The 1153175-nt window shown below is 42.1% G+C and overlaps 3 protein-coding genes, 3 long non-coding RNA genes and 2 pseudogenes across 12 annotated transcripts; 3 read left to right on the top strand and 5 right to left on the bottom strand.

The window, feature by feature from the left end:
- Window positions 1-58806: 58806 nt before the first annotated feature.
- LOC123329534 lies at window positions 58807-61451 on the bottom strand (annotated as a pseudogene).
- A 59956-nt stretch (window positions 61452-121407) lies between these two features.
- LOC102389928 lies at window positions 121408-122132 on the top strand (annotated as a pseudogene).
- Window positions 122133-274551: 152419 nt separating this feature from the next.
- On the bottom strand, window positions 274552-278841 carry LOC102409683. The gene is made up of 3 exons (XR_326691.4): window positions 278503-278841; window positions 276858-276909; window positions 274552-276726 (listed from the first exon to the last, which is right to left on the bottom strand). It is a non-coding gene; the product is annotated as an uncharacterized LOC102409683 (long non-coding RNA).
- A 53-nt stretch (window positions 278842-278894) lies between these two features.
- Window positions 278895-283390, top strand: TSPYL5 (TSPY like 5). Of its 2 annotated transcripts, none has more exons than XM_025265061.3 (2): window positions 278895-281204; window positions 282682-283390. In XM_025265061.3, exon 1 carries the CDS (start codon window positions 279031-279033, stop codon window positions 280270-280272), a length of 1242 nt encoding a protein of 413 aa, XP_025120846.2. In that variant the 5' UTR covers window positions 278895-279030; the 3' UTR covers window positions 280273-281204; window positions 282682-283390. The 2 variants fall into 2 exon arrangements, with proteins under 2 accessions (XP_025120846.2, XP_006048823.2); XM_006048761.4 differs by having other exon boundaries at window positions 282521-283390.
- A 126759-nt stretch (window positions 283391-410149) lies between these two features.
- CPQ (carboxypeptidase Q) lies at window positions 410150-983552 on the bottom strand. 6 transcript variants are annotated; one of them, XR_006544845.2, is made up of 9 exons: window positions 912573-912768; window positions 852083-852548; window positions 785396-785603; window positions 714568-714775; window positions 599831-599942; window positions 538811-538902; window positions 499508-499709; window positions 491247-491368; window positions 410565-410687 (listed from the first exon to the last, which is right to left on the bottom strand). XR_006544845.2 is itself a non-coding variant. In XM_025265059.3 (8 exons), exons 2-8 carry the CDS (start codon window positions 852546-852548, stop codon window positions 410524-410526), a joined length of 1452 nt encoding a protein of 483 aa, XP_025120844.3. In that variant the 5' UTR covers window positions 983317-983552; the 3' UTR covers window positions 410150-410523. The 6 variants fall into 6 exon arrangements, 5 of the variants coding, with proteins under 5 accessions (XP_025120844.3, XP_025120845.3, XP_025120842.3 ...); XM_025265059.3 differs by lacking the exons at window positions 491247-491368; window positions 912573-912768 and adding an exon at window positions 983317-983552 and having other exon boundaries at window positions 410150-410687; XM_025265060.3 differs by lacking the exons at window positions 491247-491368; window positions 912573-912768 and adding an exon at window positions 942175-942269 and having other exon boundaries at window positions 410150-410687.
- Window positions 983553-1022021: 38469 nt separating this feature from the next.
- SDC2 (syndecan 2) lies at window positions 1022022-1143175 on the bottom strand. Its single transcript, XM_006061121.4, has 5 exons — window positions 1142975-1143175; window positions 1040195-1040306; window positions 1032180-1032316; window positions 1024401-1024536; window positions 1022022-1023286 (listed from the first exon to the last, which is right to left on the bottom strand). The coding sequence occupies exons 1-5, from the start codon at window positions 1143032-1143034 to the stop codon at window positions 1023123-1023125; spliced, it is 609 nt and encodes a 202-aa protein (XP_006061183.3). The 5' UTR covers window positions 1143035-1143175; the 3' UTR covers window positions 1022022-1023122.
- On the bottom strand, window positions 1105023-1115897 carry LOC123329431. The gene is made up of 2 exons (XR_006544844.2): window positions 1113208-1115897; window positions 1105023-1113118 (listed from the first exon to the last, which is right to left on the bottom strand). It is a non-coding gene; the product is annotated as an uncharacterized LOC123329431 (long non-coding RNA).
- A 6168-nt stretch (window positions 1143176-1149343) lies between the features above and the next one.
- LOC112579126 lies at window positions 1149344-1151304 on the top strand. The gene is made up of 2 exons (XR_006544843.1): window positions 1149344-1149563; window positions 1150274-1151304. It is a non-coding gene; the product is annotated as an uncharacterized LOC112579126 (long non-coding RNA).
- Window positions 1151305-1153175: the final 1871 nt, after the last annotated feature.

The following is a 1153175-nucleotide window of genomic DNA, read 5'->3' as shown; positions in this document are numbered from 1 at the left end:
ACATGGATTGAGAGGCATCTGGAAAGACAATCCCTCTAATCTGTACAGCAGCGTACAGCAGTAGGATTTTCTTGGAGGTTTTTTTTAAAAACACTTTTTTCTTTATACTCTTCTAAATTGTTTGAATATTTTCTGTGAACATATGTGCTTAGTCACTCAGTTATGTCTGACTCTTTGTGACCCCATGGACTGTCACCTGCCAGGCTCCTCTGTCCATGGGATTCTCCAGGCAAGGATACTAGAGTGGGTTGCCATTTCCTCCTCCAGGGTATCTTCCTGACCCAGGGATCAAACCTGTGTCTCCTGCTTTGGCAGGTGGATTCTTTACCTGTGCGTGACCTGGGAAGCCCAAATCTGAAGCAGTGGGAACTATTTTGTATGGTACACATTTGGGCTTCACCCATGGCAAGGTTATAGCAGGAATCTGCCCAGAGAGCCCAACTTCTGTCTTCTGAAATATTCTTTCCTTCCTTCTTCCTAAAAGGTTTTATTCATCTTTCAAAAATTGGAAAAAACTTATTATTGACCAATAGAAAAATTTCTCACAAGAGGATAATCATTTTCATGTATATATATATATATATATATAAAATTTAGTATAAATTTAAAATGCCTCCCTGGGAAATGCTTCCTAAGAGTTATAATATTTACTTAAGTATTCTGTTTCATTTAGGCCTATTTTGCTGCATAATGCCACCACTAAACTTTAAGATATGCTGATTCATGTCATAACCAGTGGCTTCGAAGGTTTCTGTTAAGTTTTCAAAGGTATTTTTGAACTTGGGAAAACTTTATTACTAAAAGGAAAAACTTCTTTAAAATGTGGTGAGTCACCTCTGCTGGATGAGAGAAAAAAAAATTCCTCAAACCTCATTTGAGACCTAATGTTTGTAAAAATGAGTAGCTATTTTGGTGGCTGAGCAGAAAGGAAAGACACAGGTGTCTGTTCTGGCAAAGACCAAAATCTTTATGTAAATTAGTAACCTCAGATACTCAAAAACTGACCAAAGAATTGATACTATAGTAGTTCTTGCCTGGAGAATCTCAGGGACGGGGGAGCCTGATGGGCTGCCATCTATGGGGTCGCACAGAGTTGGACATGACTGAAGTGACTTAGCAGCAACCTCAGATACTCAAAAACTGACCAAAGAATTGATACTGTAACTGGAAAGGTAAACTTGGCAGTTAGTAAGCTATATCTAATAAATCCTAAGTTTGACAAATCACTTGGACTCAATGAGTTTTTGTTTGTTTGTTGTTTTGTTTTTGCTCAGGGTATGGTGCAAGTTTTGTCTGTGCTATGACTCTTATTCCTGATGAGTTATTTTGTGAGTGCATGTAGAGAATTTTACTTCCCTGAAGCTGAAGCCTGGTAGTTAGAGAATAGGGCCTATTTGGTGAGAATGAGGGTAACGGCTTAGTCAGCTTGGGCTGCCTTGTAACAGAGGACCGGCAGCTGGATGGCCTAAACAACAGAAATTAATTTTCTCATAGATCTTGTGACTGAAAGTGTATTAATGTGCCCTCAAGGCTGTTTCTGTGGAGGCCTCTCTCCTAGGCTGCAGACAGCTGCCTTCTTGCTGTGTCTTCACATGGCCTTTTGTCTGCGTGTGTGTGGGGAGAGAGAAATCTCTGGTGTCTCTTCCTCTTCTTTGTCCTGTTTGTTTGTTTTTTGGCTGTACTGCACAGCTTGCAGGATCTTAGTTCCCCAACCAGGGATCAAACCCGGGGCTCCCAGCAGTGAGAACGTTGAGGCCTAAACACTGTTCTGCAAGGGAATTCCTTCTTCTTCTTCTCAAAAGGACCTTAGTCCTGTCTGATCAGGACTCCACCCTTACAGCCTCACTTAACCCCAGTTACCTCCTGAAAGGCAGTGTCTCCAAATGCAGTCACACTGGGGGTTAGGGTTCCACTGTAGGAATTTTAGAGGGGACACAATTCAGTCCATAACACAGGATAAGATCTGGGATTGTTCTTTGGAGTCTTTAAAGGCAAAAATACCATAAAATTGATTTGCTGGTATCTCTTACTAGAACATAAGCACCATGGGGGCTGACTTGTGTACTGTGGCACCCCTAGCACTTACTGCACTAGGCACTATTAATATAAACGTTTGTTTAACTAATGAATTAACAAACGTGGTGACTGAAGAGTAAGATGGGGTGGAGGCTGTTGCAGTGATCTGGTATGTGAGGTACCCAGTGCCTAAATCCAGTGGTGGTAGAAATGAGATGAAGTGTGACATGTGACAGAATGTGAGATAAAGGGAAGAGAAGTATCATGGATGATTGACTTTCTGTTTTTGAGTGACATGGTGATCATGATTCCATTAGTGGCAAAAGAGAAGTTGAGAGAGATTAATTTATTACCATGAATCCTCATTTATTACCATGAATCTGCCACTCCTTGGACGTGGGGACAAGGAGCTCCTCTCGGCCGCCTTCCCTGACCTCGGACGCGGGGTTGCTCCTCTCGGCCGCTCCTGGCTGTCGTAGCCTGGTGCTCTTGGTCACCGCCCCTGACCTCGGGCGAGGGGTAGCTCCTCTCCGCCACGCTTCTGCGGGGTCCGTTGCATCCGCCGCACTACAAACGTAAAAGATTGTTAAATATAGATTTAGAGTAATTTGTTTATATCTGCTAAGAGGATTTAGCAACAGGAAATCATTTATCTTGAATGACTGGAATGTTTTTTTCTAGTTTGTGCCCTAACTGTTCCAAAAAGAATCAAGTTCAGTATTCAGGTACACTTTCTCTTAACAGACAATGTTAATATTCTATACAAGTAGACAGCACTGTGTGTAACCTTGAGAATAGGGTTTGTTTTACCCAAACTTGAATTTTTATAATTAGCTGATAAAATGACCATTCTGAGCTATTGCCTGATTTTAACACCCACCCATTTTAGCAAAGTTGCCGTGTCTCTCTGTACAGAAATGTGTGTATTTCTTTGAGTATTTTATTGTTCCTTGATGGAAATGCTCTGCAACAGCTAGAGAAAATGAAATAGCAATTAGCAAGTAAAAGCATAATGTTAAACAAGTGAAATTGTAAAGTGTTTCAGTTAGGGTACAGAATAAGCTGCTGTTAACAAAGACAGGTGTTTAAACAATATAGAATCATATAGAATTTAATAGTCTAATTAATTTCTCATATAATATTGTTAGGTTGGCTCCTTCTATCCTGCAATTCAACCTGTGGCCCTAAAATATTAGCCTCATCTGTGTGGTCCTATGGAGAAGGCAATGGCACCCCACTCCAGTACTCTTGCCTGGAAAATCCCATGGGCGGAGGAGCCTGGTAGGCTGCAGTCCATGGGGTCGCTAAGAGTCGGACACGACTGAGCGACTTCACTTTCACTTTTCACTTTCATGCATTGGAGAAGGAAATGGCAACCCACTCCAGTGTTCTTGCCTGGAGAATCCCAGGGACCAGGGAGCCTGCTGGGCTGCTGTCTCTGGGGTCTCACAGAGTCGGACACGACTGAAGTGACTTAGCAGTAGCAGTAGCGTGGTCCTAGATGGCATGTTGCCACGTCTAACTTCTAGGCACTAAGAAGGGAGAAGAAGGAGTAGGATGAAAAGACGCATCTTCTGGGTCTTCCCTGGTAGCCCAGTGGCTAAGACTCCATAGTTCCAGTGCAGTTGGGGTTCAACCTCTGGCCAGGGAACTGGATTCCACATGCCGCGAGTGACCTGTATTGGCTATCTCCTGAAGCGCCAGAGTCACTATGGCTTGAGATGTTTGATATCAGACCAGGACTAAGTAGCTGTATGCTTGGGCTTCCATGAGGAATCCTCCAAGTCTTACAGGACACATTTCATTTAGTAGTCTAGGACAGCCCGTAGGGACCTCTGACAGCTCTAAGATGCCATAACTTCCTTCTGGCTTCTGTGGCATGAATTTTTTTTTTTTTTTTCGCTGAAGGCATTCCTTTAGGTTAAGCCATAGCAGTGAAGATATTGTCTGTGAATATGTTTTCTGGGAGGGGAAGGGAGTGGGATATTGTACCACTGATTTAATCCTTTAGCTCATAACCAGTTATAACTGACCTGTTTATTCCATTATCTGATTGGCACTCAGAGGGTAAGAGAAGCTTGAATAAGTATTTTGGCAACAATACAGTCTGAATGACCATTGGCTGTTTTGAGGGTGATAAGCTAAATTATGCAGAGTATATCATGCAAATGCTGGGCTGGATGAATCACAAGCTGAAATAAAGATTGCTGGGAGGAATACCAACAACAGCCTCAGATATGCTGATGATACCACTCTAATGTAGAAAGCAAAGAGGAACTAAAGAGCCTTTTGATGAAGGTGAAAAAGGAAAGTGAAAAAACAGGCTTAAAACTCAGCATTCTAAAAACTAAGATCATGGCATCTGATGGTCCTATCACTTTGTGGCAAATGGAAAGGGAAAAAGTGGAAGCAGTGACAGATTTTATTTTCTTGGGCTCCAAAATCACTGTAGGCGGTGACTTGTTCAGTCGCTCAGTTGTGTCTGACTCTCTGACACCCCATGAACTGCAGCATTCCAGGCCTCCCTGTCCATCACCAACTCCCAGAGCTCACTCAAACTCATGTCTGTTGAGTCGGTGATGCCATCCACCATCTCACCCTCTGTCGTCCCCTTCTCGTCCTGCCTTCAATTTTTCCCAGCATCTGGGTCTTTTCAGATGAGTCAGTTCTTCGAATCAGGTGGCCAAAGTATTGGAGCTTCAGCTTCAGCATCAGTCCTTCCAGTGAATATTCAGCACTGGTTTCCTTTAGGATTGACTGGTTTCATCTTGCAGTCCAAGGGACTTTCAAGAGTCTTCTCCAGCACCACAGTTCGAAAACATAACTTCTTTGGCACTCAGCTTTTTTTTATTGTTCTCACGTCCATACACGATTACTGGAAAAACCATAGCTTTGACTCTATGGACCTTTGTAGGCAAAGTAATGTCTCTACTTTTTAATACCCTGTCTAGGTTTGTCATCGCTTTTCTTCCAAGGAGCAAGCGTCTTTTAATTTCATGGCTACAATCACCATCCACACTGATTTTGAAGTCCAAGAAAATAAAGTCTGTCACTGTTTCCATTGTTTCCTCATCTATTTACCATGAAGTTATGGGACTGGATGCCATGATATTCGTTTTTTTGAATGTTGAGTTTTAAGCCAGCCTTTTCACTCTTCTCTTTCACCTTCATCAAGAGACCCTTTAGTTACTCTTTGCTTTCTGCCATAAAGGTGGTGTCATATGCATATCTGAAGTTATTGATATTTCTCCCTATCTTGATTCCAGCTTGTGCTTCATCCAGCCCAGCATTTCACATGATGTACTCTGCATAGAAGTTAAATAAGTAGGGTGACAATATATAGCCTTGACCTACTCCTTTCCCAATTTTGAACCAGTCCATTGTTCCATGTCCAGTTCTAATTGTTGCTTCAGACCTGCATACAGGTTTCACAGGAGGCAGGTAAGGTGGTCTGGTATTCCCATCTCTTAAAGAATTTTCCACAGTTTGTTGTGATCTACACAGTCAAAGGCTTTAGCATAGTCAATGAAGCAGAAGTAGATGTTTTTCTGGAGTTCTCTTGCTTTTTCTATGATCCAACAAATGTTGGCAATTTGATCTCTGGTTCCTCTGCCTTTTCTAAATCTGGCTTGTACATCTGTAAGTTCTTGGTTCACATACTGTTGAAGCCTAGCTTGAAGGATTTTGGGTATTACTTTACTAGTTTGTGAAATGAGTGCAGTTCATTGACTGCAGCCATCAAATTAAAAGACGCCCTCCTTGGAAGGAAAGCTATGACAAACCTAGACGGCTTATTAAAAAGCAGAGACATCACTTCGTTGACAAAGGTTCATATAGTCCAAGCTGTGATTTTTTCCAATAGTCATGTATGAATGTGAGATATGGACCATAAAGAAGGCTGAGCACCAAAGAGTAGATGCTTTTAAATTGTGGTGCTGGAGAAGACTCTGGAGAGTCTTTTGGGCTTCAAGGAGATCAAACCAGTCAGTCCTAAAGGAAATCAACCCTGAATATTCATTGAAAGGACTGATGCTGAAGCTGAAGCTCCAGTATTTTGGCTGCCTGATGTGAAGAGCCGACTCATTGGAAAAGACCCTGATGCTGGGAAAGATGGAAGGCAAAAGGAGAAGGGGGTGGCAGAGGATGAGGTGGTTGGATAGTATCACTGACTCAGTGGACATAAATTTGAGCAAACTCCAGGAGATAGTGGAAGACAGAGGAGCCTGGCGTGCTGCAGTCCATGGGCTCTCATCGAGTTGGACACGACTTAGTAACTGAACAATAACAACAAAGTTAAGGAGGGCAGGGTCTGGGAACTGCGTCGTATAAAGACGACTACGGGTGACTGTGCCTCAGAAAAGTAGGCATGGCACACAAGTTTCATCCAGTGGAACATTCTCCAGGGCTTATCCCGCTCTGACCTCTTTTAGGCTTAGAAGGTCTGGGCTGGAAACACCATACATTATGATGCTAGAGGTTTACTATATTAAATATTTTTCCTCCAAGGATTCATTCAGCTAGTTTCTTTTAGCTAGTTATGTCACTGCATTTTTGACACCATAATCTTTAAAAAGATATATTTCGATAATTATGAATTTGGGTAAAACTTTTATAGTGGGTATGGCCAAGATCAAGCTTTGGATGAGCTTAGTATGTCTCTATGACAGACCTATATCTTGTGTATAGTATAGAACTTTAATGATATGTCTCTTTACCCAAACTAAATAAGTAAAAAACTACATTTATTTATGTGCAAATATTTTTATAAACCTTCATGGATTAAAGGTAGTTCCTTTAATAATGTAAGATAAGCTGTCAATCAATAGAAAGTTCACTGGACCTAAATCCAGAATTCCTCCATTGTTGTCACGGGTCTTGCCAAAATGATTTTGTTGTGTTTTTAGTGGGCAAGATACCTAGTTAATAGTTTACAATGAGAAATGCACCTTCAGAACATTCATATCTATTGACCAAGAGGTGAATCAGGGTATTTGCTGCCAAGTTGCTTCAGTCGTGTCCGACTCTTAGCGACCCCATAGACTGCAGCCTACCAGGCTTCTCCGTCCATGGGATTCTCCAGGCAAGAACACTGGAGTGGGTTGCCATTTCCTTCTCCAATGCATGAAAGTGGAAAGTGAAGTCACTCAGTCGTGTCTGACTCTTAGCGACCCCATGGACTGCAGCCTACCAGGCTCCTCCATCCATGGGATTTTCCAGGCAACAGTACTGGAGTGGGGTGCCATTGCCTTCTCCCTCAGGGTATTTGGGAATAGGTATAATATTATTTCTGATGTAATTTCTCATGATCTTATTTCATTTTTTAGAACAGGTTTAGATAAGATAACCTTTAAGTTTCCTTTCAATCTAAAAAATTTCTATTGTATAGGCTACATCATATATCTACATCTCCTTTCTTCTCTGGAAAGGAGAAGCCTCACATAGAACTTACAAAGTAGATGGTTCAGTGCCAGGCACTGTGATAAGCACTTAATGTGAATTATTTAATCCTTGCAATTGATGAAGTAGGTATTCTTATTATCATCCCCCTTTTATCACCAGATTAAGATGATAAACAGGCTTTCCGTAATTTTCTCACTATCCCACAGCCAGTGAGTGGCTGAGTCGAGATTTTGAACACAGGCCTGTGGGACTCCAGGGCTTGGAAACTGAAGTCTGTGCCTCTTTGCTATCATACAGTTGCAGTCTTAGAATGTTTAGAGCATATAAATAATCTGACCAAGAGCGATAAGTAGACTGACCAAAAGTTTTTATTTTTTAACAATTAAGTATCAGCAATATTTCTCTGGATATTTTCTGTTTATACAGTATCATAAAAGCTTATAAGATCTGAAAATAGGGTAAACTGACATCTGAATGCAATGGCATGATAAATCCAGATTAAACAATCTTCCTCCAAATCTAATGAACAGAAATAGTGAAAAAAAAAAAGGCAACAATTTATGAATAAAAGGCATCCAAATAAAGGAGAACAATTTTACATAATAAGCTTCAAAAAAAGATGGCTAAGGAGAATGTGAGAGGTTTTGGGGTAGGTCTTTTTTTCACACCCACGGGAATAGTATTGAGAAGCCTGATAATTTTTATTAATGCCTTCTGACTGGACAAAAGCAGTCTTAGAGAGTTTGTAGGTAGCCCCGAGAAAAGGAGAGGAAAATGCCTCAAGTGTAGCCAACCCTACTTACTCTTAAGAAAGGCCTCCATGTCATCTGAATTTTCAGGTGTCTGTGGAGAGCTGGATGAATGAGAGAAATATACCCACAGCTGCATGGGGTGGACACTGGTGCAAGATATTTAACTGGACTTCACAGGAGAAGGCTTCTCCTGACCCGGATGCTCACTCATCTCCCACTGTGCCCTCAGGCTAGAGACACTTGGACTGAAAGCAACTCCACACATTAAATTAGTTCCAAATGGTGCAGACTGATGGGTCCTAAATAAGCTGCAAGCTTTAGAACAGACTAGGTAGGACTTTAGGACACAGCTGTCCAATGACAAATGAAAAGGAATGCAATGACCAGTAAGCAAACTCATTAGGCAAAAAGAAGGAAGAAAAGATGAAGAGAAGAAAAAGAACAGAACCTGGTATAAAAAGACAGAAGTTTTAAGGGGGAGAATGGGTTTTTTAAATAAAAATATACCCTCTCTAAACAAACAAAATGATTTACTGGGAGTGCTTTAAGGTGTAGAGGAACTTTATAATACTATTATTTTATAAAACTAAGGCCCTCAAATGAGGTAATAAAAGAACTGAATAAAATGAACATAGAAATTTCTGCACTAAAGAAACTGAGACCCCACAGAGCACCATAATACAGTTAACAAATAATTTAGGAAGAGCAAGAAACAGGATGGACAGTGAGTGAAAATAAAATTAGTGATGTGGAGGAAATGCTTGCAATAATCTGTGAATGCAGATAAAAAAGGATAAAGATTAAAATATGTAAAAGACAAGCAATATGGAGGTCAGAGACCATCTAACTCAGACACCAGATGGAATAGTAAAAGGAGCTACATACTTAAGAAATAGACTTTCTCTGAAATTAACAAACTGAATTCTTAGATATGAGGGCACATTGTATGCTAGAAAAAATTGATACAGCATCATAAACATCAAGACATATATTAAGCTATTTATTGACTTTCAAGGATGAACGTGAAAGTCACTTCAGTTCAGTTCAGTTCACTTCAGTTCAGTCCAGTTCAGTTCAGTTCAGTTCAGTCGCTCAGTCGTATCTGACTCTTTGCAACCCCATGAATCGCAGCACGCCAGGCCTCCCTGTCCATCACCAACTCCCAGAGTTCACTCAGACTCACTTTGAGTCCAGCTCTTTGGGACCTCTTGGAATGTCCATGGAATTCTCCAGGCCAGAACACTGGAGAAGGTAGCCTATCCCTTCTCCAGGGGATCTTCCTGACCCAGGAATTGAACCCAGGTCTCCTGCAGTGTAGGCAGATTCTTTACCAACTGAGCTATCAGGGAAGCCCGACATTCAAGGATAAGAAAATAAATTTTTAGCTGTTTAGGAAGAAAAAATAAGTCACCTATGATGAAAATTAGGCTTGCATTAGACTTCTCAGCAATATCCAAGGACATGTTGCGACGCCACAATATATATAAATTTTTGAGGGAAAGAGAGTGTGACCTGGTTGAACAACTGGGTTTAAAGTTAGCAAGTAGGTTTTCTCAAGCATGAAAAACATGGGGAAAATAGTGTTTAGAATCTAGTGTGTAAGAAATATAAAACCTGGGAGTCCTCGAACAAAGAGACAAAGGAAAAGCCACTTGATGTTGAAATTCAGCCCAGGAAGCGAATGAAGCTCAAGAATTAAAAATTGGTTAAAAAAAAAACGAACCAAAAAAACAGAAATGGGCACTGGATCTGTTTTTAAAAAGAACAAAGGCTGAATAACTAGAAGGACCACTATTATAGAACACAATGTAATGGTTAATAACCTGGCAAAGTGAAATGTATTATAAGCACTGAAAAATGGAGTGAGGGAGAGTGTAGGCAGTAGAAACAGCAGGAGAGTATCACCTCATCTTTCACATCAGGGAGTCATGCTATCTAATATTAAACCTCGTATTTAAAAGGGTGTTTCCAAACCTTTGATGACTTTTTATAATCTCTTTACTTAACTTGAGAGCCAGGGAGACAAGCCTGTGTATGTATGCCAGAACTGCTTATAGCTGTATTTTGGTTTTGTCAAGGACGGTTCAGTGTTTTTAAAGATTTTAAAGTTTGAATATTTTTAGGTGGGGCCAAAACTTGCCAGTCAACTCTTATTTTCCACCTTATTTCACACATTTAGGAGCTTCCTAGCCCTGCTGTTGAAGGACTCTTTAGGAGCTATTAATAAAGTTTCCTGTGGTGAAGAATCACTTATCTGAAGTTCAACAATTCCTAGAGTAAGATGAAATCATAATTGACCAATAGATACACGCCTCCCATTTGTTTGGTGAAACGTCTTTTTCTCTGCATACTAAATGGTATTTTCCCTAGTTTATAATGACAGAGATCTGTCTGCTGTCAAATGGAAGTGCTACCAGCCCACCTTTTTCTTAAGTGGACTGCCTGCCACCCAGCCTTTGGCTCCAGTGCAGTCATGAGTGGTATACGGGGAGCAACTTTTGTGAAAGGTCCCTTTTACTGTGAAGGAACACTCCAGGGAGACTTCTTATGCTGTGTCTCACTCTATTTAAAGCCTCGTGGGCTTAGCTGTTGTCACCTCCTAGCTATTTCTTTGGCTCGGTTTTAACTTTCAGCCCTTTAAATAGAGCACAGTTTGAGACTGAAACAGAGCCAGAAGGAACAGCTGATTGGCTATGAAGGCCCCTTTGGGAGTTTCTGGTGTTGGCCTTAGAGGCTGAGCTGGTCATTCTAAGAAAAACTGTGTGGGCAGTCCCAGGGTCTACTCTGATGGCCTCAGGAGGGGCATCTGATGGACATTGGAAGGACTGGTACTCAAGCAGGAGACCGGAGATTAGGCACTGAAAAACAGTTGCAGAATTCTTAAGTTAGAATTTCCACATGCATATTCTGCAGTAGTTTTCTTAGGGGAAACATCGACTGAAACCGCCCTCCCTGGCCAGGCACCATAGTAAACATTTGTGTGAGTTATTTTACAACAGGAGGTCTGGTAAGGAACACAGAACTAATAAGCCACCACCAACCAGAAGAGTTCTGGAAAGGTCAAAAGGAGACACCACGTGTCCTACCACTTCCCAGAATCCTTCTTGCTGGCGTCCATCTTGGCTGAGCAAAGTGTGTGCCACCAGGAGGGACCCTGAGTCAGAATGATTGGCCAGAGACAACTTGGAAATTCATTCAGTCTCCATAAAACCCAAGACTGTGAGCCACGTGGCAGAGCAGTTCTCCTGGGTTCCCTTACCCTCCTGTTCTCCGCCAGGCACCCCTTCCCGATAAAGTCTCTTGCTTTGTCAGCTTGTGTGTCTCCTCAGAGAATTCATTTCTGAGTGTTAGACAAGAGCCCTGGAAAGGGTCCCCCTTCCTGCAACAGTTCTTCAGCAATCTGTTGAAGACAAAAGATACTACACTCAAAAAAGCAAAACTAACTTGTTTAAAAAAAATAATTTTTATTTTTGGCTTCTCTGGATCTTTGTTGCTGCATGCAGGCTTTCTCTAGTTGCAGCAAGTGTGGGCTACTCTCTGGTTGTGGCGTACAGGCTTCTCATTGTGGTGGCTTCTCTTGTTGCAGAGTGTGGACTCTAGGTGCATAGGCTTCAGTAATTGTGACTTGTGGGCTCTAGAGCTTGGGCTCAGTAGTTGTGGCACATAGGCTTAGTTGCCCCTTGGCGTGTGGAATCTTCCTGGACCAGAGATCAAACCTGTGTCCTCTGCATTGGCAGGCAGATTCTCAACCACTGGCCCACCAAGGAAGTCCTAAACTAGCTTTTTATTTAAATTAAATCCTGCAGTAATCAAGAGAGAGAGAGAGTCCTGCCTTTCATATTTAGATTTTAAAGTTCTAAATGTTTCCATATTTAGAAGACATTTCATGGGAAAGAAGAATGGCTGGACTGTATAATCCTGGCAGTAAGAATTGGCATGGGAGGGGGTGGAGGTGGGGAGTGAGGTGGGAGGGGTTAGGTATGAGTCCCACCCCATTCTCAACGCCACCATCATACAGTCCTAACATGTGAAAAGAAGATCCAAAGTTTCATACCATGTGAAAGGCTCCAGTCTACATGGAAGGAAGAACCGAAGTTTGGGTCTGGATTAGATATGGGAACAGAGAAGGACTCAAGCTTGATCACTTGAATGGTGGATAACATTCACCCTGGGCAAGTTGAGGGGTTTAAACACAATGTTCTCTCACTTGCACACTTACTGCTTTTTCAGGTAATACTGTTAGAGTCAGAGTGTTTCCTCTAATAAGATGAACTTCCTCTGTCTCAGCAGTGCTTACAATGGCAAGTCTTTTAGGATAAAAATACTGTCTCTGAAAGCACCATGATAGATTGTCCAGTGCAGATGGGCTTCTTGAGCTGAACATTTTTGTTGTGGAAAAAAGTTCATGAATTTGTGTAAAGCTGATCACAATTAACCTATAGATTAACTTCAAAGTTCAGCACTGAGAAAGGTGTTGATAAATTGCTTACAATGGTTTAGGCATATATATGGAATAATATATTTTAAACTGGATACTGAGAAGAAATCTCAACGGGAAATTTCCCCACATTCTGTGTTCCACTCTGTGACATCCTTTCAGCATCCTTTCCATGCAGGAAGGTACTATCCACATTTGCTTGTATTTAAATAATGTAAATTGGGAAAATTTGATTTTCTTAAGCTTCTGAAGCCATTTGTTATTAATAAGTCTTGTGAATTTTTGTAAAAAGTCAAGAAAAATTGCTTTCTCTTGCTTTTTAAGTCAATGTTCCATTAATTTACAAATTCAACAGATTAAATTCTCCTAAATAAAACTAGTTTATTGAGTTTCCTGAGACATTTCAAAGTACTATTACAAGTTTAATTCCATAGCATCAAATCTAAGATGCCATCGATTGTGAGATGGGCCATTATTTCACATAGTTTCATGAAAGGAAAAATACTGCCAATACTATCTTTATCACATTGCTTAGAAGTCACACTCAGGTTGCAGATTTGTTAAAATGAGAAAAACAGAAGTGTGGTCCCGGTATCGATTATTTGCATATCTGAATATCTCAAATAGTACAAAAGCAGGGCAATTTAGTTGTTAGGTTTCAAACAAAAGTCTTTCTAAGCATTTAAGCAACTCTTGTAAGTCTATATACATTAAATTAATATGCATGCTATGGCTTGAATATTTGTTACCCCTCTCCCCCCACAAAAATAATTCATATGTTGAAACCCTAACCCCCAAGGTGAAGGTATTAGGAGGTGGGCTTTTAGGGGGTGATTAGGTTATGAAGGCAGAACCCTCATGAATGAGATTAGTGCCCTTGTAAATGGGGACCAAGAGTCCCCTTACCCCTTCCATCTATAAGGACTTAGCAAAAAGTTCGCTATTTACAAATCAGTGGACCACCTAATTTGCTGGCACCTTTATCTTGAACTTCCTGACCTACAGATCTTTGAGAAATAAGTGTCTGTTGTTTATAAGCTGTCCAGTCTATGCTATTTTTGTTATAGTAGCTTGAACAGAAAAAGTACAGACTTCTAAATGTAGTATATCTCAAGTGTTTAAATACTGTTTATAAATGTAAACAAATAGTTACACTTTCTAAAATAAGTAAAAAAAGACAGATGGAAAATTTCAGTAACTCACACTGCTAATATGTCAGTTTCTGTAATATGTCAGATTCTCTTAAACATTTCAAAGACCTTAAATGCAAATACACCAAGATTTTCTTGATGTTTGTAAAACTTATTCCTAAACTTAACACAAAAGAATTAACAATGGGTTTGTTTACTTCACATTTTTTTTTCAATTCATTCATTTCAAGGCATTCAAATTCAATGCCTTCTTAGTATTTTTCAAATCACTTACCCACTGAGCATATTTACTCCCTCCTTTGGGCTGCAGTTACTGGTTCTCAAACACCCCCACTGTACTATAAATTATTTCAGTGGTTCTCAAATTTTTTTTGGTTTTTTTTTTGGTTCTCAAATTTTTGGTGTCAGGACCCTTTTATACTCTTAAAATTTATTGAGAACCTCAGAGGGATTTTGTTTATGTGGTTATTGCTATCAATATTCATTATAAAATAAACGTGAGAAATTTTTAAAAGTTATAGATTCACTTAAAAACAATAATAAACCCATTACATATTAATGGAAATAACACAATTTTTACGGGAAAAAACTATTTTTTCCAAAGCATAAAACAAATTTTAAAAAATACGAATTTTTGGCTGTGCTGGGTCTTTGTTGGTGCACACAGGTTTTTTCTAGTTGTGGTGAGCAGGGACGACGCCCTAGATGTGGTGCACGGGCTTCTCATTGTGGTGGCTTCTCTTGTTGCAGATCGCGGGCTCTAGGGTGTATGGGCTTCATTACTTGTGGCATGGGCTTCGTTGCCCTGCAGCAGGTGGAATCTTCTCAGACCAAGGATCCAACCTGTGTCCCCTACATTGGCAGGCGAATTCTTAACCACTGGACCACCAGAGAAGTCCAAAAAATTCCTTAAAAATTTTGAAGGACTTCTTTGGTGGTCCAGTGGTTAAGACTCCACACTTGGAATTCAAGGGACATGTGTTCAGTTCCTGTTTGGGGAACTAAGATCCCACATGCTACATGGGGATATGCCAAAGAAATATAGTGAGAAGAGTGAGAAGAAAAATATAGTGAGAAGGCATTGCTTTACATTTTTGTAAATCTTTTAAGCGTCTGCCTTAATTAAGGAAAATTGGATTCTCATATCTGTTTCTGCAGTGATATCACAGGTCATGTAGCTTCTGGAAAACTTCACTGTATACTAATAAGGACTTCCCTATAGCTCAAACAGTAAAGAATCTGCCTGCGATGCAGGAGACCAGGGTTCGATCCCTGGGTTGGGAAGATCCTCTGGAGAAGGGAATGGCAATCCACTCTAGTTCTTGCCTGGAGAATCCCATGGACAGAGAAGTCTGACGGGCTACAGTTTGTGGGGATCATAAAGAGTCAGACACAACTGAGAGACTAACACAAGAATGCAAACCAATAAATACTAATAAGAGAATGAGAGGAAAGGCAATAACTTACTAGTTTTATTATAAAGATAGTTTTGACCTTAAATCCTCCTGAAAGTGTCTCAGACAGCCCTGGACCACACTTTGAGAACCACTGAGTTAGGTATAATAATGACTTAAATAATCAGGCCACAACCTGGGTGCTACATAACCAGGATAATTCTACCCAAGCCACAGGGTGACATGCTGAGCTTCCTCTCGCAGTAGATTTGTCTGCTATGTCAGTGGAGGCCAGTCTATGCCTTTCATCATGTGTCCCTTAGGAATCTTTTAGTTTTCAGCCTTTTTGAATTTGTTTCAACTTTTCATCAGCTGATTTAGGAAGATGGAAATCTTTTTACTGCATGATTGGAACTCACTGACCCCTGCACTTTCTCATCTTGACTCTAATACTCCCCTTTGCTGTCTAGTTGGACTGTTGACCATAATTCTGTAATCAGTTTATTGCTAGGGCCTAAAGTCCTGTTCTCTCTCATATAATAATCAAGCATCCAGACACCACTACGCTGTGTATACTACATTGTGAGGCTGGATGACCATATACTAGAGAAGCTATGGAAGTAACTCCTTCATTAGGCAACAAGTTGGACTAGACTGATGATCTCAAAGATTCTATATGCTGCTGTTCTTTCTCCTTTCAATCCTGAAAACCTGAAGTTTGCTCTGGGGATCACTGGAGATCAAGCTGTCTGTTCTCTTTCCTGATGTCCATTCTCTTCTTTTCCCTTTGTAACAGAAACCCAGCTGTGTTAGATCCTTACTGTGTCCAGTTAAAAAGACAAAATTCCCTGGATCCTTTGCAACTAGGGGTGGCCTCGTGATCTAATTCTGGCCAATGAAATGTAAACAGAAGGCCACAGGTGAGGGTTCTGGGAAAGTATTTTCCTTATGAAAAAAGGAACACACTTGGAAAATTTGTGTCTTCTTGCTTCTTCCTTTCTGGGAGGTAGATGTACTACCTGTAGATGGGGTAGCCCTCATATGACCATGAAGAAGAAAGCCACATGCTGAAAACTGAGCTGAAAGCTAAAGGAGGCTGAGGTATTGATGATCTCCTTGAATAAATGCATGAGACCTCGTCTACATCCTTTTGGACTTCTCATTTCATGAGAGAAAGAGCCTTTTTTAAGACACTGTAATTGAGTTTCTGTTACATGCAGGCTAAATGTACTCTTACATGTCTAATCCATTTGCACTTGTTAGCTGTGGCAGCTGATGCATTCTCATAGGACTTTAGCCTGTCATCTCACCACTTGAGTGTCCTGGAAGAGGTTAATACCGTGGTGCAGGGCAAAGAGTGGCTTCAGCCTCTGCCAGAAGAACCCTGGCTCTGTACTACTGGCTGTGTGACCTCGGGCAAGTTACTTAATCCCTTTGAGTCCAAGTCTTCTCATCCATTGAAATGAGACTAAGATTTAATATCGCCTGGGTTTTGTGAGGATTAAACAAGGGAACAAACAAAATCCCTAGCACAGTGCCTTGTGAGCCAAAGTAGGTACTTGAAAAATGCAGGCTCCATCTCTTTCTTCCTGTTATGGAAGTAAATCAGTTCCATTCTTGATATTTCAGACCTACCTCCTACCAGTTTGAAAAAAAAAATCTTGGTATACTAAAATAGAGCTGGATTTTAGTATACTAATGCTTAGGCAAATATTTGTACAGTAGGTCAGATAGGGTGGGGTTGCCTGTGACAACTGGCAGGCTGTGCAGCCGACAAAGGTGGTGTCCTGATGATCCGTGGAAACACTGAATGGTGACCCTTCAAGGGTCGGAGATTAATAAAAATAATGATAGTAGCTGATATCTCTCAAGCACCTACGAAGTGCTACTCACTGTGGTTAAGTGTTTTACCACATTTTATCTCATTTTTAACACTCAAGAACTATAAAGCAGCTGCTTTTATTTCCAGTTTATGGATAAAGAAATGGAAGCTTAGAGAGGTTAAATAAGGTATCCAAAGTCACCCAGTGGTAGCATTGGGTCTAGACTCCAGCTCTGTCCAACTCCAAGGTCATAATGGTAAGTACAACTGATTGAAGAGACGTAAATCAGTGGGGAGCTGAAGTTGGTTGTGAGATCATATTACTGTATATACAGTTCAGTTCAGTCACTCAGTCCTGTCTGACTCTTTGCAACCCCACGGACTGCAGCATGCCAGGCCTCCCTGTCTATCACCAGTTCCCAGTGCTTGTTCAAACTCATGTCCATTGAGTCGGTGATGCCATCCAACCATCTTATCCTCTGTCATCCCCTTCTCCTCCCACCCTCAATCTTTCCCAGCATCAGGGTCTTTTCAGATGAGTCAGTTCTTTGCTTCAGGTGGCCAAAATATTAGAGTTTCAGCTTCAGCATCAGTCCTTCCAATAAATATTCAGGACTGATTTCCTTTAGGATGAACTGATTGGCTCTCCTTGCAGTCCAAGGGACTCTCAAGAGTCTTCTCCAGCACCACAGTTCAAAAGTATCAATTCTTTGGCACTCAGTTTACTTTATAGTCCAACACATATCCATATGTGACTATATGTGCATCTCTTCTCAAATCTGTGTTCAGTGAAGTCACACTGGTAGCTAGAAATCAGTCATGGTGAACATATTTACACCAGTTTACACCAGAAATTGGTAAATGCTACAAATCAGGTCTCTCTTTGACTTCCCAGCCCTGAGCTGCTGCTGCTAAGTCGCTTCAGTCGTGTCCGACTCTGTGCGACCCCACAGACGGGAGCTGTGTCCAACTCTTCGCGACCCCATGGACTGCAGCCTACCAGGCTCCTCCGTCCATGGGATTTTCCAGGCAAGAGTACTGGAGTGGGGTGGCATTGCCTTCTCCACCCAGCCCTGAGAGCTGATTGTTGTACACTAACCAGCACATGGCTGAATAGGATACAGCTGCTGTTTTTAAAAAAAAAACAATGATTGGGAAACAGCGAGTCTAGAGAAGGGCAGGTGTTAAAGCATGGAGGAAGTGAGGGCGGAGAGGCCTCTTGAACATTTGTCCTGAGTTGTTTACCAGTGAGATAGATTCCTGCGAACAGAAGAATAGGAGAATGAATGATCCTTGGGGCTACAGAGAGAAGGGAGTGAAGCTGGAGTGAGGGTCTGAAGATCTCAAACAAAAAGCACGCGATATACTTTTCCCCACTTACTCCTCGATCCTCTTTTTTAGTCCCTTTTCCGTGCTGATCCTTTTTCTCCTTTTAATATTCATTTATGTATTAATTTAGGCTGTCCTGGGTTTTTGTTGCTGTGTGTGGGCTTTCTCTAGTTGGGGTGAGCAAGGGCTGCCCTTCGCTGCGGTGCGTGGGCTTCTCGCTGCAGTGGCCTCTCTTGTTGTAGAGCACAGGCTCTAGGCAAGTGGACTCAGTGGCTGTGGCGCACTGGCTTAGATACTGCACGGCGTGTGGAATCTTCCCGGACCAGGGATCGAACCTGTATCCCCTAACAGGGGGATTCTTAATCACTGGACCACCAGGGAAGCCTTGTGCTGATACTTACGTGTCACATATAGAAACATACATAAAATAGAATCCATTTTCCTGTGAAGCAAAAATATACACAGATAATTGCAATGTAATGTGAGAAAAAAATAATAAAAAGCTCTGCACCTCAATTCTTAGTGGGATGGGAATTTGTCAGAATTTCTGCAAGTAAGTTTTTTTAGTGTTTCGTGGATCTTCTGAGATTCCTTTATTATGATGGATTATGTTAAAAACAATAAAGGCCCAAGTCATACAGATGTTGTGTCCTCAAGTCAAGGTGTAAAGGTGCACAGCTCTAGAGACCAAGGTACCCCATTAACATCTGTTTGTCCAGGTAACTTGGTGAAGATTTCCAACTTTAGCTCTTTGTGGGTGACTTTCTTCTCCCTTTCAGAAGCCTTCATGTTCTCTTCAGGTTGTGAATTAAGAAAGCATCTTGTATATTATTCTTACTGTTTGTTGACAGACTGCATGCTTATCCCTACTATGTACCACTTCCATCACTGTGTTTTTTAAAGACACTTTTAGTCATTTAACTTCAACTTTTGAATAAAAGGATTTTTATGCTGCTAAAGGGACTTCAGCAAACTGTAATAACCCATAATGGAAAAGAATATGAAAAATAATGTATATTTCAAGAATTTTGTGAGAAGTTGTTAAACACAGTTAATTATTAAAAACTTATGTATAACTGTATTTAATAAATTGTATTAAAACAAAGATAATAAATATGCAAAGTTCCTTGCTTCCCACTTATTATACTATAGTATACCCTTATTTATACTCTAGAGCTTATTTCCCCACTCCAGTACTCTTGCCTGGAAAATCCCATGGATAGAGGAGCCTGGTGGGCTGCCGTCTCTGGGGTCGCACAGAGTCAGACACCACTGAACTGTCTTAGCGGCAGCAGCATGCTACTGTATATTTTCTCAGTTTTTGCTGTTCTTTCTTTTTTAACCCCTTTGGGCACTATTAGATAATCTATGTGGGTTTTTAAATTTATTTTATTATTAAAAAAATTATTATTATTATTGTTTCTGGCCAGGCCACACAGCTTATGAGATCTTAGTTCCCTAACCAGGGACTGAATGCACACCCTAGGCAGTGAAGGCGCGGAGTCCTCACCACTGGACCAGCAGGGAATTCATTAAGGTTTTTACAAAGACTATTTGAATTAGACACTGATTGATTCTGAATTTACTGTCTTAATTTTTTACCCTTTATTACTATGGGACAGACTTGGAATTCAGTAAAACTGTGATAAAGCAACCCTGGTTGTATATCTTTTGCAATGGGGAAAGGACAATTGGAAATCTATACTGGACACGCTCTATCCATGAATCTAACTGGATTTACAAATCACCTTTTTATTATCAAGTATTTTATCTCTGGTGTCTGAGAAATCCTTGTGAAAATTGTATCTTTGTTTCTTAGAATAAAGAATTAGGCTGGTTTCTTGCAGTATAAAAAGTTATTTTCTCCCAAAACAGAATGTTGAGGACAGATAACAGTTTTCAACCTCAAAGCTATATATTCAAATCAGGGGCATAACGTCTGGGTGGTTAGATATGAACAGAATCATAAAGATAGCTTTCTTGAGTTACATTCAGGGAAGAAGGTAATATTGGCCCTAAATTAGACCAGGGATAAACTCCAGACTAATTTTTTTAAACTTGGTAATAAATCATTCTAAGCTTGATTCCTTCTGTTTCTGAAAAGCCTCCCTTAATATCTCGACAAGACTCTTTAATTATTTTGAAGTGGTGAATGATTTGAAGTTGATGTCACTCCTCTTTAACCTTACCAGTAGTTCCACAGGTAATGTAAAAATGGACAAGCAATCCAGTGCTCTTGTCAGCCTGACCAGTGTGTGGCCGACACTTTTCTTTCTTCCAGATGGTCTCGCAAGTGGGCCAGCTGGGCCTCTGCCAGCATCTTCTGATTGCTATTGGAAGTGAACCAAACTTCATACATCAGGGGATCTAAGAAGCAGACCGTTCTCCATTGCTTAAATTTTTCTATTCAAATTCATATTCCCTTAAGGACCATATGTCCTTTTGCCTGTCTGCAAGTATTATGCCTGCTTTTTCATTCCCTGAAAGGCTCATTAATACTTTTGGGAGGGATAATGTGTTGGTTCAAATAGGCTTTTTATTGTAAATAGCAGTAGTGATACATTCTCTTTGGCATGGGTTGGACACGCTATTGTTTACCCGATTATTTTTGTTATGTATTTTGGAGATTTAAAAATTTTTAAAAATGACTGAAACCCAGATGCCTACTTTCCCCAAGGACTACTTCTGTTCTCATTTCATGCAGAACTAGACACACGACTTAGCAGCATTATACAGTCTTTAGAAAATCCACTATAGGAGGGTGGTTAATAGGGGGAACTGAATCTTTGTTCTGGCTGTGGGACCTTCAAAATGTTAATGACCCTCGCTAAGCCTCAGTTTCCTTATCGCTAAAATAAAAATGATGGTAATAGTACCTAACTCACAAAGTTGTTGTCAACCTCAAGTGAAAAAATTCATGTTAAGTGTTCAATAGGTTGTAGCTGTTTATTAGTGGGTAGTATAAAGTTTACAAATGTTTCATTAAATAAAATTTGAAATGTATAAAAGTAGAGAGAAAAGTGTGACATACCCTCATGTACTCATTTCCGAGTTTCAATGATGATTATTTTGTGGCCAATATGATTTCTTCTTATTTCCCATTCCTTTTCTCAGCATTCATTTGAAGCAGATTTCAGATTTCATGTATTTTTTACTTCTAAACATTTTAGTATATGTTTCTCAAGGATAAAGAGAAGCCTCATGTTTTTAAATGTCATCAGTAATCTCATAAAGTGATGATGGGCTTGATTTGCAGCTACAGTTTTTTCTTTTAGGAATTTAACATTTATTATTCTGATAGCATATAAAATATTGACATATTCTGTTCAGTGGAAAAATTGATAAAATAGAAAATCTATTTTCTGTGTAAGATAAAGTATTAATAATATTATTAATATTGATTAAATTAATATAACTATAAATTTTTAATCAGTTCAGTCACTCAGTCGTGTCTGACTCCTTGCGACCCCATGGACTGCAGCACACCAGGCCTCGCTGTCCATCACCAACTCCCGGTGCTTGCTCAAACTCATGTCCACTGAGTCGGTGATGCCATCCAACCACCTCATCCTCTGTCGTCCCCTTCTCCTCCCACCTTCAGTCTTTCCCAGCATCAGGGTCTTTTCCAATGAGTCAGTTATTCACATCAGGTGGCCAAAGTATTGGAGCTTCAGCTTCAGCATCAATCCTTCCAGTGAATATTCAGGACTGATTTCCTTTAGGTTTGACTCCATTGAATTAATAAGATTAATAAGAATTTTAATGTCATCAACTATCAATCCGCTGTTCAAATTTCTAATCTGAAATCATAGTTTAAAAAAATCAGTTTACTTGTCTGAATCTGGATCCAGTTAAGGTCTACACATTGTTATTGGTGATATGTCTTCTAAGTCTTTTTAATCCACAGATTTCTTTATCCTCTCTTTGCTTTTCTCCTTGCAGTTTAATTGTTGAAGAAACTGGTCATCTGAACTTTGCTAATTGCTCACCCATAGTGTGTAGCCTGTTCCTTTTTCTCCTATGGTTCTTGTTAACTGGTTGTTAGACCATTTTTTTTTCTTTTTTTCCTGAATTGAAATAGAGTTTATATACCTTATTATGTTACTTTCAGGTGTAGTGATTTGACACTGGCATACATTATGAAATGATCACCATGATATGTCTCATAGCAATCTGTCCCCATACAAACAACATTATTACAATATTATTGGCCATATTCCTTATGCTATATATTATATCCCCATGGCTTATTTATTTTATAACTGAGAGCTTGTACCTTGTAATCTCCTTTACCTATTGCTCCCCACTCCCACCTCCTCCCCTGTGGAAACCACCTGTTGTTCTCTGTATTTATTGTCTGTTTTTAATTAAAATTTCTTGTATTTTTTGTATAATCATAGTTTTTTAATTAAAAAAATTTTAATTGAAGGGCTTCCCGGGTGGCTTAGTGGTAAAGAATCCACCAGCCAATGAAGGAGATGCAGGTTCAATTACTGGGTTGGGAATATCCCCTGGAGAAGGAAATGGCAACCCACTCCAGTATTCTTGCTTGGGACATCCCATGACCAGAGGAGGCTGGTGGGCTACAGTCCATGGGGTGGCAAGAGTTAGACACAACTTAGCAACTAAACAATAAAAACACATAGTTGATTTACAATTTGCATTAGTTTCTGTATGACAATTATATATATATATACACATATGATATATGAATATGTATTCATATTCTTTTCCATTATGGTTTTTGCAGGTTATTGGATATAGTTCCCTGTGCTATACATTGGGATCTTGTTGTTTTTCTAGTTTTAATATAGTAATCTGTATCTGCGAATCCGAAACTCCTAATTTATTTCTCCTCCTCTTTCCATTTTGGTAACCATAAATTTGTTTTCTAAGTCTGTGAGTCTGTTTCCGGTTTGTAAACAAGGTCATTTGTATTATATTTTGATTTCACATATAAGTGATATCATATATTTGTCTTCCTCTTTTTGACTTACTTTGCTAGTATGATAATCTCTAGGTTTATCCATGTTGCTGCAAATTTTTGTTTTTTAGATTTCACATATAAGTGAGATCATATGGTATTTGTCATTCTCTGTCTGACTTATTTCACTTTTAGCATAATATCCTCTAATTTTTTCATGTTGTCACAAATGGCAAGATTTCATTTTTAAATGACTGAATAATAATATTGCATATTATTATTATATACAAATATATAAAGTAATTATCTTTATTTAAAATAACTTTATATAAAGTAATAATAATAATCTTTATCTGTTTATCTATTAACAAATACTTAGGTTGCTTCCATATCATGGCTATTATAAACAATGTTACAATAAATGTTGGATTGCACAAATATTTTTGAATATGTTTTGGTTTGCTTTAAGTAAATGTCCAGAATTTAATTTGCTGGATCATGTGGCAGTTTCATTTTTAATTTTTGAGGAAACTCCATACTGGTTTACATAGTGACTGCGCTAATTTACTGTCCCATTAACAGAGTCAGACACGACTGAAGCGACTTAGCAGCAGCAGCAGTAACAGTGTGCAAAGACACCCTTTTCTCCATATCTTTGACAACACTTGTTATTAGTTGTCTTTTTGATAATAGCCATTCTGACAGGTGGTACTAGTGGTAAAGAACCCATCTGCCAATGCAGGAGACATAAGAGACATGGGTTTGGTCCCTGGGTGGGGAAGATCCCCTTGTAGAGGGCATGGCAACCCACTCCAGTAATTTGCCTGGAGAATCCCTTGGACAGAGGAACCTGGTGGGTTACAGTTCATAGGGTGGCACAGAGTCAGACTGAGGCGACTAACTGAAGCGACTTAGCACATACACATACACATTCTGAGAGGTGTGGGGTGATATTTCATTGTGGTTTTTCATTTTTGCACTTCTCTCATGATGAGTGATGTTAAACGTCTTTTTGTGTGCCTGTTGGCAATCTGCTTGTCCTCTTTGGAAAAATGTCTAGTCTTCCACCCATTTTTAAATCAGGTTGTTTGTTTTTTTGATGTTGAGTTGTATGAGTTTGTTGTATATTTTTGATAATAACCCCTTATTGGATATGTAATATGCAATGTCTTCTCCAGCTGTGTTTTTGTTTTGTTGATAGATTTCTTCACAGTGAAAAAGTTTGATGTAGTGTGGTTTGATTATTTTTTGTTGTTTCCTCTGCCTGAGAAGACATATCACAAAAAGCATTGCTAAGACATTAAAAGATGATCTACCTATGTTTCCTTCTAGTGGTTTTACAGTTTTTGCATCTGTTCAGATGATCATATGAATTTTATTCTTCATTTTGTTAATGTGGTGTATACTGTTGATTGGTTTATGTGTATTCAATCAACATTGCATTTCTGGGATAAATCCCACTTGATCATGGTGTATGATCCTTTTAATGTATTGCTGAATTTGATTTGCTAATATTTAGTTGAGGATTTTTGCATCTATGTTTATCTGCAGTATTGACCTATAATTTCTATGGTATATGTGTATGGTATCTTGTGTATGGTATCTTTGTCTGGTTTTGGTATCAGAGTAATGCTGGCCTTGGCTAGTGAGTTCAGAAGGGTTCCTTCTTTAATTTTTTTGGAGTATCTTCAGAAGGGTAAATGTTAACTGTTCTTAAATGTTTTGTATAATTCAGCTGTGAAACTATCTGGTCCTGGGCTTTTTGTTAGATTTTTAAAAAATTACTGATTCAGTTTAATTGTTGGTAATTGGCCTATTCATATTTTCAATTTATTCCTGATTCATTCTTGGAAGATTGTATATTTCTAGGAATTTACCCATTTCTTTTGGGTTGTCCATTTTTATTGGTGTATAATTGTTCATAGTAATCTCTTATGATTCTTTGTGTTTCTGTGGTGTCGGTTGTAACTTGTTTCATTTCTTTTTTTTTTTAAGTATTTATTTATTTATTTTTGGCTGTGCTGGGTCTTTGCTGCTGTGCAGGCTTTCCTCTCACTGCATTGAATGGGGCTAGTCTCCAGTTGAGGTGCGTGGTCTTCTCATTGAGGTGGCTTCTCTTATTGTGGAGCACAGTCTCTAGGGCACAAAGGCTTCAGTGGTTGTGGCACATGGGCTCAACAGTTGCAGCTTCTGGGCTCTAGAGCACAGGCTCTATAGTTGTGGTGCAACTAAGCACATTGCTTAGCTGCTTCATGGCATGTGGGATCTTAGTTGGTTCATGGCATGTAGGGTCTTCCCAGATCAGGAACTGAACTCACGTCTCCTGAATTGGCAGGCAGATTATTTAACACTGAGCCACCATGAAAGCCCTCTTCTATTTCTGATCTTATTTATATGGGCCCTCTATCTTTTCTTCTTGATTAGAATGGCTAAAGATTTATCAATTTTATCTTTTCAAACAACCAGCTCTTAGTTTCATTCATCTTTTCTGTTTATTTTAGTACTTATTTAATCAATTTCTACTCTTATTTTAATGATTTCTTTCCTTGTAACTGAGTTTTCTTTGTTCTTCTTTTTCTAGCTCCTTTAGGTATAAGGTTAAACTATTTATTTGAGATTTTTCTTATTTCCTGAGGTAGACTTGTATTGCTATAAACTTCCTTCTTAGAACTGCTTTTGCTGCATCTCATAGATTATTGATCATTGTGTTTCCATGTTCTTTTGTCTCCAGGTACTTTTTGATTTCTTCTTTGATTTCTTCAGTGACCCATGGGTTGTTTATAACATATTATTTAGACTCATGTATTTGTTTATTTGCAGTTTTTTTTCCCTTATAGTTGACTTCTAGTTTCATACCAGAAGTTGGAAAAGATGCTTGGTATGATTTTACTCTTATAAAATTTATTCAGACTTTTTTGTGGCCTAGCATGTAATCTATCCTGGAGAATGTTTCATGTGTACTTGAAGAGTTCAGTCTGCTGTTTTGGCATGGAATATTCTTTATATATCTATTAAGTCCATCTGATCTAATGTGTTGTTTAATGTTAGTACTTTTCTGTTGATTTTCTGTCTGGATGTGTTTATAAGTTTTTGGTTGATGATTACCATGAGGTAAACACATCATTATTTTAAGTTGATAATTAAGTTTGAATACATTCTAACCACCATAGCTTTTTACTCCCACCAACACATGTTTACTGTTTGTGACATCATATTTTATATCCTTTTGTGTATCCCTTGACTACTTACTGTGGATGAGTTTACTGCTTTGTCTTTAAGCTTCCTTCTAGCTTTTAGGTGGTTGATCCTCTACATTTACTGCACGTTTGTCTTTACCACTGACTTTTAGAAAATTATTTATTTATGTATTTATTTAATTGACTGTGCTGGGTCTCAGTTGCAGCATGCAGACTCTTAGTTAAGGCATGTGGGATCTAGTTGCCTGACCAGGAATTGTACCTGGGCCCCCTGCATTGGGAGTGTGGAGTTTTAACCACTGGGCCACCAGGGAAGTCCTACCAGGGATGTCCCACTAGTGACTTTTTATGACTTTCCTATTTCTAGTTCTGGGCTTTTCTGTGTAGAGAAGTCTCTTTAACATTTCTTATAAACCTGGCTTAGTGGTGGTGAACTCTTTTAGCTTTTGCTTTTCTGTAAAACTCTGCATCTCTTCCTCAAATCTGAAAGATAAGTTTTCCAGATGGAGTATTCTTGGTTGTAGGTTTTATTCCTTTCATCTACTCCATTTTGGCCTGCAAATTTTCTACTGAAAAGTCAGTTAACAGTCTTATGGGCATTCCCTTGTACAGAACTATTTGCTTTTCTGTTGCTACTTTTAAAACTCTCTTTTTATCTTTAAGTTTTGACATTTTAATTACAGTGTGTCTTGATGTAGATCTTGTTGGGTTCATCTTGTTTGTGACTATCTGTGCTTCCTGGATTTAAAAGTCTATTTTCTTTCCCAGGTCAGGGAATTTTCAGCCATTATTTCTTCACATACGTTCTCTGTCTCTTTCTTGCTTCCTTCTGGGCCTACTATGATATGAATGTTAGTACATTTGATATTATCTTATAGGTTTCAAGCTATCTTTGTTATTTAAAAATTGTTTTTCCTTTCTTTTTTTTCTGTTCAGCTTGGGTGATTTCCACTACTCTGTCTTCCAGATTGCTGCTCCTTTCCTCTGTATTATATAATCTACTATTGATTCCTTGTAGGGTATTTTTAATTTCAGTTATTGTATTCTTTAGCTCTGTTTGTTTCTTCTTTTTATTTTCTCTTTGTTGAAAGTCTTATTGTGCTCCTAGCTTGCTGGGGAGTTCCTGGGTTCCTTCATGGCTTTCTGTAGGGCTAGGTTCCTGAATGGCTTTCTGTAGGGCTGGGTTCCTGCATGGCTTTTTGCAGGGCTCAGGGAGCTTTGGGCTGGTGCCAGTCTGCTAGAGGGAGGGGCCGGTTCATTGCATTGCTGCCTGTGCATGGCACCCCACTCCAGTACTCTTGCCTGGAAAATCCCATGGATGGAGGAGCCTGGTGGGCTGTAGTCCATGGGGTCGCTAAGAGTCGGACACGACTGAGCGACTTCATTTTCACTTTTCACTTTCATGCATTGGAGAAGGCAATGGCAACCCACTCCAGAGTTGGAGAATCCCAAGGATGGCGGAGCCTGGTGGGCTGCCGTCTATGGGGTCGCACAGAGTTGGACACGACTGAAGCGATTTAGCAGCAGCAGCAACAGCCTGGGAGGCTCAGTTAGATTCAGATTGGAGTTTTCTGCAGGACCCCTTCATAGATCACATGGTCCCTCTATCTGGAGGCACCTGACATCTGGTTTAAATATATTCTATCCACCAATGTTATCTTTTTGGGATGACATTGATCGTTAATGCCTAGATCCATTAATTCACTTGGAGTTTCAGACTGGTAGTATTCTAATTCTGTCATTCATTCTTCCTTTCTTAGTTGGAATACTATTTGGCTACAAAGTAGTACAGTTTACATAGGAAAGTCAGGATAAACATTTGATTCTCTTTATCAGTGTTCAGAATAATAAGCCAGTTCACTAGTATCCTTCAGCAGTGACCAATACATTTTATTTTGCATTACTATCTTTACAAACTCATGAAATCAACATATTTGATATATTTAAATTCTTTTCCATTATTATTCATATTGATGCTCAGTGGTTCCATCTTTGGTCAAATTGATGCCTGAGCCCCATTGACATGACTCTGTAGTCATTGACACCTTCTCCCTTGTCTGACGAGATGTTCCAAGCTCACCTTTTATTTCTCTGTCCCTAGAATTAGTGCTTTTTGCATGCTTGCATGCATGCTAAGTGGCTTCAGTTGTGTCCGACTCTTTGAGACCTCATGGACTGTAGCCTGCCAGGATCCTCTGTTTCTGGGATTCTCCAGGCAAGAATACTGGAGTGGGTTGCCATTCCTTCTCCAGGGGATGTTTCCGGCACAAGGATCGAACCTGCATCTCCTGTGAATGCTGCATTGCAACTGGATTCTTTACCACTGAGCCACCTGGGAAGCCCCAGTCCTTTCTAATGAGTCCTTATTTCTTTTAGTGGAAATAGTATTTTAAGTTCACAACTGGAGCACTAGGGTGCTTATTTCTACTTTTTTTTTGGGTCTTTGTTTCTAGAACTTTCATCAGACAGAGCTAGGAAATATAGTGTTTGTTTGAAAGAAAAAATGAGTCGTATGTTCATACTGATACTTGATATTCAAATTCATGACTATAGGATTTTTACTTAATCTCTTCTAATTCGTTTATTTTCCTTTTTAATGTCTATGCCAAGAATCCCAGTTCTCAATAATGCTGGATATGAGAGAATTTGAGCATCACATAATTACTCATTTGCTTATTCCCAAGTTATAGACACAATAGCTCAGACACTGACAGTTCACACTTCAAAACCTTTAAGATTTTATTAGTTTTTGCTTTTAACAGTCCCTTCTATCCATAGGGTGTATGCCACAGGGGATGCCAGTCAAATGACATGTTTTTAAGTCATTTAGAATAGTTCCTCTCTGGTGATTATGCCCTCATCTGGATATACAGTTATGTTCATTTGTTTCCTTTCATTTTTTGTTACGTACTGCTTTTTCTTTAAGTATAAATTATTTAAATATTTACATGATCTCAGTTAAATCTACTAAACAAGGCATATCTAAAGAAGTCTAGTTTGTATTTTTTTCTTTTCTACCTCATTTCCTACTTCTCTCATAGTAGGTATTATTATTTTTATTTTATAATCATCTTTTTGTTGTTTTAAAATATAATCATTTATATTTAAAAAATATAAGCACATATATTTTTATACTGTGTTCTCCTATATGTCTAGCATACTATACTTCACTTAACAATAGATCCCAGAGCTTATGATAGCCGTCTAGAAATAGGGCTGCTAGATATAGGAAATGCAGATTTGAAGGCAGAAGAAAAAAGAGGGTTTGTTTCATTATTCCCTTCAGTATCCTCTTCTCCTTGGTACTTTCTCTACCCCAGTAGGAGCACTCTGCAGGATCCAGGCTCACCGCTCTTTTTACTCTGCAGAGCTCACCCCTCCTCCCTCTAACACTCCTGACCCCTCCCCCCAACCAGCAAAGACTCAGCTATCAGGACCCTGTCATTAGAGCCACTGGGAAAATAAATCAATAAGTAAGAAAACAAACAAATATATATTTCAACTGGACATATTGTACATTTCAAACACATTTTTTGGTCTTTAAGATGTGTAACAAAAAAACTCAAATCGCAATGCCCACGTAAATAACCAATGGCGATAAACACCTATACAATTTAAATCTTCTGCATCTAAGCCATTAAAATCTGTGGCTTTGGCTTATAGATAAAAATTATTTTTTAAAAGAGTCTAATTGATTGGAAAGTAGGACTATTGTCCTTTAAACAAACTCCATAGAAAGAAATCAAGTTAAGTGTGATCACTTACATCAGCTAAAAAAACTAAGATCATGGTATCCAGTCCCATCACTTCATGGAAAATAGACTGGGAAACAATGGAAACAGTGACAGACTTTATTTTCTTGGGCTCCAAAATCACTGCAGATGGTGACTGCAGCAAAGAAATTCAAAGACGCTTGCTCCTTGGAAGAAAAGCAATGACAAACCTAGACAGCATATTAAAAAGCAGAGACATTACTTTGCCAGTAAAGGTCCATGTAGTCAAGGTTATGGTTTTTCCATAGTTATACATGGATGTGAGAGTTGGACCATAAAGAAAGCTGAGCGCCATAGAATTGACTCTTTTGGACTGTGGTGATGGAGAAGACTCTTGAGAGTCCCTTGAACTGCAAAGAGATCAAACCAGTCCATCCTAAGGAAATCAGTCCTGAATATTTATTCCAAGGACTGATGCTGAAGCTGAAGCTCCAACACTTTGGCCACCTCATGCAAAGAACCGATTTCTTGAAAAAGACCCTGATGCTGGGAAAGACTGAAGACAGGAGGAGAAGGGGACGACAGAGGATGAGATGGTTGGATGGTATCACTGACTCAATGGACATGAGTTTGAGCGAGCTCTGGGACTTGGTGATGGACAGGGAGGCCTGGCGTGCCAGTTCATGGGGTTTCGAAGAGTTGGACACGACTGAGCGACTGAACTGAACTGAACTGAACTTACATCAGCAGTTTTCAGCGCTCTTGTCCTCCTGAAAATCTTCCTCCTGCTAAGCTAATCTGGTTGCCATCCTAACCAGGAATTACTTGCTCATCTCGATTTCAGTGCCATGGACACTTGCTTTCCACACTTGGAATGACTTCTGCTTCCATCCACTGCTTTCATCAGCAGTTGGCTTAAAACTCACATTCTCCAGGAAGCTTGTCTGACCTCCTCCACTCTGTTAGGATCCTTTTTGTTCCCCACATGACCTCAAATGTAGAGTTGTCAGATTTAGAAAATAATAAAACAGGGTGCCCAGTTAACGTGAATTTGAGATAAATAGTAAATACTTTCCCCCCTTCCTTTTAACATGGGACATATTTACACTAAGAATTCTTTGTTATTTATAAAATTAAAATTTTAACTGGGGGTCTTGCACTTTATCTGGCACCTCAAAGTCTTAAAAAGCAAGTAAGCTCCAAATATTGTTACACTTGATTATTTTGTTGCTCTCAAAAATTTCCCATGAGTTACTTTATGTGTGTGTTTTGCCAAGTAGATGACAAACTCCTTGCAAGTGGAAACTATCTCAGGTGTTTGTAGTCCACCCCTCCCTGACTTTGCTCCGCACACTATGCTAGTCATAAGTTCCAAGTTAATGTTTGATAAATGAATAAATCCTCAGAGTGATCTTTGTTTTGATTAAAAAGAAATTTTTGAGTTAAACATAAAATACTATAAACACTAATCTAAATTATTTTAAAATCTAAATTGCTAAAGTTGATTTAGAATAAAATCAGAAGCTATTATTATTAATGATTTACATTCTGGGATTTTTATCAATGAAATTATATGAACAACTCATTAAACATTATAAAAGTTGTGTCAAGTTGTGAGTTCTTTGAGTAGAAGTTATTTTCATTTACTTTATTTTATCCTTACAAAAGGAAATCCTTATCCTTATCTTACCTGTAATATACACTTATATGAATTACATTTGGTGGCTTCACTTAAAAAAAATTGTACTAACAGTTACTTCCATCATTTTAATCACTAAGGCAATGCAAAAGATTGCCTTATGCCAGAGCCTGTATCTGTGGCATACTCTCAACATCAGCAGAGGGAGCCAACTTCAGTTTTGCTGAGAATTCACTGACTTCTACTTCCAAAGGTGCAAATGTAGAGCTTACTATTTGAAGACCATTCATTTGTTCTTAGTATTGAGAATGAGGTCATGGGTAGAAAAGCTAATTGAGATAACGCCATAACCAGTAGCAAGTTTATGTTGGCATTTGAGTGGGGTGCAGTTAAAGCTAATGCCATGAAAAACAGTTTAATTTGCTGTTAATTCTCTAAACAAAACATTCCCTATGCATGTCAGGATTTTGACATGTTAATCTTTGTTTCTGGAGGAGCTGGCAAGGTTGTAAAGAGAAAACCCAAAGGGAGGGAGCTGAGGAATGTTTCTTCACTGGGACAAAGAATATAGAGGAGCAGACAAAAAGAAAGAAGGGGTTTTGAGGGAAGGGTAGCCGGTGGAAGAGGAGAGGCCCTCTTCTTTTTATCTTGTTCAGTCGCTCAGTCGTGTCCGACTCTTTGCGACCCCATAAACTGCAGCACGCCAGGCTTCCCTCTCCTTTACTATCTCCCTGAGTTTGCACAAACTCATGTCCATTGAGTCAGTGATGCCATCCAACCATCTCATCCTCTGTCGCTCAAAGGAACTAATTGGGAAATGGTGTTTAAAACAACAACAACAAAAAACAAAGGGAAAAAAAATAAAATAACAAAGCCCCAGAGAAACAGTGTGACTGGAGGGAACCTAAGAGCAGCATGCAGTTTTCTCTAACAAGAAATGGGTTGGGGCCAGTGGGAGGAAGAGGAAGTAGGGCTAGAACGGAAGGAACCCTTTTTAGCGCACCTGGAGGACTGGCCGGCTGTAGCGGGGGTGGGGAAGCCAGCTGAGCCAGGAGGGAGCGGAAAGCAGAGCTGACCGCAGCTTTGGACTAACCAGGGCTGGGGAAGAGCCTGACGACAAGTTGGAATTAGGGTGGATATAAAGAAACGTTCAAAACAAGCTCTGGCGTGGTGAGAGGTGGAATCAAATTTTAAAAGAAAGTAAAAGGGAAAATTATTAGATATGTTGTAGACTTTGTTTTAAAACTGTAATTTTTTGGGGGTTGTTGTTATTAAATAAGAAATTGGAAAAAAATTTTTTTTCCTGGAAACCAGAGTGGAAAATATAGTTCCAGATCTCCACGTATTTTTTTGCTGTTGTTATTAAATAAGAAATTGAAAAAAAATTTTTTTCCTGGAAACCAGAGTGGAAGATATAGTTCCAGGTCTCTATGTATTTTAGCATATAGAGCCATCATTGGGATTTTTCCTCCAAATTACTAGGAGCTTTAATTAAAATATCACCTGTAATCTTACCACCCCAATATTGTCAATATAATTGATGTAACATTTTGATATGTATCCTCCTGGAAAAGGCATGTGTCCATATATAGATATTTTGGATATTTAAAAAAAACAACGATGGGACTTTCCTGGTGGTCCAGTTGTTAAGAATCCACCTTCCAATGCAGGGGGAGTAGGTTAGATACCTGGTCAGGGAATTAAGATCACACATACCGTGGAGCAACTAAGCCCGAGTGCTGCAACAAAAGCCTGAGTGTTGCAACGAAGATCCAGCACAGCCAGAAACAAAATAATAATTAAAAAAAAAGAACAATAGTGTCACACTGATAGTTGCTATCACAGTGGTAGTTAAGAGCTGCTGAGAGCTTAGTACATGCTAAATGCTCTTGTTGGGTTTTCCTTGTAATACTGCATTTAATCCTCACAACAACCCCGTGAGGTAGTAATATCATTCCTATTTTGTAAGTGATGGTCAGACAGGTTAAGAAACGTGCTCAGATTCACACAGCTAATAGTTGGTATTTGATCCCTGACCATCTGACTCTAGAGGCTTTTGAATCCTTGTAGCAAATTATCTTCCTTATCAGCGTTGGACAATCTGCTTTCTTTTCAATTAAAAACTACATTTAATGGACCTCCTTCTCTGTCAATACAGAACTTCATTATAATAAAGTGTCAAAATGTATGTACTCAATCCTCCGTGAGTGGACAATTTAAGTGATTTCACTTTTGCTATTGTATACATACATCTGTATTCATTTATTCCATTATTTTAATAATGTATTCCTACAAGTGGGATTTCTAGGTTAATTGCTTTTTGGGAGCAACTTTGTAATTTCATTTTAAGAAAGAATTTCAATGAGCGTTCCATCAGCATTGGGTTCTGAAGGCTTTGCGAGCTAGCCTTGAAGCTGGACTCACAGTCAGAGACTCACTGTTGCCACCTAGTGGCACCATCTCTAAATTGGATAGCAACATCCGGAGGTCGTTCAAGAACTCTCCAGGGAAGATGTTGAGCAAAACGTCCTCAATTTTTCATTATGATAAATACTATTGTGATGATTATGTTTATTCGTATTTAAAATCACTTCATTTGGGAACAGAGTCATAGAAATTCTGCTGTTGTTGCTGCTAAGTCGCTTCAGTCGTGTCTGACTCTGTGTGACCCCATAGATGGCAGCCCACCAGACTCCCCCGTCTCTGGGATCCTCCAGGCAAGAACACTGGAGTGGGTTGCCATTTCCTTCTCCAATACATGAAAGTGAAAAGTGAAAGTGAAGTCGCTCAGTCGTGTCTGACTCCTAGCGACCCCATGGACTGCAGCCTACCAGGCTCCTCCACCCATGGGATTTTCCAGGCAAGCACTGTCAAAGGTAAAAACATCAGTTTTTTTGTCTTATAAATGTAATATGTATTATAATAAAGCATGAAAACTACATTGAATTATAAGAAAAATAAAATGAGTAACTTCATCAGCCAACAAAACCACTTCTAAGGGACCATTTAAGTAAATTTTAATATTTTAAAAAACAAGATTAGTGTAATAGATGTACACAGCTTAATAACCTGCTTTTTTTTCAAGTTCATTTTTTGAGGAGGGGTTATAGCTTACTGATCTGACTGCCTCCTGGGGCTCTTGAGATCAGGAACTTTGCCTCCTTTACTCTTGTGTTATTAACACCTGCAGTAATGCTTGGCAAATACTGGTTGACCAAGCAAGTTTTGTAAGAGCTGAAATTAGCATGTTTTTTTTTTTTTTTTCTCTCTTTCTTTTTCCTCCCCATTTTTAAGAGGGTATGTCTCCTAGGCTACGCAATGCTTGATCCCACCTTAAGGGGAAATAGTTTCAGTATTTTGATTTGCTGATTATTTGGGGCTGTTCTGAGCTTTGTTCTCCCTCTTCTTTTCCCTTTACTGCTTTCAGTAGTCAGGGGCATGAGAGACAAAAGGAGCCCCCAGAAGAGTAGGGGGTGAGAGAAGTGGGCAGCCAGGTGAGTGAGCGAGGAGAGCTGGGGGCCGTGGTCCACCCGGCATGTCCTTGTGGTTGCCCCTTAGCCACCCCCTTGGTCTCCGGGGCTGTGAGTGAAGGGGCTGGCCTCTGGGGTCTTTTGCAGCCTGAGGGGTGTGGGAGTCTATAGTCCTAACATCTGCGTGGGGTGGGGCTGGGGGGTCACCATGGAGAGGAAGCTGGGTGAGGAATGAGGCCCCAGCAGAGAGGTGGGGACAGGGCTGGCTGTGTGGGTGTGTGACCCAGCGCACACAGAAGGTTCACTTTAAGTTTTGCTTTCTAAACTCTGGCCATCCTAAACTTTTTTTTTAATGATTTTTGAACAAGGGACCTCACATTTTCGTTTTATACTGGGCCCTGCAACTTGTGTAGGTGATCCTGGGAAGGGAATAGAGTAGAGGAGGGGGACAGAAGATAAGATGTGGCGTTGAGGGGGAAAGAGCAGAGTGTGAAGAGAAAGGGGCATGGGAACCCCTGCCTGGTGGTTGCCACACAGACATCCAGTCCCCGAGTTCCCACCAAAGGCTCCACCCACTGCCTGAATCCTGGGGTCCCTTTCCGCCTCCTCGTGTTTCCCATAGCCCCCACCCAGCCATGCTTTCCAGGACCTACTGTTTTTCCCCTTCACAGAAAATTATCGTCAGAGAGCCTTCATTTAGAGTAGTTGTGTTTTTTTTTTTTCCCCTGTGAATTCAGCAGAATTTTTAGCTTAATAACACTAAATATTTACACCAAATATTTTGAAGGATAGACTATGTTTAATTTGCCCGATACTTACTTATGCTCAGACCTGAAGAATCAGGAAGTTAGAAAACATCCATCAAGCGTGTGCTCCTTGGCTGGGGGCAGAGAGGCCACGCCTACCTGCTCAGGTCACCCACCTGCACAGGTGTTCTTTGTCTCACCAGCCTCAGGAAGGCCTGGAGAGACTCCAAAGGCGGGCTTTCAAGAGTTTGCAGCAGCTCGCTCTGCAGAGGAGTGAAGGCTGTGGAGGCTGGCAACAGCAGTCTGGATGTTAAAGTAGGTCTGGAAAGACAGAAACTGTGATCTCTAAATATAACCAGTCATTTTTTACAGAATCCCAAGACATTTAACTCTCACACTGCATTGACAGATTACCTGTGGACATTAAAAAAGAACTGAGGGTTAAGGAACCATGAGATATTTTAATAAGCATTATTTATTTATCTTAAACAACTTGCCAAGGGCTGTGACTGAGGTTTAAATATATTATTTCACATAATCCTAACAACCCAGTGTGGTAAGTAGTTACTGGTCTTATTTTACAGAATAATCTCAAGTGCAGAGATTAAAAACATGTATGTGTGTGTGTGAGAGTCACTGAGTCATGTCTGACTCTTTTGTGACCCCTGGCGGACTGTAGCCTGCCAGGTTCCTCTGTCCATGGGATTCTCCAGGCAAGAATACTAGACTGGGTAATCATTCTCTTCTCCAGGGGATCTTCTTGACTCAGGGATAGAACCCTGGTCTCCGGCATTGCAGGCATATTCTTTCCTATCTGAGCCAGCAGGGAAACCCCTAAAAATATGTACTAGGTCTCAATAGTAGAATTAATATGCAGAGCATTTGTTGAGGGAAGCTAGTCCTTAGAGAAGATGGAGACAGCTGAATTCCCATTTACTTGACTCATTCCTAGACAAGTAAAATGACATATTCAAGTACTTGAGATCCTTCTCTGGCTCTGAGTTTCCTGTGACCTTGTGTGCCCTGTGTGGGAGTCAGGGGCCTGGGGGTGAGACTTTCTCAGACCTTTCATCTTAGACTTCTCAGATATCCGGCTATCTGAGACCTCCCATCTCCAAAAGGAGCAGGCAGAGCGAGATGTTCTGTAATGGGAGATCATGATTACCTCTCTTTCTTCACTGGCTACTAATTGAAATTCTGTATTTCCTTAAATTACAAATACAGGCCACAAACCACAGTTTTCTTAGCAGTATTTGAGACTTTCTTATCAATAGAAACCACAGATTTTTTTTCTAAAATTTTTTATTGAAATATAGTTGATTTACAATATTGTACAAGTTTCAGGTGTACCACACGGTGATTCAGTTATATAAAATTCTTTTTCAGATGCTTTTCCCTTATAGGTTCCTATGTAATATTGAGTATAGAAATCAGATATTTTCATTTCATTCTGGTGGTAGTTGTGTGGGCAAAGTCACTCAGTCATGTCTGACTCTTTGTGACCCTATGGACTGTAACCCACGAGGCTCCTCTGTCCACGGGGATTCTCCAGGCGTGAATACTGGACTGGGTTGCCATATCCTTCTCCAGGGATTGAACCCGCGTCTCTTATGTCTCTTGCATTGGCAGGCAGGTTCTTTCTCACTGGCACCACCAGGGAGGTGTCTCCAAATATCTACTCTCTCCTGCTTTAGACTGACAGTAGTTATGAGACTTGTGACTAGGTCTTGGTTTTTAATATATATTATTCTATTACAAACTGTAAATATTCTGTTATCATTGTAAAAATATATAATCTGCCGCTTTAATTATAATTCAGTGGCATTTATTACATCTACACAGTGGTACAACTATCACCAGGTTTTAAAAATATTTCGGTAGCTATATTTTAATGTAATAGGTTCCCTTGTAATTCTGTTTTTTAAAAAATATACACTTGAAAGCATTTGCCTCAGAAGGGGTTAATATGGTTCACCAGACATAGAGCTCTGGAACCCCAAGATGGTAAAACCCCCCAATCTATAAGCACTTCCCATTTTTTAACATCCTATGACTATATGATTCTAAACCAGTCAAGCTTTCTCTCCATAAATGAGGATTATAACATTTCTCTGCTCCATCTGTGTTAGGGAAATTAAAATGGAGGAAGTCTTGCTCAGGCTTCAGAAGCAGGAGTGCAGGACTCTGACCTGCTTCTGATCTGCCTGGACACTACCTGGATTCTGTGCCTGCCCACAAGCACAGCAACTCAGGCCACACAGAGGAGAAAGGCTGTGGGTCTTAGAATTTTTGAGCCCTGAGGGTATGGCCACCTCCCTGGGGTCTAATGAAGTCCTATGACTCATAAGACGAAACAAACAGCATTGTAAAAAGGTGTAAGTAAAACCTGAGCTGCATTTTTGCACACAAATTGATGATGCTATCAATTTGCAACCTGGGATTTTAAGCGGGGAAAACCCCCCCAAACTGCAATTTGAAGTCTCACGGGTGGGGTGGACACACCACCTGGGACCCTTTCCGAATTGGGACTCCAGATTGCTGTTCATGAGGGACTTCCCAGCGCCATTCAAGTCTGGATGTAGGTCGACCCAATTTGGTGATACATATGCTGCTACTTTTCTCTATTGTTTCTTTTCTCTTAATGACTATGTTCAAATTAAGTCAAATAATCTTCTGTAAAAAAATTGAAATTGTTTATGTGTGCAACGAGTGGTTTCTTTTGTTAACAAATCCCTCGAATGTAAAATGAAAGTAAAATTTTTGGCAAAACAATCTGTTCTGGGGGATTGCCACTCAATGAGCTTTTTGTCCATGTAGTCGGATACTCAGTAGGCAGGCCGGCAGGCCCTGGGCCTTGCCCTCAGCAAACCGCTGGTGTTCCTGTACAGTCTTCCACATGTGAACACTCTTGGAGGCGCAGGACTTGGGGTCACTTGTGAACAGGCTGGAGCCCTCCCTCTGAAAGCCTCCGGTGAATGTGGCTCTCAGGAAGGGTCCCCCGCTTCACTTCTGTGCCAGAACCAGACCAGTAGGCGTCAGCTTCCCCTGGGCCATTCTCAGGATGGATCCTGTTCGTTGGTGAGTGTGAATGCCCCTCAAGTGCTATAGTTGGGAAGATACCCATTTATTCAGTTCATGCCTTTGTTCAATCATTTGTTCAGTCATTTAATAGAAATTTACTGAGTTCTTATGTATGTGCCAGGAGACTTCAGTGAAAAAAAAAGGTCAAAGGTTTTGCTCTATTTTTTTTTAAGTTAATTTTTATCTGAGTACAGTTATTTTATAATGTTGTATTAGTTCCTGCTGTACAGAGTGAACAGAGTGAATCAGCTATACGTATACACATGTCCCTTCTTTTTAGGATTTCCTTCCCATTTAGCTCACCACAGAGCATTTACTAGAGTTCCCTGAGCTATACCGGAGAAGGCAATGGCACCCCACTCCAGTACTCTTGCCTGGAAATCCCATGGACGGAGGAGCCCAGTAGGCTGCAGTCCATGGGGTCGCTAAGAGTCAGACACGACTGAGTGACTTCACTTTCACTTTTCACTTTCATGCATTGGAGGAGGAAATGGCAACCCACTCCAGTGTTCTTGCCTGGAGAATCCCAGGGACGGGGGAGCCTCGTGGGCTGCCATCTATGGGGTCACACAGAGTCGGACACGACTGAAGTGACTTAGGAGCAGCAGCAGCCTGAGCTATATAGGAGGTTCTCATTAGTTATCTGTTTTATAGATAGTATCAATAGTGTATCTATGCCAGTTCTAATCTTCCAATTCATTGCCCCCCTCCCCTCCCTTGGTATCCATACATTGGCTCTTTATGTCTATGTTCCTGTTTCTGTTTTTCAATCAAGATCATCTATACCATTTTTCTAGATTCCACATATATGTGTTAATATACAATATTCATTTTTCTCTTTCTGACTTTACTTCATTTTCTATGATAGTCTTTAGATCCATCCACATCTCTGCAAATAACCCAGTTTTATTTCTTTTTATGGCTGAGTAATATTCCATTGTATATGTGTACCACAGCTTATGGCGTTTACATTCTAGTAGGGAATAAGGTGGAGAAGGCAATGGCAACCCACTCCAGTACTCTTGCCTGGCAAATCCCATGGACAGAGGAGCCTGGTAGGCTGCAGTCCATGGGGTCGCTTGGAGTTAGGCACGACTGAGCGACTTCATTTTCCCTTTTCACTTTCGTGCATTGGAGAAGGAAATGGCAACCCACTCCAGTGTTCTTGCCTGGAGAATCCCAGGGACGGGGGAGCCTGGTGGGCTGCTATCTCTGGGGTCGCCCAGAGTTGGACACGACTGAAGCGACTTAGCAGCAGCAGTAGTAGCAGGGAATAAGGAAGGGGTAGATAATAACCAAAATTTAAAAAGTGCATTGGTGATGGTGATGATGAATGTTGTTAAAAAATAGAAGTAGGGAAGGGAGGCAGGAAGTGCTGCTGCGGGTGGGTTGTAACAATCCCTAGCAATGGAAGTGGGTTGACTGAGGAGTGAGCTTGAGGAGGATGTGAGCACCGTGAGCAGCAGAGACAGCCCTTCTGCCACCTTCCTTTTTGGGACCTGCCTGCCTGCAGGGACATGTGTTCCCCAGCTGCCTCTGGTGGTGCAGCATCTTCTGTGACTTGACTCTCCAGGGGCACCGAGGTGCCGTCATCTAAAGCCAGGTTCTTGGTTTAGCCTTGTCAGTTTTAAGTATGATGTTTTTATCTCCACATGTGGATCCTTTAACTTCTTGGTTGGTTCAGAACGTGGGCAGGAAAGGGGGGATGCTATTTGTTGGTGTTCCATTCAACTCCCCCGATGGTTTTGTAGTTGAGCTTTTGATGCTTAACCTCCCTTCTGAATGTGAGTCCTCCAGGGCAGGAAGGGTAATGGCCCTTTCCTCTGCCTGAGATAACCCTACTGACCGGGAGAGTGCTTGGCACAAAGAATATACTCCCTAATCTTTATTTACTAGATAAGTTTCATGTTAAAGTACGAAGTCACTGACTTTTGGTTGTGGGTCATCAGAGACTTATACGTCAAAGGAACTGTAAGGGCAAAAGAGATTTTTTTGGTCTGAAACTGCCCCTATTAACCTGTAACTTGTGTAAAAGGATAATAATCCTTTTCATGGAACAGATATTTAAAACATGCTTTTAGACATTATGAAATCTTCTGAAAAGCAGGGTATTAAGTGATTTTTTTCCCCCACACAACCCATGTCAACTTGACAGCTCTCATAATCAGCATCGTAATTTATTTGTGAAGCCCAAGATGAGTCAGTATTTAAGATTTCTACCATTATAGCATTGAGCATAGCCTGGAATGTGAAGTAGTGCACGTGGTATTTCAAGATCTTTAGATATTTGACAACCAATTAGTTAGCAGACATGCCACCGTTGTACACACAGACAGCACATTGTGCTGCACATGGACTTGGTACAAAGAGATGAGTGAGACACACCCTCAGCCAGTGAGCCACTGGGAAATAGGGCTGTGAAATAATGTGTGTGTGTGCGCTTAGTTGCTCAGTTGTGTTCGACTCTTCCTGACCCTATGGACTGCAGCCTGCTCAGCTCTTCTGTCCATGGAATCCACCAGGCAAGAATAATGAAGTGGGTAACCATTCCCTTCTCCAGGGGATTGTCCCAACCCAGGGATTGAACCCAGGTCTCCCACGTTGCAGCCAGATTCATTACTATCTGAGCTACCAGGAAAGTCCCTAGAAACCGATGGGGTTTTATAAGTACTTAGCTGTATTTTAAAGGCATTTTTAAAAAACACATTTATTGCAACAACCTGGCAATGTAGCTACTGTTACATTCCCCACATTTTACTAAACATATAACAGGCAGCCTTGGGAGACTTACCATCTTCTTTTGGAGCAAAGAGCAATTTCCCTAAATTCAAGGTTCCTCTCCTGTAAGCACATGGCAGGTGCAGATTTTGGCATCTCCCTGCCAGAACTGGGGCTCAAGGAACCAGTATAAAACATGCTGATACTCTGGCTACGGCAGTTGTTGTCGTTAATAAACTGTCATTTATTTCTGACCCAGGAGTTTCATATATTCTGCTGCTGCTGCTGCTGCTAAGTCGCTTCAGTTGTGTCCGACTCTGTGCGACCTCATAGACGGCAGCCCACCAGGCTCCCCCGTCCCTGGGATTCTCTAGGCAAGAACACTGGAGTGGGTTGCCATTTCCTTCTCCAATGCATGAAAGTGAAAAGGGAAAATGAAGTCGCTCAGTCGTGTCCGACTCTTAGCGACCCCATGGACTGCAGCCCACCAGACTCCTCCGTCCATGGGATTTGCCAGGCAAGAGTACTGGAGTGGGGTGCCATTGCCTTCTCCATCATATATTCTACCAGCATCTATGAAAGTATGGCAAGCTAACTTGCTAGTTTGGAAGTAGGGTACCATCTCAGATTCTTCATAATTCTCGATGCTCACACAGGAGGAAATTGAAAGACAAATGGTTCAATAACTTACCTGAAGTCCCTCTGCCAGCAAATGGTGGAGGTGGATCTAAACTCTTGTAGTCTAGGCTAGTTGGCGAGATTGCTTTCAGGCTTATGTGGTTTGAGGTGCCTTGGGCTGTCTAAATGGTGGTGTATCCAGCAGGTCCTTGATCACATAAGGAGGAACCCAGGACATAGATTCACATTTGGGAACCACATTTGGGAGCTCATGTTGTCACTGAGACGATGAAGTAGGGACTGAATGTGTAGATTCCTCTAAAAGCTTGGCTATAGAGAGACAGAGATAGGTTGAATGCTAGAGAAGGATGTAGAGGCAAAATCCACTTTTTTTGTGAATTTTTAATTTGAGATAGACCTGAAGATGCAAAAATATTGTTGGAAAAGAACCACTAGCAGGATGAGATTAAAAGTAGAAAAGAGAGAGAAAAGTTGGTGGAGTCAGACCACTAAGGAAACGGAAACTAATGGAAGCCAGATCATACCTTTTCCACTGAGGTGGGAAGCAAGGAGGGAAAGATAGGTAAGGAGCTGATATGTATGTAGGTGTCAAGATGGGATAGGAAGTTAAGGGAGCCCTTCTCTGGAATCAAGTAGGTCACTTCCAAGAGGAATGAGGAAGGTGCTGGGGCTGGGGTTTCCAGGAGAACAGTGTAGATTAGAAATAGCTGAGGGAGGAACAGAAGATGGAACTGTCCTATGCTTGGCTCAATGCCTTGCACACAGTAGGTGAAATTAAATGACTTGAGTTAATGAGTAGACACATGTAGAGGAATTCTTGGGCAATATACTGAGATGTTGGTTGAGGTTGGAGACCACCTTTCTGCAGGGACTAGTTTCTGAGATGCTGAGTTAGATGGAATTAGAGGCAGGGAACAGCTTCCTCTTTAGTAACTGCTTGTATTAAAAAGTAGAGACATTGCTTTGCCAACAAAGGTCAGTCTAGTCAAAGCTATGGTTTTTCCAGTAGTCATGTATGGATGTAAGAGTTGGACCATAAAGAAGGTTGAGTGCTGAAAAACTGATGCTTTTGAGCTGTGGTGCTGGAGAAGGCTCTTGAGAGTCCCTTGGACAGCAAGGAGATCAAACCAGTCCATCCTAAAGGAAATCAACCCTGAATATTCATTGGAAGGACTGATGCTGAAGCTGAAACTCCAATACTTTGGCCACCTTATATGAAGAGAGGACTCATTGGAAAAGACCCTGATATTGGGAAAGATTGAAGGAGGGTGGAGAAAGGGGTGACAGAGGATGAGATGGTTGACTGGCATCACTGACTCAATGGACATGAGTTTGAGCAAACTCTGGGTGATAATGAAGGATAGGGAAGCCTGGTGTACTGTGCAAAGAATTGGACACAACTTAGCAGCCAAACAACAACTGCTTGTTGCTGCTAAGTGGGTGGCACCCAGCCCACCAGCTGAGAGATGGCAAGACAGTCAATCCTGGAGGATAGGCAGGGCCAGCATGGGGGCTCACGGTAAGCTGGGTTTGGGAGCGAATAGTACAACGTGAGGGCTCCCCTTTGCCCAGTACAGATGTCAAGAAGTTGAAGCCTGGTCACACTTGCATTCTAAGCATATTATAGAGCAAACCAGAATTGTTTGTCATGATGTGATCTGAGAATAAATTCAATGATATGACCTCGTTCCAAATGGGATCAGTTTTTATTTTTAATGTATTTATAGAACTGAGGTTTAGGCTTCCAAGGGAATGAGATAAAGGAATAGAGGTCAATATAAGGGGGTGAGAAAAAAAGCTCAAAATGAGCCAAGCGGCATTCCATTTAAAAGAAATGTGTCTGTGGCCAGCCGGAAAATGATCATAATGGTTGTAAAGAAAAAATAGTCAGAAGAGAAAGATTTAAGTAACTTTCCATTACTTGGCAATGTTTTTAATTTGGCTGCATCTGACACCAGGAGGCGAGGGAGAAAGCTGGTCGGAAATTCTAAAACTAAATTAAAACTGCTCCTGAGGCCACTGAAGATTTTGATCTGGAAGAGTAATTGGTTTTTGTTTCGGTTCACGCAAGTCAGCAGGCAGGGTGAAAAAAGCACTGATCTGCAGCAAAACATTAACCTTCAAGCAGTGGCTCTTGTTTCCATAAGTGCAGTGTAGGAAAGAGCTCTGCAAACCTGCATCTAAGCTAAATGGGCACTGGACAATTTAAACAGGCAGGAAACTTCACCCACGTGCATTCGGCAGGCACCCAAGGATACCAGCGGCTCATGGGCTTGACTTGCAGAGAAGGACAGCATGATATCACATCCTAAGAGAGCCATTCACAGGGCCCGAGTGCGTGTCGTTTTCTTTAACTATCATCTACTCTTGATGTTTGGGGACTCTGCCATTTACTTCCACATTAAATTAGAGCTTTTAAAAACTAGACCATTGTGCCTGCCCATCCAGTGGTTTCTTTTTACTCACCTGCCACTGCTTGGAAAAGTCATCTAGGGAAATGTAATGAGATCACTGGGACAACCCCTTTTCCAAGCTAATTATTCCAGCACACTCTGTATTGCACTCTTATTTTTAACTTACTAACATAAGCATTTTTTTTTTTCTTCCAAAGGAGACTTGAGTCCACTCAATTTCCCTGTCAAAGACACAAATTGCAATTTTATTTATTTATTTCTCATTTCCTCGGAAATGAGAGCCCTCATGTCCAGCCCCGTTTTCTTTTATTTATTTTTTTAATTTTCTTACTGAGCAGGGATTAAACGTGTGCACTACCGGATGACATGATGAGAGCAGGCTGGACACATTTGCAGGGGAAGGCTGTTGGGAAGAGTGGCTTCCATCCTGTGGGGCAACGGCTCTCGACTCCTCTTCCTGCTCCGGCCCTGACCCCTCTCCAGTCTGCTCTTACTCTAGCTGCCAGGGTGATCCTGGTAAGACACCAGTTGCTCATGCGAGTCCTTGCCCAACCCCACCTGTCCTCCCACCCCCTCCTTTTTCTGCTCTGTCCCCTCCCTCACTCCATTTCCCCTGTGGAATTTTTTTTTTCCCCAAATCAAAAGAGTTCTTATTTATTGTCTCCTGTGAAATTTCTGTCTCTCAAACAAAAGAGGCACGCTCCTACCTCAGGACCTTGCCCTTGCTTTTCCCTCTAGCTGGAATGCCCTTTCCTCAAATACCTATATTTTATCTTTCACAAGGAATGTGAAGTTTTATTTTTGAAAACGTATTTTTTTAATGTATATTGGAGCATTGAGTTTGAAAAAGAATAGATGCATGTATATGTGTAACTGAATCCTGTTGTTTGCGTTCTCACATCTCTTTAAAAGTCTTTATTCACTGAGACTATCCTTGACCATTCTATTTTTTTTCTTTAATTAGTTAATTTATTTTAATTCAAGGATAATTACTTTGCAATAGTGTCATGGTTTTTTCCATACACTGACATGAATCAGCCACAGGTACATATGTGTCCCCCCAGCCTGAACCCCACTCCCATATCCTTCCCCACCCCATCCCTCTGGGTTGTCCCAGGGCACTGGCTTTGGGTGCCTGGCTTCATGCATATAACCTGCACTGGTCATCTATTTTACATATGGTAATATACACGTTTCGATGCTATTCTCTGCAATCATCCCACACTCACCTTCTCCCACAGAGTCCAGAAGTCTGTTCCTTACATCTGTGTCTCTTTTGCTGCCTTGCATGTAGATTGTCGTTATCGTCTTTCTAAATTCCGTATATATGCCTTAATAAACAGTATTTGTGTTTCTCTTTCTGACTTGCTTCACTCTGTATAATGGGTTCCAGTTTCATCCACCTGGCTTCACTCTGTATAATGGGTTCCAGTTTCATCCACCTGGTTAGAACTGACTCAAATGCATTCCATTGTATAGCTGAGTAATATTGCATTGTGTATATGTACCACAACTTCCTTATCCATTCGTCTGCCGATGGACATCTAGGTTTCTTCCATGTCCTAGCTATTGTAAATGGTGCTGCGATGATCATGGGATGCATGTGTCTCTTTCAATTCTGGTTTCCTCGGTGTATATACCCAGCAGTGGGATTGCTGGGTGGCATGGCAGTTCTATTCCCAGTTTTTTAAGGAATCTCCACACTGTTCCATTTTGCATTTCTACCAACAGTGTAAGAGGGTACCCTTTTCTCCACATCCTCTCCAGCATTCATCGTCTGTAGACTTTTTGACGACGGCCATTCTGACCAGCGTGAGATGATACCTCATTGTGGTTTTGATGTGCATTTCGCTAATAATGAGTGATGTTGAGCATCTTTTCATGTGTTTATTAGCCATCTGTATGACTTCTTTGGAGAAATGTCTGTTTAGTTCTTTGGCCCACTTTTTGATTGGGTTGTTTGTTTTTCTGGTATTGAGCTGCATGAGCTGCTGGTATATTTTGGAGATTGATTCTTTGTCAGTTGTTTTGTTTGCTATTATTTCCTCCATTCCGAAGGCTGTCTTTTCACCTTGCTTATAGTTTCCATTCTATTCTTAAGTAGCAAGCCCCCCAACCCTCACTTGGAAATCCTTCTGTGCTGTCCCTCTGTTCCTTTTCTCCACAGCACTTGTCACTATCTATCATCATGGGCATTTCTTTTTTTATTTTTTTCATGTCTGTTTCTCCCCACCAGCATATAAACTCCAAGATGACAAGGCAATTTGTGTATTTTGTTTTTTGTTATATTCCTTTGGCTTAAGAGCGCCTTGAATGAGTCAATAAGTATGTTGCCTAACTAGAAACATGTTTCAGGAAGCCTGCTAACATTTTACAAGGTCATCCCTTAATTCTGCCTGGAGTTTCCCTTCTGTGTGTTGTGCCGCTGGTATCCTTCTATTTATAAACAGAAACCACAAATGTCTGCAACCATCCCAGAAATGAGAAGAAACAGAAACACAATGGATTTTTAACGTATGCCTGTGTTTCTGAACACTTGGTAAATAGGTCATTCATAGTCTTTCCCATATCATTAAGAACTCCATTAGCACCATTAGCAAGTTATTAGCAGTGAGTTAGAATTAAGTAGGTGTGTCATAATCTTTCCCCAAATAAAGGAAACAACTTTAATAGCTCTGAAAGATGTCTTTGACTGAATTGGTTCAACTTGGCTCTATTTTCTGCAGAAGTGATTTTTCTGCATTGGGGTCAATTTTTGAACTCATTTAATATTTATTAAGCAGCTTCTATATTCCAAGCAACAATATCATGCTTACAATATCATTGTTATTTCATTTGTTAACTTCTATTAGCCGTCTTGAATTAGGGTGTTGGTTTCTGCTGAACCAGGTCCTTGATAAAGGTGTTAATTATTTTCCCTTTTAAGAATCCCCAGGAAGTTATACCTGTTAAAAACAAGCCAAAGGGCCCCACATGGAGTTGCTTATGCTAAGCCCCACTTTATCAAACCGAAATTTGACTTAATTACAGTTTTGGCTTTCCCAGAAATGGAATTTTAAACTAGTCAATCAGGAATGGCCTGATCAGCATTAGTTAGGTAATCCTCTTGATGCTCCCTCCTACCATCCCCTAAAGGAAAGTGACCTCCCAATAATCCACCTACTTTTTTGCCTAGCATAACTTTCTTATTCCTGCTCCCTTTTTTTTTTTGCCTAGCATAACTTTCTTATTCCTGCTCCCTTCTGGTTATAAAAGTCCTACATTTTGTACAGCTCCATGGAGCTCCTCTCTATCTGCTAGATGAGATGCTGTCTGATTCATTAATTGTTGAATAAAGCCAATAAGATCTTTAAAATTTACTCAGTTGAATTTTGTTTTCTAATACACCCTTTGAGAGACACACAGTTCATTCTCCAGGGGGAAAGGTCTGTCTTGCTTCCACCAAATTCCCAAATAAACCAACAGGATTTCCCCGAAGCAGTTTCTGTTGTTCTGTGTTTATACTCAGTCTTTTGTGGGGATATATGAGATATTTTGTGGGATATGTATTTTAAATATATAATGTATTCTAGTAGATTATATGTAATTCTCTTTTTCCCCACTTTACTCATTGCCCTTTCAGGGACTGATGGGTTCCAATTGTGGTTTGCACTCCCTTCTTTTAAAATTTACTTTATTGAAATAGAGTTGATTTGTAGTGTTGTGTTAATTTCTACTATTCAGCAAAGTGATTTAGTTATACATAAACATACATTCTTTTTCATAGTCTTTTCTGTTATGGTTTATCACAGAATATTGAATATTCTGTGCTATACAGTAGACCCTTGTTTATCCATGCTATATATAATAGTTTGCATCTGTGAATCCCAAACTCCAAATCCATCTCTCCCCAACTCCCTTGTATTCCCTTCTTAAACAAAATCAACACATATTTAATTTCAGTCACTCATTCAATCATTAATTCATTCTAGTATAGTCGTTAAGCATGTGGGCTTTGGTGTGTCAAGTAAAACGTTAAAAATGTAATTCTCATACAAATACAGAATGAATGTGCCACACATTTAATTAACTCATTAATGACGGAACTAGCAGGATGGTGGACCTGGTTCAGAGGGTTGTAGTTGAAACAGAAGTATTTATAGTCCCTGAAAGAAAGAATGCTGGACTGAGACTGCTAAATTAGATACAAAACAGGCTAGTCTCTTAGAGAAGAATACAACTATAACTGCTGGAGTTATCTTTTCCACTAGAGAAAAACTCACCTGCACTGGTATAGGTCAAGAACCATTTGAATCACCCCAAGTTAACATTTACTTTTATGAAGTTGTAGAATATCTTAATCAAGAGTAGAGAATCAGTCATTAGGGTAAACCAACACCCTAGACACTAGAATAATTCTGGAGTGGCTCTGTAATGTTCTAGCATGACTCTGAAAAGATGGGCAGCCATCTTTTCCAAGTTTTGGATATTTTTGTCTTAACATTAGTTAGGTTGTCTCGATTCAAATCCTCGTTCCTATTCTCATGAGCTGTGGCCTTGGCCAAGTTATAAGCTTCTCTAAGTCTCAGTTTCCTCATCTATAAAGTTGAGATAACAACAGTTTCCACCACATTGGATTATTGTGAGGTGTCAATGACCAATGGGTACAGTGCATGTAGCTGTTGTAACCAATTGTTATAGTACAGTACGCCTCTATCACATGAGATGTGTCTGCAGAAGGAAAGCGTTTTGCTCCTTCAGGACTGTTCCAGCAGCTCGCTGCCTGGAATGGACCACAGACTGGTGGCAGTGGAGGTGATGAACACATTAAGAGAACTATAGCAATTGAGGGGGTATTATGTATTCAGTTGTGTACCCATAAGATATATGTTGAAGTTCTAACCCCAGAACCTCAGAATGACCTTATTTGGAATAGGTTCTTTACAGATGTGAGGCTTCCCCTGTGGCTCAGATGGTAAAGAATCCTTCTGTAATGCAGAAGACCCATGTTGGGAAGATCCCCTGGAGGAGGGCATGGCAACCCACTCCAATATTCTTGCCTGGAGAATTCCCATGGACACAGGAGCCTGGCAGGCTACGATCCATGGGGTCGCAAAGAGTCAGACATGACTGAGCGACTAAGCACAGCACAGCACTTTACAGATGTAATTGGTTAAATTAAGATGAAGTCATACTGCAGTGGGGTGGGTCCCTAATCTAATATGACTGGTGTCCTTATAAGGAGAGAAAAATCTGGACCCAGACATGCATAGAGGGAAGATGATATGAAGACACCCAGGAAGATGACCTGTGATGATGGAGGCAGAGACTGGAGTTTTACAGCCACACGCCAAGGAATGCCTGGGGCTACCAGAAGCTGGAAGAAGCCAGGAAGGATCCATCTTTAGAGATTTTGGAGGGAACAAGGCCTTGGTATCTGACTTCTAGCCCCCAGAACTGTGAGAGAATACATTTCTGTTTGAAGCCACCCAGATTGTGGTACCCTGTTACACCAGCCCTAGGAAACTAAGCACCTTCTTTTTAGGAGGTAGTGTTATTTACAATTGTCTCGAAGTCTGCATTAAAAAATCGTAGAATAGGTCCACATTGATATAAGATTTACACAGCACACTAACACACTCATTTCTTGAATGGGTTGGTCAGAGAGGAAGATCGATGAGACCAAAATGACAAAGAACACAAGGGAACGTTCACTGTAGTTTTGTGATGGCCCACACTCTTATTTTTTTTCAAAGTAATGGTAAGTTAGACTTTATTCAAGGGGGGCTATTATAGTGAGGTTTTGTAGTAGGTGAGAAAGACTGACTCATTCCAAATATAAGAAAGAAAAGTGGTAATTTATAGCCAAAGAGCAGAGTGGATGGAAAAATACTGAGAAGAAATACCAGGGTAAGGGAGGATTCTAGGTAAACCAACCTAACAGGTTTCTTGCTAAAGGCAGACCAAGGTGATCAGCCAGTCACCTGGGGAATGGTAGAGGATGAGAAACCTGATCAGATATTCAGGATGGGAGATTCTAGTTAAAGTGACTTAACAGGATTCTTACTTAAAATTGAATAACAAAGAGACAAATCTGAAAGCCCAAAGGTCAGCCATTTGAGAAGAGAGTTCTGAAAGTCCTGAGGAGTTTAGTCAAAGAGAACTTCTTCGTCAGTGGTGATGTTCTAAAACCTTGATACAGAATATAAAGAAGGATGTAGAACAGAATTTCAGACTGGGATGTGCGGTTTTGGGTCTCGTGGACATCAAAATAGAGAATGTCCAGTAGGCAGTTGGAGTTTGGAAATATATATACAGATGGATGTTTTTAGCTTGCATGTAATTAATAGCCAGGAGGTTCCCCAGGTGTGAGAATGAGAGAGAGCTCTCCCAAGTGAGCAAATGAGAATACTGCCAAGGTGAGACCATTAGGAGAACTTTCACATTCAAAGTACAAGCAGGAAAGAGAAATCTATAAGATAGAAGTAGAAGGAACTCCCAAGACTTAAGGAGGAAACTAGGAGTTCCCATGGTCTTGGAAGCCAAGGAAGAAGGTTTCAGTAGGGAAACCTGCACACTCTTCTAAGTATTTTGTATAGATTAATTAATTTACCCTTTTAACAACTCCTATGAACTAAGTGTTATTATTATCTTCAAGTTACAGATGAGGAAACTGAGGTTTGGAGAGGCTAAGAACGCTGCCCAAGGTCACAGTCAGTCTATGACAGGACTGGGATTTAAAGCCGAGCAGTCTGGTTTCAGAACTTGTACTCTTGAATGTAACAGTACTAGAGTCCTTCACGTGGACTTCAGGGATGAGGAAGGGACAGAAAGTGGCCAGCAACTTTCCACTGTCCACCACCCCCATACTCATGGTTGTTCCTTCCTCAGCCCGCAAACCCTCTCCCTGCAAATGTTCCCTGATACTGTCTCTTATGATTTTTCTTCAACTGACTTAAAAAAAAAAACTGAGATGAAATTCACAAAACATAAAATTAACCATTTTCAGGTGAATAAAGTGGTAATTAATAAATAAATTTATAATATTGTGCAATCACTACCTCTGAAAGTCTGTGGGAGACTTGACTCCTTTGGGACCCAACCCAGGGACTCATTATGGGACTTCCATCTCTGAAATATTTCATCCTCCCAAACCGGGCACCCATGAGGCAGCCACTCCCCACTCTCCCCTCCCCCAGCCCCCTGGCATTCCCCAACCTGCTTTCTGTCTCTATGGAGTCACCTATTCTGGATATTTCATGTACACGAAATCTTACAATACGTGGCCTTTTGTGTCTCGTTTACCTTTCTACCGGCATAATGTTTTTGAGATCCACCCAGCATGTATCTTCAGTGTATCTTTTTGATGGCTGAATAACATCCCATGGTATGTATCTAGGTACTGCAATCTATTTATCCATTCATCTGTTGATGGGCATTTAGGTTGTTTTTAACCTTCAGCTATTGTGAAGAGTGGTGCTATGAACATGAATGTACAAGGTTTGTTTGAGTATCTGTTTTCAATTGTTTTGTGTCTATATCTAGGAGTACAGTTGTTGGGTATATAGCCTTTTTTTGGCTTTTAAAAAAAATCTATTTTTTAATTGAAGGGTGATTGCTTTACAGAATTTTGTTGTTTTCTGTTAAACATCAACAACATGTATTACTTCTGTGTTTAACTTTTTGATGGAGTGTCTCTTCTTGTTTCTCACTTCTCCATGCTGGTTCCTTATCACAAAACCCTCTGTTGTTGTTGCTCAGCTGCTCAGTCATGTCCAGCTCTTGGTGACACCATGGACTGCAGCGTGCCAGGCTTCCCTTTCCTTCACCATCACAAAACCCTACTCAGCTGTAAATCCCACAACAAGCCAAAGAGTAGGGTCAGGATTCAGGAAAGGCTGGGAACATGCCCGCATTAATCATCCTTTATTTCATTTGTCACACTCATTATGTGGGACTATTTTCAAGTTTTGGGAAAATAGACTAAATGTTTGCTCTTTAACTTTGAATCATAGAACTTTCAGGCTGGAAGAGACCATAGAGATTTTCCAGTTTGGTGAATTTTCAAACTTTCCTTGGCTGACTTCTCTTAGGTCTCATGGGGAGGGCCCTGGGGCCCTCCCATCTCCCACCCACCCCTTAACCACATGGGTTAGTTTTTATCTCTCTTACATTTTGGCTTTCTGGATGAGATTTCACATGAAGAACAGAGAGATAATATTTTAAAATCTAAGTTGTTTTTTTGTTTCTGGTGTTTCTTTATACCCCTGGCTCCTTGATCCATTTGGTGAGCATACTTTCTGTGTTCATTGCCTTAGGAGAAGATGATTCAGAGAAAACAGAAGGACAAACAAAAGAAAGCATTCTTTGGTTGTAAATTTCAAAGGCCTGGGCTTCCAAAAGGACAGACTCCTGTGCATAGACTAGAAATTTGGGAAATGAGGAAAGGCAAAGACTCCTGCCTGAGGAAGGACTCAGAGCTGGGAGGGGAGTAAGCAGGGTCGTGAATAGTGGGGAGGTCTCTGGGGCCTGAGTGGGGTACTAGACTCTGACAGATGCAGAGTCAGTCAGCTTGTAGTGACTGCCAGGCTCCCCTGGCTTATGAGCCACTGATGAATGGCTCCCTGTGTTGGGTCCCAAAGGAGTCACGTCTCCATTGGAGTGAGCGCTACATCCCCAACAAGGAGTTTTGATAATGGATTTCTTGGTGTCTGGTGAGGACTTCCTTTTAATTAAAAAGGGCTGTGCTGCATAGCCCAAGAGACCCCAGCTCCCCAACCAGGGATTGAACCCAAGCCCTTGGCAGTGAAAACATGGAGTCCCAACCACTGGACCACCAGGGAATTCCCAAGAACTCCCTTTTAGACAGACATGTGCATGTTATCTAATAACTAGCATGAGGACCTCCATCTGCGTCCCAATACCTTCTCATCCCTGTGGCATATGCAGCTAGCAGCCTTTTCAATTTCCATTGACCTCTTTTCCCTTGCTGCTCTATCTCCAGTTTTGTTCAGGAGGGCAATGCACCCATCAAAAAATTCCCAGGCTTCCTTCAAGGTCATGCAGATAGTTCTGGCCAATGAGATGTGAATGAAAGTCCTCCATCTTCAACTGGATAAAGCTTCCAGGAATGCTATTGCTTTCCTAATAAAAGTGGACAGACTCAGCTGGCATGGGCTCTCTGCCCTCACCTTTACCTTCTTTTCCTGCCTGACATGGAGACATGATACTCAAAGATGCTACAGATATGTTGTGACAATTTGCTGAGGATGGCAGAGCAGAGAGACGTAGAGGGGGCAACTACTTTAGAGCTGGGTACTTGCTACTCAGTTTCCTTTCTGCAGGAGAGAAATAAATCCTTCCCTTAAGCCACTATTTAGTTTCAGAAACATCTAACTGAGCACCCTTGGGCCCATGACTTTGACTCCGTGTGGACAACTCCAGTTGGAACACCTGTCCCACATACATGATGGGGCTATGCTTCTGGAGGCCTTGAGGGGTGGTGCAGTGTGGAAGTGAGAACCCTCCATACTTTGGTGAATCCAGATGGAACCCATTTTCCATCTCCCTAGAGTCAGGACATGGATAGAATACTCTCCTTCCATTACAGAAGAATGCGTTCACTTAAAAAGAAAAGTCCTCTGCTCTAATTCAGCCTTCTCTCATTTTATGAGGGAAGAGAATGAGGTTTAGAGGCGGGAAGTGATTTGCCCAGGATCCCACAGGTGGCTTATTGGGATTGGAAGGTAGGTCTCTCCCATCCCGCATCCTTTCTCAACCACCAGAGTGGTTCCAGTGCTAAGTTCCTTGTATTTTGCTTTGTTTTCAACTAAAGGCGATTAGCTGAAAATCTAGTGTGTGAAATTAGTGAAATTGGAGGGCTTTTAAATGGAAGTGAACAAGGATTAAACAAATCAAATAATTTGCAAGAAATCCAGATGGTAATTAAAAGGATTAATCCTGGTGTTTCTAAATGATAAACAGTTCCTTTAATCTTAAATATTAATTGCTAAATTAAATGTAACGGCTTCATATGTTCTCATATTGTTCTGATTTATTCATCATCAATGTACTTAAGAGGATCGGAAAACATAAATTAACCATATGTAAATTTCTATATTCATGAGCAGATGCAACAATAAGGCAGATGTCACTAAAGCAAGAGGGTTATAGCTGGCATAGAACTCCAGTTTGGGGCAAAGTTGATCCCACGTGACTCTCTGCCGCTAAGAAATGGTGTCCTGATCTGGAAATCGAGACCAGAAGATACAGTGCTTTTCTGTGGAGTACAGTTTACCAACAACTGGTTGGGAAAAAACCATGAAAGCTTTGAGCCCAGCCCTTGGTTGGTCTTTCATATCTGAGCGTTTCATAGGGAGTTCGCTGAGGGAGTGCCTTTGGATTTTGGTAGAGCACCCTCTGGTGGTCAAATATTTTCCTGCAGATTTTCCCATAGGAAAACTAAGTGATGAGAGTAGTTCTGGAACCACCATTTTTATGGTGATTCTGTACCTCTTTTAGGAAAGCATTCCACTGCTTCACATAGTTTATGTTCAAGAATTTTTTACTAAGTCTCAACCTGGATTGGTTTTGAGGCTGTTTAAATTCGCTACTTGATTTTTCTTCAGTTGAAGAAGGTAGTGATGCTTCTTCTAGCACTCAGAAATGGACACCTTCAAATTCTGCATGTAAAGACCAATTTAGTAGACCAACTGGAAGGAAGGAAACAACTTCTCCTAATGACAGTCAGTGTAAAAGGAAAACCTTTACCATTCCTGTCCTCAAGTTGTAGTTTTGGATTCATTTAAATTTAAAATGACTTCCCAGGTGGCGCTAGTGGTAAAGAACCTGCTTGCCAGTGCAGGAGACTCAAGAAATGTTGATCCTTGGGTTAGGAAGGTTCCCTGGAGGAGGGCATGGCAACCCACTCCAGTACTCTTGCCTGGAGAATCCTATGGACAGAGGAGCCTGGCGGGCTACAGTCCATGGGATCGCAAAGAGTTGGACATGAATGAAGCAACATAGCATGGAAACTTAAAATGATTTTTAATGTATGTTAGAGTACTTGGATCACAATAAACTCTGGAAAATTCTGATAGAGATGGGAATACCAGACCACCTGACCTGCCTCTTGAGAAATCTGTATGCAGGTCAGGAAGCAACAGTTAGAACTGGACATGGAACAACAGACTGGTTCCAAATAGGAAAAGGAGTCCGTCAAGGCTGTATATTGTCACCCTGCTTATTTAACTTATATGCAGAGTACATCATGAGAAACGCTGGGCTGGATGAAGCACAAGCTGGAATCAAGATTGCTGGGAGAAATATCAATAACCTCAGATATGCAGATGACACCACCCTTATGGCAGAAAGTGAACTAAAAAGCCTCTTGATGAAAGTGAAAGAGGAGAGTGAAAAAGTTGGCTTAAAGCTCAACATTCAGAAAACTAAGATCATGGCATCTGGTCCCATCACTTCATAGCAAATAGATGGGGAAACAGTGTCAGGTTTTATTTTTTTGGGCTCCAAAATCACTGCAGATGATGACTGCAGCCATGAAATTAAAAGACGCTTACTCCTTGGAAGAAAGTTATGACCAACCTAGATAGTATATTGTAAAGCAGAGATATTACTTTGCCAACAAAGGTCCGTCTAGTCAAGGCTATGGTTTTTCCTGTGGTCATGTATGGATGTGAGAGTTGGACTATAAAGAAAGCTGAGCACTGAAGAATTGATGCTTTTGAACTGTGGTGTTGGAGAAGACTCTTAAGAGTCCCTTGAACTGCAAGGAGATCCAACCAGTCTATCCTAAAGGAGATCAGTCCTGGGTGCTCATTGGAAGGACTGATGCTGAAGCTGAAACTCCAATACTTCGGCCACCTCATGCGAAGAGTTGACTCATTGGAAAAGACTCTGATGCTGGGAGGGATTGGGGGCAGGAGGAGAAGGGGACGACAGAGGATGAGATGGCTGGATGGCATCATTGACTCGATGGACATGAGTGTGAGTGAACTCCGGGAGTTGGTGATGGACAGGGAGGCCTGGCGTGCTGTGATTTATCAGCTTGCAAAGAGTCAGACACGACTGAGCGACTGAACTGAACTGAGAGTACTTGGAAAATTGTAAAGTTCTGCAGATATGTAAGTCTTATATGCATCTCTGTTTTCTGTCTCAGGAGAATAGGAAATAGTCACCAAGTTCAATTATAAAGGCAGAAGATCCTCAGCCCGAAGGCTGGAAGATCATTCTTTCATTCCCTCATCAAACCTTAGTTAAGCACCTGCAGTTAGCAAACACAAAGACGTTCTTAAATAATAGATAGTCTAGTGGGGAGAAAGAAACATCAGAAAAATAGTTACAGTGAACAAGTGCTTTTATAAGACAAATTCCCTTTACATTAACCATAACACAAAACCACTTTAACCCATAGAATTTAGACATACTGTCTAAAGACATGTACCACTTGGTAACAATTACACATAAAGGAAAAAGAGCTCACATGTGTTAATCATGGAATAATATATTGGTTCAGATGATCCTGAAAATTTCCTTCTATCCTTCCATTTTCTGAAATAACAAAAAAGAATACTGACATATTCAAAAAACAAACGAAAGAAAAAGAGACCATTTCAGGGCCAAGCACAGTGTCTGGTACACAGTAGAGTCTCAACAAATATCTGAGAGATGAAAAAATATTAATATAGTAAGATGGGCAAGGAGATGTATCTATTTCTTACATGAGCATCCTAGTGTACCTGTTAACATCTAATACCCCCTTCTAGGACTCAGTGGGAAAAAATATGAAGGATTCATGAACACAGTGCTGTGGGAGACCACATGTCCCTTTTTCTTATAGCTTGATGTGGCCAGTGAGTTGGAAATGAAATGTAGAGTGGGAAATCCAGGTCATTTTCTTAAAGGGAGTTGACTTAGGTAGAAGGTAGGCAGATTCTTTTGCCCTACCCTTGCTTTTTTGGGAACACAGATATAATTACTGGAGCTCTAAGGGCCATATTGGGCCATGAGACAACCTGGAGGAAGAAAACCTCTTGCTAAAGATGATGGAAACAGAAATACAACAGAAAAGTAGGTCCCTGATGATCACAGAGCTGCCAAACTAACCGTGGACTGTCAACCTCTTGCTTGCTTTTATGTAAGAGCAATGCCACCTTTATTTTGTTAGAGTCTAAGATTGGGTTTTCCGTTATATGTAGCTGAGCCAAGTGCTACCTTACACACTGCCATTTTGCTATTCTTCTCAGGGGTTTGATTCAGCAATTTCCTGCCTTTTATCTTCCTTCACAGCTTTCCCTACCATATCCCCTCTAGCTATCCTTACACCCAGGGATTGGGGAGCTTTCTTTACAGGCATTTTAGGAGATATTTTAGGCTTTGAGAGTCATACAGCCTGTGTTGCATACTCAGAGCAGACCAAACTCTGCTTGTGCAGTACAAAAGCTGCCCAGACATCACACAAATGATGTTGGTAGGGACAGAGTAGAGCGACAAAATAGGTGATTACATAGTTAATCCCATTAGGGGATTGTAAGTAAAGAAAGAAGTATAAGAGACCCCTGAAAGTTAATGATTCGTCAAGAAAGCAGGTTTGCAAAATTGAAAAAGACATTTTTCAATTGAAAAGAAAAAAATTCTCATTTCAGCTCTATTTACAATAGCTAGGACATGGAAGCAACCTAGATGTCCATCAACAGATGAATGAATTAAAGAAGCTGTGGTACATATATACAATGGAATATTACTCAGCCATAAAAAGGAATGCATTTGAGTCAGTCCTAATGAGGTGGATGAACCTAGAGCCTATTATACAGAGTGAAGTAAGTCAGAAATAGAAAAATAAGTATTGTATATTAACACACATATATGGCATCTAGAAAGATGGTACTGATGAACCTATTCGCAGAGCAGCAATGGAGACACAGACATTGAGAACAGACTTATGAACATGGATGGGGGGGGAGTGGGGAGGAAGGAGAGGATGGGATGCATGGAGTCACACGGAAACATACATTATCGTATGTAAAATAGATAGCCAATGGGAATTTGCTGTATGATTCACAGAACTCAAGCTGGGGCACCGTGACAACAAAGAGGGGTGGGATGAAGGGGGTGGTGGGAGGGATGTTCAAGTGGGAGGGGACATAGGTAGACCTATGGCTGATTCATGTTGTTTTTGGTAGAAACCAGCACCATACTATAAAGCAATTATCCTTCAATTAAAAATAAATAAATTAAAAAAATCCACCCCCCAAAAGAAAGCAGATTTGCTTAACCACATAACCAAGCAGGCTTGCTTAGCAACAAAACCTAGGCAGCAGAGGCGTGACATGCCTCCAAACAGCAAAACAACAGTGGCAGGAGCCCCACATCCTGTCCAGTGAGCACAGTAAGTTAATGACCCCCGGAGCATGGTCTGCACACATAAAAAACAGTAACTTATGGAAAGGTGATATTTCAAAATGAAAGACCCTCATTGTGCTGAGATCTGAAATAATTTTTCCATAGTGCCAGGACAGTCCAGGCTTGACCATGTAGGGACAAAAACTCCCCCTATCCAACCTGGAGGAGAAGCTGATGATGGAAGTGTGATGTCTACTCAGTAATGCAGAAGAAGGTGGTTTTCTCTGCCCTCCTCACTTTTTTTTGGAATATAAAACTACCCCACTAAGTTCTTGGCATGGCATCCTCTTGCTCACCTGCTTGTAAACCTCACAAGGATCCTATTCTAATAAATCACTTTTTATCTATCAATCACTTTTCCTCTTGCTGAATTCTTTCTGTGCTGAGACATAAAAGACTGGAGCTCCTTGGAGCCCCCCGCCCCAATGCCACCTAGAGGTTTCAATGTTGTGGATGTGCTGGTTCCAGTAAACCTTTATTTATAAAGGTGTGCAGCTGGCCTGTGGGTGCTCATTAGCTGACCCTTCTTTAGCCCACAAAGCCCAGGGACACACCAACATGTAGTCTGGGGAAGGGCCCCCAGGTGGAATGCTAGACTTGGGCTTGCTGCAGAAGCCAGACTCAGAAGCCTCTGAGAGGTGTCCATTTGGGGAGGAGTACTAGGTTACTGAAGATAAGAGGATGTCCCAGGCACGTTAGGTAATTTTCTTCTGACCCATCAATACTTAACATTAATGAAGAATTGCAGAACAGAATCAGTCTTTCCAAGATGTATTCTTCTGACATCATTATTCAAAGCCTCTCCAGTCTACTGGGCTGGTGATGCCCAGAAAGATCCCACTACCTGGAGGTGGGAGCTAGGGTGGCAGACTGTTCTGGGAAGGTGCATAGAAGATGATTTACACAATGAAGTCACCACTAAACTGCAGCTGAAGTCCAGTCCCTGACCTTTTTTCAGCTGGACAGTCCAGAAACATCTCTTTAAAAGCCAGAGAGTCCATCATGGTGAGCACCTTGTAGAAAATGTCACTTCATCTTCATGGTGCTTTGAACCACCATGTTAAATCTGGGAATCTGCCACACACCTGCTTCTATATACTTTTCTACCAAAGAAACGTATTTGTTAGAAACAGGCGTGTAGGTGAGCTCATTGCCTGCCATGTCTTCTAATCCTGGTAGTACTTGTCCATGAAATGCCTCTGTAACCTCTGGAAATCATCATCCATGATAATGTCGGCCGAATATCCAACCGCAGCATCAAATTCTGCGTCAGAGGCGGAGGAGGATGGCGCGGAGCGCTCTTCCTTTGGGGCGTCCCCTTGCTGCCGCAGTCGCCTCAGCGCGGCCCTGGCGCGGCCTCCGCTCAGCCCCCCAGGGCGCCAGCTGGCATCGGGGAGGCCTCTCCGCGCAGGCCGTCCGGCTCACGGCCCAGCCGGGCAGCGCCTGCACGCGAGGCCCCAGCCTCAGGCTCACGGGCCGCGCGCCGGGCTTCCACGCCGGGCTTCCACGCGGGGCTTCCACGCCGGGCTTCCACGCCGGGCTTCCACGCCGGGCTTCCACGCGGGGCCAGGCCTCACTGAGCTCGCGGCTGCGCCGCCCACCCCTGCTTTCTTACCCGCCTGCAAACAGAAGCACCCGCCTTGCCACCAACTGAACAAAGGCCTCTCACTTGGGGAAGCGGCGTTTTGAAGTCCTAGCCCCTTGGACAGGCTGTGCTACTCGCCCAAGAAGGAAAGGGGACCAGCAGACTTTTCTCTCCTCTGCTTAAAGTAATTCAGAACCCAGACAGAGGAATCAAAACGAACGGCTTTCCAATCAGCAAGTGAAAGTCGCTCAGTCACGGCTGACTCTTTGGGACCCCATGGAATTCTTCAGGCCAGAATACCGGAGTGGGAAGTCTTTCTCATCTCCAGGGGATCTTCCCAACCCAGGAATCGAACCCAGATTTCCTGCATTGAAGGCAGATTCTTTACCAGCTGAGCTATCAGGGAAGGCCCTTCTAATAAGAAGGGAGACTATGTTTCTTGTCTCTTCATCACTTTGGGAAATTGGGAAGAAAAACTCTCGGCCTTGGTGACTAACTCTTGAATCACCAGCAGAGGGCAGGCACTGCTCACCTAAAAGAAAACCCGCGTTTCCCCCACCTCCTTGGTCAAGAAACAGGATGAAATGCCGGTGTCTGCAGCGACCGGCTGATCCATCAACTCCCATCTTCTGGTGGTTTTCTTCCTCCCTGTCACAAGTGACACGATTAAAGTCATGCAGTAATAATTCTGTATCAGGAAAGATTTATTTGGAGACGATTGTGTGAGGTAATTTGAAAATCTTTCATGAAAAAAACAAGCATTGTTTTGCTAATTAAAAATAATGCAGGAGGGATAGGACTTCCCTGGTGGGCTAGTGGCTAAGATGCCGTTCTCCCAGTGCAGGGGGCCTGGGTTCAGATCCCTGATCAGGGAATTAGATCCCACATGCCACAACTAAAGGTCATGCATGCGCCAGCGAAGACCCAGTCCAATCAAAAAAAAAAAAAAAAAAAATATATATATATATATATACATGATATTTTAAAAAATTCAGGGAATTCCCTGAGGGTCCAGTGGTTGGGATTCCATACGTCCATTGCAGGGGGCACAGGTTTGGATGGATCCTTGGTCAGGGAACTAGGATCCTGGCATGCCACAAAGTGTGGCAAAAAAAGAGAAAAAGGCATAAAGCATTGAAGAAAATTAGAAAAAATATAAAACCACAAAAGAAATTTTCACCTTCTGGAGATGATTCTTGTTAGTTTGCTTTTTGGTGCTTTTCCTTTTAATCTCTTTTCTTTGAACATTTATGAAATGTGTTTGTAGAAATGACACAGGAGGGGTTCTTGACACCGAGAAACATATCAACATGCCATGCTTTCTTGCCTCTGTACTCACCTCTGTACTCTTGCCTCACCCACCTCAACTGGAGATTTTTTTTACTGATCTCTGAAAATCCAAATGTAAGACAGTCTTCAAGGTCAAGCTCAAATGTCTTGCTTGATTCTCCCCAGCAGGAATTGATTTCTTTTCTCTGTATTTTTGTGTCACTGTGTTTATGACTCTCATGGCAATTACCACCTTCTGCCTTGTTTTGTGATTTATATGTACTCTGAATCTTCCTACTAGGTAGGTCTAAATCTTTTGAATGTAGGACTCTCACTTCATCTTTCGAAAGGAAGGAAAGAGGGAAGGCCAATGATGGGATTTTCTCAGAATAGAAGGCCCGAAGTTTGGGCATTTTGGTGGGCTGAATCATGTCCTTTGAAATGATATGTTGAGGTCCTAATGCCTTGAATGTGAATGTGATCTTATTTGGAAATAGTGTCTGTGCAGATATAATCAAGTTAAGATGAGACCACACTGGATTAGAATGGGCCCCTAGACAAAAAGACTTGTAAGAAAAAGGAAATTTGGTCACAGAGACCCACAGAGAAGGGGGAAGACCCTGTGATGACCAGGCGGAACTTGGAGTGATGCATCTACAAGCCAGGGTTGCCGGCTACCACCAGAAGCTGGGAGACGCAAGAAAGAATTTTCCCTTGGAGTCTTCAAAGAGAGCATGGCCCTGTTGACACCCTTATCCCAGACTTCTGGCCTTTAGAACTGTGAGAGAATAAACTTCCATTTGTTTAAGCCACCTGGTTTGTGGTAATGGTAATTTGTGACAGCAGCCCAAGGAAATAAATGCATCATGTTTGGAGAGTTTAGTGACAACAAATCCCCGTGGGAGCGAAGGGAAGTCCTATGGATATTTGGAAGAAGTCAGAATAGAATCTGAAGGAAATATACAGCGTTCTTGGTGAGGATCAGACAGAAGCAGAAGTGTTTGATGGGTTCAAAGTTAGCTTTCAGTTGTTTCTTTGCCAAAATTTGAGCACAGCAATCCATCTTTCCCCTTCATTTATTTCTGAAGGCATTAGGCCTGACTGAAGGTCTTTGAAAAATGTTGCAGAAGTGAAACATTTGATTTCTCTTGTGTCATCACGGACTATTTCTAAATGCCAACAGTGGCTGGCATCTTCTTATTTCTTACAGTTTCTATTGTATCATGATATATTTGAAAATATGATGTGAAAAGCTAAGATTATGGTACCCACTCACCTCAAACTCTCAGAAGGAAAATAAGAATTTCAGGTACTGCAGCCATTCATTTATCTATTATCATCCTAACGAAGGTTATTATTGATTCTGAGTATTAAATTAAAACTGGGAAAGTATTGCCAAAGCAGGGGCAGTTTTCATTCCAATTCCAACGAAGGGCAATGCCAAAGAATGTTCAATGTATCTCACACTTGCACTCACTTCACATGCTAGCAAGGTCATGCTCAAAATTCTCCAGGCTAGGCTTCAACAGTATTTGAACTGAGAACTTCCAGATGTACAAGCTGGATTTAGAAAAGGCAGAGGAATCAGAGATCAAATTGCCAACAATCACTGAATCATAGAAAAAACAAGAAAATTCCAGAAAAATATCTACTTCTACTTTATTGACTACACTAAAGCCTTTGACTGTGTGGATCACAAAAAAACTGTGGAAAATTCTTAAAGAGATGGGAATACTAGACCACCTTCCCTGCCCCCTGGGAAACCTGTGTTCAGGTCAAGAAACCACGGTTAGAACCAGACCTGAAACAGTTGGACTGGTTCCAAATCGGGAAAGGAGTATGTCAAGGCTGTATATTGTCACCATGCTTATTTAACTTATATGAAGGGTACATCATGTGAAATGCCAGGCTGGATGAAGCACAAACTGGAATCAAGATTGCTGGGAGAAATAGAAATAACTTCAGATATGCAGATGATACCACCCTTATGGCAGAAAGGGAAGAGGAACTAAAGAGCCTCTTGATGAAGGTAAAAGAGGAGAGAGTGAAAAAGCTGACTTAAAACCCAACATTCAAAAAATTAATCTGATGGCATCTGGTCCCATCACTTCATGGGAGATAGATGGGGAAACAGTGGAAACACTGAAAGACTATTTTCTTGGGCTCCAAAATCTCTGCAGATGGTAACTGCAGCCATGAAATTAAAAGATGCTTGCTCCTTGTAAGAAAAGCTATGACAAACCTAGACAGTGTATTAAAAAGCAGAGACATTATTTTGTCTACAAAGGTCCGTCTAGCCAAAGCTATGGTTTTTCCAGTAGTCATGTATGGATGTGAGAGCTGGACCACAAAGAAAGCTCCAGAAGATGGTGAAGGACAGGGAAGCCAGGCATGCTGCAGTCCATGGGATTGCAACGAGGTGGATATGACTGATCGACTGAACAGCAACAACGACAAAGGGAATGGAGTTTCCCCTCTGAAATTAGCCCAATTGTTCCCCTTCACTTCTATAACTCAGGTAACTTAGGTTTTATGATCCAAGAGAGAAAGATCAATTCTCAAAATAAAATGACTTTCTGGGAGGTATAGGTGAGACTGCTTGATATATGTCATCATTTCTCCCCATCACAGGAACCAAAAGTCAGCAAACATCTAGATAACTTTCCTTGGGTTCCAATGATGACCTTCACATGCCTCCAGCATGGCAGAAATAATGATGAATATGATGGTGACAGGGATAAAATAAGCATGATCACTGGAACACAAACAGTAGCAAACATTATTGATTTCAGAGAAGATTTTAACTTAGCAGTGTCTGGCACATAGTATCCACTCAAAGAAAGTGCTGGGTGAATGAAAAAGATGAATAAATGAATGAGAGGATTTGAATCCCTTATAGCAGTGCCCTTTATTGCTTTGTGACTGAGTTTATTTCTGTAATTTCCCACCAGGATGTCTAGGAGTGAGGGAGGCTCAGTAAATACTGACAATAGAGGCCAAGAGCTATTAATTTCAAGCTGTTAATGAGTTTTGGTTTCTCTATATCACCTCCTGTCTTTTCAGGGTCACTGGCTCCTGAGCATATTAGTGGGCTGGGATTTGATCCTAGACAAAGATTTCAGGGCTGCTGTGATGCATTGTCTTCAAAACCAAAGGCAACTATGTCGAATGTAGCAATGCCCATGACGTTTCTGCTTCCAGTTTCTGCTAAGTCCTTCCCTGGATTTAGTTTCTATTGGCTAAAAATAATATTGCTATTTGAGTATTTCTTGATCTCAGGATTCAATCCTAATTTATTTACTCAACAAATATTTTGGGGGTAACTATTATGAAGCTCCAATATTTTGGCCACCTGACACAAACAGCCAACTCATTGGAAAAGACCCTGATGTTGGGAAAGATTGAAGTCAGGAGGAGAAGGGGAGGATTAGAGAATGAGATGATTGGATGGCATCATCGACTCAATGGACATGAGTTTGAGCAAACTCAGGGAGATAGTGAAGGACAGGGAAGCCTGGTTCGTGGAGTTGCAAAGAGTCGGACGCGATTAGCAACTGAACAAGAACTATGGGCCAGATGTGTTTAAGGTATTGAGGACTTTTTAGAAAACAAAATGCCTCCATAGAGCTTAAATTCCACCAGGAAAAGAGCAATAATAAATAAAAGTGTAAAACAGTGTCAGGTGTTGGTCATGCTATGAAGCAGAACAGCAGAATAAAAGGATGGAGAATGCTGGGGAGGCAGGAATCTCTCTTTTATTTTATTTTTGATTGAAGTATAGTTGATTTACAATGTTATGTTAATTTCTGGTTAGTTTCTAATTTCAGTTATATATATATATATATTTTCATGTTCTTTTCCATTATGGTTTGCTATAGGATGTTGAATATAGTGTTCCCTGTGCTATACAGTAGGACCTTGTTATTTATCTCTTTTGTGTATAGTAGTTTATATCTGTTAATTCCAAATTCCTAATTTATTCCCCCCCACCCCCTTTCTCCTTAGATAACCTTAAGTTTGCTTTCTGTGTCTTTGCAGGGTTCTTTATTTCATATAGATAAACTGGCCAGGGAAAGCTTCTCTGAAGAGGTAATATTTTAGCAGAGACTTAAATGAAGTGAGGGAGTGAATTGTGGGAAAATCTCTGGGAAGGACATTCAGGCAGAGGGAAGGGAGCTGTGAAGACTCTAAGCTAGGAATGAATTCAAGGTGTTTGAAGAGCAGCCAAAAGGCCAGTGTGGCTAGAGTGAAATGAATGAGTCTGAGAGTTCTAGGAAATGAGGTTGCAGCCTATGTGGGGGGCTACAGAGCATGGGAAAGAGTTTGGATTCTGTTCTGAGTGAGATGGGAAGCCATTGGAGAGTTTTGAGAAGAGGCATGGCTTGACATGGCTTACAGTTTGAAAAATAAAAATTTCTCAGGCTGCTGCGACCGTGACAGAGAAGATTCAAGTCATGGAGCATGGCCAGGTGGCCACCGCAGCAGCTCAGAAAAGAAATCAAGGTGCTCAGGCCAGGGTGGTGGGAAGTGGTCTTTTTCTGGGAATTTTCTGAAGGTAGAGCCAGTGGGACTTGCTAACAAATGAGGTGTGGGATGTGAGGGTGTGAGAGAGACATCAAGGGAGATTTCCAGGGTGTGGGTGGGTGTACGTTCTACAGTTATCAGGGAGACAGGGAGAGACACATTTGGAGAAACAAAGTCAAACTTTGTTTTAGCCGTGTTAAATTGGAGATGCGTATTAGATTTCTGAACATCGTTTTCTCCTGATGTCAGAGTTGTAGATATGTGTGTGAGTGCATGCACATGAATGTGAAGAAATGGGATTGAGTTAAAAGAGCACTGGACAGAATGTCCAGATGCCTGGTCTGAGGTGTAGGAAAAAGGAAAAAAATAAAACAAAAACCTATGTGGCTGTGAGCATGTAACTTAATCTTCTTCCTCCTCCTCCTCCTAAGTCGCTTCAGTTGTGTCCGACTCTGTGCGACCCCATAGACGGCAGCCCACCAGGCTCCCCTGTCCCTGGGATTCTCCAGGCAAGAACACTGGAGTGGGTTGCCATTTCCTTCTCCAATGCATGAAAGTGGAAAGTGAAAGTGAAGTCGCTCAGTCGTGTCTGACTCTTATCGACCCCATGGACTGCAGCCTACCAGGCTCCCCCGTCCATGGGATTTTCCAGGCAAGAGTACTGGAGTGGGGTGCCATTGCCTTGGTCTTATTTTATCTTTAAAATGAAAAATTCATTAAGATGATCTCTTGTATCATTTTCATCCAGTGATTCTAATTTGTGGTATTTCTAGCCTTTAACTCTAGACAGCTTCCTAGTTGCCCTAAGAAGATTATCAATGTTCTAAGCTTTTTCTGAAGGCATGGTTATCTGGGCAAAGGAGACAGTGCTTTGACCCATTCATTCATTCTCCATCACCCATGGATGGAGCATGATGCATCCGTGATAAAGAGTTTTTCATTAATGTACCTTCTACCTGTTGGCAATGGCACCCCACTCCAGTACTCTTGCCTGGAAAATCCCATGGACGGAAGAGCCTGGTAGGCTGCAGTCCATGGGGTCGCTAAGAGTTGGACACGACTGAGTGACTTCACTTTCACTTTCACTTTCATGCACTGGAGAAGGAAATGGCAACCCACTCCAGTGTTCTTGCCTGGAGAATCCCAGGGACAGGGGAGCCTGGTGGGCTGCCGTCTATGGGGTCGCACAGAGTCGGACATGACTGAAGTGACTTAGCAGCAGCAGCAGCAGTTGTTATATAATGGGGAGTTGTGGTTGTTCTGTACTCATGATACTACACTGTGGACCTGTTATGAGGGAAGCCACCTCCATTGCACAAGAGGAAATGTCTAATCTCAAGGTGAAAAAATGCATTTAGGCAAGCCCCCAAGCCCACCTCTACTGAGACCGTTTACTACATGGCCAGTCTACTTAACTGTGAAGTTCAGGGGGCTTGCTCATGTTACTGACTGCTTTATGCATGTCACTTGGCATTGCTGCGGAAACTTTCATTGAACTGCCTCCTTTATTGTCTTTCTTGTCCAGACAGCCCTCATTCTCTGCCTCCTTCTTTGATTCTTTCCTGTGTCATTGTTATTTGCTGGCTTTTCCTCTTTCCCTCTCTTCCTTGAATGAAGGTCTCTCTCCATATGGTTCTTTTCCTGGTTTTATATTTTTTCCCTTTTCTTTCTGCACATCCTTCCTGGACCATATTATTTTCTGCCTTGGCTTCCTCCACCACTTAGATAACATTGGTTCCTAAATCTTCAACTCTGACCTCTCTTAGGAACTTCCTAATTTCAAAAGATGATTAGGCATCTCTGTATGTCTTCCACATGGCAGATCTAAAAATGAACTATTTATCTCCTCCCTTCTCTCAAAAACTGATTTTTTCTCTTGTGTTCTGTATCATGCTTACTTTCATTGTTGAATCATTCAAGCCAGAGTTCTCAGAGTCAGCTTTTTTCTGTTGACTTCCATCTTGTTCATTGTAGTAGTCAGGCTGCAAGACGGCCTCCAATTATCCTCACCTTCTGCTCTATGAATCTTTTTATGGTCCCCTTCAACAATGTATCATGGTTGGTTTGTCTGACCAAAGAATATACTAGAAATGATGGTGTGTGACTTCCCAGGTTATGTTATGAGAGAAAGTGCCACCTCATTTCATTGTCTTTTAGGCCACTTGCTCTGGAGGAAGCCAGTGGCCATGTCATAAAGATACTCAAGCAGCCCTATGGGGAGGTCCTTTTAGGAAAGAACTGGAGCCTTCTGTCAACAGTGAGCATCAAGTTATCAGTCATACGAGTGAACCATCTTGGTCATGGATCCTCTAACCCCAATCAGACCTTCAGATGACGCAGCCCTGGACAACATCTTGAGTGCAACCTGAGAGATCCTGAGCCAGAACCATCAGCTAAGCTCTTCTTGGACCTCCTGACCCACAGAAAACTGTGAGATGATATATTTATCATTATTTTAAGCTGATACACTTTGGAGGAATTTGTTATAAAGAAACAGATGACTAAAATATTTATAAACCACATTTTATTAATCACTGAATTCTTGTTGATTTTGTTCTTTAATTATTTCCTAAGTATAGCTCATCTTCTTTATCGCCACTATTATTGTTCTAATTTTAGGCCATTATCATTTCTTTACTAGATTATTGAAGTATTTCCCTGTTGGTTTCCTTGCCTTTAATTAACCTCCTCTCCTACCTCTAATTCATTCTCCACGTTGCCATCAATTGCCTTTTAAAAATATCAATCTGATCATGTTATTCCATTGCTGTATCAGTCAGGATAGCCTGAAGTTTTGCTGCAGTAATAAACAACCTCTAAATCGAAATGGTTAAGACAACAAAGGTTTATTTCTTACTCTTGCTACAAGTCCTCTGTCGTTCATTGTAATCACTCAGGAACTGAGTCTGACAGGAAAGCCAGTATCTTAAGATTGCTGGTCACTGGCTGGAAGTAAAAGAGAAGGCGGTAAAGCATGCATGGGCTCTTAAACATCTATGCAGAAGTGCCACCCAGCATTTCTATTTGCGTTTCACTGGCCGAAACAAGTCATATGATCACTTCTAACTTCAGGCGGGCAGGGAAATTCTATCCATCATGTGCCAGCTTAAAACTTTGACTGGTTCCACATTGCTTTTATTTTTTGAATGTTATTGAAGTATAATTGATTTACAATGTTGTGTTAATTTCTGCTGTATAGTAAAGTGATGACTCAGTTGTACATATATTCTTTTTCATATTCTTTTCCATTAGGTTTAATCACAGGATAGTAAATATAGTTCTCTGTTCTATCCAATCATTGTTGTTTAGTATCTTAAGATGTGTCTGGCTCTTTGTGACCTCATGAACTGCACACGCCAGGCTCTGCTGTCCTTCACTGTCTCCTGGAGTTTGCTCAGATTCATGTCCATTGAGTCAGTGATGCTATCTAACCATCTCATCCTCTGTCACCCACTTCTTTTGCTTTCAATCTTTCTCAGCATTAGGGTCTTTTCCAGTGAGTTGGCTCTTCACATCAGATGGCCAAACTGTTGGGGCTTTGGCTTCAGCAATAGTCCTTTCAATGAGTACTCAGCGTTGATTTCTTTTAGGATTGACTGGTTGATCTCCTTGCAGTCCAAGGAACTCTCAAGAGTCTTCTCCAGCACCACAGTTCAAAAGCATCAGTTCTCCAGTGCTCAGTTTTCTTTATGGTCCAACTTTCACATCCATACATGACTACTGGAAAAACCATAGCTTTGATTATACAGACCTTTATCAGCAAAGTGATGTTTTTGCTTTTTAATATGTTGTCTAGTTTTGTCATAGCTTTCCTTCCAAGGAGCAAGTGCTATACAGTAGGACCTTGTTTATTCCCTATGTATACTAGTTTATATCCCCTAATCCTAAACTCTCAGTGCTTCCCTCCTCCCACTGCTCTTGGCAGCTACAGGTCTGTTATCTGTGTCTGTGAGTTCACACTGCTTTTAGACTAAAGCCCAAATCCCTTTGCAGAGTATGTAAGATCCTTTGTGATTTGGGCTCAGTCTGCATTTTCAACATCAACTTCAACCTCCCTGTACTTAGTACACAATGCTGTGCTTCAATTACACTGAATTACTCTCAGTTGTAGAACGTTGCGTGTACTTTCTTGCCTCTGTGCCTTTGTACATGTTAAAGTGCATGTACATGTACATATACATGTACAAAGTACAAAGTACATGTACTTTGCCCGGTCACAACTACTCATCCTTCAAGGTCTATTTTCTCTTCCTTTATAAAGCCATCCTGCTGCTGCTGCTGCTAAATCGCTTCAGTCGTGTCCGACTCTGTGCGACCCGATAGACGGCAGCCCACCAGGCTCCCCCGTCCCTGGGATTCTCCAGGCAAGAACACTGGAGTGGGCTGCCATTTCCTTCTCCAGTGCATGAAAGTGAAAAGTGAAAGTGAAGTCTCTCAGTCGTGTCCAACTCCTAACGACCCCATGGACTGCAGCCCACCAGGCCCCTCCGTCCATGGGATTTTTCAGGCAAGAGTACTGGAGTGGGTTGCATTCTCCATAAAGCCATCCTAGAACTCCCTAAATACTCACTCCTTCCTCTTTGACTCCATTCCATTTTTGTACATATTTCCTTTCTAGCATACCTTTCATCACATCACAGGGTAGGAAGGTAGGAACATCAGATTTATTTCCATATCTGTCTCTTCTCTAGTCTAGAACTCCCTTAGGGCAGGGCTAATGTCTTATTCGCATTTATGTGGCCATGCCTAGCACAGAGACTGGCTTAAAAAATATTTGTTGAATCAATACATAAATATCCATTTCCACAATCTCTGAATGTTAAACATATGCCCTCTGCTTTCTGATTCATGGACTTTAAGGGATTTCTGCCATCTTATTTCTTTCCCACTATGTCATTTTTGTATTTCCTGCTTTCTAATAAAAGACTGACTCTTTCACTTAAATCCCAAGAAATCTGTTAGTCACACTCCATGAATTCCCTAAGTAGCTCTGATTGAACTCTCACTTATTATTCTCAACTAATATCAATCACATTTAATGCCAGTATTTATCGCCCTCTTTATATGCCCCACCATGCTTGGTGCTGGGGACATGAAGGCAAATGACAGTGTCTGTGCTCTGTCTTACCCACATCTTCGGGGTTACCCTGGGACCTGATTAGGTGCCTTCATAGAGCGGGCTAGCTAAAACTCCTATTCCCATTTCTTTTCCCAATATAGGGAAAAATCCTTTGTGGGAAGAAAGAGTCTTCTGTCCCACCATCTATTAACACTCAGGCTGTCACTTGGCACTGTTGGCCACTTTAATTAATATCCAACAGCACCAGATTAGATAAAAATTTTAGGGCAGGGATCTGGGATTTGGGGTGAATACATAGCATAAGTCAGAGTGAATTAGGAACGTTATCGACTGGAGTGATATAACGGAGGGGAGTGGGTAGGGCTGCTGCAGCGGAGGCAGGGCTTCTGAAATGGAAAAAGCATGGCGAGAAGGTGATAGAGTCTGGAGCTATACTTTCAATATGGAGGCCTCTAGCTACACGTGTCTAGTGAACACCTGAAATGTGTCTAGTCTGAATTGAGATGTTCAATAAGTGTAAAATACACCCTAGATCTTAAACACAATACAAAACGTTGAGAATCTCATGATCATTTTTTATGTTGATTACATGCTGACATGATAGTGTTTTGGATATATTGCACTAAGTAAAATGTCCTATTAAAATTTATCTCATCAGTTTCTTCTTACATTTTTCATGTGGCTACCAGAAAATATGAAGTTACAAATGTAGCTCACTTTTAGGGCTGGCATTACACTTAGAGCAGACAGCCCAGGTCTAGAAGCCAGACATCACCATTCGATTGGTTGTTGCCTCCACCCTCCTTCTTCCCTTTCCTCACGCCTCCCGTCCTTCCACGCCTCCCTTCCTTGCTGAGCATCTTTTATGCTCAGGTTCTGTTCTAGGCTCTGGGTTCTTCCTAACCACTTCTAATTGAGTGGTGAAGAAATTCATAGAGACAAATGATTATACTCTAGTACAATTATACTAGATAAGCTCTTTCTTAGGCTATCCATGGGGAGTCCTTTGGGGGACCATTTGGTTCTGAGGAGCTGAGGAAGCTGGAGCTGACTTTCAGTTCAGCCTGTAGCCATCTGTGGGGAATGGCTGCCCCAAATCAAATAGTTCTCTACAATTATGGCTCTAATTACTCACTAATACTCCATGGGAACAATGATCTTTTCAGTCAAGTTAGGGGTGGGAGGAGAAGAGAAAAGGAACTTAAAAATTGGGATTTTACAGTATACAGAACACTTGCTCTGGGCTTCACATGTACCATCTTACTTTATCCTCTCCACAAACCTTCCGATTATGTATTATCTCTAATTACAGGTAAGGAAGCCAAAGCTTCCAGATATTCAGGAATTTGCATATTTCACCTTGGCCACCTGTCTTCAAAGAGGCACTGGATAATTCGGTGTGGCTGGCTCAATGCTAATCCTTCACCAAAGTGGAAAAGTAGCTGAAAGACTTGTCTTATTGATCAGGAACTAACAATATCAGACACATAGGATATTTCATTGCTTTCACTTTTCACCTTTTTCCTTGATTATTTTTATTTTTTCTTACATTAAAAAATTAAAGTATAGTTGATTTACAATCTCATGGCTTTTAATATCCATCATCAATTTACAGTTAATTTTGGTCCAGCATCCTTGTTTCTACAATTCTACCATTTGGTCCAGTGTCACTATCCGGACCTTAGTGGGTTCTGTCCTGTGTGTAACCCATCTTTCCTGTACAGTTAACTTCTGCTTTCATCTCAGGGGTTTTTCATATATTACACCTCAGGTGACAGAATGCCTCTGTTAACAGAGAAGAGCTCTCAGAGGTCTTTACTTTTTCTCTTTAAGCTCCTATTTTCCTTTTTATCAATGACACTATTTCCTGTCACATTTTTTAGTTTGAATATCCTATTGCTACCAATGATGAATATTTCCTAAAAATACTGACATTGACCATGATTATAGCTATTGTGAATTAATGAAAATGATTCTTGGACTAGCATTGAGTTAGTTGAGTTGAATTAGTTCCAAGAAATAAGTCTAGGACCTTTCAAGAGCCCCCACCTCCCACCCCCCGCCTCCCCAACACAAATCATCCCTCAGAAAGAGTCTAGGAGTAGAGTATTAAGGAAAAGAGCACTGACATAAGCTCACGATCTGGAGTGTGGTTCTTTGGGTCTCTGTTCTGCCATCCTCAGTGCTGGTTGCATCTTCAGGCTAATTAGCAAGACAGCTGCAACAATTCCAGGCAGCCATTAAAAAAAGACAACTCCCAGAGCCTTCCAGTGGCTCTTTATGGAGAACGAGGGAGGAGTCTTAGCAGGCTTTTTCTTGCATCTCATTGGCCATCCCTGGGTTATTAGCCTGTGCCTGATCCACTCACTCCAAAAACAGTGGCATCATCCTTGGTGGGATTGACTTTGGTGGGAGTCACCTTCCTCCGAGGCACTTGGCTATGTTACACCTGAGCAAAATTATGGCTCTGTTAGGAAGGAAGAAAAGAGAATGGGTGTTTGGCAGGCAACAAAGGTACCCACTCCAGCAAAGTCAGCACAGATCAGTATGGTACAGGTAGTTATTTTGGTGGACTGTGGTAACATACAGACACATTAGAGTCAGTGACTAGATTTTTGGGGTAATTAAGAAGTCATAAAGTATCCAGTAGAGCACTCTGCAGGCATTGAAGTTTCATTGTCAAGAATACAGTTATATATAGGATTGCTGTGTTATTGTTCTGCTGATGAATCCAGGCCTCTGCAGGGGAAAACAGATGTTTAGAGCAAAGAGCTAGAAGAGAGAAGAAATGAATCCAAGTTCTGCTGCGTAATATTCAGGTGTTTCATCAACTTAGCTGCTTGAGTATCTGGAGAGAAGGCAAGAGGCTCTGAGTCAGATGTTCACACATAAGTAGTAGGTCAAAAATAAATTAGCCTTTTGCTACATCACACAGCCTGGGGTGGTGTTTAGTCACATCAGATTTCCTATTTATTCACATTAACAGTAGGCACTAACAGGATGAGTATAACATGTGGGACTGGATCCGTACCACACTCTCCCTTGGGGATAGTGGGAAGTTCTGCAAATTCTTGATTATTCACAGCAACGGATGAAAGCAGGAGCACAGCTAATCTAAACTGGCAGTCAAAAGGCTTTCTTTTTGGCAACTATGACTTGCCTATGAATATGTGTGTTACCTGCTGTCTTGTTACTAAAAAATCTGGCTCCGGAATTAGCAATCTCTCCACTTCCTCCCTTCTGTCCTCCTGCTGCTCTTTGGATCTCTGTTTCACTCAGATGGAATCACCCCCAGGCCTCTGCTGGTCGTTCCTAGAATGACCTTCCCTGCCTTGTTCACCTGGCAAATTCATACTCCTCTTTCTGGATTCAGATCAAGGCTTTGAAAGTTCTCTCCCGCTAACGATTCTCTGCCACTCGAGTGACTAAAGCATTCTATTGTCTTCGGAATGTCTCCAGGCTAAAAAGAATCTCTTCATCAAAAGGATAACACACTGTTCCCTTTGCCTGGGCCTGAGTTGGGGGGGAAGAGTGTCCGGGGATGTGGGATTTTCAGTGCCAAACCCACAAAAGTCCAGGGAACACTGGCACAAGTTGGTAATCCTAGAAGATCAGCCACATAAGTGTAAGGAGGACAGAGAGGCAAGGTGGGCTGGGAGGCAAGAAATAGTAGGCGAGGGAGAGGGTGAAACGGTGACCAAGCTCTCACGAATCCCTTTCCCTCAGACTTCAAAATTCATCATGAGGTTCTGGCTTTGAAAAACTGAGTGAAAACAGTTTTGAGATGGAGACGATTAACAAGATGTTGATCTTTTCTGATTAAAAAGAAATGTGTATTAAAAGCTTTCAGTCTTACCAGGAAGCAGTACTATTGAATTGCTGTGATCACTTCAGTTCAGTTCAGTTCAGTTGCTCAGTCATGTCCAACTCTTTGAGACTCCATGAACCGCAGCATGGCAGGCCTCCCTGTTCATCACCAACTCCCAGAGTCCACCCAAACCCATGTCCATTGAGTTGGTGATGCCATCCAACCATCTCATCCTCTGTTGTCCCCTTCTCCTCCTGCCCTCAATCTTCAGGGTCTTTTCAAATGAGTCAGCTCTTTGCATCAGGTGGCCAAAGTATTAGTCAAGCACTTATGGGGTGCTTAGTGAGAGCTCAATCTCCCAAACTGCCCTTGTGAGATATTCCCCACGCATTCATTCATTTATCCCTTCAACAGTCGTTCGCTGAGTGCCAGGCACTATGTGGGGGCCATCAGTCTGGAAAAGGCAAGGCGAGGGCCCTGTCTCCACCAGGAGCCAACTCTCCACTCTTTCCTGTGCCTCTTCTTGTTTGTAGTTGATGGCTTTTCTATGCAAGGGGATGTTGGTGGGCTTCCAGAGCCATCTTGAGAATGAAATAGCAGAACCTTGGTAAGTTTGACTATAACTTGAGACTCAAGTTCTCTGAGATGCCCAAAAAAGAGCATCACCAACTACAGAGCTTGCCTGGTGGCTCAGTGGTAAAGAATCCACTTGAGAGGCCAGAGACATGGGTTCAATCCCCGGGTCAGGAAGATCCCCCGAAGAAGGAAATGGAAACCCATTCCAAGATTCTTGCCTGAAAAATCCCATGGACAGAGGAGTCAGGGGGCTACAGTCCATGGGATCACAAGAGTCAGACATGACTTAAGACTCAACTACAGTTTATCCTCAGCTTAAATGCAATTGTGAGATGTAGAAGCAAATCATTTTTGGGTTAACTGTACAGCTCCTGTCCTCATCACTTCCCTCCATCTATCCCCAGGGAACTATTCATAGCTCTCTGAACATGCTTGCTCCTCTGGCTTCTAGGCTTTCCTATGGGCTGTTTAGTTTCCCTGACACCCTTTCCAGGATAACAGTTGCCTCCGCCCCCATGAAGTTTCATCTTCTTCACCTGTAGAAGAATATTGTGTAATAAATGTAATAAAGTAATAAAGAATACTGTGTAATAATGCTGCATTATTATAAATGTGTAGCATTTATTACACAGTATTGAAGTTACTTTTTGAAGTTATTTAGTTGAAGTTATTTATTGTTAGATGTCTTTGTCACTAGATTGTGAGTTTTCTGGAGGTGGGATTGTGCTCTGCTCATGACAAAGCAGGTGCCTAATAGACATTTGTTGAGTAATTGAAGGTGAGAATAAAATAACATTTTCTTAAAATGACAGTAAATGTATATTCCATGATCTTCTGAGGTTGACTGACGTATTCTAGTTCGAGAATAATATTCAGAATATTTATTACTACTGAAGTAGGTTATCAGTTGGAATAGACCCTGGCTCAGTGGGGCTGGATTAAGGTGCTGGAACCCCAGTTGTGCCGGAGGATGTTAACCTTTTAGTTGCTGGATCCTGAGGAGGTGGGGCGTCCCCCAGGGAGAAGCCTGATGTTGGGGGGTGGGGGGTGGGGCATGATGGAAAGATGTCTATCTACCAATTGATACTGAAGCATTTTAATGTTTTAACAACTGCCATGGTCATCCAGGTGCATTTGGGCCACATTTCAGCCCAGGTCAGGTTCATTTTCTCATTAAAATGGATGCTATAGAGTTTTTAGCAGGAGGAGAAAGGCTGCATTTTAAATCACCCTAGTTTCCCCTGGTGGAATGCTCTGTGTAATCTTATCAGATATGTTTATGCATAGGGAGGACTCTTTATTCGGTTTCCATGGCAAAGCAGCGAAACATCGATTTTGTCCAGAATTCTCTCCACTAGAATGCCAGGCTGTGGGGCTTCACTGGGGTCCACGCTGACCACCGTCCCTGACATTGGCGTTATTAAGCCCCATGCTTTGACAGAAGGTGTAATGGTTTGGGGAAGTTGGTTGTGGGGAAGTTGGTTGTGGGAATGTTGGCAGTCAGGTAGTATTGGGGGATGCTATGCTCTCTGGAGCTTTCCAAAGGATACCAACCTTCAAATCAGAGTTTTGAAACAGACAGACAACCCCCAAACTGATTTCTTTCAGAGCCTGAAAGTGCCAAAGTGTGAAATCATCAAGAAATGAAGACACTTGGATATATTTGAAACCTCTTTGTGTTTCCAAAGACTTTAAAATTTGGTGTCATTTAATTTAGCCATAGGGAGATGGCTGGTATAATCGTTGGGCCTGTTTTGCTCAAGAGCAGAATATAGAAAGGTATTGAACTACAACTTGGAGGCCAATGAGTGCACATTTCAACAACTTTGCCACGTTCCCCAGTGAAACACTGATTTAAAAGAATTATACAAAGCTATACTTTCCAAGCATAAGGGATTTGGGAAAGAGATAGAGTTCAGAAAGTGCAGCTTTGTGTTATTAAGCCTGTTTCCTACCCATTTTAATATATGCTTAGAAAATGCAGGAGTATTAGAAGCAGGGGAGAATGTAAGTAAGATCCGAGTTATGTACTGAAAGATCCTGGGGAATAGCTTCCAAAGTATAATAGGATGTGAGATGGTAAGAGATTGCATCAGCTCTGAGGACACCATCCCCGATTAAGAGCTCAAATCTAACGGCCAGGACACCTGAAGCAGCTGAATGAAAATAGAATCCCCCAAAGAATCTTTGAAAAGAAAATAGGACAGAAGCCCAGAGGCATATCTAGAAATTGCTAAAGGCACCAAGTAGAGAAAGATCACAAAGAATAATAGAACATGGACTGGCGAAAGGAAGGAGGAGACCAGGAAGGGGCATCTCATTAAAATATAGTGTAAAAACTGTACTGTTTCCACTTCCTGTGACTTACGCAGGGGGACAGCCTTATGTGCAGGCCCAAATTTATGCTCAAAGATGTTCATCACAATGTTATTTATCACAGCTCAAAGTGGAAATTGTCTTAAAGGTCAACAGTAAGAGAATGATTGAACAAAGGCCAGTGTGCCTATATGGTATGTTGCAGCATGCATCCATAAAAAGAACGTTCTTTTGGAAGTTTTTACTGAAGTGAAAATATCTGTGGCATCTACATAGCTTAATTTCATCCATGTACACAAAGAAATTTGTTTTTTGGCTGCAGGTTAGTTCGTTGAAATAGTAATTTGTTTTTCTCCCTATAATTCCCCTCCCCCCCGTTTGTAATAAGAAGGCAGATTTTGTCATTCTTGGCCTCGGAGATATGAGCAGTAAGCAGAAACAGTCCGAAGTCAATTACCTTTGAAAATATTACTTTTATAATCAGAAAATGGCATAAGTGTTATTTAAAAACTACTACTAACAGTTCCACTTTGAACACTGGGGAAAAAATTATGCAATGCCATTTGGCAAAACGGTGTGCGTAGCCTGCTCCAAAGCAGCTGCCTCAGCCGCTGCCCCCAAGTGGTCCTGGTCGCTTACTGCTGCCACATTTTCAGAGGACAGGAAGGTTGCCCGAGGCTCCCAAGCCCCGGAGAAAGGATGACGCTTCCCCATCCTCTTGCTGTGGAGGTCCTTTCAACTTCTATCAAGAGCGACTTTGATCTTTGATAAACTATCATGGAAAATAATAAAAAAGGATACATATGTTGTTGTTTTTCAGTTGCTCAAGTTGTGTCTGACTCTTTGCAACCCCATGGACTGCAGTATGCCAGGCTTCCCTGTCCTTCATCATCTCCCCGGAGTTTGCTCAAGCTCAGAGCCATTGAGTTGGTGATGACATCCAACCATCTCATCATTTGTCATCCCCTTCTCCTCCTGCCCTCAATCTTTCTGAGCATCAGGGTCTTTTCCAATGAGTTGGCTCTTCACATCAGGTGGCCAAAGTATTGGAGTTTCAGCTTTAGCATCAGTTCTTCGGCTTCCCTGGTGGCTCAGACTATAAAGAATCTTCCTGCAATGCAGGAGACCTGGGTTTGATTTCTGGTTTGGGAAGATCCCAAATGACAACCCACTCCAGTATTCTTGCCTAGAGAATCCCCATGGACAGAGGAGCCTGGAGGATGCAGTCTATGTGGTTGCAAAGAGTTGGACATGACTGAGCAACTAACACACACACACACACACACACCCATGTGTATAACTGAATCACTTTGCTGTATACCTGAAACTAACACATATTGTAAATCAACCATACTTCAAGAAAGAAAATAAAAAGAGCAACTTGGAGAGTTTACTATATGTACATATAATATATTGGGAGAGCCAGGAGTGGTTAATGCTGGTACTATCCTTCTATTAACCACCACTTCCATAATAAGACCTTGCAGCAACTCCTGAATCATCCACATTAGCTCAGTACAGGTTTAGGGTGAAGTACATTTTGTGGTGGGCTTCCCAGGTGTTGCTGGTGGTAAAGAAACCACCTGCTAATGCAGGAGATGTAAGAGACTCGGGTTCGATCCCTGGGTTGGGAAGATCCCGTGGAGGAGGGCATGGCAACCCACTCCAGTATTCTTGGCTGGAGAATCCCATGGACAGAGGAGCCTGGTGGGCTACAGTCCATGGGGTCGCAAAGAGCTGGACGTGACTGAATGACTTAGCACGCTGACACGGTTTGTTGTAATCCAATTATTCCAACACTGGTAATTCAGGTAGGGTCTGGGTCATGGAACTTAACTAGTATAGTTGTTTCCAAACTTTCTTTTCAACAGAGTGACAGTCCGTTCTTCAAGCCCAAGCTTATGTGAAGTTTACTAGGTCAAGGAAAAACAAGTTGAGTTGCTCTGGTAAAGCGGTGATGGAGAGCCTCCCCCATCTCCAGGTCAGTCTTACTTCTTCTCCTCTAAGTTACCACCTCTCCCCCATCCCCCAACCTGGGAGGACCCTCAGGACTCTTCAGTGCTCTGTGAGGACAATTAGAAAACCACAGAACCTCACTATTTTAATGAGAATGGGCTTTGTTCCAACCATAACAGAAAGAAGAGATTCTACAGCTTATGGATGGTCTAAGCTTATTACGGATTACTGTGGCTTGTGGGGAGATAGGGGAGAGAGAAGGAAAGGGATATCTCCCTTAACTGAGGAAGATTTGGCGGTCCCTGGGCACTTTCCCTCCCCCAAACCTCATCATTTATGCTTTTCTTTGGACTATGAAATCTGAGAGTGAGATACCGCTTTATGGAATGCAACATAAAATTAAATGAAACCCACATCTTTAATATATTCCAGGGTCAACTGTACATTTGAAATGTGAGAAAGAAGAATGCTCTAACAATGTTGAGTCAGAAAGCCTTTGCATTTTAAGTTCATTTGGTATGACAAATTTCTTCACCTCCTCTCTTTGCCTAGTTAAGGTCAGATTTTTCAGGGATCTCCGAGCTCATTTACTAACTCTGTGGCTTCTTCGGTGTCCTGGTGATCAACCTTGCCTGGATTCTGATGTAAACAGAATGGAGTCTGAATCCCGTCCCCCATGGATTAGCTGCGTGCCGGAGAATGAGGCAGGTAAGCTGTACGAGCTCCGGTTTCTCTCTGGGAAGAGGAGAGGAAAAGCACCTATTTCAGAGGGCAGTTGTGAGGGTTGAATGAGGTGATGCATTAAAATACCTATCACAGTACCTGGCACGTGGGAATCGCCCAATAAATATTTATTATTATTGTGATTTTTGTTTGTGAGCCTCTAAGGCAGTAATTAAAAAAATTTATCAGGACTGTCCATTAGAATCACTAGGAGTGCTCTAGTAAATTACCGATAGCCCAGACCAATTAAATCAAAGCTTTTGGGCCAGGGTCCAGGCACTGGTAATTCAAAAAATTATCTCAGTAATTGTAATGTTGACAACCACTGGGCTAAGTAAGACGTGCAGCTGTGGGTGAGACACCTGAGGGTGGAAGAGAACAGATGTGGGAGCAGGAAGAAGGCCGTGGGGACCCACAGGGATGCTCGGCTCATCCTCCTCTGACCCAGTGTGTGTGTGTGTGTGTGTGTGCGCGCGTGCACCCGCGTGTGTGCGCACATGTGTGTGGCAACTGAAGGAGGCCAAGGCTGACCGGGAGGAACTGATTTCAGAGAGACGCTTGGAGGGAATAGAACCAAGCACCAGAACTTACGTGTTCATGGCATTTTCAAAATGCTTTCCCATAATTAACCTGTTCCGTCCTTTCAATAACCCTGAAGTACACAGGGCACAGGTTATGCCCAGTTAAAGAAAGGGGGATTGAGTTACAAAGAGTCAGGTCCTGTGATCTCAGTCCAACAATACCTGGCACAGTTGGGAGGAAATCAGTTTTGGATTTCGTGTCAATAACAAGCCTTCAGTTCAGTTCAGTTCAGTCGCTCAGTTGTGTCCCACTCTTTGTGACTCCATGAATCGCAGCTCACCAGGCCTCCCTGTCCATCACCAACTCCCGGAGTTCACTCAGACTCACGTCCATCAAGTCAGTGATGGCAGGCTACTTTTGTGCCTGAGCTCCTGGAAGTTGAATCAAGTTTGTTAATGGGAGACAAATACATTACAGGTTGGAGTTCAAACTACTTGTGTTGAATATTCCAGGAAAAGCCGACCTGAGAATACATGATGTTCTCTCTCAGTGTCCAGTGTAACTTCTTAGAAGAACCTGTTTCAAAGTCAACTGTGGTCTGGAGAACAGATGCTTACACACATATGTACCCACCCACTCCCTCCAGGACAATAACCCAGAATTGGATCCAGCTCTTAGGTACTCTGTGGCCCACTACTTTTTTGATACTCCAGCCCTCTTCATTAGTCCAGCATAAACTATCTAATTTCCCCATCCTTGGGGATCTGAAGCAACTTCAAATGCTGTAAGCAGACGATGGGTTTACAGGAATTGCCTAACCAGGCATTGCATCTTGATTTGTGGTCTTACAATTGGTTTTGGAGTTGATCTGGAATCAAAGAAGTGAATGACCACAGAATCAGGATGTGGGTTGGTCTTAAAAATAAGGGTGGATGTTCATTTAGATACAGCCTTCTGGGAACTAGCTTATTTTGTACCATGAAAGAGACCATCAAGGTGTTTTTTTTTTCATCTCCATTTTGTTTTTAATGAGACTTGGTTTAGTCATTTATTCGGAGACTTCAAGCTACACATGAAATCCCCCAGGACCTGAAGTTATAAAAGGAAAACTATTTTAAATTATGTTTCAGTCAATGCTGCTGAGAGAAATATTATCCAGGAAAACCTCTGTGCTCCATCCTTAGGGACTTTTTTCTCATGAGGATCTCAGAAACATAGAGAAATGTCAGGTTTATATCTTACACTTTGGATTCTGATCAAGGTAACCATCATTACAGTTTTGATGAGCCGTCAGGAGAAAAGATCATCACACATGGATAAGCCAAAAAGAAGTGTGACTGTGGGGTAATGTCATCTTGCCTTCTTTCTGTTCCCCCAATATCACCCTCCTTCCTGCCATAGGACATTTGACAGACCCTTCCCTCTGGCTCACTTATCATCTCCTGTTTAGCTCCTAACCATCTGTTATGAGTTGAATTGTGTCCCCAGAATAGGTATGTTGAAGTTCTGGTCTCCAGTCCCTCAGAATGTGATCTTATCTGGCAATAGGGTCATTGCAGATGAACTAGTTAAGATGGGGTCTTACTGCAGTAGGGTGGGTCCTTGGCCCAATATGAAGGTGTCCATAAAAGAAGGTCTTGAGAGACACACAGAGAGAAACCCATGTGACAATAAAGGCAGATACTGATGCAGCTGCAAGTCAAGGTATCTCAAAGGTTGATGACCACCACCAGAAGCCAGGAAGAGTCTCAGAGGGATTGGGGCTCTCCTGACACCTTCATTTTGGAGTTCTAGTTTCCATAACTGTGATGTTTCCATAACTTCTGTCATTTTAAGGCACCTGATTTGTGGAGTTTTGTTATGGCAGCCATAGGAAACTAATACACCATCCTGATCTGAGTTCAAATTTCACCCTTTGGAGAAGCCTTACAGATCCTTCCATGGCTTAGAGTATTCTCCTCCCTTATGGTCCGTTGCCACCTCTAGTTTTCCTTCATAGCACTTATCCCAGTTGGCAATAACTACAAGCTTTACCTCTTCTCTTGGACTGTAAGAGCTCTGAGGGCAGAGATGATATTTCTAGGACTCAAAATTGCATTCCAAGCAACTACCATGAGCAGCCATGCTCTAAATATTTGTTTACCAAACCAAAGAATAATGAGTAAATTCTATTTAATTTCATTTCTGACCTTTCAAAATCATCAGCAGGCTAACACTTTAAGAGTAGAAATTTTCTTGTGAAGTTCACTTTATCTGAGAGAAGGGAATGCTTTTTTTGAAGTTTGAAACTCACCCTTTTCATACTTAGTCATAATATTTTTTCAAAGTACTGAAAAGTATTTAGGCTTTCTTTTATATAAATAGTTTTCAAGATGGGAGCAGTATGAAAAAAAACTTGCTTAAATTGTTTGAAGTCTTTCCTCTCTCCTCCATCAAATGGCATTTAAAATATATTTTGAATATCCTCTTCTTTATGGATCTGCCACTTAAGGGAGTAACAAGGCCATTCATTGACTATGAAATGAGTCAACAAGTTGAAACTATTTTCCTTGCCTTTTCCTCAGTGTCTTCCACCTTCCTCTGTGAAAAATTATAAAGTATCTTTCTAAACCTTCACATTCCCTTTAGACCATGTATAATAGTTACAGGGAACACTTAGAAAAATGAAAATATGAGGTTCAACCATAAAGGAGTACACTGAAAAAAGTGTCTCTTCACCTTTGGGTATTTAACCCAAAATTGCTAAAAACATTGTTCTTTTATTTTGGAAGAGTTTCTAGAACTTGCAAGAAGACCTGTCATTACTAAGTTGTCATGTCTGGTTTTGGAGGAAAAAAAAGTAGATACCCTTTTTATTTATTTGTGTAATCTTTATCTGATTTTTGGCCATCTCCAAGGATGAAAATTTGTCCATGAAGGGGAAATCAGAAGAGTGGGATCCTGAGGGCTCAGCTGCGTCAGCTGATGAGCCTGAGGAAATGCTGGCGAGGGGGATGAAGTCAGCATGGATGAACCAGAACTCCCATTGAGTGAGTCCTTAACTTTCTTGAGTCTCAGTTTCTTCATTTATAAAATGAAAATGAGATTTTATAATGTTGCTAAGAAGATGACTTATGACAATACATATGAAAACACTTGACTGCATATTAAGTGCTCTGTGGATATGAATTGAAAGAGAAGTTAATCAGGTATAATTAAACGGTACACTTTGGTAATACCACTTACAAATACCACTTTTGGACACATTCTATTATTTGAGATTTGAAGTAGTCTACTAAGCAACCTGAGTTAGGCACTAAATTATTTTGAAGAAAAAAATAGTTTCTAGTGTCATGGCGCTTGTGGCCTACTGGCAGAGAAAGAAAAAAAGTAGATAATTTCAACAGTAAGTGCAGTGATAAAGGCGTGGGTGAAGAGTAGTCACAGGTGACAGACACTTAGTGAGTGTTAGTAGGTGTCATATCCTTTACCTTGTACTTTATGTGTGTTAAACTCGTACAGTCAACCCATGCTGCTGCTGCTGCTGCTAAGTCGCTTCAGTCGTGTCCGACTCTGTGCGACCCCATAGACGGCAGCCCACCAGGCTCCACCATCCCTGGGATTCTCCAGGCAAGAACACTGGAGTGGGTTGCCATTTCCTTCTCCAATGCATGAAAGTGAAAAGTCAAAGTGAAGTCGCTCACTCATGTCCGACTCTTTGCGATCCCATGGACTGCAGCCCACCAGGCTCCTCCATCCATGGGATTTTCCAGGCAAGAGTACTGGAGTGGGGTGCCATTGCCTTCTCTGAGTCAACCCATGAGGCAGTAATAATTATATAGGCGACTTGCCTACGGTTACACAGCTGGCAAAGGACGGTCCTGGTACTGAAGTCTAAGTGTATCTCCCAAGTTTAAGGTTTGCTACTGCACTTGGCAGTGACTTCATAGATGTTCTGGTTTTATTACTGCGTAACATACTGTTTCAGTCAGAGTGACAAAACAACAACCATTTTATTATGCTCATGGATTTCTGTGAGTCATGAGCCTGTAAAAGGGCACAGCAGCAGTAGCTGGTCTCTGCTCCATGGTGTCTGGGCCTCAAGTGGACAGACTGAAAGGTTGGGAAAACTCAACAGCTCGGGGCTGGAAGCCAGCTTACTCACATGTCCCATGGTTGACGCTGGCTGTCCACTTGGACCTCAGCTGGAGCTGTCAGCCAAAACACCCACATGTGGCCTCTTCAAGTGGCTGCTTGAATTTCCTCACAGCATGGTGTCTTGGTTTCAAGAGGAACCATCCCATAGGGAACCAGGCTGCAGATGCACAGCGTTTAACAACCTAGCTTTGGGAGTCACACAGTGTCATTTATAAGCTCCGCTCCCACCTCATAGTTAAGGAGAGGGAACATAACCACCATTCTCAATGGGAGGCATGTCAAAGTTGAATTGTAAGAATATGTGGGATTGGAAAATACATCTGCCACAATCCACCCCCTCTCTGGCCATAGTAGCTCACAGTGCTTCTACATGTAAAATCTACTCATCCCCTTCTCCAAGAACCCCGAGTCTCATCCCAGTGTGGCATCAGCGTGAAGCCCAGGATCTCATTACTTAAATCAGATCCAGTGTGGGTGAAGCTCTTTCCATGCAGCATCTCTGGTGGAGTTTCTCTGAAGTCCAGAGACAAGCTATCCACCCTCCTCCTCCCCACCCAGTATACACTGGTGGGACAAGGCATTATGTAGCTATTATAGCACTCTTATTTGAGAAGGGGAAAATGAGTGGCACACAGCAGTTACTGGTCCTTAGCAATTTTGAAATTAACCTGGCAAAAATTGTCAGTTCCTAGGTCAGGGCTTAGTCCTACTGCTTGGGAATTGTTCTCTTGGTTCCACCCTCTGAGTTATCTTCCTTTTCTACAAGAAGTTGCTGGTGCTTATCACTGAGTAGTTTTTCTAACTGATTAACCACAAATAGTAGGTCAAAAAATCAAAGACCTCTTATTTCTGTACTTTTACATCAAATCTGATATAATTCATTAAACGATTTTGTGAGTTTCCTGTGTCTCTATTATTTCCATTAAACAAAAACCATAACTATAAAACTCTTTGAGATAAGCACCCTCCTCTCTCAGGCTCCCTTGGCACTACAGTGGGACTATGTTCTTATGGTTCTTAGGAACCATATTGTTTAACAGGGAGAATCTGTGAAGTATGTCTTTAAGATCCTTAAAAGCCAGTTGCCTATTTGAAATGTTCTATGAGGTTTCAATAAAGGATCTTAGAGTCTTTTAAATTGAACTCCACCCTGGATTTGATCTTTGGCCTGAAATCTTTTCTTAATTTAAGAACTGGTTGCTGTTGGAGAGGTTGGGAATGAGAACTGTTTTCTATTTGAACCTAGTTAAGTCCTTGGTCCTTTATATTTAGCATTTCATTCTTGTTTTCTCACATTTTGTTATTGAAAGCAAGAAGAATCCAAATGTTATTTTCATTATTCTGCCTAGATAATAGAAATTGCAGAAATATCTCTTTGGATTGGTTTCCTAAAGTAATGGAAATAAAAACAAAAATAAATGAGACCTAATTAAACTCAAAAGCTTTTGCACAACAAAGGATACCATAAACCAAATGAAAAGACAACCCACAGAATGGGAGAAAATATTTGAAAATGATGCAACTGACAAGGGATTAATCTAAAAAATTTACAAACATCTCCTGCAGCTCGCTATTAAAAAAAATGACCAATCCAATCAGAAAAATGGGCAGAAGCCCTAAATACACATTTTTCCAAAAAAGACATACAATGTTGGCCAACAGGGACATGATAAGATGCTAATATTGCTAATTATCAGAGAAATACAAATCAAAACTACAATGAGATATCACCTCACACCAGTTGACATGGCCATCACCAAAAACTCTACAAATAATAAAATCTGGAGAGGGTGTGGAGAAAAGGGAACCCTCCCACACTGTTGGTGAGAATGAGAATTGGTATAGCCACTATGAAGAACAGAATGGAGGTTCCTAAAGAGACTAAAATAGAGTTATCACATGACCTAGCAGCCCCACTTTTGGAGCACATATCCAGAGAACCATGGTTCAAAGGGATACATGCACCCCAGTGTTCATTGCAGCACTGCTAACAACAGCCAAGACGCGGAGGCAACCTAAATGTCCATTGACCGATGAATGGATAAAGAAGATGTGGTACATATGTACAATGGAATATTACTCAGCCACTGAAAAGAATGAAGTAATGCCATTTGCAGCGACATAGATGGATCTGGAGATTATCATGCTAAATGAAGCAGGTCAGAGAGAAAGAAATATATCATGTGATACTGCTTATATGCGGAATCTAATGAAATGATACAAATGAACTTATTTACAAAACAGAAGTAGACTCACAGAGTTGGAGAAGGAACTTATGGTTATTGGGGGGAAGGGTGCAGGGTAGGGATAGATTGGAAATTTGGGTTTATACACATAGCTATATTTAAAATAGGTAACTAACAAAGACCTACTGTATAACGCAGGGAACTCTGCTTAATACTCTGTAAAAAACTAAATGGGAAAATAATTTAAAAAAGAATAAATATGTGTAATGTATAACTGAATCATTTTGCTGTATACTTGAAACTAACAACGTTGTTAATCAACTATACTCCAATACAAAATAAAAATTAAAAAAATATTCTACCTAGAATTCTCCTAACCTAGATTATTGAGTTTGTTAGATATATGTCCCATTTTCCACATTACTACAGTGACAATGTTGCTAAACTTTCTGTCTGTAAATAAGCAGGGTCCCCTATCTTCCAGTTTCTGATAACATTTTTAAAAAGTTTCCTTTAATCCCTCATGAATAACCTCCTTTAAGCCTTACAGGTTTTCACCAACCAACCAGTCTCAAAGTCAGTGCTATATGCTTTTTTAGGTTTTATTTGGGCAGCGCTCTACTTCTGGATATCAAAATCTATTTTGGATACTATTGCCACACTACGTACCATCCTAAACTGAGTGGTGTAAAACAGCAAACATGTTGTTATGTGGGTTAAGAATTCTGAGCAGGCATAGATCTCTCACCTCAGTTTCATGAAAATTTGGAACTGGGACTGCTGCTGCTGCTGCTAAGTTGCTTCAGTCGTGTCCAATTCTGTGCGACCCCAGAGATGGCAGCCCACCAGGCTCCTCTGTCCCTGGGATTCTCCAGGCAAGAACACTGGAGTGGGTTGCCATTTCAGTAAATGTCAATTGGAACATCTTGAAGACTGAGGGTGAATTGATGGCTGAGGACTAGAATCATCAGAAGACTTATTCACCCACATGTTTGGTACTTGATCTGGATGTTGCTTGGGAACTTAGCTGGGATTGTCAGCCAGACCACCTATACGTGGCCTTTCCCTGCGGCTGCTTGGGCTTCGTATGAATTCACTCTGTGCTCCAAGAGTGAATTCTAAAGGGAAACAGGAAGTAACTGTAACATTTTAAAGATTTAGCTCTGTGAGTCACATAACGTCTCTTCTACTCTAGTCATGAGCCTTCTCAGATTGAGGGAGAAGGAATATAGACCATTTCTTGATGGAAAAAAGGTCAACGTTATTGAAGAATAATATATGGATGGGAGATGCTGTTACAGCCATTTTTGGAAAATATACTCTGCTATGATTGGGAAGTATGGGGTTATAAAGAATGAACACCTGAGGATTCCAGAAAGGTTGTCACAGGTCTGAGTTTAAGGGGTGGACTTGGCAAGAGTAAGTATCATCCTGTTCCTCACTTGATGGCAAAGGAAAACAGAGTTATAGGAGTACAACCTCTTATATTCCTGTGGGCATAATCTCCTGAAGTGACTCAGTCAGTTCAGTCGCTCAGTCGTGCGACCCCAGAGATGGCAGCAAGCCAGGCCTCCCTGTCCATTACCAACTCCTGGAGTTTACCCAAACTTATGTCCATTGAGTCGGTGATGTCATCTAACCATCTCATCCTCTGTCGTCCCCTTCTCCTCCTGCCTTCAATCTTTCCCAATATCAGGGTCTTTCAAATGAGTCAGTTCTTCGCATGAGGTGGCCAAAATATTGGAGTTTCAGCTTCAACATAAGTCCTTCCAATGAACACCCAGGACTGATTTCCTTTAGGATGGACTGGTTCAATCTCCTTGCAGTCCAGGGGACTCTCAAGAGTCTTCTCCAATACCACACTTCAAAAGCATCAATTCTTCAGCGCTCAGCTTTCTTTATAGTCCAACTCTCACATCTGTATAAGCCTACTGGAAAAACCATAGCTTTGACTAGACGGACCTTTGTTGACAAAGTAATGTCTCTGTTTTTCAATATGCTGTCTATGCTATGCTAAGTCACTTCAGTCATGTCCAACTCTGTGCGACCCCATAAACGGCAGCCCACCAGGCTCCCCGTCCCTGGGATTCTCCAGGCAAGAACACTGGAGTGGGTTGCCATTTCCTTCTCCAGTGCATGAAAGTGAAAAGTGAAAGTGAAGTCGCTCAGTCTTGTCCGACTCCTAGCGACCCCATGGACTGCAGCCTATCAGGCTCCTCCATCCATGGGATTTTCCAGGCAAGAGTACTGGAGTGGGGTGCCATTGCCTTCTCCACAATATGCTGTCTAGGTTGGTCATAACTTTCTTTCCAAGGAGTAGGCATCTTTCAATTTCATGGCTGTGGTCACCATCTGCAGTGAGTTTGGAGTCCCCAAAAATAAAGTCAGCCACTGTTTCCACTGTTTCCCCATCTATTTGCCATGAAGTGATAGGACTGGATGCCATGATCTTAGTTTTCTGAATGTTGAACTTTAAGCCAACTTTTTCGCTCTTCTCTTTTACTTTCATCAAGAGGTTCTTTAGGTCTTCTTCGCTTTCTGCCATAGGGGTGGTGTCATCTGCATATCTGAGGTTATTGATATTTCTCCCGGCAATCTTGATTCCAGCTTGTGCTTCATCCAGCCCAGTGTTTCTCATGATGTATCCTGTGTATAAATTAAATAAGCAGGGTAACAATATACAGCCTTGACATACTCCTTTTCTTATTTGGAACCAGTCTGTTGTTCCATGTCCAGTTTTAACTGTTGCTTCCTGACCTGCATACAGGTTTCTCAAGAGGCAGGTCTTGAAGTGACTACTTTTAAACAAAACACTCATTTACATACACAAGTTATACTGCATGAGAAATGTCCACTTTGTAGCCAGCTTCACACTGAATATATGTTTAACAACAATCTGTAAATGGTAAAAAGACTCACTTTTTCAAGAGATGTAATGCGAATGAATTTGTTACAAAGAGCTTTAAGAAAATGATAAACGATAAAAAGAAAATTCAAACACAAACATCAGGAAAAAGAATTCTACAGGAGGAAGAAAGAGAACTGAGAATCTGCCACAGTACAGTTCAGGGGGATTCAAGGCTTCAGATTAAATGGCTTTTCAATTTGGGGATAAATACAGCCAGGACTGGTCAATATGGAGGGCAGAGGGATGATATGGAATCTCCTTTTAAAAGCTCTAGGTCACTATCTCCATAGCACTGTTCTAGATGGGATTGTCTATGCCATACATTTTCCTGTTGAAATGATGGTCTGATAGTGAATGGAGGGCCATTTGGATTTCTAAATGCCCTTCTAAAAAAGGCACTTTTCTAAAAAAAAAACAAAAAAATCATTTTTTCTCTTTTTTTCTCTTGTGCTGAGTCATGTCTGACTCTTTGTGACCCCGTGGATGTAGCCTGCCAGTCTTCTCTGTCCTTGGAGTTGCTATTTCCTTCTCCAAGGGATATTACCAACCCAGAAACTGCATCTCTTGCATGTCCTGCATTGGCAGGTGGATTCTTTACTGCTGTGCCAACTGGGAAGCCTCTGTTGCCCTTTTGATGGAGCTTTGTAGTGAAAACTTCTCAAAGCCTTATTTCATGTTTCTGTCCCAAGTTTCACCCTAGCTTGGCACACTATTTATTTATTTCTCTTTAAAATAATTTTATGAGTAGTTTTAACATTTACCTTATTCAAAGAATCAGAAAGTATCAATTGATTTGCCATGAAATTCTTCCTGCCATTCTTGCCCCTATTCCACTTACTTGTAAGTAACCTCTATCCTTGGTCTCTTAGGTGTTGTTCTAGAGTTTCTTCATGCATAGAATAGCAAATACATTGACAAATACAGACTTTTATTTTCTTCCCTACCTACCCTTGCTCCACTGCCTTTTTAAAACACCAAAAGGTAGTATATTATATAACTTGTTCTACACTTGGGTTTTTTCATATAACTACCTCTCTTGCAGATTTTTTTCCCTCAGATAATTATATGGTGAGTTTGTCTCTTTGTCTGACTATATATATTACAAGCAGTAAGAGAATTCTTAAACCATGAGCTTCCCTCATAGCTCAAATGGTAAAGAATCTGCCTGCAATGCCAGAGTGAGTGAATGAAATCGCTCAGTCGTGTCCGACTCTTTGTGACCCCATAAACTGTAGCCCACCAGGCTGTTCTGTTGGTTTAATACCTGGGTCGGGAAGATCCCTTGGAGGAGGGCATGGCAACCCACTCCAGTGTTCTTGCCTGTCAGAGGAGCCTGGCAGGCTATAGTCCATGGGATCACAAAGAGTCCGAAACGACTAAGCGACTAACGCTTTCACTTTCTTTCATTGAATAGAATATAGATGATTGGGATTAGGACCAATATGGGTTTGAGACTAATGTTTTCAGTTTTAAAATATTTTTGATTCAGATTAAAAATTCAGTGTAATATTTGGCAACTTCCTTGATCTTTTAGAACTAATTTCCTCCTTTGAAAGTGGTAACAATGATACCTGGCAACCTTGTGGTGATGCCATCAATGAAAGGCTGTATATAAATGGCTTAGAACATAGTAGATGATCAACAAAAACTATCCCAACTTCCACCCTAGCTTGGCCCACTATTTATTTATGTCTCTTTAAATTAATTTTATGAGCAGCTTTAGCATTCATTTATTCAAAGAACCTGAAAGTATCAATTGATTTGCCATGAAATTCTCCCTCCCATTCTTGCCCCTATTCTATTTCCTTGTAGGTAACCTCTATCATTATTGTTTCATCACCTGAGTTTGGAATGATTCATTTCTCTTCAGTGCCCCAGTCATCATCCTGATCTGGTTTTGGAGAGGTTTAATAATTGTCTCCTAAACAAGTTCCATTTCCATTCTGTCAGGCACTTTGTAAATGAGGTTCTAGAAGTCCTTGGAGGATTCAGGATCTCTGATGAGCATCAACGATGCTGTGCAGGTAATTGGCAGTACTCAAAGGGAACAATGAAAGGTAACAGATCTTAAACTGAAGCTTGTATTATGGCTCAGATGCACTGGCCATTGGAACTTTATTTTCATCTCCTGTGTCCATGCCATTAGACATGTGACTCTGCAGCTGTATTGCTCGTCTTTCTCACAGCGCCAACTGCCTCACTATCCATGCTGTCCACGTGGTTCGTTGAACCCAGGGTAGGCAAGGCACAAACTAAGAAGCTGGAAGGAGACTGGAGGAGCCGGAGGAGCTGCAGACATGTTTACGCTCTCCTGACTGACGCCCCAGACATAGCAGTATGCATGCTGTATTCTTTCCTCTTGTGGCTGACCCAGCGGACACAACTGTGAGGCGGTAGTAATACCACCGCTTTTTAGGTGGAGCTCACATATCCCTCCAGCACAAAGTAGCCCGTGATCAAGCGAGAATCCCGCGATGCGCATGCACAGTGCTACGAGTGATCTCAGCTGTTACATAGTCATTATTTACAAAACGTGGGGCGAGAGAACCTGAACACGCCATCTTGGCTAATTCGCTCTATCCCCTCAGCAGTTGCCCTGCTAAAGGGACGGAGTATATTTCCCTCTTACTTGACTATGTATTTGGTCATATGATTTGATTTCATCAGTAAAAAAGGGTGGAAGTGATGGTGTGTCACTTCTTTTTAAGGAGGCCTTGTGTATTTGCATTCTCTTTCTGTCTTTGCTGTGAGGAGAACACTTCTGAGTTAGCCCTCTGGCCATTAAGTGAAAGTTGCTCAGTCGTGTCCAACTCTTTGCGACCCCATGGACTATACTGTCCATGGAATTCTCCAGGCCAGAATACTGGAGTGGGTAGCCGCTCCCTTTTCCAGGGGATCTTCTCAACCCAGGGATCGAATCCAGGTCTCCCACATTTATTTAACTTACACATCTGTGAGTTGTCTGGACCCTGCAAGGCTGTATGGCTGAATTAGCCCTGTGGCCACAGAGGAGGACAAAAGATAGGTGAAACAGGGCCAACCCCGATGAACCGTTCCAGTCATTACAGCCTTGCTGGGTCCAGACAACCCATAGATGTGTAAGTTAAATAAATGGTTAATGGTATTATGATCATTTTTTGCACAGCAATAGCAAGCCAATACAACTGCCCTTCACCAAATGCTAGGGAACTTTTGAAAAATAACAGGAAATTCAGAAGCCACAATTAGTTGAGGATAGATTTATCCTGTTATATACAGGGACAGAGTAGAGGTCAGGGGGATTAAGAAATGAAGCAGGGGTTTCCTCTGCGGTCCAGTGGCTAAAATTCTGTGCTCCCAATGCAGGGGGTCCAGGTTAGATCCCTGGTCAGTGAACTAAATTCCACATGTTGCAGCTAAGAGTTCACATGCTACAACTAAAGATATTCCACGTGCCACAAGGAAGATAGAGGATCCCACCTCCTGCAACTAAGACCCTGCACAGCCAAATAAATAAATATTAAACAAAAAAGAGCAATGAAATGGTTAGGTATGTTACAATGCAGCCAGACTGGGATAGGACTGGGTATATAAACTCACTTCAAGCATCTGAAGCACAAATAGCAGGGCTGAACTCAACGGTCCACTGAGCTCCAAGAGGAAACACTTAGGAAAAAATGTGTCAATGCTGAGCCAACAAAAACTTAAGCTGGGCCCAGAAAAAGTCTTCCCCTTAAGATCCACATCACTTTTGCTCCTGAGGAAGGATTAGGGGCCTCCTTGCTTTCACAGTTTTAAATGTAACTGAAGAAGAAAATAGAAACATATTGTGGAAATAACCTCTGGCCAACTGGATGGGGACTAGAATCTGCAGTTCAGTAAAGCTGAGCATCCAAGTCTCATTAGACAGATGGGCAGCTATCCTGTCCCCAGTGATCTTCCTGCTGTCTAATTACATCCGTCTGTGAATTTTAGACAACTTAAAAGAAGAAATATTAGAAATCATCTCTTGACCAAGAACATTCTCCTTTAAAGCTAGATGTACAGCACAAACAGACCTGACAAGGAGTCCAGGTTAATGGGCTTTGGGTCAGAAAGGATTTGGACTAAAGTTGGTCTTGTAAAAGCTGGCACACAGCCTGGGACTACGGCTGGAGCACTGGTCATGCTCCCCAGTCCAGGCCAAGGGAGGCCTTGCTGCTGTCATGGTGCAGGGCTCAGACAGGCTAGTTAATACCAGCCGGGAGGGTTCTCTCTCTCCCCCTCTCTTTTTAAAATATAGCAACAAGATTGAACATTTCAGGGGAAAATAATTCCAAAAGAAGTTCCTGTTCCCTGAGTAAATACAGGCTTTCAACACTCCAAACGGCCATTCCAATTTCTTTTTTCAGGAAACACGTAGTATTCTTAAAGGACCCATTTAGAAGTCCTTTTTGCAATTTGGAGAGTCGAATAGTCTGTTGATTATACAGAAACAGATTTTATGGGAGTGTTGACGGGGCTCTCTTGTTGGGAAGGAATTCACAAGAGGACCGGACAACGTAGTGTACCTTCCTGTCATTAGCGGAGAAGGAAATGTTCTGTCTCTGGCTTTATCGGGGCTGGGTCTGTGTGAGTAGCTTCTCCTGGTATTCGTAATAATCTACCTCATAATGCTTTTAAAATAATTTGGATTGACTTTTGTTGGCTTCTCACAAATGAATTCGTTCCAGCATCCTGAAATACGTAGCTGGGAGATTTGGCACAGTCTCCTTCCTAAGGTTGATTTAATTAAAACAGTTGGTTTCTCATGGCTGTTTGCTCTGATTCTCTTCAGGATTGTCTTGATTTTGATGAGTTAATACAGAGAAACAGAACACTTAGAAGGGCGTTAGAGCAGTGTCATTCCTAATGGTTAAATATTTTAGTGACAGCAGGGAAAGTCTAGATTCTAGACCAATTGGTAATGATTCTGGAATGTAGATTTATATACGTGTGGGAGAGCCTCTGCTATGTGAATGTAGAACATGTTCCTCTAATGGTATGTGTAGGAAATACTTTAATCTTCTGTTCTCAGGTTTTAAATGGACGTATAGTTGATTCACCATATTGTGAATAAGTGGAGATGATCCATGTTTTTAAAAAATGACCAATTCAAAGTCATACAGTAGGTGAAAGAATTGGAGGGTTCTGGGATTAGAAAAAATGTTCTTATCACAAATGGGATATGCTTTTATGGTAGAATCAAATGAACAAAAAGAAGGACACTTAAATCATCTATAATTTCCCTATCCAATGAGTGATGAAATCCACACGTGGCAGGTGAGACCTCCCCTCCTGGTGGTCTCCACCTCTGTGGGCAAAAGGGAAACAGGATCCCCAGAGCCCTGCAGACTCCCTTCCACTCCCTCCCCGACAACTCTCACAGCGTTAGCCTCTCCCTACTTGGTGACCAGCAGAATAAATCATCTTGGAGTTAGTTGTCTCAGTCTCCCTGCTCATCCTTCTGTCCCCAGGACTCTGATGCCTATAAGGCTCTGTAACGCCCTTCTCTGACCTCATCTCCCTGACCCAACTCCTCAAATTTTCAAGTCACACAGTAGGTGAAAGAATTGGAGGGCTCTGGGATTAGAAGAAATGTTCTTATCACAAATGGGATTTGCTGTTATGGTAGAATCAAATGAACAAAAAGAAGGACATTTTAATCATCTGCTTTACTCTGCCCTCAGGAACTCAAGGGCAGTCGTCAACCTTCTCTTGCCAGCCTCTTCTCTGAAGTTTCCCTTTATCATCTTGCTCTCATAACTGGCCTCTCTGCCTCCCTCTCACTAGGAGGTTTCTTTCTTTGTCTTACCATTCATACCATGGAGCCTGGAGATAGACTCCATCTCCTGATTCTTCTTGCCACGGCCAAATCATTCTCCTTACCTTCTTCCTGAAAACCCTGGATTTGAATTTCAATCAGATTGTAACCTGTATTTCTCCTGTGACAGACATCTTCTAACCTAACCTCCTTCTGTTCTTCATTCCTAGAAACATGTTCAATATCATGCTTGCTAAGAGGACTAGAACCACTCACTGTAATCTTGGAGGTTTTCAGTATCTGCAAAAATAGCTATTCTAGTACTCTGACCTCTCAGTTCCTTGGCTTCTTCTCCTCCAGTGAATATTTTGGTTGCACCTTGTGCCTTGTGGGATCTTTGTTCCCCTCCAGGGATTGAACTCAGGCCCTCGACAGTGAGAGTGTGGAGTCCTAACCCCACCAGGGAATCCCCTCCTCCAGTGATCTTGCCCTACACCCTGTTTCAGCCTCCATTTCCTGGCCATACCCTGGACCTTATCATTACCAATGACTCTGCTGCATCTACATGCCAGTTTTAAGCAAACCACTCTGAAGTTCTCTTTCTGTAGTTTACCTCTAAGTGTCCCAGGCACACGACTTCTCCAGCATCACTAGCACCAACAGTCCATCAATCCTCCCACCTCTCACCGTCTCTCACAGCCTCTTCATGTCCTCACCTGCCACCTTACCATACTTAGACTCCGTGGTCGAAATTTTATCACTCCTTTATGTATACTCTTGATATATAGACCCTGATGCTGGGAAATATTAAAGGCAGGAGAAGGGGACAACAGAGGAGGAGATGGTTGGATGGCATCACTGACTCAATGGGCATGAGTTTGACCAAGCTCTGGGAGATGGTGAAGGACAGAGAAGCCTGGAGTGCTGCAGTCCATGGGGTCACAAAGAGTTGGACATGACTGAGTGACTAAACAACAATATATACTCTTAATTCCCTTTCTTTTCCTCCCTTCATCATATTGTCTTGGCAAAACCCTGTTTCAATCCAAGTCTCTACTGATTCTGTGTCTGTTCAACTGAGCATGGCTGGTAAAGCTCGTGATCCTGCTGACTGCAGCCCCTTCCAATTCAAGTGGGCCTCTCTTGCTGCTTGGCAGCCTCATTATATTTTCCTAGTTCATTTATGCTCCCGCTCCCTGAGTGAATTTTTCACATCTATTTCTCTCATCTCAAGCTTCTACTGTAATCCTTACTCTCAGCTTGCTGCCTGTCTCACTAATAGAAGCAATTAGAAGATGATTTCTACATGTTTCCATCGCCATATCTACCCAGCTAATTGCATCTGTGTCCACACACCCCACCTGCCCTCCTCCCTGGATGAGCTGTCTGTGCTCCATCTATGAAGAGCATTTCCACTTTTGCACAGCCCCCATCCCCTCTCAGCTACTCAGGGATGTCGTGGTCTGTGTGTGGGTTGGAAAAGAAATTCCAGACACGAGGCAGAATGAAAGGAGAATAGAGTTTATCAGAGCTGTTAGAAGAGTGGGCCAGCTCAAGGGAGAGCCACAGTTTTCGTGGGCTAGTAGCCGATTTTTATAGCTTTAAGACAAAACTCCTGCTGGAAGGGTGGGATTAGGTGATTGGTTAGAATGCTACAGGGTGGGTAATAGGGTGGGTATGTTACCTAACATGGGGTCAGGAAGCTAGCCGGTTTAGATCGGGGTGGGGGCTCCTGGCAATAGTTGCTATGGGGCTCAGTCAGTTCCAGAGGTGACCTTGGTGCCAGACTCTGTGTTTGTGGCCTCGGTGCAAGGCCTTGCGCCTGTGACCTTGGTATAAGGCTCCACAAGGGACGCTGCAATTTTTTTGTGTGTGTGGGGCCTCTGTCTATATGAAATTTTTGATTAAAAGATGTATTAAAAAATTCATATGCAAAATCCATGGGAGATACAGTGATTTATTGATGAAGATTTAGGACTACAGCCGCAGTTCTTATGTATTTGTTCATCGTCCCACCGGTGGAAGTGAACAGGCTTCATGGTGTCCAGGGGCCATTTTTTCTCCTCTTCAGATCCAGGGACCATCTCTTTGATGCTTCAGGGTAATTTCACATCTCCTGTCACGTGAAAAGGTAGTAAGGCTGCAATTACTTTGCCCTGGATCTTCAGAATCCGTTTATATTAAAATAATATCAATCTTCTGGCCTCTGAATTTCCCTAGTACCTTTTATTTAAGACATGTTATCTTACTACTCACGAAGCTGCATCATTCATTATGCTGCCAGTGAACACTGGCTTCTGACTCTATCAGAGCTTATTTCTGTGCTTCAGTGCTGACCATGTCAAGTGCAAGTCTCACCCAGAGCATGCAGGAAAATGTGATACTTTCTTTTCTGGTTGTGTTCAATTTACCACTCAGAACTTTATTGAATGAACACAGAACAACACAGTCTTCTCTTGAAACACTTTGGGCTGTAATCACTGCATTCCTAGGATGTGATGTCTTTCAGTGTTGACCCAGCCCCTGCTTTGCACACACTGGCCCCGGAAGGAAGGACAGGAGAGGGGCGGGATGAGAAGAGTGGTTTCACCCAACCCACCTCCATCCAACATGACTTACGATCCACTTGGGAGAGCATGGTGTTGTCAAATTAACTGAGATTGGAGAGAGGATCAATTGGGAGTTCCCACTTGGGCAAGTGTCTCAGAAAGCCCCTGGAAGAGGGAGGCAGGGACCCGCTGAGGACTGCCTGACACATGGAGTGAAGCCTGAGAGGGAACGGATGACTACCTTGGGTACCAGTTACAGGGACATACAGGGCAAAGGATGACCGTCACTGTCACTCTGGGTGGGAAGTGGCATTGTGGTCAGAACACAGGTGAATAGAAGTTGTCACACAGGCCCGGCTACACCCAAGAGCTGGTGGTAGATTACTGGTAGCCCAGACTCCTGAATTTATCCTATAGAAGTGGTAGTGTTAGTCACTCAGTCGTGTCTGACTCTTTGCAACCCTGTGGACTGTAGCCCACCAGGCTCCTCTGCCCATGGAATACTCCAGACAAGAATACTGGAGTGAGTTGCTCTTCCCCTTTCCAGGGGATCTTCTAGACCCAGCGATTGAACCCACGTCTCCTGCTTGGCAGGCAGATTCTTTACCATCTGAGCCACCTGTGAAGCCCATATTCACTATGCTATTGCCTAAGAAACTTAAGTATTTCACAATCTACTTTAAATATATTTCTTCTTATTCTAGTCTTAATTTTTAAAGCTGGGGAAATTGCTATTCACCCCTGCACTGGGCTGAACAGTGTCCCTCAAACACTCACATCTGCCCAGAATCTGTGAATGTGACCCCATTTGGAAATAGGGTCTTTGCCGATGTAATCAAGTTAAGATGAGACCACGTTGGATTAGGGTGGGTCCAAATCCAACCTGACGGACGTCCTTATAGAAAGAGAGATTTGGACACAGAGACATACACACATGGAAGACGGCCATACGATAGTGGAGACAGAGACTTTTGAAATGATACTATTGCAAGCCAAGGAATGCCAAGAATTGTCACCAGAAGCTACAAGAGACAAGGGGTCATGCTACTCACAATCTCAGAGGGAGCGCAGACCTGCCAACACCTTGTATTCAGACTTCCAACCTCCACAACAATGAGAGAATACATTTCTGTTGTTTTAGGCCACCTGGGGTGTGGTGATCTGTGATGGCAGCCGCAGGTAACTGCTGGGCCCAGGTCTTCATGTCATCGTCCTCTCCTGCCTCTGTGAGGGCTTCCTGCTGTAACTCCTTCACGCTTCCTTTCTAGTGTTTGCTTCGTAACTGTTCAGTCTATGTATGAACATGCATTTTCTCTAATCAGAAAGCCTCTTTGAGAAAAGTGTTAAAGAAAAGCAGCCGACATATAAAATAGGAGAGCTGTGGACCACACATGAAGAAATGTCTTAGGATTTCAGAAGACAAGCTTATTCAGAGTCAGTGGTAGATGTGGCTTCCAAAAGAGCTAATGCATTGTTGAACTATACTTGGTATTCATCCAACAGAATCATCCCTAAGATCCACGCCAGCAGCTTTGGTTTTTACCAAGGCTCCATGTGAAGAGCCATTTCAGTTGCGTGTGGTCTGGACTGTTAGTCTTTAGGACGCATTCTTCTGGTGACAGAACAGTAACTGGTTCCCTTACAAGAGAGATGGAAATGGCTGCCTAGAGGCTACTAGATACCCATCCACTCAGCTGATCAGACAGCCTTCCCCTCTAAATGCCTACCCGCTGGGACTGGAATTAGGAGGGCCCTTTAAAACAGTCTGCCAAATAGGCAATAGATTTCACACTCTAAAGGACGAGCAGGAAATAAGTCTGAGATTTGTCCCACTTCCTTTCCCTGTCTTATTTCCCAATATGCTTTTGTAATTGGTTGTCACTGACTTCTCTTTCTTTTTCTGGATTCTTCCTTTTGATTTATTCCTTTACTGTTCCCACTCTGGTTTATTTTTTTCTTCTAGTTTTATTGAGATATAATTGACATACAGTACTGTGTAAGTTTAGGGTATATAGAGTAATGATTTGACTTATACATGTCATGAAATGATTATCACGGTAAGTTTAGGGACCATTCATCATCTCACATAGATACAAAATTAAAGAAATAAAAAAAAAATTATTGTTCCCTGTGGTGAGAACTCGTAGGATTTACTCTCTTAATGGCTTTCATATATAACACACAACCATGTTAATTATATTTATCAGGTTGTGATAAACACAGCTAGTTTATCTTATAATTGGGAGTTTATACATTTTTACTGCCTTCATCCAATTCCCCCTTCCCCTACTCCTACCTCTGGTAATCACAGATCTGATATCTTTTTCTATGAGTTTGTTTTTGAAGTACAATTGACCTACAACACTATGTTGGTTCCTGTTACAAGTATAGTGATTCAATATTTCCATACATTTCAAAATGATCACCTTTATAAGCCTACTTGCAATATGTAACCATACAAAGATATTACATAATTATTGACTATATTCCCCACATTATATGTTTCATACCAGTGGCTCATTATTTTGCTACTGCAAGTTTGTACCTCAGTCTCCCTCATCTATTTCTTTCCTTACCCCTGCCCCTCTGGAAACCACCTGTTTGTTCTTTGTATCTATAACTCTGTTTCTGTTTGTTATGTTTGTTCATTTGTCTTTTAGATTCCATGTATAAGTAATAATTCCATGAATAAGATTAATTACATGTATAGATTCCATGTATAAGTATAATTTTCCTTTCTCTGCCTAACTTATTTCATTTAGCATAATACATTCTAGGTCCATCCATGTTGTTGTAAGTAGCAAGATTTCATTCTTTTTTATGGCTGAGATGATGGAATTTCAGCAGAGCTATTTAAAATCCTAAAAGATGATGCTATCAAAGTGCTGCACTCAGTAGGTCATGGAAATCTGGAAAACCCAGCAGTGGCCACAGGACTGGAAAAGGACAATCTTCACCCCAATTCAAAGAAGGGCAGTACTAAAGAATGTTCAAACCACCGGACAGCTGGATTCATCTCCCATGCTACTAAGGGTATGCTTGAAATTCTCCAAGCTACACTTCAGCATTACATGAACTGAGAATTTCCAGATGTTCAAGCTGGGTTTAGAAAAGGCAGAGGAACCAGAGATCAAATTGCCAATATTTGCTGGATCACAGAGAAAGCAACGGAATTCCAGAAAAACATCTACCTCTGTTTCATTGACTACTCTAAAGCCTTTGACTGTGTGGCTCACAACAAACTGTGGAAAATTCTTAGAGAGATAGGAATACCAGACCATCCTACCTGTCATCTGAGAAACCTGCATGTGGGTCAAGAAACAACAGTTGGAACCTTGCATGGAACAACTGACTGGTCCAGGATTGAGGAAGGAGTATGACAAAGCTGCTTATTGCCATGCTATTTATTTAATTTATATGCAGAGAACATTATGAGAAAGCCTGGCCAGATGAGTTACAAGCTGGAATCAAGATTGCCAGGAGAGATATCAACAACCTCAGATATGTGGAAGACACCACTCTAACAGCAGAAAGCAAAGAGAAACTGAAGAACCTCTTGATCAGGGTGAAGGAGGAGAGTGAAAAAGTCGGCTTAAAACTCAATATTAAAAAAAACTAAGATCATGGCATCTGGTGCCATCATTATGTGGCAAATAGAAGGGGAAAAGGTGGAAACAGGGACAGATTTCCTTTTATTGGTCTCTAAAATCACTGCACATGGTGACTGCAGCCATGAAATTAGAAAACGATTGCTTCTTGGCAGGAAAGCTATAATAAACCTAGACAGCATGTTAAAAAGCAAACATCACTTTGTTGACAAAGGTCTGTATAGTGAAAGCTATGGTTTTTCCAGTAGTCATGTACCGATGTGAGAGCTGGACCATAAAGAAGGCAGAACGCTGAAGAATTGATGTTTTGAACTGTGGTGCTGGAGAAGGCTCTTGAGAGTCCCTTGGACTGCAAGGAGATCAAACCAATAAATCCTAAAGGAAATAAACCTTGAATACTCATTGGAAGGACTGATACTGAAGCTGAAGCTCCAATAGTCTGGCCATCTGATGCAAAGAGCTGACTCATTGAAAAAGACCCAGATGCTGGGAATGACTGAAGGTAGAAGGAGAAGAGGCTGACAGAGGATAAGACAGTTGGATGACATCATCAGTTCTATGGTCATGAATGTGGGCAAACTCTGGGAGATGGTGAAGGACAGGGAAGGTTGGCATGCTGTCGTCCATGGGGTCACGAAGAGTTGGACGTGGTTTGGCGACTGAATAAAAACAGCAACAAAGATTCCACACTGTGTATATCTATCTATCTAGCTGTTTGTTGTTTTTAGTTGCTAAGTTGTGTCTGACTCTTTGGCGATCCCTTGGACTGTAGCCTGCCTCCTTTCTCCATGGGATTTCCCAAGCAGCAGTAATGGAGTGGGTTGCTATTTCCTCCTCTAGGGGATGCTCCTGACCCAGGGATTGAACCTGCATCTCCTGTATTGGCAGGTGGATTCTATATCACTGAGCCATCAGGGTAGCCCCCATATTAATGTGTGTGTATAAATATACACACATACCACATCTTTATTCAGCTATGGGGTGGGCACTTAGGCTGCTTCTATATCTTGGATTGTAAATAATGCTGTAATGAACATAGAGGTGCATATATCTTTTCTTATTAGTGCTTTTATTTTCTTTGGATAAATACCAGAAGTAGAATTTCTGGATCATATGATAGTTTTATTTATTTTTTCGTGAGGAATCTCCAGAACTGTTTTCCATAGCAGCTGCTCCGATTTACGATCCCACCAACAGTGCGTGAGGATTCCTTTTTTCTCCACATCCTCACCAACTCTTGTTATATGCGGTCTTTTAAATGATACCCATTCCTTCTGTTTGCATTTTCCTGATGATTATTGATGTCGAGCACTTTTTAATGTCCCTGTTGGCCATCTGTATGTCTATTTTGGAAAAATGTCTGTTCAGGTTCTCTGCCCATTTAAAAAATCGGGTTGTTTACTTTTTGATGTTGAATTATATGAATTCCTTGTTTATTTGAATATTAACCTCTTATTGGATATATTGTATGCAACTATCTTTTCTCTTTCAGTAGGTGGCCTTTTCATTTTGCGATGGCTCCCTTCACTGTAGCTTAATGCAGTCCCATTTGTTTATTTTTGCTTTTGTTTCCCTTGCCTGAGGAGACATATCTAAAAATACATTACTAAAACCGATGTCAAAGAGCTTACTGCCTATGATTTTTTTCTAGAAGTTTTATGGCTTCAGGTTTTATGTTTAAGTCTTTATATCATTTTAAATTTATTTTTGTGCCTGGGGTGAGAGAGTAATCCAGCTTGATTCTTTTGCATGTAGCAGTCCAGTCTGATCTTTTTTTCCTTTTCTGTTGTATTGCTTTCTGAATTGTCTTAGATTTATATCCACAAAAGACTGCTGGCTTGACTTGTACCACACATCTGTACTGAGTCTTACTGGCTTGCTCTGGATAAAGAGGGTCTTTTTAACAGGAACCATAGACCTCCCACCACAAACTAATAAGACCACAGCTCTTGATTCTACTTTTTGAGCTGCATGAGGTCAGAGGGGCCTTATAAGTGTGGAGTGATCTATTGCTTTGACCAAGAATTTTCATGTTTGATTGGTCCCAGTTTTCCTGTACTTTCTAATAGGAAACAGCCTGGACTACATTTTCAGGCTTCTCAACGTGAAGAAATGGGCCTAAACCAGCAAGATGAAATTGAACAGGACTGTATGTATATGAGATCAGGATATGGCATCCTGAAATATTCTACTTTGGCATAAGGATTAGTTTGAGCTGAAGGCAATTAAGAAACACAGAGACAGGAGAAAATTTCTGCCTCTTTCTGTCTAAAAGCAGGACATAAATTTCCCTTTCATAAAGTCAACATAAATTTCTCTTTGCAAAGATGTCTCACTCTTCCTTATCAGGAAAAGGAGAATGACTCTTGATCATTCCAGACAATGCATCACTGGAGAGGGCACTAAATTGAGTCTGCATACAAACCTTACTCTGTGTGTGTGTGTGTGTGTGCATGCGTGTGCACGTGTGTGCTCAGTTGTTCCAACTCCTGATCTGATCTGTGTCATCCCGCAGATGTGGCCTGCCAAGCTTCTCTGTCCTTGGGATTTTCCAGGCAAGAATACTGGAGTGGGTTGCCATTTCCTCCTCTAGGGGATCTTCCCCACCCAGGGATCGAATCTGAGTCTCTTGCATTTGCAGATGGATTCTTTCCAACTGAGCTGCTTGAGAAGCTTTGCTAAGCAACCCTTATCTACTATTAGTTTCCTCACATATTTACCTTCCCATAATTTACCACCTCTGGGATGTATTTTTTGTCTAGTCACTTCTCTGCAACTTACCACCCTTTGTTAAAATTGTATATAAGTTTCAAAGTCTGAATGCTTCTTTGGGTTTTTCACTTCCTTTCTGTGACCCTCCCCTCTATCCCATGCTTGTAAAATTAAAAAATTGGCAACAATAAAACATAAATGCTTTTATTCCTGTTAATCGGCCTTTTGTTTTTTTACTTTGCATGCCCCGGCTGATAGACCTGAGAGGGAAGAAGACTTTTTTTTCCTCCTTACATATGTAATGTTCTGAAGAACGAGCCAGAAAACTAGCTACATGAGTTCAGTGGCATAACAGCATCAAGAGCAAGGGAAAGAAACTAGTCAATAGTAATATTAGTGTTAGTCAGAAATTTTCTTTGTAGTTTCTCATACAAATTAATGTCCATCTTAAAATAGACGAATAAAAATAGCATTAAGAGGGATCCACGTGAGGTAGAGCTTATTACAAAGACCAAAATACAGAGTTGCCTGTGTAGTAGATGAATTACAAAAACGTCCCCAATCTTTCAGTCTCCTCTCTGTTTCCGTACATTCTGCCATTTGAACATGCCATTTCTTCCATCATGAGATGAAATGTATTTCTTTACCCCTTGAATCAAGCCTTGTGATGTTCTTTGGCCTGTATAGAGTGTGGCAGAAATGATGGTGAGACAGTTCTGAGCCTAAACTTTGTGAGCCCTTGCACATTTCCACACTTTCTCTTGGAATCATGCCTCTATCAAGTGAACAAGTCCAGGCTGCGCTTAGTTGCTCAGTCATGTCCGACTCTTTGTGACCCCATGGACTGTAGCCCACCAGGCACCTCTGTCCATGGGGATTCTCCAGGGAAGAATACTGGAGTGGGTTGTCATGCCCTCCTCCAGGGAATCTTCCCAACCCAGGGATTGATCCCAGGTCTCCCACATTGCACGGATGCCACCAGGGAAGCTGAAGAATAATAGAGTGGGTAGAGGGGACGACAGAGGATGAGATGGCTGGATGGCATCACTGACTCAATGGACGTGAGTTTGAGTGAAATTAGGGAGTTGGTGATGGACAGGGAGGCCTGGCGTGCTGTGATTCATGGGGTCGCCTATTCCTTCTCAAGGGGATCTTCCCGACTCAGGAATCGAACCAGCATCTCCTGCATTGCAGGTGGATTCTTCACCAGCTAAGCTACCAGGGAAGCCCAACATGAGAAACACATGGCCTGGTCATCACCCCAGTTAACAGTCAGTCAATGGCTTCATGTGAAATGGCACTGTTGTAGACCAGCCAGTCACCAGCTGACCTGGCATTTGACTGAGGATACATACATGAGTCTGAGATAAGAGCCATCAGCTGGCTTGTAGATGCATGAGTTATAGTAAATGTTTTTAAAACCCAAGTTTTGGTTTGTTACACAGCAATAGATAACTGATACAGCCTTAAAAGCATAACTTAAAGAGGACTGTTAAAGTAATTAGTGATTTTGTACTTGTAGAAGAGAAGAGTTATGAATATGGAGGGGGGGCATGTCAAGTCTGGAGACAATGGTGTCATAGATATTTGTGGAAATGTAAAGTTCAGAAGACTGCAGTAGCTAGCTGACCTGATTGATGACAGAGCAAAGAAAAGTGGCTGCTTAGTGAGTGGCCTGCCCTCCTGGTTTGTAGGAAAAAAAGGGTGCATATTTCCAATAGATCCAATGTGAACTATAGCCTGGAGCAAGTTTAGAGAAACTCTGCTCAAGAAGGTAGCCTGGAAGGTGTTACCTGCCAGAAACAGAGTGCTAAAGGTTGGTAATAATTGCTGACTGGAGGGAGTATCAGATATGTTAAGGGAATTGTGTGAGAGGTCTTGAGGGAAGTCTCTGGTGAACCCACCAATACACACCACGAAGAGTCCACAGGGCACCAAGGCCAAAACACAACAGTAGCTCTCAGGTAAGCTCTGTCTCTGCCCTTTACTAACCCTCCTCCTACTCTTTATCTCTGGGGAGAGAGTCCTTCTGGTGCATGGAGGAATAGGGGTGGAGGTGCCAGACAGGTAAATGCAATGCAGAGAACTAACCACTATATGATCTTGGCAGGACAGCTAAGCATTGTAGAATAAATGATCATGTCTTCTTGTCTCTTGAGAGTCCCTTGCACAGCAAGGAGATCAAAGAGGTCAATCCTAAAGGAAATCAACCCTGAATATTCATGCTGAAGCTGAAGTTCCAATACTTTGGTTGATGGATGCAAAGAGCTGACTCATTGGGAAAGATCCTGATGCTGGGAAAGATTGAGGGCAGGAGGAGAAGGGGACGACAGAGGATAAGATGGTTGGATGGCATCACTGACTCAATGGAGAAGAGTTCGAGCAAACTCTGGAAGATGGTGAAGGACAGGGAATCCTGGTGTGCAGTAGTCTACAGGATCACAAAGAGTTGGACACAACTGAACAACTGAACAAAAACAAGGAAAGCCTGGCGTGTTGTAGTCAGGCACTGAGGTTACAAAGAATCAGACACGATTTAGCGACTGAACAACAACAACATAAGTCACATCTATGGAAACGGGAACAACCAGCTGTAACCTAGGAGTCTTCCTTATTTGGTTATTCATAGACACAGGTGTGTGATATACATATATATATTATATACATTCCTAGTGTGTGTTACTCAGTTGTATCCGACTCTCTGTGACCCCGTGGACTATAGCCCACCAGGCTCCTCTGTCCATGGAATTCTCCAGGCAAGAATACTGGAGTGGTTGCCATTTCCTTTTCCAGGGGATCTTCCCGACCCAGGGATCGAATCTGGGTCTTCCGCGTGGCAGGCAGATTCTTTACCATCTGAGCCACCAGGGAAGCCCATATATATTCCTGTATGTTCTTTATTATTGACTTTTTTTTTGGCTGCACTGGGTCTTGTTTGTGGTATGTGGGATCTAGCTTCCTGACCAGGGATTGAATTCATTCCTCCTGCATTGGGAGTGCTGAGTCTTAACCATTGGTCCACCAGGGAATATCTATTATTGATTTTTAATAGCATTTTAATAGCAGTTTTAGTTTCACAGCAAAATTGAGGGAAAGGTACATATACCCCTGCCTCCACACATACAAAGCTTCCGCCATTATCAACAGCCCGACACCAGGGTGGTATGTTTGTTACAATTGATAAGCCTATACTGACGCATCATAATCACGGAAAATCCATAGTTTGCAATAGGGGCCATGTTGTACATTCTATGGGTTTAGGCAAATTTGCAATGACATGTCTTCTATAGTGTCATATAGAGCAGCTTCACGGCCTTAAAAGTCCTCTGTGCCCCGCCTGTTCACCCCTCCCCACTAAGCCCTGGCAACCACTGATCTTTTATTCTCTCTGTGGTTTTGCCTTTCCCAGGATGCCATATAATTGGAATCATACCATGAGTAGCTTTCCAAATTGCCTTCTTTCACTTAGTAAGATGCATTTAACTTTCCTCCATGTCTTTTCATGACTTGATAGCTCATTTCTTTTTAGTGTTGAATAATATTCCCTTGTCTGATGTACCATGGATTATTTATCCATTCACCCAGTGAAGGACATCTGATTACTTCCAATCAAGGATACTGACTGAGATAATACTCACTTAGAAAACTACAAGTAATTTCTAGCTGGTTTTGAAATGCTTGATAAAGTTCCCTTACATCTTTATTTTCCCAGTGTGCTTTTGTTTAGACCAAAGCTCAAATTAATTTTAATTTAACGAATGAACTTGTCACCAGGAGAGCTGTAAAGGTGTAGGTCAAGATTAAGTCTGATCCAAAGTTTAAAAACATGTTGATGGATAATCACAATTAACCAAGATTTAACTGTTATTGAAATTTATACATATTTTATTCTCGTGTCCATGAAATGCAAATACAATGGCTTCAAAATATTTGTCTGGCATTTCAATAAATTCTTCTGCATCTATATAAAAAGCATACCACAGATGTACCACAGATTATTTATCCATTCACCTAGAGAAGGGCATCTTGATAGCTTCCAAGTTTGTCATTCATTGTTCAGTCACTCAGTCATGTTTGATTCTTTGCAACCCCATGGACTGCAGCATGCCAGGCCTCCCTGTCCTTCACCATCTCCCTGAGTTTGCTCAAACTCAGGTCCATTGAGTTGGTGATGCCATCCAACCATCTCATCCTCTGTTATCCCCTTCTCCTGCATTCAATATTTCCTGTATGTTCTTTTCTAAAGAATTGGCTCTTCACATCAGGTGGCCAAAGTATTGGAGCTTCAGCTTCAGCATCAATCCTTTCAATGAATATTCAGGACTGGTTTTCTCTAGGATTGACTGGTTTGATCTCCTTGCTGTCCAAGGGACTTCTCTAACACATAGTTCGAAAACATTGGTTCTTCATCACTCAGCCTTCTTTATGGTCCAACTCTCAGTTTCATACATGACAACTGGAAAAACCATGGCTTTGACTATACAGATCTTTGTCAGCAAAGTGATGTCTCTGTTTTTTAATATGCTGTCTAGCTTGGTCATAACTTTTCTTCCAAGGAGCAAGTGCCTTTTAATTTCGTGACTGCAGCCATTTTGGAGCCCAAGAAAATAAAATCTGTCACTCTTTCCACTTTCTTTCTGTAGATTTGCCATGAAGTGATGGGACCAGATGCCATGATCTTTGTTTTTTTGAATGTTGAGTTTTAAGCTAGTTTTTTTTACTCTCCTCTTTCACTCTCATCAAGAGGTTCTTTGGTTCCTCTTTGCTTTCTACCATTAAAGTGGTATCTGCATATCTGAGGTTGTTAATGTATCTCCCACAGTCTTGATTCCAGCTTGTGAGCCATCCAGTCCTGCATTTCGCATAACGTACTCTGCATATAGGTTCTGGTACTTATAATTATAGCTGCTATAAATATCCTTGTGCACACTTTTGTGTGAATATAAGTTTTCAGTTCCCTTGGGTAAATACCAAGGAGTGTGATTGCTGCAGTGTATGGTAAGAGTATGCTCAGTTGTCTATGAAACCACCAATCTATCTTCCAGAGTGGCTATATCATTTTTTTTTAATTTTTATTTTATTTTATTTTTGATTGTAATATAATTGCTTCATAATGAAGTGTTAGTTTCTGCTGTACAACATCATGAACCAGCTATATGTATACATATATCCCCTCCATCCTGAGCCACCGCTCCCCTATTCTTTTTGTTTAGGTCACTGCAAAGCTCCCTGTGCTGTACTGCAACTTCCTACTGGCTATCTATTTTTCGCATGGTAGTGTATTTATGTCAATGCTACTCTCTCCATTTGTTTCTACTTCTCCTTCCCTCCATGTGTCCATGAGTCTGTTCTCTATGTCTGTGCCTCTATTCCTGCCCTGCAAATAGATTCATCAGTACCATTTTTCTAGATTCCATATTATGCATTAATATATGATATTTGTTTTTCTCTTCCTGACTTACTTCACTCTGTATGACAGGCTCTAGGTTCATCCACATCACTTCAATGGACTCAATTTCATTTCTTTTTATGGCTGAATAATATTCCATTATATATATGTACCACATCCATTCATCTGTTGATGGACATCTAGGCTGCTTCCATGTCCTGGCTATTGTAAATAGTGGTGTAATGAACATTAGGGTACATGTGTCTTTATGAGTTATGGTTTTCTTAGAGTATAAGTGAAAAGGAACTAAAGAGCCTCTTGATGAAAGTGAAAGAGGAGAGTGAAAAAGCTGGCTTAAAACTCAACATTTGTATACCTGTGGCGGATTCATTTTGATATTTGGCAAAACTAATACAATTTGTAAAGTTTAAAAATAAAATAAAATTAAAAAAAAAAACTCAACATTCAAAAAAATGAAGATCATGGCATCTGGTCCCATCACTTCATGGGCAAACAATGGAAACAGTGACAGACTATTTTCCTGGGCTCCAAAATCACTGCAGATGGTGACGGCAGCCATGAAATTAAAAGATGCTTGCTCCTTGGAAGAAAAGCTATGAAACCTAGACAGTGTATTAAAAAGCAGAGACATTATTTTGCCTACAAAGGTCTGTTTAGTCAACGTTATGTTTTTTTCCCGTCATCGTGTATGGATTTGGATTATAAAGAAAGCTGAGTGTCAAAGAGTTGATGCTTTTGAACTGTGGTGTTGGAGAAGACTCCTGAGAGTCCTTTGGACTGCCAGGAACTCAAACCAATTCATCCTTAGGGAAATCAGTCCTGAATATTCACTGAAAGGACTGATGCTGAAGCAGGAGCTCCAAAACTTTGGCTACCTGATGTGACAAACTGGGTCATTGGAAAAGACCCTGATGCCAGGAAAGATTGAAGGCAGGAAGAGAGGGGGATGACAGAGGATGAGATGGTTGGATGGCATCACCGACTTGATGGAAACGAGTTTAAGCAAGCTCTGGGAGTTGGTGATAGACAGGGAAGCCTGACGTGCTGCAGTCCATGGGGTTGCAAAGAGTCAGACACGACTGAGTGACTGAACTGAACTGAATGCCCAGTAGTGGGACTGCTAGGTCATGTGGTAATTCTATATTTAGTTTTCTTATTCCCACCAACTGTGTATGAGAGTCCCTTACCTTCCCTGGGGCAAGAATATTGTCTGGGCTGTAAAGAAAGAAGTTGGATTTAGGAAAATACCTAGAGGGTTATTTCAAATATACTATCCCCACTACAGGGGCTTCCCAGGTGGCGCTAGTGATAGAGAAGCTCCCTGCCAATGCAGGAGACCTAAGAGACACTGGTTTGATCCCTGGGCCGGGAAGATCACCTGCAGGAAGAAATGGCAACCCACTCCAGTATCCTTGCCTGGAGAATTCCCATGGACAGAGGAGCCTGGTGGGCTACAGTCTAGGTTCTCAGAGCCGGACAAGACAGGAATGACTGAGCATGCATGCATCCCTGCTGCAAAGAGGAAGATCAAATGAAAGGAGAAGGTGGTTGAAAGTAAAATGTCCTTGGGGGAGGGAGCGGCAGAATGCACCCCGTCAGTTGTGTGGTGGGTGGGGCGTCTGAATGCTCTGCTCTTCAGCCCAGCAAGTATTATGCACTTTCAGCTACATTGATCTCATGACTCTTAAATTCATGAGACCAGCTCACTTCCCTGATGATCAACTCTTTCTTTATCATTTTACTCTAGGGGACCAGGGTAGGAAAATGGCCGTGCTTCCTTCCACATAAGTATAAACAGATAATACATAATGTTAGTATCTAATAACCAAGATCTATAAACTCAGCCCAGGGTGATAAAGCTGAATGATTTTTTTTTATTCACTGTCTTTCGTGTCAATCCTCCTTCACCACAACATCATCAATCAATCAAATTGCACTTGGAGTTCTTACGTTACCATGGCAATGCCTGCCTGCACAGTTAAAAATAAAACTTCTGCTCTCCTGCTGAAATTCGGAGAGAGCAAGAACCTAATTGCCTGGCGGTCCTCACCATGGGAGAAACGGTACCTCGGAAAAGGCAAGCCGGCCACTTTTGTCCTGGAGGGTGAAGATGAAGGGTTGCCACTGAGCGCTGGCTCTGTCTCCTGGGATAGTTTCCATGACCAAGCGAGCCTGCCTGTCTGCAGAGGTACAGTGGTGGTTTTCCTCACAGACCCACTGAGGAGCCTTCTCTGTTCTTAGTCCTTGACAGACATCTTTTGGCAGTTTGGCAAACCTATGAGGAAGATAGAGAAAAAAAAAATCAATGCAGAAAGCAGTTTGGGAGCCTTAACTGCTCTATAGGACATTTAAGGCTGCTTAATAAGGAAAAGATTTCTCAGAGATGTTGCCTTCATTTGCATTTCCTTAGAGACAGACCCTCATAGCTTCCCTCGTAGCTTCCCTTGTAGCTCAGTTGTAAAGAATCTGCCTGCAGTGCAGGAGGCCCGGGTTTGATCCCTGGGTTGGGAAGATCCCCTGGAGAAAGAAATGGCAACCCGCTCCAGTATCCTTGCCTGGAAAATCTCATGGACAGAGGAGCCTGGTGGGCTACAGTCCACGGGGTCACAAAAGGTTGGGCACGACTGAGTGACCAACACTTACTTAGAGACAGACCCCTGAGACAGGGATTCAAGGCCAAGTAGTTTATTTGAGAACATTAGTGGGGGAGGGGGAAGTGGAAAAGTAATACTGAGAAGAAAAGACAGTCAGTAAGGTTGGATGGCCTCCCTGACTGGATGGACATGAGTTTGAGCGAGCTCTGGGAGCTGGTGATGGACAGGGAAGCCTGGCACACTGCAGTCCATGGGGTCGCAAAGAGTCTGATACGACTGAGTGACTGACTGAACTGAAGGCTGTGTTAGTCACTCAGCCACCCCGTGGGTGACTGGAACTTAGTTCGGTGGGGAAACTCCTTGGAGCACAATAAAGACTTGCCTTCAAGTTATCCTATCTGAAGAGTGAGGAGTTGGGTGTTTCTTCCCAGCGCCTGTGTTCTGCCATGTGAAGCAGAGAAGCCCTTTGGCTCTATGAAACCTGCTGGTGCGGAGATGCACATATCTGCCGTCAGAAGCCTGTGGCTGAGGGTCAAGGCTGGGATGCTAATAGAGTCAGCTACAAGTTCTCAGACTGGGGACTTTCTTTCTTTTGGGAAGTCAGAGAAATTCTATGGAAGCGAGTTTATAAGAACCTAGTGATAGTGAGCTCTGGAAAGAGTGAGTGTGGAAAGAAGAAAGGAACAGAAGGTGGCTTTAAAAATCGAATTGTTTTGGTTGGTGTTGTTAAAACGGGTAATTTCCTATGGGAAGGATATTTGAATCTTGACTATTGTAAAAGGGTCGCTTCATCCTCAACCAAGCACTTAGAACTTTGAAAGTCAAAGTGTTAGTTGCTCAGTCGTGTCCAACTCTTTTGTGACCCCATGGACTGTATAGCCTCCAGGCTCCTCTGTCCATGGAATTCTTAGAACTTTAGTTCCTCGAAATCAGCCATTTAATCCCCAAATATCCTCATGCCACCACATCAGTATAATGACCTTCCCTAAGTATGTTTTGCCTTTTAAGTTTTGCTCCTTTGAAATCTTTCCCCAAAATGACTCCTGAGAACAGTATCTGAGAATAAAGAAACTGAAATAACAGAAATAAGGCTCCCCACAGGAGGGGTAATAGTGAGCTCTTGCGTTTATCCAGAGTCCGCCATGTGCCAGACACTGTGATATTGTTGAATCCTTTCACCTAAAACTCATAACTGCTCAATAAGGGAGATGCTATAGTGATTCTCTTGTACAGATGAGAAAACAAAGCCACAGTAACTGGAAAGTCCCACCTCTAACAGATTTGGGAGCCAGAATTCAAATCCAGGCTGTCTATTCCTGGAAAATATGTCCTTGGTCAACTTCATTATCTTTTTTTGTTCCATTAGTTCTTCCAAATCAAAGTTGATGTTTTGGGTTGGCAGTTTTTAATACTCAGATGGACAACACTGCAAAGTGTCTTGGGTTATCTAGGATTAAACTACCCTCAACTAACCACTCCAGCTGGCCCTGGTCAGGAAACAATGTCACTTCAAATCAACTATTCAAGGAAAGTGTGATAGCATCCCTCTCCCACAACCCACCCACCAACACGCACACCCCCCTCACACACACAAAGGCAAATCACTGGCAATATTCTTAAATATTTCTCTCAGGTCAAAGTTTGTCTTGTATTTCAATTTATCCAGATCACTGAGAAGATACTGCTTGAGGACAGTTAGCCTCTGGTTTAACGACACCAGCAACCAATCTGCTAGAGAGGTGGAAGTTTCTTTCTATAGACAAAGCAATATATCTAAATTTTTCCTCTTTGGGTGAGTAAAGAGTGACTTAGAATACTGTGTTAGGTAATTCACCATTTATTTTAAGGAGAACTGCACACAGGAAACCAGGGAAAACTGAAGAGGACAGGAAAGGGAAGGGTGCATAGACTGCAGACAGACAGAAGGGCCTGAATTCTAGAGCCTTGTGCCGATCAACCTTCAGCCCCTCTGCAGACCTGCACCTTGAGTCTCTCTGCTCAGTTTTCCTTTCTGTATCTCCACGCACTTCCCTGCTTCCTACCTTCTCCTTCTCGTAGCATTTCCTCTTTTTTATCTTTGCTTTACACATGGAGCAACAGCAATCCTGGCTTCTATCTACATCATCATCCTTCAGCTGCTTTTTTTCCACAGTCGACTGTCCTAATCTCAGTATTTCTTTTCTTTTTTTCTTTTTTTTTAGCTTAAATGATGAAGGGAGAGGATTGCTGTGGACACAATTTTGTTTTCAATGACTGAGCCAGGTCATAAGTTTTAAGTGGCCTATAGTTCATTAGCCTATAAGCCAAGTGACTGCCCCTGGTCCGGTTAGCTTTGGCCAGGTACACACAGAACCCCTTCAGCAAAGGTGTCCACAAGGGCTGTAGGCGGGTCAGGCAAGGACCACGACTGAGATCTCCTTGATGTCTGTGACCAAATGGCATCATGCCCCCTGCATTTCTGTTATCGAAAGCACATGGATCTAACAACAGGTGTCAACAGAACTATAAACATACCTAGGAGAATTCAGTCTTGGGTTGTCTCTCTAGAGCCCAGCCATGATATTTTATATTTGAGAAACATAATCTAACAGAATTTCTAGCCATCTAATGTTCTAGAGTTTCCAGTTCTATCTCCACATCAAATTCTAGCACAGAAAATCACAAACCTGGAGCTCATTAATTTACTTCTCTGCAGAAATGCCTTCATAGAAATTAGACCTAATATTATACCCTTGGGGTTTAATATAAGAAATGGTTACATGAAGAATGTTTGCATCTTTAAAATTGCTTTAAAAGTTGCCTACTATTGTTCTTTAATGTTCTTTATATATAGATTCAGGCAATAATTTTCTCTTGGATTTTAGTCCCAAGGACAAAATATTTGTTTCTATTTTATTGAATTAGAATTTTATAATTCACCAAATTGCCTATCTACCTCTAGAAAAATCTAAAGCAAAATTTAGGATTCAGTTATAGAAACTCTCTGTAGTCTGAGTTTTATATAATAATCTTCCTCGTTGTGGTACATGCTTTTTATATTTTATCTTTATTTTAATGATTGAGAAGTATATGTATCTGTTGGCTAAACCACTGCAAATACTTTTCAGAGTAGCTAGAATGGACTTCCCTGGTGGCTCAGCAGTAAAGAATCCACCTGCCAATGCAGAAGACTGAGTTTGATCCCTGGGTCAGAAAGATCCCTTGGAGAAGGAAATGGCAACCTATTCCAGTATTCTTGCCTGGGAAATTCCATGAACAGAGGAACCTGGAGGGCTACAGGAGTCGCAAAGAGTTGGACACAACTTACTGACTAAACAAGATTGCAAATAATAAATATAATGCAATATATACTGTGTATTAATATTGTTGCTTTATAAAGTAAATTCTAATGATTTCAGGAGAATTTTTGATGGTTTATGGAATCTGCAGACTAGTAACTTTTTATGCTTAAACATGTAGTAAATGAGATATTAGTTATTACTGTTTCAGCTATTAAGCAAATGTCTATAGGGCTCCTGGAGCAATCTGAGGATGTACTTAAGTTGTAGAAAACTGGAATTAAAGAGAGTTCACGCAAAGATTTTTACTGAAAGGGGAAGGGCTGAGGTTGGTAGCCATTGGTGAAGAGTTACTTATTCCATGAAAGAATCAAAGAAAATCTGAGAGTAATTGGCCTTTTATAATTGCTAGAGGCTTTTGCTAGTTACTTTTAAGTATGTTTCCAGTTTCATCTTTCTGATATATATTCTGGAGTGGTGTCTTCATTCCAGCTACTTTAGCATCAGTTGAACATGCAGTGTGTCAACGGCCTGTCTATGCAATACCAAGAATGGATTAATGGCTTTTTTCCTAACTATGTAAACAGAGTAGTTGTTTTGACTTTGGTAGACACAACTGCAGGTTTCCCAGGTGGCGCTAGTGGTAAAGAACCCACCTGCCAATGCAGGAGACATAAGAGACGCAGGTTGGATCCTTGGGTTAGGAAGCCTCTCTGGAGGAGGGCACGACAACCCACTCCAGTTTTCTTGCCTGGAGAATCCCATGGACAGGGGAGCCTGGTGGGCTGCAGTTCTTACAGTCGCACAGACTTGGACACAACTGAAGCAACTTAGCACGCAGGGCACTCAGATGTAACCCCAGTATACAATTTTAAATAAGTCCATGGAAACAAACGCTTTTCAGAAAGGAAGCCACTTTTCTGGAAGGTAGCAAGCCATGTGTTCTATCAGGGTCACAAACTTGTTTTCCACTAAATGTTTTTTTGGGTTTTGCATTAAAATATGAGACGTAGAAATAGCACCAACAGAAAGGGTTGTCATTATGACTTGCATCTCTGTGGAGTGGTATTTCTGGGTCACTGGGCATTCTCTGCTCTTGGATTTAGTGACATGTCAGTGAATTCTTATTTCAAAAGTTGTCAAGTCTTAAAACCTTTAGGCCCTTTAGCCCCTGTCCAGCTCTCCTGTGGCCTTGATTGGTCCTCAGTTGACTTCTGTGGCAGAGTGAGTTTGATCTGTTGCTCTGGGCCTTTTGGCCGTGGCTGCTTGTTCTTTTGGGTTCACTTCGGAGGACTCAATGCAGCTGCTTTTGGCACCTGAGTCTGTAACCTTTTTTGAATTTCACCTTCACAAGCTTTTGTCACAGACTCAAGTCCCAAAGGCACATGCTAACTCAGTCCAGATGCCAGGAAGATCCAGCTCCAGCTGGGCCATCTGACCCTAATGAGTGGGCAGCCATATGCGCAGTTAATTAAAACTGAGGTTGAAAAAATAAAATGAGTTTTCAAGTGCACTTAGCAATGGTTAAGTCTTCCTTTTGCAAAACCTAAACCACTTGCATAGCCACCAGGAAAAAGGGGAAAGCTACTTGTATTAATTCTGTCTCCTTCAAAATCTCAGTTTACTAGCTGTCACATGGATCTATGTGATATACAGAAAAGTCTACTGAAAGACCTTACAAGACAGATATGGTAAAAAAGAAAGCTCTGCTTTCAGCGAGCTTATAGCCTAGTGATGCATTGAAAATTTAAACTCTCTCCTTCAATGACTGGAGACTAAGATTTTCTTTATTTTCTTTGATGCTCTGCAGGTAGGACTTGTCACTTACCTGTGTGGTTCCATGGCACACTGTGCTTGCCCCTGTATCCTGATGTTCTTGTCTCCCTCATTCAACTGTGAGGTTCAGTGGTTATACCTGAACCAAGTGTTATGTTACATGTTCCAGAGTGTCGTGAGCCTGCTGTTAAATCATAGGTGCATGCTAAGTCGCTTCAGTCGTGTCCGACTCTGTGCGACTCCATAGACAGCAGTCCACCAGGCTCCCCTGTTCCTGGGATTCTCCAGGCAAGAACACTGGAGTGGGTTGCCGTGCCCTCCTCCAGGGATCTTCACGACCCAGGGGTTGAACCTGCATCTCTTAAGTCTACCTGCATTGGCAGGCAGGCTCTTTAGAGCTCCCAGGCTCTAGAGCCACCTGGGAAACCATGGGTAGCTTGATGTTGGCCATAATGGCCATACTTACATCATGAAATTTGGCAAAAGCTACAAAATCAGGGCTAAGAATTTTTTGAGAGTCAATTTACCAGCACATAAGGTCCTTGAAGTCAGCAATATGGCTTTATGTTTGGATCTCCCAAGACTTACAGTATCTGGCATGTGATGGGTACTCAATACCTATTTGCTGAATGAAGGGACTCTACTTGGGCTCTTTAGGACACAAATAGAATGAAAGCAACCAACCTGGTCTTGTGTAGAATGAAACAAGCTGTCCCAACAATGTAGTGATTTGAGAAACCTGTTGAAAGGGTCCCATCTCCTTATCAGAATGTATCCCTTGCTCTCCTGCTGCAGTACTGGATTCCCATATTGATGTCATTTATTTAAAGGAAAGTACACATTTTGATTGGTTTTAGGGAGAAGTTCACTGGGTGGAGCAAGGAAGAGGAAGCAGATGGGGACAAGACAGTGGAGGGTGACACATTAGCCATACTGAAATGAGGAGTACTTTATCCGACGGTTGTTCCATTTGTGGTCTACCACCAACCTGGTGCTGAGCGGGACTGTGAAATGGGGCTTTCTTCCTAATCCTTTCTCATGTCCCTTTCTCTTTGGGCCCTTTCCCTGTAACCTAGGGCCACTACGTCATCCCTTGTTGAGTCAAGGAGCATTTCTGCTCTTTTTAAAGAAAATAGTTCCTTAAGCTCTAGATCTATTTTTCCAATTTTTACTATTCTGTTACAACGTCTTTGTCTTTTGGTCCATTGTCTTTAAGCCTGTTATTCGTGGTTATGACTTCACTGTAATTCAACAGAAGGCTCATAGAAATGGTGGCGATTGAATCCAATGCAGCAAAAACTCCTTTGACAGTATTTGAGGACCTGTGGGAGGAGTATGGGAGAGAACTTTATAGTGGGGGCAGAGAACATTCAGGACAGTGTGCTTTAAATCCTATCACATAAGCAAACACCTCTACGGCCTCAGTGTAACATAGGTTTTGAGTCATTTTCCATAGAAGTGAGTGTGGGCCTGGCGTGGGTAAGTTTTAATAAAGGGAAGGACAAGAACAGGTCCAGGATAGGGGTAATGTTCCCTACCACGAATCCTAGACATTTGGAGGGTATTAAGAATATGGAGTGTGGTGTGTGTTGGGGGTGGGGTGGGGGGCTGGAGTGTCGTAGGGGAGGAGGTTTCTGAAAGTTGTAGGCGAGGGGATGGCAGAAGAGTAGAGGGTCTTGGACGAACACGCCTCAAGTTAGCCTTGACTGCCAGCTGTAAGTTTGGTCTTCTACTATTTTTACTAGTTTTCGTAATTTCTGAAAACTTGTAATGGAATAAGCTTCTCAGATGAGATTTCCAGTTTTGTGTTGCTGGCCTGTGAATCCCATGAATCTTTTCTTGGAGGATTTCTAGGTTTAGAAATTCTTGTGCCCCTTGCCCACCCTTTCATTATGCTTTAGAGAGAAGGCGGGTCCCAGTGAAAGGGATTCTCAAAAAAGGCTTATTTACAGTCTACTAGAGGATTCTGCATTGGAGAAGGAAATGGCAACCCACTCCAGTGTTCTTGCCTGGAGAATCCCGGGGACAGGGGAGCCTGGTGGGCTTCCGTCTATGGGGTCTCACAGAGTTGGACACGACTGAAGCGACTTAGCAGCAGCAGCAGCAGAGGATTCTGGGAAATAATTTCGATACCAAAAAGCAAAAGGGGCAAAATCTTTTTTATTAAAATCTCCACATTTACCTAAGTGTATGTCTTTATTCCTTAGATAAAGTGTGAGGAGCTGGCAGGTGGGGAAAATCCAAAAACCCTCCACATGTTTTGCCGTGTTTATAAGGTTTAGGTAAAGATTTCATCAAGGCTTCAGAAAATTACCTCTCCTCCCTTGACTCAGCTCTCTGTCTGGGAGTGTAAAGTATAGTTGGAGAAAGCGACTTTACTTTTGTCTCCACTGAGACTGGGACAAACAAGTAGCATCCTTAAAAACAGTACGAATAGAGAATTCCCTGGTGGTCCAGTGGTTAGGAAGCCACCTTGCAATGCAGGAGATGCGGGTTTGATCCCTAGTGGGGGAACTAAGATCCTCTGTGTCATGGAATCTCACGGAGCAAGTAAGCCTGTGTGCCACAACTGGAGAGTGTGTGCCCCAGTGAAAGATGCCGCATGATGCAACTGAAACCTGACATAGATAAAAAAGAAATAAACCACAGGGTGAATAGAGGAACAATGCTACTGGGTGAGTGACTTGCAGCAGGGTGTTGGTTTGTGACATTTTGCACAAAGCTCAACTGGAAGCTGCTTTGTCTTTAAAGGTTGCAGGTCACGCGGGGATGCAAGATGGCAGCTAGAGGGAGGCCCCGCGTGTGTGCGCCTAACCTCAGCTGGTCTGCCAGAGACCACGTGAGTGCCAACCCTAGTCCCCCGCGTGGCCCCATTTCCGCTCCAACAAGATGAAAAAAACTATCATGAACCAAGAGAAACTCTCCAAACTGCAGGCACAAGTGCTCATCGGTGGGGAAGGAACTGCTCGCAGAAAGAAGAAGGTGGTTCATAGGACAGCCACAGCAGATGACATAAACTTCAGTTCTCTTTAAAGAAGTTAGGGGTAAACAATATCTCTGGTATTGAAGAGGTGAATATGTTCACAAATCAAGGAACAGTGATCCACTTTAACAACCCTAAAATTCAGGCATCTCTGGCAGCAAACACTTTCACCATTACAGGCCATGCTGAGACAAGACAACTGACAGAAATGCTCCCCAGCATCTTAAACCAACTTGGTGCAGACAGTCTGACCAGTTTAAGGAGACTGGCTGAAGCTCTGCCCTAACAATCTGTGGATGGGAAAGCACCGCTTGCCACTGCAGAGGAGGATGATGAAGTTCCAGATCTTGTGGAGAATTTTGATGAGGCTTCCAAGAATGAAGCAAACAATTGAGTTAACTTCTGGAGAAGATAAATCTTGAAGAAGTTACTGGGAGCTGCTATTTTATATTATGACTGCTTTTTAAAATTTTATTTATAGATCTGATAAAATCTAGATCTCTAATATTTTTAAGCCTAAGCCCCTGGACACTGCAGCTCTTTTCAGTTTTTGCTTATACACAATTCATTCTTTGCAGCTAATTAAGCTGAAGAAGCCTAAGAATAAAGTTTGAGACAAAGATAAATAAAATTCTTTGCCTAGTAAAAAAAAAAAAATAAAATAAAGGTTCCAGGTTAGAGTAGTAAGGGAGTAATCCGTTCAGTTCAGTTCAGTTCAGTGGCTCAGTCGTGTCTGACTTTTGCGACCCCATGAACTGCAGCATGCCAGGCCTCCCTGTCCATCACCAACTCCCAGAGCTTGCTCAAACTCATGTCCATCGAGTCGGTGATGTCATCCAACCATTTCATCCTCTGTCGTCTCCTTCTCCTCCTGCCTTCAATCTTTGCCAGCATCAGGGTCTTCTCCAATGAGTCAGTTCTTTGCATCAGGTGGCCAAAGTATTGGAGTTTCAGCTTCAGCATCAGTCTTTCCAATGAACATTCAGGACTGATTTCCTTTATGATTGACTGGTTTGATCTCCTTGCAGTTCAAGGGATTCTCAAGAGTCTTCTCCAACACCACAATTCTAAAGCATTAGTTCTTCGGCACTCAGCTTTCTTATAGTCCAACTCTCACATCCATACATGACTACTGGAAAAACCATAGCTTTGACTATGTGGACCTTTATTGGCGAAGTAATAGAAGTACTTACTGTGTACTTACTGGGTGCTAAGTACTTTCCATGGATTATCCCACTTGGTCTTTTAACAAAACCACCCTGTGAGGTGGTCAGTTATGATCATCCTCATTACATAGGAGAGGACACTGAGGCAGAGAGTAGTTGATTAACTTGTCAGTGGTTAGCACTGGAGATGAGACTGCACACCCAGACAGTCTGACTCCTCAGCCTATGCTTCTAACCACGATGCTCTCCTGTCTCCTGGAGGGCAGGGCAAAAACTGCAGCAGCATGTTTGGAGCACCTACAGTATGCCAGGTGCTGCACTGAGCCTTTCTATACATCATTCACTTATTTTCTTAACAACACTGTGCAGTCGGTTCTGTTAGATTCCCATTTCACAGAAGAGGAAACTGAGGACATAGGTCACATGATTAGTATGATGGAGCTGTGGGTGGGGGTGGGAATGAAGCATCATATGGGCTTGAACTTCTGCAGCTAAGCATCAGAATGACTAAAAACGCTAGCAGGGACGTACACCAGTTTCCATAAAGGTTAACCTAGAGGCCTCACATAACTGGTCATGTGTATGCTCAGACCTTGCAAACATGTGAGATTTCTCTCCCTGGGTGGTGCTACCCAGAGGTTGCCCTGAGGTTTCTGCTCTGCGTCCCACTGCAATGACTTCCAGCACTGCCCTGCGTCCCTCTGCTCTGAGTGGCTCACTTCTCAGGGTCCAGGGGAAACCTTTTGGTGCTGCCGGTGGACAGACAGGGTCTTTGGTTTGTTTGTCTCATTGTAGTAATAAATGAACAACAGATAGAAGGAATTTCAGGTACTTTTGCATCACTTGGTTCCTGTTACCAAAATTGTTCTTCATCTTTTTCAGGCAAGAAGAAAGGACCAGCAATCAATGGAATGGAAAAGTCACTAAAAGCAGCGTTTCAAGATGACAAAGATGCTCCCAACCCACGTGGGCAGGTTGAGGGACAGAAGTTTACTGAACATGTCTTGACTTGGCAAGGTTGGCTGAAAGCTGAATTTTATCATTTATCCTTTATTGAACCTCACTTGAAGTTACTGTGCTCCCTACTTTGGTGTTTTAGAGATTAAACTGGTGGTCCCTTCCCCTCTCCCAACCTTTTTTATCCCTGTGCTGTGCTTAGTCACTCTGTTGGGTCCAGCTCTTTGTGACCCCATGGACTGTAGCCTGCCAGGCTCCTCTGTCTATGGGGATTCTTCAGGCAAGAATACTGGAGTGGGTTGCTATGCCCTTCTCCAGGGGATCTTCCCAACCCAGAGATCAAACCCAGGTCTCCCGCATTGCAGGCAGATTCTTTACAGTCTGAGCCACCAGGGAAGCCCCTCTTTTATCCCTACACTGTACTTACCTTTTATGATCTGGAGGTTGGCCATCTCAGTGACTTATGAAATGAGAGATGTTTACAACTGAAAGGTGTACCCACGCCTCATCATTTGAAGACTTCCTATTTGTGCTTGAGTTCTTTTCCCAGACACAGAGATAGATTGGCAGTGAGCCATCCATACTACGTTGCTTCAAGCCCCCTGCCTCTAGAAGCAAGTGTAACCCAAGCCTCCTCAAGCCTCCTGCATTTATATGGATGGGGACTCAATGGGCCCTGCTCCTGCCTCACCACTGTGGGTACCACAGCCCTGTGCTCCAGTGTGTAATGAATGAGCTCCAGCCCCATTCAGACTGCCACCAAGGCTTTGCTGGGAGCTTATGAGCTGGGTTTTTTTTTTTTTTTTTTTAATTATTTTAATTGGAGGCAAATTACTTTACAGTATTGTAGTGATTTTTGCCATACACTGACATGAATCAGCCATGGGGGTACATATGTCCCCCATCCTGAACCCCCCTCCCACCTCCCTCCCCATCCCATCCCTCAGGGTCGTCCCAGTGAACTGAGCTGGGTTTCTATTTTGGACCCTCTTGTCGTTGCCCCAACGGTGTAGTCTCCTAATGCTTCTCACCTCGCAAACCCTAAGGGTGGCTATGGGGCCCAACCCCTCTGCAGTTTTCCTGCACAAAACCTCCATGCAGAGGTGAAGCTGTGCTCTGTACCATGGTGTGTGCCCTTCTTCCCTGTGGGGTCTCTGAGTCTCCCAGATCCCTACTGCACACAGCTTCCTGGGTTTCTGTCTGCAGCTTTCTCCAACAGCATCAGCCATAAGTCCATGGGGCTGACCCATGTCAGCACCAGACACAGCATCTCCACCAGCCCATCAGACATGCCCAGACAATGGTGCATCCCAAGAGCGAGTGAAAATTAGTATGAGATTGGGACTGCAGTCTGTGATGTAATTTCAAGACATAATTATGTTATTCTGACAAATTCGGCTTAAGGGTTAGAGTGAAGCCAATGTTTCCATTCTGACCTGGAACACACTGCTTTGGCCTTTTAGCCCTGGCTACTCCATGCACTGTCCCTGACCTATGGCACCTGCATCACTCCAGAACAGTTCAGAGATGCAGTCTCAGCCTCCAGCCTCGATATACTGAATATAAATCTGCATTTTAAGTAGCCCCTGTGGTGGTTTACATACACATTTAAGCCTGAGCGGCACTGCTCTACGCTGTAACTGACAGATCAGGCTATACCTAAAAAATGATGCTGAAATGATTTTCCAGATTTGGGGAGCCATGCAGTGTAGCATGTCTCAAGTAAACCCAATGAGTGCTTGCCATTAAATCCCTACAGAGATTTTTGTTTTGTCTTTATCACTTTCATTTAAATTCATATTTTATCTTGGGATTTTCCGATATTCATGTTAGTCAATAATGGAGCTTGATATTGTATATTAACTTGAATTCTCCTTCTCCTCCATTCTTCTTGGGTTAAGAACTCTGATAACAGAAGAAACGTATAGAGCTGACATTCAAGGAAAATCCAGAAAATGAATTCCTTTTTTATCTTTGGGCTGCGCAGTGCCAATGAATAAGGTACTGTAATAAAACCTTTTTATATGCCTGTCATAGAAAGACAAACCTTTTCCAAAGGAAATAGATTTGAGTATTTGTGAGATATGATAAACAGCCTGACAAAAAAGGGCCTGAATTTCCCTTTTAAATGTTCAGGAGGGGAAGGTTTTAACTTCCCTTGTCAGGTAAAAAAAGAATTCATTATCAAAGCCACTCCAGCTGAAATTCAGAAATGAGAACTAGACTGGATCAGAGTGGAAAGCAATGATTTAGAAATGTGTTAAAGGGAGCAGTTTAATGAATAAAGTGTCAACTTTCTATAGGAGTAAAAATAAATCATGCATTGGCATAACCAGTTTTGTCGCCACGAATTAGCTGGGTGTAGCTGGCTCCGGCACTCGGCGGTGTAAGGAGACATTAAAATCTAATTCTCACTAAGATCTGTACATGTGAATTGCTGATAATGATGTTAATAATGGCATTATATCCATTTTATGACTACTCTATTCCAGAAAGAGCTAAAGGGAAAAAGAAAACAAGGAACATTTGAAGGAAAATGGCCTGAATTCTTGCTTTTTTCTCTTAGCAGATAGCCTTGAGCCCTGGAATCATTTCGTCAGGAAAAGTCCAGGTACAGAATTGCCTGGGCCCTTGGAGTTGCCTGTCTGGGGTCTTGGTTTCCAGGTGAGCTGCCTCTTATTTCCCAGGGCTGCCCTGACAAAGTGCTACCAGGTGCCTTAAACAACAGAGATGGGTTCTTGGGCAGTTCTGGAGGCCAGGAGCCCTACAACAAGGGTTCGGAGGTTGGTGCCTTCTGAGAATCATAAGGGAGTGTCTGCTCCATGCCTCTCCCAGCTGCTGGCGATTTCCTGCTGGTCTTTGGTGTTCCTTGGACTGTAAACGCATCCTGCTGATCTCTGCCTTCGTTTTCACATGGAGCCCTCCCCGTGTGTGTCTGTGTCCAAATTTTCCTTTTTTATAAGAACACAAGTCATGTTGGACTAGGGCCCACCCTGTGGCCTTATCTTGATTACACCTGCAAAGACTCTATTTCTAAATAAGGTCACATTTTGAGGGACTGGGAGTTAGAACTCCAAAATATCTTTTTGTAGGAGACATAACTAAACCCATAATACCAGGTGAGGAGGCTGTTTTATAATGAGGTTGTTTGATTTGCTAATAACTAAACAAGGCTATGGTTTTTCCAGTAGTCATGTATGGATGTGAGAGTTGGACTGTGAAGAAAGCTGAGCGCCGAAGAATTGATGCTTTTGAACTGTGGTGTTGGAGAAGACTCTTGAGAGTCCCTTGGACTGCAAGGAGATCCAACCAGTCCATTCTAAAGGAGATCAGTCCTGGGTGTTCTTTGGAAGGAATGATGCTAAAGCTGAAACTCCAGTACTTTGGCCACCTCATGTGAAGAGTTGACTCATTGGAAAAGACTCTGATGATGGGAGGGATTGGGGGCAGGAGGAGAAGGGGACGACAGAGGATAAGATGGCTGGATGGCATCACCGACTGGATGGACGTGAGTTTGAGTGAACTCCAGGAGTTGGTGATGGACAGGGAGGCCTGGTGTGCTGCGATTCATGAGGTCGCAAAGAGTCGGACACGACTGAGCAAATGAACTGAACTGAATTGAACTGAAAACTATGGAAGCAAATGAAATGTCCATCAACAGAAGAATGGATAAAGAAGATGTACATATATACAATGGGATATTACTCAGCAATTAAAAGGAATGAAACTGTGCCATTTGCAGAGATGTGGATGGACCTAGAGACTGTTATACGGAATGAAGTAAGTCAGAAAGAGAAAAACAAATATCTTATAATATTGTGTATATGTGGGATCTAGAAAAGTGGTACAGATGAACTTACCTGCAAAGCAGAAATAGAGACAGATGTAGAGAACGAACTTACAGATACCTAGGTGGAAAGAGTGGGTGGGATGAATTAGGAGCTTGGGATGGACATATATACACTATTATGTATAAAATAGATAACTAATGAGAACCTACTGTATAGCACATGGACCTCTGCTCAATGTTATGTGGCAGCCTAGATGGGAGGGGAGTTTGAGGGAGACTAGATACCAATATCAGAGAAGGCAATGGCAACCCACTCCAGTACTCTTGCCTGGCAAATCCCATGGACGGAGGAGCCTGGTTGGCTGCAGTCCATGGGGTCGCTAGGAGTCGGACATGACTGAGCGACTTCACTTTCACTTTTCACTTTCATGCATCGGAGAAGGCAATGGCAACCCACTCCAGTGGTCTTGCCTGGAGAATCCCGGGGATGGGGGAGCCTGGTGGGCTGCCGTCTCTGGGGCCGCACAGAGTTGGACATGACTGAAGCGACTTAGTAGCAGCAGCAGATACCAATATATGTATAACTGAATCACTCTGCCGTACACTTGAAACTAACACAACATTGTTGATTAACTATATTCCAATATATAATAAAAACTTTAAAAAAGAAATTCATTTGACCCAGTAACTTATTAACAAACATACAACTGATGCAAATGTCATTAAACACTACTTAAGCTTCCTATGGAAAGCTCCGGTAGCTCAGAGGTTAAGAATAAGCTTACCAATGCTGGAGTTGCAGGAGATGCAGGTTTGATCCCTGGGTTGGGAAGATCCCCTGGAGGAGGAAATGGCAACTTGCTCCAGGATTCTTGCCTGGAGAATCCCATGGACCAAGGAGCCTGGTGGGCTATAGTCCATGTGGTCACTAAAGAGTCAGACACAACTGAGCAACTAAACAGCAACAGCAGCCTTCCTACATGCAATAGTCTCTGAACTCTCCTCTCTTCTCCCCTCCTTTCCCCTCCCCTTTCCTACTCTTTCTTTTGCTTCTCCTTTCTTCCATCCCATTTTTAAAAGACGCTAATCTGCACTTTTTAAATTGATTTTATGATGCATGAATGAATTCCAACCTGCAGTTTAAAAACCCAGTGGAAGAGACCACTAGCTGCTCATGCAAATCATCATCCCTCTTCTGGTCACACGGTGAGATGACGTTTCTCCACCTTCTGTGTATTTAGGTGTGACCCTGTACCCAAGTCCTCTCCACTGGTGTGTGAGTGGAAGCAGCGGGTACAGCTGCCAAGACCAGCCCTTATGGGTCCTTCATGCTCCTTCCCCCTCCTGGTGAACTAGGAGGGCAGTTCTCAGGGAGACTTATGTAGCTGCCTTCTGAAGATGGCAGAGCCTTTGTCAGCCTGGGCACCTGGACTCTTACAGGAGAGAGAAATTCACTTCTTGGTCTTTAGGCTCCTAAATCTTTGCAGTTCTTTGTAAGGATAACTTAGTAATATCTCATCCTCACTTATCCAGTGACCGAGTAGAGATTTGACTTTGGAGAGATAACAGACCTCTGTGTAACACTCCTTTGTAGCTGTGGCCATCTTTCTGTTTACAGGCCGAGAGCAAACCTATCCAGGTAAACAGAGGCTGCCTGCCCCATTGCCTCCTGAATACGAAAGTCTCGGAAGATGCTCTCTTCACCAGGGCTATGCTGACTGACTGAGCTTGGTATATGTGAGATGGGCACATTTACACGGCTGCTGCTGCCTTTTTATGCACAATGGGAAACAGCACAAATAAGATGAAAGCACAAATTTGTAAGAATGAGAAGACCAGATCTGTAATGGGAAAACACACTCCAAATCTGAGTTATCATGACAAATCACCCATTTAATGCTAACGCATGCTCTTTGGATCTCTCCAGTAGGCAGTGAGGAAAGATGGCCATTACGTATTGGCTCTCCCTGCATGCCTGAGACAGAGAAGCCCATTGTGTTATGTGATGCAATGCTTGACATTACCTTCCTCCTTCTGCTTTTCTTCTTTGATGTATTAAGTTTCCACCTGTATCTTACTTGGCTTTGCATGTGGCGCTAGTGGTAAAGAACCCACCTGCCATTGCAGGAGACGTAAGAGATGTGGATTCGATCCCTGGGTCAGGAAGATCCCCTGGAGGAGGGCATGGCAACCCTCTCCAGTACTCTTGCCTGGAGAATCCCATGGACAGAGGAGCCGGGCAGGCTCTAGTCCATCGGGTCACAGAGTCAGACTGATGCAACTTACCATGCATATACTTACTAGCATGTTGTTGCTCGAGATTTGCTCTTTACTAAGTAAGGAAAACCAAATGATGGAATTGTAGTTCATTTTCTTTTCTTCCAATATTCACCAAATGGAAACCTTGATGAGCTGCCATGATTTCAAGGGTAGCAGGAGCAGAGAAGGAGAGAAAACAGGGGCCTGCATCATTTCTAAACTGAGTTCATTCACATGTCATTTAGAAATGACCATGAAAAGACACAAAGTTCTCTTGTATAAGACTTGACTTTAGGTAAATTCAGTTTCCATGATCATCCTATTGAATGGAAGTATCACAGAGCCTTACAACTTCTAGTCCAACTCTCCCTCTTTACAGGATACTGAGCCCAGATAAGGGCCAGGTCCAAAGTAACAAAAATTAGTTTTTGCCAGAGTCTGTACTGGAGTCTACATTTCCTTCATGCCTGAGTTTCTACTGGAGTATGCTACATCTCCTCCTTCCCTTGTGGCTCCGCTGGTAAAGAATCTGCCTGCAATGCTGGAGACCTGGGTTCAGTCCCTGGGTTGGGAAGATCCCCTGGAGAAAGAAAAGGCTACCCACTCCAGTATTCTGGCCTGGAGAATCCCATGGACTATACAGTCCATGGAGTTGCAAAGGGTCAGACATGACTGAGCGACTTTCACTTTCACTTTCACTTTCACATTCCCTCCTAGAACTCAGAGCTTTTTTGCTATCCCTTTCCTCTTTTTCTTTTCTTTTTTTTAATTTCAATTAAAAAAATTGAAGTATAGTTGATTTACAACATTGCGCTAGTTTCAGATAACAGCAAAGTGATTTGGTTATCATAAGTGCTTTGATGTCTCCTAAAACTTGCTTCTTTTCTCATTTTCTCCTTCTATTTCTGCATAACCCCTCTCATATATTCATTCTAGAAGATGGCTAACCGTGAAAAATGTGTTCTTTCTCTTCCCCGTGTGGCATTGTTACTGGGAGCAGGCAAGTCAGACAGGGATGGCATTTTCCAGCCTTCCTTGTGTACACATGTGACAGTGTGACAAGTTCCCAACGATTAGAAGTGAGCAGGGAAAAGTTTGTCATTTCAGGCTGGGACTTTGGGGAGGAGGTCTGCTTTCTCCGCTGTCCCTTTCCTCTTCTGCCAGCTCAAAGTGGAGGTCTCCAGGGCCCTGGTGAAGTTGTTTCAACCTTTGCTGTTTATTGGAAACATCTGGAAAGCTTAAAAAAAAAAAAGACTTGGTGGCCCATTTTGATGCTAATTACATCGATCTGAGGTATGGTGCCAGCAACAGTTTAAGCTCCCCAGATGTTGCTCTAAAGGGCTTCCCTGGTGGCTCAGATGGTAAAGAATCCACCTGAAGTGTGGGTGACCTGGGCTTGATCCCTGGGTTGGGATGATCCCCTGGAGGAGGGCACGGCAACCCACTCTAGGATTCTTGCCTTGGGAATCCACAGGGACAGAGGAGCCTGGCGGGCTACAGTCCATGGGATGGCAAAGCGTCTGATGTGACTGAGAGACTAAGTACAGAACAGATGTTCTAGAGGATGACCAAGGTGGGGAACTGCTGCTCTGAGGGCTAGAGGGGCCCTGACTGATGTAAGGATGAAAGCTGCTCAACTGGTCAGGACATCCACGCTGGAATGGCACTTAAGAGAGAAAGAAATTTTTATCCTATGAAGTCCCTGGAAATTCGAGGTGTATTTGTTACAGCAGCTTGGTTATCCTAATTAATGTATCTTTTTAATGAGCTCAGGGAGAATGCCTCTTTAGCATGCCATGATTTTCTCTGCTCCAGCATCTTTCAGCTGCTTTGTTCTGTCGGATTGAACTGTCCCGAATCAGGCAGCTGGTGCGATGTGGTGGAGTGGCCGCTGGGCTCTGACATTCCTGGGTGCTGCTCCTACGACCTTGAGAACTTTGAATTAGGAACAGCGCCCCGGCCACCACCCCGCCCCCAAAACTTACAGGGAGCTAATCACTGTTTATTTGAAAGACAGTGATTCCCTGAGGTTTGCATTTGTTCCGTGATTCCATTAGGCTTTGTAATTCTGTTTACTAGTACCCAATGCTCAGGGGGATGCCTTCCACTCCGTGGGTTGGTGATATGATACCATATTTAATTTTTCCAAGTTTTCTGATACCACTCAGTGGGAGAAATAATTGTTAGTGTGCAATTGCAGAATGTTTCCACCTAATTGTCTCAGAACTGCAGGGTAGGTATTTGATTTCTTTGATTGATCTGTTTTGTGTAGGTATTTTTCCAACATCTTGAATAATTTAGGAGCAAGCCTGGGTTGGTGGCTAATTTGGTGTCTAGCAATTATGAGTTCTTCTGAAGCATATTTCATTCAATTGTCTGAAGGTAGGAAGGAACTGCAGAAACAAGACTCACTGTTACATGAACTTGGGCATACCACGTGGCCACTCAGGTTCCTGGAAGCCTAGTGCTTATCTTCGGGTTCAGTTGCATTCTAGAAGGCAGGCTTGGTCCTATCTCCTGACACTGGCTTTGATGGGTTGATAAGTTTTCTCTTTGTTCCTTCCTGTGTGTTAGTTGAAAGCAATGAAGAAAGGGAAAACAATGCTTGCTGGAAGTCCAGGACCAAACTTGAAAATCAAATATGGGGTATCCCATACTAGAAAATCTAGTATCTAGTATCCTGCTTCCTAGCAGGATCAGCTCAGGAGTGGAAGTGGGCTGTGATAGGGAGTAGGCAACAGTACTATAGATGCTAGGGAATTGTTCTAAGTATTTAGGGACTGTCCCCCAACTCTCGAGCAGGTGAAAGAATTCATGTACACCAAACTGTCCTTTCCTCTCCGGCATCTGACAACAGGATTCCGCAGCCAGGAGGTCAGGATCTCGCCTGCTAGATCTGGGAGACTTCATACTCTTCTCTTGGAAGCTTTCCAGAATTACCAGTGGGAAGCGGGAGAGGGTGAGGAGCAGGTCCCCTCTCTCTTCCTCCCAGGAAACTTAAATGACAGTCTTCACTGAGGGTTCAGGCCCTTCTTGTCAGAAATACCCTTCTCAAAGTGATCTTGAGGCTTTGGCAGTACACAAATGCACCTTGTCAATGACCTCTGACCAAAGCCCACCAGGAACACACTGGTGGTTGAACAAGTTGGGTTTGTTGCTTGTTGTGACGAGGAAGACACACACCACAGGGAACTTGGGGAGACTTGGTTAAAGGGTGTTGGGAAGAACCTACTATAGGATTTGGACTGTGCTTGATGCTTGATAATTTGGGGGAAAATTCAAGAAATTGGGATTGGATGTTTTCCAGAAGTGGGCATCTTAACCCAACCATAGGAAGTGCGATGAGTGAGTCTAGGCTGGAGCTGTAACCGGTAAAGAAAAGGGATCCCTCACTAGCAGAGAAGGGGGATGCAGGGTCATTTTTGTACTCTGGATGATGTTCATGTTTTTGCGTGGTCTGGATCCATCACAGTCATTGGTGTTCTGTGAAGTTGCTCATATTCAACAAGGCCTGGCCGCCCGTATTAGCGCCAGCTCCTAGCGACACCAAGGCCTGACTGATAGAACTAGGCCAGTCTAGGATGTCAGTGACTATTTTTCCTGTTTTCAATCTGGTACACTCTGGATCATTAAAAGATGGAAATAGTTCTGAATCGCTCACGTAATAGTAATTGTCCACTGCCACGAGCCTTCTGAGGACACTCTCCTGCCCTGTCCTCTTCCACCTCCCGCAAACCACTGGCGAGTAGCAAAGTTTCGAACCTTCTAGATCCTGTTCCAGCTCCACTGCTAGTGTCTGTCCTGACGAATCAGAGCCCAAGTGGTACCTGCTGCCAGGGTTTGGAATAAGAGCTGAATCCTAGCTTTAGGACTGTAGATCCTCTTGACATTAAGACGGAGAAGAGACAAGATGCCAGAGGAAAGGGAAAAGAGAGGAGAAGGAAGAAATAAGACAAAAAGAGACAGTGAAGGGTAAATAAAGGCGAGGGCAGCAGGAAAGGATGAACAGAAGTCTAAGAAATGAGGCCCTAAGAGTGCACTTAACAAAGGCCAAGAATGGAAAGACAGTGCTGAGTAGTGGGGAAGGAATAGACAGAAACAGAGAACAAGAGGAAAATTCAGTTCTAAGGCACCCTGCTTAAATATCTTACCTTATACTGCGGCTCCCTTATATTGAATATGTCTTGATATAAATCTGCCAGGAGCTGGGGCTTAGAAAACAATCATTTTGTTAGAGAAAGTTTGGGTTGGAGCTGGATCAAATTTGACAGAATTTAACCCGTAAAGAAAAGAGGACGCAGGGCTCTCCAGTCTAACGTTGGCCAGGGTGCCGCATCAGGGAAGCTGGTTACAAGTCGCAGCTTGGGGCCTCCGCTGTTTTTCTTTCTGTTTCATCCGTGCTGCTTCTTTGAATCCCAACTTGCACAGGTATGAAAAACCTCGCTGTCTTTGAGTTAGGATGAAAAACAGCGTGCGTTTCCCTGCCAAGTCTCGGAGAGAAGGCAGTGCAAGCAGATGGCGGAGGAAACTGCACAGAGAGCCTTGATTAACCCACGGTGATGGAGCAGGCATCACTCGCGGAGGCCTTTTCCCTGCTTGTGAAGAACTTCTGCAAATAGCCAGCGGGGACCCAGGAGCAGGGTGGAGGCAGGCTCCCTCTCCTCTGAAGTGGTGGCTCTTTGAATTGGTAGCATAACCACTGTTCCCAGAACACAGGGCTATTTGAAGGCATCAATGAGAGGGAAAGAGAAGGTGAGCGGGAAGCAGGGGAGATGGCACGCCAGCAGATGGAGGCTGGGGTCCTGAAGCCAGAGCGAGCCCGGAAGGTCTCTCCATTCCGAATTTTCACCGCTGCTCCCTGAGCCCTGGTGTCTCGTCACCTCTGGCAGTCAGAGGCCTTGTGGACACTTCCCGTGTCTTACGGTGGCGGGTAGAAGCAGGCGATTGGGAGATTCAGACCAGGACACAGTAGATAAGACATTCACAGGGTGACTTTCCATGAAATCTCTCTTGTTTGCTTTCCCCCAGAGAAACATCACCAAACATTAAGAAAAGCCCCCCCACCAGCTCTGAGTCTTCTTCCTGCGTGTTATGTTTCTGTCCCAAGGAAATAATTGTTGAAGTTGTTTTTTCACAGGGCTTCCTTTGTCTGGGCACTAGTGTATGTAATTTGTGTAAATTTCTTTGTTTTATGTTTTTGGTCACGTGACTATACCTGGAAAGTTGAATTTCCTTCAAGGTCGTGTCAGTGTGGTTCATTTTTACTCAAGCGGGTTCCTTTGAGTCATAAATGTTATATCTACCTCCACTGGAGACAGTAGTGTATGTTGGATAAAATGATATCTCATCCAGAAATCTCCAACCTGACCATAACATTCTTATTTTTCTAATGCCTTAAACAGAGCCCCATAATTTCAGGATGAAACCCAGGATCGTTGCCGTGGTGGACTGTTTAGAATCTGGCCCCTCCAGGCTTCTCCTGTCTCCTCACTTCCCCCACAGCCTGTCCACGTTTCCTATTAGGAAAATTCTGGGAATCTTTCCGAATAAGTCATGCATCTTCCTGTTTTTCTGCCAAAGCGCAGACTGTTCCGTGAGAAAGCACTCTCGGGACCTACCATCCCGTTGGGCAGAAAAGACTTGTTCCTGTAAAGTTAGACTCGTTCAGGTTCCAAGGCAAAGAGGCTCACCTAGAGTACTTTGGGGTTTCATTTGAGGATGCTTAGGGAACAAAGAAAAACAGAAAATCGTCTTAATCCGCGGCACCGCCGAACTCGGGAAAACCAGGAGTATTTGGGAACCGGGCCACAGTACAGCGCATCATACGGCTTACCTCATTACCAACTCCCTCGCCTGTGCTCCTGGTTTGCTATGGTGCTGTTACCTTGTAGGTTTGGTTGATTCATGGCTTCTGCTCACTGCCTTTTTTCTTTCTTTCTTTTTTTACAGAAGAGATTTCTTAAAAAATTTTTTTTGGCTGCGCAGTGTCTTCACTGCTATGCACGGGCTTTCTCTAGTTGTGGTGAGCGGGGGCCACTCTTCATTGCGGTGCCTGAGCTCAGTAGCTGTGGCTCTCGGGCTCTATAGCGCTGGCTCAGTAGTCGTGGCCCACGGGCTTTGTTGCTTTGGGGCCTGTGGAATCTTCCCGGACCAGGGATGGAGCCTGCATTCCCTGCATGGGCAGATGGATTCTCAACCACTGGACCACCAGGGAGAAGGCCCTTATTGCTTTTTCCAAAGGGAGTTTTTCCATTTCCATTGCCTCTATGTCTGTTTTCCTCTCTGTGTGTTTCACGTGCAGATTTCCTTAAGAGAGAGATTCTGTTTGGGCAGTCTGCATCCTGATGAAATGGCACCCACTGAGACTGGTTTTGATCCTGGGCACCCATTCTTGGGCACAGGCCAATCAAGAGGTCGGATGCCTGTAGGTCAGATGCTAGTCCTTGGTCCAATCAGCTGTGGTCAGGGTAGCAGAGTTGCCTGGTAGAAAACAAATCACCCTGTTGATGATGAGAGAGGGGCTTCAGAGAGGGGCCATTGGTGGGTTGGCATAACAAAGCTTCTCAGAAATGCTTGTGTGGGCTGCTTGGTACTCAGAAATAAGATAGACAGCAAGTAAGTGTCATATTAGTTAAATTGGAAATGCATGTTCTTGACCAGGTCAGAGGTAGCTGAGATCATTATGGTCTGGGGTGGGCATTCCTCTGCCTACAATCTTGAGCATAAGCTTCTCAGAATGGCATAAGGTCTTCATGGGATGAGGCCCTACTCTGTCCCGGCCTCTGGATCCTCCCTGCAGCCCCTGGATGGTCATGCCATGTTTATCTGGATGTCACTCCTACACCTTCACTCTGTGTATTCAGAAGAACTCCTATGCTTTGATTTCGAGTTAAAGCATAATTTCTTTCCTGAAACCTTACCACCCTACCTCAGATACTTAACACCTCCCCCAGGCCTGTGTTCCTGCCTATTACAGCAACAAGAGCACTGGGCTGTGGTTCCTGGTGGACATGCCCACCTTGCTCACCAGACTGGGAGGAAAGGGACCGACAGTGATTTATTCACTTCTGTGTCCTAGCAACTAGCCCAGTGCTTGGTGCCTACTACTACTGCTAGGACTAGCTCCTGTTTATTGAGTTATTATTCTGTCCCAAGTATTTTATGTCTATTAACTAATTTAATCCTCTCACCAGGAGTCATCATAATCCCATCTGTGTTTTGGGAAATTGAAGCACAGAGAGGTTGAGAAACTTGCCCAAGGTCATGCAGCTCATATTGAGTGGAGTCAGGGTTCAAATTAGGCAACTTGTTCCAGTCTGTCTTTTGCCCGCTGAGTTATACTGTCCCTTGGCAATAACTCTTGTAGAGGAATCAGTAGGCTTTCAATTAGTTTGAGGATATAAAGGAACCAATGCTGGTGTTTTGAGAAGAAAAGGCAGGGGGAAGGCAGTGTAGGCGAGGCAAATGAGGCATGCAGAAACACACCCACAGAGCAGCAAGCATCAGCCTTGGAGGCAGGCTGGACACGTTTGTTGGACCAGATGGTAGACAAGATAAGAGGCTGGGAGTGACATTGATTAAAAGCAAGTTTTAAGAAGATTAATCTGGCTTCAGATTGTTCAGTTCACTTCAGTTCAGTCGCTCAGTCATGTCCGACTCTTTGCAACCTCATGGACTGTAGCACGCCGGGCCTCCCTGTCCATCACCAACTCTTGGAGTTTACTCAAACTCATGTTCATTGACTCAGTGATGCTACCCAGCCATCTCATCCTCTGTCATCCCCTTCTCCTGCCTTCAATCTTTCCCAGCATCAGGGTCTTTTCAAATGAGTCAGCTCTTCGCATCAGGTGGCCAAAGTGTTGGAGTTTTAGCTTCAACATCAGTCCTTCTGGTGAATATTAAGGACTGATTTCCTTTAGGGTTGACTGGTTGGATCTCCTTGCAGTCCAAGGGACTCTCAAGAGTCTTCTCCAACAGCTTCAGATTGTAGGAAGCTTGAAATGGGAAGAGGATAAGTACAGGGGTCCAAATAGGAAGCCAGTGAAGTAGCCTTGGGAGGCAGGAGATGCTGAGGTGATGAGTGTGGACCTGGAGTCAGGTGAATAAAGGATGTGAGTCTCAATTCTGTCACTCACCAGCTGTGTGACCTCAGTCTCCAAGCCTTTGTTCCTTCAGATGCAAGACAGGAATTATTACTCAACTCACGGTGTGTTGTAAGTATTAAATGCGTGTTTGCCAATGGCTTAGCACAGAACTGACCTTCTTCTTCCTTTGTCTTGAGTGGTAAGGGCCTACGCCCCTGTGGTAGCACTGCAAGGGAAAGGATGGGGAAATGAGACCCTGTAGAACTTGCTGATTGCTGGGCTCTGGGAAATTGAGGCAAGGAAGGGTCAGTACAGGGAGCGGGTCCTGGGTCTGGTTTTGTCACTAACGACTTATGATAAGTCACTCATCCACATGGCTGGGTCTCAGTTCCTTCCCTGAAATGCAAAAACGTTGCTCTAACATTCGTTTTCCTTCCAGCTCTGAATATTATTGTAATATAGCCAAGAGGTTTGGAACCTGGAAACTGGGAGAGTATAAAAGATGGTCAAGCTCTGCCCTCCCCTCCAAAGATATTTTTCCACCTCCTTTGCATTTTATTAATCCAGCCCTTTGTTCTCCCTCTGAGTTGGCAATATGAGTGTTTTCTTTTGTTTTAGGCAAATGGTTCCAAAATCTCAGCAACTGATGGAAGGTTTTGCAAGTGGAGCAGAAGGTGAATCAGAGACGAGTTTTCCCCTGGAGCCCACTGGTTGCCCTGGTCCTGACCTGAACCTCCTCGTCTCTTGAGGGGCAGAAGCCGGTGACTTCTCATACAATTTACCGTTTCTTTTCACTTTCCTGCAGGACATGTCCCATGCTCTTCTTGGTCAGTCTTCAGAGCTGATTTGTGATGATGCTCCTAGGATATCTTAACCCCTGGACACTCCAGCTGGGCGTCCTCAAAAAGAAAGTTGGAGCCTATACCTGGCAACACATACGTGTAGTCCCCTGCTAATAAATACTTTTATACTTTGGGCATTTCTTTGCCTGGATTCCATCCTGCTGTAGGTGAAATGAAAATGTGTAAGCAGTTGCCAAATCCTCTAGTGAGTAGGTTTCCATGGCAGCCCTCGGAGGCTTGTTCAGTTCAATTTAGTTCAGTCGCTCTGTCATGTCCGACTCTTTTCGACCCCATGGACTGCAGCACTCCAGGCTTCCCTGTCCATCACCATCCCCTGGAGCCTACTCAAACTCATGTCCATCGAGTCGGTGATGCTATCCAACAATCTCATCCTCTGTCGTTTCCTTCTCCTCCCACCTTCAATCTTTCCCAGCATCAGAGTCTTTTCCAATGAGTCAGTTCTTTGCAACAGGAGGCCAAAGTACTGGAGCTTCAGCTTCAGCATCAGTCCTTCCAATGAATTGTCAGGACTGATTTCCTTTAGGATTGACTAGTTGGATCTCCTTGCAGTCCAACAGACTGTCAAGAGTCTTCTCCAACACCATAGTTCAAAAGCATCAATCCTTCGGTGCTCAGCTTTCTTTATAGTCCAGCTCTCACATTCGTACATGACTACTGGAAAAACCATAGCTTTGACTAGACGGACCTTTGTTGGCAAAGTAACACCTCTGCTTTTTAATGTGCTGTCTAGGTTGGTCATAGCTTTTCTTCCAAGGAGCAAGCGTCTTTTAATTTCATGACTGCAGTTACCATCTGCAGTGATTTTGGAGCCCAGGAAAATAAAGTCTGTCACTGTTTCCATTGTTTCCCTATCTATTTGCCATGAAGTGATGGGACCAGATGCCACAATCTTAGTTTTCTGAATGTTGAGTTTTAAGTCAACTTCTTCACTTTCCTGTTTCATTTTCATCAAGAGGCTCTTTAGTTCTTCTTCACTTTCTGCCGTAAGGGTGGTGTCATCTGCATATCTGAGGTTATTGATATTTTTCCTGGCAAACTTGATTTCAGCTTGTTCTTCATCCAGCCTGGCATTTCTCATGATGTACTCTGCATATAAGTTAAATAAGCAGGGTGACAATATACAGCCTTGACTCGGAGGCTTGTGTCCTTCTCCAAAAGATAATAGTTTATTTGCAATTAACAAAGGGCAAGGAGGCCCTTACTGCAGTTTTGCTTATGGAAACTTCAGATAAATCTCCCCAGCTCTCCAGGGGCCATATGGTGCTGGGAGGAGAGTTGTTGACTTCTGTAACATACAACACCCCAGACACGGAATGTTGGTGATATGAAGATGCAAGAGAGCATTGGTTCTTAATCAAGAAGGAAAACATTATCAAATTGACCTACTAGGCATTCATCAAGCACCTCCTGATACTTCCACCTGCCAGAGATGGCAGATTTCCACTCTGAAAGAGTTCTGGGTTGAGTGTTGAGATTGGATGTCTACTTCATAGGAGGATGAATTGCTTCATTCTTTGAGCTGCTGACCAAAAATATGGGTGCAGTCAACTACCACCTTAAATAATTTGAGAATCACAGCTTCTATGAAGAAGCAGAGATAATAATTACCCACATACGCTTTACAAAAGAGCAGCTCAACCTGTGGAAACTTGCCGTGTTGTTGTTGTTTAGTTGTTAAGCTATGTCTGACTCTTTTGCAACCCCATGGATGGGATTTCCCAGGCAAAAATACAGGAGCGGCTTGCCATTTCCTACACCCGGGGATCTTCCTGATTCAGGGATCAAACCTGTGTTTCCTGCATTAGCAGGAGGATTCTTTACCTCTGAGCCACCAGGGAACCTGAAAACTTGCCAGAACTCCACTGAAAGAATAGGGAACAATTCTGTTTTAAAGTCCTGGAAAATGAGATTCTATTTGACTCAGAGGATGTCCACAATTTCTTCCAGATTACTAATTTTCTCTTCAGATGTGTCCAACCTGCAGCCAAATACAACCATTATTTCTGTTGTTTTGGTTCTTGTATATTTTTTATTTTGGAAGTTCATTTCTTTTTCAAATATGCTTGTTACTTTGTAGAGTTTCCTATTCCATGTGTGGGCTTCCCTTGTGGCTCAGTGGTAAAGAATCTGCCTGCCAATGCAGGAGACCTGGGTTCGATCCCTGACCTGGGAAGATCCCCTGGAAGAGGAAATGGCAGCCCACTCCAGTATTCTTGCCTGGGAAATCCCATGGACAGAAGGGACTGGAGAGCTACAGTTCATGAGGTCACAAGAGTCAGACACAACAAAAACAACAATTCCATGCATATATATTTGTGTTGTTATTTGTTTCTTTAAACATGTTATCAGATTTTTTTCTTTCTTTTTTAAAAAATAAACCAGATCTAATAATTACTATCTGAAATCTTTAGTCTGTTCCTGTGATCTGTGATTTTTTGATGGTTCTTTTTTATGTTCAGGTTTTCTTGTTTTCTTGTATGCCTGCTAACCTTTGTTTTCTGGTCATTTCATTAAAAAAATTAATTTATTTTAATTGGAGGCTAATTACAATATTGTGGTGGTTTTTGCCATACACTGACATGAATCAACCACAGGTGTACATGTGTCCCCCATCCCGAAGCCCCCTCCCTCCTCCCTCCCCATCCCATCCCTCTGGGTTGTCCCAATGCACTGGCTTCCAGTGCCCTGTTTCATGCTTCGAACTTGGACTGCTCATCTATTTCACATATGGTAATATACATGTTTCAATGCTATTCTCTCAAATCATCCCACCCTCGCCTTCTCCCACAGAGTCCAAAAGTCTTTTCTTTATATCTGTGTCTCTTTTGCTGTCTCAAATATAGGGTCATCATTACCATCTTTCTAAATTCCATATATATGTGTTAATATACTGTACTGGTGTTTTTCTTTTTGACTTACTTCACTCTGTATGATAGGCTACAGTTTCATCCACCTCATTAGAACCGACTCAAATACGTTCTTTTAAATAGCTGAGTAATGTTCCATTGTGTACATGTACCACAAGTTTCTTATCCATTCGTCTGCTGATGGACATCTAGGTTGCTTCCATGTCCTGGCTATTGTAAACAGTGCTGCGATGAACATCGGGGTACATGTGTCTCTCAATTCTGGTTTCCTTGGTGTGTATGTCCAGCAGTGGGATTTCTGGGTCGTATGGCAGTTCTATTTCCAGTTTTTTAAGGAATCTCCACACTGTTCTCCATAGTGGCTGTACTAGTTTGCATTCCCACCAACAGTGTAAGAGGGTTCCCTTTTCTCCACACCCTCTCTTTTCTGGTCATTTCTATTGAAAAATTATCTGTGTGACTGCTCTGAGGTCTCAGCTTGACGTGTTTTCTCCTGAGATGAGCTATCACTCAGAATACCTTAGAGCAAGGTTCAAGGTTTGAGACCCAGTGACTCAACATCCAGGCTGTATAGAATGAGGTTCAAATTTCTAAGAGGGCTGTCTGTGACTGCATATCCCCAAGAATAGCTGTTTTTCTACTTTTCTGTTCCCTCTCCTTTTTTTAATTACTGAAACAACCCTTTGGGAAGTTTCCAGAGGTTTTTTTGGGGGAGACGCAGGATGAAATCTGGTTGCATTTGTCTTGAGATTATAGTCCTTTTGGATCTCAGCACAGTGTGGGAAAGGTCTCCCCAAACTCCTCACTGTCAGTGGGCTTGAGCCCAACTCCTCTCTCTGCAGGTCTGTTGCTGACGACTGGGGTCACTTGTGTCCTTGGCAAGTGCCCTCAGATCATGAGCAGTTTTGTAGGTCTCATTTTTGGCTTACCTTTCTGGTTACAGAGTTTCACCCCAAAATTAGCCTGGAAGTTCTTCATTTTTTTTTTTTTTTTTCAGATAGATCATCAATGTTTTTAAGTTGTTTTCATTTTGCAATCTTATCCATCATTTTCCTTTGATTTAAGCTGGAAGTTTAATCTGTGTAACATTTGGTCTGGGAGGCCACCATGATCTTTCAAAATGCAAGCTAAAGCAAGTTTCTGCTCATCACGTAGGACAGTCATTCCTTAAACGGATTACTTGTTAAACATTACTTATTGATGGTTGGACCCTGGGCTGCATGGGGAGAAACTTCCAGGATAAAGTTCCAGCATCTTGGTGTGGAACACAAAGCCTCTTCCTCCCTCTCTAGACCTACTGCCTTCCCCTCCCCCTTCTCACTCCCGCACTGTGCTCCAGCAATGCAGATGAGCTTGGATTTCCCTCAACACACTGTTTCTTTTCTCACAACTGTGCCTTTGCACGTGTGCTCCCTGTGGACTAGAATATGCTTTTCTCTTTGTCTGAGACAAACGCTTATCCATCTTTGAAAAGTCAGCTCAGAGATCACCTCCTTTACAAAATTCTCTTCAGTTGCCCTCTAGCCACAAGTTGCAATGTATCTTCTCTTTATGGTACACTTTGTACATCATTCTATGAGTACATATACTATTGTAATTTCTTTTTGTACTAGATTTCAAGATCCTTGAGAGCAGGGATTATAGTTAATTCTTCTGATGCTCAATCTACTTTTGCCAATTGATTGAATGCAACACACAGTCAGACAAGTCAGATATCCAGCTCAAGCCAAAAGAATACTGCCATGACTTTTGATACTTTTTTTTTGTTCAGTCACTAAGTTGTGTCTGACTCTTTGTGACCCCATGGATTGCAGCAGGCCAGGCTTCCCTGCCATTTACTATCTCCTGGAGTTTGCTCTGACACTAACCACCCAGAGTTAAATTAAATTTTACAGGTTAAAAGCATAGTCCTCCACAAGACTGCCCTAATTTCAGAGGCCAGTGGCAAGTTTCGAGGTCCCCACACCACCCTCACTTCTGATCAACTGGTAACAAACTTTGGGGTTCACACCACCCCTGGGGTTTGATAATTTGCTAGAACTACTCACAAAACTCAGGAAATGCTGTACTTATGACTATAGTTTTATTATAGCACAAAGGACACAAATTAGAACAAGCTGGAAGAAGTACATAGGGAGGGTCCCAGACATGAAGCTTCCATGTCCTCTCCCTATGGAGATGATGTTTCACCTTCTGGGTACATCAGTGTGTGACAATACACTGAGTATTGCCAACCAGGCAAGCTTACTTGCACTACAATGTCCAGAGCTTTTATTGGGGTATCATGATGTAGGCATGACTGATTGAATTATTGGCCACATGATTCAACTCAGTCTCCAGTCCCTTCTCCCTTCCTCAGAGGCCAGACTGATGTCAGGTGGCTCAAAGCACCCAGCCTCTAATCACAAGATTGTGTTGTGTGCTTAGTCGCTCAATCATATCCAACTCTTTGTGACCCCATGGACTGTAGCCTGCCAGGCTCCTTTGTTCATGGGATTCTCCAGACAAGAATCCTGGAGTGAGTAGCCATTCCCTTCTCCAGGGGAATCTTTCCAACCCAGAGATCAAACCCAGGTCTCCTGCATCAGTCTTTTGGCTTCCCTGGTAGCTCAGACTGTAAAGAATCCGCCTGCAGTGGTGGAGACCTGGGTTAGATCTTTGGGTCAAGAAGATCTCCTGGAGAAGAGAGTGGCAACTCACTCCAGTATTCTGGCCTGGAGAATTCCATGGGCAGAGGAGACTGGAGGGCTCCAGTCCATGGGGTCACAAAGAGCCAGACACAGCTGAGCGGTCTTAGGCCCAGGTGTGTTGGGGGTAGGGAATGAGAGATGTATTAAAAAAACAAGTAAGAAGATGGATATTGGGGAAAATATCATACCAGCCTAACATGCTTGCATCTTGTCTCACAGGGCATGGAAACCTATTGCGAGTTTTAGTGAAGAAATGATCAAGCTCAGGTCTGAATGCCTTCTAGTGCCTGCTGAAGGGTTTCTAGGATGAAGAATAAATATTTCTTTTTGATTTATGTTGATAGCGAGACCAGAGCAGAGGAGGACCAACCTTACCACAAGAGGAGGCAGCTGTCCAAAAACCTCCACAAACATCTCCTCCACTGACGCTTGAAATTCCGCCTTTTGGGAAGGGCACTGGGAGTCAAGCTTCCCGAGCCTCCTTCTGCAGGGAGCACTGTGAGGGGAGCACATGGTCCTCACTCTCAGTGGTTCCTTCTGTAGAGGGTCCTTCTTCACAGGGACACCCTGGCCTCCCTCTGCTCCTACATCTCTCTTCCCCAGAGGAAGAGGAGGCTCTTACTTGACGGATGAACCTTTAAATAGGGACAGTGTCTCATCTGTTCTTGGTTATGAAGGAAGTCCTTCAGGGCTGGTCTCGAAGGACGAGCCTGTCCCTGGCGGGTGACAGTAACACCCGTGCTGAGCCGTGCCCTCCAGGAGAGCTTTTCATCCGTATCGAAGGTGGTATTTCCAACTTCATCCGCCAGATTCCTGTGTCTGCCTCCGAACCGTTTCAGAACTCTGTTGGGGAACAGGAGCACTATTTATGAGCCCCTCAAAAGCTAACAGGTAAGCACAGAAGCGGCTCCTGGCAGGTGAAGGAGCTCAGTTCATCCCCTCTGTTCCTGAGAAGTGGGGAGCCTGACCCCCCAGGGGAGGATGCAGTTGGCTTATTGGCAGACACTTCAGCAGATCTGGGTTCTATCCCTGGGTTGGGAAGATCCCCTGGAGAAGGGAAAGGCTACTCACTGCAGTATTCTGGCCTGGAGAATTCCATGGACTGTATAGTCCATGAGGTTGCACACGAGTCGCACACATGAGTTGGACACGACTGAGCGACTTTCACTTCACTTCACTTCACTTCACTTCAACAGCTCGTCAAGTCCATAGGCCCTCCTGAAAAAAATGAAACCCGCACAAGAGAAAAGGCAGGAAAGACGGAAAAAAGAGGAAAGCAAGAAATGAGAAGGACTCAGAAAGAGGGAGCTGACTTAGTAGAATCAGGATGGGTTTCTTGGAAGAACACAGGGCACAGCCCAGGTTTTACATTTTTCTCTAATGATTTTTTTTCTTGCTTCCACTCTGACAAAGCCCAGTTTTATGTCTTCTGTGTCCTGGGAGCCCAGAATTTTCCACAATGTACTGATCAGTTCCATACACTTATTTTTAAGGGGTAATCTATGAGTGCAATTTTCCATCCTCCTTTCCAGCACACTTGGCTCCCTTACGGAAGCCCGGCAGGCTGTGGGGGGACCAGCTGCAGAGAGTTCCTCATCTCTGATGGCCAGTGATGATTCACTTTCCTCTGCCGGCCTTGAAGAGCTTCCGAATCTACTCCTGGGTCAGGCTCCTGCTCCATAGTAGCCCTTCCCTCTGAATTCCAAAAGCAATAAGTTACCAGCTGGCGACCTGGAATGCAGCCCCAGCTGTTACGTGGAGGACCCGCGTTTCCGATTCTGCAGCAGTGGGACACTTTCTGGATTCTCATCAAGCTCAGACTCTTTGAAGGAAGGATGAGAACAAAGCTGTGAATGCGAGAGATGGGGACCAGCAGGCAGGGTCAGGATCCCAGAGGGCTTGCTTATTACACTGGGAACTTCAGGCCTCAGGATAATGACTGCTCAAAAGTCAAGAAGGATTTAGCTTTCTGTGGCCCCCAGGTAAGACGGATTGAATTTAATAGACACAATGAGATGATTCTTAATCCTGGGTGCGCAGACTAGAAATCTCCACTTGAAAGTCTAAGTGGTCCCTCAAAATGAAAATTTTCAAAATCAAACTGACCTAATTCTCCTTTCACCAAGCCTGCTTTCCCCTCACCTTCCTTCTTATTTAGTGATACCACCGTTTACCCCAGGGCTTCTCTGGTGCCTCAGATGGTAAAGAATCTGCCTGCAGTGCAGGAGATCTGGGTTTGATCCCTGGGTCAGGACGATCCCCTGGAGAAAGGAATGGCTACCCACTCCAGTTTTCTTGCCTGGAGAATTCCACAGACAGAGGAGCCTGGCGGGCTACAGTCCATGGGGTCTCAAAGAGTCAGACATGACTGAGCTCACAGTACACCATTTACCCCGTGTGTGCGTTTATGCTAAGATGCTTCAGTTGTGTCTGATTCTTTTTGACTCTATGGACTGTAGCCTGCCAGGCTCCTCTGTCCAGGGGATTCTCCAGGCAAAGAATACTAGAGGAGGTTGCCATGCCCTCCTCCAGGGAATCTTCCTGACCCAGGGGTCAAAGCTGGGTTCTTGAGGTCTCCTGCATTGGCAGGCAGATTCTTTACCTCTAGCACCACCTGGGAAGCCCCATTAACCCTGTATGCAGCCTCAGTTTTCACTCTTTAAGACCCTGCTCAAGTGTCACCTCTTTTATCAAGACTGTCTCGCTTTCGTCCCTCCCCCCTCTAGAGTTAATCCCTTCCTGTTCCGTGCTACTCCAACTGTTGTTCATCCTGCTACTCTAACATGACACTTACAGCTGGTTTTTCTCTCTGATTTTACACCTTATTTTACATCTCCCAGAGTTCCCTGCAGAGAGAGAGCTTGGACTATTGTATTAGTTTGCCAGGGCTGTGGTAAACCAAGTACCACAGCCTGGGAGCCTTAAAGAGCAACATGTATTGTCTCACAGTTTGGTGGCTAGAAGTCAGGGATAAAGGTGTCCGCAAGGTCGGTTCCTCCAGAGGGCTGCGAGGGAGCTCTGTTCCAGACCTCTTGCTTCCGGCGATACTGCCCATCTTTGGCTTTTAGAAACATCACCAGAATTTCTGCCTTCATCTTCACATGAAGTATTCCCTGGGTGTGTATTTCTTTCTGTCCAGATTTCTTCTTTATTCTGACACCAGTCATATTTGATTAGGGCCCACCCTAGTGACTTCATTTTTTCTTGCTTGCATTTGTAAAGACTCTGTATCCCAATAAGGTTGCCTTCTGGGTTACTGGCTGATAGAACACCAACATGTCATTTTTTTGTTTTGGGAGGACACAATTCAACCCATAACAAGTATGCACCCCTAAATATGAGTTGGTATAAACTGGAGTCCTTTTCTGGGGGAAAAAAATAGTACCCGTAACTCTTCTAAGCTTCTCTCTATGTTGAGTTTCCTAAAGGCAAGGCCTGTGTCTGGTTTATTTTTCTATTCCCAGAATGTAGCTCTGGGTGTGGCATGCTGGAGTTGCTCAGTAAGTGAATGACTGGCTATAAATCCTTATTTAGATGCCAATTTTCTTCAAGAGAAACCTGCATAGCAGGAAACTTCTAGGCTTTAAAAGGATAGAATTCTGTAGAATGGTAAGTAGGTTTATGCAAGTTGGCCTAATATCCAGCAGAGCATTTTTCAGTGTAGCAACAAAACAAATTATATTTTGTGCCCTGTGAAACAGCTACATCAGTCAGGTACTGGGGCCAAGTGAAGATAATAATCAGTTCAGTTCAGTTCAGTTCATTCGCTCAGTCGTGTCTGACTCTTTTTGACCCCATGAATCGCAGTACACCAGGCCTCCCTGTCCATCACCGACTCCCGACTCCCGGAGTTTACTCAGACTCATGCCCATCGAGTCAGTGATGCCATCCAGCCATCTCATCCTCTGTCGTCCCCTTCTCCTCCTGCCCCCAATCCCTCCCAGCATCAGAGTCTTTTCCAATGAGTCAACTCTTCACATGAGGTGGCCAAAGTACTGGAGTTTCAGCTTTAGCATCATTCCTTCCCAAGAAATCCCAGGGCTGATCTCCTTCAGAATGGACTGGTTGGATCTCCTTGCAGTCCAAGGGACTCTCAAGAGTCTTCTCCAGCACCACAGTTCAAAAGCATCAATTCTTCGGCACTCAGCCTTCTTCACAGTCCAACTCTCACATCCATACACGACCACAGGAAAAACCATAGCCTTGACTAGACGGACCTTTGTTGACAAAGTAATGTCTCTGCTTTTGAATATGCTATCTAGGTTGGACATAACTTTCCTCCCAAGGAGTAAGCGTCTTTTACTTTCATGGCTGCAGTCACCATCTGCAGTGATTTTGGAGCCCCCAAAAATAAAGTCTGACACTGTTTCCACGTTTCGCCATCTATTTCCCATGAAGTGATGGGACTGGATGCCATGATCTTCGTTTTCTGAATGTTGAGCTTTAAGGCAACTTTTTCACTCTCCACTTTCACTTTCATCAAGAGGCTTTTTAGTTCCTCTTCACTTTCTGCCATAAGGGTGGTGTCATCTGCATATCTGAGGTGATATTTCTCCCGGCAATCTTGATTCCAGCTTGTGTTTCTTCCAGTCCAGCGTTTCTCATGATGTATTCTGCATAGAAGTTAAATAATCAGGGTGACAATATACAGCCTTGACGTACTCCTTTTCCTATTTGGAACCAGTCTGTTGTTCCATGTCCAGTTCTAACTGTTGCTTCCTGACCTGCATACAGATTTCTCAAGAGGCAGGTCAGGTGGTCTGGTATTCCCATCTCTTTCAGAATTTTCCACAGTTTATTGTGATCCACACAGTCAAAGGCTTTGGCATAGTCAATAAAGCAGAAATAGATGTTTTTCTGGAACTCTCTTGCTTTTTCCATGATAATAATAGCTAACATTTATTCTCTCACTGAGCCCTCACAATAGTCCTTTGAGATACAGCAGGTATGGGTCCCATTTTGCAGATAAAGAGGTAAGATAGATGCATGACAGACAAGTGTCAGGTGGTTAGAATCTGACCCCGATTCTGAGACCAAAGCCAAGATTCTTGGCTACCATGATACTCTGACTCTCTACTTAGATTTTGAGGTGTTTGGGGAGACACAGGCTCATAAGTTGGAATGACTTTTTAAGATCATCTCAACATAGTCCCCTCAAGGCAGGAGCCCACACTCTCATCTCTAGGACCCATGGTGTGCCTGTAGCATTTCTAGGCTGGCATTTTGTTTTCTGTGCAATAAAGAAGTGGGAATCTATTGTCCCCACCAACTCAACAACATCCGCAGGAAACACTTTACCCTGAGAGGGGTGGTTATAGCTCTAACTGAGACGTCTGTATGGACTTGACATCTGTCCCTGCAGATTCTACCCCTTTCTCCTGGTTTGGCCCCTCTGGATAATCTAGTCCTTCTTCCCCACATGGCAGCTCTTTAGAGGCAGCAGCCTTTTTCCTTTGACACCGTCTTGAAGGATTTTCCTACATTGGTTCTCCTCTTCTGGATGGGCGCCATGTTGTCAGAGAAATCCATTGTGAAATGCAGGATCAGGAAGATCTGATGAGGTTGGGGAATTCTGTGGTTGCCACTTGCAAAACTGCTTTTACAAAGCTGTGGGCTCCCCTCTTTCTTCCTTTTGGATGCCTCTGCTTAGGCAGAGCGCCTGGGAAGGTACTGAGGCCCATCGCCCTGGAGCTGTGGTGAGAGGATACGGCTACCACGGGCTGGCTGGGCAACCCCCCAGGGCTTTCTAGATCCCAGCCCCGCAGAACTCTTGGACACCCTCTGCTTCCTGACTCTTGTTTCTTGCACCCACTCAGGCCTGCTGTTTGGTTCACTTTTACCTCGTCAGTAATCTAGTCAAGTTTCAATTTCGAGTTCCATTAAAATTTTTTTGAGACTTTATGTTGGTCTACAGCTGACTTACAACGTTGTGAAAGCTTCAGGCGCACAGCAAAGTGATTTAGTTGCGCATATGCATAGATCTGGGCTTCTCTGGTGGCTCAGATGGCAAAGAATCCACCTGCAACGTGGGAGACACAGGCTTGATCCCTGGGTTGGGAAGATCCCCTGGAGGAGGGCATGGCGACCCACTCCAGTATTCTTGCCTGGAGAATCCCATGGACAGAGGAGCGTGGCGGGCTACAGTCCATGGGGTTGCAAAGAGCTGGAAACGACTGAGAGACTAAGCACATATGTATATTTATTCTTTTAAAAGTTCTTTTCCTGTTTAGGTTATTACAGAGTATTGAGCAGAGTTCCCTGTGCTATGCATTAGGTCCTTGTTGATTATTTTATTATTTTGTATACAGTAGTGTGCATGTCAACCCCAAACTCCCAATTTATCCCATACCCCCAACCTTTCCCATTTGTTAATCATGTTTTTTTCTCTACATCTGTGACTCTGTTTTGTAAATAAGTTAATTTGTATCATTTTTTAAAAAGATTCTACATAAAAGTGATACCGTATGATATATTTTAAAAATCATTTATTTATTTATTTATTATTTTTGGCTGCGCTGGGTCTTCATTGCTGCATGCAGGCTGTCTCTATTTGCGGTACGTGGGCTTCTCATTGTTGCAGAGCATGGACTCTAGGGTGCACGGGCTTCAGTATTGCGGTGCGTGTATCAGTATCTCAGACTTAGTTGCTCTGAGACCTGTGGGTCTTCCTGGACCAGAGATTGAATCCACGTCCCGTGCGTTGGCAGGGAGATTCTTAACCATTAGACTACCAGGGAAGTCCCTGATACTTGTTTTTCTCTGTCTGACTTACTTCACTTAGTATGATGCTCTTCAGGTCCATCCATGAGGCTGCAAATGGCATCATTTCATTCCTTTTAATGACTGACTAGTATTCCGCTATATATATGTACCACACCTTCTTTATTCATTCATCTGTTGACGGACACTTGGGTTGCTTCCATGTCTTGGCTAAACAGTGCTGCAATGTCAAGTCCTGTTTCTTTAGAATATCCCCTGGGGGATATTCTACTGCCTCTTCTCTTGGCCAGACCCTGACACTCCGGGGCCTGGATTTCCACTCTGGCTGCATCCAGAGTAGCTGTCCTGCAGCACCACCTCATCCAGCAGGCCCTCCTGTTCCTGTATTCTCTTTCTGCCTCTCAGTCTGTGGTCAGGGTCCTCTATCTAACCTGCCTGCCCTCCTGCTGGGCCCCACACATATGGTGTCACCCCAGTGCCTCTCACAGTGAGAATGAGGCCTCTCAGCATAGATGCAGAAAATGGAGTACAGACTGTTTATCCCTAAAAAACATCTTTATACTGATATGAACTGGAGTCCTTTTGTGAAGAGCAGGCACCCATCCGTTTTCTGACAGTGAAGAAAGGACTTATTTATTTAAGAAAGGACTTATTTTGATTTCTCAAGAAGTCAAAAAGGACCAAGTCTGGCTGAAACCACTCTGATTTCAAACATAATCCCCCTTCTCATTAAAAATTTGGAGATGTTTGAGTCTGAAATTAAAGAAAACAGTTCCCAAAGTATTACTTCCCTTCCCAAAGAAATTCATCCAATTTTACCAACTCATAGGAGGATTTTAAAGATCCTAAATAAAAGAAAAATTCTAACATTGCTCAGGTGCCAATTCCAGATGGTGAGAATGAAAGATTAGTAAAAGTGAAAAAAAACCCCAAACAACTGATTATTAAATGACAAGAGGATGACATAATGGCTTTGGGCTTTCATGTGAGTTTTACATGGGAGGATAAGGATCATTTCCAGCTGTGTAGCTGGGTGAGGCTTCCCCTGGAATGACCAAAATTTCCCACTTATCTGCAAGTCAGTTCCGTGAGAAAGATATTAGATTCATTTCTCTTTCCAACAGCAGATGTATTTTTAAAGTGTTTTTGGGACCAGTTACTCATTTCTTCATTGAGAGTCTTTTCTTAACAGTGACATCCCAGGACTCCCTGGAGCATCAGAGCTCAGGACGCCCCAAAGCAACCTCCCTGTGTTACTTCCTGCCATGCAAGCCACCCCCAATCTGCAGGCTCTGGGCCCTTTCCCCTGGGACCAGTGCAGAGGAGGGTGAGGGCTTCCAGCTGGAGACCATGGACGACTCAGCCTACAGAGTCATGGATTTGAGGGAAGTGAGTATTGGTTTGTTTTCAGCATGTCAGTCAGCACCCTCTCCTCCATTTTCCTTTCACGTGTAACACGCATTTCCTCGTCTTTCCAAAACTTTGGCAAGCTCTTGGGGTAAGGCGGGAGGAGACTTGATGGATGCAGTCCGGAAGCTAACACATGAGACACTTGTTATCTAATCTGAATGCTATTTGAGGCTTGAACAAGTATAATTGTTTAGACTTTAAATTGCCAAAAAAATCTTGAATACAGATATTAAGTGGGATCATAGCATCCTGCAAGGGCTATTACAGAATATGAACTGAGTGGGATATTTGTAATTCATTGATTCATTTGATAAACTTTTATCGACTTACACGTGCCAGGCAGGTACCTCAGTACTGGGAATGGGGGGAATTTATTAATTATTGAGATGCCTATGTGCGCACACACACACTCAGAATTCACATCACAAAATCTCCTTTTGACACCTGGATACTGTTGACCTGAAGCACCAGCTGTGGTTGCTTGTTTTTGCTTCAGTTACCCGATTTCTTTATTTACCTTCCCCTCCAGTTTAATTTGGTGTTGCCACTGTGTAAGAAGAGGCTTAGATGTTGGGAGAGAGGTGGAAGGAGATATGTGTATTTGGTGTAAGACATTTGTGTGCGCAACTGAGCCGCTGATCTAATGAGATGACATCCGGGTCTGCAAGCTGAATGAGAAGGAAGAGAGACGGGATTTACAAGCTGTCTGGATAATTAAAGATTTGTTTAACTGTCACCAGGACTCCATTTCATGGTTTTGTTTTTGTAATTAAAATTATTTCACCACGGGGTTAAAACCTTATATCTTAAGTGTCACCCAAAAGCATATTTTTGTGATTGAGTTGTTCTGGAAAGCCTTTGAAACACAAGGTTTACCAAGGAAATAATAAAATGCAGGCATAATAAATACAAAGGGGCAAACTCAAGGTGGCTGATTAGCATGGAAAGATTATTGAAGTGTGCAGTGAAATATGGGGTAATCTAGTGGACATGGTTTATGGGCATTTTGTAAAACCCAGCTTTGATTAGTGTGTGTACTTTTGGTAATAGGATACATAGTCTTGAAAAAATATTGGAGTCCCCTTTGAGGTATAATGGTTTAGCACAGATTTTTCATTTGAAATTAGTGTTTACTTTCAGCCAGAGAAAACTCCCAGATGTTTTTTCCATTAAGTTGTGTATTTAACTCGAAGCCATAATTACAGAGCACTTTGCAATGTGTGGTGTGCTATTGCCCAAATCTGAAGCCTATACTAATATTAATAACTACCATTCATTAAGGGTTTGTCTTATGCCCAACCCTGTGTTAAGCATTTTGCAAACCTATTTAATCCTGAGGAAAACCTGTGGGTATTATTATGTCCATTTTACAAATTGGGAGCCTGCTACCCAATGAAGTTAACAAGTCCCCTGCCTAAGTTTCTGGAAAGGCAGAGCTGGGATCCTGGGCAGGTGTGTCTGACTCCAGAGCCCGGAGCTCTGTACCGACTCGAGTCCTGAATGGGGGTGGGGTGTTTGCATGGACCTCCCTAGGTCTTGCCTTCTGTGTCACCAGGGTGCTGTGCAGTTGGAAAGAACATGTGGTCCTCCTCTACTCCAGCAGCCAGCACCTCAGTTTCATGTTCTGTAAAATGGAGATCATAATTTTTTTAAAAAATTATTTATTTATTACTGTTTAACTGAAGTACAGTTGATTTAAAATGTTGCATTAATTTCTGCTACAGCAAAATGATTATCTATATATAGGACTTCCCTGGTGGCTCAGTGACAAAGGATTCGCCTGCAATGCAGGAGCCACAGGCGATGCAGGTTCGATCCCTGGGTTGGGAAGATCCCCTGGAGGAGGGCATGGCAACCCATTCCAGTATTTGTGCCTGGAGAATCCCATGGACAGAGGAGCCTGGTGGGCTACGCTCCATGGGGTCACATAGAGTTGGACACGACTGAAGCAACATGTGACAGCATAATAATTAATATCATTATTAATAAGATATATTATTTTCATATTCTTTTCCATTGTGTTTATCACAGGATACTGAATATAGTTCCCTGTGCTATACGATAGGACCTTTTCGTTTATCCATCCAATATATACTAGTTTGCATCTGCTAATCCCAACCTCTGGAGAAGGAATGGCAACCCACTCCAGTATTCTTGCCTGGAGAATCCCGTGGACAGAGGAGCCTGGTGGGCTGCTGTCCAGGGGATCTCACAGAGTCGGACATGACTGAAATGACTTAGCATGCATGCATGCATTGGAGAAGGAAATGGCAACCCACTCCAGTATTCTTGCCTGGAGAATCCCAGGGACAGAGGAGCCTGGTGGGCTGCTGTCTATGGGGTCGCATGGAGTCACACATGACTGAAGCGACTTAGCAGCAGCAGCAGCAATCCCAACCTCTCTCTCTGTCCCTTCCCCATCTCCCGCCCCCATGCAACCACAAGGGTGTTCTCTATGTCTGTGAGTCCTTTTCTGTTTCTGAGATAAGTTATGAGTCACCGGCTTGTTGTGAATCTGAAGTGAGACAATGAGTAAGAAAAGTTTGTAAACTGTATGGAGTCCTATACATGTAATATCAGTTATGCTAATTTTACTGTGACAATAATATTAATCAGTCAATCCTCACAAACTCTGTGAATATAGTCATTATCCTGGTTTCCCAAGGAGGCAGAGTGTTTGGCTGGCTTTTTAAAGTTTAAAACACAGGAATGTGTTTAGGAGTATGTGTTTTGCTGACCTTTCTCTTCTACCTGCAGCCCATGCCTCCCTGTAGATGGGGAATTTCATTTAACTGAAAAACTTCTTGGCCTCCAGAAAGCATTCCTTCCTTTGCAATAACTATTTAAAGGTTTTATTGTCATGGTGGCACTAGTAGTAAAGAACCAACCTGCAAATGCTGGAGATACAGGAGACGTGGGCTCCATCCCTGGGTCCAGAAGATCCCCTGGAGAAGGAAATAGCAACCCACTCCAGTATTCTTGCCTGGAGAATCCTACGAACAGAGGAGCTTGGCAGGCTACAGTCCATAGGGTCACAAAGAGTCGGACATGCCTGGAGTGACTTAGCATGCACACATTGTCATTTGAAGAACTTTCTTCATGTGTCCACCACTGAACCCCACCCATTGCATCCTTTTTTCCCTACTAGCCCCAGGGCTTTTAAAGAGAGACTTCAGGATTTTTTTTTTTTTTTTCCTTCCCATCCTGAAAGATCAAGTGACTCACAGCAGCTGGGAGAGAGTCTAAATGGCTCTAAATGGATGGGAGATAGATAAATAAATGATAGGTGGCAGTCCAGTCCAGAGATTTATCTTCTCCTGGGCAGGCCTAATAAGAACTTTCATTCAAAGGATCTGAGTGAGTTGCTAAGGCTGTCATGACTCAGAAGCAGTAGATAAGACACGAAGTACCTTTTCTTGGGATGAACTGTGGTGTTGGAGAAGACTCTTGAGAGTCCCTTGGATTGCAAGGAGATCCAACCAGTCCTTCCTAAAGGAGATCAGTCCTGGGTGTTCATTGGAAGGACTGATGTTGAAGTTGAAACTCCAATACTTTGGCCACCTGATGCGAAGAGCTGATTCATTTGAGAAGACCCTGATGCTGGGAAAGATTGAAGGCAGGAAGAGAAGGGGATGACAGAGGATGAGATGGTTGGATGGCATCACCGACTCAATGAACGTGGGTTTGGGTAGAGTCCGGCAGTTGGTGATGGATAGGAGGCCTGGTGTTCATGGGGTTGCAAAGAGTCAGACGTGACTGAGTGACTGAACTGAACTGAACTGACACACTAAATGAAAAAACCATCTAGAGAAGCTTCTGGAAATTCATATGTATTCCATAAATATTTGCGAGGGCCAATCACATGTTAGGGATGCAAAGATGAGTAAGACACAGGGCTTGTTTGCAAGATGCTTTTGTACTATTGGGAGGAAAAGACTGGAAGAGAAGTGAGTGTAAAATTATCTAGGATATATAACTTATGTCATAATGAAGATACAACATATGGGATTAAGAAGAGGCCCAGAGCACATTCCACTGGGGGAAATGAAAAGGACTCCATGATGAAGTTGGGACCCTGGAAACAGAGAGTGGTCCAGCTTGGCAAGAGTGTTGGGTTGTGTAGGGGAGCAATGAGAAACGTGATGGGGAGGTGAGTAGTTCAGGTGACATCACGGGCAGTCTTCAGTCTTAGGCCCTTGAGGGAAATGACAGCAGAGCTGGTCCCTAGAGTCATCTCGTTTTCCGCAACCTTTTCAGGTCCTTATGTAGGATTATGTTAAACCCACATCTTTTGACGGATGCCTTAATTGGATTCCTTGTACAAAAAGAGCATGACCAAAGCTAATCTGTTCCCTCTGTTATTTTTCCCTCCTTTTGTTCAATCTACCCTCTCCCAGGGCTCAACATTAGAGCTGTAGGTATGTGATAATTGGCTGTAACCTCTGGAGGTAACGGGGCTCCCTGCTCACTTCGTCTGAAATCTCTTCATCTTGGTTGCACATCCTGTGAAGATTGGGATGGATCAAGGCTCACTTCAAAACACACGGAGGAGGTTCCTTACATTATTGGTTCTCAGCCTTGGCTGCATGTTAGAATCCCTAGGGACATTTAAAAATTCTGGTCCTTTGGCTCCAACTCAGGATAACTGGATGAGAATCCCTGGGGCTGGGCCTGGATGTAGATGTTTCAAAACTTCCTCTGGTGATTCCACTGTACAGTGAGAGTTAGGAATCACTGCTTTAGGTAATTTCTGCCACACAAAAACTCAGCAGTCGAGGAACCTAACGTTTCCCTTTTGACATCTTTTCCTGCACTCAAGGTGCAATAAAGGAGTGTCACCTCTCAGGTCTGCCCATCCAAGAGTTGTTTAGAAGCAGCTGCCAGCAGCCTTACCACAGCGGGTGGCTGAGAAGGCACGTTTGCCCCACGTGGAGACCCAGGCGGGCTAATTTCAAGATTGTGACTTTTGACAAAGTGACCACTAACTCTTCTTCCTAAACACAGTGCTAGTGCTCAATGACTTTGGAATCTGCAGTGTAAACAGTGTTTCTGAAATCAAGCAGGGCCCTTTGGGGTTCCTGGGAGCCTTTCTGTGGCCTTGGTTCTTTGTTCATAGGGAACAGGCTCCAGTCTCCAAGATTTTCCCTGAATCCCAAAGGTCAGATTCAAACCACTGCTAAGCAGGGAAGGTAGCAGAAGCAGAGACAAGGCAAGAGCAGCCAAGAAACAATAGTGTAGCCGTGGGGCAGGGTCCTGGTTCTGCCTCAAGGGATACACATGAAAATATCTTTGAGGCTTTTACAGAACCAAAGGGCTTCCCTGGTAGCTCAGAAGGTAAAGAATTTGCCTGCAGTGCAGGAGACCTGGGTTGATCCCCGAGTCAGGAAGATCCCCTGGAGAAGGGAATGGCAACCCACTCCAGTATTCTTGCCTGGAGAATCCCATGGAGGAGAAGCCTGGCGGGTACAGTCCATGGGGTTGAAAAGAATTGGACACAACTTAGCAACTAAACAACAAGAGGCTGCACCACACCCTAATCTTATCAGCAAACCTACCCTTGAACTATTGCTATCAAACTCCTCACCAAATCCTCCTGTTAGGTAGTTAGAATAGGAAGTGCTGTTTCCAACAACCTAATTTTTTTTTTTTTTTGCCTTGAATTATCTGAATAATTCTTTTGTTGTAAAACGAAGGCAGTACATTCACAAATGTTGGTTCAGGAGAAGAATCTGGTCCAAAAATCACAAATTGTTTTCGCTTCACAGTTATTATATGGGACATTTTCTTGATATATTAGTAGGCATCACTGATTCATTGGACAAGAACTTGGGCAAACTCCGGGAGATGATGGGGGACAGAGAAGCCTGGCATGGTGCAGTCCATGCGGTTGTGAAGAGTTGGATGTGACTTGGCGACTGAACAACAACAAGTATATTATCAGCCAAGCTATCCAAACAACAAGTACATTATCAGGCAAGCTATCCCAGGGTAAAGATTACACTTTCCAGACTCTCTTGCAGCCAGGTGTAGCCAGGTCACTAAATTCTGGCCTATGAGACATAAGTGAAAGTGACATGTGACATTTCCAGGTCATACACCTCAGAAGGAAGGCATGTCCCCTCCCCCCTCCCTTCTTGCTGGCTGGATTGAGGATGCCATGAAGTCTCCAGGGATAGGCGGTTGACAGCAGCTTTCATAAGAGAGAGAAAAATACATTTCTATCTTATTTAAATCAATGTGGTTCTGGGTCTCGGTCACACGTAACTGAACTCATATCCTAACCGATAACAGAGTCCTCAATCTCCTAAGTACCATTATAAAATCTTTCATAGGTACTGGCTCCAGGGGAGGGAAGGGAGTTTGGGAAGAAAACTTGACTTGCAGCACAATGATGTCATGGCCAGCTTTTTTTTTTTGTTATAAGTAGTCTGATTTGAGTATACCACAGAGCCAAGGAGAAATGGAACACAAGAGAACCACACAGCAGAGAGGATCCCTGGAACATGGGTGTGCTGGGTGAGCTACCCTTGGTCATGCTGGAAGCCTTGTCTAAGTGGGAGAGAGACACAAATCAGAAACAAACCAGGTCACCGAGAACAAAGCGACAGCCACACTGTATACAATGCATCATTCTAAAAAGGAGACGCCTCCATGTGCCATGCACAGTTTATGGGAAAAATTTGTTTAAAATAAGACCTTAGTTATGTCTATATGTTCAAAGTGTCTCCCAAAAGAGTTGGATTTCTGAATTACATGGACCAGTTGCTTTGCTAAAGTCATAAATTCCAAAGAAACAGAGAAACGTGAAAGGTGTTAAAGTCCAGGGAGCACTTAGAGCCGGGGCAGTGAACCCCACACCGTTTGTCTCTGTACAAGCTCCCTGAGTGATCCTTGGGGTACCTACTGAGGAGAGAAGCTCAACTCCATACTTTGTAAAGGTTCACTTCATTTTTCCTCAGCCCAGAGAAGACGGTCTAGCATCTGGCGTGTTTAGGAAAGAAAGTAATGAGCTGTCAGGAAGGGCAGATTAGAAGCAATTGACTGAGTAGTCAGGAAACTCAGCTCTGTTTTTGTCAAGGAGACAAGCTTTCCCGTCCTTGGTTCTTCTTTGGAACTTACTTGTCTATTAGCCTCCGGGTAAGGCATCCTGTCAAGCCGCTGGGGTTGACTAATCCCCTCACACTGGCTCTAGTTTTCTAGACATGCAAGAACTGAAGACATTGGATATATGTTCATATTTCCCTCTCCTGAGCCACTTTTCTTCCCTTGATTCCAGTGCAAACTCAGATATTTCTAGAGCACCAGGCTTAACAAAACCTATGATACGGAATTACATGAAGTGTGTTTAATTCCACTCGGCGCTGTATTTGGTGATGCAGTGTGAAGTTTTAAAATAATAGTTTAGCACAGAAATGTAAATGTTCTTGTAAATGTCACACCTTTCCCAAGCGCTTTGGTTGATTCATTGTTAAATGAAAAGCCTTAATTATATTTCTGTTCCTCATTAGCTGCAGGGCAGGGATATTCAGTCTCAGAGCTTTTGGAGGGCTGATTTGATGAGATGGCTCACAGATATCAGGGGAAAAGACATGTCCCTCAAGGAGATGGGGTGAAGGAGTGGCTGATTTATTTGGCTCTATAACTGATCTTCAGGGAAGGATGCGGAACTTTTTCGGAAAAAATCTGCTGACCTCAAAGTGTCCTGTTCTCACGGATCATTGAGGTTCTCTCAGGTCTACCAGGACTCCCAAGGCACCTTCGCAGGCTTCTGACATGAGCCTCTCCCCCAAACTGCCAACCTCCATCCAGGGTGTGTTGTTATGGTTCTATCCTTTGTCCCTTCTAAAGGAAGAGGAAGGTGTAGGTTCTGAGAGAGGAAATGGGGATCAGTTAGTTGTGAAGGTGAGGGGAGTAAGATCTGGGGACCAAAGGAAGAATGAATTGAGAGAAAAGGCAATTTAACATATGGCCCCACCATCGGCTGGAGAGGGAGAGAGATTTGTAGCTCAACAGCCAGGCAGAGTCTGAAGCAACTGTGGACACCAGGGCCTCCCAGGGAAGGGCCATACTGGGTAGGGACAGAGAGTTCAGCGTTGTTCATTTTACTAGTTGAGTCCCCCTGGGAATGTCTGCTTAGAGTGAGATAAGGAACAGTAGTCCAAAAGCCTAATGTGGATTGAGTTTATACTAACCTTTTTAAAGGCTGTGTATTCCTTGCCTCATTTCAGCCTCATCAAGTAGTGTTTCAAGGTGTTGTTGTTGTTCAGTCACTCAGTCATGTCTGACTTTTTGTGACCCCATGGACTGCAGCATTCCAGGCTTCCCTGTCCTTCACCATCTCCCGGAGCTGGCTCAAACTCATGTCCATCGAGTTGGTGATGCCATCCAACCATCTAATCCTCTGTTGTCCCCTTTTTCTCCTGCCTTCAATCTTTCCCAGCATGACTACATTTTCCAAATGTAGTCAGTTCTTTGCATCAGGTGGCCAAAGTATTGGAGTTTCAGCTTCAGCATCAGTCCTTCCAATGAATATTCAGTATTGATTTCTTTTAAGATTGACTTGTTCTATCTCCTTGAAGTTCAGAAGACTCTTGAGTCTTCTCCAACACCACAGTTCAAAAGCATCAATTCTTCAGTGCTCAGCTTTCTTTATGGTCCAACTCTCACATCCATACATGACTACTGGAAAAACCATAGCTTTGACTAGATGGAACTTTGTTGGCAAAGTAATGTCTCTGCTTTTTAATGTGCTGTCTAGATTGGTCATGGCTTTTCTTCCAAGGAGCAAGTGTTGTTTAATTTCATGGCTGCGGTCACCATCTGCGGTGATTTTGGAGCCCAAGGAAATAGAGTCTGTTACTGTTGCCATTGTCTCTGTTTCCAGTGGCGTTTCAAGATAGTGAGAATTATCTCTCCTTCTCCAAAGGAAACTGAGCAGTGAAGAATCTTGACTGAAGTTACTCAGGAAGTGATGAAATGTAGGTTAATCTGTCCATTTCATTCATTCATCCCATAGCTGGGGGTCTACATGTCTATTAAAAGACACTTGCCCCTTGGAAGAAGAGCTATGACAAACCCTCAGAGGTGCCTAGATATCGATACCTCTACTCTCAGGGCAGATGGGAGGGATAGGAGCTCCCAGCCACTTCCTTCTCCTGTGATCCACACACGTATTGTCATTTGCTCTGTGCACCATGATGGGAGAATTGTTGGGTAGTGCTGTTATAAACTGATCTTGCTCCTGAGACCACTCTATATGGTGAAAATGAAAGGTGGGTGAAGAGTACTACTGTTTTCAACGCACAGTCTCGTGGTATCTCAGTCTTTCCCAGTTTAATCTGCCTCATTCAGGTGAGCTCAGTGTGGTCCATGTAGATGCTTGGATCTTCAGCATTTCTCTCATCCCCTCTCCTTCACTCCCACGTGGTTGCTAGTGTACAGGTGTGCGCTCCATTGGCCCAAATAGGCCGGATCCTTGCTGGCTTCGACTGAGGTGTCTTGGCCTGCTTGTCTTTGTGTATCTGCTTCCATCCTCACTGAATCCACTGCTGGGGCACGTGCTAACATCAGTGGTGGCTTCTGCTCCAGGTCTCAAGGTCCTTGCTCTTGGGAGGCTCATCACCCCAACTCCAGGCCTCTTCAGTCCTTCTTACCTTTTCTGTGACCCCAGCCAGAGTGCTTGGGGACTTCTGGAATGCCTGCAAATTCTAGACCAGCCGTGGAGAACCACGAGGGCCATCTTAGTCTCTCTGTCCAGTCCTCTTCCTGTACCACCCTTAGACTCTACCAGATTAAGACCTCTGTCCTGGGCCCTACACTCTGGAGGGCACTCCACTGGCTGCACCTCTTCCCACCAGAAGGAGCCCATGGGCCAAAAAAATGTGTTCTTTCTCTAGACTACATTTTTGGTACCCAGGTTCCTGAAAATCTCTGTGCAAACAGTTCAGAGGCCGCTTCCAGTGCCTTGCATGCTTATTCCCAGGCTACTAGTGTTACAAAGCTGGGCCCATGAATGACCAAGGGGCAACCTTGGTCTGTGCGGAGATGCATGGATATGTGGGCAACCCCCATTGTGGTGCAAAATGGAGGCAGGGATGGGAAGAAGAAAGGAGTCATGTCAGGGGCCTCTGGCTGCCAACTGACCCCTTCCCCAAGGGTACACCTGCTCCTCCTTCTGCCCGGGTGCACCCTGCAATTGTGCCCAATTGGAGGCGAGGCCCTGCTGGTTGTAATGCTGCTCTGAGAGCCTGCAGTCTCCCTCCACGGTGCTTGGGAAGCTGGCCACTTGTCCCAGTTTACTCTGGTTTCTCCATATGGGTCTGTATCCTTCTACGACCATCAGCAATCCCCTCTCCCTATCTTAGGATTTTTGTGAAAATGAGGTCTAAGGGATCTCCCATTAAGACACAGAGATGGTTCCCCATCTCCCAGGCCCCCCCACCCCCTGCTAATAAACACGGCCCAAGGACTGTCTTCTGGGCAGATGAATCAGGCTGGGAAACCCTCTTCTCAGTGTCAGGAGCAGGGAGTGCAGCTGAGTGGGGGGCTGGCAGAAAAACGGCTCAAGCAAGTTGGTGTCTTCATCACTGTGGTCCAGCAAAGGTGTTTTGATATTGTCAAAACATTTCTTTTTCTTCTCAGTAGAACCACCAGCTTTGGTGTCACTCTTTGATTTAAAGGTGTGTTATTTTTTTACTGAGTGATTAGACTGAAAGAATTAATGTGGTTCACTCAGCAACGTCCCATTTGAAATGCATGGGTTGGGGAAAACAGAGCTATTTTAGGATACGTATCTTTTTTTCCCAAGGGTCTCAAAGCCCAGGTTTGGGAGATTTTTCTTCCTAAGTCGCAGATAGGAAACAGGCCCAGGGAAGCTGAGCGGGCTGCCTGTGGTGATCCATCAGCGGTCAAAGAGGGTATTCAGTTCCAATTCTCTTCTTGTTGCTCTGGCCAGTATGATGTTCTTGGGGATTTGTGCAGCACGATCTTTGCCTGGGTTTCTGAGGCAAGTGATCTATTTCTTAGTAACTCATCACAGAGAAGCCCTTAATGAATCTACTTCATTTTTTTAAAGGGTGGAGCTCATTTCTTCTCCTCCCAAGACACATGTGTGATGGATGAAATTATCTTGTCAGTTGAATTCTCCCTCTCTTCATTTTTTTCTGCAGCTAAGTTGCTTCAGTCGTGTCCAACTCTGTGCGACCCCAGAGATGGCAGCCCACCAGGCTCCCCAGTCCCTGGGATTCTCTAGGCAAGAACACTGGAGTGGGTTGCCATTTCCCTCTCCAATGCATGAAAGTGAAAAGTGAAAGGGAAGTCGCTCAGTCGTGTCCGACTCCTAGCAACCCCATGGACTGCAGCCTACCAGGCTCCTCCATCCATGGGATTTTGGAGTGGGGTGCCATTGCCTTCTCCTTTCATTTTTGAGTGGAGGGCTTTTTAGCTGCATGGAAACCTACTCCAGTGTTCTTGCCTGGAGAATCCCAGGGATGGGGGAGCCTGGTGGGCTGCTGTCTATGGGGTCGCACAGAGTCGGACACGACTGAAGTGACTTAGCAGCAGCAGCAGCAGCAGCTTTGACAAAGATTGCCTGCAGTGGTGAAGACCTACGATGCCCTGGAGGGGGTGCAGTGGAGCCAGCAAGTGGCATTCGGCGGTTTTGGGTTTCCATTTCTTGTTGCTCTGGGACCTCAGTCTGTACACCCCTAGAAATGCTGCATACGTATGGACAGTTGCATTGGGTGAGGAAGTTGGGTTTCTTTTTCACCTTCCCCGCAAATGTTCACACACAAAGAAGCCCATTTTGGACTTCAGACTGAAGGGCAGCCAGGACAAAGTGTGTGCGTGTGTGCCAAGTTGCTTCAGCCATGTCTGACTTTTTGAGACCCCTGGACTGAGCCCGCCAGGCTCCTCTGTCCATGGGATTCTCCAGGCAATAACACTGGAGTGGGTTGCCATGCCCTCCTCCAGGGGGTCTTCCCAACCCAGGGGTCGAAGCTTTGTCTCTTACACGTACTGCAGTGGCAGGCGGGTTCTTTACCACTAGTGCCACCTGGGAAGCAAGGTATGTCCAGATTGTGTGCCTGCATGCTAAGCTGCTTCAGTCACATCCGACTCTTTGAGACCCTATAGACTGTAGTGTACCAGGCTCCTCTGTCCATTGGATTCTCCAGGCAAGAATACTGGAGTGGGTGGCCATGCCCTCCTTAAGTGGATTTTATTTGAAGGGAGAGAAAGTGAAGGCAGGCACTCCCATTCACTAATGGAAGGGAATGATGAGAAATCAATAGTGGTTCTCCTGTTGAATGAACAGAACTTGGACTGGAGGCAGAGCTAAATTTGGAGAGCTGTTGACTGGCAAGCGGACCAGGTGCCATTCTGCATAATGGTCTGTGCTATTCTCAGAACATCTGAGAAATATGGTGCAGAGTAACTCAGGTTTCCACGCGATGTCTTCCATAACTGGCTGAAGGCAGACTGATTCTGCTCCCATTAAAACAAAGCGAGCCCTCGAGTGGAAAGTAAAGACTAACTCCTCACAGTTCCTCTCTGAGTATCTGCAACATGCATATGTAAGTTGCGTGTTCCAGCCTTCTGTACCGTCAGCCTTGAGTCTAGCTCCTGTTACAATTGTGAGAAGCTGGCATTTGTAGGGAATGGATATTTTGAAGCTCAGTAATGCAAGATATGGGCTTCTCAGGTGGTGCTAGTGGCAAAGAACCAGCCTACCAAAGCAGGTTAGACAAAAGAGATGCGGGTTCCATCCCTGAGTCGGGAAGATCCCCTGGAGGAGGACATGGCAACCCACTCCAATATTTTTGCCTGGAGAATCCCCATGGATAGATGAGCCTGGCAGGCTACAGTCCATACAGTATCAAAAAGTCAGACACAACTGAAATGACTCAGTACACATGCAATACATGATATGGTACTTTTTAGTGGGAATAAGTAATTTATTTTACAGTGTCCTACTCTTTGCAACCCCACGGACTATACAGTCCGTGGGATTCTCCAGGCCAGAATACTGGAGTGGGTAGCCTTTCCCTTCTCCAGGGGATCTTCCCAACCCAGGGATCAAACCCAGGTCTCCCGCATTGCAGGTGGATTCTTTACCAGCTGAGCCACCAGGGAAGCCCAAGAATACTGGAATAGGTAGCCTATCTCTTCTCCAGGGGATCTTCCCAACCATGGAATTGAACTCGGGTTTCCTGCATTGTAGGTGGATTCTTTACCAACTGAGCTATGAGGGAAGCCCCTATTTTACAGTGATTTATTTTATTGTTGACATCTTAACATGGTTCAGTTTGCTTCTGAGGCATTTTCTGGTTCTGAAGATGAGAGTCATTAATCTCTCATTTTTGAACCTAGAAAACTATACAATTTTTGTTAATAGAAAATGAGTTTCTTTTTACTTCCATTAAATAAATGTCGACCAGGAGAATTATCTGGAGACCCAGTGGATAAGACACTGTGCTTCCACTGTGGGGCTTGGTCCCTGTTGGGGAAATAAGATTCTACAAGCCATGTGATCAGGAAAATAAAATTGAACAAATGGTTGAAGAGTATTGGTCTGAAAGATCATTTAATTACTAACTGCTCAGGCCTGATGTGAAGAACTGACTCATTGGTAAAGACCCTGATGATGGGAAAAACTGAAAGTAGGAGGAGAAGGGGACGGCAGAGGATGATGGTTGGATGGCATCACTGACTCGATGGACATGAGTTTGAGCAAGCTCTGGGAGTTGGTGATGGACAGGGAGGCCTGGCGTGCTACTGTCCATGGGGTCGCAGAGTCAGACACGACTGAGCCACTGAACTGAACTGAACAGGCCTCTCGTATGTCTCGGTAGATATAGTTCTACCTACTTTCCTAGCTGGAGGTAGAATTGAATGTGGAAGACAGATTTTGCCAATGTCACAGAGAAAGAAACGTCAGAAGTCAGTGACAAATCAGACAAGGGAAGACGATGACAAGTCCTACCGTACTGATTTGCATTTGGCCCAACCAGAGTTGGGCCTGAGAAAGGTGGCTTTTATGGCAAATGGGGGAATTGGTGCTTAGGAGCTCTCCTCACTCTTGGAGCCCTAAAGGGGTCAGAATGCGACCTAACAATACAGTCTTTGCAGTTTTGCTGTTTCAAAGTGAATATATGAACTCAATCAAAGATTATTCTGAAATTTTCTCTGACAATAATGAGAGCACATTTGTTATATGAAAGAAAGAATCAATTTAGAGAAAGACAGTAAAGAAATGTCATCTTTGCTATTTCTAGCTGAAACTGGGATCTAATAGGAGATGTCAGAAAAATAGGAAAAAGAGGAGAATGAGCTAAGAGTCAGGAGGAGAGATATGTGGGCTCAGGGAGAAAGCTCCCCTCTCTTATTATTTTCTCAAGACCTAACTTAGGGAGCAATTATTTATTTAAAGATGTTTCTCAATGTAGCTGTAGAAACATGCAATCCTCTTGGAGGAAGACTAAACAAAAAGCCTAATGATTACCGATATGTCATTATTTTCCATGTTGAACATGAGAATTATTATTTGTATTATTTTGTATTTGGATTTCAGCATTTTTCTTTTGCCCTTCAGATCATTAAATGTATTTTCAAATCAGGAACATTCTCAAAGGCTTTCGCAAGCTAGGATTGTTTATAGAGCAAAAACTGAGCTCCCAACAAGTATTTGCAACTTAATGACAGTTTGTATAAAGGCTAGAATTTTGTATAAAACAGGTGTTGGCTCTGTACATGTTTCCCTGCTCCATTAAGCATCTACCTTCCCCTTGAAATCACACCCCATCTTATATGGCACTAATACACTGAAGTGGTCATTTATTTTAAATTAACTCAGTGCTGGACTGGAAAACATGGTGCCCAGATGATGGCAAAATTATTCCAATGAGGTTGCCTTTGGGACTGTTACCCATAAAGTGATCTTTATAAGCCAATGTTTTTCATTGCGAGCTGCTGTGACTGGATGGATGATAAACGTCTGGCATGGAGCAAAAGAGGTGTTTGACCAATAGGGCTTTATGGCCCATATGTCTTCAAATTCCATTTTCTTTTTTCTTTTACTCTTTACTCACCATTGGGACATGTGGAAAACAGGCGCTTTGAGCAGGGGAGACATTCAAAGGTCTCCCTGTTCTGGGGCAAAATATAAACAAACACGCTGGTCATCGGTTTTCAGATTTTCCTGTTTATTGCTTTCACTGCAACTGCCGGCTCTCACTGTGGGAACTCTTCTGGGTCCCATCTGGGGCTCCTCTTTGGCAGAGTGAGTGAGCAGACGAGTCCAGCTCTCTTTCCCGGTGAAGAGTTTCTGACCCTGCCGGATCCGATATTGTTTCTTCTGGAGCTTAGTTCTCAAGTCCTATGACCCGGCCCATGGCTTCTTGCCAGACCCTCCTAACAGAGGGCGAAGGGGGTCTCCCTGTCTAAACTGCAGCGCTTACTTTGATGGTTTAGCTCATGGTTGCTGGGTTTGCTTACCAGTCTCTCTCCCTGAGTTCCCTACCTTCTGATTCCCAGCTCTTTTTTTTTTTTTTTAATTTTTGGCTGTGCTGGGCCTTTGGTGCTGTGTGTGGGCTTTCTCTAGTTGTGGTAAGAAGGGGCCACTCTTCCTGGCAGTGTTCAGGCCTCTCACTGCGGTGGCTTCTCTGGTTGCCGAGCACAGGCTCCAGGCACACGGCTTCAGTAGCTATGGTGCGTGGGCTCAGTAGTCATGGCTCACAGCTTGGTTGTCCCGGGTGTTTGGGATCTTCCTGGACCAGGGATCGAACCCATGTCTCTTGCTTTGGCTGGGGGATTCTTAACCACTGGAACACCAGGGAATTCCCACTCATTCCCAACTGTTGGTTTAGCCAAGTAGCAGAGGGTAGGCATTGGCTGCACGCAAAGGAACAGAGTCCTTGTTTACTTAGCTCTCCTTCTTAAGGCGGATGGTGTTTTTCCAAGACTCTGGTGCTTGGTCTTTGGTGCACTCACAGTCACTGATCAGAGCCTGCATCCAGGTTGCCTTTAAGCCCAATCATGTCAGAATCTTGAGATTGGGACCCAAGCATCAATATTTTTTTAAAGTTTCTCGGTAATTCTTAAGTGCAGCCACTGTTGAAACCACCATCTTAAATGTCTTTGAGTGATCGTGACACTTCTTTGGTGTTTCCTGCTGCTGCTGCTGCTGCTGCTGAGTCACTTCAGCCGTGTCCGACTCTGTGCAACCCCGTAGACGGCAGCCCACCAGGCTCCCCCGTCCCTGGGATTCTCCAGGCAAGAACACTGGAGTGGGATGCCATTTCCTTCTCCAGTGCATGAAAGTGAAAGTGAAAGTGAAGTCGCTCGGTCGTGTCTGACCCTCAGCGACCCCATGGACTGCAGCCTTCCAGGCTCCTCCGTCCATGGGATTTTCCAGGCAAGAGTACTGGAGTGGGGTGCCATTGCCTTCTCTAGTGAGATGATATTGACTGACTGTTTTTATTTCCTTGAATTCAAATGAAACCTGGGAAAGGCTGGGTCTGAAGTTACCACCTTAGATGTCTCTGCAACTTGAACACTGAGAATCTCTGTTCTTGAAACTTCTGCCTTAGAAGAGCTTGAGACTTCTAAAATTAGAGAGCCAGCAGTTCTTCACTCAATTAACAACTTAACGCTAGAGTCATAAGCTGTAATATGTAATATGTAATGGGGTATTGCTTAGAGACGGCTTCACAAAGTACCATTTATTAATTAATTTGCATACACACAGTTATGTTGCTTATTATATATAGTTTGTTGTTATGGGCATATTTTCTTCACATTTATACACTGGGAAGACTGAAACAAATTGTGATGCTGAAACTGAAGGTAAAACTTTTCTTTATGTGCTTAGTTATAAATTCATTTATAGTCCTCCCCTCCAAAAATAGGGCTTCCCTTGTGGCTCAGCTGGTAAAGAATCTGCCTGAAATGTGGGAGACCTGAGTTCGATCCCTGGATTGGGAAGATCCCCTGGAGAAGGGAATGACTACCCACTCCAGTATTCTAGGCTGGAGAATTCATTCCATGGACTGTATAGTCCATGGGGTTGTCAAGAGTTGGACAGGACTGAGTGGCTTTCACTTTCACTTTCCTCCAAAAATAGAATAAAGCAAACACATTTCAAAAAATTGTATTTCAAGCTTAAGAAGTTGTTTTACATTAGGTGACTTCAAATATACTTAGATGCAACCATGTTGTTAATTATCACTTTTTCCTATTGTGATTGGATTCATTTTTATGCCATTCAAACAGCCAAATTGTGTATTATCATCCATAGGAGGCTTATAATAGATTTTGTTTACTGAGCTAATCATGATGAATATTGAGCTCTCAATTCCAGAAGATTTATTTGTACAATTTATTACAAATAAATATTTGTACAATTTGAAGCAAATAAAGATATTACAAATCAATTTATTTGTACAATTTAAGACAAATAAATTGGCCAAAGTGTCTGATAAGCACAGACTGTGGTTACCTACAGCACACGTAGGCATCAGCAAGGAAATGAGAAAAAATAGCTTCGAGTTGCATCAAATAGTCCATGAGTTTCCTTGTGAACTCTTTATCATTTTTTCCTTCTCAGAATTTAAGAATTTTAGAAATGGAGCCTAAAACTTATCTAATATCTTGGGGCTAAAACATCTCACCCTTAGTGCCAGGCAATGGTTGTGTGGGTCGTTGTGTTGATGAAGAGAGTGAGTAACCTGTGGATTCAGCAGAAGGAACTCCCCTGTGGACAGCAGAGTCCACAGGGGGAGGAGGGCAATGGCATAATTTGGGTCAATATTCACTGCCTTCATTTAGTTCACCTCTCTCCCCTTGTAACCGTGGTTTTCAACATGGTTGCATGCTATGATCATTTAGGGCTCATAAAAAATCCCAATGTCAGGCCACATACAAGCCAATTAAATCCGAATCTCTGGGCATAGGGCCATAGTGATTCCCAGTGCATCCAATGCTGAGAAACACTTTCTTAAGGAAAAGGAAACACAAGCCTTGAGAGATAATGTGAGTCACCCAATGCTGTATAGTAATGGTTGTAGGGAAAGGACATCTACTGAGTCTCATAATTATTATCCACTCTTCATCATACCATGTTGGCTCCAGCATGATTCTTTATGGAAACACATGAGTTAAGGCACATTGATGATCTTGTCTGTCAATTTTTAGAACTATTTTCCCCTAACTATGATTTTCTGCATGGAAATTAAGTGTAAGTTGTGATAGTTTAAAAGTACTATTTTGAAAATATATGTAGAACTTGCTTTGATGAGTAAGACACAAATTTATTTAGAAGCATTGCTAAATTCGGGGTAGCTTTTGACCTTTTGTATTCTCTCCTGTGAACTACTGCTATGTTGAGGTTGGGAGCCTTTGATTTAGACCTAAGAGGTGCATGACGCAGGGCAGCTGTGAGGAGCCCAGACTTTCACCAGGATTAATGAAAAGGCTCAATGATTGCCTGCAGACAAGCTTTGACACTAGCCTTGCTGGCCTGTCTGCTGTTGTTGGCATATGTAGAAATGAGAAGATTCTTTTAGGACACATGTGGCTCAGTGTAATCTGACTCCTTGGGTACCAGAAAATGATATGCTCGAGTATGATTCCATGACAGTGCCAGTGACACCTCACTTGGAGGTATTCTGAGACTCTTTGAAATCACCAGCTAGCAGAATTCGGCAGAGTTAATGATTATGTGATTTGCCATTGTGGTTCTTGTGTGTGTATAAATGTCTATTTAGGCAACTCCATTTTATTGTAGCCAGGAAGCCTTGTATAAGTCACTTTTCTTCCCTATGATCCAATTTTCTAATCTCTAAAAAGGAGGGATTAATATCTCTTCCAATTCTAAGACACTGTCTCCTAGGGACCCATATTTGGATGGTTATTATTTCATAAATGAGGACCCCGAGGCCCAGAGATGTGTGAAAAATCTTCCCTAAGACCCTACTTATGTATCTGAAAATACTGGACTAGAGTTAGGTTTCTTGACTTAGAGATCTATTTTCTTTCCATTAACAAGGCTAATTAAAGACCCATTGGTGGTACTGAAGTTTTAAGGTAAAAGTCTGGGCTCCACACATTCTTCCTGAGATCTCCACTCCAGGACTTCTGGAGGCTGCTCTGAAGACAGCTAGGAGCTCAGAAGCACATCCTTCCCATTGCTGCTGTGCTTGTGAATTGGGTAAAGGGCCGTCTAAGAAGATGGAGTGGTTCTCTTCTTTAGGAGTCAGCCCTGGAGCAGGAGCTGGGGAATGGGACATTTAATTCTGTGGGACATATATTTATTGAAATTCTACTTACTATGTGCCAGGAACTTTCCAGAAACAAAGTGAGTTGGAAGGAGCTTCTACTGTCTTCCTGTTTGTGAAGGAGACAGACACAAGCGCAAACAATGACTATAAGGCAGATTGGTAATGTAGGTGATGGTGGTAACATTCAGAGACATCTTGAATGGAGGGGCCTGCCTGGCCCTCACAGCCCGTGCCATTGGTCATAGGTGGGTTGGCCAATTTAGTGCCCATCCCTAGACTCTTTGCTTGTCACCCTCATAGAGGCTCAAAAAGCTAAATGTTTTCAAGTATCTTGTGAAGGAGAGTGGGTCATATGAAGTCTTGTCAATGAGATATAAGAGGAAGACAACCTGAGAATGCTTCTGAGAAAGTTTTATGTTTCTTTCTTGATGAAAAGAGAATGCTATCACAAATGCTACTTCTTCCCATTCTTCTTGAATATGGATGTGGTATCTAGAGGTTCAACCACCATTTTGCAACAAGGAAGCAAACTGTATGTAGAAAAGGGCAAGACATTTGCAGAGATGGCCTAACGTAACCCATCCACTGAACCAACCATAGTGGTGGGCTGCCTCCAGACATTCTGTGATATGAGAAAATGAAATCTTGGTTTGAACCACTGTAAGTTGGAAAATACTATTACCTTCAGCTGCATGCATTTCCAACAGACATAAATATATGCAAGTATTATGGGAGTCCTTTTCTCTCCTCAGATGGGGGCAATGTAAGATGGTGTTTAAGGGCATGGACTTGGGAGTCAAAGAAGGCTCTGCTGCTTAGGAGCTGTGTGACCTTGGGTAAGTCAATTAACCTCTCTGAGCTGCCTTTTCTGCATTTGTAAAATGGAGACAATATCTCTCCAGAGTTGATACAAGGACCAATGCTTATAGAACTGATGCAAGGACTAATTGAGTCTTGATAATACCTGCTATCATGCCTGGCATGTGGAACATGTCCAACTGGTAGCTCTTTTTATTAACATCCTTCTTGAACCTTTTTGTTGAAGTTCTTGTGTAGGGCTTAGGTATTTTTTTGATAAAGCTTAGTGCCTGGTATATAACAGTCATTCAAAAAATTTTTGTTGGATGAGTGACTTAGCCTAGCACCCAGTGAACAAATCTCTAAACAGAAGGCAAGCCCAAGTGTGACCTGGAGAGCAGGTCATGAATGATCTTTGCTGTGGATGCTGTTGAGCACCACCCAGGGCCCTCTTCCTCTCCCAAGGCTGCTGGGGGTGTTGCAGCTGATACTTCTCAGCTGAGTCCCTCTCTGAGTGCTGTCCTCAGTTGAAGAGGACACCTCACCCAAGGTCATTCCCCCTTCCCAAAGTCAGCCTATATCCCACCTATGTCTAATGACATAGGCAATGAAGGCCAGGCAGACCCCACCTTCATTTGAAATGTCTCTGAAAGGCCATTCCAGCTCCTTGTAGGTTCTCCTTGTAGGTTCCAGCGAGGCCTTTGTTATGACTGTGAAGTGAAAGTCACTCAGTCGTGTCTGACTCTTTGCAACCCCATGGACTATATAGTCCATGAAATTCTCCAGGCCAGAATACTGGAGTGGGTAGCCTTTCCCTTCTCCAGGGGATCTTCCCAATCCAGGGATCAAACCCAGGTCTCCCCGCATTGCGGGCGGATTCTTTACCAGCTGAGCCACCAGGGAGGTGCTGTTATGACTGTATTGCATAATAATTGCATGCCTCCTCTCTGTGCCTGGCCCTGCTTCTTTCACTTCCCAGGGGTGTTGATCCTGAGAGCCCTCGCCAACCATCTTCCCACAGGAGACTCTCCATATCCAAGGCCATTTCCAAGGGAAAGACTGCAAGTACCCGGTCCCACCTGTGCACAAAGAGCCATGCGAGTTTCGGCCACATCCCTGAGGACGAAGGACAACCTGGACCCTAGTAGTTCTCTTTGTGGGATCCACAGTTGTGTGTGTGTGTGTTGTTGTTGTTGGGGTTCCCAGGTGGTGCTAGTGGTAAAGAACTTGCCTGCCGATGCAGGAGCTGTAACAGACGTGGGCTCGATCCCTGGGTCAAGAAGGTCCCCTGGAGGAGGGCGTGGCAACCCACTCCAGTATTCTTGCCTGGAAAATCCCAATGGACAGAGGAGCCTGGTGGGCGATGGTGGGCACCATCGAAGCTAGCGCACACACACTTGTGTATGTTATTGTGTATGTTATTACTTCTCTCCAAGATGTTACTTGTTCACTTATGTATTCATTCATTCATTCCATTCCATGAACAGTTCTCAAATGTCTACTCTGTGTCAAGCATGGTGCCAGGCCATGCCCACAAGAAGCTCATGGACTAGTATATGAAGGTAGATGTTAACCAAGCAATCACACACACCTCGTAAGATTACAACTCTGACACGCCCTATGAAGGACAGGGGTGCAAGAGCCTGGTCTTGGGGTGGGAGGGAGGAGTCAGGAAGGTCTTACCCGAGGACATGATGCTCCAGCTGAGAGCTGAAAGCTGAGAGGTCAGCAAGAGTTCACCGAGCCACAAGGGGAGGGAAGAGCACTCCAACAGAGGAACACTGTGTTCAAAGGGCCTTTGGGGGATGGAGGGGGGCCTGAGGGGCTGAAAGGAGGTGATGTGGCCCCAGTGAAGGAGCGCGTGAAGGGGGCTGCCTTTCCTTCTCGTGTTTTCTCCATGTGGCGGGAGCTGCATTAGTTGTGCGTTCCTGGCCTCTTTAGACCCCTGGCTGGCTCGCCTTCCCTGGGGTGGAGTAGGAATGGCCTCTGTGGAGTAGGAATGGAGGTGCAGCCCCGGGGCTTCTTACCTCTGAGGGAGGGAGCTGCCTGCAGGGGCTGCAAGAGCCCCCCGTCCTCCAGGGAGGGGCCCTGCACCCCCCAGCAGCACTGCGTCCCCGGGGCAGGGAAGTCTGCCCGATTCTGGGTCTCAGAGCACGAAAGCACAGCAGTGCAGAGACCCCAGCTTCATCCTCCAAGCTGCCATTCATGTGAACAAAGGTGCTGTTATGGTCTCCAGCGACTTCCTCCTATGCTCTCTCTCTCCACTGTCCAGAACTTGGGTCAGAAAAAGGGACATGATTTATGGGGCCCACAGAGACCCCAAGAGGGATAGGTTGTGACCATAGAGATGATCAGGGTTCAAACCATTCAGAGCCTCGCAGTCTTTGTTTAGAGGTTTGCATTTCATCCCATGAGTGATGGAAGTCTTTGACGGGGTTTCCAAGCAAGACAGGGACCTGATCAGACTTGTATTTTGAGAAGTTCCTTCTGGCTGCTCCCTAGTGGACAGAACAGGAGATTCTTTATCCTGGGTGCACCTCTTTCTCTGTCCTCTGACTTGGAATAAATTGTCCTAGGTCTTGCTTCAGGAGATCTCAGAGCTGGCAGAACTGCAGTGGGTGGTCCTGGGCCCCCAGAGGGGCGAGAGTCAGTAGCAGATCTTTCTCCACCAGCCTGAGATCTGGCTGAAGGGAGCAGCTGAGGCTCCCTGACCCACCCTCCAGCGCCCCCAACCCTGCCCTGGCTCCTTTTAGTGGACTAAAATAGACTCAGACACACAGGGCTGACTTTGAATAATGATGACCTGATCTTTTCAGTTCTTGATGCTGAGAAAAGATTTAAAATGCAGCTTCAGGTTAAAAGGTGCAGTTTGGGTGGTGGAAGATAGATTGGCAACAGCTCTTTTGATTTCTAGATGGGTATCTGTCTATCTCTGGATTTTTTTTTGTAACATGGAAGTATTTGTGGAAGATGGGACAGGCAAGGGGAGAAGGCTGCAGCTTGGCTGTTTGCTTGTTGGGAAGAGGGAGCAGGCAGTGTGGTCAGCCGTGATCAGGGCTTGAAGGAAGCAAACCGGGGACTAAGCGAATTTAACAGGGATGACCTTCTGTCAATAAGGGGCTAGGGAAGCCTCTGAAGGAGTGATTTTCGAGCAGGAACCTGAAGGAAAAGCAGAGGTGAGCCAGGGAGGAGTGGAGAGAAGGAAGTAAGAGATTAGGTGAGCTTGAGCCAGAGGAGGGAAGAGTTGAAGACACAGAGAGGGCCAGTTACACCAGCTGTGGGTGACATGGGTCTGCGTGACCACGGAAGAGCTGCCTTGGCCAGAGGAAGCGGGGCTGACCTGGGGGGGACTTCGAAGGGGAGATGGCTTTGGAACTGAGCCTTCAAGTCTGAGTAGGAATTCTTGAGGCAGAGAGAACAGAGATGCACATTTCAGGGACAAAGTAGCCTTGCTTAAAGGCAGAGAGGTGTGGAAAGACCTGATCTGGGATGACCACAGCCTTCTAGGATACTTAATACCGTGGATACTTAATACCTTGGCCTGTGGCTCAGGTTGTATTTCCCCACTTCCTGGTTTCTTTCCCATTTTCTTTGTCTACTATAGACAAGTGTCTGAGTGCTTCCACTGAAAATAAAACTCAGGTAATTTTACTCACGCTGTGCAAAGCCCTTAGTGTTGGGCCAGCATAAGCAGAAAGCAACCAGAAATGTCCCCCAAATACTTATTCCCACAGTCTGTGTCTTCTAGGTGGATTGAAAGAGATGCTTGTCACTGATGCAGCGATGAGCTAGGGTTTGAAAGTCGGTCCATGGAGCAGAAGGCTCGGGGGTTCACACCGGCTTAACCAGGCCAGGAAGTCGGGACTCTGTCAGCAGAGAGACACGGAGAAGAAGGAAACCTCCTGAATAATTCAGGTCAGAAGTGAAACACTTTGGCTTCAACCTGGCTTCTGGAGAGACGCCAACTTCCTTTCCCCCAGCCCTCGGAGGCCAGTCCGTAAAGAGGCAGTGATGAGAAGTGATCACCCATTAGGACTCCTTTCTGCAGCATGGTCTGTTTACCTCAGGAACCATGAGAAGTCCAGCATTCTAGACCCTTCCTTGTCGCCCTCCCTCTGGCCGCCTTTAAGCTGCTGCCCCCTTTTCTGACTCCCCAGCCCTCCAAATCTTCCCACCATGCCTCCTGGATTTGTGGCCTCTCATCAACAAAGTCTTCTAGGGCCTCAGATTCTTTTCGGAACATTTTCTTCATCTTTTTGCAGCTTGACTGAAATCTCCCACACCTCCCTCAAGTGGTGTTTCTTGTTTTTTTTTCTCTCCTACTGTCTTCAGAGGAGAAGGAAATGGCAACCCACTCCAGTGTTCTTGCCTGGAGAATCCAAGGGACAGTGGAGCCTGGTGGGCTGCCGTCTATGGGGTCGCACAGAGTTGGACATGACTGAAGCAACTTAGCAGGAGCAGCAGCAACTGTCTTCAGACCCTGGGCTGGGAGGTGGGTAAGGTGGCCTGGCTTCTCACTGTTGCTTACAGGGCTTTGCTCTCCCCACTCCTTGAAGTCATCAGGGCCCCGAATGCACAGGCCATGGGGCTCAGCCACGTCCCGCCCCTCCCTTTGCATCACCCACTTTCTTCCTCCTCATTGATAAGTTTAACCCCTGGATTTCAGTCTTTCCACCACCACTTTTGTCATTCCTTTTGCGAGGTGTGTGCTAAGTTGCTTGAGTTGTGTCCGACTCTTTGCGGCCCTATGGACCATAGCCCGCCAGGCTCCTCTGTGCATGGGATTCCCCAGGCAAGAATCCTGGAGTGGGTTGCCATGTCCTCCTCCAGGGAATCTTCCTGACCCAGGGTTCGAACCTGCATCTCTTATGTCTCCTGCACCGGGAGGCAGGTTCTTTACCAGGAGCGCCACCTGGGAAGCCTGTCATTCCCTTTAGTATTCTGAATACCCACGTGTGTGATGCATCCAGCCCTGGGCCTCTCAGTTGCAGGGATCTCATGTTCCAACCACAGCAGCCTTTTATTCCTGTGGCCAGCATCCTGCAGACTCTGGAATACCTTCTCCTCCACCACCTCAAAGTCTCAGCTTCACTTTCTGACCGCCGTCTCCTCCGGTCCTAGTCGACTCCCTTCAATAGGCCAGCTCCGGGAATTGTTTGGCCCATCTCAGACCTTCCATTCCTCTTCCTTCTTTCCATTGCCGTCTCTTCCCTCTTTACCTAGCTGAGATTTCACAGACCGTCTTTCATATATCTTCTCTCCTGCCACCAGACTCCTTTGTTTGTCTCTCCCTTCTTTGAACTTGTTGGCAAAACTCCAACTCTGGTAAAACCCACCTCTCTCACTAGCCAGACCTGCTCCCAGCAGCAGCTGAGGGTGGCTTGTGTCTGACCAGGCTTTCAATTCATGACTACGGACTTGAGGTAGGCTCTCAGCCCGGCCTGGCAGAGTGACTTTTCATTATCAATTCATTATCATGAATTGGGTAGATAATCAATTCATTATCTACCCTTTGAGAGAACTGGTTCACTTTCTTCTCTTTCCTAAGACTGCCAATGCTCTCCTCCTATCACCCACAGCCTTACTTCTTACTTAACTGAGAAAATGAGAGAGATGGACGAAAACTCTGGTAGGCTTCACTAGCCAGATCCACCACTGCCTGCTTTCCCCACCACTCCCATGGGTTCTCTATCCCCCTGTAACTTGAGGGCAAGTTTACAGAAGCTCTTACTCAAGGCTGGCTCTCCACCCGTGCCCTGAGTCCAGGCTGCTCGGGGGCCCTGCTCCCACCTGTCTGGTCTCTTCAGCATCTCCCATCTCGTCCTCTACCCCTTGATTCTGTTGTGCTTTAAACCTACTGTACTACCTCCTGTCTTCATCCTGCATCCCGCTCAGCCTCCAGACTCACCTTGTGTTCCTTTTTTAGAACTCCTTCAGAGAGCTGCCTCTTTTTTGCTTTCTCCATTTCCTCCCTTTTTGTTCTCTCTTTCATCCATTCACATCAAGTTTTGGTCCTAATTACTCCATCAAAACTCTGTGTGTCTACACTGATCAATCCAGTGGAAAGTTCTTACTCCTTATCTCAGCTTAAGAGCATTGTTCGACGTGTCACTTCTTCCTGAGGTAGCCTTCCCTTGGCTTGTAGAACACTGCACTCTCCTGGCTTCCTTCCAGCTTCCTGGCCCATTCCTCCCCAGTTTCACCACCTGGATCCTTCTCTTCTTGACCTCTACATGTCGGACCATGCCTGGGCTCTGTCTCCAACTTGTCTCTTCCTTCAGTTCAGTTCAGTCGCTCAGTCGTGTCCAACTCTTTGCGACCCCATGAACTGCAACACGCCAGGCCTCCCTGTCCATCACCAAGTCCCGGAGTTCACTCAGACTCACGTCCATCGAGTCAGTGATACCATCCAGCCATCTCATCCTCTGTTGTCCCCTTTTCCTCCTGCCCCCAATCCCTCCCAGCATCAGAGTCTTTTCCAATGAGTCAACTCTTTGCATGAGGTGGCCAAAGTACTGGAGTTTCAACTTTAGCATCATTCCTTCCCAAGAAATCCCAGGGCTGATCTCCTTCAGAATGGACTGGTTGGATCTCCTTGCAGTCCAAGGGACTCTCAAGAGGCTTCTCCAACACCACAGTTCAAAAGCATCAATTCTTTGGCGCTCAGCCTTCTTCACAGTCCAACTCTCACATCCATACATGGCCACAGGAAAAACCATAGCCTTGACTAGATGGACCTTTGTTGGCAAAGTAATGTCTCTGCTTTTGAATATGCTATCTAGGTTGGTCATAACTTTCCTTCCAAGGGGTAAGCGTCTTTTAATTCCATGGCTGCAATCACCATCTGCAGTGATTTTGGAGCCCCCAAAAATAAAGTCTGACATGGTTTCCACTGTTTCCCCATCTATTTCCCATGAAGTGATGGGACTGGATGCCATGATCTTTGTTTTCTGAATGTTGAGTTTTAAGCCAACTTTTTCACTCTCCTCTTTCACCTTCATCAAGAGGCTTTTTAATTCCTCTTCACTTTCTGCCATAAGGGTGGTGTCATCTGCATATTTGAGGTTATTGATATTTCTCCCAGCAATCTTGATTCCAGCTTGTGCTTCTTCCAGCCCAGTGTTTCTCATGATGTACTCTGCATAGAAGTTAAATAAGCAGGGTGACAATATACAGCCTTGATGTACTCCTTTTCCAATTTGGAACCAGTCTGTTGTTCCATGTCCAGTTCTAACTGTTGCTTCCTGACTTGCATATACATTTCTCAAGAGGCAAGTCAGGTGGTCTCGTATTCCCATCTCTTTCAGAATTTCCAGTTTATTGTGATCCACACAGTTGAAGGCTTTGGCATAGTCAATAAAGCAGAAATAGAGGTTTTTCTGGAACTCTCTTGCTTTTTTGATGATCCAGTGGATGTTGGCAATTTGGTCTCTGGTTCCTCTGCCTTTTCTAAAACCAGCTTGAACATCTGGAAGTTCACGGTTTCTGTCTCTTCCTTAGCCAGATTCATTTCCCAGATCATCTCTTCCAGGTCCGTGAGATTCAAGACCATCTAGCGGCTGATGACTCCCCCGTTGATATCACTTGCCTGGACCTCTCTCTGGTCTTATTTCCCATGGAGGGCCATACAGTTGTGCAAGTTATGCTTCTCACAATTTCAGGGGGGTATCATTGGTATTGGTGGCAATCATAGATATGTGCATTCATTATTATAACTTTCTGGCAATTGACAATGTTCTAGTTTGTACCAAGTCATCTGGTGGGCTAGTGGGCAAGGCTGTAACAACTCTTCCCTCTATCAGGCTACACTCCCGCCGTCCTCTGTTGGGGCTGCTCTTTAGGCAATCCAAGGACACACCTGCCTGTGCTGTGCTCTGCTCCCCTCTGCCGTGGCCCTATTCTACACGTATGTGCTTGGTCGCCTGCCCACGTATGTCACTCCAGGTTGTGTTCAAGTATTACCAACCTTGATAAACCTCAACTCTCTGCAGCCTGACTATTTTTAATGGTCAGCACTTCTCCTTTGCATTGTATTAAAAATATATTTTCGTTCGTTCTTTTTTTTTTTGTTTTTTTTTTTTGCTTCTTTCACTAGTCTTTAAACTCCATGATGGCAAGGACTTTGTCTTGTTCACTGTTGCCATCTCAGCATCTAGAAGAGTGTCTGGCATGGAGCAGGTGTGCAATAAATAAATACTTCTTGAATAGATGAATGAATGAGTGGGTGGCATGGCTAAACTTCATGGCACTAGCTTATGTCCTAGTATTCCCTACATAGTAGGTATTATGGACTGAATGCTTGTGTTTCCCCCAAATTCGTATGTTGAAGGCTTATCTTCCAATGTGATGGTATTTGGAGGTGGTATTGGTGGTATTTGGGAGGTAATTAGGTTTAGACGAGGTTATGAAGGTCCTGGGGATACAGCAGTGAATAAGTAAAGTCCTTGTCTTCCTGGGGCTCACAGATTCTCAGAAGATCAGATTTCCTTCTCTTTTTTCTTCTTTGCCCCAGCTTCACTAGGGCGTGGTTTGGGTGAAAGGTGCAATCTTTTTTTTTTTTTAATTATATTTATTTATTTTTTAATTGAAGGACAATTACTTTAGAGTACTGTGTTGGTTTCTGCCAAGCATCAACATGAATCACCCATAGGTATAACATATGTCCCCTCTCTCTTGAACCTCCCTCCCATTTCCCTCCCCAGTCCACCCCTCTAGGATTTTACAGAGTCCTGCTTTGAGTTCTGTGAGTCATACAGCAAATTCCCATTGGCTATCTATTTTACATATGGTAATGTAAGGAGGTAAGAATATACAGTGGGGCAAAGACAGCCTCTTCAATAAGTGATGCTGGGAAAACTGGACAGCTACATGCAAAAGAATGAAATTAGAACACTTCCTAACACCATACACAAAGATCAACTCAAAATGGACTAAAGACCTAAATGTAAGACCAGAAATTATAAAGTTCTTAGAGGAAAACATAGGCGGAACACTCTATGACATAAATCACAGCAAGATCCTCTATGACCCACCTCCTAGAGGACTGGAAATAAAAACAAAAATAAACAAATGGGACCTGGTTAAACTTAAAAGCTTTTGCACAGCAAAGGAAACTATAAGCAAGGTGAAAAGACAACCCTCAGAATGGGAGAAAATAATAGCATATGAAACAACTGACCAAGGATTAATTTCCAAAATATACAAGCAGCTCATACAAGTCAATACCAGAAAGGTGCAATCTTACAATAGCAGAGGGGTGGAGTAGTGTGTTAGGAGAGAGACTGAGTATGAGCCTGGCTTCCAGGGAGGGCTGTGGCATTTTCCCATCCCAGCTGCTCATAACAGAGGATGAGATGGTTGGATGGCATCACCGACTTGATGGACATGAGTTTGAGCAAGCTCCGGGAGTTAGTGATGGGCAGGGAAGCCTGGCTTGCTGCAGTCCATGGGGTCTCAAAGAGTTGAACAGGACTGAACCACTGAACTGACTGAGCTGCCCCACTTACAGCTGCAGGAATAGCAAAGTTACTTTGTCTCCATAAACCTCATTCATCTCCCCGTTGAAATGCAGGAACCAATGGAATTTACCTCGCTGGGCTGCTGTGAGTGTAATCTATGTGAAGCACTTGGATCCAGGGAAGCTAAGTGCTCAGTAAGTGTTACTACTTGTGGAGCCATTTTAAAGAGAGGTCAAGGAGAGAATGGGCTCCTCTGGTGGCTCAGAAGTAAGGAATCCGCCTGCCAATACAAGAGTCGTGGGTTCGATCCCTGGGTCGGGAAGATCCCTTGGAGAAGGACATGACCATCCACTCCAGTATTCTTGCTTGGAGAATCCCATGGATGGAGTCGGGCACGACTTACAGGCTAAACAACGACAACAACAACAAGGAGGGACTAGCTCCTAAGGGAGAGTTTCAGATCTTAGCGCAGGAAGGAGGATTTCTTAGAGAGGTCCTGGATGTAGGCATATTTATTCCCCAGAGATTGGCTGCTACAAAAGGACATCGTACAATAGCAGGGTCCAGTAAGAAAGGAGGGAGAGAAGCAGGGCTGGAGCAAGAACAATGAGCCAAGTGAGTCTGAGAATGTGGAAGAGGTGGCCTTGAGGAGACTTACAATTGAGAAGATAGACTTTCTGAATTCCAGGAACGAAGGAAGGTGGGTTGGGTCCATGGGTTTGGGGCCTGACAATGTGAAGAAGAGATCTTCCAGAGGGAAGTGGGCCTGTGTTTATTTAGCTGAGACCTTGAGAGGCTTTGGGTATACCAAGGTGGATGTGGGGTTGCAGAGGGGAGTGGGAAGACTGAGCTCAGTAGAGTGAAATGAATCTGGAGCTTCTTGGGGCTCTGGGGAAGTGAGTTGGGAGGATGGTGAGGGGAAGGAATGGAAAAGGGGGGAGAAGAGCCAGCAAACAGCAGGTTAGCGGGGTCCAAAAGTGACCCCAGTGGCTGAAACTGAAGAGCCAGACAATTAAATTGCAGCTCTAAGCTGATAGCTCTATGTTCTGGACATATAAGCCCTCCCTGTGCTATGCAGCCCCTTGCCTGGGGCTTGATGTTTTCCTGGATGGTTTAGAGTAGGGTTGAGGGGACTGACTAAAGTCATCCTTTTGGAAGGAGTTTTCATTCAGTCCAGGACTGCACGCCCCCCACCCCACACAGGTACAAAGACATATATTATTCCATGATACGATACTTAGCCGTACTTTGTGTGATAAAGTACAAACATAAGCTTCGATATCAACTATGGTATTAATTCATAAGTGCAGATGGAAACAGTTTCAAATAAATAAAATTACTATAATTTCTAACAAATAAAGATATAGTGAGATAGTTCTCGCCTGTTCATAAATTTATCCTAAGACGCATCTACTTCTGGTATATCTGATCAGCGATTGATCACAATTTTTCTTTCCTTTTCATGCGGTCAAGGTTAAAAATTTAGTTCTCCCAAATGGGTTACCATGAATGATAATGTTAGCAACATACTTTTTCTACTTAAAAACTTCTTAGTCTCAATCCAAAGTAATGAACATAAGCACATCTTGTAATCTTTCTTCAAGGCAAATGACAAAGCTGCAGTAATTTATTCTCTCTTTTGGACAGCATCAAGTTAAACTCAGTTATTGAATCAGGGTTTGGAAAAGAAAATGGATTTGTAATCCAAGTGTTTTTCTTTAATGTTTCAATTTCTGTTTTGGAAAGCTAAAAATTAAAAATTTGGGGTGGAAGAGACTTGTGAAATATCTCTAATTCTATTTCGCTTGGGTTGAGTTAACTAGTAATGTTTTCTTTGATATGTTGTAACAACAATGGGAAGATTTAGTAGCGAAAGCCATTGTTTATTACTTCAGTTCAGTTCAGTTCAGTTCAGTCTCTCAGTCGTGTCTGATTCCCGGAGTTCACTCAAACTCATGTCCATTGAGTTGGCGATGCCATCCAGCCATCTCATCCTCTGTCGTCCCCTTCTCCTCCTGCCCCCAGTCCCTCCCAGCATCAGAGTCTTTTCCAATGAGTCAACTCTTTGCATCAGGTGGCCAAAGTACTGGAGTTTCAGCTTTAGCATCAGTCCTTCCAATGAACACCCAGGACTGATCTCCTTTAGAATGGACTGGTTGGATCTCCTTGCAGTCCAAGGGACTCTCAAGAGTCTTCTCCAACACCACAGTTCAAAAGCATCAATTCTTCGGCGCTCAGCTTTCTTCACAGTCCAACTCTCACATCCATACATGAACACTGGAAAAACCATAGCCTTGACTAGATGGACCTTTGTTGGCAAAGTAATGTCTCTGCTTTTGAATATGCTATCTAGGTTGGTCATAACTTTCCTTCTAAGGAGTAAGTGTCTTTTAATTTCATGGCTGCAATCACCATCTGCAGTGATTTTGGAGCCCCCCAAAATAAAGTCTGACACTGTTTCCACTGTTTCCCCATCTATTTCCCATGAAGTGATGGGGCCAGATGCCATGATCTTCGTTTTCTGAATGTTGAGTTTTAAGCCAACTTTTTCACTCTCCTCTTTCACTTTCATCAAGAGGCTTTTGAGTTCTTCTTCACTTTCTGCCATAAGGGTGGTGTCATCTGCATATCTGAGGTTATTGATATTTCTCCTGGCAATCTTGATTCCAGCTTGTGCTTCTTCCAGCCCAATGTTTCTCATGATGTACTCTGCATAGAAGTTAAATAAGCAGGGTGACAATATACAGCCTTGACGAACTCCTTTTCCTATTTGGAACCAGTCTGTTGTTCCATGTCCAGTTCTAACTTGCTTCCTGACCTGCATATAGGTTTCTCAAGAGGTAGGTCAGGTGGTCTGGTATTCCCATCTCTTTCAGAATTTTCCACAGTTTATTGTGATCCACACAGTCAAAGTCTTTGGCATAGTCAATAAAGCAGAAATAGAGGTTTTTCTGGAAGTCTCTTGCTTTTTTGATGATCCAACGGATGTTGGCAATTTGATCTCTGGTTCCTCTGCCTTTTCTAAAACCAGCCTGAACATCTGGAAGTTCGAAGTTCACATATTGCTGAAGCTTGGCTTGGAGAATTTTGAGCATTACTTTACTAGTGTGTGAGATGAGCACAATTTTGCAGTAGTTTGAGCTTACTTAGCTAAAATCCTTTGAAACTCTTGGATGTGTTATCTTGTTGATTTTCTTCTATGGTTTCAAGTTTAGTTCATTAAGAATATTGAAAACATCAGCAACATATGCCATTTTATTAACAAATATCATCTTTGAAAAAATTATCAATTAGTACTACCTCTCAATTAGAAAAATGTGAATTTCATTCTGGAATTCATATACCCTGCTTACCACTTTCAATGGATATGATTAGCTCTAATCTCTGAATAAAATATTCCCAAAGTCCATTTTGGTGAGGTTCTTTTAATAAATTTAACAACTTAGCCTGTATTTTTCAATTTGTCCATGAGATTTGTAAAATATCTTTAAATCCTCAAGATATTTAAGCCATATTCCAAACAGTAACGTCTATCCATTTTCTAATAACTCCTCCATTTTTTCTAATTGTATTAACTGTCCTGTGTCTTTTAATCTCATTATAGTGTCCCGGTTTAATTCATATTGATCAATAACACGTGTTTCTAATTTTGTGTGTGTGTGTGTGCTAAGTCACTTCATTCATGTCTAACTCTGTGCGACCCTGTGCACCATAGCCCGCCAGGCTCCTCTCCATGGGATTCTCTAGGCAAGAATACTAGAGTGGGTTGCCATGCCCTACTCCAGGGGATCTTCCCAACCCAGGGATTGAACCCTTGTCTCTTACATCTCCTGCATTGGTAGGCAGGTTCTTTACCCCTAGCACTACCTGGGAAGCCCCATTTCTAATTTTATAACTATTCAATTCAGTTGTGTGAGACCCAGTTTAAATTATTCAACAACTTCTCCATGCATTATCTTACCACACATATAGGACATAAATGAAAAGGATTGTTTCTCTCCCTCTCTCTCTTTTTTTTAAGATTTATTTATTTATGGCTGCCCTGGGTCTTTGTTGTTGCATGTGGGCTTTCTCTATTGTGGTGAATGGGGGCTACTCTCTAGTTGGGGCACATGAGCGTCTCAGTACAATGGTTTTTCTTGCTGCAGAGCATGAGATCCAGGCATGCGGGCTTTAGTGGTTGCGGTGCATGGGCTCCGTGGTTGCGGCTCACAGCACGGGCTCAGTAGTTGTGGCACAAGGGCCTAGTTGTCCCGTGGCATGTGGGATCCTCCTGGACCAGAGATTGAACCTGTGTCCCCTGCGCTGGCAGGCAGATTCTTTACCAATGGGCCACGAGGAAAGCCCCAGGGATGGTTTCTATTATAATATTGGTGCCCTCAAATTGGATCTCAAATCTATACTAGTCTATGTGTTCTGCATGATATACTGGGTTTTTACTAAGAGGAAGAATTTTGATTTTATAAAAACTGATGATTTATCATTAAAAATAGCATTCACCATATTTATGCCTGCCAAAGAAATAATATTTTTCGAGCTGTGTATTCCATTTTCTCTTTTGTTGCACAGTATGTCACTATATACGAGGTTACAACTTTCTTATTAACTGCTGTAGAATGACTAAGAATACCATAAACAAATGCCTATATGTAGGACTCTCTAGGGTCAAACTTTACCTTTTTTTGTTTGTTTTTAAAATTACTTAATTCCTGGCTGCGCTTGGTCTTCACTGCTACAGGAGGGCTTTCTCTAGTTGCAGTGAGTAGGGGCTAGCTCCCTAGCTATGGTGTGCGGGCTTCTTACTGAGGAGCACAAGCTCTAGGCATGCGGGACTCAGTAGCCGTGGCACACAGGTTTAGTTTCCTGGTGGCAGCTAGGATCTTTCCAGACCAGGGATCAAACCTGTGTCCCCTGTATCAGCAATCTTAACTGCTGGACCATCAGAGAAGTCCCAGGGCAAGCTTTATCTTTACAATGACATCATGAATTAACTACTGTTATTATTTTTTACTTTACAGATAAGGAAATGAGGCACAGAGAGGTAAAGAAGCTCACCCAAGTGATCACAGCCTATAGTAGGGGGATTTGGAATTTAAAGCCTGGAAGCTAACTTCAGAGACTGATTTGAACTACCTCTCAGATTAGGAATTGTGTCAATAATTTGTCTTTTTTTCCTTTATTTGAAAAGACTTTGTGGGATTTGTAGAAAATATATGGTCACAAAAAATATATTGGGTTCTCTCATTTTCAAGGGATTAGATAAGCCCTTATTCTATGTACTCATTATAAAATATTGCATTCAGTTTTTACTTTTCTAGAATGCTGTTCAAATTAAGTTCAAGTTTACTGATAAAGTTGCCATTTTACTTGATATGGGTAGCAAGGCTATGGTTTTTCCAGTGGTCATGTATGGATGTGAGAGCTGGACTGTGAAGAAAGCTGAGTGCTGAAGAATTGATGCTTTTGAACTGTGGTGTTGGAAAAGACTTTTGAGAGTCCCTTGGACTGCAAGGAGATCCAACCAGTCCATTCTAAAGGAGATCAGCCCCGGGTGTTCTTTGGAAGGAATTATGCTAAAGCTGAAACTCCAGTACTTTGGCCACCTCATGCGAAGAGTTGACTCATTGGAAAAGACTCTGATGCTGGGAGGGATTGGGGGCAGGAGGAGAAGGGGACAACAGAGGATGAGATGGCTGGATGGCATCACTGACTCCATGGATGTGAGTTTGAGTGAACTCCGGGAGTTGGTGATGGACAGGGAAGACTGGCATGCTGTGATTCATGGGGTGGCAAAGAGTCGGACATGACTGAATGACTGAACTGAACTGAACTGAACTTCAAATCTAGCAGCAGAACTGAGCAAGTGCCTTGGGATGTTTCAGCTTATCATTCTTCTGTCTTCTAGCAATAAAATATCATTTTTATGGTCAATTTGTATTGTTTGTACTGAAAGGTAAAAATTGTTGAGAAATCTAAAAAATGACATGTTTGATAGCATACCTTTTGAAAAATATTTTGCAAATTTGCAAGCTGCTGTGACTTTGTTAAACCAGCACTTGTTACATAGAGCCTAGGGGGTGTCACAGAATGGTGACCCCCAGTTCAATAATGGACCATGGTAGAAATGAAAATGGAGAGATCTCAGGGGAGGTACAGAGCCCACCTCCAGAGGCCACATGGGGAGGAGGTCCAGGCGGGGTGTAAACACAGAGAGTGGCAGGACCTGGGACACATGCCTTTATTTGGGTCCTTGGATGGAGTGCTTTGGAGTTTCTGGGCTAAGCCTGGATCAGTCCTTTCAAACCCCTGAAAGCAGGGCTTTTGCAAGCTCCAAGGGGGTCTTATTTAAGGGGCATAGGGAAGGTCCTGGGAGGCAGGAAAGACTTGATCACGGGTTGCTAGGGGAGTTGTATCAAGAACTGACATTTGTTTGTGACTCTGTGGGCTGTTATCCAGGAATACGCTCAGGGGGAAGAGCTAGGGTGGGTCCAACCATCTACTTGGCCACACAGAATATATGCGGAGGCAGCAGTACTATGGTATAGTTTAACTAAGCTCTCAACACACCAAAACTCAGTTGAATGATTCTACAATTTTGCCTACAGGGAAAATGCAAATTTTCATATAAAGGACACCAAATTAACCCTCTCATTATGGTAGTGGTCAAATTGACCACCATAAGTAGAGAAGTAGAATGAGGCTTCCATGAGCGAAAGAACAGTCGACCCATTCCTGGTCACTGTGTGTGTTCCTCAGATGCCTGCCACTGTGCTTCTTGCTTGGAAGAGAGAAACCGAGCACAGCGTTGGTGGTACAATTTGCATTGCCAGATTCCTCCCATGAACTCTGATATTTTTCAGTTAATTTAAAAAAAATGCTGGTCGTGACCATTGATTTTAAGGCCTGCCAATAGGTGGGGCCTGCAGTTTGAAAAACACCCAATGAAAGGGGTTGAGTTTCCCCATTGGGTCAATGCCAGAGTGGAGATAAATGAATATCCATGAGACGTGGCATCCCAAGAACGGGGATTATGGCAAGTTTAGTGCAGCCACCCAATTAGTGCCAGAGGTGACCATGAGACCCTTGACCTTTTGAAAAATTTCAGGATGTGGGGAGAACACTGTAGTTTCCTCAAGATAGGGACGCAAGTTTGAGCTGACCTTATCTTGAGGGGCCTGGTGGTCCCAGTTGCCATTGGCTTGACAACAGCAGCAGTGCATTGAGCTTTGGGGCACGGATGTGAGTGTGAATCTTGGTTCTGCCACTTACTACCTGTGTGAAGGTTGTTTTACCTTTTTGTGGTTCAATTTTCTCATTTGTAAAATGGGATAGTAGTATTGAGTTCAGAGGATTATCATGAAGACTAATGAATTACTGTATACTGTACCTGTAAAATACTTAGTGCATACAATGAAATATGCTTTCACTTAGAATAAGAATTATCAAGGAGAGTTGTGCTCAGGCAGACTGTAGGAGTTGAAAGAGCCTCTCAGGATAGTTGAAACCTCCATCTGAAGACGGCCTCTCTGGGAGAATAGTGCTTCCCAACATCAGATGAGTTGGAAACACTGTCATTCCCCATTAGACCCTCCCTAGGAGTCTGTATGAATATGTGTTCAGAGACTGCCCATCAGGGTCCAGGAGCTGGGGTAGGAGCACGTCATCAAAAGGCCTGGGTCAAACTTGGGAATGCCAATCGATACTCCTCATGAGCAGTTTGATGGAGGTTAAGTTGTTTGCAGTAGAGGAAAAACTTTCAGATTTCAAATGATGGAGTTTAAGATGTTAGCAGAGGAACAGCTATGGGTTGGGTCAGGGTGTGCTCACAGAATGGGTTTGTGGAGATAGAGCAGCAGCTGCTGCTGCTGCTGCTAAGTCGCTTCAGTCGTGTCCGACCCTGTGCGACCCCATAGACAGCAGCCCACCAGGCTCCCCCGTCCCTGGGATTCTCCAGGCAAGAACACCGGAGTGGGTTGCCATTTCCTTCTCCAATGCATGAAAGAGAGGCAGACGTAATTCAGAAACATGAGGTATGCACACTGCTCAGAATGGCTATCATTAAAAAAATCTGCAAACAATAGATACTGGAGAGAGTGTGGAGAAAAGGGAACCCTCCTACACTCTTGGTGGGAATGTAAGTTGGTGTAGCCGCTGTGTAGAACAGTATGGAGGTTCCTCAAAAAACTAAAAATAGAGCTGCCACATGACCCAGCAATCCCACTCCTGGGCATATATCTGGAGAAAACCCTAATTCAAAAAGATACGTGCACCCTTCCCTGGGAAAACTGGACAGCTATGTGTAAAAGCATGAAATTAGAACATGCCTAACACCATACACAAAGATGAACTCAAAACGGATTAAAGGCCTAAATGTAAGACCAGAAACCAGGCTGAACACTCTATGACATAAATCACGGCAAGATTCTCTATGACCCATCTCCCAGAGTAATGGAAAAAAAAAACAACAACAACTGGGACCTAATTAAGCTTAAAAGCTTTTGCACAGCAAAGGAAACTATAAACAAAGTGAAAAAAACAACCCTCAGAATGGGAGAAAATAATAGAAAATGAAATAACTGACAAAGGATTAATTTCCAAAATATGCAAGCAGCTCATGCAACTCAATACCACAGAAACAAACAACCCAATCAAAAAGTGGGCAGAAGACCTAAACAGACACATCTACCCCAATGTTCATTTCAGCACTATTTGCAACAGCTAGGAATGGAGGCAACCTAGATGTCCATCAACAGATGAATGGATAAAGAAGCTGTGGTACACATATACAATAGAATATTACTCAGTCATAAAAAGGAATGCATTTGAGTCAGTTCTAGTGAGGTGGATGAACTTAGAGTCTATTATACAGAGTGAAGTAAGTCAGAAAAACAAATATCGTATAGTAATGCATATATATGGCATCTAGAAAGATGGTACTGATGAACCTGTTTGCAGGGGAGCAGTGGAAATGCAGACTTAGAGAACAGACTTGTGGGCACAGGGTTGGGAAGGAGAGGGTGGGACAAATGGAGAGAGGAGCGTGGAAACATACACTACCATATGTAAAACAGCTGGCCAATGGGAATTTGCTGTATGACTCAGGGAACTCAAATCAGGGCTCTGTGACAACGTAGAGGGATAGGATGGGGCGAGAGGTGGGAGGGAGGTTCAAGAGGGAGGCGACACATACACCTGTGGCTGATGCATGCTGCTGAATGGCAGAGACCAGCGCAATATTGTAAAGCGATTATCCTTCAATTAAAAATAAATACGCTAAAAAAATTTAAAAAGGTACATGCACCCCTATCTTCATAGCAGCACTATTCATAATAGCTAAGACATAGAAGCAAAGTAAATGTCTTTCGACAGAGATTTGGATAAAGAAGATGTGGTGTATATATATATATATATATATATATGTATATATATACACAATGGAATATTACTCAGCAGCAAGATGGATGGACCTAGAGATTATCATACTAAGTGAAATGAGTCAGAAAGTGAAAGACAAATACCATATGATATCACTTATATGTGGAATCTAAAATATGACACAAACGAACTTAACTACAAAACAGAAATAGACTCACACACACAGAGAACAGACTTGTGGTTGCCAAGGGGGTGGGGAGGTAGGGGTGGAGAGTGGGTGTTTGGGGTTAGCAGATGCAAACTATTATATATAGAATGGATAAACAAAGAAGGTCCTACTGCAGAGCACAGGGAGCTGTATTCAATATCCTATGATTGAACCGTAATGGAAAAGAATATGAAAAATGTATATGTATAACAAGCACTGTGACATATGGTAGAAATTAGCACAATATCATAAATCAACTATACTTCAGTATACTTAAAAAAATAAAATATGCTTGATGGCAAAAAAGGGAAAAAAATAAACTGTGAGGCATGGGATGCAGGAAGCCGAGATCCTGGGAAAGCTGGGGGCGGGGCTGTGGATAGAGTGTGAAGATGATAAATCAGATGTCAGAGTTAGTGACTGTAGCGGATCAAGGAGAGTGACAGATGTAGTGAAAGGGAGGGGCAGAGCGAGCTGCGAGCTTTCAGGGAGAGGGTGTTCAGTGGGGAGGGGGGCTCACAGAGCTGTAAGAACAATGTGGGGATACTGATGCTGCCTCTGAGCCTGTGAGTGTCTTTGGCTGAGGTGAGAAGAGCAGCCTGATTTGAGAGGAGGAAGGGGGAGATGGCCTTTGGAGAGCTGGGCATGGCTGAGGGTGCTCTGCAGGGTGGATGTGTTAGCGGCGGACCACAGGTCTAGAGCGGGGAAGTGGAGGCAGACGGAAGCAGGAGAGATCCAAGGGATGGCAAGATGAGAGCCCCTGTGTCGACAGAGTTGCCAAGAAGGACAGAAGCTGAGGACATGAGCTGACCCAGGGGAACCGATCTGGGCAGGGACATGCCTAGCACAGCCCGTCCCTTCTGTGGGTTTTGACAAACTTGCTTCCCGTCTCCCTTCTCTCCTTTCCCATCACTGAGCCTCAGTTTCCTACCTTGTACACTGAGCAAAGCAACTGATGTTTGTACATTGCTCATAGACACAAAAACAGGCAATTGACTCCATGGCATTCTTTTTCTCAGGACCCACATCCTTCAAGGTCCCTCCTTTGTGATCTTCCCTGAAGATGGACCCCAGTGGTCTCCAATTCCAGTCATTGGAACCTGTAAATTGTGTACATCAGGGCTGGGGGCAAGGCTCCCCTCCGGCTGTCTTGCCCAGCCCAGGGGCTGGACCCCTGCTTCCATACACCATGGCCCCTGGGGTTAAGGCTCCACTTTCTGTTTTAGGGACATCGGTACATTTTGGGCAGTTGATAGGGGAGGAGTCACATAGGGCTGTTCTGATGGGGGCTAAGCTATCCTTGCAGCCTAGGCTGCCAGGTGAGCCGGGGCGTGCAAGCTGCCTTGATGGAAGTGGCTGGTGGACGTGACCTTTGCACTGGAACTGCTTCCTTGAAGGGCTGGCATGAGCTCCAGGCCCTCGATGGGCTTGTGAGGGGCTCAGACGCCTCTCAATACAGACTTCCCTCCCTGAGAGTCCTTCCTGTACCCCACCTAGTTCTGGTCCTTCTGTCTCTGAGTACAGAGCCCCCCAAAGGTCAGGGTCTCACCATGCTAGTACCCCCCCTCCAATGCTGACTATCCCCATCTCTCTGAGGGAGAGTGCTGCTCGGTGGCTCCCTCCTCCTCTGTGACTTTCTACTCTTAATTACAGAATTAACTTGGTCTGTGTTCTCTTCCACTCAGGGCTTGCTCTTGATTCTCAAGAGTCTGGAAGTAAAGGAGTCTGATTATTAGCTCTTTCCTTTTCTCTGTGTCCCTGCAGCTCAAGGACTTTAGCTGCCCTAAAGGGGGAGTGGCCCTCCCTAATCTCTGTTAGGGCAGCAGACTTGAAGTTCTGCTCCATTCAGGGCCTTCTGTTCCCTTCAAGGTCAGCAAGTGAGGGAAGAAAGAAAAAGCCCCAAGATGACCATTTCAGGCTCTTATCTCAGCACACAGGCTCCTGGCTATTTAGGAGTCGACTTCAAAGAGCTGCACTGGGACAGGCTCTCCCATTACAGACCCTCCGTGGGAGGGACCTGATGGCCAGCCACTATTTCTTATCAGGACTCTCTGTGTTACAAGGGTCACAAGCTCCCTGGGGAATATTTCGTAAAAGGATACAAGGATGTCCCCCTGCTGCTGGGAGCAGGGGAGCAGCTGGCCTCAGATGGCGCTTGGCACCCAGACCTGGAAGCATCTTGTTGTATGCTCTCCTTCTTTCATGCGGACTGATTTTTCTGCTCCTCTGGCTACTTGGCAAACATGGCTGCCCTAAGGTTCTCATGTGTACACAGTAGAGGGTCAGCCACTTGGATGTTGTCCACTGCCGCCATTTCTAAGCCCAGATTCCCAGGATGGGACTCTGATGGCTGTGTTTGGATCAAGCATCTGCCTCTGTTCCGATCATCTGGGGCCAGGTGGGTGTGGGGCTGCAAGAGGGCTCAGGCAACACCCCGTGGTTCTAGACTGGCCATGTCTGAGAGTGAGAGGAGGGGGCAGGTCATCCTCAAAGATCAGAGAATCCTCACGCACAGGGCAGGCTTCTGTGCCTTGTCCGGGTATACATCTGCTGCTCCGGGGGCCCCTACGACTACACTCCACCTCCTGGTGGTCAAGCCTATGTGAGTCCCTCTGCTGCTGCTGCTGCTGCTGCTAAGTCGCCTCAGTGGTGTCTGACTCTGTGTGACCCCATAGACAGCAGCCCACCAGGTTCCGCCATCCCTGGGTTGCCATTTCCTTTTCCAATGCATGAAAGTGAAAAGTGAAAGTGAAGTCACTTAGTCGTGTCCGACCCTCAGCGACCCCATGGACTGCAGCCGACCAGGCTCCTCCATCCATGGGATTTTCCAGGTAAGAGTACTGGAGTGGGGTGCCATCGCCTTCTCTGTGAGTCCCTCTAGGAAAGGGAAACCTGTCACTCTCACTTTCCCCAGGGTTGGCAGACTGTTGAGCTGAAGGCTTTCTCCCAGTGACATCCCGTCTCTCTTGTTAGTTCTGACTCCTGAGGCCAATGAAAAGTTAATCCAGTCCCTTTTCCACGAATAAGCCCATTTGGTATTTAAAGAAGCAGCTTCTTCAGGGAACTCTGGCCAACTCCTTTAGCTTCTCCTGGTGGGATGTGAGCTGGCTCCTTTGCCCTCCTGACCACTTTCCTCTGAAGGAGCTCCTTGTTCAGTCGTCCTAACTGTGAAGTGTGGCTTCCTGGGCTGGATGCGGTAGATTTCTGTGTGGCCTGGGGTGGCACGGGCCAGCACCGACACGCTTCCCTCATTCTAGAAACTCTAGCGCATGCAGTGTACGGTTGCAGCAGGTTATCTAATGAACTTCTGTAAAGCTGAGAGGGCGCTAGAGCAGAATTTAGCCAGCTTCCTGTCTCTAGATCCTGGCTCAGCCACTGGCTAGTGAGGGATTATGGGAAATCACTTCAGGAACTTCCGGAGCTTCGGTTTCCTCTTCTGTGGGAGCGCAAGTGGCCCTAACCTCCTAAGTACATATGTTCCTTTTAAATGGGGACTAAATAAGTTAGTAAAAGGAAAGATCTTGGCACAGTGCTGGAATCTGGGACATGTGTAGTAAAAGTTAGCTATTAGAGTCACTGTTGTTAGTTTTGCTTCAAGCATCCGTGTGGGCTTGGATGTTTCTTTCTTTCTTTTTTTTTTTTTTAATGTCCTCTGAGGGCAGAGGAATCACCCTCCTCTTCCCCTCCCCCCTCTCTCTTTAAAAAGTATTTATCTATTTATGCAGGATCTTTCATTGAAGCACGTGGGCTTCTCTCGTTGCGGCACACGGACTCAGCAGTGCTCGGGCTCTCAGTTGCAGCACATGGGCTTAATTGCCCTGCGGCAGGTGGGATCTTATTAATAGTTCCCTGAGCAGGGATCGAACCCATGTCCCCTGCATTGGAAGGCTGATTCTTCACCCCTGGACCACCAGGGATGTCCCTGGCTTGGGTGTTTTGTATTTGATGTTCCTGTAGGCATCCAGATGTACCCACGTGGTGTTTATGAGTCCAGTGTGGGGCTCTGCCTTTGTGAAATTCCATCATGTTAGATGATTCTGCCCATTATTCTAACCCCTTCCTGCTAATTTCAGACTCTGGCTCAGTGCAGCAGTCTATTCCATGATTTGCCCAGATTTGTACCTTGGCCATGGTTTAAGGAATCCCAATACCAATAGGAGGGTAGCGTTTGTTTTCCATTGGCCTCTCTAGAGCGTTAGTGAATGGAGTGGAGAATATAAATGGAGAAATGGGAGGCTCAACCAACCATCTCAGGAGTACAGAGTGGCCGTTACCAGCTCCAGGAGGGGAGTCATCAGCTAGGGGCTCCAGCGTCTACCAGCTCATAGTGCAAGGCAGCATCAGTGAATGGAGTGCTCCAAGCCTCAGCTTCCTCATCTATAGTATGTACAGTGTACAGAATCTACCTCCTAGGGTTGTAAAGTGTGGATTCCATGAACAAAAGCATGTCAGGCACATGCCTAGTAGGTGCTCAGTAAATTCGAACTGCTCTTTTTACATTACTGTGATGATTGTTCTCTGTGGTCCTGGGAATCATGGCGCAGCCCCGACCCTAAGAACAGCCAGAGTCTGGATGGCACTGGCGGCTGGGTACCATCAGAACAGTCCTTGGGAGAAAAAGGAAGGGGATGGAGTGAGAGCTGGAGGGTCTGATGGCCAGGGGAGCCAGCTAACAGAAACAGCAGCAAAGCGGTCCAGCTCACACAAGCCACCCTTTGTTCAGCCCTCCCCTGGCACGCTCTCCTCCAACACGGAGGCTATTATAACACAGGCCTCCTGAGCCCCACACATATCCCCAGCCGCCAAGGTCAGGCATATGCAGCCAACCTTCCCCAGCTGTGGTCTGGCCATCTCCCAGTGCATCTGTGGGTTGGGTGTTCAACAGAGTGGGGGGCCCACAGGGCCAGGGTGGGTGGGGAATTATGGAAGCTGAATCTTGTGTGTCAGCCACAGAAATGTGAAAAAGGTCCTTTATTTTTATTTTTTAAAAGCTCCCACCTTAAGGTTTGGCATTGGGTGTCCCCAAAGACGATGGTAATAAAATGATGGTGATAAATTGTAAAGATAGGGGCTGTTCAGACTTATGAAAAGTGTTTTGGCTTGATGGAAATGAACAGCTTCTATGCACATTGAAAATTAATCAAATGATTGAGATCTTTGCATAATTAAAGTCCTTTATAGGGATCAACGAAGCCTCTGCTGGGAGGCTCTCAGCCATGCATGTTCTGGAGATATGGGAGATACCCAACCAGGCTTATTTTGTCCAGACTTAATGACAGTGAAACTGAAAGAAAAACCAGAGAGGACCAGACCATGTTCTTCGTATCCGTCTAGTCCCAGACTACCCAGTGTGACTGAATGCTGCAGACGTCGGCTTGGAGAACTTTCCTCCACCCTCCTACTTGTTCTCAGGGGTCTCAGGAGAAAGGGGTGCTGCACCCCCACACTCAGCCATGCCTCAGACCCAGTCCTCTGCTGCAGGACCTGTCCAGGTGCTCTGTTCAGAAAGCTGGAGCCCGCCAGACCAGCTGAAGCCCTGAGGGTAGACTCTGTCCCACGATCATAGCGTCCAGGCCCTCTGTTTAAAAAGGAAACATTAGAAGTAGGTCACTTGGCTTCCGTTCTGGGTTCTGGGGCCACTTTGCAACTTCCCTGAGGTTTCACTTTGCTCTGTGGTGACATCTTTTCAGCCTGTTCCAGAAACCAGGCTGCCCGCTGGCTGCTGGGTTCCTGGCACTGCCTCTTGTTCCTGGGTGGCCAGGTGGCACCTGGAGAGAAGTCTGCCCCCTCCTCTAAAGCCGCTTGCTTGAGCCTGAAACGGTTCTCTTTCCCCGCATCTCACACGATGCCCACAGGTCTGCCTTCATCATAACCTCACAGCTGACTGCGGCGGTGCTGTAGCTCAGACCACTTGAGTCTTTTATGTGGGTCATCATTACAAAATTCCTCACGGGAAGCCTCTCTTCTTTCTCCAATCCATCCTTCACGCCAAGGTTGCTTTTCCAGAGTCCAGATCTGACCATCCCAAAAGTCCACCATGGCTTCCCACTGTCTACAGCACAACATTAAATTCCTGAGTCCAACAGCCAGCAGCTCCTTTAACCTGACCGCAGTCCCCTTTGGTCTCTCTATTATTTTGTTCCCACTGTGTCACGTAACCTGGAGTTTTACAAACCTGGGATGTATCTTCTCGCTTTATGCTTTCGTGTCTACTCTTCTCTCTGCCAGTCTTTCTCCATCACAGTTTCACTCGTCTTGCTGCTCAGCTTGGATGCCTTCTCTTGTGTGAAGGCTGTTCAGACCCCTTGTGGAACTAACTGATTGTTCACTTTGCTCTCGCAGAACTTTGATTCTACCTCTATTTGAGCATTTGTTTTCTTTCTGCTTTGCCTTAGCGTTCGTTTGCTGCCTGCCCTCCCCGCCAACCCCGGCACCCCGCACTCTAATGACCTCTAAGATTAGACCTTGTCTTACCAAAAGTACCTACCAAAAGTACTGCTTTGCTTGCACATAGTTGGTGCTTAGTATCTGGATGTTGAACTGAATCGAATCAAAGACAAACTGCTTCTTTTTCAATACAAGTAACTTTGTTATTCTATGTTTTGAAATCACATGGGCAGGGACTCTCCAAGTTAATACATAATGCATTCTCCTTGTTGGCGTTTTGAAGTGACCAATTATGCATGTCATTCTTGTTCAATTGCTAAGCTTACTGAGAAAAAAGATGCAGATGTCAGATTGGGATCAAAATATGAAATCTATTTCTGACAAAACAGGACTAGAAAATACTATTTGGACCCAAGGGCAAAATAGACCACCCACTTTCCCCCGTTTCGGTTGAACTTGTCAGCTGAGGTGAGGATGGAGCAGCAGGACATCGGCAGGCCCAGGGCCCTGGGTGTGGGGTGAGGCCCAGTCTGGCCTGGTGCTTGTTGTCTGGAGGAGGGAGCAACATGAATGCCCTGCAGACGGCCTGCCCAGAGCACGAAAGAGCCAGGCAGAGCCATGTTGGTTCCTGCCCCATTTCCCTGTCTCAGTGGTCAGAGAACTGACTCCCCCTCAGAGGTAATCATTATTCATTTCCCTGTCTCAGTGGTCAGAGAACTGACTCTCCCTCAGAGGTAATCATTATTCACCCGTTAATGGCTCCTTCCAAGCCTTTCTCTTTAATATATTTATAGAATAATGACGATACTTATGCAAACATGGTCTATATTTTGCATACATTGAATTATACAGTATTTTCTGCAACATGTGTTTTCCATGATGATACGTCTCATATAATTTTTTCCTTCAGCACAGATACACATACTGTGTTCTTTTAAAATTCCACTTATGATCCATACTGCAGATGTATCATGAAAAAAATTTTTTCTGGATATAACATTCTAGTTTGACAGTGATTTTCTATTGTTTTGTTGAATTTTTGACTTCGGGCTTTCATTGTGGCTGTTGGCATTTCAGCTTTCAGCTCAACTGATAGGAGGTAATCTATCTTTTTTCTCTTATGAACATAGAGACTCTGTGTTCTTTTTTGTGTGTGTGTGTGTGTGTGTGTGTGTGTTTTGTTTATTCTACAGGTTTATTTCCAAAATTTAGCAACTCTGGCCATTCTCTTGCTTCATAAGGAGCTAATATTAATAGCCAGAATATTTACATTCTTGTTTTGTTTTATTTTATTTATTTATTTTTTTGACATCATTTTATTTTTTATTTTTATTTTTTTATTTTAAATTTTATTTTATTTTTAAACTTTACAATATTGTATTGGTTCTGCCATATATCGAAATGAATCCGCCACAGGCATACATGCGTTCCCCATCCTGAACCCTCCTCCCTCCTCCCTCCCCCATACCATCCCTCTGGGTCGTCCCAGTGCACCAGCCCCAAGCATCCAGTATCGTGCATCGAACCTGGACTGGCGACTCGTATCATATATGATATTATACATATTTCAATGCCGTTCTCCCAAATCATCCCACCCTCTCCCTCTCCCACAGAGTCCAAAAGACTGTTCTATACATCAGTGTCTCTTTTGCTGTCTCGTATACAGGGTTATCGTTACCATCTTTCTAAATTCCATATATATGCGTTAGTATACTGTATTGGTGTTTTTCTTTCTGGCTTATTTCACTCTGTATAATAGGCTCATTTCATCCACCTCATTAGAACTGATTCAAATGTATTCTTTTTAATGGCTGAGTAATACTCCATTGTGTATATGTACCACAGCTTTCTTACCCATTCATCTGCTGATGGACATCTAGGTTGCTTCCATGTCCTGGCTATTATAAACAGTGCCGCGATGAACATTGGGGTACACGTGTCTCTTTCAATTCTGGTTTCCTCAGTGTGTATGCCCAGCAGTGGGATTGCTGGATCATAAGGCGGTTCTATTTCCAGTTTTTTAAGGAATCTCCACACTGTTCTCCATAGTGGCTGTACTAGTTTGCATTCCCACCAACAGTGTAAGAGGGTTCCCTTTTCTCCACATCCTCTCCAGCATTTATAACTTGTAGACTTTTGGATCGCAGCCATTCTGACTGGCATGAAATGGTACCTCATAGTGGTTTTGATTTGCATTTCTCTAATAATGAGTGATGTTGAGCATCTTTTCATGTGTTTGTTAGCCATCTCTTTGTGTTCTGTAGTTTGTGTGTGTGTGTTGTTTCTTTGTGTATCTTGAATCTGTAGATTGATGTCTCTTAATACTATTGAAAAATTCTTGCCCATTATCTTTTAAATTATTTCCTATGTTATCCTTTCTCTCCTCTTGTATGAACTTCACTTCAATATATGTTAAATCTATCCTCAGTGTCTTACTAAGTTGCTCATCTTTTCCATGTATTTCTTTCTTTACTTCATTCCAGATACTTTTTAAAGCCTATCTTCTAGTTTATTGTTGGTTTTGTTGCATCTATTCTGCTGTTAAATCTGCCTGTTGAGTTTCAAAATGCTAATTAACATCTTTTCATTGTTTGGTTTTGTAAAAACCTTTTTTTACTAGTTTTTTAAATTTATTGCACACGTTTTTCAAGCTTTTATTTTCTTTCTTTAGTCATAGTAAGCAGAACTATTTACGTTTTTGACTGATAATTCACATATCTAAATTTGAGGGTTTATTTTTGCTGCCTATTGTTTCAGCTGCCTCTCAAACTTGGTGACAGGACTTCTAGTGAAAAGCTCGCATACTTTTCATTGTGTGTATGTGTGTGAATGTATGTGTGTATGTATATGTGTGAAAATAGTCTTGAGGCAGGAATGAAGGTGAATTCTTCCAGTGAGTATTTGCCTTTGCAACACAGCTGAGAGCATTACAAGTTCAAGTTCAGAATCATTTAAAATATGTATTTATTTATTTGGCTGCACTGTGTCTTAGTCGTGGCACATGGGATCTTCGTTGCATCATGTGGGATCATTCTTTATATCACATGGACTCTCTGAAAGAAAGTGAAAGTCAAAGTGAAGTCGCTCAGTCGTGTCTGACTCTTTGCGACCCCATGGACTGTAGCCTACCAGGCTTCTCTGTTCATGGGATTCTCCAGTGGCGTATGGGCTCAGTAGAGTGGTGCGCAGGCTTAGTTGCCTCGGGGCGTGTGGGATCGTAGTTCCCCAATCAGGGATCAAACCCATGTCCTCTGCATTGAAAGGCGAATTCTCAACCACTGGACCACCAGGGAAGTCCCAGAACCACTTTAAACCAAATACTTGTTTTGAGAATTTTATAAGACTCATCTCAGACACTATGAATTTGGGCAATAAATTGGAGTGAGGAATGGCTTATGGATATAACTTCTAGGACTTTGTTTTTCTCCTTCTGAGGGTACAGCTTATGGGGATGAGAATTTTCTATTAGTCCTCCAACTTTTGGTGGGTCTTGGCCTTCCCCAGACTATAAAAATGAAATAGAAGTACACTACGTTTGGCAAATACACTCTGGTGAAAGGAACTTTTTTGTGTTCTGTCTGCCTTTTGAAGTTCCCGTCCTCCCTTATGATCTGATCTTAGTAAGTCTTAGTTATTTTGCAGCTCTCTTTGCCTTTAAGATATTAGTCGTATTTCCTCTAGCATTTTAGTTGTATTTAGTGGACAAGTTGGTCTCGAAACCTAGCTACATATATTATCTTCCACCAATTTAGTCAACCATTTTCTTTTTATTGGAAATTAGTTTTCCCCCAGTTTTTCTGTTACAAATCATGCTGCAGTGAATATGTGTCTTTGTGCACATATGTGGGTATGTTTCTTGGGTAGATACTGATCATTGGAAATTCTGGGTGGAAGAGTGGGTGCAGTTTAGTTTTGATACATAAAGTATTACTAATTTATCTTCTCATAAAAAGTGGATGAAATTGCTCCTTTTCATAACCTCTCACCAGCACTGGATTTCATGCTTAAGAATTAGTGTCAGTGTAATAAGTAAAAATATATTTCATAGTTGTTTTAATTTGGGATTTCTTGTTCATTTGTGAGTTTTATTATATTTTAATCTCTTAATTGACTTTGTACCTTTTCTTCTGTGAAATGTCTATTTATATCCCTTGTTCTAATTTTTTTTTTTAAAAAATGGACTGTTGTTGTCTTACTAATTTGTAGAATCTCTTTGCACTGTATGGATATTAATCCTTTGTCTTCATATTTATTGAAAATATTTTTTCAAATTTTTCACATTAGCTTTTAACCTTTTATGACATCTTTTTCCACAGAGTAATTTAAAAATTTTATGTATTCAATATTTCAATTTCCTTCTTTATGGATCTAGTTTTATCTAAAAATTTTATGGTTTTGCTTCTGATGTTTAATTCTTCAGTATATCTAGATTTAATTTTTTTAAATTGTGTTATACAGGGTTATGAGCTTTTCTTTGGAATGGGCAGTTGCATGCCATTTTTATTGAAATAAAGATTTGGAAAAACAAAAATAGGCCTTTATTATATATTAAATTTTCATGTGTGTGTTAGACTATATCTGTACTCTCTATTTTCTTTCTTTGACTTATTTTTCTATTCTTGCTCCAATATCTAACTTTAAATTATATTATCTTTAAAACATGACTTGAAAGTTAGAGCATGTCCCTCTTCATTGTTCTTTTTTGGAATTTACTTGGGTATTCTAATGTGTTTTTTATTCCTGATGGAATTTTAGAATCAGCTTGTTAAGTAGTTTGAGAGTCCTTTTGATTATAATTACATTGGTTTATATTTTATTTGGAGGGAATTTGAGTCCATATAATAATAAACATTTCAATTCAGGAATATGAATAGCTGTTTAGTCTGGTCTCTTAAAAAAACACCCTTCAATGTATTGTTTTTCAAAGCTTTCTCCATATTTTTTCTGAGTATTATCTATTACATTCCTCCCTAGATATCTTTATGCTACAGTAGTGAGTGGAGTCTCTCTTTCTGTAAAATTTTCTAATTGATTAACTTTGGAAAAAGACTGGTTTTGTTGATCATGTATTCAGCTCCTTTGATGAATCCATTAGTAGTTTTCATTAATAAAGTTATCTTGATATGTCTAAGAAGATATCACTATCTACTGCAAAAAATGACATTTGTGTGCATGAGTGTGTATGTGTGTATGATAGATTTTATCCCAAACCTCACATTTGGATCACATACAGAGGCAAAAGAAGGGGGGAAGGCTAAGGCTCTAACATAAAAATTTACCTGACCTAGGAACCACTGCCTTGACCTTATCTGGCATCCTCAAAATAGTATTGCCCCAAATTCTATGTCCTGACCTGATTTTGGCTCTTTGCCTCATCTTCTTCCTCCTCCTTTGTACGTTTTTCATAGATCAGGTACTTAATACAGCTCTCTTGGTACTTTTGAATCTTGCAAATAATTCCTCTTGTTTCTTTTTCTTATCCTATTGTACTGGCTAGATATCTAACACAATGATGATAGGAGATTTCTTTGTCTTTTACCTGAATTTAATGGGAATGTTTTTAATATAAGTTTGTTAGAGATATTAGATAGCTTTGTCATATTAATAAGTTTGCTTCTATTCTTAGCCCAGCTTTTTAGGATAGGCTTTTTAAATATCTAATGTTCTTTTAGAATATGTTGGGTTTCATAATTTTTTCATCTCTAACTTGACAATGCACTGAATTAAATTAATAGATATCTTAACACTGCATAATTGCTTAATACTTGGATAATTATGATAAACTCAACTTAACCATGATGTATATTCTAAAAAATTATTACTATATTCCCTTTGCTGCTTTTACATTTATGACTTTAAAATTTTTTTCCAAGAAAGATTGGCCAATCATTTCTTTGATTTATTTTATCTTCTCCATCTTGGTGTTGGGGTTATGTCGGCCTTGTATGCTCTTGGTGCTGCTCATCCCCCACTTCATGCCCTTACTTTACATAGCACAGGGTTTGTGTGCTTGCTAGAATTTGCTTAAAGTCATCTGAGCCTATTATCATTTTCAGGATGTATCTTTGGCAATTTAAAAAATTTGTTAAGTGGTTATTGTACACTAAGTTTTCCCACCTCCTCTTGAGTCATAGATATTCACAGAAAAACATGCAATACATGTAACATTCAAATTTATTGGTATAAAGTTGTATAAAATATTTTTTCATGTTTAAAAATAGCCCTTTCTGGGGACTTCCCTGGTGGTCCAGTGTCTAAGACCCTGTGCTCCTAATGCAGGGGGCCTGGGTTTGATCCCTGGTCAGGGAACTAGGTCCTACATACCACAGCTAGGGGTTTGTATGCCACAACTGAAGATCCTGCGTGCTGCAGCTAAGACCTGGGGCAGCCAAATAAATAAATAAATATGAAAAAACCCTATCTAAGGTTATATTATCTTTTGAATTTCTCTCATATTTTTTGTCTCTTCTTTCTTAACAAGACTTGCCAAGTTTTTTTACTGATATTTCTAAAGAACAAACTTTTAGTTGCAGAGTTTGTCTGCTATTTCTTTTTTATTTTGTATTCTAATGCATTAATGTTTGCCTTTTGGTCACTAGTTACTTCTTTGGGTCTAATTCTTTGTTTTTTTTAGCTTCTAGAATCAAACACTAAATTTAATTTAATTATTCTTTTTTCTAATAAATATCTATGAGGTTACACATTTTCCCTTTTGGTACCACTGTAGCCAAATCTCTTGGCTTTCAATATGTAGTACACTCATTCCCTTCTAAATAATTTATAATTTCTCTTTTAGTTAAATGATTATTTTGAATGCTTTAAAATTTTCAAGTTAAAAAATAATTTTTGGGGTGGGAGATGGTATTAATTCTTACTGATGGTGTAATAAGTTACCAAAACTTAGTGACTTATAAATGTTTTTCTCCTCTAGTTCTAGAGGTCAGACTATGGGATCAGTTTCATTAGGCTAAAGTCAAGGTGTTGACACGGCTGATTCCTTCCGGAGGCTCTGAGGGGAGAATCAGTTTGCTTGCCTTTTCTTCTTCTGGTGGTTGCCTGTGTTCCTTGACTGTGGCTCTTTCTTCTTAAAAACTCATCAGTCTCCCCATTGTCATCACACTGCCTTCTCTTCTGTAGTAGTGTCTCCCTCTGCTTCCTTCTTTAAAAAAGTCCTTGTGATTACATCATTGGGCCCACCTGGGTAATCCAGGATAACCCTCTCGTCTCAAGATCATTACTCTAATCACAACTGCAGGGTACTCTTAGCCATATAAAGTAAAATTAATATTTACAGGTTCTGATATTAAGATGTGGATAATTTAGGAGGGCACTAGTCACCCTAATCTCTAATTGTAAATTTCTAATGTTTTATCTCTGTAGTGATTTTGTTAAGTGTTTTATGGAAAGATCAACATGTTTAAAGTTTTGAAGAATATTATAATTTAAATGGCACCCCACTCCAGTACTCTTGCCTGGAAAATCCCATGGACAGAGGAGCCTGTTAGGCTGCAATCCATGGGGTCACGAAGAGTCAGACACGACTGAGTGACTTCCCTTTCATTTTTCACTTTCATGCATTGGAGAAGGAAATGGCAACCCACTCCAGTGTTCTTGCCTGGAGAATCCCAGGGACGGGGGAGCCTGGTGGGCTGCCGTTTATGGGGTCGCACAGAGTCGGACACGACTGAAGTGACTTAGCATAGCATAATTTAAACCCCTGGTAATGTTATATAATAAGGAGTTCATGATCTGAGCCACAGTCAGCTCCTGGTCTTGTTTTTGCTGACTGTATAGAGCTTCTCCATCTTTGGCTGCAAAGAATATAATCAGTCTGATTTCGGTGTTGACCATCTGGTGATGTTCATGTGTAGAGTCTTCTCTTGTGTTGCTGGAACAGGGTGTTTGCTATGATCAGTGCATTTTCTTGGCAAAACTCTATTAGTCTTTGCCCTGCTTCATTCCGTATTCCAAGGCCAAATTTGCCTGTTACTCCAGGTGTTTCTTGACTTCCTACTTTTGCATTCCAGTCCTCTATAATGAAGAGGACATCTTTTTTGGGTGTTAGTGCTAAAAGGTCTTGTAGGTCTTCAGAGAGCCATTCAACTTCAGCTTCTTCAGCATTACTGGTTGGGGCATAGACTTGGATTACTGTGATATTGAATGGTTTGCCTTGGAAACGAACAGAGATCATTCTGTCGTTTTTGAGATTGCATCCAAGTACTGCATTTCAGACTCTTTTGTTGACCATGATGGCTACTCCATTTCTTCTGAGGGATTCCTGCCTGCAGTAGTAGATATAATGGTCATCTGAATTAAATTCACCCATTCCAGTCCATTTTAGTTTGCTGATTCCTAGAATGCCTACATTCACTCTTGCCATCTCTTGTTTGTTATTGAAGAAAGTAGGGGAAACCATTAGACCGTTCAGATATGACCTAAATCAAATCCCTTATGATTATACAGTGGAAGTGAGAAATAGATTTAAGGGCCTAGACCTGATAGAGTGCCTGATGAACTATGGACAGAGGTTCGTGACATTGTACAGGAGACAAGGGTCAAGACCATCCCCATGGAAAAAAAATGCAAAAAAGCAAAATGGCTGTCTGGGGAGGCCTTACAAATAGCTGTGGAAAGAAGAGAAGCCAAAAGCAAAGGAGAAAAGGAAAGATATAAACATCTGAATGCAGAGTTCCAAAGAATAGCAAGAAGAGATAAGAAAGCCTTCCTCAGTGATAATGCAAAGAAATAGAGGAAAACAACAGAATGGGAAAGACTAGAGATCTCTTCAAGAAAATTAGAGATACCAAGGGGACATTTCATACAAAGATGGGCTCAATAAAGGACAGAAATGGTATGGACCTAACAGAAGCAGAAGATATTTAAGAAGAGGTGGCAAGAATACACAGAAGAACTATACAAAAAAGATCTTCATGACCCAGATAATCACGATGATGTGATCACTCACCTAGAGCCATACATCCTGGAATGTGAAGTCAAGTGGGCCTTAGAAAGCATCACTACGAATAAAGCTAGTGGAGGTGATGGAATTCCAGTTGAGCTATTCCAAATCCTGAAAGATGATGCTGTGAAAGTGCTGCACTCAATATGCCAGCAAATTTGGAAAACTCAGCAGTGGCCACAGGACTGGAAAAGGTCCGTTTTCATTCCAATCCCAAAGAAAGGCAATGCCAAAGAATGCTCAAACTACCGCACAATTGCATTCATCTCACACGCTAGTAAAGTAATGCTCAAAATTCTCCAAGCCAGGCTTCAGCAATACGTGCACCATGAACTTCCTGATGTTCAAGCTGGTTTTAGAAAAGGCAGAGGAACCAGAGATCAAATTGCCAACATCTGCTGGATCATGGAAAAAGCAAGAGAGTTCCAGAAAAATATCTATTCTGCTTTATTGACTATGCCAAAGCCTTTGACTGTGTGGATCACAATAAACTGTAGAAAATTCTGAAAGAGATGGGAATACCAGACCACCTGACCTGCCTCTTGAGAAATCTGTATGCAGGTCAGGAAGCAACAGTTAGAACTGGACATGGAACAACAGACTGGTTCCAAATAGGAAAAGGAGTACGTCAAGGCTGTATATTATCACCCTCCTTATTTAACTTATATGCAGAGTACATCATGAGAGATGCTGGACTGGAAGAAACACAAGCTGGAATCAAGATTGCCAGGAGAAATATCAGTCACCTCAGATATGCAGATGACACCACCCTTATGGCAGAAAGTGAAGAGGAACTCAAAAGCCTCTTGATGAAAGTGAAAGTGGAGAGTGAAAAAGTTGGCTTAAAGCTCAACATTCAGAAAACGAAGAACATGGCATCTGGTCCCATCACTTCATGGGAAATAGATGGAGAAACAGTGGAAACAGTGTCAGACTTTTTTGGGGGGGCTCCAAAATCACTGCAGATGGTGACTGCAGCCATGAAATTACAAGACGCTTCCTCCTTGGAAGGAAAGTTATGACCAACCTAGATAGCATATTCAAAAGCAGAGACATTACTTTGCCAACAAATGTCCATCTAGTCAAGGCTATGGTTTTTCCTGTGGTCATGTATGGATGTGAGAGTTGGACTGTGAAGAAGGCTGAGCGCCGAAGAATTGATGCTTTTGAACTGTGTTGTTGGAGAAGACTCTTGAGAGTCCCTTGGACTGCAAGGAGATCCAACCAGTCCATTCTGAAGGAGATCAGCCCTGGGATTTCTTTGGAGGGAATGATGCTGAAGCTGAAATTCCAGTACTTTGGCCACCTGATGGGAAGAGTTGACTCATTGGAAAAGACTCTGATGCTGGGAGGGATTGGGGGCAGGAGGAGAAGGGGACGACAGAGGATGAGATGGCTGGATGGCATCACTGACTCGATGGACGTGGGTCTGGGTGAACTCCGGGAGTTGGTGATGGACAGGGAAGCCTGGCATGCTGTGATTCATGGGATTGGGAAGAGTCGGACACGACTGAGCGACTGAACTGAACTGAATGTTATGTAGGGCATATATATGACAATATATATATGAGAGAGTATTAAAATTGGTACGAATATGTTGTATACAGAAGATAGGAGAAAAGCTGGCATTTTAGAGAAAAATGAATCAGAAAATGCTTATATAAGATCAGATGACCAAAGGGTTAATAAAATTAGAGTTAAATGGAAACATCAGCATGAGCTCACCACTTTGACACGGCTTCTAGAGTGTCACTAAGGTAGTGTAGGCAGCCTTTGGTGTGACTGTGTCTACAACTTACAACAAAACAAAACCCTTTAATAGAAGATGCTAATTGTGGCCATTGCTTTTCAGCAATGTAGGCCAAATTTTTCTGCCCTATGTTGCGCAGTATTTGCAAAAAGAGAGAAAAAATATTTGCTTGAAGCTGTTTGTTTAGGATTCTTGATTGCTTGCTCTTTTGTTATATATCTTTGTATCAGGAGAAAGCTGTAAGGGATTTTGTCAAGGTTCGAGTTCATGATTGATTTCCCTATGGGTAGTGGTTTTAAGTAAATTTCACCATAGCTCTATAATCTGCTTGCTGGAATTACAACCTGAAAATTCACTCGAGGGCTAAGATTTGGCTCCTGGCATTTCTTGCATGCTCCATTTGCAACACTGTGCAAGCGATCCCAGATCTGGGTCCTGGGACTGTTTGCAAAATTGTTTTTTTTTCACTGAGCAGAAGCCTGAAATCAATGTGGGCAGAATCTAAATATCATTTCAGCATTACGTACAATAGTGGATAAAGGGCTCTGAAACCAGCCTGTCTCTTGATGTTCTGAAACTTACTTCATGAATCAAAGAATCAATGTATAATCTATAATGCTGCTGCTGCTGCTGCTAAGTCGCTTCAGTCGTATCCGACTCTGTGCGACCCCATACACGGCAGCCCACCAGGCTCCACTGTCCCTGGGATTCTCCAAGCAAGAACACTGGAGTGGGTTGCCATTTCCTTCTCCAATGCATGAAAGTGAAAAGTGGAAGTGAAGTCACTCAGTCGTGTCCGACTCTTCGTGACCCCATGGACTGAAGCCTACCAGGCTCCTCCGTCCATGGGATTTTCCAGGCAAGAGTACTGGAGTGGGGTGCCATTGCCTTCTCTGATAATCTATAATAGAGATAGTGAAATTCTAAAATTTGGTCAACTGTAAATCATGTACCAAGTTATTTAGTTTTAACTGCAGGTTCTCCTGGTTTCTTTGCTTACCAGTTGTGGTGGGATGAATTTTGTTTTGCTTGAATCAGGTCTGTCAGAGGCCACTTGACTTGTAGGGGGCCCATTGAGAGACTTGCTCAGTGTACATCACAGAAGGTTTAATGTATTTCTCCTTTGTCTTTAGCCATCTAGTCTTACCAATGAAAAATTTTATTAGGATATGCTTGGGCAGGGCTCTTTTTCATTAATACTCTTGGGCACTTGGAAATTCCTTTCTAGAACTTTGGGATGTTTTCTTCTATTTAAAAAATCACTTTCTACCCTTACTATTTAATTTTTATTTTTAAGACTTTATTGCCTCATGAGAAACCTGTATGCAGGTGAAGAAGCAACAGTTAGACCCAGACACGGAACAACAAATTGGTTCAAAATTGGGAAAGGAGTACGTCAAGGCTGTATATTGTCACCCTATTTATTTAACTTATATGCAGCTATTTAACTTATATGCCGAGTACATCATGTGAAATGCCTGGCTGGATGAAACTCAAGCTGGAATCCAGATTGCTGGGAGAAATGTCAATAACCTCAAATATGCAGATGATACTTTAATGGCAGAAAGCAAAGAGGAATTAAAGAGCCTCTTGATGAAGGTGGAAGAGGAGAGTAAAAAAGCTGGCTTAAAACTCAACATTCAAAAAACTAAGATCATGGCATTTGGTCCCATCACCTCATGACTAATAGATGGGGAAAATATGGAAACAGTGACAGACTTTATTTTCTTGGGCTCCAAAATCACTCTGGATGGTGACTGCAGCCATGAAATTAAAAGACGCTTGTTCCTTGGAAGAAAATCTATGACAAACTTAGCCAGCGTATTAAAAAGTAGAGACACCACTTCTCCCACAAAGGTCCAGCTATGGTTTTTCCAATAGTCATGTATGGATGTGAGAGTTGGACCAGCCTTCTTTAGAAGGCTGAGTGCTGAATAATTAATCCTTTCGAATTGTGGTGTTGGAGAAGACTCTTGAGTGTCCCTTGGACAGCAAGGAGACCAAACCAGTCAATGCTAAAGGAAATCAACCTTGAATATTCATTGGAAGGATTGATGCTGAAGCTGAAGCTTCATACATTGGCCACCTGATGTGAAGAGTGGATTCATTGGAAAGATGCTAGGAAAGATTGAGGGCAAGAGGAGAAGGGGGCAACAGAAGATGAGACGATTGGATGGCATCATCAACTCAATGGACATGAGTTTGAGCAAACTCTGGGAAGTGGTGAAGGAGAGGGAAGGCTGACATGCTGCAGTCCATGGGGTCGCAAAGAGTCAGACATGACTGAGCAACTGAAAAACAACTAATGTATAAAAATTGCACATATTTAATGTTTGTATTTTTGAGTTTGGATATATGTATGTTAGTCACTCAGTCATGTCCAACTCTTTGTGACCCTGTGGACTGTAGCCCACAAGGCTCCTCTGTCCATGGGATTTTCCAGGCAAGAATATTGGAGTGGGTTACCAGTTCCCTCTCCAGGGAATATTCCAGACCCAGGAATTGAGCCCAGGTCTGCCACATTGCAGGCAGCTTCTTTACTATCTGAACCACCAGGGAGCCCTTTCGGATATACGCATATACCCATAATACCAATTCTAGAGATATGCTACACAGCATGGTGTCTTTAGTTAGCTACACTGTACTATGTACTTTAAAATGTTAAGAGGACAGATAAGATGTTAAGTGTTCTTACACCAAAAAACCCCCTCAAGCCCAAAAGAATCTGGAAGTGATGGGTATGTTCAATGCCTTGGTTGTGGTAATAGTATTATATACCAGTTTCTTTTGTGGGTTTTTTTTTTTTTTTTTTTTTGGTGGTAAGAACACTTACGGAGGAGACAATGGTACCCCACTCCAGTACTCTTGCCTGGAAAATCCCATGGATGAGGAGCCTGGCAGGCTATAGTCCATGGGGTCGCAAAGAGTCAGACACGACTGAGTGACTTCACTTTCACTTTTCACTTTCATGCACTGGAGAAGGAAATGGCAACCCACTCCAGTGTTCTTGCCTGGAGAATCCCAGGGACGGGGGAGCCTGGTGGGCTGCCGTCTACGGGGTTGCACAGAGTCGGACACGACTGAAGTGACTTAGCAGCAGCAGCAGCAGCAAGAACACTTAACGTCTTATCTGTCTTCTTAACATTTTAAAGTACATCGTACAGTGTAGTTAACTAAAGACATCATGCTGTATAGTGTATCTCTAGAATTATTCATCTTCTGTAACTGAAACTATACCCATTAAGCAACAATTCTCCATTTTCCTCTCCCCCCAGCCCATGGAAGTCAATATTTTACTCTCCATTTCTATGAGTCTATTTAATTTTATTAAAAATTTTTTTTAAAATTTATTTTCAGCTGTTCTGGCTCTTCGTTGCTTTGCCCATGCTTTCTCTGGTTGCTGCGAGTGGGGGCTACTCTTTGTTGCCATACGTGGGCTTCTGATTGCAGTGGCTTCTTTTTTGCAGAGCACAGGCTCTAGGCACACAGCCTTCAGTGGCTGCAGTTCACAGGATCACTAGTTGCAATTTGCTGGCTCTAGGACATGGGGGCTTCAGTGGCTGTGGCACAAGGGCTCATTAATTGTGGCTCGAGGGCTCTAAAGCATAGGCTCAGGAGGCTGGGGAGATGGGCCAGGGAGGGACCATGGGAACTTTGTCTGATGTGCCAGGAGTCAGTTCAGCACAAGCCTAGCTCCTTATTCTTAGACAGTGGCCCCCAGAGAGGAGTGCATGAGACCATATAACGGGAGATAGGGAGAAGATAGTAGAACTTCCAGAGAACTGCTGTCTATACTCATTTTGTATCTCATTCCTCCCAAATGTCTTTCTTTCAAACAAAATTTATTGACAATGTTTCATTCATTTCAGGTGTACAGAAAAATAATTCAGTTATACATACACACATATATGTTTTTAAGATTCTTACACGCTAGTAAAGTAATGCTCAAAATTCTCCAAGCCAGGCTTCAGCAATATGTGAACCGTGAACTTCCAGATGTCCAAGCTGGTTTTAGAAAAGGCAGAGAAACCAGAGATCAAATTGCCAGCATCCACTGGATCATGGAAAAAGCAAGAGAGTTCCAGAAAAACATCTATTCTGCTTTATTGACTATGCCAATGCCTTTGACTGTGTGGATCACAACAAACTGTGGAAAATTCTGAAAGAGATGGGAATACCAGACCACCTGGCCCGCCTCTTGAGAAACCTGTATGCAGGTCAGGAAGCAACAGTTAGAACTGGACATGGAACAACAGACTGATTCCAAATAGGAAAAGGAGTACGTCAAGGCTGTATATTGTCACCCTGCTTATTTAACTTATATGCAGAATACATCATGAGAAATGCTGGGCTGGAAGAAGCACAAGCTGGAATCAAGATTTCCAGGAGAAATATTAATAACCTCAGATATGCAGATGACACCACCCTTATGGCAGAAAGTGAAGAAGAACTAAAGAGCCTCTTGATGAAAGTGAAAGTGGAGAGTGAAAAAGTTGGCTTAAAGCTCAACATTCAGAATACGAAGATCATGGCATCTGGTCCCATCACTCTTGGCAAATATATGGGGAAACAGTGGAAACAGTGTCAGACTTTATTTTTTTGGGCTCCAAAATCACTGCAGATGGTGATTGCAGCCATGAAATTGAAAGAAGCTTACTCCTTGGAAGGAAAGTTATGACCAACCTAGACCATTAAAAAGCAGAGACATTACTTTGCCAAAAAAGGTCTGTCTAGTCAAAGCTGTGGTTTTTTCAGTAGTCATGTATCGATGTGAGAGTTGGATTATAAAGAAAGCTGAGCATTGAAGAATGATGCTTTTGAACTGTGGTGTTGGAGAAGACTCTTGAGAGTCCCTTGGACTGCAAGGAGATCCAATCAGTCCATCCTAAAGGAGATCAGTCCTGGGTGTTCATTGGAAGGACTGATGTTGAAGCTGAAACTCCATTACTTTGGCCACCTCATGTGAAGAGCTGACTCATTTGAAAAGACCCTGATGCTGGGCAAGACTGAGGGCAGGAGGAGAAGGGGACGACAGAGGATGAGATAGTTGGATGGCATCACCAACTCAATGGACATGAGTTTGGGTAGACTCTGGGAGTTGGTGATGGACAGGGAGGGCTGGCGTGCTGCAGTTCATGGGGTCGCAAAAAGTCAGACATGACTGAGTGACTGAACTGAACTGAACACTGGGGTACATGTATCATTTTGAATTAGAGTTTTCTCTGGATATATACCCAGGGTGGGGGTCACCTAATGTCTCTTTTAATGACCATTAAAAATGATCATTAATGACATTTTGTATTGCTTGTATGGTAATTGATACATATAATCTAGTACTATAAATGATACATATACATACATATACACACGTGTGTGTGTTTGTATATGTATACATACTTCCCAGGTGGTGCTAGTGGTCAGAACCCAACTGCCAATGCAGAGGACATAAGAGACGCAGGTCTGATCCCTGGGTCAGGAAGATTCCCTGGAGGAGAGCATGGCAACCCACTCCAGTATTCTTGCCTGGAGAACCCCATGGACAGAGGAGCCTGGTGGGCTATAGTCCATAGGGTCACAAAGAGTTGGGCATGACTGAAGTGACGTTGCACGCATGTACACGTGCACACACACACATATAATATTTTGTGTGTGTTTGTTGCTCAGTTATGTCTGACTCTTTGTGACTCCAAGGACTGTAGCCCTCCAGGTTCCTCTGTTCATGGAATTCTCCAGGCAAGAACACTGAAGTGGCTAGCCATTTCCTTCTCCAGGGGCTCTTCCTGACCCAGGGACCGAACCTGGGTCTTCTGCATTGCAGGTCGATGCTGTAATGTCTGAGCCACCAGGGAAGCCCATATCATATTTTACTGATTTGTTATAGGACCAAAAGAGTTCAGATAATGCAGTACTTTAAAGCACAGCAGCACAGTCTCCCCCACTGAGTGCCCAGGAATGAGGTTGTTCTATCCAAGTGGGAAAATTGGCTCTAAGCTTCTAGGATGACAGTCCTGGGTCCTGGTGGCTGCTCAAAGCAGGGGGGAAACATTGTTCAAGATGCTGGGGTTGAGTCCCACTGGCCCCATTTTTAATATCTTCCAACATTTAACTAACTTGTCCTGACAGCCTGCTACAACAAGTCAATGTGTTTAGTTACTGGTGTATCTTGGAGGGGTTGCCAGGAAGTGACATTGCTTACAGTTCACTATCTGGCTTGATCAGTGTATTTATTGATTTTTTTAATGACTACACCTAGAGTTTGTTAATAGCTGATTGAATTTGTTCTAGGCTGAAATGATCACAGGTATAGTCTATGGAGTAAGGCTTTGGGGGCTCAGTCACGCATAGTACCCTGATGTGCCTGAAATCATTTGCAGAGAGAATCTGCGCCCTACTCGGGGGGTTCTCCTGTGTCTCGCTCTGCACAGGAGTGAGATGGGGGTGTGTATCAGGTGCCTGTCCTTAAAATGCTTCTCATTCTCCATAGAAGCTTGGAGGTCCTTGCTGGTTATCTGCTTTGTCGGTGTCTATCAGTATGTAGATACCCAGGGGAAGACCATGGGCTTACCTTTAGCGGTGCCATGGAATGCCTGCACCCGTGGTGTTAGAAAATGTGCTTATGGAACTCTGCCTCCTGGGATTCAGCTGGGCCGTTGGAAAGCTGTAAAATCTGGGTTTGGCTCTTTTCACCTGGGTTATGAGGTCCAGCTTCTTCACGGCACTGAGGTGTGTTGTAAACGGATCCATGAGCTGGCCTCATGGAACTGTTGTCGAACTTGCTGCAGGGTGCTGTGGCCGGTGAGTCTATCATTACATCACACAGCCCTTTTTAAGAGCCTCAAGTGAGGAGTTCTCTGTAAGTCTCAGTACAGGGGATGAGATGGTTGGATGGCATCACTGACTCAATGGATATGAGTTTGAGCAAACTCCAGGAGATGGTCAAGGACAGGGAAGCCTGGCATTCTGCAGTCCACAGGGTCACCAAGAGTCGGACATGACTGAGCAACTGAACAACAAAAACAACTCAGTACCAGCATAGAGACTTTCCCCCCAAGAACCTAGTTTTCATTTTATGAATACTGTAAAGTAGGTAAGTGAATATATGTCCCTCTTTGAGAAATGTAGAGCCAAACTTTCTGCTTTCTTTTTCAAAGTACACAGGACTCTCGGGTGTATATTTTGTGTGCTAAGTCCAACTCCATCTCATTTGTTTCTGCCTTGAGTTTCCTCTTATCTCTTTACTTTGCTGATTTGTCATCTTGTGTACTGGATGTTTTTTAAGTCACCTCAGATATTTCTGGAATTAAGGAAACTGAGAAAGGTGTACTGATTAAAAATGTGAACTCTTGAGTCAGAATGACCTGAAGTTGAATTCCTACCCTGCCACTTAGGACTCATGTGACCTTGGATAACTTATCTGACCTTGTTCAGTCTCAGCATCGTCATCTGTAAAATGGGATAACTAGAGCACCAATTTTTAAAGGCTGCTGTGGGTAGTGGATGGAAAGCATTTACTGTAGCTTCTGGCAGATAGTAAGTACACTTGACCCTGGGTATTGCAGGGAATTAGCTCCAGGACCTGCATCGCCCCCATCCTTGGACACCAAAATCCATGGGTGCCAAGTCCCTTCTATAAAATGATGCAGTACAGTCAGCTCTCCCATAGATGTGGGTTTTGCATCAGGGCACATGGAAGCTGACGACACTGAATCAATGTTATCCCTGGCAGCTCAGCAGTAGAGAGTCTACCTGCTAATGAAGGAGACATGAGTTCAATCCCTGGGTTGAGAAGATCCCCTGGGGAAGGAAATGGCAACCCACTCCAGTATTCTTGCCTGGGAAATCCCATGGATAGAGAATGGGACAGAATCCCAGAGAAGCCTGCAGGCTACAGTCCATGGAGTCACAAAAGGCTCAGACATAGCTTAATGACTAAACAACAAACAACAGAAGTATTCAAACTAGTGGGAGAATAAACAAATACTTGAATAAATGAATGCATCTATTGGACTAGAAAAAGTCAGTCTTGTCTTACTGAGACATTTCCTGTGTTCCCATGGGCTGAGGCAGCATAGAGAATAAACTGTATAAACTCTAATGAAGATGACTTAAAATCCTATAGAAGCTCACAAACCCCTAAGTCCCTGAGAAGAATATTTATTTTTTTATGTTTCAACTAGAAGGGAATGGAGGAAGGGTCATAAAATGTTACAGTATATTGCTGATTATATTACTGACCTATATCACTTTTTAACAGTAACTCCTAAAATTATTACCATCTCAAAAAACAGTTGCAAACAATAACATTGTGGCTGGTGTGTATGCTGTCATTGATTTGGAGGGGGGTATTGCTAGCTGTGAGCCACATACTCCAAAACTTAAGCAATAAAACAAAATGGAACAGTAGAAGATGATAATATTCTAGCACAGGCTGGTAATGTTACAGTGACTAAAGACCAGATGTATTTGAGAAAGAATAGTAATACCAAGGTACCTTTATTAAGGTACTTTGTAAACATGAGCCTATTATTTCCCCGAGGAACAGTCTGAAATAGCATAAGCTCTAGACACCAGACTAAGAACTCATTTTGGTCTGAACTTTTATGTGCTTAACTCATCTTTGATTCTCTTCCAGCACCCAGAACATGCCTGGAACAAATGTCTGTTGATGGAACAAATGAATGTATAGGTTGCCTCAAGCTGTGGGAGGTCCCCACCAATAACTGGATACTATCCCCAGAGGCATTAGGACCACAGGAACCTCAGTGACCTGTGGGCTGATGAGTAAAAGCCGCCGAGGCCTGGAATCCCAGGAACACGGGAGCAGGGGGGCACAGAACAGTCAGAAAATGAGAGAGTGCGTGGTGCTCTAGAGACACTGGCCATGCCGGGTCATTGTGGCTGGGGCAGAAGCGATGATGTGAGGCTGGTGAGGGAAGGGGAGGAGCCTGATCAGCGAGGCCTTGATTCTCCGATAAGTGAAAGTGAAAGTCTCTCAGTCGTGTCCGATTCTGTGCGACCCCATGGACTATACAGTCTATGGGATTCTCCAGGCCAGAATACTGGAGCGGGTAGCCTTTCCCTTCTCCAGGGGATCTTCCCAACCCAGGGATCGGACCCAGGTCTCCTGCATTGTAGGTGGATTCTTTACCAGCTGAGCCACAAGGGAAGCCCAAGAATACTGGAGTGGGTAGCCTATCCCATCTCCAGCGGATCTTCCTGATCCAGGAACTGAGGTCTCTTGCATTGCAGGCGGATTCTTTAAGAACTGAGCTATCAGAGAAGCCCCTCTCCAATAAGGAATAGAGCTGAATGATGAGACCTGTGAGAATGAATTGAACATTTTCAAGCAGAAGAGTTTCAAATCAGATTTGGGTTTAGAAAGCTTATTCTGGATTCTGTGGGGGAGTGAATTGAAGGGTGGAAACTAGGGGAACCACCCAGTAGGGGGCTGTTGTGTCAACCAGGCGACACAGTGTGGGTTTGAAACACAATGGGGGGTTCTTAGTGGTTGGTTGTGATTGAGGACCACAGAGAAGAAGGGCCAAAGCTATTTGCAAAAGAATGAATGAAGATCAACACTTGCTTTGAGTCCTGGGTAGACACGTTTCCACTTCTGTTTGCAAAGGCCGCCTTGTGACCCTTGGGTGGGACAGTGGGATGTGCCCCGAACACACAGGGGGCTTCCTGAAGTTCTGGGAGCTTCTCTCCTCCTCGTCCCCAGCCTTTCCGTCACGGCGCCCTTGGTGCTGCAGCCACTCTGGGAGACTGGCAGGGCAGAGGGGGAGCTGAGGACCCCCTGAAGGGATTTAGGAGGTTTTAGACCTTCTGACAGTGCTGCCACACACAGATGAGTGGGGATTAAACGCTGCCCAGGAGGGCTTCGTAGAAATAGAAAACAGACAGATATCAGTGAAAAGGATAATCAGAGCATTGGGCTTCTTGGGATTTGCAGGCAGAAAACTGGAATCCAGGCTCCATCTGCGGTGAGCGTGGGAAAATCATTTAAGCTCCAACACTAAAATGTCATTAATGTTGACACTAAAAATTATAACGACTTAACACAAATCCATGAGTCATTTATGCTCTATGAATCACAATTTTCTCCTTAATGGAATGAAAATTAAAATATCTGTGTGTATGTATATCTTGAATGAAATAAATCATATGTGTACTAATGCTTTGAAGACTGCAATATGATTAACTATGTACATGTTAACATAACATAACAACACAATATATTTGGTTGTTTTAAGTCACCAAGTTGGGGGGTAGTTTTTAATGCAGCAATCCATGACAAACACATTAAGTTGCTCTCCCTGAGTTCCAGTCTCCTCCTCTATAAAATGCAACCCCAGTATCTGTTTGTAGGAGTTACAGCAAGAATTCAATGAGTATGTATCTAAGCCAAATGCAGTAGTGCCTGGCATGTAATACCACTTTGTGGACGGTTGTTATTATTTTATAAAAGGCAGCAGAGCCCAGAGACAGCTGGATGCTACATGCCGGGAGCCGGCATATTGCATATTGAGTGAGGATCTGTAATAGCTCAACTGGAATTCTATCACTGCCTGGAGCCAGCGTGAGGAACTCCGCCCATGACAAAGGTCATGAGGAAGGAGGCTCGGCATACGCAAAGGCGGGATCAAGCCAATTCTCTAGCATCTACCCCCAAAACCAGAGTCTGCCTACTTTCTGCTTTGTGCTTTCACCTACACCTCTGACTTCACGGGGGGCTGTCCCCCACTACCTCTCTCTGAAAAAAGAATTAGCTTACAGCTCCAATTAATTCCTGGGTGTGACAGTGTTTAACCTACAAACTCCTTTGGAAATCCTCTAGCCTGCCTGAATAGGTTTTTCCGGCCACATGTGATTGTCCAGAGCCTCCCAACTGTGAGAGGCAGGAGATGTTCTAAACTGTCTAAACACAGATTCCTTTGAGTAGTTAAAAGATTGATTAGAAATTGTATTGGTGAAGGGTTTTTCACTTGTTGGGCCAATGTTTGCTGCTAAGTCTCCATACTTCTTACCTACTGTGTCCTTGGCAGTGTATTGATTGATATAATGGGTGTATAGAAATGTAAAATGCAGCTTTGTCCAATGCTTTTTGGGAGGCTGGTGCCTGACTTTGGAATAATCACCTTTAGAGAAAAATAAGTTTCTTAAAATGTTAACAGGCCTCCGGGCCAGAAGATGATGTAATTCACCTGAACTTTTGCATATGATAAGTTTGAAAGCCTGGCTTCGATTAGGACCAGGAACTGCTGTCCTTGCATGACTCCACCCCTTCCCCCATTATCCTCTATGCACAACTTAAGGTATAAAAACTACTTTGGAAAATAAAGTGCGGGCCTTGTTCACCAAAACTTGGTCTCCCCATGTCGCTCTCTCTTTCAACTTCTGGCTGAGTCTCCATCTGGAGCGCGGAACCCGCCATGCTTGCTAATTATGCCTGGGCTTCTAAGATCTGACCGGGGAGGCCTCAGTGTCTCCTCTCTTTCGGGAGAACGGAAGGACGCCTGCGGCCTACGTAAGTGGTGCAAACTTCTCGTCTTGAAGTTTTATTGGTCTTCCGCGTAAACCAAGCTACTCAGCCTCTTTTCTCCACTGAATTTTCCTACTGAGCTATCCTTATTTCAGCCGCTTTTCTCCACTGAATTTCCTTACTGAGCTATCCTTATTCTATTACTCTTTGTATCCTTAATTAAAGTGTAATTAAGCAGTTGTTTCCTGACCCTCGCCTATGCCGTCTCTCCTTCGAATACCCTGGATCAGCCGGGGCTGGACCCCGGCAGCTACACACATTGTGGGTGCTGAGTTTCAGGCAGTGAGTTCCTGGCTGCCCTGTCATCGCATCACTGCACTTTTATTATTAAAAGTGTTTGTTTAGTTATGTGTCTTCTGCAGTTGACTTTGAATTGGATGAGGCTGTGTCATGTCACCACTTTATCTCCTGCCCAGCAGCACTCAGTGAAAGAAAGTGGAAGTGAAAGTCATTCAGTTGTGTCCGACTCTTTGCAACCCCATGGACTGTCCATGGAATTCTCCAGGCCAGAATACTGGAGTGGGTAGCCTTTCCCTTCTCCAGGGGATCTTCCCAACCCAGGGATCGAACCCAGGTCTCCCACATTGCAGGCGGATTCTTTACCAGCCACCAGGGAAGCCCAAGAGTACTGGACTGGGTAGCCTATCCCTTCTCCAGGGGATCTTCCAGACCCAGGAAGCACTCAGTGAGGGTTTGTTAAATGAATGATCAAATAATTGAATTAATGAGAAGGCTGAGAGATGTCCCATGGGATGCCTAGTTCCATAAACAGCTGGCACTCATCCCAGGAGATAGCTCAGGGAGTGGACAGGTTGCTGAGCTGCAGCATTAGGATCCCTCCAGGCTCATGGGTCTTGCTTGCTGTGCTCAGACCTTGGTTTTCTTACGTATCAAGTGAGAGTAAAATAGTTGTTCTAACTTTCTTAGAGGTTTGCTGTGAGGATGAAGCAAGGTCATGGATACAAAAGTACTTGGACAACTGCAAACACAATACAGACAGACTATTAGCATGTTGGCGGAAACCAGCCCAAGATAATCATTCTTCTTAAGTGGCCTATTTTTCAACCAGCCATGTTTTGACACAACTCAGACTTAAAAAATATGCTTGGATTGTAGATAAAATCCATGAACTAATTTCATGTAAAAGGCAATATTCTAACAAACTTTACCCTTTTATATTATCTGGGTTATATATTCTTCTTTCAAAGGGATAGAATGCCTTGTTTTTCCCTTGAACTGTTTTTGTTCACCTTTGTGATCCGCATATTTGGATTTTCAAATGGGGAATGTGTTCTTTAGAGAGGTATTCTTTAGCAAAGGACTTGGTCGTTTTGCGTGTCAATCGTGAATTTGGCTTTCCACATTTGTTTTGGGTCCACTGACATGTAAGTAAACACACTTACTGGCTGAAGAAAACAAAGGGTCTTGAGAGGGACTTCTAGCTGAGGTCAGGCTGGGTTAACCCCCCCGAGGAACCAATTCTGCCTCATGTGAAATACCCCAGCAGGCCCCAACTGGACAACTAGTTTTTGCCTCAGAAAAACCCAACATAGCCAAGAAGGCTAAGCCAGTTTCCTCGGAGCAGGGAAACTCCAGACCTCTTCCCATGACACCCCAGCCTCCCTTTCCAAACACAGCTTCCTTTGCACAGTGATGTCTTTCTCTGGCATTTTACAAATTGAGTGAGGGAGAGATTCACCAGTTTGCCTTAAATGAAGGCACCGTGTGACGTGAACTTGAGTTGAGGGAGCACAGCACACTGGAGCCCCTGCGTGGAAAATCACAAATCCCCTGTAAGGCAACTAACCTTAACACCGCTTAGGTCAAAACGAGCAACGTTAAGGCAGAGTTAACTACTTCTTCTGTTTTTTCTTATAGCTTTTTAATGACAATGTTAACCTTATTATCTTTTAGTTATTTGTCCACTTGTGTATCTCCCTAGTTGCTCTAACATCTTTAAGAGTATAGACTAACTTTTTAACCTCTACTTTTCTGCTTGTCCAATATCCAATACAGTGCTAAGAATAGACTAGGGATCAATACATGTTTTTTTCTTTTTCTTTTTTTTTGCCACACTGCAGGGCATGTGGATTCTTAAGTTCCCTGTCCAAGGGATTAAACCTGCGCCCCCTGCAGTGTGGAAGTGCTGAGTCTTAACCCTAGAGTACCAGGGATGTCCTCAATAAATGCTTTTAGAATAAACTGATGGGACAATAAATGCTGAATCATCTAAGGTGGGCCACATAAGCAGACCTTAGAAGCAGCAGCTATGGAGAGGCAAAACCAGTCATGTTTGTAATGGGCCAGAATAAGTTATGGGGTAAAAATCCCACTTTATTCAGTTGCTCCGGGCCGAGTCTGACATCAGATGACTAGTCATCACTCCAGATAGATTTGGTCCTTTGTAGCCATTTATTCAGTGTCATATAAATATGGTCTGTTTGTGCTTTCCTGCCCAGGGATACTTCTTCATCCACACAAATCTTCTTTAGTTTTTTCCTAGAGACATGAGTTTGTTTACTGGGGGAAAGCAATTTATAAACTGCTCATCCTTGATTTGGAGTTAATGAAACCAAATACACCGGCATCCTTAAATGACCAATAAGACGATCCTCTCACAATGACATTGATAATTTTGGCCAGATACCAATCGAACATCATGGCACCAACCACCTCCTCTTATGCTGTGGGTAGAAGGTAATTCTTGGAGGCTTTGAGCAGACTCTCAGGTTCTCCATTACTCACCAGGTTGTACTCTCCTTTATGGACAAACACAAACAAGTGGAAAAAAGGATTTGACTTGGACAGGCTCAAAAGTCAGAATAAAGTGTCCTCTGTAAATTTTACCCTTGGAGATCCTCTGTCTTTCAATTAGCTCATACGTCTTTCAATATAGCTACATATATCTGGGGGTCTGAGTGAAAGAGAAAGAGACAACTTTTCAGATAATAATGCTGACTCTTAAAACATGGCAACTGCCAAACAAAGGGGAGTGTGATGGCATTGGGTTATTCCACCGTTAGTGAGACAAAACGTGGCCATAAACTCCAGTTAAAGGTCTGTGTTCTCTGGTGCTAATCCTAACGGCATGTGGAAACGGCCTTCAGAGCTTGGCCATGACATGCAAAGCTTTAGGACACACTTGGGTCTGTTTCCTGAGACCTAAGTGTCATTCATTACTGAGTAAGGTCAATAAGCACAGCAGAAAAGACAATAGGAATGACACCTTCTTGCATGTACTTACTGGTGGCTCAGCTGGTAAAGAATCCGCCTGCAGTGCGGGAGACCTGGGTTCGATCCCTGAGTTGGGAAGATTCCCCTGGAGAAGGGAACAGCTACCCACTCCATTATTCTGGCCTGGAGAATTCCATGGACTATTCCATGGGGTCACAAAGAGTTGGACACGACTGAGTGACTTGCACTTCACTATCAAGGGCTATCCTGGGAACCCAGTTAGAGGAAAGAGAATTGGTAAAGATGATCTTTATTAAAAATGACACCTATTAAATTGCTAGTTATTGACAGGAATTCACAAAGCATGCCAAAGACAGAAGAATTAGACTTTCTTTTTGTTTTTAATTTATTTTAGTTTTTATTGAAGTATAGGTGATTTATAAGGTCATATTAGTTTCTGATGTACGGCAAATTGATTCATAAAGATAGATAGATAGATAGATACTTCTTTCCATTATTATAGGGCTCCCCAGGTGGCTCAATGGTAAAGAACCCACCTGTCAATTCAGGAGACACAGGAGACATGGGTTTGATCCCTGAGTTAGGAAGATCCCCTGGAGGAGGAAATGGCAACCCACTCTAGTAGTCTTGGCTGGAAAACTCCATGGATACTCCAGAAGCCTGGTGAGCTACAGTCCATGGGGTCACAAAAGAGTTGGACATGACTGAGTGACTGAGCATGCATTCCATTATAGGTTATTACAAGATATTGAGTATAGTTCCCTGTGCTATACAGTAGTAGGTCCTGGTTGATAATCTATTTTATATATAGTCATTTGCATCTGCTAATCCCAAACTCCTAATTTATGCCTTCCCAACTGCCTTCCCCCTTTGGTAACCATAAGCTTGTTTTCTATGTCTGTGAGCCTGTCGCTGTTCTGTGATTATTCACAACTTATGTTCATTTGTGTCATATTTTAGATTCCACATATAAGCGATACTATATATTTGCTTTTCTCTTTCCAACTTCACTTCACTCTAGGTCATTCTGTGTTGCTGCAGATGGTATTATTTCATTCCTTTCTGTGGCTGAGTAGTATTCCATTGTTTATATGAACCATATTTTCTTTATCTAGTCATCTGTCAGTGGACATTTGCATCCATGTCTTGGCTATTGGGAATAGTGTTGCTATGAACATAAGGGTGTAAGTATCTTTTCAGATTAGAGTTTTCTCCTGATATATGTCCAGAAGTGGGATTGCTGGATCATGCAGCAATTCTATATTTTAATTTTTTACTGTTTTCCATAGTGCTTATACCAATTTGCAGTGTAAATTGAAGGGTTTACAGTGTAGAAGGGTTCCCTTTTCACTACATCCTCTCCAGCATTTGTTATTTGTAGACTTTTTAAATTCTGACTGGTGTGAGGTAGTACCTCACTATAGTCTTTATTTGCATTTTTCTAATAATTAGTGATGTTGAGCATATTTTCATGTGCCTATTGGCCATCTGTATGTCTTTTTTGGAGAAGTCAGATTTTCTTTTTATTAGTTCAGTCTTATTTGACTCCAGGAGGTGGGGGTGGCTCTTGGAGCAGGAACATGGGCCATGCTGGAGGATAGAACAGAGCTTCAGAAACAACATATAGAAGCAACTTAAGTGTTCATCAACAGGGGAGTGGATAAAGAAGATGTGGTGCATATATACAATGGAATATTACTTAGCCTCAAAAAAGAATGAAATAATATCATTTGCAGCAATGTGGATGCACCTAGAGATTATCATACTGAATGAAGTAAGTCAGACAAAGGCAAATATCATATGATATCATATTTGTGTGTGTGGAATCTAAAAAGGGGTACAAATGAACTTATCTACAAAACAGAAATAGAGACACAGATGTAGAAAACAAACTTATAAAGATGTCTGGGAAGAAGAGAGGGAAACACGGTAAAGACAAGAGGAGGGCCCAGTGAGCCTCATAGACACCTGGGTGGGGAGTTCATTAGACAAATAAGTGAAGTGCCAAGTCACTTAATGCTGAAATTTTGGAGGGAGTTACTGAAAGGAGTCTAGGAGGCCAGGCAGAAAATGATTAGCAGAAAGTAATCATCTACCACTTTCAGTTCAACACTGAAAATCGTACTAAACAACACAAACCAAAAACATCACAGAAAAAAGCCAAAAGATGTGCTCTGGAGCCTGAAGGCTCCTGTAGTGAGGAGGGTTGGGGTGGGTGGCTGTTGTCCTGCAGACAGAGAGCTGCAATGGGGGCAGGGACAGTCTATGATGCTCTGGAGGAAATATTGATACCCCAGAGCTTTGTAGTTGACAGAGCAGCAGTTCTTGCAGACAGAGAAGAGAAGGTCAGGACTGTTGGAAGCCCAGCACCCCTTCCTGAAGAAAGGAGAAATGATGTCAGCTCCTGGAGACGAGAGCTGTTTGGTTTGGCCCCAGGAGTTGCCCTGCAGAACTTCATGGGTAGAGAAAGGGCACGCACTGTGCAGTCTGGGAGACAGGCTGACCCTGCCGGAGGCCATGGCAAACCCCAGGAGCTGGACAAGATACGACAAAACCATCTCCATGTGGGGCAGAACCCAAGGCTGACTTGCTCCCTCCAGTGCGTACATTCTCTGGTTTCTGGACTGTAGCTTTTCTGTTAGGTGTCTACATAGTACTCCTGCCACAATAAACAGTCTGGTCACCCCTTTTTCTCCTCTAGGGGTTGGGGAGGGGTAGGGTGGGAACTATTTGGGGTCCAGGTGTCTTCCTGGGCATGGTGATGTTGGGCTCACCACTGGCACTGGGATGAGGGGAGTGAGGTGCCCAGGGTGCAGAATGGAGGGAGGTGCTGACTCCCAGTGTCTTGGGGAAAGTTCGGTTATACTTTGTGCCTGGAGTTCCTCACTCCCCCTGCCCTAGTGCGGGCTCTGGTTGGGGTCATGTATTTTGTTTCACATTTGCTGGTCAACTAAGGCAGTTTGGAGTCTTGAGAAGCTGTAGCCATATCTGGAAAGCATTAGGGTGGGGAGGGGTGTTCTATTCTCTGCAGCTTCCAGACTCCTAGGAAGCTGTGGTTACCAGTCAAGAAGGGACTGGTGGGGACCCACTGCTGTGGGTGCTTGCAGTCTATATAATCCACCCCTTCTCTGGGCAAGGAGAGGTGAGCAACAGGAAGAGAGCTTTGAGCAGTGTGAGCTCAAGGGAGTACTAAAAGGACATAGTGGTCAACTTTTAAAGATAACATATGTTTTTCTCATGTTTAGAAAAATAAATGCACGTTCATTTTAGAGTTCGAAAATTAGAAAACCTATAAAAAATTAGAAAACCAACCTCCTCAAAGTGATCCATTATTTTCATATTGGTCATTTCCTTTGGATTTTCATCTTTAATCATGTGGTCCTGAAGATGATAATGACAAAGACGAGAGTGATGACCATAACAAAAAACATGGGTCAAACACTTATTTCTCCATGTCAAACCCTATGCTAATTACTTGACATGCATTTTCCAACATGATCTAATTTATTGATCATAGAAATCCCATGAAGCTAGCAATATTATACCTGTTTTGCAGGTGAAGACATGGAAGCTTACAGATGTGAAGTGACTTGCCAGGCTGACACAAGAAAGAAGGAGCAGAGTTGGGGTTCCAATCCAGGTCTACCTGACCCCAGAGCTGGCGAGCAGGATGATGGGCTTAGAAGCAGTTCTTCTTCATGTCCCTACTGCCTACCTCCGTTCCTTCCCTGCCCTCTCACAAAGGAAGTGTAAGGGAAAATGAAACAACACGTCCTATTTTGGATGGTTTTCCATCTTCTCAGGAGGAAGGAAATGAGAGTCCCTCAAACAAAAAGTAAATGGTGATCCCTCCTGCCCACTGCACTGTAGGTTCTGCACGGTGTTTCTTGAGCTTCCTCACAGCATATAGTTTCCGAGTTGAAATCAAAGCTTCTTGTCTTCTTTTTGGGTTTGCATTTTGGTTTTCCAGATTGTTTTGATTCTTTCTGGCATTGTATAAAGTTCAAGCAGTGGAAAAGACAGGGGCCCATCAAAGAGGACTGTCTCACTCAGGTCCAACACCTCTCCTATCAGACTTCCCCCACTCTTTATTTTGAAGCTAGACACAGTGCGGCTACACTCCACTGTCATATGAAAAAACTGTCCTGTGTACATACATGTTTTAGAATTACACGTAACATGAAATAAGGATGGCTGCGAATTCTTTGACAGTCCCTCTTTCGAGGGAGAGGGTTTGTTTCTCTTCCTTGACACTCCGAAGGGTGGCCTGTGACTGCTCTGATCAATAGAGTATGGCAGATGAGGTGCTGCAACAGTTCTGCCCTTAGCTTTTATGAGAACTGGCAGCTTAGTCTCTTAGAACATGCTTTCGGAGTCCTGAGCTCTCCACGGGTGTTTCAGGCTACCCTGAGGCCACCATGTTCTGAGGAATCCATGCCAGCAAACCCTGAAAGGGTGGAGGAGAGAGACTAGACAGCCTCGCAGACGTTCTTGCCCCCAGCATTCAAGTCATCCCAGGTGAAACCTCAGATGCTGCGGAGCAGAAATGAGCTGTCCTTCGTGTCCTTTCTGAGTGCTGATTCATAGACTCTTGAGATAAAGTCATAATTTGCTATCTTAAGCTCCTAAGCTTTTGTTTGTTTGTTACTCAGCAACAGATAACTAACAGAACAATTTGTAAAATTTTACAAAACCACTGAAGATATTTTGACTCAGACAAGCCCGTAAGAGCAAAGGGGCACTGTGTTAGTTTCCTAGGGTGGCTGTAACAAAGAACCATGGTTTCTGTTGTTGTTCTGATAAGACTGTGTTTTAATTGCCTATGACAGATATATCACATAATGGCTCAAATGAATAATCTAGCAAAGATTATAAGGAAAACAGATGAAAATGAGTTTGTGAATCCTTAACTTTACATACGCTTCCAGCAAAAAAAAAAAAAAAAAAAAAAAAAATCAGGGTTAAAATCATGTTGGTTCTTTGTTACAGCATTTGTAAGGCTAAAAATGTGTGGCTTAAATCAAAGGTACCTCACAGTCCTGAAGGCCAGAAGTCCAAAATCATGACAAAAGCAGGTCCATGCTCCCTCTAAGACTCTGGGTAACATCCTTCCTTGCCTCCTTCCATCATCTGGTGGTCAAGGGTGCCATCAATCCTTGGCACCCTTGCATCAAATCACTGCAATAACTTTTTCTGTCATCAGGCACTATTCTCCCTGGGTCTCTGTCTCTCTTTTTCATATAAAGACCCAGTTGTACTATGGGTCCACCCTACTCCGGTATGACCTCATCTCAACTTAAGTAATTAAGTCTATTTCCAAATAAAGTCACATTCTGAGGTACTAGGGGTCAGAACATGAACCTATTTTGTTTTTTGCAAGGGGTTGCAATTCAAACCATAATAGGTACTCTGGACAAGTGAGAAGTCAGCTAGCAGTCAAAAGGCAACTCTTGGACAACACATTTCCCAAATTATTAGCAGAACTAAATAATTTGTTGTCTTCTAGTCCAGTTTTAGCTTTTACTCTGGTTTTCAATTCAAGAACTGAAAGCATTCAACGTTCCAGGGAGATGTTTATTTCCAACTTTCATTGGAAATGTTTCATGGATAGCCTGGAGACGTATTTACACTGGTAAGACTAGGGGAACTGAAACAGTCCACACTGTTGCCTATTACAGCCTGTGATTGTATAAAACATTGAGCAATCAGACAAGAATGTGGGCACTCCCTGTATTCCCCCCTACTTCTATTACACTTACACACACACACATACACACACACTATCACAAAGCTCAGAAATTCTACAAGTAATCAGGGCCAATCACAGAGCTTTCACTCTGGGGGTGGAGGGGGGAGGAGGGCTGGGTGGGAACAGCACGGCAGGAGAACAGACAGGTTCTGGAAGAGTCTAGGTGTGACAGCCAGGTGGCCACCGTGCATTCAGTCACTCACACGGTCATCCAGCAGCCACAGCGGCAGTGCAGTGGCCGTTGACTGAGTGCGACCCTGTGTGCCAGCAGCCGTCAGATGGTAACACGCGTCGTTCTCAGTAAGGGCTTCTTGGCAGCCAGGAATGTTAAAGGAGGTGGTGGGAGGTGAAGTAGAGAATGATCTAGATTATTTGATAAGCTAAACTCCACCGGGACAGTGAGTGTGAACCTTGGAGGAGATGATGGATGGAGGGGATGGTGGAAACAGAGGCATTTACCATCACAACTGATAGTTAACTTTAAATGATAGGATGAATCCACCGCCACAGTGTAGGTGGTCTCGTCTGGTGGTTAGGCACCTCTTAGCCCTTGGGGCCTGATCACTGGAGTTTGAACCCAGCTTGACCCCTTCCCTGCTCCATTGGTTTGCTAGGGCTGTCATAACAAAATACCACCGCCTGGGTGTCTTCAACAACAGAAATCTATTTTCTCACAGTTCTGGAGGCTGGAAGTCCAAGATCAAGGGGTCAGCAGGCTTGGTTTCTCCTGGGGCCTCTTTCCGTGGCTGCAGACAGCCGCCTTCTCATGGTGTCCTCACCTGATCTTTTCTGTGTGTACCTGAATCCTTAGTGCCTCTTTTTTGTGTCCAAATTTCTTCTTCTTACACAGACACCAGTCAGATTGCATTAGGATTTATCCTAACAGCCTCATATTAACTTAAGTGAAAGTGAAAGTTGCTCAGTTGTGTCTGAGTCTTTGTAACCTCATGGAATTCTCCAGGCCAGAATACTGGAGTGGGTAGCCTTTCCCTTCTCCAGGGGAATCTTCCCAACCCAGGGATCGAACCCAGGACTCCTGCATTGCATGTGGATTCTTTACCTGCTGAGCCACAAGGGAAGTCCCACATTAATGTAAACACCTCTTTAAAGGACTTTTCTCCAAACACAGTCACATTACTCCACAGTACTGAGAGTGAGGACTCAGTGTACGGACTTTGGTGAGGGGGTGGGCACAAGTCCATAACACCTGCTGTCCAGTATTGGCAGCTAACCCTCTCTCTCTAAGATCTACCTTCTGTACCACTGGAAAGATGTTTCAAGGAACACAGATCAAACACTTCCTGTGCTTTAAATGTTTTACTTTCATTGTCTCATTTAATCCTCACAATAGCCATATAAAGTTGGTGTTACTATAACACCAAATAAAAATATAGGATGCCCAATCAAATTTGAATATAAGATTAAACACTAATTTTTTTGTGTGTGTAAATATGTCCTGTGCTTGTTGGAGACATACTTACACTAAAAATTTCTCATTGCTTATCTGACATTCAAATTTAGTCAATTGTCCTGTAATTTATCTGGCGACATTATCCCTTGGAGTCAGGATAGCAAGCAGAGTCAAGACTGCTCCCTTGGGACAAGCCTGTCCTCTTCCAGCTGAAGCTCTCTTCTCTGCTGGAGCATCAGAAGAAGGCCTCCCGGGAAAGGCCTCCCAGGCCTCCTAGGTCAGCCTGGCTCCTGATTTTGAAAGGAATTTACTCTCTCCCTCTCTCTTTAGTTCCTTCTCCTCTGTCTCTGGGTAATGTGGCTTAAATAAGATTTTCCCTGTGTTGCAATTGTAATATCAGGGACTCAAATATGAGTTGGAGGGAAAATGGCTATTTTGGTCCAGTGTGACTGGTTCAGAGTGTGACCTACCTACACAGAAAAGAAAGACTCCTCTGTACAAGCCAGCTGTGTTCATCTAAGCCCTCCACTCAATTTTGAGCTCAAATCTTCAGCCAAGAGTAAAGTGCTATTTGCCTTACTTTGCTTTTCCTCATCTGGAGGTTTAAATCTCCCTTGGGGACTTTGAATAGAGTGTTGAGAAAAGTTATTCAGAACTTGGAAGTGAGCAAAACGATGATTTCATGACCTTTTAATGTCATCTAAGGCCATGTTACCCAAAGTGTGGTTTGCTAACAACGGTGGCACCTGTGAACTTGTTAAAATGCAGATTCTCAAGCCCAACCCAAGACTTACTGAATCCGAATTTCTGGGGCGCTGGGCCTAGACATCTGTGTTTTCACACAGAAGCTTGTCTAGGGACCCCCTCCCACTGTGGGGGAGTGTAATATAATTTATATGATTGATTTGGCCTCAGGCATTTTACAGTATGGGTGAGATGGTGATGATTTTATCTTCTGTCTGGTGGAAAAGACACCTCCAAATATCATGGTTTTGCTGCTCTCTTGGATATTAACCAGTTTTGTATCTGGGTTTGGAATCCTACCCCAGCCCTCTGTTCCTGCCCACTGACTGCAGAGGCCCGCCTTCCCACATTCTCCTTTGATCCAGCATTGTCCTCCTGCCTGCTCCTTTATTAATGAATTGAATAAAAGTATGACAAGGGCTTACTTATCTATCTATATGAAAATTAGGTTTTTAATATTTAGAGAATTATACTCTAACACAAGCATAACTGAGAAAAGACAGGGCTTCATCTCTTCCTCAGACTCCAGGCTAAATACTGTCATAACACTCTGTGTCTCAATCAGGGTCTGTATTACAGACAACAGAAGCCAACCTGAATAATCGTAAAGAAAAAGGGATTTAGTGAAAGCCTATAGGAGTCTCATGAGCCTCATTTGCAGGAAGTATAGTGAGGCTCCAAGGGAGACTAAACTGTCCGTTAGTCTCAGATTCTTTCACTCCAATGCCCTCTGGCCCCTGATGTTCTCCAGGAATAAGCGCTGCATTCTGGCTTCTTTACAGACTGGTTCCCCTGTTTACTTATCAGCATGAATGTGGCTTAAAATGGATCTGAATGATCTTCCCGTCTCTGACAAACCAATAAATCAGCTAGATTTGGGTCAGATGCCAGCCTGCTGGGAGAGGGGGAAAGAACGAATGCTTCAGCTCAGCCATCCAACCAGAAGCTGAGGTTAGAGCAGATCTAAGGCAGTGGCACCCCACTCCAGTGCTCTTGCCTGGAAAATCCCACGGACGGAGGAGCCTGGTGGGCTGCAGTCCATGGGGTCGCTAAGAGTCGGACACGACTGAGCGACTTCACTTTCACTTTTCACTTTCACGCACTGGAGAAGGAAATGGCAACCCACTCCAGTGTTCTTGCCTGGAGAGTCCCAGGGACGCGGCAGTGGGCTGCTGTCTATGGGGTCGCATAGGGTCGGACACTACTGAAGCGACTTAGCAGCAGCAGCAGCAGCAGCAACAGCAGCAGCAGCAGCAAAAAGCATCAGTAGGCAAAGGCTGGTGAATATATCTCTGATACTCTAGGTGGCGCTAGTGATAAAAGACCCGCCCACCCATGCAGGAGACAAAAGAGATGGCGGTTTGGTCCCTGGGTCGGGAAGATCCTCTGGAGAAGGGCATGGCAACTCACTGCAGTATTCTTGCCTGGAGAATCCCATGGACAGAGGAGCCTGATGGGCTACTGTCCACAGTGTTGCAAAGAGTCAGACATGACTGAGCGACGAAGCACAGCACAGCACAGCACAGAGATTAAGGAGACAGATGATGAAAGAGGTGTTCTTTCCAGAGTTTCCTCCCTTGGACTTGAGAATGGTCTTGGGACCAGTTTGGCTCAACCCACCTCTGAGGACTAACAAATAGAAAAGCCTCTCGGGCTTTTCTGAAATGGGCAGAGTGAAAGTTGGAGAATGACAGGGTGATTTTTGATTAAAACTCTTTGACATGGAACCTAATAAAAACCTTATTTTTACGGGTTGCACATTTAGTTAATTAACCTTTGAGAAAAATCATATCATGCTGGCATTTTGAGCCAAAACATTTAAATTAGAATAATACTAGCTACTGTAACAAATAAATCTCTAAATTTCATCCTGTTTAGTACAGTAGAAGTTTATTTTCTACCCACAGCAATGTAAATATAAAGCAGGTATTCCTGGTCAGTGGGTAGGAATCCTTTAGTTTATTTAAGTCTTCTAAAATTTTTGTCATTAATGGTTTTTACATCTTTTGCTAAATTTATAGATATGGGGGGATTCAGATACTATTGTAAGAATTATTTTAAAAAATCCATTTGCTAATAATTTGTTGCCAGTGTATTTGGAAATATAATTTTATATTTACCTTGATCTATCTATCTACCTATAGTCATATGTACATATGTATATAATCTGACTAAATCTACTTATTCATCGTTCCCAAGGTACTTTGTGTTTTCTATTCCCAGGTGGTGTGAGTGGTAAAGAATCCGCCTCCAATGCAGGAAATGTAAGAGACATGAATTCGATCCCTGGGTTGGGAAGATTCCCTGGAGAAGGGCATGGCAACCCACTCCAGTATTCTTGCCTGGAGAATCCCCTGGACAGAGGAGCCTGGTGGGCTACAGTCCATAGGATCGCAAAGAGTTGGACATGACCAAAATGACTTAGCACACACGCACAGATGGATCAGTTCAGTTCAGTTGCTCAGTCGTGTGTGACTCTGTGACCCGGTGGACTCCAGCACACCAGGCTTCCCTGTCCATCACCTACTCCCAGAGCTTGCTCAAACTCACATCCATCGAGTTGGTGATGCTATCCAACCATCTCATTCTCTGTCATCCCCTTCTCCTCCTGCCTTCAATCTATCCCAGCATCAGGGTCTTTTCTAATGAGTCAACTCTTCGCATGAGGTGGCCAAAGTATTAGAGCTTCATCTTCAGCATCAGTCCTTTCAATGAATATTCAGGACTGATTTCCTTTAGGATTGACTGGTTTGATCTCCTTCAGTTCAGTTCAGTCACTCAGTCATGTCAGACTCTTTGCGACCCCATGAACTGCAGCACGCCAGGCCTCCCTGTCCATCACCAACTCCCGGAGCTTGCTCAAACTCACGTCCATCGAGACAGTGATGCCATCCAGCCATCTCATCCTCTGTCGTCCCCTTCTCCTCCTGCCCCCAATCCCTCCCAGCATCAGGGTCTTTTCCAATGAGTCAACTCTTCGCATGAGGTGGCCAAAGTACTGGAGTTTCAGTTTTAGCATTATTCCTTCCAAAGAACACCCAGGACTGATCTCCTTTAGAGAATGGACTGGTTGGATCTCCTTGCAGTCCAAGGGACTCTCAAGAGTCTTCTCCAACACCACAGTTCAAAAGCATCAATTCTTCAGTGCTCAGCTTTCTTCGGTCCAACTCTCACATCCATACATGACTACTGGAAAAACCATAGCCTTGACTAGACAGACCTTTGGTATTAGTAAAACTCAAAAGCTTAGATAATGGACTCTATGGATCTGGCTGCAGACCCCTGGAGACGGGACATTGCCTGACCAGTGCTTGAGGACCTTGAAGAGAGCCCCTTGGAGCTGCTTACAGACCTGTGAGGAGGGGTAACCAGGCTCTGGTATTGTTATCTCTGACTGGGCATGGTGAGACAGATTCTGTAGTGTAAAAAAACTGCAAACTGGAAACAATTGCCGCTTTCAGATTGAGGAGCTTTGGCTACCTTAACACAAACAGGAAGAAAATAGGAAAGAGAAAGTCCCTTCTTCCTTCTCCAGAGTAGCAGCCCCTCTCTCGTGTCCCCTTAAGCCTAACAGGGATCTTGTTGGCAAAGGAAAATGTGATACGCAGAGTCCAAGCTCCCAAAACAGAAAATGAAGGAAAAAAGGGTGGATTTGAAGCTTAATAATTATCAAATAGCTTAATAATCCAAAAAATAATTGTGGCACTTGCTGTAGATAAATCCACTTTACAGGAAATTTGCATCTATGCCTAGTTATTAGTAGTTTTTATAGTGAATAAGTGTTGAGTTTTATTAAATGCTTTCTCTGGACCTGGGGTTTCCCTGGTGGCTCAGACAGTAAAGAATCTGCTTGCAATGTGGGAGACCCAGGTTTGATCCCTGGGTGGGGAAGATCCGCTAGAGAAGGAAATGTCCACCCAACCCCGGTATTCTTACCTGGAGAATGCCATGGACAGAGGAGCCTGGTGGGCTACAGTCCTCAGGGTAATGAGGACACGATGGAGCCACTAAAGCTGCCCCTTTCTGTCTGTATCTATTGAAAGAAACAGGTAATTTTTCTCCTTTATTCTATTAGTTTAGTGAGTTACAGGGACTGATTTGGAATGTTAAATTAACTCTCCATTCCTGAAATAAGTCTTACTTGATTATGTCAGATTACACTTCCATTTGTCGCTCAGTCATGTCCAACTCTGTGACTCTATGAACTATAGCCCACCAGGCTCCTTTGTCCACGGAATTCTTTAGGCAAGCTTAATTAAGCTACAAAAAAAAAAATCTATGACTAAAATTTTCCATTTATTAAAATTTAAAAGTCATACTTTGAAACATTCCAAGGCCAAAGGAGAAATAACAAGAAGTAAAGCATATTTAGAACTGAATCGTATTAAAGATACTATCAAAAATTTTAGGCTTCCACTAAAGCTATATTTAGAGGGAAATTTATAGTCTAAAGAACAGTCAGACAAAAATTATGGTAAAAAATAGATTAATTAAATATCTTAAGAAGTTAGGAAAAAGGACTAAAATACACTCAGAAAAGTAAAAGGAAAAAAAATAACACAGGGTTAGAGCAGAAAATGAACACATAATAAAGAAGACTCACAAAGTCAAAGGTTTTTTTGAAAAGTTAACAAAATTGACATACTCTGTAAACATAATGAAAACGAGAGAGAAGAGGCACAATTTAACAACATTAGAAATACAAAAATATCTGACTACAGATGTTGCATATAGTAAAAAGAAAGTGTGGTCTCTGAACAATTTAACGCCACTAAATTAGAAAATTTAGATTAAATTGACAAATCCTAGAAGAATATAACTGACCAAAACTGATTTAAGAGAAATAAAATCTGTGTAGTTTTATAATAAATAAAAATATTCATTCAGTAATATTAAATATTGCCACAAAATGTCAATAATATTTTTTACAGTTTTATTGTATTTTTAAAAACAATTATACAGTTTTACTAAGTGCTATCAAACATTAAAAAAATCTTGATTTTATAAAATTATTTCAGAATATATGAGTCTAGCACAGTAACAATATCAAAGTTGGCAAGGATAGTACAGGAAAAGAGAATTACAGTCTAGTGTCACTTATAAACACGGGTGCAAGCATTCTACACAAAAATATTAGCAAACTGAGTTCAGCAATGTAGGAAGATAATAATATGTCATGAGTTAGTTGGATTTATCCCAAAGATATAAAGTCAAGCATTAGAAAATCAATTAATATGATTTACTACATATTAAAATAAAGGGGATGGGAACTCCCTGCCAGTCCTGTAGTTAGGATTCAGCACATCCACTGTGATGGTGGGGGTTCAATCCCTGGTCAGGGAACTAAGATCCCACAAGCACGTGGCATGGCCAAAAGAATTAAAAGAGGAAAAAGGTACAATTATATCCATAGTTACTGTAAATGGATTGCTAAAATTCACCATGTGTTCATGATATAAACTCTTAGCAACTAGGAAGAACGCTCAATAGGAAAAAAACCTCATTAACTTAAAAAAAAAGTCTATAAAAGCTCTCCAGCAGCAAAATCATAAAAAATGGAGAAGTACTGAAAACATTCCATTTAACACCAGGATGAAGACTGAGGGCTTACCATCTCTAGGTCTAGTTCATGTTATAGTAGTAGTCAGCTGGCATCATAAAAGTCATACTAACAGCATCTGAAGTTGTCTGTGTAGAAAATTCAAAGGAAAACTCTGCAGTCACCCTCTGTGTTATTTTTTCAGCCTAACTTTATTGAGGCTTTCAATGGCTAAGTCAGAGATCTCTCTTGGTAAATGTCACATTGCATTTGAAAATATGTGGGTTATTTTCAAATAGCTTTTGATATTGATTTCTAACATAATTGCCTAGTGATAAGAGAACAGACTTTGTATGATTTCAGTAACTTCAGACCATGAAATTTTTGTACCTTGTTTTATGTCCCTGGATATATTCCAGTGTCTCCTGGTTTACAGTCTATGGGAACTTGAGTAGAATTTGTATCCTACTATTGCATAAAATCAGCCCTGGGTGTTCTTTGGAAGGAATGATGCTAAAGCTGAAACTCCAGTACTTTGGCCACCTCATGCAAAGAGTTGACTCATTGGAAAAGACTCTGATGCTGGGAGGGATTTGGGGGCAGGAGGAGAAGGGGATGACAGAGGAAGAGATGGCTGGATGGCATCACCGATTCGATGGACATGAGTTTGAGTGAACTCCGGGAGTTGGTGATGGACAGGGAGGCCTGGCGTGCTGCGATTCATGGGGTCGCAAAGAGTCGGACACGACTGAGAGACTGAACTGAACTGAACTGATTGTGTAAAAATTGTATAAATCTTAATTATATGTTGAATTGGTTCACAGTGCTTCTTAGGTCTACTCTATCCTTCTACTTCTCTGTATATTCATTCTGTTAATTTTTGAGGGTTTGATATTGAAACTCATACTAAGAATCTTAAAAAAATAATTGTAACATATAGTGGAACTGTATGTAATTTTGTTATATTTTCCAAGTCTCCTGTAAATGTGTTATCGTACTTTTGAAACTTAAAAAAATGAAAATAAATATAAAAAAGAAAATCCAAAGGAATCTACAGATTAATTATTAAACTTAGCAAGAAAGTTTAGCAAAGTGACTGGATAAACAACCAACAAAATCAAGAATGGCAACAATACAATTGAATTTTTAACTACTGGCAATACATTTAAAAAATGAAATAAACACACATGGCTTGGGTCCAGGTGTCATCCTGGCAGTGACAGGTATGACAGTATCCCCGAGCAAGTCCACTGCATAAATTAAAGGTTTGTAAAATAAGGACTGCAGGCGCTTGACTTTCTTCCAGGAGAGACTCTGACCTTAGAGGAGGAAGTCTTGCGAAGTTTAACAACTCATTTATATTGTGTTGTTTCGGCCTCCAAGCTATGCAAATCCTAAAACCTTGCAGAATGTGTCAGTTAGAACTGACTGGAGAAAAGTGGCTCTCTCCTTTCTCATGGAGAAAGAGGTGATTGGTCTTGGACAAATAGAAAATGATTTTGCAAGATATATTTTATGGTAATAAGAAACCCCTCAGGTTTACGGTTTGCTGTAACAAGGCTGAATTACGGCATGGTTCAAAACTCGAAGGCTTATTTTTTATCTTCAATTACTGTCAGACGAGGCTTCATTAGGCTTCGGGTGCTTTGCCTCAAGCCAAGCCATACGTTGAAAAAAAAAATCATACTGCAGTAATGAAAAGGAGGCTAACCCAAGTCCTAATTTAGTGAAATGTGGCCACTGTCACAGGGGAACAGAAGCCTGGTTACGGTGGGTGTAAATGTCGTCCTGTGCCCTTTTTCTACGTAGAATTTATTGCTGTGTTGTTATTATTATCCATTGAAAATCAATGGGAAAAAAGTCGGGAGCCCAAAGCGCATTCAGACTAATCATCTCAGGATGTTTAATCACACGACTGTCAGCCTTGGTGTAATCATAGCCCGCACAGGTGGTAAATGGCATTTCAAAAATGCTGTCAAGTCCTCCCTTTCCCTGTGGCTTACTTCCTTCTACAGCTGAGATAATTTGACCCACACCAGCAAGTTCAGTCCCACAGTAGTTTCCAGGAAAACAGTTGCAGATACGCTTACCTCTGTTTCCTGCTTCCCTTTCTGAGATAGACATCATTAATGGACCATCACGTTTATTGTTGATAAAGCTGTAGCCTTAGAATCCTGCCTGACTCAGTGTCCCAGGCAGGATAGACATGCAGGGAGGAATGTATTTGTCCTCCCTCCTCTTGAACCAGTTGGGTGTAGAAGACCATAATAGAGCCAACCTAAGACCCTAGCCCGACGAGACATCACTCATGCTGTTTAGCCGTCCTTGACCTTGTGTTCCTATTCTTAAAGCTGGGCTCTGCTTCATCCATCCATTTATCCAACAAACACTGCCTGAGGGCCCCTTATAGTTAGTTAGTGTGAGTTGCTTAGTCGTGTCCAACTGTTTGCAACCCCATGGACTGTAACCTGCCAGGCTCCTCTGTCCATGGAATTCCCCAGGCAAGAATACTGGAGTGGGTTGCTATTTCCTACTGCAGGGGATCTTCCCAACCCAGTGATTGAACCCAGGAGGTCTCCTGCATTGCAGATATATTTTTTACCATCTGAGCCAGTGGGGAAGGGCTCTTATAGATCAGCTACTATTCTAAATTCAAAAGATATAGTGTTTATATTGTATTATATTTATTGATAATATATTTATATTATTTACAATAGAACATACTTATCTATGGGCTTCCCAGGTGGTGCTAGTGGTAAAGAACCTGCCTGCCAATGCAGAAAACATAAGAGATGCAGGTTCGATCCCTGGGTCAGGAAGATCCCCTGGAGGAGGGCCTGGCAACCCACTCGAGTATTCTGGCTGGGAGAATCCCATGGACAGAGGAGCCTGGTGGGCTACAGTCTATAGGGTCGCACAGAGTCAGGTACAACTGAAGCCACTTAGCATGCATGCATGCAATCATCTTAGAGTGCTCCCTCAGTACCAAGGTCACTCCGAGGGTATGGCAGAATGGAGGGTTGGTATGGGACATGTTAAGGTACCAATCCAGATGGCTTCTGCTCATGGGACATTGGCAAGAAGGCAGTCAGATGGCCACGACTAACTGCAAAGGACGCTGGCTCAGAAGGAAAAGAATCAGGTGTGGCATTTGGCAGCAGTCTTCTCCAGTTCAGAGTGGCCAGACCAGGATTGAAACCCAGGTCTGTTTGCCTCCAGAGCCAATCTTTCTTTTCGCTGCCCTCTTCTCTGTCTCTGATGTGAGCTATCCCTCCTCTCCCATCGGAAGGCCTGCCTCTTGCCCCTGCTGATTGCCTTCATTGAGCCCTGCTGCCTGCCTGCTTTGGAGCGTGGCCTGTTCCCAGATGCCTTTCCCCCGTGTTTGGGTCACGTGTCAGCGTGCTGGCTCCCCTGTTGTCTGGGTCTAGTCCTCCACACGCCGAGGGTCTGCCTGCTACACTGGGCCTGCACACAGGGCTCCTCTGTCCCAGTACCTGGGGCGCTCCAAAGGGCAGCCTTCTCCCAATACTGTTCGGCTTTGCAGCCATGATGAGGCTAACCTCAGTGTTAACCACAGGCATTATGTTTGGAAAACCAATGGTTTCAACATATGCTACCAGTTGACCATTACAGTTAAAGGAAAGGTATTTTAGGGACTTTTACAAACTTAAAGGAGACAACCCTAACATTTAAATGAATTAGAAGTCATCGGAACCAGCACACGTGGAGACACAAGCTTGGAGTATATGAGTGAATGGAGTCTCAGAACGTAATCATTGTACATACACAGGGTCACAAAGAGCCTGAGGCATGAGAGGGATGGTTTAAGGTCCCCCCTGCCGTGCCCAGAAAGGAGCTCAGAGCACATGTGTCCCTGAGGGCAGGCTAGTGACCTCACCTTTACATATAAAAGAGAAGACACAGTAACACAAATGTAGAGAGGACTTAAAAGTTCAATACATATTCTACTAAATGCACATGTTATTCTGTTTTATAGAATGATTTTGTCTTCAGAATCTTAGGATAGCACATGCCTGCTTGCTTTGCTTCAGCTGTGTCTGATTCTCTGTGACCCTATGAACTGTAGCCCCTCAGGCTCCTCAGTCCATGGGATGTCCCAGGCAAGAATACTGGAGAGGGTTGCCATTTCCTACTCCAGGGAATCTTCCTGAACCAGAGATTGGACCCACGTCCCTTGTGTCTCCTGCATTGGCAGGTGGATTCTTTACTACTAGTGCCACCTAGGATTGCACAGAAGAGTTTCTTAATACACATTTGATAAATGAAGGATGATTTATAGATGCATGAATGAATGAAAAGGCAGGATTAAAACTGAAGTTCTCCAACTCTTAACATTTGTGAGGAGATGAATTTTTGAGCAGAAAGTTTTGAAGATTTGTGAAGATGATTGGTTACCACAATTTAATAAACCTTATAATAGAGTTAATCTGATGCATGTTACATATGTATGGAATATACAATTAATCAGGATGAACTTTAACCAACTCCAAAGGTGGGACCAGTAGGACACCCAGACCACTCCCTGAGGTCCTCCCTGCGTTATGAGCTTGGGGAGCCTGACCCTTCACACTCAGGCCAGTGTCAGGGAAGATACTTCACCCGACGTCTTTCAGAGAATGTCCCAGAAAGTAATAGACCTGAGGAAAGAAAAGAAAGGAAAAGGCAAACAAAACTGCAAGGGAAAACCAAGAGAAAAGAACAGCCTTGATTCTCTTAACTCTGGCTCACACGTGCATGTGTGTGCGCGCACGTGTGCGCGCACACACACACACACACACACACATGCGCACTGGACTTTTCCCTGCCCTCTTTCTTCCTCCCTTGAATTTTCGTGTTCCATGGCTGATCCCTGTAAAGGTCCAGATTCATTTTATTATAGTGTGAGGACTCCAGAAGGAGAAGCCAAGGAGACAAAACCAAACCCCTTGTTCAAAGTGAGGCTCAGGTGATCTCGTGCTTTTTGGTCTCCTCGGGGTGTTCTGTCATGGGTGAGCGTGTCACTTCAGGCTGCAGGGACAATAAGAAATGAGCAAGTTGGACTCTAAGAGGCAGTGAACTTCCCCTTTTCTCTTATTCCACACACACCCATATGGGACTCTAGTTCTAGACTGTCCTTTGAGTCTGTGCTCTCCTCTTTATCAGGCTTCTTGCTGCCTTGGGTCAGACTCTGGCTGACTCCTCCTGGGTTGACAGCTGTGGTTTGAGCCCATGGACCAAGCATGCATTAGCCTGGCTGAGCTATGAGGCTTCCTTCACCTCACTGGGTCCCAGTTCCCGCAGCTACCAAGTGTATCTGGAAGGTTGCTGAGATTAAAGAAGACATGAACCTGGATATCCCCCTGGGAAGGGTCTCAGAGAGAGAGAGAGAGAGAGAGAGAGAGAGAGAGAGACCCCCCACTTTCCTCTTCTGTCTCGCCCACACTCCACACTGATGCCATCTCTCTGAAATGCAAATCCAATCACTTTGTCTTCCTTCTCACACCTCTCCTGTTCCCCTCTATATTATAAAGACTCCTTATCGTGGTTCACAAGGCTTTCATGACCAGCTCCCTCTACTTTTCTGATCTAATCTGCTGCTGCAAAGTACTGCCTTGCTTCCAACCATACGAAATCACACACACTTCTCCCCGAACGTACCCTTTCCCCTCAACCCAAGCCTTTTCATGCACCAAGACCCCTGCCTGGGCTTTCTTCCCCTCTCTTGTCCATCTGGTGAACATCCAGTCATTCTTAGAGGCAATTCAGATAGACGGCATTCTGCAGAAGCCCTCATGCCTGTGGGTTCTCTCCTCAGCGGGCAATCACACTGGTCACATGTGCCTGCAGTGGCGATGGCCAGCCTGCGGCGTGTTGTCAGTTCACGTGTCTCTCTCCTAGACTGGGGGCTCAGTAAGAGTGGCAGCCTGACCATTCCCTTCTTTGGATCCCCAGCACGTGCTCGGTGCTGACTGATGCGTATTGAATCACAAGTTTTAGCTGCTTAGGATCACACAGCTGGTTAATGCATTGTGAGGAGAGCATTGCATCCTTTCTGTTGTGGGTTGATTATGTTCCCCAAATAAGATATGTTGAATTCTTAACTCCCAGTCCCTCGCAATATGACCTGATTTGGAAGTAAGATGAATTGCAGATGTAATTAAGATGGAGTCACGTTGGGTTTCCCTTGTAGCTCAGTTGGTAAAGAATCTGCCTGCAATGCAGGAGACCTGGATTCAATTCCTGGGTTGGGAAGATCCCCTGGAGAAGGGAATGGCTACCCGCTCCAGTATTCTTGCCTGGAGAATCCCATGGACAGAGAAGCCTGGCAGGCTACTGTCCATGGGGTCGCAAGAGTTGGACACGACTTAGTGACTAAACCACCACCACCACGTTGGATTAGGGTGGGCTCCTCAGTCAATACGACTGGTGTTTTTATGAGAAGAGGAAAAAGCACACCGACACATACACAACATTGCAGGCAGAGTCTGAACTGGTGCATCCTCAAGGCAAGCATGCCAAGGGCTCTGGGGAGCCACCAGAAGATGGAGGAGGCAAGGAAGAATCCTTCCCTAGAGCCATCAGAGAGAACACAGCCCTGCTGACACCTTCAACTCAGACTTCTAGTCTCCAGAACAGTGAGGCCATCAATTCCTGTCGTTTTGAGACACTTAGTATGCAGTGCCCTTATGGGAGCCCCACAAAACAAACACACTTCCCATCAGAATATCTGATCAATCCATGCCCTTCACATTTAAACCTGATTTTGTTGATTTTCTCCCTGTCTCTGCATAGAGATGATACAAAGGTTGGCACACAGAAGCACAAGGACCAGGAAATTCATAAACCTTTAACTTCAAGGGTCCTCACGTATGAGCTCCATTCCAAGGGCATGCGAGGATCTCCAGCTTGGTGTTAACATGATTATAGGTTTTCGTAAGTATTTCAAAATGGCATTTTAACCACAGTAAATTAAGAGCACTGCCTTTTCCCTCTCTGACTTTGCCTGGGGTCAGGTGACTTTATCACAGCCTGAACTTTTAGGGATGTCACTAAGAGGATGTAGACTTGGAAATACTTTTAGTTTGGTTCAATGGCTTATATTTATGTGGTTTTCAGTCACTTTCATGTAGAGTGAAGTTGTTGCTAGATTTCCTGGTGTCAATGACTTTCTGAAATTCTCCCCCACTCACTGTGCCAGAGGCTGCCCCATGTTACACACATGTCCTTCCGTGTCCAGACCTGATGCCAGGGAGAAGATGAAAAGAAGGTTTCAAGTATATCTAGACACTTGTCTGTGAAGAAGTCTTTAAATCACCAGATGTATAAGATTGTAATGAGAGAATTTGGCACTCATTGACTCTGTCAAAATGGAAGCTCTCTCCTCAGTCGGATATATACTTGAATGATGTGGGGTGTACACTGATAAATGCTCCTTACATTTTAAAATATTATAACGAGGGTCTTATAAATACTGTAAATGGAGAGTCCATTCTAAATGCAAAGTTGTGTTTTCTGCATGCCTAGCAGATCATGTTTTTATGAATGTAATAATATCTCTTGTTCTGATGAAGTCTGGGGATTCCAGATAAAACAGCATGTAAGAAACAGCCCTTGGAAACAAGTGTATCCCTGAACAAAACTCTTACACATATTCATCTTTGAATCATTGTGTAGCATACGACTAATTTCTTGTACAACTAGGGAGTGCATTACAACACAAGAACCATTTTAAAGTGCATTTCCTCTACTGAATGTGTGTCATGAATTCTAAAAGTATTTAAGATTAGCTAAGAAATGTCCTGAAATCCTATGCCTCATTTTTGAAAGCAACTAGATAGTTTCCCAGACTTGAAAACCCTAAAAGTTAGTACAAAATTGCCAATAATCATTTGTGAAGCTCAGAGTAACTTTTCTAAACCACTGACAGTAAATTTTTTTTGTTTGCTTTTAGAAGAAAGAGTAAATTTTCTACTCTCTCTCTGGAGAAGATTACACAATTATTATTATATGAAGAGTTATATTGAGAGTATGGAGCCAAAAACCCTGGGGCAAGAAAGTATTATAGAAATGTGCCAGACAATTAATTCATAAGAGTATTATCTGACATTTATGGATTTTTTAATACTTGTGTTATTAGTTAACTTTGCTATATTTGTAATTTGTTGTACTTTCCTCTCTCAGTCTGAAGAAATATTCACCTTTGTACCAAATTTTATATTCTTCATTTTGTATTCTTTGCCTTAAAGAAGTCCCTTCCAAATTATATGTGTTAAGCCCCATAAAACCAGAATTTCCCCATGCTAGCACACAATCATGATTTACATGATTTGTTCATCAAGTTTGGTTGAAAGCCATGACAATGTGGGGGGAAGTTTCTGGTGCAGAGTTAAAGTGGGATGTGGTTGGAGTTAAGGGTCCAGAAGTTCAGTCCTAACTCTCCCAGAGAGAGCTATTTGAGACAAGGCAAGTCCCTTCCCTCTTTAAAACTTGATTTCTTCTTATGTTAAAGGAGAAGTTTGGATTAAATAAGTTCCAAATCTCATCTTCATGGGACAATTTTTTGCTTCTTAAAATTTATTTTATTGAAGCATAGTTGATTTACAATGTTGTCTTAATTTATGTTGTACAGCATAGTGATTCAGTTTTACGTATATATGCATTCTTTTTCATATTCTTTTCCTTTCAGGTTTATCACAGCATACTGACTATAGTCCTCTGTGCTATGCAGTAGGACTTTGTTGTTAATCCATTCTATGTATAATAGTTTTCCTCTCTCATGACAATTTTCTGAATGTGCATTTCAGAGTTAGCTTAACTTTAATACTACTCATGAATAATATTGTATCTAACAGTTTCCACTCTCTAGGAGTTTATGATCTTGGTGAGCCAAGATCAGCCTTTGGTTTGTTGTTGGAGGCAGTGTTTACTGGTTGTTCTGTTCCTTGGCTTCATAGGTTGGTTTACATCTTGTGCCACGTAAGCCCCCTTTCCAGCTGCTGAGTCACTGAAGCTGTGTCATATCAGGTCCTCATGAGGATGCCGCTCCATTCCAGTGAGAGTTACCACACCTTATGGCTGGAATGACATCTGGGTCTCACTGAGCCTCTGACAAGTCCTGCTCACAGGACCTCCATCAAGATATACTCCTGCCTGGTAGTCTGGGGCAGGATTCCTTGACTTTGTGTTCATGGACCCTACCTTCTAATAGAGTATTCTCTTTCATGTTTCGACTGCGCTGAGGGGATGACTGTGACTTCTGGCACAGAGATAATGCTTATTGTCACATGGGATATTGACAAGAGCAGTATCTATGTTGTTCCATAGTTCTTTGGTTTACTAAGGAACCATCTTCCATATAAGTGCCCCAAACAAATTTTCGACCAACCAGCTAATGTTTATCCTACATTAGAAGATTAGCAGTGCCTACTTCTGTTGACACTTCTATTTTTATTTTCATGCCCAAGTTAATTGATGGCCATTTTATTCATGATTCATCTATTGATTTGATTCACATTTCTTCTTCCAACTGAAGGATTTAAGTTGGATTTCTGAACTCAATAGGGAATTCTGGCCACTTCAAAATGGCAGTTTTTAAAACTGGCGAGATGGTAATTGTATTTGGGTACAATTCTGGTTTCCAAAGATAACTTCAGAAGGTGTCAACATCCCTTAATAAGGTCAGTTACATAAGCAGGTAATTAGTTTGTGAACAGAATGTCAACATTGATAAAAGCTGCTAATTTGGTTATTTTTAAAGGTGTTTCCGCTGTGGCACATACTTTTTAAATAAGAACTCTTTTCTGCTATGGCTGTTTTTGAAGATTACACACAAGTCAGTTAAATGATTCATTCACTAGCTCCCTCAATAAATATTTGCTAAGGCACTGAATGAGATGCTGTTGGCCACTTTGCAGAGATGATGGCAGTTCTGCAGATGGAGGGTTAGTGTGAAGACGGAAGTTACAGGTCAATTTGACCCAGAAAAAGAGACCCTGCATTTGAAGTTCCACTCCAAAGATGTGAAGCTGATCGATGGTGTTGATCCCTGCTGGCTTGGCAGACACTAACGAATAATCGGAAAAAATGGTTCAACTCCAGCATGATCCTTTTGGGAGTCAACAGACATTGACTCTTTTTAATGAAGAAAGTTGTCATTTGGTTGTTGCTGCAGAAGGTAACCAACCATAGGGTTGACCTACGAAAGCAATAAAACAATAGAAATTGCATGGATCAAATTATTAGTATTAATGGAACCATGTGGAAAGTGTCCTGGACATCTTACTAATTAATTCAAACACTCAGTCATTCAAACATGGCCACCCACTCCAGTACTCTTGCCTGGCAAATGCTATGGATGGAGGAGCCTGGTAGGCTGCAGTCCATGGGGTCGCTAGGAGTCGGACATGACTGAGCGACTTCACTTTCACTTTTCACTTTCATGCATTGGAGAGGGAAATGGCAACCCACTCCAGTGTTCTTGCCTGGAGAATCCCAGGGATGGGGGAGCCTGATGGGCTGCCATCTATGGGGTCACATAGAGTTGGACACGACTGAAGTGACTTAGCAGCAGCAGCAGCAGCAGTTATGCACTAGGCCTTTGCTAGGTGTTGAGAAATCAAATATGAATAAACTGTACGGAGGTCAGTGTAAGGAGATAGATAACTAAATCAACACTGCAAAACAGTTTGGAAAGCACAATGACAGAGTACTTGACAAGAACCTAATTCATTCTGGCGAGGGAGTGGTGAGCAAAGAACTATAGGAGAGGAAGAACAGCCAAAACTGTCATTAGCCTACCAACCTCCATTTCTGTCATTCGTTCTTGCCTATGGAACCTGATAACCTACCCAGGTGGCATTAGTGGTAAAGAACCTGCCTGCCAATGCAGGAGACTTAAGAGACATGTGTTCTATCCCTGGGTGGGGAAGATCCCCTGGAGGAGGGCATGGCAATCCACTCCAGTGTTCTTGCATGAAAAATCCCAAGGACAGAGAAGCCTGGCAGGCTACGGTCCATAGGGTTGCAAAGAATCAGACACGACTGAAGGGACTTGGCGTGCACACACACACATTCACACACATACACACACAGAACAGGGACTTTGTTCTGTAATGCATTCAGAGAAAAGGGGCTTCTCCAGTCACAGATAAACCATAGTAACTCTTCTCCCTTTGCCAGTGATTTGTCCAGAGTGAGATAGCGATCTGGACTTCACTCAATGGGACCAGAAGAGAAGTCTCCTGGGAAAGATTTTCTTCTCTGCTTAAAAATAAAAGAGATGTTCAAGGAGAAGCTCTTATTATTTTTTTCTGCCTTTGGATGTAATTTTGTGTGCATTTCATGTTTGGAGTAAAGGTATGCATTCTGAGATGGAGACAAAAAAAGGCAGCCTAGGGCTCAGCTGCTAAATGAGCTAGTTCTGGAATGGCAGAGTCTAAGAATCTCTACATGATACTGTAATAAATACCTAATTTGATATTCTGTTAGCTGAAGTTGAAAATATCCAAGCTGATACAGAAGTCTTCCTGAAGGAAGTTCTGAGCTGAGTCTTGAAGAGCGTGTGAGACTTAACCAGACAAAGAAGTGGGTAAAGGATGTTCCTGGCAGAGTAGCACGTTTGGGGAACCACAAGTACTCAAGCATGACAATAGCAAGAGATGGGGCTGGAGAGAAATGCAAAACCTTGTGAGCCATGAGAAGCAGCTTACATGTTTCCTAAGGTAACCTGAGGGTCACTGAAGATTTTGCTCAGATTTGATTGTGCAGAGATGACTTCGTGGCCACACAGGGGGTTGGGGATGAAATGGAGACCATGTAGGGTGATCCCTACCAGAAATGGAAGGGGTACTGGTGAAGGTGAAGCAGAGGACGGGTAGTTTCAGGAGATGTTAGGGAAGCAGACTCCACAGGACTAGAAATCTGACAACACACGGGGAGAAGACAGAGGGAGGTGAAAAGGCCAACCCTTGGCTTTCTGGTGGGTGTCCATGGGGAAAGTGGTTTTTGCCATTGAGATACGAAATTAACAGGTTGGTTCCAAGACTAGGCGAAATAGCTGGCAAGAATGCTATGATTTGAGGGTGGCATAGGGATAATAAATGCAACTTGAATGTATTACATTTAAGAATTTTGAAGACAAACAAGTGAGGATTCCTAGTGGGAAGTTTCATACATAGGACTGAAGCCATATGCTCCAAGGTGAGGCCTCATCTGGAGAGATCTGAGGGTCCTCAAGATCATGGTGTCTGGTCTCATCACTTCATGGCAAACAGATGGGGTAACAAAGGAAACAGTGACAGATTTTATTTTCCTGGGCTCCAGAATCACTGTGGACAGTGACTGCAGCCATGAAATTAAAAGACGCTTACTCCTTGGAAGAAAACTATGACGAACCTAGACACAGCATATTAAAAAGTAGACACATCGCTTTGCTGACAAAGGTCCATCTAGTCAAAGCTATAGTTTTTCCACTAGTCATGTACAGATGTGAGAGTTGGACCATAAGAAAAGCTGAGGGCCAAACAATTGATGCTTTAAAACTGTAGTATTGGAGAAGACTCTTAAGAGTCCCTTGGACTGCAAGGAGATAAAACCAGTCAATCCTAAAGGAAATCAGCCCTGAATATTTATTGGAAGGACTGATGTTGAAGCTGAAGCTCCTGATGGCCACCTGAAGCTGCTTTGGCTACCTGATGCGAAGAGCCGACTCATTGGTTGGATGGCATCATCGACTCAGTGGACACGAGATTGAGCCTACTCCATGAGATGGTGAAGGACAGGGAAGCCTGGTGTGCTGCAGTCCATGGGGTGGCAAAGAGTTGGACACAACTGAGCAACTGAACAAGCTTTACAAACAAAAAAGAGGAAAAAGTAAGAAAAAGTGGGACAAACGAGGCAAAGAGACATAACCAGAGAAACAAGAAAAGCAAGAAGAAAATGTGCATGAAAGCAAAGGGAAAACTTCCACTGCACCAATTCTCAAGGGTGAGTGAGTTGTCATTTGTGTGATGAATGGACTGCCACTTATTTTCTTGTTTATTTCTGTCCCTCTGACTACACTGCAATCTCCATGGTGGCAGGGACCTCATCTCTTTTGCTTGCCATTGAATCTCCAGTGATAGACTTACTTCCTGGACTCTAGTAGGTTCTCATTAAATATTTGTTGAATGAATCGGTAGTTTATTTATCTTGGTGTGCTCAGTGGCAATCACTAGGGTGCTCAAAAATATGTCTAAAGAAGTAAGAAGCCAGAAGCCTGTCACAAGCGTCACTCCACATCCCCTTCTTGGTTCCTCAATATTACAGAGCCTAGAAACTGAAAATGAAGACCAGTATCAATTACGCAGCCCAGACCCCATTACTACCCGTGAACTGACCTGGGCAGGCTGGTCACCTGGGCAACTCCCTGGAGAAGGGAAGGAGAGTTGGAGTAGGAAGTAGCTGTTTGGGAGTGTGAAGGATGCAAGGATAATTCCAAATGTGAGCACAAAGGCATTTGGAAATGGGTCCTCCATTTTTTATGTCACCTGAACAGAGTAGCCAGCTCACACTGTACAAGTAGCAGGAAGAAACAGATTAACAAAATCTGATGTCTCTGTTTCCCTTATCGGGCTAGCATGTGCCTTCTTGGGGATTGTTTGAATTTGTTGGCCTGTCTTCCCTTAACAAAAAGTTAGCTCCATGTTGTTGTTGGTCAGTCACTCTGTCTTGTCCAGTTCTTTGCGACCCCATGGATTGTATGTAGCACGCCAGTCTTCCCTGTCCTTCACCATCTCCCAGAGTTTGCTCAAACTCATGTCCATTGAGTCAGTGATGCCATCCAACCATCTCATCCTCTGTCATCCCCTTCTCTTCTTGCTCTCAATCTTTCCCAGCATCAGGGACTTTCCCAGTGACTCAGCTCTTTACATCAGGTGGCCAAAGTGTTGGAGCTTCAGCTTCAGCATCAGTCCTTTCAATGAATATTTGGAGTTGATTTCCTTTAGGATTGACTGGTTTGATCTCCTTGCTGTCCAAGCTCCATGAGGGCAGGAAATTCTGTTTCATTCCCTGGTGTATTCTTAGCCCCTAAATCAGCATCTGGCCTACAATAAATATTTATTGAATGAGTGAATGAACATTCACACTGGGCTCTGGCTATTATTCGTGGTCACTGTGGGTTTCCTGTTGCAACCCTGCAGCAAACTCCCTCCCACTCTAGAGCTTAATCATCACCTGCTCCATCATGATACTGGTTGGGTACTGCTTCTTGAAATTCTAGACTCCATAGGGAAGGGATTTTTGTCTAATTGCCCTCTTGAATTGCCCTCAGTACTATTATACTCCAGAGTACAGAATAAAGTATGAATGAAGTGTTGACTTTATTCATTCAAAAAAGACTGGCTGAGCATGGCTGGTTCCAGGCACTATACCAGGCCCTATTGATACCTTGGTAAACAAGACCCACTTCCTATCTCAAGAGTTTACCATCCTGGGAGGACATATGGGCAGATAATAATCAAACCAGTGAGAAGTGCTATGGCAGTGGGGTCTGTGCAAAGGGCATCAGGAAGGAGCATTCTGGGGTACCTGTCTCTGCCTGGGGGTGGTTGGAAGGTACATCAGGGAAGGCTCCTCAGAGGGGATTCTGTTTGAATTGGGAGATGGGAGGACCTGCGGGTTGGCAGGCATGGATGGGTTGGGAAGTGGTGTGAAGAGAAGCATATTAGGCAGAGAGAAGAGTGTATAGACCATAAAAACAAGGAGACATGAGGAAGTGTGTATGAGTTCAGGCTAGGAACATCTGTCATGACGTGGAAAATAAATAAACAATTGATTATAATCAGAATCTGGGACTCCAGCTTAACTATGGCAGCCTCAGGTAGGCAGGATTGTTCATTCTGCTCCCAGAACACAGTCTCAGTGCACGAATCCCAATAAACAAGATCTCTACACTGAAGCTTGGGCTCTGCTTTCTCTTTTATTTGTAATTAATCACTGTGGTTGATAAGATCTCATCTTTCTCCACTTTAAATCCTGTGTTTTGTGACTGATACTGATCTATGTGATTACAACTCTTCTCTTAATGTTGACCTGGTTTTATGGCATAAGATACACTTTCAAATGATGAAACTTGTTTTCTTTGAGATAAAAAGGGTTGGAAAATAAATTGACTACAGTGTCTGTAGAAGGAGAAAGAAAATAAACATTTTGGGATGAACATGGATATTTTAAGCCCCAAACTGTGATCTATTAGGGACATTTATATCCAAAGGCAACCCTGTGGACAGCAGTGAGCAGAAACTGTTTGGGCTGCAAATACTAACTGCTTCAAGCAAAACATTCCTCTTTTAAAATAATCAAGTTCAAAGGAAAGAGAATTGAAACTAAATCCCATTCCTAATTTGGGCTAAAATTCATGTGGTTAAAATGTACGATTTTTAAATGAAATTATCTTTGGTCTCTTGAACTGACATGATTGGCTTCTTCAATAAAAGGAAAAAAGAGAAGGAAGAATCGTTTTCTCAGAATGTGTTTCCTCTCTGAGTGGGGCTCTTATTTAATTGGTTCTGTTCTGATTTTTCTGTGAGTAGATATGGAGATGAGGTTGCAAGGTAGACCAGACTCCCGTGTCTTCAAACAGAAAAGACAAAGTGGAAGGTATTTTTCCATTTTGTTTTTATTTTTTGAACTTGGCTGAAGTCATTTATCTTTCTTCAGAATACTATTTATACCAGAGAAATGCAGACCTGGTAATTCTTGTCAGGGACAAAAAGAAAGAAAAAAAAATATTTCCAACTGTTTGATAATGCAGTGGGCTGGAAGTGTGCAGACACATGTGGTATGAACTGAAAGGCTCCATGGAATTTCCTCTATGACCATAATACAAGTAGTTCCCATGATTCTACCACTGTGCCTAGAATTCCTATTTGATTTATTCTTTTAGGGGAAGATAGGTCAATATTTCAGATTACTGTCATCAAATGGTGATAGCCAACTAGATTGCTAGCTGTTGGATGGCGAGGCTAGCTGATGCTTCCTTAATAGGCCCAGTTGGTTCAAGTACAATCTATACACATAACTATGCTAAGCATAGTTAACCCTTAGCACCATATGGCTCGTTTGTAAAACAGTTCTCCAACTAAGAACACTGAAATCTGTGCTTATCCAGGAGAACAAAAGTTAGGTTGGTTTGGGTGTTTTAGAGAATCAGGAGTAGGATGTGAGCATGAGATGTTTGGGGCCCAGGGTATTAAGCCTGTATTGGAAATGTGTGAACCACATATGTAATATGTAATTTAAAAATTGCTAGTAGCCACACTGGAAAAGGAAGAAGAAACAGGTGAAATTATTTTTAATATATTTAATCAATATACAAGAATATTATGTCAATATGTAATTAAAAATTATTAGTGACATATTTCACATTTTTTTAATGCTGTCTTCAAAATCCAGCATATACTTTAATCTTATCACAAACCTCAATTCAGAAAAGCCACATTTCAAGTGTCCAGTAGGCATCCACGGTTACCATACTGGACAGCACAGATCTGTGCCAGTTGAAAGTGACTGGAAATTGGGAGGAGAATGGGGAGAGCCAGGGGTTACTAGAAAGTGACCAGAGAATGGGAAAGAGAGTTGAAAATCGGGAATATGACAAAATGTGCTTTGAAAATTTTCTGGGGCATCTTTGGTTTAATGGCTGGAGCTCTGCTGCTCAGGTGTACTTGCCTCAGACTGGGCCAAAAGTATTCTCAGAGGTTCTCGTAGATGGGGTTCCTTTAAGTGAAGATGTATCATTCCTTTGATGTCTTTGAAGTGAATTAATCCAACGCGAAGTCTCTCAGACACCTAAAGTTATAGTTACTTTCTTCTAGAGAATATTACCATCTTCTAGAGGAGCATAATCAAAAGCTCATTATCCAGCACAGGTATACCTAGCCAAATTCTATCTCCACAGCTCTATATTTAGTATCCTGAAGTTCATAGTAAAGGCTCTGAGAAAGAGAGTACATAGAAAAACTTTTGGTGTCACCTTTTTCAGAATGTCATCCAGTCTACCCAGGGCACTTTTCCATAATCCATGACCTATGAACTTAAATTCAGTTGGGAGACAACTTCCATAGAGAGATTGCTTATGACACTAGTTTAGCATGCGTGGGGTGGGTGGGCGAGTAGGAGTGAAATCCACATGAAAATACCATTTCCTTCTTTAGAGACTGGACATCAAAACCTTCCTGTTTTCTTGCCGAGTTCAGAGATTTACATCAGTAGCAGCCCCAGTCACCAAGCCTAATTCAAAGTCTATTTCTCTCCCATGAAGCAAATTAAAACTTTGAAACTTTAGAATTGTTTTTCTATTATTAACCTCTAGATTTTTTTCTCCTGAGGGTACCTCATCCTGAAAGAAATTAGAAAAGTGAAGTCGCTCAGTCGTGTCGGACTCTTTATGACCTCATGGATTGTAGCCTACCAGGCTTCTCCATCCATGAGATTTTCCAGGCAAGAGTACTGGAGTGGGTTGCCATTTCCTTCTTTAACCTCATCCTGAGAGCTAAGAAATCAAAGATTTCTGGATCTTTCCATTATCTATTGTTCAAAAACAGGTTTTCCATCTTCATACCATGAGTTGGATAATCCAACCTAGGGGGTGTGGTTCTGGTAGACCAATACGTAACCCGAGGCTTGCACCTGATCTACTGTTGACCTGCTTGGCTTCATTTTAAAACATCTCATTTTCACTGTGCCTTTGTGAGGATTCCATGGATTTCTTGGGCATGTCTTTCAGGTCATAGGTATTGTCTGCATTGTCACTTGTGATAACAGTTCCATCTTGAAACTAACCCAGTATTTCTTCTGGGTATTTTAGATGGATCTTCCCTTCCCAAATCTAAGATTTCTGTAACCACTGCTGCTGCAGGCCTCTGCCTGCGGTTTCTCTGATTGCTCTGTTTATGGACTTTCTTCCTGTTTAAGAGCCTGCCTCTCTCAACGATCTCCTAAACTTGGGATCCCTTTGCCGGTAGGTGTGGGGGGAGAGCTCGTTCTAGCTGGCTCTGTTAGATTTCATCACTTTTCTCCCTAATCTTCTCTTTATGAGCAGCTGGAGCTGGGTATGCCTCCTGATCCCCTTTATATCTACCTACCTTGCCTCTAACACCCCAAACCTTCTCCTAAGGAAACCTTTCTCTTCCTCTTGCTTCATCAGCCCATCTGCTTTTATTTGTCTTTCAATTCTAGTGAGCTAAAAAGGCAGAAGCGTATTTTGACAGCCAGCCCAGTTCCTCCTGGAGTTTCTGAGCAAGCCCGCTTTCAGCAATACTGTTTCAGTCTCAGGCTTTCTTAGCCTTGGGGTTGAGCTTCTTTGGGGAGTCAGGGGTTGTTTTATGTAACCCAAGGAGAAGGGACATTCTTTATAAAAAGAGGCTCCTATCCCTTCTTTGATGTCTTCATTAGTGAATCTATCATCCTTTGGCAGTGTCACCAATGTTAGTGCCCCTGGGAAGTAAAGCTAGGGCCGGAATTTATGTTCGTGAACAAACTGAGGATAACCTTGAGGCCTGGTGGTTGGGGTGACTTGAGTCTGGGGATCAGCTCCCTCGTTTCACACTTGTCCCTGAATGCAGTTCTAGATTAAGGTCTGGCATGAAACCACTGTTGCTCTGCAGCCAGGAAGAACATAGCTGACAGTGTTGTTGAAACACCTGGCCTCTAGGAATGTCAAAGAGACATAATCCCAGTAGGGAAAAACCTCCCTACCCCAATGTCTAAAAAAGCACATATGCTGCAGCTCTGCCGATTTGAGGATTAGTTTTAACTAGGTTTAAAATGTTCCATTTTTCCTGGAATGCAATTTGGGTCACAGCCACACCTGCTTGGGCATGAAGGGCTCCTGCAAGATCAGATCAAGGTCATCCTTAAAGGCCATCATAGTCATTGCTTATGGGTAGGAAGAATTAGAAGATTCTGCAGCCCCAAATTCTTATTCTCCAGCAGAGTGCATCCTTTGTGGGAGGGAAGATGAGAATCAGAGATTCTACCAGTGGCTGACCTCAAACGCTCAACTCCTTCCCTGAGATTCACCAGGAGGACACAGATCCTCTCCAAAAGGTAGGGAAAATCATCAGAAGGGTCACTCAGCTGAAGTTTCTCCACCCGGAAAACCAAATGCAGGACAGCGGTTCTCAGTTTGATCACTTGGAGGACTCGTTCAAACAGAGATCACTGGGTCGCTTCCAGAATGTGATTCAGGAGGTCTTGGGTGTCCTCTGAGCATCTGCATTTCTACCAAGTCCCTAAGCAATGCCAATGCTACTGGTCCAAGGACCTCACTTTGAGAATCTCTGATCTATAAAAACGCACATATCCTCCAAGAGGCAGACCAGTCGTTCTTTGCCTGGACAAGAAAACTCCTTGTGCTTTGAGTGACATGGAGATGTGTGAGCGACAGAATGGGGGATGTAGTCCCAATGGCTTGTTTCCACAACAGACCTGGAAGAGAAGAGCTGACTGAGAAAAAGGATTTTTACCATTCTGACACTTAGTCCTTCTTTACAAGGGGCATTGCAATTGATCTGTCAATAGTATTATAGAACCATGATGACAGGTATTTTTTTTTTTCATTTCAGTAAACTTAAAAATCCATTGTTTCATTAAATAAAAACAGTTGAAAAAAAATTGATGTGGTGGTCCCATAGAAACAGCCTGAAACTGTTGGAAAGCAAAACCTAAACTAAGATCAGTAAACCTTGGGTTGTTTTTCTTCACTCTCAAATAAATACCCAGCATTTGGAAATTTTCGGAGCACATTTTCAAAAATTTAATTTCTTCTTATTTTTCATTGTCATAGATCAACATCAACATTGTCAGAAAGCAGTTACAAAACACGCTGATTATACTGGACCCAATGCTAGGAGGTGTACCGAGCAAGATAGGCACTGTCCCTCATCCAACTTGGACTATCAGAGGCTGGACTAAATGGTTGGACTTCTTGGGACCAAGAACCATGGACCAGCAGCACTGATTACAACTGCAGAATCTCGGCCCTACCCCAGGCCTCCTGCAAATAAGACTGTTCATCTTCACAAGATCCCCAGCTGATCAGGCACACTCAAACATTCCAGAGCACTGAGATAGTTATGCCCCCTTCTCGCCATCCTTTATGCAGCTGCCAGAGTGCACTTTAAAGTCTAAATCTAAACACTCTTTGCTTAAAAGTCTTCAATGATAAGGTTTCCCAGTTGGTGCTAGTGGTAAAGAATGTGCCCATCAATGCAGGAGATGTATAAGATTCAGGTTCCATCCCTGGGTCAGGAAGATCCTCTGGAGAAGGGCATGGAAACCCACTCCCATATTCTTGCTTGGAGAATCCCATGGGCAGAGGAGCCTGGTGGGCTACAGTCCATCAGGTTGAAAAGAGTTGGACATGGCTGAATTGACTTTGCATGCATGCTTCAATGATATCCATTCATCCGAAGAATTAAATTTAAGTGTCATACTTTTGGGGAGACAATGAGTACATAAGTATGATTCCAAAGGAGGAGTTTTAGGTAGACAGGGTTAGTGACTAGACATTTTTACAGACTGAATGGTGTTTTTCTGTCTTTCCATTACTCAGAGAGGCATCAGAGGAGCCCAGCTCAGCCTAACCCTTCACCCCACAAAGACAATGCTTTGAAAAGGGCAAAGCCTTGCGTGCTTATGACACTGCCCTTTCCTGTATTGGTGGGTTTATCCATCTGAGATCTCTATGGGACGGAAAGACGTAACTCCTGTGATTAGAGAATCTAGACACACCAACAAGGGGAGAAACTGCATCTATGTGTTGGTAGCTAGGCAGGGGAAGGGGGAGCACGTGTTGAATCTGAAGGGGGTCATGGAGCAGCAGAAAACCACCGAGGGGCTCCCGGATGAGAGCCCTCATTTACTGAGTGATCCTGGTGCCACGTCATGTGCTAAGAGCTTTACTGATACTCTTTCATGGAATCTCAACAGTCATCGAGTCAGGTACTAATAATACCCACAGTTAACAGACAAGAAAAGTAAGAACTGGAAAGGTTAAGCCATGAGTCCATGTTACTCAGCTAACAGGAGGTGAAACCAGGATTGAAATTCAGGTCAGATTCTAAATTCAGTGCTGTCACTTGGCTCCCTACATGGCTTCCTGTCACAAAGGCGGTCATTGTCTGTCCCTGGCCAGTGATGCACATACATATTCATATATATATGTATATATATGAATATATACATATTCATGTCCATATTCCTTGGACATGCATCTCAGGAAATTGCTGACTGCCCTTTCCCATGATGCTTCCAGAATCTGTTTCCTTGCAAGTGATGAAGTGGAAATGGCACCAGTGTGCAGGAATGAATGGACGGATGGGGAGCTCCAGATGGAGGCGGCAAACGCTGGAACGATGGGCCGTGACCACAAATCAGCAGATGAGCCTTGGCTCTTGGTGACAGACACCCATTTGCCCCGCAGCCAAACTGTCTGCTTTGGCTTCTCTTAGCTGCAGTGGAAGCCAAGTTGTCTACCACCCAATCAGTGACCCAATAAGAGGGGCTGAAATTATGGCAAAGTCAAGCCAGATAAAAATCCACCCCTGTGCATTGCTGCAGTGGCAGAAGGGAAGTCACATATCTGTTTCTGAATGTGTCAGAAATTCCTGTGGCCTGGGAATGGGATGCCAGTGACTGGAAAGGCAGAGGGGTGACTGCCTTAAATGCACTGCCTGTAAAGTCTTTTCATCTTCTTGCCAAGAAATTAACGAAGCCAGGTCAGAAGGAATTGTTATTGAACAACCTAACATCTGCCATTTAAGCTAAAAATAAAGCAGAAAAGGAGGGTCCGCAAAGTCATAAAGGACGATAGTTTAAAGCTACCGAGGGAGGACTAAGGCAGGTTGCTGTAAACCTTGATTTTCAACCCTATTACTGACACGGATAGGCCTGTGGATCTTTTGAAATTTATTGCTTTTTCATGCAAGTTTGAACCAAGCAAATTTGAAATCATGTAATGTGAAGATAGTAATAAAGTCTCCCTTTAGGTACAACATTTGAGATAATATAAATCTCCTTGATTTGCCATGGTCCCAATAGCAAATAGATGGCAAGCTTAAACTGGATGAGAGAGCTGTTGACAAAGGCATGGGTAGGGTGTAGGGAAACTGCAAGGAACTGTGCCAATCTCCCCTCCTGCCCTGAAGGCGAGGGGAAGGAGCAGTCACTGCCCTCCTTGGGAGGGTTAGCTGTGTGGAGAAGGTCGGGGACAGGAGCTGGGACTTTGGTAAAGGGACACAGTTGATCTATGGTGGCCTGGAAGAGGGTTCTGGAAGAGACACCTAAACCTCTCTCTTCATCACCCTGATGTCTGTTGGTGGGACCTGCCTGGAAGCCAGAGGGCAAGGAGACTTGTTGCTGTAGCCCATATGGATCAACTGCCTTAGGGGGAAGAGGATGGAAAAAAAATCTGGGAGGGCCCCCAAACTAAACCCCAAAATGAAGCAAGTATGATATAATTTCAAACCAGCAGGAAGACAAACTGTAAATAGTGTTTCTGCTGTTGCCACATGGCCCTGCCATTTCAGCTGGTAAATAGCACTCTTGCCCCCGAGCCCCCCAAACTGTAATATCTACCTATCTGTGGTTGCAATCGCTTTTGAATTGTGTGGATTTTGAACTATGAGATGCTTTTAGGAAACATGCTTTCCATCAACTTCCCTAATTCATCTTCTTCAAAATACCACTTTGCTTTGGAGTCTCTTGTAGATTTTAAGCTGCAAATTATCAGGCTACAGAAAGAATTCTGGCTTACCTCCCTTTATGCAGTTTCTGTGCTCATGAAATACCACAAAATTAAGATTTTTCTAAATGCAATTCTATTTTTATTTTGAGGCATGGGACACATTCAGTTCTGTGCAGACTTTTTTCTTACTGTAGAATCAATTGATGCTCCAAGAAGTTAATTTTGAACAGAATGAACAGCTGAGTGTTCACAGTCACAATGGCTGTAGGAACTCGGGTTGATGGATTACAAGCTCCCTGAGAACAGGGGCTGTGTCTCATTCAACAGTGTATCCACAGCTTTCAGCATAATGCCTGATTTATAGAAAGCAGCCAATAAATGTTTCTTGAATGAATGAAGAGAGGTTTTTAAATACTGCATAGATCAATTGTACCAACTTCCAACCATATTCCTAACTATTTATTTCGAGCTTTCAGAATCACTAGAAATGATACTGTGAAGGTTGACTGGTTTCCCCTCTCCACTGGAATTCTTATAAACTAAGAATTAGCCTCCAAGCTTAGTCCTCCTGTTATTGTTCAATCATTGTGAGAATTCTCCTAAGTGTAATAATTGCCAGTTAGAAACTTTTCCCAACCAAGACCCAAAGGAAGTCATTTATAGTTTCAGATTCCCCATGAATACAGAAAGCTGGAATCTCAACCAAAAAACCAAGTATAAGAGTTGTCATGGGGTCCATCCTGTTTAGTCATCTGCTTGCCTTAAAAGATGGCAATCCTGCATTTTATAGCCACAAAGTGCAGCACAAGCAGGTTGGAAGAAGCCTTTGATCCTTTCTAAGACATCAGGATTTACTTGGTATCACCTGCTACAAGAACGAGCTGGGAGAGGCTGGAAGGATCTAGAAAAGCTTTGCCCTGCAATACTGGGCTTTGTTTAGAAAGCCTGGATTCTGGCATCCCTTAATGATGACCTCATTTGGGATATTTTTAATTCAGGAGATTAAACCGAGGCCTCATTAAAGAGGTAATCCATGCATTTGATTTCCATTACGAGCAGGAGGAATGGATTGTTTTCCTGTCTCTTTTTTTGGGCCGAATTTCCCCTTTACTCAGACTTCCTCTCCTCTGCTTGGTGGTGATGCCAAGGTAGCTTTTAGTCTCTGGTGGGGCCGTGGGTGTGCAGCTCCCCCTGCAGCCATCGCTGATTCATCTTGGTGACTCATCCGCCGGGGGCCTCTGGGCTGGGATTGAGTGATGTCACTGCACCCCCACCCCCCGCCGCCCCCTGCTCTAATTCTCTGCATGGTCACCAGGGGCGCATGCCGCTGAGGCTGCCCAGGGAGTCTGGGAACTCGCTGAGCTTCCCAGATGCCAGGCGATCCCAGGCAGGGAGCCCTGGGGTGCTCATCGATGGAGGGCTGAACTTCACCTGGCTCACCGCGAGGCCATTTATAGGTGCAAAGAGCCGGGAGGTGACCAAACCAACACATCCGAGGCTGCCAGAGGTCCACGAGTCAAGTTTCCCTGCCCTGGTCTCTCTGCTTTGAGATCAATTATTATAAACTACCATTTGGTAGGAATGCTCTTAATTCAGCGGTTGTATAAACCATGGGTCTGTTTCTCAGCACTTATAACTCAGAGCCTTCAGACAGCCGTGATCCCTGGTTTGATCTCCCCGCCCTCCTCCTTTCCATTTCTTTCCTCCCCTCTCTGCTTCAACCGCTCCCCCACCTCGCTCCTAACAGTTTCCAGCTGTGTATCATTTGGCCCTATTCTCACCCCGGTTATCACACGCAGCTGGACCCCTTCTCAGTCCCAGATGTGCTATTTATTTATGCCCAAACATCTGGGCCTCGACACAGTCCTGTCATGACGACGTGGCGAACTTGAGAAAGCTCCGACTGGCGGTCAGCTCACAGGCTCCAGCATCGCGACCAGCCAGGCAGGAGGGGCCGTGGGGACCTGGGGAAGCCAGAGGCTCACACGTACATGTTGCGGCTTTTAGAGGGGCCTAGTCACGCTGGAAGATGGTTTGGTTCCTTTTAAAGTGGAGGTTTCACTGCAAAATCCAAATAGCTCACTCTCCCCCATCAGGGAGCTGGAAGTGAGGTTACTCAGTTAAAGCAAATGGTTGTGGCCCCTAAGTGATGGGGCTGTGACCAGCAGAGATGCGCGCCAGGATCTTTGGACCGCCTGCCAGGGACAATCGGAGAAGGCAATGGCACCCCACTCCAGTACTCTTGCCTGGAAAATCCCATGGACAGAGGAGCCTGGTAGGCTGCAGTCCATGAGGTCGACTGAGCAACGTCACTTTCACTTTTCACTTTCATGCATTGGAGAAGGAAATGGCAACCCACTCCAGTGTTCTTGCCTGGAGAATCCCAGGGACAGAGGAACCTGGTAGGAGGCCATCTATGGGGTCACACAGAGTTGGACACGACTGAAGTGACTTAGCAGCAGCAGCAGCCAGGGACAATGGATTGGGAGCCCAGAGTCCTGGTTCTGGCTCTGGCTTTCTACTTGTTCTCTCCCTGACCTTGGACAAGCTTTCAATTCCAAGGGTTGATTTGAAATTTCAAATCAATTTCACATCAACAGGCCAATTCAATTTCAATCTAGACTTCTATTTCCTTTTCCATGAAGTGAGACTAGGTTAAATTGTGGGGTTTTTAAGCTTTGGTTTTTAAAGCTCTAGGTTTAGCTTTTCTTCCAAGGAGCATCTTTTTAAATTTTGTGGATGCAGTATCCACAGTGATTTTGGAGCCCAAGAAAGTAAAATCTGTCACTGTTTCCATTGTCTCCCCATCTATTTGCCTTAAAACGATGGGACCAGATGCCATGATTTTACTTTTTTGAATGTTGAGTTTTAAGCCAGCTTTCCACTCTCCTCTTTCACCTTCATCAAGAGGCTCTTTAGTTCCTCTTCGCTTTCTACCATTAGGGTGGTGTCATCTGCATATCTGAGGTTATTAATATTTCTCTTGGCAATCTTGATTCCAGCTTCATTCAGCCCAGAACTTCACATGATGTACACTGCATGTAAGTTAAATAAGCAGGGCAACAACATACAGCCTAAGTACCTGGTACTGAGACAACAATAAACATTACTTATTTTTATTATCCCTCAAAACCCTTCAAGCTAGCCTTTAGCAGTATGTGAACTGAGAACTTTCAGATGTACAAGCTGGATTTAGAAAAGGCAGAGGAGACAGATTAAAAAGCCAACATGCGTTGGATCATAGAGAAAGCAAAGGAATTTCAGAAAAACATATATTTCTGCTTCATTGACTACACTACAGCCTTTGACTGTGTGGATCACAACCTGTGAAAAATTCTTAAAGATATGGGAATACCAGACCACCATACCTGTCTCCTGAGAAACCTGTATGCAGGTCAAGAAGCAACAGTTAGAACCGACCATGGAACAACTGGTTCAAAATTGGGAAAGGCATACGTCAAGGATGTATATTGTCATACAATATGTCATAGCTTGCTCCTTGAAAGAAAAGCTATGACAAACCTAGATGGCATATTAAAAAGCAGAGACATTACTTTGCTGACAAAGGTCTGTATAGTCAAAGCTAAGGTTTTTCCAGTAGTCATATATGGATATGAGAGTTGGACCAGAAAGCAAGTTGAGGGCCAAAGAATTGACGCTTTTGAACTGTGGTGTTGGAGAAGACTTCTGAGAGTCCCCTAAACAGCAAGGAGATCAAACTAGTCAATCCTACAAGAAATCAGCCCTGAATATTCATTGGAAGGACTGATGCTGAAGCTGAAACTCCAATACTTTGGTCACCTCTATACATGACTACTGGAAAAACCATAGCTTTGACTAGATGGACCTTTGTTGGCAAAGTAATGTCTCTGCTTTTGAATATGCTATCTAGGTTGGTCATAACTTTTTTTTCCAAGGAGTAAGCATCTTTAAAATTCATGGCTGCAGTCACCATCTCCAGTGATCTTGGAGCACCAAAAAATAAAGTCTGTCACTGTTTCCATTGTTTCCCCATCTATTTGCCATAAAGTGATGGGACCAGATGTCATGATCTTAGTTTTCTGAATGTTGAGTTTTAAGCCAACTGTTTCACTCTCCTCTTTCACTTTCATCAAGAGGCTCTTTAGTTCTTCACTTTCTGCCATAAGGGTCATTTGCATATCTGAGGTTATTGATACTTCTCCTGGGAATCTTGATTCCAGCTTGTGCTTCATCCAGCCCAGCATTCCTCATGATGTACTCTGCATAGAAGTTAAATAAGCAGGGTGACAATAAACAGCCTTGATGTATTCCTCTCCTGATTTGGAACCAGTCTGTTGCTCCATGTCCAGTTCTAACTTGTTTTCTGACCTGCATACAGATTTCTCAGGAGGCAGGTCAGGTGGTCTGGTATTCCCAGCTCTTTCAGAATTTTCCACAGTTTATTGTGATCCACACAGTCAAAGGCTTTGGCATAGTCAATAAAGCAGAAGTAGATGTTTTTCTGGAACTCTCTTGCTTTTTCGATGATCCAACGGATGTTGGCAAATTGATCTCTGGTTCCTCTGCCTTTTCTAAATCCAGCTTGAACATCTGGAAGTTCATGGTTCACATACTGTTGAGCCCTGGCGTGGAGAATTTTGAGCATCACTTTGCTAGCATGTGAGATGAGTGCAATTGTGCGATAGTTTGAGCATTCTTTGGCATTTCCTTTCTTTGGGATTGGAATGAAAACTGACCTTTTCCAGTCCTGTGGCCTCTGTTGAGTTTTCCAAATTTGCTGGCATATTGGGTGCAGCACTTTCACAGCATCCTCTTTTAGGATTTGAAATAGTTCAACTGGAATTCCATCACTTCCAACTAGCTTTGTTCATAGTGATGCTTCCTAAGGCCCACTTGACTTTGCATTCCAGGATGTCTGGCTCTAGGTGAGTGATGACATCATAGTGATTATCTGGGTTGTGAAGATCTTTTTTGTATAGTTCTGTGTATTCTTGCCACCTCTTCTTAATATATTCTGCTTCTGTTAGATCCATACCACTTCTGTCCTTTATTGTGCCCATCTTTGCATGAAATGCAAAGATTCCCTTGGTATCTCTAATTTTCTTGAAGATATTTCTGGTCTTTCCCATTCTATTGTTTTCCTCTATTTCTTTGCCCTGATCACTGAGGAAGGCTTTCTTATCTCTCCTTGCTATTCTTTGGACCTCTGCATTTAAATGGGTATATCATTCCTTTTCTCCTTTGCCTTTCACTTCTCTTCTTTTCACAGCTATTTGTAAGGCCTCCTCAGACAACCATTTTGCCTTTTTACATTTCTTTTTATTGGGGATGGTCTTGATCCCGCCTCCTGTACAATGTCATGAACTTCCATCCATAGTTCATCAGGCACTCCATCAGATCTGATGCCTTGAATCTATTTCTCACTTTCACTGTATAATCGTAAGGAATTTGATTTAGGTCATACCTGAATGGTCTAGTGATTTCCCCTACTTTCTTCAATTTCAGTCTGAATTTTGCAATAAGGAGTTCATGATCTGAGCTAGTCAGCTCCTGGTCTCATTTTTGCTGACTGTATAGAGCTTCTCCATCGTTGGCTGTAAAGAATATAATCAACCTGATTTCAGAATTGACCTTCTGGTGATGTCCGTGTGTAGAGTCTTCTCTTGTGTTGTTGGAAGAGGGTATTTGCTACAACCAGTGCATTCTCTTGGCAAAACTCTATTAGCCTTTGCCCTGCTTCATTCTGTACTCCACAGCCAAACTTGCCTGTTACTCCAGGTGTTTCTTGACTTCCTACTTTAGCATTCCAGTCCCCTATAATGAAAAGGACATCTTTTTTGGGTGTTAGTTCTAGAAGGTCTTGTAGGTCTTCATAGAACCATTCAACTTCAGCTTCTTCAGCATTACTGGTTAGGGCATAGACTTGGATTACTGTTATATTGAATGGTTTGCCTTGGAAATGGCAAAACCATTTGGAAAGCCTGGAAAGCTTTGAAAGCCTAGGTTATCTGAGTTCAAAATCATAAAGGTCTGGGTAGAATTTCTTTAGACCCTAACATATGCTGCATTAAGGTGCTATCTGTTCTGCCAAACCCCTCCTCCATCCCATGTGACCCCATCCTATCCCATTCCACAAATGCAACTGCAAAATCATAAAATGAATTTTCTATTTTAATTTTCAAATGGCATGTTACTTCGCTGTGTGCAGTTTTAGGGGGTGGTTGGGAATATTTGCCAGTCATGACCGAATGATAAAATTAAGGCCAGAAAGCCAGACCCTTAGATAAAACTGAGTTATGCCAGCATGATTCTTAACATGATTTTTTCCAGAATTTTCTCCTAGGAAATAAATTCTTTCAGCATCAAGAGAATGCCATATAAACTCTCTTGATGAAAGAATTCAGCTACTGGAGTAATATGTGAAGCATATGGTAGTAATTTTTTTTTCAATATCATTGGTTGCTGAAATCCTGTTTGATTATGCAAACTGGGAAAACTGATTGTTGTTACTTGCTTTTCTTTCTCAGTTCCTTTTACTTTTTAATTGGCTTGAGTGATGGAAGACAAGAAACAAGAGGAGTATTTGCCTTCTCCTTCCCACAGGGGATTCCCTGGTGGCTCAGATGGTAAAGCACCTGCCTGCAATGCAGGAGACCCAGGTTTGATCCCTGGGTCATGAAGATCCCCTGGAGAAGGGAATGGCAATCCACTCCAGTATTCTTGCCTGGAGAATTCCATGGGCAGAGGAGCCTGGCAGGCTACAGTCCATAGGGTCGCAAAAGTCAGACACGACTGAGCGACCAACACTTGCCACAGGCACTTTCATCTTGTTTCAGTAGCAGATGGGCTGCCCAGGGACTCCAGTGCTTGGAAACCTGGTGTAAGAAGCCTGCTGGCGCCCCGTGTCATTTCCAGGACTGACCCTGCAGTGGTGGTTCTTGCTTCCTTCTGCTTGAGGGTGGGGTGTGCGTGGTGGAGTGAAGAGAACACATCATGGAAGGAGGCAGGAATCCCTTGGCCAGCAGGTCGTATGTTTAGCCACAGGGCAGTTCACTTTCTCTTCCTGTTCTACATAAACTAATAATTCTATGTTTAAACTGCTACTTGTTTTGCTTGCCATTGACTCCAGACTCACAGATCCCATGATGCTGGGAATGGCTGAGTTTCCAGAAATCTCAACTATGACATGCTGCTTAGCTTTAGTTATTTTCTCTTATTAAAGAGGGTTGCAGTGTGGGAGTGGTTCCCTCTTTAAATCCCCATGCCAGAAAATAGATCTTTAATCTTTCCTTATACTTGGCCTTGTATTTCTAAGTCTTCCCTCACCCCCATCCTTTTGGAGCTCACAGCTGTTGAGAATTCCCCAGTCTCCACACTCTTGCTCTCTCTGAGAGGCAGTCTTAGAGTAGGAGAGTCTACTTACTCTCCAGTGACCAGCATCTCTCTCAGAGTGTGTGTAAAGTCTTAATCGACACTGTATACTCTTCTTGAGTTAGATTTTGACTATCACATTTCAGCCTGGATTCTGCAGTGGGAAACTTACTGCTACCCAATTCACTTTTATGCAACATCTTTTCTAAATGTGGCTATACCCCTTTTTAGTTCGATATTGTCAAAATTAGTGCTGAATCATACACAAGACAAGATGGAGCTGGCTTTTTCTGAGGAAGACCAAGTGTTAGGTTTCCTTTTTTAAATAAACTTTAAGCTCTTTATTTTGTTCTGGGGTATAGCCGTTTAACAATGTTGTGGTGGTTTCAGGTGAATAACGAAGGGACTCAGCCGCATGTTTGAATATATATACATATATTTCTTCTTTCCCCAACCGCCCTGCTATCCAGGCTGGCACAGAACATTGAGTAGAGTTCCATGTGCTATACAACAGGTCCTTGTTGGTTATTTATTCTGAATATATAGCAGTGTATATATTCACACTTTCTAAACTCCCTATCTTTCCCCCCCCAGCAACCATAAGTTTGTTTTCTAAGTCTGTGAGTCTCTCTCTGTTTTGTAACTAAGTTCATTTGCATCATTTCTTTTTTAGATTTCACATATAAGGGATGCCGTATGATATTTCTCCTTTTCTGTCTGACTCTACTCCGTATGACATTCTCTAGGTCCATCCATGTTGCTGCTAACGGTTTTATTTCATTCTTTTTAATGGCTGAGTAATATTCTACTGTATATATCAACCCATCTCCTTTATCCATTCCTCTGTCAATGGACATTTGTCTTAACTTCAGTAAACAGCGCTGCAATGACCATTAGGGTGCATGCATCCTTTTGGATCATGTTTTTCTCCAGATGTAAGCCCAGGAGTGGGACTGCAGGGTCATATGGTAGCTCTATTTTTAGTTTTTAAAGGAATTTCCATACTGTTTTCCACAGTGGCTGTACCAATTTACATTCCCACCAGCAGTGTAGGAGGGTTCCCTTCTCTCCATACCTCTCCAGCATTTTTCTGTGGATTTTCGATGACAGTAGTCATCTTGACTAGTGTGAGCTGATTATGAAAAATGTCAGTTTGAGCAATAACCTGCTGGTGTCCTCAGTGTCTTAACGTGAGAATCAGAGGGGCCATGTGGGCCATCTGATCAATTATGTGGGTACTGATTGAGAACGGGAAGAAGTAAACAACCCAGAGAGGCAGTGTTAGTCACACACATCTACCATTTGTGTCAGAATGCTGTTACTTGCTTGGTAGAGATTTGCAGATACGGCTGCTGGGTGAGCAAAGCAGTATGGATGTGTCTCTGAGCTGATCTTGCAAAGCCTTCGTATTGCAGGGAGATGAAAAATGTTTTCAGAGTCTAACTCACACAGGGTAAGAAATCAGAGGTAGCACAGAATCTTAGGTATGAAAAAATAAAAGCAATTAAAAATAACAATCATTATCTTTGAAATTTAAAATGAAAAGGGACAAACATCTCGACAAAAATATAATCCCTTACTTGTGCTCGTCTTGAGTAAAGCTGTCTCCCCATTCCCATCAGTTCCTCGCTTGCCTTAACAACACAAGATGGAGTCTAGCTTGAGTGAGATTGCTGTTCTTTACGTTCATTGGCTTTTCTTGAGTGACAGCCACAAAAATTGCTCTTCTTTGGAGGGATTTAGCAGCAGCAGGTAATTTCTAGACACTCCTTCATGATTTCATTTAAAAACTGAATTAAAGAAAAAAAAAAAACAAGATTGAGGAACAGGGGTGGCAAAGAAGAATCTACAAGCTGAACTGTCTTGTTTGGCTATCACAGGATTTTAAAATTTTTTATTTAAATTTATTTATTTTTAATTGGAGGATAACTGCTTTATAATGTTGTGTGGGCCTCTGCCATACACCAACATGAATCAGCCATAGGTAAACATATGTCCCCTCCCTCTCGAACCTCCCTCCTCCTCCCACCCCATCCCACCCCTCTAGGTTGTCACAGAGCACCAGGTTTGAGCTCCCTGTGTCATTCAGCAAATTTCCACTGGCTATCTAATTTTACGTATGTAGTGTACATGTTTCAGACTACTCTCTCAATTCGTCCCACCCACTCCTTCCTGCACTGGGTCTATAGGTCTGTTCTCTATGTCTGCATCATCTTTGCTGCCCTGCAAATTGGTTCTTTAGTACCTTTTTCTAGATTTCATATATATATATGTTAATATATGATATTTTTCTCTTTCAGACTTCACTCTGTATAATAGGTTCTAGATTCTGTCACAGGAGTTTTAAAGTGAGGAATTTCACATAAAAATACAGATTTCTCCATGGCTACGATCTGCTGGAGTGGAATGGCAATTGCCAGCTGGAGATGGGGCATAATTCCCTCTTCAGTTCCCTAAAGGCTTGCTCTGGGCCTGCTTCCCTCACCTACTCCCCCTGCTGGGTCCTGAACCTGAACTCTGATTCTGGCTGCCACCTGACACTCTGGAGACAGTGCGGTACAGAATCACACTGAGAGGGAACCGCAGTTTAACTCCATGAAGACTGGGATTAGTCTATGTGTGAACGGCGGAGGACCAGGAGCGGGGAATAGTTTTTGAAGCAATTGGAACAGTTTCCCCAAATGCATCCATGTACAGGGGAAGCAAAGAGAGGAGTGAGGAGAGACAGAAAAAAAAGGGAAAGGAGAGGAGGGCCTGGTTCTCAGAAAAGGGCCTGGTTCTCCCTGCTATCCATTTGGTAGCGGGGAGTGGGACGGAACTCACCAGCTCACTCTTTGCATGATGCCGTCCACAGGCAGCACCAGGCTTCAGGCACACGGTCAGCGGAGAAGGCCCTACTGCAGAGGCTGACCTCAAGACACACGCCCACCTTCTCCTCAAAATTCTGTCAGCTCTTCTGGAATAAGCTATTCTAGCTCTGGACCAGAACCACCATGGGACTGCATCTACAACCTGGCTCTCTGTCCAGCTGCCCACCAGCCTGTCAAGCGGGGCTACAGGTACCACAGTGCCAGACTTAGTGTCAGGATACTAAGGGGACCTTCAGTTCTGATACTCCTCTCTGGATTCAGCATTTTGGATCAGTGTATTTTCTCTGAGAATCTGTTTTGTTTTGTTTTTCTTGTTTGTTTTTAAATATTACAAAACATTATGAACCTTACACCATGTCTGATTTCTCTTTGCGCTGGTGGATAAACGTCAGAATCAAATTTGTGGCCAGCTTCTAGCAAATGTAGGAGACACAAATGGTTGAGATGCATTTGGGGAAAGACAACCTTCCATTATCTGTAGTTTTTGCATCTGTGGATTCAGCCAACCTCGGAGGAAACTATTAAAAAAATTCCAAAAAGTGTCAAAAGCAAAACTTGAATTTGTTGCATACCAGCAACTATTTATATAGCATTTACATGGTATTGGATATTACTCGTAATCTGATGATTTAAAGCAGGGGTCCCCAACCTTCAGGCCACAGACCAGTAGTGGTCCGCGGCCTGTGAAGAACTGGGCCGCACTAGCAGAGGTGCTATCTTCCACAGAACCAGTCCCTGGTGCCAAAAAGGTTGGGGACTGCTAATTTAAAATATATGGGAGGATGTGCGTAGGTTATACGCAAATACCACACCATTTTACATAAGGGACTTCAGCATCTTTGGATTTCTTATTCAAGGTGCCCTCCTAAAAGCAATCTCCTGCAGATACCCAGAGACAACTCTACTTTGCTTTTTCTTAATTTTTGAGCTCTTTATTTTCCTTTGTTCTTTTTCTTGACTGCTAATTTTAAAGTGCTTTAAAAAATATCTTACTGCTCTCAGATTCTACACAAATACAGGATGAATAACCAAAGAAGGCATTCCAGAAGGCAAGGAGCATCTTCAGTTAAATTAGTCCAGGAACAATCAAACCGCATGCTTACGAGTGCTAGTTGATTGCAACATGCAATTGAACATTTTAACTGCATAATGCTTGCCCCTTAATTTAAAAATCAATTTAATTTTATCTTTGTTCATTTTCCTCATGTACTCAATGAAAATTCCTAGCTTCATGAAAACTGATGGCTTACTATGGGGTGGGGGGAGGGTGTCTCCTCACCCTCATAGCTACCTGGCTATGTGTGACGTGCTGGTTGATATGATTGGGTTCACTGCCTTACCCCCATCACAGGATCCCAACTCCCTGCAGGTACTGGTTGTCCTCCATGAAGATCCTGTGTATGTGTATGTGTGTTAGTCGCTCAGTTGTATCCAACTCTGTGACTCCATGGACTGTGGCCTGCCAGGCCCCTCTGTCCATGGGATTCTCTAGGCAATCATACTGGTAGCCATTCCCTTCTCCAGGGGATCTTCCCGGCCCAGGGATCGAACCCAGGTCTCCTGCATTGCAGGCAGATTCTTTACCGTCTGAGCCACTAGGGAAGCCTCAATCTTAGGACCCTGTGTAACCCATGAAAGATATTAGATTATATATGAAGTTTGGGTGACTCCAGTTTCTGTTTCCCATACTGTCCTTTCTCAATGACTCTTTTTTCCCCCCTGGGATATCCCAAGATTCATATCTAAGTCCTGTTGGGATCTTTTCTTCCCAATTAATCTTCCAAGTGAAAATCTACCAACTTCACTTCTTTCTCTAGAATTCTTCTGTACTATTAATGTGTTGTTGGGAAAAAAGAGAAGGTGCAAGTATGTTAAGAGTGTGTGTGTACATGTTGGTGGGAATGTGAACTGGTGCAGCCACTATGGAGAACAGTATGGAGATTCCTTAAAAATTTAAAAATAAAATTACCATGTGATCCAATAATCCCACTCCTGGATATATATCCAGAAAACACAAAAACTGTAATTGGAAAAGATAAAGCACCCCAATGTTCATAGCAACACTATGTACAATACCCAAGACATGAAAGCAATCTGACAGATCAATGAATAAAGATGTGGTGTGTGTGTACACACACACACACACACACACACACACACAATGGACTATTGCTCAGCCATAAAGAATAAAATAATACCATTTGTTGCAACATGGATGTACCTAGAGATGATCATACTAAGTGAAGTAAGTCAGACAGAAAAAGATAAATATATGATATCACTCATATGTGGAATCTAAAAAAATGATAAATGAGCTTATAAAAATGATAAATGAGACTCACAGGCATAGAAAACAGACTTATGGCTACCAAAGGGGAAGAGGGGGAGGGATAAATGAGGAGTTTGGGGTTGATGTATACACACTACTATATATATACAAGATAGATAAACAACAAGGATCTACTGTAGAGCACAGGGAACTATAGTCAACATCTTATAATAACCTAAAAATAATCTGAAAAAGAACATATATATATATATATATATACAACCAAATCACTTTGCTGTACACTTGAAACTATCACATAAATTTCTATTAAAAAAGAGTATGTGTGCACATAAAGGAAAAGGAATAATAAAGATAATAAAATTATGGGTATAATATGAACAAAACATGGCATGAAAAGAGATGGCAGGGAAGAGAGACCCTGCACCTACAGCTCTCTGCACAGGCAGCATGTGGAGGTGTGGACTGAGGGCAGCTTTTTTGTTCTGGAAAGTGATGAGGGCTGTGGGACAACTGGTGAAGGGCTCTAGGGTGATTCAGAGAAGGCACGATGCAGCTTACATAGAAGGCAAGACCAGGCTTTGTAAATCACCAAGCTTCTACTCTGGTTGGAGATGACGGCTGGCATATGTATATCCCAACCAGAGAGAAATTCAATGACTAACTTACATATTAAAAGTAGTAACTGCAACAAATAGGGTACACCCATGATTCTAAGTTCTACATACAAGCAATTAATGGAAGACTCTCTTGGACAGCACTTAGTTCTGCTTTAGGTTCCCTTTCTAAATTGTAGTGAAAATCTTCATATTTGGTGATTGGAGTCTCATAAATTTCTTGATTTTTACAATCATAACCATGTTATATAAGGTCTTCTTTTAATACTCTGTTATTTGGAAGGAATGATGCTAAAGCTGAAACTCCAGTACTTTGGCCACCTCATGCGAAGAGTTGACTCATTGGAAAAGACTCTGATGCTGGGAGGGATTGGGGGCAAGAGGAGAAGGGGACGACAGAGGATGAGATGGCTGGATGGCATCACTAACTCGATGGACGTGAGTCTCAGTGAACTCTGGAAGTTGGTGATGGACAGGGAGGCCTGGCGTGCTGCGATTCATGGGGTCGCAAAGAGTCGGACACGACTGAGCGACTGATCTGATCTGATCTGATTTTCTAAAATGACAGTGTCGTTTATGTTCTAAGGAGTTTTGAAATCAGCTGACCCTTAAGTTTCTTTGGCTTTGGTATTGCATGGCTTAAACCATTAGTTACTCAGTCTAGTCTACGTAATATTATTGTAGTGAATATGAATTTTCATAGTTGCAACAATTTATAAAATTCAGATGAACTTAAACATGGCAATTCAAGTAACTAGGTAACAACACTTAAAACACAAAATTCAAAGAACTTCCTTTGGCAACACATACGCTGTACAAATTCTTCTGGCTGCCCTGTAATGGGAATAAAGCCCCCTAAGAGTATTTCTTGTCTGAGTCCAAATTTCCAAGTTGGGAACTAGTTCTGCCTACTCTGAGTACTCCCTACTCCTTTCCAGGGAGGGTGGTCTCTATCAGTTCCCTAAGAGTTCTGACCCCTGGAGGGGTAACCGTGAGAATTCCTTTCTCAAGATCTTGCACCAACAAACCAACAAGGCACTCTCTAAATGTATCCTAAGCTCTTCAACTCCAGCCAGCAAAGATTTTTGTCTCCTCTTTGTGTGGTAGAGATTTGGCTTATATATCATCACATGTTTTTCTTCCTTTATGATTTATATTATAAACTCTTAATGCTCTTTGGTTTGTCCTTGCAGAGCTAAAACTTTCTCTTTCAATGCTATTGTATCTTCCCCTCTCAAGAAATTATTTTGTAATTCAAAATAAGAATTTGAGTTGCTAAATTCTACTTTCTTGGTTCTTTGGTATTTTCTCTTTTCTATAACAAAAACCTCAGCCTAAAGATCTCATTTTTTTTGGTGAAAAGAAAATGCCAGGAAGGAAGATTATGTCTACCAATATTTTTAAATTTTTTGCAGTTACTTATATGACATGAGACTACTTATATGACATAAGACTACTTATATGACATTGAGAGTCCCTTGGACAGCAAGGAGATCAAACCAGTCAATCCTAAAGGAAATCAACCCTGAATATTCATTGGAAGGACTGATGCTGAAACTCCAATTCTTTGGCCACCTGATGCAAAGAGCTGACTGATTGGAAAAGACCCTGATGCTGGGAAAGATTGAAGGCACGAAAAGAAGGGGACAGCAGAGGAGGAGATGGTTGGATATCACCGACTTAATAGACATGAGTTTGAGCAAGCTCTGGGAGACGGTGAAGGACAGGGAAGCCTAGCATGCTGCAGTCCATGGGGTCACAAAATGTCAGACACGACTTAGTGACTGAACAACAACAACAAAATATGATGTGAGCTGAGTGACTTAGGTGGTCTGCTGTAAAATTTTGCTCTTTGGGTGGCAGGGTGCGGGGAGGGAACTGGGAAAAAGCTAGGCACATTTTTCAAGATATTTAAGTTCAAATAGTTTTTGCAATTTACCTTTAAGAGGAAGATTTTTTTCTTTCCCTTTGAAAATATTCCCTACCTCACTCCTTTTCAATGATCTTCCATAATCTGGGAGGGTTAGTTGGCAAAATTTCATACCCTAAGCAGTACTTACTGTCTCATCTAACAGACTCAAACTATCACCCTGGGGGAAGAGAAAATCTTTGTGGCTAAAAAATGTCATCTGGGATCTTAAAGCCCATCAGCAGGGAGACAGTGAGGACTGTAGTTCTCTTGACTGAGGAATAGGTTGGATGACTGGAATGTCTTTTTCCCCCGGCGTGTTAATTTCTATGATTGGAAGAAATCAGACCTTAAAAGGAATGGAGGAAGTACAATTTTCAGAGAACAACAATGAAGACTAGTTACTGGGGAGAGGTGAAGATACTTCCAGGTCTGAGTTCATGACAGTAAATTTGTATTGCTTTCATAACATTCATAGAATGATTTTCACAAATGCAGTGCAAATGAAGATGTTTTATTCCCAATGTGGACTGCTGAAATGAAACTCACTTCTCTTCAGCATCATCATTCTACATATATACACCATAGAAAATGATTCACAACTAACATATATATATTTCAGTTTATACATATTTGTAGGTGTATACGAAGACACGTGCATATATAACTATATTAAATATATATATTTGAAAATTAAAAGGTATCTTTACCCACTAGAGAGAGTCTGATATTTCAATCTATTAAGCCATAATTTTACATCTCAGATTAGTGGCTAAGAGCGTGGGTGCAGGAGTTGGATTGCTTGGGCTAAGACCATTTATTAGCTGCGTGACCTTGGGCAAGGTCCAGGATCTTTTTGTACAGCAGTAACCTCAGCTCTAAGATGGGAGAAATAACTGTCTGCCCAATGCAGTGGTGTAGGGATTCAGTGAATTGGAACATGGTACTGGATAAAATGCAAAATGAAGGTGAAATTGGGTTATAATTACTAGTATGTGTAAGGGCCACGCTAGGTGCTTTGAGGGATAAAAAAGGAGACACAGTCTCTACCCTTACACAGTCTACTGTCTAACTGGAAACCCAAGATGCAGTCTCATATAAATTAACTATTAATGCCTGAGAAGAAAACCAACAGTTTAGTTCAGTAGCACAGACCAGCTTCTCAAGGAACAGAGAAGTGTATATAAGGTGTCAGTTTCACATTGGCTTCCCTTTACCCAATGCTTATCTCTTTGACATGATGAAAGGCTCAAGCAGATTGTATAATAAACACTGGTGCAGTGGTCCGCCTACATTAATCCTGCAGTGGTTTAGTCATGGGTAAGAGTTATGATGCAGATGTTAATGCTGGATTAAGGCTCTTGACAACGGAGGTTGGTCCAACTGTTAGTGCTCTGAAAAGTGAGCCAATCCATCAATTTCTGCAGTTTGTACAGGGATGGTGATGACTTCAGCTGATCCCACCCCGCCCCCCGACTCCCTGCTGAGATTTACAGAGAATTCCGGACTGTGGTTATCTGGTTTAAGAGGTAATTCTGTACAAGAACTGGCACAAAACTGCATGTCTAATTGCCAAAGGAAGGTATTACAGTTAACAACCTCTCTGTGAGATCGAGGGCTGCTTACATGTGCTCTGAAATGATGATGGAAGGCCTTGGGAAGAAGTGATTATGAAAGGGCCTTCAACAAGATGTAAGGTGATTCTTGGCTTAATCCCTTTTAAGTTAAATATTAATTCCCCTAACTTAATTTTTAAAGCATCACTCTAGATTTTTACTTAAGACTGCCCTGAATGGTGCCCATATCAAAAGATGCTTTCTAAAGCTAAATTATCAGCTTAATAGATCTCCATGTATTGATTTAAATACATAACCTGCACCTATAAAATTGCTTCTGTGGGGAAAAAAGGGATATTCTGATTTCAGAGTAAATTAAAAATCAATTTATAAACTCACTTTTAAAAACTCTGCTTTGACTGGTTCTTTCACTCAACAACTATTTATTGAGTATTTTTCATGTATCAGACATCAGACCCTGTTGTAGTCACATGTGAACAAAACAAAAATCCTTGCCCTGATGGAGCTGACATTCTAGAGAGGAGAGGCAGTTAAATAATGAACATAATAAAGAGTTGGTATAGTGTGTTACGGGTTTCTCTGGTGGCTCAGACGGTGAAGAATCCACTTGAGATGCAGGAGACCCAGGTTCATTTCCTGGAGTGGGAAGATCCTCTAGAGAAGGGAAGGGCTACCAAAGCGTCAAGTGCTAAGGAATAAAAAAAAAGTAGTGCAAAGTTAGAAGGATGGGGCTGGGTGTCAATGTTAAATAGGACAGTCGTTGACAAGGTTACATTTAAGCAAAGTGTGAAGGGGGCCAGCCAAGGGAGTTGAACCTACCTGGGGAAAGAGCCAGTGCCAACGCCCTGAGGCAGGAGTCTACTTAGTGAGTCTGAAGAACAGAAGGCAGGCCAGGGTAGTTGGAAGTGGGTGGGAGAGACAAGAGGATATGGTCAGAGAGGTAAGCTGGGTAGTGGCAGGGAGGGAACCGAACAAATCATGGAGAGCCTTGTAAGCTACTAAAAAGCCTCTGAGAAAGATAACAGTCACTTGTATTAGACTGGTTTAAAGTAAGGCCCTTTTGCTAAATTGCTTTAGTTGTGTCTAACTCTTCGCAACCCTCATGGACTGTAATCCACCAGGCTCCCCTGTCCATGGGATTCTACAGACAGGAATACTGGAGTGGGATGCCATGTCCCTCTCTAGGGGATCTTCCTGACTCAGGGATCATATGGGCATCTCTTACCTCTCCTGCATTGGCAGGTGGGTTCTTTATATGACTAGTACCATTTGGGAAGTCCACCTGTATCAAAACAATTCCTCTTATTCCTTGTCTCCTATATTTCAATTTGAATGTGGAAACAATCTAATTGAGATCTTGTTAAAAGTCAAATTTTAAATTAGTAGGTCTGAGGGGGGCCTAAAATTCTGCATTTTTAACGAGCTTGCAGGTGATGTCAGACTGCCAGTCAACAACCCCACATTGACAAATGAGAGTGAAGAACCAAGGGGCTTTGAGGCTTTCTCCTCCATTGGTTGGTTGCAAGGGCCTTCTTGTTCCCTTTGAGCTTAAAAGGACATCCTGAAAGCTTTCACACGGGTCATAACCTCGTCACTGGGCTCACTCTTTCATGTCCTTTCACCTGGCTAGTAAAGGTACAGTCCAGAGCTCTCTTGGGAATATGAGATATGTTGTTTGGCTGTTTCCATGCACGGTCTAAGAAGTTTCTAGGGCCTCCTTACTGCCACTATGGGGGCTCTGCTTCTAAACCTTCACCTGGGAAGCCCTGCTCTACTCCTTGAATGATAATAGTTCTCTGAACACATTCCTGTCTTACTCCAATTATAGCAAGTAATTCTGACTTGTAGCCTTCACTCCTGGTCCTATATCTTGAATGATAGCCTGACTCTATAAACTAGGCCTGAGGCAGCTAGAGGATTTGGGTGATGGTCCTGGGATGAAGAGGTGCTCAGCTGATGCTGGTGCAACAGGTAAGGTTGAACTTTTTTTTTCCCCGGTGCAGTGCAGCTAGTGAGATCTTAGCTTCCTCACCAGGGATTGAACCCTTGCATTTTGCAGTGGAAGCTGAGTACCAACCATTGGACAACTAGGGAAGTCCTGAGTCTGACTTTCATAAAAACTAATGAAGTAATTTACAGCTGAACAGGCCTGGAAGGACTAGACACTTGTGAATATAAAACAAAGGTTATGAGTCAGACAGACTTGGGTTAGAATTATGCTTCCACGCCTTACTGTGTTATGTCAAGAATGTTCCTTGGCATCTCTAAGCCATAGTTTTCTCACCTGGAAAATGAGAATGATAACGATACCTCGTTCATACATTGAGAAAAGGCATATGAGGCATGTAGAAAAGTGCCTGATATAATGATACTCATAAAATACTAGTTGCTATTAGTTTTATAATTACTGTTAAAATCCAACCACATGTCACATCGCTCTGTGGCCTGGCATTACGGTACTTACCTTTAAAGTCCCTGGAGTTAAAAGTACCAGGGCACATCCCTCAGCAAAGTTTTTTAAAGATGAGACAGACCAGGAGCAGGTTCATCATGGCAGATGTTACAGTAGATAATGGCAGGAACTTTAGATGGTTAGTTTAGAAAGCATATGATGGGGGTACTGATAATGATGACTGTCTTGAGGGTATCTTGTAGAAGAGGACCCTGAAAGCACACCTGAGACCAAAGGGGAAGGTCTTTTTTTTGGAAGACCAAAAAAAAAAAAAAGGAAACGGAAGCACATCCCTCTGTAACCTGTGAGTGAGTTGAGGGGTGAAATAGGGGGGTGGGGGCGCCCGCGAGGGTCGGCGGCTCTTGCGCAGCTGCGGCAGCGGAGCCAATCAGCGGGTGCATCCCGTCCTCGCGCGATGGTACAGTCGTGCCGTCGTGACGTCGGCGGTTGCCATGGAGCGCCCCACTCCGTAGGGCCGCGAGCCGGCGCCAGGGGGCCACGGGGTCGTATCGCGGCTTTGAGGTCTAGTCAGCCGCCGCCATGAGCGGCCGGAGTAAGGGGAGAAGGTCCTCCCGCGCCAAAGGCCGTGGCAAGAGCCGCGCCAAAGGCCGAGTCCGCGCCGCGCCTGACGACGCCCCACGCGACCCGGACCCTCCAGAGTGCCAGAGGCTCGGGGAGGAGACCCAGGCGGCACAGGTGCAGGCTAGCGCGGTTTTGGGGGGCCCGGAAGGCGCTGCGCCGGCGCCGCCCCGCCGGCCCGGGGAAGAGGCTGCCTGCCGGCTGCCCCTAGATTGTGGCCTCGCGCTCCGTGCCCGGGCGGCGGGGACTCGCGGGCAGGCGGTGACCAGGCCCTGCCCGGTCAAGGCCACATCTTTCCCGGAGCGCCTGGTGAGTGACACCGTCTTCGTGGGAACCGTGGGCACCGTGGCGAGGCCGAGAAACGGGCCCCGCGTCGGAAGCCGGCGAGGCCCCGCCGCGAAGAAGGCCCCAGATACCTGTAGTGCAGTGGGAAGGGGGTCTGCGGCCTTGGCCGGTGGGAAGCCAAAGAAAGGGGCCGCGGCGGAGGCCGCCCCCGTCCCCGTGGGCGAGGAGAAGGTGGAGAACGCGGGGTCAGGGCCCCCGGCGACAGAGGGCAGCATGGATACGCTGGAGAACGTCCAGTTGAAGCTGGAGACCATGAACGCCCAGGCGGACCGGGCCTACCTGCGGCTCTCCCGCAAGTTTGGGCAGTTGCGGCTGCACCACCTAGAGCGCAGGAACCTCCTTATCCAGAATATTCCAGGCTTCTGGGGGCAGGCCTTTCAGAACCACCCCCAGCTCTCGTCCTTCCTGAACAACCAGGATAAAGAGGTCCTCAGCTTCTTGAATAGCTTGGAGGTGGAAGAGCTTGGCCTGGCGAGACTGGGCTACAAAATCAAGTTCTACTTCGGGCGCAACCCCTATTTCCAAAATAAGGTGCTCATCAAGGAATACGGGTGCGGCCCTTCGGGTCAGGTGGTGTCTCGTTCCACTCCAATCCAGTGGCTCCCCGGGCACGACCTCCAGACCCTTAGCCAGGGGAACCCCGACAACAGCCGGAGCTTCTTTGGGTGGTTTTCAAACCACAGCTCCATCGAGTCTGACAAGATTGTGGAGATAATCAACGAGGAATTGTGGCCCAATCCCTTACAGTACTACCTGATGAGCGAAGGGGCCCGTGCAGAGAAAGGAAAGGAGGGCAGGCCGGGTCCTGTGAGGCCGCCAGGGGAGACCCCGGAACCTGGGGTAAACAAGTCCAACTGATCCTGCTCAAGTCTGCGTCCTGCGTCCTACCTCCTACTGGCCCCCGTGCCCGGCTGACCTTGGGTGTTTGGCTGTCTGCCTTCTCTTCGTGTCGGCCTCTGCACACTATTCCTGTTGGACTTCAGTTACAAGAATATGGCATTTATGATCATGTTCTTTTGCTTCCCGTGACGTTCTTGCTTTCTCTACATTAGTATCATACGTTATGTGATCTCGTCCCTCCTGTTCATATGTTAAACTCACTTGATTCCAGCGTGTGTTGCCTCTCTCTACATTGCTTGGACCCTGTTCTTGGCTCTGGCGTTTCCCACCTGGCTTTCACATGGACACTCATGAGTCAATCAGCAGGAGGACCAGCACATCCTCAAGCTCTGCTACTTCAGGACTGGTGACTTGCTGGGCTTCGAGTTCATGCCAGCCATGCATGCCATCTGTGGCAAGCTTTTCGGTGGCCACTGCAGAATGAAGCTAGTGCATGTGGCATTGGCCATCAGCCAAAACTGATTGTCTCTTGGCTCTGGGGTCACCAGCTAAGGTGCCACCTGCAGGATCTCTGGCTTTGGCCAGGGACCCATGCTGCCCTCCTAGACAACGGGTTGAGGTTCAGGGTGAGAAGCAGTTTGCTGTGGGTTTTGTACTGTTCTGCGTCTCTTCCTGCCTCTGGGCCTTTCTTCCTGGTAAACCTTTGTCAAGGTCTGCACCATACCTCATCACTGTCAGGCCACTGAGTTTTGTCTAGGTTGCCAGTCGGCCCCAATTGGCTTCCTGGGCAACAAGGACCTCGAGAACTACCTGTGGACACAGGCCCTCTGTGGGTGCATGAGACACACACCTACCCTCTCCAGCCTTCCAGGAACCCTGCTGGCTGCTGGACTGATGGGCAGGCTGGTACGTGTGGACATGTGCTCACTGTTGTCAAGCTGTGGCTCCAGGTAAGGGTGGCGACCGGACTCACTTAAAATCTAGGTACCTTTATCCACTCCCCCCATCCCTGCCTCACACATGACCAGAGTGCTATAGTGGGGTTGCTGGGGAAGGGAGATTTCTGATCTGTGGGCCTGTGTCTACTTCAGCTCACGCCTCTACACCTCCTTCCTCAATCCTCTTTCTGTTTCCTTACCCTCTCTTCCTTCTTTCTCTCTGTCCCTGTGCTTGTCCCCCACTCCTCTCTTCCTTTCTTTCTTTTTTTTTTGTTTCAGTAGTGGTACTTCTGAAAGAAAACAGAAAACAAAACAGTTGTGAAACCAGGGTTTTCTGCATACAGCTAGCAAGTTGGCTGGGGCCTTGTTAAACACAGGCACACACTGGGCTGGAATAGGGTAGAGGAAGCCAGAAGGCCAGGTGGGTCTGCGGTCAGATCCTGCTCCCTCCTGCCTTCCAGGTTCCCTCTGTAATTCTGACATGGAGATTCTTCACATGGCAGTGCATCTGCTAGAATGGTCACCCCCTGGGCAGCAGTGTTGGGGACTAGGGTTACTCCTGCTTTGGCGTTTTTCTCTGCCTCTTAAGACCCGGTTGCCTTCTGTTGCCTCCGCTGGGCGAACGTCTCTTGCCCTCTGGTCTCTCATCCCCCAACTCTCACCCTCAGCAGTGAGGTTTCTTCCTTTTCTCTAGGTTTCTACCTTCACATACCCTTGGGAGTAGACTGTAGCCTTCAGTATGGGGGGATCCCAAGGCTGCCCTGGGGCGTGGGAACAGGGGAAGGGGGAGTGCCTTTTCTGAATCTCCAGGGCTCATTTCCAGCGGGTGTAAAAGCTGAGCTGTGCCCTTCCTGCCTAGGCTCATCTGTGCCCTCTTTCCCCCTCATCCCTGAGGGTGGGGTAAGTACTGAGGATGTGTGTACTTGCCTTCACCCTAATTTCTCTCCTTATGGAAGACCTCCTTCTGAGTTTCCCATGGGCTAGGGAAGTCTTGCCTCAAGAGCTGTCAAGAGGGTGTTTGGGGCAGGCGAGCTGGGGCAAAAACCTAGAGCGGGAATAAGCCTGGTGTGGAGAGGGCTTGGTAAAGCAGCTAGATGTGGCTTGAGGAGTCTCCAGGAGAGTATAGCTATCTCTCAGAGACAGAGGGGACGGGAAGGAGCCTTCCTTCCCTAGGGCAGGGACAGGAGAATTAAAGGGCAGTGGGCAAGTGTTTTGCTGAGGCGAGGGTATGCCCAAACTTTTGTCCAAAAATCTTTCATTTTTGGTAGATTTTACAAATCACAAAAACAGTCTGAATAACATTACTTTGGATTCTTTCTCTTTTCTAGGTGTGGCCCTGTGTTTTGTAAAAGATTATGTGCTACTTATTTTGTCTCTGAGTAAATCTTATCATTTTCCCCATTTTTTGCCTAATGGGAAAATAGAGCTGTACAGGTTGGCTTTTTTTTTTTTTTTTAAAAGCTTTTTCCTCTATTATGGACATTTTCAGCCATGCACAGAAATGGAGAGACTCCGTGTGCCGTCACCTAGCTACATCATTTATCGGTTATGGTCAACCCAGTTTCATCTGCATCTCCATCTCCCTGCCTGTATTGTTGATCGAAAGTCCAAGACACTGTGCCAATTCAACTGGGACCACTTTGGGAGACTGAGACACTCTGCTGGTGGTGATCGTGGTGGGCTGCACTCTCACTACCGTATCAGATCTGCTTTTTGCTTTTCATGTTAACTGATGACGTTCCAGAGATGGGCCTTAGAAATGAAAGTCTTCAGAGTTGACAAGAAGTCTTAGAAAGTGATGAAGCTGCCTTTTCCCTGTGTCCACAAGAGGAAAGAGAGACTGCTCTGTTGTAAACTCTTTCAAAGACTTATCTATCAGTCTTTGATAAGGTGCTTACTTGAGACCTTTCACCAGAATAACAGTCTTTTTTTCCCTCTAAGATGGAGACTTTCTGTGACTATTACAATTATTGGCGTGTCCTGGTCTCATGATATAACTCTGAACTTGAAAGTAAAGTATAATTTGGAAATTGTTTCTGTGTTCTGTGAAAATAACCTCCCCAAAGTAATCAGTAACCGGTTGTCTTACTTGGTAATTTGGCACTATGGTAATAATGCAATTATTTCTCTGTTCTGAAACAGTATAAACAGTTGTAAGCTTGCATGTGTGATGGAAACAATAAAAGCTTGTATCTCTATTATATTTTATTAATTTAAAAAAAAATTGGAAGGTAAGCAGAGGCTGGGTAGTTGACGGCATGTATACTATGGCATACATGAGTGATTCCTAAGCCTCAGGCCCTTGTGTGACTAGCTCTATAACAATATATAAAATTCTGGTTTCCAAGCCCTTATCAGAGATTGAGATCCTGTGGTTCTGGGAAGAAGCCATGCAGTCTTGTTTTTAGCAAGCTTTCCAAGTGATTCTAGCGTAAAGCCAGTGCTTCTCAAATTTTAGAGTTCCTCTGAATCGTGTGGGGAATCCTGTTAAAATACGAATTCCGATGTAGCTGTCTGGAGTAGAAGTTGAGACTCTGCATTTCTAACAAACTTCCAGGTGATGCTGGTGCTGGCGGCTTGTGAACTGTACTTGGAGTAGCAAAGGAGGTGACTTCAAGGACCTTTCAAACTAGAGTAACAATGAGTCTTGGCTGCACATCGGAGTTATGTGGGAAGCTTAAATACACACACTGGCAGAGCTCACAAATAGCAGCTGAATCAGAGTGGGGGAAGGGATTGGTCCAGTTGTAGATGTCTATTCTGAACACATCCCAGGTGATTCTGATGTCTAGCCATCGTTGACAAAGTTTCTGATGCTGTTCTTAATAGATTCATAACAAGGACCATTTCCCCAAAATCAGGAGCATCAGCAGCAGACAACCAAATGCCACATGAAGCTGCCTGGCCGAAAATGGTTGGAAAAAAACAGAAGTGAGCTGTTAACTAACAAAATAAAATTTAGTTTGTATGATGTTGGGCATGAATCAACAAATGTGCAGTGTTCAGGTGCTCAAATAATGAAAGAATGAATTTAAAACAGTTTATATTCAAATGCCTTTGGGCTAGGCTGGTAATTAAATTTGTGAAGTGGGCCATACTTGCTTTATAAGGATGTTATGTGTTAGTTCATTAGGGCTTCCGTAACGAAGTACCACAGATCAAGTGGCTTAAACAACAGAAGTTGACTTCCAGTTCTGTTGGCTAGATTTCTGAGATCAAGGTGATGGCAGGGCTAGTTTCTGCTGAGGTCTCTGCCCTTGGCTGTCTGCCTGCTGTCTCTTCGAGGTCTTAGCTGTGTGTGTGTCTGGGGGAAGTGGGAGGAAGTCGGGGCTGTGTGTAGCTGGGGCAGCTGTGTTGTAGTGCCAGGGCATTTACTTGGGGCCCCGCAGGCCTAGTGTTGCTGCATCTTCAAAAAAGTGGCAAGAATCAGAATCTCCCAATTTTGAATATTTTCAACTAAAAAAAATCGAACACCCAGAGCCTCGCTCTTAGTGGTAGGTGGAGTGCAGAAGGGTCCCGGGGGCAGCCTCTCCAGGTGTGAGCAGGCTTTTCAGGCATGAGCGTCCTCTTGGGACCCATGCCCAGTCCTCCGGAGCTGCCAACTGGGACGGCCATCTGCCCAATTCAAGCTCACATACTTGCTTCTTCAGAGGCTCAGAGCCTGCACTTCCCAAGCCCCCTTCCACAGCCCTCCCTTCAGTTCCTTGCAGAGCCCATCTGATGGTTTCATCCCCATACTGCCCCTGGTCTTACTCACTCATTGCCTCCTGTGTGTGTCGGTCTGTCGCAGACATTAGAGATACAGCGATGGACAAATACAGCTTTGAATTTTGCCCCTCGTTCCGCGTTTCAGCCTCCTCTTGGTTTTGCCTGAAATTGTCAGTCAATCCTTTTTTGCCCTTTTCCTACATGGGCCCAATGAGGGTGTCAGATCCACATGGGGGGAGCTAAAGGAAACCTCTTTTCACTCTGGCCTGTAGGTCTGACTTCACAAGGCAGTTTGGACTTTTAATAACCTGGAGAGTGAGGGCTTCTCAGAGTAATTCTTGTTATGCTAGGAGTCCCTTGCCCCTCTCTCATTCAGTTTTATTGCTAAAGACCTGATTTCTTCTTACGTGCTGGGCTTTTCTGGAATGTAGTGGGTTTGTGCTATGCCACAGGGGAGCAGGGAGAAGAAAAGAAGCATCTTAATACCTGTAGCTTTCCCAAAGTCTCTCTCAAATTCTGTATCCCCTCACACGTGGGCTCTCCCTCTGGTCCACTGCACTGCTTTGCTACAGGGAAGGAGGTACCCTGCTTGGGGGTGGCCTCACCGAGGGAGGGGTCTTCCCCCATCCTTTGCCCTCTGAAGATTTTGGAAACTCCTTCCACGCTCTCATCCCTTGAGGTCCTTGGCCTCGGGGAGCCACTGATACTGCTGGGTGGAGCCATATCCCCCCAGTATGGAGGCAGTAAAAAAACAAAACCCAGAGATTCCGTCTCCAGTCTGTGGTTTCTGTCTCTGTCCTTAGCGTTATTCATTTCTGCTTTTGGAATCTTCTCCAGCTACATTTCACCAGTCAGGCTCACAGCTCACTTCTGCCGAGTCACTTTCGTCTGAAACTCCGACCTCGTGTTAGTCCTGCTTCCGTACCCTAGGTCCGGTACCATCTGGTCAGGTGTTCAGTTACGGACTGTCCAAGGCTGGAAACTTGAATTCCTTCCTCCTCTCCCTGCCTCGTGTCAAGCTGGTCCTGAGCTGAGGTTTGACAAATATAAAATGAAATAACTTCTATGTGTGACACTTCATGGTTTACAAAGCACAGTCACTCTCATCATCTCAGGGATAACAGTTATCCCATAAGATGGCTCGAAGAGACGAAATGACCAAAATCACAGAGCCGGTAGGCAATAGATTTGGGGCTCAAACTCAGGGCTCCTGCTTCCAAACACCTTCTGAACATGCGTGGGTAAACCTGAGGCCTGGCAGTTGTCTGGCACAGGACTGGAGGCACTTCTTCACGCAGAACCTGTATTTAACCCTTCACTCAAAGCATCAGAACACTCAGCACAGCACATCCATCACCACCCATCCATCGGAGCTGACATGTGAATGTGAACCTTCCTGATTGTCCACAGCTGCTGGAGCTCGATGAGGGGCTCGCTGACTTGAGCGACTCAGAATGTGGCCAAGGCTTCCTCTCACTCCTCTGTCCCAGAGTCAGGACTGGTTCCAGACACACATGGCTGCAGATGGAGGCTGAGTGGGGAGGTTTGGGGCTCTAAGTATCAATACTCGAATATGAATGTATTGGAAAAAAGGGTAACGAAAAGTTCTCCTGTAACAAAAAGTTGGGTGATAGGAAGTCACAGGCTTGCTTCAGTAGCACAATGATATCAGGGCTCTGGGTCCCCTTGTCTGCTTCGCTTCTCTTGGGTTTCCCTTCGGGGTTCCCTAACTCCAAGCACCACAGTCTCACCCAGCTGCACTTAAAGACAGACGGGAAGAAGGAGAAGGGGTCTTCTCCCATGTCTCTGTCATCAGGGAAGAAAATCTTTGCCTATAGTGTCTGGTGGATTTCAAGGGACCTGAGTCAGTTTCCTTGGGCCAGAAATGAGTCACACTCCCACAACTCTGCTTCAAGGAAATTAGCATTTTTTAGCATCTCTCATGAGAGTGGGGTTCTGCCTCCAGGGAATAAGAGATCAAAGGGCTAGAATTGACGGGAGATCTTAGTCACCTGTAGATTTGTCCTTTTTGCGGTGACATGGCCGTGCTGCTGACCCAGAACACCACTTAATAATACCTGGAGGTGCATGCGCCTGTGCTTTCCCCAGCTCCCCCAGTCACCTCTTCTGACAAGAAAGCTTGTTTTGTGTCTTGCCTCCTCTGTTTATGGTAAATGTATTTCAAGCCAGCAATGCCTTTTTGGTGTTCCTGTCTCCCACAGCACTTAGCTCAGGCTTCTCTCAGTGTTTGGTGTGAAATGAAAAGTGAAAGTCGCTCAGTTGTGTCCAGCTGTTTGCGACCCCATGGGTATAGTCCTTGGAATTCTCCAGGCCAGAATACTGGAGTGGGTAGCCTTTCCCTTCTCCAGGGGATCTTCCCAACCCAGGGATTGAATCCAGGTCTCCCGCATTGCAGGCGGATTCTTTACCAGCCGAGCTACAAGGGAAGCCTAAGAATACTGGAGTGGGTAGCCTCTCCCTTCTCCAGGGGATCTTCCCGACCCAAAAATTGAACCAGGGTCTCCTGCATTACAGGCGGATTCTTTACCAACTGAGCTAGAGGTGGTCAGTAAACGCTAGTTCAGCCAACACGTTAAGCCAATAATCTTTCTGAGATGTAAATTTGATCCTGTCAATGACCCATTCAGCCTTCAGGAGTAAGGTCCAAATTTCCAAGAAGCTCAAAACAGGACATTCATGATCTGACCCTACATTTTTTTCTTTCAAACTTTTTTATTATGAAAATTTATATGAAAGTTGATAGAAAAGTACAATGATCACCCATCATATACCATTTAAGTTCAGTGAATGTTAACTTTTTGCCATATTTGTTTACTCATGTGTGTATGTTCGTATTTTGTTGAACCGTCTGAAAATAATTTGATGTTTCACCGCTAAATACCCAGCATGAACCTCATAAGAAATAAAGATATTCTCCTACATGATCAAAAAACCATTATCAGACTGTGGGAAGTTACAGTTCCTGAATACTGTCTAGTATCCAGTCCAAATTTAGATTTCTCCATTGCTCCCAAGATTATTTTAGTGTGTGTGTGTGTGTGTGTGTGTGTGTGTGTTCAGTCGTGTCTGACTCTTTGCAACCCCAAGGACTGTAGCCTGCCAGGCTCCTCTGTCCATGGGATTTCCCAGGCAAGAATACTGGATTGGGTTGCCATTTCCTTTTCCAGGGGATCTTCCCAACCCAGGAATCGAACCCATGACTCTTGAGTCTCCTGCATTGGCAGGCGGGTTCTTTACCACCAGTGCCACCCAGGAAGCTCTATTTTATGGTATTAGGTTTAAAATCAAGGTCTAATAATGTTCAGGCATTGCATCTTGCTGTTTTTATTCCTTTTAAAACAAGAAAAATTCACTCACATTCTCCTAACCTCGCCCCACCTGGCCGTAACATGGAATTTCTAAACATGTTAGGCAGTGGTTTCACAGGCTGTCCCACATTCTGGATTTGTCTGATTGCTTCTTCTTGGTGTAATTTAACTTTTCGTTCTGTCTCCTGTATTCTTGAAAACGGAGGATTTGGCGAGGATATTGCATAAACGAGGTGTCACTTGAGAAGGCACACGGTTGTTTCACTGTCACGCTGTTAGTGTCGTCTCTTGGTTAAGGTGGGTGATCACTAGATCTTTCCTTTGTAACGATGCATCTCCCCTTCTAAGCAGGTCATCTCTGAGATGGTTCTTGATCACTGTGAGAATATCCTCTTCCCTTAAACTTTTCATCTCAAGGTTTTAGCAGCCATTGATGATGTTTGCCCAAATCAGTTATTTCTCTGTGGGTTCCCAAATAGTGATTTTCTAATCTTGGCAGTTCTTTTACCTATCTTAGCTGATATTCTATAAAGAAAACTTCACCCTCATCGTTTGGTGATGAACTCTATCTACCTCCTTCTAGAAAGGCAGATAAATGCTTAACTTATTCCCTTTAGCTTCCAGTGTTTAGAATCAGAAGTTGGTGTAGTAATAGTCTCTAATGTTTTCGGATAAGGGCATGTTTGTGTTTTTTTTTTCCTCTTTACTATGTCTGTGAACTTGTGGAATTTTATGGATTTAATGTTTTACAATCAATTATGATCATCTTTCTTTTGGCTACACAGCTGACTCCCATTTTGCTCCAAACACACTTTCGGCAGACTCCTCTCATCCTTGTCCCTTATTTCCTCCCTTTTTCTGTGGGTGCCTTAGCCAGCGTGAACCACTGTGAGTTCTCGGGACACTAGAGTGTTTCTTCACACCCTGCACACTTGCCTACCCCATTTGCTGGAAAAACACCCTCACAGTTCCTCTTGGGTGCTCAGATAGGGCTCAGATATTTTTGTCCGTGCTGTAGTTTTTAATCTTTCAAGGTGGACTGCATCCCTCTCTTTTCTTTATTTCCATCATATTTTCTTCACACTTTAATTCATGGTACCTGATGGGGTGACTTGTTCTTGCCCATTTACCTGTCTGCTTCCACCGGAGACTATAAGATCCTTGAGACAGCAGATTAGTAATTAGCAGTATGTCTTATTTATTTTGGCATTCCCAATAGCTCAAGGGCTTACACACAGTAGATGCTCATTCAGTCCTGAACAAGTGAGCCAATGAATGGTCCCTGACAATTCATGACAAACTTCAGAGAGGTTGGAAGTACCGAGGAGCAGAGATTGGGAATAACTTCAAGAGAAGGAGGAGCATGAACCTAATACAAATGCTTTAAAAGATGGTGGGGAAAGGAAGCTATTACCTGCACAAAGCCTCAGGCAAAAACAGCACCAAACGACTCTCACAGCATATTGGAAATCAAGTACGAAGATGGAGGTGAGCAGGAAGTTGGACATGTACCAGGTATGCTGTGCTTTAGTAATTTCCATAGCACACAGGTCTCTAATGGAAAACAAGAGAAAGCTAAGCCCATGTGATGCCTTTCCCGGGAGCTTTCTCTCTCTTTATCCGGGGGTGTGTATATAGAGTCTGAGATCTCCTAAGAGGTCCTTTGAATTCAAATGACTTTCACAAATTGGGTTAGAACCAAGTCAATCTCCAAAGAATGATGTCATTGAAAAGCACCTGTACTAGAGAGGGAACTGCTCAGTGGCATCCAGGGAGTGGATGTAGGGGAGAGAGGCCTTGAGTTTCAGTATTAAGAAGCCTAAATTCTGAGATGCCAGCTCACCTATGGTCCTCAGAGCCTGCTGCTGCGTGGCCTAGTGCAGTGGTACCAGATGTCTTAGGAGAGCATTCAGAGTACTTCGGGGGACGGAGGAGCCAGACCCGGATGCTTGTCCCTCAGGAGGTGAGGCTGTCGGGCTGGGTGTGTCACGTGGGAGCTCTTCGTCTTCCGCCCTGAGAACTCGTTTTGCTCTCAGCTCTGCCTCCAGCGTGGGCGCCATGGACTCATCTAGCCCTCCTCGGACTGAGTTTCTCCATGGTCCCCCGGTGTTCTCTCAGGAGAAGGTCTTATCTGACTCCCTGATAAAACAGTTCTCCCTCCCCCTTACTGCTCACTGTATTCCTTCTCTTCCTTCATAGGACTCATCACAAGTCCAGACTACTTTGTCTCTGAGTTTGTCTCTTCCTCTGGACTGTAAGATCTCAAGGCTCTTTGCTCACTGTTGAATCCTAAGTGTGTGTGCACAGGAGTTGCTTGACAGAGAGTGTGGGCCGGGGTCGTGCTAGTCTTATACGAGCTCCATCCTGATACCATGGTGGTCGTATGGGCTGTGCCTGGCAGTTGTCCTCTGGCGGGAGGAGACCGTCTCTTACTAAATAGTCACTGGCACTTAAGTCTATTCTGCTGAGCACATATCACATGCTAAGCACAGTGCTAAGGCATTTTATCACATCCTCGCAATCATTCATATTACCTGCATTTTCCAGGTGAGATAAAAAGAGCCCAAGAACAAGCTCTGTGTCATGGAAGTTATCATTCCTGAAGCTGAGGGAACTACCCACCACTCTGCCCTGCCTCTCAGGCTGGGGTCTGCAGGGTCTCCTGACTTTGGAAAGGAGGGAGGAGGGTGTGTGGCTGCAGGCAGGCTCCCAGCTCTCCTGAAGGTGCCCACTCACCACAGATGGGAAGGGTGTGTGTTCATGTTTGTGTGTGTGTGTGTGAGGCCATCTCTGGGTGTGTGAACAGGAGGGACATGGGTTCTGGGTGTGCCCAGGTGTGTGTCTGAAGCCAGCTTTGGAACACAGCCTGCTGACGGCCTGCTTCTTGTCTGCAGGCCCATGGTGCCCCGAGGCTTCTGGGCATGCTCGCTCACTCTGGACACTGCCAACTGAGCCTTGGAGCCCGCGCTTCAGAGGCTCCCAGCTGTGGGCCGCTTGTGGGGAACAGACTCTCCTGGCCTGAAGCTGCTTAGAAGAAGGGGCCTCTACTGAGGCCCTGAGTGGATGGTTTGAGGGAAGCTGAGTCCCAGAAGGCACCAGACTCAACAAAAGGGTGTCACAGATACGAAACAAGGGATTTGTTTGTGTGTGGGCAGTGTAGATGGGCCTGCTGGTCTTAAGCCGGTCTTTGAGCTGCAGCCTCCCTCACAGACAGTCGTTCCTAGCACTGCTCTTGTCTCTGAGTGAGAAAAATGGTGAGAAATCATTCTTTCTTGACATTTCCCTAGGACTGTGCTTCCCTATGGGCTTCTCTGGTGGCTCACATGGTAAAGAATCTGCTTGCAATGCGGGAGACCCAGGTCTGATTCCTGGGTTGGGAAGATCCCCTGGAAAAGGCAATGGCAACCCACTCCAGTATTCTAGCCTGGTAAATCCCATGGACAGAGAAGCCTGGCAGGCTACAGACCATGGAGTTGCAAAGAGTTGGACTTGACAAAAATTCACAGAACCTTCTACTCCACACAGGGATCATATGGAAGGAAAAGAAGCAAGGTAGTGAGCATTTATTGAATACCTGCTGCATACCAGACTGAGGGGCTTATGTACAAATTATTTTTTACTTTTTATAATAGTAAGCTTATGAAATCTGCATTATCTACATGTTATAGTTAATGATACTGAAGCTCTGAAAGTTAAAAAGCTTGACCAGGGTTACTCAGCCAGAATTTTGACGGATGAGAGTGCCTTTGGTGTCAAAACAGATGTTTTCTCCCTTATGGAAATGAGACAAAATTACTCCAAATTTTAGTGAGAGTAATATGAATCAGATAGAATGCTTTCAGTATTCTGTAACTGCAAGTTATGCATGCAACTGTAATGTAAGTAACAGGAACTTTGACCAGTGAGGTCCAAGGATAAGAGCAGTGACTGTTTTCACAAAAAGGAATTTGCAGGCGAGTGATCCCATGCTTGGTTTAGCTGCTCTGTTATTTTATCAAGTCCCCAGGCTCTTTCCATCCTTCTAACATTTTTGGCATGGACTCAGTGAGAACTTTATGTCTTCACACTTGTCTCATGGTCTCAAGATGGCTGCTTCACTTCCAGGCATCATATTCTCAGAGACAGTATCTAAAATAGAAAAGTAGCCACGGGGGCAAACAGGAAATTCTCCTGTACAGCCCTCTCTCTCTGTCTTAACTGGAGAGGGAAATCTTTCCTGGAGTTTCTAGTGCACTTTCCTTTACAGCTCATTCATCTCATTGGCCAGACACGAGTCTCACATACATGTACTTTCATCTTAGACCAATTCCTGGCCAAGGGGAATGTTACTGCTATGACTGACTTAAACCAACCAAAGGATTGGTTCCCAGAGGCTGGGCACACAGCTTGTAAGGAAGAAAGGAGCATGGTTGTTGTGTGGGCACTTGTCACATGGTACTCAAGGTCTCACCAGCCTCTCTGACCACTGGCATAGCCAGAATAGAATAATTGGGAGGACTGACAACATTCACTATTTATTCATAGATCTGGAAAGCATGCTTATTTAGTACCTTCCCTGATCTGAGACATGAGTTAGGTATCATGATGTGTTGAAAGAACTGTGGGATATAGATGTGCAATGTACTTTATAATGTAAATGAGGGAGGAGTTAAATAACAGTGAAGTGTTAAATAAAAGCATGAAACAAAAATTTAGCCAAAGCCAGCATAGGATTTAATGGTGTCTGGGTGAGAGGATAATTTTGCAAATTCTTATTTTTAAAAAATTTTTTTTAGTTGAAGGATAATAGATTTGCAATGTTGTGTTGGTTTCTGCCAAATGTCAACATGAATCAGTCCTAGGCATACGTAAAGTAAGTCCCCTTCCTCTTGAACTTCCCTCCCACCCCCATCCCCATCCCACCCCTCCAGGATGTCACAGGGCACCAGTGTGTTATACAGCGACTTCCTACTGGCTATCCATGTTACATACAGGAGTGTGCATGTATCAGTGCTACTCTCTCAATTCGTCCCACCCTCTCCTTCCCCGTCTGTATCCACAAGTGTGTTCTCTGTGTCTGCATCTCCACTGCTGCCCTGCAAATAGGTTCATCAGTACCATTTTTCTAGATTTCATATGTGTGTGTGTGTGTGTGTGTTAATATACAATATTTGTTTTCCTCTTTCCAACTTACTTTACTTTGTATAATAGGCTCTAGGCTCATCCACCTCATTAGAATTGACTCAAATTCGTTCCTTTTTACAGCACATTCTTCCTAAAAGTATTTTGTGATTTCTTTGTCTCACTCATGACTGGATAGAAGTGCTTTAAAAACTAGTTTCAATGAGCAGGATTCATTTTTGTATCTTCTGCTGGGTTTTTGCTGTTTCCTTCCAAAGAAAATGCATAAAATTCTCAATGATTTGAGAATATTTGGGGCCAAGGAAATTATTTTTAGGTGTTAAACACAATATTGCTGGTTTCCTGGAAAAAAATATTTGGTGTTTTAGCAAGAGATCTGAACCAATCTTAAATTTAAGCGTCAGCCCTGGTAGCTTTACTGTGTAAGGCTGACATTTAAAGTGAAGTTGCTCAGTTGTGTCCAACTCTTTGTGACTCCATGGATTGTAGCCTTGCAGGCTCCTCCATCCATGGGATTTTCTAGGCAAGAATACTGGAGTGGGTTGCCATTTCCTTCTCTAGGGGATCTTCCTGGCCCAGAGACTGAACCTGGGTCTCCCGCATTGCAGGCAGACTCTTTACAGTCAGAGTCACCAGGGAATCCCTCTGTGGATCTAAACAGTATTCGAATTAAGTATGAACATTCATTTCAACAGTTACATTAAAGTCATTTGAATAATGCTTTAAAAAAATGCCGTGGCTGCAGCCAAAACTTTAATTTGGCCCCTGATGAAGGGCAGTCTTCTCAAATTGGCCTCAGTTCCTAGAGAAATCCTTTGAATAGATAAACACAAACACATACTTTGCTGATAATTGTGTTGACCCTATAATGAATTGGTTAGGAATTGTTTATCATTTTAAACCAAAAAGGGTGATCCAGAATGTGTGCATGTTAAGTCACTTCAGTTGTGTCTGACTTTGTGCGATCCTATGAACCGTAGCCCACCAGGATCCTCTGCCCATAGGATCTTCCAGGCAAGAATACTGAAGATGGTTGCAAGGCTCTCCTCCAGGGGATCTTCCCAACCCAGGGATTGAACCCATGTCTCTTACATCTCCTATACTGGCAGGCAGATTCTTTATCTGTAGCAGCGTCACCTGGGAAGCCCATGATCCAGAATATAGACTCCCATTTCTTTAGAGTTCCAGATGGAGAACCTTCCTTGTAGCCCACTCACTTTGGAAAGATCATCATCTGGGAGACATCTCCCCTTTGTTTTGAGGGCTTTGTTATGTGATTCCGCACACCGCCCCCTGACCCCCTCCCCCCGACCCCAGAGATGCTAACTTTATTTTTTCCAGCCTCTTTTTTGTTGGGGGTTGGAGAGAGCAGGGAGGGTCATGCCCAGAGTAGCATTTCTCAGGCTCTCTTTTCAAGGACTGTTGTAATTTGAGTGGGGAGTGTTTTGTTACCTTACCCCAGCCTGTTGGGTATTTTAACTGCTCCTCAGCCCTAGTTGAGCTGGAGCCATGGTGACCCATGCTAACTGCAGGAAAAGAGCAAAGTAGCCAAGATGGCGGTGGTCAGGCTGTCTCACCCCACATCCTCTCGCCCTCACCCCCATGTTCTGTGAACAATGACTTTGCATGGTTATGTAATAGCAGAGATCACTCATAGCACTGTGCATGCATGTAATGATGTACTCACTTGGCCACGGGCCACTGTGGCCCATGTGAACCCTTATAAGCTCCACCTGAAAAGCCCTTGTGGCTGTGTTATGGCTGAGTTATGGCTGTGTCCACTGGGTCAACCACAAGAGAATACAGCATGATTGCATTACGGCTGCTGCACCAGCCCAGGAAGAATAAACATGTCTGCAGTTCCTACGGCTCCTTGAGTTTTCTTCCAGCTTCCCTGCTCATGCCTTGCTTACTCCAGGTTCAGGGAACAGTGTAAACAGTGAGGCAGTTGGGGTAGTGGGCAGGATATGCAGTAGGTAGAGGAGCCTGGGGCTCCGATGGATGGAGGAAGCCAGTGGCCACCACATAGTGTGTGGTACCCAGTGGCTGAAGTCCTCCTGGTGGAAGACTGGGCCGTGGTGGACTGGCCACCTGATAGTCTTGAGAAGGTGTCACAGGCAGTGAGCTCCCATCTGCTGGACAAAGCAGCGGGTACTGCTGCTGGCACCACAGGGTGGATTTTCTTGTTGCCTGGAAGGTGAACATGGACAGTGCCCTCCGTGATGCTGCACAAGTGCATGAGTTGTAGAGACAGGAGGAGGAGCTAGGGCATTGTATACGCATGCTGGAGCGAGAGATGTGTGGCTCTGAGGAACTCAGCGCCTCGGACTAGCAGGTAATGAGGGATGAGGATGAGGAACACTGTGAGACCACGGGTCCCCGCTTGGCAGCGATGCCCATTGTACAGCAGAAAGTGAAGCATGAGCAGCCTATGGCCCAAGCGGGGCATCCTCAAGGGGCCCCCAATGTGACTGAGTTCATGGCATATTGACCACATACTCAGGTGGAGTTGGTTGACTTGGGCAAGCAGTTTCGGCCAAAGCAAGGGGAACCCTTGGCAGCATGGCTTTTGTGACTCTGGGACACAGGGGTGGATGGTATCATTTGTTCTGGGGATGAAAATGAATGGTTGGCATCTATAACCACTCAGCCCTCACGGAGACAAAGGTTGCAGAGCGCTAGGCAACTCATGCAGGGGGCCTAATCAAAAACACACACCCTGATGGAATGGATTAACGCTGCTACCTGCATAGTGTGCGTGAATGCAGATAGCCCCTGGCTACTGTGAGTAAATGGTATACCTATGCCAATTTGACCCAAATGGTGAGAAAACTGGGCGTGAAACAACATTTAACCCAAATACCCATGGCCCAGATAAGGGCCACGTACACAGTCCTGTAAAACTCATGTTTTACAGGCGGCACACAAGACACCATTTTGAACAATGCCCTGTTCACCTCTTTTGGATCCCCGACTGCTATTCTTGCACCCTATGGGGTGGGGTACCCCATCTATGAGATGACCTACGTGGTGGCTAGCTTGGGAGAAATAGAAGGGCACCGGCAGGCCCAAAGTGTTAGGCGTGTGAAGACCCCAAAGGAGGGGCCAAGCTGGTGAAGACCCTGTTTGTGTGACATGGATGCAAGTGAGGGCTGACATGCTGGCAGCAGGGATTGACAGAAATAAAATTGATAAACAGCCCAGTGGAGCCGCGGTTTACCAAGTGTGAGACGTGCCCACAGCTACAGATACAGGTGGTTCAGTTAGAAGATTACATGGTGCCCAAGGATGTTCTTTCAGATGCCCTTTTCCACTTTGGATAAGCCTCAGGCCAAGGTCGGAGAAGGCAATGGCACCCACTCCAGTACTTTTGCCTGGAAAATCCCATGGATGGAGGGGCCTGGTGGGCTGCAGTCCATGGGGTCGCTAGGAGTCGGACACGACTGAGCGACTTCACTTTATTTTTTCACTTGCATGCATTGGAGAATGAAATGGCAACCCACTCCAGTGTTCTTGCCTGGAGAATCCCAGGGATGGGGGAGCCTGGTGGGCTGCCGTCTATGGGGTCGCACAGAGTCGGACACGACTGAAGCGACTTAACAGCAGCAGCAGCAGGCCAAGGTGCCTGCTCGAAGAGCCCAAGTGGGGACCAGAGGGCCCATGTAGAACTTGCCATGTACAGAGAATGATGGCCCTGGTTGACCCTGGTGCCGAGTGCAGTCTTGGTTATGGCAAGCCAGAGTGATTTCCCAGTCCTACTGCACACATTGATGGCTACGGCGGCCAAAAGGTTAAGGTAAAAGTTGTGTTCTTACCTTTGAAAACTGCACGACTCCCTGTGCGGTTGTATACTCTGTATGTGTCCCTAGTCCTGAACCGTATTTTGGGGATAGATGTGCTACAGAGCATTATATTACAGACCTCTGTGGGGGGAATTTCGTCTCCGAGTGCATGTGGTGAAGGCTGTTATGAGGGGCAACTCGAAGCATCACCCACAGTTACTGCTGGGATGTTGCAGGGTAATAGCTCTGAGACAATACTGTTTACCAGGTGGCCATGAAGAAATCTGTGCCACCAGTGCCGAATTTAATTCCATTTAACTCCCCTGTGTGGCCCGTTCAGAAGCCCGATGGCCCATGGCGAATGGCTGGACTACAGAGAACTCAATAAGGTGGTGCCATCTGTGCCTGCTGCTGTACGGGCGATTCATGACTCTGTGACCTACTGACCACAGTGTTGGGTGCTTATCACCATGTGGTGGATTCTTGAAATGGAAGCACCCAACTTCAGTACTCTTTCAGCAACAATGAAGACAGCAACAACGAAGACCAAAAAAAAAAAAAATATTTCTTCCCTTGCAGTTCCCCCCCAAAAGTCCTGAGATTGACACACTTGGTTTTTAGGTCATTATGTACACTTCAACCAGTTGCTAAGAACTGGGTCACTGCCCACCCTGGAGCCCCAAATGGAGTCACCCCACCCAAGCTATTAAGACTGACAATAGGGAAGGGATAATTTTTTTTTCAAATGAATATAAATGATGATGTCAGTACCAGAGGAAGTGGGGTTGGATGCTGGGCAGGAAAAACAATAGATGCCCCCTGAGCAGAAGTCCATTCCTGGGTCATCCTTGTTAAGAAGAAAGTGGGAAGGAGGAACAAAAACACCACTGTTATTTATAAGAACCAGGCGCTGACAACTCCCTGCCTTGCTTTCTTCACAGTGTGACTACAATAGCCTTTCTACTATGGAAATTTGGTTGTGGCTTAAATGTGACGCATAAACCATGTTGCTGCAAGCCCTCAGGGCATCGAGCTTTGCTCTTGCAGCAGCTCCGCTCTTCCCCCACTTCTGTCCTTCATTATTGTTCTTCCCTCCAGGTTTTGGTGCTTTTCCTCTGTGGTTTCTGGCGTGCCTCTTGGCTGCGGGTCATCCAGACAGTGACTGCTGACTGTGGGCACGTGAGGCTGGGAAGGCTCAGCAGTGAGGTCGGCAGCTGCTCCTGGCAGGTGAGGAGGGCACCTTCAGAGGGCAGGGTGCGGGGCTTCTCACCTGCGGCGGTGCAGAGCCAGGTGAGTTTGGGTCCTCAGAGGATCTGATGAGGGATTACGGGGTTTCCTGGAGCTGTGGGACTTTATGTACCTTGGAGAGGTTTAGGAGTTTTGGCTCCCCCTTTCTCAGGCCGCTGGCCTGCCCTTCACTACCCCCATGCCCCCCATGGCTTCCACTCTGGGGCTTGCATTCCTGTGGCTCCCTCTTGTCTTCTCTACATGATGGGGGGTACACCATCACAGGTCACCCCTCAGGAACGTGGGTGGTTCAGGGACACACAGGCAGGTCAGCGACTTCCAACACTGGGCCAGTGAAGGGTTGGACGTAAGACTGGCCACACAGGTGAAGTTCCTAAGGCCAGAGAGATGGCAGGATTTACCTTAGGCCACAGCAAGACAGGCTTCCCTGGTGGCTCAGACGTTAAAGCATTTGCCTGCAGTGCAGGAGACCCGGATTCAACCCCTGGGTTGGGAAGATCCCCTGGAGAAGGAAATGGCAACCCAGTCCAGTACTCTTGCCTGGAAAATCCCATGGACAGAGGATCCTGGTAGGTTACAGTCCCTGGGGTCGCAGAGTCAGACACGACTGAGTGACTTAACCCACAGTAAGACAGAATTAGAATGAATGAATAATAATGTGAAAATGATTGCTTACAGGAAATGTCCCCCACAAACTTATAAAAAGAACATCAGCTAGGGAAAGAGCTGAACTCTCCCTGGTGGTGGTGGTGGGCTGTGTGCTTCCCTGCAGGCCACGCCGTGGTGACAGGAGGAGGCCGGAGAGAATAAAGGGAGTTTCGATGAGTTGCACAAAATGTGGGAATAAGAGGGAAGGCGGCCAGATACAGAAGGGGCATGGCTAATTAGGTTGGGATGGGTGGGTATCTAGGTAAATTCACCCCGGAGCCCAACGGGTGGGCCTAGGAGTCAGGCTGTGTGAGGAGGCTGATGGCGTGATGCTGTGGGGGCTGCCCAGGTCTCAGCACTGAGGCTGTGGACAGAGAAATCTCCTCTTCCTCCAGAAGCAGGGGTGGTGGTGGGCGGGTACGGACTGGAGAGGCCAAGCAGGGCTGCAGGACGCCCCCCACAGGCACTCAGGGGCTCAGCCTGTCCTTCGCCCGTCAGGGTCCATGTCCTGGTTCCCATCCTCCACCTTGCCTGAAAGCCATTGTGAGGTCACTGCCCCCAACTCTGCCCCCACCTACACTTCTAAATCATAAAACTCTCTGGCTCCAGCCCAGCCTAGAGACACTATTTGTTCTCTTAAGCTTTATTTCGATTTCCATAACACAGAAGGAAAAAAAAAAAAAAAAAACCAGTCTGAAACAAAAACGAAAACCATTTTAGACAACTAGGGGCTTTGTTTCGGTTATTTTTGGAAAGGCGTGTAGTGGGGATTGAGAGGCAGCTGATTCGGGATGTTTTTCCATCCCTGGAGAATCTAAATCAATGAAAAGTAAATTAAAAATTGGGTCCCAAGATGACACTGAAAAGTCTCAATCCAGAATAAACTCTGAAAGCTACATTTTCAGCTTGAAAGATGAGGGCTGTCTGGTGGAAAGGTTGGCAGCCCCTGGCTCCGTGGCCCTGGCCCTGGGTAGTGCTGTGATGCTGTTTATTTGAGGACAGGATACAGCCCCGGGAGCGGGGTGCTTGGGGGATACGGTCCTCAGCTCCGGGGACTCCCTGTCTCCAGGAGCAAGCCCCTCCTCCCCCCCAGCCTTGCCCTGGCTCCTCTGCTGGAGGGCTCTCACGGCAGAGGCGTCCTGGGCATCTTCCATGAGCTCCCCTCGCCTTCAAAAGAAGGCGCTGTTGCTTTCCACCTGCCTCTTTCCGGGGATTTTCTTTTCATCGGCCTGCAGGGCAGGAAGCGCAGCTGTGGGCATGGAGGGCGAGGGGCCCACTGGGAGTTGAAGTAAGGGCTGAAGCTGCCACTGGCACCCGAAGGACTTGCCCTGTAGGCCCCACACCTCATACCCCAGCTGTGGTCTTCTGCTGGCTGGCAGCTCAGCTCCTCAGCTGGGCTTGAACCTGGAGGGAAAACCAAGCTTAGCCATGTAAGGATGGCAGTGTGTGTGTGTGTGTGTGTGTGTGTGTGTGTGAAGGGGGGTGAGTGTGGACAAGGACAGTAGGGGTACTGATTGGGAGCACTGGCCTTGCAACAAGGCAGGAGTGGATTTGAATCTTGGCCCTGAGACTTTATGGTAAAGAATCCGCCTGCAATGCAGGAGACCTGGGTTTGATTCCTGGGTTGGGAAGATCCTCTGGAGAAGGAAATGCAACCCGCTCCAGAATTCTTGCCTGGAGAATTCCATGAACAGGGGAGCCTGGCGGGCTACAGTCCATGAGGTTGCAAAGAGCTGGACATGACTGAGGGACCTAAAACACTCTGACTTTTCACCTGAGACTTACTGACTATGTGCCTTTGGGCTAGTTGCTTGACCTGTCTGAGGACCAAAAAAATTTCTTGATTTTTTATTTTTTTATAGTGATAATAATGAGTACTGTAGATAAAGGCTTAGGACCTCTTGTGCCCCGCAATGTATTGTGTGATTTTGAAATCCATGCCTTGGACTCAGACCTATAGACTGTGGTTTATGAAGATTCCATCCTTCTCCTGAAAGGGGGTTTATGTCCTGGTAGACTTCTCTGCCGCAGCTTCCAGTTGGCACCGCAGCATCTATGTTGCCCAGCCCACACTTAACACTCAGGTCCTTCTGCACTTTTCACAAAACCCTCTCTCTGCAAGCACTTTGTGCATCTGGTAAACTTCAGGGATGGCCTGGGGACAAGGACCCAGCTTCCGGTGTTCTTTCTGGTTTTTTCTCTCACCTCTCTCCACTCCCGTCCAAGGAGATTGCTCAGAGTTCCAAGTCCTCCTGCCCCTGTTTGCAGAGTGTGAGGCAGTTCTGTACATTGGGGTGGAAGTGGAGATGTTGGGGGCAGCTTCCAGGAGCCCACCCTCCACTCCCTTTGTCCTTACCCCTTCCTCCCTCCGTCCATCTGTTAACATGAACGGGATGGCTGTCCCAGGAATGGCCGAGGAATGGCCGAGTTGTGAGCCCGAAGGAGGCGGGGCTCCCCAAGAGCAGGTAGAGCCACCGTCCCAGTCATGGGTGGCTTTCCTCTGCATTTTTATATACGTGAGAGAAAGAAGCTTCCGTGTTGTTTCAGCCACCGCTGCCTTGGGTCCCTGTATCTCACGGCTAAACCCTCTCCTCTCTGAGGCGGCAGGCTTCTTGGCTTCAGGCCCAGCATGGCCTGTCATGGCCGCCCTCAGGGTGGTGGGGTGCAGGCTCACTCTGGGGGCCCTTGGGGGCTGGGCGTGGGTGACCAGAAGGCTGAGCAAGGCCTCAGAGCATCCTGGGGGCATTCTGAGCTTGGCTTCCCGCCTCCTGTGAGAAGCAGGGGGCCTGGCATCTCCAGAGTCTGAGGTTTGTCTTGAGTGCTGTCCCGTACCTGCCCTTCCTTCGCTCTTCCTCCCCATCTCCACACACTGTGATGGCTGCCATGCGCCCCATCCCCACAGTAGGCCTACCACCCACAGGCTCAGTTTCCCCTGCTTCTATCAAAGCCTGCTCTCAGGACCAGCCTCTCCAGACCCGTCATGGTGGGTGAGCAACCTTGTGCTTCCATGGGATGGAAATGCCTCTTGGGGCTACTGTCCTGCTGTGTCTAAACCAGTCCCTGTACAGTCTGTCACCCACATGCTCTGCAGTGAGATGAATCTGCCTCTGCCCAGAGGGGCAGTGATTACCAGGCAGCGGGATTTGGTGAGAGGAGCCCCGGCCTTGGCGCTGGCAGTTCCAACTTCTGAATGTGGGGTGTGGAGGAGCCTCAGGTTTTTTGTGAAGTGAAGTGAAGTGGCTCAGTCATTGTCTGACTCTTTGTGACCCCGTGGACTGTAGCCCACCAGGATCCTCCTTCCATGGAATTTTCCAGGCAAGAATACTGGAGTGGGTTGCCACTTCCTTCTCCAGGGGATCTTCCCGACCAGGGATCAAACCTGGGTCTCCCATATTGTGGGCAGACGCTTTACCATCTGAGCCACCAAGGAAGGTTCTTTGTAGCAGGTGGGATTTCTGGGAGCAGACATGGGATAGTGTCTGGCTTCCAGGACGATTATAATGGATCAGTGTGTGTGGACGGAGTAGAGCTGGGCAGGGGAGGAGTTGGTCAGCAACCCCCACGAGGGGCTTTGGAGCATACAGTGGTCCTGCTGTGGGCCAGAATGCCAGGGTCTGGGTGTCCCCACACTGTCAGCTGTGTGTGTCTGCCCGGAAAGGAAAGACCTGCCCTTGGATGAAGCAGCCCTCCGCAGCTAGGCATGCCTGGAAGGAGCTGGTGGCTGGAGGCAACTAGTCCTTTCCCAGATTGGGGTCTGAGTCTACATCTCATCCTCCATGACGTTCTCCATCTGCAAATTGGGGGTGGTAACAGGACCAGCCTCACAGGGTTTAAGTTAGATAATGTGCGTGTATATCCTTTGTAAAGTGGCATCGGTCATCTCTACAGGCACTAAGGGCACTCTCCTGGCCAGGCAGCCCTGGATGTGGGAGCCCTTCCCGACAGAGTCACCCTGGGAGAAAAGAAAAGTGAAAGTCGCTCAGTCATGTCCAACTCTTTTTGACTCCATGAACTATAACCCACCAGGCTCCTCTGTCCATGGGATTTTCCAGGCAAGAATACTGGGGTGGGTAGCCATTTCCTTCTTTAGGGGATCTTCCCAACCCAGGGATCAAACCTAGGTCTGCTGCATTTTTTTTTTAAACCATCTGAGCCCCCAGGGAAGCCCTGGGAGAAAGATTTGGGTAAGTCCCTGAGCTGACCAGTCGGTCCTGACAGGATTAACCCCCTGCGAGTGTCAGGAGTGGTGGATCCAGAGCCCACAGAATTGGATGCAGTGAAGATGAACATTTTGTTGAGTCTCTGCTGATCCTTCATTCAGATGTTTCACAATCAGTGGCCGTGTAGATTCAGAGCAAGGTGATCTCTGATCAAAACCAGTGAGATTAAATATGGAGCATGTCCAGAAAAGAGGAATGCTGAAGGAAAACTGAGTTTCATTCCATTCTGAGATTTCTGGATGTATATGAGACCTACATCTGCCTGTTCTAAAAGCATCAAGCTTTCTATTCTACATGAGTCAGGAACAAGAGTCATTTCAGACCCAAGTCTAAGTTGGGGTAGCTGAATATAAGGATGCCTCTAGAAGACTGTCCCAGTGATGGCCCCCAGAGATTATGCTTCCTGGCATTCACCCATGTGGTTCTCGCCCACATTGGCTCTGGGCTTGGCCGTGTGACTTGTTTTGGCCAATGAGATACCAGCACACATAACAGAAGCCGAGACTTGGTAGGTGCTGGGGCACTGGGATTTGCTGAGGTTTGGACTTAACTTCTTGAGGATGAGTTGGAAAGAGAGGCTCTGCCCTCCCAGGCAACCCTTCTGCTGAATGGAGCCTAGGTGAAGCCAGCAGAGCCTGCCAGCTGGCCCACAGAATTACGAGAAAGAATAAATTGCTGTTATTATATTATTTTTGAAATGAAATGAAATTCATGTAACATACAATCAACTATTTTAAAGCATACATACAATACTAAAGTGGCATTTAGTACATCCACAATGCTGTGCAACCCCCTCCTCCTTCCAGTTCCCAAACATTGTCATCACCCCACAAACAAGCCCTGTGCCCTTTAAGTAGGCACTCCCTGTCCCCCTCACTCTCACTCCTGGAGGCCACCAGGAGCTTTCTGTCTCTATGGAGACAGACCTTTCGTGACTGGATTCTTTTCATATAGCACGTTTTTCATATTCACCCATGTTTTAGCAGGTGTCAGTACTTCATTCATTTTTGTGCTCAAATAGTTGTGAATGTTCATAGCAGCACTATTCACAATAGCCAAAGGGCAAAACAATCCAAATGTTCATCAATGGCTGCTGCTGCTGCTGCTGCTAAGTTGCTTCAGTCGTGTCCGACTCTGTGCGACCCCATAGACGGCAGCCCACCAGGCTCCCCCATCCCTGGGATTCTCCAGGCAAGAACACTGGAGTGGGTTGCCATTTCCTTCTCCAATGCATGAAAGGGAAAAGGGAAAGTGAAGTCGCTGAATGGATAAATAAATTGTGGTATATGAATACAACGGAATATTATTTAGCCATGTGTTAGTCGCTCAGTCATTTCTGTCTCTTTGTGACCCCATGGAGTGTGGCCCACCAGGCTCCACTGTCCATGGAATTCTCTAGGTGAGAATACTGGAGTGGGTTGCCATTCCCTTCTCTAGGGGATCTTCCCAACATGGGGATTGAGCCTGGGTCTCCTGTATTGCAGGCAGATTCTTTACTATCTGAGATTATTTAGCCATAGTTACTGCTATTTTCAGCCATTTGGTTTGGGGTTGGCTTGTTACTCTAGTCTAAATAGATAACTGATACAGTTTTTAAGGTGACTGGAGTAATAACAAGAGCTACCAGTTCTCAGATGGTTTCTATATACCATGTACTAAGTGAAGGACTTTGAATGCTAATGCTTTAACATTCACAAGAACCCTGTGATTTAGGTACTAATAATGATCCCATTTCACAAATGGGAAAACCGAGAGATTGAATAATTTGTCCAATTTAACCCAGATGATCTCATTCCAGTGCTTATGCTTTATCCACTCATTGTATCCACTCAACCCAGCCCTAAATGATAGGCTTGTTCTGGGAGGTGTAAAAGCCCATGACAGTCTGTGGCTTTGCCATGAAAGAGACACAGTCTCAGTTTTCTATACAGTTCGTACTGAATATCACTGGAAGAGAGGATTGACAGAAATGAAAGCCAACTGTGTTTAAAATCTATATGGTGTAAAATTCTGATCTGTGAAGCCTGATTTGGAAACATTGAACTTGGTAGAAATAATGTCTTTAAAGGAACTGAATGTCTTTAACTGTCTTTAAAGGCAGAAATAACAATCCTAATATTTGATATAAACAAAGCACACATATTGATGGGTCAAAGCTTTATTGTAAAATGTGCACTGAAAGAACCCCCAATGAAAATAACTTCTGTGAAGTTCAATATGAACAAAAATGAAAAGACTCTGAATAGATTTAACTGGACTATTAAAAAAAAATTGATCAAGGAATCAGATTGACTGAGTGGAGCTTTTTCCAGAAAATACTTCCAGTAAAAAATGTATCCATGATGATATAGTTGTGGTTTAAATTGTAGTATTCTTCAGTTCAGTTCAGTCGCTCAGTCGTGTCTGACTCTTTGCAACCCCATGAATCACAGCACACCAGGCCTCCATGTCCATCACCAACTCCCGGAGTTCACTCAGACTTATGTCCATCGAGTCAGTGATGCCATCCAGCCATCTCATCCTCTGTCGTCCCCTTTTCCTCCTGCTCCCAATCCCTCCCAGCATCAGAGTCTTTTCCAATGAGTCAACTGTTCACATGAGGTGGCCAAAGTACTGGAGTTTCTGCTTTAGCATCAATTCCTTCCAAAGAAATACCAGGGCTGATCTCCTTTAGAATGGACTGCTTGAATCTCCTTGCAGTCCAAGGGACTCTCAAGAGTCTTCTCCAACACCACAGTTCAAAAACATCAATTCTTTGATGCTCACCTTTCTTCACAGGCCAACTCTCTCATCCATACATGACCACTGGAAAAACTATAGCCTTGACTAGATGGACCTTTATTGGCAAAGTAATGTCTCTGCTTTTTAATATGCTATCTAGGTTGGTCATAACTTTCCTTCCAAGGAGTAAGCGTCTTTTAATTTCATGGCTGCAGTCACAATCTGCAGTGATTTTGGAGCCCCAAAAAATAAAGTCTGACACTGTTTCCACTGTTTCCCCATCTATTTCCCATGAAGTGATGGGGCCAGATGCCATGATCTTAGTTTTATGAATGTTGAGTTTTAAGCCAACTTTTTCACTCTCCTCTTTCACCTTCATCAAGAGGCTTTCTGCCTCTTCACTTTCTGCCATAAGGGTGGTGTCATCTGCATATCTGAGGTTATTGATATTTCTCCCAGCAATCTTGATTCCAGCTTGTGCTTCTTCCAGCCCAGCGTTTCTCATGATGTACTCTGCATAGAAGTTAAATAAGCAGGGTAACAATATACAGCCTTGACGTACTCCTTTTCCTGTTTGGAACCAGTCTGTTGTTCCATGTCCAGTTCTAACTGTTGCTTCCTGACCTGCATACAAATTTCTCAAGAGGCTGGTCAGGTGGTCTGGTATTCCCATCTCTTTCAGAATTTCCACAGTTTATTGTGATCCACACAGTCAAAGGCTTTGGCATAGTCAATAAAGCAGAAATAGATGTTTTTCTGGAACTCTCTTGCTTTTTCCATGATCCAGCAGATGTTGGCAATTTGGCCTCTGGTTCCTTTGCCTTTTGTAAAACCAGCTTGAACAACTGGAAGTTCATGGTTCACATATTGCTGAAGCCTGGCTTGGAGAATTTTATGCATGACCTTACTAGCGTGTGAGATGAGTGCAATTGTACAGTAGTTTGAGCATTCTTTGGCATTGCCTTTCTTTGGGATTGGAATGAAAACGGACCTTTTCCAGTCCTGTGGCCACTGCTGAGTTTTCCAAATTTGCTGGCATAGTGAGTGTAGCACTTTCACAGCATCAGCTTTCAGGATTTGAAATAGCTCAACTGGAATTCCATAACCTCCACTAGCTTTATTTGTAGTGATGCTTCCTAAGGCCCACTTGACTTCACATTCCAGGATGTCTGGCTCTAGGTCAGTGATCACACCATCATGATTATCTGGGTCATGAAGATCTTTTTTGTATAGTTCTTCTGTGTATTCTTGCCACCTCTTCTTAATATCTTCTGCTTCTGTTAGGTCCATACCGTTTCTGTCCTTTATCGAGCCCATCTTTGCATGAAATGTTCCCTTGGTATCTCTAATTTTCTTGAAGAGGTCTCTCGTCTTTCCCATTCTGTTGTTTTCCTCTATTTCTTTGCATTGATCACTGAGGAAGGCTTTCTTATCTCTTCTTGCTATTCTTTGGAACTCTGCATTCAGATGCTTATATCTTTCCTTTTCTCCTTTGCTTTTTGCTTCTCTTCTTTTCACAGCTATTTGTAAGGCCTCCCCAGACAGCCATTTTGCTTTTTGGCATTTCTTTTCCATGGGGATGGTCTTGATCCCTGTCTCCTGTACAATGTCATGAACCTCAGTCCATAGCTCATCAGGCACTCTATCTATCAGATCTAGGCCCTTAAATCTATTTCTCACTTCCACTGTATAATCATAAGGGATTTGATTTAGGTCATACATGAATGGTCTAGTGGTTTTCCCTATTTTCTTCAATTTAAGTCTGAATTTGGCAATAAGGAGTTCATGATCTGAGCCACAGTCAGCTCCTGGTCTTGTTTTTGCTGACTGTATAGAGCTTCTCCATCTTTGGCTGCAAAGAATATCATCAGTCTGATTTTGGTGTTGAACATCTGGTGATGTCCATGTGTAGAGTCTTCTCTTGTGTTGTTGGAAGAGGGTGTTTGCTATGACCAGTGCGTTCTCTTGGCAAAACTCTATTAGTCTTTGCCCTGCTTCATTCCATATTCCAAGGCCAAATTTGCCTGTTACTCCAGGTGTTTCTTGACTACCTACTTTTGCATTCCAGCCCCCTATAATGAAAAGGACATCTTTTGTGGATATTAGTTCTAAAAGGTCTTGTAGGTCTTCATATAACCATTCAACTTCAGCTTCTTCAGTGTTACTGGTTGGGGCATAGACTTGGATTACTGTGATACTGAATGGTTTGCCTTGGAAATGGACAGAGATCATTTGGTCATTTTTGAGATTGCATCCAAGTACTGCATTTTGGACTCTTTTGTTGACCATGATGGCTACTCCATTTCTTCTAAGGGATTCCTACCCTCAGTAGTAGATATAATGGTCATCAGAGTTAAATTCACCCATTCCAGTCCATTGTAGTTTGCTGATTCCTAGAATGTCGGCATTCACTCTTGCCATCTCTTGTTTGACCACTTCCAATTTGCCTTGATTCATGGTCCTCACAACAGAACATCCTTCTGACTCAAAACATCTTTCATCTTTTCATAAGGCTGTTTTTAAGAGTGTTAAATGCCATGAAAGAGACACAGTCTCAGTTTTCTATACAGTTCATACTGAATATCACTGGACAGGTCTGACAGAATGTGGTCCACTGGAGAAGGGATTGGCAAACTACGTCAGTATTCTTGCCTTAAGAACCCCATGAACAGTATGAAAAGGCAAAATGATAGGATACTGAAAGAGGAACTCCCCAGGTCAGTAGGTGCCCAATATGCTACTGGAGATCAGTGGAGAAATAACTCCAGAAAGAATGAAGGGATGGAGGCAAAGGAAAAACAATACCCAGTTGTGGATGTGACTGGTGATAGAAGCAAGGTCCGATGCTGTAAAGAGCAATATTGCATAGAAACCTGGAATGTTAGGTCCATGAATCAAGGCAAATTGGAAGTGGTCAAACAGGAGATGGCAAGAGTGAACATCGACATTCTAGGAATCAGCGAACTAAAATGGACTGGAATGGGTGAATTTAACTCTGATGACCATTATATCTACTACTGTGGGCAGGAATCCCTTAGAAGAAATGGAGTAGCCATCATGGTCAACAAAAGAGTCTGAAATGCAGTACTTGGATGCAATCTCAAAAATGACCGAATGATCTCTGTTCGTTTCCAAGGCAAATCATTCAGTATCACGGTAATCCAAGTCTATGCCCCAACCAGTAACACTGAAGAAGCTGAAATTGAACAGTTCTATGAAGACCTAGACTCTTGAGAGTTCCTTGACTGCAAGAAGATCCAAGCAGTCCATTCTAAAGGAGATCAGTCCTGGGTGTTCTTTGGAAGGAATGATGCTAAAGCTGAAACTCCAGTCCTTTGGCCACCTGATGCGAAGTGTTGACTCATTGGAAAAGATTCTGATGCTGGGAGGGATTGGGGGCAGGAGGAAAAGGGGACGACAGAGGATGAGATGGCTGGATGGCATCACCAACTCTATGGACATGGGTTTGGGTGAACTCCGGGAGTTGGTGATGGACAGGGAGGCCTGGGGTGCTGCGATTCATGGGTTCACAAAGAGTCGGACATGACTGAGTGACTGAACTGAACAGAAATGCTATGAAGTTGTGAGTCTGGGCCACTCTGAGATGTCATGAGAGATTTCTATGAGCCTTTGGAGAGTAGGTGCACTGGGACTTGGACAAAGTCCCGGATGACGAGATTGCTTACGATGCTGGGTGAGGAGGTGGAGAAGTCAGGAATTCCTGGGAAGTCAGGAATTCCCTCCTATGCAGGGCCGAGTCAAGTTCTCATATCTCCCTTGAGATACAGGTTCTGGGCAGTGGCTCATGAATAACCTCCTGGCCCAACATGTAGGGAACTTAGTATAAATTTCCATAAGAGAGAGACATCATCCTTAATGGAGAAGGAAGAGCAGCAACTTTTTGGGCTGTGGTCTTCTTAGGAAGCCAGAGAGCCCAGCACAACAGAAGTATGAGCCCAGCAGCAACAGCCACCCACTAGCCAGTAAAAGGATTTGGGCTGGCTGGGGCAGCGTGGGGATGGGGAGATATACAGGACCTTTCCTACATTAGTCCTTATATGTAGGCCTACAAGTTTTTCAGGACTTCTGAAAATATTTATTAGCTATAAATGTATAAGGAAAAGTTCAAATCTAAAGTGAATACATGAATAAGTGTATATAAAATGTAACACTGTCATCTAGTAATGGATTCTGTATAGATCTCATAGAGTTATGCATAAATATAAAAAGTCTGGATTATAAAAATAAAATAGCTCTTTATTCTTTGCAAACTCAAATTTATGAAAATTAAACCTCCTTTCAAAAATATATAGCAAAAATATAGAATATAATGTAAGTAATATATACGTATGATTCTATTTATCTATCTATTCATCCATGAACACTGTGGGTATGTTTTCACATATTTGACATGATGTACGAGTGGTCTAGGACCTATAAAGGTTTTCATGCGACATGAGTGGGGGTGGGGACATGACTTGAAAGTGAAGTAAGGGTAATTAGCCTGTTAACAAAACTGGGTGGGTGTGGAGCCAGTGACCTTGTCAATTAGCCCAAAAGCTTGTTTTTTCTTGGGGCACGTGTGATCTTGGAGACAAGAAGAGTATAAAATGTTATGAGAATTTGAGCAGAAAAAATACTGAGTACACAGATAAAATCTAGGTTTTAAGACTGAATATGTAGATTGTGGTTCAGTGACATACTAGGTGCCAAGTGGGGTTAAAAACAAGCCCTCCAAACCACATCTGGGGCCTCTGTGTGGATGCAGCCCTCTGGAGTTGTGCAACACGGTCATGGCCCTGGCACATTGCTGGGGTTCACAGAAACGTGGAAAGCAGGATAGAACTATGGGGATTGTTCATCCAGCCTCTGTTCAATGAGATCCTGTGTGTGTTTGTGTGTGTGTATGCGTGTTCAGTCGTGTTCAACTCTTTATGACCCCATGGACTACAGCCCACCAGGCTCCTCTGTCCGTGGGATTTCCCCGTGCAAGAATACTGGAGTGGGTTACCATTCTCTTCTCCAGGGAGTCTTCCTGACCCAGGGATCGAACCCGTGTCTCCTGCATTAGCCAACAGGTTCTTTACCACTGAGCCACCTGGGAAGCCTCAGTGGGATTCCACTCAAGTTATAAGGGCCGTGGAGTCATCACAGGAGAGGGAAAGAGAGGCGTCACGAAAGACAGGAAGCCCCCAGGCTAAGCTCTACCCAAATCATCTCCTCTCTGTCCTTCCTTGCAGGAAGCGGGCTCAGAGGCTCAGGGAAGACACAGCTCTCGCTCTGTTTCTAGAGAAGCTGGAGACGTCTGGGCAGCGGGCCATGAGCTGAAGAGACAGCCTGAAATGTGGGGAGCACTCATTTGTCAGGAATCCCTGAAGCCCCTTCTGTCACTGGACATTACTTACATCCTAGGAGTTTTCTTTGCAGGGGCCTTCTCGCTCACAAACACATCCATAAACTTAATGCCTTTGTTTTTTAAGGGGAGAGAATGTAAGTCAAGGCTGCAGCAGTAGCTGCGTGCTCTGCGAGCTCTGCACACTCTCACGGTTCATCTTGCTGAATGAGGCAGGCCGGCCTCAGCGCACAGGATGGTGAACTACTGCACCTTCACTTCTGGAGAGAACTTGAAAATTCTCCCGACTCCTAGCCTCAGCGTTCATTTTCCTGAAACAGGAACCTCTCCCCTTGATGCTTCAGAAGCTGAACAGATCATGGGAACACTTCCGTGGTAGATGCTGAGAAACAGATCCTTCACCAACACCACCCTTCTCAAGTTCAAGGAGAGCTCGGATGGAATGCACTTGGCCAGTGTATTCTTAACAGCTATTCTTGCAGCCACTCTTAGGGCTTTGGTGGGAATTTGACTAAAAGGGCTTCGTCCTCTTTATTCTTGCACAGGTGACTGCCCATTCTCACCCTGCCCACCTCTCTGTCTCTGCTCCTCCAGATTTAGAATCCTAGGGCATCAGATTTTAACCTGAGACAGCCTTATCTAACATAGTATTTTTTTTCCCCCTGAGGAAACAAGACCCTGAAAGATGAACAAAACAGCCAATAGTGATACAGCTTAGCATCACAGCTGTGGCTAAGTTGGACCCACCGCAGGCAGGGCCATTCCCACCAGGGCTCAGGAATTGTGTTCCTTTTTTTTCACCTAAAGGAAGGGGGCTGAAGACCCTTCAATGACACCCAGTTAACTCCAGGCTCCTATTTGGAAACGTGTGGAAATAGCCTCGTAGATACAGGTGGACTAGGACAAAACTCTATTGGACATACAATTTTGCTCTGCGGACCAGTTTGCTAAAAGTTGTATATAGATTTTTGTTAACAATTACACTTTATAAATGCAAACAAACGAACAAAAACAAAACCCTGGCAAGTTTAAGGAAATGTAAAGGAATCCTTTTGAGAGGCAAGTTAGCATTTCTTAACTTGCCTTTTATGATAAATGCAGATCTTCACAATCCGTGAGAATCTTTACATTTGGACATCATATGAAACCTTGGATTAAGTGACTACTGTATGTCTTTGTTTCCTCAGCAGTAATATAATACTGATATTCCCCTGTACCCGCTGAGAGGACAACTGTGGGTGTCGACTCGGTAGGCTGAACAGGAGCTCTCAGCCCCGCTGCCTGCTACCGACATTGTCAGCAGGGTCCATCCAGTCCTTAGCCTTTCACTGATGCTGGCTGGAGCTGCCTTTCACTGATGCTGGCTGGAGCTTCCTGTCTGGGAACAGGAAGATAGATTAGAGTGTGTTTATGAGGGCCTGGCAAGCCATAAGGGGAGCTATTCACAGTGAAGAGAAGCCCAGACCGAGGGGGTGACAAGTCACTTCAGTTTAACTTGTCTACCGAGCACCCACCGTGTACCAGGCGCTGTACTGGGCCCGGGAATGGAGTGACCTGCCTGTGCCCTCACATGGTCACTAAGGGAGGGCCCCAGTCAGAGCCCTACTTGGATTCGATAAAGAGAAACGCTCCGCCTTCTGACTCGGGTGTGACCCATCAAGGACAGAGCCATCTGCCACCGACGTATTTTCGGTTGTATTGAGGTGATCCTACCAGACTTCGTCAGACACATCCTGAAGATTAGCAGAGGCTAGAGGCCCACGGAAGAAAGGTGGAGAAATTCACAGCGACTTGAAGCTTCACTGAAGTCAAGATGTTTCTTTGGAAGGGTTCTGATCAAGCTGCCACCTTGTGAAGAAACTTCTCCCCTGCTTTCCGCCAGCACTTGCAGCTGCGGGCTCTGAAGGTGAGCTCCAGCCATCACGTCACTTGCCTTGGCTCCCTCAACACCAGTAACCATGACAAGAAGCATCTGGCCATGGCAACGTTTAATTTTTTTTTTTTTTTATAAAATCCTATCTGGAGCACTCACCACACTTAAAAAGAGCACTGACAGATAAGCAGCCTTCAGGATGCTGTTTTCAAACACCCATCGCTAACGAGGCGTAGCTAACAAAATGTGTACGGTGATTATTTATTCTACCAGCAAGTCCCGAGGTGATAGAATCCATTGTATGTGAAATTTGCTTTGACAAACCATCCCTGATTATGTAAGCCTCCCTCTGTGCTCTGGATCTTGGAGCTTCCACTACTGACTGGAACTTCTGATCAACTCTTCCAGCAAATGGCAGAATAGAGTTGGAAGTCATCTTCCAAATGAGGCATACACCATCTCCTGGGACTGCACTCAGAGAAACAGGCTGCTGAATAGTGGGGTGGTTAGGGGGCTGCAAGATACAGGGTGAAATGCTGTTGCTTTACTGGGGAGAAGCCAGTTGTTGGAGACCAAGAAAAGATGGTGTGTGGTGACGATGTGATGATAGAATTCCGGGTCATAGTGGTAGTGAGGTTTCAGGGAACCCTGTCGGATCAGGGCTTTGTGTCTCAGCAGATGCCCAGTTTCTGCAGTTTCAAAGGAACTTATACCTGCCCTGGAAATTCTGAAACCTCCGGCTGCTGGCAGTTTGACATTGTCTGTTGTTTAGACTTGATGGGTTCAATTTTATAGAGATGCACCCACGTTGTTCAGGACAGAGGGCCTGGGACAAATAGGCAGTTTACTTTGATTCAAGATAGTAAAGTCTTTCTTGAAAGAACTCGTAAATATCATTCAGTTTGTATCTGTTAAAGATTAGGACCAGCTACCAGAAACAGACAACAGAAATAAAAGTGGCCTCAATAATATAGAGGTTCATTTTCTTTCATATAAACTAAGTCCAAATACCTAGAATAAGTTTGGACCTCTAGCTTCCATAGCCCACAATGGCTTCTGGAGTACCAGTCATCACATCTGTATTCTAAGTAGGAGAAGAAGGAAGGATGGGCAAAAAAAAAAAAAAAGCCTTCTGGTGGAATTCATTTTTTAAAGAAGTTCCACTTTTACTTTTATTGGTCATCCTTAGTTGCAGGGAAAGCTGAGTTATTTATTACTTTAGCTGGCTACATTGCTGCTCATTGCTTTATTTTTCTGGGCTCCAAAATCACTGCAGATGGTGACTGCAGCCATGAAATTAAGAAAGACGCTTGCTCCTTAGAAGAAAAGTTATGACCAACTAAGACAGCTTATTAAAAAGCAGAGACATTACTTTGCCAAAAAGGTCTGTCTAGTCAAAGCTAGATGTTTTTTCCAGTAGTCATGTATGGATGAGAGAGTTGGACTATAAAGAAAGCTGAGCGCCGAAGAATTGATGCTTTTGAACTGTGGTGTTGGAGAAGACTCTTGAGAGTCCCTTGGACTGCAAGGAGATCACCCAGTCCATCCTAAAGGAAATCAGGCCTGAATATTCATTGGAAGGAGTGATGCTAAAGCTGAAACTCCAATACTTTGGCCACCTGATGAGAAGAGCTGACTCATTTGAAAAGACCCTGATGCTGGGGAAGATTGAAGGTGGGAGGAGAAGGGGACTACAGAGGATGAGATGGTTGGATGGCATCACCAACATAATGGACATGAGTTTGAGTAGTCTCTGGGAGTTGGTGATGGACAGGGAAGCCTGGTGTGCTGCAGTCCATGGGGTCACAAAGAGTCGGACACAACTGAGCAACTGAACTGATATTGCTGCTCAGAACATGCTGGGCTGGCAATAGGCAGGCTCTGCCATATCATCTTTTAAGGGTTTCCTTTATGGCTCAGATGGTAAACAACCTACCTGCAATGTAGGAGACCCAGGTTCGATCCTTGGGTGAGAAAGATACCCTAGAGTAGGAAATGGCAACCCACTCTGGTATTCTTGCCTGGAAAATTCCATAGACAGAGTAGCCTGGCGGGCTACAGTCCAGGGGGTTGCAAAAGAGTCAGACATGACTGAATGACTAACACACACTGAATCTTAGGGAGAAAGAGTATTGCTTTAGAACCTAGACATTAACCGTGTGATAAGAGGCAATTTATTCTGATTTTCTGATCTGTTTCTCTAATCATAAAAGTGAAAGATACTAATTCTACCTGAAGGGATGGCTATAAGGAGTAGATGAGATGGCTTATGGAAGTGCTCAGCACATGACTGACCCTTGAGTGGTAGTTGTTCAATAAATGTTAGTACCCTTTTCTTTCCTGTGCATTAGAATGTATTATCTCCCTGCGCGGAGGACCAGCAGCTCCTTGGCTGGGGCTCATGACACATTCTCTGGCAGAATGCCCGAGAGGATGACAATCACAATTTCATAATTACAACCAGAGAGCCACAGGCAACAATAAGAGGGGACACGTGTCCTGCAACTTTTCTGCATAGGCACTATGCAAGGTGTTCTTCACAAATCCTTACAAGCCTGCGTGTGTTAGACGCCATGTGTCCTCTGCCAGGTTCTGGGGCTTCTTTTACCATATCGATGCTTCCAGGGCTCACACCTGTGAATCTCATCAGATCTGACTAAGGGCTCCTGGCGTTTTTTGTCCACAGGATAGAGTGCCTGAGTGCCTGGACTATATCTTCTGCACGCCCTGAGCCCCTGAATGACCAGTGCAGGCACACGAAAATCCTGTTTCCTTGTGAGCAGGACAGTCTGATGGATAGCATCCTCCTAAGTGCGTGGGAGGATCAGGCTAGGAAACCAGACCTTGCTCTGACTTCTGCCCATCCTTGCCTGTTTTCTCAACTCTTGTAATGGGAGCACGTCCTAAATAAACTGCCTGCCTGCAAATCCTCCTCTCAGAGTCCGCTTCTGGTGAGTCTGACCCAAGATACACCTCAAGGTCCACGAGGCCGACCTGTTTGTAAGCCCTTTACTAATTTTTTTAATTAAGCTTTTTATTTTATATTGGGGGATAGCCAATTAACAATGTTGTGACAGTTTTAGGTGGACAGCAAAAGGACTCAGCCATACATAAACTATTTTATTTTATTTTTATTTATTTATTTTTTTAAATTTTATTTTATTTTTACACTTTACATAATTGTATTAGTTTTGCCAAATATCAAAATGAATCCGCCACAGGTATTTTATAGAGGGAAAGTGGAAGTCTAGACAGGCCAAGTAATTTGCCTGGAGTCATATAGCTAGTAAAGTGGTAGAAATGTGACAGGGTCCTGACTCCACCTAGCAGCACCTGAGATCTTACTTTCTAGCTATACATCTTCTCTGAACGTGGGACCAGAACTCCTGGGGTCACGTTCCAAGGACTCTGGCACATTGAATTCCTCAGCCTGGATTGAATCCCAGCCTGCTGATAAGGTGGGACCCTGTTGTTTCCAAGATTCCTGATGAGCGCATCTAAGTTAGGTCCTCAGTGAGGGGTCACCAAGGGTGCCCTGGAGACTTGACTCTTTCGACTGAGGTTCAGGCAGGGGGCAGTGTAGCCACCGGAGAAGATGCAGGAGCATCTCCTGGCCAGCCAGAGTGGCCGAGTCCAGCCTGGTGGTCCCCATGGTATAGAGGTCATGGCGTTCATGCCTCACAGCCAGTCCCCGCCACACCCTCTCCCAGGGTGCTCTGTGCCAGCCTGGCATGCCAGCATCAGTTCTGCCTGGAAAATTGGGCTCACTTCTACTCTATTGTTTCCAAGCCATTTGGCTTTATCTCTGAAAGAGTGACACTCTGAGTCTTTCCACTCCTAAGGGCTGGAAGCTCATTCCTTTCCCTCCCTTGGGCTTGAAGAGACTGTCAACACTATTTCCATGGAGGAAGACTGGGATATAATGAAATTAGCAGTAACGATTCAATAATTATAAAAAGTCTTCATTATCTGAGAATGATTGATATTAATGGGAAAAAGACTATGTGAAAGTGAATCCACTTAAAATATTGATCAAAAGATCATGGTAAGATAGTAAAAAAAAAAAAAAAATCAAAACCCCAAAATCTTGAATGTGATTTTGTCTAGAAAATGAAATATTTAATAAAAACCTTTTTAAAAATTGGGCTTCCCAGGTAGCACAGTGGTAAAGAATCTGCCTGCCAATGCAGGAGACACAGGAGATGCAGGTTCAGTCCCTGGACTGGGAAAGTCCCCTGGAAAAGGAAATGGCAACCCGTTCCAGTATTCTTGCCTGGAAAGTTCCATGGACAGAAGAGCCTGGAGGGCTACAGTCCATGATGTTGCAAAAAGTTGGACACCACTGAGCAAATAAACACGCACATAACTTTATAAAAATTATTTTCTGTTGACCAAACTTAGGGAGTTAATAACAACTATTAATTCTTAAAGAATGAATGAACATTTTTACATGTGAAAAATTTCCAGCAAAATCATATGATTACCTAATACTAAATTCTTCACATTTAACTTTTGTAGCACAATCCAAAAACTAGTAATTTTTAAAAATACTTGAGCTTTTATCGTTTCTTGAAAAGCCCCTTAAAAAGCTTTTGCTTTTCAAATGGTTTTCTCTGATGCAGCATTGACCTGCACTTTTCCTCTCTCTGTTGGTAGCTGGCTACCTCTGCCCATACTCCTTGGTCAGGGTCTTAGCTCCCTGAACTGTGCAGTCGCCAACATCACTTTCATCGACTTCATGCAATCCCTCATTTATTGCAAGATTTGCAGTTTCATTTCGCCATCTATTTGCATTGCATCTGCAAATATGGTGAGTTCTTGAGGGGATCAGCCCCTCAGGAAGGGGCAGACCTTTCCCTTCTGGCAGGAAGGAGTGCTTATATTAATGGTAAGGAGGTTTGGCGTGGGGACAGAAATTTAAGTCCTGTACCTCAGCAGTGGATAGTGTTGGGATATGAACCTGTCACTTTCTGGTGTCAAGCATTTGCATCATGAATATCATGCAGGTTCACAGAGGAGGCCTTGATATCATGCAAGGCCTCCTCTGTGAACCTGCATCTCGTCTCAAAGTTTATGAAGCACTTTGACATTTCATTTGACCCCCAGAACTGCCCAGTGAGGAACCATTAGTTTCTGGATGACCTTTCTGAGAGCCATAAAGGTTACCTGACTTGCCCAAGGTCCCTCAGGCGCTGGAAGAGCAGAGCCAAGGCCTGGAACTTGGGGCTTTGGTGTCATTCCTGGCTCTCTCTCTCTCTCGCTTATCCGCAGAGCTGGCTTATCCAAGGGGAACTAAAATAGCCTTTGAAAGAAAGAATATGATATTTCAAAAAGATGAATCGAAGCTTTACCAGAAAAAAAAATCAGAATGTCTTTAGAATTTCTTGAATTAATTTTAAAGTTTACTAGTACATTTATTTTAAATTAGGCATCATGGAGGGCTGTGTTTTTTTGGTGTTTGCACTCTGAAAGTTCTTTATCTGGCCCTGCATGCTTGGGCACCCAGCAGAGCAACAGCACATCCTGAAGGGAGGGTAGAAAGGCAGAGACCCCCTCGCTGATTCTGTCCTGGTCTCTTCCACTTAAACAGGAGGCCAGTATATGGGCAAAATCTGACACCTAGCCCTCCTCAGATCAGGCTCCATTCCCAGGTTAAAAAGCCCCATTAACAAAGCTCATTTATAAACTTTACCAAAACCAAAGTTAAGTCCTCTGTTGGCAGAAGAGTCTGCTGTGAGCAAGAAACTCTCTCTCTGGTCCAGCATTGCTATCTGCTTCACCTTGGCAACGTCATTTCAATTAGGGTCAACAACCCTCTTAATTAGGCACTATTCCTTAAGCAACAAGGTAATGCTTCATTCATCAAAGTTTTATCTCCTCATTACACCGCTAAGAGTCCCTTTGGTCTACTCCACGCGAATCACCAACGTGAATAAATCTGAGCGTTCAATATTATCGCAGAGCCAGTCATTCATTAGGGCTCATTTTATTAGCCTCCTGCAGTTTGGAGCTGCCAGCAAGTGGGCTGTCCGCTGCCGGCCAAGGATGAACTATTACAACCAGACACAGAGGCACAGTGGCCAGGGGGGCTTCTAGGGCAGGCCAAGAATGGGGAGGGGGCCCTTGGGCGGGTTCTGGGGGAGGCAGAGGCGAAGGATTTCTTCTCATCATTTCTAGCAGGTGAAGCATGCTTTCCCCCATATCTTTCCCAGGACATGACCAGAGATGTCAAGGACTCACAGGAACCATCCAGCTTGTTCTTCCCCCACTGGCTCCCGTACGCTGGCTCTGCACTTGAGAGGGCCGAGGGGTCATTGCAGTAGGTCTGGGCACCCATGAGGGCATCCAGCTCTGTATTGCACTGCCGTATTTCAAATGTTTTCCGGTGCCTCTGGGATGAATAAAATAAAAATTCATTTAAGAGATGTAGAATTCACAATCATTACATCAGCAGCTTTATGCAGGGCATCTTTTCAACCTCCCAAGACTCTTTTTCTCTGAGAACTAATTTCCTTCTCCAAATAGAAAACAGCCCCTGGTCCATGTTCATATCCCCTGCACCCCCTTCTTCTCAGTTACAGCTAACTGGACCCGGAGCTGGTGCCTTGTCTATGCGAAGCTGACCCGAATCTCCCTTCTAGAACTTGGACTTGAGAGTTAATGAATGTTAGGTGCAGGTGTCTGGCACAGAGGTAATCCATAACTGGCAACTGTGGCCAGCATCACCCTCTTGTTTTAAGTTGGAAAAGGGGGGAGTTGGGGAGAAGTGTTGTTAACACATAAAGAGAAGCAGAAATCCAGGAAGCCACAGCTGAAAACCTCACACTCTCCAGGTCCAGCCTTTCTCTTCCCAGATGCTACTGGCAATCCCAGGAATCCTTCCAATACATTAAAAATTGATTAAGTCTAATCCCCTGTTGTGCATACTAAGTCGCTTCAGTTGCGTCCGACTCGTAACAACCCCATGGACTGTAGCCCGCCAGGCTCCTCTGTCCATGGGATTCTCCAAGCAAGGATACTGTTGCCATTTCCTACTGCAGGGGATCTTCCCAACCCAGGGATTGAACCCTCGTCTCTTTTTCTCCTGCACTGGCAGGCTGTTTCTTTACCACTAGCGCCACCCGGGAAGCCCCATTTCCCTGGTAGCTCAGCAGTAAAGAATCACCTGCCAATGCAAGACACAGGTTTGCTCCCTAGGTCGGGAAGATCCCCTGGAGAAGGAAATGGCAACGCACTCCAGTATCGTTGCCTGGAGAATCCCATGGACAGAGTAGCCTGGTGGGCTACAGTCCATGGGGTCACAAAAAGCTGACATGACTGCACACCACACATAACCAATCAAAGAAACATTCACAAAATAGTGATTTCTTGTTAGAAAGATTCTAAGTAAAACTGTTATTATGTGGGGATCCTGATGTTCATAAATTATAAGGGTCCCTGAATTCCTTTCTTCCAGTTTTAATATATGTATTTTAAATTGAGGTATAGTTGATTTGCCACATTGTGTTAATTTCTACTGTACAGTAAAGTGATTCAGTTATACATATATAGTCATTCTTTTTTAAAAATAATCTTTGCCTTTATAGTTTATCATAGGATACTGAATGTAGTTCTCTGTGCTATACATTAGGACCTTGCTTATACATTCTGTACATAAAATCTTACATCTGTTAACCCCAGCCTCCTACTCCATCCTTCCCCCAGTACCCCCTCTCCCCCGGCAGCCACCAGTCTGTTTTCTGGGTCAATGATTCTGTTTGGTAGATAGGTTCTTTTGTGTCATAGTTTAGATTCCACATATAAACAGTATCATATGGGATTTGTCTTTCTTTTTCTGACTCACTTCTCTTAGTATGATAATCTCTAGTTGCATCCATGTTGCTCTGAATTCTTAATAAGAATGTTTTAGAAGGAGGGTGGTTTCTGCTTTGCCTGAAAATTCTCTACAGAAGGAGATGTATCGCAGGAGAAAATTCATGTGAATCACTCAGCAGCCTTCACAGACTTCATGCTCAACAAGCATTATCAATTAATTTCATAGGCTCCGGACCAGTACTCACAATGACCAAAAATACCCTTCTGAAGTCTAGAGTATGTCCATGGTTTGAGTCATGATTTGAACATAGGTCTTCCTCACCTTGAAGATCTTTGCAGACATGAGGCACTACCTTACTTTCAGGAGCGGGAAGAGCAGGCACTGGGATTGTTTGTGGAGTGTGGTGGTCTCACAAGCATCATCTGGAGAATGTGTTGAATTAAAAAAACTCAGCCCCCTTCCAAAACCCATTGAATAGACGTGTCAGGTGAGGAAGCTGAAGAGCTGCATCTTTAACAAGTACCCGAGGTGATCCTCATCACCAGGGAGTGTGGCCCTGACTTTGAAGTGGACAAGCCACAGCTCTGAGCAGATGTCCTGGCTGCAGAAAATCATATCATGCTTTTTAATTATGATAAAAGGGGGCGGTTATTTTCACAATGACCTAGCATCCAATTGCCTACTCTAACACTACTGAGATTTTCAGTCTGTTTTCATCTTCCTTACAAATCACAGGTGCTTCTAGGAAGCTGACACTGCACTCTCCCTGCACCCAGGTCCAGAGGTGGTTCCTGACTAAATCAAGCCAACCACTACATTCAAATTCCTGGTTAAAGTGTGGACACATGACCCAGGCTGATATCATCTAGGGGGATTTTAGGCCCGTGGCTTCAAAGGGATGGTGTGCTGTAAGAATGTGAGGGCAGCAAAGCATAGTAGAAAAGAGAAAAGAAACCAAGCCTTCACTGACATTATTAAGGTGCCAAAGCTTAACTTAACTCTGTACTTACTCATCCTTTGTGGGGGTTGAGATCCTTAGCTCCATCTCCTTCACTTTCGCAGTGCATTGCTAATGCTTCTCATGTCCTAATTAGATGTATATGTCCTAGACAGCGCTTCCTCAGCCTGTTTAGCCCTGAGTTGGATATTTGAAACTCAAAATCACTGCAGATGGTGATTGCAGCCATGAAATTAAAAGATGCTTACTCCTTGGAAGGAAAGTTAGGACCAACCTAGATAGCATATTCAAAAGCAGAGACATTACTTTGCCAACATAGGTCCATCTAGTCAAGGCTATGGTTTTTCCAGTGGTCATGTATGGATGTGAGAGTTGGACTGTGAAGAAAGCTGAGCACCGAAGAATCGATGCTTTTGAACTGTGGTGTTGGAGAAGACTGTTGAGAGTCCCTTGGACTGCAAAGAGATCCAACCAGTCCATTCTAAAGGAGATCAGCCCTGGGTGTTCACTGGAAGGACTGATGCTGAAGCTGAAACTCCAGTACTTTGGCCACCTCATGCGAAGAGTTGACTCATTGGAAAAGACTCTGATGCTGGGAGGGATTGGGGGCAGGAGGAGAAGGGGACGACAGAGGATGAGATGGCTGGATGGCATCACTGACTTGATGGACATGAGTTTGGGTAAACTCTGGGAGTTGGTGATGGACAGGGTGGCCTGGCATGCTGCGATTTATGGGGTCGCAAAGAGTCGGACACAACTGAGCGACTGAACTGAACTGAACTGAATAGACATACTTCACAACGTCTTTTAAAAACACTAATTTTATTTCATGTATTTCTGCAAATTGATCAAGGCATTACCTCTTTGATTAATCCTTAAGCAAAAGGGAATGAATTTGAATTTCACCAATAGGGATTTGGGTTAGAAAGAAGGAATACTTTCTTCCCATGAAGGTTGTGAGGTATTTAAAGGTGTCATCCAGAGAGGTTTTAAGAGTTTCCTGTTCTGCAGATTAAAAAAAAAGAGAGAGAATTTGTTAGGATAATTTTAGTGTTAGATGAATTATCCTCACTTAGGACCTTTTCTGCTCCATGATTTCATAAAACCATCCACACTTTATTCTGGATGAAGGTTCTGATTCCAGTTATGAAATTCATCATCCCAGCTCTCCTGGAGTTACTGGAGTGATACGTTGCAAACGTTCTCCAGGTAGACCTGCCCACATGCCTTCTCTCAGGCCATGAGGAATGAAGGAGCTCGTTCTCTCCCTCTCTCATCGTAACCAACCAGATGTGTCACTTGGCTGGCCAGGAATATTTTTATTGCCAATGATGCTGTTTCCACTGACCACAGTTCCAAAAGCTGTTAAGACAGAAACAGAATAAAATATCATATTCTGGTTTGTTTGATTTTTCTGATGTGGACTTGATGAAGCAGACATTATTCCAGGGTCTTAAATCTTTCTCACCAAAATGTCCTATAAATCCAATGCCTGCTCCTTTATACACAAATGTAGCCACGGAGGTAGCTTTGCCAAGAAAAAGACTTTGGGTTTTGTTTTTTGCCTTTTTTTTTTTTTTTCCTATACAGGCTGCAACATGGACCAGGGTGCAGTTCGTGTGTGGGGGAGACATCCCCAAGTTCATTCACTTGTTTATTAGTTGTTACTCAACTTCTGATGCTAGGCAGAGGCTGGTCAGAGCTGAACCAGACACCATTGCTGCCCCTGATACTCTCACAGGCCAGGGACAGAGGATCCCGAACTGCTAAGAGGATGTGAGAAGTATGAGCAAAACGCCACACTTTTTTCATGAAGTGAAAAAAGGGAAGGAGGGATGGAAGGCGGTGAGGATCCGCTGGGCTAGGATCCCGAGAGGGAGAAGGCCACCTCGCTGGACTCCCAGAGGACCGTGAGCTGAAGAGAGCTGATGGTAGCTCTCGTCTGGGAGTTAAAGCTCTGGCTGCATAGTCCCACCTCTGCTTTTTTTTTTTTTTAACCTTAAGCCAGTCACTACATTTTCCTGAGCTGGTTTCCTCAACAGTCAAGCAGAGCTTATAAAACTACTTCACAGATGGTGTGCAACGGCTTTAAAATGTGAGGCTGGGAGGGGCTGGGTCAGGAGGCATCTTCTGGGAAGAGGGCAGTGAGCTCCGGGGAGGCCGTAGCAACATGGACTGTTGCTGGTCTCTCCTTTTGGCTTAAAACAACAGCAAATGCAGCCTCTATCAGATGATGGCGTCAACCGTTTCCAGGGATGGGAGTCAAAACTCAAAATTCCAATCCCACTTCCCTGGCCAAGCAAAAAGGCCCAATTTTTTGTGTGTGTGTGTGTGTATTTTTTTTTTTTTTTTTTTGCCATCTCTGAAAGCTCGGGAATGTTTGACAAACCAGGCTGTGTCACCATGGAGATGTGAACCTGTGGGTGATTCCTGGAGCAGGGCAACCCAGGCCTCGAGGATGCCGCACTCCATGGGCCAATTTCAGACACCAAGAAGGTCCCCATCTCTTACTTTCCCTAAGGTCCTCGGGGCTTGCTTTTCCCGTTGTGGGAGAGGAGGGGCACTGTTGAGCAGTGTGGACATTTCCTCTAATGCGGATAAAGCCTTTCACCCCTTAAAGGCTACAAAGGGCTAAGATTCCATTGTCCCCACTTTTGCACAGAGGTATAAACAGTGTGTGAGCATCGTTTGAGAAGGATGTTGGGAGCTTGAGAGGGGTGAGAAGAGAGCCCCACGGTACTTAGTGTTTGGAAACCCAGGGAAGCACTGCCTACTCTGGCAAGAAAGAGGGGAGCAGAATGGCTGCTCAGCACGCTGCTCTCTTTCCATTCTCTTAGGGCTGCTCCTATTCAAGTGCCTGAGATCCAGGGGTGTTGTCTGTGAGAAGACTGGCATGGTGAAGACAATATGTCCATTTTTCAAAACAGGGAGGAAAAAGTGAATTTGAGGAAATACTGGGTTTACTGTTGCTCCTCACCTGAATTCTGGAATAGATTATTTCCTAGAGGTTTGTGAGCCTCTCTCAAAAAACAATGTAGTGCTCCATGAAAAGATGTGCAACATCTTTAGTTATTAGAGAAATGCAAATCAAAACTACAATGAGATAGCACTTCACACCAGTCAGAATGGCTGTCATGAAAAAATCTGCAAACAACAATTGCTGGAGGGGGTGTGGAGGGTAGGGAACCTGCTACGCTGTCGGTGGGAGTGTAAATCAGTACAGCCACTGTGGAGAACACTATGGAGGTTCCTTAAAAAACTAACCATATGACCCTGCAATCCCATGCCTGGACATATATCCAGAGAAAAAGAAGATCCAAAAGACACGTGCACCCCAGTGCCACTGCAGCACGGTTTACAATAGTTAAGACACGGAAGCCACCTAAGTGTCCATCGACATAGGACTGGATACAGAAGTTGTGGTATATATATATACAATGGAATATTACTCAGCCATTAAAAGCAATGAAATAAAGCCATTTGCAGCAACATGGATAGACCTAGAGGGTGTCATACTGAGTGAAGTAAGTCACACAAAGAAAGAGAAATATCACATGACAGCTATTTGTGAAATCTAAAACGAGATGATACAAATGAACTGATTTACAAAACAGAAAGAGACGCATAGACTTAGAAAATGAACTCATAGTTGCCAGGGGGGTAGAGAGAGTTAAGGGCTTTGGGAAGGTCATGTACACACTACTATATTTAAAATGGATAACCAACAAAAACCTATTGTACAGCACATGGAACTTTGCTCAACATTATGTGCCAGCCTGGATAGGAGGAGGGTTTGGGGGAGAATGGATACATGTATGTGTATGGCTGAGTCCCTTCCCTGTTCCCCTGAAACTATCACAACATTGCTAATCGGCTATACCCCAGTACAAAATGTTTTTGGTGTTAAAAAGTAAAAATTAAAAAAGATCATAATAAAAAACCAAACCAAAACAAAACAAAGAAAGTAGTGCTCATGGGTTATAAGCAAAGGCTCAGTTAGGAGTAGCCTGTAGCCATCTCCTTCCGTCAAGTGCTATGAGTGAGGGAGGCAATAAAAAATATTTGTTAAATACCTGAAGGCAGACTTGAGGTGACCTGTAAAAAAAAACATGTATCCTAGAATGGATATTTGTAGATATGAAAAAAAAAATAGTGGAGAAACAAAAACAGTTTTAAAAAAAGAAAGAAAAAGCAGAAGTAAATATTTTAGTATCTGGGCTGATTGAAAGACTGAAAATAACATAAGATTTAGCTCCCAAGATTCCTGGAAACCAAAGCAAAAGAGTCATTGTTGGGCTCTCTTATTCTTTCTATGTTTGGCAAAAAAAAAAAAAAAAAAAAAGAAACATAGAATTGCATCTGAATAGATGGTTTTCATATTTTTCTGGCACTAGATTGTATGTGAAATTTATTGCATGAAAATTGTATTTTACAAGGAACAATATGTTCCCAAAGATCCAGAAATGTTCTTCAAATCACCTTTTAATTCTGATTTGCTATAAAAACTGAGGACTTCGTATTGAGTCATAATTCAAGTAAGATATTTCTGCAGGAAACTATTCAAATACAGGCCTGATAAATTTCTTTAGAGACCCTAAAGAAAACAAATAAGTAACAAGTCCTTTTTTAGTGCAACCTTTTCTAATATTAGAGCTAAAGATGAACTTCTGGGCACTAGCAGATGCCAGAGATGTCCGTGCTCTGTACTTGTGATGCAGGAGAGAGCTAAATACAGAAGAAAGTTGGATACAATGTTATTAAAAAACCTTAGGAATTTGATAAAAATTCTCATTCAGATAAGTAATATAGTATAGAAAAATAAGAGCTGCTCAGATAGACTGGGTCTCAAAACTTGGCTCAACAATTATTATGTGACCACCTTGACTAAGCTACTTAATGTCTCTCAGTCTTGGGATTCTCTTTGCTAAAATGTGGATAATATGCCCTACTTTCAAGGTTGAGTGAAAATTAGATGACATAGTATATTGATTGCCATTAGTTTTATCTACAAGTAGCAAAAACAAACAAACAAAAAAAAACAAAAAAAAACCACAAACAAACCAAAAAACCAAACCAAACAAAATAGCAGTGACTCAAATAAGATAGAAATTCATTTCTTGTTTTGTTCTAGACTGAGGACATTCTTCTTGTAGTAGACCAGTCTCTTAGCTTTTTGTTCTACCATGAGGGACTTCCATACCTCAGATTACCTCATAGTCCAAAATGGCTGCTGGAGTTCCAGCATTCCCTTTATATTCCAGCAGGTGGGCAGCAAGGAGAGAAAGGGGCACACTATTTCCTTGTAACATTTTTATTTGCATCTCTTCAGCCAGAATTTTATCACATTAGTCTCATTAGCACTGCTGTGCTATGCTCAGTTGTGTCTGACTCTTTGCAACTCCCTGGATTTTAGCCTGCCAGGCTCCTCTGTCCAGGGAATTTTCCGGGTAAGAATATTGGAGTGGATTGTCATTTCCTCCTCCAGGGGATCTTCCTGACCCAGGGATCAAACCCTTGTCTCCTGCCTCTCCTGCATTGGCAGGTGGATTCTTTATCACTCTGTCACCTGGAAAACCCAGGTGGCTGGGTAGCCAGCACAGAACATCTACTGTTATCCCCAACATATTTATAAAATTGCAAATATCCAGGCTGCATGCTGGATCTCACCTTCCTCTCCAACAATTTCATTCCTCCTGGTGTGCTTGTTCTTGGAGGCAGAGGAAGTCTAAGTGGGAAATGACTGCTCACTTTCAGCCACATGATGCAACCATGCTGAGTGATGAAGACAGTAAAATGGGGTTGGTAACAATTAACCATCAAACTGATGATCCAGAAGGTGTGTAATTGGACATAGACTTCTACAGTGGTCTGCCATTTAGCAGTAGTGATTAAAGGAGGGTTCTAAGTGGGTTGGACTTCCCTGTGACTCAGACTGTAAAGAATCTGCTTGCAATGTGGGGGACCTGGGTTCAATCCCTGGGTTGAGAAGATCCCCTGGAGGAGGGCATGGCAACCCACTCCAGTATTCTTGCTTGGAGAATCCCCATGGACAGAGGAGCCTGGAGGGCTGTAGTCCATGGGGTTCCAAAGAGTCTGACATGATTGAGAGACTAATGCACACTTTAATGTGTTTGACCTGGGTATTTTCTTCTTTGCTTCAGGCAGCTCACCTTAATCATTCCTGGAGAAGAAATTGTCTAAAGAGAAGCAATATTCCTCATCCAGCTTTCCCACAGATGATTGTTTGACAGAGCCATCATCAATTTTGTTATTCATATATCAGATTCAGCAGATGTTCTACAGATGTCAGACTCAGAAGAATTGATTGGTTCCCTATATTTCTAGGATGTGTATATATTTTTGTAAGATAAGAGATTGCAAGATGGCCTTGGAGAAGAATCAACATCAACATTTAAAGGGATGAGTTACCAGCTGTGCAGAGCTGACCCATAATTTTCATAGAACATTACTTTTAACGAGAGGACACATATCTTAGTGATTAGGAGCTTTGTGGGAAATTAAATATGACCACAAATCCTTTCCCACTCCTCCCTTTGAGAGATGAGATCCTCTCTCTTTGAATCCGAGCTGGCCATAGTGTCTTACTTAACTAATAAAATATAATGAAAATGATGTTCTGGGATTTCTGAGGTTAGGTCATAAGAAGTGCTGTAATTTCTGCTTAGGGCTCCTGGATTGTGCACTCTCAGAATGGCGCCTCTTGAGCCAGGTGCCAGGCTGTCAGAAGCCCAGGCCAGCAGCAGCTGCCAGCTGTTCGAGTGAGCCTTCCTGAGCATCCTCCACAGCCAAGGCTTCGGATAACCAGCTGCTATCTGAGAGTAAGTGGATGAGAAAGCCCCAATGAGAACACCCAGCTGAGCTCAGTCCACCCACAAAGCCAGGAGAAATAGCATATTGTTGTTGTAAACCATTAAGTTTTGGGTGGCTTGCTATGCAGCCACATATAATTAGAACAGAATTTGGTATCTGTAAGTGGAATGCTGCTATGATAAGAACTTAAATCCTGGGATGTTGGCTTTGGGACCAAGCAGCAAGAAAAAGCCAGGAAGCGCTTGAGGAAATGATGAATGAAAACAGAAAGGAAAAGGAAGAAACAGTTATTGTAGGCTGGAAAAAGGCATCCCTTGTTTTGTAATGATGGGCAATTTGGACCTCTGTTGTGTATGGTAATGCAAACAACCGGAAAAGTACCAGTGACATAGCAGACTCGGCTAAGGATACATCCAGGTGGAATGTTGAAAGTGCCCACTGTTTTCTTTCAGGCAGGTACAGACAGAGAGGTGAGCTGAAAACTGAACTATTCAGTTTCAAGTAAACTTAGATGAAATATAAAGAAGCAGACTTGTTGGGTTTAGCAATAAAGTTAATTCTTATTCCCAGCCTCTCCTGTTGGAAAAATGTTCTCAAAGTAAGATATGATATGAAGGTATTGATCATCTCAAGGCATGGCTATAAGACACTTACTAAGCTTTTAGAAAGTAAGAGTATGCCTCATTGACCTTCTCAGCTACACAGACAAGTTTCAAAGGAATTTGATGGGTATTGTTCCACACATCTGACTCTCAGCCCAAGGCAGAAAGGGGTCTGTCTCAAAGAGATTTGTTGGTGTATATTTTGACTAATGGCATGAACTCAAAAGAGTCCTTATGAGGCTCACAAAAATGTAAGAGCATTATACATGAGGAAGTACCTCTAGCTGGGACTGAAAAAGATAGAGGTAGTTCAAAAGGCAAAGAGCCTTCTATGGGTGCAAACAGGAGAAGAAGTTTACTAAGCTGCAAACATGGCCATTTCTTAGGGAAAAGGAAAGACGATTGAGAGTGAGGAATCAAAATCGCAGTGAGTGGGGCTGAGAGCAGAAAATCAGTAGTGCTCAACTGGTGGTCCTGGAAGAAATCCCAGCCCACAGCCAACACTGACAGGCAGCTTGTATGAGTCACCTTGAACATCTAGCCCAGTTGGACCTTCAGATGACTGTGGCCCCAGGACAGAGGGCCAGTGTAGACGTCCACCTAAGCCCAGCCAGCCTGTGGAACCACGAGAAGCAACAGTAAACTTGCGTAAAGCCATTACATTTTGGAGGTGGTTTGCTATACAGTTAGAACTGGACATGGAACAACAGACTGGTTCCAAATAGGAAAAGGAGTACGTCAAGGTTGTATATTGTTATCCTGCTTATTTAACTTCTATGCAGAGTACATCATGAGAAACGCTGGACTGGAAGAAGCATAAGCTGGAATCAAGATTGCCGGGAGAAATATCAATAACCTCAGATATGCAGATGACAACACCCTTACGGCAGAAAGTGAAGAGGAACTAAAAAGCCTCTTGATGAGAAAGTTCAGAAAATGAAGATCATGGCATCTGGTCCCATTGCTTCATGGGAAATAGATGGGAAAACAATGGAAACAGTGTCAGACTTTATTTTTTTGGGCTCCGAAATCACTGCAGATGGTGACTGCAGCCATGAAATTAAAAGATGGTTACTCCTTGGAAGAAAAGTTATGACCAAGATAGATAGCACATTGAAAAACAGAGACATTACTTTGCCAACAAAGGTTTGTCTAGTCAAGGCTATGGTTTTTCCTGTGGTCATGTATGGATGTGAGAGTTGGACTGTGAAGAAAGCTGAGCACCGAAGAATTGATGCTTTTGAACTGTGGTGTTGGAGAAGACTCCTGAGAGTCCCTTGGACTGCAAGGAGATCCAACCAGTCCATCCTAAAGGAGATCAGCCCTGGGTGTTCTTTGGAGGAGTGATGCTAAAGCTGAAACTCCAGTACTTTGGCCACCTGATGCGAACAGTTGACTCATTGGAAAAGACTCTGATGCTGGGAGGGATTGGGGGCAGGAAGAAAAGGGGACGACAGAGTATGAGATGGCTGGATGGCATCACCGACTCAATGGACGTGAGTTGGAGTGAACTCTGGGAGATGGTGATGGACAAGGAGGCCTAGTGTGCTGCGATTCATGGGGTCACAAAGAGTCGGACATGACTGAGCGACTGAACTTGCTATACAGTGATAGACAAGCTGATAAGATTTCAAATCTCAAGTTCTTCATTTATTCACACAGCTGCAGGAATGTGGGTAAATCAACTGAAATCTCTGAAAACTTCATCTCCTTCTCTGCCGAGTGAGAATGTTAACAGGCTCTACCCAACATACTTGTTTGGGGCATTAAAAGAGATCACGCATGAAAAGCAACAAGCCCAGTGAGCAGGTCTTAGTAAGTGGGTAGTAAGTAGCTACCGTAGTCAGTAAATCAGTGAAAATCATTTGCTTTTGTCCAAAAGGTATTAGTAGATGAAAAGCTTGGGGAATGTGGGAGGAATTCCTTTAAGAGTCTGGTGTTTTGTTAACAACCTGAGAGTAAGATTAGGTCATCAACATCTCTATGTTTACTTTCTATTTTTTTTTTCCCCACAAACCAAGAGGGCATTTTTGAGTCACTGGAGAAATTTTCCAAAGAAATTCTGAGGTCAGAAAAATTAGTACCAATTGGCCTTTGAAAATGTGGCAGCTATGATCCTATAGGTGGGTCTTACTACCAACATATGAGCTGAGCAGGCCTGGTTCATGAAGGGGATAATGAGGGACTGAGCAGCCCTGATCCTTGTCACAGTGAGACCTGTGGACTTCCCAGGCAGAGGAGGAGGGCTCTAAGGTTTCCTGGAGCCCTAGGATGGTGCTATCTTCCCATGTGTGTAGGTGTATGTTGAGGGTTGGGGTGATTGTTGGGAAGTAGTTCCTGGAATTCAGAGTGGATGGGGCAAGCTTTAAGAGGCAAGGCCCCAGCAGAGAGAGTTAAAGGAACATCACGCTGAGTTTCAGCGCATCGGCACACTGATGTGTTCGGTCACATTCTGGTCATTCACTCATTCAACACCCATTCATAGCATGGCTCTGTGTACCAGACTGGGTGCTGTGCTCTGGAGACCCATGATGCATAAGAGATGGTCCCTCCCCAAGAGGTCACATTTTAGAGGGGGAGACAGATGAGTAAACAGGAAGTACAACCAGACAGTAAGCACGCAGGAGAAGAGACGTGAAAGCGTGGGAGTGGAGCCCCAGTCCTGGAATCGAATCTATAGCAAAGCTGGTGACAGAGCTCTGAGAGGAGCTGCAAGTGGGGCTTGAGCTGCGTCTGGAGAAAAAGGACAGGCTCAGCATCAACAAAGAATGAGCTTCGGGTAGAGGCTACAAACATGCCAGGGGCACCAAAGGACAAGCCACACCTGACCTCCTGGGCGCTCTAGCCTCTCCCTCCCCAACACCTGCCTCCCCCCCAATGAGGCTCAGCTCCTGGAATCTGGCAGGTTTGTTGCAAGCCTCCCAGGGGACCTGAAGGGAGGGACCATCTCTCTCAGGCTCAGATGGAAAGCAAAGCAGTTCAAATATATCTTGGTTTTTGGCTCCAGAGACAACTTCTGTGTGGGCAAATGGTTTTCTTCGTGTGTTCTATTACTATTTACTGTTCATGATCTAAAACACTAAAAAAAAAACAAAAACAAAAAACCCAGCAAGGAAAAGCTAAAATAAACTTGCACAGGGTTCAAAATGGCAGACTGTGGTTAGAGCCAATGTCCTTTCCCTTCCAACACTGGCCTGTCTGCCGAGTGATCTCACACACACTTGGGGAGACTGCCCCACCCCCACTCCCCAACTCCCATCTTCTCTTTCCTCTCACCTCCCCCGTCCCCGCCCACATGAGGTTCTCATCAACAGCGGCTGTGGTCAAAGGCCTGGGATGAAGTCTACCCTGAATCTCTTCGGGGCTTGGCTGAGGGACTCGTATCCGTATTTGGAAGTTGAAGTGCCTACGAGGGATTGGTCCCCAAGATGTCATTTTTGTCAGTGATGGTGTAGAACTCTCTGCTCCTTTATCCAGCTGATTGTCTAGCTTGAGTCAAGAATAGATTTCTGGGACTTTTCTGGTGGTCCAGGGGCTAAGAATCCACCTTCCAAAGCAGAGGATACCAGGTCCATCCCTGGTCGGGGAGCTAAGACTCCATAGGCCATGGGGCAACTAACCCTGAGTGCCAAAACTACTGAGAAGCCCGCGCACCACAAAGAAGAGGTCACATACTGCAGTGAAGAACTGACACAGCCAAAGATAAATAAATAAAATTTTAAAAAAGAATCGATTTCTCCCTGAAGTTATAGCACAATGTGGGCAGCAGCCGTGGCCAAACACAATCCAAATGCAATGGCCATCAGCATCAGTGGGTGAGGGTCCCAGTCCTGGTCCAGGAGCTCCTGGAGAGACCAGAACTCCTTCCCGATTTTCCAGCATCCAGCAGCCTCCTCGACATCTGGAAGGGGTCAGTAGTGCTTGCGGCATTCAATCCGGCTGTCAACCGGGCAGATAATAGCTCTCAGCTTCACCTTATTATCAGGAGGGCTTTTGTTCTATTGAATAATACTAATGATAATGGTAATAACAATTTAAAAATGGATGCTATTTGTGAAGCCCTAACTCTTTGTTGGACATGACTGAGCGACTTCACTTTGACTTTTCAATTTCATGCATTGGAGAAGGAAATGGCAACCCACTCCAATGTTCTTGCCTGGAGAATCCCAGGGATAGGGGAGCCTGGTGGGCTGCCGTCTATGGGGTCGCACAGAGTCGGACATGACTGGAGTGACTTAGTAGCAGCAGCAGCAGCAGCAGCAACTCTTTGTCACTTTGTAGGAGGACAAGCCTTTTCCATGCATGACCTTATTTGAGACTCAGAACCTCTGCTGTATGTCTTGATAGATGAAGAAATGGAATCTTGAGAGTTGAGACAACTTGTCGCAGACTGGTACATGGGGCTTGGACCAGAACGTAGGAGGGTCAGTTTTGAAGACTGACTCTTACTCATGGTATTGCTGTCGATCCTATGTTAAGACTACTGGAAGTGCTCAACCCTGGAGGGCATCCGTGTACCAGGGCACAGATCAATCCTCGGGAGTGCAGAGCAGTTCCTGCCAGGTGTCCCCTTTGTTTGGGCTATACCTCCAACTCTCCCCAGGGAAGCAGGAGCCAGGCTTGTGCAATGGGGATGGGGTTTGGTGCCCAAGCAGTGAAGAGATAAACACTATCCTGATTCCCACTTAAAAGAAGCAAAGCAGCCCCAGGGCTCACATGGGCAGGACAGGGGGCTGAGGGATTTGGTAGGTCTGTTTATTTCAGTTTGTATTTGACCTTCCATTACATTTGCCAAGCAACTCCCAGTGAATGCAGGAACCTTCCCTCTGCCTTGGGAACATTTCCATACAAACTGAAACGTCTCACAGATGACAAAAATGAAGATGTACTCTCTAGCTCGCCTTGCTGTATTATTTAAAACAATTACTGTATGATTTTGCTTTCACATAGCCATGGAAACCCTGCTGAAAGGATTTAATACAATTTATTGTGTGAAGCTTAAGAAGAAATCTGTTTCCCTAGTGCTGGAAAACAAAGCAAGCCAATTCCTCCCCACTTCCGTACAAGGTGTGATGGATGCAAATTGTGGACCGGTGACCTCACACAGCAGGCAGCTGGGCTTTCTGGGAAAGCATTCTGGAGATAAGTGGACCTGCTTCCTTTAGATTTAGGGGAAAACAAAGCCAGTGCCAGAGGAATGACAATCTCCTTTGATGTGCCCGGAGCTGGTTTGCTATTTCAGAAAGGGAAGCACAGCTCTGAGTGGCAGAACCACAGAGCTTTGCAGTAAACACAACAGAGAAACTCTCCCTGCCAGGTGCCCCCAGAAGCCTCTCTTTCACGGGCGGCTCTTACAGGTATCTCAGACCACAGTGATGGGATTCACGAGTGAGGGTGTCTTGACACCAGGGCCTGATGAGTCAGTGGGTAGGGTTCTCAACACTGGCTGCTTCAAACCCCTCAGGGCTTGGGGGAAATTCTGACTCTTAAGCCCTGGGTGTTACTGATTAGATCAGAGCCTGGGACGCTGGGGTAGGCACAGGTATTTTTATAAAGGGCACCAGGTGATTTGAACGGGCAGCTGGGGCTGCAGGCCACTGCCCCAGGGTTTGACCTTCTTTAACTAACCTCTTTGATGGTTACTTTCGGGTTCCCAGGAAGAGAGGCGGTGCCTGATGGTCTGTAAACCTAAAAAGCCTGTTTTCGTCACAAATCTGCAGTTCGATTCTTTATCCCTGGTTTCAGTGGGTGGCGGGAAGAATGTAAATTGTGGCAGAAGCTGGGGGACACGAGGCTTCTCTGAACTCTTTTTTCAACTTCCTGGGCATTTCAAAACAAAACGTTAAGCAAAAATTCCCACTGAAGACTTGGGTTCAAATTCTGGATCTGCTACTTGTTAGGTGTGGGACTCAGGGAAATGACTTATCCCCTCTGACCTTTTCCTTTGGAAGGTGAGGATGATTGTAATCTACTTATAGTGTGAAAAAAGGAGATATTAAAAGTGAAAAACCTAGATGTTAGCTGGGGTTCCTTTGCCTCTAAAGGGCTAGATGACATTGTTCCAACCCTCAACCTCCAGATCGCGGAACACCTGATTATTTTCTCAAGAGTCATGGGAATTTCTGAGCAGCTCACAGCCTTGTGGTCAGCTTACGCTGTGAGCTCCTGCTGCCACGAAACTAGTCGGTTCAGCAAGCGTCTCATCACCTGCTTGGGTTGTTCAACCCAAATGTGCAACCAGTCTTGTCCCTTAGCTTCCCCCAAACAGATCTCTCACACAGGCGCTTGTGAGTGTAGGTGACTTTACTGAAGATTGGGGAGGACGAAGGGAATTCCACTGTAGCATCAGAAGAGACGCACCACCCAGCGTCAGGCAATCCTGTTTCTCAGCTTTCAGGCCACCTCTACACTGCTCATCGTACCTCCTGTATTTCCCCTTCATCCCTGAGTTTCTGCATATTTTTAACATGGAGTGTTGAGCGATCTCATTTGTTTCCTTGGATCTCATCTTTTATTTTATTTTTAATTTAAATTTATTTATTTTAATTGGAGGCTAATTACTTTACAATATTGTATTGGTTTTGCCATACATCAACATGAATCTGCCACGGGTATACACATGTTCCCCATCATCTTTTAAACTAGACATCTTATTAAACGATTTGCTGACATACCCAGCCCCTCCAAATCTCCGTGGAGCTTCAGTAGGTTGACAAAGCTGGTCCCTGCCTGACCACGTGTGGTCAAAATCACCGTCCACGGCCCCTCCTGCCCTCCACAGGCTCCTCCCACCTTCCACAGTCCCCCCAGCAGCCCTGGGAAAGCCCAGGTGTCAGAAGTGGGAAGGGGTCTAGCTCAAACTCTCCCTCCTTTTTCAGGTTCAGATTCGAAGACCACACTCTGGACATTGGAGGTGAAAAAAAAATTCCAGCCTTTGGGGAGAATTTTGAACCCATGGACTGTAGCTTACCAGGCTCCTCTATCCATGAGATTTTCCAGGCAAGGGTACTGGAGTGGGTTGCCATTTCCTTATCCAGAGGATCTTTCCAACTTAGGGATTGAACCCAGGCCTCCTGCATTGTAGGCAGATGCTTTACTGTCTGAACCACCAGGTAAGTTAGATCTTTAAAAAAGGGTTTATAGAAGCTTCTGGTATCTTGACTAGAGAATGACATTTTGAGGAATGTAAACAAGTCAGAAACCCAAGACTGACATTTCCTCTGAAATATACAAGTTTATAAAAACTGAAGTAAAACACACTGGGCCCAGTGCCCCCTACACATTCAGTAGGAATTTGGAATCATGTTGTTGTCCATAGGCCTCCTAACAACAAGCCCAGCTGGGAGAGAAAGGGGCCCCAGAGACCAGGAAGGGCCAGTGCTCTGCAAACATTCCCCCCATTTGTCCTTCTTCCAGGGCTGATGACAGGAAGCTCAGAGTTTTGAAGCAGATAACTAAAGGATGGAAGGGATCTAGTCAATTCCCACTGCCTAGGAATAGCTCCAGAAGCCTCCTGTCCCTCCCGTCCCTTATGGATGTTTTTCTGTGACCTGCCAGATCCAGGGTGGCCTTGCAAGAGGCTTCCCTGAGAATCTTCTCCTCCCCCAGGCAGGTTGATCAGCCTCCTGGTGTGCCACCCAGAGTTGCTATTGGTACCTCCATCACATGGACTTCCCCTAGTTGCACACTGGGTCTCTTTCTTACCCAACCCCTTGCCGTAGCTGGCCAGGTTTTCCAAGGCAGGAAACACATGCCTTCTAACAAATAACACAGCCCTGGTGCAGAGAAGACATTTATGAATGCTTGCTCCAAGAATCAGCGAATATGTGAGGGCTCACCAAACAACAGCACTGAATGTGCTGGTGTTATTTATTTTAATATCATGGGAAATACAGAGTGGGCAATGTCTTCTGTTCTAAGGCTTTTGTGAGCAGCTAATCAACAAGTTATGACTAAAGATAAACTGCATCCTAAGAAGTGGGTGAGAAGAAAGCAGTGGTGACCACATTCTTGAAGAGGTTTATAATCAACTGCTACATTCCATTGTTAAAGCCATTCTTTAGAGTGCAGCCATTCTTTAGAGCTTATAGAGTGCTTTGCTTCATTTAAAAATATCTTGGCAAGGATAAAGGACAGCACGTTTTATAATCGCTCGTCAGTAATTACCAGCTTGCCGGTGATAGGGAAGGATCGAAATTCAGAATCTTTAGAACTTCAGGCTCTGCTGTCATATAGTTTCCTTGCACTAATTCATTTCTGGGGAGAGAAGCTAAATCCTTCTAGCAGGCAGAGATGTGTCTCTTAGCGGCAGAAGGCGGGGCTTGGTTTTCCCAACTGCCTTGGAGCTCTTCTTCCTCTGGAGTCCTGTGAACTTGGCCTGTGGCTTTTCTGGATCTCTCAGCTTTCAGGTCCACGCCAGCACTGGGCTGGAGGCGGGCAACCGCAGCTGAGGAGGCGCTTGTCAAGCCTCAATGCCCATGCTCAGTCAGTGCCATTCAATTGATACCACGTGGCTTCGACACACTTCAGAGAAAGTCAGTCCAAACACATTTATTGACTGCCTTCTGTGTTCAGGCACTGAAAAGAATATGAGAGCCATGGCCCTTATCCTGCTGGTCCAGCGGAGAGGATGGACATTTAACAAATAAATGAGGATAAATGTGAAAGTTGCTATGAAGGAGAAGGTCCCCCGTGCAAATCAAGGGTATCATGGAACTAGGGGAGGAGGTTGAGGTCCCCATGTGCTTTCTTATTGAGCAAACTGTGGTCTCTGTGAACAGCGTCCACTGGAGTTTTGTCTTCTATAATCTATCTGGTCAATACAGTAGTCCTGGCTGAGAGGGAAGAAAGAACATGTAAACTGAAAAGGATGGAAAAGATTGACCAGGTGAAGAAAGGAGAAGAGCCTCCCAGAAAGAGAGCTTGGCATGTGCCAGGGCCCTGAGACAGAGAGGAGCTGAGCATGGCCCAAGGATACAGGGAGCCGGCGTGACTACAGCTGACGGGATGGTGGGTGCTGCGCCTGGAGGAGGTGGAGGACCACGCAGGGCCTCTCTGGCCATTGCAGGGAGTTTGCTTGCTACTCTTTCTTTTTTTCAATTGAAGTATAGTTGAGCTACAATATTGTATGAGTTTCAGGTGTGCAGCAAAGTGATACACTTATACCTATATGCTGCTGCTGCTAAGTCGCTTCAGTCGTGTCCAACTCTGTGTGACCCCATAGACGGCAGCCCACCAGGCTCCGCTGTTCCTGGGATTCTCCAGGCATATTCTTTTTTCAATTCTTTTCCATTATGGGTTATTACAAGATATTGAATACAGTTCCCTGTGCTGTACAGTAAGTCCCCTACATAGGAACCTTCAAGTTGCAAACTTTCAAAGATGCCAACGTAGATCTGGTTCCAGCAAGGAACTAGAACTTATGCCATTGATGTCAAGTGTGAGTGAAACGGTGCTTTGCCCTCCATCTTCTATTGCTGATGAGCCTTCAGCTCTCCCATCTCTCACTTCTTCTCCCTCCTCCAGTCAGTAGCTCTTCTTGCCTGTTTGCTTGATGACAGCCCTTTATGTGCCAGCTGTTGTCGTGTACCACTTTACTTTTCGAGGCACTATACTGTAAGAATAAAAATATTTCCTTTATTTTGTGTGTTTGTTTTTAATGTATTTGTGTGAAAAGTATTATAAATCTATTACAGTACAGTACTACATGGCCAATTGGGTTACTTGGGTATCCAGGCTAACTTTGTTGGTCTTATGAACGTGCTCTTGGAATGGAATCATTCATATGTAGGGGACTTACTGTACAGCGCATCTTTGTTGTTTATCATGCTAATTCTAATTGCAGTGGGAAAACCTTTTAAACTGAGAATGACATGATCTGATTTATGTCATTTTGCCTGCCACTGGTGGAAGGATTGGGGTGGGATCGGCAAGATTGGAGGTGTAGCAGGCTCCGTGTCAGAGTCATTTTGCAAAGTCCCGGGTGCACACTGGGTGCACAGCAAACCTGGACTTCCTGTTCCTCCCCTCTTATAACTGCGACCTGCTTTGCAATTCCCAAAGCACTTGCAATTCCTTATCTGCTTTGATTTGCATAACAGCCCTGGGAGGTGAGGTGAGTATTCTCTCCGGACTTCACCCCTGCAGTAACTGAGGATTACAGGGCAAACAACTTCCCTAAGGTCCTCTAGTACATCCCTGAGCTGGTGTTCCCATCAAATCAGGGAATCATCAAATCATCAACCCTACCGCATCATTCAATGTCCAAACTAAATTATATAATCACTTACTTTTCCAAACACGAAGAAGTAATTTAAAATTTCCAGGAGTCATGATGTGCAAATAGAAAAAGAAAGAAAGAAAAATACCAGTGAAAAAGATAATATTTTCCCTAAAAACAGCCTGGGTCATCCAAACTTCAGATTGACTAAGAAGACTGTATTTCATTGCAGTTACAGTGCTTCTCTCTTCTTTTCATCTTTATTTACTTCAGCTTGGCCCACTAAAAACATCCAGTGTGCTCTGAGTCTCGGAAGATATATTTTTGCTCATTAATCACCAAACAGGGGTTAAGACATAAACAAATCAACATTATTTATACGGAATGAGGCAAACATTCCTTACAAAGACTTGCGTTTCCTCTGGGAACACAGGCTACCTGAGCCATAGCCCCCAAATAAGCTTTTTTTCTTTCCCTTTTAAGGAAATGCCACCTCGTTGCCAAACCTCAAACACAGCATCCCAAGTGGAAGGAGATGTTTCAAGTAGACCCAGAGGGTGGGGGATGGCGGAAAACTCAGATTCAAAAGGCTTTAGTCCTCAGCCACTAGGGACTCTCTCTGAAAATGTCTGTGGATAGTGTTTAATGTTCTGCAAATCTTCTATTGAAAAGAGATTTTCATCACAATTACATTGTAATGTTTTTCCCCAAGATCCTTCCTTGTCTGGGAGCCAGCAGCTGAAATCTTGAACCAGTGGTTCCCAGACCTCATTTCCAATGCCCTCATTAAAAAGGAGGCAGGCACGCAGTAGCATCAGGCTTATCTTGCCTTTGTCCCTGACTCTGGGGGGCACCAGATAAGTTGGGAGTTTGGGGCTTGAGGACTGTAATTTGTGATTGGCCAACTTCCCTTTGTTTGGCCAGCTTTTTGTCAGACTTAGTTCACTTGCATTTGTTGTTTTCCTAGCATCTCTATGGAAATTACTGATCCAGAACATTACAAGCACCATCCCCATGAAAGCAATAAAACTGACCTGTGGGCCGATGTGGCATGGTGGGAAACAGAGAAGGGTAAACGTGAAAAGGGGCGCTTTTCAGCAAGCTAGGGTTGAGGTGAAGGGATGGAAGGTGACAGAACTCAGAGCGGCCATGGCCTCAAGGCATGGTCAGTGGAAGGTTTGGGCCTGGGCACTCGGGAGAGACAGCTTGGGGGATGCAAAGCTGCTGGCCATGCCCTCCTTGACCTGGCTTCGCTGTCACCACTAAGAGCCCCACTCTCTCCCCAGGGACCCCTCCAGACATGGAAGGAGGGGGTGGCTGCATCCACTGGGTCAGCTCTCAATTCTGGGAGGAAGCTCAGCGGGGTCACCTGACTGTGGCTGGCACACACAAGCAGCAGCATGGGTGGGCCGTGGGCCGGCTGCAGGGCCCATTGCAGGCGTCCTGGGTCTCTGTGCACATGGTCCCCGCTGTCTCCTGTATGCCTTTTCCCTCCCCCTGGGGATGACATGAGCATCTACATACCTGCTGAGGGTTATCAACAGAGGCTGAGATGGTTGGATGGCATCATCGACTCAAAGGACATGAGTTTGGGTAAACTCTGGGAGCTGGTGATGGACAGGGAGGCCTGGCATGATGTGGTCCATGGGGCTGCAAAGAGTCAGACACGACCGAGCGACTGAAATGAACTGAACTGAACTGAGGGTTGTCTATGCCTCTTTTTATTTTATATTTTAATCCTTTAGGGTTCCTTGAATGCAAACAAGAGAAAGTGACTCTAAGTAGCAGAAGGGTGGTGGGGGAGGGGTTTGTTGGGCAGCAGATGAGACACTCATAGAATGAGCAGGACTGTTGGAGCACCGGCTACGAAGAAGACAGGAGGCCAGGGGGACCCAGGGGCCTGGGAAAGGAAAGCCCGGGAGTCATCTTTTATTAGGACTGGGCATTCGGGATGCCACCACGGGGCTGGAGGGACCCTATGGTGGCTCCTTGGGACACTCAAGACTCAGAAATGGGGGAAAGCGTTCATTCCCTGGGCTTGGTCCTGCCTGGCTCCTGTAACTTTGGGTAGCAAGGGAGAACTGCCTGATTCCTCTTTTAGGAGGGGAAGTCCATGGTGGAGGTTCCTCCACCTACCTTTTCCCAAATCAGAAAGAAATCAGGGTGCTGTTAGGAAAGACGCATGGATGCTTTGTGGGGGTGGATGGGGAAGAACAAATTTCACCACTTTCTAGGTCTCTCCCATGGGATGGAGAGCTGGTCCAAGCAGGGGACCAAGTTTTGTTTGTCATCTCCTTGTATCCCCAGGGTAGAGTCCCCTGTTTAATGACAATATCTCCAAATGGGGGCCAATGGGCTCGCTGTTGTAGGCTGAATGCTGGGAATGGAGAAGCCCTGAGAGAAGGCGGGAGGTGTCCGCGGCTCCCTCTTCAGGGTAACTGCTGGCTGTGAACTCTCCTCTCTGTGGGAGCTTCAGAAATGGGGATCAAAGGTCTCAGCAGGGGAGGGAAGATTCTCTCCTAAAGCCCCGAGGGGATGCCCAGCCCAGCAGACCTCCAGGAGCCAGTGAAAGGCGGGAATGAGTGTGGTTGAGAACTTGGAAGAGAAAGCACAGGTTCTCTGCCTCTCCCTGGGACCCCTGGCTGTCTCAGGCAATGAGGACTGCCTTTGTCCCTCCCCTTCTTCCCCACCCCTGAGCTAACACCCTCAATAGGATCTACTTATTTCTGAAGCAATTAGAAAAAATACAGCACCTTATAATGATTGGTGGTTGGGTTACAGTTTTAACACAGGCGAAGACTTAAGAGAAAAGCATTGGCTTTCTGGGAATCAGTAAATGGGAGGGAAGGTGGAGGTAAGAGGTTGCTGTATAAGTAACAAACTTCTGAAGTTATGACTCTAAACTATGCTTTTTTTATTTTAAAAAATAGTTGTTAGAAAAGAAAAAACATCGACTCTGATGTTGGAAAAGTCACAGCATCTCTCTGGGCCCCATTTCCTCCTCTCTACATTGGCAGGGGCAGGGGGTGAGCTCCAAGTGTGTCCATGTCCCCCAGGTCACCACCCCAGGCGAGAGGGGCCCACTGCTCAGCTAGGATGCACAGGAGTCTCGTTTATTTGGGCCTGCACTCAGAATGGAAAGGCACAGCAGGTCTCCTAGGTGACTGCCATGACCCACCACGGTGATCTACTTCCTGTGCCTCTTCTCGGGAAAGGGCTCTGGTCAAAGACAGAGGCCCTGCAGCATGGAGAGAAGCTGGGGATTTTCATATGCAGGTGGTGACATTTAGGGCCCTGTCAGCATCTCCAAGTCTGCTGGTACAGACATACAGCTCATGAGAGGATTACTCTGGCTCATGTTCTGCTTAAAAACAAAATGGAAATCCACTAGGAGTCCAAAATATCCTACAGCTGAAACTGAGGGACGCCCGGTGCAAGTCAGGTGTTGGGTGGGTCTGATAGAAGAGCAATTTCTATCAATACTCATCTTGGAGAGTCGAGTATTAGCATGTAAAAGCTCCTTGCAGTCCTGACAGAAAGGAAAAGGTTTATCTCTTTATGATTTAGCACCTCCCTAAACTTATTTGGACATGAAATATTTTCTTTTCATAAAATACTCATCAACACAGGGCAACTTTGCAATATATATTTCCACATATCTATTTGTACAAGATGAGAACTGACCATAGAGTTGAGACAGTTGGGTAGTTTGCAAAGCAATGACTCAGTTAATCAGGTCACTGAATTTTCTTTGAGTGCTCACCCAGGACCAGGTATTACAATGGGTATAAAAAAGGCAAGTTAGTAAAAATCCAAGGTTTCTTTCTTTAAGGAGCATGTAATCTGGTAGTAGGAAAGAGACACTTGAAAATGACATAAACTTGCCTTAAGTACTGTTATGGAGTGAAGTATGTCTCCCTGTTATGGGTTAAATGTTTGTGTCCCCCTCAAATCCATATACTGAAACCCCATATCCCAGTGTAATGGTCTTAGAGGTGGGGCCTTTGGAGGCTATTAGGTGGTTCAGATGGTAAAGAATCTGCCTGCAATCCTATAGGAGACCCAGGTTTTATCCCCAGGCCAGGAAGATCCTCTGGAGAAGGGAATGGCTACCCATTCCAGTAGTCTTGTCTGGAGAGTTCCATGGACTGAGGAGCCTGGCAGGCTATAGTCTGTAGGGTCGCAAAGAGTGTGACATGACTGATCGAGTAACACTTTCATTTCAAGATTAGAAGAACCCTGGTGGGTGAGCCTAGTGCCTTTATAATGGTCCCCAGAGAGCCTGCTTCTCTCTGCTCTCGGCCACGTTCAGATATAATGCGAGTCAGAGGAGGGCTCTCACCATAACTCAGCCTTGTCAGCGCACCCATCTCAGGCTTCCAGGCTCCAGACCTAAATCAAATCCCTTATGATTATACAGTGGAAGTGAGAAATAGATTTAAGGGCCTAGATCTGATAGATAGAGTGCCTGATGAATTATGAAATGAGGTTCGTGACATTGTACAGGAGACAGGGATCAAGACCATCCCCATGGAAAAGAAATGCACCCAGTCTATGGTACTTAGTAGCAGATTGAACAAGAAACCCCCAAAATTCACAGTGAAGCCTTGTCTCCCAGTTCAGTTCAGTCGTTCAGTCATGTCCGACTCTTTGCGACCCCATGAATCACAGCATGCCAGGCCTCCTTGTCCATCGCCAACTCCCAGAGTTCACTCAGACTCACGTCCATCGAGTCAGTGATGCCATCCAGCCATCTCATCCTCTGTCGTCCCCTTCTCCTTCTGCCCCCAATCCCTCCCAGCATTAGAGTCTTTTCCAATGAGTCAAGTCTTTGTACGAAGTGGCCAAAGTACTGGCGTTTCAGCTTCAGCATCATTCCCTCCAAAGAAATCCCAGGGCTGATCTCCTTCAGAATGGACTGGTTGGATCTCCTTGCAGTCCAAGGGACTCTTAAGAGTCTTCTCTAACACCACAGTTCAAAAACATCAATTCTTCGCCGCTCAGCTTTCTTCACATCCAACTCTCACATCCATACATGACCACAGGAAAAACCATAGCCTTGACTAGACGGACCTTTGTTGGCAAAGTAATGTCTCTGCTTTTCAACATGCTATCTAAGTTGGTCATAACTTGTCTTCCAAGGAGTAAGTGTCTTTTAATTTCATGGCTGCAGTCACCATCTGCAGTGATTTTGGAGCCCAGAAAAATAAAGTCTGACACTGTTTCCACTGTTTCCCCATCTATTTCCCATGAAGTGATGGGACCGGATGCTATGATCTTTGTTTTCTGAATGTTTAGCTTTAAGTCAGTTTTTTCACTCTCCACCTTCACTTTCATCAAGAGGCTTTTGAGTTCCTCTTCACTTTCTGCCATAAGGGTGGTGTCATCTGCATATCTGAGGTTATTGAGATTTCTCCCGGCAATCTTGATTCCAGCTTGTGTTTCTTCTGGCCCAGTGTTTCTCATGATGTACTCTGCATATAAGTTAAATAAGCAGGCTGACAATATACAGCCTTGACGTACTCCTTTTCCTGTTTGGAACCAGTCTGTTGTTCCATGTCCAGTTCTAACTGTTGCTTCATGACCTGCATATAGGTTTCTCAAGAGGCAGGTCAGGTGGTCTGGTATTCCCATCTCTTTCAGAATTTTCCACAGTTTGTTGTGATCCACACAGTCAAAGGCTTTGGCATAGTCAATAAATCAGAAATAGATGTTTTTCTGGAACTCTCTTGCTTTTCCCATGATCCAGCAGATCTTGGCAATTTGATTTCTGGTCCCTCTGCCTTTTCTAAAACCAGCTTGAACATCTGGAAGTTCACGGTTCACGTATTGCTGAAGCCTGGCTTGCAGAATTTTGAGCATTACTTTACTAGTGTGTGAGATGAGTGCAATTGTGCGGTAGTTTGAGCATTCTTTGGCAGTGCCTTTCTTTGGGATTGGAATGAAAACTGACCTTTTCCAGTCCTGTGGCCACTGCTGAGTTTTCCAATTAGCTGGCATATTGAGTTCAGCATTTTCACAGCATCATCTTTCAGGATTTGAAATAGCTCAACTGGAATTCCATCACCTCCACTAGCTTTGTTCGTAGTGATGCTTTCTAAGGCCCGCTGGACTTCACATTCCAGGATGTCTGACTCTAGGTGAGTGATCACACCATCATGATTATCTTGGTGGTGAAGATCTTTTTTGTATAGTTCTTCTGTGTATTCTTGCCACCTCTTCTTAATATCTTCTGCTTCTGTTAGGTCCATACCGTTTCTGTCCTTTATCGAGCCCATCTTTGCATGAAATGTTCCCTTTGTATCTCTAATATTCTTGAAGAGATCTCTAGTCTTTCCCATTCTGTTGTTTTCCTCTATTTCTTTGCATTGATCACTGAGGAAGGCTTTCTTATCTCTTCTTGCTATTCTTTGGAACTCTGCATTCAGATGCTTATATCTTACCTTTTCGCTTCTCTTCTTTTCACAGATATTTCTAAGGCCTCACCAGACAGCCATTTTGCTTTTTTGCATTTCTTTTCCATGGGGATGGTCTTGATCCCTGTCTCCTGTACAATGTCATGAACCTCAGTCCATAGTTCATCAGGCTCTATCAGATCTAGGCCCTTTAATCTATTTCTCACTTCCACTGTATAATCATAAGGGATTTGATTTAGGTCACACCTGAATGGTCTAGTGGTTTTCCCTACTTTCTTCAATTTAAGTCCGAATTTGACAATAAGGAGTTTATGATCTGAGCCACGGTCAGCTCCCAGTCTTGTTTTTGCTGACTTTATAGAGCTTCTCCATCTTTGGCTGCAAAGAATATAATCAATCTGATTTCAGTGTTGACCATCTGGTGATGTCCATGTATAGAGTCTTCTCTTGTGTTGTTGGAAGAGGGTGTTTGCTATGACCAGTGCATTTTCTTGGCAAAACTCTATTAGTCTTTGCCCTGCTTCATTCCATATTCCAAGGCCAAATTTGCCTGTTACTCCAGGTGTTTCTTGACTTCCTACTTTTGCATTCCAGTCCCCTATAATGAAAAGGACATCTTTTTTAGGTGTTAGTTCTAAAAGGTCTTGTAGGTCTTCATAGAACCGTTCAACTTCAGCTTCTTCAGCATTACTGGTTGGGGCATACACTTGGATTACCATGATATTGAATGGTTTGCCTTGGAAACAAACAGAGATCATTCTGTCATTTTTGAGATTGCATCCAAGTACTGCATTTCAGACTCTTTTGTTGACCATGATGGCTACTACATTTCTTCTGAGGGATTCCTGCCCGCAGTAGTAGATATAATGGTCATCTGAGTTAAATTCACCCATTCCAGTCCATTTTAGTTTGCTGATTCCTAGAATGTCGACATTCACTCTTGCCATCTCCTGTTTGACCACTTCCAATTTGCCTTGATTCATGGACCTAACATTCCAGATTCCTATGCGATATTGCTCTTTACAGCATTGGACCTTGCTTCTATCACCAGTCACATCCACAACTGGGTATTGTTTTTGCTTTGGCTCCCTCCCTTCATTCTTTCTGGAGTTATTTCTCCACTGATGTCCAGTAGCATATTGGGCACCTACTGACCTGGAGAGTTCCTCTTTCAGTATCCTATCATTTTGCCTTTTCATACTGTTCATGGGGTTCTCAAGGCAAGAATACTGACGTGGTTTGCCATTACCTTCTCCAGTGGACCACATTCTGTCAGACCTCTCCACCATGTCCCTCCCGTCTTGGGTGGCCCCACAGGGCATGGTTTAGTTTCATTGAGTTAGACAAGGCTGTGGTCCTAGTGTGATTAGATTGACTAGTTTTCTGTGATTATGGTTTCAGTGTGTCTGCCCTCTGATGCCCTCTTGCAACACCTACCATCTTACTTGGGTTTCTCTTACCTTGGATGTGGGGTATCTCTTCATGGCTGCTCCAGCAAAGTGCAGCTGCTGCTCCTTACCTTGGATGAGGGGTATCTCCTCACTGCCACCCCTCCCAACCTTGAACTGGAATAGCTCCTCTAGGCCCTCCAGCACCCTCACAGCCACTGATCCTTGGACGTGGGGTTGCTCCTCCCGGCTACCGCCCCTGGCCTCGGGTAGGGGTAGCTCCTCTCGGCCGCTGCCCCTTGGACATGGGGTCCTCCCAGCTTCTGCCCCTGAGCTCGGATGTGGGGTAGCTTCTCTCGGCCACGCTCTGCGATATGGCCTAGAACAAGGAGGAAACTAGGTTGGTTGAGGATGGGGCCCTAATCTGATAGCCTGTGGCCAAAGAGGAAGAGAGAGGCCAGCCTCTCACTGAGGAGAGGCCGAGTGAAGACACAGTGGGAAGGCAGCTGTCTGCAAGCCAGAAAGAGAGACCCCACTAACAAACCCAACTCTGTTGGAACCCTGATCTCAGGCTTTCCATCTCCAAATTGTGAGAAAATAAATTTTTATTATTTAAAATAAAATAAACCCAGTCTATGGTATTTTGTTATAGCAGCCTGTGCTGACTAATATAAGTGAGGTATGCATTTGGGCCGGAGCAGAGGACCTGAAGTCTAAAGTGGGCAGCCACAAAAGTGTCAGAAATGACAGCTGGGGTGGACAATGCTGGTTCCTTCCAGTACACCATGCTTGCTGTGCACTCTCTGTGGACATTTGAAAGCCAAGTCAGGTCTCTGGGCCTCAGCTTCCTCATCCGATAGGTCTAGATGACTCTAATGCCTTGTCATTATTTTGCCCTTGTATTTGATTCATAGGGATGTCACAAACTTGGTGGCTTAAAACAATGGGAATTCATTGTCTCACAGTTTTAGAAATCAAGGCATCACTAGGCCCATGCTGTCTCTGAGACTGTGGAAGAATCCTTCCTGGCCTTTGCCAGTGTCTAATGGTTACCAGTGGTCCTTGGAGTTCCTTGCCTTGTAGCTCATCACTCCAACCCTGCCTCTCTCTTTTCATGGCTTTCTGTTCTGTGTGTGTATCTGTGTCTTCAATCCGTGTACTTGTCCTTACAAGATCACCAGTCACTGAATTTAGGGCTCAGTCTAATACTAATAACCTTGACTTGATCACATCTATAAAGACCTTATCTCCAAATATGGCTTCACATTCACAGCTAAAGACTTCAACATACCTCTTTGTGGGATACATTCAACCCATTACAGCCACCCATAAGTAGATGAGATCAACTTGCCCATGGGGTCACAGAGAGTCAGACAAGACTAAGTGACTAAGCAGCAGCAGCAGCAGCAGCAGTGACAATGGGAAGGCAAAGCTTGTCATTATGGTCATTATGTCAAGTGCCTGTGTGTTAGACTTGGGCTTTAAGAGATCAGTGTTACGTGGAAGAAAGCATTCCCTGTGAGCCGGTCCTGTTGTAATAATAATAATAATAAAACTACCAGGGACCCAGCTTAATAAGGTCAAATCCTGACTAACAAGGCAGCTCTGGCCCCATTTACAGAAACTCAGCAAAGAATTGTGCTTATTCGGGGTTTTGGAGAGATGTTCTCCGAATTGCAGAAAAACAAATTTCCAAGGAATTATTCTCAGAAGAGAAGCACCATCCTTCTGCTGGGACAGTTTCCCAGGCTCCCTGAGATGAAGGGTGAGGGATGTGAGCTCTCTGTCCCCAGCGTGTCAGTCTGGCATGTAGTAGCTGCTCAATAAAGACATGTGGGTTCAAAAGGAATTGGATCTGAAGCCTTAGGGAGAAAATAACCAACCTGTCTAGGGTGGCGCTCATTCTCTATCTTCTTAAATGACTCAATAAGTGGCAGTTTGAGAACTGTGACTGCACAGAGCTGAGATGACACAGTTCACACTGCAGGAGATGCAGCTGTTTGGTTTCAGGGACTTTCCTGGAGACCAAGGGGCTAAGCTTCCACCCTCCCAATGCAGGGGGTCAGGGTTCCAGCCCTGGTCAGGGAACTAGATCCCACATGCCACAACTAAGACCATGGATGCTCAGTCACTAAGTTGTGTCTGACTCTTTGTGACCCCATGAACTGTAGCCCACCAGGCTCCTCTGTCCTTGGGCTTTTCCAGGCAAGAATACTGGAGTGGGTTGCCATGCCCTCCTCCAGGGGATCTTCCAGACCAAGGGATCAAATCCACACCTCCTGCATCGCCTGTATTGGCAGGCAGATTCTTTACCATTGAGCTACCTGGGAAACCAACTAAGATCTGGCACAGCCAAATAAACAAATAAAAATAAATATTAAAAAACATATTTTAACAATCAGCTCTTTCATAAGGTGAAAGTCCTATATCTTGTGATCTCCTCTCTGCCTCTTTGATTTCAAAAGGACCAAATACATTTATGAAGCACTTCTAGCATACCACAACTCTGTGGTAGGTACTGGATTTGCTTTCTAGTCTGGGAGACAGATATGTAAACAAAAACAGAGAGATATAGGATGCTCAAAGAACTGCAGCAATCTTCCTCTCCCACATCCGGGGAGGCTGAATAACTCAACATCCCTGGACAGGATTCAAGGTTAATCCAAGACTTTTGGTCTGAGTGCTGGAAGGATGGAGTTTCCACTTCTGAAGATGGGAGAGAAACTTAGGAAGAAATAGAGGTGGGAATAGGGCTTCAGTTCTGGATGCCCAGATATCTGAGATGGCTGTTAATAGTTTGGACTTAGGAGTCCTTAGTCCATAAGGATAAGAGGTCTGAGTTGGAGACAGAAGTTTGGAAGTCAGCAGCACATAGATGGTGTTTAAAGCATGGAGACTGACCTAAAGCATCTATGGAGTGATTAGAGTTCAGAGAAGAGAAAAGATCTTATGACTGAATCCAGGGTCTCTAAGAGAATTGAGGAAGATGAGGAGGGTCCAGCAAAGGCGACCAAGAAGGGGGAGCTCCTGAGGGAAGGGAGCTGGGGAGGGTGGTGCTCTGGAGGGCAGGTAAAGTGTCTGGAAGAAGAGCATGCGGTCCACTGGGTGAAAAGCACTGAAAGGGGCAGATAAGGTGAGGATGGAGCCGAACTGATTTAGGGATGCAGAGTCTTCAGGACCAAGACACTGTTTCAAGGGGGAGCAATTTTATGACCAGAACGAGCTCAGGAATAAATGAGAAGGAAAGACATGGAAACCTGGAGGAGAGACAACACTTTTGAAGAATTTTGCTGTAAAAGAGTTGAGAAATGGGACAAGAGATGGGGATGTGAGGTAAAGGGAGTTTGTTTGTTTGTTTTTTTTATGGGAGAAATGATATTTGTGTGCCAATGGGAAAGTTCCAGTAAGGAGAGAAAAATGAATGAAGCAGGAAAGAGAAAACTGCTGCTGGGAGCAAGTGGTCTCCCTGGGGCAGGAAGAGAGTCCCCCGGAGGTGATTCAGGAGGGAGCGGGGCTCAGTGCCAGGGGCTGGGATGGGGTGAGGGGTGGGGCTTGGGAGTGGGGGTGGGGGAGGGCTGAAGGAGGGTTAGGGAGGGGGAGGGAGGGGGAGGGGAGGAGAGGGGTGCATCTGCGGTGCCAGAGGCACTGGGGGTGTATGGGTGCTAGAAAATGTGCAACTTCTTTTTGGATTTTTCCACTTTTTCAGTGCATTAGGAAGCTGTGAGTGAGAATAGGGAAGAGTTGTTTGAGGAGGAAAGAGTGTGAAAAATTCATCTATGAGACGAATGGTGTGATTGTCCTGGGAAATGATCCTTGACTGGTCCTGGGAAGCTTTCAACAAAATATCAGTGCCTGAGTGGGAAGGAGGGAGGGGGCTGGAGGAGGCAAAGCTGGCTGCAACTCCAGCTCTGCTTGTACCACAAGGGGTGTGGGAGGGGCAAGTGGCCTCATGGGACACGGTGCCCTTGGGGAGAATGGCATTCAGTGATAGCGAGAGAAGAGGGTGAGTTTGCTGCCCGGTCAGGGATGCAGCTGGAGAAGGACATGTCAACCCACTCCAGTATTCTTGCCTGGAGAATCCCAGGGATGGAGGAGCCTGGTGGGCTGCCGTCTATGGGGTCGCACAGAGTTGGACATGACTGAAGCTACCTAGCAGCAGCAGCAGGGATGCAGCAGCCACCCCACCACCTGCCACCCTTCATCCATTACCTGCTCTGTATTCCGCATACAGCCTCGGTTTCCTGAAAGGTCTCTGTTGGCCTAGAACCACAGCCTTCCAAGGGCAGGGATGAAGGCCTGCACATTGCTTTCTTCCTCTGGTCCTGGGCACTACCTAGTGTTTTATATGGGCTGTCAGTATTTTATATATGTCTGTCAGTGTTTTATATATCTGTCCGTATTTACTGCATTGAAAAAAATTTTTAAATTAAGTATTTATTCAGTTCAGTCCAGTTCAGTCGCTCAATCGTGTCTGACTCTTCACGAGCCCATGGACCACAGCATGCCAGGCTTCCCTGTCCATCACCAACTCCCAGAGTTTGCTCAAACTCATGTCCATTAAGTCAGTGATGTCATCCAACCATCTCATCCTCTGTCGTCCCCTTCTTCTCTTACCTTCAATCTCTCCCACCATCAGGGTCTTTTCAAATGAATCAGCTCTTCACATTAGGTGGCCAAAGTATTGGAGTTTCAGTTTCAACATCAGTCCTTCCAATGAACACACAGAACTGATCTCCTTTAGGATGGACTGGTTGGATCTTCTTGCAATCCAAGGGACTCTCAACAGTCTTCTCCAACACCACAGTTCAAAAGCATCAATTCTTCGCTGCTCAGCTTTCTTTATAGTCCAACTCTCACATCCATACATGACCACTGGAAAAACTATAGCCTTGACTAGATGGACCTTTGTTGGCAAAGTAATGTCTCTACTTTTTAATATGCTATCTAGATTGGTCCTAACTTTCCTTCCAAGGAGTAAGCATCTTTTAATTTCATGGCTGCAGTGATTTTGGAGCCCCTCAAAATAAAGTCAGCCACTGTTTCCACTGTTTCCCCATATTAATTAGTTCATTCAAAAATAATAAATCCATTACATGTTAACACAAATTAGTGCTTTTATGAACAAATGATTGTATTTTCCCAAGGCCTTCTTTGGTTACATGCTAAGTTGTCTCAGTGGTGGCCCACTCTTTGCGACCCCATGCACTGTAGCCCACCAGGCTCCTCTGTCCATGGGATTCACCAGGCAAGCATACTGGAGTCAGTTCCCATGCCCTTCTCCAGGGGATTGAACCCAGGGATTGACCTGACCCAGCAACTGAACCCTGGGTCTCTTATGTCTCCTACATTGGCAGGTGGGCTCTTTACCTTTAGCACCACCTGTTTTATTAAATCAGATGCAAATCTCTTTAAATCTGACTTAATGAAAGGTCAAGGGGTCCTCCGGAGAAGGCAATGGCAACCCACTCCAGTACTCTTGCCTGGAAAATCCCATTGACGGAGGGGTTTGGTGGGCTGCAGTCCATGGGGTCGCTAGGAGTCGGACACGACTGAGCGACTTCACTTTCACTTTTCACTGTCCTGCAGTGGAGAAGGCAATAGCAACCCACTCCAGTGTTCTTGCCTGGAGAATCCCAGGGACAGGGAAGCCTGGTGGGCTTCCATCTATGGGGTCACACAGAGTCAGACATGACTGAAGTGACTTAGCAGCAGCAGCAGCAGCAGCAAGGGGTCCTCATACCTGCTAGTGCCTTCAGTATGTTGTCTTCCCTGGTCATGTAGACTCTGAAAACCTCCATGGGACATTTGTAAGAGAATGAGGGTGAAAAAAATGGAATTTTGGAAGTATTGTGAAAATAGTGTTGACTACTTGCATATGCTCTGGGGTACCCAGAGCATACTTTGAAACTACTCTATGGACACTCTTAAATATCATATATGAAACGAGTTGTCAGTCCAGGTTCGATGCACGATACTGGATGCTTGGGGCTGGTGCACTGGGACGACCCAGAGGGATGTATGGGGAGGGAGGAGGGAGGAGGGTTCAGGATGGGGAACACCTGTGTATACCTGTGGCAGATTCATTTTGATATTTGGCAAGACCAATACAATATTGTAAAGTTTAAAAATAAAATAAAATTAAAAAAAATATTGATATTTGCTGACTGACTGGCTGACTGAATGAATGACCTTCTCATTGTGCTGTGTCCACAGTGTTCAATTATAACTGGGCTTCCTGCTACCACTTGGGTCTCCCCCAACCCACCTTCAGTATTATTGCAGAGTGACCTTTCCATTGCAGTCTCTGTCATCTTAAGGATCAAGTGTGGCTTGGTAGCATGACCTCCATGCTCTCCAGATCTGGTCCTCCCCCTACTTTTCCACTTTTCCTGTCTCTTGTTTTTACTCTCCCCACACAGGCCCCTGCTCACCTCCAGCTGTACATAGCTGCTTCCACCTTTGCTAACATTGTTCTTGTGCTGTCCAGAATATCTGTCCTTCTCCCCTCGCCCCTCACAACACAGCATCTGGTAAACTTGTTCAGCTCCTTCAAAACCTATTAAAGGTCACTGCTCTAAAGTCTTGCCTGACTGACTGTCACCTAACCCACAGGTAGACAAAGAAGCACTTTGTCCAGACCCTGTCACATAGAGGCAGAGACCTTCATTTTCAGGGCTGATGACTAAAGTGGGTGCAAACACCCCACATTCAACCCTCAGGAATTCTGTGAGTCAGAGATCACTCTATGGCTGCTGCTGGCCATGCTGGACTGGAACCTGGGCTCCTTTAGGTCATGGCTCTGGATCAAATTCTGAGAAGCTTGTCTGAAATGCCCGGTTGTATGACGTTAGGCAAGTGACTTAATATTCTAAGTCACGGAACCCTTAGCTATAGAATAGGATGCTAACTGGACCTAAGGGCTTTACAAGGTTTACACAGGGTAATACATGGTTTAGTACACACAGTGTCTGGCACACAGATATATTCAGCAACTGTGGGCTCTTATTATTTACTGCCAAGAGTTCATTAGTTCCTATCTTCTGCTTTCTAAATGGAGTCAGATAATTATGTCACTTTTCCCTATTTGACTTTGAAGTCATAAAAGCAGCAAGTACGTCGTATGCCAATGTATGTAAGGCATCTGCTACAGGGCATGGCACCTAGTAGGTGCTCAAGAAATACCCCGTGAACCAAAATGTGAGTGGCTGAATGATGGCCTGAGTCAAGGAACGCGTATTCCCTGTCCGCTGGACGCCATCTTGGTTAACATTTAGCTTTCACATCATCGACTGAGCTACACATTCAAGTCAGCATCTTGAGAAGGCCCTTTATGGTGCCTCCTTTTTTCAGGGTGACTGGAGGAATTTGCCCACATTATTTTCTCAGAGGGAACCTGCAAGGAAGTATAATTTGAGGAAAAAGTGTCTGGTGAAGGCATGCACCAACATTTCTTTTGAGAAGTGCCCTTTGAAGGCGCACACCTTTTTGGAACAGGAGCAAACCCAGGGCGCCCAGTGGGTACAGAGCCTTCTGGACTACTGCAGCTCTGTGTGTGGCTCCTCGAGAGTGCTCCCTGACGTGCTCTGAGAGAAGGCGGGCTGGCCTGCTGGGGGGCCTGGCTCTGTCCCCCTTAGACTTTCTCCCTGGGGAGGGGCTGGCGGGGGCTCTGACTTCAGGAAGGAGTGCTGGGTTCTAGTCCTTCCACTCTCACTGCCTGGCCTTGCACACACGTTGTGTGCTCATGCTGTTATTATTGTCATTGCGGTGGGAGTATCATTCAAAGTCCGTCCTCCATCAGAACGAATGATCAGCTTCTGGTCCATGACTGTGCTCCTTAGGCCTGAAGGCTGTGATTCATGATGGTCAAGGGCACCTGCTTGGGGGGGTCAGACAAAACTGAACACAAACCTCACCTCTGCTTTTTTCTGGCTGTGTGAAATTTCACATAGCCAGAGCTCAGATGAGAAGCCTCAGCTTCCTCATCTGCAAAATGTGGGTTCTGATTGTCCCTCAGAGAGCAAGCGTGAGGCTTATGTGATTTAGGTAAAGCTCTGGGACAGTCCATAGTGTTTAGTAAGTGCTCCAGAAATTCTAGCTGTTGTTAGGACAGAAAAACCTCAGGGTAAATAAGCCGGTGTGTGCATGCCTGCTAAGTCACTTCAGTCCTGATTCTTTGCGACCCTATGGACTGTAGCCCACCAGTCTCCTTTGTCCTTGGGATTTCCCAGGCAAGAACACTGGAGTGGGTTGCCATTTCCTTCTCCAGGGCATCTTCCTGACCCAGGAATCGAACCCACATCTCTTAAGTCTCCTGCATTGGTAGGCAGGTTCTTACCACTAGCGCCACCCGGGAAGTCCAAACAATTCCAGTCACTCAAACGTGATCTTGTTCCTAAGTTCCTGTGATCTTGTTCCGAAGTTGCCGAGTATTACCAGCAACTTCGGCTACCAGCTACCAATTGATTTTAATGGATGGACACGCCCCCCAGGCAAGGACTTCGGCTACCAACAACGACAGAGGGGGGGAACTGGGGGGGGCTTTGGGATTGCTATGGGATTTTGCTACACTGACTCAAACGTGACTCATAAAGATCTTGTTTATCTTTTCTTTTTTTTTCCTTAGAAAATCCGTTGGGAAGAAGGTTTGATTTTTATCTTAATAGAGCAAGCACACAGTGTAAATATTTTATAAGTGTTGGAAGTGTTAGTTTCTCAGTTGTGCCTGATTCTTTGGGACCCATGGATTGTAGCCTGCCAGGCTCAGTCATGGAATTGATTTATGGAATTCTCCAGGTAAGAATACTAGAGAGGTTAGCCATTCCCTCCTCCAGGGGGATCTTTCTGACGTAGGGACTGAACTCAGGTCTCCTGCATTGCAGCTGGACTTTTTACCATCTGAGCCACCTTGAAGATAAAACAGAGCCTTTGAGAAAAATAAAAGAGTGTTTTCAATGTCTGTTTTGCCCTTTCTGAACTCGATTCCAGAGTTGCCAGGCCTAAGACCAGAAGCTTACTCTCCTGTGGAGGGGTTGGGATGGGCAGGATTACTTCAAGTCTGCAGATCAGGCCCTTCTCTGTGCAGCTCTAACAATACAGAGTACTGGGTCCAATCACTCAGAGGAGCTGTACCCCTAGGAAATGGGAGGGGGTGAGGCTTGCCCTCTCTTTTATTTGTATATTTATTTATTTTTAAAATGTATTTTATTGAAGTATAGTTGATTTATAATGTATTAATTTCTGCTATATACCAAAATGATTCCATTTCATATATATATATAATATATATATATGTGTATATATATATACACACATATATGTATTGTTTTCCATTATGGTTTATCATAGGATATTGAGTAAGTTTCCTGTGTTATACAGTAGGGCGATGCTGTGTATCCTTTCTATATATTACAGTTTGCATCTGTTAACCCCAACCTCTCACTCCATCCCTACCCCCGCCCCCCAGATGTCCCCTTGGCAACTACAAGTCTGTTTTCTATGTTTGTGAGTCTGTTCCTGTTTCATAGATGAGTTTGTGTCATATGTTAGATTTCAGATGTAAGTGAAATCATATGGTATTCGTGTTTCTTGTTCTGACCTACTTCGCTTAGTATGATAAGCTCTCGGTCCATCCATGCTGCTGCAAGTGGTATTATTTCGTTGTCATTTATGGCTGAGTAATATTCTGTTACGCATGCATGTGTGCTAAGTCACTTTTGAGGCCATATGGATCATAGCCCGCCAGGCTCCTCTGTCCATGGGATTCTCCAGGCAAGAATACTGGAGTGGGCTGCCATGCCCTCCTCCAGGGGATCTTCCTGACCCAGGGACTGAACCTGTGTCTGCTGCCACTCCTGCATTGCAGGTGGATTCTTTACCACTGAGCCACTGGGGAAGCCCAATATTCCATTATATGGATATAAAGATACAGATATAGATACAGATACAGATATAGATATATATGCACACAGATATCACACTTTCTTTATCCACTCTTCCGTCAGTGGATATTTAGGTTGTTTCTATGTCTTGGCCATTGTGAATAGTGCTGCTTTGAGCATAGGGGTGCATGTATATTTTGGAATTATTAGTGTTGTCCAGATATATGCCTAAGAGTGGGATTGCTGGATCATATGGTAGTTCTATTTTCAGTTTTTTTTTTTTTTCCAGCTGTGTCATGGGGCTTGCAGGATCTCATTTTCCCAATCAAGGACTGAACCCCAGCCACAGCAGTGAAAGCCTGGAATCCCAACTATCAGGCCACTAGGGAACTCCTTATTTTTAGTTTTTTAAGTAACCACCGTACTTTTTTCCACAGTGGCTGCACCAGTTTACATTCCTACCAGCGGGTATAGGATGCTGTCCCTTTTCGAGACTCCTAAATTGTCACAGATGAGCAGCAATTAATCTGCTGCCAGAAGTCAGAACAGAGCTGGTCCAACGGGGCGGTTTTATTCATTTCTCATCGTTGAAGTCCTTCAATACCCTGCAATTTTTTGTCTCCCTCGAATCCATGTTCTCATTCCCAGCGTTTGAACTCACTTCAGGGCTGTGTTTAACCTCTGGAAAAGTGGACAGGATTATTAAGAAATGTGGCAATTACTTCAACCACACCTTGGCTTTCTTCTTACTTTGGTGGCAAGGTTTGAACCTATGGTTTCTGGTGGCTCTCTTCTGGGTAATTAGATGCCAAGAGACAAGTATCAATGCAATCTACGATGCAGGCTGGGTAGCTGCTTCTCCACACTTCTCTGCAGGTGGCGCTGGCAGTTCATGGCCTCTCATCCCTGGGTCATCATAGGTCTATTTAAGGTCAATTATGACAAGCTCAGAACAAAGGATTAATATAAGTCTGACAAATCGTGTTAGGAAATGTATTTATTGTGTCAGATTTCTTGAGTGGTAGTGTTTCTCTGTGCAGTCTGAATGATGGCACTCAACGTGCATACTTACTCATCCTGACAGCTAACAAGATAAACATGTCAGCATATGACTTGCCAAATAATGTTCCTGTGAATTTCACATAGAAGTCGCCAATGTGCACACTTTGGAAAAGGGATGAGTGTTGTGCCTTCAAGGCAGTGGCTGTCAACCAAATTCATTTCTGCCTGCTCTGCCCAGGTACTGGCCTCTCATGACCAGGTCAGCCACACCTGAGCCTGATTGGCAAGCTCAGGATGAAGCATTGTGGTATTGCGGGCAGAGAGCTGAAGGCCTGTGGGCACAGGCAAAGGGCACCACTGATTGGCCAGGGCATTTCTGCAGCCACAGATGTCCAGGAGCTGCTGTGTAGAGGGCGCCTGCCACTGTCAGACTGCCTGAAGGGCACCAGATCGAGCCCTGGGGAGAACCTCAGATCTCAGAAGGCTGGCTGGGGCCTGGCGACAGAGTAGACGGGGGTCTCGGAGTGGGGTCCCCCTGTGATCCCTTGCCTGGACCGCCAGGCAATGGCTTGTTAGGAATCACTGTATCGACCTCTCTTCATTTCCATGCGGGCTGCACTGGCAAGACAGGGCAGTTCTGGGTTAATTTGGTCCTTTTGCTTGGCCTCTAGTTCCTCTTCATGGGTGCCCATGGACACAGGATGCCTCCAAGTTCAAAGTGCAGTGGACCTCTCCAAATTGGAGAACAAGTTTTGACAAGGAGGCCATGCTAGTGCCACAGAGGACTTGCCGTCCCCACCCCGCTTTCTCCTCTTCTCTGACAGTTTCCCATCCCTAGTCTCAGTTCAGTTCAGTCACTCAGTCGTGTCTGACTCTTTGCAATCCCATGGACTGCAGCACGCCAGGCTTCTCTGTCCATCACCAACTCCCAGAGCTGGCTCGAACTCATGTCCATAGAGTCAGTGATGCCATCCAGACATCTCATCCTCTGTCGTCCCCTTCTCCTCCTGCCTTCAATCTTTCCCAGAATCAGGGTCTTTTCCAGTGAGTTCTTCACATCAGGTGGCCAAAGGATTGGAGTTTCAGCTTCAGCATCAGTCCTTCCAATGAATATTCAGGACTGATTTCCTTTAAGATTGACTGGTTGGATCTCCTTGCAGTCCAAGGGACTGTCAAGCCTTCTCCAACACCACAGTTCAAAAGCCTTGTGTCTGGTCTCCCACATTATTCAGGTAGGTCCTCAGTACATTCTTATAGGTTGACCAAATTCTGGAGGGACTTTTTGTTTTCCCCACTGAGGACACAGACTAGAAGATAAGGTGAGCTTCCATCTCCTTGATGAGGTTTCCCCAAAAGTTGTTTTTTTGCCATCCTGATTATAAAATCCTAGGATATAAGTTAACTATGTGCCATGCTTGTCTTTTGGAGACATCTGCCATTTGCAGATTCATGTCTTCATTCTTGGTTTTCCTGATCTTTTACCCCCTGGCACTTCCTTCCTTTGAGTCCATGAGCCTGGCAGCTCCAAAAAAATCTTCCCTGAAGGAAACTGTCCTTTAATTGGTCTCTGATTGAATTCTATGCTGGCCATAAAGCCAAGAATACTGGAACTGGTTTCCATTTCCTCCTTCAGGGGATCTTCCTGACTCAGGGATCAAACCAGCATCTCCTGCATTGGCAGTTGGGTTCTTTACTGCTGTGCCACATGGAAAGCCTGGCCATCAAGTCTACTTTAGCATTTGTTTTGTAGGTTTTTTTTTTTCATCTTTTAAGGTATTTTTTGGTATTTGTGTTTGACATTTTGTGTTACTTAAAGAAAAAATAGATTAAACCCTTCCCTAATACGTGGTTCTGTACTTCATAGAAGAAAAGTTATGACCAACCTAGACAGCATATTAAAAAGCAGAGACATTACTTTGCCAATGAAGGTCTGTCTAGTCAAAGCTATGGTTTTTCCAGTAGTCATGTATGGATGTGAGAGTTGGACTATAAAGAAAGCTGAGTGGTGAAGAATTGATGCTTTTGAACTGTGGTGTTGGAGAAGACTCTTGAGAGTCCCTTGGACTGCAAGAAGATCCAACCAGTCAATCCTAAAGGAAATCAGTCCTGAATATTCATTGGAAGGACTGATGTTGAAGCTGAAACTCCAATACTTTGGCCACTTGGTGCAAAGAACTGACTCATTGGAAAAGACCCTGATGCTGGGAACGACTGAAGGTGGGGAGGAGAAGGGGACAGAGGATAAGATGGTTGGATGGCATCATTGGCTTGATGGACATGAGTTTGAGCCAGCTCTGGGAGTTGGTGATGGACGGGGAAGCCTGGAGTGCTGCAGTCCATGGGGTCGCAAAAAGTTGAACATGACTGAGTGACTGAACTGAACTGAACTGACTTCATTTTTCCCCCTAAAGAAAGATTTATTGGGTAAATTCCACAGTAAAATTTCTTTATTTTAATGATTGATTTTGGAGTTAGTATGATTTGAAATGGGATCCCAGAAACATCACAAAACTTTTTTCCAGTTTTATTTAAAAAATAAAGTTTTATAGCATTAAAATGTGCTTTTCATTTTTTACGTTTAATTTTTACATGTGGTTTTGGAGCATCTGTACTAAAAGATGACTTTCAGTGTTTTTAAACAGAAATCCTATTAGTGTATCCTACGGACCCAGAATCTTGCTTTAAGTTGCTTTCCAAAAACAATAATTTTGCTCTATAAAACGCAGTGTCTCATGTCAGGTTCTTTGTGGGAATGTTGGGACAATCCCTCTGCCCTCTCCTCTGTGTCCACTGTCTCCCGCTGTATGGTGGCTTCCCAGCTTCTCAGGATGGCCGCTAGGGGTCGGCGCCAAGTCGACATCCAGCTCCTCACGGCTTCCTCAATAGTGCGATTTGTCCTTTGACATGTTCTCTCAGCCAATTAGAAATTAGTACAAGGCAATGGCACCCCACTCCAGTACTCTTGCCTGGAAAATCCCATGGACGGAGGAGCCTGGTAGGCTGCAGTCCATGGGGTCACTGAGGGTCGGACACGACTGAGCGACTTCACTTTCAATTTTCACTTTTCACTTTCATGTATTGGAGAAGGAAATGGCAACCCACTCCAGTGTTCTTGCCTGGAGAATTCCAGGGATGGGGGAGCCTGGTGGGCTGCCATCTATGGGGTCACACAGAGTCGGACACGACTGAAGTGACTTAGCAGCAGCAGTCGAGTCTTTATGATTCTTTTCACGGTATGGGATACGTCGCATCTCAGTCTCATTTGGAGGATGACGGAGTTACTCGCTTTCAGCTTTACGTTCCCAAATCCCAGGTGTGTGAGAAGTTAGTCCCTGGAATCTTGGGAGACACGGCACACACTGGTAGTTGTGCAATAAGGGTCTGTGCAAGCAACTTGCCCTTTCAAGTGTGATTACCCCACTGTACTGCAGCTCACAGAGCTGGGGCAGCGCCTCCCACGCTGTACCCCCAGAAAGCAGAAACCAGCCGAGAGCTCGGCCTTCACCTTAAAATACATATGCTTTTACTTTCTGTTTCTCAGAATGAAATTCATGAGTGAATGTCATATGGGAATTGTAGAACCAAGGGCTTTTGAAGTCAGAAAAACCCAATTTAAAACCTTCACTCCGCACTTCTTAGCTGGGTGACCTCAGGCACAGTGCTTCACCTTCCTCAGTCTCAGATTATTCACCCATAAAATGAGATGGTGACACCGACCTCCTGGGGCTGCTCAGGACGCGCAAGGACACAAATGTGTTTCCACGGCACCAGATGGGCTGTACCCAACAGACAGCAGGAGGTAAAGAGGTAAAAACAGGCCAGCCTTTTGAAGGACCTGGAGTATCAGTGACAGAGTTTCTAGTCTAATTCAGGCCAGGAGATTCCTTGCTTGGTGCCTCTTCACGCTGCCCTCCAGTCGATTGTGGGAGCAACCACAGGGCGTGGTCCACATGCAGGGGGCATCAGGTCAAGGCTGGCAAATGCTGTGGGCCAGCACCTGGTTTACTGTTGCCTTAGCTCTTTCCACAGAAGGTTATAATCTTATAATAAACTCTCGTTACCTGAGGCAACTTGGAGACATTCTTTAGCGTTAACATATCTTAAATAATCCAGGATCAGAGATCAGAAAACATTTTCTCTAAAGGGTCACATGGAAAATATTTTAGGCTTTCTGGCCTGTGTGGTCTCTGCTGCCGTGACTCTCTTTACAGCATGAAAATCAATCATAGACCACACTCAAACGAAGGGGTGTGGCTGAGTTCTAATAAAACTTTATTTGTAGAGACTGAAATTTGAATTGCATACAATTTTCCTGGGTCACAAAATAGTCTCCCTTTTATTTTTTAAATTGGCATTTAAAAATATTAAAAAATGAGCCATACAAAAAGAGGTAGTGGACTAGATTTGGTCCACAGGTTGTTTCATTGACCCCCAGTCTAGAATGATGTCTTGTTAAAGATAAAATATGGGAGTCTGCTGGCTTTAGTTTTCTTATTAAATGTGTGTGTGTGTGTATGTTTTGGCTGGGATCTTAGTTCCCTGACCAGAGACTGAACCCCTGACCCTTGCAGTAGAAGCATGGGATCTTAACCACTGGACTGCCAGGGAAGGCCCAGGCGTGCATCTTTGGAATGTGGATTCTGGGCGTGTATTGGGTTAGGTTCACATTATCCGAACTTCAAGGGGAAAGCAACAAATCCGCCATTATAGTGAAAGGTTCCAACGCTCTCCTTCCCATAAGTGACCCATAAATAAGATGCGCATTATGTCTTCTCATCTCCACTCAGCACTCCAAGGTAGATTTTATCACCCTGATTTTGCCATTGGGGAAACAGAGGTTCAGAGTGGCTGCCTAACCTGTCCAGGGTAACACATGAGGAAGTGGTAGAACCAAGATTTAGCCCAGCATTGTGTGCTGTTAAATCCCACAGTGCTTTGCACTGTTTCTCCTGCCCCCTGTCCTTCACCCACAGCCTCATGATCATGGAAAAACTTGCAGGGGAGCAGAGAGCTGAAACTGCAGAGTTGTGTTGACCACTGACCTCAATTTAAAACCCAGGTCAAGGGTTCTGTTAGGGTAACACTGAGTTTGATCAAATGATCAGCAACTGAGATAGCTATTCATATTTGGTTTTGAATCACATGAGCAGGCATGACTATTAGCCAGCAGTTGATGGCCACACATGATGAGACCCACAGCAGTGGGGCAATAATTCCCGAGGCCCTCTGCCACTGTGGGGCAAAGCTGATGCCAGGGTCTGTTCACTGATGGAGCAGACCAAGGAGGCTGAGCCATCCTGGATGTAGTTCAAGGCTCTCTGTGTCAAAGGATGCCAATCAAACTGAAGAAATACAGAAAAATAAATATTAACAGCTCTGGAAGGGGCTGAGTCAGGAAGCCCAGTTTCTGACTTGACAGAGTTGTAGTGGGGGCAAGAGATGATGGAAGGTTCCCAAGAAGAGCCATATGCTCATATTTGGCTTAAGAGTAGAGGAAAGGGGTCAAGTGATCAACTTGAATTGTTCTAGACGCCATTAACCAGTCTCCTCTGAGAACATATACACACACACACTCTCACACACAGAAAGACATGGGCAAAAATTGAGAAACAAGCCAAAATAGCAAGAAAAGCTTGAGGTTTACCATAAACTGGTCTTGGAATAGCCTCTGAAAGGAAGAACATGTGTTTGTTGTGGGAGAAGCTAGACTCGGGTGCAACATGAGATAATAAGCAAACAGGAGGGGACAGTCTCGTCTGGCCGAGAACAATAAGTATGAAGATGCCACATCCGTTTTCTCACACTGGGACAAAAGGGGCCAGATTTCAGGGCGTGAGCCTGGCACTGCAGCCTGGAAAGCATGCTTCTCCAGGGCGTCCTGCCTATGGGTGTGTGGGAAACGCAGGCGATCCCAGACTGATGACAAGATGATGTCTCAGCAGGGGCTGCTCCCTGGAGCAGACGCGGAGACAAGTCTTTGAGAGCAAATAGGTTTTTGGGGAGATGATTGCAGGAAGGAGAGGGGAAAGAGAGAATGAGACAGGAAGACAGCCCAATAAAGGGACATCCCCTGGCAAGTTACCCCTGTGGACAGACAGCTTAATCCCACTGGGAACGCTGCGGGCCAGTGTGCAACGTGGGCTTTGGAGTCGTCCTGCCCCAGGGGACAGGGAGAGATGATCAGTGGCTGCTTTCCGGCCTTTCCCCACATGCTGTGTGACCACTGACTCCCAGCGGGCTCCTGTGGGCACAGCAGGCACAGGGACTTGCGCAGTCAGAAAGAGCCCTTGGGTGAGCATCACAGGGAGGATTGGGCTGGTGCGTACGGCCCTGGTGAAAGCTGAGGGGATACGGCCAGGGCGGTGACGGCATCTCAGCTGGGCACCTTCCAAAGCTTATCTCAGAAGTGAAGGTCGAAGGGTTATGGTTTTCCACATCCACATGCCCCTAGCTAAACAAGCAGGAGGTGAGTGGGAGAGAAGGGAAAGACGAAAGCTGCAGAGCAAGAGGATGACTACAGAGAAAAGGCAAGAAAAGAGCAAGTTCAGGTAAGACCAGGGGTGTCAGAGGGAAGCCCAGAGCCAGCAAGCTGAGGGCTAGACTTTTCTTGCCAGTTGCCCATTCCTGGGACAAAGGAAAGCTGGATATCGTCCGTGGAGCCTCATAATTCAAGTCTTCCCTGTTCTCATGCTGAGGATCGTGCTGGATACGAAGATAGATGGTTCTCTCCTTCTCAAGAGTGGAGCTGGACATGGGAGAAAAAGTTGGCCATGTCGAAAAAATTAAGCTGCTTTTGTTGGCATGAAAACCTCCACAGATTAGGGGGAAAAGAGCCTCTGAGTCCTCCTTTTAAGTGGTCTAGTAGTGAGACAGTTTTCCCCAAATGAATCCCTGGGCCAGTATAAACCTCTGCTGGGGCCAACCTGCCTTTGCTCTCTCCACCCATTTCCCCAGAAGCATGAGCCCAGCCAAGACCTCTTTCAATACAAACTAAGCTCTTGGAAGGCATCCGAGAGTCAGTCTTGTGTAGGGAGAGAGTGTCTCCACTCAGCAAACAGGCTCCATCCATCCTCCGAGTCTAGGAGCTGCAAGCTCAGATGCCCTGGGGACACTCTTCTTGTCTTTGAGGCTATGGCTTTTGCTGACTTTCCCTGTTACCCTGGGGGGTTAGGGTGAACTCCTCTGAGCTCAGGGCATCCTCCATCCCCCAGGAAGCCAGAGATATCAGGTCCTGATTCCTGGAAACTCTAAAGGTTCCTCTGTTTGTAAAAAGCATGTTTGCATCACTAGATGTGAGTAAGTCAAGAATCTGAAGATGAGGAGATGAACCTGGGTTATCCAGGCCCTGAAGGCCATCACAAGGGTCCTTACAAGAGAAAGGCACAGGGGGATTTCACACTCCTGGAGAAGAAGGCATGTGAAGACGGAGGCAGAGACTGGAGGGATGCAACTACCAGCCAAGGAACACTGGCAGCCACCAGAAGCTGGAAGAGGCACAGAATGGATTTTCCTCTAGAACCTCTGGAGGGAGTGAGGTCGTGCTGACACCTCGGTTCAGGACTTCTGGCCTCCAGAGCTGTGAGAATCAATTTTGGTGTTTGAAAACAAGTTTGTGGTCATCTGTTACAGCAGCCACAGGAAACCAATGCACGAAAGTATAAACTTGCCCATCACAAGCTGGTCTGGTTTCAACCAACTTGTGGATCAAGCTGGGTAAACTCTCAGCATAGCTTCTTCTGAGCTGAGGGGGAGGTGGGGAAAGGAAAACTCAGGAGAACTCGGCTTCCAGCAGTAGCATCTCTGGGGTGCAAACCTGCCTCCAGAGGCCTTGGGGGAGACTTCAGTTCAGTTGCTCAGTCATGTCCGACTCTTTGCGACCCCATGGACTGCAGCACGCCAAGCCTCCCTGTCCATCACCAACTCCCGGAGTTCACTCAAACTCATGTCCATTGCATTGGTGATGCCATCCAGCCATCTCATCCTCTGTCGTCCTCTTCTCCTCCCACCTTCAATCTTTCCCAACATCAGGGTCTTTTCAAATGAGTCAGCTCTTCAACTAAGCAGGTCCTTACTTTCATCTTCTCAGCAGCCATGCTGCTACCCAAGGTGGGGTAACTCATCCCACCTTGGGATGAGTGGGGTATGGAAAATGGGGTGCTGTGTGGATCTGGGTCTGGGGCCCAGCTCCAGCTCCCCCAGCTCCTCTCCGTGCAGTGAGGGGGCGGGCCTGGGGTAAAGCTGGGGTCTGTACCCGGGTCTCCTGACTCCACCGGGGACAGCCCAGGACAGAAATGCTTCTGCCTTCCACGGGCTGTGAGGAGGCTGCTGGTCTCAGATCCTGTTCTTTTCAGAACCAGGTTCTTTTATGGGTAATGCTGAACACTTGTAGGATACCAGGTACCATCTTAAATACTTCAAAATGTCTTCATAAAGTAGAATTTCTTATTCCCTCCAGGGAAGCAGAGCCAATAGGATGTGTGTATGTGTTTTATATAGGGGCTTCCCAGGTGGGACCACTGGTAAATAATCTGCCTGCCAATGCAGGAGACACAGGAGATGCCAGTTTGATCCCTGGGTTGGAAAGATCACCCTGATTGGGAAAATCACTTTCATATATATATGAAAGTTAAAGTGAAAGTGTTAGTCTCTCAGTTGTGTCTGACTGTTTGCGATCTCATGGGCTGTAGCCCTCCAGGTTCCTCTGTCCATGGAGTTCTCTAGGCAAGAATACTGGAGTCGATAGTTATGCCCTTCTCCAGGGGATCTTCCCAACTCAGAGATTGAACCTGGGTCTCCTGCATTGTAGGCAGATTCTTTACCATCTGAGTCACTACAAATATGTACATATATATATAGTGTTTTATATGTATATGAAAAATAACATGTATATATAGTGTTATATCAGAGAAGGCAATGGCAACCCACTCCAGTACTCTTGCCTGGAAAATCCCATGGATGGAGGAGCCTGGTAGGCTGCAGTCCATGAGGTCGCTAAGAGTCGGACACGACTGAGTGACTTCACTTTCACTTTTCACTTTCATGCATTGGAGAAGGAAATGGCAACCCACTCTAGTGTTCTTGCCTGGAGAATCCCAGAGACGGGGAAGCCTGGTGGGCTGCCATCTATGGGGTCGCACAGAGTCGGACACGACTGAAGTGACTTAGCAGCATTGTGTGATATACATATGGAAGATAATATATATAATATATATAATAAAGTGTATATATTATATAATATCTACCTATCTATCTGCCTATCTATCTATCTATAGAGAGATTTTAAGGACTTGGCTCATACAATTGTGGAGGCTTGGTAAGTAGAAAATCTGCAAGATCGGCCAGCAGGTGGAGACCCAGGGAATCACTGATGCTGCAGCTTAAGTCCAAAGGCTGTCTGCTGGCAGAAATCACTCTTGTGTGAGGGGAGGTCAGTTTTTTCCCTTAAGGCCTTCAGCTGATTGGATGAGGCCCACCCACATTATGGAGGACAATTTGTTTTGCTCAGTCTACTGATCTAATTATTCATCTAATCTAAAAAATACCTTCACAGCAATATCCAAATGTGTTTGACTGGCTGTCTGGGTCCTGTGGTCCCACCAAGTTGGTACAAAAAATCACCAGGCTCTTCTCCCCATCTCCCTATTTTTTCACAGGTAAGGAAACTGAGGCTTAGAGAAGTAAGACAACTTGCTCAAGTCATGCAGTGAGTGTGTGATTTAACTCAGAAGCCATGCCTTAGCCTCCACGTTACATTGTCAGGGTAACCCTGGTGTTAGGCTGAGGTTGGATGCATTGTGATGCCCCGTTCTTTGAGCAGGCAGGTAGCCGATGCAGCCTCCTTTGCTGTGCTGAGTCGAGGCGACAGGCTGAGGTGACCTTCATCAAACTGAATTCTTTGTCCTTGTTTACTGCTCACCCAGAATATGCCTGCAGTGCTGGATTCGATCCCTGGGTTGAGAAGAACCCCTGGATAAGGGAATGGCAACCCATGCCAGTATTCTTGCTTGGAGAATTCCACGGACAGAGGCACCTGGTGGGCTACAGTTCATGGGGTAGCAAAGAGTCACACATGACTGAGCGACTAACACTTTGCTCCTCACCCTTAGCCTTCTGATTCTCTTCCTCAGCACCCTCCTGCCCACCACATTTTTCTGTTCCCTGAGTTTCTTGGCATGTTCTTCCCACTGTCTATTGTGTCAGTTTACTTCCAACACTTCACACAGATTTCAGGTGCCGTGTATTTACCCAGGGAAGGCTAGTCTCCTGCCTAGAGTCGTGCTTCTTGTTGGGCACACTTAGTCGGGGCTGGTGAGGGGTTTCCCTTCCTGCACCCATCAGTCACAGGCGGTGAGAAAGAACAGAACCTGAGTGTTCTTGCTCTTGAAGGGTGAGGGCTTGTCCCCCGCCGACCTTGAAGGCAGGGCTGTCTTTTGGACACCTTTGTGCCCCACGCCAGTCAGTGTCCAATCAGCAAACATGAAACATACCAGAGATTTGAAACAGAATCTGAAATCAATCTGGGAATTTATTGAAAAAAAAGAAAAAAGTCCTGAATAGCACAAGGAAAGGGTAAGGGAGACCAAAGATTAGTAGCTGCAGAGAGCTGCTGGGGAGCAAGGGGAAGATGGGACTTGCAGAGCGTTCACTGGCCAGAGAGATGGCTGTGGTCCTCACTGCCTTACGGTTTGACCAGCTGCTGCTGCTCCTTCAGGAAGCTAGAAAGCATGCCTTATCCTGGATTGGGGTGTTCTCTATAGAGAGATGCCTGAGATTGATGCAGAGCAGCAGTGAAGCTGAGGGTGTAGCTGTCGTGAGGAGGCTCTGTGCATATGTGTGTGTTTGTAGGAACAGGTGCTCTTCATTGCTTAGTGCCTGGATTGGGTGATTAACCAGGCTCCTGTGGGCCACTGCCATCCTTACAGCACTTGGTCCATGACCCAATTACTCCAGTTAGCATCTGTAATCATTCACTTTACCAACTTCCCGTCTAGACTGCTGGCTCCCTGGACTAAGACCTGGCCCTCTTGTTTTGTCTCATGTCCCCTTGTGCCCGTCACTCAGAAGCTACTCTGTGCCCGAGCACTGACTGACCACCAACCAGGATCTCAAGAAATACCTTTTCTTTTCTCATCAAAAAACACATGCAGCACATCAAAGGGTCTCATGGGAGTGCCTGGTTTTTTGAGAAGAAAGCTGGCTTTGTAGGGTGTGTTTTTCCTCGGCTACGGCTGTATCATTCAGCTTTGCACAGAGAAAGGGCAGCAAGGATACGTAGGCAAAAGGCAGTCAAAAATAGAAGCCTGGAGGACATGCGCTCCTTCCCGGGGGCATCGCTGAGCAGAGGTGGGGTGGTTACTGAAGCAGGCAGAGCTGGGATGCGATAGCAGCTGGGAGCCTGGCCACGCACTCTCTCATCATCCATCTTTCCCTGCGACTATTATTTACAGCCCACTGCCCTGATCCCACAGGCTCATCTTCACTCCCCAGGGAAAAAGACTTGAAATAGATGGATAAGAGAATCGGTGTGTTTCATGCACGAGCCTGTGGGAGTTGGCATTCTGAGAGCAGCATTCTTTTTCCTAGAGAGAATCTGAAGGTCTGGTGTGGACCCTCCCTGAGAAGCTGCTCTGTCTCGTGGCTGAAAGTGAATGGATGGATTCCTATCCTCGGTGGTGTTAATTAAGCTCTATTAATGAGAGTTTATGTTAAGGGACTGTCAGGTCTGCTGGACCGCCACAGCGTGGGCTCTCTGAGGATGCATTTTAATCTTGTCCCTGCAAATGTGTTTAGTAGACTTGCACTTGTTCAAGAGGCTGCCCCTCATCCACCGTTTGACCACAGCATAACCTTGGCACGTCTGTAAGGTTCATACTCTTCTAAAAAGCCCAGATAACTCCTGTGTGGGAGGGATATAAAGTGCATTTTATCTTGGATGTCCACTTTGATCATCTGTTGGCTGCCTGGGGCACTGTGTTGAGAAGGATTCTGAAGCACTGAAATCAGTAAATGAGGGGCGCCAGAAGACTTGTAAGACTCTTGTATAAGAAATATGCTAAAACCGAAGGCTCAATAAGGAGCCTGGGAGGGATTCTCTGTTTCTCTAAAATGCACAAGGGGCTGTGGTTGTTCTTCTCTTTTCTTTTTGTTAATAGCAAAATTTCCCTTCCCGTCACACTTGCCTGTCAGCAGACGTGACATACTTCACAGTATCATTGAGTGTTAGTGCTGGATGATTCTTCAGAGAGCATTTAATCTAAGCGCCTTGTTTTACAGAAGGTGAAAATGAGGCTGTAGGAGATTGATTTTCAAAAGGTCACATAGCTGGTTAATGCAGGTTCTTTCTGTCTCCCCTCTTCTTTAGGCCCGTCTGCTTCCAAGGCACGAAATCTGTCTTTACCTTGACTCTCTGCTTGAAAAATATGCGGGCTCGTGTAAGAAGGGGACCTTGAGCTGTGACGGGAGCATCTTCAAGCCACAGAGCCCGGCTGTCTCACTTTCTAGTTAAGTGGCCACGAGTGATGTCATCGTACTAAGCCTTGGTCTCCTCACCAGTCAACTGAGGGTGAAGATTGTGAGGATCAAACGAGATCATGAATATAAAGTGTGTAGCTCTGAGCCTGGCTCCACTAATACAGGCTGCTGTTAACATCTGCAGAGCAGACTAGTTGGGCTCAATGCTTCCTTACTCTGAGAGCCTGTAATTTGGAGCATCAGCTGATAATACGTGGGGATGCGTCTGAAATACCTGTGAGGAGTTCCAGGTTTCCATCAGGACTGATCTATCAAATGACATGATACGTGGAGGGTGAGTTTTTGCTAACTGAAAAGAAATTTTCATTATTTCAGATAACATATGTACAATCATCATTATTCCTACTGTTGCTGCTAAGTCGCTTCAGTCATGTCTTCAGTTGTGTCCAACTCTGTGCGACCCTATGGATTGGAGCCCACCAGGCTCCTCTGGGCATAGGATTCTCCAGGGAAGAATAGTGGAGTGCACTGCCATGCTTTCCTCCAGAGGATCTTCCCAACCCAGGGATCAAACCCTCCTGTCTTATGTCTCCAGCATTGGCAGGCGGGTTCTTGACGACTAGTGCCACCTGGGAAGCCCCATTATTCCTGCTATTAATCATGTCAAGATATATTCTGTGAGTATTGCTCTGATTCCATGGCAAGTTTCAAATCCACGAAGGACTCTCTGAAATTCCTAACCCACTTAAGGACAACCTCTTGTTGCCAAGCTTTATATTCTAACTTGTGCCTTTAAACTGATCCTTCTCAAACAGGGTGGTGTTTTAGGTAGATCTTTTTATCTTGCTACAGTTTAAATTAGTATCATATTTATATTTGCTTTTTTATTGATATCTTATTCCTGGCTGGTATCCAGTGTCATTTTCTAAAGGACACAGTTTTTAAAAGCCTAATAAAAAAATGATAACTGAGTAAATAAGTAAATAAATGATAGGCTTAAGTTGGCACAGCTTCTGAACAGTGAACATAGTTATCTGTGAAGGGGAGTGGCGTCTTGAGGAAGAATCATCTCTTGGGCTTAGGAATGTCGTCTGGGCACAAGTTCCCAAATATGCCATTCTCCATGAAGCACAATGAGGGCGCAGTTGAAACAGGCTAGGCCCTGGGGCCCGTTGCTGCAATGCTTGCACCTGGACAAAGGTCTCCTCCAGCAGCAAAAGACAGAGAAAGTATGTGTGTGTGTGTGTGTGTGTGTGTGTGTGTGTGACTCGCTCAGTTGTGTCCAACTCTTTGTGACTCCATGGACTGTAGCCTGTCAGGCTCCTCCATCCATAGGATTTTCCAGGCAAGAATACTGCAGTGGAGTGCCATTTCCTTCTCCAACAGAAAGTATAAGGGACTAAAAATAACTTTGAGCTTGTTAGCTGGGCCAAATTATGGACAAAACAATACAAGAAGACCAAAAAGCCCACTGCCACTTTCTGAAGAGCCGGGAGCAAAAGCAGGGTAATAGAAGCAAAGGCAAGGAGAATTGCATATGCTCCCTGCACACAGCACCACCAAAGGGGTGGGCAGACCACACACCTCTGGCCCAGCCCCTGGACACATCCCTCTGTCACCCCATACAAGGAACCAGCTCACTCCCATTCAGTGAGTGAGCCAGCAAGGGAAACTGTTGTTTGTTCTTGCTGCCCCCTGCTGCAGTAGGGACCCAGTTAAGCCTCCCCTGAATTTTTGTCTGGCCTCTCTCTGATCAATTTCTATTGATTAAGGAGGCCAGGAACCCTGGTCAGTAACAAAATCATCCCATTCTTGTAGACCTGATCCACATGGCGTGTACCAGCTGGGAAGATGGGTGACATGAACTCAGCTGATGTCTCATTTTAAAGTATCTCGAAGCCCCATTGAGTTCCTGGGTCTGTGCTTTATCCTGCTAGAGATGTGCTCCATGGACAAAGTCCAGTAGTGGGACTTGGCTACATTCTGACTGGCCAAGGAATCTTAAGTGTCCATTATGGTCTTCCCTGGTGCTCAGATGGTAAAGGCTCTGCCTGCAATGCTGGAGACTCAGGTTCGATCCCTGGGTTGGGAAGATCCCCTGGAGAAGGGAAAGGCCACCCACTCCAGTATTCTTGCCTGGAGAATTACATGGACGGAGGAGCCTGGTGGGCTACAGTCCATTGGGTTGCAAAGAGTCAGATATGACTGAGGGACTAACACTTTCATTTTCATGACTGGAGTTCATGGACCCGCTAGGGTAAAATCACTGAATTTTAGGTCTATTATTTTTCATGGAAAGGAAGCACAAAGACAGTGAGGGAAAGTGAAGGCTTTGTGATCGGAGCACCTGAGTTAGCGTCCTGGCTGGCCCCTGCTGTGGTATTAGCCACCTGATGCCAAGGCTGGTGCTTCCATCTCCTGCAGGGTCAGTTTCCCCATCTGTGAACTGGACTGGTCTTCCACTGACTTATAGGTTGTTGAGTTTTAAGTAAGATAATAGGCACAAAAGGGTTTGTAAATTCTTAAGTCATTTCAAAATTAAATTTCTCACAACAACTATAACAATTTTAGTGATGCATTGAAGTTCCAAGAGCAGAGAGGAGGAGCAGGAGAGATATAGAAAGAATGAAGGCTGGTTTCCCCTCTTAAAAGCTGCAGCCTAGGCTGCGCCTGTGATCCTAATGGTGAATCACTAATGAAGCCTGGAGCTCAGGGCTTGTCAGGCAGGTCTTTTTCAGTCACGAGTGACAGTGCCCAGGTCAGCATGGCCTCAACAGAGAGCAACTTATCGTCTCTCATCAGGGACAAGATCACAGCTGGATCCAGAAGGTGGACGTCAATGGGCCCTGGTCTCCCTCACTCAATCTCTTGGCCCCACTCTCCTCTTTGTTAGCTTTAGTCTTGGGCAAAATCATCCCACAGTTCTTGTGTTGATTCCAGCCATAAAAGAACTTCTTATTCTCAAGAAAAGTTCTAGAACTTGAATCCAGCCTCTAATGGAATGGGCTTGGGTCATGTTGGTCAGGTTTCTAAACCAACCACCATTGCCAAGGGCTTGCAATAGGCTGAGTCATTCATCTAACACATACTTATTAAGCATCTACTTTGTTTCTAAAGCTTTTCTGGGAGTTGAAGATAGAGCAGTGACCAAAACAGACACACAAGTAAGTATATAACCAAACAAATAACTTTGGAGACAGACTCAAGTCAGAGGTTCTGGGTGGGAGCCAGGACTGCATTTTACCAAGCTCCCTGGTAAGCTGGATGCCAGTATCACCACTTTATAAGGTGGTATTGGGCTTCCCTGGTAGCATTGCCTGAAATGCTGGAGAGCTCGGTTCAATTCCTGGGTCTGGAAGATCCTCTGGAGAAGGGATAGGCTATCCACTCCAGTATTCTTGGGCTTCCCTGGTGGCTCAGCTGGTAAAGAATCTGCATGCAATGCAGGAGACCTGGGTTTGATCCCTAGGTTGGAAAGATCCCCTGGAGAAGGGAAAGGATATCCATTCCAGTATTCTGGCCTGGACAAGTCCATGGACTGTATAATCCACGGGGTAGCAGTTGGACAAGACTGAGAGACTTTCACTTTCACTTCTCTTCTCTCACTTAAATGGAAACATGGATTAAAGGTGGAGACTCAGAAGAAGGCAGAGCGGAAATGTCCCAGTGCTCATCCTGTGGGGCTCATGCACCAGAGAGGGAAGGGAGTCCAACAAACGGGGTGACTTGACCAAGGTCAGCTAGGAGCTTTCAATGACAAAGCACTGCAAGGCAGAAGCTGAAGCCACTGTGGCCGAGGGCAGTTTAGATTCACCCGGAAGCACAATTCCTAAAGTCTATCCAGTTACATAATAAAGAAAGAAATGATATTATGTAGTTATTTAGGGATAAAGAAATGATATGAGTCAAATTTTGACTTTACTTGAAACTTATTCCTCTGGGGCAAGATGCTTGGTGGAGAGTGGATGGCTCCATTTGTAGACGAGGATTTGGGCAGCTCTTGACTGCTTTCTGTAATGAACAAGCCTCCTCAATGGTGACACCTGGTTCTTTAGGACCTGGCAGTTTCCTCTCTTATTAAAGAGCTTTTTGAATAAAATTTGAATCTTAATAAAAATAATAATAAAATAAAACGATGAAGAATTAATTCAAATCAACCCTCCAGTCCAAAGGTCTGAGCAAAGCCCTAGCCCTTAACCAATCTGACCTGCCACCTGACTTCTCACCACCCTGAGCTACTGGCTCCATCCTTTTGAAGACTAAGTTATGCATGGAAATCATCAAGTCTGAGAAAGTGAATTATCTGTTTCAGCATGTGAGAAAGTGTTTCTTTAAAAAAATTATTTTAAACAGTCAGATGAGTTGTCAGTATTAATACTTGGACTATGAGAGCTGTGGAGAAGGCAATGGAACCCCACTCCAGTACTTTTGCCTAGAAAATCCCAAGGACGGAGGAGCCTGGTAGGCTGCAGTCCATGGGGTTGCTAGAGTCGGACACGACTGAGCGACTTCACTTTCACTTTTCACTTTCATGCATTGGAGAAGGAAATGGCAACCCACTCCAGTGTTCTTGCCTGGAGAATCCCAGGGATGGGGAAGCCTGGTGGGCTGCCATCTATGGGATCGCACAGAGTCGGACACGACTGAAGAGACTTAGCAGCAGCAGCAGCATGAGAGCTGAATCCAAATGAAATGTTGGTAGAGGTGGGTAGGTGGGGAGGTAGAGAAGAAATATAGCCTGGCATTCACCTAAAAATATTAGTTCGACCTTAGGTACTAAGGTGAATGGGGGGTAGGCTTCTTTGAGCCAAGTTCAGACATGACCTCCTTTCCTGAAGAGTTCCAGTTAAAATCATATATCAAATCACCTCCCAGATTTGCATGTGTGAAGGAGCAGTTATGGACATAGCAGCCTGTCTGCCTGGTGAATTACATAAGGAGCTGTCCTTTCCTTCTGTCATTAAAACACTATTTCAGCCATTTCTGTATTGATTTTGTAGACTGGAAAGCCCTTGTTGCCATTAATTACATCTGTTCAGAACTGGAACGAATGGAGATTGGTTGGTAATAAAATAAGGCGAGGCAGAAAATCTTGCAGAGTACCCCTCCCCATGCTGGGAAAAGGCTTGGGATTATATGTGCAAAGAATCCAGGCGGGCAGAGCTCAGGAGGATGAAACCATCTCTCAGGGCAGAAGACACTTTTTAGATGCCCGTCCCCACTTCCTCTTCTCTCCCCAAAATCCCCACCAGGGGCAACCTCCTCCGGGTCACCGCCCAGCATCAGGTAGCATGCTTTCTCTCCCGCTGTGAGATACATCAGGGAGACGCCTCCCTGACCCGCCAGCAGCGTGTTTTCTTCGTCAGTTTGGCTGACAACACTCAGGTAGGTTTGCCTCAGCCCAGATAAATACTTTGGTTCTCAAGTTATCCATGCATCAAAATTGCCTAGGAAAATTAAAAAAAAAAAATACTGATGTTCAGGCCTGATTTAATTGGGCTGGGTGGGCCCAGATGTTTAGTTTTCTCTTCTTTTTTTTTTTTTTAAGCTATCCCCCTTGGTTCTAACGTATAGCCAAGATGGAAACTTAAGGCACTTAAGAAAAGCATAAATACTTCAGGAAAGATGGTGCTTTTCCATCGTTGTGTTTGGTTCAGGCAGGAACCTTCCGACCCAGCCTTCCGGGGAGCATGCTGGAGGGAAGAGGTCTGACTTCGGGGCTCCTCACCGCGTTGGCCGAGTGTCTCAGCTTCACTGGGCTCAGGTTCCTCTCAGATGAAACTGGCTCCATTTCCTCTGGTTCTTAAGGAGATGATGTTGCCACAGCTGCTCCAGGTCTGTGCTCAAAACCTGCCAACCCACACCTTTCGCTAAAAGGAGTGCTTAGTCACTAAGTCATCTCTGACTCTTTGTGACCCATGGACTGTAGCCCGCCAGGCTCCTCCATCCATAGGATTTTCCAGGCCAGAACACTGGAGTGGGTTGCCATCTCCTCCTCCAGGGATCTTCCTGAGCCAGGGATTGAACCCATGTCTTCTGTGGCTCTTGCATTGGCCCGCAGATTCTTTACCTGCTGAGCCACCTGGGAAGCCCTTTAGCAAGAGCTAACATAAATCTTTAAGTTAAAGTGTCCACAGACAAGAAAGGAAGGTATAAATGAACAGACAAAAACACAGATGGAACCATCCAGGGTCAAGGTGGTGATGAATCTGACCCCCAACAGCCTTTGAGTCTAATTATATGCTGATTTTACTACATGAGCACATTAAATGGCACACCTATCAGTGACCAGGACCGGACCTTAAGGCCCAGGAAAGGATTAAAAGGGGGTGGCAACCACTTCCCGGAAGAAGCCCTGCCCCTTCCCCAGTAGAAAAATGCACACGCTTCCCCATCATTAGCCTCCCTCCCCCTCCCTTTGTCTCACTCTTTAAATCCCTGTCACCAGGTGGGATTTAACTGATCTGTGAACTTAGTTCTTGCTTCTCTGTTCTTTGGCCACTGAGTAAAGTTTATGCTGCATCCATCTCATCTCATCTTTAATTTTTTTTTTTATTCAGCAGCTTAAAAAAAAACCCTCTCCAGCTGAGGCTGGGTTAGGGCCCTAGCAGGGTCCATAGGAGTGAATTCTGTGACCGTGACTCTGGGACTCCTGCAGTACCTCTGTTCACCTGCCTGACCGAAGAGCAGTGAGAAAGCAGCCTTCATGCCTTATTTCAGTTCAGTTCAGTTCAGTTGCTGTTTAGCCCAGTGTAAAAGGGCACACTTTGCTCTCTCTTCCCTCAGATTTCAAGTTTGGTCTAACTCTAGGCTGGCGAATCACATTCTCTAATCACAACATTTTCTTCCATTCAACCTTAATTGGCTTGAGTTTGGCACTGAAAGGCCTGATGCTGGAGGAGAAAGGCCAGGATGTAGGGTTCCAGATGGCAGGCAAGCTCACTATCTGTCAGAGCTGAAAGCATGCTGCATCACCGCTCAACAGGCACCTTGGACTTAAGTGCTCTAGCCTGGAAGCCCAGATGCCTGTCCCCCCAAATCCTTGATTTAAACACAAAAGACATAAACGTCCACTTAGCCCTAGAACACAGGCTGTCACACAAGAGCAACTATAAGGGTTAATACATAAAAAATGGGTTAATAAATCTTAAGGGCAAAACTGAAGTGCAGGCAAAGTAGTAAGATGCGTATTATGTTTTCCCTGAAATGGAACTCATGGTGAAAAATAAGACAAGGACTCAGGACTGAAATATGCGGAGGTCTCCCTGAGCCCACGCTGTGCACAAAGGCAGCCTGGTGGTTATGTATGTGAGGGTGCGTGTGGCTCTTTTTTTTCCCCTCTCCCTGAACCTGCTGCTGGAATCTATCATCCTGTCCTTTTTCATAACCTTCTCTGCAGGGTGGATGTACTTTCCCAACTGGAGCTCTATTTGCCCTGCCAAATCCCATTCTGAAAATCACCTTTCCAAATGGCAGGCTCACAGGGACACAAACAAGGCTGAGAACTAGGGAATCGACCTACAGGAACGGCCTGAGTTCGAAAGTTAGAGACTCTGAGCTTCCCTGCGGAGCGCGCTCATATTTCCGGAGGTCCCTGCTGGCCTGTGCCAGTGGAGGCGACCGGGCCTTCCAGATGGGTCGAGCCACTTTGTGCACTGGGCTGCGAGAGCCCCTGACAGCTGCGGTCTTCTCACTGCACCAAGAAGAGATACGCCAATGGAAGCAGCAACCAGAAACGCACACTGTTTGAGGCAGATGTCCTATTAAAACTGCAATGGCCTCCATTAGAGAAACTCCTCCCCGTGTTCTCGTTCTTTGTATTTTTCAATAGTCTTCCCCCAACCACTTCCCTCAGATCTCCTGGTGTCTCTTTTGTGGAAGAGAACCAAGGGAATTGATAGCCTGGACTGGTCTCCCTGATAAGATATAGCTGCTGCTGCTGCTGCTAAGTCGCTTCAGTCGTGTCCGACTCTGTGCGACCCCATAGATGGCAGCCCATCAGGCTCCCCCGTCCCTGGGATTCTCCAGGCAAGATCATTGGAGTGGGTTGCCATTTCCTTCTCCAATGTGTGAAAGTGAAAAGTGAAAGTGAAGTCGCTCAGTCGTGTCCGACTCTTAGCGACCCCATGGACTGCAGCCTACCAGGCTCCTCTGTCCATGGGATTTTCCAGGCAAGGGTACTGGAATGGGGTGCCATTGCCTTCTGTAGTTAAAATATAGAAGAAAGCCTTTTTTTTTTCTTTCTTTTGTTTCTCCTTATAGAGACCCTTGCCTCAGACATTGCATTTTTGCATTCATTCACACATCCATCCAACCATTCATCCATCCATTCATATATTCAAGCATTTATTGAACCCTATGAGAATATTTGTTGTTTTTGCCTGTCCAGAGATGTTCCCTCTTCTTTTAGCAACAACGTCATTTTTTCTTTAGGAAAATGTCCTCATTCATTTTCAATCCATGTGGTTCAAGTGGGACTGACCTAAAATCAGGTGATATGTACACCACCCAGGCTGGACACTGCCCTACTTCAGGGACTGGATTAATTGGGTGACTTGGAGTCACTGGTCTGTGGCTGGAGCTCTTGGGAAATAGAATCTCACGTAGCATTGATTGCCAAGCTACAAGAATATTAACTTAGAGTTGACCGTAGTGAAGTAGTTAAGAAACAAAACTGGGAGATGACGAATGGGCAGGCAAATTCTCCTGCCTAGTTGAGTCCACGGATCTAGCAATTTCAGTTCTAGTCCCTAAAATTTTCAGGTTTGTGAGTGAAAAAAATATTCCTTTTCACCTTTTGGCTTGGGTTTCTGTCACTTGCAAATGAAAGAGTTCTGTGTACTCTGGGCTAGGTGCTGAGACCAAGACAAACCAGTCTCAGAGCCCAGGCAGTCTAGCAGAGTGATGAATGTAAACTGTGCTCACATATGAATTTTGGTTCCACCACTGACAGAGCGCATGACCTCACACATGTTCCTTTGTGCCTTGGGGAGGGGCGGTGGTGAGGAGAGACCCCTCGTCCAAGGTAAGGAGCAGCGGTTGCGCTTTGCTGGAGCAGCCGTGAAGAGATACCCCACGTCCAAGGTAAGAGAAACCCAAGTAAGACGGTAGGTGTTGCAAGAGGGCATCAGAGGGCAGACACAATGAACCCATAATCACAGAAAACTAGTCAATCTAATCACACTAGGACCACAGCCTTGTCTAACTCAATGAAACTAAGCCATGCCCTGTGGGGCTACCCAAGATGGGCTGGTCATGGTGGAGAGGTCTGACAGAATGTGGTCCACTGGAGAAGGGAATGGCAAACCACTTCAGTATTCTTGCCTTGAGAACCCCATGAACAGTATGAAAAGGTAAAATGATAGGATACTGAAAGAGGAACTCCCCAGGTAGGTAGGTGCCCAATATGCCACTGGAGATCAGTGGAGAAATAACTCCAGAAAGAATGAAGGGAGGGAGCCAAAGCAAAAACAATACCCAGTTGTGGATGTGACTGGTGATAGAAGCAAGGTCTGATACTGTAAAGAGCAATATTGCATAGGAATCTGGAATGTTAGGTCCATGAATCAAGGCAAATTGGAAGAGGTCAAACAGGAGATGGCAAGAGTGAACGTCGACATTCTAGGAATCAGCGAACTAAAATGGACTGGAATGGGTGAATTTAACTCTGATGACCATTATATCTACTACTGCAGGCAGGAATCCCTTAGAAGAAATGGAGTAGCCATCATGGTTAACAAAAGAGTCCGAAATGCAGTACTTGGATGCAATCACAAAAATGACAGAATGATCTCTGTTCTTTCCCAAGGCAAACCATTCAATATCACCATTCAATCCATGTCTATGCCCCAACCAGTAATGCTGAAAAAGCTGAAGTTGAACGGTTCTATGAAGACCGACAAGACCTTTTAGAACTAACACCCAAAAAAGATTCATTATAAGGGACTGGAATGCAAAAGTAGGAAGTCAAGAAACACCTGGAGTAACAGGTAGATTTGGTCTTAGAATACGAAATGAAGCAGGGCAAAGGCTAATAGAGTTTTGCCAAGAGAATGCACGGTCATAGCGAACACCCTCTTCCAACAACACCAGAGGAGACTACACATGGACATCACCAGATGGTCAACACCAAAATCAGATTGATTATATTCTTTGCAGCCAAAGAAGGAGAAGCTCTATACAGTCAGCAAAAACAAGACCAGGAGCTGAGTGTGGCTCAGATCATGAACTCCTTATTGCCAAATTCAGACTTAAATGGAAGAAAGTAGGGAAAACCCCTAGACCATTCAGGTATGACCTAAATCAAATCCCTTATGATTATACAGTGGAAGTGAGAAATAGATTTAAGGGACTAGATCTGATAGATAGAGTGCCTGATGAACTATGGACAGAGGTTCATAACATTATACAGGAGACAGGGATCAAGATCATCCCCATGGAAAAGAAATATAAAAAAGCAAAATGGCTGTCTGGGGAGGCCTTACAAATAGCTGTGAAAAGAAGAGAAGTGAAAAGCAAAGGAGAAAATGAAAGATATAAGTATCTGAATGCAGAGTTCCAAAGAATAGCAAGAAGAGATAAGAAAGCCTTCCTCAGCGACCAATGCAAAGAAACAGAGGAAAACAACAGAATGGGAATGACTAGAGATCTCTTCAAGAAAATTAGAGATACCAAGGGAACATTTCATGCAAAGATGGGTTCAATAAAGGACAGAAATGGTATGGACCTAACAGAAGCAGAAGATATTAAGAAGAGGTGGCAAGAATACACAGAAGAACTGTACAAAAAAAATCTTCATGATCAAGATAATCATGATGGTATGATCACTCACCTAGAGCCAGACATCCTGGAATGTGAAGTCAAGTGGGCCTTAGAAAGCATCACTATGAACAAAGCTAGTGGAGGCGATGGAATTCCAGTTGAGCTATTTCAGATCCTGAAAGATGATGCTGTGAAAGTGCTGCACTCAATATGCCAGCAAATTTGGAAAACTCAGCAGTGGCCACAGGACTGGAAAACGTCCGTTTTCATTCCAATCCCAAAGAAAGGCAATGCCAAAGAATGCTCAAACTACTGCACAATCGCACTCATCTCACATGCTAGTAAGGTAATGCTCAAAATTCTGCAAGCCAGTCTTCAGCAGTATGTGAACCACGAACTTCCAGATGTTCAAGCTGGTTTTAGAAAAGGCAGAGGAACCAGAGATCAAATTGCCAACATCTGCTGGATCATGGTAAAAGCAAGAGAGTTCCAGAAAAACATCTATTTCTGCTTTATTGACTATGCCAAAGCCTTTGACTGTGTGGATCACAATAAACTGTGGAAAATTCTGAAAGAGATGGGAATACCAGACCACCTGACCTGCCTCTTGAGAAACCTATATTCAGGTCAGGAAGCAACAGTTAGAACTGGAGATGGAACAACAGACTGGTTCCAAATAGGAAAAGGAGTACGTCAAGGCTGTATATTGTCACTCTGCTTATTTAACTTCTATGCAGAGTACATAATGGAAAATACTGGGCTGGAAGAAGCACAAGCTTGAATCAAGATTGCCAGGAGAAATATCAATAACCTCAGATATGCAGATGACACCACCCTTATGGCAGAAAGTGAAGAGGGACTAAAAAGCCTCTTGATAAAAGTGAAAGTGGAGAGTGAAAAAATTGGCTTAAAGCTCAACATTCAGAAAATGAAGATCATGGCGTCTGGTCCCATCACTTCATGGGAAATAGATGGGGAAACAGTGGAAACAGTGTCAGATTTTATTTCTCTGGGCTCCAAAATCACTGCAGATGGTGACTGCAGCCATGAAATTAAAAGACGCTCACTCCTTGGAAGGAAAGTTATGACCAACCTAGATAGCATGTTGAAAAGCAGAGACATTACTTTGCCAACAAAGGTCCATCTAGTCAAGGCTATGGTTTTTCCAGTGGTCATCTATGGATGTGAGAGTTGGACTGTGAAGAAAATTGAGCACTGAAGAATTGATGCTTTTGAACTGTGGTGTTGGAGAAGACTCTTGTGAGTCCCCTGGACTGCAAGGAGATCCAACCAGTCCATTCTAAAGGAGATCAGCCCTGGGTGTTCTTTGGAAGGAATGATGCTAAAGTTGAAACTCTAGTATTTTGGCCATCTGGTGCAAAGAGTTGACTCATTGGAAAAGACTCTGATATTGGGAGGGATTGGGGGCAGGAGGAGAAGGGGACGACAGAGGCTGAGATGGCTGGATGGCATCACTGACTCGATGGACGTGAGTCTGAGTGAACTCCGGGAGTTGGTGATGGACAGGGAGGCCTGGCGTGCTGCGATTCATGGGGTCGCAAAGAGTCAGACACGACTGAGCGACTGAACTGAACTACTCATCTGGAAGATGGTGAAGGGACAGATAGGGCCTTTGTCATGGCTTGCTGTGAGGATAAGCAAATTTTAGCAAAGTGTTTAGTGTGGTGCCTGGTCTATAGTGAGCATTCAAGAAATAGGAGCTAGAGGCAAATTGTGGTCCACTCTGTCCTGAGACAATGAATGAGATCACAGTCATACCAATTTGCTCATGAATTTGCCTTCTTATCTGTCTCTTCCCTCTTTATCCCACTTGTAGGCATTGCATTATCATTCCTAATTCATGACAAACCATGGTTGTCGTAAGCCTTTGCTCCTGTGGCATATCTCAACAACAGCTGACTAATAGATCACAGCTCTCCACCCACTGCAAATAAATGATGAAGGCAAGACATGTCGTGTAGGAAGATTATCTCCAAGTCCATGAGGTGGTAGCCTCTAAATACACCATCAGGCAGGCTAACCCAGAAAGACTCATAGAACAAATTAAAGTACTTAAGTCACAAGGACTTAGATACATTCAAAACATACAGCAAGAAAGATGGGGTGAGTTAACTGACTCAGGATAGGGTACAAGTCGGTGCAAGGACCACATTACCCGAGGTACACAGTGTCTCTCTCTGCACTCAGCTCTCCCTGCTGGTAGCATGGTTACTCGGACCAGAGTTGAGGTTTGAGCAAGAGGAGTGGGTGGCAAAGGGTTAACTGAGCAGGCTTGGAGTGTTCAAGCTCTGTTCATTCAAAAGAGAGGACTGGCCCTTGATCAGCTCCTGGGAGGTAATCCTTGAGCCCTTGAAATATCCTGCCTGATATAAGGATGTCTTATTTACCTGGGGTCTTGGAACCTGCCAGATAGTTTATGCTAACAGTGTGATTAACGGAAGGGGCTTTTGGTCACACACTATCAGCTTTACTTCTAGGGGCTGGTAACTGAGAAGTTAAGTCATTCCCATGGGCAATCTGTGCCTATGTGACTGAACCCCAATAAAAACCCTGGACACCAAGGCTCAGTTGAATTTCCTGGTTGGCAGCACTTTGTATTTGGTGTCATACATTGCTGCTAGGAGAATGAAGTGTCATCCATGTACAGTTCAACTGGGAGAGGACAGCTAGAAACTTATACCTGTTCTATGCACCTTTCTACTTTGCTGATTTTAACTTGTATCGTTTTGCTATAGTAAGCTGTAACCAAGAGTTTAACTGCTTTTCTGAGTTCCACGAGTCCTAGAAAATCATCAGATCTGAGAATGGTGTTGGGGATCCCTGACACGGGGGCCACACATGGTGGGTGCCCTGGGTCAATGTCACATATTTGTCCTACTAGAGAGATGTGGTGTCTCTGGCCTCTGCTGTCACACGCCAATTAGCCTGATGAACAGTTATGAACTCTATTTGAGTTTCTTGGGCAGAAGACATGTGACCCACAGAGTATAACCAGCAGGTTCTCAAATTAAGAGATCTTGAATGTTAAATGCTCATGTATATTTAATGACTCTTGATATTTAACCTCATGTGTATTTAATACATTATGAATATGTAACACTCAGGTACATTATACATATTAGGTATTTCTTGCTTCCTCCACTCCTTCTCTACTTGTGTTTAACGTGCACATGTTCTACCTGATGACTAGTTATCTTATAACTTAACACGTTCTGTGAATTCTGCTGATGACAATCACAGGTCTTGCTTCATAGCTACTAATTTGTCTTTAAACATCTTAAGGTAGTTTGCCTATCTGTGTAAACTACAGGTTTCTTTATTTATTAGAGCTGAATAATCTCAAAAGCGTGCACATCACAGGGCACAGTCTGATCGGTGAATCAGGGGAGGAGAGGCATGAACATGTCACTAAGTGCTCTTGTGCTCTAACCACTTTGGTTCCAGAAATGAACATGCATAGTCTTGATTCCTGGTCATGGTGGCTGCCTCCCAAAGCGCTGAGCTCCTGCTCCTTGCTTCTTGGGGAATAATGATAATAGTGATAATAACAGCAATCACACACATAGAGTTACTATGTTCCAGGCATTTTTAAAAAGCACTTCACATGAATTTATGCTTGACAGGAACCCTATGAGGTAGGGGCAATTTTAATCTCATTTTTACAGAGGAGAATATAAAATGCAGATGAGTGAAGGAATTTGTTCATCATCGATAACAGCGATGATGCTACAGCTGGAGCTCAGACTCAGGAGAGCTGGCTCCACAAACCCTGCTCCTGGTCACAGCCATCTGCTCACTTCCTCAACAGCGTCAGCCCCTCATTTGCTCACTGCCTTGGATGAACTCAAGTGGAAATGCCTCAGAAATATTGCTAAATATAAAGTATCTGAAAATTAAAAATGCTTAAGCTCAGTGTTGATAAGAAACTAGAGTGTGGTAGAATGCATTCATTTATATTAACCTGTGACAACATCACCATTCAGGAGAATGTCTTACAACTACCCTAACTGCAAAAGGACGTGAAGAGTAGAAGTCCAAAATGGTAAAATGCCATCCAGCACTAGCACAGTGAACGGGATGTTCTTAAAAGGTAATTTGATTTGGAAGTGTTAGGAGAAAAAAATAGATACTTATCCATAGCAATACTGAAAACATATAGTAGCATTCATGGAGCATCAACCCATACAACCATTCCAGATTGGCCAGGTATTTGTCCCAAGGTTTGTCTGCCTACACACATACTCAAAAGTTAGGAATATTAAGAAAAAAAAAAAGTCCAGAAGCATAGATGGGTTGGGTGAGATCGGAGTGTTCATACTCAGAGGGAGACATTTGAAAATCCCTACCCTTAAGCCCTGAATGCGTATGGCAAGGATTTGAACATTGCAAGTTCCTGTCTGGGTTATTCTGTTGAAACAGGGTCGAAGAATGGCAAAGGACCAACATCGGCCAAAGGCTAAAGATGCCAGCTCTGTGTTCGCCAGGTAGCCTGTTGGTCTGTGAGCCTGACTGTTAGTGTGTCATTGCAGAACCGGTGAGCATCATGGTTCCGGAGGCTGTGGGTATGGGGGAGCAAGATCAGGAAAAATCCTTTGCACAGGGTCTGGCGTACAGTAGGTGCTCAGTAATGAGCACAGTGGATTCTGAAGTGTGTACACATACTATTAAAGTAGTTCTTTGGGAAGTGAGCTACTACATTTTGCCCGTCCTGGCTTCCTCTTTGTCCTCAGAATGTTGGAGGATGGGTGAGTGGGTTGGGAACTGAGTTCCTGGCTCAAAATACAATGTTCTTGACAAAACACAGAATTTAGTTTCCAAGGGCTTCTGAAAGAAAATGTCTCACGCAGTTTCTTGGAAATAAGTGCTTCCCATCTGAGTGTGTTTTCAGGCACAGCTGAAGGCAGAAGCACTGGGCACAGAGGAGAGCGGGGAGGAAGATCTTGAAAAAGCTGTCTCCATTAACTTACTGATCCCAGGGACCAGGGAGCCAGCCCCCGGGGCAAGGTCTGTTCAGAGTTTTACCAAGATCCTCATTTTATAAAATGAGTAATTCTGCTCATCTTTCTCCTGCCCCCTTTCCCCTACCTGTAGTTAATGATCCCCGGGGGCAATGATCCCCATAGCTAATGAACCCAAACACGACCAGGCCTCCAGGCTCCTGCACAGGCCCGAAGGCTGTATGTGGCATCAGACTCCCCACAAAGCCTTTGCTGGGAGGGGACCGTTGTCACCAACCGTGGCCACCTGATTGGCCCCTTCGCTGGGCGTCACTAAAACCCCTCAGCTCAGACCATGGAGTTCTCCTTATAATTAACCTCTCTTTTGTAGCTAATGGTTCTTACAGATAAGGCTCTAGTGTAGGGCAGCCAGTAATTCACCCAGAAGGCTTCTTTCCACCTATGAAATTAAGCATTGTTAAAAAGAGTCTTTCCGTGGCCCAACAGCAGCTAAATGTTGCTTAGAAAGCTCACGGCAAAGCCCTTGTTACTCTGAGGACAGTTCTGCTGGACCTCTGTTTGATTTCATTGTTTTTCCCCTTTATTTATTTATTTATTTTAACAACAGAAGGAATTAGGTTCATTCCCATTTAAGTGTGTTGTGTGATTGTAAATGGTGCCCTCTCATATTTTGGGGAATATCTGACCAGGGGTTGCTGGAAGCTGAGATTTCAGAGAACTTTCAACCCGAGAGTGATATTGTTATTAAGATAATTTCTAAGATGGAAAGCTGTACCACCCACCTATGAATTTAAGGGCACAAACATTGAGGCTAAGGGAAAAAGAACTAGAACTTTCCAACAGACAACCTATTCACAGTTCCCACCAGAATGCCAAATAAGTAAATAAAAACAAAAACAAACATACAGATAAACAAAAATTCCAAGATCCTGAAACAAGATAAAAAATGAGTGTGGCATCTCCCAACACTGTAAGAACAACCGATTTGGTGATAATGACACCAAGAAGAGATATTATTTATTGCCAATGGAGGCCATGCCAGACATGGTTCTAAGCAGTTGGTAATGGTTCCCTTACATAATTCTAGGCCAACTTGATGAAGTAGCGGCTCTTAGTCCTATTTTACAGATGAAGACATTGAGGTGAATATACACAAAGCTGGAAAATGTTGGCTTATGACCAAGAACTGGCTCCTGGCCATGCTCCAGGTGAGTTCATACAGCATCCTGGGTAAGGATATCCTCTAGAGACCAGTCTTGGGTGACCTGCTGGCCTTCCTGGCTGTTGGTGGCAGCTTATGCTATATTTTCTATTACACAGCTTTAGAGTCCAGAAAAATTTTCCTTTTTAAAGCCACATCTCCAGTCTGTCTATCTAGGCCCACCTCAACCCAGTTGGCTTCTAGATACAAAGCCTGCAGCCATGTCAAACCAGAGGATGAGTAAGAGTGTCCAGTGAGCCTGCCCCGGGTTGATGTAACGTGTGCAGCTCTGGCACACGAAGGTCAACATCCAAGGTCCTTGCCCTTGAGGATTTCATAATCTGGTGGTGGCGACAGACACGTAAACAGACCCATTCCAAAACATGTCACAAATGTTATTATAATACGTACAAATAGCACTTAATTTGTACCAGGCACTGTTATTAGCACTTCTCATAGATTTTTCTCATTTAATCTTCATAACAATCCCATGAGTAGCTATGGTTATCATTTTGCTGATGTAGCAAGAGGCTATGTGACATAGATTGAAGCGAAAAAGACAGGATTCTGAAGCCAGGCAGCTGGGCCCCATTTCTGCACTTTTAGCTGAGCTGCTCCGTGGTCTCCGCCATGACGGAGGCGAGCATGGGGGACTCTGACTGCACAGAGGAGGGACTCTGCAGCAGGCAGGAAGGGGCCTCGCCAGACAAGGGGGCTCCCAGGTTGGGCGAATTGACCCACAGAACCCGTTTGTCCATGACTGGGCCGGACATGGGTTGGGGGATAGTAAAATGGTGCAGACCATATGTATATGTTGTTGTCAGAAGCAATGGGCTGGCAGCCTGGCAACCTTTTATATACCTTTTGAATACAAGACTGAATGGCAAAAGGAAGACAAAGAATGGGCCCTGTAAGCCTGATGTCATATATGTAAATTAAAAATGCATGCACACAAAACAATATGTATGATATAAGAACATATATAAATGAAACGATTTCTATCAAACAGAGTAGCATGGCTGCCTTTGAGGACAGGTGGAGAACAGAAGTGGAGAAGAGGGATAAGATGAAATAAAGAAAGAGAAACATGATGACAGTAATGTGTTGTGAACTGAAGAGAGTAACTAAGTCAGCCTTAGGCCCCTGAGAGGAGGAAAGAGAGGAGGAAGACGTTGCTCAGGAGCAGCTGCAAAGCTCTCCTGAGCTAAGTTTAGCCCCTTCCTGCATCTTTCCCTGGGTGTAGCAGGGGCACCAAGTTGCTTTCTCCAGTGTGATCCTACGCCCTTCTTATCCCTGATTGGGTCAGGGATGGGTGCCTGAAGCTCAGCCAATCAACTCATTTCCTTTTATAGACAGCTTTGATGCCCAGTAGAGGCACCCTAGTTTAGGATGAAGGGCAAACTCCAGCCAAAGTAAATTACAACATGGCTTCCACTGCTGACCACGTGACCCTGGGCACATGATTTAGCCTCTAAATCCTGAGTTTTCTTGTTTCTAGGGATATATAATACCCAACGTACAGGATTGTGTGAAGATTTCATGGGTGAATGAAATCCGTGAACAGTGCTGAGAACAGTGCCTGCCTTAACAGGACTCTATAAGTGTTGGCCATGATTGTTTCCTAGTGAAAAGTGAAAGTCGCTCAGTGGTGTCCGACTCTTTGTGACCCCATGGACTACACAGTCCATGGAATTCTCCAGGCCAGAATACTGGAGTGGGTAGCCTTTCCCTTCTGCAGGAGATCTTCCCAACTCAGGGAGGGATCAAACCCAGGTCTCCTGCATTGCAGGCGGATTCTTTACCAGGTGAGCCAAAAGGGAAGCCTGCTTGTTTCCTAAGAACTTGGTAATTGAGAGACTAAAGAAAGGGCTGAATTTGGGCAGCTAATCAGCGCCAAGAAGTAAGTCACTTCCCCATTGTGTGAAGTATTCTCATTATTTTGTCTCCAGGGGCCATAGAAATATCATTGTTTTGTCTAATACTTGTAAGGTGAAAAAGGTTGGAAATTATTGCTAAGCAGAGGTCAGACTCTGGTTAAATTCCTGAGGCCTCACTATACTAAGATCTCAGTATCTTTGCATTCTATCTGATACCTCCCCCCACCTTTTTTGTATGTGAAGTTAAAGTATATTTCTGTCAATTACCTACAGAATCCTGGTAAAGAGGGTCATAATGATAGTGAAGACTCCAAGGCTCAGCCTCTGAGCTCATCTCAATGTATGCTCACTTCCATTCTTTCATCCTCACAGTGCGGGTCACCCTTACACACAGATGACCAAGTTAAAAATTCTTGAAAAACAAGTACAAGATCATATATCCCTCTTGCTGCCATGATCAAGTCCCAGTTCATACAAAGGGTAGCCTAACAACCTCAGCACACAGAATTTTATAAAATCTGGATTTTACACAGGATTTTCTGGGGTAACGACACATTTGTGACTTCATGAGCTTTAACTATGTTGATAAGAGAGTCAGTTCTTGCCCTTACTCATTTACCTCTATTCTGGTAAAGTTCTATTTACTATTTCTTAATAGAATGTTTATACAACTGTTTCTGAAAAGATCATTTTCAGTTTTTGGAAAAGGTGGTCAAGGCCTTATTGGGAATTCAGACTTGTATATCAAACAGATAAATAATGGATTTCAATTTCCTAGAACAAAAGTACCTGGAAGAGAATGTGAAAGTGTTTCAGGAAGGAGGAACAAACAAAAACCCTTCCTTGACCTTTGGAAGTCAGAGAATAATCCACAAACTGATTTAGGCAATTTCACCACTTTGAAGGCTTTCAAAGAAGACTGATTTCTGTTTGTTCAGCCACCATTTGGAAGTGCAAAGATCAGGGACATCAAAAGCTTTATCTGAGCTTTTAAATGTGTTTGTGAAATTGCAAATATGCCATGGAGGCAATTCTCAGAGATCTGCATTTTGACAGTTTTTATCTATCAGTTTGACAGGTGCCATCTGATCAAGTGGGTGGCCCTTCCGGCATGCCAAACGCCTTCCAGACGCCTTCCAAAGGCAAGCCAGAGAGAAAGGAAAACCAGCCATTTCCTGTGACCGAGAGTCAGGGGCAGCGGCTGAAGGCGTCTATGGTGACTTCCTGAGGATGTTGAGTCAGTCACTGAAGTGGTTAAAAGCTTTTGCATAAAGTGCGTGGTGTACACTTCCCAAACAGCAGTATTAAATCTTCAGAATCATAAAGAAGTCTAGTCATCCTTCAGTAGGAAGTACAACAGCCATAAAATTTATCTGAGTGAGTCAGTCCAGGCCCAATAGGGTACTCCACAGTCTCAGGGACCCGTAGTCCTTCCTGTTTGTGTCTCTGCTGAGTGTGCTTCCCAAGTTCACTTCGTGGTTCAAGTCTGATGCTGCAGCTTCAACCTTCCAAGAAGAAAGAGGATGGGAGGAGAAGGGCACACCCACCCCCGCAACTCTTGTTAGGAGACTTTCTGGAAGTTTCTCATGCTACTTCTGGTTTTAAGCCATTCGCCAGAACATAATCACGTAGCTACCTCTAATCAGAAGGAGGGTTGTAGGATATACTCTAGTGAAGATTTAAGGGGTCTGTTATCACTTAAAAAAAAGGTAGACTGGATTTTGGTGGACAATTACCTAGCCCTGCCCTATCACCTTTCAGGACTCATCCCTTCTTTAGAGAGATCGTCTGAGCCCATCCTCTCAGGAGCAGGCTCTCCTCACTTACTCGCTCTCATGGAACCTGTTTGATTCCTCCATAGGAATGATCTCGTTCATTTGTTTACTCTTTCTTTTTCTGGCCTCAGTCCCCCAGTGGAACAAAGTTCCCTGAGTCCAGGAGCCTTATCTGTCTTGTCGCTCTCCGATCTACCCACAGAAGCTCTCAGTACCTGGTACCCAACAGAATAAACATGTGGAATGAGCAGCAAAATAGGGCCCTTACAAAGAAAACCACTGAGATTAAACATATAAGCTCTGGGGTTGGACATCCTTGATTAAAATCTTGCCTCAGCTCATTAATAATGTGACTGTGGGTAAGTGACCTAACTTGTCTAAGCCTTGGTTTCTCTCTTTGTAAAAATGGAGGGGAGGACTTTTGAAGAATGAAAAGAGTGCATACGTGTGAGGCGCTTACGTCTCTGCCTATTCGAGAGTGAACGGTCAATAATTTTATATATGCTCATCAAAATAATTTTTAGTTTGGTTGTTATTAGGATTTATCTAGTCCAAAGATTCAAAGGAGGCTTCTTGGAAGAAGGCATCTTAGGGGGAGTCCAGTGGACAAGCAGGAGTTAACTAGACAGGAAAGGGGTGAGGAGGGCGTCACAGGGAGAAGAAAGTATGCCTGGAGAGGTCTTGGGGTGGGAGGGGGTGTGCAGGCTGAACTGGAATAAAAGTCAACGTGGCCAGAGTGAAGAGAGAAAAAGCAGCATGCACACAGAGATGGGGAAGGAAGACATGGCGGGCTAGGACAGGCAGGGCCTCCGTATTGTGAATTTTATCTCAAGTGCAAAGAGAAGTTACCAGAGGTCTCCAAGCAATGGAGTGTATAATCAGGTTTATAAATGTTTAATATCATCCTGGCTGTGGTATAGAGAGGCAGTTATCACGTCAGAGCAACTTCCATCCATGGGATGTCTACTGTATTCTCGCTTTCAAGTCCAAGTTAGCCCCTATCAAACATTGTGAGGCTCTGGCTAAGAGTATAGAGCAGTAGGCCAGCTTGGGCTAGCTATGCTTGGGCTTCTTGACTGAGAGAAACTTTTAGATATGCCTAAATATTTAAACATTATAAATGAAACTATCAAACTATTAACCTAAATGTGTTGTAGCATCCTGTTTTGAAAAATATACATACATAATGACTAAAAATCAGAAAAATATAAAAAAATGTTTGAATTTAATTATTATCATCCATGCCTGGGTATTCTGTTATTGGGCTAGACATACATAATTTGCAATTTATTATATATGTATTCCAAAAACTATGTTTTTATTGTCATCAATTCAGCAAAATCATGAATTGTGTTCTTATAATCCAGATTTTTACATAAATTGTACTCTGCTGAAAAAAAGTTCTACAGGATGAAAAAATAAAATACATGTGTATTCAAAGTCTAGAAAATTTGAATACATTTAATAAAAATGCAAATTAAAGTAAATGTAAGCAATTAAAATATTTATATACATTTTCAGAAAAGTGACTGCTCTTCTAAACTGTTTAAAGTTAACTACTAAAGCCAGGGCAACTAGCCAAGAAAAAAATAGAAGGCATTCAAATTGGAAAGGAAGAAGTAAAATGATCTCTGTTTATAGATAACATGATATTATACGTAGAAAACTCCAAAGATCCCACAAACTGTTAGAAGCAATAAACGAATTCACAGAAGTTGCAGTGTACAAGATCAACATATAACAATCAGCTGCATTTTTTAAACATTTATTTTTATTTATTTATTTGGCTGCACTGGATCTTAGTTGCAGCAGGCAGGATCTTTAGTTGTGGCATGTGGAACCTAGTTCCCCAACCAGGCATCAAACCCAGGCCCCCTGCACTGGGAGCTTGGAGTCCTAGCCACTGGGCCACCAGGAAAGTCCCATGAGCCTCATTTCTCTATACTAACAATGAACCATTTGCAAAGGGAATTAAGAGAACAATTCCATTTATAATAGCATCAAAAAGAATCAAATACTTAGGAATAAACTTAACCAAAGAGATAAAAGGCCTGTACACTGAAAACAACAAATGGTTGCTGAAAGAAATTAAGACACAAATAGATACAAAGGCATTTGCTGTGGATTGAATATTTGTGTTTCCCCCAAACCCATATTTTGAAGCTCTAGTCTTCAATGGATGATATTTGGAGTTAGGGCTTTTGGGGAGTAATTAGGGTTAGATTAGCCCATGAAGGTGGGGCCCTCATGGTGAGATTATTGCCTTCATAAAAAGAGGAAGAGACCTGAGATCTCTCCATGAGCACACACCAAGGAAAGATCATGTGAGCATGTATTGTGAAAGTGACTACATATCAGCCAGGAAGAGGGCCTTCAGCAAGAACTGAATCGGATGGGAACTTGATCCTGCCTGGGCTTCCTAGCATCCAGAGCTGTGAGAAATAAATGTCTGCTGTGTAAGTTACCCAATCTAAGGTATGTTGTTATAGCAGCCCAAGCTAAGACAGCATTCCTTATTTGTAGATTGGAAGACTGAATACTGTTAAGATGTCAATATTATTCAAAATGATTTATAGATTCAATGCAATCCCTGTCAAAATCCCAATAGTGAACTTTTGCAGAAATAGAAAATATATTCAAAAATTCATATGGAATCTCAAATAGTTAAAAAAAAAATCTTAAAAAAGAACAAAGTTGGAAGTCTTATGCTTGTTGTTTTAAAACTCATAAAATTATAGTAAGTCAAAACAGTGTGGTGTGTAATAAAGACAGACATGCAGATCAGTGGAATAGAAGAAAGAACTTAGAAACGAATACTTCATTTTATGTGGCCAAATTATTTTTGAGAAGTGTGCCAAGACCATTCAATGGGGAAAAGACAGTCTTTTTTCAATAAATGCTGTTGAAAACACTGGATATCCACATTCAAAAGAATGATGTTGAAAAAAAAAAAAAGAATGATGTTGGATGTTCATCTTATACCATATACAAAAATTAACTCAAAATGGATCAAAAGCCTAAAAGTAAACGTTAAAACTATAAAATTCTCTGAGGAGAACATGGGGGAAAGCCTCATGACACTAGATTTGGCAGTGGCTTCCTGGATAAGACGCCAAAGGAACAGGCAATGAAAGTAAAAACAAACAGAATTACATAAAAATTTAAAAATCCTCTGCATCAAATGATACAATCAACAGAGTGAAATGGTAACTCATGGAATGAGAGAAAATACTTTCAAATCACATCTCTGGTAAAAGGGGCTGGTGCTCAGTGTTCAGTCACTTCAGTCGTGTCTGACTCTCTGCGACCCCACGGACCATGGCCCGCCAGGCTCCTCTGTCCATGGGATTCTCCTAGGCAAGAATACTGGAGTGGGTTGCCATTTCCTTCTCCAGTGATAAAGTATGAAGTGAGGGTAGGGGGCTAATATCCAGAATATGGGCTTCCCAGGTGGCTCTAGTGGTAAAGAAGCTGCCTGCCAATGCAGGAGATGTAAGAACTGCGGGCTCAATCCTTAGGTCAAGAAGATCCCCTGGAGGAGGGTATGGTAACTCACTCAAGTACTCTTGCCTGGAGAATCCCATGGACAGAGGAGCCCGGAAGGCTACAGTCTATAGAGTCCCAGAGAGTCAGACACAACTGAAGTGACTTAGCATGGACACACATCCAGAATATATAAGGAACTTCTGCAACTCAGTGACAAAAAAATGACCTGATTAAAAAGTGGGGAAAACTTGAGAAGATATTTCTCTAAGAAGATATATACAAATAACCAGCAAGCACCTGAAAAGATGCTCAGCATCACTAATCTGTAGGGAAATGCAAATAAAGACCACAAGATACCACCTCACACGCATTAGGATGGCTACAAAAAAACAAACAAAAACAACACCCCACAAAAAACATCCCCCCAAATTTAGGGGGAAAAACAGGAACATAACGAGTGTTGGTAAGGAAGTAGAGAAATCAGACCTCTTGTGCACTGTTGGTGAGAGTGTAAGATGGTGTAGCCACTGTAGAAAACAGTATTGTGGTTTTTCAGAAAATGGAAAATAGAACTGCCATATGACCCAGCCATTTTACTTCTGAATTTAAGCAGGATCTGGAAGAGACAGTTATACACTCATGTTCATAAGAAATTCACAATAGCCAAGAAGTGGGAACAATCTAGGAATGGATTAACATCAATGGATAAATAGATAAACACAATGTGGTATAAGATACAATGAAATAGTTTTCAGCCTTAAAAAGGAAGGAAATTCTGATACACCCTACATCATGGATGAAACTTGAGGAAAAGTGAAACTCCAGTCACAGGACAGATGTGATATGATTTCACTTATATAGGGGACCTAGATAGCTCAGCTCATAACGCATCTGCCTGCAATGCAGGAGACACCAGTTTGATTACTGAGTTGGGAAGATCCCCTGGAGAAGGGATAGGCTACCCACTCCAGTATTCTTGGGCTTCCCTGGTGACTCAGATGGTAAAGAATTCACCTGCAATAGGGGAAACCTGGGTTCGATCCCTGTGTTGGGAAGATCCCCTGGGGAAGGGAATGGCCACCCACTCCAGTATTCTTGCCTGGAGAATTTCCAAGGACAGAGGAGCCTGGAGGGCTACAGTTCATGGGGTCGCAAAGAGTTGGACATGACTGAGTGACTAAGCACGGCACAGTGCAGAGTAGTCAGATCCAGAGAGAGAGAAAGTAGAAAGGAAGCTGCCAGGGGCTCGGGGCAGACAGTAATGGGATGTTACTGTTTTATGAAATGAAAAGAGCCCTGGAGATGGATGGTGATGATGATTGCCAAAAATAATGTGGATGTACTTAATGTCACTGAATTGTACATTTCAAAATTATTAAGATTGTGAATTTCATCTTATGTATCAGTTCAGTTCAGTTCAGTTGCTCAGTTGTGTCCAAATCTTTGTGACCCCATGGACTGCAGCACGCCAGGCTTCCCTGTCCTTCACCAACTCCCAGAGCATGTCCATCGAGTCAGTGATGCCATCCAACCATCTCATCCTTTGTCGTCCCCTTCTCCTCCTGCCTTCAACCTTTCCCAGCATCAGGGTCGTTCCCAGTAAGTCAGTTCTTCGCATCAGGTGGCCAAAGTATTGGAGCGTCAGCTTCAGCATCAATCCCAATGAATATTCAGGACTGATTTCCTTTAGGATGGGCTGGTTGGATCTCCTTGCAGTCCAAGGGACTCTCAAGAGTCTTTTCCAACACCACAGTTCAAAAGCTCAATTCTTCAGTGCTCAGCTTTATGTCCAACTCTCACATGCATACATGACCATGGAAAAACCATAGCTTTGACTAGACGGTCTTAATATGTATATTCTACCACAATTAAAAATAATAACTGTTAAGTAAAAGAGAAATATAAATTATACTGAATAAATATAAAATTTTTAAAATAAAAATATTTAAACATTTTCTTCTTAAATTTCAAAACGTTTATGGAATATTGATAATTTTACAAATATAAAACAATTTGCAGTTCTAGCACGAAATGTCCATCAAGTTGCTAATCTAAGTGATGGATATTAATATTAACATTGAAAATATTAAATAATGCCATGTGTCACCATGTACAATTGTTGTGAATACCCAGCTTACTCATGAGTACTTTCAGAACCACAAATTGGAGCATGATGAGAATCAAGACAATGGGTGCCCCACACTTCTGGGAAATACCTAATTATACAAGAACTACTGCTTTTTAAAAAGCCTCTTGATGAAAGTGAAAGAGGAGAGTGAAAAAGTTGGCTTAAAGCTCAACATTCAGAAAACGAAGATCATGGCATCTGGTCCCATCACTTCATGGGAAATAGAAGGGGAAACAGTGGAAACAGCGTCAGACTTTATTTTTTTGGGCTCCAAAATCACTGCAGATGGTGATTGCAGCCATGAAATTAAAAGATGCTTACTCCTTGGAAGGAAAGTTATGAGCAACCTAAACAGCATATTAAAAAGCAGAGACATTACTTTGCCAACAAAGGTCCATCTAGTCAAGGCTATGGTTTTTCCAGTGGTCATGTATGGATGTGAGAGTTGGACTGTGAAGAAAGCTGAGCATTGAAGAATTGATGCTTTTGAACTGTGGTGTTGGAGAAGACTGTTGAGAGTCCCTTGGACTGCAAGGAGATCCAACCTGTCCATTCTGAAGGAGATCAACCCTGGGTGTTCTTTGGAAGGAAATGATGCTAAAGCTGAAACTCCAATACTTTGGCCACCTGATGCGAAGAGTTGACTCGTTGGAAAAGACTCTGATGCTGGGAGGGATTGAGGGCAGGAGGAGAAGGGGATGACAGAGGATGAGATGGCTGGATGGCATCACGGACTCGATGGACATGAGTCTGAGTGAACTCCGGGAGTTGGTGATGGACAGGGAGGCCTGGCGTGCTTCGATTCATGGGATCGCAAAGAGTTGGACATGACTGAGCGACTGAACTGAACTGAACTGATTGGCTTCTTGCTGTCTGAGAGGAAAGATTTGACAAGTTAAAGAATTTGTCTTTTCTTCTGGAGTACTTGTTTCCTCATCTCTTCTTGCTCTGAGGCAGTATCTATGTTCACAACATTTGGATACAGTTGTCTCTCAGAGGCAGGACTTGAGGGGCAGTATTTCTTTGGAGCCAACATGGCGTTGCCTGGAGGTGGATGCTTAGACCCAAGAGTCTTGCTGTGACCGCCTTGAGTGTCAGATAGCTGGTGACAGAAACATCCTTATATCTCTCAATAAATTTGTTGTTTGTGTGAGTTTGTGATATGCAGGGCCCCTCTTTCTTGGGCCAAAGCCTGGCACTGTTCAAGCCCCACTTTCTAGTTCTCAAAATGAAAATAAACCAGTTAGACTGGATCTGTCCATGTAGCGAAGCCTAGAGGGGTCAGTATCCAGAGGGTTTATGTTTGTCTGAGTGGGACTTTGGGGTTTGAATTTTCTAGATGTTAGCCAAGTTTTTTCAGCTCCATGATCCTGGAAAAGTCAATTGTGAGCTGTGTATCCAGGATTTCTCATCTCTAAAATGGGAATTAAAATAGAGCTGACCTCACTGCATCAGGTGAGGGTTAACTGAGAAAATGCACTTAAAATTCCCAGCACCATCACTGGCCCAGGCTGGGTATTAGTGATAATCATGATATGATTTGGATGACAAGGCGAACATGGGAAAATTCACAATCTCCAAGATAGACTGGCTGGTCCTTAGAATTAAGAGAACTAATTGGATTAGGGTGCAACTTTATCATCAAGATCTGAGTCACAACTAAATGTTCTTTAAATCTGGAAGATAAAATGAGGCTTCCTGAGGTACCATCAGACTGGTAGATATATGGCTTGAGCAGATCTGGAATGACCACCAATGATAATAACATCAGATTCTTATAACATCAAATAAGAACAACTGTCTCATCTTGTGTACAAAACCCCATTAACCATGCTTGTCATCATTCTGTTGCTGAACTGCAGATCATCTAAAGGGAAAGCAAAAAGGCAAAAAAAAAAAAAAAAAAAAAAAGAAAGACTTCAAAAGTAATTCCTTTCTGCTTCAAAAATAGTCTTGGGTTTTCTGGTTTAACTGAGAATTGAGAAGTAAGCATGCGTCATTAATTTCTATGCAAAAACATTCTTCACTTCAAATGGCAATTAGTTGATAACATTTCTATCTTGTGTCGTGATGAGATTTTTATGCTAATCATCACATAGCAGTAAATTAATCATTTGGGCACAGTTAGAGAGGATGTATATTTCATGAGGCAGATATAGATATCAAGATCTGCTTGATATTTACTCAAGGTAAGTGAGAAGCATCTCAAATTATTACGAGGGAAGCACGCTGGGCAAATAGGGCTGTGTGGCACTGAAATGTATGCAGTGGAGATGCCTGAGGATTTTCAAAACACTCTTGGTGTCATTAATGTAATTATTGTGAGGAAGTTGGGGCACTCTGGGGAACTTCAATTCCAAATCATTCACAGAAATTCCAGAACCCTGAAAACCACATCTTTGACAATGTCAAGGGCAAATTCAGCAATCCACCTCCTTTTCCTCTAATCCCTTCCTTTTTCTGTTATAGAATTCACCCTTTTCACATTGTACAATATTTAAATGGGTTTCTCTGCTCAATTTGCACTTAAGTCGACTCAGTCAAACGAATCAGAAAAGCATCTTGACCCTAAAGTCAAATTGGAAAGCTGCTGTGTGCATAGGAACTAGGCCACGGCTCAAAATGAGATGCTGTTTATTAGTAGGTGAACAGGGCCTTTTACAATTTATGGAAAATAAGAGAATTGTACTTGAAAATGCCTGTAGCCATAGTGATTCGACAGCACGTGCTAGGCTACATGGCTGCCTGGGAGACCTAAGTGATTGTGATGTGCAAGTGGGGTTATCATGAGAAGAAACTCTTTAGACCCCTCTCCTCATAATTCCTCACCCACCACGTGTTTCCCCAACCCCATGCGGCTCTCTGCAACCCCTATGCTTTTACTACTACTTCTCACCCCGCCCGCCGACACACTTTCCACCGCACACACTCACACTGTCCCCCGACCCAGCCCGTCCTTTCTCCTCCAGTAAGCCAGCAGCAGAGGCCCAGTGAGGGCGTGCCTTCAGTTGGCGTGTGCAATTATTATTTTTTTTTCCCCAGGGAAATACAAAACATTATGGGGAAAGGATAGGATAAGATCCATCTCTAGGATATAGGCGGAGAAGGTACACCCCCAAACCCTGTGCAGAAGGTGGGGTTGGAGCAAAGGCTGCATTCCCTAGAGGAATGGTGGGTGCAGACTCAGGAGGCAATTGGTGAGGTGGGGTGGAGTCTTGCAAGCTGGTGGGAATTTGAAGCTAGAATATAACTCTTTTTCAAAGTTGCTTCAAAACTTAAAATTCTAGAGTGAGTGGGGAGGATGGTGGTGGCAAAGAGTGGAGAACACAAAATGGGATGTATCTGAGTTCCACCATCTGGGAGGGAGATCTAAAGATGCTACACAGGGTGACAAGCAGAAGGCACAGCAACTCCAAGTCAAAGGGGGGTGGCGCCCGTGAGTGTCCCTCTCTGATGATCTTGAAGGGAATGGATTACCGGTCCAATAGGACATAAACATCCCATTTTAGGGAGCAACACAGAGGCAGCTAGCAGCTTATGAGTTTATGTAATAACTATGTACTTTAAATATAGAGAATTCCCTCATAGCTTAGTCAGTAAAGAATCTGCCTGCAGTGAACGGGACCTGGGTTCAGTCCTTGGGTCAGGGAGATCCCCTGGAGAAGGAAAAGGCAACCCTTTCCAGTATTCTTGCCTGGAAAATCCGATGGCCAGAGGAGCCTGGCGGGCTACCACCCATGGGATCACAAGAGTCAGACATGACTTAGCGACTAAACCACCCCCACTTTATGTGTATTTATAAATTATTTTATATACATATATGCTATTGTTGTTCAGTCACTAAGTCATATTTGACTCTTCTCAACCCCATGGACTGCAGCATACCAAGCTCCTCTGTCCTCCATTATCTCCCAGAGTTTGCTCAAATCCATGTCCACTGAGACAGTGATGCCATCCAACCATCTCATCCTCTGCCACTCCCTTCTCCTCCTGCCCTCAATTCTTCTCCAGCATCGAGGTCTTTTCCAACAAGTTAGCTCTTTGCATCAGGTGATCAAAGTTTTGAAGCTTTAGCTTTAGCATCAGTCCTCTCAATGAATATTCAGGACTGATTTCCTTTAGGACTGACAGGTTTGATCTCCTTGCAGTCCAAGGGACTCTCATGAGTCTTCTCCGGCACCACAATTTGAAAGCATCAATTCTTCAGCAGAAACCAAAAGGAAGAAAGAATTAAACCTTGAAGCCTGAAAAAGGAGACCTCAAAGACAATAAGTTTTTAAAAAATAATAATGAAAAAGGCAGAGAAATACTGTACAAATGAAAGAACAACTACTGGAAAAACCATGGCTTTGACTCTATGGATCTTTGTTGGCAAAGTGATGCTAATGCTTTTTAATATGCTATCTAGGTTTGTCATAGCTTTCCTTAAGGAAAAAGTGTCTTTTAGTTCATGGCTGCAGTCACTTGGAGTGATTTGGGAGTCTGCAGTGATTTGGAAGCCCAGCAGAATAAAAATCTGCCACCGCTTCCACTTTGCCCCTTCTATTTGCCATCAAGTGGTGGAACCAGATGCCATGATCTTTTTTTTTTTTTTTTTAATGTTGAATTTCAAGCCAGCTTTTTCTCCCTCCTCTTTCACCTACATCAAGAAGTTCTTTAGTTACTCTTCACTTTCTGCCGTTAGAGTAGTACCATCTGCACATTTGAGGTTGTTGATATTTCTTCTAGCAATCTTAACTACAGCTTGTGATTCACTGAGCCCAGCATTTCACATGATGTATTTCTGCCTAGAAGTTAAATAAGCAGGGTGACAGTATGCAGCCTTATTGTATTTCTTTCCCAATTTTGAACCGGTCTGTTGTTCCATGTCAGGTTCTGTTGCTTCTTAATCTGCATACCAGCTTCTCAGGAGACAGGTAAGGTGGTCTGTTCTTCCCATCTCTTTAAAAATTTTCCACAGTTTGTTGTGATCTACACAGTCAAAGGCTTTAATATAGTCAATGAAGCAGAAGTAGATGTTTTTTCTGGAATTCTGTTGCTTTTTCTATGATCCAACAGATGTTGACAATTTGATCTCTGGTTCCTTTGCCTCTTTGAAACCCAGCATGTGCATCTGGAAGTTCTTGGTTCACGAACTGCTGAAGCCTAGCTTGAAGGATTTTGAGCATAACCTTGCTAGCATGTGAAAAAGTGAAAGTGAAAGTTGCCCAGTCGTGTCCGACTCTTTGTGACACAACAGATTATACAGTCCATGGAATTTTCCAGGCCAGAATACTGGAATAGGTAGCCTTTCCCTTCTCCAGGGGATCCTCCCAACCCAGAGATCGAACCCAGATCTCCCACATTGCAGGTGGATTCTTTACCAGCTGAGACACCAGGGAAGCCCAAGAATACTGGAGTGAATAGCCTGTCCCTTCTCCAGGGTATCTTCCCAACCCAGGGATTGAACCCAGGTCTCCCACATTTCAGGCAGATTCTTTACCAGCTGAGCCACAAGGGAAGTTAGAATACTGGGGTGGATAGCCTTTCCCTTCTCTAGCAGATCTTCCTGACCCAGGAATAGAAACTGGGTCTCCTGCATTGCAGGCAGATTCTTTATCAGCTGACCTACCAGGGAAGCCTTGCTAGCATGTGAAATGAGTGCAATTGTATGGTAGTATCAGCATTCTTTGGCATTGCTCTTCTTTGGGATTCTCTTCTTTCCTCAGCTATTTGTAAAGCCTCCTCAGACAACCATCTTGCCTTCTTGCATTTCTTTTTCTTTGGGATGGTTTCGTCACTGCCTCCTGTACAATTTTATGAACCTCTGTTCATAGTTCTTCAGGCACTCTTTCTACCAGATCTAATCCCTTCTATTTATTTGTCACTTCCACTTATAATCATAAGGGATTTGATCTAGGTCATACCTGAATGGCTGAGTGGCTTTCTTTAATTTAAGCCCGAGTTTTGCAATAAGGAGCTGATGATCTGAGCCACAGTCAGCTCCAGGTATTCTTTTAACTGACTCTTTAGAGCTTCTTCATCTTTGCCTGCAAAGAACATATCAATCTGATTCTACATCACCATTTGGTGATGTACACGTGTGGAGTCATCTCTTGGGTTGTTGAAAAGGGTGTTTGCTGTGACCAGCATGTTCTCTTGACAAAACTCTGTTGACCTTTGCCCTGCTTCATTTTGTACTCTAAGGCCAAACTTGCCTGTAATTCTGAGTATCTCTTGACTTTCTACTTTTGCATTCCATCCCCTATGATGAAAAGAACATCTATTTTTCATGTTAATGCTAGAAAATGCTGTAGGTATTCATTCAACTGGTCAACTTCGGCTTCTTTGGCATCTGTGGTTGGGGCACTGATTTGGACTTGCTGTGATGTTAAATGGTTTGTCTTGGAAACAAACCAATATCATTCTGTTGTTTTTGAGTTTGCACCCAAGTATTGTATTTCAGACTCTTGTTGACTTTGAAGGCTACTCCACTTCTTCTAAGGTATTCCTGTCCATGGTAGTAGATATAATGATCATCTGAATTAAATTCTCCCATCCCATCAATTTTAGTTCACCAATTCCTAAGATGTTGATGTTCAATCTTCCCATTTTCCTGCTTGAGCACATCCAATTTACTTTGATTCATGGACCTAATCATCCAAGTTCCTATGTAATACTGTTCTTTACAGCATTGGGCTATACTTTTACCACCAGACACATCCACAGCTGAGCATCGTTTCCACTTTGGCCAAGCTGCTTCATTCTTACTGGAGCTATTGGTAAGTGCCCTCTGCTCTTCTCTAGTAGCAATATTGGACACCTTCTGACCTGGCTCTTGTTCTGGTGTCATGTTTTTTTTACCTTTTTAAACTGTTCGTGGGGTTCTCCAGGCAAGAATACTGGAGTGGGTTGCCATTTCCTTCTCCCGTGAACTATGTCTTGTCAAAATTCTTCACTATGACCCGTCTGTCCTGGGTGGCCTTGCACAGCATGGATCATAGCTTCATTGAGCTAAGCAAGCTCCTTCGCCATGACAAGGCAATAATCCATGAAGGGACTATACTTGTATATTAAATATATAGTATAAGATATTTATTCTGCTGCTGTGCTCAGTTCAGTTCAGTTGCTCAGTCGTGTTCAGCTCTTTGTGATCCCATGGACTGCAGCATACCAGGCCTCCCTTGTCTATCACCAACTCCTGGAGTTTACTCAAACTCATATCCCTTGAGTCGGTGATGCCATCCAACCATCTCATCCTCTGCCATCCCCTTCTCCTCCCACCTTCAAACTTTCCCAGCATCAAGGTCTTTTCCAATGAGTCACTTCTTTGCATCAGGTGGCCAAAGTATTGGAGTTTCAGCTTCAGCATCAGTCCTTCGCTGAGCTCCATCATATCCAACTCTTTGTGACCCCATAGCCTGTAGCCCACCAGCCTCCTCTGTCTGTAGGATTACCCAGGTAAGAATACTAGAGTGGTTTGCCATTTCCTACTCCAGGGGATCTTCCCAATCCAGGGATTGAACCCAGGTTTCTAGTATCTCCTGCATTGGCTGGTGGATTTTTACCACTGCACCACCTATTGTGCTCTATTTATATATAATATTATATATTATATGCAAATATATATATATGTAAATGTATATATCCATGTATATGATATAGTTTTTATAGAAAATAACCCTGAAGCTAAAGATAATTACCAGCTAAACCATTAGACTATCTTTGGACTCTGATAACGCAGAGATGCCATGAATTTTAGTTCAGTCTTTGGACAATTTGTGAAATCTCTAAGAATCTACTTTTCCAAATTGGAATCAAGCAGTGAGAAAAGAATGATTCAAAATGTGCAAAATGTAAAAAGAAAATGAGTGTATACACTGGATAAAAACTAATGACTTGACACTCATTTCTGACCAAGTAGGAGTAATAGGGATTAGACTTATTGTTATGTATGAAGTAATTAAAAATTCAAATGAAATATATGAAACAATGGTTTTTAAGACACTACACATCAGGAGATGAAGGACAATCATGCCCGAGATACAGAAAATGATTGAAATGAGTCCTAAATGATGGCACTACGTCACCTTGAGGGAGTTTCCAGGAAACTCCAGGAAAGGAAAGCCTAAGTAGAGCCCGGGAACCATGACGAGTCGAAGAGCAGAATCTGAGTGTCCAGGAAGGCCACGGCAGTGCGGGCTCTCAGGACACAGTCTCAGAGAGGGAGAGCCTCGCATGGTGAGACGCTGGAGAGCTTCGGGGGGCCCCCAGCCCTACCCAGCTGAGCACAGATCCATGCATGTGTTGGAGAAAACCATCAGAGGCTGGGGAAGCAGTCAGCTAAAAGGAATAGAAGAGAGAGCTCAGAAATCATCTGACATAGTTTGTTCCTCCAGTCAGAGAGGAAAACCTCGTAATTTATGGGGCATCAATAGAGCACTCAGAGAGGTTAGTTCTAGGAGTTAGACAAAATTAGTTTAGAATAAATGCTTTTATAGTTCCACCTCACAAAGCCTGGCTAAAGAATTAGGATGTGGTATATTTCTCAATCCAAAATGAATCTGAGGATGACTGGATTTTGGAGTGAGGTGGAAGACAGCACTTTGTAAACTGCATGACCAGTATTCAGTCAAGAGATCTTCCTATGTCTCTGGAGGGCTACTGTGGTAGGAATTGACAACCTTGTAGTAACTTCAATCCAAGTCTCCATCTATGGCTTCTGTCTCCTTTTGTGAAGATGGGATACAAATGGGACCACCTAAAGCACAACTGTGAAGACCTCCCTCGTTGGCAGCTTCCCATATATTCTGCTTAAGCCTCAAGAGAATCCCAGGACTTTCCTGCTGGTGTTCAGGTTAGCTCTCTCTTGATATGGCTCTATGTTGGGAATTTTCATCTTGTTTCTATCATTTTCTCAAAGAAGAGAAGAACAGAGGAATGGAAATTGAGAAATGACTGAATATTGAAGGAGCTGATGTCCCCCGTCAGAGGACAGTTATTGTGAAGCTACTATGTGCTATGTACTCTTTTTGGTGCTTTCAGATATTTTTCAGGGGATTGTGCCTTTAAATCAGGCAAGTGATTTAATCACTTGTTTCAATCTATTCTCAACAAGACACTACAGAGGAGGTATGAAGTGGGAATATAATTGTTGACTTATTAGACAATTGTTCTAGAATTTACTGGGAAGTCTTTTATTTATGTCTTTTGCTGATCTTCTCTACCAACCTGGCCATAGACCAAGTCTTCATGAATGTGCGGTTCTGGATCTAGACTCTCTATTATGTTCCATTGGTCTATTTTTCTACCCTTGTGCCAATGCCATGTCATCTTAAATACCACATCCGATAAGGAGTCTTGTTATCTGATGAGGTAAAAAAAAAAAAATCAGAGTAAGCTATGATAGTAAAATCTCACAAATTATCAGTGTCTATATATAATAAAGGTTTATTTCTTGTGCATACATCATGTCCATCATGGGTAGACTGGAAATTAGGTCACGCCTCGTCATCACTCAGGAAAGAGGTTCCTGGAACAGGCACTCTTGGGAACATTGTCCTTAATTATGATGGGGGAAGAAAGAGTCTACCAAAATCATGCACTGGGTCTTAAAATTTTCACCCAGAGGTAACCACTCCTGCTATTTCTTTGTCAAAAGCACAGGTGGTACTGAATTACAAGGGGTCAGGAGGGAACAATCTTGCTGAGAAAGAAAATAAAAATGTTTGGAAATCACATTGATGGCTACTTTGATCCTTTACTTTTACTTTCTTTGTCAGGAATGCTGGCTATTGTTAGTCTTTTTTCATCCGATTACATTTTAAAATCAGGTTGTAAACAAAAAAACCAACCAACAAACCAAGATTAAGAACTCAAACCAAAAAAATCCTATTGTGAATTTTGATTGACATTGCATTGATTCTGGATAAATTTGGGGAGAATAGACATCTTTACTACTGAGTATTCCAAAACTTAAACATGGCATATTTATCCAATTATTTCGTTCTGTCTTAATATACATGAGGGCTTCCCTGGTGGGCCAGACAGTAAAGAATCTGCCTGCAGTGCAGGAGACTGGAGTTCGATCCTTGGGTTGGGAAGATTCCCTGGAGACGGGAATGACAACCCTCTCCAGTATTTTTGCCTGGAGAATTCCATGGACAAAGGAGCCTGGTGGGCTACAGTCCATGGGGCTACAAAGAATTGGGCACAACTAACACTTTCACTAAAATATATGAATGGAGTTTTACCATTTTCTCCCTACAAGAAACTTGCACATCTTTTTGTAAAATTTGTTTCTAGATATATTATATTATTAGATACTAATATAAATAATATAGTTTTGGTTGCATTTTCTAAGTATATGTATGAAAATGCTTCTCATTATGTGTTAATTTTTTCTATAAAACTCCTGAACTTTGTTTTTAATTTTGATTTTTTTGTAGGTTCCTTTGAATTTTCTACGTAGGCAATCATGTTTATCTATAGATAAAAAATTTCTTGCTTTTTCCCATTGCTTGACTTTGCCCTCCCTGCCTTTCTATAGTGGCCAGGACATCTAAGATAGCATTGACTACAGATGACTCAGGTGAGCACTCATGTCTTATTCCTTATATGAAAGGAAAGTGTTTGGTAATTGTGATATTTTAACTTTTTCTTTTTTTGGTAGGAGTTTTTCATCAGGCAAGGATGTCCTCTTTAATTTTTATCATCAATGGATTTGGGATTTTACATGGCTTTTCGCTGTATCTTTTGGGGCCTGTAGTTTCTCTATACCATGTTATTGCAGATTTCTTGTTTATTCTTTTTAGGATTCATCGGGTTTCTAGATTCTGTGGACTGGCATATTTATTTCTGGAAAATTTTCATTTATTATTCAGATGATTCTGTCTTCCTCTTTTCTGGAACCCTGATTAAACATAAACTAGACCATATAACACTAGCTTTCATATTTTTTAACCTCATTCATATTTTCCATATCTTTTTCTTTTGATGATGAATTATCATTAATTTCTTCACTGTTTTCTTTAAGTTCATGAATTCTCCTATCTGCAGTTATGCCGGTCCTCTAATTTTTAAATTTCATTTACTATAGTTTACACTTCTATAGAATAGAAGTTCTATTTGTTTTCAATAGAAATAGAAGTTCTATGTATTTTTTTTTTACAATACACTTGGTCACTTTTTATACCCCTTTGCTTTCTCTTCTATTTTAAATCCCTTCTCTTTACTTCCTTAAATATCATAGACATAGATTTGAAAATCAATTTAAACATTCCAGTATCAAAGGATACTGTGAATTAATTTTGCTGTTTTCTTTTTTGTACTGCTCTTGCTCAGAATGCTATGATTCCTGTTTTTTTTTTTTTTTTTTTTACTGGGAGTTAATAGTTATTGTAACTTAATCTGTGGGAATTTCTCTGGACTTTCCACTCAGCACTTACTTAAAATGGTAATTTTTCTTACGGTTCTCAGAGTTATTTTTAATATATAATTTTATTTACTTATTTTTGGCTGCACTGAGTATTCTTTGCCGCTTGGGCTTTTCTCTACTTGTGATGAGTGGGGGCTACTCTTTGTTGCGATGTGCAGGCTTCTCATTGCAGTGGCTTGTCTTGTGAAACAGGCTCCAGGCTCAGGCTTCAGCAGTTGCAGCGCGTGGACTCAGTAGCTCCTGGGCTCTAGGGCACAGGCTCAAGAGTTGTGGCACGTGGGCTTAGTTGTGCGGCAAGGTGGGATCTATCTGGATAAGGTATCAAATCTGTGTAATCCTTTGGGGGTCTCAGTCTCATTGAGGTTGTCTAGTATCCCCAATATGGCAGGCTATGGAATTTGTTGATAGTCCCCAAGCCACTAAAAGTGAAAACAGAATTTAAGTTCACCATATTCTGCTAATTTTCTCCAGAAGAAAGCTAGTTCAATGTGCTCTATATTACCTTGGTTCATGCCTTCACTTAATTTTCGGTCTCATGGTCTTTATCTTTTAATCAGTTAATTCATATATTTAAAAAAGTGTTTCTCAGACGTCATCCAGCATTTTGTGTTCAGTGTAAGGGTCAATCAGTGTACCAGTCTGCTACCTTGCCAGAAATGAAAGATCTTTTTAATTATTACCATTAATAAAACTGATATTTTGTTTCTTCCTTCCAAGAATTTAGTTATATGTATATTAGACCATTTGATAACAAATTGCATGTATATTAGGCCATATACATATTAGATCACAGTCTGGGGTGATTCATTCTGGTGTTTGTTTTCCTTCACTTTTCCTTGTCTTCGTGTTTTAGTTTAGATAATTTTTATTGACCTATTGTCAAGGTCGTTGATTCTTTCCTCAGCCTTATCCAGTCTGCTGATGAGCCCAAAAATGAAATTACCCATCTCTGATGTTGTATATTTTATTTTAGTATTTGCATTTGATGCTGTTTTATAGTTTTCATTTTTCTATTGAAATTCTCCTTCTGTTCATGTACATAGTCCCATTTTCCTACTAGATTTTAACATATCAACCATAGTTATGTTAAAGTTGCTCTCTGATATTTCCAACATCTGGAAATATGATGCTGCTTTGTCTGGTTTTCTTAATTGCTTTAACTCTTGACAATGAGTTTTTCTTGTATTTTGGGGTGTGTCTTATAATTTTTTAAATTGAATACTGGATATTGTGTGTGAAAGAATAGTAGAGATTATTCTCAGACTAGATGAGGATAAGTGTTTTGCTCTGTGAATATTATTTAGCTTCTATGAGCCTCAATATTTTTTCTTTTTGACCATGCTGCACTGCATATGGGATCTTAGTTCCCTGACCAGAGGTTGAACCCATACACTCTGCAGTGGAAGCACAGAGTCTTCCCCCATGAGCCTGAGTTTTGTTATCAGCAAAATATGAATAAGCCCCAACTTCATAGATATATTATGTGAAATATATAAAACATAAATGTAAAATAGTATTATCATTTGCTCATGGTAGATCTTTAATAAGGAAATTGGATTTTACATACTTGATTTTTTCCTCAAGTGGTGACATTTTTTTCTATTAATTAAAAAATTTCATACCTCATTAAAAAATTCTAATAATATTGAAGTGTATAAATTAGAAAATCAGATGCTTGCATATGTTCAATTAAGACCATACTACAATTGTGTATTCCTCTACCTTTCAATGAATAACTTAGAACAAAAAATTGGTGTCACTATATTTGATTTAATGTTCATACATACATGCATAAAAGCCAGAGGTCTTCCAAAGCTTTATCCAGTACTTACTTCTGAAGTAGAAACAATATTTTTAGTAAGTGGTATAAAGAAATGCCCACACTGGGATCTCTACCATATTTTGATTCTATGTGGGGGTGGGATTTGATTTGATTCTATGTGGGATTATTCTTTAGGAAAACAGAATTTGGAAAGTATCAAGAAAGATAATGTCAGAAAGTATGAAAAAATGTTGTGCTTTGTAAAGGATCAATAAAGTTGTCAGGTGAAGAGGGGCTTCCTAAAGCTGCAGACCCAGGATTCCTGGCCAGAAAGGACAAAAGTGCCCTCTCTCTTGTTCTTGCTAAGACCTGGGCAGCATTTCTTCCAAGTCTGCAACGACGTAAGAGACAACGGCCCAAACAGCGGCAGCAACATTCATCTGCTTTGGATCCATGACGGTCATGGTGTCTCCATGGGAGTGGTGGAAGGAGAAATATTTATACAGGTCATCAAGTAGACTGGCTCCTGGGGAGAAAAGAGGAAGAACTCTTAATGAAGTATTTTGACAGACATTGCTGAATAGCTGTTCAGATACCACTGGCCCTCTTCCTTGCTCCTATTGGACAGGCTGTGATGGCAAAATAATGACATTCCCAGCCTCCCTTGCAGCAGGAAATGGCCGTATGGCATCGTTCTGACGACTATGGTATGAGTGGCAGGCGTGGGAGGGTTCTAGGAAAGCCTTAACTTGGTTGACAAGAGTCAGGAAATGCCCTCGTGCTGAATTAAAAGAGATGAGAGGTTTAGAACTGCAGGGGGCAAAAAGCCTCCACACTAAAAATGGCAAGGTGGAAACACAGAAAGAGACTGGGTTTAGAAAATATTGCAAGCCCACCGAGTAAGCTCTATACTGCCTAATTCTGAACTTCCTGCTATGGGAAGGAAAATAAACTCTATTTGAAAAGCAAGTGATACAAATGTCCCCTCTATTTATAAAAGGACAATATATGTACTTTTTTTTGTATCAGCAGAGTGCAAATTATGTACGTCCCTGGATACAAAAGAAAGTCAGTACTCCTTTGCTCAAGATTTTTTTTTCTCAAGTCATTCAGTCACTTCCCATGAAATTTCCCAGCCAGCCCCACCAACAGGAGTCTCCACCACCCTTAAGAACTTTCTTCTTACTCTAGTGAGGTCTTTTTCTAGTTTGGTCATGGACCAGAGCCTCAGGGAATGGTGGCTCAGCTAGTAAAGAATCTGCCTACAATGCGAGATACCTGGGTTTGATCTCTGGGTTGGGAAGATCCCCTGGAGAAGGGAAAGGCCACCCACTCCAGTACTCTGTCCTGGAGAATTTCATGGACTGTATAGTCCGTGGGGTCACAGAGTCGGACACGACTGAGCGACTTTCACTTTCTCACTCTCATGAGGCTTTCATCTAGTTTCGTTATGGATCAGAACCTCAGGGAATCTTCACACCTCCTAGTCATCCTTCAGAACCTACTGGGCCCACTCTGTGGGTTCTTTCACCTCGGGCCTAATTATTTATTTACTTACCATTTTACTAAGATATATACCATACATACATAACATTGTAGAGAACAAAAATGTATATAATAAAGGCTGACAATATAAAAGTTCACATATGCCCATGATTCAATGCAAGAAAGGCATCACCAGTACCTTTAACATTTTATGAGCTCCTTCTCACAACCCCATGGGTCCCTCCAGAGGGACCCATTATCCTGTTCTGCTTGTGTGTTAGCCACTCCTTGCTTTTCTTCATAGTTTTTCCAAATCAATATAATCAACACTCTCCAGGCTGTAAATGTAGGAGTGGAATTGTCGGGCTATAGAGCATGCGTATGTTTACTTTCCTCTATTTCTTTGCATTGATTGATGAAGAAGGCTTTCTTATCTCTTCTTGCTATTCTTTGGAACAGAATGGGAAAGACTAGGGATCTCTTCAAGAAAATCAGAGATACCAAGGGAACATTTCATGCAAAGATGAGCTCGATAAAGGACAGAAATGGTATGGACCTAACAGAAGCAGAAGATATTAAGAAGAGATGGCAAGAATACACAGAAGAACTGTACGAAAAAGATCTTCACAACCAAGATAATCACGATGGTGTGATCACTGACCTAGAGCCAGACATCCTGGAATGTGAAGTCAAGTGGGCCTTAGAAAGCATCACTACGAACAAAGCTAGTGGAGGTGATGGAATTCCAGTTGAGCTATTCCAAATCCTGAAAGATGATGCTGTGAAAGTGCTGCACTCAATATGCCAGCAAATAGTTTTCATTCCAATCCCAAAGAAAGGCAATGCCAAAGAATGCTCAAACTACCACACAATTGCACTCATCTCACACGCTAGTAAAGTAATGCTCAAAATTCTCCAAGCCAGGCTTCAGCAATATGTGAACCGTGAACTTCCTGATGTTCAAGCTGGTTTTAGAAAAGGCAGAGGAACCAGAGATCAAATTGCCAACATCCACTGGATCATGGAAAAAGCAAGAGAGTTCCAGAAAAACATCTATTTCTGCTTTATTGACTATGCCAAAGCCTTTGACTGTGTGGATCACAATAAACTGTGGAAAATTCTGAAAGAGATGGGAATACCAGACCACCTGATCTGCCTCTTGAGAAATTTGTATACAGGTCAGGAAGCAACAGTTAGAACTGGACATGGAACAACAGACTGGTTCCAAACAGGAAAAGGAGTATGTCAAGGCTGTATATTGTCACCCTGTTTATTTAACTTATATGCAGAGTACATCATGAGAAATGCTGGACTGGAAGAAACACAAGCTGGAATCAAGATTGCCGGGAGAAATATCAATAACCTCAGATATGCAGATGACACCACCCTTATGGCAGAAAGTGAAGAGGAACTCAAAAGCCTCTTGATGAAAGTGAAAGTGGAGAGTGAAAAAGTTGGCTTAGAGCTCAACATTCATAAAACGAAGATCATGGCATCTGGTCCCATCACTTCATGGGAAATAGATGGGGAAACAGTGGAAACAGTGCCAGACTTTATTTTTTGGGGCTCCAAAATCACTGCAGATGGTGACTGCAGCCATGAAATTAAAAGATGCTTACTCCTTGGAAGGAAAGTTATGACCAACCTAGATAGCATATTGAAAAGCAGAGACATTACTTTGCCAATAAAGGTTCGTCTAGTCAAGGCTATGGTTTTTCCAGTGGTCATGTATGGATGTGAGAGTTGGACTGTGAAGAAGGCTGAGTGCCGAAGAATTGATGCTTTTGAACTGTGGTGTTGGAGAAGACTCTTGAGAGTCCCTTGGACTGCAAGGAGAGCCAACCAGTCCATTCTGAAGGAGATCAGCCCTGGGATTTCTTTGGAAGGACAGATGCTGAAGCTGAAACTCCAGTACTTTGGCCATCTGGTGCAAAGAGTTGACTCATTGGAAAAGACTCTGATGCTGGGAGGGATTGGGGGCAGGAGGAGAAGGGGACAACAGAGGATGAGATGGCTGGATGGCATCACTGACTCGATGCACATGAGTCTGAGTGAACTCCGGGAGTTGGTGATGGACAGGGAGGCCTGGTGTGCTGCGATTCATGGGATCTCAAAGAGTCGGACACGACTGAGCGACTGATCTGATCTGATCTGATGTTTAATTTCATCATGTATTTCTAAAATGTATTTCTTTTCAGTTTATCTGCCCATTGTTAGTATATGAGTCTTCCTCTTGCTTCACATCTTCTTTAGCACTCAGTGTTGTTAAGCTAGTTTTTGCTGATCTAGTGGATGTGAAATATTATCTCATATGATTTTAATTTTTAAAATTATTAATGAGATTATGTTTTGTTATTTCTTTGCATTTTTTGTCATTTCTTTTCCATGAAATGCCTGTTCATGCCCCTTGCATTTTTTGTCATTTCTTTCCCATGAAATGCCTGTTCATGCCCCTTGCCTATTTTCAATCGATTCACCTTTTCTTATTGATTTGTAGGAGTTCTTGATATATTTTAGATACTAACCTTTTGTTGGTGGTTAGTTTATATAAATCATTTCCTAGCTTGTGACTCTTTTCATTCTGTTTAGCATGCATTTAGATGAATAGATGTTCTTACTCTTAATGTAGTTGAATTTATGAACACTTTCCTTTTGATTTTTACTTTTCTCTGTTGTTTAAGAAATCCTTCCTTACCTTTATATCACAAAAATAGTTCCTAGGGTCTTAGTCTAAAACTTTTAAAGTTTTGCTTTTAATTTTTAAATTCTTCATCTACTTAGAACTGGAACTGATTTTGCTGTAGGGTAGGCTTCTATTTTTATTTTTCAGTTGTTCCAGCAAAATTGGACTAGTACATCCTTTTTCTCCACTGTTTATGTCTGCAGCGTCTATAGGGAGTGCTCTTTTTCACTCCTGATACTGGTTATTGAAGTCTTCTCTCTTTTTGTTCATTAAAATCGTGCCAGCAGTTTGTTGGTTATATTATTCTTTTTTTTAAAAAAATAAAGAGATAATTTTGGGGGGATAATATTTTCTAATGTGTAGTAGTTTTCTTTAATTGATTTTACTCATACTTATTTCCCTTCTTATTCTTTGTTTGGGGTGATTCTTTTTTTTTTTTTTTTTAACTTTTTGAGTTGAATGCTCAGTTTATTCCTTTGTACACTTTCCTTCTGGAGGCTCAGACAGGTAAAAAACCTGTCTGCCAATGAAGGAGATGCAAGTTTGATCCCAGGGTTGGGAAGATCCCCTGCAGAAAGAAATGGCAACCCATTTCAGTCGGGAAATTATTATTGCCTGGAAAGTTCCATGGATCGAGGAGCCTGGTAGGCTACAGTCCATGGGGTCACAAAAGAGTTGGACACGACTGAGCGACTAAACAACACTTTCCTTACATAAGCAGTAAGGCTACAGTCTTCCCCCTGCTACTGTTTGAGCTCTCTATAGCCCATCCGCTGTGATGAGTATTTTCATGATCACTTAGTTCTAAATATTTACTAATTCCTAGTTTGATTTTTTTTTCTTTGATGCACGAGTTAGAATGTATTTTTTTAATTTTCAAAGGTACAGTGTTTCCTTAGTTATTTTTTCATTATTGACTTCCAGTGTAACTGTTAGAGAATGTGGGCTATATGACACAAATTCTTCGAGTTTTGCTGAGATTTTTCTCCCTGGCTTATTGGATGATCCATTTAATAAATGCTGCATGTGTCGAAAAGAATGTGCTTTCAGTGTACTGTGTATGCAAGCATTAAATCAAGCTTGTTAATTGTATTCTTCAAATCTTTTAATGCATTATTGATTTATTGTCTTATCAATTTTGAGAGAAATGTGAGAAAATGACCTATGATTTTGGATCTTTTTTTGTAATTCTAACAATTAAAAAAATATATATATTTAAAGGTTACGCTTGTAGGAGCACACAAACTTGGAATCACATCTTTCTGGTATTAATAAATTGAACATCTTTATTAATATGTGGTCATCCTTGCCATTTGTAGTAATGCTTTTTGTCTTGAAGTCTAGTTTTCCTAATATTTAATAACAACCTCCTTTCGTTACCCCATTCTTCATGTGTCTTTTCCCATCAATTTATTTGCAGTCTGCCTCTGTCCTTATATTTTTAGGGAATTCTCTTACGAATAAAGTTGAATTCTAAAAACTAATGTAACAATCTTTGGGTTTTACCTGGAGGTTATAATTCATTTAATGTAGATTCCAATTATTGTTAAATTGGATTCATTTATACCATCTCAATTTTTGCTTCGTGAAAGAGCAGAGTGAAAAAGTTGGCTTTAAAGCTCAACATTCAGAAAACGAAGATCATGGCATCTGGTCCCATCACATCACAGTAAATGGATGGGGAAACAGTGGAAACAGTGTCAGACTTTATTTTTTGGGGCTCCAGAATCACTGCAGATGGTGACTGCAGCCATGAAATTAAAAGACGCTTACTCCTTGGAAGGAAAGTTATGACCACCCTAGATAGCATATTGAAAAGCAGAGACATTACTTTGCCAACAAAGGTCTGTCTAGTCAAGGCTATGGTTTTTCCTGTGGTTATGTATGGATGTGAGAATTGGACTGTGAAGAAAGCTGAGCTCCGAAGAATTGATGCTTTTGAACTGTGGTGTTGGAGAAGACTGTTGAGAGTCCCTTGGACTGCAAGGAGATCCAACCAGTCCATTCTGAAGGAGATCAACCCTGGGTATTCTTTGGAAGGAATGATGCTAAAGATGAAGCTCCAGTACTTTGGCCACCTCATGTGAAGAGTTGACTCATTGGAAAAGACTCTGAAGCTGGGAGGGATTGGGGGCAGGAGGAGAAGGGGACGATAGAGGATGAGATGGCTGGATGGCATCACTGACTCGATGGAAGTGAGTTTGAGTGAACTCCGGGAGTTGGTGATGGACAGGGAGGCCTGGCGTGCTGCGATTCATGGGGTTGCAAAGAGTTGGACATGACTGAGCGACTGAACTGAACTAATATGTTTATTTGTTTTCTGTTGTTTTTTTCCTTTTCTTTCTTGCTCTCCTTGTGTAGAGTTTTTTTTTTCCCCCTCCTATTATTCCTCTACCACCTCCCCAACTCTTCTTGTTTGGAAGTTACACACTTTATATCAGTTCTCTCACTGGAGATCTCAAATGATTGATATCTCAATAGCTTACATATTTATCTAAAGTTAATCAATAAAAGGCACTAGGACCCTAAGTTTTGTCTCCTGTCCCAGATGCACTCAGTTCTCTCTAAATCCATTCTCTAGGAGAACAAGGATGGGCAAAAATACCCTCAGACAAAGGCTCTGGAGTTTACTCACTTCTTACGGATTCTCAGTTCATCATCTTTCACCTCTGAGGAATTTCCTTATTTTGCCTTACTAAGCCATGTATTATAGGAAGACAGTCATTGTTTTACCCAACAATTATTTTTTCGGGGGACGGGGTGGCATGATGTGTCTAGGAGCTTCTGGTCTACCACATTGCCAGCATTCTCTTCTCCCATTCCTCTACTTCCTGGTCTGTGCAGTGGACAGGCTCATTGTTCTTGAGCCCTCTATTGCCTCAGAATGCTATCCAGGTTTTCTTTCCACCAACCCAAGTTTTAAAAACTTTGTACCAAGGTTTTCCCATACTTATCTTCCCAAACTCCTTGCTCTGGAGTAAGATACGAATTTCTTTCTATTCATTCATATTTCACACTGAGTTCAACTATGGTGCTATCAAATCTAACACAAGCCACTGAAGCAAAGTAAATACATAAAAGAAAGCTCAGCTCTCAACTCTGACAATTAAAGATTCCAATACCTGTCAGCAAATATCCAAAACAGGGTGTATTAAACTGATAACACCTATCGAACCCTTCACCTGCGTTGAGGAGGTTTCTTCCTGTTCAGTGATTTTTTCTTTCTAAACTAATAAAACATCTTTTCTGTTTCTCAAACAGCTCTGAAAGGGTGGAGTCTCACCATTATCCAGGCTAATGATGTACAACCTTCAGTGTGCGGGCTGGAGCTGAGGTTTATAAGTGTCCAGAAGGTTCTATCCAATTCAACTGGACAAGTACTTGAGTTCCTACAACATTCTAGCAGTGGGCTAAGATATAAAGGTGAAAAAGACAGTCTCTGCTCTCAAAAGCATATTCTGCAGTAGAGGCAGCAAAAATGTGTCCACAAGTAATAATAACACAATCAGAATGTACTGAATGCTGTGGGGAAAGGACAAAAAACAGTGGACACTTCGAGTAGTTGAATGACCTTTTCTGAGCCCTATGTTAGGTACCCTTGCTGCGTGCTCTCCATACTTCTTCTGTCAGAATCTTCACCATTCTGTCTTATAATTGCCTGTTTCACATTTGTTTTCTCCACTATATTGTAAGTTCCCTGAAGGCAAGGCCACTGTTTTGTTCTCTACTCTGTCACCAGCTGAAGCTGAAGCTCCAATATTTTGGCCACCTGATGTGGACTGCTGACTCAGTGGAACAGAGCCTGTTGCTGGGAAAGATTGAAGGCGGCAGGAGAAGGGGTCAGCAGAAGGTGAGATGGTTGGACGGCATCACCGACTCAGTGGACATGAACTTGGGCAGACTTCGGGAGATAGTGAGGGACAGGCAGGCCTGGCGGGCTTCAGTCCATGGGCTTGTAAAGAGTTGGACATGACTTAGCAACTGAACAACCACAAAAAGCCTAAAATGTAACAGCAAATAGATGATGAATGTATATTTTCAAAGTGAATGAATAAAATCAGCAAATTTTATATGTGAACTGAGGCTTGAGGGTGCAGTGTCAGTTAGAGCCTTTGTAGGAAACAGATGGGACACTCCAAGGAGAAAACTGGGAAAATTTAATGAAAGGATTATTTACAAACAGTGGTCATGGTTAAATAAAACTAGTAAGGGATGCTAAAGGAGCTGCAAGGAAGGCCATCACCACCTCTCAGCCTCAGAGGCACAGAAGAAGGCAGCAATACTGGAGAGGGCCACCAGAGGACCTGCGCGTGTCTGTAGAAGCCAGCGAATTAGTCCCCGCTGGTGCCTCTCATATCCGACTGGGCTCCCTTGGCCAAACCCAATCATAAGCCAGAGGGTAGTCCATAAGAGTTCGCCTCCCAGGGCACACACAGTACAGGGTAGAGAAAGGTGAGGATTGATATGGAGTAGTGAAAGAGAGTATCTAGCACAAGTACTTAGGATGTCAACAGACAAAGATATTCCAGGTGAACAGAACATGTGACCATTCCAGTTTGGGTGATGTGGCTTAATTTCAGGCAGATAAAATTGGCAACTGATTTATCCATGAAAAAGTCCTAAATAAGGCTGAAAATAGACTGAATGTAGTCCTTAAACAGGGAGCCACTGGGGGGGCCAACGGGCAAGAAGATGGGGAGACTGGAGCTGCACCTTAGGGAGATAGCCCAGAAAAACGTGGAGCTGGAACTCCGAAAACGACTGTGGTGGCGAGGACACGGCTGGGGAGGAGGTACAGTTTGGGGGACAAGTGACAAAGAGCAGGGCCAGACGATGATATCCCAGCCTCTGAAATTCTCTGAACAGCATGTGGACAAAGATAGCTAAACCCCCAAACAGTGCACAGGGCAGCAGCCCATTTTTAAACTAGAAGACAGCTCACGCCGTGAACTCACAGCACAGCCCAGGAGAGGCAGACCAGTGTGTTTACTCTGGTAGGAAAAAGAAGCAGTTTAACAGGAATCATGACATTTTGGACCTAGTTAAAGCTGGTGAGAAGCATGTGCTCTCTGGATCCCAGTTAGCTTGGGGTGGATGTCCTATTATGGATGTGTTAAGGATGGCATCAAGGATTTCAAAGAATGGAAGTCACTGAAGCTAGATAGATGTCACAACTGTGAACCTGCAGAAACAGGAAAGGACATTTAACTCCAACAGGCAGAGTACGGCTCGCTCAGGGCTGGTTTGCTCCCATTTAGTTTCCTAAAGACTCGGCATGGTGGCTGACAGACTAAGGCTCCAAATTCCTTACAGAAAAAATAGAGGCAAGAAATATTTGTGCATGCCCTCTGAAATTCCATTTCTGTCTCAGACCAAAAGAAACTGACTGCCAGATGGCTGGGAACTTGGCTGCCTCCCTTTAGAAACTGGTGACTTAAGGAAAGCATTTCCTCAGAGACCATCGACGTTCCCATGAACATTTTACAAAACTGAAACAGTTCCAGAAGATCTGGTACCACCAATGAGAACACTGATAACCACAGGAGATATGAGAGCCGGCCTGCTGGCAGCCTTGCAGCTTTGTCTCTGTGGTTCCAAGGAGACGTTTTATCAGTGACAGCCGCTGATCGGAAAGACCAGCATGGAGGGACAGCCTGCATTTCAATTTCTGAGAGCACCTGACAATACAGGGTAGGGGCAGCAGGGGAAATCTTAACTATCCTTAGGGGAAAACGGCACAGTGTCTTTGACAGGTATGTGAGTTCTGAACAGGGAATTATCAAATGATTTTTTTTTCTTTTTTTTTCCAAATGATTTTTTTTTAACAATTAAATTTATTTTTAGCTGAAGGATAATTGAAACAATGGAAACAGTGACAGACTTTATTTTCTTGGGCTCAAAAATCACTGTGGACAGTGACTGCAGCCATGAAATTGAAAGATGCTTGCTCCTTGGAAGAAAATCTGTGATAAACCTAGACAGCATATTAAAAAGCAGAGACATCACTGTGCCAACAAGGTCCATATAGTCAAAGCTATGGCTTTTCCTGTAGTCATGTATGGATGTGAGAGTTGGACCATAAAGAAGGCTGAGCACTGAAGAATTGATGCTTTCTAACTGTGGTGCTGGAGAAGACTCTTGAGAGTCCCTTGAATTGCAAGGAGATCTAACCAGTCAATCCTAAAGGAAATCAGTCCTGAATATTCACTGGATGGACTGATGCTGAAGCTGAACCTTTAATACTTTGGCCACCTGATGCAAGGAGCCGACTCATTGGAAAAGACCCTGATGCTGGGAAAGATTGAAGGCAGGAGAAGGGGACGACAGAGGACAAGATGGTTGGATGGCATCATTGACTCGATGGACATGAGTTTGAGCAAGCTTTGAGAGCTGGTGATGGACAGGGAAGCTTGGCGTGCTGCAGTCTATGGGGTCGCAAAGCGTTGGACACAACTGAGTGACTGAACAAACGATTGAGTTGGTTTCTGCCAAACATCAACATGAATCAGCCATAGGCACACATATGTCCCCTCCCTCTTGAACCTCCCTCCCACTACCCTCCCCATCCCACCCCTCTAGGTTGTTGCAGAGCCCTGCTCTGAATCCCCTGAGTCACAGAGCAAATTCGCATTGGCTATCTATTTTACATATGGTAATATATATGTTTCCATTTTACTCTCTCTATATATCCCACCCACTTCCTCCTGCCCCCGCCCCATGTCCATTTCGTCTGTTCTCTATGTCTTTGTCTCCACTGCTGCCCTCCAAATAGGTTCATCAGTACCATCTTTCTAGATTCTATGTGTTATGAGTTAATATACAATATTTGTTTTTCTCTTTCTGACTTACTTCACTCTGTGTAGGTTCATCCACTTCATTGGAACTGACTCAAGGCTCTAGGTTCGTTCACTTTACTAGAACTGACTCAAGTGTGTTTCTTTTTAAGTCTGAGGAATATTCCATTGTATATGATTTTTAGAAGTAGAAAGCTGGTAGGAAGGAGCCTGCTCTGAAGGTCAATATTCACCCCTTGGAAATAAACTACAGCAGGCTCAGGGCAGTTCACCTTTAGGAAGTTAGTTCTAATGGAAGTTTGGAATTTAAGGATGTGAAGATATGTCCTTGAGCTTGTCAGTCAGGGAACTGGACCTAGACAGGGAGATACAGCTGAGAGAATATAGGCATTAGCATCAGGTATGACTGGGTTCAAATTCAAACTTGGGTGAATTCAGGCAAATCACGCTAGGCCACACAGCCTCAGTTTTCCTCATTCATGAATGAATCAGGGTTGATGACACCCAAGTTCAAGATGCTGGTGAGGATGACTAGGCACTCAGTTAATACTTTGTTATAGGTATTATGTATCCACAAGGTCGACCCAACATATCCACAACAGCATGACTGATTACAACTTGAAGGATTTAAATTTCTCATTTAAAAAATCAAGGTTCTGATGCGTGTGTGTTTTTTTTTTAATTTTTATTTACTTAATTTTGGCCGCACTGGGTCTTTGTTGCCGGGTGGGCTTTTCTCTAGTTGCAGCAAAGCAGGGTTGGGGGGTTGTGTGCTCCTCTCTAGTTGTGATGTGTGGGCTCCTCATTGTGGTGGCTTCTCTTGTTGCAGAGCACGGGCTCTGGGGTGCACAGGCTTCGTAATGTTGGCTCCTGGACTCTAGAGCACAGACTCAACAGTTGTGGCTCATGGGCTTAGGTGCTTTGTGGTATGTGGGATCTTCCCGGTCCAGGAACCAAACCCGTGTCTTCTGCGTTGGCAGGAGGAGTCTATCAACAGAGCCACCAGGGAAGCCTGATGATCATTCTTAAAGATGAACCAGTTGGGCTGTGAGGTCTGTTCTATGTGACCCTGCCTTGACCCGGGTTTGGATTATTTTCCCTTCTCCTCCAGCTCTCCCCACTTCTCTCTCCTCTCTGAATCCCTTTCTGTAAACATTCATCTCACTAAATATTTTCCAGCTGTGTGACTGGGTGAAGATGGTCCAGTGAACATTGTAAGAAACACCTGACCTGCCCCTCATTGCTCACAGCAGATTCCAGTCTTCACAAAGCCATCCCATTAATGACCGTGGTCCAGGCAGGATACTGGAACAAGATTAAATGAATACTTGCTAATTTCTGAAGAGATGGGGGGTAAATACACAAAGATTCTCATGGCCCCCTCTTATCGTAGGTTGACTCATTCATATGTAATCAGTGGGTTTTCATGTACACAAATTAAGCAATTCATGTTATGAGAAGTTTTTGAAAGACATTTGAAAGCTTTCAGAGATTCAATTCAAGTCTGTTATTTCCGGGCATACATTGACTGCCGCAATGTTTCATGAAGGATGCACTCACAGGCAAGCAGCTGTGGAAAATCCATTTCTACTTTATAAACAGATCTTGAACAGTCTGGGTATGCAATTTAATTACAGTGTAATGTATTACAGACATTTCCTGATCATAATAATTATGGGGTTAGAGAAGAATGTTATGGCCTTAACTTATTCCCTGCAAGAAAAGTTAGTCTCTTGTATAAAATACAAAATTATATTTAAAGTTTAATTAAAATTATTTCTTTCAGCAACATTATCAGATGAAGAAACATTATTACCAAAACAATTAGAAAATCAATTTGTGAAATTCGCAGACATTTAATCTCTCTTTTCAAAAGGGGCAGTTTTATCCTTACTATATTAAATATCATTGAAAATTAGAGTGAGGTGCAGGTAATTAATATCTTCCTAACCCCTAGCACTTCAGAAGAGAAGCAACTTACAAGAGAAAAGAAAAGTAAAACAAAGGAAAGGACAGGACAGGAGCGGAACTGGAGAAATGTCCCAGATCAAAACTCCATGAAAAGGATTATAATTTTACTTTCTAAATTCTCACCCAGGAATTTCCAAGTATGTGCTAAAAAGTTTCAAGTGTCACTAAGACCTTTCTTGTTTCATCTCTTTGGAAAACTTGGCTTGGTGGCTGGGATCATTTTGACCACAGATCAAAGGTCAACACCCACATATCTGGAGGACCTCCAGTTCACATGTACCTAAACTCTGTGAAAATGATTCATCTTCCCATTAAGCTGAAGAACTGTATGGCTGTAATAAGACTAATTAATTACTGCTACATGAAGATAGCATTGCAGGCTCTCCAAAACTGTAGGAATAACAGGAACAATACTATTTGTTGAGGACTTCCAGTGTGCCTAGGGCTTTTTGGAGTCTATTTCATTTAACTTTCCAAGTGACGCCATGAAGGAATGACCATCATGCCTCATTGACACATGGAAAATTGATTTAAATAACTGGAGTCACATGGTAGTAAGTGATAGAGATAGGATTCAAACCCAGGTATCTCTGACTTGAAAACTCTGCTCCTAACCAGTTTTCTGCGCCTTCTCTCCCTGCCCTATCCCAGGGCACCTGGTAAGAGTTTTTATTTTCCCTGGTGGAGAACTGTGTGTGTGTGTGGTTTGCTCCACTCTCAGCACTAGTCCCCCATCCCTATTTTGCTTCATGACAAGGAGATGGAAATTCAAGCTGGAGGTATCTTGGGCCATGAACTAGAGTGAAGACTCAGTCACGTTCTGACAGTGGGCGCAGGCAGCCTGGGACTACTTGTCAGAGATGAAGGTCAGAAGCCCTCCTGCCACCACGCCCTCTGTTCCTGCTGGGCCGCACCCTGCAGGGCCTGCCAGTCCTCCCAGGAGCTAAAACCCATCCCAGCTAAAACCCATCCCACCTAAAACCCACCCTTCCCCTCTGATCATTCATTATCCCCTTACCCTGCTTGTTTCCCCTCACTTTTCATAGCAGTTTCTACTACCTAAACCTATGTTAGTCTTATAATGATTTCATTATTTGCTGCCTGGTTTTCCCATTAGAAAGTAAGAGCAAGGGCTTTGTCTTTTTCACTCTAATCCCCGATGCCTGGCAGGTAGTAAGCTCTCAGTAACTGTTTGTTGGATCACTGAATGGATAAATGAATGAATTATTAAACATCTAATGGGGCAATGGCACCCCACTCCAGCACTCTTGCCTGGAAAATCCCATGGATGGAGGAGCCTGGTGGGCTGCAGTCCATGGGGTCGCTAGGAGTCGGACACGACTGAGCTACTTCACTTTCACTTTCCACTTTCATGCATTGGAGAAGGAAATGGCAACCCACTCCAGTGTTCTTGCCTAGAGAATCCCAGGGATGAGGGAGCCTGGTGGACTGCCGTTTCTGGGGTCGCACAGAGTCGGACACGACTGAAGTGACTTAGCAGCAGCAGCAGCAGCAATGGGGCAAAAGTAGAGGTATATACTGACTGCATTCTCTGCCTCTGTAGCAATTTTGCTAAGAAAATCCTATTTTCTGGGGATTCTCCTCTCACTTGCTGCCTTGGTGAAAGACAAGAAGATTCTTGTTACCAAAAACATGGGATATTTCATGTATAAGCTGGGATCTAAACACTCTATTCTGTACTACTCAATATGTTCCTTTACTTTTCACCACTGTTATGGAAACTATCCACAAGTTGAAAATAAAACAAAAAGGTGGGTAGTATATATTTCCAATGTCATTCAGGGGCAAAGTCCATGCAAAGATGATCTAGGACGACGTATTTAGTTTGACTCGTTGCTTACTACTCAATAAAGGTCCCCAGACTTAGTGATGTTTTATGTTAACTCATAGATATTTAGTCTGCTGCTGCTGCTGCTAAGTCGCTTCAGTCGTGTCTGACTCTGTGCGACCCCATAGATGGCAGCCCACCAGGCTCCCCCATCCCTGGGATTTTCCAGGCAAGAGTACTGGAGTGGGGTGCCATCGCCTTCTCCGAGATATGTCTAGCAAAGATGAAAATTATTTCTGTCCCATAAAACAGTTAGTTCCGAAGTTTATAGTTTATTGGCCTCTAAAACATTAACCAGTTAACAAGTTTTTATCTAACTTGGCAATCTTAGGTTAATATTTATTAAATCACAAACAGTTTCTCAAATGCTCTTTGAATTAGTGTGAATATCTTACTGATTCTCATATTAATGAATGAATTGAATAAAATCTTTGACATGACATGCGTTCATTTTTGATTTGCATGTGAATCATGATTTTACCTTTTAGAAAGTTATAATTTAATACCACCCATCTACAACCTTAAGCCTTAAAGAAATAATCACATTCATGTTTCTTCTCCAAAGTTCAGTGACTCATGGATCCCGTCTATGATTTTATCCATGGTTACTCTAAAAGCACTGGGCGAAGTGGTCACCAACATAAGGGCTCGTCTTCTGCCTTCTCCCTGTATGGTCCCCAGTTATGAGGACTGTTGGGGGGAAAAGAAAAGCAAATTTTATACACAGACACACACATATTAATGTAAATGCATGTGTATATATCAACATGTGTATCTCTCTATATATAGAAAAACACACGTGTGTGTGTGTGTGTGTGTGTGTATAAAATTGGACTTGTCTTCAGCATCTACCACCCACCTCTTAATATCCTAATTTCTCTCCTGACTTGCCTTGCACCTTCCCCATGAGTCATGATTTTTCTGTTCAGAAAATTATAATTTAATGCCACTTGCCTAGAAACCTTAAAAGTACAGCCGCATTCGTCTATGACTGGCTCCTCATCTTGGAGTTTGTAATTTTGTATGTGTGCATATGTAGTCATAGTTTTCATATGTAGTGATAAGAACACCACTCTCTCCATCTACCTTGTTTTGCAACTCAAACTAATACTGACACTTCTTCTGAGAGGTGTAATTTTGAATCTTACTCATGTTTACTTGTCAGTCTTAATTTATCAATGCCCCTTTGTTCATATAGAAATGATTGCCCATTCTTCTTTCATGGCCTGATGTCAATAAAGCTCCACCTATCTGAGTCAGTGCGACTCTTGTAAATGCCTTTCTGCAGTTCTCTCCACGCCTGAGAACGATGCTCCTAAGAAAACATCAGTAAAAACCATCTCTGACAGAGTACACTGTGAGAACATTCAATGCACACGGGTCTTCAGACTTGGAAAGACTCCAAAAATTGGTGCCAGGGTGGAGTTTATAATGAAAGTCTTAAAATCATCCTGGTTTTCTACAGTTGTGTTCTAATGGAAAGATTTTGATTTCTGGATACAGATATATAAAGGTTACAAAGCTGCATGTGCAGTGGAAGACAGCTGTTAGTAGATACAGACCTTTTCTGCTTGCCACCTCCATTCTCTTGGCAAGTAGACACAAAGGAATGAGAGAAGTTGCGAGTGTTGCATGGACATGTGCTAGACCTGCTTCCTGCACTGAATATGAGTGATTCTGGAAGGCTGGCTGGCAGGGGTATTGCAGGAATGCTGGGGGCATGGGGCAGCTGGAGAGAGCCACTGCAAATGACCACTGTTCTGGAGGGCAACAGGTCGATAGGAAGATGTCCATTCATGAGAGAGGCTGCAAGGGAGACTCTACAAACCTCTGATTAGTGATACTCACTGCCACAAGGCCAGCTTGGCGGATCTGTAAAATTTACTTTAAAAAAAAGTTTGTTATTAATATTAAAGCACTAAAGCACTTCCCTATAGTCTATCGGGAAAAAGAGGTCATAGTTTTCATAAAAGGAAGAGTTGTATTGTTTTTACAATCTTTAAATAGGTTTTTAAAAAGTTACAAAAAAGGAGAAGGGGGTATTTCACCCAAAGAAACTTTGATAAAACTATGCTGACAATCAAAAGGTTCCGCTTGCTGTAGGACTGAAGGGAATGTTCTGCCGTGCATTGCCGTGCACAGGGATCTAAGTGTTACCGTGCACAGGGATCTAAGTGTTACCGTGCACAGGGATCTAACTGGCTGTGAGACGAAGAACAGAAGCAGCTGGGTACTTCTCACTGCTCAAGGCAGCCCACCTGAGGATTGGTATCACCTTTGGGAATTGGAATCAGTTTTGAGAACCCACACTGGCCCTTCAAGTTACACTGTGGATCTCCATTTCCCCTCTCCTGCCTGCCCCCACCCAGGCTAAAATTGTCCCTTGATGAAAGTGAAAGAGGAGAGTGAAAAAGTTGGTTTAAAGCTCAACATTCAGAAAACAAAGATCATGGCATCCGGTACCATCACTTCATGGGAAATAGATGGGGAAACAGTGGAAACAGAGTCAGACTTTATTTTGGGGGGCTCCAAAATCACTGCAGATGGTGATTGTAGCTATGAAATTAAAATATGCTTACTCCTTGAAAGGAAAGTTACGACCACCCTAGATAGCATATTAAAAAGCAGAGACATTACTTTGCCAACAAAGGTCCATCTAGTCAAGGCTATGGTTTTTCCAGTGGTCATGTATGGATGTGAGAGTTGGACTGTGAAGAAAATTGAGCACTGAAGAATTGATGCTTTTGAACTGTGGTGTTGGAGAAGACTCTTGAGGGTCCCTTGAACTGCAGGGAGATCCAACCAGTCCATTCTGAAGGAGATCAGCCCTGGGATTTCTTTGGAAGGAATGATGCTAAAGCTGAAACTCCAGTACTTTGGCCACCTCATGTGAAGAGTTGACTCATTGGAAAAGACTCTGATGCTGGGAGGGATTGGGGGCAGGAGGAGAAGGGGACGACAGAGGCTGAGATGGCTGACTGGCATCACTGACTCGATGGACGTGAGTCTGAGTGAACTCCGGGAGTTGGTGATGGACAGAGAGGCCTGGCGTGCTGCGAGTCATGGGGTCGCAAAGAGTCGGACATGACTGAGCGACTGAACTGAAATGAACTGAAATGGATCTAACTAAATTCAGAGCTGATCAAGCCATGTTGGGTTACAAAGAGTTATGACATTATTTTAGAGTGTGCACTCCAAATTTTAGGGGTCATGAAGGTGGGCAGCCAAGTCCTCCACAAAATGGCTTTGGGGCTATTGTCAGCAGTAGAATTCTGGGCTAGAGGGCCCAAGAGTCTGTACCAAGATGGGCCTTTTCGTTTTTGGATATCATAGTGTGAAGGTCATGGGAAGTTGTACAGAGAAAATAGGAAATATACAGAAGAAAGCTTTACTACTAAAAACAATCTCATCTGAAAAGATAGCAGCATTAAAAATAACAAAAAGTGACACTAGATGTGGTGCTAGAGAAAACTCCTGCAAGTCCCTTGGGCAGCAAGGATATCAAACCAGTCAATCTTAAGGGAAATCAGCCTTGGACACTCATTGGAGGGACTGATGCTGAAGCTGAAACTCCAGTACTTTAGTCATCTGATGCGAACAGCTGACTCATCAGAAAAGTCCCTGATGCTGGGAAGGTTTGAGGGCAGAAGGAGAAGAGGGTGTCAGAGGATGAGATTGCTGGATGGCATCACCAATGAAATGGATATAAACTTGGGCAAACTTTGAGAGATGGTGAGGGACAGAGAGGCCTGGCGTGCTGCAGTCCATGGGGTCACAAAGGGTAGGACACGACTGGGCGACTGAACACCACCACCACTAGCGAATAACATGCAATCAAAATCCAGAAAAATGAGAATGATACCTTGTGAATCAATTTACAGGCAGCCCAGGCCAATGAGGAAAATTGATCTGGGAGGGAGCACCTCTAGACTCCTTTCGATTCTTTATTGTTTGTTTATATGTCAGATAGCATGGATTTATCCAAAATAAGTATGTCCACACTTTTGTGTAAGTCAATTGATTTCAAAAAGATCACAAACCACTTGAATAAAACTGCAAAATATAGTCAGATTTTCTCCACACCAGCTTCTGGGGAAAGAACTACAAGGAAAATAGAAACGTGGTGAATAGTCTTGCCTCAAACCATAACCCTTGAAAACGGAGCAAGTAAACTTAGAGGTTGACACTGGTGAAAAATTTGGTGAATATTGGCTCAGTTACTCTAATACGCTCTTTTATTTACACCAATAGCCTTTTTCTTTCTTGGTCACCTGGCTGGCTCCCATTTGGCAGTTAAACGCAGCCTCATTAATTGACTATCTGCTAAAGGGATGTCATTTTTAAAAAAACACAAAACCTTTTAAAGTATAACCTTCTAAAGATCATTATGCAGTGAGGGGGAAAAATGAGCTAAACATCAAAGGCTTTGTGGATTCCAAAACAAAGGAAACAAATGTAGAAGAAGGAGACTGGGAAATGAATGTGCTTTTAATGCAAACACGCTTCACTTAAAGTAAAGCATCAATTCAAGGAATAGCCATTAAACGCCAATGCTCAGGAAAAGATCCTGGCCCATAGTAATCAATTTATAGGGAATCTACAAGGCCGAGATGTAAATTTAACATTTAAATGTAGCTGAATTCCCAATGCTATTACAGTTCACCCTCATTAATGTAATTCTTAGGACCATCCTTATCATGAAGAAACAGTGATTATTCTCAGTAGCCACCCAACATATAATTACAGGACATTTGGTTAGATGCTCCTGTTGTGAGATAAACCACAATTTATACATTTTTGTGTGTTCTTTCAAAAAGGCTGATGATGAAAAAGGAAGCTGACGCTACTTTGTGAGACAACATGTTCTTAGCTGCCCCGTCCTTTCTACTCAGACTCCAGCTTTATGGGCAAGGTGAATGGTGCTTGAGATTTGCTGCTACAGACCCTGAAATAATTCCCAGGACAGAGTTTATAAGTAACACCAGGAGTCCAGTTGGCTCACCTTCTGAGTCACTTTTCTTAGAGTCTTCAGAATTCTTGACAAAAGGTGGAAAGGAAAGAATGCTGTCCTTTACTAACTAATTAACTAATTAATTCATTGGAAGGACTGATGCTAAAGCTGAAACTCCAATACTTTGGCCACCTCGTGCGAAGAGTCGACTCATTGGAAAAGACTCTGATGTTGGGAGGGATTGGGGGCAGGAGAAGAAGGGGATGACAGAGGATGAGATGGCTGGATGGCATCACCGATGCCAAACTCGATGGACGTGAGTTTGGGAGAACTCCAGGAGTTGGTGATGCACAGGGAGGCCTGGCGTGCTGTGATTCATGGGGTCACAAAGAGTCAGACACGACTGAGCGACTGAACTGAACTGAACTGAAGGATTAGAGGACGTTAGAGGGTGGCACAGGCTGGTTCGCTCTGGGCATGGTACAGACTGGACATGGTACTCCTACTTATCATCTCTGGAGTATTGGCAGGGTACAATGACATATTATTTAATGATGAGAAAGATAATAAATCATAACCATTTTCATAGCCAGGACTTACTAAGTACTTTCTATGTGCAATGGACTTAACTAAACATGCAAGGTCTTATCAAATCATGAAGATTCTATAATTATTTTTATAGAAATTTTGCAGATGAATAAACTTAGAATTAAAGATTTTAATGACAATTTTAAGCAAAACAGTCTGATGAGAGGATGTGCAGAACTTTTTATGTTGTGCTGAATCCATTCCTTCATCTTAAGGATGAAGGTCCGTAGGAGTGAGGAGTCTCGCCCTCACAGAGTGGGGTGAAAGGGCAATTCTATAAATCTGCCATCCTCCCCATCTTCAGGTGGTCCATGCCCACATCAGCACAATCTTTTCTTTCTAGGGAACTTCTCACATGAATCTGTGTTTTTTGAAGTTCCTTCCATTAGATTTCATAATAGAATATTGGGTTTGTACATTTCAGAATTAGATCCTTCTCTTGCTTATAATTAAACCTAACTTACTTGGTAACAGACACTGGATCCCACTCTGTTGTCTCAGGGTGAACCCCTCTCTACCTGTGGTCAGTGGATTGTCAGGATGGCTACTATTCCTCTTAATTTTTAGAATCTCTTCTCTCTGTGGGGAAACACCTCATCCTGGAAGCATTGTTTTTACATAAGTCAGAGACGGGAGAGAACTCCTCCAGTCCAACCACCATCTGACGTTTGAGTCACCTTGCAGCATTTTTAATGTAGAGTCACTCAGTCTTCTCTTAAACTCCTCTATCGACAGGGAACTTGGGACCTTCCAAAGTGGCCCAACCCAGTTGGTCTCCAGTAATGCATTCATTTAGCATTAACTACATTCATAAAATGAGCTTCGGGGCAAGTTTTAAGCAAAGAACTGTTACAATTATACCAAGCCCCTGTGCTTTATGAGGCCCAACTAAGGGAGCTAAGACATGCACACCAAGAACTAAAACATGAGATCCAAAGTTCTGAAGGAGCTCAGTGGATAAACAGGTCAACTTCAATTATAATATTCAATCAGACCAAGACAACCCATGCTAATCTCCTACTTTTCAGATTAACTAAAGGAATTCAATGTACTATATAACTTTGGGAAAGAGTTAGACAATAGTAAGTGCTAATATTGTTTATGCAACAAATATTTAGCTTCTTTTATATATAATCTGTGTATTATAAAATATGCCCATTTTAAGTATACATTATTCAAGTTCTGACAAATGTACACACTTGTGTAACTCCCGCCGCAATCAAGCTGTAGAACAGTTCCACTGCTACTAAAAGTCTCCCTTTTAGTTCATTCCTTTCTACCTTTAGCATCAGGCAACCACTGATCTGCTTCCAGGCAGTATAGATTACATATGTCTTTCCTAAAATGTCACATGAATGGAATTATACATTTTGCAGTTGGCACCCCACTCCAGTGCTCTTGCCTGGAAAATCCCATGGACGGAGGAGCCTGGTGGGCTGCAGTCCATGGGGTCGCTAAAAGTCGGGCACGACTGAGCGACTTCACTTTCATTTTTCACTTTCATGCACTGGAGAAGGAAATGGCAACCCACTCCAGTGTTCTTGCCTGGAGAATCCCAGGGACGGGGGAGCCTGGTGGGCTGCCGTCTATGGGGTTGCGCAGAGTCGGACACGACTGAAGTGACTTAGCGTAGTGTTTGGCTTCTTTTGTTTAACATGATGATTTTGGAGTTCACCTGTACTGTTGCATAGTTTGTTCTTTTTTTTTTATTGGCCATTGAATATGTAGGAAAGTCTCATCTTCGTTTGAATTTAGATTTCTAAGATGACTAATAATGTCAAGCACCTTTTGATCTAATTATCGGGCATTTATGTATGTTCTTTGTGAATGTAGTGTTTTTTAAAATTTATGTGATAATGTATATATGTATCTATTTTTGGATTCTCTGCTCTCTGCTATTGATCTGTCTGTCTATTCTTATGTCAATATACCACACTGCTCTAATTGTTGTAGACAGGACAATTTCAAAATCAGATAGAGTAAGTCCTCCAACATTTTTCTTCTTTTTCAAAATTGTTCGGCAGCCTAGGTCCACAGCATTTCCGTGTAGATATTAGAATCAGCTTATCATTTTGTACAATAAAGCACTACTTTAACTTCATCCCACACATTTTGATATGTTGTATTATTATCAAGAAGATCCTAAACAATTTCTAATTTTCTATGTGATTTCTTCTTTCACCCATGTATGCTGCTTAATTTTTATTTATTTGGGCATTTTCTTAATACCTTCCTGCTTTTGACTTCTTATTTAATTCCGTGGTGGTCAGCAAATATGATTTCAGTGCCTTTAAATTCATTGAGATTGCCTTTAATGACTCAGCATATACTCTATCATGGTATACACTCCATGTGCAATTTAAAATAAGAACGTGCATTCTGTTATTACTGAATTCATTATCCCATAATATCAATTTGATCATGTGGGTTGATAGTGTGTTTGAGTCTTCCATACCCATACTGACTTCCTATCTAATTTTTCTAACATCATTAAAAAATGAGTGTTGACATTTCCAACCATAACTATCTATTTGGCTCTTCTTTCAGTTCTGTTGTCTTTTTTTTTCATGTATTTTTGAAGCTCTGTAATTGAGTGCATTCTCATTTAAGACTTGTATGCCTTACTGATGAACAGACTATTTTATGATTACAAGATGTCCCTTTTCGACAATAACATTCTTTATTTTGACAGTTATTTTTACGGATAGTACAGTTATTATGGTCTTCACATGTTCAGAATTTGTTGTATATCTTTTATTCATCCCCTTACTTTTAACCTACTTGTGTCTTTAAAGTGTGCTTTCTGCAAATAGCATATATGGGAGTCTAATTTTTTGTTCAGTTTGACAATCTCTGTCTTCTAATTAGAGGGTTTGGTCTGTTTATGTGATTATTGATATGCTTGAATTTTAGTCCACAGTCTTGTTGTTTTGCATTTGTGTCACTTCTTCTTTGTTCCTCCATCGAATATACCACATATTCAACAAGCTTGATCCAGTTTTTGGCTGATCAAAATGTAAAATTTTCCCAGCCCTGTGGTCTCTGGGAATTGTTCAGCCTTCAGCTTCCTGATAGCTGTTCTCTGCTGATTCTTGTGGAATTTTATTCTATGCATGCTCAGCTTAGTATGCAGCAAAAGACTCAAGAGGACCCTTATGCAGATTTCTGGAGCCACTTTTCTGTGTAGCTCCTTGCTCTGGTACTCTGTCCTACAAAACACAGCTCCTCCAGACTCCCTGAGCTCCTATCTCTGTAACTCAGTGAGTCCACTGGGTTGTGCTTGGGTGTTCCCTTCCTGCCTCATGACAGAAAACTAGGGCAATTACAGAGGTCATCTTTTGCTTTCTTTAATCCAGGGATCACAGTCCTCACCACCTGTTGTATAGTGGATGAACTAGTTGTCTGATACATTTGTCTAGTTTTCTAGTTTCTTCTTTTTTTTAATGGCAAGGGCAAGTCTAAGTTTCTCTCCTATGGCTTGAAGTAGATATACTTACAGCTTCTTGAAGCTATAAGATATGTCATAGGGTCCTACATTTCAGCATCTGACAGTTACTTTACTTGTCAATATAGCACAGTGGTCAATAGCACAAATTATAAAGCCAGCCTCTCTGAGTGCGAACCTTGACTGCATACATCAGCCTGTGAGATTGGGGAAGGGTATTTTGCTTCTCTGTGCCTTAATTTTCCCATCTATACTATAGGAATGCTAATAACCTAGCTTTGGGGTTTCTTTGAGTTTCAATGAGCTAACGAGTTAGAAGACTCTACACATGGACATCACCAGATGGTCAATACCGAAATCAGATTCATTATATTCTTTATAGGCCAAGATGGAGAAGCTCTATATAGTCAGCAAAAACAAGACTGGGAGCTGACTATAGCTCAGATCATGAACTCCTTATTGCCAAGTGTAAACTTAAATTGAAGAAAGTAGGGAAAATCACTAGACCATTCAGGTATGACCTAAATCAAATCCCTTAAGATTATACAGTGGAAGTGACAAATAGATTCAAGGGATTAGATCTGATAGAGTTCCTGAAGAACTATGGACAGAGAGTCATGACATTGTATAGGAGGCAGTGATCAAGACCATCCCCAAGAAAAAGAAATGCAAAAAGGCAAGATGGTTGTCTGAGGAGGCCTTAAAAATAGCTGAGAAAAGAAGAGAAGCTAAAGGCAAGGAGAAAAGGAAAGATATACCCATTTGAATGCAGAGTTCCAAAGAATACCAAGGAGAGATAAGAAAGCCTTCCTCAGTGATCAGTGCAAAGAAATAGAGGAAAACAATAGAATGGGAAAAACTAGAGATCTCTTCAAGAAAATTAGAGATACCAAGGGAACATTTCATGCAAAGATGGGCACAATAAAGAGCAGAAATGGTATGGACCTAACAGAGGCAGAAAGTATTAAGAAGAGGTGGCAAGAATACACAGAAGAACTGTACAAAAAAGATCTTCATGACCCAGATAACCACGATGGTATGATCACTCACCTAGAGTCAGACACCCTGGAATGTGAAGTCAAGTGGGCCTTAAGGAGCATCAGTACAAACAAAGCTAGTGGAGGTGATGGAATTCCAGTGAGCTATTTCAAATCCTAACAGATGATGCTGTGAAAGTGCTGCCCTCAATATGCCAGCAAATTTGGAAAACTCAGCAGTGGCCACAGGACTGGAAAAGGTCAGTTTTCATTCCAATCCCAAAGAAAGGCAATGCCAAAGAATGCTCAAACTACCACACAATTGCACTCTTCTCACACGCTAGTAAAGTAATGCTTAAAATTCTCCAAACCAGGCTTCAACAGTACCTGAACCGTGAACTTCCAGATGTTTAAGCTGGTTTTAGAAAAGGCAGAGGAACCAGAGATCAAATTGCCAGCATCTGTTGTATCATCGAGAAAACAAGAGTTCCAGAAAAATATCTACTTCTGCTTTATTGACTATGCCAAAGCCTTTGACTGTGTGGATCACAATAAACTGTGGAAAATTCTTCAAGAGATGGGAATATCAGACCACTTTACCTGCCTCTTGAGAAATCTGTATGCAGGTGAAGAAGCAACAGTTAGAACTGGACATGGAAAAACAGACTGGTTCCAAATTGGGAAAGGAGTACGTCAAGACTGTCTATTGTCACCCTGCTTGTTTAACTTATATGCAGAGTACATCATGAGAAACGCTGGGCTGGAAGAAGCACAAGCTGGAATCAAGATTGCCAGGAGAAATATCAATGACCTTAGATATGCAGATGACACCACCCATATGGCAGAAAGTGAAGAAGAACTAAAGAGCCTCTTGATGAAAGTGAAAGAGGAGAGTGAAAAAGTTGGCTTAAGGCTCAACATTTAGAAAACGAAGATCATGGCATCTGGTCCCATCACTTCATGGGAAATAGATGGGGAAACAGTGGAAACAGTGTCAGACTTTATTTTTTTGGGCTCCAAAATCACTGCAGATGGTGACTGCTATGAAATTAAAAGACGCTTGCTCCTTGGAAGAAAAGCTGTGACCAATCTAGAGAGCATATTAAAAAGCAGAGACATTACTTTGCCGACAAAGGTCCATCAAGTCAAAGCTACAGTTTTTCCAGTAGTCGTGTATGGATGTGAGAGTTGGGCTATACAGAAAGCTGAGTGCTGAAGAATTGATGCTTTTGAACTGTGGTGTTGGAGAAGGCTCTTGAGAGTTGGCTTGGATTGCAAGATCAAACCAGTCAATCCTAAAGGAGATGAGTCCTGGGTGTTCATTGGAAGGACTGATGATGAAGCTGAAACTCCAATACTTTGGCCACCTGATGTGAAGAACTGACTTACTGGAGAAGACCCTGAGGCTAGGAAAGATTGAGAGCGAGAGGAGAAGGGGATGGCAGAGGATGAGATGGTTGGATGCCATCACCAACTCAATGGACATGAGTTTGAGTAAGCTCTGGGAGTCGGTGATAAACAGGGAGGCCTGGTGCGCTGCCGTCCATGGAGTCACAGGGAGTTGGATACGACTGAGTGACTGAACTGAACTGAACTGAATGAGTTAAAATACTGCTTGGCATATGATGATACTCCATACTAGTGCTATTTCTAATATTATGATGACTTGTCTTCAAAGGGCCAGGTAGCTTATTCCTGTATGACTGATCCTTCACTTTTTTGGAATCTCATGCAGATAATCAGAGTAGGTTAATCAGTGAAAGCACATGATATTGTTTCATTGTTGTTGTATTAAAGAATCACGGACCTCCATCTCTCCCAGCCTATTGTAAGTAATAAGTAACAGTAAGCTCCTAGCCTGAGAACAAAGGACCTTGACAAAAGCTGCATTAAGCTCTAAGGGGACTTAAGTGCGCCCTGCTCTCCATATTTCCATCTAGGCTGGCAGTGAAAAAGCACGTGTGTGCTGTTCTGACAATGAGATTTTATTAGAACTGCGCCACTGGCAATACACCAGTTAAAGGAGCACAGCAGTGAATCTGCTTGTAAAGTGAAGACTTCTTTTATACAGCATATGATTGCTCACTAATTTATCTCTGCCATAAATCTAGAGATTTGTATGTAGGGTGTGTACATGGGCTGCACCGGAGCCAATGGTACTTTCAAAGAGTAGGGGTGACTTAGCTAAGACTTAGCTGGCTGCTTTGAGACATATTAAGAGTTGTTCCTTTAGGGAGCTCCTCTCTGGGTCTTTGAGGGGATTCTTGAGAAAGAGGAGGTCTTAATATTCACAGGTGTTAGGCAAAGGTTTGTTACTAACTTGTGTATGTGTTTAACCAGCCTTGTTATCAGTCATGTGTCTAGGAATCAAATATGAATTAACATTTTAACATAGACAAATATCTTTGGTATTTGCTTGGCAAACCAGCCCATCTGTTACCCCACCACCACTGTTCTCTTCTGGGAATAGTCCTTTTTCTTTCTTGGTCCTGGATTAAAATGGCCAGCTCTCAGGTGACCTCAGCAGAGATGCTGGCATGATCTGAAGTTCATGTCTTGTAAATGTTTAGTGAAAGTCTTCAGTGAATAAAGGGATAAAGAAGCAATTAAAACTCCCTCTCTTGACAGGATACTGTGGATTGAATCAGATTCTGGTGTGTTATTGTAGCTTTTGATGTGTTACAACGGTACAGGGGTTTGTGTGCTATCACTGATCTAAGTAACCCCCCACGATGTACATGAGACAACTAATATCACTGAGTAATAACACACCAGTTATTGCTTCCAAATCATCTAACAGCATCTGCCCTATGAATAATATTAAGTAAGTAAGTGTTAGTCGCTCAGTCGTGCCCAACTCTTTGCGACCCCATGGACTGCAGCCCACCAGGCTCCTGTTTCCATGAGATTTTCCAGGCAAGGTTACTGTAGGAGTGGGTTACCATTTCCTTCTCCAGGGGATCTTCACTACCCAGGGATCCAACCCGGGTCTCCTGGACTGCAGGCAGATTCTTTACCGACTGAGCTACAAGGGAAGCCCATCTTATGAATAATACTTGAATTTAAATCATATTTCCTTCATAAAAATACCAACACACTTGTTCTTTTATCTACCTTAACAACACTTGAAAGAGGAAAAATGGGGTTGGATCTGTATTTCCCTCTTTTGAGGAGTTGGTTTCCCAGGTGGTGTTAGTGGTAAGGAACCTGCTTGCCAATGCAGAAGACATAAGAGACGAGAGAGATGCTGGGTCGATCCCTGGGCTGGAAAGATCCACTGGAGGAGGGCATGGCACTCCACTCCAGTATTCTTACCTGGAGAAACCCATGGATGGAGGAGCCTGGAAGGCTACAATCCATAGGGTTGCAAAGAGTAAGACACAACTGAAGCAGCTTAGCACACACACATGCACTTTTGAAGAGTATGAGAACCAGAGAACCAGAGACTAAGTCACTTGCATGATATCCTACAGTGACATGGAAACCAAGAGAATCCTGGACCTTGGAACACCAATCTTGAAACCTTTCTGCTAAATCAGGGTTAGCCAAGTACTCTTGTAAAGAGCTCAGTTCAGTTCAGTTTAGTCACTCAGTCGTGTCCGACTCTTTGCGACCCCATGAATCGCAGCATGCCAGGCTTCCCTGTCCATCACCAACTCCCGGAGTTCACCCAAACTCTTGTCCATCAAGTCTGTAAAGAGCTAGAGGCTAAATATTTTAGATTGGGTGGGTGATACTGTTTCTGTGGCCACACAACTATTCAACTCTGCTGTTGTATCATGAAATCAACCACAGAGTATAAATGTACATGAATGACCATGGCTGGTTATTATGATTGACTCCTTCTCTCTCTCTCCACCCACCCCGCCCCCCACACACACCCACACCCACACACACACACACACAAAGCAGGTGATGGGCCACACTGTGCCCACATTTAAAAGTTTAACAACACTTGCACCACATTGTGACCCATGTTAGACGCTACCTTAGGATCAAAAGGATACTACATGACAATAGAATGTGACATTTGTCCTTGCTTTTGCATTATCACTTGGTCTTCACAAGGACCCTGCTATATAGTTTATTAATGACTTTCCATTTTATATATGATAAAACTGAGGCTAGCTCATTGTCTAAGGCTGTGCGTGTGCTCAGTCGCTCAGTCCTGTCCAACTCTTTACAACCCCGTGGACTGTAGCCCGCCAGGCTCCTCTGTCCATGGGGATTCTCCAGGCAAGGATACTGGAGTGGGTTTCCATGCCCTCCTCCAGGGGATCTCCCCAACCCAGGGATCAAACCCAGTCTCCCGCATTGCAGGTGAATTCTTTAAGGTCTGAGCCTCCAAGGAAGGACACATGGTTGTAAATGCAGTGTGAAGACTGCAATACAAATCTCCTGACTTCTAATACTTCTCTTCTGCTAGCTATTCCATAAAGAGTTCTTATCCACACTTTCATCTTGAAAGGTGGAAATGCTTGGACCAGGGGAGGCATGATTTGTCTGGGGTCAGTGATCCTTTAGTGACTTGCGGCAGGATCAGAACCTCATCTGTTGGCTTCCAGGCTGGCCTTCTATCCCTTCACATTATTGTGAACATTTCCCCTCCCCGCCTCACAAAGGTGTAACTTGATAGAATGATGGCATGTTCATTGTATTTCATTCTTTAAACTTCCTGAAATGATATCATTTTAGAAATGATCTCTTTGAGGTACCAAACAGTATCCAGATGGAGAATAATGATTTGTGATTCACTTTATGCCTTTGACTAGTTTTCAAAATCCCAATCTGGATTAAACAATTCTTTTTATAAAATTAAACAGCAGTATCTTTTGTTTAATTTTATTCTTGAGTGCTGACGATTACATCTTTGCTCATAGTATTTAATTATCTCCTCCAATCCAAGGACTGTGTGAATCAGAAAGAAAGTAAACTGGTAAAGAGGACTCGGTTTTAACCAGCACTTCAAAAGGAATCATTGAGTAGGAATCACTGTGATTTCTAGGGTGTCTTCAGGCTCTGTCAGAATATGGAAGATGATCGGGTGATCAACCGTCCTGGTTTGCCTGGGACTGAGGGGTTTCTTGGAATGCAAGGCTTCCAGTGCTCAAGCCAGAAAAGTCCCAGGCAAATGGTCACCCCTGACTGCTAAATCATATGTGTTCAATGAATTGACCACTAACCATAACTCTGCATGCCTGGAGGTAATGATGTTCCTCTGGAAAGGTACTGGGGGACAGGAACAGGACAAGAACAGCTTCTCAGCAACACTTGAGCATGACAGGGCTTCATGAATTTGTAGAGAAATCTAACTATAGAAACCCAACAATATTAAAATATCAGAGGATATCGAAAGACTAGCTTGCTGACAAATATAAACCAGTCTCGATTATTGTTGCTACTTTTCCCACTCATTGGTAAAAATCGTGGAATCAGACACTTAATCTAAGAAACACATAAACAAAGGGGACTTTTAGCTCCAACTATAACAGAAGGTGTCTGCTCAACGTGGAAAATTATCCACAGGCTACTGGAGAGCATCAGTTCTTAGACTCAACAGAATATCCAGTTGCCAACATGGGATCCACAGCAAGGCCAGGAGGTGATGCCAAGTTTCCAGACCCTGGATCTGAAGCCATCGGCCAAATGACACCTTCCTGAGATTTCTCTCAGGCCTCCTGCCATTTCTCCCTCCTCTGACAGTTCTGGTTTTGCAAATGTGGGCTGGCTGAGAAGACCTGCTCTGGATTTCCCAACTTTGGGGAAAGGAGTTTCTGGTGGTCCCATTATAACCCAAGTCTCTCAAAGGTCCCTTTGTTACTGGTGGAGTTAACTTTCCTGCCAAGGGGCTTCTCTAGCCACCACAGGCGTTGGCCACTCTCCCTACCCTGGCGGATGTTAAAAGTAAACACCAGAAGGATCCGCACAGTCCAGCATTGGAACAGTTGCTACCATACTAGCCAGGGTTAAAAACCACAAATGACTAAAAACTTTGGAAAAAGCAACACAGAGGATTTTCAGATTTTCCTATAGAAATGCTCACTATCGAAAGCCTTATTCTGCTTTTTCAGTTACATCTGGTGACTATTTATTTAAGAACTTGGTTAGAAAATTCAGTTGAAATATGCATCAGTAAATTCTGTTGCCCATCACAGGCTGGCCAAACACAGTTAATGAGTCTGCTTGGCTCTCATTTCTGAGTCTGAGTTAGTATCTGCAGGGGGGCGGTCTCCCTGACCATCACGTGTGCTAAGGCATTCAGACACCTAACCCACTAGGGACTCCTAACCCTGCCCACATCCTCCCAGTAACCTGCAGTTCTAGGGCCCTCACTGGCTCTGACATTTTTCTCCGTAATCCTTACTTTGGCCTTCACTTATTCTATTCCTTTGTTGAGTCCATTTCTCAGGTCCACATCATTTCTTTTCCCGTCTCCTGTCTTCCCTTCTGCTCCTTCCTTGACACTTTCTCCCTTTCCGATGCATCCCCGTCGACCTCTCCCACTTTTCTTTGCTATTTGCCTCTCTCTTTTGAACTGTTCTTATTTCTGCGCCCTGATTTTTCTTCCTCTTGCGGAACCTGTTTCTTGCTTTCCACTTGGAATTTCTTTAACTATTAAAAAAAGAACAATTATTGCCGTGCTGCTTCATTTTTAGTAAACCTGATTTCGAAAGTGGGAACTCTATTTCCTTAGTGTGCTGTGGCAGAGAGGTAGAGACATAAATTAACTAGAGCCGGCTGAGATGCGGAAGAGAGCCAATTTGTAGCTCTGCGCCAGAATGAATACGAAGCAGGTGGCGAGGGGTATGAATACACACCTCCATCCAGCTCAGCACACTCTGTGCTCACCGAGTATCTACAGTCTGTGCGGGCCTGGAGAAAAATCAATTTCTCCTTATCAAATGCCAAATGAAGGCTGTCAAAGTCAGGTACTGACCCACTATTTAAAGAGAACAAATTCGAAACTGGCACAGAGCTTTCTGAAATTGCTGCGAAGTCCAGTTTCAAAAACATGAGTACTTGACTCAGCCGAGGACACTCCTACAGGGGGACTGATGTCTGTGTGCTGGCAGAAGCGCCCTGGTATATTCCCCAGATCCCCTAACTTTCTGCTAACATGAAGGCTGAGCAACACAGGCCCACTGGCTAAAATAAAATTGCTTCGGGTTGGTAAGTGTTCCATAGTTTCCCTGAGTTTTCAGCAGGCTCAGATTCACACCTGCCAGTATTGCTTTTGATTACGAAACACAACAGTTGGGCAGTCCAGGTACCCGTAATTGTCTCTGTAATTAGATTCTGTCATGCACGGTGTACTCAGGCCTTGGGCTTTTGTGGAAACAGAAGAGGCGCCTGGAGTATCTTTAGAGTGCTTGGTCTCTTCTAGAGAGCAGGTCGCTAATAAGCTCTTCCTGCAGCAACGAGAAGGCGGTTGCCTCTCTTTCACACCTCCTTCCACCCCTTTCTGGTTCAGCAAATTTGAGCTGTGTTGCAGAATGAAAAACAAAGGAGAAAGCTGTGAACGAGGAGAAGGGATGGAAACTGTCCAGGAAGAAATCCAATTTCTGTCTTGAGTTCTGTGCGTTTTAAAATGGAAATGCTACACTTGTTAAAGTGCCCATTAAGCAAACAATACAGGGAAATGAGGTGGGGTTTAGGAGGCTGGGAGGGAGGAGAAGAGGCAGGTCAGGGAGAGGAGGGCGTTGTTTTTAAAGGTGATTGCAAAATGTTCAATAAGGGGGAAGGAACGCCTGCAGATATTTCACTGGAGAGTGAAGGAGAGCATCATTTCAATACTGACAACTGGCAATAACGTCTCTATTGTAGTCACACAAAGGTCTGTCTGTATCTAACAAGACAATGGCGGGTCAAGTGATGGTACAAACTCCACACCCTGAGATCTAGGCATCAGGAGGCGGAATGACTAAATACTTGATATATTGAGTAGATGTGGGGAAATATATCAGATCTGTGAGAGTAAACATGTTTACCCAGCAGTTTACACAGTCACACAAGGAAAGGCAAAGAAAAAACACAGCTTACTGTGTGCCAGGTGCTTCCATCTCCTCTGTCTCTATCCCAAACTCACACTGATGCAGTGGGTATTAGCAGTCTTTATTCCCAGATGAGCAAAAAAGTTCAAGAAGATGTAAATAACCCATGTTCATTTAGCTGCTCAACAGTAGAGTCAAAATTTGAGGGCAAATCCCACTGCAGATGGTGACTGCGGCCATGAAATTAAAAGATGCTTGCTCCTTGGAAGAAAAGCTATGACCAATCTAGACAGCATATTAGAAAGCAGAGACATTACTTTGCCAGCAAAGGTCTGTCTAGTCAAGGCTATGGTTTTTCCAGCAGTCATGTATGGATGTGAGAGCTGGACTATAAAGAAAGCTGAGCACTGAAGAACTGATGCTTTTTAACTGTGGTGTTGGAGAAGACTCTTGAGAGTCCCTTGGACTGCAAGGAGATCCAACTAGTCAATCCTAATGGAAATAAGTCCTGAATATTCATTGGAAGGACAGATGCTGAAACTGAAACTCCAATTCTTTGGCCACCTGATGTAAAGAACGGACTCATTTGAAAAGACCCTGATGCTGGGGAAGATTTAAGGAGGACCACAGAGGGGACAGAAGGGGACGACAGAGGACAAGATGGTTGGATGGCATCTCCGACTCAATGGACATGAGTTTGAGCAAGCTCCGGCAATTGGTGATGGACAGGGAGGCCTGGTGTGCTGCAGTCCATGGGGTCACAAAGTGTCAAACACGACTGAGCGACTGGACTGAACTGAACCCATCTGACTTATACCTGGTCATGCTGCCCTCAAGAACACTGTCTCCATACTTTCTAGAAAGGAAACCAATACTTAAGAATCACCAACCATACGCCAGTTACTCTGGAACACACTCTCACCGTCTTCATCTCCCACAATTTCAGTTCCACCCACACACAGATGATTTGACAGACAAACAGTATGTGGTCTCTTCAAAAAGACAATTCAACTCTCTGCCACTGCAATTACACAACCCTGGTGTCTGGGGTTGGGAGTACTATGAGATTCCCAGCACTGGCACCCCTCCTGAACAGGGAAATCTCATCTGAAAACCAGAGGAAAGGCTTTGGAAAGAAATGGGGTGGGGTCTACAGGAGATTTCTGGGCTGTGCTCACACAGCCTTCCCAATGGGCACATCTGCCCTCTGAGTGGGGCCGAGCCTCACAGACTCAAGGGGCCCAGCTCTTCAGGACGGGTCTGATTTTCTACAGTCTAGAGAACAGGATGTGTTTTTCAGACTCATTAGCAGCCCAGGTGAGAAGCCACTAGCGAGTCCCTTCCCGGGAAAGTTCAGCTTCCTTAGATGATTCCAACTAACACTTCATTAGCATTTGCCTGCATGTGCCAGGCACTGTTTTAAGCACTTCTGCGTCTTAGCTCCTTGCACTGACGAGGTGGGGATGTTTATCCCGACTTCGGGCCCAGAGATTGGGTAGCCTCAGCTTCGAATGCACCGCAGGGTCTGCCCCGGGACCAGCCCACCCTGCTGCTGTGTGGAATCAGATTCCTCAGCCCTTTGGCAAACTGGGGACTCAGCCCACTCTTGTAGAACTTTGTTGTTATCGAGTGAACACAGGGCCTGTGTTCTCCCATCTGTTATTTGCTTTCTATCCTACAACTGCTTCTCAGCGCAGACTCTGTGTTTTCACCGTCCTTGCTCATTCTAAAGCACGCTCCAGTCCCGTTTGTTTCTCCCGCCATACAATACCACCCAGTCTTTTCCCCACTCCCCTCTCTAGCTACTGCTCTCTCTATCTCCTCCCTTTATAGCCGGTCCTCTTGAGAGTTTCCTGTCTTGCCATCTCTGTTTCCTCACCTCCGCCTCACTGCTCAGTCTACATTACCTCCACCGTTCCCCTGAAATTGCAGCCTGTCTGGGTGGTAACTCCAGTGGGTTTAAGGGTTTCTTTCTGGGACATCGGACCTGGTTGACCATCTGTCTCTTGAAAGACTCACCCGTTGCCTCCTGTTAGGGTGATCTGTCTCCAGGTTTGCCCCCTCCCTGGCCGCCCGCTTCGGTCTTCTCTGTATATTCCTCTTCCTCTACTCTCCTTGCTGTCCTCAGCCCTCCCCTCTCCTGGGCTCTTTAACCCATTCCTGGCCTCGCCCTTTATCCTTCCTTCTCCCCCAACTCTTGCAATGTCACTAGCCCACTGCCTTCTCCAGTCCGCCCGCCGCTCCTCTGGCTGAGCCCCTGTCCTCCTCGTCTGGCCCACCTGCTGTTCCAGCTTCACCTCTCCAATCCACACTGTCAAAGCTTCTGCCAGAGTGACCTTTTGCAGCCACTAAAGGGGTGACCTCTGCCTCCTCCACGAGCCTTTGAATGACTCCCCTTTGCTATGAGACGTCCCTACTCATCAGAATGTACAAGCAAGGCGTGTTAGGATCACGCCCACAATTGCCTTTTTGGCTTCACTTTTCGTGACCTCTCCTGCATCCTGTGATCCAAACCAGCAAACTTCTCTCGGTTCCTTGCTGTGTCGCACTCTCAGTTTCCACTTGTTCCCATGTGTGGCCTTTATTACATGAAGCACCCCGCTCCCATGCTCATGTCTTCCAGCTGACGTCTAGGTAAGTGTTACTCGCTTAAAGGTCAGCTCTTTTTCAAAGCCTTCCCAGACCACCTGAGCCTGGACCCAGTGCTCCTTCCCTGTGTCCCTCCAGTGCCCTGGATGCCAGTCAGGACACTTTTTTGTAGCTGTCTCTCTGTGTATCTATGTCTCCTAGTAAACATAAGCTCCAGAAGTAGGCACTGTTTGTATCCTGGCTTTTGCTCGACTTGAACTCCTACCATAATGTTTACTGGTGCAAAGAGCAGACTCATTGGAAAAGACCCTGATGCTGGGAAAGATTGAGGGCAGGAGGAGGAGGTGGCAACAGAAGATGAGATGATTGGATGGCATCATTGACTCAATGGACATGAGTTTGAGCAAACTCGGGGGGACAGTGAAGGACAGAGAAGCCTGGCCTGCTGCAGTTCATGGGGTTACAAAGAGTTGGTGATGACTTAGTGACAGAGCAACAACAATAATAGTGTTTAGTGAAAAAATTAAACAATTTAAAGTAGCATTAAATATTTTTGAATGAACAAGCATGCTTTGTAGGAACTAGGAGGTGAGGAGAAAGTGAAGCAGCCTAGCCTGGTGAAGGGATGACCAGAAGGGCAGAATTGAGGAAGCTTGGGAAGGTAATATTCCCGAGTATTCCTGCTCACGTTGCCCAATATTTAAAATGAAGGATCTTTCTGGAGTCGAATAAAGACAAAGGAATTGAAAGAGAAGATTCTTTCGTCCAGCCTGTCTTTCAGGAAGATGTCTGGGAGACGGCCCAGTGTCTACGAGGAGACAGACAAGGCACTGGTTTGTTTTGCGAGAGAGTGAGAGGGGACAGAGCAAAGCAAACCTGGAAGCTTATAAGCACCCCTCCCTCCTTGTCCTGGTCGTGATATTTGCCAAGTTTCAGCCAGCTGTTTCTGTGTCTCGCTCGGAAAGTGAGCAGTCTGTGCGGATGGGGTGGGGAGCTACGCCACTGCTGCCTCTCCGCATGCCCACAGCACTGACTGCTTTGACACGCACTCTGAAATGCAACTCAAGCTCTCGACTGACTGGTGAGTGATGAAACCTGGTCTGAAGCAATTCATCGTTTCAAGATGATGGCAGGAGGCAGACAGTTCCGGCTAGAAGTGGAGCGGATCCTTTTGAGCAAAGGATTTAAAAAAAGAGATTCTGCATAGCAGCTGGCCCCCTGGAGCGTTGGCCACAGACGTTTGGAGTACACTTGTCATGTAGGGGTCCTGGGATGCCCCTATTAACCTAGAGCCCCTGGAAGCCAGGATGGGGGCTATCACCCCACACTGGGAAGGTTATAAGAATTCACAAGAGAGAATAGTTACCGAAGGGTAAAGTGGTGGGGAAAGCATCACAGAGATATTGGCATATGCCAGGCCTTGAAGATGTAACTTCTAGGAGGGAAAAAGACAGGGCATTCCATGGAAGCATTTCCCCCATAATGTGGGAAAAGGCAAGGAGCAGGCCATGAGTGGGGTACACCCAGGGAATACCGATTAGAACAGCTTGGCTGGAGAGGCGAGCTCCTGTCATAGAATATTGGAAGTGAAGACAGGACAAAAATACCCCGCAGTGCTCTATAGGTAAGATCAATGGCTCATTTACCCAGCTTCAAAAGGCTGCAAATAGCTATTTTTTATGTTGGAAAAGAAATCCAATAATTTGTATCACTTGCCGCTATGAATCTGATAAAAAGCCCTTCCTGAAGACTGTAACAAATGGCCACGGGAGCCCTGCATTCAAGCTGCAGTATTGTAAGACATGGACAGGAGAGTCGGATCATATTGATTTTGTTGGGCCTCTTGGTCTGTGTGTACAGAATCCCCAGAGCCCCTGCCTCGCTCACTGGGATCCATTTTCTCATGTTTTGTGCAGATTTAGAGAGAGCCAGCTCTAAGGAAGGCTGCACTGGCGTGTGCAAAGCCCATCGAAGCACAGCTGCAGTCCTTAAGAAACTCGAGTGGAACAGAGATAAGACGCTCTAATGAGTTAGGGCCACATGTCAAAGAAAAGCAAGAATGAGGACACGAAAAGAAGAGATGGATGTGGAGCAACTGGAACTGACGTCCACAGCTGGCAGGAATGTTGTTCAGTCACTAAGCTGTGTCTGACTCCTTACAAACCCATGGACTGCAGCACACCAGGCTTCCCTGTCCTTTATTATCTCCCAGAATTTGCTCAATTTCATGTACATTGAGTCAGTGATGCCAACTGACCATCTCATCCTCTGCCACCCTCTTCTCCTCCTGCCTTCAACCTGTCCCAGCATCAGAGTCTCTTCCAACGAGTCAGCTCTTCGCATCAGGTGCAAATATAAAGAATGGGAAATGGTAAAACCACTTAGGAAAACAGTTAGGCGATTTCTTCCAAAGTTAAACACAGCTCCACTTCTAGATATTTCCCTAAGGAATAAAACACATATATCCACATAGAACATTTGTATAAGAATATATTATAAAGAAACTATACCCCAATAAAAAATAAAATAAAAAGAATGTACCTAATAGCTTTATGATAAATACAAAAAAAAATAAGCTCTGAAAAAAGCTAAATGTGCACTTAACAAGAAAATGGATAAACAAATTGTGGATGGAAATTGCTCATCAGTAAAAAAGAATGAAAGTGAAAAGTGAAAGTGAAGTCGCTCAGTCGTGTCCGACTCTTTGCAACCCCATGGACTGTAGCCTACCACGCTCCTCCATCCATGGGATTCTCCAGGCAAGAGTACTGGAGTGGGTTGCCATTTCCTTCTCCAGGGGATCTTCCCAACCAAGGGATCGAACCCGGGTCTCCTGAATTCCAGGCAGACGCTTTAACCTCTGAGCCACTGACAAATGCAACAACATGGATGAACCTCAAACACACAACAGTGCTAAGTGTGATGCAATTCCTTGCACTTATTCCATTTACACAAAGTTCAGGCACAGGCAGAACTGCGCGTGGATAACAGAAGTCAGAATAGTGGTTGTCTCTGGGGATGGGGTGAGGTTGGGAGTTGTCTGGAAAGAAGAATGAAGAACCTATCTGGAAATGTTGCATCTTAACTTTGGGTGGTGGTTACCAAGGTATTCACGATTATTGAAACTTATCAAAGTGAGTGCATTTTACTGTATGTCAATTGTATTTCAGTAAAAAAAAAAAAAAGTATAGAACAAGAAAGGAGCTGGGTAAAGGACAGCATGGTTTCATGGAGATGCTGCCTTGAGCAGCTTCAGAGAGAAGATGGAGGACGGAGCGAAGATGTGATGGGCGCGGTGCGTGAGTGCTCCCAGTGATGTCCTCATGTCTCAGTACAGCTGGAAGAGAGACCCTTGGTGAAGGGGACAAAAAGCGAGGGCTGGGGCTTGAGGAGCATAGACAAAGCTCAGAATAGGATGCTACAATTAGAAAGGGGCTTTTCCTGAGATGAATGGACACATTTTGAGAGTTACACATCATGGCTTGCCGATGCAGATCACTGGCCAGGCTGGGGACTGGCAGGGCATGGAGAATGAAAGCGTACGGTGCTCCCTAAGAGCACACTCCAAGTGGGTCATGGCTAGAGGATAGGGATGAGATAGCGCAGGGCGGATGGAAATCGCAGAAGGGTCAAGGTTCTGGCTGTCAGGAAGAAGAGGAGCAAGTCCGGGAGGCATAAGACATTTCTCTGGTGGCTCAGACAGTAAAGAATCTGCCTGCAATGCAGGAGACCCAGATTTGATCCCTGAGGCAGGAAGCTCCCCTGGAGGAGGAAATGGTAACCCACTCCAGTATTCTTGCCTGGAGAATTCCATGGACTGAGGAGCCTGGGGGGCTACACTCCATGGGATCACAAAGAGTCAGACACGACTGAGCGACTAAGCACAGAAGACAGTGTTGATCAGTGAAGGTGGTTTTCCGATTCACGATGTCTGAAGGAGAAAAGTTCTGAATGATGGATAGGTTGAATGGTGATGACAGAGCCTTGGAAGCTGGGAGTCAACAAGGACGGTGGCAGAAGACACATAGAAAGGGAGCCTGAGACAAAGGCTGAAGTCCTTGCAAATGCGGTGGCACGTCCCCAGTTGCAAGTTCCTCTCTCTCCCCAGGTGAAGCGGAAGTTGACCTGAGCTTGGATTACAAAGTATTGCTTTAAATAATATGCAATTGGCTATATTTAACTCTTTCTAATCTATGAAGATGAAAATGCTTCAGGGTATATTTTAAAGTTGATTGTAATCAAGTCTCTATGAGTAACACAAAGTGGTTTTTATTCTCTTTTTATAAATGAGGAAAGGAGCCTTACTTCACACAAGGCTCCTCCCCACAGCCTTCCTTCTGATCAGGGTAGGATGTGGGTACACAAAAGTAATTGCTGAAACCACCGGGCTACGCAGAAGGGGACTGCCCTTCAGAAAGGGCACAGCATGGCATAGGTTTCAATGTTTGAAAAGAGCTGTACTGTATGTGTCGACCCTTCAAAAGTAAAATTTATGGGAAGAAATAAGTTGTTCTGTTCTTATTCATCTTTCCAGTTCTTTTATTGATTTTCTTATTGGAATAATTCCTTCAAGCCCTTAAAAATCTAAATTCTTATTTAGAGACTCCCAGACTCCTACATAAAGAAATGTATTCCAAAGGCCAGTGGGGGCTTTTTGGTATATCATGAATCAGAAGGAAATGGCAGCAGAATTGTTTCTACTGCTTATTAACTGTGTAATCTCTTGACAAAATATTGCATCTTTGTGCTTCAAGTTCCTCATGGGGAAATTATGCAAGTAAGAGCTCTACAAGGTTGGGATTTTTAATACTCTAAGAAAACAGTGAACCGTTAGTGAGCCCTTAAATAGAATTAGCAACAACAAGAAAGTCAACTTAGACCTGAAGCAGCATTCTGGCAAGGTATTCTTAATCAGGGATCTTCTAGAAATGAGTGCTGATTAATAAGATGAGAACACCCACCCCTACAGCTACTTCCCCATCAGCATCAGTACCCACGTGTTCTGTCTTCCTGCCTGTTACCAAAGGAGAGCGATTCAGGCTTATGTTGCTGTTCAGCTGCCCAATCACGTCTGACTCCTTGCGACCCCATGGACAGCAGAATGCCAGGCCTCCCTGAATCTCATCATCTCCCGAAGTTTGCCCAGGTCCATGTCCATTGCATCGGTGATGCCACCCATCCATCTCATCCTCTGATGCCCTCTTCTGCTTCTGCCCTCAGTCAAGGGGTGTGGGCTACAGGCCCTTTCCCTGTGCCAAGTTACGGTGTAGAACTCCAGAGTCAAGAGTTCTAAACCTGAACCTAGTTTTCCAGGTTCTTATGGACTGTGTATTTGTCAGTATCATGGGAAAAAAACATTTTTATCTAATAGTTTGTTAGCTTAACACAGAAATTTTACATACTGAAAATATATGCTGATTCCTTCTTTGATCTTATCCCAACCTCTTATATGCTGGGGTTGCCAAGGCTCAGCGTCAGAGCCTCTTCTCTTCTCTACACTCATTCCCATCTGAGCCACCCTACCCATGGCTAGACTGCTGATGATTTCCAAATGGTTTCTCCAGCCCACACCTCTTTCTTAGTTTCATACTCTTTACTTGACATTTCCACTTGGATGCCTAACAGGCATCTCAAATGTGCACATGTACCAAAATATACTCCTGTTTTCTTTCCAAAATCCATTCTAGTCACAGCCTTCCACATTCCACTTTATGCCAACCCCCTCTTCCAACTGCTTAGGCCAAAAACCTTGCAGCCTTTTGGAATCACCTTTTACTCTTGCAATCTGTCAGGAAACCATGCTGGCTTTACATTTAAAATATATCCAAAGTATGGCCATTTCTCACTACTTCTGCTGCCACACCCTGATCCAAGCTCCAATCACCTCTTGTCTGGACTACTGCAATCGCCTTCTCATAGGTCTCTCTTTTGGTCTATTCTCAATACAGACACCAGTGTGATACCATCCCAATATGACAGATCATGTCATTTTGCTCAAGATCCTGCAATGGCCTGAGTAAAAGTGAAAATCGTTAACATTCTTCAAAGCCCTATGTTCCCTAGACCCTGATACCTTTGGACTACTCCCTCCCTTGCTGATTCAGCCTCAGCCACTCAGGTCTCTGTGAAGGTCCAGAAATGTGTCACGTGGATTCCTGAATTGGTATGTTGCTCTGGCTGTTCAGTCCGCTGGGAGGTTTCCCTCTGTTATCTGCTTAATATGTCTCCATCCACCTAATTCCCACACTCTTCTCTACTTTTCTTTACCCCATACCATTTACCATCGCCTAACATTCTATAGTTTATTTAATATTTCCCTTTCCTACATCATGATGGAAATGTCATACATCTGTACTGTCCAGTACAGTAGCCCCCTGACGTCTGTGGCTATGGAGCACTTCAAATGTACTTAGAATTGAATTTTAAATTTTACTTAATTTTAATTAATTTAAATTTATATTTTGTTTAAGTAGCCACACATGGCTTGTGGCTAGCATCAGGAACAGCTCCAGAATCTGAGTACCATGAGACAGGGAACTTTGTTTCCTTCACCAAGGTCACCTAAATACCCAGCAGAGTGCATGACACACAGTAGGTACTCAATAAAATTGTGCTATTGAATGTGTGATCAAAGTCCAAGGCCAACTTTTCCAAGACCTGGCAGTCTACCGCTGGACAAGAGATAGAGGCAGAATCAGGAACTCAATAGGAAGCCCACTTTCCCAGCATATCAAAGAAGGATCCACAAGTCAAGGCAAGGGCTGTCTGTAAGTAAGGGCCCTGTAAGTAAAGTCTAGGCAAGGGTTTTCTGTAAGCAAAGGCCCTCTAAGTAAGCACAGTGCCTCACACATATAAATTAGGACAGCAAATAGTCCCTCCTGCACAGAATCCAATCTCCAGTCTCTACCAATGTGTAACCAACTCGGCTCATTTGTGGCCATCATCAGAATTCAAGGCAGAGGCTCCCCACAGGTATGGTCTTGCAGAGAAAGGTTAATACGAATGTGTAAAGCACTGCACCATCCCAACAGTCAGGAAAATGAAGACAAGTATTAGCATCACTGATGAAAATGCTGAGGTCAGGGAGTACAAGGTCTTATGCAATTGCATCTTGGAAACCGAGCAGAAGTCATGAAGAGTTGTGGAAATTTATGTGAATTTGGTAGAATGAACACACCATGCAGGAAATTAAATAACCATTGTGTGAATGGTATTTTAAAAGCTATTTTGGAGATGAAGTAGAGAGTCAGTCTTACAATACCAAATCAAGATTTTCAAACTGTTTCCTTCCAAAATCTTATTTTGAAGACTCGTAAGACCAGTGCTTTCAGTATTACTAAGGTAGTGAAGAAGTTAAAAGTGCTTTACTAAGCTCCAATAATACTAAGGATTAGGCAATATTTTCCTTGTGTTATCTGACTAGCTCTTTAGGTTCCTATTAAAAGCAATAGATGTTTATGTCTCTAGTTTTTACTTTAAAATACTTCAGCATATATTTATACACCTATGTTCATAGCAGCATCACTTATAGTAGCCAAAAGGTGGAACCAATTCAAATGTTCACTGGGTGAACATTTCAATAAACAAATAAATAAAACCTGGTATATACATACAATGGAATATTATCCAGCCTTAAAAAGAAATGAAATTCTGACACATGCTACAACATGAAGACATTATGCTAAGGAAAATAATGCAGGGAAAACATTGTATGATTCCACATATATGAGAAATGTAGAATGGCCAAATTCATAGAGACAAAAACTGAAGTGAAGTCACTCAGTCGTGTCCAACTCTTTGTGACCCCATGGACTGTAGCCTGCAGGTTCCTCTGTCCATGGGATTTTCCAGGCAAGAGTACTAGAGTGGGTTGCCATTGCCTTCTCCAGGGGATCTTCCCAACCCAGGGATTGAACCTGGGTTTCCTGCATTGTAGGCAGATGCTTTACCATCTGAGCCACTGGGGAAGTCAGATCAAATCAGATCAGATCAGTCACTCAGTGGTGTCTGACTCTTTGCAACCCCATGAATCACAGCATGCCAGGCCTCCCTGTCCATCACCAACTCCCAGAGTTCACTCAGACTCACGTCCATCGAGTCAGTGATGCCATCCAGCCATCTCATCCTCTGTCATCCCCTTCTCCTCTTGCCCCCAATCCCTCCCAGCATCAGAGTCTTTTCCAATGAGTCAACTCTTCGCATGAGGTGGCCAAAGTACTGGAGTTTCAGCTTCAGCATCATTCCTTCCAAAGAAATCCCAGGGCTGATCTCCTTTAGAATGGACTGGTTGGATCTCCTTGCAGTCCAAGGGACTCTCAAGAGTCTTCTCCAACACCACAGTTCAAAAGCATCAATTCTTCGGCTCTCAGCCTCCCTCACAGTCCAACTCTCACATCCATACATGACCACAGGAAAAACCAGAGCCTTGACTAGACGAACCTTTGTTGGCAAAGTAATATCTCTGCTTTTGAATATGCTATCTAGGTTGGTCATAACTTTCCTTCCAAGGAGTAAGCGTCTTTTAATTTCATGGCTGCAGTCACCATCTGCAGTGATTTTGGAGCCCAGAAAAATAAAGTCTGACACTGTTTCCACTGTTTCCTCATCTATTTCCCATGAAGTAATGGGACCAGATGCCATGATCTTCATTTTCTGAATGTTGAGCTTTAAGCCAACTTTTTCACTCTCCACTTTCACTTTCATCAAGAGGCTTTTGAGTTCTCTTCACTTTCTGCCATAAGGGTGGTGTCATCTGCATATCTGAGGTTATTGATATTTCTCCTGGCAATCTTGATTCCAGCTTGTGTTTCTTCCAGTCCAGCGTTTCGCATGATGTACTCTGCATGTAAGTTAAATAAGCAGAGTGACAATATACAGCCTTGACGAACTCCTTTTCCTATTTGGAACCAGTCTGTTGTTCCATGTCCAGTTCTACCTGTTGCTTCCTGACCTGCATACAAATTTCTCAAGAGGCAGATCAGGTGGTCTGGTATTCCCATCTCTTTCAGAATTTTCCACAGTTTATTGTGATCCACATAGTCAAAGGCTTTGGCATAGTCAATAAAGCAGAAATAGATGTTTTTCTGGAATTCTCTTGCTTTTTCCATGATCCAGCGGATGTTGCCCATTTGATCTCTGGTTCCTCTGCCTTTTCTAAAACCAGCTTGAACATCAGGAAGTTCACGGTTCACATATTGCTGAAGCCTGGCTTCAGGGGAATGGTTATTTCCACTTTGGGAAGGGGAATTATTGTTCATATTGTTTTCTGGGTATAGAGCTCAAAGTTTTAGTTTGAGAAGATGAAAAAGTTCCAGACATGGAAGGCATGGTGATGGATAACAATGCGAATGTACATAATACCACAGATTAGATCAGATCAGTCGCTCAGTCGTGTCCGACTCTTTGCGACCCCATGAACCGCAGCACGCCAGGCCTCCCTGTCCATCACCAGCTCCTGGAGTTCACTCAGACTCACGTCCATCAAGTCAGTGATGCCATCCAGCCATCTCATCCTCTGTCGTCCCCTTCTCCTCTTGCCCCCAATCCCTCCCAGCATCAGAGTCTTTTCCAATAAGTCAACCCTTCGCATGAGGTGGCCAAAGTACTGGAGTTTCAACTTTAGCATCATTCCTTCCAAAGAAATCCCAGGGTTGATCTCCTTCAGAATGGACTGGTTGGATCTCCTTGCAGTCACAGAAGAGTACACTTAAAATTGGTTAAAAGAGTGAGTTTTCTGTTAAGTATGTTTTACTACTGAACAAAGACAGAAAAAATTATCAGCATGTGCTGTGTGATTCCGTGTGGCCATTTCTCAGGTTAAGCTATAACCGGGTGCTGGAATGTGCTGCATTCTAATAAAGAAAGCACAGCATGGGCTGGTCTTCCCTGTTAGCTCCCACAGGTGTCTGTTTCCTGTGTCTCAAATCACAAGCAGTGCTGTGCCAATTATTATACCAAAAGTCAGAAATGGTTCTTTTAATTGATGAAATTAGTAGTCGGTGATGCAGCATGGTGAATGTTAGAAATGTGCTCTTATTATTGACATTTAAATACTACATTATATTCAGATGTGGACTGGCAGAAATTATTTGAGACCATTCCCATACTTGTTCCATCTGGGCATAAGAATGACCTAGTAGTGAAGCTGTCAGCTAAGTAGGAAACTCTTACCTCAAAATTTCTTCAGGGGCTACCATGATTTACCAAGAAGAACCTAAGGGTCACAGATGGCCAAATCAGCCCAGGTCAGGTCACAGTCACACACACAGAGGCCAGAGGAAAGTTCTAGTGTCAAAGGACCCAGGAAACCAATCTGTGAAGGCTTGAATTATTAATCCTGGGAAAATACAATAGGTTGCTTAGTTTACTTCCCTCCCTGATTTTAGAGACAAAAAAATTGGGGCTCAGAAATGTTGAGTGATCTTTGTTAAGTGTTGAGTGATCTTTCCAAGTGTGAATGAATTTCATCTGCAGAAACTAAAAGGGAGATATTTGATGTCATCATTATAGAAGAGCTACCGGTTTTTGAGGAATTAACGTATGCGGGGCATACTATTAGGAGGTTCACCACGTGATTGCTAATTTTCACAAAATCCCTGCAGAGTGAACTACTGTCCTCAGTTTTCAGAGGAGGGGCTGAAGTTCAGAGTGGTCATGCCGGCAGATGTGGTCCACGCCACATTCACAGCCCCACCGCACACAGCATTTCTCACCAGTTGTGGGCAACCTGAGCAGGCGGGGAGTCCTGGGGACAACACCTCTGGATCAGCACTTGGTCAATGAAGAACCCCGCTCCCAGGTTAGGTATCTCTGAGGTAAGTTCTATACCGTCTCCCAGAATCCGAAGTGCACCCAGTAGCCCACAGGAGGAACCTGCCCAAGAGCGTGCTGCTTGTTAACTTTCTTCCATTCTTAGACTCATTTCCTCACTCCCCATCAGTGCTTCTGGGATCACCTTTCAAATAAACTACCTGCCTCAAATCCCTGCCTCAGGGATGCTTTGGGGCAATTGTGTAATTTTCCAAGGTAACCCAGCCAGCCACCAGGTTGCAGAGTTGGATGGTGAACCCAAGTCTATCTATGTTTGAGGATCATGCTGCTCTTCTACAAATTTAATTGCATCTTCCTGCCTGAGTAAGTAGAGATAAGATAGAAGGAGACAATGGATGTTTCAGAAAAAGCTCTTGAGATTTCTAAATGATGTGTTTGGTTAGTATCTCAAGTACTCATGTCCTCCGAGTTTCTACTCACCACTTTGCATCATAGAGACATGAAGCAAATTATCACAATGCTGTTCACAAATCTGATCCACGTGGGAAGTTGAAAAATGGCTCCCAAAGATGTCCACAATTTCAGACCCCCAAACCTGTTAATGTTTTTTTATTTACTGGTTAATTTTATCTTATTTTATTTGTTTGGCTGGGTCAGGTCTTAGCTGCAGTATGTGGGATTTTTGCTGTGGCCTGCGAGCTGCTCTCTGGCTTCGGCATGCAGGCTCCAGAGTGCACGCAGGCTCAGCAGCTGCCAAACGTGGGCTGAGTTGCCCCATGGCCTGTGGGATATTAGTTCCTCAACCAGGGATCAAACCCACATTCTCTGCATTGGAAGGTGGATACTTAACTACTGGACCACCAGGGAAGTCCCTAAATGTCTATATGACAAAAGGGAAATTTGCAGATGTGACTAAATTAAGAATCTTGAGATGGGAAGATTATTGTGGATTATCTGGGTAGATACAATATAATCACAAGGGTCCTTATAAGAGGGACTTAGAAGGAGTCAGAGAAGGTGATAATGGAGTGAGGAAGGCAGAGATCAGAGTGATGCAGTCTGAGAATGGAGGGAGGGGCCACAGGTATCAATACCGGGAGACAAAAAAGATAAGGAAATGGGTTTTCCCTCACACCCTCTAGAAGGAACCATCCCTGCTAACACCTTAACTGTAGCCCCATGAAACTAATTTCTGACTTGCAACCCCTAAGACTGTAAGAGAACAAATTTGTGTTGTTTTTAAGCCTAGTTTGTGGTGGTCTATTACAGGGGTGACAGGAAACTGACACAGTTAGCTAAACATTACCAGTGATAATGATAATATAATAATAGGTAATATTCGGACTTCCCTGGTGGCTCAGTGGTAAAGAACCCACCTGCCAATTCAGGAAATATAAGAGATGTGAGTTTGATCCCTGGGCCAGGAAGATCCCCTGGAGGAGTGCATGGCAGCCCAGTCCAGTATTCTTGAGTGGAGAATCCCATGGGCAGAGGAGCCTGGTGGGCTACAGTCCATGGGGTCTCTGAGAATTGGACACAACTGAGCGACTAAACCACCGCCAGATAATGTTTATTCCTAATGATAATAGTTAAATAATAACAGATAATGTTATTCAGCCCTGACCATGTCTAGGCGTAGTTCTGGGAACTTTATTAGACCATCTAACCTCTAGTCCTCATAAAAAGAGTGAGGAACTATTTCTAATTTCCTCATTTTAGAGATGAGGAAGCTGAGACAGGTTCAGAAGTTGCCTCAAGTCACAAGCTAACACCTGAACTCAGGCTTTTCTGACCCCAAACCACATTTCTAATAACATTTCCAAAATCTGAACCCTCAACACTGAGAGTAAAAGCAGGTGCGTGTAAGGACACTGGTTGTCAGTGTTGCACAGCAGCCGCCTTGGCCTCCCATTGCATGAAGAACAGAAGAGAAATAGTAACACACACAGCCTTCCTGTTGGACACCAATCGCTCTGGTCCTCACCCGATTCTCCCAGCACAGAACCTCTTTCCTGTTCCTCTCCATGTTTCTGGAAAAGGGCAGCTTAACCCAAACATACTGCTGGTTGGACAAGGGTCATTTAGTAATCAGGTGTTTTGGTTTCTAAGGTATTCTTATCTTCTAGCTTCTATCAGAATTGAGCTAACAAGAAATTACCCAGCAGCTTTCTTGAAATCAGGAGTAGCTTTGAAAACCCAGAATGAAACACATCCTTTTTTACTTTTTTTTTTTTTAAGTTCGAGTGCTTTTTCATTTTAAAAACAAACAAAAAGCTCAAGTGATCACATTTTAAAAGGGAGCAGGATTTGCCTGGTTCACATAGCTTGACCTTGTCTAAGTATACAGTACTGTATATGCTTCCAAAGCAGGAAATGGTCTCATTATACCTTTTCTCTCCTAAGCACTCAGTATAAGGTGAGCTATAAGTAAACTGAAGGGGATTGGGGGTGGCAGAGTCACTAGTCCAATAAATAAATAAAGAAGAGCCGAATAAATGAAGAAAGCAAGATGTGAGAAGGGAAGTTGACAGCGGGCTTTCATATCAGTCCTGCATCTATGCATTTTAATCATATGCGCTTATACACTTCTGGGCCATTAACAGTGATAAGGGGGGTTCTGTATTTGCAACTTTGTGGAGCCATCCCTCACTCCAGGATAGTAAGTAGTTTTCCTTTTGTCTGTATCAACTCTGACCTAGTGGTGTGTTAGCCGCTTAGTCATGTCTGTCTCTTTGCAACCCAATGGACTGGGGCTGGCCAGGCTCTTCTGTCCATGGGATTCTCCAGGCAAGAATTCTGGAGCAAGTTGCCATCTCCTAACAATAACCCTGTGTACGAGACAGCAAAAGAGACACTGATGTATAGAACAGTCTTATGGACTCTGTGGGAAAGGGAGAGGGTGGGAGGATTTGGGAGAATGGCATTGAAACATGTAAAATATCATATATGAAACGAGTTGCCAGTCCAGGTTCGATGCACGATACTGGATGCTTGGGGCTAGTGCACTGGACGGCCCAGAGGGATGGTATGGGGAGAGGGGAGGGAGGAGGGTTCAGGGTGAGGAACACATGTATACCTATGGCGGATTCATTTTGATGTTTGGCAAAACTAATAGAATTATGTAAAGTTTAAAAATAAAATAAAACTAATTAAAAAAAAAAAAAAAAGAACTAATGGCCAAACCAAGACTCAGCTGGAAAGAATGTGTGATTGATTAGTGATGTCTGCTTTGAACTGAAAATAAGAGAGGAGTGCTGTGCATTTGCAGAAAACTTCCACACAACTAACTGTGGGCAGAGCTTACTGTCCAAATTTGTTTCAAGACAATGCCATCATCTGAAACTGTCTCTACGCTGTGAATATGTAGTTTTCACTTCTGCCTCCTCAATAGTTTCTTTCACTCACAACCATGGGATCTTGCTTTTGCTTCTAGGCATACTCGGAAACAATGACTTTAATTTGAAAATGTATTTGAAAAGAAGTTTAAATCGATGTTTGTCAAGTTCTCTAAAGATAAGGAATGCTATATATTCCCCAAAACATCAGCAACAATCAAGCTTTATTTAACATTCTTAAACAATACAAGTGTGCTTGGGTATTATTCTAATCAAGTTCCTTCACTGACTCAGTGAATCAATGGATCTTTACTTTCCACATATAACTTTGTGAAATGAATATATCCAATTCATAGTAATTTAAATTAATCACACAAATTTAACTTTACAGTCACTTTTAAAGTTTACTTAGGAATCTTAAAAGACTTTTCTCACTTGTCCTATTTTGAAACTATTCAATAAGAAGTGAATAGATTTCATCTTTTTACCTATATCTTCGCAGGAACACATCCTAGGCCACTCTATGAACCATTTTTCCCATTCTAAGAGAAGCTCCACAATCAAAAGGTCACCCAGAACATTATTTTCATCAATAATAACAAAAATAATGCCATTTCTTAAATAGTTCAAGTTTACAACTTTTCACCTGTTGTATCTTCTTGATTTCTATTTAATATATCTTTTAGTATTATCCCTAAATTATAGATCTTAAATTAGGTTATTGAATAAATGGCAGTTCAGTTCAGTTCAGTTCAGTCACTCAGTCGTGTCCGACTCTTTGCAACGCCATGAATTGCAGCACGCCAGGCTCTCTGTCCATCACCAACTCCCGGAGTTTACTCAAACTCATGTCCACTGAGTCGGTGATGCCACCCAGCCATCTCATCCTCTGTCGTCCCCTTCTCCTCCTGCCCCCAATCCCTCTCAGCATCAGAGTCTTTTCCAATGAGTCAACTCTTCGCATGAGGTGGCCAAAGTACTGGAGTTTCAGTTTCAGCATCAGTCCTTCCAATGAACACTCAGGACTGATCTCCTTTAGAATGGACTGGTTGGATCTCCTTGCAGTCCAAGGGACTCTCAAGAGTCTTCTCCAACACCACAGTTCAAAAGCATCAATTCTTCGGCACTCAGCTTTCTTCACAGTCCAACTCTCACATCCATACATGACCACTGGAAAAACCATAGCCTTGACTAGATGGACCTTTGTTGGCAAAGTAATATCTCTGCTTTTTAATATGCTGTCTAGGTTGGTCATAACTTTCCTTCCAAGGAGAAGGCAATGGCACCCCACTCCAGTACTCTTGCCTGGAAAATCCCATGAATGGAGGGCCTGGTGGGCTGTAGTCCATGGGGTCGCTAAGAGTCGGACACGACTGAGTGACTTCACTTTCACTTTTCCTTCCAAGGAGTAAGTGTCTTTTAATTTCATGGCCGCAGTCACCATCTGCAGTGATTTTGGAGCCCAGAAAAATAAAGTCTGACATTGTTTCCACTGTTTCCTCATCTATTTCCCATGAAATGATGGGACCAGATGCCATGATCTTAGTTTTCTGAATGTTGAGCTTTAAGCCAACTTTTTCACTCTGCTCTTTCACTTTCATCAAGAGGCTTTTGAGTTCCTCTTCACTTTCTGCCATAAGGGTGGTGTCATCTGCATATCTGAGGTTATTGATATTTCTCCTGGCAATCTTGATTCCAGCTTGTGCTTCTTCCAGCCCAGTGTTTCTCATGATGTACTCTGCATATAAGTTAAATAAGCAGAGTGACAATATACAGCCTTGATGTACTCCTTTTCCTATTTGGAACCAGTCTGTTGTTCCATGTCCAGTTCTAACTGTTGCTTCCTTACCTGCATATAGGTTTCTCAAGAGGCAGGTCAGGTGGTCTGGTATCCCCATCTCTTTCAGAATTTTCCACAGTTTATTGTGATCCACACAGTCAAAGGCTTTGGCATAGTCAATAAAGCAGAAATAGATGTTTTTCTGGAACTCTCTTGCTTTTTCCATGATCCAGCAGATGTTGGCAATTTGATCTATGGTTCCTCTGCCTTTTCTAAAACAAGCTTGAACGTCTGGAAGTTCACAGTTCACGTATTGCTGAAGCCTGGCTTGGAGAATTTTGAGCATTACTTTACAAATGAAAACTGACCTTTTCCAGTCCTGTGGCCACTGCTGAGTTTTCCAAATTTGCTGGCATATTGAGTGCAGTACTTTCACAGCATCATCTTTCAGGATTTGAAATAGCTCAACTGGAATTCCATCACCTCCACTAGCTTTGTTCGTAGTGATGCTTTCTAAGGCCAACTTGACTTCACATTCCAAGATGTCTGGCTCTAGGTGAGTGATCACACCATCATGATTATCTTGGTCATGAAGATCTTTTTTGTACAGTTCTTCTGTGTATTCTTGCCACATCTTCTCAATATCTTCTGCTTCTGTTAGGTCCATACCATTTCTGTCCTTTATCGAGCCCATCTTTGCAGAAATGTTCCCTTGGCATCTCTAATTTTCTTAAAGAACTAGATAGAAACCCAAATGGTGTGACAAAGTCCATACTTGTATGCCTGGTCTGCCTGGTTTCTATCACGTCACCGTGTGGTTCTCTGACCTGAGTTAAGCCCATTTCCCCTCTGCACTGCGATCATTCCCTCTTCTCTGCTTCTCTTTTTTCATCTCCTGGCTCTGTCTGCCCATCTGACTCTCCTCTATCCACTCGAAGCCTATTACTCTTCATGGCTCTGCTCAACTCTACCATCTTCATGGATTGCTACTATTCGTGCTGGGTTCCTTCAACTCCCTCTATGTTGTCTCATCTCCATTCATTTAACAAACACGCCTAAAGGAGCCACTACATGCCAAGTCCTACGTAGGCACTAGGGATTCAGCAGGGAATAAGGCTGCTTCTCATGGAGTTCCAATTGGGGTTCCTGCTTCTAGGGTCCACCTCCGGGTTTTAAGCTTCTTTACAACAGTAACCCTGCTTGTGTCTTCTCTATGCCTATGAAAGAGCAATGTAACTTCACTGCTGTACAGCTTATCACTAATAAAGTGTTGTCCTGGTCGTGTGAGTATATAGCCAGCTAATGTCAGAGGACTGGACAAGCAACCTTACTTGAGATACAAGCTCACTCCATTCTCTAACAATTTTCTAACTCTGGGGAATTCACAATACTGTTGGATAAGTGACTTTAGAAAATCTTGAGGAGGATATTGCCTGGAGATGCTTCCTTGTCCATGCTAAAGCAAAATCCAAAATATTCATTCCTTAGAGATATGTCTGGGAAGTTCCACCAAACTTGGGAACAACAGTTGAAGAGGTTTGGAATCATTATGCCTCATTGACATGTTCTTCCCTCCTTTGATCTTTTCCTTGAGGGTAACTAGAATTACTCTTACAACATTTCAGGGGTGGTGAAAACTTAACACTATGAGAATACTTGCTCAGGAAAAAACCCAAAACCATATTTTAAGATTTATTATAACCAAAATGAACAAGGGTGGAATTGACCCCACCAACCAAATAAACAACAAAAACACCACTTTCCTCTCTCAAGTATGATAGGAAGTGATCAAAGAAGTTGTTTTAGGACTTCTTCCAGATAATTCATCTTAGGAAATCTGGCATCTAGAATGTTTTTAAGACTTGATTTAAAAAAATACTTGCTTGCTGTGTTAAATTAAACTTATATTTAACAGCCTAAGGCCATCTCCTCCACAAAATTTCCCTCTGAATTTTGTAGACACACACACGCACCCACACCTACATACACCCACACCCATGTCTTCCTTGAGGAATCATGAGATTTCAGTGGCTGTCTGTGGGAACTGATTTGCATACAGTCCCCTTTTTCCTTATGGGAGGACATGAGAAGGGGAACTTGGGACTCCTGCCAACTCTTCTGTGTACCTCCTGGCAAGCTTCCTCCAGAGGACTGTGATGCCAGCCTGGGACATCCAGAGCCACACAGGGAAGTGTGAGAGCTCACCTGGTACCTGTGAACATGGTGGATTTGTGTCATGCCTCAGGACACAGTTGTTGCAACAGAATCTTAGCTATAAGCAGGGGCATGGCACTGGCTTATGCTGCCTACACTTATCTCTCAAAATTAATCCTAGGGATGTTTGTAGAAGGTTTTGAATCTTTGGAAACAGAGAGTCTCTGGAAGAACAAGTAGGCTTTCTGTAAAGAGTTGCTGTCTAGAGCTCATGTGGAGAGGGGACTATGCCTTCTCTCTGAAGGACCTAGAAGCAGTCTGAGAAGGAGAATGTCTCTGGAGAAAGCCATTTGGAGTTGATGTTAGAACATGACATGGTAAGGCTGGCCCCCAACAGACTGAGCATCTTAAGAGCAGACACTGTCTTGCTCGTGAGGGACTCACCGTGACCTAGGACGGGGGCCGACTCACAGTAGGACCTCAGTGTGTTTGAACTGAACTAAACCGGAAGCAGTTGCAGAAAGCTATGATCAGGGAAAAAGCAGGGAGGGCAAAGTTGAGAGGACTGTATTATTTGTGTATTCCCGATGTTCTCCACCAACCTATGGATATTTGAGAGTGGGGGAAGGTGACTTTGAAACTTTCAAAATATGCATAATAACCAGGATAATGAAGAGGATAAGGACTGTGATAGAGATAATACTAGGTGTTCACCAAGCCACTTTATTTCTCTCCTGAACACAGGAAGGCTACATTTCCCAGGTTCCTTGTATCTAGACAGGGCTATGTAACGTGCTCTGGGCAATGGGATGTAGGGCAGAAGTGATATATGCTACTTCCAGGACTTTTCTAGTGGTCCAGTGGTTAAGATGCTGTGCTGCCACTGCAGAGGGCGTGGGTTTGATCCCTGATTGGAGAACTAAGATCCCACAAGCCTTGCAGTGTGGCCAAAAAGAAAACAAACAAACAAAAAAACACCCTGTATTACTTCCAGGGCCTGGCTCCAAACTCCTATCCCGCCATCTTCCAAGTCCTTCCTTCCTTCCTCCCCTCCTCATCCCCCTCTCCCTGAATGGACGCAGAGGTTTCAGTGGAGGACTTTGAAGGTTTGGGGGCACAGGGAGGCCAGTAGAGGGGAGGAGTCTGAGAACCTGAAGACTGCATAGTGCACAGCATCTCCTCCCAAACACTCACCCCACTGGACTGTGACCTGGGTAGGAACAAAGCATGTATTTGTTAAGTCCCTGAGCTGGGGCTGATCATCGTAGCTGCCAGCATTACAGCTCTGACGGATAAAAGGCCACCGGATTCTGTGTCGGTTATAGGGACCTGGCATCCACTGGTTCCTGACAGCAGGTAGGACTAGAAAATGGAGATTACAGTCATGTGCTTATGTGTACACTGAATCACAAATGCAACTTCTTAAGCATTTTCCATATGCAAGGCATCAGATAGCAAGCAAGGATTTCAAAATGACTCTTTGTGTACTCATACATTAAAAGAAGCGAGTCTAAGGCTGACATATTCACCAAGTAATGTCAGAGCTGGCCGCTACTGGCGCCAGGAAATCAACCCTGAATATTCACTGGAAGGACTGGTGCTGATGCTGAAGCTCCAATACTTTGGCCACCTGATGCGAAGAACCGAGCCCTTGGAAAAGACCCTGATGCTGGGAAAGATTGAAGGTGGGACGAGAAGGGGATGGCAGAGGATGAGATGGTTGGATGGCATCACTGACTCGATGGACATGAGTTTGAGCAAGCTCCGGGAGTTGGTGATAGACAGGGAAGCCTGGTGTGCGGCAGTCCATGGGGTCACAAAGAGTCAGACATGACTTAGTGACTAAATAACAAAAGCATCAGGTTTCCTATGACTGTTACCTATTTTCCCTAAGAAAGTGCATCCAAAAAAATAGTTCTGTGTTAAATGAACAAGGGATCAGACTCACTGAGCAAAAATCTTTGCAAGGATCTCCTGAGAAATCCACAGAGTAGAAGAGCCAGGCTTACTGTGCTGCTTTCTAGGATCCAACAACTTTTCAAGACTAGAAGCACAAGGTTCAGTTTCAAGGCCTCAGGATAGCTCAATTTTCTCCTGGGATGTTAAGATACCATTAAAAACATAATCTCACCTTATTGTGCAAATGTGCAAATGCAAATTTCATAATGTGCAAATGCATGAGCTCTGGGAAGGAAGCATGCATCAGTTTAAAGATTTGGGGCATACTTCCTTGCTTCCAGAGACCCCTGCATGGCAGCAACCTACGGGTTCTGAACCAGGAGTGACTGTCTTCTACCTCAACCCCGCCTTTCTCTGGAGGGAAAAACACTGCTGAAGCGTCCTGCTTGTGTTTCACTCCTCTGTCATAAAGTCAAGTTAACAAGAGGTGGTGGTTCTTTTCCCTGCAACCACTCTTTAAATGCCATACACTCTTCACCCATGGTCATCTTCACCCAGTAGGACCCAACTTTTCAGGAGCATATGAGATGCCACCTTTTCTAAAAAAAGGCTTTCCTGAGTTTTTCTCAACCAGGCTTAAACTTTCTCATTGCTTAATTTTCATATCATTTGTAAGTTCTACCATTTATCGTATTTTTCCCAGTTGTTGTGGTATGTCTGTATATTATTTACATGTCTAGGTGATAAACTTGAGAGAAGTATATTTTATTCAAAGACCTATTGGGTTGGTGCAACGGTAATTGCAGTTTTGGATTGCAGTGAATTTTAAATCAATATAACTAGACTCAAACATATCTTTATTAATCAAAATAGGAACCATTACAATCAACGCATTTTTGCCAATGAGAAATAAGCTTGTGTGTTCCTGTAATGTAAAAACCCATGCTTCAAGATTCAGTGAACCTTGGAAAGCATTTTCTACCTCCTTCTGGTTGTGGAAGCATTTTCCTTGCAAAACGTTGTTGAGATGCTTTAAGAGGTGGTAGTCAGTTGGCAAGAGGTCAGGTGAACATGGCTGATGAGGCAAAACTTGGTAGCCCAGTTTGTTCAACGTTGGAAGCACTGGTGGAGTGGTGTGTGGTCCAGCGTAGTCATGGAGAAAAGCTGGGCCTTTTCTGTTGACTGAGTCTGGCTGCAGGTGTTGCAGTTTTCGGTGCGTCTCATCAATTTGTTGAGTGTACCTCTCAGATGTAATGGCTTCCCCAGGATTCAGAACGCTGTAGTGGATCAGACCAGCAGCAGACCACCAAACAGTGACTATGACCCTCTTTTTGGTGCAAGTTTGGTTTTGGGAAGTGCTTTGGAGCTTCTTCTCAGTCCAACCACTGAGCTGGTCATCACTGGCTGCTGTGTAAAACCCACTTTTGGTCGCAAGTCAGAATCTGATCAAGAAATTGTTCATTGTTGTCGTGTAGAATAAGAGAAGACAACACTTCAAAATGACAATTTTTCTTTTTTTTTGATTTGCAGTCAATTCATGAGACACCCATGAACTGAGATTTTCACTTTTCCTATTTGCTTCAAATGCCTAATTACTGTAGAATGGTCAACACTGAGTTCTTCAGCAACTTCTTGTGTAGTTGTAAGAAGATCAATGTCAAGATCAAGATGATTGCTCTTAGCTGGTCATTGTCAACTCCTGACAGCCAGCCACTATGCTCCTCATCTTCAAGGCTCCCATCGCCTTTGCAAAACTTCCTGAACCACCACTGCACTGTACGTTCGTTAGCAGTTCCTGGGCCAGAAGCATTGTGATGTTGAGAGTTGTCTCTACTGTTTTACCACCCATTTTGAATTTGAGTAAGAAAATCTCTTGAATCTGCTTTTTGTCTAACATCATCTCCCTAGACTAGAATAAATATAAAATAAAAAGCAAGTAAGAAGCCATTAGCAAAAAACATAAGGCGAGAAATGCACATTAAAATGATGTATAACATAACCACAGTTATTTAAGAATGGATCCTGATATCAAACAGCTAACTTCAACAATGCAAAACTGCAATTACTTTTGCACCAACCTAATAATTCAATTAGAAATTAGATATGTAATGAACATTTGGGTTGAGTTTCCAGGCCTTCTCTCTCACAGAGTAATAGGATGGACTAAGGTTAGTATCAGGACATGGAAAATATTTCTCCTTTCTTTTTGTGCTCTGGACTACTATTCCATGCTTTCAAATCCCAACTTCACTATTTATAAGGTGTATCATTTGGCTAAGGTACTTTCTTCTCTCATCTCTAGTTCCTTCACCCATAAAATGAAATTAACAATATATATAAAAAGAAAGTCCCTAGCATATAGTAAGAACTCAATAAATGTAATCATTATCAGCATCACAAGAATTTCACTAGAAAACTATGGATGGTCTTTGTTATTTTACACAGGGATAGCAAACTCAAATGCTTTAGGGTCCAGGTAGGTAGTGTGCGTGAGTGGAAGAAAGAATGGATGAGTAAAGTGAGATGCTTGATGTTCAGAAGTAGGTGGTGAGGAAAACAAGTAGCTGATTACAACGTACATATAATAGTATGATTAATGCTGTGTTACAGGTTTACTATGAAAAGAATCAACATGAGGGGCACCAAACAGCCTTACATACTAAATGAAAGTATAATAACAAAAGCAGCAACTATAATAATTGCCAACATTTCCTGAATAAGCATGTAAAGAAGCTATCTGAGCTGAGCCTAAAATTAGAAATTAGCTGGGAGGATTAAAAAGGAAGACAGTTAGAAGCAGAAGAAACAGTATATAAAAGGAGGAATTGTGAAATAATTTAGTGTTTTTAAGGAACTTTGTGGGTTTCCCAGGTTGCTCAGATGGTAAAGTATCTGCCTGAAATGCGGAAGACCTGCGTTCAATCCCTGGGTTGGGAAGATCCCCTGGAGAAGGAAATGGCAACCCACTCCAGTATTCTTGCCTGGAAAACTCCACAGATGGAGGAGCCTGGTAGGCTACAGTCCATGGGGTCACAAAGAGTCAGACACGACTGAGTGACTTCACTTTCACTTAAGGAACTTTGAGTAGGATATTACGGGCAGAGTGGAGGTCCACAGGGAAAACTGGTAAGAGCCCAGGCTAGAGAATTTGACCAGTGTCAGGTCATGAAAGACCTTATATGTCTTGCTCTAGAGTTTGCCTAGAAAGCAATGGGAAGTGACATTTTAGGAAAATGGGTAGAAACAATGTAGTAATAAGGAATTTGAGTACTGTAACTTAAAGCACAATAAACAGAGAGGAGGCTACATTTAGAAGGTGGAACTGGTGTATCTCAGGGACTGATTGAATAGATACGGTTGACTGAGGAAGAGAGTGCCACGTCAGTACCAAGCCTGCAGGTCTGAGTGACTAGGGTGACTCTCTGCTCTTCCTAGAGATGGGCTGCGGTGAGAGTGAGAAAAGTTCAGCTTCAGACATGTGGAGTTAAGAACCTACAGGGCACTGAAAGGCTTCCCGGGTGGCTTAGCTGGTAAAGAATCCACCTGCAACACGGGAGACCTGGGTCCGATCCCTGGTTTGAGAAGATCCCCTGGAGGAGGGCATGGCAACCCACTCCAGTGTTCTTGGCTGCAGAATCCCCATGGACAGAGGAGCTTGCTGGGCTACACCCCATGGGGTCACAAAGAGTTGGACATGACTGAGCGACTAAGCACAGGGGGCACCCGAGTGGTTACAGTGGCTACATGGATTTCAACACCTGGAGATACAGATTTGGGGATCTATAGAGTTATCTTCTAGGAACAGTGAGTTGAATAAGAGTTTAAGGATGATACCTTATAGAAACTAACACTGAAGAAGCCAGTGCAAGGAGAGAAACTTGAAAAGGAAGAGAGAAAAGGAGGTGCAAAACTGGGGAAGAGAAGTGCAAAAAGTTAAGGAAGTAAAGAGCTGCAAGATGTGGACAGTGTTTGACAGTGCCAGTGCTGGAGAATGGCATTGAAACATGTATAATATCATATATGAAACGAGTCGCCAGTCCAGGCTCGATGCATGATACTGGATGCTTGGGGCTGGTGCACTGGGACAACCCAGAGGGATGGTATGGGGAGGGAGGAGGGAGGAGGGTTCAGGATGGGGAACACATGTATACCTGTGGCGGATTCATTTTGATATATGGCAAAACCAATACAATATTATAAAGTTAAAAAATAAAATAATATAAAAAAAAAAGTAAAAAAAAAAAAAAAAGGACTAAAATGGGCCCATTTGATTTGGGCAAAAGGAAGACCTTTGAGTCCTGGGAAGGGCAGTCTTGGTGGACTGCTTCAGGTGGAACTCAGTCCGTAGTGTAAAAAGGAATGAATGGGAGGACATGAGCTGGGATGCAAAGAAAAGAAAGAGCTGGAAGGTCATGGAGTCATGTAAATGTGTTTATGATTTTTTCTTAATGCTAAAGACTTGAGGATATCTTATATTCTGAAGGGAAACCTTTCAGGGAAGAAAGAGGACTGAGGCTATAGAATTTGCCATTGTTGTTTAGTTGCCAATCATGTCTGACTCTTTGAGACCCCATGGACTGCAGCCCACCTGGCTCCTCTGTCCATGGGATTCTCCAGGCAAGAATACTGGAGTGGGTTGCCATGCCACCCTCCAGAGGATCTTCCTGACCCAGGGATCGAACCTGTGACTCCAGCTTGGCAGGAGAATTCTCTACCACTGAGCCACCTGGGAAGCCAAAGCTATTGAATAGAAACTCTAATTTTCAGTTTGAGGTGCTTGAGGGGATACAAGGATATAGGACCCAGAATGTAGCCTGAGATAAGAAGACACATACCCTACTGTATCCAAAAGGGAGAACGAGAAAGGATGGATATTGGATGGCTCTTTGCTGAGCGAGGGAGCAAATGGAGTGCAGGAGAATGTCAGTGGAGACGGTTTGGGAGAGGAAGTGACTGAGGACACGTTGCCGAAGTATGAGGCCTCATCAAGGGTTCAGCTAAGGTCGGAGGTCTTGAGTCTGCAGGAGCACCAAGTTAGTGTGTGCGTGACTTTCGCAAGCAGCCCTTGGTTGTTCAGAGGCAAAGAAGGCACACGAAGGAATTGATCCAAGGTGTCCAGACATTCGGAGAAAAGCTCATGCCCATGAACTGTTTAGTAATTTCCTCAGCCTGAGATTTCATTATGAGTCAGAACAATTTGCAAACCTGCAAATCATCTGAGATTTTCCCAAAGCTGTGTTGAATACTAATTCATCTAGATAGACAGGGTAACCTGCGAGGGAACTGGAGCCTTTAAACTCCATTCTCTCTTGACACTTGAGAAATGAACGGAGAATCATGTGTCCAATTCTTAATCCTTGGAGAGCCAAGCACAAAATGTTTTATAAGAGTTATCAGAGAAGAATTTTGTTCTTTGTGGAATGCTCAATTTGAAACAAGAGAAAAAAAAAAAAAAAGAAGAAGAGCAAGGAGATTTTCACATACTCCAAGAGCAGAAGGAGGAGCTAACTAAGGGCACTCTCTACCTTTATTTATAACGCCTCAGCCCTTACGGTGCCACGGGCTCTAGATACTGGCTATGACAAGGCTTTAAAGCAGAAGAAAAAGAAATCACATGCCATTTGTTTCCCTTAGAGATTTCAAATTCTGATTGGTGGTTTAACCTCCCAGTAGGTTAGTCCTTCCAAAGAATCCGGAAAAGAAGAGGGACCACTGACCTGTGCCCAGGGTCCTAAATGCTGAGTGAGAGCCCAGCCTCTATAGTCATCTATAGCACTCATGAGGCACCACTGGGCTCTTTCCCACATCTCTAAAGGAAGACTGCCTCTCCACCAAGTGTTTCCACAGGAGTGTCTTTTGGAAAGGAATGCCCTCAAACCCTGACTCTCTTCTATGTTTGTATACAAATGAACATTTCATAGGCTTCAAACTGTATGATGCTGAGGATAACCACAGCCAGCAAGACAGACTTCAAAGGTAATGGGGATTAAAATGGTCTCCCTGATAGCTCAGTTGGTAAAGAATCCTCCTGCAATGCAGAAAACCCTAGTTCAATTCCTGGGTCAGGAAGATCCCCTGGAGAAGGGATAGGCTACCCACTCCAGTATTCTTGGGCTTCCCTTCTGGCTCAGCTGGTAAAGAATCCGCCTGCAATGCAGGAGACATTGCAAATAGTTTTTTTTACTGAGTCTTCATCCTACTTATGTTCCCCTTAGTTAAGAAAATCTCGTGAAACATTAGTTGCTTTTCCCCATAATTTTAGTAGCCCATAATTTCAGTATTGGAGAAGGCAATGGCAACCCACTCCAGTACTCTTGCCTGGAAAATCCCATGGACAGAGGAGCCTGGTATGCTGCAGTCCATGGGTCGCTAAGAGTCGGATATGACTGAGCAACTTCACTTTTACTTTTCACTTTCATGCATTGGAGAAGGAAATGGCAACCCACTCTGGTGTTCTTGCCTGGAGAATCCCAGGGACGGGGGAGCCTTGTGGGCTGCCGTCTCTGGGGTTGCACAGAGTTGAACACGACTGAAGTGACTTAGCATAGCAATTTCAGTATTATGTGTCAATACCATGTGGAATATGTATGTATGGATATGTATACATACATATACACAAATAATAAAATGGGAGGAATCATATGCCTTGTTGGTTATTGGTTCTAGAGGTATTTAGGATAACTGCAACGTGTCTGGGTGGCAAGGAGTTCAGATGGGCTTGGTATTTTATATCCACCCACCTCTCTGTCCATTCATCTGTCCCATACTTGAGTAGACTTTAGCCTCAATCGTATCTCTCCTTGCTCCTCCTTATCATTTTCCTACTGATCTACAGCTTCATGGGGAGGAACCTCTCCTCACTCTACTTACTGTTCCTCAGTCCCTAAATGTCCCTAATGCCTAAGTTCCTAAATGGTAGGGGCAGGCAACTTGAGATCAGATAAACCAATTATAAACAATGGCAAAGCTGAAGATTAAAAAAAAAAAAAACAAACAAAAAAAACCAAACAACCCAGTATCTACAAAGAGAACTTGAAACATTCACAACAAAATAAATCATGCTGCTCTAAAACCAATTTTTATACAAGGACACTTGATCAGAATAAGGAGAAAGCAGCCCCTGACATTCAGAAACTGATGTGACACTTAGAGGTAGGTGGCAGGGCTGATAAAGAGCCAGGCCATCTCGTTCTCCTGCTGGACACATCCAGAACCTCGCAGAACACCAGAGTCAGACAAGGGCATTCTGTGACTGGCAAAGTGAGTCAAAAACAAGCCACTTCATTGTTCTGTGTAAGCCCAGACCAATACAAAGTTACTCTGCAAACCACAAAATAATAAACATCCCCTTTTCTGAGTAATATGAGTGACTGTGCCTTCTTTACTCATTATGTTAGTCTGCATTTGGTCTGCTTCCAACACGTGAGACTGAAGATACCCAGTCACTGAACTGTCTCTCTTCCAGAAGGCAAGCAAGTTAGAGGAAAGCTCTGCTTCCTTCATTTCAGTGGCTCAGTCGTGTCTGACTCTTTACAGCCCCATGGACTGCGGCATGCCAGGCTTCCCTGTCCAGCCCCAACCCCCAGAGTTCACTCAACTTCCTTGGACCTTCCCAAACCCTCTCCTCACCAAACCCTGAATCTCCAAAGTCCTTTCTAACATCCTTTGACTGAGATGCCTCAAGGTTCCTCATGGGATGTGCCCTCCCTCATTGCAACGAGTGATAAACTCGCCTGGTTCCATCACAGGCATCTCCCTGGGTCGACAAAGCAGAGGCGACAGAACTCTCGCAGCACACTGCTCTGAAGTGAAGTTCACACAGTGTCCGGAAAGGATGAAGTGGGTAAAACGAGAGAGGCTCCTCTAGTGAGGAAGAAAGGAGGCTTCCTTGCAAAAATTCCAGTTCCAGAGAACCACTTGAGAGCTTTCCCCCAGTCAGCCCCTTCTCTTCTGCATGAAGTCCTCTATACAGGCACCTATACACTGACTCGTGATTGGGAAGGCTTTGTGGTTTAACCTGACTTTTTATCATATACGGTCTCGGGCTAGCTCAGCAGCTGTTTGTTATTTTTGGTGAGTCAAATATGGTTGACCTCCTAGCTTCTGAGCATGGGAAATGTAAGATTTCCAAGGGCCCCAGTCAGAGGGTGGTTTAGGAAAGTGACACGTAACCTGGCATCTCAATACCTTCATAGAAACGAATTGAGACAGGACGAAGGTACAGTTGAAAGTTATGGGCAAAGTCTCTCAGGAAATAGTTTTACAAACCATCATCTAAAACTGAAGGAAAATATTATAAAACTTAAGGAAAAGGCTAAGTTTTCCATGGGTGTTTGGTTTCTGGAAATCGGTTACTTATGTAACTACACTACCACACAGGGATTAACTTCTTTTCAAAAGTTGTGCCTCAATGCTTGTCAGAGCCTTGGTATTAAGTGGGTAGAAGGCAAGGCTAATTATCTCCACTCACCTACTAGAAAACTGAGTCATGATAATAAGTCGCTCAATGCTGCCAAAGCTTCATCAACAGGGCCCTGGAACTCACCCAGGTCTTCCCACCCCAGGGCACTCTCAGTAGCCACTAAATTGCTTTCAGGCAAAGTAGCCTTTGGTTCTGAACCTAATAACATCAATAAACCTAGGAAAACACTGCCTAGGTCATCTAATTCTCAGGTGGCTACAGTAGATACTTGCTGTTTTAGACGTGTGGGTAAAAAGTCAGCAACCATCTTCTTCATCAAAGGATGGTGCCCAGACAGCCTATGTTCTACCTATTAGTCATCAGGAGAACTTAAAAAAAATGAAGATTCCAGGTGCCACCACAGACTTACTGCAATACTGTTTCAGATATAAGACTCAGCAATGTGCAATTTTAATAAGCTTTCTGAGAGCTTCCTAATTGCATTGTTTGAATACTACTGGTCCAGGGTAAGCACTCAAAGTCAAAGAAAGGATCAAAAACCAGTCAAAGTCAAAGAAAGGATCAATACCCTGAACCCCTATCCTCTACTTGTTAGGAATAGTGCTGAAAAGGAAAAAGTGGCAAATGTTTAATTCAGGAGTCACCAAACAAAAATGTCAGAAGGGTCCCTCTTAGTTTTTATTGACTACAAAATAAAGAGATCTCCAGCATAAAGGGATCCAGAGGGTTTTCAGATCCTCTTACAACAAAACTGCTGTTCTTATGCTCATGGGGCAGGCAGGTAATCCCTGTATTAATAGCAACAACTAGCGACTATTTTGATGTTAGCAGAATCTGCGGCTTTAGGTCTGGTCTTGATTGAAATGGGGCCTTAGGATATATTCTGGATCATTAAAATCGCTTCTAGGACTGTGCTTTTAGGAAAGAAGCAAATATACAGCAAGGGGATGCAGAAGCAATGTAATTTTCTTATTAGCAATGGCTGCCTAGGAATCTTAGGAGTGTAACATTGTAGATTATTATATTTTTTAATAGAAGGCTCACCTATAAAAGTTATTTCAAGCATAGCTTGGACTTTATATTTTTTATAGCTATGCTTTAGGCAACCTATTTATTTTCTTCCTGTATATGTAGTTACAGTTTTAATCAAGCTTTTTAAGCTATCTATGGCTAAAACTAATCAAGTGGGATGAAAATTATGCAACAAACCACTCTGTTACCCTAAAGCAGCATTTTTGAAACCAAGCCCTAGGTCTGAATGCAGAGATCTCTCCTGACTAATAAAAGCAACACAAGGGAGCGAGGGGCCTGTGTTAACAGAGCTGAGACCATCATCAGCCTGTCTAGCATTTCAGTCTCAATTATTCTCATTTTCATGGCTGAAACCAGTTAAGTTTCAGTTCTTCAACAATTGTATAACATTTAAAAACTCACAGCAAAATCACATTCTGGTTTTTAAAATGCCATTCTAGGTAACAGAGTTTAAACTAAGGTAATCAACTTGTATAAAATTTCTCTTTACAAAAGTTTCATTTGGGATCTGAATACAATATACAGAACCAGAAAACAGGTATTAAGTGAAGTCAATGAACCTTTTAGCTTCCTTTTCCCAAATGGTCATCTTGAACACAGATGTTTAAAATGTGCTACAGATGTATACATCAAGGTATATGGCCATTTATAAAATTAAAATTCCATTGATCAAAGGCGAAATATTTACATTTTTTTTACCCTAATCTCAGCTTGGCAAATAGTTGGGTGAAAATTAACTATACTTACCTGAAATTTATTACCACTCCTTTCATCACTACCATTCCCTTTTTGCCATCAGTAATTTTAGGGCAAACACAAAGTATGAAATATTGTTAAAGAAGTAAGTACTTTCTCTTTTAAAATCATATTATGAAGAAAATAGGTGAAAAAAGGTAATTTTCTTCCTTTTTTTCTCTTTAACTTCTGCTTGGATGTAAAATGTTTAATAACTGGAAGTCAAATATCCTTTGATGAGAAAAGAAACTTCTGATATTATCTTATAAACTGTGATTGCATCTCACCAGAACAAAATAATAACTATTTCAATTTAAAATTTGATAAAGTGCTCTAAATGTATAACTTCTTTCTCAATCGGGTACTGCAAATAGGTATTTTTAAAACCAGTTACAGACTATGAATATACAATATCCCATGCTAGCAATAACCTTTTGTGTTTTTTAGTGAGATCTTTTCAAATTAATCTTTCAACACTGATATTGAGAAATCCCAGTTCTTGTCAGTTCTCAAATTTAATGATAGCCTTTTGCATTTGTGATGCGGAGGATTAGAATGAGGTAATGAATGCACGAACTTGGCCAATTTAGCTTACCTCCCGTCCACAAAATTAATGCAACTGGATTCCTAGAGGAAAAGCTTTTAAAATTTAAAATTCTGTTTTGGATTTCTTAATTTACTATTCAAGATGTAATGCTAATTACCATTATAACAAAAGATTAAAATAAAGAGAAGAGCCTGCTACTTTGCAGGGTGATGAGGACTTGCTGAGAAAGGACTGTTCGTTAGGCAGGGCTGAAAGCTCGTTAGGCTGAGGGTGACCTCAGCTCTCTGGGCCAGGAGAGGTGGACTCCGGAGGCAGCTGCCTGCCCAAGCCGGGGCCAGAGGCTATCTTGATTCCCTCTCATTTTGTCACAGTGCAAGGCCATTCCTTCTGTCCCATGTAATTTGCAGCCATTATCATAGATATTAGATGTGGAAAGACTTGGCAAGTTACCTAATTTCCCAGCCCTACGCACAGAGTGCCCCTGTTGAATATGTATGAGGCAGTTGTTAGCACGCGCCTGTGCCTGTTAGCAGTAATGGTCATTTACCACCACCTGGGGGGCCAACACCAGCCAAAGAGCTTTAACATATAACCATAAGCGGAAAAATAAAGAATGAAGGAATGCCGTATTTAAGACATTTGACTAATTGTCAAGCAATGAGGTTTATTAAAAACTTCCATAGAAACTAGGTTCCTCTTATGTTTGGGGATAATAGTTAAGAGGGCTGGAAACAGTACACAGTGGTAGCTCCTTTTTGTGTAGAAACATCTCAAAATGGGCTCTTCCCACATCAGTTCCAGAGCCAACCTGAAGGATTCTTAATTTAGGTGCCATACATTTAATGAATATGAAATAACACTGCTGCTGCTGCTGCTAAGTCACTTCAGTCGTGTCCGACTCTGTGCGGCCCCATAGACGGCAGCCCACCAGGCTCCCCCGTCCCTGGGATTCTCCAGGCAAGAACACTGGAGTGGGTTGCCATTTCCTTCTCCAAGGCATGAAAGTGAAAAGTGAAAGTGAAGTCGCTCAGTCATGTCCGACTCTTAGCGACCCCATGGACTGCAGCCCACCAGGCTCCTCGGCCCATGGGATTTTCCTGGCAAGAGTACTGGAGCGGGGTGCCATTGCCTTCTCCGATGAAACAGCACAGCATATACTTAATATAAGGTGACAGTCTTCCTGTTCCCTGGGACAATATGAGTCTTGAAACATTTTAAGCTGGCTACAAAGTAGAAACTAGAGACTGGATACAGCATTATTTGATCTACAGGATAATTTAGACTCAAATCCAGATCAATCAAACCTCAAGTTGATTTGTAGGTTTTTAAGTTGGGTGTGTGTCTTTGGCAAGTCAGGCTGCACTGATTGCAAAGCCTAAGTGAACTAAGGAGCTGCCACTCTGCTGTTCTCAACAAAATCCCCGGGACGTAAAAGTAGCAGAGAAGGAAACAGGCTTTGCAGTCATGCAGAGCTGATGTCAGATTGTGCTACACCTCAAACCGGTGAGGAGAATGCTCCTAGGCAGTCCTGGCTTGTTTCCTCATCTGTAGAACAGAAACAGCAATATCTTCTCATGGATATTAAGAGGAGAAGATAAAACAATGAATGTAATATCTTGCAGATCTTCAATAAATACCAGCTTCCTTTTCCCCTCTGAGAATTCTATTGTTGCATTTGAATAATACATTATTTAGGTGTACAGCAAAAATTTATTACAGGTAAATTTGCATGACTTATAATGCAATCAAATTTTCAAACTATTTCTAACCCACTGAACAGCAGAGCAAGTTTTTGAAGTGCCAAGCAATTAGAATCACTTCCTTCACAAATCCTTGCGTTTAATAGCAAACCGGTGCAAAATTTAATGCTGGGGAAGAGGCATGCTCTTGCATCCTGCTTTCCCCACTTGAAGGATGTGGTTCCTTGGATGTAAGAGCTTTCTCTCTTCTGTAGAACTCTCAAAACTCCTTGAGCTGCTCCTCTTCAATAAGCACTAAAGAATCTGTGGGTCACTTCCAGCCTTCTCCAATACGGGGGTAATTCATTTAGATAACAGCGATAGTTAAGCGTTACAACATACTTGATATTTAAACATTAAGAAACGCTGTTCTCCACCATGGATGAAACTACCACTGGCTTTCATCTCAGTCTGAACTTCTTTCTCTTCTAATTCTCTTTCAGCCATTAAATAACTCTTTGAGGTACCTCTTCTACTAGAATTCATTTCATTGTTCCTAATATTAATAAGAGGTACAATGTCCAAAATACTATGTCTTAGATGAAAACAAAATTAGTATTCCTATAGTCATGCATACCCAATGCTAAACAGTTGAGTGAAAGCAGGAAAAAAAGGTCAATACTTTGGACATGGCCAAATATTCCAGGTGCTAGGCTTAGAGAGATGAGATAATAGATGGATGACTTGTCAATTCAGCTCCACTTTTCTAGGTTCTAGATACTTCTTTTTTTTTTTTTTTCTAGATACTTCTTGAATAATACAGTTTATAGAATGAAAAAGGCTACATGCTCTCAGGTCAATTAGAGGTCCGAAAGAAAGAAAGCATAACTCCAGAGGGAATCCCAGTGATTTATAAACACATGGATCATATTTTGAAAAATCTGACCCAAATCTTGACTAAGAATATAAATGAAATAAGAATTAAGTAGTATTCAAAGAACAGATAAAATCCAAAAAAAGCCAGAAAATGTGCTATTTAACAAAAGAATGAATAAAAATTAAAGAAGCAGTATACAAGAAAAGTGGGTGGTTATGTAGAAAAAGGTCTTTATACTTATTATATGGCATGGTTCTTTTTTGGTGCAGATACACACACACACACACACACACACACACGCACACCATAAGGGAAAGCAAAAGGGAATGATTAGTTCCTTTACAAGATACATAAACACGTTATCAGGCAAAATTAAACCCTTTAGTTCCAGGACAGTTAAAAAGCACACACTTGTAAACGTCTCTGAGGGCCTGTGACCCGAGGCACAGGGAAGCACATGCCGTGACATGAATGGCACCGTATGTGCCCTGGTAATCGTCAACAGATGTGGCATGCCAGCAGACTAGAAATACAGCTTCCACTTAACAAATGCTTTTTTGGTGACTGACAGGCTGAAAGTCTTAGAAAAATGAAGGTTTGATGAATGAGGCACCCTGCTTAATTGTGCTAAACTGTTTAGTTCCAATTTTCATAAACAGATTCAACAGTTGAAAATAGGAACCCTCTTCTGGCTACTCTCAAGAAGAAAAGAAGGGGAGGGATAGGAAGGAAATGAAAGACAGAAGCACAAGCTCATGTTGCCATGGGATACCTAAGCTGTATAAATCAGGCATTTATATGGTTGTATTAGCAGAAATTGAGATGAAATTGTACCAAGACCAGACGGTAAAAAATATTAAGAAAATACATCTCTTCACTGCCGAGATATCCTCATCAATTTGCTCCCTACGTTTTAGTGATGTTGAAGCACCATTCTTCTGAACAATTTAAAATCCTTAGCTGACCTTTATTCATGTTTGTTTGATATAGGCAATTCTGTGCTATTTAATCTCTTGCTCCTAAAAGGTAGATGTAATCTCAGTTCTCTTTCATTTAAAACACCTCTGTTTTATTATCAAAAGCAATTTTCACTTCTGGAAAAATATGGGCTTTAGGTTAAGAAGTCAACACTAGAAGAAGCTTAGAAATGTAATTCTCCCATTTTTTAGGTCAGAGAAGATGCACACTGTATATATTTTTTGCTGCATACTATCTGAATATCAATTGTCTGTGATGAGTCTCCTTGCCAACAGAGGATACCTACTCAGTTCACAGTACAGAATCTAGAACTTGATGTTGCCCAAGAGAGTCAGTGAGAGTGCCATCTGTGTCCTTGGCCATGAGCCAGTTGGCTTTTACACATTCACTTATATAATCCTCTCACCAACTTTTATCAACCCATAATCAATTTACTTTGGCTGAATAGAAATGGTAAAGAGGCCTCAAAATCCCCGAAGTATCATTTGACATAGAAGAGCTACTAACGGTATTAACATGTGGCTTTTTCCTTCTTTGCTTCCTTCTCTGCAGCGTTCACCACGTTGTAATGAAGCGAGTCAGGTGCTTTCCTAGATAATGCTGTTGAACCAGTCAAGTACCAGGGTCACTTGTGGTGAATGTCAGCAGTTTTCATCCCTCATTTGCGCAACCACAAAGTAAGCATGCTAAGACTCCAAGGTCAGTGAATACCAATAATACTCATGTATCTTCTGCAATATTTCCTGGAATATTCAGGTCATCCTCTCTACCGGGTCTAAACACATAAGAGCATGTTCATAGCAAGGTCTCTTCAGTAATTCTTTAAAGTATAAAACTATCCCCCAAACACTGAAACCACTTATTGAAGATCAACTGTGTAGAGTGTAATTGACTTTCAAATACATTATCACTTATCCAAATGCACTTCATTCTAACAATAGTCCTGTGCAATATTATTGCCCTCACCTAGCAGATCAGGAATCTGAAGCTTACAGAAGTTAAATGACTTGTCAAAGGCACAGAGATGAAAAGCTACAAAGCCTGTTGCTCTAGACACTTGCTGCCTCTCTAACACAAATGTTAGGTAAGTGGTTAGAGCAACGCAAACGTTCGAGAGTGTGCCTGCGTCTTTTGGGACATTCTTCCTCATTGACTTATTCTTGGATAAATACAGAGAGCATTTGTAGAGTGTGTTCCTATGAACAAGTCTGCTAAGTTTTCCCATTTGTGGAAGGAAGGAGAGACCTTGGGGTGGAAGTGGCAGCAGAGAGCACTTCCAGTGTTAGATCACATGGGTTGCTGTGAGTGTGGCATCAATTTATCCAGCTTTGCATCTACCTGGTTACCTGAGTGTCTCAGGTAAGCTGAGCCAGAAAAGGCGAAGGAATGCTTTTTCTTTTTTGCCCTAAACTCATCTTCAGTCATGAAGAGCTGAGAGATTAGGTGTTATAAATTCAGGGTATTTTTTTTTTTTAATTGCTTCTGGGACTTCATTGTTGTCCTTCTATCTGCTAATAGATCTTAGATAGCAGAGATTTTATGTGTTTTACATATTTTGAATCAGGTCTTAACAGTGAAAATAAAGGTGGTTTCTGTGTTCGTCTACCTGCACATCACTGGTTCTCCCCACTTTAAGGGCGGCACATCTTGACCACAGGGATGAGCAAAGGAGCCAGGCTGGGCCACTGTGATTTTCCCAGCTGAGTTGGAGGTGATGAGTTACTCGACTCTTCTGTGCTAAAGAGGCTGTAAAGATCTAAGGCTTTGAGCTTTAAGCTGCCTAAGGTCATAGCTTAGCCCCTAAGGAGACAGCTGGCTTGAGAGAATAAAGGCAGCATGAAAGAAGGTGGAATAAACACCAGAGAGAGAGAGGGTACATGCGCTAAGAGCATCCGAAGGCCTGAGTCCGTGAGACCGGATCCAGCCCTCCTCTTCCTGTGGTGCGCTCGGAGTCTCCATTTCTGCCTCAGGTCTTTGGAGTTGGACTTCTGTCACTTAGTACTGAAGGAGTCTGGACTAATACAGAAATTATGCTTTAATAACTGAAATAATAACAGTGGCTTCTTGAGAGTTAACTTTGTGCCAAGCATTGCTCTTGGATTGTCTTTATTTTTTTCAATATAATCTCATGAGGTGGTATCATTATCACCATTTTATTTATGAAGAAATTGAAGTTTCAAGAGGTGAAATGACTTTCTTAACGTTACACAGCTAGAGAGCAAAGCAAGATTTTGAATCCATTTCTACATGGCTTCTAAACCCATGCTCTTAAGGCCTAGGCTGTGCTTTACCTCAAAATGGTTCTCAAGTCTGGCTACATATTGGAACCTCCTGGGTGGCTTCTGGAACCAGTGGTCTCCAGCCCTCTCTCTAGGCCCCAAGTCTGCACAAGTACAGTGGGCACCTTTCAGTGTGGAACACGATGGTGTTCTTGGTCAATGGTTCTCCCTGAACTTGTGCAACTGTTGTGGCCCCGCAGCCAGACCAATAAAATCTCAGTCTTTCGGGGCAGGGCCCAAGTGCTGATATGTTTTTAAAAGCCTCCAGCTGATTTTAAAGTTCAGTTGGGGCTGTGAACCACAACTATAACCTGAACACATATCTGGGTCTACACCAACACAAAATGAAAAATTAAAGCAACTGAAGTTAACATGCCAAGTGACTACAATTATGTCAGATAATTGGATATCTCAGGTAAAATCCTCTATCAGGAATAGGGAGTGTGGAATTACTGACCCTTCCATTTGCGCTTTGCACTATAGCATTGACTAAAGATATTAAAATGATATCTATGAGTACCTTCATGATTTAAATATGGTAACAATAATACTTAATAAAACATTTCTGCCAAAAATGTGGATTTTTGTAAATATGTGTCCAGCAAACATTTTCAGGTAGGTTTAAACTGTTCATAACTGGATAGTTTTGGGTGATGAAAGCCCTGATGAAAGCCATGCCCATCTTTACATACAATTCTGTTCTCACAATTGTCAGGAGGTTATTGCAGCCATTGCAACAAGAAAGAAAGAGAGAGAGAGAGAGAGAGAGAGAGAGAGAAGGGAGAAAGAAGGAAGGGATGGAGAAGGAGAAATGAAGACAGTGAGGAAGAAGGAAGAGAGAGAGAAGAAGGGACAGAGGAAGAGAGGAAGGAGGGGAAGAGAAGGGAAGGGAAGAGAAAAGAGGAAGGAAGGAGGAAGAAAGGAAGAAAAGAAAGAATACTGAGGATGTACTTCATAACTAGTCCTATTACAGGCAATAGCTCGTCACATCACAAAGATAGATTTCACCACAACCAATAGATTTCACAGAGCTCACCCATGTTTGACTTATGCAGTACGAACTGGACGGACAATTAAGATAGCAAGTGCCATATTGGAAAATAAAGTTTAGTTACCTAGAACTATGCAATCTCACACTTTCTTATAAAAATGAACTAACAGAGAGACTTAATTCACTGTTAGAAAGCCCCATGAGGGGAATGTACAAAAATATCAGGTTAAGTAGTTATTTTTGAACTTTAATATCGAGCAAAAAAAAAAAAAAAAGGAAGAATCTTAAGCCAATGAAATTACATAATCTAAGGAATCTATCATACATAACTGAGATAGAATTCACTCCTACAGTCAGAAGACTTAACTCAATCAGAAACTCAACTTTACCAACATCCCTTGCATTGTGATGTTTTACTGTTGTTTCCATAATCCTATGCTTATTAAAGTAATTAAACTGATACGCATATTTTTAGTAGAGCTCAAAAGAAATCGATGAGCTGTCACTGTACTTGAAGATTTGTTTGACTCAAAGGAGATTCAACAGGCAGATTATGTCCAATTATAGTCAGACTTCATTGTTAACATCTAAGAACTCCAGCTACCACAGCCAATCATGGTGCAATGTTTTATGGGACTACTCTCTATGTCTTTCCAATAGGATAGTCCACCAAGTAGCAAAACATCCAAAACAGTGCAATTTTAGCAAGAAATTGCTAGAGGACATGCAGACAAACCCATGAGATGTGCTGGTATTTGTTCTGAGTCCCTCAAGGACGATGCTGTGGGTTAGATGGTGCCTTCTCAGGGACTGGAATTGAGCCCTATCTCGTCTCCCTCCTCTTCTAAACTTTCAAAGCTTTCTGGCTGTCCCAAATTCCTAAATGACAGACAGGGTCAAACTGGGGTCCCAAGAGACCTTTTCAGTTTTAGCTCTATTTCCCTATATTAAACTAAACTGTGGCCAAATCAGTTGTTGTTGTTAGTCGCTAAGTCAAGTCTGACTCTTTACAACCCCATGGACTGCAGCATGCCAGGCTAGCTCTGTCACCCACTATCTCCGGAAGTTTGTACAAATTCATGTCCATTGCATCAGTAATGCTATCTAACCATCTCATCTACCACTGGCCCCTTCTCCTTTTGCCTTCAGTCTTTCCCAGCATCAGGTTCTTTTCCAAAGAATCGGCTCTTTGCAGCAGATAGCCAAAATACTGGAGCTTCAGCTTTAGCATCAGTCCTTTCAATGAATATTCAGGGTTGATTTCCTTTAGAATTGACTGGTTTGACCTCCCTGCTATACAACAGACTCTCAGGAGTCTTCTCCAGCACCACAATTCAAAAATATCAATTCTTAGGGGCTCAGCCTTCTTTATGGTCCAACTCTCATATCCATACATGTCACTGGAAAAACCATTGCTTTGACTATATGGACCTTTGTTAGCAAAGTGGTATCTCTGCTTTTTGATACACTGTGTAGATTTGTCAATAGTTTTTCTTCCAAGGAGCAAGCGTCTTCTAATTTCATTGCTGCATTCACCATTTGCAGTGATTTTGCAGCTGAAGAAAATAAAATCTGTCCCTATTTCCACTTTTTCCCCATCTATATACCATGAAGTGATGGGACCAGATGCCATGATCTTAGTTTTTTGAATATTGAGTTTCAAGCCAGCTTTTTTACTCTTCTCTTTCACCCTCATCAAGAGGTTCTTCAGTTCCTCTTCAATTTCTGCTATTAGAGTGGTATCATCTGCATATCTGAGGTTGTTGATATTTCTCCAAACAATCTTGATTCCAGCTTGTGATTCATCCAGCCCAGCATTTTACATGATGTACTCTGAATATAAGTTGAATAAGCAAGGTGACAATATACAGCCATGACATACTCCTTTCCCAGTTTTGAACCAGTTGTTCCATGTCTGGATCTAACTGTTGCTTCTTGACCTGGATACAGGTTTCTCAAGGGACACAGGTAAGGTGGTCTGGTATTCCCAACTCTTAAAAGAATTTTCCATAGTTTCTTGTGATCCACACAGTCTAAGGCTTTAGCATAGTCACTGAAGCTGAAGTATATCTTTTTCTGGAATTCCCTTGCTTTTTCTATTATTCAACAAATGTTGACAATTTAATCTCTGGTTCCTCTTCAAAATCCAGTTTGTATCTCTGGAAGTTCTTGGTTCACAAACTGCTGAAACCTGGCTTGAAGGATTTTGAGTATAACTTTGCTAGCATGTGAAGTGAGTGCACTTGTAGAGTACTTTGAACTTTGTTTGGCATTACCCTTCTTTGGGATTGAAATGAAAACTGACTTTTTCCAGTCCTGTGGCCACTGCTGAGAATTCCTAATTTGCTGACATAGTGAGCACAGCACTTGAACAGCATCATCCTTTAGGATTTTAAATAACTCAGCTGGATTTCCATCACCTCCACTAGTTTTGGTCATAGTAATGCTTCCTAAGGCCCACTTAACTTCACACTCCAGGATGTCTAGTTCAAGGTGAGTGACCACACCATCATGGTTATTTGGATCATTATGACCTTTTTTGTACAGTTATTTCGTGTATTCTTGCCACTTCTTCTTAATCTTTGTTTGCTTCTTTTAGGTCATTACCATTTCTGTCCTTTATCATGCCTATTTTTGCATGAAATGTTTCCTTGATATCTTTAATTTTCTTGAAGAGATCTCTAGTCTTCCCTAGTCTATTGTTTTCATCTATTTCTTTTCATTATTTATTTAAGATGGCCTTCTTATCTCCCCTTGTCATTCTCTGGAACTCTGCAGTCAGTTGGGTATATTTTTCCCTTTCTCCCTTGCCTTTTGCTTCTCTTCTTTTCTCAGCTATTTGTAAGGCCTCCTCAGGCAACCACTTTATCTTCTTGCATTTCTTTTTCTTTGGGATGATTTTGGTCGCTGCCTCCTGTACAATGCTACAAATCTCTGCTCATAGTTCTTCAGGCACTCTTTCTACCAGATCTAATCCATTGAGTCTATTCATCACCTCCACTGTATAATCATAAAGAATTTGATTTAGGTCATACCTGGATGGTCAGGACTTCCTTTATGGCTCAGCTGGTAGAGAATTCACCTGCAATGTGGGAGACCTGGGTTCGATCCCTGGGTTGGGAAGATCCCCTAGAGAAGGGAAAGACTACCCACTCCAGTATTCTGGACTAGAGAACTCCATGGACTGTATAGTCCCTGTGGTCACAAAGAGTTGGACACAACTGAGAGAATTTCACTTTTACTTTCACTGGATGGTCTAGTGGTTTTCTCTACTTTCTTCAGTTTAAGCCTGAGTTTTTGTTGTTGTTGTTGTTTTTTTTTTTTAAATTTTATTTTATTTTTAAACTTTACATAATTGAATTAGTTTTGCCAAATATCCAAATGAATCCGCCACAGGTATACATGTGTTCCCCATCCTGAACCCTCCTCCCTCCTCCCTCCCCATTCCATCCCTCTGGGTCGTCCCAGTGCACCAGCCCCAAGCATCCAGTATCGTGCATCGAACCTGGACTGGCAACTCGTTTCATACATGATATTTTACATGTTTCAATGCCATTCTCCCAAATCTTCCCACCCTCTCCCTCTCTCTCAGAGTCCATAAGACTGTTCTATACATCAGTGTCTCTTTGCTGTCTCGTATACAGGGTTATTGTTACCATCTTTCTAAATTCCATATGTATGCGTTATTATACTGTATTGGTGTTTTTCTTTCTGGCTTACTTCACTCTGTATAATAGGCTCCAGTTTCATCCACCTCATTAGAATTGATTCAAATGTATTCTTCTTAATGGCTGAGTAATACTCCATTGTGTGTATGTACCACAGCTTTCTTATCCATTCATCTGCTGATGGACATCTAGGTTGCTTCCATGTCCTGGCTATTATATACAGTGTTGCGATGAACATTGGGGTACACGTGTCTCTTTCCCTTCTGGTTTCCTCAGTGTGTATGCCCAGCAGTGGGATTGCTGGATCATAAGGCAGTTCTATTTCCAGTTTTTTAAGGAATCTCCACTGTTCTCCATAGTTAAGCCTGAGTTTTGCAATAAGGAGCTGATGATCTGAGCCAGTCAGCTCCAAGTCTTGTTTTACTGACTGTATAGAGCTTCTCCATCTTTGGCTGCAAATAACATATCAGTCTGATTTTGGTATTGACCATTTGTTGATGTCCCTGTGTAGAGTCATCTTTCGTGTTGTTGAAAAAGGGTGTTTGTTGTGACCAGCACGTTCTCTTGACAAAACTCTGTTAGACTTTGCCCTGCTTCATTTTCTATTGGAAGGCCAAACTTGCCTGTGATTCTGTGTTCCTCTTGATTACCTACTTTTGCATTCCAATTCCGTATGATGAAAAGGACATCTTTTTCTGGTGTTAGTTCTAGAAGGTTTTGTAGGTCTTCATAGAATGGTCAACTTCAGCTTATTCAGCGTTAGTGATTGGGGCATAGATGTGGATTACTGTGATGCTGAACGGCTTGCCTTTGAAACGAACTGAAACTATTCTGTCGTTTTTGAGATTTCACCCAAGTATTGTATTTTGGACTCTGCTGTTGACTGTGAGGGCTACTCCATTTCTTCTAAGGAATTCTTGCCCACAATAGTAGTTACAGTAGCCATTTGAATTAAATTCTCTGATTCCCATCCGTTTAAGTATCAGTGTTCATTCTTGCCATCTCCTGTTTGACCATATCCAGTTTACCTTGATTCAGTTTACCTAATATTCTAGATTCCTATGCACTATTGCTCTTTAGAGCATCAGATTTTGCTTTCACCACCAGACACATCCACAACTGAGTACTGTTTCTTCTTTCAACCAGTCCCTTCATTCTTACTAGAGCTGCTAGTAATTGCCCTCTGCTCCTCCCCAGCAGCATCTTGGACACATTCCTACCTGGGGGGCTCATCTTCCAGGGTCATATCTTTTTGCCTTTTTATAGTATCCATGGGGCTCTCCAGGCAAGAATACTGGAATGGGTTGCCATTTCCTTCCCCAGTGAAGCACGTTTTGTCAGAACTCTTCACTATGACCCGTCTGTCCTGGGTGGGCCCTGCACGGCATGGCTCATAGCTTCACTGAGTTATGCAAGACCCTTTGCCGGGACAAGGCTCTGATCCCTGAGTACTAGTACTGTTAGCTGATCAGTCATATCTGACTCTTTGCCACCCCATGGACTGTAGTCCACCAGGCTCTTCTGTCATGGAATTCTCCAGGCAAGAATACTGGAGTGGGTGGCCATTTTCTTCTCCAGGGGATCTTCCTGACCTAGGGATCAAACCCAGGTCTCCCACATTGCAGGCAGATTTGTTACCATCTGAGCTACCAGGGAAGCCTGTGATTCCTGAAGGGGTGGCCAAATCCAACTACTCATCATCTCAAGAACCCACTGAACTTTTTCACCTCTACAGTCATGTGTCTCCTCATCTTTTCATGTGGAATGCACTCCCTCTCCATCCCACAGAATTCTATTCTTCCTGGAAAATCAGGGAATTGTTACTTCTCTTGTGATACCCCTGCTATAATTCTCTGTATTACCCTTATCACTCCCTAATGTTTTTTTTTTTTTCCATTCTGGATTTCTTTCTTACAGTTTGTCTCTTCCTACTGCCCTCTCCGTACGGCTCACTACAATGTAAACTCCACAAGGGCAGATAGCTGGACTTTTTTCATGCTCTAGCCTCAGTGTCCAGAGTGCCTGGTTTATAGTCGGCACTCAAAACAGACTTGCTGATGGAGTGAAACCGCTGGACTATGTAAATAAGGGTTATAGTAACAACCAGGGAGCGTCCTTTTCATGTTCCCAGTGGTGTGAAGTCGACTCACCATGCAGCATCACTCTCTCACACATCACTAGCGCTGTTTTTTTTTTTTTTTTTTTTTACCATAAAGGAGGCATCGTTTCATTAGCGACAGCAGGGGAGATAGAACTACTATATTGCACTATTCCATCTGGGACTGGAAAACATATGAGCCCTGGGCCCAGAGGCTGAACCTTTAATGTACTGAACATTCCTACTTGTGCCCTGATCTTCTCCTTTCTTGGAAAATTTTAGAAGAAAGGCCTTTGGAAATGTAGAAATAAAACATTTTAATTTAGTTCTGCTTAACGCCATATAAGGTATCAGAAAGAAACAAAATGGAAAATATGAGAAATTCTGAGTAATCTGAATATTTGGTACTCCACTATGGAGTCTGAACCATTCTTAAAAAACGAAAGAAAATGTGCTTTTAAAAACAGTATGTAACAGGACATCTTGATGAAGCAAAGTCATTACTGCAGTAATCACAACTTACGGCCTTTCACTTTACAAACCTCTTGTACAACATCGCACTCTTCCTACAAACCTAGATGCTACCGATTCAGCATTTGATTCAGGCCATGCAGGCCATTTGGTCTGGGCTCTGCCCTAGACCCAGGAAGTAAAGTGTCATCAGTTCAGGGCAAGGCACTCCTTAGATGCTGGAAATGATGAGGAATTCGCAACCACAGCTCTAAAAGGGTAACGGCCATGAGGAGAGGTGAACAGGGAGTTATGAGAACACCTCCAAGGTTTACTCACCCAGCCAGCTAGGGATTAAAGAAGGTTTGTGAGAAGAGAACAGGGTGCTGAATCACGGACGAGTAGGAATTCGTTGGTGAAGAAGACAGAACGAGGCAGGCCCAATGGCAAGGATAATGAGAGTACAGGGTGCACCGGAATCTCAGTGAATGAGACTTGTATGAATAAGAGGTGGACAGAAAAATGGGATGGCCATGAGAGGGGAGGCTGCACAGCAGCCCAGGGTGAAAGCAGAAGGGCCTTGAATCTCAGGCTAAGCAAAGACCTGCCACGGAAAACAATGGGGAGACAATGACGGATTTTAAGCAAGGGGGAGAGATGATTAAATATGCGGCTACTCTTCGCTGCTCACAGGTGGGAACCCTCATCTTCCTAAAGAATCCCAGTTATTCTCACGCATCAGGAGACTACATTTTCAGGAGAGACTGGGCTCCACCCTAGACCCAGGAAGTAAAATTTAATCAATATAATCCAATTTTGGTAATTCCACTTCATTGCCACAAACATGTTATAATTTTGGCCAATGAAATTGAGGAACATTTGGCTTTAAAGCTTCTGGATAAGACTGCCTCACTGTTATAAGGGCCAGCCACTGTGGACAGTCACTCTTCCATTGAGGTACAGTGTGTGGGAATCTGTTGCCTGGAACAACTGCAGCCATCTTGGGACCACGAGGGGACAAGCCTGAAGACAGAATTCATGCTGAAGATGGCACAGTGGAAAGATGTGAAAAACCAAGGTCTTTGGTATGACTGATGACTAAATTAAGCATTCTGTAACCACCTACTCCAGAGCCCTTTTTTAAACTAAATTTAAAAAAATCCCCTTACTACTGTTCTAAGTTGAAGCTTCTGTGTTATTTTGCAGCCAAGGGCAACCCAACTGATAGTATGATTTTTAATCTAGAAAGTTCAGTTTGGAATAAGTGAGCCAATTAGATGGAAGGGAAATAGTCTGATTTTTAATCTAGAAAGTTCACTTTGGAAGAAGTGAGCCAATTAGATGGAAGGGAACAAAGAATGCAGGCTGAGAGGCTAGCAGCTGGCTGCTACAGGAAAATCAGTGAGTACTGCTGGGATAAGGTTTGTGGGGTGGAGAGGAGGGAATGGGCTTTAAAAATAAGAGGAATTTGGAGTAAACAGGACTTGAGAGCATTTGGTTCTGTGTCCTGGGTGATTGTGTGGTTTCTGGAAGGTGGTCCTAGTCAATGAGAGAGAGGACAGAGAAGGAAGAGGAACATATGTGGGGGCTTGGTGGTGACCATACCCATTTTACATATATCAAGTATCAGGTCTCACTCACTAAACTGTGGAGCTTTACTATTGATTCCCAAGTGCCATACAGCAGGATAAGAATAGTTTGGGTTTCTCTGGTGGTCCTGTGGTTAAGACTCTGCCTTACAGCGCAGGGGACACCAGCTCAACCCCTGGCCGGGGAAGATCCCACATGCTGCAGAGCAACTAAACCCGTGCACCACGACGACTTTGCCGATGGGCTGCAACTGCTGAAGCCTGTGCGCCCTGGAGTCTGCGCTCTGTAACAAGAGAAGCCACTGCACTGAGAAGCCAGTACATCGCCATAGAGAGGAGCCCCCGCTTGCTGCAACTAGTGAAAGCCTGCACGCAGCAATGAAGACCCAGTGCAGCCAAAAATAATAATAAATAAATAATTTAAAAAGTTATATAAAAAGAATGCTTAATAATAACTGTGCGAGGCTAAGAAAACTTAACTCATTTGTCCAAGATGGCACAGGCAGTTCAAAGTTGTGAACCCAGAACACACTCTCTGCTCCTTCCCAGCACACTGCCTACTACTTGCCCAGATCATCAGCAAAAGACTGCTTCTCAGATTCTGAAGCAGAGGAAGAAACTCTTATTGGAAGATGTGCAGTCATGATGGGCTCACACCCTCAGTCACCTTAACAGAGTATTTAACTTATTCATTAATGTATATTTTATAGGAGAGTTTCTAAAGAAAAGTGTTCAAGCAGGACACATTTATGGACATCTGAGCACCATGAATTATATCTTATTACTGACATGTTCAGAATGAAATAGATTCCTGTCACTCTACTCAGATCTCATAATTGGAAAATCGGGCAAAAATTTAAGATTGAAAGCCTCTCTGCTATCTGGAATCAATAGAGACTAACCTAAATGCATCTTGGACACTTTCGATGCTCTTATATTATCTTTCAGAGAGAGTCAGGGAACAACTGTTTACCATTGTAGGTATAAGAATCACTAATGTACTAGAAAATACTAACCAACATCTTCTCTCAGTCTTTACTCCTTTAAGGTAAATAATCCTAATTACTCTAACCTCCTTAATTTATGTCATCCTTCCATCTGTTGTTCCTTCCATCTGTATGTCTTTTTTTTAAGCATCTTTTAATTTAGCCACACTTTTAAGCTGAAGGACCCAAAGCTTGTTGAGAAAACAATTACTTCTATGTTTTTTTTTCTCTTGTGATATTTACAAGAATTTAAATGTTTCCCAAAGTTAAACTAAGAGCTAAAGAGGATGCAAAGAAATAGAAACCCTTGACCTCAAAGAACTGATCATTGAGTATAGGAGGCAGGATGGAGGGAAATTCCTAGCAACCCAAGGACAATGTTAGTGTGTGACCCGAGTGCCATACTCGGGGTTACAGAAGTGTTTTAGAAATTCAGAAAAGCAATAGAGCACCAGGCTGTGTTAAAGAAGGATTCCCAGACACGGATGAATATAGAGTGAGCCTTAAAGCGCATTTAGGATTTGGAGAGAAAATAGGAAGAAGTATGGAAAAGGGTGGAAGTGGGTGGTGGCTGGAGTATGAAGATGTCTAGAACAGAGAGCTTATGTGCGACATACATCTAAGATTTTTTAAAAAACTTTCCTCCCACCCAAAGCCTTATATTTATGTTGATAGTTATCCTGTTCACCATGGACATCACCTAGATGGATGAAGGATATCCTATCTCCTCTCCAAAGATGATCGTTTCATAAATTTATCCATTTGACTTCTATAATTAATGAAAATCATGTTGAATTTTAATCCTATCTGTGCTCTTAATTAGTATTTTGATACAGAATATACAAAAACCATTAAGAAAATGGGGCTCAGACATCACACTACAGAAATGTGATAGGTCAACAACTTGAAATGGCTCAATAAATATTTATTAGTTCAGTGGAAGAAAAGGAAGAAAAAGAGAAAGAAGAAAGGATGAATGGAGTTTGGAAATATTTCTCATTAATTTTTCAGAAGTGAGCTGAACAGTTATTTAAAACTTAACTAAATTAGTATTTTGAGTCCTATTTTTAGGTTTAACTCACTGTAACTTGCCATGTCTTCAAGAATTCTGAGTACACAACTAGTATATTTTAATTTTCTTTTTCAGATTAACTATGGTTCTTTATCTTTTTTCTAAAGTTCCTAAAATTTTCAATGGGTAACCAGAGTTATAAACAGTTTCATTATTTCTTTCAGGAAGAGCTCAAACTTGAAATACCAGAAGATAGCTCAATAATAATAGGGGAAAACAGCAATAATTTGGTTCCATCTTACAATACTCTAAACGGAATGAAAAAGAATTCCAGGAAACATAAGTTGCAGTCTAAATGAGCTACCAAGTTTACAGAAAGCTTCCTGATAGAGAGAGGAGTGGAACAAAGAATGTGAGAAGAAATAAGTAGTTATTTACAATAACAAACTCCTTTCCCCAGGGGTAAATTATTCTGGAGCAGGAATGAACTGAAATCCTTTGCATAAGCAAGAGCCGAGCAAGATAAACATTTCAGACACTGTCATAGATCTCGAAGACCATCTTAGCATTCCAGACGCCCCGTGTTGTTGCATATTGTGGGAAAGGGGCCACCAGCCTTGAAACCAAAGAGGCCTGTTCTCAGGGTGACTTCCGCACTTAAGAGCCAGATAGACTTGGGCAAGTCATTCAGTCCCTCTGAGTCTGCTTCTTCATCTTCAGAACAGGAACAACTCTACCTAACTCTTAGGATGGTCATCTAGAGCAAAAAGACAGTGTCTGCAAAAAGCCTAACTGGGTGTCTGACAGCTAGCAGGAGTTGAGTAAATTATATTGCTTTTGCTCAGTCACTAAGTCATTCAGTCATTAAGTTCTATCCCACTCTTTGCGACCCCATGAACTGCAGCATACCAGGCCTCTGTCCTTCACTATATCCTTCAGATCAGATCAGATCAGATGCGACCCCATGAATCCCAGCATGCCAGGCCTCTCTGTCCATCACCAACTCCCAGAGTTCACTCAGACTAACGTCCATCGAGTCAGTAATGCCATCCAGCCATCTCATCCTATGTCATCCCCTTCTCCTCCTACCCCCAATCTCTCCCAGCATCAGAGTCTTTTCCAATGAGTCAACACTTCGCATGAGGTGGCCAAAGTACTGGAGTTTCCGCTTTAGCATCATTCCTTCCAAAGAAATCCCAGGGCTGATCTCCTTCAGAATGGACTGGTTGGATCTTCTTGCAGTCCAAGGGACTCTCAAGAGTCTTCTCCAACACCACAGTTCAAAAGCATCAATTCTTCGGCACTCAGCCTTCTTCACACTCCAACTCTCACATCCACACATGACCACTGGAAAAACCATAGCCTTGACTAGACGAACCTTTGTTGGCAAAGGAATGTCTCTGCTTTTGAACATGCTGTCTAGGTTGGTCATAACTTTCCTTCCCAGGAGTAAATGTCTTTTAATTTCATGGCTGCAGTCACCATCTGCAGTGATTTTGGAGCCCAGAGAAATAAAGTCTGGCACTGTTTCCACTGTTTCCCCATCTATTTCCCATGAAGTGATGGGACCGGATGCCATGATCTTCGTTTTCTGAATGTTGAGCTTTAAGCCAACTTTTTCACTCTCCACTTTCACTTTCATCAAGAGGCTTTTGAGTTCCTCTTCACTTTCTGCCATAAGGGTGGTGTCATCTGCATATTTGAGGTTATTGATATTTCTCCCAGCAATCTTGATTCCAGTTTGTGTTTCTTCCAGTCCAGCATTTCTCATGATGTACTCTGCATATAAGTTAAATAAACAGGGTCACAATATACAGCCTTGATGTACTCCTTTTCCTATTTGGAACCAGTCTGTTGTTCCATGTCCAGTTCTAACTGTTGCTTCCTGACCTGCATACAAATTTCTCAAGAGGCAGATCAGATGGTCTGGTATTCCCATCTCTTTCAGAATTTTCCACAGTTTATTGTGATCCACACAGTCAAAGGCTTTGGCATAGTCAATGAAGCAGAAATAGATGTTTTTCTGGAACTCTCTTGCTTTTTCCATGATCCAGCGGATGTTGGCAATTTGATCTCTGGTTCCTCTGCCTTTTCTAAAGCCAGCTTGAACATCAAAAAGTTCACGGTTCACATATTGCTGAAGCCTGGCTTGGAGAATTTTGAGCGTTACTTTTCTAGTGTGTGAGATGAGTGCAAGTGTGCGGTAGTTTGAGCATTCTTTGGCATTGCCTTTCTTTGGGATTGGAATGAAAACTGACCTTTTCCAGTCCTGTGGCCACTGCTGAGTTTTCCAAATTTGCTGGCATATTGAGTGCAGCACTTTCACAGCATCATCTTTCAGGATTTGAAATAGCTCAACTGGAGTTCCATCACCTCCACTAGCTTTGTTCGTAGTGATGCTTTCTAAGGCCCACTTGACTTCACATTCCAGGATGTCTGGCTCTAGGTCAGTGATCACACCATCGTGATTATCTGGGTCGTGAAGATCTTTTTTGTACCGTTCTTCTGTGTATTCTTGCCATCTCTTCTTAATATCTTCTGCTTCTGTTAGGTCCATACCATTTCTGTCCTTTATCGAGCCCATCTTTGCATGAAATGTTCCTTTGGTATCTCTGATTTTCTTGAAGAGATCTCTAGTCTTTCCATTCTGTTGTTTTCCTCTATTTCTTTGCATTGATCGCTGAAGAAGGCTTTCTTATCTCTTCTTACTATTCTTTGGTACTCTGCATTCAGATGTTTATATCTTTCCTTTTCTCCTTTGCTTTTTGCTTCTCTTCTTTTCACAGCTATTTGTAAGGCCTCCTCAGACAGCGATTTTGCTTTTTTGCATTTCTTTTCCATGGGGATGGTCTTGATCCCTGTCTCCTGTACAATGTCACAAACCTCATTCCATAGTTCATCAGGCACTCTATCCATCACTATATCCTTAGGTTTGTTCAAATTCATGTCCACTGAGTTGTGAATCTATATAACCATTTAGATAGATTGATGCTATCTAACCATCTTCATCCTCTGTTTCCTTCTTCTTTTGGCTTCAATATTTCCCTGCATCAGGGTCTTTTCAAATGAGTCAGCTCTTTGCATCAGGTGGCCAAAGTATTGGAGTTACAGCTTCAGCATCTGTCCTTCCAATGAATATTCAGGGTTGATGTCCTTTAGGACTGACTGGTTTGATCTCCTTGCAGTCCAAGGGACCCAAGAATCTTCTCTAGCACCGCTGTTGGAAAGCATCAATTCTTTGGCGCTCAGCCTTCTTTACGGTCCAACTCTCATATCTATACATGACTACTGGAAAAACCATAGCTTTGACAATATGGACCTTTGTTGGCAAAGTGATGTCTCTGCTTTTTAATATGCTGTCTTGAGGCTTCCCTGGTGGCTCAGATGGTAAAGAATCTGCCTGTAATGCAGGAAACCCGAGTTCGATCCCTGGTTCGGGAAGATCCCCTGGAGAAGGGAATGGCTACCCACTCCAGTATTCTTGCCTGGAGAATCCCATGGACAGAGGAGCCTGGCAGGCTACAGTGCATTGGGTCGCAAAGAGTTGAACACAACTGAGCAATTAACACTTTCACTTTCTTTTTCAGGTTAGTCATAGCTTTCCTTCCAAGGAGCAAGTGTCTTAATTTCATGTCTGCAGTCACCATCAGCAGTGACTGTGGAGCCCAAGATAATAAAATCTGTCACTTCTTCTACTTTTCCTCTTTCTATTTGTTGTGAAGTGATGGGACTGGATGCCATGATCTTAGTTTTTTAAATGTTGAGTAAATTATAACTCACATGAGTTCTTAAGTAATCACAATGGGGTTCAAATGCCCCACTACTCTGTGGCAAGAGGGAAGCCCTCCTTACCTTTGTGAAGACAATCAAATCACCTTGTTCATTCCAAATAGAACCATTCTTATGGAATATCAACAAGGAAGGAATAATGCTAGAGCTGATTCTCCATCATCCAGTGCAACAAAGGCAGAAACTACCCGGCACGAGGGAGCACACACATCTTTGTTCTCCTTCTGTCTTTGGTTTCAGCTCCTCTCCTCCCCTTTCACCACCTCCAGTCTTCACACTAATTCACCCACAACCTGTCAGGGTTTTTTCTCACTTCTTACCACCCAGCAAACTTATGGAGCTTCTCTGAAATTTTAAGAAGATTCTTTCTGGAAAATTCACAGGTCAAGAAAAATCTAAAATTCAAGCAAAAACATTTTATACAATTCAAAGGGCAAATGCCCTTCCCCTGGACCTTGATCATGATTAAAAGCACATATGTGTAGAGAGTCTTGGTTCTGTACAGATGAACCACAGCACTGAAAATGGAAATGTTGTTGTAAGTTATTTCAAAATATGGTTAAAATATACACAAACCACTGGAGAGAATTTAGGTCCTTGTCTTACAATAAAGAAAAACTTCTTCTCTTTTTAGTTATAAAAGAGAATTACCAACCTTAACATCTAAAATATGCTTTAATCTAGAATATCTAAAGAATGAACTTAAAAAAAAAAACCCTTAAATCCATACAGTATGGCTTTTCCAGTGGTCATGTGTGGATGTGAGAGTTGGACTGTGAAGAAAGCTGAGCACTGAAGAATTGATGGTTTTGAACTGTGGTGCTGGAGAAGACTCTTGAGAGTCCCTTGGACTGCAAGGAGATCCAACCAGTCCATCCTAAAGGAGACCAGTCCTGGGTGTTCATTGGAAGGACTGATGCTGAGGCTGAAACTCCAATATTTTGGCCACCTCATGCAAAGAGTTGACTCATTGGAGAAGACCTTGATGCTGACAGGGATTGGGGGCAGGAGGAGAAGGGGATGACAGAGGATGAGATGGCTGGATGGCATTACTGACTCGATGCACATGAGTTTGGGTGAACTCTGGGAGTTGGTGATGGACAGGGAGGCCTGGTGTGCTGCGATTCATGGGGTTGCAAAGAGTTGGATATGACTGAGTGATTGAACTGATGGTATTGATAAAGTCTATTTTGCAGGCTGAAAAAAAAAAAAGGCTAGAGTGGGGTGGATCTAGAGTGACTTTAAAAAAATTGTGAAATATTTTGTAGCTATAAAAATGGTTCTGGAAATTAATTTTTAAGACTATTCAAAAGCTAGACTTCCTGTTTGCATAATACAAGTACAGAATAATACACAAATAGATTTTTTAACAGTTTTTTTTGGTTATGGATAGAATGGTGTTGAGGGAACAACCTCTGTGATCAGAGGTCTAATATCATCAACAACCCTCTCCCATGGCCAGTGTTAGCAAATTTATGAGGGAAATTCATTTGTCTTCTTTCTTGTCCTGTAACTATCCCATGCCTAGTCCTACTACATAATTTCATACCTGCCCAGGACTTGTCTTAAAAATATCAGCCTGATGAATCACTGATCAGGATAAACTAGTTTATGTCCAACCGCTTAAACAGTCTTTGCATTAGGAAAAAATGATTAACAAAATGTTCCCAACCTCAAAGAATAAATCTCCAATGGTAAAATTCCAGATACTTTGGTTTTGGGTAGGGGATTATTTGGGTCAGAGAAGTTTAGGCAGCACAGGACTGGAACTAGAAGGATATCAGTAGTAGTAAATATCGATAACCTCAGATATGAAGATGACACCACCCTTATGGCAGAAAGTGAAGAAGAACTAGAGAGCCTCTTGATGAAAGTGAAAGAGGAGAGTGAAGAAGTTGGCTTAAAGCTCTACATTCAGAAAACGAAGATCATGGCATCCGGTCCCATCACTTCACCGCAAATAGATGTGGAAACAGTGGAAACAGTGGCTGACTTTATTTTCTGGGCTCCAAAATCACTGCAGATGGTGACTGCAGCCATGAAATTAAAAGACGCTTACTCCTTGGGAGGAAAGTTATGACCAACCTAGACAGCATATTAAAAAGCAGAGATATTACTTTGCCAACAAAAGTCCATCTAGTCAAGGCCATGGTTTTTTCATTAGTCATATATGGATGTGAGAGTTAGACTGTAAAGAAAGCTGAGCCCCGAAGAATTGATACTTTTGAACTGTGGTGTTGGAGAAGACTCTGGAGAGTCCCTTGGACTGCAAGGAGATCCAACCAGTCCATCCTAAAGGAGATCGATCAGTCCTGGGTGTTCATTGGAAGGACTGCTGTTGAAGCTGAAACTCCAATACTTTGGCCACCTGATGTGAAGAGCTGACTCATTTGAAAAGACCCTGATGCTGGGAAAGATTGAGGGCAGGAGGAGAAGGGGACGACAGAGGATGAGATGGCTGGATGGCATCACTGACTCGATGGACATGAGTTTGAGTAAACTCTGGGAGTTGTTGGTGGATAGGGAGGCCTGGCGTGCTGCAGTCCATGGGGTCGCAAAGAGTCAGACACGACTGAGTGACTGAACTGAACTGAACTATCTCCTACTCTATTTCATAAATTTTGGTCAGGAGATCATTTGTGTTACAATCACCATATACCTGTTTTTTAAAACACGAAACCAATTTCTAGGCCCAATCCCAGAGTCATTAAATCAGAATTTCTTGGAGAGAGGAACTTGTACTTTAGAAAGAGAAGACAGATGGATAAACAAATATAAAGGAGTATTATTACCCCAATATTTGAAATCATCAGATTATATCTTGTAGACAAAAGCTAAGGGTTTCCATGTATTAATTGACCTACCAGTATCTGTTGTGGCGTGTTAGAACAGAAACTTTGTTTTAAATTGCTGGCAGTATGTAAAGAACCCTAACTTTATCTTCTGCTCTTACCAGGCACTCCATCTTGGATCCAGAAGTTAATGTCCGTCCCGTCTCCAGCCTTCAGGACCTGGGTGATGTTGATGGGCTGCAGCAGGCTCATGACCTCCTCCATGATGATCCTGGCCTTGTCAGAGCCAGTGAACTTCAGCCCAGAGGGCAAGAAGGTTCCCAGGTCAGACTCCATCACGAGGCTGTAGTTGGAACTATTTGCCTAAACAAAAGAGGTAAGTGTTTGGTTCATATCTGCTGCATCTCTGCTTTCTCTTTGGGAGTTACTGAAAAAACAACAATCAGAGACTTTATCTCCTCACTAGTTGTTGCCAAAACACATGAGGCTTTGCTGGACTTGGGGTCTGGTCTGCATATTACTAACAGTTCTGAGATGCAAGCTTACTCATCCTGGGATCTGCCAAATTTGAGTTGACTTGGAAAGATTTTCTTTAAATTCAATGAAAATAAATATAAAGCTCCATTTTAAAATCACTCAATTATTGCTATTATCAATAATATTCTTTCAATTAATTTTCTTAACAGCTTAATTTGTACCAGATACAATTCCTTTTCTACAGTGGGGATCTCCAGATAGCATTAGCCATGTTCAGGCCAAAAAAAGGTATGCTCTGTGGGCCTATTTCCCTGCACCTCTTTCCTCTTGATGGACATTCTGTCTTATTTTAATTGTGGATTCTGCAAAGGCTTAAAAGCATCAAACCGACAGGTTTGTCTTGGGTTTCTGATTCTGTTGTTGTGCCATCTGTTGAGTCCCCAGGGAGGGAGGTAATAGAATGCCAGTGAAATGATGCTCTCTCTGGGGTACAACTGTAGAACTCTAAATCCCAGCAGCTCTGCCAGGCAGCTAGTGTGTAAACTTTTCCCAAATAAAGTCTGGTGAGAAAGCACAGTGATTTCATGTAGCCAATATTGTCACAGCAAGAGCCTAGAAGAGGCCCTCACCAGATTGCACAGCTCAATTGCCACCCAGCCCAAAGACTTTCAAGTTTAAGGTTGTTTCAAGTTTAAAGTGGCCTGGCCATCTATTTCTCAGGAACCATTCTTTTCTTCAAGACTGACCAAATACTACCTTGGTCGAGTTATTCGCAAGCTGGCATCGTCATTAGTCACCTAGTAAAAACCAATAATGACATTTTTACATTGCTTTCAGAGGGCTTTCATGTTTGCAATCTCCTTTGATCTTTTTCCATAACCCATAAAGTAGACAGGGCAGTTTTACCATTGATAGTGGTTTATAGAAAAGAGACTGAGGATCAGAGAGGTTAGATGACTTGCTCAAAGTCACACAGTTGGCAAATGAGAGAGCTGGGTCTGAAATACTGTGCTTTCCAAAGCTCCACACTGCTATAGCTAGCATGGAGTTACACCTGTTCTGAATTAGAATGATTTTTCACTTGCATAACAATTTCAGGGTTGCATAACTATTTTTTTCTTTTGTAAAACAGATACTTTTTATAATGATTTCCTATTGCCGTGGAGGGGCACTGTTGTTACAACAGCAAGAACAGTGGTGGGTTCTAAAGAAGGACATTTCTAGTGTTCATAGGACTGAACTTTGTGGTCCTTGGATATCTATTCTGTTGTCATTGATGATGAGAAGGCTGACAAAGCAGAAGTCTGTTGGTATTTCCACTTTCACATCTAAGGAATTTCTGTCTTCATGGTGATTTTCAGAGAAAGACCCAAGGCAATTATGATTTAAAAACAAAACAAAACAAAACACTTTTCTCTGTTTTCAGCTGTGGCTACTGCAAGAAGGTAGCATCATTAAGAGTTAATAACAAGCAAAAATACTTGCATTAATGTATTACATTCAGGGTTCACTCAGCTAGCCCACTGGTGCTGGTCAACAAGTTGGCATGAATTCGGCAGGGTTAACCCTGTCCTCTTAAGTGCCCACTGCTCCCACCCCAAATTCTTTTCCTCCCCTATAAAAATGAGAAAAGAAATAGCACAATATATCTTCAAATAAAGACAGAGTTAGGTAATGTCTGTGAGGGTTCCCATGCTTCTCACAGACTCCCATCCTTCCAATAAGAAAATTACCCAATTTGCTCCTGACTATATATGTTTTAGTTGAAAGTAGAGCCAGGTAGTGATTTGGGCATCAGACTGGTGAGGTGCGCCCAGCCCTGGACCCACTCAGCTCTACTCCTGGCTCAACAACCGACCCGCTGGACTGCCGAGAGAAGTGTCTGGCCTCTCTCTCTGTCCCCAAGTCATGATGCCTTGACCTTTAGCATCTCCATCTGTAGGCTGGAACAAATGCTTTTTTTCCAGGCTTAGACAGTGGTAAAGAACACACCTGCCAGTGCAGGAGATGTAAGAGGTGCTGGTTCAATCCTGGGGTTGAGAAGATCTCCTGGAGGAGCACAGTAACCCACTCCAGTATTCTTACTTGGAGAATCCCATGCACAGAGGAGCCTGGTGGGCTACAGTCCACGGGGTCACAAAGAGTCAGACACAACTGAAGCGACTGAGCATGCACTCAAGCATGAAAAATGAGCCTGGGCACATGGAACTTTGAGGGTCTTTAAAGAAAAGATCTTTGTGGACCATAGTGAAAGTGGTGGTGTGAGTTGAACTTGTCCAAGCTCCTTAAAAAATATGCACGAAGGGCTTCTTGGCCCTCTACACCTGCAATGAACAAGGGCCTGGGTATCCCACCATCTGTGACTGGTACCATGCGATGCCAGGATGCTGATAGGAATGTTGAGAATAATTTAAATAAGGGCACTTTCAAAGGTGTCAGATGCTATGTGGCAATAGGTTTAGCACAGGGATAACAAGTATGGGCCCTGGGACTATTCAGTCTGAGTTTAATCCTCAGACTGACCAGTCATGAGCTCTGTGACTCTGGGCAGTCTGTGTGACCTCTCAGTTTCTTCTGCCATGAAATGGGGATAATGATGGCCCCCCAGTACTGGTCTTACCATTAAAGATCCATACTTCTCAGGTTTTCAAGAAAGGACTCCATATAAACCATTCTGATAGCTGCATATAATGATAACCGGTATCATTTTTGCAGAGCTTCCAACGTGCCAGACACTGTGTGACATGCCTTATAGCTTAGCCCAGGTAATGCTTATAATCATTCTATAAGTGCTATTATATTTCCCATTTCACAGATGAAGCAACTGGGGTCTGGTCAGGTTAACTAACTTCCCCAGGCTTACCTAGCTAGTGAGTGGAGTGGTCAGAAAACCTAGCTAGTGAGTGGAGTGGTCAGAATTCAAGCCTAGAGGTCTGCCTCCCCAAGCCTGTGGGCTCAGCCCCTCCAATACTCTGTCTGCTCATGCTTACTTCCAATTGTCAGGCCACAGGTCCTTGCTTTTAATTAAAAAATACAAAGACTGTAGTCAAACAAATGTACAGAGTTTAAAATATTCTTGCATGATCACAATACAAAATCTGTTTGGACAGAATTTATTGTCCCTGCTAACAAAGTAATTTGATTAGGCAAAGAGAAGACTGAAAACAAAAACAAAAACAAAACCCTTGCTCCACCATTTCCTACCAACTAGGAATAAAAAGCCTAAAATAATAAAATATCTTTTTCAACCCGAATTAGACAGGATGTGCAGATTTCAGTAAATCAGAATTCTGTCGTAGGTAGAGACGTGCTAGATTTCTATTCATGTAGGATTTTATTAGCTGTTGCTAACATGACGGCAGCAGTCTATTGTTGTCTATTTATATATAAACATTTCCATATGTTTTCAACAAGGAACTAAGAAAACAAACCACCCACCATCCATGACACTGCTTTTCCTCCTCATTGATGGCATCATTGTCTAATCGTTAGCACATGGCCAAAGAGCTGGGAAAACAAAATGTCTCTGCACAAAGAAACTGGGATGAATAAGCCGGGTCACAGCGCTGTTACAACTGCTGCTTCTCAGAATGTGTTGTCGCAAACATCCGTGTCCCTCACTATGCTATGGGCCACTGGGGACACACTCGGTGTCGACTTGGAAAGCTGATTATCGCTAGTGACAGTGGAGCGAACCATGCTGGTTTCACTCAACCCACTTGTGCACACAAAACAAAATATCCATCCTCCTACTTACAGGATGTAGGCAGAAACCTCCCTTCTGGAGACTGAACGCTTTATTGCTGAGCTAACCAGCACCGATTGAGGCAAACGTATAGATGGGGAGGCTGAGAAGCTCAGTGACAAGCTCAGATACTACGCGTAAACTCCTCGTCCTGCTCTCTTAATGAGGAGAAAGACTTCTTAAGAGTCATGGAAACTGTCCTTCATTGCCCTGTAATGGACATAATGCAATGCAGTGAAAAGCTGCTGGCTAACCTCCTAGATCGGGGCTGCTCGAGTAGTTAATATCTGCTTAGGGCTGAAGATTCATACATTTGTTTTGTGCTAGAATCACATCCTATCACTTCTTTTCTTTTCTTAAGGGTCAGCTTACTCTGCCAAAGAACAATTTGGTAACCATTAGCATTCTTTGGGTGCAACCCAAGATTAAAAAGTAGAACAATGTTTAAAATACATATTGCATATTTTCAAATGCTTACTTCCTAACATAAACACAAGGGTGATGTTTGTGTTCTTTGCTTTTATAAAACTCCAGATAATTCTTCTTCAGAAACATAGACCCAAGCTCGACGTCTCCTCTCCTCCCAAACTTGGCATCTTTTTTTTTGTATTAAAGCTTTTATTTTCTCATAACCTAGGCAACCTGTCTTTAGTTTTGAACGAAAATCGTAATCCCCAAAATCAAATGATGAGAAAAAGAGACTCCTAATTATTTGAATTAATCATTTAGCCTCCTTAGTTCAATCTTCGAAGAAGTAAACACACCCCCCGCCCCCACTGCCCCCAACACAGGGCAATCAGTCTCGGTACCACGTCCCCTCTCCGGTAAAGGTTAATGTTTTACAGGTGATGGTGCTGACGCTGTTTGGTCAGGTGGTAAGCTCAAAACAAGTTCTCAGAAGGAATCATCCTATGAGACCCTGAGCTGAGTTACCACAGTCATCTTCTCCAGCGCAGCCAGTGACCCTGGGATTCCCATTTCAAAGGGTATATAAATGGGGTAGGGGAGTGTTTCATGGAGCTTTAGGTCAAACACCTGTCATGACGGGGTGATAGGAAAAGAGGTTTCTCCCTGCTGGGCAAAACCAAGAAGAGATTTTCCTTTCTGGTCATGTCTGTCCCGAGGTTCAGACTTTTATTTCTGGCACTCGCCAGCATTCAGTTTTAAACAACCTTGGGGACCCAGCGAGAAGGGTCAGGAAAGAGGATGACAAGGTGGAGGACCGTACGTTATTTTTATTTGACAGTTAAACTGGCTGTGGCTCGGGAGAAGGGGCAGTCTTGGGTAAGTTACACTGGTACTAAAATCGCAGACATCTATTGTGGTTTAGCCACCATGCAGCCTGGAGATGGCGTGGAATAAATGGCTTCTGGAGACCCCTTTCCAACCCTATCATTCTATGTGTGCACCGAAGTTTCTCTTGTGAGTCAAACCTGTGTTTTCAGGCAATCCACTTTTCACAATGTTGCTCCAAGCACTCTAGATCTCAGTGAATTCTCTTGAGCTGGTTAAGGCCCACGTATAGCCCTTAAACTTATGGAAAACATATGATCCCTCTATAAATGTCACTATGGTAACAACAGTGACTCGGAAGGCTGAAAGATAGGGCATAAACATAGGCTAAAAGAAATAAGAATGTTATTTCTATTATACTGGAACTATGGTTGTATTCACATTTCTTTGAGGAATAAAAACGACCCAGTAACCAGAGTATTTGGTAGACAGGCTTAAGAGCTTACATGGTAGCTCATTGTCTATCTCAGCTTTTAATTTTATTCCTGCATGTTGAAGCAACATAATCAATAGCTGAAATCAGTGGGACTCATAATCTTCACAATTAAATTTTGATTCCTTTAACATAATACATTGCCCAAGTGTTTGGCGTTGCTAGTTTCATACACATTTCAATAAGCAGCTGTAAAGAGAAATCTCCAACACAGCTGGCTTTGTGAAAGCAGCTGCTTCTGCCTCTTTCATTCTCCATCCCTCTCTCAACCTCCTCCCTCGCGTGGATTTTCCCAGCCTGTCTCCTCTTGTATCTGCCATGCTGCATCAAGGTGTAAGAGCTAAATTATTTAAAAGAGGATCCCTTCCTTCGTCTGACCTTTCTTCTCTGACACTGTTACATGCTTAATAGGCACAGAGACGTGTTTCTGGTTTTGGACAGAGGGGTCTTATCAGCCAAGACAGAGCTTTTGAGTTGACTTCAAACCAGTCCTCTTCTCTTGGCTGGAAAGCCCATGGCAGCTTCTTTAAATCCCTATTCAAGGTTACAACTGATAAGGAGTTCCTTTTCTTATGTGTAGACAGGTTATTTCTTTTAAAAAAATAATAGTGCTTATTTTCATGTCCTGCAAAAATAGGCTACTTTATAATCTGGAATTGAAATATTTATTCGATCTAATGGCGTATCATATTAAAGCACTGTTAATCACTAATTCTCCTTTTTCCACAGCCCGTAGATAAGCACTTAGAGCATGTTTGGATTATGATAATATCCTTAAATGCTTTATTTGATCAAGCACTCTTTATTAATATTAGTAAAGATGCTAAACACAGCTTTAAAAGTAATTTTATTTTTTTAAACATGACTTATTTTCTCTCAGAAGCACAACGGTGGGTCTGCAACCTCATGAAAGACAACTGTACCCAAATATGAGCTTCAAGGCTCTGGCTGTACGCAAGGCTTCACGCTCTGCCTCTCCCCTCGCCTTCCATTTCTAACACTCCAGACCCGTCTAATGCGCTGCGCTGTTACACTTTATTCAATTTGTTTTTTATATCCACCTTGCTCCTGAAAGAATTCAAGTCTTCCTATAAGACACTAATTGAGGGAATTTATGCTTTTGGACTGTGGTGTTGGAGAAGACTCTTAAGAGTCCACTGGACTTCAGGAAGATCCAGCCAGTCCATCCTAAAGGAAATCAGTTCTGAATGTTCATTGGAATGACTGATGCTGAAGCTGAAACTCTAATATTTTGGTCACCTGATGCGAAGAACCAACTCATTGGAAAAGACCCTGATGCTGGGAAAGATTGAAGGCAGGAGGAGAAGGGGATGACGGAGGATGAGACGGTTGGATGGCATCACTGACTCTATGGACATGAATTTGAGTAAGCTCCTGGAGTTGGTGATGGACAGGGAAGCCAGGCATGGTATAGTCCATGGGGTCGCATAGAGTTGGACACAACTGAGCGACTGAGCTTAGAACTTATAAGACACTAATATCATATTTTAAAAGTACTGTAAACTCGAGAACCAAAAAAATGCCCTGAATACAGGGATTGAATCTGTGTGGATCTCTACCACACTTCTAGCTTAAATAACAGAGCTCAGTACATGGTGGGTGCTCAATAAATATGGGAGGAGAAATAAGGTCACAACTGGGAAAATCTGACATGATACTCCAACAGCAACTTTGGAGATGTAACTTAGCTAGTGCTGCCAAGGTAAGAGGAAAAAACAATGTGCTACGAAGCTCTCATTATTTAGGAAAAGAAAGGATATCACCAGCTCCTTGGAAAACTTATTTCAGCTCCAGATTATCCTGTTTTTAACAGTTTTGCCGGCAATCAGTTCTGAGAGGAATTGCCACATGGTTCTTTCTATGAGGAACATTGAACAAAATTATGAAAGAGTCGCCAATAGCAGTTTTTATAAAAGAGGCAGAAACTCCTTTCATAACACTGTTTCCTAAATATTGATCCTCAATTAAATCCAAAAGCAAAATATTAAGTCACACTTCAGTAAAGCTGTTTCTTTAGGAAGTAAACTGTATTTATTTAACAGTTACTGAGGCAGAAACCGAATTGGATGACCATACATCCCTGTTTGCTCTGGGCAGTCTGTCTGTCATGGTATGATTATTAACGGTGCCTAATTTTTCTAACCCACTCTCAAATATCAATTGTCCCTCCTAGCATTTTTGTACAAGTTAGTGAAAATTCCAAGATTGAGGTCATTTAGCATTAAATTGCAAATATTTGGTGGCGCTGAACTGGTCACTTGCTGATTCCTGTAAACACTTTCTTCCCTGGGCTTCTGGGACCTTAGACTCTTTGCTGTCCTCACACATTACTGGGTGCGCCTCCTCAGTTTCCTTGGCTGGCTTCCTCATCCTTCTGATCTTTAGATATTGAGGTGGTCAAAAACAGACAAGAGGGCTTGTTTTCCTAGTCTCTTCTTGGAATAGTGTTTGGACCCTGATGGCAGGGACTTCTCTATTATGTTTAGTACTTATGATTGATGATTTGATGGTTATAAACCCTCCCATTCCCTGTATATATTTCCTTTTCCAATGTAAATGTAACATTCCTTTCATCAGGAGGTACAACTCTCTTCCCCCATGCTCTGAATGTAGGCTGGTCCTTTGCCTTTCTTTGACCTAGAGGCTCTAGCAGAAGTGGCCATTTGTGACTTCAGAGTATGGGCCGAAAGAAGGCTTACAGCTGCCACCTTGACCTGTTGCTGCCCTAAGACTGACACGTAAAGAAGCCTGGGGTACCACATGGGAAGATCAGCCTAGGTGACAGCCAGTCCAGTCCCAACTTCTGTAAGTTGGACCATCTTTGATCACCCAGGCAAGCTGTCATGTGACTACAAGCTGAGTGACCAGGTAAGATGCAGGATACTCAGTTAAACTTGAAGTTTTTAGTATAAGAACATCCTATGTGATATTTGGAAGCATATAAGAGCCTTTTGATGAAAGTGAAAGAGGAGAGTGAAAAAGCTGGCTTAAAGCTGAACATTCAGAAAACTAAGATCATGGCATCCAGTCCTGTCACTTCAAGGCAAATAGATGCGAAAACAGCAGAAACAGTGGCAGACTTTATATTTCTAGGCTCCAAAATCACTGAAGATGGTGCCTGCAGCCATGAAATTAAAAGACACATACCCCTTGGAAGGGAAGTTATGGCCAACGTAGACAGCATATTAAAAAGCAGAGACATTACTTTGCCAACAAAGGTCCATCTGGTCAAGGCTAGGTTTTTCCAGTAGTCATGTATGGATGTGAGAGTTGGACTATAAAGAAAGCTGAGTGCTGAAGAACTGATGCTTTTGAACTGTGGTGTTGGAGAAGACGCTTGAGAGTCCCTTGGACTGCAAGGAGATCCAACCAGTCCATCCTAAAGGAGACCAGTCCTGGGTATTCATTGGAAGGACTGATGCTGAGGCTGAAACTCCAATCCTTTGGCCACCTGCTGTGAAGAGCTGACTCATTTGAGAAGACCATGATGCTGTGAAAGATTGAAGGCAGGAGGAGAAGGGGACAACAGAGGATGAGATGGTTGGATGGCATCCTTGACTCAATGGACATGAGTTTGGGTAAACTCTGGGAGATGGTGATGGACAGGGAGGCCTGGCGTGCTACAGTCCATGGGGTCACAAAGAGTCGGACACAACTGAGTGACGGAACTGAACTGAACTGAGGCTCCCTAATTACAGGGAACTCCTTAACAACAGGGTACCTGAAACACCAAGAACATGTAAGAGGTTCTCAATAAATATTTGTTGAATGAGTGGATATTCTATATTATTGATTCAAAGAAGATTCATATGTTTATATATAACTTGGATATGTGGAAAGGTATTGAATTTTTATCATTAAAAAATTAAAAAGTCTGGTTGTAATCTTGCCCATGTGTTAGAACCCTCTTCTGCTGACATGGGTTTAGGAGCAAATCTAAAAAACATTCTCAAAAAGCACCTTCAGATATGGTGAAATGCCCAATTACTTGCTTAGTTGAATTTCCAGAATTCTTCACCAAAAGAATGAAAGAAATGATCTTGGCCAGGAAGAATCTGGGGGCAAGAGTTACTAGTTATTTGGTTTTATGATTAAAGTAGCCTCAAGTTGTCCATAGACGATTGAATTGAACCTCAAAGAAGGCTGAACAAAACTATCTCAATCAAACAAAATCAACTGAGTTGTTGAATGGAATGGTGGAGCATCCAAATGCCTTAAGGGGCCAGTGGCTATAAGGGCCTTGGGGGAAGGAAAAGAGAGATGGAAACTGAATCAGGAGTAGGGAGAGAATAGCCCAGACAGAGTGACTTCCAATGATTTTCATAAGGATGGGATGAAGGAGACCTATGGAGAATGCTAACTCAAGAGACTTGTTCAGTCACTCAGTCGTGTCTCACTCTTTGAGACCCCATGGACTGTAGCCCACCGGGCTCCTCTGTCTATGGGGTTTTCCAGGCAAGAATACTGGAGTGGGTTGCCATTTCCTACTCCAGGGGAACTTCCTCACCCAGGGATCAAACCCATGTCTCCTGCATTGGCAGGTTATTCTTTATGGCTGAGCCACCAGGGAAGCCCATAGCCCTGGGGACTAGAGGCTCTTACATCCTCTGGAGGGCAAAGATAGCATCCCTCTGTTGAAAGCGTGGAAGCTGGGCTTCCAATGGACAGGAGGCAGAGGTACCGAAAGAAGGAAAGTAGTACTGTTGATACATATGGAGAAAACTCCATAACCATGACTACCTTTAGACTTCTCCCCTAAACTCTAGTCTTTTTTACTGAGCCGTGTATTTGACCTCTCCATGTGGATGTTTGATAGCTCAAACTTAACATGTCCAAAACTGAGCTCCTTATCACCTCCTCAGACCCTTCTAACCAACTCCTCCCATTCGAGTTGCTCAGGCTTCCAACTGTGGGGTCACACTGGTTGCCTTTCTCTCACATTCTATATACAATTCACCATCAGATCCTGTTGGCTCTTCCCTTAAAATATCCCTGGAGGCTAACAACTTCTCACCCCGTCCACTGGTCCATGTTATTATAATCTCTCACCTGGATTATTCAGCCTTGTTCAGTTCTAGTCTGCCTTCAGTATTTGTGAACCCAGGGACCCAGACTCCTCTGTCCTCTACTATCTTCCAGAGTTTGTAAAGTTCATGTCCATTGAGTCCCTGATGCTATTTAACCATCTTTTCCTCTGCTTCCCACTTGTCCTTTTGCCCTCAATCTTTCCCAGCATCAGGATCTTTTCCAGTGAGTTTTCTCTTCCCATCAGGTGGCCAAAGTACTGGAGCTTCAGCTTCAGCATCAGTCCTACCAATGAATATTTAGAATCAATTTCCTTTAGGATTGACAGGTTTGATCTCCTTGCAGTCCAAGGGACTCTCAAGAGTCTTCTCCAACACCACAATTCAAAAGCATCAATTCTTCAGCATTCAACCTTCTTTCTGGTCCAATTCCCATATCTGTACATGGTTACTGGAAAAACTATAGCTTTGACTATATGGACCTTTGTTGGCAAAGTGATGTCTCTGCTTTTTAATATGCTGTCTAGGTTTTGTCATAGCTCTCCTTCCAAGGAACAAATGTCTTAATTTCATGGCTGCAGTCACCTCTGAAGTGATTTTGGAGCTCAAGAAAATAAAATCTGTCACTTCTTCCACTTTTCCCCCTTCTATTTGCTATAAAGTGATGTGACCAGACCATGATCTGAGTTTTTTGAATGCTGAGTTTCAAGCCAGATTTTTCATTCTTCTCTTTCACCCTCATCAAGAGGCTCTTTAGTTTCTCTTCACTTTCTACCACTGGAGTGATATCATTGAGGTTGTCGATATTACTCCTGGCACTCTTGATTCTAGCTTGTGATTCATCCAGTCTGGTCTTTCGCGTGATGTACTCTGCATATAAGTCATACTTCTTTCCCAATTTTGAACCAGTCAATTGTTCCATGTCTGGAACTGTTTGTTTCCTGACTTGCATATAGGTTTTTCCGGAGACAGGTGAGGTAGTCTGGTACTCTCATCTCTTAAAGAATTTCCCACAGTTGTGATCCACACAGTCGAAGGCTTTAGCTTAGTCAATGAAGCAGAAGTAGATGTTTTTCTGGAACTCCCTTGCTTTCTCCAGGATCCTATAAGTGTTGGCAATTTGATCTCTGGTTTCTCTGACTCTTAAAAACCCAGCAGGTACATCTGGAATTTGTCAGTTCATGTACCACTGAAGCCTAGCCTGAAGGATTTTGAGCACAACCTTGTTAGCGTGTGAAATGAGGGCAAACGGATGGTAGTCTCAACATTCTTTGGCATTGCCCTTTTTTTTTTTAAAAATTTATTTATTTTAATTGGAGGCTTGCCCTTCTTTGGGATTGGAATGAATTTTTTTTTCCAGTCCTGTGGCCACTGCTGAGTTTTCCTAATTTGCTGACATTTGTGTAGCATTTGAACAACATCATCTTTTATGATTTGAAATAGCTCAACTGGAATTCGGTCACCTCTACTAGCTTTGTAGTAATGCTTCCTAAGGCCTACTTGACTTCACCTCCAGGATGTCCAGCTCTAGGTGAGTGATCACATCATTGTGGTTATCTGGGTCATTAAAATCCTTTTTGTAAAGTTCTTCTGTGTATTCTTGCCACCTCTTCTTAATCTCTTCTGCTTCTCTTAGGTCCTTACTGTTTCTGTCCTTTATTGTGTCCATCCTTGCATGAAATGGTCCCTAGATATCTCCAGTTTTCTTGAAGAGATCTCTAGTCTTCCCCAGTCTATTGTTTTTCTCTATTTCTTTGCATTGTTCATTTAAGCAGGCCTTCTTATCTCCCCTTGCTATTCTCTGGAACTCTGCATTCAGCTGTCTATATCTTTCCCTTTCTCCCTTGCCTTTCACTTCTTTTCTTTCCTCAGCTATTTGTAAAGCTTCCTCAGACAATCACTTTGCATTCCTGCATTTCTTTTTCTTTCAGATGGTTTTGGTGACTGCCTCCTGTACAGTGTTACAAACCTACCGCAGTTCTTCAGGCACTCTCTTGACCAGATCTAATCCCTTGAATCTATTTGTCATCTTCACTGTATAATCATAAGGGATTTGATTTAGGTCATACCTGAATGGTCTAGTTGTTTTCCCTGTGTGTGTGTGCATGCTAAGTTGCTTCAGTTGTGTCTGGCTCTTTGTGACCCTATGGATTATAGCCCACCAGGGTCTCCTGTCCATGGGGATTCGACTTTATTTAACCTTGAGTTTTGCAATAAGGAGTTCATGATTTGAGCCACAGTCAGTTCTAAGTCTTGTTTTTACTGACTGTATAGAGCTTTTCCATCTCTGGCTGCAAAGAACACAATCAATCTGATTTTGGTATTGACCATTTGGTCAATTTGGTCATTGACATTTGGTGATGTCCACGTGTATAGTCATCTCTTGGGTTGTTGAAAAGGGTGTTTGCTGTGACCAGCATGTTCTCCTGACAAAATTCTGTTAGACTTTCCCTGCTTCATTTTGTATTGGAAGGTCACTTTGCCTGCTTCATTTGTCTATGATTCTGGGTACCTCTTGACTTCCTACTTTTGCATTCCAACTCCCTATGATTAAAAGGACATCTTTTTTGGTGTTAGCTCTAGAAGATGTTGTAGGTCTTCATAGAACTGGTCAATTTCAGCTTCTCAGGCATTGGTGGTTGGGGCATAGCATTGGATTACTGTTATGCTGAATGGCTTGCCTTAGAAATGAATCAATATCATTCTACAGTTTTTGATGTTACACCCAAGTATTGCATTTTGTACTCTTTTGTTGACTCTGAGGGCTACTCCATTTCTTTTAAGAGATTCTTGTCCACAGTAATAGTTCTAATGGTCACCTGAATTAAAATCCCCCATTCCTATCCATTTTAGTTCACTGATTCCTAAGATGTTGATATTCACTCTTGCCATCTCCTGCTTGACCACATCCAATTTACCTTGATTCACAGACCTAACATTCCAGGCTTCTTTGCAACATGGTTCTTTACAGTATTGGGCACATCCATAGCTGGGCATCATTTCCACTTTGGCCCAGAGGCTTCATTCTTTCTGAAGCTATTAGTAATTGCCCTCTACTTTTCTCCAGTGGCATATTGGACACCTTCTGACCAGGGTGCTCATCTTCCAGTGTCATATCTCTTTGCCTTTTCATACTGTCCATGAGGTTCTCTAGTCAAGAATACTGGAGTCGATTACCACTTCTTTCTCCAGTGGACCACGCTTTGCCAGAACTCTTCACTATGACCCATCTGTCTTGGGTGGCCCTGCACAGCATAGTTTATAGCTTGAGTTACGCAAGCCCCTTCACCATGACAAGGCTGTGATCCATGAAGGGGTATATTTTATAAAGCTTTTCAAATATATAAAGTTTTACAACATCTGTTACAAGGGCTAAAAACAAATCCTTCCTATAAGGCTATATAAACTAATAGCAATAAAAAATGCTCTTCAATTACCTAACTGCAAATGAAAGTTCTAAGATTCCTTCAATAATTGAATACTAAGATACTTTTATTCACAAAGCTGTGAGGCCAAAGTAATCTCTCTCTCAGGTGAAAACAGTGCTAGAAGACATTCTTAGCAGACCCTATGTCATGGTCATTTCACCATCAAAGATGAGAAATCCTAATGTGCAAGATCTGTCAAAATAAAATGGCCACCATGAACAGGAAGAGGAAGAATGAGCAATTACCAGCTGAACTGCCAAGGGGGCATGCACAAAGAATTTTTAAAATATTAAATAATTTTTAAAAGAAATTTTAAGGTTTGTTATGATAGAGTTAGTACAACGTGAGGCCAATAATACATGGTGTAATCGGTAAGACTCAATTACAGAAACTAATAAATGCATCCTGGGACTACTTAGAGCTCTAACAATTGCCTCTCATACTTTGTAAGTTTTAAAGTATTCAGACAAAATGAAGGAAAAATAATAAACAGATGAGGCAATTTAGCTTTGAGAAGAGTTAAGATAATTTAATAGGTACAGTTTAGATAAAAAGAGGCTAAGGAATTACAGCAATTACAGAAAAAAATCCAAATAAGTATCTATATTGAGCTAGGGGAGGTGTAGAAAAACAATTTCCCTCATCCGAGAATAGTAATAAGCAACAGCAGTAATCACCTAAAGGTAGGAGAGGAAAACAGCTACGGTAGAAAATAGCATCAAATACATCCGAAATAATGATCATTCTGAAAAGCCACCTGAGGACCACTCAGGGGGAGACTGAACACTAAAAATGCTTGGAGGAAAGTTGAATAAAAACAGGCACAGAGACCTTGCCCCAAATTTCTCTTTGGTTATCTGCAATCTTCACCAAGGATATCATTGGTGTTTGAAGATGGTGCAAGTGATTTTAATCCTGATGGGGTCATCTGTCTCCAAGAGGGGTGGATGCTATTGAGTTCCCATCTCAATAGTGATTGCCACTGGGGAGTCAGAGGAGGTGATGCACAGATGCTAATATCACTTGATACCCTTCTTGGCTATTGGGTGAAAAATATTAGGCACATTACTGAATATTCTGGGCCTCAGTTTATTCAGTTGTATGATGGGGATAATAATAGTTATTTTGCCAATTTATTCAAACCAAGAGTTCTTAATCGAGAATCCCTTGGGAGTTCATAAATTTGGAGGTGGTCCCACTTGAGTGGGAAAAAAGTACATTTTTATTTTCAATATCCTCTAACTGAAATTTAGAATTTCCTTCAATTATGAATGAAAGTAACAAATCACAGTAGTATTAGCAAAACCTGCCACTTTGTCACCAAGTAGACATCACAGATATTTTCATATCATGTTAGACTTGTAGAAATCTCAAAATAATTCTTATGTTCACCACTTCTTCGAAATTACAATAATAGATAATAGTGCAAGATCTTATTTTATGCATGTAAAAATATAAAAATATCACATATTTAGTTTAAAATTTTGGTAACTGTATTTTAATAAAATTCATATCCTTGTAATACTATGCATTTTATTTTAGGCTTTAAAAAATAGTTCTTGAAAAGATGTCCATAGTCTTCACCAGATTGCCAAAGTGGTCAATGAAACAAACAACAGTCACCAACCTCCACTGGGTAAGTGATAGCTTTACTAGTAAGGTGATGATAATGATGGTAATCATTCTTCCTGTTATTATTATTAAAATCACTAGAATTCACTGGCCCTGGACATCTGGATTGGAGTCTTGGTTCTGTAACATAAAGTTGAATGAGTTGGCAGGCGATTTAATCTCACTGAGCTTTGTATCCTCTTCAGCAAAGGAACGACTGATTTAACAAGGTTTTCCTGAAGATTATATGAATTTATTATATGTATTTATAGATATATTGTATATCAAACTATTCAGTTCTCCTGAAACTTGTCACTGTTGGTGTCACCAACAAGTGTCCAATACATAGAACAGTCAAATAAATGATCACCCAAACCAATGACTCCTTTAAGAGCATGAGGTTAATAATTATGGCAGGACAATGGGTGGAAAGTGGACTATCTAAGGTAAATTAGGAACCAAGAAGCTACTTGAATACTAGCTTTCTGATTTTTTTTTTTGTACCGGGAGAAATATCAATAACCTCAGATATGTAGATGACACCACCCTTATGGCAGAAAGTGAAGAGGAACTCAAAAGCCTCTTGATGAAAGTGAAAGTGGAGAGTGAAAAAGTTGGCTTAGAGCTCAACATTCAGAAAACGAAGATCATGGCATCTGGTCCCATCACTTCATGGGAAATAGATGAGGAAACAATGGAAACAGTGGCAGACTTTATTTTTCTGGGCTCCAAAATCACTACAGATGGTGACTGTAGCCATGAAATTAAAAGACGCTTACTCCTTGGAAGGAAAGTTATGACCAACCTAGATAGCATATTCAAAAGCAGAGATATTACTTTGCCAACAAAGGTTCGTCTAGTCAAGGCTATGGTTTTTCCTGTGGTCATGTATGGATGTGAGAGTTGGACTGTGAAGAAGGCTGAGCGCCAAAGAATTGATGCTTTTGAACTGTGGTGTTGGAGAAGACTCTTGAGAGTCCCTTGGACTGCAAGGAGATCCAACCAGTCCATTCTGAAGGAGATCAGCCCTGGGATTTCTTTGGAAGGAATGATGCTGAAGCTGAAACTCCAGTACTTTGGCCACCTCATGCAAAGAGTTGACTCACTGGAAAAGACTCTGATGCTGGGAGGGATTGGGGGCAGGAGAGAAGGGGACGACATAGGATGAGATGGCTGGATGGCATCTCTGACCCGATGGACGTGAGTGTCAGTAAACTCCGGGAGTTGGTGATGGACAGGGAGGCCTGGCATGCTGCGATTCATGGGGTCGCAAAGAGTTGGACACGACTGAGCAACTGATCTGATCTGATCTGATCTGATTTCTACCACTGTAAAAGTCAACAGATAAACACCAAATTTCCTTGATTATAAGAATCACATTTTTCTCCTATTTTAGCATTTTGGAAATTGGAATGTACCTTGTTATTGATTGTTGGGGCTTCCCTGGTGGCTCAGATGGCAAAGAATCTGCCTGCCACTCAGGAGATCTAGTCTGACCCCTGGGTTGGGAAGATCCCCTGGAGAAGGGAATGGCAACCCGCTCCAGTATTCTTGCTTGGAGAATTCCAAGGTCAGAGGAGCCTGGTGGGCTACAGTCTGTGGGTCACAAAGAGTCGAACACTAATGAGTGACTAACAGTTTGTTATTGATACATTCCATAAGATACTTGCCAAATTCCAGGCAAATAAATTATGCCATTTATTACTTGTCATTATCTATGAACAAACATCATCACACACAAAGGGTCTCTGAGATTTCATTTTATGCTTTGGTTATTTGCATTAGTATCAACACAGATCCCTAAATTTAAAATATTAGCCCCTTATTATTGACTAAAATTCCTCATATGTTTCATGTATACAGAAGACTGATTTCCATGTATGAGGCAAAACAATGAAAGGCAGTAGAAGTTGACAGATGTTCAGGCTAAATCCTCGAAGAAGGCAATGGCACCCCACTCCAGTACTCTTGCCTGGAGAATCCCATGGATGGAGGAGCCTGGAAGGCTGCAGTCCATGGGGTCACTGAGGGTTGGACATGACTGAGCGACTTCCCTTTCAATTTTCACTTTCATGCATTGGAGAAGGAAATGGCAACCCACTCCAGTGTTCTTGCCTGGAGAATCCCAGGGACGGGGGAGCCTGGTGGGCTGCCGTCTATGGGGTCACACAGAGTTGGACACGACTGAAGCGACCTAGCAGCAGCAGCAGCAGCAGGCTAAATCCTAGAGTGTTCAGGGTTAGTGAAGATGGGTGTTACCAAACATGCATCATGGAGGCCTCTGCTCAGGTATGGAACAATTTGTTGACAACTTCCTTAGACTTTCCAAAGAAGTTGTATGACTTTCAGAAATATTAAAATTCTTAAATGGAAGAAAAAAACAACCTTAGCCCAATTGAAAATACAGAGGAAAGCCTTTATTCAATATGCCTCATAATTGAACTGTCAACCGTAAGAGGCCATCCTTAGCCCCTCATCAAGCTGAGTAGCACAGGTTCCACCACATGACCTCTCATCAGACTTGAGGCCTCACTGCTCAGGGCCAAAGTGTATCCAGAGCCATCTTTAGACTTGGCGAGAACTACAAAAGTATGAGATACTGTACTCTATTGTCAGTTTTTAAAAACTGTACATTTAATGTAGTTTCACTTTTCCTGAGGGGTTTCCCAGGTAGCGCAGTAAAGAATCTGCCTGCTAATGCAAAAGAGGTGGGTTTGATCCCTGGGTCAGGAAGATCCCGTGGAGGAGCAAATGGCAATGCACTCCAGTATTCTTGCCCACAGAATCCCATGGACAGAGGAGCCTGGCGGGCTACAGTCCGTGGGGTGACAATGAGTTGGAAAGGACCGAGAACACACACATGTATGTATTTTTTTTTCCTGAAAAAGCTTTATTATTTCTAATTGCACTCCTTAAAACTGATAACCCTTAAATCAAATAAATGGAGAATCAAATCTCTTCCAATCAACCCCACCAAGTCCCTCTCCAGTTTTCTCTCCCCTCTCTCAGGCCCCACCATTATTTTACAGCTTAAATTTGAGACTACAGTATTTGATAGTCTGCTGTTCTAGCTGAAGAGGTGTGAGTGGTTGAGGGTTTTTTTTTTGTTTGTTTGTTTTTATGTAAAAGGACCTCTCTTCCACCACTATTCGTACATCAACTGCTGGAGCCGTGTTTTGAAAAAGAGGAATAGTCCAGATTCTTGCAGCTGTTGGCAGCCATATCCCTTTACATTCCTTGGGTTTCACTGTCAGTAATAATTTACTCACATAAACCTCACTACCCTACTTCAGTGATAAATATTTGCTAAAATAAGGTAGTACTATACACATAAATATATAGAAGGCATTTTTTACTTAATCACAGTAGTCATGAGAAAAGTGTATTTCATTCCACTTGAAAATTTTAAGTGAAAGTCCACAACTGCTGGTTCTTATGAAAACCACATTAAGTTCTTACTTCACATGTGTCACTTCAATATAATGAAATAATTAGCTGAGAAATTATATTTGCATTCTCAATATTTTTGTACAATAGGAATGTCATTAATTAGGCATTAACACAGTTTAAGAGAACTGGAAGTAGAAACCTTATATACCAGCAATTATTTTTTCCATCTTCATTTGCTCCATTCTTATCTCAGTGATTCAGAAAAAAAGATGTTTAAATAGAGCCTTTCAATGGAAACCATCACTACTGTGTCCCATTTCAAGGTAATTGCCTAAATGAGTGTGAAGATAAAAATAACATGGGTGGCCAGTATTTCTGCCAAGCTCTAGTGCAAGCCAATAGACTTAGTATTTTAGATTCTAAAGATGTGATACACTCTTGAACATATCCTTCCTTTCACTTTCCTTTCCACTTCTGTTGTATTAGACTTTGGCAGAGTGAACTACTCAAGAGAGGCCGCTCTTGGTCAGGCACCTTTCAGTGAAGAAGAGCAGACACCAATCTATTCTGGCAAGTACAGTTTGCCAAAAGCAGTAACAAACTGAGGTCTCAATGATGAAGAAAAGAACATACTGAAGGTATAAATTATTTTATCTCCCCACCAAGGAGAGAATAAATTAGATTCCCCTTACTTAAAAACAAAACAAATGAACAAACAGAACAAGTGCTAAAGAATTTGTTCTTTGAGTTTAGTTTGTAAATAATGTTTAAATTCCTCTTTCGCAATGCACAATTCATCCCCCACCCCACAATTTGTTTTTCCTTCCTTAGTGTTTTACACAGAGATTATTAAGGCAGGGAAGGCTTAAGGTACACTAACTTTTGGAGACCTAATGGAGATCTCATGGCTAACTTGTAAGTGCTCCTCAGCTATTCTAAGTTATATCCTTAAACTAAGACATTGCTAAGTGGACACGGCCTGCAATATGCTTATTGTCTGGTAATGCTAAAAAATATACTGACACAGTGAAATCTCTGTCCTTGGAAATCTGTAAAAATAACACAAGCAGGGATCCATCCTGGTGTATCCTCCTTACTTAGTGTACCAGGCACAGCTATCTTGGAGCAAGTAAGCTGAACTCATTTGTGGAGAGTCTCAGTTTATTTTCCAAGGTGTCTAAGCTCAACACCAGAGAAGGTGATGGCACTCCACTCCAGTACTCTTGCCTGGAAAATCCCATGGACAGAGGAGCCTGATAGGCTGCAGTCCATGGGGTCGCGAAGAGTCAGACATGACTGAGAGACTTCACTTTCACTTTTCACTTTCCTGCATTGGAGAAGGAAATGGCAACCCACTCCAATGTTCTTGCCTGGAGAATCCCAGGGACAGGGGAGCCTGGTGGGCTGCAGTCTATGCGGTCGCACAGAGTTGGACACTACTAAAGCGACTTAGCAGCAGCAGCAGCAGCAAGCTCAACACATGTACAAAAGATGTAAACAGATAAATACATATACTATATCCATCTCTCAAGGATCAGAGTTTTCATCTCATTTTTCCTTTCTTTTAAGATTAGAGGCAGATTCCACATACACGTGTTAAAATATATTTTTCTCTTTCGGACTTACTTCACTCTGCATGACAGATTCTAGGTCCATTCACATCTCTACCAATGGCCCAGTTTTGTTTGTTTCTATGGCTGAGTAACATTCCACTGTATATGTGCGCCGCATCTTCCTTACCACTCCTCCAGTGATGGACATTTAGGTTGCTTCCATGTCCTGGCTATTGTAAACAGCGCTGCGATGAGCACTGGGGCGCATGAGTCATTTTGAATTATGGTTTTCTCTGGGTATATGCTCAGGAGTGGGATTTCTGGGTCACATGGTAGTTCTATTTTTCGTTTTTTAAGGAAGCACCATACTGTTCTCCACAGTGGCTGTACTTACATTCCTACCAACAGTGCAGGACGGCTCCCTTTTCTCCATATCCTCTCCAGCATTTTACTGTTTTTAGATTTTATGGTGATGAAAATTCTGACCAGTATGAGGTGATATCTCATCACAGTTTTGATATGCATTTCTATAATAGTTAGTGATGTCAAGCATCTTTTCATGTGTTTGTTGGCCATCTGTATGTCTTCTTTGGAGAAATGTTTGGAAGATGTTCTAAGGTGGTACCCAGGACATTCTCTGATCTGAAGTCAATCTTTTAAACAGTGAAATGATTTTAACTTTTATTAGTGTGAAGACTTTTGTATCACTAAGAGTTCTCTTTGCATTTTTTTATTCTATCTATTGTCTAGCTAAAACATTACTTAGAAAATGCCCCAAACTAAAAGCAAATTACAGTGAATATTAAAATGTTTTTTATATCATTGTAACAGGATTTAGAGAATTAACCTCAGGAACAAATAAATATATTTATTTTTACAGTCTTCAGAGAAAGGGTGAATATAAAACATTGAGAATTATTGGTGACAGCTAATGTCTGCATGATTATACAGTATCCCTTGACCTTTATACTCCAAAATACAGTAAAATACGATTCTGCGCTACATGTGTTTTAAACTAAGCATTTAGACGTGACTTCTCCATTCATCCATTCATGTGTTATTGCACCCAGCATTGCTGTTGTTCAGTCTCTAAGTCATGTCTGACTCTTTGTGACCCCAAGGACTGTAGCATGCCAGCCTTCCCTGTCCTTCACTATCTCCTGGAGTTTGCTCAGATTCAGGTTCATTGACTCAGTGATGCTATATAACCAATCTCATCCTCTGCTGCCCTCTTCTCCATTTGCCCTCAAATCTTCCCCAGCATCAGGGTCTTTTCCAATGAATCGACTCCTTGCATCAGGTGGTCAAAGTACTGGAGCTTCAGCTTCAGCATCATTCTTTCCAATGAATATTCAGGGTTGATTTCCTTTAGAATTGCCTGGTGTGATCTCCTTGCAGTCCAGGGGACTCTCCAGAGTTCTTCAGAACCACAGTTCGAAAGCATCCATTCTTTGGCACTCAGCCTTCTTTATGGTCCAGCTCTCACATCGGTACATGACTACTGAAAGAACAATAGCTTTGACTATATGGACCTTTGTTGGCAAGGTGATGTCTCTGCTTTTTAATATGCTGTCTAGGTTTTCTCATGGCTTTCTTCCAAGGAGCAAGTGTCTTTTAATTTCACGGTTGCAGTTACCATCAGCAGTGATTTTGGAGCCCAAGAAAATAAAATCTGTCACTTCTTCCACTTCTCCCCCTTCTGTTTGCCATGAAGTGATGGGACCAGATGCTATGTTCTTCGTTTTTTGACTGTTGAGTAGTAAGCCAGCTTTTTCACTCTCCTCTTTCACACTCATCAAAACGTTCTTTAGTTCCTCTTTGCTTTCTGCTATTAGAGTGGTATCACCTGCATATTTGAGGATGCTGATATTTCTCCTAGAAATCTTGTTTCTAGCTTGTGATTCAAGCAGCCTGGCATTTCATACAATATACTCTACATATAAGTTAAATAAACAGGGTGACAATATACAGCCTTGTCATACTCCTTACGGGAAGGACTAGAAATCTCTTCAAGAAAATTGGAGCTATAAAGGGAACATTTCATACAAGAATGGGCATGAAAAAGGACAGAAATGTTAAGGACCCAACAGAAGCAGAAGAGATTAAGAAGAGATGGCAAGAATACACAGAACTATACAAAAACTGTCTTAAAGACCCAGATAACCATGATGGTGTGGTCACTCACCTAGAGCCAGACATCCTGGAGTGTGAAGTCAAGTGGGCCTTCTGAAGCACTATTACGAACAAAGCTAGTGGATGTGATGGAATTCCAGCTGAGCTATTTCACATCCTAAAAGATGATGCTGTTAAATTGCTGTAGTCAATATGTCAGAAAATTTGGAAAAGTCAGCAGTGGCCACAGGACTGGAAAAGGCCAGTTTTCATTCCAATCCCAAAGAAGGGCAATACCAAAGAATGTTTAAAGTACTGTACAATTTTGCTCATTTCACATGTTAGCAAGGTTATGCTCAAAATCCTTCAAGACAAGCTTCAGCAGTACATGAGCTGAGGACATTCAGATGTATAAGCTATGTTTAGAAACGGCAGAGGAACCAGAGATCAAATTCCCAACTTTCATTGGATCATAGAGCCAGCAAGGGAATTCCAGAAAAGCATCTACTTTTGCTTCACTGACTATGCTAAAGCTTTTGTGTCCAGCATGCCTAATAAATTGGTATGTATACGCTTCCGACTATGACAAGCAGATAAATGTACACATAAATGTATGTAAATCCTATATATAAGTACACAGAGAAATCATTACGGCTCAAGTCTGGAGACAGAAAAGCTAGGTTCAGGTTCAGGCTCTGGAGCGCATATCCATGCCGTGTAACATGTTTTTTTTTTACTTTCTTGAGCCTTATTTTTTCAAATATCAAATAAGGAAAGCAGTACATGGTCTGACAACTGCCAGGGTCATTACTATTACCAGTGTCTATGAAAAAGTATTCAGATTTATAAATGATCATACAGATGCAAGTGATTATAATAACATCTTGTAAATAGTAAGAACATAGTACATATTTGTTTGGGAAATGGGATCTCTCAAAATTCTTGATTGTTTCTTTTCTCTCTGTAAGTCTAACCAAAAAAAATCTCTAGTGTTGCATTTCCAGATCTATTAAAAGGAACAAAGTATTTTCTCTTATATGGAAAAATTGAGCAATTTTCAAAAAGCACTTTTCTCCTCTACTATTGCATTCTTTTCCCTTTGACCTTTCCTATTCAGTTCAAAGGATATAACAGTTTCATTGTCTCCCATTTAGTTCTGTGGGGCATAATAAAGTCTTCCAGAGCTTTGGAGGGGAAAATACCATCCAGTCATGCCAGGGACGGGCTTGGAGGTGCGTCATACAACTCCAGGTGTTAGTGAATACCTGCAGAGTCTCCTGAAATGCAAACTTACAAGTATTTAACATAGGATCATCTGTACTTTCATGAGGAAAGGAGTACATCAAGGCTGTATATTGTCACCCTGCTTATTTAACTTCTATGCAGAGTACATCATGAGAAATGCTGGGCTGGAAGAAACACAAGCTGGAATCAAGATTGCCAGGAGAAATATCAATAACCTCGGATATGCAGATGACCCTTATGGCAGAAAGTGAAGAGGAACTCAAAAGCCTCTTGATGAAAGTGAAAGGGGAGAGTGAAAAAGTTGGCTTAGAGCTCAACATTCAGAAAACTAAGATCATGGCATCTGGTCCCATCACTTCATGGCAAATAGATGGGCAAACAGTGGAAACAGTGGCAGACTTTATTTTTCTGGGCTCCAAAATCACTGCAGATGGTGATTGCAGCCATGAAATTAAAAGACACTTACTCCTGGGAAGGAAAGTTATGACCAACCTAGATAGCATATTGAAAAGCAGAGATACTACTTTGCCAACAAAGATCAGTCTAGTCAAGGCTATGGTTTTTCCAGTGGTCATGTTTGGATGTGAGAGTTGGACTGTGAAGAAAGCTAAGCACTGAAGAATTGATGCTTTTGAACTGTGGTGTTGGAGAAGGCTCTTGAGAGTCCCTTGGACTCCAAGGAGATCCAACCAGTCCATCCTAAAGGAGATCAGTCCCGGGTGTTCATTGGAAGGACTGATGCTGAAGCTGAAACTCCAATACTTTGGCCACCTCATGCGAAGAGTTGACTCATTGGAAAAGACCCTGATGCTGGGAGGGATTGGGGGCAGGAGGAGAAGGGGATGACAGAGGATGAGATGGCTGGATGGCATCACCGACTCGATGGACATGAGTTTGAGTGAACTCCGGGAGTTGGTGATGGACAGGGAGGCCTGGCATGCTGTGATTCATGGGGTTGCAAAGAGTCAGACACAACTGAGCGACTGAACTGAACTGAACTGAACTGAAGATAGGATCATGTGTACTTTCATGAGGATGAGTTTCATTAAATGAAACTATAGAAATTTCTCAAAGTAAATTAGACTCTTTTTTTAACTAGTAATGAATATTCTTTCTAGCCTCAAAATAACTCATGTTATGAAACCAATTTAAACCTCCTTTGAAAGGTCTTGGTAACTTTTAAAAATTCAAATTGTTGTCTACATATGTTGTGCTGTGTGGGGTATAAAAGCTCTTGAGCAATTGATTCTGAGAATTCTCCTTTAAGAGAACTCTGAAACCAAAGCAGTTTAGGCAAACTGCTGGTTGCTAGGGGTAACCTCAGCTTCCAGAATGAATCATTTTAAATGCAGTACAAGCATTTGATAAGACGATGCAAGAGTGAGATCTTCTGAAAGAAAATAAGGAATGAGAGTTCTAATCGTTTGGTTTGGAAAAAATTATACCTTTATGCTTTTAACACAAATAGATGAGTCAGAAGGAATTATAGCTGTATCCTAACTGATAAGCAAGCTAGAAAGCCAGACCATAATCTACTCTATCAGGGGAGAAGTGATATCTTTAAGACAACACAGGACTTGGGTTAATACTTATGTAAATGACCTACTGGGATGAGTTCCAGAGAGAAAGACAAAGGACTACGGGCAATACTCAGGCTGTGCTCTCTGCTGTGTCCCACGATTCTGCTTCTCAGTTCCCTGTTTGATGTCTAGTCCTGAAAGTAACGCAGTTTCAGTACTACCTACTGTGACTTCTGGACACTCCTTCTCAGAGTACCGAGTAAACTCACCGTCCAGTATCTGCTCTCTAGCACTGACCTTGCTGGCAGCCCTGCTAGCTTGGTTCTGCCTATTCATTCCTCAAACCATCATCAACAGACCATTTTTCAATGGTTATGTGTTATTCTAGCAGAAGTACACAAAAACTGCAGCAGCCAGAGTACAGGACAAACGTCTAGAAAGACTTGTGTTGTTTAGTCACTAAGTCGTGTTCATCTCTTTGTGACTCCATGCACTGCAGCACGCCAGGCTTCCTTGACCTTCACTATCTCCTGGAGTTTGCGCCAACTCCTGTCCATTGAGTTTGTGATGCCATCCAACCATCTCATCCTCTGTCACCCCCTTCTCCTCCTGCCCTCAATCTTTCCCAGTATCAGGGGCTTTTCTAGTGAGTCTGCTCTTCACATCAGGTGGCCAAACTATTGGAGCTTCAGCTTTAGCATCAGTCCTTCCAATGAAAATTCAGGGTTGATTTCCTTTAGGATTGACTGGTTTGATCTCCTTGCAGTCCAAGGCACTCTTAAGAGTCTTCTCCAACACTACAGTTCAAAAACATCAATTCTTTGGTGCTCAGCTTTCCTTATGGTCCAGCTCTCACATTTGTACATGACTACTGAAAAAACCATAGCTTTGACTATATGGACCTTTGTAAACAAAGTTATGTCCCTGGTTTTTAATATGCTGTCTACGTTTGTCCTAGCTTCTAGAAGGGCTGCTGCTGCTGATGCTGCTAAGTCACCTCAGTCATGTCCGACTCTGTGTGACCCCATAGACAGCAGCCCACCAGGCTCCTCTGTCCACGGGATTCTCTAGGCAAGAATACTGGAGTGGGTTGCCATTTCCTTCTCCCTCTAGAAGGGCTACTAATTACCAAAAGAGATGAGGTTCTTGGGGTTTCCTGGGAAGAGCTTCTCTCTCACATAATAATTCAGATTTAAAAAGACACAGCAGGCACATCTATGGATAAAACTAGGATGTGGTTAAACAGTGAATGACAATTGCTATGGATTAGTAGAAAACCGCCAAGGTATTATACACTAGAGTGTTCATTCCTTTCAAAGTCACTTCTACATTTTAAAAATGCCATTTAAAATATATTTTCAAATGCTATCATATTTAGTTATCTTAATAAAACCTTCTGCTCTTCTTTAGGAAATACTGAGGAAACATGTTCACCCTGTCATCCAATCAGCTTACTATACTTGTTGTGCGCCTCGCTGGGCTCTGACTAATGAGACAGACTGGCCTGGCAATGGTGTATTCTGTTGGCCAAGTATCTAAGGGGAAAAACTGAAACCTCTTGAGTGCTTAGCATACAAATAACAGTCATATTAAAATCTAAATGTTAGCTAAAGACACTCTAAATGTTAGAATACCATCATGTACTACAAACCTCTTTCTCCAAACGGTGTGATTATGAAATTGAAAAAAGATTTGGAAGAAAGTTCTTTAAACTTCTTCCCAATAACAGGAATCATCACACTATGGCCAGCACGTCATATCTGACCACCTCCTTCTCCTCCCTTCCTTCTGCCCTTTCTCCTCCCCTCTTCTCTCTTCTTCCTCCTCTCCTTTTTCTCCTTCTCCTTCTTATATTTTATTTGAAAAGTCTGGCTCATTTGTCTAGTATTGTCCATGACTACTTTGGACCTATAAAGACTGAGTTGAATAGAGAGGTCATATGGCCTGAACACCTAAACTATTTACTACTTGATCCCTAAGAAACGCTGACCAACCCTCACTGTAGAAGACAAAGGGAAGATGACATTCCTAGGTGAATTAAAATAGTGCTGGTGATTCAAAAGAGGCTTGTTGACTCTGTAACTTGTGCATGGGATCCGACCATTTAATCCCAAAGGCTCTTGTGATGCATAAGTCACTTGGGAGCCTAAGCATGACACCTCACTTCAGATTTGTGTATTCTTGTGTGCCAACCTGATTTCTTAGGAACTTCATGCACTAAATATGCTATGGGTCCTTCCGGCTCAGATCACGACCTGGTTAGCAACAGAGGCAGAAGCTGTTCGTGCCTACTAGGCAGCCTCTAGTAAGCTAGTAAAACAGCCTGGGTACAAACTGAAGTCAGTCATGGTTTTACAAACGGAGAACAAATGCAGTAAGATGCCAACCACAAGAATTCACAATAAACCTTGGGGCTTTGCCACAGTGTTCTTGGAATCAGCTTTGAAAGGTGGTTGCCTTATTTGGATTAGTAGTCATAGTAGAGAAGTCAGGATGTGGTTCTTTACATGTTTGGGCTAAAACCAATACTCAAGCCAGACTTCACTGTGACCTATGACATAAGGTCATATGATAAATATGATAAATATCGCCCCACAGCTGTAGGCAAGATCAAAGATTCCATTCTAGTTGTCACAGGTAGTCTTTTTACTTTAAATGACTTCTTTTCTCCTATATGGAAAAAAATAATAAAAACTTCGCTAAGAAGTATACCATCTAAAGAGTTAAAGCAAAGAGGTGAGTCCAAGTCTACTCATGTTCTTCGACAAGGTGGCGTACTGTGATTGTCCTAAAACCAAAGGAAATATTTTGACATCTCTGTCCAGGCTGACATAACATCTATATAAATATAATACAGAATATTCTAAAGTCCCATAGTCATAATGGAATTCTCAGGAGAAAGCAAACAAATGCAAAAGACAGCACTTTCCTTAAAATATAAAATAAAATTCACAAATTCGAATAAGACCCCAAAGAGCTCCCAGGCGTGCTGTAGAAATTATGTGAATGTTGGAACTACATGGGACTCCAGACCAAGAAGATACTGAGAGAAATGAAATTTAAACCAATTTTGTGATGTGCTTGACAGACTCATGCAAATACCTAGGCACTGAAAGAGAAACACGGATGCATCGAAGCCCAGCAGTAATGACTGAAACCATAACCTCTGATTAGTACATCTATACTGCACGGAACATTAACGATATAAGAAATGCCATTCTGGACACCCAGTCCAGACACAATCAGGCTGAATGAGCCTATCAGGTCTATTATTTTTATAACCAGAGCTGCAGACGAGTACAACACTGTTTTCTCTCTAGCGATGTCACCCTAACTAAATCAACATTACATGGAAGCAATAGGGTTGGTAAAATAAAAATGCTAAAGTAAATCCATTTGCCCAAATAACATTGAAGAATTCTCAAAAGCATTTCCAAGTATCTTTTATTTTAGAGTGAAACACAAACCCAGCGTGGGTTGGGAAGTTGGCAAGAACTTTACTACTAAAAGAAGCTGGCATTTTTTATATATTTACATAAGTAAAGAGGAAATTTTGTTCCTCAGCGTGGCAACACCAGAAATTCTGACAAAATATTATACATATTCATTTTAACTTTTTCTGTTTTAGAGTTGGCTAGAGTTAGGATAAACTAATGTATTTAGAATGATCATACATCCCATCCCTCATTTAATAAAGCCTGTTTAAAATATTGCCCTTATTAATGACTACCAGAACACAGCAGTGTTCATAATCCCAGTAATTCAATTGCCAGTAGTTTGTGCAATAAATCAGGAAAAGGTTAAAATATTTTTCATGCCAGAATAGAACATATCAATCTATTTTATTTGATTACTTTGTGTAATGAGGCTTTTTCAAGGCCAGATTACCTTACTCATTATAATTATGCCAGATCATATTTTTGTTTAAAATGGAAAAGATTTAAAAATGCCAGCAATAGAGTTGAAGCTAGTCTAGGGTGTTTTTCCTCCTTTGTATGTTTCAGGACATGAGAAATGACATCCTGCTCTCCTTCTAAGAGTAGAGAAGAAAGTAACATTGTTCCCATGAAAAGTAGATTAGGCAAATGGCATCTGGACAACACTCATTTGACTCATTGACATGAAAATTCAATAAAATCATCTGCAATGTTTTTTAATTTCAAAGTTAAATTCCACTCTGATAAGTAAACTCTTGAAAATCACTAGAGCACAATAATATCGCCTCTACATGCGGCAACATTCCTTTCTCAGTGAATGCAAGCTGAATTCAACCAAAAAAAAAAACTGCCATATTTTTTAAAAATAATAATTTTATCAACAAAGAATAACACAAAACATTTTCTGACATCCTTTTCCCACTTTCTAGAATAAACTCTTTCAGGGACATAAGGGAAATCTCCCTCCCAAAACCCAGTGGAGCCTCAGGCTCCCTTTGGCTCCAGCTGAGTTCCAGTAGCCCCACCCTGCTGTGAGGTCTGTCTCTAGGGAGTGAGCTGTGGTCATGAGAGGAGGGCATTTCTATAACCTGTTCTCCGTGTTCCTTCAAATTGAAATAAGGTCACTCCAACCATGAATAGCTCCACAAACCTCATGCTGGGTAAAAAGGGCTTTGATCTTGGTAAATCATAAGACTGGACAAAGAATGAAGGCAAGGAAGCAGGAAAGGGTGAAACAATGGTGGCCATTAGAAGTGGACTCAGAACTTTTCCCGGGACTTTTCAGAACTGTATCTCGTAAAATTATTATTCCTGAATAATAATAATAACAAGAATGGTCAGAAATAAAAAGTCTTAACAAATACTACTATATATTGGGTAGGATGGGGGGGCAGTTAAGACTCGTATGTTGCTGGTGGGAATGTCAAATGGTATAACCTCCTGCCACTTTGACAGTTTCTAACAAAGGTAGACATTCATCTCTCACATGAACCAGCAATTCTACTCCTAGAAGAGAAAAGAAATGCATATCTTCACCTAAAGATTTGTACAAAAATTTCATATCAGCCTTATTTACAACAGCTAAAGCTAGGAGCAACCCAAATGACCATAAGTAGGAGAATGGATGAAGAAGTTGTGCTATATACTACTCACACAATAGGAAACCTGAGTGTGATCAAGCAGGAGATGGCAAGAGTGAACATCAACATTTTAGTAATCAGTAAACTAAAATGCATGGGAATGGGCAAATTTAATTCAGATGACCATTATATCTACTATTGTAGGCATGAATTCCTTAGAAGAAATGCAGCAGCCCTCATAGTCAACAAAAGAGTCTGAATTGAAGTACTTGGGTGCAATCTCAAAAATGACAGAATGATCTGGGTTCATTTCCAAGGCAAACCATTCAACATCACAGTAATCCAAGTCTATGCCCTAACCACTAATGCCAAAGAAGCTGAAGTCAAATGGTTCTATGAAGACCTACAAGATCTTCTAGAACTAATATCAAAAATAGATATCCATTTCATCATAGGGGATTAGAATGCAAAAGTAGGAAGTAAAGAGATACCCGGAGTAAAGGGCAAGTTTGGCCTTGGCGTGCAAAATGAAGCAGGGCAAAGGCTAACAGAGTTTTGCCAAGAGGACATACTGGCCATTGCAAACACTCTCTTCCAACAACGCAAGAGACAACTCTACACATGAACATCACCAGCTGGTCAACACCAAAATCAGGTTGATTATATTCTTTGCAGACAAAGATGGAAAGCTCTATACAGACGGCAAGGACAAGATCTGGAGCTGATTGAGGCTCAGATCATGAGCAAAATTCAGGCTTAAATTGAAGAAAGAAGAGAAAACCACTAGACTTTTTGGATATGACCTAAATCAAATCCCTCATGATTATACAGTGGAGGTGATGAATAGATTCAAGGGATTAGATTTGGCAGACAGAGTGTTCAAAGAACTATGGATGGAGGTTTGTAACATTGTACAGGAAAGGGTGACCAAAACCATCCCCAAGAAAGAGAAATACAAGAAGGCAAAGTGGCTGTCTGAGGAGGGCTTAGAAATAGCTGAGAAAAAAAGGGAAGCAAAAGGCAGAGAAGAAAGGGAAAGATATATACAACTGGATGCAGAGTTCCAGAAAATAGCAGGGAGAGATAAGAAAGCCTTCTTAAGTAAACAATGCAAAGGAATAGAGGAAAACAATAGAATGGGAAAGACTAGAGATATTTAAAGAAAATTGGATATGCCAAGGGAATATTTCATGCAAAGATGGGCACAATAAAGGGAAGAAACAGCAAGGACCTAACAGAAGCAGACAAGATTAAGAAGAGGTGGCAAGAATATACCTAAGAACTATACAAAAAGGTCTTAATAACCCAGAAAACCATGAAGGTGTGGCCACTCACCTAGAGCCCGACATCTTGGAGTATGAAGTCAAGTGGGCCTTAGGAAGAATTACTACGAACAAAGCTAGTGGATGTGATGGATTTCCAGCTGAGTTATTTCAAATTCTAAAAGATGATGCTGTTAAAGTGCTGCACTTAATATGTCAGCAAATTTGGAAAAATCAGCAGTGGCAATAGGACTAGGAGCAAGGTAACGCTCAAAATCCTTCAAGCCAGGCTTCAACAGTATGTGAATTGAGAAATTCCAGATGTACAAGTTGGATTCAGAAAGGCAGAGGAACCAGAGATTAAATTGCCAACATACACTGGATCATAGAAAAAGCAAGGGAATTCCAGAAAAACATCTACTTCTACTTCATTGACTACACCAAAGCCTTTGATTTTGTGGATCATAACAACTGTGGAAACTTCTTAAAGAGATGGGAATACCAGAGCACCTTACCTGCCTCCTGAGAAATCTGTATATAGATCAAGGGGCAACAGTTAGAACCGATCATGGAACAAAGGACTGTTACAAAATTGGGAAAGGAGTATGTCAAGGCTGTATATTGTCACCCTGCTTATTTAACTTATATGCAGAGTACATTATGAGAAACGCTGGGCTGGAAGAAGCACAAGCTGGAATCAAGACTGCTGGGAGAAATATCAATAACCTCAGATATGTGGATGATACCACTTTAATGGCAGAAAGTGAAGATGAACTAAAAGAGTTTCTTGATGAAGGTGAAAGAGGAAAGTGAAAAAGCTGGCTTAATACTTAACATTTAAAAAACAAGATTATGGCATCTGGTCCTATCATTTCATCGCAAATAGATGGGGAAAAAGTGGAAGCAGTGACAGATTTATTTTCTTGGGCTCCAAAATCACTGCAGACAGTGACTGCAGCCACAAAACTAAAAGATGCTTGCTCCTTGGAAGAAAAGATATGACAAAGCTAGACAAAATATTAAAAAAGAGAGACATAATTTTGCTGACAGAGGTCCATATAGTAAAAGCTGTGGCTTTTCTAGTAGTCATGTATGGATATGAGAGTTGGACCATAAAGAAAGCTGAGCACTGACGAGCTGATGCTTTTGAACTGTGGTGTTGGAGAAGACTCTTGAGAGTCCTTGGACTGCAAGGAGATCCAACCAATCCATCCTAAAGGAAATCAGTCCTGAATATTCATTGGAAGGACAGACTGAAGCTGAAGCTCCAAGAGTTGGGCCACCTGATATGAAGCGCGGACTCATTGGAAAAGACCCTGATTCTGGGAGAGAATGAGGGCAAGAGGAGAAGAGTACAGAAGAGGATGAGACAGTTAGATAGCATAACTGCGCATTTTATCACTGAGTGCTAATTATTCCTCAATAAAGCAGCAGGAAAATTGTATTGTTATTGTTTAGTTGCTAAGTCCCGTCTGCCTCTTTTGTGAAGCCATGCATTAAGCAGGAAGTTAGCTGAGGGTAAGGAGGGTCCTTACCTTCACCTTCACCTTCACCTAAACATCCAATGGCCACCTACTCCCACCAAGAAATTCACCAGCCTCACCCCTAATACGCCCCCATCAGTACTCCAAAATAGTTACAGGACCTGGAAAAATTCCCCACTGGCCGACTGATGGGACTTTACTACTCTATCACGTGAGCACACCTCACACTGTGAGTGTGCTCAGTCACAGCCATGTTTAACTCCTTGCGACCCGATGCACTGTAGCCCACCAGGCTCCTCTGTCCATGGAGTTTTCCAGGCAAGCATACTGGAGTGGACCTCCATTTCCCTCTCCAGGTAATCTTCCCAAACCAGGGATAGAACCTACGTCTCTTCAGTCTTCTTGGATTGGCCAGCGGATTCTTTACCACTGAGCCACCAGGGAAGCTCCTGAAAAATGTGTTACTTTTAAATGAATCAATAGAGTACAAACAATATATATTTAAATAATTCTCAAGTTCATGTGATAATGTATGGAGCCTGTGGAAGGATTTCCACACTAGGAGAGAAAAGTTTATAGTTTATCGAAATACGTGAAATAACTGTTTAAAATTAATTCATTTATTTTAATTGGAGGCTAATTACTTTATAATACTGTGGTGTTTTTGCCATTTTTTTTTAAAAGAGAATAATATGTACACAGCCCTACAGCCCTTATGGGACTTTATGCTATGAATTGTTATGGGCATGCTGGATGGACACCAGGAATGATTTCTATTCAAGTTGACTCCAAAATATAGTGAAAAACTCAGTATTTCCTGTTTGAATTATTTATTAGTAATGCTTGCTAAAATGCTCATAGACCTTTTTCAGTTGGAATTTGCTTCCTTGTAAAGTGTTTTAGATACCACAATAAAGTTCGATTTTCGTTTCAAAATTTATATGCAAACCACAAATAGCCTCACATATTTCATGACAATTAAGTAAGGCTAGCAATTATTAAATAATTGACCTAATACTTTATAAGAAAGCATAATTATGAAGTAAAGGCAGCTCTTAATCTGAATACAATTTTGAAAATTAGGTAATAAGTTTAAGCATATGATTTTAAATCATTTTAATTTTATATATTTTTCTATGAATATATTAATTATAAACAAAGATATATTTCCTAAGAAAAGGATAATAAATGGTAATATTAATTTTATTCCCATGAAAGTTTAGCTTATATACATATCCACTGAAGTAATATTTATAGTACTTTTAATGTTGAAAAGATTCTATAATGATGAAAAAAGAATATATTCGGGGCAACAAAAAAGAAGAAATAATAATTTTTTACAAACATACAAAAAGAAGAAATTCTTTGCATACTGGTTTTCTCTATAATTAATGCTATGAAAGTCTAGCTAACTTTATGGTAAAACTCTACACCAAATAAGAATGCATAAAAACAGAGTGGTAATGGAATTTATGTTACTGAAATAATATCTTTCTGCAAAACAGTTAACTGGCTCCAAATAAAATCTATAAAATTATCATTTAGGTCATACAAAGTTATAAATAAATTATTGTATGGAAATAACATGAAAATATTTTATGATTTTTATCATATAAATTAAGGATCAATGAACCTTTTCTGTAAAGGGCCAGTTACTTATTATTTTGGGACTTGCAGGCCACATACAATCTCAGTCACATAATCAGTTAAAACATATAAAAGCATTCTTGTCTTGAGGTCTGTACATAAACATATGGATTTAATCCACAGGCCATAACTTACTGATCCTTGATATAGATCATTAATAACCATATCATAAAAATGCTAGCATAGTTATTTTAAAAGTTCAAATCTTTTCTTTTTACAATTACCAAATTCAAGTTCTGTTCTTGTTTGTTATCACTCATACCGATGCCAAGGGTATTTGTCAGGCAGTTCTCATCAATATGAAGGAGAGTGGCTTTCCTTTTTTCCTCCCTCCTGACTATTCACTCAAACTCACTTACTCCTCAAGGATGAGGTCCTTGTTATAGTTACTTTAAAGTTAAACTCAGCCGCCCAGAAATCATTTGCTCTTGACAATTCTTAGATCCATATGCTAATCATAAGAGTATAGAGTTAAGTCCTTCAGAATTGGTTGTGTCTTGTAAAACACACAGAATGTCTTTTTAAAGGAGAGATAAAGAGCTATCCTAAAACAAAAGGCCTATGTTTTCTCTTTCTGGAATTTCTTCTTTCCATCCCTGAAATTGCAATTCAGATCAGCCACCAGTATATAGACACATTTGTATGAAGGCAATGTGGATGTTTTCAAAATAAAACAGGTTCATTGCATGTCCTTTGAGTATATATTCATATATGTGTGTGTGTGTGTGTGTGTTCATACCTGCCAACCTCTTAGAAGTTTAAAATCAAGTAATTTCTAATTTTATCCATGTTACTTCTACAAAGTACAGCAAAACTCAAAATCTTCAGGGAAATAAAAATGTTTTTTCAGATCTAAGGAATTTCAAAGGTTGAGGAAATTTCAAGCTGGAGCCATTGCAGTTTTATTAATAAATCATTTTTTTTTCTTGAAGTAGAGAATGACAGAGCTTCAAAAGAGTTCCTTTAGGTGTTTTGTTTTTAATAGAGGCCAAAATGTATAGATTCTAGACACTCCTTCTTAAAAATAATTTAATGACTCCCTTGTCCTCTGGATAAAGTGCAAACTTCTAAACATGGTTTGCACCTTCTCATCCAGGCTCCTTTTTCTCTTTCTTCTTTGCTTCTCCCGTGGTGCATCTTGCATTCGATGCAGCAGCCACTCTGAATGCCTGTCAGTCTCTACTGTGTTCAGTGACCTCTGTACCTCCAGCCTTGGCGCATGGAGGTCCCACTGCTCCGGACTCACTTCCTCTTGGCCAACACTTTTCCCTTACCTGGCTTCTGCTTAGTCCTCAGTCTCTGCTTAGATGTCATTTCTCTCATGTAGTCCATTGTGACTGCTCCCGAAGCCCAGGTTACGTGAATTTTCTCTCTCTGTCATCGCTGATTTATTTTTTATCAGAACACTCTTAACACGTTATATTGTGATTGAAGTTCAGTGGTCGGTGCCCTTCTTTTGACAGCTGTCTCAGGAAGGTCAGGGTGAGGCTTCTTAATGACAGTAAACCTGATGCCTACTATGGTGCCTGAGACGGTAGATTCTCAGAGAATATTAACTGAATGTTGCTGGATTTAGAATGACTCCTGTCTGATCTTGTCCACTACAATGGAGAGAAGATGATGCTACTGACCCACCAACCAAAGGACATAATCTGAAAGAATCTTATTTTCCATGAACACTTGAGGCCTTAAGAACTGAAGTAGAGAAAGAGTTGGGCAAAAGGCATGGTCTTCCTTTCTACAGAAAGTAACAATATTTAGTGACCAAATTTGTGACCCTGAACTTATTCTTAAGCTCTGCATAACTGAAATAGGGTAACAGAGACTGACTTTGTCAAATGGTCAAAAAGGTTATAAACACAACTTGGAAAACAACAGAGCTCTCTCTGATTTAGATAACTGAAATTTACAAGACGTGTTCCTTTTAGCCTGGAGATGCAGGGAGAACAGTCCAGCAGATCAGATTCCGCTCCTCTGCTCAGCCGTCACTGCTCAGCACAGTCACCAAATGGGGAGTTCCTCTTTAAACTAACATTTGATTTGCGCTTGTACATCTTGCCCCTTCTCCCCTTTCTCAAAGCTTGTTCTTGATATTAATCTCCCTGCCCCTCATTTTTTTTAAAAAAAATTAAGTTTAATTGATTTTATAATATTGTTTTAATTTTAGGTGTACGGCAAAGTGATTCAGTTATGTATACATATTTTTTTCAGAATATTTTCCATTATAGGTTATTACAAGATTCTGTACATCTTCCGTTATATAGTAAATTCTTGTTGCTTATCTATTTTATATAGTAGTTTGTATCTGATAATGCCATACTCCTAATTTATCCCCCGCCACCCTGACTCCTTTTCCCCTTTGGTAACCGTAAATTTGTTTTCTGTCTGTGGTTCTGTTTCTGTTTTGTATATACATTCATTTGTATTATTTCAGGTTTCACATATAAGTGATATCATAAAATATTTATCCTTCTCTGTCTAACCTACTTCACTTAGTATGAGATTCTCTAGGTCCATTCATGTTGCTGCAAATGTCAATTTTTTATGACTGAGTAATAATACCCCACTGTATGTATGTATGTATATATGGTACTGCTGCTGCTAAGTCACTTCAGTCATGTCTGACTCTGTGCGACCCCAGAGATGGCAGCCCACCAGGCTCCCCCATCCCTGGGATTCTCCAGGCAAGAACACTGGAGTGGGTTGGCATTTCCTTCTCCAATGCATGAAAGTGAAAAGTGAAAGGGAAGTCGCTCAGTCGTGTTTGACCCTCAGCAACCCCATGGACTGCAGCCCTCCAGGCTCCTCCATCCATGGGATTTTCCAGGCAAGAGTATTGGAGTGGGTTGCCATTGCTTTCTCCAGTATGTATGAAAACCCTTAATCTGAAAAGATACATGCACCCCAGTGTTCATGGCAGCACTAATTTACAATAGCCAAGACATGAGAAGAACCCAACTGCCAGTCAACAGACTTATCACACCATAAATCTGTTGACTGGCAGTTGGGTTCTTTTCATGTCTTGGCTATTGTAAATTAGTGCTGCCATGAACACTGGGGTGCATGTATCTTTTCAGATTAAGCATTTTCATCCTTTCCAGATATATGCCCAGGTGTGGGATTGCTGGGTCATATGGTAGTTCTAGTTTTCATTTTTTAAGGAACCTCCCTACTGTTTTCCAAAGCGGCTACACCAATTCACATTCCCACTAACAGTGTATAAGGGTTCCCTTTTCTTTCAGAATGTACTATTTGCAGCCATTTTGATGATGTCCATTCTGACTGATGTAAAGTGATACCTCATTGTGGGTTTGATCTGTATTTCTCTAATAATTAGTGATGTTGAGCATCTTTTCATGTGCCTCTTGGCCATCTGTATGTCTTCTTTGGAGAAATGTCTTATAAGGTCTTCTGCTCATTTTTGATTGGGTTGTTTGTACATTTTGGATATTAAATCTTTGTTGATCAAGTCATTTGCAAACATTTTCTCCCATTCCATTGATTGCCTTTTTGTTTTCTTTATGGTTTCCTTTGCTGTGCAAAAGCTTTTAAGCTTGATTAGGTCTCATTTGTTTATTTTTGCTTATATTTCTTTTGCCTTGAGAGCCCCTGTTCCCTGTCTTAAATGTGGTCTTGTATTTCTATATATGATTTTCCACTATCACCTTCTTGCCTCAAGCTTCCCTTTTGCCTTATTTTGGTCAGTGTCAAACCACACTGCCCTCCACATTCCCAGGTCTGAGACCTTTGGTTGCTGCCATTCCCACGGCCATTATCAATGCTCCTGGCTGACTCAAGGTCTTAGGATGTGGCTTTCAAATACCAGCACTTGGGACCTTGGGGCATGGGGGTGGGCTCAATAGGAACAGGGACTGTGAACCTATTACTGCTTCTCTGGCATACATGAGCACAGCAGAACTGGAGAGTCAACGAAAATGGCTAAATACCAAGTGGAATCTTCCTAATGCCACAGATTAACAGAGACATAGAAAATTCCTCAGCTCACCAGGGTGTTCTCCTTTATGGGGCTGAATGAAGAAGATTTCTGCAAGGGGTGTTTGCCAGGGTCAGCCTACCACAAAGTACTGTTGAGTCTTCAGGACAATAGAGGAAATTTTCAAACCAGAAGCATCAGTGCTTTTGGTGTATTGATACTGATATTACACGTGCAAATGCCCAGCAGTCCATGGCTGCTCTCCTACCTTGTGCAGCTGATAATACTGGGAGGAACCAATTCCACCTTGCTCCTCCGCAGTCCAGAGCACCAAACGCAGGGTTCTCTTTGGACGCAGACCTGGGAATAACAATAAAACAAGTGATTCTTCAGTTGATTTTGAATTAAAGAAAAAAAAAAATGGCAGGGCCTCTCATCTGAATTCTTCAGGAGGGAAGCAGGAGGGAATCAGAGGTACACCCTTTCATCTCTTGCTGGTGTGGCTGCCTGATGCACGGTGTGGCTGACCCAGCAAAGGAGGACCCCCAGGGCCAGTCTCCAGGGCAGGTTAATGATGAAAGGGATTGTGGCGACTGCTGTCTGCAGCCCAGGGAGTGAGAGCCTCTATTCATATTTTTAACTGGACAAAGTACCCAGTAGGACACAACTGATGGCCAAGTTCACTGGGCTGCTAGAGTCCATCCAGAAGATGTAGTTAGGAAGACTCTAGGCAAATCCTGAGGCCTTCCTTCCCATGATTAACTGAAACCCAGTGATTAGTCTCTACTTCAAGATAAGGTATGTAAGGGGTTGCTTCTTAGTCTAAATCCACAAGTATAACCAACTGCCCATGCTATCCTTAGTAATGAATGATCATGAAGAAAACACAATGCTGCATTCATTGACTTGGGAAATACAAACTTACATCCTGCAGTCATTGAAGTTACTGGCAGATCTGGCATATCTAGAACCATTTTTGAGTGATGGTGTCAGCTCCATAAAAGTTAACTACAAGGGTCAAACAGTATGCTGGGAGTTTCACTTTTTGATCAAGACTTGAAACTTGTTTCTGATTTGGACCTGATGATGTTGCTTCTGAGAAATAATAAGTGCAGAAAAACATGAAGCGGGGCTTAAACCTCATTAAGAAGACCTTTCCTCTTGCCTCACTGCAGGGAAGCCATAGGGAAGGACTATGAATGGCTACGAGATGGACACACAACAAGCATCGAGTATAACGACCAGTGCCGCCACCCAGGCACGTGGAGGGCAGCAGGCTGGTTGACTGCAGCCTGGATGATGAGTGCTCCTGGGAAACGGAGCTCTGTTCCTCCTCCTCTGGACACCGACAAGTATTCTTTCCTTGTATAAGTCTAGTGCTAAGGTACTGAAAAGGAGTTAAGCTTTTCACTAAATGAAACACTGTGAAATGACTTTACACTTGAGCAATTTTGACATCAAACAGCACAGGCTGTTGAGTTCCAACTGTTGAACTGAGTTGAGTTGAGGCAGGCTGACCTGAGTTCCAACTAAAGCCCAGAAAAGCAATTTCCTCATCCAATTGTTCAGCAGATCCCATTGGTGTTTCCTGCTAAGTCTATCTAGAATCCAACTTTTCACCTCTGCTCCCATGCTGGTCCAAGCCCCACCCATTTTTGTGTGGACTGTTGCAGTCGCCTCCAAGCTGGTCACCCTGCCACAGTCCATGCCCCTCTGCAGGTGATGGTCTGTACTGCAGTCAGCAGGCCCCTCGTAAAACGTATGCCAGAGCATGTCATTTCTCTGTTCAAGACCTCCAAGAGCCACGCTGCAAGCTTCTGGTTCAATGTGATGCCCCCAGTGCCTAGACTGTTTGGCACACATATTTGGTGCCCAATAAATAGGTACCAAATTACCACACAACTGCACTCATCTCACACGCTAGTAAAGTAATGCTTAAAATTCTCCAAGCCAGGCTTCAGCAATACGTGAACCGTGAACTTCCAGATGTTCAAGCCGGTTTTAGAAAAGGCAGAGGAACCAGAGATCAAATTGCCAACATCCGCTGGATCATCAAAAAAGCAAGAGAGTTCCAGAAAAACATCTATTTCTGCTTTATTGACTATACCAAAGCCTTTGACTGTGTGGATCACAATAAACTGTGGAAGATTCTGAAAGAGATGGGTTTCTGCCTCTTGAGAAACCTGTATGCAGGTCAGGAAGCAACAGTTAGAACTGGACATGGAACAACAGACTGGTTGCAAATAGGAAAAGAGTACCTCAAGGCTGTATATTGTCACCCTGCTTATTTAACTTATATGCAGAGTACATTATGAGAAACGCTGGGCTGGAGGAAGCACAAGCTGGAATCAAGATTGCCGGGAGAAACATCAATAATCTCAGATATGCAGATGACACCACCCTTATGGCAGAAAGTGAAGAGGAACTCAAAAGCCTCTTGATGAAAGTGAAAGTGGAGAGTGAAAAAGTTGGCTTAGAGCTCAACATTCAGAAAACTAAGATCATGGCATCTGGTCCCACCACTTCATGGGAAATAGACGGGGAAACAGTGGAAACAGTGTCAGACTTTATTTTTGGGGGCTCCAAAATCACTGCAAATGGTGATTGCAGCCATGAAATTAAAAGACGCTTACTCCTTGGAAGGAAAGTTATGACCAACTTAGATAGCATATTAAAAAGCAGAGATATTACTTTGTCAACAAAGTTCCGTCTAGTCAAGGCTATGGTTTTTCCAGTAGTCATGTATGGATATGAAAGTTGGACTATAAAGAAGGCTGAGTGCTGAAGAATTGATGCTTTTGAACTGTGGCATTGGAGAAGACTCTTGAGAGTCCCTTGGACTGCAAGGAGATCCAACCAGTCCATCCTTAAGGAGATCGGTCCTGGGTGTTAATTGGAAGGACTGATGTTGAAGCTGAAACTCCAATACTTTGGCCACCTGATGAGAAGAGCTGACTCATTTGAAAAGACCCTGATGCTGGGAAAGATTGAGGGCAGGAGGAGAAGGGGACAACAGAGGAGGAGATGGCTGGATGGCATCACCAATTCGATGGACATGGGTTTGGGTGGACTCCGGGTGATGGACAGGGAGGCCTGGCGTGCTGCAGTTCATGGGGTCACAAAGAGTCAGACATGACTGAGTGACTGGACTGAACTGAACTGAAATAGGTACCAAATTAATAAATAAATCCAAGGTGTGGTGTCTTAGGGTAAAATTCAAAGCTCTCTAATGCTATCCCAGCCTCATCTCCTAAAACTTTCCTGCTAGTTCATTTTCCAGGCAAAGTATTGCAGTTGAAAAATGTGGACAGATCTGCTGAGCCCTGCTATCAACAGGCACCAGCTGTGTGACCGCTGAGACATGTTTCCACCTGGACTTCAGCTTCCTTATCTGAAGAGTGGAGGGAATATTACGTGTTCATAACATAACAATTTCCAGGGGTGGCTGTGAGGATGAAATGAGATGTGATGACGTATGTAAGACACTCTGTCTGGCATGTGGCAGATGCTCAATGAACGAATTATAAAACTACATAATGGATAGTCAGGCACAGAGCATACGTTTTTACCCATAGAGAGAAGGGGCATCTAAATACTCAGTACAGAGAGTCTTCCCAAGTCACTTGAGTCCCTGCTGAAAAAGAATCCTGAAGGGCCCACTGCCTGCTCCACAGAGTCAAACTGCCTACTCATTTTCATAGCACAAACTGTTGTTGAAGAAAGAAACCTAATCAGTCTATCTAAAGATCACAGTCATTGGTTCCTCAAACAGAAATGTGCTTAATGTCAACTTAAACCAAATGACATTTTGCTTGCAACAGAGAAAACAGTCAAAGAAAAAAGGATAAAGTGCTGCAAATGAAAATTCTGAACTTTTTTTAAACCCATATAAAAGGGGAAAAAAATCTTTCTGTTTACATATCTCTGCCTTTACCAGCAAAACAGTACCAAATTATTAAAATGATGGAATTCTCTAAATAGGGATCAAGTGACAGTTTAGCCCGAATTAGAGAAAAATTAATTTTTCAAAGCAAATGCTCTGAATATCCCCATAGACTTGGTGTTCTAACTTGCAAATCATTGCTGTACAGGATTAGTCTCCCTCACATTTCAAATCAGCCAGGTGGCCAATGATGTTCCATTAAGATAACAAAAAAGTGATCTGTTTGAAGTAAGGAATGCTAAAACCTGCAAGCAACAACAGCATAGCTAGTGCACAGCTGGCCCTGAGGATACCAAGAGACCCCCACCCCCACTCAGTCCTGGAGAAATTCAGTCCCCATTCTACTCCACAATCAAGGTGAAGGCCCAACCGAGGAGGTTGGGAAACGGGCGGTTAAGCAGATACCGACGGAGCTGCAAGGTCTCTTTTCTGCTCTGACCTTCTGGTTGCCCCTAGAGCCTAAGAGAAAAGGCCTTCACTCAGCCCTAGACCCTGCCTCTAGCCTGGAGTTTGAGCTCCCAGGCCACCTGAGTTCACAGCTGGGCAGTGCGGGGCACAGAGAGGTGTTGGCCCTGGGATCTCAATAAACTCGGTGTCCCTGCTCTGCCCCTTCTAGCTCTGTGACTTCGGACTTGTCTAATCTCTCTGAGCCTCAGTTTCTTCATCTACATAGTAAGGAAAAGGGTAATTGCCTCATGGCTGTGTTAAGAAAATTAAATAAGATGAGGCATTTAAGTAAATATGAAGCACAGTTCCTGGCACACAGTAGGCTTTCAAGAATCATGTGTTAGCTTCTCTCTACATCACTCCACGAACTTCAGCCTGTGCCAGTGATTTCTAGGAAGCGCCTGTGAGAGAACCAGGAAAGAGGCATCTTCCTCGTTCCTCTTCCCTAGGAGCCGCAGAACATCTTTGTTTACACAGAATGCACTCGCAGCCAAGGGGAAGATACAAGTTTCATCTAGCTTGTGGAAAAACACATAATCTCTTTCAGCGTGGAATATGCCCTCATTCCAACACAGAGCATGTCTACCTCCAAATAAACAGAAGTTGTTTCCTCACTTTAAAAACTGAAGACAATCAGAATTTTTAGTTTCTGGATAAAGTAAAAACACACGCACACATACACACAATAAATTTGATAGCTGAGTGAAGTTGACATAAGGGATGTCTATATTTGTCATTTCTAAATAACAGAATTTAATGTGTATCTCAAATTCAAACTGGTTTTAAAAGCTGGGGATTTTAAGTATATGAAGTAACAAAAATAACAACAACAATAATAAAGCAATAATATTGACAGCAACACAACAAAATGATTCAAGGTCAAAGGCAGGGCTCTCATCTTGTAGCAAAACCAGGGTAACGTAGGAGTCCTAGCTCACAGCTCTGGCCCTGGCTCAGTGGTTCACAGCACCAGACTAAGGCAAGAACAGGAAATAAGTCTTTGAGCTGATAGGAAGGACTCTGGGCTGAGCAGGCTTGGAGTCATGTCTCATTGAGGTTTTGTCAGAAGATAAGCAATTAGTTCCCCCATCAATATAACAAAACTGCCCAGAGATCTCTTGATCTCCTGGAATTTTTAATTAGAACTTTAGAGAGTACAAGAAACATTATATAGCATTACAGTTTTCTATTAAAAGAACATAGACTATGGATAATATGTCAGAATCTTGCCTTTGTTTATGAAATATGACATACATGCACTTCACTTTCATTTTATTGAGGAGAGTAATAACGCTATTGGGAAAACAGTGTCTATGAGAAAGGGTGAAAATAATCTGGTAGGAGTTTATTTTTTGTTGTTATCAAATTTAAAGATAAGAAGGCTGAGAACAAAACTGATAAATTGGAAAGGTCAACTGGCTGTCCTACACTTGGATGAGGACTGAGCCCAAATTAGATTAATCTACCCCTGTAGAGAGATTTTCCAAATTATGATTTCTAAAGAACACTATTTATAAACAAAGTGTATTAACCCAAATGCCTGTTTACTACTCTGCTTCAATCCTACCAAAACTATGTAAGTACTCTTCTCTGTTCTGAGACCTAATTTTGCAGCATGCATGCATGCTAAGTCACTTCAGTCATGTCCAACTCTTTGCAATCCCATGGACTGTAGCCCCCCAGGCTCCTCTGTCCATAGGATTCTCCAGGCCTGAATACTAGAGTGCTTTGCCATTCCCTCCTCCAGGGGGTCTTCCCAACCCAGGGATCATACCTGTGTCTTTTATGTCTCCAGCACTGGCAGGCAGGTTCTTTACCACTAACAGCACCTGGGAAGCCCAAATTTTGCAGAGAAAACACAATTTTCTCTTACAGTAAATATACTCAATTTCTACATATATGCAGTTTTAGATCATAAATACACTTGTCCAGCTCCTCTGTATCAACAATTCAATATCTGCACTTAGAGAAGTCTACTTCTCAGTGGTAAAGAATAAGTCTGCCAATGCAAGAGACTCGGGTTTGATCCTTGGGTCAAGAAGATTCTTTGGAGGAGGAAATGGCAACCTATTCCAGTATTCTTGCCTGAAAAATCCCATGGATGGAAGAGCCTAGTGGGCTGCAGTCCATGGGGTTGCAAAGAGTCAGCCATGATTGCATCTATTATGCAGTTCTGTAATAAACTTGACTAGTATAAGTGTAGTATCTAAATTAAACAACAATTAATGATATGTGCTGTGCTTAGTCCCTCAGTCGTGTCTGATTCTTTGCGACCCCATGGACTGTAGCCCACCAGGCTCCTCTGTCCATGGGGATTCTCCAGGCAAGAATACTGGAGTGGGTTGCCATGCCCTCCTCCAGGGGATTTTCCCAACCCAGGGATTGAACCCAGGTTTCCTGCACTGCAGGTGGATTCTTACCACCTGAGCCACCAAGGAAGCCTATAATGTTATATTAGTACATAAACTGAATGAGATGAGGCACTGAACATAGTGGTTAAGCATATAGGTTTGGGGGTTGAGACCTATTTCAATTTTGGCCAACTTACTTAGCTCATTATATATGAAAACATTACACTGATTTTTTAAAACAGGGGGCATGGTTACATAAAGATTCATTATTTTTGTCAAGTAAATTGTGACTACTCTTTATAGGCAGGAACAGAAAATCACTCGGAAGAAGATCTTTTGTTCTCAGAAGAATCACTTGGTATCTTTCATAGTCATGTAAATATAAAGCAATTAGGCACTTTTTTGGCGGGCACTGGGGCAGGGCAACAAACTTGTAAAACTCCATCTTGCTGGTTACTGCCTCTTGAGCTCTCTGACAAAACAACCCGGATACCAGGCAGGAGATAAATCAGAGTGTAAAAGGAGCCTTCTGGGAGGAAAGCCAGTGCTCTGCTGCTTCCTCGGATGGAGGACTGGGGATGAGGGAACTGTTGAGGCACAGTGCTGTTGTTCTTCAGTCACTAAGGCGTGTCCGAATCCTTGCAACCCCATGGACTTGCCTGTCCTTCACTGTCTTCTGGAGCCTGCTCAAACTCATGTCCATTGAGTTGGTGATGCCATCCAACCATCTCATCCTCTGTCATCCCCTTCTCCTCTTGCCCTCAATCTTTCCCAGCATCAAGGTCTTTTTCAATAAGTCTGCTCTTCGCATCAGGCGATCAAAGTACTGGAGCTTCAGCTTCAACAGCAATCCTTCTAATGAATAGTCAGGGTTGATTTCCTTTTGGATTGACTGGTTTGACATCCTGGTTGTCCAAGGGACTCTCAAGGGTCTTCTCCAGCAACACAGTCCGAAACCATCAATTCTTCGGCGCTCTGCCTTCTTTATGGTCCAACTCTCACATCCATACATGACCACTGGGAAAACCATAGCTTTGGTCTGGGTGACCATGACTAAAGGCCCCAGGGCAGGGAAGGTCCTGGAAACCACTAAAACAAAATGACCTTGATGAAGAGAGGAATCTGGGTTATTATTGTCCTGGGCTCAACACAATGGAGTAAGATTGAGGGGAAAGGCGAATTTTAGACTAGCGTGTGGCCAAGTCCAGAAGCTCCTCCAGATCCAGCCACTCTAGTAGAGGTTATGATTTAGAGAACAACAGCTGAGGATGGGAATATCAGCAAGGGGAGTTGTAACCTTGTTCCCCAAAATGGGCACCACTGTAACTTAAGACTGTGAACAGTGCCGCACAGCAGACAGAAAGAATAGCAGTCACAAGTGGATCCAGCCACAGGTTTCTGGAGGAGAAATGACCCATTTGTCTTGAGTCAAGTCCCAGGAACCTCTGGAGGAGATAATAGACTTCCTGCTAATAAGGTCTATGGAGGCTTGGATGATTAATGGTAAAGAAGATTGAAGGATGTGATCATATTTATAACCTGTGTTTGTGGAGCAGGTCATAACAGTTATAATTTCCATAATTCAAAGGGAACAGTCCTACCTCATTATAACGATTAGGATTCTATTAGCCAGGAAAATCATGATTAATCACTGCTGAAGTAGAAATGCTGTGACCACCAGGGTGTGAAGGCCATTTCTGGCCCTTATCCAGTTTTCCACTCCTTTCATCCTGCTTTTACCTCTCACCCTAAGCTCCAGCCACATATTTCCTACTTGTTCCTGACCCAAGATGCCATGCTATCTCAGATTTCTGGTCCTTTGTAGATTGATGCTCTTCTTCCTATCTAGAATGCTCCTTCAACTTTTCCATCTGGCAAGCTCTTATTCATTTGACAAAGTCCATTGCTAATATTTGCTTTATCTAAGAAGGAGCCCCTAACTCTAGGGAAAAGCTGGCTGTTCCTGTCTCAGTGTTCTTCTAGAACTTCCTACAGACTTCTCTGTCGATTTTCAACCACACTTACATATTGATCTCCCCACTAAATCATTAATTTTCTGAGACTTACTTGTTTCTCTTTTTCATAATCCTGACCCAGTACCTGACATGCAACAAATGCTGAATAACTGTTTACTGACTGACTGAATGAATGAGTGAATAAACATATTTACATGAGTATATACATAAGTATATATTTACATAAGTATATTTATTTATATAAGTATATATATATAGCTACTGTCTTTTCATTTAATCTAAAGCATACTTAGCTACTCCTTAGTTCAGAAGGTTAAGCTGTACTTTTACTGTGAAACCAAAGTCCAAATAACACAGATGAAACCACCCCAGTAGCCTGGTTAATATGTGCTTCAACTTCTGCATCTGCTTCAGTCACTAATACATTTACCTACTTTTGAACCACAGGTGGATCTATTAATAGTCAAAATTATTAATCAACAGCTCTTGTTGATCAAGTCACTAAATATAGAATAAATATATTATGGTCACAGAAATCATTCTATCAGCTAGTTGTATTAAATTATAGGTATTTACATTTTAGACTTTGATAACTGTAATTTTCACTTCAATTTCTTTATGATTATAAACAATATATCCTTAAAATATGAAAAACAATAACAATTAGAAAACAGAACCTATAAGCATATGGCATTTCCTTATAATTTTTGTATGCTTATTTGTATACATATACAAAGAGTGATTTTTATATTTAATTTTATTCTACTTTTACCACTTAAAAATCTTGACATATATGGCTTTTATTATAATTAATAATTTTCAAGAAAGTAATTCTTAAACTTTTTACCTAGTCTCTTATTGTTGCATATTTAAGATTTTTTCCTTAGGGCAAGATCTTAAAAGTAGAAATAATTAGTCTAAATATTATAAATATTTTTAATTTTTAAGGCTCTTGAAACATGTCTGTAATGCCCTAAAGAAAGCTTATCAATATATATTCCCACCAGCAGTGTATGAGAATATTCACTTCTACTTAATGTGGAACTTTTAATCTTACCTCTTTAATTTTTATGTCTGTCAGTATGTTATATATATATTTTCTATACTACATTCTATTCATTTTCAGCCAAAATAATTACACACACACACACACACACACAATCTGTAATGGAGTTTAACTTGACTGAGACAAATGTTAAGTTTATATCTGATGCCTGACTAGAGTTAAAATATGTGAATTTGTTTTTCTTGTTTAAAATGCCTGATCATACAGCTCTTTCATCAAAATATTTCTAAGATAATATTATGTCTTGTACGGATCACAAGCCTGATCTAGCTGGCATTTTAAAACATACAATTTCTTTTTCCCTACCATTATTCAGAGGGTTTTTATCTGCAAGGAGAAATCGAGAAGCCTGCTTAATGATAGATTTGAACTCTGAATCACACTTTTGTTAAGAGTTCTACCTTGCAACAATATCAAATGGGGAAGTTAAACAAATAGTGCAATTTTTAAAAAATTATGGTAATAAAGTACAAGTACCCAAATCTACCTCTCTTACAAATTTACATTTGCCAGTATGGTTCTCTAAATTGTATTTCTTGTGCAGATGGTGCTGTGTGAGGAAGCATGAGAGTATTTGTATTTCAATCAAGGATTATCAACAAATAATGCATCTCCAACAAACAACTGAGAGGGGAGATTTCTGGAATCCTTTTTCAACACCAAGCAGCAGATATAAAGCACAGACGCTTTATTATATAACGAAGGCGCCATGATTAAGCTGCTCCTGTTTACTCTTCCAAATGCTCATTTTTAGGATTATGGTGGAGAGGAGCAGATGCTACCTATATTTTTAAAGATTTTCTTTCTGTGTACAATGATCTGTAAAGTTATCTAAACTTGTTTTTGACCAATAATTAATCATAATTCTTATTCTTATTTCTATTTAAGTTTCAGTTTTCAGACCACAACATGTTTGGCCGTATCAATAAATTTTTGCAATCCATTTTGAACAAAAAAACCTCTTCTTTAGCACTACTCCATTCTTGGCTCCCAAAGTGATTGCTGACTGCTCTTGCTAAGGGAAAATCTCACTGTGAAAGGAACAAGATTATCAATGTGTCACTGGAACTCTGCCCTTTCTTTCCATTCCCACCATGGCCACCATTATTTAAGTCCTCTGAATTGCTGTGGTCGCCAACAAACTGCTTCTTCTCTCTGTAGAACTGCTGCCAGATTCATCTTCTTAAAATACTGCTTTGAATATGTCACTTATTAAATGAAAATCTTTACTCATTCATCATCTAAAGAAGGAGTCTGCCTCCACACTTTTTTGAACATGCATCGCTTCCAATAAAACATTTGAGCATGCATCACCACATATGTTTATTTATGAATAAATGACACATATAATATTGTCTACATGTGCAATAAATATTAGCAAGAAATTAATGTCTCATTTTAGACAGAGAATAAATATTTTCCTGTACCCAAATAATGGTCCCACACAGCACCTTGTTTTGATGGCCACCGGCTTATAGTGCAGTCTCTCCTGTTAGTATGACATTCAAGAGCCTACACACGGGTTCCAATCTGCCCCTCCAGACTTGCCTCTACTTCTCCCCATCCCAAAGTCTCATTTCCAGTAAACTGGTCTCTTCATGTTCTTCCTACTTCTGTGCTTTTCCTCACACCATTTATCCCACACCTTTGCCCTTTCTTTTCCTTCTTGATTTACCCATATCCCAACCATCTTTTAAAATTAATTTCTAAGACCTCCGGTTCCACTCTCTTCTTCCTCTGAGGTTCAAAGCAGTTATTTTCTGTTTTACCCATTTGGCAATTAATCATGACTAATGTATTAATACATCCTGCTCTTAATCTCCACAAACCAGTCCCTGGTCAACTGAAGAGCCCTATGCGTATTTCTGATGAATGGATTAGCACATCTAATGGAAATTGTTTTAAACTGAAACAAGACAGATACAGACTAGATCTGCAAAAAGAACTTTTGGACACAAGACATTTTTAAACATTAAATCAATTATCAGTTACATTTGCCTAAGGGAGAGTAAAGCCTGGAAAAAAGGCTGGGCTTGGACAGGTTTGGAACATGGAAACAGACTGGAATCTTTGCCATCTCTGTTAGATCTAGAATATTATGATTGATGACTTTGCAAATACTGAGCTCCACCCACAGGGATGTGAGGCTGACATTTTCTCAAGAGAAGTATTTGGCCTTACAGAAGATGTGTTGTTTATCTCAAACACTTTCATTTCTCAATTATGAAAAGTGTGAACCCATTTATATTCTCCAGATGAAAGAAAACTTAGAGAAAACTCAGGGTGTTTCCATGAAACCAATGCTGCATAATCCATGCATGCCACGTTGCCAAGGTAATGGGTTATCTGACCCCGTGGGCCTCGTGCTTTTCCAGGTCATTATGTCACATCTTACATATAAAAGCCATTAGGGTAAGGGACAGAGTTTATATATTCTGTTAAAGTATTTATAGGCACTTATAAAAATGTACTTTAGATCAGGGGATTGTCGTCTTAGAAAGACTCTCCAAATTTAGCGGCTCCATCCCATGGCCAACCGCCCAGGGCATGTTCAGAGTCTGTGGACACTTTGCTTCTGAAATGAAACCAAACCCAGGCAGAGTTATGTGCTTAGTGTGGGAAGGAATGTGATGCTTCCGATCTCGGAACTTTTCCCAGGACCCCTTGTCCTCAAAACCTTAAAATCAACCTACTAGAATTCTTTTTCCCTATGTAGACACTGACATTTCAAGAACATTATTTCCTGTCATTGATATTTAATGTGTACATATAGTGCTTACTAAAACACAGCATGGTCCATCTTTGGATGCACAAGCATGTGCTTAAGAATTCCATGATATAAAAGAGGAAACTAATTCTGTGCTAGAACAGGTGAACATACAAACCAACAAATCCTCATCTGGACTAACTGTGCAGAAATCAAGAAGATTAAATGGCATAGTCAAAGCTACCTGAAATATCAGACTCCTTAATTCAACAACTATTCCTGGTCCAGGAACAAGGAGTTTAGGACTGAAAAAGACAGTCATGCTCTTTTAAACTTACAATCAAAAAGACAAAGTGAGTAAGAAATTCCCACTTTATTCTTATCATCATTGCCATCACCATCGATCATTGTTGTAGGTACTTTCAATCTGTTTAAAGAAAACTGATTTTTAAAAATTAAGTTATCATTGCTCTGGATGGTGACTTAACTAGGTTCAAGGGTAGAATTGGGAGATAAGGCAGAAAGGTAATGAAGAAAAGAACTGGGGGAGAGCAATGATGTAGTAGTAAAAGCAATGAAAGCATCATCAATGTGATTATAGAGATGGCCAACATTCAGCACAAGATGCGGGAGGAGCGGGCCAAGATGGATGGGCACTCAGTACCCTACCAGGCACTGCCGAGATGTTGTCAGACGCTGTATCATATATAATTTCAGAAACATGATTTCATTTAGTTCTGCAAAGCAAGTAATAGTGCCTTCCTCTTTTACAAATAATGAAACCGAGAGACAGAAAAATTGTCATTTGTCCAGTACTACACAGTCGGTAACCAGCAGAGCTGGGATTCTAACATGGGGCTGTCTGATGTCCATCCTATGCTCTTAACCACATCATGCTACTGCCTTCCCAGTTAGCTGCATGGAAAGAGCTGACCCATCCTGTGCAACCTCTGCCTTCGGTCTTCATTAGCTGAAGCTCTCATGTCAGAAAATAATATACTCTAACAAAGCTACTGTATCTGTCCCGTTACTCAGAGGTCCATGTTAAGGGTCTTCAAATTCCATCTAAAACCATTCAGTTTCAAGAGACAGAGTGGCAAGAATATGACTATAGATAGTTGGCTGGGTAAATGCGTTTGGTCAGGAGGGGTGAGGGCTGGGACCAGTGCAAAGAAGGACCCTTTATAGGCCAGTAGAGATAAGCAAGACACTGAGACATGCAGAAACTGAACAAAACTTGAGTACTGAGATTTACAGCAACACTTTATAAAGTGTTGGGTCCAAAAACCATCACCGACTCAAAATAAATAGGTGACAAAGAGGATACTTTAACTTCTGTGTGGGGCGCTGAAGAGTTTCTTATATTCTGGGGACCTGAGCTCCTGAAATATTCAAATGAAATCTAAAAAATTAGAAGCCTAGCTTAGATAAGTTAGATAAGATCCTTTCTCTGCACACAAAAATCAGAGGGCTCTGCAAAAATCAGAAAATACTACCGTCAAGAGTATTGTGAAAAATAAACTCCAAATGTAAATATATTTTTACTGTCAGTAATAAAACCTATTGGAAAAGAAACACTCACAAGGTGTTTTAGGAGCTTTAAGTTCTTCGAAAGAAAAATGATTTCTTTAAACATCAAGATTTCACTGTCTTTGTGAAGGAGATTTCATTAGAGGGAGAGTCACAGTGTGTATTTACTACAGTCGGTAACTCGCAGAGCTGGGATTCCAGTGTGGGGCTGTCTGGTGCCCATTCCATGCTCTTAACCACATCATGCTACTGCCTTCCCTTGAGTCTAGGACCTGGTCCTTGAGTTTAGGACCACTTGGAAGGGAGGCAGAAGGTGATCAAAGAGTGGAGTGGTGGAGAGTGATTTTATCAGAGTGCAAGTATTTACAGCTCCACTGCTCCTCTCTTAGAAATGGCTGACCAGCTGTGGGGCGGTGAAATGGGGAGGTGGGGAGAGGAGAGCGGGGCAGACTGGATGTTAGTCACTGAGCTGGACATTGTGCTAACTTCTTTCCAGACAGGATCTCACTTCATTTTCATAGCAATCCTACAGGACCTGGGAGTATGATGATACCTGGGGCTGTTATCCCCAAGTAACAGATAAGAAATAAAGGCTAAAAGAACACAAATGACTTGCACTATGTCACAAGGCAGGTAAGAGCTAGAGGCTAGATATGAACCCAGTGTTTGCGCCTCACCTACCAGACCACCCTGACTCAGGCTCTCTTACAGTAGGAATATTCTCTGACAAACAAGACAAAAATAACTTAGGACAAATACCGAGGCCATAGGGAAACCACAGGGAACTGAACTTCAGTACGATGTGGAGATAACCGGACTGCTCCCTAGTGTATGTTTCCCTGAGTCCACTGAGTACGGAGTCATCAGTGTTAGGTTGCCGGCATCACCACTGTGGAGAACGGGGCCTGCTTCATGTCTTCTGGTGGCTCAGATGGTAAAGAATCTGCCTGCAATGCAGAAGATCTGGGTTCAACCTCTGGGTCAGGAAGATCCCCTGGAGAAAAGAATGGCAACCCACTCCAGTATTCTTGCCTGGACAATCCCATGGACAGAGGAGCCTGGTGGGCTACAGCCCATGGGGTCACAAAGAGTCGGACATGACTGAGCGATTAACACTTCACTTCATTCATTTCTATTAGGTCCCTACCTTCAAATCCCTCAAGTTTCCAGAGCAACCTTCCTCAGAAAAACAAAGATTGAGATAAATGCAAAGTGTAGGGAAGGAAAGAAGTGGTACAAAGACAGACACAAAGCATAACAGCCGATTAAACACCACCAACCCGCTGCCTGCAGAAATCAGAAACGATACAGACAGATCACGTTGTGAGTTGTAGGCTCTGAGCCATCCCATCGCTGTTCTCCACTATACACTGTACACGGCGCTCTGAGAAAAGTCGTCACCTTCTGTTGTCATTTAGCGGTGCCAGATCTCTCCCCCGGTTTAATGGATGGACGAGCAGATGAATGAATGAACAAACAAAAGAATAAAAGAAAAGAAGGAAGAAAACTAATCGAGAGTTAAGAAAATCAAGAAAGCAAATGACTAGGATATAGTGATATAGATATGATACAGACATTCATTCTCAAGTCCCATTTCAAGAGATGAAAATCAAATGGTAACCTGTGTTTCTTTTTATACAGAATAAAGAACATCTTTTATTCCCCCCAGTAGATAAATAATTCCTTAAATTAAAACTGCTGACCATAAACAACACTGTCACAAACTCAAGATGTGGATGCCTTCCTCCATCCCTCCCAGCCCCTCCTGCCAACACCACCCTGGCTGGAGCGGCTGTTAGCAAGCCACAGTCACTCCTGAGACTCTGCATCTATCCTCTAAGATAAGGAAAAATCAGATGTGACATGGAGGAGATGGGGCAGAAAGTGTCGGGACCGGGTAGAAAGAATGCTGGAATTCGTCAAACAGAGACTCCAAGAGTCCCCGCATGCAGGTGCCATCTGGCCTGGCTCTCTGAGGCCTGGAAGGTGTGCCGTGGCTGCTGCAGGCCAGCACGGAGCCTTGCAGATGGTGAACAAGTGCCCCGGGGCTGATCAGTGGGGGCCCGAGCAGCTGGCTGACAGAGGCTAGCACCCTGGACAGTCAAGAGACCTTGTGCACAGGACTGGCTGCACCCCAAGCCAGGGCCACAGCCCGGACGTTGGAGCCACCAAAGCAGCATGTGAAGAAGTAAATAAGTTACGAGGCTATAATGGACCAATAAGGCTGGTGGGCTGCAGTCCAGGGGGTTGCAAAGAGTCAGACATGACTGAGCGACTGAGTGCACACATGTGCGCATGCACACATTTGTGCGCACACACACACACACATACTGTACAGCACAGGGAATATCGTCAATATTTTATAGTAACTTTTTTGGAGTGTATTCTATAAAAATTTCAAATTACTATGTTTGTACACCTGAAATACAAAGCAGGCAGACTTCCATGGTGTCATGTTCACCCTGATATGGCCAGGAGAAGACTAACTAGAGGGTAGAGATGTTTGCTAATGAAGTAAAGTCAAAAGAAAGCTACCATTTACTGAGTACTTGTGAGGTGCTAAGGCAGTTTTCCAGTCTGTTAAGCACTGGATGTGTTCCTTTAATTTTTCTCAACTGATCCTCAGAGTAAAACAAGGACACGGGTATTATCATTTTTCCTAGTTTACAGACTAGGAAACTGAGGCTTAGGAGGATGAATGAAGCAACTCACTCATGGTCATATGTATAATATTGGCAGAAGCAGCACTTGAACCCAGGCCCTTCTGACCCCAGAGCCCATGGATTTATCCTGCCCAGGGGGCCCTCAATGAGCCTGGTGGGCCAGGGCTGACTCACATGGGGATTAGTCCTAAGGGAAGGGGCATAGACATCTGATGAAGAGGATAACATGATATCATTGATACACACTCAAGACTCCAATAAGAAAACTACGCTCTCATCCAGCCACCAAACTAAAGCGAGGAACCCAGTCAAGGCTAAGAGCTAATCTCTTGGCACTAGGCCCATGCTGGCTGCAAGCTGAAGGTACATGTATACCAATTTGTGTAAGCAGACAGTCTAAAATGCCCAAGTATAAACCAACACATCATTACAGAGTCTGCTGGGCTATTGATCCAGCTTCCCAGTTCTCCTCGGCCTGACTCATTGCTTGCTTAAATCTATTTCTCTGTGCTGGGGAATCAGTGGCACAAGGCATCAATTTGCTCTGGGCACATAATTTTGTCTTTAAATTCTTCAAATGAAAACTGGCAATAGAGGGATTTTTTTTACAACATAGAGATGCTAGACCACTTCCTCAAGGCCCGGACTTCACAAGGACCTAGGGAGGGAGCATGACTCACCGCCCCAGCACCCAGCCACACGTTGGTTCAAATGCTCTGTGTGCTAACCATGTTGATGTATTCATCTTTGAGCCTTGGACCTGGATTACTTTGAGTCAACTGCCTAATCTAAGTCAGACTGTTTAACTGTTTCAGCATTAAGTAATGGCACCTCAGTGACTCTCTCCAGCACCCAACAGACCACGGGCATTAAATGTTAAATAAACAAGACTTATCCCAGTGTTTCACAGCCCACTTCTTTATGGTATTAAAACTTGCTTCATCCCCCTGAGGTTCCCAAATAAGAAAAACAGCCTGTTCTTTATTATAAGCAGTAACATTTTTTCCTCCCATCTAGAAAATGCATGTCATTGCCCAGAATGGAGCTTATTTCAAGAATTAGATCACCTTAGACTGTAAAGCATAACTGTGTTCTGGCTGCCTGAGAAATCACAATCCCTTTTGAAAATGTATACACACTTGTCATTTAGAAATACTTCTTTGCCTTGGCTGTTGAGCAAGAGAAGGATTTTTCTAAGGACAGTGTCAGACAGCCTCATGGTGACTCCCAGTTTGGTATGCTAATTGTTATCTGCCATGACCTGGCTGCAGACACAGTAGGCTTTGAAAACGACCTCTGTAAGGAAAATAACACATGAGTCAGGAGGCAAACGAGTTCTCAGTAGCCTTTGTGTATCATTTTATCCTAGGCAATACCTGTGGCATTTCTGCAGGGTGGGCCTGCTTTCATCAGCTGCCAGGGCATCGTGGGAAGACACTAGCTTTCAAAGATCTGGCTGGAAAAACACCCCACAGCTTCTGTCAAAACAGTCAGATGCCAAAAATGAAGCCACACAGAAAACTGTTGTGTCCAAACTCCAAATGAAACAGAAGATCTGCCTCTCTTGAGAGAAGCCCGTCTCATTCCAGAACCAGCTGTTACAGACATCGGGGTACTTGGGGTGCATCTGTTCTTCTATAGAAGAAACTCTTCAAACCAACTTTGGTGCAGGGGGGTGGTGGGCGCAGGGAGACAGGGTTGGGCGCAGGAGTGTGCTTTTTAATGACCAAGGCTGAATAAGCTTTCCTCTGGTTTTCTTTTATGTTTCTCCATAAAGCACTTTTCATGCTTTCCTGCTATTTTGCAGTGGCTTTTTTCCCCCACCCCCTAATTTACTTAGGTTGCCAAAGGGAAAAAGATTCTATCTCTTGGTTAGTTGAAAGGCAAGTTTCAACTATTCCATGCAGGAGAATGAGCTGGCAACCTGCTGCCAAGGTCAGGTAACAAAAGGCTCCCTTCAGAGCCTGTCAGTTTCCAGGTGCTGCTGCTCTGCGACCAGAGAAGTTGGTTCCCTGTACACCTGGGTCCTCCCAGGCTGCCTCGCATCAAGGAACCCATCATGATATTTGCATTTTAATAAATATTTTGTTGTTATTGCTTTTTCTTGTTTGTTCCCAGGGGTTCTAAGAAAGGGAAAAACACAGTTATAATCGACGCATGTAGGGTAGAAGCAGCTACATTGGGCTGAACTGCCATTTGGTCTAAGAAATCTGAGCTGGAATTTTTTCCCAACAGGACAAATGTTTAGAAGGCAACAAATGTACATTGCATAAAGTCCTTTCATGTCCCTTGCAGAGCAATTCTCTGCTGCCCTTGTCACGGACGGTAACAGGTGTGGTAGAGTAACAGAGCCTACAAGACTGCAGGAGTCCAGCTCCTGACACCTTTTTCTGGGTCAGATTTGAATAAATCTAAGGAACAGCAAGACAGGTACACAGAAGAGATGCAGAAGAGGCAGCTCTACTTTTAGAATCTTTCACTCCTATTCAATCTTACTTCTATCCCTTCTGCAAACTGTAACGGTTTTCTTGGTTTCAAAATTGCTTCCTCACTTTTATTCAAATTCTGAGAGCCACCTTCTGATAATTATGAATAATCCCTCAAAAACCCACTGGTACAAGGATTTCAGACCAGGTGACAGACTCAGCTGCCTGAAACTAAAGGCCTCTGTTAGGGCACCACTGGGCTTGTTTAGACTCTACTTCCCTCATCATACACTTTTGAGGACTTTTTCAGGATTCTAAACTGAGGAGGGTACTTGGGATATTGGTGGTTATTTATGGAGCATATGAAATGGGCAATTTTTAAAATTTTAAGGTCCCCATTATTCAGTGCAACACTGTATGCCCATGGAGATCAATATTTCCAGGGTGGGAAGATTAGCCTCAAAGGACTAAAAACTGAGACTTTATATTCAGAACAAGCAAACAAAGAAACCACAACTCTATTTAAGTAGACATTTAGTTTTCACCCTATTAAACTGATAACCTCTTCAATGAATAGATAAGTTTCATTTGTAATCAGTACCATTTATATGTAGTGATAGACAGTTATATAGCAAAGACATCACTTTGCTGACAAAGGTCTTTATAGGCAAAGCTATGGCTTTTCTGGTAGTCATGTGTAGATGTGAGAGTTGGTCCATAAAGAAGGCTGAGCACCAAAGAATTCATGCTTTCAAATTGTGGTGCTTGAGAAGACTCTTGAGAAGTCCCTTGGACTGCAAGGAGTATTCAACCCTGAGTATTCATTGAGAGGACTGACGCTGAAGCTGAAGCTAAATCTCCAATATTTTGGCCATCTGATGCAAAGAGTTGACTAATTGGAAAATACCTTGATGCTGGTAAAGATTGAAGGCAAAAGGAAAAGAGGGCAGCAGAAGATGAGATGATTAGATTGCATTACTGACTCAACGGACATGAGTTTGAGCAAACTCCGAGAGATAGTGAAGGACAGGGATGCCTGGCATGCTGCAGTCCATGGGGTCACAAAGAGTCAGACACGACAGCAACTGAACAACCACAACAATAACACTTTTATATGTTTATTTGGCTGTGCTGGGTCTTAGTTGCACGACGCAGGATCTTCAGTCTTTGTTGCCGCATGGGGGATCTTTGAGTTGTGGCATGAGAACTCTTACCTGTGGCATATGGGATCTAGTTCCCTGACCAGGGATCAAACCTGGGTCCTCTGCATTGAGAACCTGGAGTCTTAGCCACTGGACCTTAGGGAAGTCCCTTCCATGCTTTTAAATTGCTTTAAGTTGATCCATTACACATGTAGATTTTTCACTTTACATTACAACCTGCATGTTAATCTATGTTATCTCTGTAAATTTCTATTTCAAAATATTTCATTGTAAGGGTGAAGCATAAGTTAACTGTTCTTCACTTGTTATACTTTTCATTTATGTCCAACTTTTAATATTAAACATAATATTGTAATGACTAGTTTCAACACAAGGCTTTTTCAGATATTTGAATTTTTTGAGGATTGATTATGAGAAGCAGAATTAGTCAAAGGGTAATTTTACCTCTTGAGATATATTGCCAAATTGCTTTCCAACCAGTTAGTATCAAATTATACTCCTATACACAGTGTATAAAAATGTCTTTTTGTTGTGTTCTTGCCAGTACTCTTTTTTAAAATATAATCTTATTTATTTTTGGTTGTGCTGGGTCTTCGTTGCAGTGAGGGCTTCTCTCTAGGTGCAGAGATAGGGGACTACCCTCTAGTTGCAGTGAGCAGGCTTCTCATGGCGGTGGCTTCTCTGGCTGAGGAGGAGGGGCTCCAGGGCACAGGGGCTGAGTAGCTGCAGCACACGGGCTTAGTTGCTTTGCAGCATGTGGGATCTTCCCAAATCAGGGATCGAACCCATGTTTCCTGCATTGGTGGCTGGATTCTTACTGCTGAGCCAACAGAGAAGCCCCAGTATTCTTTTTTTTTTTTAAATAACTAATTTAAAAGGCAAAAATGTTATTTCACTGGTTTGAATTACATGTATTTGATTGCTACTACCTTTTTGTGAATTATATATTATGGTTCTTGGCTCATTTATTTATTGTGAACACTTTATATTAGGGATATTTATATTAGGGATATTATTGGCTATAATTTTATTGAAATTCTTTCAAATACTGTGAATTCAATTTTGTGATTTTACTCTCTGTCCTTCTTCATCCTCAGTCTTCCTGTTAACCTTTCAAAGGATGGTTTTGGATATCACATAATAAAAATGAATTAGGAGACTTAAAAAAAAGATGTCAGAATAGTTAAATCCAAAATGTAATTCTCTCTCTAATATTACAAATTCAATGTTGCTCAACATGCCAAAATTCCTTCCTAAGTCTGAGTGATAGAGACAGGCGCACATATCCTAGATCACAGTGATGATGATCATCAACAAAATAACATATCGCACAGAGTGATAAGGTTTAAGGTAAATGCTCCATGTATGTCCCTGCTAATAACTAGAATTCTTTCCCCCTACTTGGTTTGGCATCATGAGGAAGAGTGTAATTTTAAAGGCCCCTACCAAGCAGAAGTTATCAATATGCACCCAGGTCCTTACCAAATACTTTAGTTACCAGATTCACTTGACAAAGCACACAGATAGCTTCAGACCAAGTTATAGAGCACGAGGCCACCTGGGAAATGAGAGAGGTAAGCCATGGGTGGGAATCTAGTGCTGGGGTCTCAAAGTACAGCAAAGCTGGTTACCACTGAAGAAAAGTCCAAGGCTCTCAGGCTTCCAGGAGTACACCTGGAGTGTACAAGTCTATACAGTGGGTAGAGTCATAGGAAGTAAAGTCAAAGGATTGCAGACAAATATATTCACCTAAAACAAAAACTTCAGGTTAATAACAACTAAACTGTATACAGTGCTCTGAGGTGGCTCAAATGGTTTTAACATTAATTTTTCTGTTGATCCCTCCAAAAATTCAGTGCCTAAATGATTATATTAATTTTACTGATACAATAGCTAAGATAAGAGAATTTCATTGAGGTGTCCACAATCATAGAGCTTTCAGCTTGCAGAGCTGAGAATCAAAGACAGACCTATTAAATAAACTACAAGACCAGTCAACTCTTTGACTTATTAATGATTCCTAGCCTTGCTGGTCTTCTGTGGATACCTCTCCTCCTACCCGAATAGAAAGCTCAACTTGTCCTCTCACCTAAACTTTATAAAACTCAGAAGTAGAACCAGTGTCTGCTTTCAAGAGAAATACAAAAGAGTAGAGAGGAAATGCCCTTTTGTTAGAATCTACAAAAGGCAAGTAAGTGCTATGCCTCATGAAACTAAAGGGTTCCCCAGAAATATATGTCACAGGGATAACTAGACTGGCTGAGAGAGTACTTATGATTATGTAGCCTGGATGATCTTGGCCATATGTGGATCTGAAAAAGTGAACCATCTATAAACCAACCAATCACTTGTCTGGAGATCATAAGTCATCAATGTCAATGTTCTAGAATACAACCCCCACAGGAGAAAGGCTGCTGAGACAGACAGCCAGTAGTTTTCCTAAAGACTTCTCTTTTTCATAAAAAAGGGGCTTAGTATTAGACTGACTCTGTTAAAATCTAGGATATATCACTGACCGTACTAGTCAAAGCTACACGACCTTGGACAAGTGACTCAGCTTCTGTAACTAAAACCCAGGGCTCTCATCTGGAGAATGAGGATGATACAGTAGGCTAGCTTCACGTGGATATCATGAATGGGGATTATATGAGAAAGGTCTTGTCAAAGTGTCTCATACATAGTAAACATTCTATAAATAGAAGTTATTGTTACTCTAGTATGATTATGTCCTGCTTTAAGCCTATCATTTGTTCTGTGGACTACTCTTATTTATTAACTATTGAAAGTTTCTTAATGAAAACAGTTTTTGGATTGTCTAACAAATAGCAAAGAACAGCAGCAATCTAAAACAGCCGGAGGAGAGCACAATGACTACGTGACGGTAAGCAAACAACTAATATAAAAGAAAGCGTCATCACAGAATGCCAGGAGAAACCTCCAGTGACCAGGAGAGTTCAGGATTATTTCACATCTCCCCATTCAGAAAAGGAAACATTTTGTCCGTGACGTTCTTTAGCTTCACTATAACATAAACACAAGAAGTTTTAAAAATGTAATATTGCTTGGCAGTCTTTGAAATTTTGTGACTACGAATACTCATGTCTTGCCTTAATTTCAGAAAATATTCAGCCATTTGCTATCTGTTTTCTCCTATTGGGACTATTTACTAATGTACACTAGAATTTGTTATATTTTAAAATCTTTAATATTTTCAATTTTCTCTTTTATGCAATTTGATTATTTTCTAATTTTCCTGTTCCAAACTATAGTCTCTCTTTGACTATTCCTTCTGTTGAGATTTTTTTTTAAAAAATCTGAATGACTATACATTTAATTTCCAATAATTATAATTGGTTCTGTGTTGTATCTGGACATTTAGTTTCACTCTAGTTTCTACTATTTAGTTATTATTTCATAAGCTATTTGTTCTTTTTTAAATGGATGCTATTTATTCTTTTATTTTTTGAATATTTTAAACATACTTGTTTCTTACTTTCAAATCTTTTCCACCATAATGTTACCACCCTGTGATGACTAGGGTAGCATGGCATGCTGCAAATGGATATAAACCCAGGTTGCTAGACAATAAAAGACAATATAAGGAAAGGTATAAACAGAAGAATGGAGGTGATGGAGATAATGTGAGAAAGCCACCATAGAATTTCTACTCTTCTCAATTTGGATTTTAAAATATTGAGACAAAGGTGTTGAATACACTTTTAAGAAATATAATAGCTTAAGACCTATAGTAAATGACTTGACTTTACAAATTCAAAACTCTTATTATCCCCAGGTAGCATTCATCATCCATTGCTTACCCAGAGCTTAAGACCCAAATGCTCTCAAAAACTGCAGGTTGAATGGATGCATGAAGAATAGATGGATGAATTTAAAGATGAATCCCTCAGATGGAAAGTCTCAGTCAAGTGAAATGATCATTAATACCAGAACTTTTCAATTATAAGAGCATATTTTTCAACATTTAATGTTTTTAAAATAGAATTATGATCAACATACACATTCAAAAAGAGTTGTTTTTTTTTTTTCTCATGAAAATTTCTTACTGCAAAGATGTATCTTTCAACTCATGCTATTTGGAGTTAAGAAATAGAATATTTTAATACCATAACTATGAAAAGGCATTACACACCTGCATGAAAAACAAAATGATTAAACCAATTTGGAAGTTTCTAATTACATGGGAACAACAGAGACCAGTCCTTAACTGAAATGGATAGGCTGCATTATACATGTCAGTTCAGTTCAGTTGCTCAGTTTGTCAACTCTTTGCGACCCCATGGACTGCAACATGCCAGGCATCCCTGTCCATCACCAACTCACGGAGCTTGCTCAAACTAATGACCATTAAGTCGGTGATGCCATCCAACCATCTCATCCTCTGTCACTCCCTTTCCCTCCCGCCTTCATTCTTTCCCAGCATCAGGGTCTTTCCCAATGAGTCAGTTCTTCACATCGGATGGCCAAAGTATTGGAGTTTCAGCTTCAGCATCAGTCCTTCCAATGAATATTCAGGGCTGATTTTCTTTAGGATTGACTGGATGATCTCCTTGCTGTCCAAGGGACTCTCAAGAGTCTTCTCTAACACCATAGTTCAAAAATATCAGTTCTTCAGCACTCAGCTTTCTTTATAGTCAGACATCCTGGAATGCAAAGTCAAGTGGGCCTTAGGAAGCATCACTACAAACAAAGCTAGTGGAGGTGATGGAATTCCAGCTGAGATATTTCAAATCCTAAAAGATGATGCTGTGAAAGTGCTAAAATATGCCAGCAAATTTGGGAAACTCAGCAGTGGCCACAGGACTGGAAAGGGTCAGTTTTCATTCCAATCCCAAAGAAGGGCAACGCCAAAGAATGTTTAAACTACTGCACAATGGCACTCATCTCACATGCTAGCAAAGTAATGCTCAAAATTCTCCAAGCCACGCTTCGACAATATGTGAACCGTGAATTTCCAGATGTTCAAGATGGATTTAGAAAAGGCAGAGGAACAAGAGATCAAATTGCCAACATCCACTGGATCATGGAAAAAGCAAGAGAGTTCCAGAGAAACATCTATTTCTGCTTTATTGACTATGCCAAAGCCTTTGACTGTGTGGATCACAATAAACTGTGGAAAATTCTGAAAGAGATGGGAATACCAGACCACCTGATCTGCCTCTTGAGAAATTTGTATGCAGGTCAGGAAGCAACACTTAGAACTGAACATGGAACAACAGACTGGTTCCAAATAGGAAAAGGAAGACATCAAGGCTGTATATTGTCACCCTGCTTATTTAACTTATATGCAGAGTACATCATGCAAAATGCCAGGCTTGATGAAGCACAAACTGGAATCAAGATTGCCAGGAGAAATATCAATAATTTCAGATATGCAGATGACACTACCCTTGTGGTAGAAAGCGAAGAACTAAAGAACCTCTCGATGAAAGTGAAAGAGGAGAGTGAAAAAGTTGGCTTAAAACTCAACATTCAGAAAACTAAAATCATTGCATCTGGTCCTATCACTTTCCGGCAAATAGATGGGGCAACAATGGAAACAGTGATAGACTTTATTTTTTGGGCTCCAAAATCACTGCAGATGGTGACTGCAGCCATGGAATTAAAAGAGTGCCTGAAGAGCTATGGATGGAGATTTGTGACATTGTTACATATGAAGTCGGCAAAAATATGAGCTTGGTCAAAACCAGAGGAAAGTTAAATTATATGTCTTGAACTCTTCAGAGGAAAGTAATCTTTCCCTAGCTCCCTAGGGTCTGTCCATACGAGTAACTTTGACTCTTCAAACTAACATGATCTTTCTAATAAACCAGTGGAACTGTGTTTATGAGTTTAAGAGGAACTTAATTGGTAGAGAAAAAAACTAAGAGGGTATTTCTGAATGCACTTGATCAAAACTGAGGTTTCTCAGGGAGAAACTTTTCCCCTGAGGCTAAGAAAACATTTGAAGAGACTTTCCAAACAGAATATCTCAGATAAAAGGCAGCAGTCCTGAATAACGATGCAGTCATAAATTCTGATTCTCTTATGCCCTAGCAAGACTGGAGGTGAGTAATGGGAGACCTGGGACCTTTTGAAAACAAGGCCATTGGCTCCTCCTGGTAGAACATTTCCAGATGCTTACTTAGTCTACCTTATCCCACTAGTAGCAAACTAACTGCTTTATTCTAGTCAATAATCCAACTAGAGCTCTGGGGGAAAATGTTAAAGTCTTTGAAAAGAACTATCATTCAGTAAACCTCATCCAATGTTATGATCTAATGACTCAATAATTATTCTTTGCAAAAAGCTGGAAACATACGCATGAAAAAATTACAGTCAAAAAAAAAACTGCAAATAAGCATAAGCAACTGGTTGAAAAAAGTAACCAATTAAAGAGGTAGGTTGTAAAGGAATTAAATGATGTGATGCTAAAAAATTGAGAGCCCTATTAATAAACATACTATGCATGGATTTATGTTTGAAGATATATATCCCAAAAGACTCATAAGATCAAACTGAATTCTAACTTAAATTTGTTAGGATAAGACAGATTTTATGATTTGTGTACAGGTATCACCCTGTGAAAATAAAAGCTGAACCATGGAAATTATTAAGTAGAGAATCATGGAATAATAAACACTGAGGTGGAAAGAACTTTGAAGGTCATGTAATTTAAAACCTTTCCTGGTCTGCAAATTCTTTTGCAACCCGGGGGCCAAATGATCCCTTAAGCTCTGTTTATTTTAAAGAGGCTCCCGCCACCTCCTGACACTTTTTTCTCCTTCACAGACAAGTGTCCTGAGGAAAAGAATGTTTCATTATCTCCACATTCTCTCTTCTCATCCTCACTGCTACTCTTTGTGATCAGACTTCGACTTTCCCTACTCCGTTGAACTTACTTTTTTCTAAAATCACAAATAGACCCTCCTTTTTGTATCCATAGAACTCATTTCCGTTCTTATCCTCTCGGGTCATGTTTGGCACTCAACACTGTCATCCACCTTGCTCTTCCTCCACACCTATCGCTGATTCTCTTCTACCTATCTGGCTGTATTCCTTCTTGTCTTTTTCAAGGGTCTTTATCCTCTGACCTTCAAATATTGGTTTATCCCAGATATCAATTAATGGCTCTTTCTTGTCTCACTCTGAATACATTGTTTGATCTCCCATATTTCCTTGGTTCCAAGCACCATCTAAGATCCTAAAAACTTCACAAATCTGGGTTCCAACTCAGAACTCTATCTAAGCCCAGATTTAGATATTCAGCTTCTTATCAGACACTGTCATTTGGATACCCAACAGGTCCCTCAAACTCAACACAAACTTTTATTTCCCCCCACTTAAATTGGCTTTTCCTGTATCAACTCTTTGAGTAATATATCCAAACTGTATGCATTATTTTCCCCACATAAATGTTTCCCCTGCATTTACTATTTTGAAGAGCTTGTTTTCTTTCCTTTATTTATTTGCTTTTATATTCTACATATAGAAAGGTCATATGGTATTTATCTTTCTATGTTGACTGTTTTCACTTAGCATAATGCCCTCAAGGTCCATCCATGCCGTTGCAAATGGCAAGATTTCATTCTATTTTATGTGTGTGTTATTCGCTCAGTCATGTCTGACTCTTTGTGACCCTATGGACTGTAGCCCACCAGGCTCCTCTGTCCGTGGGATTCTCCAGGTAAGAATACTGGAGTGGGTTGCCATGCCCTTCTCCCTTCTTCTCTATTTTATAGTTGGATAATATTTCACTGTGTGTGTGATACACACACACATACGTGCATATATATATGTAGCGGATTTTGTTGTTATTGTTTAGTGTGTATAAATAGATAGATTTTGTTGTTGTTTAGTCACTAGGTCATGTCTGACTCTTTTGGCAACCCCATGGAGTATAGCCTGCAAGGCTCCTTCCATCCATGGGATTTCCCAGGAAAGAATACTGGAGTGGATTGGCATTTCCTCCTCCAGGGGATCTTCCCAACCAAGGAGTAGAACCCACATCTCCTGAATTTCAGACGGATTCTTTACCTTTGAGCCACCAAGGAAGTGTATATATATGTGTCATATACACACACACACACACACACATATGTAACAGTCTCTTTTCTCATTCATCCATCAGGGAAGTGAACATTTAGGCTGTCTCCATGTCTTGACTATTGTAAATAATGCTGCAATGAACATGGGGATGCATATATATTTTCAAGTTAGTGTTTTCATTGTCTTTGGACAAATACCCAGAAGTGTAATTGCTGGATCATATGGGATTTCCAGTTTTAATTTTTTGGCAGAACCTCCATCCCATTTTCCACAGTAACTTGTATCAACTTACATTCCCACCAGTATGCATGAGAGTTCCCTTTTCTCTACATCATTGCCAACATTTATTATTTCTAGTCTTTTTGAGAAGAGCCATTCTAACAGTTGTGGGGTGATATCTTTGGGGTACTGATTTATATCTCCCCGATGATCATGTACCTGTTGGCAATCTATTGTCTTCTTCAGAAAAAAAGCCTATTTAGATCTTCTGCCCATTTTTAATTGGGTTGTTTGGGTGTTTTTTTTTTTAGCTATTGAGTTGTATTAATGTTTTATCTATTTTGAATATTAGCCCCCAACAGATAGATTGCCAGGAGAAATATCAATAACCTCAGATATGCAGATGACACCACCCTTATGGCAGAAAGCGAAGAGGAACTAAAGAGCCTCTTGATGAAGGTGAAAGAGGAGAGTGAAAAAGCTGGCTTAAAACTCAACATTCAAAAAATGAAGGTCATGGCATCTGGTCTCATCACTTCATGGCAAATAGATGGGGAAACAATGGAAACAGTGACAGACTTTTATTTTCTTGGGCTCCAAAATCACTGCAGATGGTGACTGCAGCCATGGAATTAAAAGATGCTTGCTCCTTGGAAAAAAAGCTATGACAAACCTAGACAGTGTATTAAAAAGCAGACACTACTTTGCTGACAAAGGTCTATATCGTCAAAGCTGCGGTGTTTCCAGTAGTCATGTATAGATGTGAGAGTTGGACCATAAAGAAGGCTGGGCACTGAGAATTGATGCTTTTAAACTGTGGTGTTGGAAGTGGCTCTTGAGAGTCCCTTGGACTGCAGGGAGATCAAACCAGTCAATCTTAAAGGAAATCAATCCTGAATATTCATTGGAAGGACTGATGCTGAATTTGAAGCTCCAATACTTTGGCCACCTGATGAGAAAAGCCAGTTCATTAGCAAGGACCCTGATGCCGGGAAAGATTGAAGGGAGGATGAGAAGGGGACGACAGAGGACCAGATGGTTGGATGGCATTACTGACACAATGGACATAAGTTTGAGCAAACTCCAGGAGGTGGTGAAGGACAGGGAAGCCTGGTGTGCTGCAGCCCATGGGGTCACAGAGTTGGACATGACTGAGTGACTGAACAACAATCAGAGCAAGGATTTAAAAATATTTTCTCCCTTTAAGTAGGCAGCTTTTTCATTTTGATGATGGTTTCCTTTACTGTGCAGAAGCTTTCCTGGTTGATATAGTCCCACTTGTGTACTTTTGCTTTTGTTCTTTTGCTTTGGTATCAGAGTCCAAAAATCATTGCCAAGACCTATGTCAAGCAGCTTACTATTGATGTTTTCTCCTAGGTATTTTATGGTTTCAGGGCTTTTATTCAAGTCTTTAGTCCATTTCAACCTAAATTTTGCATATGTAAGTGTAAGATAGTGATCAGTCTTATTCTTTTTCATTTGACTGTCCAGTTTTCCTAACAAGGAATTGTCCTTTATCCATCGTATATTCTTGGCACCTCTGTCATAATTTAATTGATCATATGTATGTGGGTTTATTTCTAGGCTCTCTATTCTGTACCATTGATCTATGTACCTGTTTTTATGCCAAAACCATTCTATTTTGATTACTATAGCTTTGTAATATTGTTTTAAACCAGGAAGCATGATGTCAACAGCTTTGTTCTTCTTTCTTAAGATTGCTTTGGCTATTTGGGGTCTTTTTGTGATTTCATACAAATTTTAGAATTGCTTGTTCTATTTTTGTGAAAACTGCCATTGGAATTTTAATAGGGATTGCACTGAATCCGTAGATGGCTTTAGGTAGTATGGATATTTTAACAATTTTAATTCTTCCATCACTTAAGTATGGAATATCTTTCCATTTATTTGTGTCTTCTTCAATATCTTTCATTAACGTCTTGTAATTTTTGATATACAGGTCTTTCATTTCCTTGGTTAAATTTATTCCGAGGTACTTTATTCTTCTTGATGTAATTATAAATTTATAAATTATAAATCTTAGCTTTTCTTGATAGTTAATTATTAGTGTATAAAAATTAAACATATTTTTGAGTACTGATATTGTATTTCACAACTTGTTGAATTTGTTTGTTAGTTTTAACAGTTTTTTTTTTATTTGATGGTCTTTAGGGTCTCCATATATAATATCATGTCATCTGCAAATAGTGACAGTTTTATTTCTTCCTTTTCAGTCTGAATATCTTTTATCTTTTCAGTCTGAATGCTGTGAATGGGAATTCCAATAAAAATTAAATATTCAATAGAAGTGAGAAGAGTGAACATCCTTATTTTTTTCCTGATCTTAGAAGGAAAGTGTTCAGATGTTCAGTGATATTAGTTGTGGGCTTGTAATATATGGCCTTCATTATGTTGAAGTTTTTCCCTCTGTACTCCCTTTGTGAGAGAGTTTTTATCACAAATAGATGTTGAATTTTGTTAAATATTTTTTATGCACCTATTGAGTTGATCATATAATGTTTATCCTCATTTTATTAATGTGGTCTATCACATTGACTGATTTCTGGATATTGACCCATCCTTACATCCCTAAAATAAATCCCATTTGATTACAGTGTATAATTCTTTTAGTGTATTGTTGAATTCTGTTTGTTAATATTTTGTTGAAGATTTTTGCATCTGTGTTTATCAAGAATGCATGTGTGCTAATTTTTGCTACCAGGGTAATGTTGACCTCATAAAATGTGTTTGGAAGAGTTCCCTTTTGTTCTGTTTCTGGAAGATTTTTAGAAGGATTGGTATTAATTCTTCTTTGAATGTTTGGTAGAATTCACTAGTGAAGGCAGTTGATCTTGGAACTTTGTTTGTTGGGAGGTTTTTAATTACTGATTCAATCTCCTTTTTAGTAATTGGTATGTTTAGATTTTCTTTTTCATCATGATTCAGTCTTGGTAGGTTGTATGCATCTAGATTTTTATCCACTTCTTCTGTGTTTCCAATTTGTTGGTGAATAATTGTTCTATTAGTCTATAATGATCCTTTGTATTTCTGGAGTATTCGTTGTAACATCTCCTCTTTCATTTCTGATTTTATTTATTTGAGTCTTCTCTTTTTTTCTTAATGAGTCTAGCTAAAGGTTTGTCAAATAAAAATAAAAATGCAACATACCAAATTTATGGAATGCAACAAAAGTCATCATAAGGGAGAAGTTCACAGCAATAAATGCTTACCTCAAGCAACAAGAGAAGTCTCAAACTACCTAACTTTATACCTTACGGAGCTATAAAAAGAACAAATGAACCCCAACGTTAATATAAAGAAGGAAACAACAAATATTAGATTAGAAATAAATGAAATAGAGATTTAAAAGATATGAGAAAAGATCAAGGAAACTAGGAACTGGTTCTTCACATTTTCTGTTTTATGCAACCATGTATCAAGACACTAAAGTCAAAAACCTGTGAGTTTCTCAGATTCTTCTGTCATATTCACTCATTACAGAAGAACCTACTCCTCCTCTGCCCCCTCCTCCTCCTTCTTCTTTATTATTGTGATCATAACAAATATTTATGGAGTGTTTACTGTATGATAAACACTCCTAAGCTTTATAAGTTATCTCATTTAGTTTTCACAACAATTTATTATTAATCCCATTTTACAGATTAGCCAATTGAGGCCAAGATTAGTTGGTTAACTTCCCAAGTTAAAATAGCTAATAAGTGGTGGAGTTGGTTTTCAAATACAGACAGTCTGACTCAAGAGCCTATGCAGGTTAGTCATCAAGACTGCTGAGTTTAATTTCTCAGCCTCTTTCAAATATATCTACTCTGCTCCATCCTTATAGTATTGCCCTGTTTACACCCGTATCATTCACCAAATCAGATTCTAATTCCATGAAGATCAGAATCATGTGTGCCTTTGTTTATCCATGTCCCCAGTGCTTAGTACAATGATTAGCCCTTAGTAGATCTTCAGTAAGCATCTGCAGAGGATACCAAGTATTTTCACCATGTTATCAATAGGAAGATAGCCACGTAACCTCGTAGTTCAGTAGGTAAAGAATCTATGATACAAGAGACCCGGGTTTGATTCCTGGGTCAGAAAGACCCCCTGGAGAAGGAAATGGCAACCCACTCCAGTATTCTTGTCTGGAGAATCCCATGGACAGAGGAGCCTGGCAGGCTCCGGTCCACGGGGTCGCAAGAATCGGACGTGATTTAGTGACTAAGCCACCACCAGCCGTGTACTTTAGTGTCCAAACTGGGAAAGTTTTGTGGCTGAAGCAGGGCACTATCAATAGTCACTCTGCATCAACAGGAATAGCTTGGGACTGTTCCAGACAAACTGAGACCTATCATCGCCCTGTGTATGCCAAATTGTTTTCTGCAGCTCAACACCATTCTCTCCTTCTCTACTCTCCCTGGTATTAGAGGGATGAGAAACCCAGGAGCTACAATTCCAGGAATCCATGCCACCAGTGTTATGAGGTGAGATGAAAACAGTGAGCTTCATTCACGTGAGATTTCAAAGACAAAAGAGAAATAGAAACCACTATTATTCTCTTGAGCTGCATAGTCACTTAGGCCTTGATAGATAGCATATGTGAGCTTTTCCCAACAGCTTCACAGTATCTTCCTAAAAACCACTCACTTTGGGGCTAGGGACAACTTAAATCATTGGTGAAAGTTTCCAGTAGTTCCTGTGCTTCAAGATTTTCTGAATATCAGTAGCCGCATCCCTGATATTCCCTCTCCTAGGCTGCCCTGTGGAGAAGGCAATGGTACCCCACTCCAGTACTCTTGCCTGGAAAATCCCATGGACGGAGGAGCCTGGTGGGCTGCCGTCTATGGGGTCGCACAGAGTCAGACACGACTGAAGCGACTTAGCAGCAGCAGCAGCAGCAGCAGGCTGCCCTGGGAGAGGGAAAGTCCCTTTATTTGTAGGGCAATCATGGTAGATACCTCACAGATAACACGCTCAAATCTCTTCATGTTAGTCTGGTAAAAGTTGACTTATGCTCATGCAAAGTCCAAACACAGGTTGATAAGAGCTCTCTTCCACCTGGTGACTCAGACAACCAGGATTCTTCCGTATTTTTATATAGCTTCCAGGGTTGCTCCCAGGGGCAGTAAGTGTTGGAAAAGGCATACAAGCTCTTAACCATTTTTGCCCTGAGACATTAATTCACTCTCCTCCATAGTCCTTTGACCATCATAAGTTCCCAACCTCACAGCAAAAGAGGATGAGAGAACACTACAAAGTTTGGGAAACATTAACTTTCTGTCATAGGCTCAAATTTCCTAAATTGAATCCCTTCCTGCTTGAAATATCTGAGGTAGTTTCTGCTCTTCTTCTGGATATGCTATGAAATAATACATAATCGTAGAAACTAAATATATTAACTTTATGAAGAGTCATTTATCATGTTTTCACACACAAATGTGTAATTATTAGTTTTGTTATATATACACATATATTATCTTACATAAAATTTTACATACATGCTATGGCTTAGCTCATATACCTACTGATAGATATTGTTTGAATTAATAGATTCAACAGTAAAGACTAAGCTGTCTTTACTGTTTAAGGTATTATTGCCTTAAATAAAGAGAACAAAACTTTGTCTATATGTAACCTATTTCTACATATAGCTACCATTCCTTTGAATTAAAATCGTCTATTTTTTTGTGATTAATAATGCTTTTGAAATTTATAAAGGACTGCATCTGTTGTGCCTGTAAAGACCAGGGTCCGTATCATTATCTTTTTATACCAACATGCCTGATGATGCGTAAGGTTGTAATAAAGTGAGTAAGAGTGGATGTGAAACAGGACATTGACTCCTGAACTTAGTAATCACTATATGTTCAGAGAAAACTATTAGCTTCCATTTAACTCTTATCAAGAAACATAATAATACATATACAAACCCACTCATGCAACAGAATCTCTTAAAACGTTTGTGTCGGTGTGATTGCAGATGCAGATGCATCATATATATACTGTGCTAGCTATTTGTCCTTCCCATCTGAAGGTGACGCTCAGTGGACAGGCCCTCGTCTCCACCTCAGTGACTGTGGTGAAGACGGTTAATTTCCAGGGATGACGTACAGTCAACGCAGGTGCCAGAGCAGGCCTGCCCCACAGGCAGCATTCAATTCCTGCCCGAAGTGAGATATTCATCATTGTGTTCTGCCTGTTTGTGTCTCTGTCAGCAAATGAAGGTCAGGTTACTCCCTGCGATTTGTGTTAACAGGAAACATGGGTTCCCAAGCAATCTGAAAGATAAATATGAGTTGAGAGTAAGCGCTCTAGGTGAGCCACTCCGGGATAAAGTCTAATTCTGCCCCTTTTCATTCAGGTTAATTTATAGAAACGAAAATGAAGGAAAAGGAAGTGAGTGGAAACTCACCTTCACTAAATATTTACTCTGGACCAGATTCTGGGCTCACTAATTTCAGACATATTTCCTTACTGAGTCATCACAACATCTCTTGTTCAAGGCATGACTGTTATTTTATAGTAAGGAGGCCTGACTGTGTTATTTACTGTCTCAAAAACTTTGAGCCAAGCTTCCTGTCTCTCTCAGCCTCAGTTTTCCCATCTGTTAATACCTACCCTACAACTAGGTATTCTTTACACATGGAATTGTTTCTTTAATATTTCCCTTCTTTACCAGACTATCAGCTACATGAAACGTTCACATGCAGACCTGTCTGGTGCCAGAGGCCATCAGAGCCCACCCGTAGGGAGGCTTTAAAATAAGAGCTCGCTTGGATAAGCTAGAGCCTCCTCAGACACGTGTGCACCCTCAGGCAGGAACTGCATTTAGTGCAGCACTATGAGAAGCTTATCTCCACCGCTGAAAATACTCATACATCAAAGACCAAAGAAGAGAACTGCAGGAGAGCCGGTCAGTGCTGATAAGCAGAGAAGGTCACCCCGCTGTCGATGATCAATGGCACCCATGCATCACGGGACGCAGAACAGACCTGAGAGAAGGTCAAACGCCTCCACTCTGTGTGCCAGGTACTGTGAGACCAGGGAAGACTCTACAAAGAAATATCATGAACTTTCGATGGGCCTCGCTTACAGCCGAGGGTCAGTGTGGGTCGGCGGATTTTCTGAGTCTTTGCCTTCTCAGTCATGGAGAGTGGAAAATGGGAACCCAAACTAAAAAACTACCATTGTCTACAGAGCCAGGACAGGAAAGTCATGAAGAGGTGAAGTGAAGTGAAGTCACTCAGTAGTGTCTGACTCTTTGCAACCCCATGGACTGTGGCCTACCAGGCTTCTGGGTCCATGGAATTTTCCAGGCAAGAGTACTGGGGAGTGGGTTGCCATTTCCTTCTCCAGGGGATCTTCCCAACCCAGGAATTGAACCTGGGTCTCCCGTATTGCAGGCAGACGCTTTACCATCTGAGCCACCAGGGAAGACATAACAGGAATCATATAACAGCTCGTAATTGCTTTTCTCTCTTCCCTGTCACTGCATCAACCAACCACTGATGGCACACACCCCACTGTGGACCAAGTTCCGGAGGTACAGCGGTAAACAAGACACATACAGACCCTGCCCCCGTGTAGATGATAATCTGGCAGTGAAGGAAATGTCAGGAAATTCTACGTGTGGAGAGTATCTAGATGTAGGGCAGGGATTCTCACTCATATTTAAGAGGCAAGACTGAAGCTGGGATTGGTAAGAGGCTTTTTTTGAGTATCGTTTTTTTTAAACCAGTAAGTGGTACAGTCAGGCCTCAAATGTCGGTCTTTATATTTGTCATCCAGGGCTCCTTCCATGTTGCTACATATCTGGCTGCCTGCCTCTGAGGACCCCTTTCTATCAAGGCTCCATGCTTTGAGTCTACCAAAAGCTGAACATGGTGAATACAGACTTGAATGAGAAAAGAGTAAACAGATGACAGGAGATTCTGGAGCTGACCTTGTGTCCTTCTCTTTCTTGGCTTTAAACTGCAGGGCTCTTGTTTTCAAAGGGATTTTAAAAAGGAGGTAGAAAGCATGTCTCTGAATTGCACTATGATTCACAGGACTTTTGCTTAGGATAACTATGGTCTTTATTAGTTTCCATGCAAAATCTTTCTATCGTCAGGATCCTGCAGCTTTCCTAGGGCTCACCAGTCAGCAGTCAGTAGATACCTGTGTTGAGCATCTACCATGATAGCCCTCCTGTGGTTTCCACCCCTTCTCAAAGAAGAGCTTTAGATGAAACTATGGGCTGCATAGGAACTAGCTCTTTTTGGAACTGTCTCTGGAGGGAAGGGATACATAAAAATGACTGCTGATGCACTAGTTACAATAGCTAGGACATGGAAGCGACCCAGATGCCCACCGGCAGATGAATGGATAAGGAAGTTGTGGTACAAATATACAACGGGATATTACTCAGCTATAAAAAGGAACGTGTCTGAGTCAGTTCTAATGAGGTGGATGAACCTAGAGCCTATTATACAGAGTGAAGTAAGTCAGAAAGAGAAGACAAATACTGTATAGTAACACATATATATGGAATTTAGAAAGATGGTATTGGCGATCCTACATGCAGGGCAGCAAAAGAGATACAGATGTAAAGAACAGACTTTCGGACTCAGTGGGAGAAGGAGAGGGTGGGATGATTTGATAGAATAGCATTGAAACATAGACATTTACCATATATAAAATAGATGACCAGACCAAGTTTGACGCATGAAGCAGGGCACCCAAAGCCAGTGCTCCGGGACAACCTAGACGGATAGGGTCGGGGGGAGGTGGGAGGGGTATTCAGGATGGGGGGACACATGTATACCTATGGCCAAATTCATGTTGATGCATGGCAGAAATCATATTATACAGCAATTATCCTCCAATTAAAATGAATAAATAAATAATGGCTGCTGATACAGATGCTGGCAATGTCTGACCAGTGGAGACTGATTCTGAAGAGGACCTGAACTTGAGTGCAAGTGACTTCTGTGTGGCTGTGTTTCTCCCTGCCTCTGCCTGCCTGACAGGGGACTGTTCAATCCACCCACTAAGAGCAGCGAGTCTGCTGTGTTCTCAGCATAGTGGGAGGAGTGGGAGGGCTCCAGTGCAGAAGACAAAAACTTAGAAATTGGAGAGTGTGATCTGATTAGGAAGCAGAGAGCAAACACGCTTCTGCTGCTGCTGCTAAGTTGCTTCAGTCGTGTCCGACTCTGTGACCCCCACAGACGGCAGCCCACCAGGCTGCCCCATTCCTGGGATTCTCCAGGCAAGAGCACTGGAGTGGGGTGCCATTGCCTTCTCCGAGAGCAAACATGAAACAGAGGATAAAAATGGGCTGAAGCAGTCCAGGGAGAGGAGAGGTTCATTTAGATGGGAAGAGCTGTAGAGCCTTCCCTTCGGAAATGGGGTGGACTGTGTGCTTCGGGAGGTGGTGAGTTTGACTAGAGGAGCTGGAGGAAAGGACACACAGCGTCAGCAGAGGTGCCCGGGTGGGAGTGAGGAGGGCTCCCGGGGGCCACAGCGGCCCATTCCAAGAAGTAGAACGTGTGTCCTGGAGAGCAAGGAGAGTCAGCTGGTGGGTGTGCGACAGCCTGCCCAGGGCCCAAGCCAGAAACCCTGGCCTGCGACACGCGCTGTGCTCTGTGTCCCTGCACAAGCCACATTCTCTCCGGGCTCTGCTTTATCCCCACGAACGCACTGTTCCACTGGATGGTCTCTGAGATCCGCTTCCAGCTCTAGCAACTATGATCCTGTGATTCTCAAAGATACGGGGGCTCCACTTCTGGCTAAAAGGTCCAGGGGGAAACAGAGAGCCAAGACCCACAGGTAGGAAAATGTCCGATTATGGCTTAGCACAGTTGAGACTGCTGGAACCCCTTTAACAGAAGGAAGAAGTCGAGGTGGTTTCACATGGAGGTGCTGAGGCTCCCTGTTCCTCTCCTCCCAGGACCCACTGCCCATGATTGCTGGGGTTTGAGGAAATCCAGCTCACATGTTGCTTTCTTTGCTTTTCTGCAGCGCTCACTTTTGACAGGAAGACATGCTTCACCAGTCACACCCTGTAAAACTGGCCGTGCCCACTGCTTTCTTCAGAACCGTTTCCCCTTGAAGAAGATGCTTCCTCACAAACAACGTGTTCAATGGCCACTGCGGCAGTTTTCATTTGGTGCCTCAGAACTGGGGCCTGCAGAGGGCCGGCTCCCCTGTGTGGTGTCACCGTGATGGGAGTCACCTCTGCCGCCTGGCAGCACAGGGGCCTGAGCAGATGGCCGTGGGAGAGGCACGGCCGGGCCCTATCTGTAGCAGGGGGAATTCACACAGCGGAAAAAAAATCTTGTCTTCGGCTCAACACAGCCGGGGCAAACAGGACATCTTAAGTAGGCTCTTATATAAAATGAGCATTTTACAAGAAAACCAGTTTGATCTAGATGTGTTTATCTTAAAGAGGATAAATACATGAGAAAAATACATTTTTGAAGACCAAATAAAAATAAGCACCAAATAAAAATATACACACACTCATCAAGGGAAAGCCTCTAAGACTTTGATTTTATTACTACTACGCAGTATCCTCAGTTCATACTTAACTGAAGGAGGAGGCGTTTCTGTTTGATCATTTTTATCTCCTCGTCCTTAGCAAGGAATTGCTTTTTTAAATTGCCGGCTGTTCTTAACAAGAAGCAGAATGACCCAAGTTTCCTTCTCTTGATGATGTCTCATAAGAGTTTAACTGCGAATATGACTGCTTCCTCCACCGAGTCACAAGAGACAAATCTCCCCAAGTTTGTCAGGTCAACAACCAAGGTTTGGTCAGAACTGGGAAACAGCATCTGTACTCGCATGTTTCTCACGGTTTCAAGCAATAAATCATGGGGAGAGAGAAATAAAAAGGCATTTATTGAAATTAAATCATCTGCTCACAAACAGCACATTTTTTTCCCAGTCTGAAAGACTGGAAAAGAAAACAGAAACCCTGGAGGTGTATGCAGCAGACAGGAGCAAATGCTGATCAGTCTTAAATAATACATATAACAACGTTTTAGAAATAAGATTTGTTAGAATAGTAGGTATATGAATTATTTGAAAAAGTGAATGTAATGAAGTTAGTATTACTGAGGAAAGATAAAAGATTCCCTCTCTTCTCTAGGCATCTTTCAGTAAATGAAGTCAGGGAGGGGGAAGAGCATGTAAAAACTGCATGTTAACATAAAATTTCAGGGCAGCTAAACACAACAAAACTACCCCACAACTGAGCTAGTGAACAGCAATCAGATCCAAAAACAACAACCAAAAATCCTTGAATCGCTTGGATGTAGATCAACTCATCTCACACATTTTTGAGTCTAAAACAAACTCTACATAGTTGCTGACAGACAGTGTGGAAAGAAAAATGACTTCAAAGATGATCACCGCAATTCACAGTGACAGGACAACTCCCCTCACGGGAATTCACTTCATGCCATGAAGTTACTTTTTATAGCATTTGGAGAATTATGAAGAATTTGCCACTGTGACCACAACTAATCTCCCACTTGAAAATATTATTCAATAAAGTCTATCTTCTTCCATAAGAGGAAATAACTGTCACTTTATTTTTTTTATTAAAAAATGCTGCCATATTTAAAATTTTTTCAATGTGTATATTTTATCCCAAACTCTTTTTAAAAATATCTACAAACTTTATTGGCCATACTACTTTACTAACTATACTTAAAAGTGTTTGTAAAAAGAGTATCTACAAGAGAAAATCTATTTAATAGATATTCAGATATATAAAAAAAAATACTTTATTGCCAAAAAACACTAACCATGATCTAGACCTTCAATGAGCCATAATATTTTTGCTGGTGAGAGCCTTGCTCTTGGTTGTAGAATATCAACTTGATAATTGGAATTAGAAGTGGAGCCTGAAGATATGACTGAATTGCTATAATCTCATGATAAAACTTGAACAGATGCAGAGTTGCTTCTTATGAATGGGCAAAGAAAGTAGTGAATAGCTTTCTTGAGATGAAATCAACTCCTAATAAAGATGCTAGGAAGATTGTTGCAATGACGACAAAGGATTTAGAATATGACATAAACTGAGTTGATAAAGCAGTGGCAGGGTTTGAGAGACTGATTCCAATTTTGAAACAAGTTCTACTGTGAGTAAAATCCTATCAAATAATATTGCATGCTCTAGGGCTTCCCTTGTGGCTCAGCTGGTAAAGAATACGCCTGCACTGTGGGACACCTGGGTTCGACTCCTGGGTTGGGAAGACCCCCTGGAGAACGGAAAGGCTACCTACTCCAGTATTCTGTCCTAGAGAATTCTGTGGGCTGTATAAGTCCATAGGGTTGCAAAGAGTCAGACATGACTGAGCGACTTTCACTTTCAGAGGAATCATTCATGAAAGGGAAAGGATGAGTCGATCAATGAGGCAAATTTGATTGTTATTTTAAGAAATTGCCAAAGCCATCCCAGCCTCCAGTAACCATCACCCTGATGTGTACAGAAAAAGGACTGACCATGGCTCACCTGGGAGACCGCCGAGGTTAGAAGAAGTGTTCTGGGTTAATACCAATGTGACGGTTAAGATGTAGCTTAGGAAGGACAAAAGAAAAAAATGGCTAAACGATTAAATAAAGGCCAAGTGATTACCAAAAGGCTAAAATCCAGAGACAGTGTAATGATGGCACCCAGATCAACCAGACTTAGATGCGGACTTCCCATCTGACTTTACAATATGCGCCCAAACATCATTCCTTTAATCTGCGCTGCCTCCCTCAACCACGGTATGCTTCTACCGGGTTATGCCTCTACATCTTCTCTTCTTTTTTATCCCTTTAGTCATGGCTGGCTTACTTACCTGCCCTGTGTTCCTGTAAGAGACTCAGGGCCTCTGCGGATTGACTCCTACACCCGCCAAATCAAGCTTCCCTTCTCACTTTCCTGGCCCAAAATATTTCAGTGGATCAGTTCTGAATCTGACAAACACTAGTATTGATATTATCTTGTGTTGGGGGCTGAACATGCAAAGATTAAAAGTCATGCTTAAGGAGCTCAAACCTGACTATGGAAACAGCAGGCACATGTAATGTATTGGAGATGAGGTGAAGGAGAAGAGATGAAACAGCATGGCAGACGTAGGGACCTGCCGTAGATGTCACATAACATACTTTTGAAGACACACAGCAGGTGGCAGCCCCCATGGAAGGGCTTGAAGGATGAATATGTACTCACTTCCCATGTGACTTCCTTCTGTGCCCACTCTGAGACCTATGCCCACTCTTTCCAGGCCATTGACCAACAGTGACCAACATCACTTTCTATTCTATTCTCTTTATTCATGTTCCCTAGATTTAAATATGTCCTCCTAAGTGTCCTCAATGGGCTTCCCTGGAGGCTCAGATGGTAAAGAGTCCACCTGCAATGTGGGAAACCTGGGTTCAATCCCTGGGTTGGGAAGATCATCTGGAGGAGGGCATGGCAGCCCATTCTAGTATTCTTGCCTGGAGAATCCCCATGGACAGAGGAGCCTGGTGGGCCATAGTCCTTGGGGTCACAAAGAGCTGGACACGACTGAGTGACTAAGCACACACACAAAGTGAAAGTCGCTCAGTTGTGTCTGACTGTTTGTGACCCCATGGACTATATAGTCCATGGAATTCTCCAGGCCAGAATACTGGAGTGGGTAGCTGTTTCCTTCTCCTGGGGATCTTCCCAACCCAGGGACTGAACCCAGGTCTCCCGCGTTGCAGGCGGATGCTTTTGTCCCCACTAGTGTACCCATCCTTCACTTAATGACCTTTCTTCGTTATGAAAATAAAGAACAGTACATAGAAGTAAATCAGGCAAATTCTGAGGCTAGAGGCGTGATTCACCAGTTTGGATAATAGAGCTGTATTGTTTATCCCTCTAGCAAGTCCATTCCAAAATGATGCTCTCTAACTATATAAAGCAACAAAGAAATGGCTGCTCCTCCTGGTGGCTTCCTGATTCATCCTCCCACTATCGCCTCAGGCTCTCCAGTGACTAGGGCTTTGCCCACTGTGCTTCAGTAACAGGGCAGCTTCTGAGTAAGCTCAGGTATGAGTGTCATGCGTGGCTTAGATTTGGATGAGGGATTTGTTTCTTCTTCAGTGATGGGTGTTGGGGGCTGCAAGATGGGGGAGACTGCTTAATAATTGCCAAGAAAAATCAAATAGATTTTTCTAAGGTACTATTCTGAAAAAATAAACAAAAACCCACAGTGAAAATCTTCAAGTGAGGGTGATTATGCAAGTTGCATTTATAAAAGCTGGCAGAATCACTGATAAGAACACATTTGCTTGGATGGCCCAGGACTTTATAATCTGATATGAAAATTGGGGTCATTTATCAAGGGTGACAATGAGAGGATTTTGCATGATAGTCTTCCTGCTAGTCCAAATAGCATCCTCTGAAAACTAATAAACGCCTGTGCTCAGACCATTTAGGAGCCATATCTCCAACCTCTGTAGATGCTGAGAAGAGGGTTAGCAGTGACTTCAGATGCAGTTTCTGGACCAGCCAGCAATAGCCAGACCTCGGAGACAAGGAGGTAAGCAAGAATGACTGTTCTCTTTCTAGGGCTCTATCAGTGCCTTTATGCCAGTGTTTCCATGAGAGGGTCTATAAACCAATTTCTAAAAGCACAGAACAAAAAACTGCACCTTTATATGTGAAATGGTTCCCTGTGTAAATTAAACTGACAATTTAATTTTTTTGCTCTTGGTTGGAAGAATATCAACTCAATAAGAGTAACACTGGGTATACTACCCAAAGCAATCTATAGATTCAATGCAATCCCTATCAAGCTACCAACAGCATTCTTCACAGAGCTAGAACAAATAATTTCACAATTTGTATGGAAAAACAAAAAACCTCGAATAGCCAAAGCGATCTTGAGAAAGAAGAATGGAACGGGAGGAATCAACCTACCTGACTTCAGGCTCTACTACAAAGCCACAGTTATCAAGACAGTATGGTACTGGCACAAAGACAGAAATATAGATCAATGGAACAAAATAGAAAGCCCAGAGATAAATCCACGCACATATGGACACCTTATCTTCGACAAAGGAGGCAAGAATATACAATGGATTAAAGACAATCTCTTTAACAAGTGGTGCTGGGAACTCTGGTCAACCACTTGTAAAAGAATGAAACTAGAACACTTTCTAACACCATACACAAAAATAAACTCAAAATGGATTAAAGATCTAAACGTAAGACCAGAAACTATAAAACTCCTAGAGGAGAACATAGGCAAAACACTCTCTGACATACATCACAGCAGGATCCTCTATGACCCACCTCCCAGAATATTGGAAATAAAAGCAAAAATAAACAAATGGGACCTAATTAACCTTAAAAGCTTCTGCACATCAAAGGAAACTATTAGCAAGGTGAAAAGACAGCCTTCAGAATGGGAGAAGATAATAGCAAATGAAGCAACTGACAAACAACTAATCTCGAGAATATACAAGCAACTCCTACAGCTCAACCCCAGAAAAATAAATGACCCAATCAAAAAATGGGCCAAAGAACTAAATAGACATTTCTCCAAAGAAGACATACAGATGGCTAACAAACACATGAAAAGATGTTCAACATCACTCATTATCAGAGAAATGCAAATCAAAACCACTATGAGGTACCATTTCACACCAGTCAGAATGGCTGCAATCCAAAAGTCTACAAGTAATAAATGCTGGAGAGGGTGTGGAGAAAAGGGAACCCTCTTACACTGTGGGTGGGAATGCAAACTAGTACAGCCACTATGGAGAACAGTGTGGAGATTCCTTAAAAAACTGGAAATAGACATGCCTTATGATCCAGCAATCCCACTGCTGGGCATACACACTGAGAAAACCAGAAGGGAAAGAGACACGTGTACCCCAATGTTCATCGCAGCACTGTTTATAATAGCCAGGACATGGAAGCAACCTAGATGTCCATCAGCAGATGAATGGATAAGAAAGCTGTGGTACATATACACAATGGAGTATTATTCAGCCATTAAAAAGAATACATTTGAATCAGTTCTAATGAGGTGGATGAAACTGGAGCCTATTATACAGAGTGAAGTAAGCCAGAAAGAAAAACACCAATACAGTATACTAACGCATATATATGGAATTTAGAAAGATGGTAACAATAACCCTGTGTATGAGACAGCAAAAGAGACACTGATGTATAGAACAGTCTTATGGACTCTGTGGGAGAGGGAGAGGGTGGGAAGATCTGGGAGAATGGCATTGAAACATGTAAAATATCATGTATGAAATGAAAAAAAAAAAAAAAAAAAAAAAAGAGTAACACTGGGCAGCCCATGATAAAAGTGTGGTTGTTAAAAAATTTAATGAAAAACAAAATTTGAAAATAAATCATCATTAGTTAAGAGGTTTGTTTTCAAGATCTTGAAAAGTATGCAAATAAAGATGAAAACACAAAGGAAGATGGATGGTAAAATGACAGGGGACTTGGGCCTTGGCCCTCCATGCTTTTCTCCTTGTCCCTTTCTCATTATCCCATGACAGTAAATGCCATAGACAGCTCACCATCCTGGTTTTCCAGTTCTTCTCTTTTCCAGATGCCAAGCATTAGGATGAATGAAAAGTGTTCTGCTTTCTTTGAAAAGGACTAGAGAACTTCTGGCTGCTCAAGGTGATGCCAAAAGGACCCTTTCTCATATAAATATTTATCAGTTCAGTTCAGTCGCTCAGTCATGTCTGACTCTTTGCGACCCCATGAACCACAGCACCCCAAGCCTCCCTGTCCATCACCAACTTCCGGAGTTTACTCAAACTCATGTTCATTGAGTCAGTGATGCCATCCAACCATCTCATCCTCTGTCGTCCCCTTCTCTTCCTGCCCCCAATCCTTCCCAGCATCAGAGTCTTTTCCAATGAGTCAATTCTTTGCATGAGGTGGCCACACTACTGGAGTTCAGCTTCAGCATCATTCCTTCCAAAGAAATCCCAGGGCTGATCTCCTTCAGAATGGACTGGTTGGATCTCCTTGCAGTCCAAGGGACTCTCAAGAGTCTTCTCCAACACCACAGTTCAAAAGCATCAATTCTTCGGTGCTCAGCCTTCTTCACAGTCCAACTCTCACATCCATACATGACCACAGGAAAAACCATAGCCTTGACGAGACGAACCTTTGTTGGCAAAGTAATGTCTCTGCTTTTGAATATGCTATCTAGGTTGGTCATAACTTTCCTTCCAAGGAATAAGCGTCTTTTAATTTCATGGCTGCAGTCACCATAGGTAACCACAATAAAAATAAGCAGAATAAACATCCCCGCTAACTGACAAGGATTGTGAGACTGAATATTTAAAAATCTAACTATATGCTCTTCACAACAGAATCAACTGAAACACAATGACCTAGATTAATCAAAATTAAAAATAGAAAAAGAAAGAGTAAGCAAAAGAGAGGTAGTCATGATACATACTACTATAAAACAGACTTACAGGGAAAAAACATTATTAAGGATGAGGAGATCTTTAGACTCAACCAGACACAGCAACAAAGCTTCAAACTATACAAAGCTAATTAAGCTGATAGAAATTAAAGGAGAAATTTATAAAATCACAGTCTTAGTGGGAGATTTTAATATACTGCTCTCAAAAACTGATAGTGCAGTCAGATGAAAAACTAGTAATAATAAAGAGCACAATATATTTTCTCTAACGAATGCATATGTAGAATGCTATTCTCATAAAAATGAGGACACATATTCCTTGTAAGTCAAAAGAACACAGGTTTTAAAATTTGACCAAGTAATAAACCAATATTTTGTCTCAAAAAATATGAAAGAATCAGTATTACATAATGCATGTTTAACAACCATTTTCTAACATAATTAGAACTCTATAACTAAATATTTTTAGAAACTTAAAGCTGTAATGATTAAGTAGTCAAAGAAGAAATCATAATGAAAAATTTTCTAACATGTTTAGATTTCATGGCCATTAAGACACTATTTCAAAACTTGTGGAAAGTAGCTAAACCAGAGCTTAGCAAGAGACGCATGGCCTTAAATGTAAATATTATAAGAAAGACTGAATATTAGTGGACTAAACAGTCACCTGAAGAAGATAGAATAAAAAATAAAACACAATAAATCCACATACAGAAGAGAATAATACCATTTATGTAAATTCAAAATCACAAGAACTATATGATACTGATTTTGGATAAACACACTTACAGAATAATGTCATAACAATCAGAGCATGATGGCAACTGCAAGGGGAGAAGGGATGGATTGTGGAGAGGAGCAAAACAGGTTTCAACTCTTCTGGTAATGTTTAATTTCTTTTAAACTAAGGTCCGGAAACAAATATTTGAAATTGTTAACGTTTATGAGATCCGGGTGGAGGATTGTTGGTGTTTATTATCCTATGTCAGTTTCCAAATATTTGAATTATTTGTTGGAAAACGAGGGGGCAAATAAAAAAAGAAAAATATTAAGAAAAAGAAATAAGAGATTTTCTACTTTTTCAGAAATTGTAACCAGCTTCAGCTTTAGGCCCCTCATTTGTAAAAGGAATAATAGTAATTTCCACCTTCCAGACTCAGTGAGAACTGCACGACGCTCAGAGCTTGGGACACTGTGCTCTAGCAAGCTAAATGCCATTATTACTTCATCCTGAAGTCAAGGAGCACCTCCTCTCTTCTTCACATCAATCTAAGGAGACCTGGATGAGAAATCTCACTTGATTCTCCTTCATTTAAGTTCCTAAAGCAAGAATATTCACTGCTACTGTTGACTCTTAGAAAGAGGATGGCGGATTCATTTTGATGTTTGGCAAAGCTAATACAATTTTGTAAAGTATAAAAATAAAATAAAATTTAAAAAAAAAAAGAAAGAGGAATGTTATACATTTGTAATTAGTTAAATGATGCTACCGTTATAAAATGCTGTAGGACATCACTGAAGCTTTTTCTTACTACCACCGCTTTAAGGTTGCCTTGTCTCCCTACCTCCCAAAGCACTTCTCCACCGAAGTGCTCCGTTTGAATTCCAAGTCGGTGAGACGGCCACCATCGGTTCAGCATCGCCACTGCAGTGTTCTCCAACGTCCGTGGCATGGATTTCATCTTTACAAGTCTGATAGATATGCATTTGCTTACACTGTGTTTGATTCATGTAACAGTCCTGCAAGCATATCGTCATCTATTTCACCGCTAAGGAACTAAAGGCTAGATAGGTCCAGTGTACCTTCCAGGCATAATGATATATACGTCAAAGGGCTCTTTTGAGGATTAAAAAAGGTCATGTGATGTAACTGGTGCACAGGAAATATTCCTCATGTATTAATTCTCTCCTCTTTTCTCCTAGATGTTCAATTAATGTTTGCTGATATGTTGTTTAATTTATGTCTTTATTATATTAATATGAAGTGAAAACATATGGGCCTCTTTTGATGTATGTTTTCCATTTTTACCAAAAACCCATGTTTTATTAATTTAACCACTGGTTTCTTTTGCAACACATAAAGTTCAAAAATTCCGCCATTTATTTGTGGCTAAAATAATATTCAAATGATTCCATCTAAAATTATTCAACTATAAAGGATTAATTCACACATATCTTTCATAAAAAGAGTAATTCTAGTGTGAATCACTTCATAAAATCTTCCCTTGTTCTAAAGTGCTGCCTGAAACAACTGAATATGGGGATAGCTAAGTGGATATATGGTCTATGGTGATGAGAACAAAACTACAGCCTTTGAATCAGCTCCTGACATGTTTTCCTATACACATTAATCAAAGCCATAACTTGGAATACTTTCAATTATATTTTAAATGTATTTCTTTTAAAAGATGCCATTATTACAGAGAAAGAACAATAATACAAGCATTAGTGGTCATTGTCCTCAGTTTTCTATGCAGGATGATCTTCTGAGAATGACCGGAAACTGCAGGATTTTTTGATTATATTAAAAAGCAGAAAGATTTCTTGAGAACTTAGTTATAAGAGTAAAATATAAGTGTAAGAACTAGATTTGATTCTTTGTTTTCTCTGCTTTCAGTTTTTTCTATATTTCAATTTACTTTGTAGTAAATTATGTTGTTCTCAACAGCTATTTCCTGATTTTACTTTTTTTTTTTCTTCAGGGATATTATACAGGGCTTCCCTGGTAGCTATTATAAGTCTTTGTAAATATGGTATCACTAGCTTAAGAATGTTGGCAGAAAGCTAAAAGGACACGGAAAAGATGGAGCTCTTTCGATCCCCATATGCTGTGCATGTTACTTTAATTCTGTGTCACATTTTTGAAGCATCTATTTAGTGCCCTTCTCTACAGCAATGAGGAGAGAATCAGCCTTATAGATTAGCCTTATATATGCTCATGGATGGGGGCTATTCTGGAGTGATGGTAGGTGAGTTGGGCTCACTGGAGCCAGCTACTCTTCTTTCATTATGAGGCTTCTCTGCTTTAGGGATGACCCCAGCCAACCCCAACTGTGAAAAGAATACAGACATCAAGCCTTGAGAGACAAAGTCAATCCTGAGATTATAACTTCTGCTAGAATATCCACCCTTGCTTTGGCAATTAGCATCTAATAATCATAGTTATTATTACTGATGATCTAGTGGGGGGGCAGATACTATCTAAATTATTTCAAATTATCCTCTAACAATTCAAGATAAGCTGTTACCATGGTAAGGAAGAGGAAATGGAGATTTAAAGGTTGAATAAATTTGTCCAACATAATACAGCTACTAAGTAGCATAGAAGGATGTGAACCCTCAATAATCTAACAAGGAGGGTATATGTGTTCTACTCTCCATGCTGCCTCTCATTTGCCTACAGATTCTGAGTTATTTTGGGGTTAAGGAAGGAGGATTTCATGGGCTAAAAAGTCCATGAAATCTGGGTCACATGGTACAATCTGGGGTTGGGCTGTTCTTGTTCATCTATAATGCTGATTCTCTCCTCATTGCTGTAGAGAAGAGCACTAAATAGATGCTTCAAAAATGTGACACAGAATTAAAGTAACTTGCACAGCATATGGGGCTGTTCTTGTTCTTCAAACAAGAACATGGACTGGGCATCAGTTCATCAGCAATGATTTATCCAATATGAGGATAGCATTAGCAGGATCACAAACAAGTAATCTTATAATAGTCAACTTCATTTAATACTTATCATTTCTGGCACACACCCAGTAGAAACTCTCCATCCCTACAGCTTGATTTTGAGGATGTTCACAGGATTGGTGGTGCCTAAAAATGAGCTAAACTAAATCCTTATCTCCCAAGACCATTGAAAAAACCCAGTTAATCATAAAGCTCCAAGCAGATGTTCATAATATATTTCCTTGTTTCTTGGTCTGCAGACTTCTGTTTTTAGGCACGCTTCAGTTCAGTTCAGTTCAGTCGCTCAGTCGTGTCTGACTCTTTGTGACCCCATGAATCGCAGCACGCCAGGCCTCCCTGTCCATCACCAACTCCAGGAGTTCACTCAAACTCATGTCCATCGAGTCGGTGATGCCATCCTGCCATCTCATCCTATGTCGTCCCCTTTTCCTCCTGCCCCCAATCCCTCCCAGCATCAGGGTCTTTTCCAATGAGTCAACTCTTCACATGAGGTAGCCAAAGTACTGGAGTTTCAGTTTTAGCATCATTCCTTCCAAAGAACACCCAGGACTGATCTCCTTTAGAATGGACTGGTTGGATCTCCTTGCAGTGCATGGGACTCTCAAGAATCTTCTCCAACACCACAGTTCAAAAGCATCAATTCTTCGGCACTCAGCTTTCTTCACAGTCCAACTCTCACATCCATACACGACCACTGGAAAAACCATAGCCTTGACTAGAGGGACCTTTGTTGGCAAAGTAATGTCTCTTAATATGCTAGCTAGGCACACTTACTGGAACGGAATTCATTCTAAGCTCAGTAGATCTCAGCTTTCACAAAATGCAGCATTAAGCATGATGCAGAGAAGTGTGCAGGCAAAGAACACAGCATCCTTGGAAACCCCAGCACTTCCTCTTTGGTATATTTAGCATAGAGAGGTAGAAGCTGGCTTGTCAGCTACATGGCAAATACAATTTGCTTAGTAACTCCCAAACTCTGGTTTTCCAGGCTCTGTATAGCTGGAATCTCCCCCACTCTACTTTCCTGTGTCTCCATTCTATTCATCCCACTTCCCTATAAGTTAAAAGGACAGCCTACCCAGTATCTTTAGAAGAAGTCAATCCCATGCTTAAAACCTTCAACGGCTCCTACTGCCTAGAACACCAACTCCAAAGTTGAGCTTTGTGTCCAATGTCTTTTTACAAACTGACCCTAATTTCCCACCACTCCTCACTCACATTTGCTCTAGATTTACAAAAGCGCCCTCCACTCCTCAAAACCATGGACTCTCCTGAGCTCTAATTTTGTCTTTTCTTCTCCTGTCTCCCACCCACTCAAGGCTTGGCTCAAATCTCTGTCCATGTGAAGCTACCAGTTCCTGACTGTGATCTCTTTGCTGGAAGGATCTGTGTCCTATCCCTTTTATTTGTTGACCATGAAGTGGGTGTTCAACATTTATTACCAAAGGAGGAGATCTCCTTGTGAGCCAAGTTATGCAACACTGTGATGATACTGTTTTAATGAGGTAGCCTCCATTTTTGAGACAGCCCGGCCCTGGGCTTATATGGATCCCATTCTTGAGTGGGAAGAAATGGTATCCACTAAGGATACCATTATTAAGTTTTTCCATAGCTGTTCTTCTCCAGGATAAATAGCAGCAACTTTTAAAGCTTCCATTTCCTTTACCAACACCACATTTCTTAGCTTTCTTAGGCATACAGGCCAAATCAAATTAGATGTGGGAGAAGAAGCTGAGTATGCTCCAGACAGAGGGGCCCCCCGAGACCCTTCCTCTCACAGCATTCATCTGCCACCCCTCCAGATTCTGTCAGACAGTGAGGAATTAGTCATGATGCTGAATGCCACTGGGCCAAGGTCTTGTCTATTTTTATAAAGAAATGGCATATTTTAGCTAACTGATAAAATAATAACAGCAATATTAATGTAGTCTAAGGCTTGAAAAGAACTACAGAGTCTCTCCTATCACATCTAAACTAAAAGGTAGGACACCTTCTAAGTGATTCATTTTTAATAAATCTTACTTTATCTCATGACACATTTGGAAGATCAATCTACACAGTTTATGTCTCTTTATACACACCAGTGGAAATGTCTATGTTATCTGAATGAGATATAAAGATGCAAAGTATTTTACTGAGACTTATCAATGTGTTCAAACCTTAAGAAAAGTTCTCAGCAATTCCCAGCTGCAAAAATATGTATCCGCCACTAGTGTTAAGGTAAAGCCAGACATTACATAACCTGCCACTAGAGGAAATAACCAGCTGAATGAAAATGAGAGTACCATCCTCTAAAGATCATGAGAATGAGCCATAAATGTCCACTTACTGTAAATCTACTTTTAGATTTTAGAAAAAAAAGAGAAAAAGCAAGCAAATCACAGCTTTTACTTCTTCCATTGTTCTAGGTATTTGCATCTCTAAATAGAATCATAAAATATCAAGGCCAAAATTTGTTCAGAAAAAAAAGGCAAACAAACATCTATACATTAAAATTAAAATTAATAAAGTGTAATGTTGGGGAAAATATTTTTTCTAAGTTAATTTTTTTCCAAGTTAATTTCTTGAAGAGTTCCAGAAGCAGAGATATTATTTCCTAAAGGGATTGAGGTATAATAGGAAATTTTTCCCAGGGCTGTAAGTTTCCTAAATAATTGTGTTCACAAAATAACTGCAGAGGAATAGCATCTAAAATGGGAGGAGGGAAGTTTGTGAAATGTTTTAAGATAAAAATTCCTCCTAGAAAAAATAAATCCTACCAAATTCTAATGTACTTGGGGCCACAGAAAAACCTGGCAGAGAGAGCCTTCAGCATATGTCAAGCATTTCTAATAATACTACATTCATCTTAATAAAACAGGCTCAGATAGTACAGAAATAAAGTTATATATTGGGTTAAATTTGCACTTGGGTGGGTACAAATGCTCTTCAAGACATAATAAAAGAATAATCTCTCCCATGCCAATTCAGGAACCATTACATGGTTATATCTTGTCAATATTCTGGCAGATGCAAGAGCCCAAAGACAACCCACAAAATCGAGAATGAAGATAAATCCACGGCCATTTGTACTCAGTTCCATGCTCGGTGCCTCAGCAAGCGTTCTTGGATTCTTCCTCACTTCTGCCAACGCTGGTAATGGCCCAGAGCAACGCTTCCAAAGCACACTGGAGTCATGGAAGACTCTCCCAACAAATGTGTTTTAATGAATAATGAAATTACCAAGAGGGAGTTTCCCAAACTTATTTGACCATAAGAGAAGATTCTTTCCAATGGGCTCTTCTTTCTAGATGTGGGCTAGTCCTGAGCTGGCCTCAGGCTTTCTCTGTCACTGGCTTTACCCTTCAGGTGTCCCTCTCTTGGAAGATTTTCATATCCCTAACTCAGATATTCTGGATTGAACTTCCTGAGGCTTTTCCAAGGGAGGCTTGACCAGGGCCTGGGAGAAGAAAACCCTTTTCCTGGATGGGTCCCCACCTCTAAGAGGCAAGCCGCTGCATTAGAAATGATTCCATAAAGTTCTATCTACACCAAAGCCTTGGCATGCACTTGGCTGTGTATACTTCTGGGCCTGAAAGGCTTGGTGACCTACGTGTGAGTCTTCCTACTTCATACCTCTGCTCTGTAGTTCCTGTTAGCAGACTATTTATAGTGATGGCAATACCAATAAATTTTTTTTTTTAATTTTGAGGGTTTTTTCCTTAATAAAGTAACACAACTTTACTACTAAAAAATCTAATGGTATATATGTATAGGAGGTAAAAAGAGCACCTCTTGCAATTCTGCAAATCTTCCCTTTTCCCCACAGTCCCATGACTGTTAACTATCAACAGTTTTCTCCTCATTTTTAATGATGCACAGCACTGGAAGCTCTATAATCTGCTGGGAATCCTTCATTGTGCCCCCTTTGCTTCAAGAATTTCTATTTATCTTTATAAAAGAAAACTCAAATATCACCTTTGTGAAGATGCCTTGACCCAGACAAGCCATGCTGGTCCCTCTCTTTACCAGCTGCCTGAAGTAATTCACACATATTTCAATTAAAGGGTTTATAACAATTTCATTGCAATTTTTAAACTAAATGTCTCTCTTACTTCAAAGACTTCAAGGATTGTGTCTCATTCCTCTTTGTTGCAAGGTATCGGGCACACTGACATTCAATCAGTGTAGTAAATATTTGTTGACTCAATGAAATATGAATAAAATATTTTCTAACACACAGACTTCAAACTCTATAAAAATTACAGTCAAGATGCTCACATTAAAATTTATCTAAAAAGATGTTTCACATATATCCAACATTTCAACAACCAGGTAGTACTGTAAACTATTTTTTCTCTTTGTTTAGGCCTGAAAATTAAAAATTCTAACTTAATGGAAAATGGTAAAGTTGGAAGAATTTGGGGATGGATGGTGGTCTATTATTCAAGTGCCAAATGAACATTTTGAAGCATAACTTCTTTGGCCATAGGCTTTGTCCACTGACACCAGAACATTCCAGGAAATGACATTTCAAATAAACATTGAGTTTCAAATCCAGTAAACCACAAACACAAAAAAGTATTCAATAGCATTTCACAGCAAATAGCCTTCTGTTGACAGTTACTCAGAAATGACTGATTACATTTGCAAAGTACAAATATCTCTTCTGTTAGATTAATTGAATCTGGTTTTAGCTGATGGCTTGGGCAAAAGAGTGAATCTATAAAAGTAGTGAGAGAAGAGAATAAAGAAGAGACATGAAGAATGAATCTTAGAACAATATGCCTAAATATCAGAAAGTCCCACTAGACCAACACTTCAAATTAACAAGCCCCACTGAGGGACTCTGACATGCATTCTGCATGACATATTGTCCAAGGGACAGCAGCCAAAAGAAGTCTCACTTTTCTTGGAAAAACAGATTGCCATAGAGCTTTCATATTTCACCAACTAAATAGCCTGGACTCAATGTAATTAAGTAACATAATTATGAACCCATTTCTTGGCCTCTAGCCCAAAGTGCTAGCTCTTGTTCAAGTAAATCAGTAATTTTCATCTAGAAGGCATCAGTCACATGTTAGACCTAGTTATTCATATTAAAACACATAGGTAATCTACAAACAGAAATCCACAGTCTAATTTTAATTTTAAAATTAAAGAGTAAGACTCAGTAGATGCAATTGCAGAATATGAGATGTACTGTGGATTCTGGGCATTCAACTTAAGCAGGAAGTGGAAGCAGGAAGTGACCAGGAGAAATTTAGACTCTTGAAAATTTAGCATGAAAGTGGAAAATAGTGCAGGGGTCAATGGATTTCCGTAATACAATGGATGGTGACTTTAACAGTAAACGAAAAGGATATTTAGGGATATCATAGCATCTGGCCCTAGAGTTACAATTAACATATTAAGTTAGGAGGCAAAGTAATCACTAAGCAGATGAGAGGTTAAAGACAAAAAAAAAAAATCCTTTAAGTAAAAAATACAGTACTATTAGATCATGCTTATTAAATAATAAAAGTTAATTTATTGAGTTTTGGGGATGGGTTAGGCTCTGTTTTAAGTACATTATATAAATTACTTAATTTTCAGAGCAACCTTGTGAGATAGGAACTATTATTATTTCCATTTCACAGATAAGAAAATAAGCACAGAAAGGGAAAGTAACTTACTGAAGGCCACATGTTAGTGAGTTGCTGAAATGGGATTTGAACCCAGGCAGACTGGCTCCATAGTGCTGTTTTAACAGTATAGCATGCTGTCTCTTAACACCCACTCAAAAGAAATGTTACTCTTTAAGAGTTGTATTCATATGTTTACATAGGTTTTCAGAAATCTATAGGAGAGTTAAGTCCTGAATTGAAGGAGACTTACTACTACTTTCAAAAGCAAATAAAGTCAGTGTAGTTTCAAAGCTAGAGAAAGATAACTCAATTCACCATTGCATACATTTATTCATGCAACTGAATTCAACTCAATTAACAGTGATTCAGGGTCCCATGATGAAAGAAGTAAGATTCAAAGCCTACAAAAGATACAAATAGGAGATGGCAAGAGTAAACATCAACATTTTAGTAATCAGTGAACTAAAATGGATAGGAATGGGCAAATTTAATTCAGATGACCATTATGTCTACTACTGTGGGCAAGAATCCCTTAGAAGAAATGGAATAGCCCTCAGACTCAACAAAAGACTCTGAAATGCAGTACTTGGGTGCAATCTCAAAAACAATAGTATGATCTGGTTCACTTCCAAGGCAAACTATTCAATATACAGTAATCCAAGTCTATGCCCCGACCACTGATTCCAAAGAAGCTGAAGTTGAACAGTTCTATGAAGACCTACAAGACCTTCTACAACTAACACCAAAAAAAGATGTCCTTTTCATCATAGCGGACGGCAATGCAAAAGTAGGAAGTCATGAGATATCTGGAGTACCAAGCAAGTTTGGTTTTGGAGTACAAAATGAAGTAGGACAAAGGCTAACAGAGTTTTGCCAAAAGAACACCCTGTTGTAGCAAACACCTTCTTCCAACTACACAAGGGATGACTCTACACATGAACATTATAAGATGGTCAATACCAAAATCAGATTGATTATATTCTTTGCAGCTGAAGATGGAGAAGCTCTATACAGTCAGCAAAAACAAAACCTGGAGCTGACTGTGGCTCAGAGCATGAGCTCCTTACTGCAAAATTCAGACTTAAAGAAAGTAGGGAAAACCACTAGGCCATTCAGGTATGACCAAAATCAAATCCCTTATAATTATACAGTGGAAGTGACAGGTTCAAAAAATTAGATCTGATGGAGTGCCTGAAGAACCATGGATGGAGGTTCATAACATTGTACAGGGGCAGTGACCGAAATCATTTCAAAGAAAGAGAAAAGCAAGAAGGCAAAATTGTTGTCTGAGGTGGCCTTACAAATAGCTGAGAAAAGGAGGGAAGCAAAAGGCAAAGGAGAAAGAGAAAGATATATCCAACTGAATTCAGAGTTCCAAAGAATAGCAAGGAGAGAGAAGAAAGCCTTTTAAGTGAACAATGCAAAGAGATAGAGGAAAACAACAGAATGGGAAAGACTAGAGATCTCTTCAAGAAAATTAGACATACCAAGGAAACATTTCATGCAAAGATGGGCACAATAAAGGACAGGAATGGTATGGACCTAACAGAAGCAGAAGAGATTAAGAAGAGGTGGCAAGAATACACAGAAGAACTATACAAAAAAGGTCTTAATGACCCAGATAACCATGATGATGTGGTCACTCACCTAGTCAGACATCCTGGTATGTGAGGTCAAGTGAGCATTAGAAAGTATTACTACAAACAAAGCTAGTGGAGGTGATGGAATTCTAGCTGGACTGTTTCAAATCCTAAAAGATGATGCTGCTCTGAAAAGGCTTCACTCACTATGCCAGGAAATTTGGAAAACTCAGCAGTGATCATAGGAAAAGGTCAGTTTTCATTCCAATCCCAAAAGGGCAATGCCAAAGAATGTCCAAACTACCATAAAATTGTGCTAATTTCACATGCTAGCAAGGTAACGCTCAAAATCCTTCAAGCTAGGCTTTAACAGTACATGAACTGAGAACTTGCATATGTACAAGCTGGATTTAGAAAAGACAGAGGAACCAGAGATCAAATTGTAAACATCTGCTGGATCATAGAAAAAACAAGAGAATTCCAGAAAAACATCTAATTCTGCTTCACTGACTAGGCTAAAGCCTTTGACTGTGTGGCTCGCAACAAATTGTGCAAAATTCTTAAACAGAAGAAAATACCAGACCACCTTATCTGCCTCCTGAGGAATCTGTATGCAGGTCAAGAAGCAACTGTTAGAATCCACCATGAAACAATGGACTGGTTTAAAATTAGGAAAGGGGTACATCAAGGCTATATACTGTCACCTTGCTTATTTAATTTATATGCAGAGTACATCATGCAAAATGCTGGGCTGGATGAATCACAACCTGGAATCAAGAATGCAGGGAGGAATACCAAAATCTCAGATATGCAGATAATAACAGTCTAATGGCAGAAAGTGAAGAGGAACTGACGAGCCTCTTGATGAAGGTGAAAAAGGAGAGTGAAAAACCTGGCTTAAAATTAAACATTAAAAAAAATTAATATCATAGCATCTGGTCCCATCACTTCATGGCAAATAGATGGGGAAAAATGGAAACAGTTGCAGCCTTTATTTTCTTGGGCTCCAAAATCACTGTTGATGGTGATTGTGGCCATGAAATTAAAAGATGCTTGCTCTTTGGAAGAAAAGCTATGACAAACCTAGACAGCATATTAAAAAGCAGAGACATCACTTTGCTGATGAAGGTCCATATAGTCAAAGCTATAGCATTTCCAGTAGTCATGTACGAATGTAAGAGTTGGACCATAAAGAAGGCTGAGCGCTGAAGAACTGATGATTTTGAAATGTGGTGCTGGAGAAGACTCTTGAGAGTCCCTTGGACAGCAAGATTAAACCAGTCAATCCTATCGGAAATCAACCCTGAATATTCATTGTGAGGACAAATGCTGAAGCTCCAGTACTTTGGCCACCTGATGGGAAGTCAATTCACTGGAAAAGATCCTGATGCTGGGAAAGATTGAGGGAAGAAGGGGAAGGGAGAGACAGAGGATATGGTGGGGTTGGATGGCATCACTGACTCAATGGACATGAATCTGAGCAAACTCCGGGAGACTGTGAAGGACAAGGAAAGACTGGCGTGCTGCAGTCCATGGAGTCACAAAGAGTATGACATGACTGAGTGACTGCACAACAACAAGAGCAGGTGAGATACTCTGGAAGCTGACAGTTGAAGAGAGATGAAGAAAACAAATCCAGAGAGTTCAAATGACCTGCCCCAGGCCAAAAAAGTAGTTTGTGGCACAGAGTGACCTAAAAATCTAATTGAGATGGGTCTAGTTCTCTTTTTACACTGCCATTGTGCCTCCAGTCAAGCTGGTTGGAACACATTGAATTAAAATTAACTTCCAAAATAAATATCTGTGCCCCATGGAGAGGAAAATTTTTGATAGTTGCCTGCCTCATCTCTCAAACCCACTTCATTCTAGAATAAAATTAAGGGCAGATAGCCAAGGGTATATTTTTTTAAAGGAAGAAGAGGAATGAATTCACATGTGGAGTTTCCCAGATCTTCTCTGAAGGAATGAGTGTTTCTGTTTTTATTTGCTGGACAATTTATCTTTCCAACATCACCCAAGTCTAAAAGCAGACTTGATATTATATCTTTATAACTATGTGTGTTGGTGCATATGAATGTCTTCAATTATATTTTAAGGGTCTTAAGAACAGAGTATGTAGTATGCTCAGCTTTCACAGAATGGTTTCACATAGTAGGTGCTCAGTATGGTAATGATGCTTAAAGTATAAACAATATAAAGTTACTAATTAGTTCATTTTTTAAAAAAATGACCTTGTATTCAGGTGTCCTACAGTTCTTTAATTAGCCTATTTTAGCGGAGCAATTTTACATGCCACCCTGTCCCCCCACAACCCACCAGGGGACATTTGGCAATGTCTGGAGACATTTTTCACTGTCACAACTTGGGGACAGGGGGAGTTGTGCTACTGGCATCTAGTAGGGATGAGGCTGAACACCCTAAAATGCACAGGACAGACCTCACAGCAGAGCAAACTACTGAATTCAGAATGCATAAAAAACAAGGCCCTATAAACCTGTGATTAAACCATATTGGAAAAGAATACAAAAGAAGAATGCATATATATGTATAACTGAGTCACTTTGCTGTACACCAGAGATGGGCACAACATTGTAAATAAACTATATTTAAATATTTTGAAAAAGCAATTATCTTGCCCCAAATAGCAATAATGCCAGGGTTGCGAGACACTGGTCTATTTAGAAGTAAAGAAACTGCACACTTTTCCATTTTTCCATTTTTAAAACACAAGTAAGACATACTGCTGGGCATACACACTGAGGAAACCAGAAGGGAAAGAGACACGTATACCCCAATGTTCATCGCAGCACTGTTTATAATAGCCAGGACATGGAAGCAACCTAGATGCCCATCAGCAGATGAATGGATAAGAAAGCTATGGTACATATACACAATGGAGTATTACTCAGCCATTAAAAAGAATACATTTGAATCAGTTCTAATGAGGTGGATGAAACTGGAGCCTATTATACAGAGTGAAGTAAGCCAGAAAGAAAAACACCAATACAGTATACTAACGCATATATATGGAATTTAGAAAGATGGTAACAATAACCCTGTGTACGAGACAGCAAAAGAGACACTGATGTATAGAACAGTCTTATGGACTCTGTGGGAGAGGGAGAGGGTGGGAAGATTTGGGAGAATGGCATTGAAACATGTAAAATATCATGTATGAAACGAGTTGCCAGTCCAGGTTCGATGCACGATACTGGATGCTTGGGGCTAGTGCACTGGGATGACCCAGAGGGATGGTATGGGGAGGGAGGAGGGAGGAGGGTTCAGGATGGGGAACACATGTATACCTGTGGTGGATTCATTTTGATATTTGGCAAAACTAATACAATTATGTAAAGTTTAAAAAAAAAAAGTATACACTAAAGATTTGCCCCAATCAAGACAATTTCAGTAGTCTATTGTTAAGATGAACAATTGTATACCTGTGGCCAATTCATGTTGATGTATGGCAAAAACCAACACAATATTATAAGATAATTATCCTCCAATTAAAATAAATCAGTTAATTAAAAAAAAAAAACCAGAGCTCCAGTCCAAAAAACAAAAGATAAAAAATCATTTAAAGAGCTGATTTAGGGTTAGAAGGGTTCATTAAAAGTCAGAGGCAAAGCTTAGGTTTAAACACATGGGTATTTAAGTAAGCAATGGGATGCCTTCACCAAAGGGAGTGCTCTGATCTCTATGACATTTGAAACTCCACAGTCACAATGGAAACATTCTGTTGATGAGGCATTTTCCAAACCGCCACTGGTCTGATTCAAATATAGAACTCTCATTTCAGATTGTTCGATTATTTCTAACATCACTCAAAATCCACCTCTTGACCAGCCCACAAAGAGGAAATGTATGTTTTCTGTTTGCAAATATGGTCATCAAGATAAACTGTTTTCACAATTAGTTCTTGCTTTATATGCCTATCCATCTTCCCCCACGTCTAGGTTAACCTGCAAGGTCCAGATTTTCATCCTGGATTCCCCACTGTGGCGAAAAGAATCATTCCTCCAGGCCTACTTTGCTCTCCTTGACTCCGGATATGGAAAGATGCGTGCAACAAAGCTATCCGAGCAGCTTGGTGATGTCTAAACAAGGAAAGGAAGTGGGGGAGCTACTGATTTTTCTTTCCACTTGTTTATGGTTTCCTTACACAGTCTCTAGCTGATGCGGTTGCATTTGCTACAGTTTTATTAGCTTGTTCATTTTCCCCAGTGGCTGATTATATTTGATACTTTGGCTGTCTGGTGGACACTTGAATAAAAATTGCTTTCTTTATGGGGACAAATTAGCTCTTTTCTGGGAATCAACTGACAAAAAACATACAGACCTCAGGAGAATCTTTGAACATTCCACAGCAACTAATCTGCTGAGCATTTTGTGTGTTGAGTTAAACATCACCACTGACAACCTCACACATTGGTTAACTACTTTCTAAATATTTACCAAGATCTTTAATAAGCGAGAGGGCTTCCCATGATATAAAGGCTCCACCACCATCATCCATGGCACCCTGCCCGACATCCCAGCTGTCCAGATGTCCACTGACCAGTACAACCTAGAACAAATAATAAAAAGAGGAAAAAATAAAAACCAAGCAGAAATGACATCAAAGAAGAAGCATTCGCAGGCGTTCCAAATACAGAAAAGAAGTTTTATATTTTCTTTTCTATTTTTACTTCTTAAAAGAACTGTGTCATTGCTAATGGAAAACTTGGTATAGAGGCATTACATAAGGGGTATAAGGTCATCTTAATAGGAATAAAACTTCTCATCTTGTACCTCTATTAATATAATATTGAATACTAAAGAAGAATTATTTATTATTGACGGATATTTGACAACTTTATTATATGGCTTGAAACCTAAATGACATGCAGATAGAGCTCACAACCTCAACCATATTCTCAGCTGTCCCAAATTCTAGCAGACAAATAATAAACATGTGTTGAATTGAATTTAAATGAAAAAGTGAGAACAATTAATTTGTTTTTAATTATTGTGTTTGTGCATTATAAATCACTCTAGTGTTGAATAAATATGCTGGTATTACAAACGAGAGTCTAATTAAACAGAATAACTTTTAAGAAATATCTCAATTTACATGCTAAATAAATGTATAGATTATATTATAAATTTTACACCATCATAGACTTTAATTATTTTTTGAGTATCATTAATAAGTATCTCTAGGAAAATATAAAAATATCTCAGTAAAACTAAATTTCATAGATATATTTTAAACAAGTTAAAAACCAAGTAAAATGATGCTGGGCTAATAGGATATCTACATGGAAATTATATATTGCTCTCTGGATTATACAATATATGAATATCAAGTCAGCTGAATTACAAATTTAAATAAAAATGTTGGAGGAAAGCAGAGAATAGTTTTGTCAAGTTAGAGTATGCAAAGATTTTTTAAAGTGGATAAGAAAAGTGCAAACTATAAAATGAAAAAATAATAAACTGGACTTTAAAAATATTAGGAATATTTGTTCATCAAAAGATTCTATTACAAGAGTGAAAAGGCAACCCACAGAGGAGAAAATATTTATAAAACATATTTTCAACAAAGTCCCATATTTTGATTATATAAAGAACCCCTATGAAACAGTAACAAAAAGGAGAGTGAAATGACAGAAAAATGGGAAAAAAAACTTGAACAGACAATTCTCAAAGACAGATACACAAATCACCAATGAAAGTCACTCAGGTTCATTATCAACAAGGAAATATATGGTAAACCACAATACATATCCACTGGAATAGCTAAAATGAAAAAGATAGAAAATATTAGTGAGGAGGTAGAATAACTGGAACTCTCATACATTGAGTGTGAGTATAAATACTAGTCAAGTCTGTGGTTGACTAGTCTAGTCAACCATATCTAGTCAAATCCGTCTAGTCAAGGCTATGGTTTTTCCAGTAGTCATGTATGGATGTGAGAGTTGGACTGTAAAGAAAGCTGAGCACTGAAGAATTGATGCTTCAGTGGAAAAACCACCAGAAAAAAAAAAACAAAAAACAACAACAAAAAAAACACCATAGCTTTGGAAAAACCATAGCTTTGACCATATGGACCTTTGTCAACAAAATGATGTCTCTGCTTTTTAATACACTGTCTAGGTTTGTCATAGCTTTTCTTCCAAGGAGCAAGAACCTTTAAATTCATGACTGCAGTCACTGTCTCTGGTGATTGTGGAGCGTAATAAAATAAAATCTGTCAGTTTTCACATTTTCCCCCTTCTGTTTGCCATGAAGTGATGGGACTGGATGCCATGATCTTAGTTTTTTGAATGCTGAGTTTTAAGTCAGTTTTTCATTCTCCTCTTTCACCCTCATCAAGAGGCTCTTCAGTTCCTCTTTGCTTTTTGCCATTAGAGTGGTATCATCTACATATCTGAGGCTGTGGACATTTTTCCCAGCAATCTTAATTCCAGCTTGAGAATTCTACACTTCAATACTGAGAATATTACACTTCAATAAAAAGCTTAAAAAACCAAGTTCAACAGTCTGATCCTATGAATAGCATACAGTAAATAAGCAAACCAAACTTGAACAAATCTTCTTGACGATCAACATGAAAGCGCCCCAGGACTTTGGGAAAGCACGATTTGGGGTTTCAGACGTCAGAGCGACCCATAGCACGGCCGTCTCCCCTGAGCAGCTGCAGGATCTCGCATTGACTCTGTGTATACAGACAGTCCTGACTTCCCATGACTCCTCTGTAGTCACAAACAAGTACAATGCCCCAGCCTAACAAATGGTCGTGTAATGAGCCCAAATGGATTGCTTTAAGGAAGAAAAAAAGAATAAGAACAAACATGTTGCAATAGCAGGACATTCTGGTTCAGAAAGTGGTATAATCCCATGTGGGATGAACAAGCCAATTAGTCAACATGCTTACCCCCTCAGAACCATTTCCCAATGAAGTTCAAGTTCCAGTGGATAAAAAGTGTCAAAATCTGTTTTAATCAACTTTTTCTCAGATAATACATGAGTCAGTAAATCAAGGCAGCTATTGTTTTAACCTTCAGAGTTTGGAATAACTGACGTTGTCTTTACAATCATACTTCTTTCTGTTTTCTGAACTATCTCTGTTCTCCAATCCAGAATTATTACTTAAACTAATAGTTCAAAGATGGAAGTGGTTTTGAATGATAGGGAAGTAAATGTTATCTCACAGGATAAGGACTTTGGCATAGTGATATGGAAGAATGATTACAAACCATTTGGATTATGAGAGTTTGTATAACTTTTTTTTTTCTTACAGAAAAGAATATACTGGGGATCACCAAGAGACAGTAATTTTAATATTAACTGATTGAAAAACTAGGTGATGACAAAAAACTACTTCAAATTCAGTGACACGTTTAACAAACTTGAATTTTCCTCATCATAAAAGCTTCGACCTACACCTGGTAAATAGTGCAGGCGGTCTCAACGTGGTGTCTGCTTAGCATTCCATGATGCAGCCTCACAAAGGATAGCCCAGTAAAACATAACAAAGTCACTATCTTGTGCCAGGGCCAGGCAGAAATGAATATCAGCTGTAACATATTTGGATCTGATTTAAGCAAACAAAACAAAAACACACAACTCTGAGACACAGTAAACTCCAGATTTATGAAAAAGGATCACTTTGTAAAAGATGGGAGAATGCACTGGTTCTGTTGCCAGAAGTGGAGCCCCTCAAGCAATAACATGGCCTAGAACCAACAGAGAAGTGGGGCGTCCACCCATCTACCCCTCTTGTGCGCTGCTTACCGAGGCAAGCAGAGCACTGACCAGTTCCCCGCCCTCCAACCTCCTTCTTACCGCCATCTCTTCTAAATGCAGTGATGAGTAAAAATGATTAAAACCATCAGCAGGAGCCAAGAGCGGCCACAACAAAACAAACATGAGGGCAGGATGGGAACCGCAATGCTCTGAAATACAGAGTTTGCTATTTGTGAGGCACACATTAGTCCTGACCACCAAAGAATCGGCCTTAGGGTGGGAGCAGGGAGGGCCTTCTGCAGCAGGGCAGAGATACCCTGGATGACAGCCTGCCAGGATGAAGAATTAGACTGGCAGTGGCGCAGAAACACTTGCAGGCCAGCTGTGGGTCTCGGAGCAAAGACACAGTAAATCAGGGGTAGACAGATAGCAGCCCAGGGACAGGTCCCCACTTCTCTGTTATTAGGGCATATGGAGATACTGAAGGCAAACAGATTTGCTTGATTAAAAGATGAATAAGAATAAAGTTGGAATGGAACATATGAAAAACATGGCAGAACAAGGGAGAGAGCAACTTCAGAGGAAGTATATTCTTATTAAAACAGGGAGATGCAAAATACTGGAGAAAATGTCCTGCTCTTTGGGCTTTCCTGCCTGCACTTATTCAACAGTTTTAATTGAGTGTCTATTAAGAGCCAGAGACATCAGATCAGATCAGATCAGTCGCTCATTCGTGTCTGACTCTTTGCGACCCCATGAATCGCAGCACGCCAGGCCTCCCTGTCCATCACCAACTCCCGGAGTTCACTCAGACTCACGTCCATCGAGTCAGTGATGCCATCCAGCCATCTCATCCTCTGTCATCCCCTTCTCCTCCTGCCCCCAATCCCTCCCAGCATCAGAGTCTTTTCCAATGAGTCAACTCTTCACATGAGGTGGCCAAAGTACTGGACTTTCAGCTTTAGCATCATTCCTTCCAAAGAAATCCCAGGGCTGATCTCCTTCAGAATGGACTGGTTGCATCTCCTTGCACATAGACATGGATAAAACAAATATTCTGCCTTAATGGAATTTACGTGCTCATGAGGGAGATGGGCAATACATAATGATAGTTTCAAGTACTACAAAGAAAAATCAGGCAGAGAAAGGGGATAGAGAATGGTGGTGGCAAGAAGAGGAAGAAAAATCAGTCTGCTTCCTCCTAAATCATAGACAGCCTCGGAGAATTCTACCCCCACCATAATGAGAAATCTGGATAATCTCGAAAATCGTAACTTTTTAAAAGCCCATCAGAGGTCTCAGATTGTCATTCAGTCAGAGGAACTGAATTCCAGAGGATAAGGAGCTCATCCAAGGAGTGGTGGAATACAGTCTTCCTTTAGCAGAGAGTAGAGGGAGAGGTAACAGGCAGAAGAGCAGGAATGAAGACAATGAAATGTTGACAAATTCTTCAAGGGTGAGTGTGAGTTAACATGAGAGTTTAGAACCCCTGGGAACCTCCTACATAAGGGCTCTAGGTACCCATTTTCCAGATCTTTTCCACAAGATTCATTTAGGTGCTGATAGGAAAAACTGAGAGCAGGGCAGAAGCCCTGAGAGCCCACCTCGTGACGCAGGGGTGCAGAAGACGACTGGTGCTGCTGGGAAGCAGGTAGCAAATACGCCTGCTTCCAGAACCCTTCTCTCAAACTGAAGCCAACTCTAATGTCCAACAACAGTGACATGAATAAACTGTGATACAGGCATACAGTGGGATATTATAAAGGAGCTAAAATTACCTGCAGCTACATTTATAAATGAACACAAGAACAGAAATATGAAAGGAAAAGAAAGAACAAAATAAACTGCAGAAGAAATAGAAGAGTATGATTCCCTAACACAAATTGCAAAATTCAGTGAGCTAAGTAATCACTCAGTCATGTCTGACTCGTTGCGACCCCATGGACTGTACCCTACCAGGCTCCTCTGTCCATGGGATTTTCCAGGCAAGAATACTGGAGTGGGTTGCCATTTCCTTCTCCAGGAGATCTTCCTGACCCAGGGATCAAACCCAGGTCTCTGGCATTGTAGGCAGATGCTTTACCATCTGAGCCACCAGGGAAGTCTCTAAGTAATCTTTTGTAGTGCATAAAAAAATATGATAAAATTGTGAAGAAAAAGCAAAGTCATAATAAATGAAACTTAGGAGAATGTTTATATCAGATGAGGTTCAGGCAGAGAAGAAGAGACCATCAGAGAGGGCAGACAGTGGACTTCGAAGGCATTGGTAGCGTTCTATCTCTGAAACTGAGAAGACATGTAACACTCTCATCCTCCTTTAGATTGCATATACATGTTCTTTGGCATGTCTACTATATTAAACCATAGCAAGAGTTATCAAAGATGGTTTTTAAAGTGAGTTGAAACAAACATTAAAGGTCAGATTTATCTCATTCCATTTCAGCTGTTGCAAAGAAAAATATGGAAATTGTCTATATTTACTTACAATCATAATTTTGTCACTAAAGCATGAAAAAAGGTTGCATTACTTTCTAAAAGTCAACTAGAGATCAACTGTAATTGTAAAACCTAAGATTATTGTATCTAGTAGCATATTGAAAGCTATTGAAATATAATGACTCAATGATCTCCAAAGTTACAGATATGCAGCAGATAACAGTCATCTCTCCCTCAGTATATTCAGAGTGTTTGGTTCCAGCTGTTGTCCATTTGCCCAGCTGTGTCCAACTCTTTGCAACCCCATGGACTGCAGCAACCCAGGCTTCCCTGTCCTTCACTATCGCCCAGAGTTTACTCAAACTCATGTTCACTGAGTCAGTGATGGCATCCAACCATCTCATCCTCTGTCATCCCCTTCTCCTTCGACCTTCAATCTTTCCCAGCATGAGGGTCTTTTCCAATGAGTTGCTCTTCCCATCAAGTGGCCAAAATATTGGAGCTTCAGCTTTAGCATCAGCCCTTCCAATGAATATTCAGTGTTGATTTCCTTTAGGATTGACTGGTTTGATCTCTTTGCAGTCCAAGGGACTCTCAAGAGTCTTCTCCAGCTTCTGAATTGATTCAAAAGCATCAGTTCTTCAGTACTCAGTCTTCACTATGGTCCAACTCTCACATTCATACTTGACTACTGGAAAAACCATAGCTTTGACTATAAGAACCTCTGTTGGCAAAGTGATGTCTCTGTTTTTTAATACCCTGTCTAGGTTTATCATAGCCTGTTTTCCAAGGAGCAAGTGTCTTTTAATTTCATGGCTCTGTCACTATCTGCAGTGATTTTGGAGCCCAAGAAAATAGAGTCTGTCACTGTTTCCATTGTTTTCCCATCTATTTGCCAGAAAGTGGAGGGATGGTATGCCATGATCTTAGTTTTTTGAATGTTGAGTTTTAAGCCAGCTTTTTCACTCTCCTCTTTCACCTTCATCAAGAGGCTCTTTAGTTCCTCTTTGCTTTCTGCCATTAGGGTGGTGTCATCTGCGTATCTGAGGTTATTAATATTTCTCCCGGCAATCTTGATTCCAGTTTGTGCTTAATCCAGCTCAGCATTTCACAGGATGTACTCTGCATATAAGTTAAATAAGCAGGGTGACAATATACATCCTTGACATACTCCTTTCCTAATTTTGAACCAGTCTGTTTTTCCATGTCCGGTTCTAACTGTTGCTTCTTGACCTGCATATAGGTTTCTGAGGAGGCAGGTAAGATGGTCTGGTATTCCCATCTCTTTAAGAATTTTCCACAGTTTGTTGTGATCCACATAGTCAAAGGCTTTAGCATAGCCAATGAGGCAGAAGTAGATTTTTTTTCTGGAATTGCCTTGCTTTTTCCATGATCCAGCAGATGTTTGAAGTTTGATCTCTGGTTCCTCTGCTTTTTCTAAATTCAGCTTGTTGGGCTTCCTGGTGGCTCAGATGGTAAAGAATCTACTTGCAATTCAGGAGACCTGAGTTTGATCCCTGGGTTGGGAAGAACCCCTGGAGAAGGGAATGGCTACCCACTCCATTATTCTTGCCTGGAGAATTCTACAGACAGAGGAGCTACAGTCCATGGGATCGCAATGAGTTGCACATGACTGAGCTACCAACTTTTTCCCTTTGGTTTCAGGGCCCCCAGCAAATACCAAAATCCATGGATGCTCAAGTCTCTTATATAAAATGGTATAGTACATGCAGATAACTTATGCACAACCTCTCATATACATTAAAATCATCTTTAGATTACTTATAATGCCTGCTGCTGCTGCTGCTAAGTTGCTTTAGTCGTGTCCAACTCTGTGCAACCCCATAGACGGCAGCCCACCAGGCTCCACCGTCCCTGGGATTCTCCAGGCAAGAACACTGGAGTGGGTTGCCATTTCCTTCTCCAATGCAGGAAAGTGAAAAGTAAAGGGAAGTCGCTCAGTCGTGTCCAACTCTTCACGACCCCATGGACTGCAGCCCACCAGGCTCCTCCGTCCATGGGATTTTCTAGGCAAGAGTGCTGGAGTGGGGTGCCATTGCCTTCTCCGACTTATAATGCCTAGTACAACATAAATGCTATGCAAATACCAATAGTTGCCAACTTGCAGTAAATTCAAGCTTGGCTTTTTAGAATTTTTTCCCCCAAATAGTTTTGATCTGCAGTTGGTTGATTTCTGTGAATGTGGAACCTGCAGACCCAGAGAGCCAATTGTATGAGTAAAGGGCCAGTACTATTATACAGAGTGAAGTAAGCCAGAAAGAAAAACACCAATACAGTGTACTAACACATATATATGGAAGTTAGAAAGATGGTAACGATAAACCTGTATGCAAGACAGCAAAAGAGACACAGATGTATAGAACAGTCTTTTGGACTCTGTGGGAGAGGGAGAGGGTGGGATGATTTGGGAGAATGGCATTGAAACATGTATAATTTCAAATATGAAATGAATCACCAGTCCAGGTTTGATGCATGATACAGGATGCTTGGGGCTGGTGCACTGGGATGACCCAGAGGGAGGGTACGGGGAGGGAGGTGGGAGGGGGGTTCAGGATGGGGAACATGTGTACACCCGTGGCAGATTCATGTTGATGTATGACAAAACCAATACAATATTGTAAAGTAATTAGCCTCCAATTAAAATAAATAAATTTATATTAAAAATTAGAATAAAAGCTAAAATATGTATTTATATTTCTTTACAATAATAACCATGTAATTACCTTTTAAAAAAAGGGGGGCCAGTACTGTCTCATCCTTGCCATTTTGGCATGCCTAGATTTTCACAGTCTGCATTTTAAACTGTGAGTTGTATAAGCATTTATCTAAACCTGACCAAGTTCTTGTTGATCAATCTTCAATAAATGAGATGCTAACCTCTCCGAAGCATGCTTCATTTTATAAATGTTTTGCTCAATCAAAAGCCAGAGTGACAAACCTGGTGGTTTTATTTTCTAGTTTTGCTATGTTTTGTTTTGTTTGCAGCTGCTTCATTCTCTTTGTCTCATTTTATTTGGTGTATTTAAAGAGCTAGCAGGGAGGAACATTAGGGCTACAGAGTTCAAGGACTAATGCATTTCCAGACATAGGAAATCCCCGATCAAATTTTCAACAACAAAATTCATTAAACAATTGAAAAATATGACCTACAAAAAGAGAAGAAAAACCTTCTCATTACTTAGCCTTAAAGGAGAAGCCAAGAAGTGATCTAATAATGGGCTTCAGCTGTGATGGGCCCCCTCTGTGGCAGATATGAGCAGCAGAAGATGGAGCAAAGGAACAGATTTGGGCTGCAGCAGTGAGCATTTAGGGTCATAGAAACGATCAAGAATTTTCTGATGGAAGGATTTTGTAGAAGTTAAAAAAATAGCTAATAGGGAAAAGGTTATGGAAAACTCCATTCCTTGGAAGGTTTCTAAAATAGGACACATTCTTAGGTCATAGTAGTAAAGCTAACAGAGAAGGAAGAAATAAAATCTTTCAAGGTCCCATCTTGTCCAAAGTCTATGACAGTTTTCAAGAGTTCTTGTTTTATTCAAACCACTTTAGAGTGGGAAACTGTGCTTTGAAAAGTCTCCATAACCTCAACAGACTTTTCCCTCAGCATCTCCCAGCTACTCTGGCTGCCACAATCTTTCCAAAATTTAGAATCTAAACACAGGTGGGTAGGCACCTCTCAAGAAACCTGTTTCATAATTCCCATCAAAGACAAAGACTTGGCTTTCAGAGGGCAGTTGCTGAATGTTTTGTGCTATTGCCTAGAACAGACAAAGGGGACAATGTTTGAACAGATATCCTCCCCAATGAACAGACCAGGTGGTTTGCAGAATAGAATGGGGCTCCTGACACATTGGGTGTTCAGAAATAACCCAGCGAACATCTTATCTCCTCTTGACTTGGTTTCTTATCATCAAACCTTGTTTAGTAAAGCTTTTGGGTGCTGATAGCTTGTGGGTTACATGCTTCTTTTACAATAAAATGGTCCATCTGTCCAAATGCTCACACATCACAGAGCTGCTTCTGAAAGGGGCTCTTTCCATCCTACAGGACCCCCTTACTCGTGCAGGGCCCTCACACTGGCCTCAGAAAAGGAAGATCATACCTATTCCTAGTTGAATTCTGTGAGCTGATGTTGGAGGAAAACCAAGATGGGCCTAATTTATCTGTGATTCACAAAAACCAAGTCTCCAGTAGATTTAGAAAATGTGGTTGCAGTGTATTTGGAAGAAATGGCTGAAATTGATTAAACATTGATTTGTAGATGGGGCACAGCAGAGACTATCTATGGAAGGAAATCATTCTGATTAAACGGAAGTGATTGAGTTTTATCCAGAAGTGAGGACTGGTTGCAACTGGAGACGATATTCTTTTAAATGAAAGAACTATGCTCCTGCACGCCTTCTCCCTTGGTCTAAGCAACTACAGGATAAGCTGCCTCACTTCAGAGGATGGGAGGAGTAGAAAAGCTGACTTACAACATTGCACTTGAACCTTCTCAGGGGAGGAGTGGGAGACAGAGACTTTAGGCAACTTATACCTCGATGACCATCTTTCCTATGATTGAATCCAACTATGATATTATTACTGTGCCCAGACAAAACTTCACTCTTCTTACAACCATTCACTGACCACTGTGTTCCAGAATTTTGTTAGGCATGGTATATAGGACTAGAAATAGAAAGAACAGAGGCCCGTGGTACTTTGATATCCTATAGACGCGTTCATGGTTTGATTTAGACAAGCTAATAGCGGTAGCATCGCTTTCATTATAGAAAACGGAGGCTAAGGTGCTTCCTACCTAAAGAAACTTTTTTTTTTTTTTGTCATTTAGATTTATAAGCTAAAAGATTCTTCTTGTCCCCTAATGGTTTCTAAAATCCCAGAAGCCTTTGCAGCTTAGAGTACTGTTTTTGATGCTTGTTTGTCTACTGACTGTGGAAACTTTCTTAATTACTGAACCTTCTCTGATATTCTGAACAATCTCTACAGAAGCTGGTCTGCAAGATCAGCTGAAAGGCTCAGTCTATAAAACTTCCAATTCTGAGCCACGAGACAAAACTAAATAACAGGCCAAGATTTACCTATTCAAATGAGTACTGTCATTTTGAAAAGCACAGTCCCTGAAAGGTTATACAATAATTCCTTCTCTACCACCAGTTAGCATGGATTAGTATGCACATTTACTTCTGGGTACTTTTTCCTTAACAGAAAGGAATTTAGTCTGAGGATGAAGGATTTTTACTTGCTTTAATTGTGATGACTGGGAAAGGAAGGAAAGAATTAAGGAAGGAAGGAGAGGGGGAGAGGAAAGGAATAACTAGCACAAAACAGAAGATGAAGTAGAGAACAGATTAGAAGGGAAAGTGTAAAAGTGAAAGTTGCTCAGTCATGTCCGACTCCTTGCAACCCCATGGACTATATAGTCCATGGAATTCTCCAGGCCAGAATACTGGAGTGGGTAGCCATTGCCTTCTCCAGAGGATTTTCTCAACCCAGGGGTCAAACCCAGGTCTCCCATATTGCGGGTAGATTCTTTACCAGCTGAGCCACCAGAGAAGCCCAATCAGAAGGGAAGAGGTTGACAAAGAAACTTGGAGAAAGGCAGAGGAAGAAAAGAGACGTAAACCAGATCAAGATGTGAACTCAGGCTGTGTCAGGTTGCTGAGGTTCACCTGACAAAAGTTAAGAGAAGATGTTTCTCCATGTTCTGATGTGCACAAGCTAGATGTCCTCACGGACGATGCTAAGACTAGGCAAGCTCAGAAGTGGGAAGGAGGCATTGGAAATACTACCCGGCTAAAGAAAAGCTACCTAAAATAGTTCTGTCTCAAACATCTAAGTAATTCTGTTGGCTCCTGCCTGCTGTATCTTTGGACCACAGTAGTAAGAAAGAATCAGAAGTCAACCATCCCAAGTCCTAAAACTTGATACTGAACTCAGGGGTGGCTCCACGGCTTCCTATGGCATCAGCACTTAAGACAAGCTTAATTTTGACGCATGAAGTATAGCTTAAACAAAAGACCGTCAAATCATGTTATAGCTACCCAGATGGAGGACATCGTTTTTTTGTTTTTGTTTTTTTTTTTCTTTTTTTAGCTGTATCATGCAGCCTGTGGGATCTTAGTTCCCTGACCAGGGATCAAACCTGTGACCCCTGCAGTGGAGGCACAGAGTCCTAACCAATGGACTGCCAGGGAATTCCCAATAGAGGACTTTTCAGAACATCTTGATGACCTAGTTTTTAACTTCAGGACACAGTGTCAAGGAGCCAAGCCATAGGCTTGCTGCTCAAGGGTAGCCCTTCCTGATCTTTTAGTCCTCTCATCATACTTGACCTCACATTCTATCAGCCAGGTCATAGGAGTCAATAATCTCTGTATTAAGACTCCAGAAAGAAGCCAGATTTCCATTGGTAGATTTTGTTTTAGGAGAAACACTTTGAAAATATTAAGCATTTTATATTCTTGCATCCTTGGGCAAAAGAATATTACTTTGCCCATTAATCCTGATTCTGTCTTATTTTTAATTTCAGTTTACATGTCCTAGGGAAAAAACCCAGAATAGACCTCTTATCCAGAGAAGGCAATGGCACCCCACTCCAGTACTCTTGCCTGGAAAATCCCATGGACGGAGGAGCCTGGTAAGCTGCAGTCCATGGGGTTGCTGAGGGCCGGACACGACTGAGTGACTTCCCTTTCACTTTTCACTTTCATGCATTGGAGAAGGAAATGGCAACCCACTCCAGTGTTCTTGCCTGGAGAATCCCAGGGACGGGGGAGCCTGGTGGGCTGCCGTCTATGGGGTCACACAGAGTCGGACACGACTGAAGCGACTTAGCAGCAGCAGACCTCTTATCTAGCATTGTACCTAATATATACGCTGTGAGATCCAGGGAAAAGTATACACTACATATATTTACCCAAACTGAAAAACTCTCTCTTTCCATTCAAAATACAATAAATTGAAGCTCAACTTCAATATTCACAGGCAAATTACACATCTACATGAAGAAGAGAAGTGACAATTTTAGTCTCACAAGAATCAAAAGTCACTAATAGCTAAAAAGTGGGTTAACCATATGTTTGTGCATCACAACTCAAAAGGAATTGCCAGGAAGTGATTTCTTCTAAGTCCAAAGTTAACCTGAAGCATGGCTGTGCTTTGCACAACCCAAAAACTTGTCCTCTGTCCTTTTTAAAGTGACCTTCAAGGATAAGAAGTAGGAGCAGCTTGAATGTCATAATGTTTGGTAAAGGCAGACCTGCTAGACAGAAAGGAATAAAAATGGGCCCAAGGGACCAAGAGTCCATGAGGAGTGCCTATCGAGAAAAGAAACTAATGGGAATACAAGGTAATTTTCAAAACTTATCAGAGGCCACAAAAAAATAATGACTAGTTTAGCTTTTGTCTCTCCAAAATGCAATTAATTAGACTAAAGTAACATCGTGATAAAAGAATGTTCACTTTCTCCATAAATGGATATTGGGACATTATTATAACATTGTAGGCCTAGATCTCTTAATGTCAACTCTTATGAGGCCATCCATGATCCCCTAAGTATTTTGACTTGTCATGAGGTTATATTCTCATCTGTTAAATGTTGATTATAGCCATGTGGTTTGAATAGTTAATCATATACTTTGGGGAAAGAAAGGAAGGAGGGAGGGAGGAAGATGGACTCTTTCTCCTGAAAAATCAAAATGCTAAGAAGACAAGTATTTATTAATTTAACTCGAATTTGGTAGCACAATCAGTGTATTTTAATAGAATACAGAACTAGAGCAAGATAAAGAGAAATATAAGCATCAATACAAGTCACATAATTTGCACCAAATTCTTAATGTCAGCACCTGCTTAACCAGTATAATCAGGTTCAACATTTTCATCAATATCTTAAAGATATGCCTATGAATTTTAGGAAGATAGAAGTATAAGATGAGTCATTAATATGCAGGATCAAATCAAGATCCAAAAATATCCTGAGACAGAAATGATAGCTTATAGCCAACAAGATAATTCCACAGGATGAATATGAAGGTGCGCCTTGCACTTTTTGATGGTGGGTTGATCACAGTTCATTTGGGGACAACCAGAACATTCCTGTTCAGGAGAAGGAAACAGCAACCCACTCCAGTGTTCTTTCCTGGAGAATCCTAGGGATGGGGGAGCCTGGTGGGCTGCCGTCTATGGGGTCGCGCAGAGTTGGACATGACTAAAGCGACTTAGCAGCAGTAGCAGCAGCAGAACATTCATGTGGCAACTCAGCAGTGGCCACAGGACTGGAAAAGGTCAGTTTTCATTCCAATCCCAAAGAAGGGCAATGCCAAAGAATGCTCAAACTACCGCACAATTGTACTCATCTCACACGCTAGTAAAGTAATGCTCAAAATTCTCCAAGCCAGGCTTCAGCAATACGTGAACCATGAACTTCCTGATGTTCAAGCCGGTTTTAGAAAAGGCAGAGGAACCAGAGATCAAATTGCCAACATCTGCTGGATCATGGAAAAAGCAAGGGAGTTCCAGAAAAACATCAATTTTTGCTTTATTGACTATGCCAAAGCCTTTGACTGTGTGGATCACAATAGACTGTGGAAAATTCTGAAAGAGATGGGAATACCAGACCACCTGACCTGCCTTTTGAGACATCTGTATGCAGGTCAGGAAGAAACAGTTATAACTGGACATGGAACAACAGACTGGTTCCAAATAAGAAAAGGAGTACCTCAAGGCTGTATATTGTCACCCTGCTTATTTAACTTATATGCAGATTACATCATGAGAAACTCTGGACTGGAAGAAACACAAGCTGGAATCAAGATTGCTGGGAGAAATATCAATAACCTCAGATATGCAGATGACCCCATCCTTATGGCAGAAAGTGAAGAGGAACTCAAAAGCCTCTTGATGAAAGTGAAAGTGGAGAGTGAAAAAGTTGGCTTAAAGCTCAACATTCAGAAAACGAAGATCATGGCATTCAGTCCCATCACTTCATGGGAAATAGATGGGGAAACAGTGGAAACAGTGTCAGACTTTATTTTTTTGGGCTCCAAAATCACTGCAGATGGTGATTACAGCCATGAAATTAAAAGACACTTACTCCTTGGAAGGAAAGTTATGACCAACCTAGATAGCATATTCAAAAGCAGAGACATTACTTTGCCAACAAAGGTCCGTCTAGTCAAGGCTATGGTTTTTCCTGTGGTCATGCATGGATGCGAGAGTTGGACGGTGAAGAAAGCTGAGCACCGAAGAATTGATGCTTTTGAACTATGGTGTTGAAGAAGACTCTTGAGAGTCCCTTGGACTGCAAGGAGATCCAACCAGTCCATTCTGAAGGAGATCAGCCCTGGGATTTCTTTAGAAGGAATGATGCTGAAGCTGAAACTCCAGTACTTTGGCCACCTCATGCGAAGAGTTGACTCATTGGAAAAGACTCTGATGCTGGGAGGGACAGGAGGCAGGAGGAGAAGGGGACGACAGAGGATGAGATGGCTGCATGGCATCACTGACTCGATGGACGTGAGTCTGAGTGAACTCCGGGAGTTGGTGATGGACAGGGAGGCCTGGCGTGCTGTGATTCATGGGGTCGCAAAGAGTCGGACACGACTGAGTGACTGAACTGAACTGAAGCATATTGAGCCAAGAGGACGTCTCAACTATGAAAAATGTTAATAAAAATTTAGGGTTTATTGATTAAAAATATGGGATTCTGACTCTCACTTTATTCTAATCAATCAAACAATTTTTCCTCCCTTTTCTTCCCACCTAGATACCTAAGGAGATCTTCTAGGGGAAAGGACTGCAACCAGAGAAGAGCTGTTGGGATTAGACAGGATGTGGACATCACATTGGCTGAAGAGCAACTGAATATGTTACACTGATGGAGAGAAGCCTTCAGAGGGTTAAATGCTTCATCCACAAAAAGAGGAAGAACCAGGCGGAAACAGAAGGAACACCTGTCAGGTAAAGATGGATTCCTGACCTGAGGTGGGAGTGGGAGGTGGGCACTGAGCTGGATAATCTCTAAAGGCAGTGTCGACCCCAAGATTCTATGATTCTCAAAGGAAAAGTGGACTTATCCTGGCTATTATTCAGCAATTCCTATGATACTAATTATTTTTCTATGCTAAATTTCTATTATCATGCTTTTTATTTAACTGGGCAGAAAATAAAAATTGAAATTATGTTGCTAGTGACATTTATTATCAAGGAAATGTGCTGTACTGAAAAAAAAAACTTTATGATTTCAAGTTTGCCTTCTTGCTGCATCAACTTCCACTGGAACCTAGGGGCGTCCTGTGGGAGGGAAGAATAATATGATTTCTCTCAACGCCATCCTTTGAGGGGAGCTCCACCTCTTACAGTTTCCTTTACTAATTCATGACGGACCATCACCTCTTCATTCAATTAAATGTTACCAAAGTCATTTTCATGTTTTGCATCCATGGGTAAAAAATCCCATGAGTCTATCAACCCCACGTGGTATTTCCCTTTATCTGCCCTAAGATTATTTTCTCAAGTACATAATACATAAAAATTATGACTTTGCAGACATTTCTAAATGAATTATTATTTTTTTCTTTGCAGGGTATAAAGATTGCCGCACTCACTATAAGGGTCTCATTATATCATTTTGATGGTTCGTTCTGAACCTCCTCCAATTCCACTGGATTTTGGAGACGTGGCAATCAAACTTGTAATGTATAGATGACATAAGTTTTTGTGTGTATTATAAAGAAACTGCAGTAACCTTCCTGATAGTTCCCAGAATTTACTTGGTCTCTTTAATTGCTTAGAATTACACAGATTAAGAAACCTATCTGTTTCTGGACTCCTTGTCAGGCTTCTACATTCATACTCTACTAGAGTGAAAATAACTTTAGGAGATCATGGCCAACACCCTGCTTTTACACAGGGAAGTAATTTGCCCAAGTGGCAGGGCCTGCAAATAGAACCTAGAACTTCTGACCCACAGCCAAGGGTTATTTCCATCACATCCCTTTGCCTGCTTCATATAAATGGTACATTGCCTACTTTTGATTGCTTTTCTTTAACACATTACCTTTTACTTGACTATGCTAAAATTAATCTGCTATGTTTAGCTTTAACACATAATCTAGAGAATTTTTTAAACAATTTATCCTGATTCGCATGACATGGCTGAGTTTTTAACCTCTCTAAACCTTGCTTCCCTAGCTGTAAAGTAGGAATAATACAAACCTTTAAAGTGTATTGTGAGAATTAAATGAGATGAAATAACATGTTCACCACTGTCATGGTCCCTGGCACGGAGCAAGAGCACCTAAATGGTTGCCATTATTGATTACACCATAATTATTTTAAGACCACCTCAAATGCTGCAAACAATTCTCTCGAGGAAAGCCTCACTCGGGGGCCTGGAGCACATAAGTGGGTTTCACAGAGCCCGCTGCCACAGGCACAGGTTTTGGGTACTATGTGCTGCCAGTTTGAATTAGAGGGAGTATCAATCACAAGCACATGTTATTTAGAAATATGACAAATATTCTAAAAATGTTGTTTGGTGAGCTTAATTTAAAACAGCATGAACTTCTTCCATCTGAAAACATCCATATGCCATGAAGTAGCTAAGTTACATTTTCATTTCAACAGTAGGTTGCAAAGGCAGTGGGGGGTGGCGGGGGGTAGTTAGAGCTCAAGCGATCACAAACACACAGGCTTCTCTAAATAACTCTGCAGTTACTAGGTAACCAGGTAGCACTGGGTGAAAATAACTTCAGGTGTTTGAACTGCTGCTGCCCATGTACCAGAGGTGAGTTTTGCCCTGGCAATGGCTAACTGAATGAACGATTCCACTGTCAATTGCATTTACAGAGCTAGTAAGACTGGCCACACAATAGCCCTCTTCTCAGGAGGGTCTAGAATAGAGCCTTGGAGGAAGCATCAAAAGCCTGGCATATTTCATGTAGAAGTGAGAAGCTTATGCTGGGAACAAAAAGCGTATCCTGACATCACATTTAAGCATAATCTCTGTAGAGAAGGTAAAAAAAAATCACCAAGAATGGGGAGGGGATGACAAAGGGCAGATCGCAACGGTTTATGCTATTGTAGACAAATTTAACGGTAGCACTGTCTGAAGATCAAAGAAATAACTAAATGGCTTATCAAAGGAGCATTGTTTTATCTCATTCAACTCTATACCCTAACAATTTATGAATTTCAACGTCCGTATGTTCCTCCAGTAAACTGCGATGAGGTACAGCATGTTTCAACATTGTCTTTGCCTCTCTTCTTTCAACAGAGTAGTTAAGACCATGGGCTCTAGAGGTAGAAGGGCAGGATTTAAAGTGCACCTCTGTCGCCCACCAGGCTTCCCAGGTGGTGCTAGGGGTAAAGAAGCCACCCGTCAGTGCAGGAGATGTAGGAGACGTGGGCTTGAACCCTGGGTCAGGATGATCCCTGGAGAAGGGCATGGCCACCCACTCCAGTATTCTTGCCTGGAGAATCTCATGGACAGAGGAGCCTGGTGGGCTACAGTCCATAGGGTTGCAGAGTCGGACATGACTGAAGTGACTTAGCATGCACACATGTCACACTCTGTCATTTACAAGGAGCTTTCAGTAAGCTGCTTGGGCTCTCTGGGCTCCCATTTCCATGGATCTAAAAGTGAACATTAACAAATGTCCACAGCATTGATGTACTCACAAGCACGAGGAAAGGACTCATGCCAGGCACCCAGTGCAGGCTCCATCCATCTAGTTCCCCAATCATTCATCCTAGTGTTTCATTACATGTTTGGTTGTTAGCAGGATGTCCTGATGAAACGGTGTCTGTCTTTAGCACAAATGGATCTCTTGATGGTATTCTCAAGCAACTGGAGGGCAAAGAAAAAACTTCCCTCCCCTGGTGGTAGGGGCCTGGGAAGGGGGAAGAGAGTGCAGACTTCAAAAATAAAAAGGCTCCCACCCCTGATCTGGGGCACCTCTCTCGGGAGAGGGGAGGGTGCGCCTACAGGCCCACCCTCAGCTCTCCTAGTGGCCGTTATGTCCTTTGCGTATGTTTCTCAAAAGACTTGAAATATGGTAGAGAATCAACACATCAATGGTTGATTTGCTTCTATTTAGTAATAGAATGTGATTCAGAATCAAAATAGTTCAGTCCTTTACAGAGAAAGATATTAGTTGTTGTGATCAATGCACAATTAAAACAAATTTCCAACTGATTACTTTTACTTATACAATTTAATCACATAAACCTATTAAAGACATTCACTCTCAACTATGTATAATGGATAATGTAACTGTCTTCCTCTCAATGGTGAGTATAAACAATGAGCACATTAAAAAAAATTAACCTTCAATGCATTCTTCGAAGGTCAGAACCATATAGAGCTATGGACAAGAAATTAGGACCAGAATTAAAGTCATGCTTAAAAGTTAACTATAAGACTTCTGGTCAGCAAGTTCACATCTTCATGAGCCTTTGTTCCAAACATGTGGCAATTAGAAATGAAATTATAAAAAGAGAAAACCAAAAGGTTATAATTTGCCTCTGAAAACCAGATAAACATCTCTGTGGACTAGAAATGGATTAGAATCACAAGGCAGTGAGTGAGTTTGAAGCCAGGGGACCTGCAAGGCTCCAGACGTAGAAGCCAGCCATGACTGCTGGGCTTTCTGTTCCTGTAGGCAGACAGAAATCTAAAATCCCTTCACTGGAGAAAGGGGAACCTAAGCCAGGCTAACTGTGTGAAAGCAAGCAAGAGGGCTGAGTTCAAGAGAGGAGGCTGAAAACAAAAGAAGCCTGCCAAGAGGTGAAGCTTTATGAAACAGTTGCGCCTATGAAGGAGAAATGAACAAAGATATGATGCAGAACCAGGCACTGAATCAAGCCATTTGCTGGCCTTTTAACAGGATGTGTGATCCTCGTTATCACCATTGGCAAGAGCGGCTGATACAACATAATAAAGCCTGGTTCTCGACCGGCAATGTCCTCAGCCAGGTGAAAGCAACCACAAAACCTTGTGAGAGACAGAACTGAACCTAGAGGGAGAGAACACAGTGCAAACAACAATACGAACTGAATTTTAAAACATCCTACTCAAAAAGAGCTAGCAAACCCAAATTTCAAAACACACGAAGGATCAGAGTGCTAAAAATGTCAACAAAATCAACAACTGAAAATAAAACCTCCACTCCAGATTAATTTGTGGAAAGACTGTATAACGATTTTTTAAAAATTATGCTTAGGGTGATCAAAGGATTCATTTTCTAAAAAAAGAAAAATCACCAAAATTGACCTAAGAAGAAATAGAAAACCTGGAAATATCAATAAACATTAAGAAAGTCAATCAAGAATCAGATATTTGGCAAAACTAATACATATTGTAAAGTTTAAAAAAAAAAAAAAAAAGAATCAGAAAGTACCCTCCGTCTCACACACACACAAACTAAGCCACCAGACTCAAGAGGTTTTACAGGTGAGTTTCACCCAATTAAAAGAAATAGAATATCCTCAAACTTAGCCAACTCATTTATCAAGGTGTTACACTGAAACCAAAAAAAGACAGGGACAGTATAATAAAGTAAATTATAGACCAACCTTATTTCTGAATAGGATGCAAAATTATTAAATAATTAAACATGATGTACAACTTCCTCCAATTTTAATTGATAAAATTATAAAACAACAGACAAAAAAGCTTCGGTCCAAAATGTGAAATATAAATTAGTGATTCTCTATGAAAAAAATGAAATCCATGATACTTCTGATTACAGACATGGAGGGGTCAGTAGACCTGTGTACACAGACAATGGCATTTGGAATGATATATTCCAGGTTGTTACCCAAAGATTAATTTGAGCAGAAAATGAGCATGCTACTTCATTTACTCTTGCTCCACTACCCACATACAGAAAGCCTAACAACATGGTACCCTAGCGCCATAGTTTATTTATTTTTGTTTTATATTTACACTATTGCAGTATCCGTGAAATATTCAACAATTTAAAAAGAAAACAAAACAACAATAAGACAGAAACGTAGGACTGTGGGTGCCCAGTTGTCTTCTGCGCCAGACAGGAGCCCTGAAGCACCAAGTGCCTGCCAGGCCCTCAGGCTTCTCCTTAGGAGAGCAACCCTGGGAATTCCTTATGGACAGAGCTGCTGGAGCTCATGCCATGTGTCAAGAGGAACCAGCTCTGCATCCAGGGCTACAAATAATTATCACAAAATCAGCTTCTAAATCAAAGCAACATGGGTAAATCAGACATGAGAGAAGTTTACCTTTGACCTGGCTTGGCTCAAAAACCTTTTCAAGAAGGTGAGTTGCACTGGATGGTGATACATGAAGGGGGCACAGAGAGAGGGAGATGGGATGGAGGGGTCCTTACACCCTATGGGGTTCATCTTGGTTTATCCTTAAACCTGTCCTATAACACAATCTCAAAAGTACAGGGGCTAGAAATCTCTGTAAAGTGAAAAAGCAAACTACATACCCGCCACCCACATGTCCTCATCGCCCCCCAGGTTAATCTGGGCATATCCCATCCCTTCTATGTCCCCACAATTAACTGTCCCATCTATCTAAATATAGTTAGAAAATGCTATACCACTCTAGAGAAACCTGTTTAGCTTTACCCCCCATTTCCAAAATGTTTTATCCATGTACTCCGCAAGCATTTATCAATCCGCTGTTAGACGTCATACTGCATATGTGGTGAGGATAGAGCAATGAGCTGGACGGATGAGGCCTCTGGCCTTCTGAAATCACATTCCAGTTGAAGGACAGGTGATGACCAAGTGCACAAAGATAACCCCAGGCAGTGACATATGCTGTGAAATAATAAAATCGCGTGATGTGTCAAAGAACGGTGAGGGGCTCATTGGCCAGAAAAATACCTCTCCAAGGAAGCAGAGTTTGATTGAAAACTGAATGGTAAGAGCTGGCCTCACGAAGATCTGGGAAAGAAAACTCCAGCCAAAGGGAACAGCTGGTGCAAAGATCCAGGGGTTGGAATGAATTTGAGTGGTTAAGTCTTTCTTCACAACTTGTCACCATTTAGCAGAACAGTGAATCAGGGAACCACATTTACGAAATATTTTAAGTACCAGAAATACTGGTTTAATTTGAATTTGGGAATTATGAATGGACATGCTGATTTAGGAACTATAGAAATTATTTAAATGCTCATAAACAGATCCATCTGGAAATGATAATAATTCTCTTTCAAGTCGGGAAATGCAACATATTAGATCTAGAAGTCACAGGAAAGGTGTGATATAGCAAATTGAAGTGAGATTTTCTAGGATTATTTTTCTAATCAGAGACATTCATCGAATAATTTTGTTTTGGAAATCAAAGTAATGCGAATGCCTACTTGTCATAGAAGTCTTGTGGAAGGGAACCAATAGGGAAGGATTTTTTTTTAGGGGAAACTGGGGAAGGGATGGGCACTGAAGACAGAATCAAATGGAAGAGGAGCTGGATAAACAGAAGATCAAAGCAGACACAGGCCACTTCACAGTAAGTGGAAAAGGTGACGTCATTGAAAGCAGCCTCGGGGCCCGTGGTCTGTGGCACTGGGGGTACCAACCGGGCAGCATGCCCCTGGGATGCTGCAGTGCATCCAGTGAGTGGCCACCGCTCAAGGTACATCACCTGGAAGTCACCTGGGCTGACTGCAATTCAGTGTCACAAGAGATGGGCAGAAAGCAAACTCGGGGGAACGTGAAAGCAAACTAACGGTGTGGAGAACTTCCTCAAGAACAGGCTGCAGTTTCGGACCACGGGATAAATCAGTTAAAGAAGAATTCATGCAGTGCAAATTGGATGAAATGGGGACAAGTGAACAAGTTAGCAAGGAGGGTTGTGTTTTGGGTTTTATGGACTATCGTACCGTTACAACAGATTACCTTTGAGAAATGTAAGTTCCTCCAATTTCAAATCTAACTTGAAAGGGATGCTAAACTGGATTTAAGTGCAAAAGATAACCATGCTGCTAGGGCCTCTTTCATCTTGAGGAAAAAAGAAAAAGCAAGCTCAATCAAATCATTTGTGGGATGGAGCATTCTGATTAAATCGATTTCCTGACTAGATAGATTTTTAAAATACAGTTGTCAATCTTTCTTAAAGATATCAGCTAAGATCAGCGGAACAGAACAGAAGCAGTACTGAAGCAGATCTGTATGTGTATATGAAATAATTAAGCATATTATAAAAAATGGCTCACAACACCGGCACACTATGTGCATTATGAAACACCCAGAGCAATAGAAATTTGAGATGAGATAACCTAAGTTTTACATTTTCCCCCAATATCCTCAAGGGCCTCCTTGTACCCACTCAAAGACATCTGTGTTCTCTACCCACACTGACCTCTGCTAAATTACCATCATGACCTCTAGGAGGGTGGGGACCATGGCTGCCTTGTTTATTCTCTGCTGCTGCTGCTGCTAAGTCGCTTCAGTCGTGTCTGACTCTGTGCGACCCCATAGACGGCAGCCCACCAGGCTGTCCCTGGGATTCTCCAGGCAAGAATACTGGAGTGGGTTGCCATTTCCTTCTCCGGTGCATGAAAGTGAAAAGTGAAAGTGAAGTTGATCACTTAGCGACCCCATGGACTGCAGCCTACCAGGCTCCTCCATCCATGGGATTTTCCAGGCAAGAGCACTGGAGTGGAGTGCCACTGCCTTCTCCTGATTATTTTCTAATCCCCAGTATCCTTAGAGTACTCAGTGAGTATCAGATCTCCCTTGAGCCCTTTCCTTCTGGGGGGCACTGACACTAGACACAGGTGATACTAGCTTCTCCATTAGCTTTCAGTTCAGTTCAGTTCAGTTGTTCAGTCGTGTCCGACTCTTTGCGACCCCATGAATCGCAGCACGCCAGGCCTCCCTGTCCATCACCAACTCCCAGAGTCCACCCAAACCCATGTCCACCAAGTCAGTGATGCCATCCAACCATCTCATCCTCTGTCGTCCCCTTCTCCTGCCCTCAATCTTTCCCAGGATCAGGGTCTTTTCCAATAAGTCAGCTCTTTGCATCAGGTGGCCAAAGTATTGGAGTTTCAGCTTCAACATCAGTCCTTCCAATGAACACCCAGGACTAATCTCCTTCAGAATGGACTGGTTGGATCTCCTTGCAGTCCAAGGGACTCTCAAGAGTCTTCTCCAACACCATGGTTCAAAAGCATCAATTCTTCGGCGCTCAGCTTTCTATAGTCCAACTCTCACATCCATACATGACCACTGGAAAAACCATAGCCTTGACTAGACATTAGTTTTAAGCAATCTAATTCTATAACCTCTGGGCCTGGGGGGCACTAAAGAGAACTTCTCCACACAGTGACAGAATGACAAGCACGGGGTATAAAGTGAGTCCCATAGCCTGAGGCTACTGCTGAAAGTGAAGGAGAATTTTTATACCCTCTAGGAAATGCAATCCATTAAACCATTAAAAATAGGAATTTGAGGTATTTCCCCACTACCCTCTGCCACTGGAAGAATTTTTAAAGTTGAAGAATAAATATGGGAACACTGTAACCTTTCAGAAGTACAACTGTTTAAAAAGAGCATACTGGCAAGCTGCTCAAATATTCTAAAACAATGAGCAGCTTGACATTTTTCAAACAAATATTTTAAAACTCAGGTCCACATGTGCACTGAAAATTAATGCCATTTGTTCAACAATAATAGACTTGATTCATATCCACTCTTGTACGTTGGATTATATTTGCTGATTTCATTAAACCTTCAAAAGGTTACAGCTGGTTGACATATGAAAAACTCTACACCTCTAGAAGAAGCAATTTTTGTACCAGTCCTCTTTGTATAAAGCCTGTCTTCAGAAAGAAATGATAAAGCATAGGACTCTGTTCCTCTCTCTCACAGATTATATATTCAAACTTCTTCACCTACAGATACACTAACAAGGAAAGAGAAAGAGGTGGTCATGAACAAGCGGGACTGAGAACAAGGCAGGTACCAAGGGGAACTCTTAGAACTGCCTGAAGGGACTTTGAAGGGAGGCCTGGAGACCTGGGCTTCTAGAGCAAGGGTCATAGAATGCAAAACTGGGCCTGAATGTTAACGATCCCACCCTCAGCACTTGACTGGTGGGGCCAGGGGGTCATTTTGATCGTACAGAGGACTCTGGAATTCAAAGCCAATTGTCTTCCTAGCTCTTCTTTCCAGAACACACACACACACACACAAACAACTTTAAAGGGATTTTGGCAGAACTAACAGAAGGGCTGTGTAACTACAGAGAGATTGGAGCCAGCCCTTAAATATGCTTTATAAAGCTACTTGAATCAGAAGAAAATTCTTGACCATGCCAGAAACATATTGTGATCGATGTGGGTTAAATTAGAGTTTCCAAGATCATGACAGTAATTTCTGCAATAAGATCTTTACCAGTTACTAATGTATAGAACTTTCCAGCCTAAAAGGCCTAGTGACACGAATAGCTATTACACTGTCAAATCCTGAGTGACAATAAAAGTCCTGGAATTAACCCCAACGTGCATTAAAGGCTGCAGCTACTGTATCTGCAGCCTAGACACATTTCTGAAAAACCTTATAAAAAAAAGGGCTACAATACTTCTCACTAGTGGTTGCGCTGTAGGTCTTTAATGCCCTCTATATGTTTACTTTCTTTCTCTTTTGATAAAGAAGGCTTCTTCAGATTCCTAGAGTTTCCATAACAGTTTCATTTTAACTTACACAAACCAAGAGGACCGGAACTGCTATTCTCTAGTTGTACGAGTTCCCTAACTTCCTTGTGCTTTGGTTTTTTATCTATAAAAGAAGAATAACGTTAATAATACTTAAAGTAGTGGTTATTATGAGGATTTGCTGAACATGCGAATCATTTAAGACAAAGCCTGGTTCACGGTAGTCAATTATCAATTATTTGTATTATTTCAGTGTTTTATAGATTCATGAAAATAGGTCAAACCATGATATGGGCAAACTTTCAATTTTTTAAAAAAATGAACTTATATATAGCCGTTTATTTATTTATTTCTGGCTGTGCTGAGTCTTCATGGCTGCATGCATGGGTTTTCTTTAGCTGTGGAGAGCGGGGGCTACTCTTTGTTTGGGGTGCTGGCTTCCCCTATTATAGAGCGTAGGCTCTAAGGCACGCAGGCTCAGCGGCTGTGTCACCAGGGCTTAACTGCTCTGTGGCATGTGCAATCTTCCTGGATCAGGGACCCAATCTGTGTTCCCTGCATTGGCAGGTGGATTCTTAACCACTGGACCACGAGGGAAGCCCTCAAATTTTCGATAATTTACTTTCAGTTTGTTCAGCTCTTGTATTTAAAATTCCATCCTATGAGTATCTCTTATTCTACACTGGAGTACTAGAGGGTTTTCCAAAGGAACAGAATTTGGGTAGGTCTGGAAGGCTAGCATCTTTCAATTGAAGACAGCAGCTTTCAGTCCACTTGAACCAGAGGACAGTACATGGGTCTGGCGAAAGTGAAAGTTACTCAGTCATGTCCAACTCTTTGCAACCCCACGGACTGTAGCCCACCAGGCTCCTCTGTCCACGGAATTTTCCAGGCCAGAATACTGGAGTTTGTAGCCGTTCTTTTCTCCAGGGGATCTTTCCAACCCAGGGATCGAACCAAGGTCTCTCACATTGCAGGCTGATTCTTTACTGACTAAGCCACCAGGGAAACCCAAGAATACTGGAGTGGGTTGCCTATCCCTTTTCCAGGGGATCTTTCCAACCCAGGAATTGAAGCGAGGTCTCCTGCATTGGAGGTGGATTCTTTACCAGCTGAGCTACCAGGATCTGGTGAGAGTCTTCCAGAAAGTAGATCTCCAGTAAATACACTTAAAGCTCTCTCAGATAGAGTTCAACCAGGTTAGATAAAGGTACGTCACAGGAATTTCTTGTGTTTCAAGTGCTGACACTAAAATAATCATATTCAAAGTCATTTCCTGAAGCAGAGAAAGAGCAGAAGGGAAGAGATAAGAGGCACCAAGTTGGTGTTTCTCTAAGTATGGTCCTCAGATCACTAGCATCAGAATCATCTGTGACATCTGTACAAATGCAGATTCCTGGGTCCCATCCTGGACCTACTGAATCTGAGCATGGGTTTGAGAAGTCTACATTTTTATTAGTTGCCCAGATGATTCCTGTGCATGCTAAAGTTTGTAGACCAGCACAAGATATTCGACTCAGGTTGTGGGACTAAGTCATAAATCTGAGCTGTTGGTGATGAATCTTCTGTATCAGCTAGAGCCACTGTGAATTGGTTGAGCTCTGGCTTATCTCTCCTACACTCCAAGTGTCCCTTTCATTTGCTTCATCCTTGCACCTTATCCCAGCCTCAAACAGAGAACCTAACTCTACAAATCGTACTGGGACCAAAAGAGGCAAATGGGCAGAGCTTGCCGTCTGGAGAACTTGGCTCCAACAATGCTGACTTGGTAGTATTCCTTCCTAAACATAGCTTTTGTGGCTTTTGACAAGACTTAACACTTTGGCAAGTGTTAAGTCGCTTAGTCGTGTCTGACTCTTTGTGACCCTATGGACTGTAGCCCGCCAGCGTCCTCAATCCATGGGATTCTCCAGGCAAGAATACTGGAGTGGGTTGCCATGCCCTTCTCAAGAGGATCTTCCCAAGCCAGGGATCAAACCCAGGTCTCCAGCATTGCAGGCAAATTCTTTAACGTTTGAGCCATGAGGGAAGCGATTTCTATTAAAAAAAAAACAAAAAACAAAAACTACTGAAGTTCAGCCTAAGACAGTAAGGCTTGATGAGGAAGGAAGGAAACAAAGAAAGGAGAGAGGGGGAGAAACCTAGAGGTGGGAGAAAGAAAAAGAAAGAGAGAGAAAGAAACCACTCGGCTCCTTCCTTGAAGGGATGAAAGAGAATGAAATATAGAAAATGTACCAAACTAAAAAGAGAGAGAGAGAAGAAAATATTCCAAATAATTGCTTTTTCTGATTTACTTGTGAAATAAGTTAGGCAGTTTTTGAAAAGTCCTTATCAGATTCTCCTAACAAGAATAGCCAGATTCTCTCTCTAAATTATAAATCAACAGGAACCTGTATGTTTTTTAGACATTGCAAAATGAGCTGTCTTCTCTAGAGAAAAGGAAAGGAGAAAGGATAAGGATAATAAAGTATTCTAATATATATACACCACCATCAAAGAAAACCAATATTTCGATAGAAGCTTGAATGGATAAGCATCTTCATCTTTAAAAAACTAATACAGTTATGTAAAGTTTAAAAATAAAATAAAATTAAAAAAAAATAAATAAAAGTGAGCTGCCTTATTCTCTCTTTTTATCAGTTCAGTTTTATTATATTTGCATATTTTAAAATATTAAAATGCTTACATGTGATCCATAGGCATGAGAATTCGACATCCCAATGAACAGGACATACACAGGTGTGAAATTGTGCTTGCCCTACTCCTGTGAGGGCATGGAGGAGTACTGCACACTTTTGCTCCAGTAGAACCATGGATCTCAGTTATGTTCCTAGCAGGGAAAGGAAAATGTCACCTCTGGCAGGAGTGAGGTGGGGAACCTGGAGTGGCTCGGCAAATTCTCCAGAGTCCCACAGTGGGCTGGCCAGGAAACTCTCAGTTGCAAGCATCTCGATCATCCCATCCTCTCAAACCCATGCTGACGCTCAATCAGCATTATATTAATATTAATGTAATTACCATATTAATTAGTGTTACTACTAATACTCATAGCAACCATAGCGTCCAGCATTCAGGTGCGCTGCCACGCTACGGACAAAAGCCTAAAGAGAGCGAAACCATTACAGAGCGTAAACCAGGGGAGTATATAGGTGGCTCAAAGTCTGAAGAGGCCTGATTTGCATGCAAGCCAGCCAAGACAAATGGTTAAAGAAACTAGGGACCCCGGCAAATTCAGCTGGGTCTGGAATGCAAATAAAGTGTACACACGAGAAAGGTATCAAGGTTATAATAGTGAGAGTGCAAGGCCAGCAGGAGTTCAGCCAATCCCAGCAGCTTGTTAAAAGCAGTTCTCCCCTGGCCCACAAATGTGCTTCCTGATTGCAGAGTTCCATGAGCCCGTCTGCAGCAGTGGCAGCTCCGCACTCCATCCATTACCCACATTCCATCCAGCTAATTACCAAGCACCAGACGGACTTCTATGCCAGAGGGCTGAGAGCAATTTGGTAAAGTCCCTGTGTTTTCATTAATGTGAATTTCTCAGCCTTTCTAGGTCAGAGAAACACTGGGTGATTACAAACTCTTACTTGTATGAAAAGGGGAAAAAGCAGGCTGGTGCATTATAAGGAGCTAATGCCAGTTCCCAAGATTTGGGGAAAGAGGACAGAGTGCTTGAAAGAATGCAAAGGTTTAAGCAAAATAAACTGATAGAATCGTTATCATCTCCGAAAAGAACAAGAGATAATAAACAAGAGATAATGCAAGGTGTTCTGAATATTAAATTACAAAAGACTAACTCCAGCAATTCAAGGTGGCCTAGTTGATAAGGAATTCAACTTCATGTAGTTCTTCCTAAACGACAGTGTGCTTAGCCACTCAGTGGTGTCCAGCTCTTTGTGACCCCATGGACTGTAGCCCACCAGGCTCTTCTGTCCATGGAATTCTCCAGGCAAGAATACTGGAGCCGGTTGCCATTTCATCCTTCAGGGAATCTTCCCAACCCAGGGATAGAACTCACATCTCTTATGTCTCCTTCACTGGCAGGTGGAGTCTTTACCACTAGAGCCACCTGGGAAGCCCTAAATGACAATGAATGAAGAACTGAAAACTCTTTGTACGATTCATTCATTCATTCAGCAAATGCTCAGTACAGCCTACCAGGAACTGAGGTGAGTTCAAGAACACAGAAGTTGTTAATTTCCTCCTGGTACTCCAGAAGTCATCTAGCCCCTCCACATCACTCGATCTAGAAGTTACTCAGGGATTTAGTTTCTCTTTTCCACTAGGATTTTAGCTGATCAGTTAATGAATCCATGAGAAAGGAAAAATAGAAGAGAGGGAGAGAGAGAGATGGAGGGAGACACAGTTCCTTTCAAAGAGCACATCCTCTAGTTTGCTGTGAAAATCAAGGTGGTCTGGAGGTTGCTAAAAGGGGACCATGGAGAACTGTTGGCTTTCTTCCCTCTTTGTGAGCTAAGTCCTTCACATGGGACCAACCCTGACCTTCGGCTCGTGAACCATAATTTCATGTGGAGCCCTATCAGGTCACACTCATTTTAGAGTTGTGCGCATGCTCAGTCACTCAGTTGTGTCAGACTTTGCAACCCCATGAACTGTAGCCCGCCAGGCTTCTCTGTCCGTGGGATTCTCCAGGCAAGAATACTGGAGTGGGTTGCCATTACCTTCTCCAATTTTTAGAGTTGAGAAGAACTTAAAACTGATTTGGCATATTCGTTTTCAATGCATCAATATCAAACTGGGTAACAGTCAGGGAACAATGAAGCAAATCAAATAGGGAAGGAAAGGGAAACAATTTTTACTGAGAAAAGTAGAATTCATGTTTTAGGATAGCCAGTTAAAAATATTTATTATGATAACAGAGTCAGGCTCTCATTAAACTTTCATTTGGCATCCCTGAAAAAATTAAGACATCTGAAATCATCAAGCAATGGGGAGGACAGGGAACAACCAGACCCTTATGTACTTCTGATGGGAATGTAAATTGGCCCAATCCCACTGAAAACAATTTGGCATCACCTAGCAGAGCTGAATATGTGTAAACCCCTTGATCCAGAAATTCCACTCCTAGGTATATGCCCTGGAGCAACTTTTGCATGTATGTACCAGGAGACACGGGCAAAAAAATGTTCATAAGCCACACTGCTTGAAACAGTAAAAACTGGAATCAACCCAAAAGTCCATCAACAGTCAAATGGGAAGGTAAGTTGTGGCAGTCACACAATGGAGCATTATAAAATGTGAAAATAAATGAAGCACAGCTGCACACGGCAAAACGCATGCTATTTTTTTTTTAAAACAAATTCTGGAAGATTACATACAATTAAAATAGTTTTGTAAAGCTTTTTAAAAAGTAATATTATAGAATATACTGTTTAGAGATACATATATGGGAAAATAATTTAAGAAAAAACATAAAAGGATTAACACAGAAAGTCCAGACTAGCATTTGCAGGGTGAGGGGACACAGAGAGTCCAGGAGTAAAGCCCAAGGTAGAGTCAATGGGACTAGTGACCCTAGGCTGAGATTGTTTCATTTAACAGATGATCGTTTCATTGTTAGGCTTCCTTATATGAGATCTTAGATTGAGATCGTTTCATTATACATACTCGTTTCATTATAATCGTTCCATTGTTAGGCTCCCTAATGTACATAGGTGGTACATATTCTGTTTTTGTTTTGTTTTGTTTTGTTTTTTAATTTTATTTTATTTTTAAACTTTACATAATTGTATTAGTTTTGCCAAATATCAAAATGAATCCGCCACAGGTATACATCTGTTCTTTTGAACCCTCCTCCCTCCTCCCTCCTCCCTTCCCATTCCATCCCTCTGGGTCGTCCCAGTGCACCAGCCCCAAGCATCCAGTATCGTGCATTGAACCTGGACTGGCAACTCGTTTCATACATATTTTACATGTTTCAATGCCATTCTCCCAAATCTTCCCACCCTCTCCCTCTCTCACAGAGTCCATAAGACTGTTCTATACATCAGTGTCTCTTTTGCTGTCTTGTACACAGGGTTATTGTTACCATCTTTCTAAATTCCATATATATGCGTTAGTATACTGTATTGGTGTTTTTCTTTCTGGCTTACTTCACTCTGTATAATAGGCTCCAGTTTCATCCACCTCATTAGAACTGATTCAAATGTATTCTTTTTAATGGCTGAGTAATACTCCATTGTGTATATGTACCATAGCTTTCTTATCCATTCATCTGCTGATGGACATCTAGGTTGCTTCCATGTCCTGGCTATTATAAACAGTGCTTCGATGAACATTGGGGTACATGTGTCTCTTTCCCTTCTGGTTTCCTCAGTGTGTATGCCCAGCAGTGGGATTGCTGGATCATAAGGCAGGTCTATTTCCAGTTTTTTAAGGAATCTCCACACTGTTCTCCATAGTGGCTGTACTAGTTTGCATTCCCACCAACAGTGGAAGAGGGTTCCCTTTTCTCCACACCCTCTCCAGCATTTATTACTTGTAGACTTTTGGATCGCAGCTATTCTGACTGGTGTGAAATGGTACCTCATAGTGGTTTTGATTTGCATTTCTCTGATAATGAGTGATGTTGAGCATCTTTTCATGTGTTTGTTAGCCATCTGTATGTCTTCTTTGGAGAAATGTCTATTTAGGTCTTTGGCCCATTTTTTGATTGGGTCATTTATTTTTCTGGAGTTGAGCTGTAGGAGTTCCTTGTATATTCTCGAGATTAGTTGTCAGTTGCTTCATTTGCTATTATCTTCTCCCATTCTGAAGGCTGTCTTTACACCTTACTAATAGTTTCCTTTGATGTGCAGAAGCTTTTAAGGTTAATTAGGTCCCATTTGTTTATTTTTGCTTTTATTTCCAATATTCTGGGAGGTGGGTCATAGAGGATCCTGCTGTGATGTATGTCAGAGAGTGTTTTGCCTATGTTCTCCTCTAGGAGTTTTATAGTTTCTGGTCTTAAGTTGAGATCTTTAATCCATTTTGAGTTTATTTTTGTGTATGGTGTTAGAAAGTGTTCTAGTTTCATTCTTTTACAAGTGGTTGACCAGATTTCCCAGCACCACTTGTTAAAGAGATTGTCTTTAATCCATTGTATATTCTTGCCTCCTTTGTCAAAGATAAGGTGTCCATGTGTGCGTGGATTTATCTCTGGGCTTTCTATTTTGTTCCATTGATCTATATTTCTGTCTTTGTGCCAGTACCATACTGTCTTGATGACTGTGGCTTTGTAGTAGAGCCTGAAGTCAGGTAGGTTGATTCCTGCAGTTCCATTCTTCTTTCTCAAGATCGCTTTGGCTATTCGAGGTTTTTTGTATTTCCATACGAATTGTGAAATTATTTGTTCTAGCTCTGTGAAGAATGCTGTTGGTAGCTTGATAGGGATTGCATTGAATCTATAGATTGCTTTGGGTAGTATACTCATTTTCACTATATCGATTCTTCCAATCCATGAACATGGTATATTTCTCCATCTGTTAGTGTCCTCTTTGATTTCTTTCACCAGTGTTTTATAGTTTTCTATATATAGGTCTTTAGTTTCTTTAGGTAGATATATTCCTAAGTATTTTATTCTTTCCGTTGCAATGGTGAATGGAATTGTTTCCTTAATTTCTCTTTCTGTTTTCTCATTATTAGTGTATAGGAATGCAAAGGATTTCTGTGTGTTGATTTTATATCCTGCGACTTTACTATAGTCATTGATTAGTTCTAGTAATTTTCTGGTGGAGTCTTGAGGGTTTTCTATGTAGAGGATCATGTCATCTGCAAATAGTGAGAGCTTTACTTCTTCTTTTCCAATTTGGATTCCTTTTATTTCTTTTTCTGCTCTGATTGCTGTGGCCAAAACTTCCAAAACTATGTTGAATAGTAATGGTGAAAGTGGGCACCCTTGTCTTGTTCCTGACTTTAGAGGAAATGCTTTCAATTTTTCACCATTGAGGATAATGTTTGCTGTGGGTTTGTCATATATAGCTTTGATTATGTTGAGGTATGTTCCTTCTATTCCTGCTTTCTGGAGAGTTTTTATTATAAATGGATGTTGAATTTTGTCAAAGGCTTTCTCTGCATCTATTGAGATAATCATATGGTTTTTATTTTTCAATTTGTTAATGTGGTGTATTACATTGATTGATTTGCGGATATTGAAGAATCCTTGCATCCCTGGGATAAAGCCCACTTGGTCATGGTGTATGATCTTTTTAATGTGTTGTTGGATTCTGATTGCTAGAATTTTGTTAAGGATTTTTGCATCTATGTTCATCAGTGATATTGGCCTGTAGTTTTCTTTTTTTGTGGGATCTTTGTCAGGTTTTGGTATTAGGGTGATGGTGGCCTCATAGAATGAGTTTGGAAGTTTACCATCCTCTGCAATTTTCTGGAAGAGTTTGAGCAGGATAGGTGTTAGCTCTTCTCTAAATTTTTGGTGGTACATATTCTGTTATACACATCACCTATGACATATATAAAATATTTAAAATTCTGATACAGCACCTCATGAAATACTGCACAGCCATTAAAGTAAGTTAATTAGATCTATATCTTCTGATAGGAAAAGATCAAGACAAATTGTTTAGGTTAACAAAAGAGCAAGTCAGAAGAACACCATGGGACACTCCTATTTCTGGAACAAGTTAGCAAAGATGCTAAAAGCTCATGTAACTATGTGATAAGTATATATTTGTATTGAATCACTTCTGTTTGGCCCTCTAACCCACACTCCATCCTGTTCTCTGGCCAAGGAGGCTGACCTAGATGGATGGCATAGATCCATTTTTCTGCCCTGTGCCCCAGGCTTCCCATAGGGTTCAGTCGATGGCAGGGGCAGTGGGGAGCTTTAGCAGGAGAGTGGAGGGAGTGAAAAAAGGGCAATCCGTGTGCTTCTTGGCAGACACGTGCCTCCCTGGACGTGCGGCCGCATCTCTCCACCAAAGGTCTCGGCACCGTCAGAGGGTCCTGTCTGCTGCACGTCCCCAGTGTCCAGGTGGCCCTGACACTCCCTCTCTGTGCCCTTTCAGGCTCGAACTAGTAAATACTGTCTCCTGTGGCTTCCCCCCATCCTCCTCACACTTTGTAAATTGCCCCTTTATTAAACTCAAAGGATCCTAATTTGATGGCTCCATCTGTTTCCTGCCGTGAGCCCAACTGATACAATTATATATGGACAGTATTTTTGCCCAGAGAATCTCAGGGACAGAGGAGCCCGGGGGGACTATAGTCCATAGCGTGGCAAAGAGCTGGAAACGACTGGAGCCAACTTAGCACGCATGCATATGTGCCTAGAAAAAGGACTAGAAATACACCCAAGAAAGGTTATCAGTGGTTAACACAGGTGAAAGAAGCTAGAATTAGAGGAAGAAGGAAACACGAAGGTTTCAGCCTCTATATTTTTGTATTGTGTTACTTATTTGTAAGAGGCAAGTATGCATGCATTTGAGCAAAACGAATTTTATGAGTACCAGAAAAAATAATGGTTTAAATGTAGAGCTAAAGGACCACATCAGGTCCTTTCATGTCTATATCCCTTGTCCCCAGCACAGTGCCAGCTACACGGTAGGCGCTGATAAGAAATGCTGACACTCTAATCCAGTGAACCTTAGACGGAAAGGATTTCTGAGAAGCAAAGCTAGATTCTACAGAGTTAAGTAATAAAAGGGAAAGAGCAAACCCCTGCTAGCATAACTCCACAGGGGCTTCCTGGTGGTATGGGCGATGGTGGCCCCAGGGACTACAGGGGCAGGCAGCAAGTGGGTGGGCCTGGGCAGTGCCCATGGCTGAGGCCCGCTGCAGGCTGAGCTGAGCCATGGCCTCTGGGCATGAGAACGGCACCTAGCCACTCTCATGCACGTGCACCGGTCTCTCCAAGGCCTCAGAGACTGAGCACGACTATCTCCCCTCTTGGTACCCAGGGTCTGGATGCTTCTCTGCACTATGAATTCTGTGGTTAAACCCTTTGGCTCTCAGATGATGATGTCTAGACTGAATGCCATCTGGGCAGCTGAGACTGGGGGTGGCCCCCAACACCTGTCTGAGCCCAGGAGGGAGATTAAACCCAGGGCCAGGCTCCCCTAAGGTTGGCCCACTCAGCCATGGAAGACCAGGTCTGGTTAACTCAAGTTGTCCTTCCAAACTCACTTCCTCTGAGAAGCTTTTCCTGATTCCCTGAGCTTGTGTTAAGTGCTCCTCTTCTTTAATGGTCCACAGACACTGTGTACTTCCTTCATCATAATAGTTTTATACTCTACTGAAGTTTCCCGTGAAGTTACTTGTGTGCATCTGTCACTGAAGTACAGGATCTGAGGACAGGGACTGAGTCTTATTCACCTCCATATCTGAAGGGACAAGGACACAGAGAAGGGATTCATCAAATACTGGAAGGGAGAAAGAAAAGGGAAAAGAGAGGGAACGAGGGAACCAAGGAAGGAAGGAAAGAAGGAAGAAGCAAAAAGAGACCACACATCGCTGCATCCATAGATGTGACAACACAAAATAGGTACCCTGTTTTGCTTTACCCTGGTGGCTCAGACCGTACAGGATCTGCTTGCAATGCAGGCGACCGGGATTCGATCCCTGGGTCGGGAAGATACCCAGGAGAAGGAAATGGCAACGCATGCTAGTATTCTTGCCTGGAGAATTCCATGGACAGAGGAACCAAGAGGACTACAGTCCGTGGGGCTGCAAAGATTCAGACATAACTGAGTGACTAATGACTTGAAGCAATGGATATTCAAGATGAATATCCAATGTAAAGATGAAGTTGTTGATTTATCACATACTTAGTGGGAACTTCCCTTTCACAAATCTCTTTGCTAGGGGCCACTGATATAATCACGAGAAAGAATACAGACCATAGTGCCCTACTGCATATATTTAGGGGTATTTTGCTTTTCAAACTTCTGCTGTTTCTAAATGTTTTGAAATATTTTCCAAAGCTCTCTCGAGATCTTTGGAGTATTTAGATATATAGCATATCTCTACTAATTGTTGTCAGGCAAGAGATTACATGAGTTAATTAGCATCAGATACAGCTATCAGAGACCTGCACTGGCTCCTCTGTGCTGAATTATCTCAAGAATCCTTTGCCAAAGCAATGAAGATGAATGTTTAATTTTGACCCCCTCTGTCTTTCTGATGGCTTTACAGAATTCTGTGGTATTTGAAAAGCATCAGAAAAAGTAAATAATGAAGGCTTAGTGTTCCTTTTTTAAACACAAATGATACCATTAGGCAAATGAGTCAGAAATCATATAAGAGAACACTAGGAATTAAACTTGAAAATAATTTCTAAAAGATCTTAGGCAAAATTCTATTCAATTCTGCCCAGAAATACTGCACTCGTCCATCCCACCGGACTGAACAATGCTACCTTCTGATTGCTCATCACCCCTACCTTCCTCTAATATGTACCCCCTGGCACAAGGCGTTAGGATGAGAGAATGCAAGTCCTTCCTTCTTAACAAGGCTCAGGGTTTCTTGAAGCACATGAGAAGTACACCATAAGACCTCAAAAAGGAGAGAAAGAATAAAACCAACACATAAAATTACAACTTTCTATCTGGTTTTCACTGCTTGACTTGGGCTCACCAGACACTGGCCATGCTCATTAAAAAGGTAAGCAATACATGATAGAAGAGATGGTGACGATCAGCCAGCTTTCAGTCACCCACATGTGGTTAACTAGTGCGGACTTTTTAATCTCAGGAAACCTCTGATTTCCTGGGCTACCATCAAGATAAGATTTTTAAGTGGACAGAGTAGACAGTTTCTTTGTGCTATGATTTCAGGAGATCCTGAAATCCAAACTCTTCATCTGCTCCAACCCCTTTCCCTGGGCCTTTCCACGGGACACAAAATTCCCATGTTATACAGGCTAAGCCACTGACAGTCCTTCACGAGAAGGCAAACTCTACCAAGGATACAAAGCTTAAAGTGTTATCACCCTGTGGTAGGTTGTGTGGGTGATGCCTGAGTCAGTTCACACACACTGGCGCAACATCCATTTCCCTTTCTTTTGAAAACAGAAACCTGGATTTGTCCTGGGAACCATGTCTTCTCCACACTCAGTCCACAGTATGGGTGAAACAGACCATGAACCCTAGTTCTGGTTGTGAGCACCCTAGCTAGTGCTGATAAGAACAGGTCTGCAGCTCTTCAACACAATGAAAGGAGGCAAATGACTCCAGTCAAACTGATGAAAGCTTTCTCCAGGACTTTTGCCAGAAAAAAGAGTTTTCTCCATTTTTCTTTGCTGTTGTTCAGTTGCTAAGTCATGTCCAACTCATTGCAACCCCATGTGCTACAGTACACCAGGCTTCCCTGACCTTTGCTATCTCCTGGAGTTTGCTCAAATTCATGTTCATTGAGTGATGCTATCCAACCATGTCATCCACTGATGCTCCTTTCTCCTCTTGTCTTCAATCTTTCCCAGCATAAGGGTCTTTTTCAATGAGTTGGCTCTTTGCATCAGGTGGTCAAAGTATTGGAACTTCAGCTTCTGCATCAGTCCTTCCAATGAATAGTCAGGGTTGATTTCCTTTAGGATTGACTGGCTTGATCTCCTTACAGTCTGAGGGACTCAAGAATCTTCTCCAGCACCACAATTCTCTTAGGATGCTAAAATGATAGAACACAAGCCTGGATGCTATTAAGGCCTTCAGGACACCATTTCTCAGTTTGCCCAGGAATGAAGCATACTGAAAAAAGTAGAGTCTTGTGAAGGAGAGGGTAACACTGGACACATGCTAGAAACCTGGATTCAGCCCCACAAAGGTGCTTTAGTTACAAGAGCCAAGACATTGTCCCCTCATTAAACCAGTCTCTTCAAGTTTCTGAAACTTGAAACTCCAAAAGTTCTGATTCATACATGGGTGCTGAGGCCCTAATCAGAACACATGGTGGAGAAAACACAGGCTACAGATTGGAAGGAAAAGAACAGAACTGGAGATCACAAAGATCTGGCTCTGTCCCTAAATACTTAACATTGGGCCACATCCCTTCATAAAAACAACAGGGGGTAGATGATAATGAACTCTAAGCTCCCTTTAAGCTTTGACATGCTATGATTACAGACATACTTCTGAGAGTGAAGAGAATTAAAGAAAGGCATACTTTGCAGGTTTGCAAAGGACGCTTGTTGAGCTGAGCTGACAGGGACCCACAGGTTGGGTCCATTTTCCATTGCTGACAGGAAAATGAATGATCATGCAGATGAACTTCAATAACTTAATAATTTTGCCAGACCAGCCCTGATTATCAATGAAAGACACTTCTGAGTCAAAGTCGAGATCTGTATGAACCATTCTGCTCCAGGAGTGAGGCTGCCCTAGAGATGAGGAGATGAAGGATGCAGCTGCCGCATTGATGTGTGATTGGGCCCTTTCTGCTCCAGTGAGCCCCTGCCTGGAGTGCCCTCCTCAACGAGCCCTTCCTGTCTAAAGCCCACCCGACCTTCAGCGCCCAGCTCAAGGCTCTTCTCCTCCACGAAGCTTCCGGCATCATCACATCACCAGTGGTCTCTCTGTGGTCCTTCATCCTAGGTCCCTTGGTTTATGTTCCCCTCACTTAAAAATTTCTGATTGTGGATGGGCCTCTCAGCAATGATGGGAGACCCCAGACGTGCCAGAGAAGACACCCCCAAGGGCACCTTGGTCCCCACTGACAGACGCTGGGTGAGAACTTAGGTTCCCAGCCCCCAGATTCAGGGCTCTTCCCTCCACATCCAGCAACCACACCTACTGCTAGCTTCTCCTACACTTGCTGCCTTTTTACTGAATGCTCATTTCAACCTCCTTGCCCCTGAAACTTCTTCCTGAACCTCCTGTGTATGAGGCACTGTGTTAGGCTGCTTGAAAACATTTCTGTAATCATTCCAGCTCTCCTGGAAGTACACGTCAGCAGTCTCATTTCACAGATGAGGCACAGTAAGGCTGGGTGACTTGTCTGAGATCACAGAGCTAAGACCAGAAGGGCTAGGATTTGAAATCAGGACTCTAGTTGTAAGGCCGTTTCCCCGCCTCTCTATCATCATCAACACCCCCAACGCCACATCATCATCACTGGTTCTTAGCAAAGAGCAGCGATTTAAAGATACTACTTTAAATCCTCCCCACCGTGCCATGTAGATATTCATCTTAACCAGATGAGGTTACTGCCTCCCGAAGCCATGGCTGACCACCACCCCAAGCTGAGTTTAGTGTCCCTCCTATGTCTTCCCTGCCACCACGCTTCCTCTACTTTTAGCATTTAGCTACTGCCTTGAGAAGACCAGCTTTCTGTCTTCTCCAGTGAATTAAAAGCAACTTGGAGGACAATGTCTTGTCAGCGGCTTGAAAGTGTTAGTCGCTGAGTTGTGTCTGACTCTGTGTGACCCCACGTACTGTAGCCCGCCAGGCTCCTCTGTTCATGGGATTCTCCAAGCAAGAAGACTGGAGTGGGTTTCCATTCCCTTCTCCAGGGGGTCTTCCTGACCCAGGGATTGAACCCATGTTTCTTGCGTGTCCTGCATTGTTAGGCGGCTTCTTTACTGCTGATCCCACCCGGGAAGGGCTGCTTATTCAGTAAATGACTCTTGAATAAATAAGGTTGACAGACATTCACAAGAAGCCTCTGCTGATGGCACAGCACACTTTCCGTTTCGCCCTGGCCCCTCACTCCTTCCAGGAGAGTGCGTTCACTTGCAGGCAGAGCAAGAACAGGTGGCCCTGGCTGCCCAGCACAGCCGCATCGGGGGGACGGCACCTCCCCGTGACGCTTGGCGTTTTCTCACCCAGTCTGGTATTCGTGACTTTGCTGGGGCCTCGGCAAAGCCAGATCCAAGCTACTTCCCAGAGACAGACGGCAAAAGAGCATGACACCCGCCACACCTTCCAAATCGCCGATTCCCTGTGGCAAGAGTGTTTTGGTGGCTCTCTGCAAACATTCAGTAGTCCTCACTGAGCCATGGGGAAGGACTCTACAACCTGAACGAGTGGGCAGAAATCATCTCTTTTATCTCTTGTGGCAGTTTGTAAAGAATAAATCAATCAGCAATCAGCGAGAAATCAGTGGTTGCTGGAGAGGGGTGAGAAGATTTTCAGAAAAGGCCGTAACACCCTCTCCCAGGCATTCAGAGTCACAGCATTAAACCCTTATTCTACAGACACCTCCTTTCGCCACAAGCAGACACCAAAGCAGCACTCACTGGAGACATATTTAGAAACAAGCTCCCTCCCAGGTGCTGCAGAGACGGTGGTGGACAGACGAAACCTGGCGTCACAGATGAGCCCTTAGCACGGAGAGGCTGCTCATCAGGCCATTTGTACTCGCTGGAGTCAAGGCACAGGCAATTACTTTATCGAGTAGGTGAATGGTTCTTTGGAAAAGCAGGACCAAGGGGGAGCTGGACCAAGACAGTACAGTCACCCCTCTGTATCCACAGGGGTTTGTTTTTTTCTGTTTTGTGTGTGTGTGGTTTTCTAAAGTGTTCGAATTTTTTTAGAATTCAAAATAAGCTTTAAAAAAAGAAACATTGAGACCAATTAGGGAGTGGGACATTAAAAAAAATACAGAATAATAATAATAAAAAATCTCAAGTTTCCTCTCGAGGGAAGTTACTGATTGGCTGGAGGGAAAGAGTCCACAGAGATCCATAAATATCATTTCAAGGCAAGGGGATTGAACTAACACCAAGAAGACCTTGATGTATGAAACCAAGGTCTAAGATCTTTCATCATACCAAGATGCAGCCTGGTCCCTCTTCTCCTCTCAGCTCTAGAAAATGAGGCACTTCTATTTGGAGTGGTTTTGCTCACAGGACTCTTTTTGGAGCTAGGAGAATAGGATGTGGGGTCAAGGAGAGGCAAGAGCAGTAGTTCTAAGGTTAATCCCAGGGCTCAGTGACACAAAGCTCTGGACCAGCTATCTGAGCTTGAGACAGGGACCCCAGCCGAAGAAAGGGAGGACCAACCGAAGCAGGCTAAGCCCATGGCAGCCTCGTCTGCATTTTTCCTGACGTTCCTACTCCTTCTTGAAGGCTGAGCGTCACCCAGTCTAGGCAATCACAGAAGTGAAGTGTTACTTCCTCAGTTGTGTCCGACTCTTTGCGATCCCATGGACTGTAGCCCCCCAGGCTCCTCTGTCTATGGGAATCTCCAGGCAAGAATTCTGGAGTGGGTTGCCATTTCCTTCTCCAGGGGACCTTCCTGACCCAGGGATGAAACCTGGGTCTACCGCACAGCAGGCACTTTCTTTTCCATCTGAGCCACCAGGGAAGGTGATCACAAGTTGGGAGATAAAACAGGAGCAAAGGAAAAAGTGGGACTATAATAAAAATGAACAAAAAAAGACACAACAGTTTTGTGGAAACTGCATGGCAATTTCTCTGGGGTTACCATAAAACTCTAGGACCAAAACTTCGCTTTTGCCAAAACATCTTCAGATAAGCAGGAGATGCATGTGTTCTTTGTGGCACAACAGACAAGCTAAAGAGAAGTAAAAAGAAAAGAAGCTGACAATGAAATCATTTTTACCTATTTTGTGTTTGAAGCCAGCATGGCAATAAGGCAAAAAGGTCAGACCAGCAATTGCTGAACATCGGTGAATAGCCTTGATCCCTGGAATGCTCTATAAGTGAAAGTCGGTCACCTCCTAGCCAGCACCATGATCACTGCTTCGATAAGTCCTTTGTAGGAAAGAGGGGGAGAGACTGTGTCTGTGACCTTTGGTGAGCACACAGCCACTGACAGAAAAGGGGGAAGTGCACTCCTGGTTTTCCTCTTGTCCTTCTGCCCTGGATGCTCATTACTGCTTGGGGACCACAGTCAAGGAGCTGACGCAAAGCAGGCTACGAGCCTCAGCACTGTGACGTTGATCCTGCCATGTGAACATCTTTCTAGGGGACAGACATCTCCCTCCTCCCTCGGGGCTGACGGACACAAGTCCAAGGAGAAGTAAATCTGTCTGACATTCTAACTGCCCAGCAGAATTCTTTCCTTATCTTGGGATGCAGCCAGCTATACCGATCTCCATTCCTACCCTTTGGCCAGGCGGTCGGACGACACATCCGCTACGGTCCTGTGAAGGGAGCTGGCACGGTCCCCTGCACGCTGCACACCTGAAAAGTCATCATTGGGAACCAGGAGGGCAGTGACGGCTTTGCCTCTAACCACTGGGAAATGGCTGCATGCAAGTTATGCCTCCAGTGAAACTAAAAGTCCCCAAAGAACACCATCGTTTACTGCCAGAGAGAGAACTTTTTGGTAATTGTGTTTGTGAGGGTCCGACTTAAACTTTAGAAACAGCTAGGCAAAGAATCCAATCTCTGAAACAGCAATTCTATAGACTTCAATGGGGGACCAGGAGGCGAGAGAGATTCTCTATTCCGAACAAACTCTGCACAAGTGAACAGGATTACCATTTCAGTATGTCCAAAAAGAAAATCACTATGTGTATTTTTAAAATGTAACAGTTCTCTTAAGTCCTCATCCAGTGAAGATCTAAGGAGTTCCAATTGCTAGACATCTGCTGGGCTAAAAGAAGTACGTGTCCCTCTTTGCTCTGTGACTCGATGAATTCTATTTCTTGATCTTAGGCTCATGTGAAGCTGAGGGATCTTAAGGAGAAAAGATAACACTGTATTTTCCTTGTTCATTTCTGTTGTCATAGAAACCTCTACAGTTTTTGAATACGTTTCAGGAAACCTGTGTCTCCCTCTTGATCTCGTAGCAGTGAAGTTTGGGAAGGATCAGCGCCCTCCTCTTGGTTTTGGAGTGCTCTAGCTGGGGATGTTTCTTGATTTACCTCCTGACCTGAACACAGCGCCCCTTGAGTTCTCAGCACACAGAAAAGGCTGTTTTCAAAGCAATTTGTGAAGAAACTTTTGTCTCTGAGACACAGACCTAAAGTGAATTCTCTACCTACATTTTCAGTGGATGCTTTCAGCTAGGAGCAAGCACAAGTGATAATATTTGAGTACAATCCACTTGTGTGTTTATATACACACGCCTTAAAATAAAAGAATAGAGTGAAAGCACATTTTCAACCCAAACCCTGGGGGGTAAAGGCAGATGTAAGAAAAAATTAAGCATGTTTCAGGGAGTCCGAACGGGAGAGAAGCCATGCTCTGAACCAGGCTGAAGAAAACGGCAGGAATAACCACTTGGATTTCTGAAGTAAGCCACAGCAGGAAAACCTGAGAAGGGACTGCATTCCAGTTCTCTAGGATCTGAACTGAGAAACTGACACTCGAGGAAGCATACAAGGAAGCCTAGAGAGAAGAGCATTTTTGTTTCCTCTTGTTAAGCAGGTCAAAATAGCCCCTGGGCACAACCTCTTTACAGCATGGCATGCCATGTTCAGAGAAAGCAAACATCCTACAACCACTGCAAGTTTGGTATATGAAGCAGGGAACCCAAAGCTGGTCCTCTGTGACAGCCTGGGGGGTAGGGTGGTGGGGGTGCTGGGACGGGGGTTCAGGATGGAGGGGACACATGTATACCTATGGCTGATTCATACTGATGTATAGCAAAGACCATCACAATGCTGTAAAGTAATTCTCCTCCAATTAAAATAAATTTTAAAAATACTATGTAAAACACAAGTTAACTAGGAGTAGGATTCAAAACAGAATAGTTTTCCCAGACCCATGTATTTGGTGAGCTTTCTATGTCAGTACATACAGTTCCACTTTTCTCAATCCCTGTAGAGTGTTCCTTAATAAGGATATATTATAATTAAACAACTTCTATGGAAAAAAAAATCCTACCTGCCACATTCCTTCCACCCAACACAATAGGTTGCTTCAGGAAGGCCTTCCTCGTGGGAACAAAATGAATGTTACACATTTTATTTCTTTGCCTTGGAAAGGTTCTCCTTAGGAAGTCTTACTCCTCTATCCTTCTCCAATTAACAAAGAAAGCAAGCACCTGGGATTTTAAGCTATCACTCACTTGTCAGAACGATCTTCCACCATTCAAAAGTCTGCTCATGCTCTAAGACAAATGCTTGCTAACAGTTGCTTAGAAAGTCATGCCCCATCTGTGGGAGAAGGTGAGGGTGGGATGATTTGAGAGACTAGCATTGAAACATGCATATTACCATATGTGAAACAGATCACCAGTCCAGGTTCGATGCATGAAGCAGGGCACTCAAGGCCAGGGCACGGGGACGGCCCTGGGGGATGGGATGGGGAGGCAGATGGGAGCGGGGTTCAGGATGGGGGACACACATACACTCATGGCTGGTTCGTGTCGGTGTGCGGCAGAAACCATTACAGTATTGTGGAGTAATTGGCCTCCAATTAAAATAAATAAATTTTAAAAAATACGGTTGGATCTTAAAAAAAAAAAGAAAGAAAGAAAAAGTCATGCCCCAGAATGAGGGTGGAAGGGGAGAGCGTCCTCTCACTGGGAATAGGGTATAGGAAAAATACAGGTTTTGAAATCTTTCACAATTCTTTGAAAGTGACCTGGACTGAAGAGTTTGGGTTTTGTTTGTTTTCAGACTGAGCAGAAAGCCTTCAGGCCCTGGACTCCTCAAATTAAAAACCAGACACCAGTCCAAGCAAATTGTTTCTTCTGACTTGCTGCCCTCGGATATGGAGTATCATCTGCCTTCATCCGGGTCTGAACTTCAGGAGCCCATCTTGCAAGCAGTTTTCAGCCCACAAACCAGGTTGAAGAGACTTCTGCTTTTCAGTGGGAGAGTTGCTGGTGTGGAGGGCCTGGCGGCTCTTCAGAGCACAGCCCGGGTGGCTGCAGTCTAAACACGGGGCTGTGTGCTTTCTGCTCAGGAACCATGGAGCACAGAGGGAAACTGCTTAACCGTGCCTACCTGTTCAGAATACCGACGTCAGGAGAACCTGATTAAGAGGCCTGTAGCCGGCCGTAAGGTCAACATCTGATAAACACGCTTCACCCACAAATCACCAGGCTGTGTCTCGGCTGCTCCACACAGGCCAGCACCTCTCTTTCTCTCTCATGCAATCCTATCTTAAATCAAGACCTAATTTTTGGCTGATTCTTAATTCAAAGTAGGCAGGCACTAGACAGCGCATACGAAAGGAACGTTAAGCCCTGAATATTGAATTTCCTGACAACTGATTTATGCTACCATGCCAATGTTAACTCCATTTATTTTAATTGCTTTGGTTTACGTTCTTTTCAAAAGCACAAAGGAGGGAAGGTTATTAGTGCATAAATGCCCCAGGGTCTGGAACTCAAAGAGCACTTTCCCCTCACTCCCTGTCTTAGGATGTTAGAAAATGCTTCCTGAGGATAAGAGATGGGTACGGTCAACCCACAGAATGAACTGAGTGATGAGTTGGTTGTAAAACGTCATGATGAACGTGAGCTGTACAGCACTTGCTGGACCGGCCCTGCATGTTTTCAGTGCCTGTGTCTGTTCTAAGGTCGATGCGGTTGCAGAGGGCGCAGCAATGTCCTGGCATGATGTATACCAAGGGATAGGGCAGAGCAGGGTGGAGGAATAAGCCAGAATTCATCACCAGAGTGCAAATTTCATTGCACTGAGAAACTCAGTTAGAAGGAATTCAGATCATCTTGGGGCTGGGTTTATTCGAAGGAAACAAGAACCTGAGGTCAAAAAGAAGATGATGGTGGAAACATCTTAGGTAGGTTGGTGTCTGGAGTATTAAATGCCTCTCTGATGTGTTTCTAACTTGGGGGAAGTGGAACCTTGTTCTGGTACCCACGAAAACGTCCCCGGGACCCCTGACTTTCCCTCTGATGGGACGGCATAGAGTTTCACCACTTCTCCAGCACCGGTTCTTTCATGGCTACTCATCTCCACTGTGCCCTGGTGCCAATGCCACCTCATGACACTTCCCTGGGTACCATTCTCCTGACATCTTCCAACACAAATCCTTGGGATCCACAACAACAGGAATGGAGCCTCCAGAACTCCAAGTCTCAGCAGCCAGCCTTCCTCTCCTTGAAAAAGCCTTGGGAACCCATTTAAGGTTAGTGTGACCCAGACCAGCCTTTAATGTGCTTTGTTTCCCAGAAGAACCTTCAGTGTTAGGGAACTGGCATGATCAAGCACTTCTGGAGCAAGGTTCTCCTGGGAGACCCCAGCTGGGTGCTGGCATCACGGGGCATAATCAAAGGGGAGGCAATCTTGACCATCTTTGCCTCTCCCCAAAGTATCAAAAGTCAGCTATCTTAATCATTTAGCCTGGTTTCATTTAGAGACATAGAATGACCCAGAAGGAACTCTGAGAAACGACCCAAGACACTGCCTTCGGCCCTCAAGGCAGTATATAAATGGAGTACATGAAAGTATGTCCTATTTAAAGTTTTAAGAAAAGATTCCACAGCCTCACACGGTAAACTGTTCCCAAAGTTTTACAGTCATAACATAAATTTCTCATGTTGTAGCTTAAGCCAGTGTGGTCTCTTAGTGGTCTAGCCTAGATAGTTTTTTTATATAAGAAATGTGGCATATTAAAACAAAACAATTCATTTATAGAAATGAAAACTGACTTTCAAATCTTCCTAGGAATCTGTACTTTTATTTCCAATGAGGTAACTCAGTGTCCCATACATAGTAGGCATTCCTTAAAATTTTTTGAATGCATTATTTAAACATTAAAAAAAAAAAAAAAACTGGGGGAAGATTTTTTTTTCCCCTTAAGTGGTAGAAAGAGGAAAAACAGTGTGAAGCTACAAAGAGGTGGACTTGGATCTCAACTGTTTAGAGCCGTCCAAAGATGCAGGAGGAGGAGGGGACGACAGAGGATGAGATGGCTTGGTGGCATCACCGACTTGATGGACATGAGTTTGAGCAAGCCTCGGGAGTTGGTGATGGACAGGGAGGCCTGGCATGCTGCAGTCCACTGGGGTCGCAAAGAGTCAAACACGACTGAGCAACTGAACCGAAACTGTCCAAAGATGGATTAGCCGGCAGTGGGGATTAAGTTCCCTGCCACTGAGGGTATTCAAGCTGGACAACCAGAATGCTGTCAGAGGTATCTGGGAACTGAAAGAGTGGCTGGGTTAGTTCATCCTCAAAGTACTTTGATCCAGACAACAAGGGGCAATTACAGCTGACTCTAAGATTTATAATCAAGGTTTTCCGGGTCTTCAGAGAAGGGAGCAAAGCCATGCAGGTAGGGTGTGGTTCTCTGTCTTGGCTGCACATTGTAACCACCTGAGCTTTTAAATATCTAGAAGCCTGAATCCCACCCCTAGCAGCTCTGATTTAAATAATCTTGAGAGTAGCCCGGGGCGGGGGGAAATTTTAACAGCTCCCCAACTGCATCCAAATATAAGAAGCACTGAATTAGAAGAGATGGAAGAAAAGTCATTATAGAAAGAGAAATTATGTCTGGGCCTTAAACACTGGACAAGATTCGAATAAGTGGAGAGAAAAAGAAATTTCTGATATAACTTGGTATGTGTTTGATAAACATGTTATATAAAACATGTGTTTATGCTCTAGACAGCAACCATAAATGAATACCAAAAGAAGGTTAATTTACTAATTTTTGTGAGAGTTTATGGGCATTTGTTCTGAGATATTAATTCCAAATGAATTTCTTTCAAGCATTCAATAATATTTCCCCTATATTAGTTACAATTATGTTTGTCCTCAGCCCAGTGATGTGTAGTGTAGAAAAGATTAAACAAAAGGGGAGGCTGCATTTTTAAAAAATGACAAGGACAATTCAATTATAAAAGATTGTAAAAAATCTTTTCTCTGATACTTGAAAGTATTAATAACCACAGAAGTTTCTTTATAATTTAATTAACTCAATGGTACCTGGTAAATTAAGCTGACCAAACTGAGCATATAGCAATCAGTCATTGTATCTAGTCTGGTTTTATATCCATCTTTTCTTCTCTGAAAGGTGGGCTGAATCAGATATTTCTCTCCCAACTTTCCATGTATAGTGTCTGCTTACTAACACACAATAATTGGAGAGTGAATGGGTAATAAAACAAACTGCATTAGCCATTAAAAGAGTTATGCTACACAGATGTAATCATTCTTTGTAAAAAAAAAATCATTGCATGATAGTTGTGAAATATTCTTTCCAAATGATAGATAATAAATCAAATGGGCATGATTAATATCAGCACAGGGAAATTTGCAGTGGTGCTTTCGGTTGCAATATTTTTCTTGTCTGCATAAATCTGCTGAAAAGAGGTTGTAGAGAAAAGGGAAGCTATATATATTCAGGAAATGAGTAAATCCAGTTCTAAACATAGGGCTGTGTTTCTGTACACGAAATAGAGTAAATGCCCACTCTGGTAAACTTTAACTGGAAAATGGAAAAGTCTCATGAATTTCTATTTCAGGCAGTTAGGATGGACGCAGATGCTATGGCAACCTCACCCCACGGCCTCTGGGCCCACCTCTGGGCTCACCTGCAGCCTTGGTGAACAGAACCTCTTCATACCTCTCTTCTCTGCTTTTATACCCAAGGACTTTGTCTGGCATTAAAAGTCTACTAGGAGGGAGTCCTGAAACATGTCAGGGATTTAATGCCCCCAAGGTGATTCTCAACCAATGAGGGCAAGAGTCAATGGATAAGTCTCTCAGCTTTCCCATCTTTCAGTGGGACAATTCTGAAGTGTGCTCTACAAAGTTTCTTAAACTCTCAGCAGGACTGAGCCCACCTGCCCATAGCAATTGCCTGCATCTCAATTACCCATGTCTTAATGCATCCTTTACTATTTTTTCCTCTTTCTTTCTCCTTTACTTTACTTTGGCTTCCTTGAGTCACCTATCAAATAAACTACCAGCACCCTCCAATTCTTTACTATAGGTTCTGCTTTTGAAGAATCAAACTACAAGTAGAGCATCTAACCTTTCATTGGCTTCCTAGGCTGCCCAGAGATATAAAGCTTTGAGAATATGCCTTGCATGCACAAAGTAGTTACTTGACAAATGATGGAGGGGTGGATGATTAGATGGAGGAACAGATGCACAGATGGATGAATGGACCAACAAAAGTATGTTACTGGGGACAACAGAAAAAAAAAATAAAGTTAATACTGGAGTCATGGGAAATAACATTTGAAGGAAAGAGAAACAGAAGTTGAAGAAGGAGACTGTGTTATTCCCATTGGCCGGGTTCCAGGATCCAGTTGCATGATTCTGATGGAAAAGCAGTGCCAGTGTAAGAGGAGAAGGAAGCACTTCATGGGCACAGCTGAGAGGTTTATCCATTGACTCTTGTCCTCTTTGGTTGATAGTTAACTCAGGGACGTTAAAAAGGCACTCTCTCTGGATGCCTAGACCACCATGTGCTTAACTATATAGCCACTGATGATTCAAGTTCACATTTTATACCATTTTCTTACACTTCATTGCTTCATAATCTTAATAGTGTCAATTTAATATTTAATGCACTTCTTTTAACCTCCATATTAGAATTCTGATTCCAGAGAGATGATATTTTAAATAAATCAAGTGAGGATAACATAGAGGCCAAGAGAAAGACTATCAGAACGTCAATCAGGTTAAGTGTGCCTTGTGCCACTAAGAGGGCTGCTATGATCTTGACTGAGAAGTTCTTATCCCTGTAGCTGAGTCTTGGCTAAGATGACTTCAGCATTCAGAGGCAATGGCTCATGGGGATATTGACGAACAGTTTGCAGCCTGCTGCTGCTGCTGCTACATCGATTCAGTTGTGTCCAACTCTGTGCGACCCCATAGACGGTAGCCCACCAGGCTCCCCCGTCCCTGGGATTCTCCAGGCAAGAACACTGGAGTGGGTTGCCATTTCCTTCTCCAATGCAGGAAAGTGAAAAGTGAAAGTGAAGTCGCTCAGTCGTGTCCGACTCTTAGTGAGCCCGTGAACTGCAGCCTACCAGGCTCCTCCGTCCATGGGATTTTCCAGGTCTAGTTCTGGCCCAAGGAAACATGGAGCCGCTGTGGTAGAGGCAGGCCCTATCCCTACAGGGAGTTTATTCTCACTGAGACATGGGAATGGACTGAGGGGAGGGTCGATGTTAAGGAGTGGTCTCAACTGCACAGCCCTGCCACTACCTTGATTTTGGAGGTCAGCTAATCCTACGGGATGAATCATCTAATCAAGCACCAAAGGACTGTTCTGACCCTGCCTAGGGCACTCTGCGCCCTCTGCATACTATGAGGTAATCTAATCAACACCACCCATGAATGCATTCATTCAAATACATTGGCTTTTCAAGCACATTATGGTCTTGGTAAGTGTTCACAGGCTTCCCTGGTGGCTCAGATGGTAAAGAATCCATGTGAAATGCAGGAGACACGGGTTCAATTCCTAGGTTGGGAAGATCCCCTGGAGAAGGGAATGGCAACCCACTCTAGTATTCTTGCCTGGAGAATTCCATGGACAGAGGATCCTGGCAGGCTACAATTCATGGGGTTGCAGAGTCGGACAGGACTGAGTGACTAACACAACACTAAGTATTCACTTTTTATTTATTTTTTTTAAAATTTTATTTTATTTTTAAACTTTACAAAATTGTATTAGTTTTGCCAAATATCAAAATGAATCCGCCACAGGTATACATGTGTTCTCCATCCTGAACCCTCCTCCCTCCTCCCTCTCCATACCATCCCTCTGGGTCGTCCCAGTGCACTAGCCCCAAGCATCCAGTATCATGCACTGAACCTGGACTGGCAACTCATTTCATACATGATATTTTACATGTTTCAATGCCATTCTCCCAAATCTTCCCACCCTCTCCCTCTCCCACAGAGTCCATAAGACTGTTCTATACATCAGTGTCTCTTTTGCTGTCTCGTACACAGGGTTACTGTTACCATCTTTCTAAATTCCATATATATGCATTAGTATACTGTATTGGTGTTTTTCTTTCTGGCTTACTTCACTCTGTATAATAGGGGAGTCTCTGCACTGGAGGGAACTATAAGGAATTGGGTGGAAATTATGATAGATAAGTAACACTGTCTTATTTTTAAAATGTTATCTATTTATTTATTTGGCTGTGCCAGGTCTTAGTTGCAGCATGCAGGATCTTTGGTCTTCATTGCAGCATGCAGGATCTTTAGTTGTAGCATGTGGATCTAGTACCCTGACCAGGGGTCGAACCCAGGCTCCAGGCATTAGAAGCATGGAGTCAACCGTTGGACCACCAGGGAGGTTCCATATTGTCCTATTTAATCAGAAAAGCATGCAATATCTCAAAGCCTTTCAGGTTCAGAGAGACATTGAATCAAAAGTTGTAATAAATTTTTAATTCTTTTAAAACAAATCCCTGTTGCAAAGACTCATGAAGAACAGGAAAACAATAAAATTATCCCTGCCTCCTGTTACAGCCACTAGTCAGTCTCCAATCCTGTTTGGCAACTCAGGTTGAGTACATGGAATTCACAGCAGTCTAGCCCTTTCCAAAAGGAAAAAGAGAAACAAATTAGGGGGTTAATCCTTGCTGTCTGATGAACTCCCACTGTCCGAATCACATGCTGCTGAACAAACAGATTTAAAGCCTCTGTTTGCAAAAGCATTTTGATTATCATCCAAAGTTGTTGTTTTTTTCCCACCAAACTCACTACTTATGTCATCTTGTAAAACAGACAGTTGGGAAAGTATTAAGGGTTGATCCTGCTTAGGAAAATGGGTTGTCATAGTTACTGTTTTATAAATATGGGCTCTGGACCAATTCCAATACTGATGGCAGTTAGGAAACATCTTTCTAATTAGATGGCCAGAGAACTCAAGTTACATACTTTAATTGTTGTCTCACAAGAAAAACAAAGGTCTCTGAAATTTAAAATTTTAGTTTGATTTTTAAAATATGCTTGAAAAAAATAACTGCTACTGTTAGGGAGTATATAGAAGCAGTCTCCATTTCTTGAAGTAAGATTTTTAGTTAAAAAAAAAAAAATAATAACCACAAGCTTCTTTTAAATTGTTGTATAAAAATAATAGAGAAGAAATCCCAAATCAAAGTTGCTACTTGAATGTCCTATCTATTCACCTTCTCCCCAAGATACTTCCACATGTGAGCAAACAGTTATAATAACTTTAATTATGAATGATTATGACACCAAACTAAGATTGTATAAGACCAAAAATATCAGATTATTTACTATATTATTTTGAGGCACGCTTCTTCCAATTGCTGTAGAAATCTTTCTGAGAATGAAGGAGAATGTTGGAAGTTTAACTTTGGGGTTGGGGGAGGTATACTTTCAATACAGCAAAGAAGTGACCGTGCAATCTCACAAAAAGGAGAAACCTCCCTGACTCAAGGGCCACAGTTTTCTATCCAGCCACACCCCTCCATCCGCACACATGACGTCCTACTTCAAGAGCTGATGTCCAAACTCGGGCCTCCCAACAGGTGCTCAACACATAGCTGTGGAATGAATGAACAACTAAGCGCTGATCTACCCACAGAAAGGCTTCAAATCAAAACAGAAGCAGAACAATGAAAAGACAACTAAGAATGGGAAAAAATAATTGCAAAAGAAGCAATTGACAAAGGATTAATCTTCAAAATATATAAGTGGCTCATACAGCTCAATATCAGAAAAACAAACAACCCAATCAAAAAATGGGCAGAAGACCTATATAGACATTTCTCCAAAGAAGACATTATCAGTTCAGTTCAGTTCAGTTCAGTCGCTCAGTCGTGTCCAACTCCCCATGAATCGCAGTACGCCAGGCCTCCCTGTCCATCACCAACTCCCGGAGTTCACTCAGACTCACGTCCATCGAGTCAGTGATGCCATCCAGCCATCTCATCCTCTGTCGTCCCCTTCTCCTCCTGCCCCCAATCCCTCCCAGCATCAGAGTCTTTTCCAATGAGTCAAGTCTTCGCAGGAGGTGGCCAAAGTACTGGAGTTTCAGCTTTAGCATCATTCCTTCCAGAGAAATCCCAGGGCTGATCTCCTTCAGAATGGACTGGTTGGATCTCCTTGCAGTCCAAGGGACTCTCAAGAGTCTTCTCCAACACCACAGTTCAAAAGCATCAATTCTTCGGTGCTCAGGTGGCCAATAAACACATGAAAAGATGCTCAACATCGCCGATTATTAGAGAAGTGAAGTTACTCAGTCGTGTCCAACTCTTTGCGATCCCATGGACTATAGCCTACCAGGCTCCTCTGTCCATGGGATTTTCCAGGCAATAGTCCTGGAGTGGATTGCTGTTTCCTTCTCCAAGGGATCTTCCCAACCCAGGGATCGAACCCGGGTCTACCGCATTGTAGACAGAGGCTTTACCATCTGAGCCACCGCAAATCAAAACCACAATGAGGTATCACCTCACACCAGTCAGAATGGCCATCCTCAAAAAAATTTATGAACAATAAATGCTGGAGAGGATGTGGAGCAAAGGGTACCCTTCTGCACTGTTCGTAGGAATGTAAACTGATACAGCCATTATGGAAAGCAGGATGGAGGTTCCTTAAAAAACCAGGAATAAATCTACCACATGACCCAGCAATCCCACTACTGAGCATAAACCCTGAGAAAACTACAACTCTAAAAGACACATGCGCCCCACTGTTCACTGCAGCACTACTCACAATAGCCAGTACCTGGAAGCCACCTAGACGGCCACTGACAGACGAACGAACACCACAGAGTATTCAGATCAGATCAGTCGCTCAGTCGTGTCCGACTCTTTGCGACCCCATGAATCGCAGCACGCCAGGCCTCCCTGTCCATCACCAACTCCCGGAGTTCACTCAGACTCACGTCCATCGAGTCAGTGATGCCATCCAGCCATCTCATCCTCTGTCGTCCCCTTCTCCTCCTGCCCCCAATCCCTCCCAGCATCAGTCTTTTCCAATGAGTCAATTCTTTACATGAGGTGGCCAAAGTACTGGAGTTTCAGCTTTAGCATCATTCCTTCCAAAGAAATCCCAGGGCTGATCTCCTTCAGAATGGACTCGTTGGCTCTCCTTGCAGTCCAAGGGACTCTCAAGAGTCTTCTCCAACACCACAGTTCAAAAGCATCAATTCTTCGGCACTCAGCCTTCTTCACAGTCCAACTCTCACATCCATACATGACCACAGGAAAAACCATAGCCTTGACGAGACGAACCTTTGTTGACAAAGTAATGTCTCTGCTTTTGAATATGCTATCTAGGTTGGTCATAACTTTCCTTCCAAGGAGTAAGCATCTTTTAATTTCATGGCTGCAGTCACCATCTGTAGTGATTTTGGAGCCCATTACTCAGCCATAAAAAAAGAACACATTTACATCATTTGTAGCGAGGTGGATGAATACAGAGCCTCTTATACAGAATGAAATAAGTCAGAAAAAGAAAAACAAGCACTGTATATTAATGTGTATATATACAGCATCTAGAAAAATGGTATTGATGAACTAGTAGAGAACAGATTTGTGGACACAGTTGGGGGAAAGTGAGTGTGGGGTGAACTGAGAAAGCAGTGCTGACATATACACACTCTCGTGTGTAAAACAGTTGGTGGGAAGTCGCTAAATAACACAGAGGGTCTAGCCTGGTGCCCTGTGATAACCCAGAGGTGGTTGGATGGAGGGGCAGGAGGGAGGCTTAGGAGGGAAGATATATATATTTATGCCTTATTTGTGTACAAGAACAACTAACACAAAATTGTAAGTCAATTTTCCACCAATTAAAAAATAGATTTAAAAAAAGGTATGTCAATATTCCATTCTTCACTTTCAGTGGAACAATGATAGAAAATTTAAAGGTACTGGATTCTGGAAGCTGAGTAATAAATAAAAATATTCTTTTCAGATTTGGCAAGTTTGCCATTTTCTTCATCCCAGCATTAGGCAGAAATCTGCAGTCACCAGTGATAACCCACCAGAGTTAACCTAAGAAAACTCTCTAATAACAAATCCAGTATATAAACTACACTGGGAAGAGACAGACGCACACTGTACACTCATGGTGATGGGGAAAAGAGAAGGAGACTTAAAATGAAAAGCCTCACTTCCGCCTGCCCCCTCAACAGCTCTGTGTATGCATAGATTCTCTGAAGGCCCAAGCACTTCATCTGTAAAACGGAGTAAATAATAACACTTATTTTAAGGGCTGGGCAAGATTCAAATGATGTGTATGACAAGTGCTTTATAAACTACAAGGAATAAAATAAAATCAGAAATTCCAGAGTGAATTTTTCTCCTCAATGCCAGCTGTGTCAGTCAGCTAGGGCTGCCCTAATACAATACCACAGAGTAGGTGGCTTAACGGAAATTTTTTTCTCACAGGCTGCGAGTGTAAAATCAGGGTGCCAACAGGTTGGATTCCTCCTGAGGCCAGTCTCCTTGGCTTGCAAGATGGTCTCCTTTTATCTCTTCACACGACTGTTCCTCTGTGATCACACACCCCTGGTCTCTCTGTGCCCCAATTTCTTCTTAGAAGGACATCAATTAGATTAGGGCTCACCCTAAAGGCCTCATTTTAGCTTAATCACCTCTTTAAAGACCCATTCTCTAAATACGGTCACTTTCCGAAGTACTAGATGTCAGGGCTTCAATGTCTTTGGTTGGGGTGGGGGGGGGGGGACAGAATTTAGCCCATAATACCAACCAAATATGTTTTAATATAAAAGTGTGGTGAGGGGATGAGATACTGTAACAACACGGAAGGCTGATCTGCTGACTAATTAGCAGAATACCAGAGTTAAATGATAGCATTTGGAGAGAACAATATATTATAATTGTTAAGAAAACAAGTCCATTACCAAATAACACATTTATTTACCAATGGCCTCACAACATTAACAGCTAAATGGAGTAGCTAATGGACTTTAGATCATAAGAAATGATTCGTGTAGCTGCTCTTTTCCTTGGCTGCTGGAACACAATCTTTCAATTTAACGGGGCTCAGTGAAGAAAGTACGCTGCTTATTTAGACTGGTAAATTTTTTATTCCCCCACCCCCAATTTTTTTCCCTAAATGTTACCAAGTAATTTTAGACAACTATCTAATACTTGATTGATATTCTATTAGTTGTCATGACAGCTGACAACAAGTATAGGTAATACTTATTGAAAGCTTACCAAATGTCAGGTATTATGCTATGTTTTATATGCATTATCTTGTTTTATCCTCACACAGACCTCATACAACAACCATGAGTATTCTTTTTATCTCAGCTTTAATGTGGAGATACTGAGGCTCAGAGAAGTTAATGACTTACCCATTTGGTCAGTGAAGGAGCTAAGATTCAAACTTGGTTGTGTCTAACTCCAGAGCCCATATTCTCAATTACCTCATGTGGCTCTCTTGTCTTAATCCTAACTGGACTTGGCAGTCATTGATGAAATGACTCTTTCTAAAGATTAGGCTGCAACTACATCATAGCAAGGGCTACCCAGGGGGATCAGCAGCAAAGAATCCACCTGTGATGCAGAAGACACAAGAGACGTACCGGATCCCTGAGTCAGGAAGACCCCCCTGGAGGAGGGGATGGATGGTAATCCACTCCAGTATTCTTGCCCTGGAGAATCCCATGGACAGAGGAGCCTGGCAGGCTACAGTCCATAGCATCACAGAGTCAGACACGACTGAAGCAACTGAGCACACACACATTTACATCACAGCAAATCTGCAGGAAATTATATTAAAATATGAGTGATGCCTCTATCTAATTAGAAGAGTCTAGCTCTTTTGGAAATTTCCACAGTTCTTGTATCCTCAATTTCCCACAATTCTTCCAGGTCACCCAAGAATACCTCTTAGAGGCAGCATAGTTTGGGGGCATAAAACTGTGACAGATTTTTACATGCATTCTCCCAATGCCAGCAAACAGAAGTATAAGCCTCACAGAGGCAAAGGCTTGAAACTCAGTGACCAATGCAGGATAAGTCACCAATCTGAGAACAGGGAGATTAATTGAGAGCCTCATATAAAACAACAGAACCTTCACTTTCCTTTTGCATCCAGTTTCCAAGTACCAACGTCCTTATTCCTGGCACTTACATACTTATTCTCAAGGAAGTATTTCAGAAAAGAGAGGATACTGGGAGGTGAGGATGAGTGGTAAGAGACTGAAAATTATTAATAAGTTTGATCATGTGGGAAAAAAATTTAGACCAGAAGACAGTGATAGGTACAAAAATTAATTATCAATTCCAGGATTTTTTAATTAATAAGAAATTAAATAATCCAAAACTAAATATTGATTTAATATTAGAAAGTTGTGAAGTTGCTATGTTATAAAGAAACTGGTAACAGGAAGGAGGTGAAATAAAAGTTAAATCCTCATCTAAAATATTAGGAAATCAATGGATAATGTTTAAAGTTGGTATCTCAGTAGAAGTTGTCAGCACATTATTCAGAATTATGGATACAAATAGCTGAGAAGTGACTGTGCTGCTCTTGGGAAACAGATCAAGATGGAGTTGGATGAAGGGACTGCTTTTGTTTTTTAATATTATAAAGCCTTTTGTATTACAAGCTTTTCAGTATTATTTGACATTTTTAACTATAAGTTTATTCTTTGGATAAATATAAAACATGATTTTAAAAAGATTATGTTTTAAAATTGTGTGCCTGGGAAGGAATCAAGATGGCAGAGTGGGAATACCCTGAATCACCTTCCTTGGGCACACCAAAATGACAACTCCTCACAGAGCAGCTTATCATGAGAACAATCATAAGGCTAGCAGGAAAGACTTCCTAAGACTAAAGATATAAGGAAGGAAACACAATGAGGTGGGTAGGAGAAGCAACATTCCCTAAGGAGCAAAAGTCTGAGCCTCGCTTTGCACTCCCTAACCCAGGGTTTTGTACCAAGAAAAATGAAGCCCCAGAACATCTGGCTTTGAAAACCAGCAGGGCTTATCTTCAGAAGAGCTGGGGTTGTATAGGAAACAGAAACTCTCCTCTTCAAGGACATGTGAAAAAGCTCATACACTCCAAGTCCCAGTGCAGGGGAAGTAACCTGAAAGGCACCTGGGTTGATTGTGGAGACTCTTCTAGAGAGGTGAGAGGCAACTGAGACTCTCTCTGGGGACTGAGACCCTGGCAGAAGACTTCTTTTTTTGATCTCATTCTACTGTGCTGATACCGGCACTGGCGAGTATCATTTTGAAATGCTCCTTCCACTCTAATATTGAGGGGGCCTTCCCTACTCACCAGCAAACTCACAGCAACCACACATGGCTGGGCCACGCGGCCAGTCATGCTAGGAGCTGGCCCCGCCCACCAGCAGACCCGCAGCAGCTACGTAAGTCAGAGCCTCATAACCTCACTACCAGCATGCCTATGGTATCTGGCCCTGCCACAAGAGAAGGACCCATGCAGCCACATAAGAAACATCCCAGGAGGATCTATTCTGATGACCAGAAGGAAGTATGATGCTGAGTCCCATAGGATGTCTCCTACATAAGATTATTTCTCCAGGATCAGGAAACATAACAAATTTACCTAATACAAAGACATAAACACATAGGATTAGGCAAAACAAGATCATTTCTCCAAGATCAGAAAACATAACAGACTTACCTAGTACATAGAAATAAACACACAATTAGGCAAAACAGAGAAATATGTTCCAAACAAAGGAGCAAGAGAAAAACCTCAGAAAAAAGAACCAAATGCAACAAAGATAGACAATCTATCCAATAAAGAGTTGAAGGAAATGATCATAAAGATGCTCACTGATCTTGGGAGAAAAATGGATGAGTACAGGGAGAACTACAACAGATTAGGAACTATAAAAAAGAACCTGAAAAATATAATAACTGTCAGTCAGATCTGAAGAATATAATAAATGAAATGAAGAATATACTAGAAGGAATCAACAGTAAATTAGATGATAAAGAAGGGTAGATCAGCAATCTGGAAGACAGGGTAGTGAAAATCACTCAAGTGGAAGAGAAAAAAGAAAAAAATATATATATATATTTTGCATGAGGATCATTTAAGGGTCCTCTGAGACTACTATTCACATTATAGGGGTCTGAGAAGAAAAGGAAAGAGAGAAAGGTTACAGACAAATTATTTGAAGCAATAAGACCTGAAAACTTCCAGGTTCAGAAAGCACAGACAGTCCCAAACAAGAAAATCTCAAAGAGGTACACACCAACACACACAGTAATTTAAATGCTAAAAATTAATGAGAAAGAGAGAATCTTAAAAGCATCAAGAGAAAAGTGACTAGTTACATATAAGGTAACTCCCATAAGACAACTGGTTGACTTTTCAATAGAAACCTTGCAGGCCAGAAGGGAGATGTACAATATATTTAAAATTATGAAAGGCAAAACCTATAACCAAGAATATTCTACCCAGCAAGGTTAACATTCAGAATTGAAAGAGATAAAGTTTTACAAACTAGCAAAAGTTAAAAGAATTTATCACCACCAAACCAGCCTTAAAAACGTGTAAAAGTAACTTTTCTAAGTGGAAAGGAATAGGCCACATTTAGAAATAAGAAAATCATAAAAGTAAAAATCTCACTGGCAAAGGCAAACATATAGTAAGGGCAGTGGATCAACCAATCATAAAGTTAGTAGATAGGTTAAAAAAAATTAAAACAGTAAAATTACCTACAGTTCACTCTTGAACAACATGGGTTTGAACTATACAGGTCCACTTATATGTGGGTTTTTTTCAATAGAAAATGTACAGTTTTACCAGTTTCATGGCTGACTGAATCTGTGGATATGTAGGGCCAACTATAAAGGAAAATGCAGATTTTCTACTGCATGCAGAGTTGGCAACCCTAACCTTCACTTCGTTCAAGGGTCAACTGTATCTCTACAACTAATAGTTAACATAAAATTAAAAGATATATGATGTCAAAAAACATAAAACATAGGGGGCAATGAAAGTGTAGGTCTCTTAAAATATACTCAAGCTTAAGAGATCATAAACTTAAAAAATACACACATTTCTCATGTTTCAGTTCAGTTGCTCAGTCATGTCCAACTCTTTGCGACCCCATGAACCGCAGCACGGCAGGCCTCCCTGTCCATCACCAACTCCTGGAGTCCACCCAAACCCATGTCCATTGAGTCAGTGATGCCATCCAACCATTTCAATCCTCTGTCGTCTCCTTCTCCTCCTGCCCTCAATCTTTCCCAGCATCAGGGTCTTTTCAAATGAGTCAGCTCTTCTCATCAGGTGGCCAAAGTATTGGAGTTTCAGCTTCAACATCAGTCCTTCCAATGAACACCCAGGACTGATCTCCTTTAGGATAGACTGGTTGGAGCTCCTTGCAATCCAAAGGACTCTCAAGAGTCTTCTCCAACACCACAGTTCAAAAGCATCAATTCTTCAGCAGTCAGTTTTCTTTATAGTCCAACTCTCACGTCCATACACGACTACTGGAAAAACCATACCCTTGACTAATCAGATCTTTCATGTTTACGGTAAACCAAAAATCTATAATAGATACACAAAAGTAAAGAGAAAGAAATCCAAATGTAACACTAAATCTAGTTATCAAATAACAAGGGAAGAGAGCAAGAGAAGAAAAAATACAGCAGGGAACTACAAAAACAATTAGAAGACAATGAACAAAGTGGCAATAATTACATACTTATAACAAATTACTGGAAATGTAAATGGACTAAATGGTCCAATCAAAAGACAAAGAGTAAGTGAGTGGAGACAAAATAAGACTCACATATATGCTGCTTCCAAGAGACTGACTTCACATTTAAATACATACACAGACTAAAAGTTAGGAGATGGAAAATGGTATTTCATGCAAATGAAAAGAAAGCTGGAGCTTATCAGAAAAAATAAACTTTAAAACAAAGACTGTAAAAGAGATAAAGAAGGGCATTACATATTCATTACATACTGATAAAAGGATCAGTCCAAAAAGATATAACACTTGAAAACATATAAGCACCCAACATACATGATTCACCAAAATACATAAAACAAAGATTAACAGACATAAAGGGATAAATAGTAGGAGACTTTAACACCCAACTTACATCAAAGATCAGATTATTCAGGAGGAAAATGGTAAGGAAATGCTGACCTTAAACTATACATTACAGCATAAGGATTTATTTTATATATATATATGTGCGTGTGTGTATATATACATATATACATATATATATATATAAAACAATCCATGCAAAAAACTGTAAAATAAACATTTTTTTTCAGGTGCATTTGGAACATTCTCCAGGCTACATTACATGCTAAGCCACAAAACAAGTCTCAGTAAACATAACAAGACTGAAATCATGCCAAGCATCCTTTCTAATGAGAACAATATGAGACTAGAAATTAACTACAAGGAAAACTTAAAAAATAAATTGCCAAGTGGAAGGTAAGTAATATGCTACAAAGAAAAATAATTGGCTATTAAATAAATTATAGAGGAAATCAAAGAAATTAAAAAAATACCTGGAGACAAATGACAATGGAAACATAATGTACCAAAATCTACTGGGCATAGGAAAAGCAATTCTAAGAGGGAAGTTTATAGTGATCTAGACCTGCAGAGTACATCATAAGAAACCCTGGGCTGGAGGAAGCACAAGCTGGAGTCAAGATTGCCGGGAGAAATATCAATAACCTCAGATATGCAGATGACACCACCCTTATGGCAGAAGGTGAAGAAGAACTAAAGAGCCTCTTGATGAAAGTGAAAGAGGAGAATGAAAAAGTTGGCTTAAAGCTCAACATTCAGAAAACGAAGATCATGGCATCTGGTCCCATCACTTCATAAGAAATAGATGGGGAAACAGTGGAAACAGTGGCAGACTTTATTTTTTTGGGCTCCAAAATCACTGCAGATGGTGGTTGCAGCCATGAAATTAAAAGACGCTTACTCCTTGGAAGGAGGGTTATGCCAACCTAGATAGCATATTCAAAAGCAGAGATATTACTTTGCCAAGAAAGGTCCATCTAGTCAAGGCTATGGTTTTTCCTGTGGTCATGTATGGATGTGAGAGTTGGACTGTGAGGAAAGCTGAGCGCCGAAGAATTGATGCTTTTGAACTGTGGTGTTGGAGAAGACTCTTGAGAGTCCCTTGGACTGCAAGGAGATCCACCATGTTTATTCTAAAGGAGATCAGTCTTGGGTATTCATTGGAAGGACTGATACTAAAGCTGAAACTCCAATACTTTGGCCACCTCATGCGAAGAGTTGACTCATTGGAAAAGACTCTGATGCTGGGAGGGATTGGGGGAAGGAGGAGAAGGGGACGACAGAGGATGAGATGGCTGAATGGCATCACCGACTCAATGGATGTGAGTTTGAGTGAACTCTGGGAGATGGTGATGGACAGGGAGGCCTGACGTGTTGTGATTCACGGGGTCGCAAAGAGTCAGACACGACTGAGCAACTGAACTGAACTGAGCTGAGACCTACCTCAAGGAACAGGTAAAATAAGCAATCCAATCTTTTTCTAAAGGAACCAGAAAAAGAAGAACAAAGCCCAAAGTTAGTATAAGGAAAGAAGTAATAAAGATCAAAGCAAAAATAAATGAAATAGGGTCAAACAAAATAATTTTAAAGATCAATGGAAGATGAAAATATAAACAAAATGGATCAAGGGGGAAAAAAAGGCCCAAATATATAAACCAGAAATGAAAGAAGAGAGGTTCAAACTGACACCACAGAAATAAAGAGGATCCTATTATTAAGATAGTTATACAGTAACAAAGGACAACCTAAAAGAAATGGATAAATTCCTAGAAACATACAATTTTCCAATACTGAATCATAAAGAAACAGAAAATCTGAATAGATCAACTACAGCAATTAAATTGAATCAGTAATCAAAAAACTCCCAACAAACTGAAGTTCAGAATCATCTTCACAGGAGAATTCTACCAAGCATTTAAGGATTAATACTTGTGCTTCTCAAACTATTTCAAAAAACTGATGAGGAAGGAATGCTCTGAACTCATTCTACTAGGCCAGCATCATCTTGATTCCAAAACCAGACACACTCAAAGGGGAAAAAAAAAAACTTGCAGATCCATATCATAGATAAACATGGATACAAAAATCCCCAACAAAATATCAGCAAACTGAATTCAACAATACAGTAAAAGAATCATATGCCATGATCAAGTGAGGTTTATCCCAGAAATGCAAGGATAACTGAATATCCTGAAATCAGTTACACACTACTTAACAAAATAAAGGGTAAAAGCCATCTGTTCATCTCAATAGATGCATAAAAAGCTTTTGACAAAATTCAGCTTCCATTTATGATAAAAATTCTTAACAAAGTGGGTAGAGAGAGAACATAGCTCAACATAAGAAAAGCAATATGTAACAAATGTATAGCCAATATCATAGTCAATGGTATAAAGCTAAAACCAGTTCCTCTAAGATAAGAAATAAGATAAGGGTGTCCACTCTTGCCACTTTTATTCAAAAATGGTATTGGATGTCCTAGGCACAGCAATCAGACAATAAAAGAAATAAAAGGAATCCGAATTGATAAGAAAGAAATAATAAAACTGTCACTGCTTGCTGATGACATAATACTATATATAAAACAGCCTAAAAACTTCAATAAAATCTATTAGAGCTAATAATGAATTCAGTAAAGTTGCAGGGTACAAAACTAATATACAGAAATTTGTTGTGTTTCTATATTTTAACAACAAACTATCAAAAAGAAAAATTAAGAAAATAACTCCCTTCACAATTGCATCAAAGAGCATAAAATACCTAGAAATAAAGGAGGTGCAAGATCTGTACTCTGAAAACTATAAGAACTGATGACAGAAACTGAAGACAACACAAGCAATGGAAAGATATGGCATGATTAGGGATTGGGAAAATTAATCAAAAACAAAGGTGACAGAAGTATATAATGGGGAAAAGATAGCTTCTTTAAGAAATGATGTTGGGAAAACAGAGCAGCTACATGACAAAAAAGGAAACTGTAAGCAGTGTACACTAGTTGATAAAATTGTTTCCTACAGGAGTATGAGTTAACAATCTGAAGCAATAAAACGTGTACACTGGAATTCAATGGAAGGCGGGTGATGGGAGTCAGTTTTCTCATTGTTGGGTGCGAGGTTACAGAAAAGCAAGAGGATAAAGCTATCATGTGGTAAAGGATTAGAGCTAGAGACGTCAGGATGAATTCAAGTTTAGTTTAGTATATCAGTGGATGTTGTTTAATTGCTAAGTCATGTCCAACTCTTTTGTGACCCCACGTTGCAGCCCACCAGGCTCCTCTGTCCATGGTGTTTCCCCGCCATGAGTACTGCCGTGGGTTGCCATTTTCTTCTCCAGGGGATCTTCCCAACCCAAGTATTGAACCTGTGTCTCCTGCACAGGCAGGCAAATTCTTTACCACTGAGTCACCAAGTAAGTCCATAGCAATAGACACAGATGGTTATATACAGAAATATTTACAGATATGTATATACAGATGGGTTGGTATTATAAACACACCTCCTTGCTCTGTCAGCTGAGAGGACCTAGAACCAATGACATTTACTTATTACTATAGAGTAGCAGGCATACCCAGGGCCAGACCTTTGTTTATCATGACAGTCTCCTAGAAAAAGAACTAAGGTTCCTTGGAGAAATGGCTGATTTTCAAACTGGGGCAGAAACATGCAAAATTAGCCTAGAGCATCTTGTAGTGTCAGAAAGCAAGGAAGTGCATAAAAACAAGAAAACAACAACCCACGCAACAATAACGGGAGTATGTCAAAGGGATACAGGAGCCAAATGAAAAAGCTCCCAGGGCCACAGCTGCAACAACACGAGCAAAAAAATAAACTAGTGTTGACTTCGTGGCTCAAACAGTAAAGAATCTGCCTACAATGTGGGAGACCTGGGTTCAGTCCCTGGGTTGGGAAGATCCCCTGGAGAAGGGCATGGCAACCCACTCCAGTATTCTTGCCCGGAGAATCCCATGGACAGAGGAGCCTGGCAGCTACAGTCCACGGAGTCACAAAGAGTAGACACGACCAAGCGACTGACACTTTCACTTTTCACTGAATTATAAACTGAAGTGTAGACTAAATATCTATGTAACCATTGTAACATAAACAATTGAATAAACAAGTAAATAGAGAAATAAAAATAGTCAAATCTGTGCAGAAAAAGTACAAATAATTTATATAGGTGTTCCACCCTTTAAGAGGTACAGCGTAACTCTTCAACTCTGTAAGTGTGGGATGCACATATTATTTCCTTCCAAGGAATACAATATGTAAAGGGAAAACTTTAAGGTGAAGTAAACTGTCAAATGAAGTCAACTTCAATGGTAATTTCATATTGTTGATGAGTACCCTTGATATCATGTGATGAGAATGGCACTTTATACCTCTGTGGTCTTCCTCCCAAAAATATATCACTCAGATCTAATCATTAGCAAATATCAGACAAATTCCAATTGAGGGACAGTCTATAAAATATCTGATCAGCACTCTTCAAAACTGTAAGGGACATCAAAAACAAGGAAAACATGAGAAACGATCAAACCAAGAGGAGTGTGAGAGGTGAGACGTCTAAGCATAGTAGGATTTCTGGATAAGATCATAGAACAGAAGAAGGACATCAGGGGGTAAGAAAAAACATGAATAACGCATGGATCAATGTCGATATTGGTTCACAAATTATGACAAATATACCATACTAACATAAGATGTTAAAAATGGGAAACTGGGGGTGTGGGCTATATGGGAATTCTGTACTATTTTCACGATCATCCTGTAAATTTAAAACTGTTCTGAAATAAAAACTTTATTTAAAAAGAAGATAATGGTCACAAATTTCCATAATTTCTGCTCTAATTTTCCATGTTAAACCCACAAGTTTCTACAACTCTTGGGAGAAATAAAACAGCATAAGAGGGAACATTATTTAAATTCATATCCAAGATCCCATTGAATTCTAAAATGTTCTGAACTGTAGGCAACAATCTACATTATGTTTGCAACATGCTGTACACTACTGTCACATTGATTGCACTGAAGGTCAATATGTATATTTTGTCAGCAAACAATAGCTGACTTTGGCCAATTGGGACAAAATAAAGGGATTTATTGGAAAGATACGGGGCAGCTCACAGAATCTTAGGTATAGCTAGCTACCCAGCTGGCTTCGCAAAGGACAGGAAGCAGACAGCTCCCAGACAGGCAGCAGGATCTGCCGATTCCTTTTCATTTGAATCATGTGACCACCTCTAGGCAGAGTAGAGCGGAGAAGCTTATTTGCAATGTTACTTAGCCTGTATGCAAAGTGGGAGAGTAAGTTCTCCCAAGTAACTAAAGCATTTCCAGAAGAAGAGGAAGCAGATGATCAGTGGGCCAAAATACCAGCCATCCAACCACAGTTGTTCCTTAAAATCCAAAGGGAAGGTTGAGGCCAATAGGACATTTGGACCCAAGCATCATGAGATACAGAACAGAGGTGGCAAGTTACAAAGCTGAGAGGTGGGTCCCTGGAGAGAGGAATTTTCAAGATCCCTCCTCAACACTGGCAACACAGAGATGGAAGACATCAGAGTCAAACTAATGTTTTCTGGGAAGGGAGAATTCAGTGAGAAACAAGTACAGAAAACTCAAGTGAGTGACTTAAAATTCATCAGTGATGAGAGTAACCCATTTTGTCTACATGGATGGGTGGTGCGTTTTCTCTTATTTCTTCTTTTGCAAATCAATATGATTTTTTTTTTTTAGAATATTCACAAATCCATGAATGAAAAAGAAAGCGTATATTCAGTCACAGGGATGCTTCCAATGATCAACTTTAGCTATTCTAGTGCTCAGGCTGTCAGCAGTGGACTTCTAGGTACACAGGTCACATGCTCCTAGAACAGGATGCTATCGACACTTTGGTGGGCTTGTCTCCACCTCCCCAACGTGCAAAGAGCCTTGCACACAGGAGGGATACTGGAAGAAAACCTTCTTAAACCCTGACTCTTAGAAAACAGAGGCTCCTGCAATGGCAAGAAGGAAAGATCTTTGTTCGCTTCACTTCTCATTTGGCAAATCAGTGCTAAGGCCCACTCAACTGTTTATGGCTCTTTAGTTCTCTTGTGCGTTATGTAAGGCAGGTAGAGCAGATAACCCAGGACACCAGCCTCCTGTGTCACAATCCATCTTTTCTGATAATTTAGAAGATATCCCTCAGATTATTACATCTGTGATTCCAATGCCAAAAAGCCAGCTGCAGTAAGTAATTTTTTCCCATTTCTGACTGCACAATGGACCATAATTGGCAGAAATGCATCCCAGAAGTCAGTCTCTAACCCACGATTCAGGCTTACATCAACAAATTCCTCCAATCTGCCAAGTGTTATTCTATCTGAGCAATCGCCTTATTCCTGGCACACATCATGCCACTTCCTGTTTTGTACGCTGGATATGGGGCTCGTTTATGGCTGGCTGGAGTCAGCAAACTCAGCTTGAAAGTAGCCTGGTGGAATTCTAACCCCAAAATCCCTTACTATAATTTAAAAATAAATCATACCAAAATGACAAAGCAGAACCAGGGCTTGTTCCCCTCACTGAAAACGAAGGAGTTTAATGGAAAATAAAATGCCAAAGCTGCAGGGAAAATTACTATTGCAGAAATTGTATTTCAGATTTCTGAGCACAAGTCAATTATATTTCCTAAAGCTGTTCAGAGTATAGATAAAATGCCAGCTAACCTCGCAGTGTGTGTGTCTATTAATTTCCTACCAGCAATACCTGCTCAAAGTACCACAAGATGATTCCAGAGTTCTGCTTTGGGCCGTACTCTAGTCACGTCTCCGTCTCACAACCGTTGCTATAGACTGCTCTGTGATGTGGGCATTCAAGGAATAAACCAAAACTGTTTTTTCCCTCTTGTCTAGGTTGTAGTGAGTAACTATGGCTGCCTTTTCAAAGCTATGCAGTCCTTGAAATGGTATCTCCTTTCACAAAGCTAATCAAAATCAAAACCTCAAACCCAGAGAGAGGTGAAGTTTCCTTATGATACATCGAAGATATTCAATAAATGTTTATCAAAATTAAAGATGGAAGGATGAGTGCATGCTCAGTCGCTTCAGCCGTCTTAGACCCTTTGGGACGTAGCCTTAGGCTCCTCTGTCCACGGGATTCCCCAGGCAAGAATACTGGAGTGGGTTGCCATGCCCTCCTCCAGGGGATCTTCCTGACCCAGGGATTGAACCGATCTCCTGCACTGGCAGGCAGGTTCTTTACCACTAATGCCACCTGGGAAGCCCAAATGAAAGTAGCACTAATATAATTTGTTTACTGAAAAACAACTAAATTTGTTTTGGCTATGTACCCAAACTTACCACCACAATCCCCCAACACATGCATGGCACAATTATGTAGAGAAGCTTGAATACAATGAAAGGAATAAAAATAATTTTCTTGAAAAGCCATTCATAATCACTTTGTAAATCTAACAGGTATTTAGGAAGCATTATTTCACAAGTTCTTTTCAGTGGCGTTCAAGGGAAACATGTGGGTAGTGTAAACAGAAAAGTAATGACTTAATGACTTAGATCTCAATGATCATAATACTGTTGTTGTTGTTGTTTTGGTAAAGTTTTCAGCAATCAGCAAGACTTTAGACTGAATAATAATAATTTATAAATAGTTAGACAACCAAAACAACATCCCTTGAATTGCCTCTTTGGAATTTTAGTTGGTGAGGAATTTTTTTTTTCCTGAGAGGTGGAAAACAGTACATTTACAGAATATAGACAGTTTATTCTCCAACCTGAAATCACAACTAGAGTCTTGACTAGAAAAGGAAAGGCAAAGTATTGTCCCATAAAGCCTGAAAGCATGGAATAGGTGAGAGTCTAGAGTCCTGAGTTAAGAGAGTCTTATCCATTTAATTTCCTCTTCTGACACCCCACCCGCACATGGGCAGGGCCGCCTTCCCTTGTATGGGTAGGGCAAAGCCCGCTGCCCCTCCCTCTGATCTGGAATTAACTTATCCATCACTTTGTGCTAGAGGAGCACAGGCATTCACAACTCGAGAGCAGATAGATATTTGCTCTCCTGGACACATCATAAGGATGATGTGGTTGGCTCAGCAAGACTTTGAAAGCCAGGGTGAAAAGCAAGGGACCATATGTGTTGTAACCATTCTTTAAAATGCTGCCAGGCCTGCAAGCAGCGTGGACAATGGCCCCATATGCAAGGTACATCTGGAGCTACATGCGGTTGCCTGATTGCCTTGCTCAGTGCTTCTGCATGCTTAGTAGAATAGGAGGGTTTAATACAGAGTCCTCTTCATACGGGAAAGCAATGGTAGCTTGTGTGTGTGTGGCTGGAGGAGAGGAGCAAGAGGAAAGCGGAGGAGGAGTCAGTGGGTCCTGGCCTCACACGGTCAGAATGTCATGATCAGATGAACCATCTGTATGGGGCATGGCTTGCACGCACTCCTCATCAGAGCACTCCTGTCTCACCACGTCTTACTCACGTGGGCCTCATTCTGTGCTTGGTCGCTCAGGTATGCCTGACTTTTTGCGACCCCATGGACTGTAGCCTGCCAGGCTCCTCTGTCCATGGGGCTTCTCCAGGCAAGAATACTGGAGTGGGTTGCCATGTCCTCCTCTAGGGGATCTTCTTGACCCAGGAGTCAAACCGGGGTCTCCTGCATTGCAGGCGGATCCTTTGCCAGCACCTGGGCCTTAAGAACAGCGCCTTTTACAGACAGAGAGGAGGTGTCAGAGGAGAGCATATGGAATCATTCTGTGTAGCTGAGGCAGATTTGATTTCTGAGACTAAAGATTCTAAGTTTGCAGCAATATAACTGATTGTTTCTCTTAGTGCTCCTTCGAGGTAGGTCAGATTCTGCTATTTCCTTCAAAGAGCTAGCTGACGAATTCACTGAATTCCTTTATTTTAGCATTATTTCTATAAAACCCTAAAGAAAATCCTACATAAAGTCATGAATTTGGTGCATGCCTTATGTCATACATTTATGAAAAAATAGTAACCTCTTTATATGTCCCCAAGTCCTCAAAAATATCCTTATCATTTAATGTACTTTTCAATAAGCATTTTTAGTTATTATTATTATATTGAAAATTTGAGATTTTTCTGACATTAAAAGGCTAGATTAAAACAAACAATATGCTCCCAGAGATGAACCTGGCACATACAGGGTATTTTCACATTAATTTGCAAGCTAACAGAAAGAATGCCTTCCTAGCTGCCTTCCTCCCAGTGAAAGGATAAGGAATGAAAGTAACCTGGAGTGAAAACTTACTGATGTTATAAGACTTGACTTCTAAAGTGAGGTACAAAGCTTTAAAAAGAATATTTTTTAATCTTCCCCATACAATGAATGCATTTCAAATGTTAAAAAGAATCCCGAATGACCTTTGTCTAGCTAAAGATTGCTAATGAGGAAAAAACACAAGTGAGTCACTCACCTGGTTCTGGGGAGCAAGATCAAGCAAAATGCTGTTCTTGAATTATAGCACTTTGCGTGGGGCAGTTGCTTTGATCCCAGCAGCAACAGCAGGAGGAGGGAGCGTCACTGTCACCTTACAGGCGGGGAAAGTGAGGCTCAGAAAACCCCTAGGACGGCGCAGTTAGGCAGCAGAGCCAAGCACTGCCCCGGGCCTGGCTGACTCGGCCAGTCCCTGCTGTGCCCTTTTGAATAACACTGCCCCTGTGCTGCTCTGTTAACCTCCATTCGGGAAAATGCCCACAGAAAGAGCAGAAATAATGAGAAAATCAGACTACATTAGGTTTTATAGGAAAACCTCAGAATGTCAATATTTACATTTTTTAAATGTGCATGGTTTTCTACATATGGCCATTAGAAGGGTTTCTGAGATTTAAAGATTTCATTGTATTGCCGGAAAGAACTGCTTTTCAGTAAGCCTGATTACTATATGGTGGGCCTGGATGGCTCAGTGGCAGCAGGATGGGGGTGGTGGGGCATGAGCCTTAAATGCGAGAGGCCGGATGGAAGTGCCACTCACTGCGTGCCCCTCTCACCAAGGATCCCTAACCCTGACCGCAGTGTGGGAGACAGACAGAACACGCGTCGCAGGGCCCTGGGGGAATGCAGAGGGGCTCCTCACATGGATCAGGCACCGCGACAAGGGGGCAAGCCAAGGCCCCCACAGACGCCGCTTCTGCTGAGCTGCCATGTGCCCTTTGGAGAACATGCACCAGCCTTGCCCTTGCTGGTCTGAACCTGCACTTGGCAGGAACAAATGGCTCAGACTGTCTCCTCATTTACGAGCTGCATTTTTGGAGGAGCAGACAACTCATTCACATGTTGGAGCAAGGGCCCTTCCTGGCTGTTGTCTTGTACATTCGGTTTGGTTTTATAATTACTCCCAGTGGAAGCCTGCTGTCTTAAGCTTGATCTCGGCATGTACCGATGGGGTCTGATGGCTCGAAAGCACATGGGTCACTAAAATATTAATATAACTCCAAAAAATCACTTTGGTCTTCTTGCAGCACCCTCATCCTAAAAAATCCCGACTGTGGTCACTCAGTTAGAGCTAATGCCATGGATTCCTATTTGTTCCATCTCTCAGTCCTCTCCTCCAGCTGCTGGCATGGCAGCGAGCATCCACTGAGCACAGAGCGAGGCCCACACAATGAAGCTGCTCAGACCTGGGCTCAAGCCCTCAGTCGGCCCTCAGTGAGACCCCAACAAAATGCTTGGTCTTTGAGAGTATCACTTTCCCCAACTGTAAAGTAAAAAGCAATGACATGATTGTAACAATACTTCACCAATTGCAAATTAAATCAGTTCAGTTCAGTTCAGTTGCTCAGTCGTGTCTGACTCTTTGTGACCCCATGGACTGCAGCACGCCAGGCCTCCATGTCCATCACCAACTCCCGGAGTTTACTCAAACTCATGTCCATTGAGTCGGTGATGCCATCCAACCATCTCATCCCCTGTCGTCCCCTTCTCTTTCCGCCTTCAATCTTTCCCAGCATCAGGGTCTTTAAATAGGAGTATTCATTTTAAAGGGCTTCCCAGGTGGCGCTAGTGGTTAAAGAACACACCTGCCAAAGCAGGAAACATTAGAGACATGGGTTTGACCCCTGGGTTGGGAAGATCCCCTGGAGGAGGGAATGGCAACCCACTCCAGGATTCTTGCCTGGAGAATTTCATGGACAGAGGAGCCTGGTGGGCTATCGTCCATGAGGTCACAAAGAGTTGGACACAATTGAAGTGACTTTGTACACATGCACACATGTTCATTTTAAAAAGGACTTTACAAATTTTAAAAGTATCACACAAGTGATCATGATTAAGGTCATCATTGTATAAAAGTACAGTGGATGACAAGGAAGGGAAAGGCAGCCAGCAGTCTAGATGTGACCTAGTGAGAAAAAGCCTTAGAAGCATTACTCCCAGCTCTAGGTCTGCCTTTACCTAAATGTACAGCCTGGACAAGGTGCTTAGTTTCTTTGTACCAGTACTGCATCTGTCATAAATATGAACGGAAAGAAGGGAAGAAAACCATGGGCTAGGATGTACACGTCTTCTCTCATATAACCCAAATGGTAGGCTTCACGAGAAGCATCATGTAGCCACTGATGCAGGTGAAGAGCCCAGAGACCCCGAGAACTTACTGAAAAGAACGCAGAGCACAGCCTGGTGGCTCCGGGTTCAAACCCTGCTCTTCCAACTCCAAGGTGCAAGCTCAACCTGGTCGGGAACCACACGGAAAAGGCAGAGTGGCCAGGACTTTGACCGAGGTGGCGTCTAAGGATTTCTTTTATTTCTAAAATATCATGAGTCTAAAACTTGGTGATTTTTCCATTTAATTAAAAATAAAAGCCTGAGTCATGCAGAGCGAAATCTCTCTCCAGTTTCTAAGTCAGCTCCCTCCACAAATGTTCCCTTGTTTTTTCAGGGTCAGGCAAACTGGCTACTAGTGGGCTGATCAAAGCTCCTCAGATGTCCACTCCCATCGCTTCTCTGGGGGATGGCTGTGACTCATGGCATTGGGCTAATACAACTCATCTCTCTTCTCACAAAAACACAGGCCAATAACAGCAAGACAAGCAAACCCCTGGCTTCCAATACTGTGAGAAAGATCTGCCCACACATCCCCAGCCCCATGGACAAAATAAACATCTCTTTCTCTCACTAAAAGAAAATGGCAGAATTTAAAGCATAATATGCTCATGCTACCCACATTGAGAAGAAACAGAGAGAAACCATGGAGGAATTCTCCTCTCTGACCAGTGCCTGCCATAGAAGAAAAGCATTAAGAGGAAGGCTGCCTTGTGTTAAGTACAAGGCCTCTAACTCCATTTTATGTCCACTGTCACTGATGTAATTGTGAATTCCTGCTGCATTTATAATTAAGAAAGAAGCAGATGGTAATGCTTAGTATTAAGCACTAAGGAGTGGCCATTAAAACAATCTAGAATGCCAGCAGTTGTATATGATATCAGAGGTTCAGTTTACCATAACAAAGTTTTATATCCATGGGAAAAGAGGCTGAGAAATGAAGGCCTCTTTCTCCATCACAAATCCATTCCCATCACAGCTGTCCCCTCACTGAAGGCACACTGCACATCACAGGCGGCCTCCTAGCCACATTTGCTGCTGGACACAAAATGGGTCACATCACACACTATAAAAGGCCAACACAAGTGGCAAAACACAAAGTCCAAGCTGGAACGTGCACCAAGTTATGGAAATGCAGTTGGTGAGGCCCTAGAGAACCACCAAAGGCACGTGGGGGTCAGGACAGGCTGATAGAGGAAAAATTCCAGAATCCTGTGGGAACGTGGCCGGCAGCCTGGGTCTCCTGGAGCACGTAAGAGGCTATTAAATTCTGCTACAAAAATGAAACAAACTGCCCCTCTCACGAAATATATGTGTTTATGCAGTGTGTATATGTGTGTGTACGTGTGTGCATAAAAACTGAAAGGAGAATGGCTGTATGATTTTTTCCAGTAAGACAATCTTTAGTGACCATATCAGCTAGCTGTTGGGAAAGTAATCTATCTCCCATTCTCCACTGATACACATGAGTGTTTTTGCCTTTAGTAATCTGAGCTTCCTGAACAGTTTCTCAGCTCAACCTGGCTTCAGATTCCTCTTTGAACTAATCTCATCTCATTGGAGTCACACCATGCTCTCACAGGGATCCGGTTCCCATGGTGGGGGCAGGTCACTTGCTGAACCAAGGTAGCCGTCCTGGCAGCAGCTCGCGCTCACATCGGTCTGCTTCCGTCATCCTTAGCGGTGTCTGTCACCTGCCAGCCTCCAGTCTAAGTCACTAATCACACAAGCTGCATGGCAGCAGAGTAGTTTCACCTTTAGAACATCCCAAGGCCTCTAATTATAAGACCTTCCCACTACAAATAGTGCTATACATCACAAAATAATGAGGAACCAACTCTAAGAATTCTGAAATACACTGTCAGGTTGGAACATTCTCTCCCTGAATTTTGTCCCCACCCTCAACAGAGAGGGGGTGAGAGAGAGAGAAATTCAATAAAGAGCTAGTATAGAACAAAGAGAGCGCAGGGGCAGGTAGAGTCCTGGGAACCATTGGTAAAAATGTTGAAAATTTTTGAACTCCTTTTCTGCTTGGATGATGAGCTGAGTGAACTCCGGGAGATGGTGATGGACAGGGAGGCCTGTCCTGCTGCGATTCATGGGCTCACAAAGAGTCGGAAACGACTGAGCGACTGAACTGATCCTTAAGAAAATGTCCGTAATGTTTCAGAGCCTCTGATTACGTGACCAAAGTCACACTTGAGATTCACTGTGTCACAACTGTCAGAGAAGCAAATGGAAGACAATTCAGACCAGCGCTTTTACCAACATTTTCCAACTAACAGCACATTTACTGACTGTTCGACATGACTCAACAAGTCTTTTCTCTTGAGGTGCACAGGATATAGGAGAAGAACCCTAAGGCTGAGAAAAAGGAATGCCAGCATCCACATGGCCCAGAAGAGCAAACAGGCGTGGCCGGATGCTAGGAGTGAGGTTTTAGCCAGGCTGGGAACAGCACATCCAAGGAAAGAGAATACTCCAGCACAGCAGCCAATTAGTGAAGCCAGGAAGTGCAGTGACTGGCCCCACTTTCAAAGTCCCATATACCTTTTCTCTGGCAGATACTGATAGTCACCAATGCTATTCTCCCCTACTTCCAGAGCATCAATAATAGAGGCATAGCTGGGGGTGTTGCTACTCAGCGAACCTGCACTTCCCAGCCTCCCTTTCACTTAAGCATGGTGCTGCTTCAAAGCTTGTCAATGGCTTGTGAATGGAAGTGACATGGGCCACTTTCAGGTCTGAACCTTAAGATATTCCAAATTCTCTTATCTTTTTCCAGCTGACAAGTCAGCTGCTGCAATAAAGATGATGACAACTGCCCTGGGTTATGAAAGAGCAACAAAATGGAAGGAAACGGTGGCCTGAATGACCACAGGAAGCAGAGGGACTCAGGAGACATGGCCCACTCATAACAGGCCTGCCGCATGAGCAATAAATAAATCTTTTTGATATTTGAGTCGCTATATTGTGGAGCTTGTTACAGCAGCTAGACTTTGACTAATACATTACCCGAATAGGATCAAAATATATCAAAAGTATAAAATATAGTGTGTATACTGGCCATATAGTATATATATGTATGTATAGAGGCCATATACTATATATATAGTTCTATATATAGAACCCCAAGTAAGACAGTAGGTGTTGCAAGAGGGCATCAGAGGCCAAACACACTGAAACCATACTCACAGAAAACTAGTCAATCTAATCACACTAGGACCACAGCCTTGTCTAACTCAATAAAACTAAGCCATGCCCATGGGGCAACCCAAGATGGGCGGGTCATGGTGGAGAGATTTGACAGAAAGTGGTCCACTGGAGAAGGGAATGGCAAGCCACTTCAGTATTCTTGCCTTGAGAACCCCATGAACAGTATGAAAAGGCAAAATGATAGGATACCGAAAGAGAAACTCCCCAAGTCAGTAGGTGCCCAATATGCTACTGGAGATCAGTGGAGAAATATCTCCAGAAAGAATGAATGGATGGAGCCAAAGCAAAAACAATACCCAGCTGTGGATGTGACTGGTGATAGAAGCAAGGTCCAATGCTGTAAAGAGCAATATTGCATAGGAACCTGGAATGTTAGGTCCATGAATCAAGGCAAATTGGAAGTGGTCAAACAAGAGATGGCAAGAGTGAATGTCGACATTCTAGGAATCAGCGAACTGAAATGGACTGGAATGGGTGAATTTAACTCAGATGACCATTATATCTACTACTGTGGGCAGGAATCCCTCAGAAGAAATGGAGTGGCCATCATGGTCAACAAAAGAGTCCTAAATGCAGTACTTGCATGCAATCTCAAAAATGACAGAATGATCTCTGTTCGTTTCCAAGGCAAACCATTCAATATCACAGTTAGCCAAGTCTATGCCCCAACCAGTAACGCTGAAGAAGCTGAAGTTGAACGGTTCTATGAAGACCTACAAGACCTTTTAGAACTAACACCCAAAAAAATGTCCTTTTCATTATACGGGACTGGAATGCAAAAGTAGGAAGTCAAGAAACACCTGGAGTAACAGGCAAATTTGGCCTTGGAATACAGAATGAAGCAGGGCAAAGACTAATAGAGTTTTGCCAAGAAAATGCACTGGTCATAACAAACACCCTCTTCCAACAACACAAGAGAAGACTCTATACATGGACATCACCAGATGGTCAACACCGAAATCAGATTGATTATATTCTTTGCAGCCAAAGATGGAGAAGCTCTATACAGTCAGCAAAAACAAGACCAGGAGCTAACTGTGACTCAGACCATGAACTCCTTATTGCCAAATTCAGACTTAAATTGAAGAAAGTAGGGAAAACCACTAGACCATTCAGGTATGATCTAAATCAAATCCCTTATGATTATACAGTGGAAGTGAGAAATAGATTTAAGGGCCTAGATCTGATAGATAGAGTGCCTGATGAACTATGGAATGAGGTTCATGAAATTGTACAGGAGACAGGGATCAAGACCATTCCCCTAGAAAAGAAATGCAAAAAAGCAAAATGGCTGTCTGGGGAGGCCTTACAAATAGCTGTGAAAAGAAGAGAAGCGAAAAGCAAAGGAGAAAAGGAAAGATATAAACACCTGAATGCAGAGTTCCAAAGAATAGCAAGAAGAGATAAGAAAGCCTTCTTCAGCGATCAATGCAAAGAAATAGAGGAAAACAACAGAATGAGAAAGACTAGGGATCTCTTCAAGAAAATCAGAGATACCAAAGGAACATTTCATGCAAAGATGAGCTCTATAAAGGACAGAAATGGTATGGACCTAACAGAAGCAGAAGATATTAAGAAGAGGTGGCAAGAATACACAGAAGAACTGTACAAAAAAAGATCTTCACAACCCAGATAATCACGATGGTGTGATCACTGACCTAGAGCAAGACATCCTGGAATGTGAAGTCATGTGGGCCTTAGAAAGCATCACTATGAACAAAGCTGGTGGAGGTGATGGAATTCCAGTTGAGCTATTTCAAATCCTGAAACATGATGCTGTGAAAGTGCTGCACTCACTATGCCAGCAAATTTGGAGAGCTCAGCAGTGGCCACAGGACTGGAAAAGGTCAGTTTTCATTCCAATCCCAAAGAAAGGCAATGCCAAAGAATGCTCAAACTACCGCACAATTGCACTCATCTCACACACTAGTAAAGAAATGCTCAAAATTCTCCAAGCCAGGCTTCAGCAATATGTGAACCGTGAACTTCCTATGTTCAAGCTCGTTTTAGAAAAGGCAGAGGAACCAGAGATCAAATTGCCAACATCCTCTGGATCATGGAAAAAGCAAGAGAGTTCCAGAAAAACATCTATTTCTGCTTCATTGACTATGTCAAAGCCTTTGACTGTGTGGATCACAATAAACTGTGGAAAATTCTTCAACAGATGAGAATACCAGACCACCTGATCTGCCTCTTGAGAAATTTGTATGCAGGTCAGGAAGCAACAGGTAGAACTGGACATGGAACAACAGACTGGTTCCAAATAGGAAAAGGAGTTCGTCAAGGCTGTATATTGTCACTCTGTTTATTTAACTTATATGCAGAGTACATCATGAGAAATGCTGGACTGGAAGAAACACAAGCTGGGATCAAGATTGCCGGGAGAAATATCAATAACCTCAGATATGCAGATGACACCACCCTTATGGCAGAAAGTGAAGAGGAACTAAAAAGCCACTTGATGAAAGTGAAAGTGGAGAGTGAAAAAGTTGGCTTAAAGCTCAACATTCAGAAAACGAAGATCATGACATCCGGTCCCATCACTTCATGGGAAATAGATGGGGAAACAGTGGAAACAGTGTCAGACTTTATTTTTCTGGGCTCCAAAATCACTACAGATGGTGACTGCAGCCATGAAATTAAAAGACACTTACTCCTTGAAAGGAAAGTTATGACCAACCTAGATAGCATATTCAAAAGCAGAGACATCACTTTGCCAATAAAGGTTCATCTAGTCAAGGCTATGGTTTTTCCTGTGGTCATGTATGGATGTGAGAGTTGGACTGTGAAGAAGGCTGAGCACCGAAAAATTGATGCTTTTGACTGTGGTGTTGGAGAAGACTCTTGCAAGTCCCTTGGACTGCAAGGAGATCCAACAAGTCCATTCTGAAGGAGATCAGCCCTGGGATTTCTTTGGAAGGAATGATGCTGAAGCTGAAATTCCAATACTTTGGCCACCTCATGCGAAGAGTTGATTCATTGGAAAAGACCCTGATGCTGGGAAGGACTGGGGGCAGGAGGAGAAGGGGACGACAGAGGATGAGATGGCTGGATGGCATCACTGATTCGATGGCCGTGAGTCTGAGTGAACTCCAGGAGTTGGTGATGGACAGGGAGGCCTGGCGTGCTGTGATTCATGGGGTTGCAGAGAGTCGGACATGACTGAGCGACTGATCTGATCTGATATATAGAACTACATATAGTTCTATATAAAATATAGAATTATATATATATATATGTATATATATATGTATATATATATGCTGCTAAGTTGCTTCAGTTGTGTCCGACTCTGTGCGACCCCAGAGATGGCAGGCCACCAGGCTCCACCGTCCCTGGGATTCTCTAGGCAAGAACACTGGAGTGGGTTGTCATTTCCTTCTCCAATGCATGAAAGTGAAAAGTGAAAGTGAAGTCGCTCAGTCGTATCTGACTCTTCGCGACCCCATGGACTGCAGCCCACCAGGCTCCTCCGTCCATGGGATTTTCAGGCAAGAGTACTGGAGTGGGGTGCCATTGCCTTCTTCGAGATATATATATATATAATATAATTCTTTGGTCCATATTTGTTTTCGTCTATTGAGCTCCTTCTCTCAATCTGCCTTGGCAAATTCTTCTACATTAGTTTGGCAGATCCTAATGTCTAATAGCATAGAGATATAACTGATAGACAGGTGGTGCCATTGTAAAGAATCTGCCTGCCAGTGCAGGAGATGCAAGAGACATGGGTTTGATCCCTGGGACAGGAAGATCCCTTGGAGTAGGAAATGGCAACCCACTTCAGTATTCTTGCCTGGGGAATTTGCCGGGACAGAGAAGCCTGGCAGGCTACTGTCCATGGGGTTGTAAAGAGTTGAATGTGACTGAGTACACATGCATAACAAACAGCAATTTTGCCAACTTGATATTCTAGAAAATTTTCAAAGGCTTCGAAGCAAACTAGGTCAGATTAGGGTACCTTCCGTACACATATACCTGTGCCCAATGGTGAACGTAGGGGGTCAGTTTACAGAAGCCCATGAAATAGACTTTTACTTATGTAGATTTCTTTCTTTTTTTTTAGCAGACTGACATAGTGCTTTATTTAACCTGTCTGTATGAAGAAAAATAATGTACATCCCTATCATATATGTGTAAAATACTAAGGATGTAGAGTGTACAAAACAGTTTATTGTAGTTATTTCACACCCTTGTGGGTCATATGCTTAAGGAAAGAAACAGTTTTAGTATGACCAACAGTAAGAGTAAATACAAATCCTTAACCAGATGACTAGATCTTGTGTGGATCTAATGAAAGAACTAGCAAGGTCAAGAAATGTCACAAACTATAAAACTACAGGGAGGTAGTTCAATTACCAATTTGAGGTTTTTCTTTTTATTTAAATAAACGCTTTACATTTTGTGCTTGCCTGTAATGCACTACCAGGAGCAGGATAAGGGAATTCTCCTGTAGCAGCACAAACGATAGCCGCAGAGTGTGTACACTGACGTGTAATAGAGAGACCCTGCAGTTAGGAAGGAAGGCCCTTACTATGGACTCTAAGAGAAGTAAGCGGCCCCTGCAAGAACAGCCAGCTTTGAGAAGCTGGAGACCAGGTATGGGAAATGGGAAACACTGGAATAACGCAATGGAGTTGGTGTGGAAAGCAAAGATCTGAGCAGCCCTGCCAGAAATCCACGCAGAAACGGCCAACTTCCTCCAGGATGGCTGCATTACGGCCAAGAGGCAGACTTCGTGAACGTCGGTACGGGAATGAGTCTGCAAGCCTGAACTCCTGCTATGAAGCCTGAACTTCAGTCGCTCCTGAACAGCGTCACTCTTGGTTCAGGCCTTTCCATCCACCAGAAGCCAAAACTTCAGCTGTGAGCAGACACGAGAGAAGTTTTAGAATCTCCTTCTATACGCAGTTTCTGTTTTTCTCTTGTTTTTCCATGCCAGCTGACTGAGATAAGGGAATGAAAGTAAGGGATTCTCAAAATCAAAGCCAAGAAAACACCTTGTGTGACACTAACGGAATCTCAGAGGAGATGTGAGACTAAGCCCTAGGCACAATCTGGGGACGGAGAGCCGGCTGTGCAGAGTGGCCAGCCTGGGGCACAGTCAATGCTGTCATTAATCCAGAGGACATGTCCTTGGCCAAGGTCATAGAAATTACCTTAAGATTTGGAGGGGGGGTGGGGACAAAACAAACAGTCAAAACCAAAACCCAAAATTATCTGTGTGCTTAGTGTATGGCATTATACGTTCCCTCTGAAGAAATGAATGCTCTGAATGCCAGCCAGTCTCAGCTTTCCTCTCTTCCTCATTCCTATATCTTTTTTATATAATGGATGCAAGACAACTTATAGGACATACCTTCTAGTCTACTTCCTTGTCAAAGGGAAACATTCAACATAATTACAAAAAAAAAAAAAAAGTTGAGCTATATGTGTAAGTAAGAATGAACTACCATTGACTGTAACTTCCTACTCAGTCCTAAGGATGAACTTCACTCAGATAGAGATATGAAAAATTAGGAAAAATCTATGTCTGAATATGTCTTAGCTGCCTTAGTTAAATGACCTTTAACCTCCTCTCAGCCCCAGTGGTCCACCCACCGCCAGCAGTGGTTTCCTGTCTATAAACCCACACTTCCAGTGTCAAGAGGCTAATACATCTGCATATGAATATGATTCATCCTATTCATGACTTAGAAAGTCACTTGCTTTTTCATACAATGAAATCATAACCCTACGGCATGCTGTAGTCTCCCATTTGGGAGCTGTCAGATAGTTTAACTAAAATACATCTCCATGATGACTCCATGGAGTCAGGAGGACTCCAGCTTGCCGCAACAAGGGCCCCCTGCCACCTGGACTTCATAGGCTTCTTTGGAAAATGTCAGCTCCTAGCACCAAAGGGTTTAATCTGAAGATCATCATTAATGAAAGAAAAAGATGAGGTTTGCATACATGCCCCCTTTCAGTGAGAAATGTTGGAATTTGAGGACATGAGTACATACAGAAAAATAAAAGTCAGAGGTGTTCTTTTTTTGTTTTGTTTTGTTTTTTCCCTGATGGCTTAATTCAGTGATAAATGTACCATGATCAGAATAAACACACCGGGTCCTTATCCTTTACTGCCCACTTTGTAAATACTTGAGCTGTGTTCATTTTGCAAAATAAAGTCCATTATTACCATCTAGGACTCAATTTTCTTCATTATATTATGTTGCCAGGCCATCATAGGCTTTTAATTCTCAAAATAGCAAATATAACATCCATTTGTTTTCAGCCCTTAGCATAGATAGTTGAGAATTTCTCATTTTTAGCACCAAGGGGTTGAATAACAGCATTTCTTCTCCCAAAGCCAAATTCTAATTATATGTACAATTTCAGAGCCTCATCAAAAATTATTTTACATAGAGGAAAAAGTGCATGAGTCTCACCAGCGTGTACATTCCTTGCACATGGGTCAAAAGAAACTGCAGTATGTCTATTTTACGTAAGTTGGAGCTGCATTTGCTAACATGACATACAGTTCTCATCACTAAAAAATAAATACTACTGCAATATAAACAAAATCATAAAAGGACATTTGAAGTTTTAACATCCAAGAAAAAGCTAATTCACGTAGAACTGAAAGTAAAACAAACCGAAACAAACGAGGCGAACACCTGTTCACCTGTGTGTGCAGATTTTGGTGAAAAGCAGGATCATTACACCCGCCTACATTCTTAAGTCATCAGAGGTGATAATATCAGGAAGGAGAAGAGGTTTCCAAGCACAAGGGAAATAACATGCTCTCTGGTGCAAATCATACTGGAGACCCTTAAGTCATCTACTCTGCTGCGCACATGCTTCCTTCCTTGGCAGAATAGTGTTCCTTTACCAACAAGAGCCTGTGAAATCTGGACATCCACGTGAAACACCAGGCTTCCTGGGTACCTTCCGTACACATATTCCTGTGCCTAATGGTGGATATAGGGGGTGAGTTTTACTCATGTAGATTTCTTTTCTAAGTAATAAGCACCATCATCTCTTTTATCTACATAGTTTATTTTGAAATATTTTTCTGAGACCTGTGATTTTAGTAGGAGAAAGTATCTATTTATATTCCATGAAAGAAAACTGAGGCTCCGAGGAGTTAGTATAATTCCTCAGAAATGCAAGGAGGCTCTATTCTGAGACAGAGGTCATCATCCTTCCTCTCATTGTCAGGAGAGCAATCTCAAAATATGCTTCCTGGAGGTTCATGATAAATGCAGAGCCCAGGTGTCTCCTCATATCCACTGAATCAGAATTGGCTGGAGATTTGGCAGAAATCAGCATTGCTGTCAAGTGCCTCATGCAAATTAAGCAAAATACTCTTCTAGACAATGGACATAACTCAAGCCATCTCAGAAACATTTTACTGGTTTGTGAGGGGGGAAAAAATCATTTATAACATTTAATCTAATCAAAACTGAATCTCAACATTTTTCCCCCAGAATTTTAACCTTAAACTACAGTACTCAATTATTTACCAATATAACCTGACTTCTGGAAGCTACTGTGATATCTTTATACAGGCTTAAGTGTGAACAAATCTCTTTTTTTTACCTTGGTTAAGAAATGGCTGGATCATTTTTTCAAAAGGGACTTTAAAATATGTAAAGGGAAAGCAATGCAAAAAAATAGAGGAAACAATAGAGTGGGAAAGACTAGAAAGCTCTTCAAGAAAGTTAGAGATACCAAGGGAACATTTCATACAAAGATGGGCACAATAAAGAACAGAAACAGTATGGACCTAACAGAAGCAGAAGATATTAAGAAGAGGTGGCAAGAATACACAGAAGAACTATACAAAAAAGATCTTCACGACCCAGATAACCATGATGGTGTGATCACTCACCTAGAGCCAGACATCCTGGAATGCAAAGTTAACTGGGCCTAGGAAGTCTCACTACAAACAAAGCTAGTAGAAGTGACAGAATTCCAGTTGAGCTATTTCAAATCCTAAAAGATGATGCTGTGAAAGTTCTGAACTCAATATGCCAGCAAATTTGGAAAACTCAGCAGTGGCCACAGGACTGGAAAAGGTCAGTTTTCATTCCAGTTCCAAAGAAAGGCAATGCCAAAGAATGTTCAAACTACCACACAATTGCACTCATCTCATGCGCTAGCAAAGTAATGCTCAAAATTCTCCAAGCCAGGCTTCAACAGTATACGAACCATGAACTTCCAGATGTTCAAGCTGGATTTAGAAAAGCCAGAGGAATCAGAGATCAAATTGCCAAAATCCACTGGATCATCAAAAAAGCAAGAGAGTTTCAGAAAAACATCTACTTCTGCTTTATTGACTAGGCCAAAGCCTTTGAATGAGTGGTCACAACAAACTGGAAAATTCTTCAAGAGATGGGAATATCAGACCACTTTACCTGCCTCCTAAGAAATCTGTATGCAGGTCAAGAAGCAATAGTTAGAACCAGACATGGAACCTCAGTCTGGTTCCAAATTGGGAAAGGAGTACATCAAGACTGTATATTGTCACCCTGCTTATTTAACTTATATGCAGAGTACATAATGAAATGTTGGGCTGGATTAAGCACAAGCTGGAATCAGGATTAAAGGGAGAAATATCAATAACCTCAGATTTGCAGATGACACCACCCTAATGGCAGAAAGTGAAGAGGAACTAAAGAGCCTCTTGATGAAAATGAATGAGGAGAGTGAAAAAGCTGGCTTAAAACTGAACATTCAAAAAACTAAGATCATGGCATCCGGTCCCATCACTTCATGGCAAATAGATGGGGAAACAATGGAAACAGTGACAGACTTTATTTTCTTGGACTCCAAAATCACTTCAGATGGTGACTGCAGCCATGAAATTAAAATATTCTTGCTCTTTGGAAGAAAAGCTATGACCAACCTAGACAGCATATTAAAAAGAAGAGACATCACTTTGCTGACAAAAGTCCATCTAGTAAAAGCTATGGTTTTTCCAGTAGTCATGTATGGATGTGAGAACTGGATCATAAAGAAGGCTGAGCACCAAAGAATTGATGTTTTTCAACTGTGATGCTGGAGAAGATTCTTGAGAGTCCCTTAGACTGCAAGGAGATGCAGTCTCCTGAATATTCATTGGAAGGACTGATGCTGAAGCTGAAACTCCAATATTTTGGCTGCCTTAATGCGAAGAACTGACTCATTGGAAAAGACCCTGATGCGGGGAAAGATTGAAGGCAGGAGGAGAAGGGGATGACAGAGGATAAGATGGATAGATGGCATCACCAACTTGATGGACATGAATTTGAGCAAGCTCCGGGAGTGGGTGATGGACAGGGAAGCCTGGCGTGCAGTGAGTTGCACACGACTGAGTGACTGAACTGAAAGGCAAAACAAAGCCAAATAACCCATAAAAAGGAGAAATTGGCAACAACAAGCTTGTCTTAGCTGGGAGAAAGTCTTACTTCTCTTCCTCAACTCAACTCTGTCTGATGATCCCTGAGCCAGGCTGCCCTCGATGCCCTGCTTTCTTCACAGATCTGTTCCTCATCTCAGATGGGTGCCAGGTGTAATGTGGGCGGTAATCTGATAAACAGTTTCCTGCGAGGCAATGTTCATTAGCTGTTCTTAAGCTGCCTTCCACTTTCCTATGCTAGCATCATAGCTACTGTGCCTCTGTGCTTAACAATATGCTTCTGAGTCACTGTCTATTCAACACCTCACTCTACTCCGATAACATAAAATCAGAGAATATCCATGCTTGGAAATGACCGTCTGCAGTCATCTGCTCCCATAGGGTTGCTGTGTCGCACAGCTCCAAGGGGAGCAGCCCCATTCTACTCCCTGGGAACAGGGCCCATGGAGCTCGCACAGGCAGATGGCAGCCCTGGAGCCGTGCTACTGGCAGTGCTGCCTAAAGTGGCTCCTAAACTGTGCATCTGCATGGCCTCGGGAGCTTGCTGCAATTATGGATTCTGGGCCTCTGCTCCTTCTTCACTCTGCTTTCTCTTCCCTCTACCGGAATTGTGAATAGTCCTAAGATGGGGTCCTTTTTAAAAAGTATCATTGGTGATTCTATGATCAGCATGGTTTGGGAATAAATACTCTACCCAACTCTCCCACTCTGCAAGTGAATGAACTGAGTCCCTTAAGGACTAGATGAGGGTCACACCCATCTGGTAAGGCAGAACTGCATTCAGGTCCCAGATCTCAAGACTTTCAACAAGGGCCTTTGTCTCCATTATTTAAACAACAATAAATGACACAAAAAAAGGAAAACTAAACAAAACAACAACAATAGAAACATTACTAGAAGGGTAAAAAGTGGCGAGACATCTCAAAGTCAAATATGAAACACGATTTGTGTTTCCGTTTGGATGGATTGCCTGTACCATGACTTGCTTCCATGGCAAATGTGGTCCTATTTGTGCACAAACACAAAACTGGGGATGTAGCAAGGAGGGAAAGCTGGGAGGTAAGAACTTTCAAGTCAAAGGAATAAGTTTAAATAAAACTTGGCTCCCCTAAGGACACCTATCAAGAAACTTTTTAAGGAAGAATTCTGCTGGCTGCTCTGGGCTGGGTGACCTTCAAAAGATCACCACATTCAGGGTTTGGCTCTGCCAGGCAGACTTAGAGGTCAGGTTCATGCCAATCCAAATCTTAAATGCATGGTCCAGGAGCCAGAGGGCCCATTTACTATTTTACAGTGGTATCTCTTCTTGGCTTGAGCTGTATCAACAGTCTGCTACCCAGGAACAGGCACTTCTTCCTGGGAGGCAAGGACACTCCAAACACAAGCAGCTGGCTCCATCAGAAGTTGCTTTTGGAGCAAATTAGAACAAAGGGAATAAGATGCTCTCATGCCATACTTTCTCTCCATGTGGCTCTTCCCTGCTCCAAAGAACTTGCTTTGATAAGGAACTTTGCAGAAGGCAGTGGAAGGTATCAGTTTTGAGTACAGACTTCAGAGTCTGGCAGCCCTAGGGACTTCAGCATTCATTAGTTGCTCCATAGTCACTTCTCTGAGTCTCACTTTTCTACCTCAAAGGAATAAATGAAACATTCTTCACCATTTTGCATGGTGTCAGGAGTTTAGATTGGTAAAAAAATCCACCTGATAATGCAGGAGACACAAGAGACTCAGATTCAGTTCCTTGGTCAGAAAGATTCCCTGGAGAAGGAAATGGCAATCCACTCCACTATTCTTGCCTGGAAAATTCCATGGACAGAGGAGCCTGGTGGGCTACAGTGCATGGAGCCACAGAGAGTCAGACATGACACAGCACATACACACAGGAGTTTAGAAAATGGTGGCTGTTTCTACTGTTGGCAACACGAAGAGGAGCAGGAGACAGGTAGAAGAGGCGGAAAAACAAGTGTGATCTCCAATTAGCCTAATCAGAGAGAGCATACCTGAGATGTTCTTCACTCCTAAGCGCCCCTCCTCCTTTGTACTTGTTCACATTTGGTGAAATTAACTTGCTAAGTACTGACACTTCCTAGTTGTAATATCAACTTGCACTTTATTCTAAATGTGTTTTGCAAAGAATCAATGTCCTCTTTGCCACTGAACAGTGAAGTATTGCTGAGACATTGCCCACTTCTCTGTTTCCACTTTTTAGCCCAGGCCTACTTTCTTAGATTGGCCTTAATAACTACGGTGGGGGTGGGGGGTGGGGGGTGGGGTGGGGCTGGAGTGGGCGGGCAGGGGGCTGGGAAGGCAGTAAACCCAGAAGAGCAAGAGTTATAAAGAAGGAAAGGGGGACCAGGAAGGATGCCAAGCAATGCCAAGTCAAGTCAGACTGTTGCTTCAAGATAAGCCACAGAGAGACCCAAGTCCTCGGGCAGGTGAATCCACTTGACACAAGGGACTTCTCTGGATGTTCTAGCAGGAAAAACCTATGCCTCATTGATGGGGCAGCAGGTGACGGGATATACCAGGCCACTTACCCCTGATCCTTGCATTCCTCTGGTCAAGTCTCACCCCACAGGGAGCTGACCCTCCTGAATGTCTGGATTGTAACCTCTAGGTTCTTCTGATGCTCTTAGAGCTGCATACCAGGGCCTGTGGTTCGGTATCTCATCCAGGTTCTGAAGTGGCAGCAAGAAAGAGCCAGAAACTCTGAGACTAGCTGGCCAGCAGCACAGAGACAAGCAAGGGCAAGAACCCAGTTTTCCCAGTGCGGATGGCTGGATGATTCCCTGGGCTGTGAGTGCATGATGTGGTTGGGCCAGATGGGTCTGAAAAGGCATAGAGAATGCATGTCTGGTATGCCCATCTCCTCCCCTCCCACATACTCACTCTTGGCTTTTCATCAAGGAAAGTTGTAATATACAAGACGCTCTGCCTCAGAAGCAGCTATGTAAGCAATGAGCAATACTCAGAAGAGACTAAATTTGGGGGGAAACCTGGGTCTGAAGCCAGGCTCAGCTACTTAAGAGCTATGTGACACTGGAGAAGCTTTTGGACCACTTGGTGCCTCAGTTGTCTCATCTGCTAAATAGGTTTGAATGATCATCCTTTCCTCATACCATAATACACACACCTACCTCATAGACTTATTTTAGGAATGAAATTACATACACACACAGAAATGAACACAACAGCACCTGACATGTATGTAATAAGGGACACAGAAAAAATATTCACCACGCTGGACATCTGTTCCACAGTCTGACATCTGATTTCCTAGGCGCTCTGGCTTGGGGCCCCATCTCTCTCTTTCCACTCAGAGTCCTGACTAGCTTCTCGGTTCTGAGATGAGCTTCGTGAACTTAACCCAGGCTGTGTCTCTTCCCCTCTGCTGATCTTCCCCGCTCCTGGATACCTCATGTTGTGGCTCTCATCAGCCTCTCCTTTGTCACCAGGCTCTCAGTCCTGGCCTGCTCAGTTCTGTTACTGCCAGCTTCCTGGGATGACAAGTATGAAATTTTTGACATGCTTTTTCAGACAGTGCAAGTATTACCAGGACAATCTTATGCAGGTCTTGGGACTCACAGCTCTCCCAGAGTAAATAAAAATGCTAATTGGCTGTCTGACTACATCTCTCAAATCTCCTGAAAAAAGCCCATAGCTCTGCCACTTGACACCCCAAAGACGAGCTCATTAGGAAGCTGCTGATGAAGAACTGCAGCGATGAAATGACGGCCATCACTGTGACTAACCCGTTCAGAGCTGAGCCACTCATAAGGGCGGCAGCTCCTCCAGAGGACGTGATGCCGAAACAGGGCCTCAGGTCACACAGAGCCACCTCCCCAAACCCTCACTCCTCACCCCGATTTAATAATAAACCGCTACCTGGCTTAACATCATCAGAGTCAAAACTCTGCGACATTCAAAACGTAGTGGACACAGGGCAGTTAAATCAAAGACATCAAAGGATCTCTTAGAAAACCACTGTCAAAATACTTAGCAATGCATGTCTGCTATTGGTAAACATGCATGCCAAGTATATGGGCCTTTAAACAGGGGTTTCTGTAACTTCTCTTTGTGATAGTTTGCTATCGACACACCTAGCCAAGTTCAGTATTCTACATGAGTCAGCAACCACTTCACTACTTCCAATTCATTAGAAAGTCTCTCTACCTCTTATGATGAGAGAAAAAAAAGTCTTGACAACTGTTCTATGAACTTGTTAGTAGTAAATCCAGTCCAGTGCACTCGGTTCTTCATAAAACCCACACACAAAGAAAACCCTGGGACCACACCATGTTTGTGACTACCACCGTAGATCCGTCCCCTCCTGAGCCTTGTCTCACATCTCGGCCCAACTTTTCAGACCCATGATTGCTGCAGTGGCCAGTTCCGTGCAGGCGTAACTGGACAGAATTTTGCCTCAGCTGCACTGGGCATCTCTCACTTTCTGCCCAGGGCCTTCAGCACGTGCCTCCTGGGAAAGTCACAGGCCCTCTCCCAGCAGTCCCCGGGCGTGCACAAGCCTGGACCGGCAAGGGAGTGCACACCTTACAGGGAAAGTCTTGACCCATGGGGATCAGGAGCGGGTGGAGAAATGCTCTCCTTTCATCTTCTGGCAGAAAACTCTGCCCTGCTTCTCAGAGGGTCACAGAGAGGGTGTACCCCAGGTGCCCACGGTGGTAAGTAGCTCATTGATGACCGCTGGACAGGCTTTCCCTCCTTTGCTGTTTCCAGTCTTCCACTTCTATTCCTTGAGATAATTTCTAACTACTCACAAGTCAGCCCTGTCTCCAGCCCTACGTTTGAGCGGGGTACCTTGGCTGAAAAATTTTTTTCTACTATATCAGCTCTACACATTGGATTCATAGCAATGAAACTTAATTTAAAATATTCTTCAGAGTCAAAAGCATAATGGTCATATAGGAGACTATTCTAGGTACCCATCCATTCTGGAAGCCCTACCAAAGTATCTAGGTCTGTAAACAAAGTGAGAACCGTGAGAACCATGGTTCATGAAACCACCCATGACAGATGGGGTGTCCCAGAAGGCAGACTGCAGCACACTTTGGCCTGCAGACTGTTTACATCCCTGGGATGCACACCTGAGGACAAGAGAGGAAGGATACAGGAAGGAATGGGTGGAGAAGTCAAGTCGTAATGCAGCCCAACAATGGCCATCTGTGGAGTGCATGTCCAGATCCTGGGCCAACATCTTCCCTGAAGGAACATGTCCCCCAAAGAACCACTGAAGAGCTGGAGGAGAAACTGAGCCCAGCAAAGAGAAAATCAGGAGAGGCAGGGAGGCTGCTTCCAGATATGTGATGAGCTCTCGTGTGGAAGAGATACTGGGATCTGTCTTCTGTGGATAAAACTAGAAACAACTGGTGAATATCTGCTCATGGGTGGGAAGATTTCACCTCAACAGTGAGGTGTAGGGAGAACTCTCTAAAGAACTGGGATGTGTCAGTAAGGATTTCACGCAGATGTAAAACAAAGTCTGCATATGGAGCAAACCCAAGAGACAATATCAAGTTTCCAGCCTTGAGATTCTCTGATTCCAAGAGTCAGAGCAATGTTCATAATACAAAACTGTCACTTATGCATCATTCATAGGCAGCACTATCAGCCCTTAGGCACAAAAAATAAATATGAAAGTTCTATTTGTCATAGCTCCATGAGGAAATAAAGTTGCTAAGCAATAGGAATACTGACTAGTGACTGCAAACACTTCCCAACTTCCAAACACTCACCTCACCAATAAACATCTGTTCATCTACCTACATATCTACCTAGCTGTCTCTGTCAATATATCCACCTATTTATCCTGAGCTCTTCTGCAGCAAATGAATCACTCCAAGTATACCCATCGCCACCACTGGCCAACAAACCAAGACTTCTCTTGGGACCAGACAGCAGGACATAGCTATCCTAGGGCAGCTCAAAATCTACATATCTAAAACCAAGCTCACCTTTCCTTTGTCCATACCATGCTCCATCTCATATTTCTTCTATAATCCTTTATTTTGTTAATGATGGTCTATTAGCTCAAACATTCCAAGCCAAAAATGTTACAGTTAGTGAGTTTCAGAGCCATATAGACTTGATTATGAAACTGGCTTTTCCCATTATTATATGGACATCAGCAAGTTACATAAACTCTTCTGAGTCTCATATTTCTTAGTTACATCATTGGAATAATACCTATTTCATTGGGTTGTCTTGCAACAAGGAGACACTATGTGGGATAAAAGTTAACAGGAACTGGAAGAAGAGGACAAAAAAGAGGGTCTATCAAAGATGACATCTTTTTTTTCTTTCTTTCTTTATTTTGGCCAAGAATTGGCCCAGAGTTTCTAGATGAGAGAGGAAATTCTCCTTCTCCATCATCCTGTTCGCTCACATTTTCTGTTACCCTAGAACCTTGTTCTGGTACATCTAAATGCTAGAATATGAATTAGCAATCATTTTCAGCCTCATATCTATTGGAAATATGCTCAAAATTCCAAGTGACCTACTTTTTGTACAATGGCTGGTAAAATGGCAACTGTTCAAACTTAAATAATATAACAAAAGGTCACTTTAAATAGCTATGTAGCTGCACCTATGGCTTCTCATACTCTCTCCAGGCCCCTATACTAAAGATCAAAGGTACACATTTGATCAAAACTTCCCCAGCATTTCATATCAGTGTTCCACCAGCCAGCAGGACGCTAAAATTGCCCAGAACCTTTCATTAGCTGAAATAACAAAGTCTTGATCCTAGGTTTCCTTAACACAGATGCCTCCTGGACATCTCATTTATAATTCTCTATATTCTTATTATCAAATCCAATCTGCACTGTTTCGCTTTTGAAGTTCTTACCACCCAAAGCTGAACGTTGATTAATACGCTGGAGCCTCCTCATTCATTAAAATGGTGAGGCTTGGCAACTGGATCCCTAGATGGCTACTTCTTTACAGACTATCATCCTTCTTACTCCCTCCATGTCCCCCACCAAACCTCCACCTCCCAAGAGACCACTGATTTTGTGAGAGCGGAGCACTGTGAGTTTCAACAGCAGTCCTCTAACAAAGCAGCAGTGTGTCAACCCACACTTCACAATCACCCTCAGCACCATTTGCTAACTCATCATGGGAATGGTGGATGTTCTTCTCAAGTGCCATTAATAATTCTGTGTATGCTGCCTCCTCAGGAGAAAGAATCTACTTTTGCTTTTCTTCCTTTGAGGGAAAAAGAATTATGCCTAAGACTACCAAACTCAAAGTCGGGTAAACAGCATTCATTGAATAGCAACTCTGTGCCAAAGCTTTCATGGACAGTATCTCACTGAATATTCAAACAACTCAGTGAGGCATATGAACCCCATTTTGCAGAAGGAAAACCTCAGGCCCAGAGATCCTGAACTGTGTAGGGCAAGTCATGGATGATTCAGCCCCAGCCTCCGCGATCCCTCTGTGTCTCTGCTCAGGTTTGCAGTTCTTTATATTATAGTAGAAGCTGGTGGTCTACTGGAAGCACAAATTTTGGGAGAGGGAACATTCCCAAAGGGAGGGATCCTGGGCAGACACACCTTTCTCAAGTTCTAGTTCCTTAATAGGAAGCCCACTACTTATTTTTTGTTTCTTTAACTGAAATATAAGAAAACAGAATTCAGAGTAACTGTAGATTATGACAGAATGATCATCTTAAGGAGAGTCTCACCTACTCTGCTTTGGTGTGGTGTGCAGAGTAAAATGAAACCACCAACTACTAGAAACAGTACAACTGTTCAAGATTTCGCCTTTCTGTGATTTCAATAGCTTCCTGCAAAAAAAAAAAATCAGGCCCACAGTCTCATCCATCATGCATAGAGCTAAGGTTTAATCTGCCTCCCCATAATAGTTACTAATCTAGTGGGCATGAACAAGTTGCCGAACCTCTTTAAAGCCTAAAGGCATACTTGAGGAAAATTGGTTGAGTGGTGGTATAATGGACAAATGGAGAGGAGAAAGACTAGAACAAAGATCAGAGGAGAAAAGGACCTGATTCATAGACCTCTTTAGGGGAGAAATGGAAACCTGGACAGGTAATGAGAGACCTGATGCACGGTGAACACAAGCTGATCGTTATGATGCCTCTCTTGATGTCTCACTTCTATTAGGAACTAACCAAGCCACCTGGTTCTTACTCATTGCTCAAAATAAATGGTTTTTCCAAATTATTTAATCTTCTATGTTTTTCTTAGGACTCAGGTTAACATATTGCCTTTTTTAAAGCTAAAATAGGTTATCGGCCTGCTGAAAGTAGAATTTTCCTATTTAGTGAAAGTGAAAGTGGCTCAGTCATGTCTGACTCTTTACAACCCCCATGACTATACAGTCCATGGAATTCTCCAGGCCAGAATACTGGAGTGGGTAACCTCTCCCTTCTCCAGGGGATCTTCCCAATCCAGGGATCGAACCCAGGTCTCTGGCATTGCAGGCAGATTCTTTACCAGCTGAGTCATGAGGGAAGCCCAAGAATACTGGAGTGGGTAGCCTATCCCTTCTCCAATGGATCTTCCTGACCCAGGAATCCAACTGGGGTCTCCTGCATTGCAGGTGGATTCTTAATCAACTGGGCTATTAGGGAAGCCCCCTTGCTATTTAGTGATGTTCCTAAAACACTATGTCTTATAATGAAAACCAGTGACAAACTATAAAGCTGCTTTTGACTTTGAGAATATAGTGCAGAGTGTGGTAACATGCTGGAAAGAAACGATTGATCTAGAAACCAGAAGATAAGGATTCCAGGCATTCCTTTCTCTGTTGAAATGATCCAACGTGGAAACCGCATAGGAGTGTTTCATAGACTTGAAACCCCTCACAATCTTAAATTTCTATCCTAGTTTAACATTTTATTTTAGTCGTTAGCTTCTTCTACTAAAGAAGTCAAAACTTTTCTTTGTTCATTAATTCATCTACCCATTCATTTTTTTAATTCAAAAAGAATTTTTGAGAGTCTACTGTATACATAGGAATGAGATACAGATTTGTGACAAAAAAGAAGCATAAAAAAACCAATAAAAGTTCAGAAGAGAGAAACGCTGTGTATGGCTGAGAATAACTATCCTCACTGGAAAGGCTTCCTTGGGCTTTCCTGAGAGTAACTATCCTAATTAGCTAGCAAAGTAATGCTCAAAATTCTCCAAGCCAGGCTTCAACAGTATGTGAACCGTGAGCTTCCAGATGTTCAAGCTGGATTTAGAAAAGCCAGAGGAACCAGAGATCAAATTGCCAACTTCTGCTAGATCATTGAAAAAGAAAAAGTTCTAGAAAAATATCTACCTCTGCTTTATTGACTATGCCAAAGTCTTTGACTGTGTGGATCACCACAAACTGTGGAAAATTCTTCAAGAGATGGTAATACCAGTTCACCTGATCTGCCTTCTGAGAAATCTGTTTGCAGGTCAAGAAGCAACAGTTAGAACTGGACATGGGACAACAGACTGGTTCAAAATAGGGAAAGGAGTACATCAAGGCTGTATATTGTCACCCTGCTTATTTAACTTCTATGCAGAGTACATTATGCAAAATGCCAGGCTGGATGAAGCACAAGCTGGAATCAAGATTGCCGGGAGAAATATTAATAACCTCAGATATGCAGATGATACCACACTTATGGCAGAAAGCAAAGAAAAACTAAAGAGCTTCTTGATGAAAGTGGAAGAGGAAAGTGAAAAAGTTGGCTTACAACTCAACATTCAGAAAACTAAGATCATGGCATCTGATCCTATCACTTCATGGCAAATAGATGGGGAAACAATGGAAACAGTGACAGACTTTATTTTGGGGGGCTCCAAAATCACTGCAGATGGTGACTACAATCATGAAATTAAAAGATGCTTGTTAATTGGAAGAAAAGTTATGACCAATCTAGACAGCATATTTGGAGAAAGAAATGGCGACCCACTCCAGTATTCTTGCCTGGAGAATCCCAGGGACAGAGGAGATTGGTGGGCTGCTGTCTATGGGGTCGCACAGAGTCGGACATGACTGAAGCGACTTAGCAGCAGCAGCAGCAGCAGACAGCATATTAAAAGGCAGAGACATTCCTTTGCTGATACAGGTCCGTCTAGTCAAGGCTATGGTTTTTCCAGTAGTCATGTGTGGATGTGAGAGGACTATAAAGAAAGCTGAGCACTGAAGAATTGATTCTTTTGAACTGTGATGTTGGAGAAGACTCTTGAGAGTCCCTTGGACTGCAAGGAGATCAACCAGTCCATCCTAAAGGAAATCAGTCCTGAATATTCATTGGAAGGACTGATGCTGAAGCTGAAATTCCCATACTTTGGCCACCTGATGCGAAGAACTGACTCATTTGAAAAGACCCTGGTGCTGGGAAAGATTAAAGGCGGGAGCAGAAGGGGAGACAGAGGATGAGATGGTTGGATGGCATCACCGACTCAATGGACACGAGTTTGAGTAAACTCTGGGAGTTGCTGTTGGACAGGGAGGCCTGGAGTGCTGCAGTCTATGGGGTCACAAGAGTCAGACGCAATTGAGCGACTTAACTGAACTGAACTGAACTGATCCTAATTAGAAGGGCTTCCCAAGTGGCTCAGTGGGTAAAGAAACTGTCTGCAATGCAGGAGACTCCAGAGACATGGATTTGATTTCTGGGCTGGGAAGATTCCCTGGAGGAGGGCACGGCAACCCATTCCAGTACTCTTGCCTGAAGAATTCCATGGACAGAGCAGCCTGTCGGGCTGCAGTCCATGGGGTTGCAAAGAGTCAGACATGACTGAAGCAACTGAGCACAGCACATAGCATATCCTAATTAGAAAGGCATTTTGGCACTTGAGCTGGTCCTTGAACAGTGTTTGGCATGCAACTGGTGTTCTGTAAATATTTATTAAATAAATTAATGTTATTCAATCACTCAATTAAATATTGAATTAGAATAAGCAGGTAAGATTTCAGCAGGTGGATACAGAAAAGGAGGTTGGTATGGGGAAGGCAGAGACTTGGAAGTGACACAGAACACGTGGAACAGAGAATCTTCTGGACTTCCAGAACACAGATCACCTGAGAGAAAATGTATGACCAGTATAACAGCTTGTAGATACTAAGCTTTACATGAAAGGTTTAAGAAGTGTTGGCTGTTATCTTACAGGAAGTAGGGACTCACTGACTTTTTTAAATTGATGATACACAGAGGCATACTTAAGGAATAAGCATAAAGGCATATTGGTTGGGTGGTGGTATACCAGACAGATGGAGATGAGAAAGACCAGAACAAACATGTAAAGATGGCATCACTATTGTCTATCCAATATCCCCTGAAGGATAAAAAAAGAAAGACTGGGCCCAGGACCCTGTTTTGCATGGTGTCTTGTGCTCTCAAATCCAATCCCACTTCTTGGAGGCTTATTATGAAAATACACAAATGGTGGTTTATAGTATAAACTCAAAAGTCTTCTGATATAAACACTGAGGGAAAATGGGAGAGAGTGCTACTTACAAATCTGGTCAGAATAACTCTGGAATGAAATATTGTAATTTTGCTAAGAGATGAAGCATGACTAAGGAAGAACATGCATTAACTGGCCATAATTGCTGCTAAAAATTCACATGACATTAAATTAAGTTACTTTAACCTTAAATTAAGAGTCAAGAATGTGCACAGAATAATAGCATTCTTCCTCCAATCATCCGTGTTTAATTTAACAATGGTATAACTATGGTGGTACTTCCGGCACATGGCTGTGGTCATCTTAGAACTTTCCAAAGGCAGTTCTTACAGCAGAGACAGAAATCCTGTTAACCCGTTGCTAAGCTTCCCATTGGTTATTATTTAAAATTACTGCATTTTAGCAAAGCCCATGAACAGTTCAAAAGACAACTTCAATATTCCCTAGCTGAATCCTTATTTAGCCATAACATCATTCTCACTGAAAGATTCATGTATAACCAAAACATTTAATAACAGGTTAATTATAAAGTACCATTTGTTTGAATAACTGGGATACTAACATTTCTATTTCAAGGGATATTTTGCCTGATGTCAAACAAAAATTTGATCTGAAAACATGTATAAAATATAACTATAAAAATGTTCAGAGAAGAAAATACAGGGAATGAAAAGCAACAAGATGTTGAGAGCAATTTTCTGAGTTAATGTGCTTCTGAGTGAAATTCTTCTCATTTTTCTCTATTTTTCAAATAAGTAGGTATTAATTTTATATTAAAGTCCAACTTAAACTATAAACGGAGTCTTTCTACCAGGAGCTGCTATTAACTCTAGAAAACAGTGGAGCTGGACCTGGGATTCAAAGAGATTTCTGCAACACAAACATAAAGCTTTGCTTTATGAGCCTGTCAGAGTGGATGACACATGCATAGCACTCAATAAATAGTCAATGAATAAGATAAGCATAGAATAACAAGTCGATTTGAGCTATTCCCTTTTATAAAATTTCAGTTCATTAGCATGATGCCAAGCAAAACACGTAATTGGTTATAAAATGTTAATTTCTACCTGATTGTTGTAGCAGAACTGGTAGAGTGAAATCCTGGGGAAAATCCAGATGTTCTTCATTAGCTATTTCTTGGCCCTACATTTAAGCCTAAAGTTTTCAAAACACAGACCCAGACACTAGTGGAGCTACAACATAGGGAGGTGGCTATTTTGGATAGCCTAAACTATCCCCTTCACTTAGGATTTATACAGTACTTTTTAATTTTTTGAAGTAAATACTTCAATGTTTTAATTACTTTCCTATCTTCTTAAATATTTCATTTGATACTTTCTTGTAGACTCAAGTCACTTTCAGGAACATTAGTTACTGAATTATCATACACTATAATAAGTTCTTAGTGAGATTCTTATACTCCAAATGCTATGATTTTTGAGTTGTGAGTTTTGTTTTGTTCTTCACTTGCAATTTCTAAAATGTGCCTTGCAGTGTTTAAACTTTTTTACACACATTTGCTCTTTGCACAGAATGCCTCCCAATACATTCTTGCTCCACCTATTAAATTCCTACTCAGCACTCTCATCTTTCAGTAGTCAGTTTTGCTGATAGCTCAGACTGAGTTACTGTTCTCTTTGTTTCTTATATTCTTTGATTGCTATATTAACTTACTCCAAAACCTAAGGGCTTAAAACAATTGATATTTATTATATCGTACAATTTTTGTGGGTCAAAAATTTGGAAGTGACTTAGTGGGTGGTTCTGGCTCAGAGTCTCTTATAACATTGCGATCAAGATGGTAGCCAGGGTTGTGGTCATCTGATGGCTTGATTAGAGCTGCTGGATCTACTTGCTGGGTAATTCATGTTGGCTGGTACAGAAAGCTACACTTCTTCACTAAGTGGATCTATCCCCAGGGCTGCTTGAGTATCCTTACAACATGGCAGCTGGCTTCTCCCAGAGTGAGTGACATGAGAAATAACAAGGAGAAAGTCACATTGCTTTCTATGTTCTAATCACAGACATCACACCAATCATTTCTGTCACACTCTATTCATTACAAGTTCATTCCTAATATGAAAAACAAAGATGGCACAAGAAAAGAAAATTACAGGCCAATATCAATGATGAACATAGATGCAAAAATCCTCAACAAATTCTAGCAAAGAGAATCCAACCACACATTAAAAGGATCATACACCATTCAAGTAGGGTTTATCCCAAGAATGCAAAGATTCTTCAATATATACATATCAGTCAGTATGATATGCCATATTAACAAACCAAAAGATAAAAGCTATCTCAATAGATGCAGAGAAAGCTTTTGACAAAATTCAATACCCATTTATGATGAAAACTCTCCAGAAAAATCAACATAGAAGGAACCTACCTCACCATAATAAAGGCCATATACAAAAAGCCTACAGAAAACATTATTCTCAAAGGTGAAAAACTCAAAGTGTTTCCTCTAAGATCAGGAACAAGACAAGGGTGCCCACCCTTAACACTACTATTCAATATAGTTTTGGAAGTTTTAGCTACAGCAATCAGAGAAGAAAAACAAATAAAAGGAATTTAGATTGGAAAAGAAGAAGTAAAATCCTCACTGTTTGCAGATGATATGATACTATACATAGAAAACCCTAAAGATATCACCAGAAAATCAGTAGAGCTATTCAATAAATGTAGTAAAGTCACAGGATATAAAATCAATATACATAAATTTCTTGCATTCTTATACACTAACAATGAAAAACCAGAGAGAGAAATTAAGGGAAAAAAAAATCCCACTCACTATAGCAACAAAAAGAATAAAATACCAAGGAATAAACCTACCTAAAGAGACAAAAGACCTGTATGCAGAAAACTACAAGACACTGATGAAAGAAATCAAAGATCACATAAACAGAGGGAGAGATATACCATGCTCTTCAATTGGAAGAATCAATATTTTGAAAATGACTCTACCACCAAAAACAATCTACAGGTTCAATGCAATCCCTATTAAACTACCAATGGCATTTTTCCATAGAACTAGAAAAAAAAATTTCATAATTTGTATGGAAACACAAAAGATCCCCAAAAGCCAAGACAATCTTGAGAAAGAAAAATAGAGCTGGAGGAATCAACCTTCCTGACCTCAGACTATACTACAAAACTGCAGTCATCAAGACAGTATGGTACTGGCACAAAAACAGAAATATAGACCAATAGAACAAGATAGAAAACCCAGAGATAAATCCAAGCACCTATGGACAACTTATCTTTGACGAAGGAGGCAAGAATATACAATGGAGAAAAGACAACCTCTTCAATAAGTGGTGCTGGGAAAACTATACAGCTACATGTAAAAGAATGAAATTAGAATACTTCCTAACAACATATACAAACATAAACTCTAAATAGATTGAAGACATAAATGTAAGGCCAGAAACTATAAAGCTCTTAAAGGAAAACATAAGTAGTACACTCTGACATTTTATAAATCACAGCAAGATCTCCTTTGACCCACCTCCTAGAGTAATGGAAATAAAAATAAAAATAAACAAAGTGGACCTAATTAAACTTAAAAGCTTTTGCACAGCAACAGAAACAATAGTAAACAAGATGAAAAGACGGTCCTCAGAATGGAGAAAATCACTGCAAAAGAAGCAACTGACAAAGGATTAATCTCCAAAAAATATATGCAGCTCATACAGCTCAATATCAGAAAAACAAATAGCCTAATCAAAAACAAAAACAAAAACAAAACAGACATTTCTGCAAATAAAGATGTCCAATAAACACATGAAAAGATGTTCAACATTGCTCATTATTGGAGACATGCAAATCAAAACTACAATGAAGTATCACCTCACACCAGTTGGAATGACCATCATCAAAAAATCTACAAACAATAATGCTGAAGAGGATGTGGAGAAGAGGGAATATTCTTACATTGTTGGTAGGAACATACACTGATACAACCATTAGGGAGACAGCATGGAGATTCTAGGAATAAAACTACCATTGCTGTTTTCCAGTCTCAAAGTCGTGTCTGACTCTTTGCAACCCCATGAACTGCGGCACGCCAGGTTTCTCTGTCTTTCACTTTCACCCGGAGCTCATTCAAATTCATGTCTACCGAGTCAGTGATGCTATCTAACCATCTCATCCTGTCATGCCCATTTCTTGTTGCCTTCAATCTTTTCCAGCATCAGGGTCTTTTCCAATGAGTTGGCTCTTTACATCAGGTGGCTCAAGAACTGGAGCTTCAGCTTCAGCATCGGTTTTTCCAATCAGTATTCAGGGTTGATTCCCTTTAGGATTGACTGGTTTGATCTCCTTGCAGTCCAAGGAACTCCCAAGAGTCTTCTCTAGCACCACAGTTCAGAAGCACCAGTTCTTTGGTGCTCAGCCTTCTTTATGATCCAATTCTCACATCCAAACATGACTACTGGAAAAACCATAATTCTGATTCTATGGACCTCAGCTGGCAAAGTGATGTCTCTGCTTTTTAATATGCTGTCCAGGTATGTCATAGCTTTCTTTTTGAGGAGCAGGATTCTTTAGGTTTCATGGCTGCAGTCACTGTTCGCAGTGATTTTGGAGTCCAAGAAAACAAAATCTGTTACTGCTTTCATGTTTTCCCCTTCTATTTGCCATGAAGTGATGAGACTGGATGCCAGGATCTTAGTTTTCTGAATATTAAATTTCAAGCCAGCTTTTTCATTCTCCTCTTGCACCTTCATCAAGAGGCTCTCAGTTCCTCTTCACTTTCTGCCATTAGTGTGGTATCACCTGCATATCTGATGTTGTTGATATTTATCCTGGAAAACTTGATTCCAGCTTGTGATTCATCCAGCCTGGCATTTTGCATGATGTACTCTGCATAAAAGTTAAATAAACAGGGTGACATTATACAGCCTTGTCATACTACTTTCCCAATTTTGAACAAGTCCATTGTTCCACGTCCAGTTCTAACTGCTGCTTCTTGACCCACATTTAGGTTTCTCAGGAGACAGGTAACAGTCTGGCACTCCAATCTCTTTAAGAATTTTCCACAGATTTTTATGATCCACACGATTAAAGGCTTTAGCATAGTCAATGAAGCATAAGTAGATGTTTTTCTGGTATTCCCTTGCTAGCTCCATGATCCGGTGAATGTTGGCAACTTGATTTCTAGTTGCCTCTTTGAAACCCATCTTGAACATCTGGATGTTCTCAGTACATGTACTGCTGAAGTCTAGCTTGAAGGACTTTTAGTGTAAACTTGCCAGCATTTGAAACGAGTATAATCATATGGTAGTTTGAACATTCTTGGCACTGTCCTTCTTTGGGACTGGAATGAAAACTAACCTTTTTCAGTCCTGTGGCCATTGCTGAGTTTTCCAAATTTGCTGACATATTGAGTGCAGTTCTTTAGCAGTATGTTCTTTTAGGATTTTAAATAGCTCAGCTGGAATTCCTTCATCTCCACAAGCTTTGTTCATAGTGATGCTTCCAAAGGCCTACTTCACTTAATACTCCAGGATGTCTGGCTCTGGTGAGTGACCATACCATCCTGGTTATCTGGCATAAAGACTTTTTGTATACTTCTTCTCTGTATTCTTGCCACCTCTTCTTAATCTCTTCTGTTTCTGTTAGGTTCATATACCCTGAGAAAACCACAGTTCTAAAAGATACCTGTACACTAATGCTCACTGCAGCACTATTTACACTAGTTCATTGTAGTTCAATAGTTCATCGACTGATGAACGGATAAAGAAGATGTGGTACATATATACAAAGGAATATTACTGAGCCATAAAAGGAACGGATTTGAGTCAGTGGTAGTGAGGTGCATGAGCCTAGAGCCTGTAACATAGAGTGAAGTCAGAAAAAGAAAAGCAAATATCATATATGTGGAATCTAGAAAAGCAGTACTGAAGAAACTATCTGTGGGGAAGGAGTGAGGAAGCAGATGCAGAGAACAGACCGTGGAGCCAGTGGGAGAAGCAGAAGGCAGGATGAATGAGGAAAGTAGCACTGACATATATGCACTGCCATGCATAGAACAGATAGCGAGTGGGAGGTCGCCATGCAAAACAGGGAGCCTGGCCTGGTGCTCTTTGACAGCTTAGAGGGGTGGGCTGGGAGAGGGGAAGGATGCTTAAGAGGGACGGGACATATATATCGTGATGACTGGTTCACACCGGCATACAGCAGAAACCAACACAACACTGGAAAGCAGTTATCCTCCAGTTTAAAACAAAGTAAGACACTAAGTTTAGCCTACATGTAGGGGAAGAGAGTCCAGCTCCATCTTTTAAAAGGAGATCAAAGAATGTGTGGGCATATTTTAAAGCCACCAAGACTGCTCTTACTGCATTCTAATTATTTATTTAAACACTTTCATTTTTAGGTTGCTTTTGAGGACATCCTTAAGGCATTTATTTTACCCTATATAAAACTAAAGATCTGGGCACTGACTATAGTTAAGTTACAGAGGAATCAAACTTTAAGTTATAGAGGAATCTCATCTCCCACTTAAGTAGATATGTGTCTGACTTCAGTCAAGTTAGTTACTCTGAATCTCAGCTTCCTGATCTTTAAAGTAGGAGTTGTAACCACCAGTCCTGTCGGAGGATGAAGTGGAATAATACAGGTGAGAGTCCACTGCAAGCTGTGAGGCGCTGTGTGATACTGAACCAGGCAGGGTGCAGTCAGTGCTGCAAGCCCTGTGTGAGCATCGTCTGGCTTCCAGAATTTACTGCCTTGTTTACTCATCAGTCACCACACAAGAGCCCCTTTATCACCTTTCCTCTCCTCTCGGCCTCAGGCGATCTCCGAGCTTGTAACACAGAGTTTTGCACATAGAAGGTAATCCATAAACATTTGCTGTTGTTCACTATGATACTGACAGTTCTCCTGATTTTCTTTTCATTTCAGGTTAAACAGAGGAAACTTTTTAAACCGCTGTATTGCACAAACTAGAACAGAAAGTTATTAAGAAGTATAGGACCATGAATTGTTCAGAGCACAGGTTCTGGGAACAGACTTGGGTTAAACTCACGTCTGCCGCTCAGAAGCTTCTGAACTCGGTGAACTCCCTAAGCCTCCTCAGTTTCTTCATATGTAACATGGGGATAACAGCACTGATTATTTGACGAGGTCATAATGAAGATCAAGGAGATGATACATGAGAAGCATCTAAATACTGCCCGTCACATTTTCAGTACTCCATTAATGTGTATTATTATTCATCATATGATTATTATGAAATGGCTCCATTATTAACAAGGGAAAGGTATTCAGACCCATGACAGATGGCACCTTCCTGCTTTCAAGTCCCATTTTGCACTCCAGGATGACTTACTGAGTCCAAGAAAAAGAGCTCTTCCAGGCTTACCTTGTCTACCTGGGTGGCTATCTATCTAAAACAGCCTGTCTGGCTTGAGCTATTTCCATTTGCTGTCTTTATGAGCCCAGAGGCATGCACAGCTATGAGCACATTTCAGAAATTTGAAAAATAAACAATGAAATGTCTTACGCTTGCCACACATGCATTTTTTCCTACCATGATTTAGGTTGGCTGGTTCTAAGCCATAAAATGTTTATAATAAGAAAGAAAAAAAGAATGAAATTTCCCAGTTTAAAACTCTTTAACCCCAGCCCTCAAAACTTTCCAACTCAAGGTTAAGATGCGAACAAATGTTCCAACCAATATGTTCATGAAAGATTTAATAATTACTTTGCTTATGAAAGTTTAAACAGCTGCTTAAGTGAGTAAAAAGGCTCCCACCCAGGCAGAATAACTTGCTGTACCCATTAAGAAGGTTTTACAAATCACCAGACTGTGTATTCAGATGAAAGGAGAGCTGCTTTTGCAGCACAGCCTCTAAATTTCAATTATGTATGGAATGAGTTTGTCCATCAGGTCAATCAGGTTTTGTTTATTCCTTCAGCAGGGGTCTTGACAGCATCAGTGTTAAGGCAGTTTCCAAAGGGATTGCGAAGCTTTTCCATCATGTATTTTTAAAAACACACATACAGGAAATAGGCCAAGCCTTTTTCTTTAGGTTATTTTATGCCTTAGTTCCATGAATACAAAGTTCATCATCAAATTGATTGGGAAATTACAGGAGGTCGCATTACACTCCTTAAAAAAGAATAACATTATGCTTTGGACTTTCACATACGCTATTCCTTCTTGGAATATCCCTCATCCCAACTCCATCCCCATAACCTTTTGCATGGTTAACCCTTCATGATTAACTATTCTGCTGTAGGAATAAGTTGGACCTCACCAGAAAGCCTTTCTTGGCCTCCTTGACCAGGATGGTTCTCCCCATCATACCACTTGGCTACCATATTATAGCACTTAGCACCTGTTACTGCAGTTACTTGTTTAACTCCCTGTCTCTACCATGAAACCTCACAAATTACTAAGGGCTAATTAATATATCAACATAGAGTAGCAGCTCAGTAAATTCCTGCAGAATTAATGAATAAATTCTCCAAGTCACCCACACTGCACTTTTTCTTCTCTCCAAACTTTAACACCTCTTGCCAATTTTATTTCTTAAATATTTCCTGAATCCATCTCCTCTTTTCCAACACTCTTTCAACTGTCTCTGTTCAAATCCAGCTAATCTCCTGGCTGAATTTCAGTCTTTGTCCCTCAAATACAGTGGATAGAGTGAGTCAACATGAAAAATCTACTGCTAACCACACCTTTAAGTCCCTCCTTGCTACTAACAGGTCAAAGCCCAGCCCTTTGAGGGGCACGCCAGGCTTCTATGGTTAGTCCCTCCTGATGTACCCCTTTTGATTCTCAGTTCCTTACTTCTGTATAATCTCTGCCCTCTCCAAAGAAGGCTAACATTCACTGAGGGTCAGAGAGGCATAATAACCTACTAACAAAATGTCAGAGGCAGGATGTGAATTCTACAAGCTACATTGCTATCTACTGCTGTAACCCCAGTGCCTGACACACACCGCATACTTCATAAATGTGTGTTGAATGAATGAATGAAGAGTTGAAAGTGGGAAGAATATAAAAAACACCAAAATATAAACTACCCGATAGATCTTAGTCCTCTTTTCTCCTGTTTCTCAGAAAGTTTGGGGATTATTGCAAAACGACTTGTTAGAGATTTCCAGTGCACATCAGCACATTAAAGGCTTAAGAAGTTCTTCAGAAAAAAAGTGGGGTGTTTGTTTAACTTTTCTCAATAGAAGAGTTCCTAACTGTATTTGAACACAGAATGTTTTCTTTAAAATAAGAAAAGAACACCCACCAACACCCCTACTCTGTGAAAGACTGAAAGGGCTCCCACTGTGTCCGAGCATCTGAGAGCCTACAGTCTGCACTGCCAAGCTCCTGATAATCTCCAGGTATTTTTTTTTTTTTAAGAATGGAATTTTAAGACTGGAAATGACCTTTGAGCTTTTCCAGACAAAGTCCCCCATTCTGTCTTTGAAGGATTAAGTGGCCCAAAGTCGCTCAGGTTATTTGTGGCAGAAATAAAACTAGAAACAAGGCCTGGCAACTCCCACCCAGTGGGTCCTTTGCATCAGTCCACACCAGTGACTCTCCATGTGCAGTGACCTCCGTCCCTCAGGGGACATCTAGCAGCGCCTAGAGACATCTTTGATGGTCTCGGCTGGGGAGTAGGGACAGATGGGGAACGCTGCTAAATATTCCACAATGTAAACCATGGCCTCCCACAACAAAGAACTATCTGGCCTCAAATATCAATAGTGATGACGCTGAGAAACTCTGTCCCACACTAAACAAAAGAGAAAGCAAACTGTCCAGTGAACAGACTAGAGCTTTCATTTCAACATTTCCCGCGAGCCTGCACAGTGCTGCATTATATTTGAAATAATACCGGCATATGAAAATGAAACTGTCCTTTGAATCCCTGAAAATCACTGCTGTTGGAAAAAGGCTTAGATTAACCACCCCCCAACCCCATCAAGGCTTTACTGAAATGGGTTTGGATATTATTAACCAATTAAAAAAAACCCAAACACACTTCTTTACATACAATTCCCTCAGAAGAATTCTTGAATGTATTAACTTTTGAAAAATACTGTATTTACTAAGCAAGACCTCAGAATAAAGCCTAGGAGATCACTCAGGAACAATAGCAACCGGCCAGCCATAGGCCAGCCCAAGAGACTCTGCTCTTGGTCTCCCATGGAGTCTCCCCCATAGCTGCCCGTGGCCCTGGTCCCAGGTCCCAGTCATGTTAGTTTGAGCACAACCTTCCTTCTGTGTTTGTTTGTTTGAGTGGGAGACCCTGGAAGGATCATAAACTAAGCCTGAGAAAGGACCGTGTGGGGAGATGCTAGCATGGGGTCCCACCTACACCAGGGGCTCCACAGAGGCTGCTCACAGGCAGCCGCTGCTTTCCAGGACAGAGGCTCACTCTTGGGAGTGTCTTCAGAGCGTCTCCTCATAGGGTTTCTGTGCCACCATTCTCTAAGATGTCATCACTGGGGAAGCTGAACAAAGGATACACCCCACCCAAGCTTCCTGCACTATTTTTGCAACTTCTTGGGAGCTTAAAATTATTTCCAAATAAAAAGTGCTTTTTAGATGATGAGATTGGTAGTAGATCTATTTAGTCTTTGTCTCTGGTCTTTTGCTAAAACAGAAACACCTGATTACCTGACTGGTGAGGGTAAAGGTGTATGAATAGGGGCACAGGGGAAGAGGGCATCAGAAAGTGTCACTGACACCAAAGAAGTGCTGCATCCATCAGCTCCTCTTCCAAAGGGACAGGGAGCTAAAGAGACTGAGACCCAAATCAGACTCAGTGGAGAGACGATGAGTAGCAAGAATGGACCAAGCACAGGGGGGTTCCTCATGGGTGCTCTAAGGAAACTGCAGAAGAACAAGGGACAGTATATCTGAGAGTTGTTCATGCCCAGGAGAGTGATATCAGAAGAAAAAGCATGAGAAAAAGACACCAATAATGACTTAGCAGGCATAGCATGTCTTGAATCATGAATCAACAAAATCCCACAGATTTACACACTATCTGTCCAGCTAAAATGCACCCCGGCACAATGGAGTATCTTTGAAGTAGAAAGAAATGGGAGTCGGGAAACCTGTGGTCACCTTCCAGATGTGACCTATCACACGTTTGTTGTGTCTCCGTGGACAAAGTCCCTCAGATTCAGTTTCCCCATCTGCAGATCAGGGAATGGCTGCTGACTGCTAGGAGCCTTACCTGTCTGTCTTACTCATGTAAGACTCTTCTAATAGGTGTGATACTCTCTACTTACTGAAAAATAAAACCTATTCATGAATGGCAATAAGTTTCCTATGAATTTTCCAATGCACATTCGCTCTTTAATAAATGGGAGTAGAATAACATGGCTATGCTATTTTAGGGCCAGGGAGCATCAGCTCAGAAGTCAAGGAGCTCTCATTCCCACCCTTTCAGATTCATTTTCAACCACGGATGGACCTCACAAATACAATGATTTCCTGGGGGTAAAGCTGTCTGACAGAAAGGAGTTCAAAGGCCTAATGTCACACAGATGGTCAAAAAACATATGAAAGAAATGTTCAACATCACTAATTATTAGAGAAATGCAAAACAAAACTACCATGAGGTATCATCTCACACCAGTCAGAATGGCCATCATTAAAAAATTTCCAAAAAATTTATGCTGGAGAAGATGTGGATAAAGGGGAACCCTCCTACATGGTTGGTGGGAATGTAAATTGGTACAGCCACTATGGAGAACAGTATTGAGATTAAAAAAAAAACTATAAATAGAACTACCATATGACCCAGCAATCCCACTCCTGGGCATACACTGGGAGAAAATCACCATTCCAAAAGATCCACGCACCCCAATGTTCACTGCAGCACTATTTATTAATACAATAGCTAGGATATGGAAGCACATAAGTGTCTATCAACAGAGGAATAGGTAAAGAAGATGTGGTACAAATATACAATGGACTCAGCCATAAAAAGCAATAAAATTGTGCCAGTCGCAGAGACACAGATGGACCTAGAGACTTCATACAGACTGAAGTAAGTCAGAAAGAGAAAAACAAATATCAGATAATACCATGTATATGCAGAATTTAGAAGGATGATACAGATAGGCTAATTTGAAGAGCAGAAATAGAGACACAGACTTGTAAATGCCAAGTTGGGGGAAGGTGGGATGAATTAGGAGATTGGGATTGACATGTATATACTACTATATTTAAAATAGATAACTCATGAGGAACCTACTGTGTAGCACAGGAAATTCTACTCAATGTTTTGTGGTAACTAAATGGAAAGGCATTTTCATTTATGGCATGTAGATGGGGAAACCTCATGGCAAATAGATGGGGAAACAATGGAAACAGTGAAAGACCTTATTTTTTTTGAGTTCCAAAAAATAAAGACACTTTATTTTGGGGGAGGGACTCCAAAATTACTGCAAATGGTGACTGAAGCCATGAAATTAAAAGACGCTTGCTCCTTGGAAGAAAAGCTATGACCAAACTAGACAGCATATTAAAAAGCAGAGACATTACTTTACCAATAAAGGTCCGTCTAGTCAAAGCTATGGTTTTCCCAGTAGCCATGTATAGATGTATGACTATAAAGAAAGCTGAGAGCTGAAGAATTGATGGTTTTGAACTGTGGTATTGGAGAAGACTCTTGAGAGTCCCTTGGACAGCAAAGAGATTAAACCATTCAATCCTAAAGGAAATCAACCCTGAATATTCATTGGAAGGACTGATGCTAAAGCTGAAACTCCAATACTGTGGCTACCTGATGTGAAGAAGTTACTCATTGGAAAAGAGCCTGATGCTGGGAAAGATTGAAAGTGGGAGGAAAAGGGGACGACAGAGGATGAGATGGTTCGATGGCATCACTGACTCGATGGACATGAGTTTGAGCAAGCTCTGGGAGTTGATGATGGACAGGGAAGCCTGGCGTGCTGCAGTCCATGGGGTCACAAAGAGTCAGAGACGACTGAGTGACTGAATTGAACTGAAATGGAAAGGAAATTCATAAAAAGAAATTATATATATAATGATACACTTTGTTGTACAGTAGAAACTAACACAACACTGTAAAACAACTATATTTCAATAAAAAGTAATATTTTAAAAAATGGCCTAATGTCAGAGCTTCCAGCCACCTGCTTTTCGCCAGTGAAATGCACCCCCTCAAAGTGTTCAGGTCTGCTGAACCCTGCACAACACACCCAAATCACAGAGGAGCAATTTCAGAAGAGGGAAGAGTGGAGAGAGGATTTCAGGCCTGGAGGAGCCGTCTTGAGGGGTTTTTAGGAAGCGGGTAGGATTTGTGTCTATAATACCCTTATTCTGCCTTTTCATATATTGAAACCCAATAAAGTATGTGTATAATTGGCATTTTTTAAAGCCTGTGGTTATATCTGAACTATGTAACAGGGTTTTGAAACTAATGCTTCATTAATCACACATATACTTTTCCAGAGCCAAAATTCACAACATGCTGTCCATAGATCTTGGGCCAAATCAGAAGGATTCTTTATGTGTTAAATGCTTTCCTTTCATCAAGGTGCTGTGCATGTATGAGATATAAGGTGGGTGTCAGCGCTGAAGAGTATCGGCCACTGCCTGGGTGTTAGACCACTTTCAGGTCACCCACGAAGCTTGGCTGCAGGCAGAATAATGGCAGTTTCAAAACACATCCTCTTCATTTTTAGCAGTAATATCCACTGCAACTGGTTTGCTCAGCACTATTTAGCATTGTTCCTCAGTCATTAATAAGAAGCAAGGTATCAAGGATATGTCAGGGATAAGTAGGTCAACATAAACTATCAAGACCAATATTTATATCATTGCCAACATACTAATTTAAATTAAAATTTTATTAAAATTAAAATAAAAAATAAAGTTAAATGATGTTAGAAAAGTTTGCTAGAGTTTAGGAGAGCTGAACTCCCTCACTAGCCAGTGAAAGAAGGGGTCTAGGTGGTATGGGATCTCTACCATACATCTCTTTTCCCCCTTTCTTCATTCTAATTTTCAACTCATTTATGAATAGTTTAATTTAATTTAACCATAACTGCCTCCTACTTAACTCCCCTAAACTTTTCCCAATGTGATTTCTTTTCCTCTGTCTTCCTCAACTCTGATCACTCACTTCAGCATTTACCTTTATTTTACTTTTATTTTTTGGGGGGGAGCTTCCCTGATAGCTCAGTTGGTAAAGAATCCACCTGCAATGCAGGAGACCCCAGTTAAATTCCAAATCTGTATTGAATTTATTACAATATTGTTTCTGTTTTATATTTTGGTTTTTTGACTGCGAGGCATCCCTCCCCAACCAGGGATAGTACCTGCACCTCCTGCATGGGAAGGAAAGTCTTAACCAATGGAGTGCCATCAAAGTCCCAGCATTTACCTTTGTCATAACTTTTATCTTTTAGGGGACAGGACCCCTGACAGCTTGGAAACTCCACTTTGAGATTGGCATTTTAAAAGATAACTGAACTGCATTGCAAAAATGCAGAAGCAGAAAAAGAACAGAAGAAAAGAAAGTCAGGAGGGAAATTTCAAGGGCCTGAATTAGAACAATAGCAACATAAAGACAAAGCAGGACTACATTTTTTTAAAAAATAGGTTGAAAGCAGACTGAATGGGATATGGCTCTTAACTGTAGGACAGTGATAGAGAGGAGAGAAGGAAAAATAACTTGAAGTCTCTGAACTGTGCTCCTAAGTAAATAGGGTTCCTTTAATAGAGACAAGAAATTAAGATGAGGTGTCAGGTGTGAGGGAGGTGATGAACTCGAGTTTAGCCACATAGAAATGCATTTAGGGGTGATGTCCAATATGCCCATGGACAACCAATGTTCTAAATAGGCAGGAAAACTTCTGGATTTAAAGAGAATACAGATTAAGAAAATCATCCATTCATTTTCTTCTCTTTTTATTATTTCTCTCCTCATTTCACTGAAATAAAATATGTATGGAGAAGCCACTGCCTGCCAAATTCTGGGATAGGCGTTAGAGAAAAAAAGAAAGTAAACAGAAGGCTCATGGCATCTGGGACAAGCTCTGATGGGAGATGATGGTCTAACAATGGCATCAAGTGGTGGAATGAGGGGAGGGTTCCCCGAGGAGACTTTGTAAGGGATGTACTGTGCTTACGTTCATTAAGTTGCCTAACCCCTAGGGGGAAAACAGACGCTTCCAGCTTCCCTTCACAGCCTAGACCCCTCTGTGGTTCTAGGCAGACTGTAAGGCAGACTCCCCCACACACAGCCACGTGCACGTCACTGCACAGCACTCACCCACATTCCTTCTGGGAAGGTAATACTGTGACTTCTCTGTGGGAGACCTTTTGCTAATCTTCCATCATTTACATCTAGGTAACAAAATATTTATAACTAACTCTTGGAATGCTACGCAACACTATGACTGAGGTGAAATCCTGACTCCTAGGACCTCTCTGCAATTGTCCATCACACACCTGGAGAAGGTGCTACCCCATAGAATACAGACTGAAGCATCTTTACAGAGATTAGGATGCTAAGATTCAGGCAAGCCTTGCAATTCCACTCCTAGGCACTTGTTGTTGTTGTTTATAAAGAAGGAAAACATATGGCCAGGAGAAGACTTATGCAAGAATGTTCACAAAAGCTTTATTCATAACAGTCAAAAACCAGAAACCACCAAAATGTCCATCATCCTTGGTGAATGGATAAACACATTGTGGTCTAGCCTCACAATGAAATATTACTCAGCAGAATAAAGGAATGAGCAGCAGATACAACATGGATAAACCTCAAAAGCATTATGCTGAGTGAATGAAGCCAGTGTGAAAGACTCCATGTGCATGATTCTATCTACATGAAATTCTAGAGAAGAAAGAGCTATAGTTTCAGGAAGCAGATCGTGGTCCCTCGGGGACAGGGGACTTGAGGAGGAGATGGACTGTAAGGGGGCCCAAGGGAACATTTGGGGTGAGAAAAATATTCTTTATTATGTTTGGGGTTATATTCCTGGGTGCATTTTTCAACACTCATGGAATTGTACACTTTAATTTGGTAAGCTTATTTTATGTGAACTATACCTCAGTAAAACTGATTGAAAAAACAATCCTGCAGGGCTGAGGAGTAGACTGACCGCGCGCAGTGGGAAGATGCCTTGGCTCCTGGGAAGCTCTGAGCCAGCACCACCTCAACCTTCCAGCTGCTGCTGCCCGAGAATGCCTCTGTTTTAATGCTTTAGCCACAGACCCTGACACCCACTGGCCATTTCAGACTACGGTTCTGATAACTCACTCTCATCTTGCCCCCTGTTCTCAGGCTAGAACCAGCGTGCGCATCTGGACAGCTGATAAAAATATAATCCTAAACCCCTCCCACCTGGACTAACAACCTTAACAAAGCAACATTTCGTCCTGGAAGTACTGACAGTAAGGATTACACTCCAAGGGGTCTTGACTCCTCAGTTCCTGGAACCTGGACTCTTGGCTCTTCTATTGCCTCTGTTTCCTGAAGAGACAAGAGACTTGTTTCTTTTCTCAACACTTAAAACTATAATTTCGCTAAGGCTGTCTGACTCCCCTGGTCCTATTGAGATCTTGCTTTTCCACTATATCTGTGGCTTATAACCCCAGGGTCGATGCATGCCCCAGCCCTGGGAGCAGTTCATTTAGGAAGAGAGAAAAGGGTTCTGGAATTAAACCGAATCTGTACTGCAGCGCAGCCCTTAAGTCTGAGAGAGGCCCCAAGCTAGGACGCTTGCAGAAGTTTCTCCATCACTGTGCCCTTGTTCTCTCATCCCGCTGATCCCCTTAAACGAAATACAAGTCTAAACTTCCCGAACAGCTTTATTTTAGGGGCTATTTTCAGAATTCCAATACCTACTAATAAATAAGATTCATACCAGAAACCTCATAAAAGCCATTTTTTTGTACATTTAATGTCATAGGAAGAAAACATGACATTCAGTGGGTGCCTGTGACATGACAAACACTGAATCAGGAGGCTATCGGATGCGCATTATCTAATCTAGTCCTCACACTAATCCTGTTCTTCCCCTTCTTTGTAGATAAATTCTCTTAGACTTAGAGAATAAGTAACTCGCTGAAGTTATTTAATCTTCAGCTAGTATAGAGTTTGAATATGTATCTAGGACTATTTGATTTAAAAAAAAAAAAAAACAAAACACCTCTAAAGATTTCACATAAACTGTGGTCTACAGTTTGGTTTAATATTCACAAGGTCCTGGTTTGAGTCCCTCCTCAGCCATTTACTAGCTGTATGGACCTTAGGCAAGTGAGTTTCCTTCTAGATTATTTTTCCTCAACTGTAAAATGGAGAAAATAGACCTACTTCATGGAGCTTTGAAAAGATGAAGACAAGTCACACAATAAGCCTACTATCAACTATTGGCATGATCTCAAATGCCAAGCTGGTTCCAAATGGAAGAAATTCGACACAAATAGACAAATACTGCCCTCAGCTATTCAGAGGTGAACTTCCACACAGCGGGTCATGTTTTGCCCTTTGGTTAGTCCTGCCCTTGTTCATTCAACGTAGTAAACTTTTAATAGGGAAAATGTGTGTGTGTGTGTGTGTGTGTTAGTTGCTCAATTGTTCTTTGCAACCCCATGGACTGTAGCCCTCCAGGCTTCTTGGTGCATGGGATTTCCCAGGCAAGAATACTGGAGTGGGTTGCCATTTCCTTCTCCAGGAGATCTTCCCCACCCAGGGATTGAACCTGGGTCTCCTGCATTGCAGGTAGATTCTTTACCATCTGAACCACCAGGGAAGCCTTGTGTGTGTGTGTGTGTGTGTGTGTGTTTATGAAGTGTTTGCCTTTAATGAGTCTATGAGGATCAGCTCTGCAGATTCCTGCTCTCTTTCCTAAACTATTTCTAAAAACTGAAACTTGAGTGCAACATCCTGTTCCCAGACAGTCCATCCCTTTCCTTTGTCTTCACTCACCTGCTCCGGATACTTGCTCCCAGTGATCTCTGCCACCGTGTTGAAGGAATCAGCATCTGGATAGCTCTTTGCCCCCATCTTCAGCTGAACGACAATTTTGTTCCCGCGAGAAGCCATTCTTGACATCATCTCTGCGTCCTCCACCGTAATACAAGCTGTTGGGATCTTTGGCACACCCTTCTGGTATTCCTGAATACCTGTGTGAGGACTTGAGAAAAGAAGTCACCAGGTTACCTTGATAGTGGAAATGGACCAAACATATTTTTTAAAAGCCCCTGTATTTGACATTTGATTTTCACTGGTCTTTGTTTGCATGTGAGGAATAGAAAGGGTGGGCAATATTGGTTTACTTGCTTTTGATGTGAAGGTAATTTTTTTTTATAAAAATAACTTAGAAACTTCAGTTTAATAATAATTTCATTGAAAACATGCTATAAAATGTATTTTGATAATTTGAATAATCCTTTAAAAAGTTGAAAATTGCTTCAAACTCAGTGTCTTCAAGACCAAGAGGTGAACACATGTGTTCGAGGAGATAAAACTCTATCACAGCTACAGACCAGAGGACCCACAAACTGGCGTAGATGCACCTGGCTCTCTGGTCTGGCTCGAGTGCTGCTGTCTTCCCACCCGAACACAGAGGTCTGCAATGTAGCCCTGCATAAGGGTAGAATGCCCTGCGTAGGGGTAGAACGCTCTGCAGGAAAACCACACAACAATGTTGGAAGAAATGTTTGTGTTTCCATAAGGAAAAGTGCCAAGTAAACCCGGGTCCGGTGATGTCACCACTACAAGAAAAAGGCTCCCGAATGCTCCCTGTATCCCATCAGTCTACTCCTGTCTTCTGTGGAAGCACAAGCTAAGAGCCTTCTTATCCAAATTAAATTTTTTTTTTTAATATTTCCATACTTGCTTCAGGTGGTCTTATATTCAGAGAAACGTGTTTCTCCTCCTTTTAGCCAAAACACATTTCTCTCCTGGAGAAGTGACTTCAGTCTTCATGTGTACAAACACGATGATGCAGTCTTACCACTGCTTTCTTGGTGTGACTATATTCTCGTGACCGTGTATTAGGTGATGACTTACTGACTTAGAGAAACTGCAGGGCAAAGTGATTAAGAACCGAGATTCTGGATTCAAATCTGGACTGTGCCACTTATTACTAATTGGCATTGGGCAAGTTACACATCAGACGTCCCTGGTGGCTCAGCAGGTAAAGAATCTGCCTGCAATGCAGGAGACCCAGGTTGGATTCCTGGGTCAGGTAGATCCCCTGGAGGAGGGCATGGCAACCCACTCCAGTATTCTCACTTGGAGAATCCCAAGGATAGAAGAGCTTGGCGGGTGATGGTCCCTAGGGTCACAAAGAGTCAGACATGACTGAAGCAACTGAGTATGCACGCACTCAAGTTATACATCTTTGCTTCAGTGGCTTCATCTGTGATTGAAGATGGTAATTATAATATCCACTTCACAGTTATTTTGCAAATTTACTTAATTTATACAAACATATTACTTATCCTAGAATATAGTAAGCACTCGATAAATGTTAAATATTTATCATACTAATTTATCTATTACATTAATCTTGCAGAGAGAGACTGTGTGAGCTCAAGTCCTTAGGACAATCTAAGCACATTCTTTATAGACATTTCTTAAGTGTTGGCTGGAAATTTTATCCTTCATAAGAGAGAGACAAATGACTTTTAAATCTAAAACTTATAAAACAAAGCCTGAATCTGAATCCCTGTTTCAGAATATGCCTGACCCACTCTGACTCCAGTGTTCTTGCCTGGAGAATCCCAGGGATGGGGGAGCCTGGTGGGCTGCCGTCTATGGGGCTGCACAGAGTCGGACACAACTGAAGCGACTTAGCAGCAGCAGCATGAAGTTACATAACTCAGGTCAGATCCTGGTTCTGCCAACTCTCTGACTGCCTGACACCAAGCAACTTGGATCATCTCTCTGTTCCTGAGCTTCCACATCTGAAACATGGAGAATAAAATTAGCACTGACCTCATAAGATTGCTCTGAGGAATAAAAGAGATAGCATATGTAAAGGATTTAAAAGTGCTTGGCACATAGGAATTACTTAGTAAACATTAGTTGTCATTATTATTATTTCTTAAGTGTTAATTTTCCCCACTGACTTGGTAGAGTGATTAATAACTGAAAGTATTTTGAAACATGTAGGAAGACAATCTAAATATTTATTATTCATATTACCTTACGTGATGTCTAGGATCCAACAAACTCTCCTTGTTCTCAGGCTCTCTGACTCGAAAGGAGGTCAGTGTAACACTTAATAGGCTCTTTTAAATAATGTTTCCAAACAAATTGGCACTAATAAGTTGCAGGTAAGAGTTCTTAATCTAGGTACAGTGAACTGGGCATACACCCATGGCTCTACTGAGGAAAATGGCATTTTCCAACTGTGGTACTGAATTCAAGATATAAAATGCTTCTAATTTATTTCTGTAATTACACATGTGCTGTGGTGGTGGAGCATTCAGCACTGTCCAGCAGAAGCAGACAGAAGACTCAACAGTTTTAGTTGAAGTTCTGCGTTGTCACTGTCAATTGTCCTACAGGAGAGGATCAGCATCAACATCAGCTCCCTGACCCCGTTTACAAGCCCCGTGTGCAATTTAACAACAACAAAGCACAAATGACAAAGGAAGCTGTAAAAAAAAAAATCAAAATAAGAACATTTAAAGATTAATATCAATCCCTCGTAAAGTCTTCAAAAAATACAAGGGAAGGGAACGCTTCCCAACTCATTCTACAAGGCCACTACTACTACTAACAAAACCAGACATAGACACTGCTAGGAAAGAAAACTACAACCCAAAATCGCTTATAAGTATAAATGCAAAAAAAAAAAAAAAAAAGAAAGAAACTAAAATAAACTGATACAGCAACATATGAAAACACCATGAGCAAGAGGAATTTATTCAGGAATGCAATATCAAAAAAGTCAATCAATGTAGCACATTATAATAATGTAATAAAAGATAAAAATCACACGATCATCTCAATACATGCTGACTAAGCCTTGGACAAAATCTAATCCTCTTTCATAATAAAAACACTCAACAAACTAAAAATGGAAGGGAACTTCCTCAATTCAATAAAAGCTATCTATGAAAGTGAAGTTGCTCAGTCATGTCCGACTCTTTGCGACCCCGTGGACTGTAGCCTACCAGGTTCCTCCGTCCATGGGATTTTCCAGGCAAGAATACTGGAGTGGGTTGCCATTTTCTTCTCCAGATCTTCCTGACCCAGGGATTGAACCCAGGTCTCCCACATTGTAGGCAGACGCTTTACCATCTGAGCTACCACCCATAGCAAACATCTTAATTAGTGTAGAAGATGAAATACTTTCCCCCTGAGATCAAAAAACAAGACTAAGATGTCTGCTCTGACCACTTTTATTCAATATTGGACCAGAGGTTCTAGCTAAAAAAATCAGACAAGAAAAAGAAATAAAAGAAATCTAGATTGGAAAAAAGAAGTAAAACTGTTCACAGATGGTCAAATATATAGAATATCATAAGGAATCACACACACAAAAACTACTAGAACTAATGAGCAAGTACAGCAAGGTTTCAGGATCAATATACAAAAATCAATTGTACAGTAGTGATAAACAATACAATATAGTAGCAATACAGTAGAAACGAGGGACACCTGAGTTTGATCCCTGGGTTGGGAAGATCCCCTGGAAGAAGGCATGGCAACCCACCCCAGTATTCTTGCCTGGAGAATCCCATGGACAGAGGAGCCTGGCAGGCTACAGTCCATGGGGTCGAAAAGAGTTGGACATGACTATGTGACTAAGCACAGCACAGCACAGCAATGAGCAATCTGAAAATGAACAATCGCTTTTTCATTAGCAACAAAAGGAACAAAATAAAATTTAACAAAAGATGTGTGAGATTTGCACAATGAAAACTGCAAAATGTTGAGATAAAGAAGATCCAAATGAAAAGTGCCCTATGTTCATGGATTGGAAGACTTCACATTCTTAAGATGGTGTGTGTGTGTTGTGCTCAGTTGCTTCAGTTGCGTACAAATCTTTTCGACCCTACGGAATGTAGCCTGTCAGGCTCCTCAGTCCATGGGATTCTCCAGGCAGGAATACTGGAGTGGTTTGCCACGCCCTCCTCCAGGGGACCTTCCTGAAGCAGGGATTGAACCTGCATCTCCTGCACTGCAGACAGATTCTTTACTGACCGAGCCACCAGGGAAGCCCTCTTAAGATGACAATAGTCCCCCAATTTATTTACAGATTCAGTGCAATCCCTATCAAAATTCTAGCTGCCTTTTTTGACGAAATTTACAAGTTGATTCCAAAATTCATATGGAAAAACGAGGGACTCAAAATAACCAGCACAAGTTGAAAAAGTAGAACAAAACTGGTGGATTCACACTTCCACATTTAAAAACACACTACAAATCTATAGTAATTAAAAGGATAGTACGGGTATAAAGATAGATATAGTGATCAATAAAATAGAATTGAGAATTGAGAAATAAACTTTATAAGAATGATCAATTCATTTTCAAAAAGAGGGTTGAAATAATTCAGTGGGGATGAAAAGTATTTCCACAAATGGTGCTGGGGCCAACCAGATACCTGCATGAAAAATAATGAAATTGCACCCCTATATCACACAAAATATGAAGGAATCATAGACCCAAATGTAAGAGCTAAAACTATAAAACTTCACAATCTCAGGTAAGGAAATTATTTCTTAGATACAACATTGAAGTCATAAGCAACAAAAGAAAAAAGAGATAAATTGAATCATCAAAACATTAAACTTTTGTACTTCAAATGGCACCACCAAAAAGTGAAGAAAACAAACCACAGAATGGGAGAAAAACTTTTATGAATCAAATATCTGAGAAGGCACTTGTGTCTAAAATATATTAATCACTCTTTAAAGCTCAATAATAAAAGACTACCCAATTTAAAAATGCATGAAGAATTTGAATAGACAGTTCAACAAATAAGATACACAAATGTATAAAAAGCATGTGAAAAGATGCAGCACACCACTAGCTATAAGGGAAATGCAGGTCAGAACTACAACGAGGTGCCACTTTGCATAGGATGGCTATGAACAAAAAGAAAGGTAAAAAGAAACGCTGGCAATAATGTGGAAGACTCTGAGCCCTTGTACATAGCTGGTATGAATATAAAATGGCATAGTCAATTTGACAGTTCCTCAAAAAGTTAAACATTTAGTTACCATACAACCCACAGTTCTACTACTAGGTATAAACTCAAAAGAAATGAAAATATGTGTTCACAAAAAAATGAGCACACAAATGTTTACGGTATTATTCAGAAGAGGCCCAAGACGGAAACAAACCTAACGTCCATTAGCTGATGAGGGGATATTCCAATACACTATATCTATACCATGAAATACTATTCAGCAATAAAAAACAATTGTTCTAAAGTGTGCTACAACATGAATGAACCTTGAAAACACTATCCTAAGTGAAAGAAGCCAATCACACCACACCACAGACAGTTAGTCCCCTACGTACTAAGCTTCAAGTGGCAAACTTTCAAAGACGTGAACACGTGTTTGCATGTCTAGTCACATAAGTTAGTTCACATGTCTGGCGTACATTGTCATGTGCCTGCGTTCTCTGTAAGCGGTGTGCTTTTGAGTACTTTACTGTGTAGTACAGAGTCTTTATTTCAAGCCCAAGGATGTGAGTGAACTTGCAGCTTGCCCTGTCTCCTACTGCTGATGATTCTTTCAGCTCCACCACCTTCCACCTCTTCCTCCTCCGCTCAGTAACCGTTCCCTGGATGCCAGCCTCTGGATGCCAGCCTCTGGATGCCAGCCTCTGTATGCCAGCTGTTATACCGTGCTACTGTAATTTTCAAGGTACTATACTGTTCGATTAAAAATGCTTTCTTTATTTTTTGTATTTGTTTTTTATGTGTTATCTGTGTGAAAAGTGTTATAAAATCTATTATATACTGTTTATCAACTTATTTAGTTGGGTACCTAGACTAACTTTATTGGACTTATAAACAAGTTAGATTTATAAATGTGCTCTCAGGACGAAACTTGTTTACACGTAGGAGACTTACTGTATCATAAAATTCCATTTGCAAGAAATGTTCAGAAAAGGCAAATTCATAGAGGTAGGAAGTAAATTTTAGGTTGTCTTGTGCTGTTGGAAAGGAAAGGGAAATGGGGAGTGAATGCTGATTTGGGGATTTCTTATCAGGATGATAAATATGTTCTAAAATTAGACAGTGATGGTGCTTGCAAAATCTTTGAATATACTAAAAAAAACCTGTATGTGTTAAAAAGTAAATTATATGGTTTGTGGATGTATCCTAATAAAACTTTTAATATAAAATATCAAAATAAAAACCTAAGCTTCCAGATTTCTCTTCAAGGGAAAAAGTTCATTCAAAAAACCATGCTTTCATGACTCTGGTTTATGAGATGTATGAAAACAAAGCCTGCTGCTCTCTACGCTTGCAAGAGAGTAATCCCAAAATATAAAATGAATATGGAAAATAAGTTTCAAATCAGCTTTTCAAATCCTACTAAATTTCTGGTGTGAAGTGATATAATTTGAAGTAGGTTGAATATTATCTTTTATCTACATAAAATAAGTGCAAGGTTTAAACAAGTAGGTTTGCTATTTCCCACCTGATTGCCATACGTCAGTCAAACTCCCTTACACTAGTCACTTTTGACTAGCTCTTTACAGAAGATACAAGGTACACTTTGTTCCCAAGTACTTCAAAATTTGCAAAGTTCAAATCAACCGTTGAAAGCGGATGTCACCTTGTGATGTTAAATATCTTACAAAAGGAAAATTATGTATCCTTACTGAGGAACAGGTAGATTTCCACAGGGGTATGGAGACATTGACTAAAGTAAAAATTATTCACAACACACTGAAGTCTTGGAATGTTTCCTGAAAAAATAGGTGGAAATGATTATGAGGACTGGGAGCTTTTGAAGCTATTGTCTTTTTGTTTTTACGAGAGTCTTTTTTTAAACTTCCTTATTAGGAAGGTTAAAAGAGCATCTATTCTGTTTATTTGCTTCCCTGGTGGATCAGTAGTAAAGAATTTGGTTGTTAATGCCAGAGATGCAGGTTCAATCCCTGAGTCAGAAAGATCCCCTGGAGGAAATGGCAACCCACTCCAGTATCCTTGCCTGGAAAATCCCATGGACAGAGAAGCCTGGCAAGCTACAGTCCATAGGGTCACATAATCAAACACGACTTAGTGATTAAACAACAAATTCTGTTTGTTTGTTTCAAAAATCAGTTTGAAAATAACTTTCTTACAAAAATTACAATTGATTTTATTAATTTTTTTTTTTTAGATTTAGCACTTTAACAGTAAATTCATCTCAGACTTTTCTACTGTCACTAACAACAACAAGAGTAAATTGATCTCAGGCATTCATACTGCCATTAAGAATATAAAGGCAAAAGGATTCATTTACGCCATAATTTCACAAAAAGGAAACACTGAAATAGTTCCAACTCCCACAGGTTAAAAAAGGAAAGCAAAAGAAAATCTTGATCAAGAGAGAGAAAGTAGGGCTAAATTTCATTTCTAATTTTCATAATTCAGTTGAAATGGCAGAAAAAAAGAGAAGGAAAAATCAAATTCTTGAATTCTAGTCCATATTGATGACAGACTCCACATGAGCAAAACTCAACCAACCTATTAACTGAAAGTTCTTAGTAAGGAGACTGTAACAGACATCATCAGAGATGCCGTAACACAGCATCAGAGAGCTGTGCCTTCTTCCAAAACAGAGGAACCCAGCCAGCTCTACAAGTGTGAGACAGAAAGAAGATGGTCAAAGTGCTTAGTGGAACAAAACCGAGTGATTTTTTTTTTTTGTAACATCCACAGCATATATGAAGGTTTTGGCTTATTTCTAAGACAAAAAAAAATATAAAGGAAATTAAAGATATAAGGAGGTACTGCCTGTAAAATGAATATAAAAGAGAATTCAAGATATCTAAAAATTTTTACACAAGATTTTGTCATCTAGAAGTATTGTATAAATACTAGTTTTGTTATTTTTAGATATTTTGTAACCTAAACATCAAAACATGTATTTGTTCCCTTTTTTCCTTTCTGATCTTGTTCTTCTAATTTTCTGCTAATGTTTAGTCATTTCATCATCTTAATTTGTCTTCTTATTTTCTCCTTGAATCTTTACAATCTCTAAAAGAAAGACGTACTTCTGATTAAGTAAGATGAAAACCTACCTTGGAATAACAAAAATGTTACAATAGATAATTCATTTAATAAAAATAATAATGATAAAGATATGAAGTAACATAAAAATCATTTTATAACTGAAGATGGTAACCTTAACCAATGAAATGTTCTGTCCATTTTACTAATTAAATGCTGTTTTTAGTTTAAGTCTCAATGGGAAACAGTTTTGATTAACTGGACTGGAAAGTATTTAAAGATCATCTAACCCAAGATCCCTGTCTTCTCAGTAAGAAATATGCCGTTTCTATTATTAACTCTGTTAAACTATGCTAATCTCTCATTACCCTCAGAGCCCAAACATCCTCCTATTAGAATAGAACTGAAGACATAACTCATAGCACATGCTATAGACTGAATGCTTGTGTCCCTGCAAAATTTATATGTTGGAATTCTAACCTGCATGGTGATGGTTTTAGGAAGTGAGGCCTTTGGCAAGTGATTGGGTCATGAGGATATAGCCCACCTTAGAGGGATTAGTACACTTAGAAAAGAGGCTCCAGAAAGATCTGTCACTCCTTCCATCACATGAGGTTATAGTGAAAAAACACTGTCTAGGAAGTGGGTGCTCACCAGACACTGAATCTGCTGGCACCGTGATCTTGGACTTTCCAGCCCGCAAAACTGTAAGAAATAACTGTTGGTTGTGTATAAGCCACCCAGTCTATGGTATTTTTGTTATAAAAGCCAAAACAAGCTAGACAGCACATTTTGTCATAAGGGAAATAAGATAAAGACATTTGAATTATTTATTATCCATTCTTGATTAAAACTCTGAGGCCAGAGGGTAAGGAATGGTTGACTTCTTTCTTGACATGAAGAAAATATTTTTAAAACAAAGCATCAGATAGTCATACAAGGTCAGAGCAAGATGACAGAATAGAAGGACGTGGAGCTCACCTCCCCCACAAACACATCTACATGTGGAACAGTTCTCACGGAAAACTAACTGGAGACTGGCAGAACTCTACAGCAGAAGCTGTAGGGAAGGCTTCCACATACCTGGGTAGGATGGAAAAAGGACATAGGGTCAGGACTTCCACCCTTAGGATATGAAAGAAAGAGGGTCTGCACAGGCAGACCCTTGACCTGGGGCTGGATTAGGTTGAGCCACAGCTGAGCAGCTCAGTCTGAGTCCTACATGGAGGAGACAAGCCCTCTTGGCTTCAGGGAGAACCGCAGGAACTGGAGAAGGGCTGGAGAAGTCTTGACTCCACTGACAAAGAGTGTGCAGGTGCTGGCTTACCAACAAACAGGGTAGAGAGAGCCCTGCACCGTGGCTGCCACCTCACCGTGCTGCAGAATCCAAGTGGGGCAACACCCCGGCTCTGCCCACTCCACACCACATCTTGGCATTGGATCTGGAGCAGACGGGCCCTGGGAGAAGACTCAGTCCAGGGACGCACAGGAGGCTCTGGGGCGGGAGGTCTGGGGCAGGTGTGGGGCCGCAGCTCCAGGGCAGGTGCTACCTCAGTCTGCACTACAGAGGCAGCCCAGACCGCTGACAGCATAGCCCCTTCAGTTCCTCCAGCCAAGGTGCCCCAAACCCCAGCTCCAGCCTAGAGACCGCTCCACCCCTGCCCACACCACACCACAGCCTCACCCTAGATCACACAGCACTAGATGCCTTACACTAGACACTGCACCAAGGGGAGGAATGCAACGTGGGTTTTGTCTGAGTGGAGCTGCACACGCCTACATGGGCAGTACATCAGATCTCTGTAAGCACAGAAGACTCAGTACTCCTGTCCTTTGGGCAAAACACACACTGAAAGGGAACAGACCACTTAAGCCCAGCACTCGGGACTTCTGCTGTAGCAAATGGGGAGCACACCCCACCCCTGAGAGGCCAGGGATAGCTACAGGGCAGAGAAAGTTCCGCCTCACACACGGCACAGGTTTTACACCCTCCAGCACCAACCATGCTCCCTATCAAGGTGACAGTGGCCAGCACACCCTGAGGAAAGATGTGGCTGGTGTCTACATCAAAATCAGCCCTCGTGCCAAAGACACTGGATAAAACACAGTCTACACAGGGACACTCCCACATAAAAATACCCCTTCAAGACCACAGTAGTTCTCCTAAATTAACAGAGAGCTCTTATTTTGTTTTGTTTTTTACAAATAAATAAAATTAATAAATCTTTAGCCAGGCTCAGCAAGAAGAAAAGAGGAAAGGAATCACTAATTATTAGAGAAATGCAAATCAAAGCCACACACAGGTCAGAATAGCTGTCATCAAAAAGTTTACAAATAACAAATGTTGGGGAGGATGTGGAGAAAGGGAAATTATCATACACTGTTGGTGGAAATGTAAAATTGCTGTACCCACCATGGAAAACAGCATGGAGGTTACCTAAAAAAGCTAAAAATAGAACTACCGTATGATTCAGCAACACCACTCCTAAGTATATATCCAGAGAAAACAAAAGCACTAATCTCAAAAGATACATGCCAGTGTTCACAGCAGCAGTATTTACAGTAACTAACATTACGGAAGCAACCCAGGTACTCACCAACAGCCCGCTGGCTTAAGAAAATGTGGGGTGTGTGTGTACTGGAATATCACTCAGTCATAAAAAAGATTGAAATACTGCCATCTGTACCAACACAGGTGGACCTAGAGACTATTACACCCAGCAAAATAAATCAAACAGAGAAAGACACGTACTGTATGTTATCATTCATATATGGAATGCAAAAAGTAATACAAAACTGAATATACATATACAAAACAGAAACAGATTCACAGACATAGAAAACAAGCTGATGGATACCAAAATAGAGGGAGGGAGGGACAAATTAGGGATATGGGATTAACAGATACAAACTACTACATATAAAATAGATATGCGCCAAGTAATTTATTATATAGCACAGGGAATTATATCCAGTATCTTGAATAACATAGAATAGAATCTGCAAAACAAACAACAAAAAAATCTGTATTACTATTAATCTGAATTACTTTGCTGTACATCTGAAACTAACACTATATTGTAAGTAAACCAATTTTTAAATTTAAAAGTTAAAAAAGAAAATCAACAAAGTATCAGCTAAGCACCAAAGGAAACACTAGAGCCATGTTCTCAGAGCATTTTCTACAGAATACCAGGCCGAAGAAACCTTGTAAGGGGCAAAAGATCCCATGGGCAAATACAGTCATGAAACACTGAGCACTATGTCTCTGCTTTGAGGAGTCACAAAGCACATTAGTTTATTGATAGCTCTGAGAAGCAACATAGCTAAGAAACATGTTTGACTAAGCATTCCCAAGCTTAACTGACATAAGGACCCTTTTTGGTGTAACACTTTTATCATCTCATAGTCTTATCTGAGCAAAAAAGTTGATTCACTCTCCTTAAAGGAGGACCAAGAAAATGCCTGGGCATTTTCCTTCAATGATCAATTCAGCTGGCCCTTTTTCTGTAAAGGTGTCTGAATACCACCAAGGCAGAGTTCCAGACTCATTCCCCTATGTACTCCTGCTTCTCCCTAAATATTTCTGTTTGTAGCCCTTATGATACTGTTATATTCACGCGCCTAAACATCCCATAGTAGAAATGAGCTACTCAAGAGTCTAGACCATGTCGAATGATTCTTTTTACAGCAAGAACTTGTAGCTTCTACCGTATTTTAAATATTTATATTTCCTACCATATTTTAAAGTGCTCATCAAATACATATATGCTCTATATATCTGTTGAACAGTTTATATATACCTTATTGGGTCCCTTTTTCCAAAGAATCCTGACTAAAAGTCAGATTTATCTTTATTTGCAGCCAAATATATTCAAATCTTGAAAGATGATGCAGTGAAAGTGCTGCACTCAAATGCCAGAAAATTTGGAAAACTCAGCAGTGGCCACAGGACTGGAAAAGGTCAGTTTTCATTCCAATCCCAAAGAAAGGCAATGCCAAAGAATGCTCAAACTACCACACAATTGCACTCATCTCACTCGCTAGTAAAGTAATGCTTAAATTTCTCCAAGCTAGGTTTCAGCAATACGTGAACTGTGAACTTCCAGATGTTCAAGCTGGTTTTAGAAAAGGCAGAGGAACCAGAGATCAAATTTCCAACATCCGCTGGATTATAGAAAAAGCAAGAGAGTTCCAGAAAAACATCTATTTCTGCTTTATTGACTATGCCAAAGTCTTTGACTGTGTGGATCACAATAAACTGTGGAAAATTCTGAAAGAGATGGGAATACCAGACCACCTGACATGCCTCTTGAGAAATCTGTATGCAGGTCAGGAAGCAAGAGTTAGAACTGGACATGGAACAACAGACTGGTTCCAAATAGGAAAAGGAATATGTCAAGGCTGTATATTGTCACCCTGCTTATTTAACTTCTATGCAGAGTACATCATGAGAAACGCTGGGCTGGAAGAAGCACACGCTGAAATCAAGATTGCTGGGAGAAATATCAATAACCTGAGATATGCAGATGACACCACCCTTATGGCAGAAAGTGAAGAACTAAAGACCTTCTTGATGAAAGTGAAAGAGGAGAGTGAAAATGTTGGCTTAAAGCTCAACATTCAGAAAACTAAGATCATGGCATCTGGTCCCATCACTTCATGGCAACTAGATGGGGAAACAGTGCCTGACTTTATTTTTTTGGGCTCAAAAATCACTGAAGATGGTGATTGAAGCCATGAAATTAAAAGACATTTACTCCTTGGAAGGAAAGTTATGACCAACCTAGACAGCATATTAAAAAGCAGAGACATTACTTTGTCAACAAAGGTCTGTCTAGTCAAGGCTATGGTTTTTCCAGTGGTCATGTATGAACTATACAGAGAGTTGAACTGTAAAGAAAGCTGAGCCCCAAAGAATTGATGCTTTTGAACTGTGGTGTTGGAGAAGACTCTTGAGAGTCCCTTGGACTGCAAGGTGATCCAACCAGTCAGTCCATCCTAAAGGAGACCAGTCCTAGGTGTTCATTGGAAGGAAAGATGTTGAAGCTGAAACTCCAATACTTTGGGCACCTGATGTGAAGAACTGGCTCATTGGAAAAGACCCTGATGCTAGGAAAGACTGAGGGCAGGAGGAGAAGGGGATGACAGAGGATGAGATGGTTGGATGGCATCACCAACTCAATGGACATGGGTTTGGGTGGACTCCAGAAGTTGGGGATGGCCAGAGAAGCCTGGCATGCTGCGGTTCATGGGGTTGCAAAGATTCAGACATGACTGAGCGACTGAACGGAACTGATGTTCCCAAAACTTGCAACAACCAAGGTAGAAAAATTAGTACATTGAACATTTTAAAATTATAAGTATTAAAGCTTCCCTTTTAAAAACATAAGCTCCATATCAAATAAATAAGTTCAAATTAAAATTACTGAAATAAGCCATTGCAGAAGATTCTTGGAAGATGATAGAATAAACCTGCTCTTTGAGAACTGATCAAAAGCATCCCACAGGTTAAAATGAAAGGACACGATAACATGAAGCTACAGAAAGAGATAAAGATCTCAGTAAAGATGAATGGGCAATTATAAGAGCCATTTTTTATTGTAAACACAGATTGTAGCTCCACTTTTCATTTTTTACATGATTTAAGAGAGTAATTCATCGAAAATAATTAGTTTATGTATTGGGGCACATAATATATGGAGATGTAATCCTGTAACATCAACAACCAAAAGGGTTGGGGAAGGAGCTATAAAGGAACAGAGTTTTTGTATGTTACTAAAGTTAAGCTAATCTAAATTCAAATTAGAGTGTTATAACTTTAGGATGTTAAATGTAATCCCCATGGTAACCACAAAGAAAATAGCTCTAGAATATAAACAAAAGGAAATGAGAAAGAAATGTAAACATTCCACTAGAAAATAATCAACTAAACACAAAAGAAGATAGTAATACAGGAAATGGGAAACAAAAATGCTAAAAGGTAAAAAGAAAGCAAGTAGCAAAATGACAGAAGTCACTAATTATCAATAATTACTTTAAATGTAAATGGATTAAACTTTCTATTCAAAAGACAAATATTGGCAAAACTGATGTTTTTAAGTGATCCAACCATCCGCTATCTGCATGAGACTTGCTTTGAAGTCAAAGATGCAAACATATTGAAAGTGAAAGAATGGACAAAGATATTCCATACAAATAGTAACCAGAAGGGAACAGTAGTGCCTATACTAACATCACACAAAATAGACTTTGAATCAAAAGACTTTACAAGAGGAAAAAAAAAGGATATTGTTTATTAATAAAACGTTTGATACAGGAAGAAGACATAAGAATTATAAACATTTATGCATCTAATAACAGACTATAAATATATATGAAACAAACACTGACAGAATTAGAATTGGAAAGTAGAAGTAGATGGCTCTAAAATAATAGTGGTGCTGGGAAATCTGGTCAACCACTTGTAAAAGAATGAAACTAGAACACTTCCTAACACCACACACAAAAATAAACTCAAAATGGATTAAAGATCTCAACGTAAGACCAGAAACTATAAAACTCCTAGAGGAGAACATAGGCAAAACACTCTCTGACATACATCACAGCAGGATCCTCTATGACCCACGTCCCAGAATATTGGAAATAAAAGCAAAAATAAACAAATGGGACCTAATTAAACTTAAAAGCTTCTGCACAACAAAGGAAACTATTAGCAAGGTGAAAAGGCAGCCTTCAGAATGGGAGAAAATAATAGCGAATGAAGCAACTGACAAACAACTAATCTCAAAAATATACAAGCAACTCCTACAGCTCAACTCCAGAAAAATAAATGACCCAATCAAAAAATGGGCCAAAGAACTAAATAGACATTTCTCCAAAGAAGACATACAGATGGCTAACAAACACATGAAAAGATGCTCAACATCACTCATTATCAGAGAAATGCAAATCAAAACCACTATGAGGTACCATTTCACACCAGTCAGAATGGCTGAGATCCAAAAGTCTACAAGTAATAAATGCTGGAGAGGGTGTGGAGAAAAGGGAACCCTCTTCCACTGTTGGTGGGAATGCAAACTAGTACAGCCACTATGGAGAACAGTGTGGAGATTCCTTAAAAAACTGGAAATAGAACTGCCTTATGATCCAGCAATCCCACTGCTGGGCATACACACTGAGGAAACCAGAAGGGAAAGAGACACGTGTACCCCAATGTTCATCGCAGCACTGTTTATAATAGCCAGGACATGGAAGCAACCTAGACGTCCATCAGCAGATAAATGGATAAGAAAGCTGTGGTACATATGCACAATGGAGTATTACTCAGCCATTAAAAAGAATACATTTGAATCAGTTCTAATGAGGTGGATGAAACTGGAGCCTATTATACAGAGTGAAGTAAGCCAGAAAGAAAAACACCAATACAGTATACTAATGCATATATATGGAATTTAGAAAGATGGTAACAATAACCCTGTGTACGAGACAGCAAAAGAGACACTGATGTATAGAACAGTCTTATGGACTCTGTGGGAGAGGAAGAGGGTGGGAAGATTTGGGAGAATGGCATCGAAACATGTAAAATATCATGTATGAAACGAGTTGCCAGTCCAGGTTCCAAGCACGATACTGGATGCTTGGGGCTAGTGCACTGGGACGACCCAGAGGGATGGTATGGGGAGGGAGGAGGGAGGAGGGTTCAGGATGGGGAACACAGGTATACCTGTGGTGGATTCATTTTGATATTTGGCAAAACTAATACAATTTTGTAAAGTTTAAAAATAAAATAAAATTAAAAAAAATAAAATAAAATAATAGTCGTAGACTTCAATACTCAACTCTCAGTAATGGTGAACAACTAGTCAGAAAATGAGTAAGAAAATAAAGGACTTAAACAATGCGATAAACCAACCAGATCTAACAGACATATATAGACTACTCTTCCTAACAAAAACAGCATTCACTTTCTTCTCAAATCTATGTGAAATGTTTTCCAGGATAGACCAAATGTTAGGCCAAAATCTAATTCTCAATATATCTAAAAAGATACATATGCAAAGTATGTTCCCTGACCACAACAAAATAAAGTTAGAAACAAGTATCAGACAGAAATCTTGAAAATTTACATATTTCTGAAAAGTACATGGCAGACTCTTAACCAACCATTGGCTCAAAGAACTCACAAGAGAACCTATAAAATATTTAGAGATGAGTGAAAAAATAAATACAACACACAAAATGAAAGTCAGGACATTCCTATCAATTGCACAAAAATAAAAAGAATTTTAAGAGAGTTATACGTTAACAAATTGGGTAACCTAGATGAAATTGACAAATTGCTACAAACACGAAACTAACCAAGACTGAATCATGAAAAAATACAAAGTTTGAATAAATCTATAACTAGTAAGGAAATTAAATCAGTAATCAAAAATATCTTCTAACTGATGGCTTCAATAATGGATTCTACCAACCATTTAAAGAACTAATACCAATATTTCTCAAACTATTTCCAATATAATTTAAGAAGAGAGAATGCTTCCTAGTTCATTCTATGAAGCCAGCATTACCCTGATACCAAAGCCAGGTAAAGACACTACAAGAAAGAAAGCTACCACAAATATCCCTTAATATTTGATGCAAAAATCTTCAACAAAATACTAGTAAACAAAATTTAGCAGCATAAAAAAAGGAATATACACCATGACCAAGTGCAATTTATTTCTAGAATGCAAGGATGGTATGGCAAACAAATTTGACCACATTAACAGAATGAAAGAAAAAACTGACATGATCACCTCATTTGATAAAGAAAAAAACATGTAAGAAATGTCAAAACCCTTTGATGATAAAAACACTTTGTAAATTAGAATAGAAGGAAACAATTTCAGCATAACTAAAGCCATGTACGAAAAACCCACAGCAAACATCATACTCAATGGTGAAAGGAAGTTTTTTCACTAAGATCAGGAACAAGGCAAAAGAACATGTGCAATGGTGAAAGCAACCAGGCAAGAAAAAATAAATAAATAAAAGGCATCTAAGTTAGAAAGAAAGAAGTAAAATTATTTTTGTCCACAGATAATATTATATGTAGAAAACCCTAAGGATTCCCCCCCACACACACATACACACAGAACTATTAGAAGTAATAATGAATTCAGAAAAGTAGCACGATACAAAGCCAACATGCAAAAATCTGTTGCATTTCTATACATGAACAATGAGCAAGATGAAAAAGAAATTTAAAAGCAATTGCATTTACAGTAACATAAAAAAATCAAATACTTAGGAATTAACTAACCAAGGAGGAGAAAGACTTATACAATGAAAACAATGCTGAAAGCAATTAAAGAACACATAAATAAATGAAAACACATTGTATGTTCATGAACTGTTTAGTCCTTAAGTCGTATCCAACTCTTTAGGGACTCCATGGACTGTAGCCTGCCAGACTCCTTTGTTCCAGGATTTCTCCAGCAAGAATACTGGAGTGGGTTGTCATTTCCTTCTCCAGGAGACCTTCACAACCCAGGGATTGAGCCTGCATCTCTTGCACTGGCAGATGGATTCTTTATCACTGAGCCACCAGGGAAACCCTCTTCATGAGTTAGAAGACTTAAGATTGTTAATATGTCAATACTACCAAAAGTCATCAGCAGATTCAATGCAATCCCTATCCAAATTCCAAGGATGTTTTGAGAAGAAATAGAAAAATTCATCCAAAAGTTTATATGGCATCTCAGTGAGCCTTAATAGCTAAAACAATCCTGAATAATAAGATCAAAGCTGAAGGGCTCATGTTTCCTGATTTTAAAACTTACTTCAAAATCAACATAATCAAAACAGTGTTATGCTTGCATAAAGACAGGCATGTAGACCAATGAAACAGAATAGAGAGCCCAGCAATAAACCTTAGAATATATGGGGTTTTGGACAAGTGTGCAAAGACCATTCAATGGAGAAAGGGCAGACTTTACAATAAATGGTGCTGGGAAAACTGGATATCCACTTGCAAAGGAATGAAGTTAGACTCTTACTTAATATCACACACAGAAACTAACTCAAAATGAATCAAAAATTTAAATGTAATGCCTAAAGCTATAAAACTCTAAGGAGAAAACATGGCAAAAGTTTCTTGACACTGGATTTGGCAATGATTTCTTGAGTATGACACTGAAGGTACAAAAAACAACAACAAAAATAGACAAATTAGACTTCAGGCATATTATAAAATTTTGCATCAGAAGACAGTATCAACAGGTTAAAAAGACAATCCACAGAATGAGAGAAAATGTTTACAAATCATATCTCTGATAAGAGATTAATATCTAGAATAAATAGGCGACTCTGAAAACTCAAACACAAAAAAACAAATGACATAATTCCAAAATGGGCTAAGGATTTGAACACATATTTCAGCAAAGATATATAAATGGTCAATAAGCATAAAAATTATATATTCTTCTACAGGGTCAATGCATTCCCTATCAAATCATCAAAAGCATTTTTCATGGAACTAGAAAAAAAAATCTTAAAATTTCTATGGAAACACAAAAAAACCCAAATAGCCAAAGCAATCTTGAGGAAGAAAAACAGAGCTGGAGGAACCAGCTCCCTGACTTCAGACTACACTACAAAGTTACAGTAGTCAAAACACTATGGCACTGGTACAAAAATAGAAATATAGATCAATGAAACAGGTCAGAAAACCCAGAAATAAACTCACACACCTATGGCCAATTAATCTATGATAGAGGTGGCATGACTACACAATGGTGGAAAGTTCGTCTCTTCGACAAACGGTGCTGGAAAAACTGGACAGCTACATGTAAAAATATGAAATTAGATCATTCTTCAACACCATATACAAAAATAAGCTCCAAGTAGATTAAAGGCCTAAGTATGAGACTGGACACTCTACAACTCCTACAGGAAAACATAAGCAGAACACTCTCTGACATAAATCACACCAATATCTTTTTTGATCCATCTCCCAGAAAAAAATGGAAATAAGAAATAAAGAAATGGGACCTAATTAAACTCAAAAGCTTTAGCACAGCAAAGGAAGCCATAAACATACAAAAGACAACCCACAGATTGGGAGAAAATATTTGCAGATGATGGGACTGACAGGGGACTAGTCTGTAAAATTCATAAACAGCTCATGAGGTTAATATCATCAAAACAAACAATCTAACTAAAAACTTGGGAAGAAGACCTAAATAGACATTTCTCCAAAGAAGACACACAGATGGCCAAGAGGTACATAAAAAGATGTTCAATATCACTAATCATTAGAGGAATGCAAGTCAAAACTACAATGAAATATCATCACATACCAACCAAAATGTCTATCATCAAAAAAATCCACAAACAATAAATGCTGGAGAGGGTGTGGAGAGGACAGAACCCTCCTACACTGTTGGTGGGAATGTAAATTGGTATGGCCGCTATGGAGAACAGTATGGAGGTTTCTTAGAAAACTAAAAATAGAACTATCATATGACCATGCAACCCCACTTCTGAGAAAATATTCTGAAAAAAACATGGTCCAAAAGGATGCATGTACCCCAATGTTCTTTGCAGTATAGTTTACAATAGCTAGGACATGGAAGAAACCTAAACGTCCATCAACAGAGGAATGGATAAGGAAGATGTGGTACACATACATACAATGAAATATTACTCAGCCATTAAAAAGAATGAAATAAGACAATTTGCAGCAATATGAATGGACCTAGAGATGGTCACACTGAATGTGAAGGAAGGCAGAGAAAGAGACATATCATATAGTATGTCTTATATGTGGAATCTAAAAAGAAATGATACAAATGAACTTATTTACAAAATAGAAACAGGCTCACAGACTTAGAGAAGGACTGACCATTACCAGGGCGAAGAGGAAAGGGAGGGATAGTTAGGGAGTTTGAGAACAACATGTATACATTACTGTATTTAAAATGGATAACCAACAAGGACCTACTGTATAGCACAGGGAACTCTGCCCAATGTTATGTGGCAACTTGGGTGGGAGGGGAGTTTGAGCAAGAATGGATATATATATATATATATATATATATATGGCTGAGTCACCTGCTTTACACCTGAAATCATCACATTGTTCATCAGCTATGTGTGTTAGCTGATGAGCTCAATCGGCCCAACTCTGCAATCCCATGCAACGTAGCACACCAGGCTCCTCTATCTGGGATTCTCCAGGCAAGAATACTGGCTTGGGTTGCCATTTCCTACTCTATGGGATCTTCCCCACCTATGGATCAAACCCAGGCCTCCTGCATTGTAGGTGGATTCTTTACTGTTTGGGATACCAGGGACGCCCATTAATCAGCTATATTCCAACATAAAAAAAGAAATGATGCTTAACAGTAATCACTAGGGAAAGGCAAATCAAAACTACAGTGAGATACCTCCTCACACCCATTAGAATATCTACTATCAAAAAGCAGATAATAGCGGGTATTGGTGAGGATGTGGAGAAATTGGAATGCTTGTGTGCCATTGGTGGGAATGTGCAAGGCTACAGACTCCTTGAAAAACCGTATGATTGTTCCTTGAAAAATTAAATAGAATTACCATATCACTGGCAATTCCACTTCTGGCCATATTCCCCAAATAATTAAAAGCAGGGCCTTAGATAGATATTTGTACACCCATGTCACAGCAGCATTATCTCAACAGCTAAAATGTGTTACCAACTCAATTGAATGGATAAACAAAACGTGGCATTTACATACAATGGAATATTATTGGAATATATAATGGAATATAATGGAATTCCATATAATGGAATATAAAAAGGAAGGTGATTCTAATATATGCTACAATGTGGATGAATATTGACAGCATTATGCTAAGTGAAGTAAGGCAGTCAAATACCATGCAAATCCACTTCTATGAGGTACTGAAAGTAGTCAAAATCAGAGACAGAAAGTAGAATGGTGGTTTCCAGTGGGTGGGAGAGGGGTACAATGGGAGCTATTGTTTAGTTGGTACTGAGTTTCAGTTTTACAAGATTAAAAGAGTTTTAGAGATGAGTGATTTGATAGCTGCAGAATATTATGAATGTATTTAATACCACTGAATTGTATGCTTAAAATGGTTAAGATGGTAAATTTTGTTACTTCTATTTTTAAAGACACTGCATACATAAATTAAAATAAAATCCAATATTGTATAAACAGGATGAAAAGTATGCATATATCCCACGCTGATGGTACTGCAAATTAGTTTGATATTTATATAGTGTGATATCCCAATATGTAAAAATAACATTAAAAATTCTTATTTTTTTCAGTTTTTCTGCTATGGAGAACAAACTCCATGGAAATACTATAAAATAAAAAAATTATAATAAGATGTTCTCTATGTCTCTGTGTATAAATGTGAAAATCTAGAAACAGTCCAGCAGAGGAATTTCGGGAGAGGTGGCAAGAAAATGAATGAGCTACACTGCAAATAAATGGCCAACAGCTACACATGGAAATATGTAGATAAAATAATGTTAAATAAAAGTATGATAAAGATTGAATATGAATTTGGATTGAAGTCACTTGAGTTAATAGTCACTTGATTCTTTGAGAAATTAGTCATCTTGTTAGACTGAAATCAAGTGAACTGCAGTATTACCAATAAACAGAATTAAATCCTTAGAAGTCTGTGTCACAGTCTGTTAAAGAAAAAAACCTGGAAGCAAAATCTGAAGCTATCACAGTAGCAATTTGAATCCTTGAAATTCTAGGTCATGGGCAGTTCAGCACCTGTGGCAAATTAATAGAAAAATATATGTTGAAATTTTTTCTTCCACCATCAATTACATGGAATTCTTGCAGCTGAATGCTGCTGCAGCGCCAGTCCATCCACACGCCATCCAGGCAGAACTACAAAGGTACTATTTTCTTGATGTCAATCGCACTTGCGTTCAAGGGCTCTTCCTGTACATCTGGTAGTGTTTCAACTGTTTATTCCTGCTTGTGTACATCTTCTCAGCCTCTGAGTCAACGGGTACATGTTTTTAGTCTTCTACCTTTAGGAAAGTCATTCACGAGGTCTCCATCCCACAACAATACAGAGGGGCATAGAATTAATTCTGAAAAGGATTCTGGCACAGACAGAAAGTCAGCACTTAGTCACTTCAAAAGAGGAAAATTATGTCTACAAAGAGCATCTGTCATCATTATCAGTAAGTGTGCTTAAGTAATATATTTCCATGAAATAAAAATGGATGTCTTGCCCTTGGATTTAAAGTTTTCCTTCTCTTGGCCTTTTTTTAAAGCTTTACTTTGGTATCAACATTTTTCCCCCTATTTTAGGCACCATGAAAAGACCTTTACTCAAATAAGCAGTGGAGCTATGAACCCTACAGATTTAAGGAAAGGTGATCTTTCTGTTCCACGGACCCCTAAAACATAAATCCTTCTATCAAAATCACAAATACCATGAACAGATGTCAAATTCTCCAATAGACTGGTTCATAGAATGTTCCAAAGATGTTAATGATAATAATAGCACTTACTAAGCACTTGCTATGGGGCTGGCTGTGTGCTGAGTGTTTTATATGCATTAATTCATTTACCAGTCACTACAACCCTATGAAGGCTTCCCTGGTAGCTCAGTCAGTAAAGAATTTGCCTGTAATGCAAGAGATGTGGGTTCAATCCCTGGGTTGGGAAGATCCTCTGGAGAAGGAAATGGCAACCCACTCTAGTACTCTTACCTGGGAAATCCCATGAACAGAGGAGCCTGGCGGATACAGTCCACAGGGTTGCAAGAGTCAGGCACGACTTAGTGACTAAACCACACCACCACCACAACCCTATGAAGTAAGGACTTGTATTGCCCCGCTTTACAGATGACAAAATTGAAGCACAGAGAGGCAAAGTCCACAGTCTCACAGCTAGAAGTTGACAAAGCTAGAATTGAACCCTGGCAATTCTGTCCCAAGTCCATCCTCTTTAACTGTAAAGAATCTGTATTATATGGCCATACACCACACTAGTAACAATGATGATAATCTTGATGATGCTAATTCAGTTCAGTTCAGTTCAGTCGCTCAGTCGTGTCCGACTCTTTGTGACCCCATGAATCGCAGCGAGCCAGGCCTCCCTGTCCATCACCAACTCCCGGAGTTCACCCAAACTCATGTCCATTGAGTCGGTGATGCCATCCAGCCATCTCATCCTCTGTCATCCCCTTCTCCTCCTGCCCCTAATCCCTCCCAGCATCAGAGTCTTTTCCAATGAGTCAACTCTTTGCATGAGGTGGCCAAAGTACTGGAGTTTCAGCTTTAGCATCATTCCTTCCAAAGAAATCCCAGGGCTGATCTCCTTCAGAATGGACTGGTTGGATCTCCTTGCAGTCCAAGGGACTCTCAAGAGTCTTCTCCAACACCACAGTTCAAAAGCATCAATTCTTCAGCGCTCAGCCTTCTTCACAGTCCAACTCTCACACCCATACATGACCACTGGAAAAACCATAGCCTTGACTAGACGGACCTTTGTTGGCAAAGTAATGTCTCTGCTTTTGAATATGCTATCTAGGTTGGTCATAACTTTCCTTCCAAGGAGTAAGCGTCTTTTAATTTCATGGCTGCAGTCACCATCTGCAGTGATTTTGAAGCCCAAAAATATAAAGTCTGCCACTGTTTCCCCATCTATGTCCCATGAAGTGATGGGACCAGATGCCATGATCTTTGTTTTCTGAAAGTTGAGTTTTAAGCCAACTTTTTCACTCTCCTCTTTCACCTTCATCAAGAGGCTTTTTAGTTCCTCTTCACTTTCTGCCATAAGGGTGGTGTCATCTGCATATCTGAGGTTATTGATATTTCTCCTGGCAATCTTGATTCCAGCTTGTGCTTCTTCCAGCCCAGCATTTAAAAAACAATAATTACTATCTATTGTACAGTAAGACATATACTGAGCTAAACAATTTCATGCATTACCTTATTTTTAATCTCAGTTCTGAGACAGGTGCCCATATACCCATTTCTGAAATGAATTGAGAAATACAGATTTCATGAATAGCTCAAGTTCTCTGGATAAGAAACAGTAAACTTTGAGACAAAAAATTTATTTTTTCCAGATTCAAGGGAACCTATTCAAGCCATACAGCACATTTTAAGCTTTTATATTCCTTCTGATGGGAAGATCAAAAGAGATTATACATTGTGATTATACACTTGCACTGGGCCTTGCTGGTAGTATGTAGCTTATAAACAGTACTTATCATCACCACTCATATACTGCATATATTTCTACATTAAAGTATCAGAGATCATTGCATTTATTTACACATTTTATATCCATTATACATTTTATCTCTTTTAGACCATCAGCTCCATGAAAACAAAGACAAGATCAGTTTTGCTTTTGGGTACTTGTTACCAAGTCCAAGATCACTCTGCTCACCATGACAGGCCAGTGAATCAGAGAGACTAGGTGTTGAGGCAAGGAATATGACTTTATTCAGAAAGCCAGCTTACCGAGAAGATGGCAGACTAATGTCTCACAGTAACTATATTGTTAGGGTCTGGATAACACTTTCTTTCCTAGAGTCAGGGAGAAAGAAGCAATGAGGAACTAAAGTCAAAAGACAGAAGAGAGAGGGAGAGGGGAGTAAAGGGAAAATATTTTCTGTCTTGCAAAATATCTCCACAAATGGCCAGTCTTTGGAAGGGGTGTATTAATCTCTTCTTTTTGCTGTAGCTATTCACAGGTGGGCAGGGTCAGATTATCTCTCTATGAGCTGAACAAAGGCCCTTTATGGTCAGGCAGAGGTGCAGGGTCCTTAGAGCCAGGACCTTATGTATGACTGTAGTAACAAAAGCAACAAAAGGCAAGTCAAAGAAATAGCTTCCAACATGGAATCAGAACTGGCTTCTTCTCTGCAACATACTCAATGTTGGGGCTTCCCTCGTGGCGTAGACAGTTAAGAATCTGCCTGCAATGTGGGAGACCCAGGTTCGATCCCTGGGTCAGGAAGATCCCTGGAGAAGGGAATGGCTACCCACTCCAGAATTCTTGCCTGGAGAATTTCATGGACAGAGGAGCCTGGTGAGCTACAGTCCATGGAGTTACAAAGAGTCAGACATGATGGAGCGATTAACACTTTACTTTCACTTGATGTTACAGCACAATTTTCAAATTTCAGTCTATAATACATGCTCAGAAAACATTTATTGAATTTTATTAACCTATGGCCTCTGACACCAACTTTCTCTTGTCATAGTATCATATTCTTGAACTTTATTTTCAGTTTTCCCTAGGCAACTTTACTATTTATTTATCATGAATCTGCGTCAGAATCAGATACAGGACTTGCTGAAACACAAACTGTTGGACCCAAGAACCAGATTCTAATAGGTCCAGAGTGAGGCAGTGGCATATGCATTTCTAACAAATTCCTAGATGATGTGGATAGTGTTGAAGCGTTTGAGACTTCACTAGCAGAAAGAAGTTATTCAAAGACAGAACCTATCAAATGAAAAACTAACTTTTTAACAGAGTATTCATTTCCAGAGAATCTGTCCCAAATATACACAGGTACATATACAAGATAGTAACAGAAGTGCTGCGAAAAAATCAGTCCTTACTCTCAATGATCTGACATTTGTAACAACGTTAGTTTTCTACAGAGTGTGACTATAGCATTATGAACTTGATACAGTGACAAACTTACTGAGACTCATGTACCAAAAGGACTGTGAAAAGCTGTCACTATGGGAGGCTGGCTGCAGAATGAATGCAGTGATTGCCCATTGCTATAAACATTTTTGGAACTTTTTCTTCCAAAACCACCTTCAGAGAATTTGGCAGTCTTCCAAATGGTCTAAAAATGGAAGCAAAGTTTTGATATTTAAAATTTTTATTTTTTGAAATAGTCAAAATATTATGAAATAATATTATGAACAAAATGAATAATACAAAATAATTAAAATACCATTAATGTATTGCTAATTGGCTCTAAAGAATTTCAAGATAGGTATCAGAAATATTTGCATCAATGGCAACTATGTTAGAATACGTGTTTAGTCTTAAGAGATATTTACACAACAATGCTAATCAGATGTATATATTCTAGTGTATTTGTAGAAAATGACTTACCTACAGTATTTCTCTCTCTTTTTTTAAGATTGTGAATTTTATTTTATTTTTTAAATTATTTTAATTAATTTATTTCAATTGGAGGCTAATTAATTTACAATATTGTAGTGCTTTTTACCATACATTGACATGAATCAGCCATAGTATTTCTTTTTTAAAATGAGAGCAACCTAAAAGTTCAGTAATAAGGAAATTACAATATAAATTATGGTGTTCAATTTCAATGGAGTCTTTTGCAGCCATTAAAATGTTAATTAAAACATATAGAACCACATGAAAATTGTTGATATAGAGAAAATGCCAAGTTATATATAAACTATGATAAGTAATATAAAAGTTATACCCAAGGAATAGAAGAAAATATAGATAAAAGAAATAAGTTTAGATAGCAGGGGAAATTTTTTGCTTGTGAACGTTCTCATTTTTATACAAGTACAAAATTTAGACTTGAAAAACAAATTTTTATCTTAAATTTGCTATTGGTATTTGCCATAGTGACAGAAAAATATGGGCAAAGCTAAACATAAATATTGTGAGAACAAAAAGTGTGAATGCTTGTATTTGTATGTGACATGAGTTATTAAATATACCTGAAGTCAGTCAAAGGCACACTTTAAAAACAGAAGTGTAGGGAGAAATATTCCCCAACTGTTTCAGAATCTGAAGGTATATACAATGATCTGGAACATAATTCAATAAAATGAAGGTAAATATGGGTCCATTTGATGATCACAAGGTCTAAACCAGATTTGAAGTCTGAATACACGTGATAAGTGTATCAATCACAGTAGGCTAAATTACACTATGAAAACAAACAGCCCTTACAATTCCATTAATTAAAATGAAACAGCCCTTACAATTCCATTAATTAAAATGATAACTTTTAAAATCAGGGACGTAGAAAATAGACTGGTTGTTGCCAAGGAAGAGGGCAGTGGGAGAGAGTACAATTTGGAGTTTGGGATTAGTAGATCCCAAACTGTATATACAGAATGTATATACAGATGAATATACAGATGTATATACAGATCCCAAACTGTATATACAGCAAACTGGTATATACAGAATGAATAAACAACACCTTACTGTATAGCACAGGGAACTATAGTCAGTATCCTGTGATAAGCCATAATCAAAAAGAATATATATATAATATATATACATGTGTGTGTATTTAGTATAACTGAGTCATTTGCTATAGAGCAGTAATTAACAAAACACTGTGATTCAAGTATACTTCAATCAAAAATAAATTTTAAAAATGACAGTTTTATTTAAAATTTCAGCCTCTTTGAGATACAATTGACATTTGAAATTGTAAGATATTTAAATTGTACAGAATGATTGATTTGTATGTATACACTGTGAAAGAATTTCCCCCTTGAGTTAACTCAAACACCTGTCAACTTACATATTTATCTTTTTTTTTTTCTTTTTGGGGAGAGCATTTTAATTTCTGCTTTCTTAGCAAATTTCAACTATATAATATCATTGGCCCTTGAACAACATTGGTTTGAATGTCCAGGTCCACTTATATCATGGATTATTTTTCAATAAATATGTCCTAAAGGAGATCAGTCCTGTGTGTTCTTTGGAAGAAATGATGCTAAAGCTGAAACTCCAGTACTTTGGGCACCTCATGTGAAGAGTTGACTCATTGGAAAAGACTCTGATGCTGGGAGGGATTGGGGGCAGGAGGAGAAGGGGACGACAGAGGATGAGATGGCTGGATGGCATCACCGACTCGATGGACTTGAGTTTGAGTGAACTCTGGGAGTTGGTGATGGACAGGGAGGCCTGGCGTGCTGCAATTCATGGGGTCGCAGAGAGTCGGAAACGACTGAGGGACTGAACTGAACTGAACCATACTACACAATCGGGGGTTGGTTGAATCCTCAAATGGGGAGCTACAGATATGGAGGGCCAGCTATAAACTTATATGCAGATTTTCGATGGCACATAGAGTCGGTGGCCCTAACCCCAGAGTTCTTGAAGGGTCAACTGTAAAGTGTTATCAATTACAGTCACCATGTTTTACATCAGGTCCTCAGACCTTATTCATCTTATAGCTGAAAATCTGAAGACTTTTCCCAACCTTTCCCTATCCTCCTTCACCCCCACACACCCAGGCCCTGGTAATCAATTTTCTACTCTCTATTTCTATCAGTTAGACCTTTCTTAAGATTCCATATGTGAGTGATGCCATGCAGTATTTGTATTTTTCTCAACATCCATTTGTATTGTCACAAATGGCATGATTTTCCTCTTTCATGGCCAAATAGGATTCTATTGCACATGTATATTCATACACGGGCTTCCCTGGTAGTTCAGCTAGTAAAGAATCTGCCTGCAATGCAGGAGATCCCGGTTTGATTCCTGGATCAGGAAGATCCCCTGAAGAGGAGATAGGCTACCCACTCTAGTATTCTTGGGCTTCTCTGGTGGCTCAGTTGGTAAAGAATCTGCCTGCAATGGGGAGACCCGGGTTTGATCCCTCGGTTAGGAAGATCCCCTGGAGAAGGGAATGGCTACCCACTCCAGTATTCTGGCCTGGAGAATTCCATGGACTGTATAGTTTGTGCAGTTGCAAAGAGTTGGACATAACTGACTTTCACTTTTTTCACACACTTTTTTTCACACACACACACATATGTATCAGCATCTTTATCCATTTATCTGTTGACAGATGCATAAAATGCTTATATATTTTGTCTACTGTGAATATTACTGCATTGAACATGGGGTTGCAGATATCTCTTTGATATTGTTTTTATTTATACCTAGAAGTGGATTTGCTGGATCATATGGTAGTTCTATTTTTAAATTTTTAAGGAATATCCATAGTGCTTTCCATAGTGGTTGTACCAATTTACATTCCTACCAACAGTGAATAAGGGTTCCTTTTTCTTCATATACTCACTAACACTCATCTTTTTTCTGTTTGATGATACTCCACCAATACCTCATTGTGGTTTTGATTTGCATTTCCCTGTTGACCATATGTATGTCTTCTTCAGAAAGATGACTATTCAGTTTCTATGCCCATTTTTTAATCAAATTTTTTTGACTATAAGTTGTATCAGCTATATATACTTTGAGTATTAACCCTTAACAGATGTATAATTTGCAAATATTTTCTCGCATTCAGTAAGCTGCCTTTTCATTTTGCTCATGGTATCCTTTACTGTGTAGAAGATTTTTAGTTTGATATAGTCCAGCTTACTTATTTTTGCTTTTTAAAAATCAAATCCAAAAAAAAAAAAACATTGCCAAGTCCAAGGAGCTTACTGCCTGTGTTTCCAAGTAAGAATTTTATGGACTTAGGACTTGTGTTCAATCCTGTAATCCATTTTAGTTGATTTTATATATGTGGTGTAAGAAAGGGATCCAGCTTCATTCTTTTGCATATGGCTATCCAGTTTTCCCAATATCATTTATTGAAAAAATTTACCCTTTTGTATATTCAATTATCCTATTATAGGGTATACTATTATTATCTATATTTATATTATTTCCCGGGGTTGCTTTGGTTATTAAGGGTCTTTAGTGCTTCCATTCAAGGAATTATTTTTTTTTCTATTTACATGAAAAGTTCCATTGAAATTTTGAGGGACTGCTTTGCAAAGAATGAGCATTTTAACGATATTAATTCCTTTAGTCTATAAAGTACAGAATATCTTTTCATTTGTGTCTTTAATTTCTTTCATCAATGTCTTATAGTTTTCTAAGAACAGGTATTTACCTTCTTGGTTATATTTATTTCTAGACATTTTATCATTTTATATGCAATTTTAAATGGAATTATTTTCTTATTTTCTTTTTCTGAAAGTGTCTCATTAGTGTATAGAGATGCAATTGATTTTTGCCTATTTGTCTCTTATTATAATCCTTGGCTTAAAGTCTATATTGTCTGATATTTGTATTGCTACCTTTGCTTTCTTTTGGTTTACATTTACATGGGATATATTTTTCTATTCCTTCATGTTCACTTTATTAAAGTTAAAGTGAATCTTTTTTAGGCAGCATATAGTCGGATCTTTTTTGCTTTGTTTTGTTTTTTATCCATTCAGTCACTGAATAATTTTAATTTAGAGAGCTTAGTCTATTTACATTTAAAGTAATTATTTACAAGTATGCTTATTATTTGCCACTTTGTGGATTATTTTCAGGCTGTTTAGTAATTCTTTCGTTTCTTTCTTCTTTTGTTCTCTTCCTTTGTGATTTGATAATTTTTATTAATAGTATGATTAGAATCATTTTCTTTATTTTCTATGTATCTACTATAGGTTTTGGCTTTTGGGGGTACCATGAGGCTTACATAAAGTATCTTATATGTTATACACTTTATAACAGCCTATTTTAAATTTTCACTTCAAACACATACTAAAGTTCTACATTTTTACTCTCCCCCTAACATTTTATGTTTTATGTCACAATTTATATCTCTTTTCCTTGTGTATACATTAACCAGGGCTTCCCAGGTGGCATTAGTGGTAAAGAACCCACCTACAAATGCAGGAGATGAAAGAGACAATCCGTGGGTCGGGAAGATCCCCTGGAGAAGGGCATGGCAATCGACTCCAGCATTCTTGCCTGGAGAATCCCATGCACAGAGGAGCCTGGCGGGCTACATGGGTCTCAAAGAGCCGGACACAAATGAAGTGACTTAGCATGCACATATATTAGCCAATTATAATTGTAGTTATTTTACAACTTCGGTCTTTGAACCTTTATAAAGTATTTATAAGTGATTTGCCTACCACCATTACAACTTTACAGTATTCTGAATTTAACTGTGTGTTTACCTTTACCAGTGAGATTTATATTTTCTTATGTTTTCCTGTCACTAATTAGCATCCTTTAATTTCATCTTGGAGAATTCTCTTCAATACTTCTAGCAAGACTGATCTAGTGGTGATGAATCCTTCAGCTTTTGTTTGTCTTGAAACTCTATCTCTGCTTCAGTTATGAAGGACAATCTTGCCAGGGAGTGTAATCTTGGCTGACAGGCTTTTTCTTCCCAAATATTGAATATATCATGCTAGGCCTTGTGGTCTGCAAAGTTGCTGCTGTAAAATCTGCCTTTAGTCTCTTACAGGGTTTCCCTTGTGCCTAATAAGCTGTTTTTTCTCTTGCTGCTTTGAAGGTTCTCACTTTGGTGTTAATGTTTGACAGTGTAATAATAATAATGTGTTCCAGTGTGGGTCTTTTTAGATTCTTTTACAGAGCAGGGCTCTGGGATTCTTGTATCTGGATGTCGGTATCTTTCTCCAGGCTAGAGAGGGTTTTGATCATTATTTGTTTGAATAAGCTTTCTGCCCTTTTCACTCTTCCTTCTCTTTCTGGTGCAATATTTGCATCATAGGTCCACCATCAAGAGTCCTCTTGATAGTGTCCCATAAATCCCTTAAGCTGTCTTCACTCTTTTTCATTCTTTTTTTCTTTTTTCTGCTCTGACGATAAATTCCAATGCCCTGTCTTCAAGTTCACCGATCTCTTTTTCTGTTTGATCTGGTATTGGCTATTAAACCCCTCTTAGAAATTTTTAGTGCAGTTATTGTATTCTTCGGAGCTTCCACAGTGGCTCAGCAGTAAAGAATCCACCTGCAGTAAAGAATCCACCTGCAGTAAAGAATCCACCTGCAATTCAGGAGACACAGGTTCGATCCCTGGGTCAGGACAATCCCCTGGAGGAGGGCATGGCAACCTACGCCAATATTCTTGCTGGAAAAATCCCATGGGCCAAGGAGCCTGGCAGGCTACAGTCCACAGAGTTGCAAAGAGTCAGACATAACTGAAGCATCTGAGCACACATTGTATTTTCAGCTCTGATTTCTGTTTGGTATTTTCTTCTATTTTCTATCTCTGTAGACATTCTCACTTTATTCATACATTCTCTCCTGACCTCAATGAGGGTTTTTATGACCACTGTTTTCAACTCTACAAATACCATAGTGAGCTAAGAGGGACTCAGGGAAGACAAAAGGTAGATGTGAATTACCAGGAGATTAAGACTGGCACAATGAAAGGGTTCTTTACCACTAGCACCACCTGGGAAACCCCCTTAAAAGACACGAAATTCAAATAAATGATGGTAAAATCATCACAAATAGCTATACAGCCATTAAACACCATATTTTGATGAATCTCTAATGACACAAGAAAATGGTTAAGACATATTTCAATAGTGTGCATATACTCTAACCCCAATAGTATATATGTAAATTTATGCAGCAATATATGACTCAAAAATAGATGAAAAGATAGAACTTTTTTATCCTCTGAACCTGAATATAAAATATAAGCTTTAATATGGCCTTGTTGTTGTTGTTTAGTCACTACGTCGTTTCTGACTCTTTTGCGACCCCATGGATTATAGCCCGCCAAGCTCCTTTGTCTGTGGGATTTCACAGGCAAGAATATTGGACAGAGTTGCCATTTCCTTCTCCAGGGAATCTTCCCAACCTAGCGATCTAACCTGCATCTCCTGCACTGGCAGGTGGACTCTTTTCCTACTTCTTTCTCCCAATGTATCTTTCTAAGTTGTTGTAAACTGACTAATAATAATTATGAGTTAAGCAGACAGACTTTTGCAAAGGATTAAAATCTGCTGCTGAGTTTTGAGGAAGGAATACATGTTATTCTATTCATTTTATGTAGTTTCAATTAATAATCTGGCTTAAGAAATTGAGAAATTAAAATTTTCTTTCATAGAATATATTTTCAGTAAACTAAGAAAACTAAGGGAGCTACAGGAAGCATTACCAAGGACTTAACATTCACACAAAATTCCACCAAACAGGCCAATTCTTGCCAAATGTCATGGAAAAAATAGGTGATGATACGGAATAAGCCCCTTTAAGGTGGCGGAAGAGAGGAGTGAAGGGGTGCAGAGCAACTCTAGTATGATATTCAGTTGATGTAAAATAGTTTCATCTGGCACTTTGAAGTAGGCAAACTATATACATTTAACCACAAAGTCAAAGTATAAACAGGACATTAGTAAAATGGCATTTTATAAATATCTGGATAATGCATTCCTAAGGCCTAGGCCTAAAGATTCAGGAATCAGCCCCCAATAATTACAAATGCATCACTGATTGAAACATTTTTCAAACATCAAACCTCTGGTTCTTGCTGTGGTTTCAGATTGCACTGGAACATTCCATATGATTTAATCCATTTCATAAACACTATTTTGAGGTATTTAGCCTTAAATTTATAGTTTTAATTTTAAAGGCAGGGGTAACTAAAATCATCCAAAAATAGATGGAACTTGACCTGCCTCTTGAGAAACCTACATGCAGGTCAGGAAGCAACAGTTAGAACTGGACATGGAACAATAGACCGGTTCCAAATAGGAAAAGGAGTCCGTCAAGGCTGTATATTGTCACCCTGTTTATTTAACTTATATGCAGAGTACATCATGAGAAACGCTGGGCTGGAAGAAGCACAAGCTGGAATCAAGATTGCCAGGAGAAATATCAATAGCCTCAGATATGCAGATGACACCACCCTTATGGCAGAAAGTGAAGAGGAACTCAAAAGCCTCTTGATGAAAATGAAAGAGGAGAGTGAAAAGTTGGCTTAAAGCTCAACATTCAGAAAACGAAGATCATGGCATCCGGTCCCATCACTTCATGGGAAATAGATGGGGAAACAGTGTCAGACTTTATTTTTCTGGGCTCCAAAATCACTACAGATGATGATTACAGCCATGAAATTAAAAGACACTTACTCCTTGGAAGGAAAGTTATGACCAACCTAGATAGCATATTCAAAAGCAGAGACATTACTGTGCCAACAAAGGTCCGTCTAGTCAAGGCTATGGTTTTTCCAGTAGTCATGTATGGATATGAAAGTTGGACTGTGAAGAAAGCTGAGCACTGAAGAATTGATGCTTTTGGACTGTGGTGTTGGAGAAGACTCTTGAGAGTCCCTTGGACTGCAAGGAGATCCAACCAGTCCATTCTAAAGGAGATCAGTCCTGGGTGTTCTTTGGAAGGACTGATGCTAAAGCTAAAACTCCAGTACTTTGGGCACCTCATGCGAAGAGTTGACTCATTGCAGAAGACTCTGATGCTGGGAGGGATTGGGGGCAAGAGGAGAAGGGGACGATAGAGGATGAGATGGCTGGATGGCATCAACGACTCGATGGACATGAGTTTGAGTGAACTCCGGGAGTTGGTGATGGACAGGGAGGCCTGGCGTGCTGCAATTCATGGGGTCGCAAACAATCGGACACGATGGAGCGACTCAACTGAGCTGAACTGAACTCCAAAAAATAGTAATCAAACAGAAACTATTATTTCTACTTTAGAACTACAATTAAACTTCTGTGAGAAATTATAATAATATCTATTATTCTTTCAAATCATAAAAAGTCATCAAGTAACATATAAATTTCCCATAATCACCCCCCTTTCATGTAATTTCTGCTATTAAATACCAAGATAGATGTAATTTTTAGTTATTTTCCTACTTGTTTTACAAGAATATTATATAATCTAATAGGTCTCATTTACTGAGAAATTTTCCTAAGCAATCTGGTGCAATGTCTTAAAACTGCCAACAGATTTGCTGAGCTTGTCATGGGTCTTCTGCTTTTATTAAAAATAAATCATTCACCAAACCTGTGACTAAGCACAATCATTAATTACCAGAATTTAAACATTTGGCTACCAGGTTGACTTTGGCAACCAAAAGTTTCGAGCTCACTAAAGGGAGTAAAAAGAACTCAAGAGTTAAATTAACTCATTCTGGACACTTGATCATACAATTAGAAATATTAATACTATAATAAATTATATTATAATAATACTATATTAAAAATATTAAGTCATTTCACAAAATGTCTTGGGTACTCAGCTAAACCAAATTCTGTGCTAAGGCAATGGAGACAGGCTACATCTTTGAACAAAACAAATGCAAATCTTGTCCTCTAAGGAAAAAAGAATTTCCACATTTTTGCAAGAGCTTATTGAGCATTTATTTTTGAGACTAACCTGAATGCCACCCTCCGTCTCTCTATTTCACTCTCTAGGACAAGCATTGTTTATATCTTTATCTCTGTATGCATAGCATTTAGTATGCACCGTAATGCACAGTGCATTTTTAATAAATGTTTGATGGATGAATGAAAAAAAAATACACATTATTGTATCCATGATTATGTCCCTTAGTAGGGGATGATGAGCCTAATATCGACAACTTGAGTTTAGGAAATACTTAACCTCTCCTCATCTGTACTCTCTCTAACTGTTGTCAAACCCTATGGGTATACTTAAAATCAATATCATCTGAATTTCTAACTAAGCCTGACAAACACCAACTCTAGACAAAGTTCAGTGTAGGAGGCAAAGGCATGTTGTAAGCCCTCCAAAGTTAAATGAATTGAAGTTGAGTAGAATAGGAATCCAATAAATGGCCACCCTCCACAGGGCAGCATATTGACTGCACATGCTAAGAAGGGTCCTGCTGGGCTCCTCTCACATGCACTTGTTAATGAAAGGGATACCCGAATATCTCAGCACATCATCTGTGTGCTGCTCAAAGCTAAGTCAGATCTAGCAGAGCCTTTTTCTCTGTTCCTTTCTGCAAAACAGACCTAGCTTGCCCTGGTGGCTTACTTTCAATACCTGCCTCTCTACTCCAGACAGACTCACAGTCTTGCTGAGGGAGAGCTAGCCTTTGAAAGCATTCAAGCTAGACAGAACTAAGCTATCATTCAGGGAACTGTTGATTCCATGGTGAATCCTGGAGAGGCAGGGTCGATGTATGAACCAGAGCAACCAGGGTCAAGTCCACTTCTGACACTAACAGTGTAACTTAGAGCAGCTTTCAAAGCAGGCTTGGCCTCAGATTTCTCATCTGTAAAATGCAGGTAATATCTAGCTCAGAGTGTTGGTGAGTCTTCACAACAGCTTATACAAAATTTCTAGCCCACTGTAATTTAAAATCGCAACCATCATTATTATTCTACTTTTTGGAGCCACTTGCCTTCCTACATATCCAGAGGCCCAAAACTAACACACTCCACCCAAGCTTTTCTCTCATGCCTTCCTCCATGGATCCTACTCCCTGGCAGTGCTGCAATTATTAGTAGTTTATTACATTGTTGTTAGTATCAGTAATAACATCTGACATTTGCATTGTACTTGGAACCTACTAAGCCGGTCCTCATAACTTTTATTTACTGTCACGACAATCATGTAAGGCAAGTATTGCTCAGTTCCGTTCAGTGCAGTCGTTCAGTGGTGTCCGACTCTTTGTGACCACAAGGACTGCAGCACACCAGGCTTCCCTGTCCATCACCAACTCCTGGAGCTGACTCAAATGCATATCATAAAGTCGGTGATGCCATTCAACCATCTTATCCTCTGTCGTCCCCTTCCCCTCCCACCTTCAATCTTTCCCAGCATCAGGGTCTTTTCAAATGAGTCAGTTCTTCACAGCAGGTGGCCAAAGTACTGGAGTTTCAGCTTCAGCATCAGTCCTTTCAATGAATATTCAGGACTGAGTTTCTTTAGGATGGACTGACTGGATCTCTTTGCAGTCCAAGGGACCCTCAAGAGTCTTTTCCAGCACCACACTTCAAAAGCGTCAATTCTTCGGTGCTCAGCTTTCTTTATAGTCCAACTCTCACATCCACACATGACTACTGGAAAAACCAGAGCTTTGACTAGATGGAGTTTTGTTGGCAAAGTAATGTCTCTGCTTTTTAATATGCTGTCTAGGTTGGTCATAGCTTTTTTTCAAAGGAGCAAGCGTCTTTTAATTTCATGGCTGCAATCACCATCTGCAGTGATTTTGGAGCCCAAATACATAAAGTCTGTCACTGTTTCCATCTTCTCCAACGAGAGAACATGGCCAGTCCTGGCACATGGAGACCAGTACAGGTAGACCCACTAGGCCCTTTGGTAGGCTTGACTAGGGGCAAGACACTCTAGGCACCGCCCCCCCCCCCCCCCCCCCCAGAACAAGCTGATTACAAAAATAGGAGGGGAAAGGTGCCCACTTCTCAACCTTTCCTCTTGGCACAAGCCATCCTGTCCCTCACATTGCTCAACATTATCCCACTTACAGCTATTCCCATAAACACCTGGTATATCCAGACAAAAGTAATGGTGGCCACCACCAGTTACAGCCAGTTACTATATGACCTGTTCTCCTGGAGGCCAACAACAATTATGCATATTATTACAATGTGTGAAATACAATTTGTCATTCATTTCATTTGATGCCAAAACTAAGATATTCTTGAGTACTCAGTGTTCATGGTTTGTTGCTTACGCAGTATGATCATCTGCTCACAGCTTTAAAAGCCATTAAGTAACTTTCCAACCAAGACGATCCATTCTCCATGGAATTCCTTGGCAATTCTGTCACTGAGACACTTTGGGATGCAGTTGCCCACCTGAGAAGGGCTTACCAAAGTTGTAACCAAGTCTTAAAAACAGAAAATAACTTGGTGGGCTGCAAGGACAGGCCCCCCTGAAACATTCAACAAAATAGCATTTTATTCATTAACAAATAAACACATCTAATCAGTACATTCTTGACCATGAGGAACCTGGGAATTCCTGTTCCTCTCCCACATTTCTTGCCATTTGCAAAAGAAATAAACGTTACCAATCTAGTCTCGATTCTTCTTCCCTTAAGCTTCAGCCTCAGTATGCTGCTTCTGCCTAACCCGCCTGTCTCTATTGCCCTTCCCCCACTGTCTACGAGCCGAGCTTTCATCCAGTGTCAGCCTGCAGTTTTTTGCACTCATTTTACACTCTTCCTACACTCTTTTCCCTTGGAAATTTCATCCCCTCCCATATAATCAATTATCAGAACTATTTAGAGGCCTGCTTCCCACTTCAAGTCAATATCTCCAACTCTGACTACTCTTCCAGGCTCTGAGCATTGTTTGTTTGTTTGTTTGTTTCCCTTTTTAAAAAAAATTTATTTAACTTTAATTGAAGGATAGTTGCTTTACAGTATTATGTTGGTTTCTACCAAACATCAACATGAGTCAGCCATAGGTTACCCATGTCCTTTACCATTTGAATATCCCTCCCACCTCCCTTCCCATCCTACCCCTCTAGGTTGTAACAGAGCCCGGGTTTGAGTTCCCTGAGTCATACAGCAAATTCCCATTGGCTATCTATTTTACATATAGTGATCATCTGACATCTCCATCTGGACTGAACCCCAAACCAAAAGCCTCATCCTTCCCCTGGCTCCAAACATGCTCCCCTATATTCCTACAATTGCCATTGGCTTGGACTCCTAGAAAGCAAACTCGTATTCACTTTCCCCTCCAACTCTGAGTTGGCTAGGACTACATGCTATTGCAAGTAACAGAATGCCAAATTTTCACTGATTTCAATAAGATAGTTTGATCCTCTCTCATGTGGAAGTCTGGCAGAATTTAGTTTACCACTGATAGGACAGTTGTGGTCCATGAAGTCTTCTGGGACTCAGACTCCTGCTATTTCACCTTTCCACTATTCCTAGGATCCAAATGAGCACCTAGACCTACCAAGAAGGCAGATTATCTCAGTAGCAGAATCAAAGAAGCGACAGAAGTAAAGGGTGTGTGCTTGCAATCTGTCAGGCACGCTACTGCCTGATAGATACTTCTGGCCAGAACATAATCTTACAGCCCCACATAACCACAAGGAAAGCTGGGAAAAGAATCTTTATTTTACAGCTAAAACCGTGCCATCTTTACAGCTAAAAATTGAAAGGGGAAAGAACAGTTATTAAGGTGTGACTAGTAGGGTCTGATATCATTCTCCATTAATTGCTCCAATCTTTCACATTTCATCCCACAATGCATCTGGCATCAGCCCTGCTGTCAGAATAAACTTTCCAATTCTAAACTGTAACTACTTCCTAGTCAAACATTTTCAATGGCTCTCGGATATCTATATGTAAATTAAAGTCCATATTCTCAAACTAGCTCCTTTAGACCAACCAAAATTTGATCACAGAATACTTTCCTGGTCTTATCTAATACCATGGCCCCAAACTGAGACAACCTAACTACTTGCCACAATATTTGCTACCATTTCTTGACAGCCAAAGAGTTTACATAGATTATGACAGATCTTCAGGAAAGAAAAATCAAACACACAAAAGAAACAAATATTACAGTCCCTATTTTTAAGATGAGAGAACTGAGATTCAGAAAGATTAAGTAACATGGGCATAGTCCCACATTTATGAGCAGAAAAGATCTGAAGACATATCTGTGTGACCCCAAAGCATATAGTTTCTCTGCGTCCTCCATCCCCACCCCCACCCAATAATATAACAATAGTCATCATACTCCTTCAAAGCTTTGTTCTAAACCCAAAGCTGCTGTTATCTCACCCATAATGTCCATATCCTCCCGCCCTGTTGAGATCTATCACTTGTTGATGTTCAAGCCATCTTCCATGGTAAGTTAAAATACTCTCTTCATGAAGGCTTCTCTGATTTTTTGCCTTCCTTATTCTCCCTCTAGTCAATTATCCAACAACCAGAAGTACATTTTCCTCTGAATGCCCACAATAGTTTGTTTGTATTTCTTTTATTTTATTTATTTATTTTTAATTTTATTTTATTTTTAAACTTTACATAATTGTATTAGTTTTGCCAAATATCAAAATGAATCCTCCACAGGTATACATGTGTGCCCCACCCTGAACCCTCCTCCCTCCTCCCTCCCCATACCATCCCTCTGGGTCATCCCAGTGCACTAGCCCCAAGCATCCAGTATCGTGCATCGAACCTGGACTGTATTTCTTTTAAAGTCTTCATCATATCCTATCTTACATCATGGTTGGCTGTATTCCAGCCTGCCCTCTCTCGTGGCTTCTTGATCTCAGAGGTTGGACCACTGTTGTTCTGTACATCTCCAATTTGGTAGCACTGGGTGCCAGGCATTCTGGGTAATCATCTAATTTTTGTAAAGTAAATAAGTCTGAATTTAAACCTCAAGTTTCTTAAGAACCAACACACCTGTTTAAGATGTATCTCCATACACTCTTCAGCATGTGCTCTACGTCAACTCTGATGCCAGAATCAGCTAAGGGAAGTGAGACTGTGAAGAATATATCACAGCCCAATGATATCCTCATCATGTCCTTTTTTTTAAAATTTTTTATTTATTTTAATTGGAGGCTAATTACTTTACAATATTGTAGTGGTTTTTGCCATACACTGACATGAATTAGCCATGGGTGTACATGTGTCCCCCATCCTGAACCCCCCTCCCACATCCCTCCCCATCCCATCCCTCTGGGTCATCCCAGTGCACCAGCCCTGAGGACCCTGTCTCATGCATCCAACCTGGACTGGCGATCTGTTTCACATATGATAATATACATGTTTCAGTGCTAGTCTCTCAAATCATGCCACCCTCGCCTTCTCCCACAGAGTCCAAAAGACTGTTCTATACAACCGTGTCCCTATATGCTGTCTCACATATAGGGTCATCGTTACCATCTTTCTAAACTCCATATATATGCATTAGTATACTGTATTCATGTCCTTATGTCTTCAGGGTCACAGTGTACTGATTGGGAAATAGAAGATCTTATAAGCTTAGTGACCTAAACAACCTTCTTCAATCCCTGTTGCTTTTCCTCCTTCTGTTTAAATTCTGTCCTCTCAACTCTGTCCCCATTCCATTAACTTCTTGCCTCTTTCATTGTTCTTTCCAATTTTCTACTCAGTGTTAGCCATAAGATTCTGAATCACTGGTAAGAGGCAGAGCACTTTCTTAGACAACTGGCTGCATAATTTTTATTCTAAATGGAGTATTTCTGTTTGATTTCTATTTTCTATATTCTAAAGTGCTCGTGCTGGCTTAGAATTCAATCTAGACAATTTTCATGACACACCACCAACAAAAGTATCACCAGCTTATTCATTTGTTTATCCAATGTCCGATATTTAGGAGGAAGTTAAATAACTGCTTAATGAAGAGTAAATAAATGAATGAGTCCAGAAAAGAGGCTGTTTTATTTCTGACCCCTCCCCTGCTATATTTAAAGAATTAAAATGACACCACTAAATCAAAATTCAAAATAAACCAGCATGTATTACTAGAAACCAGCATGTATTACTATTACACTGAAAATCCATTTACTAGTTTTGAAAATAAGCACTACAGTTTCTTATTTTAGTATAACAGAGAGCTTATGAATACTGCCTAAAGCTAAGCTACAGTAAAGGAAAAAGGAATAAGGAATTTCTCCTTAGAATTTTAGGTTAAGTGTCCAGAGCCCTGAGACTTATCCCTACCTCCTATCTATTCAGCCAAGAGTTTAGTTCTGCCCTGGAGTGAAAGGAGGCCCAAGGTCACTATCCCAGCAGACCCACCCTATGAACTGGAGGAGCTCCTACAGACCACGCACACTTGTGCACACCACGCTTACCGGCTCTCACGCTTCCCACTGTTCAATACAAATAAATGCTTAGAAAAAGCTACCCTCTCGCTCCCTGTGTCCTGGCAAGAAAAGGAATTGCTACTGGGCCAAGGAGCGTGAGGGATTCTGAAAAGGTATTCACATGCACTGAGTGACCCAGCCAAAAGACTGATTTTATAGCAAGCACATGAAAAAAACCACTGATACGAATAAAGAGCAGGTCCCACGACTTTAAAGCAGTCACCACTATCCTCTCAGTGCAGTAATAGCTAAGCTTTTCAACTGGGGAATTGCCTGTATTGGAAATATGCTATTCTCAGTGATTTGTGTTTTCCTTCTGTCTCCTCAGTGCTAGTTTCACTCCACTGGTGTCTTAGAGAATGTGCTGAAGTGCTGCAATCCACTGCATGATCATCTAACACATTGTAAGAGTCCTGAATGTGCCCTCAGGAGACCATCAGGGTCAGAGCGGTAGGGCCCCCAGTGCGCTCAGTGCCTCTGAAACAGAGTCTGTAGACCTCTCCATGTTCCTAGCAGAGTCAAAGGCAGACCTAAAAAGTATTGATGTAGTTGAAAGGAAGCCTCCAAGAATCTAATTTAAATAGTTTCGGAGAACAATTTGGTAATCGCTATCAAAATTAAAAATCCATATTTGTCAGTCCAGAAGTTCCAGATATTAGTAATTGCCATACACCTTAAAGTATACAAAAATGCATATACTTTAATTTCAATTACAAGACTGCAACAATGAAAACCTGGAAATAATCAGCATGTCCATAAACAGGGAGAGGGCTAAATAAACTGTAGAAGATAGTATATCATGCTATGAAATCATCTGTAGGAGTTAAAAAAAAAAGTAGGGAGAAATTCTAATTCTGGGTATAATGAGTTATTCATAGAAGCCATGGGTATAATGAGTTATGCATAGAAGGCCAACTTTCTCACTATAAACAATAAGAAAAATAAAATAAATGACAAAAATCATATATTTAAGATATGAGAGCATTACTGAAGCAAAGAGGACTGAAAAGTAAAATTCCAGAAAGAGAGGAAGATTTCAGAGGTGACCTAAGTATATGCAGCTACCCACGGGGGACATCTGCCACTCGTGAGCTGGCTCTGGCTAGAGGGTCTAGAGGACAAACTCGGGGTCCACGCAGGCAGCAGACAGCACGGGGACAGGGACAGCAGCAAGTCCTCTGGCAGCCACTGGGACTTCCGTGACAAGAACGGCCATATGAGGGACTTGACCACAGAGCTGGTCTCCCCATCAAGTTGGCGGATTATGAAGTTGCACATGGCATAAAAGTAGAGAGTTAAGTCAAAACTTCTCAAAAGCATGTCAGAAATTCTGCATTCTCTTGGGACTAAGGATTCAGAGATATACCAGGCTTTGGATGGAAAGCCCTAGGGGGCCATGCTTAGAAGAGGGAGAAACCCATAGAGTCTGAGTTGTAACAAAATTGCAACTTATCCTGGTGCAACCTAGTCTGCAGTTGAATTAAGAAGATCAGTTTCTTAACTTGGTTAGTCTAGTAGAGGAAAGGTAAGCCTATGAAGCCTCTATAGTTTTTTTTTTTTTAATGCATAGTATTTGCACAAAAATTAGTAGGCATACAAACAGTTAGAAGAACATAAATGACAATTAAGAGAAAATGAAAATAAAAGCAATTTAGTAGTTTATATAAATTTATTTTAAAATATTTCTAAACACAAAACTAAACATTTACAACAGCTAGAAAATTAGTGAGTCAGTAACCTATTTGCCTTCATAGGATAGAAGGAAATAAGCCTGTGGAAGGACAGAAAGAGTGGGAGATCTCATTAACTACCCTAGGAATGGAGATTTCAGTTATAGTCATTTTGTTAATACAATTTTGCATTAGCAATTTTCATTTGGGTGGGAAAAAGAAGAGTAATATTCAGGATATTTGACACTATTGTGTAAATAACTCAAGATTTAAGTAAGTGGAAACAAAGCATAAACTCAAAACAGATGGAAGATTATCTGATAAAAGTGAACATAGGCACACATACCAGTCTTGATATGGTCTGCCACAAGTTAGAACCAACAATCCAAGAAAAATACTCAAAATTAAAATCTGGCAGAAAATTTACAGAAGGATCCCTAGTAAGGCCTGGATTACCCTACAAACTGTTATTGTCTATCTCCCCTATTTCTCATTGTTGTTCAGTTACTCAGTCATGTCCAACTCCTCACAGTCCTATGGACTACAGCACACCAGGCTTCTCTGTCCTTCACCATCTCCCGGAGCTTGCTCAAACTCATGTACATTAAGTGGGTGATGCCATCCAACCCTCTCATCCTCTGTCATCCCCTTCTCCTCCTGCTTTCAATCTTTCCCAGCATCAGGGTCTTTTCCAATGAGTCAGCTCTTGGCAGTAGGTGGCCAAAGTATTGGAGCTTCAGTTTCAGCATCAGTCCTTCCAATGAATATTCAGGGTTGATTTCCTTTAGGATGGACAGGTTTGATCTTGCAGTCCAAGGGACTCTCAAGAGTCTTCTCCAACACCACAGTTCAAAAGCATCAATTCTTTGGCTCTACAGCTCTCACATCCATACTGGAAAAACCACAGCTTTGACTAGATGGACCTTTGTCTGCAAAGTAGTGTCTGCTTTTTAATATGCTGTCTAAATTTGTCATAGCTTTTCTTCCAAGGAGCAAGCGTCTTTTAATTTCATGGCTGCAGTCACCATCTGCCGAGATTTTAGAGCCCAAGAAAATAGTCTGTCACTGTTTCCATTGTTTCCCCATCTATCTGCCATGAAGTGATGGGACCGGATGCCATGATCTTTATTTTTTGAATGTTGAGTTTTAAGCCAGCTTTTCACTCTTCTCTTTCACTTTCATCAAGAGGCTCTTAAGTTCCTCTTCTCTTTCTGCCATTAGGGCAATGTCATCTGCATATCTGAGGTTACTGATATTTCTCCTGGCAATCTTGATTCCAGCTTGTGCTTCATCCAGCCTGGCATTTTGCATGATGCGCTCTGCATAGAAGTTAAATAAGCAGGGTGACGATATACAGCCTTGATGTACTCCTTTCCCAATTTGCAACCAGTCCGTTGTTCCATGTCCTGTTCTAACCATTGCTTCTTGACCTGCATACAGGTTTCTCAAGAGGCAGGTAAGGTGGTCTGGTATTCCCATCTCTTTAAGAATTTTCCACAGTTTTTTGTGATCCACATAATCAATGGCTTCAGCGTAGTCAGTGAAGCAGAAGTAGATGTTTTTCTGGCATTCTCTTACTTTTCCTATGATCCAGTGGGTGTTGCCAATTTGATCTGGTTCCTCCGCCTTTTCTAAATCCAGCTTGAACATTTGGAAGTTCTCCGTTCACATACTATTTCTCATAAGACTTCCTATTTCCCTTATTATCCTATTAATAGGTACATGCTTCCTGAAGAGACAGTGCTCATGCACACTTCTTTCCTGCACTCAAAACTGAGGCCCCAGAGGACAGCAGCGTGTCAGGTGGATCTCAGTATCCTGCCTCACTTCTAGTAGAGTGTCCATATGTGGTCAGTGCTCTACATTTGTCTAAGATCTAAACCAAATGAGGACACTCTGGCCATAGTGCTTAGCAAGAAAACAGACATTCCCTCTGCTGGGCACTATTCATTGAAACCATCAAACCACTGAATCATGAACTGAGCATCTACTGTCTGGTTAGCATTATGCTAAGCTCACACTTTCACAGCATAAGAATTGCCATGACTCACTTCTTCCCAGTCTGTTTTCTGATAAATATTTCCTCCTAAAAATACAAAATGGGTTAGTGATCTTGAGTTATGAAGAACACAGAGACAGAAAAAGCATTAAATAACAAGAAGGCAAAGCCTTAGGAATGGTTCCTAGTGGAGAATGAGTAAACAGGAAGTATGAATAAGTATTTAGAGACTACCTGACAACCAAAAAGTCTGTTCTGGCTAAAATGTTTACAGTCACTTGTAATGGACAACTGAAAAATGCCATGCTACCAAGGCATTTCAAGGTTACTCTAGTCAGGGAAGATTTTTCATTTTTCATTTTCATAGCTGACCAACAACCCAGTGAAAAATTTCCCCTGATTGTGCATCCTTATCTGAGGAAAAGATTGCTTAAGGTCAAACAAAGCTCTTTTGAAAATCTTCTGTTCAAAGCAGATACGATGGAGGAAACAATTTGATCAGAGGAGGTCTAAATATGTTCCTTTAGTAGGGGGGAGGAGATGTTTTTTTTGTTTTTTAATAAACATGTGGATGCTCTTAGATCCCTCTGGGCACTGATTTCTGGCACTCCATGTTTATTGGCCTGAGTGTATCTTCCTTACAGATTTAATTCTTCCCTACCGACCCTGAGGCACGATCTTCAGCTAAATTTGCAGCAAGGTTGTGCGTGACTGTGTGAGTCCATAGGTGGACCGTCTATGCTTAGTGACAACCAAAGCCAGGGGATCAGTTGATTTACAAGGCCTGTCCATGGGTCAGGTACTGCTGACCTACATGAGAAAGGAGAGGCCTGGCCACTTTTGTTAGCTGTCCACTTGTACAGATAACAAAACAGGTGCCTAAGGCACACTAGGAACCAGGGGTGGCTTCCAGGTATGACCAGCCTATTTGTATTTCCTAGGGACATATTATCTGCTTGACACTATACAAAGAATATAAGACCTAGACCTTACTTCCATGGAAATTTCCATCTAGTGAACACAGGTAGAACAAGAGATAAACTATCATTTTCTCAACTCAGTGACAGAGGATGAGATGGCTGGATGGCATCATCAGTGACTCAATGGACATGAGTCTGAGCAAATTCCGGGAGATAGTGAAGGACAAGGAAGCCAGGTGTGCTTCAGTTCATGGGATCACAAACAGTCGGATATGACTTAGCAACTGAACAACAATAACAACAGAACAACATAGCACTTATCAAAACCTGGAACAACTTTGTTATCTATCTCCTCCACCAGAATGCAGACTACATGTCTGTAGAGGTTCCTTCTTTCTTGTTCTCCTCTATACTTCAGCTTTAGGACAGGCCTGGTTCATACAAAATATTCCATTGATAATTGACTCATGAGCACATTCGAGCCATGTCACTGTCCTGGATGTTGAGGGTAAGCAATTCCTTGCAGCGGCTGCTGCTGCTGCTAAGTCGCTTCAGTCGTGTCCGACTCTGTGCGACCCCATAGACGGCAGCCCACCAGGCTTCCCCGTCCCTGGGATTCTCCAGGCAAGAACATTGGAGTGGGTTGCCATTTCCTTTTCCAATGCATGAAAGTGAAAAGTGAAAGTGAAGTTGCTCAGTCATGTCCGACTCTCAGCGACCCCATGGACTGCAGCCTACCAGGCTCCTCCATCCATGGGATTTTCTAGGCAAAAGTACTGGAGTGGGGTAAGCAATTCCTTAGCATCTGATAATATAAGCAAGATTGCTTCTCTCACTGTACCTGTAGCCTGGCAGGAGGAGACAAACAGCAAAGTATACAAATGAATAAGCAAGATAATTTCAAATAAAGATAAATGCCACTTAGAAAATAAAAAAAAAAAAAAGAAAAAGAAAATAAAACCTAACATTCACCTTTGAATCTTTTTTCTTCACCTCCTGCATCCAATCCATCAGCAAGTCCTGAAGACTCTGCTTACTCAGCAGCCAAATCTGACCATGGCTGGCCATCCCTACTGCTATGAGCACAATCCAGGTATCACAATGTATCACATATCCCTTGCAACAGCCTCCTAAATGTGTGGCCTTCTTACTTCCATTCCTTTTCCCTACAATCTGTGTCCTACCCTGAGGTTAGTCATTTCCTAAAGCACAGATTGTACTGAAAGTGAAAGTTGCTCAGTAGTGTCCAACTCTTAGCAACCCCATGGACTATACAGTCCATGGAATTCTCCAGGCCAGAATACTGGAGTGGGTAGCCTTTTCCTTCTCTGGGGATCTTCCCAACCCAGGGATCAAATCCAGGTCTCCCACATTGCAGGTAGATTCTTTACCAGCTGAGCCATAAGGGAAGCCCAGATTGTACTGCTCTTCTACTAAAAAACCCATTTCAATTAGAGTAAAATGTAAGCTCCAAACCAAGGCTTATACGACCCCTTTTATGAAGACGTAGCCCTGCTGATCTCTCTGCCAGCTACTTCCTACCCCTTGCTCCCTCTATTCTAGGCACATCAGTTTCTGTTAGGTGCCTAGAACACGTCAAATGATTCTCCTTGTTGTGCTATCTAACTAAATGTTACCTCTGACCAAGAGTCTCTTCCTCCAGGTCTCTGAATGGACAGCTTCTTGTCATCACTCAAATACAAGTTGAATGTGATCTCATAGAAATGTCTTTCCTGACCATTGCAGCTACTGTAACCACCACTGTGGCCAAGTCTACACTCCACTGCATTAATCTATTGTATTTGTTATTGCATTTAATACTATCAGAAATTACATTCTTTATTTGTTCCTTTGTTTCCATTTGGGTCCATTAGTGGGTAAGATGCACAAGGGTGGGGACCCTGTCTCTTAACTACAGTCATTGTTGAATTCCCAATGCCTTTCATGAGATAGGCTCTCAATAAACTCTTGTGAATGAATAAACGAGAGCAGCTAGAAGGACTACTTTAGGCAGTGTCTAGGGACAGCCCCCTGAGGAAGCAGTATATGAACTGAGGCTGCAATGGAAAAAAAAAAAAAAGACAGAATGAATGAATTACATAATTTAGAAGCTTGTCTATTTCCCAGAACCAAGAATTCTCCTATCAGGACTGAATTTACCATCTTTGCCTTGGATCCTCGGGCTCATGACATGATGCCATCAGTTCCCTTTTCTCAGCATTCACTTGTTGTCTAGAGATAGGAAGACATCTTAATGTAACTGATGGGAAATGGCTCAGGTGGTTAATTTTATGTGTTAACTTGCCTGAACCACAAAGTGCCAGATATTTGATCAAACATTATTCTGGGTATTTCTGTGAGGGTGTTTCTGGATAAGATTAATATGAAGGGGTCCCACCCAATCAGTTGAAGGTCTGAATGAAATAAAATGATGGCTTTCTGCAAGTGATAGAGAATTCTTCCTACCTGATTGCCTTCAAACTGAGACATCAGTTTTCTCCTGCCTTCATCTCAGACTGAAACAATGACTCCTCCTGCGTCTCAGGCCTGCAGCTGAGTTGGAACTGCATTACTGCCCTCCTGGTTCTTGGCCCCTCGGACACGTACTGGGATTATGCCATCAGCAACCTTAGATCTCCAGCTTGCAAGTCTTGACCTTATCAGCCTCCATAACTGTGTGAGCCAATTTATTATACTAAATAAAGGTTAGTTCCCCTAATCTGTTACTTCAAAAAAAGAGTCACAACATAATTTTTCTGGGTGACTCAATGCTATCCTTATGAATTTCTACCATTGTGGGTACGGAAATCCAACTTTGTGGCTACACTTTAGTTTTGGTCTTTTCCCTTAGTGTCCAAAATATCCTCCAGCAGTCCTACATCTGCTAATCTAGCATGTCCTTAAAACCCAGAAATCTACATTTGTCAAAAATAAAGTTTCAAGAATAGCTAACACAATATTAAAGGAGAACAAAGTTGAAAGACTGACACTACTCAATTTCAAGACTTACTGCAAAGTTACAGTAATCAAACCCTGTGGTGTTAGTGAAAGAACAGACAAACAGACCAATGGAATAAATCAGAAGCACAGAAACAGTCTCATAAATATAGGTAACTGATCTTTGACACAGAAGCAAAGGCAACGCAATGGAACAGACAGTCTCCTCAACAAAAGGAGCTAGAACACATCCACATGCAAAGAACAAACAGACGAAAAGCATCTAGACACACATCTTACACCCTTCACAAAAGTTAACCCCAAGCGGATCTTAAACACAAAATGCAAAATTCTAAAAGTCCTAGAAGATAACATAGGAGAAAACCTACATGACTTTGGTTATACTGATGTTTTTTAGATACAACATCAAAGATATGATACATGAAAGAAATAATTGCTAAACTTGACTTCATTAAAATTAAATATTCTGCTCTATGAAAGATAATACTAAGAGAATGAGAAGATAAGACATAGATTGGGAAAATATGACACATCTGATGAAGGATTGTTATCCAAAACATACAAAGAATTCCTAACACTCAACAATTAAATAAAACAAACAACTCAATTTAAAAATGAACCAAAGACCTTAATAGACACCTCAGATATACAGATAGGATACAAATATATGAAAAGATTCTACTCATCATATGCCATCAGGGAAATGCAAATTAAAACAATGAGATACCACTATAAGCCTGTTTGTTATTGTTTAGTCCCTAAGTCTTGTCCGACTCTTTTGTAACCCTATGGACTATACCCCATCTAGCTCCTTCTATCCTTGGGATTTCCCAGGCAAGAATACTGGGATGGGTTGCCATTTCCTTCTGCAGGGGATCTTTCTGACCCAGGGATCGAACCTGCGCCTCCAGCACTGGCAGGTGGATTCTTTACCACTGAGCCACCAGGAAGCCCAGTATAAGCCTATTAGAATGGCCAAAATCTAAAATACTGACAACACCAAATCTGGCAAGGATGTGGAACAACAAGAACCTTCATTCACTGCTGGTAGAAATGCACAAATGATTCAAATAGAAATGGCAAGCCACTCCAATATACTTGCCTGGAAAATTCCATGGACAGAGGAGCCTGGCAGGCTACAGTCCATGGGGCCACAAAGAGTTGGACACAACTGACCAACTTCATTTTCTTTCTTTCTTTACAAAACTAAATATACTCTCAATACACAATCCACAAATCACACTCCTAGGTATTTACCCAAAACAGTTAAAAATATATATTCATACAGAAACTTGCACACAAATGTTTATAGCAGCTTTATTCGTAACTGCCCAAACTTGGAAGCAACCAAGATCTCTGTCAATAGGTGAATGGATAAACAAACTGTGCAACATTCAGACAATGAAATAATATTTAACACTAAAAAAGGATAAGCTACTGAGCCATGAAAAGACATGGAGAAAACTTAAGTGCATACTATTAAAGAAGCCAATCTGAAAATGCTATATGCTGTATGATTCCAACGATATGACATTCTGGAAGAGGCAAAACTATGGAGATACTAAAAAGATCATGGTTGCCAGAGGCAGTGGCAAAGAGAGATGAACAGGCAGAGCACAGAGGATTTTTAGAGCAGTGAAGATATTCTGTATACTACTATAATGATGATATCTGTCACTATGCATTTGTTCAAACCCATAGAATGTACGATATGAAGAGTGAACCCTAGGGAATTCCCCGATGGTCCAGTGGTTAAGAATCCACCTTTCAATGCAGGGGACATGGGTTCAATCTCCGCTTGGGGAACTAAGATCCCACACGCCACAGGGCAAGTAAGCCCATGCTCCACAACAAGAGAGCCCACACGCTGCCGCTGGAGAGAAGCCCCACACCACAACAAAGACGGAGCAGCCAAAAAAAAGGAGTGAACCCTAAGTAAATTCTGGACTTTGGGTAATAATGATGTGTCACTGTAGGCTAATCCTTGGTGAAAGTTTTTGCCATTCTGGGGAGTGATGTTGTTTGTGGGGTGGGTTATGTATGTATGGGGGCAGTGAGTACATGTGAAATCTCTGTATCCCCCTCTCAGTCTTGTTGTAAACCTAAAACTCCTCTTGAAAAATAGCCTTCAATAATATTCATGAGCTAAAGTCCCAAGAGTTCTTGGAGAGAAGAGCAGAAGTACAACATGCTATCTTGCCATGTGGGGCTAGATGAGGCTGCTCAGAGGTCTTTTTTTCTGATTCCCATTTTAAGTTATTAATGAAACTCCAACCTCCAAATAAATATGCCATTGCCATCAATTGGCTTTGCCCAACTATGCGATTCCTAATACCAAGCACATGTATCCTGGGTTGTCTACACTATTTGGTACTTTATTTCTTCACTCACAATAATCCTTTTCTATGAATAAATTTCATCACTGAATTAGCAACAACATCAAACCTCCAAAACATGTAAATCCAGAGCCAAAGCTTACAGGCTGGAAAAAATAAAGGTTCTCATGTGAACCAAGTATTGACCAAAAAAATATTGGTGCCCAGCATTAAAAACACTTGCTTTGTTTGTGTACTTGGAACATAAATTTGTGTTGCTGTCTCAGAAGGCCTCCTAAGTGACCAGTAACAGCAGAGTGCAAGGTTGAGGGAAAGAATTTCACTGCAAACATAAGCAAACAGCAAATGTCACATGAATTACCAGTGTTCAGAGGAGAAATTCCACCTGTGTCTATAAAGGTTGATCTCTCTCTTCCTGTTCTCAGGGTATGTTAAGAATTTAATGATTCATAGATTACAGCCTGCATGGTGCCCTGGCCTTGAATTTTAGGAGGTTTTACATGGACCAAAAAAAAAAAAATCTTACCTTCCACTAAATAACTTCCAATGACAATTATGTCTATAGGTTCCCTGTCTGGCAAGTGAGAGTCTCCCTCCACCCGCCTCCACCTGAAAAAATCAGCCCAACTGGGAGGCAAATGGGGAAGAATATTTAAGAGTAGTAGTGTTAGTCGCTCAGTCGTGTCCAACCCTTTGCAATCCCACAGACTGTAGCCTGCCAGGCTCCTCTGTCCATGGGATTCTCCAGGCAAGAATACTGGAGTAGACTGCCATTCCCTTCTCTAGAGGATCTTCCAGACCCAGGGATCGAACCTGGGTCTCCTGCATTGCAGGCAGATTCTTTACTGTTTGAGCTATAGGGAAGACCCTATATTGAGAAGAGTCAAATGTAGCCAAGGTGGGTGATTGTCCAAAATGTCAAGGTTTTTTCAGCTTGGATAATAGACCTGTTTATTAAACAACTAGCAGGGCTCACAATTGAGGCTTCTTCAAATACGTGCCCAAAGGGTTCTGCGGAGCATCAGCAGTGACAAGCACATATAAGGGGAGGGAGTTGTAGGGTTGCTAGGCTGAGTCACTATCACGTCTTTTTCTTTGCAACTTCCAAGGAGAACTGCATTTGTATTTCAAGGTTTCCATTTGGGTCAGCTGTGAACAAATACGAATAGGGGAGGGAGAGACAGACAGGCCACCTGGAACGTGAGCTGGTAGCCTGATAAGAGTTTCTCCTGTTGAGCCATCTGGTGTGTCCTGGCACTTGTCATCCAAATTATTGTTCTCCTCAACAAATTTAGCTTCCCCCAGACAGTTCAGCTTAAATGAGCTCATGCTGTCTATCTGACGCTGGTCAAAAGAAGAGTGAAAAACTTCTCTAAGCCCTGACGGAAGGAGAGAGGGAGGCAGAGAGAGAGAGAGAGAGAGAGTAAGCAAGTCAGCAGGAGCGCGAAGAGGGCAAGGAAATGGGATACGAGCAGAGCAGGAGAGCAGAAAAGGAGCTCTTCCTTGAAGAGCCAGAGCATTTTTATCTTCACCTATAAATCTCATGCCAGAAGGTAGGAAAAGAAGAAAAAGGACCACTTCCAATCGTATTGGTTAAGGCAAATATGATTGAACACACAAAATAGGAAAACAGTACAAACCACCATCACACTCATCTACTGTCATTTTTCTTTTGGGGTCTGATTGTTGTGTGGTGTTATGTTTTTAGTTAAGAAAGGAAGAGATGGCATTGGAGAAATCTGATCTGCTTGGGACAGCATGGCCAATGCTCTTTTCCATCCCAGCTGGAACAGGATTCAGTAACAGGCAAGGGCAAGTGGAGGAGTGATTCATTACCTAACTCTTGATTTTGAGCTTTGCATATCTACAGATCTGCTTTTTTTTCTCCTCCCCAGGTCTTGGGGAGCTGCCAATATGTGCAAAAGGGATGATGGTAATGGACTGAAGCTGCCACAGGGCAAAGCTCTGGAAGTGGAGATATAACCAGTTGTCAGGAGGGTACAGCTTGTGCCTCTGCCGTTTAGTCTGGCAGGTAACAGGGAATCTCATTTAGGAGCCACAAGAAGGTACTAAAGAAAGAGAAGCAGGAGGGGCAAAAGGAAGAGCCTCACAGAAATATGATCAAAGATGTCTTTCAAAATCTACCTTCCAAAGGAAAACGGCCCAGGACTGCAAAAGCCTCTTCACTATTGTTAATGCTGGTGTTCGTACATTTGTTGGCAATTTTCCTTCTTTCATTTTCTCGACCTGATCTTCTCAACTGGAACACATCACTTGGTCTCTTTTCCACTTTTACCAAAGTGATCTTACAAAAACTCTTATCAATACATTACTTTCTCTATTTCCAGTTCAGTTACATCAACACTGTCAGCTCCTAAGCTGGCAAACAGATGATCAAAGAAATTTTCTTCAAAATGTCCTAGGATACAATCTCAACCAAGTTACTCAAATGTAAAATGGATCTAAAGTCCCCTGCAATCCAAGGGTTCAGCTGAGATTTAATATAAAGTACTCAGTGATTAAAAGCTGTTGAATATATGTTAGCTCATTTCCTTTCCCCACTTGGAATTAAGAGATTCCTGGAACTTATAGCAGAAAAATCCACATCAATAACAAGCAGTATTTGGACATACATTCATAAACTTAAGTTTTTTCTCAGAAGAATAAATTCAATTAAAAATTGGTATACTTTCACAATGCCTATTTGGGCTATTTATGAGCCTCAGAGTCCCTTGTAACAATTATTCCAAAGGAGCAGTATTTTAAATTCACCGTGGTGTTATGGATACAGCTGGTGCTAAGCAACATAAGGCACGTAAGCAATGAAGATCTATTTCACAGCTTCTTTCCTTAGCAAGAGAACAGATGAGATTTTGTCGGCCTCACCTCCCTGGAGATTAAAAACCAAACCCCAGAGGAAGACCAGGTAGCTGACATATAGTCTCTTCCCCTGTGGAGGGAAGAAAACACAAAGTCCGTGGAAAGCTTACTTCTTCACCAGGTGAGTTTCCATTTTCTGTGAGATTGTTCCTGATACAGTGCACTTTGCTCTAAGTCCTATCAAAATGAGCAAGGCGACCCTATTAGGTGGCATTTTAGAAGCACACTGTGCATGCTAACTCTTAAAAATATCCACTGGGGTGGGGGGAGGAATCCCACAGAGATTAAATCATTGTATGTCTAAGTTAATTGACTCAATCCTGGGAGGCTGCATATAGCTCATAGAGATCTACCCATGGAGACATGAGAGAAAGGAAACACATGATCAGGAGCTAAAAGACACATTGTCCCTGCTCTACCATAGCTGAGTTACCTTCAGCCCCAAGGTCACTACTGCTCAACTCTAAAATGAAGGGGTGGAGTAGACGTTCTCTTAGGGTTCATCCAGCTTTACCATTTTGAAATCTAGGTCCTAAAAGGGAAATGGAGTAGAAATAGGAAGAAGCTGCTTATAAAGAACTGCAAGTGCCAAACCACCAAAAACTGAAAAGACCACTAAAACACATATAGAAATGAGGAGGAGGAGGAGGAAGGTGAGCATGGCATTACGGGCTCCATCTGTGGAGGCCTCACCAGAAGCCCAGCTCAGGTCCACGCACTTCACAGTATTAACTCTCCTAATACACTCTGACTCTACTTCTGTCATACCTCCCATCATATTAGACAACATCAGAATGAATCTAAATATTCTGAGGAAGTTGATTGGGGATGCATTTACAGGATTCACAGTCATAATCTCCACCTGGTATGAGAGAGGCTCCCAGGACTACTACAAAGGGGCGGGGCCAGGGGTCACATGGTGCTGAGAACGGATCCTGCAACACCTGGCGATGAAAGGAAGGAGTGAGTGGTAGAGGTTCAGAAGCTGGTCACTCAAAATTCCTTCCAGTTATCAGGTGTGCAAAACTGCAACTGAAGGATTCCATTCCCATGGGCACCTACTTAAAATGGAAAGAACTTGTCAAGAACAGATTCTGTAATTCAGGGTATGCTATTATGAAGACACCTCCTAATTTTATATTTTAATTTTCTTTTTTGAGCAAGTCATACAAAATGCAATTTGTCAGAAACCCTATGTTCACAGGGCACAAGCCTATGGTTGTACTGCAAACAGTGAGTGCGTTGATGTATGAAGTCACACGTTTTATTTGAGTCGACAGCTCAAATAGCATGTTAGCATATGTAACATATCTGTTCTAACCCATCTGGCCATAAATACCAGAAAAAAAAAGACATACAAAAGCCATGTTTTACTGACAGAAAGAGATGTGCTTCAAGTATTCATGATGAATAGTCTCATAGATTATTTAATAATACAATCAATGAAGGATAAATCACCTTAGAAAAACACTGACATTTCTTGATCTGACACAAAATAGTGACAAATATAAAGGTAACAGAAAGTCATAATATGATCCAAAGACTGCTGTCAATTCATTGTCACTGTACACAAGCGCATCTGTAATGTCCTTAAGCTCATATGTGAAAATAACTTGATAGCAACTTTATGAAATCTGACAGCCTTAAGAATGCATATGATATTGCAAACAAAAATCTGTCAAGCTGAAATAAACTTTCCCAAACTATCACTAATAAAATCTAAATTTCAACCATGGTAAAGGACAAGCTGAATTTTCTTTTTATTCTCTCTATATAAAATATAAAAACCAATCAGACTATGCAAGGAAAAAACGAGGAAAAATATAGAAGCTTGACAGGTAGTTATTTTTTTTAAATATGATTTTTTTGTAATGTTTATAGTATTTGGCAGATTTCTTAAATTTGTAACTTGTTACAATTTGCTATTCTAACTAAGTAAATATTGATTTTATAACTAAATTTGTTTCTGTGATTTCATATTCTTTTTCTTAAAGAGACCCTTAAATTATATAAGTGCCTAGCCCTACAAAACTTGGGTCCTTCCTGGCCTGGAATATAAAAGACACCTGATGAATGTTTATTGAATGAATCAACTTGGTAAATGTCAAAAATTAAATTCTTTTCTCCTAGATGTCAAATATTTAATTTTTAGAGGAGCAACCAGTGCAGAAACAGACGTTCATTGAGCTATTAAACTATTACCCGCTGACTGACTGGCCAAGGTTGGTCGCCCCTTCGCAAGCACTGATGACGTGGGCAAGATGCAGTGGGCGGGTAACTTGCAGTTTTCTGTAGTCCACCACAGACACTAGGTAAACTCCTCCCAAACAGGCATCCGTGCAGGCCCTGCAAACCCACACTGAGACACACTTCTCCTGGAAAGAACTCTTTGGGAACACACTCCTCAACATCAGCATGACACAGCAAAAAAAGTGAAAAGAAAAAGATAAAAAACAAAACAAAACTCTGGAGAAGCAATCTCTGGATCTGCTGCTGCTGCTGCAAAGTTGCTTCAGTCGTGTCCGACTCTGTGTGACCCCATAGACGGCAGCCCACCAGGCTCCCCCGTCCCTGGGACTCTCCAGGCAAGAACACTGGAGTGAGTTGCCATTTCCTTTTGCAATGCATGAAACTGAAAAGTGAAAGTGAAGTCGCTCAGTCATGTCAGACTCTTCGCGAGCCCAGGGACTGCAGCCCACCAGGCTCCTCTGTCCATGGGATTTTGGAGTGGGGTGCCATTGCCTTCTCCAGACTCTGGATCTGAGATCTTTGCCTATTTTAATAATTAACAGCAATTATGGATGGGGTGAGGATCTTCATTCACATATGGTACACACTGGTAATGATAAACTCTAAAAATATTTCCAGAGTCATTACTCCAGAGTGCATGCTGTTAATGACAAAGTTCAGAGGAAATGGATGGTATTGATTACACCCTGCTAATTAGCTGACTACCTAGGATAGTTTGGGTTCCTTTGGATTAAAAAAAAAAAGTGAATTCCTGTCAATGTTTCCAATATTCGAGCTTATCATAAAATATTAGCTTTGACACTTAAGGGCTTTGAAATTGTTGATGCTTTATCAACAAGAATGACAGCTATAAATTTTAATACATTCCTTTTAAAAAATCCATGAAGTGATAATCAGAAACAATAAAAAGAGTGAAAGCTCTTCTTTACAAAAAAGTGCCAGTTAAAAAATGTATATAATAGGAATCACTGAATTAGGAATACATTTGTAACTGGCAATGTACTATCTGATGCAGGCAAGGATCATCAACACATGCTAAATTTTCATTGGATGAAATTTTAATGGAGCATATAAAATTCATGAAGTCTCAAAGCATCTCCCCATAATTACAATGTATTTATTTACCCTACAAAGGAGAACTTCTCTAACGAAGAAATCCAGAGATTCTGCCTTAGACAAGTGATCAAACTTAGCCTCACTATTAAGGAAAACTGGTATTACTCATTTCCTTATATAATGCAATAGGGGGGACACTACATATCCATTTAGAATTCTTGCCAAAAATATTTAATTTGAATTTAATAATGGGGAAATAATTAACTCCAAACTGAGGGACACTTTGCAAAACAACTACCCTTATCCTCAAATATGTCAAAGTGATAAAATATTAAAAAGACTAGGGAATAATTCCAGATTTAAGGAGACTAAAGATACATGAACCCTAAATGTAATGTCATACCCTTGATTGGGTTCTAGAACTTTTTAGAAAGCAGGGACATTAATTATTGAGAGTTGGGGATAATTGGAGATCTGAATGTCAATGGAATTTACATTATATAACATTTATACAACTATGTTAAATTTCCTAGTTATGACAACGATACTACCTTATGTTAGAGAAGGTCCTTGTTCTTATGAAGTACACGCTCATATATTTATGATTTAAATGCTCTGTGGCTGTACCTACCTCATTTTAAATTGATTAAAAGGTGAAAGAGAACAAATGTGGTAAAAATTAAATAATGAATGTAGGTGAAGGGTGTATGAGTGCACACAGAAAGCAACTAAAAAACTTGATAAGTTAAAATCTATCAACATTTAAAACATCTCATCAAAAGGCACTGTTTAAGATAAAAGCAAAACTATAAGTGAGACACCACCTGAGAGAAAATATTTGCAAAACATATATCTAATAGTGGACTTTCTTCTAGAATATATAGAGAATTCCTATTACTGAATAATTTTAAAACAACCCAATTATAAAATAGAGAAAAGACTTGAGCAGACTATTCACAAAGGAAGATTTGGAAATGGCCAACCAACATGTGAATGTGTGTTCAACATCATTAGTCATCAGGAAAATGGCTAAAACTAAACAGACTGAAAACATCATTTTTCAGTGAGAAAGTGGAGCAAGCTGAACTCTTACACATGGCAGGTGGCAATGTGAAAGGTACCATCTCTTCAGGAAAAAGTTCAGCAATTTCTGACAAACAGTATATGAGTCATCTAATAGTCTTTCAATTTTACCACAGACTGCTATTTTACCAAAAAACAAAATTGGGGGAAAACATCTGTGATGCTTTAGAATGTGGCTTCAGAAAATAGACATGAGTCAGTATATATCCATTTATAGTTGGTTCTCCATTCTTTTTATCTTAGATAATTTTTTAATAGTAACTGTGAAAAAGTGAAAGTCACGTAGTCATGTCCAACTCTTTGCAAACCTATGGACTATAGCCCACCAGGCTCCTCCATCCATGGGATTCTCCAGGCAAGAATACTGGAGTGAGTTGCCATTCCCTTCTCAGGGGATCCTCCCGACTCAGGGATCGAACCTGAGTCTCCCACATTGCAGGCAGATTCTTTATCATATGAGCCACCAGAGAAGTCCAAAAGACATACTTCCAGGAGTTGGTTCCACTGGGGATGGATCCCAGGACCTTCTGTGTAAAAAGCAGATGTGCTAACCACAACTTGAATCAGTAAACAGTTCTTGAGTAACTGTTATGTGTACTGAGAGTATAATGATATACAAGAAGGATGTAGTCCTGTCCTTGTGGAATTTATGTTCTCATGGAGAAACACATACTGAACAAGCAGAGAGAGAGACAGAAAGCAGTTACCAAGTTGATCAGGGGTCTGATCCCTGGTACTGATACCAGTTGCTTTATCTTTGGTCTGGCCACTGATCACTGGTCTGAGTCACTGTGGCTTTGGCACTATGTGCAAGAATGGTGTGGAGCACTGAAAGTGAGGTCAAAGGGGGTAAAAAGAGAACAGAGTTTTAAGCCAAAGACTGAGACTGCAAGAGTGGGCTCCTGAAATCAGGAGGTAAACAGAACCAAGGTCTTTGGTGCGCACACCGAGGAGAGTTCTGGAGTTGCTGCTTCTTAAGGCGTTCCAGTTCATGTCCACCCGCCTGCTTAGTGCTGCCGTTATCCAAGGAAGACAGTGATGGTGATAGCCATGAGAAAGATAAGATGTCAGCTACAAAACTCACTGACTGCTTCTCAGTGTCAGGGTCTCTACACTGAACGCTTGATCCCATACAGTTCTCTCAACAACCCTATGGGATAAAGAGTATTCTCGCCATGTTACAGATGAGCAAAGAGCTTCTCACATTAAACCATGTATGTAAATTCACACAACCTCTAAGTGGCTAAACCTGCATTTGAATCTAGGTCTGTCTGATTCCAAATCCCACTCTCTATATTGTTACTTTGTTCATCTCCAATCCTCATGGTGGGCTTCTCTGGTGGCATGAGTAGTAAAGAACCCATCACCAATGCAGGAGACATAAGAGACGTGGGTTCAATCCCTGGGTTGGGAAGATCCCCTGGAGGAGGGGATGGCAACCCACTTCAGTATTCTTGCCTGGGAAATCCCATGGACAGAGGAGCCTGGTGGGCTATATAGTTCATCAAGTTGCAAAAAGTCAGACATGATTGAAGTGACTTAACACACACACACAGTCCTCCTGGTAGTACCTTCTGATCGGTACTTTCTCCAGGGGGCCAGAGATGCCAAAGGGTCCTTTGGACTCAAGGTGACTTTTGGAACGGTCTTCAGCTTTGATGTGAGAAAGAGAACAAAAGTGCAGGCAATAGTAAAAAGCAGACTTGAGGCTACTGGGGATTATTTCGGTTCATATGCTACACTAGACATTTTTCAAAGGGCACTGTATAAGCAAACAACATTGTCATAATCCTGAAACCCGAATTCAAAATGCATTAATTTCTTTTTACCACTAGGGATTCAGAGAAACATGCCATAGTGATATGGTTCTTAAGCTTATGCTTTCAGTAATCAGAAAGCTGGAAAATAGAAGATGAACATTCACAAATATTTTAAAATTATGAATGCAAAATATCAGCCAAGAATAAATCTTTATATCAAGGTTACAAGCAGATGAAAAATGACAGTCCGTACTGGGAATGCAAACAGACCATTAATTAGAGCAGCCTCACAAAGCACCCAAGTAATAGCAGTTTGCAATTCTTTACCAAAATTTACATAACTGCATAGTCTCCTTTCAGATTCTAGAGATTCTATTTTTGATAAGTAGCAACTCAGAAGCTTAGTTACCTCATCTCTATTATTATTCCACTTTTATGAATATGAAATGGTGACACCTTGAATTTACACATTAGCAAACCTAACAGGCTCCCTCTAACACGTTTTACTCATTCATTCCAGCAACACTGTGTGCCAGGCCTTGTGCCCAGCCCCAGAGACACTGAGATGAAGAAGACACAGAGTATGTCCCCAAGGGAACTTCCAATCCAGAAAGAGAAACAGACTAGTAAACATACAACCCTAACAGAGTTTGAACAAACTAAACAGATGGAGATCAAAATGGCAATACAATGTTAGGCATCCCCCAATCAGATAGCAGCAATCACAACAGCAATATTAAGTAAATTAAGCTCTTCTTTCTCTCTCTCCCCTCCCTCTTTCCTACCTGTCTTCCTTCCTTCCTTCTCATCTCTTTCTTCTGCCTTCCCTCCCTCTCTCCATGTTTCCCTCCCTTCCTTTTTTATTCAGTGAGTCTATCCATTCATTACTTAGCAAAATTATATAATAATAGTACATTCTGCTGCTAAGTCACTCCAGTCGTGTTTGACTCTGTGTGACCCCATAGACGGCAGCCCACCAGGCTCCCCCGTCCCTGGGATTCTCCAGGCAAGAACACTGGAGTGGGTTGCCATTTCCTTCTCCAATACATGAAAGTGAAAAGAGAAAGTGAAGTCGCTCAGTTGTGTCCGACTCCTAGCAACCCCATGGACTGCAGCCTACCAGGCTCTTCCGTCCATGGGATTTCCCAGGCAAGAGTACTGGAGTGGGGTTCCATTGCCTTTGGGTGCAAAACTTACCTTGTGTCAGGCAATTATAGAATTTCATTTAAACCTCACAAAATGCTCAAAAGAAGGTACAATTTTCCCCATTATACAGATGAAACTGAGGTTCAGAGAGTTACCCAGTATGCCAAGGTCACACCCTGTCAAGAGACTGAATGAAGACCCAGACCCACCGTGACTCCAGAACTGGGGCTGGAGTACTCTAGAGAGTACATCGTCTGAGTCTACCCATTACCAGATAATATGCCTGCCTGTCACACTACCTGAAGCAGTAATAAGGACTCAGTGATTAAAGGACATTTTGGAATTTCTAACAAAGGCTTTCTAAACAAAGGATCTGCCTTTCAAAAATCGGAGAGACATGAAAAAAAAACGATGATGAGAAAAAAATGCAGTGTTCAGTGTGGGTTTCCCCCCTTGGGAGCACTGCAGCCCTCCACCTGCATAAATGATGAGAACTGGCATTCTGCTTGATTACCATGCATCTGTTAGGGGCCTCAGAGTGAACTGAGCAAAAACAAAAGCAGGAAGAAAAAGCGCCTACTAACTGAGGTTGTTCCAGTTGCACCATTTGAGTCATGGTGATACTCTCTTTATTTTGTAATCACCAGTGGCACCTATGCCCCGTAGGTTGCAAAAATATTTCAAAACAACTTAAATCAAGCTTGATAGCTAATTATGCTAAGGTCATGCCAAAGAAGCAAACCACCAGGACATCAAAAATCCAAGACAGTCTAAGTGTAAAGTAGCAGCATTAATTTTTCTCCCACTAAAAAACAAAGGGAGGGAGACAAGCTTTTTTACTCTCTTGAGGATAAACTGGCTTTTAATAATCTTCTGAAATAGACCTCTTAAGACATTTCACCTCTGCTATGAATATTTGAGACTGGTCCTCTGATTACAAAAATGTTCATGTTAAATCTCATCAAGATGCTTTCTTAAGATGAAGAATGTTTTATAAATTGTAATGGTTTTAATCAGAACCCTCTTTGAAGCTATTAAACGCTACAATGTAGCCCGACCATTGCTTCAATTATGCCACTTATCGACTCTGTATTAATTAAGTATCATTATAGGCACTGATTTATATACTTCCTCACAGCTCTCTCGCCAGATGGTCCAACATTCTCCCTCTCTGACACTCCATAAACATCACCTGGATTCACTCATATTTCTCTCCAGCTGAATGTTTAATCAGCTCTCAGTCATCTTCAAATTGGATTGCTTCTCTTCCTCCTCTTCACTATACTCTATCAATACCGTACACAAATGCCAAGTGATATAAAACATAAACCAGTGGTAGTTACAAAGCCAAGTTCTATCATCAGCTCATTCCCACCTCAATGAATTCTTCCCCAGTATGATGATACACTTCTCACAATCGAGTGAAAGGAGAGCCTTTTTGCTTCCTTAGCTGATTAAAACTTACAGTCTGTGTTCAATTATCTGGGGCAATGGAGAAAATAACTAGGAAAAAAATGTATATTTGGCAATGGGAGTACAATAGACGATTTGGCCTCAGTAGAGTTTCTTTCTCAATTATATTTTGCTTGGTCTAATATAAAAATTATTTTGCATTCTTGAGCTCACACGTTGAGAGAGCAGGAGGCAGAAGTCCCAAGGTGTACCGCACTGCAAGGAAGCCAGCCTAGAATTTTAAACTGCCTTGGGTGTTCCAAAAAGCAGATAATAGAGAAACGGAAATGCTTAACTGTTTGTCTTACAAAATATAAAAACCAGATTATTGGGACAATCTCACAGCCGCCTCAAGTTCAAAAGATCTAGGAACCAAATTGGTTCTGTTGCCTCTCTATGGGCTCCCTCTCCCCCTCAGTGTCTCTCATCATTCTTCAGTCCCCAAGCTGGGTGAAGGGAAATGGAAACTGAGGCAGACCGGAGAAGGCACAGGCCATCAGCCAAAACGACTTGATGCTAACCCAAGAGGCTGCAGTTTACCTTACAGAAATACAAGATGTCACCTCCACAAACCCCTATTTTAACATAAAGCTCATGACTTTAAAATATTGGGCTGGACTGAATGCAGTCCATTGGTTTTCAATCCTTGACTTACTGTTGACTTTGACTCCTCATCTTTCCTCCCTTCAAATGCAACCTGTCCTTAAGTTTTGATATTTTTTTCATTACCCTTCTGTATGATCAGGCCACTCAAGATGGCTGTTCTCTTGTTCTCTGTACATCCTCTGCTCAACCAGTCCCTGCTTCACCAACATGCACCCTCATGACTATCTAATTCTCTTAATCATAAAGCTTAATCGGAGTCGTGCTTGCCTACGTTTGCCTCTTGCCCCACTGATGGTTTCTCCAATAACTGATGAGCCAACCTGATGTCCCTTCCCCCTACCCTCCTCTACCCCAAGAAGCAAAAACTGCTGCCATCCCTGCCTGCTATCTGGCATATGCAGTGTGGTGTCACTCCAGGACTCTGCTTCGAGTTGTAAAATCTTCTCTCTAATAAACTGCTGATGGCTGCTGCTCTCTCGGGGCTCTTGCTTCAGTCTCACGGTGGGGCAGTTACACAGCCGGCAGGGTACAGCCCAACACCCTTCTGCTGCCTCTTCCTCTCCACTCCCACCAGCCATGTCCTCATTACTTCACATCTGCATTCAGAGATCAGTGTCCTTACGTTCGTAAAGCATATCATCTACGCTCACCAAGTTGATCTAAAACAGTAGTTCCCAAACTTCAACATACCTCAGAATCACCTGGAGGGCTGTTTAAACAACATACTGCACCCCCAAGCACGTTTTAATTTAATGGGTCTCAAGTGGAGCCTAACAATTTATATATCAATAGCTCCTAGGTGAGGCTGATGAGGAGGAGAAGGGGATGACAGAGGATGAGATGGTTGGATGGCATCACTGTCACGATAGACATGAGTTTGAGTAAACTCTTGGAGTTGGTGATGGACAGGGAGGCCTGGCATACTGCAGTCCATGGGGTCACAAAGAGTCGGACACGACTGAGCAACTGAACTGAGGTTGATAAGGTTCCAGGGTCCACATTTAGAGAAACCATGCTCTAAAATGTCACCTCCAACTCTAACACAATTAATGGTTCCCCATTTCCTCCACATTAAAGTTAAAATTCCTTAACCTGGCACTTTGGATTCTTCATAAAGCTGGTCTCTTCCTCTCACCTCAAAACAACATTTCTCTGATCTCCCATGAAACCCTGTTCCAGTCCAGCTGGTCTACTTATATATTACCCAATGCATCAAGCACTCCCACTTTCCTGCCTTGATCACATATAGAAAGTCTTTCCAGCTCCAATCTCTTGTTCAAGTTCAACCTTTTCACTGAGTACCCAGAACCCACATTCTCCATGTAGCTAGCCCCCATCAGACCGCTGCTGCCTCTTCTAGACTTCTAGAGCATTAACTCTCCAAGTTGCTGGTTGAATCCAAAGTGCATGGACTTCAGAGCCAGAGCCTCTCTGAGTATGACTCCTGCTTCTTTCATTAGCTGTGTAATTTGACTAGTTACATGGCCCTTCTGAACCTGTTTCTCCCTCCAAAAAAGAGCAATAATAATACCTATTTCCACAGGTTGTATAAAGAATTAATCAAAAATTTTAAGTCTTCTAAGTAGTATAAACAAAGTATGCTTAATAAATGTCAATTTCTTATCTTGGTCCCTTCTCCCAATCATGCATGTAGCACTAAATATAAAATATATTACATTAATCATACATATTTTAAGCTTACTCTCCTCTCTTTTAGCCAGATAGAATATTTCTGAGGAACCAAAAACATCTCTAATTCATCTTAGCAACCATAGTGCCTGACAACTTCTGAGTAACAGGTAAGCTCTCAATAAACATTTACTAAGAAATATGATTAATTTGAGAAATAACATAAGGCAAGTGGTTCCATAGAGCAGCTCTTCTCTGCAGAGCTTCTCTTACAATTACTTTTATTGTAAAATGTCTTCCTATGACAAGGCAAACTGTATTTTATACACAGGAAAACTAAAATAGATCTAATGAGAATCCCTATTAGATAGTCCCCACTTGATACTTTATACTGAACAAGAGAAAAGTCATTATAAAAGCATCAATGACGGACAAATCTTCTCTTTGAAGTCAATTTGAACACAAAAACACTAATAATGGGAACACAGAGAAATAATGACAAAAAGCCCAGAGATAATGCTGCAGCAAGTAATGGGCTGCCTTTTGAGGACCAAGAGGTAACCACGTGGCCGTTGTACTTCCAAAATGGCTGACGCATTTTGCTAACTCTACTGACAGATGTTAAGTCAAGATGTTGGTAAAACACATTGCCTGTCCTTTAGGAAATTCTCTAATTTTTAAATCAAGCAGAAACAAATTACAGCTTCTATTCTGTTCTCCAAAGTTACTGATTTCTACACTATTCCTAAACAGAATCCAGTATAACCCGCTGGCATAGAGCTAACAGTAACAGAAAAAAGATATAACCTGGCATATTGGCATCTGGATATTTTCCTCCAAATACAGAGCAAAGTGCCCTAAAAGTTCAAGTGATTGTACATTCACTATACAGAGGCTACACAGTTTGAGCAGAGAGCCCTAGGGGCGCGGTCACCTGGTTTGTTGTAAGAGAATCTGCCATCACTGATCACAGAAACTCAGACAGGTTGATTCCTCCAATAGTCATTTCCTGAGTGGCTACTATGTATCAAATATTATACAAGATGATCGGGATACCGAGGCAAAGTGTTTAATCCATATTATCCTGGAACTTACAGTCTAGTGTAGAGTCAGACAGTTGAAGACTGCACAGTGGTTCACCAAACTTGTCTTCCTTTCACGGTGAGCATGAAGACAGACCAAATTTCCCAGCCTCCATATAGCATTGTGGACATAGAATGTGAGCAATGAGGTATGTCATACCCAGGCATGACCACAGAAAGCCTCGCCTGTGATTATTGACTTTCTCTCTCCATCTCCTTATTTGCCAGTTGGATGCAAGGGACCCTGCCGAGGACTCTGATTTCTTAGAGGTGATGGAGCCACAAGATGGGAGCAAAAGGCCACCTGCTGAACACTCTCTTGCAACTATTATGTGAACAAGAAAGAAATTCCTATTGTGTTAAGTGGCTAAATTGTTTGTTACAACAACACTTGAAGTGAAAGTGAAAGTTGCTCAGTTGTGTCCAACTCTTTGCCACCCCGTGGACTATACAGTCCATGGAATTCTCCAGGCCAGAATACTGAAGTGGGTAGCCTTTCCCTTTTCCAGGGGATTTTCCCGACCCAGGGATCAAACCCAGGTCTCCTGCATTGCAGGTGGATTCTTTACCAGCTGAGCCACAAGGGAAGCTCAAGAATACTGGAGTGGGTAGCCTGTCCCTTCTCCAGGGGGTCTTTCCAACCCAGGAATAGAACTGGGGTCTCCTGGATTGCAGGTGGATTCTTTACCAACTGAACTATCAGGGGAGCCTTACAACACTTGATCTACCACACCATAGCATGAACTCAAACCACCTCCAAGACAACATGATACAGAGTATGCACAGCATGACACGGGATACCCAAAAGAGGCAGCTCACCTGAGCCGAAGCTGGATGTTGGGAAGGGCTCCTCCGAAGAAGTGCTTAAAACGAATCTTGAAGGACAGTGTGAGACAGTGAGAAAGGGAATAGAAGGATGCAGAGGAGAAAGCATTTGCAAAGTCATGAAACTTTGAGGAAATGGGCTGCATTGGGGAAGTCTTAGTGATTCCTGACAGTATGTATTTGCTAAAATGACAGACAAACAGCAGAACCTAGGAGATGTAGTAGCTACTAGAAATGATGGATAGGGGAAGAGGAAAAAATAATCAAGAACCATCTAACTTGAGAAGGCAGAAGAGATGGCATTGAGATAGAAAATGCAGCAGAAAAATCTGAAAGAATGAGTTCAATTTTGAAAAAGAAAGAAATTGAGATAGCTATGGAACACCCAAAAGATGGATCAGCAGGTAGTTGACCATGTGGACCTAGAGTTCAGGCAGTGGTATGGACAGGAGAGGTGAGTTCGGAAAGGGCCGCTGCACAGGTGCTGGCTGAGGCCAGAAGCAGGGTGGGATGGCTCAGGTAGAACGCTCATAGCAAGAAGCCAGAGAAACAGGGAAGGAAAAAGGCAAGTGGGGAAGAGGGAAGGAGCAAGAAAAAGAATATGAGAAAGAAGTCACAGATGCCAAAGACTGTGAAAAAAAGCAGTCAATAGTAAGAAACGCTTCAGAGTGGTGAAATAAGAGGACAGCCTGAAAAATGTCCTATATTCAATTAGGCTGCTATTTGTGACCTTAGCAAGTTCCATTTCAGTATCAGAAAGAGCTAAGTTAAGATGGTCTGGAGAGTGAACGAGGGATAAAGAATTACAGACTGGAATACAGAATACTCTTTAAAAAAAAAATCTAAAAAATCTAATTGTTTTCTAAAAAACAATTAGCCCAAAGTGGAGAGAGAAAGAGAGAGTTTGTTTCACTTTGATTTTCATTTTTCAAGAAGCAAGACTTAAACATGTTAAAATGTTGAATTCTCTGAACTTTTATTTCTCTGTAAAATAGGGATAATAAGGCCTCTTCTTGGTCCATTGGATTGTTGTCAGAACAAATAAGATGAAAGATGACATATGTGAAAGAGTCTAAAGTTCTACATAAACAGCAATGTTATTTTGTATTTATAAATTTTGAAAATATAGAGTTATAAAAGTTAAGAGGCCATTGAAATATGGCTGGCTATAAAATTAATAAAAAATTATAATCAGTCTAGATCTAGAAATATTAAGCAAATGCCTTTTGAACACACACTGCATGCTGGCAACCCCGAATCTTTGAGGCTAATGACACAGGCTACTTTTGCTGGACAAATTTCTTCTGGTGCATCTAGGTTACAGCCTGAGTTTCCAGATGTCTTTGTTATACCAGGAAAAAAAAAAAAAAAAAGGTCAGTGAACCCGGGCAAATTGCTGTGCATTAAATCATCTGGGAATTTTTTAGTCTTATGAGTAGTAGTTTTTAAATAAATGTTTCTGGCATTTACCCAGTTTCGCAAAGCAACAGACTAGCCCCATAATTTAGGTCTCACGACCAGCGAAACCATGGTGAATGGCCACAAGCTGCTGAGTATGTTATTCTAAGGAGTGACTGAAGTATTCTGGGAAGTGAGCTAGCCATCTCAGGACGTCCCCCCTGGGAAGACTAACCATCTGAAAGAATATGGCCAAATCATTATTTCACTAGTCACCAAACTTTTAAGGACTCTACAAAGAGCATTATTTTAAGCACTATGACATCACTGTAACTAGGTTTTCTCTCTTAAAACTTGTAACAAGTGGTTTCAGCATGCCCCAACTTCCTCCCCTGGGAAGATATCTTATCCCTGTAAAAGAAAATGTCCCTTTCCTTTTCTGCGCACTTTTGAACAGCTCTGACTGGGCTCTGATGCCTCCTCAGTTATTTTCAAGGACACAGGGTGCTAATTGAGGTCAAGCAGCTGTGACTCCGGCGCCAAAGAACAATTGTGCAGAATACAGAAGCCTTCCTTTACAAAAGACACTGAGGATCTAGTCTTGAGATCCAAATAAACCCTGTTTGCAGTTACTTTTGCATGCGTCTTTTATCTTAAACAGACCGAGCTACAAGACCGAAATGGTGTTTCTTTTATCCATGTTTCTCAAATATTTTATCCTTGATATGTGACACTATCATATGTAGCTATTAAATTGACCCAATGTCTCCAGGTCAGTTTTTAGAACTTTTATCCACTGCAATGCCAAATTTCCTCCCAGGGCTGAGGGTCAATAAAGCGCTTTGCAAATACCTCAATCAGAAATACAAAGAAAAAGACAAAGCTTCCATTGCCCTCAAAATAGACCTTTATAGAAAACTGAATATCTTTCATAAGTTTACCTCAATCTCAAAATAATTTTGTGAAAGTATTGTCATTAATTATCAACAATGAATAGAGTAGAATCCTGAGGCCCAAAGAGTTTTAAGAATATTCCAAGGTGGTATGAGATTACTAGGTATAAACTACTATGTATAAAATAAAGAAGGAACAAGAATATATTGTATAGCACAGGGAATTATAGGCATTATCTTGTAATAACTTATGGAGTGTGAGCTGCAAAAACACTGACTCATTTTGCTGTACGTCTGAAACTAATACAAAACTGTAAGCCAACTATACTTCAATTAAAAAAAGAACATTCCCAAGGCCTCTTAGTTCTTTAGAAACAGATCTATATCCAAGGTCCTCTGCTGCCTCAACTCTTTCCACTACACCATAGATGGCCCCCATCATGTTACCCACTTTATTTGTATTTCACTTCTCTAGCAACAATGGATGGAGAAGGCAATGGCACCCCACTCCAGTACTCTTGCCTGGGAAATCCCATGGATGGAGGAGCCTGGTGGGCTGCAGTCCATGGGGTCGCTAGGAGTCGGACATGACTGAGTGACTTCACTTTCACTTTTCACTTGCATGCATTGGAGAAGGAAATGGCAACCCACTCCAGTGTTCTTGCCTGGAGAATCCCAGGGACGGCAGAGCCTGGTGGGCTGCCGTCTCTGGGGTCGCACAAGAGTCGGACACGACTGAAGTGGCTTAGCAGCAGCAGCAGCAGCAACAATGGAAAAAAGTCTGGCTTCCTCTGAAGTCATTAGGAATCTCTGATGAAATGCAGACGTGAATTCAGTTCTCCCTCCAATGAAAATACATAAAACATACTGGTTATATAAGGAATGTTATGGGGTCATCGTGGATGTGGAAAACTTTTTAAAGGAATGCACAAATGATGCTTGGAATCCTGAAAAGGCCAAAGAAGATATTACAAACAAATGACCAAATGTGGAATGGGGGAAATTCCATGAACAATCAGTATTGTCACTTGACTAGTTTGTTTTTATTCTGGAAGGGCTTCTCTTTGATGGAAAACCCTGGTTTTTTAAAGCGTTTCAAATGAACTCAATGACCAACCTGTAGATGGAGAAGGAAGCCACGGAGCGAATGAGGGATGCCAAAGCCCCCACTTTGGCAGCTTCCACCGCCCCCTCCATGCGGTACTGCACTGCTGTGGAGTAGTTGGTATAAGGTTGATTGTAAATGACGATCTTCCCTTCTGCGTCTGGCCCCCTTCTCTGCAGTTCATCGAAAGAGGTCACCACCAGAACTTCCGCAGTAATGCCTACAAATAAAAGTCATGCAAGATTAACGTGTGGTTTCCGATCAGCCAGGTTGAATTGGCACACAAAAGGTCACACATGCTCTATCCACTACATCTGGCAAACCGGTTTGCAAAGATCAAAGTTTCAGAGCCATTTGCTATGGGAGAAAGACTGTAGGGGTTAGCCAGTTTCCCAAGAATGAGAAAAGGCATTCAAAACATTTAATATACGACTCATTAGGTTTTTCAACTCGCTTGACCAGCTGCTATTAAATCACAAATTGCTTGCAAAGATGTCTTTTTTTTTTGTCTCTTTCCCACCCTAACAGGTCATGAGTTTCACAAAATGACACTAATTATTTATTTAAAAAACACATTTTAGAAAGCTTCCCTTGGGATTAATGAAACACATATTTATCTTTTCATAAAACTATTTTGATATGTGGCTAAACAACATTCATTGACATCATACAAAGGATGGCAGTTTATAAAAAAAAATTCTTAGGAGCCAATGATTTTCATACTTCCAATTTTTAACAAATAGTTAATGTAACTTCTCCCAAGAGCCACAAAAAGTCAGCTTGTTTTCTTTCCTTCTTTGTACTGAATCCTTTTAAAGAATGTGAAAACTGCCCATGTCTCGATTTATAGGACTTGTTCATTACCAAACATATCACTATTCTTCACCTAAAAATTCTGAAGATGCTATGTAACTGTTCTATAATCCTCTTGTCTCATTTAGAAAGATGTGACATCTTTTTTCACACCTCAAGTCTTGCCCAAATCTTCTTGATTAGGACAGGGTTTCACAGCTTCTGAGAAGTCATTCAAAAACTGCCAGACCACTGAGGATTCAATTTGATGGCCCAGTTACAGGGACAAGAAAAAATATTTAGCAACAAAGGCCAGATGCAGTAGCTAAATATAACTATCTAAAGTCAAGAGGCAGGCGCCTACTGCTTTATAGCTTTAGCCAGGCAGTCATGAAATATGGCAGTAAAAACCCAAGTATCAACATGGATTATTTGGCATATTTCTTTAATCTTGCAAACTAGAGAATCAAGTTCTTCTGGAAGCTTAACATGTCATTAAAATAGTAACTGTTACTTGGAAAATCCTTTTTAAATGCACTGCAGGTATGAGAGAATTCTTGCTTTCAACATGGGCCCCACACAATGGACCCTTTGAGCTGGCTGCTCTCCGCTTCTGGTTCCACCATCCAGACTGAATCTGTACCATCGCTTTAAAGTGATTGACTACAGATCTACAAGTATGTCTCCACCAACATTCAGAACTCAGAACTTAATTCATAATCTAAGGAAAGCAATGGACAATTATGAAAAGTAAGGAAGCCACCAGCTTTTTCACATGATAAATATGTGTAAGAATACAAATAAAGGCTTGGCTAAACGGACTTTGAGATTCATAACTTTTTGAAACCTGGAGTTACCTTGAAATTTGACTGGCGTTATTGTTGGCATGTCACAGGAATTTTGTTGATGCTTTTCAGCTGTTTCTAATGAATAACAGATTTGATGGTCCACCCAAGGGGTGTCCCAGCAATGGGGTAATTTTGGCATCTGGATTGGAGCCACTAGAAACGAAGCCAAGTTTCTATAAATTTTCATTGGCCACTGCAAAATTAAAATCATACAAGGGGAGTGCTTCACTAGGGTCTACGGTTCAAGTTCTTTTAACAAATGTGAGTGACAGAGTCCTAATGAGCCAAAACCTAACCTAGACATCAGTCACCAATGCAGAACACTAGAAGCAGCTATAGGTCAAAACCTATCACCAAGAACTTGCAAGAAGTCTTCAAATTAATCTGTTTTTCTGAAAGCTTAGGGTCATCTCTGATTCCTCTGTCTCCTTCATCCTCCAGGTCCCATCAGTCCTCAAATACTGAGACTCTTACTCCTTAGTATTACCTGAGAGCAGGGCCTCTGCTCTGCCACATTACACCTCTCACATCAGACTCTGGTGCCCTGCTGTTTGGACCATGAGTTCCTCCTCCTTCACCTCACCACACTAGTGTCCCAGCCTCCAGCCCAGCTCCCTCAAGTTTAACTTCCACAGAGCCGCCAGGGTGAAGGACTCGAACTGCGGAAAAGTCAGAGCAGCCTGTGCCACCATCTCCCTGCCTCCTCTGCCCCCTCTGCCCATTACCCGTCACCTCACAGTAACAGTCAAAGCCTGTCTGTCTGTATAGACACGGGCTCCCTTTTATTTTAAATTCGGTCAATACTAAAGTTAAAGTTCCCACTCTCACCACAGCAGTTCACTTCTCAGTGTCTTCGTTCACACTACGGTAGATATGTCTTGTTGACCCCACTCTCCCAACTTTGTCATGTGACTAACACCTATTTATCCCTCAGATGCTGTTTAAGAATCACTCCCTCAAACTCTACACAATATTCTGCAACAACCGGTATCGGGAAAGAATCTAAGAAAGAGCAGATATATGAATATGTATGACTGATTCACTTTACTGTACATCTGAAACTAGCACAACACTGTAAACCAGCTATTCAGTTCAGTTCAGTTCACTTGCTCAGTTGTGTCTGACTCTGCGACCCCACGGACTGCAGTTCGCCAGGCCTCCCTGTCTATCACCAACTGCCGGAGTCTATTCAAACTCATGTCCATCAAGTCGGTGATGCCACCCAGCCATCTCATTCTCTGTCAACTATACTCCAATAAAAATAAAATTTAAATAAGAAATAGAAAAAAAAAGAATCATTACTTTAGGGAGCATTCTCAAGGCCTCTGGCCTCTTTGCCTCATCCCTCTCCCCCTGCCTCCAGGAAGGCTGGTTAGTGCACCACTCAACTCTTGACTTTCAGAGTCTCCCGGGCATACTCAGGCACTAGACGATGTTGTTGTTTAGTCGCTCAGTCATGCCTGAGTCTTCACAACCCCAGGGACTGTAGCCCTCCAGGCTCCTCTGTCCATGGATTTCCCTGGCAAGAATACTGGAGTGGGTTGCCATTTCCTTCTCCAGGGGATCTTCTCAGCTCAGGGATCAAGCCCAGGTCTCCTGCATTATCAGGCAGATTTTTTACCACTGAGCCACCAGGAATGCCTAAGAGACAATGCAACTTTGCTTATTTATGATTGACAATACCACCTAAACCAGGAACTCTTTGGGGTCTGGGGCTTTTGCTTTGGTTTGTATCTCCTGGGCCTAACATAGTGCTCAGTGTGTGTGTAGGCAGCCAGTCAATAAGCTTTCCTCAAATGGCACTGCTCCAAATAAGGGGCTATTGACTGGATATAAAGCATTTCCATAGAAGTGCAATTTTATCTTTAAAGTTTGAGAGCACTTCTCCCACAATAACTCAGCAGTCTGACTCTCTGACCACCCAGAGCACAGCTGCACAACAATAACCAAGCAAAAGAGGCCTTGGGGCAGTCGGAACAGAAATATAAATCCCACGTATAAAAACTCAGGCACTTGAACATAAGGAAGCTCTTCTGCTCTTAAAGCCTAGTTACCCTTATTTCTATAAAATTCTAAATCTAGTGCTTAAACCTATGAACTATGAGAAATAATAAATCAGAAAGAAGAGATAGGTTTGGAAGCTGATAGCAGTACCACAGGGGGAAAAAAAGCAATGTCAGAGACAGGAACATGAAACATAACAAATACGCACTTACTGACATTTTTGCAGTATCAGAAATGTTCTGTGTCTGGGCTAACACGGTGGCCACTAGACACATGTGGCTACCAGCACGTTATTTATGTATTTACTTGGCTGCACCAGGTCTTAGCTGTGGCATACAGGATTTCTGATCTACATTTTGACAGGCAGGCTCTTAGATGCAGCATAGGAACTCTTAGCTGTGGCATGTGGGATCTAGTTCCCTGACCAGGGATCAAACCCAGGCCCTCTGCATTGGGATTGCAGAGTCTTAGCCACTGGACTACCAGCGGGGTCCCCCTGAACACTTTAAATGTGGCTGGGAGGGATTGGGGGCAGGAGGAGAAGGGGACGACAGAGGATGAGATGGCTGGATGGCATCACTGACTCGATGGACGTGAGTCTGAGTGAACTCCAGGAGTTGGTGATGGACAGGGAGGCCTGGTGTGCTGCAGTTCATGGGGTCGCAAAGAGTCGGACACGACTGAGCGACTGATCTGATCTGAATGTGACTCAGAAACTGAATTTTTAATGCCATTTCTTTTAATCAACTTATACTCAAATTTAGATAGCCACATGTAAATAGTGGCTACTGTGTAGAATGCATAATCACCGCAGGCTCAGCTATTACGTAGGCAGATGGCCAAAAGCACCTCTGCTGGCCCCGGGGGCCTTGCTTCAGGACAGGCAGGAACAGACGTGGCCATCACAGCAGGGCCTCCTACAGCAGCCTGTATTCAGTACCCACTGTTTGGGAAGTCAGGGTATGTACAAAAATACTTAAGTAAGATTTTTGCTCAAAATGAATAAAATAAAACCAGGCCATCCAGAAAACCTCACTCTTCCATATTAGTTGTGTTTTGACACGTTGCACAAAGGAAAGCCTTCTGCTCTCCTACACAGCAGGCTGCTATTCTTTTCTCTCCTCTCTGCTCCCTTCTTTTCATGCCCTTGTTCTTAAAACTAGTATATGAAAACCTCAAACATAAAACCATTATCAGATGTCCTGAACTCCTTATTAATAATTGTAACCCACTCCCAACCCCCATCTCTCTTTTCTAGCTTAATTTTTCAATAGCAGTTGTCAGCTTCCAGCTGCTTCTACTACAGTAATGTAAGCTCCATGGGGTGGAGGGGGGGCAGTGGGGTAGAAATTCTTGTCTGCCTTATTCATTAATATTATCAAAATGCCTTAAGTGGCACCTGACATGTAATATGTGAAATTTACTCATACACACTCATAGGCACAAATGCACACATGTACACATGCATATACAGAATGAAATAAAGAGAAGCCAAAAAATAAGTGTAATAATATCCCATCCATGATCACTCCCCTAAAATGTATACATCCAAGGAACTTATACATTTCTGTAAGTGAGTATAATTGATAAAATAATAATAGTGAGTATCTATTGTTTAAACCAGTGTTCATAGCAACTCTGCAAAGTAGTCATTAGGAACACGGAAGTGCATAGAAATAAATTTACACAACTACAAGGTGTTGAAACTGAACGTTGAATTATTGGTCATCTGAATCCAAGGGTCATGCTCTTCCTATTAACATCATTGCTATCTTCTTTTGAAATGTAAAACATATCAAAAGAGGAATAAGAAACATAAGTAAGTGTATAAAAAGCTGCCTAAAGTTATCCTTTATTTTTCCTTCATCTTGCTCATACATCAGAGCACTGTTATCACACGAGGTCCCAATCTTCTCACAGGGGAGCTATGAGGGATGTTTCACTCTAGGACAAGAGTCATCAAACTGTTAGAGTAATGAAAAGAATGGTGGTAGTTATTATTATAAAAATAGTATAAAAAGCCTCAGGCTCCTTTCTATTCTCCACTTCTAATTCTCCATTTCTAATTTTCAAAATTGGTTCACTTACATTTTAAACGCCTCACCCTGTGCATAGTTAGTGCTGCAGTTTCCTTGCAGAGACAGCAGACGCTGACTGCTGTGGCGTTGGCTGGGGTCATTTATTCTACGGAAGATGTGATACAGAGACTCAAGTCTCAGTCTCTTCTGCCCTGATTCCTCCCAAGAACAGTTAAGAGTGGAAGATAGTGATGTGAGAATTTCATAATCTTTTCTATTATTAAAAGGAAAAGATTACAGACAGAAAAACATGTCTCTGGGGCTCAATTCAAAGTGGGAAGTCTCAGGAAATGGATTCTGATTTCAGAAGACTTAACCCCAAACAGGAATTACTCCAGCCCCACCTAAAAGAAAGCCTAGTGTCTCACTCTTCACCATGTAATCTTATTCCAAGTGTGCTATACAAGGCTACTAGGTCCAGTGGAATGGTTGGTTTTCCTGAATTCAATTATAGAAAAAAGGATAAGAGCTGTTCTTGGAAATTTGATGTTTTGGCCTGAAGTGGTAAGGAAATTGCAAATTCATGGCAATGCAAATAAAAAGAACTTCAGAACAGTCCTTTCTGAGCATCCATCTTTTGGGGGAGAAGATAATGATTGTGCACCAACCTTTTCATGGAAGAACAAGCGTTAAAGATTCAAAGTCATTGAAAAAATGTACAGCCCTCCTGCTGGGTGGGATTTGTGTTGAGCATTGGGGATAATAGGAACTTTAAGTTCCATCTCTGTCCTCAAAAACTGTATAATCTGGGGAAGAAAAATAGGTAAATAATAACTTTAAAAAGCACAGGATGTCACAAGTGCTTAAAGTACAAAGTAAAATTTCATGAAAAGAGTAACATAAATCAATATCAGTTCTGATAGGGGGAAATCTTGCAAGTTTCCCAATAAGATAAAACTTTAAGTGGGACTTAAAAGATTTCAGTAGGCTGAAAATAAAGAAAAGGGCATTCCCAGGTAAAGAACAAAGAAGGGAACCCCAAAATAGGTGAAACATCTATTCAAATTCAGTGAATAGGAGATTTCCTGCCAGGTCCCAAAAAAACAGACAGTGTGACACTCTAAAATCTTCTAATTGTTAACCAAGATATTTATGGACCCCTATCATTCTATGAATTCTAAGACAAGTAGAAGAGTCTCCTTGAAATAATTTTCAGGAAAATATGGTTAAACTAAGCTATTATCTTATGAAAAAGTTGGCTTAAAGCTCAACATTCAGAAAACTAAGATCATGGCATCCAGTCCCATCACTTCATGGCAAACACATGGGGAAACAGTGGAAACAGTGGCAGACTTTATTTTTCTGCGCTCCAAAATCACTGCAGATGGTGACTGCAGCCATGAAATTAAAAGACGCTTACTCCTTGGAAGGAAAGTTATGACCAACCTAGATAGCATATTCAAAAGCAGAGACATTACTTTGCCTACAAAGGTCCATCTAGTCAAGGCTATGGTTTTTCCAGTAGTCATGTATGGATGTGAGAGTTGGACTATAGATAAAGCTGAGCATGAAAGAATTGATGCTTTTGAACTGTGGTGTTGGAGAAGACTCTTGAGAGTCCCTTGGACTGCAAGGAGATCCAACCAGGCCATCCTAAATGAAATCAGTCCTGAATATTCATTGGAAGGACTGATGCTGAAGCTGAAACTCCAATACTTTGGCCACCTGATGCGAGGAACTGACTCATTGGAAAAGACACTGATGCTGGGAAAGATTGAAGGTGGGAGGAGAAGGGGATTACAGAGGATGAGATGGTTGGATGGCATCACGGACTCAATGGACATGAGTTTGAGTAAACTCTGGGAGTTGGTGATAGACAGGGAGGTCTGGCATGCTGCAGTCCATGGGGTCACAAAGAGTTGGACATGACTGAGCTACTGAACTGAACTGAAGCTATTATCTGCGCGAAAGTTAGAAGAGCAAGAGGCAAAACACTGCTCCAGTGACTGAATCGCCCTATCCACACTGGCCTCTGAGAGCCAGCTCCAATCAAACCTTGTCTGTCCGCCTTGCAAGTGAGCCCGGACCTGACTTCATCACAATCCAAGGAGACAATAAATTCTCACCATTTCGTTTGTTCAACATCACAGTGTGCTGCAAGCTGTCTTTCCACACTAACACTTGAGGACGGGCCACAAGCAAAGCAGCTTGTCTACCTTGACCTCTAAAATACAGAGTTTGCACATTTTGTCTTTTGCTGGAGAGGCTACTCCAGGACCATTATTTTTAATCAATGTGTAATGTAGGCCACTCAGGTTGTCCAGAGACCCAACTCAGCAACACCCTTAGCCACAGCATACAGCACAGACCGGTCCTTAACAATCTGATCACTTAGAATCCAAACTGCTTCCACAGCAGGCAAGGCAGTCACACAGTTAGGCACCTTGATCAAGCTTAGTGATTATCAAATGGAGCATTCATAGCCTAGAACATGAGATGCACTGTTTGAAACACAGTTGCTTTGAAACATGGTTGGTTTGAAACATGTCTGAAATGGTAGCCTTCTCCCCAGCCCCTGGTATTTCCTTGTAATGGGGATTGGTGTGGGTGAGCAAGGGTTTTCGCCAAAACCAGTTATCTAATACATCTGGTAAAGTGAGCAGCTGCAAGATACTGTGCACCTTGGTCAGCTTCCAGTGGTATGTAAGGAATAAAATCCACAGGCCTCAGTGATTGTGGAGATAGAGAGGTGAGTTTCTATAGACTAAAACAGGATTTGTTTTAGCTTTGCTGAGAAGGTGTGTTGTTAGTTGCTCAGTCGTGTCTGACTCTTTGTGACCCCATAAACTGTCAGGCTCCTCTGTCCATGGTATTTCCCAGGCAAGAATACTGGAGTGGGTTGCCATTTCCTTCTCCAGGGAATCTTCATGAGATCAAACCCGGGTCTTCTGCATTGCAGACAGATGCTCTACCATCTGAGCCACCAGGGAAGTCCTTGCGTTCCCAGGAATGAGTGTTGAGGGACTACGGGACATTGGCAGGGAGGCTGGGGAGAGGTGGAAGGGAGGAGAGTACTGAGATTCCAGTATGTAGACAGTAAGGGAGAGGATGGCATGAGAGGAGACGGGCAGCATGTAGGCAACATCACGGGAGCCCTGTAGCTGTACTACGGAAGGCATTTGGGTGGGGATCGAGAAGTCAGGCAAATTCAGATTTACATTAAGAAAACATCACTGGGCTCAGGGTGATGAAGCATTGGAGGAGGTAAGGAAAGGAGGCGGGCTTGCAGGACAGCTGTTTAGAGGACCACCGCCACATTCTGCCTGAGAGGTGACAGTGGCTTGGAGTAGCGCAGGGCAGTAGAGAAAAAGAACAGTGAACCCACTTTGGGCAATAGTGTGGAAGGGACATCTTTCACTGTGATGGGGAGACTGACTTGGAGTTTTGCACTCCACTATCCGTGCTGTCCAATCTACATAACGATTTTCCTGGGGAAAGTTGTATATCAACTGAAATTTAGTGATCAAATCATTCAAAATGAAGACAATTTTGAAAATTTTTGTTTGTTTAATTTCTATTGAAGTATAGTTGACTTACAATAGTGTGCTAGTTTCAGGTGAACAGCAAAATAAATCTGTTATACACATCTCACTTTTTTAGATTCTTTTCCCATATAGGTCATTACAGAGTACTGAGCAGAGTTTCCTGTGCTATGCAGTAGGTCCTTAGTAGTTATCTATTTTACATATACTATACTAGTATGGAGAAGGCAATGGCACCCCACTCCAGTACTCTTGCCTGGAAAATCCCATGGACGGAGGAGCCTGGTAGGCTGCAATCCATGGGGTCGCTAAGAGTCAGGCATGACTGAGCGACTTCACTTTCACTTTTCACTTTCATGCATTGGAGAAGGAAATGGCAACCCACTCCAGTATTCTTGCCTGGAGAATCCCAGGGACAGAGGAGCCTAGTGGTCTGCTGTCTATGGGGTCGCACAGAGTTGGACATGACTGAAGCGACTTAGCAGCAGCAGCAGTGTGTATATATGTATATGTCAATCCCAATCTCTCGATTTATCCCTCTCCCCTTACCCCTTGTTAACCATAAAATTGTTTTCTATTTCTCTTTTGTAGATAAAAATTCCACATGTAAGTGATACCCTATGATATTTTTCTTTCTCCATCTGAATAATGTGAATCCTATTGGTAAAACAAGCATCTTACTCTAAAACTTTTTAACAAAGTGTTTATATGTTAGATTATATATATATTATTCTTCACGATATACTTTAAATGGGGTATTTCTTTATCAGCAATAAGAAACCTCCATCATTATATATTGGCTACAAGGCTCACTAGCCTTTGATCTGGAACAAGTTGCCCAACTTTCCCCAGCCTATAACATGAGAATCACAATAATATTGATACCACCAGGATTTGTGGGAGCACTGTTTAAGATGTTAGAGGTAAAAATTACTCTGTGTATTACAAAGCATTATAAAACAAGAATAGGTATGAAAGGGTCTGGACATACATAGAATAAGTATAAGCAATAAATATATGATTTATTTAAAATTTCATTTCAAACAATTACCAGAAGTAAAACAAAAATAGTAGGTATGACTTCAACAAAGAGGGAGCCTCTTGGCTCAGAGCAAAGCTAGTCTTTATCAGGTCAGACAGCTCCAGAGGATGTATGACTTCTTGTCAATTTAGACTAAATTGATAACTTAGGCAGCATATCATAAAGAACTCAAGTCAGGCTGGGCAAAGAAATTGAGTAGGTCTCATGGGTCTGCTTGGCAGCAATGGGTACAGAAGGAGTGATGGGAGAGAGGAGGAGGGAAGGGACATTTTTAAGTAGCATCAGAAGAACAGGCCAAAACAGAAAAAGATGCTAGTAGCCGTATCTAAAATTACATCTGTGCTATATCTGATGATTTCCTCTACATTTCTTTATTTAAAAAAATGACCATCCGCTCATCAATTGCCTTGTAAACTGCAGGGTATCTCTTGGAACACTGGGTTTGGCCATGAGACTTGTTCTGGCCAATGGAATGTGAGTGGCCAGGGTGTGTGGTCACAGCTGGGCGGGAAATGTAAGAGCCATTGTTAAGTTTTGACTGCCTTTGAAGAACCCTTTACTTTCAGCCACAAGAATGGAGTGTCCCGGATGGGTTTTTCCTTCAGCCTGAATCCTGGGGTTAAAAAAGATATCTGAGGTAGAAACAAGGGCATTACCAACTTTACATACATATATAATATATATATATATTATAATACATATATAAATATATTTTAAATATATTATTTAAAAAGTTTATGTTTATAAATTTATGTTATATATATGACATAAACCTCGGAACTTCCCAGGTGGTGCTTGTGGTAAAGAACCCACCTGCCAAAGCAGAAGACATGAGATGCGGGTTCAAGATGCAGGTTCGATCCCTGGGTCAGGAAGATCCCTGGAGGAGGGCATGGCAACCCACTCCAGTATTCTTGCCTGGAGAATCCCGTGTGTTGGGGGCCAGAGTGAGGCACTTGGCCCATGGCAAAGGTCATGAGGAAGGAGGCTCGACATACGCAAAGGCAGGATCGAGCCTCAGGAGTCCCCCTGGAAATCCTCGAGCATCTACCCCCATAACCAGAGCCTGCCTACTTTACTACTTTGTGCTCTCACCTACACCTCTGACTTTACAGGGGGCTGTCCCCCACCACCTCTTTCGGAGAAGGAGTTAACTTAGAACTCCAGTTAATAAAAACTCCTGGGCGTGACAAGAGTGTTTTAACCTACAAACTCCTCTGAAGGTTCTCTAGCCTGCCTGACAGGCTTGTCCGGCCACATGTGATTGCTCACAGCCTCCCAACCGTGAGAGGCACGAGATGCTTTAAACCTTCTAAAAACAGGTTCTTTAGAGAAGTTAGAAAACCATTAGTATAAGTATAATGGGCTGATTAGAAATTGTATTGGTGAAGGGTTTTTCATTTGTTGAGCCAATGTTTGTTGCTAAGTCTCCACATCCCCTGCCCTTACACACATTAATGAATATAGAGAAGAAATAAGTATTAACCTTTGATATAAATCACGTTAGACCTTAGGCTAAGTAAATTCTTTCCTTAACTAAAACCCACTATACCCTCACCCTATAGGAATGTAACTTTATTTGGGTGGCATCTGTTTTAAGAATAATCACCCCTGGAGAAATAAGTGTCCTGGTTGACTGACCGCTATCACAAGGAGAGGGTCATAAATTGTCAGCAGGCCCCCTGGCCAGAAGATGATGTAACACCCCTAAGACCTCTGTATACATTTGTATGAAGCACCTGACTTTGATAAAAGTCAGGACTGCTGACCCCACGTGACTTTTGCATAACATCTCAGTGTATAAAAGTAGACCATGGAAAATAAAGAATTGGGATCAGTTTCTCAAAATACTGGTCTCCCCATGTCGCTCTCTCTCTTACACTCTGGCTGAGTCTCCATCTGGAGTGCGGAACCCACCAAGCTTACTAATTTTGCCTGGGCTTCTAAGATCTGACCGGGAAGGCCTCAGTGTCTCCTGTCCTTCGGGAGAACAGAAGGACACCTGCGGCCTACGTAAGTGGTGCAAGCTTCTTGTCTTGAAGTTTTATTGGTCTCCCGTGTAAACCAAGCTACTCAGCCTCTTTTCTCCACTGAATTTTCCTACTGAGCTATCCTCATTCTATTACTCTTTATATCTCTAATTAATATCTAATTGAAGCTATTGTATCCTGATCCTCGCCGACGCCATCCCCGCTTCGAACTCCCTGGATCAGCCGGGGCTGGACCCCGGCACCCGTGGACAGAGGAACCTGATGGGCTATAGTCCATAGGGTCGCAATGAGTTGGACATGACTGAAGCAACTTAGCACGCATGCATGCATATGACATGAAACTCAGTGGTTGCAAGCCACAGAGATTTGGGGGTTGTGCATTACTGAGGAAGAGCTGAGTGATGTAGGAGCCTTGAATTCCAAGTTTCTATCGGTATTTTACAATCCGCAGCTGATGACAGATAAGATATAGAATAAATATATTTAATGCCTTAGGGAAGACTGTTCAGTGAAAATTAGATAACTACTGTCTTCCTCCTATCAAACATCAAAGCGATCAAACACCAAACAGTAGAAAGAAAACAAATCTGAAGAAGAATTTAGTAAGTGTCATTGATTTAACACACATAGACTAAATGACAAAGAATTTTAAGTAGGAGATAAGCCCTAGAGATCATTAAAATACAGTCTTGGCAGCTCAGTTAGCTAACCCATCTAATGTTACTTCTAAAGAAACAAGAAGCCCTGTTGTGCAGTTAAATAATTCTATATACTTTCAGGAGATTTCAATATTTCATAGCTAAATGCATTTTCTAAATTCCATCTTCAAAAATCGAGGGCAAAATCTATAGAAACTGGTGTGGTTGTGTTTGTACCAAGTATAAAATAATGTTATTGTAGTGTTATATCAGAGAGATAAAACAACTCTGTGACAATCTGGCATTCCAAAATGGGATTTTTGTAAAGCTATGTTTTGAAATGTTAACTGTCCTATGCTCTTCTTAGAGAAGTAAAAGTTGGGGAAAAAAATACTGTAACCAAACAGAATTTCTGCTTTCAATAATAAGAAACCTGGCTCAGGTTCATGATTAGTTTGATACAGCAATTTGCCTCTAAAAGAAAGTTCTATTTGATTCATTTTGATATTTGGCAAAACTAATACAGTTATGTAAAGTCTAAAAATAAAATAAAATTAAAAAAAAAAAAAAGAAAGTTCTAGAGACATGATTGAAATATCAGAATCATATGCATTACATGAGAAAATTTCCAGGATGTTGTTTATTAAAGTCCATTGACTGGAAGGACATAAACTCAGCTATCAATGTCAATCCCATTACAATTATAATTAAAAGCTATCACCATACAGTTTAAGCAGGAGTGATTTAAGCAGAAAGGCATTCAGTCCAGTTCAGTTCAGTTCAGTTGCTCAGTCGTGTCCGACTCTTTGCAACCCCATGAATCGCAGCATGCCAGGCCTCCCTGTCCATCACCAACTCCCAGAGTTCACTCAGACTCATGTCCATCGAGACAGTGATGCCATCCAGCCATCTCATCCTCTGTCGTCCCCTTCTCCTCTTGCCCCCAATCCCTCCCAGCATCAGAGTCTTTTCCAATGAGTCAACTCTTCGCATGAGGTGGCCAAAGTACTGGAGTTTCAGCTTTAGCATCATTTCTTCCAAAGAAATCCCAGGGCTGATCTCCTTCAGAATGGACTGGTTGGATCTCCTTGCAGTCCAAGGGACTCTCAAGAGGCTTCTCCAACACCACAGTCCAAAAGCATCAATTCTTCAGTGCTCAGCCTTCTTCACAGTCCAACTCTCACATCCATACATGACTACTGGAAAAACCATAGCCTTGACTAGACGGACCTTTGTTGGCAAAGTAATGTCTCTGCTTTTGAATATGCTATCTAGGTTGGTCATAACTTTCCTTCCAAGGAGTAAGTGTCTTTTAATTTCATGGCTGCAGTCACCATCTGCAGTGATTTTGGAGCCCCCAAAAATAAAGTCTACCACTGTTTCCACTGTTTCCCCATCTATTTCCCATGAAGTGATGGGAACGGATGCTATGATCTTCATTTTCTGAATGTTGAGCTTTAAGCCAACTTTTTCACTCTCCACTTTCACTTTCATCAAGAGGCTTTTTAGTTCCTCTTCACTTTCTGCCCTAAGGCATTAACCACATTTAATAGGTGAGAAAATATGAAGTTTCAGGAAGGTACAGCAAAGTTTAAAGATCTTATCAAACTAGAAAGTGGCAGACTTTGACTATGAATTTAGGTCAGACTGATTCTGAATCCATGCTCTTCTTACCCCATCCCATATAGCTTCCCTCCCAGTGAACTTAAGTAAGCATGTACTGATAAGCTTTCTAGGACTCTCTCCTCAGGTGGCCAATAATCTTTGAAGGTGCCCAACAACTGATCCTACTCCACAAATCCCTGGACTTAGAAAGTGGAAAACAAAAGCAAAAATGTTCCAAAGCCTCACAAATGAATAAGTACCATTAACTTTTCAAATATTCAAAGATCTTATGTTGCCTTCGGGATACCCAAATTCACTTATTCCCTATATCCTCTACCCTATTCCTTCCTGTTTTACAAATAACCCATCTTTCTATGCTCGGCCAAATATGTATCTGATTCAGCACATAATTGAATCAAACTAGACTCAAGTTAAATAAGTGATGTTAGAGTAGGAGAGGTGTATATATATATATATTTTTTTTTTTTTTTTGATCGTCCCATGTCATGTGGGATCTTAGTTCTCCAAGAATTGAACCCACACTCCCTGCAGCAGAAGCATGGAGTCTTAACCACTGGACCACTAGTGAAGTCCCTATATTTCCATTTTAAAAGAGATTTTCACCTACAATAATTTGTTTATTCAATAAATGTATTTGAGCCCTTCCAATATGCTAAGCCATTCCAAAGTGCTAATCAATGATATAGTGATTTCACTATATGAAGATTACATTCTAGTGGGTAGGATCAGTAACCATCAAAACCAGCAAACATATTATAATATAATTACAACTTAATACATGATGCTCTGAAATTGGAGTCCTTGGGACTTGATCTGGTCTGAAAGGATCTTGAAAATCTTCTAAGAAAAGGAAACATTTAGAAACATTAAGAAACTGTGAGATGAATAGACATTAAGCAGGTGGAGCAGGAGTGGAAAGAGAGAAATAAAATAGTCCGTGTTGACCAAATAACATATGCAAAAGGTCTGAAAGGATCTTGAAAATCTTCTAAGAAAAGGAAACATTTAGAAACATTAAGAAACTGTGAGATGAATAGACATTAAGCAGGTGGAGCAGGAGTGGAAAGAGAGAAATAAAATAGTCCAGGTTGACCAAATAACATATGCAAAAGCTCTGAAGTGAGATGACATCCAAGGAACTGAAAGAAGACCAGGTAGAGTGGTACAGTGATACAAAATGAAGCTGGACGGGTAGAAGGAACCAATTTAGGCAGAATCTTGAAGGCAACTTTAAGAAATTTGGGTATTTATTAATTAGTTGGAAATAACAGAGATTTTAAGTATGAACAGTGATAATCCATCTTCTATTTTTCAATATCATATAGGACTGTATCCAAGGTGTTTATGACCTTGTAAGTTCATGTTTCAAGCATTAAATAAGAATAAAACAAGGTTGCTATCACAACTTCTATTCAGCAATATACTAGACATCTTAACCAATGAAGCAAGACAAGAAAATATATCAAATACTTAAGTATTGAAAAGGAATGAACAAGATATCTTTATCTGAGAATGACATAATCATCTGTAGATAATCTGAGAAAAATCTATAGAGAAAATAATTGCACTGTTTACACAATCAATATACATAAATCAAAACATCCTATATACCAAGGAGATCCTGATTTTTAAAATGTAAAAGAGAAAATTGTGTTATTATTAATGGCAACAGAAATTAACTTTAAAAATTGTGAATATATTACAGAAAAAAATCCATTCTTGTGCCCATATTAAAAATGGAGGCCACAAATAGCCTGGAACATTGCAACAACAACAAAACACAGAGAGGGTATTGCTAGATAGTACGACTTATTATAGAGCTTATATAATGAAAAAATATAGTAGTACTACATGGAAAGAAACTAACAGAAAAGAATGGAGTCCAGAGATAGACCCACCCAGCAATGAAAGTTTGGTATATGATACAAGATGACAAAGAATACAACATTCTAAATCAGTGGAGAAATGATAATTCATTCTATGAAAGATCCTCAGTTCAGTTCAGTTCAGTCGCTCAGTCGTGTCTGACACTTTGCGACCCATGAATCACAGCACGCCAGGCCTCCTTGCCCATCACCAACTCCCAGAGTTCACTCAAACTCACGTCCATCGAGTTGGTGATGCCATCCACCATCTCATCCTCTGTCGTCCCCTTCTCTTCCTGCCCCCAATCCCTCCCAGCATCAGAGTCTTTTCCAATGAGTCAGCTCTTCACATGAGGTGGCCAAAGTACTGGAGTTTCAGCTTTAGCATCATTCCTTCCAAAGAACACCCAGGATGTTTAGAATGGACTGGTTGGATGTCCTTGCAGTCCAAGGGACTCTCAAGAGTCTTCTCCAACACCACAGTTTAAAAGCATCAATTCTTCGGCGCTCAGCCTTCTTCACCGTCCAACTCTCACATCCATACATGACTACTGGAAAAACCATAGCCTTGACCAGATGGACCTTTCTTGGCAAAGTCTCTGCTTTTGAATATGCTATCTAGGTTGGTCATAACTTTCCTTCCAAGGAGTAAGTGTCTTTTAATTTCATGGCTGCAGTCACCATCTGCAGCGATTTTGGAGCCCCAAAAAATAAAGTCTGCCACTGTTCCCACTGTTTCCCCATCTATTTCCCATGAAGTGATGGGACCAGATGCCATGATCTTCGTTTTCTGAATGTTGAGCTTTAAGCCAACTTTTTCACTCTCCTCTTTCACTTTCATCAAGAGGCTTTTGAGTTCCTCTTCACTTTCTGCCATAAGGGTAGTGTAATCTGTATATCTCAGGTTATTGATATTTCTCCTGGCAATCTTGATCCCAGCTTGTGCTTCATACAGCCCAGCGTTTCTCATGATGTACTCTGCATAGAAGTTAAATAAGTAGGGTGACAATATACAGCCTTGATGTACTCCTTTTCCTATTTGGAACCAGTCTGTTGTTCCATGTCCAGTTCTAACTGTTGCTTCCTAACCTGTATATAGGTTTCTCAAGAGGCAGGTCAGATGGTCTGGTATCCCATCTCATTCAGAATTTTCCACAGTTTATTGTGATCCACACAGTCAAAGGCTTTGGCATAGTCAATAAAGTAGAAATAGATGTTTTTCTGGAACTCTCTTGCTTTTTTGATGATCCAGAGGATGTTGGCAATTTGATCTCTGGTTCCTCTGCCTTTTCTAAAACCAGCTTGAACATCTGGAAGTTCACAGTTCATGTATTGCTGAAGCCTGGCTTGGAGAATTTTGAGCATTACTTTACTGGCGTGTGAGATGAGTGCAATTGTGCGGTAGTTTGAGCATTCTTTGGCATTGCCTTTCTTTGGGATTGGAATGAAAACTGACCTTTTCCAGTCCTGTGGCCTGTAAATTTAACACAGTCTCTCTCAAAATCCCAACAAAATGTTTTGCAGAAATAGAAAAATTCATTCAAAAATTTACAATTCATTCTCAAGGGACTCCAAGCAACCAAAACAATATTTGAAAGAAAAACAAAGTTGGAGAATTCATATGGCCAGATTTCAAAACCATATTACAAAGCTACTATAAAAAAAAACAATTTGATACTAGCATAGAGCTAGATAAATAAGCCAATGAAATAGAATAGAGAGCCCAAGGATAAAACCCTCGCAGATATAGTTAACTGATCTTTGACAAGGATGTTAAGACAACTTGAACAGCTGATGTTGGGAAAACTAGATATCCACATGCAAAAGAGAAATTGAAAGTTTACCTTACACCTTATACAAAATTTAACTCAAAATGGATTAAAGACCTAAACATAGACTTGAAACTATAAAACTCCTAAAAGAAAACAGGGGGAAAGCTTGATTACATTAGACTGGGCAATGATTTCTAGGGTATGTTACCAAAAGGGCAGGCAACAAAAACAAAAATAGACAGCTGGGACTACATCAAACTTATACAATTTCTGTGTATCAGAGGACACAATCAACAGAGTGAAAAGGCAACCTATAGAATGGGAGAAAATATTTGGAATTCATAATTGGGTGAAAGTGAAAGTGAAGTTGCTCAGTCGTGTCCAACTCTTTGCGACCCTGTGGACTGTAGCCTACCAGGCTTTTCCGTCCATGGGATTCTCCAGGCAAGAATACTGGAGTGGGTTACCATTTCCTTCTCCAGGGAATCTTCCCGACCCAGGGATCGAACCCAGGTCTCCCACATTGGAGACACACGCTTTAACCTCTGAGCCACCAGGGAAGCCCCATAATTGGGTAATATCCAGAATACGTAAAAGTATCCCATAACTCAACAACAACAACAAAACACAAAGTTAACCTGATTAACTGATTAAAAAATGGGGAAAGACATGAATACACAAAAACACAATGAGATATTACCTCATATCCCTTAAGATGGCTTCTATCACAATAAAAAAAGATAACAAGTATTCATAGGATATGGAGAAACTGGAACTCCTATGTACTCTTCAGTTCAGTTCAGTTCAGTCCCTCAGTCATGTCCGACTCTTTGCGACCCCATGAACTGCAGCACGCCAGGCATCCCTGTTCATCACCAACTCCCGGAGTCCACTCAAACCTATGTCCATTGAGTTGGTGATCCCATCCAACCATCTCATCCTCTGTCGTCCCCTTCTCCTCCTGCCCTCAATCTTTCCCAGCATCAAGGTCTTTTCAAATGAGTCAGCTCTTTGCAAACACATCACCATTCCTCAAAAAATTAAAAACAGAGCTATCATATGATCCAGAAATTCCACATGTGGGAATATATTCAAAGGATTGAAAGCATGGTCTCTAAGAGATATTTGAACACTCATGTTCATACCAGTACTAGTCACAATAGTCAAGAGGTAGAACAGATGAATATCCATCAAGAGAGGAACAGATGAACAAATGTTGTATATACATGTAATAGAATATCGACCCAGGAATCAAACCCAGGTCTCCTGCATTGCAGGCAGATGCTTTAACCTCTGAGCCACGAGGGAAGCCCCATAATAGAATATTATTCAGCCTCAAAAAGGAAGGAAGTCTTATCTCATGCTACATGGCTTACCTTGGTACTTGGTATGCTAAGTGAAATAAAACCATCACACACACTTAAAGTAGTATATAATTGCATTTATATGACAATGATCAGCTTCATAGAAACTGAAAGTAGAATGGTGGTTATCAGGGGCTAGAAGAGGAGAAAAAAGGGAATTACTGTTTAATGGGTATAGTTTTTCAGATTTGCAAGATAAAAAAGTTCTGAATATCTGTCTCACAATAATGTAAATATACTACGACTACTGAACTGTACACTTAAACATGGCTAAGGTACGAAGTTGTACATTATGTGTTTTTCACCACAATTTAAACATGTTTGAAGAAATTATACTAATATTTATGACATCAGAGTAGGAAAGGAATTTTTGATACTTTATTTATCTGTTTTGCTGCACTGAGTCTTAGCTGTGGCACTCAAACTCTTAGTTGCAGCATGTGGGATCTAGTTCCCTGACCATGAATCAAACCCAGGCCCCCTGCACTGGGAGCACAGAGTCTTAGCCGTTGGACCACCAAGGAAGTCTTGGGAAAGGATTTTTAAAAGACACAAAGTGCAAACTGCAATGAAATGTTTATTAAATTTGACTACAGTGAAATATAATAATATAAAAACTTATGTTTGAAAAACACTTAGTGAACAAAGCTAAAGTGCCACAGACTTGGAGAAGATATTTGCTCTTCATGCAACTACACAGGATTAGTTTCCGAACTATATAAAGAACTCAGGAAAATCTATAAGAAAAAACAAACAATAGAAAAATGGTCAACAAATATAAATAAGCAATGTGTATAAAGTAGAAATGCAAGAGACCAATAAACCAAAAGGCATTTAGCCTCTAATTATTCTACAGTGAAATAATATTTCACATCCATTAAAGGAAAAGTTGAAAAGTCTGGCAATACCGTGGGTCAGCAAAGATTTGAGGACAATGCAACCTTCATACATTGATAATGGTAGTGTAAGTTGACATAAACATGCTGTAGAGAAATTTAGCAATTTCAAGTAAAGTTCAAGAAGTCCTGCTGCTGCTGCTAAGTTGCTTCAGTCGTATCTGACTCTGTGCGACCCCATAGACTGCAGCCCACCAGGCTCCCCCATCCCTGGGATTGTCCAGGCAAGAACACTGGAGTGGGTTGCCCCAACAATTTCACACTGAAGTATTAACATTGACTTCAAAGAAATTAAAGAAACTCTCACACATGTGTATTGTGGAAATACTGTACAAAGGTATTGTAGCATTATTTTTAACTGAATAAAAGCATAAATAACATAATAAAAGTATAAATAATGAACAAAAGTGTCCATAAATAGGAAAAATATATAAATTCTTATATATTCATTCAAAAGAATACACAATTGTTGAACTGGATGAACTAGATCCACGTGTATCATCATGAAAATCAAAGCATTATTTGCACAGTCGTATTCGACTCTTTGCAACCCCATGGACTGTAGCCCACAAGGCTCCTCTGTCCATGAAATTCTTCATGCAAGAACACTGGTGTGGGTAGCCATTTCCTTCTCTAGGAGATCGTCTCGATCCAGGGATCAAACCCAGGTCTCCTGAATTGCAAGCAGCTTCTTAACTGTCTGAGCTACCAGGGAAGCCCGTATCAACATAGATAAATCATAAAAAGAAAGTTTTTTAAAAGCAGCATTTTCAGACCAACTTGTTCCATTAATGTGTCAGTTAAAAACACACAGAATAAAATTGCATGTGTAGTCTATGACACGTACATATAAAGCAAAAGAATAAATGCATGTAGGGGAGAAATAAACATAAACTTCAGAATAGTTATTATACTTGGGGGAAGAAAGAAAAGAGAAAGGAATTGGTGAGAAGTACAAAAGGAGCTTCAACTGTATAAAAATTATTTATTCTTTATTTTAAAAAGTATATATGAATGTGTTTGTGTCTGTGAGTATGAAGCAGATATGCCCCAAACTTTATAATTATTAAATCTTACTAAGGAACCGTTTTCTACAAGTTTGAAATATTTTAAAAATTCACCCCAGTAGAGGGAAGTGCAGAATGGAAATGCTATTCTTTTCATATATCCTATGTCTTGTTCTCCTGTGAATAAGGTACAGAGTAATGCCACTATAAGCATATACATTTAGTTTGCAACTCTAAAAATATATAGGTTGTTCAACAACCCAATTGCAAAATGGGCAATCAATCTGAAGAGACATCTTACCAAAGAAGACATATAGATGGAAGTAAGCATACTGAAAAGATGCTCAGTATCATGTATCATCAGGGAATTGTAAGCTAAAACAATGAGATAACACTGCACACCTATTAAAATGAACAAAATCCAAAACACTTACAATACCAGTGCTGGTGAGGATATGGAAGAACAGAAGCTCATTCACTGCTGATGTGGATGAAAAATGGTATAGCCTTTGGAAGGCTATACCACAGTTAAGCAACTGATACATGGATTTCTTAAAAAGTAGTACATTGACAGTCATAGTAGTAGGGCTTCCCTGGTAGCTCAGCTGGTAAAGAATCCACCTCCAATGCAGCAGATACCTGTTCGATTCCTGGGTCAGGAAGATCCCCTGGAGGAGGGCATGGCAATCTACTCCAGTATTCTTGCCTGCAGAATCCCCATGGAGAGAGGAGCATGGAGGGCTACAGTCCATGGGGTCGCAGAGAGTTGGACATGACTGAACGACTCAGCACAGCACAGCACACAGTATATTGATACAACAAAATATAATTTGTTAATTTTATTTGTTAAATAATAACAAATAAAATAATTTGTTAATATTATTTGTTAATAATAAAATATTATATTATTAAAAGGAATGAAGTACTGATGCATGCCAAAACATGGATGAACCTCAAAAGCATTAGAATACATAGAAAAACCCAGTAACAAATATCTCACTTTGTATGATTCCATTCACATAAAATATCTAGAATAGGCTAATCCATAGAGAAAGCAGATTAGTGGTTTCTAGGGGCTGTCAATGAGGAATGACTACTAATGGGAGTGCCTGTCCTGAAGGCAATGAAACATTCTAAAATATATTGTGGTGATGATCATATAACTCCAAATATAATAAAATTCACTGAATGGTATACTTTAAATGGGTAAATTGAATGTTAGTTCAGGTCAGTCACTCAGTCGTGTGCAACTCTTTTGTGACCCCATGGACTGCAGCATGCCAGACTTCCCTGATGATAAGTTCCCTTCGCCAACTCCTGGAGCTTACTCAAATTCATGTGCATCAAGTCAGTGATGTCATCCAACCATTTCATCCTCTGTAATCCCCTTCTCCTCCCACCTTCAATTTTTCCCAGCATCAGAGTCTTTTCTAGTGAGTCAGTTCTTCGTATCAGGTGGCCAAAGTACTAGACTTTCAGCTTCAGCATTAGTCCTTCCAATGAATATTCAGGACTGATTCCTTTAGGATAGACTGGTTGGATCTCCTTGCAGTCCAAGGGACTCTCAAGAGTCTTCTCCAACAACAAAGTGCAAAAAGATTCAATTCTTCAATGCTCAGCTTTCTCTATAGTCCAACTCTCACACCCATACATGACTACTGAAAAACTATAGCTTTGACTAGATGGATCTTTGTTGACAAAGTAATGTCTCTATTTTTAATATGCTGTCTAGGTTGATCATAGGTTTTCTTCCAAGGAGCAAGCATCTTTTAATTTCATGGCTGCAGTCACCATCTACAGTGATTTTGGAGCCCAAAACAATAAAAGCTCTCACTGTTTCCATTGTTTCCCCGTCTATTTGCCATGAAGCGATAGGACCAGATACCATGATCTTAGTTTTCTGAATGTTGAGTTTTAAGACAACTTTTTCACATTCCTCTTTCACTTTCATAAAGAGACTCTTTAGTTTTTCCTCACTTTCTGCCATAAAGGTGGTGTCATTTGTATATGTGAGGTTATTGATATTTCTCCTGACAATCTTGATTCCAGCTTGTGCTTGATCCAGCCCCACATTTCACATGACATACTCTGCATATAAGTTTAATAAGCAGGGTGACAATATACAGCCTTGACATATTCCTTTCCCAATTTGGAACCAGTCTGTTGTTCCATGTTCAGTTCTAACTGTTGCTTCTTGACCTGAATACAGATTTCTCAGGAGACAGGTCAGGTGGTCTGGTATTCCCAACTCTTTAAGAATTTTCCACAGTTTGTTATGATCCAAACAGTCAAAGACTTTGGCACAGTCAATAAAGCAGAAGGAGATGTTTTTCTGGAACTCTTGCTTTTTCAAAGATCCAACAGATGTTGGCAATTTAATCTCTGGTTCCTCTGCATTTTCTAAATCCAGCTTGAACATCTGGAAGGTCATGGTCCATGTACTGTTGAAGCCTGGCTTGGATAATTTTGAGCATTACTTTGTTAGTGTGTGAGATGAGTGCGATAGTGCAGTAGTTTGATCACTCATTGGCATTGCCTTTCTTTGGCATTGGAAGGAAAACTGACCTTTTCTAGTTCTGTGGCCACTGCTGAGTTTTCCAAATTTGCTGGCATATTGAGTGCAGCACTTTTACAGCATCATCTTTTAGGATTTGAAATAGCTCAACTGGAATTCCATAACTTCCACTAGCTTTGTTCATAGTGATGCTTCCTAAGGCCCACTTGACTTCGCATTCCAGGATGTCTGGCTCTAGGTGAGTGATCACACCATTGTGGTTATCTGGATTATGAAGAGCTTCTTTGTATAGTTCTTCTGTGTATTCTTGCCACCTCTTCTTAATATCTTCTGCTTCTGTTAAGTCCATACCATTTCTGTCCTTTATTGTGCCTGTCTTTGCATGAAATGTTCCCTTGGTATCTCTAATTTTCTTGAAGTGATCTCTAGTCCTTCCCATTCTATTGTTTTCCTCTATTTCTTTGCATTGATCGCTGAGGAAGGCTTTCTTATCTCTCCTTGCTATTCTTTGGAACTCTGCATTCAAATGGGTATATTTTTCCTTTTCTCCTTTGCCTTTAGCTTCTCTTCTTTTCTGAGCTATTTGTAAGGCCTCCTCAGATAGCCATTTTGCCTCTTTGCATTTCTTTTTCTTGGCGATGGTCTTGATCACTGCTTCCTGTACAATGTCATGAACCTCCGTCCATAGTTCTTCAGGCACTCTATCATATCTAGTCCCCTAAATCTATTTCTTACTTCCACTGTAAAATCAAAAGGGATTTGATTTAGGTCATACCTGAATGGTCGTGGTTTTCCCTATTTTCTTCAATTTAAGTCTGAATTTGGCAGGAAGGAGTTCATGGTCTGAGCCACAGTCAGCTCCTGGTCTTGTTTTTGCTGACAGTATAGAGATTCTCCATGTTTGGCTGCAAAGAATACAATCTTATGATTTTGGTATTAACCATCTGGTGATGTCCATCTGTAGAGTCTTCTCTTGTGTTGTTGGAAGAGGATGTTTGCTATGACCAGTGCGTCCTCTTGGCAAAACTGTGTTAGCCTTTGCCGTGCTTTGTTTTGTACTCCAAGGCCACATTTGCCTGTTACTCCAGGTATCTCCTGACTTCGTACTTTTGAATTTCAGTCCCCTACAATGAAAAGGACACCTTTTGGGGGTGTTAGTTCTAGAAGGTCTTGTAGGTCTTCATGAACCATTCAACTTCAGCTTCTCCAGCATTACTGGTCAGGACACAGGTTTGGATTACTGTGATATTGAATGGTTTGCCTTGGAAACGAACAGAGATCATTCTGTCGTTTTTGAGATTGCATCCAAGCACTGCATTTCGGACTCTTGTTGACTATGATGGCTAACCCATTCTTCTAAGGGATTCTTGCTCACAATAGTAGATATAATGGTCATCTGAGTTAAATTCACCCACTCCAGTGAATTTTAGTTTACTGATTCCTAAAGTGTTGATGTTCACTCTTATCTCCTATTTGACCACTTCCAATTTATCTTGATTCTTGGACCTAACATTCCAGGTTCCTATGCAATATTGCTCTTTATAGCATTGGACTTTATTTCCATCACCAGTCACATCCACAACTGGTGCTGGTTTTCCTTTGGTTCATATCTCTTTCTTCTTTCTGGAGTTTTTTCTCCACCAATCTCCAGTAGCATATTGGGCACCTACCAACCTGGGGAATTCAGTGTCCTATCTTTTTGCCTTTTCATACTGTTCATGGGGTTTTAAGGCAAGAATACTGAAGTGGTTTGCTATTCCCTTCTCCGGTGGACCACCTTTTGTCAGAACTCTCCACCATTACCCATCCATCTTGGGTGGCCCTACACGGCATGGCTCATAGTTTCATTGAGTTAGACAAAGCTGTGGTCCATGTGATCAGTTTGGTTAGCTTTCTGTGATTGTGGTTTTCATTCTGTCTGCCCTCTGATGGATAAGGGTAAGAGGCTTATGGAAGTTCCCTGATGGGAGAAACTGACTGAGGGGGGGTCTTGTTCTGATGGGCAGGGCCATGCTCAGTAAATGTTTTATCTAATTTTCTCTTGATGGGCTGTGTTCCCTCCCTGTTGTTTGACCTGAGGCCAAACTATTGTGGAGGTAGTGAAGATAATGGCGGTCTCCTTCAAAAGGTCCCATGCATGCACTGCTACACTCAGTGCCCCCGACCATGCACCAGGCCACCACCAACCCATGCCTCCACTCCTGGACACTCATGGGCAAGTCTGGGGCAGTCTCTTGTGGGGTCACCGCTCCTTTCTTCCGGGTCCTGGTGCACACAAGGTTTTTTTTGTGCCCTCCGAGAGTCTGATTCCCCAGTTTTGGGTAAGTTCTGGCAGCTCTATGGTGGGGTTAATAGCTACCTCCTCCACAAGGGCTTATGCCATACCCAGGTCTGCTGCACCCAGAGCCCCTGCCCCTGCAGCAGGCCACTGCTGGCCCATACCTCCACAGGTGACACTCCAGACTAAGATGGTGGAATAAAAGGATGTGCACTCATCTTCCCTTGCAAGAACTCCAAAATTACAACTTGCTGCTGAACAACCATCGACAGGAGAATGTTGGATCACACCAAAAAAGAAAAAGGTACCCCACGTCCAAAGGCAAAGGAGAAGCCCCAGCAAGACAGTAGGAGGGGCAAAATCACATTTAGAATCAAATCCCATACCCGTCAGAGACACTCAGAGGGCTCAAACGGACCTTGTGTGCACCAGGACCCAGAGACCCCAGAGAGACTTAGCCAAATTGAATGTTAAGTGATTTTATTAATAATCTCAAAAAAGCTGTTATTAAAAAGGACAGAGAGAGGAGGAGGAGAAAAGAAAAGAGGGGAGGAAGAGGCAGAAGGGGAGAATATTAAAAGCAGAGGGTGAGATGGATATGGGGAAAAGAAACAAGGTCCCCACAGTTATGGTTGTGGTAACATGGACTCTGTGCTTCTAAGTTGCTTCAGTCATGTCCGACTCTGTGCGAGACTATCCCTGTCCAGAGACTGGGCCATTACTATATCACATGGCATTTTATTTATGATGGACCGCAAAATAACTTTCTTGTAGGAATTTGTACTTCCTGGCTTATTTTCCTACTACGGACACTGGCTTGTTTCCTACTATGGACACTGTGAATCTTGTGTCTGATTATGTTTCACTCTTTGCTTTGTTTGCCAGGCACTTTGTAGCTAAACTTATGGTGATCCCTAGCAACTGCACAAACTTTATGATATGTATTTTTTCTGTAATATTAATCCTGGCATTATTTTATTTGATTGCACATGTTTACTTTCTTCATTTATTTTCAGTGTAGTTTTGAAGTCCCCTCAAAGTCTTTTGGTAATAAGGTAAAAAACAAATAAAATACAAATATAAATAAGTAAATTTAATACTGTATACTTAATAAGGATATTAAAAGTATTTATTCATAAAGCTTCTGAGTGAATCATGAGTTAAAGCAAAACATTTAAAACAGTAGCTGGCACATTGTAAGAGCTACGTAAATGTTTATTCAGCATTTTTATTAAAATTGAATCTTTACTGAAGTAACCATCAGGTAAGCCTATTTGAAGAGATAGTCTTATGAACACTAGAAATAGGTTAAATGAAGAGGTTAAAGAGAAAGTTATATATTTAAGGGCCACTCATCAATGATTATTCTATGTTTGTGGATTATAATCTCTGTAGCAGCTAGAAAACATATGTGTTATATAAGATAATATGCTTAAAGTCTTAACAGATATGGCCTCTAAGACATTTCATGTGTCCAGTAGTTAGGCATCTTATAAATACATGTTGCTGATTAGCTGGATGAGGATTCAATCACCAGAAAGATAGTTGCTCTAATCTACCTTTTTTGATGTTAGTAGCGCTCCATCAGATATGTCTGGAATCTTTCATCTACAATATACCAAACTCTGGGGCCTAGGTGAAGTTTCAGTTTTCACCTCAGTAAACAGGGACAGTAATAGTTACAGATATGAACATAAGACTTATCTGAAATAAAGCAAGTTGAAGCGTTCTGTATGAAATCCAGCCAGAGTATGTATATATTAAATTCAGCCAGAGTAAATCCAGCCAACAAGTTTTTCCTGTTATTAGTTTCTTATAAATCTTTTAAACTGAAGAATTATTACGTTTCATCTCTAAGGTTTATTATATTGAATGCAGACAGTATCTGCTGTTTTCTTTTCTTTAAAACGTCTGCCCTAAAATCTAATGGAAAGTCTTAAATTTTTACTTTTTCATCATGAGGTTGTCTAGAATAGTAGCTTCTTAGAAACAGTTCGAGGATTATAAATGGGCCACATGAATTCTTGGGAACCAAATAAGCCACGGGTTCCTGTTGCATTAATGTTTCTATTACCATAGCATTTCTGCTTAAGTTTCTGGTATCAATTAATAAACTATTAATGGTGTTAAATGGATGCCTGGTTTTCATTAATTGGTAGCTCTTCAGAAACTCATCAAAACCTTCCCAATCATTTTGTTGAATTCAAGTTGTTGGGGATGAATGACTTGAGAGCCTCTTTATTCTGCTAAAATGGATCATGAAAAACATGGTCAATTTAATTCAATCCAGCAAACATGTAATTAATTCAGAATATGGGAAAAAAACATAGTCACATACTTGGGCGGTATCAAGAGATATCCTCTGTGGTGGCCATCTGTTGTTGGCTACCCAGCAACCAACCATCTCTCCTCTATTTGGGAGTAGGTGAAGGCTGCCCAGTCCCAGCCGTATGATTTACGTGGGATCGGTCCCTCATTGAAGTCTAAATGTGGATTTTCTTGGCCTAAAGTAGTCAGCATATCCCATCATCAAGACCATAGCACTGGATTCAGAGGGGAATGTAACCCATGACTCTTAAAACCGACTTGTTCCCTAGGGTGTCTGTCTTTCCCACGGGAACCACTGAAGAGACGCTTTCCCTTTCCCTGGCCAGTATAATAAGTTGTGGGGTCTGAGAGAACCTAGAGCTGTGGAGGAGCAGAGCACCTCACAGATGCTGAAGATGAAGGAGGGCAGTGCCAGAATCCAGAAGCTATGTGAGGTCAGCCCTACTATTGGTTACTTGAGCTGATACACTTACTTAAGCCAATTGGAAATCTCCTTAAGCCAAATGGGATTTTCTATCACTTGCAAGTATGTGAATCTACACATTCTTTGACCTCAACAAATAGAAAAAAGATGCAGGATGGCTGCAACTCAAATGACAAGTGTTTATCGAAATGTCCTGAGAGAAGGGACAATATTCTTCTTTTACTGTTGGGTCTTCTAGGACCATTCCTCCATAGTTAAGCTCTCTATATGTTGATTGAATATGTGAGCTCAACCCTACACTAGGCTCTGTGTTTCCCACACATAGGAGAGCTTCCCAATTGGGACATTCCTGATTATAGACTTTAATGGCCTCTTTCTTTTGAATATATATTTTTAATTAATAAAATTTATTTTTAGACAAGTTTTAGGTTCACAGAAAAATTGAGGGTAAAATACAGAGAATTCCCATATACTCACTCCTCGCTACATACAAATAACCTCCCGCACTATCAACATCCCACACCACAGTGTTACATTTGCTACAACTGATGAATGTACATTGATACATCATTATCCAAACCCATGGTTTACATCGGGGTTCATTCTTGGTCATATATATTCTATGAGTTTGGATGAATGTATAATGACATGTATCACCATTTATAGTATTATACAGAATCATCTCATTGCTCTAAATGTGCTCTGCCTATTCATCCAGAATGTCATGGAGTTGGAATAATACAAAGTTTAGCCTTTTTAGATTGGCTTCATTTAATAATATTCATTTAAACGTCCTCCATGTTTTCTCGTGGCTTGATAGCTCTTTCCTTTTTAGGCCTGAATATTTGTCTGTAAGTAACACAGTTTATTTATCTACTTATATATTGAACAAAATCTTGGTTGATTTTGAATTTTACAATCTTAAATAAAGCTGCTATAAACATATGAACATATAAAAAGATTTTTATGTGGTCATAACTTTTCAGATCCTTTGGGTATATGTCAACAGGTACAATGATGGACCAGATGGCAAGAGTATGTTTTAAGCCAGTGAGCACTGTTACCCCAGAACTGATGCCACCAACTGTATATTACTCATTTCTATAACACCACCACCAACACCTGACTGGCATATAGTAGGTGTTCAATAAAAGTTTACTCAACGAATAAAAGAATAATAGGGTTTCAAAATCATTTATTGAGAGAAGTTATATATTGAGAGCAAAATTTAGAAAAATACAAATATCTATATTTAGATTCATTTCAACCAGTCCATTCTAAAGGAGATCAGCCCTGGGATTTCTTTGGAAGGAATGATGCTAAAGCTGAAACTCCAGTACTTTGGCCACCTCATGCGAAGAGTTGAGTCATTGGAAAAGACTCTGATGCTGGGAGGGATTGGGGGCAGGAGGAGAAGGGGACGACAGAGGATGAGATGGCTGGATGGCATCACTGACTCGATGGGCGTGAGTCTGAGTGAACTCCAGGAGTTGGTGATGGACAGGGAGGCCTGGCATGCTGCGATTCATGGGGACGCAAAGAATCAGACACGACTGAGCGACTGATGTGATCTGATCTGATTTATTCATTAGCCCTTAGATATGGAGAAGGCAATGGCATCCCACTCCAGTACTCTTGCCTGGAAAACCCCATGGACAGAGGAGCCTGGTGGGCTGCAGTCCATGGGGTCGCTAAGAGTCTGACACGACTGAGTGACTTCACTTTCACTTTTCACTTTCATGCATTGGAGAAGGAAATGACAACCCACTCCAGTGTTTTTGACTGGAGAATCCCAGGGACAAGGGAGCCTGGTGGGCTGCCATCTATGGGGTCACACAGAGTTGGACACGACTGAAGTGACTTAGCAGCAGCAGCAGCAGCCCTTAGATAACCCTAAAAACTACTCTTACGAAAGCAAATAGACTGCTTCCTTCAATGGAGCCAAATTTTCTTAACTTGGAATGAAAACACCCCAGGAGCATTTATCCATCCAGAGTCCCTTCACAGTATTGTGCCAAAGCCTTTGACTTTCCAACTTCTAGTCTTCCTAGTGAAAAATATGTTGTTTCCAAAAAGGTGCTGTGTTGCCTTTGCAGGACTCACAACCCCTAATCTAATTGATAGAGTCCCTGTATCCCATTGAAGGGGTTTGGGGGAAGGCTTAAGGAAACAGATTGATTTTCTATACATTTAGAAAAAAAACATAGAGGTTAATTTAAGTGAAATTGAGTTTATTCATGGTCTCATCCTTGATTTAGGTAAGTAGACAGAATAATGACCAAAATGATTCAAGAAGTACTTAAAAGAAAAAATAAATAAATAGAAGACATTTCTGGTGACAGTCTGGTAGCCTGAGTTCCTCACCTAATTCCTACCTGTCTTTTCAGATTGGCTCCTCCTTCTGGAAATGAATAACATGAACATGGCCTGACCTAAGAGTATAATGACAGCCCAGCATCGAGAAATATCTCATTATCCAAACTCAGTCACCTGGACAAGCACTGTTCCCTCATCTTAGAAAGACTATCAGGAGTGGCAGCACCCGAAGTCTCCATGCCACTCTGAACTCAGTGATCTGAGTGTCAACTTCTGCAACAGCTCCCAGGCCTTGCCCCCTTCCAGATTTAGCTTGTTCTCTCCTTCCCACCAGAGATGCCTAAAATATCTCAACTAAATACATGAATGGAAAATTGAGGTTCAAGTTGCAAAGCAGTAAAAGTTCTAAAGCTGAAACTCCAGTACTTTGGCCACATCATGTGAAGAGTTGACTCATTGGAAAAGACGCTGATGCTGGGAGGGATTGGGGGCAGGAGGAGAAGGGCACGACAGAGGATGAGATGGCTGGATGGCATCACTGACTCGATGGACATGAGTCTGGGTGAACTCCGGGAGTTGGTGATGGACAGGGAGGCCTGGCGTGCTGCGATTCATGGGGTCGCAAAGAGTTGGACACGACTGAGCAACTGAACTGAACTGAACTGAAAAGTTATGCTTAGGTTGGAGCCAAATTCTAGAAGGCCTCCATCTGCCACCAATGCTTAAGTGTTTGGACTTTTCCCTGTCTTTCCTGTGGAGCAAGAACAAAATGAAATCACCATTTATTTTATAAATGCATCCTTCTGCACTAACCTACAGTATCAAACACAGGACGAAAACCACAGGAAAAGGCCTCTCACTCTGAGTGAGGGCCCAAATCACTGTCAACCTAGATGACAAACATTTTGACTTTCTTAAAAATGGATGTGTTGTTTTTGTTTTGATAAAGAGAAGCAATAACATATGGCCAGAAAACCAGACATCTGCTCAGTTGAGAGGACAACCTTGGTGGGGATTCAGTATTTTCTAAGATCACCTCTTTTTCTGTTTCGTCTGGTCTAGTAGCAACCGTGTCCTTTCCTCTAATGTGACTGGTGCTGCACCAACACTGAAGCACTTCACAGAAGATCAAGGAAGATCAAGGAAACCCATTTCTGTTCCCAAAGACTCCATTATCTAAGGATCTCTTCTAACCATTCCGCTCGTTCCTTGACCTTGACAATACTATTCCAGTTTTATGTTTGCATCTGAGATATTCAAAACAGTCTGCCTATGAGCAAAGATACTACTTCCCAATCACACTAACATTTCAATCCCTCCAGCAATATTTTATAGCAATTACTTTCAAAAAGAGAAGTTCTTTATTATGCATGAGGCAAGAGACCTAGACCAACCACGCTTTTTTTCTATAAACAGCTATAAATTAATACATGCTGTTTAGTAAATAGGCACATCATTTTGGAAGGTGCTTTTAATCCTTTTAAAAATTAATGTAAATTTAAATATAATTAAAGATGAATGGCTGAGAAACACTTTGCCTATGGCATATAACACAGTAAGGATGCCAAACCATCTCGAAAGCTTGCAAACTTCTGAGAAGTTATAATGCTGCCTTTTCCCCCCAACCCCTGGAGGTGGGGGAGGGTATGAACAGGAAAATATCTGAGCCAAAAAGCTACGCTAAGATACAGCCCTCTGTATTTGTGGGTTTTGCATCTATGGACTCAACCAACCACAGACAAAAAATATTTTATTTTATTTTAATTTTACAATATTGTATTGGTTTTGCCATATATCAAAATGAATCCACCACAGGTATACATGTGTTCCCCATCCTGAACCCTCCTCTCTCCTCCCTCCCCATACCATCCCTCTGGGTCCATGGACTCAACCAACCACAGACAAAAAATATTTTTTAAAAAAAGCAATCAAGTTCCAAAATGCAAAACATGAATTTGCCATGTGCTGGCAACTATTTACATAGCACTTACATTGTATTGGGTATTATAAATAATCTAGAGATGATGTAAAGTATATGGGAGGATGTGGGTAGGTTATATGCAAATTGTTGTTGCTGTTGTTCAGTCACTCAGTTGTATCGGACTCTTTGCGACCCCACTGATGCAGCACGACAGGCTTCCCTGTCCTTCACCATCGCCCGGAGCTTGCGCAAACTCAAGTCCATTGAGTTGGTGATGCCATCCAACTATCTCTTCCTCTGTCGTCCCCTTCTCCTGCCTTCAATCTTTCCCAACATAAGGGCCTTTTCTAATGAGTTGGCTCCTCGCATTACGTGGTCAAAGAATTGGAGCTTCAGCTTTAGCATCAGTCTTTACAATCAATATTCAGGACTGATTTCCTTTAGGATTGACTGGTTTGATTTCCCTGCTGTTCAAGGGACTCTCAAGAATCTTCTCCAACATCACAGTTCAAAAGCATCAGTTCTTTGGCGCTCCGCCTTCTTTCTGGTCCAACTCTCACATCCATACATGACTACTGGAAAAACCATAGCTTTGACTAGACAGACCTTTGTTGGCAAAGTAACGTCTCTGCTTTTTAACATGCTGTCTAGGTTTGTCTTAGCTTTTCTTCTAAGGAGCAAGCATCATGGTATATGCAAATACCATGCCATTTTATAGAAGGGACTTGGGCATCCCAGATTTTTATATCCACTGGGGGTCGTGGAAACAATACTTCACAGGTACCAAGGGACAACTTTCTGCTATATTAGAATACTGAAGATAACCTACTTGGTAAAAATGTAGTATTTCTCTTTGAGCACGCCAAAGAGAATTGCCTTATAAGCATATATAATTTTATATGAAAATAATAATCTACAAAGAAAAGGAATTATTGGGTTAATATCCCAACTATCAGAGTCACTAAGGCGGATTTCTAAATAAAGACTATAAACAAATACTTGGTTTATATTCAAGTTCCTCTTTCTTTCCACTTCCCCCAATTTATACAGTCACTCATGGGAAATTCTGATTTGTGTAAAGTAAATACGAACAAGTACTGGATTTATTCCCCAAATATTTTCATATCCTGACCAAGAACACATTTGGATAAATATCTATAAATGCTTCAAGAAGTTAGTGCCCCTTGGCATATTCGAAAAGTTAAGCTAACAAATCATTAAATTATTTTAAATTGCCTACCAAAATAGAACATAGGTTTAAATCACCTTGAAATAGAAATTCACTTATTAAAAATGTCAATAATATAGAGAATTTTTTGCTTTCTACTATAATGTTATCTCATAAATTTAATATTTGTAGAACTTACTTTACCAGTAAAATATCCCAGAATCTCTCACATATTCTTGTCAACTTCACTTATTCCCATCTGTGTCTGAAAATAGTCACATCATCTACAATATTATTTTGATGAACTGTTGTTGTTGCTCAGTCACTAAGTTGTGTCCAACTCTATGCGACCCCATGAACTGCAGCACACCAGGCTCCTCTCTTCTCCACTATCTCCTGGCATTTGGACAAACTTATGTCCATTGAGTCAGTGATGCTATCTAACCATCTCATCCTCTGCCACCCCCTCCTCCTCTTGCCCTCAATCTTTCCCTGCATCAGGGTCTTTTCTAATGAGTCATCTCTTCGCATCAGGTGGCCAAAGTATTGGAGCCACAGCATCAGGCCTTCCAATAAATATTCTGGGTTGATTTCCTTTAGGGTTGACTGATTTCATCTCCTTGCTGTCCAAGGGACTCTCAAGAATCTTGTTAATATATTGAGTACAGCACTTGAATGGCATCATCCTTTTGGTTTAAATAGTTCAGCTTGAATTCCCTCACCTCCACTAGCTTTGTTCGTAGTAATGCTTCCTAAGGTCCACTTGACTTCACACTCCAGGATGTCCAGTTCTAGGTGAGTGACCACACCACTGTGGTTATTCAGGTCATTAAGACCTTTTGTATATTCTTGCCACCTTTTCTTAATCTCTTCTGCTCTGTTAGGTCCTTACCATTTCTATCTTTAGCATGCCCATCCTTGCATGAAATGTTCCCTTAATATCTTCAATTTTCTTGAAGAGATCTTTAGTCTTTCTCATTCTATTCTTCTCTATTTCTTTGCATTGTTCATTTAAGAAGGCCTTCTTATCTCTCCTTGCTATTCTCTAGAACTCTGCATTCAGTTGGGTATATCTTTCCCTTTCTCCCTTGCCTTCCACTTCTCTTCTTTCCTCAGCTATTTGTAAAACCTCTTCAGACAACCACTTTGCCTTCTTGTATTTCTTTTTCTTAGTGATTGTTTTGGTCACTGTCTCCTGTACAATGTTACGAATTCCATCCATAGTTTTTCAGGCACTATGTCTACCAGATCTAATCCCTTGAATCTATTTGTCACTTCCACTGTGTAATCATAAGGGATGTGATTTAGGTCATACCTGAATGGCCTAGTAGTTTTCCCTACTTTCTTCCATTTAAGTCTGAATTTGGCAATAAGGAGCTCATGATCTGAGCCACAGTCAGCTCCCGGTCTTCTTTTTGCTGACTGTATAGAGCCTCTTCTTCAGCTGCAAAGAATGTAATCATTCAGATTTTTATATTGCCCATCTGGTCATGTCCACGTGTAGAGTGGTCCTTTGGGTTGTTGGAAAAGGGCATTTGCTATGACCAGCATGTTCTCTTGACAAAACTCTGTTAGTCTTTGCCCTGCTTCATTTTGTACTCCAAGGTCAAACTTGGCTGTTATATAAGGTATCTCTTGACTTCACACTTTTGCGTTCTAATCCTCTATGATGAGAAGGACACCTTTTCTTGGTGTTAGTTCTAGAAGGTCTTGTAGGTCTTCATAGAACCAGTACACTTCAGTTTCTTCAGCATCAGTGGTTGCGGAATAGACTTGGATTACTGTGATATTGAATGGTTTGTATTGGAAACAAACCAAAATCATTCTGTCATTTTTGAGGTTGCACCCAAGTACTGCATCTCTGCTCTTTTGTTGACTATGAGGGCTACTTCATTTCTTCTAAGGAATTCTTGCCCACAGTACTGGATACAATGGTCATCTGAATTAAATTTACCCATTCCCATTCATTTTAGTTCACTGATTTTTGAGATTTTGATCTTCAGTCTTGCCATCTGCTGCTTGATCACGTCCAATTGACCTTGATTCATGGACCTAACATTCCAGGTTCCTACGAAACATTGTCCTTTACAGCACTAGACTTTCTTTTCACCACCAGACACATCCACAACTGAGCCATTTCTGCTTTGGCCCAGCCACTTCATTCTTTCTGTGAATATTAGTAATTTGCCCTCCACTCTTCCCTAGTAGCATATTGGATACCTTCTAATCTGGGCAGTTCATCCTCTAATGTCATATCTTTTTGCCTTTTCATACTGTTCATGGGATTCTCACGGCAAGAATACTGGAGTGGTTTGCCATTTCACTATGATCTCTGGTGGACCACATTTTGTCAGACTTCTTCACTATGACCCATCTGTCTTGGGTGGCCCTGCACAGCATGGCTTATAGCTTCATTAAGTTATGAAAGCCCCTTTGCCACAACAAGGCTACAATCTGTGAAGGGGGTTAAATTCTTAATGTACCTCAAAATTTATACATCTAATTACTTCCCCCCCATTTTTTTTCCAAGCAATATCAATTAGGTTAATAGAAACTAAAATTAATGATTTATCTATACAATTAGAGCAGGTCAAGTGCCTAGTGCTTGATCTATTACCTACAAATAAGACCTAGTTCCCATTATTTCTACAACCAAGGTAAAATATTATTTTTAAAATGAAAATCTCTATGAAATGCTGAAAGGAATGCCACACAGATATTGTATGGTAGATTTTAAAAATTATGGGAAATGGGTCTTAAATACAATGAATCCATTAGTCTTAGTCTTAGTCATTCAGTCCAGTCATATCTGACACTCTGTGACCCCACAGACTCTTTGTAGTCCACCAAGCTCCTCTGTCCATGGAATTCTCCAGGCAAGAATACTGCAGTGGGTTGCCATTTCCTTCTCCATCATTAGTCTTATGAAGTTCCAACTGAAGACATCGGTAAATATCCAAAGATCTAGGAGATTTTTATTAGCTTCAACTTGGCAGCAACTTGGAGAGTTTCTGTGGTTACCCAAAATTATCTGACTTATGAACAGACTCTGAAAAGGAGATGCAATTACAACTCGATTTTGAAATTTAGCCTTCTTAAAGAAAACTGGCTAACATTTCTCTAGACTTCTCTATTCTATGGTAAGCACTATTTGCTTTATCTTTTTCACATGTCTGGGTGTACTGCTTTCTGTTAAGCACTAACAAGGACCCAGAGATAAATAAGACAAGAGCCCTGCCTTCAAAACTTTTACACACTGGTCGGCAATTGCTTCAGTGTGAAATAACAGAGTGAATGGATTTGACAAGACTATAGACGTCTCTCACAAGCAGAGGAAGTTCTAACTAATGCCACAAGGAGTCGGGCAAACAAATCAACGTAATGCTGACTGAACTCAGTCTTAAATCATTGACGGTGAACAGACTTTGCCTATTTGATTTGATTTTGATCACTATATCCCAGAGCTGAGAAATTACATCCTTCCAATGAAACAAAATAACTCATGTGTACAAACTGTGTCACTCCATAGAGTACTTTCACATACATCTTATTCACGTCTCTCAGGAAGCCTGTTTGGTAGATAGGACTATTTCCCTCATCTCTTATATGAGAAAGCTAAAGCTGATACATTAAACAACTTGTCCAAAGTTATTCTAACCACTGAGAGATTGGGTTTCAATTAGATCTTCCTTCTTTTCCAAACTTCTCACAATCTCACACTGCCTCACCACAATTCCTGACATACTCCCATTCATTCATTCATTTTCCTTTAGAGACATCAGCAACACCCTGGGCTCTGGGGATAAAAAGCATTTAAGCTACGGTACCCAACCTCTAAAAGATTATCATCTTGTAGGGAAGTCAAGTCCATAAAGAGCTAATTATAATGTAATCTGGAAAATGTTGTTATACAGCCAATATATGAGGATACTCAAGGGTGTCCCATATTTAGAGGTGAGGGAAAAATCATAGAAATCCTGCTGGAGAAAGTGAATTCCAAACCAGATCTTCAGGGGTAGGTGGGAGTCAGCCAGGTGAAGGAGAGAGGAAGTGGGAGCCCCAGGCGAGGACAGAGACGGAGCAAGTCCACCCAAATGTTCAGCATAAGCAAATGATAGCAGAGAGCGAAACAGTACAGTGTATATGAAGGACTTCTCAGCAAGTTTCATATTACTGGAGACTAATGCTCAATGCAAGAAAAGTGAGGCTGGGAAACATATTACTTAAAGGCAGAAACTGAAATATATAAACTGTAAAAGGGGTCTATCTTGATTGTAACAGAATGTTCCTCCTTTCTATTTCAACACTATGTTTTCTATTTTTCATGAGAAAAGTATTTTTAACTACTTCAATTTTTTAATCAACTTGTTACGAGGCATAATTTATATAAAACAAAATGGGCCCGTTTTCAGTATACAATCTAGTGAGTTTTAACAAACATATATAATTATGGAACCATTACCACAATCAAGATATAGACTATTTTCAGCACTACAAAAAGCTCCCTCATGCCTTCTTCAGTCAATCCCTTCTCCTGTTCTGGACCCCTGGCCATCACTAATCTTTCTGCCACTAACCTTTTGCCTTTACAGGATTTTATATAAATGGAATCACCGAGTATGAAATGCTTTGTATTGTCTTTTCTCGCTCAGCATACAGCTTTGAGATTCATCTGTGTTGTGGTATCCACCTGGCATCCTCCCTTCGTATTGCTGAGTAGTACTCCATTGCAAGGATGCACTGGAATGTTTATCCAGTTCTCCTGGTGCTGAACATGTGAGCCACTGCAAGTTTTCAGCTGTTATGGATACAATTAAGATGAATATTCACAGAAAAGCCTTTGTATGGGCATCTTTTTCCATTTCTCTTAGGTAAATACCCAGGAATGGAATTGCTGGGTTGTATAATAAGCATTAGAGAAGGAAATGGCAACCCACTGCACTTTTCTTGCCTGGGAAATCCCATAGACAGAGGAGCCTAATGAGTTATAGTTCATAGGGTCGCAAAGAGTCAGAGAGGAATTCATGACTAAACAACACCACCAAATAATAAGCATATGTTTAACTATGTAGGAAACTACTTTTCAAATAAGTGAAATGGTGGGGCAATAATTATTTATTTTCATTGAAGAACTGTTTGGTCAAACTACTGCTCAAAGCACTTCTCAAATGTTCTGTCTAATGCATTCATTTTGCATTAACAGCACAGATTTATTAATTATATTTTCTAAGCACATGCATGTAGGTGATCTTATTTTATCCTTACAGCAACTCCAAAAAACAGTCCTTTTTGATGTTCAGCTGCTAAGTATCAGAGACAACCTTCCCCGAAGCCTGATAGATCAACAGCCAGAACACACTGGCAGTCAGGTATTTTAAACAACACTTCTGAAGTAGGTCCGGTGGGCCCCATTTGAAGATGAGGAAACCAAGGCTCAAAGTTAAGAATCTTGGCCACCATGAGACCCCGGAAAAGCACAAGGACAACACACTCCCATTTAGAGCTTCTAAGCTCCTGTCCTTTCCGTATCTTATAGGCACCACAAAGGAGTAACCTGGTGAGTTTAGGGGACGTTTGGACTATAATTAGATCAAAAGTGCACTTTTCCTTCCGCAGGCTTTGCAGGAGAAGTCTGTCCTCTGAAGTTCCCAACTAAAATTCTAGAGAATTTTAGCAAAAATACATTGGATTTCTCTAAGAGGGGCCAGGAATAGAAAACAGTATCAGAGATGCTAGAAGCCTCCATCCGTGAGAGGAGAGAACTGTATGTCAAATTTTGTGATGACAAGGATAAGGGGCTTTCCATGCTCTGTGTATCCAAGCTCAGTGTGATCCCCCAACAAATTCTCCCAAAGCCAGCCCAGACACCTAGTGGCTACCGCTCAGCTGCCAAGACCCACTTCACAGTTTTATTTTTCTTTAGCTCATAAAAAGACACAGGTAATTTAAAAGGTGTTATTTTCCCCCCATTTTCTTAAAATAAAACTATATTGTTACAATCTTAACAACCTTCCTAAAAATCACTAACTGACAAACATTTAGTTTGGTAAAACTGAATAGAATACAAATGAGGACAAAATTAACATTGTCTGGATTCAAGAGCAACCCCAAGATGCAGTCACGGTCTCAACAGGGTGATCTGTAAAATTAACAACAGTACCAAACCTCTACTTTGCCCAAGGCCATAAAAAGCACACTTTTCCTTGAGGAGTGTGAACCCCCTCACATATGTTCACCTTGACGGTGTCTCTTGTCTCCAGCTTAATACATTCAACTCTCTGACAAAACAAAATGGAAAAAGAAACTTTCAAAGCTGCATATAAATATACTTTGATTTCACGGTTGTTCTGGGTCTGAGCATAATCTATCTTTACAATTTAGCATCTAAAACTGATCCCATGTATTCTAGATCAGTGATTCTAAAGTTGAATTAAAAAAAAAAAAACAAAACAACAATAAAAACTATGGTTGTGGTGTATATATGTGTGTGTGCGTGGTATATATATATATATATATATATATATATATATATATATACTACTCAAGTATAACAAACAATGAAATTTTTGCATTTGTGGTAACATGGATGGATTTGGAGACTATTACACTAAATGAGGGCTTCCCTGGTAGCTCAGCTGGTAAATAATCCGCCTCCAATGCAGAAGACCCTGGTTTGATTGCTGGGTTGGGAAGTTCCCCTGGAGAAGGGATAGGCTACCCACTCCAGTATCCTTGGGCTTCTATGGTGGCTCAGACAGTAAAGAATACACCTGCAATGCAGCGGACGTGGGTTCGACCCCTGGGTTGGGAAGATTCCCCTGGAGGAGGGCATGGCAACCCACTCCAGTACTCTTGCCTGGAGAATCCCCATGGACAGAGGAGCCTGGCAGACTATAGATCATGGGGTCCCAAAGAGTTGGACACGACTGAATGACTAAGCACACGGCACCCATACTAAATGAAATAAGTCAGACAGAGAAAGACAAATATTGTATGGTGTTACTTACATGTGGAAACTAAAAAACATGACAAACTAGTGAAGATAAAAAAGAAGCAGACTCACAGCTACAGAGAACAAACTAATGGTTACCAGTGGGGAGAGGGAAGGGAGGAGGGGAAATATAGGGGGAGGGGAGTAGGATGTACAAACTATTAGATATAAAATAAACTAAAAGGATATATAGTACAACATGGGAAATATAGCCTATATTTTATAATATAAATGGTATATAAACTTTAAAATTTGTGATTCACTGTACTGTACACTTGTAACATATAATATTGTATATCAGCTTTGCTGTTATTCAGTCGCTTAGTTGTGTCTGACTTTTTGCAACCTCATGGACTTCAGTAAGCCAGGCTTTCCTGTCCTTTACCATCTCCCAGAGTTTCTCAAACTCATGTCCATTGAGTCAGTGATGCCATCCAACAGTCTCATCCTCTGTTGTCCCCTTCTCCTTCTGCCTTCAGTGTTTCCCAGTATCAGGGTCCTTTCCAATGAGTCAGCTCTTTGCATCAGGTGGCCAAAGTATTGGAGCTTCAGCATAAGTCCTTCCAGTGAATATTCAGGGTTGATTTCCTTTATGATTGACTGATTTGATCTCCCTGCAGTCCAAGGGATTTTCAAGAATCTTCTCTCCAGCACCACAATTTGAAAGCATCAGTTTTTCAGTGCTCAACCTTTTCTTATGGCCCAACTCTCACATCCATACATGACTACTGGAAAAACCATAGCTTTGACTATATGGACCTTTGTTGGCAAAGTAATGTCTCCGCTTTTTAATAGACTATCTAGGTTTGCCATTGCTTTTCTTCCAAGAAGCAAGTGTCTTTTAAATTTTATTTTATTTTTAAACTTTACATAATTGTATTAGTTTTGCCAAATATCAAAATGAATCCGCCACAGGTATACCTGTGTTCCCCATCCTGCACCCTCCTCCCTCCTCCCTCCCCATACCATCCCTCTGGGTCGTCCCAGTGCACCAGCCCCAAGCATCCAGTATTGTGCATCGAACCCGGACTGGCAACTCGTTTCATACATGATGTTTTACATGTTTCAATGCCATTCTCCCAAATCTTCCCACCCTCTCCCTCTCCCACAGAGTCCATAAGACTGTTCTATACATCAGTGTCTCTTTTGCTGTCTCGTACACAGGGTTATTGTTACCATCTTTCTAAATTCCATATATATGCGTTAGTATACTGTATTGGTGTTTTCCTTTCTGGCTTACTTCACTCTGTATAATAGGCTCCAGTTTCATCCACCTCATTAGAACTGATTCAAATGTATTCTTTTTAATGGCTGAGTAATACTCCATTGTGCATATGTACCACAGCTTTCTTATCCATTCATCTGCTGATGGACATCTAGGTTGCCTCCATGTCCTGGCTATTATAAACAGTGCTGCGATGAACATTGGGGTACACGTGTCTCTTTCCCTTCTGGTTTCCTCAGTGTGTATGCCCAGCAGTGGGATTGCTGGATCATAAGGCAGGTCTATTTCCAGTTTTTTAAGGAATCTCCACACTGTTCTCCATAGTGGCTGTACTAGTTTGCATTCCCACCAACAGTGGAAGAGGGTTCCCTTTTCTCCACGCCCTCTCCAGCATTTATTACTTGTAGACTTTTGGATCGCAGCCATTCTGACTGGTGTGAAATGGTACCTCATAGTGGTTTTGATTTGCATTTCTCTGATAATGAGTGATGTTGAGCATCTTTTCATGTGTTTGTTAGCCATCTGTATGTCTTCTTTGGAGAAATGTCTATTTAGGTCTTTGGCCCATTTTTTGATTGGGTCATTTATTTTTCTGGAGTTGAGCTGTAGGAATTGCTTGTATATTCTCGAGATTAGTTGTTTGTCTGTTGCTTCATTTGCTATTATCTTCTCCCATTCTGAAGGCTGTCTTTTCACCTTGCTAATAGTTTCCTTTGATGTGCAGAAGCTTTTAAGGTTAATTAGGTCCCATTTGTTTATTTTTGCTTTTATTTCCAATATTCTGGGAGGTGGGTCATAGAGGATCCTGCTGTGATGTATGTCAGAGAGTGTTTTGCCTATGTTCTCCTCTAGGAGTTTTATAGTTTCTGGTCTTACATTTAGATCTTTAATCCATTTTGAGTTTATTTTTGTGTATGGTGTTAGAAAGTATTCTAGTTTCATTCTTTTACAAGTGGTTGACCAGAGTTCCCAGCACCACTTGTTAAAGAGATTGTCTTTAATCCATTGTATATTCTTGCCTCCTTTGTCAAAGATAAGGTGTCCATATGTGCATGGATTTATCTCTGGGCTTTCTATTTTGTTCCATTGATCTATATTTCTGTCTTTGTGCCAGTACCATACTGTCTTGATGACTGTGGCTTTGTAGTAGAGCCTGAAGTCAGGTAGGTTGATTCCTCCAGTTCCATTCTTCTTTCTCAAGTTCGCTTTGGCTATTCGAGGTTTTTTGTATTTCCATACAAATTGTGAAATTATTTGTTCTAGCTCTGTGAAGAATATTGTTGGTAGCTTGATAGGGGTTGCATTGAATCTATAGATTGCTTTGGGTAGTATACTCATTTTCACTATATTGATTCTTCCAATCCATTAACATGGTATATTTCTCCATCTGTTAGTGTCCTCTTTGATTTCTTTCACCAGTGTTTTATAGTTTTCTATATATAGGTCTTTAGTTTCTTTAGGTAGATATATTCCTAAGTATTTTATTCTTTCCGTTGCAAGGGTGAATGGAATTGTTTCCTTAATTTCTCTTTCTGTTTTCTCATTATTAGTGTATAGGAATGCAAGGGATTTCTGGGTGTTGATTTTATATCCTGCAACTTTACTATAGTCATTGATTAGTTCTAGTAATTTTCTGGTGGAGTCTTTAGAGTTTTCTATGTAGAGGATCATGTCATCTGCAAACAGTGAGAGCTTTACTTCTTCTTTTCCAATTTGGATTCCTTTTATTTCTTTTTCTGCTCTGATTGCTGTGGCCAAAACTTCCAAAACTATGTTGAATAGTAATGCTGAAAGTGGGCACCCTTGTCTTGTTCCTGACTTTAGAGGAAATGCTTTCAATTTTTCACCATTGAGGATAATGTTTGCTGTGGGTTTGTCATATATAGCTTTTATTATGTTGAGGTATGTTCCTTCTATTCCTGCTTTCTGGAGAGTTTTTATCATAAATGGATGTTGAATTTTGTCAAAGGCTTTCTCTGCATCTATTGAGATAATCATATGGTTTTTATTTTTCAATTTGTTAATGTGGTGTATTACATTGATTGATTTGCGGATATTGAAGAATCCTTGCATCCCTGGGATAAAGCCCACTTGGTCATGGTGTATGATCTTTTTAATGTGTTGTTGGATTCTGATTGCTAGAATTTTGTTAAGGATTTTTGCATCTATGTTCATCAGTGATATTGGCCTGCAAGTGTCTTTTAATTTCATGACTGCAGTCACCATCCATCATCCATAGTTGTACGTCAACGAGGTGTCCATAATAAAGAAGAAACTATGGTTGCACCTACCTTCATGAAGCAAAAGTTTCTTGAAAAGAAACTGTCAGAAATTATAGGATAAATGATTCCAAGATATGTTTAGTTCAGAGCAAGAGCATTAAGTGTGCAGGTAGACAGGGAATGAACACACAATATACTTCTGTATCACAGACAGTCAACAGCTAAGTGGTTTTCTCTAATAAAGGGAACAGAGATCATGGCTCAGGAAAGGCTTAATTTCATTTGTGTTGCTGGAATTTCTCTTTTTTTGTGACCATGTATTAAGTTCCTCCTCCCCATTCTAGTAAATCATGAAGTATGTTAATCATATGAAAAATAGACATAGTATAGACATACTTCACCCTCTTTACATCTTAATATTTTGTCATCTCTACTTCAGTTCTTTTTTTTTTTATCCATAGAGCACAAATCTGTGATGTTTTACCTCCCCCATCTCATTCTCTTTTTATCTCCAGAGATAATGCTTATTATCTAAATGTGATGTTCAGATTACACATGTGTTTAAACCTTTACTCTACATAAATGTATAAACACGGCATTATTTGAATGTTCTTTAACTTCACATAGGATTTGCTCATTTGCATAACACCTCTCAAAAAGTAGTAATTCATACTCTAGGAGCACTTGGAATTTGTGCTGTCCCAGAGCATTTTGCTAGAGTCAAACTTCTAAAATTTTTTAAACTTTAATATTACCTCATTTGTATTATACTTTCAATAAATATATAAATTGGAGTGGAGGAGGAGCAGTGTGAGGCTCCAAGACATCACCAAGATACAAGCAGACGAACACACCACTGAATTAGTACCTCCAGCCAAACTAGTACCAAAATTCATTAAAGTTATGTGAGCTTCATTCCCTTGTTCATCCTACCTTGTACTGGTGATATCTGACTCTGCTCCCTAAATTCCAACTTGGTTTCATCCCTAGACTTCAGTACCCTGCACACAGGGGCTTTGGCGGCCACTAACAAAATCCTATGACAGCATGACTCAGACCCAGCCTTGAGACCCACGTGGAAGGCCAACCACACCTCTGCTACCAGCCCCATCTTCCCAGGTTTCACTCCTACCAAGTCCTACTGTGGAGGGCATGTGAGAGCATCACCACTGCATAAATAAATCTCATGCCAACCAAGTGAGGTCATGTGGTATGAAAAGAAAGTGAAAAAATGAAAGCCACTCAGTTGTGTCCAACTCTGCAATCCCATGGACTATGCAGTCCATGGAATTCTCCAGGCCAGAATACTGGAGTGGGTAGCCGTTCCCTTCTCCAGGGGATCTTCCCAACCCACGGATTGAACCCAGGTCTCCCGCATTGCAGGCAGATTCTTTACCAGCTAAGCCACCAGGGAAGCCCAAGAATACTGGAGTGGGTAGCCTATCCCTTCTCCTGTGGATCTCCCCGACCCTGGAATCAAACTAGGGTCTCCTGCATTGAAGGTGGATTCTTTACCAGCTGAGCTACCAGAGAAGCCCATGTGGTATGACCAATGCCATATGAAGACAACTGAGAGAAGTCCCAAGTATCAGAAATCCATGGAAAAACTCCCACAGGGGACAACCTGAAATGGGGTGACAGTCTGGTTCAGCAGTTCTTTCTTTATAATTGAACTAGACACACAAATCAATAACTGCACAGTTAGAAATCTGATGACACCAACTGTGTCATGTAGCTTAGCAAATATTACATGCAGAAAACAAAAAAAAAACCTACAAACAACTGAAATATCAGTAATAAAGGACTCAGATAATAAAACACTATGTGCCAGGCACTGAATGCTTTATATGTATTATCTCACTTTGCCCTGATTCTAATCCTATGAGGTAAACACTATTATTATCATGTTTCTGCAGAAAATACAACAGAGCCTTTTGAAGGTTAAATAATTTGATAAAGGTCACATTGCCAATTAGCAATCAAATCAGGAGACAACCTCAAAGTCATGTTCTGAGCAATTATACTGCACAGTCATTAAAAAGTGTAGAAATGTTCACAATGTATTCTAAATGCATATAAACATTCAAATGAAGAAAAAAATCGAAGATGTATTAGATCAAAATGTCCTTAGTTCTTACCTTTGGGCAATATGATTTCATGTTATTTTGTATTCCTACTTGTGCTTTTCTTTAGTTTTTGAATTTCTACATTTGAAAAGAAACGCATTACTTTTTAAAATCAGGAGAATATTGTTTTAAAGAACTGTATGAAACTGTTACTTCCTGCTGGCACATCATTAGCTATTTAGTTTTTGTTTAGACCAGGTATACAACTATTCTACCCAAAGATGAGTGCTGAATAAATGCTCTTTGGGATGAAAATAATGCATTAAATACAGTCCAAGAACAAATGTCCTGTTCCATGAACTGAGAGAGACAGCCAAGAGCCTTCTCAGCAAAGTCCTGGATGTTTTGTGGTAATTTCACCAAATTAAGTAGAGAAAATCCACTTGAAGAGTAAGGTTCAGGGGCAGCACAATATGGAAGTCTGAACTTTTAATAAACACACACACTTTGCAAAGCATTCTTTCACTAAAAGCTACATTAGCTTTAAAGTCACGTGGATCATAGTAAGACTGAGAGAGATAGAGTACAAAATAGCAGATAAAGAAAGAGGTGAACTTTATTGATAGTAGACAACGAGGTTAGCAGTTACCTGTGAAGGCAAGACTGAAATTATTTCGTTGATCTGGTATGATCAAGAAACTATGAGCTATTGTTTGGTGCATTAGATTTTTTAAAACCAAAAGCCTAGATACCTTACTTTAAAAACTCTCAAGAATTCTCATATCAAATACCAATTACACAATTACTAGTAATAATGATAAATGCCAAAGAAATTGACCCCAAATCATTCAGACAATTTTTAACTGTCCTGGTCACATGATATAGTACCAATGATTAAAACTCAAAACTCTTTATAGCTAGTTCTTTATGCTTGACTAGGAGATACCAATTTGGTTACCATCTAATCTCCCCTTCCCTTCTTTCCTTACCCTAGAAATAATTTCTGTCCTAAGAAAGGTAAGAATGCACAAGATGACCTTAGCAAGGTTTCTGCAGTCTACCTATGTACCTTCCCAGCCCTATCATATCCCCTTCTTCTCTCTATAAACACGCTCCTCCAGTCATCAGGCAAATTCATCAGACACTTGCACACCCTCATGGCTTTGCTTGTCTTCTTTCCTCTTAGGAATATCTCTTTTTCCTTCTTAGCCCCAGGGAATCCTTCATCCCTCAATGTCATGTCCACCTACAGGGCTGTTTAATCCACACATGCAGCTCCTCTATGTTGCCATCTTATTCACACCAGCGTTGTCTCCTTGTTTGACTCATCTGGGTATCATTGCCACCTAATGCTGCGCTGGGCATCCCGAGGGCACCAACGCAACAACCAGGTAGTGTACACCTGCCACGTGAAAGATGCAACCTTGGGGCCTGGAGAGGAAGCGATTATACGCAGCTCTTGTCTGAATCAAGCTCACAGTACACTGACTTGACAGATAAGTAAGCATGAATCACTGTTATGGCAGTATCAGTAGAGAATTCAATTGTTTGTAGAATTTAATGAAAGAAAATAAGAAATGTCACATAGGTGAGATTAGTGATCACCCTGGTCCACTGCTAACATTTTGTGGCATTTGGGAATGTTCTATAAGAGAACATGAAAGTTTTCTGTGGAATCACCCTCAAAAGGTCAGTGTATTAAAAACTAACCCAGTTTTGACTGTCTTCAGTCTACTTCCTTCCCTAATTCTCTTCTTTCTCTGTGGTTATCATTTTTCTATTAACTCAGACTTGAAAGCTCTGTAATCTTTAATTCCTCCCATTCCTGATCTCTCATATCCAAAATGTATTTATAGATCGTTATTTAATAATATTCATGGAGGAATCCCCTGGCAACCCAGTGGTTAGGACTGGGCACTTTCACTACAGGGGCCCAGGTTCAATCCCTGGTTGGGGAACTAAGATCCCACAAGCCACACAGGCTGACCGATATATATACATGTCTCCATTTATGAAGTCATTATCCAAACTGTTAGTCCCTCAAATCTGAACTCCCTGTGATCTTTCTCCTTTCTCATCTATTTGTCACAGAGCCAAGAGAATGTTTTCTGAAAAATCTTTATCCAAAAATTTCCCTATTTATAAGTTCACAGCAGTTCCCACCGGTTATAAATCTGATCTGGCCCTATCTTAGGTTTTTACCATTATTTAGACATCATCTTCTGTCATTTATATGCACCTTTCATAAGTGTCCTACATATTACCTTGTCATATATAAGGGTGAAATAAAAACTTATGATCACCAACAAAATTTACTTCTCAAGGTCTTCTTGGAAGAATTCCTATGGAGGATGGTCACAAATCTGATAATTCTTGGGCTCAGTGGCAACTAACAAGGATTAAATATAATTTAAACAAGTTTTGACAGTTTCTACCCTCAACTCTCTTTGAAAACACTAGATGGATGTCATCTGGTCCCACAGGTTTATTGATCACCCACTTTGTCAATCAGGCATTGAGGCGCCAATATATTTACCAGTAGTCTATCTAAAACCTCTAAGCCATCTATTTCTAAAGAAGAAAAATCTTAATGTTTCCTCAGAAAAATGTTTCAATTTGATGATATAAAATTCTAAAACTTCTTGGAAAATGTACATGCAAGTTTTCTTCAGACAAAGAAAATCAAGAATGTGAGGAGTCCCACAAGCCTTGGCCTATTGAGTGACCCTGGAGAAATCAAAGTACCTTCAGCTAATCCATATCACTGATGTGTTTTCCCAATAGCCATCAAAATGACACTGATTCTGAGGAAACCATTTTCAACGTGAAAATGAAAGTGTCAGTTGCTCAGTCATGTCCAATTCTTTGAGACTCCATGGACTGTAGTCCACCAGGCTCCTCTGTCCATGGAATTCTCCAGGCAAGAATACTGGGTAGCCATTCCCTTCTCCAGAGGATCTTCCTGGCCCAGGGATTGAACCTGGGTTTCCTGCACTTCAGGTGGATTCTATACCATCTGAGCCACCAGGGAAGCCTTTCAATGTGAAACACATCACAAATTTTCCCTTTACTGCTGTAAGAGTACAAAACATGTGCTCACCAACTTGCTTCAAGTGACTATAATTCTAAGAACACAATGAGGCTGTCAAAGAGGACCGTTACAGACTAAGAAAAATATAGACGTTCCAGTTGTATCTAAAGCAATAACTTGACAGAGCTGCAAAGACATAAGCCTTGGACCACCCTGTTGGTGAGGCAATGAACCAGAAACTAGGAAGTAGGAAACGAAAAAAGACAAAATAAAAGACAGAATCCAAAGCAAAAAATAAAAAGAAAGAAAGCAAGAAATAAAGAGAATAATCAGAGAGAAGGGCAGAGATGGTTAGTACAGAGACGTACAGAGAAAGAAACTACAAAGACAGAGACAGAGCACAAACAACAGGGATACAAAGAGAAAGAGGAACAAAGATTCACAACTGTTGAGAAGAAACACCTAAATTTCCTAGTGCTTCATGATGTAATTCAATACTAACTGTAGTCTTTTGATTATTGAAGATGTTTCTTGGGTTCATCCACAACACCAATTATCAAAAACCTATAGTTATTAACCAATGATGTCCATTAGTAAAAAGGAGTCAGAGATTTGTTAAAGGAAAGGACAGGATGAAATGTGAGCTGGAAAAGGGTGTTTTTTAGAAAGGATACCTGGGTATTATCAACCTACATTATTTCATCATCAAGTCTCTAGGGAACACCATCCATACATTCAGGTTTAAAAAGAAAACTTCTTCCTAGAAGATTTTCAAAAAAAATTAAACTAATGTGACCTAAGGGTCTGACTATGCTAAAGGCTACACAAAGCAAATGAAAAAGAAGAGACATCATCCCTGCTTTCAGAAGTTTTGAAAGTTAAAAGATAAAAATGACAAATATTGTATATTATATTCAAACTAAAAACATATAAGTAAAAAGTAAAGACTTTACATTGTGTAAACATAAATCTAAGTGATTACCATAAGATTATGGATGAAGAGGTAACTGGATAATGTTTAAAAAGTATAAGAAAAATGGTTTCCTTTCCTCTTGGAGCAAATGACAAATTACCCAGATGTCTACCTTAACCTCATGGCTCATGGACAGGCAGGTGGATCAAAGTGCTGGGCTAATTATACTCCTTAGTTTATAGTATACCATCCTCATCGGCCTCTTCCAGGCAAATGTCTTATTTGCTTGTTTTTAATTTATTTATTCTATTTCCCCACCTGGGGATCTGGCAAAGAGACTGAGAACCCCCAGGTAATTTGACTTTGGAGGCCAGTGGGATTTGGTTACAGAACTTCCACAGGACTGGGGAAACACACTCTTGGAGGGCACAAACAAATCCTTGTGTTCACCAGGACACTGGAGAAAGGAACAGCGTCCACAGAAGAGACTGAGCCAGACTTGCCTGTGAGTGTCCAGGAGTCTCTGACGGAGGCATGCGTTGGCAGTGGCCTGCTGCGGGGTCAGGGGCACTGAATACAACAGCACGTGCACAAGTCCCTTTAAAGGAGGTCACCATTATCCTCATTACCCCTACTATAATTTGGCCTCAGGCCAAACAACAGTAAGGGAACACAGCCCCACCAATCAACAGAAAATTGGATTAAAGATTTACTGAGCATGGCCCCACGCATCCATCAGAGGAAAGACAGAAAGAAAACCACAATCACAGAAAACTAAGCAAACTGATCTCATGGACCACAGCCTAACTCAATGAAACTATGAGCCATGCCCTGTAGGGCCACCCAAGATGGATGGCTATGAGCCATCCATTTAGACAAAACGAGGTCCACTGGAGAAGGGAATGGCAAACCACTTCAATATTCTTGCCTTGAGAACTCCATGAACAGTATGAAAAGGCAAAAAGTAATTGTACCCAAGTACTTCATTTTGGACTCTTTTGTTGACTATGAGGGCTACTCCATTTCTTCTAAGGGATTCTTGCCCATAGTAGTAGATATAATGGTCATCTGAATTAAATTCACTGATTCCAGTCCATTTTAGTTCACTGATTCCTAAAATGTCAATGCTCACTCTTGCCATCTCCTGTTTGACCACTTCCAATTTACCTGGATTCATGGACCTAACATTCCAGGTTTCTATGCAATATTGTTCTTTACAGCATCAGACTTTACTTCCATCACCAGTTACATCCACAACTGGGTGTTGTTTTCACTTTGGTTTCATCTCTTCATTCTTTTTGGAGCTATTTCTGGTTCCAAATTAGGAAAGGAGTACATTAAGGATGTATATTGTCACCCTGCTTATTTAACTTATATGCAGAGTACATCATGTGAAATGCAGGGCTGGATGAAGCACAAGCTGGAATCAAGATTGCTGGGAGAAATATCAATAACGTCAGATATGCAGATGACACCACCCTTATGGCAGAAAGTGAAGAGGAACTAAAGAACCTCTTGATGAAAGTGAAAGAGGAGAGTGAAAAAGCTGGCTTAAAACTCAACATTCAGAAAACTCAGATCATGGCATCTGGTCCCATCACTTCATGGCAAATAGAAGGGGAAACAATGGAAACAGTGAGAAACTATTTTCTTGGGCTCCAAAATCACTGCAGATGGTGACTGCAGTCGTGAAATTAAAAGATGCTTGCTCATTAGAAGGAAAGCTATGACTAACCTAGACAGCATATTTAAAAGCAGAGACATTGCTGACAAAGGTCCGTCTAGTCAAAGCTATGGCTTTTCCAGTAGTCATGTATGGATGTGAGAGATGGACCAGGAAAAAAGTTGAGTGCCAAAGAATTGATGCTTCTGAACTGTGGTGTTGGAGAAGATTCTTGAGAGTCCCTTGGACAGCAAGGAGATCAAACCAGTCAATCCTTAAGGAAATTAGTCCTGAATATTCATTGGAAGGACTGATACTGAAGTTGAAATTCCAACCACTTTGGCCACGATGCAAAGAACTGACTCATTGGAAAAGACCCTGATGCTGGGAAAGATTGAAGGCAGCAGGAGAAGGGGACAATAGAGGATGAGATGGTTGGATGGCATCACTGACTCAATAGACATTAGTTTGAGCAAGGTCTGGGAGATGGTGATGGACAGGGAAGCCTGGTGTGCTGCAGTCCATGAGATCGCAAAAGTCAGACACAAGTTAGTGACTGAACTGAACTGAACTGAACCAACTCTATTTTACCCGCATTCTTCATTCCTACTTCCAACCCATGTCCTGGGTAGGTAACTATTCTAAAGATATATATATTTTTTTTTAATTGTCCAAATAGAAACTTTGATTTTTATTATATTTTTTTAATTTTATTTTATTTTTAAACTTTACAATATTGTATTAGTTTTGCCAAACATCAAAATGAATCTGCCACAGGTATACCTGTGCTCCCCATCCTGAACCCTCCTCCCTCCTCCCTCCCCATACCCTCCCTCTGGGTCGTCCCAGTGCATGAGCCCCAAGCATCCAGTATCGTGCATCAAACCTGGACTGGCGACTCGTTTCATAGATGATATTATACATGTTTCAATGCCATTCTCCCAAATCTCCCCACCCTCTCCCTCTCCCACAGAGTCCATAAGACTGATCTATACATCAGTGTCTCTTTTGCTGTCTCGTACACAGGGTTATTTTTACAATCTTTCTAAATTCCATATATATGCGTTAGTATACTGTATTGGTGTTTTTCTTTCTGGCTTACTTCACTCTGTATAATAGGCTCCAGTTTCATCCACCTCATTAGAACTGATTCAAATGTATTCTTTTTAATGGCCGAGTAATACTCCATTGTGTGTATGTACCACAGCTTTCTTATCCATTCATCTGCTGATGGGCATCTAGGTTGCTTCCATGTCCTGGCTATTATAAACAGTGCTGCGATGAACATTGGGGTACACGTGTCTCTTTCCCTTCTGGTTTCCTCAGTGTGTATGCCCAGCAGTGGGATTGCTGGATCATAAGGCAGTTCTATTTCCAGTTTTTTAAGGAATCTCCACACTGTTCTCCATAGTGGCTGTACTAGTTTGCATTCCCACCAACAGTGGAAGAGGGTTCCCTTTTCTCCACACCCTCTCCAGCATTTATTGCTTGTAGACATTTGGATCGCAGCCATTCTGACTGGCGTGCAATGGTACCTCATAGTGGTTTTGATTTGCATTTCTCTGATAATGAGTGATGTTGAGCATCTTTTCATGTGTTTGTTAGCCATCTGTATGTCTTCTTTGGAGAAATGTCTATTTAGTTCTTTGGCCCATTTTTTGATTGGGTCATTTATTTTTCTAGAGTTGAGCTGTAGGAGTTGCTTGTATATTTTTGAGATTAGTTGTTTGTCAGTTGCTTCATTTGCTATTATTTTCTCCCATTCTGAAGGCTGCCTTTTCACCTAGCTAATAGTTTCCTTTGTTGTGCAGAAGCTTTTAAGTTTAATTAAAGATATTTTTTTGCATATATGTCTTCTTGTGAAATATGAACTATAATTCTGCATACATGAAAAACTGTATTTTTATGTATGCAACTATATTATGTATGCCATTCTATTTTTATTTTATTACACAGCTTTATACATGTAAGATATAACAATATAATACATCTATGTTGATATATATATATAGTTCAGTTGGTTGCTTCCAGCTTCTGTATAGCATACCCTGGGGGGCATCTACCACATTTCACATGTCTACTCTCCCAGTGATGGACCTCCAGATGAACCTTACCCCGACAAATAAGGCTATAATAATCATCCTGCATTCATGCCCTTAGGTAGTACATATATGTACCTGTGTGAAAATTTCTTTGGGAAATACACTAAGGAAGTGAATTACTTGCTCACTGAGTATGAAAATATGTTTAAGTGGACTAAATATTACCGGTTTGCTCTCCAGAATGGTGGCACCGTGCTTCACGCCACCAATCAATGTACAAGTACATGTTTCATGCCACCAATCAATGCACAAGTACATGCTTCATGCCACCAATCAATGCACAAGTACATGCTTCATGCCACCAATCAATGGACAAGGGCTCCTATGTCACCACAGCACTACCAATACATTTTTACATCTCAGCTGTAAAATTATCTCATTATTTTTAAAACTTGCATTGATCTGATTACTAATAAGTTAAGATCTCTTTATACACTTGTCAACTTTCAGGCTTCCTCTTCTTTAAACTGTTTATTCAGAGCCTTAGTCCATTTTTCTAATAGGGTAACTGCCTTTTTCTTGTTGATTTCCAGTAGTTCATAGCCTACATGTTAATCTAAAACAATTTTAGACAGTGTTAATATCTTCTCCCATTTCTCCATCTGCCTAACAGCTTTGTTCATGGTATCTTTCATTGAATAGTAATTTTTAATTCTGATGCAATCAAATTCAGGGATGTTTTCATCTTGTGGTTCGTGCTTTTTAAGTTATGTTTGTGTGAGAGTGTTAAGGCACATAGGAGACAGATATAGTGTCCCTTTTCTTCAGGAAACAACCAAGAGGAAAACAGATACACCTGCAAAGTATTGTCAGGAAGATCCACCAAGAGGCAAGGTGAAGAGGGAAGGCCATTGAGAAGATATGACTTGAGACATGACTCTGCCACATACTACATGCTGTGTTACTTTGGACAAAGTGCTGAGCCTTCCAGAGCCTGCAATGTGTAAACAGTGAACAACACCTATCCCAAAAGACAAAATAAGTTACAGAATCTGCCAATGACTCGTGTATAATAGATGTGCTCTCAGTAAATGTGAGTTCCTTTAGCCCCTTTCTTCTCACTCCCAATCCTGATGTGATGCTGAAGAACGAATTTGCAACTTGGGACACTTTAGAATCAGATCCTTCAGCTGACCCCACACCTCCAAATTCCAAGTACCATCGGTGGACATAGGCTCTTGAGAGCACTTCTGCCCATATTGCATTAGGTATCAGACACAGATTAAGTCCTGACAAAACAAACAAACAAACCAATAAGAAAAAAAAGTGAAAATGCTCTTTTCCTGATGATGCTAAAGGAAGAAAAGCGGACAGGTGCAAACAAATAATTATCTGATGATAAGTTCTTGGGCATAAATTAGTTAGCACCTCGCTAAGAAATGGATCAAATGTAGAAGGCCTTCATTTGATGGATGTGCTGGGAGTATGCAGGAGGGCTATTTTAAATTCCCATAAGATTAATATGGTGAGAATTTGGTATAAGATTATGCTGTAGCTTTCCAGGCTTTCTGATCCATGTTGCTAAAATTTTCAAAAAGAATACACTGGTAAACAACCTCACCGTGATTTGATTGATGTTCATTTATCCTCCTCTTTCCTTTGTGTCTTTACCTCAGATGCAAAGCAAACTTTAAATATCTTTTTAAAATCTGTAATATTTATCACAGTCTACTCATCAAATCAATATCTAATTAATATGCATTAGTATTACATTCAGAGAAGGCAATGGCACCCCACTCCAGTACTGTTGCCCGGAAAATCCCATGGATGGAGGAGCCTGGTAGGCTGCAGTCCATGGGGTCGCTAAGAGTCAGACATGACTGAGCGACTTCACTTTCACTTTCCACTTTCATGCATTGCAGAAGGAAATGGCAATCCACTCCAGTGTTCTTGCCTGGAGAATCCCATGGACGGAGAAGCCTGGTAGGCTGCAGTCCATGGGGTCGCACAGAGTCAGACACAACTGAAGTGACACAGCAAGCAAGCAAGCAAGTATTACATTACTAGGTGTCGTGCTGAAGGAGATACAAAGATAATGAAGATGTGCTTTTCCCTGGAGTAGGTCATAATTTCTCAAGAGATAACCATGTAAACAACTAACTATAGTAAACTGTGATCACTGTATAATACAGGCAAAAAACGTGCTATGAGAATGAAGATGAAAGAACAATTACATTTATTTAGGTTTGGGTTCAAGAAAGGCTTAGAGAAGAGAGCCACCTTAAAAGAGTTTTTAAAATGGGTAGGAATTCTCTAAACAGAGAAGGGTTGGGTTGGGTTAGGATTAGGGTTGGGTTAGCAGAGATCCAGGCAGCAGTTTGTAAGTCAAGGAGGAATGAATATGCCCAGGCAAGGGCAGTTAGGATCATGTGGCTGAAGTACAAGGTGGATGGCTTGGGAGAAACTAGACACAAGCCTAGAAACACAGCCTGGGGTCACTTTTTAAAAGGTCATAAGGATCTGAACTATACTCTGAAAAATGAAAAGCATTTAGTTAAGGGAGTTACACAGTGAGATCTCTATTTCACAAAGACATCTGAATCAGCAGTATGGAAACTGATTAAAATGAGACCGGAGTCAGGAGTCAGGAAAATCAGTTAGGAAGCAATTATAACACTGTAGGCAGGAGAACCCTGAGAATAGAGAAGTGGAGTCAGGTGACATTTAAGTCTTGGTGACCAACTGAATGCTGGAGTGAGATAAATGGAAAGATTCATTCAACAAATATTTCTTAAATCTTTTCTGTATATGAGATACTATGTTAACAGCTAAGACAGAGTTTATCAACTTTGGCACTACTGGCATTTTAGAATGGATGATTATTTGATGTGGGGTAAAGGGAGGCTTGTTCTGTACACTGTGAGATGTTTAGCAGTATTCCTGACCTCTACCCATTAAAGGCACTGCCTCTCAGTCATGACCATCGAAAATGTGTCCAGACGTTGCCAAATTTCCCCTAAGAAGCAAATTATCCCCAGTCGAGAACCACTGAAACTGGGATCTCTAATTCTAAGAGGTTTATTACATTTAGAGAAATGCTTATGACATACACAAGTATAGGGTACAAAAAAGGGAGAAAAAAGGAAGTTGTCAATACTTCTTTGAGGATGAGTAAGCACAGAAAAAATCTCCATAGAAAAGGAGACATTAAAGCTGAATCCTTAAATAAGGGCATTCCTGGCATGGAAAAACAGACTGGTTCCAAATAGGAAAAGGAGTACGTCAAGGCTGTGTAGTGTCACCTTGTCACCCTGCTTATTTAACTTCTATGCAGAGTACATCATGAGAAACGCTGGGCTGGATGAAGCACAAGCTGGAATCAAGATTGCCGGGAGAAATATCAACAACCTCAGATAGGCAGATGACACTACCCTTAGGGAAGAAAGTGAAGAGGAACTAAAAAGCCTCTTGATGAAAGTGAAAGAGGAAAGTGAAAAAGTTGGCTTAAAGCTCAACATTCAGAAAACGAAGATCATGGCATCTGGTCCCATCACTTCATGGCAAATATATGGGGAAACAGTGGAAACAGTGGCTGACTTTATTTTGGGGGGCTCCAAAATCACTGCAGATGGTGACTGCAGCCATGAAATTAAAAGACACTTGCTCCTTGGAAGAAAAGTTATGACCAACCTAGACAGCATATTCAAAAGCAGAGACACTACTTTGCCGACAAAGGTCCATCTAATCAAGGCTATGGTTTTTCCATTAGCCATGTATGGATATGAGAGTTGGACTTATAAAGAAGGCTGAGTGCCAAAGAATTGATGCTTTTGGACTACAGTGTTGGAAAAGACTCTTGAGAGTCTCTTGGACTGCAAGGAGATCCAACCAGTCTGTCCTAAAGGAAATCAGTCCTGAATATTCATTGGAAGGACTGATGCTGAAGCTGAAACTCCAATACTCCGGCCACCTGATGCGAAGAGCTGACTCATTTGAAAAGACCCTGATGCTGGGAAAGATTGAAGGCGGGAGGAGAAGGGGACAACAGAGGATGAGATGGTTGGATGGCATCACGAACTTGATTTTGTATACAAACTTGAGTTTGTATAAACTCTGGGAGTTAGTGATGGACAGGGAGGTCTGGCGTGCTGCAGTTCATGGGGTCGCAAAGAGTTGGACACAACTGAGTGACTGAACTGAACTAAACTGGCAGGTGACAAAAACATGAAGGTAAGATACCATATCCGATATTAGCAGAATTTTGAGGCTCTGAGCCTGAGCACCTGGGTGATTGGCAATGATATTAATGAAGATGAGAAACACTGGAGAGACAGAATGCTCAATTTGTGGGTTTGCAAGACAACCAGTAGTTCTCAGAAATGCAAGTAGAAAGTCTTCCTCCAGTTTTCCACAGATAGCTCACAGTCTTAACCTGGACACACAAATTAATACACACTATAATACTCAAGTCTAGAAATGGAAAGCTTAAAAAGATTAGCTCTGGTTATATAAGGAATCTGCTCCATAGCATGGGCCTAGAATACTTTTCGTTTAATATTCTGATCATCTTCACCCATCCCTTGTGGATTCTCAGAAAAACAACAGCCTTTCTAATCTAGAGAGATGTTATAGAATTATATGTCAACCATTTTTCATTTTATAAGTGACAAAATTAAGGCCATAGAGATTAAATGACTAGGCCAAAGTCACACAACTAGGTGGCTAAACCAAGGATACAGCATGGGTTTCCAGGGAGAAGAGCTCTGCACCATAATACCTGTACCTAGAGGTCCTTTTATGCAGACCTTACCCTATCTCCTGTGGGAATTTTCCCACACCTGATCCAGCCTAACTCTCCAGTCTTCTCAGAGCTTAAAATAGCCCGGTTGCCAGACAATTGCTTATGTACCTTGAGCTCCATGGAAGAGGGAATGGGGTGAAAGTGAGTCTTAGAACACCACAGTAGACTCCAATGAGTAAAATTCACTTCCCCTTGGGTTTTTAAGGCCCCAGTGGAAATCAGTAACTTGGCTTAGTTTTCCCAGGCAGGGATCCAGGAAGAGAAGGCCCACCTACAAATACAAGAAATAAGGATAAAAAAGAAAGGGAAATGAGAAAAAATGTCCAAAATAAGGTACAGACACCGGTAGCATCACAGTACAGGTACCAGCAACTCTTGAGACAGATCAGCTTCAGTCAAATGGATAAAAAAGGAAATCTTAGAAGTGAAAATAACATTAAGTTATTTGTATGTGAGGCAATATAGTCTAATGACTAAAAGCACAAACTCCGGAATTTGACACGTGTTCATGCCTGAACTTGGCCTCTCACTAGTTGTGTAACGCTGGGCAAATTGTCTAATCTTTTGTAGTCTGCTTTTCTCATTTGTTGAAAACAAAACAAACAAAAACCTGTAGACCTTTAAAGACAGTTAAGAGGGTTAAAAAGGAAATATATATGTACACACACACATACACACACCCTGGTGTCTAACACAGATGAGCAGTAACAGAAGGCAATTAGGCAAACTCCTAGTTGACAATATAGAACCCAAGTGGAGGGCTCTCTAAAACCTTAGAGGACTCTTCCAATTATTCATACAGCCTCAGAGAGATCACAACTAGCCATCCCAGTGGTATATCCAGAATGTTGGAGTGAGAAACTTGGCAGATCTTTTTCCCTATGAAACATTTAACTGGGAAAAAATATTTTAAAAAAAATCATTTAAAGTCTCTCAACATTGTCCTAGGGGCATCTAGCAAGTAGAGCAACACTCATTCAAGAAAATACACTATTAATAAATCTAAGTTAGAATTATGAGTCTGTAGCTTTTGGCAATGATCTGCTTCCTTCTCCCATCCCCAGTTCCATGTTATAGAAACTCTATTATGGTCACTTCACCCCATTTCTCTACCCAGCCTCTACTTGTCTGATGGAAACACTACACCAAGTATAGCCATGAGAAGACTGGAACCTGACCACAGCTATCTTAGCTTGTTCATAGACAGAGGTCCCATGGTGGCACAGGCAAGCTGAAAAGACCAGTAGCTACCACCCCTCCCTTCTAGCACCTGCCAGGGATGTCACTCTAGGGAAGTAGGCCACTATCACTGTGCTGAGCTCCTGGGAACTCCCAGGGAAGAGGTAAGCCAGGTGGATGAAGTTCTTAACCAGGGACAAGGTTCTTAACCAGGGTGGTGATTTTATTTGGAACAGAAAACAGAGAATTCCATACCTGAGGATGTTGTTGCAAATGATGGAGAGCTTGGGAGATACTGATACTTCATGATACTGGGAGTTTCATGATACTGCTAGCAATAAGCTAAATGGAAGAACAATCAGAAAAAACAGCAACAACAACAACAACAAAAAACAGAAGGAGAAATAACAACCAAGAAAAGCCCTCCCTGGATCACAACAAACCCTGGGGGTTGGGAAGGCTATATGCACATGTTCCTACTTAGAAACAATTGAAACTGGACATGGGTCAGATTGAAAACATTTTCCAAGCTGCACACAGATCCCTCAACAAAAGGCAGAGGCCCTACTGGCACAAGAGGCTTAAGTGCAACCTCTAACCAAATACTGGCTGTAAAATAAGCTATTCTGACACAGGGGAAAATATTATTAAACTGGGCTTAATATTAAAAGCATATGCATCCTCACAAGCTGGAACACTATGTGCATGTCCAAGGCTGTGACCTCTCAAGACTGATTGGAGAAGAGATGTTCAAGCTACTAGGCCCTGACTGAACCTGGGGCAAAAACATAATTCATTAGTTTTAATAACAGCCCTTAAACAACATAAATATCCAACAATAAGGGGTAAAAATATAACTGGCTAAGGGGACCTAAGCACAACCTTTGACCAGTAAGTGGCTTGTATAGACCTCAGGATGACACCTAGAGAGCCAGACTAAAGGAAAATAAAAGCAGTGTGAATAGGGACATCTGAATCTGTACACTATGGGAGAAAGAGACTTCACAAAGTTAGTAAAACTAACTCATTAAGCAAATAAAGGACAAAACAATAAAAACAACATCAACCTCCAGTGGGCAGTGGAGAAGGAGCAAGAATCAGTATTCAGAATTGCTAAAGTACATTATTTAAAATCAGTTTTAAACAACAACAAAAATAAATGGGACATGAAAAGAAGTAGGCAAGTGTGACCAATACACACACAAAAAAGCAGGCAAGAGAAACTGCCTGGAGGGGGTTAGTTGTCAGAGACATAGACTTCGAAGCAGCTATTATAAACATGCTCAAGGAACTAAAGAAACCATACTTAAAGAATTAAAGGAAGGTATGACGACAATGTTTCATCAAATGGAGAATACCAATCAAAAGACAAAAATGAGAAAAGAGGCCAAAAGGAAATTGCGGAGTTGAATGGCAAAACCAGTACAATATTGTAAAGTAATTAGCCTCTAATTAAAATAAATAAATTTTTTAAAAAAGAGGAAAAAAAAGTAAAATAACTGAAAAGAAAAATTCAGTAGAGGGACTCAGTAGTATATTTAAGCTATCAGAAGAAAGAATTAATGAATTTAGTGATAGATTGATACAGATTATGCAATCTGAAGAAAGGAGAGAGGGGGGAAGAGAGAAAGAAAATGGGCAGAGCCTCAGAGAAGTGTGGGACATCATTAAGTGCACCAACATACTCATAACCGAAGTACCAGAAGGAGAAAAGAGCAAAGAGAGGGTAGAAAATATATGTATAGAAAAAAAAAGTTGAAAATTACCCAAATTGATGAAAAATATTATCTATAAATGAAGTTCAACAACCTCTAATCAAGATAAAAGGAAAGAGATTCCCACCTAGATACATCAAAATCAAAACACTGAAAACTGGAAACAAAGATAAAAATCTTGAAATCAGTAATAGCAAAATGACTTGTCACATAGAAGCATACCTCATTTTACTGTCCTTCTCATTTACTGCATTTTTCTTTTTAACAAATTGAAGGTTTATGGCAATACTGTGTTGAGCAAGGCCATTGGTGCCACTTTCCCAACAGCATTATTTTTTAATTAAGGCATGCACATTTTTTTAGACATATTGATATTACCCACTTAATGGACTATCAGATCAGATCAGATCAGTCGCTCAGTCGTGTCAGACTCTTTGCGACCCCATGAATCGCAGCACGCCAGGCCTCCCTGTCCATCACCAACTCCCGGAGTTCACTCAGACTCACGTCCATCGAGTCAGTGATGCCATCCAGCCATCTCATCCTCTATCGTCCCCTTCTCCTCTTGCCCCCAATCCCTCCCAGCGTCAGAGTCTTTTCCAATGAGTCAACTCTTAGCATCAGGTGGTCAAAGTATTGGAGTTTCAGCTTTAGCATCAGTCCTTCCAAAGAACATCCAGGACTGATCTCCTTTAGAATGGACTGGTTGGATCTCTTTGCAGTCCAAGGGACTCTCAAGAGGCTTCTTCAACACCACAGTTCAAAAGCATCAATCCTTCGGTGCTCAGCTTTCTTCACAGTCCAACTCTCACATCCATACATGACCACTGGAAAAACCATAGCCTTGACTAGATGGACCTTTGTTGGCAAAGTAATGTCTCTGCTTTTCAATATGCTGTCTAGGTTGGTCATAACTTTCCTTCCAAGGAGTAAGCGTCTTTTAATTTCATGGCTGCAATACCATCTGCAGTGATTTTGGAGCCTAAAAAAATAAAGTCTGACACTGTTTCCACTGTTTCCTATCTATTTCCCATGAAGTGATGGGGCCAGATGCCATGATCTTCGTTTTCTGAATGTTGAGCTTTAAGCCAACTTTTTCACTCTTCTCTTTCACTTTCATCAAGAGGCTTCTGCCATAAGGGTGATGTCATCTGCATATCTGAGGTTATTGATATTTCTCCTGGCAATCTTGATTCCAGCTCGTGCTGGAATTATCCTTCGATTAAAAAAAGAATCCGATGAATTTTCAGGGCAGGAATAGAGACACAGACCTAGAGAACAGACTTTGGACACAGCAGGGTAATGAACTGTTGTTATTTAGTCACTCAGTCACGTCCGACTCTTTGAGACCCCATGGACTGCAGCACACCAGGCCTCCTACACCATCACCAAGTGGGATTTATCCCAGGAATGTAAGGTTGGTTTAACATCTGAAAATCAATAAATGATATGTATCCAATTCAATGGGGAAAAAGTAGTCTTTTCAACAGGTAATGCTAAGACAATGAATAACCACAGCAAAAGAACAAAGTTGGATTCCTACCTCACATCTAAAATTAACTCACAAACCTAAATGTAAAAGCAAAAGTTATAGAACTCTTAGAAGAATAAATAAAAATAAAAATAAAACAGGAATAAATCTTTGTGACCTGGTTTAGGCAATGGTTTCTTAAATATAAAACAGTAAAAGTACAATCAACAGAAATCAATTAGAGGAACTGTGCTAATTCCGAATTAAAGACATTTCTGCAGGAAATACTACCATCAAGAAAGTTTAAAAAAAAAAAACACAAAAATAATGCATAGAATGGGAAAGAACATTAGTAAATCACACTGATAAGAGACTTGCATCCAGAATACATGAAGAGCTTATGCAATTCAATAATAAAAATTCAACTAGCACAATTAAAAAACTGGGCAAAGTGATTCCGCTGGTGGTCCAGTGGTTGAGAATACACCTGCCAATGCAGGGGACACAGGTTCAATCCCTGATCCAGGAAGATTCCACATGCCAAAGAGCAACTAAGCCCGTGGCCACAACTACTGAGCCCACATACCTAGAGCCCATGCTGTGTAATAGAGAAGCCACTGCAATGAGATGCCGATGCTCTGCAACCAGAGAGTAGCTCCCACTCGCTGCAACTAAAGAAAGCCCACACACAGTACAAAACCCAGTACAGTCAATAATAAATAAATAACTTAAAAAAAACTGGACAAAGGCTTCAAATATATATTTCTCTGAAAAAGATACACAAATGGCAAACAAGAACATGGAAAGGTGCTCAAAATCATTAGCCATTAGAGAAGTGCAAACGGAAACCACAATGAATATCACTTCATACCCACTAGAACAGCTATAACCAAAAAGACAGAAAACAAGTTCTGACACATATGTATAAAAATTAGAACACATGAGTGAAAATGTAAAATGGTGTGGTCAATTTGGAAAACAGCTTGGCAATTCCTCTGAAAGTTAAACAAAGAGTTATCACATACACAAGCAATTTCACTCTTTGGTATATACTCAAGAGAAATAAAGTACATACAAAAAACTTACACCTGAATGTTTATAGCATTATTCTTAATAGCTGAAAGGTGGGAAAAAATGTTCATCAGTTGATCTATGGATAAATAAAATACGGTATACCTATAAAATGGAAAATTTTTCAATAATAAAAATGAATTAAGTATTGAACATGCTACAACGTGGATGAACCTAAAATACATGCTATGTGAAAAAATTCAGTCACAAAAGAAAATACTAGTGTATTATTTCATTCATGTGAATTATCCAGAAAAGGCAAATCCATAAAGACAGGAAATAAATTAGTGGTTGCCTGGGGCTTAGGTAGGAGAGGGATGAAGCATGACTGCTGATGAGTATAAAGTTTCTTCAGGGGGTGATGAAATGTTCTTCAGTTAAGATTGTGCTAGTTCTGTGAATACATTAAAAACCACTAAAGTGTAAATTGGTGAGTCATTATGATACAGGAATTATATCTCAATAAAGATTTTTTTTTTTGGCTGTGCCCAGTGGCATGCAGAACCTTAACTCCCCATCCAGGGATCAAACCTGTGCTCTCTGCAGTAGAAACGGGAGGTCTTAACCACTGAACCACCAGGGAAGTCCTGATATCTCAATGAAGATGCTTTTTATTTTTTTAATTTATTTTATTTATTTTAATTGGAGGCTAATTACTTTACAATATTGTATTGGTTTTGCCATACATCAACATGAATCTGCCACAGGTGTACGCGTGTTCCCCATCCTGAACCCCCCCCTCCCACCTCCCTCCCCATACCATCTCTCTGGGTCATCCCAGTGCACCAGCCCCGAGTATCCTGTATCATGCATCAAACCTGGACTGGCGATTCGTTTCACATATGATATTATACATGTTTCAATGCCATTCTCTCAAATCATCCCACCCTCGCCCTCTCCCACAGAGTCCAAAAGACTGTTCTATACATCTGTGTCTCTTTGGCTGTCTTGCATACAGGGTTATCGTTACCATGAAGATGCTTTTTAAAAGCTGACCATCTGCTTCTCTACTGGATGTTTCTCTTGGCATTAGAGAAGGTCAAAAGTTTTTATAAAGTTTTTAGAAAACTCAACTTTTTTTTTTTATCAACTACAGTTAACCCTTGAACAACACAGGTTTTAACTGCACAGGTCCACTTACACATAGTTTTTTTTCAATAGTAAATACAACAGTACTACATGATCTGTAGTTGGTTGAATATGCAGATGCAGAAACTCATGGATACAGAAGAACCAAACCATATATGGAGGGATGACTATAAGTTCTATGCAGATTTTTAGCTGTGTGGAGGGTTGGTGCACCAACTCTACTATAGTTACTTTGCCATAGGAAAACAGTCCATGAATACATGCATAGTCCATGAACAGTCCATTACTGATCAGTGGCTCACTGTTGGCTGCTTATACATTCCTGATCTAAGCCTTTATATTGTCTGATGAAGCTGAGCCAGAGTGCTGCTGAGTAAAGACAGAACTCCATCCTAGACAACTCTTTACATTAGAGGCCTTAGGTTCTGTTAAAATAACTACTTCAAATCAATTCAATGTGCAAGGCTCTGTCCCCTATTTCATTAATTTTAAGAAGTTCTGTTCATTGAGGCCACTTGAAAGAAATCATAACTTTTGTGACCTATTTATATATATTGCATTCTCTACAAAATGATACTAATGTTATACTAGATAGAAATTATTAAGTGATTCAGTTCATAAGTATCATGGACCAATAGTAGATGCTTCATTTTAAAAAGTGACACTTTCAGAAAAGAGAAGGAGAAAAGGGAAGGGGGAAAAAAAGAGTATGAGTAAAGCGCTCATGAAGCCAATGAAATGGAAAATGATTCTTTCTTTTTATCACCCAATTATAATGTGAACCATGCACACTATAATCAGTTATGTCACATGGCATTAGTTTTATAATGAACACAGCAAATTGACTTGAAAAAGCAAATCATACCTTCTGGGGGCGTTCCAATGCTGCTGCCAAGACCCAAAATAGCCATCTTGTGAATCCTCGGCTCCAGCATCACAGCAGATTCCTCTCCCCTCTCCCAGTGGGGTATTTTGACAGGCTCCAGGTGGACGTTCTCCAACCCATCTCCCTTCAGGTTTTGCTGCATGATCTCGATGGCTTTTTCTAGGTTCTTGGAGCCACTTAGTCTGGGCCCAACAGTATCAACCAGAAGTGCCAGTCGCTCATAGGATCTGTTCTGGGCTTTACCATAAACAGTAAGGTTGATGATTGATTTAGCAACATCTCCATAGTGGGCAATTTCTTCTTTGATTTCTTGAAAAGTTCTCTGAGAGGGGCCATTCCCATATATAGCTTTCCCAGAGGCCAGGGGTAAAAGGTGAACAACACTGACAAATATGAAGAGAAGGAACATCGTTGTTTTTCCAGTCAGTCTTCTTCCTAAAATCATCTGTGTAAGGAAGAAATGTGTGTTAGGAGAAAAGAATCTCACAACTACCTGCCCATAACCCAGGGACTGCTTTTCAAATAGGAAAAACTGGTACCCTTATCAACTGGTACCCAGTTTCCATCAAATTCATAACTCCCAGGAATGAAGGAAAGAGACAGCAGTTGTCCTTATTGATAGCGTAGCATTTATTAAAGCCACAAATCACATATTACCTAGAAATCAGTTTAAAATCTGCCAAAAGATTATAATAAGAAGATAACTAGGAAAGAGAGGAAGAAATAGTGGTAACAGTGATAGGAATGTGCTGTGCTGTGCTTAATCATGTCCGACTCTTTGTGACCCCATGAACTGCAGCTTGGCAGGCTCCTCTGTCCATGGGATTCTCCAGGCAAGAATACTGGAGTAGGTTGCCATGCCCTCCTCCAGGGGATCTTCCCAACCCAGGTCTCCTGCATCGCAGGCAGATTCTTTACCAACTGAGCCACCAGGGAAGCCCAGTGATAGGGCTAGGGCAGTGTTATCTGCTACCCCTTTTTCTGAACAGTAGTAGCGCTCAGTTGTGTCGAGCTCTTTGCAACCCCATGGACTGTAGCCTCCCCCAGGCTCCTCTGTCTGTGGGATTGGAGTGGGTTGCCATTGGCTTCTCCGGGGGATCTTTCTGACCCAGGGATCGAACCCACATCTCTTGCATCTCCTGCATTAGCAGGCAGATTCTTTACCACTAGTGCCACCTAGAAAGCCCTTCTTCTAAATAGAATATGACCCAAATCCATTTCAGAGTTCCCTCTGCCTGAAAGGCCTATGGAACTCATCCTTTGAGGCCCTCTCACATGTTACCTTTTCTTGATCCTCTCCCTAACCCTATCCCCTCCACATCCTTTAATCTTCACAACTCTATGAAACAGTTTCTTATTATTACCTTCATATTAGAATTGAGGATCCTGAGATAGTGAAAGATTAAGTAACTTTCCAAAGACACACAAAGGCTTTCTAGCTCTAGAGACCATGATGAAAACAGTGTTACTCAAAGTATGGTTTGTGGACCAATGCCAGTCCACAGCTGTTTTTCCACAAAATATAAATACAAAGATTAAGAATAAACATATTCAGGGCTTCCCTGGTGGTCCAGTGATTAAGGATCCACCTTGAAATGCAGGGGGCACGGGTTCTATCCCTGGTCGGGGCACATCACACGTGCTGCGGGGGAACTAAGTCCATGTACCACGACTACTCCACAACTACTAAGCCCGTGCTCTAGAGCCACCAGCTGCAGCTACGAAGCCTGCGTGCCGAAACTACTAAGGCCCAAGCACCCTCGACCCTGTGCTCCTCAACAAGAGAAGCCAACCCAGTGAGAAGCCTGGGCACAGCTACAGAAAGTCAGAGAGCGGCAACAAAGACGGAGCGCAACCGAAAATAGAGTAAACACACTTAGCGCTGTGCAACACAGTAGCTAATAGTCTAATGAGGTGATTACAATTTAAATTAAATGAAATAAAATAATCAGCTTCTCAGTCACACTAGTTGCATTTCAAATGCTCAGTACCCACATGTGACTAGTGGATGTTGCATTGGGCAGCACAGCAAGAACATTCTATCGTCATAGGAAGTTCCACTGAATAGCACTAGCCCAGACACCTTTATAGACAATTGACAGAACAATGGTGTATTTGTCAAATCTAGTAACTAAAAAATCGTACTTTCCTTTGTATAACTCATTTTATTTTTCTAATTCACTATTATATTTTGCAAAAGTATCAGTCTGAAACAAATTCTAAATTTAAGAATCTGGTCCTTCATGACAGATATTTTGAGAAGCACAGTCATAAACTACTATAAGAATAAATTCCAGATTCAGACAGACAGCATACAAGGCCTCTTCCACTTCAAGCTCATCTCTCCACCTGCCCCTCTAGAGTACACACATTTTCACTCTCATTCTCATTTCTTCTCTCTCCCTCTCTCTCTCTCTCTCACATGCACCGACACACGTACACCCCTAAGCTTTGAGAAACTGAGCACCTGAAGTGTGGCTAGTCCAAACTGAGATGTTTTGTACATGTAAAACATTTACCTGATTTGATCTTTAAAATCAACTACTTCATACTTAAGTATGAGCAAACAACATAAATATTTCAGATATACTGGATTAAATATATTATTAGTAATCTCACCTATTTCTTTTTACTTTTTAATATGGCTATTAGAAATTTTTACCTTATATAACATTTATATTTATAATTAGCAATATTCTACCTACACTGAAGTGGACCCTGTTCTTCAAATACCCAGGTCCTTTCATAACTCTGGGTCTCTACTTATGTTCATTCCCTTTTATTGCAAGGACCTTCTCTTCACCCTGCTCCCTTTCTGTCACATGTTTATATTCACTCTTTAATCAGAATACATTAAAAATCACCTCTTCTATGGGGCCTTTGCAAACAATACCCCAGAGGTACATGCATCATTTCTGTGTGTCTACCATAACTAACTCTGTGTGTGTGTGTGTGTGTGTGTGTGTGTGTGTTAGTTGCTCAGTCATGTCCAACTCTTTGCAACTCGATGGACTGTAGCCTGCCAGGCTCTTCTGTCCATGGATTTCTCCAGTCTAGAATACTGGAGTGGGTTGCCATTCCCATCTCCAGTGGATCTTCCCGACCCAGGGTTTGAATTTGGGTTTGCTGCCCTGCAGGCAGATTTTTTACCATCTGAGCCATCAGGGAAGCCCATAATTAACTGTATTATTAACTAATATATTTGTTTATAAATCTGTCTCTCCTGCTCTCAAAGTCAAGTAGGGTAAATTATTCATCATTTCATCATTATATCCATACATAGGCACTCAATACTTTTTATGAAGGAGTTAATAATCCTTTAATCTCCCTAGGTCTCAGCCTCCCTAGAGTACGAGAGTACTTGTCTTTGCCTCCTTCACAAAGAAGCTATAGGAATTAAAAACTTGATATCATATTTAAAATTATTTTGAAAAATTATAAAACTAGATATTGCTGCTGCTTCTCTTTCATTATAACTACAGTTGACCACTGAACTACAGTTGATCTGGTGTGAGCTTCCCAGGTCCACTAATAGGCAGATTTTTTCTGATAAATACTACAGTAGTACAAGATCCAGGGTTGATTGGATCTGTGTATGCAGAACCATGGATCCAGAGGGCTGACTATGGGATTTCAGGGTCCACCATGGGTCCTGGAACCAATACCTCTCCTTGTTCAAGGGTCAACACATAGGTTTTTTCATTTCTACAGGTACTATACTGATGCTTGTGTTAAAAGTTAAATTTCATTAAACCATCAAAACATTTCACCAGATTGAAATTTATAAGAAAAGAAAAAAAGAGGTTAATAAGTTATCTATTAATTAGCACTAACCACAAGTATCTACTTCTTATTAAAAAAATTCTCTAAGCCTTCTGCAAACATTAATTAATGATTTCATAATACATTTCTAGTGATGGATTAGAATCATATTATGACAACACTGTAGAGATGCCAGTGAACTTAGGGATCCCTAGGCCGTACCCTCCTTTTATAGAAAGTTAATCAAGGCCTGTGATGTAATTCCCAGGCAGCTGACAAGCCAGCAGCTACAGTCAACCAGGTAAGTGGTCCAACTAGCACATACTTCCTAAAGGATTAAGAATGATTTTCTTATAGGAAGGGCTTCCCTGATAGCTCAGTTGGTAAAGAATCTGCCTGCATTGCAGGAGACCCTGGTTAGATTCTTGGGTCAGAAGGTCTGCTGGGGAAGAGATAGGCTACCCACTCCAGTATTCTTGGGCTTCCCTTGTGGCTCAGCTGGTAAAGAATCCACCTGCAATGAGGGAGACCTGGGTTTGATCCCTGTGTTGGGAAGATCCCCTGGAGAAAGGAAAGGCTACCCACTTCAGTATTCTTGCCTGGAGAATTCTACTGACTGTATAGTCCGTGCAGCCACAGAGTCAGACAAGACTGAGCCACTTTCACTTTCTTATAGGAAATTATATGCATTAACATATAATAGAAATTCAGTGAAGGATACTGAAAGGCAGTCTGAGAAGCAAATACACATAATAAAATATATGTATATAGAGTAGCACCAGAACAAAGAGAACAAAGGGGATCATGAAAAGCTACAGAAAAGACATAATATCTCAAGACAGGCTCAAGAAATGGCTGCCGCTGCTAAGTCACTTCAGTCATGTCTGACTCTGTGCGACCCCATAGACGGCAGCCCACCAGGCTCCTCTGTCCCTGGGATTCTCCAGGCAAGAATTCTGGAGTGGGTCGCCAGTTCCTTCTGCAATGCATGCATGCATGCTAACTCGCTTCAGCTGTATCCGACTCTGTGCGACCCCATGGACAGCAGCCCAGCAGGCTCCTCTGTCCACGGGATTCTCTAGGCAAGAATACTGGAGTGGGCTGCCATTTCCTTCTCCCCAAGAAATGGCTACAGAAGCAGAAAAAAATGAATGGCATCCCTATCATAGGGCCACCAGAACATCATCTGTTCGTCAATCCTGGTTGTCCAGAAAATAATGGGGCCTGAGTCTATCATTTTTACCTCTTTTTGCATATATGTCAACTGAATTAATAGGTTACACATCATTTTGATAATAATTCTTAATGCTTCTTAACATGGTCAGTTAAATAAATTTTGACATTAAAAATGATATAATTACTTTAAAACATAATTCAGTATTTTTGAGTATTGTTCTGAGTACCTTAACTTCACTGTTTCTTTAAATCCCACAAATGCAATAAATGCTTATTTTTAAAAGTAATTTAACTTTTTTTCCCAATGGATGAGTTTTTCCCGAGTATAAAATTTTCTAAGATCAAAGGCACAAAACAATGCATTACACAAGAAATCACCTAGAATACTTGACATAAGTAAACACTAAATACATGTTAGTTGATTCTAAACCTAGTTCTCCTCTGTAGCATAATCAGAAAATTACCAATGTAATACTTGGCTAGAATGCGTAATTATATATCTCTCCAATGGAGCACTACAAGAATATTATAGTTTATTTTATTATTATTGTTTTTAGAAAGGTACATTAGCCCAACTAAGATATGTCCTCACTAATAACTAGCAGAAATAATTATAACTAACAGTCGATATTTGGGGAGGTAAGAAAAATGGACCAAGATATTTCTATATCACATTCCACTCAAGAAAAAAACAAAAATATCATATATAATTTAAAAACACAAGGACTACATATAATTTGTACAAATCTGATATACAATTTGTACAAATCTGATACATTTGTACATTCCTAGCAAGAAATAAAGGATTAAAATAGTGAAATATACAAACAGAGTAAGACTAAATAAAAGCCAAAATCAAAAACAACTTGAAGAAATTTGTTGCTAATTCGCAGATTTAGGAACAAATTCTCAAACAAATGTTTGAGAATTACTCATCTCAAACATTTCCCCATTATAATTGTAAACGGAGCTTCATTTCTCCAGCCATTTAACAGGAATGTACTGAGCACCTTACCTACTAAGCACCAAAGACACAAATGTTTAAGATAATACTCATACCCTCAAATAGCCGTCAAGTATAGTAAAGAGACAGATAACGTTAAAGCCCGATAACTGAGATGGTTACAAGGTTCTGTGAAAACAAAGTGGAGGGGCGATTAGGAGGAGTTTCCTGGTGAAAAAAGCACTGTAATGGGGGACTTAATAAACAGTTCCCACCACATGTGTAGGAAAAGGAATGGAGGCTGGGATGGAGGGAGGGGTGGAGGGAGGGAGGGATGGAAGAAGGAAGGAAGGAAGGTAGGATAGTTTTCTTTCTGATCTTCAGTACAACCTGCTCCTTAGCACAAAGAATCCACACAGATTCCACATAAGGACAAGGACAGCATGTAGTTCCTCAAAATCCCCAATCAAGCCACTACTTATTACTTATGTGGGTTATTCCTTGGAATTTTCACAGAAGGAAAAATAACCCATGCTTACAAAACATGTGTTTGTCAAATAATTCATTTACAAAGACACTCAAGATTTTATTTAATATCCCTAAAATACTAATAACCCGATTGAAAAAAAAAATCTAGCACACTCTTGAGCAAATTACAGGACACTTGAAATGTCTAAACTTGAACTGAAACACACTTTCAAAAATATTATTTTTGTACACAAAAGTTTGAAGTCATTGTTCCTTTACTTGAATTCCAACTGTAGAAATATTAAATGTTATACTCTTCAAAATCTTAAGCAACTATTTTAAAACACTCATGCTGTATCATGTCTTTGAATTCAGAAAGTTATATATTCAAAGGAACCTTTGGAGCACTGTTTGAAAAAAGACTTTCTTTTCATATATTGCCTTCATGAGCCATAGTTACAGATTATCTTTTTCACAAAAAGAGATAAAATTGAAATGTCATTTTCATTCTTTTCTACTTAAATTTGGAAGGAAACTTAAGCAAAACCAACTTTGCTTCTGCTGTGAATTATATTCTCTCTAATAATAGGTTTATATTTTGAGGAAACAAAACAAAATCCTTGCTTCTATTTCTAAATCTTTTCCCTGAAATATTATTGTTTGAAAATGTCTCAGGCTATGATAGAAATGCCACAATGAATAGACTAAGTGAAGTGGAAAAGGACACAATGAAAAGAGAATATGCTGAAAGACAGAAAAAGTAAGATTTAGAGACTGAGATTTTTATTGATTTTTTTATTGTGTCACTTTTTCTTCTAAAGACTGCATATACTACTTATATAAGGACTTAAATATGCTCCCTAAACCTACATTGCTGAACAGGATTCACTGACACAAATTTAACTCTTTGTCTTCAGCCTAGCATGTGTAGCAGATACAATGGCCATAATTGCTAAATACTAGTTTAGAAACTGGCACATCAAAATTCACTTCCTGACTCCCACTAATGCTCCTAGATTTATAATAATTAGCCTTTTAACCATCTTAAGGAAGATTCTCTCCTTTATTCAATTCAAAGTTCAAACAAGACCAACCTAGACAGCATATTAAAAAGCAGAGACATTACTTTGCCAACAAAGGTCCATCTAGTCAAGGCTATGGTTTTTCCAGTGGTCATGTATGGGTGTGAGAGTTGGACTATAAAGAAAGCTGAGTGCCAAAGAATTGATGCTTTTGAACTGTGGTGTTGGAGAAGACTCCTGAGAGTCCCATGGACTGCAAGGAGATCCAACCAGTCCATCCTAAAGGAGATCAGTCCTGGGTGTTCATTGGAAGGACTGATGCTGAAGCTGAAACTCCAATACTTTGGCCACCTGATGCAAAGAGCTGACTCATTTGAAAAGACTCTGATCCTGTGAGGAATTGGGGGTAGGAGGAGAAGGGGATGACAGAGGATTAGATGGTTGGATGGCATCACCAACTCAATGGACATGGGTTTGGGTGAACTCCAGGAGTTGGTGATGGACAGGAAGGCCTGGTGTGCTATGGTTCATGGGGTTGCAAAGAGTTGGACACGACTGAGTGACTGAACTGAACTGAACTGCTTTCCATAGCTTATATCCAATCATTCATTCAGTCCTTCAAGAAAACTCATTGAGAACTTACTATCTACCAGGAGCTGTGCACGAATTTGAAAAAGATATAAAAATTAGCAAGACTCAGTTCCTACTGTTAGTAGACACTGTTAATTACTTATTTAATATCCATCCCTCCCTTTTCTTTCTAAACAAAACTGGATTTTATTTGGGGTGCAAAGTGTCCAGCCCATTAATCTAGGCCTTTTGCTCTTAATATGGATGGCACCAGTCTTATAAGATGTTTTGTAAATGTGGTGGGTAGGGGAGAGCGTATTTGGTTGTCATAAAGATGTGGGGGTCCTACTAGTAATGAGTTGGCAGAGGCCAGGGATACTAGACATACAGCTATGTGGAGGGAAATCCTGTCTACTAAGAACTCTCCTATATTCTACACAGATTTTTATTTTAATGTGAAAACCTATTATTTGAACCTTGACCCTAACTCAATTGTACATACAAATACATGCAAAACTGGTTTTTGTGCAGTTTTAATGCAAGCTTACTTTTTCAAGAAGCAACCACCATGTATATCAAGGGAGAACTATACTGTGCTTTTTTCAGGATTTTACTGAGAGCAGTTCATCATTTCGGTGAAATCCCAGTGACAACACTAGTCCTGGTACTGGAAACACCATCACCCCTGGGTCCACCTGCATTCACTGCGGTCATGGTCACTATGTAAGCGTCTGAATATGTCATTATGTCACCTAGTGCAGTCATGCCTGGGAATGTATGTTTTGAAGTACTTTATTATCAATTACCTTTATTTAATAGCTTCTTTATATTACAGTTAGGATAGCACAGTGATTTACCTGAAAATATGCAAAACCACCCTTATGGCAGAAAATGAAGAGGAACTCAAAAGACTCTTGATGAAGGTGAAAGAGGAGAGTGAAAAAGTGGGCTTAAAGCTCAACATTCAGAAAACGAAGATCATGGCATCTGGTCCCATCACTTCATGGGAAATAGATGGGGAAACAGTGGAAACCGTGTCAGACTTTATTTTTCTGGGCTCCAAAATCACTGCAGATGGTGACTGCAGCCATGAAATTCAAAGACACTTACTCCTTGGAAGGAAAGTTATGACCAACCTAGATAGCATATTCAAAAGCAGAGACATTACTTTGCCAACAAAGGTTCGTCTAGTCAAGGCTATGGTTTTTCCTGTGGTCATGTAGGGATGTGAGAGTTGGACCGTGAAGAAGGCTGAGTGCCGAAGAATTGATGCTTTTGAACTGTGGTGTTGGAGAAGACTCTTGAGAGTCCCTTGGACTGCAAGGAGATCCAACCAGTCCATTCTGAAGGAGATCAGCCCTGGGATTTCTTTGGAAGGAATGATGCTAAAGCTGAAACTCCAGTACTTTGGCCACCTCATGCGAAGAGTTGACTCATTGGAAAAGGCTCTGATGCTGGGAGGGATTGGGGGAAAGAGGAGAAGGGGACGACAGAGGATGAGATGGCTGGATGGCATCACTGACTCAATCGACATGAGTCTGAGTGAACTCCGGGAGTTGGTGATGGACAGGGAGGCCTGGCGTGCTGCGATTCACGGGGTCGCAAAGAGTTGGACACGACTGAGCGACTGATCTGATCTGATGCAAAAGCATATTATTTGTGATGCTTTATTCAGGATAATAAAGCAGACATTATAAATTACTTGTTTTGCTTTTTTTTTTAACAGGCACTGCATCTAATAGGATAGAGAACTAGTGATTTAAGTGAATTCAACAATTCTCTTCCTCACTCTTCCTGCTTACTTTTTAACCAGAGAAGACCCTGTGATCCAATTCTACTCAAAGATAACCCAAACAGAAGCAGTTGACAAAAAATGGCCATAATAATAGAGCTGCATCAGCTACTTTGTAACCATAAGGGTAACTCCAAGAGTACTGGTCCTGAGATCACTGAGCAGTTAAACCAACATCAGCACCACCAATCTGTCTGTTATGTGAGAAAAATAAACTACATTTGTTACAGCCACTGTTAACTGGATTTTCTGTTATTTACAGATGTCAACAGTTGGTAAAGAGTCCGCTGCAACACAAGAGACCATGGTTCAATTCCTGGGTTGGGAAGATCCGCTGGAGAAGGAATAGGCTACCCACTCCAGTATTCTTGGGCTTCCCTTGTGGCTCAGCTGCTATGTGGGAGATCTGGGTTCCATCCCTGTGTTGGGAAGATTCCCTGGTGAACAGAAAGGCTACCCACTCTAGTATCCTGGCCTGGAGAATTCCATGGACTCTATAGTCCATGGGGTCACAAAGAGACACTACTGAGCGACTTTCACTTTCACCTTATATTTCTAATTGCTATAATACTTTCAGGCCTTCTTGGGGATCCATAATTAAATACATTATTCATACTAATTAACACCATAAGTGCACTCAGTTCAGTTCAGTCCCTCAGTCGTGTCCGACTCTTTGCGACCCCATGAATTGCAGCATGCCAGGCCTCCCTGTCCATCACCAACTCCCGGAGCCCACCCAAACCCATGTCCATCGAGTCAGTAATGCCATCCAACCTCTCATCCTCTGTCGTCCCCTTCTCCTCCTGCCCTCAATCTTTCCCAGCATCAGGGTCTTTTCAAATGAGACAGCTCTTCGCATCAGGTGGCCAAAGTATTGGAGTTTCAGCTTCAACATCAGTCCTTCCAATGAATACTCAGGACTGATCTCCTTTAGAATGGACTGGTTGGATCTCCTTGCAGTCCAAGGGACTCTCAAGAGGCTTCTCCAACACCACAGTTCAAAAGCATCAATTCTTTGGCCCTCAGCTTTCCTTATAGTCCAACTCTCACATCCATACATGACTACTGGAAAAACCATAGCCTTGACTAGATGGACCTTTGTTGGCAAAGTAATGTCTCTGCTTTTGAATATGCTGTCTAGGTTGGTCATAACTTTCCTTCCAAGGAGTAAGTGTCTTTGAATTTCATGGCTGCAGTCACCATCTGCAGTGATTTTGGAGCCCAGAAAAATAAAGTCTGACACTGTTTCCACTGTTTCCCATCTATTTCCCATGAAGTGATGGGACCAGATGCCATGATCTTCGTTTTCTGAATGTTGAGCTTTAAGCCAACTTTTTCACTCTCTTCTTTCACTTTCATCAGGAGGCTTTTTAGTTCTTCTTCACTTTCTGCCATAGGGGTGATGTCATCTGCATATCTGAGGTTATTGATATTTCTCCCGGCAATCTTGATTCCAGCTTGTGCTTCCTTCTGCCCAGCGTTTCTCATGATGTACTCTGCATATAAGTTAAATAAGCAGGGTGACAATATACAGCCTTGATGTACTCCTTTTCCTATTTTGGAACCAGTCTGTTGTTCCATGTCCAGTTCTAACTGTTGCTTCCTGACCTGCATACAGGTTTCTCAAGAGGCAGGTCGGGTGGTCTGGTATTCCTATCTCTTTCAGAATTTTCCACAGTTTGTTGTAATCAACACAGTCAAAAGCTTTGGCATAGTCAATAAAGCAGAAATAGATGTTTTTCTGGAACTCTCTTGCTTTTTCCATGATCTAGCGGATGTTGGCAATTTGATCTCTGGTTCCTCTGCCTTTTATAAAACCAGCTTGAAAATCTCGAAGTTCACAGTTCACATATTGCTGAAGCCTGGCTTGGAGAATTTTAAGCATTACTTTACTAGTGTAATAGGGAAGAATAAATCTAACTCCATATTGGATCTTTTCTTTTACTTTAACCTTTGTATTCTATGCTTTTGCTTCAAGTTAAGAATGTTGCCTATAGCCTGAAATATACAGGATAGCCCATTCTCCAGGTTCTTAGCTTTAAAGGTTTAATGCTTTTCCATTCATATAGAGATAAAAAGTTGCAGAATAGAGAATAACATGTGTCTTATTGGAAGTTTACAGGAACATCCTGACCTGACCTAAGAGGACAGCTGCAAAAACAAAGGATTCCCACACCAAGAAGTTTGCAACAACCAGTAACACCTCCTCCATTTTTAGCACAAAAGAAGCCTGAATTCTAACTCAGGTAAGATGGTTCTTTGGGACAGTAGTCCACCACTGTCTCAGTCTACTAGCTTTCCAAATGAAGTCACTATTCCTTGCCCCAACAACTCTTTTTTGATTCATGGGCCTGACATGTGACAAACAATACAATCTTGAACTCAGGAACATAAGCAAAGCCTAGGACCTGGCATATGGTCTACCTAGACTTCCCACATGCATCTAAATTCTAAATTTCCAGGACCAAGCTCAGAATCTTCCCTTCCAAACCTGCTCCTGTTCCCCACCCCTGGTCAGCAAGTTAGAAACTGCACTGTGTTGTTGGATTCTTCCCTCTTCCTCGGGGAAACAGGTGAACAGCCAGCAGGTCATGTAACTCCACCTTCAGATTCTTTCTTGACCCATTTCCCTCTTTTCCACTTTACCATCACTTCCCTAGCTCAGAACCTCATTGCCCTTCTTTCGAAACCCTTCCTCACACACCTCCCTGCCTTAAACTCAGGTCCCTTTCCAATCTGTGTTCCATACTACCATCAGCTTTATCTAGAAGCCAAACTGAATGACTTGGGCTTAAAGCCTCTGTTGCCCAGTTTACTGTTCGGTGTTCTGGATGTGGCTTTCTTGACAGTTGTTTTCTGGTGTTCTCCCACCCTGACGTTGCAAGCCCTAATGAACATTTGCCATTCCTTTAAGTCAAAGAAAACTCTTTACACCTCTCTAATTTTGCTCCTGCTGTTTCCTCTGCCAAAAATGCCTTTTCATCTTTTCTCCTCCTGGAGAACTCATGATCAAAACCGAGGTCCAGCTCATCAGTCTCCAGCTCCAGGTAGAATCATTTGCCACCTTTGCAGTAGTGCACGGTATGCTCTGTGTCTGTGTGTCACCCCGTTGGAGTATACATCACTGAACAGCACTGATATTTCACTTTTATAAAATTCACCAAGCAAGTTCTCTGAAAGGAATGTGTTCTATATGTTTTTATACTAAGCAAATTGCACAATGTGCATGCTAAGTCACGTCAGTTGTATCCAACTCTGCAACCCCGGACTGTAGCCTACCAGGCTCCTCTGTCCATGGGATTCTCCAGGCAAGAATACTGGGTTGCCATGCCCTGCTCCAGGGGATCTTCCCAATCTGGGGATTGAACCCATATCTCTTATGTCTCCTGCACTGTCAGGCAGGTTCTTCACCATTAGTGCCACCTGGGAAGCCCAAATACCACACTGTCAGTAAATATTTATAGAAAAATACATTCATCAAACAAGCAGTTATATTTCACAACAGAAGTACATGGCTCCGATTCATCAGTTTAATGCTTACTTTTCCTGCATTAGACACTAGTTTGCTCCTTTAAACTACAGCATATTCTCAACTTTCTTTCATAAAGGGAGTCAAGTGACCTGGGACTTAGTCCTGGCTGTCCCTCTCTAGATACATGATCTTAAACAATTGATCTGAAGTCTCTCTTTATGTGTAAAATAAAGGGTTACATTCCAGCTCTAACATTCTATTATGGAGTCTCTTAAATATTTAATATCAATCACACTTTCTTTACACTCCATACTAGCACTTAAATAAATCGCCTTATACTATTTTGCCTCCTCCCACCAGCCAAAGTCAAGTGGGCCTTAGGAAGTATCACTGCGAACAAAGCTAGTGGAGGTGATGGAATTTCAGTTGAGTTATTTCAAATCCTAAAAGATGATGCTACCAAAGTGCTGCACTCAATATGTCAGCAAATTTGGAAAACTCAGCAGTGGCCACAGGACTGGAAAAGGTCAGTTTTCATTCCAATCCCAAAGAAAGGCAATGCCAAAGAATGCTCAAACTACCACACAATTGCACTCATCTCACACGCTAGTAAAGTAATGCTCAAAATTCTCCAAGCCAGGCTTTAGCAATACGTGAACAATGAACTTCCAGATGTTCAAGCTTGTTTTAGAAAAGGCAGAGGAACCAGAGATCAAATTGCCAACATCTGCTGGATCATGGAAGAAGCAAGAGAGTTCCAGAAAAAAACATCTATTTCTGCTTTACTGACTATGCCAAAGCCTTTGACTGTGTGGATCACAATCAACTGTGGGAAATTCTGAAAGAGAGGGGATACTAGATCACCTGACCTGCCTCTTGAGAAACCTGTATGCAGGTCAGGAAGCAACAGTTAGAACTGGACATGGAACAACAGACTGGTTCCAAATAGGAAAAGGAGTACGTCAAGGCTGTATATTGTCACCCTGCTTATTTAATATATATGCAGAGTACATCATGAGAAACGCTGGGCTGAAGGAAGCACAAGCTGGAATCAAGATTGCTGGGAGAAATATAAGTAACCTCAGATATGCGGATGACACCACCCTTATGGCAGAAAATGAAGAGGAACTAAAGAACCTCATGATGAAAGTGAAAGAGGAAGAGTGAAAAAGTTGGCTTAGAGCTCAACATTCAGAAAACTAAGATCATGGAATCTGGTCCCTTCACTTCATGGCAAATAGATGGGAAACAGTGGAAACAGTGGCTGACTTTATTTTTTTGGGCTCCAAAATCACTGCAGATGGTGATTGTAGCCATGAAATTAAAAGATGCTTACTCCTTGGAAGGAAAGTTATGACCAACCTAGACAGCATATTAAAAAGCAGAGACACTACTTTGCCAACAAAGATCCATCTAGTCAAGGCTATGGTTTTTCCAGTAGTCATGTATGGATGTGAGAGTTGGACTATAAGGAAAGCTGAGCTCCGAAGAATTGATGCTTTTGAACTGTGGTGTTGGAGAAGCCTCTTGAGAGTCCCTTGAACTGCAAGGAGATCCAACCAGCCCATTCTAAAGGAAATCAGTCCTGGGTGTTCATTGGAAGGACAGACGTTGAAGCTGAAACTCCAATATTTTGGCCACCTGATGCGAAGCGCTGTCTCATTTGAAAAGACACCGACATTGGGAAAGATTGAGGGCAGGAGGCGAAGGGGATGACAGAGGATGAGATGGTTAGATGGCATCACCGACTCAATGGAAATGAGTTTGGGTAAACTCCGGGAGTTGGTGGTGGACAGAGAGGCCTGGCGTGCTGCAGTTCATGGGGTCACAAAGACTTGGACACAACTGAGTGACTGAACTGAACTGAACCAGCCAACTGAACTTGAACTCACAAGGTCATTAACGATGCCCTTGTTGCTAAATCCAATAAAAAAAATTTCAATTCCTATCATATGTAACACCTAAAGCATTGACCATCATGGATAACCTCACCTTCTTCAAATACTCTTCTTTCTATATTTCTACTCTCCTTCTCAATCTTTCTTGTAGGGTCTCTTTTCTCCATATATCCTTGTAAAGTTTAAAAATAAAATAAAATTTAAAAATAAATAAATAAATAATAAAATAAAAAATAAAGTTTATTGTTTCCTAGGGATTTCTCCTGGAGAAGACAATGGCATCCCACTCCAGTACTCTTGCCTGGAAAATCCCATGGATGGAGAAGCCTGGTAGGCTCCAGTCCATGGGGTCGCTAAGAGTTGGGAATGACTGAGTGACTTCACTTTCATGCATTGGAGAAGGAAATGGCAACCCACTCCAGTATTCTTGCCTGGAGAATCCCAGGGACAGAGGAGCCTAGTGGGCTGCTGTCTATGGGGTCGCACAGAGTCGGACACGACTGAAGTGACTTAGCGGCAGCAGCAGCAGCAGGGATTTCTCCATAACCTACCATAAGAAGGCTTCATTAAATGTCTCTGCCACGGAACATATCACCCTGAACATGAATAAGGTATGAGCATTGAAGAAACAAGGGAGGAGAACTTAAGGAAGAGAAACAAATTCTAACAGCCATGCAAAGAACCCAGTGTATGACATTCCTCTTTCTTTCGGAAGTTAGTACAGTAACTGTGGGTTAGTGAAGTAATGAAAGCTGGGCTAAGGGTACACTGAGTGGCAGTCCCATTCGCAGAGGCAATCCCAGGAGCTCTGGGTTGGGAGGTGTGGGGGTGACAACCTGCTAAGACATCTACCACCAGACCTCTCTCCTTCCACTGGCCACACTGAACACCCAGGGCCCCACTCTACAAATGTCAAGTGACCTTCTCTCTCTTATCCCTTCACAGCCCATCAGGATGAGACACAGGGCTAACTCCTTTTTGTCCCTTGACATTTTATTGCTTACCAGTGAGCAGTTTTGAGAAATTTTAAGAAAATTGTTTGGGCTCACTTTACCAATTTTTTTTCTAGATTTCTTTATCTCTTTCTTGACTATATAAGATAACAAAGCCTTAATTCCTACTGTTCAAAAACAGGCATCTTTGTCATATAACTGAATGTAACTGACTTTTGACCTACATCATGCTGAGACTAAGAGCAATAAATATGAACCTTCCTTACATGTTGCTTCAGTGAAACAATATGATTAAAATGCCAATAAATTAAATCAACCATGAGCTCTAGGACAAATTCCATCTTCTGGGCATGCAAAATCTGTACGGAAACTTCAGATGAATAATGAGACAGTTCTTGGTCCCTTTGTTAGCGAAGGATGCTGGACTGACAATGAGGCTGGATCCCTTTGAGAACAGAGGTCCATGATCAGTGACTCTGCCACATGTGCACACATCTGCAATCAGCAGCCATGCCAAGCACATACAGTCAACAAAAATACAGAACAAGTCATGAAGAATGCAGCCCATACCCTTTGGGGAGCCAAATACAAAGCAGATAATCATAGACGTAAGTATTTTTGAGGTCCCGTGATCTGAGAGAAGTGAAGAAAGGGACAAAACGCCATGGGATTTTAGTTTCATAAAGTCCTAGTTTTCTAGAACTTGGACCCCCAAAGTAAGAGTAATAATAGGAAATGTTGCGTTTGTGTCAATAAAACCAGTGAAGCATTTGTCTTTGATCTGGTGATGTTAAAAAAAAAAAAAAAAAAAAAAAAACTACTACAAGGCACAGCAGTCTCTTCCAGAGGAAAGGCAGAGAATATGGCCTTTCTTGAATCAAACAAAATGCAGAAGGCTTCCAGAGACTCTGCTGCAGAAAACTATAAAGCTAGAGATATATAGATTTAATTACGACTTGCCAATACAGGGTTACAGTAAGCTGCCTGTACTAATGGGTTTTTACTGCTAAACAGCATGTTTTTGCCCATCTCTCTTCCCCTGAACTGGTTAATAATAAGTTCCAAGGAGCACTCTGGTAGAGATATTAGTAATTTCCTTTGGAACATGCCTTTTTGTTTCCCTCGCTTTAGCCAGCCCCCCACACCCAATTCTATAAACACAAAAGCAGAAAAACTCACTGAATCGTGCTGCAAACACAGTTCTTATTACAGCCCAAGCCAGGGAGGCCTGTTCAGCAAGTCACTAACTGCAAAATTTGCTATTAAACCTGTCAGACAGACCTGGATGAAACTGTGGGCTTCACTAAACAGCTGTTAAGTTTCATGAGCTTAAAAAGAAAATACCATCTAGCTATGCACTGTTAACAGAAACTCAGCATTCAGTTTTAAAACCTGATCTGCCGATACTCTTTTCCCCAAATCCTAACATTTGCTCTCTGCAATGAAATGGCTCAGAGAACGCAATGGCACCCCACTCCAGTACTCTTGCCTGGAAAATCCCATGGACGGAGGACCCTAGAAGGCTGCAGTCTATGGGGTTGCACAGAGTTGAACATGACTGAAGTGACTTAGCAGCAGCAGCAGCATGAGATGGCTGCCACACAGCACCATCAGCAAACATGAGCTGAGACAGCATACACACACACACACACATGCTCACTTGACAACAGTTCGTGCTCCCTCCTCTTGCAGTGGGAGCACTCAGCACCTGTTGCTTCAGGCTCCTACACCTCTCAGTGGTGTCAAGGAGAGATGAACGCGCTGAGCCCTCCCTGTCCCAGTGGTCACACATTAATCAGAGGTGGCAAAAGAAAAGAGTTAAGCCAAACGGATTCACAGTAATGGAGCTAAAACAATTACTTAAAGTGCTTAATCAGTCAATGTAAAATAAAACCCTGGTAGCACTCCATCAGAGCACAGCCAGCCAAATTATCCTGGAGAGAAAGAACACTCATAAAACAAGTTTTCTACAAAGTGGAGAAAGCAAGGTGATACAGCAGATGTTTGACAGCAGGAAATTAAAAAGCCAATTTTAAAAAATAAAAAAAGGAATTAGGGAGACACTTAGAGAGAGATGAGTTTGGAGTGTGGAACGACAGTGGGGAAAATATATCTCGGTCCAGAGGTGAGAAGGGAGGAGACAAAAAACCTTAAAGAGGCATGGAGCACCGGCTGAAAGTAACTTTTCTTAACGGGAAATTTCTAAATCCAAAAAGGAACTTATTAAAAGACAATCACGCTTATCAGGAGACTATGATTTAAAGGATAATGAACACAGACTTAAAGAAAAGATTCTCGGATCCCAGATAGAAACTGCAGAAGAAAAAAAGGAAAACAGAATGGTTACCTCTGGGGAGAGACCAAAAAAAAAAAAAAAAAAAAAAGGCTTGGGAGGACGGAGAAATAAAAGGTACCACAGCTCGTCTGGGTTTTGGTGATTTATTCCCCATATCTGACTCAAAAGATGAAAAGCCTAAATAGTCAGGTCACTCAAGTCATTGTTATGGGAAATGAGGTGAGGAAACACTGAGTCGGGAATAATCGCCCATAATTGCCTAGAGGTCTGCTCAATCTGTGAAGGATCGGCCTGTTTCCTAAACGCAGTGCGTGTGATTTCCCTCCAGAGGATGCAGGAAATTGTACCCTTTGAAACAGATGAGAAGTTTTGGATAACATCAGCTTCGACTGGAAAGCCCCCAGGTAATGAGTCGGCAGCTCGCAGCCTGCATAGCAGTGTCGGATACGTTTAGTAGCAGATGAGGGGAAGTTTGTTGTGACAGCTGGGCAGAAAAACAGACCTGAAGGTTAGGTGGATCTGCAACAGGAGACGGTGGTTTGGGTTTGGAAAAAGCAAAGATGTCTTCGGATGAGGAGTACACAGAGAGATGAACAAGAGAAAAACGCAGTGCGGCGGAAGTAGAGGAGCCAGCGGTGCAGACTTCTTGGCGTCGTTTCTGTGTCAGGAAGACCTGCTCATCGGTGAAAACGCCCACCCAACACAGTTGTACAGTTCGCTTTTACGGCAGTTAAGGCCTAACCAAGAGCTGGAATAATGTACTACTTGCAAGATGCATAGATGCAGAGTAAACCTGAGATATACTCGAAGATGATTTTACTTTCTGCTTGTCCTCCCCGGAGACCAGCATCCAGGCCTCTGTTCCCTCCACCCAGTCACGAAGGCCATCTCTCAGGCTCCGCACAGGTGAGGGCTGCCGGCCACCTGCCCGGCCCCTGCCCCCGGTGTTGTGTTCCGCGCAGCCCACGGTGCCTCATTTATTTCTCTCTCATCTTCCCTCTGCCGTCACCACTTGCTCAGAGGCCAACTGCTTCCCCTCATGACGTGTCACCGGCAGGACAGGAGAGTCCTCGTGCCATCCACGAGATGGTCCAGACCAGCATCAGGAGGAAAAGCCCCTGGTGAATTGGAAGCAGGAAGGTAAACGACAAGTGACAGAGATGCCAGCTGAAAATCCTCCAGAACTGACCACTCTGTGACCAAGTTCCTCACTGGATGCAGCGGGAACGGGAGATAAAGGAAGGAAGAAAACCAGTATTGACCCTTGTCTCAGCACGTGACCGGGGTCCGTGCTTTCATGTATATCATCTGATTTAATCCTCTCCCTCAATCACGGAAGGAAATAATAATAATTACTTCCAAAACAGAGGTTCAGAGAACATCATGTGATGTGCTTATGCGATCTGAGTGATTTGCTCATTGTCGCTTGAGTACTAAACTGCAGAAGCTTTTCCACTGCTTCTCTGAAGCGGTAACTTTGACTCAACTTTTGAAAAGCCTTGCCTGACTTGATAAGTTTGGGTTGGATGATCCTCCTATAGGTCCCAGTGCTACTCTGTTCCGAGTACTTTCTCCATGGTACATATCACTCTGCATCATAAATCGCCTGTTTCTCAGCCTCTATCTCTAGGCTGAAGGCTCACAGCTGTGGTTCAGGGTCCCTTCGTGCTAAATACAATGCCTGGGCTCTATGTGCTTGAGGAATGCTGGCCAGAAATGAGAGTCCCACCCCATGCTGTCTCTCAATAGTACTGCTCGGAATTTTAATTTAACCAAGTGCTTAGCAAACTGAAAAAGAGAAGCTGCAAAGATTAAACGTGTCCTACTTCCAAGCTCCTACTGTATAGTCTCAATGGTACAAATGCTATTATGTGGAGCATGTTTATGGACTTGTGAAAGAAATAGGGTGTTTAAATGCAAGTGACTACACAATGCCACGGTACTTGCTATTCCCTGGTTGGAAATGAATGTTAGGTGGAAATGTCTGTGTCTGACAGTAGGTTTTTTTCTCCAGGTTCTATTCCATAGAGTAATGAGAACACTAAGTTCAGTCTTCACTCTTGGAGTCCCACAGACACCAATCATTCATATGCAATATCACAACTTCAAAATGTTTAAGGTGCTCTGAACTTCAGTGGATTCTTTCTTTTAGAGATGGGAACAAGAAGAGACACAAATTATCAATACCTCTTAGCCCATGTTTTCAGGAGACATTCTGGTTTCTGCACCATAGAACCCACGCAACTCTTTCAGCAATTATATTCCAATGCCTGACTCCAAAGCAAAAAATATGTGACTTGACCACCAGGAATGTGTGTACTAAGTTCAAGCCCAGGGCAGAATGACTATGTCTGAGTTATCACCCCTGAAACCCCATCAGTTAGTAAAGTCTAATCAATCCAGAAAACCAGCGTAAAAAGGTCACCCAAACAACTATGTCCAGACTGAAGCAAATCTGCCTCTAGTTACTTTTCTCTCTTGTTCCAAACACATCTAAGTACAGACTTTCATAAAGGCACGTGCAAAGGCTGGTTTTACTGAATTCCACACCCAGTGGGGATAGCAAATTGTGGATTTAAAAAAATTAGCCTCTAGCTACTAGAACCAGACTTGAACGTGCATTTAATTCAAAGGTACTGAACTCAATGAAAAAAAGCTCAACCTTTCTCAATTTGTCGTGGTATTTTGTGATTCCATGCTGAAATATCAGGTCTGCCAACACTGTAAGGAATCTCCTCTTGATCTCCTAACTGGCTGGACTGGATATTTCCGAAAGCATACAAGAAAAGAGTTGCCCAAATGCTGCTGGGATAGTGGAAATTCTAATAGGCTTGAAAGCTGATGGCTAATATTCTTGTATTTTCCACCTTATTTTTTGAGTCTTCATACCATTAGTCTAAATGTTTTCAGCCACTTTTTAAAGCAGCTTTACTGAAGTATAATTAACATATAGTAATATTGTATATTTAAAATACACAATTTGATGAGTTCTGACATATGTTTAAACTCATGGGACCATCACAATTAAGATAATGAACATATTCTGTCAAACTCCCAAAAGTTTCTTCACGCCCTCTGCTTGACAATCCCTCCCTTCTACTCCACCTTGAACCCTTTTACTCCTGGCCCAAGGAAACCACTGATCTGCTTTCCATTAATAAACATTAGTTTGCATTTAGTAGAATTTTATATAAATCGAAGTACATAGTATGTATTCTTCTTATGGCTGGCTTCTACGACCCATCATAGCTATTTTGAGATCCAGCCACATTGTAACATGTAAATTCATTTTTTTTTCTGAGTAAAATTTCATCATTATGGATATACTGCAGTTAATGTACCCATTCAACTGTTGATAGATATTTTGGTGGTCTCCAGTTTGGGGCAATGACAAATAGAAGTAGTATAAATATTTGTGCAAACTCTTTGTATGAATATACACCCTAGTAATGGAATGGCTGGACCATGAATGTGTGTTCAACTTTTTTTAAAAATGCCAAATTGTTTTTCAAAGTGATTGTGCCATTTTACTTTCCCACCAATAGTATACGAGAGCTCTAGTTCTTTCATATCTTTGCCACACTTGGCATGGTCAGTCTTTTCGTATTTTCCTAATGGTGGCTTTGTAGTTTTATTTTATATTTCTCTAGTGACTAACAATGGTGAGTATATTTTCATGTGCTTATTTGCCAACCACATTCAAATCCTTGGCCTATTTTTTATTGGGTTATTTTCTTATTAGTCAGATCTCATAGTTCTTTGTATATTCTGGATATAAGTTCTGTATCAGATCTATGACTTCCAAATATATTTTTTTTCCCCATCTGTGATTTGTCTTTTCATTTTCTTAACAGTGTCTTTTGCAGAACAGAAGTTTTCAATTTTGAAAAAGCCTGATTTATCAATTTTTCCCCAAAACTTATTATAAAGCTAACATAATAAAGATAGCATGGTATTGGAGTAGAAATAGATCAATAGAGCAGAACAAAGACTACAGAGATCAACTCACATTTATATAAACAACTGCTTTTCAACCAAGGCCCAGAGGCACTTCAGGAAAGAGAGGAGGTTCTTTTCAAAAAATGTTGCTAGTTTCTGGTCTTACCTTTAGATCTTTAATCCATTTTGAGTTTATTTTTGTGTATGGTGTTAGAAAGTGTTCTAGTTTCATTCTTTTACAAGTGGTTGACCAGATTTACCAGCACCACTTGTTAAAGAGATTGTCTTTAATCCATTGTATATTCTTGCCTCCTTTGTCAAAGATAAGGTGTCCATATGTGCGTGGATTTATCTCTGGGCTTTCTATTTTGTTCCATTGATCTATATTTCTGTCTTTGTGCCAGTACCATACTGTCTTGATAACTGTGGCTTTGTAGTAGAGCCTGAAGTCAGGTAAGACCAGAAACTATAAAACTCCTAGAGGAGAAGATAGGCAAAACACTCTCTGACATACATCACAGCAGGATCCTCTATGACCCACCTCCCAGAATATTGGAAATAAAAGCAAAAATAAACAAATGGGACCTAATTAAACTTAAAAGCTTCTGCACATCAAAGGAAACTATTAGCAAGGTGAAAAGGCAGCCTTCAGAATGAGAGAAAATAATAGCAAATGAAGCAACTGACAAACAACTAATCTCAAAAATATACAAGCAACTCCTACAGCTCAACTCCAGAAAAATAAATGACCCAATCAAAAAATGGGCCAAAGAACTAAATAGACATTTCTCCAAAGAAGACATACAGATGGCTAACAAACACATGAAAAGATGCTCAACATCACTCATTATCAGAGAAATGCAAATCAAAACCACTATGAGGTACCATTTCACGCCAGTCAGAATGGCTGCGATCCAAATGTCTACAAGCAATAAATGCTGGAGAGGGTGTGGAGAAAAGGGAACCCTCTTCCACTGTTGGTGGGAATGCAAACTAGTACAGCCACTATGGAGAACAGTGTGGAGATTCCTTAAAAAACTGGAAATAGAACTGCCTTATGATCCAGCAATCCCACTGCTGGGCATACACACTGAGGAAACCAGAAGGGAAAGAGACACGTGTACCCCAATGTTCATCACAGCACTGTTTATAATAGCCAGGACATGGAAGCAACCTAGATGCCCATCAGCAGATGAATGGATAAGAAAGCTGTGGTACATACACACAATGGAGTATTACTCGGCCATTAAAAAGAATACATTTGAATCAGTTCTAATGAGGTGGATGAAACTGGAGCCTATTATACAGAGTGAAGTAAGCCAGAAAGGAAAACACCAATACAGTATACTAATGCATATATATGGAATTTAGAAAGATGGTAACAATAACCCTGTGTATGAGACAGCAAAAGAGACACTGATGTATAGAACAGTCTTATGGACTCTGTGGGAGAGGGAGAGGGTGGGAAGATTTGGGAGAATGGCATTGAAACATGTATAATATCATGTATGAAACGAGTTGCCAGTCCAGGTTCAATGCACGATACTGGATGCTTGGGGCTGGTGCACTGGGACGACCCAGAGGGATGGTATGGGGAGGGAGGAGGGAGGAGGGTTCAGGATGGGGAACACATGTATACCTGTGGCAGATTCATTTCGATATTTGGCAAAACTAATACAATTTTGTAAAGTTTAAAAATAAAATAAAATTAAAAAAAGAAAAGGCAGAGGAACCAGAGATGGAAAAAAAAAAGTTGCTAAAACAATTAAATATCTATACACAAAACTAAAGAAAAATCTCACTTCAATACATATATCATGCGTTCAATTATGTTCCCCTCTCAATTCATATGTTGGGGACTTCCCTGGTGGTCCAGTGCAATGAACCATGCAATGCAGGGACATGGGTTCGATACCTGGTCAAGGAACTAAAATTCCACATGCTGAGGGGCAACAAAGCCCGCATACTACAATTACTGAGCCCACATGCCACACATGGAGATTGTGTGCCACAACAAAGGATCTCACAGGACACAACGAAGACCCAGCACAGCAAATAAATATTTAAAAAAAAAGTTCAAGTCCTAACTCGCAGTACTTCAGAATGTGACTGTTACGTAGAGAGAGTGTCTTTAGAGGGGTAATTAATTTAAAATTCGGTCATATGGGTGGCCCTTAATACAGCATGACTCATGTCCTTATTAGAAGAAGTCAGAACTCAGATATGCATAGGGGAAGGACCATGTGAAAACGAAAACAGCCACCCAGAACCCAAGAGGAAAGGCCTCAGGAAAAGTAACCCTGTTGATACTCCAACCTTTGGCTTCTGGCCTCCAAAATTGTGAGAAAATAAATGAATTGTTTAAGCCACTCAGTCTGCAGTGCTTTGTTATAACAGTCCTAACAAACACCCAAAACTCTCACCATATATAAAAATTGACTCAAGATGGATCACAGATCTAAATTTAAAACTTAAAACTAGAATAACTTCTATATAAAAAATATTTGTGACCTCGGGTTACACAAAGATTTCTAAGATACAACACAAAATAGAATTCATAAAGAAAAAACTGATAACTTGGGCTCACTTTTTAAGCATTTTTCCTTAAAAAAAATCTTATGCAGAGCCCCTATATATAGAACAGATATAAACAGAGCTTCTTTTGAAGAGGCAAGGATCCTGGATAGTTTCCTTAGTCCTTCCGTCACCTTCCTTTGTGTGAGGAAGATGTCTCTGAGACATCTCTGCAGAACACAGAGCTCAAAGAATAAAAAGTGGAAGCCATTAGATTTTATTAACAGGATGTTTGGATCTGCCCAAAATAATAACCACTGTTTGGATCTGCCCAAAATAATAACCACTAGCTTTTATTGAGGAGAGGGAAGTGGCAACCCCCTCCAATACTCTTGCCTGGAAAATCCTATGGACGGAGGAGCCTGGTGGGCTGCAGTCCATGGGGTCGCTAAGGGTCGGACACAACTGAGTGACTTCACTTTCACTTTTCACTTTCATGCATTGGAGAAGGAAATGGCAACCCACTCCAGTGTTCTTGCCTAGAGAATCCCAGGGACGGGGGAGCCTGGTGGGCTGCTGTCTTTGGGGTCGCACAGAGCTGGACACAATTGAAGCGACTTAGCAGCAGCAGCAGCTTTCATTGAGAGGCTATTTAGGTGTAATGTAATGTGATAGATACTTTATTATTTGCTTTTTTTCTTTTAATCCCATGATGTAGATGTTATTTATATTCACACATGAGGGAAATTTAAGGCTCTCATAGCTGGTACATTTCACAGGTGAAATCTGAACCCAGTTCTGACCCCCCATGTCCATAAACTTTCAGGGACACCTCACAGTATCTTGAAACCAAACATTAAAGATAAGAACCTAGAGTTTTGTGGCCATAAACCAGTTGTACAAAATAACTGTCCATTCTAAAACATGAAATTATTTTCCCAGAAAAATAAAAATAATGTATTATAAACATCCTGATATACTTCCAATAAAGCCACACCAGCATGTGATATTGTGCTCTAGGGCCAGGTTTTTTGGCAAGCCCCTCTCCCAGACACACACACACCCACACCTTCACTACTATTAAGCACGTGGCGTATGGCGGGGTTGCAGCTGATAAATTCCATTTGTTTAAAAGCCTCGGTAGGGGTTTCCCTGATGGCTCAGCGGTAAAGAATCTGCCTGCCAATGCAGGACTTAATCCCTGATCCCTGGCTCAGGAAGATCCCCTGGAGAAGGAAATGGCAACCCACCCCAGTATTGTTGCCTGGGAAATTCCATGGACAGAAGAGCCTGTCAGGCTACAGTCCATGGAGTTGCAAAAGAGAAGGACACGACTCAGCGACTAAACAACAAAAGGCCTAGCTAAGCTGGAGAAGGCAATGGCACCCTACTCCAGTACTCTTGCCTGGGAAATCCCATAGAGAGAGGGGCCTGGTAGGCTGCAGTCCATGGGGTCGCTAAGAGTCAGACACGACTGAGTGACTTCACTTTCACTTTTCACTTTCATGCATTGGAGAAGGAAATGGCAACCCACTCCAGTGTTTTTGCCTGGGGAATCCCAGGGATGGGGGAGCCTGGTGGGCTGCCATCTATGGGGTCGTACAGAGTCGGACACGACTGAAGCGACTTAGCAGCAGCAGCAGCAAGCTAGTTTACTGTGCTCTATACCGAAGAGGGTTAGGATAGCAGTGGTGATGAATATATTAATATCACACAAAGAGTAAAGAGACGGAGCCCTGATAAGATTTGATGCTACTCGTAGAGGTAGCAGTTAAAATAATATCTGAAAGTGAAAGCTGTTCAGCCATGTCCAACTGTTTGCTACCCCATGGAGTCTACAGTCCATGGAATTCTCCAGGCCAGAATACGGGCATGGGTACTAGCCGTTCCCTTCTCCAGGGGATCTTCCCAACCCAGGGTTCAAACCCAGGTCTCCCACATTGCAGGTGGATTCTTTACCAGCTGAGCCACCAGGGAAACCCCAAATAATATCTACTCCTTATCAAGTCATAGGGACTTAATATCACATTATCTCATTTAATTCTCACAACTCTGGAAGCTAGGTATCAATAACATAGTGTTATAGATGAAAGAGGCTTAGAAAGGATAAATGGTGGGGTCACACAGTGAATGAGGGACAGAGTCGCAATCTGCACCCAAATTTGTGACTGCAGAGCTGATTCTCTGAGCTCCTGCTGCAGTGTGCCTCTCTCACGGAGAGTAAGAGCACAGAAAACAGAAAACTTCTCCACCCTGAGTGACTTCTCTTACCTCTTTGTCCCTTCACTCTAGTTCCCTAGGGTAGGGCAGTCACATCCCTGGTCACCCTACAGACCCTACAGAGGGGGATCCCATTGGGGAAGTCAATGTAAGGCTTCTGGGAGAGGAATATGTGGGGTGCTGAGAGGGGTGGACGGTGCAGAGAGCTCTAGCCCCTGGAGGTGGTGAAGGCGCCATCGGAGGGCGACGTGTCTGCAAGGCAGTTTATCTGCATGTGATGGCATCACAGGCTTCAGGCATGTCAAGCAGACACGCAGCCTTCTTCCATGAGCCAAAAACCCAGCCTGGCCAGGCCTCCTCGCTCAAAACCACCTCACACCAAAGAGTCCTTAGAAATAACAGGAAGACGCTTGTCACCTACGACCTCCTCACTTTGTCACTACAGCATTAGAGATTCGGAAGGGAGGTTTTTACCTGAAACAGCCACGTATTTCCTAAGACGTCTCAGGCAAAATGCTCAGCCACACAACAGTTTAATCAACACACATCCTGAGACTTTTATAGCTTTAGTTTTTCTTGTTAGAAGACTGTGCCTCTCTCTGACATAATTACAAGTTCCATATTTTTGCCCTAAGGCTAAAATGTAAATCATTTCCTGGTACACCACAACTTCCCAGCACTGACTATATAAGGCAAGACTGCATAGCATTTAAAATTAAAAACATCATTTTCCTGAATGTGTGTCATTATGATGTTTACCGATGTGTTTGTGCAGCTTAAGTCCCAGTTTTTATGTATTTCAGTCAAAGACCCGCTGGCATCGTGATAGAAGCTAAGCAATGTAGCCTAAAACTCACCAATTTTTCTTCTCTTTGGCTTCTCTGAGTTCCTTCAGAGCATACTTTATGGGGCTCCAGAATATTGATTATAATGCTTATAACCAGCAGGGGCTAAATTCCTCTCTGTTGGTTAAAGTCTTCCTTTGGGCCCTGAGAAATATTGCTCCTTCCCATTAGCCATGAGGGCATAGCCATTGACAGACCTGGGAAAAAAATCCTGACTTCTCCACTCATAAGCTTGCAGAAACTTCTTTTACCTCTCCGAACCTGTGTTTCCTCCTTCACAGTGTGGGAATGGTAACATCAGATTTCTAGAGTGTGGGAATGGTAACATCAGATTTCTAGAGTTCTCAAAAGTGACACAGGTTGCCAACAGCCTCTGGGCATAAAATCAGTGTCTAGTACATGCTAGTTTCTGTCTCTTTCTCTGCCCCTCTTATACACACAGCTCTCCCAATTCTACTCCAACAATAAATCCCAGATTTGTAAGAGTCATAGGGAGGAGAATGAAGTTTGTAATCATAGCTCAGGAAATCATTAGAAACGGCACAACCTTTTAAAAGCTAGGCTGTGTTGAACATCCTCACTGGCTGTGTCCAGTATAAAGCTAAGACGGAGCCAAGTAGCTAAGAGCTTGGGTTATGAAATCAGAGAAACCTGGGTTCAAAGTGCAGCCCTATCAGTGCTAGCTGTGTGACCTTGATCAAGTTGCCTAACCTGTCTAAGCTGCAGGTCCCTTGTGTGCAACTGGGGGGATAACATGGCTGGCTCTGCTGTGCTAGGAAGAGTGTTAAGTGGCACCATGAAAGGACTTCCCTGGTGGTCTAGTGGTTAGGTCTCAACCTTCCAATGCAAGGGATGCGGGTTCAATCTCTGGTTGGGAAGCTAAGATCCCACATGCCTCAGGGCCAAAAAAATTAAACCATAAAACAGAATCAATACTGTAACAAATTCAATAAAGACTTTAAAAGTGGTCCACACCAAAGGTAAAAAAATGACATCATGAATATAAAAGCTCTAACACAGTGGTTGGTGGTGGTGGTGATTCAGTCGCGAAGTCGTGTCTGACTCCAGTGACCCCATGGATGTAGCCCACCAGGCTCCTCTGTCCATGGGGTTTCCCAGGCAAGAATAGTGGTGTGGGTTGCCATTTCCTTCTCCAGGTGGTCTTCCCGACCCAGGGATCGAACCCGAGGTTCCTGCATTGCAGGTGGATTCTTTACCGGCTGAGCCATCAGGGAAGCCAACACAGTGGCTGGTCTGCCGTAAATACTTAGTGCTAGTGATCTCTTCCTTTACTAACAGTGACAGGAAGCACACCCTTGTCATCCTCGCCAGAGACCTAGCTCCCGGTCCGCATGCCGCCACCTTACTCGCGGCAGGACTCTGGACGAGTCACTGAGACCTTCTGCACCTCAGTCTTCTCATCTATAGAACAGGAATGAGAATAGACTCCCTACATCCTTCACTGCATTGTTGAGAGTATCAAATAAAATAATGACCATAAATTACCACAAAAAATGAGATACAGAGATTTCAGAAGTTATGATTATTATAATACAAAATGTTATAGGAATGCTAATGGATATTAATCACAAGGTTCTTAAGTTCATCCAAAAAAAAGTTGGTCTGAATAGGGCTTAACTGAGTGCAAAAAAAAAAAAAAAAAATCAAGCCAGAAGCATCCATTAGTCAGGAAATCACACTTCAAAGAAGGGTTTTAATGCTTCATACATATTTATGTGGTCTATTTCTGACTTTGGAATTCAACAGCCCATTTTTCTAATACTAAAATCTCTTCTCTCACTGGAGGTTCAGGGGAAAGCAAAGAAAGGAAACAAGAGAATAAGCTGAGCTCCGTGAAGGCAGATTAAAGGCAGGACAGGGGCAGAGCAGGGGGAGGCAGGCCATCCCCCACAGCCCCGGAGCAGCACGCTTACTGTCTTGGTCCCAGGAGACAGGTGAGGCAGCACATGCTTCCCCACCAGGAGATCAGAAAGCAAGGGGCTGAGGCCTGCACAGCGGTGTCTGGGTTCCAGATTCTCCTTAGAAAACATAATCCCACCTTGTCCTTTTTCAAGCTTTGGTGGAAGAAAGAGGAGTAGGAGCTATCGGCCCTTCATGAAGTTTATCAGTAAATAAATACTGAACATCCACTGAATGGGAAATACAGTTAAGACTTTTTTTATGTCTTAACTTAAAAAAGTTAAGCTGGTGGCTCAGCTGGTAAAGCATCCACCTGCAATGCGGGAGACCTGGGTTTGATCCCTGGGTTGGGAAGATCCCCTGGAGAAGGGAAAGGCTACCAACTTCAGTATTCTGACCTGGAGAATTCCATGGAGTGTATAGTCCATGGGGTCACAAGGAGTCAGACACTACTGAGCGACTTTCACTTTCAAGACAACTTTGATCTTCAAGAAAGTAGCTCATGGTCTAATTGGTGATTCTAAGATACTCATCCATGCAAGTGATAAACCAGGATGTGGAAGCAATAAGAAGACTCAAAAAAAGGTTAGAGGGAAAAAATTGGGAGATCACCCAAGATGAGTTAAGTGAAAGAGAATCCAGCCTCTGAGGACAAATTAAAAACACAAAAATAAACATAAAACATGAAAACTTAATAATAAAAATAATCATAACTAAAGAGAAAACCAAAAGCCACCTGAGATCCCTAGCTCATCAAAATTCAGTAACAGGCTAATGACTGGTCTTCTTAGCATGGTAGTAGGCTAGATTTACATAACAGGGCTTCTCCTCACTTCTTATTATAAAAACCACATATAACAGCTGGTAAATCCAAACACAAACACATGTAATAGCTGGTAAAGTACAGAAACCAAAGATCAGAAGGGATAATCAATCACTATGGGTATCAAAATTCCATTGAATGCAGCCTCAGTAGGAATGGGTTAGGAAGAGCGTCCTTAGACTATGCATCACAGGCTTCATCTTTAAATCCAGACAAAGGATGGTCCAAAGAACAAAGGAAAAGGTCTCTATCATCTCAAAAGTCAGCACCAAATTTTAGAATACAAGAGCTGCAGTGGTCAGAAGCTCTCATAGGACAGCTTCCTGTCTATTGGTTCTGTCTAGATGACTTTGCTAAGAGACCTCAGCTCTCCTAACTTAGCAACATAATGAATACAGGTGGAAGCACAGTTCTTTTAGAAAAAGTATCACAAATAAGAACAAAGACAGGAAGAGTTCACATTCTGGGATGACACATTAAGAGTATTTAATGTTTTATACTATTTTAAAAACTGCAAATAGCATGTAACCTTATAGTTTAAAAATTGCAAGAGCTGTATTAAGAGGATATTAACTGTAATCCATCTAAATCCTTGATAGATGAATGCCTGCTAGATATAAAAATAAGAAATAAAGAAAACATGAAATTAAATTTTTACATTAAATCTGAGCCAATGTGAACAATAAGTAGAGTGAAAAATAATTCACCTATTCTTTTTATTAATAAGAACAAATCCTGGCTAGATTTCATATAATTCAGGAATTTAAATAGTAGGAAAAGAGCCAATAATGGGCTTATGAAAAACAAAAAGCCTCCAGCAAAAGAAAAAATAAATAATGTCTTAAAACCGAAAAGAAAGAGAAACTAAAAAAAGTTTTCTACACGTGAAAAATTAAATCTTATTTTGTCCTCTTCATAAAGATGTAAAATGTCACCATCTCTATGAAGCAAGATCAGAACACAATAATCAGAGAATAAACTGCCAAAAGACTTGGCTAAAATACGAAGATATTAGAAACCCAAAATGCAACTGGGGATTTTAAAACATTAACAACAATGAAGAATAGAAGGACATTGCATAAAATGGAATTTGCAATTGAGTAGCGCTTTTCAAACTTTCAAGTGCACATGGATCCCTCAAGGCCCTTCTTAAATATAAATTCTGACTCAGCAGTTCTAGAGGGGGACCCAAATTCTGCACCCCTAACAAGCTCCTGGGAGATGTTGAAACTGCTGCTTCTTAGACTATGTACACAACAAAAATACAGAGAAAAAGTTTGAAAAATTCTGCCAGAATACAGAGAAACAAAAAACTACACAAAGGAAGATGACAAGTAGGATGAACACAGAATATGTATTCAACACCACCTATAGGTTTGCTAAATGGAAAAAAATAAGATTAAAACCAATAAACAAACAAAATTTGTCTCAACTTTAGAGGGGTCGATGAAAGAAAAAGACACTGTTCAAAATAATTGAGAAAAATCATACCTAGAAAATTTTCTAAATTTCACCCTGAAAACACACACACACACACACACGTGCATACACACATACGCATGCACACACACACACACGCACACACACGCACACACATGCACACATCCCAGATCCAGGCAACAAAACAACTGCCACAAAGGGAAATAGAGAGGGAAAAGGATGGAAAGAAGCAAAAGGTTCGTCTCAGACTTTCCCACCCAAAACATAGGAAAAGAGGGGTACACATTTACACACAGATTTTACAGAAAAAAAGCTGTGCCCAAAGAATATACACCAGGTCAAATTACTGTGCTCGTCCCAAAGCAGTAGAACAGCGTTTTCACATGTGAATATGTTCAGCAAATATGACATGCACTCACTTGCTGAAAATGCTGCTGCTGCTGCTAAGTCGCTTCAGTCATGTCCGACTCTGTGCAACCCCATAGACAGCGGCCCACCAGGCTCCCCTGTCTCTGGGATTCTCCAGGCAAGAACACTGGAGTGGGTTGCCATTTCCTTCTCCAACGCATGAAAGGGAAAAGTGAAAGTGAAGTCGCTCAGTCGTGTCCGACTCTTCGTGACCCCATGGTCTGCAGCCTACCAGGCTTCTTCGCCCATGGGATTTTCCAGGCAAGAGTACTAGAGTGGGGTGCCATTGCCTTCTCCAGCTGAAAATACTACTTACACATATTCTGCCTGTAGGGTCTAATCAAAATTAAGAACTGATTAATAGGAACATTGCCATTTTAAAATACTATTAGTGAGTATTAATCCAACTCAACACTGCTTACAATCAACAAATTAAAAGAAAATGAGGTATAAACTAATAGGCTGAATAAAGCTTTATCAGCCAAAAGTAGAAAAAATGAAAGGGAAAATGGTACTGTACATACAAAACATAAAGGCATTCAAGACAAAAACTATTAACTAGAAGAAAGCACATTTAACATTGAAAAAAAATTACAATGAGCTTTATCTCCATATCAGGAAGCAGACCAATTGCTTACAAATAACTCTTCCCTCCCATAAGCCCTCTGAAATGCCAGTTTCAAAAAAATACAAGAGAAAATAAAAGCAGAAAATATCTGAAAAAAGAATAGAATAAAAAACTTTCAAACTTGAAGATATCTGTCTTTAGGTTAAAAGAATCCAGGAATGTTCACTAGGATAAGTAGAAAAACAATTCTTAGTCACTTTTGACAAAAGCACAATACTGAAGTTATAAAGAAAATCTTAGAGCTTCCAGAAGGAATAACTCAGATCACCTAGAAAGTAGAGAGAATCCACTTGGCCTCACAGTTTTATCAGGAATGGTACATGCTAAAACACAAATGAAAAAGCAAAGGAGCAATACTTTCAAATTGCTAAGAAGTTATTTTAAATCTAGAATTCTATACCTAGCAAAATATCAGTCAAGCATTAGGTCAAAACAAATATATTTTCAGAAAAACTTGGACCTAGAAAGTTTATCTTTGATATACCTTTACTAAAAAAAGCAAATCACTTGAGTATGAACTGCAAGGGAGGAAAATGGAATAAAAATGAGGATGTAATAAAATAATAACTACAGAATAAAATACAGGATGTAAGGAATAAGTGGAACAAATCCAGAAGTGAAATTAAGAAAAATTCTAGGATGCTAGCTATAGACAGACCTAAAAATTATGTCAATATAAACTACAGTATTTAAAAATACCATGACTATCAGTTGCCAAATATTGGTATATGGTTAGAGTGGCATGTGCTTCTTTTGTTAAGAAAAAACACAATCAGAAATTCCAAAAAAGAAAAAGCAAAATCGTTTTCTAAGAATTGTCCACATATGAAGCAAGTTAAATCATTGAATGAGGCTCAGTAATAGATGAACTATTAAAAGAGAAAGAATCCGTTTAGCCTTGACTTTGGAACATTCACCTTCAAGGGGCATACATGTAGAACTGCACTATCTTCTCTACATATTCAATATTCCTACCAAATATACAGTGAATATTTATATGACCTATTATATTAAAATGCCATCTATCAACTTTTAACTTTCAATCTATCGACAAAGTATGGAAGGGTTATTATAACTAGAGAACAAAATGCTCTAAGCTTTCTCCAAACAAAAGTAATAACATAATTGGATGGCAGAAAAAGAGAGGTACAAAATATGTTAAAATGGGAAATTAATTTCCAAATCTTAAATAACAGCATTAAAAAATGTTTAAAATGTATGAATCAAGAAGTTACAGTTTAACTGCTTTTTTAAATTATAAAGGTTAATAAAACATTAAAATTAGGAGGAATTTGAGGAGAGGTAAAGTTTGTGTAAATAACTTAAATCTTAATCTTTCATATTGAAAAGTCAATATGTAATATGAAGTTAATAAATTAAGAATGAAAGATATAAACCTATTATTAAAACTTATGGAAGTAACCACTTAGAAAAATAAAAACAATTACAATTTAAGTGTGACATTGTAGGTGGGGAATTTGAAAAAATATTTTACTTTTCATCTGATGTCTTTCTCTATTACTTGAATTCTTATTTCCAGGTATAGGTATGAAAGGTTGTTGCTGAACCATGAAAAGATGCCGGGATTCTTGGCCTCCAGAGGAGAAGAATTCAATCCGGGGCCAAAGACAAGGCTTGATCACTCAGAGCTTTTGTGCAGTAGAGTTTTATTAAAGTGTAAAAGGGATAGAGAAAGCTACTGGCATAGACATCAGAAGGGGGCAGAAAAAGTACCCCCCTTGCTAGTGTCAGCAATGGAGTTATATACTCTCTAATTAGTTATTACAATGAATCAAAAGAATGTCTGGAGGTTGTAAAGACCTCACTAGACCTACTCCCATAATTTACATTTTAAGATAACAGGATTAGCCAGAAGGTTTTTTCCAGAGACTGTCCTCAAACAGGATACATTATTGTTATATAATCCAAAACAGTGGAAACAGGGTCAGACTTTATTTTGGGGGGCTCCAAAATCACTGCAGATGGTGACTGAAGCCATTAAATTCAAAGACGCTTACTCCTTGGAAGGAAAGTTATGACCAACCTAGATAGCATATTCAAAAGCAGAGACATTACTTTGCCAACAAAGGTCCGTCTAGTCAAGGCTACGGTTTTTCCAGTGGTCATGTATGGATGTGAGAGTTGGACTGTGAAGAAGGCTGAGCGCTGAAGAATTGATGCTTTTGAACTGTGGTGTTGGAGAAGCCTCTTGAGAGTCCCTTGGACTGCAAGGAGATCCAACCAGTCCATTCTGAAGGAGATCAGCCCTGGGATTTCTTTGGAAGGAATGATGCTAAAGCTGAAACTCCAGTACTTTGGCCACCTCATGCGAAGAGCTGACTCATTGGAAAAGACTCTGATGCTGGGAGGGATTGGGGGCAGGAGGAGAAGGGGACAACAGAGGATGAGATGGCTGGATGGCATCACTGACTCGATGGACGTGAGTCTGAGTGAACTCTGGGAGTTGGTGATGGACAGGGAGGCCTGGTGTGCTGCGATTCATGGGGTCGCAAAGAGTTGCACATGACTGAGCGACTGAACTGAACTGAACTGAACTGAAGGATTTAGAGGGAAAAAAGTTTGTCCTTTCTTCCTCCTTGAGAATTCCAGACCCCTGTTCTCTTTGGGGACTCCTAGACTTCTTATCAACCTGCCTAGGAAATGACTCTCTCAGGTATTACTTTTAGAATTTTTTTTAAAGAGTAAAAGTTAGACTCCTAAATAAATATATAAGAATAATTAAGCTTTATGTGCATAAAATATAAAACACAAAAATTATCAGGAATAAAAATAAAAATTGACAAAAGTTAAATTTTAAAAAGAAAGCAATTTACTACTCTCTATAATAATAGGTCAACTAAATAACAACAAACAAAAAATGTTTTGAATAATAATTATATACTTTGGGCCTTTAAGACAATACAATGTAAAATATCCATGAAATATTTATAAAAATTGACCACGTAATTGATCACATGATGTATGTCACAACTTTCCAAACAGTACAGAGTATAAACTACATTAATCACAATGCAATAAAAATAGAAATGAATAAAATAATTTAACATCTTGTGAAAAAGTTTTACAGCCACAGTCCTATTATTGTATCAAATGAGAAATTAAATTAAAAGTAGGTCCTCTACAAAATAGAAATAGAGTTACAGATGTAGAAAACAAACTTATGGTTATCAGATGGTAAGCAGGGAAGGGATAAATTGGAAGATCATATACACACTACTATACATAAAACAGATAACTAATAAGGACCTACTGTATAGCACAGGGAACTCTGTTCAATGTTATATGGTAGCCCAGACGGGAGGGGGGTTTTGGAAGAGAACTGATATGTGTATATAGATGGTGGAGTCCCTTTGATGTCCACCTAAAATTATCACAACACTGTTAATCAGCTATACTCCAATATAAAATAAAAAGTTAAAAAAAATTAGATAAAAAATACTCTGTGGTGGCCTACGTAGTAAAAGCATCTAAAAAAGAGTAGATATATGTATATGTATTTTGCTGTACACCTGAAACTAACACAACATCGTAAATCAACTATTTGTTTTTGTTGTTCAGTCACTAAGTTGTGTCCGACTCTTTGCGACCCCATGGACTGCGGCATGCCAGGCTTCCCTGTTCTTCATTATCTCCTGGAGTTTGCTCAAATTCATGTCCATTGAATCAGTGAAGCTATCTAACCATCTCATTCCCTGCTACCCCCTTCTCCTTTTGCCTTCTTTCCCAGCATCAGGGTCTTTTCCAAAGAGTTGTCTCTTCACATCAGGTGGCCAAAGTATTGAAGCTTCAGCATCAGTCTTTAAAATGAATATTCAGGATTGATTTCCTTTAGGACTGCCTGGTTTGATTTCCTTGCTGTCCAAGGGACTCTCAAGAGTCTTCTCCAGCACCACAGTTCGAAAGCATCAATTCTTTGGCATTCAGCCTTCTTTATGGTCTAACTCTCACATCCATACACGACTACTGGAAAAACTAAAGCTTTGACTGTAAGGATCTCTGTTGACAAAGTGATGTCTCTGCTTTTTAATACACTATGTCTAGGTTTGTCACAGCTTTCCTTCTAAGAAGCAAGCATCTTTTAATTTAAATTTACTATATGCCAATAAAATTTTCCTTTAAAAAGCAGGTCTTCTTGAAACCTAACAAAAATAAAAACTAAGCATAAAGGTATTCATTCCTGACAAAGCCACTTAAGAGTAGCTCTGGAACAAACACAAGGAATTGGGAACTGTAGTTGGGGATTGATGAGTAGATGACTGGGCCAGGGGAAGGATCAGATCAGATCAGTCACTCAGTCATGTCCGACTCTTTGCGACCCCATGAATCGCAGCACGCCAGGCCTCCCTGTCCATCACCAACACCCAGAGTTCACTCAGACTCACGGCCATCGGGTCAGTGATGCCATCCAGCCATCTCATCCTCTGTCGTCCCCTTCTCCTCCTGCCCCCAATCCCTCCCAGCATCAGAGTCTTTTCCAATGAGTCAGCTCTTCCCATGAGGTGGCCAAAGTACTGGAGTTTCAGCTTTAGCATCATTCCTTCCAAAGAAATCCCAGGGCTGATCTCCTTCAGAATGGACTGGTTGGATCTCCTTGCAGTCCAAGGGACTCTCAAGAGGCTTCTCCAACACCACAGTTCAAAAGCATCAATTCTTCAGCGCTCAGCCTTCTTCACAGTCCAACTCTCACATCCATACATGACCACAGGAAAAACCATAGCCTTGACTAGACGAACCTTTGTTGGCAAAGTAATGTCTCTGCTTTTGAATATGCTATCTAGGTTGGTCATAACTTTCCTTCCAAGGAGTAAGTGTCTTTGAATTTCATGGCTTCAGTCACCATCTGTAGTGATTTTGGAGCCCAGAAAAATAAAGTCTGACACTGTTTCCACTGTTTCCCCATCTATTTCCCATGAAGTGGTGGGACCGGATGCCATGATCTTCATTTTCTGAATGTTGAGCTTTAAGTCCACTTTTTCACTCTCCACTTTCACTTTCATCAAGAGGCTTTTGAGTTCCTCTTCACTTTCTGCCATAAGGGTGGTGTCATCTGCATATCTAAGGTTATTGCTATTTCTCCTGGCAATCTTGATTTCAGCTTGTGTTTCTTCCAGTCCAGCATTTCTCATGATGTACTCTGCATATAAGTTAAATAAGCAGGGGGACAATATACAGCCTTGATGTACTCCTTTTCCTATTTGGAACCAGTCTGTTGTTCCATATCCAGTTCTAACTGTTGCTTCCTGACCTGCATACAAATCTCTCAAGAGGCAGATCAGGTGGTCTGGTATTCCCATCTCTTTCAGAATTTTCCACAATATATTGTGATCCACACAGTCAAAGGCTTTGGCATAGTCAATAAAGCAGAAATCGATGTTTTTCTGGAACTCTCTTGCTTTTTCCATGATCCAGCAGATCTTGGCAATTTGATCTCTGGTTCCTCTGCCTTTTCTAAAGCCAGCTTGAACATCTGGAAGTTCATGGTTCACATATTGCTGAAGCCTGGCTTGGAGAATTTTGAGCATGACTTTACTAGCGTGTGAGATGACTGCAATTGTGCAGTAGTTTGAGCATTCTTTGGCATTGCCTTTCTTTGGGATTGGAATGAAAACTGACCTTTTCCATTCCTGTGGCCACTGCTGAGCTCTCCAAATTTGCTGGCATAGTGAGTGCAGCACTTTCACAGCATCAGCTTTCAGGATTTGGAATAGCTCAACTGGAATTCCATCACCTCCACTAGCTTTGTTCGTAGTGATGCTTTCTAAGGCCCACTTGACTTCACATTCCAGGATGTCTGGCTCTAAGTCAGTGATCACACCATCGTGATTATCTGGGTCATGAAGATCTTTTTTGTACAGTTCTTCTGTGTATTCTTGCCATGTCTTCTTAATATCTTCTGCTTCTGTTAGGTCCATACTATTTCTGTCCTTTATCGAGCTCATCTTTGCATGAAATGTTCCCTTGGTATCTCTAATTTTCTTGAAGAGATATCTAGTCTTTCCCATTCTGTTGTTTTCCTCTATTTCTTTGCATTGATCGCTGAAGAAGGCTTTCTCATCTCTCCTTGCTATTCTTTGGAACTCTGCATTCAGATGTTTATATCTTTCCTTTTCTCCTTTGCTTTTCGCTTCTCTTCTTTTCACAGCTATTTGTAAGGCCTCCCCAGACAACCATTTTGCTTTTTTGCATTTTTTTCCTATGGGAATGGTCTTGATCCCTGTCTCCTGTACAATGTCATGAACCTCATTCCATAGCTCATCAGGCACTCTATCTATCAGATCTAGGCCCTTAAATCTATTTCTCACTTCCACTGTATAATCATAAGGGATTTGATTTAGGTCATACCTGAATGGTCTAGTTGTTTTCCCTACTTTCTTCAATTTAAATCTGAATTTGGCAATAAGGAGTTCATGGTCTGAGCCACAGTCAGCTCCTGGTCTTGTTTTTGCTGACTGTATAGAGCTTCTCCATCTTTGGCTGCAAAGAATATAATCAATCTGATTTCGGTGTTGACCATCTGGTGATGTTCCTGTATAGAGTCTTTTCTTGTGTTGTTGGAAGAGGGTGTTTGTTATGACCAGTGCATTTTCTTGGCAAAACTCTAGTAGTCTTTGCCCTGCTTCATTCCGTATTCCAAGGCCAAATTTGCCTGTTACTCCAGGTGTTTCTTGACTTCCTACTTTTGCATTCCAGTCCCCTATAATGAAAAGGACATCTTTTTTGGGTGTTAATTCTAGAAGGTCTTGTAGGTCTTCATAGAACCGTTCAACTTCAGCTTCTTCAGCGTTACTGGTTGGGGCATAGACTTGGATTACTGTGATATTGAATGGTTTGCCTTGGAAATGAACAGAGATCATTCTGTCATTTTTGAGATTGCATCCAAGTACTGCATTTCGGACTCTTTTGTTGACCATGATGGCCACTCCATTTCTTCTGAGGGATTCCTGCCTGCAGTGGTAGATACAATGGTCATCTGAGTTAAATTCACCCATTCCAGTCCATTTTAGTTCGCTGATTCCTAGAATGTCGACATTCACTCTTGCCATCTCTTGTTTGACCACTTCCAATTTGCCTTGATTCATGGACCTGACATTCCAGGTTCCTATGCAATATTGCTCTTTACAGCATCAGACCTTGCTTCTATCACCAGTCACATCCACAGCTGGGTATTGTTTTTGCTTTGGCTCCATCCCTTCATTCTTTCTGGAGTTATTTCTCCACTGATCTCCAGTAGCATATTGGGCACCTACTGACCTGGGGAGTTTCTCTTTCAGTATTCTATCATTTTTCCTTTTCATATTGTTCATGGGGTTCTCAAGGCAAGAATACTGAAGTGGTTTGCCATTCCCTTCTCCAGTGGACTACATTCTGTCAAATCTCTCCACCATGACCTGCCTGCCTTGAGTTGCCACACGGGCATGGCTTAGTTTCATTGAGTTAGACAAGGCTGTGGTCCTAGTGTGATTAGATTGACTAGTTTTCTGTGAGTATGGTTTCAGTGTGTTTGCCCTCTGATGCCCTCTTGCAACACCTACCATCTTACTTGGGTTTCTTTTACCTTGGGCGTGGGGTATCTCTTCACAGCTGCTCCAGCAAAGCGCAGCCATTGGAAGGAGACTCAATTTTCTTTGCAAGTCTTTTTGTAAACTTTGAATATTGCACTATGTGCATAAAGGACCAAAAATACACAACTATTTTAAAATTAAATTAATAGACTTATTTTTACCACTAGTCAAGAATTTCATTTAAATAAACTTTTCAGTCAACTCAAGAAACTAGACAAAAAGAAAAAACAAAACAACTGCAAGAAACATAGGAAGAATAAAATAACAGTCTAAGTGGAAAACCAATAAAATAAATAGATGGATAGGTGGACAAATATATAAGTAGAAGGAGTGATTATCTGGGCAGGGAAAGTTTTTAAATTGAGGAAGTTATGTCAAACTAAATAAAAAAGAAAGAAACAAAATTAGAAGGAAAGTAGGGGAAAAAAAGAATTCACCATTTACAAAGTGCTATATACTATATTTCAAATATTTGGCATAGATCATTTCTTTCCATTGTGTTTACCAACGAATAAGAACATGTCTTACGAATTAATGAAAATTCTACACATTTACATTTTAACCAGTTTAGAAATCTCAGTAATATGACCATTTTATAGAAATATGAATTAATAAAATTGATTCAGTGGAATAAGAAAGTTGAATATTCATGGAAGACATTGCTAATGTTATCAAGAGATAATTTGCAAAACTGGTTCCAGGCCAAGACAATGCTATGGGCAAGGCTTTGAAAGTTTTCAAGAAACCAATTAATATGTATATTGTATAAGCTATTCCAGAGCATATAAAATTATGAAAGGCTATCCCAGTTTACTTTGTGAGGTTAACATAACTCTAACACTAAAATCTGAAAATGAGTCGTATATTCTAAAGAGGGTTCTGTGGATATTAGTGTCTAAGTTTCTAAGGGGAAAAGTCTATTGTGCATTAGTTTGGAAAACACTCTCTCAGAAATTTACAGCACATATTAATTAGCATATTAAAGTCTCTGAGAGGCCAGAAGCAAAGAAAGTTATTTAAATGTTTTAATCTGTCTTTCTTAAATGTGTTTGACCATGGAAACTTTTTTTCCCCTCGTAATATTCCTTCTAGAAAATACTTCAACTAATGATACTCTAGAAACAATTCATTTACAGATACAGTTGTGAAAAATCCTAAATGAGAGACCAGTGAATTTAAGTAAAGTATATTAAAACAATAAGCCAGCATAATCAAGTAGGGATTACCTCAGGAATATAAGTATGATTTAATATTAGAAAGTTTATTAATATAACACATTACATCACTAGGTCAAATGAGAAAGAACTCAAGATTATAAAAAAGGACAAAAGATCATTTGATAAAATTCAACTTTTTTTTTTTAAGCCTCCTAGTAAGCTAGGAAGCAAAGTATATTTCTTAATCTCTCCTAGACCAATTGTCAATCCCTTTTAGCAGCAAATTACTAAAATTGCTCTCATTAAAATATGGAAGCAGGTAAAGGATGTCCAGGATCACTACTAACATTGAAAAAGAAAGATACATAAATATTTGAAAATAGGACAGAAGTTATAATTTTCTGCATGATTGTTTTCCTAGAAAAATAAGAGAATCAAAAAGCAAAATTATAATAACTAACACTCAACAAATTAGTTAATTATAAAATATATATTCAAGATTCAGCTTCCTATATAGTAACAATAACCAGTTAGAAAATGTAATGAGGGGAAGGTCTAATTCACAATAGCTGCAAACTGCAAATTACTTAAGGAAAACACTAAGAGATGAAACAGAGGAGAAAATTAAACCAAAATGTTCAAGAGGGCACACTAAATAATGGAAAATGTCAATTATTTCCAAATAAATTTATATTTTTGGCATAATGCCAAGCATTGAGTAGCATGCATGAAAACAGTAACATCAGTGGAAATGTACCCAAACTAGATATTAAATTGTATTTTAAAATTAGAACAGTATAATAACAGTGTCAGAATCAACAGACAAAACAATGCAACAACAACCCTAAAAAAAAGGCCTGAAATACTTATATGTATTATAACTTAATATATGACAAAGTACATATCACAAGTCTATATGGAATAAAATGGGTTGCTCTATAATTTCTGTAAAACTGGACAAGTGTTTTGGAAGAAAAAAAATAATGCATGGTCTCATCTCAAACCATACAACAATAGATTTCAAATAGATTTTAGAATTAACTTAAAACATATTTTTGAAGCAGAATAAATAAATACTTGCCAAATTTTAGAAAGGAAGAATTTGCTAGAGCTAAAAGCTTCCGGAAGGAACCGCAGGTTAAAATAATGAAATGACACGGGACCATGAAACCTGACTCTCAAAACCTTTAATGAAATGAACAAAAATAATGAATGACCAGCCAGAAATATAATACACCAGCAACATTCAGAAAAAGAAAGGGGCACAACCTCATACCAAGGAAGGTATGTAACCTCATAAATGAGTGTCTGAGAAGCAAAATCCATGGAAGGAGAAAAGATCTCAAGAAAAACTAAAAGCAGCTGTCCCTCAGAAACAGTTTCAGTGGAAGAAGATGAAAGAACAAAATTTAGAAGAATCTCCCCATTATTACCTACCATTGCCAAGCTGGGAGTAAAGTTTGCCTATTCATGCACTCATTTAATTTGCTAAAACCAGGTGGCACAAGGGGTAAAGAATCCGCCTGCAATGTAGGAGATGCTGGAGACCTGAATTTGATCCCTGGGTCAGGAAGATCTCCTGGAGAAAGAAATGGCAAACCACTCTAGTATTCTTGCCTGAAGAATCCCATGGACAGAGGAGCCTGGCAGCTATAGTCCCTGGGGCCACAAAGAGGGCTGAACACAGTGATACATTTATTCTATTCCAAGTACTATTCATTTAATCCAGAAAATATACATTTGAATGAACTATCCTTCTATAGGTAACAATATTTTTCAAATTGTTCTCTTTATAAGTCAAGCATTATATGCTCTCTGTAGAAAATTATAACACTAAATCAAAAGAAAAAAATGTTTTAGTGTATAAGTGAAGTGAAGTTGCTCAGTGGTGTCCAACTCTTTGCGATCCCATGGACTGTAGCCTGGAGCCTGGTAGGCTAGGCTACAGTCCATGGAATTCTCCAGGCAAGAATACTGGAGTGGGTTGCCATTTCCTTCTCCAGGGGATCTTCCCGACCCAGGGATCGAACCCAGGTCTCCTGCATTGCAGGCACATGCTTTACCATCTGAGCTACTAGGGAAGCCCCATTGCTTGGTCCATATATACACAAGTATATATGTTTTATAAAGAATAATCATAGTCACCTATGGTTTCTTGAACAGCTTTCTTTTAATATATCATGTACCTCTTTGCTTTTTAGTAAATATAAAGCTACATCATTATTTAAGTGCCTATGTAACATTCCCCTGCATAGATGCATCAATATGTTCAATCAGTTCCCTATTTTTGGACCTTTAGGCTGATTCCAAATAAGTATCTTTATACAAACATCTTGGTACTCTTCTCATATGATTCCACTAAGAAAAATCCTTAGAAGTATAATTTGTAAGAAAAGTAAATGTAAACACACTTAAAATGTTGAACACACACTGTAAAACCACACTCTAGAAAGGCTGTACCAGTTTACACTTCTGTACTCACCAACAGTGTAAAGCCCCCGTTCTCTCACACCAGAGTCAACCACCACTACTAAGATACTTTCTTGACTGCCGTGCCCTTGCGTTTCCTTCATTCTCTAGCTCTTCATCAGATCTGAACTAAGGCTCCTTCCTGAATTCCATGCTGGCAGCAGAGCACCCCTTTCAAACTGTGGCCTTCCTGCCTCTTCCTTCTAATCCTAGAAGGTCTGCGTTGTTTACTGACAAATCATCTCAGCAATTTTCAGGTCAGAATCAAAGATTACAAATTTCTGAGTTCTGATCCTTACTCCCTGAGATAACCAAACACTGGCCTTAATCTAGACTTGAGACAGACAAAAGTCTATTAAACTAAAAAGGTAGTTCCAAGCTTTTCAAATAGCCATGGTCACGTCACATAAACGAATTTTTCTTGACTGCTCTTTGGCAGGGGGAGCTATTTCCCAGAGCGAAGAAAGAAGTCAGATCATTTAGCCAGTCTGTTATGGCTAAGTGGGTACGCATAAGATCCCGTGATCCAGGTATTACAGAATAAGGTAAGAAGGATACATTTCTTGAAGAACAAATATCTTGGCCAAAAGAAAATTTTCATTTAACATCAATTATTGAACATCACTTTATGCTATAGAAGCACTTAGATATAAAGTAGAAGGAAACATAACCTAGTAAGGGAGACAGAAACATAATAATACGTTTAGCGTCTCAGGCATTTAGTCCGTTTAGTACGTTTAGTCCGACTCTGTGAACCCATGGACTGTAGCCCACCCGGCTCCTCTATCCATGGGGATTGTCCAGGTCAGAATAACAGAGTGGGTTGCCATGCCCTCCTCCAGGGATATTTCCAACCCAGTGTTTATTATTATGTTCAATATGAATTATTAAAAAGTATAGACAAATATCCCAAATAACATGGAAAATACATAGGAAAGAGTACTTCACTGGATCCATATGTGTCAGAGACAGCTTCACAGAGAAGGTGACAGATCCACTGAGTCTTGAACAATGAGTAAGAATTCTTCAAACAGAGAAGCTTCAGAAAGGCAATCCAGAAAGAAAGAAACCATAGTAACACAGGCTCCGCTACTTCACAGAGAACCCTGGTGCTCCACAAACAGAATCAAGGTAGTTTATACAATGGCAATCTGCTACAACAAACCTTTATTTCTAAAGTAACATATAGGGAATTCTAAATTTTATGTTATTATTGGAGAAAAATATCTTTGGAGCTTTTTCTCTTCCAGTTTTACTGAAATATAATTGACATAAAGCACTGTAATAAGTTTAAGCATAATGATTTGACACCATACACACCATGAAATGATTATCACAAGAAGTTTAGTGAAAACCTATATCTAATATAGATACAAATAAAAAGAAAATATATCTTTTCTCGCGATGAGAACTCTTAGGATTTACTCATCACTTTCAAATACAGATACAGCAGTGTTACTTATGCTGATGATGTATATTACATCCATAGCACTTACTTCTCTTATACCTGGACGTCTGCACCTTTTCCCTGCCTTTATCCAGTTCCTTCTCCTCCTACTCTCTGGTAGTCACAGATATGATTTCTGTTTCCATGAGCTTATTTATTTGATGAAGTATAATATATACCTCAACACTATGTGAGTTTCTGGTGCCCAATATAGTGATTCAATTTCTCTATACATTTCAGAACGATCACCATGGTAAGTCTAGTAACCATCTGTCACCATATAAAGATATTACATAGTTATTAACTATACTCCTCATGCGGTACATCTCATGACCATGACTCAAGTATTTTGTAACTGAAAGGTTTTTTATTTTTAATTTATTTATTTTCAGTTTTTTTGGCTGTGCTGGGTCTTCTTTGTTGCGCCTGGACTCTCTCTAGTTGCTGAGAGCAGGGGCCACTCTCCAGCTGCGGTGTGTGGGCTTCTCAGGTGCTGGCTTCCTGTTGCAGAGTGGGGCTCTAGAAACGTGGGCTGCAGTAGCTGCAGCTTGTGGTCTTTAAGGTGCAGGCTCAGTAGCTGTGGCACATGGGTTTAGTTGTTCCTCAGCAGGTGGGATTTCCCTGGATCAGGGATGGAACTGATATACCCTGCATTGCAAGGTGCATGCTTAAATCACTGGACCACCAGGGAAGCCCTGGAAGGTTTTTTAATTTTTATTTTATATTGGAATACAGTTGATTTACAATGTTTTGTTAGTTTCAGATACACAGCAAAGTGATTTAGCTATATATATACATATATATATATATATATATATATATATATTCTTCTTCAGATAGAGCCTGTTATGCAGAGTGAAGTAAGACAGAAAAACATTGCATGAGTGAGTGAGTGAAAGTCACTTAGTCCTGTCTGACTCTCTGCGACACCATGGACTGTAGCCTGCCAGGCTCCTCTGTCCATGGAATTTTCCAGGCAGGAATACTGGAGTGGGTTGCCATTCCCGTCTCCAAAACATCATATATTAATGCATATATATGGAATCTAGGGGCTTCCCACATGATTCTAGTGGTAAAGACTCCACCTGCCAATGCAGGAGAAGCAGGAGACCTGGGTTCCATCACTGGGTGGGGAAGATCCCCTGGAGGAGTATCACAATCCACTCCAATATTCTTGCTTGGAGTATCTCATGGACAGAGGAGCCTGGCAGCTACAGTCCATAGGGTTGTAAAGAGTCAGACACGACTGAAGCGACTTAGCACGGATGCACATGCAATCTAGAAAATGGTACTGATGAACCTATTTGCAGTGAAGGAATGGAGATGCAGATGTAGAGAATGGACTTGTGACACAGTGGCTGAGGGAGAGAGTGAAACAAATGGAGAAGGTAGTATCAATATACATAAGTATCATGTGTAAAGTGGATGGCTGGTGAGAGGCTGCTTTATAACATGGGGAGCCCAGGCTGGCACTCTGTGATGACCTAGAGGGGTGGGATGGGGGAGGGGAGGGAGGCTCTAAAGAAAGGGGTATATGTATAACTATGACTGATACACATTGTTGTATGGCAGAAACAAAAACAACATTGTAAAAATTATAAAGCAAATAAAAATTTTTTTTTGAAGTCTATCTAAAAGATTGCCTTCTGCCATGCAATAGGTACTTGCTGATTATCTATTTTATATATCAGTTCAGTTCAGTCGCTCACTCGTGTCTGACTCTTCGCAACCTCATGGACTGCAGCACGCCAGGCCTCCCTGTCCATCTCCAACTCCCAGAGCTCACTCAAACTCATGTCCATCGAGTCGATGATGCCATCCACCATCCCATCCTCTGTCGTCCCCTTCTCCTCCTGCCTTCAGTCTTTCCCAACATCATGGTCTTTTCCAATGAGTCAGTTTCTTCGCATCAGGTAGCCAAAGTATTGGAGCTTCAGCTTCAGCATCAGTCCTTCCAATGAATAGTCAGGAATGATTTCCTTCAGGATGGACTGGGTGGATCTCTTTGCAGTCCAAGGGACTCTCAAGAGTCTTCTCCAACACCACAGTTCAAAAGCATCAATTCTTTGGTGCTAGGCTTTCATGTGCTGCGATTCATGGGGTTGCAAAGAGTTGGACACGACTGAGTGACTGGACTGAACTGAACTGAGGCTTTCATTTTGGTCCAGCTCTCACATTTATACATGACTAATGGAAAAACCATAGTTTTCACTACATGGACCTTTGTCAGCAAAGTGATGTCCCTGCTTTTTAATATGCTTTCTAGGTTGGTCATAAATTTCTTCCAAGGAACAAGTATCTTTTAATTTCATGGCTGCAGTCACCATTTGCAGTGATTTTGGGGCCTAAGGAAATAGTCTGTCACTGTTTTCATTGTTTCCCCATCTATTTGCCATGAAGTGATGGGACTGGATTCCATGATCTTCATTTTTTGAATGTTAAGTTTTAAGCCAGCTTTTTCATTCTCCTCTTTCACTTTCATCAAGAGGCTCTTTAGTTCCTCTTCACTTTCTGCCATAAGGGTGGTGTCATTTGCATATCTGAGGTTATTGATATTTCTCCCAGCAATCTTGATTTCAGCTTGTGCTTCATCCAGTCCAATATTTCACATGATGTACTCTGCATATAAGTTAAATAAGCAGGGTGACAATACACAGCCTTGGTGCACTTCTTTCCCAATTTTGAACCAGTCCATTGTTCCATGTCCAGTTCTAACTGTTGCTTCTTGACCTGCATACAGATTTCTCAGGAGGCAGTTAAGGGGGTCTGGTATTCCCATATCTTGAAGAATTGTCCACAGTCTGTTGTGATCTACACAGTCAAAGGCTTTGGAATAATCAATAAAGCAGAAGTAGATATTTTTCTGGAACTCTCTTGCTTTTTCTGTGATCCAAAGAATGTTGGCAATTTGATCTCTGGTTCCTCTGCCTTTTCTAAAACCAGCTTGAACATCTGAAAGTTCTCGGTTCACATACTATTAAAGCCTGGCTTGGAGAATTTTGAGCATTACTTTGCTAGTGTGTGAGATAAGTGCAATTGTGCGGTAGTTTGAATATTCTTTGGCATTGCCTTTCTTTGGGATTGGAATGAAAACTGACCTTTTCCAGTCCTGTGGCCACTGCTGAGTTTTCAAAATTTGCTGGCATATTGAGTGCCTTTCTTTCACAGCATCATCTTTTAGGATTTTATTTTAATATATAGTAGTGTATATATGTTATATCCCAACTTCCTAATTTATCCCTTCCCCCACCCCACCTTTTCCCTTTGATAACCATAAGTTTGTTTTCTAAGTCTGTAATCAGTTCATTTGTATCATTTTTTTAGACCCACGTATAAATAATCATATGATATCTGTCTTTCTTGGTTTGACTTTTTTCACATAGTATGGTAATTTCTAGGTCTATCCATGCTGATGCAAACGGCATTATTTTATTCTTTTTTATGGCTAAGTACTTCTGTGGGGCTTCCCTGGTAACTCAGTGGTAAGGAATCTGCCTGCCAGTGCAGGAAATGGGGTTTTATCCCTGGGTCAGGAAGATTCCTCTGGAGAAGGAAATGGCAACCCATTCCAGTATTCTTGTCTGGGAAATCCTGTGGTCAGAGGAGCCTTGCAGGCTACAGTCAGTGGGGTCTCAAAAGAGTTGGACACGATTTAGCAACTAAAGAATAACAACAAATATTCTGTGGTAAATAGGTACCACATCTTATTTATCCATTCATGTCAGTAGACATTTGGGTTGCCTCTATGTCCTGGCTATTGTAAGTAGTGCTGTTATGGACATAGGGGTGCGTGTGTCTTTTCAAATTATGGCTTCTTCTGGATCATGTGGTAGCTCTATTTTAGTTTTTTAAGGAAACTCCTTACTGTTCCCCATAATAGTTGTACCAATTTACATTCCCATCAACAGTGTAGAAGGACTCCCTTTTCTCCACACCCTCTCCAGCATTTATTGTTTGTAGACTTTTTGATGATGGCTATTCTGACTGGTGTGAGGTGATAGCTAATTGTAGTTTTGATTTGTATTTTTTTAATAATTAATGATGTTGATTATCCTTTCATATGCCTTTTGGTCATCTATATGTCTTCTTTGGAGAAATGTCCATTTATATCTTCTGCCCATTTTTTGATTGCTTTTTTTGACTTTGAGCTGAATGAACTGTTTGTACATTTTGGAGATAAAGCCCTTGTCGATTGCATTGTTTGCAAATATTTTCTCCCATTTTGGGTGTTGGCTTTCTGTGTATTTTTTTTATAGTTTCCTTTGCTGTACAAAAGCTTTTGAGTAAGTTCTACTAGGTTCCATTTGTTTATTTTTGTTTTATTTTCATTACTCTGGGAATTGCATCCAAAAAGATATTGCTGCAATTTATGTCAAAGAGCATTCTGTCTATGTTTTCCTCTAAGAATTTTACCTTTAAGTCTTCAATCCGTTTGAGACTATTTTTGTATATGGCATTAAAGAATGTTCTAATTTCATTCTTTTAGATATAGCTGTCTAGTCTTCCCAGCACCATTTATTAAAGAGACTCTCTTTTTTCCATTCTAGCCTCCTTTGTCATCAATTAATTGACCATAGATGCAGGAGTTTATTTCTGGACTTTCTGTCCTATTCCATTGATCTATAAGTCTGTCTTTGTACCAGTACCAAACTATACTGTCTTGATTACTATAACTTTATACTACAGTTTGAAGTCCTCCAGCTCCATTTTTCTTTCTCAAGATTGCTTTGGCTATTAGAGGTCATTTGTGGAAAATCATTTTCTTCATCTTTTCTTTTGTACTTTTTTCACTTTTCTAATAGCAATAAGTAGCAAACAGTAAAAATAAATATAAAAAATATGAAATAAAAAACTCAAAAAGCCAAACTAAATCCAGTGCTTGCTTTTTTACTAATAAATGCTTTTGATTTAATGATTTAGCTTATTTTATATGAATAAGATTGTCCCTATATCCAATGATGGAGTAAAATACTCCAACGATGGAGTAAAACTACTTCATATTAAAAAAAATTAACAGGATGACTAACTCTAGGTAATCAGCTACCTATGCTAGTTTGAGAACCAAAGGATTCCTGGCTGGATGGATGGATGCATGGATAGATCAGTAGATGGATGGATGGATGAGGGTGAAAAATTGGTAGATAAAACTACAAAGATATGGTAAGATGCAGTACTTGAAAAGCTCTAGTAAAACATGTTGAGAAATTAAGTGTTTTATAACACAAAGAAATAACATATCAATTGTGTGAGGGACTTCTTTGAGTTTGTTATTTTACAGACCAAAATATCCTCAGACAAATCCATCCTTAGGAAGAGATTGAAGGTTACTGCTGTTATGCAGGAAAGAAACAGGACCAAAGCAGATTGTAAGTTAGGAAACACAGACACAAATAATGAAAATAATATATTGTCATCACATACTAATTAGTTGATTTCTGGCAAATTTAAAACAACTAGAATCTTTGACATGAAAGAAGAGCATTCAGTTATGACCAACAGGTACATGAAAAAGTGCTGAACATCACTAATCATCAGGGAAATATAAGTTAAACCCAAAATGAGATGTCACCTCACACCTGTTAGGATTCAGTTCAGTTCAGTGGCTCAGTTGTGTCCAGCTCTTTGCAACCCCATAGACTGCAGCACGCCAGGCTTCCCTGTCCATAACCAACTCCCAGGGTTTACTCAAACTTATGTCCATTGAGTCAGTGATGCCATCCAGCCATCTCATCCTCTGTCGTCCCCTTCTCCTCCTGCCTTCAATCTTTCCCAATATCAGGGTCTTTTCCAATGAGTTAGTTCTTCGCATCATGTAGCCAAAGTATTGGAATTTCAGCTTCAGCCTCAGTCCTTCCAATGAATATTCAGGACTGATTTCCTTTAGGATTGACTGGTTTGATGTCCTTGCTGTCCAAGAGACTCTCAAGAGTCTTCTCCAACACCACAGTTCAAAAGCATCAATTCTTTGGTGCTCAGCTTTCTTTATAGTCCGACTCTCACATCCATACATGACTACTGGAAAAACCATAGCTTTGACTACGTGGACCTTTGTTGGCAAAGTAATGTCTCTGCTTTTTACTCTGCTGTCTAGGTTGGTCATAGCTTTTCTTCCAAGGAGCAAGCTGCTGATGTTTCTGCTAAGTCGCATCAGTCATGTCCAACTCCATGCAACCCCATAGACGGCAGCCCACCAGGCTCCTCTGTCCCTGGGATTCACCAGGCAAGAACACTGGAGTGGGTTGCCATTTCCTTTTCCAATGCATGAAAGTGAAAAGTGAAAGTGAAGTCGCTCAGTCGTGTCCGACTCTGAGCGACCCCATGGACTGCAACCTACCAGGCTCCTCCATCCATGGGATTTCCCAGGCAAGAGTACTGGAATGGGGTGCCATTGCCTTCTCGGAAGGAGCAAGCAAGCATCTTTTAATTTCATGGCTGCAAGTCACCATCTGCAGTGATTTTGGAACCCCAAAACAATAAAGTCTGCCACTGTTTCCACTGTTTTCTCATCTATTTGCCATAAAGTGATGGGACTGGATGCCATGATCTTAGTTTTCTGAATGATCTTAGTTTTCTGAATGTTGGATGGCTATCATCAAAAAGACAAAGATAGAAAATGCTATCAAGGATGTGTAGAAAAGAGAGCCTTGATATACTATTGGTGGGAAAGTAAATTGGTGCAGCCACCATGGAAAATAGTATGGAGTTTCCTCAAAAAACTAAAAATAGAACTACCACATGAGTCAACAATTCCACTTCTGGGTATTTATCTGAAAGAACTGAAATCAGAATCTCAAAGAGATATTTGCATTCTCAGGTTCACTGCAGCATTTTTCACAATAGCCAAGATATGGAAACAAACTAAACGTCCATGAACAAATAAAATGTAGTATTTACAGTCAATATAGTATTATTCAGCCTTATAAAAAAGAAAATCCTGCCACTTGCAACAATATAAATAAACCTGAAAGACATTCTACTAAGTGAATAAGCTAGACACAGAAGAATAAATACTGCATGATCCTACTTATATGAGGACTCTAAAATAGTCAAACTCATAGAAGCAGAGTGTAGAACAGTGGTTACCAGGGGCTGGGAGGAGGGAGAAATAGGGCAATGTTGGTTCAAGGAGACAAAGTTTCAGTTATGCAAGGTGAGTAAGTCCTAGAGATCTACTGTACAAGTACAACTTAGCACCCACAGTTAACAGCACTATATTACATACCTAAAAATTTGTTGAGGAGTAGATCTAATGTTGTGTTCTTATCACAAGGAAGGGAGGGAAGAACGAAGAGGGAGAGGAGGGAGGAAGTGGGAAATTTGTAGGTGACAGATGTGTTTATGGCACTGACTGCGCTGATGGTCTCACAAGCGTGTGCTTATCTCCAAACCCACCAAGTTGAGTACGTTAAAGACGTTCAGCTTTTGTATGTCAAAAAAGTTTTATGCACAAAAAAGTAAAGAAATCTCTGCCAAAATTAAATCTACAATTGTTATCCTTCTTTGTCATCTCACCCAGAAAATCATAGGATGTCTCAGGTGACCGAACCTCAGCGCACATACTTGCTCAGCTCGTTAAAAGGAATTAAAAGGAAGCCACCTGCATCCCTTCCCCCAGAGGCTCCAATCCTGTTGGCCTAGATGGAGTTCAGGAATCTTGACTTTTAACAAGCTCCCCCGCTAGAAGTTCTGAGACATGTGATCCAAGGACCATCTTCAGAGAATCACTGATCTGGCACAAGTGTCAGATGAGAAGGCTAAGGCCAGGGCAACAAAAGTCATGAATCTAATCTCAGGAAGTTTCAGAATCCAAGCCCTAGGTTCCCAATTCCCAGGAATCTTTACACTACCCATCTCTGGCTGCCCACAAACAATCCAAAGTCAGTGTGGGCAACTAGATGAAACCAGAATGATCCATACCTAAGAGTCACAGGGCCAAATTCTGAAAGTAAGAATCTTGGGGGGTGGCTTTAGTCTCACACATGCAGGTGAGAGCACCTTCACCCCAGTGCGAGGCCCTCCTCAAAGTGTGTTCGCATGCTAGTAGGCTTTCACAGCCATGCCTCTTTCCACGCCTTGGGTAGCACTTGGTTGGCGCTTTGCAACAAGTAGCTCAGCAAACTGTAAATACCTCAAACCCCAGGTATCAGCCATGCCATATGACTTAAACACCAAGTGTCAGAAACTGGTGGGAAATAGTTTGGAACGCAGCATTTGACTGTAAGAGCCAAGGGGCTAAAAGATGCTAACACTGCTGCTAACTATTTACAATTCATAAACCTCCTTATGCCTCAGTGTCTTCACAAAAGACCACAGTGAGACTTTTCCTGCAGCCCTCACAGACCTGGCATAGGGCGCAAGCAGCTGCGACGCTACTTGTAACATTGTAACAGGACTACTGGAAACACAAAGTCCTTTCTCATCCGCTTCAGCTGCCACCAGTGGACACTTGGAGAGGTACAGGTACAAGCAGAAGCATAGGTCAACAGAAGCATCTGGAAGAAATTTGCTTTTGGCGAGGCTTTAAAAGAAGAAGTGGTTACTGATGGAGTGACAGTGAGGATAAAGAAAATTAGGTGTACAGAAGAGACTACAGGACAGGCATCCTGATAAAACTGCGGACAGAAATCGACTAATTTTTTATTTTTTTAATGGGCTCTTGGCCTTCACAAGGCAGAATGTACCAAGAAAGTAAGAAACAGAGGACAGACCTTTTTTCCCCCAATTCTGGCTACTTACCAAAAACTTATCTATAAAATAATATTTCATTTTTAAAACACTGAATTTAAAAATAAGGTACTGCTTGACTGTTAACAGTTTTTCAAGTGAGGAGGCTGATGTTAAACGCAGTCTCTCGGCTCTTGCATCTCTCGGCTCCAGCGTGCCAAACTAATGAACCTTATGCCGCACTTGTGTTTTCACCCTATAAAATACACATGACTTGCTCTTCTCCCATCTAAACAGGCCAAATCGACTTTCATCAAGTCATCATCAAATAACATTTTATTAAGCCACCACCTGTGCACATCATGTAACGCTGCGGCGAGTGAGCAGCCTGAGTGAAGAAAGGACAGGTTCACATTGCGGCTCCTCTCAAAAGGGAGGGAAAGTTTTGAGAGGCATACACTTGTTAAGCTTTGGCACAGTTTCAGTAAGATGATGGAAACTGAGCTTCATAGACCTTGCCGGTCATCTAATCCAAGCATCTGTTCGATCAACTTCCCACTCAAAGTAAAACTCCCACCGCCACAGCCTTGATATATGACCACCTTCTCTCTGCTTCCAAATGTCCAGAGATGCTCACTTCCCGCAAATGATAGGTCCTTAAGCTCTTGATCAAGTTTAGTTAAAAGACAGGTCTTTTATTTGCTATTTACCTCTTCAACTCCCTGTGATATAACTTAATGAAAAAAACAAGAGTTGTAGAGCCATACAGGATTGAATACAATTCCCAGTTCTGCCATTTACCAGTTGTTCGACCTCGGGCATCTTCTCTAAGCTCTCTGATCCTCAGTTTCCCCACCTGTAAAATGAAAACAGTAACTCCCTACCTTAGTGGTTTGTTGTGTGAAGTAAATTATATGTGAAAAGTGCTTAGCAATGTATATGGAACTTAACAGCTGTTCAATGAACAAAGTATAATACTATTCCATGCATTTGTTCTAGCTCTGTCATTTGCTGCTAATGTTTTAATTCCTCTTTTATATGTATATGAGAGTTGTTCAAACATGATGAAGGTGAACTTCTCCTTTCCTAACACTGGTCTTTAACTGTCTCCAGTTCCTGCATTGTGTTCTGTTGCCATTTCATCCCAAGTCACTACCATGTTGGGGTCATAGGGATAATCCAACATAGGTGATTGAGTTATTCAGTGATATGGAACATCTTTCAGCCAAAGACTGTGACACAATACAGATCAACACTTCAGTTCAAATAATTACAAGATGGAGGGAATAAATTCAAATACAGGCACACCTCATTTTATTGTGCTTCACTTTTCTGTACCTCGCAGATACTTCATTTTTAAAAACCAAAGGTCTCTGGGAACCCCGTATCAAGGAAACTATCAGTACCATTTTTTCCAACAACATTTACTTCAAACCTCTGTGTCACGTTTTGGTAATTCTCATAACACTTCAGACTTTTTCGTTATTATTTGTTATAGGGACCTGGTAGTGACCTTTGAAGTCACTGTTATAATTGTTTTGGGACACCACAAACTGCACCTACATAAAATGACAAACTTAATAAATGTTGTGTGTGTTCTGACCACTCCAGACTCTCTCCCTTTCCTTGGGCCCAAGACACAGCAATATTGAAATTAGGCAAATTAGTAGCCTTATGATGGCCTCTAAGCATTTGTTCAAGTAAGAGAAAGAGCTGCACATCTCTCACTGTAAATCAAAAGCTAGAAATGGTTATTACACTTTGTGAGGAAGGCACATCAAAAGCCAAGAGAGGCCAAAAGCTAGCCTCCTGAACCATACAGTCGGCCGAGTTGTGAACGAGTGCAAAGGAAAAGTTCTTGAAAGAAATAAAAGTGCTACTCCAGTGAACATACCAATGATAGGAAAGTGAAATAGCCTTAGTGAAGAAAGAACAAAATTTGAGTGATCTGGATAGATCGGCCACATTTCCTTAAGCCAAAAACTAATCTGGAACAAGACTCTAACTCTCTTGAATTCTTTGAAGACTGACAGAGGTGACGAAGCTGCAGAAGAAAAGTGTGAAGCTAGCAGAGGTTGGTTCTCGAGCTTTATGGAAAGAAGCCATCTCTGTAACATAAAAGTACCAGGTGAAGCAGCAAATACTGTCATAGAAGCTACAGGAGTTATCCAGAAGTTCTGGTTGAGGTAATTAATGCAAGTGGCGACACTAAACAACAGATTTCCATGCAGATGAAATAGCCTTCTGTAAGAAGAAGATGCCACCTGGGACTTGCATAGCTAGAGAAGAGAAGTCAGTGCCTCACTTAAAAGCTTCAAAGGACAGTCTGACTCTCTTGTTAGGGGCTAATGAAGCTGATGACTTGAAGCTGAATGAAGTTTAAATGACCATTTCATAATTTCCAGGGCCCTTGAGAATTATGCTTAATTTACTCTGCCTGTGCTCTATAAATGGAACAATACAGCCTGGATGACAGCACATCTGTTCACAATGTGGCTTACTGAAGATTTTAAGCCCACTGTTGAGACCTACTGCTCAGAAAAAAAAAAAAAAAAAAAAGATCCCTTTCAAAATATTACTGCTCATTGACAATGCACCTGGTCATCCAAGAGTTCTGATCGAGGTGTACAATGAGATTAACATTGGTTTCATTTCTGCTAACACAACCATTCTCCAGCCCATGGATCAAGGAGTCATTTCCACTTTCAAGTCTTACTATCTAAGAAATATATTTTGTAATGTTATAGCTTCCATGGATATTCCTCTGGTGGATCTAAGCAAAGTAAACTGAAAACCTTCTGGAAAGGATTACCACTCTAGATGCCATTGAGAACATTCATGATTCATGGGAAGAGGTCAAAATATCAACATTCAAAGAATTTGGAAGAAGTTGATTACAGTGCTCAGGGAATGACTTTGAGGGGCCCAAGACTTTAGTGGAGGAAGTAACTGCAGATGTGGTGGAAATAGCAAGAGAAACAGAATTAGAATTAGAAGTGGAGCCTGAAGATGTGAATAAATTGTTGGCAGTCTCATGATAAAAGTATCACAGGTGAGAAGCTGATTCTTATGGGTGGGCAAAGGAGTTTCTTGAGATGGCATCTATTCTTGGTGAAGATACTGTGAAGACTGTTGAAATGACAACAAAGACTTTAGAATATTAAATCAACCAAGTTGATAAAGCAGTGGCAGGATTTGAGAGGATTGACTGCAATTTTGAAAGAAGTTCTACTGTTGGTAAAATTCTATCAAACAGCATTGTATGCTGCAGAGAAATCATTCCTAAAAGAAAGCGTCAATCATTGCCTTGTTTTAAGAAATCGCTACAGCCACCCTAGCCTTCAAGCAACCACCAACACCAACCTGATCAGTCAGTTGCCATCAACATTGAGGCAAGACCCTCCACCTGCAGAAAGGTTACCTAATGATGGGACTTTCCTGGTGGTTCAGTGGCTAAGACTCCGTGCTCCCAATGCAGGGGGCCCAGGTTCTATCCTAGTCAAGAGAACTAGATCCCACATGCCTCAACTAAGAGTTCTCATGCTGCAGTGAAGACCCAGCACACTACAACTAAAACCTGGCACAGCCAGATACGTAAATAAATATTCAAAGGGAAAAAAAAGGATTACAATCTGATGAAGGCTCAGAAGATGGTTAGCATTCTTTAGCAATAAAGTAATTTTTAACTAAAATAGGTACATTGTTTTTTGTCATTGTTATTTTTTAGGCTTTGCTTTCTTTTTTTCACTGTTTTTGGAGATAATAACGCTAGTATCACATATTTAACAGACCACAGTATGGTGTAAACCTAACTTTTATATACACTGGAAGGCCAAAAACTTCATATGACCCATTTTATTGGGATATTTGCTTTATTGAGTGGTCTGGAATCAAACCCAAAATATCTCCAAGGTATGCCTGTATAACATTAATCACAATCAGTGTAAATGAACCTGACTGTCTGGTTAAAAGACAGATATTGTCAGACTGGACTGAAAAATAAAATACAACTTTAAGTTATTTGCAAGGGCCATATATAAGGCTTAACAAAAATTTAATGTAAAGTTTATGAAAAACTACATCAGACACAATAATCAAGAAAAAACTGGTAATGCTATATCAATGTCAGACAAAACAGATTTAAAGGCAAAAGGATTACTGATATAAAGATAATCATTAATAAAAATGTTCAGTTCACCAGGAATATGTAACAATTTTACATGTATGTGCACTTAATCACATAGATTCAAAGGTATATAGAGAAAAAAGAGTCTGAACTAAAAAGAAAGTGTAAATCCACATAATAATGGAGGATTTTAACACACTCTTCTCAGCAACTGACATACAAAACAACAACAACAACAAAATCAATAAGGACACCAAAATCTGAACTACACAACCAACGTGAGCTACTGAGTACCTATGATACAACTCATCAACAACCTGAGAATATACATTCTTCTTAAGCACACATGGCTTATAAAAATTAACCACATTCCAGACCATAAAATAGATCTCAACAAATATTCTCTTAGCTCACAATGTTATCTGAAAGTAAATAGTTAAATTAACTATCAGTAGCAAGAACTATAAAAGGAAATTATATACTTGAAATTCAGAAACACACTTCTAAATTACCCAGAGGTTACAGAAGAATTAAAATTAGAAAATACATAGAACTGAAAGATAACAAAAATACTATTGATCAAAATAAATGAAATGCAGCTAAAGACAGACTCACAACTTTGGAATGATGTGAAGTGTACTTAAATGAGATTTTAGAAAGCAGAACCATAAAGGAAAAGATTGGCTAATTTACTATATTAAAATTAATAATCTTGGTTCATAAAAAGACCATAGAATGACTTAGGAGGTAAAAAGGAACAAACTGGGAGAAAATACTAGCAATACGAATACCATCAAGCATTAGGACCTAGAATATAGAAAAATCTCAAAAAACCAATGAGGAAAAGATGAACAATCAAACAGAAAAAAGGCAAAAGTCGTTTCAGAGAAAGGAAAACAGGAATGGTGAATTTTAAAAAATTAGAAGTTCATTAGATTTTCATTAGAAATCAGGAAATTATAAATTTAAATCATAAAATATCATTTACACCACAATGCTGGCAAAAACACAAAAGTCTGATAAGGATGGCAGAGAGCATAGAGCAAAGAATTCCTACTCTCTGGAAAGCAATTTGGAATTACACGGCCAACCTGAACGTGCACATGCCTATGACCCAGTGAGTCCACAAGCACGTGAGCTGGTATGAGGACAGGGGCGGCCGGTGGTGAAAGTGTGCTTACTCTACAAAGCAAATGTGGTGATATTGCAGTCATTATCTCAATGCCCAGTGGACTCTTCCCAAATCTATCAGCAATTTGCCAAAGAAGTAGCTTCATAAAGGATATACTCTAAGATGTTCACAGGAAAACAGAAGGTAGAACACGGTAGTCATATCAACATGAGGTTTTGCAACCTCAAGAAGCCTCCTAAAGCTACCAAACTGCTAGAAACAACAGGCTGAGCCATTTACAGGTTCAGCTGGAATTTACTGAAGGCTTGCAATATGCCGGGCCCAGGGCTGGTACTAAAGATACAAAGGTCATGAACAAGGGAGAGAGTGCGCTCTTTTATCATGACTCTTACACTGGTCAACCCAGATAATACACTAAAATTACACAAATAATCCTAAAACTCTTATAAATGTTGAAGAAGACATAGTGGTACTATGAAAACACATATTACATACAGAATGGGAACCCAAGAGTCAAGGACGAAAAGAAGGCAACCCAAGGAAGTCCTATTTGACTTGGAATGGCAAAAATATGTTAGCCAGGCAAAGAGAGAGGCAACAAGCCCTGGAAGTAAAAGTTGAAAAGTGTGTGAAAGTCCTAGTAAAAAAGAGAGAAGCAATGCAAAATAAAGAAGGAAGGAATAGTAGATGGGTAGGAGCCTCAGAGAGCACTGTGGGCCACCAAAGGATTTTGGCCTCTATCCTAAAAGCACGGGAGGTTGTTAGAAGATTTTCAGAGGGAGAGAGGCCTGCTCAGACTTGCCTTTTCCAACACAGGTTGCAACATGGAGAAAGGACCAGAGAACATCCAAAGTGGACGTGGGGAACCAGTTAGCGGCCACTGCGTCAGTCCAGGTGGTAGCAGTCTCTCTGAAGAGGTGGTAGCAGAGACTGTGAGTTGAAGTCTGATTCTAGATGTATTTTGGAGGCAGAACCAACATCACTCGGTGACAGTGACAGAGAGACTGGAGAAGATGGGCAAGGGGGTGGAGATCAAGTATTACAAAGAACGCCCTTTCTGGATGGACAATTAGGCAGTGTTACTGAAACAGCACAACTGCAAACAGCCGTGTGCATTGTAATTAGTAGTCTTGGAGGTGACAGTGCCCTACCTATAAAAACATACAGAGCAAACCTGTCAGTGACAATACTGAAGTGGAGAACATCAGGGAAGATGTAGGAATAAAAATCATCAGTTCAGACAAACGTTTTTCACAAAGAATACAGTCTAGTTAAATCTAAACCTAAGCTCACAATTCAGTTGTCTTCTTACTCAGAAACTTTCCAAGTCTAAAAATAATATAGTCACTAGCTACATTTAGCTACTGAGCACTTGAAATGTGGCTATTGCAAATTGAGATGTGCTACAAAATATAAAACTACATCCTAGATTTCAAAGACTATGTACAGAGTTGGGGGGGTGGACAAAAACGAATATGAGATACTTCACTTTCTATGTTGATTGCACAGTGAAATAATATTTTACATTGGATTAAATAAAATATATTTCTAAAAATGTATTTCACCTGTTTTTTTTTTATTTTTTAATGTGGCTAATACAAAATTCAAAATTAAGTATGGAGCTCACATGCTATTTCTATTGACCAGGGCTGTTTTAAGAACTATCTGAATCATGTATTCACTATTATCCATGTCTTCATTAAGTAACAACGAAGTGAAAAAGTTTATTGTTAAAACTAGTGAAAGGGAAATAAAGATGTGCCTCACACTGAAAAGTCAGGATCATAATCAAGGGAGTCAATTGTTAATTGAATCAAGGGGAGGAATTGAAATCCCTATACTCTACAAGCTTCACCTCTTCACCAGTACTGAGAAGAGTAAAAGTGGGTGGAAATTGAGAGGTCATCAACTTCTTACCTTTGGTAGGAAGGGAGGGGACTTTTGAATGTCCTGGCAGTGGGGAGGTGTAACTAAAAGGGAATTTAGTGACATTAAGCTAATATTTAAGTAAGCCCTATCTTTAAAATAGGTTTGAAACATAAATCTTGCATTGAGATTTGAGGAAGTCTGTATAAATGACTGTACACCATTCTGCCCCAGTCATTAAAATCTATACATGAAATCCTGGAAATGCCTTTGTTGACAGATGGATGCATTAGTTGGGGTTTATAGGGAACTTCTCTTGAAATGTATACACTCACAGCAGGCAAAAACACTGAGTCCTACCACTGATGTCACACAGAACTTAAACTGAGCTATCCTTATCAAATTCATTCCTTAGATAGCTCGTTAACCCTGAGACATTAAAAAAATAATAATTTTCTTGGGAAGGAGAAATGCTAAAAAAATAAGTAAGATCTTAGCCTTGCAGGGGGCGCTCTTACAGGACACTGTGGGCAAGTAAACTGTGATCACAGAGCCACATGGGCCCTACGCAGCACCTGGATGTGAGTGGAGGTGTACCAGACGGCAGGAGGAGACGGGGGGGGGGGGGGGGGGGCTAGATCACAGAGCCACATGGGCCCTACGCAGCACCTGGATGTGAGTGGAGGTGTACCAGACGGCAGGAGGAGACGGGGGGTAGCGGGAGACGGGGCCCTGGAGATGAGGCCACAGCTCACAGTGTGCCAGAAACTGCCTTGGTTTCCATTTCAAATTACCAAAAGGTTTTATCATTCCAAATGAACATTTTCTACTTCTCACTTCTTAGAAGTGTTTTTTTTTTTTTCCCCCTCACCTGTCTGTTAAGAATGGAAATAAAAAATACAATACTACATTAAAATGGGTTAGCAACCAAACTCACCTATTTTGGATAATAACCTGTTAATAATTAAAAAAAATTTTTTTAATCCTGTGTACGAGACAGCAAAAGAGACACTGATATATAGAACAGTCTTATGGACTCTGTTGGAGAGGGAGAGGGTGGGAAGATTTGGGAGAATGGCATTGAAACATGTATAATATCATGTATGAAACGAGTTGTCAGTCCAGGTTCGATGCACGATACTGGATGCTTGGGGCTGGTGCACTGGGACGACCCAGAGGGATGGTATGGGGAGGGAGGAGGGTTCAGGATGGGGAACACATGTATACCTGTGGCTGATTCATTTCGATATTTGGCAAAACTAATACAATATTGTAAAGTTTAAAAATAAAATAAAATAATTAAAAAAAATTTTTTTAATGGACTATGCACGGTGAACCCACCAAACATCCTAATTGGCTCAAACACCTATTGTAACAGGACGCTATTCCTCCACTTAGTCAGACGCCAGAAATAAAAGAACTCTGAAGGTTCTTCATTGTGAGTGCTGAGGAAACTAGGAAAGCACTTTACATTCTGCAGAGGTCGGGGGTGTGCAGGAAACACAATGTGGAAATCAATGCCAGCTTGTGAAAGATAAACAGGAAATACCACATTTAGCCATGTTGAGACTTGAAACATTAGTTCAATGTCATTGAGATAGGGCCAAACCCAAATAAGTTTTCTTTAAACAGATTTTAGACACTTTGGATTTGTGTATTCTACTCAACATTATTCAATTACAGACCATCTAGTTTTGTAATTCTCCCAGCCTCTGATTTCTCCTTTGTCATCTTCCCGAACACCTCCAGCCATTTCACAACTTAAGAAAAGTCTGGGTAGGAAGAAGGAGGAGCAAGTTAAATTCATATCACTCAGTTACACTTCTCAGCATATGCACAATGAAAAACATTGAGGTATCTGTATTACCTGGGAGTTTTGGTTAACCATATTGGAATAGCAAAATGGGAAAGAATATGTTCATGTTTTTACATACTTGCTTAAAATTCCATTGTCATTTAAAAAAAAAAAGTTTCTTGAATCAAAAAAAATCCTCCCTCATCTATGAACCTATATCTCTGTCTGGCCCACAGGGAACCCCTTCCCACATCAAACTCCTGGCCCATCCATCACCACCATTTCTAGACCCTCATACTGCTTTCATTCTCATGAAAATAGGCTTGTGCCTGCTTCCCTCTCCCATGATTATCTCGGTTCATTCACTTTACGAAGTTACAGAGTATTTCCTGAGACATTTCATGGAAGCTCCTGGCTTCTCCTTCATCATTCAACAGGAACAACTCCACCCCCACTCCATCTGTTCCCATGAGGCTACAAGTCAATCAAGAACTTGGACTTGTCATGATACAGAGGGAAGTAAGCCAGAAAGAAAAACACCAGTACATAATACTAATGCATATATATGGAATTTAGAAAGATGGTAACAATAACCCTGTATGCGAGACAGCAAAAGAGACACAGATGTATAGAACAGTCTTTTGGACTCTGTGGGAGAGGAAGGAGGGGAATGATTTGGGAGAATGGCATTGAAACATGTATAATATCATATATGAAATGAGTCGCCAGTCCAGGTTCGATGCACAATACTGGCTGCTTGGGGCCGGTGCACTGGGACAACCCAGAGGGATGGTACGGGGAGGGAGGAAGGAGGAGGGTTCAGGATGGGGAACATGTGTATACCTGTGGCGGATTCATGTTGATATATGGCAAAACCAATACAATATTATAAAGTTAAAAATAAAATAAAACAAAGAACTTTGGACCTGTCATGGATAGAGCGAATCTGTGTTCATCCAACAAGGCAAGTACAATACGAAGGCAACTGAAGTTCCCTGGGTTAAGCCAAACCATCAGTTCCATGCCGGAACAGACCTGAAAGTTTACGGTGGCCTCAAGGAAAGCGTGAAGTACCAAAGGAGCTAACCTCTACTGAGAGTACACTAGCTTATATTCAACTTTCTTTTTCATTAACAACGTGTGAGATAGGTATCATCTCTAAGAGGTAAAGGAAATGAGGGTCAGAGAGTTTAGGTGTAATTGTCCAAAGTCACACAGTTAACAAGTAGTGTTCAAATCCAGATCTAGTTGGCTAAAATCCAGTAAACTCTAGATTGGTGGCGTTTTTGAATAGTCTTCCTCTTTGGCACTTAGTTCTATGAAGATGCTGCTATAGGGAGGAAATGAGAGCTTGGAAAAAGTTAGTAATGCAGATGACAAACGGTGTCCGATGAGCAAGATTCCACAAACACCTTAAGTAAAGAAAATCCACTATCTTTTTTTATGCATTCGAATTCCATACAGCTTAATGGAGGTGGGAAAGATGATTGAATGTCTTTAAAAAAAAAAAAGATAATGTATATACGGTTTATTGCTCTAGGTCAGTAGGTCTCAAACATAGATGCATATTAGAATCACCTGGGGAGTCTTTAAAAATCCTATTGTCATGGCCACATCTGAGACCATTACATCAGAATTTCTGAGGGTGGGACCTAGGCATTTGTTGTTTTTAAATCTTCCCACACGTTACCATTCAAGTTTCAGCTCCCCTGCGTAAGTTAAGAATGCTAATAAGGACTGAGTAGTTTTCCAAAACACCTTTAAGATCAGAAAGATTTTACAGCCTTTCTCCTAGCACCAGTCTTTGGGGGGAAGGAGAAAAGAGGCGAGCTGGACCCTCTCACTGTTTGCTTCCTATACTACACTTCCTTCTTTGGCTGTGTTCTACGTCCCAAGCCTAATCCCCTCAGGTCTGTCATCAGCTTCTCCCAAGACACTTCATCCTCTGCAGTTGTCTATTCCAAATTTGGTTCGCTGCTACAACCAAGAGAGATGAGCAGACTTCAGGAGAGGAGAACAAACTCAAGCTGTCAGGCTACTGGTAATTTCCTATGGCCTTCTCATAGTTTAATTTCATCTTCCTGTCTCTTTAACTTGTTCTACTCAAGATATGCTATTCAAAATATATGTCCAATAGGATCATTATATCCTCAAGCTCTGTGCTAATGACCTAGCAAAAAGAAAAGTCTTGCTGGTTCTTTCTGAAAGGACTATGGTGCTGTGTGTTCATATGAGTCTATCAGCTCTGGCAGGAAGCAAAACACAGAAACACAGAATACCCTACTGCCTTTTTAGTCTATCCTCATTATTTGGGGCCCTCTGTGTACAGGGTCTCCCAACTGCTGCCAATCTTCAGACCCAAGGAGATGTTCAACATCAAATAAACCATCAAAACCCATCCTGAAAAAGCAGACAAACTCAGGAAATGAGACAGGGTGTAAGCCAACTGGCTTGTCTCTTTAACAAGTCAATGTCATGTGTTCACACAAAGACACACACACACACACACACATATAAAAGTAAGGATAAGGAAGAACTGTTCTAAGCTCAAAGAGGCTTAAGAGACATAAGAATGAAATGAAATGCATTGGCCCTGATTAGATCCTGAACTGAACAAACCAGCTACAAAAGATACTTTGAAGACAAGTGAGAAATTTGAATATGGACAAAATATTATATGATATTAAGGAATTTTAGCTCATTTTAATGAAAGCAATAATAGTATATGGCACTGCAAGAAAGAGCCATAGTTTTAGAGAAATATGTAGGGATGATAAACACTAGCAATAAAACAAAAATGATACAGCAAATGCGGTGAAATGTTGACAATTATTAAATTCAGATGATGTGTATATGGATATTATTATATGCTATTTTGAAATTTTTCATAATAAAAAATTGTTTTTAGAATTCTCGTCCTTGAAAAATAGGCACAGCTAGAAAATACTGTCCTATCTATAATGAAAATTTTCATAGGAAAATGTGCAGGAAATGTGAAACCAGGATATACAAATATTCAGGATGCATAATGCAGCAATAAGACAAGTGTCTCCAATCCTAGGCCCAATATGACTCTTTTCACCCTGGCTGAGCAAAGCGTTGCCTTAAGGTACATGCACATGTTGCTGCTCAGTCTCTAAGTCATGTCCGACTCTGCAACCCCATGACCTGCAGCACACCAGGCTTCCCTGTCCTTCACGATCTCCTGGAGTTGGCTCAAACTCATGCCCATTGAGTCAGTGATGCCATCCAACCATCTCAGCCTCTGTCACCCCCTTCTCTTGCCCTCAGTCTTTCCCAGCATCATGGTCTCTTCCAATGAGTCAGCCAAAGTATTGGAGCTTCAGTTTCAGCATCACTCCTTCCAATGATTATTGAGGACTGATTTCCCTTAGGATTGACTGGTTTGATATCCTTGCAGTCCAAGAGACTCTCAAGAGTCTTCTCCAATTCCACAGTGCAAAAGCATCAATTCTTTGGCATTCAGCTTTTTTTATGATCCAACTTTCACATCTATACATGACTATGGGAAAAACCAGTAGTTTGACTAGACGAGCCTTTGTTGGCAAAGCGATGCATCTGCTTTTTAATATGCTGTCTAGGTTTGTCAATAGCTTTTCTTCCAAAGAACAAGCGTCTTTTAATTTCATGGCTGCAGTCACCATCTGCAATGATTTTGGAGCCCAAGAAAATAAAGTCTTTCACTGTTTCCATTGTTTCCCCAACGATATGCCATAAAGGGGTGGGACTAGATGCCATGATCTTCATCTTATGAATGTTGAGTTTTAAGCCAGTTTTTTCTCACTCCTCTTTTACCTTCATCAAGAGACTCTTTAGTTCTTCTTCACTTTTTGCCATAGGTTGGTGTTATCTGTATATCTGAGGTTATTGATATTTCTCCCGGCAATCTTGATTCCAGCTTGTGCTTCTTCCAGCCCAGCATTTCGCCATGATGTACTCTGCATAGAAGTTAAATAAGCAGGGTGACAATATACAGCCTTGACAAACTCCTTTCCCAATTTTGAACCAGTCTGTTGTTCCATGTCCAGTTCTAACTGTTGCTTCTTGACCTGCATACAGATTTCTCAGGAGGCAATTAAGGTGGTCTGGCATTCCCATCTCTTTAAGAATTTTCCACAGTTTATTGTGATCCACACAGTCAAAGGCTTTGGCATAGTCAATAAAGCAGAAACAGATATTTTTCTGGAACTCGCTTATTTTTTCGATGATCCAGGGGATGTTGGCAATTTATTTCTGGTTCCTTGCCTTTTCTTAGTCCAGCTTGAACATCTGGAAATTCTCAGTTCACATACTATTGAAGTCTCACTTGGAGAATTTTGAGAATTACTTTGTTAGCGTGTGAGATGAGTCCAATTGTGCGGTAGTATGAACATTCTTTGGCATTGCCTTTCTTTGGGATTGGAAGGAAAACTGACCTTTTCCAGGCCTGTGGCCACTGCTGAGTTTTCCAAATTTGCTGGCATAATGAGTGCAGCATTTTCACAGCATCATCTTTTAGGATTTGAAATAGCTCAACTGGAATTCCATCACCTCCACTAACTTTGTTCATAGTGATGCTTCCTAAGGCCCACTTGACTTCGCATTCCAAGATGTCTGACTCTAGGTGAGTGATCACACCATCATGGTTATCTGGGGCATGAAGATCTTTTTTGTATAGTTCTGTATTCTTGCCACCTCTTCTTAATATCTTCTGCTTCTGTTAGGTCTATACCATTTCTGTCCTTTATTGTGCCCATCTCTGCATGAAACAGTCCCTTGGTATCTCTAATTTTCTTGAAGAGATCTCTAGTCTTTCCCATTCTATTGTTTTCCTCTATTTCTTTGCACTGATCACTTAGAAGGTTTTCTTATCTCTCCTTGCTATTCTTTGGAACTCTGTATTCAAATGGGCATATCTTTCCTTTCTCCTTTGCCTTTAACTTCTCTTCTTTTCTCAGCTATTTGTAAGGCCTTCTCAGACAATCATTTTGTCTTTTGCATTTCTTTTTCTTGGGGATGATTTTAATCACTGCCTCCTGTACAATGTCATGAACCTCCATCCATAGTTCATCAGGCACTCTGTCTATCAAATCTAATACCTTGAATCTATTTGTCACTTCCACTGTATAAGCATAAGGGCTTTGATTTAGGTCATATCTGAATGGTCTAGTGATTTTCCCTACTTTCTTCAATTTAAGTTTGAATTTGGCAATAAGGAGTTCATGGTCTGAGCCACAGTCAGCTCCTGGTCCTGTTTTTGCTGACTGTATAGAGCTTCTCCATCTCAAAGAATATAATATTCATCTGCAAAGAATATATCAGCCTGATTTTTGTATTGACCATCTGGTGATGTCCATGTGTAGAGTCGTCTCTTGTGTTGTTAGAAGAGGGTATTTGCTATGACCAGTGCACTCTCTGGCAAAGCTCTGTTAGCCTTTGCCATGCATCATGTTGTACTCCAAGGCCAAACTTGCCTGTTACTCAAGGTAGCTCTTGACTTTCTACTTGTATCTTGGTTTACTCTGTACATGCGTTAGCAAGATATGCTTTGCACTTTATGTCATTTTGGCTTCATAGGTTTCATAGGAATGCTCTACTTGCATATAGCGGGAAACTTGTATAGGCCTTCCAGGAAAAACGTCTGTGTTGCAACTTAAAGGAAGAGCAGGAGTTAGCCAAGTAAGGTGGGAAGTCAAGATGTGGGGATTCCAGACACAGAAAAATAAATGTGCAAAGGGAAGTAACAGCGCTGCACATCTGACAACTGGAGGAGATCAGCGTGACCCACACAAGGGTTCAAGACAGAGCAACAAAACCCAGGGCTGGAGAGGAAGACAGGGGATGAATCAAAGAGGGAGGACTATGAGTCACTTTAGAGAGTCTGAACTTTATCCTAAGGGTAATAGAATTCCTAAGGAGGATTTCTAACAGTGAAATTACAGAGCAGATTGGTGTTTTACAAAGTTCCCTCTGGAGATTGTATGGACACTGAAGGTAAGGGGACCAGGAGACCAGTTAAAAGGCTGCTGTTTCAATCTTGGGTGATTATCACCTGTACTAGTGATGGATGGGTTCTAAAAGAAGCAGAGAAAGGATTTCTGCTTCCAGTAGGAGTCCAAGAGACTGGAGTTACTCATATAGGACTAACACTTCCACCATTCCCACAGAACCATAAAACTGAATGAAGGCAATGATTTTCAGACATTGAAAATATCTTTCAGTGCAAGACCATAATCTCTGAGAGAAAAAAACTCACAAGGTGACCCCAACTGCCCAGCTCTTTGCCTAGGAACAATTTATCAAAAGCAGCAAGGGGAGCTAGAATCCACGCTGAGCACAGCAGGCTCTCTGAACTGGGAAAGCTGAGCTCCGAGTTTGAAGAGCTGGAATCCGCCAGGCAGGGCAATGGAGAGGAGCAAGTCATACAATGAGGAGCCCGGGAAGTCACTGTGGATGTCCCTGCAAGTCCTCCACTGAGGGCTGAGACTACCGAGAGCTTCCCAGAGACTGGCTGCTGGAGAGTTGAAAAAGAAACAGAAAAACCAGAGCTTGAGGCTTGGTGGAAAATCCTGGTGTTCTGGCACAGCCAAAGAGGAAAAAATCTCATTATCACCTAGTGAAACCTGTTGGCACCCAGGAGAACAACCAAAAAGGTTTCACTTCATGAATAGGGACCACACCCTAGAACCTGTATGCTCAACAAGGGTGAGAGCATCAAAAGGGTGAAAATTAATTCCAGGGAGAGAAGGAAAGTGAAAAATAGCTTATTACACAGCTCATAAACAGATACATTGTTAAAACTTCACAAGAGGAGTAGGGAGGTGGGAGCAGGGTCAAAAGATGGGGGAGGGAGTGAAAATGTCTAAAACATCTCCTTGGTGGGTAATCATTTTTAAAATATTGACAAACAATGCCCTAGAGTACAGACTACTACAGACCTTACCAAGAAAAGCCTAAAACTAAGCCTAAACATAACTTTCTTCCAAGGAGTAAGCGCATTTTAATTTCATGGCTGCAATCACCATCTGCAGTGATTTTGGAGCCCAAAAAGATAAAGTCTGACACTGTTTCCACGGTTTTCCCATCTATTTTCCATGAAGTGATGGGACCAGATGCCATGATCTTCATTTTCTGAATGTTGAGCTTTAAGCCAACTTTTTCACTCTCCTCTTTCACTTTCATCAAGAGGCTCTTTAGTTCCTCTTCACTTTCTGCCATAAGGCTGGTGTCATCTGCATATCTGAGGTTATTGATATTTCTCCCGGCAATCTTGATTCCAGCTTGTGCTTCTTCCAGCCCAGTGTTTCTCATGATGTACTCTGCATATAAGTTAAATAAGCAGGGTGACAATATACAGCCTTGAGGTACTCCTTTTCCTATTTGGAACCAGTCTGTTGTTCCATGTCCAGTTCTAACTGTTGCTTCCTGACCTGCATATAGGTTTCTCAAGAGGCAGGTCAGGTGGTCTGGTATTCCCATCTCTTTCAGAATTTTCCACAGTTGATTGTGATCCACACAGTCAAAGGCTTTGGCAAAGTCAATAAAGCAGAAAAGGTCTGTCTAGTCAAGGCTATGGTTTTTCTAGTAGTCATGTATGGATGTGAGAGTTGGACTGTGAAGAAAGCTGAGCACTGAAGAATTGATGCTTTTGAACTGTGGCACTGGAGAAGACTCTTGAGAGTCCCTTGGACTGCAAGGAGATCCAACCAGTCCATTCTAAAGGAGATTAGTCCTGGGTGTTCATTGGAAGGACCAATTCTAAAGCTGAAACTCCAATACTTTGGCCACCCCACGCGAAGAGTGGACTCATTGGAAAAGACTCTGATGCTGGGAGAGATTGGGGGCAGGAGGAGAAGCAGATGACAGACAATGAGATGGCTGGATGGCATCACCGACTCGATGGACATGAGTTTGAGTAAACTCTGGGAGTTGGTGATGGACAGGGAGGCCTGATGTGCTGTGATTCATGGGGTCGCAGAGTTGGACACGACTGAGTGACTGAAGTGAACTGAACTGAAGCCTAAACAAGATCTTCACAGGAAACTGAGTATTAATATGAGTCTCAGTAAGTTAGGCTTTGGGAACACCTAGAGCTTTCCATAGGGCCATTCTAACAAAGCATAACCCAAGCTTATCCAAGCTCAAGGTGATCAGATGTCTTCTAAAAAAAAATGCAAATGCCTTCTAAAAAGAAAAAATACTCTTCAGAGGACCATAAGAGATCACATAATATCTAAAATGTATCACCTGCAATATCTAGTATGCAATCAGAAATTGCTAGATCTGCAAAGAAAAAGGTGGTCTACAGTTAAGAAATGAGTAATCAATAGGAACTGACTCCAACATGGCCCAGGTGATGAATTTATCAAAACTCTTAAATAATTATTATAAACATGTTCAAGAAAATATAGACGCTCAGAGAATTCAAGAAAAAGTACTCTTAATTAATAAATGAGACTCTAAGCAGAGAAATGAAAACTATTAAAAACTTTAAATTCCAGGACTGAAAAGTATAGTTACTACAATGAAGAAAGTGGAATATATGAGAAGTATTTTCAGAGCTATACGTTTTAGGATCTTTAATGGTGGTAAACAGAGAGAACTCTGAAAATTTCTGCTCAGACACCTGTTGAGGGGTAGCACCATTTCTTGAGATAGTAACACCAAAGGAAAAGTGTAACTGTTCCAACAGTCAAAACCAGAGTGCTACTGTGTGGAGACAATAAAGGACCAGCTGATAGGATGACAAAACAATTAAAGATAGACAACACCGAGACTGATTTTGTTCCTAAGTATGGCGTACCCTTCAAAGGAAACTAATGACAGAAGCTAAGATCCGCTGGAGAAGGGATAGGCTACCCACTCCAGTATTCTTGGGCTTCCCTTGTGGCTCAGCTGGTAAAGAATCCATTCACAATGCGGGAGACCTGGGTTCAATTTCTGGGTGGGGAAGATCCCCCGGAAAAGGGAAAGGCTACCCACTCCAGTATTCTGGCCTGTATAGTCCATGGGGTTGCAAAGAGTCAAGACACAACTGACCGACTTTCACTTTCACCTTCAAATGAACCACAGATTCTATAGAAGAGGATAATACTGTATGGGATAGAAGATTGGACTAGGTATCCTTAGTCCAATAACCTTATACCTTATACCTAGGTATAAGCTTCCTTTTAAAGTTAAATTTCTACTGTTTTCAAATCATTATGAGAACTCCAAACAGCAGTGAATGAAAAACAGGCATAGGCTCAACAAATAAAAGATGAAAAAGATGTACAGGGCTTAGCCTGCCCTTTCACTAAATGGCTCCATATTTACAAGATGATGTGGTATGCAGAATAAAGTCCTCCTAGAGATGTCCAACTCTTAATCTCTAAACCTATGAATATGTTAGGTTACATGGAAACGGGGAATTAGGGTTGCTAACCATCTGATTTTAAAACAGGGAGAGTAGGCTGGATTATCCAGGTGAATCCAGTGTAATCACAAGGGTCTTTAAAAGTGGAAGAGAGAGACAGGAGAGTCAGAGAGAGATGTGACCAGGGACGAAAGGGACAGAGATAAGTAACACTGCATTAAAATGAAGGAAAGGGACCGTGAACCAAGGAATGTGAGCCACTGCTAAAAAACAGAGCAAGGAAATGGACTCTACCCTAGAGTCTCCAGAAAAGAAAGTAGCCTTGCAAGCACCTTGATTGTAGGTCACTGTGACCTTTGCAGACTTCTAACCCACAGAACCATAAGAAAATATAATCATGTGTTTACCCCACTAACTTTATAATAATTTTTTTAACTGCAGCAATAGGAAACCAATACAATGACCTAGAACTGTGTCATCTAAGATAGGAGCCACTATCCACATGTGATTATTTAAGTTAAAATGAAATAAAAATTTAAATTCAGTTCCTCAGTCATAATAGCCACATGGCCAGTGGCCACTGTATGGAACAGTACAGACAATCATGTCTGTTATCACAGAAATTCCTTCTGAACAGCACTGATCTCCTCAGTGTCTCTCTCAATTACGCTTTCAGGCCAGTAACTTTGAACAGGGATATTTTTAAGGCCATCATCTTTTGTTTTGTTTCCTAGGTCAAAAGTAAAAACTATGTATTTCCAGGAAAAAAAATAAATAAAATGCCATAGACATAACTAAATCAGATAAGTTCCAGGCCTATTACAAAAAAAGGAAATGCCATTCTAGTTTTACAGGGTGAACTCATGGACTGTGTGGAACATGTTTTTGTTGAACTCAAAGGTTTTTATTATCAGTTTTCTCCAATATTTGTGGCTACTCCAGAAGGTTACAATTGTAAGAAATAGGCTAATTGAGTAGCAAGATCATTACTGCAATTTAAAATTTGCAATCATGTAAAAGGGATATAAATAATGACTACTGAATTTTAAAAAATAAATTTAAAAAATCATTTCTTCCTCTATAAGTTTTCTGGGTTTTACTCACAGTATTAATATAATAAAACCTGAAGATGCAAAGCAAGTTAGTGTCAATGAAAAAGGTCATGCTATTCAAAATTATACTACTGCTTATAAATCATAACTTCCCATTTTTAACACTACAGTCATCTTAAATGTATGCCTTCAAATGTTTAAAAAAAAATTGGTCTTCACTCAGTAGACAGAATTTCATATTCACCTTGATTTGAAATCAGTGAAATTTATTTTGCTGAAAGTCCCTCACCAAAGCAGCCCCTGCTTCCTCAAGACTCTCTGCCCTGATGCCCTCCATGCACTCACCCCAACCCTCCAAAGCTAAGCACCACTCTTCTCCAGTCATATGCAGGTCATGCTGATGCCTTTGCCCAAAGCTAACAAAATGCCCAGTCATCCAAGTCATCCTGGAGACAAGAAATAAAACAGGCAACAGAAAAGATAACAGGCAGAAGCTGAAAAACACATCACTGGCTTAAAAGAACAGAGTCATTGGTTCAAAACTAGGGACTTAAGAAAAATTCCACAGATCAAGTAAGCATAAAATTCCACAGGTCAAGAACAAACAGATTAAATCTTGAGAAAAGAAAACTCAGGTAGCAAAGATCATGAATTAAAGCAGAGTCCAGGCATCAAGGGCTGGATCACTAGCTGACAGCAAGGTTTCAATATTACAGCTGTTGCTTCAGCCCAGGAAAAAGAACCAGTCCCCAGACATGGGCATGAGAGGCTATGCCAGCACAGACAGCCCCACAGGAATGAGGAATAATGCGAGGACGAGATGGACCACTGACCCTCACACACTGATCATATTATCACTATCAGATCCATTATCAAAGAGAAAACAGAAACCCCATTACCAAAAGTAAAAATTATATGAAATGAAGTAATGCATTTCAGAATAAAAAACGGAGACAAGGGTCACTAACCATACAAAAATATTAAATCTTTAGTAAAAATAAGGCCTGGAAAAGCTTTCATTCCAATCCCAAAGAAGGCCAATGCTCAAGAATATTCAAACTACTGCACAACTGCACTCATTTCACAGGCTAGCAATGTCATGCTCAAAATCCTCCAAGCCAGGCTTCATGAGCACATGGACTGAGAACTTCCAGATGTACAAGAAGCTGGATTTAGAAAAAGCAGAGGAACCAGAGATCAAATTGCCAACATTCGTTGAATCATAGAAAAAGCAAGAGAGTTCCAGAAAAACATCTACTTCTGCTTTACTGACTACACTAAAGCCTTCAACTGTGTGGATCACAACAAACTGTGGACAATTCTTAAAGAGATGAGAATACCAGACCACCTTATCTGCCTCCTGCGAAACCTGTATGCAGGTCAAGAAGCAACAATCAGAACCGAACATGGAACAACAGACTGGTTCAGAATTGGGAAAGGAGTGTGTCAAGGCTGTATATTGTCCCCCTGTTTATTTAACTTATATCCAGAGTACATCATCTGAAATGTGGGCTAGATCAATCACAAGCTGGAATTAAGATTGCAGGGAGAAATATCAACAACCTCAGATATGCAGATGATACCACTCTAATGGCAGAAAGTAAAGAGGAACTAAAGAGCCTCTTGATAAAGGTGAAATAGGAGAGTAGAAAACCTGGCTTAAAACTCAACATTCAGAAAACTAAGATCATGGCATCTGGTCCCACCACATCATGGCATATAGATGGGGAAACACCGGAAACAGTGAAAGACTATTTTCTTGGGTCCAAAATGACTGCAGACGGTGACTGCAGCCATAAAATTAAAAGACGCTTGCTCCTTGGAAGAAAAGCTATGACCAACCTAGATAGCATATTCAAAAGCAGAGACATTACTTTGCCAACAAAGGCCCGTCTAGTCAAAGCTATGGTTTTTCCAGTAGTCATGTATGGATGTGAGAGCTGGACTATAAAGAAGTCTGAGGGCCAAAGAACTGATGCCTTCCAACTGTGGTGTTGGAGTAGACTCTTGAGAGTCCCTTGGACTGCTAGGAGATCAAATCAGTCCATCCTAAAGGAAATCAATCCTGAATATTCATTGGGAGGACTGATTCTGAAGTTCCAATATTTTGGCCACCTGATTCAAAGAACTGACTCATCAGGAAAGACCCTGATGCTGGGCAAGATTGAAGGCAGGAAGAGAAGGGGATGACAGAGGATGAGATGGTTGAATGGGATCACCGACTCTATGGACATGCATTTGAGTCAACTCCAGGAGTTGGTGATGGACAGGGAAGCCTGGTGTGCTGCAGTCCATGGAGTTACAAAGAATTGGACATGACTGAGCAACTGAACAATAAAAATAATGCCTATAATTGTGAAACATGTTCTTGGGTTCTTCCAGCAAAGGAAAAAAAAGGATTCATAAAAAGTTAGGGGAAGTGGCAGTACACAATTAAGAAGGAGATGGAGGAATTCCCTGTCAGTTAGGACTCCAGGCTTCCACAGCAGAGGGCATGGGTTTGATCCTTGGCGGGGGAACTAAGATCCCACAAGCAGCAGGACACAACCAAAAAAAAAAAAGAAAGCAATATAAAAGAGAAGAGAGGCCTGTTGGTGGATACCAAACTGTGATGCAGCAGCTTCTAGCAGCCGCAGGCCTTGGGATAGGAACAAATCCATGCAAAGACATCATAGATGAAGAATTTGAACTCCTCTACCCCTAGAAATGGTCCCATATACTTCCTGATACCTGAAGGTCACCATTTCACAGTTTTAGACAAAATTCCTAAAATTCTCTATGGTTGCCACCCAGAGAAGCTATATGAGAAAAGTTCTGCTTTCTGTCCTCACTCATCTTTCCTAAGGAGGATCCTTATTGCCACTCAAACACAGACATCTGTTTTGTGACAAACACAAACCTTGCCTCCTAGGTTGTCAGTGTGCTGGATGCTAGGGTTTCAAGCATGGTTTTAAAAGATGAAGTCCCAGTTCTCAAGGACAATAGAAGGAATGGACAAGAAAATGAATGATTAAAATATAATAAATTAAGTTGAATTTCAGTAGAGAAATTAGGCTCAAGGTGGATGTAACTATCTTTGGGCAGCTGACAACAAACCTGCTAATACAGGATATAGAAATTGATGAAAATATAATATTTCAGCCCCCTCTGCTTTTAAGATTCTTCCCTGTTCATCCTTTTTTTCAAGTCTTTAAAAGTTGAAGTTCCTTGGGACTTCCCTGGTGGTCAAGTGGCTAAGACTCTGAACTCCCAATGCAGGGGGCCCAGGTTTGATCCCTAGTCAGGGGACTAGATCCCACATACCACAGCTGAAAATTTGAATGCGTCAATTTAAGAACCCACATGGGGCAACTAAGAACTGGCTCAGCCAAATAAAATAAATAATTTTTTTTAAAGGTGAAGTTCCTCAAGACTAGTTAAATAAAGCTCTCTCTCTCTCTCTTTTTTTTTTTAAGTCTATACTCTCTCCCTAGCCATTCATCAATACCCTCGACTTCAAATATCATCTACAGTTTTTTGTTTGTTTGTTTGTTAGTCACTGAGTCGTGTCTGACTCTTGTGACCCCGTGGACTGCACACCAGGCTTCTCTGTCCATGGAATTCTCTAATACTGGAGTGGGTTGCCATTTCCTTCTCTAGGGGATCGTCCCAACCCAGAAATGAAATTCACATCTCCTGCGTTGCAGGCGGATTCTTTACCACTGAGCCACCAGTGTGTTTTTACTCAAATGTGTATAATCATCTCAGACCTCTTCTCTAAACCCAATAATATGTATACACAACTGTCTATTTGACATATCCAACTGGAGATGTTGTACAGGAACTTTGACTTCAAGATTTCCAAAACTGAATGGCTCATCTTCAAAACCACAAAAGGTCACACTGATTTGTCTCCCTCCAATCTATAGAGCAACAAGATTGATTTCCTGTTTACAGTTCTTCAGTTGCTTCCCACTGCTTGTAGGATAAAACTTTAAATCTCTTCACACAGCCTGAAATCCCTGATGTCCTGCCCTCTCCTAGACTCTTCTTATGCATTCTCCTACCCTTGAACTCTAGATATGTTGACCTAATCTCACACACTTCATCATGCCATGCTTTGTCCCGATTCCTCTGCCTGGAAAATACACCCTCCTTGTCCCCTTTGGTTAATTCTTACTTCTTCAATTCAATCAGTATTTTCTTAAAGACATTCCTGATTCCTTGTCCTAAGTTAAAATCTCAGAGAATACACTTCATAACATTACCACAACTACAAATAAATAAGACCAAACATTTATTAGTGTTAGTTGCTCAGTTGTGTCCAACTCTGAGACTATGGACTGTAGCCCGGCAGGCTCCTCTGTCCACAGGATTCTCCAGACAAGAATACTGGAGTGGGTTGCCGTTCCCTTCTCCACAGGATCTTCCTGGTCCAGGGATTGAATCCAGGTCTCCTTCATTGCAGGCAGACTCTTTGCCATCTGAGCCGTCATGTAGTACAGAGAAACATTTATTAAGTACCTACTATTAGACCAAGCACTATTCTAGGTGATGAAGATTTAGTTAACAGGAAAGACAAGCAAGGTGTGCACTCTTTTGGAGCTTATATACCTATGAAGGGAGACAGACAATGAACAAATAGATGCCCACAAAGCAAGATAATTTCAGATAATAATATGGGGGCAATAAAACTCATGGTGTGAGAGAGTGGCTGGGTTAGGAACAAGGCCAAAGGAGAAAGCACTGATCTATTGTTCCCTGTCTGCTTTTCCTGGAAGAACGGAAACTTCAAATGACAGAGGCTTTGTCTGCTGCTATAACCCATGTGCCTGGACATAACAGATGCTCAATGAATATTTAAGGAATAAATTATGAAATATATTGCTTTCTAAATAGGACTATTTTCCAATATGCCACAGAATAGCTGCAATCTCGGGAAGTCACATTTTTACACTACAAATTACATCACCAAAATACTTGTTCAAAATCCTTGTTGAATAGATAGATAAACGAAACCAAAACATCCATGTTTCTAGGTCCCCAGGCATTTATAAGGCTCTCCATGGACCAGAATCCCTTACATAATCTACCTCTCTAAGCTGGTGATTCTTGACCTCTGAACCCAACAACTGTCAAACAGATGACAAGGAAGTGACACTGGAGGCTGATAACCTCTCTGTTTACTAAAGCGCTCTTAGGAAGTCAACACTGCACTCTTACCCAAGACGGATGGACCTTAATCTTATCAGACAGGGCTAAGGGAAATAAACAATCTATATAACAAACTGTAAAATACCATTCAGAAAATCCCAACAGCCAGTGCTTAACAAACAGTAAATAATCAACTAGAAGGCAAGTTTCATGGCTTACTTAAAGAAAATATTGATTCCCACATCCATTCTTGTGTTTCTTAAGATGTGGAATAATAAAAGTTTATCTTATGGATATGAAGCATTCACTTACTCATTTGTTAACTCATTCATTCACTCAGCATTTACTGAGCATCAGCCACGTCAGGAACTACGTAAGATATTGGGTATGGGATTTTATGACATGAGGAAACAAAGCCTGTACAGCATTAGGGGCAGCGTTTGGCAAACTGACAACACGGCTTAGAAAGACGGCTGTCTGTCTAGCCAAACTTAGATGGCAAGGAGATATTTTCTATCATCTTTGCCAGAAAAATATATATAATCAAGTCTCATTATCCATGGTAGTTATACTCTATAAAGTCACCACAGCACTGAACTATAGAATACTAAACTGAGGCTCCTAGGGAAATACAGGGTTAGGTTCCTTGTCCTCTGGTTACAAGGGTTTGGGCAACTTATCAATACGTAACTTTGTTTCATGTGTGTTTCTTTTAAAGACACCATATATGACACCTCAGTCAGTCAGTGAAGTTGCTCGGTTGTGTCCTACTCTTGGCAGTCCATGGACTGGAGCCTACCAGGCTCCTCCATCCATGGAATTTTCCAGGCAAGAGTACTGGAGTGGGTTGCCATTTCCTTCTCCAGGGGATCTTCCCAACCCGGGGATGGAACCCAGGTCTCCCACACTGCAGGCAGATGCTTTACCGTCTGAGCTACCAGGCGTTAGGTGCATAACACCTAGTGATGCATTAACATCAAACGTACAGCCAATAGCACTGTAACTCATGCCTGAACAAAGCTTATCTAACAAAGCTTATCTATCCTTGCCTTCCATGTAAGGCACATCACAGCCTTCTTGTACTTGGAATGCTGGACAGCACTTCACCACTACATTTGAGAGCCAATTTATACACTGTAATCACCCCCCAAAAAAGCACAAAAATGTGAAGAAAAAAAAAAGAGGCACAAAAGAGATCACAAAAAAGACACTTGTTTACCGTATGAGTGAGGAGAGAAGGAAAGGGAGGGGAAGGGAAAGAATCGACCATTTGCAGGCAGAAGGAGTCTTCTTGTTAACTGGGCAGCTCTGCAACTTGCCCTCCCCCTGGCAGCAAGGGACTAGAGCCTCTCCATCAGTTTTCAGTGGGTCACATGGAATCTAGGCTCCAGGCAAAGTAAAGAGAGAGATGAGGAGCCAGGTGGGATGGCAGTGCCAAAGTGGGGGCCTTCTCTAAGCAAACCTCCCGCTGCACTGCCACCGAGCTGGGAGAGGAGGGGAGGAAGCCTGGGTCAGGGCCAGTGAGTACAAGGAAAGAGATACAGTGACCAACACGCGAACAAAAGTTCCTCGGATGGGGGAAAAGGAATTGGTCAGGAGCAAAAGCACTCAAGCCAGCCCCAAGTGGCAGGGCTTTGGCTGGCAGCATAAAAATCCCCTCTGCCAAGGTTGCCGAGGAACGCGCTCCCAAGGCTGAGAGCATGTCATTCAGAGCGTTTTCCCAGTAAAACGTGTGTGGCACATTTGGAGGTTGACAGAAGCCCTGCCTTGGGTCTCTTCTTTGGAGCTTCCTCGTGTTTCTCATCAGGACAAGAGACCCTTTTTTCATGGTTTTCATAGAATTAGATTCCAGTTAGATGTTTAAACTTGCAAATCCAGCAGAAAAACTGCTTTGAAAGTGTTACTGCTTTCATTAAAAAAGAAAGTTTGGGATTTACAAAACATCCAATGCTTAGCAGATTTGGCACGTCTAACTGCGGTGAAGGACAGGTGACAGCTACGCTGGCCGTTAGTCCTTGACTTACCACCTCTGTCTCAAGTTAGTGACGCTCACTCCCCTTCTCAAGGGTCCATGCTGGAGCCATCACACTGGACGCTTCCCAGAACTCATTTCATTTCATCTTCCCTCACATCCCTGGGAGGTGTTTGCTACAACCCATCCACATTTCACAGTTAAGGAAACTGTGCAGAAAGTAATTTGCCAGAAATCATGTGGAAAGTAAGTGGCTGAGCAAGGACTCAAACCCGTCAGCCTGAGTTTAATATCTGTATCCTTTCTACTCTATTGCATATAACCAGGTAATTGTATGGTCTGCATTCAACGAAACATGAACTTGAAACGGTTTTATTTTTCCCCAGTCCTTCCTGTGAGTTGTGCCACAAAGCACCATATACCTTATCGTCCCTTAGTAACATCTGGACAGGCTCCAGAATTTTCGGATCACTTTCAGTTATTAGAAGAGTCTCGGTGCAGTTTTTAAGACACAAACCCATTTGTTTCCTGGACTCCTGTTTCTCACCCAGTTTCAAGCTCCCCTCCTTCCATCTCCTGGGGGCAGCCCTGCTTCAGGGCAGGTCTGGACTTGGAGGAGCAGGGGTCCTGGTCTGCTCCTCTCCCCTCCTCACCCTCCAGGTGGAGAGACCTGCTCAGCGCCCAGGGCACCTCCTCCCTTACCCACCTTCCAGGCTTCAGTCGGCCAGTGCTTTGGAGCAGAGAGTGAGATCTGTGAGATGACAGGGCCGGAGATCTCAGGCCAGCTGCCGGTGAGAGGTGGGGGGTCAGGCGAGTGTGATCGCGTGTCCACTCTGGCCAATTCCGGTTCTCTCAGCCGCTGGAGGTCATCACGGATTTGGCAGTCTTTACCCAGAAGGTGCGTGTGGTTTACTTGGGGAGACACGCTGCTCCATGTGGCGTGTCTCCATGTTGTCTCAGCCATCAGTCCACACCCCCCAGGATCTGCCCCAGCACCTGATCATCCCAAAACCCAGGCCTCCCAGCCTGCATTCTCTGCTTCCTCTGTGGAGCCACAGGAACCATGGAAATCCCCTTCAGGGCCTTCCAGGTGGGGCGGGAGATCCCCTCTGCCTTCTTAGACGCCTTACCCTGTGGTGCCTTCTTTATCAGCTTTGGCAGACTCCTGGACCAGGCAAGAAGCAGCGACCAATTTCCAAATTCACATATAGCCCTATACTTCAGAGAGCTATGTCGGTCTCTTGCTTTCCTTCCCCATGCTTAGCTCCACTCCATGCTAATGGCAGCATCAAGAGTGGCTTCTGTTGCCCCATGTCATCCACCATCTAAAAGCCAGCAAGAGAAGTCAGGCTCCCGGAACACCCCCAGGCTCTCATCCAGCAGGCCCCCTGTCACAGGGCTTGGAGGTCCTCAGGAAGGCCCCGTGGGGAAGGGAGGGAAACACTGCCACGCTTGGACCTTTGGTCAGCAGTAACAATGCCTTCTTTCTCCTCTCTATCCCATGCTTTCTTTCATCAGCTGAGAAAGGATGGGGGAGGTATGAGGTGACAGTTCAGAATGAGAACAGACTGGCCACCTCTTACTGAGTTCTGGGAGAAATGTCTGACTCCACTTATTTGCATCTCACTTTACAATAAGGGGTGCTTGATACATGGGCCCTTGTTACCAATTCCAAGTGACAGGAAAGTGACATTGCATTCCACTCAATGCAATGCAACAGAAGTTCTGCCTTTGAATTTGGTACCATGCCTTTCAAATTTTAACTGAACTTCAGATCAGATCAGATCAGATCAGTCGCTCAGTCGTGTCTGACTCTTTGCGACCCTATGAATCACAGCACGCCAGGCCTCCCTGTCCATCACCAACTCCCGGAGTTCACTCAGACTCATGTCCATCGAGTCAGTGATGCCATCCAGCCATCTCATTCTCTGTCGTCCCCTTCTCCTCCTGCCCCCAATCCCTCCCAGCATCAGAGTCTTTTCCAATGAGTCAACTCTTCACATGAGGTGGCCAAAGTTACTGGAGTTTCAGCTTTAGCATCATTCCTTCCAAAGAAATCCCAGGGCTGATCTCCTTCAGAATGGACTGGGTGGATCTTCTTGCAGTCCAAGGGACTCTCAAGAGGCTTCTCCAACACCACAGTTCAAAAGCATCAATTCTTTGGTGCTCAGCCTTCTTCACAGTCCAACTCTCACATCCATACATGACCACAGGAAAAACCATAGCCTTGACTAGACGAACCTTTGTTGGCAAAGTAATGTCTCTGCTTTGGAATATGCTATCTAGGTTGGTCATAACTTTCTTTCCAAGGAGTAAGCGTCTTTTAATTTCTTGGCTGCAGTCACCATCTGCAGTGATTTTGGAGCCCAAAAAAGTAAAGTCTGACACTGTTTCCCCTGTTTCCCCATCTATTTCCCATAAAGTGGTGGGACCGGATGCCATGATCTTTGTTTTCTGAATGTTGAGCTTTAAGCCAACTTTTTCACTCTCCACTTTCACTTTCATCAAGAGGCTTTTGAGTTCCTCTTCACTTTCTGCCATAAGGGTGGTATCATCTGCATATCTGAGGTTACTGATATTTCTCTTGGCAATCTTGATTCCAGCTTGTGTTTCTTCCAGTCCAGCGTTTCTCATGATGTACTCTGCATAGAAGTTAAATAAACAGAGTGACAATATACAGCCTTGATGTACTCCTTTTCCTATTTGGAACCAGTCTGTTGTTCCATGTCCAGTTCTAACTGTTGCTTCCTGACCTGCATACAAATTTCTCAAGAGGCAGATCAGATGGTCTGGTATTCCCATCTCTTTCAGAATTTTCCACAGTTTATTGTGATCCACACAGTCAAAGGCTTTGGCATAGTCAATGAAGCAGAAATAGATGTTTTTCTGGAACTCTCTTGCTTTTTCCATGATCCAGTGGATGTTGGCAATTTGATCTCTGGTTCCTCTGCCTTTTCTAAAACCAGCTTGAACATCAGGAAGTTCACAGTTCACATATTGCTGAAGCATGGCTTGGAGAATTTTGAGCATTACTTTACTAGCATGTGAGATGAGTGCAATTATGCGGTAGTTTGAGCATTCTTTGGCATTGCCTTTCTTTGGGATTGGAATGAAAACTGACCTTTTCCATTCCTGTGGCCACTGCTGAGCTCTCCAAATTTGCTGGCATATTGAGTGCAGCACTTTCACAGCATCATCTTTCAGAATTTGGAATAGCTCAACTGGAATTCCATCACCTCCACTAGCTTTGTTCGTAGTGATGCTTTCTAAGGCCCACATGACTTCACATTCCAGGATGTCTTGCTCTAGGTCAGTGATCACATCCTCGTGATTATCTGGGCCGTGAAGATCTTTTTTGTACAGTTCTTCTGTGTATTCTTGCCATCTCTTCTTAATATCTTCTGCTTCTGTTAGGTCCATACTATTTCTGTCCTTTATCAAGCTCATCTTTGCATGAAATGTTCCTTTGGTATCTCTGATTTTCTTGAAGAGATCCCTAGTCTTTCCCATTCTGTTGTTTTCCTCTATTTCTTTGCATTGATCGCTGAAGAAGGCTTTCTTATCTCTTCTTGCTATTCTTTGGAACTCTGCATTCAGATGTTTATATCTTTCCTTTTCTCCTTTGCTTTTCGCTTCTCTTCTTTTCATAGCTATTTGTGGAGTACAAATATGAAGCTGTGGTTATAGATTCTTTCAAAGGATGTTGAAAGTCTAGTGCCTCAGTGAAAACTGATTTTAAATGTTGTCCATCTGTCAGTGGAGTCAAAGGAATGCCACTCAATTGAAACTGATGAAGAAACATGTCCCTACTCTCCATCGTTAAGTGGTGGTCCCAAATAAAAGCCAGCCATTAAAAAACCATAAGCCCCACACCAAGGGCTTCCTCGGCCCTCATTTAACAGGGCTGACAAACTGGTGGCCAAGGGCCCAAAACTGCCAACGGGCATTTTGGTTTGGGTCACACAGCATTTTTTTTAAAAAACTGGAAACAAGTGCCAATTCATCCACAGGGCTCACGTAAACTCCAGATCTCCCAGGATGGGCCATACCAGCCATGCACCCGCACACAGTAACAGCTGCAGAGGCCGGGTAGTGGTCCCCCCCCCCCAGAGCCTGGGCAGGAGCTCCCCAGGCCATGACCTGCCCCCTTCAGTCACTTGTGCCATCCTGGCCCCCAGAGATGCTTGTTTATATGTCATGGCCCGCCTCTTCTGCCTGCTCCCTCTGCAAATGCTTTTTTTTTTTTAACTCAATTAATCTTGCATCAAAACTTTAGTAATCAAATAAATTCACCCTATATTTTCCCTTAGTCTCTTCCTTGGCTTCTATTCTCTACCAGAACCACGCTCACAAAAGATTAAACCCCTTCCATACAGTGGAGCCCAGAAGACCCTGACCCCATACTTCACTGACTGTGGGGGTCAGAGCTCTGCTCTCCCCTTCTCTGGAATTCTCACTAACAGAAGCACCCCCTGAAGGAGACGCCCAGAGGGAGAATATCCCTCTTCCTGTCAATTACACTTAGCCCTACTTGTCCAGATCCTGTCCACCTTGGCCAATTTCATGGGTCCGCTCACTCTTAAATTTCTAGTCCCTGTCTCTAAGCTCTTTCCTTCCAGTCTCTTACCTGGTGCTAAAGTTCTCTCTGCCTGGTCACAGAGTTATCTGACTGGACCACCTGCTTAGACGGCCACTCATTCTGTTCCTCCCACTCATTACCAGTATGGCTCTGTTTCCTCACCATCCCCCTCCTCCAAACTCTCTGCCACATGCCTGTCACTGCCCTCCATCCTGCCACACGCCCACGCTGCTGAGATGTGCTATTACACATCAGGAACTCCAAACTGCCAAACAGCTCTTCTCCTTGACCTCTCTCAGCTTTGGGATTTTATAGGTCAAGTCATGCTTCTCAAAATTTTCCCCTACTTGAGCCCCAGTGACACCAATCTATCCTGGTTTTCCCATCTCTAGCGGCTCCCTCTCTGTATTTTTGACAGACTCCTCTCTCTGTCTTCTTCCTTCCCTCAGTCCACCCTTTTGAACCCTGTTAAGGCCAAGTCTCACAACAAAATGAATGGTGGCTCTCACTGTGAAGTAGAGTTAAAAAAAAAAAACAAAAACCTCACAGGCTATGGAAGGCTCACCCTTTACTAAGAACTACAACTTTAGTACTTCCCTGGTAGCCCAGTGGTTAGGACTCCATGTTTCCACTGCAGGAGGTATGGTTTTGATCACTGGTGGAGGAACTGGGATCCCACAAGACATAGAGAGGCAAAAAAAAAACAAACCAACAGCAACTTTATTCAGGACAGTCCTTATATTCATTTACAAGCAAATCTGCAGTCTTGCACACCCACTGAAAGCCTGAAGGAATCCAGCCAGACCAGACCATTCATGTGTTGTTTCAAGCCTGTCTTAGGCACATTCCTGCCTTTTCCAATATCACAATCACCGATGCAAGGCTCTCCTTGTCGCTCATATTGCATCAGCCTTTCAGATTCACCTCAAGATCCATTTCCCAGAGACAACTCAAACCACAGTCCTTGCCCTTCTCCAAAACTACAGGACTTATTAAGAGCATCACTGTTTTGAATTTAATCATATGCAAGTGTGTGTTTTTATAAATCCCAGCTCCTTTACTGGTTTCCAAAGGAAATCTGCTCAACGAACTTTTATTGTGATTTTTATGGTTATTACTGATGTATATTGGAGAAGGCAATGGCACCCCACTCCAGTACTCTTGCCTGGAAAATCCCATGGACAGAGGAGCCTGGTGGGTTGCAGTCCATGGGGTCGTTAGGAGTCGGACACGACTGAGCAACTTCCCTTTCACTTTTCACTTTCATGCATTGGAGAAGGGAATGGCAACCCACTCCAGTGTTCTTGCCTGGAGAATCCCAGGGACAGGGGAGCCTGGTGGGCTGCCGTCTGTGGGGTCGCACAGAGTCGGACACGAATGAAGTGACTTAGCAGCAGCAGCAGCAGCACTGATGTATATAGAGAATAAGAAAGGGTCACATTTCAGAAAACAGAGAATTTCACATGAAAAAAAATCCCCTTTTGGCTTTCCTCTCCCTAAAGCCATCTCTCATACCACCATCGATGACCCTCTTGATCCTCTTGCTTTTTAAATTCATTCTTGCAGAAACTTGAGGACCTGCCAGGCCTTGGAGCCTAACTCTTGCCCAAACTTATCGAACCATCATCTCAAAAAAGGCATTTCTCCAAGTAAAGTAATTCTTATACTAGTTACCAAAATGTTCCACTTTTTAAACTAACTTTTAAAACTTGTATTATTGTTCAAATGTAGTTCTTAAGTCCTCAATCAAATTATAAACATTTTGAGGAATACTGGTAACTAGCAGTAAGTAAGTAAGTGTAAGTCGCTCAGTTGTGCCCAACTCTTTGTGACCCCATGGACTGCAGCCCGCCAGGCTCCTCTATCTCACTGCCCTGTGGACTTTGCTCTCTCAAGTGACTTCTGTTCTTGCACTTGCAGATGATTCCAAGATGCCACACCCAGACTAACCAACACAGCTGCCTACCTTACTGCAGCCACTCAAAATAACTTCACTTGAATCTCCAATTTCACTTCAGAGGCAACTAAACCAAAACCAAACAAATTCTTCCTCAAAACTGACTTCCTATTTTCAATTTTCCTATTTCTATTACTACAGTTATTATTCTCCACAATTCTTAATCCCAAATTTTAAGTCATCTTTAACTCATCTGTGGCTCCTATATTTAGTCAGTCTCCATATCCTGTGTGTATTAGCCAGGGTTCTCCAGAAAAACAAAGATTTATTATAAGATATTGGTTCACACCATTTTGGGGCTGCTGCTGCTGCTGCTAAGTCGCGTCAGTCCTGTCTGACTCTGTGCGACCCCATAGACGGAAGCCCACCAGGCTCCTCTGTCCCTGGGATTCTCCAGGCAAGAACACTGGAGTGGGTAGCAAGTCCAAAATCTGCAGAGAGTTAACTGATGTCCCAGTTTGTGTATCAAGGCTTGTTCAGTTCAGTTCAGTTCAGTTGCTCAGTCATGTCTGACTCTTTGCGACCCCATGGACTGCAGCATGCCAGGCCTCCCTATCCATCACCAACTCCCAGAGTTTACTCAAACTCATGTCCATTGAGTCGGTGATGCCATCCAACCATCTCATCCTCTGTCGTCCCCTTCTTCTCCTGCCTTCAATCTTTCTCAATATCAGGGTCTTTTCCAATGAGTTAGTTCTTCGCATCATGTGGCCAAAGTATTAGAGTTTCAGCTTTAGCCTCAGTCCTTCCAGTGAATACTCAGGACTGATTTCCTTTAGGATGGACTGGTTTGATGTCCTTGCTGTCCAAGAGACTCTCAAGAGTCTTCTCCTACACCATAGTTCAAAAGCATCAATTCTTTGGCACTCAGCTTTCTTTATAGTCCAACTCTCACATCTATACATGACTACTGGAAAAACCATAGCTTTGACTAGATGGACCTTTGTTGGCAAAGTAATGTCTCTTCTTTTTACTATGCTGTCTAGGTTGATCATAGCTTTTCTTCCAAGGAGCATGCAAGCGTCTTTTAATTTCATGGCTGCAAGTCACTATCTGCAGTGATTTTGGAACCCTAGGTCAGCTTTTCCTAATCCCTGCCAATATCAGGAGAGACCGCGAGGAGTCTGAACAAGTCAACAACTATAGCATTCAAAAGAAGCGGGCATATCTCATTTCCCTTGCATTGGACATATAAACCTGTGTCACAGCTCAAACAGGGCTGCACAAAGATGTCAGGAGAGAGTACCAGTGGCTACTGATCTGAGACAAAACCAGCCGAGGACAGTTTTCCAAACTGCCCAACCTGATGGAAAGAAGCAACAACCCCTTGTTTGGAATGATGATGGTAGCGACATGAAGTAGCAGCAGATTTTCTGGACCAGAGTTAGCACAGAAGAAAGCAGGTAGCTGGGAATAGACAACAAATCAAACGTACAAGCCATATTTTCAGAAAACTGATAATGAAGAATTGAGGAAGAAAGTAAAAGCTAAAAGACCGTACTCTCCAATAAAATCCCATGTCACAGGGACATCTGCTGTTAGCCTGGAACACGGCAGTAGTCCCTCTCCCTTACAAACCTTACACAAATAACTGATATGGAAAGAACATGCCTCATTTAAAGAGGACTATAAAAAATGAGGGAAGGGAAACCTCTCGTGGTCCAGTGGTTAGGACTCAGAGCTTTCACTGCCAGGGAGGTTCGATCATGGTCAGAAAACTTAAGATCCAGCAAGCCATGCAGCATAGCCACATAAAATTTAAAAATTACATAAAAGTCACAAAGGAGAAAAAAAGTGACTTAAAAAAATATTGGGACAGAACAGATAAAAATTGTGGCCAGATATAACTTCACAAAATCAAAAATAAGCAAATGCCTCTATAAAACAAAAACTCAATGTAAATATACAAGAGCTTAAGTTAAATAAACCAAGTCAATAGAAAAAGATTAATTATGTATTGATGGAATTCATAAACAGAAGAGAAAAATAAAATCATCAGAGAAATGAAAATCATTTTAGAGACAGCCCAAAGAGACTGCTAAAAAAAGTAAGGATCAGGAAGGATACAAATGAGAACAGTGATCAGAATGAAATGCAAATGCAAGTTAAAAATATTTACAACAAAATTATAATTTTCAAACAATTACAGCAAAAATGAAATATATGGAATTCAAAAAATGGAATCAAACATATGCATAGACAGTGTCTCCAAAGCACCTAATCAAAACAATGAAACAGATAGGATTCAATCCATATTTATTTCCCAGTCTGGAGAAAAAAAAATCTCAAAAAAATACACCAAAACCAAGTAGCTTGTATCCAAAAGAACTGTTGCTGAAGTATACTGACAGCTGACAAACATTTTTTGAGCATGGAAGGACCCAAATTGATTCTCTCTCTCCTCTTCACCATCCCTAGAAGAAACTGCTAGTATATTAACTTCAGCTAATCAAGAAATAAATGAAAAAAATTCCAACAAAAATGACTAACAGCAGTACTGAATTCACTATAACTAAGAACAAAACAAATAGATTGTGATTATAGGATAGAATTAATGTGTTATAAGCCATAACATGTAGAAAAGTATATTAACAAGTAAAGCAGCAAAGCAACAAGAAAGTTAGTGATAATCTACTTCTGCTGTTTTCCCATCGTAAGGAAGCAGGGATAGCTGACACCAATGTGTAGGTCCCACCTGCACAAATCTATTCTCCCCAGCTGCTTCTTCAGCAGAGTAGGCGGGGCTCTCCTTAGTTTTGAGGAATGGTCTAAGCCAGACTTTGTAAGTCTGTTTGCCTTAACAGTAATGCCTCTAGCATGAACATGTGGTTCAGTTCTAGCCAATGAGGAATGAGGAAACATTTGTTTCTTTGCTCTTGTGAAGCAATGTGAGAAGGCAAAACAGCACTATTTTTCTGTCTCTTGCCTCAGCTTCATAGCTACTCCATCCCTGTAACGGAACCAAAAGGAGATAACCATGAAGATAAAGCCTATATGCTAAGGAATGCAAAGTGGAAAGATGCAAAAACCCAAGGTCCTAAAGACACTACTGAGATACTAGAACTATCCTATATCTGGACATTTGTTATTGAGATAACATGTCTTTATCGATTAAGCAATCATTAGGTTTGCTTACAGTTTTCAGTTATTCACTGATGAAAATATTCTGAAATACTAGAGGTCAAAAGATATCTTTTAAAACTGACAAATCAAGCTTTAGAATTAAATGTTTTAAATGTATATAACATATTTAAATGTAGAATTATATTTAAAGAGACATAAAGAAATATAACACTATGAATTTGGCAGTGAAGGTAGTGGAAAGAAGTGGAAATAGCCAAGTTCATCAATGTCCATAGGGAGAAGAGAGAGAAATATGTAAAGATGATCATAAGGGTAACTACTAGAACAAAAATACAAATCTTCCAAATTATCATAAAGTACACACAGCACCCAACAAAGCAGCTCACCCAACTAAACTGTATTTAACTCATATTGTAAATTTAAAAACAAACAAAAAGATGACAGAACTAAAAGCAAACATTTATTTCCATAAATACATATAACTTAAACATAACTATTAAAAGAAAAAAGAGACTGTTAGACTGAATCTCAAAGCAAAATCCAACTATCTGCTGCACATAAGAGGAGAGTTTTAGATTTGGTAAAAAAAAAAAAAAAAAAAAAGGTTGAAGATAAAAGGAAGCACAAAGGCTCTAAAAAGCAATAGCAAATAAAAAGAAAATAACGTTCATGATATTAGTAACAGATGAGTTTGCATGTAAAGTAAAATACATTAACTGAAAAAAAATCTTTATAATGTTAAATAGTACAATCCAATATGAAGATTAATTGCTACAAATATCTAAGTATCCATCAATATAGCATTGCTATCCACAAAGAAAAATCTATTTTAAAACAATAGGTTTTAAACTAGAAAATATAATCTCAGCAACAGGAAACTTTGATTCTTTTCTTTCAGTACATGACAGAACAGACAAAATATATCTCAGAATTTAGAAAACATAAATAAAATAATGTACCGCTAAGTGATATGCTCAGAAAATAGAGAACACACCTTCTTTCAAGTTCCTGAGATACATTTACAAAACTGACTATCTGGAAACAAAGAAAACTTTATCAAGTTCCAAAAAAGTAGAAACAGTATAGATATCTGTGACACAATGCAATAAAACTTTAAAATAACAAAACTAGAACATGAAAAATATTCTACCATGAGATATCTTAAAATTCTGTTAACTTTTAGAGCCCTCTTACACTGTGGGAATCTAAGCTGATATAGCCACTATGGAAAACAGAATTAAAGTTTCTCAGAAAAATAAAAATAGAATTACCATATGATTCAGCAAGTCAACTACTGGGAATATACCTAGATAAACTATAGTTCAAAAAGATACATGCACCCCTATGTTCATAGAAGCACTGTTCACAAACATGGAAGCAACCTAAATGTCCATCTCCAGACAAACAGATAAAGAAGCTGTGGTGCATATATTCAATGGAATACTACTCAGCCAGAAAAAAAAAACTGTCTGCAGCAACATGGATGAAACTAGAGATTACCATACAAAGTGAAGTCAGAAAAAGACAAATATCATATGATATCAGTTATATGTGGAATCTAAAATATGGTATGAGTGAATCTATCTACAAATAGACTTATAGAGAAATAGACTCATTGAGAACAGACTTGTGGTGCCAAGGGGGAGGGAGAGGGAGGGGGATGGATTGGGAGTCTGGGGCTGTAGATGCAAACTATTACAGTCAGAATGGGTAAGCAGCAAGGTTCTAAGGTACAGCACAGGGAACTACATTCGACATCCTGTGATGAATCATAATGGAAAAAAAATATTAAAAAGTGTATATATGTGTATAAATGAGTCATTTTGCTGTACAGCAGATATTGGTACAACATTGTAAGTCAATTATACTTCAATATAAATAAATAAAATTTTATTGCTAAAGTTTCCTTTGCTTCCAAATATGATGTAACTGATATCATGTTTCAAAGATGATACTAAAATTGAAGCTGTAGAGGGACTTCCCTGGTGGTCCAGTGGTTAAGAATCCGCCTTGCAATGCAGGGGATGCAAGTGGTTGAGGAATTACAATCCCAGTGCTGCAGAGCAACTAAGCCCGGCACCACAACTACCGAAGCCTGTGTGTTCTGGAGCCAGTGAGCCACAACCACTGAGCCCACGTGACACAACGAGAGTCCACACACTGCAGCGAAAGATCCTGTATGACTCAAGGAAGATGCCCACATGCTGCAACTAAGGCCTGATACAGCCAACAAGTAAAGAAATTAAATTTTAAAAAACAGAGATGTAGGATATCTAGAAAAAAATGATTAAAAAAAAAAAAGGACTATGTGGATTGAAGCAAGAGAGTTCCAGAAAAACATCTATTTCTGCTTTATTGACTATGCCAAAGCCTTTGACTGTGTGGATCACAATAAACTGTGGAAAATTCTGAAAGAGATGGGAATACCAGACCACCCTGACCTGCCTATTGAGAAACCTATATGCAGGTCAGGAAGCAAGAGATAGAACTGGACATGGAACAACAGACTGGTTCCAAATAGGAAAAGGAGTACATCAAGGCTGTATATTGTCACCCTGCTTATTTAACTTACATGCAGAGTACATCATGAGAAACGCTGGGCTGGAAGAAGCACAAGCTGGAATCAAGATTGCCGGGAGAAATATCAATAACCTCAGATATGCAGATAACACCACCCTTATGGCAGAAAGTGAAGAGGAACTCAAAAGCCTCTTGATGAAAGTGAAAGGGGAGAGTGAAAAAGTTGGCTTAAAGCTCAACATTCAGAAAATTAAGATCATGGCATCCGGTCCCATCACTTCATGGCAAATAGATGCGGAAACAGTGGAAACAGTGGCTGATTTTATTTTTCTGGGCTCCAAAATCACTGCAGATGGTGACTGCAGCCATGAAATTATAAGACACTTACTCCTTGGAAGGAAAGTTATGACCAACCTAGATAGCATATTGAAAAGCAGAGACATTACTTTGCCAACAAAGGTCCATCTAGTCAAGGCTATGGTTTTTCCAGTGGTCCTGTATGGATGTGAGAGTTGGACTGTGAAGAAAGCTGAGTACCGCACCAAAGAATTGATGCTTTTGCACTGTGGTGTTGGAGAAGACTCTTGAGAGTCCCTTGGACTGCAAGGAGATCCAACCAGTCCATTCTGAAGGAGATCAGTCCTGGGTGTTCATTGGAAGGAATGATGCTAAAGCTGAAATCCAATACTTTGGCCATCTCATGCGAAGAGTTGACTCATTGGAAAAGACTCTGATGCTGGGAGGGATTGAGGGCAGGAGAAGGGGACGACAGAGGATGAGATGGCTGGATGGCATCACCGACTGGATGGACATGAGTTTGAGTAAACTCTGGGAGTTGGTGATGGACAGGGAGGCCTGGCGTGCTGTGATTCATGGGGTTCAAAGAGTCGGACATGACTGAGCGACTGAACTGAACTGAATTGATATGGATTGAAAACACTGTTTAGAAAAACAGGGTAACTAGATTATCTAGTCAATACAGCCAAAATATTAAGAAACAAGGATGAATGAAAAAGATGATTTAAGCACTCAAGAAGGCAAAATAAAAGAAAAGAAAGATAAGACAGCAGGAAGAAATTAATAAAAATAAATGTTGAAATTAATAAATTAGAAAAAGAGAACATGATAGAATTAATAAGTAAATCCAAGAACTGTTTCTTGGGAGTAGCGAATACAAAAGAAAACCTTTAATTTGCCTCCTTTTTTTTTTCAGTTAAAAGGAAAGAAACAATGATGAGAAAATAACAAAGCATAAGAAATTAAAATCCTAAAACACCATTTTGGTCACTCAATGTGAGTAAATTTGAGAACTAAAATGAAACAGATTATTTACTAGGAAATCTACCCCAGATAGGAATGAAAATTTAACAGACTAATGTCCATAGAAAAAGTAGGACAAATTGTCAAACATTTACTCCTACAAAAGTAGTTCAACACAGTTTGTTTCACAAGAGAAATTCTGCCAAATCCTTAAGAAGCAGATAAGCCCAATGCCATTTAAAGTGTTTCAGAGCGTAGAAAAAGAAGAAAAGCGTCAAAATTATGTTTATGAAGATATAAACCTCCAATAAAGATAGTATAGAAAAAACAAAACTACAGTTCAAATTCATTTTATGAATATTGGTGAAAACATTAGACAAATATGCAAACAGAATCCAGGATCACATTAAAATATATTATGCCATTACCAAGGAGAGTTTATTCCCAAAATAAAAGAGTAGTTTTATAATAAAATTGATTAAATAATTTTGCATATTAATAATATAATAAAGAAAATTAAATGACCACCTCTATAGACTACAAAAAGCTTTTACTTAGGGGCTGATGTTGATTCAAATGGGGGCACAAAGGCAGAATGGCTAGAGCCAGATCCTTGGCAGGAACTCCAAGATGAGAAAGTTCAGTGTAGTCAATCAGAATCGGTGGCAGTGTGTGTGTTAATCACTCAGTCATGTCTGACTCTTTGGGACCCCATGGACTGTAGCCCACCAGGCTCCTCTGTCCATGGAATTCTCCAGACAAGAAAACTGGAGTGGGGTGCCATTTCCTCCTCCAATTGGTGGCATTCAGGACAATAAGAAACACAGGAATGGTACACTGAGAACTCTCTTGAGATCACGGTTTTTCCACCAGTTTGGAGGGCTATTGAACCAAGGCGGCCCTGTAACACCAGCTGCCAGAAGCTAGAAAAAGTCTCTAAGGGCACCATAGCTCCTGCCCCTGAGGCTGCTGGTGGCCCTGCACACTTGGAGCCGCCAGAGCCCCCACTATCCAAGCAGCTGTCACCTCCATACTCTCATGGGGCATACTCTCATGTCTCCCTGGGGCAGAGGTGCCAGAGGCTGGAGGGCCAAATCTCCTGTGCCCGTGGCTACCAGTACCCCTGCGTACCTGGCAGTGCCAGGGTCCCTATGATCCAGGAAGCTGCACCACGTCCACACCTGGTCCCCACTGACAGACCCAAGCCCTCCAGGGCAGCCTCGGGAACACACTCGAGAGTGACAGTGCTGGTCGCTTGCCTGCATGCATGCTACGTCGCTTCAGTCGTGTCCGACTCTGTGCGACCTCATGGACAGCAGCCCACCAAACTCCTCTGTCCACGGGATTCTCCAGGCAAGATCACTGGAGTGGGTTGCCATTTCCTTCTCCAATGCATGCCTGCATGCTACGTCGCTTCAGTCGTGTCCGACTCTTTGTGACCCCATGGACCGCAACCCACCAGGCTCCTCTGTCCATGGGATTCTCCAGGTAAGAATACTGGAGCAGGTTACCATTTCCTCCTCCAGGGGATCTTCCCAACCAAGGGATCAAACCCCGGTCTCCTGCATTGCAGGCAGGTTCTTTACCTCAGAGGTGGGGATAAAACCACAATTGAACTCCAGGGTCAGGGAGGTTAAGGAAGAGGATTGAAAACCATTTCACCAGCTGTACGAGCGGCAGATTAAATCCACACAATCAACTAGGCAGACTCTGTGTCTATGGAACATATAAATGGACAATGAGAGTGACCACAAAAGAAAACACTCTAGCTCTGGCAGCGGTGGACACTGGAGGCAAGAACATGCAGGGGAAGGGCTGGACTAGAGTCTGAGCTGTCCCCGTAGCAGGTATAGAGACCAGCCCAGTCCTGGAGGGCAATCTAGGGAAGTGTAGGTAGGCTGTGACTCAGCATTGAGGGAAAGGAAGCTGACAGCTGAGATCCGCAAAGCACGTTTATTATTATTCTTGTCTTTAGATTTATTCTGTAGTAGTTTCTGGATTTTTGTTCTTCTTTTTTTTTTTCTTCTGTTGCTGTAGCTGTTGATTTTATTCTTCTTCTTAACTTTATTTAAGCTTTTGAGAACTTTTTATTAAATCACAGTTTTTATTTCCTTTATATACTTCTACCTCTAAGTTGGCGTTTTGAACTTCTGTGCAGTTTTTTATCTTTTTTATTAGTTTTGCTTGTTTTTCCTGTTGTTCTTTTCCTGCTGTAGGTATTTTTTAATATATATACATCTTTTTTATATACTTCTACTTAACTTTGCTTTTCTATTTTTTTTCTTCCTTTTCTGTCTTTATCTCATCATGTTTGTTAGTTTGCTTTGTTTTCCTTGCTTTATTCCCCAGTTGGCACTCTGCTTTGGTCTTATTTTCTGGTTTATGTTTTAGTTGGTTTTGTTTTTAATTGGTCAATAAAATTTTTGCTTTCCTTTGCTCACCAGGTCACTCTCTTGCACTTTCCTTTCTTTGGACTATTTTGGTTTTGTTTCTGTGTGTGTGTGTGTGTGTTCCTTTGTTTTTGTTATTATTTATCTGATTTTGTATTTATCATTTGTCTGGGGTTCTTTTTTTCTTTCTTGTTTTGTTTTATTTTTTACTTTTGTGTATTTGCTTTAAACCCCTTTATTGCCATAACAAACAGCTTGTAGAATCTCGGTTCCCCTGCCACAGACTGGCCTGAGCCTTTGGAGTGGAAATGCTGAGTCTAGGACACCAGATGGCCAGAGAGCGCCTGACCCCAGGGAGTATTAATTAGTGAGAACTCCCACGGAGGCCTCCACCTGTACCCAAGACCAGGCATCACCCAACTGTCAGCAACACCCACTGCAGAATTCCTCAACCAAACAACAAGCAAGACAAAGACAGAAACCCAGTCATCAGCAGACAGGCTTCCCACAGACACCCCAAAACATACCAACTGACACAGCACTGTTCATTGGAGGGAAAAAAAAAACCTTACCTCCGCCCACCAGGAACATAGGCACAAGTCCCTCCCCACACGAAGCTTACACAAATCCCTAGAACAATCTTATCCACTGAGGGCAGAAACCAAAAAGAAGAAGGAATACAACACTACAGCCTGAGAAAAGGAGACCACAAACACAGAAAAAATTGACAAGACAGAGAAATACTGAACAAATGAAGGAACTAGGTAAAAACTTACAAGACCAAATAAATGAAGAGGAAATAGGCAAAACTGTCTGAAAATCATTCAGAGTAATGAGAGTAAAGATGATCTAAAACCTCAAAAACAGAATGGAGAAAACAGAAGAATCAATTAACACATTTAACATGGACCTAGAAGAAATAAACAAACTGAGACGAACAACATAATTACTGGAATTAAAAATACTCTAGAAGGAATCAATAGCAGAATAACTGAGGCAGAAGAATGGTAAGTCTGCTGAAAGATAGAATGGTGGAAATAATAGCTGAAGAGCAGAATAAAGGAAAAAGAATGAGAAGAACTGAGGACATTTTCAGAGACCTCTGGACAATTTTAAACTCACCAACATTTGAACCCCAGAAGAAGAGAAAAAGAAAGGGTTTGAGAAATTTTTTTAAGAAATTATAGTTGAAAACTTCCCCATAAGGGAAAGGAAATAGTCAATCAAGTCCAAGAAGTGCAGAGAGTCCCATACAGGATAAATCCTAGAAGAAACATGCTGAACACATAGTAACAAAGATTAAACACAAAGAAAGAATATTAAAAGCAGCAAGGAAAACGCAACATACAAGGGAAACCCCATAGGATTAATAGCTGATCTTTTGGCAGAAACTCTGCAGGCCAAAATGGAATGGTAGGACATATTTAAAGTTCTGAAAGGGAAAAATATAAAACCAAGATTACTCTACCTGGCAAGAATCTCATTCAAAATTGATTGAGAAATCAAAAGCTTTTCAGACAAGTGATAGAACAAGATAGAAAGCCTGGAGTTAAACCCACGCACCTATGGGCACCTTATCTTTGACAAAGGAGGAAATAATATACAATGGAGAAAAGACAGTCTCTTCAGTAAGTGGTGCTGGGAAAAGTGGACAGCTACATGTAAAAGAATGAAATTAGAACACTTTCTAACACCATACACAAAGATAAACTCAAAATGGATTAAAGACCTAAATGTAAGACCAGAAACTAGAAAACTCTTAGAGAAAACATAGTCATAAATTCATTAAGTATTCTCACAAGTCAATAAGTACAATAAAGCTTTTTTAAAATATTTAATTTTATTGGCGTTCAGTTAATTTGCAATGTTGTGTTAGTTTCAGGTGTGCAGCAAAGTGATTCAGTTATAGATATACATACATTCATTCTTTTTTAGATTCTTTTCTCATATACAGAATACTGAGTAGAGTTCTGCACTATTTAGCAGGTCCTTGAGTGTGAGTGAACTCCGGGAGTTGGTGAGGGACAGGGAGGCCTGGCGTGCTGCGATTCATGGGGTCGCAAAGAGTCGGACACGACTGAGCGACTGATCTGATCTGATCTGATCTGCTGGTTATTTATCTCATATATAGTAGTATGTGTGTGTTCGTCCCAAGCTCCTGAGTTATCCCTCCCCTTCACCTCTCCCCTTTGATAACCATAAGTTTATTTTCAGTGTCTGTAAGTCTGTTTCTGTTTTGTAAATAAGTTCATTTCTATCTTTTTTCTTTAATTAAATTCCACATATGAGTGATATCATATGGTATTTGTCTGACTTACTTCACTTAGTATGATAATCTTTAGGTCCATCCATGTTGCTATAAATGGCATTATTTCTTTTTTTTTATGGCTGAGAAATAGTTTATTGTATAAATGTAGCACATCTTTTTTATCTATTCCTCTGATGACAGACATTTAGACTGCTTCCAGGTCCTGGCTATTGGAAATAGTGCCGCGATAAACACTGGAGTTCATGTATTCTTTTGGATCATGGCTTTCTCCAGATAAATGCCCAGGAATAGGATTGCTGGATCGTATGGTAGTTCTGTTTTTAGTTTTTTAAGGAATCTCTGTTCCTTTTTAAGGAACCATTCTGTTCTCCACAACGGTTGTACCAATTTTCATTCCTACTAACAATAAAGGAGGGTTCCCCTTTCTCCACAGCCTCTCCAGCATTTACTGTTTGTAGACATTCTAACGATGGCCATTCCAACCAGTGTGAGGCGATACCCCTCTGTCATTCTGACCTGCATTTCTCTAATACACAGTGATGCTGAGTACTTTTTCATGTGCTTTTGGCCATGTACGTGTCTTCTTTGGAGAAATGTCTATTCAGATCTGCCTGGTTTTTTTAATTGGATTGTTTGCTCTTTTTGACACTGAGTTGTATGAGCTGTTTGAATATTTTGGAGATTCATCCTTTGACAGTCACACTATTTGCAAATATTGTCTCCCATTCTGTGGACTGTCCTTTCATTTTGCTTATAATAATGCTTTTAAAAAGAATTAAAAGACATGAATGGATAGGTCACAGAAAATACAAATCACTTTTAAATTTTGGAAAAAATGTTCAACAGCATTCACAATGAGATAAAAACCAAAACAGTGTACAATTTCCCTCCATCAGACTGCCAAATATCTTAAGGTTTATACATGGTGGTGACAAGGGAATAGGGAAATAGGCACAGTTACCTATTGCTGCTGGGAGTGTACAATTTCTATAGAGAGCATGCACTTTTTAACATAAGAATTCCTCTTCTAGAAATTATCCTACAGATATACTCAAGCAAAAAGACCTACACACAAGGGGGTGTGTGTGTGTGACTCATTCGTGTCCGTCTTTGTGACCCTACGGCCAGGCTCCTATGTCCATAGAGTTCTCCCGGCAAGAATACTGGAGTGGGTTGCCATTTTCTTCTCCAGGGAATCTTCCAGACCCAGGGATCGAACTTGGGTCTCTGCATTGAAGGAGATTCTTTACCATCTGAGCCACCAGGGAAGTCCACAAGGATATTTACTGTAATATAGTTTATAACAGTGAAAATATAGAGAAGCCTAAATGCCTGTATATAGGAGACTAAGTACATTATGGTACATCTGTTCAGGTAAAACATGAAACTATTAAAAAGAATGAAGTGCTCTCTCTGAACAAACACTGATCAGCCTGAAGATAAAATGTCAGAAAAACAAAATGAGGCACAGAATAAAATGCATAATAGACTACCATTTAACTATTTAACTACAAAAAAAAAAAAAAAAAAAAGAACTGTCTCCTGCAGAATACACAAGACCTGATAACAAGGGGTTCCTCTGCGAGCAGGGTTTGCCTCTGTGAAGAGCAACCCAGTAGCTCAGGGCAGAAGGAAGAGGGAAACTGACATTTCACCACATACTCTTTTTGAGTGGTGTTCCACTTGCACATATTGCCTCAAAAACTATAAAAATTTAAAGCCTTTTTTATATGCTTTCTTTTATCTGTCATGTATCTTCTCAAATTCTCAACAATATGCACTTAGTGTCTATCTATTCTTCTAAAGAGGGTGTCATCTTTGTAGGTATTCTTGTTTTGTTCCAGGGACAGGCCAGATAAATTGCACCCTTAAGGGTATCAGTGTTTCAATTTTCAATCTGATTATGATAACCAGGATGGAAAAAAAAGTAGACAATACTACTTCTTTTTAAAAAGCCCTCTAAACCATTTCTGTTCTTAAGCAAATCTGTTGCCAAACATCAAAAGGTGTTTTTCCACCTTTACATCTGAAGATAAACCGTTTTCAAAGGCACTCCTTATTTTACTAGAAACAAAATAAATATCAACATTCCCACTTCTGTGGGATGTAGCTGTATCAGGGTACAAAGGGAATGTCTCCTTCTTCAAACAAAAGTAAGATTTTCTTTGCGTTTTGTTTGAATCTCTTTCTTCTTTAAAACTGCCATGCCAAGTTTCAACCTGAAAATATGTGCCTGTCATGGACATGCTGACAGATTTTTATCTAGAGAAATGTGAATCCAGTGCAATAATTCTTAGCCAAGTAAGATGGGTAGTTTTTCATTATCTTAGTCTCCACAAACATTTCTTCAGGAAACTTACAGCCTTAGTACCACTAATTTAGGGTAATATAAAAATTTACTTAGGTCATGAAGTCTTACACCTTAGAGACTACAAAACAATACTATTCAGCCACGTAGATCTTTTTTATTTTAATTTGGCTGCGCCATGTCTTAGTTGTGGTGGGTGGGATCATGATCTTTGCAGCATGCGGGATCTTTAGTTGCAGCATACAAACTCCCAACTGTGGCATGTGGGGTCTATTTCCCAGACCAGGGATCAAACCAGATCCCCTGCACTGGGAGCTTGGAGTCTTAGCCAGTGGACCACCAGGGAAGTCCCAGCCATGTAGATCTGACTTAAATGAGATATAAAGGAGTATGTTGATTAAACAATAAACAAACATAAAACCAAAAAAGTGTATTAAATATAACATCATTAAGAAAGGACAAAAAGTTCAGAAAATTCATGCATTTCGGCCCCTTCTACTTCTCAGGCTCCTTCCTCTTCAAAACCTTTTTGGCTTTCAACAGGTTTTTCCAGTGGAAGGAATCCAAGCTCTAACAGGTATTTGGGGTATTTTGCAATGTTGAAAATTTTAAGATACCATGGTAATGGCTGGCATACTATTACACTACCTACTAAAATAGATCTGTGATCAGTTTCATTGTTTCTAATCTAACAATTATTTGAGATACAAGATTGTTTTTATTATAGGACTATCTCCAATTCCTCCACCTCCACTATCTTAAAAGTAATAGAAAAGTCTCATCAGGTATTGTGTGTGTGTGGTTTAGGGGGTTTTCCTTTTTTTCAGTCTAACCACCCGTTTCCCCAGTTGCAGCCCTAACAGCATTTTATGGCTAAGTTGCTTCACTGTGGTATTTGAGCCGCTTCCTTACTAGCAAGGCAATATGGTACTCAAGCCAAGGTTAGCTGTCGAACAGGATGTTCCCTGCTTAAAGCCCTCAAATTGCTCCCCATCTCGCTCAGATACCCACAGGCCCCTGCTACTTTCAGACCTCCTCACTCCCACTCTCTCCCCCAGCTCCAGTCACTCTGGTCTCCTTGCTAAAGTACAAAGTCTACACCTCAGAACTTCTGTACTAACTGTTCTCACTGTTTGAAACACTCTTACCCAGAAGGAACACAGTACCTTCAAGGTTGTGCTCAAAATTCACTTTTTCCTTGACCACCAGATTCAAAATTCCAGTGCCTCCCTGACTCTACCAGTCCTTCTCTTCCTCCTTCAATTTATTTTCTGCATAGAACATGTCACTTCTAAACATACTATAACATTAACTTATCCATTTAGCTTATGGTCCATATTCCCAGTCTAGAATGGAAACTCTTTGAGGGCAGAGAGTTCACCTGTTTAGTTCACTGCTGTATCCTCAGTACCTAGAAGAGTTTCAGGCATGGGGTAGGTGTTAGGGCTGCTACACAGAACTGAGCTGACTGTGTAATACGTGACCCCAGAGGACATCATCAAAAGGTCTACGAGTGACACAGTGGTGCAGTCCTGAAGAGGCATCTGGAGTTTGTTAACCAGCTGCTTTGTGATATTCAATATAGCAGATTTCACAAATGGTTTCGGGTGTCCATGAAGCTTTATTTTGCCTCCTTTTTGACTCTTGGTTTCATTTTTATTACATAGAAAGAGATGGGAATACCAGACCACCTAACCTGCCTCTTGAGAAAGCTGTATGCAGGTCATGAATCAACAGTTAGAACTGGACATGGAACAACAGACTGGTTCCAAATAGGAAAAGGAGTACGTCAAGGCTGTATATTGTCACCCTGCTTATTTAACTTCTATGCAGAGTACATCATGAGAAATGCTGGGCTGGAGGAAGCACAAGCTGGAATCAAGATTGCCGGGAGAAATATCAATAACCTCAGATATGCAGATGACACCACCCTTATGGCAGAAAGTGAAGATGAACTAAAAAGCCTCTTGATGAACGTGAAAGAGAAGAGTGAAAAAGTTGGCTTAGAGCTCAACATTCAGAAAACTAAGACCATGGCATCCAGTCTCATCACTTCATGGCAAATAGATGGGGAAACAGGGGAAACAGTGGCTGACTTTATTTTTCTGGGCTCCAAAATCACTGCAGATGGTGCAGATGGTGATTGCAGTCATGAAATTAAAAGACGCTTACTCCTGGTTATGACCAACCTAGACAGCATATTCAAAAGCAGAGACATTATTTTGCCAACAAAGGTCCGCCTAGTCAAGGCTATGGTTTTTCCAGTGGTCATGTATGGATGTGAGAGTTGGACTGTGAAGAAAGCTGAGCACCGAAGGATTGATGCTTTTGAACTGTGGTGTTGGAGAAGACTCTTGAGAGTCCCTTGGACTGCAAGGAGATCCAATCAGTCCATTCTGAAGATCAGTCCCGGGTGTTCATTGGAAGGACTGATGTTGAAGCTGAAACTCCAATATTTTGGCCACCTGATGTGAAGAGCTGACTCACTGGAAAAGGCTCTAATGCTGCGAAAGATTGAGGGTAGGAGGAGAAGGGGACGACAGAGGATGAGATGGTTGGATGGCATCACGGACTGGATGGACATGGGTTTGGGTGAACTCCGGGAGTTAGTGATGGACAGGGAGGCCTGGCGTGCTGCAGTTCCTGGGTTCACAAAGAGTCGGACACGACTAAGCAACTGAATTGAACTGAAGCTGATATTAGATACTGAGCAAACCCCGGGAGACAGTGGAGGACAGAGGAGGTTGGCGTGCTACAGTCCACAAGGTCGCAAAGGGTTGGACACAACTTAGCAACTGATCAACAACAACTGGACATTGAATAGAAAGACAATTATCTGGTTGTATTAAAGCAAAAATCTATTAGACCTAAATCTGTAAGAATTCCTTTAAACCATAAGATGTGATTGAATCTATTTTTCTGCCAGATTCCTAAATATCATAGTAGTGAATTACCACTCTAGTTAAAACTTAGTTGTTTTAACTAGATCAGAAAAATTAACTGATAATTAGGAAAGAATCTAAAATGCTAAACTTCCATATACTTCATAAAGACAAATCAAGGAAAAGTTGGCAAAACCTTTATTTTCTTTATTCTTCCAATTTTTGGAAATGAGTTGTAGATTTTTTATTCATTTCAAGAACTTAGAATTACTTTTAAATGCAATCCATTACAACAAACTTCAAATTGATAGGTTCCTTGCCGCAGCTGCCAAACCTTAGCTAGACCATTTGTTTATCTTTTGTTTTGCATAATTCACATGGATATGACAAAACAGTGCTTAGTAGTATAGTGAAGCTATATAACCCGAGAGTATATTCTTCTTGGCAAGTTAAGGGCTAAGTATTACAAATGCCACGTTACACTACTGTATAGCTCTCACAATTTACAATGAAACATTAGAAATACTGAAAAAGAAGAATTATGTCTCCTCTACTAAGGCATTCTTGCACATGGTTTTCACTAACACACTCACACTTTGGGTTTGCACATACTGTAAACTGTATGCTTCTATAATTGTATTCCTAATAGTTCCAGCCATCACAATGCTGATTGATTTTCAAATACTGGATCAGTCTTGAAATCCCTGGAATAAAGTTCTTTTTCTGTGTTGCTGAATTCTATTTGCTAACATTGTGTTAAGGATTTTGTGTCTATATGTAAAGGAGGGACATTTGTATGTAGTTCTCTTTTTTTTAGACTGTTTTTGCCATTTGGTCCTGAGCAACTAAACACACAGCACAGCACGTCACAGTAACACTATGTCTGACTGGCTTTACTTGGGTCATCCCGTCTCTACAGTTTGGGTGTGTCCTCCCACACGTGCCGTTTGTTTTTTTCCCCTGGCATCTCCTTACCCTGGAAGCTCCTGAAATATTGTTTTATTTTCCATCCCATATCATCCAAGTGACAAAAATAATAATAATAATAATAATCTCCCTTTAGGGGTGAGGTGGCTGTCAAGACTGTGGTTATTCCTTGAAAGTGAAAGTCTGTCGCTCAGGCATGTCTGACTCTTTGCAACCTTGTGGACTGTAGCCTGCCAGGCTCCTCTGTCCATGGAATTCTTCAGGCAAGAATACTGGAGTGGGCTACCTTTTCCTTCTCCGGGGGATCTTCCTGACTTAGTGATTGAACACAGGTCTCCTGCATTACAGGCAGATTCTTTACCATTTGAGCCACCAGGGCTGGATCTTTTTCAAACCTTCTGTTTTAACTGTTTTTTTTTTTTTTTTTCTTTTTCTGATACCACAGCAGTAGAAGGGGATTGGAGATGCTGCAGCCCAAAACTGCCATTGGAGATAGCAGTCCAGGTTTCCCACTTGGCCTCCACTGACACTCAGAGAGGGGTCTCCTTATAAATTCTGAATGAGGATGGGAGTTTCAGATTTCCCACATAGTCTTCACTACATAGTGAGATGGTCTCATTACTGCTAGCAATGGTGAAAGCACTGACCCTTCGGAATATCTCCTCTGACACCATGCCAGCAGAGAAGGGGAGGAGTACATGATTGCCAAATGGGTCACGGCCCTGGCTCCCCACATGGTCTCTACTTACTCTACAGATGGAGTTGAGGGTGGGAAGGCTCCTTAGTGGCTGGTGGGCACGAAAGTCCTGGTTCCCTGTTTGGTCTTCCATGACACCACCTGGTAGGCATGTTGGGATATCCCGTAACAGTCTTAGGAGGGTAGAAGTCTAAGGTATCTACTCAGTCTTTGTTGGCATGGGTCACAATGGACTACATTTTTTTCTGTAATGTTTGACTAGAACAGAGTGATTACTTTCTAAAAGTTTTATCTCTTATTAGATTCTCTCTTTCCTGATTCTTCAACTAGAGAGAACAGACTTTTGTGGAGGGGGGGCCTCTGTTGGTTAGTTAGTTTGTTTTCTGTACTCACTGGCATTTCCAATTCGCCAGCTTTTTCAGCTCCAAGTCTGAGATACATGACACAAAAAGAAAACCCAAGGAGCTCAGGTCCCAACGTCTGCAGCTGGCCTGCTTTCTGTCCACCTTTCAGAGTCTTATTATGTTGGACTAGGTAGGTAGGTAGGTAGATAGACAGAAAAACAGATAAGTTTTTTAGTGGTAGTTAGTGGGATAAATAGAAAAAAGTACATCTACTCCATCTTCCCGGAAGTGGAAACTCCCAGCATGCTAATTTTTAACAACACACTGTGTAAAGTACAAAACTGTCACAAAGCAAACATGAGTGTCAAAGCTACCTCCCTGCCCACTTCATTTTTTTCCTGAATGTTTTCTCCTCTGTGAATCCTTTCCTGAACTATTCAAGTCAGAATGAATTGCTCCCTTCTTTTCGTGTCCACAGTGTATTATTTACTTTTCTAAAATGACTTACAATCATCCAACAGTGTCATCATTGGTCACTGAAGTAAAGCAAATTGACGATGAGGACCATGTCAGATTCATGCTTGGATTCTCAATGTCTGAATGTCTAATAGTATACATGTATTACAATAACTCACATAATGTGGGGAAATACTAGATACTCAACAAATATTTGTTGATTGAATAAGTGAACAAATGAACATTTATTCAGCACTTGCCATATGTTCCAGAACTCAATAAGGGTTTGTTAAGTTGGACTAAGCTGTTTCTGCATCTGTCAGTCTAATCAATCCACAATTATTTCTTCCTATGGGGAAAAGAGAAGCTCACTAAGCATATCCAAAGTGCAATTATTGCAGATTAGCTCTTTCTCCCAATTAACAATTAATTATCAGTCATTTATTTAAAACTATATGACCAGAACTATGCATAGTACAAAAGTAAAGTTAGGATTCCTGCCTTCAGAAGTATAAAACACATTATATAGACTAAAAGATAAGCAAAAATTAAATAGTAAATGATCAATAGTGAAAAATGAAGTATAAAAAAAAAAGAGAATATGGGTGACCTGAATATTAAAAGGGACTTCATAAAAGAGGCAGGACTTCAGTCAGGTCTTTAAAAAAAAAAAAAATGGTTAAGACTTAGTTGTCAGAGGAGCAAAGAGAAGAGCATTTCAGGTTTAGCAACAGTATAGAAAGATAGAACCAAATGTGGGCTAAATGTGGAGACAGAGAGGAATTCACTTAAAAAGAGGTGAAAAGGCTGAAAATTAGAGTTTGGAAAAGACTTAGAATTCATACAGCACAGAAAGATAAAGAAAGAAACCACTATCATCTGAACATTACAGTTTATAAAGATTTTTCAAGCAAGCATTTTCTCATTTAAGCCATAAAATATCTTTGATGAAATGCAGAGGAGGTGACTTGAGTTTCGATCTTCAGACATTCACCCTTGTGCTGTGTTCACACCATTCTCTCTATATAATGTTCAAGTAACTTGTTGTGGGGGGGTGGTTTATCCTCAGGGGTAGGAGCTGATTTTCCCCCAGTGAGATAAATCTGACAATATGAAGAAAGATGGACTAAAAAGAAGAGACTAGAAAACTGATGAAGACCCTAACTAGAAAGTTGGCAGCAAAATACGCATAAGAAAGGGATAAATCTAGAAGAGATTTAGAAGGAGACAGATGACTTGAGAGAGGGGAAAGGAAAGGCATCAAGAAGAAAAAGCTAAGATTTCTGTTGTAAGCATTGAGGAGAACACTGGTACCTAGTCAAAGGGACTGGAAAACATACATGTACTCACCGAGTTTCAGGACCTCTACAGACCTATAGAAGCACAAGATAAAGCAAAGGCCTCAAGCCAGGGAACAGTGCATGTTGTGCAATGAGAGCTGCTAAGACAAAGACAAACCCCTAACCTGTCTGAAGTCTGGAAGCCCAGAGCCATATTTGAACTGCAGCCTGCTCAGCTCAACCACAATGGCTACAGGCGCCTTGTAGGGTACTACAGTAACTATAGTTTTTGGCTTCCCAATAGAGCTTCCTCCTTTCTGTTTTCTTTTGCTTTAAGTTTATCCTCTGGTCTAGACTGGCTGTCAATCACAGTACCATTCCTATCCACACTCCATACCCAAACTACAGAGATAGGATGACCCAAGCAAGGCCAATCAGAACCTTCACTGATATTGATATTGAAAAATAACAACTATATTTTCTTATTGTCTATATTCTTGAAGCTCTGGCATCTTGGACCTCACAGACTGGGAGAACTACCCCTCCCAGGGTTAGTGAATTCTTAATGAACATCCCTTTCATATACAATCAACCAATCTAAAACCCTTACTGTTCAATCACTTCCTTTATCTAACTCTCACAGGCCAAACCAATTTTTCCCTGCCCTGCTCAACCCAGGGCCAGGTACCAAACAACTTGGGACAGTTCCAATACCTGAGAGTCCATTGAAATTATTCATATTAGCCAACACTAAGACTGCTCACCCAGTCTAACCCATTCTTTCCTGCCAAAACCACAATCAAGTCTTTTGCCCATGTTTCCCCCTCATTCCTTTTACCTCTTAACCAATCCTGATGCTTGCCTATGTGGCCCTGCATGGCACAGCATGCCCTTCCTCCTGGGAACCGTGAGCAGCATTGGCACATTCCCTCCTGGGAACTGTGAGCAACATGATTCACTGGCAATCATTTCCTGATCTGTTGGCCTCACCGTACCTGAATAATAATAAAACAGATTTTAAAACATACAGATGTTGCAAATAAAAATTATTACTGGCGGTCCTACTCACAGAAATTAGGCAAGAAAAAGAAATAAAAAGCATTCAAATTAGAAAAAAAGTAGTAAAACTGTCACTCTTTCTAGATATATAGAAAACCGTAAAGACTCCATCAAACCAACTGCTAGAATAAACAAACACAGTAAATTTGCAAAATATAAAATCAACACACACAAATCTACTGCATTTCTATTACTAATAATGAAATATCAGAAAGATATCCCACTTACAACTGCATCAAAAAGAATAAAATGCCTAGGAACAAATCTAACCAAGGAGATGAAAGACATGTGCACTGAAAATATAAGACATTAATGAAAGAAACTAAGAAAGATACAAATAAATAGAAAGATATTCTGTGCTCATGCAATCAAAGAATTAATTCTATTAGAATGTTCATGCTACTGAGAGCAATAAACAGATTCAATGCAATCCCTACCAAAATTTCAGTGGTATCTTTCACAGAAATAGAACAAATGATCCTAAAATTTGTACAAAACCACAAAAGATGCCAAATAGCCACAGAAATCTTGAGACTGAAGAACAAAGCTGGCATCATGCTCCTTGATTTCAAACCATACTATAAAACTGTAGTAATTAAAACAGTGTGGCATTTGCATAAAAACAGACACATAGATCAATGGAACAGAATGGAGAGCTCAGAAATCAATCCAGGCATATATGATCATTAATTTATAACAAAAGAATCAAAAATATACAATGAGGAAAGGACAGTCTCTTTAATAAATGGTGTTGCAAAAGAATGAAACTGAACCACTATCTTCACCACACACAAAAAATAACCCAAAATAAATTAAAAACTTGTATATAATACTTGAAACCATAAAATCCTAAAGGAAAACATAGACAGTAAGCTCCTAGGCCTAAGTCTTAGCAATGATTTTTCTAATCTGACACCAAGCAAAAATAAACAAGTGGGACTATATCAAACTGAAAGCTTCTATACAGCAAAGTACACATGTACACTGGTGCACCCACTATGGAAAACAGTCTCCTCAAAAAATTAAAACTAGAACTACCATCAATAAAATGAAAAGGCTATCTACTGAATAGGAGAAAATATTTGCAACTCATAGGGCTAAATATCCAAAATATATAAATAACTAAATAGCAACCCACTCCAGTACGCTTGCCTGGAAAATTCCATGGACTGAGGAGCCTTGTAGGCTACCGTCCATGGGGTCGCAAAGAGTTGGACACAGCTGAGCGACTTCACTTCACTTCAACCTAATAACAACAAAAAAAAGATTCCAATTAAAAAATTGGTATAAGATCTGAGTAAATATTTTCCAAATAAGACATGCAAGAAGCCTATAGGTACACAAAAAGATGTTCTACATTATCAATAATCAGTTCAGTTCAGTCACTCAGTCGTGTCCAACTCTTTGCGACCCCATGTTCTGCAGCATGCCAGGCTGCCCTATCCATCACCAACTCCTGGAGCTTACTCAAACTCATATCCACTGAGTCCGTGATGCCATCCAACCATCTCATCCTCTGTCATCCCCTTCTTCTCCTGCCTTCTATCCTTCCCAGCATCAGCATCTTTTCCAATGAGTTAGTTCATCGCATCAGATGGCCAAAGTACTAGAGCTTCAGCTTCAGCATCAGTCCTTCCAATGAATATTCAGGACTGATTTCCTTTAGGATAGACTGGTTGGATTTCCTTGCAGTCCAAGGGACTCTCAAGAGTCTTCTCCAATATCACAGTTCAAAAGCATCAATCCTTCAGCACTCAGCTTTCTTTATAGTCCAACTCTCACATCCATACATGACCACTGGAAAAACCATAGCCTTGACTAGACAGACCTTTGTTGGCAAAGTAATGTCTCTGCTTTTTAATATGCTGTCTAGGTTGGTCATAGATTTTCTTCCAAGGAACAAGTGTCTTTTAATTTCATGGCTTCAGTCACAACCTGCAGTAATTTTGGAGCCCAAAAAATAGTCTCTCACTGTTTCCATTGTTTCCCCATCTATTTGCCATGAAGTGATGAGACTGAATGCCATGATCTTAGTTTTCTGAATGTTGAGTTTTAAGCCAGCTTTTTCACTCTCCTCTTTCACTTACATCAAGAGGTTCTTAAGTTCCTCTTTGCTTTCTGCCATAAGGGTGGTGTCATCTGCATATCTGAGGTTACTGATATTTCTTCTGGGCAATCTTGATTCCAGCTTGTGCTTCATCCAGCCGGGCATTTCACATGATGTATTCTGCACAGAAGTTAAATAAGAAGGGTGACAATATACAGCCTTGACATCCTCCTTTCCTGATTTCGAACCAGTCTGTTGTTCCATGTCCAGTTCTAACTCTTGCTTCTTGATCTGCATACAGATTTCTCAGGAGACAGGTCAGGTGGTCTGGTATTCCCATCTCCTTCAGAATTTTCCACAGTTTATTGTGATCCACACAGTCAAAGGCTTTGGCATAGTCAATAAAGCAGAAATAGATGTTTTTCTGGAACTCTCTTGCTTTTTTGATGATCCAGTGGATATTGGCAATTTGATCTCTGGTTCCTCTGCCTTTTCTAAAGCCAGCTTGAATATCTGGAAGTTCACGTTCCACATACTATTGAAGCCTGGCTTGGAGAATTTTGAGCATTACTTTGCTAGCGTGTGAGATGAGTGCAATTGTGTGGTAGTTTGAATATTCTTTGGCATTGTCTTTCTTTGGGATTGGAAGGAAAACTGACTTTTTCCAGGCCTGTGGCCACTGCTGAGTGTTCCAAATTTGTTGGCATAATGAATGCAGCACTTTCACAGCATCATCTTTTAGGATTTGAAATAGCTCAACTGGAATTCCATTACCTCCACTAGCTTTATTCATAGTGATGCTTCCTAAGGCCCACTTGACTTCGCATTCCAGGATGTCTGGCTCTAGGTGAGTGAACACACCATTCTGGTTATCTGGGTCATGAAGATCTTTTCTGTATAGTTTGTCTATCTATTCTTGCCACCTCTTCTTAATATCTTCTGCTTCTTTTAGGTCCATATCATTCCTGTCCTTTATCGAGCCCATCTTTGCAGGAAATATTCCGTTGGTATCTCTAATTTTCTTGAAGAGGTCTCTAGTCTTTCCCATACTATTGTTTTCTTCTATCTCTTTGCAATGATCACTGAGGCAGGCTTACGTATCTCTCCTTGATATTCTTTGGAACTCTGCATTCAAATAGATATATCTTTCTTTATTTCCTTTGTCTTTTGCTTCTCTTCTTTTCTCAGCTATTTTTAAGGCCTCCTCATACAACCAGTTTGCCTTTTTGCATTTCTTTTTCTTGTGGATGGTCTTGATCCCTGCCTCCTGTACAATGTCACAAACCTCTGTCCATAGTTCTTCAGGCACTCTAACAAATCTAATCCCTTGAATCTATTTGTTACTTCTACTGTATAAGTATAAGGGATTTGATTTAGGTCATACCTGAATGGTCTATTGGTTTTCCCTACTTTCTTCAATTTAAGTCGGAATTTGGCAATAAGGAGTTCATGGTCTGAGCCACAGTCAGTCTTGTTTTTGCTGACTATGTAGAGCTTCTCCATCTTTGGCTGCAAAGAATATAATCAATCTGATTTCGGTATTAACCATCTGGTGATGTCTATGTGTAGAGTCTTTTCTTGCGTTGTTGGAAGAGGGTGTTTGCTATGATCAGTGTGTTCTCTTGGCAAAACTCTGTTAGCCTGCTTTGCTTTGTACTCCAAGGCCAAACTTGCCTGTTACTCCAGGTATCTCTTGACTTCCTACTTTTGCATTCGAGTCCTCTGTAATGAAAAGGACATCTTTTTTGTGTGTTAATTCTAGAAGGTCTTGTAGGTCTTCATAGAACCCTTCAACTTCAGCTTCTTCAGCATTACTGGTTGGGGCATAGACTTGGATTACTGTGATATTGAATCGTTTGCCTTGGAAACGAACAGAGATCTTTCTGTCATTTTTGAGATTGCATGCAAGTACTGCATTTTAAACTCTTTTGTTGAATATGAGGGCTACTCCATTTCTTCTATGGGATTCTTGCCCACAGTAGTAGATATAATGGTCATCTGAGTTAAATTCACCCATTCTGGCCCATTTTTTCCATGGATTCCTAAAACATTGACGTTCACTCTTGCCATCTCCTGTTTGACCACTTCCAACTTGCCTTGATTCTTTGACCTAACATTCCAGGTTCCTATGCAATATTGCTCTTTACAGCATCGGACTTTACTTCCAACACCAGTCACGTCCACAACGGGGTGTTGTTTTTGCTTTTATACTAATCATCAGGGAAATGCAAATCAAAGCCATAACACCACCTCACGCCTGTTAGAATGGCTGCTATCAAAACAACTAGAATGACAAGTGTTAGCAAGGATTTGGAGAAAAGGAAACCTGTGTGCACTGCTGAAAGGAATGCACATTGCTGCATTCCATTGCTGGAAAGCAGGTTCCTCAAAAAATTAAAAATAAAACTAATCGTATGATCCAGAAATTCCACTTCTGAGTATTTATTTGAAGAAAACAAAACACTTAATATATGCACTCATTGCAGCATTATTTATATTAGCCAATATACTGGCAACAACTGTCCATCCATGGGTAAATGGATAAAGAAACTGCAATATCTATGCAATGGAATCCTCTTCAGCCATAAAAAAAAAAAAGAGTGAAATCTTAGCATTTTCAACAAAATGCATGGATTTCAAGAGCATTACACCAAATTGACAGAGGGACACAATGGTGGAGTAGGACTTGGAGCTTACTTTCACTCTTGAGCACACCAAATCACAACTAACTGCTGAACAACTTCTGACAAAAAAGACTGAAACCTACCAAAAAGGATATTATATATCTAAGGACATAAGAAGGAACACAACAAGAGGATTAGACCAATGCTGCTGCTCGTTGTCCAACCCTGTGCATCCATAGACAGCAGCCCACCAGGCTCCTCTGTCCCTGGGATTCTCCAGGCAAGAACACTGGAGTGGGTTGCCATTTCCTTCTCCAATGCATGAGAGTGAAAAGTGAAAGTGAAGTCACTCAGTCGTGTCCAACTATTCGTGACCCCATGGACTGCAGCCTACCAGGCTGCTCCGTCCATGGGATTTTCCAGGCCAGAGCACTGGAGTGGGGTGCCATTGCCTTCTCCACAGTGCAATGCACTAGTGATATAATCAAATTCCGTCCCCCCATCCCCCTAAGGCAGACCTATAAACTGGAGAATAATTATATCACAGAAATTCTTCCATAGGAGTGAGAGCTCTGAGTCCCATGACAGGCTCCCCTGTCAGGGGGTCTGTCATCAGGGGGAGGAGCCCCCAAAGCATTTGGCATTGAAGGCCAGCAGGGCATGAGTGCAGGAGATCCACAGAACTAGGAGAAACAGAAACTGTACTCTTGGAGGGCGCACACAAGGTCTCATGGGCACCAGGACCCAGAATTTCATATAAGCCTAGGCCAAACCTACCTACTGGTCTTAGCAGGTCTCCTGGGGAGGCAGGGGATGACTATGACTCACTTACTGACAAGAACACTGGTGGTGGAGGTATCAGGAGGCCAGCATTTTGGCACCAAGACCTGGCCCCAGTGAACAGCTGTAGGTTCCAGTGCTGGGATGCCTCAGGCCAAACAACCAACAGAGCTGGAACACACACTCATCAGCAGACAGGCTACCAAAAGACTTTCTGAACTCACAGTCACTTCTAGACACACTCCTTGGTGTGGCCCTGTCCACCAGAGCAACCAGGCCCAGGTCTGCCCACTAATGGGCAAGGACTGTCCCCTCCCACCAGGAAGCCAGACACCAGAAGCAAGTAAGCTACAATTCAGCATACTGGAGAACCGAGTTCACAAACACAGAGCAGAACCTACCCTGGGACCAGCTGGTCCCTGGCCTTTGGGTTGAGAGAGGAGTATACTGCTGGAACACATAGGACATCCCTACAGACAGCCACTTCTCCAGGGTGAGAAACATAACAGAAAAATACAGTTAGAAATTTAGACAAAAATGAGGGCATTATGCCAAGTGAAATAAGTCAGACAAAGATAAATCCCATTCCACTTAATTTTTAAAGTGGAATCTTAAAAAATTAAACTAAAATGAAAACAGGCTCATAGATACAGAGAACAAACTGGTGGCTGCCACACGCAAGGGTTTAAGACTGGGAGAAATGGGTAAACAATTTATTTTTTTAAGTGTAAAAAGAAAGGAAGAAAGGAAGGGAGGGAGGGAGGAAGAAGAGCCTCTCCTTGCAATTAAAAGATGGGAACTCAGACACGCATCTATCATTGGGATTTGTTTTCTAAATGTTCCTTTTGTGCTGACATTAGATCCCTCTAAGATCTATTGAGTTTGCTGCTATTATTCTCCTACCAAATACTTTTCTCACGCAACTTAACCATATTCAGTGTCTCTTTGCACCTGATCCCAAACCCTGTGTTTGTTTTCTTGGACCAGACCTACATTCTCAAACGCGCCTGGGAGGCATCTCAACTTGTGGATACCTTCAAAGCCTAACTAAATTCGCAACCCCTTCTCCTTAACGTCTTTCTAGATTTCCATTCATGATAGAACACACTATAAATTCTCAGAACTTGGTGGGCAGCCTTCCCTTCTTCCTTCTCCCTCAAATCCTACACACCGACTGGCCCCTGCATTGCCTCTGTCCTATCTTTGAGCAGCCCTTGGGGCCTCGCTCTTGGGCCAGAAGTGAGCCTCTCTGCTCTGTGGGCATCAAGCCCTCTGCTTATATTCCTCCCGAGGATCACTGCTGATCATCCGAGTGTTATGTTCGTGGTTTGTCTCTGACGCTAGACCGTGACTGTCTTGAAAACAGACAGCTTTGTTTTATGTAACTATGTATTTTGATTTCCTCCATATTTCAGTCTAAAATCAAAAAGATGCTCAAATAATATTGGTTGAATTACCTTTTAATTTCATTGATTGCAATAAATGCAATGACAAATGACAATGTAAATGCAATTATTTTAAACGGAGGATTTTCTTGAGTCTTCTGATTAGGGAAAATTAACAGAAAAATCTGATGTGAGGTATGATTAGAACAGCATAAATAAATAAAGGGGTAAATATTCAAGAAACTTGGTAGAAAGATGTTTAAAAGTTTCCTAGATTGATGGAAATAAAATAAACTTGGAAAATACAAATGTCTTTAACTTCAAATGATTTGAAGACAATTATAGTTGTCCCTCAATCAGACTACACTGAATACTGAACATTTGAAATAATTTACATTTTTTAAATTATAATTGGGAAAAGGTAAAATAAAGTCTTCATGTATAAAACTGCGGAAAAGGAAACGTTGTGTCCACTGGGAATGCCAGGATGGGAATCTATAGCTATAGGTACCCATTTTGCCTATTGTATACTGAGAACCCGTCTACAAAATGAAGCTAAACAGGACAAGCTAAGCCAAGAGATAGAGACAACAGGGCTAGAGATCGGTCCATATCACATCATTTGTAACCTGAATCCTGCCATGCCTAACACCATGTATCAGAGATACTAAAAGTATCTCTGAACTTTCCAGTTATGAAAGTTACAGATCTCTCCTTTTGGTTTAGTATATTTTAGTTAGATTACTTTCACTTCTAACCAGATATTCTGATTCAAAATCTCCAAACTCATCACCTTCCCCAGAATCTTCTCTAACCCAGAAAGAGGATTTGCCTCTTTCTGTTAATGTAAACATAACTGTCCTCTCGTTCAGTCTCATCTACTCATTCTCCCACATATGCAATGTCACTAAATCTTATCATTCTATCCTCTGGCATCCCTGCCTTTTCTCCCTGCCAACAAAAATGTCACCACTGTAATTCTGGTCTTTTATCTTTCTACCTTAGCAGTAGTATCATACATCACACATCTCAAAGATCACCTTCTCTCTGAAACCTTTTCTTATCTGCAATCCCCTCGCTCTGCTTTTTCTCCACCTCCACTCTCGTTCCATCTTTTTGAGTCAACTCAGGCACAGTTTTTCCCGGGTGCTTTTCCTGACCTGGTTCCTCTTCTCACAGAATGTGTTGCATGTATTCTTCTACAATTTTCTAGCACCCTCTGCTTAACTCCTTTAAAGTTTACCGTTTCTGAATCAAAATTCTGAATCAAAATTATCTGGATTATGTCACCAGTCTTAAAGCTTTTCAAGGGAAAAATCAATGTCCTATGTATGATCTGCCTAGTATACAGCAGAAGCTCAATAAATGCTTTTGAGCTTTTAAAGTGAATTGTGTTTTCTTCATCCTTGTATCCCCACCACCCAGCACATGTGTGGCAGAGTAGCAGCTAGATTGATGCCAGCTAAGTGAAGAGCCTCCAGCAGCAGACTGAATGTGTCACCATAAAATGCATGTAATACCACCATAATAATGTGACAGTATCAGCAGGTGGGGCCTTTGATAGTTAATTAGGTCATGAGGATATAGTCCTCATGAATGGGATTTGTTCCCTTGTAAGAGGGGCACCTTCTATTTTTGCCATGTGAGGCTACTATGAGAAAGTGGCAGTCTATCACCCAGAAGAGGGTCCTCAGCAGAATCTGACCATGTTGGCACCTTGATCTCAGACTTCTAGCCTCCAGACTGCAAGAAGTAAATTTCTGCCATGCATAGGCCACCCTCTCTATGGCACTTTGTTACAGCAGCTGGAGCTAACTAAGACACTTCCTTGCCTCCAGTCTGACTGTATTTCTGTCTACCCAACTAACCATTTCAGATTAATCTTGGCTCACAACATCATCTGGTGGTTAACGATTCCAAGAATGCTTTCATTAGCACCTTAGAACACCTTTGCCTTTCCTCTTCATCTAAGCTGCCAATTCTTCAAAATTGCACGTGCTCCATGATATTATCATCAACATTTTCTTAACCATGGCAAATATCTCCACTATGAACTAAGGCTGTCTGATCTCAGCTGGGTCCCTTGCATTGCTCAGCAACCCTTATATTTATCTTCAACTGACTCCTATCAAATTCCCCACAGCAGCTGCTACAAAGTTTTTCCACTCTCTTTAAGCCCCAGATTCAACCTCTACTCCCCTCATACTCATCAAAAGCTCTCCTCTTCTACATAACTGAGAATATGATATTATGACCATGAGATGACTTGGCTTTCTTCATCCTCAACCCAAAACTTTTCTATCCCTTTATCTACACAATTCTTCTCAGCTCCCATCTCAGTGAAAGAATTGTGCACTCTCCTCTCCAAAGCCAAATTCTCTATCCATACTGTAGCAATTACTGAAGAATATCCTCCAAACTGACCAGGAACTTTGAGACCAGAAAACAAAGCAGGCAATTCCATTAAGTGCAATTATGAAGTTTACTGTGGGTAACCTACACATAGGCAGGAAGGATCAGGCAGATGGGATGATCTGGAGGCATTTGCAGTTGCACTTTGCACCACGGAAAGGGGTACAGGGGATCTAAAGGGGCCAAAGCTAAAAACAGAATCCAACTATCGAGTGAGAAGCACGACCACACCGATGGGGACAGGGGATTTTTTCCCTCCTCAGGGATCTCATGACCAGTAACCATCTGTGTAAGCATAAGGCAGGCTTCCAGTTTTCATACCAGAAGACATGGGTAAACATTGATGGGGAACATATCTAGCTTGGGTGAATTCTTGTCAATTAAGCTAAAGCTCAGCCTCACAGAAAGGGGGGTAGGGGTTAGAACTGTGGACCTAAAATAGAGCTGACAAAATGGACTCAGTGTGGTACAGCCACACACCAACTATCCAGTTTTTTCCTTCTTATTGGCTCCTTCCCTTTATCATATAGGAATGCTTAAATCTTCTCTGTCCCAAAAGTTATTCATATTTCATCATTAGCTAACATTGACTGAGCATTCACAATGTGGCAAGTGCCACTGTGAGCAGTTTGCATACATGCTCAATTGCTTCAGTGTGTCCAGCTCTTTGCAACCCCATGGACTATAAACCACCAGGCTCCTCTGTCCATGGAATATTCCAGCCAAGAATACTGGAGTTGGTTGCCATTTCCTCCTCCAGGGGATCTTCCTGACTCAGGGACTGAACCCACGTCTCCTGCATTTGTAGAAGGGTTCTTTATCAATGGGCCACGTGGGAAGCCTGTAAGCAGTTTATATAGATCATTTTAATTAATTCTGACAATAAACTTCGATGTTCTTGATACTATATTCCCTATTTTACAGACTAGGAAACTAAAGCTAGTAGCATTGAAAAATGTACTCAAGGTCACTTGCTTTTCACTTCCTTATACATGCCCACTTTTCTAAAGAATAATCTAAATTTGATTCTTCTCTCTTATTCCCTTCCTCTCTCCCTGTGTGCATCTACGTCGTGTGTCCAAAAGCTTCATTGCTATACCAATCACAATTTGAGCAGTTCCGTGTCTGTCAGCACAGACAGGGAAATGCATACACACAGACACACATAATACTTACACACCATTAACACTTATTCAATATATATTTGCTGAAATGTTGAAAAACTGAATTATATATAGTTCTCTTATAGTTCTCAAGAGAATAATATTTTTAAAATAAATCAACACTGCCCTTTTTCACTTTCTCAGCTACTATCATCACTTTTATAACTTTTCAAGCTCAAAGGACAAAACAACTAAAGCACCAAGTAGGTTTTCTTGAGTTTGAAAAGCACTCACTGCCTCAGAGTTTCCCTCTAGTTACCTAACCTAATCCCATGGCCCACAGGTTGGTGCAGTTTCCACAGCTTTCAAGAAGACCCTTTTTTTCTTTCTTTTTTTTTTTTGGCTGCACCACTCGGCTTGTGCATCTTAGTTCCCTGATCAGGGATAGAACCCAGGCCATGGCAATGAAAGCATTGAGTCCTAACCACCAGAAGGACATGACTGGGTCCAGAAATAAAGGGCATTCAACAGTATCGGCTGCAACTCCTTCCCCACCAGAAAGGCCAGGCTGACACCAGGTCAACTGAGGAAGCAAACATTTCTTTTATTGAAAAGTGTTTAATTGGACATTTTGAGAATCTAATGTCATGTATGCAGATGCAAATGTTTGAAGAGTTGTTTACAGTGTAGTTTGTGCCAGACAGGCTCCCATGCCAAGCCAGCACACAGCCTCCCATTATTCAGCTAGGCTCAGCTTCTAAAGATGTTTCAGGGCTCTCTGAGTCTTGTAAATTTCCGCATCCAAAGGCTCATCTGTTTTTTCAAGGCAGAGTCATTTTTCCCCTCATGCGTAGACATCAGTCCTTCCCCTGCCAATCCCTGTTACTGCCTGCTCTGGTTCAGAAAAGGCTTTGGAGCTATTATTTAAGAGGCGATTACTCCATCTCTACAAGTTTTAGTAGTTTTGTGAAGACTGACAAAGGGTAAGTCGGACTCTTGATCCCTACTCAGAAACTGGGTCTTAGCTGATGTAATTATTTCAAGAACTGTCTCTGTTATTCACTGACCCAGAAAAACACACTTAGTATTAGCTCAGCTAATAGATTTCCACCTTAACATATCCCCCCTAAAAGGAATCAGTTCTTGATTGGGAGGATAAACAAGGATATACAAGTGGACGCTGGGAAATCCATTCATCTTTAAGAATTGAACCATCCACACTCTGCCTTGAAAATGCAATGCAAAAAGAAAAATTTGTCATTATCACAAATTGTTATGATGCCTTCACTATATTCTCTTCCTATTATCAAACACCTTCTACAGGAAACTTTTTTACATGTTTAAAGTTCTAAGTGGGAAATACATATGAAGAATATTGCTCTTGTATCATGTTAAGGATACCCAATTCAAGAGTAAAATCTGCCATTAGTTTTACATTGTAAAGCTAATAATTTTCTTACGACTTTTTATACAGTGGAGAGCATTGGATAAAACAAATAAGCTTATCAAATTGTAAAGCAACAATAGCCCAGTTTTTAAAAACCCACTTAAAGAAAAAGAAATTATTAGCATTTATTAATGAGTTCATTTATTCATACTACAGACAGTGACTGATTACCTATGCTCAGAGCAACTACAACTGTTTCAGATATACAGAAATAAAGAATATGTCATCCTAGGCCTAGGCCTTAGGAAGCTGGTGAAAGATGAAGGCAAATGACTAGGACACACACAAAATAAGAAACCGATTCTCAAGTATTAACAATAAAGTACAGTTGACCCTTGAACAACATGGGTTTGAACAGTGTGTGTGCACCCATATCTGGATTTCTTTCAATAAATACTGCAGTACTACAGGATCAAATGTTGGTTGAATCTGAGGACTACAGATAGATGGGGCTAACTGTAAAGTTATTCTCAGATTTCTGACTGCTATGGGGTTGGTGCCCCTAATCCCCAAGTTGTTCAAGGGTCAACTGTAATAATAAAGTTGTGCAGGATTATCACAGGAGAGAACAAGGAAGTAATAACAGAGAAGATGGTATTTCAGCTCAGCCTAGCAGGACAGATGAATTTTCACAGTTGTATAGTAGGAAGGGTCTTTCTAGTTAAAGAACAACCGTGAGTAAAGATGTGAACATTTATAACATGTTCTCCAGAACTTACTTATTTTAAAAAGTCTGGGGTATAAAAAGCTGCAATATTATAAAGCAGTAGAGGGAAACTGAAACATACACATGCATACAACAAATGTATTCCCAGTCCCATTTCAGACATAGTGGTTCAGAACCCACAGTTAGGTGGGACCCAGGAATCAGTATCTTTCAAATCTTCCCATGTCAAGATGTGCACCCATGATGCAATCCAATATACACATATAGAATAAGACATGGAGGGGTCTTTCAGGTGTTATGGGCTGAACTCTGCCACACCCCAGTTCATATGCTTAAGCCCTACAACCCAGGGCCTCAGAATGCGATGATATTTGGAGATGGGGACTTTAAAGAGGTAATTAAGTTAAAATGAGAGCACTGGGGGAGGTGGGCTAATATAACCTGATTGAAGAGGAAGTTTGGACATATAGAGACACTGGAGTACACATGAACAGAAAATAAAAAAATGACCATATGAGGAAACAGCAAGAAGATGAACATCTGCAAGCCAAGGAGAGAAGCTTCAGAAGAAACCAAACCTGTTGACACGTTGAGCTTGGACTTTCAACTTCTATAACTATGAGAAAATAAATTTCTACTGCTTAAGCTACACAGTCAGTGGTATTTTGTTATGACAGGCCTAGAGAACTAATTCAGTAAGTGAAGGCACAAGGAATGCACTGAGAAATACATTTTAATGCCAAATCTTTAAGAACTTTAAATGTCACATTAGGAGTTTCTACTTTATTTCACAGATAATTTCTCAAAGTGTAGGTCTTCTGAGAAGGAAAATCATATGATCTGGCCTATGATCCAACTCTTGAAGCAGTGTGGAAGATTAAAAGACTCTGCCTGTCCAAGGCAAGAAACAATAAAGGATATCACTAGAGCCATGATAGAAAGGATTGCTGTTCTTGGTCAGTCACTAAAGTCACATCCAAACATTTGCAACTCCATGAACTGCACCACATCAGATTCCTCTGTCATCTACTATCTCCCAGAATTTGCTCAAATTCATGTCCACTGAGTTGATGATGCTATCTAACCATCTCATCTTCTGTTGCCCTCTTCTCCTCCTGCCCTCAATCTTTCCCAACATCAGTGTCTTTTCCAATGAGTCAGTTCTTAGCATCAGGTGGCCAAAGTATTGACACTTCAGCTTCAGCATCAGTCCTTCCAATGAATATTCAGGGTTGATTTCCTTTAGGATGGACTGGTTTATCTCCTTGAAGTCCAAGGGTCTCTCAAAAGTCTTCTCTGGGACCACAATTCAAAAGCATCAAGAAACTCTTTTCTTTTTGGTATTAGTTCCAGAAGGTATTGTAGGTCTTCACAGGACCGGTCAACTCCAGCTTCTTCAGCATCAGTGATTGGGATATAGACTTGGATTACTGTGATACTGAATGGTTTGCCATGCAAACAAACCAAGATTATTCTGTCATTTTTGAGGTTGCACCCAAGTACTGCCTTTCAGATTCTTCTGTTGACTATGAGGGATACTCCATTTCTTCTAAGGGATTCTTGTCCACAGAGTAGATATAAAGATCATCTGAATTAAATTTTCCTATTCTGTCCACTTTATTTCACTGATTCCTTAGATGTCAATATTCAATCTTGCCATCTTCTGCTTGATCACATCCAATTTACCTTAATTCATGGACCTAACATTCCAGGTTCCTATGCAATGTTGTTCTTTAGAGATTCGGACTTTACTTTCACCACCAGACACATCCACAGCTAACCATCATTTCTGCTTTGGCTCAGCCATTCATTCTTTCTGGAGCTATTAGTAATTGCCCTCTGCTCTTCCCCAGCAGCACGCTGGACACCTTCTGACCTGGTGGGCTCATCTTCCAGTGTCATATCTTTTTGCCTTTTCATACTGTTCACGGGGTTCTCCAGGCAAGAATACTGGAGTAGGCTGCCATTTCTTTCTCCAGTGGACCACATTTTGTCAGAACTCTTCACTATGACCCCATCTGTCCTGGGTAGCCCTGCATGGCATGGCACATGGCTTCATTGAGTTAATTCCCTTTGCCGTGACAAGGCTGTGATCCATGAAGGGGATAGAAAGGACAGGGACAATTAAAAAACAGAAAATTTCAGGTGCTATCAACGGTAGACACAACAGCATTTGGTGACTTAAAATCTGGGAGGATGAGAAATAGGGAAGAGTTAAGGCTAACCTCCCCAGGTTTTGAGCCTGTTTGTACCCTGTATTTCAGATACATCACAGAATCCTTTCTGGGTTTTCTATTTTGGTTAATGGCATCTCAATCTATGAAAAAATCCAGAAAGCATTCTTTGGAATGAAACTGAGTTGAAAACCAAAGAACAGAAAGGGATCCAGTATAGAGATGGAATTCTCTTAAGAACAGAGGAGCTCATTATAGCTACAGGGTACTGAGAGCGCTGTTTTCACTTCTGTCATTACTCCTGACCTTACAGAAAGAAATAAAACTGAACAAACTGACAACCACTCCCCTTAGTGCAGAGAAGCAAGGGTAAAAAGCAAACCACCACCCTAAAATCTACAGAGACAGGCAAATCCAGAGAGTCACAGCCCAGATCTGGCTTATCTGGAGCAGAAGCCACTGAACCCATAAAATGTAGGAATACCTGAATAGTAATTCTAACAATGCTGGAGACTGAATACTGGCTACCCTGGGAGTGAGGAACTCCTAAGGTCACAGTCTCAGGGAAGGAGGGGAGTGATTTCCAACAATCTGGGGTAACCACAGGACAGCTATTACAAAAAGGCAAAGACAGAAGAGAAAGTACCAGTGAAAAAAATAATAATGACAGTAGCTAGTACTGACTGAGAAGGCCTTTCCTAAATGCTTACATTTCTTAACCCTACAGCAAATCTATAGGATAATGCACTGGTTTTCTATTGCTGGCTGTAACAAATGACCACAAATTGGTGGCTTAAACAAAACAAATGCTTATAGTTCTGTAGGTCAGAAATCCAACACTGGACTTACCAGCTAAAATCAACGTGTTGGCAGGGCTGCATTTCTTCTGGGGGCTCTAGGGAAGGATCTTTGCCTTTACCAGATCCTAGTGGCCATTAACATGCCACTTAATTAAAGGGTTATTGGCCTCTTGTAAGATTTAATCATAAAATAGTTTTATATTGTAGACTCTCCTATTACATTTTAAGTATTGTTTGAGCTCCACAGATATTCTCTAGAGACTTCATGACCGTGCCTACTGCATGGTAGGGATGCAGTAGGGATGGTAGCACAGCTGGCGGTAAGGAGCCTTTTCATCACTGCCTCTCTCCCGATCTTGGTTTTCTTGACCTTCAAATATCATCTGCTTTATTCTTATTTTTACATGATGAACATGGTGGGAGTGGAGGAGACATACTGTAACACATCAAGGTTCCCAGGCAAGCAAGATTCCAGAACAATGGATAGAGCAGTGGGCTGAATTTCAGAAGGCCTGGAGTGCTTGCCAGTTACAGGATCTGAGACAAACTACAGCCTCTTTCATATCAAGATTTTTAGTTTATAAAAGAAAGATAATAGTGCCTGGCTGCACATGCTTCTGAGGGCTCATGTAACAATCAAATGTAAAAATTCTTTCTCATATATAAGGTTCTATGCTAATATATCCTTTTTGCCAAGCAAGTCTAATGCCATGACCCTAAGAGAACACTACATCAATCTTTTTCTTTGTTAGCAACTATTTCTCATAGAATTCATTAAATGTTCTGAAAATTCCTTCTAATTATTACCCTTCTCATTTTATCTTACTCTGTTATTCTTCTCTTAGTTCAAAGTCTTCCAATACTTTATCTGCAGAATAAGAACAAACCCTCTACACAGTACCTCTAAACAATCACCTGTTTGTCTCTTCCTAACAAGTTGAATTAAGAGACACTTGCTCCTTGGAAGAAAAGCTATGACCAACCTAGAAAGCATATTAAAAAGCAGAGACATTACTTTGTCAACAAAGGTCCGGCTAGTCAAAGCTATGGTTTTTCCAGTAGTCATGTATGGATGTGAGAGTAGGACTATAAAGAAAGCTGAGCACCAAAGAACTGATGCTTTTGAACTGTGGTGTTGGAGAAGACTCTTGAGAGCCCCTAGGACTGCAAAGAGATCCAACCAGTCCATCCTAAAGGAAATCAGATCAGATCAGTTGTTCAGTCGTGTCTGACTCTTTGCGACCCCATGAATCGCAGCACGCCAGGCCTCCCTGTCCATCACCAACTCCCGGAGTTCACTCAGACTCACGTCCATCGAGTCAGTGATGCCATCCAGCCATCTCATTCTCTGTCGTCCCCTTCTTCTCTTGACCCAATCCCTCCCAGCATCAGAGTCTTTTCCAATGAGTCAACTCTTCACATGAGGTGGCCAAAGTACTGGAGTTTCAGCTTCAGCATCATTCCTTCCAAAGAAATCCCAGGGCTGATCTCCTTCAGAATGGACTGGTTGGATCTCCTTGCAGTCCAAGGGACTCTCAAGAGGCTTCTCCAACACCACAGTTCAAAAGCATCAATTCTTCGGTGCTCAGCTTTCTTCACAGTCCAACTCTCACATCCATATATGACCACAGGAAAAACCATAGCCTTGACTAGACGGACCTTTGTTGGCAAAGTAATGTCTCTGCTTTTGAATATGCTATCTAGGTTGGTCATAACTTTCCTTCCAAGGAGTAAGCGTCTTTTAATTTCATGGCTGCAGTCACCATCTGCAGTGATTTTGGAGCCCCGAAAAATAAAGTCTGACACTGTTTCCACTGTTTCCCCATCTATTTGCCATGAAGTGATGGGACCAGATGCCATGATCTTCATTTTCTGAATGTTGAGCTTTAAGCCCACTTTTTCACTCTCCTCTTTCACTTTCATCAAGAGGCTTTTGAGTTCCTCTTCACTTTCTGCCATAAGGGTGGTGTCATCTGCATATCTGAGGTTATTGATATTTCTCCCAGCAATCTTGATTCCAGCTTGTGTTTCTTCCAGTCCAGCGTTTCTCATGATGTACTCTGTATATAAGTTAAATAAGCAGGGTGACAATATACAGCCTTGACGTACTCCTTTTCCTATTTGGAACCAGTCTGTTGTTCCATGTCCAGTTCTAACTGTTGCTTCCTGACCTGCATACAGGTTTCTCAAGAGGCAGGTCAGGTGGTCTGGTATTCCCATCTCTTTCAGAATTTTCCACAGTTGATTGTGATCCACACAGTCAAAGGCTTTGGCATAGTCAATGAAGCAGAAATAGATGTTTTTCTGGAACTCTCTTGCTTTTTCCATGATCCAGCGGATGTTGGCAATTTGATCTCTGGTTCCTCTGCCTTTTCTAAAACCAGCTTGAACATCAGGAAGTTCACGGTTCACATATTGCTGAAGCCTGGCTTGGAGAATTTTGAGCATTACTTTACTAGCGTGTGAGATGATAATTTTTAATAACCCCTGACTGTTTGTGTATCTTTTTTTTTCAGTAGGACTTACATAAGAATTAGAGTTCTAAGAAACTCACCTGAAATATAAGCATCATTAGTAAAGTCTAATGTGTTTTTTCCTTCTTTTTACATGATTTATTGAATTGATTTGTCTATTTAGACTGCGGATCTGTCATAAAATTTGACCGGTCCTGGCTATATGATGTCACAGTACAACTATAGTCACTAGTCAAGAGTATACAGCAAGGATCTCCCGTGGATATTTCTACATGTTCTCACATCCGTGAGTTGTCTCTACTCACTGTCTTCCTCCCCAAACCTCTTCCTCATCTGATGTTTATTGCCCTCCTTAGTGGCATCTGCATCCGCCTACGTAAGCAATACCGAAACCTCAGAATTATTGTCAACCTTACTTCCCATATCCAGCGAGTCATTAAACCCTGTTCTCCCTATCTGCTGATAATCTCTCAAACCTATGCTAGTTTAGACCCTTATCCTATTTCCTTTGGACTATAGCACCAGCATCCTTCATTTTCCTCTGGCCTCCCAGCTTTCCATCTCTAGTTTCCCCAAAATATTATTGCTGGAGTTATTTTCTAGAGAAAGTCCAATTAAAGCACTCCTCCTATTAAGAATTAGCTTTAAAACTCTTAAATAAAAATTTCTAGGCTGTGATAAAGTTGAAATAACATGACATTCAAGGACCTTCTTTCTCTGGCCCCAACCTCACAAGACCCACCCAATCCATGTCTCTCCCTGGCAGTGCCATGCTCAAACTGCCTCCTTTTCTTTGCCCATCCTGTTCTCTGTTCTCAGAACACTTTTCTCCCTTCTTTTGGCCTTTAGGCTTCAAAATCCAGTTCAAAATTCACCTGCTCTGTGAAGTCTTCCTAAATTCTGACCAAACCTCTCTCCTGGGAGAATAAGTGGCCACTACTTCCACATTACCCTGTGCTGCAATTATTTGTGGATGGCTCACTTCCCTCCATAAACTTGGTATCTCATTCATCTTTATCTGGCACACAGTACACACTCAATAAATGGTTACTGAAAGTAACACACACAGAATAAAATAATAACTAAAGAAAAATTCCACAGAAGCACACCAGTCCTTCATGTTAGCTGCAATAAAGAAACAGGGCCCAAGAATAAAGGAAAGGACTAATAATCTGATGTAGCAAACACATGAATGGGTTGTTTGTTTTAAAAAACCTAAGTGGTTTAGGGAGGGCAGGGGGAGAAGAAAGTACATTTTAAAGCTCTAGCTCCAGGGCAAGTAATAAAAATTGTTGCTTTAATGTTTTTTTCATAATATTGTGAGCAATGGGAAGGTCTATTCCATCACACCAGCCTTCAGGGCAGAAAGTTTCAGCCTCCTGAGCTAAATCAAACTGGCATCACTCTTAGTTTTTCAAGCAACTGCAACTGGTCTCTGCCTTCTATGAAACTTGACTGACAAAGAAGAAACAAAATAATTTACCACTTACTTTATGGGCCTCTCTTTTCCTCTTGTCAATTAATTATAAGAGTTCTGGAAACTCATCCTGCATTCCTGCCCCTAGATTACAGCAAGGTAGGCATTGTACTTTGCATTAGGAGTTGTCACTCTTATAAAGAAGGAGGTTGGGAGGTAGCAACTTATCAAGGATCAGAAGCTAGCCCAAGAAACAACATTGTATTCAGTTTGATGTCCGTAGGTGCCACTCACCCATATATCTCTTGATGTGATTGATCCTTTTTATACTCCCTGGATTATTAAATCTGAGCACATTTAACATTAGGATGTATGTGCACCTATGTAAAAATGTGAGTCTTCCAGAGTAGCAATGGAACTCAATAATTTTCAAAATGCTATACCAATTCTCTGTAATTCAGTCTCAGTTATCCCCCTCCTGAGCTCCCATTCTAAACACCCTATCCACAATGCCCCAAAGTTTAATATATATCCTGGAACACACACAGAGACCACATTCTCCAATGTTACACAGATTTTCCTAGCAGGGATTGTCTACATTTCTGGGAGAAACCCTGCCTCCATCTGTCTGTGTTTTGAATACCTGACCTTCCCATTTTCAAAGCACTGTTTCTATTTTTGGAAGGTGGAATAGGGATTACAAGGTATGCAGCACTTAAGTTTATAGCAAGGCTGAAATGGGGCAATACAAGTAAAAAGGTTAAATGTAACAGTGCTTGGTGAGTGGTCATTGCCCCATAAATATCATCTCTGTTACATTCCATGTTGGAATCACATGTGACCCAACAACTGGATCTTTGAGAACAGAGTCACAAAAAGTTGTTTTGTTTTGTTTTGTTTTCCACCAAGCACCACATCTGACTTCACTTTTCCCAAGAGACTTGAAAGAACAGAAGTAGGTAACATTAATTTTATTTTACTTAACACGTTTGGGACTTTGTGAAATGTAGCATGCAAGAAATATTTTAGTATGTATGAAAAATGACTTTTTAAGTGCCTTTTAAAAATCTCTAAGGTCCTTCCATTTCCAAAATGTTGTGATCTATGATAACTAATCTCAAATGCAGGCAAATTAATAGTGATAATTCCCTAGATATATTGAAAATACCTGGCATTGTCAGGCTGGGTGCATTGAAAACAAGTTAGACCCAGGATGGGGAGCCTGTGGCAATGCACAAGACAGTTTTGCCCTCCTTTCTCCCCTCCTGCCCAGAGTCTATAATTCTCATCTTAAACTCCCAGGTCCTTTTGCAGCAGATGTGAAGAAGATGAGGAATGAGTTATAATTTGCAGATAAGACAGTGGGGCCAAGATTCTACAGAATCGCAAGCAGAGCAGTTGAAGTGAGTTAAGCTTTCATAAAATCATCTGCAATTTCACCTTTTACCTACTAAAAGAGAATCCTGAAGTCTACCTCAGGAAGGGGCCCTACCGAACCTCCTGCATTTCTAAGATTAAGAAACAGACCTAAAGAGATAAAAGAACAAGTCTAAAGTCATCCAGGTTTTCTGAAACCCAGGCCTGTAAACCTGGAACTGAAGCAGTGACCAATTGAATTAAAGCAGTCTCCACCTGTGTCACTTCCCAAGTATCTGCACACAGATAAATGTCTCTCTTTTCCTCTCTGAACTATAGTCAGCCTTCTTTAGTCACCCACAAACCAGCCAGCACCTGTCTTGGGAAAGCAAGCAAGATCCTCCACAATCCTGAATTCAAAGAAATGTCTGGTTTTACAAATTACTAAAGGCAGAGTCACATGGTACTGCCTTCAGATTCACTCTTATCTTTCATAAATACATTAAAAATATTATAAAGTACACAATAAATGTAAAAATATATATATATATTATAGTGACACTGATTCTGCAAAGTCAGAAAATAAAATACAAGCACAAAAAAACAAAAAACAAAAAACAGAAGCCTAGATGTACTCCACTTTAAGCAACGCATAAAGGGAAATCTCCCTAAAATGGAAAATGAAGGGGTGCTTCTGTGGATTATTTTAATACAGCATAGAACTTTTAAACAGCCACAATCAGAATGACTGCGTTTATGAGTGCAACATCTATACAGCTTTTGGAAAACTACCAGAAGATAAGAGTTGTAAGCCTCTGTCTCCACTGCCTCCACGTTGTGTGTATTTATATCCATTCATGTATTCCTTCATTCAGCTCTATTTCAAGAGTATTCATTCACTGACGTTAATTCACCAGTTCTCCTCCATAGGAACTCACTTTTTTGCTCAATTCTTCACTGACTACTACTGAAAGAAGTGAAGTCGCTCAGTCGTGTCCCATTCTTTGCGACCCCATGGTCTGCAGCCTACCAGGCTCCTTCATCCATGGGATTTTCCAGGCAAGAGTACTGGAGTGGGGTGCCATTTCCTTCTCCGGGGGATCTTCCCAACCCAGGAATCGAACCTGGGTCTCCCGCATTGCGGGCAGATGCTTTACCGTCTGAACCACACTGAGGACCTGACAAGTCCAACAGGGGCTCTGTCCCGTGGAACTTAAGAGCCGGCGTGGAGCCTAGAATTGCACACCAAAAATGAAAGTACAAGATAAAAGGTGAAAAGAACCACAAAGGACCTCCCGATAAGGGTTAACTAGGAATTGCTTCCAGATGCGGGCGAGGGAAGCATCTTGGCAGCTTGGGTCCGGAGCACCCCCTCCAGCGTCCCGGGACGAGAGGGAAAAGGAGCCATGATGCCTGGCTCCTGCCCTCTGCGCCCAGCATCCTCCTCCATCCCGGCGCCCTCATTCGATTTCCTCATTACTGGGCCTTTGCTACCGAAGCCACAGACCAGACCGGTCTCCCGGCGGCTTCCCCACCCCGTATGTCAGTCGCTCCCACGAACGAGCTACTCGGAAAGTTCCCCTCACTCTGGGGTCGGCCACCCGCCTCGGCTCGCCCGCCCGGAGGAGCCAGGCCCAGCCGTTGGCTGACGGGGGCTGGCGGGCGGCGCACGCACCTGGTCGGCCGCTGGAGCTATGGCGGCGGCGGTGGCCGTGCTCAGGGCCAGGTTCAGAGCCCAGACTTCAAGTGGCGGCGGCCATACCCGCGACGCGGCCCCCGGACCTGGTCCTGGCAGCTGCCGGGTTTCCTGCGGCGAGAAGGCGGGGCGCAGCGGCCAGGGACTCCGGGCGCCCGCGGGCGGGCGGGGGCCAAGCGCCGCCTCCACGACGCCCGACGACGGCCTCGCTGCGACTCAAGCGACCTGAGGGCGCGGGCTACCGGCTGTCACCTCACCTTCTGGATCTGCTCCACAGTGTCCTGGGCCCCCGCAGTCTTGCGTCTTTATTTGGAGTCCTTCGGCCAGAACGTCGTTCTCAGGCCTCGCGGGTGCCCACGGCCTTGGACCTCGGAGCCACGAGGGAGTTTCAAGAGCTCAAGTGACCCAAGGGCCTACCTGAGATGTGACTTCAGGTGGCCAAAGGGCTCACCCGAGGTGTCGTATGCTTGCAGGAGTGGCCGGGCAGGTAGCGAAGAAAGGGGTTGAGGAGCTGAAAGGAAAATGTTCAAGGTTTTGCTATCTCAGCACCTGGATGAGGGCAGAGTCTGGAAACCCCGGGATAGGTGAGCTGCCCAACGCCTCCCACGGCTACCGGGGTGATTAGAGCGTTATTGTCCCATCCTACCCAGCAGGGTTGTTGGAGAGCTGACGGTGATGAAGATGGACGAGAAGACCCGAGCTGAGCGAGATCCGGCAGAGTCCTGCTTCTTTGGTTGTTGCGTTAATTATATGAGGGTGCCGGAGAAAGAAGATTCATCTGATTACCTGGCGTAGCTTTTTGTATGAACGAGTCACTCGCATCACTGGTCACACAATGTGTGCTCACGTATTTTCAACGTTTTCTGTTTTGATAAATTTGAATTCCTTTGTATAACCACACTCTTATCAAATACAAACACTTATATTTGTGAGACACGGAGCAATTCAGGTCTCCTCTTTAACAACAACATCAACAACAACAACAAAAAAAACCACATGCTCCCTGGGAACTTTAAAAAAGTACTAAATTTGCAATGTCCATTTACTTCCATACACTTAATCCTCAGTTAACAATCTGTCTAAACTTTTAGTAACCCCGTTGCCCACTGAATAAAGTGTGAACTCAGACATTCAAAATAGTTCCTCAAAGGCCACCCTGGCCCACCAGGATCATCTCTATGTTGCTATCTCCAGCTCTGCAGTATTACTTTTTCTCAAATTATCTGAGGTAAGAATAGTTTATTATTTATTATTTTTTATTTATTATTTCCAATAAGTCATGAACTGTCATTTTTGTAAGATACAAGTTAAAACTTGCTAGAAAAGTGAAAAAAATAAAAACTACAAGTCCTAATTTTCATTACAGGTATTTTCAGTTCAGTTCAGTTCAGTTCAGTCGCTCAGTCATGTCCGACTCTTTGTGATCCCATGAACTGCAGTACGCCAGGCCTCCCTGTCCATCACCAACTTCCAGAGTCCACCCAAACCCATGTCCACTGAGTCGGTGATGCCATCCAACCATCTCATCCTCTGTCATCCCCTTCTCCTCCTGCCCTCAATCGTTCCCAGCATCAGGGTCTTTTCCAATGAGTCAGCTCTTCTCATCAGCTAGCCAAAGTATTGGAGTTTCAGCTTCCACATCTGTCCTTCAAATGAACACCCAGGACTGATCTCCTTTAGGATGGACTGGTTGGATCTCCTTGCAGTCCAAGGGACTCTCAAGAGTCTTCTCCAACACCACAGTTCAAAAGCATCAATTCTTTTGCACTCTGCTTTCTTTATAGTCCAACTCTCACATCCATACATGACCACTGGAAAAACCATAGCCTTGACTAGACGGACCTTTGTTGGCAAAGTAGTGTCTCTGCTTTTTAATATGCTGTCTAGGTTGGTCATAACTTTTCTTCCAAGGAGTAAGCGTCTTTCAATTTCATGGCTGTAATCACCATCTGCAGTGATTTTGGAGCCTAGAAAAATAAAGTCAGCCACTATTTCCACTGTTTCCCCATCTATTTGCCATGAAGTAATGAGACCAGATGCAAGTATAAGTTTCAACTCATTGTATAATAATAATAATAATAGCTTCACATTTATTGGGTACTTTACGCTAAGACTTTAATGCATTAACTGTGACTTAACAACTCTATGAGTTATTATATTATTATTATTATAATTATTATTCCCACTTTACAGATGAGGACATTAAGAATTAAAGAAGTCAAATCACAAACTAGTGAGCTGCAGAGTTAGCACTATGACCTGTTCAGGCCTATGCAGTCAACCTTAATGGGAGCCCTCCTCCATAAAGCCTCTGCATTTGCTTTGGAGTTGAAATTAATCACACCTTAGGACTTCCCTGGTGGCTCAGATGGTAAAGCATCTGTCTACAATGCAGGAGACCTGGGTTCGATCCCTGGGTCAGGAAGATTCCCTGAAGAAGGAAATGGCAACCCACTCCAGTACTCTTGCCTAGAAAATCCCATGGATGGAGGAGCCTGGTGCAGGCTACTGCCCATGGGGTCGCAAAGAGTTGGACACGACTGAACGACTTCACTTTCACTTTAGTCCCTCTACCACAACATTTCTCCCCTCGTTGTTTAGGGAAGGGGGTGTTTTTATTGTTGTTGTGTATAGGCAGCTTGCAGGATCTTAGTTCCTTGGCCAGGGATGGACCCTGGCCCCACCATTAGATTGCTAACCATTGGACCACCAGGAATTTCAACCCCCACCGTTGTACCCCCATCCCCCTCATTGGTTTTTATTGATGTCTAGCTTTAAGCTTTAAGCATCGCATCAGAGTCAGTGACATTTGTAAATCTCCACCCCTCTTAGTGCTGCTCTCTCCAACTGGAACATCCTTTATGCTCTTGACTCTGCTCCTAATAACTGGAAACCAAGTTCATCTTCATCTTTGTGTTACCACTATCTTTTGTGCTTACTCCATGCTATTTTATAATGATTTGTTTTCATCTGCATCCCCTATTAGACCACAGCCCTCCCACAACATTCAGTTGTCTTACCAAAGACATTTTTATTTAATTGAACAAGCACTTTCATTAGCATTTATGATGAGCTATGTACTGTTCTAAGAGCTTTACAACCTGATAAACAGCCTGCAGAGTAGGTTTTATCACCATTTAACCCATGAGGAAACTGAGGCGCATAGAAGTTACTAGTAAACTGCTAGTAAGTCACAGAGTCAGCCTTCCGAGCTAAGCAACCTGGCTGCAGAGTTGATTTCTGAAGTGCCACGCTGTGCTGATTTTCCACTTGTTCAATGTGCTTTACCTGCTCGAAACACTTCAGTGACTTTCCATCGCTCTTAGGATAAAGACAACACTCTTTGGTGAGGCTTGCAAAGCCCTGTGTAACCTTAACTCTGCAGCTGCACCTCCCACCAAGCTCCCACTTGCCACACTTGTCCTCTTTCCCTTGATTGGGTCATGCTCCCTCCACCCATAGCACATGTTGTTTCCTGGACCTGGAATGCTCCTTCATCTTGTTCCTTCCTAAACCTACACTTATCCTTCATCTGATTTTAGCTCAGGAAAATTTCTTAGACTAGGTCAAATATCCTATTACAGATTTTTTTTTTTCATGTATGTGCTTTCCATTTTATTTTACTTATTTATGTTTTGGCTATGCCAGGTCTTCATTGCAGTGCACAGGCTTCTCTCTTGTTGTGACACATGAACTCTCTAGTCACATGCAGGCTTAGTTGCCCCAGAGCATGTGGGATCTCCGTTCCCCAACCAGCAATAGAACTCATGTCCCCTGCATTGGGAGGCGGATTCTTAACCACTGGACCACCAGGGAAGCCCCACCTATTGTAGATTTTTAAAGCATTTTTTGGTCTTAACATAAATATCATTTTTAATTTAATTTATGTGGATATCTGACTAAGGTCAATCACCCCCTTTCAGCATTGTCAGCTCCATAAAGGCAAGGATTATCTTATTTGCCCACCTTTATAGCCTCATCAATAAGAACAGTGTCTGACATGTAGTAGGAAGTAGGTAAACACTGAATGAATAAAGTAAATGGTCTTCTAAGCGTTATGAAAATACAGGAGGGGCACAGTGTTGTTCTGATAAATGTTGACTAATCAGTTGAAAAAAAAAGACGCTGATTTGCACCATTTGTCAGTTTCCCTTGTGTGAATATTTCCACTGTGGCCAGTTTCAAGATGCCAACCTGATGTCACGGAACGCTGAACTTGGGAAATGATGTGAATAATCGGCTTTAAGACTGTTTCATTTGGCTCCAACACACCACTGGAAGGAAACCAAGTTAGTGGGACAGAGAGTGGCTCACAAAGTCCAACCAAGCTGCCTGGAGATCTAACTACGATCTCAAGTATGAATGTTAGTTGCTCAGTCAGATCTGACCCTCTGTGACTCCATGAACTATAGCCCACCAGGCTCCTCTGTCCATGGGATTTCCCAGGCAAGAATACTGGAGTGGATTGCCATTCCCTTCTTCAGGGGATCTTCCCCACCAAGAGATTGAACTCAGGTCTCCTGCATTGCAGGCAGATTCTTTACCATCTAAGCCACCAGGGAAGTCCCAAGTATGAATAGAAAATGGGTTTGGGAAATGGGTATATGTGTGAGACAAATACAGGCAAAGTGGGTGAGGTTGGAGAAGAAAAAGGAGAAAGTTCAGTAGGGCTGACATGTACATTTGAGAAAAAAGGCCTGGTAAATCTTAAGAGCTTCAGACTTCATCTTTATGGGAAGCAACACATTGGCTTAGGAAGGTGAGCAGAAGGCTAACATTTGGAGAGATTGCTCTGTATTCCTTTGCTAAATGGATTGGACACAGTGCGGTCACCTGGAGAAGAAATCCTGGTGAACAGAACCAGGATAGGGTTGAAGAGAAAGTGCTGGGAACTGTAAAAGGGAGCCTGGTAGGAAGTGTTTGATGTGGAGATTTGGACAAAAGGGCAGTTTGGCAGACCTAAACTACAACCCAAGTTTCAACAAGGTGGAACCCCAGTGCCTGAAGGATGGGAATCAATGCAAGGCTGGAGACCCATAGGTTACACCTGATTATAAGCGTGGGTTTAGAAACAGGGAGCAAGGCTTGAGTTTGATTTAGTCACTTACTACCTGTGACAGGTCATTTAAGCTCTCTGGATTTACAGTTTTCTTATCTGTTAAAAAAGAGGAGTAGAAAAAAGGGGTATATTCTGATGACAAGATATGTCAGAGTAATATAGTACATGGAACATAAGTGTACAATGAATATTTTTACAATTTAACAGGAGAAAAGAAAGTCAGGCATCTTGGTTTATAAGAGTGGTCTTCAGATCTGAATAATGTTCACTTGGGGAACCACAAGGGGTACTTGATGGGGCGATCAATATTATCCTCCAATCGGAGCTACTTAAGAGAGTGACAGGGGTTCTGTTAATACTTACGCCAGAACAACAGGCATAAACTGGAATGTGTAGTCATCTTAGTGATGAAGGACTTTCCAAGAGGCAGACAGGCATGAAAGGCTTAAGATCCAGAAGCTCAAGAAAGAATTCCTCTCACATATCCCTCATCTCCCTAAAAATGCATGGTCCTGAGGGAAGAGATGTCCCTGAGCAAGCTAAGGGACATTTTGATAATGCCCTTAATCAGAGTTCTACAGATCTACATGACCCCCATCTATCTCATTCCAGTATCTTACATTTATATTCAATAGTTATGAAGTGAAAGTTGCTCAGTGGTGTCCAACTCTTTGCGACCCCATGGACTATACAGTTCATGGAATTCTCCAGGCCAGCATACTGGAGTGGATAGACTCCCTTCTCCAGGGGATCTTCCCAACCCAGGGATCAAATGCAGGTCTCCCGCATTGCAGGCAGATTCTTTACCAGCTGAGTCACAAGGGAAGCACAAGAATACTGGAGCAGGTACTCTATGCCTTCTCCAGTGGATCTTTCCGACCAAAGAATTGAACCAGGGCCACCTTCATTGCAGGCGGATTCGTTACCAACTGAGCCATCAGGGAAGCCCATATTCAATAGTTAGTGAATTCATAATATATTTTAATGAATTTTGAACTACTGGTAAATATAATGATAATTCAATTCAGAAAAACATTTTAATACAAGACCTTACAGTCACAGGAAATTTATGTGTATTTATTAATGTAAAGTGCTCTTGCCTGGAAAATCCCATGGATGAAGGATCCTGGTAGGCTATAGTCCATGGGGTCGCTAAGAGTTGGACACGACTGAGTGACTTCCCTTTCACTTTTCACTTTCATGCATTGGAGAAGGAAATGGCAACCCACTCCAGTGTTCTTGCCTGGAGAATCCCAGGGATGGGGGAGCCTGGTGGGCTTCTGTCTATGGGGTCGCACAGAGTCGGACACGACTGAAGCGATTTAGCAGCAGCAGCAGCAGCATTAATGTAAAGAATTCTGACAGATAGGGAAGCCAAAAAATACTTTGAATCATAAAAACTGGGGGATAAAATCCTGGAATAAGGGCATTGAGATGGAAAAATAAGTTCATGGAAGGAAAGGAACTGTGTAAAATTTATAACTATTATAAGTTTTTTCAAGTATTTTTAAATGGACTATGGTGAGTAGCCAATCACTGTGAAATTTAAATGCCATTGGATACGAAGAGTGATATAACAGTTTTATTTTGAAATGTCAGTATTCACAATGCTGGAAATTGTATTCTTTGTAACTATTATAATTATAATGAAAATTATAGAAGTAATTTTTTAATGTCCCAGAGAGTATATTAGCAAAAACATTGAAAGACCGTGAGTTTATGTGACCTAGAACTAATGCAGAGCGAGGCCATGGACAAGTCGTTTAGCCTCTCTCTGCATTAGTTTTCTTATCTATAAATAGGAAATAATAAACCTACTTTGAGGATTAGATTGAATAAACTTTATAAAAATTCCTTGCAAGTCTGGCATTCAAGCCTGGTACTCAATAAATGGTACACAATGGTAGTCAGTGTTAGCAATAGCTAATATTTCTTGATCACTTACTATATGCTAAGCACTGAGTTAATGGAATTTAATTTTCATATGACTCCCTGAAGTAGGTTTATATGAATCATAGATGAAGAAAATGAGGCACAGGGCAGTGTCATTTTGTTTTTCAAGTACTTTTCAAAGCAATTGGTTAATGATAGAGCCATCATTCAAAAACAAGTACTTGGACTCTAGAACTTTCCCTGTAAACCACTATATCTTGTTTTTCTTCCCTAGAGACTCCTCTGGTCCATCCAGAAAGCTCAGTTACTATCAGAATTTAGAAATAATTCTCTGCTTATAAGTGGAACTCTTCACTGTGCTGCTGCTACTGCTAAGTCGTGTCAGTCGTGTCCAACTCTGTGCGATCCCATAGACGTCAGCCCACCAGGTCCCCTCATCCCTGAGATTCTCCAGGCAAGAATACTGGAGTGGGTTGCCATTTCCTTCCCCAATGCATGAAAGTGAAAACTGAAAGTGAAGTTGCTCAGTCAACTCGTCACGATCCGAGGGACTGTAGCCTACCAGGCTCCTCCATCCGTGTCCATGGGATTTTCCAGGCAAGAGTACTGGAGTGGGTTGCCATTGCCTCACTGTGCTAGGAGTCTCTTATTATTTTTCTCATTACTGACTTTCCAACCCTTTGTACATTACTGCACACAGGGAAAATATCTATAGGAAACAATGGATTTGAAGAACGAGGTATCTCATTGTAGGAATGACCAGCCCAGTAATTTTTTCCTCTTCAGGCCTGGCTTAACCACTCTTGAAGGCTGAGTAGAATCCGGCCTCCATACACATGTAATTCATTCCCAGCACACAGTGTACCAAGGCACACAGATTGGGAAGCTCTAATATGCATACTACTGAAGAGAAGTCTGCACCTTCTTTTTCCCTTGATGTGGGTTTGCAGGAATAGCTGTAGTTCCTTATTTTGGTGGGTCCTGATCAACTTGGCATTATGAAAAAAAAAAAGGTGTTTTTTGTCAAAGTTGGCATCATCAGAATATTGCAATTAGAGAAGGTGTTATAATCGAATGCTATCTGTCAGCTAACAAAAGTCAATGTTATGTTGATTCTTCAAAGAATGCAATAAGAAGCATTACTTATTCCCTTTCATCACTCACTTCTAACTACTCTCCCAGGTATGTGAAAAAGAGGTCTCCCTGAATATGAAAGGCTGAAACTTATATCTATTCCTTTAACTTGTCTACTGTAAATCCAGTGGGGGAAAATGAGTGTCATTATAATTAAAAGCTGTATAGAATCAATGGATTTTGATCATATGTCTCTGTTTCTAGGCAACCACTTCTAATTAAGATTATATTAAATAGTATAAAGAGTCTGGTAATTATGAATGCCAAATACCTGTGTATAACTCAGTGACTTTTCATGTGAACATACCTGTATAATCAATATGAAGATCAATAAATAATATTACCAGTAACACCAAAACCCCTTCATGCCCCTTACAGTTGTTACCCGCCCACAAGGATACCCCCTTACTTCTAACACCATAGATTAAAGCATTTTGGAATTTTATATACATGGAATCATAAATTTATATTATTTTCTATCTGACTCCTTTACGTTTGATGGCACAGACACAGACATATAGACCAATGGCCTAGAACAGAGAGCCCAGAAATAAATCCTCAGCTATATGATCAAATTTACTTTGCCAAGGATGCCAAGACTACTCAATAAAGAAAGGATAGTCTCTTCAATAAATGGTTCTGGGAACCTGAACATCCACATGCAAATGAATAAAATTTCACTCTTACCTTATACCATATACAAAAATTAACTCAAAATGGATTGAATACCTAAAACATAAGACCTAAAACTATGAAACTCTTAGAAGACAACCTTGGAAAGAAATTCCATGACATTGGCTTTGGCAATGACTTCTTGAATATGACACCAAAAGCACAGGCAACAACAGTAAAAATGTGTTAAATGGACTTCACCAAAATTTAAAACTTCTGTGTTTCGAAGGACACAATCAACAGAGTGAAAATTTCCCCCTAAAAACAGGAGAAAATATTTGCAAATCATGTATCTGATAACAGGCTCATACTCAAAATATCTAAAGAACTCCTATAGCTCAACAACAAAAAACCCCCAGATAGCTGAATTTAAAATGGGCAAAGAACTTGAATAGACATATCTTCAAAGATAACATACAATAGTCAATAAGCATATAAAAAGATGCTCATTAATCACTAGAGAAATACAAATCAAAACCACAATGAGATACCACCTCATACCCATTAGGATGGCTACTGTTTAAAAAAAAAACAGGAACTTCAATGGAGGTTCAGTGGTTAAAACTCCAAGCTCCCACTGCAGGGTCATGGATTCGATCCCTCAGAGAACTAAGATCCCAAATGCCACAAAGTGCTGCTGCTGCTGAGTCACTTCAGTCGTGTCCGACTCTGTGCGACCCCATAGACGGCAGCCCACCAGGCTCCCCCGTCCCTGGGTTTTTCCAGGCAAGAACACTGGAGTGGGTTGCCATTTCCTTCTCCAATGCATGAAAGTGAAAAGTGAAAGTGAAGTCGCTCAGTCATGTCCGACTCTAGCAGCCCCATGGACTGCAGCCCACCAGGCTCCTCCATCCATGGGATTTTCCAGGCAAGAGTACTGGAGGGGGTGCCATAAGTGCAGCCAACAACAAAACCAAAAATAGAAAATAACAAGTGTTGGCAAGGTTATGAATAAATTGGAACAGTAGCACCCTGTTAGTTGGAATGTAAAATGGTGCAGTCACTAGAGAAGGGCTCTGTGATAATCTAGAAGGGTGGGATGGGGAGGGGGATAGGAAGGAGGGGACATGGGTGTACCTATGACTGATTCTTGTCGATCTTTGACAGAAAACCACAAAATTCTGTAAAGTAATTACCCTTCAATTAAAAAATTTTTTAAGTGGCAAAAAAATTGAAAAAAAAAAAGAAAAATGCTCAAAATTGTAAATATAGGATTATCATAGGTTCCAGGTATCCTACTTCTGTGTATATATCCAAAAGAACTGAAAGTAGAGTCTCCAAGAGATATTTGCTCATCCATGTTCATAGCAGCGTTTTTCACAAGAGCCAAGAAGTGGAAGCAATCCAAATTTTCATCAGTGGATGCATGAATAAACAAAATTCAGCATATAGATCCAGTGGGTATTATTCAGTCTTAAAAAGGAAAGAAATCCTATTAAATGTTACAATGTGGATGAATCTTGAGGACATTATGCTAAGTTTGCAGCCCCATGGACTGCAGCTCACCAGGCTCCTCGGTCCATGAAATTTTCCAGGCAAGAATGCTGGAATGGGTTGCCATTTCTTCCTTTAGGGGATCTTCTTGGCCCAGGGATTGAACCCACATCTCCTGCATTGGCAGGCAGATCCTTTACCACTGAGCCACCAGGGAAGCCCAAGCCACTCACAAGAACACAAATATTCATAAGATTCCACTTATATGAAGTAACTAAAGTAGTCAAATTCACAGAAGCAGAAAGTAGAATGATGGTTGCCTGGGCCTAGCAGAAAGGGGAAATGGATAGTTGTTTAATGGGTATAGTTTTCAGTTTTGCAGTATGCAAAAGGTCTGGAGATTTGCACGACATTGGAAATGCACCCAACACTACTGAACTGTATGCTTAAAGTGTATATGTCATATATTTTATGTTCCATGTTTTTTTACCATAATTAAAGCATTTTAAATTTAAACATTGGAATAGAACTTTTAACAGTGAAAGTCAGATAATGTCATCCTGTTCAAAACTCTCCAATAACTTCCCATTGTATCCAGAGAGTCAAGGTGCTAATAACAGCCTACAAGATGCTGCGTGGTGTAGCCTCCATCCTCACTTCTTCTCCCCGGGGTTAGTCTTCTCCAACCAGACTGCTTTCTTTGTTGCCACTCCTTAAACACTCCCACATTAGGAACTTTGCACTAGCTGCTCCTCTTCCTAGACTTAGCCAACTCTTCGTCAGCCATGTCCTTCAGGTTTTGGGTCACTTCTCATCTTCTCTATAGGTTAACCCTGACTACCTACTGTATGGGATTCCCTGATAGCTCAGTTGGTAAAGAATCCACCTGCAATGCAGGAGACCCTGGTTCGATTCCTGAGTCAGGAAGATCCCCTGGAGAAGGGATAGGCTACCCGCTCCAGTATTCTTGGGCTTCCCTTGCATGGTCCGCTGGTAAAGAATCCGTCTGCAATGTGGGAGACCTGGGTTGGGAAGATCCCTTGGAGAAAAGAAGGGCTACCCATTCCAATATTCTGGCCTGGAGAATTCCATGGACTAGATAGCCCATGGGATAGCAAATAGTCTGACACGACTGAGCGTCTTTCACTTTCACTTCACTTTCACCTATTTAGTACTGTAACCAGCCCCAACCACCCTTAACCTGCTCTGCAATTTTTCCCCATGTATGACATTTTCTGACATACTATGTAATAGTATTTATTTATCATGTTTATTATATGATGTCTGAAAATTCCTCAAGGGCAGATAGTTTTCCTTTTTACCTACTGTATTTCCAGCATCAAGAATACTGTCTGACATATAGTAGGCACTTAAAATTCATGTTGTAAGTCCTAGTAATAGTTAAGACTGAGCTGGCAGGATAACCATGAGGGTAAAGTAAATTGACTTGCAGAGCCATGTAAGAACCAACAGGTAAAATTAAGTATAGGAACTTCCCTGGCAGTCCAGTGGTTAAGACTCCATGCTTGCCCTGCAGGGGACACAGGTTCAATCCTTAGTCAAGAACTAATATCCCGCATATTGTGTGGCATTGCCAGAAAAAGAAAGGAATTAAATATAAGAGAATGGGTTATACTTCAAAACCATTCCTCCATTCCCAGCAGAGAACAGCACTATTGTAGAAACCATGTTTGAAATAAAGCTTTTGGCTCACGTAACAAATCCAAATGATAACATGTGTCACATAAGTCAAAGCCAATATATGAGTTGAGCTAACCTCCATTATAATACTGTTCTTAATTATAGTGAACTGCAGCCAAATTGCACTCCCCAAAACCAAATAAATATAGAATATACCAGGTGGTGGCCCTGTTTTCCAACACCAGAATTTCAAAGGAATTGCTTGATATTTATTTTGAATGTGCTATTCTGCAATTACCTGATTAACAGTTTAGTTTTCCCAGAATTGCAGGACCAAATCCAGTTGGGTTTTTTTTCTTGGTCTCATTGTCCATGAGATGTCACTTTACCTTTAAAACATAATGGTAGATTAGGATTTTCTAAAATATTAGCCAAAAAAAAGCTAAATCTTAAATATTATTCAGGCTCAGAAATGAGGAAAATTTGATGTATGCTCTAAGGATAAACTTCAAGGACATTATGCTGAGTAAACTAGTCATAAAAGGACAATGACTGATAATTCCATTTATAAGAAGTTTCTGGAGTAGTCAGACTCAGAGACAGAAAGTAGCTGGTAGTCACTAGGGACTAGAGTTAAGGGAGAATGAGGAGTTATTGTTTATGGGGTAGAGAATTTCAGATTTATAAGAGGAAGAGAGTTCTGTAGATAAACAATGATGATAGCAAAATAATGTGAATGTGTTTAGTGCTACTGAACTGTACACCTAAAAATGATTAAGATGGCAAATTTTGTGTTATGTGCATTTCCTGACAATTAAGTTTTTTTAAAAAATATAGTGGCAGCCCTTAAGTACTTGGTGGGGGCCTAGGGGATCATGTACAGTTAAAATCCTTCTCCTGTTGAGGAAAAAGAGCTTCCTCTTAAATACAGAAGGATTTCTTAGTTTGGGAATGTTTAAAGTGATTGCTTGATATTTATGTTTTTTCTTAGTAGTCATTCCCTGTGGGGGTTGTCCTCAGCCTAGCATTGTGATGGATTCCAGGAATCAAAGACAAATGAAACACTTCCTCTGCTCTCAAGGAGATTAGAGGCAGGTGGAAGAGGCAAGCATGTGAAAAGATGGTTTCGAGACGGTGTGACAAGGGCTAGACTAAAGGTGAACACACCTAAGGAGGCATCTAAATCATACCGGAGGGCCAGAAAAGCTTCCTGAAAGAAGTGATGTTTTGCTTCATCTTGAAAAAACGATTGGAATTAATTAGGCAGAGGAGTCAGGACATTCCAGGGAGAGGCTGCTGAATACACGAAGACATGAAGGTGTGAAACATAATGATCAGCGTGGGGACCCAACATGGCGAGTGTGTAGAGGTGATAAAGTGGACAGTTAGGCATGGATAAGAACCAAGACTGTTTGGAGATCAGTTAGAGTGGGGACTTTATCCTAGAAGCTACAGGGAACTTTTACAAGCAGAATAATTACCTCTCTCATCCCAATTTCAGGACAGTGCAAAAATTTCTACAGTGGATAAAAAGTGTTCTAAGAGATTGTCTCAGCCAGCTATTGATGTATAACAAATCATCTCAGTGTCTAAAACAACTCATTTATTTTTGCTCATGTCTTCAGGCTGGCCAGGCCCATTCTAGGCTGGGCTCAGCTGGCTGCTCTGCTCTGCAAGTCTGTTGGGCTCAGTCCTTTGCTGTAGGTTGGCCTCCACATCTGATCCAGGTGTGTTAATTCTGGGCCCTGGGAAAGCACTGCCTATGGGGGCTTCTTATCCTCCTTGGTGCAGTTGACCATCCAGGGCATCTTCTTTCCATGGCAATGACAGAAGTCCCAGAGGGAAGGCAGAAACTGTGATGTCTGTGAAGGCTGAGGCTCTGAACAGGGGCATAGTGATGTCCACCCACATTCCATTGGCCAGAGCAAGTCGTACAGCTGAGTCCAAAGTAAAGAGGCAGGGCAGTACCCTGTGCCTCTAGTGAGAGAAACAATCAACTCACTTGTAAAGAATGTAGATACAAGGAGAAGTGAAAACTGGGGTCAATAGTTCAATCCAGGGGACTTCCCTGCTGGTCCAGAGGCTAAGACTCCATGCTCCCAATGCCTGGAGTCCAAGTTTGATTCCTGGTCAGGAAACTGGACTCCCACATGCCACAGCTAACACCTGGCACAACTAAGTAAATAAACTAAATTAAAAAGTATGATACTGGCATAGTCCCAAAGCATTTTAAAAAACAGTTCAATATACCATTCAGTTCATTTCGGTTCAGTTCAGTCGCTCAGTCGTGTCCGACTCTCTGCGACCCCATGAATCACAGCACACCAGGCCTCCCTATCCATCACCAACTCCCAGAGTCCACTCAAACTCACGTCCATCGAGTCGGTGATGCCATCCAGCCATCTCATCCTCTGTCGTCCCCTTCTCCTCCTGCCCCCAATCCCTTCCATCATCAGAGTCTTTTCCAATGAGTCAACTCTTCGCATGAGGTGGCCAAAGTACTGGAGTTTCAACTTTAACATCATTCCTAATATACCATAGAGGACATTTTTACTCAATATTTAGAGACTACATGGTCTATAGAAAGAACTTCAGTTGTGGAGCCAATCACTTAATATCTTTGTGGCCTTTTTTAAGTTACTTAAAATTCTCTAGACATCAGCTTTCTCATCCATAAAATATAGATTGATATCTCCCCCACCTTGTGATTGCAAGACCTGCACATGATATTCTCCATGGGCTTTGCGTTTTGGGCACCAATGCTATCTACAATGTGCCGTGGCTATTGATAAGAAGTATGAGAAGGGAGATTAGTGGTTTGACTTTGCTGCTGCCAAGTCAACATATTGGAGAGAAACAAAAATTGAGTAGAACCCAGAATACAGCATTCCCCTAAGATGACCACTAATACCCTCTCTGCCGGCAACAACAACTTTCTGTCTTTGAGGAAAGATGTGTCTTCCAGAGAAAGTCAGCTGAATGATATATGTTTGGTCTGACAGCTCTTTTACATATTCACTTTACTCCTTGGCAGTTTGAATTTTTGGTTCATAAATAAGAGGGGTATTTGCCCCACAAGAATCTAGGACAAAGCAAGGCAGGAGGCAGGTGGGAAAAACACCTCCTGGCATTGGTTTACAGACGTTCTCCCTGAGTGTGTAACCACTGTTCTGTCCAGATGGGCTCCCTTGGTCAAAGCATTGTGACAAGGACAACCCCCAAGCTATTCTTATTTATCTTCTCAGATTGAGACCAATTGGCCCAACATCAAAAACCTCTTTGAACCCAGCTCTCTTGAGTCCCATGGTAATGCTCATTCTCCTGTTGGCATAAATTAGATAGGCAAAAGGCTAAGCTGCTGAATATGAGACAGCACAAAACATAGAAACTCAAATAATAATGATATTCAGTTCTCTCTCATATTGTTCAAAATGAGCACACAGTCAAAATGGTTTGGAGGCTGAGGTCCATGTGGACATCCAGGAATGCAGGTTTCTTTTAATTTTTTCTTCAACATCCTCAAGCAGCCCTTCCCAATCAAGAGAATTAAGGTTCAGTGCTATAAAGCATCCATGGTAGTAATGAAGTAACCTTTCTCTTATGCATCTAGAATAGTATAGCTTTGTACCATCCTTGGAATAATGGAGATCAGAGTTACTTAAGTCATTTTCTCTAAGATTTATTTCTCTTACAGGGATCTGATTTTGAGAAACGCTGCTTGAGTGTGTTTCTTACCCATGGATGAAGGTACCATATCTGCACATTTCCCTCCGTGGGAAGGGAGACAACAGACGTGAGAGAAAGGAGATTCTTCAATCAACTGGCTTGCGAGTTGCACACATTTCTTCTGCTCACATCTAATTACCGAAAATATAATTTCATAGCCTCATTTAGTTACACAGGTGCTAGGGAAAGTAGCTTCTCACTTGCCCACCACAAGCACAGCTGAGACTTCTGGGGATTCTGTTACTAATATGAAGAAGGATGGAAACAGGGAGACAGTTATCAGTCTCCCACATTTCACTATTATTCACTAGAGAGTTAAGTTTCATGAGAGCAGGAACTGTGACTCATTCGCTAAGAGCAAATAAGTAAGTATATTTTTTTTACAAGGACTTCCCTGGGGGCTGAGATGGTAAAGAATCCAGTGCAGGAGACCTGGGTTCGAATGATCCCTGGGTTGGGAGGATCTCCTGGAGGAGGGCCTGGCAACCCATTCCAGTATTCTTGCCTGCAGAATCCCATGGACAGAGGAGCCTGGCAGGCTACAGTCCCTGGGGTCACGAAGAGTCAGACACCACCAAGCAATGAAGCACACAGGCTTTTTTGGTCATTTTTTACCATAGTATCTAGTACCTAGAAGATTGAATTCCATTTATTTATATCACATTAAGATAGTTCAGAGTACTGTCTAAAATTATAATTTTCAGAAGACCCAAGGACTAAATATTTCAGTCCAGTCCAGTCATTCAGTCATGTCCAATTCTTTGTGACCCTGTGGACCGGAGCACACCAGGCTTATCTGTCCATCACCAACTCCCAGAGTTTACTCAAACTCATATCCATTGAGTTGGTGATGCCATCCAACCATCTCATTCTCTGTTGTCCCCTTTCCTCCCTCCTTCAATCTTTCCCAGCATCAGGGTCTTTTCCAACGAGTCAGTTCTTCACATCAGGTGGCCGAAGTATTGGAGCTTCAGTTTCAGCATCAGTCCTTCCAATGAATATTCAGGACTGATTTCCTTTAGGATTGACTGGTTTGATCTCCTTGCAGTCCAAGGGACTCTCAAGAGTCTTCTCCAACACCACAATTAAAAAGCATCAATTCTTCTTCAGTACTCAGCTTTCTTTCTAGTCCAACTCTCACATCTATACATGATGACTGGAAAAAACATAGCCTTGACTAGACGGACGTTTGTTGGTAAAGTAATGTCTCTGCTTTTTGATATACTGTCTAGGTTGGTCATAGCTTTTCTTCCAAGGAAGAAGCATCTTTTAATTTCATGGCTGCAGTCACCATCTGCAGTGATTTTGGAGCCCCCAAAATAAAGTCTCTCACTGTTTGCATTGTTTGCCTGTCAATTTGCTATAAAGTGATGGAACCAGATGCCATGATCTTAGTTCTCTGAATGTTGAGTTTTAAGCCAATTTTTTCACTCTCCTCTTTCACTTTCATCAAGAGGCTATTTAATTCTTTGCTTTCTGCCATAAGCGTGGTGGCATCTGCATATCTGAGGTTATTGATATTTCTCCCAGCAATCTTGATTCCAGCTCGTGCTTCATCCAACCCAGCATTTCACATGATGTACTCTTCAGGGTGACAATATAGAGCCTTGATGTACTCCTTTCCTGATTTGGAACCAGTCTGTTGTTCCGTGTCCAGTTCTGTTTCTTCTTTACTTATTTAACATTTTCTTCTTCTTCTTCTTTTTTTTTTTTTTTGGTGGCTGCTGCTGCTGCTAAGTCGCTTCAGTCATGTCCGACTCTATGCGACCCCAGAGACAGCAGCCCACGAGGCTCCCCTGTCCCTGGGATTCTCCAGGCAAGAACACTGGAGTGGGTTGCCATTTCCTTCTCCGATGCATGAAAGTGAAAAGTGAAAGTGAAGTCGCTCAGTTGTGTCAGACTCTTAAGCAACCCCATGGACTGCAGCCTACCAGCTCCTCTGTCCGTGGACGAGGGAGGTAACCTTGATCTGCTCTGAGGAAAGTTTCTGATGCTGGGAAAGATTGAGGGCAGGAATAGAAGAAGGCAACAGAGGATGAGATGGTTGGATGGCATCACTAACTCAATGGACATGAGTTTGAGCAAAATCTAGGAAATGGTGAAGGACAGGGAAGCTTGGCGTGCTGCAGCCCGTGGGGTTGCAAAGAATCAGACATGGCTTAGTGACTGAACAAGTTTCTCATTGTTCATTTTAATTATTGATTACTTTCAAATGTTTAGGATCAATTTGAGGATTTTCATACACGTGCAGAAGAAAAATTCTTTCCTCAACTCTGACACAAAATGTTAGGATATGAAGATTATGTGGAATTAAGAAGCTGGTGTTTGTAAAAAGCACTTAAAATGACACCTGGCACATGATGAGTGTATACAAGTGTAATAGGTGACAGAAGATAACCAATAGACAGAATGAAGAAAGTGCAATGAGAAGCAGAGCAATGCTCTCTGCCTTATCTGTGAGTATATTATAACACTTTCTACTAGAGGCAGAAACTGCTGCTAGGTCTCCCTGGCAAGGACTATCTCACCAGACGCCTGAAGTTTCATTTCTTTGCTTGGCCAAGCCTGGACACACTTTGCCCACTACACGTGCTCGAGTCAGTGTAACTCTTACCAATCTCTTTGTGGACACTAAAATGACGAACAAAAGTGGGTGAGATTGGAAATGAAGACCCAGGGTAGCCAATTAACTAATTAATTTTTAAAAAGTGGATGAGACTAGACACTAGTTTAGCACGTAAAGAAAGGGCCTGACTCAGAAGGAAGCCAGTGCCATAGGAAGAACGTTAAGAGTCCTCAGACCTAGTCTTCCGAGGTCATCCCTGGACGTGATAGAGATAATTCTAGCACACAGAATACTTCAGGGCAGGAGATGACTGGAATTTGTAAAATCTATCACCCTTGGTTTGGGTAGAGCAGCCTGGAATGGTTTTATGGTTCGCCCCACCCCTCTCCATGCATCCATAGTCTATTCCTCTGGTAACAGCACTTTGCTACCCTTCTAGAGATTCATTGCTCTCTCCTTCCACGTGATTCTGGTACAGTTGTGCCTGCTCCCACCACACCCAGAGTGCACTCAGAGTACGCCATCTTCCTGACCATGTGACTGGTTTGTTAATGGATATATGACTCAAACGGAACTAGAGTCTCCCTTAAAATGTACTGCAGACACTGGAAGAAAGAGGGTGGATTCTTCTGGACAGATAAAGGAAAGTGGAAGATGATCTATTTGAAAACATCTTTCCTAGCCCTTTTCATATGGTTAAAAAAATGCAGTCAAACCAAAGAGGGAAGCAGAGTTGAGCAGAAGCCAGGCGGAAAGTACTGATACCACATGAACCCCAAGATGCAGTTGTTTCTGAAAGTAGATTTGCCCCTTTCAGCTACATGCACAAATAATTCCCTTTTTTATTACTATTTAAGCTTATTTTACTTAGTGTTTCTGCTCTCTGCTTCCCAGAGAGTCCTAATTCATAGAGTACATGATTTGGTTGTAAGGGCTAAGCTCACCATGACTAAGACTGCTGGGGAGCTACAGACAGTTCCTAGTTATGTCCCAGAGGTTCAGAAAATTGCTCCAGGTTCCACTGTGTACCCTCCACTCTAAACCTCTTCCCTGGTTGCTTATCTCTATTTCTGTCCTGTGGTCTGGTATCTAGATCTCTTTGGATTGACACTTCATGGTCGATTGAGCCTTGCCTTCTATTTCAGTCTCACCATGAACTTAGTTCCTCCAAAAACCCTGGGCTGCAGCCTTTGTATCCTGTGGACCCGTATCTCCAGCCTCTGTGCCTGGTCCGGGACCCCTGAGCGTGACATCTCTCCATAAGCAAGAACCACGTTGTCACTTTGTTTTTTTCCATTGGCCCTGGAGCAAACCTTCCAGGTGCCCTTAATATATGTTCCCCTTCTTTTCATGTTGCTGCCCTTGGCTTTAATATATGCTATTCAGGAAACCCAAAGGTCAAAACTTTCTCTAGGGTGGTCCAGTGGTTAAGACTCTGCGCTTCCACCTCAGGGGGTATGGGTTTGATCCCTGGTCAGGGCTTCTAAGACCCCCACAAGCTATGTGCCGCAACTCATGCCAAAATCCAAACAACAACAACAACAGCTTCCTCTGTCATCCACCAAAGTTATTCAGACTATTTTCCCCAGATTTGTTAATAGAAATTTTTGATGGGAAAATAGAAGAAAGAATAAACTTTTATAAAGAGGTTAGTCATTCAAATAAGGAAGTCTTATAGAAGCAACCTAAATGTCCATCTACAGAAGAATGGATAAAGAAGATGTGATACTTATATACAATGGAATATGACACAGCCATGTAAAAGAATGAAATAATGTTATTTGCAGCAACATGAATGGACCTAGAGAATGTCATACAGAGTGAAGTCAGACAGAGAAACGGAAACGTAGAATGACATCCTTTACGTCCAAATCTAAAAAGACATAACATGAATGAAATTATTTACAAAATAGAAAGACTCACAGACCTAGAGCACAAAATAATGGTTGCTGGAGGGAAGGATGGGGAAGGGATAGTTAAGGAGTTTGGGATGGGCGTGTACACTGTTCTATTTAAAATGCATAACCAACAAAGACCTACTGCATAGCATAGGGAACTCTGCTCAATGTTATGTGGAAGCCTCAATGGGAGGAAGTTTGGGGGAGGATAGATACATGTATATGTATGGCTGAGTCCCTTTGCTGTCCACCTGAAACTATAACAACATTATTAATGGCTATGGCCCAATACAAAATAAAAAGTTTAATAATAATAAAAATAGCTGTGAAAAGAAGAGAAGCGAAAAGCAAAGGAGAAAAGGAAAGATATAAACATCTGAATGCAGAGTTCCAAAGAATAGCAAGAAGAGATAAGAAAGCCTTCTTCAGCTATCAATGCAAAGAAATAGAGGAAAACAACAGAATGGGGAAGACGAGGGATCTCTTCAAGAAAATCAGAGGTACCAAAGGAACATTTCATGCAAAGATGGGCTCGATAAAGGACAAAAAATGGTATGGACCTAACAGACGCAGAAGATATTAAGAAGAGATGGCAAGAATACACAGAAGAACTGTACAAAAAAGATCTTCACGACCCAGATAATCGCGATGGTGTGATCACTGACCTAGAGCAAGACATCCTGGAATGTGAGGTCAAGTGGGCCTTAGAAAGCATCACTACGAACAAAGCTAGTGGAAGTGATGGAATTCTGGTTGAGCTATTCCAAATCCTGAAAGATGATGCTGTGAAAGTGCTGCACTCAATATGCCAGCAAATTTGGAGAGCTCAGCAGTGGCCACAGGACTGGAAAAGGTCAGTTTTAATTCCAATCCCAAAGAAGGGCAATGCCAAGGAATGCTCAAACTACCGCACAATTGTACTCATCTCACATGCTAGTAAAGTAATGCTCAAAATTCTCCAAGCCAGGCTTTAGCAATATGTGAACCGTGAACTTCCTGACGTTCAAGCTGGTTTTAGAAAAGGCAGAGGAACCAGAGATCAAATTGCCAACATCCGCTGGATCATGGAAAAAGCAAGAGAGTTCCAGAAAAGCATCTATTTCTGCTTTATTGACTATGCCAAAGCCTTTGACTGTGTGGATCACAATAAATTGTGGAAAATTCTGAAAGAGATGGGAATACCAGACCACCTGATCTGCCTCTTGAGAGATTTGTATGCAGGTCAGGAAGCAACAGTTAGAACTGGACATGGAACAACAGACTGGTTCCAAATAGGAAAAGGAGTTCGTCAAGGCTGTATATTATCACCCTGTTTATTTAACTCATATGCAGAGTACATCATGAGAAATGCTGGACTGGAAGAAACACAAGCTGGAATCAAGATTGCCGGGAGAAATATCAATAACCTCATCTATGCAGATGACACCACCCTTATGGCAGAAAGTGAAGAGGAACTCAAAAGCTGCTTGATGAAAGTGAAAGGGGAGAGTGAAAAAGTGGGCTTAAAGCTCAACATTCAGAAAACGAAGATCATGGCATCTGGTCCCATCACTTCATGGCAAATAGATGGGGAAACAGTGGAAACAGTGTCAGACTTTATTTTTCTGGGCTCCAAAATCACTACAGATGGTGACTGCAGCCATGAAATTAAAAGACGCTTACTCCTTGGAAGGAAAGTTGTGACCAACCTAGATAGTATATTGAAAAGCAGAGACATTACTTTGCCAACAAAGGTCCATCTAGTCAAGGCTATGGTTTTTCCTGTGGTCATGTATGGATGTGAGAGTTGGACTGTGAAGAAGGCTGAGCACCGAAGAATTGATGCTTTTGAACTGTGGTGTTGGAGAAGACTCTTGAGAGTCCCTTGGACTGCAAGGAGATCCAACCAGTCCATTCTGAAGGAGATCAGCCCTGGGATTTCTTTGGAAGGAATGATGCTAAAGCTGAAACTCCAGTACTTTGGCCACCTCATGTGAAGAGTTGACTCATTGGAAAAGACTCTGATGCTGGGAGGGATTGGGGGCAAGAGCAGAAGGGGACGACAGAGGATGAGATGGCTGGATGGCATCACTAACTCGATGGCTGTGAGTCTGGGTGAACTCCGGGAGTTGGTGATGGACAGGGAGGCCTGGCATACTGCGATTCATGGGGTCGCCAAGAGTCGGACACGACTGAGCGACTGATCTGATCTGATCTGAATAATAAAAATATGGAAGTCTTTAAAATCTATATTGCATAAGGCACTTTGGTCACTTTTAGCCTTATGTAAGACATTTAGCCTTATTGGAGTATGTCCTTATTGTGGACTCAATTGTGTCTCCTCAAAATTCTTATTGAATTCATAATCTCCAGTGCCTCAGAATGTAACTGTATTTGGAGATAGACTCTTCACAGAGGTAATTAAGTTAAAAGGCAGTCATTAGGGTGGGCCCTAATCCAATAGGATTGGTGTCCTTATTGGAAGAAGTGATTAGGACACGGCCATCTCAGCCAAAGAAAGAGGCTTCGGAAGAAACCAACCTGGTGGACACATTGATCTTGAACTCCTAGTCTTCAGAACAGTGAGAAAATGTCTGTTAAGTCACTCAGTCTGAGGTACTTTGTTATGGTTTCCTTTGCAAACTAATCAGTTCCCTACTAATTATTAACAAACTGACATTTCTCTTCACCAAATCCATTGGGAAAAAACAATAGAAATCTCTTCCTGGCTCGGTTCCTCTCATTCTCTCTATGTCTCTCTCTCGCTCTCAAGAAAACACACACACACACACACACACACACACACACAGAGAAAAGAAATTCATGGTATTTGTGGAATTACTACTAAATGTTTTCTTATCCAGCCAGTAGGCGTGGATCCAGGGCCTTGATCACTGGTGGGAGAGGATAATAGCAGTCTCATCCACCAGAGTCAACTGTGGCCTCTTTTCCTCCTCTTCTTTCCCTTCCTTTCTTCTTCCTGAACAACTTGTGCAAAATCCATTAGATGGAGCTCAGTAAGTAAAGTGTGTATGCATGTGCATTTGGGGCCTAGGGGGTTGGTGAGCTGTGGTGGCCCAGAGGAGGACGCTAGTGTCTGCGTGGCAGGAGAAGGGTATCCACACAGGGCTAAGCCTGGCACGAGGTAACTTGGCCTGAGAAGGGTGAGGAGGGCGTTTATGTGGTTGAGCTGCCTGAGTGAGGAGTTGAAGGCTGAGTGGGTAGAGGCAAGGCTCTGTGTGGGAGCATGACCCCGTGTGGGGTGTCATGGCCAAAGTGAGAAGGGTGTCTCTTCCTCACAGGGGTGCTACTCAGTGAAAGACAGTAAAGCCTGAGCAGAGTGAGGAAGACGTCCACACTGGGTGTTGGGGGGAGGTGCTGGTATGGAGTGGGAGCCCCAGTAGGGTGAGAAGGATGCCCAGACAGAAGGGGGCATGGCGGTATGAAGTGACAGGGCTTGAGCTGGGTGAATAGGGCATCCATGTGGTAGGTCAGCCCAGTGTGGGGTACTGGAGCCCAAGTGGTATAAAGAGGACAAATGAAAGATTGGTTACATAGAAGTGGGTTGATTAAATAAGAAGATATATTAAGGACAAGGAAAGCTAGATGTCTCACGGTTGGAGAAGGAAATTGCAAATACAGAAAAAGGAAAATTAGTGTGAACCCTGTGTGTTGGTTTAGAGTTGAAGATGATGATGTGAACACAGTTTTCAATACAGATATATAGAGAATAAACAGAGAGATGATAAATAGATTAAAAAAAATAAACATGTACACACACAACTACACATCCCTTATTTCTGTGTGCTGAGAGAATGAGAGGATCTGGGAGTAGTGATACCCCAATATCAGTGAACATCCGAAGTGTCTAGATTGTGATTTCTAAACACTATTCTGCACTTAAAAAACATCAGGGATCCTTGGATAAATGGCTGATTCCAGAACTGGGCTACAAAAAGTACAAGATCACCCTGAAACCTCTTTTTGTTCCAGAAAGTTGAAAAGTGATCAAAGATTTTAGAGACATGTCACATCAAAAAGACACAGAAGCCAGTTTAAAGGGACTCCCACTAGCCAAATATGGAATAATACTAAATATGAAAATAAATAAAGGTAGTTACAGATTATGACCCATTAAAGTAGGAATCCATGAATCAATACTGATATAAATAAATAAAAAATTTTAAGGTATGATAAGAAATAGTATAGGGACTTCCCTGGTGGTCCAGTGCTCTCAACGAGGTTTGTGCTCTCAATTCAGGGGGCCCGGGTTCGATCCCTGCTTGAGGAACTAGATTCCATATGCCACAGCTAAGACCTGGTGCAGTCAAATAAACAAATAGTTTAAAAAAGAAATAGCATAATGAGATATTTCCCTAGTCTCAAAATAAATCCCCATAAAGCACTGAGAAATTACAAAGGGAAAGATGGCTGGGAGGCAGATACCAGCTTAATGGGAAGGCAATGGCACCCCACTCCAGTACTCTTACCTGGAAAATCCCATGGGGGGAGGAATCTGGTAGGCTGCAGTCCATGGGGTAGCGAAGAGTTGGACACGACTGAGCGACTTCACTTTCACTTTCATGCCTTGGAGAAGGAAATGGCAACCCGCTCCAGTGTTCTTGCCTGGAGAATCCCAGGGACAGGGGAGCCTGGTGGGCTGCCGTCTTTGGGGTCGCACAGAGTCGGACACGACTGAAGCGACTTAGCAGCAGCGGCAGCAGCGGCAGCAGCCTCATCATCATGCTGCATGGTTCTTCATCAATCAGTCACATCTGACTCTTTGCAACCCCAGGAACTACAGCCCGCCACGCTCCTCTGTCCATGGGATTCTCCAGGCAGGAATACTGGAGTGGGTTGCCATTTCCTGCTGTAGGGGATCTTCTGGACCCAGGGATCAAAACCATGTCTCTTGCATCTCCTGCATTGCAGGCGGATTCTTTACCACTGAGCCCTGACATCATCTGTAACGGGGCAAATCTAAATCTTTTGACACCTGATGGGAGGCAGCATCAGTTCTATGATATTTCTGTCAAAGACACACAGCCTGAATTTAATCAAGAAGACACATCAGGCAAATCTGTGTGGAGGGTTGCTCTAAAAAAGCCTCAAATCTCCGCAAATGTCAAGGTCATGAAAGTCAAGGAATGATGGAAAAATGTTCTGTATCAAAGGAGACTAAAATGACACCAAAACTCCATGTGTTATTTCCAGACTGAATCCCTCATCTGAAGGGCTTTACTGGGGTACTTAAAGAAACTTGAAGAGGATCTGAAGATTAGCTGGTAGTGTTGTATTAGTGTTGATTTCCTGATTTGCTAGTGGCATTGTGGTCATGTAGGGGAATGTCTTTTTTTAATATATATATATAGGAAATACACACTTAAATGTCTGGATGTGATGGGGCATCATGTTAGCAACTCACTCTCACATGCTTCAGAAAAAAAAAATTATTTGTACTGTAATGTTTCTGTAAATTTAGGATCATTCCCAAATTTAAGAAAGCAAAGGTCAAGGATGCAGCACAACTGGGCCAGTCTCTTCAAAGACTCTGTGTCATGAAAACAGGGATGGATTAAAAGAGTCTTATGGGATATGACAAGCAGATGCAAACATGGTCTTGGATGGGATTCAAATTTGGATAAACAGCAACAAAGCACACTTTGGAGATGACTGGGTAATGTAAATATGGTTTGTTATTAGATGAGATGAAACGTGCTGAAATGGAAAAATGGACATTGTTCACGAGGGAAAAAAAAAGCAGGTTACATAGAACAAGTGGAGAAGGCGATGGCACCCCACTCCAGTACTCTTGCCTGGAAGATCCCGTGGACGGAGGAGCCTGGTGGGCTTCGGTCCATGAGGTCACGAAGAATCGGACACGACTGACCGACTTCACTTTCACTTTTCACTTTCATGATTGGAGAAGAAAATGACAACCCACTCCAGTGTTCTTGCCTGGAGAATCCCAGGGACGGGGGAGCCTGGTGGGCTGCCGTCTATGGGGTCGCACAGAGTTGGACACAACTGAAGCGACTTAGCAGCAGCAGCAGCATAGAATAAGTAGTATGCATCATGTGATCTCATTTCACACACACAAAAAGAAATACAAGGAAAGTTCTAGAAGGATAAATACTAACCTTAGTATTGGTACTCGTTGAGTGGCATTTTATTCTATTTTTGTTTGTCTTTATTTTCTAATATATAACAATGTCCGTGCCTTCTTTCTGTGATAGTAAAAGATAATTTTTAAGTAAAGTTTAAATAAAAGAGTTAGCTGGAAAGAATCAATGGGATCAGTATACACAACCTTGAATAACTCACATTTTCATCAGCTGGGATGTGTTGATGTTACAGAAGACGTTGGGCAAAGTCCTCGAGGCATCTACTTGTCTCTGGAATGGGGAGATCACCTCTGTTCCATGTGTCTGAGAGGTGCTTAAGGGTGTGTCTGGCTGTATCAGCCCATTTTAACACCATTTAGAAGCATTTCACTTAAATTACCTGTAAAATTGGAGCTAATGCCCAGCTGCAGAAAGATGTTGCATGTACTAAATGAGTTAATACATTTGCAAAGTGTTAAATGGGCTTCCCAGTTGGCTCAGTGGTAAAGAATCCACCTGCCAAGCAGGAGAGTCAGGTTAGATCCCTGGGTCAGGAAGATCCCTTGGAGAAGGAAGTGGCAACTCACTCCAGTACTCTTGTCTGGGAAATCCCATAGACAGAGGAGCCTGGTGGGCTATAGTCTGTGGGGTTGCAAAGGATTGAGCACTACTTAGCAACTAAACATCAAAAACAGAGTGCTAAGTAAATTATTAATAGGTACACATAGCACCTCATTTATACAGCTACAACATTTGCAATCATCTCATTTTTCCTTTCCTAAAGAGAATAAAACCCAAGTTCTTGGGTTATAGGAGAACCCGAGTCTTCTGCTTGGCCCTTGGATTCTTTACTACTGAGCCACCTGAAAAGCCTATTTAACACTTTACAAATGTATTGACTCATTTAGTACTCCCAATATCCTTCTGCAGCTGGGTGTTAATTCCAATTTTACAGGTGAGGTAACTGAAATGCTTCTATATGGTATTAAAATGGACTAATATAGCCAGACAATCCCTAGGCAGAAAAGAAAAAAAACAGAAAAGAAACGGTTAGAGCCTCCCAGTTTAGATTGGAATGTGGCATTTATTTTAACTCATGAACTCTTCTATCGCACCTTCTGTATGCTAGGCACTATTTTAAGGGCTTTACAAATAATACATTTTTAATACATTAAAAAATGGTTTATTTATTTATTTTTGGTTGCACTGGGTCTTTGTTGGGGGCTCCCTGGGGGTCTTTCTGCATGTGGGCTTTCTCCTGATTGCAGTGTGGGTTTCTCACTGTGGTGGCTTCCCTTGTTGCAGAGCACAGGCTCCCGGCGCTCGGGCTTCAGTAGTTATGACGCATGGGTTTAATGGCCCATGTGGAATTTTCCTGGACCAGGGATTGAACCTGTGTCCCTTGCACTGGTAGGCAGATTCTTATCCATTGTACCACCAACGAAGTCCCAGATATAACATTTTTCATCATCATAATATTCCTATGAGAAGGGTAATTCTATTACCTTCCCCATTTTATAGTTGAAAGAATTGAGCCCCAAAGAGGTTAAGCTGTATAAAGTCACACAGCCAGTGAGAGGCAGAGACAGGATTAGAACCAGGCAGTCCAAGTTCTTAACCTCAACCCATGCGGCCGCTCTTACCACCACATAACCAAAGTACAGGAGTTTGCGCTGGTACCTTTATGTGGTGGTGATGGTTTTGTCGCTAAGCTGTGTCCAGCTCTTTGTGACCCCATGGACTGTAGCCCACCAAGCTCCTCTGTCCATTGGATTTCCCAGGCATGAATACTGGAGTGGGTTGCCATTTCCTTCTCCAGGGGGTCTTCCTGACCCAGGGCTGGAGCCCGCATCTCGAACACTGCAGGTGGATTCTTTACCACTGAGTCACCAGGGAAGCCCATGTATGTGCCAGTTTTTTTCTAGAAGTTCACTTGCAAGCTGATATTTTAAGTTCTAATATATTTCCCACCAAAACAGTACTGCAAATTGTTTGGTCCTAGGCCAACCTTTTTAAATATTTCAGACTTATTTAATGACACAGCTGATTCATAACAACTATGGCCTCAAGACCAGTGTCCCTCTGGGCAAAGGATGGTGAAGAGGTTTTATCTCCCAACTCGATTCTAATCAATGGCTAGCTGCTGCACAGGGCAGTGAGTACCGTCTGGAGAAGAACTCTGAGGTTGTCCTTAGCAGACCAGGATCAGTTAATAATGTCTTCCATGAACGGAGATGTAGGAAGAGAGGCCCTGAAGCTGGGCATTTGCTGTTTCTGCTCTGGACTAGTTTCACTCTGACACGAAGCTGTAAACTGAGGCTTGCAACCCTGTCTCTGGATGAGTCTCACTGTTGAGTCCTGAGGAGTCCAGGGAGTGGAAGAAAGGGACATGGCAGGGATTCTGAGAACCAAAGGGAGAGGCAGAAAATGCTCAAGGCTTCCACTGACAGCGGGGCTGGAGGGTGAGATTAGCGGCCAGGACTCCTGAGAGGGTGGCAACAGCTGTCCAGAATCACTGGTAACTTGCAAGTTGAGAATCTGTGCATCAGTCATCCTGGCCTAGCCCTTCCCCACACTCGCAAACATCTCCCCAACGATCTCCACCAGCAAGCCTAAGGGAGGTGAGTTTCTGTCTACTCTCATGGCATTTATTTCAAGAAGTTGTCACAATGGTTAAATGATTCATCCCAGGTCACACAGTGAGATCAGTCATGAGTTATATATAAAAGCAATATCAGAGTAGAATGAAAATAAGTACATAGAGCCCCGCAAGAAGATCCCACAAACCACTAGCTTACGTACAGGACAGTTAAACTAGGGCTTGGGATGGGTGGATCCTTGCTCATACTGCTGAGGTTTTCAGAGAGGCACAGAAGAATGTGAAATAGACTTTGCATGTGGTTTGCTGACTGCTTATTTCTCAAGATAAACTAGAAAAAAAAAATTAGATAAAGCTAAAAGTGAGTCCCAGGCTAGGTTGCATTTAAAAGAGTACTGTAGCCCAGCAGGCCTCCAAAATGTCATGTCAGCTTTCAAAGGCATTTCACAGTTGCTGCAACAGCGCTGATGGAATAAAGCCAAGCGGCGTTAGAAGCAGCCCAGTCCCCTAGACGTCGATAACAATGCCAAGAGCAAAATCAGAAAGGACCATTGCCTAGCTTGCCATCTGGGTCCTACGGCTGCCAAATCATATCCATTAGCCATGCCAAAGACATCCTCGGAGAAATTCCTCATGAGAGGCTCAGTGGCCCAGCAAGCTATAAAATTGCCCAGGATCCAGGCAAGCAATGGGTTCCAGTCCTCCAGCTTCTGCCAGGCAGACTTGATCAGAGCAGATCAGTAGGAAGCGTTCAGTAGCTATCCTCCTGTTCATAAAATGGGCACTCCACCCATAGTGTTTGTGTGTGTGTGTAAGACAGAAAGAGACAAGGAGTGACAGAGAGGGCACTGGAAAGCAATGCCAAAATGAACAAAAAACATTTTTTTAGGGGATGGGGTTCAGTGGCTGGGCTCTGGGATTTCACTACCAAGGGCATGGGTTTGATTGAGTCCTGGTTAGGTAACTAAGATCCCACAAACCTTGAGGCCAAAATAAATAAATAATGCATTTTTTTTACAAGTTGTCCAGAATATGGGGTTAACATGATTAAATGAACTAAAAACAGAAATGTGGAGAAAAAGAACACCTTCCTCATTTCCTAATCCCTTGTCCCGGTATGACAGGAGACTGTAACACAGGGGCTGAAATGCCTCCAGCAGAAATGACAGTCACACTTTCCTCTGCTGAGGAGGTGAAAGAAAGCAAAGCTGAAACTCGGCGAAGTTGCCGAGCCAGGCGAAAGCTTCTCTCCCACCTGCACATCTGCCTTGGGCTTTTCTTCTTTTCAGATTGTTGCAAGAAAACAGATGGCTGCCGAAGGCTGAATTTTAAATTTATGAATGGAAATTTGAACAGATGTTAGCAATCAAGATGGCATATAAGAATTTTTTTCATACCATGCTTACAGCCCAGCCTCCTTCACATAAATGGGCGGGGAGGTCATAAAAAGGGTAGTTTTTGATCTCAGGACAGCATGGATCCAGCTTGGTGATTATGTGGCACCATAACGGAAATATTGAGAGAACAAAGGAAGAAAACACAAATCAGCTCCCTGTATAAATGCTAAATATTTATCTACAAAATGATAAAGTGTATCTGCAAGAATACCATTAACCCATCAAGAGCACATTCCCTGTTTTAAGTGGGGGATGTTCAAGCCCAAGGTCTTAACAAATATCTGTGAACACCTACTTGCTTGGATTCTGTTTAGATTTTTGACGTGATATAGATTGTTTGGTTTGATTTGGCTTGGCTGAATGTCCCAGACATATGGTGCCTTACTATATTTCAGGGAGGAATTTTGTAAGAGCTAGTAAGAGACCTGATGATACGGGCATGTGTTCATTATCCAAGGCTAGGAACTGGCCTAGGTACTCAGGGTGGGAAGCAGCAAAATGAATCGAACCTGATCTAGTCCCTCAATACACTGAGAACTGAAGCAAAAGCAGATATGTAACATGAGGCTTGACAAAGGTACACATTGAAAGTTGTAGGAGTAAAGGGGAGGAGTGGGTTGACTGGGGACTGGATCATGACAGTGGTTCCTGATATCTTAAGAAAAAGGGAAAAATCAGGCGCTTGCAGGTATCTGGGAGAAGAGTGTCACCCAGGGCTTGTTAGCCCACTCCAGTACTCTTGCCTGGAAAATCCCATAGATGGAGGAGCCTGGTAGGCTGCAGTCCATGGCGTCACTACGAGTCGGACACGACTGAGTGACTTCACTTTCACTTTTCACTTTCATGCATCGGAGAAGGAAATGGCAACCCACTCTGGTGTTCTTGCCTGGAGAATCCCAGGGACAGAGGAGCCTGGTAGGCTGGCCGTCTATGGGGTTGCACAGAGTTGGACACGACTGAAGCAACTTAGCAGCAGCATGCTTTCAAAATACAGGGTGACCATAAAGTATGGAAATGTGAATTGTAGAATGTAATCAGGTGTTAAAATATAATGTCAATAAGCCACTTATTATGTATTCATCTGGATTTTCAGACTTGGCCACCGTGGCTCTGCAGAACTGGCCTAGGTGTGCTCAGGCTGGGAAGCCGCAAAATGAATCCCACCTGATCTAGTCCCTCAAGACAATGAAAACTGAAGCCAAAGCAGGCATGTAACACGTGGCCATCACTTCTCGCCACTGCCTTCCAGTATGGTTGTCTCTCTATGGCTGTCGAGGACTGCAACAGCCTGTGGCTCAGACGGTAAAGACTCTGCCTGCAATGTGTGAAACCTGGGTTCAATCCCTGGGTTGGAAAGATCCCCTGGAGAAGGGAATGACAACCCACTGCAGTATTCTTGCCTAGAGAACTCCGTAGACAGAGGAGCCTGGTGGGCTACAGTCCATGGGATCACAGAAGAGTCAGATGGACTAAAACATTTTTTTTGGCTCTCCAAAATCCACTTCTCGCCACTGCCATCTGTGATGGCCGTGTCTTCTTCTTGAGAACTGAAACAGCCTCACTAGTCTTCCTGCTTGTGTTTTTGCCCACATCCATCATCCACAACCAATCTGTTCTCAACACCATAATCAAAGCAATCCGTTTGAAGCAGTAGTTCTCAAAGTGGGGTCCTTGGGACTAGCAGCAGCAGCTGCAGCTGGGAAGTTGTTGGGAATGAGAGTTCTTGAGTTCTCCTCAGCTATAGAATTAGAAGTTCTGGAGGCAGGGTCCAGAAATCTGTTTCAACAAGCCCTCCTGCTGATTCTGATGCCTCCTAAGTTTTGAGAATGAATTGTAAGCATAGGAGAGGTAATGTCGCTCCTTGGTTCAGCTACAAGGCCATCCACATATCATCTGGCATGTGGACCCTTCTCTGACAGCCCATCACTTGTCTCTAACTCACTTGCTCCTTGGCTATACACTAGGTCTTGACATGTACTGCACCTTCTGCCTAGAAGAAGGCAATGGCACCCCACTCCAGTACTCTTGCCTGGAAAATCCCATGGACAGAGGAGCCTGATAGGCTGCAGTCCATGAGGTCACTAAGAGTCGGACACGACTGAGCGACTTCACTTTCACTTTTCACTTTCATGCATTGGAGAAGGAATGGCAACCCACTCCAGTGCTCTTGCCTGGAGAATCCCAGGGATGCTGTCTATGGGGTCGCACAGAGTCAGACACGACTAAAGTGACTTAGCAGTAGCAGCAGCTGCCTAGAATGTTCCCCAGCACTCCAGGCCTCCTACCACACCCACCATAGCTCAGTCCCTCCCCACCTTCTTCTCTGCTCAAATGTCACTTTCTTTTTGACACATTACATATTTATGGTCTATCCCTTCCCACTAGAATGTAAGTTACTTGAGAACAGGAACTTTGTTTCATTGGCTCCTGTATTCCCAGGGCTGGACCTGTGTACCTGGTACATAGTGGGTGCCCAGGAAGCAGTTGGTGAAGGGATGAATAAATGATCCTGAAATAAGGTTCTACCAGAACCATACCAGAATGTGTATTAACTGCATTACCTCACCAACTGTGCCTCACTGAATTCCCACAACAGGCCATGCAGTGTATGTTATCATTTTTATTTTACATGTGAAAAGGTGAACTGAATGAGAAAAAGAAGAGTAGTATATGCTTAAAAAAAAAAAAAAAGGAGAGGATGGAGATATGGGGTGATCAGAAAAGGAAATCTTCCCTAATCTCCAAGTTCTGGGTCTGACAGGGAGCCAAACCCATCTACATTTTGTACCATCTTTACCAGTTTTTGTTGCAATTGGTCTGGGCAGAGGAAATGCCAGATTACTCTGGTATTTACCTGAGCAGAATGTAATTAAGGAACAAATAAAGCTCTGCTTTCAATGATCCCAGGACAAGGTTACAAGTAGGAGAATTACTATTTAGCGTACTGGTATTTTCCTATTGTAAACACAGAATACAGAGATATTTCCTGAATATTCAGATAGTTCTTACTATCTCCCAATGACTTTTTTCAGTTTTAACAACAGTCCATCCTGTATGTTATTAATGACCTGGTAGAAGTAGAAGTAGATACTTTAACATGCTTATTAACGTGCTCAAAAATGAGCACCCTATCAAGCATTATGGGGATTTCTTCCCCTCCGGCAATTAAAAATTGTTTCCTGCTAAGCATCTGCCAGAATGAAAATCCAGTCCTGTGGCCAGGGCTAAAGAGCAAGTCTGGTTGTGGTTCATCTGCAAAGGACTGTGTGAGTAGGCAAGCCTAGGGCCTTCCTCCCGCTCCACTGTCCACCTCTCCAGTGATCTCATCTAGTCCCACGGCTTTAGTATCGTCTGCATGCTGTTCACTCCTGTGTCATCAGTCGGGGGCCAGGAAGGAAAATAGAACCCCCGTGGGGTAACAAAACAGAGGGAATTTAATCCAGGGAATTACTGACAAAGACATTGGAAAAGCTGTGCGGGCAAACCGGGGAGAGTCAGATAACCCAGAGCAGAGCAACAGCAGGAAGCTGTGACCCTCCCTGGGGCTGGAGAGACAAGGAGGGCAAAGTGGGGTTTGTGAGAGTTTGGGAACAGTGTGGGGGTGGGGGGAGGGGGACTTGGAGGAGAGTCAGAGCAGTGGGATCCAAACAATAGAGGAGATGCATTGAAGCTGGAGATGCTGCTCAAAGCAGGGAGAGGGGAAAGTACTCTGGCTTTCCCCTTCCTCTTGATCTTTAGCCTACTGCCAGCACTGGTCAGACTTTCTCAGAAGTCAGCTGGCAGGGAAATTTGGGGAACATAGCTTGCATGGGTCACCCCCACCCCAATTTCCATGCAGAGCAGAGCAGGGAAGAGAAGGAAGTGAGTGAGAGTGCAAACAGGCAATAATGGACACTGCTGCTAAATTTACATCTCCAGCTCAGACCCCTTCTTTGGGCTCCAGATTCTTACATTCAATTGTTCACCAGACACTTCCACGTGGGTGTCTAACAGTTCTAACTTAACATGGTCCAAAGAGATCTTAACAGCTAACTCCCCCTGATAGTCTCTCCTTTTCAAAATGTTAATCACCCAACTCAGTCAAAAATATGAGTGACCTCTTATTCCTTTATTTCCTCTCTGTTCCTTCCAATCTTTTAGCAAGAGCCATTGATTCCACTTCCCCAACAGTCCCTCTCCAGGCTTCTGAGTCTCCACTATTACCTCCTTAGGCCAAGCCACCATCCTTTCTCTGCTAGGTAAAGATCATGACCTCTGAACTGGCCATGGTTACCCACCCACCCAGGCTCCGCCCTGTCTCCTTACATCCATTGTCCAGAGTTCAGTTCCTAAAGATCTGGAGGGCAAGTATAAGGCGTCAGGATGTTATTCTCAGTAACACAGGAGCCACTGAAGGAAGTGACATAAATAATTTATGTAGTAAAGAGACCAGCCTAGATTCTTCATGGGAACTAAAATAGAAGGGACCAAAGGTGGAAGAAACAAGACTAATCGGGAGGTAGTTATGCATCTCAGCACTCTTATCCCACCTCTTCTACACCTGTGCACTTGCTCAGCCACCACTGGCCTTCTCACTGTGCCTCCAACATGCCAAGCCCCTTCCCTCTGAAAGGCATCCCACAGCCTGGATGTCCATCCTAATGTGAGCACATCTGGCTCCACATCATTCAGGCCCTACTCTCCCGGAGAGCTTTCCTGACCAGGTGGTAGTAATTACAGCTGTTCACAAATAGCCCACCTCTGTCCTTAGGGGCACAGAGTGAGACTGTACTTCTCTGCACCTGGGGAGTTGGTCGTGGCCGTGTGATTTGCTTTGCCCAATGAAACATGGGTGAAGTGATACACATTGCCACTGAGGGGATGCCTAAGAGCCACTGTGTGTTTCCCCATGATTTTTCTTCTGCCACGAGACTGGCAGTGTTCCAGATCATGGCTCCTCCACTGGCCCGAGACCTGGAGTGAAGGTGACGATTGTTCAGAGTCGCTCTTTCTGCCAACCCATGGACTCGTGGCATGAGCACCATGTTCCTGTTTTAAGCTGCTGAGACTTTGAGATGGTGACCACAGCACACCTAGTCTACCTGGACTGAAATAAGCCCTCAGTCCCTTACATCAGCCTGTGTCAGGTCCATTGTGGAAATACTACCACCAAGTGATAATTTCTACTCATTGATTTTATCCATGAATTTTGTTTCTCGTATGCAGCCCTCTCCAAACTCCATGAGAGAAGGAGTTCTGTTTACCTAGTTCACCACTATACCCCCAGCTTCTAGGAAGGAGCCCAGGACAAGTCACTAGGCAAATATCTGTTGATTAAACCTCCAATGCCTTGCACATAGTATTTGTGGCTTATGTGTGCTATTTTGTTGAGGCAATTGGAATGAATGAGTCTTGCACTCAGCACATCTGAAGCATCAAAGCCTAAAGCTTCACTCTGCTATTTATGGGTTAGGACAGTTGCTCAGGTTACACCCTTCCAGCTGATTCACAGGAAACCAATTTTCCCAAAGTCACCACGATTTCTTGGTCAGAAAAAGCTCTGCTAAAGACCATATGCAGCAGATAAACAAAAAGGAATGAAATCCTAGAACCATAAATCATAAGACTGAAGTTGCCCAGAGTTAGGAGACAGAGTGAAACAAAATCCATTTTGATACTGTTTTATCAATTCTCTATGGCAGAAACATTACCTTGCCAACAAAGGTCCATCTAGTCAAACTATGGTTTTTCCAGGAGTCATGTATGGATGTGAGAGTTTGACTATAAAAAAAGTTGAACACTGAAGAATTGATGCTTTTGAACTGTGGTGTTGGAGAAGACTCTTGAAAGTCCCATGGACTGCAAAGAGATCAAACCAGTCAATCCTTAAGGCAATCAATCCTGAATATTCCTTGAAAGGACTAACGCTAAAGCTCAAACTTCAATTCTTTGGCCATCTTATGTGAAGAACTGACTCATTGGAAAAGACTCTGATGCTGGGAAAGATTGAGGGCAGGAGGAGAAGGGGTCGATAGAGGTTGAGATGGTTGGATGTCATCACTGACTCAATGGACATGAGTTTGAGCAAGCTCTGGAAGTTGGTAAAAGACAGGGAAGCCTGGCGTGTTGCAGTCCATGGGTCGCAAAGAGTTGGACACGACTAAGTGTCTGAACTGATAATGGCAGATAGCTATTTTGTCCTTTTTCAATGCCAACTAAATCTAATTCCCCAGAAATGAAACAAACCTCTGATTTCACTATGGTCATAAAATATTGGCATTGAAGAAAACCTTAGTGATTACTTAATTTAGATAAATCTATTCATCAGCTGGCTTGATTTATTTTAATTGGAAACCTCTGAGGGTCTCACTGTTGTCTGCCAGAGGTTTAGAACTTAAAAAACTCAAGTTAGAGGTCGTTTTGCTTAGTCATTACCTTTTTAGACCAAATACATTTTAATATACTTTTTCAAGCATTTCATTATATAGTTATAATAAAGCTGTAAAGAATATTCTTATTATAAAATTAGGGCTTCCCTGATGGCCCAACAGTAAAGAATGGGCCTGCAATGCAGGAGATGTGGGTTCCATCCCCGGGTCGGGAAGATCCCCTGGAGAAGGAAATGGCAACCCACTCCAGTATTCTTGCCTGAAAAATCCCCATGGACAGAGCAGCCTGGCAGGCTACGATCCAAAGGGTCACTGAGTCAGACACAACTGAGCAAGCATGTAGGATTATAGAATTAATCCTGCAATATTTTTTGTTTTGTATTTTTGCTCCTCACTTAAAAATTTTCCTTATGGTTTCAAAATGTCTGAGATATTGAAGAAATAAATTCTTAAAAACTACAAAGTTACTGTACCCTTTGGTTTTTTAGGGCAACCAAGGTAAATTAATTTTGTTCTCCTTATTTAAATGTCTCCTAGACCGTAGACAAACAGGCTATATCCTTAATAAGCAACTGTATATTGTCTTTTACTTGCAAAAAAAAAAAAAAATTACCAAAATATAATTCCTTAAACATCTGATCTGAAAGTATTAAGTTTTAATGTTAATAGATGGTAATTTCTGCAATCTTGTCTAACCTAAATTCAACTTTATTAACCATGTCCTAATCCTGAAGTTCAGGTACTAGCCACTTGCAGGTGAAACTTTTTTAAAAATGAGCTCATATCATTACCCACATATGCTCAAAATGGGACAGTTTGAATACTGCAAGCTTCTCAAAGAAAGCCGTATTCACACATAGGAAATCATTTAGATGTGGTTAAGGAAACAGGAAATTTTCACATTGGCTTTAATATTTCTATTTTACCAAAATTTTCCTGAACTTGGTAATCATTACTAACACTTTTCATAGTAGTATTTACTGAATCTTTAAAAACAAACAAACAAACAAAAAAACTGAGCAGAAAACGTAGAGTTGAAGAAAACTGGATGTCAGTCTATACAATGATTTTTTACTTTCAGCATGACAGACTTTATTTTGGCACTTTAACAAATATTTTGCTTTACAGCAGTGACAAAATATTTGCCAGAAATTTCCTTTTCCTGGCATGAATATTCCAAGCAGTTAATATTCTACGAACTGAACTTTGCTATGCTTTGCACAGTTAGAGGTATACCCACTACACTCATAACCTCCATAACCGAGGGACATTGTGCAGCTTTAGAAAGTGCTAGCACTTCCTTTCAATCACTCTGCAGTAGACTGATTCTGTAAGCGATGGGACAGGACTTGGAGAATTAAGGCCATTAAGAATTTAAGTAAACACTGTTCTGAGGGCTGCGTCAAATTTTTTTTTTTTTAATCTGTGGCAATTCTAGGGAATGTCCTCTAAATGAAGCAAGTATTCATACTTCGTTAAAAGCAAATTATATGTTGGAAAGGTTGCTGTTTTTCCTGTCTTCTTCCTACTTCGGCAGTTCACACTTTAAAACAAAATTGGTGGTAAAACAGAAAAAGGAAATGTTCAGTTAGAAGGAAGTCCCCAGCCAGGGTGCCAGGGTACCCTCACATTTCCATCTCTTCCTCAGGCATCACTGCTCTCTGGCAACCTCATTCCTAAGCAGTGAAGCCCTCCTTTTAACGCCTAGAACCTCCCTGAGGGACTCTTCTTCCCCGTAGTGTGAACTATGGTATTCCATCCATTACTTCTTCAGTTAAACTTCAGGAGAGATTCGGAGCACAGTTTCAAAGGTAAAACAATCCAGAGGACTAAACCATAGATACTGACATCAGGAAAGCCCTCTTTAGTTCTTTGGAAATCATAGTCCTAAAAGTTATTTGTCAGAGCAGGTATCCATCTCAATATTGCCATCAGCTATCTTTATAAAGGTTGTGAAACTCACAATTCCTTCCCTGGGAGCCTTCCAATATCTATATCCAAACACACACAGGATGATACATTCAGATTTCCTCTGGCCAATTCAGAAGCGAATCTGATAATAAACAGCTTCATCAAATGAGCTCTTTGGTTTTGATTTACAGACACCGTGGAACACTCAGAAATCAAACCCACAACATCCTTGAGAGCAGACGGTTGTTAGCAAAGGGGAGGTGTACATTTGATCGAAAATGTACAAAATTTATAACAGTGACATTTTCAATATTAGGCCACATGATTTATTCAGTAGTTTTTATATTCCCAAATTACAATTTACGTCTATTCGTAAGACTACAAAAGTTACCATTAGAATTGTCTGTGCTTATAAAATACCAAGTTTTTTTTTAACTGTTATATATACTCATTAACACCAGTCTGCAACGAGTTACATAGAATCATAGGCACTTCAAAGGCTTAAAAAGACGTTTACAACTTAAATGCATTTGTAAGAACAAAAACTGATTTTTTCTTAAGTCCCTACTCGTACCTTCAAATTGCAAGAAATTAGCAAATACAGTGGCCAAAGGAATCTGCAGCAACTTCTCAAAATACTGTTAGCATCTTTGGGCTTGCTGAGGCTTGTCAGTAACTCACATCAAATCCTCTCAAAAGAAGATCTGAATGGATAGACATGACTAAACAGTTTTGTGGTGATAATCCAATTTTACACATTAATTTGCTGTTGCAAATCTGCCTGAAGCTACAGGTAATGAAAAATAAAGCAAGTGTAAAATGGATAGTCTGACACTTAAAAATTTATACAAAGTGAAGGTTAAAGTTTACATATTTGAAAATCACATATACACTAAATTACCATTATCTGAATTACCCAAAGACAAATTGCACCGTAACAGCTACAAAAGGCATAGAGTTTTGTTTTGTTTTCAAGGGCGAGCAGAGGAGAGGGGAACAACAGATAAATTAACAAAGTAAGACCAACTTGATAAGGTCACTCTGAGACATGCTGACACAAATGAAATAGCTTTCATCTTCGAACCATCGGATAAAAACACTCTTTTCATACTTGCGCATAGAAATTTAAACCGATTCCATGTACATTGAGCGTTTTTATAACATAATATTTTGCCACTGCTATTCACAGAACACTGCAGATGTTAAGTTTGAATTTTATGTTGTTCTAAAGAAATACACGAAAAGATTTAAATACAATGGGATTTTTATCATTAAAGTGCCAGAATGGCTCTTTAATGAAAAAAAAAACAAAAAACAAAAAACAAAGATCTTCATTATTCTATGCAAAAGCTTTATTTTTAAAAGTTCAGTGATCTCATAAATAGAGACACTAAATGGGAGTTTTCACGCATAAAACTCCTTAGTAGGTGCCTTCTGATAAGCAGCACTGGATGGTTTGCGTTCTCCAAGGTCATAACTTCCTTCATCCTTCTTTCTCATGCGATACACCAACAGCAGGATAAGGAAAATTGCAAAGAGAAAGCCAATAACTCCGCCAGCAATGACAGCTGAAACACACCAAAGGAAGATTACTTTTAGAAGAGATTCAAGGATGGCAGAAATTAGCTTTGTTAAGGCCAATTTATCAACACTTTCATAGAAAGCTTAATTTGAAAACCCCAAAACTAAAAAAAACTGGATTCAATGAAGCAACCAGGTAATTAAGCAAAGCTGACATTCTTCAAGAGGTATAATACTTCCTTTGATTAGTATTAATAATATCACCCAAAAGCCTCAATAAGAAAAAAATTTGGCTGTGACCTCAACTAGTTCCATACATTGAAACTCTTAAGCCTTTTCAGCATTCACTTTTTGTAATCTAATCTTCTAATTGCTTTTTCAATGAAAACACAAAACATGATATAACTGACTTAAATTTTGCAAAGGGAACTGTGCAAAAAGCATGCAAATTTCCTTTGTCATCTTGGATTTGGGGCTTTCCTCTCAAGGATCAAGTGTTCTACAAAGGTAGAGGTCAGATCTGTGGTTGCTAAGGGAGGGGTGGGGGTGGGGGAGGGCTAGACTGGGAGCTTGGGATTAGCAGATGTAAACTATTATATTATAACTGAGTCACTTTGCTGTACATTAGAAACTAACACAATGTTGTAAATCAAATATACTTCAATAAAATAAAAATTTTTTAAAAGGACTGTGTTCTAAAATCTTGCAAATCTTCCCCTTTAAAATCAAAGGTTAATACTTTGATTTATGATTACAGACAACATCCTTCTGTGCCGTAGGCACTGTATCAACGGCCCTCTCCATAAAGAACCTTCTCTTCTCTTAAGTTTATCTTGAGATCAGGAGGTCTTGGATCAAGCCTGACTGAGCTTCACATTCTGCCATACCTGACACCCAGTTGTTCTAGACCGATTTAGGCCTTAACTTTCTTCTTGCCTCTCCCCACCCCAACCCAAATGGCGGGCCAAGGGGTAGGCTGAGAGAGCTGACAGAAAACAGCGACATCCTTTGCCTAACCCTTGCCTCACTCGCTCTGAAAGGAGACAGGTGCTCAAGATGGTTTTCAGTAGTAAGGTAACATCCGGCAAACCCTGCTGATACTTCTGAACATCACTCACACAACCAGAAGCCTATTTAAGGACCCTCCACTAGGCTACTGACCTGCCAGGACTTCCGTTCGTTTAAACAGATTGTCTGAGTGCTTCTCAGTATATACGTTTGTATCCTCTTCAGCTGGGTCTGTTTTCCTTTCTGAGTCAGGGAGGTGAACTTTTTCCTTATCAATTTCTTCAGGTGACTGGTATAGGCAAAAAAAAAAAAAAAAAAAAAAAAAAAGAAGAAGAACAAAGATTATAAAAATCTTCTTTTAATGTGCTGGAAGAAAGAAATAGTAAGTACTTTTCCAAGTTTGTTTTTTTTTCAAACACTGGGTTTAGAAAATAAATGAAATAATCCCTTTGTGTGATGTGTATACCAATGGGTGAGTCCTATGATGGACCCGCATTGTTCATGGTTTTATATAACACCCACCACATGTACAGGCAAGATGGACAATTTATTGAGTTCGCAATAATCCTAATGGCATGGTTAGGTTCTCTAAGTTGACATTTCACAAGGATCTCTAGCTTTCTTACCATTCTTCAGTCTTCAGGCCACCATCCCCTTCTAGCTGCTCCAACCCAACAACGTTACCCAATTCAACTCACTCCTTCATCATCTTTCTGCTACATGGGGTACGTGATGGCAGCTTCCCTGCAGGCATTCTCTCTGAGTGTTCTCCCGGGGCTCTGCCTGCTACCACTCTGTGGGCCACAGCCAACAGGCTTCATCTGTAATGAAGCCCACTATTTATTGACTCTTACACCTTCACCACACGCTGGATTAGAATTTAGACTTCAGGGGGGCCAGGGTTCTGTAAGGAGCTCCTGTGTGGCCCTGATCCACTATTTTTCTGGACCTCACTCTTTCTACTTGTCCAGTGAAGGGCACTCTCAGTTTCTTGAGTATTCTACAACTCTCACCATCTCACCTCCAGGCAGCATTATTCTTACCTACCAGCACCCTACAGGACCCTCATCCTTGGCTGTACCATCATAACAGATCGACCCTCTCCCTATTTTCATCAATAGTAACTACTATTCTCTTGGGCCTCCGAAGTTATTTTGGCACATTTCAAGTTATATGTTTTGGTATGTCACCGTCCTTTCAATGGGCTTGCCTGGTGGTGGCTCAGATGGTAAAAAATCTGCCTGACATGTGGGAGACGTGGGTTCAATTCCTGGGTTGGGAAGATCTCCTGAAAGAGGGCATAGCAACACACTCCAGTATTCCTGCCTGAAGAATTCCATGGACAGAGGAGCCTTCCTGGCTACAGTCCACAGAGTCGCAAAGAGGTGGATATGACTAAGTGATACCTCATATATCATATATATATACACACACACACATATATATATAGTCCTTTCAATTTGCCTTTCACCATTCCTTCAAATTCAGTGTCTTCCATGGATTCTCATTCCTGAGGCCTTATCTAGGTCTTTACCACATCATACCCAACTGCATGTGTTGGGTGGCTTCCAATCTATCTCCCAAGCCCACTGCCTAATCTCCAGTAGGAAGCCCTGAAAAGCCATCTCTACCACCACTTACTTAACCGAAACTGATTCCTAACATCTGTGCCTCGGTTCATACAGTTCTTCTAACTCCAATGCAAAATTTTCACTTCTTTCATTGTCCATTTGTCCTTCACGAAGTCCTGACGTTCCACCTCTCAAAAACCCCAGAACGCTTTATAGCCCATTATACCATCACATAAATCATCTGCTGGCTTTCTAACCTTCAGCACCAATGCTGGCTATCATGTACAAATGACCTAAGATTACACTGAAATCTGAAATCACCTGAAAAGTTAAATATATATATATATAAGACCACCACTAGAGACTGTTTCATTGTTCTGGACTGAGTAAAACTGGCACTGCTTATTGTTGGTACTTATTTAAAGCTCTCCAGATAATTCTACAGTTTGAAAACCACTGAATTAGATAAGCTCAGTTCAAATGAGTTGGTTCTTCTCTATCAGGCTCAAGTTCTTGTTGGCCAACACTACTGACAAAAAACACCATCAATTCTACTAGTCTCTTACTGTAGACAAAAATATTGTTTAGCTTTACTACTCTTCCTAAGAGCAGCCAACCACCTTCATTAGGATTCTAAGCTGTGGCCCAGTAGAATGCCTGATGGCTTTTTGAAGGCCAGCATTCATCCAATATGGCCACTAGCTACTTAGCCTAGAGGGTTAAAAAGCATAGAGACCTCACCTTTCTGGGGTGCCTTAAGGTCATCAATGTTTCCAAGAAGGATCACTAGGTGAATCCATCTGAGTTCCAGGTCAGTGGGCCTTGCCTCAGTGGACAGAGCACTAGACTGGTTTCCACTGAAGATGATGCATAATAAAGCATGATAAAGAATGCCTGTCTTATTTTCCTAAGCCACACGAAAACCTTGTACTGACTTAACCCTCAATCCGCCATGACTTACAAAAAGCAGAGGCTACAGGAAAATGATCATTTCACTTCCATACAACATGCACTCCAAATTTCACTATTCACTACATTATTGTGCAGAGAAGGCAATGGCACCCCACTCCAGTACTCTTGCCTGGAAAATCCCATGGATGGAGGAGCCTGGTAGGCTGCAGTCCATGGGGTCGCGAAGAGTCGGACATGACTGAGCAACTTCACTTTCACTTTTCACTTTCATGCATTGGAGAAGGAAATGGCAACCCACTCCAGTTTTCTTGCCTGGAGAATCCCAGGGACAGGGAAGCCTGGTGGGCTTCTGTCTATGGGGTTGCACAGAGTCAGACACAACTGAAGCAACTTAGCAGCAGCAGCAGCTACCTTATTGTGAGAGAAGAAAATAAAGGTCTCCCCTGGCTTTCCTGTACCAAGGGAAAGCAAAGAGAAAAGTTCATTGACAGTATTCTGCCTCAATTCCTCCATTCTTCTCAAGGAAAGCCCATTGTTAATTGGATGCTTTGTAGAAGGACAGACAAGTCAATAGATGAGAAAATGAATTATCTGGATTCTAATTTAGGAGACTTTTCACTGCTCATTAGCAGTTAAGGGAGAGTTAGGAAAGGGAAGAGAAAACTCCAGTAGGTTGATACCCAGGTTTGTGATGAGGGAAAGAGGAAGTGAGTTCTGGTGGTGAATGAGGGGAAGGTAAGTAGCTACTGTGACATTAGAGATGGAATTTAATTCATCCATGTCATCTCTGTCTCATTTATATGAGAGATCACATGAGTTCCCCTCAGGTCTTTTCAGTCCCTAAAATCCTTTGAGAGAGTTAACATTTCCATTTTACTCAGCTTCTGATCCAACAGCCAGGAATGAGCTTACCTTTCAGGGGGTCTGCGGGTTGGGGAATAGGAGATCTCCACAGAACTGGGGTTCCCACATACTCACAGGAATGAGTGCACAAGCTTCTAAGTGCTCTGGATGGAACAGTTACTCTTTAAATTTACAAGTTTTATTGTATGAAAGGAAGAGTTTGACTAATAAGAATACTTTCTATAGTACAGAACTAATCTGAAATGCCTGGACTCTCATATATGTGTGCAAAGCGAAATTATGAAAAGGCAGCATAGATGATTAGATGAAGTCAATTAAAGATCTGTCATATCCATGCCTGGTTCTTTGGATACCATGAAAATGTAACTGAGTAAAAGGTTACGAGCAATGCTCTGCTTGAACAGATACCTGTATTCTTTTTATTTTAGTCACATACATTTACAACAAACTGGACAGAATATCTATAACAGTGACATCAATGCCACTGTGACGCCCACTCAAAAGCAAAGTCTGTATTAATGGTATCCGAAAAGCAATGTTTAATTTAGCTGTGCCATGTGATTACAATATAGAAAATTTAATCACTAATATTAATATTATGATAAGTACTGAAAAAAGTGTTCAACACAATGAGTAGCACACAATAATATCGCCCACAAATGGATGAACTTTTATTATTACTACATCAAAAACAAACACTACCAAGAATACGTTAAAATGTTTTGGGGTCCTTCCTTTCTGAGCTCATCTGCCAAACATCTATCTTCTTTATTTCAATCTGACACAATTACTCCCTTAAAGTCAATTTTGTAAAACTTACATCAATTTTCAACCTATTGTTGTCAACTGACCAGACAGCTCTATGTCAACTTAGGTTCTCCTGAGGATAAAAACTCTACCACAAAAAGCCAAAACTGACTTTCTTGTCACAAGCTGCTGCTGCTGCTAAGTCAATTCAGTCGTGTCCAACTCTGTGCGACCCCATAGACGGCAGCCCACCAGGCTCCGCCGTCCCTGAGATTCTCCAGGCAAGAACACTGGAGTGGGTTGCCATTTCCTTCTCCAATGCATGAAAGTAAAAAGTGAAAGTGAAGTCGCTCAGTCGTGTCTGACTCTTCGCGATCCCATGGACTGCAGCCTACCAGGCTCCTCCATCCATGGGATTTTCCAGGGAAGAGTACTGGAGTGGGTTACCATTGCCTTCTCCGTGTCTCAAACTAGTGAGTCCTAATGGTTCCTGACCTCAGGGGATTCAGTCACGACCAGTGGTCACATATATGTGCAGTAGAGTCAGATGCGTCTTTCAGCGGCCACCCCAGATAACCTACCCCCAGCTGCACCTGTTGCTTTTCACTTATCTTCTCCCTTTTTCTTTTCATTCATTCAACAGAATCCATTTGTGGAGCAGCTACCATGCAGGGAGCCAAATGGGTCTGCCTCACGGCTCACAGCTCCTCCTTCTCCTAGCACCTGGCCTGTGAAGTTGGTCTACCGCTAACGGTAACAGGCCCTTCTCCATCCAACAGAGAGCACTCCAGTCTGGAGAGGACTGTCCTGGCTGCTCCACATCTGAAGAAACCTAGCCAGCCCTGTTCCTCACCACCCTATGTACTTCCGTGGGGAGTGCAGTGGGTAGGAAGTTAGCAGGGAAGGGAAAAACAAGTGCACTGTGGGAAGGGGAAGAACAAGTGCACTGTGGGAAGGGGAAGGGAAGAACAAGTGCACTGTGGGAAGGGGAGGGGAAGAACAAGTGCACTGTGGGAAGGGGAGGGGAAGAACAAGTGCACTGTGGGAAGGGGAAGGGAAGAACAAGTGCACTGTGGGAAGGGGAGGGGAAGAACAAGTGCACTGTGGGAGAGGGAGGGGCGTCATCGGGCTGGAAGCCCATGTGCAGCCCTGCCTGCAGAGGGGGCACTTCTCACTCCAGAGACAGCCTGTCCCTACCTTTATGACACAGTCTTCCACATCCTGTCTGCTGTTAGACCTTGGCAGCATCTCATTTCTAACCAACAGACGGGTGAGCACCAAACAGGGACACTTGTGATTCCAAGCTCTCCTAAGCAGCATGCTATCCTCCACTGTCTGCAGTCTCCTGCCGCTGTTACTCCACACTTTCCCTTGGTGAACTGCCCCAGTCTCTACTGCTCTAACCGACTTCCATGAAGGCTTACAGAGTGCTTGCTGGGTCTCAGGTGCTATGCTGCATGCCCTCACATTTAATCTTCCCAAGGACCCAAGAGAAATGGGTCAGAGAAGCTAAGACACTTGACCAGATCTAGGACTTGAGACGTTACTTTGCCAAAAAAGTCTAGTCAAAGCTATGTCTAGTTATGTCTAGTTTATGTCTATGTCTTTGTGCAGTCAAAGCTATGGTTTTTCCAGTAGTCATGCATGGATGTGAGAGTTGGACCATAAAGAAAGCTGAGGGCCGAAGAATTGATACTTTCGAACTGTGGTGTTGAGAGTCCCTTGGACTTCAAGGAGATCAAGCCAGTCAACCCTAAAGGAAATAAATCCTGGATATTCATTCAAAGGACTGATGCTGAAGCTGAAACTCCAATACTTTGGCCACCTGATGCAAAGAGCAGACTCATTAGAAAAGACCCTGATGCTGGGAAAGATTGAAGGCAGGAAAAGAAGGGGACAACAGAGGACGAGATGGTTGGACAGCATTGCTGATTCAATGGACATGAGTTTGAGCAAGCTCTGGGAGATGGTGAAGGGACAGGGAGGCCTGGTGTGCTGCAGTCCATGGGGTCGCAAAGAGTCAGACGTGACTGAGCAACTGAACAACAACAGGATTTGAAACTTCAGCCTTCTTCAGACTGTAGCATGCATTTTCCAACTTAAGAAGCTTACCTAGTCGTAGCTGGTCAGCTAATTGCAATACCTTGCTAATAAAGCCAAAATCACCAGTCCCCTAGTTTCCATTAGAAACCTTTGCTCTGTTTTAAGGCCAAAGACCTTATTTCTTAATAAGACAGCTCTCAAAATGAATATAGAGATGTACCCACATTCATCGTTATCATTGGAAGAGTTGAAGTTTACATACCACTGGTGGTGGGCCTGAAAAGACTTTGGGAAAATACTTATTGAGATTAGTACCTGGAGTCTTCTTAGTCCATAATCTATTGCAGCAGATGTAAAGTTTACAATGGTTTTAACTCACAACCAATTCTTTATGAAATAAAAACAAATTTTCTTAATGTACGTCACATAAACTGAAAAGGTTTTGCTTCTTAACTGGGCTGTGAGTTCCTTAAGAAGAAGAACCCTGTAAAAAAGATTTGTTTATAAGCTAGGCCCGGGTTATAAAAATAATAGGTAGAATTAGCTATTAGGCTATGAAAAGACATGGCGGAACTGTAAATGCATATTACTAAGTGAAAGAAGCCAGTCTGAAAAGACCACATACTACATGATTCTAACTATGCAACATTTTGGAAAGGCACAAACTACGGAGATACTAAAAAGAAATCAGTGGTTTCCAGGGCCTGGGAGGGCAGGAGGAACAAACATGTAGGGGATAGAGGACTTTTAGGACAGTGAAGTTATTCTGCAGGCTACTAATGGTGGATACACGCCCATTAGAAATGTGTCAGAACCCATACAATGTAATACATCATGGTGAGCAAACCCTAAAGTAAACTCTGGACTCTAGGAGATTATGACCAGCCAATGTAGATTCTTGCTCCTTGAAGAAAAGCTATGACAAACCTAGACAGCATATTAAAAAGCAGAGACATTATTTTACCAACAAAGGTCCGTCTAGTCAAAGCTATGGTTTTCCAGTGGTCATATATGGATGTGAGAGTTGGACTGTAAAGAAAGCTGAGTGCTGAAGAATTGATGCTTTTGAACTGTGGTGCTGGAGAAGCCTCTTGAGAGTCCTTTGGACTGCAAGGAGATCCAACCAGTCCATCCTAAATGAAATCAGTCCTGAATATTCATTGGAAGGACGGATGCTGAAGCTGAAACTCCAATACTTTGGCCACCTGATGTGAAGAACTGACTCATTTGAAAAGACCCTGATGCTGGGAAAGATTGAAGGCGGGAGGAGAAGGGGTCGACAGAGGATGAGATGGTTGGATGGCATCACTGACGTGATGGACCTGAGTTTGAGTGAACTCCAGGAGTTGGTGATTGACAAGGAAGCCTGGCGTGCTGCAGTCCATGGGGTCACAAAGAGTTGGAAACAACTGAGCCACTGAACTGAACTGAATGTGGATTCATCAGTTGTAACAAGTGTACCTCTCTGTCACAGGATGTTGATAGTGGGGGGCAGTTGAACATTATGGGGGCAGGTGGTATACAGGAACTCTCTGTGCTTCCCACTCAATTCTGCTGTGAACCTAAAACTGCTTTGAAAAACAAAGCCTATTTAACAACAACAACAACAACAAAAGCAGTAGGTGGCAAATGTCAAAACAATCATGAAGAGTAAGGAGGAGCCATTTACAATATAATGAAAAGACCAGTTGACCTTACAGTTTTAAAAGGTGCCTCTTAAAAGGAACATTCTGTACAATTTTTTTTAAAGGCACATTGACAAGAACCTGATGACGCGATGCAAAATAAAACACACCTTTGTCTGAGCAGGGATCTTGTCCTGTATCTTGCTCAGCGTTGTGGTTTCCACTCTCGGAGCAGTACTAGTGAACGGTATCTTTGGAATGGGCCGAGACGTGGTCAGCTCTGGACTCTCTCCATCCTCATCAGCTCCTGGAAGAATAAGCAAAGACGAGCTAAGCGCACGAGTCATGACACAGAATTCTACAGTATCAGGCTACTTGGTCTAAAGTTGACGATGACAGAGTCATGTTTTTTCACAATACCTGCTCCTTAGGAACTCAGCATAAACCTTCCTGCAGTCTTCAGAGCAATAAAGAAATGACTTCAAAGTGGATCTGTGGGGAGTCTGGCATTTTTTCTATATTATTATTATTCCCAGTGTTCTCAAGTAGCCCTTTTAAAAATAATTTATTTATTTGGCTGCATCAGGTCTTAGTTGTAGCGTGAGGGAATGTTTCTTTGTGGCACACAGACTCTCCAGTAGTGGCCTGTGGGCTCAGTGATTGCTGCACCCGGGCTCTCTGGTTGCAGTGCATGGGTTTAGCAGCTCCATGGCCTATGGGGTCTTAGTTCCCCGATCAGGGATCAAACCAATGTCCCTTGCATTGCAAGGTAGATTCTTAACTGCTGGACCACCAGGGAAGACCCTCAAGTAGCCCTTCTTTTACTTGTGTGTTCAGTTTCTCCTCCTCAAGAGATTGCTTCCCTTCTATGCTGAAACATGCTATATTTTCCATTTTCCATCATAACAACAATGAAAAGGGAATGCTGACCCTTTATCTGAGTGAGCTGCTGCACTTCCTCCCCTGTTTATAGTCAGACTTTCTCAGTGGTGTGCAGACTCACTGGCTCCTTCCCACACCATCTATTCCACTTTCTGCTCTACTCCCCCTAGTTGAATGTTCCCTGTCACCACACCGCTGGCATGTTTTCTTAAGGTCACCATTTCCCTTCACATTCCATATCCAGTGGCATTTTCCAGAGTGGTCCTCATCTAATTGAACCTCCTAGTATCACTGGACGCTTGTCAACTCTCACCTCCATTCTGATACACTACCTTTGGGTTTCTATGACTTTAACTTCCTGGCTTTCCCCTCACCTCTCTGGCTATTTCTAAGTCTCCTTTGCAGATTCATTGTCTTCTACCTGGACACAAAATATGAAAAGTTCCTTAAGGTTGAGCCCTAGGCTGCACCTTACTCTATACTTTCTCTCTCACCCATGGCTTCTGTTACATCTAAATACAAATGAAACCCAAGCTAACCCAAGTGGTTCCCTTCTAGCACTCCTCCAAAATTTAGACCTACATATCCACCAGCCTCCTTGGCATTTTCACTTGAATGACTCAAAGGTAGTAAATACATCTTGGTCATCTTCAAAATAGAACTCATGAAACAGACCTGTGGTTGCCAGGGGAGAGGAGGTAAGGAGGGAAGGATTGGAAGTTTGGGATTAACAGATGCAAATTATGATACATAGAATGGATAAACAACAAAGTCATATTCTATAGCACAGGGAGCTATATTCAATATCCTGTGATAAACCATAATGGAAAAGAATATGGAAAAACATACACAACTGAATCACTGTCGTACAGCAGAAATGAACACAATATTGTAAATCAACTACTTGTCCATAAAATTTTAAAAAACTAGAACTCATGATTTCCCTGCCTGTCCCTCTACAAATGCAGTCTTTTCTCCTCACGTTATCTGGCAGTGAGTGGAACCCTTCGTTCCTGTAAATCACAGCTCTGGCTCCCTCCCCTCTTCCTCACCACCACATTGAATCCATCACCCAGTTCTATGGATTTTACCTTCTTTTTATGTCTCCACTCTTAACACCTTTCTGGAGTTCCCGGGCATCCACCCCCGTCCAATCTTCCCATCGTCACTGTACCTCCCTTCGTCCTCATTTCCTTCTAGTCCTCTGTGCACAGACGGGCTGCAACCCCATCACTCTCCTGTTTAAAACTGTACCAGTGGCACTCCACTGCTCTCAAGGTGAATCGAGAACACTGCCACCTCTTCTTGTGTAGTCCGGTCCTGGCCTACCTTTCAGTTTCCTTCAGCATCATTTATCCTGTTATCCCCTAGACTCCAGCTGTGGTCCCCTGATCTTCGGCCAGAAGTCTTTGCCTAGTTAATTTCTAAACTGCACCTCTAGACTTTTAGCACAAATGTCATTCCTTAGAGAAGGCCTTCCTTCCGCATTAGAGTCTTCATCACCTGCTTATTTAGCACCACCTTTCTTACCTTAAGACTGCATTTATCACAAGCTTCCTATGGCTGAGGGATTGCATTTGATTGGCTCCCCAAAAGAGTGTCTAACAAAATCCCAGCACCTCCAGGCGCTGACCCAGTATCTGTGCGGTAAGGACTGACCACTGACTTCCAACTGGGCACTCTGTCTTTTTGTTTGTTCATTTTGCCTTTTTACAAAAATAACATTTGAGAATTGTTCACATTCAAATGCAACATTCTTTTTAAGTTGATCATTTGTCAAACTTGTAACAACTCAAAAAATCCAAAGTCTGTAACTCAAACTAACCTGCTTCCTTAGACAGGAAAAAATGATGAATAGCCCCAGACTCCACATGGAATCATGTTAAAATAACAAGCAGTTCAAAAAATATGAGGTAAGATACTAGGAAAAGTGCAAAACTATGAATATGACTCATTTTAAATATGTTAATATATTGATTTCCTCCAGCATGTACACTCATTATTTAGGGAAAAAAAATGGTGAAGAGTATATTGAAATAAATATGGGATTTGGCATTAAACAAACTTAGTACTTGTTCTGGCATTTATTATCTCTGTGACCTTGGACAAATAATGCTTGAGTTAGTTTCTTCATCAGTAAAATGGGGATAACAACCACTAATTCTCAGAGGTGCAAACATTATATATATATATATATATTTGAATTACATATATATATTTGAAAGCATTCTGTGTACATAAAATGTTACATAAATGTAAGTCATTAATAATGATGGGTCCAAATACACTGCTCTCTCATATCAGCTTCCCTGATTTTCCATCGAAATTTTACACATAATATGACTGATTTGCTTCTTAGGAAAAAAATTCAATGAGAAATGAAAAATTTTCAATTAAGGGTTTTCGAGACTCTTGGCTTACAACAGCTACAAATACGAATCGCCAAATTAGGAGTTTGGATAATTTGTTGTGCAAGAAGAGATTTTGTAAAGTAGAAAATTCTCTCAAGTTAGCACTTCTTAAATTAGATGAGTGACCCACCTCAGGTGGCTCTTCCACTGCATTTATCATCTTTATTAAAAAGATTGACCCTCTTGCCCAAACCAGAAATCTGGGGACCCCATTGATGACATCCCCTTCACCCCTGACTTTCAGCTCTCACTGTCCTCTGTGCCTGAAACAGCTTAGCCTTGAGCCAAAACCTGTTTCCACCCTGGAAACTCTCCTGCTTAAACTCTCATTCCTAAAATCAGTGTCATTCCCTCTTTCTCCATCATGGAACTATTTTTATCTGCTTCCACTGTTCACTGAGTCTGTTCTTTAAAAAAAAAATTAAATAACATTTTTTTCTATTTCCTAAAGAAATACATCTTTTAAAAAATAATGCATTTTTTTTTCACAGATGAAATTGGGAAATAGGGAATATAGGAAGGAATAAATAAGATTATTCCACCATCAGAGAAAGCATCGTTAGATTTTATTTACTAAAGTGTCCCTAGCACCTAGAATGGTATCTATTTCCCCATGTTATGGGTCATTATTAAATATTTGTTGAATGAATTGAATAAACATCTGCATATCATCTCATCTCCTAATGAGCTGTTCATTTCTGACATGACAGTTTCACTCTCCAAGGACTCTTGCACTCTCACAGTGTTCCTTTTTTATAGTGTTCTCTTCTTGTTTCAACATTAAAGTACCTTATCTCTCCAAATTTAGTAAGTTTTTCTCTAAGTTCTCACTGTTAGTTTCTGTTCTCTTCCAATTTGGGGGTATAAGAAGGTCTGGATCTTTCAGAAGTCCTCCTGTAAATGTCCAGGGAGCCTTGGTTGTCTTCTCATATTTAAGAGGGAAAGGCTGAGCAGCTGACTAGAAGCTCTGAGCACACAGAAGAAGTCTGTCAAATGCCAATGTCAGTATCTTAGAGTTATTTCCTTTGAGTTGGTTCAAGTCCCTAGAGAGGGTGAAGGCCAAGTTCTGGGAACTGACTGGGAGAAGACAACTGGGAAAATCTCTGCATTAACCTAAGCATTAATCTAAGAACTTGTTCTCCCTGTTTTCAATGTGGGGTCCCCATCCCCAAATGTGCCGGTACATTTCCAGTCCAAAGACCCTCTGTTTTTTCTCTCCAGATAACAAACCTCCAGTTTTCTTCTCAGGTCAGGAGCATCAATCCCTTTGCTGCATTCTGATGGGAAGGAATTAGGGAATCCACTTACTTTTTTTTTTTTTAACTTTTTATTGTGTATTGAAGTACAGTTGATTAACAATGTTGTGATAGTTTCAGGTGGGAAACCTACTTAGTTCATAAACTTTCAGTCAGTCATCCTGAGTTTAGTACCATCTTCACCCTCCATCTAGTGGCGTGAATTCTAGGGCCCTGTGGGGACTCTGCCGTGTAAATTAGCTTGCTTCTTTGCTCTCCCCACCCGCGCCCCCATCTGCACCCCACAGCTGGCTAACTCAGCTTTCTCATGTCTGCCAAGTCTGTTACTACAAGCCCATCTGCCTCCCAGCTTTCAAAACACTATGGCCTTTGGCTCCTATACTGTTCCATTTGTCCTCATGAGTTTAGGCCCAGTTTGTTTACGGGCAGTTTAGCTGGGTATTGGAAGGTATATACCTTCAATCCGCTACCTTTATCCAGAACTCTGCATTTAACTCTTAAACACTTTTGTTGTACAGCACCTTCTTAGGCTATATCATCCATGACATGGTGTAACAATTATTTTTTTTCTCATTTCTACATTTTTCTCATCTGACTCTTGGTTCCTTGAGCACAGAAACCTAGTTTTTCATCTCTGTGTGTCCAAAGAATATGGTCAAGCATCTGGCCCACAGTGAATGTCCATGGAACATTTAAGTGGATGGTTGAAGTTTCCATGTCTGTCAATGCCCACCCCTGAGCCCACATATATAGTAAGAGGATGATACATCTTCTCCCCTGGGAGGTGCCCTCTGGGTCTCGGGACATTCCTACAGGCCCCGTGCTCCTCTACTGAACAGCGTGACAGCACTGAGAAGAGAGGGAACACTGGCCAAGGAGACCCCAGTTTCCACCAGGGACGGTGCATCGCCGCGGCAGGGTCTCCTCATTCTAGGGTGGGGCTTCCGCACACAGGAGGCAGTAGAGCAAAGGAGTGAAGAGAACACACTCTCAAGCCCAGCTCCCTGGCCCCTAGCCCAGCTCCACTTCCAACAGTGTGATCTGAGGCAAGCTATTCAATCTCCTCAGGCCTTAGATTTTTTTTCATATGAAAAACAGAGGTAACAGAATCTGTCTTTATAGAGATGTTATAAGACTAGGAACAGTGTCTGACATGCAGTAAATAAGTAATAAGTAAAGGGCTTTACAAATTTTAGTTATAACTTCTGCTACCTTTAAGCTGAAAATCAACATCCCCAGTATAGTGCAAGGAGGTTTCCAAAATCCAGAACGATACACTTCTTTGCAGCAATGATCTGCCCAAGGTTGCAGCCAAGGCAGAAGCAATGTGGGCCCACATTTAAGTCTGAGCTCGATCTGTCTGATGAGTGGTTCAGGATTTCAAACGACCACTTCAATCCCCTTCCACCTGATGGGGGACATGGGGGGGCTTCCAGAGGAGCAGGACTGAATCTGCATTCTTTATATTAAATTTAAGGACAATCTTGGCAGAAATCAGAAAAATGACTTGGACAACCTCTACAAGTCTCTAACAACTCTCAGATTCTAAGATCTGTGAAATGAGGACCAAAATGTATGTAGAGGTATATTTCCTGAGACATTTTGAAGAAGACAGTTACAAAGCACTTTTGAGGTGTTAACAAAAAAAAGAGGTGCCATAAGTGAACAATATTAATAGAGTTGTGGGCTACAGAGAACAACTTTTCACACTCATCCTGCGTGTGTGATATGTATCACTCTCCCCAGAATAACTAGGGTTATTTTTACATGAGCACCGAGTTGTAAGCTCACTGTTAACTAGGTCGGCCACACCCTTCTTGTCTTTCTCAGACTCGCCATTTTCCAACCTAAGATACTCATTCTTATATAGCTAGATCTCTCCCAAAGACCCAGTTTTAATTTGCTCTGGGTATTCTGAAGCCCACGCTGATCTGATTGTGAGACATCTACATTCAGCATTTGTTAAGTTGCTAACTCATATCTGACTGTTTGCAATCCCATGCACAGCAGCACACCAGGCTTCCCTGTCCTTCACTATCTCCCAGAGTTTGCTCAAATTCATGTCCATTGAGTCGGTCCAATGGACCAACCCAACCATCTCATCCTCTGTCATCCCCTTCTCCTCCTGTCCTCAATCTTTCCCAGCATCAGGGTCTTTTCCAATGAATTGTCTCTTCACATAAGGTGGCCAAAGTACTGGAGCTTCAGCTTCAGTATCAATACTCAGGGTTGATTTTCTTTACGATTGACTTGTTTGATCTCCTTGCTATTCAAGGGACTCCCCAGAGTCTTCAGCACCACAGTTTGAAAGTAGCAGTTCTTTGACACTCAGCCTTCTTTATGGTCCAACTCTCACATCTGTACATGACTATTGGAAAAACCATAGCTTTGACTACACAGACTTTTACCAAATGTTGAATGTAAAATGAAACTCAAATCAAAGAAGATCCTGGATAAGACTTGCCTAGCATGCTGCTGACCTCACCTTCCTGATCTGATCATTAATACATGCACTAGCTCCTCCTCTTTCTCAGTTTCCTGGGAGCCTCCTGGCACAGGTGAAATATGTCCCAGGTATGGGAAATTGATTGCAAAATGATCAAACCCTTTCTCTTCCTTGTAGCGTTTTCCTCTGCATCGTGACAACCCTACAGCTCCCTTCACTAGGAAGCAGAGTCTGGGCTGGGCCTACGACTGGCTTTGACCTATCAAACATGGTAGTGAAATTGTGCCCATTCGAAGCCTTGACTTCAAGAGCCTTTGCACACTCCTACTGGCTATCTTGGGATCTCTGTCTCCTCCCTGTGGACAAATGGCTGGCCTTCTGGAGAATGAGAGCCCACAATGACCAGAGCCACGTCTGCCCGGCTACCCCACAGATATGACAGAGCCCAGCAAGATCAGCAAACTCAACCTGCACCTGACCACTGACATGGGAAAGAGCCCAGTCAGGCCACCTAAATTGCCACCCTGAAGAATAAGGAGCTAAACAAAATGACTGTTGTTTTTAGCCACTACACTTTGGGATGGTTTGTTATGAGGCATTACTGAAGTAATAGATAACTGATACACCACAGGAGTTGAAGGTATCAGTGTACAATCATTTTACTTGGCTGCTGCATTCTCCCTCCTCCTTCTGAGCAATACACTAGCAGTAAGATAGTATAACTCTTCTTGGTCTCATCTATAAGCTTTAAGGTAGGGCTGGCAGTTTTATGAAACTAGTATTTGAGGGTGGTTTTCAGGACATCACTCTGATAATGTTGACAGAACACTGACCACACGCCAAGCAGCAAGCTCTAAGAGTTACAGATGCATCAACCCCTTAAGATGCATGGCAACCCTATGTGGGAGGGCTTATTATTATCTTCCAGTCTATAAATGAGGAAACTGAGGTTCAGCGAAATTAAATATATTCCCAAGATCTCACAGCTCAAGTAGCTGAGAGCTGGAATTCACACCCAGGCACCGTGACTCCACAGAGCGTGCCCTTAACAGTTATGCCTCCTGCTTGCTTCCCTGAAGCACATTCCAATAGAGTGTGAGTGTATGTGTGTGTAAGAGTGGGTGTGTGTGTGTGCACGTGCATACACAAACACAGAGAACAGAGATGAGTGTGGATGCAGCTAGCCTTACCTGAGCCTGATGCAGACGTGTAGTCATCATCGTCAATAGGATACACTCCTGAAGCTTCTTCAACGGAGCTGTTGTCAAGGTACATGTCTTTATCAGATGTCAGCTCTGCCCGCTGAGAAAGCAAAGAGAGGTGAGGATGGTGAGAAATTAGGAAACGAGTTTATTCATTTATCTCACTGTTCAGACTTATACCTCAGTGACCTGTCCCTCTTTCCTGTTCCTTTAAGCTGATTTTTGTCCCTGTCTTTCCTCAGCACACCCTGACAAGTCGCATGACGTCAAGGGCTGACCACAGACAATGCTCCTGAGGGAAACCTAACCCAGTGGATCCTCAGAAGATGCCTCAGAAGCACCTATCACGGGCTTATTTCCTCACTTCCCACTAAAGCTGTCTGAGTTCCAGTGGCCCCAGTGCTAGCTCGAGCCATCTGCTTTCCCAAAGTCACCGTGAGGCTCCTTGACTGGAAAAGCTGCAAGACAGTCCACTCATTTAAGACTTTCTTGGGGATGTATTAGGGTGCTTGGGCAAAATCACCTCCCAGGGATGTGTCAAGGTCCCTTGGACAATTACAGGCCCGGCCACACTGAGAGAGGCACCATCATGGCCAGGAGCTCTCGGGGGCCATGCAGAGGCCAGCACCACACCCCGCCAGGAGCAGGGCCCGCGAGGCTGTGGACTGGGGCAACAGCCCACCACGAGCCGCATCCGGGGCCCACAGGCTTAGTGGAGCCTTAATGACAAATGCAAATAAACCCACACGAGTGCATTCTTTTTATATTCCTGGCACTGGGTAACAGCAAATCACACACTGAATAGGGAAAGGGAACATTCACTAAGTCGACCAGTTCCACAGCTTCTTAGCTCTTCAGTAAGAGTTTTAGTATTAAAATTCAACTTAATCCTGGCAAGAGAGTCATTCGCATGAAGTGGAGGCTGAGTAGATGTATAATTTTTCTTAAATGGTTTCAGTAAATTGATATTTTACCACCAGTATCTCATGAAAGCCCAGAAACAAATACAGCAGCCTGTAAGCCTCTAAAAAACACTTGTGTTTGGAAAAAAGCAGCACTCATTATTGTCCTATTTTTTTAAAAATCAAATGGAATGTTTGTTTTTAACAGGAATGGCAAAAAAATGTTTCCCTCATTACAGTGGCTTTCATTAGGTTTCCTTTTATTGATAAAATAACGCATTCTTCTGCTCCAGCTGTCACTGGACTGGAACCTTCCAAGGAGGACACCGGGGCCACCCCATCACAGCACCACTTTCTTCTCTCAGGTTTCGACAGCTGATTGGAGAGAACGAAGTGTCCTAAACCCAAGCCAGTGTCCTCCAGGCCTCAGTGACAACTACCGTGAAGGTATGGATGCCCGCTTTGCTTAAGCGGCCACATCGGCACGTTCTGAGAACTGAGACCTTAATTAGACACTGGTTTGCCAGTGGCCTGGCCGGCAGGCACTGAATGACCACCCTGAGACAAGAGTGTGCTGGAATTTTCCTAGAACAGTCAGAGCTTAACTCTGCCCTCTGAGGCCATGCTGCATGATAGTAGTCTCCAAGGCTTTCACCAGTCTGGGCCGGGTTTCCCAAAGCTCGTGAACCTACAGTATCAGGAGCCGTGGGTTCCACAGCCCCACCATCGGCGTCACTGTCCCTGGCAGTCTCTTAGCTCCTCGAGGGCAAGGACTGTGCTTCATACGTCCTCAGTTCATCCAACCCCCCACAATCACACCAGCTGGTGGGCAGCAGGTGCTCAGCAAACACTGCTTGGGCCATTTGTTGTCCTGCGTGTACTAAGCTTTGTCCTGTGAACTCCACCGGCAGAACCCTCTCATTCTTTCTCTTAAGTCCAGTCGACAAAACAGGCTCTGTTTTTTCAGACCTTCCATGTCCCCTTGTTAGGAACTACTATTTTGGATTTTGTAGCCTGTGAACAACTAAAGACAAAGGCTCGGTGTTATTGTTAATTGTCTGCGTGCATTTTTCTGTGGCCCCTCAGCAGAGCACACTTGGAGAAGGCAGGGCCTCAATGACCTGAGTTCTCTGGCCCTCTTGGAAGGCATGGGGATTCAATAAATATTTGCTGACTGAGATTACCTAAAACAAACTGGCCTTTGACTCAGGCTTCAGAGTTAACACATGTCATGAGTCCTGGGGGACTCCTACAGTTGATATCTTTCCATCTGAAGCCTCAGAGATCATCAGTCCCAAACTGTACACGTGGACAGGGACCTATTTGCGCAACCTTGAACTTAAAAGCAGAAACCTGTTTGCCTTTTCTCAACACTGAATGATTTTTTTCCTCTTGGCTCTGTCAAAGAAGTTGGAGGTGGCATGGGCCACACGAAATATTTAATCCCTACTTGTAAACTGCAAGTCTATTCATTAGGTGACCCAGTTGCTAGACGGGCACGTCTGTCACACGCACAGGCAGATGGGCCAAAACACGTCTCCCAGAGGACTGTGGCCACCTCACGACTCAACCACGCAGGCTGGCTTGACAAGCAACTGACTTCTCTATGACAACCAGTTCCTTAGGAGGAGGCTGTGGGACCTGAATTGCTACAAGACTTGGGCTCAGGACGCATCTAAAGAAGCTGGCACCCCCTCAGCCCCTCAGACTCTGCGAAGCTCCAGGGCAGCCCTGGGGCTGATGGGATGTTTAATGTGCTTGAGTGCAGCTAAAAGGATTTGTTCCTCCACTGTCTGATGTGGTACAAATAATTATGACATCACACTAAAAGTTATCTCCTCCTCGGACGTCAGGGGCACCAAGCACTTAAGAGGAATTGCCAATATCTATCCTTCCATAGAGAGCTTCACTGGTGGCTCAGCAGTAAAAAAATCCAGTGAAGGAGTCGCAGGAGCTGCACATTTGATCCCTGGGTTGGGAAGATCCCCTGGAGGAGGGCATGGCAACCCACTCCAGTATTCTTGCCTGGAGAATCCCATGGACAGAGAAGCCTGGTGGGTACAGTCCATAGGGCTGCAAAGAGTCAGATACAACTGAAGCAGCTTAGCACATGTGCGCGCGCGCACACACACACACACACACACACACATACACACACACACACACAACCTTCCATAGTCTGATCTCATATAAGCAGGCTTCTTTTCCCACGGTAGCAGATAATGCTCAAAGAAAACCTCCACTGTCTTTTCTTCAAAACAAACAAAAAAAATCTTTGCAAACATGACAATTCCTTTGGTGAAGACTCCACACTCTGTGCAGAAAGGATTGCTACAGTTAACATGCCCAGAAAGGGAAATGAATTCTGCACTCACACTCCCTGGGGGCAAGACACGCATCTTTCAAAAGCCAAGAAAGGGGCGACTCAAGACTACGGCTTCTACACCAGCCAACTGTGCTTTGCCTCGCTAAGCAGAAAACCCCAAGACACACGGAACACTCTCGCGTTCGATGAGACAGAGCCCTGGATGAAAGAAACCAATGGGGAGAAAACGTGCAGAGGCCCAGCTCGACGGCAGGATTTCCTATCGAATTTGTTTCATTCGGGACTGGCCGTGACCAAGGGGCAGCGTCAATCCTGTTGGCTAACAGAGCTCAGAGTACAAGCTGGAAGAAAAACAAAGCTGGTCTTTCAGACCTTTCTCCCCTCAGCTGATGCGAGACATGCTGTGGGAGAGCAGAGGGAAGATGTGGAAAGCAACGAGGCACAATGAGGAGGAAAAGCAACCCCAGGACAAAACGGAGGTTCAGCCACGGAAACTGAGCCCTGAGTTACCTCCACAGAGGAGGCAATGCCTGAAGGCTGGTAAAATCTGCCATTGTCTCCCAACTCTATCGCTTCCTCCCTACCCTTCAAACTGCAGCAACCGTGCCACGCTGGGCCTGGACCGTTACAAAGGCTTCCTTCCTCAGCCACCCCTCAGGGCTTTGTCTCTGAATCCATCATCTGCCGAGGGACCGTTCTTAAACATGACCACATTGCTCCCCTGCTAATATAAAAAACCCTTTCTTGGCTCCCAGCTTCCACTGGATAAAATTAAAACTCCTTGGCCTTGAAAGACATTCTTACACCACTTGACCTCACCTGCATTTCCAGTCAGTTACTGCCACTTCCTCCACCCAAACCCCAGGTTCCATGACACACACACACACAAATAAAAAGCAACAAAAAATCTCCACTCAGACCTGGTGACATCAATTTACTTTATACAAAACCCCGAAGAGGAAATAAACTCCTCCAAGGACAGAAAATTGAGGGGCTCGCATACTTGAGGATGATGAAAACCAATATTCTGACAAAACAGTTCAGCCCAAACATATATGATGTTTGTAATAAAAATGAACAGAGAAAATACTGATTTGGTGCATAGAAGGCCACAAGTGCACTAATCTCAAAATGGGAAATATCACAAATGTTCCCATTGTCTCAGCAAAGAAAATTTGTGAGATGGCAACTGAATAAATCTACTTGCTGGTTTTTTTTATTATGAGGTAAAGCTTACATCCAGCAAATCCCATGTTTTAAACTGCCAGGGTGGAAATCTGTTATTTAGAAATTTGAGGTCTTCCTTAAAAGATACACTGCTTTATCTACTAGATGGATGTCCTCTAAATGCCTTAAACTAGTGCAACCGATAAACAGTGGTCGAGATAATTAAAGCTCAAAGCAGTAGGTGTTAAATTCACCTTATGGTGGAAACTGGGGCTTCCCTGGTGGCTCAGTGGTAAAGAATCCACCTGCAATGCAGGAGCTGCAGGAGATGTGGGTTGGATCCCTGGTTCCAGAAGATCCCCTGGAGGAGGGCATGGCAACCCACTCCAGTATTCTTGCCTGGAGAACCCCATGGACAGAGGAGCCAGGCGGGTTAAGTGCATAGGGTTGCAAAGAGTTGGACACAACTGCAGTGATTTAGCTTGCACGCACACATGGTAGAAACTTAGGCTTGATAGCAAAGTCAGAAAGTAGAAAGCCTTTTATGGATACCACCACCCCAAACCCAACCTTCAGAAAATTAGCCTTCAGACGTAAAAGTTAAATATTTGTGTGGCCTGTTACGACACTCTGAATCACCTCATAGGAAACAAGCACCTGGATGATGTTTCTTAGTTTTAGCATAAAGGGACATTAAGTCCTGACTTGGCCTCAAAGACTCAAATGCTTATTTACTTTCATGGTGATTACAAAGCACGAAACTGGCTGTAACTCTAGCTTATTTTTCCGGAGATGACTTAATAACCTATTTTATTACTAGTTAACACACACTGTAAATGAAATAATAATTAAAATTTTCTCCTACATAGTCCCACAGGGATGATATACTTGCCCTTAAGATGAACTTGCCAACTCTGGCTTAGGTAGAGCCCATGGGAACATATAATCTTAGAGCTTGACTGGACATTATAGGTATGCAGATGACCTATTTATTTCCAAAAGTGAAGACACAGAACACCACAGTGATAAAGTCACTTAAAAATCATCCAGTCTAGGTGGTGGTCAAACTGGAGCCCAAAACATTTGCCACCTAAATTCTGGGCTCTTGCTATTGAACTGTAATGCCCCACAACATGAAGCTATCAGAGCTAGTCAGCCTGGGGTTCAAAAGGATTAACTGTAGCTAACTGCTAAGTGTTTATTATGTGCCAGGCATTCTGTGCTAAGTGTTTTATAAGCACTGGCACATTTAATCATCTCAACCATCTCCACTGCGGACCAAGGAACTGAGGCTTGTCCAAAGACAGACAGCTCAGAAGAGGGGAATAAGGATTCATGTCCAAGTTAGGGCTTCAAAGTGTGTGCTTATTGAGAGTGTTGGCCTTGCTGGGCCTGCCCACTACCCACCCACCACCCCGCCTTGTAATTCACACGTAATCATAATGAAGGCTCTGAGAAGAACTGTAATACAAGAGTCCTGTTGAACTCTGCTTGATCCAACACTTTCAAACTTTGGCCATGGAAATTCTCCCCACATGCCCTGAAAATCTATTTAACATCTTTCAGAACTAGTGTTTTTGGCATTATAGATGGGGAAAAATCGGTGTGAAGAGTTAGAATTCTAGCTTAACAATTTCTTTTCTGCCTAACATCCTGTACACTGCCCCTGTGAAGGCTGCCAACTGTCACTCATTCATTTTTAGCAACACCTTCATCTCTATTAGGTGTCCCATCCAAATCAAAGATGTAATGGAAGGAAAGAAACTTATGTTTACTGTTGGGAAGCACACTGTGGTCCCTGAACATGTGTGAGATATGACTGCATTATATATTTACAGGCAAGTGCTACTGTATTTACCAAGCACTTATTCTAAGGACTTGTTTACAGAAAATGCTCTGCTATCTAACAATGGCCTAGACTTATTCTACCATCCTGTGTGTAACTCATACAAAAGCTGAGGTCACACATGAAAGCAGATTCTTAAATTCCTACTTAAGAAATCCTTAAGAAAGGTCTTTAAGCTCAGACCTGCTTCAAACACCTACACTGGTCCTTAATTACATAAAAAGCTAGTCTCTAACTTTAAGAAACACTTCAGCATGCCTTCCATTAAGTATGAATTTAGTTTAAATTATTTGCTTGTGTCTATTAGGAAAATAAACCCAATTCTGGAAAGAAAAAAAAATCAGGTTTATGAAGGCAGAATCACATTTGGGTGTGAAGTATGAAGCAAAAAGATGACTGGGCTGCTCATAAAAATGTCACATCAAAAAATAAACTCTAAGAGAGTCAAATCATCAGCAACTGTGAACAAATTCAACTAGTTCCATGAACCTTTTGAAACAAACCAAAGCATGGGAGATGAGAGAATTCCTACAGGTAACTAACAATCCTGCAGGTCTGAACCACTCATTCAGAATTTACTGGTCATGGCAGATTTTCCCGTTGGATGTGGTAATCTTAGCTCACCCCTTAGAATGTACATTCCTTGAAGAGGCTGAGGAACCAGGAGCAGGTCTGGTGTTGTCTGTATCTCCTGCTGCTTTACAGCCAGCATATGGGTAAAGGTTCAACAAATAGGAGAGGTCACATTTTTCTGAAAGGCTGAAAGCAAGCTTAAAGCCACTGGGTGAAAGAAAATAACCACATATTTGAAACAAGTTACCTGGCTAAAACACATTGGGGAAAACTCAATCCATGAACTCTTACAAGGTCTCCTTATGAAAAGGGGAATCTGGAATTTAGCCTTATATTGTGAGGAGGACTAACAGAAAGATAAGGATGACTTTAGAAGAATCCGCCAACTCATTAAGAATGCCTCCAATGAGCCGGGCACAACACTAGTCTCTGGAGTACATCGGAATGGCTGAACAGTGTTTCAAAAAGTAACACTGAGTTAGAGTACTTCACAGTAGAAATTTTCTTCTTTGTTTAAAAAAAGAACAGAATGTGGGTCAAAGCACTTCGATTTTCTAGCCAACAAAGCACAAACAAAATCTTTCTCTAATAAAATGCTCAGCCCAACAATCAGCATGTTAAGAAAAACAATAGCAAAAAAACCTGACCAAAGGATTACTTGGCTCATCTCAATGTACATTTATGATTCAATAGAATCCATATCATTGTCACAGAAGATGTCTCACCATAGGTATGTTGGTGTACTGCTTCAACATTATTTTTCTTCCTACAGGGTTTGTCTATTAAGTCTACAGTATGGTCCTGGCTCAGTAAATGGTTTGGTGGGTAAATTTAAACCAATATCTCAAATAGGAGGACCCAGAAGCCCCTGTATGCTTATTTAACCGAAGGGTGCAATTCTCCTCTTCACCCCCGCCCCGACCCCCAAGCATTACGACATAGAACAGGCAGGATTCAGGGCCTCGGTCCCATTTCTCTTTAAACTAGGCCTTGGTAACACAAATGGCCCTGATTACGGACACTTCCTTGCCAATATGCAAGAATATGCTCCCTTGCCAATAATCATATCACAGCCATATCACTCTACAAAGCCCCCTGTTCCACAGCCCTCAGTCTCTATAGGCCACCGTTTCATGAAGAAAAGCCACCAACTAAACTGAGCAGAAAGAAAGCTAAACCTTGCACCTAAATTCTTGACATACTTTATGCTTTGTCACCTAGAGAAAATTACAGGGTCAACTAATTAAATGCAAAATCTCTCACCTAGAGAGAGTTTTCACTTTATGTCCTTTTGTAACTTTTGAGTTTCGAAACATCTATATTGTGAAATTCAATCCATTTTTTTTCCTTAATTTTCTTCCTAGGATTCAGTTCAGTTCAGTTCAGTTGCTCAGTCGTGTCCGACTCTTTGCAACCCCATGGACTGCAGCACACCAGGTCTCCCTGTCCATCACCAACTCCCGGAGTTTACTCAAACTCATGTTCATAGAGTCAGTGATGCCATCTAACCATCTCATCCCCTGTCGTCCCCTTCTCCTCCCGCCTTCAATCTTTCCCAGCATCAGCGTCTTTCCAAATGTAAACAAAACCAGTATTCCTCTTCGGGGACATGGATGTCAAAAAAGAGGTAGGGGGTGAGGGGTGGGGAGTGGGGAACAAGAGCAGAACACATCACAAGTTTGCACTTCTCTTTGTGATAAAGGGTTTGGATTCTTGGTCCAAAGAGAGTAGGGGAGTTACCTGGGAACTAGGGCTCTTATGGAGCAATGGATATTAAAGCAACGCCTGGGCCGCGCAGGGAGGGGGGTTATGTTGAATATGCATGACACACAGAAGGAAAATGTTCATGACTTACAGATGTGCTCTGAGTGGCGCTTTCTTCCTTTTTTGGAATATCAAACAGAGGGAAGAGAGAGGTTTGCTGCCATGTTATTATAAGCACTGCTGCCTCTCTCTCTCCCGAACTAAAATATTCTAGTATTTATTTTGCCATCCATATGACCACAGTTTAGACTAGAGTAAAAATAGAAGCCGTGTGGGCCTAACCTGAAAAGTCCCAAGGGCTGGAGAGGGTCAGGATTAATATATTCTAACTGAAATAACCAGATTCTGTTTCCTGGTGGCGTTTGGCAGGGGAGGGGGTGGGGGGAAGAGATTTGGAATGTATTTCTCATTCAGAAGTGTTTTGTAAAAACTACCATAATGGAACAGACTCCAAGTCAAGCACAGGAAGCCAAGAGGCTCTGGTTTAGATTTAATAATTCACTCTAAAGGCTTTTCAACTGCTACAATTTTAAGCCCCAAGGCACAGCCACATATATTCTCTACTCTATACGGGAGCTGATGGAGTGCCCCAGGATGCCTATGGGACAGGAAAATGGGAAAGACCTCAGGTCCAAAGGGCAGACCACACCCTGCCAGGCTCCAACTAATGCTGGAGAATAAACCTGCTCTCAAGAGTTGAGGGGCAGTTGGTGAATGGAATTTCCAACTGAGCCTATTTCAGGTCTAAGCTAGCACTGAGATTGAACATTGATACGGCCACTTTTCTACAGGCCTGTAAAGAGGAGCTCTATGTGAAAGACGCCAACTTACAGAAATGGGCACGAGCCCTTCGGGAAGCACACTGGCAATGTGTTTTAAGAAGATACAAAATCTTTTCTACCATCTGATCAGATATTTCTACTCTCAGGAATTATCCTAAGGAAATATTCTAAAAAGAAGGCAAAGTGGAATGTTTACTATTGAATTAAGGCAAAACCACTGAGACAATGTAAATGCAACTACAGAAGGATAGCTATGTCAATTATGTATCATACATTAATTTTCTCAACATAGCCATTAAATATTATATCCCACAGAACAATGAGGAAAAATGTTTGGACAACACACTGTATTTAAAAAGTATATATTGCTTTATTATTTTCTAATATTACAACTCTAAAAATTTCAAATCAATAGAAAAATGAAGAGTTAATTGGTGAGCTGGTGGCTTGTGAATGATCTTGTTCCTAATTACTGTTATATTTTCCCAACATATATATGCTGCTAAAGACACAAACAATGGAAATGGCCAGGAACCAGCTTCCAAACATCAACAGTACTTTTAACAGCTAATATATTTAAACAGACAGGTACATACATGTAGAAAGAGCCTAAAGAAAGCATCATGGAAGTATACAGGTATGTAAGTGACAAACATTAAAAAAAAAAAAAAAGTGCACACTTCAGGAAAGTGCCACAGAATCACACCACAGTGCTTTGGTCACTCCTGATCCAGTTTATCTAAAGCGACAAGGGCAAAAGGTCTAATAAAATGGATATTTAATCACAAGATTCTAGGTTCTAAAATGCCCTGGGTCTCATTGGTGCTTTAGTTGCTAAGTCGTGTCCGACTCTTATGACCCCATTGACTGTAGCCTGTCAGGCTCCTCTGTCCATGGGACTCTCCAGGCAAGAATACTGGAGTGGGTTGCCATTTCCTTCTCCAGGAATGGAGAATGGGTCTCATTACCCATCTCATTAGTTATTCTTTGCTTCTGGGTTATTTAAAGCAGGGAAGATACTCCACTTCAAGGTGTGGCTGTCAACAATCTCCCTTCCTGTCTAGTCCCCACCTGCAGTGGTCACTCTCTGACCTAGAAGCACCGTGCCCAGGACACACTCCAGGGCTGACGTGCCAGTGAGCCCTGAAGATGTTCTGAGTTGCTCCTGGTTTTCAGGGCCCATTCTGTTACATTCTCTGATGGCTCAGTTGGTAAAGAATTTGCCTGCAATGCAGGAGACCCTGGTTCAATTCCTGGGTCAGGAAGATCCACTGGAGAAGAGATAGGCTATCCACTTCACTATCCTTGGGCTACCCTGGTGGCTCAGCTGGTAAAGATTCTGCCTGCGATGCAGGAGACCTGGGTTCGATCCCTGGGTTGGGAAGATCTCCTGGAGAAGGGGAAGGCTACCCACTCCAGTATTCTGGCCTGGAGAATTCCATGGACTGCATGGTCCATGGGGTTGCAAAGAGTCGGAAACGACGGAGCGAGTTTCATTTCACTTCACTCTGTTACATCAATGTTGTCTGTCTGTAAGGAAAGCCTCTTGTTCTATCTCTCCTTTTGCTGATTCTAGAAAGCCTTGGGTTGCCAAGGTGACTACCTGATCTAGGAGACTTTTTCGATGAAGAAAATGACATGTGACTACTTCCTTACCCCAGAAGATTGAAAACGTGATGGTGCTTATCTAAATAAAAGGAACAAAGCTAGACAGAAGGAGATACCTCCAAAGGTGATGAGACCACAGATTTCAAAACTGAAGCCAAACTGTTCTGAAGGGTGGATTTTTAATACCAAGTGCCAAGTCACAGTGGTGGCTGTATTGGGAGCTGAAGGTAATCACACTCTTGATTATCTCCCAGAAAAGCATCCTGATTCTGCCCAAGACTCATTGCCCCTGGCCCTGTATTTCTTTTTGTTGTAGAAAGGAATTGTTCCTGACCAAACTCTTCAACCAATTAACAAGGAAGGCCATTAAAGAAATGATTTCCTTAACTTAGGAAGCAGGCAAAGATTTAAAGGTATTAGAGACTGATTACGAAATCCACTGTAGATCCTGTATAAAATTCCACAAGAAATGAAACCTGAGCTCCCAGACAAAAGCATCTGTTTCACAGGGAGTATGTTTATAGTCACGTGACCTGTGCCATCTCTTACACGAATGCATTTGAGAAAGCACTCATGTTGGTGTTGTCGAGTGTTGTTTATGAGTTATTTATCTGAAGATAACATTTACAATCTTACCAAAGGAAGAGGAAAGAAGCTGTGTGGACAGTCATATTTTTTCCCAACAATGATAAACACTTCATTGGCTATTCAAACTAACATGTGGGGAAAAAACTTCAAAAATCCAAAAGGTAACCTAATCCCCACCACCCAGCACTGCCTTCTGTCTTTCTGATCAGCATCTATGGAGCCATTCCAACATCCTGCTGATGGAATCTTATACTCTTACAATACAAGGGTATGGAAGATGAAGGGAAAAGGGGAACCTGCAAGATGGTAAAATTACATGCTCAATTAAAAAATAATATTTAAGAAATGCTTTTGAGAATGTATTTTTTGTAAAGAGCCTATCATTATTATTTTTTGCATCCAAGTAAGGCCAATTCATGGTAATTTCCTAGTGATAATTAAAAGTCTCAGTTGGAACACACATTCATAAGCACATTTCATAAGAGAAATAGCACTTCATTTTCTAAAAATACAAGAGATAAAGAAAAGCAAATATTAATTGTTGGGAGTCAAAAACATATCAGATCATCTCAAGGAATTTTTTTCCCCCAAGTAAATCCAGTAACAAAGGCTGCTTACCAACTGATTCCATCAGTTCTAAAGCAAGCCATACCAAAGGCCTATGGGGTGATTTAGCACTCATGGGTACTAAACGTAACAGTATTTTCTAAAAATTCCCACATTCCCCGGGATTTTGACTTCTTCCCAAATTAATGGGCCACCCTAGGCCTGCAAATGCCTTCTGCAAAGCAACCCATGGCCAGGTCTATGTAAAACGCCCCACCTTTTCAGATGACAGCCACCCAGGGCTGCTTGTTACATCTTCATTTCCGAAAGAGCACAGGTCCTACTGAGAAGTAAAGACCGGGGAGCCCAGCCCACATTCACGGTCTCTCACTTTGGTCCTGTCACAGCCGTTCAAGATGGGACCAGTTTCGGATAGATGTGACTGCTCCAGGCACCCTGCCGCCACACAGCGCCTCTGCCCACAGAATGGAGTTTATTATTTAACTGGGATGACACCAGCGGGCAGCCTGATTAGAGCTCGCTCCTGGTGCTCGGTGTAAAGATGCGTCCACTCCTCACCAGCCTCCAGGCAGCAGTTGGGGGTGTGGAAACTGGGGGCTATCCATTTCTATGCCTCCTTACTTGGCCTGAACATCCCTGCCTTTGCCAATGCTTTGGAACAGAGACTGACTTTCATCTCTCTTTTCCGGCTGCTTTACACACCACTGGTAGAAAAGTCACTTGCTTCTTGCCTCTCCTGCTTTGGAGGCTGAGGAATTCGGCTGAATGATTGCAGCTGCCACGGTAACCTCTTTGGCATGCACTCCGACACCCCCTCACCTAATAGCCTTTTCTCATCCGACTGCCCTGGCCCGCCGTTGCGGCCACAAGCCCTTCAAGTGGTCACACTGCAGCGAAGCCCCCATGGAAACCCGCTTGGAACTGTTCAAGCTCATAGCAAAGAAGGAGGTTTTTAATACAGATTGTTCTTTTTAAATCCTTTACAAAAACAGCTGTAATCAATCGTGCTGGGGGGCTCTGTATAAAGCTGCCACTCGGAAAGCTCTAATATTGATTCTTTCCCCTTGCATGGCTTTTAAGAAAACAACCCAATGTGAAGAAACCATAATCAATTTCTCGAGACTTTGCTAACATGAAACAGTGTCTAAATTAAAATATACTTTTTAAAATTAAATGAAAACCATAGTAAATATAAGAAATCCATCCATTATCCTGCCTTTTATTTGAGGACTGACGTGTTAGTTCTTAAAGCAAAGTCAATTGAACAAATGCAATAATTATTAAATACTGATTAAATCTCAGCAACTCTTCTGAGAGTTGTTTAGCAGGTGACACTAGCTGAAAGACTAAAGGGAAATCTGTCTTCATTTGAGGTCTGGCATTTCCAGTTCTTCATTTGCAAGATAATATACTATTTTCTCTGTGCCTATTCTTAGAGAAACTATCAATTCTAAGCCTGTGTTTATAGACAGTCATGATTCCAAGTGGTCACATCCTGACTGGACGTCCAAATACCAGAATATTTTAAGCCTTTTCACAGGAATTCTGGTTGATATATTATTCTGTCAAATTTGCCTTTCCACATGGGGCCCCTTAGAAGCCTGAGCATGCCAAAAGGTGAAAAGTCAATATTTAAAGCTGCTGTGTGCAAACAGAGCAATTTGGTGCTTTCGGTTGAAAATTATATTAAAAACCCTCACCAGCATCAACAGCCTATTTCGGGATTAGGCATTAAGGAAAAGCAAAATTTCACATAATGTCTGTTATCTGGACTTCAACGTAGAAGGAAAAAACCTGAAGACTTCAGTAAAATGCCATACATAAAATGAACACAGATCTGAAGTCTAAGCAGACTGACAACCCATAATACTTTGAATCAGCATGGCACTTACCATGTGAATGAAATTAGATCTGATAAAATCCAAGAGCTAGCAAAAAAGAAGGAAAAAAACACACACACAAGAAAACTTAACTGCCATTTGCTTTTGCTCCCAAATAAGAGTAATTTCAATCTCAAGGGAGAGAGCTACAATTTGTGTGGCTAATATGTGATATTCGGTCAAGATTCACATTCCTGGAATCCACAGACCACAGGATTTTACCCAGGGATGCGTGTACAATTTGCAAACTTATTAGTTGAGAAGTTTAACTCCCTTTCCACACCCACCCCAACCCCTCAAATTAGAGAAGGCCCCTGCTTTTTCACCAAACTAAATAAGCAAGAACTCAGAATTCTGTAAAAGTCCTTAACACTAGCTGATCAAGGGCCTAACCCTTTGTCAAGCTGGGCCTCCTGGGGTTGTCACACAAGGAGGATTTCACAGCTTCACTGCCCTGGGCAGCCTTTTTATCCCTAGTAAGTTACTTTAAGCAACTTTGCCACAGCAGACAAATCTCTGGCCTTCCTCTCTTCCATTGTAAAACTGCTGCAGCACAAAACAGCTAAGCCTTAAAGAGAAACCAGAATCGGCCTGGTCAACTCACTTCAGTCCCATCCTTCTATTTGAATGCTCTAGATCAGGGCTGCTCGACAAAACTATCTGTGATGATGACAATGCTCTAGATGTGCCTTGTCCAATGTGGAAGCCACTAGATACATATAGTTATCAAGCGGTTGAAATATGGCTGGTGCAACAGAGGCACCGAATTTTTTATTTTATTTTTAATCAATTTAAATGGAAATAGTCACACGTGGCTAGTGGCTACTGTATTGGACGCTGCAATGCTAGGGAGAATGTTTAAACTGTTGTTAGAAGCCTGGGCATAGCAAAGTTGTCTGCAGCTGCTGGGCTAAGCGGCTGTGGGGTTAAACGCTCTCTCCTTAAATGATAAGTGCACATTAGCAGAAATCAGTTCCTAACACAGAATTGCCTTTTCCATCACAACGCTCCCTTTGCACTACACACCTGTCAGAAAAAAAGTAAGCATTCAATCTAAGCCATTTAATAACTACTGATTAACCAAATATCTACTATGTGCCGAAAAGTTCTATCATCTGTTTAAAAATAACAGTAATGAATAAACAAAGTGAATGGATAAACAACGTGTGATACAGCCAAACAATTGAATAATATTCAGTGATAAGCTAAAATGAGCTAGCAAGCCACTAAAAGACCTGGAGGAAATATATATGCATATTACTAAGTGGGAAAAGTCAGTCTGAAAGGCTAAACAGTGTATGATTTCAACTATGACATTCTGGAAGAGGCAAAACTGGAGACAGTAAAAAGGTCAGATGTTCAGGGAGGAGGAGGAACGGATGAACAGGTGGAACACAGGGAATTTTTAGGGCAGTGAAACTATCCTGTGGAAAACTGTAGTAGTTAATACTTGATATGATGCATCTGTCAAAACCCATAGAATGAGGACTTCCCTGGTGGTCCAGTGGCTAAGACTACACTCCCAAGGCAAGGGACCTGGGTTCAATCCCTGGTCAGGGAACTAAACCCCACATGGAACAACTAAGAGTTCGCAAACCACAACTAAAGAGCCTGCGTACTGCAACTAAGACCCAGCACAGCCAAGTAAATAAATAAGCATTTTTTGAAAACCCATAGAAATATACAACACAAAGTGTGAACCTTAATGCAAACTGTGGACTATAGGTAATGATAATGTATCAATATTGGTTCATTAATTACACCCAATGGGTGCAACAATAAGGGAAATGATGGGGTGCTGGGAGATACATGAACCTACATACTATCTGGTCAATTATTCTGTACATCTTAACATGTACTCCCTCAAAATAAACTCTATTAATTATCAGGAAACCCAAATCTCTGGAGAATTCTTGCCCATATATCTCTCCTGAGCTATGCTCCCTTCCAGAACAACAACACACGTTTTTGGCAAACCAGCACACACGAGATGGTTCCTAGGTGTGAAAAATGTGTGTACATGGCTGGATCAAAGCAACGGCAGATACAATTAGCTGCATGAAATAAATGAGACCTTCTGGACTTCTGGAGTGATAGTGGTCCATTCACAGCAGTGATGGGTGTGTGCACTCATGCTTATTAATTCATTGTTGCCTCCGCTGATGCATCAAGCAAGTAAGGAAACTGGCAACAACAGACAGGTAAATGCAATCTTCTCCTGGGGAATGTCTACACGATTGCACCAGTGTTCTGTCCCCCAAGCCGTCACAATCACCCCGATAGTCTCTGATGCACTAATAAACCACAGGAAATAAAAACTCTGGTATAGCCTGGTTGTGAAAAAAATTATAAAAGACATTCTTAGGACAACTGGGGAAATCTGAATGTGGACTGGATATTAGAAGATAGTATGGACCTAGAATTAACTCTCTTGGGTAAGACTGTTTTCATATAAAATATTGTCCTTACTCACAGCGGGTGTGTACTGAAGTACTCAGGGATGAAATATCCTGATGGATGAATTTTACTATCAATAGCACAACCCTCCAAAATCTACACATAAATAAAGCAAATATGACTTCTAATTACTGAATTCAGGTGGAGGACAGTCTTTCAACTTTTATGCATATTTAAGAATTTTCTAAAAGTTTCAGGGTAATGGGGGAGACAATTTCAGCTGAAAACATTTCATATGACACCGAGGCTGATCATAAGGTAAACAGTTCATCCTTAATGGGTCAAGAAAGTGATGTTTTCCTAACCGGGAGGAAGAGTGGATGGAACTTCACTGAAAAGTACAACAGCCTGTGTTAAGTTGCTTCAACTAACTGGACCCACAAAGGACCACATGGGAAGAGGGGAGGTGATCAGACAAATCTTCCAGAAGGAAAGAAGGTCGTGAATTTGAGAGATAAACTACAGCCCTAAAGAATTTCCACCTCTGAAGACAGAAAAGGGAAAGATATGGGGATAAGAGAGGCATCTTCAGAATAAGGGGGGGAAATCCACCTTAGATAGGAACTCCCTTATCAGAACCAAGTGTGCAGATAAACTCTTAGGTGTCCTTTCTTTGGACAAACAAGTATCCGAGACACATAAACAGGAGCAGGCCATTTTCATACATGGGGTGGGGGGGCTTCATGGGATTCATCATTTAAAAGGCAAAAGAACCAAATTGGAAGCAAAAATCCCAGGCTGTGAGGGGCTCAAATATTAGCACCAGGAAAACAGAACTATCTCCTTGAACACGTAAGTGACGGGAAAGTTATCAAACAGCTGTGTCGAGGGAAAAGGATTCAGAACTTCCCATTTCCATCCTCACCTTCCCTCCATTTAATTCAACAAGAAATTGGTGGTGGCACTGAGTCCTAGAAATTATTATATATTAATATATGGAAAGGGTAATTCGCAAATTCAAGCTGTACACTTCTGGTTTGTGTCCTTTCCTGGAGGCACTGGGCTTCAGTAAAAAGTTGGCTAAAACAGACCAACCAGTCTTAGGGAATAAATTTCAGAGAGCAACCAGAGTCTTAGAGAATAAATCCTTTCCCCTGGTCATAGTCTTCTCTCTCAAGACAGGCTTGCATTTCTAAGACTCACAGCAGGTAGATCGTGGGGTCCTTTTTCAGGCACTTCTATATATCTGAGCATGCAAACTCTGGGAGATAGTGAAGTTAGGGAAACCTGGCATGCTGCAGTCCACAGGGTCGCAAAGAATCAGACACGACTGAGCAACTGAACAACAATGAAACTCAGAGATGTCAAAACCCGCTCAGGAACACATTTAGCAGGCGCGAAGAGTCGTACACAACTGCGCGACTTCACTTTCACTTTTCACTTTCATGCTTTGGAGAAGGAAATGGCAATCCACTCCAGTGTTCTTGCCTGGAGAATCCCAGGGATGGGGGAGCCTGGCAGGCTGCCGTCTATGGGGTCGCACAGAGTCAGACACGACTGAAGCGACTTAGCAGCAGCAGCAGCAGCATCCCCTGGAGAAGGCAATGGCACCCCACTCCAGTACTCTTGCCTGGAAAATCCCATGGATGGAGGAGCCTGGTAGGCTGCAGTCCATGGGGTCACTAAGAGTCGGACACGACTGAGCGACTTCACTTTCACTTTTCACTTTCATGCATTGGAGAAGGAAATGGCAACCCACTCCAGTGTTCTTGCCTGGAGAATCCCAGGGACGGGGGAGCCTGGTGGGCTGCCATCTATGGGGTCGCACAGAGTCAGACACGACTGAAGCGACTTAGCAGCAGCAGCAGCAACAGCATCTTTTTTAGGAAGGGACAAAGTGAATCCCCACAGTGGGAGAGAGGCTTGGATTTCTAGAGGTTCACACATAACACGTAACACAGTAAGTTCTAGGTGGTTCTTGAGTTTTCCAGACCATAACGTATGGACAGAAGTGTTCAATGTCTTTCTCACAAAACAATAAGACTAATACCTCACAATCTTCTGTGGAAAGCTGTCAGATGACTCTGGACAGGTGCCATCTCGGTCACAACAGGGTAAGAGCCTACAGCCTGCAGGGCCAGGAGGCCCGGCTTTGTTACTTTTCGGCTAATGGACACACTAACCATGGCTAATCGCTCCCAGCTGGTTGTTGCTGAGGGTAGGGGGAGGATGTGGACGGCTGCTTCTGCCAGGAATATTTAGGGACAATTCTGGAGTAAATTCTGAGTAGTCAAGTGACAACTCTAGATAAATTCCTGGTGAGACGGCTGCTGTTGTATACATGCTATGCTGTGCTTGGTCGCTCAGAGGTGTCTGACTCTTTGCAGCCCCGTGGACTGCAGCCCGCCAGACTCCTCTGTCCATGGGGATTGTCCAGGCAAGAATACTGGAGCAGGTTTCCATGCCCTCCACCAGGGGAATCTTCCCAACCCAGGGATTGAACCTAGGTCTTCCGCATTGCAGGCAGATTCTTTACCATTTGAGCCACCAGGGAAGCCCAAGGACACTGGAGTAGGTAGCCATTCCCTTCTCCAGGGGATCTTCCCGACCCAGGAATTGAACCAGGGTCTCCTGAATTGCAGGTGGATTCTTTACCAGCTGAGCTACCAGGGCAGTCCACTGCTATATATATGTGAATCATACACAGGCTTTCGTACAGTGATAAAGTGGATGAACTGTGGTAACAGTGACCTCATTTCTCTTCACCCCAAGTTCCCAAGGGCAGACTCCAGGTCTCCCCGTGGCTCAGCTACCCATCCAGGGTCTTTCCTAAAGATCCAGTCTGTGGTCCAGCCTTGCCAACTCCTCAGAGATGCCGGAAAGTTGAGAAGACCCAGGGCTAAAGGTGCCTGGCCACCCTGTATCCACTGAAACCAAGAGTTAATTTGTTCACTTCTTGAGCACCTACTGTATGCAGGATGCCATGGGAAGTACTGAGACCATGAAGCTGAAGGTGAGATGATACCAGCTAGGCATGGGGAGGGGGTGGGCGGAGGTTTGAGGGGCGGGAGGGAAGAAGGGAACCTGGAGGCAGAGAATGCCAGCTTTTAGGGGACCAAGATTGGATGGGAGGTTATTCAGAGGAGCCTCAGTTCTACATTGTGGAGGGCAGTGTGTGCGTCCAGGAACAGGAATGATAGTGAGAAGAGGCTGTGTAAAGGGGCAGGTCATGAAGGGCCTATGGGGAGAAACTAAAGAATTTTTATTCAGTGAGTAAATGAGGGGCTTAAAGTAGAAGTTCAAATTTGTGCTTTGGGAAATATCAGGTTGGATATAGTGCAGATGATGGATTAGAGGGGCTGGACTGGAGCCACAGTTGATGAGTCAAATTATGGCAGCAATTATGTAAGAAGTCTCAGGCAGACAGACTGGATGGCATTAATGTGGGTAGAATCTATAGGACCTGACAACTGATCACGTGAGGGGTAAGAGGATATAATGACTTTTTAAAATGACAAGAGTGGTTGCTATCCTTACAGTGTATTTGGGTACCAAATTTAAATGGATGAGACCTCAAAATATTCACAACACAGGGCAGGTATTAATTAGCCCCATTTTATAGCTGGAGAATCCTGAGCTTTAGTGATCACATGGTGAGTCCACCATCACTCACATACAACCCTAACACCCAGGATTGGAATGAGGGGTAGAGTCCTTCACGGACTCAGAAATACACGCAGAAGCAAGCATGGGGTTCCCACAGCAGTGGTTTGAGATTTGATGAGCTTGGAGACTGAGCGAGCAGGACGTGCCAGTGACACTTACTAGGGAGAGAATCAGAAATGAAACTTGATGGGTGACGGATTCCTCCCCTTATATTGAATGAATGGATTTTTATAGTCCATTGGGCCACACTCCAGACAATTAGGCAACACGGGCGTTAGAAAGGGCTTAAGAGACTCCAACCTGAAATCAGTGCACCCAGACAGAAACTCAGAGGCTTAGTCCATCTCCTTTTGGGTAAGATGAGAAAATAGCAATGCCTGTCTCCCGGATTTCATGGGAAAATTAAAGACAGACAACCTGTGAACCAGCCCCGTAAACTGGAAAATAAAAACCCAATGGATGATTATTTACTTTAGGCAGATCAGCCACCATTTTATTGATTAAAAAAAAAAAAAATGACTGTTACTCAAACTCGGGCCACTCTGGGGAATCACGCAACTTTCTTAGTCTGTGTCATAATGACGCCAGGGGCTCACAATGATCTGGCTAACCTTTATATAAAACAAACCAAACAAGCTTATCAGGACTGAAAAACACAGGAAAGGAAGGCTCTGTAACTACCCTAAACCCAACTCCACCTTCACATGAGCTACCTGAATATGGAGTTCCTCGTGTGGTTAGAAAGTGGGGAATGAACGCAACTCATGACTTCTATTAATTGACCATTTGACAGTAAACGAAGATGACACAACAGTGACCCACAGAAACAGATCACAATATGCAGAGCTGAGAGATCTTCTGGAAATTACGGGACAGATTCCTGCTTTGTGGCTCAGACATCAAAAATTACATCACACGCCTCTACTGTGTTTAGAAAATTAGCTTCCACAGCACCTAGGCTACCAGGAAAAGATGTCCAGTCATCCCAGGAGAGCACAACGCATCCAGCCAACTTTAAAAAAAATTATATTTATTTATTTTTAATTGATTGGGGATTGCTTTACAACATTGGTTGATTTCTGCCATACATCAACACAAATCAGAAGGGTCCACATAAGGGTACAAATGTCTCCTCCCTCTTGAACCTCTCTCCCACCCCTCTAGGTTATTACAGAGCCCCAGGTTGAGTTCCCTGAGTCAAGCAGCCAACTTCCGATGGCTATCTATTTAACATGTGTTAGTGTATATGCTTCCATGCTATTCTCTCCATTCATCTAACCCCCTCCTTCCGCTCCCTGGGCCTTAAGCTTCTGCCCCAAGGGAGGGAGGGAGTCCTGAAGGAGGAAAAGTTTTCACACAAGAGGAAATCCCCCTCACGGCAGGAACAAGGGGGAGTTGTGGAACCTCAAAGAGCTGTGCAAAAGCGGGGGCTCAGAAGGCAAAGTACAGAAACTTTTAACGCCCCACACAGCCCGAGGAATCTGCACTCACCTCTTCCCTCTCCACCACCTGAGATGCCCCAAGGCCCAAGGCAGCAATCTTTATCCCTGGCTGGACTCAGTGGTCCCCAGCAGGTAGCCAGAGAGGTTTCCAAGGCCAGAGACTGTTTTCACAAAATGAAAGATTTTGGGTATTAACCACCTTCCTCTCTAAGATGAACAAACATTTTCCACCAGGGTCTCTGGAACCACAGACGATTAAGAAAAAGATTTGGCCTGCAGCACCTCCGGTGGGCTCACCTCTTCTTGTCCCCGGGTCTCTGCTCCAGGAGAGGTGGTAATAACACATCTCAATACCACCTTGGTGGCCTCGGGAAGCAGAGCACAGCTGAGATACGACCTGGGCTGGCGCTGATGGCCTTTAATACAAGGTTAAAGCACCCCAGCTTGCCTTTCCAATAACCCTCCCCAACTACAGGGAAGGCCAACCCTTCAATTTACCTGTCCTGAGCCAAGGCCTTTCCAGAAGGAAAAGTCCCCCTGTGCAATAATAATAAATGCCCCCGGTGACTTGATAGAGACAAGAGATTCAAAGGTACTAATGACACTATTATCTCTTCTTCCAGGTTCCAAAAATCACCAAGCTGACCAAGAGAAAGGTTTATAAAATAGGAAACATTTAACATGTTCTTAACATGGGGAGAAACTCATGAAAAAAGCAGGATCTAAGTCTATATAGACAGTAGGATCCAAATTTTGAAATGGGTGATGGGAGTTATAGGATTTTAAAATTTCTTATTTGTATTCATCTACGTTTCCCAAATTTCTTTGTATAAACCATGAATTACTTTATAAAATGCATAAAATAAAAACTAAATATTTTTGCAATAATTTCCACTGAGTGAAAAAAATAAAAAAATAAATAAATAAAATAGGAAACATTCCAGAGACTGCCTTCAGGATTTTTTTTTTCATTCCTTGTGACAGGGTCAGCTTGTGATCATCTAGGTTTTCTTCCGTTTCCACACAGAGTTGTCAGGCACTGTGCTCTGCAAGCCAACGGGACGGGGCGCTGTCCTCCGAGGGAGCCACCAAAGAATGAGTAATTAGAAACAATCAAAATGCATTCTTTGCTTGCAGAAAGGGCACATCACGGATGAAACAAATCCCACTATGAGGTCTGATCAGAGGAAATTACTGTTTTGTAGGTCAGAAACATCAGCAACTTTGTATGGTTTCATCTATACAGAATGTGCATTTTTTAATTGCTTTGTTTCTGTTCTCAAGTTGAGCAGAAGTAGTATCTGGACTCTTCACCATGGCCTGTAGGACTGCAGGATCTGCTTCCATCCTCATCTCACTCGCCGCACCACGCCCTGCCCCGACAATAAGCATTCCCACTTGTTTCCACCACAGGACCTTTGCACTAGTTCTTTGTCTGCCCGAAACTCTCCCTCAGGCTTCTGTGTGGTCAATTCCTTCTCATTTCAGAGGACTCACCTTTCTTTTAGAAAATCTTTTCAAAAAGGCTTTTCATGACCCTCTTACCCACCACTCTCTATCCCAACACACTTCGAAAAGACTATAATGCAAACCACATGTGTAATTTTAAATTTTTAGCAGTGAAATTTTTCCAATTAAATTCATCTGTTTGGCTTTTTAAAAACTGTGGTTAAAACGGACATAAATTTCACCATTCTAACCACGTGGGGAGTGTATAGTTCAGTGGCATTAAGTACATTCACACTGTCAAGTAACTATGACTACCTTCCATCTCCAGACCCTTTTCATCATCCCAAACTGAAATTCTGTAGCCCTCAAACAATAATTCCCCGTTTCCTGCCCCTCCAGCCCCTGGTAACACCATTCTACTTTCTGTCTTTGGAATCTGATTATTCCTCATATAATACATGGAATATACAATATTTGTCCTTTGGTGTCTAGCATATTTCACCTGTCATTTATTTATTATGTTTTATTTACCCCAGTACATAAACAATTGGCTTCCCTGGCAGCTCAGTGGTAAAGAATCTGCTTGCAATTCAGGAGACACAGGTTCAATCCCTGGGTCGGGAAGATCCCCTGGAGAAGGAAATGGCAACCCACTCCAGTATTCTTGCCTGGAGAAGCCCACGGATAGAGGCGCCTGGCAGGCTACAGTCCATGGGGTCACAGAAGAGTTGGACACGACTTAGTGACTAAAAACATAAACAATTTATTTTAAGATGTAATCAATGTAAAAAATGGGATACTGATAATTTTCTTTTCATCCCAAGTCTCTACACTGCAGTGTGCATCTTACATTTACAGCTCTTCAGTGGGGAGTGGCCATGAGTCACTTACTCCACGTTATCCTGGCACGTAGCCGCCACAGTGGATAGCATAGGTCTACCACATCACCTTTTTAACTTTTGTCACTTACTTTTCTCTAGCCGAAATTATTTTAACTTTTATGTCTATGCTCAGCAGAATATAAGCTCCTCAAGGTAGGGCCTGTGTCTTCTGTTTTTTGTTTGTTTTGTTTTCTGCTCTAAGCCAAGCATATATTAAGTAGAACAGAGTCATTTAAATATTTCTAGATAGATGTCTTCGGAGCAGATGATTTTACAAATGGAAAACTCCATCTCCAAGATATCACTGAGATCCTCTATTATCTAGAATGGCAACATCCCTGGAGACCACCAGTAATCAGATGTTCCCTTTCACAAAAAGGCTCAGGGCAGCATGGGACGCTGGTTAAGAGCCTGGACTCAGCCTTGCCTGGCACATAATGAGCATTCAACAAATATCTATTGCTATTACAGGGCCCTCCCCAACTATATTCCAACATTTATAGCTTCCTTTAGCAAATACTTAAGAACCTACTGAAGGGCACTGTGTCTACATGGCCGTTTCTATCACAGGAGCTTAAAGTCAGGTAAGAGTAAGCTATCATCCAGGGGGCAGATGTGGGTTAGGGGTGGTATACTGAACTTTAGGTCCCCACAACAAGGAAATCCAACCCAGTCTTGGGATAGGGGGTCAGGAAAGACCTCCGTGGAGGAAAGGATCTCTAGGCTTAGTTAATAAGAAGGAAGAAGAGAGAGTGGATATGAAAGAGCATTCCACCTAAGCAACAGCCACGCGTAACTCCTCGCCCTTCCCTGATCACATAATGACTTTGCATTACTCCTCGTGACTCTCGTTTGTATTATTCTCTGACTTATGTCTTCCTATCCCCACAGACGAAGACTTTCCCTCATCACCTGCTTCCCTGCTAAGCACAGAAAACATTCAGGACATGTTTATTGAATGAATTAACTTTCCTCCTTATTTTTCCCACTTTTCCAAACTGGCCACCTAAGCCATGGTTCTCCACCCGGGCTACACCAACCAGCTCCTGGCTCCAACAGACTCGTGCTCAATTTACAGTACCAAACCAGTTCACATTCTTCAAACCTGCAGATACAAGAAAAGATGCCTCTGACTCCATCTCCGTGGTGTTTATTTCCCACCTACGAATCAAGAACACCAAGTGAGAGCTCCACCTCCAGGTCTTCCCTCAGGCAAGTCACTGAGCCTGTCTGACCCACATACATCACCTCTCCAGCCACCTTGCCTGTCTAGCTAATACAGACAGAGCTTCAGGGCTTTATCACCAAGTCCTCATCCAACCATTTTAGCACCTGGATGATTGTTTAGTATCTTCAACAAAATCTGATTATGTTTTAAAGGTACACGATGAAAAGCAAAGTCTTTTGAGCTGCTTCCTCCCCACTTTTGTTTAAACCAACTTGTGACTGGCCAACAATTTTATTCATTATAGTTACCATTTCATTTTCCACCCCCACAAGATGTATTCTTTCGCTAAAGGATGTGCCAAGAGTAATTAAGTACTTCTGAGTAAGAGATGAAAAACCCACAGGGTTTGCTGCAGATCGGGTTTGCCTAGCCCCTACCTCATATAACTTTTAAGACAAAGCAAAGCAAACTGAGAAAACTCAGAAGAAACCCACTTTTCCAGAATGGCAGCCTGAGCTACGGTCAGAAAACTCCTTCAAGGAAAAGTTGACAAAGAAAACTCCTTCAAGTTTAGAATCACCTTTACTAGAGTATTAGATAAAGAGCGGGCAATAGCGGCGCAGTGGTAAAGAATCTGCCTGCCAATGCAGGAAACGCAAGAGACATAGGTCGGATCCCTGAGTCAGGAAGATCCCCTGGAGTAGGAAATAGCAACCCACTCCATTCACCTTGCCAGGAAAATTCCATGGACAGAGGAGCCTGGCAGCCTTTGCAGTCCATGGGGTGGCGAAAAGTTGGACACGACTGAGCAACTGAGCGTGCACAAAAGGAAGCAGTGGGAAAAATACAGGCGTGCAGACCTAGGTTTGAAGCAGAGCAAGAGTTCCCAGGAGTTTCCCCTCCTAAAAAGTGAAGAGTATACCTCTGCAATGGTACAACCTGCAATAACAGTGCCTGGAACACAGTCAGTACTCAAGAGATGTTACTCTCGCTCCGCTTCTCAGAATATAGTTGGGTAATGAGGCTTTTATGGAAAAAATAAGTTTAGGAAAAAAATATCTATGACTACTAAATTACCCTTGTGAACACTTGACCAAAAAATAAAGCTGGCAGAACATGCCAAAACTTAAGACTTTCGTAAGAAGTCATTATGAAACCATTTTCTCTTCAAACTGCAACTGAGAATTCTCTGTATCTTTTTGCTCCCAGAATTCCTGAAGTCAGACTTTGATGACATTTGATAGAAACTGTTATAGCCATGATAGCTTACTATAAAATTTTCACTATGTAGACAGAAATAAAGATATACTTGAGCATACATACACAAACACGTACACACACTCCTCCTTAAATATAAATGCTCACCATGGAATTAATGTATGAAAATAATGCCCAAGCTTCTCAAACTGCAAGGTCAGAATGACTTAAAACAAAAGACAACTAACATCTTAGGGAAACTAAGATCAGCAAAAATACTTTCTGTTATGTTACATATGCTTATCAGCTGTCTTTCACATGAACCAAATAACTACAATGGTTATTATAAAAGCTTCTTTAGACATGCAAAACATGCCCAAATAAAATCCTTAATGGTTCATACTTCATTATTTTCCCAGAAATATTGTGAGTAGAATAACTCAAAACCCTTTCACAATATTTCTTATCATTCTAAGGAATTAGCTGCAGCCTTTGCTTCCAAAGCCATAACACTATTAACGGTTTTATAACACCATAGCATTAGGACAAATTAAATGCTCTTAAACAATCAAGAAATAATTAAAGGCTGGGAGAGAGTTTAAGTGTTTAAGTTCATGAATTTACCAAAGTCAACTCTAATGCTTGTACGTGAACTGTGCTTTCAAATTAAAATTCCCGATTTCTTTAAGAGAAGGCATCTAAGAAACCCACAATAAAGTCAACCAATATAATAAACACTATAACCAGGATGACTATCATGGTAAAACACTAGACATTCCATTTCCCTGCTTTATGCCACACGTCCACATCATCCGATGATGGCTTCCCACAGCCAGGTGAGGCAGCTAACGCTCCTGGCACCCAGAGGAGGGAGACCAGGCAGTGGGCACCATCAACAGCAAAAGGGGTGCTCTCTCTTTTTCTCCGTCATGAGATGCTCTCACTTCTCTCTGTTCTCACCAAGTCTTCTCACAAGACTTTCAGGATCAAGCGATTCATGCCCAAGAAATAAAAGCAGACCTGTCCCAACGCCCCAACGGATTGGATGAAAACATGTAATAAAATCAGGTACAACTCCAAGAGGAGACACTGGAGAAGAACCGAGCTGGGTCTGTAAGGTGCCGCACACCTGAGCTGGCACACATATAGATGCTGTATCAAGGTCACCCGCATCTTACTATATCGCTGTGAAAACATCACTACTGTCTGGACAGCCAAATGTGCGTTACTGGGAAAATGATTCGTCTCTTTGTTTCAGTGTTTCTGTATTAGTGAGCTGGCTTGGTGATAAATACATAAGATCTTTTGTTTGAAAAAAAAGAAAAGTGACTCTACAGGGAACTCAAACCCGGGGTCTGTAACAACCTCAAGGGGTGGGATGGGGAGGGAGGTTCAAGCGGGAGGGGACATACATATACCTATGGCTGATTGATGTTGATGTTTGGCAGAAACCAACACAACACTGTAAAGCAATTATCTTTCAATTAAAATTACATAAATTTAAAAAATTTAAAAAAAGAGGTGCAATATCCTACTATATAGCACAGGGAACTCTGCTCAATTTTATGTAACAATCTAAATGGGAAAAGAATTTGAAAAAGAACAGATGCATGTGTATATACAACTGAACCACTTTGCTGTCCACCTAAAACTATCACAATATTGTTAATCAACTATAATATAAAACATAAATGTCTTTAAAAAGTATATAAAAAAATGTGAGTCTAGAATCCTACTCAAGATCACACAGCTAATAAGTGATGTAAGGGGCAGAAGAGAAGGCAGACTCAAGCCCAGATCTGCAGAGCATCATGCATATGGCATTCTTTACTCACAGTACGAGTCGTCCAGGGAGTGACAACTCAGGTATTTCAACTGGCTGCAGAACTTCAACTCCACAACACTCTGGGTCATTGATCCCCCAGTCTTCCACCCCTGGGGCCCTTCCCTTCCCACCCCCAAGGGAAACACCATTTCATTCCAAATGTCTTCAGTTTCTTCATGACCATTATCTATGAGGCCTTTCTGACCAGACACACCTCGGGCAGGGCTGGTGGAAGGAAAGGTAGCTTTTCCCAATCTATGTGGGATGTGTGATGGGGGTACAGTGGGACTCAGGGAAGACTGAGACACAGCCACAAGGCGACCCTCTCAACACGGCAGTTACAGGAGTCTGCTGGTGCTGGCCTCACAGACCACTGCCTACCCTGCCCCTCCCGCAACAAGCGAGACCACGCAAGAACAGTGCTAGGGTTCCTGTGTGCTATGTTCTGTTTATCCAAAACACTATTAAACCAAGACTCAACCTAAATTTATTTCTTCCACACAGAGAAACACAGAAGATTCTTTTCAGTATGACAACCCCACAGGACCCTGAGATATCAACTGAATAAAAGACAAAAGTCGGACTCAGGGTGGTTTCAGAAATCAGTGTGCTTTATCAGGGCCTCACTACGTGTGTGTATGTGCGTGCTAAGTCGTGTCCATCTCTTTGCAACCCCATGGACTTCAGCTGGCCATGCTTCCCTGTCCATGGGATTCTCCAGGCAAGAATACTAGAGTGGGTTGCCAAGCCCTCCTCCAGGGGACCTTCCCAACCCAGGGATCGAACCCACATCTCCTGCATCGTAGGCAAGATTCTTTACTGCCAAGCCATTGGGGAAGCCCAAAGAGATTCAGTTTCTTATCTAACAAGAAACAAAGGACCTCACTGCACTTACCTATAAAATAAGAGATTGGGCATCTCTAATAAAACTTTCACCTCTAGAAAAAAAAATTCTGAGAATTTTTTAAAAATTGAACTTATAGACAGCAAATGTATACACTTAACCACACTATTATTAAACAGTAATCTTATTTGTAAAAACAAACTTCAGAAATAAGACCTCAATGTATTAATGTACACTATTCATTCATACAATAATTCAGTCATACAATATTCATTTTTAAAAAACTGTAATTAAAATACTTGATATGCTTTATGCCTTTATTGTACATGTTTAACACATTACAATTTTCCTAAAAACTACTTTCCTTTCCTCAACATACAATTTTAAAAAATAAATAAATATACCTGGGCAGAAAAAGATACCTACCCCATTGCTTGCTAATTTGTCAAAGTTTGTGAAGTAAAGAATGGACACAGAATGACTAAAATGGAACAGAAGGCATGAAGTCAGTCTTCTAAAGGATCACAAAGTTCAACTCCCAAAGCAATGGGCAAGGAACTTTGCAAAGCACCAGCAAGGTCAACCTCATCACTTAACTCACAGAAATGAGAAAATTTCTAAGACAAACCACAGGAAAAGATATCTAGAATCAGAAGACATTTCCTCAGAATGTTTTGTTTGGGGTTAGATATTAAAAGTCCAGAGGTAAGTACATCTTAGGCACATTCACTCAGCAGCAAGCACTCTTCAGACTTTCCCTTCAGAATACTTTACAAAAGAAGCCCCATGAAATGAGAGGTCCTTTACCTCCCTGCGTGAGGCCAGGCCACAGGCTGGAAGTTTAAAGGACTGCAGGCTAGACCCAGAGAACATCACTGTAATGAGAAGACGAGTGAAAAGTCTTCTTTTGGGTTCTGGTTATCTTCCAGACACCCTCCTCACACTCACGCACCCTTGGACTTGCCCTTGCACAGAGAAAAGCACAGAAGTGGCTCTAACAAGCTGGAGGCCACACCGCCTTCCTACCTGCTCTTTCCTACCCCCTGCTGATGGTATAGGCAGCCTACACATCCATTTTTCAATGGGACAAGGATAGATCCCTACATTTAAAAATAAGACTAAAACGTAAAGCCTTCTCATCAGGACACATGGGGACACCTGAGTCTTTAAAAGGGTGTAATTACCAAGCCACCAAGCTACAAGGCTGTATCTAGGCCTGGGAACAGAAAACAACTGAGATGCTGGCATTACTTTCAGTGTACAGCCCTGTAGTTTGGTAATTGGCAGTTGACTGGCTGTACAGCCTGCTGGTCTGTAATGACAGAGCAAGACCATCTGTGGCCCACGAGTCAAGATGACAAGTATCCTCATGTAGCAAGTAGAGAGGAAACAGAAGTATAACCCTTAATTCAACAGTGCTTTTACAGGCAAAGGGCCTGTCAGCTGGCACAGAGTATGAGCTTAAATTATACACATTTTTAAGTTCAAAACTCCATTTTAGCACTGCTGTACACGAACTCCAGTGCATAGATGTGGATAACGGACAACCTTCTTATGAGCTAAATTTAACCCAAATGTATTAAATATGGACTGCAATACTTCCGTGTCAGCTTTGAAAATTGCTTTGAAGAGCAGTACTCAAGGTACAAGGTGGAGTTCTGTACCATCAACATCACCCAGTTATTTGTTCAGTTCATCAGTTTAGTCGCTCAGTCATGTCCAACTCTTTGTGACCCCATTGACTGCAGCATGCCAGGCCTCCCTGTCCAACACCAACTCCTGGAGCTTACTCAAACTTAGGTCCATCGAGTCGGTGATGCCATCCAGCCACCTCATCCTCTGTCATCCCCTTCTCCTCCCGCCTTCAAACTTTCCCAGCATGAGGGTCTTTTCAAATGAGTCAGTTCTTCGCATCAGGTGGCCAAAGTATTGGAGTTTCAGCTTCAGCATCAGTCCTGCCAATGAATATTCAGGACTGATTTCCTTTAGGATTGGCTGGTTTGATCTCCTTGCAGTCCAAAGGACTCTCAAGAGTCTTCTCCAACCACAGTTCAAAAGCATCAACTCTTTTGGCACTCAACCTTCTTTACAGTCCAACTCTCACATCCATACATGACTTCTGGAAAAACCATAGCTTTGACTAGACAGACCTTTGTTGGCAATGTCTCTGTTTTTTAATATGCTGTCTAAGTTTGTCATAGCTTTTCTTCCAAGGAGCAAGCATCTTTTAATTTCATGGCTGCAATCACCATCTGCTGTGATTTTGGAGCCCAAAAAGATAAAGTCTGACACTGTTTCCATTATTTCCCCTTCTATTTGCCCTGAAGTGATGGGACCAGATGCCATGATCTTCGTTTTCTGAATGTTGAGCTTTAAGCCAACTTTTTCACTCTCCACTTTCACTTTCATCAAGAGGCTTATTAGTTCCTCTTCACTTTCTGCCATAAGGATGGTGTCATCTGCATATCTGAGGTTGTTGATATTTCTCCCGGCAATCTTGATTCCAGCTTGTGCTTCATCCAGCCCAGCATTTAGCATGATGTTATTTGTTAAAACCATAAATTCTTAGGCTGCACCCCAGACCTATGGAAACAGAAACTCCAGGGGTGGGACTCGATGATTTGTGCTGCAACCAGACTACCAGGTGGCTCTAATGCCCACTGAAGTCTGAGGCCCACTAGCTTAGAAGAGAATGAAGACACAAAAGGAAAAAAGTACAAGACATTTATATGAAATGGGGTGGGACACAGAAAGAACACTCAGGTAGGAAAGAGCATGAGGAAATGTAGTAGAAATAAGAGGAAAGCTAGGTTTAAAAACCAGGAAACTGAAGATATTGAGTGCCAGCCCAGGATGCCCAAACTCTGAAATGGGAATTGTAAAAGAACAACCAAAATGCTGGCATACTTGAAAGTTTGGGAGCAGGAAGTGAGATCCTTAGAAGGGTGGATTAGGAAGAGCTGGGAAGCCTTGACGGAAAGCTGTCAGGAAGGCTACCCTAGAGCAAGATAATGAAATAGGGACAAAGGAGGGGTTTATAAGGTCTCAAGATTGGAAATTTCAGTAAGGCTTGGCAGCAGAGACATCCTGCTGACACCATTTATAGAAAAAGCAATGAAAAAGGTACATGTGGGAGAAGACCAGTCAATGTTGTTTTTGGTGTTTGGGATACCAACAGAGCATCCAAGGAAAACGTCTACCAGGTGATCAGAACAGTGAAAAAGAAAAGAGCACAGAGCCAGAAAAAGAGATTAGAAATGATGCGGGCATGTGAAAATGATGGTCTGAAGCCACTGAGTTAACTGATATTGGCGGGGCAAATAAAAAGAAAAAAAAAGAATGGAATTCCATAGTGAATTTCTTTCTTTCATTTACTAACCTATCACCAAATAGCAGAACCATCCAAGTCCCCAAGTGGGAAATCTGGAATTGAGATCAGCCTGTAGATACACAGAGTGAGAGAAGTGGGGTAATTTAAACACAAACGCTCTGCTTGAAAACAGCCCTAATTGTATTTTAGGTTGGCCTAGAATGAAGAATTGAAGGTGAGGATTACCAATTATATTTGTTTCAAAAGAATCCCTGGTTCTAGTAGTTACACAGAATTTTGCTCTAATTATCTTATCAGTAAGAATGAGAGTGTTATGAATGGGCAACCTGACGAACAGCAGGAAACAAGCGTTAGACTCATTGTTATTCTATTACAGAACCTTTCCCTTTTACCCCGGCAACAATGAGTTTTTTCTCAGAAACTCCCAGAGCTCCTAAGATCACGAGGGTCGGGGGGAGGGGCGCCATGTCAGCCCCCTACCCTCTGGCTCCCCTGGCTGACCATGGCCTGCGGAAGTCCTGCCAAGAGCAAGCAAGGGAGGCAGGGCAGTTCAGTAACCGTACCACCTCTGTCACTTTAAGTCACTAGCAGGTTGTGGCCCAGAAACAGACGCAGAAGTACAGCTGACCCTTGAACAGCACAGGGGATTAGGGGTGACAACCTTCCTTGCAGTTGAAAATCCACACAAAACTTATAGTTTGTTCTCTGTGTCCACTGTTGCCTGTATCCTCCCCATCTGTCTATCATGCCAGCCATTCAACCTACCACGGATCGTGTAGGACTGTAATGCTGCTGCTGCTGCTAAGTCGCTTCAGTCGTGTCCGACTCTGTGCGACCCCATAGACGGCAGCCCACCAGGCTCCCCCGTCCCTGGGACTCTCCAGGCAAGAACACTGGAGTGGGTTGCCATTTCCTTCTCCAATGAAAGTGAAAAGTGAAAGTGACATCGCTCAGTCGTGTCCGACTCTTTGCGACCCCACGGACTGCAGCCTACCAGGCTCCTCCATCCATGGGATTTTCCAGGCAAGAGTATTGGAGTAGGGTGCCATTATACTTACTATTGAAAAAAAAAAAACAACGACGAACCCACATATAGGTGAACCGGCATAATTCAAGGGTCAACTGTGTAGTCAACTGATTTTTAACAAAGAGCAAAGGCAGTACAATGGAGAAAAAGCAGCCTTTTTGACAAATGGTGCTGGATGCATGCTAAGTCACTTCACTTGTATCCAACTCTTTACGACCCTATGGGCTGTAGCCCACCAGGCTCCTCTGTCCATGGAATTCTCCAGGCAAGAAAACTGGAGTGGGCTGCCATAACCTCCTCCAAGGGATCTTCCTGACCCAGGGATCAAACCCGCGTCTCTTAGGTCTCCTGCACTGTCAGGTGGGTTCTTTACCACTAGCGCCACCTGGGAAGATCCACATGCCGAAAAAAAAAGCCTAGACACAGACCTTATATCCTTCAGAGAAAGTAACCCAGAATGGATTATAGACCTAAATGTCAAACACAAAACTCCTGGATGATAACACAGGAGAAAAGCTAAATGACTTTGGGTATGAGAACGACTATTTAGAGACACTACCAAAAGCATTATCCATGGAAGACATAATTGATAATAATTCATTAAAATTGAAAACTTCTACCCTGCAAACTACACAGTCAAGAAAATGAGAAGAGAAGCCACAGACTGGAGAAAAGATTTATGGAAAACATATCTGATAAAGGACTATGATCCAAAGGTTGGACAGCAAGTGGTCTTCCTATTTGTCAGGGCCACCTGGCCATTCTGTGCTCACCAGTATTCATTTCGCTTTCAGCTCATCTTTTCTCCCCATCACAACCTTCTGCACTTTGTTCTTCATCAGATCCTTTCACTGCTGGCACCCACATATTTTCCCACAATAATAAACATTTCCAGCTAAGGGAAGGAACTGAGAAAATATATACGATAAGGAAGAAATCTGCTGTTTTGATATGATAAGAACTTTGTTAAATCTACTGAGGGATGCCACACCATGGGGCCACAGAACCGCGATGAAATAAACAAGAGTGGAGCAGTATCAAGCAGCAGCTATCTGGAGTATAAACTCAATCAAGGCCATCCCGCTCACATACAGTAAGGCTGTTGTGAATTCCCGCTTCCCCGCGGACCAGTGGGAATCCAGTGCTTGTTTATCCAAGGGTTCTAAAACGGGCAGGCCCAGGGGGTGGGTGAGCGGGCACTGCTTACAATATGACAGATGCTCTCGTTGTTTTTTCTTCCTCTCCCCAGCAATGACTTTCAGGGACACTACCCTCCATTTCTTCTCTACGTGAGATGTGTGTACATTTCTGTGCCTAGAAGAAAGTCCCCTTTGCTGGGCCAAACACGTACTGGGCACACTTTGACCTGGACATTAAAAACTAGAAGATCAACAAACACCCTTCAACTTAAGGGTTGTGTTTTCCTGCCAGTGTGTGGGACTGTTCACTCTAGCTTTGAAGAGCTATTTTCTCTCTCTTTTAAAAGACTAAGGTCTCTTAATATACTATGTAGGGAGTACATGGATAGTTTTAAAAGATCCATCAGCCTCCTGATTTTTAAAAGAAATGAAACCAAGTGTATGTGTACAGCCTTCATCAAAGTCTCCAAGGAGTCTGTGATCCAAAAATAGCTTTAAGTAGCACTATACTTGGTTCTACAGGGAAATCCAGAAGCACTCTTCCATCTTAAAAGTCAAACCCTAAAGTCACACCGACAATAAAACTATAGCCTTAAAAACATAAACTCTGTCCTTTTGTATCCAGACAATTTTACACATTGTATTATGCTTCACCAACTACTTTAAAGGATCACTATTTGAAACCCTTTAATAATTCAGTTACATACCTCCTGTGGAAGGCATACCTCACTTAATACTTTTATATAAACGTCCTTTAATCTTCACAAAAAGCTGTGAAGTAGCTTTCATGTTTTAAAAGTATGAAAACAGACTTACAAAGCTAATTTTTTTGTGAAGGTCACTGTACTAGGAAGCTGGGATTTGAACCCAGGTCTTCTGATGCCAAAATCTGTGGTAACATTCTGTAAACTACTAATTTAAATAAATATTAACTGGACTATAGAGACAGAAGGTTGGTTAGTGGTTGCCTAGAGCTGGGAGGCATGAGAGATGAGCTGAGAACGGTGTGGGGCCGAGGAGCAGCGAGGAAGTGACTTCTAATGGATACTGAGGTCTTCATTCAGGGGCTTGATGAAAAAGTTCTAACACTAGAGTGTGGTGACGGCTGCACAAGTCTGCACACACTAAAAACCCCTGAGGTGTGTACTTTTTAGATGGATGAACTGTACAGCATGTGCATTATATCTCAATAAAGCTGTTACAACATCAAATGAACACTAAAGGAGAGTACCATTTTCAATATTTTGTCATCTTTAAGATCAAGATGAATACAATTCAAAAACTCATGACTTAGGTGCTTTTGTTTCCCCAAGTATTTACAATTCATTTCACATTAGGACGGTCAGTAGTAGCTAGAAAAGTTGACTTACTATTCCTGGATTAATTCCCGCTTGGCTAGAATCTGGCTGAAGACCTCTTGAGTTTCCTCTGCCTCTCCTCCTGCAGGGTCGGGACTGAACTTACTTATCTATATTCTGACTTAAAGAGACATAAAAATGGAGACAAAAACCTAATACTCAGAAAGGTTTAATCAATAAATTATTACTGGTCATTAGGGCTATGGAAATAGCAAGTTATACTAATGTCATGAGAAGTACTCATACACATAGCAAGCCAAGCTTATCTTTAAAACCACAGTTTCATTCCTCCACTTCCCTTATCAGAAATGTTCAATGGTCCCTTATTATTTATCTTATAAAATTCCAAATTCTCTGCCTGGCACCACACCCAGCCCCCCCCCCCCATCTCACATCTGTTATAAAAGCCTCAAGTTGGTCGCCCTCCTCACGGTTTCACACTCAATTCCATCTCCAAGTTAGGGGAGATTCTCCAGCAGTCCCTTCCCTTCTTCTCCCTTGGCTAAGCTGGTAAAGAATCCGCCTGCAATGCGGGAAACCTGGGTTCAATCCCTGGGTCGGGATGATCCCCTGGAGAAGGGAAAGGCTACCCACTCCAGTGTTCTGGCTTGGAGAATTCCATGGACTGTATAGTCTGTGGCGTCGCAAAGAGTCGGACACGACTGAGCGACTCACTTTCCCTAGCCTTCAAAATCCGGTATCTTTTAAGCCTATCTCAAGTCTCACATCCTTCTTGACCATTCAGCCTTGACTCTCTTCTTTCACATTACATCCCATCTAGTCACCACTGAACCTTGTACCAAATACAGTGAGCTTGCTTCCATCATTATTCTTTGGGGAGGGGACCCCATGTGACAAGCACATAGATCAGAACTCTGTATAAAGGAGATAACTTAGTCGTTAAACTACCATGAGTAGACTTACTTCCCAACTTCAATAAGTCATGCAAAACAGTCAAAAAATAAACCAGTTCGTTCACTAGCAACCCATGAAATAATCTGGAAATTATCTTTATAGGTGAGATTTAAGACAATGTATGATTTAAGAGTTTTCTATTGAGGTGCTTAACTAATATGTATCACTTAGTTTAGTACAGAGTAATAATAAAAAATTTCACATGATTTATGGAAATGCTTCAAAAATGGATATTTGATTTACATGGACTTCAGTTCAGTTCAATTCAATTCAGTCGCTTAGTCGTGTCTGACACTTTGCAACCCCATGGACTGCAGCACACCAGGCCTCCAAGTCCATTACCAACTCCCGGAGCTTACTCAAACTCATGTCCATCGAGTCAGTGATGCCATCCAATCATCTCATCATCTGTCATCCCCTTCTCCTCCTGCCTTCAATCCTTCCCACCATCAGGGTCTTTTCTAATGAGTCAGTTCTTCGCATCATGTAGCCAAAGAATTGGAGTTTCAGCTTCAGCATCAATTCTTCCAATGAATATTCAGGACTGATTTCCTTTAGGATGGACTGGTTGGATCTTCTTGCAGTCCAAGGGACTCTCAAGAGTCTTCTCCAACACCACAATTTGAAAGTATCAATTCTTTGGCCCTCAGCCTTCTTTATGGTCCAACTCTCATATCCATACATGACTACTGGAAAAACCATAGCCTTGACTAGAGAGACCTTTGTGGGCAAAGTAAGGTCTCTGCTTTTTAATATGCTATATATGGACTTACTCCATTTATAAATCACATTCATTCTTCCATTCAATAAATATTTCACAGCACCGTCTAGGTATGAGGAATTTAGTCATCAGAACTCAAAGCCTATTTTAAAAGGTAACATTCAGAAATACGTTGTCATTGGGTTCACGTTGAAAAGATTTCCTCCATACACATCAAGGTATCAATTGAAGACAACAACCAACACAGGCGTCTAAACAGGCAACATCCTTATCAATGAAGGTCTTTCGGCTTCTTGCTATGAAGCCACCATTGGCTATATCTTTTGCTTGGGCATTGTTCTTAGTTACCAAAACCTTGAGCCTGAATCATAAATCCTCTTCTTTCCCAAGAATCAAGACAAATCTAGCTATTTTCCTCTCTCCCCATCTCCACCCACCAGAAAAGCAGCATGTCTGAACCCTAGCAAACCATTTCTAAATGACACAGAGCTCTACCCTACACTTACAATCTCCTCAACCGCCAAGAACAGAATGGATCCTTCTCAGATGGGTTTCATGCAATTAGAACTGCTAACTACTCATGCGTACCAATTATGGGCTTTATTTACAAAGTACACTGAGTGTAGACACGGTTCAGACACGCCCTGACATCTATCCTCAGGATCAGTTTAACATACTTACCTTCCTCTTGCATTTGTATATCTTCTTTAAAAAACATACCCCCCGCCCGCCGCCAAAAAAAAAAAAAGAAATCCCAGCCTGGCATTCTAGGACCTTCCTACTGTACAACAGAGGTATTGTGTTCTTGGGCTTGGGGCAAGTATCAAAGAGATAGAAATACTGTTTAGCAAGAAACACCATCCTTATATAAAGGTATGGAGGGATCACACATAGGACAAAATGTTCAATTGATCCAATCTTAAAACTGCTTAAAAGTTAAAATCCACAGCATGAGAGCAGTAGTGTGGCCAAAGAGGAAGAATCATTTCCATGTTTAGCCTTTTCTCTTTTAAACATAATAAAATTTCTTAAAGCTGGCTTGTATGTAGTTAACTTCTCAAATGATCATCTCCAAAGAGGGAAATATAATGATGAAAAATCTGAACTCACATTACAAAAATAATCCAAACCATAAATTTTCTAATTCATACTTGGACTCCCAAGTATGTCACTTAATCATATTTGAACATACATGTTTGTGTGATATTCCAAGAATTCACTGCAAACAAACCATGTTTTAACAACCAAGCTCAAGAGGAAGCTGAGCGGTCCAGCTTTCACTAAAAGTTTAACAATTTATTACAGCTCAAGCTGGAAATATACTATTCTTAGACCAAGAGAAAATTTATACTAACTCAAACCTTCTCTATAGCAGGCAAGTAAGTTAAGCCTGTGGATTTGTATGGATGCCTCAACTTGCAGGGTCAATAAAGGGAATTTGAGAGATGAACAAAGGAAGGACACTGGTGCAGAAAATGCTATTAAATCTGAAGAGTACGTGTTGTCAGGAGTAACTGAGAAGTAGCCACATTTTCTGAAGACTTTCAAGACTGTGAAGTATTATACACGAGAGGGAAAAAATGTTAATCTAGCTGACTTTATTAAATTCCTCCAGTGACATACATTTTGCGTTTAAATGTTTACGCAGCTCCCGTAAATAAATATCGGCATTTCTTAGCTGTGTACCTTTGCCTGGTGGCTTCTTTGAACTACCTGAATCATTCTCATTGCTCTATAAACTATGAGTAAATGCTACAATGGAGACATAAAGAAGACCAGAAAGCTACTTCATTCACACCCTGGTTCATACTCTATAATAGACATTGGTTAACTGATTGGACTTTGAACTAAACAAAACATTTCTAAGTTATTCAAAGCTAGCTGAGTACCATAACAGATACTCTTTTTTTTTTTTTTGGCCTGATTTGTAGCTTGCAGAATCTTAGTTCCTTGAACAGGGATTGAACCTTGGCCACCGCGGTGGAAGGGCCGAGTCCTAATCACTGGATTGCCAGGGAATCCCCACACCAGCTACTCTTAATGAACACTAACTGAATCCCATGAGCGCCCCATGATTCTGGTGGCCTAAGAAAGGAGACAAAACAAAGTCTGTATTAACCATCCATCCACCTACCCATCCAGGAATATGAAACCTCTAAAGTGCTAGGCACCACACTAAAGGCTGAGAATATCATGTGTGTAAATTTTTCCAACTTCTTATTTTCCTTTGCCTCAACATCCCCACAAATAGGCTGTCAACACCTCGTGCAGATGACCGGTTGCCCCGGTGCAATAAAGCTGGCCCTACCACACGTCCCCATTCCTGCCCTCCCCTAATTGTGAGCTGCTGCTGCTGCTGCTAAGTCGCTTCAGTCGTGTCTGACTCTGTGAGACCCCATAGACAGCAGCCCATCAGGCTCCCCTACGGCCATTTGTGATGATCCCTAAAGACCCTACAAGGAGGTCGTACACCCCCCTTTATAACACAAGGTACGAAACTGAACAAAGTCCCCATCCCTCTGGAGCTTGGTCTAATGAGAGTCAGTCAACTGCCATGAAAACAGATTGGAGAAATGTGTTCCCAGGAGAGGTAAGCAGAGCCACAAGAGAGTGTGTGCCTATGTGTGTGTTGGGGGTGGGGGAGGAGTGTTCAAAGGAGACTGCTCTGAGAGCTGAAGGTGGATAGGCCTTAACTAAAGGAAGAAAGAAAAGAAAAGAGAAATAGAGAGGAAGAACGTTTCACACAGAAACAATAGTTTCTGGGACTTCCTTGGCCATCCAATACTTTGGCCACCTGATGCGAAGAACTGACTCACTGGAAAAGACCCTGAGGCTGGGAAAGATTGAGGGCAGGAGGAGAAGGGGACAACAGAGGATGAGGTGGTTGGATGGCATCACTGACTCAATGGACACAAGTTTGAGCAAGCTCCGGGAGTTGGTGATGGACAGGGAAGCCTGGCGTGCTGCAGTCCACGGGGTCGCAAAGAGTCAGACACGACTGAGCAACTGAACAAGAACAAACAACCCTAGTGGTCCAGCAGTTAAAGACTCTGTGCTTCCACTGCAGGGGGGCTGGGGGCAAGGGTTCAATCCCTGGTCGGGGAACTAAAATCCCATATGCTGCTCAGTGTGGCCAAAACGTAAAAAGAATAAAAAGAAAGAGCAGTTTATGCAAAAGTCCCTGGAGCAAGGAAGTGGCCCGCAGGAGAAGCTGAAATCTGCCCATGCTACTGGGTGACAGGAGAGCAGGTAATACGAGGAGACGGGGCGGAGAAGCAGGCAGAGGCCAGACATGCAGCAGGTAGGTAAGGGTGTGTCCATACCTTAACATTAAACAAGAGGAAATAACAAAAACCCAAAAAGCTTCACGTAGCAACAATAGAAAGTGGACTGGATCCCAAATCAGACGAGCGCTTCCTAGTCCCAAGTTCCAGATCAAAAACAAGTGGGTGCCAACCTCTGCCTCAGTCTGTGTCAGAAGAAGGTACCAAGACCTATCTCCCAGCACCCGGTGAGGAGTGCATTAGGTAAAGCATGTGAAGTCACTTTGTAAAGTGTTTAGCAAATCATTGGCATTATAAGATTACAGGTTATTTTAAATTAAATGTCGGAACATAAACCATGATTTGCATAAATTCTATTTTCTCCTTTTAACATCAAATTAGGAAACATGTGCCCAAAGGTGGGAGGCTTCCCAGGTGGATATAACACACTTTAAGGGTAATATTCTCATACTTGTGCTTCACTGAAGGAAATGATATTTACAAAACTTAAGACCTAATTAAAATTCAGATGTTAACCTACACTATGACCTTTTATGGATGGATGGCCTGCTCTTCAGCTACTCATATATTTCAATACACCATATATTATATTTCAATATACTAGAATCTTAAATGATCACCATGTAAACTTCCTCAGAAAAAATATCTCTGGTATTAATCCAGAATTGTATGTCATCAATCAAAAATCTTATTACACAGAGAGCTTGGTGCCAAACTAGACAGAAAGCTTACCAATCCTTGTATATAATTAGACATAAGTAAGTACAAGTGGCTTTCATGGTTTGAAGGCAATATTCTAAAGTAGAGCAATAAAGCATAAAGAAAAAAATACATTTGTGGTTCTTTACGATGGATAAATGACTGTATCATCTACTTTGTTCCTGGTGTGTGCAGTTCTTGCTGCCAGAAAATAGCAAGCAAGAAAAAAAAAAGCAGGGTGCTCTAAAACTGATGTTGGTGTAAGGTTTGCTTATCTCTACAACTTCCCATGACCCTTATCTCTTCCTAAAAGGAAGATATTAAAGCAATCAAATTTAGCAAGAGGAATGACTCAGTACACACACACACACACACGTTTAGGCTATTTTCATATTATACAGTGTAACTTCTAGGTCATTTGCAGCTAAAACTGCTACAGATATCTTCAAAAAATATTTTTTAAAAATCAAAATAATAAAACTATAAAATTTTATAAAAATTCTACAACAACCCATGAGTATAGCATACTTACAGATTTGTTATCAAAACTGAATGCCTGTAATATTTTCCGAAATTAATACTGGTTTTATAGGGATTGAGTCTATTTAAAAACTATGCCTCGTAAAACACATTTTTTTCTTACAAATATTTATCAAATGAAACTTTTAGCAATTTCTCCCTCAATGTAAAATAAAGGTGTAAAATTTTGTAAAATAAAGGTGTCAGATTTTCACATCATTTTTAAAATGTGAAATTTTCATTACATATTAACTTCAAGCCTAAAATTGCTGTTTTCTCTTCATCAGTCTGATTATAAAATAGCCGTTCTGAAATTACTGAAATATCTGCAAGATTGTTTCATTCAATACCAGAAAACTCTTATAAGCTTAACGAATTGGAGAGGCATTACCGGCTAACAAAGGCAAGAAGCTTCAAGAAGCCACAGGAATTTCATCATTCCATCTTCCAACGTGGGACGGGGGAGGGGAGACCACGCTAGGAAAAGCTAAGTAAGTGCACACTGAAGGATTGTAAAGTATCCCTTCTACAGAACAACAGAACCGCAGAACAAAATAGGCAGCCTTCAAAAAAGCAGCATAAAAATACTTTTAATTGTATGTTAAAAGTTAGGAACAAAAACCTAAAACCTTTGTCCCTTTTAGCATTGAAAGCAGAGAAAGAGTGCCTATAAGTAAGAGTATTAGAAAATGTTGTCCTAAGTAAAAGTTAGGACTTGACAATGATATTGAGTCAGAATAAATGCCTAGGTACACAAACACCAAATGTATTGAGTGAAACAATGCATTTTTTAAAAGGCAAAGTGCAAACTGATTTTAAGTCAAAAAACAGTGGCTGGATAGAATGCCTTCCTTTTAGATGCTGGACAGAATTCAAACAAATGATTGGCAACAACACCGCACCATTTACTTCCCTTTCGGTTTTGAAACCCATATGTGCCAAGATCAATAACATGGAATATAATCTAAGAACTTTAATATATCAAAACAAAAGAGGGAAAGAAGGTCTTCGGGACCTCTGGGTAGAACAGAGTCTCAAGATGAAACTCATGAGTAAAAACAAGTTAGAGTTTAATATTAGACACTAGAATCTGTATTTTATTCCTTATTTCACGTGGAGACTGAGACATCAGCTTGAACAAAGTCTGGGTAAAGTAAGGCTTTAAGCCAAGCCCAGCTGAGAAGAACACCATCAAGTCAGGGGCAAGTCAAATACACACCAATGTTTCAAGGCTTCTGCTGAAGAATGCTTAAGTTTGTTCCTTTCCCCAAATTAGGACCCAACAAGTCCTCCAAGAAAGCAGCAAGAACTGGTCCCTCACACTGCCGATCAAGTCCCTGATTCATGGGGCACTCACCCTGACCCCCCAAGAGTGAACACAGGCTGATCTTGTTCAAGGAAGAGGAAGGAGGAAGAGGGGAACTGACGGAAATGGAGCTATCTGAGAAAACCTATTCTAAGAAAAAGGAAGTGGGCACAAGAGACTCTGGCACCTGAGTTCACGGTAGGGGCAGGGGTGGAATCAGAGTGGAGAGATTGAAGTCTCAGAGCAGAGGGCCTGGCAAGCTTGCTGAGCTAGTTAAGAACTTTTTCTATAACTGGTTTCTTCCTTGGTATCTCTCCCTCCATAGAGTCTCAAAACAATCTGCCTGCTCTCATAAATAAGCAGAGTCAACCACTTGAAAAGCCCATTAGAATCCAAAGTGACCCATCCTGAAACTAGCTTGCACTGGTGATGAGCCGTACAAGAGCTTAAGTACAAAGCCTTGGGGCTGGATAGGTTAGGCTACTTCCTGGTTCCTTCCTGCTGACTCTGGGCAAATGACTTACCCGCCCCGGGTCTCTCTGGTTAACTCATCTGTGACTTGGGCTGGGTAACAGTATAGCCGCTTCACACGAAGGCAGGGAGGATTCCACGACTGAACACAGAGCGCTTAGGACAGCTGCTTGGCACCCAAATAAGCAGGGCATAACATTAGTTACTAGTAATTTTTTACTGATGAAGTGACTTTTCTAATGTCCTATGTAGAGATGGGTTTGAGAAGAAAAATTATTCTTATCAAGAAATAAGATAAGATTCTTATCTCTTAAGCAGATTCTCCCTTAATCCCATTTAGTGGGTGAGAGGTGAATTTCTGGGGGTTTGTAGGAACCCAGAGCAAGCATGTGAAAGGTGTCTTCTACACACCTACATCACCTGCCTGGGCGAGGCATGGGCCGAAGAATACCTCCCCCAGGGGACGAGTTAATGGGCCAAAGGGTTAGAAGCAAGTTGGAGCTCCCCTGGGACAGTCACCTCCTATTGCCAGCAGCCCTGCTCAGGTGGGACTTGGATTGTTATGATTCAGTTCAATTCAGTTTAGTTCAGTTGCTCAGTTGTGTCCGACTCTTTGCGACTCCATGGACTGCAGCATGCCAGGCTTCCCTATCCATCACCAACTCCCGGAGCTTACTCAAATTCATGTCCATCAAGTCGGTGATGCCGTCCAACCATCTCATCCTCTGTCATCCCCTTCCCTTTCTGCCTTCAATCTTTCCCAGCATCAGGGTCTTTTCAAAGGAGTCAGTTCTTCGCATCAGGTGGCCAAAGTATTGGAGTTTCAGCTTCAGCATCAGTCCTTCCAATGAACAGTCAGGACTGATTTCCTTTAGGATGGACTGGTTGGATCTTCTTGGAGTCCAAGGGACTCTCAAGAGTCTTCTCCAACACCACAGTTCAAAAGCATCAATTCTTCAGCGCTCAGCTTTCTTTATAGACCAACTCTCACATCCATACATGACTACTGGAATTGTTATGACTGGCCAGTTTAAATAAGAATCATTGTAATATACTTCAGTGGAGCACTTTAGTTTTTAATGAGACATGCCTGGAGAAGGGAGGTTAGGGGTCATCTTTGGGGCTAAGTTACTTCTCCAGGGTTCTAGGGGTCTGTTTGTTGGTTGGGAATCGGCCCAAGTCAATGGAGATGCTACACGAGCACAATGGGGGTGGGGGGCGTGTATCAAAACTCCCTCCTCACTGCATAGCTGACACAAGTGTACCAATAATGATAGTATCAATGGCCATTAAGCTTTCTTCTTCAGTAGAATTTTTCTCTCTCTGGGAATGACTGTTAGCATTCTCCATCAACTGCTTGAAATGAATTATCACTAGATTCTATCAAAAATCCTACACTTAGACTGGGGCAACTATCCCATCTTCCACTTTGATTTTAATTCTTACATTTTACATTATACACACTTGTAAATATGAGATCACTGACAAGCGCTGGGGGTTCAAATGTTCATGTGAGCCAAGAGGTCCCAGCCTATCTAAGCTGCCCATATTTGGAGGGACTATACACTGCTATAGAAACCCCAAAGGCCCAAGTGTAAAATTTCAAACCAAAATGCGAGAGAGAAGTCTCAAAAGGGAGCTGGATTTCAAAACCGACGAATCAGAAAAGCTCTTCTAAGTCTATTCTTTGAGCTAAAAGACTAGGACAGTTAATCACTACAACAGTTTTTAGGCTCTGGTTCAACCTAAAGAAATAAGTTTTGTTTTAAACCATGTTCATTAAATTTAAAAATATAAAGTTCAAAAATTTTTTGAATACTTACTTGAGTAATATTCAGTACTTATCAAATATCTATATTAAGGCATTTCAGGGTATGCAAACATACAGAAGTTGTCACCATAGCCCTCGGAAGAAAAACTGATTTAAGGTCTTTTAAAACCATATTGTCCCCGAAGACAGGCCAACTAAGGAGAAACAAAGGGCCAATTAATAAACATTCCCCGAATTACTGGTTCCAACGGGCCTACTTGTGAAGACAAGTGGTTCTATCTACAAGCTGTATTAAAGTTCCCTAGAGTTACTGTTATTAGGGTTGAAACCCCCTTTCACAACATCTCATAAGCCACTCATTTCTAAAAAGGCCGCTCAGTTCACAGCAGTTGCTGGACAGCTCTCAAATAGACTTTACCTCCATTTTCTGAGTTCAATAAGACTAAGAGAAAAGACTTTTGTTATTCAGGTATCCCACATTGGCAGGAGACCCTCAAGCCTCCCAGCTGTTTAAGGGGATTGTGATTCAAGAGCAGGAAACATATGTAAACACTGGGGGGTAAATTTGTTTGCTTTTCCCCCATATCAATACCTCCGCTTGGGAGAAAAATGAATGAAAAGGAGAAAAAGGAGAACACGAAACACTGCTATACCAAACTGTTTTCATACAACACTCTTCCCTAAGTTTACGTAAAGAACTAAGGATCTCAATTTCAGTATAGAGTGTTCTTTCAACACTCCATTTTTAGATGCCTACACTCAGACTACCCAAGAAATGCTTCTGACAGAGAGAGATAAAAGGTACACAGACACATTTGAGTTCAATTTGCTAGAACAGTGATAAGAAGAAATTTCACCCAACACATAATATGCTGCAAAAACGCATGACATGATGTCTACTCTATGCGCACACTCTCGTCTAGGAGGCTCTAAAGTTGGGGGTCAGAGCTTTTTTGTTGCTGTGGTCCTACTCACCACCAAAATCAACATGAAGATGAGTGAAGTGCATGCCCTCAAAGCTGAAAATTCCCTGTTTTGCGTTCACTGCAAAGCAGATTCTCACCCATTAAAACACAGTTTAAACAGAGGGCTCAGACCAGCAAATTCATTGGTCCATTTCAGGTCATGGCTACTTTCAGCAGTTCCTCACCTTTCCTGAATATTCCTGTCACTTCAAGAAGAAAAAAAAGGAAGCATTGAGATGATGGGGTAAAATATAGGTTAAGAACAGAGAAAGGATGGCAGCTCGCTCCCTGCAGGGAAGATTGCCTGAAGGCGAGCAGAATCCTTCTATCAAGATGGATCACACTGCAGTCTGCAGCAAAAAGCATCTGTGATCCTTAAAACTTTCTTCCTCCTTGACCTTTCATGTGTGGGGAAAGATAAAGCGTGGGCATCTCAACTACCTTTATTATTCTTGTTGCTAATATTGTGACAAACATCTATGAAACCTGCCTAAAACTTTGCATAAAAAGCCAAACCAGGAACCACCCAAGTCAGGTCAGCCATCAAGACAAAGTATCCTTTAAATTCAGACTCCACAGTTTTACATAAGAGCCCCTCGATATCCTATATCAGCAGGGGAAAAAAAAAATCCTCTATCTAGGTACACCCTGATACCACTTATTATTTATTACCATTATTTTATGAAGAGTTCAGACTAACCTCACGATTAAATACTGGGATGCAGCAAATGAAGGCAGACCCTAACAACTGCCGGCAGCTTCTTCTCTAAATAATGGTGGAAAGCGTTGGTGGGGAGGTGGTCCCCAAGTTTATGAGTGAGCCTGAGTCATAATTAGGCCTCCTGGATCCATATTTACCAACTGTGACTCACACTGTAAGTGTGGCTGTGGGAGACTTTTATAGGATAAGCTACTGAACCAGATTTTCATATGTACGTCCGAGGTATCGGATGTGAGTGGAACTTTCAACAGGGGGTTGGGCGGGGGGCGGGGGATGGTACATCACTGCCTAAACGCCATCAACTCAAACCTTTGAGACACAATAATAAATTGAAAATAGCCCGCGCTTTCCACTCAACTCGGATATGAGACCATTCAACCTCACACAAAAAGGTTTTGCGAATCAATAGGCCATTTAGAAATGGTCCGTTTTCATTCTAGCACAGCGGTTTTTTAAAAAATGGTCACACCCAATATAGCAGCCTGTGGTCTGCGTGGAAAGTGCTGGTTCAGAAGAGCTCTGCTCTTTGTGAGGGCTCCCATCAACAGAGGGAATTCACGGCAGGATGCACGGCTGGGCCCATTAATCAATATATGGAAATTCAAACAAAAGGCGTGTGCAAGCCCTCTTCCCAAAAGCATTTTGTAATTCCACATAAGGAATCAGAGGTGAGGGACTCTAGATGGTTAGAGGACTAACCATTCTGACAAATCTTTAATGAAACACTTGAGAAATCCATTCACACATAGTCCTGTTTCACACACCAGCCTTTTTCCTCAGCTCCAAACTTGATAGCAATAACTAATAATTCACCTCCCTTTCTTTGTACTTTTAGCTGAGACCACTAGGAACAGAAAACTCCATCGTACGTTCTACAAAATTTTCCCCATTTCCTTTTTCCTCCAGTTTACTATGAGGACAGCATTCCCATCACACAAAAGAGAGAGGGTCTTCTGAAGGGAAGTCCATGTCTCCTCCATCACTCCATTCTATGAACTGGAGCCTTCTGTGTTCTTTAATTGGCTAATTTTTTCACTAACAGGAATTTGTTTCAGATTTTTAACACAGAGAAGAGAGAGACAGCAGGCCAGCCAATCAGTCAAGTACTAAATTGCTGTGCTATGCTATGCTATGCTAAGTTGCTTCAGTTGTGGCCAACTCTTTGCAATCCTATGAACCGTAGCCCCACAGGCTCCTTTATCCAAGGAATTCCCCAGGCAAGAATACTGGAGTGGCTTGCCATGCCTCCTCTAGGGGATCTTCCTGATGCAGGGATCAAAGCCATGTCTCTAATGTCTCTTGCTTTGGCAGGCAGGTTCTTTACCACTAGTGCCACCTGGGAAGTCCAAGGACTAAATTCATGTCATCACGTGTGTTGCTCAGTCATGTCCAACTCTTTGTGACCCTGTGGACTGTAGCCTGCCAGGCTCCTCTGCCCATAGGATTCTCCAGGCAGGAGTGGGTTGCCATTTCCTTCTACTAAATTAGCTTACCCTAAATGAACCTAAGATCATGGCATCTGGTCCCATCACTTCATGGGAAATAGATGGGGAAACAGTGGAAACAGTGGCTGACTTTATTTTTCTGGGCTCCAAAATCACTGCAGATGGTGGCTGCAGCCATGAAATTAAAAGACACTTTCTCCTTGGAAGGAAAGTTATGACCAACCTAGATAGCATATTCAAAAGCAGAGACATTACTTTGCCAGCAAAGGTCCGTCTAGTCAAGGCTATGGTTTCTCCAGTGGTCATGTATGGATGTGAGAGTTGGACTGTGAAGAAAGCTGAGCACCAAAGAATTGATGCTTTTGAACTGTGGTGTTGGAGAAGACTCTTGAGACTCCCTTGGACTGCAAGGAGATCCAACCAGTCCATCCTAAAGGAGATCAGTCCTGGGTGTTCATTGGAAGGACTGATGCTGAAGCTGAAACTCCAATACTTTGGCCACCCCTGTGAAGAGTTGACTCATTGGAAAAGACCCTGATGCTGGGAGGGATTGGGGGCAGAAGGAGAAGGGGATGACAGAGGATGAGATGGCTGGATGGCATCACCGACTCAATGGACATGAGTTTGGGTGGACTCCGGGAGTTGGTGATGGACAGGGAGGCCTGGCATGCTGCGATTTATGGGATGGCAAAGAGTCAGACACAACTGAGTGACTGAACTGAACTGAACTGAAATGCTAGTAAGGGCTCCTCTGAGAACGTAAGAAAGACTGTGGACCCTCACCACACTCTGAAACTGGTGTGTCCACACAAAATTCTACAGTTTCTGGCAGTTGATTCATGAAATCCTTATGTTCCATCCAGGATTCATGGACTCCTAGTCATACTGGAAAAATCTCTGACCTTAGGCTATTTTGGACTCTGTGAGGGACCACTGTTGGGCCCTTCAAGGGGTAGATGTAAAGGGTTCCCTTTCTAAAAAATGCAATAGATCACGTAAGTGGAAAATTCCTCTGCAATTTCTGAGCTGTCTACAGAAGGGCAAACTCCTTCTTCAGCTAATACTTTCTTTGTAGGAAAAGTTCTGCCCTTTAATTGCTGATCTTCCCCTCTTCCTGTCCCCTCACAGCTTGTACCACCTCACCAGGATAACTCAGCAGCCCCAGAACTGCTCCTCCAGCCAGAGCTCTGGTCTCCCCACCTTAAGTCACAAAACCCCATCCAAAAATGGAAGGGATGCCAAAATGTCATCCCTGCTACCCTGTCAGGGTATCCTGTTTACTCCACAAAGCAAGGGGTCCCAGCACTCTGGGGAGTTCATGGTCAGCAGGATGTTTGTCAGAAATGCAGATGCCCAGGCCACACCCCAAACCTCAGAACATGCTGAACTGACCAAATCTCAGAGTAGGGTGCAGGAATGTGCGTGCTTACAGAGCTCGTGGACATTTCTCATGCACCCACAGTTTGTGAACCGTTGCTCACAAATCATCTTTCACTGAAGCCTGGGTAAGATTCTCCTTGCCTGCCTCCTTCCTAATATTAATTTACGTGTTCATTCTCACCTAAGACTGTTCTGTTTCTTATCTCTACATGAGAATATTCTCTACCTACTTAAATGTTACCTATTTCAAGAGGTCTGCCTCAAAGCCCTTCCTTCCCCAACATGGACTGATCTATTCTGATCTCTCTCAAAGTGAATTTTTCTAACTTCACACATCTGAACTACCTAGTCCTTAAAATGGGCTTCCCTGGTGGCTCAGACAGTAAAGAATCTGCCTGCAATGTGGAGACCTCGGTTTCACGCCTGGGTCAGGAAGATCCCCTGAAGGAGGAAATAGCAACCCGCTCCAGGATTCTTGCCCGGAGAATCCCATGGACGGAGGAGCCTGGTGGGCTACAGTGCATGGGGTCGCAAAGAGTCGGACACAACTGAGCGACTAACACTTAGTCCTTAAGATACTAGTGATTAGCCCAGTCCTGGTTCTACAGAACTGGAAGAACATGGAATGAATGTAAATATGTAAACATTAAAAGAAAGAACTCTCAAAACCACCAAAATCCTGTCTGTTGAGTTTCTACTTTCTGAAACGCCTCCAAAATATTTCTGAAACAGAGCCCAGGCAGAGAAGAGTTAAAGTCTTTAAACCTGCTCTTTCAGCTTATGCAATGGATGCCAGCTACTAGAGCAAAGCTAGTCAGGTGGAGACAGCTGTGCCAGGGCTTAGCCTAACAGGATATACCGACAGTGCGAAGACGCAGCTCACTGAGCTTCTGGAAAAGACCTCAGCTCTGCCCCTCCCCCTCCTCCCAGCAGCGTCTCAAAAACCCCTGTGCCATTTAATTAAACAGGCCCATAAAAAGTAGTGCAGGCTTAAAACTCCACATGATAACGTGTTGTATAAAAATATACAATTACTTTTTTAAGTTATGCACAATTCGGGTGATAATTATACCAATAATAAACTGCCCTAGAATATGCATGTGTTTCAAAAAGCTTCAATCCTCAAATCTTATGAGTAGGCATGTGTGCAAGCGTGCTAAGTCATTTCAGTTGTGTCTGACTCTCTGCGACCCCAGGGACTGTAGCCTGCCAGGCTCCTCTGTCCATGGGATACTCCAGGCAACAATACAGGAGTGGGTTGCTATGCCCTCTTCCAGGGGATCTTCCTGACCCAGGGACGGAACCCGTGTATCCTGCATTGCAGGAGGATTCTTTATCGCTGAGCCACCGGGGAAGCCCATGAGAGGGAATAACCATTCCTAAATCCACTCATTTATTCAAAAAAATTAACTGCAAAGCTTCCCAGATATGTGACATCGTGCTAAGGGTGGAGGGGACACCAAGATGAACGAGAAATGGTTATTGCCCTTGAGGACTCAGCAGTCTTGTAGGAAGGGATATAATAAAGACAAATAGCTAGAGCGCAAAGCAGTGTGTGGTAAGTGCTATGACACAAAGTCAAGGTGCTAGAGGGGCTCAGGAGAGAGGCAGCTACGACCAGAATAAATAGAGAAAACAGCAGCAGCAGTTCACCCAGGTTTTGAGGTTAGGACTGAGAGGACAGTCAGCAAGGGCAAGAGCTTAGGAACACAGAGGAAAAATCCTTAGGATCAGAATGGGATGGGACAGGCAATTGAGGCAGAGTTGTTGAAAGGATAATTGAACTGACGTTCCTTGACTTCTCCTGGGTACACCCGTAGGACAGGAATGACTACATCGTCAAGTCACTTTGCTGATAGGTAAACCATGTCCCATCAGTCCAAAGGCCCACAGGTTCTTTCTTTCCTAACAATAGTGTGGCCCAACCTCAAAGTAAGTCCCCAAATAAATTTAGGGGAAAACTATGTTTGGCAATACACTAGACAAGAAGAAATGAGAGGGAGCCTTCTGGCAGAGCAAAGGACACAAAGTCAGGAAACCTGGGTTCAAGTTCATTTCTTCAGCTAGAACACCTTGAGTAAGTCACTCACACTCTGTTTCATCATATGCAAAATATAATGCAAATGATAATTTCCCCACCCAGTAAAAGTGTCATTCCAACACATGGATGTGAACATCCTTTGTAAAATTATAAAGCTTTTCAAAATGTAAGGCAATATTACTGGGTAGGTTTTGAAAAGTTTTAAAATATATTTTAAAGTATACATTGTCTCAATTAAAAAAAAAACCCCTCAAATAATATGACTGTCCACAGCAAGGGGAGGTCTAGGCTCAAGCAGAAGCAGATGCCAGAGTGGAAAAATGGAAATAAACAAGATGATGCTAAAATTGTTGGGCTACTAGAAAACCAATCCTGAAGGCACCTTACAGTTAGTCTTTCTGTTTAATAAACAAAGACACCTCCTTAACAGAAAGTCAGCTCAAATTTGTTTAAATTAAAAACTGCAACATAAAAAAATCCTAAATGATATTCAATTAAAAAAAACCACTTATTTTCTTGAGATTACATGATGCTCCCTCAATAATCATAAAGATATTACTATGGTCCTACCTAGTTTCCTTCTTTATCATCTTGGCTTTTTTAAATAGCTAGGGTCAATCAAGATTGCCGGGAGAAATATCAATAACCTCAGATATGCAGATGACACCACCCTTATGGCAGAAAGTGAAGAAGAACTCAAAAGCCTCTTGATGAAAGTGAAAGTGGAGAGTGAAAAAGTTGGCTTAAAGCTCAACATTCAGAAAACGAAGATCATGGCATCTGGTCCCATCACTTCATGGGAAATAGATGGGGAAACAGCGGAAACAGTGGCTGACTTTATTTTTTGGGCTCCAAAATCACTGTAGATGGTGATTGCAGCCATGAAATTAAAAGACACTTTCTCCTTGGAAGGAAAGTTATGACCAACCTAGATAGCATATTCAAAAGCTGAGACATTACTTTGCCAACAAAGGTCCGTCTAGTCAAGGCTATGGTTTTTCCAGTGGTCCTGTATGGATGTGAGAGTTGGACTGTGAAGAAAGCTGAGCACCAAAGAATTGATGCTTTTGAACTGTGGTGTTGGAGAAGATTCTTGAGAGTCCCTTGGACTGCAAGGAAATCCACCCAGTCCATTCTGAAAGAGATCAGCCCTGGGATTTCTTTGGAAGGAATGATGCTAAAGCTGAAACTCCAGTACTTTGGCCACCTCATGGAAAGAGTTGACTCATTGGAAAAGACTCTGATGCTGGGAGGGATTGGGGGCAGGAGGAGAAGGGGACGACAGAGGATGAGATGGCTGGATGGCATCACCAACTCGATGGATGTGAGTTTGAGTGAACTCTGGGAGTTGGTGATGGACAGGGAGGCCTGGTGTGCTGCAATTCATGGGGTCACAAAGAGTCAGACACGATGAGCGACTGAACTGAACTGAGGGTCAATCAATAACGAATATTCACTATACAATTATCTAAGTTAAATACATACGCACATAAAAAACAGAATTTTACCAAACTGAAATTCATTTTCATAGTTAAAGAAACAAATGCACGACACATACACACATCTGTACCTTATATTGAACTCTTTTGCCATTAGCCATAAAAATGTTTGAAGCTCTAAGTAAACATATTAACCTGTTAACCCGCACTAAAGGATTCTATAATGTGACTAATTAAAATAAATCCTCCTTTGATCCCATACAGCCCTCAAGACTTTCAAATTCTAACATATTAGACTAGCATATGCTTTATAATTTAACTAGCATGCTTATAATTTAAGAGTCAAATACTTTTTTTCCATCCAAAGAACTCCTAACACGCCAGACTCTGCAGCTATTTCCCAAATTCCTCACCTCCTGAATATCTAGCAGCTTCAAGTTGCCTTCCTCCGCTCCCCATTTTTCCTTAATAACTGATTTTCTCCACAAGTTCCTCCCTTTTAACCACAGTAGCAATAAAATTTATCGTTCAACCAGGGCACTTAGGAGAGGGAAAGAGGGGAGCTATTAATAATTAAGCCAGAAAATCAGGTATGAAAACCCAGGACATATGCTAAGCCCAGGTGCGTGCTAAGTCGTTTCCATGGTGTCCGACTCTGCGACCCTATGGGACCACTGGAAAAACCTGACAGCTTGTTGGTCTCTGGTAGAAATGGAAGAAAAACTATCCCTCACTGTTAAAGAGGCATTAATAACCCTCAATTAAATAGGCATCAACAACATCAGCTTCCAATTTCAGAGGCTCATCCTCATCCAAAACACTCATTAAGTGCATTTTACTGTGCTGGGTGCTGCCAAGGTCAGAGGGCTACAGAGCCCATGTCCTCCCTGAATGGACAGTCCAAAGGAGGAAAATGATATGGGCTGTAAAATTGGAGATCCTCACACACCAAACAGGTGATTCAAAAACGGAGGCCAAGGAGGAAGGGCAGAGCTGGATTTCGGAATGGAGCAGGAAGCAAACCAGTCAAAGGGGAAAACTGGTGATCCTGAAGGCACAGGCTCTGGGGACACAGCGACAAGCCACACCACGTGTTGGGAGGTGAAGCCAGGCAGAAACGGGCATCACAGAGAAGCAGGCGTGGTCCTTTCTCATGGCTCGGTGCAGGTTCACCTGAGTTTAGGGCCAAAGCATCCTTTACCATGATGCCATCACACCCTCATCTCCCACTGACCTGTAAAGCTCCACTAAACCTGGGGACACTTGTGTCAATCATGAGTATAATGGGCACCCAAAAACCAGATGCTCAATAAATATCTTTAAAAATCACAGGAAACTATGCAGAACATAAAATACACCGCGTAAGCCATTCTCAACTGCACAGTTCGGGAGTGTTTACATTCACTATGTTCTACACCCATCACTACCATCCACGCTCTTCATCTTGCAGAACTGGAACTCTGTACCCATTAAACAAATCCCCATTCCTCCTGCCCTCAGTAGCTGGGCCACCACCCTTCTATCTTCTTTCTGTGTCCAGGAATCCGGCTGCTCTAGGTGCTGCGCATAAATGAAAGTGGAATCCTACAACACTTAACACTTGTCTTTCGCGACTGGCTTATTTCACTCAGCATAATCTCGTCAAAGTTCATCCATGGAGCAGGTCTCAGAATTTCCTCTATTTAAAACTGAGTAATAACCCATTGTGCATATGTGCTTTTTTTCTATAATAAATACCTTTTGAATCAAAGTACCTCCGAGACTGGAACACAGTCTCCTCAAATGTGAGTTTTAAGTCTCTTTCTTAAGGGCTTCCCTGGTGGCTCAGCTGGTAAAGAATCTGCCTGCAATGTGGGAGACCTGGGTTCAACCCCTGGGTTGGGAAGATCCCCCAGAGAAGGGAAAGGCTACCCACTCCGGTATTCTGCTGGAGAATTCCATGGACTGTATAGCCCATGGGGTCACAAAGAATTGGACATGACTGAGCAACTTTCACTTTCACTTTTCAGAGAAACAGAGATGAACTTGCAACTAAAAAAAATGTAAGAAAATGCTTCCCAAGGCTCTCTTCTATGCCCTACACTCAAGGAGAGTACAGGACTTAATAACTCACTGGGCCTGTGTGAACTGAGATTTTCCTGGTAAAACGCCTTGCCTTTATCAGTTTATATTTTAAAGCTTCTGTTTCAGGACAGGAGGAAAACCTATTTTCACAAAGGCCAAGAGGGTAGCCTCTTCATCTGCAAAGAGAAAGCCACTACAGAATGAATAAACAATTGATAAAGCTTTTCAAATCCTGACTTCCACAAACCACAGAAGTTTAAATAAAGCTGTGTGTGTGTGTGTGGCTGGGGGTGGGGGGTGTTCTGGGCAGCCACTGTCTCCACAAGGGTGACCTCCAAGGCAGGCAGGAGCACCGGGGACCTGCCGAGAGCAACAGACTTCTGAGTCGTCAAGGCATTCACCGCTGCATCTGGAGGGGTTTCCCGTTTCCTTCCTCCACCATCTTGAGATTCTAAACAGACATCAGACACACGTAGATAGAGATGCTGTTCATAATGAACATGACACTTTTCTTCCTACTCCTTGGCACTTCCTGGAAGCCTGATCGAATTATCTCCATGAAGCTAAATATAATGACTTGTTTTAGAAGCATTTCTTCTGGAACTCTTCCTCTCAATATGGCCCTATTTTCCCAACCATGTTAATTAGTCCTAACTGCTTTTGTTTGTTCCTCTCATATGACATCCCAGAGGGTGCTATGCTGCTGTGCTCAGTCACTCAGTCGTGTCTGGAACTTTGCCACCCCATGAACTGTAGCCCACCAGGCTCCTCTGTCCATGGGGATTCTCCAGGCACGAATACCGGAGTAGGTTGCCATGCCCTCCTCCAGGGAATCTTCCCCACCCAGGGACTGAACCGAGATCTCCCGCATTGCAGGTGGATTCATTACCTGTTGAGCTACCAGGGAAGCCCAAGAATACTGGAGTGGGTAGCCTACCCCTTCTCCAGGGGAACTTCCCGACACAGCAATTCAACTGAGGTCTCCAGCATTGCAGGCGGATTCTTTACCAGTTGAGCTACCCGGGAAGCCCTCCCAAAGGGTAGGAAACTGTTAAAATAGACCCTGATCCACAAAGGACACCTTAGAAAACTGGAAAATCTGAGGAGGAGAGTAACCCACAAGACTAAGAAGACCAGAAATGTTATCTAACACAAGCAAACAGGATGAACAAAAAAAAAATGAGAGTAGAATGCACTGGTAGTGAAAAACTCATTAAACTCATGTCTTATTGCTTTTTAATCACTAATAAGTGGTCAAGAGACTTTAAGGGGAGTGGAGGTCATTCCTCATGTTTTCCTTTGATCCCTGTGGTCTGGTGCTAAGCAAATAACTACCACACTTAATACATGTTGATTTATAGACTGATGTTTCCTTGACCATGAGCAATCATGCAAGATGATTGATTTTCTTCCTTTCTTAACATAATTCAGTAATTTTTTAAAAACAAAAATTCAACCAGAAAGTGAGAGTCAACACATCCACACATTCTTAAGTAATTTACCATGTATGCAACTCTACAAAGCATAATACCAAATGAGATGATCTGTAAGAAAACAAGAAGTACCCAAGATGTTTGAAGAAAATACTTTAATATCATCTCATTCACATTTAGATGTGTTTCATCTTTGAAACATGGGAGATAAAAGATCTTCCTTTAATGTCACTTCTGAAAGAACTCCAACATGAAATTCTATGGTCAGTGCTGGTTATTTACAAGTAATGCCAAGCCCTGCTTTGTTTTCTTATTGAAAAGAAAAACCAACAAATGATTACAGCATAAATTTGTTCTCTTAGCCAAACCTTTGGTTTTGCCCACTTTTTTGAGACACAAACACACACAGATTAAAGGAGAACATCCTAATAATGGCCAGGCAACAAACCCCAAAGACAGCTCAATTTGCAATAAGATCCTCACGGGGATAACAAAACTGATGGCAATCAGACCCCCGCAAGTCAACACCTCGGTCAGTGAACTGGCATGGCTGATGCTCCTGGGGACGGCACACACCCAGCTAGCTGTCTGCTCCAACTGTACTTAGGGCAAATGAATTTCTTCTCCAGCAATTGCTCATTCTGAAGACTTGAATGAATTCTTAATATTTCATTCACAGCTCAGCAAGGAAGATCCTTCTGAAATATCAGAGCATAGGTGGCTACCGAAGTTGCTGTGGCAACCGCCCCTCCTTCAGTTTTTAGCAATTAAGAAACTTAGTGGCATTTCTATCAATTTTCATGCACAAGAGAATCTGAGGCAGACCATTCCATTATATAATACAATTTTAAGGGACTAAAAGCAATGGCAAAAATACCTATATTTGCTTAAGGGAAACTGAACTAACAACTTCAATCAATCCAACCTGAGCAGTAACATTTATTTGCAGCAAAGCTTTTTTTTATTTTTACTATCTTTCATCTAAAATATTTAATAAACATTTGTCTTTAAAAAAGGACAATGTTTTCTGATATATTTTCATATCCATTTTGTTATTTTTAACACTATAAAGCAGATTTCCAGAAAGGGAAGCCCAATACATCACATAAGCTTTACATTCAACACAGCCTACAGGAAACAAGAGTTTGTGTTATGGCCAGGCCTCAAGACTAAACGTTCGGAAACCAATTAGGCTTGAAGTCAGGGGTCACTGTAAATAAAAAGATTTTAAAGACAAAGCTGACAGATATTTTTAAGTATATTAGCCCTTAAGGAATAGAAGAATGAACTTTTTCCCTCTAAATTATCCTTAAAATTCATGGCTAGGTTATAGGCCCACTACAAAATACTAGGCTCATTAAAATAGCATTTGAAACCAGTACAAAATAAACAAAATATCCCAAAGCAAAAATCTTTCAGAAGAAAAGTTATTAGATTGACTTCCCTGAACACCTAAAACCACTGATTTCTAGGCAGTCTTTTTGATAACCACCTCATTACTGTCACAGAGAAAGGAGCCTTATAGAGTACTCCACTGCATGCGTTTATTCCTTAAATATATTGCTTCCAGAATTTATGGAGAACTTTGTGACAACTCTGAAATATCTGGATACTGTGAGGTCCTGTAAAAACTTCAGGCTGGGCATCTCAAGCAGTCCAAGAAGCTTCTAGAATACAGGCAAGAGTTCAGACTCCAAGGGGTTTAAAATCAGGCTTTTTCTCTTATCTTAAAAAAAAAATTGAGAACTTTCAGAACCACCAGTCTTCTCTCTTACTCTGCACCATTTCTAAATTCTCCTGGTAAGGAAGAAACACCTAACTATCACAGTACAATCTTTTCAGTCCCCTCAAATCTATCATAATGTCATTAGAATGAACCAAGTTCCGCCATTTTTCATAACAGTAGACGCCTATGAAGGTACCGCTAATGCGCCAATGTTAGCAGGCATGCTATCTGACATAACATGGACGATACCTTCGTTATTTTGTGAAGACAGACTGGCTGGCTGGTTGACTAGCTATTTTATTACAGTCTGCCACCGTCAGGTTGGACTGAAGATACTGGTGTAAAATTCCCCAGTGAGGGACCTGAGGCTTGATGAGCTTTCCAAACAACAATGCCCAGACAGGTTTCCAGTGCTCTGGCCAACGACGCACCCTTTCTATAACTGAACAGAGGAAAAGCACACAGGAACCAATGCTAATCGGCTCCTGGAGGCCAGGATTTCCTCCCGACCTGGCACATTTTGTGTTTCTCAAGGTGCCCCCACTGACGGAGCACAAGCTCCATGAAGCTGGAACTGGGCCTAGGCCACTTGCTGCTGCAGCCTTGGCACCTACAGCCCTGCCAGGCACACACAAGGCACTCAGGAAATATGATGACCACCCACACCCGGAGGATACTCAATGGATCACAGAGCCACCAGTGAAACCCCGACCCTGGAGCATTCAGGCCATAACCAACCTTCATACGATTATTCTTATCCATAGCTGCGGCAACTCTAGTTCTGTCTTTCAGGAGAGAAGTAAAAGGGAAGAAACAAAAAGAAGAAAAAGAAAAGTTGGCACAAGCCATTCTGTTTTCAAATTTCTCACCCGTAAATTAGATTCTTTGTAGGGTAAGTCCATGTCATCTGATGACTCGGTATTCCCCTTGGACATTTTCTTAAGTGTTCACAGTTGATGAACACAAATCATTCCTGTTTGGGTTTTCCATTTCAACCTCATGCCTTTGAGCTGCATGAAAAAGCCATTTCTACGTTTCATAAAACTGCCTAATGTAACGCTGAACTGCTAAATGACCATTTTTTTTAATATCATGTCAATCTCCCGAATCAAAGCGGATATGTATCTCCTGCCCTGACATCACAGAGCTTCCTATCAACTGTCAGATTCTCCTCTTAACCGTCAGGCATTTTCTTTTCAAGGCAGTCAAAACGCGGCCTCAGGAGGTACCTGGGAAGCCTCTCTTTTTCCTGTTGGTATTCTTAAAGCCAAAATATGCCACAGCACTGTAACTGGTAACAGATATTCATAGGGTTGTCAGAGTCATAAATAAGAGATGCTCAGTCAAATTTGAATTTCACATAATGAATACTTTTTAGTATAAATATGTCCCACATAGTGCAAGGGGCAATACTCATGTTAAAAAAATTAGGTGTTTATCCGAAATTGTATTTTAACTGAGCATCCTGTATTTTATCTGGCAATCCTGTGGGTGAGGGGGTAGGACAGTGAGACAGCAAGAGGCACAGTGAGGCCAGAGACTGTGATGAAGGGACTGACAACTTGGGTGAAAAAACTACGGGGTTGAAGAAACTCAGTATGATGCTTAAAAGTTGGTGGGGGAAGAAGGCAGAGGACGAGGAGCTTGAGAACCATTAGCTGAAAGTCATCATGGAAAGACCACTGGTGAGAAACAGCCTTGGGCTACCACACAAGACTGCCCAAAGATGCAGGTAAAAAAATTAAAAAATGAAACCACAATTCTGGCAACAATGAACTCAGAAAAGACAAGGCACATTCATGGCAAACGGGCTACGTTCCAGGCACCTCGCTAGCCTCTTACTCTGCATCCCTGATAGCTCGTACACCTGTAGCAGTTGGCTTCCACCTGGAGGACTACCAGAGAAGGTGAAGGCACAGCCCGGATGTGCTCAGTCACATGTGGCCAGAAGCCAAAGCCAGCTTGTCTGAATTCAAAGCTCCAGCCCTTCCCCCGACACCGTCTGGAGGAACGCATGACTCAGAAAGTACCACGCTGAAGATACTGGTTAGCCACAAGTCTTAGGAAAGCCAAAAGCTGGGATCTTTGTATCTCCTTCTTATTCCACGACAGTCTGCAAAATAATGACCAGAATTTAATATTAAATATGGGGGGAAATACATTTTCCCTATGTCCCAGAAGGCAGGCTTTCTTTATCTTTCTTCCAAAGAAGAAAGTCCAACAAAAACCCCCCTCAAAAGGAGCCTGTTGGAGGTACCTGGCAAGATTCACACTCCCTGGTGCTGCAAGAACTCAGTTAGGTGACTGCTATCTTTATAAAAGGTGTTAGTCTGAAACTGACAAAGTAGAATAGCTCTTACCCACATCTGAAGGCCTCACCTGCCCCTTACTCCAAGACAATCATTGTGGCAAATAATAACAGTAGCTAACATTTACTGTGGGCTTACTATGTGCCAGATGTTATTCTTGAGTCTTTGCATTTATAAAAAGTATTTAACCTGTGCCAAAAGTTTAGCAGACAGGTACTATGATTTCCCCACTGTATAGATGAGAAAAAGGAGACAGAGATTAAGATAGAGCTGTAAATGGTAGGTGATGCTGGTTTAGACTTACACATCTTGAGGTAATGATGGAACAGATCCATCTGATGTCACAACTCTAGCATGCCATAAACTGCCCTAAACTGGCACACAGAGTTTGTAGTTCAGTCATGGAACTGAAAACTAGATGCCTTGTTCCAATACCATCCTCACTGGCACACACGTGGACGTATGTAAGTCTGGATTAAGCCATGATGATACTAGAATCAGTGAGTCATACCATGGGGTGGAAGGAGAACTCAGAAGCTACCAGAACTGAATCATAAAACTACCCCAGAGAACCACAGCTACTTAGTATTCTTAAAGGGCTTAAATGTAAGGATGGAGGTTACGGCAGTTCATTGTGTTTATTAACATTTTGCATCTCCTTTTCCATCGTATTTTTATCTCTTGAATTTCAAAAGCAAGACAACTCCCAAACTTACAGCTTTTAAACACTGAGTACATTTTTGATTTGTGTAAATAAAATATTTTAAAATGGTTTTGGTGGTTTTTATATATACTGTGCCATTTCCAGTTTCGTAACTTTCATTTTACTGGTTTTTTTTAAACAACCTTTTATTCTTTGGATTGTTGAAAAGAAATATACGTATGATTTACTACTCTTAACCATATACTTCTCTTTTATATAATAGGGCAAAGAGATAATAAACCTTTTGGGAAAACATGCCCTGTAAAAGGTCTTTATGGTCCTTAACGATCCTGAAAAAGATCATTCTATGTAAAAGAGAAGCCATTTCAGACTCGGAAATGCTCCAATTCTATCTACTGAAACATCACTAATTCACTGTGTAACCTTGAACAAGCTGTTTTACCTCTCTAGGTCTCGATGAGTAAACACAGATGTCTCATTTGTAAAATGGGAGGGTTGGATTAGATCGCAGTTCCCCAACTGGCATGTGCTGGCCCAGCTGTGCAGGCTTCTGATGCCCCCCAGGCCCTCAGGGCATCTGTACAGAGCCCACACTGGAGGCCCCAGAACCACACCTCCAGCCAAAAGCAGCCATTTGCCTCCCCGCAGTGAGTGTATAAACCTTTTCAAAGTGTTCTATGAAGTGAAAATGACTGGGAAGCACTGGATTGGATGACCTCAAGGTCCCCACTAACTCTGACATCCTGTAAGTCTGAGCTACGGCCCATGGCCAACGACTAAGTGATGCCGTCAGCTGCAATGCAGAGCACGGTGCTGTATAATCAGGAAACACTCAACACGTTTGTTACAATGGCTCAGACTGCAGTGGCATCACTCGAAGAAAACAACATTAATATAAAAATCAAATATATAATTACAACGTCCTTTACTAGCGTTCCACCAATTGGAAATTTCTATTACTGAATACCTTAGTTTATTATCTCTGTTCAGAAGGTCAAGGCACCCTGTAAGACACTAAAGTGTTATATAAAAAGAAGGAATCAATATTTAGCACAGTTTTAATACATGCAGTATTATAGCATATTCTGACTTTTATGAGTCATTACTACATGCCCCAGTAGCCTCCCTATTAATCATTCTAAAATTTTGATGAAGAATTATAATGGCACTTTTCATGACCCTTGGGCCTGCCACCTCCAACATTTAGACAAAACAATCACAATTTTCAGAGAACTAAAATGTTTGGAGTCCATCAAAAATGCTTTTTTAAGAAGCCAGAGAAAATAGGGTTTAAACACCTTTAATGTCTATACTGTTTTTTCCTCAAAGTAAAGCAAAACCAACAAGAGGCGAAAAAAAAAAAGCCCACAATCTCTGGTGTCTGGTGTGGTTTAAACTATTAGGTCGGAAAGTTCCAGGCAACTCATTATCAGAAAGATGTAAATAAGTGGGAGGGAGCTGGGAGAGGAAAAAAAAAAAAATAATAATGACAAAGGACCTAGAAGGCCTGCTATAGAGAGGACAAGTTAAAAACAGAATCTCCATTGCTTAGCTGAGCGGGCACAAGGGACATCTAACTATATACACACTGGGGATCAAGAAGAACAAAGAAAGAAGAGTTACTCAGTAATTCCAGGGATCTCAGGGAAGGCGGAAAGGGCAGAAAGCATTTGGGGAAGAAGATGACTTTTAGGGTAGGCGACCCTTGAATAAAGAGAAGGCTTCTAACTCCCTCAACAGCAGGCCTCTGCTCAAAGGTTATTCCTCACAGCATAAACCGGCCCAAGCAAGAAACCCTGGGATGAAAATCCCCCACGACATTTACATAAAGAGAAATGGGTCCCGGGTTTGGCACTTTATTTTTGTCAGAATCATACCACTGGCAGCCACAGCGGCCACCTGTACTCATGGAGTTTTGGAATATGACGATGGCTACAGGGAGAATTTGTTTTTAGTTGACTATTCTCATTTTAAACTTAACCCATTCCTAACACAGCAAATTTGAAAGACATAGATTATTATAAATAAGAGAAAAAAATTATCTGTAAGCCCACCACCAAAAACAATCACTGATAACATTCTGATGTATTTTCCTCTGTTCATTTTTAAACACACCACTGAATAGAGTCAAAAGGATGAGTGGTTCACCGTGATATCTGAAATTATCTTCTTCCCCACCTAGCTTTCACCTCTTGAATCTAAAAGTGGAGCAACTTGCTTCATCCAGGTTTGATGCCGTTAAGTGTGATTTGGGGTAGTGTTTGCACAACCCACTGGGAGAAAGAGGTGGCTATTCTTGGCTTGAGGTGACGGACCTGTGGCCTCCACCACAGGCTCTGTTCAGTGGCCCCGAGGGCTCAGACACATCAGAATCTCAGCACAGCTATGCCACAGCATCCTAGCTGGGAAACTGTGAGTTAACTCAACTCTCCCATTTTACAGATGAGGATGTTAAGACCCAGAGAGCTAAAGCAGTGTGCTCCAAGTCACCCTGTGACTTACAATGTGAACAGCCCAGAAACTGGAGTCTAGGCTGACTTGTCTTTTACATATAATGCCTCATTATGGTCTTCTAGAATATTAAGGGTCACAAAATCCCTGTATAAGTCATGCTTTCCCTGATGGTTTATCTCTTTGCCCTATTTTATATGGAATAGTATATGCTTAAAAGCATTAAATTGTAGGTATCTCTCTTTTGGACAACTCAAAGGCCAAAGGGCCTTTGTTATTTAAAAAGCAACCACAAAACTAAGATGAAAAACCAAGGATATAAAACTAGAGGTTTTCACGTTTAAATAATTTATATTAGTCTTTAAATAGAAATACTCCCCCAGTATATATAAAATCCAAACCACTTAAAAATATCTAGACTTTTTTAAACTACATTTCTTTCCTGAAAGGATGTCTAAGCATATCCTAATGAGTACTGAGTATTTGCATTTTCTAAATCTTGCCTAATATGATGTTAGAAGAATGAATACTTGTTTGGGCTTGCATTTTTTGGTACTAGTGATCATTATTGGTCATTTGTTAATTCCTCGGTAAAAGTAATAATTTTATGTACTCAAGTTGAGCAACCACTGCTTCTTGCTTTCAGCCTTAAAAAGACACCCTTACTCAGAGATCAAATATCCTTCAATATTTTTTGGTTTAGGGTTATAAAAATACACAACCCAATGCACAAGAATGGTATTTTGGTGATGACCTGAGGCAAAGATCTAAATAGGTTGTGTGGGTTTTTTTTTTTTAAGTATCCAATTTCACAACCTCCTTCACCAGATAACCAGTACCTTCTCCCAAGGACTTACCATATAATTGTTATTCCACACACTTAAAATTTCTGAGAAGTGCTATTTTGTTTGGTTGTTTGTACATTTTTACACTCACGTCATCCACTTTTATTATTATAGCTTTACAGTAATTTTCAATCTCCAGTAATACGAGTCTCTCTCATTTATTTTCCAAATTAAAAAGATATATGCAAGTGTAGATACATGTGCACCTACACAAACATATATATTCTTCCAAATAAACTACAGGGTCAGTTGAAAACACTTTTTATCGAGTAGGTCTTTGAAGACTATATGCAAAGATACTTTAGCATCACGATTTTCTCCGTCCCTTAACATGAACTATTGCACTCCTATTCCAAACATCCAATGCCTTTTTCTTAGTGTACTGTACTGATGTGTCCCAAATATGCTGATTTTCGGCTCATTTGGAGACCAACTCAGAGCAGGTTTTAAAATTCCCCGGTTAAACCCAGCAGATCTAACTCCATCTGGTAGATCAATGCCGCCCCCCGCCCACCACCACTGCCTTTCACCCCCAAACAGCCTGCAGGACTGCCCAAGGGGGTCCTCATATCCAACACAGTAGAAGGACCAGGTCAGAGGGCCCTGCGCCCTGGGAGCAAGGAGTATGGACTTCACTGGGGGCGACAGGGAACCACTGAGGGCACTTACTAGGAAGGAGAGTGCCATGATCAGATTTCTCTGTGAGAAGGACAAACATAGCCCTGAGAATTTGGTGGCTAGCTTAGGCAGAAAGCACCCAGCAGAGGCGGGAGGAGGGAGGGCGGTACCTCCCTGCGCACTGTTCCTGATAAGCAGTGACCTGGGCAACGCAGTGGGAAACAAAGACCAATCCTGGTGTTATTTATGGCATGGCAGCACTGCCTCCATTGCTAGGAAGCTTGCATTCAAACACTCCAGAGGCAGAAATAAAGAAGCTCGAAACTTGTCCCCAGGCACGGTCTCTCCCCACCTATGAATAGGCACATTGTCCCTCTTCCCCTTGGGGTACATTCGCTCAACCAGTACTTACTGAGCACCCATTATGGGTCAATCACAGTGCTAGCTGTAGAAATAAATCCTGGGTGCGTCCATGCCAAAAATCAACAGGAGTCATGGAAAACGAAGAGTGTGACTCTGACACGCGAACACAGAGCCAAGTATTAGGAACTGGAGCCACGCAGACATCAGAAAGACAGTTGCATGGAGCCATCACCTTCCAGAGGACACCTGCCTTTCTCCTCCAGGCTGGTGGCCAGCTCCCAACCTCCACCCCCTGCAGATCCTGGACCTTGTGAGTACCTTTCAAGCCTTCCTCACAGCTGTATCACCATCCCGGTTTTACAGGTGGGTCAACAGAGCCAAGTGAAACCCACAGTGACATGCAGGGGAATCAATATAGAATCCAATTCCGGATTCCCTGGCTTGACCATTTTGTCTTTGTGATGTACCCCAAGTTCTTAAAAGGCCCTTCGTACTCAAAAAGAAATGGGAAAGACCTTTCCTCACTTTTTGCTCAACTGTTTGCTCTCCTCCTCTCAATGGGGATGGCATTTCCACCAGTCTCCAGGTAGAATCTATCCACTGTTAATAGGAGACCATTCCCTTGGCACTCCTATAATCTAGAAAGAAGTTCCTCTCTCTCATAGCATTGAAAACAGGCTAGAGACATTTGCTCCACCTTTTTAATGCAAAGAAGGGAGTGAAGAAATTTCTGCATTTATTGGCCACACGAGGCAAAACGAGAAACACATATTGTTATGTAATAACAGGGTGGTTTCAGTCTGTACATCAGGCATGTAAACTTGTAACTTTTTTCTTTTGTCTCTGTAAAATGATTTTTGATGCTTCATTCTCTACAAAACTTCAAGTCTGCCATCCCTTTAAAGATTCCTATGTTTAAATCTTAAATCACAGATGATCAGTACATATTTACTGAAATCTAATCGATTTAGACCTATTACAGAAATCGGTACAAAGCCACTTTGGCCAGGCCCAAATCACAGAGAAAAACTCCAAGGCAAACCACTACCAGTCAAGTCGAAGAGCCAAGACCATCTTTACCACTGGATGCTTTACTTTGGATCAAATGCTTAGTTTTTCTCAGCCTCTCCTCCAACCTCAAGGGGTGACTACTTTCCTCCCCTGTGAAACAAGGTCAATGACACCCACCCCACAGAGTTACTGTGATGAGTGATCTTGATAAGTTTGTAAAACTTAAAAAAGCTCTGTACATTGATAAGAGATATGCAAACATCCTGAGTCCTCCCCTCTGGAAGCACTGTGATGACCACCCTTTCAGTTACATGAGTTCCTTGTCTCATTCTGATTCTATTTATGGCCAAAGTAAGGCCAAATAATGCTTTTTTCCAGAGGAGACGGGGGGAATGCAACTATCAAGGGAAACCCCCAGAAATCAATAGAGACCTGGGAATCCAGTTTGTCGTAAGGCATGATCTTAGAGGAGGAGAGTTTCAACGCTTCTAAGCACTACCTTCTGTTTGAGTTCAGCAAACCTGCCTGGAGGGTTGACCAGCAGAGGAAGATTTTATCATAAGGAAGCTTTAAGGAGGAGGAAAAGACTAGAGCAACAGGGCCTGACTTTTAGCTCCTAGGGCAAGAACCTTGTCCCTACCTCCTAAGCGGCTCAGGGGTAATGTAGTCCCACCAGGACACAGGGGCAGGAGGGTGCAGCCTCCCTCTACTGGGAAGGGGGTTCTGACAAGGAATCTGTCCAGGGACCTAAGTCAACCATCCAGTGCTGCAGCAACAAGGCCGAGCAGTATTCACCAAGCACAGGTGGGAGGCTGAGCATGGGGAGGCTGCATCAACCCCAAGGTGAGAGGATGACCACGTCCAAGACAAAGCCACCTCCTGCCCTAGTGACCTCACACCCAAACCGGAAGTCCCACTACTTCCTGCCTCCAGATTGGCCAAAGATGAGACAGAGGCTGTCATAGGGAGAAGGAATGGGCAGCCACAAACATTTGGGAGCACTTGGGGAGACAGTGACATCCTGACTGGGATTCTCCTGAAGAAGCGAGAGCAGGTGTTCCAGCCACTTCTCTGGAGCAAGCAGAAACACAGAGTGCAATTTTATGTTTGTGACCCAACGCCTCCAGCACCCCCAACGCTCGTGTGGAAGCTCCAATGACCTGTTAAATTACGGCCTAAGTCTTGTCTCCCTCAAATTCTGATCCCATGAAAGACTGTAATAATTGGAAAGTCCTCAGTTGTCACATCTTTTCAAAATAAGAACCACCCACCACCCACGGAAGGGCGCATGACACTCCACTGCGTGCATGCTCAGTCGCTCAGTCGTGTCCCACTCTCTGTGACCCCATGGAGTGCAGCCCACCAGGCTCCCCTGTCCATGGGGATTCTCCAGGAAAGAACACTGGAGTGAGCTGTCTTTCCATGAGGTCCCATTAAACAGTCCAGGGAAGTCTTTGAGGTATATTAGGTGTAACCACAGCCGTGCTCTAATGCCTACTGGAAAGGAGGAAGGGAAGGAAGATTTTTAAATATTACTGAGCACGTTGATAACAAGCCTTGCAGGCTTATGATTCCCAGCCACCCCCAAATCATTAACGGGGGGGGGGGGCAGTGTGGAGAGGGGTGGAAATAAGCCAAAGACCCCCAGCCTCCTGCCCAAAGAGCCTTGCCAATGCTGCCCCATGCTTCCCCCAGCAACTTGTAGGAAGCCATAATGTCTACATCTGAAAAGAAACCAGGAGAACTGGGACCCTAAACTGGAATAGCTAGCTAAAATTAGTTCTGACTGATTTTCATTACATCTTTCTAGCCAGATGTCAATGTGCATCAGAGGAAAAAGTATATACATGCATACACATATATACGTGTGTGTGTGTATATATATATATATTTATTTATCTCACATGTTCAGCAGATGTGGAGAGGAATCAAAGCAGAGCTGAAGGGAGCAGCAGTCAGCAAGTGGCAGCTCCCCCAAACGAAAGGTCAGCCACGGATAATGCCATCCCCAGAGTGATAAATGTGCACATTAGAAAGTTAAATTTCACGAAAAGAATGTCCAATAAAGCCATCAATTTTATTTTCGGTTCATCTGGCTGCAATTTCAGCCTCCGGTCACTGGGCTCCAGGAACACAGCAACCAGGCAGGCACCTGGACCCTCTTGGGGGTTGCGGGGGGGCGGGGGGGGGGGGCCTGGTCCCCGAACCACCGCGTTCCACACATACTTTCCCAAAGCGCACCGAAAGGGCTGCTCCCTCCTCCTTAGCTCACTGTCTGCACAACATTCCCTGCCCTTTGATGTGAAAGAAAAATCCGCTGCTTTACCACATTCCCTTCCACTGGGCTTTTTCTGAAAGAAGCCAGGACACCCCCACTCTTGGGGCCACACCAGCTTGCAGCCACCCTGCCTGTCGCAACACCTGGGGGAAGGATGACTAGCTGAGGGTTGGGGCGAGTTTACATTCACTAAATCCTGTTACCCCTGGTACTACTTAAGGGGAGAGAGATCGTTCACAGAATTCCCCACAATTATCCTTGCCAAAAAAAGCCCACCTCTTTTTTTTTTTGGCGGGGTGGGGTGGGGGGTTGGATTCTAATCCCACTTGGTTAAGAATCCCTCCATCCTTCTTAAAGTGACAGGATAATTTGCTATTAAATGCACATTTAAACCAACGTTTTATAACGTTGCTGCTGTTTTCAGTGAGTCTCCTCCCCCTTCCTACCAGGCATTTTGGGCTACAATAGCCATCCCACAGTCACCTCCTACTGAATAATTATACTAGTGGGCCAATTAAACTAATCACCTTGCCACGTATTTTTATCCGGCTTACAGACGTAAATCTCCCCCAGAACGCCAAGAATGAAAGGCCCCTCTCCAACAGTACCTAGGACTCTGAGCACCACTCCTGGAAGAGGCCCAAGGCACCGGGAACAAGCTTAACTCCCAACCAAAATTACTAAGTCACATTTTCAAACATGATTGAGTGTGTGTGTGTGTTAGTCACTTGGTCGTGTCCGACTCTTTGTGACCCCATGGACTCTAGCCCACCAGGCTCCTCTGTCCATGGGATTTCCCAGGCAAGAATACTGGAATGGGTAGCCAGTTCCTTCCTCAGAGGATCTTCCCAACCCAGGGATCAAACCCAGGTCTCCCACATTGATGGCGGATTCTTTACCATCAGAGGCCCCAGGGAAGGGACATTCATGTGTATTCACCATACATCCCTCTTTCTTCTTCAAGGAAACCTAGGATCTCCCGTTATTCTTCCCACACTGCTTCTACACTTCAAAAGCCTGAATTTCGTGTTAATTTGGTTTAGCTGGAGCAGCCAAACAACACCAAATCCTCTAAAAAGAGATTACAGAGAATGACAGTGAGATACAATGTGGGATTTTTAGCAGCTCAGAAATTCATTGTACACATTTTGGGAAGAAAAAAAATTTTAAGGGATTTCAAATTCAGAGGTTTATCATTGTAGTGTGGGGAGTTTGCCATGGAGGAACTGAATTAATAAGTCTTCGGAGAAATTTCTCCTGATGAATTACACAATCTTCTGATTCTGAAAGGAAGGACACATTTCCATTCAAAGGCCAAGTGACAAGCACTAAAAGGGAAAAATTCCAACCCCAGGCAAAGAGCAGCAGGTGGGAAAGACACTTCACTTGTGTGAAACTAATCCAGAAATAGACATATATATATATATAAATACACCCTTCCCAGAGAAAGGAGGCGAAGAGGGTGACAGAGGATGAGATGGTTGGATGGCATCACAAACTCAATGGACTCGGGTTTGAGCAAACTCTGGGGGATAGTAAAGGTCAAGGAAGGCTGGCGTGGGGTCACAAATCATAGGACACGACTTAGCGACTGAATAACAACAACCCAGAGAAAGTTCCCAGCTGAGGAATGTCACTTCTGGGCAAGCTGACAGTTCCGAGGTGGTACTTCCACAGAATTCATCTTACACCGCTGCTGAGTCACGTCAGTCGTGTTCGACTCTGTGCGACCCCATAGACGGCAGCCCACCAGGCTCCCCCGTCCCTGGGATTCTCCAGGCAAGAACACTGGCGCGGGCTGCCATCATCTTACACTACACATCCACAAACTGCCCATTTTGCTCTAAAGATCCAATTAGATAGATTAGTAACTATCTCAAATAAAGATCATAGATCCTTAAGCTACTTCCCCTCTCTTATGAGTATAAATAGCTCTTCAAAAAGTTTTATAATATATCATAAACTGAATAATTGCCTACAGAGAAAATCACTTGAGTTGCCTCCTTTGATATCATTACAGCGTAAGACTAGCATTAAGACAATGTATCCCAATGGGACAAAGAGCCTCTGCTATCAATTAAGGGAAACAAAGGAGGAAAGGGCTCCTGACCTTCGGATAAACTTCTTTTTCCAAAGAACCCAAAACTCTGTCTTTGGTGAAGAACAAGGAAAATAATATATAGCGTCTTCTTGTGCCCTAACTTTTCTCCAAGTCAGAGGGGGAGAAAAAAAATCAGGTAACTGCTTTAAAAATTCACACTTGCAGGCAACAGGTACTTCAAAAGCTTGTCAATCAATAAACCGACACAGGCCTGTCCTAATTAGGCCACTAAATAAAAGGCATTCCTAAGGCATAGCTCTAAAAGAAGACTCTCACATTCGCCCATTTGAGATATGCTCCAGATCACCCATCGCTCCTTTTCTTTTCAGCTACAGATGTCACCAAAATCCTAGAAAGATAATTAAGTGCAAAGAAACACATCCCAGGGTATCTCAGGGTATCCTAAATATAAGTCTTTTTCTCTTAGGTTTCACAGAAAGGATGGTGGGGTGTAGAAAAGGATACTCAGCTCAGATTCAATATAACCTTAAAAGGAGAATAAAAATTCCACTATTAAAAAGTATAAAAATAGGCTGCAAATCCGCTTGGCATGTTAGTGAATAAGATCGTTCTGATTTTTCTCTCTCGTTTAATCAAAACCCTTTTAGGTCAACAATGCTACCCGGTGCCGTTATACCAAACAAAACTCTACCAGCTCAGTCCTTTAACCGGGCAAGAAGAGAAAGGATCCACATTTTAGTAATATCCCTGGATTTCAGTATTATTTTCTGTAAGAAATTATCTTCCCAAACTTCAAAAGGAAGAAAACTTCATCTTATTTCAACCACAGAGCAGGGAAAATTCTCACTTCCCAACACAAATGTAAAACAACCAACCACTCGTTCCTCTCCAAGAACTCTAGGCAGCTATCTTCTCTGACAAAGTCTTTTGTTACCTGGTCAGCCTTAGGCTCAAGGATCCCACATGCATTCCTCAACTCAGATAGTGGAAGCCCACCTACCTTCTCCAGACTGGAGGTCATAAATCCTCAGAGGCTGTAGCCCGGCTCCAGATACCACAATCATTGAATAAAAGAGTTCCTTACACAAACATCCTTCCTAGTTTTCAGAACCATCTTTCTAGATTCAATTTTTCCCTCCCAACACCTCTCCAATATGCCTGGTTCTACCTTTAAAAACCGATTCATTTGAAAAGACCTTGATGATGGGAAAGATTGAAGGCAGGAGGAGAAGGGGATGACAGAGGATGAGATGGTTGGATGGCATCACCGACTCAGTGGACATGAGTTTGAGTAAACTCCGGGAGCTAGTGATGGACAGGGAGGCCTGGCATGCTGCAGTTCACGGGGTTGCAAGGAGTTGGACACAACTGAGCAACTGAACTGAACTGAACTGACCTTTAAAAATCTTACGCAGAATTTACTGGAATAATCTATTTACTGGTCCACTTATTTACACACTGAGGAAACTCCACTGCTTGAAAAAAAAATCTGAATATGCCTGGTCAGCTCCTAACTCCAAATGCTCTTTCAATGTTTCTTCTCTTTCGGCTCAATTTTCAAAAATATACAATGCGTTATTTATATGGGAGTGAGAACCCCATCTTTAAAGCATGTGATCCTATACAAAGCGGGGCTGGGGGGTGCGGTGGTGAGGGTTGGGGGGTAGGAGGGCGGCGAGGAGACCTGGATTTCAGTTCTGACTAGTTCTCTCTCGGGGCTGGGGGTGGGGGTGCGGTGGTGAGGGTTGGGGGGTAGGAGGGCGGCGAGGAGACCTGGATTTCAGTTCTGACTAGTTCTTTCTGGTTAAGTCACTTAACTTCCCCAAGCCTCTGCTCCTTCATCTGTAAAATGAGAGGGTCTTAAAAGGCACTTACAAGCTCCAAACTTCTGCACTCAAGTTTCCTTCCTAGACTGTTCTCTCAAATCCAGTCTTCAAAAGCTCCACGTTCTTTTAACCTCCATATTGTTTTGGCTTTTGCCCTTGGGTGTCCAGGGGAAGAGCCTTTTGTTTAAAGAGAGGCCTGAGATTCCCCAGGGGCCGGAGGGTTAAGGCAGGTCTCCCAGAGCAGGATGTGCATAATCAAACTCAGACAGCAGCTGCTGAGTTGGAGATAATCCTAAAAGGACTGCTTCAGACCTCCTCTTTCTCTCCCAGTAAAACTGCCTGGCACCAGGCCTGTTCCGGCTGTTTGAACCTTATGTTTTTAGCACATTGCAAACAACATCTTCTGTGGATTCAACTCTCAAAATGCCAATGGATTTTTCTGTTTTGCTTTTTCAAGCTGGCTCTCCAGAAGCAAATACTTAGAAGACATAAGCACATGCAGTGTCCGCACGCTGATCACCTACAAATAGGTTGTGATGAAAAAAAAGAGTCTTCGAGGGGTAGGGATGTAAAGGCTCCTTATTCAGGAGATTAATGCTGTCCCTCTGTTCACTCTGACAATTTTTCATGAGCTAGCAAAAGTGAATAAAATGACAAAAATCACCCACTTAGAAATTGCTGCATTTGGGGATCTCACACTAATTCCCAATACTGACCTGGTATTTCCACAAGGTCACAACCTCTCCCACGGCTCTCTGACTTGTTCCACTTCACTTTCACGGCCCTCTGAAATGAAAACTAATTCCAATTTGCCTTCCTGGAAGTACAATGTGAATAACAACCTAGCTTCATAAAATGGGTTTTATTTGTAGATTCAAGGGAGCTTTCTTACAATGTGTACTTTTAAAAGCAAAAAAGGTTGTCATCACAAAGTTATCTTGGCAGGATTCTTGTATCAACTCTACCTGGCAAACGCCGTCTTATTCCAGGAAGTCTTGTGGGAAAAGCAAAGAGGATGTGCTAGGAGAAATCACTTAGTTCCAGAACACAAGAGTGGGCTGCCTCAGCCAAACCAGGGGTCAGCGTGAATTATGAGAAGCTATAAATTTGTTCATGTAATTAATGTTCTACTACTAACTTCTAAAAATAACCAAAATTAGGATTTACATTTCTTTCACATATGCAATGTCAATTTAAGATTTTCTTCACCCCAAGGTATCCAAGGTGAAAGAGGTATCTTTTAACAATCTGATATAATTACACATTCTCATACGAAAACTCTTTTGTTGTTGCTTTAAAATTTCTCAGAATACTGCTTTCATTGAAATCACTGTTCAAGAATACATGTGTTTTTAATACTTATTCTCTTTCTCTTACCCCCCTCTTTTTTTAGCTGTGCCATGCAGCATGTGGGATCTTAGTTCCCTGACCAGGGATTGAACCCACATTCTCTGTAGTGGAAATGCAGACTTGACCACTGGACAGCCAGGGAAATCCATACTTACTCGCTTATAAATATTTATCACTTAGAAAAATTTCCCTAAGATGGAGTCATGGAGAGTGAATGCCTCCAGAAACTTGTCTTAATACTCTGGAATTTGAAAACTTGACAAAAAGCAAGGTGGGAGGAATAAATAACTTATAAAATCAGCTTTATGATTACTTCTACTATCTAGGGAATTGGAAGCATTCTTTTCATCCCAAGGAAGTAATAAGTGTCAACCACACTGACGTTTGGCCTCCATTCACAAGCATGTAATTCAAACTCACTTTTTCCTCTCCTAACAAGGCTCCCATCTCCATCAAGTGGCCATGGGGGGCCACACCCGAGGCCGAAACTCCCCAGATATGCTTGATCCAGGCTCATGGTGCCTGCTGCACCTGCTCAAGTAGTAAGGATGTCTGGAGTGCAGGCTGGTTTTGCGTGTGTGCTTTTAGGTGGAAGACATGAAAATCAAACCATGGAAATCATTGTAACAAATTAGCGAGACAAGGCAGACACGCATACTTCCTGACTGAAAACTAGGATGGAACCCCTCCAAACGTTCCCACTGGAAAACGCTGCCAGACTTCAGATCAAAAAACTTTAGTGGATTAAAACTAACAACTTGAGAGGTGAACCGTATTGTTCCTAATTATTATTACCACTATATTCATGCACCAGCTGTGAACAATTAAAAGCCTGTATCTCTCAAATTCCCATGAACCCAAGAACAAAAGTTAGACATTTCTGAAAGAAGTTTCAGCTATTTATCTGCAAGATAACTGCTCTCAAGGTAAGGCCATCTTCCTAACTATTACCACAAGGCAGAAGCCCCCAGTGTCACAGCAAAGTTTTGTTTCTTACTCTTTCTATGCCACATATTTTATCGTTAAACATTAAAATAACCAAGAAATATCCTGAGAGCACGTGACTAGGGTTTTCATACCATTAAACGAAGAGCACTGATCACTTCAATCCCCCTTCTTATGTGCTTCCTAGCCTCTTCTCACCAGAATTACCAATAAAATATGAGATCAGTTCAGTTCAGTCGCTCAGTCATGTCTGACTCTTTGCGACACCATGAATCGCAGCACGCCAGGCCTCCCTGTCCATCACCAACTCCCAGAGTTCACTCAAACTCACGTCCATCGAGTCGGTAATGCCATCCAGCCATCTCATCCTCTGTCGTCCCCTTCTCCTCCTGACCTCAATGCCTCCCAGCATCAGAGTCTTTTCCAATGAGTCAACTCTTTCCATGAGGTGGCCAAAGTACTGGAGTTTCAGCTTTAGCATCATTCCTTCCAAAGAAATCCCAGGGCTGATCTCCTTCAGAATGGACTGGTTGGATCTCCTTGCAGTCCAAGGGACTCTCAAGAGTCTTCTCCAACACCACAGTTCAAAAGCATCAATTCTTTGGCGCTCAGCCTTCTTCACAGTCCAACTCTCACATCCATACATGACCACTGGAAAAACCATAGCCTTGACTAGACGGACCTTTGTTGGCAAAGTAATGTCTCTGCTTTTCAATATGCTATCTAGGTTGGTCATAACTTTCCTTCCAAGGAGTAAGCGTTTTTTAATTTCATGGCTACAATCACCATCTGCAGTAGTAGGATATACCTTTATTCTTATAGTTACACGTGTAGCCAACAATGATAAAACATACCATTGTTTAAGGGGTGGCCGAGCACACACAGGGAGCCACCAGGTAAGAGGCTCAGAGAATAAAGAATCCTTCTGCAATGCAGGAGACCCAAATTTGATCCCCTAGTCGGGAAGATCCCCTGGAGAAGGAAATGGCAACCCATTCCAGTACTCTTGCCTAGAGAATTCCATGGACAGAGAAGCCTGGCAGGCTACCGTCCATGGGGTCGCAAAGAGTCGGATATGATTGAGCGACAGAACTCAATAGATATATTTAATGGATATTAAATATATTTAACAGATATATATATATATATAAATTTATATAGATAAATTTGTCCATATAATACTGCATATAGACCATACAGATAAATGGAGTAAAATCAAGAGTTTGGAAATAAATCTTTACATTTATAGTCTACTGGTCATTATGGTAATTTTTGACAAGGGTGCCAAGACAATGCAATGAAAGAAAGAATATTCTTTTTAACAAAATATGATGGGACACCTAGTAACCACATGCAAAAAAAAAAAAAAAAAAAAGCTGTACCTCTACTTCATAACACATGCAAAAATTAATAATTAACTTAAAATGGATTACAAACATAAATGTAAGACCTAAAAACAGAAAATTCTTAAAACACATAGGAATAAAGTGAGGAAAGTGTTCCTCACATATGGCAACAAAAGAAAAATAAACATGACTTAATAAAAATTATAACTTCTGTGCTTTGAAGTACACTACCAAGAGAATGAAAAGACAATCCAGAGAATAGGAGAAAAGATTTACAAACTAAATATCTGATAAGTGACCTGCAGCTAGAACATATAAAGAACACTCAAATCTCAGTAATAAGAAAAATAACCCAATTTTAAAGTGGGCAAAGATTTAAACAGACATATTCCAAAGGGAAATACAAGTGGTTAATAGGAACACAAAAAGATGCTCAATGTCATTAGTCATTAGGTAAACAAAAATCCACAAAGAGGTACCACGACACCCTCACTAGAAGGACTATGATCAAAGGCCAGATAATAAGAAGTGTTAGCAAGGATGCAGAGAACCCTCGTACACTGCTGGTGGAAATATAAAATATTCCAGCTACTTTGGAAAACAGTTTGACAGTTTCACAAAATGTTAAACATAGAGTTACCATATGACCCAGCAATTCCACTCCTATGTATTCAGCCAAGAGAGACAATACCATATGTCCACACACAAACCTGTACATGAATTTTCAGAACAGTATTGTTCATCCTGCTCAGTCACTTCAGTCATGTCCGACTCTGTGCGACTCTATGGACTGTAGACCACCCAGCCCCTCTGTCCATGGGATTCTCCAGGCAAGAATACTGGAGTGGGTTGCCATTTCCTTCTCCAGGGGATCTTCCTTACCCAGGGATCAAACCCAGGTCTCCCATATTGCAGGCCGATTCTTTACCATCTGAGCCACTAGGGAAGCCCCGTAGTATTGTTCATAATTGCTCAAAAGTTGAAACAATCCAAATGTCCATCAACTGATGAATGGGTAAACAAAATTTGGTACGTCCATATAACAAGATATTATTTGGCAATAAAGAGAAATTCAGTACTCATCTGTGTATCAACATGGATGAACCTTGAAAATATGCTAAGTGAAAGAAACTGGTCACAAAAGACCACATATTATACGACTTCACTTACACAAAACGTCCAGAACAGACAAAACTATAGAGACAATCTACAAAGACAGAAGGCAGATTAGTGGTTACCTAGGACTTAGTGGGGGTGGAATGAGAGCTGACTGCTGATGGAATGAGAGGGTTTCCTTTTGGGATGATGAAAAATGTTCTAAAATCAAATTGTGGCAAATGTTGCACAACTGTGAAAATACCAAAATCACTAGACTGTACACATTAAACGGGTGACTTTGTGGTATATGAGTTCTATCTTAAGAAAGCTATTAAATTATACACACACACACACAAATATGTACATCAACTACAAAGAGCAAAAAGAAAGACTGTTTGGCAGTGATGCATGGCCAAGCAAACGATTTTTTTTAACAATAAATTGTTTTCAGATAATGCAAGGCATGTTTTGACCCTGAGTTCAGTGTCAAATTTCGTATTTAATAGAGGACCTCAGACCAGGGCTTCCCTGGTAGCTCAATCGGTAAAGAATCTGCCTGCAGCGCAGGGAACCTGGGTTCGATCCCTGGGTGAGGAAGATCCCCCAGAGAAGGAAATGGCAACCCATTACAGTATTCTTGCCTGGAAAATCCTATGGACAGAGGAGCCTGGTAGCCTACAGTCCATGGATCACAAGAGTCAGACACAATTTAACGACTAAACCACTCAGACCAGAAATAAAAATACCGAAAAGGTTATTAGCAGAGAGGTGGAGTCCATAGAAAGTCCTTCCAAGCTTTCTAGTTCTCCAGCCTAGAGCAGTTATTCTATAACTTCAGTATTTAGACGTTAAAATGCAGAGTCGAGGGTGGGAGCCAAGAATGTGCACTTTCAATAAACTACCCTCCCTCCCCCAAGATAATTCTAATCCAGGCAGCGTGAGGACAGTACTTGAGGAAGCAGACCCATCCACCTGGAAAGGCATCTCTGGGCAGTCCTGGGGCTAATGAGCTGTAAATCAGTGGGTGTGTCGTGATCACAGTTAGGCAGCATTTTTCATAATAATTCTGGCCATCAACTTCACAGGCATTTGGGAGATATTCAAATTTGAAAATCTGTGGCTGAATCGTACTGGGTGAAATGTCCACCACCTTTGGAAGAGGAGATTCAGTCAGTCCTTGGGACCCCCCCCAGAATACCATACTTAAGCTACTTGAAGCCTCAGGAACTTCCCAGAGTGCATTTGCTTGCCAGTTTTCAACAGAACTATTAGATTCCAGGACAACGAAACTGTACATGTAGTGTGTAATACTCAGAGACTAAAAATGAGGAAAGAAATCTGCTGGGAACTCTGATCCACAGAAGAAGGACAGCTGGCCTTTACACTGCAGCTGTTTCCTGCCTCCAGCAGGTGGACCACATTCTCCCTACTGTGAGAATTTCACCTCCTACTCCAAAAAATTTCAATTTCCCATATTCAGAAGCAACCTCCATCCTCCTATCTGGGAGGAAGAAATCTGAGCGACAGCAGCTAGATGGAGTGGCGTCTCCGAGAGAGGAAATGGTTAGTCATGAAGATTATAGCATTCTAAATGACAACTGGAACCAATGTACTCAGCTGACAAAGGAGAAGAGAATAGAGTACCATGTTGCAATGTGGACTGGAATTTTGAAAACTTTATTCCGAGGCAGCAGGTAGAAAGGAGAAAAAAAAATTATTTCCTTTAAAAAAGAAAGTTCAGCCATTATAGAGCTATAGCACGTTCCGTGGCAGAGATCATGGATTTTAGAAATAGGGAAAATGAGACAGAAGAGGCTGAGAGATGTGCCAGAGGTCACTGCTGGTTACTGGCAGAGAAAGGCCAGCTTATAGGAACCCAAGTCTTGTGGCTACCTGGCCAGCAGTCTCTTGCTTCATGCAGAATAAACAAGAAAACATGAAGCAGGTGCTCTGTGGACAACAGTGAAGAGATACAGAAACAGTTCCCAACCTACTGTCCTCCTGTTAGTTCCTAACCTGCAGCCCATCATTTGTTTTGGGGGTGTTTTTCACAATAGTAGCTTAAGCCTCATAAGGAAAGCCATAGGGGCCTCCCTGGTGGCTCAGCGGGTAAAGAATCCGCCTGCAATGCGGGAGACCTGGGTTTGATCCCTGGGTTGGGATGACCCCCCTGGAGAAGGAAGAGGCTACCCACTCCAGTATTCTGGCCTGGGTAATTCCATGGTCTACAGTCCATGCGGTCACAAAGAGTTGGACACGACTGAGCGACTTTCACAGCCCACGGGTCATTGGTGATCATGACACAGCATGACTGCCTCATCCAGTCTAAGCAAAGGACCTGGGTTGTGTGTCACAAAGTGACGGAGGAGTGAATGGTTGGGCAGCTCAGCCGACTTCCCACCGCTGGGACACACGGGGACGGTGGCTCCTTTCCCTAACACCCTCCATGCTGGCTTGGAGACCAGCTGCTTCTAATCCTTTGGAGACTCTTCCTTTGCCCTCAAGTCCTGGCCCCTCGCTGTGACTTGAGTTTGCTCATCCCCCAGGTACACACCTCTCTGGCTCACATTAGGCAATCAAGCTGGCCATTCTGCCTGTTTTAAGTACCTGTAAAGGTCCCTTTAAGTTTGAGGCAATGTCAGAGGGCAATGGCACCCCACTCCAATACTCTTGCCTGGAGAATCCCATGGACAGAGGAGCCTGGGAGGCTGCAGTCCATGGGGTCGCTGAGAGTCGGACACGACTGAGTGACTTCACTTTCACTTTTCACTTTCATGCACTGGAGAAGGAAATGGCAACCCACTCCAGTGTTCTTGCTTGGAGAATCCCAGGAACGGCGGGGTCTGGTGGGCTGCCGTCTATGGGGTCACACAGAGTCTGACGCGACTGAAGCGACTTAGCAGCAGCAGCACATTTCAATAGTTTCCCTGTTCCCTAAAAGTTGGCCAATCAAAATCTGTCCAATTTTCAGTTGGACAGAAAATTGTATCTTCGACTAAGGAAACAATGTTTTTAGGAAAGGAAAGGAAATCTATTTTAAGTTGCTCAGTGTCTAACTTCAAAATATTATAAGAACAATAGAATCTAAGGTTAGAAGGAAGCAATAAAGGTCAACTAACCTCCCAGCCAGCTGATGCTCTGAATCTCTTCTAAAGATCCCAAACAAATGCCCATCCAAGCACATGCTCACTTACTTCTAGGCTGGGGCCTCACTACTTCTGAAGTGGCCTATTCCATCCCTGCTTGCCTTTCAGAAAGGGCTTTCTTTTATTCAATCAAAATCTGTCTCCTCGGAAGCTACCACCCTTTATATTCCTAACTGTCCAAAACAATGAAAGATCTAAGAAGGCAAAAGGTCAGATGTAAGCCATCAAATTATGTCTTCCTGGTGCTTGTAAGATGATGATGCTTTCCAGAAAAATATTTTTGTTTTTAAATTTTCCTGTAAAATAAATACAAGCTCTCGCATATGGAGATGCTAAAGGAGAGTAGTTTTATATGAAATTAACTAAAAGGCTTTTCTGAATGAATACTAAACACATCTGCAAATAGTTTATGATATGGAACTAGTTTGAATCTTCTGGGTTTTCTGTCTCTATTTATACCTCAAGGCACAAAACTACAAAAGCAGTCTGGTAAAGGCTCACAAGAGCAGTGAATGCCCAGGGAGAAAAACAGCAAACACTAGGAAGCATCTTTTAATATTTATTAAACCAACAATAGCGTTTTGGGTAAATCTTATTAATGTAATACACCAAGTTCTGGGCAAATGAAATTTTAACTCATTTATATCAGATATGCCTGCAATCCATATTTTTATTAAAAAGGACAATAAGCATTCAGTTGAGAGGCTTGGAAACTGCATGTAATTTTGAATATTATGCATTATTTTTCTATCATTTAACTGTTACAACTGTTTTTAAACATAGTATGCTTTAAAAATGCTCCTGTTGCATATAATTCAACCACTTATACCATTTCTTTTAAAGTTTGTGGAAAAGTGCGCAGTCTTGGAAACCACCTCAGATCTTTTGTGCAATGAATAAGTTACTAAAATATACATATTAAAGGAAACAAAACCTTGAGAATGAGAGGTAAACAGCACAATTCATCATTTTTATAACATTCATCACTGTTTGATGTACTAAAGACCTCTATTTATACAATCTTTTGCTGTTAAAGATGCAAACTATTTAGAATGTTTTTAAAAAAGCATTTACCAGTCAAAGATAAACAAATTTATCTTCTCCTTTATTAATATTTACCAATCACTAAAATAAGACATCAAAAGTACATTGCTGCACTCTCCTATGTTTAGTAGACTCATCAAATACATTTGCTCTTAAAATGTCTTTTATCTAATGTGCCAATAATCTTCAAATATTCCATACACAACTAAGTTGACAGTAAACACTCCCCTACCCCTGGCTTTAGCACCCCCAAGTTCTCCACTTCCCTTGCCTGTCTAGGTCCAAATGCCAGTTAAAAGTGTAAGTTTACTCTGTACTACATCTGCTATTTAACTGGTCACTAAATAGATGGATGCAGAAGTTTTCACATGGATAAAGGGCAATGCCTGAACCTACATCCAGGTTACAACCTCTGCTTCCCAGTTAGGACCCCTTCCCAGTTATGACCCCCTCTCCCCCTGCAAGATATGAGCCCACTTCCAAGACATGGTCCTCAGGAGTGTAAGCCCCAAGGCCAAATGTTGCATGTGCCAAACATCTTACTCTGGAAAAATCAAGTAAGGTGAGTGGCACCCCACTCCAGTACTCTTGTCTGGAAAATCCCATGGATGGAGGAGCCTGGTAGGCTGCAGTCCATGGGGTCACTAAGAGTCGGACAGGACTGAGCGACTTCACTTTCACTTTTCACTTTCATGCATTGGAGAAGGAAATGGCAACCCACTCCAGTGTTCTTGCCTGGAGAATCCCAGGGACGGGGGAGCCTGGTGGGCTGTTGTCTATGGGGTCGCACAGAGTCGGACACGACCGAAGCGACTTAGCAGCAGTAGCAGCAGCAGCAGGCTTGAAAGAGGAAAGAAAAGGGATTATAGTAAGAGCCAGAGTGCAGGGAAGGGAAGACGAGGTGTCCCACTCCAACAGGTTCATTCTCCCCACTCAGGTTAACAGTCCCCCCGTTTTTATCTGGGGACCCAAGCCTTTCCCAGCACCGTCTACGGGATTCAGCCTCTTCCTCCACTTATAGTTCCAGGGATGATGCTCGTGGCCCAGGCCAGACACGGTCAGGTCAAGCCAATCAAGAGTCAATGACATGCTCTTCTCGGATTCTTAGTAGAATGATTGGCAGAGAAGCTCTTTCTACCACATCTGCTGAGAGGATGGGCTGCTTGCTAACTTGGAGTTGCCAGACCCATCTTGCCACCGCAAGGGGAGTGGTCTCTTCTAGTTGTCATCGATATCTAAAATCTTCCTGTCTTTAGTAATACAACCTCCCCAGATTTTTACCAGGCGTGTGGATGCCCGTGGAAAAACTACATTTCCCAACCTGCATTGCATCTTGTACACTCTGACCAATGGGGTGTATTAATAGGTGGCAGTGATGCATACACTTCCAGGCTATGGCCTTAAGTATAATGGACAGGGACTTCCCTGGCAGTCCAATGGTTAAGACTGACTCCACCTTCCAACGCAGGGGGCGCTGGTTCAATCCCTGGTTGGGGAATTAAGGTCCCACATGCTGTAGGGTATGGCCAAAAAAAAAAAAGGAATGGGCCCATCTTCTCCTTGACCCTCTCTCCTGGCTGGGAGACAGTAAAGATGAAGCAGCCGTCCTGGAGCCACAGATGAGAGCTGCATGTGAAAACAGCAGAACCATCCCAGCAGCCCTGTCTTTGGACTGTTATGTCAAAAGGAAATAAAACAGCTATTTTAAGACACTGTATTTGGGGATCTCTTTTTAACAACAGCTGAGCTGTTACCTTAATCAGTATAAGTCCTGGGAGTTAAACCTAAGAAAGGAAAGTTGTACTGAGAGACATGTAAAACCTGAGACCTGATACTTTAGCTTCTGGATGCAGCCCAGACTGAAGGCAAAACGACTCCTGGGCTTCTGCATCATCTCGGCCAAGAGTTCCTTTTTATTGCTCATGCCGATCCAAGCTAGGATTTTTGTTACTTGCACTGACCGTGTCTTCACTGCTTAAATGACGATGGCTATGGGCTACTGTTAAGCCTAACAGTCCCAGGAGGATCTCCCAAGCCATCCTTTTCTTCCCAACCACTGCCTGCTTCCCTGAGTCAACATCAGACAGAAGCCGAAGCAGCTATTCTGTCTCCTCAACAGAACTGTAAATTAAGGGCATTCTAGGGGCTGGCTTCTATAAAGGGAACTCACTGTTTCTATAAAGTAGTGTTTCACCAACTATAATGTGCCTATGAGTCACTGGGAGTCTTGTTAAAATGCAAATTAGAAGTCAGCAGTCTCAGGTGGGGTTTGGGGTTCTGGATTTCTAATTAGCTCCCAGGTGATGCTCAGGCTGCCAGAACAGGGCCCCCATTTTTGGTAGTGACGCCCTAAAGCAGTGGTCTACAAGCCTGCCTGCACAGCGGAATCACCAAGGCAGCTGGAAACAAACAGCGAAACAAAGCAAAAGCCCAGGGACATGTGGGCTCCCCCAGGAGCCCTCCTTTAGTGGCGCCTGGACTGTTAGGGATGAGAACCATTTTTCAGGAGTTCTCAAAGTCTACTAAGCCACAGACATCAACCGAGGGGCTTTTAAAAACTCAGATTGCTGGATCCCACCCACAGATTCGATTTGGTTGGCCTGGAGTTAGGCCCAGAACCCGCACGTCTAACACGTTCCTTGGTGATAAGAAGCTCTGATCTGTCCTCTTTGAGAACCCCTGAGCAAATGCTAGAGTTAATAATGCCTCCAACAGACCAAAATTTCCACTAAGAGCAAATGCCTTTATCTGCCAGTTTTATTCTATCAGTGCTCTGGAACATCTATCAGGATACACTGGGGGTGTGTGCATATGTGTGTGCAAAGTTGCTTAAGTCATGTCTGACTCTGTGTGATCCTATGGACTGTAGCCCGCCAGGCTCCTCTGTCCACGGGTTTCTCCAGGCAAGAATCCTAGAGTGGGTTGCCGTGCCCTCCACTGGGGGAGGGGAGAAGAACTCACATGTCTGCTTCCTAAATTGCTAAGACTAGTCTCTGTGAAGGCTTAATATTTTTCTAAGAACACACTTAACCCTGTTCTCACCAAAATAATAAACAGTAATAATGCTGAATTTTATTCTGGCTATTAGAGACTCATCAGGTTTAAAAGCCTATGAATCATAGCAAACAGCTCACTTTAACAGCTTGCTCAGAATAATACTTCTTTCCAACTGTATTGTAGGACAGATCCATGTTGAATGGCAGTTTCTAAAGGGTCAGCATTTTAATGTTATCCTGCGGAGCCGTTTTTAAAAGCTTTGAGAACTCCAGAATTCTTAAACAAGGTTTTTTTTTTCCCCCCTGAGTCAATTAAAGATACCCCCTTTTATTCAAGGGATGGAAAACTGTGTTTTAGAGTTGAGCGAGGGCAAACATGCTCCCGAATTAGCTATCTGAACAAAGTAAACTATGAATAGAGTGGATAATGGGCTGCTGCTTTTTTACTTAAGCAAGAACTAAAGACAACTCGGATGTCTTATTCACAGGACAGCCTAAAGCAGTCTCTCTTCCCGGCTCCAACCGGAAACATTCTAGTTCCATGGAATTAATTCGACTTGAACCAGGTCCAAAAAGCTGAACTGAAGTGCAGTTACAATAAGAGGGCCATCATTAAGACACGTGTAGACGGCTTATACATGAGCGGTACATTCAGACAAGCCCTAGAATACATTTCCAATCAGTCAAACACACCATCTCTCTGCTCAAAGCCTGAACTCAGGCAAATCTAACAAGCTGACCAAACATGCTTTTATGCAACCAGACCAAAGAGACAGGCACCCTTCATTCCACCGAGGAGAGTTTTCAAAAGGCGAGGTATACATTTCAAATTTTTAAAGACGTCCTCGGACAAATTTAATTTATACATGTATAATCTTTTGTCTAAAGAGTTCTCACATGTATCCTAATCCACCAACATAATTATCAGAAGAGTGTGAACCAGCAGAAAGCAGGCTAGAAAAGGAAAAGGCTGGGAGGGCATGAAAAATGAAAAGTTGTTCAGTGGTATCCGACTCTTTGGAGTTCTCCAGGCCAGAATACTGGAGTGGGTAACCTTTCCCTTCTCCAGGGGAATCCTCCCAACCCTGGGATCGAACCTAGGACTCCCACATTGCAGGCAGATTCCTTATCAGCTGAGCCACAAGGCAAGCCCTGGGAGGGTGCGAGTATTTCCCAATTGTATGCAGCTTAGACTGTGCCCAGCAGCAGATCTGTCCTGGGAAGCCACTGCACGCCACGTGGCTGGTCACGTGCAGTGGACAGTGGGTTTAAGAGGACAAAATCTTGCGTGCCAGACTTCCTTCAAAGCTGTTATTGTTGTTCAGACACTAAGTCATGTCCAACTCCTTGCAACTCCATGGACTGCAGCACACCAGGCTTCCCTGTCCTTCACTCTCTCCCTGAGTTTGCTCAAACTCACATCCACTGAGTCAGTGATGCTATCCAACCATCTCATCCTCTGTCGCCCCCTTCTCCTCTTGCCCTCAGTCTTTCCTAGAAGCTGGGAGAAGATCAAACAAGCATCCAGAACAGTAGTTCTCAAATCTTCTAGAAGTGAGAATCACCCGGGGAGCTTTCCCAGCTAGCTGGGATTCTGGTTTAATTGGTCCTGAGTGGGGCCCAGGCACAGAAAGCTTTGAAAAGCTCCCTAGGTGAGTTTAATGTCCAGGAAAGACTGAGAATCACTGATCCTGAACTTGTTCTTCACAGAAGACTAGGAGCTGAAGAGGAAAGACACCTCTTCTTATCACCAAAACACAACAGCCACAAAAAAAGAAAGAAAGAAAAAAAAGTCAGCCTCTCCTTTTGTCTTTCCTATCTGGTCAGCAGCACCATCATTCTTCTCAGCCTCAGGTTTAAAACCTCAAAAAAGGTTCTTTGATCAACATATCTTATTAGCCATCCATTTCAATGTGCGTCAGCCGGGGACCAGCGCCAAGTCTACGCCAGGCCCTCTCCTAAGTGATCATTAATCCTCACAGCATCTCGATGAACAGCTACTGTGACTCATCTCCTTTCCATAGATGAGAAAACTAAGTAACCTGCTGAAAGCCCTGCAGCCAGGTACCAGCAGATCTGGCATTTAAAGAGTTTCCTGTTAATTCTACACTCAGTTCTCCCATTACCAGACTGAAGCTTGTGGAGAAAAGCTTTCAAGGTAAGATGCTGAATGTTGGTAAAGAAATTAGGAAATGGGTGACCTAGACTATTAGCTCAACAATGCAAATGAAGGGTCTGACCCATCACTAATGGGGTCTGCATCCATCAGAGACTGCAATAAAAAGTGATTCAACCCTCACTGCTCTCTTGAAAGAGTATAGTATCAAACCAGGACTATCTAAAGGTAGAAAAACTGAGCATCTGACTTCTGCTCAGTCACCTAAAATACAGCCGTGGCAAGTAATACCACCAATTATAGGCAATAAATGAGAAGTGCCTATCAGAGTTCTGAGCACAGAGTACATCAGGGTGGCAATGTCTCATGTTATTGTCTTTTAACAAAATTCATTTATTCAAAATATCATCCCACAGACTTATTTTCTGAAAAACTAGGGCTCAAACGTATTTACATTATTACACTAACTTTTACAACATTAGTATTCAAGAAAAAAGATGTCAGAAGACAAACCTTCACCCACCACTGGAAAAAGCACTTCTACTTGGGCCCTCAGTTCCACAGACTCTTTTCCCTGAAGGCACTGACATAATTTTAGTCTAAAAATTCAAAGAATGTTCCCCCTCAACCTGCAACAGCAGTTTGCTACTCACATAAAATGTGGTATTAATTCATGAGGATTTTGTTTCTAGTTTTGATTCTAATCTCCAAGAAGCTTTTATCTCTGCCTACAATCTTTCCAAGATTTACAAATCAACTTGATTTCAGTCCCTGATCTCTATGGGTCTTCCAGATCCCAATGCTCTCAGCCCTCCTCCCCGAATGAGCCAAAAGGTTTACAGACAATAAAGGAGTTAGCAGGAGCACATTTCTGGCTGGAAACTCAGAAACTATCTAAACATCACTTTAAATATTCATTTTGCACAAAAACACACGAACCACATTAATGCAGAGTATATAACAAATAATGTGCATTCCACTTGGAACTTCATTTATTCATCAAACATGGCCAGAAGTAAGTGTATTAAGTGCTAGTCATCAGTGTAGGGAATGAGGAAGAAGGAGTCAAACAGGAAATATGTTATGGTAAGGGGAAAAAACATCAATAAATCATATAGCCTGTGCCCAATTTATACATCTACCACTAGCTAACTATGTGATCTTGGACAAGTCAATTCTAGCCCCAAAATCCACTGTTACACCCTGAAAAGGCAGAATCCAAAAAGAACACAATGAAAATCATCCCAACACTTTTATACCTCTTTCATTCATCAACAAAGACCTTTTGATCAACTGTTCAAACATAATATAAGATCTAGCTCTAATCTTTAAGATTCCAAAGCTTAAAGAGTGTGGAGAATTAAATTGGATGAAATGTAAGATTTCTTTCTCCCCTGATATAAATATCAATAGACTCCTCAGGTTCTAAACAATTTCTTGCTCTTTGTGCCTTTGGTACATTTTAATATTCAGAAGTCTTTCCTTGCAGAGCAGATGAGGGAAAAAAAAAAAAAGGGATCAAAACCCAGCTTCTAATTCTGGTTTCTCTCTAAGACATGGTCCCACTTCAGGGAAGACTTTTTGTTTGCCTGGGAAAGCAGTGACTTCTCTTCTACAAGCGGTTCTTCTTATCCTTCTCAACTGTAGTTCTCAGGCAACTGTGATTGCTAGATATGCCAAACTAGATTCAGACAAAAACAAAGTGATCCACAGTTTACAGAGAATGCATATGTTAAATATGGGCCCAACCCATCTGTAATTACACTGAATAATCAAAAGATACATAATAGTGGCTTGAAGGTAGGTATCATGTCATTTCTTTATAACTCATGAGACAAGTAAGAGCTTTGCACCTGGTTGATAGGCAGTAACATGAATTAACTTACCACAGCTTCCCCAGTGGTTCAGCAGTAAAGAATCCGCCTACAGTGTAGGAGACGGGGCAGAAGCCACAGATTCAATCCCTCGGTTGGGAAGACCCTGCAGAAGGAAATGGCAACCCACTCCAGTATTCTTGCCTCGAAAATCCCATGGACAGAGGAGCTTGGTGGGCTACAGTCCATGGGGTCACAAAAGAGTCAAATGACTAAACAACAACAACAACTGCCTTACCAAATATAAATCTTCATCCAATAACTTATCAGGACAATTACAAAATCTAATCAACTCAAATACAATTAAAATACTCCCTTCAGTTCAGTTCAGTCGCTCAGTCGTGTCCGGCTCTTTGCAACCCCATTAACCGCAGCACACCGGGCCTCGCTGTCCATCACCAACTCCCGGAGTCCACCCCAACCCATGTCCATCGAGTCAGTGATGCCATCCAACCATCTCATCCCCTGTCGTCCCCTTCTCCTCCCACCTTCAATCTTTTCCAGCATCAGGGTCTTTTCAAATGAGTCAGTTCTTCGCATCAGGGGCCAAAGTATTGGAGTTTCAGCTTCAGCATCAGTCCTTCCAATGAATATTCAGGACTGATTTCCTCTAGGATGGACTGGTTGGATCTCCTTGCAGTCCAAGGGACTCTCAAGAGGCTTCTCCAACACCACAGTTCAAAAGCATCAATTCTTCAGCGCTCAGCTTTCTTTATAGTCCAACTCTCACATCCATACATGACTAGTGGAAAAACAATAGCTTTGACTAGACGGACCTTTGTTGACAAAGTAATGTCTCTGCCTTTCAATATGCTGTCTAGGTTGGTCATAACTTTCCTTCCAAGGAGTAAGCATCTTTTAATTTCATGGCAAATAGATGGGGAAACTGTGGAAACAATGGCTGACTTTATTTTTCTGGGCTCCAAAATCACTGCAGATGGTGATTGCAGCCATGAAATTAAAATTTTAAAAATATTCCCTGCTCTGCTGCTAAGTCGCTAAATGAGTTCAGAGGTGAGACATAAATGAAGTTAAGATTTTAATTCATTAGTATATCTAACAGATGAATCAGTGTTTACAATAGGATTCCAATGTTGACCACCTTGAAGCATTTTACAGTTACAATCCCAGGTACTAGGTCAGATATTTCAAGTCTTAACTAAATTTCCAACCTGAATGCAAGTCTATTTTGAGCTTCACCTGAATATAATCCAGGAAACGGATGATGCAGGAAATAAAAAAAAAAAAAAAAAATGCAGCATCACACCCTGCTTAGTGAAAACCAAACTGCTCATAAATTGTGTGAAAATGTATGTCCTTTGGTGCCAAGGGTCAGAATGCAAGCGAGAAACAAGACACATGCATACATATTGACACATATATAATACATTCCAGAATCACAAAACTTAACGCTGAAAGGAAAGAGAACCAAATGTGTTTAAAACATCTACTGTGGGTTAGTTTTTTTATTAGAAGTGTTCAGTCATTATAGAGGCGAGTCTTGAAAATTAACCCAAAAGCAAAATATTATAATTCCCGATTTTACACTGAAAAAAAAAAACAACCAAAACACGAGCTCAGAGATGATAAGCAATTGCGCCCCAAGGTCATATGGCTTTCAGGTGGTAATACCAGAAACTGAACCACAGTATACTTGATTCCAAGACCTGCAATATCATCCCCTGTGTTATCTTCGTTTGGGTGGGCGCACAAGGGAAACGTGGAAGCACCAGAAGTGTGACGGCACGTGAGTTAGATCTATGTATGTTATGACCCATACTTACTGCGATGCCACACACCTGTCAGCCATGCAAGCGGAGACTGTTGCCTAACAACTCAGTAAACAGTGGCCCTTCTGGTTCCTAAACATGTCAAATGAACTGAGCCTTCAGCACAGATGTACCAAGCCTTCTACAGTAAGTCTTCACTTAACCAGATACTAGAGCCTTACATTAACATTTTTGTAAACTTTTATCAGATGCTTTTTTGCCTTTGTTGAGATGATCATATTGTTATCTCCCTTAAACTGTCAATGACTGCACTGCTCTTCTGATGTTGATGCATTCCTTGGATAAACCCTACTTGAACTCATTATTATTCTTTCAGTAAGCTTCCATACTCAGCTTGATAAATCCTACTTTAAATTTTGGCATCTATGATCACAATTGAAACTGGCCTAAACACTTGTTTTCCTGTGCTTACCTTGTCTGCTTTTGACATAATGTTAACCTCATGAAATGACAAAGAACAGTCTTCTGTCATGCTCTAAGCTTTGGAATAATTATCTGTTCCTTGAAGGATCAGCAGAACTTATTTGTAAAACCACCTAGATCTGGTGCCACTTTTTTAATGCAATTTTTTGATCGAGATTCACATTTTTTGTTGAGATTCACCTGAAATTGAGATTCAATTTTTTTGTTGAGATTCACCTGAAATTGTAAGAAATAATATAGAAACTTCTCTTGTACCCTTTACCCAATTCCCCCAATGGTAACATTTTATAAAATTAAACATCACAACAAGGATACTGACATTGATACAATCAACCATTCCTATTCAGATTTCCCCAGTTTTACCTGCATTCATTTGTGTTTATGTCTGTGTTCATTTAGTTCTATGCAATTTCATTATATGCATAGATTTGTGGATGCATAAATACACAGTATATACCCTGGAGAAGGAAATGGCAACCTACTCCAGTATTCTTGCCTGGAGAATCCCACGGACAGAGGAGCCTGGCAGGCTACAGTCCATGGGTCGCAGGAGTCGGATGCGACTTAACAACTAAGCCACGACTACCATTACATATATATATGCTGCTGCTAAGTCACTTCAGTCGTGTCCAACTCTGTGCGACCCCATAGATGGCAGCCCACCAGGCTCCCCATCTCTGGGATTCTCCAGGCAAGAACACTGGGTTGCCATTTCCTTCTCCAATGCGTGAAAGTGAAAAGTGAAAGTGAAGTCACTCAGTCGTGTCCGACTCTAGCGGCCCCGTGGACTGCAGCCTACCAGGCTCCTTTGTCCATGGGATTTTCCAGGCAAGAGTACTGGAGTGGGGTGCCATTGCCTTCTCTGACATATATGTATAGATATATACAAATTTATTCAAGATAATCAGGGTTTTACTGTATAGCTTTTTTTTTTATTGAAGTTGATTTACACAGTCGTCTATATACAGCTGTATATCAGAGTTTTTTTTATTATTAACAGTTTTCAAGTTATAAACATTCTTCAAATCCATTTTTAATGGCTGTATGATATTTAATGTGTAACTCAGAATCTTTTGTTTAACCATTCCTCTAGTATTATACCGGAGAAGGCAATGGCACCCCACTCCAGTACTTTTGCCTAGAAAATCCCATGGACGGAGGAGCCTGGTAGGCTGCAGTCCATGGGGCTGCTAGAGTCGGACATGACTGAGCGACTTCACTTTCACTTTTCACTTTCATGCATTGGAGAAGGAAATGGCAACCCACTCCAGTGTTCTTGCCTGGAGAATCCCAGGGACGGGGAAGCCTGGTGGGCTGCCGTCTATGGGGTCGCACAGAGTCGGACACGACTGAAGTGACGCAGCAGCAGCAGCAGCTAGTATTATACACTGAGGTTGTTTTTAGTTTTTTAACTATCATAAGTAAAGCTTCAATAAATACATTTACCCAGCTACAATTATTTCCTTTGGAGAGAGTTGTAGAGATGAAATTACTGGAGAAACTTATCATGGGCCAGAAATAATCAATGCCACATTCTCTGATATTGCCCACATTTAGAGAAAAGGCTGAGTACAGGCATACTTCATTTCATGGTGCTTCAAAGATACCGCATTTTTTAGAAATTAAGGGTTTGAGGCAATCCTGCATCTCTCAAGTCTGTCTGTGCCATTTTCCAACCAGCATTTGCTCACTTTGTGTCTTTGTTTCACATTTTGAGAACTTTTTCATTATTACTGTATTTATTATGGTGATCAGTGATCTTTGATGTTACTATTATAATTGTTTTGGGGATGAACTTTGCCCACAGAAGACAACAAACTTAACAAATGCTGTATGTATTCTAACCACTCCACTGGCCAGCGGTTCCCTGTCTCTCTCCCTCTCGTTTGGCCTCCGTGCTCCCTGAGACACATGATATTGAAATTAGGCCAATTAATAACCCTACAGTAGCCTCTACATGTTCAAGTAAAAGGAAGAGTCTCTCACTTTAAATCAAAAGCTAGACATGAGTAAGCTTAGTGAGGAAGGCATGTCTAGAGCTGAGAGAAGCCAAAAGCCAGGCCTCTTGTGCCCAACATTTGCAGTTATGAATGCAAAGGAAAAATTCTTGAAGGAACTGGAAGTGCTACTCAGGTGAACACACAAATTTGAACAAAGTAAAACAGCCTCATCACTGATATAGAAAAAGTTTAATGATCAAGCCAGACATAAAAGTCCCTTAGTCAAAGTTGCTCTGTCGTGTCTGACTCTTTGCGACCCTGTGGACTATACAGTCCATGGAATTCTCCAGACCAGGATACTGGAGTGGGTAGCCTTTACCTTCTCCAGGGGATCTTCCGAACCCAGGGATTGAACCCAGGTCTCCAGCATTGCAGGTGAGTTCTTTACCAACTGAGCCATCAGGGAAGACCCAACATTCCCTTAAGCCAAACCTTATTCCAGAGCAAGGCCCTGACTCTCTTCAATGCTGCAAAGATTGAGAGAAGTGAGGAAGCTGTGGAAGAAAAGGTTGTGGCTAGCAGAGGTTGGTTCTTAAGGTTTAAGGAAAGAAACCATCTCTGTAACACGAAGTACAAGGTGAGAAGCAAGTGCTGATGTAGAAGCTCTGGCAAGCCATTCAGAATATCTAGCTAAGAGAATTCATGAACGTGGCTACACTAAACAGATTTTCAGTGTAGATGAAACAACCTTCTATTAGAAGAAGATGTCATCTAGAACTTTCATAGCTACAGAGGAGAAGTCAATGCCTGACTTCAAAGTTCAAAGGACTGTCTTGTTAGGGGCTAATAAAGCTTGTGACTTGAAGTTGTAGCCAGTGTTTATTTATCATTCCAAAAATCCTAGGACCTTTAAGAATTATGCTAAATTTACTCTGCCTGTGCTCTGTCAAAGGAACAACAAAGCCTGGATGAAAGCACATCTGTTTACAACATGGTTTGCTTAATATCTTAAGCCCACTGTTGAGATGTACTGCTCAGGAAAAAAAAAATTCCTTTCAAAATATTACTGTTCATTGACAATGCACCTGGTGATTGCTGAGAGAAGAGATGAAGGCTGTTTTCATGCCTGCAAACACAACATTCATTTTTCAGCCCATAGATCATTTCAACTTTTACTATTTAAGAAATACGTTTCATGAGGCTATCGATAGTGATTCTTCTGATGTATCTGGGCAGAGTAAACTGAAAACCTTCTGGAAAGGATTAACCATTCTAGATGCCATTAAGAACATTTGTGATTCATGGGAAGAATTAAAATATAAACATTCACAAGCATTTGGAAGAAACTGACTCCAACCCTTTGAGGGGATGACTTTGAGAGGTTCAAGCCCAGTGGAGGAAGTAACTGCACATGTGATGAAAACAGCAAGAGGACTAGAATTAGAAGCACAGCCTGATGATGTAAATGAACTGCTGCAATCTCATGATAAAACTTCAACGGATGACGAGTTGCTTCTCATGGATAAGCAAAGAAAGTTGTTTCTTGAGATGGAATCTACTCCTGAAGACGCTATGAATATCTTCATAGATCTTTTTGATCTTTCAAAGAGCTTTTTGAAATGAAAGCAAAAGATTAGGATATGACATAAACTAAGTTGATAAAGCAGCACCAGAGTATGAGAAGACTGATTTCAGTTTTGAAAGAAGTGCTACTGTGAGTAAAATGATCATACAGCACCAAATTCTACACAGAAATCATGAGGGGAAGAGTTCACCTATGTGGCAAACCTGACCGTTGTCTAATTTAAGAAACTACCACAGCCACTCCAGCCCTTGGGAACCACCACCCTGATCAGTCAGCAGCCATCAGCACCAAGGCAAGACCCTCCACCAGCAAAAAGATTCGAGTTTGCTGAAGCCTTAGATGATGGTTAGCATTTTTTAGCAGAAAAGTATTTTTGATTAAGATAATGTACATTGATTTTTTTAACATAACAGAATATAGTATAGTATAAACATACTTTTATATGTGCTGGGAAACCAAAGAATTCATGTGGTTTGCTTTATTGTGATATTTGCTTTATTGCAATACTTGCTTTATTGTGGTGGCCTAGAACCAAACCAAAAGTATCTCGAGTATATCAATACAAAAATGTCCCCAATATCTGAGGGTAGAGCGAGGCCTCCCCAAGTCAGAGAAAGAACCCAGCTATGAAAAACCATTCTATCATGCATATTCGGGGCCGCTCTCTGGACTGGAACTTATCAGATGAGCCCATATAGTGTGTCAAATCCCCACACTTTAGAGGCGGAAAACCAGGTATTAGAATACTAGTGACTAACATCTGACATAGAGTGTAGATACGCTACTGTGCTAAAAGCTCCGATGTATTCTGTCTTACATAGTCCTAAGACCCTATTTTAGGATATTCCACTTTATGGATGGGGAAACTAAGCACAGAGAGGTTAAGAAACCTGCCCAAGGTGACACAGTAAGTGGACTCTAACCCAGGCACGTCTAACTCCAATGCCCAGGCTCTGAGCCACTCTACTATCTGCTCATTTAGATTCTTGTCTTCACAGCACTGACGCTGGGCTCTGGTGCTATAGAAAGAACCCATAAGGAAGACGTTAAAGGCCCGTCTCTGCAAATGAAGGCCAAGGCCAGAAACCAAAAGAGTAGCCTGAGATCCCCTCGGTGGTTTATGCTTCAAAAAGCCCTCCAAATTATATCAACAAGTCATGCTGTCTTCCCTCTAGAATGAAAGTGAGTTCTATCATATTAACTGCTTTTGAGGCTATAATACACTGGCTTATATGAGAACATACATGGGAAAACATTGAACATTAGATCCTGAATATTTAGAGTGATGTATGTAATCCCAGTACATGATGAATACCTAGCTCAAGTTAACTGATTACAACCAGCTAGCAGAAATGACTTGCTTTTCTGTAACATGAATAAGTTCCTTGCTCCAGTAATAGAATAGTAAGTATTTGGCAGGAGCTTAATAATTACTTATTGATTAGGTTAATCTTAACATTGCTCCAATTATACCCTGAAGCGTATAGAAGAAGATAAATATTAAAGACAGAAAGTTCTTCTAGTTCACTTCATCATTTTATAGATGGGAAAGCTGAGGTCCCACAGGGATTATGATTGTTAATTATGTGTGTGCAAAACATCACTTTTGCCTTCAACATTATACATTTACTTTTATTGCCTTTATACTTAACAATAAATTGTACAAAAATACATTTTTAACTTACTTTTTTTTGACAAGAACTTTTAAAAAATAATTTTCCTTTCGCTGGGTATCTTGTTCTATGTGTCATTCTTACCATGAGACTAAACTCTATTAATTGTACATTCTCCTTAAACATCTGTACATTCGTATTTAATATACCTGTATAATCATAAGAAAAGACAATAAACATCAAAATGCTTTATAAAGGACACAACTACAGCATCTTTGTGACATTTCTCACAGAACAGATTCAACAGCAGAGGAGAGAAATGTGAAAACATATCTCATTTTTAATAACATTTTTCTATAGGTTGGAGTCTAAGACCATGACGTGGCTTGCATAGCACTGACAGGTATACCAGTTGGCCTCACTCTGCTAAATGGAGAATTTTCCAATGATTTTAAGGCTTTCCCTAGTCCCATCAACTCTTTGAGACACCAGAGAAAAACAGACATACACCATCTATTTCAAGAATCCTTTCTTACTCAGAGCCAATCACCCCTCTAGGCAGTCACCCCAGAAATTCTTCCACGCATTTCTACTCTTAAAGAATCAAAATGCTTCTTATCTCTACTCACAGCTCCCCAACACGCCTCACCTCCCATGCCATCTCATTCTAGATGCCCAGGGGCACTCAAGCACATGATGCCACTGTAACTCTCTCCCAGCTAGAAACTTGATCCAACTGAAGGACACTGACTCAGACACGGAAGGAAGCGGGAATGTACACGGATGGGAAGCACTGGACTCATTTATTCTTCACACCAACACTACAATGTTGATGAAACTGGAGGTCGAGAGAGTCAAAACTTGCAGCAAACTAGCCCAGGTCCTCCCCCGGGGCTGGTGGATTCAGTTGATTCCAGACCACACCATCTTCAGGGGCCACAGCAAAGCTGAGTGTCAGCAGGTCTAACAGACTCCAATTTCCCAGGCCATGGGCACCTGCACTTAAATATGGAGCATCAACAGGTGTTTACTGCAGGGGTCAAAGTTATGGAAACAAGGGCCCTCTCCTCAGATGGGGTCAATCTCCATGCCCTCAGAGGGCTCAGGGGCTTCAAGAACATCAAATATGGATCTCTCATTTCATAGCCAAGAAAACAGAGCCCAAGAAAGAAAAAAATACTATTATTTTCTGTACCTTAGGTACCATTCCCGTGCTCCCTCATTTTACCCTCACAACAGTCCTGTGATAAAGGCATTCTCAAGTGCAATTTATATGCACACATATGTATTTTTTTTTAAGTGACTCAAATATTTAGTATCTTGTCCAAGTCCTAACAGGAAGTAAGCAGCAAAGTACCAGCATCTCTCCATCCCAAGTCCTTTGTCTCTATCTTGGCCCTCAGGGTCACAGGTTCTTACTCGGGGGGAGCTTCAGGACTAATACAAAATAGCTTGTAAGAAGGGGTAAAGTGTGTGACTGGACCTGTGGTTACCAACTGTGGCTACCTTATTAGCATCATCTGAGATGCTTCATAAAAATACAGATTACCCACCCCGTTTTAGGCTTCTGATTGTTAGAAGGCCCTGAAATCTTTATTTTTTACATACGTTCAGTGATTCGGATTATCAGTCTGCCTTACTATTTACAGAAAGAGGAAAAAATATGGCTAGATCAATCATAAAAGGCTCCCTGGGAGCGTGGATATGAATCAACAGAATTCAAAAGGAGAAACACTGAAGAGGTAGCCATGTCCAGGGAGCATTCATGAAGGTGAGGCCAGTGGTGGGGGGGGGAGACGTGATGGAGAGTGATGGGGGCCGGGGTGGTGGCTAACTGTGCTGTGCTAACTGGTTTCAGTCGCGTCCGACTCTTTGCAACCCTATGGACTGTAGCCCACCAGGCTCTTCTGTCCATGGGGTTTTCCAGGCAAGAATACTACAGTAGGTTGCCATGCCCTCCTCCAGGGGATCTTTCCAACCCAGGGATCGAACCCAGGTCTCTTATGTCTCCGCATTGGCCACCTGGAAAGGCAGAGGTACTTAGACTCCATACCAGGATAACAAGGGAAACACAAAGTGGTACAGGATAAATCAAAGAGCAGGTGTTGTTTGATTTATCCTTTAAATAAATCCAACAGGATAAATGTTTGGGTCAGGAAGGGCACTGACATGGCTGCTAACATGGGAAACATGCTGGCTTGTTCAGTTGCTAAGTTGTGTCTGACTCTTTGCGACCCCATAGGCTGTAGCCTGCCAGGCTTCTCTGTCCATGGGATTCCCCAGGCAAGAATGCTGGAGTGGGTTGCCATTTCCTCCTCCAGGGGATCTTCCTGACCCAGGGATTGAACTAGAGTCTCTTGCACTGGCAGGTGGATTCTTAACCCCTGAGCCACCAGGTCAGCTTTACACGTTGGCAAGGCCCCAACAAAGAAAAATGTGAAAAGGAATGCTACCTGGATCACCAACATATGAGCTCCAAGAAGACAGAGGGGCTGCCTGGTTTGCTCACGCCTTTACGCTGAACACTTGGTAGATGCTGAATAAATATCATGGAATGAACAACATGTCGGTGCATTCAGTGGTCAACTGGTCACAAAATCAACAACTACGAATACATCAGGGACCTGACTTCAAGATTCAAATCTGAAAGTCTAGAATTAAGATGAGGGTACTGGCAGAGGTGACTAAAAGGGAGTAGCTTGTTTTCTGCAAAAACAAGCCAGTTCTTCATTACTTCTTGCTTTTCTCTAAAACTTTATTTGGCTTCTGGTGCATGAAAGAATCAGGTGGTTCTGAAATACAGGAATGTACCTTCGACAGTGGCATGAACAGCGGGTCTTCTGTCTTACGAAGAAGAAAACGATGGGCAAGATCTTCTGGTTTGATTTTAGGCAATGGAGGAGAGACAATCTCGTGAGAATCTAAACTCAGATGACGTTCCTCTTGTGACCCAAGATTCCTGCCAGCAGACAGGCCGATAGCACAGTGACTTAACCGGACTCCCTATAAACCTTAATGGCACAGCCGGCCAGGCTCTGTGTGGTTAGGTCAACCTTGGGCTTTGCCAACTTGAGTAGACTCCTGGCCCCAAGTTGGCTAGTGAGGTCACTGGGGGGCTTCTGCAGACTTGAGGACTAGTTCTGCTCAGGAAAAAAAAAAAACTAGATGATCTTTTGATATCCTTTTCAAACTAGTGATTATTCAAGATGCCACGTGTGTAATCACGTTACGCAGTCCCCCAAATGGCAACCACCATCAAAATTACACGTTCCAGGTCCCAGAAGTAGGAGTTGGAGGGTGTACTCAAATTCCTATGGACACCCATTCTTCCACAGGCCTGATCTTAATAAGATCTTTCCTTCCTACTGCTAAAATCCAACTAACAGAGAAAGAGCCCTTGTTCCTCTAAGATTCCCTAGCAAGTATAATTAGCTACATTACTAGAGCAGCCAAAATTTATTTTTTCAAGGAACTGCAAAAGGTTATATGGTTCCAATTTAATTTTTCCTTCGAATGCAAACTTTCCAATGCCTGCCTTTCATAATACATGAGAGGTAATGCATGGGTCCAAATGATTTGACAGTTTCTTTTAATTTACACACATCTAAGCATGGGTATAAAATTCCACTAGTTCAAAACACTTCCTTTTCTTAAACATATCTCCAGTTCAAATTACATGTTTATAGCAGTCTGCAATGTATTATTTCTAAAGATAAACAATCATGTAAAAAATTAATAGAAAAACAGCAGCATATCACTACTGCCACACTCCGTCAGTCTTTCCCCTCGCATGGGCAGTGGGAAGTATAAATGCACGGCCATGACCAAGCTCTCCCTGCTGTCTCCAGCATGCAGAAACCAAGGGCCACTGGTTCCTTTCCACAGACAGATAGCCTTGAGCCTTAGTTGCTGAGAATCTCCTTTTCTTTTCCCCCTTGAACGTGGTATAAAACTCAAGAATGCACTAACTGCAGATACTTTTCCTTCCAATAAAAGAGAAGCTCTGAGTTCAGACGATCACTATTTCTGACTCCCCGGAAAACAGTTGCAGTTTTCCCATTAAAATGCAAAGTACTGGAAATAATGTACTAGAATGGCTAAAATGTTGAAAAATGAAGTCTTTCATTTATGCGGCTACACTTGAAACAAATAGAGACTGAAAAGTTATTTAAATGAACTACTGGCCTTCCTGGGCCTTGAAACAGCTGCTTTTGCGAAAAACTGCCTCCTTCACAAAGACTCTCTGCTACAGTCTTCATTCATGCTACAGTTGACATTTTAAAAATCTCTAATCACCCTTTTGAATGATATTCCAATTCCTGAAAATGGTATCTACCACAGTGAAACACCTTATTTGGAACGCATCCAATTCTGGATGGAAATGAGAAATACTAGAAACCCAAAGATACAGAGTTGGGGAAGTGGGGAGGGTGTCACGGGAGAAGACAGGTATAGTTCAGCCAAAAAGCTTCCTTATGAATCACTGTTGGATTTAAGAAAAAACCCAGGGAGATATTCTTCCTGTAGAATCCTCAAATAGTAACACTTTCTAGCAAATCTCCAAACAGGACTCAGCAAAAAGGGACCTCCTTAGCCCAGCACAGCTTTTTACGCAGGCTTCGCCAGAAAACCTTTAGATAGAGTTCTCCCCTTGCCCTGTTTTGCAACAAGATGAGCAATAATGATTTTCTGAAAGAAACAGAGAATCTGTCTCTTTTAGTGTGCAAAGAGCCAAAGTTCATAACTGGCTGGGAGATTACCCATCCCAACGGATATAAACGATCGTATGCCAAAGAGAAATGCCGTTAAGGCTCGGAGCTCTACAGCCAGCCGGAGCACCCAAATTTTCATGTGTTCAGTCTACGCTCTCCAATCTCGCGTAACGTTTGGCGACCTGCTAGCACACCCAGAGCCCCTCCGCACTGATGATAAATGCCACATCGGCTGCTAGGTGCCAAAGAGGTTTCCCAATCCTAAATCATATCAATTTAAAAGGAAAAAAAAAAAGGAGGGGGCCGGGAGAGAAGGGAAGAATAACACGCCAAAGGCGGGGGGGGGGGACCTCACAAAACCACCCCTAAAGATGACATGATTTGTCTTGGAAGGGACGGTCCGGTTTACTAGAAATGGACACGTTGCTAAGTAGCCAAGGGAGGAGGTATGGGGAACAAGAGGAGGGTAGAAACAGCTGTCCTCCCTACCCGAGGCCCCGGACCGCGCTGAGGCTGCAAACGGGCTCGCGGGTATTTCGGGGTTCCACCCAGCCGGACAAAGCTCAGGGCGCCCAGGTAGGGGCCGCCAGGCACAAGGGCAAGCCCAGGAGGCATTTCCCTGTAGAGGGCGCTCACTGGGCGTCGTAGGGAAACCAGCTCCAACCCTCGAGCCAGAGGAGAGGAAACCCAGTTCCCAACACCAAGGCCGGGGAGGGAGGCTGGGATGCCCGCAGCCGGGGCCGGAGAAGAGATTCCCCCGGGCCTGAGGGCACCCCGGCCGGGGTCCGCGAGAGCGAGCGCGGCAGGCTGGAAGCTTCAGGCTGCGAGCGGCCAGGCGACCCGAGGCCGAGCGCAGTGCCACCCGCACCCCCGTCTCGCCCAGCTGCCGCGCTCGAACGCGATCCATAAGAGATGCCCTCCCGCCCCTGATGGCCCGCGAGTCCCCTGGACCCTCAAGCAGGACGGGTCGCCGGGACTGCGAGTCCAGGGTCCGCACCCCGGCATTTTCGGGTGCATTTTTCCACGCATTCCCGCCGCCCCTCCCCAGCAGGACCCAGGACTGCGCGCCTCCGCGGGTCGCGTTACCCCGTAGTGTCTGCTCTCTCGCCCCAGCCACTGGGAACATCAAACAAAAGAACTTTTTTGCAAACTTTCCTCTCCGGACACTTCGCGGGTTTCTTAAAAAGCTTAGCCTCATCTTCCCAGAACCTGCATTCAATCCAGTAGGGAAGCTGGCGCGGGGGGCGGGAGGGGGGGCACAGGGGGAGGGTTCACGGAGGAAGGGACCCCCAAAGTTTCCAGGCCGTCCCTTAGTCTCGGGGAGCGCGCGGGGGGGACCAGTTCCTTCGAAGCCCTATGCACGCTTCCTCTCTCTCGTCCCCCTTCCCCATCGGTCCTTCTCGGCCACGCAGCAAGACCCTCGGGAGGGTGAATAAGTTGGGAACCTCTTCAGCGGCCTCCGCGGTTCGACAAAACGGCAATACCTTCGCTCTCATCCCGGGGGACCTCAGGGTAACTTCGGCGAGAGGCGCTTTTCTGCGGGAAGGGAAAGGGGAGAAGGCGTGGAGCGCATTTGTCCCTTAGATCCCCGGGGGATCCCCAGCGATACGTCTGGCAGCGGGGGGCTAGAAGGGCATCCCCCAGGGGGCGCTCCCCGATTCCCCGCGGGGTCTGCGGAGTCGGTTCGGCTTCCGCACCCTAAAAGGCGCGCGCGCCCCCCGCCCGGCCCAACTCACCGACTCGGCGGACACGCAGGCCACCAAGACCCAGGTGAGCAGGATCCAAGCGCGCCGCATATTCCTCCGGGACCGGTGGCTCCCAGCCGCCCGCTTGCAACGAGGGAGAACACGAAGCTTCTCGCCCAGCGCCCGGCGCTGCTCGCGCAGAACGATCCGGAGCAGAGCTGCCGCAGCGATCGCGGTTCGGGGGGCTCGAGGGGACTCGAGGGGCTCGGGGCTCCGGAGCGCCCGCTTCCTCCGGCTGCGCCCCGGGACCGCGGCGCCTTCTCACTTGTTGGCTCCTCCACTCCCGAGGCCGGATTGTGGCTCCGGGCGGGGGAGGCGGCTCGGAGGATCTTGTTGCTCTGCTGTGGTTTTACTCCTCCGCGGACTCCTTCCCTGTGTCGCTGCTCCGTTTCTGATTTTTTTGAGGAATAAATTAGATGGCTTCGAATGTAGCTGCAGCTGAAGTTTGGGGGCAGAGCGGCGGGGGCGCGCGATTCGCGCGGCTGGAGCTCCCGGAGTATCTGGAGAGTAGCGCGTCCGAGCCGGGCTAGTGGCTCCGCCGCGGCGCCCCTCCTCCGCCTCCTCCTCCTCCCGCGCCGCCGCCTCCCTCCCCGGGTCCTCCTCCTCCTCCAGCTCCCTCCCTCCTCCTCCAGCTCCCTCCCTCCTCCTCCCTCTCCCTCCCTCTTCCCTCCCCGGCCGGCTTCTCCGGACTCCTCCTGGCCGCCCGAGGAGAGGAGGCGGCAGTGTGACTCCCAGCGAAACCCGGGAGAAATTCCTCCAGGATTACGCCCGGATTGGCAGCTCCGGGGACCAGTGGCCACAGGCGGCTCCGCGCCGCGGCTGCGCTGGGTCCGCTCGTCCTCAGTCCATGCTTCAGTGCTCTGCTACGCCTTCATTCTCTGGCTTCTTTCTCCCCTAGTCTCTCCCCTCTTTTCCTCTCTCCTCCTCCGTACTCCTTCTTCTCTATTTCCTTTTCACTTGCACTTTTCTGGAAGAAAGATCGGTGAAAAACTTGATATGTATTTATTAATAGCTTTTCTGGCTGCGAGAATTGGACTAGCGGTAAGAAACTGCTTTGGGGGCGGGGGTCGGGGCGGGGGGAACCACGAAGTTTACAGATGCCTGCAAGCAGTGTGAAGTGTTTCTAAGTCTCCAGTTAATGAAAATTGTATTTAAAAAAGAAGACAGTCAATGTAGTAAACGTATATTGAGTATTTCCCATTCTCCCTAACCACCCTCCCCCCAAAAAGGAAGTGGAGGAATACTCCCATAAATTAAAAATGCAACACTTTCAAAGCTTATAATTTCAACTAAAGACTTAAATACCATTTTGCCTCACACAGTTTAAGCCCCTAAGGTATTTTATAGGTTCCATTTCAGCACAGAAATAGGAAGCTTACAAATAGGGCAATTTGATGAGAATTGGATGGAGACCTTGAATAATTACCGATTTAAGAGAACTTTAAAGAAAAGAGGGATAATGTAATTTCTAGTTTGCAAAAAAAAATAGTGTTATTTCCTGAATGGAAGTAATCGATCTGAATATTTTGTTGTGAAGTCTTTTTTTTTTTCAATTCTGGGTCTATAGTACACTATACAACATGGCAAATGCATAGTTCCTTCCTATTTCTAGCATCATTTTTCTCTCTGACTTCTGAAGTGAATGAATTATGGAGCCATTCTGCTCCTAGAATGCCTGCTCTAGGAAACCAGGGAACTTTCTGTCTTGTTCACCACTGTATTCTCATTCCTGCTTCATAAAATACACAATGTATATTTCTTGGATAAACTTTGATCTAAAACTGCAAAAGTATCTGCCTGCAGTGCAGGAGACACAAGAAATGCAGGGGAAGATCCCTTGAAAGAGGAAATGGCAACCCACTCCAGTATTCTTGCCTGAAACATCCCATGGACAGAGGAGCCCGGCGGCTACAGTCCAAAGAGTCACAAAGAGTCAGACACCGCTGAGCATGCACAGATACTAGACCGTGAAAAATTTTGAACTTGGGATAAATTAGACTCACACTCTAAGTGAGAATTACAATGTCTTAGTAACCTTTCATGGAAGAAATCTCAGAGAAAGGAATTTAGAGAGCCGGAGGAAACATTAAGAGAACTGAGTCTGAGATATCCACTTCTTTGGTTTAAATGTCCCAACTACCAGGCTCCCAACAGGCAAATCTAAGGTGTTGGCAGCCAAGAGGTAATTTGGAAAAATGGAAGAGTAGACAGAAAAGACGGAGAAGGCACTGGCACCCCACTCCAGTACTCTTGCCTGGAGAATCCCATGGATGGAGGAGCCTGGTAGGGTGCAGTCCATGGGGCCGCGAAGAGTCGGACACGACTGAGCGACTTCACTTTCACTTTTCACTTTCCTGCATTGGAGAAGGAAATGGCAACCCACTCCAGTGTTCTTGCCTGGAGAATCCCAGGGACAGGGGAGCCTGGTGGGCTACCATCTATGGGGTCACACAGAGTTGGACATGACTGAAGTGACTTAGCAGCAGCAGACAGAAAAGAAAAATATCAGGAGACTGGGAGTTGTAACATCAGACGTTTCTGATTCCACAGAAACTGAGCTGGTACCTGTAGATCAATGTGGGTCTGGGTCTTGCTTGGTTCTGGGGAGAATGAACTATGACGGTGTTTTTAAGATGGATTCTTTGTGGTTTGAACATGGATGAACGTGGCCATTCCTACTTCTGCAGGGCTGCCAGTCCAAGGGCCACTGTCATCCTGTAACCTGGATGAAAATATTCTTAGCTCCCCTCACCAATACCCTGTATCCCATCCCCTCCCACCCCTACTCCCACCACTCCCCACAGAAAATGGTCTGGCTAAACATGCAGAGTTAGCAGCTTCCAAGTAGGGAGACTCGAACCCCAGTCTCTGGGTTTCAGAACCTATGGGTTCCGTAGAATTCATCCATGGGTTGAAGAATTTCTTGAGATGGAGAGACTTCTGAAATGAGTTTCCAAAGGACAATGAACAATATAAGAGAAATGTCATCTCTATTCCCAAAAGAGACCCAGTCTGCTCTCCAGACTTTGGGCAAGGCCACTCCCCCCATCTCCCCAACAGTTAAGTGAAGTTGCTCATTCGTGTCCGACTCTTTGCGACCCCATGGACTGTAGCCTACTAGGCTCCTCTGTCCATGGGATTTTCCAGTCAATAGTCCTGGAGTGGATTGCCATTTCCTTCTCCAGGGGATCCTCCTGACCCAGGGATCGAACCCAGGTCTCCTGCATTGTAGACAGATGCTTTTACCGTCTGAACCACCAACAGTTGAGAACCCATCAAATAAACGAGAATTTTAGTGAAAGGGGAAAAAGCACTTCTCAACTGGCTGTCACAGCTGTTGATGTTTATTGGGTCATCCACCTAATGAGCATGGAGACTGTTCTCTGTTTCAACTTAGGCAGACTGGTAAAAATGAATTAGCAGATGCATCTGTGAAAGGAATGCATCTATGCAACTGATGGCACACCCCAAATCTCTTGGTATTTTTGAGACTCTCAGTGACTTGGTATTTTTTTAATAAATCATCTATAGGAGAATTTATGTAATAAGGAGATGGTACTGTTTTATGGTTTTTCCAGTAGTCATGCATGGATGTGAGAGTTGGACCATAAAGAAGGCTGAGCACCGAAGAATTGAGGCCTTCAAATTGTGGTGCTGGAGAAGACTCTTGAGAGTCCCTTGGACTGCAAGGAGATCAAACCAGTCAATCCTAAAGGAAGTCAACCCTGAACATTCATTGGAAGGACTGATGCTGAAGCTCCAATAGTTTGGCTCCCTGATGCAAAGAGCCGACTCATTAGAAAAGATCCTGATGCTGGGAAAGATTGAGGGCAAAAGGAGAAGGGGGCAGCAGAGGATGAGATGGTTGGATGGCATCACCGACACGATGGACATGAATTTGAGTAAACTCCAGAAGATAGTGCAGGACAGGGAAGCCTGGCATGCTGCAGTCCATGGAGTTGCAAAGAGTTGGACACAACGTAGTGACTGAACGGCAACAACTATTTTGAGAGTCACATAATATCAGGTATATGATAACAAATATTCAAGACTTGGTGCTTAAGTGCATGAACAGGTGTGGCCAAAAGGATAATCTGACCGTGGGAAAATCACAGACTGTGAAAACACTTACACAAGAGCTGGCTACCAAAAAATTAGCCCTGCTGAGTGGGAGTGGGGTTGTCCCCATTGTTAGACACATGTCTAAACTTGAAAATGGTGAAGACCTGTGTCTTAGTTTATTTGAGCTGCTTTAAGAAAAATGTCATGGACTAGGAGGTTTATAAACAACAAAAATTTATTTCTCACAGTTCTGCAGGCTGGAAGTCCACGATCAAGGTGCTGGCAGCTGCAGTGTCTGGTGAGAAGAGGCTTCCTGGTTTACAGTTGTCTTTTCACTGCGTCCTCATGTAGTAGCAGAGGTGCAAGATTCTCTAGAGCCTCTTGTAAGGGTGCAAGTCCTATCCATGCGAGCTATGCTCTCATTACCCAATCATCTCCCCAAAAGCCCCACCACCTAGTACCATCACCTTGGAGATAAGGATTTCTTGGAAAGTGAAATTTGCTCAGTCCAACTCTTTGCGACCCCATGGACTGTAGCTTCCGGGCTTCTCTGTCCATGGAATTTTCCAGGCAAGAATACTGGAGTTGGTAGCCATTCCCTTCTCCAGGGGATTTTCCCGACCCAGGGATTGAACACGGGTCTCCTGCACTGCAGGCAAATTCTTTGCCGTCTGAGCCATCAGGGAAGCACATGTGGTGGGGCACGCTCACTCAATCCATGAGTTTGACTATCACTACAGATAGTCACCTATCTGTGCTTTTACCTATTTGAAATATTTTTAAACTGATAACGGACTAAAATTCAGTAGAATCTGGTGGACTGTATCAAATACAGTATGTCTAGCTTGTGACTAGAGCCAGAGGCTCCTCTCTAACCTATGTTTTCAAGTCCTTATTTCAGGACTGTGCTTTGAGGGGCACAGCAAATACAATAGCAGAACCAATCACTTTTCAAATAGCTTCACTGATTGCTAAAAATAAATGCCCTTTCTCAAGAATCTCGAAAGAAAATATAACAAATGAACAGAATGTAGAGACTAAGGTTCAGAAACGTAAAAAATAAAAATGAGAACCTATTTTGTATCTACATATCCTATGATAACTGTGGAAGGGCAGGTGTTATGTTCCAGGGGGAACTGTCAGAGCAGGAAACTGCAGAGGAAAAAAAATGCTACCTGGTTGTTCTTCCACTCAGCATCCCCTGGAATGTTCCCAAGGCTCTGGGTTAGAAATCCATTTAGTAGCATCAGCTCTGACTAAATTCACTCAGAAGAAAATAGAACGTGAGACTATGATGAAATCTAACCAGCCAGATCGGAAAAGGCAACGGCACCCCACTCCAGTACTCTTGCCTGGAAAATCCCATGGATGGAGGAGCCTGGTGGGCTGCAGTCCATGGGGTCACTAAGAGTCAGACACGACTGAACGACTTCACTTTCACTTTTCACTTTCATGCATTGGAGAAGGAAATAACAACTCACTCCAGTGTTCTTGCCTGGAGAATCCCAGGGACGGGGGAGCCTGGTGGGCTGCCGTCTCTGGGGTCGCACAGAGTCCGACACGACTGAATCGACTTAGCAGCATCAGCAGCAGCAGCAGCCAGCCAGATATTATCAGTGCTAATAATGGCAAGTGAGTGGAGGCCATGATGAATATCCACAGGCCATCCAAGAAAATCTATTCTTAGCCTCGGTCTTCACACTCTTCTCCCCGTTCACCTCTGTCAAGCCTTTGCCAGGGATGTTGACTGATTTGAGTTTCATAATTTGAGTCTGTGCTAATGTTGAACAAGATGGTCTCATTTTGGGCAGCAGGACACAGGCAGGAAAGTCAAAATCGTAGAGTACATAAATTATCCCCTGAATAACACAGAAGGCAAAACACTCTTTTTGGCTTCCCTAACCTTGGAAGGAAAGTTATGACCAACCTAGATAGCATATTGAAAAACAGAGACATTACTTTGCCGACAAAGGTCCATCTAGTCAAGGCTATGGTTTTTCCAGTGGTCATGTATGGATGTGAGAGTTGGACTGTGAAGAAAGCTGCTTTTGAACTGTGGTGTTGGAGAAGACTCTTGAGAGTCCCTTGGACTGCAAGGAGATCCAACCAGTCCATTCTGAAGGAGATCAGCCCTGGGATTTCTTTGGAAGGAATGATGCTAAAGCTGAAACTCCAGTACTTTGGCCACCTCATGCGAAGAGTTGACTCATTGGAAAAGACTCTGAAGCTGGGAGGGATTAGGGGCAGGAGGAGAAGGGGATAACAGAGGATGAGATGGCTGGATGGCATCACTGACTTGATGGACGTGAGTTTGAGTGAACTCCAGGAGTTGGTAATAGACAGGGAGGCCTGGCGTGCTGTGGTTCATGGGGTTGCAAAGAGTCAGACACAACTGAGCGACTGAACTGAACAGAACTGAACAGAATGGCATGGTTCTTGAAAGACTGGCAAAACTTGGCATCCATTCATTTGACAAATATACATGGGTAACCACCTGCACACGCCTGGTCCTTGTGGGGTAAGCACATGAATTTTCTCAAAATATGTTACAGTAACACATTTTAAACTGAAAGTTGTCCTCAAGTCACAAGTCTGTGACTAAGGTCCATGTCAAATTTCACCCTAAAATCAGATATGAAAATTTAAAGAAAACATTATTTATAGAATATATCATTCGTGGGCATCAAGCAACATTTTCCTAAGAGCTATATATGTGAAATTAGAAAGTTTCCATAAAGGTATCTTCAAATTATTTGCACTGCACTTGTATTCCAGTTGGACAGGAATATCTAATCTTGGTTGATCTGATGTAAAATGATATCCTTCTTGTTACTACTGTCTGCATAGACTATTACTTTAATGGCAGCAAGCCCTACCGCCCCACTGCCCCCACTATTCTTAGAGATCCATCTTCTCCAAGACCCTGGAGGGGAACCCTACATACTGTATACTAAAAAGCCCACATCCCCTTGCTCACAATTATGCAGACCGGGGCTGGATGTTAGGGGAGGCAATTTATTAGTGGGCCAGATTCACCCTTCAAATCATTTAAACTAGGGAACTCAATTGTACAGTGACCTGGGAGTTATCCAGAACTGGTAAGGGTTCTTGTGTCCTGAAACAGAAGGGGCTGATCTGCAGTAGAAAGAATAAAGCAGGTGAACAGAGAGGAGAGAATCAGAGAACACACGACTCCAGAATAATGCAAGATTCCTGATTTTTTTCCAGTTCCTTTCCTAGCCTCTTTTTGAGATCCAAACCAACTCGATTCCTTTGGGATCTACAAAATACTCTGGTAAAGTCAAGTCTTTAAGGTAAAGTCCTCATTTTTCCTTAGCTAGTTTTAGAGGATTTCTGTTCCTGGTAAACAAATGATCTCAGACCAAGACAGAGCTGAAAATGAGGTAGAGTTTTGACTATGTTTCCTTCACTTGGAATAGAATAGAATCCTTGCCATTTACTGCTTTATACACATATGAGTAAAGAACAGCTTTGTTGAAGACAGCCTACCATAAAAGTTATTTAGATTTCCAGAAAAAAAATTAGGAAAAAGGTATTTACATCATTGAATTATGTTGGGGAAAATATTTTCCCCAACTCAGTAGAGTTAGGTATCTTAAATATTCTAAAAGAATAGATTCTTTTAGAATTCTAAATTAATACTATAGTATTAATAGAATAGAATAGTATTATAGAATAATACTATTTAGTACTATAATTAATATAGAATAATACTATTTAATACTATAATACTATAGTATTATTATAATACAAATAATTATAGAATAGCATTAATATTGGGACCACCTGCAGGCTAATACTGGCATTTGCTTCATTGAACATATTTCTAAAAGGTCTAGATGGCAGAGTGCACAAACATCCAGGTGTGAAACGTTACCAAATTCTTTCAGGTAGTGAAATGTGAAACAGGCAGTATGGTCACGCCTGGGTGAGCTGTTAACTCACTCAGTACACTCAGGTGACAGAATCTTGCATTTTATACCTGCTGTTAGTACACTGCAGTGGATAATAGCTCAGGGTTTGGCAACACACAGATTGGAGTTTGACTCATAATTCCACCCTTTATTGTGCTTTAAGAGGGCTTGACACCCAACAGCCCATTGACTCTAAGTCTCAGTTTCCTCATCTATAGATTGGAAATAGTAAGGTTAATGTGTGGAATCTGTGAGCTCATGCATCAGAGCAGTTATTGAGTTATTTTGTACATAGTCAATTTCCAATAAATGCCCTTGTCATTATTAGAGTTTCCTCTGTCTGAAATAACCTATCTGTTCTCCCAGTTCTCTGGCTAATCCCTACTTGACGGTTCAGTGTCAGTTTAGAAGTGTCCTCATTGGTGAACATTTGAAGGCCTACTGTGTGTCACAACACCTCCTCCAGGTAGCCTTCCCTGATCCCCCTCAACCGAATAAAGAGACCTTTAAGACACTTAATTCTCACCTATTAATTATAACCTAGGATAGCACATTTGAATATTAATAAAATTTGCTTGTAGAAATATGTTCTGTTGTATCTAAAAGTACAAAAAAAAAAAAAATAGCGTCAGTAAGGGCATAGTAAACAAGAGAACCCAGCATTCTACCTTTAGAAAAATGTGCACCATAACAAATTTAAACCTACATAAAAACCTAGAGAGGGAGTGTAAAAATCTAAAATTGTAAATTCTAAAGGAGAAGTAAAGAGAATTGAATTGTTAAACAAAAAACCCTCACTCTTTTGAATTCAGGCAATGGCACCCCACTCCAGTACTCTTGCCTGGAAAATCCCATGGATGGAGGAGCCTGGTAAGCTGCAGTCCTCGGGGTCGCTGGGAGTCGGACACAACTGAGCGACTTCACTTTCACTTTTCACTTTCATGCATTGGAGAAGGAAATGGCAACCCACTCCAGTGTTCTTGCCTGGAGAATCCCAGGGACAGGGGAGCCTGGTGGGCTGCCGTCCATGGGGTCACACAGAGTCAGACACAACTGAAGCGACTTAGCAGCAGCGGCAGAAATAAGGAAAATGTTTCTGGGAAGGAAAAAATACACTGAATCGTAATGTCAGAATTCAATATGTCTGATGTTCTTGCCTGGAGAATCCCAGGGACGGGGGAGCCTGGTGGGCTGCCATCTATGGGGTCTCACAGAGTCAGACACGACTCAAGCGTCTTAGCAGTAATGCCCCCATCACAAAGGAAGAGACGTTCTCTGCAGATTTCACTGAAAGCAACTCTTCCCACCTGCTCACTCACCACACCCCGACACTCCAACAGCCCAAGGTGACTTATGTGAACAGCCCAGTCTGAATGTCTTCCTTTCCCTCCCAACTCGTATAACCCTAAATAGAAACAGACACAAATGCATGACACACACGTACGTTTTTTGGTTAATTTTATTCTTACTTGTTTTGCAAAAAAAGATCCCATTAAACACCTCCTTCATCTTGTAGAAATTCCTCCAAGTCACTTGACAGAACTTTCACTCATTTTTTTTAAATGGCTGCATATTTCCTTTGGTATGGGTATTTCACACTTGATTTAGTCATTTCCCTGTAATAAGGCATTCAATCTGTTTCCAGTGGTTTCCTAAAAACAATCTTACAGGAAATACCATTTATATATTTCCTTAATTCATGATGATTTTCTTTCTGGAGACTAGATTCCTAAGAGTGGGACTGTTGGGTTGGAAAGTATAAATATTTTTAATTTTATGAGATGTTGTTTGACAGTTTCACAACAGAAAGTTTTCACATTTCCTCCAGGGATGTTTGAGAGCATTCTTTTTCTTTCTCCACGTTGCAGCCAGCAATAGATGTTAACTTTCTTCTTGGCCATTTGATAAGTATGAAATGACAGCTCATTGCTAGTGTTATGTGCATTTTCCTGAGTACTAGTACTTTAGGGCATCTTTTTTTTTTTAAGGTTTTGTTTTTTTGTGTGTGTGTGTTTTTTTTTTCTTGATGTTGACCATTTTTAAAGTCTTTGTTGAACTTGTTACAATATTGTTTCTTTTTTTTTGTCCTCAAGGCATATGGGATTTTAGCTCCCTGCTGCTGCTACTGCTAAGTCGCTTCAGTTGTGTCCAGCTCTGTGCGACCCCATCGACGGCAGCCCACCAGGCTCCTCCGT

The sequence above is a fragment of the Bubalus bubalis genome, chromosome 15, assembly GCF_019923935.1.
Source record: "Bubalus bubalis isolate 160015118507 breed Murrah chromosome 15, NDDB_SH_1, whole genome shotgun sequence".
Lineage (NCBI taxonomy): Eukaryota > Metazoa > Chordata > Mammalia > Artiodactyla > Bovidae > Bubalus > Bubalus bubalis.
This window is presented reverse-complemented; position numbering and strand designations above follow the sequence as displayed.

Coding starts and splice junctions, on each gene's coding strand:
- TSPYL5 (XM_025265061.3), top strand. CDS start 279,031: ATGAGCGGCCGGAGTAAGGGGAGAAGGTCCTCCCGCGCCAAAGGCCGT.
- CPQ (XM_025265057.3), bottom strand. CDS start 912,617: ATGTTCTCTGGTCCTTTCTCCATGTTGCAACCTGTGTTGGAAAAG. Junction 599,943..714,567: donor GGAGCAAGTATCCGGAGCAG/GTGAGTGAAGAC, acceptor TATTTGTTCTAG/GTTGTACTGGTCAGTGGACA. Junction 410,688..499,507: donor GATCCAAGATGGAGTGCCTG/GTAAGAGCAGAA, acceptor TTTTCTCCCCAG/GAGCCAGTCTACTTGATGAC.
- SDC2 (XM_006061121.4), bottom strand. CDS start 1,143,034: ATGCGGCGCGCTTGGATCCTGCTCACCTGGGTCTTGGTGGCCTGCGTG. Junction 1,032,317..1,040,194: donor CACGTCTGCATCAGGCTCAG/GTAAGGCTAGCT, acceptor TTATTCTTCCAG/GAGCTGATGAGGATGGAGAG. Junction 1,024,537..1,032,179: donor AGATCCCTGCTCAGACAAAG/GTGTGTTTTATT, acceptor TGCCTATACCAG/TCACCTGAAGAAATTGATAA.